Source organism: Polypterus senegalus, chromosome 3 (assembly GCF_016835505.1).
Source record: "Polypterus senegalus isolate Bchr_013 chromosome 3, ASM1683550v1, whole genome shotgun sequence".
Classification (NCBI taxonomy): Eukaryota; Metazoa; Chordata; class Cladistia; order Polypteriformes; family Polypteridae; genus Polypterus; species Polypterus senegalus.
In genome coordinates, this window is record NC_053156.1 from 34,313,864 (window position 1) to 35,467,296 (window position 1,153,433).

The 1,153,433-nt window shown below is 41.3% G+C and overlaps 1 protein-coding gene across 1 annotated transcript; it reads left to right on the top strand.

Moving 5' to 3' along the window:
• Nucleotides 1–73,508: 73,508 nt before the first annotated feature.
• Nucleotides 73,509–678,304, top strand: nlgn2a (neuroligin 2a). The gene is made up of 9 exons (XM_039746931.1): nucleotides 73,509–74,558; nucleotides 288,002–288,788; nucleotides 399,495–399,548; nucleotides 453,163–453,312; nucleotides 588,632–588,817; nucleotides 640,991–641,256; nucleotides 648,865–649,024; nucleotides 659,538–659,904; nucleotides 674,721–678,304. The coding sequence occupies exons 2-9, from the start codon at nucleotides 288,293–288,295 to the stop codon at nucleotides 675,526–675,528; spliced, it is 2,487 nt and encodes an 828-aa protein (XP_039602865.1). The 5' UTR covers nucleotides 73,509–74,558; nucleotides 288,002–288,292; the 3' UTR covers nucleotides 675,529–678,304.
• The last annotated feature ends 475,129 nt before the right edge of the window (nucleotides 678,305–1,153,433 follow it).

Here is a 1,153,433-nt window from a genome sequence, read left to right on the forward strand (position 1 = left end):
TTTTGGGCCGATGCCTTGTTCAAGGTTGGTGCTTCGATTGCACCAGCTGCTGCCAGGATAAGCAAAAGGAGGTAATTGTGATTGGTAAGTCTGAATTATGTGTGTGTGTGTGTGTGTGCACCCCTTGAAGGGCTGACTCTGACACCCTTAAACTCAAACTAAAGAATGTTATGAGTGCCCATCAATATCTTCATTATCGTGCGGTAAAGTCCTCCTGTTTCTAACCCTCAAGTACATTTTTGTTTATTCCGAATTGTAGCTTATTTCCAACATACTAAGAAACCTGCAAGGCCTTAAAACAATTGGAAACACCTCTATATATGCAAAATAAGAACAAAACAAAAAGATTTTACATTTTACACATTGCTGAGTTTGGTGTTGGAAAATTACTATAATAAAGCTTTGTTTGGCTTTCAGGAGCTGATGTCATTGTGGGGAAATTTTCACAAAAGTTGCCACATTAATAGCAATTCACGTCCACCCACACACACACACGCACACACGCACACCCACACGCACCTATCCATTTGTACTTTTCCTCTGTTCTCTTTGGAATTGCATTCTAAACACATTTAGGCAGCACGCCAGCCTTGCTGGTCAGATCTCACACTTGCTCCCAGTCCCATGACGGTTCTCCCGTTCTTACTGGTGGTGGTGGTCGGAGGATCCTGAATCACTGCACCGCCCTGTTTGTGCCACACACTGGCACCCCCTGCAACGGTGTCATGCAGCAAATGCACAGGGCTTTGGTTCTCTCATCTGAAAGAAAAATGAAGACAAGCCTTTGGTAAAGAGAGAATGCAATCTGTACCTACTTGTTTACTCATTGTTCTTTACAATAGAGCTGGATGCGCGACACAGCTGAGACGAATATCAATTTTTTCAGCCGCTTTTCTTTTACTTCTCAGATGACAGGGATGGAGTGTGACCAAGCGGCCAAGGCTTTGGATTTTAAACCAGAAAGTCTGAGCTCCAGCTCTAAAAAGGTGCATGCAAGAAATTGTATTATAGCTCAACTCCAATAGAAAGGCGCCATATGCTAATAGAAACCAATACAGTGTGTCTTTTCATTTATATTCTTTTACTTGTGTGTCCTGTTCACTTTGAGTTTTGTGACTTCATTTGCATATGCCGTGGTGTGGCCCACCCTGGCATAAACACTCACTGGGCAAATTATTAGGAGTACCTGTACACCTGCCTGTCAGTGCGATCATCTAATCAGCCAATCACGTGGCAGCAGCACAATGCACAAAAAAAAAAAATCATGCCAATGTAGGTCAGGAGCTTCATTTAATATTCATATAATAATATAATCATATATATATATAAATGATTTAGATAGGAATATAAGTAACAAGCTGGTTAAGTTTGCAGATCATACCAAGATAGGTGGATTAGCAGATAATTTGGAATCCGTTATATCATTACAGAAGGACTTGGACAGCATACAGGCTTGGGCAGATTTGTGGCAGATGAAATTTAATGTCAGTAAATGTAAAGTATTACATATAGGAAGTAAAAATATTAGGTTTGAATACAGAATGGGTGGTCAGAAAATCGAGAGTACACCTTATGAGAAGGATTTAGGAGTCATAGTGGACTCCAAGCTATCAACTTCCCAACAGTGTTCAGAAGCCATTAAGAAGGCTAACAGAATGTTAGGTTATATAGCGCCTTGATCTGTGGAGTACAAGTCCAAGGAGGTTATGCTCAAGCTTTATAACACACTGGTGAGGCCTCATCTTGAGTAATGTGTGCAGTTTTGGTCTCCATGCTACAAAATGGACATAGCAGCACAAGAAAAGGTCCAGAGAAGAGCGACTAGGCTGATTCCAGGGCTACAGGGGTTGAATTATGAGGAAAGATTAAAAGAGCTGAGCCTTTACAGTTTAAGCAAAAAAAGATTAAGAGGTGACTGAAGTGTTTAAAATTATGAAGGGAATTAGTCCAGTGGATTGAGACTGTTATTTTAAAATGAGTTCATCAAGAACACGGGGACACAGTTGGAAACTTGTTAAGGGTAAATTTCGCACAAACATTAGGAAGTTTTTCTTTACACAAAGAATGATAGACACTTGGAATAAGCTACCAAGTAGTGTGGTAGACAGTAAGACATTAGGGACTTTCAAAACTCGACTTGATGTTTTTTGGAAGAAATAAGTGGATAGGACTGGCGAGTGTTTGTTGGGCTGAACAGCCTGTTCTCGTCCAGATTGTTCTAATGTTCTAATGTGCATATGGGAAAAATGTGAATTCTACTGCGACATGATTGTTAGTGCCAGACGGGCTGGCTGCTTTGAACGTTTCTGTACCTGCTGATCTTCAGAGATTTTCACACAATGTAGTCTCTGGAGTTTAATCAGAAAAATCTAAAAATCATCCAGTGGGTGACAGTTCTTAGGACGGACATGCCTCGTTGATCAGTTCAAGCTGACAAAAAAACTATGGTAACTCAGATGACCACTCTGTACAACAATGGTGAGCAGAAAATCATTTCACAACACGTCCAGCTCTAAGGTGGATTGGGTACAACAGCAGAAGACCACGTAGGGTTCCACTCATGACAACCAAGAACGGAAAGCTGAGGCTGCAGTGGGCACAGACTCAACAAAAATGGACAGTTCAAGACTGGAAAAATGTAGCCTCGGTCTGATGAATCTCAATGTCTGCTGATGCACACGGATGGAAGGCTCAGAATTTGGTGCCAACAGCACAAATTCATGGATCCAGCCTGCCTTGGGTCAACAGTCCTGGCTGAGGTGGTGTAATGGTGTGGAGAAGGTTTTCTTGGCATACTTTGGGCCTGTTAATACCAATAACAACAACATTTATTTCTATAGCATGTTTTCATACAAATGGTGTATCTCAAAGTGCTTTACAAGATGAAGAAAGAAAAGTTTATATGAAGCAAAAATAAAATTAGGCAATACTAAATAAAAAAGAATAAAGTAAGGTCAGATGGCTGGAAGGAAAAAGAAAAAAACTAAATCTGCAGGGGTTTCAATGCCATGAGACCACCCAGCCCCCAGTGTTTATTCTACCTAACATAAATGATCTCAATCAGTCCTAATTGTATTCAGGGTTCACAATAAAGAACTTGATGATGTTGGTCATGTGGACCTCTGGCCTTCAATCCATCAATGTAAGGACATCACAGTGCTTTGATTCAGTGGTGGTGGCGCAGATCGAAAATCAGAAAAAGAACAGTCGAGAAAGTAGGGGTTAGTATGGATTGTGGAGCCATGATAAAAACAATAATTACATTCATGTACAGAACATCAGGGTTACACTAAAATGAAACTATAAGAAAGCCATGTTAAAATAATGAGTTTTTAGCAGTTTTTTAAAGTGCTCCACCGTATTAGCCTGGCGAACTTCTATTGGTCAGTTATTTCAGATTTTAGGTGCGTAACTGCAGAAGGCCGCCTCACCACTTCTTTTAAGTTTAGCTGTTGGAATTCTAAGCAGACTCTCATTTGAAGAGAGTTACGATTTGGAGTGTAAGGTTAGAGGCATTTGAAAATATAAGATGGAGCAGATTATTTAAGGCTTTATACACCATAAGCAGTATTTGAAAGTCAAATCTAAGTGACACGGGTAACCAATGTAGTGACGCCATAACTGGGGAGATGTGCTCAGATTTTCTTTTTCTAGTTAAGATTCTTGCTGCTGCATTCTGCACTAACTGTAACCAATTGATGTCTTTCTCAGGTAGTCATGTAAGGAGTGTGCTACAGTAATCTAGCCGACTGAAAACAAAAGCGTGAAATAACCAATCAATCATCACACAAAAGCCAGGAGTAATTTGAGCACTGCTTCATGGATCCCTTCATAGGCATCATTTACCCATCTTCTCATAACTATTTCCAGCATTACATTGCTCCCTGTCACACAGCAAAAGTCTTCTGAAACTGGTGTCACGAACATGACAAGGAGTTCAGTGTTCTCCGGTGGCCTTCCCAAACAGAACACCTTTGAGATGTGCAGCTGACAGATCTGTGAAAATTACATGATACAGTCATGTCAACATGGTAGCAGAATCTCAAAGGAATGTTTTCAACATCTCGCTGAATCCATGAAGCAAGGAATTGCGGCTTTTCTGAGAGCAAAAGGAGGTCCTACCCAGTGTTAGTATGGTGGTCCTAAGAATTTGTGCAGTGAGTGTTATTCTCTATGACATGTAAGCTCAGCTTGAGCACAGGCAGAGATGAAAAGGGCTTAAGAGAGTGGCAGTGTGGGTCGGCCCCACACTGCCATGTCCCATCACCACCGATAGTCATGAGAAGATGAGGACAAACACACTAAGGCAAGGGTTGCTGAAAAAAGTGAACAGTGCTTTTATTAAAAGACAATTAAAAAAGAAGAGTCCAAACAAATAGTGTGGTGCTTCAAAAAGTCATTAATAAATAATCCATAAAAATGAAAGATACTGGTGGAGGTTAAAAACAGCTCAATAAATAATCCATTAAAAACAATGAGGTTTAAAAACCAGAGACCCTCCACAGAAACAATGAGCCCTAATGCTTCCCTTTAAACCTGGCATCTCCTCCCCTTAGCCCACCGACAGGTGTGGTCAACCTTCAAATTGGGGCCTTGTTCCATGCCGCCTTTCCTTCAGCATCTGCAGGGCAACCCAACGAGCCCCACACTGTTGACCCTTAAGGGGAGACGCCATAAATCAGGCTGCTCCTATTCCCAGAAAAGCGCTAAGTAGGTCCACCCCTTTCGCATCCCTCAGGCTCACTCCTGACCACCTGCCTCACTCCATTAAGCTCTGGCGCTTTCACTCTCCGACTCTACGTCTTCCATTTCCTTTTAACCTCATTCTTTCTGGGTCACTGGCCAGTCTGTTTTCTTCTTGACCTCTGACCGTTTTTTTTTTTCCTGCGCTCCCCTTTTATATGCTGGGGAAGCGGTTACAGGTTTGAACTCCTGATTGCTGTCGGCCGACCACCTTGCACCAATCTGGAGACGAGGCGTTTTTTCTGCAGATCTCTGCTCCATGGCCTAGCATGAGTGCGTTCATTTTTTATATATTAAAATGGCCACTTTTCCTGAGCTGTGGCCCCACTATACCACAGGGTTTGGTAAGGGGAGTTCAGCTTTCCAAACTTGAAGTTCGGTATTCCTCACAAGCTAGGAAACGAGTATCTGTTCTGAGATTTAGAGACAGGCTTGTCACGATTGAGTTTTGTATCTCTTTCTGTTCTGTTGCTGTTTTTGAATTTTCATTTCCCCTTCAGCACAATTCATTGTAGAATTTCGGGTTATCATCTTTGATTTTCGTTTGTGCCATCTGGCTTTTCAAGGGAGACCCCATTTTCTTATATCCTGTTCCTAGAGTGGTTGTCACCATGGGATGACCGAAAGTCATTACCTGTGATGTCAGTGAGTCAGCAATATGAAGGCCAGCATTGTGATCTTCTTGTTTTGTCCATGTTTGTGAATACAACAAAGCAAAAGAGTGGGGTTCTCATTAGCATTTCCATTTTGGTTTGTGGTAACAAATTTCACTGTTAATTAACTACAACTTTTGTCTAATGTCTGTCTTTGGTTATATGAAATCGTTTTAGTTTTCGACTTCTCTACTGCATTATGTGATTCACGATTTTGGTTTCATGTCCTAGGCTTGTGTATGTCATGAAGCGATTTTGTTATTAACATTTTACAAGGTTTTCTCGTATTTTGATGGGCTCTTTTGTAACCACAGGGTTTTATTAAGACAAGAAATCCAATTATGCTATTAGTTTTTGAGTTCAGTTAGTATTTAACTTCCTCAGCGTTACATTTTTTCTCGAAAAGCCATGTAAAAAGTGTTGCATATTTTGGCTTGAAAAATTACATCTCTCTATATATATATAAAATTCAACATCTGTCTGTCTGTATGTCTGTCTGCTTTCACGAGAAAACTACTTAACGGATTTAGATCATTCTTTTTTCCATAATTTGCTTGAACACTCCAGTTGATTTTGCATAGTTTGCTTGTAGTACGGATTTATTTGCGCAAATCTGAGAGACACGCAGCAGGCTGAGGAGAGGGAGGATGGGCCCTCCTCACTCACGTGCCAGCCTCGGGGTGTATCTTACAGCCATTTAGCTAGTGAACGAGAGAACTACTTTTTTCTATGATTTGCTTGAACATTCCAGTTGATTTTGTAACTTCTCTTATCAATCAATCAATCAATCAATCAATCAACATTTATTTATATAGCACATATTCATACAAAAAAATGTAGCTCAAAGTGCTTTACAAAATGAATAGAAAAATAGAAGACACAATAAAAAATAAACATAAGTCAACATTAATTAACATAGAATAAGTAAGGTCCGATGGCCAGGGTGGACAGAAAAACAAAAAAACTCCAAAAGCTGGAGAAAAAAAAAAATAAAATCTGTAGGGGTTCCAAACCACGAGACCGCCCAGTCCCCTCTGGGCAATCTACCTAACATAAATGAAACAGTCCTCTTTGTATTTAGGGTTTTCATGGAAGGACCTGATGATGATGGTCACGTAGACTTCTGGCTTTCAGTCCATCAATGTTGGAGCTTCATGAAGCTTTGAGTAGGTGGTGGTGGCAGGCCGCCACCACAAAGAAACCGGAAAAAGAAACAGAAGAGAGAGTTGGGGTCAGTACGGATTTTGGAGCCACTGTGAATAATTATTATGAAGAATTGAACATACAGAGTATCAGTATTAAGTTAAAGTGAAGTTATAAAAAGGCCATGTTAAAGTAATGTGTTTTCAGCAGTGTTTTAAAGTGCTCTACTGTATCAGCCTGGCGAATTCCTATTGGCAGGCTATTCCAGATTTTAGGTGCATAACAGCAGAAGGCCGCCTCACCACTTCTTTTAAGTTTAGCTTTTGGAATTCTAAGGAGACACTCATTTGAAGATCTGAGGTTACGATTTGGAATATAACGTGTCAGACATTCAGATATATAAGATGGAGCGAGATTATTTAAGGCTTTATAAACCATAAGCAGTATTTTAAAGTCAATCCTGAAAGACACAGGCAACCAGTGTAGTGACATCAAAACTGGAGAAATGTGTTCAGATTTTCTTTTCCCAGTTAGGATTCTAACAGCTGCATTCTGCACTCGTTACAAACGATTTATGTCTTTTTTGGGTAGTCCTGAGAGGAGTGCGTTACAGTAATCTAGTCGACTGAAAACAAATGCATGAATTAATTTCTCCACATCTTTCAATGATATAAGAGGTCTAACTTTAGCTATGTTTCTTAAGTGAAAAAATGCTGTCCTAGTGGTCTGATGAATATGCGATTTAAAATTCAGATTACAGTCAACGGTTACCCTAAATTTTTACTTCCGTCTTAACTTTTAATCCTAGTGCATCAATTTTATTTCTGATAACCTCATTGAATCCATTATTGCCAATTACTAAAATTTCAGTTTTCTCTTTATTTAGTTTGAGAAAATTACTATTCATCCATTCAGAAACGCTAAGAATCATAGTTGGCTTGCAGTACCTGAATCTGAGACAGAGGTTGCATGCCGAGGTGAGATGGAAGTGTGACGTCAGGAGTGGGGAGCCGGGCAAGGCTCTCCTCACTGTCCTGTTTCACTACTACACAGACAGAGCCACGGGGGACGGCTAGTACTTATTAAGTCTCATCCTTCTACTGTAAAATGTACAAAACACTTAAAGTACGAAGTCAAAAGTATAGAAATTATAATAACGAAACAAATAATAACGAATAATAATAATAATAAAAATAATGCAAATACCATAGGTATTGTGTAAATGTGTCGCTTGTGTGGTGAAATACACAAATCCAACATCACAGTTGGGACAATAGTAACGTGATTCCTTGTGAATTTTCTGCTGCACATGTGCGACTGACATGAGTGTCACTTTCAGATCACTTTGGATTTCACTGTCCATTTCAGTTTAGCTGCCAGAAGACAGATTCACTTTGTCATCACTGCTCATTTCACTGTCAAGAGCATGCAACACCTGGGCTGCTGGAAAACGTTTCTTACGAGACGCCATTATGAGGTTATGAGAGGATGTGTCTGCACTGTTCCTTGGGTAACACTCGGGCCTGACACTTACAGAAGACACATCTCTGTCATTTCCTGAGCATTGGTCGGCACTAACGCTGCTGGTGCTTTCACAGCTCGAGTAAACCTTGGGTCTAACACTTATGTGAGACGAGTCTATAGAGTTGCCTGAGTGATGCTTGGGACTAACACTGAAGAGGTTAAAATGGCGAAAATAATTTTGAGTCATTTCCGACACTATTTTGCTTTGTCATCGATTCGGCTGTTTTGGGAGCCCATCGTCAGGATTCAGTTCCTGGCATAGAGTTTGTGACTTATGGAGTCAGTTATGCAACCTCTGAGGAAGGCATCCATTTCCTTTCTGAGATTTGTGGATAGAAACTCTCCTTTGTCAGTGTATCTCACTGTAAAAGTGTGAGGAAACGCCTCACAATGTGATCTTTTAAAAGCACTCTACCTTGTTTGTGTTTAATTCTTTGCAAGCACCGTCCTTATAATAAAAAGAAAAAAGGCACTTGTTCACTTACCGGCTTGTTCCCTGGGTGCTCATGTGGAGCGGCCATTTGTTGTCAGGCTTGGAGTGGACAGGGTGACGCGTGTGTTCATTTCAAGGGCCCTCAGGTGTAGACACATGCCTCTTACCCGCCGTGCTTCACTCTTACCCGCCGTGCTTCACCCTTTACCCGCTGTGCTTCACCCTTACCCGCCGTGCTTCATCCCAGTGTTCTTCTGGTGTTTGGGAATTACAGTGCTGCAAAGTAAGTAACTGGCATATGACGGACGGCGGTCACAGGTATACGAACCAGAAGTGATGTGGAGGATCAACAATGTAAATGCATATCTGCAGAGACATCGTTAGGCTACAGGCGTATGACCAGGGACAGAGAGAGACTTAGGTCAGGTGATGCTTTTATCACTAGCCAATGAATGTTCAGTTCAGACCAGGAGAAGGTGAATACGCGAAGAATTAAGGAGGCTGCAGGGTGATTTACTGGTAGGGGAACACGCCATTATTCCAATTTGTCTGTTTTTTGTTTGGATAGTGAGAGAGAAAGCAGGCTAAGCATTCTTTTTACTTTAAGGGCTGATTCCTTGGCCCTCGTTCAAAAAGGGATTGATTTTTTTTTTCTTTGGAAGATTGTTCAAGGTGTGTGTCATGAGGTGAATATCATTTTTTTAAAATATTTTTTTCATTTTCATGAATTATTGCAGTGCTTGTGTGCATATTTTCTCTATGAGAAGTCAAGCAAAAATGACACCTTTTATTGTCTAGCTAAAAAAGTTAACAATATGCAAGCTTTCGAGGTAACTCAGGTCCCCTTCTGGTAGTCATTTTGCTTGACTTCTCATTACATCCATAATGGCTAACACGGTACAGCACCCAATATTTTCTCTATGGAACATTTATTTTATTAATTAATTCACCTTTTTACTTGTTATATCAGCCTCTCTCATTGTCCCACTGGTTCTCTGTCCTGATCGTTCTTGTTTCCGAGTTCTTGCTATACCCTACAGTGACACCGAGGTATGACAAACATTTTCCTTAGTTTTAGTGATCTTTTTGTTCTAATATTGTGAATTCATTTTTTGATTTGGCTCCAATGATAATATATCTTTATATTTATAGTCATGACTTTTCCTGGTACAACTCCTTTCTAAAGCTGCTAGCGCTCCACCCTCTAGCGGGACAGTTTATTACAGAATTGGGTTTTCACTATTGACCTTTGCTTTTTACTAATAGCTGACCATCTCTCTGGGCCATGGAGTCAGTCCATTCTAATCTCGTGAAGTTTATCCCTCTCTCCTGTCCTCATTCTCTCTCTCTCTGTGATAATACAACAACAACAACATTTATTTACTGTATATAGCGCATTTTCATACAAATGATGTAGCTCAACGTGCTTTACAGGAAGAAGAAAGAGATAAAAAGACAAAATATAAGAACAAAATTAGAATAAAAGGTCCGAAGGCCAAGAGGACAGAAAAAACAAAGAAAAACTCCAGACAGCTGGTTCAACTGGAGGAATTAGATGATGATGGTCATGTGGACCTCTGGCCTTCAATCCGTCAAAGTAGGGACAGTATGGTGCTTTGATCAGGTGGTGGCGGTGCAGATCGAAAACTGGAAAAAGAACAGCTGAGAACTTAGGGGTTAATATGGATTGTGGAGCCATGACAAAAATGATAATTAAATGCATATACAGAATATCAGGGTTATACTAAAATGAAGCTCTGAGAAAGCCATGTTAAAATAATGAGTTTTTAGCAGTTTTATAAAGTGCTCCACTGTATTAGCCTGGTGAACTTCTTTCGGTCAGCTATTCCAGATTTTAGGTGCATAACAGCAGAAGGCTGCCTCACCACTTCTTTTAAGTTTAGCTCTTAGAATTCTAAGCAGACACTCATTTGAAGATTTAAGGGTACGATTTGGAGTGTAAGGTGTAAGACATTCTGAAATATAGGATGGAGCAGATTATTTAAGGCTTTGTAAACCATAAGCAGTATTTTAAAGTCAATTCTAAAAGACACGGGTAACCAATGTAGAGACATCAAAACTGGAGAGATGTGCTCAGATTTTCTTTTCCTAGTTAGGGTTCTGGCAGCTGCATTCTACACTCGTTGCAATCGATTGATGACTTGGATAATAGACAAGGAACCTCTCCAAAGATGTGCCCAGAAGCATTGTAAGATATATTCTGACCAACAACAGAAGTCCAGGTTAATAGGTGGCCCACAGTTCAATAATACGGGTGAAGGTGGCACATATTATATGAATGTCTAGACCTTAAAATGCAGATTAGGGCTTGGAGTGCTAAACTATTTTGGGCTGAATGGGACCCTCCAAGGCTGTTATGGATTGGTCTGCTAGTGCACCCAAAGCTATGACACAGAGGACCGCTGCCAACTAGTGACTGGAGGAAATAAACACCCTCTAGAGACAGTCCTTCCCTGTCCTCCTGTTCTATTCTGGCCAGGGATGGTGCTACACATATGTCTGGTCGGGATGCCTGTCCATTCATCTGATGCTTCCTTCCCGGTTAAGGAACCATCTTCTCTGCTGGCTGGGATGTCCATCTATCCATTTGGGGAGCCTTGTCCAGGTATGACATCCTTCCGTTTCTTGGGCAGGATGCCTTTCTGTCCCCATGGGGCCTCCCGTCCTGGCAAGGTATCTTTCCATTTCCTTGTCAGGATGCCCATCCATCCCATGTGCCACCTGCAAAGCTAATGTATGGTGAGTGTACTGGTGCAATAATGGCTGCCATTGCATCGTCCAGGTGGATGCTGCACATTGGTGGTGCTTGAAGTGGTCCCTGTCTGTCTTAGTGGTTTAACTAGTGAGAATATCTCTCTATAAATGTAATTATTTATTTATTAGTATTATTATTATTATTATTATTATTATTTGTCTCCTCTCCTAAAGACTGGAGTCACATTTGTAACTTTCTAGTTCTCCAGTACTTCTCCTTTCTGAAGCGACTGCTACAAATGCCCTGATTATAATTCAGTCAATCAAGATGTACAAAGTATAGACATATAAAAGTTAAGCAATGTTCATTCAAATATGCTTTAGGGTGCAGGTGACAATTTCTTTAGCGTAAAGGGGGATCAGGAGATGAAACATAATTCAGAAGCCAAGTAAAAGTTTGTATCCAGAAAATCAATTCATAGAATACCAAAGCCTAAACAAAAAACTAAAATTCATACTGGGGACACAAAGCAGGAGCCTTATTACCGTAAATGAAAAGAAAATAAAGCAAAGTGCACACCACAAGTATTTTGTTTTTTTATTTGAAATCTTGATGACAACTGTAACCATGAAAACCAAACAATGTAAAGCTCACAAAATGGCGAAGTCCTACAAAATCAAGATGGCATACAAAAAAGATGTGAAGATGAACATCTTTAAATATATTACAAATATATCTTGAAAGAGTGTCATTACACTCAACATGACTAGAGTTGAACAAAACAGTGTAAAATCCAAATGAGAAGGCAAAACGAGGTCAGAAAATCGAAATTCCAAACTCTCTCCAACATCTCCCACTGGAGGCCTTGACCTGTGGCAATGAAAGAAAGAAAGAAAGAAAGAAAGAAAGAAAGAAAGAAAGAAAGAAAGAAAAGATTTGTGCTTGTGTATTGCTGGTACTTGTGGCTAAGTTGGGAAACACTTGCTTAAGAAGAGTTTCCCGCAATTAATGATTTTTGCCTTTTAACTTGTGTCTGAGCCTGATTCTGTTGGATGTTTGGGGAGCTAAAGCGCCCCCTGGTGTCCACACCAGCAACAAGAGTTCAGTTGGTTGATTGTAATCATTTTAAGTGAAGACTTGATTTAAAACTTGAAGATCAGGACTGACTTGAGATTTGCACGTGTAGTTCTGAGTCCTGAGTCCCATCTCCAGTAGGCGGGTAGAAAATTAGCTCAAGCTCAAGTGTTATTTTGAGAGGAAAGAATTAAGCGATGTTCAAAGTGGTGTCCCTCAGGGATAATTGTGGGGGCTGCTGCTCTTTTTAATGTGCATAAACAATCTGGATGAAAATATAAATGACAAGCAGGATGATTTTGCAGATGATACCAAGCTAGGTGGAAGGGCAGATAACAGAGTATCCGCTAAATTGTTACAGAGGGACTTGGACAACATACAGCTTTGGTCAGATTTGTGGCAGGCGAAACCTAATGTAAGTAAATGTAAAGCATTACATATAGGGAGTAGAAATGTTAGATGTGAATACACAATGACCACCATTTTGAGCCGCTGTTAGCTTCTACAGAGTGCGGTCCTGGAGATTACATGGCTGACATCATCAGCGAAATCCTATAAAGGTCGCCATGGTAAATTCACCACCATCTTCATGCATATGTGTTGCTGTTGTGTTGTACAAAAACTGTAAATTTTGCTCTATATTTTCATTATATTTTTCTCAAGATAAAACAAGAAATTAACTTAAATACAGGTCACTTGCATGGACAGTTAACATCAAAGGCAATCTTAGTTTTCCTGAATTGTACCGATATCAGTACCATCTGTTTGAAATGAGTAGGAATTCAAGAGACGCCTCAAGCTGCATTGATGATTTTATCACCTGTGAAGGGAAGGGTCCCAGGACTAAATTGGTTTAGAACTTGAGAAAGGAGGACATCTGATTACTTTACAACCTGTGAACAGAAGAAGATGCCATGAGACTGGAAATTACAGCTTGGGACAGGAGATTGTTAAAACATTAGAAACTTTATTGGTGGGAAAAATGGACATTCTCAACTGATGAAAGAGAAAATTCATTCACCATATATACACCATATATACAATCACATCTTGTGAACCCCCAGTGGAATTTTATAACAAATATGCCTAGTTTGAAGAGTGATGTCAGAAGAGGGCACCGGCAATGTGCAACCATTTCCATCTGATTGTCAGAAAAGTATCTCATGAGCAACTTCGAGTGCTAAGATCAATGTTGCCCTGAAACATTCATCCTTGACATCTTTACTTTTTTGTAAGCTTTTTCTAAAGACTATATATACATCTAGACTTTACTATCAATCTTATTTTCTATTATTCTTTGCTCTATTTGGTATTATTATTCATGCAATAAATACCATGCTGCATTTTAACTTTCTATGCTTTGTCTTCATGTCTAGAGTGATTGAAGTAATAAGGTAGATTTCTTTGAGCATTTGGTGCAGCGGGATGTTTGCCATACGCTCCGTACTGCAAGGCTTATTAAGGCTGAGAGTGTGAGCTCCACCCAATAGTAGGGAACAGTACGTAAAGTAAGGCATTCTTAGCTGATAAATGACCTGTAGCCAAAGATGTTGAGCCTTAGTATGTTTGAAAATATTCCTAGAGACTAAAGTAATATTTACGTTTTAGATATATTTAAAACAACGTATGTTGTTCGTGCCAATAATAAGTAACTCTCTTGAAGTGCTGAGAGAGTGGCAAGTTGTGTTATTCCTAAGGCACTTGTGTGGTTTAAAGTGCTAGAGATTAACGAGCTGTGTATGTGTCTTATTTATAGGGGACTGTTGTGGTTAAGGTCTGTGTGTATGCGTATAGCTGTGTATTTGTGTATTAATCTTTAAGGTGCAACCCACCGAGTAACGAACCATTTGAGTACACTTAACCCTAGGTAAAGGGTAAGTAGTGGGAATATAACAATAACACAGTTGTTTAGTGTGTTTTAATATTCCAAGCTCCTAACTTTTGCTTCTAAAATTTATATTATAATTTATTGGGTTATAGTTTTGTTTAGATGAGCGATAGGGCGGACGCTAGGTTTCAATTTTCTGGATTGTTTCACATTTCAATTAACTTAAATACCTTGTTCCTGTGCAAAGCGTACCACCTGCAGGGTGTCATCTATGTATAAGGGACTGTAACACCGTAAATATGCCTTTCTAGAATAGTGGAGATGATGTCCTCACTGGCCTTCTTTTCCATCTCCCTGTCCTTAAATTGCCTGGGGGCTGGCAGTTGGATGCACTTGTACAGTATGTTGAGTTACCTTCAATCTGCCATTAAGACTGAGTGTTGACTGCTCTCATCTCATACCACACTAGTTCTCTTTTATTTGATAAACTGCTATCCTGGGCTATCTGTGATATAGTGAACTTCTCACTCCCGTTCACTCTTGTTCATGCCCACATTTCACTTATTTAACCACACTTCCACCCTGTTGCAGAGTATAATGTTATGATGATGTTATGCTTGTCGCACACGTGTGACTAGGAGGGAGCTGAGTGGACCAAGTGAAGGTAATTACCCACCAGGCCAGGGGGTGGCAGGGTGTTCTAAACCTACTTCTGCTATCTCTGCAGGCCAGATATGGGAAAACCTACCTGATTTATCAACAACAACGTCACTGCTGGGTCCAGCACCACAAAAGACATCACTTCCAGTTCTGGCCACAGATGGCATCACTTCCGGGTTTGGCCTTTAAAGCCGCCATCATATCACTGCTTGAGCAGTTCAGTTTTGGTACTCAACAAGAACACATCATCTATACCCTTTTGCAGCCAGGGACAATATATGGGTGGCTTCCCCATACCTTTTTCATGTGTTGAGACTGATTCTTTTAAATGCTGTATACGTGTTCCACAGAGAAAACTCCCACTTGCACAAAGCCAGCACCTCAGTCAGGATTATACTCTTTGTTTGCAAGGCTAAGGGGATGCATGTCAGAAATGGTGGAGTGTAACACTGGGATCACCGCAGGGAACTGTCCTGTCTTCCTTTCTGTTTGCCATCAACACACCGGACATCCATAACAATACCAGTGCTTGCCATCTACAGGAATTTTCAGATGACTTGTACATTGTAGGCTGCATTGATAATGGAGATGAGTCAAACTACAGGAAGGTTGTGGAGGACTTTGTCTTGTGGTGCAGGGATAACAATCTGCAACTCAACATCAGTAAAACAGAAGAGCTGGTGGTGGACTTCCTGCATACCAAGGAGCCTCTGAGATTTGTCATCATTTGGGAAAGAGGGCATGGAAGAGGTGCAAAGCTACAAGTACCTGGGGGTCCACGTGAACAACAAACTGGACTGGCCAGACAAGACACTGTGGCACCATACAAGAAGGACCAGAGCAGACTGGGCTTGCAGAGGAGACTGAAGTCATTTGATGTGTGCAGTGAGCTGCTGAAAATGTTCTACCAGTCCATAATAGCCAGTGTGGTGTTCTAAGCTGTAGTCTCCTTGGAAAACAACTTGAGCTCAAAAGATACACAATGTCTGGACAAACATATCAGGAAAGCCTGCCCCACCACAGGGCCAACTCTGGACACTGCTGTGGAAAAGAGGATGACGGCAGAATTGGATGGTAGCATGAAAAATCCCCTTCATCCCCTCCTGGAGGCAGTCTTGGAGCATTTTTAGCCGAAAGTTCATTCCACCATGGGGTGCTAAGAAGCATCCCTGGAGGTCTTTTCTACCCACTGCTATCAGACGTTGAAATGGTAAGAGCTCGGGACGGGGAAGCAGTGCCACCTGACAGACGCAAGTGAGAAGCACTGGGATTGTTTTTTGCCCATGATGGGCAGGTCAAATGAACTGTCCCAACGGCCCCAGTTATTAAAGTCGCCCCAGTGAAGGCAGTTAGGTGTCCACCGGGTTTAAACTGATATGTCAATTCCCTCCTCTGTATGCAGAAAAAAAAGAGAAAGACATAAAATATTGAGTGGTGGTTTCAATTAAATTATTCAGGATGCCTGTGCAGTGCCTGTAGGGGGCACTGTGACCCCCTTCATTGAAATGTGCCAATTAGCATGTGATCGCACAGGTGCTTGCATGCCAGGCTGTCATTAATTACATTACCTGTTCAATTACCTCGGACACGTGTGTATTCCTCTTCAGTTCTTCTCCCCACATGCAGCTGATTTGTACGCACGCCTGCTAATTGATTCAACAGGTCCGCGCCGTCTTTTGCATTACAAACAGTACTTGAGCATTGAAACATTTAAGGCTTTCACATCTCAATCAGCTCTGATATGCGATTCATTGAATTCTCTTGAAATTGGCAGACGAAAGGAATACAGAATGAGTTGGGTTTGATTAGACGAGAACATTTTGCAGGGTCGTCCGCTTCATCATCTCTCAGAAGCACGACAAGCACAGTGATGATTTACTGCTCAGAGAGAATGGAGAAGAGAAGAAATTTGATGTACGTGCTTTCATCCATTTTCTGAATCCACTTCGTCCAGTGGGGAGTCTGGACCAATCCTGACAGCATTCAGTGTAAGGCAGGAATCACAGTCGGTGGGGCTCAATGGATGCGAGCAACACTGGAGCAGCACAAGGAACAGAGCTGTCTCCTTTACTCTTCACTCTGTACACCTCTGGCGATAAATAAATCACCAGATGGTGTCACCTGCAGAAACTCTCAGATGATTCTGCACTAAGGGGGTGTATTGATAAAGGAGAGGAGAGGAGCCAGGGGGAGAAGTTTGAGAATTTTTTGCAGCTCAATATCAGCAAAACCAAAGAACTGCTTATTGACATTAACGTACGCCTCCGTGTCCTGGAGTGCTTGGGGGTCCACATTAATGACAGTTAGGACTGGTCTCGTAATGCAGAGGAACTAAATAAGAATGGGCAGAGCAAGCTCTTCTTTCTTAGGAGACTGCTTTACTTTAATGTGAAAAATGACATCCTTCACGTCTTCTACAACTCTGTGATGGTCAGTGTGGTGTGCTAAACTGGTAACATCACTTCAAGAGAGGCTCACCGAATGAACAAGCTAATTAAAAGGGCAGGCTCAGTTATGAGACACACTCTGGACCCCTGGAGGTCATAGCAAAGGAGAGAACTATTCTATTATATAGTATCTATCTATCTATCTATCTATCTATCTATCTATCTATCTATCTATCTATCTATCTATCTATCTATCATTTAGTGTCTTTCACATGTATCTATCTATCTATCTATCTATCTTAGTGTCTTTCGTATCTATCTATTTTATAGTGCCTTTCACATCTATCTGTCTATCTATTATCGAGCGCCTTTACTAACTCTCTATCTAACTCTGGAAAGGGTGCCAGTCCATAATGTGGCACACTTGATTATTTGTGCACGCCAATCAACCAACCATTTTGTGTTCTCAATCAACCTAACTGTAACATTTTATGTGAAATCTCAGCAGACATGGAGAAAACATACACACTCCACACAGTGATAGGGTCAAAAGTAAAACAAAGTCACCTGACATAACAATAGGCATTGTGAACAAGCTGGGGAGCCCACCGGGACTGCATGTTTGATATTTCACAGGGCTTTATATTCGTATTCCCTATTTTTACCATTCATGGAGCCAAGTTGCTCCCACAGTTGCTCATTTTGATATGGCTGGTCGTTCTCCCCACTGGATGGACAGCTCTGGCTCAACGGCTTCCTCTCCACACCTCAGTACACACCACATAAGGCTCATTCCCTATTATAAAGAGTCTTGTTGAGGTGTGAAGAAGGAGATGCTGGAGGTGTTCGTTATATCTTCCTGAAGATTATTATCTACATCACGATTGTGATAGAAATGATCAAGAAGGCTAATATAACATTAGGTGTGGAGTACAAGCTGAAGGAAGCTTTGATGAATGTTATAATGCACCAGCAAGACCTCACCTGGATGAGTGAGTGCAGTTTTGGTCTCCATATTACAACAAGTAGGAAAATGGGCACATGGAGTAACATTCAGGTACTATTGGAGATGTAGTTAGCAGGTCATAAAGTTAAGACATTTTTACATTTTCTAGTCTATTTAAAGAGCTGGTTATCACAATTCTGTTTATTACATATTTTTGTAACAGGGAGTCATAATCCGAAATAACAGTAATAATAGAATGTAGTAGAATTCTAGTAGCGTGTCTAAAACATGTTTTTTAAATACCATTTTCTATTATTATATGGCTGAAGTTGCTTTCTTTGACAGCAGATTCCACTTCATCATGTTAAGATTCATATGCTGTTAACATGGAGGGTCTTTAATTAATTATAGTTCAGATTTCTTAAACATATCATTTTTCAGAGAAGCACCCACTTGTAATTATCACACACGTGCACCTTGGGGAGCTTTAATTTTCTGGTGGTGGTAATTCCTCGCTGATCCTCAGGGTGGTGCTGTACACTGATGCCTCTTCTCTTCTTCCCTCTGCAGCAGAAATGATTGACAACCTTGTCACCTCTGACCTCACTTCCGGTGTCTGTCCACCTGGACCCGCCTCTTCCTGTCTGGCCTGTATTGAACTGGACGTGTTGCCATCTTGGACAGTCTAATCTCAGACTGATGTCTCCAGAGACTTAACTTCATCGAAGAGCTTTCATTATTTTTGCATTTACAAAGTTCAGGGTGGTGGCGTTGCCCCAAACCTTTATCATGTTTTTGTCCTCTTTTCACATCTCACCTAAAAAGTCCATCCATCCATTATCCAAACCGCTATATCCTAACTACAGGGTCATGGGGGTCTGCTGGAGCAAGGCAGGAATAAACCCTGGGCAGGGCACACACACAGACCAAGCACATACTAGGGACAATTTAAGATCGCCAATACACCTAACCTGCATGTCTTTGGACTGTGGGAGGAAACCCACGCAGACACGGGGACAACATGCAAACTCCATGCAGGGAGGACCCGAGAAGCCCAGGTCTCCTAACTGCAAGGCAGCAGTGCCACCACTGCGCCACCGTGCCACCTCCTGCTAAAGTCTCAAGATAAAATTGTTTGCTACATGATAGATTAGAGATCATTGTGGCACATTGCAAATAAATTGCAATGTCAAAGAAATACTGAATCATTAACATCATTATATATAATATGCCACCATAACTGTCAAACCGTTTGACCTATTGACCTGAAATTTTGTACACGTATACTACATGACGGCTACTATCCGCTTTCGGGGTGATGATTGACCTCTAAGGTTATTCCTCTTTTTATTTTTATTTCATTTTATTGTAGAATCAACTCTCTGCAGCCCGTGTGGCGCATGAATATGGGTTCCGTTCTCCACCTTCGCTGTCACGTCCCCTTCCTCTTCATATCTTATATCATTCTTAAGGCCCAGCTTAAGTGAAAAGTTAAGAAAAATGTACTAAGTAATTGCAACACAAACAATGACTTAATCAGTTTTAACGTGAAAAGATGCCAACAAAAGAAGAGAAGAAGCGGGTCGCTAGGGTGAAGAAAAGTAGAGCTGCTCACGAGGCAGCAAGTATATCAACCTCTGAGCAAATGAATGCTAAATGTACAGAGAAAGAGGATGAAATCTAGGAATGCTCAAGTCAAGTGTATTCACTGCACGTTATTACGCAGTGCACCGTTACTGGTCCTTAGATAATGCAGCCGTGAGCACACGTTCAGTTACTGAAGCATAAAGTGTCACCGAGCCATTGTTCATACATTTTTACATAAGTTACTTCAAGGAGCAGGAGGAGCAGGCTACAGTGACGGAGCTTCAAACAAGAATTCGCATGGCTCCAGACACAAGCATAGGATGGGGCGGTGGCTGAAGTCAATCTGTTAGCATGTAATGAGACCGACTGTTTCATTCTTGAGGTTAGGAGCACACGCTGATACAGCACATGGTCGCACCCACCACATGACAAATCAACTAAGGATCCCCAGATTAGGACCCGAGTGTAGCCATGCAATGGGTGTCACCTCAGCACCACACTAGTTCAGATGGAAATGGAGCAGTGTGAGCTTTTTTTATGGTGGCTGGAGTACCAATTTTGCCACCAACCCCCAGGTTTTACCCTGCTTGATTAATAAATAAACAGTACCATTACTACCATATTGACAAAATAAAGAATATTATGTGAATTTCCCCTTGGGATTAATAAAGTATCTATCTATCTATCTATCTATCTATCAATCTATCTATCATTAGTGAATTCAGCAAATAAATGCACATTGAACATCAAACCTTCCTTATATGGTAACATTCAGCTATCCAATCCCACCTACGTCAGACTCCACCTCCTATATCTGACTCCACCCCATCCTGTATCCACAGCATGCACGGCTGCAGGTGTTTCGCAGTTTTAAAACCTGCAGAAGCTATCAAACAAGGAAAAGGAAAAATATTCTAAAAATATACAAGCTGAGGTACTGCGGTGGGCTGGCGCCCTGCCCAGAGTTTGTTTCCTGCCTTGTGCCTTGTGTTGGCTGGGATTGGCTCCAGCAGACCCCCGTGACCCTGTAGTTAGGATATAGCGGGTTGGATGATGGATGGATTGACAAGCTGAAGTAACCTTCCTCAAGGTAAAATTGAAACAGTAATCTGAGTCATAGTTGAGGTGGCACAGAATGTTTCTCTGCCTTAAGATAGACGAGTTCACAAGTTCACTATGATTTTCAATAGGGTAATAAAAATGTGACAGGTGTCCGGTCACACTTACAGGTAATCTAACTTTGACACTGTTAAAATGTCCGACTACGCCACCCAGTTTTATTAAGAGACTGGGAACTCTTGAGATATACAGATAATAGCACACAGGGTTCTTTAAATTGGGCGGCGTGTAAACACACAATGAAAGACACGACAGCAATTTCAGGAAAAGCAATAGTAACCTGACAATATCAAGTACACCAAGAAGATAAAAGAACACAAGAACCTCTAAAAATATCAGGAGTTAACAAGCCCTCATTTTAACAAGAAAAGCACACAGTTCACACTCTAAAAGTGGTGTGGCATCCGGTCTGCGCACCGTGTTACCACACAATTAACTGTCCACGGATACACTCTATTCACCAGATGCTTGTTCCCCAACAGAAGTTTTGCAGAATTGTTTGAATCCCGGTCAGCGTCTCTTCCTCATTCTTTCTTTTCCAATTCTGGGCTCCTTGGGTTGCTATGATGACCTTAGCGTGCCTCGCTTCTTGTCCACCATCTTTGCTCAGTCCTTTCGTGAGTACTCCCTCTCTTGATGGACCCACAATTGGCGTCTCTTTGGTGGGCCCGTCTCTTCCACCGTGGAGGTCAGTGTCGCCGTCCGTGTGTCTCACGTCTTGCCAGTCATGTACTCTCATTTGCCTCTGAGCCCCTGTGCTCTGTGTGAGATCGTGGATCGTCCCTCGCTGCACCACCCACTGCACAGAAGTATATACCTGCTTCAGTCCCTGTCTAGATTAACATGATGATCAGTCAAACAATGGTACATACCAATTTCTTGGGTTTGACATACGAGGGACGTTCAAAAAGTTTCCACACTTTTATATTTTGTTGAAAATGGTGAGGGCGGGAAGAGTAGTAATTGGTCGTGTCTGAGAGTGTCATGTGACTGGTGTGAAATAGGGCGGCCCAGACACACACAGGCAGACACTGTTTCAGCCATCACCATACGTTTATTCACAGTTCTACTATATACAAAGTCCTACGTGCACTGTCACCAAGCCCCACAGTCTCCCAAAGTCCAGGCTCTCAATAGCCACTTTCTTGTTCTTACACAAATCACACTTGGGCCTCTCCTCACCTCCTCTGCATCGACCTCGACTTCCTCCTCACCCGACTCCGGCCTTGATTGCAGGGTGCCGGCTCCTTAAATAGGCGGCTGACTGTTGACCGCACCCAGCCACCTGTGACATTACTCCCCCGCAAGCTGAGACCTCCAGGGACCAGCGGACCGTTCCGCAAGGACGAGAACCCCTCGGCGGCAAGCCAACACATTGTAGCCTAGGGCCCGAACCTGCAAACAAAACAGAAAAACAAGGGGCGGGAACGTTGCCCTGACGCAGCCCCTTGGCTTGTCTTCTCGGCTGGACCAACGCTCTCCGCTCTTCTCCCTCCTTCGGCTGCCCCGCTCGAGCAGTCCGCGATCCCCGCCATGGGACCACTAGTGGGATCATGCTTAGTTTTCACCTCCCAAGCTGCGGGTTTCTCCTCTGCATCCGCAGAGGATGGCCCTTCGTGGGATGTGCGCACCCAGCCGGACGTCCTCCCATATCGGAGGAACTGGCTTCCCCAAGCCGCTTCCTTCTCTTACTTTGGTACCCCGCTGGCGTCCGGAGCTTCACAGGGTCAGTCTCCCTTACCTTCCCCGCTGTGCCTCTCTGTGCAGGAGCTCCCGCAGTGCGCCGATCTTCTCTTGCCTGCGGCTCTCAATCCGCCGCCACTGCCATCCCTCCTGACTCCAGCGTCTCTGCCCGGAGGGCACATTGCTCGGCCGGCAGCGACAGCACAAGGCGCAGTTGTTCCTGCAAGCCCTGCAAAATCGCCGCCAAGGAGAGAGAAGCAGCCGGCGGTGGGATTACCTTGGGAATAGTTCCACTTACCGACTGCTCTCTATGGGCCCTTCCCTGCGGCCCACTCGGGTTTCTTTGGAGCACGGGACGGACATTCCCTGTTCTCACCTCCGACCAATCATTGGCGATAGAACAGGACACACTGTCCAATCCCGTGCCTGTTACGAGGAGGGACTTCTGGTCGGCCATCTCGCTCTCCTCTCTCACAGGAGAGCATCTCTCCGGGCAGCTCCTTCCTGGCCCCCGTGTCGGTGAGCCGCCCCTGAAAAACAAAGTCCACCAGTGGACCGCCAATGGTCCTTGACACACTCTGTTGCTGCGGGGTTGGGTGCACGCTGCCCCTGTGGCACGTGGGTGAGTTCCCCTGTTGTGCCGGTTCTTTCACAGACTTTTTCATGAATGCAGGTCCCCACCTTGACCCAGGTAGAGCATCCTGCCGGCTAGGCCACTGTGAAATGAGACCCGGGCACAGACAGACGGACATCATTTCTTCCACCCAACACACGTTTATTTACAAATATTTATAAACATTGCAGTGCACAAACCCGATTCCCCAAAAGTCCAGGCCTTTTACACAGTCCCAAATGCCTTCCTTCAGGCCGCCTCCAGTCCTCTCTCCAGCTCTGTCTCTTCCACCCATCTTCAGCTCTCGAATGCAGGGAGGCGGCCCCTTTTATACCACCGCGGATGGGCTCCAGCTGCTTCCCGGCACTCCTCCTTGGACACACCCCCGTGTGGCGGAAGTGCCGGCTGCGCACCCGGAAGCCCTCCGGGTGTCCCCATTCCTCTTCCCCCCTGCTCCAGGGTTCTTCAGGCACCGGGGCACCGCCTGGTGGTGGCCACGGGTCCCTACAGGGTTGGGCTTCCAAGCCCCCTACCCGAGGTCACCAACAAAACCAGGCCGGTCGCCCCCTCGTGGTCGGGAGGAGGCACCAGCCCTCCTCCGGTCCCCTCGGGCGTCCCGGCTGGGCTCCACCTCCAGCCACCTGCGACACCTGGAACATTACATCGCAAAGGAAGGTGACTATGTAGAAAAGTGGTGTAATTTGTTTTTGAAATTCTTAATAAATAAGAGTTAAAAAAAAAAGTACAGAAATTTTTTGAACAACAAATATTGTTGCCAACTACCAAGGAGTACACCTATAATCATATCTTATCACGCTGCTGTCATATCCAGGTAAGAGCAGCATCAATAGCATCCTTAAGATCTTCTTTGGTACACGTAGGGCCTTGAGAACATTCATGGAGAATGTGGTCCATTGTTTGGGTGGGCTCACCACAGGGACATTCAGCGCTTGTTGTGAGGCCCCATCTAAACAGGTTGTCCCTTGTTTTGCCCACCTTAGACCTAGCTTGGTTAAGCGTGATCCAGTCTTTCCTATAGAGGGACGTTCCATTGGGTAGATGCTCTTGAGGTGTAGGAAGAGCTTCATTGGGAGGGCTATAGTCAGTCTCTCGCCACCTCTCGAGTCTATGTTTTGTGGACTGCTTTGGATTAAGGGGTTCCACTGTGGCGAAACTCCGACGTACACCTATAATGATTAGAATTCAATGTCCTCAGATGTTTTAATTTTCAAGCCAAGTAAATCGAAACATTGTCTAAGGAAGCAGGCAGTTCTGTGATCATAATATTGTATTGAGCGCATGTTTAAGCCGTTCAGACTTAAAAGCAAGTGACTCTTTTGCAAGACACATAAATATCTGTGTCCTGTAGACAGCCATAACAATAACCTGCAACACAATTACTCAAGAAATTTGCCTTTCCACTGATCACCCCAGTCCCATCAATAAGACTTATTGCCCGTTCATCTACTGGCATTTACATTTAATTTTTACAAGTTTCTTTGGCTAAGAAACAAAAATGTTCCTCTCTGACATGAAATTTCAAAGTTGGGTGCTGTTTTCAGCATATCTCAGTGCAAATTGAACTATCCTGAAAACATTCCCTGAAAAATAAGGATGCCAGTTTTAAACAAAATTGGTTCAATGTGAGATGAGTTGTTGCTTGTGGACAGTGTAAGGACGCTAGGGGTCGATGTCGCCCCTTTAACCCCAACAGACAGAAGCTCTGGACACAAGGTAAAAGCACTCAGAAATATTTTAATTCTTCTTCTTTTAAGCAGTGCCTCCAAAGCACCCCGGCCACAACATAAAGGTAAGTGAATACACAATAATAATAATAATAATAATAATAATAAAATATTCTCTCCTCCACACCTCCCAGCAAGCTCTGTCCTACACCTTCCGACTCCGGCTCACTTGCTGGGTCTCCAGCAGTCCTTTAAATCGTCCTTGACCCGGAAGTGCTTCTGTTCTTCCTCCCACATGAATGCCAGCAATTCTGGGTCAGATGGAGAAGACTAATTCTTTAATCAGCCCGGAACTACTTTGGGGCTTCCATCCTCATGACTTCATACTACTTCAGCATGACTCCCCTTTCACAGCTCCCCCTGGCGGCACCCAACAGGAATGAGAAACTGGACTCCAAGTCCCATGATGCCCTGCAGGAATCCGGGGCACCGCTACCCTCCAGGGGAGCTGCCATCTAGCGTTTTGGGGGAGGCAGTGTCCTGTAAAAGCTGCCTTCCCCCATTCTTCCATCTCAGGGGAGTCCCGGCCGGGATGAGCTGCTGGCCGTCTGCCACAACAAACAGAAAGGCAGAAAGACATTCCTGGCTATTCCAGTAGGTGCTTTTCATATTCTGTGTAAATGTGGCTAAAAAGGCATAGAGAAAATCCAAGGGAGGGAGACTTTGATTCATTGTGAGACCTTGAGGTCCGAGCTATGAAGAAAGAATGAAGGAGCAAATGGAGATTAAGAAATGTCGTGAATAAAGGAATTAGCACAGTGAATAACAGATTTCATTTAAAAATAAATTCTTCAACGGGAACACACGGACACGATTGGAAACTTGTCAAGGGCAGAATTTGCACAATTGTTAGATTTCTTTGTTTTTTTAATGCAAAAAAAAAAAAAATAGACACACATGGAATAAATGACCAAGTAAAGTGTTTTTCGATGATATTTTGCTGGTGAATTGAATTGCCAAGCCGGTTGGGCTTAATGACCTGTTCACTTCACAAGTGTTCTAAGGTTCTGATGTTGTGATTTTGCAGTAGTTCGGATGCATAAGCAATAGGGGAGGGAGTGATGGATGTAAATGTTAAAACTCAACCTTGACTTGATTGTATGAAATGTTATATGGCTTTTAATAAATGCAATAAAAGATCCAAAAAAAAAAAAAAGTTAAAACTCATTCTAAAAACTGCACAAAGTTTAGGGAAAACATGCCTCTAGGTGTGTAGGTGTGTAAGCAGTGTGGATGCTAGAGGAAGACGAATGAAGATACATTTTAAAATGAACTGCTCCCAAAATGTAGACACTGAAAATGGAAAAAGAAGTGAGCAGGACCGCAACATCAAAATTCTCCCTTGCAAAGAGGTTTAAACGAATTGATGAACATTTCTGCTACTGTGACTGCTGTGTGTTGTGATTAGGAGTCCCAAAGTACAGCAAAATAGATATGAGGCCTCCTAAAAGAACCATCAAGGCAGGGCCTTAACTTAACCAGCCTGCCCAAGGAGAGTCACCTAAAATCCAGCTATGCTCAAAACTGCTAACTGCAGGCTTTCGGCCTAGGCAAGTCCAGAAATGGGAAACCTGGCAAAATAATAACAAATGTCCCAAAATAGAGAAAAAGCCCGCCCTAGAAGAGGGATAACCATAAACCTTCAACTTGAATGTAAAGAACAAGCAAGAAAACTTCATAAAGATGTGTTTTAGCAGAAAAGAAAGAAGACAAAGGACAAAAATAGGCAAAACGAATGATATAAAAGGCAATCCCAAACAAACAAACCCCAATCCTCAAATCAGATCTTATTCAAAAAGCGGATGCCAATAGTGTACACCAGGGTTCAACTTTAAGATTAGGCATCCTTACACTATTTTAAGATTAGGGACCCTGGTGTACCTGGCCTTACCCCCTTGAACCTTAAGTAGAGGCTTTGGGAACAAGACCCCACAAATCAAGAACACAGAATCCAAGAACCAAAGCAAAACTCACAAAGGTCCCTCACAATAAAATGAAGTTTAGCTTCCTTCCTTTAATAGCCAGAGGGAGGGCTCAAAAGGAGTGATGACATCACTGTGGCCCCACCTCCCTACACTCCTCCCACAGAACACAAGGAAACATATGGACCTTTAAAGGCATAGTACATAATAACAGAAATAACATACAACTATGATAAGTAATAATTCAGAATTGACAAAAACCAGCAATGAAAATTACATAAATACACAACAATAGGGATTTTGTAGTGAAACACCTAAAAGTTCACTTAATCTAATCTAACCCCTGCAGATTTTGTTTTCATTCTGGAGTTTTTTTTTTTTTGTTTGCATGTTGTGTCCTCCCTGGCCATCAGACCTTACTTTTATTCTTTGTTAATTAGTATTGCCTAATTTTATTTTTATATTTTGTGTGTTTTCTCTTTCTTCAGACTGTAAAGCACTTTGAGCTACATGATCTGTATGAAAAGGTGCTATAGAAATAAATGTTGTTGTTGTAACCTAACTTGTTGATTTATTGATGTTAATATACTATCACATTAAACTGTAACGATCAAAAAGTCTGAATATGACGGCACGTGATTATTTTAAAAGAGACAAAACGTCTAAGCATAGCTGTGACATGACCGAGTCTACGACAGATTTGTTCCTTTCCAACAGAGACATTATGTAGGCTCTGCTGAAGAAGAAGGGGCTGTTGCATCAAACAAGATTAAAGGACAGCCATACAAAAATCTAAATCCAGAACAAATACGACTAAAATTAGTAACAACATCTGAGCTGAAGAGTTCTTTCCAAATTTAGCCAAGCTAGCTGCTGTTAGCCATACCTGTGAGCACAGCTGAATGTGAAAGGGGAATTTATGCCCTAAAAAGAATAAAAACCTGTTGGAAGACTCGCATGAGTCAGAGCGTGCTAAATAATCGGATGCCATCTTCTCGGGAGGGTCGACGTCCAATTGATGCCGATTATGAAAAGAAAGTTTCCCGAAAGAAGGTTCAATGTATAAATGTGTTAAGCTCGGCAATCACTACGAGTGTTGAACAGTTTTTATTACTTAATGATTAAATAATACTGCCCACTTATCTTTTTCCTTTTTAAACCACTCTGCTGCTCTTTCATCCCACCCACCTAAAAAAAAAAAAATCCTGTGGAGAACAAGGAGTACTTGACATCACAAAGAGAAGGTTAATGGCGTTATCATTCCCACAACTCCATAAAACTTAATTATGACTATTGACCTTTCAGGTAGCTTTATATGCTTGACATAGCTCATTGGTGGTGGTCACTTTTTAAATTGGATTTAGGTTCACGTCTTCTTAGGAGGTCCTCATTTGTTTTTTTGCTTTTGGCCCCATCAAGTTCTAATAGCATCACTGGCAGTGAGGCGGCATTGCTAACCACTGAGACACCAAGTCACTCCAAATTTAACATGACACTCTCAGAATACTGAGAGACTGGCTTTTCATTATTTTGCCAGTTCGAGAGCATAGGCAGTTCAATTATATATTTATTCATTTTTTTTAGATTGGCCAGAAAATGAAATGGAACCAAATGTCAAGCTTAAATCAGTTACCAGTAATCCGTAAGAACAAAAATCAGAATAACTATTGCAAGTTTCTAAAATCCTCCATAATAAAAGGATAAGTGTCTGTGAGGCTGTCTGTCTATTCGCTATTTTTCTGTCATTCAAAAATATGGCGCATCGCTAACAATTTTAGCAATAAAATGCATTGAATTTGTCATTCCAACAGATGGTGCATCACAAACATTAGCACTGTATTTATGAATTCCATACTAAATGGCATATAACAGACACATATGCATTGCATGGTGCATTGCAAACGTAACGCCAAGGTCTTTAGTTTTCAACCCAGCTTACAGGTCACACAGCTAGTCCAACTGAACAAAAAGACAAGCGTCTGGGTGTCTGATTGTGTGTCCATCCATTTGCTATTTCTTTGTCATTTCAAAAGATGGCGCATTACAGATATCTTTAGCAATAAATGCATTACATTTGTAATTCCAACAGATGGTGCATCACAAACATTAACACTGCTTTTGCAAATCCCATACCAAATGGTTTATAAGAGAGACACTCGGATTGCATGGTGCATTGCAAGAATGTTAACGCTGAGGGTTATGTTGATTACACAATTTTAAGCCCATCTTACAGGTCACACAGCTAGTCCACCTTAACCAAAAGACAAGTGCCTGGGTGTCCATCCATTTGCTATTTCTTTGTCATTTCAAAAGATGGCACATTACAAATATCTTTAGCAATAAATGCATTACATTTGTAATTCCAACAGATGGTGCATCACAAACATTAACACTGCTTTTACTTTTTACTGAGGCTAGGGATTTGCACTGGCAGTCAGAAGGTTGCTAAATCAAATCCCACAAATGCCAAAAGTGACTCTACTTCATTTGCCCCTTGAGCAAGGCCCTTAACCTGCAATTGCTCCATCCTGGCTATGACATTAATCTGCATCCAGTCCTACATGTAGGCCCTCCAACCTGCAGGGAAAACCTCGGGGTTGGTGGCAGGATTAGCACTCCAACCACCATAAAAATCCGCACACTGGTTACATTCCATCTGAACTTGTGTGGTGCTGGGATCCTGAGTTGGTTTGTCATGTGGTGAGTGTGGCAATGCGCTGTATCAGCATGTGCTCCTAACTTCTACAAATCCCATACCAAATGACATGTAACAGGGTCATTTGCATTGCATGATGCACTGCAAACATTAACACTGATGTCAACATTGATTACTTAGATTTCAAACCATGTTAGGCGGGTAGCACAGCTAGTAACCATTTAACACTACCAAACCACACAAACGGAGGTTTTTGTTTCAATCCAATCTCAGATGAAGAGTGATCTATTGCATTTTGTCGATGATGTCACTCATTATGCTGTCCAAACTGTTTATTTTAGTGAGCTGCTCAAAAGCTGGCAGCACCCATAATGAAAATAAATTGACGTGGGGAAGATGAGATAGGATATTAACATCTTGGAAATAAGCATAAAGAAAATTTAAAGAACAGAAATTAAAATTAAATTTTAAAAAAATCAGACGTGAGCATTAATAGGCTTTGTGCCGTAGGAACCAAATTACCCGAACTATTCTATAACATTTTAATAGTTATTTAACAGTCTGATGCTGATCTTTCTGATCATAAAATAGGTCAGTAGGATAGCAATTGATGAGAAGAATTCATAATTACAGAATTGCGGTATTTGTGGGTTCCTCTAGAGTGCCTCTTTTTCTTGCACAATTTGACTCAAAACCTAATCATTACATCGTCATCTCATAACAGGCTTAAGTTTCGAGTTTGGTGTTTTTCTGTCCAGCCGTTTTAGCTCTAAGCCATCCTCAAGAAACGGTGACACACAGACACACACACACACTCATCATTGAGATATAATAATAATAATAATACTACATTTTATTTATATAGCACCTTTTTAATGTTTTTGGTATTAGGGGACCCTTAAAATGTTGACATCAAAATGTTTGACGAATCTAAAGCTTTCGCTCTCCTCCCATAGATGACAGGTTATGGTGGTGGGAGGGTGCAAAGCAAAAATTTGAATTAAAGAAACTAGGGGACTCGCTCACCCCCAGGTTTGGTTTACTGGATATACAGTTCAAAGAGATTGTTATTTTCATGGAAATTGTTACATATGCATTACTTTCACTTTTACTTTAAAACTTTTGTAAAAACAATACTGTACTTGTCCTTTATTTCTGGCCCCGGGCGTGGTTAAATGTCTTTCTCGCAGGATGTATTACGCTGCTCATGTTGTGAAGGGGGGGAGTGGCTGAATGCACGCTAAGGAGAAGCGGTTGGATCATCTGCTGGCTTGTTCCTGCTGCTGGCGAGCTGTGTATTCTGCTTGTCGTGCTGCACGTCCATCATTTAAAAGCCTGTACAGCAGCTGTCCTTTTACCACTTCGAGTCTCTACCGCTCGCGTTGTGAATGGGGGTGGGGAGAGGGGGTTTGGCTGAATGCATGCTAAGGAGAAACGTTCAGATCATCTGCTGGCTTGCTGCAGCTGGCAAGCTGCGTCTTCTGTTTGTTGCTTGTCGTTGTTTTAAGAGCTGGGAGCACATGAAGCATGTCTGCCAAAAGCATTCCAACAACTGCTAGGTTAGATGTCCGTGAACCTGTTTTAAATGTTGTCTCACTGCCTTGCCTCCCGGGACGTCAAATTGTCTTCTGAGAAGATCATGTCTCTTCCCCCTAGTCTCCCTCCCAAGATTTTTTTTTATAAGAGAGAGATCAATTCTCCATGGGTGGCACAGTGGCTCAGTGGTAGCACTGCTGCCTCGCAGTAAGGAGACCTGGGTTCACTTCCAGGGTACTCCCTGCGTGGAGTTTGCGTGTTTTCCCCGTGTCTGCGTGGGTTTCCTACCGGTACTCCGGTTTCCTCCCACAGTCCAAAGACATGCAGGTTAGGTGCATTGGCGATCCTAAATTGTCCCTAGTGTGTGCTTGGTGTGAGTGTCCTGCGGTGGGCTGGCACCCTGCCCGGGGATTTGTTCCTGCCTGTGTTGGCTGGGATTGGCTCCAGCAGACCCCCATGACCCTGTGTTAGGATATAGCGGATTGGAGAATGACTGACTAATTCTCCATGATTCAAAATCCCAGTAAGAAGGTAGAAAAGAAAACAACAAACCAGAAATATCAAATTAAAATACGTGAAGATCTTGACTGTTACACTCAGTGAACTTATAAGGTGTGACAACAGAAAAACTGTGTGTGTGTATCTGTGCAGTAGTGGCCACCGTCACCTTCAGAGTAATCTCCTTACGCAGCTTTGCATTTAGTTAAAGAGGGTGCCATTGCTGAAAACATACCTGGAACTCCATTACTGGAATACTCTTGAGTTCCTTCTAGGAAATAAATCATCTCATCTCGTATACCATCTGTCTAGAAACTTCTGAATACAATACTTTCAGAAAATGACGTTTTTAGGTTGAGTGTGAAGCCCATTCTGCACCTCTTCTTTTATCTCGTCATCACCTAAAGTCGTAATAAGATTTTCTCTGCCATTACTCAACGGCAGTACTGGGTAGAGTTGCCCAAACACTGAAGTAAAACTACCGTTACTCTTAAAAGTTCACCAAAAGTAAAAACATTCATTCACAAATGATCACAAACAAATATTTAAAGTTAAAACATATCAAGCCAAAACACTACTCAAGCACTCTGGCTGAGGCTTTTAATGTACTGAAACAACCACAGTAAAATAAACACTTTAAAATAAGTGCAGTATGACTTTATCAGAAATGAAATCAACTACTTCTTCTTCTTCATCATCATCTTGTCATATTTCTATGTGGGTCCATGTGCCTGATCAGCCTTCTCCAAACAGCTCGGTCCTGCACCTCCTCCCCAGTCAGCCCCGTTTCCTTCGGATCTTCTTTGACTTTGTCTGTCTTCTGAAATGGCCAAACATGTGGTTAACTACAAAAATAAAATGACTCCTTTCACTTGTGATGTATGTGCTTTACACAAGTCAACTACGCTTTTAGCTGCTTGTAAATCTTTGCAAAATGATCAGCAGGATCGTCTGCATTTTAGACTAAATGAACTTTAAACAAAATGCTGCCTTTATCACTCAGCCCTCTCGAGATGGTAACTTAAAGGAATACACCGTCAGTCAGGTCAGGTTGGGGAGCGTGTACTGGTAGAGCATGTTGACGCACCCACCACAAGACGAAACAGCTTGGGATCCCAGTTGGCAACCATTCAGGTAGACATGGCGTCCACTCCCACCCTCCGAAAATAACCATCTTTTTGCCGCAGCCAGGTTCTACTTGGGTGTCCCCTTGCCCTGGCTCAGCTACTCGGGTCCTCAACAATAAGCCAGACCACCCTCGGGGGATTGCGCCACATGGCCGTAGTGTTGTAACTGACGGTCCCTCACAGTGCAGGTAATGTGCCTCATTCAGGACTCTGTGAGCAACTGCTCAGTCAACACAAAGTCAAACCAGCGGTGCTCAAGGATTCTCTAAAGAGACACAGAACTGAAGGAGTCCAGTCTTCGTCTCAGGTCCCTGGATAGCGGCCATGTTTAGCAAGACAGGAAGCACCAGGACTCTAAAGACTTGGACCTTCGTCCTTATGCCAATATATCGGGAGCGCCACACGCCCCTTTCTAGTGACCTCATGACCTCAAATGTTCTTCCAATCCGTCCACCGTCTTCATAAGAAGAGTCACCAGAGACATGAATGTCACTGCCGAGGTAAGTAAACCTCTCAATGCGGTCGACACTCTCACCGCACACACAAAAGCTGCTGACGGCCTTCAATGACCTTTAATGACCAATACACCATCCAAAAATGATATTTATTTTATCTGTTTCTCACCCCACATTGTTTTTAGTGATGGCCGAGAAAAGCTTTTAATCTCATGTTTTCCTGGATAATGATGATTAGAGAATTCCTGTGGCGATGGGCTTCAAAGGTGACTCACATTGATTAACATCAAATAATATCAAAATGTCCATGAAAAAAAAAATCTCCAATCTGTCCCGGTGTTTAATCCACATGTATGGTAGCGTATTGTGTAATCACCGAGTTCCAACTCATGCGTCTTTGCAAAAATATACTTAAATAAAGCCCTTCTGGAATATTCTGTCATGCCTGACAGTGAGGTGAATTCAAATGACAGTGAGCTTTTGAAATAAAGACCTGACTCCCCCTCATTCATTGATCAGATCATGGCAAACATCGAATTTAAAATTTTATCTGTTTCATTTAATGCAATTAGCAACGTCTGTAATGTTCCATGATTAATGCTGCTGCTTATTGACGTGCAATTGAAGAAACAAGCAGAACCACGTGTCTTGGTAAGCTGGAGGTGGAGTTCATGTAAGCTAAAATGTCTGTCTGTTCTGGTGTTCAAAGATGCCAACACGTGGTATAAAACCGTTCTTTATTTCCAGTTGTAGCTGGTTGTTGAGTTTACACAGATGTTAGTTTTCTTTACCTTTACTCAGCTGACTTACCAATGGAATCATATTGCCAAGCCAGTGACAGAATAGGAGTGCAGACCATCACTCTTACTCCAAAATCATTAGCCTAAATGCATACGTTTGTTTTTATGATAAGAATTTCAAGTTATTTTAATTTCTGAGTTAGTGTGACTTACTGCTGTTTACAAACCTTAAGGTTATAGACTCCTAGAAAACAATCCAACTCTGGCTGATGGTCATTTTTAATAGGTAAGTTCATAGTGGGGGCAGCATGGTGGTGCAGTGGGTAGCGCTGCTGCCTTGCAGTCAGAAGACCCGGGTTCGCTTTCCGGGTCCTCCCTGCATGTTGCATGTTCTCCCCGTGTCTGCGTGGGCTTCCTCTGGGTACTCTGGTTTACTCTCACACACTCCATTGCATTGGCAATTCTAAATTGTCCCTAGTGTGTGCTTGGTGTGTGTGTGTGCCCTGCGGTGGGATGGCGCCCTTCCCGGGATTTGTTTCCTGCCCTGTGTTGGCTGGAATTGGCTCCAGCAGACCCCCGTGACACTGTAGATAGGATATAGCGGGTTGCATAATGGATGGATGGAAGTTCAGAGGTGTAACAGACGGCTGGCAGCTCAACCCAGCCGGGATGCCCCTGAGAAGGAAAGATGGGGGAAGGCAGCTTTTCTATGGCATTGGCTCCCTTAAGGCACTAGATCACAGCTTCCCTGGACTGCAGCAGTGCACCGTGGGACATGTAGTTTAATACCACAACCCTGCTGGGTACTGTGAGTGCCGCCAGGGGATGCTGCAAGAGAACCTAGGGAGTCATGTCTCACCCATAGCCCAGAAGTACTACCAAGTCACAGGGACGACAGCCCAGAAGTACTTCCAGGTTGAAGAAAATTCAAGTTCTCCATCTGACCCAGAGGTGCTGGCAAGTCGCATTGACGGAAGGACAGAAGCACTATTTAAAGGACTGTTGGGAACCCAGCAAGAGAGCCAGAGTCAGGTGGAGGTGGACAAAGCTTACTGGGAGGTGTGGAGAAGATAGAGAAAGAGAATTGTGTTTATTGTTATTGCATTTACTTGTATTAGTGGTGACTGTGATTCTTAGGGAACTGTTTTGGGGAAGAAAAAGAATTAAAAATACTTCTCAGTGCTTTTACCTTACATGCTGCTTGTCTGTCTGTTGGGTTTAAGGGGCAACAGTGACCCCTAGCATCCACAGAGGGTAAATGCTATTTAAATAGTGAGTGCTTCATACTAAAAACCTCAGAGATATTAGCTGACCTAATGTGTGTTACATAAATCAGAACATTTGAACAATAACAGAGTAATAAAATGACAGAGCAATTAAAGCAAATAAAGTAACTTTGCTAAATTACATAGGTGGCGATGACTATAACATAGAGGGGTACACATTTTTAGGAAGGATAGACAGAACAGAAAAGGAGGGGGTTGCTGTATATGTCAAACAGAATTTAAATGCAAGTCTTTCTTAATTGGTCAATGAGCCCATCTTAGTGAGGACGTCTGGCTTTGTCTGGAAAGCATAAGGGAAAGATGCCTAATTTTAGGAGTTTGTTCTAAACACCCCAAAGTAGACAGCAATTTTAACACACATCTTTTTAGTAATATTACAAAGGTAACTTCACACGGAATATTACAGTCATAAGGGAGTTTCACTACCCGAATTTTTAGAGGTAATCAGTGACTGGTTTTTAACATAGTATGTTAAAGCACCAACATGGGGTGAAGCCTGGATTTAGTATTTCATAATAATCAGAATAGGATTGAGGACGTGAAGGTGATTGAACCACTAGGGTAATAACATAATTCCCGGTGTTTTGGAAGAATGCGAATGCAAAGACTAAAATTGTTAAGTTTAACTTTGGCAGGGCAAATTTTGAGCTAATGTGGCAAAGTCTAAGAAGGATGGACTGGGATAAGCTTTTAATGTGGAGACTGTTGAGGAGCAATTGAACAGGTTTAAAAATGTTTCACATATAATGCAGGACAGATACATATCTAAATTTGGAATTAAAAACTCTGCGGGTTAATAAAGACTTAAAAGAGAAGCTGCAAGGGAAAAACAGAAGAATCAGGTGTATAAGATCAGCAACTCCAATGTGATTCATAAGACATATGAGAACATGAAGGTAACCATTATGAAAGATATTAGGCAGGTTGAAAGACAGATAGGAAGGAATATAGCAGATGGAGGAAGACCCTAAGAGATTATTTCTGTATTTTAGTAGTAAAAGAACAATCAAGGAAGAGGCAAAGTGTATTAGGAAGAGTAAAGAGGAATTCAAAATTACAGACAGTAAATGAGCAGATGCTCTAAATAAGCATTTTTCTGACATCTTCACAAGTGAGGAAGTGGATAACCTCCCAGGGGTTAAAGGGACTACTAAGGAGGTATTGAGGGATTTGGAAATTGTAGAGGGAGAAGAGCTGCTTAGACTAAATAGGCTGAAATCAAACAAATCTCTAGACCAGATAATTGCTATCTTTGAGTTCTAAAGGAAGCTTGCAAGTACATATATAAACCCTTGATGTACATTTTTACAAAGTCACTATGCACTGGGGAAGTTCTGAAGGACTGGAAAATGGCAAATAGTATCCTGCTATATGAAAAGGGGGATCAGGCAGATCCAAGCAACTATAGGCCAGTAAGCTTAACACACATAACAGAAAATTAATGGAAGGAATAATTAAGCATAAGATTGAGCAGCACATGGCAAGGACAGGAGTTTTACTGAACATACAGCATGGGGTTAGAAGAGGGAGGTCGTGTTTTACTGACATGTTCTAGTTGACCTAATTTTAAAATACAAGTCTTGATCCACTGTACTAATTCCCTTCATAATTTTCAACATTTCAATCATGTCACCTCTTAATCTTCTTTTGCTTAAACTGTCTAGGCTCATCTCTTTAAATCTTTCCTCATAATTTAACCCCTGTAGCCTAATTGCTCTTCTCTGGACCTTTTCTAGTGCTGATATGTCCTTTTTGTAGCCTGGAGACCAAAACTGTACACAGTACCCAAGATGAGGCCTCACCAGTGTGTTATAAAGATTAAGTAGAACCTCTTTGGACTTGTACTCCACACATCAGGACGCTGTATAACCTGACTTCTGAACACTGCCTGGCAGTCAATAGCTTAGAGTCCACTATGACTCTTAAATCTTTCTTATAAGGTGCACTCTCGATTATCACACCTCCCATTGTGAATTACATTAAACTATAAATATTGTACTGTATATTTAAATACAAATGACCCCCGAAATTCACGGGGGTTACATTCCTAGAACATCAGCAAATTGTGAAAAACCGCAAATTTTGGATGTGGTCAAAAACATGCCTATAAATGCCTATTTTTATAGTTTAAACCCTAAATATGCCCCCAAAACACTTTCATTTCATGTCAAACTCAGCTTAATACATTACCCTAAAACAAAGAATGAAAGGGAAACCCGACTACTGTACAGTACTGTACTGCTATGTCTCCCGCAGTACTAGAATGTAAAATAGCGATGTTACTGCTATATGTATTGTAATTCATGCAAGTGCATTTTTCTTGGTATGTGCTGTCGTTTTCTTTGATATAAGTAGGGTAAATACGTAATAATTTCATCCATCCATCCATCCTCTTCCACTTATCCGGGGTCGGGTCGCGGGGGCAGCAGCTTGAGCAGAGAGGCCCAGACTTCCTTCTCCCCAGCCACTTCTTCTGGCTCTTCCAGGAGAATCCCAAGGCGTTACCAGGCCAACCGGGAGACATAGTCCCTCCAGCGTGTCCTGGGTCTTCCCTGGGGCCTCCTCCCGGTTGGACGTGCCTGGAACAAGAGGCATCCTGATCAGATGCCCGAGCCACCTCATCTGAGTCCTCTCGATGTGGAGGAGCAGCGGCTCTACTCTGAGCTCCTCCCGTGTGACTGAGCTTCTCACCCTATCTTTAAGGGAAAGCCAAGACACCCTGTGGAGGAAAATCATTTCAGCCGCTTGTATTCGCGATCTCGTTCTTTCGGTCATTACCCATAGCTCATGACCATAGGTGAGGGTAGTAACGTAGATTGACTGGTAAATTGATCTTTCTTCACCACGACAGAGCGATGCAGAGCCCGCATCACTGCGGATGCCGCACCGATCCGCCTATCGACCTCACGGTCCATTCTTCCCTCACTCGTGAACAAGACCCTGAGATACTTGAACTCCTCCACTTGGGGCAGGATCTCACCCCCAACCCTATGAGGGCACTCCACCCTTTTCAGGCTGAGGACCATGGTCTCGGATTTGGAGGTGCTGATTCTCATCCCAGCCGCTTCACACTCTGCTGCAAAACGATCCAGAGAAAGCTGAAGATCATGGCCTGATTAACATGGCCCATTCGGACTCAATGTTCCCCACCTCCCTCGGGACATGGTCAAAGTTCTGCCGAAGGTGGGAGTTGAAGCTACTTCTGACAGGGGACTCTGCCAGCCGTTCCCAGCAGACCCTCACAACACGTTTGGGCCTACCAGGCCTGACATTCATCTTCCCCCACCATCGAAGCCAACTCACCACCAGGTGGTGATCAGTTGACAGCTCCGCCCCTCTCTTCACCCGAGTGTCCAAGACATATGGCCGCAAGTCCGATGACACGACCACAAAGTCGATCATCGAACAGAGGCCTAGGTTGTCCTGGTGCCAAGTGCACATATGAACACCCCTATGCTTGAACATGGTGTTCGTTATGGACAATCCGTGGCGAGCACAGAAGTCCAATAACAAAACACCACTCGGGTTCAGATCGCGGGGGGCCATTCCTTCCAATCACGTCCATCCAGGTCTCACTGTCATTGCCCACATAAGCATTGAAGTCTCCCAGCAGAACGAGGGAGTCCCCAGAAGGTACGCCCTCTAACACTCCCTCCAGGGACTCCAAAAAGGATGGATACTCCAAACTGCTGTTCAGCGCATACGCACAAACAACAGTCAGGACCCTTCCCCCCACCCGAAGGCAGAGAGAGGCCACCCTCTCGTCCAACGGGTTAAAACCCCAACGCACATGCTCCTAGTTGGGGAGCAATAAGTATGCCCACACCTGCTCAGCGCCTCTCACCGGGGGCAACTCCAGAGTGGTAGAGAGTCCAGCCCCTCTCAAGGAGATTGGTTCCAGAGTCCAAGATGTGCGTCGAAGTGAGTCTGACTATATCTAGCCGGAACCTCTCAACCTTGTGCACTAGCTCAGGCTCCTTCCCCTTCAGAGAGGTGACATTCCATGTCCCAAGAGCCAGTTTCTGTAGCCGAGGATGAGACCGCCAAGGTCCCCGCCTTCGGCCACCACCCAACTCACACTGCACCTGACCTCCTTGGCCCCTCCCATAGGTGGTGAGCCCATGGGGAGGAGGACCCACGTTACCTCTTCGGGCTGTGCCCGGCCGAGCCCCATGGGTGCAGGCCCGGCCACCAGGCGCTCGCCATCGAGCCCCACCTCCAGGCCTGGCTCCAGAGGGGGGCCTCGGTGAACCGTGTCCGGGCAAGGGAAAATGTTGTCCAAAGTTTTCTTTCGTCATTGGAGGTTTGTTGAACCGCTCTTTGTCACATCCCTCACCTAGGACCTTGGGTGGCCCTACCAGGGGCATAAAGCCCCGGACAACATAGCTCCTAGGATCATTAGGACACGCAAACCCATCCACTACGTTGACGGTTCAAGGATAAAAATACTGTATAAAAATACAGTAAAATGTACTGGCACTCACCAATAATGAATGATATTGATTGAAGATGATGATGATGATGATGAATTAACTGTGCAGTACAATGAAGGTATGCAATGAAGATAATGACTGCACAGCAAAGCAGAGGATTTACAGCTCATCAGGTGGCTACTGAGGCATAACTTTTTAGTCAGTCAGTCAGTCATTGTCCAACCCGCTATATCCTAATACAGGGTCACGGGGGTCTGTTGGAGCCAATCCCAGCCAGCACAGGGTGCAAGGCAGGAACAAATCCCAGGCAGGGCGCCAGCCAACCACAGATAACTTTTTAGTTCTCAGCAAATCCAGTAGTTCAACCTTCTCCTGGACGGTCTTAAAACTTTTCTGGCACTTAGGTTCATTGCCAGAAGCCTTAGAAGGTGCAGGGAGTTTGGGTGGCATCTTAGGGCTTTAAGAAGAGCAAAACGAAAAACACGAGAACACTCAGTGAAACACACAAGATAGCTACACACAGTAAACTGTTATGATATGGGAAGGCTGGCCTGCATCTGCTGGAGATGTGTCACAGAGCAGCAGCCAATCAGCAGCAAAGAGAAATGAACAACTCTCTAGGATTGGCTACTTTCACCATCATAAGCCGCCTTTTCCTCTACGGTTGCTTTGTGTTCTCTCTACAACAACAACATTTACTTATATAGCACATTTTCATACAAGAAAAAATGTAGCTCAAATTGCTTTACAAAATGAAGAATAGAAAAATAAAAGACACAGTAAAAAATAAAAATAAGTCAACATTAATTAACACAGAATAAGTAAGGTCCGATGGACAGGGTGGACAGAAAAAACAAAAAAAAAAAAACTCCAGACGGCTGGAGAGAAAAAAAATATAATCTGCAGGGAATCCAGACCAAGAGACCACCCAGTCCCCTCTACAGTACAGTATTGCCACGATAAAAGCAATAAAAAATTGTGGAGAATATTTGCAGTTTCTGCTAACAATTATTAGTTAGGTTCAAAGGAAAAACCCACAAATGACTGAGGCTGCGAACTCTGAACCGCAACTTCGTAGGGGTCTACTGTACTATTAAAAATTCATAAGTGCCATTTCCTTTCTGGTACTACCTCGAGTGATCAGATGTCAGTTTCGATTTGCATTACAACCAGAAGATGAACCATAGTTGTAATAATGGAAACTAGGAAGTTAAATGCACTAAATAGCCAAAGCAAAATGCCCAACCAAAATCATCATCAAAAGGAGAAAGCACAGTAATCCTAAACTGGAGAACTAACAACAAAGAAAAACACTTGCCAAGTTGCCATCTCGGATGCAGTGATGTCACGTATTGTGCACTTGGGTTATCTCACACGGCAATATATTTTTAAAGGAATTGAGACCGGATATAAATACTGCATTTAGCACCCCAAAAAACCTTTGTAAGGAATTTATCTTTCTTGGAAAAAGTCCAGAATGTTCAGGAAAAAAAATTTAAGAGAACCAAACCAAAACATTAATCAAGCGATTTAAAATAAAGCCTCAGAGTTTAGGTAGCAAACTGAACATGTGTTACACCTAATCCAAGGCCCGACTATTAAAAAATACTCAGCAAAAATGAATATTTAGATCGCACACCTCAAAGGCTAGCTACTAGCATGTGCTTGTGGAAAACGGCTAGCCTAACCCAGCATGAATTATAAAGACAGCAAGCAAATAATCAATCAGTTCTATAATTTATAATTTATGAATGGCAAACCTAAAATTACATACAGTAACAAAGAATAAAGGGATAGAAAGTACCAAATAAAAAATACTAAAACTGAGCATCCTTGTAGAAAGGGCTACAGACCTCCCAGTTAAACATTCATCAAACCTGTTCCCTTTTTAGACATCATGAGTGTCTCAAACATAAGATTTAAAGTCAGAGGTCAAAGTTCAGCCAATGGGACAAAGCAGAGGTAGCAGTGGAGGTGGTCGTGGTGGTGGGACTGTCCCGTATACAATGTACAGTGGTGCCTTGGTTTGTGAGTATAATTCATTCCGGAAATGTGCTTGTAATCTAAAGCCCTCGTATATTAAAGCGAATTTTCTCATAAGATACATAATAATGGAAACTCAGATGATTCTACAACCCAAAAATATTCATATAAAAATGATTAATACAAAATTTAAAGTAAAAATATGTAAAACAAATTAACTAACACTTTACCTTTGAAAAGAACCGTGGCTGGTGTGAGGAAGATGAGAGAGAGGGGAGGAGAAGGGTTATTGTGTAGGACGACTTTCACTCTAACTAACGGAATTCCTGCTATTTTGTTGGCTCTCTGGAATCTTTTTCTTTTTTTTTTTTTTGCAGCTTTAACTAGGAGCCTCTCCAATGACAGTTGCTTTTGCCTGAAGAGTCACTACACTTGGACACAAACTTAAAAAAAAATGCTTTACCGACTGTAAGGTTTCTAAACTCTTTTGGGATTCCCCCTAATGGGATTACATGCAGAAGAGCGTCCCGAATCCACCACAGGCTTCCAGCTCTGTAGCAGTTCACCGTAAAAGCGAATCCGAAAAGATCGCAGACATTCTATAAGCGCCTGTCGTTGACGGCTGATGCAAGGAAAATTATAAATGCAAGAGCACAGTATTACATGGCCAGTAACCTGGTACAACTCTGCCTGACTGCTCTGTCTGCTTATAAGAGAGTGGCAGGTCCCGCTACAATAAATAACTGTGCTGTTCCTGTTTCAAGCTGAATAAAGCTGGTTTTGCTAAAGTACTGAGACTCAGCCTCACGTTACAGCACACACACGTGGTGGCAATGCTATAGTAAACAGTATACGCTCATACGGATGTTGACTATACGAGTGAGGCACGCCAACTGAGACCGAGCATGGGAGACGATTACCCACAATCCCGCAGTGAGAGAGAGAAGAACCATCGGCTCAGTTGTGATCACGTGACGCTTGGCAGATAAAGCATACACCAGCGTTTCTCAACCTTTAAGTATTTGCGACCCGAGTTTTCATAACAGTTTTAATTGTGCCCCCCTAACGTTTTCTTGAAAGGAGCCCACTAATTCCAATTTGTTCTTTTTTAATTAATGATATATTATAGATGCATATTTTATTATAACTACTTAACTTTTATCGACATTTATCTAACTCTATATTTATTTTTCTAGTATCAGGATGTAGTTTAAGTTAATTTGTTTTGGTTTCAATAGATCTATTTTTCATATTTTTGTTTCGTGTTTTCTTTTTTTTCACATTTTTGTGCCCCGCTTTTTGTTACTTGCCCCACAGCTTGAGAACCACAGACATATACGTACTACTCGTATTGCAAGACCTCGCTCGTTTATTAAGTAAATTTTTTTTTGAAAATTGAGCTTGTCCTGCAAAACGCTCGCAGACCAGGTTACTTGCAATCCAAGGTTTTACTGTTGTGGAAACTAGCCCTGACACAGACAGGCGGACACCATAGGTACAAAACCCAACACACGTTTATTCATATTTAACTATTATTTAGAGTGCACACGACAAGAGCACTTACTGATATGGTGGGTCGGCTGCCTGCGATTTGTATGGTGTAGCCCAAGCATTACACGTTGTCTCAGGGTCTCTCCCATCTTTACACTAAAAGTCAGATGGTGACCAAATGACAGCAGTTTCATTCTGTAACTTGTTTACATTCACTAATAGCCAAGGTTAAACTTTCAGTTACTTTACTTGGATGCAAACGCCATCTTCACTGAAACATTAAAGAAATGGGATATGGGGCTATATTTTATGATACATTAGAAACATATGACGAGAACAGGCCATTCAAGCCAAGACAGCTTGCAAATCCTATTGTGATGGATGGCCAGGACAATTACTCAGCAAGAACACCAACAGAGTGGAAGGACCGAGGGAGAGACCACATTGAAGTCACTATCTTCCCCAAAACACTAGAGGGAAGGCCCCTGGGTTGCTACAGCACCACGGATCCCCGCAGGGCATTACGGAACTTGTATTTTAGAACAGCCCTGTTGGCACTGTGGGTTGCCACCAAGGGGTGCTGAAGGTGCATCTGGGTCCTTGGAAGAAGTGCAGCCGGAAGAAGGTTGAGAAACACCTGGAGCACTTTAGCGTGCACTGTAAAAAGAGCCGCCTCACCACCAGTTGGGGAGCCAGAGTCGGGAGGTGGAGGGCAAAGCTTGTGAGGAGGAGTGGAGGCAAAGAAGAGAGAAAGAAAGGACTATGTTTATTTCTGTTTGGTGCTTTGTAATGTGCTCTGTAGTGGGGAGTAAAAGAAAAACACTTCCCCACTGAAGAATAAAAAATGTGCTGTGTTAAACTTGTGTCTTAGCCTGTCTGTGTCGGGGTTGAGGGAGCTGCACGTCCCCTGGTGGACCACACTGTCCACATCATTTCTCCAAAGTTACACCATGTTGAGTTTTAAAAGTTACTAAAGTCCTCCTTTCTACCACACAACTTGGACACACAGCACTTGCAATATTTTCATCTGATTGGATATCAAAGACATTGGTTTGCATCTGTAAATCTGAGTGCATAAAAGTCTGTACATCACAACACAGAACAAAACTGTGAAGGTAACTATGACATTCTCAATTATAGAATTCCCAGACACATACTATAGTTCACTTTACTTCATCTTCTGTGCTATAACAGCAGATAGATAGATAGATAGATAGATAGATAGATAGATAGATAGATAGATAGATAGATAGATAGATAGATGCATGAGGCACTATATTGAATAGATAGATAGATAGATAGATAGATAGATAGATAGATAGATAGATAGATAGATAGATAGATGCATGAGGCACTATATTGAAAAGATAGATAGATAGATAGATAGATAGATAGATAGATAGATAGATAGATAGATAGATAGATAGATAGATAGATAGATAGATAGATAGATAGATAGGATTTTATTTGTTCCCACAACAATTTTACAGAAGTTCTCTAAATACACAATTAGATTAATAAATGTACTGTATATATACACAGACACATTATGGTCTGAACACACACCAGAATGACTAAAAAGGAACAAAATTAGAAAGAAAGAAAAGGTTGGACTTGGCAGTCCCAGTCCCAGTGTAGTCATTGTGCAGACATATTACTGTTGGTGTAAAGGAGCCCCTTGGCCGTGTTTTCTGACACACTCAGTATTAGTGTGTCAGAAAAAGGATGTGCAGGTTTTTTCATAATGGCACTCGGTTTTGTTTTGGTCACAAATGAACCCTGGGCACCTTTCAAAAAGACTTTGATGTCCTGGCTAAATTGCCTACCTTGGCCTGGTAGTTCTGTGCCCCTAATCATCCCATGTCCCTTATTGCCTAACTATCCTTTTCATGTCTTCACCACCTAATAGCTAATGTGTGGTGAGCACACTAGCGCAAGAATGGCTGCCTTCACATGATCCAGGTGGATGCTAAATATTGGTGGTGGTTGATGTACTTTCCCACTGTCTCCTTAAGGCACTTTGAGTAGGTCAGGAAAGCACTATATAGATATAATGAGCTATCCTAGCAAGCATCAGGCTGAACAGGAAGTCAACTCATCACAGGGTGCACACTCACACACACACATACACACCTACACATATCAATCCATCTAACCTGAGTATTTTTGGACTGTGGGAGGAAGCCTATGTGAACACTGGGAGATCATGCAAACTCCATGCAGCATGCCCCTGGTTGCTTTGTTTTAAGGCAGAAACACTACAACTGAGCCACCATGCCACCTTAACATTGCACTTCTAATTTACAATTGGAGTAGTCCGTCTATCCATTGCTGAACTTACTTAATCCAAATTGAGTGTTGCATGGCCTATCTAAGCAGCACAAGATGCACAGTAAGGATTAGCTATGGGCAGGTTGCCATTCTTTTACTGGGTACGTGTCCAAACACACACTCAGCCATACTGATTCTGCATAGCCTGTGCATGTCTGGTATGCAGGATACATATGGGTGACAGACATTAAAGCCCAAGTTCCTACTGCTTTGAGCCAACAATACTAATCACCGCATCGCCATGCCACCCATTTATAGAATCCTGCTGACTATGTTGGTAGTTTGTGAAATATTTTTGCAGGTACAGTACTTTTGAAATGTTTCATTTTTAACTTCACCCAAATTGCTTGTCTAAAGTTTGAATCGAAGCTGGCCTGTGGTGCTCAGGTACTTGTATTATTTACATAAGCTTTATTGAAAAGACCCCATGTTGTTTATTTATTTTTTTTTCTGTTTCTTTCCATAACCTTGTAAGTCCCTTTGAACTGCGCTCCACTGTTTCCAAATGGACTTCTTTCATCCCTAATAAGCCCGCCCTAAATTTCTATTTCGGGCTCTTCTTTGTTTCTATCTCTTTTGTGATCCAGTTTTAATTACACTGAGAGGACGTTACTTTTTAGGCAAGTCAGAGATTTGTCAGGACTGTTACAAAATGTGCCCTCTGCAAGCACCGCCGCAGATGTGCCTTTGTTTAGGATTCTCTCCATGAGCTTTAATCCTGTTTTGCTTGATAACATGAACATGGAATTGTTTTGGATTTCAAAAGGTTGCAGGGAAATCCTTTCCACTCTGCTCTTAAGAAATCACTCCTGCTCATGCGCTACACATTACTCTGATTAATTTCCGCCGCCTGCCCTGAAAAGAATAATTATAAGCGTCCTTTGATTTGTTATACACGCCAAGCTCCATCAGTCACTTGTATTTTTCTTTATGACTTTTATTTTAATTAGTCGACTGGTCACCTGTGGAACAATAACAGACATGACATAAACCTACAGATCAGCCTACGGGAGCCAGTGCAGTGAGGCCGGCTGAGGTGTACATGACTTCTGAACAGCACCGGCATGAGTCCATAAACACAGGCACAGAAAACATCTGCCTTGGTTTCTCCGAATCAGCAGAGTGAAAGTAAATCCTGGTGACAATCACGTGTACAAGAAAAAGAAGCCCAAAGTGTCTGCTGTGGGTCTGAGCACCTAGTTGGCTTGTGGGTGGTGCGGCTTGTTTGCGTGTCATGGACTTTTTCTATCCCCACGTATCTCCGAAGGGAGTCTTCACCCTTAGGCCTTGTTCACACGGGCGTTAAGTTTTTGGATAAACGAACTTGCTCTGAACGTCCTAGACGTTTATGTTGCATTTTGTGGTGGCGATCGATTGACTTCTACACCGGCGTTCGTTTGTCTCTGTCTAACGCCAGCCTGCAGCCCAAATTGTAGTTTGTGTGTTAACCTGTGGAGGCAGTGTCGGGAACTGGATATGAAAGCACTTGTCGTTTTATTTGAGGTGCCTCCTTTCAATATGGACCATTTTGCTATGTTAGATATTAATCTTCTTGTTTTAAAAATACTCGTAATACGGCGACATAGGGAGAGAAAAAATCGCTGCCGCTACTGGGCTGGATCAACCTCCTTCGACATTTTATTTTTCTTTTTTCCCGCATTTCCCTATGTATAGCATGTAGGATCATGGGATATATCCGGTCCTCCGAAGCGTAAAATAAACGCGCAGAAAATGAACTAGAAGCGGTTTCCTTGCGTTCGTTGGGTTTTGAACGCCAAGAAAAAGCTGCATGCAACGTTTTTTTGATGCCGTATAAACGCGCTGCCGGACAAACGCAATGTCACCAAAGGCCGTGTGAACACTCTCATTGACTCCAACGTGTAGAAAACACTCGGCGCTTGATCCGCGCTCACCGGATGCTACAAACGGAAAAAAACGCTCGATTTTAACGCCCGTGTGAACAAGGCTTTACTGACCTCTGAAATCTGAACCTCGGCTATTCAGTGATGTTTTGGCTTTCTTTAGGAACTCAAATGACCAATTAGAATAAGAAACAAGTCATATGGTGACACCTTGGAAAAAACGGTCAACGTGGTAAATTGTTTTCCAGCATTTAATTTCATGCGCTCACTTATTCTCGTTAAAGATTACGGGTTTGGCTGAGCTTCTTGTGGAATCATCCAGTTTATTGCAGGACATGCTCACTCAATCACACACACACACACACACACACTGTCAAGCTTGGGTCACAAAGCTGAACAGGAGAGTTCAGCAGGTTTTCTAAGGAGTAGAAACTTTATTGCTGTTCTGCCAGTTATAAACACAAGTCTCTGACAGTGGCGATCTGGCCTCATAAAGAACAACTGTCAAACTTGACGCATCAGCCCCGACTCCTGCTCAAAAGAACATAAAGTCTTCTTCATCAAGGGGGTACAGTGGCTCGGTAGCAGTGGCCGGAGCAGAGGAAGTCTGGCAGAAGAGAGACAGGAGAGTGAGAGCCTAGGCTGATCGCAGCTCGGTCCTTTAAATGTTTGAAGTCCCTTGCAAGGAGCACGTTGAGTGACAAGCCAGCAAGCCTGCAGCTGATCTCTGCAAAGAGGAGCTGTAAGAGTGAGTTTGTTTCCTATTGAAGAGGGGGTTTCTGAAGGGCTGCCGAGTCCCAGTGCAGCAACGGTCAAAACACACACACATATATCCACAGGTTCAGGGATATTCACCGATGGCATATTCAGAAACTCTTCAGACCCTTTCACATTTTCACACTGTCTTATGTTGCAGCCTTATGTTAAAATTATTCAAATTCATTTGTTGCTTCTTCAAGCAACACTCATTACTCCAGAATGACTAAATGAAAATAGGACTTTTAGAAATGTGTGCTGTAAGTGCCAAATGGCATGGATGAGCATCCTGATCAGGAGAGGAGAAGGCTCCTTACCCAGATGGGAGGCCCCAGGTGGTTGGACTGGTATCCCGACCAAGAAAGAAGAAGGTTCCTTACCCAGGCAGCAAATCTTAGGTGAATTGACAGGCATACCAGGCAGATGTGTTTTCAGTAATGGAAAGAAAGGGAACAACTGTTTCTGGGCGCTGTTTATTTCCTCAGTACACTAGGTTGCAGCTTCCCTTGGGCAGATCTCCCATTCATACTCCCATGGGACATGTAGTCTCGTAGGTCAGTCTTGTCGAGGTGTGTGGGTGCCACCAGAGGAAGCTATAAGAAAGTTGCGCACCTCAAAGGAGATTCCACCTGACTGTCTGTAGCACTCCCGGGTCCTGGGATAAAGGAGCCATCTGGCCTCATCCAGGTGAGCTGAGTCCGGAGGAGGTAGACCAAGCTGACCTGGAGAAGAGGTGGGGGATTTATTATGGAGGGAGGTCTGTTTGTGGAGGATTAGAACTTCGACGAGGTAATAGATTTAATAAACCACTTTTACCGCCTTTTGACTGTGTGACTGCACTTGTGTTCTGGGTTCAAGGAACTGCAGTGCCCCTAGTGGCCACAGTGCAAATTTATAGAAAATGAAACCATGTAAATATCCTCCTGACACAAGTATTCAGACCCTTTGCTATCACACTTACAGTTTGGTTCGGATGCATCCTGTTATATTTGATCATCATTGGGATGTTTCTACATCTTGTTTGCAGTCCACCTGTGGTTAATTCAATTGATTGGACCTGATTAGCAAAGGTACACACCTCTCTATAGATGTCAAGCAAAAAACAATTTACCTGCAGAGTATACAGAAAAGATTACGTTGAGGCACAGCTCTGGGGAAGGTTATAAAAAGGTCAACAGCATTGGAGGTTCCTAACAGCCCAGTGGCCTCCATAACTCCTAAATAGAAGATGTTTGGAACAAATGTGACTGTTCCTAGAGCTGGCTGCCCGGACCCATTGAGCAATCATGGAAGAAGGGCCTTGGTAAGAGAGATAGATGACCAAGAACCCAATGGTCACTCAGGCTAAGCTGTAAAGATCCTGTGTGGAGATGGAAGAAATTTCCAGAAGGGCAACAATCACTGCAACACTCCAGTGATTTGGGGTTTATGATCAGTGGCCAGACAGAAGCCTGGCCTCAGTAAAAGACACATGGAAGCCCAAATGAAGTTTGCAGAAAGGCATGTAAAGGATTCTCAGACTGTGAGACACAAGATTCTTTAGTCTGATGAAGCTAAAATTAGCATCATGTCTGGAAAGGACCAGTCGCTGCTCATCATCTGTACAATACCATTATATAAGTGAAGCATGGTGGGGGCAACGTCATGCTGTGGGGTGCAGACTGGAAGACTAGATGAACAGAGAACAGTCCAGAGATATCCTTAAATCTGCTCCAGAGCATTCTGAACCTCAGAGTTGGCCGAAGGTTCAGCTCGCAACAGGATAGTCAAAGCAATGTTGAAGTAGCTTAGGGACAACTCTATGAATGTCCTTGAGAGAGGTCCAGCCACCTCTTCAACTGAACATGTCTGGAGAAACCTAAAAATAGATATCCACTGAGGGTCTTTAGAGGGTGGAGAATCCCCAGAAAAATCCCCAAATCTAGATGTGCAAAGCTTGTCATGTCAGACCTAACAAGAGTCTAGGCTGGAATCGCTGCAACAACTAAGTACTGAGCAAAGGGTTCTAAATACGTATGTCAATGGGATATTCAAACTTCTAAAACCCTCTTTTCATTTTGGCATTCTGGGGTATGGAGTGTTAATTGAATTTAAATGATTTTAGCATATGGCTGCAACACAACAAAATATGAAAAAAGAGAAGGGGTCTAAAGACTTTCTGAGTCCTCTGTGTTAACTGTTTATGTAACATAATTGTTTTTTAAAATTTTGGGTTTCTGGTCCAAAGCTTAACCCCCTATAATCTGGAGGACCAGCAGATTTTACTCTGCCTAGCTTCTGTTCTTAGACCTGTCTGGCTTAGGTGGGCCTTCCAGGAGCACGTAGGTACCACCAGCATCATTCATTGAAGCACTCAAGCTCCCCAACCATGGCAAATTGGCGATCCAGCTGGGAAGTAGTACTCACACCAAACTGGGCCTCTATCAGAGTTGTGTCATGTCAGTACTACTGTTTGGATCCGATAGCTGGAAAATAGTGGAAAGCGACATTGCCAAACTGTCACCCTTTCACACAACACGCCTCAGAAGGATATGCCGCATTTTATGGCCAACGAAAATTTCCAACCAAGACCTTCTTCCCCAGTGCCTCCAAGCTGGCATGAACAGCATTCTGATTGACAAGGCAATGGAGGAGGATGAGGTGGGATGCAGATTCCATCACCAGAATTGCACTACACTGGACTCCAGAAAGCAGAAGAAGAAGAGGGCATCCAAAAACAATATGGAGGTATACAATTGAAAAAGAACATGACCTGGAGATCCATGGAGAAATTGGCCAAGGATAGACATGAGTGGGTTAGATTTGTTGCTATCCTAAAATGCCAGTGGGAATGATTGGCATACATTATCACCTGACCTGTGTTAACTAAATTGAAATGGGAGAGAGGTTGCATAATATCAACCATAAACGTCTTCAGTGTGCAGACTCAGACTTGCAGTTGGAATCAAAGCATTCTGAAGGGACTGTTTGTCAATGATGTGACGAAACTCCGCAGCGTGACGACGAGGCTGGAGAAGAGGAGCAGGCTGGGGATCGAGAAACATTAGAGAGAGAGAGAGAGGGAGACTGAGAGAGAGGGAGAGAGAGCAGATCACATGGGGGTATAGTCTGAGAACAGCAGTGAGCAATGACCATTGGTGACCATTCATTAGAGCCTGACAGATGGAATATGAGCTTGTCATAGCTCACAGTGGAACATGAAGGGCCAATTCTGTTTCCTCGATAGAAACAGCCATTGATAGCTTTGAAAAGGACATTTGGATTATTGATAACCGTGGAGACGTTTCTTTCCCTGGCAGCAGTGAGTGTCTGCCCGCGAATTGCAAGAATGAGTTATGTCCTAAAGAGCCAATCATTGCGGTGTGTAAGACAAGTGAGCCACATCGCACTGCGATTTATGAGAGCCCGCTTACTATATGATTCAATGATTCAGTGCTGAGGTGCCTAATCTGTAAACAGAAATACAGACGCTGCACGCCAAGCTCCATAGAGAGGACGCTATATCTTCAAATGCTTACATTTGTGATTTGAGAACACAAGACCATATTCTATACACTTCAATGAGTTGTGAGCTGATACACTGAGAAGGCTGAGCACTGATTGTTGAATTTCTTCTCTTAAACTTAGCAATTTGTATTTTTGTAACATAAACCACTCAGTATATTCCATATATTTAAATGTGCACACTTGTTGTAGCTGAACTTGTGCATGTGCCTGGAATCCATTGTTTCCGTCAAGTGGATGCAAATGTGGATGCACTAGAAGCCCCGAGATGGAAATGAGTTCAGATGAAAAGATGGCAGTATATTACAGGCAGGCTGTGGCTGAACGTGATGTTTTTGTGTACAGCTGGCCCTTCTTCACCTGTCACACACGTAAGCATGAGAGGCAGCTGAAGGGCTCACAAAGGGGTCATTCAATCCCAGACCTCAGAGTGCACTGATCCTTCCTCTTTTTCTTCGGCAAACCAACCATGGGAAATTTCACCTGTAATTGATGATGTCATTTCTGGTTCTGGGCCTAATGACATCACTTATGATTTCCTGCCCTGATGACATCACTTCCATTTTCTGGGCCCCGAAGATGTTATTTCTGGTTCTGGACCCGATGACGTCAGTTCCCGGTTCTGGCCCCAATGATGTCACTTCCAGTTCTCACCCTGATGACATCACTTCTGTTTCTGGCCCCAATGATGTCACTTCCAGTTCCGGGCCCCGATGATGTCACTTTCAGTTCTCACCCTGATGACATCACTTCTGTTTTTGGCCCCGATGATGTCACTTTCAGTTCCTGCCCCGATGACATCACTTCCCCTGCCCGGCTTTAAAACCACTATGTTTGCCTGTCTGTACTCTTCTCTGTTGTCTGTTAAGACGTGTACCATTCTGAACCACAAACTGTTTTGGCAGCCTATCTCAAGTATACGGGTGATTGATCCCAAAACTTTCTCTGTGTCGTGTGGAATCCTTTCACAAACCTAAAACAATTTTTAACTTAGTCATTTAAGACCCTTGCCATCTTGAAAGGAGGACATTTCCCTTATCCACACCCTTCCCTTCGAGGACCAGTATCTGCTCCCTGTTTAAATGGACTGAAGCATCACTTGCAAATTTCTGATTAAAAGATTGAAAGTTTTGCCTCAGGTCAGCTGGAGGTCTCATCCACCAGTACACCCTTAAAAATACTGGTTCTGTCATGGCATTTTACTGGGTTGTGTGGTTCCACATAGAGGCACTGCTTGACAAAGAACCACTTAATTCTGTGAGGGGGTCTTTGTATATGAAATCGGTTCTTTGGGCCTTGGCTGGTCAAAGCCTATTTGGAGCTCTAGGTGAGGTGGATGGACGTCTCCCCTTAGTTGACCATATTGGTTAGCTGGTACTTCTGTATTATTAGACTTTGACAACCTGTATGTGTTCCCCTAGGTATCTGGATAGTCTACAATTATATTTTTACTTTCATAAATGGCGCCCATCAGGTAACAACACCCACTCAGTTTCACTAGAGTTCTATGATCCTTCCTTCTTGGTGTCTCTGTATTGTGCACCCCTTCAGTAGCACAAAAAATGCCCCATTGTGTACATACCATGGACATTAAGGAGTGGGTGCCCCTTGTTGTATGGAGCAAGTGCAATTTTACTTTCATAAATGGTGCCCAGCTGGTAATTTGCCCCCTCTCAGTATCATCAGAATTTAGCACCCCTGGGTTCCCCTCAATGTCTGGAGCATGTGCCCCTTACCCTTCATAAATGGCACCCCTCAGCTGAAGGCAACCTTGGAGGCCACCTATGTCATCTAACAGCTCTTATTTGGGCTATGATGAGGTTTCTAATATGTGGACGAAACAGAAATCGTTAATGCATAGAAGGCTACGTAGTGGGATAGAACAGATCAAGAAAACCTGAACTTGGCCTGAGTTGTTGGAGGCAGTAAGAGTCTCTGAAAATCAAGAATACACGGGCATTTCACAAATCTGTTATATGTTCATGGAAATGTATGGAGCCTCTTTGCAGATTTGAATAAACACATTTTTTTTTCTGAAACCTTCATGTAGACGGTTCTTTAGGGAACCAAAAAACGTTTGACTATGGAACTGGTCTGAAGAACTGCTCTAGCACCTTTACTTTTAAGAGGGCAGCTGGACAGTAAAAGATGAGATGCCAGAGTGTCACTTACAGTACATGACGTGAAGCACGCCTTTCTGAGTAGAAGATATGTAAGTTCAAAGGATTTAAGACATGAGCGCAACAACCGAAACTGAAGAGCATTTAGGGGATAATTCAAGTGTGGTCAGTAAAAGATTGCATGGGTCAGCTAACAAAAAGGATAACAAGAAGGAAAATGAGTCGTAAAATAAAAACAAACACCAAAATCAAATTGAATGTAACAAAATCAATGAAGGATGGTATGGCCATTAGATAGATAGATAGATAGATAGATAGATAGATAGATAGATAGATAGATAGATAGATAGATAGATAGATAGATAGATAGATTATGGTCTGGGCACACACCAGAATGACTAAAAAGGAACAAAATTAAAAAGAAGGAAAAGGTTGGACTTGGCAGTCCCAGTCCCAGTGTAGGCATTATGCAGACATATATAAAGGTGCCCCCTGGTCGTGTAGATAGATAGATGTATGAGGCACTATATTGAATAGATAGATAGATAGATAGATAGATAGATAGATAGATAGATAGATAGATAGATAGATAGATAGATAGATAGATAAATGCATGAGGCACTATATTGAATCGATAGATAGATAGATAGATAGATAGATAGATAGATAGATAGATAGATAGATAGGACTTTATTTGTTCCCACAGAGGAATTTGACTCTTTACAGAAGTTCTCTAAATACACACTTAGATAAATAAATGTACTGTATATATACACAGACACATTATGGTCTGAACACACACCAGAATGACTAAGTCATGTCCCAGTTTAGACATTATGCAGACATATTACTGTTGGTATAAAGGAGCTCCCTGGTCGTGTTTCCTGACACACTTCTGCTGAACTTCTGCTGTTGGCTGAAGGTCCTCAGTGTTAGTGTGTCAGAGAGAGGATGTGCTGGTTTGTTCATAATGGCACTCAGTTTTGCTTTAATTCTCACCTTCACTAGGTGCTCCTGGGGATCTAGAGTGCATCCTTTAACTGAGCTTGCCCTTTTAATTAGCTTGTTGATTCGGTAGGCCTCTCATGAAGTGATGTTACCAGCCCAGCACACTACACTGGCTATCACAGAGTTGTAGAAGATGTGAAGGATGTCACTACCCACATTAAGGGAACACAGTCTCCTAAGGAACAAAGAGTCTGCTTTGCCGTTTCTTTTATAGTTCCTCTGTGTTCCAACACCAGTCCAACCTGTCATTAATGTGGACCCCCACAGTGTGCTACAGCACAAGAGCTGAGAAAGGGAAAGAGAATGAAACGACACTGAGCCATGTTTTCTGCAGTGCCGCAGTGCACCCTTTTGGTTCTTGTTCAGTTTGCTTATTAAACGGGGCTACCGGGTTGGTATCCTAATAATTTCTGCTGCCTTCCTTGGCTCCGTCCACCAGTCACAGGAGAAGAGCTAAGATTTCAGCGGAACTTGTTAATACTCCTTTACGTAGGCTCCGACTCTGCCAGGTGGCACGTTATTTGGTGGGATCTCGATACTTTGGAAATGGGAAACTGTGTTGGAAAGTCATTACTGAGTCGTGAAAATTGTCATGCCCTGCTGTTGTTAGTCCTCAGGTGATGAGATCAGTGACAGCAGTTGTGACGTTAGGTACCCCTCTCCAACCAGAGGTTGTGTAATGTCCCACCAGCTTTAGCGTTTCATGGTACTAGAACTCTAGATTCATCTTTTGAATTGGATCGAGGGATTTTTTTTTCTTTGGCCTTATCCATGGTGGGTTTTGTCTTTGTCTTTCTAGTTGTTTAACACTGACTCTGTTTCTTCTTGTGGTCCCTTTAAAAGTCCACCATTTCCATCAATGTCAGTACAGGCCTGTCTGTAAAGCCCCATACGTGTTCCCTATAATATGTTGAAAAGTTTTTCTTGTTTGTTTAAATGTAAGTCATCTTTAAGGAGCACCTTCAGGGAAGCTTTACGATAAATGCTGCCCCCCTAACTCAGTGGATGAGAAGAATAGCTGAGTTACAGTAAAAAATGACAATGTGTCAGAATTGCAATGAGCTCTCATTACACACACTGAGTGATCGTACACAGAAAAGGAGCCGCTCTCCGCACGTCCCGCATGTCACATCCAGCATGGAAATGAGATGGCACATTTTCATAAAGAAGAGTTCCTTCGGGTCAGTTTGCTCCTACACCTTGGTTTTAGTTGCCCTAAGGGAACAAATATTGCTTTTTCACATCTTTCTTTCTCCTTTACAAGATTTTGCTTCTTTATTTCTTTTATCTACACATGTGGAAACGAGCAGCTATCATTACTTTAATAGCTAAATAACAAGTATCTGGGAGGTGTAAGAAGGACCAAGTGAATTCATCTTGTTTCTGGGTGGCAGGGTGGCACTCTGGAATTGCAGGCTGGGCACTACCTGTGCAGAGTTTGCCTTCATTTTTTTTTCTTACCCCCAGCTTGGTTGATTTAGCGACTGTCAATTGGCACTGCATGAGTGTTTGTGCCCTCTGGGTGACCACCACACTCTTAGTTAGTTAACCCTCTGCTGCTGGTGTAGGATTCTATTAAGTGAAAAAAGGTTTTGGGCATCAAGACAATAACCCTGAAAGATGCCAGATGAAAAGACAATTTGAGGGAGCTCCATCCATCGTCTTGTGAATAATGGTTGTTGTGACATTTCAGCTAGGTTTCATTCCCTGAATTCATAAAGAATTTGGACTCTTCACTTTCTGCACACTTCATTGTGTTGACGTTTTAATTTTACATGCCCATCAATCTACATTTTAATAACCCATAATGACAAAAGTGAAACATGTTTTCAGAAAGGTTTCCAATTTATCGAAAGTGAAAATTCTCCTTCATTAAAGTACGTATACCCTTAATTCAGTCCTTTGTAGACGCCCCTTTGCTAGCAGTTCCAGCTTTAAGACTTCTTGGCCTAGTCTCTACAAGCTTTGTACACTTGGGTTTGGGCAGGGCAGATCCTCTCAAGCTCCATCAGATTGGAAGGGTGTGGAAGAAAATCCATTTAGATATATTAATAAAATCTTATCTGAAATTTAGAACCTCTTACTATTAGAAGCCAGGCAGGAGAAGAACCGCTCTATACGTCTTTTAATGTCACTTCAGTGAAGAGGGAGCATTCTCACAAGCAGTCTATAACAGCACGAACAGAATGGTCAGATTATCAAAGTGTAGAGCTCTGTTTTATAAGAAAATGAATTCAGATAACAGTGTCAATCAAGACATGCATTTACTCTGGTTGGTTCATCAGCTTATACCCAAATGACATATAAAGTAAAAGTCAATCTTATTATTTTTCTGGTTCTTCTTATACCTTTGAGTTGAGCTACCACCCCTGAAATCTCTGTGCATACAGCAACTGTCCATTCTGATTGTCTGGGACATCTGCTGACTTCTTAGTCATCTCTTAGTCATCTTTCAGTACATTTGTGTATTATATCTGGTACATTCTTTACTTAGGGTGGCACAGCGGCAGCGCTGCTGTCTCACAGTTAGGAGACCTAGGTTTCCATGTTCTCCCCGTGTCAGCGTGGGTTTCCTCTGGGTGCTCTGGTTTCCTCCCACAATCCAAAGACATGCAGGTTAGGTAGCATTGGCGATCCTAAATTGTCCTTGGTGTGTATGTGTGTGTGTGTGTGTGTGCCCTGCCTGGGATTTGTTCCTGCCTTGCGTCCTGTGCTGGCTGGGATTGGCTCCAACAGACCCCCATGACCCTGTGTTAGGGTATAGCGGGTTGGAAAATGACTGACTGACTGACAATTGTTATATTCCAATGTACACACTACAAATAAAAATACTGTTACATTGGAATTATAATACGTTACATCTAAATTATATTACCTGGGAAGCGTCTGTTATCTGCCATCTTCAGGTCTCTCCACAGATGTTCTATGGGGTTTAATTCTGGGCTTTGGCTGAGCCACTCAAGGACCGTTAGCGACTTATCCTGCATTGTCTCGACTGAACGCTTCGGGTCACTGTCGTGAACCTCAATGACTTCTCTGTATTTGGCTGCTTTCATCCATTCCTCATTTCTAAGCAGCGTCCCTGTCCCTGCCACAGACAATATTCACCATGGCATGATGTTGCCACCTCCATACTTCACCACAGAGATGGTATTAGGCAGGTGATGAGCAGTGCCTGGTCTTCATCAGACATAGTGCTTGGATTTCTGCCCAAAGAGTTCAGTTTTTGTCTCATCATACCCAGCGTTGTGCAAGTTCATACCTCACAAGAACCCACTCAAAGTTCAGTCCACGCAGATTACAATGAATAAATTCACGTTCATAGTTCACCATTTCAATTTTGAACTAGTTCATGATCAGTTTGCTTTGTATTTTTTAAAAAGTGAGAATAATAAAGTATCTATCTATCTAAATGACCCGTGATTTTACTTTTTTCAATTTTGCATGTCTTATATTAGGCTATTACAGTATTCTTGAACAAAATGCAATAATTATGAAGACTTTTTTTATTTAAATACACTTTATTGAGTTATACCCACCAACAAACATGTATAACCATATATGCTAATATCCTCCCGGTCAAAAAAGAAATTAAATAGATGCAAGTATCCATATAAATTACCGCTCTATTTCCAGCCGTGTGACACAAATGGTGACTGTGGAACCAGCGTGTAGGTGAACTAACCTGTTACACTGCCGGTCAAAATTCGCATCACATATTTCAAGTCCAATGGGGAAAAATATAAAGTGGCCTTGTGAAGTACAACGTTTTCCTAAAAGCGAAAGCAGAGCTTCACCGCATGCTTGCGTCAGTGGGGGTGTAGTTCAAGCACAAGCAGGCAGACACAGACAGGGTCTTTTTGATTTTACGTTATATTTTCCGAATACAAATAAATGGATAAAAAATTTGTACGAAATAAACACTCATAAAAATCCACTATTTGTGCTTATCCAAATACCGTATTCTCCTACATTACAGGGGTTTAATCTGGACCTAAACCAGATCCAGAATGTCACAGAAAACTGAACCAAGCGTTTCCCACCACAGCCACAAATATGCCCAAGCACGCTAAAAGCACAATACTTTGCCTTCTCTCTTCCATCTCTCTCTCTCTCTGTCTCTCAGTCGCTGCCTCTTCCACAACTCCACTCAAGTTTTGTCTTCCACCTCCCAACTCAGGCTCCATGATGTGAGGCAGGCAGCTCCTTTTATTTTAGCCCCCCCCTCACCCCAAAAACGCTTCCAATCTTCCACACATGTGGTCTGTAAGCACTTCCACTTTTATAAAACTTTACTAAGTCACTCAAAACAGAGGTGAAAAACATTTTACGTACTGTGAACATTTAAAGCATATTTTTGTACTTTAAAAAATGTGAACAATATTTTTGGCATGTGTAGGCCAAAGCCTGTCTGTTGAGTTAGGGGTCAGGCCTATCACCGGAAAGGCCAGTATAAGTCTTGGTCTGCTTTCTGGGCCTTTGTGGAGGGCTTTGCCATGTTTGTGCCGCCTTTCCACAACAGCTGTTTCCAGTTGCCAAGTTTGTTTTAAACTGAATGCGAGTGTCCTGATAAAAACCAAAATCCAGGCCTTTAATGACCTCTTAGGCACAGCCATCAGCAGTGTGTCTGTCTGCAGTGAGAGTGTTGACCGCATCGAGAGGTTTACTTACCTTGGCAGTGACATTCATGTCTCTGGTTATTCTTCCTATGAAGTCAATAGACGGATTAGGAGAGCATGTGAGGTCATGAGGTTGCTGGCAAAAGGTGTGTGGCACGCCCGATATACTGGCATAAGGATGAAGGTCCAAGTCTATATAGTCCTGGTGCTTCCTGTCTTGCTATATGATTGCGAGACATGGCCGCTCTCCAGGGACCTGAGATGAAGACTGGACTCCTTCAGTTCTGTGTCTCTTTAGTGAATCCTTGAGTACCACTGGTTTGACTTTGTGTTGAATGAGCAGTTGCTAATGGAGTCCTGAATGAGGCACATTACCTGCACTGTGAGGGAGTGTCAGTTACGGCACTACAACCATGTGGCATGATTTCCAGAGGGTTATCCGGCTCACAGGATCCTCATTGTTAAGGACCTGAGCGACTGGACCAGGCCAAGGGGATGCCCATGTAACGCCTGGCTGTGGCAGATAGATCATCATTTCCAGAGGATGGAATTGGACTGCGTGTCTGCCTGGAGGGCTGCCAACCAGGACCCTGAGCTGTTTTGTTGTGTGGTGAGTGAGACAACGCGCTGTACCAGTGCATGCTCGCCACCCTGAATAGACAGAAAGAAGAGAAGCTGGAGGCAGGGTTACTGGTCTTCTTCTTCCAGGTACTGGTCTTCCTGCCTAAGGATGCTGTGCCACTCCCATATCCTTTCTCTGCTGTTCACTTGAAACTCTTTTCTGTAAAATCCAATGTATCCCAGGATTCACTTGAAATGGGTGATGGCTAAAGGTGATTACATGTATTCCTGGATCCTCTGAGATTTGGATGATATAATGATTACGTGTGGTTCTCTCCCTGTGTATAAGAAATTTGATTTTTGGATTAGTATTAGTGGCTTTGACGAAAGCACCTTTGCTTTATTTCTTGACCACGTCTTATCTCCCGATCCTCCATCGCAAAATTTTTACCGACTTGATTGTTTTTTCAATCAGTGCACCTGGAGGACGTGAGATAAGTCAATGCATGGGAGTTTGTCACAAGTTCAGGGTCTACCTAACCCACAAAGAGAATGGGTGTGAAGATGTATGGGGGCTCTAAAACGGTATACTTCTCGGGGGCCCAAAACACTACAAATGATCTGCTTGTGGCCGATATTGCTGGTCCTACAGGTTGTCACAAACGTGAGATTGGGAGACATCTGAAAGACCTTAAGAATAGTACTACCATGCCAGACCAGGGGGTGGCTAGCTGCACTAACTCTCTTTCTTAATCTTCTGGAGACCATCCACGGGAAAATTTCACTAGGTCCCGGCGCCAGTGGGGATGCCAATTCCGTTTTTGGTGCCATGAATGATGCCACTTCCGTGTCCAGCACCATTGATGACGTCACTTCTGATATCAAAGTCATCATTTTCGGTTCCGGTGCCAGCGCCAGCGATGACATCACTTCTGGTCCAGAAGACGTCACTTCCAGTCCCAATGACATCAATTCCGGTCTCAGGATTTAAAGCCACCATCTTTTCCTATTATATTCAGTTCTGTTTTTGACTCAAACCTGTGAACATCACAATCAATTTCTACCCATTTGCAGCCAAGGCACAATATATGGGTGGCTGCCCCAAACCTTTTTATGTAAACTGAATTAATTGACCTGGATAACAGAATGAAGGAAATATCTGTTTTAATTGAATAAGATCACATGAATGCAGAACTCAAAAATGTATTAGGCCACTTGGCAAGAAAGTAACTAACTAACCCAGTTAGAAAGTGGGTTTAATGCAGTAAAACATAAAGCAAGTGAGGCTGGCATTAAAACTTTTGAACAAGAGGGAAATTATTACAATGTTGGAGTCAAGATGTTTGCTGCAGATAGGAGAACATAGCAGGCTGTAACAGAATCTGGGTGTAAAGGAGTAAAGCCAAAGGTGTGTGTGAATGGTACCCCACAGGAGGATGCCACCGGATAGAAGTGGGGGTCAATGGTTATGAACGCTAGGTGGTGCACAAAAGTTCAGGCTGACTAAATGAATACCCTACAGTACAATTGCTTGGCCTGCTATTCATGATAAGACAATAAGCTCAGCTATGTGAGAGGAGCACTGACTGGGTGGTTCAGTCATATATGGACCCTGGATGCCTCCCACATTCCACTGTGAAAACCCTAACCCTAACCCTAAACCAGGTCAGACACATTTGGGCACTTACTCTACATCTTTGGGTAGCTTCTGGGAATGTTTCAGGCAGAATTGGAGTCTAAGACTGGAGTGACTTTTGTGCTTTTAGTTCAGGGTGCAACCACAATTACTATCTCTAGACTCAGATAAGACAAAGTGAGGGTCAGTGCACAGAGACTTCAGCCACGTGGGCTTAAAGTTATGCAGAAATCTTAAGTCTGAGCAGCAGAGAGGTTGGTTTTGGCCATGTGAAAAGAATTGTCACGCACAGGTACAAATTAAGCAAACAACCTGTAGCTGCACTTACCAAAAATGACCAAAGTTCAGCAGCTCTAGTTTGCAAAATGGGATTCAGCAATAGCGTGACACGTTGAAATGATGCCACAGACAAAATATCTCTGTTTAAAAACTTTAGTAAAGATTCAAAGTAAAACAGTTCACACAAAATAGAATGTAAGAGACACTGGCAGCTCAACCCAGTCGGGACACCCCTGAGATTCCCGCAGGGCACTATGGGACTTTGAGTTTGGCAACACAGCCCTGTTGGGTACCGCCAGGGGACGCTGTGGGAAGATGGTATGAGAACAAATTCTCACCCAGCCCGCAAGTACTAAGAAGTACGACAACGCTGGGAGCTGTGAAAGGACTTGGGGAGTCATGCTTTCCTTGCAACCCAGAAGTACTAGGAAGTCACGAGGACGGAAGACCTGAAGTACTTCCGGGCTGATTAAAGAACTTTAATTTTCCATCTGTATCGGAAGTTCTGGCAAGTCACATGGACAGAAGAGTAGAAGCACTTCCCAGTCAAGAAATATATAAAGGACTGCTGAAGACCCAGGAAGCCAGCCGGAGTTGGGAGGAGTAGGGCAGAGCTTGCTGGGAGGTGTGGAGGAGACATTGTGTTTATTACTATTATTATTGTATATTTTCTTGTCTGTTTATTGTGGCTGGGGTGCTTTGGAGGCAATGCTTAAAAGAAGAAGAATTAAAGTTCTTCTTTTTGATTTTACCCCGTGTCTATGTCTGTCTGTTGGGTTTAAGGGGGCAACAGCGCCCCCAAGCATCTTACAAGAGAAAAGATTGGTATTGGAAAAGTTCTGTTTAAAGCTTGTTTCATTTCTTTACGTTCTCTAATACAGTTGAACCATTTCTAAACAGTCAGAAAACTGTATGCCTATCCCATTTTTATGTTGTAAACGGGTCTTGCAGTCCCTGCTAGTGCCAGGACCTGTTGCAAACAACAACTGACTCAATTAATGCACTGCATCTTAGTTACTGTACAGCAAGAAAGTCCTATCTGATATTAACTTACAGGGGACAAAAGGCCATACCATTGTCTATGGCTAGGAAAGAAAATTATATTCTATTCGAATTAAGCAAACACTAGAATGAGTTTAACTTAGAGCATTAACTTTCTAAGATTGGCTCTTACACAAGCCTTTTCTGAAAACCAATATGTTTCACCAGTTCAAAGTCAAAATGAAGCTCCAGGGTTTTGTTGTATTCTTTGCTAATATTTGTATTAGATTTTTACTTTCATTTTAGTTTTGGACCTTTGATAATGTGTATTGTTCTGTTCTTCATTGCCATCATTTTGATTTCCTACTTTATTAATGAGCTCTGCCATTTTAACGAATGGCGTTGTTAACAAAGTGATCCCATTGCCATTCCATGGTTATTATTGATTGGCATGAATCACAGCGTGAAGGAAGTGTGAGATGGGATGAAGATCATCACTGGCTGCAACTCAAAGCGGGGTGCCACCGTCGAGAAAGACATGGAGAGAGTAAACCAGATGAATATCTTCTTTAATAGGTTTGACCACCCTAACCCACTCTCACCTCGGAGTACTCACTCCTTACAGCTTACTTACAAAAGTTAAGCAGGTTTCATTTTGAAATTCTACGCGTAACGGTCATAACGGTCAACAACGTCCGCCATGTTGAACTTTCTTATTTATGGCCCCATCTTCACGAAATTTGGTAGGCAGCTTCCCTGTGCTAACCGAAACCAATGTACTGTACGTACTTATTTCGGTGGTATGACGCCACTGTCAGCCGCCATATTGAACTTTCCAACGTCACTAATTCTCCAACTTCCCGTGTAGGTAGAAGGCTGAAATTTGATACTTATTTCAGTGGTATGATGCCACTGTCAGCTGCCATATTGAACTTTTCAACAGTCTTTGTTACTTATAGGCCCATCATCAAGAAATGTGGTACGCGGGTTCCCAACGCTAACTGAATCCTACTTACGTACATATATACGTTCATAGCCTGCAGCTCGGTCACCGTGAGGCGGCGCGGTCCCCATCCCAACGCCTCCCACGTTGTTGGCTGCCTGCCTATATAAGGCCGTCCGTCGCTCCAGTCTCTACATTCCCTTCCTTGCTTCGCACACGGGATTCTCGTCTCCCTGCTGATAACTACAGCCTTTTTATTTAATCCACGGCTTCTCCGCTGTTTTATTGTTTGTTTATTACAATTATAGTTATTGTATAGGTATTTTGGATTTACTTTACATTGTTCAGGTACCCATTTCCTTTATCATTCCAACCCCCATTACCATGTCTATCAAGGTGATCACCATCGATCAAAGAACTCTCACTTACCGAGTGGTTTCCATGCCCGTAGATGGGACCTACCTTTTCCATTCTTTGTGTTACATATTGCACGGCCATATCAGGCTCACTCTTGATATCCAGAGGAACATTGTGTCTTATGTATTGAATGACTGGGACAGGTTCAAGGTGTGGACTGATGACGGTACAGGAGATAATTATACTACACAGGAGCACTAGAAGAGTGAAATGCTCAAGCCATTCACCTATGCATCTGCATGTGAGTTGATGGCTGCCACTGAATTGTTCGGTTGTCGCTTTCAAGTGTACTGAAATGGCCAAATATTTTACACCTTTCAACAACCGCCTATGACTCTTAAACATCTTAGATTGACAGATGACGATTTCTTTAGTGGACACTTTGATGTTTATGAATGTTTAAACTCTCAAAAGCTGAATTTGAAGTTATTGATGAAACCGGTTGTATACTTACAACGCTTGACAGATGTCTCTTCAACACAAGTCCTACAAATACTGTCGTAATTGAAACAAACCATGAAACTCATGCTCAAGAGTAAGCTCAGCGCACAGCTTGGTCATATTACAACCAGAGGGCCGAACTGACAATGTGGTATACAAAGAGATCCTTAACAAATAATTATTGGTATATTATCCCTCAGTTTAAAAAGGTTTAATTTTCTTCTTAATAAAAATTTTAAGGCAGTACTTAGCCGATGCGAAGCGCGGGTATTTTGCTAGTGAATGATAATTGTGTGACACTTTCTCGGGTAATGATTCAGTTTACAAATCAAATGAGCAAGAATTTGAGACAGTCTCTCCATGCTTTACTATTATTAGGGACATGTTTTCATTTCTGCTAAAGTCCCAATTTTCATTATTGCTGCCCAATCCTAACAAAGGCAAATGACAATCGTGCAGATTTGCCTAAATATTGTCCTACTTCCAACCCTCTTTTTATCCCTAAAGTTCTGAAGAAGGATGTTTACTTGCAGCTTATTTAATTTCTCTTCAGTAATATGAAGTCTTTTAGTCTGGTGTTTGAGACTTCCAAAGTCCTGGGACCACAAAGGTGAGAGCTGAGTAGCAGAAGATCCAGGCTGATGCTTCTTTTGGTCCCATTGACCATGGCATTCTATTACATCATTTGAGGGGTTCTGAAATCTGTGGTACTGTACTTGAGTGGAACACTTGTTATTTTGCTGAATGGAAGGAAAATATTACTATAGGGAAACATGCAATCTGAGCTTTGTCTGTTTACTTCTGGAGTTCCCCAGGGGTTGGTACTCGGTCCTATTATATTTTTGATCTATCTGCTGCCCCAGGCCATGTATTTTCATTGTTATGTGGATGACACACACATTTATCTCCAGACCTCTCCTAATAATTGTGCTGTAGTAACTAAAATCACTGTAAAATGGGATTCAGTTGAGACTGCAATCACAATGATACTGCAATAGTGTAGGGCAGAAGTCAAGCTATAAGATACCCAGGTGGCAGGTAAACTGGCTATACTATCATTGTCCATGACAATAGGCCTCTGTTGATAAAGGGGCTGCATGCCATAATTTTTGGTTTGGAGTCGCAAAGATACTGACTCCTGTGATAACAATGCAAGTCCAGGACACTAGGGGATAAAGAGAAGCATGTCTGGGGTCCCACATGCCATTTAATAGTAAGAGCAAGATTACTAATCTGATAGCTGTGTCCCAGCTCCTCAATATGATGGTTAGGAATACCGAGAGTTAACTGTTCTTTATCTATACGTTTCAGGGAAGCTGAAACTGTTGGAAGATAACCACATCATACCTGGGGTTATTGTGGGAATGAACCAAGAAATGGGATAGAAAGATGAAGGCAATCAAATTGTTCTAATGGAGCAGTGAAAAATATGGCAAAAATGGTATGAGGCCTCTATAGACCCATAAAATAGGCAAGGGCCTTCCATAGTATACCTAGAATAGGCCTCGCCCAATGGAGTCTGATTCTAAATTCTACTGGCAGGCTTCTGCCTCTCAGTCCCAAAAATGGGGAAAAGGCTATTAGTTTTCAAAAACACCTTAAAATATTTAAAATGTACATCAGGGAAGAAGAAAAACTGTAAAAATAAACGTTTCAATTGAGAAACAAGTCCACAAAGAATATTTATAAATTAAGAATTTATTTATATAAACAAAAGAAAAACCAAAAATGGCGAAAAGGGCAAAATAAGGCCTAAAAAGTCCAAATCCAAGTACAGAAGCAATAATCCAAAAGGTCATAAAATCTAATACTCACAAGAACACAAATGAGACACTGACCTCCCCAGCCAAGATAATATACAGGCTGAGGGCGGTCCTTCAGCTGTGACATCAGGAAGGCCTGATGAGGAAATGGGTACCTGAACAATGTAAAGTAAGTCTAAAATACCTACACAATAACTATAATTGTAATAAATGAACAATAAAACAGTGGAGAAGCCTTGGATTAAATAAAAAGGCTGCAGTTATCAGCAGGGAGACGTGAATCCCGTGGCGAAGCAAGGCAGGTAATGTAGAGACTGGAGCGATGGACGACCTTATACAGGCAGGCAGCCAACAACGTGGGAGGCGTTGGGATTGGGGACCCAATGCCGCTTCACACGGTGACTGAGCTGCAGGCTATGGACGTATATATGTACGTAAATAGGATTCAGTTAGCGTTGGGAACCCGCGTACCAAATTTCTTGATGTTGGGCCCATAAGTAACAAAGATTGTTGAAAAGTTCAATATGGCGGCCGACAGTGGCATCATACCACCGAAATAAGTATCAAATTTCAGCCTTCTACCTACATGGGAAGTTGGAGAATTAGTGACGTTGGAAAGTTCAATATGGCGGCTGACAGTGGCGTCATACCACCGAAATAAGTACGTACAGTACATTGGTTTCGGTTAGCACAGGGAAGCTGCCTACCAAATTTCGTGAAGATGGGGCCATAAATAAGAAAGTTCAACATGGCGGACGTTGTTGACCGTTATGACCGTTACGCGTAGAATTTCAAAATGAAACCTGCTTAACTTTTGTAAGTAAGCTGTAAGGAATGAGCCTGCCAAATTTCAGCCTTCTACCTACACGGGAAGTTGGAGAATTAGTGACGTTGGAAAGTTCAATATGGCGGCCGACAGTGGCATCATACCACTGAAATAAGTATGTACATCGGTTTTGGTTAGCGCAGGGAAGCCACCTACCAAAATTCGTGAAGATGGGGTCAGCCTTCTACCTACACGGGAAGTTGGAAAATTAGTGACGCCAGCAGAAGAGCAGGTACCACCCCGGCCTCACAGCTTCTGCCCCCTAATGGCTGAGGTGCAGCACTTCAAAGCAGAGGGCTTTTGTCTCAGTCTACTCCTATTGCCTGCTGAAAGCTCTGGTACTCTACTCCACATTCATATTTGTGGCGTGGTTTGGGATGGTGTTCACTGTAGAAAGGCACTTTTTAAAAGTATTAGATGATTTTGTATGTATTTGTGCATGTTCCTAGTCGAGTGATGATGTTGACTGCTCTGAAGCGAATGTTTGCAAGCGCCCTGTTAGGAGATGTCAAGTCGTTCAGTGCCGTTTACTGCTTTCTTCAGCCAGGATACACGGCGGTTACACAGGTCAAGAAAGACTGGATTTACAGAGTGGATGGACTCCTGTCATACTCCTTAATTACAGTAATGTCACCAATTCCTATTGCTGCAGTGTCTCCATTCATTTGGTGACTCCATGAAATTTTCCTTCATAATGTCAGGCTATTCCAAGTCCTTCTTAGTATCCATCAACTGTATTCTTCTCTCATTTTGTACAACAGACTTTTAAACATTTTTAATAGTTTCTGAGTTCAGTCTGTAGGAATTTTGTAAACTTTTATTTTCCTTAATTAGTTGTTCATGAGTTCTGCTGACACACATCTTTGTCAATGACAATTTTTTTCATCATTCCCATAACCTTTGACCATCTTCCATGATGGTATTCATCTGCCTTATCTTCTGCCTCCCTCTTGAACTTTATTCTTCCAGTATAAGACTCAATGTCTAATGCAATTACATAATTGAGGTCTTTTATTTTTCTTTTACATTGCTGTCTTCAAGGAATAAATGCCTGTGTTATGCAGATAGATAGATAGATAGATAGATAGGAAAGGCATTATATAACAGATAGATAGATAGTGTGAACTATGGCCGGCCATTCTTCCTGGCCAATACCCCCAGGCCGCCAGAGGGAGCCCTCCCTGCCACATAGAGATGCCCCAAATTCCAGCAGGTCATCATGGACTATGGAATTTTCCTGTACAGCCCTGCTGGATAACGTTGGGACCACCAGGGTTCACTGCAGGGAAACCCAGGGACTATTATACTATTATTTGCCCTACGCCCCAGAAGTACGTCCGAGTCACATGGACAAAAGGAATGATGTACTTCTGGGGTGAAGAAAAAGAAGAGTTTTGATCAGATTCAGAAGTGCTAAGAAGTCACATGGATTGAGGGTTCAGAAGCACTTCCGCGTCACGGACTATAAAATGAAAACTCCCAGACGGGGAGCTGAGCTAGGTGGAAGGGCGGCAACGCGTCTGGGAGTGTGGAGGATTGTTTATTGATTAGTATTGTGTTATTTAATGAGTATTGTGGAGAGGAAGGTGCTTTGTACATTATTTATTAATAATAAAGTCAACTATTGGACTTTTACCTTGTGTCTGGTGTATAGTCTGAGGGTTTAAGAGGACGATAGCGCCCTCCATCTGTCATGATAGATAAATAGATAGATAGATAGATAGATAGATAGATAGATAGATAGATAGATAGATAGATAGATAGAATCCTAAATCAAAGTCATGCTTGCTCCTTCAGTCACTCATGCCATGCAAAACAGGAAGCTAAAATGATTTTAAAATAAATCCCTTATAATATGAGAGGAAAGTGGAGTTCCTGGATCAACAAAACCCCAAACACGAGGAGAACATGCAGACTTCACAAACTCTTTGAATGGACTGGGATTTTAACCAGATACGCAGGATCTCTGAGTTAGCGGCACTGCTCGTTACCAGCAGGGTATTATAATATACTATACAAATCCATCTACTATGCCATCTAAATCCTGAGCTGGGTGGCAGGAGGCTGGAGGCAAACCCATCAAACACAAGGCAGGAGCATACATCTGGGCAGTGTATCAAAGGGAACACACTCGTGCACGCCCGCCCGCGCGCACACATACACACAGACACACATCTGTCTATCTATCAATCATATAGTGCCTCTCACTTCTATCTATCTATCTATCTATCTATCTATCTATCTATCTATCTATCTATCTATCTATCTATCTATGTCAATGTCAATGTAAATTTATTTATATAGCACATTTAAATGCTGTGCTGTGGCCAAAGTGCTTTACAATAATAGAATAAAAGAAAAAGCAAAAACAATAAACAATAAAACATAAATAGTAATAAAATATATGAACATAAAATAAGATAGATAATAAATAGAAATAATGTTATATGATCACAAAGAGGAAACCATCAGTTTTACTGAAGGTCACTGAATGCAAGTGAATAGAAGTGAGTTTTTAATCTCGTTTTGAACAGTTCAGTTGTAGACGACTCCTTTATGTGATGAGGTAAAGAGTTCCACAGGTGAGGGGCAGCAGCCGTAAAGACCCTGTCCCCCTTGGTTTTACATTTGGCACAAGGGACAACAAGAGACAACTGACCAAAAGATCTAAGCACTCTGGATGGCTGGTGTAAAACACACAATTCAGAAAATAGGCAGGAGCAAGCTCATGTAAAGATTTAAAAACTAGCAGCAAGACTTTAAAATCAATTCGAAAACTGACAGGCAGTCAGTGTAAAGAAGCTAAAATAGGAGAAACAGAGTCAGACTTCCTTGCCCCAACCAGAAAGCAAGCTGCAGCATTTTGGACCAGCTGTAACCTGTGTATCAGAGATTTGTTAATCCCAGAATACAGCGCATTGCAATAATCGAGGCGAGAAAAAATAAAAGCAAGAGTAGCTTTCTCCAGATCTTTAGAAGTTAAAAAGGCTTTATCTTACCTAATAGACAAAGTTGGAAAAAACAACTCTTGACTACAGAATTTACTTGTTTCTCAAAAGAGAGGTTACTATCAAAGGTAACTCCAAGATTGCGGACTTGAGGGTTGGAAAAGGCAGAGAAAGAGCCGAGAAGTCCAAGACCAATTTGGGCTTTAGCTGGTGGACCCACTATAAGCACCTCTGTTTTATTTTGATTTAGATCAAGAAAATTATTAGCCATCCAGGATCTTAGTTCAGACAGACAGTTGTGGAGTGGATTTGTTGCAGAGTTGCAGACGGGAATATAAACCTGATTATCATCAGCATAGCAGTGAAAAGAAATGTTAAATTTCCTAAAAATCGCTCCAATAGGGTGAAGGTATATCTATACTAATAAAAGGCAAAGCCCTCACTCACTCACTCACTCACTCACTCACTCACTCATCACTAATTCTCCAACTTCCCGTGTAGGTAGAAGGCTGAAATTTGGCAGGCTCATTCCTTACAGCTTACTTACAAAAATTAAGCAGGTTTCATTTCGAAATTCTACACGTAACGGTCATAACGGTCGACAACGTCCGCCATGTTGAACTTTCTTATTTATGGCCCCATCTTCACGAAATTTGGTAGACGGCTTCCCTGCACTGACCGAAACCAATGTATGTACTTATTTCGGTGGTATGATGCCACTGTCGGCCGCCATATTGAACTTTCCAACGTCACTAATTCTCCAACTTCCTGTGTAGGTAGAAGGCTGAAATTTGGCAGGCTCATTCCTCACATCTTACTTACAAAAGTTAAGCAGGTTTCATTTGAAAATTCTACGTGTAATGGTCATAATGGTCGACAAAGTTCGCCATGTTGAACTTTCTTATTTATGGCCCCATCTTAACGAAATTTCGTAGGCGGCTTCCCTGCGCTAACTGAAACCGATGTACGTACTTATTTCAGTGGTATGACGCCACTGTCGGGTTCCATATTGAACTTTATAATGTCACAAATTCTACAACTTCCCATGTATGTGGAAGGCTGAAATTTGGCAGGCTCATTCCTTACAGCTTACTTACAAAAGTTAAGCAGGTTTAATTTCGAAATTCTACGTGTAACGGTCATACCGATCGACAACGTCCGTCATGTTGAACCTTCTTATTTATGGCCCCATCTTCCTGAAATTTGGTAGGCAGCTTCCCTGTGCTAACCGAAACTGATGTACGTACTTATTTTGATGGTATGACGCCACTGTCGGCCGCCATATTGAACTTTCCAACGGTCTTTGTTACTTAAGGGCCCATCTTCAAGAAATTTGGTACGCGGGTTCCCAACGCTAACTGAATCCTACTTACGTACATATATACATCCATAAACTGCAGCTCGGTCACCGTGTGAGGTGGCGTTGGGTCCCCTATCCCAACGCCTCCCACTTTGTTGGCTGCCTGCCTATATAAGGCCGTCTGTCGCTCCAGTCTCTACATTCCCTTCCTTGCTTCGCCACAGGATTCACGTCTCCCTGCTGATAACTGCAGCCTTTTTATTTAATCCAAGGCTTCTCCACTGTTTTATTGTTCATTTATTACGATTATAGTTATTGTGTAGGTATTTTAGATTTAGTTTACATTGTTCAGGTACCCATTTCCTTTATCGTTCCAACCCCCATCGGTACCCCCATTAACATGTCTATCGAGGTGATCACCATCGATCAAAGAACTGTCACTTACCGAGTGGTTTCCATGCCCGGAGATACCACCTACCTTTTCCATTCTCTGTGTTACATATTGCACGGCCATATCAGGCTCACTCTTGATATCCGGAGGAACATTGTGTCTTATGTATTGAATGACTGGGACAGGTTCAAGGTGTGGACTGATGACGGTACAGGAGATAATTATACTACACAGGAGCACTAGAAGAGTGAAATGCTTAAGCCCTTCACCTATGGTTCTGCATGTGAATTGATGGCTGCCGCTGAATTGTTCGGTTGTCGCTTTGAAGTGTACCGAAATGGCCAAATATTTTACACCTTTCAACAACCGCCAGTGCCTCTTAAACATCTTAGATTCACAGGTGATGATTTCAGTAGTGGACACTTTGATGTTTATGAATGTTTAAACTCTAAAAAGCTGGATGTGAAGTTATCGATGAAACTGGTTGTATACTTACAACGCTTGACAGATGGCGAATGTCTCTTCAACACAATAAGTCCTGCAAATACTGTCCTAATTGAAACAAACCATGAAACTCAAACCGATTATGACAGCAGCAATCCAAGCTGTGAGATTTGAAACAAGATTACTGTTCACATGGCCAACTGTACGTTGCATGCTCAAGAGTAAGCTCAGCGCACAGCTTGGTCATATTACAACCGGAGGGCCGAACTGACAACGTGGTATACAAAGAGACCCTAAACAAATAATTATTGCTATATTTTCCCTCAGTTTATAAAGGCTTAATTTTCTTCTTAATAAAAATTTTAAGGCAGTACTTCGCCGCTGCAAAGCGCGGGTATTTTGCTAGTAGAGAATTAAATAGGACCCAAAATGAATCCCTGACGAACACCATATTTAAGAGGAGCAGTAGATGAAAAAGAGGAATTTAAAGTCACTGAAAAGTGTCTACCAGTTAAATATGACCTGGACCAGTTAAGAGCAGCCCCTTTAAGCCCAACAAGATGTTCAAGCCACATCAGCAATATTTCATGGTCAATGATGTCAAAGGCAGCATACAGGTAAAGGAGGAGAAGATCTGCCGCATCACCTGAGTCAGTAATAAGAGAGATGTCGTTGAACACTTTCAGGAGTGCCGTTTCAACACCATGATAATGCCTAAAGCCAGATTGGTAGATCTCAAATAAATTATTGGAGTTAAGGTGATTGACCAATTGATTATAAATAATTTTTTAAAGAATTTTAGCCAGAAATGGCAGCTGGGAAATTGGATGAAAGTTGGTTAAAACTCCAGGATCTAATCCGGCTTTTTTAGATCGGGACGGACTGCAGCATGTTTAAAAAATGAGGGCACAACCCCCGAACTAATAGAATCATTGATGATGGCTAGTAAGGATGGGCCCAACACATCAAAGGCTTCCACTAAGAGACCTAGTGGTACAATATCGAGGGGGCTAGAGGCTGGTTTAAGGGTCTATCTATCTATCTATCTATCTATCTATCTATCTATCTATCTATCTATCTTTCTGTTATATAGTGCCTTTCTTGTATATCTAATAATTAGCATTTACCAATATATATATATATACTTGCTCAATTTACAATTATATATATATATATATATATATAATGCCAATCCATTACATTTCTGAAGCAGCGTAGTAGCTTCAGGTGATGTGGAAATTATGATCATCGTCATCATCATCATCATCCAAGCATACATGTAAACATTTACCCCAAAAAAACACCACACGCCCGCGCACACGGACGCAAAAAAGCCCACACGCGCGCTTCCCCTTTAAGGCACCGTGACGTCACCCCGATGCAGGGCTCTCCGAGCTGTGCATGAAAGCGTCTCAAGCTCTGCCCGCTTCATCTGGAGGAGCCGCTTGTCAATGGGGAGGAATTAAAAAGGGGGATAACGTTAAATAACACGGGAAAGAAGAAACGGTAATGGCAAGAAGTCCGTGATGCTGGGGCAGGAGGATATAGTAGGCTGAAGATTCGGAACGTCTTCTTTTATTTATTTATTTATTTATTTTCAGATTTTTTTTCCCGCAGGCATCCGCTATCCCTAAATCAGTGAGCGAGGCGATCATGTCATCAGCACCGAGCACAAAGCACTTTGTGTGTGAGATTTGTTGTGCGGTGGCTTTTTTGCGAATTGGCTGAAAACACAGCAAGTGCGGAACGGGAAAAAGGGTGTCAGAGAAAACGGAACAGACGGACAAACGGTGGTTGCAATAATGACCGACAGACAGAAGAGTGTTCACGGTGAGAGCGCATTGAGCTTGGATTTATAAAAAGGACGCTACCGATCAGAGGAGAGATCCGCTCGCTTGCATATCTTCCCTGAGTCTATTCATGTATTTTTTTCAGGGGAGGCGGGTGGACGCTGGAATGCATTTGAAATTCAGATGATCACTCTGGATGGGGTGGGGGGGAGAAGAACGACTGAATAAAGTCGAGATGTCGCACGGATTGCTTTTCTTACCAAGTGAAGAATGCCCAGATCTGTTTTTTAAATGCTCGGGTCAGGTGTTGGCTTGGCTACAAATAAAAACCCAGCTGCTGCTTTCTGCAACACAGGAGGGGGGTTTGGAGCAGAACTAAAACGATATATCGATAAATACAAAAAACGAGGAAGATTTTCCCCAAACCCCCCAAACTAACCCCCGCCCCGATCATTTTTTTAAAATTATTTTAAATCCAGTATAGGATGACAACAGTATCGACGCATCTGGAAATCCTTTAAGGAATATGACGAGTCTTCACCGAAGCAAGCAAGATCGAGAAAGGGAATTAAAAAATAGATCTATATTCTTATTCTAAAGCAGAGTGATAAAGCAAACCCCCCCTAGCGGATCTCACGTTTTTGAAGACATCTGGAGGTAAGCGGTGCGACTTCGGTTTTAAACCTAACGGTGTTCTGTAAATGTATGCATAAGTAGAAAAATAACTTGGCGGCTTTACCGATGCACTTTTGGACACCACGGTGTCTGTCCACTTTCACAGCTGGACACATCCGGCAACGGTGCAGCGTGAAAAAGATTGCGCGGCTTTCAGTTTGATATATAAATAAGACATCAGCTGTGAGAATAAGTTGGGGAAGGATGTGTGTGTGTGTAGTGATGGGGTGGTGTGTGTAGGGGGTTAGTCTGTTGTACAAAAAAATAAAGCGCTGTCTGTAATTATATAACCTTTTAACTGTCGTGCTGCTGATTGGTGTTCCGCGTTAGCACAGGTTCACCGCCTCCTGCTGCCTCGCAGTAGCTCTTCTGCCGCACGTCTGCACGCCCCTGTGTGCTAATTGATCGTTTCGTTTTATGTTGATTGAACCACTCAGCAGTAGCTTCTGTTACTGTCCTGAGCATCGTGATGTCGGGACGTCGGCTAGAAGCAGCTGCGAGCTGAAGCGAGCTGAAGCGATGATCGTCTTCTTTCAAGGAAGACCATTCGGCAAAACAGAACATCATACAAGTGATGTGAGGCAGCAGCCCTATGCGGGGCTCCTTATGAGGGTGGCTCGCTGTAGTGATGCAGTTCTTACTGCTTAGTAGACTTTATTTATACATCATGCTTTAAATATCAAAACTTTGGGTTATCATAACAAATGCGTACATACGGAAATGTGTCGCCATGAATAAGGTGCTCCAGTCTGATTTTTTTCAGAGTGTCAAATGACAGCAGATGTAAGGAATCTATCTATCTATCTATCTATCTATCTATCTATCATATAGTGCCCGCTTTACACATCTAGCTATTTCCGGAAAGTCCGTTGAAAAGCTTGTTTATTAAGTTACAGCACCGCTTCATTTATTTTTTCCTGAGCCGTGATGTTTTTTCCCCGTTACATTTCGGGAGTTTTACAATGAGACTACAGGGATCTACATATCATCCTTCTCATTTGTAGTTGAACATTTTATACTGTTTGTTTGTCGTTTATTGTCTTGCACAACGGCATCTCAATGATGACTTCTTTATCAACAGATTTTTCATGTCCTAAGCGAGAGAGAGAGAGTACGTGATGGTTTGACATAAAAACGTGTCGGCGGCGATACTATCTCCAGTGCGTGGAACATCATAATTTATCAGATTGGCCGCTCGCTCGGCGTTACAAATGGCCAGGCAAACCTCCAGCCACCCCCAGCCTCCCATTCACGCGGGAACAATCAAGGCTTTCACTTACCCCAGTGGACTCAAATAAAAGTGGGAAACAAGTGGCTTCACTTGGGACATGAGATGGCATATCAGATCAGCTCGAACTACACGATACAGAAGGCATACATCCTCACACATGTTGATGTAGTTGAGGGGCTGTTGCTGACATCGAGAGCATTGCCGCTGACGTACTTACGCGCATGTTAACGGAACCAAAAGCCGAGTGCACTGAAAACGACACTGTGCCTTTTCTTAAGAAACTCGTTCACATTTATTGGATTTCCAGTTTCTCAAAGATGGATCTGCATAGCCTCTGAGAGGAGGAAGGACTGGCGTGTGGTTGGTGAGCGCGTCTGTCTGTGCGTGTCAATTCTGAAGGGCCTCACTGCTGAAGTATCGCTTATCTCATGTTCTACAAAATGGGAGACAACGGGGACTTGTGTCTGCCAGCTAAGGAAATTGACTACAGAAAAAAAAAGAAATAATAATAATGACACACACAATCGCACTGTGAGCTCTTCATAGGATCTATCTATCTATCTATCTATCTATCTATCTATCTATCTATCTATCTATCTATCTATCTATCTATCTATCTAGTTCATTTCCTTAATTCCCAATATTTCCATAAAACTCAATGCTCAAGTCATGTCATCTTTGTCACACGCTTCTTTTCTTTATGCTGTACATCCTTATAAAGAGAAAACAGAGATGTCCACATTAATTCAGGGATTTCTGTGCCATATTCCTTGCAATACAACATATACAATTTCCCCTTATCTATATATTATACAGTACTTTTCATATCTACAGTATTTATCTATCTATCTATTATATAGTGCCTTTCATATCTACAGTATTTATCTATCTAATATATAGCACCTTTCACATCTATCTTTACTTATTTTATTAATATTTTGGAAATTAACTACTTTCTGAACGGCCTGTGCTTATGGACAGTGATCATCTCATAGGAGACCTGAATGCTTATATTTGGCACATGATTAGAGAAGCAGACAATTTTTATATAAACTATGTTTTTACTGTATGTTTGTTTATAGATTGATATATTTACTATATTATATTTGTATTTTATTTGCATAATATTTAGTATATTCCAATTCATTTCAAGTTTAGAGTGTTGCACTTTATACAATAGTTACAAATATAGTATAGTTACAAGACATGCAATTTAAATGTAAAACATAATATTGAAAAATGTAAAAACATGCTACAATATATGTACTGTATACAGAAAGAAATGTGTGTGTATATACTAATATACAGTATATAGTATGTTATATATATATATACTGTATATATACACTGCATTAAACAAAAGAGAGTATATTGTGTATACACCACTGAACCTCTCTCCATCAAAGGCTCCGTTTTGTTCCCCGAGTTGACCACACCGTAGCTTTAGGGAAAAGCCCATTAGGAAACATTTTTTGGCCATGGCACAGGTATGTAAAGTCGCACTCAGTGCCAGTGCTAGGTTATTTTGCTCCCTAGGCCAAGCTTATTAGCACTCCTGCCATTAGACACTTCAGCATTTTCTTCTGATATTCCTTCTTTCTCTCGAGGCAGAGACCACAGGAGGATAGTGCAGACTTTAATCTACTACAGTTACTTTAGTATAATGACTATTGTATTATATGTGTTTATTGTTTTTCTTATATTGTCTTTTATTGTACTTTGACATCCATGTGCTTTATGTTTTTGCTGTGGTATCCTATCGAATTTCCCCTTGGGGAGTAATAAAGTACAATATATCTAACCTTTAAAGAAGAATCTTTGATTCTTGGCTGGGCTATTTGATGTATGTAGGTAGCGTATCCTCCCAGTGTTCAAGTGTTTCATTTTCTTTTTCAGTTCCTTTGCTTTTCTGCCACATCTCCTGATGTATGGTCTTTAGGTTAATTGACAACTGTAAATCACTCCTGGTGTGAATAAGTGCAGGCGTGAGTGTGCCCTGCCATAGACTGGCATCTCATTTTAGAGTTGGTTCCTGACATACAGGGAAGTCAGTTAAGGCTACTGTGACCTGCAGGCTTTGAAAATCAATGAATATGTGTGTGTGTGTGTGTGATGTTTATCCACATGTTTGAGTAGTGGGCTGAAGGCATGGAACCTTTCCAGAGAGTGCCTTCCTTTACCCTTTTCTCCGATTCGCCATCCCCATTTTGACGACCCCACAACCTGCTTTGGGATGAACTCCACCTTCACCTCGTGAGGCAGCTTGTTTGGAGTATGTGCAGGCAATTGGAAGGTGTGCTTGATGGATGCTATTTTTTATTATATTTCATTTTTTTCATTCAGAGAGTGGTGACTTCACCTGAGGCCGTCAATTGATTACCTGATTGATCCTTTCCAGGTTTCAGAGAAAATGTTGGCATTAGTTGTAGAAAGCACCAGCGGGCACTGTCAGTCATGGGGGCTTGTATTGCTTTATTTATTTATTTATTTATTTATTTTATTTTTTTACAATCTTGTGTCAATTAACTGCAGGTGCCATTATCAGTGAGTAGGGGTGTTTTTCTGTCCCTGTGTTCATTTGAATTTATTTGTAACCAGTCATTAGAAGGTATAATGATCCTCGCATGGCTAAATTCTCTATGTCGGTACCTGTGCACAGCCCCCTTTTAACAGCAGGCTGCCTTAGGTACTCGATGGCCTACTGTACTTTACTTGCCCTCATGAGTGCCTTTTGATACTTGGCCACTCTGCTGCTCTGTTAAGGATTTGTTACTGCTAATTCACTTTCTGTCTCACAAATGCATCACCAGTGTGGGCTCAAATCAGACATTACATCTCTAACTAAGGTCACTGCTAACGTTGAAGTTATCCTCAAAAGACCTTCGCCTAAAGCACATATCTGTTGGCCCCGGCGTACCCTACTCTCAGGGGTCTGGATTAATTAAAAAGAAAAGAAAAGTTTGAGACATCTTCAAGTGCCGGGTCCATTCTGTGTTTAACAGGACACCTACAGTGGCTCTAAAGGTGTAAGGACCTGTCAACACTAAGAGCCTCATCTGGCTGTTCTTACATATTGGCACCCATGTTGTGAAGACCATTGTGAGGATTAACAGCCAGTACAAATATGAAGGATGAGGCCTGGACCTGCAATGCAGCGTAGGCCATGTACAGTTTAATTGATTGATAAAACGGGGGACCTCTGTCCACTTTGCAGCTTAGGCCAGGTAGAGTTTGTTTTATCCTTCACTTGGGACAACTTCTGTAAGTTAGTAACTCTTGTCCTTTATCTATCTATCTATCTATCTATCTATCTATCTATCTATCTATCTATCTATCTATCTATCTATCTATCTATCTATCTATCTATCTATCTATCTATCTATCTATAATAAGACAGAGAGCCACCTGGTCACCTATATAAGGTTGTATTATTTTTTTACTAACACACACATTTGTACTCTGCTTACACTTGTGGCATATTATCTGTAATGCATGATGAATACCTTTGTAACTTTTCTTCCACATATTCTGGTAGTCCATCTTGCTGCCTGAGGTCAAAGTTATACAAGAAAGTGTAACATACAGTTAGGTCCATAAATATTTGGACAGAGACAACTTTTTTCTAATTTTGGTTCTGTACATTACCACAATGAATTTTAAATGAAACAACTCAGATGCAGTTGAAGTGCAGACTTTTAGCTTTAATTCAGTGGGTTGAACAAAAAGATTGCATAAAAATGTGAAGCAACTAAAGTATTTTTTAACACAATTCCTTCATTTCAGGGGCTCAAAAGTAATTGGACAAAATAAATAACTGGAAATAAAATGTTCATTTCTAATACTTGGTTGAAACCCCTTTGCTGGCAATGACGGCCTGAAGTCTTGAACTCATGGACATCACCAGATGCTGGGTTTCCTCCTTTTTAATGTTTGTTTGTGGGTCTTTCTGTCCGAAGTTTAGACTTCAACAAGTGAAATGCATGCTCAATTGGGTTAAGATCAGGTGACTGACTTGGCCATTTCAAGAATTTTCCACTTCTTTGCTTTAATAAACTCCTGGGTTGTTTTGGCTGTATGTTTTAGGTCATTGTCCATCTGTATCATGAAACGCTGCCCAATCAATTTGACTGCATTTAGCTGGACTTGAGCAGACAGCATGTCTCTGAACACCTCAGAATTCATTTGGCTGCTTCTGTCCTGTGTCACATCATCAATAAACACTAGTGTCCCAGTGCCACTGGAAGCCATGCACGCCCAAGCCATCACACTGCCTCCACCGTGTTTTACAGATGATTTGGTATGCTTTGGATAATGAGCTGTTCCACGCCTTCTCCATACTTTTTTCTTGCCATCATTCTGGTAGAGGTTGATCTTGGTTTCATCTGTCCAAAGAATGTTTTTCCAGAACTGTGCTGGCTTTTTTAGATGTTCTTTAGCAAAGTCCAATCTAGCCTTTCTATTCTTGAGGCTTATGAGTGGCTTGCACCTTGCAGTGCACCCTCTGTATTTACTTTCATGCAGTCTTCTCTTTATGGTAGACTTGGATATCGATACGCCTACCCCCTGTAGAGTGTTGTTCACTTGGTTGGCTGTTGTGAAGGGGTTTCTCTTCACCATGGAAATGACTCTGCGATCATCCACCACTGTTGTCTTCCATGGACGTCCAGGTCTTTCATGTTGCTGAGTTCACCAGTGCTTGCTTTCTTTCTCAAGATGTACCAAACTGTAGATATTGCCACTCGTAATGTTGTAGCAATTTCTCGGATGGGTTTTTTCTGTTTTCACAGCTTAAGGATGGCTTCTTTCACCTGCTTGGAGAGCTCCTTTGACCGTATGTCTGTTCACAGCAAAATCTTCAACATGCAAGCACCACACCTCAAATCAACTCCAGGCCTTTTATCTGCTTAATTGATATGACATAGCAACTGACTTGGACAAACCTGCCAATGAAATAGCCTTTGAGTCAATTGTCAAATTACTTCTGAGCCCCTGAAATGAAGGGATTGTGTTAATAAAAATGTTTTAGTTGCCTCATATTTTTATGCAATCTTTTTGTTCAACCCACTGAATTAAAGTCTGCACTTCAGCTGCATCTGAGTTGTTTCATTTAAAATTCATTGTGGTAATGTACAGAACCAAAATTAGAAAAAAGTTGTCTCTGTCCAAATATTTATGGACCTAAGGCTGCTTCTGTCCTGTGCCCTGCTATGTATGAGGGCTATAGCAGGATTTGGAGCATTTTGTTTGTGTACATAATAAAGAGTATAAGGGGGTGAATAAGGTCACCCTAGGACCACGACAAAACACTTGGCGTAGTCAGCAGGATGGCATTTGCACATTGGGTAGGTGGAGTTCAGTGGTGATGCTGCACAGAAAAGATGGTGACTGACACGGAGTGAGGGATCCTCTGACCTCACCAGGAAGCACTTTGCTTACAGTGTTTAGAGATGGTGTCTGTGTGGCTGACTAATGTGAGTCCTCCTATTACCTCACGCTGCAAATAGACCGCTTCTAATCCAGACGTTACGAGTTTGTGACTGACCACCAGCAGTTCACCATAGTGCAAATCTTTGAACTAAGTTGCCTCGTGGTGTGAGTCCATAGCAATTCACATGATGATTTGTACTGTGAATGGCTAGAGGTTTAAGGGAGACTCTGGGTCTACTCTGTAGCTTAGGCCAAGTACATTAGTAACACTTCATAACTTCAACAGTAATTCTTTTAGTCATTTATTGTATCTATCAATCTATCAGTCTTATAAAGTATCTATCTATCTATCTATCTATCTATCTATCTATCTATCTATCTATCTATCTATCTATCTATCTATCTATCTATCTAATTGCGATTTACAAATACATACACGATGTGGCCAAAGTTATATATAAGTTTGTTGGACATCCCATTCCAAAACCACATGACAGCCTCCACTTTACTCACTCCTCAAGATTTTGGACTGTGTCTGTTGGGATTTGTGCCTCTTCATTCCAAGTAGCATTTGTGTGGCCAGGTGCTGATGTTGGACGAGACCTTGATCAGAATGGGCGTTTCAGTTCGCTCAATTGGGTTGAGGTCAGGGCTGTGTGCGGGCCATTTGAGATTCTCCATGTATCTTTATGGACCTGGCTTTGTGCACAGGGGCACAGTCTTGTTGGAACACAAAGGGACCTCCCCAAAACTGTTGTCAAAAAAGTTGTAAATGCATAATGGTGCACAATTAAATGTCTTTGTTTGCTTCAGCCTTAAAAAGGATCCTTCACTGGAACCAAGGGGCCTAGCCCAATCCCTGAAAAACAGCTCAGAGCATTATTCTGCTTATGCCAAGCCTTGCAGTAGGCACTATGCAGTCCAGAAGGTAGCGCTGTCCTGGCGTCCGCCAAATCGAGGTTCATTCATCAGACTGTCAGATAGTGAAGTGTGATTCATCACTGCAGAGAACTTGTTTCCACTGCTCCAATGGCGAGGTGATTTACGCCACTCCAGCTGACGCTTAGCACTGCACATGGTGATTTTTGGCTTTAGTTGCTTATCCGCCTATTCTGCATGTTGTTCTAATATGGGATGTTATCTGGGCATTGTTTTGCAGTTGCTAAGAGGCTGGATTTTGAACCCCTAATGTTGCTCGTTCAAGTCCCACCGCCTCCCACACAAGTCACTTAAGCTGTTTTGTCTCCAGCTGCTAGTCATTGATGTAAACTATGGTACTGTAGATTCAATTTGTAAGTTGCTTTGGAGAAAGTTGTCTGCCAAATCTACAATAATGATAGTTAATATGGGTAGAATACCTCCAAACTGAACATAGACAGCGGACATGCTGCGAGGGGGTACCACCCATCTCACCTCAGTGTTACTGCCTGTCTGTTCCTCCTCCAAGGCTTATGTTGCCCTCCTACAGTTCAATGGACTGGCACCAGCTTCCCCAAGACCCTGCTCAGCATAAGTGGGTTTTTAAAGATGGACAGATGAATTTCATAACATGACTTCAAATTTCTAAATAGTCTGATTGCTTTCGATTTACGACCTTGACCCTCCATAAAAGATTATATTTGTATTTTTTCCTTTTCTTTTCAAAAGTAGAGACAATCAAATTCTCTTAAAGATAAGTAGGATTAAGTCTCCAACCCACTTGTGTTATGGTGGCCATTTTCTTCCCACCACCCAGTTGCAGTAAAAAGAACCCAAGAATGTGTTTACATGTCTTTGCCAGGCGCTGGCAGTGCTTTTGCCCCTGTCACTCTGTTGTCCTTTTTTTTTTGCTCCTGCTGTCACTACTGTGAAGACATCCAAACTCGACTCGAGATCAGACAGAGGATATCTGGTGGGCAGATGCGTGCTGGGAATTTCATTGGGAAAGCTTATTTTTAAAAGCCCACGTCTTTTTTTCCAAGTTGAAGATTCACAGCCGGTATTAAATGAACTGTGTTTGTGAATGACAGAGATGGATGTGTGTCAGTGAGGCAGCTGGGCTTTCCTCCATGTTGCATAATCTCCAGTTCAGAAGCGAGAGCCTACGCGCCACTAACTCACTCATGTACGTAGTGCACAGTTCCATTATGGCATTAAGAACTGGAGGGTGGCATGGTGGCGCTGCTGCCTCACTGTAAGGAGCCCGGGGTTCGCCTTCTAGATCCACCCTATGTGGAGATTGCATGGTCTCTCCGTGTCTGCGTGGGGTGTGGGCTCCATGGTTTCTTCTCACAGTCAGGAGATATGCAGGTTAGGTGGATTGGCAATGCTAAATTGGTTCGAGCATGGGTGTGTTTGCCTTATGCAGGGATTGTTCCTGCCTTGTGCCCTGTGCTAGATGGGATACACACCAGCCTCCTACGTGACCCTGGTCTGGATGAAGTGGACTAGAAAATGACATGACATGATATTAAGTACTGTATGGCTGCTGTGCTGGACACTGAGACACAAGCACAGCTATGTGGGAAAATATGAGACATATCCTCGCCATAGCAGACCTAAGAGTAAGAGTTGGTGAGTGAAGTATTAAATGAAGGAAAGTGCTGATTAGATCTGGGCCCTAACATGAAAGAAGCCTTTTTCACAGATCTATAGATATATCCATTGTAATAACCATTTAGTGCTTATAGACTGTAAATGAAAGGCTGCTCCAGTATGCATCTGACTCATTTGTTTTCGAACTTCCCTAAGTCCAGGTCGGGGTCAGCAGCAATGGGCACAGTCTCATACACACTCACCCACCATCTGAAGCTACGTCCACAGTATCTCAGTCCACAGTTGTGTTTTTACTCTTCACACATGATGTAGCCATTTGCATGCACATTGGTGGAAAGCCTCCTTGGAAGGATGGTAACACCACTGGGGCCATGAGTTATCATAAAACTGTAGCAACAGGTAAATTATTTGCCTAATTTAGTGCGAGTATGACGTATTCAAACTGCACAGAATGCAGGTAAGCACCAAGGACAGCAACTCTTCTATGCCGGCGAACGTCGTACTATGGTTTTCTTCGGTGAAGGGTGACCAATCATGGGATGAGATGTAATGAGTTGTAATAAGTGAGATCCAATCAGAGAAGGGCCATGTAATCACCACAAACAAATCAGAGTGTGTGTTTTCAAAAGTCCCATCCACCGGCGTTTTCAAAAGTAAATGGGTCTGGGAAACGCTTTCAAAAGTCTCTGTTTTTGGGTAGCGTGGACCAAAGCTGAAAACAGAAACTAACGTCTGCATTTTTAAATGGAGATGTGGTAGTGTGGACGTAGCCTGAGGCTCTCCTATTAACTTCACATGCATGTCCAGAGACACCAGGAGAACATGCACACTCCACACAAATGGTGTCCAGGCTGAGATTTGAACCCTTGAACTTTGGAGCAGTGAAACAACAACACTACTATGCATAATATAAGAGGATCATGCAATTAATTTTGTAAGAGAATAGATAAGACTGAGTAAAGGTTTGAGGCACCCGAAGGCAAACACTGTAAATTGAATGGAAAAAATAAACCTGGTAAACAAATAGCATTGAGAAAAAACATCTTTTTAAACTCGAGTGTAAATCTCGACTGCCCTAAGATGGTGAATCCTCCAGCTTTAAGGACTTCCACCAGGAAGAGGCGGGTGCAGGCGGACAGACACTGGAAATGACATTGGAGGTGGAAAAACAGTGAATCTTTTGGTCTGAAGACTGAGGAATAGTAGAGACATCAGTAGACGGCACCAACTCCTGGATGGGCAGGTTATTACCATTACTACAGCCTTCACCTGCTTCCTATGCACATGCACATAACAATATTAACAATAATTGAAGGATATGGAAAACTTCTTGGAATAACCAGAAACTGTAGTTTATCACTGTGTGAGTCCCTAAATGGCACCTCATACTTTGTTGTAATGTTACAGTGATTGGAACTGTAAAGGGAACATATCTTTGATACAATAAACATATCTCATCAAGGGGGAGCACTCATCGTCATGGTCCTCAAAGCAAGGTATTCATATGAGTACGCTGACTTACCAAACACTCCACCATGCTCCTTATTTTGAGGTACATAAGAAGATGGAGAAACATAGGGTTACGTACAAGAGTGGAGGAAGATGCACACAGGTAGATTACATCCTATGCAGAAGAGTTGATCTGAAGGAGATTAAAGACTGCAAAGTGGTGGCAGAGGAAAGTGTAGTTAGACAGCATAGGATGGTGGTCTTTAGGATGACGTTGGAGATCAAGAAGAGGAAGAGAGTGAGGGCAGAGCCAAGGATCAAATGGTGGAATTTGAAAAAGGAACACTGCAAGGTTGAGTTTAGGGAGGAGGTGAGACAGTCACTGGGTGGCAGTGAAGAATTACTAGACAGCTGGGACACTACAGCAGACGTAGTAAGGGTGACAGCAAGAAGGGTGCTTGGCATGACATCTGGAAAGAGGAAGGAGGAAGAGGAAACCTGGTGGTGGAATGAGAAAATACAGGAGAGTATACAGAGGAAGAGGATGGCAAGGAAGAAGTGGGATAGTCAAAGAGATGCAGAACGTAGACAAGAGTACAAGGAGATAAGGCGCAAGGTGAAGAGAGAGGTGGTGAAGGCTAAAGAAAAGGCGTATGATGAGTTGTATGAGAGGTTGGACACTAATGAGGGAGAAAAGAACCTGTACCGATTGGCTAGACAGAGGGACCGAGCTGGGAAAGATGTGCAACAGGTTAGGGTCATAAAGGATAAAGATGGAAACGTACTCACACGCGAGGAGAGTGTGTTGAGCAGATGGAAAAAGTACTTTCAGAGGCTGATGAATGAAGAGAACGAGAGAGAGAAGAGGTTGGATGATGTGGAGATAGTGAATCAGGAAGTGCAACATATTAGCAAGGAGGAAGTAAGGACAGCTATGAAGAGGATGAAAAATGGAAAGGCTTTTGGTCCAAATGCCATACCTGTGGAAGCATGGAGGTGTCTAGGAAAGATGGCAGTGGAGTTTTTAACCAGATTGTTTAATGGAATCTTGGAAAGTGGGAGGATGCCTGAGGAGTGGAGAAGAAGTGTACTGGTACTGATATTTAAGAATAAGGGGGATGTGCATGACTGCAGTAACTACAGGGGGATAAAAATGATGTGCCATGGCATGAAGTTATGGGAAAGAGTAGTGGAAGCTCGGTTAAGAAGTGAGGTGATAATTACTGAGCAGCAAGATGTTTTCATGCCAAGGAGGAGTTGCATTGTGTCTTTGTGGACCTGGAGAAAGCATATGACAGGGTGCCTCGAGAGGAGCTGTGGTATTGTATGAGGAAGTCGGGAGTGGCAGAGAAGTACGTAACATTTGTGCAGGATATGTATGAGGGAAGTGTGACCGTGGTGAGGTCTGCTGTAGGAGTGACAGATGCATTCAATGTAGAGGTGGGATTACTTCAGGGATTGTCGCTGAGCCCTTTCTTATTTGCAATGGTGATTGACAGGTGGACAGACGAGATTAGACAGGAGTCCCCGTGGACTATAATGTTTGCTGATGACATTGTGATCTGTAGCGATAGTAGGGAGCAGGCTGAGGAGACCCTGGAGAGGTCAAGATATGTTCTAGAGAGGAGAGGAATGAAGGTCAGAAGGACCAAGACAGAATACATGTGTGTAAATGAGAGGGAGGTCAGTGGAATGGTGAGGATGCAGAGAGTAGAGTTGGTGAAGGTGGATGAGTTTAAATACTTGGGATCAACAGTACAGAGTAATGGGGATTGTGGAAAAGAGGTGAAAAAGAGAATGCAGACAGGGTGGAATGGATGGAGAAGAGTGTCAGGAGTCATTTATGACAGATGGTTATCAGCAAGAATGAAACGGAAGGTCTACAGGACGATAGTGAGACCAGCTATGTTATATGGGTTGGAGACGGTGGCACTGACCAGAAAGCGCGAGACAGAGCTGGAGGTGGCAGAGTTAAACATGCTAAGATTTGTGTTTGGTGATGAAGAGGATGGACAGGATTAGAAATGAGTACAGTAGAGGGTCAGCTCAAGTTGGACGGCTGGGAGACAAAGTCAGAGAGGCGAGATTGCATTGGTTTGGACATGTGTAGATGAGAGATGCTGGGTATATTGGGAGAAGGATGCGAAGGATAGACCTTCCAGGTAAGAGGAAAAGAGGAAGGCCTAAGCGAAGGTTTATGGATGTGGTGAGAGAGGACATGCAGGTGATGGGTGTAACAGAACAAGATGCAAAGGACAGAAAGATATGGAAGAGGATGATCCGCTGTGGCAACCCCTAACGGGAGCAGCCGAAAGAAGAAGAAGAAGAGTGCAGCAGAGTGGGGAGAAGAGCATGTGTGTGTGAGCTGGGGTGACAAATCAGCTGGGAGCTGACTGGGACGAGGGATTATCAGTTATTTGCTCTAGTTATCATTCTGGTACAGATGCTGAAATGTTGAACACTGGTATCGGTACTAAAGTGAACATTTTAGAACCATTCAAACACGGCATGCAAAAATGATGTGTTATATAGTGCATTTTACGTGAAGTCTTACAAGTATGGAAGTAAGAATAATGCTTACAAATACATACAGACATATATGCATAAAAATGTTATGCGGTGCTTCTATACAAAGTGGTTTTCAAATCATAAAGGCAGAGTCCAAGACAGTGGGGTAGCTAGCTTTCTGAAGGCCCCTGTGCTGCGCCCTGAGGTGGGCCCCTCCTGTCTGGCATAATTGTTAGTCATTTATTCGCAATTACATCCTAGGGGCCGGCTGGGCAGTGGTGTCCAGGACCGTGTCACTATCAGATCACATGCTGGTGACAAACAAACCGGCTCTCCAAATGGACTTTGTAATAACTTTTTTAAATCGCTTTATTACAGTTGCTCTACGTTAGAAAAATTAAAGTAAATTGTGGGAATGGAATGTGGGAGGTGTGGGTAGTAGTAGTAGTAATACATAAATAGATGTAAGATGTGGACCCGCTTGCTTTTCCAAGACAACTTTGTGAAGGAAGATGATTAAAATGTAACGTAAGCTAGAAAGTAGAAACTGTTCTGTGCTATAAAATGAAGCCATTTCAATTAGTAGCAAATTAAAATGACAACAGCAGCTGACAGGATACTACTACACAATCCACTTGTTTTACACAAGTTCTGAGAAAATGGACATCATAAAGTCAGGTGTCAATGGTTCCAAAAAATTTGCCTTGTCAGTAGAAAATCACTAGGTCATATATACTGCTTGTTTGTCTTTTGTAGTTTCTCCATTTTTAACGGTTTTAACAGATGACACCTGATCTGAAACCGTTGTATCGCTACTTCCAGACTCACTCACCGAACTGTCTGCATAACCTTCTTGCTGCCGTTGTGACGATTTACCAGCATCAGCATTCTTGGTTACTACTGCTGGCTCTCGCTCAGTTTTGAGAAAGGTAGAAATCTCGGTAAGGTTAGCAGTTTTCAATTCCTGCTGCAGGCATGCCTTACGATTAGCAGCACCACTCTTATAATGTTTGCCGGATCCGCTGCTACTGGCCAACATGGTGTCGTCTGGTGAGAGTATAAAAAGCGTCAAATTGTTCAAATATTTGGCATTTGCCGACTAACGGGGATCATAACTTAACAACAGAATTGCTATGATTTACCGTTTACGAGTTCGAATTTTGCAAACTGTTGACATCAAATCAAAGTACAAAAGTAACAATTATTTACGATAATTATATATATTTATACTGTCCATGTGACATTCTTTTAAACTTCTTCCATTCACGTCTGCTATGGCAAGCCAAAGATCGCCTAAATTAGGAATGTGCACTTCTTTGTAAGGTGGACTAGGACGTGTTGTGCCTCTGATTAGGCTCCGATCCTCCGAACTCCCCAAATCTAAATTTGTGTAAACTGTAGGCCTGCCGAATGCATAATATCATCATGGATTGGATTGTACTTGCCTGGTGATGGTACAAACATGTCACTGAAAGTGTGAATTAATAACGCAAGAACTGTACATGTGATTTAAGTTATTCAGTTTTTTTTTCAAATCTATATAGCCCTGAGTGGGCCCACCAAGCTCGTAGGCCCTTGTGCTTTGCACAATCTTTACAATCCATTGCTACGTCACTGGTCCAAGCGTTTCTATCTATCCATTCATTTTCTGACTCAGTTAATCCCATCCATGGTCACGTGGGTGCATTATGCCTTATTTTTCAATCAAAATCAGGTCATTATATATATATATATAGCGCCCTTCACCGTGTACAGGTTCAGACTGCTTGCACATGTTTAATGCTTATAATCGGTGACAGGAATCATTAAACTGTACTTCGGAAAAAAGAAAAAGGTTTAGGAATGGTTCTGCCACTGGCTCGGATGTCTTTTCTTTTAATTCCTTCTTTTTGATGTGTATTATTCTGAATACTGATCTTCTTATGTATTTAATAGTAGCCACATTACCTGTCCAAGACAGCTAATAGAATACATTCAAAAATATTTGATATCTCTTGCCCTATGTCTCCCTTCATGTCCTTCACTATTTGTCCTCACGTGTCTGAGCCTCTCTCTGTCAGGCGACTGCTCCTTGGACTCTGTTGTAATTTTCGAGTCACCTCCTGTTCTGGTTTTACAGTTGCCGTGTTTGCAGGCGACTCTTTCAGCCTCCTATGCCTTTACTAGTGTCTGTTCACTGACGCTTCTTCTGTCAGGTGCATTCCTGTAATGCCTGCTTCTCAAACTCTGTCATTATTTTTGAAGCTCACCTCCAATCTGATTTCATACTTCTCGTCTTTGATGGTACCACTCGGTGTGGTTCCTGCAGCTTTACTCCTTCTGCTGTGTCTCACGCTCAGACTTCCTCTTTCGACTGCATCACCAAAGTCAAACTGGCCAATCTCACTAAAGCCAAGTTAGTGCCATGTCAGGTCATTCTCATATATATCCTAGATTTTTTTTTTCCTTTCTAAAGATATCAATCAAATGATTTGGAGTCTAAAACAGATGAGCAATTCTCAGTCCTTCACTTTTTAACTAAATGAAATGGTGCACAATCAATACACGCAGGTGTAAATGGAAACCAGCTAAAAGAAGAAAAGCTGGTTTCTTTTTTAATTTGCATCTTTTTGCTAATAAGGGGCAATTAAAAACTGAGAATGCAGCTGTGTAAGACTTAAATAAGCAACAAGGGTTCAAAATCTTAATGAGTGAGACAAATAGACTTAGATCTGTGGGAGGAGGCAAGCTAGCAAACAAGACGGCGTGTGAGTGGACACTACGGATTACCAGCCTCTCAACTACTTCAAGCTGTTTTCTATTTTTTTTCAGAAAATGTCTTACAGTGGGTAACTGATGTTATATACTATTTGAAATCGGGAAAAAAAAATCTAATTCTCACTTAGAGGACCTGTACAAAACGCTTTAAAACCTGGCAAGATCGAATCAATAACTTTTTAGAATAAACATCAACAGCAAAGAAAGAGAGGTGAAAAAAAGAGTGCAGGCAGGGTGGAATGGGTGGAGAATAGTGTCAGGAGTGATTTGTGATAGACGGTATCAGCGAGAGTGAAAGGGAAGGTTTACAGGACGCTAGTGAGATCAGCTATGTTATATGGGTTGGAGATAGTGGCACTGACCAGAAAGCAGGAGACAGAGCTGGAGGTGGCAGATTTAAAGATGCTAAGATTTGTATTGGGTGATGTAGAGGATGGACAGGATTAGAAATGAGGACATTAGAGGGTCAGCTCAGTTTTGATGGATAGGCGAGATTGCGTTGGTTTGGACATGTGCAGAGGAGAGATGCTGGGTGTGATGAGAGAAGGGTGCTAAGGATAGAGCTGCCAGGGAAGGGGAAAAGAGGAAGGCCTAAGCCAGCATTTCTCAACCTTTAAGTATTTGCGACCTGAGTTTTCATAACAGTTTTAATTGCGCCCCCCTAACATTTTTTTGAAAGGAGCCCACTAATACCAATTTGTTCTTTTTTAATTAATGATATATCATAGATGCATATTTTATTATACCTACTTAACTTTTATTGACTCTTGTTTTCTTTTTTTCACATCTTCGTGCCCCACTTTTTGTTACTTTGCGCCCCCCTAGTGGGGCCTGCCCCACAGTTTGAGAGCCACTAGCCTAAGAGAAGGTTTATGGATGTGATGAGAGAGGACATGCAGGTGTAACAGAACAAGATGGAGAGGACAGGACTATATGGAAGAAGATGATCTGCTATGGCAACCCCTAATGGGAGCAGCCGAAAGAAGAAGATTGGAGAGAAAGGATTTTCTTCTCCTTTTTTATTATTTTTTGGCCTACTCTTAAAGTTTTACTCTGGCTGTTTGCCTAGCTCTCTTTCTCATTGGTGGGGGTTGATTTGATTTGAATTTAGTCTTGTCAAGTTTGACTTGCTTGTATAGAATGTTACTTGCTTTTAATAAATTCAATAAAATGTTAAAAAAAAGAAGAAAAAATAAAAAGAAAGTGCCTTTCAGTTTCTGAGTGGTGAGACTAATGGCTATGTAATAGGTCTGTGAATTTAAATGCAGTAGGAGCTCATGGAACACAAAACAGAGTGACATTTGTCATAAATAAGTATTTTAAGTTGATTTCTGTGTGAAACCATTTCTTTGTGTGCTTCTGAGAAAACTGAATTTTTTGGAAATAAATCAGCCCTGGGACAAATGGGGAAAAAAATAGGCAAAAAAGAGTTAAAATATATATTTTGATCACTAGTGGGTACTTAGCAAATGAGGATAAAGTGGACGCCCTTTCACTTTTTCCAAGTTGCTGTTTTGTGGTAACTGCTTCTGTACCCTTGGTAGACCATATTGTTTGTGATGATCCTTGAACTATCTGTTTGCATTGCTCCTTCTAATCAATGGCGGTTCATTGAATGCCCTTGGTGGTGTCGGTGACTTATTATAATTTATTGTGCTTTTCTGAATTCTCTGGCTTTTCTCACTTCTGATCTGTTTTTGAGTATTCTTTCTGGATTTGTGTTTTTTGGGATTTGGTTTGCCTATTTAAGGCAACTCCTGGTATGCCTTTTACACTCCTTGGAGCTTTTGTTTTTTGGAAAAAATATTGTTAGTTATAAAGAATCTTCATCTGCTCTTATTGTTCACAAGCCAAAGGGGGAAGGATCCTTCCACTTGTGGGGCTCATTGCAACACTTTAAGATTAGGGTTGAGGTTACGATTGGGAGCCTGCACTAATACAGCGCGCTGCACCCACCACACGATGAGCCACCTCAGGATTTCAGATTAGGACAGCCGTGCAACGGGTGACACCTCAGTACCACATTAGCTCGAATGGAATGGGACAGTTTATTGGAATTTCCTGCTCCCAAGTTCAAGACAATGTAAGGTTTCATCTTGGGAGACACTTCTGGTGGTCAGAAGTACAGTTTGTGGCAGCTGATGTGACATCGTTGGGTTTGTGCTGCTCTCGGAATCACATCAGAGCTTCTGAGCAATCCACTCCACGCTCATCCTCGAGTGACAGTCATTGGTCACTGCTTGGTCCAATATCTTAACCCTTAGGCCATGGTGCCTTTCCATGATGAAAGTGTTTTATAGGAATACTAGCAAAATACCCGCGCTTCGCAGCGGAGAAGTAGTGTGTTAAAGAAGTAATGAAAAAGAAAAGGAAACATTTTGAAAATAACGTAACCTGATTGTCAATGTAATTGTTTTGTCACTGTTATGAGTGTTGCTGTCATATATATATATACACACACATATAAACATATATATATATATATATATATACATATATATATATATATATATATATACACATATATATATATGTATATATATATATATATATACACATATATATATATATATATATATATATACACATATATATATATATATATATATATATATATATATATATATATATATATATATATATATACACATATATATACACACATACATATATATATACACACACACACACCCACATATATATATATATATATATATATATATATATATACAGTGGTGTGAAAAACTATTTGCCCCTTCCTGATTTCTTATTCTTTTGCATGTTTGTCACACAAAATGTTTCTGATCATCAAACACATTTAACCATTAGTCAAATATAACACAAGTAAACACAAAATGCAGTTTTTAAATGATGGTTTTTATTACTTAGGGAGAAAAAAAATCCAAACCTACATGGCCCTGTGTGAAAAGTAATTGCCCCTGAACCTAATAACTGGTTGGGCCACCCTTAGCAGCAATAACTGCAATCAAGCGTTTGCGATAACTTGCAATGAGTCTTTTACAGCTCTGGAGGAATTTTGGCCCACTCATCTTTGCAGAATTGTTGTAATTCAGCTTTATTTGAGGGTTTTCTAGCATGAACCGCCTTTTAAGGTCATGCCATAGCATCTCAATTGGATTCAGGTCAGGACTTTGACTAGGCCACTCCAAAGTCTTCATTTTGTTTTTCTTCAGCCATTCAGAGGTGGATTTGCTGGTGTGTTTTGGGTCATTGTCCTGTTGCAGCACCCAAGATCGCTTCAGCTTGAGTTGACGAACAGATGGCGGACATTCTCCTTCAGGATTTTTGGTAGACAGTAGAATTCATGGTTCCATCTATCACAGCAAGCCTTCCAGGTCCTGAAGCAGCAAAACAACCCCAGACCATCACACTACCACCACCATATTTTACTGTTGGTATGATGTTCTTTTCTGAAATGCTGTGTTCCTTTTACGCCAGATGTAACGGACATTTGCCTTCCAAAAAGTTCAACTTTTGTCTCATCAGTCCACAAGGTATTTTCCCAAAAGTCTTGGCAATCATTGAGATGTTTCTTAGCAAAATTGATACGAGCCCTAATGTTCTTTTGCTTAACAGTGGTTTGCGTCTTGGAAATCTGCCATGCAGGCCGTTTTGCCCAGTCTCTTTCTTATGGTGGAGTCGTGAACACTGACCTTAATTGAGGCAAGTGAGGCCTGCAGTTCTTTAGACGTTGTCCTGGGGTCTTTTGTGACCTCTCGGATGAGTCGTCTCTGTGCTCTTGGGGTAATTTTGGTCGGCCGGTCACTCCTGGGAAGGTTCACCACTGTTCCATGTTTTTGCCATTTGTGGATAATGGCTCTCACTGTGGTTCGCTGGAGTCCCAAAGCTTTAGAAATGGCTTTATAACCTTTACCAGACTGATAGATCTCAATTACTTCTGTTCTCATTTGTTCCTGAATTTCTTTGGATCTTGGCATGATGTCTAGCTTTTGAGGTGCTTTTGGTCTACTTCTCTGTGTCAGGCAGCTCCTATTTAAGTGATTTCTTGATTGAAACAGGTGTGGCAGTAATCAGGCCTGGGGATGGCTACGGAAATTGAACTCAGGTGTGATACACCACAGTTAGGTTATTTTTTAACAAGGGGCAATTACTTTTCACACAGGGCCATGTAGGTTTGGATTTTTTTTCTCCCTAAATAATAAAAACCATCATTTAAAAACTGGATTTTGTGTTTACTTGTGTTATATTTGACTAATGGTTAAATGTGTTTGATGATCAGAAACATTTTGTGTGACAAACATGCAAAAGAATAAGAAATCAGGAAGGGGGCAAATAGTTTTTCACACCACTGTATATATACATATCTACATACATACATACATACACACACATATACATATATATATATACTGTGTATATGTATATATATATATATACTGTATATATATATATTATATATATATATATATATATCTATACTCTATCTATATATATATCTATATATATATATATATATATATATACTGTATATATATATATATATATACATACAGTAGTATATATATACCCTTTGGGGTGTGGGCAGCTTTTGCTGGGCGTGCCAGAAATCTTAATTTATTTATCCATTCCTAAATAATTAAATGGCCAGGCTGTTTCGTATCAGTGCAATACGCTGCTTGTTAAAACGGATGACTTCCGCTCTTACGTGCACGTAGTGTTGTGTGGGCATTATGAACTTTTGTATCTGTTCAAGTTCTAGTTAAATTTTAAATATAAGTTATTTTTATTTAGTCGACAGAAATATCTTTGGTAGGAATGTAAGTTAAATTTAGTCATCATTGCATAAATTTTTCTTCACCATAGAAATGTAAAGACTAAATTCAACTTACATTCCTACCAAAGATATTTCTGTCGGCTAAATAGAACCTACTTATATCCAAATACATGTAGAACTTGAAAATATATATTTTTTCGAATCTGAGCGCGCATTTTAGATCAACTTAACACTCGAGCCCCGTGCTATTGTGCTCTCGCCTGCCTGCCTCAATAAGTCACCGTCGCTTCGCTCTTACTTTTTTACCATTCATTTAATCATGGGCCTCTCTACAGTTTTGTTTATTTTCGGGTTGTAATGTTCATTAAATTTACGTATCATCTGGTCCATTGGCGGACCGTGCATCTCACACTTAGGCCTTCAGTACTGCTCCGTCTGAATCAACCCGCCCCTCAAAAACGAATTTATGGTTATAAAAACCATCTTAATATGCAGAAATACAGTATAAAGAGCAGCTGTATCGCACATAGATAACTCCTGTAGCCACAATAAATGACTTTATTGAATAGACAAACCAGGAGTGAAGAAGTTCCTTTCTACTGCAGCCACAGCCGCGACACACATAAAAAACATCAATAATAACTCATAAACTTGCAATATTATTTAGGAAAATCGCAACATTTTACTCACCAAAAATTCGGATTATTTGTAAACAAAATCCATCCTCCTCTCTTTCCTCAAAAACAGTTCAATCACTCTGTCATACGAATTATCCGTGCGCCTCAGTTCCACCAAAAAGTCCCTTTCTATCGCCATCGAAGCTTATGCTGAAAATCAAACCTGCGGCTTCTATCCAATCAATGGGTCTGAATATGGTGATGTCGCCGTACGCCTGCTAGAGGGCCGTACTGACACCAACTCAAAATCTGATTGGTTGAAGCAACAGGTTAATCGACATTTATTCTGTGTTAGAGTGCCTGCACAACGGATTGTGAAGTCCTCTCTGCCTGGCAACAAATGATGGCTGAAATGTGATTGGTTAAATGCTGTAATACGAAAATGCATGCCTGGAAGCAGCACTACCATCGGAAAAGCTATGAAAGGAAGCGGACAGACTATTTGGAATTATTTAATAAGTATTCATGGACAAAATATAATTAACATCAGTTTGTGATTCAGATATTTTTACTTATGAATATGCTGAGCACATATTTACCTTATATGGGCAGGCACTCAATTACGTGGGAGGCGTGATGACGCGACACGCAACTCCGTCTCCCACAGCCATCGAGATGCAGTCTATTACAGTATATGGACAAAAAAATAGGTTCCAGTTATGACCATTACGCGTAGAATTTCAAAATGAAACCTTCCCAACTTTTGTAAGTAAGCTGTAAGGAACGAGCCTGCCAAATTTCAGCCTTCTACCTACACGGGAAGTTGGAGAATTAGTGATGAGTGAGACAGTGAGTCAGTCAGTCAGTCAGTGAGTCAGTTAGTCAGTCAGTGAGGGCTTTGCCTTTTATTAATATAGATCACAACACTTTCATGTCAGTATGGACTCATTTGGGGTCACCCAGTCAGTCACTTCTGGTGATCCAACTGGCAGCCCACCCAGGTTAGTGGTGTTCAGTCCATGTCTTGATATCTGTTTTGCGCCTTATTCTTTCTTTATCCCTTGGGACTGTCGGTTCGTTCAACCTGTTACAGAGTTGGCTTTGATTTCTAGTGAAATGACACGCTTGTGTTAATAGTGCTAAGGAATTGCCTTCTGCAGATAATGACATTTAAATGTATTTGTACTCTTTGCGTTTGTAATGATCTTGTGCTAATGAGTTCTTGTGTATTTATGTTTTCAAAATAATTTTAGTCACCTTTTAAAGTCTGTCCATCTATTCATTTCTTTATGACGCTTTTACCCATTTCGAAGTCACTCAGCATAGGACAAGTTGATTTTTTCCTTTCCTCTCTTTCCGGATTGAATATTGATGGCAAAAAGAACCGACATCCCATGATGCTACAGCAGTAATAATCAACAGGCATAGACTTGGGGTCAGAGTGTTTCAGAAATACAAGGATGCAGTCGCACTACAGTGGCTGTAGGGTGTGGTGGGCACCATGGTATGTGGGTGCCTCCTCGCTGTTTGTGATTGTGCTCCTCACCAGATGTCCCTTCTTTATGCCCTCTTATTGTGTGTTCTCTTTGACTCAATTAGTTTGGATTCAGACTGTCAAGGACTATTTAATAAAGAGGCCATCTTGATACTCCAGCAAATGCTACATTTACATGTGTAAAGTTGTGTCTCATTTAATGACGACATAATATGGTTGCAACCAGAGCGTCATTAGTCGATTTCATCATTAAGTGAAACACAATTGTATATTAAGGGGGGTCAGGGGCGTACCTCTGTGTCTGATGATAGTTTTGCCACGCTGACTTTGGATATAAAGCCACACGTTTGCATCGCTGCATTCCACATGCAGTGAGCTGAGAAAACCTACTCACATGCCGGCAACACACAGGGACGTGGTATTGTGTAATTTTTGCCGTAATGATGTGTCAAGTATATACCTGACCTGACCTAACCAACCCTAAGCTAACCTAATATCAGCATAATGCATACATCACATAAATTAGAGCTTGCACAATACAAAGCCATTTAAAAAATCAAAATATACATATATATTGTATTATTTACCACTCAAAGTCTTTACAGTGTAGTGACATCCGTCTGTTTGCTGCGCTGCCACCAGGACCACCAGCAGGAGAGATGGGCTGAGTGCAAGCAGCAAGAGGTTGCATCCAATTCAGTCCCTCTCGACCTCCCGGCAAAAATGTCAATCAAACCTCAAAATCAATGATTTTTCACTATCAATACTAGACCTCGCCCTACTGTACGAATCATTGTAAGGTCCAAATTCAGCTCTTTTGAAATGAGGTATTCCCCTTTATGAACACTCCACCAGCAGCAAGGAACCCACGCTCAATTCTGCAGCTCATTCACAGTCGTGTGCGTAATTGTTGATTGTATTCATATCATAGAACCGGAGCACAAACTAATAAATGACCTGTAAAGGATGGCACACTGCAAAATACACAGATTGTACCCCCATAAAATCAGACATTTTAGTTTTGGCAAATCATGACACAGCCTTCCTCTTTGTCGCGCCCCCTGAAATGCCATCTCGTACTCCCAGGTTGGGAACTCTTGTAGTGCGGGGACGTAAGGCAGGTACAAACTGGGGAAGGCATCCTACACGAGCTCCTAATGGACCACTGGGGTCATGAAGCATCCTAACCTTCATATCCAAGCACCGAAATGCCATCTTTTTAAAGACTGAATTGTTAATATTTCTGAAAATATGGACTGGCAGAAGAATATGTCCAATATATTTAAATATTGAACCCCTTCTAGGATTGTGCCCATCTTACCAAATAGGGCTCTGTACAGATCATTAGAGGTATGGCAGTACAGTGGTTAAAATAGAATGGATAAAATAAATATGCTTCAGGTCATGCAGTGCACTTCTTTGTTTTTAATCTGACATTTTTATGATTCGTTTGATTCTTCGTATCCCACAAAGTGTGTAGAGATCTCCCTGCCACCTTGTCTCATAAAGTGGGCTATATCTTTTAGATGAGTTTATTGATTTACTGTCTGTATGGTGAAGTGGTGTATGCACCCCTACACACACGCACACACACACACACACACCCACACACACACGGAATCAGTAGTAATGGTGGGCATAAAACACCCAGATGTTTGAGAGCATCTTGAGACGGCTTGGCATCCTGTCCAGAGTAGAATTAGATGCCACAATCCCATGCAGGGAAAAAAAAGGCTGAATGTGTATTATGCTTAGATATGATTTTTAAAGCATAAAAAAATAATAACATCTTCAGTGCGTTGGTTTGCCAAGTGCCTCATGCCAAGTGAGTCAGTCCATTTATTAATGCAACTCCCATCAGTTATTCCGGAGGAGATATAGAAAACCTTTTTATTCTGTGATCTTTCGTTTGACGGTAATTGCCTCTGCTGGAAAATGTGCAAGGGGTTAATAAGTTGTTTTCATCCAACACTTTAAAGTGCAGGAACAGTGTGACTTTGTCAGATTACGCTTTCTTGATAAATGTGGTGCTCCTTGTAAATGACTGTGGGTAGATGGTTTCACATGCCCAGATGATCCTCAGGGGGCCATTCTGATGGTATTGGAAATAGCAACCAAAAAAAGGAGGGAATGATCTAATAGTACAAGCTCGCCATGGGTAAATTCCAGATGTCAATGGCAACAGCGACAATCTGTGGGAGGATGACATCTGATCAAAGCACCAAGTGGTCTGCCAAGGATGGGGGTCCTGCGACTTATGGTCTGGTGAGGTCTTCCTGCCCAATGTTGCATTGTGCTTTGCTGACTACAGGCAGCCTTTTTCTTTTTTTATGTTTCATATTGATTTGATATCCAGATCGACTTCTGATCATAAACTAGGGGGCAAAGCCTCGACCTTGGCTACTTACGGCCTTAGACGCAATCGTCTGTGGCTCGATTATTAACCAGCTTGTTTTTATTGTTGTCATGTTATTATTAAATAGAAGTAGTAATAGAAAGAGTATCATTATGACTGTAATAATTTATATTATTGGAGTAGTACAGTTGCCCTTGCAAGAAAAGGTTTGTGGCTCTTCAGGAATTCCTTGGATTTATCTGTGACTTATTTATAAAATGTGGTCTTATCTCCAACTATTAGAAGTCCCAACACCGGACAAACGTAATCTGAGTAAACTAAGAGCACGTATTGGTCGACAAATGTACCTCTTCTAGGGAGCACATTGTCCTAAATCTTCACAACCGCTGCATCCATTAAGTGGTAGGACCTTCTCCAGCAGCGATCACCTCTTCCAGTCATTTCCTTGGAGTTGCTGATCAGTTCTAACTTATTTAAATGTAATTAATTTATTTTATTTTAGTATTTAATTTATCTTATACCTGTCCATGCTTTTCACTGAGTGCAAGCTAATAGCGCTGATTAGGGGCCACATTTAATAAACTTCATGGTGGATTCAAGAGTGAAACTATATACACGCCAATAAAAAATTGCATATGACCAAAAAAAAAAAAAACAAATCTGATTTATTTAACTTGCTTGAATGGATTGTTGTTTGATTCTAATAAAATTAATAAAATGTTAAAGCCTGGCGTATGCATATTTTTACCCAACTTACCCTTTATAAATCACAGTTACCTTGTAAGTGAATGCGCCTCAGTGCTAATCAGCCTAAAACATGCAGTCATGATGCTGAAGGCACCCATCGACTGGTAGAGCAGCCTTCCTCCTGAAGTGTCAAGACCCCGCTGCCCGCTTCAAATGCATCCGCCTGTGCTGACCATTTATAGCATTACAGTACCTTTACTCTGAGATCTGTGACACCAGGGAAGGCGTACGGTGCCAACGTCTGAGCGGGTAGCTGCTATTACCTGGCACAAGATTACTGATACAAAGAATAGTGAAGAGCACGTAAACAATTGAGGTCTGTCTCAAAGTAAAGGAATCATGAGTTCACTGAGGCCATAGAGGCTTGATGGTTATCAGTCTCATCTTGGCATCAAATACGACTTGAGCATTAATGGAATGTAACGGCTTATAGTTGGTAAAAGCAGCTTCACTTTCATTAGGTGCCCTTATTGCAGTATGAGTTCAGTGACATTAAGAGAACTGGACATGACAGCAAAGAGGCTTTTCATACAATACAATACAATTTATTTTTGTATAGCCCAAAATCACACAAGGAATCCTGCAATGGGCCCTGTTTTTGACAGCCCCCAAACCTTGACTCTGTAAGACGACAAAAAAAAAAAAAACTCTTGTAGGGAAAAAAATGGAAGAAACCTTGGGAAACGCAGTTCATAAACAGACCCCTTTCCAGGTAGGTTGGGCATGCAGTGGGTGTTAATAAAAAGGGGGTAAATACAATATAATAGACAGAACAGAACACCAGTAATCCTCAATGCAATATAATAGTGCAAATGAAATATTCCAGGTACAGAGCAGAATTCAACAGGAAATGATATCACAAAATATGATTTGGATTTGTTCAGAGTCATAGAGACCTCAGCCATCAATCTGCCTCCCCCTATTGGCCATTCCACAGCTAAGACAGTGATGAAAGGACCCCTCCACCCAATGATTCCTGCAATACTTCATCAGAGATAACTTTAACTTAGGTAGGCAAAACAACTTTTTATGTTTGCATAAATGTATTTTCGCTTAATGTATGTACACCCACACCATACAAGAACTGGATGCAGTGTCTCCTCATTTAGCTCAAGTCTTGACGGAGTGAAGCTTGGCTCAGGTAATCCTGACCTGTCCGCCAATTCCCTGAGAACAGACAACAGGTAGCTGACATAAACTGATGAAAAACCTAAACATTTCTTCAGTGTAAGTACGCAGCATTGGCCCTCTTAAAAGAGAACTAAAACAGAGTCTGTGTATCATATTCATCACTTCAGTGGTGTAATATGTGGGTCACGTTAACACACATCATAATAGCAGCTTGGTGATATGAATTATTATTATATTTTTTACTTTCTAGTATATGAAGTATAGGGAAAGTATTGTAATCGTCTGAAGATTTGATGTTGAAATTTTGAAGAATCGTGACATTTTTGACCTACCTGTCTGTCTTGTATGAGAAGTATAGAGAAAATATTGGAATCCTCCAAAAATTCCAATTTGAGATTTTGATGAATCTCAACATTTTAGACCTCCCCAAGTCTGAAAATACCATTTTTGGAATTGTGTGTGTGTGTTTGTCTCTGTGTGTGTAAACACAATAACTTGAGTACACTTTCATTTAGGTCAACCAAATTTTGCATACAAGTATTAGGTACAAAACTTAGATTTCTATCAACCTTTGAGCTATTTCTGCAAACCAGAAGTGGTTCTTTTTTTATTCATGTAGCTGCAGACGCCTATTTATTCAACTTTACTTTTATAATAATTGTTCAGTATATTTTTAATTTGATTTGATTTGTTGTTGATGGTTCTTTAATGTAAATAATATAAAAATATAATCGTATCTGAGTATATGAGAAAGTGTAGGGGAGACCACTTGCGATTTATTATTATTTTTATTATTTATATCACGAGCCATTATTATAATATAATTATAATATAATAATATCATTGAGCTGATCCGACTGCATTTCCCCACTTGATATCAAGGGTGTTGTCATTTCCCAGTTCCTCCAGAATGTTGCCTATCCATGAGTCAGAGTTGTTGTAAATATGTGCACATTTCTCCATCCACGCTCCCAACCTCTCTCTTTATCTGTCTGTGTTCATCAAGTGTTCTTTTATAAATCCCGATGTTCACGTGGGAAGTGCCGCACTCACATTTCGGGCGTCTATGTAAGCTTTATAAACGAGGCCCCTGATAAGCAGAGGTCTGGACTCTGCCACGGTCATTCCAGAAGTGCCACTTTTTTCTTACTCTTACGTCATTCTGTAGTTGATTTACACCATTGTCTTGTCGTGTTGCTGAAAGGAGACAACACATCCATCGAGTAACATCACTCTTCTGTACTGCAGGCAATTTGCTCACACTGAATAGACTTGCAGACCATGTTACAGACCCTATCATCAGGCAGTAGGTCAAGTGACTGGTTTTTACACTTCTCCAGGTGCAGAGAAAGTGTCATAAGCAGAAGAAGTAGCTGTGCCTTGTATTTCAAGGTCTTGCCAAAGCACTTGACACCAACTGTGACAGTGTTTGGCTCTCCAGAGAAACTGATCTCCTTGACTGCATCATTTCATAATGCCCCGCAGGCCAGAGCCATTGTTAGTAATAAATGGTGTGAAGCAAGGCTGCGTCTTAGTGCCTATGCTCTTTGCTGCCATGCTTTTTGGGACTGAGATCAAAGAGTTGAAAATGAGTTTGGTAGAGAGGGCAGGCTATTTCATTTGTGGTAACTCCAAGCCAAGTGGATCTGTGGGGCTTCTGAGAGGGTTTCTAGTTGATGATTGTGCCCACACACACGCAACGATATGTATCACACCATAGAGAGATTAGCAGCTGCCTGCAAACACTTTCGACTCACCATCAGCCTTGCCAAACCAGAGTCTACTTCACCTCCACCACTGATCCTCATTGACAACACGGAAATAAAGCTTGTGGACAAATTCGGCTGCCTAGGCAGCAGCATCTGCAACAACGGATTGTCGGCTGCCGGGGTTACTCTACACCTTGCCCAAGCTAGTTCTGCATTTGGCAGACTTAACAAGTGGTGGTGGCAGGACGAGACATCAAGCTTAGTGTCAAGATCGCCACCTTTGGGGCTGTTTACATTAAAGCAAGTAGGTGCCTACTTAGCTTATCTGATAGCTCAGATGTTTCATATCCCAGATTTTAATGTGTGAGGACAACAGGGCTATCAGGATGTCTCCATGCCTTTAGTTTCCCGTTCAGGTAGTCATGGAGCATCACGACAAAGCCAAAAGGAGCTCATTTAGCAGCTGGCCTCAGCCTCGGGGATGTGCTTTTAGGTAGGGAAGCGAGTGTAGCGAGTCCCTTTTCATGTGACACCATCTGCTACGTGCCCTGACAAAGCCTTGAAAGGAAATTGCAGGTGGATGCATTCAAAAAAGCCAAGAAAAGAAAAAATTGAGGGTTAAGGGAAGTGGATGAGATGAAAAATGGGATGCATGGAAACTGGGTGAAGTGTCACACTCATGGGCACTGCAACAAGCCAAATCCATTTTTAATTATGTGGATAATAATGCACCGTTAGGATTATTATGAAGGTGATTGCCATCAGGGGTGTGGGAATCATAGAATGGCAGTTCCGTGGATGAGCGGACAATTATGCTGACCCCAACTTCATCTGTGCTGGTGTTTACTTACCTGCGATGTCCACCATCACTTTACTGGGGTCCCATGAGCCTGGAGTTCTTCTATAGTGCCTTTTATCTATCTATCGATCTATCAATCTATCTAGCTATACAATAGACCCTCGAGTATCCAAGGTAATGTGGACCAATGCTACCTCAGATAAATTTAAAACTTGAAAAAAATGGATGGCTGCTGCCATTTCAGACTAATTATGGATAAAAAATATTTTGCCAGTTTATATGGTACGATATCACTTTTAAGCCTTGTTTCACACCTTAGTGAATTTAAAGTTCTTTGCTTCTTTGCCGCAATGTTCTGCAGTCGCCTCAGTATCAATATGTCGGCAGGGGTAGTTTCTTCCTGCTGTTCAATATACAACAGTGCTGTTTTGATGGCATTGAGACCATCTGTATGAGAAATCTTCTGTGGATTTTCTGTGCAGCCCTCATCAACTCATAAACACAAAAATGAGTGAAGAAAATAGTAGAGCCATGTGTATATGGTCAACGCTGGTGACACACTGACAATAGCCGAAGGGGTGAAGCTGGGGAGCGGTGAGTGAGTCACGCCTGTGTTCCCACAGTCACCGGCCCATTCGCTTGGTACAGTCGAGATTAAAACTATATTATTTATGTGCTCAGTACAGTATTCACGGCAAAGCGCTTATATATAAATTATAAGAAAAGTATTGTATTACACTTACAGGTTTGCCTTGGGTAATCTTAGTGTGGATAATTGGGGTTCTACTGCATATATATAGTTATAAGTTATATAGATTTATAGTTATATAATTATATAGCTATAAATTATATAGTTATATAATTATAGTTATAAGTTAGAGCATGTATATCGTTTACATTCACTGGCCACTTTATTAGGTACACCTATTCAACTGCTTTTTAATGCAAATATCTAATTGACCAATCACATGACAGCAACTCAACACATTGTAAAGATGATCTGCTGAAGTTAAAACCGAGCATCAGAATGAGGAACAAAGGTAATTTAAGGGACTATGAATGTGGCATGACTGTGGGTGCCATATGGACTGGTCAGAGTATTTCAAAAACTACTGATCTACTAAGATTTTCATGCACAACCATCTCTAAGGTTTCCAGAGAATAGTCTGAAAAAGGGAAAATATCCAATGAGTGTCAGTTCTCTGGCCGTAAATGCCGCATTTATGGCAAAAGTTAGAGGAGAAGGCCAGATTGGATTGAGATAATAAAAAGGCAACAGTAACTCAAATGACCACTCGTTACAAATGAAGAATGCAGAAGAGCATCTCTGAATGCAAAACATGTCGAACCTTGAGGCAGATGGGCTACAGAAGCAGGAGACCACATTGGGTGTCACTACTATCAACTAAAAATAAGCAACCGAGGCTACAATTTACACTGGCTCACCAAAATTAGACAATAGAGGATTGGGAAAATGTTGCCTGGTCTGATGAGTCTCGATTTCTGCTGTAATATTTGGATGGTTGGGTCAGAATTTGCCATCAACAACATGAAAGCATGGATCCATCCTGTCTTGTATTAAGGCTGGTGTAATGATGGGATATTTTTGTGGCACACTTTGGTCCCCTTAGTACCAACCCAGCATCGTTTAAATGCCACAGCCTATCTGAGTATTATTGCTGTCCATGTCCATCCCCATATGACTGCAGCGTACCCGTCTTCTGATGGCCACTTCCAGCAGGATAAAATGCCATGTCACAAAGCTCAAATCATCTCAGACTGGTTTCTTGAACATGAGAATAACTGTACTGAAATGGCCTCCACAGTCACCAGATCTCAATCCAACAGAGCACCTTTGGAGCTGGAGGTGGAGCAGGAGATTTGCATCATGGATGTGCAGCCAACAAATCTACAGCAACTGTGTGATGTTATCATGTCAATGTGGACCAAAATCCCTGATGAGTGTTTCCAGCACCTTGTTAAATGGATGCACGAAGAATTACAGCAGCTCTGAATGAAAAAGGGGGTCCAACCCGGTACTAGCCAGGTGTACCTAATAAAGTGGCCACTGAGTGTATGTCTATATATGTATATGTAAGTGTATATGTGTGAATTGGCCTACTTCAAGCTCGGGATTAAATGGTAAGTGTGAGCACTGAGGTGGGCTGGTGTCTTGTCCAGCGCTGTTTCATGATTTATGTCTAGTGCTGCCAGGTTTGTCTCCAGCTTCATGGATCTCTGAATTCGATTAAGTGATGAGCTATAAGCAATTTATTTACATTTTTGTAAGTCAATGAGAAGCAAATCTCTTGTGCTGCCCTACCTGTCATGTGTGCCTGTGTTACTCATGAGCAGAGCACTGGCTACTTTGACCAGTGGAGTCCTTTGACCTAATGGGTGTTTTTAAAAGAATCAACAAGTCAGCTCACTCTTGTGGCAAGTTCACCCTGCTGCCCACTCCAGTCAATTCATTGATGAACAAATCGGTCATCTTCAACCATTAGAGATGTGCAGTCACCTTAAAAATTCTGTAATTGTCTTTTTCTGGCCAATGAAGCCAACTCAGATATTTAGTTACTGGCATCGTCGTTCTGAATGATTTCCCTCAAGTGTGGCATCAACAAGGAGTGTGAAAATCAACGGTTCAATGTGCTGTCTCAGTCTTGGCAGCGTAACTGGTCTGTTGAAGTCAAGTAAAGAGTCGTGAAACTGACATGAAAGAAAAAGACGCCATCAGTAGGGATGAGTGATTAACAAAGCCGAATGAGTTTTAAGGAGGGAATTACAGTTGAGGCAAATTTACCTCTGATGGGTTCAAGGGCTACTGAGTGTCTGGAGTGCAGTTTGACCTTGACGAGAAAAAGACGAGAAGTGCCCAAATAATTAGTAGTACAATGTGCTGTCTGATAGCCATGTTTAAACAAGCGAATTAGGACTCATGGTCACATCAACAGATGGGAACTGGCAGAGTTTGGGATTGGGCTCAGATTCAGGGCTGCTGATTCCCTGCCTGGAGTTGGATTCTTCTCCCTGTTATCCTTGAGGCTTTACTCGGAATACTCTGGGGTCAAACCAGCGGAAATTGAGTTAATTGGGAATGCATGGTGGAGTGAAAATGTACAATACTGGACTGGCACCTCACTGGTCTATCATGGTGCCAGGCACCGGTAATGTGGGCTTCCAGCCCAAAATCATAGATTTAGTCATTCCTCTATCATTCAATCATTCTCAAACCCAGTTAAGGGGATCCTGGTGGTACTGGGCATAAGGCAGGAATCATCCCAGGAAGGTGTAAAAGTCCATAGCAGGGCTCATTCATTCTTACAACTCACACTCACAATGGGGAACGTAAAAGTCCCCACTTAGCCTAATCTGCATGTCTTTGTGGATGTGAGTTACTAGAAGAAATTCTACACAGATATTTGGAGAACATCCACCCTGATGACATGCGAGTGCAGAGTTTGAACCCAAAATGCTAAGGTGGCATCACTATCCATTCCAGTGCCAAGCTTTATTGGATGAGCTGACAAACACAGTCACATGCTTTATAATCTCTTAGGAGGACGTGTGTGTCTCTACCAAGACCTGGTGAAAATTTAATAATGACAAGCAATGGTTGACAGCAAAACTCAAGCAGCTTCATCAAGCCATGGAGGGAATTGGGACAGAACATAGTTTAGGCAGAGAAGGAAGACACTGCAAAAGAAATCTACTCTGAAAAACTGGAAAATACATTTTGAGCCAGAGATCCTAAATTGGTGTGGAAAGATTCAGCAAGATATCCCCAGCTACAGGAAACCATCTCCACAGTGCAAAAAATAATCGGCTAGCTGACAACCTGAATGTGTTTGATTGCAGGTTTGATCAGGCTAAGGTCACAGCCCACAACGGCTCCAGCCCTCCCGATATACAAACAAATACAACCCTCTCCTCCACCCCTTCAACTGTTCAAGCTGGTCTACGTAAACCGTTGTGAAGAAGATGTGTGTTAGCTCTTTAAGAGACCAAACACCAAGAAAGCAGCAGGTCCAGATGGTGTCTCACCCTTCTGTTTGAAAATCTCACTTGTTCAACTGGCCCCAGTCTTTACACTTGACCCATCTTTACACTTGACCGCCTTCTTTACACTTGATTAGTCTTGACACTTGACCACCTTCTTTACATTTGACCTCAGTCTTTACAGTTGACGCCCTTCTTTATGCTTGACCCCAGTCTTTACACTTGATTAGTCTTTACACTTGACCCATCTTTACGATTGACCCCAGTCTTTACACTTGACCCCCTTCTTTACACTTGTCCCCAGTCTTTACACTTGACCCGTCTTTACACTTGACCCCAGTTTTTACTCGGATTTTCCAACAAATCATTAGTTCTGTGTTAAGTTCAAACAAGCTGCAATCATAGCAATCACAAAAAAGTCCCACAGAATGACTACAGGCCTGTTGCTTTGACATCTGTGGTCATGAATACCTTTGAGAGGCTGAAGTCAGCTCACTTAGAGGACACCACAGTTCCCGTGTTGGCCCTCCTTCAGTTTGCCTATCAAGCAGCAGGTTGGGTGATGATGCGGTATGGCGCTACACTACATCCTGCTACATCTTGACCACCTAGGGAACTGTGCAAGGATTCTTTTGTGGACTTTAAGTCAATCCTTCATCAACATCTCCACTATAATCTCACCCATCTTTCTGTCCCTGACCTGCCTGTCAGTGGATTACCAATTTCCTGACACATAGGAAGCAGCAGGTAGACCTGGGGACGCTCACCTCCAGCTCCTATGCAATCTGCACTGGTGCCCCCCCAGGGATGTGTGCTTTCCCTACTACTCTACTCTTGTCTGTCTGTATGTGAACACGGTAACTTGAGTGCACTTTCACTTAGGTCAACTCAATTTTGCATACAAGTATTAGGTACAAATGTAGATTTCTATCAACTTTTGGGCTATTTCCATTAACCAGAAGTGGTACTTTACCTTTTATTCATGCAGCTGCAGAGTCTGATTTATTCAACTTTACTTTTACAATCATTGTTCAATATATCATTAATTTGATTTCATTAGATGTTGATGGTTCTTTAAGGTACATAATATAAAAATACAATCATTGTCTTGTGGTTTACTCCTCAAATATCCATCCCCATATCTGAGTATAAGAGAAAGTCGATTTTATTTTTTTAAGATGGGGACAACCAGGCGGTTCAATGCCAGGTCAGTTCTTAAGGTACCATTTGGTCTTGGATGCCCTTACTTAAACAAAGTTCCTGCATTTGTCATTTTTGTATTGATATCGTTCCTCAAATGTCTGAGTTGTATCTTTTCCTCCATTACACCGTGGTGCAGTTTTTTTCTCCAGCTAGAGATGTCAAGGGAATGGAAAATCACAGCACCTTAGAAACACCCAGTGGTCACTGAGTGAGAAGGGCAAACTCAGCAGCCCCCAGCTTGAAACCTACAGCAGGCTTGTGTTTTCAGATTAATTACATTGTTTATCAGTGTAGCTTGAGATGGCAAAGAGAGTGACAATAATGAGCCACGCTTGCCATCAGAAGAGCCACCTGTCAGCATGTCGGCTAACATCAAACAACAAATAAAGACTGAGAGTCAGATTTAATCTGTAAGTACAGCGCAGCCCAGCACAGCCCAGAGCCTGACACGAGAGCGGAGGGTCAGAGCTGGAGAGAGCCGGCCGGTCTTCTGATGCTCGTGTACCCTCTCACTGCCATGTCTGGAGGAGAAGCCTGAAATATTTGTGTCACCTCAGGCACTTCTGTCAGCTCTGCCAGAGTCGAGTTCTTCTCAAATGGAAGGCATGCCATGCTACACTCTTCTCTTTTTTATTAATATATTGTGGCCACTGGACTGTGGTCTGACCCATAGGAAGAGACTGCACTCCATATCCAAGTCATGGTCCACAACGGAAGGATTACATTTATTTTAATTCAGCAGCAGGTAACCATTGTCTTTAAAACTCCTTCAGCCATGGCCAGCCAACTTCTAGAGTGGGACCAGCTCCTGTCTATCAGCCTCCGTCTCTTTTCTTTCACTCTGTGAGACGAGTTCTACTGTAGCCATGTTGTAAACTCTCATAAGGGTGGATTTATGACTCTGTTGGATGCAGGATGTAAACTGTCTGACCCTCTCCTGGTTTACCTGGAGTGTCTTGTGTTACTTGGCCAGCAGAGGTCATCCTGAGTGCTCCTTTTGTGGACGTCATGAGACAGATCTCTGGCCTGGCTGTCTCTTTGGCCCACCTGGGCCTTGCCTCCTTCTGTTGACTTCTGGTCTTCACCTGAGGACAAGAGAGAAGCTGACTTGATGTACCAAGAGCCCCTCTAAGTGTCATTAGGATTATTCTGTGGATTTCTATGCCAGAGGTCACAAGGAGCTGGCCACCTGATTGAGAAACATTTAGGGGTTGTTCCATTCCGAACATTTTATTTGTATTCTTATTACATGCATACTGGGGCTCTTAACTGACTGATTAGTAAACAGCAACAAAACAAACAAAAAAAAAACAAAACATGGTATGTGTTAATACTAAGGTGGCGTTCCCAGAACATTCTAGTAGTATGTAGTGGTTTCTATTTTAGCACTTCTTTAATGACAGAGTCTCAGCAGGAATAAAAGAAAAGATGGGGCAAAGACTGCAGTGCCCACCATTACCAGATATTCCTCGACAAATAAATCTGAACTGCTGAAGTTGGATGATCTGGTAACAGAAAGAACAACATCCTTCTGTGATGTCCTTGTTGGAAAAAGGCAAAGAAAGGTCTCCGTCATTTCACAAAAAGCCACTAAGGCCACAGACAGACGACCCAATCTTCAATCAATCTTGTGAACTGACGGCAGTGAACGACACAGCTGAAAGAGGAATACATCTCATCAAAATATACAATACCATATGTTGTACATGTATATGTATTGTGATGAAATAAGTCACAAGAACTATTATAAAGGTTTGGGGATTGGCCCCTTATATTATTGTGAACAAATTTGGTCAAGATGAGTATCACAAGATATCAGACATTCGACAACCAGATGGAGTTTCTGTCGGCTTTTATATCATGAACAAAGATGGCTACAGGAAATGGTAATAGCAGGAAATGACGTCATCCACAGGAGCTGGAAGTGACATCATCATGGCGGGACCAGAAGTGACGTTATCCCTGGGCCCTGGAAGTGACGTCATCATGGCGGAACCAGAAGTGACATCATCCATGGGAGCTGGAAGTGACGTCATCATGGTGGGACCAGAAGTGATATCATCAAGGGTAAAAGGAGGTGAGGTAACGAATGGGAAAGTGTCTGATGCAGGTATGTGAGAATTATTAGAATTAATAGTTCTGTAGGATTAGAAAGAGAGGCGTTAGCCCATCATACAACCCCCAATCTTGTAACCATTCACTCACCTCAGGACCTGTTGATTGCCTCCTAAACGCACATGTGTGACAGTATATATATATATATATATATATATATATATATATATATATATATATATATATATACACAAGGGGAAGTCAAGCTAAAGTAAGAAAACAGGATTTGTCAGAATGTGGACTGAACCTTCACAAAACTAATCATGTCATTTCTCAATGTCATCTCCATCCTTCTCAATGCACTTGCGTTACTCCTGCCTAGAAATTCAAGGATTCCACCAAAATAAAAGGTTTTGTCTTGTCCTCGCCAATTCTTCAAGCACAATATTATCAGGGCCTGAGTTGCCTCGAAAGCTTGCACATTGTAATCTTTTTAGTTAGGCAATAAAAGGTATCATTTTGCTTGACTTCTCACCAATGTTGGCAATTTGTTTTAAAGGCTGACCTTCTTTTCTTGACGTAATTAGAGTCTGTGTTTCCTCCTTGCTTAACTGATCACATTTTCTCGTGTTCATTCTATAATTACAAGTTTTTACTCAGGATTCCTGTATTTATAGTAATCGTGGATCCTTAAGCTGTTACCGAAGAAAGGTGACAAAATGTTAACGAGGGAAAATCTAACCAAGTAATTTGAAACTTCTTGTAGTTTTTTTTTTTTTTTTTTATTTAACATTTCTGATATTTCTGACTTTTAACTCGCCAGGCTGAAATCTCTTTGTTTTGGGATGTGTTATCTTCTTAACATTTTAACTGCAGTTCACCTCATATTCTTGAATTACATGATACATGAGTGCATAATAATCTTTGGTGTTTCTAGACCCCCTTGCACAGTTCAATGCACACAGATGATCTGAACTACAAACATTTCCCTGCAAGTGTGTCAAACATCTGACTGGCTGTGTGTGTATTGAATTGTGCCTAATGAGCGTTAGCCTGTTGTCAGAGCACGCCGTGTTCTGTGTTACCCTGAGGTTAGCACTTTAGTTGATCTCACAGTGTGGAACTGCTTAAAAAACAGCGATTTTGTAGATGGGAACAACTATTTTTCATATTATAAATGACTTCTAAATTGATACAGTTAGATGCCATGTAATAATATTCAACTTTACTGCTTCCTGAATACACCAAATCCTCTTCCTTGCAATGTATTACTTGCTCTTGCATTACGGAACTGCTTAGCCCAGTGATTTCCTAGTTTGGAAGTTCTATTTCTAGCGTTACAAACTGTTTCCATAGTGATGTGTTTTTAGGCCTCTTAGTTCTTTTCAGTTGTACTAAAATACGGTGTTTACAAAGCCTAAATACGCTGAGCAGCTCATTATAGTAAGATTAACTCTGTAGCTATTCTTGCAATCTGGAATTGCTCAAAAGATGCATTTATACAGTTTAAATTCAAAAAATGAATGAAAAACCTGCTTTCCATCAAGTATTTTGCTTGGCAATATGCAGTATATAAATATACCATATATATATATGTCTTTTGGAGCATAAACCTGGCTAAATGACCCCCCTGGTCTGGTGGAGAGGGCTAATAGGATGTTAGGTTCAATGCTCACTCTGTTTCCTTTACAGAAGTCTTGGGCTGTTTTCTTTAAAATGTTGCATGTGCTACAGATGGGCACCCTTTACTTCAGGGGTACCGCCAGTATGGCCACTGCCACCTGATGTCATCCTTGCCCCACAGCTCATCTCTTCTCTGTAAAACTTTGAAATGAAATGACCACATATCTGAAAGACCTCTGCAAGTGGAGATGAGAAGATCATTTCTCCACCGGTGGTAAACTGTTTCGGCTTGCAGGGTCTTAATTGGGTTTCCCACAAACAAAGTCATGGAAGGTAGGAACAAGAAGGAACAAATTCCTTGATATCCTAATGAACCATCCAGACCTGAAGGTCCTCTCTGCTTTTCTCTGGTTTTTGTCGTTACCTGGTTATACATTTCTTACCAATGGATTTATTTCTTGGATTCAAATCCCACAATTCATCTAGTTCTGTAAACAGGGTATGTACAACCACATTATTGTACATGAATGGCTGATACACCCAACTATGTACAGTTTTGTGAAACTGATGCTAAAATTTTGTTTTTGTGTGATTTCAAAATTATGAAACGCCAAGGTAACTTAAGAATTTATTTTGTGCTGGAAAATGAGGAATTTTGCTCCCTCAAGCCTCTTTCACACTTTTTCATGGTGACAAATGACTGGGGCCTGGAAGAGCTTTGTAAGGAAGGACAAGAGGAGCAGATATGCACAGGGCACTGCCTCCCCTAGAGCCCTAGATGGCAGCCCCCCTTGGGTTGCAGCGGCACCTTGGATTCCCATGGGACACCATTGTAATTGGAGTTTGGCACAGCCCTGTTGGGTTCTGTGGTGGCTGCCAGGGGGAGCTGCAAAGAGCTATTTTGTCAGGTTTCTGCCACACCTTGGAGTGCTTCGGGACCCCCTCTAATGAGCCACCTGGAGTACTCCCAGGTGCAGCATAAAAGGAACCACCTACCTTCATTCAGGGCGCCAGAGTTGGGAGGAAGAGCACAAGTCTTACTGGAGGAGGAGGAGGAGTGTGACGATGCGGGTTCGCTGCATGCTCCCAGCACTGTCGGTAATGTCACTGATGAGCTCGGCAGTGAGGCACAACAAATAGAGCAAGGGGATGGTGCAAAAGGGCAAAGTGCTTTTATTTAAAAGCATCAACAAATAAATAGTGCAGCGTTTCAAATCTTTTAAATAAATAATCCATTAAACAGAAGTGAAATGGAGGTTAAAAATCCAATAGAAAAAAGTCTTTTAAAAACAACAAGGTTAAAACAATGCTGGAAGCAATCTTTTAAAAACACAAAGCCCGGTGTCTTTTCACCTGGCAGCTCCCCTGCTTCTCCCATCGGGCTTTGCAACAGGAGAGTCGCCATACCTGCAGCTGACCTTCTTTGTACATATCTGATGTGGTGGTCTTCCGATACCTGGCTCCAGTTCAGCTCACCTAGATCGAGACTTGGCTTCCTTGGTGACCAGGACTCTCACTTCAGGGAATTCACCGCCCAAGCCTCCCGACTCCTGCTGCCTTCTGAGCCTTACGCAGCCAGTCGTCCTTCTGCCGGTCAGTCCCGCTCCTCAGTATGCTCAGCGGCCACTACCAACTGCCCTAGGTGTTGGTCAAACATGCCTGCTAGGGCTCAACAACAACATTTATTTATATAGCACATTTTCATACAAAAAGTAGTTCAAAGTGCTTTACATAATGAAGAAAAGAAAAATAAAAGACAAAATAAGAAATTAAAATAAGACAACATTAGTTAACATAGAAAAGGAGTCTGGCCACAGTGGACAGAAAAAAAAAAAAAAACCTACAGACGGCTGGAGAAAAAAAAATATATATGTCCAAAATAAATAAATAAAATGATGTCAACTGTCCTGCTGCCTGCCTGCGAGCCTGCGAGCCTTTGCTCGCTCACACCGGCTCTCTCTCCAACACACTGCTTCCCGCAATCATGCAACCTCCGGCTCTTTTCTTTCTGTCCTTTCTCCCTTTCTCTCTTTCTTAGCCGCCTTGCGCTTCTATTTATGAAGAGGACGTGGCAGCTGTAGCAATCAGCAGTCCCAAGAACAATTACGGATGTGGACGGTTTCTCACCTGGGCACTTAGGTGAGAAACGCCCACACCACAAATTCCCCTGGAACTGTTTCAGCCACTCAACCACCATGCCCCCTTGCTAAGCTGCAAGTGCTGCGATTATTTATTTAAAACTGGCCTCTTAACGTGAGCTTTGGACCCACTATACCACAAGGATGAAAAGAAGACAGAAAGAGAAAGAGGATGAGAAAGGAAAGAAAATGACAGAAAATGTAAAGTATTACATGTTGGCAGTGAAAATGTTAGGTTTGAATACACATTGAGAGGTCTGAAAATCGAGAGTCCACCTTATGAGAAGGATTTAGGAGTCATAGTGGACTCTAAGCTATCAACTTCCCAACAGTGTTCAGAAGCCATTAAGAAGGCTAACAGAATGTCAGGTTATATAGCGCCTTGATGTGTGGAGTACAAGTCCAAGGAGGTTATGCTCAACCTTTATAATGCACTGGTGAGGCCTCATCTGGAGTACTGTGTGCAGTTTTGGTCTCCAGGCTACAAGAAGGACATAACAGCTCTAGAAAAGGTCCAGAGAAGAGCGACTAGGCTGATTCCAGGGCTACAGGGGATGAGTTATGAGGAGAGATTTAAAGAGCTGAGCCTTTACAGTTTAAGCAAAAATCACAAAAATCTGCATGTTTATCCATTCTCAGGTTAATTGGAACTGCGTGAAATTAACTTTATATATCGTTGTGTCGATGGCGTCATTGTTGAACAATCACGGTGCATTATGGGAAGCATTAGGAAGGCAGCAAGCATTGCAAACCACAAAGAATGGCAGCACCCATTACCTAACAATTTAGCATCTGCAAAGATGTGAAACAATAAACAAGTTTTACACTAAGGCTCTAAACAAAAAAAAACTTATTGTAAGGAATTTATTTTATGAGTTGGCTAAAAGGAAACCAAGGAGAAAGTAAATAAAATGCCAATCATAGCATCATAATTTGCTGATAAATTCCATTGTGGCAATTGCAGCTATTTGTCCAAGATTAGGGATTTAACTAATGAACACTTGTGATTCAGTAATTGTGACTATGATATTCTGGTTATAAATTGTTTGTCTTGAATTTGTTGCTCTGATTGTTTCAATTTGTGTACCACAAAATAGCCAAATGGTTGGGGGTTTCAAAAGTCTCCACAGAAAACTGGCCTGCCCAAAAACGGGTCTCACTCCAGGGAAGACTGACCCTGGTTAACTCAGAGGTGTTATATTATTAGGCTGCAATAAGACAGAACTGGCAAAATAATTAGAAATGCCAACCAAATCAATTTATATAAAGTGCTAAGGGTTTTGTTTGTCTGTCCCACAATTATCACTGGGTCTATAAACTTAATCTTGGTCTTAATCGAAAGCTTAAGAGGTGATAAGTGCTGAAGAAGGAAAAAATTGGGGTGGCAGCAACTTTTGAAAAGTTATCGGGAGTTGTGATTTTTTTTATGTCTAATTGCTTGGAAAGGTGACACAGCAGTAAGAAAAAGAACAGCAGTGACATCTGCTGAGTGTGAAGCAAATTGCAAAAGCTGCTGCCATGATAAAGAGCACTGTCATAGGAAGAAAACAAGAGTTCCGTGATCTACTGAGTGTCTTACTGATTGGTGGAAATGTTTATTGTAATATAAAATCTCAGTCTTTGTAAGCCATCTATTTATAATCTTTCAGGAAATGGTAAAGGTGTGTTTAGAATTCATAACTGCATAATAGGGCTTCATACAGGATGCAGAATGCAAGAAGCTGAACAAAAGAGAAATTCTTCTTCTTTCGGCTGCTCCCATTAGGAATTGCCACAGCAGATAATTTTTTTCCATATCTTCCTGTCCTCGGCATCTTGTTCTGTTATGCCCGTCACCTGCATGTCCTCTCTCACCACATCCAGTGCAGGATTTACGTATAAGCTACACAAGCTATAGCTTAGGGCCCCCGCCTTCTTGAGGGCCCCCAAAACAAATCATATTTGGTACTTACATAGAATATCTGGACTTATAAAGGGCCCCATGTCTCAAATAGCTTTGGGCCTTATCAAGTCTAAATCCGGCCCTGACCACATCCATAAACCTTCTCTTAGGCCTTCTCTTTTCCTTTTGCCTGGCAGCTCTATCCTTAACATCCTTCTCCCAATATACTCCGCATCTCTCCTCTGCACATGTCCAAGCCAACGCAATCTTGCCTCTCTGACTTTGTCTCCTAACCCTCCAACTTGAGCTGTACTAATTTCTAATCCTATCCATCCTCATCACACCCAGTGCAAATCTTACCATCTTTAACTCTGCCCCCTCCAGCTCTGTCTCCGGGCCACCATCTCCAACCCATCTGAACCACCTTAATCTGAGGACTAGAAGTCTGTGTGTTTGCGAGAATATCAAGAATATCAAAAAATATCTTAACGGGGAGTGAAACTCTGGCTGTAAGATAGTCCCAAAAACAAGAATCTTTATAAATAAGACTTATTATTATCAGTAGGGAAAAATAGCAAGAGTTAGAAAAATGCTCAAAAAGGGGTTGTCTGAGAGGCAATATGAGGTAACCAAGTCCCATTCACAATCTGAAAGCAAATGAAAAAAGACAATACTTACAAAAACTCCAAGTGGGTGCGTTCAAAGAGCTGCAAGGAACTGGCTTTGCCAGCCTACCTTTAAAGTGTGGGGGCGGTCCCATAGTGGTGAGGTAAGGGTGGCTCCACCCCTTGAGGATCCACCCACAAAACTCAAGCTGCATAGCAGAAAATAACACATAGAAACTAAATAATAAATGAACCCAACAATATTAACTGAAATGATCATCACCAACGTTTCAATAATTTTGAGAAATGAAGAAAAAAGTCAGAAAATGCAGTTTAAACATAATCCATAGTAGAAACCTTTACTAAAATACAACCTTGCATTTATAACTGCTCTGGCAAACGACTCCTTGTAGTCCTTATGTGACTACAATTACCGTTTAGCCACCTGGTTTTCCTAACAAATTATAACCTTTGGAATTTTTGTGTCTTTGTTTTTGTTTTCTTCTGGAAGATGAAGTGATCTTTAGCCAATAACATCTTAGCAGCTGCTCTCTGTCACCTTTCTGGGTGGTCAGTGAATGGTAAAAGATGGGCAGTAAGCGCCCTTGTCACAAACCAGACAGAACCATCTTGTGTTTTCATGACTCCGGACTGGTAAGTGTGTAAGTTGGTTCAGGAAATGGATGGACTGTCTTTCTGGTGTTTGACCCTCCTCTGAAGCAGTAGAATAGATGTTTGTGGTGCTCATTGAGCTGTGCTATAGGTAAGGAGAAGAGTGGGGAGAATAATTGGAAACCAGCAGCGCGGAACCAGCCAAGGTTTTCCAGAATCTGGCAGAAGAACCCCGGGGCAGTGATGGCTTGTTTAGCCACAAGTGACTTCCACCTTCTGCTTCTCCTAAATTCCCTTTTTTCCCAGCTGCTTGCTCTTCTTCCCCTGACGTTGTCTTTTTGAGTTCTGACTACTAATAGCACAGCATGTGACTACAGCGGGACAGAGACGATATGGTAACCGTTATATGTAAGACACCATCGAGACACTGATAAGATTAGGATAGTCATACATCTTGGAGACCACAAGTAGTGTAACATGGAGTGCGAAGGGGGGGTTTGGATCTGGGTGACACCGAACCAGTAGCAGCACAAAGCGCACATGAGTGGTGGTCCCGCTGCAAATGAAGATCGCTCCTCTCTGACATTTCTCTTTTACCCTCTGGGAATTTCTTTCCTCCTTTCTTAATTAATGAATGAATGAATTGATTGATCTCTTGATTCATTGGCACCATTAATCAGATCTCCTGCATCTCAGCAGGCCATTTGTAATGCATGACAGGATAGTAGGGGAGGTCCTCCCCCCTCCTTCACTTACAGACTCGCAGCAGAAGATTAGAGTATGAAAGACAAACAAAAAAAGAGCACAGAAAAATGTGAGGTAAGGAAACCTTACACTCTGAAACTGGCATAATCCGGTTCAGGATCACAGCAGCACTGGGTGCAAGTCAGAAACCAACAATGGACGGGATGACAAACCATTGCAGAGCCCAGGGATACCCACACTGGGCTTGGTAAGAGCTGCCAGTCAACCAAATCTGTTTGCCTTTGGGATGTGGGGGCAAATATAGAGTAGCTGGAGAAAAGCCGACAAAGACACGGGGAACACGTACAGAGATGACACTGACTGGCAGCATGCTGCCATTCTGTGGAGGAATTAAATTATACGCGAATAATACATTCAACTGAAAATGATTGTTGGATTAGAAAGGGGGTCCATGTATTCAGGGTTAAACAATATATACTATATATAATAATATAATATAATTTTTAATTATATGTATATATTTGTATATATAAAAGGAAGGAAGAACTTTCATCATATATTTGTGTGTATATGCTTATAACACTTCTCTGTTTGTGTGTATATATATATATATATATATATATATATATATATATATATATATATATATATATATATATATATATATATATACAGTAACTGTCAAATGTTGCAAAGAGTACACAACACATGTTTTTCCCTAATTGGGGCTGATCATGTGTATGCACCTTTGCTTCCCCTTATAGAGAGTAAACCTTGAACGGCGAAACACGTGTCGTGTGCTCTTTATATTATTTGGCAGCTACAGTATCACACATCCATGATCTACTTCTTGCAACTGGGAGGATGTGGAAAATGTTTGCCAACTGGCCAGCCAACTACAAGTGTTACCTGGTAGGTGACCACCCAAATAGTCAGATTGCAATTCTGCCCTATGTTTGTAGTAGTATGTATATGTATATATATATATATATATTGTGAAATAAACGACAGGACACACAACAAACATTTGGGGCAGCCACCCGTATAGTTTCCCTAGCTGCAAAAGGCTTTTAGTTGAGTATAATGTGTACAGGTTCGAGTCCAAAGTAGAACTGATTAGGTATGAAAGATGATGGATTTTTATAGTCTGTTCACAGGCAGTGATGTCCTCAGGGCCGGGACAGGAAGGATTTCTCGTATTTGGTCTGCTGAGAGAGAATAGAGAGGTTTAGCGCAACCCGCTGCCCCCCGGCCTGGTGTGGGATTGGCATTTTCTGGTCCCTTTGGTTGACTCCCAAGCGCATGTGTGTGACAATATATATAGTATCCATCCATTATCCAACCTGCTATATCCTAAAATGTAAGGTGTCATCCTGGCCATTTCCATTTAATAATAAAACTCAAGAATAACAGTGTCCTGCAGGATGAAAAGCAAACAAAAAATAGCTTGTGGTCCTTACACTTCTACTTAAATCAACCCATTGGTGAGATCTCCATCTCTGGTATTTGAGTGGGTCAAAAAATGACCTCTCTTTTTGCATGCCCTGTTTCTATTGTCTTCTGGTGGCTGGTGGGGGCAGGAATAGGCATCGTCTCCAAGTGTACCAAATCAGAGATACAGTTAGCAGTAGTGCCCCCTCCTGTTTGGCAAAGGTATTGCTTGACTTACTTGAACTCCTTGATAGACTCCCAAACTTGCATGTGTGACTATATATATATATATATATATAAGAAAACATCAAGGAGTTGGGGTACCGTAGTGGTCCCTGTATATTGTATGGACAAACACAAAACAGAAAAATTATTAAACTGATAAAAAATTATTTTGTTCACATGTGAGCCTTTTTCAGACTGCTCCAAGATAGTATTAGAGCCAGATTTACATCTGTAAGCTGGAAAGGGGTGGGTTCAGAAGGGTTGGAAACAGGAAGTGACATCAGATACAGAGAAGCTGTCAGTCATTATTTCTGCAGAGGGGAGAAGAGAAAAGGTATTAGACAATAGCCTCTGGCTTTAAATGTAACAGTTATTAAATGAGCCCTGAGGTTGTCTCCTGGGCACACATGTGTGACAATATATATTATATGGGTGGGTCTGTGGCCTTTTGGATTTCTGTTTTCCATGGTGGTCTGCATAATGTTGAAGGTCAGGTTATTATCTGATTGCCATGATGCCAATTGTGAACCTCCTCTCTATAGATGGACTCCTAATAAGGTCTATCACCGCTGTGTCATCTTCAAATGTGGTAATGATATTTAGACTATGCATGGAGACTCAGTCACAGGTAAAACAGAGGACAGCAGAGTAGGGAGTCCTGAAATGCCTGCTTATTTATGTACCATACATACCACGTGAACTTCAGAGCAGGTCATCCACATGAAGCTCAGCATGTTCGGGCCCAGCGAGCACTTGGATGGGAGATCATCTGGGGAAAAGCTTGGGTTGCTGCTGGAAGAGGCATTTGTGAGGCCAGCAGGGGCCACATACCCTGTGGTCTGAATGTGGATCCTAATGCCCCAGTGCACTGATGGGGACACTGTGCTGTCAAATGGTGCTGTCCTTTAAATGAGATGTAAAACAGATGTCCTGACTCTCTGTGGTCATTAAAGATCTCTGTGCATCCTTCATAAAGAGTAGGGTGTACCCTGCTGTCCATGTTAAATTACCCACCACTTCCTAGTCATTCTGGCTCCCTAATCATTTGCTGTCTCTAATTAGCTATGTCTCTCACCTAACGGCTAACATGTGGTGAGCATACTGGCACAAAATGGCTGCTGTTGCATCATCCAGGTGGACATTAGTGGTGGTTGAAGTGGCTCCACGCTCACTTTGAAAAGCACTTTGAGTAGGGAGAAAAGCAATATATAAATGTAGAGAATTATTATTTATTATTATTGCAGTAAACACTTTTCACAAAGGCACACTTCATTGATGTATTCCATTTAATGCCACACTTAGCACAGTTCTAGTCTTCATATAAGAAGTCAAACATAAAGGCTGCTGAGCATCCAGAGTCATTCCAGGGTTTGAATTCTTTATATGAAGCATCAGAATTGAGACCTAACAGAAATGCTTACAATTCTGAAGGGAATAAATGAAGCAAAAGCCAGCTGTTACTTTAAGATAAGTTAAAAACCAAAAAAAAAAAAACCAAAAAAAAACAGCCAGTGCTTTACACGCAGACTTTTACAGAATTGTTAAAAATCAATTATTGATACAAATATGGGAGTTTGTTGCCACAGATGGCTGGTGCATCGTAATTTCTAAGGGACCTGTCTGAAAATGAATTGTCGAATAGGAAAATGACACTTGGGGGGGTTGAATGAGCTTTTTCAACTGGAGTTGCGCCCCAGATGTGTTTACATCAAGCGAGCACATCAGAATGAAGAATTCATGCCTTGAATTTTATACAGTGCCGCCTAAGTGTCTCTCAGCTCAGTTATAGACTCATAAAGATTGTCCTAGGACAAAATCCAATTAAAATCAACGCGAAACCAAGTGATACTTCATGTATTTTTATTAACCAGCTGGAGTACAATAACGGCGCAACAAAACCGCGAGGCTCGGAAGTCTGTTTTATCCTTCTTGATTAATCTCGTAACGTGCTGAGTGATCAATAGCCGCACTCTGATACAGGAGCCATAAATAAGGTCAGGCGGGCTCAGTGGGGGCCGAGCGAACGGCTCTGAGGCGCTGCCAGTCAGAAATCTCACCAAACCTGTAGGGTGACACTGCTCAAGACGATGCAGCGAGCGCCTGGCGTTCGAGTAGTAAAACAAACTGAAACGAGATGAAGGCACCCTGTCACGTTTATTGGCATAGTAGATAAAAAGAAAACCGCCTTTCTGCGTGGACCTGGGTTGGGGGTGGGTGTGAGGGGTTGGAGGTTATCCGTGAAGAATAAAATAAACCATTTACCTTTACCATCTCACGGTAGCTAGAAGGATATTGTATCTGTGTTTAACAGCCATGGCTGACGAGGAACGCACCGGCTTGTAGCAGAGTGATTTGTTCTGCCGTGAAAAATCCCAGCTCGGTAAAGACATGAGAGCAAAGGCACCCGGGATTAAATATATGGACTCAACTTGAGGAGGAAATAAACAAAGATTGAATGGATAGGGCTGTGTTTTTACTCACTTCAGTGAGAAGATACAATGAACACTGATCATTGGTTTGCAAAAAAAGAAAAATACAGTCAACATCCCATTTTTGGGCTTATCTTAGTATAACATTCCATCCATCCATTTTCTAAACCGCTGAATCTAAACACAGGGTCATGGAGGTCTGCTGGAGCCAATCCCAGCCAACACAGGGCACAAGGTAGGAACCAATCCTGGGCAGGGTGCCAACCCACCGCAGGACACACACAAACACACCCACACACCAGCACACACTAAGGCCAATTTAGAATCGCCAATCCACCTGACCTGCATGTCTTTGGATTGTGGGAGGAAACCCACACAGACACGGGGAGAACATGCAAACTGCACGCAGGGAGGACCCGGGAAGCGAACCTGGGTCTCCTAACTGCGAGGCAGCAGCACTACCACTACGCCACCGTGCCGCCCTAGTACAACATTGAGAGTGGTAATTTATTCTCATAGCTTGTATTTTGATAAAATGATGGAATTATACAAGTCTGTATCCCTCCCTATGGAAAAGTAGTTGCCCTGTAGGTTTTTGGAAAATGAACAAATGAGTCAACGTAAGCATCCAGGGATCGGGACTGTCACAGAAGCCGTAATTTCGCTATTCTGTCCTTGTGCAACTGGAGCAAGAGCTTGGTTTGCATTGCCGACAGTAAGTCAGATTTGTTCCTGCTGGGTGTGGAACTCCATCAGAGCTCCTCTTTACATTTACTTCTTTGGCTGACACCTTTATCCAAGGCGACTTTCAACTTTTATGATACAACTGTATCTTTCTTTTTGTTTTTCCAATTGGAGAACAAGCAAGTCAAGTGATGGTCACACAGTATCAGTAGCAGGAATGGAACCTACATCTTCAGGGTTTGAAGTCCAAAGCCTTAACCACTATACCACACTGCCAAAGATCCTGTTCCTAATTTTGATGGACAGATTCCTAGGCACAGCCAAGGGGTTGGCACAATTTCAGGATTGCATCCCTGCTTTTTTGCAGATGATGTGATCCTGTTGGTTTCATTACCTGGTGACTTCAGATGCACACTGGGGTGGTTTGCAGTTTTGTGTGAAGTGGTTGGGATGAGGATTGGCTCCTCCACAAGCTAATACTGGGATTCCGAAATTGTTAACGTTGATTCGCATGCACGTCCTACATTTTTCCTTGTTCAACATTCTTTCAGCACCGATACCCTCAAACACCGTTCAATGCTGGCTAGCTCAACTTCGGTGCCTTTCCAGCCATTAGAAGTCGCTCTACTCACGAGCCATCCCTGCCGGGATGTTGATCCATTCTCGGATTGCTTCCATGGAAGGGTTACATTAGCAAAAGCCTGTAACCGGCGCGAGGGCTGCTGCTGCTGGGTTGTTCATACCCTGTTGGTTACCTTTGAATGGGCTTCACAATCTAACAGAAACCAAAGGCTAATCGCTACCTTTGAAAGGACGTAACCTAAATGAGCTCATTTTGTTTTATAAAGAATCATCGGCCATTGTTAAATGCCAGTAAACAACAGAACAAACTCAGCAAAGCTTAACTTAAACTCTAGTGCATAAGTTTATTTGCAGAAATAAAGTGACATATATATTAGATATGAAATCATACAATTTGAACGATTAGAATTAGGGTGATGCAGGAGGTGACTAGAGCTTTAACTGTTACTGTCTTTGTCTCCTTAGGTCAGGTGTGACGCTTGAGAGCAGAAGGGTGGTCTATAGATAGCGAAATCTCACCGAATTGTATTCTCCCTCTTCTTGAGTTGTGATGTCCCTGAAAATGCATAAATATTAGATATGAAATCATACAATCTGAACGATTCAAAATAGGGTGACAGAGGAGGAGGCTAGAGCTTTAACTGTTACTGTCTTTGTCTCCTTAGGTCAGGTGTGATGCTTGAGAGCAGAAGGGTGGTCTATAGATAGCGAAATCTCACCGAATTGTATTCTCCCTCTTCTTGAGTTGTGATGTTCCTGAAAATGCTTTTTAAGATCCTGTCCTTTCTAAGGTGCCTTTGGTGGCGACTGTATGTAAGATGTTACAGTATGCTAGTCGAAACTGGAAAACTGATAAGTTCCCATGGTCTGGTTGTCTTCAATTTAAATGAGTCCCTTTCTCACAAGCGTGTACACATTGGTTAGTTTTTGTAAGCTTAAACATATACATTCTAAAAAATAATGACAGTTTTAATATTTATGATACTTTTTTTCCCAGAATTCTTTAATCAGTTTGCATGCTTTTGAAAACAACATATCCTATTTTCTGAAAAACATCCTATGAGTGAGTCATAGTCAGGTGCCTCCATGTGCCAGAAGGTTCTCGTCAAAAGTGATGATAGCTTTAATCACACAGTTTATTCACTTAAAAGCTACAGTACGTGTAAATAATCCTTAAGTAAAATGAAACCAACAAAGGAAATATTATGATGTGTATTTAGCACATTGTAAAAGCACAATATTTTATCAGCATTACAGACCTCCACTGTCCTGCAAAATAAAATGACAAATGGCTAATTTGTATTAGTAAAGTGCCTAGTTATGACCACAGATAAAGGTGAAATATTTGGATTACATTATAAATGAAGTAGACCAACATGTTAGAGTAACAACATGAAGTGTGGGATGGGAAAGAAAATGAAGCACACAGTTAATAGTGGCAATGCCTCAGTGGCCGGCCATCTTAATGAGCCGTTAAGAGCGCCCAGTCATGACCTTACCAGACATTGGCTGCTTTCTCTGGAGAGGTTTGTGGATTCAGAAGTTCAATTCACCTCCATGTGGACCCAATGCTCTGACTTACCTGACAGGGCCTCCTGGGCATGGCACATTGGCTTCTTCTTCTTCCTCCTCCTCCTCTTCTACTTGGCGTCATTTTTATCAAAGTCGATTTGCCTTCCATGTATCTGCCAGCAGATTTTAATCTGTGGTCGGCTTTGATTTATGCACGGCCCCGATTGCTGTGCACATCCACCATTCTCAGATTGAAAGTGTCTCGTGTAATTATTCCCTGAGATCTATCGCCGAGCTGTGCGGGGCCGGGGCGCTGTCTTGTAAATCATGAAATTTTCGCCCAGCTTGCATCTGTTTGCATACAAATAAGATACTGTGCCACCAAGCTATTTATTTGTCTATTTATTTATTATTTGCTGGGCTCACCCTCTTCCTGGCTGTCTGGTTTTAAGTGTTCTGCCCTTGATCTAATGTCCCTTTTGTAGGAGGTCCAGTCTAGGACTTCCTACTCTGTCCTAGTGCTGTCCATATTGTGCCCTGCTGTTTAGTATTCAGACTTTTACTTTCTAGCACTAGTGAGTCAGCTCGCCACTCCTAATGTCTGCTTTCTCTTTCACTTGTCTCATTTCTCTTCTTTCTAGTCTCAGGCACCCTGCTGCTATGCCATAAGTAATTTCTGTAGCTGCTGGCTGTTCATTTTGATCAATGGGTCCATTTCCTCCTGGTTTTCTCCCACATCCCCAAAGACTTGATGTTTACGTTAACTGGAGACTCCAAACTGGCCTTGTGTGGGTGTGGGGGGCTTGCATGAGTGGGCTTGGTGATGCAGTGCTACCCCATCCAGGTTTGGCTTCACCCTTTATAGGACATCAGAACAGTTGTCACAAGATTCAGCCCAATAAGCTGAGCCATCCCATTCACTTAGATTGTCCAAAATAACGTCATGTAGAGTTGTGAAGGACCCTAAAGCCCTACACTGTACCACACACTGTGTACCCTGTGTGCCTTTGGCTGTTTATGTGAAGAAAGGCTTGCTAACATTTGTGTGAAATTTGCCCTTAAAAACTTTCCAGCTGTTTCTCCGGGTCCTTGTTGAACTTATTCATTACCTCTGCACTGGCAATCGGAAGGTTGCTGGTTCGAATCCCATAATTGCCAAAAGGGATGCTGCTCTGTTGGGCCTTTGAGCAAGGCCCTTAACCTGCAATTGCTGAGCGCTTTGAGTAGTGAGAAACGTGCTATATAAATGCAAATAATAATAATAATAATAATTATTATTATTATTATTACCCCTGTATCTAAGGTTTCTAGGCCAAGCTGTTTAAATGACTACAGACCAACGGCACTTACTTGTATCCCAATGTAATGCTTTGAATATTTGGTGAAAAACATTTTAATGACAGAGTCAAAGTCTTTTCAAGACAGCAATCAATGTGCTTACTGTGCAAACAGAAGTGTGGAAGATGCTCTGCTTGTTATCTTACATCAAATCTACACCGTTCTCGATCAGCCTGGTTCATATGTCAGAGCACTATTTTTGGATTTTTCTTCAGCGTTCAATACCATACAGCCTCATATACTGATTGGGAAATTGAACAGTATGAATGTAAACCCATTTATTACACTATGGATTCAGGACTTTCTTTTAAATCGTTCTCAGACAGTTAAAGTTCAGGACACTTTTTCAATAGTCATTCATTCAAACACAGGAAGTCCGCAGGGGTGTGTCTTATCACCATTACTGTTTACTCTGTACACAAGTGACCAGAGGCAGAATAAGGACCACTGCTCCATTATCAAGTATGCTGATGACACCATGCTCATAGGATGCAGGAGGATGAAAGAGGAGAGGTTAGGAGCAGGCACTGATACAGCACATTGGCGCACCCACCGCACCAGGCCCGTCGCGACAAGGCAGGCAAACCAAGCAATTGCTTGGGGCCCCGAGCTGGCCTGGGGCCCCAAGACAACGACTGGTTAAGAATAAAATGCAGCGACAAACTGTGTGAGCACCCCATTGATAGTGAATGCAGTAAAGTGCAATGACACTGTTATCGGGATCCCCCTCAAGGGGGCCCCCCTCGCTGACAGCAGCCAGCCAATCACGCGATCTCTGCAGCCGGCAAAATACAAAACTTCCTCGGCAGTCATGACATGGAGGACATTGTGATTGCCTTTGCAGAAAACAAGGCGCGCAAACAGCAGTTTTAGATAATTTGAACATGTTTGAGAGAACTGAAAAATGTTAATGTGAGTATGTATGTGTGTGTGTGTTTTTAAGTATGTTGGATTTAGTTATTGTGCACTTTTTTAATGTATATTTGATTTTATGGTACAGTGGTGTTTTTTGCAAATGTTCAATTGTTGAAAATGTTCAAATTTTATGCACTTTATATGCAACAGCAGTATTTGCACTCTAAACCTTTTTTTATTTATGCACAGTATATGCAACAGCAGTATTTGCACTGTAAACCTTTTTTATTTATATAAAGTGTGAGTGAATTTAAACTGTATGGCTATGCTGTGGTTCCTTTGCGTGCGTGCGGGGGGCCTCCATGTCCATTTTGCTTGGGGCCCCCAAATTCCTTCAAACGGCCCTGCACCGCACGACAAACCAACTCAGGATCCCAGATTAGGACCCGAGTGCAGCCATGCAACAGGTGATACCTCAGCACCACACTAGTTCAGATGGTGTTTTTTTTTTTTATGGTGGCCGGAGTGCCAATTCTGCCACCAACCCCCAAGCTTACGGCGGAGTGGTGGCTCTGAGGCTAGGGTTCTGCACTGGCAATCGGTTCGAATCCTGTAAAATGCCAAAAGGGACTCTGCTCTGTTGGGCCCTTGAGCAAGGCCCATCCTGGGTATGACGTTAATCTGCATCCATCCCTGCATGTAGGCCCTCCAACCTGCAGGGAAAAACTTGGGTGTTGGGGGAGGATGAAAGCCAATATCTAAATCAAGTGGACTGTATGATAAACTGGTGGAATGAAAAACTCTCTCCCTCTGAATGTAAAAAACACCAAAGAAATGATATTTGATTTTAAGAGACAGAAATCTGTGTGTTCACCCACTGTAATTCTGGGGGAGGAGGTAGAAATAACGACTGAATATAAATACTTACGAATTTACGTAAATAACAATTTTAACTGGAATACTAATACAAAAAAAATATTCTCTAAATGCAACCAGCGCTTATTTCTCCTCCATAAACTCAAACTATTTAAAGTAGACAAGGACCTCATGTTGTCCTTTTATTGCAGTCTATGATCACTTTCAGTTTCATTGCCTGGTCTAATAGACAGACAAACCAAAACTCAAAAAAGCTCCAGGAGATTATGAAGTATGCAGCTACAGTTATTGGGGCTGATGAAGAAGATTTGACTAGCGTGTGCCAGAGGGCAGGCAATGTTAAAGAAACTGGAAATCAACTGATGACGAGACATCCATTACATGTACAATTAAACTTCAGTAAATCAGGAAGGATAGTCGCTTTGAAAACCCACACAAATTGCTCCAGAAATTCTTTTCTTCCTTGTGCCATTCAACTTTTCAATAAGAAATATCGGAGATAATGATTAAGGTTTTGTTATATATCCTGTAACCTTTTTTTTTTTTTGGTGTAAATATGTATTATCTAACTGCCTTACCTTAACCTGTCTTGTTTCTAGTTGTTTGTTTTATTTCATTCTGTCTGTTTTAAGATGCAACTGAGAAGGCAGATTTCATGTTTTCTTGTGTAAACATGACTAAATAAAGAAACCTTAAACCTTAATGGCCGTCTCCACTGTGCTATACCTTTCACAACTGTAAACACTTCAATCATCTCCCAATCCCCCTTTACTTAAGATGGAGCTGCTTCAGTCTCTCCTCATAGTTCATACATCTCAGTCTTGGAATTGGCCTAGCAGTTCACCTTGTTCAGTGCTGTTGGGATGGACTCTGACCCACCGCAGCCCACCTAAACTGCATTACATGGCATGAGAGTGTCACGTTGTGTCATATCATTATATGTTATGCTGTGTTATGTTGTATTTATTGTGTTACGCTTCGTCATGTTGCAGTATGTCAAGTTATATAATTTTATGTTATTCTAGGTTATGTTATGTTGCATATTATGGTATGTCAAGTTATATCCAATATACTGTACATGTTTTCTGTACTACTGTTATGTTTAGCCATGATGGTTTTTCAACCTATAGGGGTTTTGACAGATGCAGAGTTCACATTTTGTATTGATTTTTGATTTAAAAAATTGATTTGAGATGATGTTAATTATTTTGCTTTTTTTTTTTACGTGTGCCACTGCTTCTTAGCATTTGTTTCATTGTCGCCTGACGAGTCAGAACAGCACAGCGCATTACATCATCGCTTCAGTGGGTTATCACCTGAGATTTTGGATAAAACCATACAGTAATTCTGTGTGTCACTGGTAATAATAACGCTTAGTAAAGACCTCCATCTCTGTTTTTCTTTACTAACATTTCTGGTTACAATTTAGATTTTTAGCGACAAGATTTTTGATTACTCGGTTTTGACCCTTGCCTTTGTTTCCTTACTTCATATCTTTTAGTTCCACTTGTTTAACATAGCATGACAATGATATGTCATGCCATGTTATGTTATTTTATGTTATGTTATGTCGGGTCATGTTGTGTTGTGTTTCTAGTCGTGTTACGTCATGTCATGTCATGTTATGTCACCACATTTGAATTGGTGTGGCCTTGCACCATGAAACAACTAAGTTTAAAGATTTGAACTGTTGTCAACTGCTGCTGGACAGTCGCAAACTTGCAAAATCCGGCTTATAAACAATCTCCTTGCTTTGTGAACTAATAGGAGAAATCTCATTATTTAGCCATGTTGAAACTGTCCCTAAACATTGTGAGGTGAGTGCTTCCTCTTTGTCTCTGTTGGACTGTTGGACTCCACGTTTTCTGCACAGTGTTACCAGAAAACTCGAGCCATTCACAGTGCAAATCTCATCTTCGTTGTCATGTGAATTGCTGTGGACTCACACCATGGGGCAACTCAGTTCAAAGATTTACACTATGGTGAACTGCTGGTGGTCAGTCGCAAACTCGTAACGTCTGGATTAGAAGCGGTCCACTTGCAGCATGAGCTAATAGGAGAACTCTCATTAGTCAGACCATCTCTAAACCCTGTAAGCAAAGTGCTTCCTGATGAGGTCAGAGGATCACTCCCTCCGTGTCAACCCCCATCTTTTCTGTGCAGCATCACCAGTGAACTCCACCTACCCACTGTGCAAATCCCATCCTGCTGACTACGCCAAGTGTTTTGTCGTGGTCCTAGGGTGACCTTATACTCCCTCTTATACTCTTTATTATGTACACAAACAAAATTCTCCAAATCCTACTATAGCCCTCATATGTTACACTTGCTTTTATAACTTTGACCTCAGGCAACAAGATGGACTACCAGAATACGTGGAAGAAAAGTTACAAAGGTATTCATTGTGTATTATAGATAATATGCCCAAAATTTAAGCAGAGTACAAATGTGAGTGTTAGTAAAAAATAATACAACCTTATATAGGTGACCAGGTGGAACTCTGTCTTATAGATAGATAGATAGATAGATAGATAGATAGATAGATAGATAGATGCTTTATTCATCCCCTCAGGGAAATTCAGGTGTAAAGTAGTTCAAACACATCAGTAAAATTGTTAAAATATTATTATAAAAGCAAGGAGAAAATAAATAAATAGCAAAAAGCACAGATGGTCAATTATTCCAGTGTCGGAAGGTAGAGTGGTGGCCAGGTCATGAATCACTTGTATTGACGACAGGATTATAAAATCTCATGGCAATAGGTATGAATGATCTTCTAAAGGGTTCTGTTCTTTGGTGCAGTAAGAGAAGACAACTGCAAATTTTACTGCTCTGACTTGATTTGGGGTGAGACCTGTTTTGGGTAAGAAAGTCAGGATTCTGGGCTGTTATTGTGGGTCTTTTTGTAGGCCTCAAACCATTTTTGCAATTGTGTGCTGCTTATTCATAACAAAAATACATTTTTCAGCAACAATATAGGGAACAAGGTTCAAAACTTAAGGGAAGATTTCACACAAAATCTAAAAGTTTTCTCAAGTTATGAAGTGGTATGGTGCAGAAGAAGCTTTTGGATACCTTCAAATATTGACTTGATGTTATTTTGGTGAGTATGGGAGAATAAGAGTTTGTTGGGCTTGTCACAATTGTTCAAAAGCCTCTAATGCCTCTTGAACTGAGGTGTTCATGCCAGCTGACCGTTGATGCCTTCTGGGAGTAATCACTTTGACCTCTAGAACATCTCTCTCTATTGTCAGCCTTCCAAGTGTCTTCTCTCTATTCAAGAATGCCTCACTGTTGGCAGTTTAATTCTCATTATTCTATTGTTTGCATGAGCATTCTTGTTCTTTGTATTGTAACTACTTACTAATCATTAAATTCTATGTACACTAATGTACTTTGCCATCCTTTGTGTGGTTTAGAACTAATTTAGTCGATTGTCTGTTGGCTAGCCTAAACATACCCGCTCTCTGTACCTTGATACTAATCATCAGTATACTAACAAACCTGCTTGATGCCCTTTCTTCTGTGTACCCTAATACTAACCAGCCTTTGCTATGTGTGGCAGTATGGAATTCTGCTCCTTATGCCAACTTGAAGGCCTATTGTCTTGTCATCACAATATAACATAATACCGTGCCTTGCGATAACCCCTACTCTTGTTCCCAAATCTAACTTCCCATTCTCTATGCTCTTCTGCTAATCCTCAAGTTTCTTTGCTCTAATCAGCACCACCTTAGTCTTGACTTGGTTTGGCTCAATTAATTCTTCTTCCATGTATGTTAATAGATAATAACCATACAATTCTGTTCACTCCAATTAGGAGTGTTTATCTCTGTGTGGTTTTGTTCACATTTACCAGATTGCCTGTTTGCTGGCTAAGAAAACACCAACATGATACAAATCATCACATTCTGATGGTGAACGCCTGTCTGCATGCCTCAGTATATAGTAAACAGTGCACTTGATCCCAAAACTAACCTCCGACCGTTGTTTCCTCTGGTACTAATCCTCAAATTTTGCTCTAATCAAGACCCCCTTACATTATGTCATTTCATTCTATATATTGTAAAAATGTATTTAACTTTTACTAACCATAATATCTAACATAGTCAAAGTCATCTTGAACTTTGTGGCTTATTACTAATTGATCGACCTGCTCTCCTAATCTTAATACTAATCTTCACAATCTAAATGAGAGTGCAACGCCTTACTCACTGCTTCCATATGGTGATCAGCCTGCTTGATGTTTGTTTAGTAGTCTTGAATTGCTCCATATCCCTGGCTGTTGCCCCTTCATCTCAAATCTGGACTAATCATTGTGCTCCACGACTAATCCTACAAGTGCTTCCACACCATCTTGATCTGTGTAGCTAAATTCTAATGACTGCAACACCCTTGTTCTTTGTACTTTACTACTAATCATCATTCCTCTCAGTACTTTAGCCTTGAATGCTTAGTTTTCACCACCCCAATTCTAACCCACCTGTTTTATTCATCATAGAATCAAATTCCCTGCTCCCATAACTACTAGCTGACAAGTCTAGAACATTCCACTATGTGATATTGTAAGTGTCGACTCTGTATTCAAAGAAACCTTTGTCATGTGGATTATTAATAATTACTGCATTGTTTGTTATCTAACCTAAGTTGCATGTCTTTTCTAACTTAATGTTAACAAGAATGACTTCCACCCTTATACTAATCAACTTGTTTAATGCATGGTGTTAGAGAATCTCCCGCTTCTTATGCCTGGTTAGCACCTTCTAATCCCACTCCCTGTACTCTAGAACTAATACTGGAAACTGTTTCTATTTAATCAACACTATCTTGCTTTATGTGGCTTATTACTAACTATTCTTTTTTTTTTCCCTAACGGATGAAACTTTGCCTTGTAACTCAGTGCCAAATTGTCTACCGTCTAACCAAGGCTTTGCTTTATGCACCTTAATACTAATCAGCCTGTCTTATGCATGGCAGTATGGAGTCCCCGACGTGATTTACTTATTTAGCAGCTTGTTGTCTTGCAATCCATCTTTAAAGTCACAGGCATAATCTATCTAGCTGTCTAATGATAAAGCATAATATTGTGTAGCATGATGGCGCCTCCATAATCCTGAGTTCAAATCTGTCCATCACTCTGTCCATGAATCTTATGTACTCTCTATCTGTCTGTCTGTCTATCTATTGATTATGTTTCACAGCAGAGTAGTGTTGTTTCACCACCTTTTTCATGTACTGTGTAACGTTAATGCACCCTAATACGAATCAGCCTATTTTGTGCATGGCAGTATGGATTTTTCTTTGTGTTTCCCTATCTATCTATCTATCTATCTATCTATCTATCTATCTATCTATCTATCTATCTATCTATCTATCTATCTATCTATCTATCTATCTATCTATCTATCTATCTAGTATATGGTGCCTTACATATCTATCTATCTATCTATCTATCTATCTATCTATCTATCTATCTATCTATCTATCTATCTATCTATGCTTTGTAGCAGAGTAGTGTTGCCTCACACCCTTTTCCGTGTACATTTTAATGTTCAGGCACCCTAATAATAATCAGCCTGTTTTTTGTATGACAGCATAGATTTTTTTTTTGTGTGTCCTCTTAGCAGCCCTGTTCTTGGAAGCTCTGGGCTTGTGGCCAGCTTCTCCATGTGAAGATGTGAAATGCAGTGGGACAAGTCACTGAGTAATTTCTTACTGGTGACACCATATGCCTTCCAGTATCATCACTGAAAATTGCTTCTCTCTCTTAGTATTTCTCTTCATCCACTGGCAGATTTGGGTGTGGCTTATTAGAAACCAGACCCCTTCCCCTAATGGCTGTCCTGTTATTGATTGGAGCTTTCATTCATTTTAATTAGGCAATCTTACATCAAATCCAGTTAATACATTGTGGGGTCATATTGGACAGAAGGCAGGAAGCAACCTAGAGGGGTTCTAGTCCTTCATAGAGCCTCATAAAGCCCACTTACACAATCACACACACACAAAGATGCACATTCACTCAAACTGGAACATCAGAGTAAAGAATACAAATAAGAAGAGTTTTAAAAATACTCAGCTTTTATTTACTTATCTATCTTATATAGTGCCTTTCACATCTATCTATCTATCTATCTATCTATCTATCTATCTATCTATCTATCTATCTATCTATCTATCTATTTCTTATAGTGCCTTTCACATCTATCTATCTATCTATCTATCTATCTATCTATCTATCTATCTATCTATCTATCTATCTATCTATCTATCTATCTATCTATCTATCTATCTATCTATCTATCTATCTATCTATCTATCTAAGATTACAATCCACCTCCTCATCCTTTATTGCCAGTTCTTTATTTAGCACAAGGTGGACAGGACTATTCAGCTTAACTGCTAGCTTTTTATAGCCCATTTTATGTCTTCTGCCTTTGCCTTTATGGCAGAACAGAAACATGTGAGTGCTATGGTCAAGTCAGGGTTACTCCCATCGCTCATGTTTAGAGTGCTTCTTTTTATTTTCTTGGTTATTTTTCCAATATTATTCATTGGTTTCCACTGTTTTTATTATCAGTATTATTCATTGGTTTCCACTGTTTTTATTATCATATTGCTCTGTTCATTTATTATTTGTTTAATTATGTATTTGCAGTTTTATTTATTCTATTGTGTTATTATCGAGTATCTGTGTGTGTGTTGCATTTTCCTCATGTTCCTAATGTTCTTTGCCTTTTGTGGGTGTATCCCTAAGAGTTAGGGCAGCCTATCCATCAGAGCTAAAGGGACCGCCCCCAACCTTATAAAGACAAGCTGGGAATTGATGTCCAGTCCAGTTCATTTGAATGCACTCTGGTGTTGGGAGTTTTATCCGTATCGTTTTCCTTGTGATTCATTCGCTGTACTGGAACATGAACATTCTTCTGAATTGTGTTTTTCACTTTGTTTGCGAGGAGTGCCTTTGGTAACTAACTCTTATCGTTTAGTTTCACAGTCCAGTGGTGTTGCTTTACCTCCTTTTTCTTGTGCCATGTAATGCTCAACTCTCAGCTTGCTAACCAAGAATGCTTCGCTCTGTATCCCCTAATGCTAATCAGCCTGTCTTATGTTTGGCAGTGTGGATTTTGCTCCCTGTACCCTCTTAGCAGTCCTGTTGTCTTGTGATCACAAATCTAGAATGTGCCACTCTGTGTATTACATATAAAGTGTGTGAGTTTCTTCTCTGTCTCTCTGTAATGAACAAAACTTTTGCTGATGTCGTATTTTACTAATTGGCTTGCTGGTTTTAAATTCGCATTTCCTGTACACCTAAAGACTAATCATCATGTTCCTGAATATGGATGACCATTCTCTGTATCCTAATCAAGAATGCCTTGCTTAATGCACCCTAACACAAAGTCTGCTTTGTGCCTGCTGCTTGTGCCCTGATGTCAAGTTTAAAACGTACTGTTCTTGTACTAATCCTACGTGTGTCTTCAGTCGAGACAAGACTTACACTTTCTTGTTTGCTGTATTACTAATTATTGTTTACTACGCTTATTCAAAGCACCTTAGTGCTAATCTTTACATTCTCCATCTTCTGTTCAACTAATGCCATGCTTTACACCCCTTATCAACAACAAGCATTATAATATAAAAGTCCTTGCTCTCTATAGCCCCCCATTACAAATCCACATCATTCCATCTTTATGCTGCAGTGCTAATCTTATAAGTAATATCAATAGTCACCAACCTTGTGGTTCATTTCATTTGAGTGTTATATTTTCAGTCTGCTGGCTGTGACAGATTAGGGCTGTATCACTCCCTTGAACCCCTGTCCAAGACTCCAGACACCAGGTAAAAGTCCAATAATCGACTTTATTCAAATGCCACAGTGCACAAAGCACCCTCTCCTCCACTATACTCATACAATCACTAATCAATACACAATAAACCAATCCTCCGACTCCCAGACGCGTTGCCACCCTTCCACCCAGCTCAGCTCGCCGTCTGGGAGCTCCCATAGTCCTTTTATTCTCCCTGACCCGGAAGTGTTCCCAATCCTCAGTCCATGTGATTCAATATCACTTCTGGGTCAGGTACAAGTCCTTCTTCTTCACCCCGGAAGCACGTCGCTCTTCCTTTGAGGCACTTCCAGGTTATAGGGCACAAATAAGTCTTCGGCCCTCCCTGTAGCTCCCTCTTGCGTCCCCTGTGGTATCCAGCAGGGCTGAGGATAAAAACAACAAAGTCCATGACTCCCTGCTGGTCTTTGGGGCACCGCCATACTGCAGGGAGGGCTCCATCTGGATGCCTGGGGGTATTGGCCAGGATGACAAGCCGGCCGAAGACCACATGGCTTATACTAATCTTGTGTTCCCTGCCATACTAGTTGTCATTTCCTCTATGTCCAATGTCAAAGATACCCTTATTATTATTATTTTTGTAATTATGTTATCTATTGCTCCTGAAATATTTTCATAATATGTATTAAAGAGTAATAACAGGTTAAGATTATACAAAAATGATATACCTTCATAAAGCTACTTCTAGCAGTGATATTCAGGTAACTGTAACTGGCAAAATAGAGCAGAAGTGCAGCAGCGACTATGAGGTAATTGTTCAGGAGAGCTGACACAATAGTTCAGCCTGTTTAATTCTTAAGTATATCACAATGAAGGCTTGCTAGGTTCAAAAAAGAACAGTTATTCCTTGTAGGTTTTTGCTTTTTTTTAATTTAAGCTGAACAATACATCATCTGTGTGCCTTTTGACTGCCTTGTCTATGTGGAGTCTGTCTGTGTGGGTTTTCCTCCAGGCTCTCTGATATTCCTCACTCAATCCAAAGACAAGCCGATTAAATCAACTGCTGATACCAAATTGGCCCTGTGTGTGTGTGTGTGTGTGTGTGTGTGTGTGTGTATGAGCCAAGGATTGGACTGGTGTGTTTATCAAAGGCTTGATTGGTTCCTGCCTTGTAACTGATGCTGCTGGGATTGGCTCTGGTGACCCTCAGCTGAGTGTGTTAGGTGGTGGTCTCTGTTTGATGGCCTTTTTCATCTCTGTTTAATGACTGCTCTTTTTCGGCAGTTCTGTATTGCCCCCTGACTAATCTAGCCATGATTGTGCAGGTGCTGCCTGTGGCTTTGTGACAGTCATTTTTATTTGTGAATGAAAATGTACAAGTCCTGGCTTTTTATGCAATAGTGTGGATTGCTGTCATTTCTGATCCGTAACCTAGAATGGAAGACTGGGTACAGTCTCTTAAAATAAAAAGACCAGATTGGTGCATCAGAGCAATGCCATAAGGCAGCCATTATTAGTCACCAAACGACTCATCCACATGAGAGTTCAAGAAAGAACCCTTCATTTATTTAGATCTGTAATGGGCTCCATGAACTGTCATGAATAGCTGATAACAGATTTGTGAAATGCCATTCTCGATTTTAAAAGGACTCTTGCTGCATATAATAGCACAGAATAAGTTCACGTCTTCTTGATCTGTATGTGTAGTTTACGATACATTAAAGAGTTCTGTTTTTCTTTACATATTAGGAACTTTTTCCAAAGAACCACTTTTATATGCAAAGAACTTTTCCCAGAATGAAACGGTTCTTTGTCTAGTAAGAAACCACACAACCCAGTTTTGAAGCATTATTTTAAGAGGTGATCACTCTCGCCTGAAACATCACATTTCTAATGCTTACAGCTCGAAGGTCTTATATTAGGACACGGCATGTACCTACATTCTCAGTCTCCCTGTCTTTCCGTTTCAAGGTTTAAAAACCAATATTCCCACATATCTATAGTTACCCTGCAGCGCCACTTTGCCACAGAGTATAGGATGTCTTCATCTGCGGCTTTCTTGATGCCCTGGATACACACAACACTCAAGAAAATGATGAGATCGGCTCGCTTGATTGCTCATTGGACAGCTGGAATGGTTGACAGGGTGAAAGCAGGTCTGTCTCAACAAAACAAAAAACATAAAAAGTGATCTATCTATCTATCTATCTATCTATCTATCTATCTATCTATCTATCTATCTATCTATCTATCTATCTATCTATCTATCTATCTATCTATCTATTGATTATGTTTTACAACAGAATACTGTTTCTTTGCACCATTATTCATGTAACATGTAACATTCATGCACCCTAATACTAAAGGCTTTTCTTATTGTTCCCTGTTAGCAGCCCTGTTCTTGGAAGATCTGAGATTTTGGCTTCTCCAGCATGTGAAATGGTGAGAGACGGGGCACTGAGTAATTTCTTACTGGTGACACCATTTACCTTCCAGTGTCATCACTGAACATGGCTTCTCGCTTTTAGTACTACCCTTCATGCACTGGCACCTTTGGGTGTGGCTCATTAGAAACCACGCCCCCTTCTCTCTATGGCTGTTCTGTTATTGATTGGTATTTTCATGTATTTCAATTAGTCCATCCAACATCAAATCCAGTTAATCTATTATGGGATCATGTTGGACAAAAGGCAGGAACCAACCTAGAGGGGCTCCAGTCCTTCATAGAGCATGCTTACACACTCGCACACACACTTACACATTTACTCATACTGGGCCTTGTTGAATCACCAGTTAACCCTACACACATGTGTCTGGGATGTGAGTAAAGAACAAAGAATATAAACATGGAGAGTTTCAAAAAATCATCTTCCGTTTACTTATCCATTTGATACAGTGCCTTTCACATCTATCTATCTATCTATCTATCTATCTATCTATCTATCTATCTATCTATCTATCTATCTATCCATCATATAGTTCAAATCTATCTATCTATCTATCTATCTATCTATCTATCTATCTATCTATCTATCTATCTATCCATCATATAGTTCAAATCTATCTATCTATCTATCTATCTATCTATCTATCTATCTATCTATCTATCTATCTATCTATCTATCTATCTATCTATCTATCTATCTATCTATCTATCTATCTATCTATCTATCTATCTATCTATCTATCTATCTATCTATCATGTTCTTCATCATGACCACCTACTTTTGTGTCCATTAAAATTGCACACAAAGTCGGTGTAACACTCAGCTCAGTTTCTCCATTACAAGGAGGACATCACTGCCAGTTGCTTGTGGTCCTTTTCTGTCCTCTCATGTTATGTCCACACTACTATATTTCTCATTTAAAAACTGCATTTTTGAATGAAAATGACATCCGTCCACACTAGCGTATTTATGTTGTTTATGAAAGTATCTCTGCTCACACTAAATGACTGAAAATGCACACAATATACAGTAGCTGTTTGCCAACACTGGCAATATGAACATCAGTGGAAACTGAAAGAGTTAAGCGTTTTCCACACTAGACATTCATTTGTAGCCTCAGACCATGAAAAACAGCAGTGGAGGATACAAAAACAAAAAAAAAACAGATTGTTTTGTTTGGGCGGATGATGAGGTGAAATTGTTATTGTGAACATAAGCGTCTGAGAGCTCAGACTTGGAGTCACGTCAGTACCCGTACATTTTCCAGTGCTACAAGGAGCACTTTCCTGTCATCTTAAGAAGTACAAACCATAGGGCACGACTACCTGCACAGTACAGACTTAATCTTTTGTGAAGTGTGACCAATCAGGAAAAGGAAGGTTTTAATGAGCAGTAACCAATCAGAGTACGATTTGAGTTTGCATTTTTAAAACACTTCTTTTTCACCCATCCACACTTCAATACTGATCTGGCATTTTCAGCGTGGAAAGCGTTTTCAACAGTCTCCACTTTTGGAGGTTAAAAGCCTTGCTGTAATGTGTACCGAAGGCAAAAATGAAGACTTATGTCTGTGTTTTTAAATAAAAACGTAGTCAGGTGGGCACAGAGCTCAGACAGAGAGCTCAGACCCGGGGCGAGAGATCTCTAGTACGTTATGACTTCTGATGAAGGAGGCCACCGGGGGCGCTCTACGGTTTCTTGTAGCCTCTTCAGTGCTGTCACTCTAGCCCTCTGATTGAGGCAGCAAGTCCTTATTTTTATTTAGTGCTATTTTTTGCTATTCTTTCATACTTTATTTTACTAAATCATATTCATTTTGATTAAGCAATTGCATTTGATGGCCGACAAAGGCTTTAAGAACAGAAAATATTCATCCGGCACAGTAGAAGTAAACAAACAATAAATTTTGAAATCAACAACTGAAGAACATTGTAAAATAAGTAAAGTGTTGGGGTCCGTGGCCGAAGCCTCATTTAACGGAGAGTCTAAATAAAGTATAGGCGGAGTGGTGACTCTGAGGCTAGGGATCTACGCCAGCTGATTCAAATCCTATAAATTCCAGAAGTCATTCCACCCTGTTGGGCCTTTGAGCAAGACCCTTAACCTGCAATTGCTTCGTCCTGGGTATGCCGTTAACCTGCAAGCAGGTCCTCCAACGTACAGGGAGAGCTCAGGGGTTAGTGGCACTCCAGCCAGTGTTAAACCTCCCACTGTTCCACTCCATTGTTGCACGGCCCTAATTGGGGGTCCCAAGGTGGTCTGTCATGTGGCAATGTGCTCTATCAGTGCATACTCCTAACCTCTTTCTAATTAAAGTAAATAATGATGGCCATAAGGTCAAAGGCTTTGGCTTCCTCAGCCCAGAGTAGTTCTTCCCAAAGTCGTTGCTGCATCCTGAAGACATTTCTCTCAAATACATTGCTGCATCTCCTTCAGTGGCAAGTTCCTTAATGAATGCTGACTTTGTTTTGTTTTTTTTTCTTAAAAAAGGGGAGTAGTCTAAATGTTGGAAATGATGCCACCGTTCCTCCCAGCATTCTTCATCCGGTCTAAATGCAAAGACCCAAAGATTGTCAGCTCCAGTATCACATCACTCTCAGTCCCTGATATTCCAACCTAATTTGAGCTCTTAAGATGCTCTCTGGGGGTGCGTATATGAGGATAGCATGACCTCTGCAAATTCACTAAGAACCTAAGAAACTACAACCTTTGATTAACGAGGGGAGACCATTCAGTCCATCGAGTCCGTTTGCTTAGCAAATAGCTGAGCTGTCCCAATAGCTCACCCAGATCCTTGTTAACTCTTTTAGGGTGGATGTCGACTTTTGTCGACACAAGGAGTTGAGAATGGATATCAGAGACAGAGGGCGACCCTCTTTGCTTGGAGGACTGTTAGACTCGTTGACTTGGCATTGAAACCCTGTGTGTAGCATAGAGTAAGCAACGTCTAGAATGGCATCAACAAATGGGTGGAGAGAGTGAAGCAAATGCACAAAGCAAAATACTCTGTGTGTACTATTTATTTATTTATTTTTTACGTATTATACCTGAATCGGACTCTGACTTATCCAACTCTGATTTTGATACCAGTGATCTGGAGACTGAAAGCGAAAGTCAGATACTTGCATCAGATGACCGTAGTGCTGGATACGCTGATGTGCCTATGAAAACATTCGCCTTGGGAGGACTACACAGACATCGATATGTGGGAGACAAGCTGGCAACGGGACTTCACCAAGTGAAACAATGGATTAGCAGGCACTAAACTACATAAAGCCGTTTTTTAAAAAAGTGCCTTTCAGCTTATGAGTGATGGGACAAACACGTATGTAATAAGTATGTGAATATGCCTACTGTAGGAGATCCTGGAACCTATAAAAAAATGACATTTGTTGTAAATAGGGATTTTATGTTGATTTATGCGTGAAAACTTTGCTTTATGTACTTGAGTCTTTTGGAAAAATATTCAGCCCTGGGACAAAAGAAAGAAAAATAATTAGCCCTAAAAGAGTTAAAGGTGGTTAAGGTTTCTGCTTCGAGTAGATGCCTCCATAGTCTGTTCCAGACTCTCAGAACTCTTTGCGTAAAGACATGCTTCCTGATGTCAGCAATAACTGCACTTCTCCTTAGTTTTCACTGATGTCCTCGGGTATGAGACTCACCATTAAGTTAAAATAATCTACTTCATCAATCCCTTTAGGATTGTGAAGACCAGGATTAGGACCACAGTCTGGTTTGATTGTCTGAGCCTCTCGATCCATTTTCTCAATGCCTTTGAGAAGGCACTTAAGGAGCAGTATCAGGTGCCAGGCAGGCCCATCTCACTGCCCTCTAACTCCCGCTGAGACAATTTAACAATCCAAATTCACCTAACCTGAATGCCTTTGGTAGAAAACTCACACAGGCAGAGCCCAGGCTCGGACTCTGGATCTACAGGGCAGCACACTAACCACTGCACCGCCATGCTACCCATCATTATTTTTAGTCAGATAATAAAATTAACGATTCAGTGTCTCACAGCGGCCTGTAAGCTCTGGTTGCCTTGTAGACAGTTGGTCATGGCTGCTGTAATGTGAATGCCACCTTCTGCACAACCTGAGTAGACACTTGTACAGTTATCCTGCATAATGCCGATGTGCCAGTGTCGTTATCATGGAGACCTGGGAGAAGGTAGGCCCCATGCCTATGCATCAGCTATGATCTCATTATCTTTTTCATTAACCTCATACAAACAAGCAATCAGTCATTAGCTGCTACATTTTGGTTGTGACCCCAACAGGGGCCTGCTAGTACAGCCCGGCTCTGCGCTGATTAATGCTGCAAATTTAGCTTTTTAATGATGTACAGACTATATTACTGTCGGAAGACGTGATCATAATGAGTTTGCTGACAGCCAGCTTTCCTATGGCGTCAAAGTTTTCCAGAAAAACCTCAGGCTTGGGCACGCTCCCAAAGCACAAGAAGGCTTTGATGGAGTCAGCTCTTACCAAGGGGTGAGTCGATCCCCCATTTGCCCTTAGAATTCCTTTTAGGTGTGTTGGCGGTGTGGACCACATCAGCTGAATGTGAGCTTAACTGAGCGGAGGTCTTGTGGCCAGGGAGGCCGTTACATTAAGCTAAATTTACTGCCATGTCTCTTGGACTCACCTTGCTGGTAGAATGTGTGTATATTTATGGTAACTCTGACCCACGCGTATGCAACATTTCAGAGAAGCTGGGAAGTGCTGACATCCTTCAAGTAGGGAAATTAATGCTAAATGACAAACTGCATGCATAATAATTCAGGTCATTGAGCCGCTATTATAATGTGCTGACATGACAAACATACACACCTCAAAAGTGATGAATACATGCACAGGTAACTCCCTTTAAAGAGACTAATGTGGCGTATTTGCACTGAAGAACATTTTTGTTTGTTTTCATCAGTTTATATAAAGTATCTATTGTCACTTCTCAGGGAACTGGTGGACAGGTCAGGAATATCTCAGCCAAGCTTCATTCCGTCCTGCCAACTATGCTGGAAGCCATTAAACGACCAGCGACTTGCTGCATGAAGCTTCCATAAGGTGTAGGTGTACATACGTAAAACAGGACATGTTTTTGCCAACATAACAAGGTCATTTGCAGCAGTGCCAGCAGTTTCCTCTTCTCCTGACATAATCGGAGAACTTTACTGCACTCATATTGCAATAAGGACACCTACTGGGAATGAAGCTGCTTTTGTTAACCACAAGCAATTACATTCCATTAATGTACGAGTCATCCAAGATGTGACTAGCAAACATTGTGCCTCGATGGCCTGTGTCACCCTGTGATTCAATTATTTTGAGGCAAAGTAGCTTTGACAGACGTGATGGTGCTCTACATGATGGCAAGGTAACTGGCTGAACCCTCATTGTTTCTTATGGCCTGAACTATTCATTGTAACAGCAATCGTGTCCTAACATGTGCCAGGCTTTACACTTTTCCCAGACCCCCAGAGTGCCTGCTGCACGTGACCTTGTGCTCTCAGTTGTGGAGCACAACCAGATACTCTTGAATGCAGGGGGCAAGGTATGAAGATGTCAGGAGGGAGGGGCTGCTCTTCCAGCCAATGATATTATGGAAGCGTTGTGATTGCATGTGTCTGAGGCTGATTAGCACACTCCACATATGGATGTTTCAGGGCAGTGTTTGTGGCGCATCCATGAATGCTGTCAGCGAACCCCAAACACAATCACACGAAGACTCCCGAGTTCAAATGAAGAAGTGTTTATTAAACACACCTCCACAAAGTTGCAAAAGCACACAAACACAGGTTCTCTCCCTCTCTCTCTCTCCATAATACCTCTCTTCTTCATCTGCCCAGCTCTGACACGCCTGTATTAAGGAACAGGGAGTACTTCAGGTGCCAGGTCTGCTGCCCAGTGGAAGCATTTCTGGGTCATATGGAAGTCCCATACTTTGGGGAGAGCGTCTCCCTGAAAGCGCTCCCTTGCACCACCCCTGGACCCCAGCATGGCTGTGCTGCTGGACTGCAACTCCCAGCATTCCCTGCTGATTCCTGAATGGGCACCATTATGGAGGGCTGCTGCCATTTAGCTCCTGGAGGGAATAAACATCTCCTAGGGACAGTCCTTCCCTGTCCTCATCTTTTCCCATGGGCAGGGATGGTGTTAAGTCTGATCAGGACACCTTTATATTCTCTCAGGGCCTCCCTTCCGGGTAAGAAATCTTCCTGGTTCCTGGCCAGGATGCCCGTCCATCCTGTGTGCCACCTACAATGCATATTTACAAGGTGATTGTGATTTATAAACAGTTAAATTGTGTAGAAATGTGCATACATCAGGATTTTATAAATGTTTTTTTGGCTTAAACATTTTGCCGGTTTCTTTAGGTGTGTGCAAATTTTCACACTCAAATCCACGCAAGTATTATAAATGAGGACCCAGAACAAGTGAGTGCTAAGCTGCAAGTAATCTTGAGTAGAAACAAAAGATAAAACTGAGCAGGCAAACTTTAAACAAAGCAAACATGGATTAAAGAGCAAAGGAATGAATCGTAATCCGGGATGGAATTTACAACCAGAAGGAAAGCCCTACCAATACTTACAAAAACACAGTCAGCTAACACTGAAAATGACGACTTGAGGTTTTTATCCATGTAAGAGTGAGAAGGAATGGTTTGCAGGCGTATTTGTATCATCATATCAGAAGGTCTGAGCAAGAACCAGACAACCAAACTAAAGGGCAAAGACCAAATCCAAATAATACTTGGTTAAGAAGCCAAATACCGTTAATTGTTTTAGTTGTTTGGAACTTTCAAAGAGGATACCGTACTTGATGTGTGCTGTCATATTTAATCCAGAAATTTCTGGTGTCTTCCAGTCCCACAATCCCTAGCACGGGAACACGACTACATTTGTGCAAAATGGCGTGAAGTTAAAAAAAGAAAATAACAAAAAGGAATCACCCATAAATCAAAGTGAAAACTAACGTAAAAGTGGAAGGCTTCACATCTCTCTCTCTCTCTCTATATATATATATATATATATATATATATATATATATATATATATAAAATCCAAAGTCTGTCTGTCCACTTTTCATGAGAGAACTACTTAACGGATTTAGATTGGGCTTTTTTATCTAGAATTTGTTTGAACATTCCGGTTGATTTTGCGACTTCTCTCATTGCACTGTGTAGCATAGTTCGCTCTTGGTCCCGAATTATTTGTGTGAATCCGAGAGAGACACAGCAGGTCAAGGGGAGGGGGGTGGGACGAGGCCGCGTTCACTCATGCACCAGCCTCACGGCGTATCTTACATCCGCTTAGCTAGCGAATGAGAGAACTACTGAACAGATTTAGATCTGTTTTTCTCTATAATTTGCTTGAACATTCCAGTTGATTTTGCGACTTCTCTCATCGCGCTATGTATCATAGTTTGCTTACGGTACCAAATAATTTGCATGAATCCAAGAGACATGCAACAGGCCGAGGGGAGCAGGGTGGGGCCCTCCTCACTCATTTGCCAGCCTTGGGGCATATCTTACATCCGCTTAGTTAGCGAATGAGAGAACTACATAACGGAATTCGATTGGGCTTTTTTCTAGAATTTGCTTGAACATTCCGGTTGATTTTGCGACATCTCTCATTGCGCTTAGAATTATAGTTCGCTTGCAGGAGCGATATATTCATGCTAATATGAGACAGTGGCTGTGGGCCGAGGTGGGGGGGAGCGTTACATCAGGTGTGGGGAGCCGGGCGGGGTCCTCCTCACTGTCCTGTTTCAATTCTACATGGGCGAAGCCACGGGGGACGGCTAATACTGTATTAAAACACCAAACCAGACAGAACCACGACAATAAGGTCATTAATTACATTAGCAATGTCCATGGAAACCAAATGAGTGGCTGTGCTCAAGCCATTGCAGTAAAGGAAGTGATCCTTGTGTGTCCACCTCCACTTTCTCACTGTAATGACACATCGTTTTGAGCTCAGAATATCGTTTTCACCTTCATATCGTTTTCTGGAAGCTAATATTCATCTTTCCTTTATGCTGTTTTCTGTTTTCTAATTTAATAGACTTGTATACCTGTAGATCCACATCATGAGTTCATTGATTCAGGTCACCCTGAGGATTCCTTAAGTGCCTGGTGGCTGAAGGGAGCTCACCAAGTACTCCAGCTCCGGTTTCACTGGGGAAACTGGGAAACGAGCCAAACTGCCATTTATTGACCCCAAAAAGATATGGAAATGATTTTATTCTGCATATGTGTTTCTTATTCTCCTTCTTAGTATTGCTATTACTATATTGGCTGCTTTGTACTGCACCTCCCTGTCCATGTGTTGTGGCTGTGCGCTGTGGAACATTGGAGTTGTCACACCAGAAGACCCTGCAAAAACTAGACAGAAAAACTTTAAACGATAGTGGTTTTGATTTTATTTAGCAAAAAAAATCTGCCAGTGGGGTAAGCAAAAATTATTATTTAAATAATTATAAATACAAGTTTTTGGATTAGTCAATAATTCTTCTATTAAGGAAAAGGAGATTTAACGCCACGATATAAATACTTTCCACTTGCTTAGATTTCATTTTTTTGCACTGTGTGTAGGTGTAGTTGAATGAACATCCCCTTTTGGTACTTTGGGTGTTTTATTCTAAGCCAAATTAATTTTCCATTTGGTCTTAGTAATTTTTTATTGAGGCTTGGCTCGATTTTGCTTCTATTTTTGTACTTTATTTGGAACAGTTATTGCAGTTTATCATTTTATTTTGAATATTCTCACAATGCCATTTTGTTTCTTTGTGCTCGCTGCCATTTTAAGTTACCATTGCTATGATGTAACATCTTGTTGTAAGGGATGTGTGGTAGAAGTGGCCCCCTTCAACGTCACCAATGGGATGATGTCATGATGATTTTCTTTTTTTCCAGACATTTTTCTTGTCCATTTAAAATAATGGAGGTAGGAGTTTGGGGTATTTTATGGTTGGGTCTGTGTTTTGATTTAGGACGTCTTTGAAAATGTTAATACTGAAATTCGGCTTCCCAAGGCACCATTTTGTCTTTAGTGTTGGCGCCACCATTGTTAGTTGTTTGTAATGAAGGGCTGCTAGGCTGTTGCTATTCATGATGTCTGACAGTGTGCAATGTGTGACGTAATTAATGTGACAGTGTAAAAGTCAGTGATATATACTCCTTTACTTTCCGAGTTGGTGTCTAGCATCATCATCTCTCTAGCCGTGAATTGTTTTCTCTTTAACTTTGATTCACATCTTGAATTTTGGCTTCGGATATGTGAAATATTCTGGATTTTGACTCTCCATTTACGATTTTCTCTCATGTCCGAACCATTTTTTATTTGAATCTCATCCTCCCGGTTTTGACCTTGGCTAGTCATTCATATTACATTCTGTCTGCTGATTCCATCCCACTTTAAAATGCTAATGTGCAGTCATTACAGATGATATTTTATGCTTCTGTCGCACTTCAGATTGTGTCCAAGATTCTGGATAACGATCAAACAGAACTTCACACTTCTGCTAAATTAATTAGGGAAAGGATTTCAAAGTTCTACATGTTATGATTCGCTTTCCTTTTAATTTTTTCTTTGCTAGTTGCAATTCAGTTTAGAATTTTGCATGTTGCTTCATTCATTTCTGCAACTGTGCCATTCATTTATTATTGATTTTACAATATAAACAGTCAATTCTTGTTATCCACAGTTGGCACATGCCTGAAAAACCATGCGGGTATGTAAATCATGAATGCTGAAGCATTGCTCCTATGGAAAAAAAATAGGGTTAGGTCCTGGTGGAACGCAAGCTCAGAGTGAGGATTGGTGGGGGAGACATGTTCAGGTGGGTTCATGGCCCACTACTTTCATCACTTGAGACTCGGTAATGATCCTTCTTCAGGTTCACCTACAGAAACCTTGTTATGACTTCAACATCCTCCATATTCAAGTTCAATCATCTTCCAACTGCGCCACCAGACACAACAATCTGAGGACCTCACTTAACTACCCAGTCAGCAGTAGTAATGGGTGATGTATACAAAGGGACTGGACTTAATCAGTACTAGCTTATGATCCACACTTACTAGAAATTCCTCATTCATGGAGAACAATTGCAAACCAATCATTGACTGGGTTCAATGGCTTTCCCATGCCTCTTGGCACCAGGTTGGCACATGTTGATCCTTGCAGTGTACGCACATGCAGCCCCGGATATCTAATGGCATCACAGACCTGTTATTGCTCAATATAACATTTTGCTGTTGTGTGACAGGCCTCCTGGAAATCTGTTTCTGTTGTGCATGGCTGCAAATAGGTGCATGTAGACTGTAGGCGTTACAAAATGAGTTACACTTTTATCATAGTGGATAAGCGAATCCACAGGAAGTGGATAGCAAGAATTTACTGTGTATATTTGGATCTATCTGATGCTATTATGTTTTAATTGCTGCACCCCAGCACTGATTCTTTTGACAATAATTTTTGGTTCTAATATTTTGATATTTAAGAAAGAAAGGACCGACTCCTGGTTACAGATTAGCCTCCAAAAAGACTTACATCTTCTGCTTGCTGTTTAAAATTCTTGTGGTGTCACCTCTCAGACATCTCAATACAAGAAACCTTTTACCAAGACTCTTTCAACAAAACTTTGTGTTTTGTTCAGCATTTTATGATTTGACGATTGGTTCTCTGTCCCTCCAGTTTTAACTCAGCTAGTATTCTTGGCTACGTGTTTGATTTTGGACTGCTGCTCTTCATCTCAAGTTTTTTTATATCCTTCAATCAAACATCACCAGTTGTTTCTGTATTATTCACCTGATCAGCATCAGGGATGCACAATTGGCTCAGGTACAGGAAGCAAAAGGTTATGGAGGAAGGGACCACATCACAATTAGAAGATGTTAAAAGTGACGTCCCTCAGGGGTCAGCGTGAATTTCGATCCTCTTTTTAAGCTGGTTAAGTTTATGGAAGATTACTTCAAATCATTACAAAGGGGCTTTATTTGGCATATAGACTTGGGCATAGATAGATATCTAGATATATATAAAAGTTAATGTATGTGTGTATATATGTATGTATGTTCCAGCATCACATCCGAATGGCTGGAGCAATTTTCATGAAACTTGGTACACATGTTTCTCATTGGTCGACTAAAAATACTGTAGGGTGAAATCAACCCTAACCCACCCCTTTATGGGTTGGGTGGGGGTGATCTTGCCATCTTGTATGCATGTTATCATCCAGTTGACACGTGGAACGACCACCAGAAGGCGAAATGGAGGTGACTGCCAGCATTCTTTATGTTTGAGCACCACCATGTTGCCAGTTCTGAGCATCAACTGGATGATAACATACATATGAGACCGCAAGTTAAGCACATTAGTGAGGCTTCATTGTTTGTTAACTTAATTTTATTTTTAAAGTTGTGTTTTTTTTAATTATATTTTTCTCAGGCAATTAAAAAAAAAAAATATATATATATGTTTTCCCCCAAAGCAAAACAGCATATTCCAGCTAATAGATAGATAGATCTTTATTTGTCCCCAACTCTGTTGGCATGGCTGTCACCCACAGTATTCTCCATATAAAAAGGCTGACGCATGACTTCTCATCTCATCCAAGGTTAGGATTTTTTGAGTAATTTTGCACAAACCTTCATGAAGCCTTAATGGCTTTAATTTCTGTCTCTGATTAAGAGCTTTGATTTTGGTTAGTGCTTTGGGTTTGGACAACTCTGATTTGGTCTTCTTGTTCCAAACCTTGCATCATTCCTGACTATCCTATCTCCTGGTCCTTTGTCACTGAATTGTCGCTTTACACTCACCTAAAGGATTATTAAGAACACCTGTTCAATTTCTCATTAATGCAATTATCTAATCAACCAATCACATGGCAGTTGCTTCAATGCATTTAGGGGTGTGGTCCTGGTCAAGACAATCTCTTGAACTCCAAACTGAATGTCAGAATGGGAAAGAAAGGTGATTTAAGCAATTTTGAGCGTGGCATGGTTGTTGGTGCCAGACGGGCCGGTCTGAGTATTTCACAATCTGCTCAGTTACTGGGATTTTCACGCACAACCATTTCTAGGGTTTACAAAGAATGGTGTGAAAAGGGAAAAACATCCAGTATGCGGCAGTCCTGTGGGTGAAAATGCCTTGTTGATGCTAGAGGTCAGAGGAGAATGGGCCGACTGATTCAAGCTGATAGAAGAGCAACTTTGACTGAAATAACCACTCTTTACATCCGAGGTATGCAGCAAAGCATTTGTGAAGCCACAACACGAACAACCTTGAGGCGGATGGGCTACAACAGCAGAAGACCCCACCGGTACCACTCATCTCCACTACAAATAGGAAAAAGAGGCTACAATTTGCACGAGCTCACCAAAATTGGACAGTTGAAGACTGGAAAAATGTTGCCTGGTCTGATGAGTCTCGATTTCTGTTGAGACATTCAAATGGTAGAGTCAGAATTTGGCGTAAACAGAATGAGAACATGGATCCATCATGCCTTGTTACCACTGTGCAGGCTGGTGGTGGTGGTGTAATGGTGTGGGGATGTTTTCTTGGCACACTTTAGGCCCCTTAGTGCCAATTGGGCATCGTTTAAATGCCACGGGCTACCTGAGCATTGTTTCTGACCATGTCCATCCCTTCATGACCACCATGTACCCATCCTCTGATGGCTACTTCCAGCAGGATAATGCACCATGTCACAAAGCTCAAATCATTTCAAATTGGTTTCTTGAACATGACAATGAGTTCACTGTACTAAAATGGCCTCCACAGTCACCAGATCTCAACCCAATAGAGCATCTTTGGGATGTGGTGGAACGGGAGCTTTGTCCCTGGATGTGTATCCCACAAATCTCCATCAACTGCAAGATGCTATCCTATCAATATGGGCCAACATTTCTAAAGAATGCTTTCAGCACCTTGTTGAATCAATGCCACGTAGAATTAAGGCAGTTCTGAAGGCGAAAGGGGGTCAAACACCGTATTAGTATGGTGTTCCTAATAATCCTTTAGGTGAGTGTATCTCCTTGTCGCCCACAATCCCGAACTGAAATGACGATGACTGAGAATGTTATATACTGTATGTAATGTGTTTTTGATCAGGAATTATTTGTAATTTCTTCAGATCTCTTTCCTGTGTTGACTCCTGCTAAAGGTTTGCGAGGAATTCTTTTTCTTGCGTTATACATTTATCTAATGTAAATATTAGTTAATGCTTTACTGTGACACACACTGTTCTATTTTGGGCGTCACCGTGTTGTTTTACAGATGCTGTGGTTTTGCATGATGGATGATGCGTGATATCAACTATGTCACAGTTTAGCAGGTCAATGCCACTCGCTTTCTGACTATTTGAGTTTGCAGACAATAACTAAAAAAAATCCTCTTTGTTAGTGTGTGCTTTACTTGAACATTGCTTTTGTTTTAAATCTCCTACTTTGATTCTTAGAGTCAGATTTCTGATTTGACTTTGGAGTTTAGATGAAGACGGGATGGGCTGTTTGGTTTCAGACTTTGCCTGGCTTCTGACCACGTCTGTCTTCTGCTTGCTATTGTTTCAATTAGCTGTCTTCTGAGTATAATGTCTTTAACACCAGCATGTGGTGTCCCACCTCACCTTGGTGAAACTCAGGAGAGCAGCAATAGTCTTAAAAATAAATACAGATTTATATGGACAATTGGGAATAAACCAGAATAAATTATACACTTTTAAATCCAGGTAATAGTTAAGCAGTCAAATAAGGAAAAGTGTTCCTTCACAGGCCCCAAACTTTCAGACACTATGGTCCTACCCTAGAAACGTGTCCTAGAAAGACATACTGCGGCCAGCTCTTCTTCCAGCTGTTACTTGTGATGTCATGGATTAAGTAGCAGCTGTGCCACATCTGATAATTCTGAAGTGGAAGGGTGGGCTCTTTATTAACATGTGTGTACCCCTGTCCACCTTAAACACTCGCACACTGTTTGTTGTATTTAAAATTTAATTCTGAGGCCAATGGCTGATGACTTTTCTGTAGGCCTCAGCTATACGTCTGCATGAAAGATGGGCACACCTAGTGGCATTTCTGCATTAAGGGCCTGTAGGGCACAGCAGCTCAAGAGGTTACGCAAAATGAGCAGTAAGCTTTCCTCAGTAATTTAGGAAGTGAGGTCTCGTAGGAAGGCGTGTTGAAGTAGCAGAAGTAGGCCGAGTTTTAGGCAGGCTTTCCTTCTGCTGGTCTGTGGAAGAGTAAGAAAACGTATCAGCACCATTTAACAACCCCAGTCTCTGTGCCTCACTCCCAGTTAAATCCTAAGACGGCCTCCCAAACGTGCGTGTGTGACACCAGTAACTCCTTTACTTGATGGCTGTTTTTAGTTAGATGATGATGATGTTAGTGAGTATCACAATGATCTCATGCCAACCGAAATAGCCCAGGTACCACCAGTCCATTGTTCGATTGATTTTTTGTGCTATGATGAGTGCGTGAACTTGCCCGTCTTACTAGTCATTAGCTATGTGTTATATATGTTAAGTCTGCACATACAGAGCAGAATTCTGCTATGGCTGTAACAGAATTTTCATGTCAGAAATGCCACTGGCGCCCAGTATCTTCTGTGTTCAATTGATTCCAGTGCGAATACATCAATAATTGTTACTGTTGACAAATTTTGCACTTCTTAGCTGTGCCCCTGCCTTTGTACAGCATCGGGTGCAAGATGGCATTTCAGGGAGTTAGACAAAGAGGAAGGCTGAGTCGCAAACTGGCAGAACTGAGTGAGGTGCGCTATCTAACTTTATCGTGGTACAGTTAGTGTCTTCAGTGTGCTGTCATTTGTAGGTATATATATATATATATATATATATATATGTATATATATATATATATATATATATATATGTATGTATATGTATGTATGTATATGTATGTGTGTGTATATATATATATATATATATATATATGTATATATATATATATATATATATATATATATATATATATATATATATATATATATATATATATATATATATATATATATATATATATATATATATATATATATATATATATATATATATATGTATGTATATATATATATATATATATATGTATATATATATATATATATATATATATATATATATATATATATATATATATATATATATATATATATATATATATATATATATATGTATGTGTATATAATATATATATATATATATATATATATATATATATATATATATATATATATATATATATATATATATATGTATGTATATATATATATATATATATATATATATATATATATATATATATATATATATATATATATATATATATATATATATATATATATATATATATATATCCATCCATCCATTATCCAACCTGCTGAATCCTAACTACAGGGTCACGGGGGTCTACTGGAGCCAATCCCAGCCAACACAGGGCACAAGGCAGAAACCAATCCTGGGCAGGGTGCCAATCCACCACAGGACACACACAAACACACCCACACACCAAGCACACACTAACCTGCATGTCTTTGGACTTTGGGAGGAAACCGGAGCGCCCTGAGGAAACCCACGCAGACACTGGGAGAACATGCAAGCTCCACAGGAGGACCTATATATATATATATATATATATATATATATATATATATATATATATATATATATATATATATATATATATATATATATATATATATATATATATATATATATATATGTATGTGTATATATATATATATATATATATAGATACAGATTGCTGGGGTCCTTACCTAGCCGGGACACCTGGAAGGACCGGGAAGTGGCACGTTTATCCTCCGGGCCATGAGGGGGCAACTGCCCTGGATTAGGAGAAGACCACGGGAGAAGAGTAAAAAGGTTTTAACTCGTTGGGACCCATGTCCACCGCCAGGGGGCGCCTTAAGCCTCGTGGAATCTGGAAATAGTTACTTCCGCCACTCTTGGCAAGATGGCGGAAGTGCCTGCCAGGGACGCCCGGAGTGCTTCCTGTGCAAAGGAAGTGCTGCTGGAAGGACGTCATTGGACACCTGGAGCACATCCGGGCGGGAATTAAAGGGGCTGTCTTCCTAGAATCGAGGAGCTCGAGTCGGGAGTGGGAGCAGGATGAAGCTCCCGGGTGGAAACGAAAGACAGCCAAGGACTGAGAGAGAGAAGCCTGAAATAGTGGTGATTAGTGCTGAGTGCACTGTGTTGTGTTTGGGACTGTAATCCTGTGTTTATTTGAGGTAAATAAATGTGTGCATTTGATAAAGATGTGGTTTCCGACTGGTGGTGTGTGGGCTAGCCTCACAATATATAATATATATAAATATATATATATATATATACATATATATCCTGTATATATATATATATATATATATATATATACATACAGTATATACAGTATATATGTATATATATATATATATATATATATATATATATATATATATACAGTATATATATAGTTATAGATATTAGCCATTCCCCACGGCTCCGTCTGCGTGGTAGTGAAACAGGACAGCGATTAGGGTCCCGCCCAGCTCCCTACTCCTGACCTCTTGCTTCCCCCTCCCCTCGGTCTGCAGACTCTGTCTCAGATTAGCACCACTATATCGCTCCTGCAAGCACGATGAAAGAAGTTGCAAAATCAACTGGAATGTTCAAGCAAAGTCTAGACAAAAACCCGATCTAAATCTGCTAAGTAGTTATCTCGTTCGCTAGCTAAACGGATGTAAGATACACCCCGAGTCTGTAGCATAAGTGTGCAGGGCCCCACACCCCTCCCTGGGCCCACTGTGTCACTTTCGGATTCACGCAAATAAATTGGTACCGCAAACTAACTATGATACTTAGTACAATGAGAGAAGTCAAAACATGAACCAGAATGCTGAAGCAAATTATAGAAAAAAACCCGATATAAATCTGTTAAGTAGTTCTCTTGTGAGAAGCGGACAGTCATACAGACAAACTGATGTTGGATTTTACATATATATATATATATAAAAAAGTATATGTATATATATGTATATAATAATAATTGGTCATCCAGCAGTAAAAGGTGAATTTTGCCCCAGACAATACCATTGCTGTGTTTTTTCCTTTCCATGTACATCCTTTACGTTGACTTTATGTTGACTGCCTGTGCTATTCCTTGCAAGTGCATTTCTTAGAGCCCTCATATAATTAGTCATTTGCCGAGTTACTTTTTTTACTTGCAGGTGTCGTCATCTTTCATTTTTTCTATCTTTTTTTTTTTCTAAGAAACATCGGTTTTCTTGCAGCCTTCCTGCCTGCTATTCCGTGAACAGCTGTTCCCGACTTTCACACTTTTCGACTGCTGAGCTCCGCTGGTTCGCACAGAGCCGCCTTCATTTACATTGGTGTTGGAGTTTCAGTAATTTGTCTGCTCTGCCGTAGTACAAGTGAACGCCTTGATCTTTGTGCCAGGGTTCTGTTCAGACTCTTTTCATTCCAGTTGCTCTTCCTTTACAGTAGTGGACTACGTTTCAAATCATCCGTCCATATTTTAATTCACAAATCACTTTAAGAGCTTTGAGGAACTGCAGCCTAACCAGAAAGCACACTCACTCTCAACTAAATCAGAATCACAAACAACTTGGGATGTGGCAAAACCTGCAAAAGACACAATTAGAATGAGCACCAGTAGCTCTAGAACTGGGAGACAGCTGTGCTGGACACTGGGCCAGTTCAATTCAATGGTATTCAATGTTGCCAAGAGGGAGGTATGTAATGAAAGACACTATATGACAGACAGATAGATTACCTGTGGATAGATAGGGAAGGCACAATAGAAAACAAGCAGATAGGAATGGTGTAGTATAAAGGGAGGGAGGTGGATAGACATGATAGGGCACTATATGATTGATAGATTGATAGATAGATAGATAGATTAGTTTCATACCAATAGGATGTTTTTCCCATTGTGGAAATGTTAATGGCAGGCAGTCCTTTTATAAAGTGCTTTTCTGATCTATGCAAGTCATGCAGCTGTAGTTCTCATTCATATAGTGCCTTTCATATTCCATATATATTCCATATATTCAATACACTAAATAGATCTCTGTTACTTTCACTAACGAGCTTTCATAGTTACGTCTCTGACACGTCTACTCGAGTCCAGTAGGTGGTACAGGTAGCCATCTTAAATGACACCAGATGGACACAAGTCACAACCCATCCTCTAACAGCCTTTCCATGACAGACATTTGTTCTTGAATGTTCCACATGCTAGGGTGGAATGTGGACGTGAAGAGTCTCTTTTGTTATTTTGCTGTTTCACAGAGGATTTCTGCAAGGATGCCAAACCTCCGAAGCCAACATAGAAAGCTGAAGTGATGGCAGCTCCTTAACAAAAGAAGGAAAAGGCTGCAGGCCTCCAACTCAGGAAAGGCAGCGTGCTGAAGTGATGTCTGGAAAATAAATAAAGGGCCCGAAAGAAAGGAGTGCGGGACTCTTAATGCATCCTTTCATTGAGTCAATTATCCTTTAGCGCACCATTCCAGAAGTGCGTCTTCACAAAGCACTTTAGAAAATGCAGTCAAATTGCCCAGGACTGAAGAAGCGTTTTTAAAAAAAGTAAGGAAGGAAGGAAGGAAGGAAGGAAGGAAGTGGGGGTGGGAGAGGGATGGGTATAGGGAGAAAGGGAGCAGAAGAGAAGAGAAGGAATGGGAGAGGAAATGAAAAAGACAGAGATACGGGTTCAGATGGAATGAAGAGCAGGCAGGCTGGAAGGGAAGGATGGGAAGACAAATGAAAACCGCAGCGAGAACCACTCGAAGCTGAGCGGGAGACAGCAGGAAAAAAACGGCCATGCAGCCCCCTCAGCCTTCAGTTAGAGTCTGTCTACGCTGATAAGGATGTCTGCTTGAGCGCCACACTGCACGCTTTGGCTGCCTCGGTCACCTTCCTTATAGCTCCTTTCATTGAAAGTGAAGAGAAAACCAATGAAGCAAAGGTTATCAGAAGATCGAGCGTTTATGTGGCGCACTGGAAGGACGCCATTGTCTGTGCACTGCGCTGAGCCGAGGGAGAGCAGCAGCCATTGTGAAGCAGACAAATGGCTGAAAATCTACTTCAAGCACTCTTTGTGTATACGTATTATATAAAACATGCATACAAATATATATATATATATACTGTATATATATATATATGTGTATATATATATATGTGTGTATATATATATATATATATATATATATGTATGTATGTATGTATGTGTGTGTGTGTGTGTGTGTGTGTGTGTGTGTGTGTGTGTGTGCATATTTTAAGACAGAGCATATACAGTAAATGGATAATATAGGCATGTTCACATATTTATCAGTATATTCCTATCTATCTTTTATATGGTGCATTTCAATCAATCAATCTAAATTATATAGTACTTTTCATAGCTAGCTATCACCTATTTATTATTACTTTATAAATCACATTTCCTAGGAATCCAACAGCCTTTATCATGTAAAGGTCAATCTGAAGTATATAGGAACAGGCAGGATGTTGATATATTTATAGATGTTGTTAAAGGCAATGTATTACTTACAGTTAGATAAGATACAATATCATTAAACAGATTTCATAAGGCACAATGTAATTTTGACAGATAGATAGATAGATAGATAGATGTTAAAAGTACTATATAAAAAGACAGATAAATGTGAAAGGCACTATATAAGTAGATTTGAATATTACTATAATAGATTAATATAAACCAAGGGCACTATATGATAGAGAGATGTGAAAGGCACTATATAAATAAAAGGACTCTAGAACAAATAAACTGATATGAAGGACACTATATAACAGACACATAGATATTAATGAAACTACATCCATCCATCCATTATCCAACCCGCCATATCCTAACTACAGGGTCACAGGGGTCTGCTGGAGCCAATCCCAGACAACACAGGGTGCAGGGCAGGAAACAAACCCCGGGCTGGGCACCAGCCCACTGCAGGGCTTACACAAACACACCAAGCACACACTAGGGACAATTTAGAATCTCAAATGCACCTAACCTGCATGTCTTTGGAGTACCCGGAGGAAAAACATGCAGACAATGGGAGAACATGCAAACTCCACACAGGGAGGACCCGGGAAGCCAACCCGGGTCTCCTAACTGTGAGGCAGCAGTGCTACCCACCCCGCCACCATGCCGCCATGGCACTACATAAAAAAGATAACAGATTTAAAAGGCATTATATAATAGACATAGATATGCAGATGTATGTGAAATGCTCTTTATAATAAATAGATGTGAAAGGCATTAAATGAAAATATGAATTAATATATAGATATTAAAGGCACTATATAAATAGATACAGGTGTGAGACTCAAAATGATCTGAAAGGCACAATATAATAGTCACGTGCATAAGAAAGACTGTATAGAAAAGAGGAATAGATCTGAAAGGAGATAGATAGATAGATAGATGTGAAAGGCACTTTATAATACACTGTAGATAGATATGAAAGTTGCACTACAGTATGCCAGTCCCACATATACTCTATTATATGCTACAGTCACTTTATAAAAAGGCAGACAGATTTGAACGCTCTGTACTGTATAAGATTCAAATTGATTTCAAAAGCACTTTGATAACAGTTACAGTAGATATATGGGTGCTGTAGAGAGCGGTGAAAGGCAGCAGATAGCCATACAGAAGGCACTACATAATTTAAAAAGCCTGCCAGCACATCACTCACAGCAATGCCACCTTCTTATCCAAGACTGCAGAATGAATGGCAGGCCGAGTGAATCCTTCTTTGGGTGCTTTCTGAAAGCGGAGGAGCACAGGGAGGTCAGATGTAAGTTGTTGCCTTTGCGTGGGTTTTCTTTTCCTCTGTTCTTTGCTCTGCGCTCTTTCTGGTGGGCTGCACTGTGAAGCCAGTGTACTGTGAAGGGCATCATATATCAATAAGTAGAGTTAAAGTTGACTGAGAAGAAGAGCCTGGCAGGAGAGACCACCGGTGCTCATATTTAATCCCTGGCACTGCTGGTAAACACCAGCTGTCACTGTGGCTCTGGTGAAAGTTTGACGTATATTTCAAGAGGATCTGAGAGAAGAGCTAGGGTGCCAGTCCAGCTCAGGCCTGACATCTATTATTGTCAGTGCCAGTCTATGTGGGGCTCTTCTGAGATATGCACCGTGTGGCTGCAAGTGACCCAAAGTATTGTGTGGTCAGTGTCCCTTCAAAAAGATGGTCTTTGTATAAAAGGTCTAAATTAAAAACTCACTTGGATCAGCAGTTAAGCACAATTAGAAGCTCATTGATTTGGCACTGTGCTGCCCGGCCAGGCGCTCTCAGGCAATCAGCGCAGTCTTATGGGGGAGAAATGGAGAGAAGGCACTGGGGAATTGATTCTGCTTTCAGTGCACAAACCAGGCCGTGAATGTTTCTGGGGCTGATTTCTCCAGGGTCAGGATGTCGAGCTCCAGAGTGACGTTTGCTAGAGTGCTGCCAGCTTGGGTTATACAGGAGAGAGTGGGTGGAGGGTGGGAGCCAGCAATGCCCAAGGACACTTGTGAAGGCTCAGACATCAGACCCTGAGATTACAGAAGGGAATACCTTGTGCCAGTGAAGGTCGACACAGGGTGGGCGATTGTGGATGTACATTAGACTGGCATCCTGGGCAGGTCTCGCTTATGCTTTGTGCTTAGTGCTGCTGAGGTATGTTCCAGCTTCTTGTGACCCAAGATGAATGGATGGATGGATGGATGGATGGAATGATGGAGGTCCTCAAGTTGCTGGATATTTTATTCTCTTTATTAATTTTGATTCATTCTGTTTAAAAATGCTAATGTACCAACCACATACAGTATAAAAGCTTAATATGTGATTTCTTACTTTGTGCCAGACAGTTTCATGGTACAGCCAAGTCATCTAGACCAATGATTTGGGCATCATGTCACTTTAACCAATTTGATGCCCCGGAACATAAAATGATATCATTTTCCAAAGATTGTCACTAGGTGACACACTCTACCCGCTGTGGGGATCACAAATAGGCATGCCAGTGTTTTGCAAACTGTACCCGAAGCTCAGCCCTTACTTGGTCTTTAGATGTAGCTTCTCCATAATAAAATGAATTTCTAGACTCAAAGGACAGTGGATGCCCACCATTTGATGCCCACTTTAAATCTGAGCCCATTTGTTCTGTGTTTTGTACATCAAGTCCATTTTCATCTGTGCTGTATTGTGCCACCATAAACCATCTGTAAATTCTATATTTTAAAAGACATCAGAACTAAGTGGACACATACCCTAAATGTGCACCCCCTTAATTGCAACTTATTTTAAGGAAAGCTGATGCCCCCCATACAAAGTTCACTCCAGATCTGAACCCATTTGTTTTATGTGTTGCCCCTCAAGTCAATTTTCTTCTGTGCTGCACTGTGCCACCATAAACCATCTCCAGATTGTCATCTCAAAAAGGAATCAAAATGGACACATGCCCAAAGTGTACACCCAGTTGAATTATACCCCCAAAATCATCCCTCAGGTCTTTTAATAAATGATTATTGTTCTTATAAAGACAGTGAAGGCAAGTTGCTGCAAGCCACCAAAGTGCCAATTATGGGCACCCTTATGCTTTCCATGTCTTGTTTGAATGCTTATATTTGTAGTGTTATACATCAATGTCAGTAAATCTTCATTGTTTCTTTTCAATGGTGCACTACCACTGCCACCATGAGGGGGGCGAGATTGAGCGCTTCTACATTTCCATAGTCATTCCTACATGGCACATGTACCAGTGCAGCCAACATTGAAACCTTTTCCAGCCATGATGGACTTTAACAGTAATCAATGCTATGTGCCCAAGTCATTCCAGACCCGTTCCAGATGAAGTGATTCAGACTACACACTAGAGGGCGTTGTATAATTAATGAACACTTTAAAGTCTTTGCCAGTCTGCTGACAATTTTAAAAATCATGACAAGTTAGCTAAAGGCACAATTCATAGCTGGATCTACCATTCCGAAACAATCAATGTTTTTCATACACGAGGGAACAACATAAATTGCAAAGCAAATGTAGACACATCTACAGTGATGTTTCTGGGGTCTTCAGGAGATTCGGGTCTTTTAACAGCAGACTCCCTCACCCAGGTGACTCAGTCAGGCTTGATCAAGTCCTGGTGTGTGCCCAGGTTGCACTTTCCCGTATGGCCAAAGCCACTGCCGTCTAGATGACACTTCAGTGGATTTCCATCTCTATCTTTATGGTCCATTCTCTTGTTGGCCCTATACATGCCAAGAATGGTATGCATCTTGCACAAAGACTGGCATAGCGAGCTCTTTTCAGCCTACTTCAGTCAGCTCACACCTTGCCCGTCACCCATTCTCCTTGTGCTGCTCCTCCAGCTCTGCTCTGTTCCTTTGGGACAGTAAGCTCCATAAACATGGCCTGCTTGGAGGATCTGGAGAGCAAGACAATGTCTGGCAACCTCTTCTGGGAACTCCATTTGCCTACTCAGACCAACTCTCAGTTCCCAGTCTGGTGCTATGGCCAGTAAACCTGCAGTGGTGGTGGTGGAGGAGTTGGGGTCCCAGTTGCTGATGGTGGCTCCTTCCCAGTGCTGATAAAGGTGACAGTCCTCACTTGGTATTTAATAACTAATGAATACTTTACCAGAATGGCTGCCAGTTCCAGTCAGGTGTTATGCCAAGTGATTGAACTTCAAAAAAGTGGAACACCTTAGTTACATGCCCTTTGAATGCCATAGAAGCTGATACATAATAATAACTCTATAAATCTATAAAAGTTACTCATGCATGGCATTACATACTCTAGGGGGCGCTATAAACCGTAATATTTTAGTAATGAATGCTTCAGCATACACCTACGCACTCCAGTAGTGTTGTGCCAGTCATTACCTACAATGGCACTGCTTTATACATGAATGACGCTATAGCAAGTGTGTGAAGTTTTAAATAAGCTTGATGAATTAAAAGAAGAGAGCACGAATATCAGACCCACTCCAGTCTGATACATGAGAGAGAATCAATAAATTCAAAACAATCACACACTGGGGCCGTTCTAATATTTACATTTAATTGTTTAGCAGACACTTTTATCCAAAATGATTTACCAAAGAGTTCAAAAATGTTGAACATTTAATAAATGTTCACCATACTCCTGCACATTCCAGCAATGAAGTGCCAGTCATTATTACTATGGCACTCCACTCTTCTGTACATACTGTAAGTGGCGCTGTAGTAAGTGACGGAACGTTTTAAAAAAGCCTGAATTAGATATCAGACAACTCAGACACCGGAGCAACTCAAGTCTGAGAGAGAATCAACACGTTCAAATAATCATGGCTCTGTTTTACACGGGGGCGCTATAAAATGTGCACTTACTTACTTAGAAGACACTTTTGTCCAAAGTGACTAACAAAAGAGGTCAAGATGTAATATTTCACAATGAAGACTACATCATGGGTTTGGCACCCTGCCAAAATACAATATGGCATTAGACAGAGACAGGGGGCACCACATAACCCATAGCAGCTCAAACTTGATACATAATCCGCTTTAATAAAATAATAAGTGTCTGTGTGTCTGTCCTGTTGCTCTGCCTCTGTCATTCCAACAGATGGTGCATCACAACATATGTGGTAATAAAATAAATTACATGTGTCATTCCAACAGATGGTGCATCACAAACATTAACACTGCTTTTATAAATTCCATACCAAATGGCATATAATGCATGTGTAATTCTGACAGATGGTATTTTACAAACATGCTGTATGAAGTAATAAAATACAATCCATGTGTCATTCCAACAGACGGTGCATCACAAGTACTAACACTGCTTTTACAAATCCCTTACAAAATGGCATATAACAGAGACATATGCATTACATTTGTCTTTCTGACAGATGATGCTTAATAAACTTTTGTAGCAATAACATGTAGTATAAATGGCGCATGAGAAATATTAACACTGCTTTTATAAATTCCATACCAAATGGCATATAATGCATGTGTCATTCCGACAGGTGGTGCTTAACAAACATACTGTATATAGTAATAAAATGCATTCCAGGTGTCATTCCAACAGATGGTGCATCACAAGTACTAACACTGCTTTTACGAATCCCATATGAAATGGCATATAATAGAGACATATACATTACATTTGTCATTCTGACAGATGACACTTAACAAACACGTCGTGCGCTGTCGTCCCTTTGAACCCTCGCACCAGATGCCAGACACCAGATAAAAGTCCAATTATTTATTTTTGAACAATAATAATGTAGATAAATCACCCTCCACTCCACTATATTCATAAACAACAAACAATAACCAATACAATACAATAAACAAATCCTCCACTCCCAGACGCGTTGTCACCCTGCCACCCGACTCAGCTCGTCCGTCTGGGGTCTCCCACAGTCTCTTATATTCCTTGACCCGGAAGTGCTTCTGACCCCTCAGTCCATGTGATTATCCAGCACTTCCGGGTCAGGTGAAAACTCCTTTTCTTCGTCAGCCCGGAAGCACTTTATTTCTTCTGTCCAAGTGACTGGGACATACTTCCAGGCTGTATGGAAAATAAACATCTCTGTGCCTCCCTGCAGCTTCCCCTGGCAGCCCCGATGTTACCCAGCAGGGCTGTGTATTAAAATTCCATAGTCCATGATGCTCTGCTGGAATTCGGGGCATCTCCATGTCGCAGGGAGGGCTCCCTCTGGCGGCTTGGGGGTATTGGCCGGGATAAGCTGCCGGCCATAGCCCACAAAGTGTAGCAACAAAACGTAGTACATTTGTCATTCCAACAAATGGTGCATCACAAACATTAACACTGCTTTTATGAATTCCATTCCAAATGGCATATAATGCATGTTTCATTCCGACAGATGGCACTTAACAAACATACCGTATGCATTATTAAAATGCATTCAAGGTATCATTCCAACAGATGGTGCATCACAAGTACTAACACTACTTTTAAGAATCCCATATGAAATAGCATATAATAGAGGCATATACCGTACACGGGGAGAGGGAAGTCTGGGCCTCTCTGCTTAAGCTGCTGCCCCCGCGACCCGACTTCGGATAAGTGGAAGAGGATGGATGGTTATACTGTACATTGCATTTGTTATTCTGACAGATGACACTTAACAAACATTTGTAGAAATAAAATGCATTACATGTTTCTTTCCAACAGAGCATTAATACTGTTTTTACGAATCCCATACCAAATGACACATAACAGAGACATATACATTGCATTTGTCATTCCAACAAGTGGCACATCACAAGCATTTTTAGTAATGCATTTTATTAGTTCAAATGTTTATGACATGTCATCTGTTGAAATGACAAATGCAATGCATTTTATTACAAAATATATTATAAAATGCAATACATTCCAAGAGATGATGCACTTCAACCAGTAATTCTGAGGTCTACATTGATTACTCAGAGTTCAACCCACCCTATTGGGTAGCACAGCTAGGAACCCTATAAACTTGTAACTGTTACTCGCGCATAGCTTTGTATGCACTAGGGGGCGCTATAAATTTGAATAAATAATGAATGCTTCAACATACACCTGCCTTCAGATTCCAGTACTGTTGCTCCAGTCATGATTACTATGGCACTCCTACCATCAATAAGTGACAAAATACTGAAAATGTTTAAAATGCCAGATGAATTACATTTGTCACATGCCAGGAGCACTATAAAATTTACATTTATTCACTTAGCAGAGACATTTATCCAAAATTTCTTACACTTTTCTTTTATATGTGTACCTGTAGATGATAAAAGAATGTCATAACTGTAATGTGGAAATTATGGTAATGAGTGGCAATTGGCTGTAGGTGGTCCTTCATATCTTTGATTTTGACACAGTGGTTCTCAGTCCCAAAAACTTTGAGAATCACTGAACCAGAGGGTGTAGTAAAATTTATGTTTACTAATGTAGCAGGCATTTTTATCCAAAGCATCTTAAAAATGAAAACAAAATATAATATCTTACAAATAATGTGAATTTTCTTAGTGTTGCACCAGTCATAAAGTTATATGGCACTAGTTCTAGATGGTGGTTTGGGGGGGGATTGCAGTATGCCAAGTGTTTAAATCTTAATAAACCATGACGCCTTAGTTGTCTACCTCTTAAATGCCATGGCAGTTCAAGCTGGACACGTAATCACATTACAAACCTCGAACACTTGCTCACACGTCCATTTTCGTACACTAGGGGGTGCTATAAACTGTAATCTTTGCTCAATACCGAATAGCTCACCATATACTTGCAAATTCCAGCAATTTTATGCCAGTCGTTACTTACTATGGCACTCTTATGAATGTAGGTGTTGCTACAGCAAGTGACTGTAAATTTTCAAAGAGTTTTGACAAATTACAGTAGATGGAGACCCCTCAAACGGCACTGACAATGTGAGAGAGAATCAACACATTCGTACAATGTCCTAAACTGAGGGCGCTATAAACTTAGGAAATGCTTTGATCCAAATGTTTTTCAAATGAGTACCTGTAATTATAACGGAGAACGTATGGAGGTGGTCCTCCATATTTTTGAACTTGACAAAGTGGTCCTCGGTCCAAAGCACTTTGAGGACCACTGAACTTGAGGCCACTCTTGTAGCAGACACTTTTATCCAAAAGAAGTCGAAATGTGACATTTCACAAAAAATTACTACTGTATTTTACCACCTTGGCACCATTGATAATGTACTGTGACACTAGTCACAGACAGGGGTCGCTATGCCAAGTGGTGCCATCAGCTCCCTGCAAGTTAAATATGTTTGAAATGAGTTTGCGGAAAGCTGTGGAAAACATCCTGAGTGGTCTCAGTGCACACAAAACTCCACTGCGGTGATCTCAAGGACTTCAGACCAGTTGCTCTTACCTCATTCATCATGGAGTCCATTAAGAGGAGGGGCCTGAAACAGCTCCGCCCCCCCAATGTGATCCTCTACAGTTTGCCTATCAGATGCATAGAGGTGTGTAGGAATCTCTGATCTCTGAGGTCCATGGTGCCTAATCCCACCCGGACAAAGTCGACCCCACAGTCCAGATCAAGCTCTGTGATTTTTTTCCCAGTGCCTTTAACCCCATCAGCCATCCAGTATCAGTAATCCAGATGCAGTCCATCCCAGGATTTTCCAGGTGAGGTCAGCCATCATATCTTATCACGCCACTGCCGTATCCAGGTGATCCAGACTTACCTTGGTTATCTTGGATCTGCCATTCAGCATCTGTTAGCCAAAATCAGTCATTGTTTGGAGTCTTGCTAGTTCATGAAATTCAAATTAAAGCAAAATCCAAATCCGAAAAATCTTAAATCTTAAATGAGCCAAAGTTCAAAACTCGAGTATCAGATCAAAATACTTGCAAAAAATCAATCAAAAGTGATTTGAGAGAAGTGGTAAGTCCCACCGCAGCAGGCATTTTGTGGGGCACTGCCTGTTAAATAGCACTGGGTGGTGGACCAATGGATGTAGTATCATTGGGCCCTACCCCCCTAGGGAATAATATACTTTGCACTAAGCGAGTAACAAAATGTTTTGCACATTTTGTTCTGTCTTGTGCTAACATCATTTTAAATTCATTTTCCCTCATCAGACAACATGTAATACCCCAGAATAATGACACAAAAACAGGATATTAGACTTTTTTTGCACATTTATTAAAAATAAAAATCCCATTGCCACAAGTATTCTTTGAAGTTTGGCTCAGACGTTGCTCGTCACTGAGATGTTTCTACACCTTGTCTGCAGTCCATCTGTCTGCACTCCGTTCATCTGATTGGATCTGATTAGGAAAGACACACATTTGTGTGTAGGACGTCCCACGTATGAGCCTAAACCAAACTATGAGACCGAAGGAACTGCCTGCAGGGCTTACACACAGGATTGTGTTGAGGAGCAGATCTGGGGAAGACTACAAAAATGTCTGCAGCATTGGAGGATCACAAGAGCACAGTGGCATCCATATTGAATGAAAGCTGTTTGGAATTGAACCGACCACCTAGCCAAAGTGAGCCATTGGGTGAGAAGAGCCATGCTAAGAGAGGTGATAGTCACTCTGGCTGAGCTCTAAAGAACCTGTGTGGGGATGGGAGAAACTTCTAAAATTATATCCCACACTGCAACATCCTACTGATCCAGACTTTATGGCAGAGTGGCGAGATGACACATTGAAGCCCACTTGGGGTTTGCAAAAAGTCACCTAAAGGACACTCAGATTATCAAATACAAGACACTCTGGTCTGAAGAAACCATGATGGAACTGCTGGGCTGCAATTCCAAGAATCATGACTGGAGAAAACCAGGCGTAGCTCATCACCTGCCCAATGCCATTCTAACGGTAAAGCATGGTGGTGGTGGCAGCTTCATGTTGTGGGGCTGGAAACTGTGAGGGTTGAGGAAAAGAGCAAAGTGCAGAGATGTTCTTAATTTAAACCTCCTAAAGAGCACTCTACACCTCAGGCTTGGTTGATAGTTCACCCTTCAGCAGGACCGTGACTCTAAACACAAAGCCAAGCCAGCACAGGGGTGACTTAGGGACAAACTCTGGGAATGTTCTGCAGTGGCCCAATAAAGAGACTTGAAAATACCTGCGCACCAGTGGTCTCCATCCAACAGACTCCAGTCTGGAATTGGTGCCACAACTGAGTAAAGGGTCTGAGTATTTGCGTCAGTGGAACTTTTCAATTATTTATGTGTAATAAATCTGCAAATCCCTAAAATCCTGTTTTCGTTTTGGGATTCTGGGGTGTTAAGTGTTGCTTAATGAGAAAAAAAAACATATGTAAAAAATTAAACACAAGGCTGTATCATAACAAAATGTGTAAAAAGTGAAGGGGGAAGGTACTATAAATAAAAATCGAGAGTGGTCTCCCCTCGACTTTCTCATATACTCAGATATGAGGATGGAAATTTGAGGAATAAACTGCAAGCCAATGATTATATTTTTATATTATATACATTAAATAACCATCAACTACAAATCAAAGCAAATGAATAATTTACTGAAGAATTAATATAAAAGTAAAGTTGAATTAATCAGACTCTGCAGCTTCATGAATAAAAGGTAAAGTACCACTTCCGGTTAACGGAAATAAGCTGATAGAAATCTACATTTAGCACCTAATACTTGTATTCAAAATTTGGTTGACCTAACTGAAGCATACTGAAGTTATCGTGTTTACAAACACACACACACACAGGCAGACGCACAGACATAATTCCAGAAATGGTACTTTTGGACTCAGGGAGGTCTGAGATTCATCAAAATCTTGAAATGGAGTTTTTGGAGGATTCCAATACTTTCTCTGTAGTTCGTATACAAGAAATTCAGGGAGGTCTAAAACATCGAGATTCATGAAAATCTTGAAATTAAATTTCTGGATGATTATAATAATACTTTCCCTTACTTCATATATGAGAAAGTCAGGGTGGTCTAAGACGTCGAGATTCATCAAAATCTCAGCATTGAATCTTTTGACGATTACAATGCTTTCCTTATACTTTGTATACGAGAAAGTAAAATCATAATCAATATTTACAGAATAACGTTTAGAAATCCAAAACAGGGTTAAATAAAGAAAGACAAAATGCTTGAGCCATGAATGTTTCCTGGCAGTCATGTATGATGATTGAGCCAGGCCCGGTCATGCAGGATCTGCACTTTATCATGTCCGATTTGACACCCTAACCCTACCCCTAACCCTTCCCTTAATCGTAACCTTAACCTTTTCCTTTTTTATGATCTACCCCAACTTCCAGTCCTAGTCCTAAAATCAGACTAACACAGCCCTAATCTTAAAATGTGTTTATGGGTCCCTGATGTTAAAAAAATGGTTTCCTTTATCCCGATATTAATCCTTTCCTTTATGACCTCCCCCTACCTCCAGCCCTAATGCTAAAGTCAGACTAACACAGCCTTAATCTTAAAATGTGTTTATAGGGCCCTGATATTAAAAAAATGAGAAGGCAAATTTAATCTTTTCTTGCGTAAACATGGCTAAATTAAGCAACCTTGAACCTTTTCCTCTTTTATGACGTCCCCTACCTCCAATCCTAATCTTAAAATCAGAATAATGCAGCCCTAATCTTAACATTTGTTTATGAGGTGCTGATGTTAAAAGTGTGTCTGCAGGGCCCTAATCTTAACATTTATACTTGCCTGCTTTTAACTATTTATTTAAAAGTGCCTTATTTAAAAATCATTTTAAACTCTATTCTCTAATTTAGTATCTCTCATTTTAGTATCATTTTGAATTGTATATTTATTTGTGTTTTAGTGCAATTTTAAGCTTGGTCAGTAGGTGGCAGTCTATTTGAATCCCTGACTGTAACCTGTATTTTTATTGCAGAAAAAAAACAGAATCTTTAGACAGGTTTTGGACACTATTATAAGACATTTTTAATTAATAAAAGAGTGAGTTTTTAGAGTGTTTATAGTGAATCATTAGTCTGGGTGCACATAACCCTAAATAGAAAGTTATTTTTGGGATCAGTGTGCCAGAGTCTACCTTCAGGCTTTCTTTTCCCTAACCTTACAACTAATCTTAGGGTATAATGTAATTCTGAAATTTGAATAATAGGGTGTTGTCTTTTTGAACCCCCTATTTTGTATCGGAATATTTATTGTATAAAGTACACAGATTTTTTTAAATATATTTCAGACACTACATGAAGACTATTTTAGTGATTTTTAGAATATTTATAATTGTTGATGGTTAGGAATTCATATGACACCAACTAAAATTTTATTTTACGAGACCAGTGTGCCAGAGCCTGCCTTTAGGCATTTTTTTTCCCCTAACTCTAATCCTAACCTTAGGGTATTAGTCTTATTGTGGTCTCTCCAAAAAAATCAAAGGTGATACACTTGGCAGATCTGCACTCCGAATCTCCATCCTCCCCTGAGGCAGAATGAGGCCAGCTGCCATCTTCATCTCACACAGAGGGAGTAGGTGAGGTCTGAACTGACACAGGGCCGGTGGGGACAGCGTGTGGGGACTCTGTGCAAGAAGGTGGTCCTGTGGTGTCAAAGCTGCATAGCCACTGAGGTTTCTTCAGTTCCTGATAACAGAAACGTGAAGCAGAGTGTTTAAGTGTGCTCAGGGCAGTGAACACCAGAGAATGCAGCACCGAGATGCTGTATCTGCCTGGCCCGGCACGCGCGGTGATAAATGAAAGTGCCTGTGTAAGGTGAAAGTGTGACAGCGGGCAGGATTTGAACGCAGCATGCGCAGCAGGGAAGCCATTACTTCAAAGACTGAAAAGCTGCTGGGAGCCGAGCTGCTGGGCCCGGCTGTTTGTCTGTTATTTCATTTTGTCGTACTGGGCTCCCTGCTTTCCAGACTTGGTGAAGTGGGCGAGACCTGAGGAGGTGGTGAGGTGCGCTGATAAGGTCTTATAGAGGGGGGCGAACGTGACACACAAGCAATAGCTAAGACATGACCGGTTTTTAGTCAGCATACAGACACACACATCTGTCATCAAAATCTTGAAGGTGGCACTTAAGGATGTCCGCAAAAGAAAAAGTCCAGAAAAGCCAAAGAAACAAAGGGAATGGGATGTGCTATTACTGAATTAGGCCCTACCTGGAAGATGTTGTGCCCCATGTTCTTCAACACACACGAGGTGAGTGCTCCTCCTTTTCAATTTTTCTTCTCCAGCTGGAGTCTGTCATGTTGCTCCAATGCTGAGCTGACCATCTGTGAAATGCATTAAATGGGGCATCTGGCACACCCAAGGAGTCTCAATGTGTTTGTAGGCGACCAGCCAAGTAGCAAATGGACAACGTCGTCTGAAATCTTCATGGATTAAAATTGGTCACCCTGGACCAAATGCTATGAGGTCTGTATGGGGAGGTGGGTGCCAATGGGGAACAGCTGTGGCACATTAGCATGTAGTGACAGAAAGTGATTCTTATATTGGACAGGTTCCTCATAAGTCCTATATTAATAATCCAATGCATATTATTCTAAAGCTGTTGTGGGATGTGCAGGAGGGGCTGCAGCCATCTTTGTGAATAGCAGATGGGGTGAATGGCAGCTAAAGCAGGATTTCAAAGAGTCAAGTCACTTCAGGTTGGGGAGCATGCACTGGTACAGTACGTTGCTGCACCTCCCACACAATGCAATAGCCCAGGATTCTAGTTCATGGTCCAGTACCACCCTCAGGAAATGACCCTCAATCCGCCACAGCCAGGTGTTATGTGGGTGTCCCCTTTGCCTGGTCCATCCATTAAGGTCCTCAATAATGAGCCAGATCACCCTTGGGGAATCATGCCACATGGCTGTAGTGCCGTAACTAACGCTCCCTCACAATGCAGGTAATGTGCCTCATTCGGGACTCCATGAGCAACCGCTCATTTGACACAAAGACAAACCAGCGGTACTCAAGGATTTTCTGGAGAGACACAGAACTGAAGGAGTCCAGTCTTCGTCTCAGGTCACTGGATAGCATCCATGTCTCGCAATCATACAGTAAGACAGGAAAATCCAGCACTGTAAAGACTTGGACCTTCATCCTTTTGCTAATATATTGGGAGTGCTACGCACCCCTTTACAATGACCTCATGACCCCTCATGACTCCCAATCTGCCTTCTGTCCTATTGTAGATTTTTATTATATAACTAGGAAACATGTAGACCTCTGGACCTCCAAAGATCATTGTTCTAGCCCCAGTAGTGTGTGTTTACCAGCAGGTTGCCAGAAGATCAATGATCCATCTTCATTAGTTTTATGAGTGTCATTAGATTTCCATGCCACTCATCCCTAAAGCTTTGCAGATGCTGGAGCTGTCATTCCTCTTCTTCCTGTCATGTAATTGGCTTCTGAAATTTGCCTCACATTCAGCAGATGTTGCTGCTCTTTTTGTTTCTTTCTGCCATGTCAGTTTCCTTATTCAGTTTGCCGCAGGAAATATGGGAACCTTGAAAACGTTGTGGAGGTTTCTGCTAACTGCATTTTTTTGCTCCACTAGCACATGTCACATCATAGGTTTTTGATTAAGACCAAGATCAACATCCCATGGTTCACGAATAATAGCATGACAGACAGAAATAACCCTTAGCATTTCTTACATATACTGTATATCAGTGATCTCAAACTCCAGTCCTGGTGGGCTGCAGTGGCTGCAGATTTTCATTCTAACCCTTTTCTTAATTAGTGACCTGTTTTTGCTACTCGTTAACTTCTTTTGAAGCAATTCAGAGGAACATTGAAGAAATTCAGGGAAACAAATCTTAAAAAAATAAGCCAATTAAAATTAATTCAAAAGAAGTTAATTAGCAACAAAAAACGGGTCACTAATAAAGAAAAGGGTTAGAATGAAAGCCTGCAGCCACTGTGGGCCTCCAGGACTGGAGTTTGCGACCCCTGCTGTAGATAATGGCAGGTAGCATAAAAGTTGGCACTGCTCTATCACAGGTTTGGAGTCCAGGGTTCAAGTCCAAGCTGGCTCAATGCCAGTCTTGTCTTCAAATTCTCTTTCTGTGTCTGTGTTTTTTTTTTTTCTTAATTGGTATCACAGTTTTCCTTCCTCACCCTAATAACCTTCATTAGATGACTTGGTTACCCGGAATTTGCCAAGTTGTACACGGTAACCCCAATTGGCATTTAGTAATGAATGGTTGAATGGAATAGTAAAGGTGCCATAAAGTGGACTGGCACCCCATAGACAATTGGTTTTGGACTGGATTAGCTAAGTTTATTAATAGATGGATAACAATGATCTGAAGACCACACCAATACCAAGATCAGTATCAAGATTCAATCGGATTATTTTTAGGCAAAGCATTGTGAGTTTATTCTAGTTGTCCATGTGCCAAATGTAATTATGTCCTCTTCTTCAGAGTCTCCTGCATCTTCTTTGTAGAATGCCCTCTCGGTCCAAATATGATTATATCTCATACACGAGATGTTTAGTGACCCGCAGTCCAGTCCCACAGTATCCAATAAGCTGAATTTTAAGTTATTTGTGTTGTGAAACATTCCGTTACCGGAAAATGGAAAATCTATCTCATTTTAATTATTGCCTTTCACGTCTCTCCACCTCCCTCCACACTTTTTACTCCAGCATTCCTATCTGCTTGTTTTCCATTGTGCCATTGGGTATGTCAGAATTGACAGCTGCTGTTGCCAATCTTGTCGCTGGTCATATCAGTTTAGGTAACTGTAATGTCCAACTGTTGGACATTACACCGCTGTGTGATGACTTTCTAGCACAGTCTTGCCTACTCCTTTTTTTGACTGCATATTCACAGCCTTGGCATCGTCCATCTCCTCGAGCTTGGGAAAGGCGCTATATAAATATAATGTATTATTATTATTATTATTATTATTATTATGATTATCTCCAGGGACATCGATAGTCATCTACGGAGTATGGACAGGTGTAATGAGGACACAAACAGCAAGGTTAATTCAAAGCATGTTTGGTGTGGACGTGGCCAGGACTACCACAGTGGGTACATAGTGCCAACCATGAAACACAGTGGGATAATGGTTTAGTGGGGATGACTTTATTAGATGGCACTCTCGATGCAAGTCTGTATACCCAAATGCTGAATCAATGAAGCTGGCTTCCAACTTGACAACGATCCCAGGCGCACTTCACTAAGAGTTTTTAAAGAATGACAAGTTCAAACCGTGACCTGGCCAAGCATGCCCTCTGACTTGAGTCCAGTAGAAAGCCGTTGGGATATTTTAAGTGGAAGGCTAAGCCACTGAAGAGAATAATCTGTGATCTCTGCACGGTTTTGTTTGAGACTGGTATCACCCACATCCAGGAGGATCGGATCTGTCATCCAAAATAAGGGCAGACATAGAAATTATTAAAAGAATACAAGAAAGGAATCTCACTAATGGAGGGTGTGCTGACTTAGATTGCAGTTGCTTCATAAATATGGACCTTTCTTTATTGTTTAATTAAGCAAATTGTTTCTGTTTTTTCAGATTAATTGTCTTGTTCTTCTTGGGCTTTGGTAACAAATTAAAGTGTATTAAATGGAGGCGCTTTGTAATTACTTAACATTGTAAGTGCTGTTGGCCAGGGGTGTACTCAGTGTTGTCATGTACTCTACTTATAGGGCACTTTATTTTATTATGAAGCCCATTCTGTTGATGTTTTAGGGCTACCTGGAGAATGTTCCATTTCTCTTTAGTGTTGTTCCAGCTGACCTGCCCTTTCAATTCCAATACTGTAAAGTCATTTCTGGGATGTCCTGTCTTGGCGAGGTTCAGCCGTAAAGCTGACGGATGGTCACTTTACGTGACAGATGCTCATTCTAGAGACACCAGTTAACTTAAAGAAGATTACAAGATTGGAAGTAGGAAACACCAGACCCCCTCAAATCCAAAATACACAATACGAGTCCATCCGTTTATCCTTTCATTGATACTTTTATATCACTATCTCCTTTATGTCGGTGAGACTGCATTGGATTTCCTCAGGCAATGTGGCTAACTCAGTCAGTAAGATGAACTGATTATTTTTTCCTTGCTGATCTGAATCAGGTGTGACCACCAGGGGGTGTTGCAGCACCCCAAACCCCAGACACAACCTTATAGATGCAAGTCCCGGTATAATTAAAAGGTTTATTTTCCCAAAATACCACACACAAAGGCTCCAGAAACATCATAAACACAGCACAATGCAATTCTTCTCTCTCGTTCTTCTCTTCCACACCGTCCAGGTGAGCCTTGTCTGTTGTCCAGCTCTGACTCCCTGGATGAAGTCGAGTGGTCTCTTTTATCTTGATGTTAGGGCATGGCCTAATGGAATTACATCCGGGTCAATGAGAAGTCCTACTAAGTAGGGATTGTGAATCCTTTCGGCTCCCTCTGGTGGCCCCTGTGGAACCCAAAAGGGTCCCAGCATGCCTTGCAGCATCAATCTGGGAATCCTAATCCAGAGAGGCTGCCACCTAACATACTGGGGGGGGAGAAGATATTTATCAGTGCTCATCTCCCCCTGGTCTATCCAATGTACCGGCCTTCCAGATGGGTAAGATCCTTGTTCAATCCCAGTCGAGATGCCAGTCCATGTGTGCATTTCACAGGATTCTCATGGAAGAATCTGCATTGTTGCTGCTTGCTGGAAGCAAATTTGAGCCTCTTTTGGGCTTACACACACAAATCAGCCAACATGGCTACAGCTAATGAATTTACACAGGTTTGAGAAGGTTCTGTTAGTATGGTGGGGCTCAAACACTGCAAACATGAGAGCTCCACTGTCGTCAGAAACCTGATTAGTCACTTGAACCAACGACTCTGACTTGACTGGCTTGAGTGGGATATCAATTTGAGCAAGTGCTTTGGGGTACCAGAGGAGATTTGTTGCAAAGAGAACCCGGCCATGGTAGGGTCTGTACAGTATGTGTGTTTTGGTTTGTCTGTATTAGACACCATTTGAGTGACAGTCGTTAGGGTCATTTCATGTGTTTTTATGGGCGTTGGGACCTCAAGTCCATTGGCACAACGGGATGAAAGGTCAGCGATTGCACCAAGCTCTTTCTGATCTGAGGATATTTACTTTAAACACAAAAATGAAACTCTCTGCAAACTTCATGTCTCGCCTGGTTTTGACTTTGATTCTTGCCCTTCGTCTGAGTGTTGATTGCTTTGTTTATATTTTATTTGTTTTCTTTTGCCTTTCGCACTCATCTTCTGGTGTGTCTCAATAAATTAGTTATCTGTTTCCTACCGGGCCAGGACACGGAGTATACACCCTGAGAGGGCAGAGAAGACACACTACAAAAGAGAGCCCATCCACTGTATGGCATGTGGATGTGTTTTGGTTTTTCTGAATTAGACGCCATTTTGTGTGACCGTTGTTAGGGTTGTGTTGCTAGTTGTTATGGGTGTGGTCTCTGGGGTCGTGACCTCAAGTCAATCGGTACGACGGAATAAAGAACACGGAGTACACACCCCGAGAAGCCAGAAAAGACGCTACAAAGAGGCAACGGTAGGGTATGTGGGGATGTGGTTTGGTTTTTCTGCATTAGATACCATTTTGCATGACCATCGTTAGGGTCGTGTTGCAAGTTGTTATAGGCATGGTCTCCAGGGTCAGGACCTCAAGTCCATCGTCATGATGGGATATAAGGTCAGAGATTGCACCAGCCTTTATCTGATCTGCGTATAATTTATTTAAACACAGAAATGAAACTCTCTTTGCTAATTGATCATTGATAATTGAAGAGAACCCGGTCATGGTAGGTTCTGTAGATGTGTTTTAGTTTTTCTGTATAAGACTCCATTGTGTATGACCGTCATTAGGGTTGTTTTGCAAGTTGTTATGGGCGTGGTCTCCAGGGTTGTGACCTCAAGTCCATCGGCACAACGGGAGCCAAGCTTTATCTGATCTGAGAATAATTTTTTTAAACACAAAAATGAAACTCTCTTTGCTAATTGATCTTCGTGATCTTTGTGCCTTGTCTGGTTTTGACTTTGATTCTTGCCTCTTGTCTGGGTTTCGGTTGCTTTGTTTATATATTTTTTGTTATGTTTTGCCTTTCACATGCATCTCCTGGTTCGTCTCAAAAATTAATGATCTGTTTCCTGCTTGGCCAGGACATGGAGTACATGCCCTAAGAGGCCAGAAGAGAACCCGGTCACGGTAGGTTTTGTAGATGTGTATTGATTTTTCTGTATAAGACTCCATTTTCTATTAGGATCGTGTTGTAAGTTGTTTTGGGCGTTGTCTCCAGGGTCGTGACCTCAAGTCCATCGGGACAACAGGATGAAAGGTCAGTGATTGCACCTGCTTTATCTGATCTGAGAATAATTTTTTTAAACACAAAAATGAAACTCTCTTTGCTAATTGATCTTTGTGATCTTTGTGCCTTGTCTGGTTTTGACTTTGATTCTTGCCTCTCCTCTGGGTTTTGGTGACTTTGGCCATTTATTTTATATTTGTTTTGTTTTGTTTTGCCTTTTGCACACATTTTTTGGTTTGTCTCAATAAATTAGTTTATCTTTTTTCTGCCAGACCAGAACACGGAGAACACTCCCTGAGAGGGTAGATTAGAACCTGGTCACGGTAGGTTTTGTAGATGTGTTTTGTTTTTTCTGTATTAGACACCATTTTTGTGTGACCGTCATTTGGGTCGTGTTGCACATTTTTGTTGGCGTGGTCTCCGGGGGTCGTGACCTCAAGTCCATCGGCACGACGGGATAAAAGGTCAGTGATTGCACCTGATTTGTGGATAATTCCTTTAAACACAAAACAGAAACACTCTTTGCTAACTGATCTTCGTGATCTTCATATCTTGCTTGGTTTTGACTTTGATTCTTGCCTTTCATCAGGGTTTCGGTCACTTTGTTTATTTTTGTTATTTGTTTTGTTTTGCCGTTTGCACGAATCTTCTGGTCTGTCTCAAAAAATAAATGATCTGTTTCCTGCCGGGCCAGAACACGGAGTGAGGTCAGAGAAGACGCACTGCACAGAGAACCCGGCCACGTTAGGTTCTATGGATGTAATTTTGTTGTGGGGATATTACAGATGGACCCCATTTCATCTATAATATTCCCAATTTAACCTGTTTTATTATCTATCAGTCAAGTGTCTGGTTGTGATATCTTTCACCATCACAGATCACAGAGTGACCAGACCAGGATGGAGTGCGCATGTCACTTGTCATTACCTTACTCAAAGACAGTAAACAGAGAGCACAACAATCAAGCAGGGGAGTGGGGAGAACTTTCCCCTCACTCATTATATAGATGTATAAATGTCCTTAAATCCTAAAAAGCTCCTGAAGCTGAAGCAAGGCGATTTCAAATGGGTGTGACATTTACCCCAAATACAACCTGGATGGATAGCAGCACTTCTTATCAATGGCTGTGTGTGTAGTGCTCAGACGGATGGATGATCTTGTTGTGTTATGTAGTGAGCTGGCCATTCGTTTGGGCAGAATCTCCAGCTGTAATTATGGTAAAGTGAGGACCATGGCTCATTACCTTTTAAAATAAATAATCGTCACACTCGCAGCTTAAGGAGGGGGTGTGGTATTGTGTTCCCTGGGCCCGATGGCGTTTCTGCATTTTAGTGCACAGGTGAGGAATCGCCCGTGTCTGCAACTGATGCCGGGTGCTGCTAATCACCGCATCTGTGCCACATCCCCACATATAAAAGGAGACACACAAGTGCGAGAGGGGGAGATGGAAAGGAAAGAGAAAAGGAACTGAGGAAGAGCAGTCTCAGTGAGGACGATCCAGTCACCTAGAGGAGAAAGGCTGCACGAACAGGGGCCCCGCGAAGAAGCGTAGGTTGTGGCGATCTTGGGGCTGCTTAACCCCAATAGTGTAGATGACCACCCCAGTGATCCAAAGTATGTGAAGGATGATGGGAGGAGTGAGAGGAGGCAGCCAAGATGGGGGTTCAGGGGGTAAGAAGTTCATGGCTGCTGAGTCTCCGCCGGCTGCTGAGTGATGGGTGAGCCAGGGAGATGAAGAAGGAGGTGGGCTGGGATCTGAAGGAGCCAGAGACTGCATTTTTGACCTTTGCTTTGAATGGATTTATTTGTTGTGTTTTTATCCCCCACTATTCACTTGTCAGTCATTGTCCAACCCGCTATATCCAAACAGGGGTCTGCTGGAGCCAATCCCAGCCAGCCTGAGCGCAAGGTAGGAACAAACCCCAGGCAGGACACCAGCCCACCGCAGGGTACACAAACACCCACACCAAGCACACACTAGGGACAATTTAGGATCGCCATTGCACCTAACCTGCATGTCTTTTGGACTGTGGGAGGAAACCCACGCAGACACGGGGAGAACATGCAAACTCCACGCAGGGAGAAACCGGGAAGTGCACCCAGGTCTCCTTACTGCGAGGCAGCACTGCTACCACTGCATCACCGTGCCACCCCTATTCACATGTTTTTATGGATTATTTAATCATGGACATTTGTGTACACTGCACTTCATTTAGAACATTCAATTTTAGTTGAATAAAAGCACTGAACATTTTTTACACCATCCCCTTGCTCCATGTCTGATTTGTCCCCATCTGTCACTTAATTCAGTCACAACTATCAAATGGTGTTGAGTTCAAGAGGCTCCCAAGTGTGAAGAGGGAGCATGGAGCAGCAATACCCGGATTGGGACGCTGCCCATCGATATGCCCGGGTCCTTTTCTCACTTCCCTGCAACATTTCTGAGCAAATGGGGGCATCGCAGAGTAGGAACCCACGATGTCCAATCCCATCCCAATCCTACCTTTCTTCAGTGTTTTCCCAATGACAGCAGCTTCACGGGACATACCTCACACTTCACACCTTCAGCCCACGCTGACCCCTTTTACCGGTTCTGGCCGGTCATGCGTTAAGCCAAACAGCCCAGCAAATCATATCATGAAGTGATTGCCAATTAGTCCTAAACGTTCCCCTGCCTTTCTAGTCAAGTTACATTACGTGATTACTTCTCACTCCGTTGTTGTCCAACCTCATATCAGGATGGAATCACGAAATCCACAAGTAAGGCATCTTTTTGTGCTTTGTGATAAAGTCTTATGATTCCCTTTGCTGAATGACGAATATCACACTTTCAAGTTTGTTTTTTTTTTCTTCATTCCCACCTCTGACTGCCGAGGTAAAGTCGCTATAAATCACAAAGTCGCCCCTCATAAAGGGATGCCTTGCATACGCACGCTTTATCGCGCATTAAGAGGTGATGCCGAGGAAAGTGGAAAGTTTAAAAGGAAAATTATTTTTCCTCGCACGTTAGTTTTGTGTTCCAATTACCTCTCCAGGAGTGGCAGCTCCAGAACGCCAATATTAACATGTTTAACGGCGGCGTCATTGTCTGCCGCACAAAAACTCTGCGCTTTCTTCCCCCTGACATCGTTGTTAAGAGGTACAATTGACAGTTAGATTTTTCGCGGTTATTGAGCAGGAGCTTGAAGCTTATTGCTTAGCAACATGCTAAGGCCATTTTAAAAGCCTCGCTTATTCATAGGTCTTAATAGAACCTGCTGCTGCATTACGTGCTGTGGTAATTGAAGTCCGATTATTACGTGGAGTCTGCTTACTGTGTAGGCTGAAATTGGGGGTGTGAGGAAGTCGGCGATGGGGGTGGCGGAGGTACAAGGTGTTGACCGGAGTTAAAGCTGACCAGTTAAGAAAGGAAAGATGACAATCACTTACATAACCGGCCTTATGGTTTGATTTACCAAATCCATGCAGAGGGACTCTTAAAAATCCTGGTTCTTTAATGTCATTTTACTGCATTGTGTGGGTCCTCATTGAACCACTGCTTGACAAAGAACCGTGTCATTCTAGGAAGGGGTCTTTGAACGTGAAATTGGATCTTTGGGGCTCTGAAAAGGTTCCTGATATGTGGACAAAACTGAAATCTTTAACGTATGGAAGGCCATAGCAGGATACAGCAGATCAAGAAAACCTGATGGAAGGAGACAAAAGGTACAAGATAAAGGGTGTCGGGAACCCAAATGTAAACCCTGTATATCAATGTACGCAAAAGGCGTAAAAAGTAAACGCTGAGATAGAGATTCTCAAGATGTTCTCCCTCCAAGATGGCGTTGGTCCTCCTTAAGTGGAATGCTCTGACCCTGGAAGTGATATCAGAGTGGGAGAGGTGTCAATCTTCCTTTCTGCAGATGGAGAAGGAGAAGAGAGAGTGTTATTAGACAGGCCCCTCATGTCTCAGGGTAGTAAATCACACTTACCTAAGCCCTTAGGTTGCTCCCCAAGCACACGTTTGTGACACCGAACTAAGCCTGTGCGATTGTATGCAGCAGAAGTGCAACATGAAGCCTTTGGGGTTTTATAAATCTCTTATCTGTTCATGTCTATTTATGGACCCTGCTATGGGTCTAAAAAGAGGATTTCTTGGGACCTTCATGTGCTTGGTTCTATTGGGAACCCATAATATGTCCCATATGGCATCACACTGAACAGCCCCTGTGTGGTTATGCACATGGCTGGCAAGTGGGCAAATAAAAAGAGGGAGCTGGTGCAGGGGTCTGCTCTGCTGCTGTACAGCTCATTTGTGGATTCTGCCTTTGCTTGCTATCAGAGCCACAAACTCCCAGGAAGTCAGGCATGTCAGGTTAGTTGGGCTCTTCATCGGCCATGTGTGTGTATTACAGTGCCCGGCAGCTGGCTCCACCCCCTGGCCAGTGTTGCCATGGAAACCTCTGGCCACTTGCAAACCTTACAAACTTTGGGTTAGAAACTGCAAATCCCCCCCCGCCTCCCCTTTATTAAGCATACACTGGGATGTACATTTGTTTCCAGCTTTGCATCCACTGTAGTTACAATAAGAAGGCTGTGCAACACTGATCATTGTGTTTACTGTTAGTATACTGTATATAACTCCACTGCCATGATGATGCATACGTGTCATCAAACCTGATAATTCTAAAGCTGTTAAAAAAAGAAAAACATATATCATGAAATCAAAAGAAAAAAAAATTATGACTCTATCTATCTATCTATCTATCTATCTATCTATCTATCTATCTATCTATCTATCTATCTATCTATCTATCTATCTATCGCAAAACATTATATAGTGCCTTTCACATCTATTTATTGCACAATATTATATAGTGCCTTTCAAATCTATCTATCTATCTATCTATCTATCTATCTATCTATCTATCTATCTATCTATCTATCTATCACACAATATTATATAGTGCCTTTCAAATCTATCTATCTATCTGTCTGTCTGTCTGACATGTGTGTCTTTTGTTTCTATCTGTCTATATATTTTTTGAATACCAATTAAAGGTTTGGAAAGCTGACCCCATTACTTGTAGTGAAAGAAATGTTTCAACGTAAGGTCATATGATGCATATTTTTTGCCAGTGTTCGAATCTCTGAAGGTCCCAACACCGAGTGGATTGCGTGCACTTTAGGGTTGGTGGGTATTCCACATGTGATGGTGCCATTGACAGTGCCCCCTAAGCCGTCCCTTGCTCTGGTTCCAGATACTGAGACAGTGTTGGACCGCCGGGGGTTCACTGCCTAGCATGCTGGGTGGCATTAGGGCAGCATTTCCTCTCCATGGTTAACTAAGCACACCTCTCTCCATTCTCAATATAAACACAGTATATTTACACCATTTAGCTTTATTTCTGTTTCTAAACCAAAATAAGTGTGTGAGGAAAAAGGCAAGCCTAATGAAATAATTGACAACGATTATGTTGACAATTGCATGGCTTTGCTTCACTTTTTTCAACACATGGAAGTCCTTTGTTATGGACCCAGAAATAGCTGGAATTATTAATGAACAAGTAAAATGGGAAGTGGGAAAATGCAAGTGGTGTAATTATCTCATACTGCATATGGAGACAAGGGTTCTCCTAACGCAAGGCTAGTTTGGGGTCAAGTGGGCTTCAGACAAACACTCATTGTTTTAGCCGGTCAAAAAGTAATGGCAGAGCTGGTGGGTTTAAAGGGTGCTATTTGAAAATACTGCATTGTGTCCATTAAACCATGCAATTATTAGTCAATTTAAAAAAATAATAATCCGTAATTTTAAAAGATATGAAAATGGCCAGACTCCTCTTGTTATCTCTGAAAGTGATAGAGCAATGAATAAGCTGAAGCTGTCTGCAGGAAAGACAGGTCTGCCCACCCAGTATCAAGCCCAGTTCATCCAGTGTTTAATTGCTGTGGGCATCCTGAAGGCACAACGCTAATGGGACACCAGTCCATCATAAGGACAGGGACAACTGAGACATGGCAATCGGCCAATCATGGATGGGAATGGAAAGCCATGGAGACAGGACTGGCCTGGGGGGCTTGTGAGCAGCAGCACTAACAGCTGTGCCAGAAAAGGGACAATAGAAAATAAAAAGAAAGGCAGATGTGAAAGGCACAACAAATACTCAATGGCCACTTTATTTAGTACACCTGTTCAACTGCTTTTTAACACAAATATCTAATCAGCCAATCACATGGCAGCAACTCAGCACATTTCGGCCTGTAGAGATTGTCAAGACAACCTGCTGAAGTTTAAACTGACAATCAAAATGAGGAACAAAAACACAAATATATAAAAGACTGAAATCTAATGATGCAGAATTGCACTCATGCCCAGTAATATGTCACGTAAGTCTTTATACAGCAAATGTAATTTTAAGATCATAAAGTACCAGACACAAATCAGAGGCCGTGTTTCGCTGGAGTGACACCATCAGTGTCCAGTGGTTTTTGCTTTCTGTGACATTTCCATGATGATAATAACTGAAAGAAATGGCAACCTTGATGAGAGTAGTCTTTAATTATTAGACTGATAAATGTGAAAGATACTATTTAGAGTTAAATAGATTAAAATTAAGCTTAATGTTTATGAAATCTGTATATTATATACTAGCCGTCCCCCATGGCTCCGCCTGTGTAGTAGTGAAACAGAACAGTGAGGAGGGCCCTGCCCGGCTCCCCAATTCCGGACGTCACGCTTCCCCATCCCCTCGGCCCACAGCCTCTGTCTTGGATTAACGTGAATATATCGCTCCTGCAAGCGAACTATGATTCTTAATGCAAAAGTCGTAAAATCAACCGGAATGTTCAAGCAAATTCTAGAATAAAGCCCGATCTAAATCCGTTAAGTAGTTCTCTCGTTTGCTGGCTAAGCGGAGGTAAGGAATACGGCCCAAGGCTGGCGTGTGAGTGAGGAGGCCTTTGTCCGCTGCGTGTCTCTCGGATTTGCGCAAATAAATCGGTACTGCAAGTGAACTATGATACATAGTGCAATGAGAGAAGTCGCAAAATCAACCGGAATGTTCAAGCAATTTCTAGAGAAAAGCCTGATCTTAATCGGTTAAGTAGTTCTGTCTTTTGCTGGCTAGGCGGAGTTAAGGAACGTGGCCCAAGGCTGTCATGTGAGTGAAGGGGCCTTTGTCCGCTGCGTGTCTCTTGGATTTGTGCAAATAAATCGGTACCGCAAGTGAACTACGATACTTAGTGCAATGAGAGAAGTCACAAATTCAACCGGAATGTTCAAACAATTTCTAGAAAAAAAACTGATCTAAATCCGTTAAGTAGTTCTTTCGTGAAAAAAAAGCTGATAGACATACACAGACAAACATTGGATTTTATATTTATAGAGACTAGCCGTTCCCCACGGCTCCACCCGCGTATTAGTAAAGCAGGACAGTGAGGAGGGCCCTGCCCCTCTCCAACCTCCTAAAGTCACACTTCCCCCTCCCCTCAGCCTGCAGCCCATGCCTTGGATTCGCGCAATTATATCCCTCCCGCAAGCAAACTATGATTCTTAGTGAGATGAGAGAAGTCGCAAAATCAACCAGAATGTTCAAGCAAATTCTAGAAAAAACCCGATCTAAATCTGTTAAGTATTTCTCTTGTGAAAAGGATTTTATATAGAGAGAGAATATAAAGTACCATATCTTAAAAATCAACTTTCTTATTTAGTAATCATTTTTTATGTCCTTCGGTGCTGTCCAGCGTCATCATCTTCGTCCATGAGAGTCTCAGCAACTATCTACATTTGTTTTCAAAAGCCTGGATGTGTTTCTCTTCTTCTTTCTTCAGTGTCCAGACCTTGCATCCATATGTTGCTACCGGCAAGATCGAGGGCAGCTTCATGGTGGTGCCTGATTGTTTTTCCAAATCCACCTCATCTTAACCATCACTTCCATGTCCATAGCCATCTTTGACTTCAGCTCACCTGCACAGTCAGCATCATTTGTTACTCTACTCCTCAAATACACAAAAGAGTCCACTTTCTCCAGCCGTCCACCATCCACCATGTTCCTATGTACCTCATCGATGTTCATTGTCATTACTGTACTTTATGACCCTCTCAACTTGCCACACCAGCTCCTTCAGTTCTTCTGGGGGTTTGGCCATCAGCCTATATATAAGAGTGACCCCCTAATGGCTTTGGACACTGTACAATCCACTTGCAGAACTCCAGGATCACTTGTAACAGGATCCAGCTGGCTTGCAAGACCACACCAATAGTCCTGTAGGTGTTGCACTGAAGCAACTCCCCCTCTGAATGAAGTCTTATTATGTGCACACATCTCATCACCCTACCAAACCTGAGACGCTGGGCTGCCGTGTCCTTAATTTGACAGATAATTGAACAATAGCCGTGATGCCAGTTCCACTTTGGTAGGTCGTGTTTTTAGTTTTGGTTTATAATGACTCCAAATTGATGATCTTATATAGGGCATTGATTACTAAACGATTTCCATTGATTGACAGGCAGGCCGTTATTAATGCACTTCAGTTCCCTTTGCTCCTTATTAAGCGCTGAAGAGCCGAGCACATCACATAATAACTAGAAATATAGTATGGTTAGAAGAAATGCAGCCTTCAAGCAAAATATATTTCTGCCAGATCCTCAGGGATTATATTCTGATTTCATATGGACAAGTTCAACAATTCGACTGTAGATATTTTTTCTTTACTGATATTATTGTGTGATATATAATTATATTTCCATGGCCTGAGATAATTAAACAAAAAAAGGACTGAAATGCCCTCCAAATGAGGCCACTCTCTTCCTCTACATTGAATCTTCAGGCTGCTAGTTGTTCACTTGCCACCAAACACAACCCCCCCGTCCCCCAGCCACCCCTTCAATCCTCTCTTTTGTCCGAGCTGCTGGAACAGAAAAGACCTTATAATCGCACCCTAGTCTCTCTGAGCAACCGTGGAGCGAAAGAAAGAGATCCTCTTAGACAGGCCTTGTCACTCTTCCTGTGCTCTGTATTCCCTGACACAATGGGGCTCCTATATGCGCTTGAGAGCCCCCCTAAGCAGATGAACTGCTGAAGCGGAGAGCCAGAGGGGGTGATATGCCGGTTCATTGGCCTTCCCTCTAGATTGTGCTGCATGGAGGGAGAAAGAAAAAAAAAAAAGAGGGGCAGGAGGGGGGCTTGCTTTATCTTCCCCTCTCTGCGTTTGTGTTAAACCCGTGGAAGGAAGCTCTTCCATTCCCTGAACATCTGTGCCTTGCTTCGTACCACAAATCCGACAGCAGGTCTTAAAATTCACTTCCAGCCCCTAAGACCTCCGAAAGCCCCTTCTTATGGCGCCTGGTGCTTTAAGGTAGGACGGGTCTACTCGACGGCCTCCCACCCGCACTTTAGTGCTTTCCAAGTCACCACTTCTCCTCCCTTTGCCTCGTAGAGTGCTATTCCATGTACTAAACACCCACCCTGCTGAGGGAAACAAAAAATGTCAATTTCCCCCAGCGAAGAAGCCTCCTGTCACACAGGAGGTGAGGGGTGTCTTACTGTCAGGCAGTCTCGGCATGCTGTCACGAGAATCACTCTCACACCGCGTGATTTGAGAGCCTACACAGGAACATGGGGGATCTTTCAGAATTAGAAGTGTGAATTGCAGTGCGTAGGGTGGGTGAGAGGAGTGTGAAGGATTTTTTTTTTTCTTTTCGAAGCTGGCACAAGCAGAGACCGCGAGCGAGTGAGGAGTAGATGCCATCTGTGACAGCTCTCCACCGCAGTATCTTTGACTGCCATCTCCCTTGGCCGCCTCGTCAGAATGAGACGCCGTGCCTCCCACTATCAAGACTTCAAGGCTGGACCACTGTGGGGGAAAATAGACAGAGGCAAAAAGTTTTATTTTATTTTTTTTTTTCCTTTTCTCTATTCTACTCATTTTTCAATGGATTCTCTTATCCTTGCTGGATGATGACCCTCAATCACAGGTCAGAGCTTCAGGGCACACAGACTTCAATGTGAGGTTTCTTATTCACCAGAAAGATAAAAGTTAAAATGTGTGGTTTAAACTGCTTTGATCGCCTTTGTGAGCCCAAAGGCAAAATTCTGTGCATCCCAATTGGAGTGACATGTGTCACTGGAGCAGAAATGCAATTATATATATCAGCTTATTAAATATCACCTTAAAGGACATTTACAGGCTTATAGGGTCTTAATTGTCCTCCTTAGCTCAACTTCGGCTCCCTGGCATGCCTATCGATATTAGAAACGGTGTTCATTCACTTCAGTTCAATTTATTCTCATTGCACACACCTCCGCTTAAGAGCCCAGTGCTCTATACAGGAATTACACTTAGGACATTTACAGTAATTCAAAGTGACTTACACATCACACGAGTCCCATATATACATGACAGTGAGGCCAGCTGGCACGAGCCTGCATGGGCAAGGATACCACCAAAGCAGAGACCTCCAAAGATGAGAGACAGAGTGCAAGGGAAAGCAAACCACCAGGGGACAGCAACCTATGTAAATATACCAGATACCCCAAAATCAAAGGGCAGGGGCACCAATGCAGGAGAGAAGGAGGAGCTTGTGATCAGGAAATAATAATGGGCTTGGCAAGGTCGAGGGTATTACAGTATATGGGGTGTATAATGTACAGTACATATGGAAGCAAAGGAAAGGTGTAGCAGGGCTGTTTCAAAGTGGGTGCGTATTTTATATTTATGGCCTCACAGTGAAGAACAGGGTACTTGTGGACCCATGTTTGAAGGTACTTTAGTATGTCGTGATTGAAGGACATTGGGGCTATGTATGTGCCCATATACAGTGCAATACACCCTGTGCATCTCCATTATGCGCACCCATTTTAATATTTATGGGCCTCCATGCAACTCACCCCGTGCATTCTCCCTAAATAAATATATTAATAATAATAATAAATATATACTGCTCAAAAGAATTAAAGGAACACTTTTTAATCAGAGTATAGCATAAAGTCAATGAAACTTATGGGATATTAATCTGGTCAGTTAAAGTAGCAGAGGGGGTTGTTAATCAGTTTCAGCTGCTGTGGTGTTAATGAAATTAACAAGAGATGCACTAGAGGGGCAACAATGAGATGACCCCCAAAACAGGAATGGTTTAACAGGTGGAGGCCACTGACATTTTTCCCTCCTCATCTTTTCTGACTGTTTCTTCACTAGTTTTGCATTTGGCTACAGTCAGTGTCACTACTGGTAGCATGAGGCGATACCTGGACCCTACAGAGGTTGCACAGGTAGTCCAACTTCTCCAGGATGGCACATCAATACGTGTCATTGCCAGAAGGTTTGCTGTGTCTCCCTGCACAGTCTCAAGGGCATGGAGGAGATTCTAGGAGACAAGCAGTTACTCTAGGAGAGCTGGAGAGGGCCATAGAAGGTCCATAACCCATCAGCAGGACCAGTATCTGCTCCTTTGGGCAAGGAGGAACAGGATGAGCACTGCCAGAGCCCTACAAAATGACCTCCAGCAGGCCACTGGTGTGAATGTCTCTGACCAAACAACCAGAAAGACTTCATGAGGGTGACCCAAGGGCCCCATGTCCTCTAATGGGCCCTGAGCTCACTGCCCAGCAGCATGCAGCTTGATTGGCATTCGCCATAGAATACCAGAATTGGCAGATGCACCACTGGTGCCCTGTGCTTTTACAGATGAGAGCAGGTTCACCCTGAGCACGTGACAGAAGTGAAAGGGTCTGGAGAAGCCATGGAGAACATTATGCTGCCTGTAACATCATTCAGCATGAGCAGTTTGGTGGTGGGTTAATGATTGTCTGGGGAGGCATATCCATGGAGGGTCACACAGACTGCTACAGGCTTGACAAAGGCACCTTGGCTGCCATTAGGTATCAGGATGAAATCCTTGGACCCATTGTCAGACCCTATGCTGGTACAGTGGCTCCTGGTGCACGACAATTCCTGGCCTCATGTGGTGAGAGTATGCAGGCAGTTCCTGGAGGATGAAGGAATTGATACCATTGACTGGCCACCACACTTTCCTGACCTAAATCCAATAGAACACCTCTGGGACATTATGTTTTGGTCCATCCAATGCCACCAGGTTGCACCTCAGACTGTCCAGGAGCTCAGTGATGCCCTGGTCCAGATCTGGGAGGAGATCCCCCACAACACCATCTGTCATCTCATTAGAAGCATGCACCGATGTTGTCAGGCATGTATACAAGAACACAGGGGCCATACAAAGTGCTGCGTACAATTTTGAGTTGCTGCAATTAAATTTTGGCAAAATGGACTAGCCTGCCACATAATTTTTTCACTTGATTTTTGGGGCGTCTTTGAATTCAGGGCTCTGTAGGTTGATCATTTTCATTTCCATCAAACGATGTGGCATCCTTTCGTTCCTAACACATTACCCAGTCTATATCAGTATAGATATCCAGGAGGATTTCTTTTTCCCTTTGAGATCTGATGTGTTTTCAAAGTGTTCCTTTAATTTTTTTGAGCAGTTTATATATATATATATATACACTGAGGGGGTTTACCCCATGCTCCCTTCGCTCGCCAACCAACCAACGTGCTTGCAGTATGCACTAGCCTCTTTTCGGTTTTGCAGAGTTTTAATTTCATGGGAATTGTTACATATGAGTAATAGAACTATTTTACATTACTGCAAGTAATGAATCATATTAAAAAAGAATAAAACATAATATTTTAAAAGTAAATTATGTTTCATGTTGTGTAATACAATTTCATTCTGTTTGGCTTTGAACTTAACACGAAAATATTTTTTAAACTTACACTTTTACTGTAAAACTTCAGTAAAAACATTTTTTTGAATTACATTTTCCTCAATATCACATTTAATTTTGATTCTTTGTTTGGACTTTCATCGTGACAACACAACGTATAACTGCCCGTGATAGAATTTCATTTCTTTCTCTCTATTAAATTAAACGACTTTTTCAAATGTTTGGCTCTGAGATTTGTTAATTGTCTTTGCCAAAGCTATTCTAATCGGGCACTGTTAACATTTTAATATGAATGGCATATCAAGATCTCCTTTGGTGTCTAATGTTATCCGTGGGAGATGTACTACATTACCTTTCTTGGATACATCCTTCTTTCAACAGTAATTTGGCTGGTGGAAGATCGGACGGTGTTAACGGTTGTAGATATTCTTTGGGAGATTGTAAGTTGTTGTTTTTATCTTGCTCAAAATCACCCCAAACTGTTTCAGCATAGTCTATTGATACGCAGTTAACCAATTTACCGTTTAACCGATCGACATTTATAGTATTAATTCATTTGACTTCATTGTTTCTCGATGCTAGGACTGCCTGTGTACTCATTTGTTATGTTGATAATCCTTCGGGGTGAAATTCTTCATTAAGATTTGGACATAATATGTCTTCTTTAACTGGGAACTTAAAGTGAGGAAAACGTTAACATTTCTAAGAGCTGAGAGAGCAGAAGCTGTGTCTGTCAATAGCATTCACACGAATGAGAGGGGAGACGGCCGTGTGCGTGTTTGACTATGGTTGAGAGGAGGGAGTGACTTAAAAAAATCTCGTCTTGTGGGACTTGAAAAAATCTTCAAAAAAGTCTTGTCTCGTCGCAGGATTTTTAAAATTTATATATATATATATATATATATATATATTGTGGTGTCACCCTAACCCTGACACAGACAGACTTATACACAAGGTCTCTCAAAGCACTTTGTTTTATTTATAGTTGTGGAGCGCTTCTCTCTACTCCCCACAGCACAACACAGTACAGCAAGGCACTGAAGCACAGTCCCTTTGCTGCCACCTTCAGTCCTCCAAAGGCTTTGCCTTCTTCCTTCCGATTCTGGCTGTTGAATGCTGGAGACTGGCACCTTTGTATAGGGCACCCAGAAGGTGTGGAGGAAGTGCTGCCAAGTAGGGCCCTGCAAATGTCTGTGCACCCCCTGGCGGTGGCCAAGTGTCCCAACAGGGTTGATCTTCTATGCTCATGACCCGTTGCCCCACTAGAAACCAAGGGCGCTGCCATCTGTCTGAGGGAGAAATGGTCTTGAAAATACTCTCCTGGTCCTTTCATGATCAGGGCTTCGCGGGCGAGTAAGCAACCCAACTGTCCACCACCCTGCTCCCTGTCAGTTCACGGTAGAATTTGTTAAATGAAAATAAATTTACTGTTTTCACAAAGTTCACACAGGCAGAGCTGAGGACGCAAACCCAGGATCTCCTTGCTGTGAGACTGCTGCGCTACCTTTGTGGCTTGTCAGCGGCTAACACACAAGTGAACCACTACTATTCTTAGCAGAGCTGATGTATATAATGCACTTTGGTTGATGTATGCACGGTAAATTGTTTGTATTGACATGACAGTATCATTGTATTCTCCTAATGAAGAAAAAAAAATGATATATGATGTACAGTTCTGAAGAAAAATGAGTGTTGCCTGAAAGCGCTGCGCGATTTAGCTAATCTTTTTGCATATAGAGAGTAGATATATGTATGTATGTGTAACCCCCTTGCACCACCAATCCTTCATCGGTAGGCAAAGGCCTGAGCTCTTTATAACGGTGTCGCCACCTATATTGTTGGCAGGTTCACTATAGTCCACTTTAAACTCGGTAATGCCCAATCCAAGCAATGTTACTCAGATATGTTATAAAACCAAACTCTTTACTTAATTTGAACATAAACAGTTTTCCCAAAACTTAAAAGTATTTACAAATATATATATATACATACATACAATACATAAAACAAATGCTAAATTATTTACATCTATACAATACATATATTATGTGTCCGAAACTACTGGTGAGTTCACCCAGGACTTATTTACGCAGTCAGTAAATGTTACTCGCTCCGTTGGGGGCCCCAGCCGTAGCTCGGGTGCGTAGTGGCCACACAAACAAAAGAAAAACTGGCCCCTTCACTTGAAGGTTTATTCAAGCAGCTTTACGCAAACAAAATAAAATAAAGACCGACCTTGTTTGATATCTTCCTCATTATACTCTGGTACCTCCTTTATGCTTCAGTCTCCCTCTTTCTCAAACACCCTCTTTACTCACTGATCGCCATTTCTGCATTTTCGTCCGGCCTCCTGGTTTTCCCTTTGATGTTTTAGCCGTGTGCTTACGTTAGTTCCTCTATCTGTCTTTCCGTCTTTCTTCGGCGTTTTGCCTCAAACAGCGCCTCTCTTTTCTCTTTCTTTTTGGTTTCAGCGTTTTGCCTCAACAGCGCCCCTCTTTTCTCTTCTTTACGTCTTGTTTTGGCGGGCTGCCTCAACTGCGACTCTTTCTGCAACTCTTCTTTACGTCTTGTTTCGGCGTGCTGCCTCAACAGTCTCTCTTCTTTCATGCCCTTCTTCTCCTCTCTTTTTCGCCAATCCAGCGACCCATATATATACTCAACTTTACCCAACCCCCACAACTTGTATCCCAATTCTTTCAATAAACTTTATTAACAAAAAAAAAAGTTATATTTTCATTTTGAAACCTGACCAGGTTACATATGTATGGTTGTAGGCTTTCTAATAGGATTGCAAACATGTTATTATTTTTCCTATTAAAGGTTTTCAGGAACAGATTTGAATAACAAGAGAGAGGAGAGGTTAGGAGCACACACTGATACAGCGCACTGCCGCACCCACCACACGACAAACCAACTCAGGATCCCAGATTAGGACCCGAGTGCAGCCATGCAACGGGTGACACTTCAGCACCACGCAAGTTGAGATGGAGTGGAACAGTGTGAGCTTTTTTACAGTGGCTGGAGTGCCAATTCTGCCACCAACCCCCAAGCTATTCCCTGCAGGTTGGAGGGCCCACATGCAGGGCTGGATGCAGATTAACGTCATACCCAGGACAGAGCAATTGCAGGTTAAGGGCCTTGCTCAAGGGCCCAAAAGAGCAGATTGATGACTTTATTTGTCTTTTTCTAAACTAGCCTTTAGATATTTGGAATCACATAGCATTTTCTACATTTTTGCCTTTTTTAGATACCATTCAGGTTAGGAGCATGAGCTGATAGCACTTTTCCGCACCCACCACACAATGAACCACCTGGATTAGGACCCAAGTGTAGTGGGTGACACCTCAGCACCACATTGGAAAAGTGTGAGTTTTGTTTACGGTGGCTGCAGTGTCAATCCTGCCACCAACCCTCAAAGTTTTTCCTGTAAATTGAAGGACTTGCTTACAGAGCCTGATGCAGATTAACGTCACACCCAGGACGAAGCTAAACTGTTTTAAAAATATAAACACAAATGTTTATAATGGTTGTTATTAATTTAAAATTGTGTTACAACGAGGTTTGTTTTTTCTCCCCAGTTTAGATTTATTCATTGTTAAACTGTGTTTCTGGTTAATCTTGAATTTTTATTTGCATGTAATTTCTCTTGTTGGCCCGTGATTTGATATTTATGCTCCATGTCATTGAATGTGATTTAATTCTGTGTGTTCCGTGGGTGGAGCCCCCAGGAGGCGGAGCCACCCAGAAGTCACTGCTCTACACTGAGTCAGAGTCAGAGTCAGAGAGAGCCTCTCAGCAGTGGATCATTGGGTTTGTGTTAGACTTGTGGTTACTGCTGTTTTTTTTATTTTATTTTATTGAACTTCTTTCTTTGAATTTGCCTTTGGAAAAGTATATTTTCAGATTTATTTTTTTAGGCAAGTCCATTTTCCACGTTAAGCATTTTTTGGTACATTGGCCTATCTGAATGGCCATTTTTGAATACTTTGAGCCATCGAGAACTATAGACACATAGAATGAGTGATCAAGTAGTGGGTTGGAGTGTTGGACTGAGAGACCTCTAAATGTTAACTTGATGTCATTTTGGAAACTCTCTGTGAACAGAATGGATGTACATTGTTGGGCTGAATGGCCTGTTCTTGTCACAGTGGTTCACATCCTGGAGCTGCACTGGGCACATCCCACTGGGCGGAGGGAGTTCCATCAAATTCTGCAGGAAAGCTGGAATCAGTAGGTAGAGAGCGGGGAGCCTGGGGTGACCATTTGGCCTGCTGCCACCATAACCCTCACCAGGAAAAGCAGTTTCAGAAAACGAGATGAGATAAAAGCAGCTAACTCTGTGAGACCACAGCCAGGGGGTAACAGTTGGTGACTGACTGATATGAGATGAGTCTTTGCTTGCCATGCTTGTGCCTCCAACTCACAATAGAAATGACTGATTTCTAGTTTACTAGCTTCTTTACCTGTTGAAGACAGGTAATAGAATACATTTAAAAATATTTGATATTTGAAATCTCTTGCCTTAAATGTACATCAGTTCTTCGGTATCCTCTTGGCCAGCACTTCATCTCTCAGACGTGTTCCTGTAAAGCCTGCCTCTCAGGCTCTGTCGTTTTGAGGCGTGCTACTTGCCTTCTGTCTACTTTTCTACTCCCACTGTTACCCGATGTGTAAACCTCATTCATAATCTTATGAATACTTCCCATGTTTAAACTCTCAGCGTTCCCCTTAAATCTTTCCTCAGTATCCTCATGTGTGGCACCCTCTCTTTCTCAGCACTTCCTGTCTCAATGAAAGCAAAGTTAAACAATCAGACCAAAGGGAAAACGGCCAATCAGATTCCTCGGAGGAACCAGACACACGCACACACACGCACACACACACTCACACACACACACACAGTAGTGGTTTAGTACTGTCTATAGCAGATTATTCACACATGACTTACATTCACATTTTTAGCAGACATTCCTCCAGTGTCCTGATGGTAATCTCTCTTACTGTAGCTCATCCTTAACTAATCATGTTTAAATGCTACCTGTTTATTCCCTGATACCTCTGGCATGGAAGCCATGCTTCTTAGTTGGTCATCATGCATCTAATGTAACTGGACACACTCCACAATTGTAGGACAGACCCTCAAATTACTCCCTACTGTTTGAAGTGTTAACAGTGCCTGCTTGCACTATTTTAGTGAATGTCACCTTTGCTTCCTCCGTGTTTAGACTTTAGTAGTTTAGCCTCACAGACATGTACTTTTTAAATCCTGCCAACCAGTAGAGCAGAATTCACGGGAGTAGTTTGGTGCACTGGGCTCCACATTCCCCTGTCCTGAGGTTTATATGGCTAAGCTCCTGAGATGAGGCCTCTGGATCAGTGAGGAGCACAATGGAAGAGTCGAGATTTTCATTTCCAGGCTGGCAGTGCTGTCCCACAGTAACATGGCAGATGTGTAGAAGAAATAATACTGTGCCAACAGATGGCAGAGATGAAGGTCAGTGCGCTTTATCAGACCTCTTCTAATTGCATGTCAGCACAGCAGTGCAGCGACTGACAAGTAATTTGGTGAACAAAATGGGAAGAAAGGGTGGGATAAATAGATAGATAGATGGATATGAAAGGCACTTTATAATAGATAGATGGATGGATATGAAAGGCACTATATGATAGATAGATAGATTGATAGATGATATGAAAGGCACTATATAATAGATAGATGATATGAAAGGCACTATATAATAGATAGATAGATATGAAAGGCACTATATGATCGATAGATAGATATGAAAGGCACTATATAATAGATAGATAGATATGAAAGGTACTATATGATAGATAGATATGAAAGGCATTATATGATAGATAGATAGATAGATAGATATGAAAGGCACTATATATAATAGATAGATAGATATGAAAGGCACTATATAATAGATAGATATGAAAGGCATTATATGATAGATAGATAGATAGATATGAAAGGCACTATATAATAGATAGATAGATAGATAGATAGATAGATTTTGGATTTTAAACAACTGCATTACAAATACCATCGTACTAATAGTATATATAACAGTATTTATATAAAAAAATGACAACTTGTAAGCTTTTTACTCACACATTACCACTAGACATTCATACAACATCATTTACACCCCAAATGTATTTAAATTTATTTAAATGTGTATTTGATTATTTAATTTGTCATATGCAAATCTAACATTCAGCCTGCTGTGAATGACTACCTCAAACATTAATCAAGCACCCATGGTTAGTTCATTTTTATCCACATTTCTTTTAGATGGCCATCTTAGCTGGTCCTAAGTAAAAATTCCTTTTTATTTCTTTGAGAAACAGAACCAAACACAAAACTGAGTGCACTGGAAAGCAATCCTAGCTTCTAAAAGAATAATTTAAAGAAATTAAACTGGGGTGTTAACCTGTTATAGTATAGAAAAAAAATGACAAATTGTTTCTTTTGGATAGCAAAAGGGACACTAATTAGTAGGACTAAAGCCAATAGAATTATTAGCAATTGTAATCTGTAAAATCCTTAACTGCAGGTCTCCCATTTTTATTTTTCTGCTTTAGATTTATACAATGTCCTCCATGAAGAAGCTCAAAATGTTCTTCCAGAGGGTATCTGGCCCCCTTTAAGTGAATATAATGCGTCACTCTTGGGTTCCAGTGATACAGGTCATTCTTTCATATGTTGTCAAATAAAATACCATCCAAGTGACTAATTTTGATTAATAAATAGATAGATAGATATGAAATGCATTATATAATTAAAAGATAGATAGACAGATAGATAGATGTATAAAATCTGTGTAGAGACAGACATGAAAGACACTATATTAGCTTGACAGATTGTGAACAATTTCCTTCTTCCCACTGAATCTGCTCATTTTTAAAAAATGTGTTGGGATTCAGGGTGAGCACCCCTAGCCCTACTCTCTGCCCGATGTCACTTCGACAGAACATATCAGTCCATGTTGTCATGATGTGAATGCCCGATGGTCTCCAGACAGTCCATATTCATGCCGTTTGTAAGGTGTGCCATGTGTGTAGGTGTCTAATGGTTTGAGAAGCCCCCTTTGAAGCGTGTCGATTATTATTTTGCTCCAAGCCCTGCTTGCCTGCTCTGCTGTCCTGAGCCACATTGCTGTGTGACCTGGTGTTTTAGGCAACTCAAAAATCTTCAAAGTAGCTACATGAGAAAGCATAGGTTAGAAAGTCATAAATGTGAGGAGTGCAGGAGCAGAATGAATAATACAGAACTCAAAGCTAAAGGAACTCTCAAAACCAGCCTTATAAGTCAAACGCCTTCCTTGATCCTGCACTGGATTTAGCAGATTCAAAAATGAATGGTAAGAGGGACATTCTTTGAGCTGAGTATAAGCAATGCTTAATTCATAAAACACGTCTCTCTAATGTGCCAGGCATGCTGCTTGTAAAAAGGGATGTGGCAAAGGGAGAACATTCATTTAGCCATGAAGAGACGGCCCCGCTCTCACTTTGACATGCTCAGATCTCGGTACACCATGAATCAAAGAGAAAAATCTGTTCAAGTCTTTCTCTGTAATGGAATAAATATGAAGTAATCAAAAAATAGCTGTTGCTGTATTTCAGAATAATAAGACTTGTGGGAATTTAATTTTTAAACTTCCTAAGGATGCTTGTGTAGTGCGCTGTGCCCAAGGGTGAATGTGGTTATTTATTACAAAAGAATTTCCTGCTTTTAATAATTGCAACCCTGCTGGTGGAATTATTGACATGCTTATTAACAACCGGCAAAGAAAAGTAATTCCTGTCTTTATTAGGCCAAGCCATTATGAATATATTCTCATGTCTCATGCCACCCCCGACCTGGACCACTTGTATTGTTATTCTCTGCGGGGATCAGAAAGTTGTACACCCAGGTTAAAAGTGCTGGTTTTAAAGGATTGCTCAAATCCCTTAAATATGTCACAATTTACATTTTTTTTTTATTTTTTTTGTGCTTCTGTGTTGAATTTACCATAATGGGCCACAAGAAATGTCAAACTAGAGCACTTGTCGTAATCCTGAATTAAAAGGTACAAAGTACGAACTGTTAAATACGAGGGACAATGCATTCATTAGCAATCCTGAGTTACAAAATGTAACACCTTAGCTATTATTTAGTAATCTTCGATTGCCGAGGGCAAGCCATCCATTATCCAGCTATCTTCTTGCACAAGAGGCAATCTATTAATTTAAATCTACATTTAGGTAGATTCAAAATTTAGACATTTAGGTTCGAATTTATGTGTCCATGGTACAGTGATGTTCTTATCAGCATGTCTCTTCAGGACAGTTGATATACCAACAAACAGAAACAAAAAAATATATAAATAGCAGTGTGTGTGTGTGTGTATAAATATATACTGTAATTAGTGTCAGCAATGACTCTGGCATAGGATTAGGGACTGGAATACCAGCCCAGCAACCCCCTTTTAATAAGTAACAGATAATAATAATAATAATAATAATAATAATAATAATAATAATAATAAACAGGCGTTAATTGCTGTTCATGGTGGCTTATGGGTACTTTGAACTGACACGCCGCAGCACTCTGCTATTAGTCTAGTTGAAGCCAAAGTCAAGTGAACATGGATGATCCGGAAGTGACATCGTCTAGGCAGGAAGTGACATCATTACAGGTTCCGGAACCCTTTGGAATTTCCCAGAATGGTCTGCAGAGGATTGAGAGAAAAAGTCAGTACACCTCACCACCCCCATTTAGACATGGAATTGTTACCATTCGAGCCATTTAGCTGCCTCCCATGCACACGTGTGTGACAATATCTATATCTATATATATATATATATAAACTAAAATACCACTGACTCGCTCATCACGAAATCTCCCTAACCATGAGGACTTGGGACTTGAAATTTGGAATGTAGGTTACCTTTGGCCCATAGGTGCTTGCTAAGAAATGGTTTTAAACATTTCGTTGTCTAAGCGCAAAATTTCTTATAGTTTTTAAGACACGTTTGTATGTCTGTCCACATTTCACGACGGAACTACTTAACGGATTTAGATCGGGTTTTTTTCTATAATTTGCTTGAACATTCCGGTTGATTTTGTGTCTTTCTCATCACGTTAAGCATCATAGTTTGTTTGTGACATCGATTTATTAGTGCAAATCCAAGAGAGACTTATTGGGCTGAGGGGCCGTCCTCACTCAGATATCTGCCTCGGGGCGTAACCTTAACTTTGCTTCGTTAGCGAACGAGAGAACTACTTAACGGATTTAGATCTTTCTTTTCTATAATTTGTTTGAACAGTCCGGTTGATTTTGCGACTTTCTTCATTGTACTAAGAATCACAGTTTGCTTGCAGGAGCGATATATTCGTGTTAATCCGAGTTCGATGCAACGGGCTGAGAGGAGGGGTAAGCGTGAAGTCAGGAGTGGGGAGCCTCACTGTCCTGTTTCACTACAATGCTGGCGAAATTGTGGGGGATGGCTAGTGTATATATATATATATATATATATATATATATATATATATATATATATATATATATATATATATATATATATATACACTCACCTAAAGGATTATTAGGAACACCGCACTAATACGGTGTTTGACCCCCTTTCGCCTTCAGAACTGCCTTAATTCTACGTGGCATTGATTCAACAAGGTGCTGAAAGCATTCTTTAGAAATGTTGGCCCATATTGATAGGATAGCATCTTGCAGTTGATGGAGATTTGTGGGATGCACATCCAGGGCACGAAGCTCCCGTTCCTCCACATCCCAAAGATGCTCTATTGGGTTGAGATCTGGTGACTGTGGGGGCCATTTTAGTACACTGAACTCATTGTCATGTTCAAGAAACCAATTTGAAATGATTTGAGCTTTGTGACATGGTGCATTATCCTGCTGGAAGTAGTCTTCAGAGGATGGGTACATGGTGGTCATGAAGGGATGGACATGGTCAGAAACAATGCTCAGGTAGCCCGTGGCATTTAAACGAAGCCCAATTGGCACTAAGGGGCCTAAAATGTGCCAAGAAAACATCCCCCACACCATTACACCACCACCACCAGCCTGCACAGTGGTAACAAGGCATGATGGATCCATGTTCTCATTCTGTTTACACCAAATTCTGACTCCACCATTTGAATGTCTCAACAGAAATCGAGACTCATCAGACCAGGCAACATTTTTCCAGTCTTCAACTGTCCAATTTTGGTGAGCTCGTGCAAATTGTAGCCTCTTTTTCCTATTTGTAGTGGAGATGAGTGGTACCCGGTGGGGTCTTCTGCTGTTGTAGTCCATCCGCCTCAAGATTGTGTGTGTTGTGGCTTCACAAATGCTTTGCTTCATACCTCGGTTGTAACGAGTGGTTATTTCAGTCAAAGTTGCTCTTCTATCAGCTTGAATCAGTCGGCCCATTCTCCTCTGACCTCTAGCATCAACAAGGCATTTTCGCCCACAGGACTGCCGCATACTGGATGTTTTTCCCTTTTCACACCATTCTTTGTAAACCCTAGAAATGATTGTGCGTGAAAATCCCAGTAACTGAGCAGATTGTGAAATACTCAGACCGGCCCGTCTGGCACCAACAACCATGCCACGCTCAAAATTGCTTAAATCACCTTTCTTTCCCATTCTGACATTCAGTTTGGAGTTCAGGAGATTGTCTTGACCAGGACCACACCCCTAAATGCATTGAAGCAACTGCCATGTGATTGGTTGATTAGATAATTGCATTAATGAGAAATTGAACAGGTGTTCCTAATAATCCTTTAGGTGAGTGTACAGTACAGGCCAAAAGTTTGGACACACCTCCTCATTCAATGTGTTTTCTTTATTTTCATGAGCATTTACAGCACTCCATCACTCTCCTTCTTGGTCAAATAGCCCTTACACAGCCTGGAGGTGTGTTTGGGGTCATTGTCCTGTTGAAAAATAAATGATCGTCCAACTAACCTGACTTCTGCACAACACAACTGCTGGTCCCAACCCCATTGATAAAGCAAGAAATTCCACTAAATAACCCTGATAAGGCACACCTGTGAAGTGAAAACCATTTCAGGTGACTACCTGTTGAAGCTCATTGAGAGAATGCCAAGAGTTTGCAAAGCAGTAATCAGAGCAAAGGGTGGCTATTTTGAAGAAACTAGAAGATAAAACATGTTTTCAGTTATTTCACCTTTTTTTGTTAAGTACATAACTCCACATGTGTTCATTCATAGTTTTGATGCCTTCAGTGAGAACCTACCAATGTAAATGGACATGAAAATAAAGAAAACACATTGAATGAGGAGGTGTGTCCAAACTTTTGGCCTGTACTGTGTATATATATATTATATAATATTAATTATATTAATGTTGACTTATTTTTCTTACTGTGTCTTTTATTTTTCTATTCTTCATTATGTAAAGCACTTTGAGCTACATTTTTTGTATAAAAATGTGCTATATTAATAAATAAATGTTGTTGTTGTTGTTGTTGTTATATATATTGTGGCAAGGCATGGAATGACAGGCAGGCAATGTCAAAAATTTTGGACACCAACCAGGTCATACTGTTTAATTCGAATACAATTCTAAACAAAATAATGGTAGTAGGTAGAAAGGAAAGCAGCCTTTTGGGCAATTTACAAAAACAAGCTTGGCTTTTACCAAAAGAAGGGTCATTCTTGGGAGTTCTGTCTGGTGGTTCGTTCTCATGAGTGAATGACAATTTCTTCCGGGTGGCTGGGCTTCTTTATAGGAAAGGGTGGGGCTAAGAACCTTCACTGGGTACTTTCTCTGAGCTGCCAGGGCAAAAGGAGTAGAGAACATTCGTGACAGCGCCCCCTTTCGTCCTAGCGGATTTTCACATACCTTAAATGAGCCTGTGAGGAGGTCCTCCAGCACACATGTGTGACTATATATATATATATATATATATATATATATATATATATATATATATATATATATATAAGGATTCCAGACTGTGTATCCCAGGTCCTCCCTGTGTGGAGTTTGCATGCTCTCCCCGTGTCTGTGTGAGTTTCCTCCCACAGTTCAAAGACATGCAAGTTGGGTGGATAGGTGGTAGTAAACTGGCCCTAGTTTGTAGTTGGAGTGTGTGTGTGTGTGTGTATGCGTGTGTGTGTGGGTGTGTGAGGGTGGGTGGCTGTTCGCCCTGCGAAGGACTGGCTCCCTGTCCAGGGTTTGTTCCTCCCTTGCTCCTAATGCTAGCTTGGATAGGCTCCTGCACTTACCCAAGATCCTGTTCAGGACTAAACGGGTTAGAAAATGACATGACTAGACATATTGTTGTTGAGCAGTAGTAAGGACAGGAACTCATAGGAATTGTTGGGGTGCCTACCAGGCCCATCCCATTTACTGAAATAACAAAAAGAACAGAGATATGTCAAACTATTGGCCAACTCCTGGATGCTTGTACGTAGTGGTTAAGGTTGTGCTTTGGAACTCCGTCTCGTGCGCTGCTGGTCTTCCAAATGAGTCTCCCTGTTTTCATAGCTCCTGCACTAGAAGGGGTCCAGAGTCAGTTATCCTCTCAGAGCTGTGGGTGGAACAGAAGACAAAGTGGTTAGCAATCCCCTAGTGTCCCACGGTGGAAGTGCTCACATTTAATGAGCCTGGAGGGGACCCCCTGTTGCCCGTGCACGCGGGTTTGCCATTATTCTGCACAAATGTTGTATTTCCTTCAAATTCGAATCTTTTAATGCATACATTTCCCCCACATATTCATTTGGAATGCAGTCTCTCAATAAAATGTCCTGTTTAAAATGACTTTTTTTAATAATAGAGCCTAATTTGAATTCATTTTTTTTTATTGTTTAGGCTTTGTTAGGTTTGCATGCGTAGGCTGTCACCCACCTGTTGCAGTTGCTCTTAACCGTCGCTGCACAATTCTGATTGGCTGTTTGGTGGAGCTGCACGGGCGCGCAGCAGGGGTTGAGGAAGTGGTCGGTGTGTGGTGTCCCGCGTGTAAGCTGCACTTCAGAAGGAACACGACTGGGCTTTTTTTAAATTGACAGGATACAAGCAGGCTGAAGTGTACTCAAATCAATACCAGAATTCAGGAAATCGACTTGGATTGTTTAGGGTTCCATTTTGCCCCTTTAAAGACCTCTGCCAGTTTGAGGCTTGCGTCGTGACACTCTCACTCTGACACGCGTAATCGTCATTCCTTTAAAACGTTTATAGTAGACTGACTGCCTTTAACAACCTAAATCAAAATAAGCAAAGGCTGACAATGTTCAAGGATAGCTAGCTGTAGACATACCTATGGCTGAGGCTGCCAGCGCTCCACAGTACCTCTGAAAATTAGGACATTTCAGCAGGAAGATGAGCACTTTGTAGGACGCCTTTCCCTCTGATGTCACGGTTCACCTTTGCGTTTGTTTTTGCTCTTTTAGAAATGTCTTTTGGTTTTGGCAACAGTTCCTGATAATCTGAAAGCAAATATCTTCACAGGGAAACTCATCAGAAGTCATTCTGAAAGCTGCTTAGTCCAATTCAGAAGAGCCGGGAGTGAGAGCCCACCCTGACAGTATGGCATATAATGCAGGAAAAGGGTCTGGCCAGGGTACCACTTCATCACAGGGTCCACTTACACACACACCAATATTGGGGCCATTCAGACAAATCTGGAAGACTTTGAGATTGTGGAGGAATGCTGACATACCAAGAAGAATAGTGCAGAGACACAAGGAGAACATGCCACATAGACAATCAGGTGATTGGGTATGAACTGAGTCTGCTGGGTCTGTAAAGAGGCAGTGCTGACCATTGTGTGCTACTGGGCCACCTACGCTAAGAATATGTTGGCTATTTATTCACTAAAGATCTCATATTTCTTAAACTAACAGCTGTGATGGAAACCAGTGCCTCAGTGAGCCTCAAACCCTCAACACAAACACACACAGAGTCCCGGGTTCAAATAAAGGATGGTTTATTTATCAAATCCTCCACAAGTAGCAAAAGCACAAGTGATCTCTCTCTGTCTCTCTTTACAAATCACAGTTCCTCTCACCACTGCACTGCCCTCCTCCAGTTGAGTGTTGCCTTCCTTCCTCCCAGCTCCGACTCGCCTGGGTAAGGGAGTGCAGTCCCTTTTATTACAGACCCGGGAGTACTTCTGGTGCCAGGGCCACTGCCCGATGGATGCACTTCTAGGTCATGTGAAAGTCCAGTGCCCTCTTGCAGCACCCAGTGACCCCAGCAGGGCTGCTCTGCTGGACTACATTTCCCAGCATGTCTTGTCTTTTCACTGGGCACGGATAGATAGATAGATAGATAGATAGATAGATAGATAGATATGAAAGGCACTATATATTAGATAGATCGACAGAAAGGCACTATATAATAGACAGATAGATAGATAGATAGATAGATAGATAGATAGATAGATAGATAGATAGATAGATAGATAGATAGATACTTTATTAATCCCAAGGGAAATTCACATAATCCAGCAGCAGCATACTGATACAAAAAACAATATTAAATATCCGGGGCTGCTGCCATCTAGCGTGGTGGGAGAGTAAAAAGCCCCCAGTGATGTCATTTCTTTTTCCAGTGGGATATCCATCCATCCCTTCTGGTACTTCATTCTGGGTCTAATCCCTTTCTCCTCCCTGGACAGGATGACTGTCTGCCTGTTAGGAGCCTCCTGTCTGGGTAAGGAACCATCTCTTCTTCTGGCTGAGATGGCCGTCCAGCCAATGTGACATCTACACAGCCTTATGTTAAGAGATCAAGTATGGTAAAGCTGCAGAAAAATATACTCTGACGGGAAAAACAGTATACTATAGATTACAAAATTTAAAAAGCTTATTTTTTTTCTCAGCATATTTTATTTTGCATTCTCTAGATTTTTTGTATTACTCTGCTGATGTAAATGTTCCTCAGCAAGTCTGGCCTTTTGGCTAAATATGTGCGAAAATCAGACGGCACAGTGGCAGTGTTGCTGCCTGGCATTAAGAAGACCAGGGTTCACATCACAGTGTCTCCCTGCATGGAGTTTGCATGTTCTCCCTGTGTCTGTGTGTGTTGGTGTGCTTTGGTTTCCTCTCACAGGTTAGGTGGATTGGCGATGTGTGTGAGTGTGTTCATGCTGCGATGGACTGACATCTTGTCCAGGGGATTGTTCCTGCACTCTTTAATGGCATTTTATGGGTCTTTATGGTTCTCATGGAACCATTTCTTGATAAAGCACCATTTCATTTTGGGGCAGGTGCTTTGCATATCAAGTTGGTTCTTTGTGGTTTGAAAAACTCCCTAATATGCAGAATAAAGAAATGAAATCTTTAATGAATGGTAGGCTACCTAGTAGAACGCTAACAGATTATGCAAAACCTGAAATTAGCCTGTGTTATTGTGTATGGAGCAAGAGTCCTTTTAAATTATAACCCATTGGTAATGCATATATCTGTTACTGTCTGTTCGTGGTTATTTACTGCATGGAGCCTGATAAAGATCTAAATAAATTAAGGTTCTTTCTGGAACCTTCTTTTGGATCTGTGATTTGGGAACCAAAATGGTTCCTCTTACGGCCTATCGCACCTTCATGTTGTGCTTTGTGCACAGGGTGGTCCAGATCTAATTATGCAACTTTTAATGCAATGTAGGAAAACAATACAAGACAAAAGAATTGTACGAAATATCTTGTAATAAGCGAAAATGGACTTACATGGAATTAATTCACTGATTTTTCCATGTAATGTCCCACTTGTCCTCCAACTTTTTATGAATTCTGTACGTAATAAACTTAATAAGTTATAGTGTAATGAAAATTGCATAATTGGATCTGGACCACCCTATACTATGCTTGCTGGGGTAGGCTCCAGCCCACCATGACCCTGTTTAGGATTAAGCAGGCTTAGAGTATGTCGTGCTTGATTTGACATCGTGACACAAACATTCCCAATTTATCCAGGCTTAGGGCCACACTGGCTTGTGCAACCCTTGATGGCAGGAGTGATTTGTAATAGAAGAGTACCTCCAAGAGTGAAAGGGAAGGTCTATAAAATGGTAGCGAGACCATCTATGTTGTGTGGATTGGAGACGGTGGCACTGATCGAAAAATAGGAAGCAGAGATGGAGGTGGCAGCGGTGAAGATGCTACGACCATGACCCGGAGTAATGAGAGCAAACAGGATTAGGAATGGGTATATTAGGGGGACAACACAGGTACGATAGTTTGAAGACCAAAGGAGACAAACTGAGATTTGGACACGTGCAGAGGAGAGATGAGGGTTACATCAGAAAAGGAATGTCAAGGCAAGAGTTAAAGAGAAAGGCCAAGGAGGAGGTTTATGGATGTGGTGTGGCAAAACATGATGTAAAAGACAGGGATAGATGGAGACGGATGATATGCTGTGGTGATCCCTGAATGGGAGAAGATGAAGAAGAAGAAGAAAAGTATGGTATGGAAATCAGTACATGCAAAATCAAGAATTGCTTATTTCAGGTTAAAACAGCTGATGTGTTCTACTCACAACTGAAAGATAGCAAAAACCCCGAAATGCTGGCACCATACTGTTTTAAGAATTCAAAACGTTCGACCTCTGGTTTTCTACAGATTTTGATGTTTTAGGGTTCCCTGATACCAAAAACATCAACATCTCGATGGTGTCTGTGTGTGTGTGTCTGTGTGTCACAGTTTCTTGAGGACGGTCTAAAGCAGCGGTTCTCAAACTTTCGTATTTCGCACCCCCCTTTTCTACCTGGAATAATTCTGCACCCCCTGCATGATATAAGATAGATGAGAATAACCCATGACACAACTAACAAAGGTATGATACTCGTGAGGTGTCACGGTATCCTATCATTTTTACTTCCATAAGATTTGCATGTGTTTCAGCTAACTTCGATAAAATATTTGCAATTTATTTTTTTTAAAGTGCTTTAATAACTGTTAAAATGCCTTGTGTGGTTTTTGGTAGTAATTCTAATCCCTTAAACAAAGAATAAATTATTTATTCTTATTTAATAATTTTTTTTATTTAAAGAAACGAATAAATATGTTTCAATTTTTAAAAACCTCGCAAACGAGGACACCTATGAAGTCAATCTACGCGAGGCGAACGTATTTTCGTCCAACAAATACTATACCACTGTTAGTTGTATCATGAAAATAACCCAATACACAGTAAATTATTTAACTCAATATAGCAATATTGGCTACGCTGCCAATGTGGTGCAGTTGTGCCGCATTATCACCTGATCTACTGTTACCCGAATGTTCGCGACAGATACCGATATGTCTTGAACTTTCTGGACTGAAAATACTATTGCTTGCAAATTTAAATTTGAAATAAAAATGTAAAAAGTTAATTTTCATGTCTTTTATTCGACGTCCCCCCTTGTACAGCTAGGGGGTTCGCCCCACAGTTTGGGAACCGCTGGTCTAAAGTTAAAATGGCTGGATGGAAAAATACCAAACTCGAAACTTAAGCCTGTTATGAGATGACGCTGTGCTGATTAGTTTTTCAGCCAAATCATTCAAGAGAAAGAGGCACTCTAGAGGAACCCTCAAATACTGTAATTCTGCAATTAATTGTGAATTCTTCTCACCAATTGCTATCATAATGACCTATTTAATAACCAGAAAGATCAGCTTCAGAGGCGTAAATAATTACTGCAATGTTATAGAATAGTTCTGGTAACTTGGTTCCAAGGCCGCAAATCCTACTGATGCTCACATCCATATTTTTTGAGTCAGTTTCTAGTACAGGTACTCTGTGCGGCCCCAACTACTGCAAACTAACCATTGACATTTTGGAGATAATCTGGTGTCCAGCTGGTTGAACCCCCCAGTTATTCTCCTGAGATAGCACCTTGTGATTTCCAGTCGTCCCCAAAAATGAACGAACCTTGGCGTGAACACGTGATGAATTGATTGAGGCGATGCGGTGAATGAGCATCTTGAGGTGATTTTGCTGCTTGCTTTGACAAATGGGTGAAGCACATGAAAAAAGTGCATTGCTGCTTTGTTGAAGTCACCAATAAATGAGCTTTCATTGAGAAGAAAGTTGCATTAATTTGTCATTTCTTTCATGAAGACAAAGGAGTTTTTGCAACACCTCTCATATTTACTGATCCTTAGTTATGGAGGACGATGTCTTACCCAATTACCTAGCTATCCCAATTTACAAGGGACACATAATTAAATCAACTCTAGCAATCCTCATCGGAGAAATGAATGTATGAACTCTCATTTAGCAACACTGAATAACAAGGTACAACACCTCAGCTATAATCTTGTGCTCCTGAATTAGAGAGGACAATGCGTTATCTCGCAATCCTGATTTACAAGGGGTAATGGATTCATTATTAGCTACTGATCCTGAGTCTCTCCTTACTGATATCTTCTGCGTTTTTAGGGCCTTCTTTTCGCCCACTGTTGCAATGGTAGGATGTGACTTCCATAAGCAGGAAGATTAATTTTGACAATTTATCACGTGGCGTATTTGAGTATTCTAATACAAGTCTGCAGGAGGCCAAAGCTTTATCACAAAGACTGGGAGCACATCAGGTCCCCAGGCATGATGGAGCTCCAGTCCACCGCCGGGCACACACACACACACACACACACACACACACACACACACACACACACACTCGCATTAATACGGGGCCAGCTGAGAACTGCCCATCAGCCAATCCTGGAAATCTTTGGGAGGAAAACTGAGGTGCTGATAGAAAAGCCCTTGGAGGGTCACCAAAGCGTCCACTTCATGTTGCAAAGTAGCCACAATTACCACAGCACAGCACCACCCGTGCTGCTAGCTAAAGTTCACGCCGAGCAATACTAATGTTGTGAAATCTTCTGAAGCCGAGAACAGTAGTGGGCTGTAAATATTTTGTGACGGACTAAGGGGTGATGGACTTTGATCAAATCAACAATGCCCACTTTGAGTCCTTCACCTGTTTAAGCTCACTTTACAGTACTTCAGCTGCACAGGAAAGCCTGATGTCTTTATTGTTTGCTTAGCGGTTACTCTTGATGTCTCCGGCGCTGAGTAAGGCAGCTTGGTTGTAAATTGGCCTCATTAGGTGAGGGCTGGCTAAGCCCAGCAGGCACTGCTTGGACTCGCTGTGCCACATTGACCCTTTGGCAGGAGAAGTAAATGGTGCTGGCAGACAAAAAGCATGGAAAGGGTCCATCTGTCGTCAGGGTTTGTGTGTTGGCAAGGGAATGGCAGCAGCAGAGCACCACCACTGCAGACAAGGCTTTGAGGGAAGCTGCAATTTACTATGGGTTTGACTTGGAAAGAAATTGACAGATCTGTTGAGTTCAGTATACTGTACATGTAATAATTATCAATGGAGTTTCGATAACAATATAAAAGAATAGTAGCTATAATGGCACAAGTAGTAGTAGTAGTAGTTATTAGACGGTATTTATTATTTTATTGTGTTCAGATTTTTATTAGAAAAGTAAACACATCCAGTACAGCAAATATCATGAAAAAATAATAAAAAGAAACCCACGCATGAAAACAAAGAAAAAAAAGACAAATCTGCTGTGAACGGATCAAAGGAAAAACATGGAGGAGGGACAGGAGCCTAGAGAGTCTGAGCAGCTCTTTTATTATTATTGTTAATATTAGTAGTAGTAGTAGTAGTTTTAGCAGTAACAGCAGGACAAGTTAATAAACAGTATGTAGAATAATTAGTAGTAGTGTCCTCTATCTACTACTATTACTATTACTGTTACCATTAGTTCTGTTATTTTCATTACTATTATTATTATTAGTAGTAGCAGTAGTAGTGAGAGTCAGTATGTAGTATGATTAGTGACAGTGTCTTTTAACTATTACTGTTACGGTTACTATTACTTATGTTATTATTATTATTGCTGCAGTGGGCTGGCACCCTGCCTGGGGTTTGTTTCCTGCCTTGTGCCCTGTGTTAGCTGGGATTGGCTCCAGCAGACCCCCATGACCCTGTAGTTAGGATATAGTAGTTTGGATGGATGGATGGATTATCATTATTGTTATTATCAATAGTAGTAGTAGTAGTGACAGCAGTACAAGTTATTAGACAGTGTGTAGTAGGATTAGCAGTAGTGCCCACTATCTACTACTATTACTGTTACTTCTGTGATTATTATTATTAGCAGTAGTAGTAGTAGTGACAGTCATTGTGTATTATGATTAGTGACAGTGTCCTCTAACTATTACTGTTACTTCTGTTATTATTATTATTATTATTATTATTTGTTTTGTTACGGGAAAATGGTTCCAGGGATATGAACATAAGTAGGCAAAGAATCAGAGAGAAGAGGTCCAATACTTCTATTTTATTTACTTAATCAACTATAATAATCAAACACATATAATGCAGACATACAAAACAAAACAATACTTACAGACATATAAAAAGACATAGAGCCATCATCCCAGACCAGTAGACTGAGGGGGCCCGCTTGTCAGTCTTGTCAAAGGACCAACCCATTTTGCCTTTCATTTACCGGGCGGTGCGCGCTGTCCCCACGGTTGAGCCTCCAAAGAAACTGAGGGCGAAACCTTCCCTTATATACTAATTGAGCGTCCTTGCCCAAAGCGGCTTACGTGCAAGCAGTGTATACAAAAGTGATCCGTTTCAGTACACACCCTTCCACGGGACGCGGTGTTGTTTTGCACTTGGTCTTGATGGAGACGGCACCTGGTACCAAGAGGCACACAAAAATAAGGGCTGTATAATAAAAAGCCCCTCAAAGTGAAAAACAAGTCAGCATAACCCTTTGGCCATATTCCCAGTACTTTTCCTTCTTGTAGCTGGTTTTTGCGCTGAGCGACCAATGCCCATCTGCTCTCTTGATCCCCCACCTCTCTTTAGAAAAATCCTTCCATTACATTATTAATGTTAGTAGTAGTGGGTGGGACAGTGGCGCAGTGGTAGCGCTGCTGCCTCGCAGTAAGGAGACCTGGGTTCACTTCCCGAGTCCTCCCTGCGTGGAGTTTGCATGTTCTCCCCATGTCTGTGTGGTTTTTCTCCGGGTACTCTGGTTTCCTCCCACAATCCAAAGACATGCAGGTTGGGTGGATTGGCGATTCTAAATTGTCCCTCGTGTGCTTGGTGTGTGTGTGTGCCCTGCAGTGGGCTGGTGCCCTGCCCGGGGTTAACAGGTTGGATAATGGATGGATGTTGGTAGTAGTAGCAGTAACAGCAGTACAAGTTATTAAACAGTTTGTAGAATAATTAGTATTAGTGTCCTCTACTGCAATTACTATTACTGTTACTTCTGTTATTATTAGTAGTAGTAGTAGTAGTAATGACAGTCATTATGTAGAATGATTAGTGACAATGCCCTCTCACTATTATTATTATTATTATTATTATTAATATTAGTAGTATTAGTGACAGCAGTACAAGTTATTAGACAGCATGCAGTAGAATTAGTAGTAGTGTCCTCTAACTACTATTATTACTATTACTGTTACCATTACTTTTGTTATTATTATTATTATTAGTACAGTAGTAGTAGTAATAGTGACAGTCAGTATGTAGTATGACTAGTAACAATGTCCTCTATTACTGTTACTGTTATTATTATTGTTATTATCAATAGTAGTAGTAGTGACATCAGTACAAGTTATTAGACAGTATGCAGTAGGATTAATAGTAGTGTCCTCTAACTACTACAATTATTATTGTTACCATTACTTCTGTTATTATTATTATTATTATTATTATTATTATTAGTAGTACTACTACTACTACTACTACTAACAGTCAGTATGTAGTATGATTAGTAACAGTGTCCTCTAACTATTACTGTTACTGTTATTATTACTTCTGTTATTATTATTATTATTATTATTATTATTAGTAGTAGTAGTAGTAGTAGTAGTAGTAGTAGTAGAAGTAGTAGTTACAGTCAGTATGTAGTATGATTAGTGGCAGTGTCCTCTATTACTGTTACTATTACTTCTGTTATTATTATTATTAGTAGTAGTAGTACTAGTAGTAGTTGTATTAAGAAGTAGTAACAGCAGTCGAAATTATTAGACAATATATAGTATGATTAGTAACAGTGACTTCCAACTACTACTACTACTATTAGTGTTGTTACTGCTTCTATAATAATAATAGTAATAATAATAATAGTAGTAGTACAAGTTATTAGACAGTATTTATTATTAGTAGTAGCAATATGTTCTAAATTCTGCTACTATTACTGATGTTGCTATTATTATTACTATTATTAATAGCAGTAGTTTTAGTAGTAGTAGCATTAAATAACTAGTATTTTACAATAGTAATTGCAGTAATTATTATTATTTTTATAATTATTAGTTATAGTAGTAGTAATAACAGACCTAGTCATTAGATCATATGTATTATTGTTACTAATAAAATCTTCTAACAACTACAGCTACTATTATTATTATTATTATTGTTATTATTACTATTGATGTTGTTCTGATTGTTAATACTGTTTATTAGACAGTTTTTTACTATTATTACTGTCTTCTAACTGTTACTACTATTACTGCTGCTACTATTATTATTATTGGTAGTAGTAGTAGTAGAAGTGCTGTCAAATAACTTATTTTTATAATAACAATAGTAGTAGTTAATGATGTAATAGTATCTTGTAACTACTATTACTATCGTACTACTAGAACTTTATCTACAGTAGGTGGTTATAACCAGTGACCTCATCTACAGTAAATAATCTATAGAGTTGCACCAATTGCTTCTAGTCGCAGGTTTATATCAGTGAACGTCACTCGTTTTGTACATTTCTTAATGAGTATTAGCAGGCATTTGCTGATTTGTCTGTCCAGTCTCTTCAGATTTTCCTGGGTCTCCTACACAGCGAACAGAGCATTTAGGTGTCACATAGCTTGGTCTTCTGTCTTCTTCAGAAAAATGACTCCTGTATGGCTGTCACATTGTCAGAGGTAAGAACAAGCAGGTCTTCCTGCCATGCCACCCTCTGCCATCCAGGAAGGTCATTAAAGACTAACTAGTTATGGACTAAGAGTGAAGCAGAAACCTGCTTGAGAGGTCTGAGTACTCCAGCAGAAAGCAATTATTAAAATAGGTTCTGAGAATGGACAGCCCTTTAAATATTAATCAGCTACATTAAAACTTCATTTTTCTTTATTCATTAACCCATTAAACTCAATTGAGAGTCACCCTCTGTATCTATCTGGCAACACTGGGCAGGGCCAGCCCACACCTGCACAGGGCCAATGCAGAGCCTCCTGTTAGCCAAAAGGCTGGGCGATGAATCGTCTCCTCTTACTTGGCTGCCCTGTTTCTGATATTCCATTCCATTGTGAAACAAGACCACCAAGGGCCATGCTGGACCAGGCCAGGACAGAGAGAGAGCCACCTGGTAGTGAGAATATTGGATGCAAAGATGAGCTGCTTATTATCAGGTTGTATAATTTTACCAACAGTGACATTTGTACTCACTATTTTGGGCATATTATCTCTAACCCACCTTAATAAAAGGATAAGTGTCTGTGTTTGACCCTCCATTGCTATGTCTCTGATGGTGTATCTCAAACATGTAATAAAATGCATTGCATTTGTCATTCCAACAGACAGCACATTACAAATGTTAACACAGCTTTTACGAATCCCATACCAAATGGCATATAACAGGCATATGATTTACATTTGTTATTCACTAACATTTTTGTAATGCATTTTATTACTACAGATATTTTTGATGTGCCTTTGTTGGAATGACAAATGCAATTAATTTTATTATGAAACACATTAAAATATATTCCAGTAGATTGTGCTCTGCAAACGTTAATGCTGAGGTCTACATTGATTACTTAGATTTCAACCTACCTTAGATGGGCAGCACAGCTAGTGCATCAATAAATGTGTAACCTTCTCTCTGGCTTGTTCTGGCATTCCTATTTGTTGGTGAAAGTGTTACAGGAACAGAACTACAGGAACAATCAACCCTGATAGTGTGATAGGAGTAGTGTGGGATTTGAGACATTTTGTTCAGATCTGCATAATAGATGGGGTCATCCTAGGATCCTACCAAGACAAAATAATGAGGGCATCCTAAATATCTCTTCAGGGTCAGGTAAAAGCAACTGAGATTCTGGGGATGTCCTGGCAGCACTCCCCATAGTGGTCCCTACTTGCCCGGCATTATTGGGTCCCATTCTTCCAAAGTAGGGTTGGGCAAACAAATCTGGACACTAGCCTGTAATGTAGGGAAGCAGAGAGATACCTGTTAGAGAGGACTGTTGGCATCGGAGTACTCCATTGAACTAATGAAATGATGCCTAAAGACACCTGGTTGGTCCACGGCTTGTTACATGTACAGTACAGTATCAGTATGGCTGTGGTGCTCACTAATCATAGGCCCAGATTGTGGTGACATGTTGGGTGAATTTGACTCTACTCTCAATAATAACTCAATAAACCAGGCACACTGCCATTTGCCCCCCAGTGCCGCAGGATGGACTTGCTCCATGCCCAAAATTGTGGCCTACTCCGTTTCACTGGCCCTGAACACTCTGCCAATGTTTGCGCCACATGAGCATCCTACAGCCTGATTCCGGTCCTCCATTAGCAACAGTTGCAGTTACCGAGAAATGACTGTCTCAGAATTCATACATTTCCAAAATGGAGGTTCTTGTATTAATGTCGTGCTCGAAAGCCTGAAGCCGCTGCTTTCAGCTTTTGTGGCTCAGGTCTTTTTCTGGTCAATAGGAATACTTTGCTGTTCTTCTCATTAGTTCCGACTGACCTCACATCGAATGAAGCCAGACTAACTAATGATTCGCAACTTAGCTATCTTGATTACTCCAAACACCTCTCCTGATAAATTTGTCACAGATGAACCTAACAGGACAATTAGAGTCGAAGGTTAGAGCCGCCGTATTCTGTAATTAAACCCTCAGATTATATGGCGGATAAAGCAAGGAGTGATGTCTCTGAAATGAGATTTTATGCAAGAACGAGGCAGCCTACTGTTTTAATAGCTATATGTACTTTTCTGTTTGACTAATACACCCAACCAAGGCTGTTTTTTTTATTTTTGATAACTTAGCGCATATTAAAGTGTGCATTATCTCGGTGGAGGCGATTCAATTTAAGCCTGCTTGTTCCATGTCCTTATTACAGTTCATTAAGTCTGACTTGGGCAGACATCTTGATCGTTGCCTACATGAGCGTGTCGGTCAGGATAATAACAAAGCATAAACTTAGAAAGTAAGTGGCTTTAAAGAGGATTAGCTTAGAGCGAATAAATAAAACTCTGAAATAAATCTGAAAATAAAGTTCAATGCTCCTCACCAACCTCCCTCATGTGTCTCGAGGTTAGTGGCGCTGCTCCTAAATGATGACATCAGAATGCCGTTACAAATATTTTAATGGAGTTATCCAGATGGCATGTCTTGGATTCTTAGGTGGACTGCGAAAAGGTCCAATGTAATGAGATGCAAAGCCACCTTTCGAAAGTTTATATCTGGTAATCGTTGGTGATATGAGGATGTGAAAAAAAAATGTTTTCACGAGCGCAGGGCATTGAGCCCAACATGGCTTGTGATTTCCAACATGCTTAAGGTTTGCAAAGCAATACTAAGTTGACATTACATAGTCCCCTAGGTGTTACTTTCTTCCACTCTACTTTCATATCTCTCTATTATAATAAAAAAATCCTGGGACGAGATGAGACTTTTTAGCCTGGGATGAGACGTGACTTTTTCAGAGAGATACTTTCACGTCCTGTGAGACGAGACTTTGTGCTAAGAGATTCAACCACGCCCGGGGCAGGAAATAAAAGACAAAGAGTGGATGATCAAGTAGAACGTCGTAAAGAATTCAAAAACATTGGCACGATACACATGCAGAGCAGGTTAGAGATAATGGAAGTATGAAAATTCGAAAGTCTCAAAAAATTATAGTAAAGCTCATATTAGTGCAAACAAACAGAACTTATTACTCTGTGAAATAACAGAACAGTGAAAAGAGATTGACTATATTGTTTGGATTTAAACTTTAAGTCGGAGACTTGTAGATCATCTAATTCGTGTTCAGGGCCGGATTAAGACGAAATTGGGCCTGATGCTGCAGCGCAAAAAAGGCTTATTTTTTCTCGCCATTGGTGCATGTGCATTCAACACTCACCGTACAAGGAGCCTTAACTGCTTGCGACGCTACCAGCCAGCCTTTATTGAACATGAATAATAATAACGACGTAGTTATCGTAACAACTCAAGATTAACATCAGACAATGTAACATCAACATTCAGTAGTAATTGTCTGAAAAGTGCACTTAATACAGAAAACCTAACAATGAAATACACAAAATGTTGCAATTCTCTAACGAAACAGAGTAAGAAAAAATAAATTTGCAGAGACATTGGGCCAAAGTGACTCAGTTCAGGCTCTTGAGGGTAAAAATTTGCCCACGATTTAAATTTCATAATAGACCAGAATCCTGTCGAGGATTTAAACATTTCTAAACATCCATGCCGGGCCCATGGGCCGGCTTTTAGTTTTACCTTTACAGATAACCATTTAAATAGCCATCGATTTTTACTGTACAACTAACTTTCAAGGTGAAAAGTTTACTACATGGAACTTACCGAACAATAATAAAGTGGCAAGAAGCCCCAAGATATTGCAAAAAACGCAGCTAATTTACTAAGTAAACTGTTTAACGTAAAATTGATAATATTAACTTGAAGTCTTCGGTTAACAATAAACACAATGACGTTATTGTTACGTCACAGCACAGAGAACAATAGTAACTGTATAATAAGTAACGCTGTGTGTAGGCTTCCAGAAGTCGGACTCCAAATTTCATTCTAAGAACTATTCTGAGGTTAATATAGCAAAGGAAAACTGTTCAGCTTCCAGAAAATTCTTGTCTGTTTTCATCTGGGCCTATTTCAGGAATGCAAGCATCATTAGCCCCCACTTTAATCCAGCCTTGTTCGTGTTGCCATCAGGGAAAAGTAGTGTTTCTACCCAATGAAGAGGCGCATCCGCAAGAATGAAAAGATTTGTTGTTTGATGAAAGTAAAATCCACATACACGAGCGGCAGAGATGCAAGATGACTGGCATGTAGTGCAGGTGGGGGGTTTGGCGAGCAAAGTGAGCAGGGGGTGAAGCCCCCTAGTATTTACAAATTTTGAACCTCTATGAACCATTGGGTTTTAGGCAGCTTCACACTGTGCCCTTGTATTAGGAAGATGTGAAAATAGCAGTTGGCATTCACAATATTTATTCGTTGAGCCTGTCAGTAGGAAGAAATGCACTTGGGCAGTGCTCCCCCTCGATTGGGCATCTTCAGACAAAGCTGCTTGGTGCATTCTCAGATGAAGAGGGGGCTGAACTGGGCAGTGCCCACTCTGAAAAGAAGATTCACTAGATTGGTCATTGGAGGGGGATAAGGCATCCTTTTGCTCAACCAGCTAAGGAAGCTACATGAGAACATTAGAACATTCTAGAAGAGGCTGGGATTGGCTCCAGCAGACCCCCTTGACCCTGTAGTTAGGATATAGCGGGTTGGGTAATGGATAGATTGAAGAGAACAGGCCATTCAGCCCAACAAAGCTCCCCAGGCCTATCCACTTAATTCTTCTAAAATAACATCAAGTCGAGTTTTGAAAGTCCCTGAAGTCTTAGTGCCTGCCACACTACTTGGTAGCTTATTACAAGTGTCTGTAGATCTCTGTGTACAGAAAAATGTTTGTGCGAAATTTACCCTTAACAAGTTTCCAACTGTGTCCCTGCGTTCTTGTTGAATTCATTTTAAAGTCCCAGTCTCAATCCACTGTACTAATTCCTTTCATAATTTTAAACACTTCAGTCATGTCACCTCTTAATCTTCTTTTGCTTAAACTGTAAAGGCTCAGCTCTTTTAATATTTCTTCATAACTCATCCCCTGTAGCCCTGAATCAGCCTAGTCGCTCTTCTCTGGACCTTTTCTAGTGCTGCTATGTCCTTTTTGTAGCCTGGAGACCAAAACTGCACACAATACTCAAGATGAGGCCTCACCCGTGCATTATAAAGGTTGAGCAGAACTTCCTCTGTCTTGTACTCCACACATCAAGGCGCTATATAACCTGACATTCTGTTAGCCTTCTTAATGGCTTCTGAACACTGTTGGCAAGTTGATAGCTTAGAGTCCACTATGACTCCTAAATCCTTCTCATAAGGTGTACTCTCGATTTTCAGACCTCCCATTGTGTATTCAAACCTAACATTTTTCCTTCCTATGTGTAATACTTTACATTTACTGACATTAAACTTCATCTGCCACAAATCTGCCCAAGCCTGTATGCTGTCTAAGTCCCTCTGTAATGATTCACCGTTTTCAAGAGTATCTGCCAATCCACCTGTAAACTTCACTGTGAATTCAGCAGCCTCAATTTGCATCCAACAGCTCTGAGTGAGGATTGAAAGGAGGTCTCTTCCCTAGTAAGTTTCTTACTATTGACATTTGAGGGCTTGTCCAGGATTCGCTCAGGTAAGGAGAGACGCATGCAGCAAGGCTAAATAGAGAGAGACGACTTCAAAAAGGGAATGACACACTTGACAAAAATAAATTTTGGGGTGCCAACCTGGCCATCCCCGCTTACTTTAAAGGAAAACAGAAACAAATGCTTGACAGCATCAAAATGGAATACACTTCCAACTAACGTGGGGCCCAATGATTCCTGGAGTTTCTTTAAGTTATAGAGGAGGACGCTTGGTCGTGAAGTGATGCCTCCTTCTGGGTGGTCGTGCTTTTATGGTCTTTTATAGGAAAGGGGCGGAGTCAGTTGCTTTCACTGGGTGGTTTCTCTGTCTATGGAGAGAAAGGGAGACAATGCTTAATGTCAGTGGCTCCTCTCGGTTCAGAGTGGTCACTACATACCTGGGAGGAACCTGGGGGGAGGTCCTCTGAAGCACTTGCGTGATGACATGTAAGCAGTCAGAAACCTGATTTGTCACCTGAAAGGACAGAGTTCTCCTTTAGCTCATCTGGCTCACATAGCTGTGCTCTGCAGTGTTAATCCGACATTCTGAGTTCTCATCCAGGAGCTTCAAGTGAGAACCTGAATCTGAGAGGAGCTTAACGGCAACATAGGTAAAGCAGTGCACTGGGGCCCCTGTTTCGACACAAAACAGAAACATACATAGGCTTCACAAATGTTGTGGACACCTATGCTCCTGGGGCCACCTGGTCAGTGCCCATTAGTTAAAATGGCCCTGAGATGTGGTGCTACCTAAATGAATTTCCTAAAATGAAAAAAAAAAAGAATAAAATGAATTTTACCTAAATGGAACTGCATACCTGGGAGGAACCTGGAGGGTGGTCCTCTGAAGCGCTTGCGTGATGACATGTAAGCAGTCAGAAACCTGATTTGTCACCTGAGAGGACAGAGTTCTCCTTTAGCTCAACTGGCTATCTTAGCTGTATTCTGCACCATAAACACATCCACTGCTGGACCATCTACTACCAGGACGCTTCAGTATAGGTCAGTGCATATATGATGGATAATGAACTGCGACAAAACTTTTAAAAATGTATTAGAAAACAATGGTTTTATTATCAAGAGTAACTCTGTCAACAATATAAAGAAACTGTTCATTACTTTATTTTCACCAGCAATACGGCCAACAGTCTCCATTTGAATGAAAGTCCTTGAAGGATGGCACCATGCGGAGTGCAGGCTTAGAAGCACACGTGCCACAAATGTAATACATTTCTATGTGCTGTCCTCGCTTGTTGCACCCAACATATTTGGTAGTTGGTGAGAGTTTAAGCTCAGTGGGCAGCAGAATGTCCATTTAATGGTGGCAGTTGTGACAAGTCGGATATCTAGTGACAAAGAAACGTCTTTGTGCAGCTATCAGATCCTACAGGTTCCACATCACCCAATAGATTGTTACTAGCTTGATCGATGTTGTTATCACCAAAATATTAGTCTTGCAACACATACAGTTGTTTCAAAATATGTACTGTCTATTTGTATTTCCCGCAAGCTCTTGCCAACAAAACACAAAAAAAATTCAGACATGAGCGTCAGTAGGTTTTGAACCCTAGGAACCAAGTTATCTGACCTATTCTATAACATTTCAGCAATCATTTACCACTCTGATGCTGATCTTTCTGATCCAGTGTTCTTCAACCGGGGTTCCGCCGAAAAAGATATAATGATATAGGACTTACTGGTGGATAATTGCACAGGGTTCCGTGTGCAAGTTAACCATTCGTGCAGGGTTCCACTCCAGCGAAAAAGTTGAAAAACACTGTTCTGATCATTAAATATGCCATTACGATAGCAATTGAATTCATAATTAATTGGAGAATTACGGTATTTGAGGGTTCCTGTAGTGTGCATCTTTCTTTTGCACGATTTGGTTCAAAAACTAATCAGCACATCTTTATTTCATAACAGGCTTAAGTTTTGAGTTTTCTGTCCAGCCGTTTTAGTTCTAGACACAGACAGACACACCCATTATCGAGATATCAATGTTTTCTGTATCAGGGGACCCGGAAATGTTGAGATCCGTTGAAAACCGGAGATCGAAATTTTTGACGAATCTTAAGTTTTCGCTCCTCACCCATAGACAATAGGTAATGGTGGGGGAGGGCGCAAAACATAAATATATGGCTATCCACTAGATGGCAGCACTGTAGTAGATAACTGAGACATGGCAGTAACGATTACCAGCAAACCAACTGCGTCTATTGTGGCTAAATATTGGGGTACGACTTCCATCGTATATCATGTCTTTACAGGCAAAAAGACATATGAGTTAGCTTACACATTATGTTCAAAGTGTTAATCCAGCATCCCAAGTTCACGCCCAGCAGTATAATCAACAGAAGATGTCACCCGAGTGAATTTATCACTATTGACATTTAGGATCAGAGTTCTCCTTTAGCTCAGCTTACTAAGATGGCTCTACACCCTGAATCCAGCAGCCTCTGTTTGTGCCCAGCAGCTCAGAGTGAGGATGCGTAACTGAGAAGAGGGTGCCACCCAAAGTGAAGTTCTCACCTGTCCAGGATTTGCAGGGAGAGATGAGTTAGTGACAATAAATGGAAGGAGTCTGTTAAATCAGCTAGGGTTCCCCTCCGGCTGGGGTTCCACTGCTTCTTTTATGTTTGCCGTGTTCATTTTGTATGTTAATGTTGTTGTTCATTTAGTTTTTTTTTTGTCAAAGCTTCTGTTATGTACCATGCAATTTTTTGGGTGGTCCTTCAAGAGGCCCATTACCATAAGGGGCTGCCCTCAACCCTATAAAGTCTGATGAAAACCCACAGTCCCTTGCAGTTCATTGAATGCACTGGCGTCAGTGGGTTTTGGTTGGGTTTGTGATTACTGTTTGTGTTTACTGGGGTTTTGACCCCTTTTTCAACCATTCTTTGAATTGTGGTTTGGGATTTGTTGGCCTTTTGATTGCATTTGCCTTTTATAGACAACTCCTTTTGACCCTTAAAGCGTACTTTTTGTAAAAACGTTTTATTTAGTTGTATAAAGAATCTTCATTGATCTCTTTATGACTAACTGGGGTTTGATGGTTTCCCCAGCTCTAGTGGGCATTTATGAGTAATACTGGGGCTCTGCTGTTACAGAACTCTCTATTTCACAACAGAGGCCCTTCCAAAAAAGAAAATGGCTAAGCAGTCATAAGCCCAAATGGTCACTTGGAGTTCTTCTTTTATTCCAGTTAGCTAAAACGGCTGTACTCTGCAGTGCTAATCCAGTGGCCGAGCAGTTAGAACCCCGAGTGGTTGCTCGAGAGCAGAGTTATTCTGTAGCTCAACTGGATGACATGCTGCACTCTGCAATGTTCATCCAGTGTCCAAATTTCACATCCAATGGTTGGTCGTTGATCTGGATTTTATTTTACATTTTTTTTTTTACCTCAGGATCTGCTTAGGCCAGGAGAAGCGAGTGTATTCAGATTAAAAGGAGAGAGCTGCTTTTAGAAGGGAGTAAGTAAAGTAGTCAAACACTTCACTAGTCACTTGAGAGGACGCTGTTCTCCTTTACCTCAGCTGACTAAAACAACTGTACTCCGTCCGCACTCTGAATCCAATAGCCTCAATTTGTGTCCAGCAGCTCCAAGAGAAGATATGTAACTGAAAGCAGGTGGTATCCTGTGATACTTGGGGTTCTTTCCTGATCTGCACAAGCAACAGAAGTTTCTGCAATGCTCGAGACCATGTGAGTTGACAAGAATATCTCTCCTAGTTTTAAAGTGATATTGATGCAAACACTTGTAACGTCCATCTTTCTGTATGGTTGTGAAACATGGAACCCTACTGAGGACATCTGAAGATGAATCCTGGCCTTTCAGATGAGACGTTGCCATCAGATCCTACTTATCTCCTACAAGGACCATATCACCAATGAAGAAGTGCATAGAAGGATTCGAGCAGCCAACGGATCATTTATAGACCTGGTGATAATTATAAAGAGGACAAAGCTGAAGTTGTATGGGCATACTGTACCACTAGATCAACCAGCTCAGCAAAAACCTTCTTATAGGATTTTGTGCCAGAAAGAAGGAAAGTAGACAGCCAAAGAAAGAGATGGGGAGACAACATCAAATACTGGACAGTATTACCTTTAGCAACTCATAGAGAACAGCACAGGATGGGAAGAACTGGAAGAAGATTATCAGGATATCCATAAAGCCCCAGTGACCCAACAGTGATGATGATGATGACATTTGGAGGCTTGATCAGGTGGGGAGAGGCAAATGTAGTGAAGCTAAAATGGAAATAGCCTGTGTCCAAAAGAAGATGGCCAAGCCATAAAAAACAGACTGGTCACCTGATTGGACAGAGCTCTATATTAGCTCAACTGGCTAACATGGCTATGCTTCACACTATTAATCCAGCATCTTGAATGTGTGTCCAACAACTGCAGGTGAGGACATGTAATTGAGAGATGGTGCTACCTGAATGAATTTCTCATTTTGAGGCTTTTCCAGGGTGTGTATAGGTAGGGAGAGATGAGTGTACCAAGGCTAAATGTAGAGAGCCTGCTCCATAAGGAAGTTGGCCAAGCTGTCAGAATCATTGATTGATCACTCAAGAGGGCGGAGTTCTCCATTAGCTCAACTGGCTAACATGGCTATGCTCTGAACTGTTAATCCAACGTCCTGAGTTCACATCCAGCAGCTCCAAGTGAAGATGTGAAATCATGATATATGGTGCTACCTGAATTAATTTCTCCGTTGAAGGCTTGTGAGTGGGTGTAGCAAGGCTAAATGTAGAGAACCTGCTCCAGAAATAAGATGAAACCTGATCTATCACTAAAGAGGATGGAGTTCTTATTTAGTCCAACTGGCTAACATGGCTATGCTCTGCACTGTTTATCCAGCGTCCTGAGTTCTCATCCAGCACCTCCAAGTGAGAATATGGTTCTACCTTAATGAATTTCTCATTTGTAGGCTTGTGAGTGGGTGTAGTAAGGCTAAATGTAGAGAACCTGTTCCAAAAAGAAGATGACCAGACTCTCAGAAACCTGGCTGATCACTTAAGAGGACAGAGTTTTTCTTTAGTTCAACTGGCTTACATGGCTTTGCTCTGAACTGCTAATCCAGCATCCTGAGTTCACTTCCAGCAGCTCCAAGTGAGGACGTGTAATTGAGAGATGGTGCTGCTGCCTTAATGAATTTCTCATTTGAAGGCTTTTCCAGGATATGCTAAACCTTGGAGGAGGGAGTGTAGCAAGGCTCAATGTGGAGAACCTCCTTTAAAAAGAATATGGCTGAGCTGTCAGAAACCTGACTGACCTCTCATGTAGATGCAGTTCTCCTTTAGCTCCACTGGCTAAGTCAGCAATAATTTTGCTCTGTTAATTCAGTGGCCCAAACTCTTGTTCAAAAGCTCTAAATTGTTATGATCTGGGATTATTTTAATTTTTATTCTGACCTCAGGATTTGCTAAAGCTGGGAGTAGCAAGTGTAGTGAGGCTAAATGAAGAGAGCCTGTTTGAAAAAAAAGACGGCCAAGCCATCAAGAATCTGGTAGACCTCTAAAGAGGATGCAGTTCTCCCTTAGCTCAACTGGCTAACATGGCTATGCTCTGCACTGTTCTCATCTGGGAGGTCCAAGTGAGGACATGTAATCGAGAGATGGTGCTACCCGAGTGAACCTCTCAATTGGGGGCTTGTCCAGGAGTTGTTTAAGTGAGGTAGAGAACCTGCTTTAAAAAGAAGAGGGCCAAGCTGTCAGAAACCTGACTGATCACTCAAGCTTTAAATTGTTAGAATTCGGGATTACTATAAAGTTTTTCTGATCTCAAGATTTGCTGAAGATGGGAGGAGCGAGTGTAGTGAGGCTAAATAGAGAGAGCCTGCTTCAGGGTTTCATCTGAGTGCTTTCTTTGACTAGCCCTCCCTATATTAACCTTCTTAAAACAGTTTATTTTGATATGGGGTTGTGGGGATTTGGGGGTCTATCCAAGCAGCATTTGGTGCAAGTACAGGAATCAGTGTGGCCCACTTAATAAGGCACATGTCAGAACTTCCATGGGGTACAATTACAATCCCCAGTTAACAAGATCTGCACATGTGTACATAGAGGGACGCCACATCAACACGGAGAGAACGTGCAAACTCTTCAGAATGACTGAACTTAAACTCGGGATATGGGATTAGTGAGGGGGGCAGCATGAATCACTGTACCACCAGGCTGCCCACCACATATGTGTAAGAGGCATGACACTGTTTATAAAATGTTGCTCAGCCAATTTGTGTGTTTCACCATTGGAGAATTTCCAAATGATTGTTTTTCTCTTCTTTCTCGTCTAAGGGGATGATCCCATGCGATCTCATTAAACTTTTTTTTTTTTTCTCGTTTTTTTCTTTGAGCAGCTTCGCGCTCATTCAGGAGCCATTGCGCCATGCGCTTTCACAGTCGGAATCGTCGAAAGGCTCCTGCCGATGCTTACCTCCCTCCGCCGCCAGTTTCTGCTGTTGCAAGCACTTCTTGACACACCGCCTGGGTTTATCCCTGCAAAGCAGAGGTACGGCGGTCAATTTCAGGAATGCTTAAGAAAAAAAAAACGGAATAGTCTGAAAAATGAAAGAATCAGCAGGCTTTTTTTTCCATTCCTCTCTTTTCACTTCATAAATGAAGTCAACAGGAGCCGCTTCTGCAGGTAGAGCTTCACCTTAGGGGGATACATTTGTTAGTGAGAATTTAATTGCAGTGCCTTTAGTCGTGTGATTGAATATAAATATTTGTAACCTTTTGTACATTTTGATGGCGTTACTTTCTAATATTTGGGTTTTTTAATTACACATTATACATGGCCCTAACTGATTTGTTTTCCCGCCTACACACTTTGAATGCTGCTTACTTTAATACACGTGTGGGACGAAACTGGGGATAAAACACGCCAATGGGGTTTCACATTGTTAAAACATCGTCTGATTCTACAGAGTCCTGTGCCAGCACACTTTATAAAACATGTAACATCAATAAAGCAACTGCAAAGATTGAGGACTGCAACAACTAATCGATGTGATCGACAAAAATCAGTGAAGAACGTAGTTGCCAATGAATTTACTTACCATGTAGTGGCCTTGTTAAGTATGACATACTGTATAGTGAATATAAAAAGTGGAAGCCTTCACAACATTTAATCCCAGTGGATTTAAGTTGGCTTTCATAACACTGATCAACACAAAAAGACCCTTTAATGTCAAAGGTAAGACAGACCTCTGCAAAGTGGTTGAAATTAAATACAAATATAAAATACGAAATAACTGATCTCACCAAAGTCATCATCACAGGTGCAGCCAATCGGTTTGCAGATTCACATAATTAGTTCAATGGAGATCAGCTGTCTGGGCGTTGACTGTTGTCCAGGGGTCCCCAATTCAGGTCCTGGAGGGCCGCAGTGATTGCAGGTTTTCATTCTAACCCTTTTCTTAATTAGTGACCTGTTTCTGCTGCTAATTGACTCCTTCTCCTTTCATTTTAGTTGACTTGTTTTTTTAAGATTTGAATTTCTTCATCATTCCCCTGATTTGCTTCATTTGTTTCCTTAATCAGAAATGAAATGTAAAGTGAGTGAGCCAAGAGAAGACCAACTAAGTCAGGGCTTAATTAGGTGCTGAGTCTTGTTGTTAATTAAACTCGTTCTTTAATTCCATGACTTGTTGCTGCTCTCATTGCACAATAGCAGATATTTCTGAAATTGTAGATTTTCTCTTTTCTAAGAGTACTGCTAAAATGTTTTGGTGACCTGAGCAGATCAAGATTCCTGAGACCTTCACCTTTCCTTATCTTGAGATATTCTATGATGGACACCTGGGCCTCATGTATAAACGGTGCTTACGCACAGAAATGTTGTGTATGAACGTTTCCATGCTCAAACCGCAATGTATAAAACCTAACCTTGCCGTAAAGCCACACACATTTCCATAATACCTCATACCTCGTCGTACGCAAGTTCTCCGCTCGGTTTTGCAGACTGGCAGCACCCAGCGTCAAAGCAGTTCTACTGTTCCTGTGTGGTTACCCTTTCTTTTTCAGATTCACATTCCTGACGCTGCTTTATACACTGAAATTAACCGCATATTGTTTATCAGTTTAAGGCATCTGATTGTAATTAACCAGTAACAATATAATGGTCCACGGAATGGTCAAACTATTCTAAATACCATAGCTGCTTTAGCGTTGTTACTCTCACTGCACCTTATTTTACTTCTTTCAGCTGCTCCCGTTAGTGTTTGCCACAGCAGATTATCTTTTTCCATATCACTCTCACTGCACCACTCGGAGTATTTATATCACTGTATCTGAGTGTGAATCACAGCAGCAGCTGATCGGAAAGAGAATTATCATTATACAGCATCAAGCACACGCTGCCTCAGCCATTCGCTATTTGAACTGGTCTCATCCGACCAATGCTTCAGAGCCTTTCCTGTTCAGACCTCGTGGTTCACAAACAGTTTCATCCCAAGAGCTCTAAACGCACTTAATCGATTGCTCCTTGTAGAACTGTTTGTACTTATAAGTACAATCACCTCACTGTAAACTTGCGATACAGTTATAATATTGCACAACCTGAGCCACTTTATAAAGCACGTATTTATATATGATGACAATATCATTTTTAAGATGAAATGCAGCAAAATATGTTTATTATATTATAGAGGTAAAACTTTAACTGCATTTAAATAATCTATATTGTTAATAATTAATCATGTGAGGTCACGGTGCCGCAGTGCTAGCGAAGAGCTGGCGAACTGTTTACAGATTGTTCCTGCCTTGCACTGTATTCCTACTGGGGCTGGTGCGACACTGGAAGGATAGATGGATAGAATAATTAAACATGTGCTACAAAGATATTTCAATGTTCCTTAAACATTTTGAAGAAATCGCCGTTCTAAGCTTATAGATTGCTTAACGTCCATTATAGAGCTGATTGTGTGGCGATTGGGTATTTGGAGGAAGAAAAGGAAGGACAGGAATTGGAGGTTAGTATGTTTGAAAGAGACAGTACTTCTGTAATAAAGTATTTCATCGCAGGTCACACATGGTGCAGCAGGCATCTTCCGTCGAGACATGAAAAATCACTGCGCCACCGTGTTCCCATGTTTAATAACATGTTTTAACTCCTATCATCATGAAAATACTTCTCAGTATTTTAATTATTCAGAGAGCTGTAATATCACGAATGTAATGGATTCTGTGTCCAGTCGGATGAAGAGAAAGCCCGTTTAAGAATGACGTAGTGATTCACACACATACAAGATCAAATACAAAACAAAGCATTAAACATGCTACTTTAGTTACAATGGGATTTTAGAAACTAGTAAATTAAGCGATTTTAAGATGAAGTTTATGATGTTCTACTTTAATGACAAAATAAACTACATGATTAAAGTGGAGATTTCGAGATTAAAGTTGACATTTCATGCTTTTCTCACACTGTGTCTCTATTTTTTTTTCTCTCTACCCTAATAAGCTTTCATATGACACTCAGATGGTGGGCTACGACTCGCCTTTTCACGGCGACTTTGATATTTGACAACTTCTTTTTTATTTCGGGCACTGCGTTACTTTGTGAACTTGAGCTTTCGAGTTTCTCTGACACTCTATGTCACTCGATCAGCTTCCTTTTGTTTCTTTTTTTTAAACCAACTAATAGTAAGTTTTTCCTTTGCCTCCACTTGGTATTCGCAGAAATTCTTATATTTTCCCCCATGCTTTTGCCATTGTCTTTTCACAGAACGCTGAGCTTAAGGACTATTTATATTGATTTACATATTCAAAGAGGCATAATTTTTAGAGGAGACGGAGAGGGACAGCAGGCGCGTGCATGAGCGTTACTTTTCATGCCGATCGGGATTTATGTAGTGGAAAAATGCGGAAGTGGGCAAATGCACAGATTTATGCATCTTGATTTTTCTGTGCGTAAGCACATTTCGGCTTTTGTGCTTACGTCATGTTATAGTGCGAATTCTATGCACGGCATTATGCATGAGGCCCCAGTTGTTTTGGCTCGTTTTGTATCTCACTATTGTTTGGCTGCTAATTAAGGAAAGAGAAACAATTAAGGAGTCTGAATCTTCAAGAGAAAGTCAATTTAAACAAATTCAAAAGAAGTTAATTAGCAGCAGAAGCAGCTCACTAATTAAGAAAGGGGTTAGAATTAAAACCTGCAGCCACTGTGGCCCTCCAGGACTGGAGTTTGTCAACCCTGGACCTAAAATGTGGAAGGGGCCAACTTGTGGTGAGTCACTCTGGTGGGCTAACCTACTCAATGCAGACCAAAGCAACTCCGTGAAAAGGCAATTGAAAAACACACAAGTCAGTGGATGGAGACAACAAAAAGCTGAATATCCCTTTAGAGTCCATTAGGAAGAAACCCTAAGCCTAACCCTAACAACACAGCTGGTGATCTGATGAGGTTCGGCAAAATCTTCTAAAAAGAGACTAGTGAAGGAGGCCCACCATGAGGCCTGTGAGAACTGAAGGAGTGCCAAGTTACAGTGGTAAAGATTGGAGAAACTGAGCTTTCAGAAGCTGCAGCAAGGGAGCTTCACCAGTCACAGCTTTATGGGAGAGTGGCAAAGGGGGAACACACACAGGACGTCTCAGCTAGAGTTGGTCAGAAGGCACACGGGAGACTCCGAAGTCCACTGGAAGAAGGTTGTATGGTCTGATGAGACCGAAGTTAAGCATTTTTGCTCCTTGCAAAAATCAGGAATTAGATTGACAGAGCCCAAAAAGTAAAATGAGAACACTATAAATGTCATGTGTCATAAAAACCACTCTATTCTAACATGCATTTTGATTTTTTCATCATATCTCTTAAATGGAGGAGCCAGTGTATAATTAAGGTATCGGAACCTTTACATTAATTGTTAGTAAATGTAAGAGAGTTAGTTAAAACATGTGTACTTTTTGAAAACCACATGCTTTATTGGACAGTGTAAAGGGCACCAAGACAGTCAGGCAGACGTACCTCAGTGCCAGCTCCAGGGCTGGATGTTTAGAGTGCAGCTTTTGTGAGTGACATCAAAATTTCAGTTTCGATTCAAGTGAATTGTGAATTTTGTGATGTCTTGTGGGGAGGAAATGATGATTGGGTTATTTCCTAGTTTTTGTTATCACTGTGCAAGGTTTTTTATAGTTTTGCCTTTTTATATTAGTTTTTGTTTCTCTATTTTTTTCTGACCTTACTTGAAAATTCATTTTAGTTCTAGCTTTTCTTTATTGTGTATTTTAAGCTTAATTTAGTTTTTATTTCACAAAGACATTTCTATTTTATTTTTGTATATTAGTTTCAGTTTTACTTGTAGTAATTATGGTACGGTTAAAGAGCTACTGTGGAGTTTAGTTTTGTGTCACAGTCAGACAGAACTGTACACTTAACAGATTTGAATATGAGTTTAAAAGCTTACTACACTACATGGTTTATTGTCTGGTTTTGTTTTTGTCTGATAAAAAGAAGCATAATCAAAAGCAGATACTGAATATGAACAATTTTACACAATTTCATAATTTTTTAAATTACATATTTTCTATGTCGTTTGAGGTGAACAAATCTGCACTGTTGACACTTTTTATTTTTTCCTTTATTGCCCAGAATGGGCAAATTTGTAATGAAATTTAGGTGAATTTTAAGTCTGCGTGTTTTTTTACTTAAATTGTCTACAGCACACAGCATGTCCTGCTCCAAGACAATGTGCTTATAATGAATGCCTTCAATGTTGCATTCAATAATCTCCCATACTGGGCTTTGTTATTTTCTACCAGCCATACTGATCTCTGTTTCTGTCTCAGGCACAGAAAATTTATGGACAGAATTTTGCCACCTGCAGGCCTGAAAAGATATTAAAAATCAGAAAACAGCTTCTACTGCGTTCTAACAGGTGTGATCATGAAAATCACGGGGGCTTAGGAAGAACGCGGCTGTTAGACTTGAATCAGTGTGCAGACCCCACCTAGCTATATTGAAGGAAACAAAGAAAAACAAGCATGTAGTGACAAGGTTAGGGGCAGTGAGACTTGAACAGCCCAAGCATAACAACAGTAAACCCTTAATGAGCAGAGCAAGAGTAGGTAATGGGAGTGTGGATGGGCACAAAACGACAGAAACAGCAACTGAGATTAAGAACAATACATACATTATATACACCTGTTTATCCAGAGCAGAATGGCAGGAAACCTGGAGCATACTCCAGCAGATTTGGATGCAAAGCAGGAAAAATCTCTGGTATGCAGTATGCATGATATGGCTGATGTTAAGAACAAAAAGAATATCATATTTCAACTATCTATTTTGAGAGAGATAGAGAGAAAGAGAGAGAAAAATTGAAAAAAGGGGGACAAATATTTAAAAATATAATTCTTCTACTGGATTATTTTCACAATATCAGATATTTTGAGCTGTACATGTTTGTATTCAGCTCGCTCTGTCACCACAAATGCTGTGTGAACAGCTGCCCTCCATCTTCAGCTGCCGTTCACTGGATGAATATATGTGGGCAGCTCGTGGTGAATGATTTTCTGTTTAAAATTAAAAGTTATAAGGGTTAAAGTCTAACGGCAAGAATATTCATTCAAAAATGAAAACTAAAAATATTTTTAGAAAATTATTATTTTATTTTAGTTAGTCTTTCCTGCTACTTTAACAGTTTAGTTTTAGTTTTTCATTTTGGTTTTGTTAATTATTTTATTTCAGTTTACAAAAATGTTTTTTTAATAATAGTTTCAGTTTTGATTTTAGTTTTCATTAACTACAATAACCTTGTCACTGTGTTTTACTGTATTTGTATTTAAAATATTGAATGCAAAGCTAATGATGTGACCTGGGTCAGGCATAGGCAACAGGCAACAAATAACATTGTTAATGTTTTGAAGTGGCTAAGTCCAAATGCATTGCCCATATTTATCAAGCTCTTCAGATTTGGAATTTCAGTCAGGCTAGGATGAGACGTTGTTCTACTCCAGAATAGGACACGAGATGTAGTTATGAAGCGGTCCCAGTGAGGGTGACGGTCCCAGAAGGCTACATCTGAAAATGGATGACATCACAATGTTAAGGCACCCCAAGCCGCACCCTTGCACTTATTAAGATGTTTTGTGTTGTCCTTGGAAATCATGATGATGTAATGCTATGGCTCCAAAAAGGGAATATTGATAATTATAATACTCAGTATAGAAGGAGAAGAAAAAGAATGAAATATAATAAGGTAGAATATTGGACTTCGCCAGAACATCTAGAATAATCTAGTTTGCATCCATGACCATGTGTGTGGACATATCACTTGCGATTCACTTCTGTGCGCTCATCCTCACTTAGGGCAATGATCTTCATGTTCATGTTATCAGACAACTCAAAGATAAACAGCAATTTGCAAGAATGCAGCTTGCTTTAACATTACCTCATGAGGAGTGCTGTTGAAATGTATAAATCTGTGTATTACTTCACACACTGCCTGTGTTGTAAGGGCTGCAACCAGTAGAGGGTGCTACAGAGGATGGATTTATTCATCCATCTAATGCCTTATACAATAAAACACAGCCTATAATAATGCGAAACAATCAACGTCTATCTTCCCCTTCCATTTACAGTTGAATGGCTCCTTTTACGATGCACTCACAAAATGGCTCACACCCTGTTATGACTTGTGGCAACCAATGATCCCAACAGGGCTGCATTGAAAGACTCCACTTTCCATGAACCACTGTGAGTGTCCAAGCTGGGAAGCATCAGTCAGTGGACTAACTGCCTCCTAACATATTTGGGATGGAACTGCTTCTGCTCATCCATTACCTGGCATCTTCCATCTTGATGGTCATAAGGTTGCCCAGTTAGGATGTATGTCTGTCCACCATGGTAATCACAGGGCATTCAAAATTTGGTGCAACATTTGGGAAATGGTTAGTTGTGAAATAATGAAAGAGAGAGAGAGAAGGTTGGGTGATATGGAGGTAGTGAATCAGGAAGTGCAACGGATTAACAAGGAGGATGTAAGGACAGCTCTGAAAAGGATGATGACTAGAAATGCTGTTGGTCCATATGGCAAACTTGTGGAGTCATGGAGATGTTTAGGAGAGATGACAGTGGAGTTTTTAACCAGATTGTTTAATGCAATCTTGGAAAGTGAGAGGATACCTTAGGAGTGGAGAAGAGTGTACTGGTGCCGATTTTAAAAAATAAGGGGGATCTGCAGAACTGCAGTAACAACAGGGGGATAAAATAGATGAGCCACAGGATGAAGTTATTGAGAAAGAGGAGTGGAAGCTAGGTTAAGAAGTGAGGTGATGATTAGTGAGCAGCATTATGGTTTAATGCCAAGAAAGATCACCACAGATGCAATGTTTGGTGTGAGGGTGTTGATGGAGTTTAGAGAAGGCCAGAAAGAGTTGCATTGCGTCATTGTGGACCTGGAGAAAGCATATGAAACAACACCTCGAGAGGAGCTGTGGTATTGTATGAGGAAGTCGGGAATGGCAAAGAAGTATGTAAGAGTTGTATAGGATATGTACAAGGGAAGTTTGACAGTGGTAAAGTCTGCGGTGGGAGTGACATATGCTTTCAGAGTGGAGGTGGAATTACATCAGGGATCAGCTCTGATCTCTCTCTTATTTGCAATGGTGATGGACAGTTTGACAGACAAGATTAGACAGAAGTCCCCTTGGACTGTGATGTTTCCTGACATTGTGATCTGTAGTGAGAGTAGGGAGCAGGTTAAGGAGACCCTGGAGAGGTGGAGATGTGCTCTAGAGAGGAGAGGAATGAAGGTCAGTTGGAGCAAGACAGAATACATTTTGTGTAAATGAGAGGGAGGTCAGTGGAATGGTGAGGTTGCAAGGAGTAGAGCTGGCGAAGGTGGATGAGTTTAAATACTTAGAATCAACAGTACAGAGTAATGGGGATTGTGGAAGAGAGGTGAAATAGAGAGTGCAGACGGGGTGGAATGGCTGGAGAAGAGTGTCAGGAGTGATTTGTGACAGACTGGTATCAGCAAGAGTGAAAGGAAAGGTCTACAGGATGGCAGTGAGACCAGCTATGTTATATGGGCTGGAGACGGTGGCACTGACCACAAAGCATGAGACAGAGCTGGAGGTGGCAGAGTTAAAGATTCTAAGATTTGCATTGGGTGTGATGATGATGGAGAGGATTAGAAATGAGTACATTAGTGGGTCAGCTCATTTTGGACAGTTTAGAGAGAGATTACGTTGGTTTGGACATGTGCAGAGGAGAGATGCTGGGTATATTGGGAGAAGGATGTTAACGATAGAGCTGCCAGGCAAGAGGAAAAGAGTTTATATGTACAGTAGAGATAAATTTCTGGGAGGCCTGTCATACAGCAGTGACATGTTCAATTGAGCAATGACAGGTCCGTGATGCCCTTACATACAGTACACTTAGTGGATCAAAGTGTTTCTACCCTGTGCCTTATAATTGTGCCCTATGATCGAGTAATTCCCAGTAAGTGCGGGTCATAAGCTTAAACTAATTAAGTCCCTGCCCTTTGTGCACACTGCCTGTCACTCCAACCATCCTGATGGTCTTCAGATTGGCCCTGCCCTGGTCACTTGTGAGCTTTGGAGATGATCAAGAAGACATTGAAACTTGACTATAGAGGAAGTAAAAGTCGAAACATGGCTTCCTTAATGTCTCCTCATCTACCTGAACTGGTCTCCCCCTGCAGATCCTGACCCAGAGGGAATGTGGGACAAGACCCAAACCAGTGTCCTGTCTAAACCAAGAAACCCAGCCACATAAGCTGGCATGGTTATGATGTCTTCTTTCTTCCCTGTTTTTTCAGTTGCAGAGGCCCAGGTCTACTTCAACAGCAGGGTTTAATGACTTAACTCTCATACCTTCTCTTGTGTTAACAAGTTTACACTGTTTTAAAAGCAAAGAACTAATGAAGGTGTTGTTTCAAGAGGTCCCAATCTCAAACGCTTTATGATAAGTTTAGTTGATTATCAGAACACTAAGTTATAAGTTTATAGTAAAGGATATCAAAAGTGTATATGAATTGGTGTTATGAACGAGTACATTAGTCCCAAAAAACACTTCCGGAATTGTCCAGTAGGAGGGGATTTATTGTCTGACCCTGGCTTGATATAATGAAAAACACAGGTCAGGTCAGCTGAGGTTGGGGAGCATGCACTGGTACAGCATGTTGCTGCATCCACCACACGATGAAACAGCTCTGGAAACTGGTTGGCAACCCCCATCCCACACCCCTTGGCTGACATGCGGTCTACTCCCATCCTCCAGAAATGACCATCTATCTGTTTTATGTGGACATCACCTTGGCCTGGTCCAGCCACTCGGGTCCTAAACAATGAGAATCCTGTGAGCCTGATGATCCTCAGGGAATCGCGCCACATGGCCATAGTGCCATAACTGACGCTCCCTCACAATGCAGGTAATGTGCCTCAATCGGGACTCCATGAGTAACAGCTCATTCAACACAAAATTAAACCAGCGGTACTTAAGGATTCACTAAACAGACACAGAACTGAAGGAGTCCAGTCTTCGTCTCAGGTCCCTGGATAACATCCATGTCTTGCAAGAGTTCATAAAATACAAAGTTTATTTTCACAAAACATTCTGTTGCACTATAAAGCTCCAAAAAGATATAAAGGAGTTGGCAATCCCAGGTGAACAAAGTCTCAATATAATGCCCAAAGTGAGCATAGGTTCAAAATATCCAGAAATCACAAAGCACAAAAAACAATCAAAATAACTCACTCAGACGTTTGAAATGAACCACCAAGATCTGTGGAGGACCTTCTGGATATAAAGGGTGGGAGAAAATTCCTGGGTGGTGCTGCCCTCTTGGGATGGGGGTGGGAGGTCACCCACAAAACCCAAGTAACATAGCAAAGGCAGCTGCATAAACAATATAAAGAACGATGTACATAATCTAAGTGAAGGACTCATGAAAGAACAAAAGAAACATAAAACTTTCATTTGAACCACAGCCGGGGGGCTGAGACATGACAATAGAGTATGTCTGAACTTAACTCCATTTTTTTTGATCGAAGCAATGCTTTGGTATTTGTGGTTTCCATCTCTGCAGAGTTATTAAGGAATGTAACGTCCCACGTATAATGAGAATCGACTGTATAGATGTTTTTTATTAAATGCTTTCATTGTGTAGCTCCCCTTGGGATTGATAAAATTTATCTAATATAATCTAACCAAATCTAGTCTAATTTTATTTATCTATTTTGAAATTTACTTTGAGTGTCATTTATGTCTGTGTTTTCTTTCCTTACCTTTTGTATATTGAACCCTAAGGGGCAGGCCCCCCGCTGTTGGAATACCCTTATTTACACGTAAGGTCTTTGTTGCCGAAATGCAATAGCTGTGGATATTCCACATATGGCACGATCATCACTCATTAACATTTTTAAATATGCTGCCTCGATCAGCTAGGAGTCTGTTAATGTCTGTGCATTTTGGTGGTATCAAAGATACATTCATATTAGTTTCCTTTTTTTCTTCCTGAGCTGAGGTTATTAATAGGATAATAAAAAAACAATTACTTACATAAAGGATCGGACTGATTTTATCACGCCAGATTTCAGTTGTGAGTGTTTGCTGTTACTGCGCTGTCTACTGGGACTGAAAGTTAAAGTGAAGTTTCACTTGGCTCGTTGTGACGGCTCCGTTACAAACTACAAGTCGCCGCCCCCTCACAATTTCAGATCATCCCTCATAGATTTTTCCTCTGGCACCAGCCCTGCTAATCAGAATTTATCAAATTGACTGAATTTCTATAGGATGTTCCAGGGTGACTCTTTCATGAATTAAAGCTGAGCAAACACAAATGAACACGCTTGGCGTCCATCGCACTCCCCTGCCGAGGCCGAGCATTACCTCCTCCTCCTCCTCCATATCCTCATCCTCCTGGAACTATTTTTAATTTTGACAAAACCAGAGGTGCCTCACGGATTTCCATCTCGAGGCCGTGCCGCCAACCCTACTTCTGTTTCGAGAGCGTGAAATCTCAGATTGAACAGCTTGTATCTGATTTTTGCCATATGGCGCCTTCTTTTAAATGCCGCTGCCGAGGTTCCCGGCAAGCTTCCAGATTGCTGCTTTTCTTTTTATGACGAACACATGACATTAAAATAAGAAGGAATAAAAAGCCAATGTGTCAAACTGGAATAGGCTGGGATGCTAATGAGTGTCTTGCACTCTTTTCTGTCATTCGAGTGGAAGCTGCGTCTTGTTTGATGACTGTAAATTACTGCTGTGGCTGGTTGGGCTTCATCTGTTTGCCTGGCATCTGTGATACACACACTGGGCATTCTCCTGGGCGCCTCTAAGGGTGATGCCATCACTTGTATTTTTTTTAAATAAGTGAATATAAAAATCTCAAAGGTTCTTTATTTCCTGATTTTTTTTTTTTTTTTTTCACTGCTGGTTGACTGTGAGCTAACGCTTGTCCAGAGTGGTAGTAGCGAAACCCCAGGGCACTCTTATGGACACACAGAGACTGGGTCAGTTTAAATCAAAGAAGCAGGTTTTAGGTAACTGATGATTAAAAACTGACCCAGTGTGAGTGATCATGAGTTTCCTCTGTGATGGATTGGCCTTCAATGCCAATACAATTCATTGCGGGTTATGGGATGGGATCAGATGTCTGACTCTTCCCATTTGAGGAAGGTATGATGTGTATGAGCTCTGTTATTTTTACTTATTATTTACTTACTAGTAATGATATCGTAATGCCCTTGGACTGGGCCTGAGAGGAGACCGAGGATGGGTGAGATGAAGGGGTGAGACAACCTGGAAAGATTGCAATAAAAGGAGAAGGTGGCAGTAGACACAGCACTTCAAGAACCACTTGAGGTGTCTCCCCCATTGGCATGGGTACACAGCCACTGGCGAGCCTCAGGTATGGAACCTGACTTGTCATGGCAGAGCGTGACAGACCTAGGGTGCCACTGGCCTAAGGGGTAGTGAAGTGAGGCAGAGCTGAAAGCACATATAAGTGGTGTGGTAAAAAAAAAAAATTAAGCAACAGAAAAGGGTTTGGTGATGGCTGCCCCGTAAACTGAAAAATCAGCAAAAGAAAAGAAACACATCTTTACAGAAGCAGAGTTTACAACTGAACTGACTAGCAGGCTGAGTTTTCTCTTTATATATAGTGGATAGGAGGAAGAGGTGGAGTCATGGGCAACTGGAACAGGAACTGAAGTGGCAGGAAAGGGGATTCTGGGTACCAGAAATGATGTCATCAGAGTTTGCTGGAAGCGATGTCAGCAGTGGGTGGACTGGTGGTGATGTCACTGAGAGGCAGGGCCTATGGCTGAACTGCAGAGGAACAACAGGAGAGAGGATCAGGCGCACTGCAAAAACTAGACAAAAAAACTTGAAATGGCAGTTGTTTTGCTTTTATTTAGCAAAAAAAATCAGCCAATAGGGTAAGCAAAATTTACTTGACAAGATTTCTTAAAGTAAGCTAAGTAACCAGAAATACAAATTTTTTGATAAGTCAATAATTCTTACAATGAGGAAAGCAAAGTTTAATGTCAGGATATAAGTACTTTACAATTGCTTAGATTTCATTTGTTTGCAGTGTTGGAGTGCAAACCTCCGGTTTGGCTGACAAATAACACTATTTGAGCCTGTAAACTGTCCCCCATGTGCACGTGTGTGGCAGCAGGTACCGGGATGAAGCAGCCGGAAGCGTGTGTAGCCGCAAAAGACCTAAGCATCACCAATGAATGAGATGTGGATCTCGACCTGCAGAAGAAACCATCGGTCCTTATAAGTGCCAGTTATCACCAGAGCTGCACAGAGAAGTTCATTCCTCTGTCTCTGTTGCATCTCCAAGTCATTACAATATAGTTTATATATTTAAGTTGTCAGTGCAAATCCAGTAACAGTTAAGCCCAACATCAGGTGCATTTATATATCAACAAAAAGTCCCTGCATATGTCTGTCTCAGCTCATAATTTACCATTGCAACAAGCCATGAGAAGCACCTTAGAATATTGTAGTGTTGGCTCTGAGTGCCACAATGGATGGGATCTTTGCTCTTTACATGGCTGTTTGAGGTGGCTCACTATCCTTAAAAAGACTGCTCACCTTTTTCCATACTAGCTGGAAAAGCATGCGACTTTGCAGACTTACCATTTATATGGGTGCCCCTGCCACTGGTGATGTCATGCCAGCTTCTAGTCATCCTTGGCTGACGTAACTTGTCAACGCCATTACATAGCCCTCCCGCTGAAGTCGCTGTCCACAGTGACCACTTTCAACTCCTTGTAAGGGTGCACAAACTCATTGAAATGATAGAGTGGTCTTCTCTCTCAATTCAGTCATGCAGATGGTGGTGAGGGCTCACCAGCAGGGATCGTGAGCGCTGTGTTGTCAAATGGCACAGCTGGCATGTTGAGTGCTGCACTGTCATGCGGTGACATGCATTATTATTAAGTTTAAGGTCCATGAAGTAAATCGACACCACAATGGGCACAAGGATAAGGAGAATGGTAGACAAAAAGCCAAGGACAACTTCCAAAGAGATACAAGCAGCATTCCAAGGTCAAGGAACATCAGTGTCGCTTTTTGAGTGACAGTGGGCTCAATGGAAGAAGACCTGGGAGGACTCCACTGTTGACAGAAAAACATGGAGTTTGCTAAAATGCATATAGACAAGTCTCAATGCTTCTGAGAGAATGTTCTTTGGTCAGATGAGACAAAATTGGAGCTTTTTGACAAGTCACTTTAGATGTACTGTATGTCTACCTCCGAAAAAATGAAGCTATCAAAGAAAAGAACAGCATACCTAATGTGAAACATGGAGGAGGCTCAGTTGTGTTTTTGGGGCTGCATATGGTATTAGGGGTGTTGAGTCTGTGCAGGGAACAATGAAATCTCAAGACTATCAAGACATTCTGAAGTGAACATACTGCTCAGTGTCAGAAAGACCTGTGTCAGTCGCAGGTCATAGATCCTCCAGCAAGATGATGGGCAAAACACACAGCTAAAAGCACCCAAGAATGGCTAAGAACAAAACATTAGACTATTGTGAAGTGGCCTTCTATGAGCCCTGATTTGAATCCCAACCAACATCTATGGAAAAAACTGAAACATGCCTCCTGGAGAAGGCCCACTACAAACCTGACTCAGCTAGAGCAGCTTGCTCAGGACGAGTGGGCCAAGAAACCTGTGGACAGAAGCAGAAGTCTCATGGAGAGCTCAAGGAATCGCTTGTGTGTAGTGATTGCCTTTAAAGGTTGTGGAACAAAGGTTTATTTTTGTCCATGCCATTATCATTTGTGTTATTATTTGAGATATTCTGTTGAATCCAAACTCTAAAGCAAAGTCTGACTTTTGTTAAATATGGAATAAACAATGATAGATGCCAGTTACTTTTGTCAGTTTCGACTTCCTTAAAAGACAATTATAGGTTCTTCTCTTTTTTATGGAGGAGTATCAACACATTTGTCCACATCTGTCACACACAAGGGCCTATGATTACTGGCTCGCAAGAGAAGTAGTCAAGTCATCAAAAAACAAGCCAAGGTCAAAACAGAAAAATCCTTCTCCAAAGCCAAAACCGTAACTGGAACAAGATGTAAAACTTGTGAAATGAGAACTTGAAACAAACGTTGCTAAGAAGGGTTTATATCCGTAAACTCGGATGCTCTGGAACTACTTGGCTTGTACTCTAAATATGATTACTCTGATGATGTCAGCAGTGTTGAGCACTCAACATTTCAGGGATTGCTCACATGGAGATAAACAGATGCAAAACGAAATATAAAAACAAAAAGGCATTACGGTAAAACTCTAATAAATTATAACATCATCGGAAATGCTGTAAACACAAACTCTAACCTCAAAATCAAAACCCTAGAAAAAGAAGTATAGAATTTCAGGAACTGTCTGCCCATTAATTAACTGTTGAAACAACTACTGCCACAAAACTACGAAGAAAATAAACCAGAAAAATGACCAAAAGATAAAGTAAGCAGATCCCGAAAAGAGTAAAGAATATATATATATATATATATATATATATTCTTTTTGGGTTCTGTTTACTTTATCTTTTGGCCATTAATTAATGACCAAAAAGTGGAACAGAGGAAAACAAAACTCCAGTGAGCAGCATCCCTGGAGACAACTGATACATTGAAAATGGATATACAGGGTGCTCCAGATCTAATTATGCAACTCTTAATGCAATGCAGGAAAACAACACAATTTCAGGTGATTGGCGCTACCATTTAGTTGATTTGGGAGATCGTTTTCCTATGCACTGCAGGCAGTCCAAATTCCTCCAAAATCCTGCGTTGCACGTTGTTATAGCGTAATGGAAATTGCAGAATTAGATCTGGACCACCCTATATAAAGATACCTATTAGTTATAACCCACGCTAAGACGAAACAATTTCAAACAGATGGATGTGAAAGGATCCTAACAATATCTGTCCATTGACATTTATTGTTGACCTTTAGCCAGTTGACATCAAGAGAGAGGACTACAAAAACTCCAATCAGCAGCATTTCTGGACAAAATTAACGACTAGGGTGTCCACTGTTGGTAATAACATATCAGTCAAGCTAATATTCCATATTCTGCCTATGAAAGCCTATCCCCATCAAAAGGTGCTTTAATGTGCAAAGAAGATAAAAGACATAAACGTACCTCAGAGGAACTAAACCTGGATGGAAGTGCAGTTTCCTTTTCTTTATGATTCTGCACTGCAGCCTGTAGATGAGATGAGAAGACGACAGGATCTCCATGTGCACTGTGTGATAAGTGACAAACAAAAAGACGACAAACACAAATTACATGTTTTTGGGGCTCTTCAGCAGCTGCAGCCATATACAACAATTATTCATTAAACACTTTGCTTTGACAGTGAAAATTCAAAGCGGAAAAAGTGATCAGAAAGGCTTAAAAGTGTGCGCACAGCTCACAGCGTCTGTGCAACTACTGTACACTGACACCTGAGTCTTCATACCAGGAGTATTAAGATGTCAGCTTGACACAACTTCTCCCTGCTGCGGGACACGGGATGGGGCTTGGTCAAATGTGAGCGGAGTTGGAGTGTTACCATATAAGAAAGAGATGACGTTAGATGTGGGTGGTTTCCATTCTTTTGTTGGATTTGCTAAAGATAATCTGCTTTATTTGTTCTATTTTATTTATTTATCATCTTACAATGTCAGTGCTGTCATCTACTGTAATAAAATGTAGTGGGAGGTCTCACTGTATGCTAACAATTTAGCATCTGCTCCATCTCAATCTCATGTCTATAAGGAAACACCTTTTCTTAAACTATAACAGTCAGACATCCAAGGGGCCTACGTCTGACATCACTGTGTCCCTGGTCTCGCAGTAAGGACCCTGTCAGATAGTGCCACTTCTGTGGAAAACATCCTGCATTTGTTCTGCTATAAAGAAGGCAGGTGCCTCTTCACCTAATGACTACAGACCAGTGGCACATATGTCTGACATCATGGAGACCTCAATATGAGCCAACTTGTGGTAGACCACCTGGACCCAAAGCAGTTTGCCTCTCAGACAAAAAATGGAGTGGAGGATGCAATGATCTGTCTGCTCCACAAGCCTGGACAAAGCTGGCCGTACTGTGAGGATTCTGTTTTTTGATTTCTCCAGTACCTTCAGGACCACCCAGCCAACCCTGTTAAGGGGTAAAAGCCTATGGGGTCCTGGATAATGGGCTATCTGTCAGGCAGACCACAGTTTGTGAGACTCAAGGCTTGTGTTTCTGATACGGATGTGAGCAACACTGGCAGCCCACAAAGAAATGTCCTGTCTCCTTTCAACTTCACTCTGTACACATCATATTATAAATATAACACCACGTCATGTCACTTGCAGAAATTTTCTGGTGATTCTGCACTTATGGGGTGTATTGATAAGAGGGATGACACAGGGGGCAGGAGTCAGGTGGAAAATTTTGTTTTTGGTGCAAAGAGAATTGTCTGCAACTTAACATCAGCAAAACCAACAAACCTGGCTGTTGACTTTTGCCACACCAAAGAGCCTCCATGTTTGGTCACTATACAGGGAGTGGATGTAGAGGTGGTGCATTGGTATTTGAGGGTCAATATCAATGGCAGGTTGAAATAGTCTTGTAACACAAAAGAACTATAGAACTATAGAAGAAATTAATGTGGGGAGTGACATCCTTCACATCTTCTACAGCTATGTGATGCCAGAGCTACTTTTTATACTGTGTTGTGGTGGGCTGGTAACATCACTTCAGGAGAAGCCCAACAAATTAACAAGCTAATTAAAAGAGCAGCCTCAGTTCTGGGACACACACTGGACCCCATGGAGGTCATAGCAGAGTTGAAAATTAAAACAAAACTGAGTGCCATGATGAACAAAGCTGCCCATCCTCTCTCTGACACAACAACACTGAGGACTTTCAGCCAACAAATGATTTAGCAGAGGTGGGTCAGGAAACGTTATGAGGTCTCCTTTATACCAACAGCAATACGTCTCCATAATGCCTTACTGGGACTGGGACTGGGACAGCCACATCAGAACATTTTTTTTAAGTCATTCTGGTATGTCTTCAGACCATAGTGTATATATTATATATATATATATATATATATATATATATATATACATACATACTGCAGTGGGCTGGCGCCCTGCCCAGGGTTTGTTTCCTGCCTTGCGCCCTGTGTTGGCTGGGATTGGCTCCGGCAGACCCCCGTGACCCTTTAGTTAGGATATAGTGGGTTGGATAATGGATCTACAACATCAGCAGTTAATAATTTTTTTGCAAAGTAACCAATAAATGCATGCGAGGTAAACTCCGTTTTTGAAATTCTCTGACTTAAACTTCAAAGCCTTACAATATTTACATACTTCTGACATATCACCCTGTCCATATATTCGATCTCTATTCGCCTTTTTGTTATTTCTCCGAGTAATAATTTCTCTTTCTTTGCATTAATGCGATCTTTACTTTCTTTTTTTTTTTGACACTGACGTTTTTTTCTGCTTTCATATTCTGTGTCTTCCTCTGTATGTGTTTTGCGCTTAAGTTTTTTTTGAGTCTTTTGAATTCCAGTTTTCATATTCTCTCACCTGCTCTGCATGTGTTTGGCCCTTGTTTTTAATCCCTTTATGACATTTTACTTTGTTTTCTACTCAGTCTTTTATTTCTGACCTTGCTTTATCCTGCTTTTTTTTTAATGATACCTGGTCTGTGGTGATTATTTTCTCCTTTTTCGAGTAATAATTTCCATTTGTTTGCACTCCTGCGATCTTTACTTTTTTTTATACTTTCTAATTTTCCTACTTTCATATTCTTTAACTTTCTCCACGTGTGTTTCGCGGCAACTTTTTTTTTTTGAGCCTTTCGAAATTTTCAGCTTTCATAATCTCTAACCTGCTCTGCATGTGTATAGTGCCAACGTCCAGAATGGACATGCTTTTATTTCAAATCCACTTGTTCCAGGCTGATAATTACTCTCCTTATTTTCTAAATTTGCACCTAGATTATTCTTTTTCTCTTTTTGTCTCTCCAACGCTTTTGAGTCTCTTTTCTCCACGCTGCTTTCTTCTTTGCTTTGTCGTCTACGTTTCATTTATGATGTATTGTCCTTACACGCTTTATATGCGCCGAGAGCCCTGAATCTTTGTGTGCTCAAAGCCAAAATACGATTGAGTGTTTTGCTGGCTGCCTTTCCTCTTATTTATTTGTAAGTAGGGCGTGTCTTGCAAGAATCTCATGTTCATTGTGGGATGGTCCTGGGTCAATCTCTTGGCACAACGTCTCATGTTTAAGGTCCCCGCAAGACGCTCCATGGCCATTCTCTCTAGTCTTGTGGGTCTTTTAAGTGTCTTCTGTAATCTTAACATGAAGATCATGTATCTTCGCCCTACTGTTTCTCTCCAGGATTTTTTTATAACAGATATATATATATATATATAGACAGATAGTTAGATAGATATAGATCGTGTCACACACGTGCGACTAGGAGTGAGTTGAATGGACCAAGTGGAGGTGATTACCCGCCGAGCCAGGGGGTGGCGGGGTGCTCTAAACCTGTTTCTGTTAATTCTACAGATCACATATGGGAAAACCTGCCTGATTCAACGTCACTTCCAGTTCCAGCTCCCAGACTGACATCACTTCTGGCTGCCAAACTGATATCATTTCCGGTTCCGGCTCCCAGACTGAAGTCAATTCCGGGTTACAGACTATAAATCTGCCATATTGCCAAACCGAGTCAGTTCATTTTGGGAACTCAAACCAGCAACATCAATTGTTCTCTCAAAGATCCTTTTGCAGCTAGAAACAATATACGGGTGACTGCCCCAAACCTTCTTTTACTGTGTTGATACTCATCATTTCACAATAGATATATATATATTGTGAACCCGGCCCGGACACAGACAGGCGGACATGTTGTTACTCACCACCACACGTGTTTATTTACAATAATATATACAATTAAATGGTCACAAAGACCCCAGTTCATTGGTCACTCAGACCTCAGTCACGTGCAAAAACCCCAAAACACTCAGTCCTGGCCACAATGCCTTTTCTTCGGGCTGCCTCCACAGCTCATCTTGCCTCGTCCTTCTTCCACCCGACTCTAGCCTCGAATGAATGGAGACGGCCCCTTTTATATGGTTCCCGGATGAGCACCAGGTGTTCCCGGCATTCCTCCTCTGGCCACGCCCCAGCGTGGCGGAAGTGTCAGCTGTCCTCCAGGCTGCTCTCCGGGCGCCGTCCTAAATCTTCCCCCCAGCACTTCCGCCACACCAAGGCATTGGGGCGCCTCCTGGCGGTGACCACGGGCCCCTACAGGGTGGAGCTTCCATGCCCTGTACCCGTGGCCCCCAGAGCAACCCGGAAGGCAACCCCCACGTGATCCAGGGTGGGCACAGACCCACATCCAGTCCCTCATGACGTCCTGGGCAGGTCATGGCCCCTGGCATCCCTGACAATATATATATATATATATATATATATATATATATACTAATAAAAGGCAAAGCCCTCACTCACTCACTCACTCACTCACTCATCACTAATTCTCCAACTTCCCGTGTGGGTGGAAGGCTGAAATTTGGCAGGTTCATTCCTTACAGCTTCCTTACAAAAGTTGGGCAGGTTTTATATCGAAATTCTACCGTAATGGTCATAACTGGAAGCTGTTTTCTCCATTTACTGTAATGGAGATGAGCTTGAACGCCGTGGGCGGAGTTTCGTGTGACATCATCACGCCTCCGTAATCACGCAGTACATAGAAAACCAGGAAGACCTCAAAAGAGCTGAAGAAAACATGCATTATATAATTGAGAAGGCAGCGAAACAATAAGAAGCGGCGTGACATATACAACCATATTCATGAGTTCTGCTACTTCGGAAACAAAGCACGATGTAAACCTACACTTTAAATTAAGTTCATAGACAGGCTGCCGCTGGCGTTTGTAATTTAGTGCCTGCCCATATAAGGCCGTCCGTCAGCGGCAATCCAATAGCAAACTGCCACTAAATATTCACGGGTGAAGGACTGTGCTTATGCAGAGGAAGATGAGATGGTCAGGGTGGTGTTTGACACAAACTCAGCGAAACTGCGAGAGAAAGTTTTAAGTGCCAGGACTAAGGTAACATTAAATACAGCCATGGACATAGCGAGATGGCACCAGCACAGCTGGGAAACTTCGATGCATGTACACGAGTGGCTCCGTGAACTGGCGCAGTGCACAGATAAAAGCAACAGTTCCAAAAGCGCTGAACAAAACCGAATTACACAATTGAAAAGGCAGCAAAAATATGAAGCGTCTGATACATAAAGCATATTCATAAATCCAACTACTGCGGAAACAAAGCACACGTTGGAAAAAGTCAATGTCCGCTAAAGGAAGACAGTGTAAAAAACCCGTGCATGCAGTGTGTCAGGTCTCAGATAAAGAAGAAGACGAGCTGTTTATTGATGCAGTAAGAAGCGAATCGATGAATGAAACCTGTCATCTTTACAGCGATTGACAAACACGGAATGTAACTTGAACACAACACATCCTACAAATACGAACCTGATTGAAAGAAATAATGATAATCAAATCCTTGATGACAGCAACACTCAGTAACACTCACAAAACAAATACTGTATATTGACAGTCATGTTACGTTATTTTTAAAATGTTCCCTTTTCTTTTCTAGCTTTTTAACACACTACTTCTCGCTGCGAGCGGGTATATATATATATGTATATATATATATCCCGATCTACATACTTAATAATGGATACTTTATTCGCCATCAATGATTGTTTTGGTAAAGCCATACTCAGTGTATTCATTAGATGAGCGGTAAAAAGTAAGAGCGAGGGAGGATGACTTATTGAGGCATGCAGGCTGTAGGCGTCAACTCTATCTGAATTGCGATCACATTTGAAAAAATATATCTTTTCAAGTTCTATTTAGTCCATATGTGTCAAACTCAAGGGCGCGGGCCACATCCGCCCGCGTGTAATTATATCCGCCCCGAGATCATTTTATATACTGTATTATTGTTATTAAAGCCGGGTATATGAAGCGCTGGTAACACAATAAACTACAGATCCCATAATGCAGCGCTTCAGCTGCCTTGCCAACACTTACACGTTAATCAAGTCTACCTTATGATGCTGCAAGTTATTGCGAAGCTAGCTCACACGATGCTGAAGAGAAAAGTTGATTCTGAAAATAGAGCCTTTAAAAACCGATGGGAGGCTAACTATATGTTTACTGAACCCGTGTGTCTCATTTGTGGAGCTAATGTGGCTGTAATTACAGAATTTAATCTAAGGCGGCACTATGAGACAAAACATCAGGGTAACCTGAAAGACCTGAATGCAATGCAGAAGATACAGAAAGCAGAAGAATTAAATAAGAATCTGACACTTCAGCGGACGTTTTACCCGTGCACAATCACAAAGTGATTTCAAGTGAAGCTGCTTTTATGGGAGACACAAATGCACCAGTTCACCTTGCCCCACTTTCCCTGTTGCCAAGTAATGTTAAACCAAGTCGTCACCACAGTGTTCCCAAATCGCACTTTGCTGATAAACTGGCGCACTGAGTTTGCACGGCGCTTTGGTGACTTTGAAGAACAAAAAGTCCGTCTACATGCGGCTCGAACCTTGTGCATGTTTGGTAGCACATATCTGTGTGAGAAGCTCTTCTCAGTGATAAAGACTAACAAAACAGCACACAGGAGTCGCCTCACTGATGAGCACCTGCAATCCATCCTGAGAATCTCCACAACACAGAACCTCACACCAAACAGAAACGAACCTGTTGCCAAAAAGATGCCAGGCGTCCAGCTCTAAAATGACATATGAGCAAAGACAACTGAATGATTTGATTTGTTATTGCTGAAAGGAACACATTTTATTTATATTTCTAGGTTTTGTTATGCAGCATGTTCATATTTGAATTTGTATAATTTTGACAGGATATATTTTTATGGAGAGCAAAATCTTTTGGGATATTTAAAATCTAAGTTTATTTTTATATAAAATTACATAAGAGTAAAGAAATTTGAATGTTTGTTCTTTTAACGTTTACTTTATTTCTAACTTGTATAATTTAGACAGGATATATTTTTATGGAGAGCAAAATATTATAAGTTGTTTAAGGTTTGAGTTGATTTATTCAGAATAATATTCCTGTCTGTTTTACCATTCCTACCAAAGATATTTCTGTCGACTAAATAAAAATTCCTTCTATTTAAAATTTAAATAGAACTTGAACAAATCGATAGTTCATAATATCCACGCAGACTTGCGTAGAGCGGGAGTCATCCGTTTTAACAAGCAGCGTATTGCACTGATCTGAAATAGCTGTGTGTGTATATATGTAGATATGTATGTATATGTATATATGTTTATATATGTGTGTGTGTATGTATATATATATATATATATGTGTGTGTATGTATGTATGTGTGTATGTGTATATATGTAGATATATATATATATGTATGTGTATATGTATAGATATGTATATATATATGTTTATGTGTGTGTGTGTGTATATATATATATATATATATATGACAACAACACTCATCACTCACAACAGTGACAAAACAATTACATTGACAATCATGTTACGTTATTTTCAAAATGTTTCCTTTTCTTTTCATTGCTTCTTTAACACACTACTTCTCCTCTGAAGCTTGGTATTTTGCTAGTATATATATATATATATATATATATATATATATATATATATATATATAGATATAGATATAGATATAGATATAGATATAGATATATTTATTTATCTATCTTTTTATACATTTATTTAAATAGCTTCTCTAAAAAGCCAAATTTCCCCTGGGTACCACTAAAGCTCTGTCTATTTCATTTCATTTCATGATTATTTATACAGCATGTTTAAAACAACCAGGGTTGAAACCAAAGTTCTGTACAAACCATACAGGTATAGCAAGTAACATAATAAAATAAGAATTTAAATTACAATAAATAAAACAAATGAATAAACAATGGCAGGCAAAAATTTTAAAATCAGGGCAAGGGCAAAGTAAACAACTCTCAGACTGAGTTAAAAGCCAGGGAACAAAAGTCACTTTTAAGATGAGATTTAAAAACAGCAATGAGGGGGGGCATCCTAACATTCAGGGGTAAACAGTTGCACGGTTTCAGAGCCAGGACAGAGAAAGCCTGGTCTCCTCTCTGTTTTAGCCCAGCCTTTCAAGCAGTCAACAAAAACAGATCAGCAGACCTAAGAGAGACCGTTCTAGGTCTTTTTGAATCACCCTCTATTTTTATATTATGTACATTAAAAAACCATCAACAACAATCAAATTAATAATATATTGAATAATTGTTATAAAAGTAAGGTTGAATAAATCAGAATCTGCAGCTGCATGAATAAAATGTACCAGTCTAGTTTGTGGAAATAGCTCAAATGTTGGTAGAAATCTGTGTTTTGTACCTAATAACTTGTATGCAAAATTCGGTTGACCTAAGTGAACGAGTACTCAAGTTATCGTGTTTACACACACAGACAAACAGACAGACACACAGACATAATTTCAAAAATGGTATTTTCAGACTCAGGGAGGTCTATAACATCGAGATTCATCAACATCATCGAAATCGAATTTTTGGACGACTACAATACTTTCCCTAAGAGAAAGAAAATCGGACTCAGGGATTCCTTAAACATTGAGATTCATCAAAATCTCGAGGTCGAATCTTTGGACAATTACAATACTTCGTTTATGAGAAAGTAAAAAAGTAGAGGCCCCAGGATAGATCCCTGGGAGAATTGACAGTAAAGAGATGCTGAGGAGGAGGAGGAGGTGCAGTCACCAATGTTAACATAAACACTTCTGTCCGACACATGTCATTTGAACCACTCCAGTGCTGTGCCTTTTATGCAGGATAGGAATAAATATGTTGCGGTCTACTGTATCAAATGCAGCCGTGAGATCTAAAAGAACAAGGATGGCATCATAACCAGCATCAGTAGCTAATACAAGGTCGGTAATAACTTTTAGGAGAAATGGCTTGACAATGCTATGCCTGTCTATAAAAAGGTTGTAGTTGTAAGAGGACACGTTTTTCCAAGAGTTTGGACAGACCTTGGAAATGGGTCTAAAATTTGAAAGGCCTGAGGAGTCCAAGTTATTATTTTTTTAATCAGAGGTTACACTAGAGCATGTTTAAAGTGATCTGGCCAGACTACTGTTCATAATTGCTTGGCTGCTTGGTCCAATAGTCTCAAAATTCTCAATCAAGAGACGAGGTGGAACAACATCTTTGGGGCCTGCTGATAATTTCATCTGGTCGTCTCTCGCTTGACAGGTGTTACTGCTTGTACCTAACCTGACCGATTCCATATTACATCACAAGCATGCCAAATATGCCCATGAGACCCCGCTCATTGTAACTCTACCACTAGAGTTCCCCCATCACACCCTAATTCTTTCAACAGCACAATGTGAATCATTGTTAAGAGGCAAAATGTAAATCATTTTATGATTTTCAACCATACAACTGTTCATAATGTAATTTATATGCATTCAATTTTCATGCAATTTTTTTTTATTTTCAAGAAAACAAAGGTGGGTGTAAACTATGCTCGTCAGGGTGCCAGTGAAACCTCTTTCTCAGGTCTCACCCCCTCAAACTGTTCCACATAACAAGTTCTATCAGCAGTATGCAAACATCAAGATGTCTCTCCCGTCTACAGGGTGGCTCAATTTCACTTTTTGTGCTTGTCAATTTGTATCTTTTAGAAGAGGTCTTTTGATACGACTCGCAGCAGCTTACTTACTTTTTCCAGGAACGTTTAGCAGGTATGGTGTGCATGTCCTGCCACAGCACTGAACTGAATAAAGAGCTCCTGAGCATGCCATGTAGGCACCATATTCATGAGTTCATTGTATCAAAAGTGTCCGCTCATGCCAGCGCCATCAGGTCCAGATATAATAATTTATGAGCGCTTTACATCTGCCTGGAATAATCTTGATAAAAGCAAGTAATCCAGAGGAGTGGAAGATGAGAGAGTTTCCCCCACCAGAATTGTGGCCATTACAGGAGAGCCTGGTTGAGCTCCTAGCAACTTGAAGGATTATAGGGAGCTCTTGATCCTGGAGATGCTGGTCATTGATTCAAAGGGAGATACTGAGGCACACATCAGTGCACCAGAGGCCTGCTGTCATGCTCACTGGATAGGGAAGAGGATCTACAATCTAAAGAAAGCACCTCAGTCTTTCTCTTTTATCATCAGTTCAACATCAGTGACGTGGAGCGACCAAGTTTTCACCAGTTTAATGTTTTCGTAGTCTGCTTGTATTGGAAGGCTTGGTAAAGAACAATCTAGACGAGAACATGCCATTCAGGCCCACAAAGCTCACCAGTCCTATCCACTTAATTCTTCCAAAATAACATCAAGTCGAGTGTACCTATGCCAGGTTCCTGGTTCTTTGCCACAAAATCACCTTGAACTGCTCCGTGATCTCAACAATCGCTGCGCTTTATTTGGAGCGTACATCTGCGCTTCATTAGGGACGTACACCTGCGCTGTATTGGGGATGTTCTCCTGTGAGACATTTTTGGAACATGGCACAGTATAGCAAAGCTGCTGCCCATGGTGGTGTACACCAATATACCCTATTAACTTGACCATGGCTTGGCATCAGAGAGTGCGAGTGTGTCCTACGGGTAGTCACCTGATATCCCATCTCAGACCAATGCCCACCAGCTGTCGATTTATGCCCCTGTACCTCATAAGCCATCTTGGGAAGACACCATTGTAAAAAATGGAATCAATATCCATAAACATTTGTGTCAGACTCCTTAGGGGTGGATGATTACATGCAAAAGCTATAAGTAATAATTAGGCAAGTAAATGAGATGCATTTTTTACCATTGACTAGTTGATGGCGGCTGCCTCTTATGAATTGATTGATCATAGCCTGTGAGATGAGCGCAGGAAGAGCTGATTTATGATGAATATAAAGTGGGGGTGAGGATGCTAGCGCTTTTTTCTTTCACAGATAATCACTGGTTCTGGTACCTTTTTTTAGTTAATCCCTCTAAGAAGAGACAACATGTTAGAAAGTCCAATTGGCACCCACTCAAGGTCATCTTTCCATATTGAATGAATGTTAAACTTGGGTGGATCATTTTAGAACATCAGCAGAATTTTGACCAAATTAAGCTACTCGGCCTAGCAAGCTTGTCAATCTCCATTCACCAAACGTTTTAAAAATGATATCAAATTGAGCTTGGAAGGTTCCCAACGTCTTGGTGTCCACCACACTGCATGGTTGCTTGTTCTTTGCCCCTAAACCTTGAGTTTTTGATCCTCCACACAAGAGGGACTGAAGCTATCATTCTTACATTATTGGTACATTTATCTCAAAAAGATGCCACTTTGCTTTGGAATTGTTGGCCTAATCATTAGGTTTTAAGAACATTAGAATAATCGTGACAATGACAGGCCGTTCAGTCCAACAATTCTGCCAAATCTGTTTACCTAATTCCTCCAAATCAACATCAAACTGACATTTGAAGGTTCCTAAAGTCGTCCTCCCAGCCACACTACTTGCTAACTTATTCCCTCTGCCTGTGGTTCTCCTTAATAACGTTTCAGCTGTGACTGTGTGTTCTTCTTGTGAAGCTTATTTTGAAGCAACGGCCTCGATCCACTGCGCTAATTCCCTTCGTAATTTTAAACATTTCAATCATGTCTCATCTTAGTCTCAGTTTGCTTAAACTTAATATCTCCTCATAGCTTAGACCTCTCAGTACAGTGGAACTGCCTCTGGATGGTTTTGCATTGCCATGATATCTAATCATCCATCCATCCATTTTCCAACCTGCTGAATCGGAACACAGGGTCACGGGGGTCTGCTGGATCCAATACCAGCCAACACAGGGTGCAAGGCAGGAAACAAACCCTGGGCAGGGCACCGACCCACCGCAGGACACACACACCCCCCCACACCAAGCACACACTAGGGCCAATTTAGAATCGCCAATCCACCTAACCTGCATGTCTTTGGACTGTGGGAGGAAACCGGAGCACCCGGAGGAAACCCACATAGACACGGGGAGAACATGCAGACTCCATGCAGGGAGGACCCGGGAAGCAAACCTGGGTCTCCTAACTGCAAGGCAGCTGTGCTACCACTGCATCACCATGCCTCTCCTGATATCCAATCGTGTTGCCCCAAATTATGTTCCATAGCTAATTCCCCCCCGTGTTATGATGTAGCATGCATGGATTTTTTTGACCCTATCTATGGAAGAGTCATGATCTGTCGAGGAGAAAGTTACAAAAAGTCACCCCTGCTTCACACTGCTCACTTGAGCTCAGTGACAACCTGACCTGCCACACTTTTTTCCCCTGCCAGTAGCTGTAAACCCAAGTCAATGGAGGTTGACTATTAACTGTCTTCCTTCCTGTACTGATACTGCTGACAGATAATTTATTTTTTTTCATTATTATTTTGTATCCAGGAGTGTTTTGCTGTTCTCTTGTGTTCCTTGTATTTTGTGGCTGGATCCTTCAAGGCAGTCCAGGGCAGTTCACTTTGAATGTGCTCTGGTTGATTGTGGTGGGATTTCATTTTTTCGACTATTCGTTACTTGTATTTTCTTGTGGATTTCATTTTTGGGATTTCATGTTTGGCAAGTCCTTTTTTTCTTATTTTGTGAACTTGTTGGTCGTGTTTTTCCTTTTCCTCCAATATGTCCTACTTTTACACAGTTTCTTCATTTCCTTCATCAGTACCTGCCAGGGGTTGATGGTGATCCCTTCTCTCGTCGGGTATTTTGAGTATATTTATATTTCATGGTATATTTTTTTACTTTAATTTTGAAGTGCATTTTGGTATGGTGTAGACTGAAGCCTGCCACTCTAGTTGAAGCTTGGTTGTCTTCTGGCGCACCTTTTCTGGGCAGGCTGGTGGGCTTCAGGCTTGAGCGCCTGACTATTTTTGAAGGCCTTGCGCCACTTTGGACACTTTGTGAGATGAATTGTAATAAGAGATCATGCTGAGCACTTTCTCATCTTCTGAGTTTGCAGAGAAAAGAACATGGGCTTTACTGTATGTTTCCTTAAAGCAATGTCACATTAAACATGTTTTCCAGTGATTTTTACTTGTAGACTTCATTTACATAATCTTAGCGAGTTGGAGGCAGTCACCTATTGTGACCTGCACAGTGACTAAGGCCTTTGCACAAATCATATGGATCTTTGGAACCAGATCCTCATTGTGGGTCTGAGAGAACCTTAGTGTGATGAAGCCTTCTATTGGAGTCGGGAGGTGAGGCCAATTCTAGGGATACTGGGAAGGCCTGGCCTGGCTTGTGCAGGTTCTAGCAGGTCTCATACCCTTTTCACTATTGAAGTATGCTCGATATCATAACGGTAGTGGTGAGTTCTTGCAGTCGAACCACAGCCTCCACCACAAAAAGTTTTTCCCTGTATTTTAGCTTGTCATCTCTGTAGCTTTTTTTCACTTTTGTAAGGTGTAGTGGTGAGGCTGCACAGAAAAGGTGGGTGCTGACATAAATTAGCTGACGTTATCAGGAAGCACTCGGCTTGAAGTGTCCCGAGATGGTTTGCATGTGGCTAAAGTTACTCCTTTAGCTCACAATACAAGAAGCCTGCTGTAGTGTGAGTAAACTACAATTCATTTGGCGTTGAGGATGGGGTTTGCAATGCCACCAGTTGGAGCATAGTTATGATGCTATACACAAAAGGTTGGGTTGACCAAGAGAGAGAGATCAGCTGACCTCACCAGGAATCACTTCACTCACCGTGTACAGAGACAATCTTTGTGGGGCTAATTATTGGAGTTAATGAAGTTATTCCTTTAGCACACAGTATAAGGAGATCAGTTCTGAGCCAGGTGTTGCAGGTTCATGGCTGACAACTTGCAGTCCAATGCTTCGTTGTGCAAGTACACTGCAATTCACTTGGTGATGAGGATGGGATTTGCACTGTCAACGAATGGAGTATAGTAGAGAGAGATCAGCTGACTTCAACAGAAAACACTCCACTTACCCTGTTCAGGGATGATCTTTGTGGGGCTAGCTAATAGAGGTAATGGAGATACTCTTTTAGCTCATACTACAAGGAGACCACTTCTGAACCAGATGTTGCACTTCACAGCTCACTGATGCTTCATGGTGTCAGTAGACTGCAGTTCATTTGGTGACGAGGATGGGATTCGTACTGTCAGCGGATATAGTGAAGTTGTGATGCTGTGCAGAAAAGATGTATAGGCTGACCCATAGAGAGATCAGCAGACCTCACCAGGGAGGGCTCCACTCACAGTCTGTGCGAGACAAACTAATGGAGTTCCTCTTTTGCAGTAGTGCATAGTACAAGGAGGTCGCTTCTGAGCCAGATATTGCACTTTAAGGCTCCCTAATGCTTCATGGTGTGAGTAAACTGCAGTTCATTTGGTGACAAGGATGAGATGAACACTGTCAAAGGGTGGAGTGTAGTTGTGACACCGCTCGGAAAAGAAGGGGGTCAGTCACCAGCAGTTACCACAGTATGAATCTTCAACCTAAGATATTTTGTTGTCACCAGACGTTACCACAGTGTGAATCTTCAAACTAAGATGTTTTGTGGTGTGAATCCACCTCAAAATGAAAATGTGAGATTGCTAATCTAATGTTCTGTTCTCCTCTTTCATTTAGGTTGTAGACCTGTTGCTACTCATAAAGTTAACATGCAGAGCCTTTTAATTTTATTTTAAATTTTGAATTTTTGTTACATTTGTTAAATAAGTTTTATGATTCAATTTACTGTTGTGTTGGACAAGCTTTTTTGGCAGTTTAGTCCATCACAACATCCTTAATGCCTGTGCCATCCTTGATGATTTCAGTTTTCCATTTTACTTATGGTGGTCTAATTTAAATGTGTCTACACCCAAGGGGCTCTCATTAGTTTCCACAAGAATAGTTTGATATTTTGTTTGTGTCCACGGACATATGCTCAGCTCACGATGAGCAGGTTAACTGCTTTTATCGTATTGGAGATACCAGAAACAGCATGCACTACCTGGGCCCACCCCACATTCCCACTCCTGATCCCCATCATGCACATTGTATGCGATCGTTTCTCTTCCATCTTTCTCTTTCCCTCAATGGAATTCCCATTAATTGTCTGTGTTATGATTTACGATGCCTAACTGCAGCGGGTCATACTTTCGATTGAGCACACACACACATCCAGACTAGCTTGTGTGCTGGTGACAAGACTTTACGAATGGCTTGTGCGCCTTATCACTTGATACAGCCGATAGCAGTACAGAGGGGAAATGTAGAGAAGAGCCTCATGCCACAGGATGATATATTACCCTCTGGCAGCTGTGGCTCGATGGCAACCCTATAAAGACTCGACAGCTCACCACTTTGACGGAAGATTCTCTCCACTCATACGTTCATTTATTTTGCCATTGTGTCAGTGAAGAGCTACTTGAAAACTTTAAGATGGTTGTTAGATCCTCTACTAATTAGGAGTAATAGTTGACATGCATATCCTGGTGGGGGGAGGGGGGGTTGACGTTATATTAAAAAAAAAAATGAAACAGCTGGTGCGGAGCTCACAGCTGGGCCGCTGACCAAATTCAGCATGCTCTGCATTTTATTTAAAAAGAAGGCAAAATTCCCTGAAAATGCCTAAAAGCGCCTGACCCCATGCCAAGCCCCACTAGAACAATGATACCATCGGGACGTGCATGTGGCGGAGCTTCCATACAATAGATAGTGACAGGTGAGTCTCCCCTGATCTGTGAAACATAAAAAACTCCTGCTGGGAAAGCCGCATTATTACATAGAAAGCATATGGTGGGCACAAATTGGGTTATCACACATGTGATACTCTACCAAGGTGGTTATGGGTTGCAGAGTGCCAGAAAATTGCCCCAGCCAAGCTGGCCAATTAACACATAAGCAGATTATAAGCTATCCCGTTGTAAAACCGATTTGAGCCTATTATACCGTAAAGCCTGTGAAACGATAGAGGCGCCACCTGGGAATCGTTGGCACAATCAGCGCACAGAACTTGGGCACACTTATTAAATGTGTGGGAGTGGATCTGAGGGGATGCTGTTGAGGGAACATAGTGGACTCTAGCTCTATGCTGGCTTAGAGTTTCACATTATATTTTGTATCCCCGTGTTTTATGTGGCAGAGTTCAATTACAAGTGTGGCATTTTAAATGCAAAAGCGGCAGGTGCTTGTTATTGTGTTCGCTATTTTGGTTCACCTACCCCAGCTAGTTACATCTAACTACAGAGTACAGTATGTGCGTTTGAATACTCAATATAGCTGCTTTATAGCACTCCACGTGGCAAAGAGACTTACTAGCTTGGCATAAGCAGACCAAACAGTTGCCTTCAGACGTTAGAATCACTCAACACCGGCGCAACTTTCCATAGCAGGTGTCTATGACAGGTAGTGTCATGGTATTGGTTTATTTTGTAGTTATACCTATTTATAACTATGTTTGTCTTTGTAAAAATAGCTATGGAGCACTTACCTTAGTGATATGAGGTGATGCAATGAAATGTTTCAGAAGGAAATGACTAGGAGGCTGCACAAGGACACGCTTTGTATGTATGTGCACCCAGGGGGTGCCTATAGAGCAATGCGCATGCCCCGTAAATAAAATATCCCAGCATTGCTTCATTATGGCAGGTAGAGGGATATCCGATTAGTTACCAGTGTCAGTCGTTGGTACAGTATCTTGCATGTAGCATCATTCTCTGTTAAAATGTCTGCTAGGCTGGCTCAGGACCATTCGGCAAACAGGGAACTTTAACCAGGGTAGATCGTGATGGCTGAGGGTAGAAACAACCTCATATGACACACATGCATGTCGTAGTGTGTGTTTGGGGGGTGAGGGGTGGGGGGAAGCCAGGAAGCACTTCTTTACGTAAAGAGTTGTGGGACTTTTGAACAAACTATCAAGACATTCAGTTGAAGTAGAAACCTTAACAACCTTTAAGAAGAATCTGAGTGAGATATTGGGACAGCTCAGCTATTAGCTAAAAAATGAGCCTGATGGACTGAATGGTCTCCTCTCGTTTGTCAAATTTCTTTTGTTCTTGATGCCAGCACACTACCACATAGAAAAAATGCGCTTGACAATACAGTCTGGTAGAAAAGACATAAGAGTGACCTGCATACTCCAAACGACGTCCTCCTCCTCAGGAAACAAAGGCGACTCTTACCCTCCTTGAAACTCCACTCAATCACCCCAAAGTACTTACATGTGCTTACCACCTCCACATCTTCACCATAATGGGTTTGGAATAGTGGGTCCGTGGCTAAGCAGCAAGGGTTCTGTTATTAAATTAATAAATAATTAAACATCCGGCTCGATCTCCATGGGTGTGTGCCTGCACAGCTGCGGGAGGTTGGTGGAAGGACTGAGGCAGCAGCGGACCTACATGTGAGGGTGTAGTCTGACTTGATTGCTCCGTATGTTTTCTGCAGTTTGTGATTAAGCCAAGAGAGAGCCAGTACCAAAGAGGGGCCACAGATGAAGGGGTGGTAAAAGAAGAGAAAGATGGAGAGAAGGGAAGTAGGAGGAGAGGGCCTGGTGCGAGAGAAAGAGAAGACAGACAGCCAAGGCAGCTGAAGGATGCCACACCAGTTTAGCATCTTAGGGAGCCGGAGTGACCCAGTGCTCACTCCCACCTAAGTCCAGGGAAGGTAGTGGGAGATGAAGGAGCGATTCAAGTCTCAGATTGGGAATCCCATTGACAGCCATGAACAGTAGGGATGTGGGCCTGTAACAGAAGGTTCGCTGTGCCTGTCAGCAGGATGTCTCCTCTGTCTGTAGGACAGGCTGAGCAGAGGAGATGTTAGCTTTAAAGGGATGCACTGGGGATCGAGTTTTAGAGAAGTGCTTCCTGCATAATTTTAACCTCGATTTTAAGGATTATTTATTTGATGGATTCTTAACCGCCACACGTTCACTGACTTTTATTGAATTATTTATTTATAAGAAGATGTCACTATACTGTCAGACACTATTTATTTTTGGTTGTTTTAATAACAAAAAGCACTGTTTCACTTATACACCTATCCCTTGCTATGCAAGTGTCCTCATTTGCCAGGCTCATTGGCGGTTGCAGATTCAACAGGCTCCCAGATGGCAAGTGGTAACATGAAGACGATCAAATAATGTTAAGTGGCAGGGGGGGTTTGAACTTCCCGAAGTCTATAGTTATCTCCTTTGTTATTACTGATGTTGACCTGCTGGAGGTTTAATTTGGACTATTCAAGATAGTCCATCACTAATACCCTGTATTCATACTCCTTCCCGCCATTGATACACGCAACAATGGCTATGTCATCGGATAATTCCTGCAGATGACCTTATTTAGTATTGTATCAAAAGTCAGAGGTAAACAGAAAGAGACCCTGTGCTACTCATGAAGTTCCCTGAGGATTCCCTGTGCCACTCATATGGTACCCTGAGGAGTCCCTATGCCACCCATGCGGTACCCTGAGGAGTTCCTGTGCCACTCATGTGGTATTCCGAGGAGTCTTTGTGACATTCATGTCATACCCTGAAGACCCCCTGTGCTACCCATGCAGTTCCCTGAGGAGTTTCTGTGCCACTCATGCAGTTCCCTGAGGAGTTCCTGTGCCACTCATGTGGTACCGTGAGGAGTCCCCGTGATACTCATGCAGAAACCTGAAGAACCCCTGTGCCACTCATGACCATGTCCGTTGCACAGTTCTTAAGCCTCACAAAATGTGGTCTACCAGTTATGTTGTCCATTATCCAGGAGACCGTGGTAGACTCATTGACCGGAGCTTCTCCCCCAGTAGTTTGCACGTGAATGCACAACAGAAGTCAACAGGCAGTATCCTCACCCTGCTACCCCATTTCTCCAGATGGGAGAGGGCTCTGTTCAGCAGACAGATGACAGTATGATCCACTCTTATGTGGTCATGATGTTCAAACTGTAGGGGGTCCAGAGTTGTTCTGACCAGGGGTTGCCAGGATTAGCCTTTCCAAGGTCTTCGTGGACACCGTTGAGTTGGCCGAGTTTCCATAGTTGTTTCTTCACCTGGTCTGCTGTGAAGGTCAGTCCTGGGAGGCTGGCTGGCAGAATGGTTGATGTACTACTACAATAGTAGTAGTCTACTGCAGTAAGACAGAACCCATTGTTTAGTATACTCGTTTCACGTGATTTTAAAAGGATATTATACATTGTTATAAAACACATGCTTAGAATCTTTTGCATTTGATTTGAAACGTAAAAATAAAACACGTGTTGGTAATGTTTCGTAATTTGGTTGAAATGCTCCATACTGTATGATATTTTATAAGGCTAAGGGTTCATTAGGACAGTTCTATCCCAGGCCCAACATGCTCGCCCTGGGTGTAGGAGCATAGAGCGATGAGGTCACAGCATGTGACACACAGATGAATGGGGTGTGAATCTGTTGCCCTCACGCTCATGTTGTTCATCTGTGCCAGTAAACCTGTCAGGGTCAGCAGGATGCATAAGGTTCCCTCCTTCTACAAAACTGAAATGGAGGGGCAGAGTACAAAGGAGAGTAGCGCCTCCAGGCATGGCGGGCTCACCAAATGCCAAAGCCACCTCGCACCCTTGGGCTTTGTAGGGTGCTGACCTACAATTTGATCTTTAAGAGAAAACAAATGAGTGCGGTCGGCTATGGAAGGGTAATGAATCATTAAATAGTCTTAATCACTTCAGATGCTGTATGTCAATATCGCATTTTTTCCAAGTGATTAGCATTTAGGTGGCTTTCATTTATGAGAGGAAGACTCTCACGAGAAACAAATGCGGCCATTCGCCAATAATGACCATTTAGGCAGCTTTAATCCCAGGACACTTTACATGTCAATTCTGGGCTTTGCTTGCTGTCACAAGTTTTGCAGGTGATTAGTGTTTATCTGGCTTTGATCCTTCAGTGATCGATGGGTTCTGAAATGCACAAAGTGTCGCCCCAGGTCCTGGTGTTAGATAAAACCTGGCAAGTGGCATCAGCTGAAAGTTGGTGCGATGGAGTTTATGACATACACAACATATGGCTTGGAAAAGGAACCTGCTATGATGGTGCCATGGATGATGGCATGAGAAGAACTTCTAATATGGGGGTGCAAGAGAACAAGATGGTGGGATGAGCTGTGCCCACGAGATAAAATTGATCGAGTTAAATATCAGAACAGCAACATTTCTTTTAGAAAGGAAACATGCCACCATTAGCTACTGAAGGGATTTTTATGAATCTAAGCAATGTCTGTGAACACTGGCATTATTCTGACATTTTCCTTGTGCTTGGATTGAACTCAAAAAATTAAATAGTCTTGTCTCACAACATAAGGTCCTGGGTGAACTTTGTATGGTGTTAGAGATCAGACAGACTACAATAAAGAGTTGGGGCACCACCCTGGTGACCCTGTATAATTGGAATGCAGCAAAAACAAGAAAATGGACAGAAATTGCAAAAATGTCTTTTTAGACACGTTCAACTGTTTTCAAAATGGCCGAACTTCTAGCCATATGTCATTCCGGCAGGAAGAGGCAGGTCCAGACAGATGCATGACACTGGATGTGATGTCAGAGATGTAACAGCTGGCAATCATTGAGTCTGAAGAGCGAGGGAGAGAAAAGGCATTAGAACACAGTGCCATCCCCTGGAGTGGCAGAGAATTACAATCAGCAGAGCCCTTGAGCTATGACAGTGGATTTTCACAGGGTTTGTGTTGGTTTCCTTTGAGTGCTCTGATTACCTGTCACAGTCCAAAGACATGCCAGTTCAGTGGACTGGTATTGCTAAATTAAAAGCACTTTGAGCTACATTGTTTGTATGAAAATGTGCTATATAAATAAATGTTGTTGTTGTTGAATTGTATGGGTGTGCCTGTGTGTTCACCATGCTATGGAATGGTGAACTGTTTTGTGCCCAGTGACTGCCGAAATAGGCTCTAGCTGCCCAGTGACCGAGCCCTGGATAAGTAGGTTAGGAAAAACGGATGGATGGGTGGATGTGAGAGGTTTGACATGGTACACAGCTGGTAGAAACACAAGCCAGGAACCTGAGAAGAAACCTAGAGTCTAGCCAATTAACTTAACATCATAAAATAAACCATCATGAAAAGACATAGGAGTAATTAAACAGTAAATCCTTACTTTATATAGTGTCTAGAAAGCAAATGACAGAAATATTACAATCATGACATTATTAAAAGATAAAGTTACGTTCTTGGGGACTGAACTGGAAGTGACACTCTTGGAGCCTGAACTGGAAATGACGTACTTGGAGCCGGAACTGGAAGAGATGTCGCTGGGCCTGGAACCGGAAGTGGTGTCTTCAGGAACAAAATTTCCAGGGTCTGGTCTGCAAAAATACAAGAGAAAGGTTTACTGCACCCTTCCAACTCCTTGCCTGGCATGGAATTACCTTCTTTTGGTCCTTCTAGCTGCCTCCCATGTGCATGTGTATGACACCCTCCTCCACCAAACTTTCCACTGCGCACTATGTACTTCAGAAGGTACAATCGTCATGGGATCCACCAAATCGAGATCATCAGACTGATTTATCAATCCAGACTACGTGTTTTCACTACTAATGTTGGTGTGCTTTAAGTCATTCCACCTGACGTTTAGCAATGCCCATAGATCGTTCTTCCTTTGCCAGCTTAAGAAGCTTGGCATATCAAGGCGTATATTATTACATTTTTACTCAGACGTCACTGAGATTATTGTGAGCTTCTCCATCACTGTTTGGTTACCTTCTGCCCCCTTTCTTTCTAAGAGTTTGGTTGCAGTGGGTGATTTGTTCAGCTGAGAAAATCATTGGCTGTTATCTCCAAACGTTAAAAGATCTGTTCATCGCCAAGTGAAAAAGAGAGCAGGAAATATGGCAGCTGTCCCCACTGACCCCAGCAGCCATCTGTTCATTAAGCTCAATCACTGGAGGTACAAGTCTATCGTGACTCGAACTACACGCCATCTCCGCAGCTTCTATTCCAAACGTATTCAGATCCTAAATAAACTTACAGTGGGTTACTCCTAACTGTTTTTTACAACATATAACTGGTAACTGCGCTGTTTGTGTATTCTTAAATACTTCATACTTGCTCAACTTCTACAATTTGATGTCTATATTATTTTGTATAGTTTGTCTATCAGAGTTAACTATTGAAGTTTGTAAATGTTTTGTGCATGAAACTGTTGTATTTGTATAGTGCTTTACACACTGTCAGGTTAATAATGGTGGGTCTTGAGTTCTCTTGTATCCCATATTTTGCACCTCACGAGCCTATTCACATACTCATGTTCAAGGGGTCTTTGAGATCGAGGTGAGGGGGCACACAGACACAAGGAGAAATGCAAACACCACACAGACAGCAACTGAGTCAGGATTCAAAAAGATACCTAACTGCTTCACCATAGTGCCCCCCTACAGTGACCTTAGGATTCATACAATACAATACAATTTATTTTTGTATAGCCCAAAATAACACAAGTGCTTCAATAGGCTTTAACAGGCCCTGTCTCTTGACAGCCCCCTAGCCTTGACTCTCTAAGAAGATAAGAAAAAACTCCCCAAAAAACCCTTGTAGGGGAAAAATGGAAGAAACCTTGGGAAAGACAATTCAAAAAGAGAACCCTTTCCAGGCAGGCTGGACATGCAGTGGGTGTCAAAAAGAAGGGGCCAATACTATATACAATATAATACACAGAACGGAACACAAGTAATCCTCAATACAGTATAAAATTAAAAAGTACAGAGCAGAATTCAACAGTAGATAATATCACAAAATACGATTTGGATTTGTTCAGAGTCCTGGAGACCTTGGCCTTTAATCTGCCTCCCCCTATTGGCCATTCCACAGCTGAGACAGCGCTGAGCCAGCCAATCCGATGAAAGGACCCCTCTACCTAATGATTCCCGTGATCCTCCATCAGGGATGACTTTACCTTAGGCAGGCAAAACAACCTTGCAGGTGGGCAGAGAAGAGAAAATAGAATAGGTGAGGGTTAGTAACAAATTATAACGATCATGTTACTTATGTTTTAGTCCTAATGACTGACAACAGAGATGCAGTCTGTACAGTTAATCAACAGCTCTAGTCAAGGTATACTAAACTGAAGTAGTGAGTCTTCAGCCGGGATTTAAAGGCTGAGACCGAAGGGGCATCTCTTATAGTAGCAGGCAGACCATTCCACAGTTTAGGGGCCCTGTAACTAAAAGCTCGACCTCCCACTGTTATTTTATTAATTCTTGGAATCATAAACAGACCGGCTTCTTGAGATCTTAATGTGTGCTCTGGTTTGTAAGTCATGATAAGTTCAGATAAGTGAGCTGGACCTTGGCTTTATATGTTAAAAGGAGGATTTTGAAGTCTGCCCTGAACTAAACCGTGAGCCAGTGTAAGGATTTAAGAACTGGAGTTATGTGTTCGTATTTTCTTGTTCTTGTGATAATTCTTGCAGCAGCATTTTGGATTAACTGGAGGCTGTATAAAGAACAGTTTGAACATCCAGTGAACACCGCATTGCAGTAGTCAATCCTACTAGAAATAAATTTATGAATTCATTTATCAGAATCCTGTTTATTTAGAAGACACCTTAATTTCCCAACATTTTTAAGTTGGAAGAAACATGATTTGGACAACTTTGTAATGTGCGCTTTAAAAGACATGCTAGAGTCAAAGATAACTCCTAGATTGCGGGCTGATACAGTAAAATTAATGGTGATTCCAACTGAGTTAAATGATGACAAAATATTGCTACGATCAGCATCATTCCCTCCAACAATTAACATCTCTGTTTTATCTGTGTCTAAAGACAAGTAGTTCTCATCCATCCAGTTCTTTAGTTCACTAACACAACTACTTAAAGACAACATCGGAGAAACTTCATTTGATTTAAATGAAAGGTATAACTGGGTGTCATCTGCATACGAGTGAAAATTAACATTATGTTTCCTAATGAGAGATCCCAGTGGAAGCATGTAAAGTGAAAACAGTAAAGGTCCCAGTACTGAGCCCTGTGGGACACCATATTGAACTTCTGTGTATAATGATGGAGTACTGCCAGCACATTTCTGTACATATTGGAATCGATTTGATAAATAAGAACTAAACCAATGTGCCTGTAAGCGTAACATCATTTTCTAGCCTGTGCAGTAAAATAGAATGGTCAATGGTGTCAAATGCTGCACTTAAGTCTAACAACATAATTACAGTGGAGTTTCCTTCATCAGAGGATATCAGAATGTCATTTACAACCCGTGTTAGTGCCGTTTCTGTACTATGACCAGTGCAGAAACCAGACTGGAATTTCTCAAATAAATTGTAATGCGTAAGGTGTGACTGAAGCTGATTGGCGACCACTTTTTCTAGTATTTTAGAGAGAAAGGGGAAATTAGAAATAGGCCTATAATTATTAAGTATGTGTGGGTCTAGGTCTGACTTTTTAAGTAATGGTTTAATGACTGACACTTTTATTGCATCAGGTACGGTGCCATGCAGTAATGAACTATTGATAAATATTGCATATTGATATTGATTTATATATATTGTAAAAAGACTCAAAAACAATCAAAAAGAGGTGAGGAACCACCCTGTATATTGTGCAGAAAAACGAATGAAAAAAGTAGTCTTTTTAGACTGAGCCAGTACAACATATATTGACTGCTTGACTGGGAGTATTGACGGGTTTTATAACAGGAGGGTAGGAAGGGCGCGCTTGCAGGGCAGGAAGTGGAAACAAGGTCATCAGCGTGGGCCGGAAGGGAGGTCAGGAACGCAAGTGGAAGTTATACAGTCAGGTCATTTTTCCTCAGACGATCTGTGGGAAGAAAAGAAGAGGCATTACTGCTCACTGCCAGCCCTTAACCCAACCTGATAATATCCCGATTTGACTGCCTCCCAAGCACGTGTATATATATATATATATATATATATATATATATATATATATATATATATATATATATATATATATATACAGTATATATATATATATATATATATATATATATATATATATATATATTGCTCAAAAGAATTAAAGGAACACTTTTTAATCAGAGTATAGCATAAAGTCAATGAAACTTATGGGATATTAATCTGGCCAGTTAAGTAGCAGAGGGGGTTGTTAATTAGTTTCAGCTGCTGTGGTGTTAATGAAATTAACAACAGATGCACTAAAGGGGCAACAATGAGATGACCCCCAAAACAGGAATGGTTTAACAGGTGGAGGCCACTGACATTTTTCCCTCCTCATCTTTTCTGACTGTTTCTTCACTAGTTTTGCATTTGGCTACAGTCAGTGTCACTACTGGTAGCATGAGGAGATACCTGGACCCTACAGAGGTTGCACAGGTAGTCCAACTTCTCCAGGATGGCACATCAATACGTGTCATTGCCAGAAGGTTTGCTGTGTCTCCCTGCACAGTCTCAAGGGCATGGAGGAGATTCTAGGAGACAAGCTGTTACTCTAGGAGAGCTGGAGAGGGCCATAGAAGGTCCATAACCCATCAGCAGGACCAGTATCTGCTCCTTTGGGCAAGGAGGAACAGGATGAGCACTGCCAGAGCCCTACAAAATGACCTCCAGCAGGCCACTGGTGTGAATGTCTCTGACCAAACAACCAGAAAGACTTCATGAGGGTGACCCAAGGGCCCCATGTCCTCTAATGGGCCCTGAGCTCACTGCCCAGCAGCATGCAGCTTGATTGGCATTTGCCATAGAATACCAGAATTGGCAGATGCACCACTGGTGCCCTGTGCTTTTTACAGATGAGAGCAGGTTCACCCTGAGCACGTGACAGAAGTGAAAGGGTCTGGAGAAGCCATGGAGAACATTATGCTGCCTGCAACATCATTCAGCATGAGCAGTTTGGTGGTGGGTTAATGATTGTCTGGGGAGGCATATCCATGGAGGGTCACACAGACCGCTACAGGCTTGACAAAGGCACCTTGGCTGCCATTATGTATCAGGATGAAATCCTTGGACCCATTGTCAGACCCTATGCTGGTACAGTGGCTCCTGGTGCACGACAATTCCTGGCCTCATGTGGTGAGAGTATGCAGGCAGTTCCTGGAGGATGAAGGAATTGATACCATTGACTGGCCACCACACTTTCCTGACCTAAATCCAATAGAACACCTCTGGGACATTATGTTTTGGTCCATCCAATGCCACCAGGTTGCACTTCAGACTGTCCAGGAGCTCAGTGATGCCCTGGTCCAGATCTGGGAGGAGATCCCCCACAACACCATCTGTCATCTCATTAGAAGCATGCACCGATGTTGTCAGTCATTTATACAAGAACATAGGGGCCATACAAAGTGCTGCGTACAATTTTGAGTTGCTGCAATTAAATTTTGGCAAAATGGACTAGCCTGCCACATAATTTTTTCACTCTGATTTTTGGGGCGTCTTTGAATTCAGGGCTCTGTAGGTTGATCATTTTCATTTCCATCAAACGATGTGGCATCCTTTCGTTCCTAACACATTACCCAGTCTATATCAGTATAGATATCTAGGAGGATTTCTTTTTCTCTTTGAGATCTGATGTGTTTTCAAAGTGTTCCTTTAATTTTTTTGAGCAGTTTATATATACTGTATATACACTATATATAATATGTATATAGCCTCAGTACTTTATTTATAGTCTCAGTACTTAGCAAAACCAGCTTTATTTAGCTTGAAAGAGGGACAGTACGGTTATTTATTGTAGCAGGATCTGCCACTCTCCTATACAGTATACAGACATAGCAGTCCGGTAAGGTCGAGGTCAAATAACCCTGTTCCCTGCATTTATAATGTTCCTTGCATCACCTATTGACAACAGGCGCCTATAGCACAACCACGATTGGCACGGATTTGCTTTCACTGCGAGCCACTGTAGTGCTGGGAGCCTGCGGTTGCCCCGGCAATGGAGAAGCTGTCTTCCACAGATGCAGTGATCGCGCTTTGGGATGCTCTTCGGCATGGGGGAATCTCAAAACCTTATATATAATTTGATACTGCTCATACCAGACCACATGCTCCGCCTGTGCCTGCGTTAACTGGATGTGGCATTGCTCACTGCGGGTATGTCCTGGACTATGTCCGGTCAGAGGTTGGGATTCCATCCATGGCTGGTTTCTGCTTTGTGTCTGATGGAGGCTCTTATTAAATTCCAATATTAAAACCTAAATATTGAGAGTGTGAACAAAACGCTGCACACTGTTAAGCAATTAACAGTGCACCTTTCCTGTGAATAGCACCCCAAGGTTCGTTATTCACTTTTCCTAAAAAGTCCTAAAGTCTAGCAAGTTTTATACAAGGAAATGGCAGCTGGAGGAGGTGTTGATGGCTCAGTCTTCATGCACATAAGGCAACTGCCCTTCAGCACCACAAAATGTGAAAGATGCAAGGCCCTTAACCTGCAATTGCTGAGCGCATTCAGCAGTGAGAAAAGCGCTATATAAATGCAAAGAATTATTAAAGAATTATCACCTCGAAGCAGAAACTGCACATTCAGTATGTAAACTGACTACAAAATTTAATAAACAGGAACCATAAAACCATGAACTTCTAAGTAGGCCATTCCTTATACTGTAGAGAGATCTGTTCCGCATAAAAACAAAACCCCTTGTGATCCTAATGCAGCATTTATGAAGTACTTATCAAAATGGGACTGCCAAAGCTCGAGTACCCTGAGTTCAAATCCCAGCCTGATCGCTGCCCGGGTGAGGTCTGCACACTCATGCCATGTCTGGAGAGGTTTTTCTCCTGGCATTCCAGCTTCTTCCCACCACCCATATATTGTTATGTGTGAGAGTGTGCCCAGCTACAGGCTGGCATTCCAAAAAGAGCTGTCTCCTGCTTTGCCCTAATACTGCCCACATTATCAACTGGATTAAATAGATTTGATAATGAAGAGACAGATTGATGGATCATTTTAAATGGATTTGTACACCAATAGAGATAAAACCTAACTATCTAATGCAGTGACCTTCACATTTATGTACAATTTAGCCTCTTTCACGTCTCTCTCTCTTATACAGAACCTTTCACACTTGTGTACCTAGGTACCTAATATAATGCCTTTCACATCTATCTGTCATTACAACTACTGTAAAATAAAATACTATGGTCTGTGTGTCCAGTCCTTCAAATCTGATTGGCTCATTTGGAATTGGTGTGATTGGTCAGTTTAGCTTTGGGCATCGTGGTAAAAGAGGAAGAGCGAGTATGAGACACACAAGGAGGAGTAAAGGCACACTACAAGAGAGTCACTTTCAAGGACAGCCACTATAAAACCAGACCGGGGACAAGAAAGGCATCTCAAAAATAAAAAGAGTCTGAGAAGCAGCAGGCTTAACAAAAACACGTAGGAGAAATGGAGCGGTGGGGAAGGAGACGTTCAAACACACGCAAACACAGAGGAAAGGAAAGACGCAGGAAGTACACATAGGGCAAGAGAAATCAAATATGTCTAAATTATTCTATCAGTTAAGGTCAGTCAGTCAGACCCAACCCGCTATATCCTAACGCAGGGTCACAGGGGTCTGCTGGAGCCAATCCAGGCTAGCACAGGGCGCAAAGCAGGAACAAATCCCTGGGCAGGGTGCCAGCCCACCGCAGGGCAATCAATTAAGGTACCTTGGCTAATTTAAATATATATATATATATATAATATATATATAGTATATATATAGTGGAATAAGAATGAGCATTGAGTGAGTATATATATATATATACAGTATATATATATATATATATATATATATATATATATATATATATATATATATATATATGTGTATATATATATATGTGTATATTGATATATTTGATATCTATCTATCCATCTAATATAATACCTTTCACATGTATCTGTCAATCTATTATAGTGCTGAGGTGAGCGCATCAGTCAAGGATGAGACTAGAATGAGTGTCCATCCTTGTTCACGGGGCTGCTTATGAGTCTGCATCTTAATAAAGTCAAAATGTCGTAGAGCAGCAGTCATGTGAACTGGAGGTGGGTGAAGTCAGTGCTCATCGGTGCCATTATTAGTAAGCAGGTTAGCAAGAGCTGTCAGCACCAAATAAGTCAACAGACCTCTCAGGCACTTCTTAAAATAGACGGCCCCTCTCCCCTCAGCAGCACCTCTCTACTCAGTCGTTGAAAGTGAGAAGAGCTGCTGTGAAGCACAGGTGGCCTGACATAATTCACGGCTCGTGTGTGTCTTAATGATGGAGGGCTAAGGAAAGCAGTGCTAACAAGCTGATCTTTAACAACGTGGACTCTTTAGTTGAACGATGCTCTTGCACCTACTATTCCCATCGCTACCTAAAAGTCCGTCCTTCCACTTCACTTGTCCCATGTCATGACTTAGCAATTTACTTTGATTATGTTGTTGTGCTTTTTGGGTGGCATAGTTGTCAGTGCTACTCACAGTTTCAGGGATCTGTCTTCAGTGCCTGGCCTCGACCACTGCTTGTGTGTAACTTCTGTGTTCTCCCTTTATGACCATAGCTTTTCCCAGTTTTCTCTAGTGACAAGTGTTCAATTCACAGCCTAGCCTGTATGAAGTTTGCATTTTCTCTCAGGGTTTTTTTTAACTTTCTTTTTATTTTCTCAGTATTTTCCTGCAGTTTTTTCACAGAGTCTCGGAATGACACTCTCTGTTTGCTGTTAACACTTTCTCATGCATCTGCATTGATTTTCTAGAGTGTTTCTACCACAGCTGCTGCCTCACAATTTCAACTTTTGGGCTTTTTGATGTTTGTACTCCAAGCAGTGGAGTTAAGTTTCAAACCAAGTCACTATGTGGAATCTGCACAATCTCCCTGTATCTCGCTGACGTTTATCTCTGATAACAACCACACTGCTCGGTCCTTGGAGTTAGGACCTACAAGGAGTTTAGGCATTCTCTCCATGTCCTTAGAAAGTGTATGTATGTCTCTCTCAATGTTATAGAGTGCCTTTCACATTTATCTGTTTAATATAGCATCTATCTATCTATCTATCTATCTATCTATCTATCTATCTATCTATCTATCTATCTATCTATCTATCTATCTATCTATCTTCTGTAATGTCAGTTTCCTCTTTATATAAACCTTTAATGATCATTCTTTTTAGTTTAGTTTACTTCTTTCTTATCATTTAATTTTTCTGTTTGTTGTGTTCAACAGGATTTCTCCTCTGGCTCTTGTTTAAAGTGGTTATTTTTGTCTTATTTGTTCTTTCTCATTATTGTCCATTGTTTTTTATATTGCTGTTCTGTTTATTTATTACTAGCTGTCTCCTGCATAGTATTGAAACAGAACAAACTTTAAAAATCAATAAACAAATAGGTATCACTAGCTAAGCAGAGCCTAGCTACGCTTCAACATGTGGCCAGGTAGAGCGACTTGAATGGAGGCTGAGGTGTGAGTGAGGAGGGCCCTGCATGGCTCCCGACTCCTGAGGTCACGCTTCCCCTGCCCCTCAGCCCTCAGCCACTCTCTCAAATTTGCGCAAATAAATCGGTACCGAAAGTGAACTATGACACAGCACAAAGAGAGAAGTCGCAAAATCAACCGGAACGTTCAAGCAAAAAAACAGATCTAAATCCGTTAAGTAGTTCTCTCATGAAAAGCAGACAGACATTGTAAAAAGGCGCTATATAGCACCCGACCCGGCACAGACTGACGCAGAGGCACGTGTTAAAATAAGCACACTTTTATTTCTCTCTTCAGCCTGGGGCGCCTTCCCCGTGTCCCACAGGCCCAACACAGTCCCAAAAGCACTTTAGTACCACCAAAACACTCTTTCTCCTGTTCCACCACTCCTCCTCCAGCGTAGTCCTCCTCCTCCCGACTCTGGCCCCTTGAGTGGTGGTGGCTGGCCCTTTTTATAACCCACCCGGAAGTGTTCCAGGTGCTTGACCACCTGATCCTGATTGCACCTCCGGGTGGGACTGAAGAATCATCCAACCAGGCTGCTGAGTCCATGCAGCTCCCCCTAGCGGCCATCCGAGCCCCCAACCAGGCTGTGGAGGACTCCATCTCCCATGGAGCCCTGCGGGTGGTTGGAGAATCGCTGTCAGCCAGGGAGGCTGCCACCAAGCATCCTTGGGGAGGTACTGGACTGCCCATGGTGGCTCCCCCGGAACATAAGCAGCAGGGGCGTCCCTGCCGGGCATGGGACCCGGCTGTCCTTCACAACATACAGACAGACAGATATTGGATTTTATATATAGAGAGATATGTCTGATCATGTATTGACTGTTATTTTTTTCTGTTTGGTTATTATATAGTTTTAACGGGTGTCTTGTAATTCTCTCATGTTCCTTGTATTTTCTGGGTAACTCCCCAAGAGGTGGAGCCACCCGTCCATCAGCCCTAATGGTCCGCCCCCCAGCTCTATAAAGGCAGGCTGGGAACTGAAGTCCTGGGGGGTTCATTTGAAATGTGTTCTACTAGAGATTGGCTGCCTTTCTTCTTTGTCTGCACAACTCAGACTCCGGGCATTCAGAGTCGCAACCGAACAGATCAGACACAAAGACAATCCGTACCCAAACAGGATAAAAATGAATAATCAGTGATTCTTCATTTACAGTGAAGTCTAACAAAGTGCGTCTTAGGGCTGTGCAGCTGACTTGTTGGAGTTCCATTTCGCACTCCCTCATCGAATGAGGGAAGTGGTGTTGAGAACTATTTATAAGTACATTGCACAGCTGTTAATAGTTTGCAGTGATCGTATGAAATGAATCTCGTGACACGACCTGCCACCGCTTTCTGTTCCTTTATACTTATAGATCTTTGTTAACCCTTTGAATCCTGCCCTTCCCAGCGTTTCTGCACTATAACCCCAGGCTCCTCAGCATTTTTCCCAAATGTTGTTGTATGATTTTATTATATGATGATAAGCCACAATGTTATAACAACAGATTGATACTATAGAACAAGCCGTATCACTTAAAGCTTAGCAGCTTTAACCATTTTCTGCCATCAATTGTACAGTAAGGACACCAAAACTACATCTTTGAGGGACATGCTTCAAGATAGTTTTCAATGCACAAGAACACGTCACATGATTTGTAACCGTCTTTCAGTTCAATCGCTGCACCTTTCCACTTCCCTGCGGGGCTCTCCCTTCTGCCGTCAAATGCCCAAACTCTCTCGGGTGTGGTGTGACACACTGTGGGGACAGTGGCAGGTGGGGACTTGGACTGTGGAGTTACACGTGTCACACGGTAATGCAGATGTCTTAAGGTGAGCTCATGGAGGAAAGAAACCTCCAGTGGAGCAGAAGGGTGAAAGCTCTCTTTGCCTGCCTTCATGTCTCGGCGTTCACAACGCGTCTCTTGTTTGTCATTGTTCCGAAGGTAAAGTACTACGGAAATGCTTTCTTTTCTGTTGTCTTCTTGATACCTATGAGAAAATGCTAACCTGACCTGCAACTAAAGAAACGTCAGCGTGACTTGCGTAAATGGCATAATGGCGGTATATCATGTGCCTAGTCCAGCGTTCTCAAACCTCCGTTCCTGAAGGGCCGCAGTGGCTGCAGGTTTTCATTCTAACCCTTTTCTTAATTAATTTTGCTGCTAATTAACTTCTTTTGAATTTGAATTGACTTGCTCTTGAAGACTCAGACCCCTCAATTGTTTCTTTTTCCTTAATTAGCAGCCAAACAATAATGAGATACAAAATGGGCCAAAACCTGACCAGCAAACTGTGTCCATTATACAATATATGAAAATCTAGGTGAAAGGTGTACTTCTCAGAAATGTTGATCTGCTCAGGTCTCCAAAACTTCTTAGCAGTGCTCTTAGAAAAGAGAAAATCAACAATTTTGGAAATGTCTGTTAATGTACAATGAGAGCAGCAACAAGCCATGGAATTAAAGAACGGGTTTAATTAACAACAAGAATTGGTGCCTAATTAAGAATTTGGTTGGAGTGAAATTGGTTGGAGATTAAGGTCCTGACTTAATTGGTCTTCTGTTGGCTCACTCTCTTCTCATTTCATTTCTGTTTGGTGTGGACCTCCAGGGTGCGTACAGCCGCCCTAACCCGACACAGACAGGCAGGCATGACTTTGCCAAACAACACACCTTTTACTTACAATTGGGGAGTGTTTCACCACAGCAGAGTATATAAACCCCAGCACACAATATTCAGTCCCTTCTTTTTCTTTCTTCTTACTTTGTTTCTTAGCCTCCTCCACTCCTCTCCTAGCAAGCTCAGTCTTCTTTCCTCCCGACTTTGGCTCCCCGAATGGAGTCCTTTTATTCCGGTCCCGGGAGTGTTCCAGGTGGCTCATCAGTATTTCCTTGAATCACTCCCCCTGGCGGCCCCCACAGAACACAACAGGGCTGCACCAAACACCAGCTCTCGTCATTCCCCGCTGGAATCCATGATGCCACAGCTGCCCAAGGGGTCTGCCCTCTAGCCTCTCAGGGTAGGTATTACCTCACCGAAGCACTCTCCCCTAGTTCTTCCATCCAGGTGGTGTCCTGTCTGGGTAATGGCCGAGGTCGTCCGTCACATTGGCTGCCGTTTAAGGAAAGCAATGAAGCAATTTACAGGAACAATGAAGAAATTCAGAGAAACAAATCTTACAAAACAAGTCAATTAAAATTTGTTCAAAAAAGGTGAGTTAGCAGCAAAAACAGGTCACTAATTAAGAAAAGGGAATGAAAACCTGCAGCCACTGCGGCCCTCCAGGACTGGAGTTGGGGAACCGTGGACTAGTCAAATATAGCAAAAGCCGGTATGATGACAGAAAGGTGTGGCGGCCTAACAGGAATATGTCTCTAGGGGGACCAACTGCAAGATTCACAGAGTAGCTTGGGATAACAGATATGTGTAGGCCGTTCTTCAGGCCTGAAGGGTTAGGACAGTATATAGGTGGTCTGTTAGATCGGCCTTTTGGGTATGTACCATTCTCTGGCTGACCTGAAAGTCAGCCTGCTTGGTTCAAAGACTTAAATACAGGGTTTGGGGGAAACTGACAGTGTAAAAAGGAACCAAAGGCTAGCAAGTCTGGAAGGTCAGAGCATTTCAGACTCCCCCAGGTTTAATGTAAACTTTACATTTACATCCATATGATGGTCCATTTAGCAAATGCCAGGAGACTGATCTGTCACATCTCAAAGCCTGACTCCAGGCAGCATTCCCATGTTGCCTCCATGCTCTCAAGCAAACCACTTGAACGTTCTGTTGACAACATATTTGGATGTGAGCGTCAGCAGGCTTTGTGGCCTAGGAGCCAAGTTACCTGAGCTATTCAATAACATTTCAGTAATTATTTACCGCTCTAACGCTGATCTTTCTGATCATAAAATAGGTCATTACAACAGCAATTGATGAGAAGAATTCATAATTAATTGCAGAATTTACGGTATTTAAGGGTTCCTCTAGAGTGCCTCTTTCTCTTGAACGATTTGGCTGCAAAACCAATCAGCACATCATCATCGCATAAGTTTCGAGTTTTAGCTTTGGACTATTTTCAAGAAACTGCAACACACAAACGCTCACCCATCATCGAGATATCAATGTTTTCGGTATCAGGAGACCCTAAAATGTTGAGATCCGTTGAAAACTAAAGATCGAAATTTTTGATGAATCTAAAGCTTTCGCTCCTCTCCCCCGTAGATGATAGGTTATAATGAGGAGGGCGCAAGGCAAAAAAACGAGAAATGCATACCAAGTTTGGTTGGAATTCGTTTAACAGACCGCCAGCCTGCTGAGTGAAGAAGCTAAAGAGTTACACATGTGATCTGAATAATTCAGGGGTCCAATAAGATGTAGGGGTCAAAGGCCTTATTATTCTGAATAACATGAGAGGTCTGACTGGTTCTGTGATCCTGAATGATTTATGTATGAACTATTCTGAAAACTTTGAGTGGCAGAGAGGTGACTGGGCTCGATAGGATTAATCTCTCCATATGAAAAGCTGAAATCGCCAGGCTAAGCTGTGTTTCGATATTCGCATTTTTATTTGTTCTCTCGTGATCTTGTTGTAATTTAATTTTTTGGAGCCGCTCCTTGATCTTTAGAAATAACCAAAGACGTTGTTATGGGGGTTTGCATGGCCAAGGAACATAAGGCTTCCTTTCTTTGTTAATTTAGACAGATTCCTAATAACATTAAAAAATAAATCCGCTTTGCTGTGGCACCACTTGCCTTGTGATATTGGCGTTGCTATTCTGTGCATTCTGTTGGGTTTGGGTGGCAAGCGATTTCTAGGTAAGGTCAACTGGAAGTGTGCCGCACATGACATGACCAGGCCAAAGGTATGAAGGTCAGCATTGTGCACGTCCAGGTTGTCCAAGTTTGTGGATAAAACAAAAACTAAAAGGCTAACGTTCAAATGAGGGTTTCAATCTGATTTGAGCAACCAATTCTTTTGTTAATTGACTACAACTTTCCCCTTACACTATAGCTCTAATCCCATGTTATTTGGTTTTCAAAATCTCCAAAATGTGCTTTGATTGACGATTTTGGTTTTGTGTGGTCTTGGTGTTTTCATTAAGAGTATTGCCTTGCCAGTATCAACATTCCTTGTTAATAAGCCATAATCACAGTCTGTTCAATTTAAATCCTGTTGCCGCCCAGTGTTTGTTCTCCTGGATATACTGTATAGGACTACGACCAAGAATTGTTACGAATGAGACAACATTTTTTCTGTTTTAAATAGAATTTTGTTTCAGAGCTTTTGACGTTTTTGATAGAATCTCCACATGTGGTTATTTTTATAAGTTACTAGTGGATCTATTGCCCTAACATAAAGGTGGTCCATCGAGAATAAACTAAAGTTTTCCATTCTTTTGTTTTCATCATGAAAAATGACAGCTTCACAGCGATCTCATTGGTGATATAACTTTTCAAAGTGGCGCGTGATTGTCGGTATGCATTTCTATCTTGTTCTCGTTCTTGCATTCTGTATCCTGGATTTTGTCTATGAGCCTTCGTGTCTGCCTGCTGCTCAGCTTCTCTAAGTTAAGCACTTTCTGTGAAGTGCTTGGCTCTCAGCAGATATCACTACTCTTCTCTTTGTTACATGCAATGATCAATAAACACAATATTTACATTATGAATTCTGAAAACACATGAACTATGTTCTGGGGGATTTTCAATAGAAAATTTTTTATTACTGGTGACCAGTAAATGTGCCACTAGGTTGCCACAACATAAAACCTTTTGAATATCTAAAAAAAATCATGCTGATTTCAGGAATGCTTCTTATTATTGTGTGTCAACATCTTGTCTACTTATTCTTTTTCAGTCTTCATCACTTACTTAATTATCAGATAGATAGATAGTGTTACCAGTAGGGGGCATGGCAGTGCACCAAACTCCCAAACAAAACTACACAACACATTCCTGTGTTCAAACAGAAGATATATATATATATATATATATATATATATATATATATATATATATATATATATATATATATATATATATATATATATATATATATATATATATATATATATTTTTTTTTACAAATAATCCTTTCCACAATAGTATAATACAAACTATTCCTGTCTCCTTCCACACCATGCAAGTAATCTCTATCCACTCTCCTCCTGAATCTGACTATTCATTCAGGAAACTCAGCTTCTTTCTTGCCAGACCCAGGAGTATTTCCAGTGCCACCACATCACATCCAGGTAGAGCTGCTGGGTCAGGTGGAAGTTGGTTAAAGTGGGAACAGTCTGAACCTGCAGCTCCCCCTGGCAGCACCAATGGACAACAACAGGATTGTCTCACAGGACTGCAATTCCCAGTCTGCTCTGCAGGTCTCCATGTAGGCACCATAGTTCAGGAAGATTGCCATCTGTTGTATCGTGGCAACCAACAGTCCTTGCGATTAGTCTCCCCCTGTCCTTCCAATAAACTGCCATCCCGGCTGGGTAAGTAACCTTGAGACATCCACCCAGAACACCAGCCCATGTCTAGATGTGAAAGGTGCGATAGATAGATAGATAGATAGATAGATAGATAGATAAATGTGAAAGGTACTATATTGAATAGATAGATAGATGTGAAAGGCACTATAATAGATAGATAGATAAATAGATAGATGTGAAAGGCACTATATGATTGATAGATAGATAGATGGATAGATGTGAAAGGTACTATATTGAATAGATAGATAGATGTGAAAGGCACTATAATAGATAGATAGATGTGAAAGGCACTATATTGAATAGATAGATAGATGTGAAAGGCACTATAATAGATAGATAGATAAATAGATAGATGTGAAAGGCACTATAATAGATAGATAGATAGATAGATAGATGTGAAAGGTACTATATTGAATAGATAGATAGATGTGAAAGGCACTATAATAGATAGATAGATAGATAGATAGATGTGAAAACCAATATATGATTGATAGATAGATACTTTATTAATCCTAAGGGGAAATTCACATACTCCAGCAGCAGCATACTGATAAAAACAATATTAAATTTAATTAACTTTGAATAACATTAACGTTTACCCCAAGGGTGGAATTGAAGAGTCACATAGTGTGGGGGAGGAACGATCTCCTCAGTCTGTCAGTGGAGCAGGATGGTGACAGCAGTCTGTCTCTGAAGCTGCTCCTCTTTCTGGAGATGATACTGTTCAGTGGATGCAGTGGATTCTCCATGATTGACAGAAGCCTGCTAAGCGCCCATTGCTCTGCCTCTGATGTCAAACTCTCCAGCTCCGTGCTTACAATAGAGCCTGCCTTCCTCATCAGTGTGTCCAGGCGTGAGGCATTCCTCTTCTTTATGCTGCCTCCCCAGCACACCACTGGGTAGAAGAGGGCACTCGCTAGAACCGTCTGGTAGAACATCTGCAGCATCTTATTGCAGATGTTGAAAGACGCCAGCCTTTGCACGTGGCACAACTCCAAGTTGTATTGGAAGTCTGATGTATAGAGGCTGAACAGGACTGGAGAAAGTACAGTCAGTCCCCTGTGGCGCTCCTCTGTTGCTGACCACAATGTCAGACCTGCAGTTCCCAAGACGCATATACTGAGGTCTGTCTGTAAGATAGTCTACGATCCATGCCACCAGGTATGAATCTACTCCCATCTCTGTCAGCTTGTCCCTAAGGAGCAGAGGATGGATGGTGTTGAATGTGAATCACTCGATTTGATCGTAGGTCGCATGCATTTCTCACAAACACTGTATGTGGTCAGCTTGATCAGCCCAACACAAATGAATGTCTTTTATTAATTTGAATGTGATGTCACGCATGTGCATCTGAGGCCCTCTTTACAGGCTCAGTTTAGGCATGTAGTTACCCGCCGAGCAAGAAGGGGCGCTGCCTTTTCTCATTGTCATCTCCTTCTTTCCCCAAAGTGCCTAGAAGCAACCTGGTGATGGCATTTCACCCCGCCCCTTCCAATTCAGCCACCATAAAACTCCGGGAGTCCCAGATGTAGGTGTCGTTACTGGCTCGAGTGACCTACCTAATGGAGCTCCATTGGCAGCGACTGCAACCTTGCAACTCTACCTTTGTTGAATTCCCGCCAAAAAGCATTATTTTCCTTAGTTTATTTTTTGTTTGTCCATGGGCAATAAATGGGACGACCCTGTTGGTGCAACAAAGGTTCTTTTGCTGTCTGGAGACCTTTTATTCCCTCACCTGGACACAACGTTCTACTTCTGTCTGATCCAATTGTGAGGGCAAAAAGCGGACCCTGAGGCTGAATCAGGTGCTAGGAGCAAGGCTGTAACATGATTATACTCGTAGGGCCCCGGGCAAAGCAGGGCACTGGGACCCCTACTTTCACAACCACTCAGCAAGTCACAACATACATGCTCGTGGGGCCCCTGGGCAACTGCCCGGCATACCCATGCGTTAAGATGGCCCTGGCTAGGAGTGGTCTGATTGACTGGTATTTGTGCAAATTGTTTCATGCCAACGTGTGCAAATTTATTTTGATACTGTGATTGCCTAATTACCGGTAGAAATATTTTCGGAAGGGGACAGGTTGATAGGTTTCAAGATCACATTTGTACTTCACATGATTTGCTCCAAGGTTTGCCTGGTACTTCCCAGAGAACACTGTTTCCAAAGGGTCTCAGAACAGTTGCTTTGGTTTGCATCAGAGCACGAATGGTGTGTTTACATCTAACTGAACCACCTGAACTACCAGGGCAGTCACTCCAGAGCTTCAAACCAACATTCAGCTCCTTCAGTCTGGACTCGTAGCTCAAACCTCACAGTCCTAGACTAGCCTCGTCTCTCTTCTCTGGAATTACTCAAGCTCTTCTTTTTCTAGCCTTGAACTATTGTATGAGCTACATATATGTTTATATAGTATGAGTGATTTTCCCGATGCTAATTTAATGCCAAGAACAGAGCCTGCATTGTCTGTTCAGGTCAGGTTGGGGAGCATGCACTGGTACAGGGCATTGATGCACTCACCACATGACGAAACAGCTCAAGACCCTATTGGCAACCCCCCAGAGAGACATGCGGTCCAGTCCCATTCTCAGAAATGACAATCTATCTTCCACAGCCAGGTATTACGTGGGCATCCCCTTGGCCTGGTCCAGCCACTTGGGTACTCAACAATGAGCTAGATCACCCTTGGGGAATCGCGCCACATGGCTGCAGTGTCATAATTAACACTCCCTCACAATGCAGGTAATGTGGCTCATTTGGGACTCCGTTAGCAACTGCTCAGTCAACACAAAGTCATTTGAACGGTACTCAAAGATTCACTGAAGAGACACAGAACTACCTTGAGTGTCTGTTCAGTGAAAGAAAACAGCTGAGAGACCGGAACATCTGCAGCTCCTCACTGACAGTTGACTTCACGGCTTCCACGTCATCTGCGAGTCTTTACAACATTTCGGCAGCTCCAAAAATATTCCTGTTTAATTGTTCATGACCAACTTAGGCAAAACCAAAACTGAAATTTCAGGCTTTGTGAATCTGGAGGGTGTACTGTACAGTGAATTCAGACAATGCCACACACAGTGCCATGCACAGCACCACTTTGTGCCCAGAGAGGTCATTCTTAGCTCATCACAGTCCATCTGAGCCCAAACCTGTAACTGGGGCAGATCGCAGCTAACCTTTCATATAATGCCTTCAGTCCCAAAAATACTGCTTGTCCTCTCCATAACAGGTGTCAAGAAGAAATTTGGAAGACGTTTGAGTGTCAGCATGAAAAAAGTTTAGTGCCGGACCGGCCTAGGGCTAGGCCTGGCAATCTGAAAGGCGAAGGAGTTTGGTTCCATTGTGTGTAATATATACTAATAAAAGGCAAAGCCCTCACTGACTCACTCACTCACTCACTCACTGACTCACTCATCACTAATTCTCCAAGTTCCCGTGTAGGTAGAAGGCTGAAATTTGGCAGGCTCATTCCTTACATCTTACTTACAAAAGTTGGGCAGGTTTCATTTCGAAATTCTACGCGTAATGGTCATAACTGGAAGGTATTTTTCTCCATTTACTGTAATGGAGTTGAGCTCGAAAGCCGCGGGGGGCGGAGTTTCGTGTGACATCATCACGCCTCCCACGTAATCACGTGAACTGACTGTCAACGCAGTGCGTAGAAAACCAGGAAGACCTCCAAAAAGCGCTGAATAAAACATGCATTATATAATTGAGAAGGCAGCGAAAAACAATAAGAAGCGAGCGAGTGACATATACTACCATATTCATGAGTGCTTCTACTTTGGAAAGAAAGCAAGTTGTAAACCTAAACTTTAAATTAAGTTCATAGACAGACTGCCGCTGGCGTTTCTCATGCCCACGGGTAAAGCGGGATACAAGTTTAATGAGAGGATGCAGGATATAAACTAGAGTTTTGATCACTTTGTAACTTAGTTAAAATTGCTGGTGAAGTGGTGTGCTTATGCAAATTCCGGGAGACTGTGTTTGTGGGGGGATTGACAGTTAAGGCGGGTGGAGGAGTCACGTCATCATCTCCCCTCCCATTCACCTCATTTCGCTCTGAGCTGAGCTCCGCACTAACGCCATCTTTCGAAGCAACTTCGTCACACTGCCACCAAATACTCACAGAAAAATCCACAAGTTAATACACACGCTGTCTCTAGAGTTTCTACACACTGAATCCTCCAGGCACTACTTACAAAAGTTACATTGACAATCGTATTACGTTATTTTTAAAATGTTTCCTTTTCTTACCACAAGCACAGCTGAGAAGCCTTGATGCATGTGCTCCATAACGCGTTAAAAAATAATGCATTTAATCACACTTTGCATTTACAAGCAAAGGGAAACTTTTGTCAATGCATGATTTCCAGGTACACCGATTACATTGATCAGCGCTTCACGATTCATTTTACCCTCGCACCACCTTTAGTTTGAGAAGAAGTATGAAAAAATATGAGGTTAACACAGAAAAACAGATCACCAATTCAAGCTTTATGAATAATCGATTCGCCATCAATAATTGTTTTGGTAAAGCCATACTCAGTGTAATCCTCCTTCCATTTTATAATTTTTCCGCCACTAGCCATGATTAAATGAATGGTAAAAAAGTAAGAGCGAAGCGAGGGTGACTTGTTCAGGCAGGCATATATATGACAGCAACACTCATGACAATGTCAATCATGGTACGTTATTATTAAAATGTTTCCTTTTCTTTTTCATTACTTCTTTAACACATTACTTCTCCGCTGCGAGGCGGGGTATTTTGCTATATATATATATATGAATAAACTCCAAAAGGCTGAGACTTTTGATATCATGAGCGTGTCTGCAAAACTGGGGTCTCCTGCCCAGCAAAAGTCGAGCAGCGTAGCGCATATAGCTGTGCCGCCTTTGAGGCGCTGACTGCGCTTCTGCCTTAAGTCAAAGTGAGCACTTTTAATTTTTTTCATCCTCCCCCTGAGCTATAGCTCAGACAAGTGCAAACACGGGACCCCTTTTCTACACCGCGGCAAACTAATATTAAGGCGATTCGCACTTTCTATTTTGCCTGCATTTCCTTTTATCCCAAACCAAAGCCTTTCTCTCTTAACACTGCAGAGGACACAAAACTAATTTTCTTTAATTGCTGGTAATGCCAGTAATGCACATTACCAGAGGCAGAAATTTGGACGTTCACATAGAAAATGTAATTTCTATACCACAGCCGTCGTGTAGCGCCTTTCAAAAGGGATCTACTACCGAGAGATGATCCATATACATTTTAGCTGCTGTTAGTACTACTTACCTGTTCTGTTACACCGTCTTTAAAATGTAGTTTACCCGCAACCACTCCAGTAGTGCTCAATGTACCTGTACTTCTTAAAACGTTAATGTTTTACTGTTTAATAACTTATAGGCTATATTTTATTATTTTTCCCTTGCACTCAGTGACCAAAGCTATACACACACATATAGACACATACATATCTATACACATATATATACCTGTGTGTATGTTTATATGTATGTGTATATATATATATATATATATATATATATATATATACACACACACATAAATCATACATCATTAACACACTACTTCTCCGCTGCGAAGTGCGGATATTCTGCTATATATATATATACTAGCAGAATACCTGCCCATGAGAATATGTGTTAAAAAATACGAAAAGAAAAGGAAAAATTTTAAAAATAACGTAACATGATTGTTAATGTAATTGTTTTGTCATTGATATGAGTGTTGTTCTCATATCTATCTATATATATATATCTATCTATCTATATATATATATATACACCCGCGCTTGGCAGCGGAGAAGTAGTGTGTTAAAGAAGGAAAGAGAAAGAAAAGGAAACATTTTGAAAATAACGTAACATGATTGTCAATGTAATTGTTTTGTCACTGTTATGAGTGTCGCTGTGATATATATATATATATATATATATATATATATATATATATATATATATATATATATATATATATATATATATATATATATATATATAGCAAAATACCAGCTTGTGCGATGTCATGTGTTAAAGAAGTTATGAAAAGAAAAGGAAACATTTTAAAAATAATGTAACATGATTGTCAAAGTAATTGTTTTGTTTATTTGGCGGCAGCGTCACGAAGTTGTTTTCAGTAGCTGCATCAGAAAATGTACCACAACGTCTGACACGCCTCCTTTTTAGTGTTTTCTCACAGCTTGGATTGCTGCTGTCATATATATAAACACACACACACACACACACACACACACATACATACATACATACATACATACATATATATATATACATATATATACACATACATACCTATCTACATCATATATACACACACATACATACACACACACAAATTATATATATGTGTGTATGTATGTATGTATGTATGTGTGTATATATATATATATATACACATACATATACTTGTGTGTATGTATGTATGTGTGTGTGTATAGGTTTGGTCACTGAGTGCAAGGGAAAAATAATAAATTATAGTCTATAAGTTATTAAACAGTAAAACATTAACGTTTTAAGAAGTACAGGTACATTGAAATTACATTTTCTATGTGAACATTCAAATTTGTGCCTCTGGTAATGTGCCTTACCGGCATTTAAAGAAAATTAGTTTTGTGTCCTCTGCAGTGTTAAGAGAAAGGCTTTGGTTTGGGATAAAAGGAAAAAAGGTGTAAAGAAAGGAAAGTTGCCTTTTTCTTTTATATAGTATAGAGAGATGTGTTCGCTGACGTTATGATCATCTTTTGACGACAGTCGCGGTGGGGCTTGTGTAGACTGGTGAGGCGTCCCGCCATTAATCGGCTGTGATGGCACTGTCAGTCCTCTACTCGTGTGTGTGTCTTCATAATCCGGGGTGAGAACCTCATAATCGTATACGTGCAAAAGAAAGTGTGAATCGCCTTAATATTATTTTGCCGTGGTGTAGAAAAGGGGTCCCGTGTTTGCACTTGTCTGGGCTATAGCACAGGGGGAGGATGAAAAAAATTAAAAGTGCTCACTTTGACTTAAGGCAGAAGCGCAGTCAGCGTCTCAAAGGCGGCACTGCTATGCTGCGCTGGCTGCTCGACTTTTGCTGGGCAGGAAACCCCAGTTTTTGCAGACACGTTCATGATATCAAAAGTCTCAGTGCTCTTTGGAGGTCATTCATATATATATATATCAAAATACCCGCGCCTCGCAGCGGAGAAGTAGTGTGTTAAAGAAGTAATGAAAAAGAAAAGGAAACATTTTAATAATAACGTAACATGATTGACATTGTCATGAGTGTTGCTGTCATATATATGCCTGCCTAAATAAGTCACCCTCGCTTTGCTCTTACTTTATTTACCGTTCATTTAATCATGGCTAGTGGCGGAAAAATTATAAAATGGAAGGAGGATGGCTTTACCAAAACAATTATTGATGGCGAATCGATTATTCATAAAGCTTGAATTGGTGATCTGTTTTTCTGTGTTAACCTCATATTTTTTCATACTTCTTCTCAAACTAAGGTGGTGCGAGGGTAAAATGAATCGGGATGCACTGATCAATGTAATCGGTGTACCAGGAAATCATGCATTGACAAAAGCTCCCCTTTGCTGTGATTAAATGCATTATTTTTTAACGCGTTATGGAGCACATGCATCGAAGCTTCTCAGCTGTGCATGTGCTAAGAAAAGGAAAGATTTTAAAAATAACGTAACACGATTGTCAATGTGACCTTTTGTAAGTAGTGCCTGGAGGATTCAGTGTGGAGAAACTCTAGAGACAGCGTGTGTATTAACTTGTGGATTTTTCTGTGAGTATTTGGTGGCAGTCTGATGAAGTTGCTTCGGAAGACGGCGTTAGCCACGGAGCTCAGCTCAGAGCGAAATGAGATGAATGGGAGGGGAGATGATGACGTGACTCCCCCACCGCCTTAACTGTCAATCCCCACAAACACAGTCTCTCGGAATTTGCATAAGCACACCCCTTCACCTACAATTTTAACTTAGTTACAAAGTGATCAAAACTCTCGTTTATATCCTGCGTCCTCTCATTAAACTTGTATCCCGATTACCTGTGGGCATGTGAAATGCCAGCGTAGCCTGTCTATGAACTTAATTTAAAGTTTAGGTTTACACCTTGCTTTCTTTCCGAGGTAGCAGCACTCATGAATATGGTAGTATATGTCACTTGCTCGCTTCTTATTGTTTCGCTGCCTTCTCAATTATATAATGCATGTTTTCTTAAGCGCTTTTTGGAGGTCTTCCTGGTTTTCTACGCACTGCGTTGACAGTCAGTTCACGTGATTACGTGAGAGGCGTGATGATGTCACACGAAACTCCGCCCCCACGTCTTTCCAGCTCAACTCCATTACAGTTAATGGAGAAAAATACCTTCCAGTTATGACCATTAGGCGTAGAATTTCAAAATGAAACCTGCCCAACTTTTGTAAGTAAGCTGTAAGGAATGAGCCTGCCAAATTTCAGCCTTCTACCTACACGGGAAGTTGGAGAATTAGTGATGAGTCAGTGAGTGAGTGAGTGAGTGAGTGAGTGAGTGAGTGAGTGAGTGAGTGAGTGAGTGAGTGAGAGCTTTGCCTTTTATTAGTATATATATATATATATATATATATATATATATATATATATATATATATATATGCCAGCAACACTCATGACAATGACAAAACAATTACAATGTCAATCATGTTACGTTATTATTAAAATGTTTCCTTTTCTTTTTACTTCTCGCTGAAGTCGGGTATTTTGAGATATATATATATATATAGATATATATATAGATATATATATATATATATATATATATATATATATATAGATATAGATATATATATATATATAGATATATATATATATATATATATATATATATAGATATATATATATATATATATATATATATATATATATAGATATAGATATAGATATAGACATATAGATATATACCTGTATATAGATATGAGAACAACACTCATATCAATGACAAAACAATTACATTGACAATCATGTTATGTTATTTTCAAAATGTTTCCTTTTCTTTTTCATAACTTCTTTAACACACTACTTCTCCGCTGCGAAGCGCGGGTATTCTGCTAGTCTTATATAAAAAGCAGACTGTAACAATCTTGCGGTCTTGTATGTATGTTATCATCCAGTTGACACTTGGAACGTTTCTGGTGTGCTCCGTAAAAGCAACCGATAGTTTTATCATGAAAAATCCATAGTATTATTTGTTTGTCATTTTAATGTTTGTTTTTGTTAACTATATTTTCATCTTGAATTATTCTCATTGTAACAATTAAAAAAAAAACACCGGGTATTTCAGCTAGTGGACAATAAAGGATGTTTGAGTTCAGAGTTCTTCCAAGGTTAACTGAGATCTCTGCTTTTGGATGTGAGAAGGAGCAGGAAAGTGCCCTGAGCGGTTTCTCTACCTTGTTCTGGGGTCTCCTCATTTCCTATCACAATGTCTTCTCACTTCTTTCTCTCTCTGTCTCTCTCATTGCAGGGCAGGCGAGGTGTGCTGGCTGGTGGGGTGGTCCCCGAGTATCTCCTTCTCCAATGAAAGCCTCCCATCAAAATGGAACGATTCAAAGAAGGCAAAGCACCTGAAGCTGGCACTCTCAGAGTATAACCTTGTTGTACTGCAGCTCTGCTTTCCAGAAAGAAGGCCAACTAACACTCCGGACTCCCAGCTTGAGACGAGGTGACACATTTCACTTTTCGACTGAAGACGTTGCTGCTGTCAGTCTCCTTGCTTCTTCACAGGCCAGTGGTGTGGCACTCTCCAGACGTGGAAATGTTTCCTGTCATATCTCTTTTGTGTGCCACTGTAGCCAGTGTGCCCAGATTGTGCTGCAGGAGGAGGTCAGATGTCTGCTTGCTCTGGCTATCGAGCCTGGTTTTGAGACTCATCCTCACATCTTGTCAGAAGGGCGATGCTAGCACTGGTGGAAAGTATCCTGTGGTGACAACAAACTATGGCAAACTACGTGGAATCAAGAAGGATCTCAATAATGAGATTTTGGGGCCAGTGGAACAGTACCTCGGAGTGCCTTACGCTACTCCACCAGTGGGTGAAAGACGGTTTCAGCCTCCAGAGGCTCCTGGGTCCTGGTCAGAAGTGCGAAATGCCACCCACTTTGCCCCTGTTTGCCCTCAGAACATCCATGGGGTACTGCCTGAGATAATGCTTCCTGTGTGGTTTACGGATAATCTGGAAATAGTGGCGGGCTATGTCCAGAATCAAAGCGAGGACTGCCTGTACTTAAACATTTACGTGCCAACCGAAGACGGTAAGTGCCATGAATCTGCTGTCTGCTGTTTCTCGAGAGCCCAAGCGCTCTCACGCATTCACTCTTGCCCAGGAATGAGAGTGCATTTTCAAGCAATTTTCCCCCTCCACTTCCTAGAGAATGCATTTTGATTGCTATGGCATATGTTAGATCTGCAGTTGATTTTTTTCTCCCCAGAACCCTCCCCTTCCTTCCTGCTCCTGTTCTCTTTCACAACTTTTTGAATGGTTTTTAAGATTTCTCTTTGACTTCTTCATTTTTTTTTTACACTGTTTAAAGTGCAGCACGTGTGGGCCTAGCAAAATCTCTCTTTATTGTAGCCCCCCTCCCCACTTAACTCCTCACCCACATCCCCCTAGGAAGCACTGTTATCTTGGTGGGCAAACAAAATTTCTTCTTTTCTTGTTGCTTCATTTTTTTTTTCCCAGCTGTCCAGTTTAAGGAGTATGTTGAATTTTTGACAGTGCATTTTCTTTTCCTAGTGAACACATGCCTTCTGACACCACACTCCTGAGACCTAATGCCCAGTGCCAAAACCAGGATCCTTCAGTTACCGTTTCTCTTTTTTATTTTTACTTTTGTTTGCAAAAGAAAGCATTGCCTCACTCTTTGCTGTTTTCTTTCCTTCTCTTTGCCTTTCTTCTTCTGATTAGTTACACTCTTCATCCTGGCATATTTTTTGGATAAATTGGTGTCTAGTGGTATATTATTCTGTTTATCTAAGTATTACTCTAGCTGTTAGTTCCATGCAGAGTTCAATCTCATCCAGGAGAAGCAGTATGTGTGTGCGTGTGCAGGCGTGGGTGGGTGGAAATGGAAAAGAAGGTGGCGTCCATCTCTGCTTCTTCTACTCAGGGTTGTAACTTATTGTGCTTACTTCACACGACTTACTTCCTGCCAACAGTCAACGCAGAGTTTGTTTGTAATGCCCAGAGCACTCCTGAACCTCCTATCCCAGAAAGAACAAGAATAAGATCTTCTGGTTTTATCTAAGTGCCACCCGATTTTGATTTAACTGAAACAAAGGCAACTCCATGGTGTGGTACATCTGGAATAATCTCTGAGCTAAGCTCATTTTCATTCCAGAACACTCCAGTTAAAGTCCTTTTTGGCACCTCAGACCTCCACATGCTACCGTTTTATTGTCCCTTTTCAGATTTTCTTTTTCCTCTTTTTGTAGTCTTTGAACAGCAAAGTTACTTTGTATGTGAATGAAAAAAAATGTTGTTTTAGGATCAGTGAAGAATAAGCAGCGAGTACTTGGCAACAGAATATTGTGGGAGAAAATCAAAAGACAACATCAGTAGTGCGGAGTGTTTGCTAGCATCCCATTTTAATCGGCAATGGAATTTAATCCCACATGGACACTTAAAGGAAACAAAAAGATAGGGTTGATGGTCCATTTGAGACTTCTTCTCTGAGTCTCACGTTTCTTACACCAGGGTCGGTAGCGATTACAGACTTCTGGTCACATCTCCTCTTTTATAGGTTCTGCATAAGTAGGGCTGAAAGAAGTGTCATTGTTTATCCCGAAAATCATGCTCCGTTCTGAGGGAAAACAAAAGGGGTTTGATTAAGGCCAGCATAAAACGTCTTATCCTTCTCCGTATCTTCTATTCCAGAGCCATGTAGCTGATCCACCCACTTACATGCGTGACAGTATTTCTACATATTGTGAGATGGCAATAAGGAAACCAGAACAAGTTAAAGGTTTGGTGTCTTCTGTCCACCATTCAATTGTGACAATGATGATAATGATGGAAATGAAAAGAAAGAGAACATGAAATGTAGAGCCCTTCAATTCACAGGCTTTTTCCAGTTATAGCAGCTGTGGTTGTAATGGCACAAGTAGTTATGGGATTGACATTTTCCAATCCTAGTGCTGCTCATATGCTGAGAAGGGGGTGGGGCTTCTTCGCCTCACAGGAAGTAGTGTCATGGTGTGCCGCTGGTCTTCTCCTCCAGCCGGGGATTGCAATAGTGGGGGCGGTTAGTATGTGTTCAGCCATATAACCCGTCCCGGTTTTAATGTCAGTCATCTTGCTCTCTCCTCACGCATGCCTCACTATATATATTTTCACAAAACCATAAACCATATTTTATATGTACAATGTGCATATTGTGGTCACCAGAGGTCATTCGAGCTCCCCAAACTCCTGACACAAACTAGCCTTGGATACAAGCTCATTAAGCACAAAGCACTTTTTGTGGGAAACTCTTTACAAAAAGTGCTTTTCACCCCACAATAAACACTTCTCTCCCCAAGCACAATCAGCATTGACGTGGAGGTTACCCCTTCTATAAGTGACGGTGAACTTGTATGGCTACAAAAACCACCTAGTGACCCGGGGGTTCGAAGCCCTGTGAAGAGCCATTCATTGGAGCGCGTTGTGGTCTGTCACCAGGGTGAACTCCCGGCCCAACAGGTAGTACCGTAGGTACGTTACCGCCCACTTGATGGCCAGGGCTTCTCGTTCCACCACTGCATACGTTGTCTCCCGATCCAATAGTTTCCAGCTCAGGTAAATCACAGGGTGCTCGACACCATCGATGCTTTGGCTCAGCATGGCGCCTAGGCCTGTGTCCGAAGCATCGGTCTGGAGGAGAAAGGGAAGAGAAAAATCGGGAGTTCTCAAAACAGGTGCCGTTGTGATAGCCATTTTTAAGTCACTGAATACCCGTTCCATCGCACTGTTCCACACCACATGCAAAGGGGCCCTTTTCTTTGTTAAGTCTGTCAAGGTGGCGGCCCTCTCAGAAAAACGGGGTACAAACCAGCGGTAGTAACTCGCTAGTCCTAAGAAGGCTTGCACTTGCTTTTTGACTACCAGATGGGGCCATTCCAGGATGTCTTTTATTTTGGAACACTGTGGCTTCACCAGTCCCCCTCCTACCAGGTAGTCCAAATATTTGACTTCATTCAACCCGAAATAACATTTCCAGGGATTGATACGCAGCCCAGCTTTCGCTAGTGTCAGGAGGAATGCGTATATCCATGCAGCACAGAAAAGATGACCACTTAATCCAGGTAGGCAGCACAACAGGACTGCTGGGGTCTTAGCACTCTGTCTACTAGACGCTGGAAAGTTGCGGGTGCCCCGTGCAGCCCAAATGGAAGGACCTTGTATTGCCAGTGCCAAGGCTAAGTTTGGTTTTCTCTGAAAAAAGGGAGAGGGTGGGTCTGGAAGAAGGTTGTTTGTCCCTGTTACTCCACGGCTTCAACAGATTAATGTGGTACACCCTCTCACTTGGTCGACAATTCAGTTGACTCACCCTTGACTACGAGCCCCTTCCTCTCCTTAACCTCATATGGGCCTTGCCAATGGGCCAGCACCATTACACCGTCTCCCGGCTGAAATTCGTGCAGGGAGGAGTTTCTGTTATAATTCCGGGCCTGCGCTATTTGAGCCTTGGACATGTGCTCTTTAAGTAGGGGGTCGAACTTTCTCTAGCCTATCGGGTAACTGCACGATATATTCTAGGATGTTAGTGGAGGGAAGTGCCTCCCCTTCCCAACCTTCTTTTAATATGTCCAAAATGCCCCTGGGCTGGCGTCCATACAGGAGTTCAAAAAGGGGAAAACCCTGTGGAGGCTTGTGGCACTCTCATTAAGCGAAAAGTACTAGCGGTAAAAGTTGATCCCAGTTCCTACAGTCTGCGCTGACTACCTTGCGGAGCATCCGTTTCAGGGTCTGGTTAAATCTTTCTACCAACCCGTCTGCCTGGGGATGGTATACTGACGTCCTGAGATGCTTAATGCGTAGTAACTTGGCGACTTCCCTGAACATATCAGAAGTAAAGGGCATACCTTGGTTCGTAAGGACTTCTTTAGGTATGCCCACTCGGGGAAAAAAGTCCTACAAGTTCCTGTGTGATATTTTTTGAGTTAGTGGCTCGCAGGGGAACCGCTTTGGTATATCGAGTTGCATAGTCGATCATTACCAATATATATTTATGGCCTCGCTTCAAAGGTTCTAGGGGTCCTACCATATCGACACTGATCCTTTCAAAGGGCACATCTACAAGCGGAATCAGGACGAGAGGAGTGCGATCCCTCCGAGGTATCTGACGTAGCTGACAGACTGGGCAAGACTGACAGAGATGTCAGACCTCCTCATTGATCCCGTGGCAATAAAACCAGAGTTTCACTCTCCAGCGTTTTCTCAGCCCCAAGGTGGGCGCCTAGGAGGTGGGCATGAGCTAGCTCACATACCTCCCGCCGGTAGGTTCCGTGGAACTAACAACAACTTCTACACCTCACCTATGTGTTCCCATACTCAAAATAAGAACTCATTTTCCAAAACAAAGTAGGGTCCCAGTGGAGTGGAATCAGCTGACAATATGTTGTCTGTGGACACGATGACATTCCGGGCAAACTTCAGGGAATTTCATTCCACTGTTTTCTTTTAAAGGACACTGGCATGGACTGAAACTGATATTCCACGGTGGTGAGTGGGTCAGGGACTTGGTCGGTGGTAGCACCACTCTGACCCGGAACCTCCTTCGGTTGTACGGGCAAGGTCCATAGCCAAAAGGAGCTCCCTCGGACCATCCACATCATCAGTAGTCACCGATGAGCACAGCGTGTGAGCAGCTGGGAGGGCCCCTTGCACTTCCATAGTCAGACCCAACTTAGGTTTCGGAGTGGTGACAGCTCTACCGCGGTTACTTTTTGACCAGTCTTGTCCCAGTATAACCGGGAAGGGGGGCTCGGGCAACACAGCAATGAGCAGTTCTATAGGATTCCCCTCCCAAGTTAGGAAGCAATTTGTGGACCTGTAAGACCTGGTCTTTCCATGTACACAAGTAACACTCGTTCGTGGAATTACCCATTGTCACGGTAAAACATAACGGCGAGCAATAATGGTAATGTTACTCCCGGAGTCGAACAAAGCCACCACCAAGTGCCCATTTATCAACACCACTTCCGTATTTGTGACCACCAGAGGATTAGACGGAGCACAGGTTGAGGGGACAGGTGTTGAGGATATGCCCCACCTTGCCGCCCTTGAAACAGCGTGGCGGGGCAGGCACCCTGTCCCTCGGTTTAGCCGGAGCCTCCGCAGCGCGACAGGTGTGCTCCGGGATGGTGACCCGTCCCTGTCAGACCCCGCAAGCCTTCTCAGACTCCCCGAGATGGGCTACCACCAGTTGGCGCTCTAGAAACCTCCAAAAGACCATTCATATCCTTGAACGGATGCCTCCTGACCTGCTGGGCAAGGTAGTCTAGCTTGGCATGGACTAATGCCTCACAGTCCTCTTGCTTGACCACCAGGAGAGTCTGGTTGACATCTGGCCTTTGCCAGCATCTGATCTTGCCCCAGAACTTGAGCTCCTGGGCTCTAGCCTTGCTGCCAGGGCCATTTCCTCCCCTGCTGGCCGGAGGTTACGCCGTAGCCTTTGCAGATTTTGGCCTTAAGGAGGTCGTATTGGGAGACTTCCTCCTCGGGAGGATCATGATAGGCCCGCTGCGTCGGGCCTTTCAAATACGGTGCCAAGATGGACGCCCACTCTGCCTGCAGCCACTATTTTCAAGTGGCCGTCCTCTCGAAGATCGAGACATACAACTCTATGTCGTCAGACTCTGAGAGAGGAACAATAGGAGGAGAAGGAGGAGGAGACCTTGCTGGCTCTGGCTTTACCATCTCTGCCACTGCGAGCCATCTCTGGGTCTCCCAAAGCTCAGCCTTCGTGGCTGCTTGTTCCACCTGGAGCGCCTGGAGCTTGTTTGCCATTGAGGTAAGCACACTATTTAGGTCCTGCCCTTCCAACATCTTTCTCGGGCCTGGATCCTGCCGACTACGCCACTGTAATAATGACAAAGAGTCGTCCGGGCGGAATTATGGCACCGTTGCCTCATCTATTCTGAGGAAATAGAAAGAGGAGGTTAGTACCCTGCCGTTGTCCCCTGGCACGACTTGTCACGTTGCACGTTGGGTCCTTAAGCTGCTCCCCAAGCACTTGTGCGTGACTATATATATATATATATATATATATATATATATATATATATATATAATGATCACAATAACAATAATAAACACAATAATCAATAACAAATCCTCTTCTCCACCCAGCAGCTCCGTCACACTCCCATCCAACTCCGGGTCAGCCTGCTGGGGTTTCCCATCATCGTTTTATAGTCCTTGACACGGAAGTGCTTCTGTCCCTCAGTCCATGTCCATGTGATTTCATAGCACTTCCGAGTCAGATGGAAACTCTCCTTTTCTTCAGCCCGAAAGTACTTCATTATTTCCATCCCCATGAATAGGGAGTACTTCTGGGCTATAATAAAAATCATTGTGCCTTCCTGCAGCGGCCCCCATGGTATCCAGCAGGGCTGTGAAGTAAAATTCCAATGTCCATGGTGCCCAGCGGGAACTCGGGGCACCTCTATGTTGCAGGAAGGACTCCATCTGGCAGCGTGGGGGTGTTGGCTGGAATAAATTGCCGGCCATCTCTCATAATATATATAAATATACTGTATATATTATATAAAAAAATCTTGTGTCGACACGTGATCATTTCGGGGAGACACTTTGAAGTCCCGCGAGACTAATTGCACATCACACCCTACTTACAAACAATTTCTTGGAGACACTTTAACGTCCCGGGAGACAAGGAAGTGAGACAAAAGGACAGCTGCTGTACAGGCTTTTAAATGACCGTCACGCAACATGACATGCAGATCATGCAGCTCAGTTGCAGCAGATGCAAGCCAGCAGCTGATTCGTCCTCATCTCCTTAGCGTGCGTTGAGCCCCCCCTTCACAACGCAAGCGGCAGAGACACGAAGTGGCGAGCATGAAGCGAACCCCCAGAGAGGGTTTGGGGGGTGGGTGTGTGAAGTAAGTAGGGGGCAAAGCCCCCTAGTATATACAGTATATAAATAAAATACAATATACAAACAGACATACATACAATGCCCTCAGAAAGTCTTCAGTTCCCTTCATTTGCAGTCTTGTGCTAAAATCATTCAAAAATTTTTTTTTCTTCATTAAGCAACACTCAGTACCTCAGAATGACAAAACGAAAGCAGGATGGTAACACATCTCTTGGTGCTGGGTAAGATCCTTGCTAGGGTCATGCCCAATAGGATCCGTGAATAGGATTGCTCACCTACCAGCGTCCCAAACAGTCTGGTATTACGCCTAAGGAAGTCTACCATCAACTACATCCTGGCCAATGACAGTTCTCATGGAGCACAGCTGCGAATATTGTTGAAGACTGGACTCCTTTAGTTCAGTGTCTCTTCAACGAATCCTTAGGTACCGTTGGTTTGACTTTGTGTTGCTTGAGGAGTCCCGAATGAAGCACATTACCTGCATTGTGAGGGAGCGTCACTTACAGCACTACAGCAATGTGGCATGATTCCCCACTCACAGGATTGTCATTGTTGAGAACCAGAGTGGCTGAACCAGGCCAAGGGTATGCCCACATAACATCTGGCTGCAGCAGACAGATAGTAATTTCCGGATGGTGAGACTGGACCGCGTATCTGCCTGGGGGTTTGCCAATCAGAATCTCAAGGTCTTTCATCATGTGGTGGGTGCATCAACACACTGTACCAGTGCATTTTCCAAAATGTGAACCTGAAACATCCATTGACATAAGTATTTAGACTCATTTGGCTCAGGTGCCTCTCATTCTGTTGATGCTCAGTGATCCTGCACCTTGTTTCAAGTCCACCGGTGGTCAGTCCAGTTAATCTGACCTGATGAGGAATAGCATGCAACTGTCTGTACTGTAGAAGGTCCCATAGCTGAGCAAAAACTAATCCATGGGGTTGGAAAAATTGCCTGCAGAGTTTAGAGAGAGACACACATCTATCTGGGGAAGGTTACAAAAAAATTCCTGCAGCCTTGAATGTTCCCAACAGTACAGTGGCATCCCGATCTTCTTAAAGGGAATATGTTTGTGACAACCACTTCTTAGAGCTGTCCACCTGGCCAATCTGATCGATTAAAGGAGAGTAAAGGGTCAGGGTAAGAGAGGTGACCAAAAATCCCGATGTGAAGATGTGAGAAACCTCCAAAAGGTCAACCATTACTGCAACGTTCCACCGATCTGAGCTTTATGACAGAGTGGCCAGATGACACATGAAAGCCCTACAGAAACAGCACTAACGCGGGTTGTAAACGACATTCTGATATCCTCTGATCACACAGCACCAAGGTTACAGTATGGTGTGTCGTGTCATCGCATGGTGTCATAGGCCCTTACTTTTTTGAAAATGAGGAGGGCATTCCAACCACAGTTACATACATACATGTGCAAAAAATTGCACATCTGAATATTGACAGCATATGGTTTCAACAGGATGGAGCCATTTTGCATAATGCCTGACAGTCGATGGCAGTTATTTGATGATTGTTTGGAAGGCGCGTCATTTCACGCAGCGGTGACATTCCATGGCCGCCAAGATTCCCAGATCTCACTGTTTGTGAATTTTTTTCTGTCATCTTAAAAGCCAAGTGTACCTCACATGTCCTGCAACCATTGTTGAACTAAAAAGGTTGATTGAAGAGGAAATTGCGTGGCGTTCCTCTTGACATGTAACATCGAGTAATGCAGAATTTCAGCAGCAGGGTGTCAGAATGTGTGCAGAGAAATAGACAACACCTTCATGATGTTTTCTTCAAAACATGAAATGAATATTGATTACCATCATTAATTGCATATTCTGTACAATACATGTTATCATTAAATGTATTTTGTAATATGTTTATTCATGCGTTGAATGTCTACTGAAAATTTCCCATTTCCTTACACCACCATGTATATATATATGGATGCCACTACATTTGGTGGCACTGGTGAAGTACTGAACCATAGGTGCGAATGAACTGGCAGCCTCCTGGCTACACTGCCCACCAAGGATAAAGGTGATCTCCTAAAATCTGTGTTTTGATTAGTGCTGACCTTGTCTTTTAAGAGGATGAGTGTAGGCAGCGCATTCGGTTTGATTTTTTGATCTCGTCACTGTCAGGCACGACAAGATCTTCACTTGAAGGCAGGTGCCCATAGTCACTCATTGACTATCACCGATCAAATTACCATACATGTCTTACAAACGTACGAGGGGAATGGAATGTCACATAACACTCTTAAAGCACTTAATCCAGTCCAATGTCATGGGGTTGGGGGCCTGAGCCTGGGCCAGCCCCTGGCTAGGCCTAATGCACTGCAGAGCAGAAATGAGCCCTAGATGGGCTGCCAGTCCATCACCGAGGCCACTCATGATCAGCCCCACATTCACAATTTTGAAATGAATAGCCTTGACACACGTAAAAGGTTTGGGGCAGCCATCCGTATACTTGAGTCCAGGCTGCAAAAGACAAATATTAAGTTGAGAACAGAACCGAACTCACTAAAAGCAGGATGTGGTATGGTTTATATAGCAGGTTGGGTGAAGTGAGGAGACCAGAACCGGAAGTGACGTTCTTGGGACCAGAACCGGAAGTGACATTCTTGGGACCAGAACCCGGAAGTGACACCCCCTAGAGAGATTGGGGGTGGCTAAGGGAACCGGAAGTGACATCTTTAGGGCTTGAATCAGGCAGAATTTCCTGTGTTAGGCCTGTCGAGATAGCAGAGAAAGGTTTAGTTCACCCCACCACCAACTGGCCTGGCGTGGAATTACCTTCTATTGGCCTCCCATGCGGACTTGTGTGACAAGCAGGGACAGTTTCCAAATAAACAAATATTGCTGTTTTTTGAGACTATGGCAGTAAAATGTTAGTAAAATCAAGGAAATTCACATGCAAAGTACACATGGAGAAAGACTGGTCACAGCATTCAAAGCCACCATACTGCCCTGTGTTACATTGTGTTCGTTCTCAAACCTGCTTAATCCAATTTGGGGTCTCGGATGACCAGGGCTTATCCTGTCGAATAACACTGGGGATCAGATGGGAACTAACCATGGATAGAGTGCTAACCTACTGCAGTTGCTCATGGGGCAAATTTAACATTGCCATGAAACTTTTGTTGTGCTCTCTGACCCACAGACCTCAAAAAAGGCTTTACATTTACATTTACTCACTTAGCCGAAGCTTTTATCCAAAGTGACTTATAACAGAGGTCAACTTGGTCGAGTAAAACATCAGCCTGGGGACTGTTTAGGAACAAGTGTTACAGGACAAGGTTACAACATTGATCAGCACAAGTGAAGAGCTCTGAAGCAAACAGGACGTTGCAAGATTAGTTACTCATATTGTGGCTTCTAAGAACTTCACATAAAAGCCATTATCAGTTGGACAGATATTAATGGAACAAGACAGTCTTCAAAAGCTCCTTGAACACACAGAGGGAGATCGAGGTCAGATGGAGGTGACCGGCAGCTCATCCGCCATGCTAGGAGCTACACATAAAAAGAGTCCGGATTGAGATTTAATGCCATCACAAGATGCCATTCACCAGCAGACCTGAATGGGTGAGAAGGGCCACATGAGTGCCCCCATATACATGGCTGATGACTCACTGTCGACTCTGTAGGCAAGCATCGAGGATTTGAATTTATAGGAAGCCAATGGAGTGGCCTGGAAAGGGATGTGACATGCACCCGTCTCAGTTAGTTGAATTCAAGATGTGCTACTGAATTCTAAATCATTTGCAGCAGCTTGCCATGATCTGGGGAGTCCCAAAAACACTGCCCACTATAGGCAGAAAACAGAGTCAAAATCCCAGACAAGAAACCTAAAGGGCCAAGAGAAATATTTATAAAATAAAAAGGTTTATTGACATTGAAGCCGTGCAGCCACAAAGCTCTGAGGAGCATAAAGGATTGCCTGAAAAGCAAGGAAAAAAGTACAGTAAACACGGTCCCTAAGCAGAATTCAAAAATCATCGTGAAGAAACAGAGCAGAGGCGAGGTCAAAAAGAAAGCACAGGTTCAAAGATCTGGGGAATCTCCAAACAACAGCAAAAGTAAAAGGCACAATAACACTCCACTCCAAGTGCGTTCAGTGATTGGCAGAGGGCCCAAACTCAAAATCTTACAAAACCCTAAAGGTTGAGGGGGACTGGCCGAAAGAACAAACTGTAATTCTTAAATTAATAAAAATAAATAAAGGAATAAATAAATAAGAGCTGCTCAGCTAAATCTCCAAAAATATTTTGATGAACTGCCAAGTGAGGTGAGTGTCACATCCCTCCATGGATCTGCTCACATACTTTTTAAAGTCCAAACCATTGGGTAATAAGACCTTTGGAACCCAGTGGGTTAAAAGCAACCAGCACAAACTAAGAAAAAAATATAGCAATAATAATAATATAAATAATAATAATACCATATATACTCACGTTTAAGTTCTCCCAAGGATAAGTCGGAGCTTGATTTTACCATATAATTTCTGGTATTTTATAATTTCAGTCGTTTAAGTCGAATGTGGAAAACTCACGCTATTGGTCCAAGAGATTATGATATGCTAATGCACACCTGAGAGAGAATCCACAGAGCACTCAGCCTTTTTTATGTATTGTGCCTAAGTGACCACACAGTAATACCCAAACTATTCTGAAGTGACTTTTGAACTGTGTTTGTGTTTTTTTTGTATCTCACACCCTCATACACCTTTATCGTACGTTTGACCAGATGGAAATATGAAACTGGTTGAAGTGGCGGAAAAAATTGGTAACTGCGCTGCTGCAACAAAATTCGATGTGTCTGAGAATCTGGCAAGAAGAAGTGAAAAAAAAATAAATGTAAGTGGGCATAAAAGTCAGGGTCTCATTTTATGGTAAATTTTTTGAGTTTCAAGACCCAACTTATATTCAAGTATATACAATAATAATAATAATAATAATAATAATAATAATATTTATCCAAAAAAAGAAAGAAATTCAAAAATAGGACCAAAGATAATTTTGAAAACATGATTAAAAGTATAACCAAGTGTACAACAGAGAGGCAACACCAAAATGAAAAAAATCCCAAATTGACAAAAATAGAAAAGTAAATTATAAGCCAAGAATACAGAAATAAAACTGTACATTTCTGAGAAAAGATAGATATGGAATGACAGTATAATAGATAGATAGATAGATAGAAAATACAAATTTTACAGAAACTGAAAAAAAATATATCAAATTATGATAATAAACAACAACCACCCAAACACACACAAGAACTTTGGCTTGGATAATAAGAGGGCTGCTGCCATCAGATACCAAACTCGTATGTGGCAGCAAGATGTGGTCAGATCTGCCCGGTTGTGCCATAGGTTTACTTCTAAAGGCATTAAAATTTGGATCAATCCAGTCCAGCTTGAGTCCACAAATGGAACATGCTGAAAGATTTTTTTTTCCTTCCAATGTATACTGTCACTGAGAAGCAAATTTTAATCTAAAAGATCCAGTGGGAGGGATGACTACAGCATGAGATAAACTGGCAAACTTATAGAAATTATAAATTAAAAGAGGGACACAGAAAAAAAGGTTTGGGGTAGCCTCCCTGTATACTTGAAGAGTTGTGGTAGTCTTTATAGATGTAAGTCCAAAACAGAAGTGACGTATAATGACAAACATGGTTGATATATAGTTGACTGATAGAAAGAGGAGGACCTGGGAGTGGAAATGACATCATTAGGAGGCGGGCTCTGAGGGACTGGAAATGGACTTGATGTTTTCAGGAGGTGAGTTCTGTGGTGGTCTGCAAAGGGAAAGAGGAAAAAGATTTAGAGTACAGCGCCAGCCCTGGTCTGTCTCCTATGTGCACCTGTGTGAATAATATATATATATATACTAGCAGAATACACGCGCTTCGCAGCAGAGAAGTAGTGTGTTAAAGAATTTATGAAAAAGAAAAGAAAATATTTGAAAAATAACGTAAGATGATTGCTAATGTAATTGTTTTGTCATTGATGTGAGTGTTGTTGTCATATCTATCTATCTATCTATCTATCTATCTATCTATCTATCTATCTATCTATCTATCTATCTATCTATATATATATATATATATATATATATATATATATATATATATATATATATATATATATATATATATATATATATAGCAAAATACCCGAGTTTGGCAGTGGAGAAGTAAAAAGAAAAGGAAACATTTTAATAATAACGTAGCATGATTGACAATGTAATTGTTTTGTCATTGTCATGAGTATATATATATATATACACACACACATATATATACATATATATATATACACATATACATATCTACATATATACTGTATATACTCATATATATCCAAATCTACATATATATCTACATATATATATATATTAGGGGTGGGACTTGATTAAAAAAATTAATCCAATTAATTAGAGGCTGTGTAATAATTAATCTTGATTAATCGTATGTAATCGCACACGTAAATTTGCCCCAAATTGCAAATGTTTTTTTTTTTAAATTTAAAAGGGTTTTAGTGGGCGACAGAATCAAATAATAGACATGGACATGAATATTGTAAACTCAAGCTCTTTTAATTTCTGAAAAAAATGCTTTTAAACTGCATTTGAATTCAAAACAGAAACAAAAATATCATCCCTGGTTAAAATTGGGCAGACTTAAAATAAAGTGGTATTCTAAGTACTTTAAGTACCTGTTCAGAATGGTATTGTCTTTAAATAATAATAACCAAAATTTCAACATAAAGTGCAGTTTTTCTTCTTAAAAAATAAGTCAGAAACATAAAAGGTAATTTGACCAGCTTACTCTTTAAACTCTGAGTAACCTTAGCCAAAATTATTTTGTACATTAGGCTAAAACAGTGTGATCATTGAACATTTTGTAATTAGATGTAATCAGAATTACTAACGGTCACGGAAGTCCAATGATCCCCAGTAAGAGCCACAAAGTCCGCTTTCTGTAATGCATCTAATTTTGCTTGCTTTTCAGTGTGCACAAAACCATGCTTTTATCAAGGCTTCCGTCGGGTAGTCTTTTGAAATGAAATTTTCTTCTGATCAGTCTTAGGGACGCGCTTTATTCTGACTCTAACATTTTTGTAGCTGTGATGTGTGCATCAATGTCATCGAATTACCAGGAAATCATGCATTGACAAAAGTTCCCCTTTGCTTGGAATTAAAAGTGTGATTAAATGCGTTATTTTTTGTTATGGAGTACATGCATCGAAGCTTCTCAGCTGTGCTTGTGCTAAGAAAAGGAAAGATTTTAAAAATAACGTAACATGATTCTGCGTTAACCGCATATTTTTTTATACATCCCAAACCAAGGAGATGCGAAGGTAAAATGAATCAGGAAGCACACGTACATACTCAGTGCATCCCCTCTCGGGAATCGAACCTTAGATGTCGGCGCTAGAGGCAAAGCCTCTACAATTGTGCCACGGCGTGTGGCTTGTCTATTTGAGAGTATGTAGTTCGGGGTATATATACATAGATATATATTCGCAGCGGAGAAGTAGTGTGTTAAAGAAGTTATGAAAAAGAAAAGGGAACATTTTAAAAATAACGTAACATGATTGTCAATATTCAGTAATTGTTTTGTGAGTGTTATTGAGTTTTGCTGTCATCAAGGATTTGATTATCATTATTTCTTTCAATCAGGTTCGTATTTGTAGGATGTGTTGTGTTCAAGTTACATTCCGTGTTTGTCAATCGTTGTAAAGATGACAGGTTTCATTCATCGATTCGTTTCTTACTGCATCAATAAACAGTTCGTCTTCTTCTTTATCTGATACGTGGCACACTGCATGCACGTTTTTTTTTGTTTTTTACACTGTCTTCCTTTAGCGGGACATTCACTTTTTCCACCGTGTGCTTTGTTTCTGCAGTAGTTGGATTTATGAATATGCTTGTATGTATCAGACGCTTCATATTTTTTTGCTGCCTTCTCAATTGTGTAATTCGGTTTTTGTTCAGCACTCTTTGGAACTGGTGCTTTTTGTCTGTGCCCTGCATCAGTTCACGTGAGCCTCTTGGTGTTCATGCATCGAAGGTTCCCAGCTGTGCTGGTGCCATCTTGTGTGATGTCCATGGCTGTATGTAATGTCAGCTAAGACCCGGCGCTTAAAAGTTTCTCTCGCAGTTTCGCTGAGTTTGTGTCAAACAGCACCCTGACCATCACATCTTCCTCTGCATAAGCACAGTCTTTCACCCGTGAATATTTAGCGGCAGTGTTTCTATTGGATTGCCGCTGTTGGACGGCCTTGTATGGGCAGGCACTAAATTACAAACGCCAGCGGCAGCCTGTCTATGAACCTAATTTAAACTTTAGGCTTACACCGTGCTTTGTTTCCGAAGTAGCAGAACTCATGAATATGGTTGTATATGTCACTCGCTCGCTTCTTATTGTTTTGCTGCCTTCTCAATTATATAATGCATGTTTTCTTCAGCGCTTTTTTGAGCTCTTCCTGGTTTTCTGCATACTGCGTTGACAGTCAGTTTCACGTGATTATGTGGGAGGCGTGATGATGTCACACGAAACTCCACCCCCCACGGCCATCCAGCTCAACTCCATTACAGTATATGGAGAAAAATAGCTTCCAGTTATGACCATTACGCGTAGAATTTCGAAATGAAACCTGCCCAACTTTTGTAAGTAAGCTGTAAGGAATGAGCCTGCCAAATTTCAGCCTTCTACCTACACGGGAAGTTGAAGAATTACTGATGAGTCAGTGAGTAAAGTGAGTGAGTGAGTGAGGGCTTTGTCTTTTATTAGTATATATATATATATATATATATATATATATATATATATATATATAGGTAGAACTGGTATATATATGTATAAAAATGTAGAAGTGGTCCTCCTTAAAGAGCCCTGGGCTCTGTATGATATGTGTGTGGTGGTCTTTAGACGTCAGTCTGTCCAGCACTGGAATCAAAGCACCCCTTCAATTCAAAGAATCCCTTGAATGGGATGCTGCACTTTAAAGTAAGTGGGGCCATAAAACCTTAAAATGGAGAGCTGGCAGCCAGAATGAAACAAGTAAACATGAACCACCTTTAGGGGGAGGGGTTTATAGGGGTCTCGACATAACTGCATGTCCCATCCACTCACCTTTACACACAAGTGAAGGAGTGAATTAGCAACGGCTCACTTCAGCCACTATTTATAGCGTCAAAAGCTCAGGCAGCAGTGGAAGAGACTTGCCAGAAGCCCTGGCAGTTGGAACAGCACTTTAATGTCTTGATCCTGATCGGCACTCTTCTCCATTTTGCACCAAGGAGCCGCTTGGCTGGCTTAGGTGATAAAAACTAGTTTCTTAACTGACAGAGGCGTGAACGGGGTCCATATTTTAGTGATGCATGCGCAGGCTAACGAGAATTCGTTGCTGGAGGGGGTATGTTGATGGAAGCTAGGAGCTGTGGCTTATTGTCACCTTTTATCTTCTTTCAAGTCACTTTTTTTGTTCAAGTGAGGAATGGGCAGTGAATCCCGCAGAAATAAAAAACATATGTGTGTGCGTTGAAAGAAAAATGCACTGGAGCTCAATGTTGTCCCTCCAGGCTGGAAACAGCGGATGTACTGTACATCAGCAGGAAAGCAGAGGAAATGTGCCGTTTATAGTGCCTGTCATAGCGAGTGAACACTGGCTCAAGATACAATACCAAAACCTAATGCAGAAAAAGTGAATTTGTAGACTGCAGTTTTTTAAAATTTTATATAGTGCCTTTTACAGCATTCACCATTACCTCTTAATAAGAACCGAAAACTGAAGTTTACAGGATAAATTAGACCAGCATAAATAAGAAGGTTCGACATGCAATTCAGTTCAGATTCTGGCTTTTCTAATGAGAAGTCAAGCAAAATGGCACCTTTGATTGGCATACTAAAAAGATTACAATATGCAAGCTTTCTTGGCATCTCAGGCCCTGTCTTCAGGTAAGATGTAATACAGAGACTGGAATTCCTTGTATTTATATATTCACTAGGACAAAGAACAAAAAAATGACATTAAACTGCACCCGGCTCTGCAAGCAGTCCTCCAACTTGCAGGGAAATCATGGGGGTTGGTGGCCGGATTGGCACTCCAGCCACCATAAAAAAAACTTCACACAGCTCCAAGACGACAGAGGGATCAGAACTGGTGTCGCCCGCGGCATGGCAGCACTCAGGTCCCAACCGGGATCCCGAGTTGTTTCGTCGTTTAGTGGGTGTACCAGTGCATGCTCCCCAACTTGACTTGACTTAGACAAAGACAGCACTGGAAAACCTTTAAGTGAGACATCTTAGATGTAAAAAATGAACAGACCTCTCCAGGCTAAGATTCATTTAGTAAGAGAGAACAATGTATGGTCAAGAACTTTGGGTAAGATAACTGTCCAACAAAGTCTTTTGAAGTTTCTGATGAGTTTTTCCGTACAAGGTGGGATTGTAGTCAGGTTGTCTGTGTCAGTCCGAGAGGTGCAAACAATCCTCATATCTGGCCATAAAAGTCTCTGTTTGAACCATGTTGTAATGTGTTCAGTTTTACCATGAGTTAAACTTGGCATTCTTTTCTCTCTTGCTGTGTTCTGAAGTTGCCCATAAGCCCTGTGACTGTAAAGCACCTCTCACAGTGTACATGGCTGTTGAAGTGGGCCGCTACAGGAACATCTCTAATGCCATGCTTCATGTGCAACCTGTGTAAATTCATCCTTTGGCAGAGTGTTTGTCCAGTTTCTTTAACGTAGAGTGCAACATCGGAACATTTTGTATGAACACAGCAAGAGAGTAAAGTAACTGCTAAAACTGAAGACATTACAACATGGTTTCAGTAGAGACAAGTGTTTCATGGCCAGATATGAGGATTATTTGTATCTCTCTGACTGACTTATACAACCTGTCTACAGACCCACATTGTATGCAAAAAACTCATCAGAAACTTCAGAAGACTCTGCTGGACAGTTATCTGTCTTATCAAGAGATCTTGACTATACCCTGAGAGTGAAGACATCACCACAACGTATCTAGAAGAACACTAGGCTTTAATCAAAGGAAATTCCAAAAGAACGGAGTCAGCACGTTATTGAAACTTTTTCTATCAGGAAAGGGTTATAGAGTCATTCTTAAGGTGCTGGCACCTCCACCATACTCCAGTGGGAGCCATCATCTCCAAATGGAAAATCGTGACGAATAGGACAAAATTAGACAAAACTGTTCCAAAGGAACAATAACCACTCATTCAGGAAGTCACAAAGGTTCCCTGAAGGACCCCATGTTAATTGTAGGCCACTCAAGCCTCAGCCAAGGTCAGTGTTCAAGACTCTCGGACTGACCCAGACAACCTGACTACAGATCTACATTGTACTTAAAAACTCATCAAAAACTTCAGAAGACTCTGCCGGACGGTTATCTGTCTTATCAAGAGATCTTGACTATACCCTGGGAGTGAAGACATCACCAAAATATGTCTAGAAGAACACTAGGCCACAATCAAAGGAATTTCCAAAAGAGCGGAGTGAGCACATTGTTAAAACTTTTTCTATCAGGAAAGGGTTACAGAGCCAGTACAGTAACTACTCATTCAGGAAGTCACGTTAATTGTAGGCCTCTCTAGCCTGAGCCAAGGTCTCGATGGACTGAGACAACCTGACTGCAGATTCACATTATATGGAAAAACTCCTCAAAAACTTCAGAAGACTCTGCTGGACAGTTATCTGTCTTATCAAGACATATTCACTTTACATTGTTCTCCTCTCTTGCTAAATAAATCTTAGCCTGGGGAGGTCTTTTTATTTTTTACATTTAAGATGTCTCTCTTGAAGGTTTTCCATGGCTGTCTCTGTCCTGGTGTCTATATAAACACATGGAACTGCAGTCTCTGTATTACATCTTACCTGAAGAAGGGGCCTGAGTTGCCTCAAAAGCTTGCATATTGTAATTTTTTTAGTTAGCCAATGAAAGGAGTTGTTTTGCAGGACTTCTCGCTACATTCATAATGGCTAACACGGTACAACACCCTAGTACTACACCTAATTCTAAAAATGCCATGTCTTATTTGATTTTAATGATAGTAGCTTCTATCACATGTAGTAGCTTCACATGGGGGTCTTTCTAACGACTGCAGGCTAGCAGATGATGTCCTGTCATGTGAAATAGTGATTGGGCAGACACAAGTGACTGGAGCCCAATCAACTTAGTGTGCATCACAGATAAGTTAATGGAAGGAGTTATTAAGGAGAACATCATGCAGCTCATGTTTAGGACAGGAGAATTAGTAGCACAGGTTCAGACCTGACGATTGTGGCATACTGGTGTGCTGGAATTGTCTGAAGAAGCAATGGAAGAACGCGATGAGAGAGGTGCACATGATATTATTTGTGTGTTTTTTCAGAAGTCGTTTGATCAGGTCCCACGTGAAAGGCTAATAGAACTGGACATTTAAGGTGCAGGGAGTAGAGGGGTACGAAAGTGTCTTAAACACTGGAAACAAAGGGTAAGGGTGAGAGAAACTTCTTCTGAATTAGGTGTTGTTGAAAGTGGGATCAGTGCCGGGGCTGCGGCTCTTTTTTTGGGTCCGGACAGGAATATAGTCAATAAGCGGGTTAAATCTGCACATGATAGCAAATTTGGTGTAAGGACATGTAATGGAGAAGAGCTAAATTGTTACAGGGGAACATGAGCAGTGTACAGGCCTGGGTAGATTTGTGGCAGATGAAATTTAATGTAAAAAAAATGTGAAGTATTAATGCCTCGCGGTAAGGAGATCATGGGGTCTCATCTTGGGTCCTTCCTGCATGGAGGGCACATTGAGTCGTGAGAAAATAGCTATATGTAGCAAGAAGGGTAATTAGTAACAATGTCATTTTTTAAATTTATTTCAAAGATTTGCAGTTCAGCTGAGAGAGATAGACAAATGGCAGCTGTAAGTCAGGTTAAGGAGAGGGGCAGAAAACATATGAAGGACACACAAGCAGGTTACTTTAAAAGGTGCTGATGTCTATTTGACCAATATGGTTAAAAAAAACCCAGAGTCTGCGAAGGTATTAATAACCAGCCAGTTCTTCTGATAGTCGCCCATAACTGAGACGAATTCTGTGAATATGTAATTATGTGAGTGTTTATAATTACTACGGCCCAATACGACGTCAGAAGTGTCTCACTATGCGACCGACATTCCTCGCTGCTCCATTGGACATCTGTGTGTCAGCATTGTCCCACTTGGCTTTGCTTCTCTCCACCCTGTATATGTATGTATACAGAATCATGCATTATATACTGGGAATTAACGTTATCTTAGCAATTTAAATGCATATATCTCTTTTTGTACCACATTTCTCTCTTGTAATTTTTTTCCACCATGGGTACAAAAGGGATGGTATTGATTTTAGTCAGTTCTACATCCAGAGACACATCCCAGGTCATAAAGAACACCTTCTGCTGTATACACTATATAAATGTAAAGAATTATCAAAATCTTAAATGTAGGAACACATTTGAATACACAATGAGAGGTCTGAAACTTGAAAGTAGACCTCATGAGAAGGACCTATAAGTCCTTGTGGAATGGTCACTATCAACATCTTGACAGAGTTCAGAAGCCATTAAGGAGGCTAGTAGGCTGTTAGGTTAAATAGCACATATGGGGAGCAAATACTCAACATGGGTTCAGACGAGGAAGGTCGTGTTTCGCAAATGTGCTGGAAACAACTTCAGAATGGGTTAGATTGGGTCCCACATGAAAGGTTAGCGATCGCTCTGAAGAAGTTTTTTTTTTGTTCTTTAATTCACCTTTTACAATTTCTCGTATTAGGAATTTGTTAGTTTTCACATACCCCTTAGGTTCAGAGCACGGGGTCAGCCATTGTACAACATCCCTGGAAGAACTGCAGGTTAAGGGCCTTGCTCAAGGGTCCAGCAGTAACCAACCTTCCGAATGCCAGCACAGATCTTTAGCCTCCGAGCCACCTCCTGTGGGTGGTAATAATACAATATTACATGTGAAAAGTACAAATGTTAAATTTGAATACACAATGCAGGGTCTGACACTTGAAAGTACACTTTATGAGAAGGATCTACTGGACTGGTCATTTGCTACATCTAGACAATGGACAGCAGCAATTCAGAAGGCTAACAGCATGTCAGGTTATATAGCGCCCTGAGGTGTGGAGTACAAGTCCAAGGAGGTTCTGTTCAAGTTTTATAACGCACTGGTGAGGCTTCATCTTGAGTACTGTGTGCAGGTTTGGTCTCCAGGCTACAAAAAGGACATAGCAGCACTAGAAAAGGTCCAGAGAAGAGCGACTAGGCTGATTCAGATCTGAGAGGTAGGAGCTGAGAGGAGAGAGGAACTGAAGCAAACAATGAGGTGATGTGACTGAAGAGGTGGCATGACTGAAGTGTTTACAATTATGAAGACAATTAGTCTCTTATATTAAAATGCATTCTTCACAAAGAACACGGGAACACAACTGTAAACATGGTAAGGGTAAACACAGAGGACCACAGGCCCATGTAATAATAATGTGGTAGACTTTAGGGACCCTCAAAACTCGACCTTTTGAAGAAATGAAGTGAATGGTTTTGAACACCTCTGTTGGGCAGAATGGCCTGTTCTCATCAAGATTGTCTGGTTGTTCTGATGTTTAAGATTGATTTAATATGAATGAGCTGGTGCTTCTGTCGTCATGTCATATCAATTGATGGGGCTGCTTTCTTTAGATGGCCGTCTCTCTCTGAACTGACTGCTCTTTCTTGTAATCTGGTCATTTTTAATTGCTGCCCGTTGGTCACAGTATATTGTACACTGGTGCTCTTTGTTTTCCATTTTAATTTACTGACAGTTTAACGTACTAATGCCGTGCTGGACATGTGGCCATGGAAACTGAATTTCAGTGAGTCATTTATGTATTGCAAGGATTATAAAAATGTTAGCAGCAGCTTTTGTGCCTTTTAAAAGACTAGCTGTTTTCATTTTTGTGGGTTATGTACTGTAGGGTGGCCCGGTGATGCAGTGGTTAGTGCTTTTGGGTTTAAACCCCTTGATGTTGCAGTTAAGCCAGTGTTATGTTTGCCATGAAAAACAGGAAACACTTTTGATAATGAAGTTGACAGGGAGAAGTGTCAAAGAACAGCAACAAAGGATTGTCACTGAGAAAATGTCCTATTTATCCACAGCTTAACCACTAACCAAAAATTAAAGTTAATGCCACAATAGCATCTTTACCACTGATACTGAGCAGAAGCAATGAAGAAATTTCACTCAAATGACTAGGAAGTGCACCTTTTATCCAGTCACGGTCACGACAGCAGCGCCGCGCTCCTCCGAGTATAGCGCTGCTCAAAATGGTGGTGCCCATGAAACCAAGAAGACGTCAGAAAATTAACTCAGCAAGTTAACAGGAAAGCAGTAAAAGAATTAAATTCGGTGACTAAAAACTTATTTACAAAAAAAAAAGAGCAACACAGCTACCGAAAACTCCTCAAATCATAACAGCCAGGGCCATCTAGTTTATTCTCTTATTTTTCTTTATAATTTATGTTACTGAATAGTTATTTTTCCTTTTGTTTTTTATTGTTTTAAGTTTTTTTTTTAGCATTTTATTGCATTTTACTTGTTGATCTTTTGAAATATCAGCTTTTTGATGTTCTTTGTTCTTATGCATGTTGAGCCTAAGGGGGTGGGACCCCCACCACTACAGCAGTATGGACCACCTTCTGCACATAGGAAGTACTAAGAACCCATTCGCTTATGCCCAGCTCTCATTCCTAGTTTTTGAATTTAGGACTTTGGCCTTTGTCAGTTCTAGTTCTTTTTGATCTCCCTGCTTATACAGACTTGCAGAAAGATAGTAATAGAAAAACATGAAAGATATGTGGTCAAGGAAGAGGCCAAAGTAAAAACCAACAGTCAGACAGATCATTCATCAATGCCAATCAAGCATCAAAAATTTGGCGTCAGAAAAATGTAAGCAAAGCATTCATTACTCAGTTCTTTCAAATACGATCTTAGAATAATCTGTCATGCTTCGATACTCCAGAACTGCCAAGGACAACTCGTCAGTCAGATGGAGTCACAAATGATTGCACTTTGAGGAATTCTGGGAAGGTTTTCTCTGGAGAAGGTTATAACAATAGCCTAAAATGGCAGAATGCACTGCAAAAAAGCATAAACAAATTATGAACTTTCACATCAGGTTATCAATGTATCAAAATTCCATATTCCATGCATAATTATATTTTATATGTAAACACACACACATATATATATATATATATATATATATATATATATATATATATATATATATATATATATATATATATATATATATATATATATACAGTATATCGTATATACTTGCATTTAAGTTCTCCCGTGAATAAGTAGGGACTTGATTTTACCGTACAATTTCTGGTATTTTATAATGTCCGTCCTATAAGTCGAATGTGGAAAACTCACCCTATTGGTCCAAGAGATTACAATATGCTAGCGCCCACCTAAGAGTAACCACAGAGCACACTGTCTTTTTTTTCTATGTATTGTGCTTACATGACCACACAGCAATACCCGAACTATTCCGAAGAAACAATTGCACAGTTTTGTGTTTTTTGTATCTCAGACCCTCATTCACCTTTATCGTAAGAGCATCCCATATCTACGATGGAGCGTTCGATCAGAAGAAAATATGAAGCTGGTTTATAATTAAACTACGCTGATGCAACAAAATTCGATGTGTCTGAGAAACTGGTGCGAGATTGGAGGAGGCAATAAAAATAATGAAGTGTCATATGTTTAAACAGGCATATAAGTCAGGTTCTGATTTTATGATCGATTTTTTGGGTTTCAGGACCCGACATTCGTGAATATATACAGTATATATTATAGTATATAGCTGGTTCACTTTTTAGCCCTAGTACACTTGTTTTGTTTGCAATTTGCATTGTAATTGCCACCCCGGCACTTCTTAGGACTTACCCTGTTTTCCTTTCACCCGTCCACAATATATATAATGCAAAATATACATTCCATATATAATTAATTAGAAGCACCTCTGAGTCAGAGAGAACACAAGCCTTCACTTCCTGACAGCTTCTCCTAGCAGCCCCCATGGAACGCAACAGGGTAGTCCTATGCCACCACTACTTTAAGCATCCATACCGGGGTTTGCCATAAGGTGCGCTGCCACCCAGTGTATGGAGGAATGACCTCCATTTGGGAGGCAGTCTCCCACTGTCTCATATATGTGACTGAGAAAAGGATCATCACTCATCCTGGTTGGAATGCTCCATCCATTTTGTCCCAACTATACATTCATATCTCAGCTGGATGCAGGATTCCCATCCATTGCTTCTGGGATGCCCATTCTGGTACAACTTTGTTGCATATCATCAGTTGTCAGTCAAAAAATAAGTAATATTACTATTGTTAGGTCCCTCTTTGACATGCTATATACATATTATATATGAATTAAACACTCCTGCTTTAGATCAATTCCTGCTTTTCCCAGTGATTTGGCTTTTGCTGTGTGGACACAGGCTCAAAGAGAGAAGACAGCAGAAGATAGACACAGTTTGTTGAATCAATACACACCTTTATTCTTTGTGATTCTTGGTGAGTAGAAAAGACTGCGCAGCGCCTGTCAGCTCAAATGCTTAGGGCCAGCAGAATCTCTCGTTCTTCTTTTCTTACAGACTTTTATAAGTTGGCTGTCACGCAGACATCAGGCCAACACCCTGAGTAACAGACATATGACTTAGATAAAATCATCACTTCTAGCTTAAAATGTATGCAAGCATTTCTGATTGAATCATAAGACTTTTGCCTGAAGTGTGCATTTTTAAAAGATAAAGTTTTCCCAAAATACAGTTATTTGTAATCTTTGTGGTTAGGCCTACTCTCCTTTATCTTTGAGACATGCTGTTCTTGCTTTCTGCGTACTGGCTTATTTGCACGTCCAAGGGTGCAACTGGCATTGAAGGAATGTTACACCCAAGAGTTTAGGGAACAGAATAAATGACAGAAATTGTACTGTTTTTTAAACTACATCTTTGTTCATAATAATTTCTTTTTTCCACAATTACCCCCTTTTGAACAAAAGATGCAGGTCATTCAGAATCCTCCTGATCGAGGAACTGATGCGAATCAGACAGGGAATGAGAAAGAAGCTGCATTCGTTCAGTGTGTAGAAAGTAGGCTTTGGTAATGGATGCTGTGAAATATTTTTTTAAGAGGTAGCGGATAAGAGGGATGAGACAGCAACCAATGAGAACGAGTATAGTTAAAGCTACTAAAAGAGATACGAAGATCGATTTGAATCAGTCTCCCCAGGAGCCAAAAGCAGAGGAGAAAAATTTCTTCCCATGGGTGATCAATACCTGAATTTTCTGCTAATTCGAGGGAGAGAGCAGTCAGGCCGGCAAGGGCTTGAGTAATTGAGCCATCAGGGGCAGTGTTGTTGGGAATATAGGTACAGCATGTGTCCCCAAACATGGCACACATGCCATCCTTTTCAGCTAAAAGCATATCTAAGGCAAGTGTATTCTGCCATGTCATAAGGGAGGTTTTATCGAGCTGTTTGTGTATTCCCTCAACTGCTTCTTTTGAGAAAGTAAGGAACTGCTGTTGATTATAATAAAGATAATTTATCCAATCTACATTTTTGTTAAAAGTGACTTGGGGGAACAGTGATTCAAATCCAGCAGCCACCTGATCTCGGCCCTTGTATTAATTGGGGACTCCTTTAGCGACCCCCACAGCATCTATATATACACCTGGACCATGGAGGGAGAAATTACCGAGTGACTGGAGGGACGGCAAATGCGATGGAGATGATGGGAGGTGAGGGATGGGACCGGTCCTTCGAGTGGCAGGAGATGGAAGGGAATGATTAATTGGACTAGGGCACGAGAGCCAGACTAATCAAGTGGAAGAATGCCGAGAAGCTGAGAAGGTTTGCACATCCACCACACATCAGCACAGGGAGAATGATGGGAGGTAAACCAAGCTAGAGAGATATTTATAAGAGGACAGGGGGTCATTTGGGGAGGTATTGTTGAGTATGGTCACATTATATGTAATGTTACACCAGTGAGAGGGGATATTACCGAGGAAGGAAGTAGTGGAACTAGTGGAAGAGCGGGTGAAACAGGTATAGTTGGCAGCATATGCATGGAACATAGGGGGAGTCATTGGTTGGAATGGGGGAAAAAGGGTGTTTAAGGTATTACATTTGGGATCAGTGGGAGAAGAGGAGGTGGTGAAAAGGTAGAGTAGGCAGGGAAGGCCAGAGGGATCTGAGGGGTCGGTTAACGGGAAGGGGGTAGTGGTAAGGTAGGTGGCGTGCAGTGGCACATGCATAGCAGTTGGATTGGTTCACTTGTCATGCAGAATACAGGACCCACTGCAGCCAGCGGTTCTGGTCACCACATCCAGTTTCGACTGAAAAAGTTGAGGACAGAAAGGTAATATTAAGAAATTTGACAGGTGAAGAGTTATCATCATGTGGAAAATGGGAAGAAGAGTTGAGGGTGGAAATGGAGTTAGGAGAGGGAGTAAGGGGAAAGAGGGGTGTGACCTGGATAATGAATCTTCCCAAGGGGTCAGTGCCGGATACGTAGGCACAAGTACATACAGTATATGCCTAAGTCATGGAGGGACAGGTTTTTCAGAGTAATTATCAGTGGATTACAATTATTTTCAGAGCATTTGTCATTATTATGACCCTTGATTATAGAAAGCGAGTCTTAAGACCATATTGTAATGCCTGCCATGGTTCGTAACCCCAGTCGTGTGTTCCAGTATTAGCAAATACCCAGTACCAACTTAGACACTCTCCAGTCACACATACATATTTTTCAGACCAGACCCAATGTTCCTGTCTGCGATTTCCACAGGGAGCAATTGCAAAAGTCAATCTGAACTGAGGCAGTTATTCCTACTTGGAAAGCAAGCGTGGTATAGTCTTTAGGGAGGCCGGGTTGGTAGCGATATCTATCGCCACATCGTCCTAGTTGTCCTGCTGTCAGGGAGACAGTAAATGTTAGGAGGAACAAAATTATGTTTGCCATTTTTTTGTGAAAACATTGTGAAGCATGTATCCACGCGGGTAGTCCTTCAACCTTCACTGCGTGTGGTGTTGATAGCAGCACTTGAAATGGTCCTCTCCAACGGGACTGGTGCCAATGCTTCCTTCGGTTCTAACCAGAATCCAGGTTCCCAACAGAATCAGGGAATCCTTTGAGGGAGGACCGGTTCTCCAAGCCTGATTAACCTGCTCGTGGACTTCCTTCAGGGACGCTCGGAGACCTGTAAGACTGGAGAGATCATTGTCCACAGTATGCAGTGTGACATTTCCAATAACCATGCCAACGGGCATGGGACGTCCAGTTAAAATTTGTAATGGGGACAGCCCCAACTGCCTATGTGTCCTTCCTCTCAACCCCATCAAGGCCAGGGGTAGAGCATCTGGCCAAGTTAAGTTTGTCTGCTCACAAATGTTTGCCAATTTTGATTTTAGGGTGCCATTGCACCTTTCTACAATATCTCCACTTTGGGATGGTATTTGCAGTAATGATCTACATCTGTCAGGAGCCAAGTAGTCAATTCATTTATTACAGAATTCACAAAGTGGGTACCGTTATCAGCCTGCAGTCTCTGTGGCATTCCCCATCTTGGGATAATTTCTTTTATTAAGGCTTTTGCCACAGTTTTGGCATCTGCATGTTTAGAAGGAAAAGCTTCCACCCATCGGGTAAACACATCGACAATTACCAAGCAGTAACGGTAGCCCTTAGACGGTGTTAGTTCAATGAAGTCCATTTGGAGATGTTCGAATGAACCCATTGGGTTATGTGTGACATCGGGACTTACCTGGGTACCTTTACCTACTTTAAATTTTGACATAGTGCACAACGTGTGCAGAATTGCTCTGCATACGTCGAGAAACCTTTCCCAATGTCGCTTGACATCTTGAGTCATTGCATCCTTTCCTGTGTGGTCCAAGCCATGTGCGATTTTTGCCATTTCTGGAAAAGAAGCTTTTGGGAGGAAAGGTTTGTTATTTTTCTTATGGGTCCAGGCATTCTTCTTTGGACCATTTTCTCTTTTCTCTGTCCGTGGCTGCGCTCTGTAAAGAAATAATTTGATTATCAGGGTTTTTGTCATCTTTTTGTTGAAATAAAGAGACTGGTGTTTTATTTTAAGCAGCTTGTTTTGCAAAGTAGTCAGTAGTAGTTCATTTCCTTGACTGACAGGATCTTTTTTTCCAGTATGGGCAGAGCATTTGACTATTGCCAGTTTGGATGGTTTTGTTATGGCTTCTAAGAGGGTTTCTACTAATTTTTGATGCTGGATGGGCTTGCCAGTACTGGTCTTGAATCCCCTTAACTTCTACAAAGCTCCATGATCATGGCAGATCCCGAAAGCATACCTGGAGTCTGTGTAGATGGTTATGCTTTTTCCCACAGATAGTTGGCATGCTTGAGTGAGGGCAATTAATTCAGCTGCTTGCGCGCTTAAGCTTGAAGAGATTCGATTTGCCTCCAGTAAGCGGTCACCTTTGACCACTGCATAGCTGGTTGGGGGCGTTCCATTATCCAATCGCAAAGAACACCCATCTACGTAGAATATTTCTCCTGTTTCTAATGGAGTCTCCTGCAGGTCAGGTCTCGTTTTTATTACCTTTGTGATTTCATCATGACAGTAATGTGGCCCCCCTTCTTCTTCAGTGGGAAGAAGTGTGGCTGGGTTTAAAGTGGAGCATCTTTCAATTGTGACATTTGACAGAGTACAGAGTATATTTTAATAGTGTATTGCCCTAGCAGTAGTGAGATGTGAAGTTTTGGCCTGTACTAAAATGGAGTGTACGGCGTGAGGCACCTTTACTGTTAGGGGGCTCATGAGCACTATATCTGTACTGGCTAGCATGGCTTCTGTTGTGGCTGCTACTACTCTGAGACAGGTTGGAAGTCCCTTAGCCGCTGGATCCAATTTTTTTGAAAAATAGGCTATTGGCCTTTGTTTTTCTCCATGGAGCTGAGTTAGTACTGCATTCATATATCCCCCCTTTTCGTCCGCAAACAGAGTGAATGGAATTATTGCCATCATCAGGTGTTTGTGAGTTTCATTTGTTTATGTCATTCACTCAAGTATTTCTTGTCATGTTTTTCGTCAATTGTATGTGACTCCAAGTTTAAATGCGCAAGGGCAGTACAGAGATGGGGGGCTGATGCTGGTGCGTCCCCGTTCATATAAATGTAAACAATTGCGTAGGGTGGGGTGAGGGTCCCCTTTTATATATTGCAGTAGAGTAGCTCCTGGGCGACCCATGAAGTTTAAACTGACGTCATCTGTCCTCCTTGCCTGGGATTCAAGGACACCACTTCTGCTTCTCTCTTCCTCCTTTTTTGTTTCTGGCCCATAGCCATAACCTCTGGCACCCTCACTGGGATTTTATAGTGCTTGGTGGCCATTAAGGTTTGCGTCTTCCTTGAGCTTCCCTCAACTTGCTCCTTTCATTTCACACCTCACTGCACACAGCAAACGTGATCATGTCTTCCTGTCGAGGACCTGCCCTTTCTTTAGTTGTTTCCTATTGGTCAGTGGTGCTGTTCAGTTGCTTATGCTCTACCCATCAATGTGTTTGCATAAAGCCCCCTATCAGTGCAGAGATAAGCATGCATTGTTAACATAATATGAATAAACAGTGATAAATAAAACAAAAACACAAGTAGGCTAATTTTCCATCCATCCAACCATTTTCTAACCCGCTGAATCCGAATACAGGGTCACGGGGGTCTGCTGGAGCCAATCCCAGCCAACACAGGGCACAAGGCAGGAACCAATCCTGGGCATGGTGCCAACCCACCGCAGTAGGCTAATTTTCATTTTTTCAAAATGTCACCAAACTTGATCTTTGAAATTTGTTTTGATATACTTTATTAATCTTAATTAATAGGGGAAATTGTCTTTTTTTGCGTGACCTTTTGGAGATCAGATTGAAAGGTCTGCTACCATACAGCACCCCGGAGGGATATTGAGGTTAAGGGTCAAGAGCCCAACAGAGTAGGATCCCTTCTGGCACTAACAGGATTTGAACCTTCCAGATACCAATGGGAATCCTTAGCCACAGAGCTTACCCCTCTGGCGGCTAAAACATTTTTTTTAGAACTACAACATGAGAAGAAAAATGGGAACAGGTCTCCAGACTTGAAACAGCCAAACACATGAAATGTAGACGGCCACCCGGGTTACAAACGAATTCTGCTCCTGCAGATTTTCCTAATTTGACTTTGTCTGTAAATTGGAATTTGCCCGTCCGTTAATGGGAAATTGATAAATATGCCTAATGCTTTATCATTTATTTAACAGAAAAAGATTTCACGCTAGTTAAAAAAAAAATAAAAGTGAAGCAATAGCACTGTAGATTAAGTAACAAAGCACAAATAATTTAAAATAAATCACAGATATGTCCAGCATCCTGATTTTTCTGATGAGTTGAATTTGTTCTTTGGCCTCTAAACATTTTTGACATGTGGTTTCCATGGGCATCTGATGCCAAGGAATCTTGTGATTATGTTTATTTTTTTTTGTTTCTTTTTTGTTTTTAATATTTTATGTATGATTTGCATTGTTCTGTATTGCCATCTGGTTTTCCTTTTGGATGCCCACCATGTTTTAGACTGGTTGCTAGGACGTGACACCCTGTTGCTATGATGTGGATGCCAAAGGTCACATGTCATTTTAAATGCCAGCGCCACGCTTTCCTGTTCATCCAAATTTTTTTTTAGCATTTTATTGAATTCATTAGAAGCAAATAACATTCCATACAAGCAAGTCCAATTTTACAGCACTAAGTCCAAGTCAAATCAACCTTCACCCATGAGAAAGAGAGCCAGGCCAACAGAGTAAAACTGCAATAGTAGGAAAAATAAATAAATAAAAAAGATAAAAAGGAAAGAGAATCTGCTTCTTCAATTTAAATGCTTATTCTGTAGTACTAGGGTGTTGTACCGTGTTAGCCATTATGAATGTAGAGAAGAGCCAAGCAAAATGACACCTTTTATTGGCTAACTAAAAAGATTACAATATGCAAGCTTTCGAAGCAACTCAGGGCCCATCTTTACATCTTGCCTGAAGAAGGGGCCTGAGTTGCCTCGAAAGCTTGCATATTGTAATCTTTTTAGTTAGCCAATAAAAGGTGTCAGTTTGCTTGGCTCTTCTCTAAATGCTTATTCTAAAATGTCATTGATTAGGTTCTGCCAGATTTTTTTAAAATTTTGAACAGATCCTCTAAGTGCGAATTTGATTTCAAATAGTATATAACATCAGTTGCCCACTGACTTAACAGAGGTGGGTTAGGATTCTTCCAGTTGAGCAAGACGAGTCTATGTACTAATAGTGTAGTAAAGGCAATTACAGTTTGTTTGTCCTTCTCTACTTAAAGCCCCTCTGTGAGCCCACCAAATACAGCTATTAATGGATTAGGAGGCATTGTGACACCAAGGCTGTCTGATACGCATTTAAAAATTTTGGTCCAGAATAATGTTAATTTGGTGCAGGTCCAAATCATGTGGCCTAGTGAGGCTAGAGCTTGATTGCAACATTCGGATCTTGCCCTGGAAACATTTTAGATCATTTTAAACGATTTCAAGTTGAATAATTGAATATTTTGCATATATGACGCTCAAGTGAATTCTGTGCATGGCTGCCTTCCACTCCTTTTATGAGATTTTGTGTGAGAAATCCTTTTCCCACTGTACTCTGGAATCTTTCACAGGAAGGGACTTTAAAGTGTTTTTATATATTATAGAAATGCTGTTCATTCTAAATTGCATTCACAAAATCAAATCAAACCCATGCGTCATTTCAGAGTGTTAGCTTTGAATTTACCGTTTACGACTATTGTTTTCTACTTCTCAATTGCGATTTGCATTTTGTGTTTTTTTTTTTTATTTCTGGCTAAACTGGCCCTGTTTTGACTTAAGACTTATCACTCATCTGTCTTTTGATGACTCTTCTGGCTATACGCCCTGAGCTCTGTTTATTTCATTTGTAGCCAAAGTACCTGGCATTGCCCGGCTATCTTATATATAAACGTCTACGCGTGGAAGTGTGTCTGTCTGTCTGTCCGACCTGGACGTGAGAGATGGAGTCGGGGTAAGAGAACAGAAACTTGCTTAGATGCTAATAACACAAGAGAGACCAGCACGTCAGTAAAACGAAACCACAGAAGAAACACAAAGTCACTTAGCTGCTAAAATCGACAAAACGGTATCCCTTTTACTTTTCCTCCCACCACCATATACACATGCGATGCGATCATGTTGGCAAAACGAAACCTCCTAAGAGAGAGACGCTAAGAGTAGTTCCTTTCAATTACCTGACATCTCTACATTTCATTTTTTTTCTGACGATTTCAATAGTTTCTAGGGCTTTTTCCAGCGCAGGCTTACAGAGCTACTGTATGTATAATTTCTTTGCATGTTTTTAATCTGGACCCTTTTGTTATTGCCCATCCAACATCACCGCTACTTTTCTATCAATTTTTCTGCACTTCTGAGCCTAGAATTTTTTCTTTCTATGTCTGCTTTTGTTCCAAAATTGCTGTAGCTCCTTGCTGGGTTGGCACACTGAATGCCACTTCTTTGTATTTTGTGGTTTAGTGTGGTTTCACAAATAGATATTTAATATCAAATTAATAAGCTGGGGGGCTTGTTGAGTAATGGAGTGAAGGGGGGGAGGTCTGGGTTGATTGTGGTTTAGAGACATTGCTGCAGGTCTCCATATTATTACAGGAGACAGCACCATTGGTGGGACTCAATAACATTATAAAGTTCATTGATTTAACGTTGAGTAGAAATCGAGACAAATCATGGTGCTGTTTTGGCATCAAAGTCTAAAATGATAAGTGCTTGATGATAATAAATGTCTACCATCAAGAAACAGTAAAAGTTATTAACATCATCTTCTGTTGTTCTCTTTCAGTTTTTCAAATTTTAAAAAGTATTTCAGGGAAGTAAGCGAAAAACACAGTTGAGGGTCTGACAGCACCATTCACCACATTTGGACCTGTGTGTTTTTATAGAAAATCATCAAGATGAAAATAAACGCGGGGAGAAAAGTGCCTTTCTGAAATTCAACTTGGCTGACCACAACCTACGATGAGATAAAAAGACAAACGCTGTAATGCAGTAAGCTAATGAAATTGTTACCCAGCAAAGGCTTTACCTGATTTATTCGATGACATCCCACTTTGGCTATCACAAAACATTGTGGGCACTGTTAACAGTGTCCTCCTATCAGCCCCAGCACTGCAGTGTACGTGTTGGCACTGCCACGATGTTGTAGATGGGATGAAAACATAGGGACGAAGAACGCCTGATAAGATTTTTGAAACACTATACTGTAAATATAAAAGTCCGTGTATGTGTGTGTGTATTTATGTATGTTCCAGCATCACTTGCGAACAGCTGGAGCGATTCTCATGAAACTTGGTACACATGTTTCTCATTGGTTGACTAAAAATACTTTAGGGTGAGATGAACCCTAACCCTTCTGGGTAGGGTGGGTGGTGATCTTGCCATCTGTGGTATAGCGGGTCCACAGCCCTCTCGGCAAGGGCCAGCAGTTTTAGTTTAAATAAATAATCACCACGCTTGCGGCTTAGTGAGTGGGCGTGGTGGCTGTAGCGGATCTCGGGGCGATCTGCGGTGCGGGCGTTTCTCACCTAGTGCACAGGTGAGGGACTGCCCACATGCGTGATTGTTCCTGTGGCTAATGTGCTGCAGCTGCTATGGCCCTCTCAATATAAAGAAGCACGAGTCGTTTAGAAAGGAGATCAGAGAGAACAAAATGGAATGAAAAAGAAAGAAAGGACGGAGGTTGCAGGAAGTATGCGTACAAGTCGATGCAAGAGAGCGAGCAAACGAGTGGGTGAGCGAGCGAGAGTTAGGCTCGCAGGCAGCTGAGCAGACCGCCTGGGTGTTGGGCCGACACCCAGGGCATAGTAGTTGTTGTCGCTCCCGCTGAGCAAGCATGTAGCGGGAGTGACCAAAGAAGGAGAGACGGGTGCCATCCGCGGGAGTCGGGACTTGGGACATGGTGTTCCCTGTGTGAGAGCCTTGTTCGCAGAGGAATTGCCAAGTCACTGTCAGGGGGAGCCAAGGATCGGTAAGGCGACTGACAGTAGTGGCAGTAGTAGTAGTAGAAGCAGATATTGTGAAGGTCAGCTGCAGAGATAGCGTCTCACTTGTTGCGAGGCTCAGATGGGTGAAGCAGGAGAGACGCTGGAGTGAAAGACATTGGGCTTGTTATTGATTTTAAAGACTGTTTCCTGATGAACGTTTTAACCTATTTGTAAAGGATTGTTTTTTTTGTATATTTTTAACCTCCACATTTCTTTTATGGATTATTTACTTTGTATTTAATGGAGAGTTTTGGAATCAGTGCACCTATTTAATTGAACACTTTTTGTTGGCTATTTTAAATAAAAGCACTCTTGCACTTTTTGAACCATCCCCTTGCTATGTTGTTGCCTCCACTGTCTAGCTCATCTCGGTGACATTATCGACGGTGTTGGGTTGAAGGGCTCCCGAACAGCGGATGGGAGCGTGGAGTCAAACCCACATCGTCACACCATCTTGTATGCATGTTAACATCCAGTTGACACTCGGAACGACTACCAGAGGGCGAACTGGAGGTGACTGCCAGCATTCTTTATGTTTGAGCACCACCCGCGCCCCTGTCGCTTTTGAAATGAAATAGAGTTGGCCGTTTCCGAGCATCAACTGGATTATAACATACATACAAGCTGAAAAAGACAAGCCCATTAGTGAGTGAGTCTTCATTGTTTGTTCATTTTTTTTTTTATTTTTAAAGAAAAAGAAAACCACTTTACTCTTGGGCAATGCTGGGTATTTCAGCTATGTTAGCTAGTATTACATATATTTTAAGTTGGACCAACAGCAACATGTGTGCATTATTTGGTAAAATTCTCTCCAGCCATTTATACATGACTGGCATACAGACAACAAACAGATGACAGTTTTATGTATACATATGGCATCTCCATGTTATCTTCTGGTTCCATTTTCTCTCCAAACCGCTCTCACCTTGCATAACAGTACAGTGCAATATGTCAACTTAAACATCAGAGTTTTTAAAAATGATACACTATCTCCTAGAGTGGGAAACGGCATAATAATGACATGAAAGCCCACCAGTAACTGACAATTGTGAGATATTGAGAGGATCCACTCTGCTTCCCAGCGGCTACACTTATTGAGATGACATGGCCGAGGAACAAACCAAGGACAATGGGAATAACAAATAATGGTCAGCTGCTTACCTGCGATGGGAATGATTGGGGGGCTGCACACCACCAGTTACATTTTGTGACATGTGCAAGCAAAAGCCCAAAATGATTGAAATGGTGACAAAGTACTCACTAAGCTGTGCTTCAGCATTAGAAGTGGCCGTAACCTCATCACAAACAAATTTCAGTTTGCTTCATTGGTAAGTAAAAATGAAAGTAAAAATAGAAGTATCGAGATGAAGATGAAAATTTTGGGGGGCTTTGCTATATGTGTTTAGCGGTGCTACCTACCTGTAATTCACTGGATTTCCAAATCTATAAATTCCAAATCCAGGGGTCAGCATCCAGCCTGACAGAATTCGGCCAAAAAGAATGGAGGGGACAGCAGACGTCACAGGACACCCACATGGCCACCTCACAGTCACCAGTTCAACTGGGAGACTTGGAAGGAAAAACTCATCTGGACACGGCGAGAACATGCAAACAGCACGCGAAGTGACCGGAAATAATAATCTAATGACATAGAAAACGAAATTGCTGCAATTCACCAAATATTCCTGAAAACTCTTGTCAGTTTAATGAACTGTGCAAACAGCTTACAAAATAATAATTATGTTTAATTAGGCTTCTCGGCAGCATTGTGCCATCAACCACCCACGCGGCACTTACTAGTATCGGACTGTGGCAGGTAGCCATTTAGGCTGCTCCTAGAAAATGGAAGTTTGTTTTATTTTTATCACGTAGTGCTGCGTCAGACACTGTTGCTGAAATGTAAAGCCCAAGTGTGCTGCTGAAAATATTAATTAAGGAAGATGGAAGAAATGTTTTTATTCTGTAGAGATCTGAAAAAAAAAACAGATTTAAATTTTTTTTTACAGTGCATATCTTCCAGGTCCTTGTCACAATGTAGTGCACTATATTATCATTATATTATTTCACTTGCATTTCCAATGATTCTCCAGTAGATGTCACTGTACAGATACCTACACTGCTCACTTTTTTAATTGACATCTTTGCTGAGGGAACAGTACATTCAGAAAAATACAAACGGGTAAATGGCAGTACAGCACAACGTGACAATGCTGGAACATAATGTCTAAATGTGTGTTACGTGTGTAAATGTGCATTAAACCTTCACCTTAAAGGTTTCCAGTTTCTTATGTAGCTGAATAGCGTAGGATTATACTTGGCGAGATTGGAGTTTGATCCCCAGTTCTCTTAACACGTATGTGCTTTTATGCAGTGTGGCTTAGGGGGTAAGGCTTTGGACTTCAAACCTTGAGGTTGTGGGTTCAAATTCCACTACTGACACCACTGAATGACCCTGAGCAAATCACTTCACCTGCCTGCACTCCAATTGGACAAAAATAACAAAACAAATGTAATCGATTGCATCTCAAATGTTATAAATTGCCATAGATAAATCATTGAGTAATCTTAGATTAGGTCAACTTTATTAATCCCAGAGGAAATTTAGATGCCTACTGCAGTAAAAATATAAAAAATAAAGGTACAGATTCCTATGAGAAATAATACAATCAATTAATAAATGTTAAATGTATATTATCCAGAAATAGCAAAGTATAAGTATTAAAAGAGTATAGGTATTTAATCTGGGACTAAATTGCCTGATAACAGGAGGCTGAAAAGACCCCCAGAGGTGCTTCTTAGGACACCATGGTAGAATGAACCTAAAGGGGATTTTTCATGCTGGCATCCAATTTTGCCACCATCTTCTTTTCCTCAACAGCTTCCAGTGTGTCCAGGGTTGGCCCTGTGATGATGCAGGCTTTCCTGATACGTTTGTTCAGACATTGTGCTTCTTTTGATCTCATGATGCTTCCCCATGTAGAACACCACACTGGCTACTATGGACTGACAGAACATTTCCAGCAAGTTGCTGCACACATCAAAACACCTGAGTCTCCTTAGCAAGTCCTCTCTGCACTGGCCCTTCTTGTACAACGCCACTGTGTTGTCAGATCACTCCAGTTTGTTGTTCATAGTAGAACCCCAGGTACTTGTAGCTCTGTACCCCTTTCAAGTCTTCCCCTGGGTGATGACAGGTCTCAGAGGCTCCTTGGCATGATGGATGTCCACCACCAGCCCTTTTGTCTTGCTGATGTTGAGCTGCAGATACCAGCACCGCAAGACACAAGACAAAGTCCTCCAGCAGTCTCCTGTACCGCCACTTATCTCCATTATTAATGCCTAACCGGGCTGAGATGTTACATAAAGTCATCTTAGGCCCTATCCGACACTGGCTCGTGGAGGGACGGCTTTTTAAGATCTTGCACAGCTGGCTAGAGGCTGGAGAAAGACAACATGAAGCACTGGAGAAGCTGTGAGGAGTCCAAGAGCCTTGCCTTTGATGTGAATTTTCTGCTAATGATTATTTGTTGACGAGTATCGGCCTGACGTGATTTCATTTTTCCCTCCCTTGTGGTTCTTGGAAATCCGCACTATACATCTTCCGTCACCTGTCATCTTAGGTCTTCGATGGTTCCTAACTCTGGCCGGTCTTCTGGGTATCCTCAAGAAACCCAGTGCCTCTAGCAAGGCTTCAGAGGTCAAATTTATTGTGTAATTTAACTAGTGTGCTAAGATAAAAGGACAGGGAATCGATGAGCCTATCAGAACTTTATTTTAACATTGATTATCTGTTAGAGTCTCGGCTTGTGCATCACCTGCAATATTGATAGATGGATATTGCATTTTTATTGAACTGCTTATGTAGCAGTGTATCTCACATCATGGACATTTAATTAGAAAAATACACAACTGTGAAGCCAGTTTTACAGGGCGAGACCAACATGGAGGTAGTTTGGGGTCCTTCGTGTGTCTATGTTGACCCGGCATAGGGGAGCCCTCCTATCACAAATTGAGGCCAAAATATACAAAAGCAGGCCGTTTAGTTTCTAAGCCAGTCATCCACTTCCAGGCTGTGGGAGATGAGGCCTCTTCTGGAAGCACTTGCATAAAGCAGGAACCAATCCTGGGACAGAACAGCCATCTACCAAGGGGAACACTCAGTTTAGAGTCACAAGTCTATCTAACAAGCACACAGAGAGAACATGGAGACTTCACAGAGATGGCAGAAAGGTACAATTTTGGAGCCCAAGAAGTAACCAATGCACCACCTTTCAAAATGTGTATACAGTTTAGGTGCAGGCTAATGGCACTTCTTCTTCTCCTTTTGGCTGCTCCCGTTAGGGGTCACCACAGCAGATCATCTTTTTCCATACTGTATCTTTCTGTCCTCTGCATCTTGCTCTCTCACACCCACCACTTGCATGTCTTCTCTAACCACATCCATAAACTTTCTCTTAGGCCTTCCTCTTTTCTTCTTGCCTGTCAGCTCTATCCTTAATATCCTTTTCCCAATATTTTCTCCTGCAAACTGGTGGCAGGGGAAAGTGTAGTTAGGCAGCATAAGATGGTGGTATGTAGAATGAAGTTGGAGATCAAAAAGAAGAGGAGGAGAGTGAGGGCAGAGCAAAGAATCAAATGGTGGAAGTTGAAAAAGTAAGACTGCAAGGTTGAGTTCAGGGAGGAGGTAAGACAGGCATTGGGAGGCAGTGAAGAGTTACCAGACAGCTGGGCAACTACAACAGATGTAGTAAGGGTGACAGAAAGAAGGGTGCTTGGTGTGGCATCTGGACAGAGGAAGGAGGAAAAGGAAATCTGGTGGTGGAATGAGGAAGTACAGGACAGGACACAGAGGAAGAGGATGGTGAAGAAGAAGTGGGATAGACAAAGAGATGAGGAAAGTAGACGAGAGTACAAGGAGATAAGGCATAAGGTGAAGAGAGAGGTGGCAAAGGCTAAAGAAAAGGCGTATAATGAGTTGCATGAGAGGTTGGACACTAAGAAGGGAGAAAAGGACCTGTACCGATTGGCTAGACAGAGGGACCGAGCTAAGAAAGATGTGCAGCAGGTTAGGGTGATAAAGGACAAAGATTGAAACGTACTCAAAAGCGAGGAGAGTGTGTTGAGCAGATGGAAAAAGTACTTTGAGAGGCTGATGAATGAAGAGAACGAGAGAGAGAAGAGGTTGGATGATGTGGAGATAGTGAATCAGGAAGTGCAATGGATTAGCAAGAAGGAAGTAAGGACAGCTATGAAGAGGATGCAGAATGGAAAGGCCGTTGGTCCAGATGATATACCTGTGGAAGCATGGAGGAGTTTAGGAGAGATTGCAGTGGAGTTTTTAACCAGATTGTTTAATGGAAAGTGAGAGGATGCCTGAGGAGTGGAGAAAAAGTGTCCTGGTGCTGATATTTAAGAATAATGGGGATGTGCAGAGCTGTAGTAACTACATGAGGATAAAACTGATGAGCCACAGCATGAAGTTATGGGAAAGAGTAGTGGAAAATAGGTTAAGAAGTGAGGTGATGATTAGTGAGCAGCAGTATGGTTTCATGCCAAGAAAGAGTACCACAGATGCAATGTTTGCTCTGAGGATGTTGATGGAGAAGTATAGAGAAGTTCAGAAAGAGTTGTATTGGGTCTTTGTGGACCTGGAGAAACCATATGACAGGGTTCCTAAAGAGGAGTTGTGTTATTGTATAAGGAAGTCAGGAGTGGCAGAGAAGTATGTAAGTGTTGTACAGGATATGTATGAGGGAAGTGAGACCGCGGTGAAGTCTGCGGTAGGAGTAATGGATGCTTTCAACATGGAGGTGGGATTACATCAGGGATCGACTCTGATTTCTTTATTATTTACTATGATGATGGACAGGTCAACAGATGAGATTAGACAGGAGTCCCAGTGGACTATGATGTTTGCTGTAGTAGTGCCATAATGCACATTCCCTCACAATGCAAGTAATGTGCCTCATTCAAGACTCCATGAGCAACTGCTCATTCAACACAAAGTAAAACCAGCGGTACCCAAGGATTCTCCAAACAGATACAGTACACAAGGAATCCAGTCACAGGATAGTGTCCTTGTCTCACATACCATATAACAGGAAGCACCAGGACTCTAAAGACTTCGACCACAACACTTTTGAATTCTGTTAGAAAATTTCTCTTCACAAAAAGCACCATAGAGAAGTGGAATAAATTACAAAGAAATATGGTTTGACTTCAAAACTCAACCTGTTATTTTGGAGAAAATTGGGGAATAGGATGGATGAGCTTGTTGGCCTGCTCTTGTCACAGTTTTTCTAATGTTCCATCAGACAGCTCATTCATATGCACGCTAACACAGGGCCTGTGTAATGTCATTAGTCTACTTGGGGTGTTTGAGGGAAAACCAGAATGAAGCACAAGGGAAGCAAAGACTACATAAACTAAGCAGTCTGGAGCAGAGAAACAGGAACGCTTACTAATGCACCACAATTCTGTCCTACATGTACATCCTCATCAACCTGATCACAGTGAAGCAGAATTTGCCGAATTATTGCGTCTATCTGTCTTATGTTAGCCTTTGCCATACGTGTCTTGTTAACAGTGAATTCAGTCCATGTCAGTGGAGCTAATTATTCAAGCAGATCATGTTTTTTTCTCGCTGATTACAGAGCACAGCTTGCCTTTAAAGGTGCAGCTGAGCAGTTTAACAGTAAATTTGCTTACAGAACTTTATGGCATGGCTCACGATGAACCAAGCTAACCTATTAATGGTCATTGATGATGAAGAAATGATCCGAAATGGAATTTGTGCCAAATTCAGTATGCATTTGTCTTCAGAAAGTATTCTGACCCTGTCACTTCTTTAACACTTTCTTATGTTGCTGCTTTGTGCTAAAATAGTTAAAATTCTTTTTATCCCTCATCAGATTATACTCAATACCCCAGATTGTTGGATCTGCTTTCTTAGAATAGAATAGAATAAAATAGAATAGAAATTTGCCCTTTTACAGAAGCTCTTTAAATAAATAAATACATAAATAGATGAATAAATATATTCTCACACAAGTGTATCGGAGGATCACCTTACAGGTTCTGTTGAGGTTTGTAATTACACTCCGGGATGAGAGGGAGCGCTGTCACTATACATTGTTATCTTCTTCTCTCTCCACTAGTGTCGAGAAGCTGCCCACTGAGGACAACTGACTCCGCCCCTTTTGAGAAACCGCCCACTGAGGGCAGCTAACTCCGCCCCTATTGGTTCACTCTCCATAAAAGCTCAAGTGCCCCAGAAGGAGGTGTCATTTATTGGCAAGAGCTACCCTCTGGAAGGAGGTCCTATGCTCGTGACCTAAGTACCAGTGGCAAATCAGCCGAAAACTTTAGCTTTTTGGCTTTGTTATTTGAAGTGCTAGCATGCTCAAGGCCATTTATTTTATGTAAGACTACTGATATTAAAAGGGATAACTTTGTTGTTGCCCAAATTTTTCTTTTTGTGGAAGTGTCATTAATATACCCAGTCACTATATATATATATATCTATACTAATAAAAGGCAAAGCCCTCACTCACTCACTCACTCACTCACTGACTCATCACTAATTCTCCAACTTCCCGTGTGGGTGGAAGGCTGAAATTTGGCGGTTCATTCCTTACAGCTTCCTTACAAAAGTTGGGCAGGTTTTATATCGAAATTCTACGCGTAATGGTCATAACTGGAAGCTGTTTTTCTCCATTTACTGTAAAGGAGATGAGCTTCAACGCCGGGGCGGAGTTTCGTGTGACATCATCACGCCTCCACGTAATCACGCAGTACATAGAAAACCAGGAAGAGCTCAAAAAAGCGCTGAAGAAAACATGCATTATATAATTGAGAAGGCAGCGAAACAATAAGAAGCAAGCGAGTGACATATACAACCATATTCATGAGTTCTGCTACTTCGGAAACAAAGCACGATGTAAACCTACACTTTAAATTAAGTTCATAGACAGGCTGCCGCTGGCGTTTGTAATTTAGTGCCTGCCCATATAAGGCCGTCCGTCAGCGGCAATCCAATAGCAAACTGCCACGGGTAAATATTCACGGGTGAAGGACTGTGCTTATGGAGAGGAAGATGAGATGGTCAGGGTGGTGTTTGACACAAACTCAGCGAAACTGCGAGAGAAAGTTTTAAGTGCCAGGACTAAGGTAACATTAAATACAGCCATGGACATAGCACGACATGGCACCAGCACAGCTGGGAACCTTCGATGCATGTACACCGAATGGCTCACGTGAACTGACGCAGTGCACAGATAAAAAGCAACAGTTCCAAAGAGCGCTGAACAAAACCGAATTACACAATTGAAAAGGCAGCAAAAAATATGAAGCGTCTGATAAGCATATTCATAAATGCAGCTACTGCGGAAACAAATCACACGGTGGAAAAAGTCAATGTCCCGCTAAAGGAAGACAGTGTAAAAAAAACCCGTGCATGCAGTGTGTCAGGTCTCAGATAAAGAAGAAGACGAGCTGTTTATTGATGCAGTAAGAAACGAATCAATGAAAGAAACCTGTCATCTTTACAACGATTGACAAACACGGAATGTAACTTGAACACAACACATCCTACAAATACGAACCTGATTGAAAGAAATAATGATAATCAAATCCTTGATGACAGCAACACTCAGTAAGACTCACAAAACAAATAGTCATGTTACGTTATTTTTAAAATGTTCCCTTTTCTTTTTCTAGCTTTTTAAACACACTACTTCAACGCTGCAATACGCGGGTATATATATATATGTATATATATATATCCCGCTCTACATACTCGAATAATGGATACTTTATTCGCCATCAATGATTGTTTGGTAAAGCCATACTCAGTGTATTCATTAGATGAACGGTAAAAAAGTAAGAGCGAGGGGAGGATGACTTATTGAGGCATGCAAGCAAAACCACAATAGCACGCGGGCTCGATGTACTAAAAAATACATCTTTTCAAGTTCTATTTACTCCATATGTGTCAAAGTCAAGGCCCGAGGCACATCCGGCCCGGCGTGTAATTATATCCGCCCGAGATCATTTTATATTCTGTATTATTGTTATTAATGGCCCGGGGATATGAAGCACTGGTAACACAAACTACAGATCCCATAATGCAGGGCTTCAGCTGCCTTGCCAAACACTTAACGCGTCACCGCCGTCTCTTCAGTTGTTTCCTTACTTTGCGAAGGAAGCAGCTTTTTCAGAGCTTCTGCACTGTTTTATAAACGAACGATATATAAGAAAGTCCTTTTTCCTTGCTTAGCCAAGCAGCCTTTTATTTAATCCACGGGTTCTCCGCTGTTTCATTGTTCATTTATTACGATTTTTATAGTTATTCTGTAGGTTTTATTTAATCCACGGGTTCTCTTCTGTGTTCACTGCGGTGTCTTCTTTCGTTTACGAGCTTGCCAAGGAAGCAGCTTCTCACAGCTTCTGCACTGTTTTAAAAATGAACGACATATAAGAAAGTGCTTTTTCCTTGCTTCGCCAATGAAGCAACCTTTTATTTAATTCACGGGTTCTCTTCTTTTTATTGTTCATTTGTTACGATTGTTACAGTTATTGTGTAGGTTTTATTTAATCCACGGGTTCTCTTCTGTGTGTCACTGCGGTGTCTTTCTTTCTTTCCTTCGCCAAGGAAGCAGAAACTTACAACCACCGAAACTTTGTAACGGCACAAGACTTCAGGTCACATCTCTATAAAACAACCTAATTGAAGCAACTATATTTACTGGCAGTGCCTCAGTGACACAGTTTTTATTTCTCGCATCCCCGTTATACCATCTAATCTCCCATTTTAATTCAAACGCGATCAATTTCCAGTAAGGCTCTGCTTCGCAATGACAATTAATAAGTCTCAGGGACAAACACTACAAAAGGGTGGCATTTATTTGAGGCGGGATTGCTTTTCACATGGCCAACTGTATGTTGCATGCTCAAGAGTGAGCTCAGCACACAGCTTAGTCATATTACAACCAGAGGGCCGAACTGACAACGTGGTATACAGAGAGATCCTTAACAATTAATTTTTGACATATTTTCGTTCAGTCTAAAAATGTTTACTTTTTTATTAATAAAAATATTCAGACAGTATTTCACCGCTGCGAAGCGCGGGTATTTTACTAGTATATATATATATATACTACTCACCTCCCATCGCCCACCCCAGAACCCCCACCTCCGGGGGCGCGTTTCATGCAAGCCACTTCACGTCTCTGCCACTCCTGTTGTGAAGGGGGGCGGGGAGGGCTGAACACATGCTAAGGACGGATCAGCTGCTGGCTTGCTGTTACCGGGCTGCGTGCTCTGCATGTTGTGCTCGCAACGATCATTTAAAATCCTGTACAGCAGCTGTCCTTTTGTCTCACTTCCTTGTCTCGTGGGACGTTAAAATGTCTCTGAGAAATTGCTTGTAAGTAGGGTGTGAAGTGCAAGAAGTCTCGCAGGACTTCAAGCTGTCTCTCCGAGATGATCACGTCTCGACCTAAGATTTTTTTAAATGATAGATATATATAGTGAAGGCATAGACTTCCATATCATCACGGGGTGTCAGAAGGTACAGCATGTATCCTCTCCAGATCAAGCATCAAAGTAGCACACAAACCTACAAACACTCTCCACACAGTCCTTTTAATGCTAAAAGCAGGAAATTGGCAGCAGAGACATGGAACGCAGTTTACAGCATACCACATGATTCATGTCCAGGTGTATATGTGGGATAAACATCAAAAACACTCAGCACATGTATACAGGAACATTGCAATATGCTCTGAAGAAAGGACCCACTGTCTCTGATTTACACACATACAAGTTTGACCGGACACACATTTGAATGGGACTCTTACCAAGATAAATTCAAGGCTAACACTAAGAGTGGCAGAGAACTGGCTGAAACATGGCTACCTGATGAAAATGTCATTAACAGACATTTGGATATGAACCAGGCATATGCAGGCTTGAAAAAATAAACAGGTACATAATATATAAGACTTAATGACCAACGCCCTCCAAACCCCACCTTGTCATATAAATATATATATACAGTGGAACCTCAAGATACAAACACCTCTGTATACAAGAAATTCAAGATACGAGGAAAGTATGAGCGAAAAATTTGGATCTAAATACGAGCATTTATTGCACCATTTAGCTCGTCTTGCAAAACACTTGTAAACCAAGTTACTCGCAAACCGAGGTTTCACTTGTATATATTATTTATCAGTGTTATTTGTTAGGAAAACTGATTTTTATGTTGATATTTTTGGGGATGCGAATCCAATTAACTGGATTTCCATTATTTTCAATAGGGAAGTTTTTTCTAGATATGAGAAATTCACTATACAAGCTCAGTGCTGGAACGAATTAAACTTGTATCTCGAGGTTCCACTGTACTAGCAAAATACCCGTGCTTCGCAGCGGCAAGTACTGCCTTAAAATTTTTATTAAGAAGAAAAGTAAACCTTTTTAAACTGAGGGAAAATATACCAATTAGGGTTTGCCACATTGTGAGTTCGGCCCTTCAGTTGTAACATGACCAAGCTGTGCGCTGAGCTTACTCTTAAGCATGCAACGTACAGTTGGCCATATGAACAGTAATCTTGTTTCAAATCTCACAGCTTGGATTGCTGCTGTCATAATCGGTTTGAGTTTTATGGTTTGTTTCAATTACGACAGTATTTGCAGGACTTGTGTTGAAGTGACATTCGGCATCTGTCAAGCGTTTAAGCATACAACCGGTTTCATCGATAACTTCGCATCCAGCTTTCGAGAGTTTAAACATTCATAAACATCAAAGTATCCACTACTGAAATCACTACCTGTGAATCTAAGATGTTTAAGAGGCATTGGCGGTTGTCCAAAGGTGTAAAATATTTGGCCATTTCGGTACGCTTGAAAGCGACAACCGAACAATTCAGCGGCAGCCATCAACTCACATGCAGAACCATAGGTGAAGGGCTTAAGCATTTCACTCTTCTAGTGCTCCTGTGTAGTATAATTATCTCCTGTACCGTCATCAGTCCACACCTTGAACCTGTCCCAGTCATTCAATACATAAGACACAATGTTCCTCCGGATATCAAGAGTGAGCCTGATATGGCCGTGCAATATGTAACAAAGAGAATGGAAAAGGTAGGTGCCATCTCCGGGCATTGAAACCACTCGGTAAGTGACAGTTCTTTGATCGATGGTGATCACCTCGATAGACATGTTAATGGGGGTACGGTTGGAATGATAAAGGAAATGGGTACCTGAACAATGTAAAGTAAGTCTAAAATACCTACACAATAACTATAATCGTAATAAATGAACAATAAAACAGCAGAGAAGCCGTGGATTAAATAAAAAGGCTGCAGTTATCAGCAGGGAGACGTGAATGAAGAGACCAGAGCGAAGGACGGCCTTATATGGGCAGGCAGTCAATTACGTAGGTGGGGTGGGGGTGGGGGACGCAATATAGGCAGATAGCCAACTACGTAGGAGGCGTGGTGATGGGGGACGCAACGCCACCTCACACAGTGACCGAGCTGCAGGCTATGGACGTATATATGTACGTAAGTAGGATTCAGTTAGCGTTGGGAACCTGCGTACCACATTTCTTGAAGATGGGCCCATAGGTAACAAAGACCGTTGGAAAGTACAATATGGCGGCCGACAGTGGCGTCATACCACCGAAATAAGTACGTTCATCAGTTTCGGTTAGCGCAGGGAAGCCGCCTACCAAATGGGGCCATAAATAAGAAAGTTTAACATGGCTGACGTTGTCGACCGTTATGACCGTTAGGCGTAGAATTTCGAAATGAAACCTGCTTAACTTTTGTAAGTCAGCTGTAAGGAATGAGCCTTACAAAAGATTTCAGCCTTCTACCTACACGGAAAGTTGGAAAATTAGTGATGAATGAGTGAGTGAGTGAGTCAGTCAGTCAGTCAGTGAGGGCTTTGCCTTTTATTAGTATAGATATATATCCCACACCAGAATGACTAAGAAAGAAAGAAAATGTCTGACTTGGCTGTCACAGTCCCGGTGCTACATTATGCAGACGTATTGCTGTTGGTATAAAGGAGACCCCATAGCATTTCCTGACATACTTCTGCTGAATAATTTGTTGGCTGAAAGTCCTCAGTGTTAGTGTGTCAGAGAGAGGATGTACGGCATTGTTCATCATGACACTCAGTGTTGTTTTAATTGTCCCTAGTGGGTCCAAAGTGTCTCCTATAGCTGAGCTTGTCCTTGTAATTAGCTTGTTGATTCGGTGGGCCTCTCTGGAAGTGATGTTTCCAGCCCAGCACACCACACTGGCCATCACAGAGTTGCAGGAGATGTGAATGATGTCTCTACTCACATTAATGGAATGCAGTGTCCTAAGAAAGAAGACTCTGCTCTGCCATTTCTTCTATTGTTCCTCTGTGTTCCAAGACCAGTCTAACCTGTCATTAATATGAACCCCCAAGTACCTGTAGGAGTGGACCACCTATACATCGACTCTTTGAATAGTGACTGGACATAGAGGCTGTTTGGTGTGGTGAATGAGCAGTTCTTAGGTTTTGCTGCTGTTGAGCATCAGACAATTCTCAAACTTCTCTATCTGACTCCTGTCCCCTGTCTAATCCCACTTATCAGTACACCCCATAAGTGCAAAATCATCTGAGAATTTCTACAAGTGACATCACCTGGTGTTATATTTATAGTCAGTGGTGTACAGAGTGAAGTTAAAAAGCGACAGACCTGTTCCTTGTGGTGCTCCTGTGTTGCTCTCATTCAATCAGAGACACAGCCATTGAGTTAACAGTCCTTGAGTGGCAGGTTTGTGTTGTCAGCCCTGGTAAATTGTGACAGGCCACTGGCGCTGTTGTTTTCATCACTTACTGCCATTCATTTCTTGTTATTGTAGTTTTCATCTACATTCATCACACAGTTTTCCGTATTATTTCCATGGTCTTGTTCTTCATCGAACAGTCTCTCTCTACCTCTTTACTTTTTCATTGCAGCTAAAGTAAAAAAGCACGTGAGCTGAAGTAAGGAGAGCTCGCTCTTGCTGTTTCGTGTGCTCTGATGTGCCTGATGTGTGCTTATTCTCTGTCTAAAAGGGTATCAGGTGGAGACGAGGGTGGATCCGTGCCCTCTTTAAAATTCAGTGCTGCATTCTGTAATGTATTAGTTATACACAGGAGGCTTTATATTATGATGTACCAGAATGTTGTTAATTAGACTTTTGCTTGTCACATTTGTGACCCCCACCCATTAGGGTGAGGCCCAGGTTGAACAGCCCCCCTTCCCACTCCCATTCCAGCTCTGCCCTTGAACCCACATTAATTATGGGACACCAGAACCTAATGGCCAGTTGCAGCAGGGTGGTCCTATCTGTTTGGTGGGGTCAGTGCCTTTTTCATTGGTATCTTACTTCAATGCATGACAGATGCCGCTGAAACCTCTTCATGAACCTTCAAGCTAAACGAATAAGTCAATCAGAATGTTACATTTATTGTCGCTGTAATTAGGCTGCCTGCTCAGAGTTGGAGCGAGGTCTGGCGTTAGGTGACTTCACTATGTTCTTATGGCTGCACAAGGACAACTGAAGTGGGACCTTGCTAAGTGATAAATGGCGGCTCTCACTTGTGACCTTTGATGAAGGCGCTCAGTCACTTGGCATGAAAAGAAAAAAAAAGTGATGGAGCTTCATTCCAAACCAAAGAGGCATCCCTGTGTGTTCTTTGATGGAAGGGGAGTTTCCCCCTTTCTGAGATTTGACCTCTTTATAAGCTCATCAGGAATTACAGCGATACCCTTAAGTGGACTTTATACAAACCCCATTTCCAAAAATCAGGAGTGCTAGACTTTCTCGCATACTCAGATATGGGGATGGATATTTGTATTTGTTACTTGTACAAATTGTGATGCTTCAGTTACCTCAGCGATCATCAGTTGGTGTACAAATCGTTACGTTACTCCTAAACACACACCGCGTGTCCAAATGGCTGGAGTAGCATAAAATCATCGAGTTCAGGCCGAAGGCCTATCAGGCCGGGCTGTACCTACGAATGGGGACACATGGGGCCCATCTGGAATTGGCAATTGACTTAACATCCATATCTACTGAGATGTCGGAGGAAAGTCCGCATATAGACGGCTCCTCAAAGTCACCAACAGGTGACTGGGGTCTATGAAGCAACAAGCCCACCTGGCTGTACTGTAATAGTCCTTATAAACTCTGCACCAACCTCTTTTTTGTTGTATTCAAAGTGCTGTGATATACATTGATGTTTCATTTTAAGATCCATCCATCTCTCCAACTGCATATCTATCTGCACATCAGTGCAGTTTTTGAATTAACTTCATCCAGTTTTAGAGTCATGGGAAGTCGGGGCCTATCCAGGCAACAATGGTCAGAAGGCACGAGGTGACCTTGCTTGAGACGCTGCCAGTTGTTCCTCAGGGGCAATCATGTCATATGCTTAGGATGTCGGTGGGAAACGGGACGATGAAGAATGTAGCAAGTCAAAATGACGTGGCTAGGTGTGGTTATCAACTTTTGGGGTCTGTGGCGGTGTGTGTGTTTTTATTAATAAGAGTGCGTTCTGGCAGGTGGGGGGGGGGGCATAGGTGCAACCAGTATCATGGCTGGGTAGCCACACATTCACATGCAAACTGGTTTCTTCATTAGTGCTCTGGGGAATCATAATCAAGGCAACTACACCCACAACTGTATGAAAGAGCCTGAGCAGCATAAACTGAGGATGAGGAAGGACAAAAAGAAAGACGAATAAGGAAAGAAGAGGCAGGATGGGAGTTGTAGTGAGGGGGCAAGCGGTCAGGAAGTGACCACAGATGGAACAAGCGGACAGCGCTTACCATGCAGTTTTGCTCATCCTGAGCGCCTAAGGAGCAGGTGTGACCAACTTCACCGAAAGCCCAAGGGACGGCGGTGACAGGTGAGGAGAGCAGGCCTCGCGGCGTCCCCTGCTGACTGACTGTAAGGATGACTGCACAGGCCAGTGACCGTCTCCAGTTGCTGAGGACACCTTAAGGATGGCAGAGGAGACGTCACTTTGAATGGATGCACCGCGGCTCATGATGCGTTTTATGGACAGATGCTGACTGTCTTTTAAACTGTGGATTAACCGTTCATGGGATTGTTTATTTGCTGTCTTTTAACTTCCACTAGAGAACACAGATTTTATTATGGATTATTTATGGGTGGGCGGCACAATGGGTAGCACTACTACCTCGCAGTTAGGAGACCTGGGTTCGCTTCCTGGGTCCTCTCTGCATGGAGTTTGCATGTTCTCCCCGTGTTTGAGTGGGTTTCCTCCCACAGTCCAAAGACATGCAGGTTAGGTGCATTGGCGATTCTAAATTGTCCCTAGTGTGTGCTTGGTGTGTGCTTGGTGTGTGTGTGTGCCCTGTGGTGGGCTGCCCAGGGTTTGTTTCCTGCCTTGCACCCTGTGTTGGCAGAGATAGGCTCCAGCAGACCCCCCCTGACCTTGAAGTTAGGATATAGCAGGTTGAATAATGGATGGATTATTTATGGACTCATTTATTGGAGAAGCACTGAGCTTAGGTGTTGAACACATTGATTGTTAATAAAGACACTAAGCAATTTGCACAACCCCTTGCTCTGTGCGTGTGCTCGTGTCTATGTGTATGTGAGAGTTTGTGTGTGTATGTATATGTGTGTCCTCATTGCCCAGTCCACCCTTGGTATATGACTATCGATGTCCAGGTTCAAGAGGAGTATGCCAGCTGCAGGCAACCCAGGTATCACACTGGGATTTTAAAACAGGACCCCAGAGAGGTGACGGAGCAGCACCAACCCACCCCACGTTGTCAACTGCGCCAAGCAATGAAGTACCCAGGCCCAGCTTCAAAGTGCCATTTAGGAAGGCCACATTATGAGTGTGTGGGAGTGTGCTTGGTGATGGTCTGTGGCTGTTCCTGCCATGTGGATGATTCCATCAGGACAAAACCGAACGCTCGCCTTTTCTGTTCCTGTGTGTCTGTGGACTAAGTGCATCTGAGAAAATTCCGTTATGTAACGTCTGTTTAAATAATAAAAACTCTTGAGAGCAAGAATGACAAAAGCTAAAGTAGTCTTGTAGACTAAGTAGACAAAATGACAAAAGCCAAGGTAGACTGGGCCAGGAATAAATGGTTAACATTTTCTTTAATAAGAACACAAGCTGCCTCATGCATCCGTTAGTCTGTTATTGCTGCCTCACAAGGTCTTGAGAAAGGCCATCTTTAGAAGGACGAGAACAGGCCATTCAGCCCAGCAAAGCTCGCCAGTCCTACCCACCTAATGTCTCTATATCAGAATCAGTTTGAGATTTGAAGGTCCCTAACAACAAGAATATTTATTTATATAGCACATTTTTATACAAAAAATGTAGCTCAAAGTGCTTCACATAATGAAGAATAGAAAAATAAAAGACACAGTAAGAAAATAAAATAAGTCAACATTAATTAACATAGAATAAGAGTAAGGTCCGATGGCCAGGGTGGACAGAAAAACAAAAAAAAACTCCAGACGGCAGGAGAAAAAAATAAAATCTGTTGGGATCCCAGACCATAAGACCGCCCAGTCCCCTCCTACTCTCGTCCTACTCTCTGCCATGTTACTTTGTCACTTATTCCAAGCCTATGGTTTCCAACTTTCTCCCTGTCTTCTTGATGAACTCACCTTAAAGTCACAGTCTTGATCCACTGTACTAATTCCCTTCATAATTTTAAACACTTCAATCATGTCACCTCTTAATCTTCTTTTTCTTAAACTGTAAAGGCTCAGCTCTTTAAATCTTTCCTCATAACTCATCCCCTTTAGATCTGTGTGATGGAACCGAACACCAGCAAACCCCAACACAAATGCAGTCCAGCGTTCAAATAAATGAATGTTTTTATTACAAAACCTCAGTATACGCACAAAAGCACAAGTTTTCTCTCTTCAATATGTCTCCTCTCACCACCACACCACAATGTACCTCCTCCAGTCGAGTGTTGCCTGCCTCCTTCCCAGCTTCGACTCACCTAGACAAGGAAGTGCAGACCCTTTTATTTAGGACCCAGGAGTACTTCCAGTACTAGGGCTTGGTCCGTTGGCAGCACTACCAGGTCAGATTGAAGTCCAGTATAGTATGGAGTGTATTTTCCGGCAGTGCCCACTTGTAGTGCCTCTAGACCCCAACAGAGCTACATTACCGGACTACAATTCCCAGCATATTCCACTGTTGTCCGAAGTGGCATGGATATCCAGGGCTGCTGCCATCTAATGTTTTGAGGGATTAAATGGACCTCAGAAGTAATCTTTTCCTGCCCTTCCTTATTTATCCTGGCCAGGAAAGGTGCCGTAAATATAACTCTCTGGATAAGGAAACTCTTCCTTTGGCTGGGATGTTCATCCATCCACTTGGTGATTCTCATTCCTTTCTCTCTCTCAGTCGGGATGCCTTTCCATCTCCACGTGGCCCCCAATCTGGGTAAGGACTCTTCTCCTTTTCTGATATGGATGTCTGTCCATCCCATGTGGCACATACATCTGGAATCAGCCTAGTCGCTCTTCTCTGGACCTTTTGCTATATCCTTTTAGCAGCCTGGAGACCAAAACTGCACACAGTACTGATAATTTTTAAAACTTCAGTCAGTTCACTTCTTCATCAGTTTGCCTTTGATAAAACTTAGAAACAGCGAATGACACAACCTTAGAAAAGGGGCCCCCCAAATTGTGACTATGAGTGACTTTATCAAAGGTTTGGTTTGCTACCTTTGAAGTTTAATGACACGTTAGGAGAGGAGCCACCTACAGAACATCGACAATGTGGCTAACAATGGTGTGGCCATGATTCACTCCCTGCTGTGTTGTTAGACCTTATCAGTGGTCCGAATGAAATGTACAACACACCGATGCCACTTGACAATTAGTGTCAGTAGTCTGAATGATACATCTAACACACTGGTGACACTTGACAAAGGGAGGGGTGTGTCATAAGGCCTTATGAGTGGTCCGAACAATACGTACAACACACAGATGACACTTGACAATTAAAGTCAGTGGACCAAATGATACGTACAACACACCAATGGCACTTGACAAAGGGAGGGGTGTGTCATAAGGCCTTATGAGTGGTCCGAACAATACGTACAACACACAGATGACACTTGACAATGGGGGGGGGAGGTGTTGTAAGACCTTATCAGTGGTCCGAACGATACGTACAACACACCGATGACCCTTGACAAGGGGGGTGTTAGTGGTCCAAATGATACATACAACACACCGATGGCACTTGACCGTATGGTGACAAAACGTCATTCCACAATACGTGTTAAATCCATCAATAAGTCACTGACTGCCATATAACAAGATGCTTTGTTTGATTTTAATTAGACTTGGAATGCCCCGGTGACACCAGAATCTGGGTTACTGATACAAAGACTACTGGTCACTTACTGCTACACAAAAAGATGGCCCCAACAACGGCTTTGTTTGGCATTAATAAAACTTACTAGCAGGGCTGTCTTAACGTATGGGCACTGGCCATTGGAGCAGAGGGGCCCTCGATGTTTTTGATGCCTATGTATGTTTCTGTTTTGCAGTCCAAACAGGTGTCCTAGCTCACATCTTTGCCTGGGGGGCCTATGATGCTGTTAAGACGGCACTGGTTACAAGACTCCACTGACACTTACAGTAACAAGAGCCACGGCCCACAGCGTATCTATTAGTCATCTGCTACTACTGCTTATAGCAAAACCTTAATAGAAGCTTTGCTTGGTCCTAATAAGGCGTGAAATGGAGCAACTCTTCAGAATAATAGGTACCTCTAGTTCAGGGGTGGGAAACAGTGGTCCTGGATGGCCACGGTGGCTGCAAGTTTTTGATCTCACCCAGTTTCTTAATGAGAAGTCAATTATTGCTGATGAAGCACTTATTGCTCAAGTGACATTATGATGAATTCATTTTAGTGGTCTCGCTTGTTAAGGTTCCCCACCCTTAATTGCTTTTTTCCGCTTTAAACAGTTGCATTCGCTGTTTTTAATGGCTCCTTGTTAGCAATATGATACAAATGACCAAGGAACCAGCAGTTCTCTATCTAGCTTTTATCCACTGTGAAATGATCAGACTCGACACATTCAGAAAGGTTTGGAGCAGCCACCCGTGTACTGTCCCTGACTGCAGTGGGTCTTGAAAAATTAGATAGAAGTGTCTTTGATGGAGTCCAAAAGTGAACTGAACTGAGGTTGTAAAGATGGCGGCTTTGTATGCCAAGACCAGAAGTGACTTAGGGGAATCAGAAGTGACCTTCTTCCAAGGTTATAACCAGAATTGACGGCGTCCTAGGCACCGGAACCAGAAGTGACGTCTTCAGGGATGAATCAGACAGGTTTTTCCACGTCTGGTCTGCAGAGACAACAGAAAAAGGTCCAGCGCACCCCACCACCCCTGGCCTGATATGGAATTACCTTCACTTGGTCCATACAACGTCCTCCTTGTCGCAAGTGCGTGACATAATTTACACCTGCGTGGATTCATCAGGCACTATTTGGTTTAATAAAACATTTAAGAGAAAGATGTGACCGATTGAAAATTATTAGTTTTAGACTTCAAATCATGTGAATGATATTCTTGGAAGGGAACAAAATCTATGATCTAAGAACCTAACATTGCAGACTAATAAGCCATTAAATTAAATAAGTTCTGAGACTGGCAAGGATTGTTTTCTAATTAAGCAATTTGGTTGAAATGAAAACCTGCAGCCAGTGTGACCCTCCCGGACTGACATTACTGTCATGTAACTTGACCATAGCAAAGGCTTTGTTTGTTCTTATAAAGACAAAGAACCAGTGGCTCACTGCAGTGGGCCGACCAGTAGTCTGCCTATAGTGGCATAAAGGGGGGAGTGTGTCTGCTGTCCAGTTACTGCCATGTAAGTTTAGAGGATCACTACCAGTTTTGGAAAAGGGCCCAACTGTAGTACATCTAGAAGTCACTTAGTGTTGTGTAACAAGACCTCAACAAAGCCCTGGTTGGGTCTCAAAAGAGCAAAACACCAGTGACATTCTACAATAGGTCTACTAGTCCTGTGTCTATTATTCACTTACTGCTGTCTAATAAGATCTTCACAAAGGCTTTGTTTGGTCCTAATTTAAACTTGCATGGCGCTGATGACCTCTAGCGTGTCTACTGGTCGGTTACTATTGCATAACAAGTCCTTGGAGAAACGTCTTGATTGTTCCTAATAAGACTCATAAAGTGCCCGCTTTTCAACAATGGCTGCCTTTAATGTGCCTATAAGTCACTTGCTGCTGTTTTACAAGACGGTGTAATCAACCCTCTGGTCGATCCTAAGAAGACTTCAAATAGGGGCTGCCTTCAGTGTAACTATGGGTGCCACAAGACCCTAAACACTTTGTTTGGTCTGATAAAGACGCAGCACTAATGATGGCACTGCACTGTATAGGAGGCGCTGGCTCTGCTAGCCACTTAGTGCTTTCTGACAAAGGCGCAGTTATTGTTTCATACCAATACTCTATGTGACTAACTGGCACACTACAGCAAGTCTTCAAACTCTTACTCTGAAGCCGGCCTTCTTACATTTTTAAACCGAGGACCCAAATAAGAAAATTGATAACATACAAGAAGAGGATTATCACCATAGTGACAGCAGAGCCAAACACAGACGACAAACAATGGCCATATAATAAGATAGTCAAAGTTACTTGTTTCCTTTCAAGTGTGCTTCTAACATGAATATTACTAAATGAGAAAAGTGGGAGGCAAGGATATTGTTATTAAAACAATACTTATCATTCAAAACTTGGAAGAGATTTCTGAGGTACAGTATATCACTGACAGTATAAATGCTTTGTGTTAGCTTTAGTTATAACGAGGGAAATGTTTTGTTTTTTGTTTTTTTTTCCTTACATGGGGTGCGGCACGAAGATATAATCAGGCTTGAAAGGATAGCATGAATAAATAATCACTTAGCTTGTCAGTCGACTCATGGAATCAGATTAGATAGATAGATAGATAGATAGACAGATAGATAGATAGATAGATAGATAGATAGATAGATAGATAGATATGAAAGACACTAAATAATAGATAGATAGATAGATAGATAGATATGAAAGGCACTATATAATAGATAGATAGCAATCAATCAATCAACATGTATTTATAAAGCACATATTCATACAAAAAAATGTAGCTCAAAGTGCTTTACAAAATGAATAGAAAAATAGAAGACACAATAAAAAATAAACATAAGTCAACATTAATTAACATAGAATAAGTAAGGTTCAATGGCCAGGGGGGACAGAAAAAACAAAAACTCCAGATGGCTGGAGAAAAAATAAAATCTGTAGGGGTTCCAGACCACGAGACCGCCCAGTCCCCTCTGGGCAATCTACCTAACATAAATCAAACAGTCCTCTTTGAATTTAGGGTTTTCATGGAAGATCCTGATGATGATGGTCACGTAGACTTCTGGCTTTCAGTCCATCAATGTTGGTGCATCATGATGCTTTGAGTAGGTTTTTGGCGCAGGTCGCTACCACAAAGAAACTGGAAAAAGAAACAGAAGAGAGAGTAGGGGTTAGTACGGATTTTGGAGCCACTATGAATAGTTATTATGATGAATTGAACATAAAGAGTATCAGGATTAAGTTAAAGTGAAGTTATAAAAAGGCCATGTTAAAGTAATGTGTTTTCAGCAGTGTTTTAAAGTGCTCTAATGTATCAGCCTGGCGAATTCCTATTGGCAGGCTATTCCAGATTTTAGGTGCATAACAGCAGAAGGCCGCCTCACCACTTCTTTTAAGTTTTGTTCTTGGAATTCTAAGGAGACACTCATTTGAGGATCTGAGGTTACGATTTGGAATATAAGGTGTCAGACATTCTGATATATAAGACGGGGCGAGATTATTTAAGGCTTTATAAACCATAAGCAGTATTTTAAAGTCAATCCTGAATGACACAGGCAACCAGTGTAGTGACATCAAAACTGGAGAAATGTGTTCGGATTTTCTTTTCCTTGTTAGGATTCTAGCAGCTGCATTCTGCACTCGTTGCAGGTGATTGATGTCTTTTTTGGGTAGTCCTGAGATGATGTGCGTTACAGTAATCTAGTCGACTGAAAACAAACGCGTGAATTAATTTCTCAGCATCTTTCAGTGATAAAAGAGGTCTAACTTTACTTATGTTTCTTAAGTGAAAAAATGCTGTCCTAGTGATCTGATTAATATGAGATTTAAAATTCAGATTACAGTCAACAGTTACCCCTAAGTTTTTTACTTCTGTCTTAACTTTTAATCCTAATGCATCAAGTTTATTTCTGATAACCTCATTGAATCCATTATTGCCAATTACTAAGATTTCAGTTTTCTCTTTATTTAGTTTGAGAAAATTACTATTCATCCATTCAGAAATACCAGTAAGACATTGTGTTAGTGTATCGAAAGAGTCGGAGTCATCAGGTGCTATTGATAAGTACAGCTGTGTGTCATCAGCATAGCTGTGGTAACTCACGTTGTGCCCTGAGATACTCTGACCTAACGGAAGCATGTAGATTGAGAAGAGCAGCGGACCCAGGATAGAGCCTTGTGGAACACCATATAGAATATCATGTGTCTTTGAGTTGTAATTATCACAACTCACAAAGAATTTTCTCCCTGCCAGGTAGGATTCAAACCAATTTAAGACACTGCCAGAGAAGCCCACCTATTGACTAAGGCGATTTCTAAGAATGTTGTGATCAATGGTGTCAAATGCGGCACTCAGATCTAAGAGGATGAGAACAGATAAATGGCCACTGTCTGCATTTACCCGCAAGTCATTTACTACTTTAACGAGTGCAGTTTCTGTGCTGTGATTTGTTCTGAAGCCTGACTGAAATTTATCAAGAATAGCATGTTTATTGAGGTGGTCATTTAACTGCATAATGGCTGCCTTCTCCAGAACTTTACTTAAAAAAGGCAGGTTAGAGATGGGTCTAAAATTTTCAAAGGCAGAGGGGTCAAGATTATTTTTCTTGAGCAGGGGTTTAACTACAGCAGTCTTAAGACAGTCTGGAAAGACCCCCGTATCTAATGACAAATTAACTATGTCCAGAATATTGTCAATAGACAGATATGAAAGGCACTATATAATAGATAGATATGAAAGACACTATATAATAGATAGATAGATAGATAGATATGAAAGTCACTATATAATAGATAGATAGATAGATAGACAGATAGATATGAAAGGCACTATATGATAGATAGATAGATCCTTTTCCTTGTGTTTAATAATTCATTCTGTTATAGCTTCATATATATACTCATAACAAATTGTAAAAGAGTATTATGTATTAACTAAAAATTCCATAGTGTGCAGACAGTTTGGTGTGTAGGGTTCTGTTCTGCTCCTACTCTGTTCAATGCTTGTATGGACTGGGTGTTGGACAAGGTCATGGGGTCCAGCGGCTGTGGGGCATCTGTTGGTGAAGAAAGTTTCATGGATCTTGACTTTGCTGACGATGCTGTGATCTTCACGGAGTCAATGGAGGCTCTGATCGGGGCACTTGAGAGACTGAGTGAGGAGTCTGAGTGTCTGGGCTTGCGAGTGTCCTGATAAAAACCATGGCCTCTTGGTCATGGCCATCAGCAGTGTGTCTGTTTGCGGAGAGAGTGTTGACCTTGTTGAGAGGTTTACTTATCTTGGCAGTGACATTCATGTCTCTGGTGACTCTTCCAATGAAGTCAGTAAACGGATTGGGAGAGCATGGGGGGTCATGAGGTCACTGAAATGGGGTCTGTGGCGCTCCCGATATCTATGCAAAAGGACGAAGGTCCAAGTCTTAAGAGTCCTGGTGCTTCCTGTCTTGCTATATGGTTGCAAGACATGGACGCTATCTAGTGACCTGAGACAAAGACTGAACTCCTCTGGTACTGTGTCTCTCCGGAAAATCTTTGGGTACCGTTGGTTTGACTTTGTGTTGACTGAGCGGTTGCTCATGGAGTCCTGAATGAGGCTGATTACCTGCATTGTGAGGGAGCGTCAGTTACGGCATTACAGCCATGTGGCGCGTTTCCCCAAGGGTGATCCGGCTCGTAAGATCCTCATTGTTGGGGACCCGAGGGTCATTTCCGGAGGGTGGGACAGGACCGTGTGTCTGCCTGGGGGGTTGCAAACCGGGATCCCGAGTTGTTTCGTCATGTAGTGGGTGCAGCAACACAGTGTACCAGTGCATGCTCCCCAACTTGACTTGACTTCAAAGTCATTGTTCAGGTATTTAAGGCATTTCCACACCTAGTTCTTCTGGAACAGTTTATTTTAACTCCTGGCTGTTCGATTCATTTACTTAGATGTGAATAAGCCAATCGCACTCTGGTGCAGATCTAAAAATAACCCTACCAAGACACTTTGGAAAAGGTCAGGTTCTGATTATTTGTTTTTACCTACTAATTACCTTACACAACTGAATGACACTGAAGTAGCGTCTACCTTTTAGTACTCTTCAATAGCGGTCAGTATTTGAATGCAGTTAAGAGAACAAATTACTCTTGAAGAGGTGAATTAGAAAGAACGGTTTGTATTTAAAGCCATGGCAGAAGATACACATTTGTGAAATTCGTCTGAAGTGGCAGTATAAGTTTGACTGAGTTCTGTTTGTGCTGGGACATTGTTGTCTTTCTTAGAGCGCGTTCCAAAATATCACCCTGGCACCCTTTTTTGAGTGGAAAATGAGAACATTAGAACAATCTGGACAAGAACAGGCCATTCAGCCCAACAAAGCTTGCCAGTCCTATCCACTTAATTCTTCTAAAATAACATCAAGTCAAATTTTGAAAGTCCCTAAAGTCTTACTATTTGCCACACTACCTGGTAGCTTATGGAGATATAGAAAAAGATGATCTGCTGTGGTGACACCTAACCGGAGTAGCCAAAAGACAAAAAAGAAGAAGAAGCACGAGTCAAGTTTTAAAAGTCCCCAAAGTCCTACTGTCTACCACACTACTTGATCACTTATTCGTAGTGTGTGTGGTTCTTTGTGTAAAGAAAAATTTCCTAATGTTTGTGCAAAACTTACCCTTAGCAAGTTTCTGTGTCCCCGTGTTCTTGATGAACTCACCTGAAAGTCATAGTCTCGATCCGCTGTACTAATTCCCTTCATAATTTTAAACACTTCAATCAGGTCTCCTCTTAATCTTCTTTTTCTTAAACTGTAAAGGCTTAGCTCTTTTAATCTTTCCTCATAATTCAACCCCTGTAGCCCTGGAATCCGCCTAGTCGCTCTTCTCTGGACCTTTTCTAGTGCTGCTATGTCCTTTTTGTAGCCTGAAGACCCAAACTGCACCCAGTACTCAAGATGAGGCCTCACCAGTGTGTTATAAAGCCTGAGCATCACCTCCTTGGACTTGTAGTCCTCACATCAAGGCGCTATATAACCTGACATTCCATTAGCTTTCTTACTGTTTTCTGAACACTGCCTGGACAGTAATAGTGTTGAGACCATTATGACTTCATAATCCTTGTCACAAGGTGTACCTTTTGATTTTCAAACCTTCAGTTGTGTATTCAAAAGAGAAGAGAACAAAGGCTGTCTATTAAACCAATCAGATCTATTAGGCACAAGCCTGACCCAATGATCTGTGAAACTGATTGGAATAAAAACCTTGCAGCCACAACAGTACCCCAGGCATAAACCTGAGACCCCTACTTTACTTACTGCTATGAAACAAGGCAAAAGTCAAGGGCTAAACTTGCCCCTTAACACTCGATGACATCACCCCACCATCTTTACACAACATCTGTCATTTTGCGCTTATCCTCTTCAGTCCAGTAATATTTTTTTTTCCTTACGCTTTAATATTGCACTTAATTTTTCCTTTAATGTATTTGTCAATTCCCATAAAAGCTCCTTCGAATAGGTGGTGACCTCTATTCTTACCTTGCTGCTTGCTTCCATCGATAAGAGTGATGTGTCCTTGCCAACTGGAGCTGGCACAGTGAAGGTATAAGCTGAGAGATGTAATTATGCCAACTCTTCCCATTAATTACAATACACCCAACGCTTTGTTAAGCTTTAGCCACACACCAACAATTCATTTTCCCACTTGGGCACTGGGGAGTTGTTCTTGTTGTGTGTTTTGTCAGCTGAAATGTGTCAGCTTTCTGTCTTCTTTCTATACAGGCAGCCGGCATTTTCTGATCCATCGTGTGCTAATAAGTTAATGAAGCGGTAAAAGGGAGCCACCTCCGCTTAATCCTGCTCCCTCTAAGCTTCCAGAGAACTGGCAGGGCCTCTGAAAGGAAGGCTACGTTTATTCATCTTAACACGGACTGATAAAATGATTAGATGGCTGTGAAATTTTGCATTGCCTTGCACTTTTTTTTGCTTTTAAAGATAGCTGTTGCTATGAGAGTCTCACCTAATTTCCACAAATCCTCCCGAAAGGAAACAGGTGCCCCCTGTACAGACTCTCCCTTCAGCTCCCAATGGCATAGAGCAGAACTACAACTTTAGAAATTAAAGCTGTGCAGATTGGTATAAGTTACATGGAAAAGAGTGGGGTTGATAAAACTGGTACTATTGTGTGCTTTTTACTTAAATGGCAAATAATAATCTTAGTAGAGCTACATTTCTGTCCACACCTTTGGCCACAAGCTTTGGGTGGTGATTGAAAGAATTGGATTGCAGTAGAAGTGGTGGAAATGAGCTTCCTTGGCAGGGCGACAGAGCTCAGCCTTAGAGATCGGATGAGGAGCACGGACATTTGGAAAGAGCTAAAAGGTACCAGTTGAGGTGGCTCTGGCACCTGGTTAGGATGCCTTCTGCATGCCTCCCTGGGGAGGGGTTTCAGGCATGTCCAACTCAGGCCTAGGACTCGCTGGGGTGATTTTATCACTCAGTTGGTCTGGGAACTCCTCAGCCCTGGAGGAGTTGGAGGGGATGGTGGGGAAAGGGGGTCATATGCAGGGCAATCTGAACTCATGGGCACGCTGGACTGTTGCCCGGGAGGCCCAACAAGCAAAGGGGCCCAATGCTAATCTATGTATGTTGTGACTTGCTGAGTGGTTGTGTAGGTAGGGGCCCCAGTGCAGTGCTTTGCCTGGGGGCCTATAATGCTGTTAAGATGGCCCTGGTCATCTGGGCATCTCTGCTTAGACTGCTGCCCTCGTTACCCAGCCAGATAAGAAGCAGAATATGAATATAACTAGACTGCAGATAGAAGCAGTGGAAATGAACCACCTCCACAGGGCAATTGGGCTCAGCCCTAGAGATGTGATGAGAAGCATGGACATTCAGGAGGAGCTCAAGTAGAGTCGCTGCTCCTCCACCTTGAAAGGTGGCAGTTGAAGTGATTCGGGCATCTAATTAGGATGCCTCCCTGGGGAGGTATTTCGGTCAGTTCCAACCTGAAAGAGACTTCAGGGCATACAGATTAATTAATACAGATACAATTTCCCAGCTGCCCCAAGGCTATTGCCCCGATTAGACATCTGCAAAGGGTTTGGACTTTGCCCATTGGTTGCAGTGGGGAATCCAGTTAATGCTACATCATTCAAAGACATTTTAGACAATTGTGAGCTTCTAACTTTGTGGCATCAGTGTGGGGAATGCCTTTTTGTGTCCCTGCGTGACTGTGCCCCAGTGCCAGGTCCATTAAAGACCTGTGGAAGAACGTGAGTATCCTGCACAGAGCCCTGAACTCAACCCTACTAAACAGCTATGGGTTGAAGTGGAACACCAATTGTGAACAAGTTCAGCATCAGCACCCAACCTCACAAAGGCTCTTTTGTTTGAATGGGTACAAGTTCCCACAGACACACTCCAAAATCATGAGGAAAGCCTTCACAGAACAGTGGAGGCCCCATAACCGCAAAGAAACTCCATATACCTTTAAATTTGGAATGGGATGTCCAACAAGCTCATGCAGGTGTAATAGTCAATTGTCCACAAACCTCTACTGTGCAAACGTTTGGAATCATCCTGAAATGTTTGTGCTTGATAAACATTCATAATTTTTATTCATTTATTTTTTTAATAAAGATTCCATAACATTCTTGACATTTGGCAAGAAAACCAAAATACTCAGAGAGAACAAAACCCACACAAACATGGGGAGAACATGGACAGTTCCAAGGCTGCAATTAAAACACTGGACTCTGGAGCTGTGAGACAGCAGCGCTAACCACTGTGTCACCATGCTGACCTTCCTGGGAATTCATTTTTTAAAGGTATAGTGGTAGTTGACTTAAATGCAGATCAAAAGCCTCCCTTTTTCCTGGCAGATTTAGTAATAAAGGAAAATAAAATATTTTAAAACAAGTGCACATATTCTTACAAGAGGTCCATGGGAAACAGGAAGATGGTCATCCTGAAGTCTGTCATGTCCAGAGCAGGAGGTCTTTGTTTATCCACTGGCAGGCGTCCAGTTCTCTCGGGGCAGCTCCACTGTTTTTTTAGGTGTGTTCCCATAACATGCAAAAAAGCACCTACTGCGATAGCCACATTGAATTTTGGCACATTTATTCGTCAAGGAAATATTTCAGAACGTTTCAGTTTCTGTTGAGATATTTCAAATGTAGTACGCTGTGCACATTTTGGAAATTTCAAAAACTCCCACAGAGAAGCAATGGTGAATTAGTAAACTCGTCTGTCTAAAAATAGAGGAACATTCAGTGCAACTACGAATTACTTTACAGATTTACCTTGCACAGTTACTTCAACTTTTATTATTTTTTAAAGTATTTTTTTCCTTTTACTTGTTCGACAGTCACTCCTGACTGAAAAACCTCTGCAGTTGTGTGCTGAACGAAGTACATTACGAGATGGGGCGGAGTCACATGTGGGTGGGGTTGGGTGGCTGAGTGCCACCATATAAGGCAGATATGATGTTAGATGTGGATTTATTTATTCATTTATTCAGTATGGTGGTAATAATATTATTTATTTAATAATAATAATAATAATACATTTTATTTATAAAACACCTTTCCCAAGTTCAAGGCACTTTATTCAACACCATTCTTTATTGTCCCAGAATGCAGCAGTAAGTCCCATGATATCCTAACAGCCTGCTTTGACTCATCTCGCTCTCATCTCTATGACTGCACAGAATCTTACATGAACCTCACTCACGGCATCTCACCTCTCCTGCTCCCTTGAAATTAAAGTGGATAAATGACATGCTGTTCATGTCTATAAAAGTAAAACAATAAAAGCAATTTAACTGATGTAGAAATGTATGAAAGATGGCTCACTCACTTTTATGCTACAATAACTACACGTGTACTCGTATTTCTAAAAACAACCTCATGGCTTCATTATCTAAAGATTACAATGATTCAGTTTTTCTTTAGCACTGTAATTAATCGGCAGAGCACCACTAATGACTCGCTGTTTATCACATTTGGATACACCCAACAATTATAGCTTGAGTCTTCATCATAAATTTTAAATCTCTTTCAGGTACTGCTTTGAAAAATGTAATGGTTTAAGAAATTAAAAGTCCAAGTAGCCACAGACCCTCCACATCAACAATTCACAATAGGAATTGTTACATCACTTGAGTTGGAATCTGCTGTCTATGATGGTTTTGTGGTACACCTTTGACACATCATCAGTGATAAATTTCAGGTCATCAGGGTGTTTTATAGAGGGATGAGGATTAGTGATGTGCCATGTGTGTTTGGTTCTCTCTGTAAAAAATGGGTTGCATGGCAAATATGAATGATTGGTAAAAAGGGGTGCCAAAGGGCATCATTTGCAGGAGGTTGATGACTTTGTAAGTGCGTAATGCACACTATCCTCCAGATCTTCCAGTCTTGGCATACATCACAGTCAACTGCTAATTGTTGCCAGAACTGTGGTCTACAGACGATGGTCACAGATAGGGACAGTCGCCATGTGTCACACATTGTGACATCAAACTGTTTTGACACCACTTAATAACTGCTGCCGACAGTCAATGTGGTCCACAACAAGCCATGTCTGAATGTACAGTGACATCCAGAAGGGAACTGCATGCTATGGATCTCCGGAGCAGATGCACTTACTAACAGCTGTTCACAGAGCAGCATGGTGACAGTGGGCACAGAGCCACATACACTGGACTGTTGACACCTGGAAATGTGTTATCTGGTGTGATGGGTGGAGTTTCTGTTTGTAGTCAAATAATGTGAGACAACTGGAACAGCATGAAGCTTTCTAATAGGACTGTGTGGAAAGTGCTGTTCAAACAGGTGGTGGTTCTCTGATGTTCTGAGGGTGTTTCAGTTACAAGGGAAGGGTCCTTTGGTTGAAGCCAGAATGTATTAGAGCCAGAGTGACTCCATTGGATCTCTAGAAGATCATGTGTTACCTTCTGTTGTTCAACGTCAAGACTACAATTGTTGCAGGAACTGTGTGTGATTAGCAAAAAGAACATTCTAAAGAATTCTCACAAGTTGACTGGCCCACAAATTCCTCAGATTTAAGTTCCATAGAAAATCTGTGGGACTATTTGAGGCTATCCGAGCAATACAGCCAAACTGTGGGATTGAGTGCTGGAAGAGTGAATAAAAATTGATATTAAAAACATCCGCAAACTGGTGGTGCCCATTCTATGCTGAATTTCAGCTATTCTTCAGTCTCCCAGAGGAGTTAGATGCTATTAGATAAGGAGTGACTAATTTGTTGTCCAGAGAGCTTACATTCTACACTGTTACAAAAATATGCAATATGTTTGTAATAACAGACTCTTAGATAAAATGAGTAGAAAAGTTAAAAATTCTTCAGCATTTGATCCAGCTAAGGAAGTCACTGAAGGCACCTAAAATGTTATGCCATAAGGATATTGTTAAAAGAATGAGACCAAGAAGTCATAAAAAAAGGTTTGGGGCAGCCACCTGTATATTCTCCCTGGCTGTAAATGGGTTTTGATATTATCGCACTGATGTGCACAAGTCAGAATTCAACACAGAACTGATTCTCTGGTTGTAAGATGGCGGCTTTAAAGGTCAAAACAGGATATGATGTCATCAAAGGGGCAACAACAACAACATTTATTTATATAGCACATTTTCATACAGATAATGTAACTCAAAGTGCTTTACATAATGAAGAAAAGAGAAATAAAAGGCAAAGTAAGAATTAGAATAAGACAACATTAATTAACATAGAATAAGAGTAAGGTCTGATGGCCAGGGAGGACAGAAAAAACAAAACAAAAAAAAAAACTCCAGATGGCTGGAAAGAAAAAATAAAATCTGCAGGGGTTTGAGACCGACCAGTCCCCTCTGAGCATTCTACCTAACATAAATGAAACAGTCCTCTTTCTATTTGGGGTTCTCATGGAAGGACTTGATGATGGTGGTCATGTAGACTTCTGGCTTTTGATCCATGAATGTAGGAACGTCACGGTTCTTTGATTAGGTTGTGGTGGTGCAGATCGCCACCACAGAAAACCTGGAAAAGAAACAGAAGAGAGAGTAGGGATTAGTACGGATTTTAGAGCAACCATGAATAGTTATGATAATGAATTGAATATACAGAATATCAGGATTAAATTAAAATTAAGTTATGAGAAGGCCATGTTAAAGTAATGTGTGTTCAGCAGTGTTTTAAAGTGCTCTACTGTATTTGCCTGGCGAATTCCTATTGGCAGGCTATTCCAGATTTTAGGTGCATAGCAGCAGAAGGCCACCTCACCACTTCTTGTAAGTTTTGTTCTTGGAATTCTAAGCAGACACTCATTTGAGGATCTAAGGTAACGATTTGGAATATAAGGTGTCAGACATTCCGATATATAAGAAGGATCTTCCTCCATAGTCTCGGACCCGGACATGAAGTCATCAAAAGTGCAGGAACTGGAAGGGCTCCCCTCCGTGGGTTCGGGACCAGAAATGACGTCATCAGGCCAGGCGGTCTGTAGGAAAGTGAGAAAATGAGTCAGTGTACTCCGCCACCCTCTGGTCTGGCATGGGATTACTTTCTTTCAGGACCTTTAGCTGTGTGTGACAACATTTTCTTGCTTTTTTTCTCCCTTCACGCCTTTCTCTACGTGGTATCTAGCTTTTCATTCATTTGCTTTTATCTGATAACAATCCTAGTAGTTTTGAGTTTAACTCAAATGAATACATAAATAGACACGAAATGGCCACCTGTTTGTTCACCTAGAATGCCACTCTGCCAAACAGCCAGGCATACAATACAATACAATACAGTTTATTTTTGTATAGACCAAAATCACACAAAGAGTGCTGCAATGGGTTTTAACAGGCCCTGCCTCTTGACAGCCCCCCAGCCTTGACTTTCTAAGAAGACAAGGAAAAACTCCCCCCAAAAAAACCCTGGCAGGGAAAAAATGAAAGAAACCTTGGGAAAGGCAGTTAAAAGAGAGACCCCTTTCCAGGTAGGTTGGGTATGTAGTGGGTGTCAAAAAGAAGGGAGGTAAATACAATACAAATACATGTGGCTGCATGAAGACCTGCTCAGGAGGTCGACTCGTTCTTTGGTCAAACATTCGAACAGACAAGGTGTGTCACATATGCCATTTTGACTGGTGCCAGATGGGGTTGTTCCGTCATCTCACAAACAGCTGGGATTTTCACGCTTGATAATCTCTAAAGGTTACAGAGAAAGGTGAGATAAACAAAAAAACACCTAGTAAGAGGAAATACTGGAAGTGGAAACGTCGTTTTAGTGGGAGAAGACAGAGGAGAATGGCTGGCACCATTCAGGCCGCAAGTAGCAGTTTTTGAAAGCAGTGGTGTGCATCTTTGAAAGCACTGGAACTTGAAGCAGGAGACCGTGATGGCTTTTAATTCTATCAGCAAATCTACACACGATCATCAAAACTGAACAAATGTTAGCTGATCTGACAGATTTCAATTACTGAAAGCACATGAAGGTGTGTGGGTCAGAATACGAGGTAATCAGCATGAAGCCAACCTGACACATTTACGTCATTGGCTGCCACTATTTACAGTGGTGTGAAAAACTATTTGCCCCCTTCCTGATTTCTTATTCTTTTGCATGTTTGTCACACAAAATGTTTCTGATCATCAAACACATTTAACCATTCGTCAAATATAACACAAGTAAACACAAAATGCAGTTTTTAAATGATGGTTTTATTATTTAGGGAGAAAAAAAATCCAAACCTACATGGCCCTGTGTGAAAAAATAATTGCCCCCTTGTTAAAACATAACCTAACTGTGGTGTATCACACCTGAGTTCAATTTCCGTAGCCACCCCCAGGCCTGATTACTGCCACACCTGTTTCAATCAAGAAATCACTTCAATAGGAGCTGCCTGACACAGAGAAGTAGACCAAAAGCACCTCAAAAGCTAGACATCATGCCAAGATCCAAAGAAATTCAGGAACAAATGAGAACAGAAGTAATTGAGATCTATCAGTCTGGTAAAGGTTATAAAGCCATTTCTAAAGCTTTGGGACTCCAGCGAACCACAGTGAGAGCCATTATCCACAAATGGCAAAAACATGGAACAGTGGTGAACCTTCCCAGGAGTGGCCGGCCGACCAAAATTACCCCAAGAGCGCAGAGCGACTCATCCGAGAGGTCACAAAGACCCCAGGACAACGTCTAAAGAACTGCAGGCCTCACTTGCCTCAATTAAGGTCAGTGTTCACGACTCCACCATAAGAAAGAGACTGGGCAAAACGGCCTGCATGGCAGATTTCCAAGACGCAAACCACTGTTAAGCAAAAAGAACATTAGGGCTCGTCTCAATTTTGCTAAGAAACATCTCAATGATTGCCAAGACTTTTGGGAAAATACCTTGTGGACTGATGAGACAAAAGTTGAACTTTTTGGAAGGCAAATGTCCCGTTACATCTGGCATAAAAGGAACACAGCATTTCAGAAAAGAACATCATACCAACAGTAAAATATGGTGGTGGTAGTGTGATGGTCTGGGGTTGTTTTGCTGCTTCAGGACCTGGAAGGCTTGCTGTGATAGATGGAACCATGAATTCTACTGTCTACCAAAAAATCCTGAAGGAGAATGTCCGGCCATCTGTTCGTCAACTCAAGCTGAAGCGATCTTGGGTGCTGCAACAGGACAATGACCCAAAACACACCAGCAAATCCACCTCTGAATGGCTGAAGAAAAACAAAATGAAGACTTTGGAGTGGCCTAGTCAAAGTCCTGACCTGAATCCAATTGAGATCCTATGGCATGACCTTAAAAAGGCAGTTCATGCTAGAAAACCCTCAAATAAAGCTGAATTACAACAATTCTGCAAAGATGAGTGGGCCAAAATTCCTCCAGAGTGCTGTAAAAGACTCATTGCAAGTTATCGCAAACGCTTGATTGCAGTTATTGCTGCTAAGGGTGGCCCAACCAGTTATTAGGTTCAGGGGGCAATTACTTTTTCACACACTGCCATGTAGGTTTGGATTTTTTTTCTCCCTAAATAATAAAAACCATCATTTAAAAACTGCATTTTGTGTTTACTTGTGTTATATTTGACTAAGGGTTAAATGTGTTTGATGATCAGAAACATTTTGTGTGACAAACACGCAAAAGAATAAGAAATCAGGAAGGGGGCAAATAGTTTTTCACACCACTGTATCTAAGGTGACGTACAACACTTACGATAAAATTGGTATCCATTTCGTTTGGTTTTCCAATTAGAGCACAGGCAGGTGAAGTGACTTGCTCAGGGTCACACAGTGGTGTCAGTAGTGGGGTTTGAACCCACAGCGTTAGTTACTGAAATCCAAAGCCTTAACCACTACACCACACCGGCAGTCAAAGAGCATGAGGTAGGTTTCCTTGGCACATTTTAGAACTCATACAGTGTAAGTTTTCACATTTTATTGTTATACAACATTGAATCACTGTGGGTTTCATTTGACTTTATTAACACTAATCAGCAGAAAATGACTCTTTAATGTCAAAAAGGAAACAGATCTCAATGAATCGTCAGTATAAAACACTAACTAAGTGATCATCCTTCATGTCCTTTGTCAGCCATGGCAGCCTTGATTCTGGGTGCAGAGGTCTCTGCCTCTATCAGCTCTGCACTTTTCCATCTTTCCCCATTCTTCTTCTTTTCCAAGCTGCTCAGCTCTGTCAGGTCTCATGTCGGTCATGACTGAAGAGCCTTTGTCAACTTTTTCACATCTATGTGTAATACTGACGTCAATGTCGCGCTGTGAATTGTGGAAAGCATTTTCTGGGTAACTACTCAACATCCACAAACTAGCAGGTTTCCAATACAAAATGGCATTAAATGATGAAATAAAAAATTATGACCTTTTTTATCAAAGCCAATGGGTAAAAACCAAACAGTACAAATCTATTTGTTGGGTCTGAAAACCCCTTAAAAGACACCAGAAGACCAATGTCACTTTAGAATAGTGCTTAAAATAATTAAAGAATTCAGTCGTAATACTTTTGTTTTTATTGTATAGATTAACCCACCATACTGACTCCCCACATGAAGTCAGGAGCATTTAGTGAACAATCAAGTGAACCCCCCCCCCAACAGGTGGTCTCCATTCAGCTAGGTCCAGAACTTCTAAAGCCACTTGGCTGCACCAGTGATGGTTTAGGCTGAAGCTGACAAAGGCTGTTCACTCACGATCCCAATGACACTGGACGGAGCTTCAAAACTTTAAAAAAGTAGAAGAGAGAAAAATGGCAGAGTCTGAATGTATAAAGCTGACAGGCACAGAGAGAGACCTGTGCCCACAGACTCAAGGCTGTCATGGTTGGCAGCTACTAAATACTCCTTAAAGGGGGTGAATACTTATGAGATCAGTTATTTTGTGTTTTCTAATTGCCTCTACTTTGCAGAGATCTAATTTCACTTTGACTTTTAAAGAGTCTTTTTCTGTTCATCAGTGTAAAAACGATGAACTGACTTCCTATGAAGTCAGTAGATCGGTTGGGAGAGCATGGGGATCATGGGGTCACTAGAAAGGGGTGTGTGGCACTTCCGATATATTGGCATAAGGATGAAGATCCAAGTCTTTAGAGTGCTTGTGATTCCTGTCTTGCTATATGATTGTGAGACATGGCCGCTATCCAGAGACCTGAGATGAAGACTGGACTCGTTCAGTTCTGTGTCTCTTTAGAAAATCCTTGGGTACTCTTGGTTTGACTTTGTGTCGAATGAGCAGTTGCTAACAGAGTCCTGAATGAGGCACATTACCTGCATTGTGAGGGAGCGACAGTTACGGCACTACGGCCATGTGGCGCGATTCCCTGAAGGTGATCTGGCTCATTGTTGAGAACCCGAGTGGCTGGACCAGGCCAAGGGGATGCCCATGTAACACCTGGCTGCAGAAGATAGAAGGTTGTTTCTGGAGGGTGGGACTGGATCACATGTCTGCCTGGGGGGATGCCAGCTGGTATCCTGAGCTGTTTTGTTGTGTTGCGAGGCAACATGCTGTACCAGTGCATGCTCCCCAACCTGATCTGACCGGAGCAAATGGGATCTTGTGGGACTGTGTGTCTGCTTGGGGGGGTTGCCAGCCGGGATCCTGAGCTCCCTGCCTGCCTGAACATTGTCCAACAGTATTAGGTGCTTACTGATAATAATAAAATTATATATATACCAGTAATGGTGGACTGCATGATAACGTGCAGTGAATACACTTAACATGAGCATTCCTAGTTTTCCTACTCTTTCTCTGTACGTTTAGCATTCGTTTGCTCAGAGGTTGATACGCTTGCTGCTTTCTAAGCAGCTCTTCTTTTCTTCACCCTGGTGGCCCACTTCTTCTCTTCTTTCGTCGGCATCTTTTCGCGTTAAAACTGATTAAGCCAGTGTTTGTGTTGCATTTACTTAATTTTTCACTTAAGCTGGCACTTAAGTTTTCAATCTGCCTCAAGAATGATTTAAGATATGGAGAGGTAGGGGAAGTGACGCGAAGGTGGTAGGGACGAGAACGACGCCCGTACACGTGCCACACGGCTGTCCTGCTGGCCACTGCTGAGAGTTGTTTCTACAATAAAATAAAATAAAAATAAAAAGAGGAATAACCTTGGAGGTCAATCATCACCCTGAAAGCAAATAGTAGACGTCATGTACTAAGTAGTATATGTGTATCAAATTTCAGGTCAATAGGTCAAACGGTTTGTGAGCTATAGGTGATTTAAAATCCTGCTAAGACAGACAGCCACGGTGGCATATTATATATAAAGATATATATATATTAGTGGTCAACTGCAGGTAGTGTGGTGCGTCAATGTACTGTACCAGTGTATGCTCCCCAAATTGACCAGAATGTAAGATAAACAAATTAAATCCACTGTGTGTAATCACTGTATAATGATAAAACATGAAAATGTCTAAGAAGTGAAGACTTTTTATAGGCACTGAAATACTAACTGAGGGGCATCTAAATTCTCCAGCATACCTAAATCATGTTACTGACCACGGTCATCTCTTCATAGCTAAAATCTGTCCCTTTATAAACGAATAATGTACCACGTCCAAAGCACACAGCATCTCAGGCTGCTTCCATGAACATGATGCCAGTTTGCTGGGCACTGCAGTCCTCCGCTTTTAATCTGGTAGAGCAAATTTGCAACGATGTGGAATGTGGGGTTCATAACGTGAATGTGTGGCTCAAAGATGTCACACCTCAGAGAAATCAGGCAGTCCACACCTAGAGACTTGGACCCGATACAGTGGACAATGAGGACACTGTCTCCACATGTGGGACGTCACTTATGCCAATGTGATGTCAGAAACTACCTCAGCTGCTTGTATCCAATGGTCACTGACCCCTGCGTTCCATCATCCTTCCCGCTGAACTCTCTGTTTGTGATTCACGCCTGCCTCAACTCCAAAGGGTGTTTTTTCACATTGGCTTTTCTTGTTGAAGAACATTAATGTTTGAGAGAGTGCAGCGGTATGAGTGTCACGCTCAGTGTCTGCCCCTCATTACAGAGCCAGGCATTGATGTGGATCAATAGAAAAGCGTGCTCTGCTTTGGCCATTTGGTAAATTGCTACGATCAATTTTTATTTTATATAGCAACCTGAACTTTGTGCACCATTGGCAGGTGCTTCACATATCAAACAACAGTGCAAAATAACCGAAGCGAACTGCAAAATAAAAAACCCAAGGCAGCCTGTACTGGCGGCAGCATCATTAGGTACCTAATAATAATAATAGCACTCCCTGGGATGGTTGTTCCTGCTTTGCACTCTGTACTTGCTGACATAGGCTCCAGCTTCCCTGCACTTCTACTCAGTGAGTGGGTTTGGAAGAAAGATAATTGTCATAATATGTTTCATTTTTATCGCACCTTTCCCATGCTCAAAATACTTTATAGAACAAACAATATTAAAACATAGAATCATAAAATAAAATTGAGGTGTACAAGGAAACCTTAGACTGCTTTATTATTGTGTACTATTATTAACTTAATGATGATAAAAATAGTAAGAATATGCGTTTTTATATAGTGCCTTTTCCATGCTCAAAGTGTTTTACAGTACAAACAATATTTAAATACAGAATCAAAAAGAAAAAATAGATTAAAGACTCAGACTGCCTGAAGATTGTCCAACAGTATTAGGTGCATACTGATAATAACAATAAAATTATATATACTGTATATATGACAATATATGAGTGAGTGAGATATATATATATTGTCACTCATGTGCGCATGGGAGGCAGCTAAAGGGCTTGAGTAACGGCAATTCCGAATCAGACCGGGATGTGGCAGAGTGCGCTGACTCTTTTTCTCCCTCTCCTGCAGACCATTCACGTAAGATTCCACCTGGCCCTCTTGACATCACTTCTGAGTCCAAGCTAAGACCTTGCCAGCTCCGGCCCCTGTGATGTCACATCATTTATGCTGCTGCAGCAATCTCTCCCATCCGATGGGTTGCTACATACCTTGGATACGCTTGGGAGCAGTTCCTCAAACACATATTCATGACTACATATATATATATATATTGTGGTCCCCGGCCAGGAGGACCAGAGGAGGGCTTGTGCCTCCTCCAGACCGTGAGGGGCCGTCCGTCCTGGTTATGTTGGGAGCCACGGGTAGAGGGCTTGGAAGCCCAACCCTGTAGGGGCCCGTGGCCACCGCCAGGCAGCGCCCAGGTGCCTGAGGAACCCTGGAGCCCAGCACTTCCGCCACACCAGGAAGTGCTGGGGGGAAGACGACAGGTGACACCCAGACGGCTTCCGGGTCCGCAGCTGGCACTTCCGCCACACTGGTGTGTGGCTAGGACTGATTGCCGGGAAGTTGCTGCAGCCCATCCGGGTTCCTATAAAAGGGGTCGCCTCACTCCAGTCATTGGCGAGAGTCGGGCGGAAGAGAACGGAGCTGAGAGAGAGAGGACGGGAGGCGGCCAGTAAGGCATTGAACTTGTGAGGCCTGGACAGTTGGGGGAACGGTGCTGGAGGCACTGGGAAGTGCACTGAGTGAAAATATTGTAAATATAGTGTAAATAAACAAGTGTGTGGTTGAACCAACGATGTCTGTCTGCCTGTGTCCGGGTTCAAGTTCACAATATATATATATATATATATATATATATATATATATATACACACAGTATATACACATACAGAGTGAGTCAAAACTATGTTAACATTTTAATAGCGAAAACAATTTATTCACAAAACGTGTTTCATATGTGAAAACGATTTACAGGAATGTCTATATAATATATATATATATATATATGTATAGTATATACAGTATCTATATATGTATACACTAGGGGGCTTCACCCCCTGCTCGCCAAGCCCACAGCCTGTGCTACACGCCAGCCACTTCCCATCTCTGCCCCTCGTGTATATGGATTTCACTTTCAGCAAACAACAAATCTTTTAATTCTCGTGGATACGCCTCTTCATTGGGAAGAAATACTACTTTTCCCTGATGGCAACATGAATTAGACGATTTTCAAGTCTCCGACTTAAAGTTTAATGCCAAACAATATCTACATACTTCTGTCATATCACCTATGTCCATATATTCGATCTCTTTTAGCACACGAATGAGAAGTGAGTGGACCGTGGGCGTGGTTGTAAATGTTTGAGAGGAGGGCGGGACAAAATATCTTAGCAAAAAGTCTGGTCTCACGGGACCTGAAATTATCTCTTGTGGGAGTTAAAATTATCTCCGAGAAAGTCTCATCCCAGGATTTCCTTTTATAATAGAGGATACCATGTATAATGCATGTCCAGCGGTATACGTAAGACAAACATCAAAAACACTCGCCACACATATACAGAAACATCACAATGTGGTCAGAGGAAAGGACCGACGGTCTCTGATTTACACACATACAAGTTCGACCGGACACACATTTAAATGGGACTCAGTACAAGTAAAATTGAAGGATAACACTAAAAGTGGCAGAGAACTGGCTAAGACGTGGCTACCCAATGAAAACATCATTAAGAGAAATTTGGAAATGAATCCAGCGTATGCAGGTTTAAAAAGAAGAAAAATTCATTGAAGGGGAGAGGTTGAAAAATAGCCTAAAACACCATGTTGATTTTTAAAAAGTAGCCCAAAAAATGCATCCGTGGATGACGATCAAAAAGTGCTCAACTGGGTGAGAAAACCACAGACCTGGCAACACTGAACTGACTCAGATATGGCCGAACGTCTGGTCATTTGGGCTCCATGCAGGATGGGGCAGGTCCAGGAGGGAGGACAACGGAAGTGACGTCAGTAGTGGAACAGCCGTCGTTCTTCTGTTCTGTAGAGGCAGGAAGAGAGAAGGCATTAGCACACAGCGCCAGCCCCTGGTTCAGCGGTAACTACCTTGTTTTTTTCTTTTTTTTTTAGTGATTTTTATTTGCCATATACCATTTCTTGTATTAAGAATTTGTCCTTTTTCACATACCATAACTTACTCTCCAGAGAGTTTTGGGGTCAGAGTGCCGGGTCATCTATTTGCACAGCGCCTCTGGAGCAATTGCAGGTTAAGGGTCTTGCTCAAGGGCCCAACGGTCTAGCATTCCTTCTGCAACTGCAGGGATTCAAATTGGCAACCTTCAAGTTACCAGCCCAGATCCTTTAGCCAGACAGATACCACTCCACCTTAACCAGAGAATTACCATCACCAGAGCCCTTTAGTTGCATCCCAAGTGCACACGCCTGACAAAGTTCAAACATTCAGGTTTGCACTATACAACATCTTAATCGTATCTTAAAGAGTCTGCAGCACAACTTCTGGTCTAGGGTTCTGGACTACTGCAACTCGCATCTGGCAGGAGTACCTGTATTTGCTATGAAGCTGCTGCAAATGACCCAGAATGGGCACACGTCACTCCTCTCTTCAGGTCGTTACATTGGCTCCCTGTAGCAGCACACAATCAGTTCAAATCCCTGATGCACCCCTACAGAGTAGTCAAAGGGTCAGCACTTGAGTACATGGAGACACTGGTGAAGTGCTATACGCCTGCTCACCCACTCAGGTCTGCCAGGGAACAGTGCCTGGGGATTCCACCTCTATGTGGCATCAAGTCTCAATTCAGACTCTTTTCATATATGGTTCCCAGTTGGTAGAACGGGCTGCCCACCTCCATCTGTACTGCTGACTCCATCAATGTGTTTAAGAAGCAAGTGAAGACCCACCTGTAGAAATGATGAAAAAAATGTCCTCTGCCATACTTTATATTCTTGGTTAATTTGTTTAAGTTTAATTGTTTTAGTGATCTATGCTTGTAAATGTATGAGTTATTATATTTTTTTACTTGTGGCTGTCATCTTTTGTTACTCCTCCTACTGCACTTGCTGAGCAAACTGGCCCCTGCCTAATGTTACTCGATTATATTGACCTCTTTTGTTAGTCACTTTGGATAAAAGCATCTGCTAAGCAAATAAATGTAAATGTAAATTACAGTGAGCAAGACATATTATAGTGCAATATCAAAAACCCAGAGTCAGCTGCAGAATAAAAACATGGGCAACCTGAACTTCGTGCACCATTATTAGGTGCTTGATGGTGATGATGATGTTTTTTTTAAATGGCATCTTTCTAATGCTCAAAGTGCTTCACAGATCAAACGACATTACAGCGCAGTATCAGATAATCGAACTGAGCTGTAGAATTAAAGTCAGGCAGACTGAATGAAGTGCTTAATGATGATATTAACAACAACAACATTTACTGTATTTACAGTGGTGTGAAAAACTATTTGCCCCCTTCCTGATTTCTTATTCTTTTGCATGTTTGTCACACAAAATGTTTCTGATCATCAAACACATTTAACCATTCGTCAAATATAACACAAGTAAACACAAAATGCAGTTTTTAAATGATGGTTTTTATTATTTAGGGAGAAAAAATCCAAACCTACATGGCCCTGTGTGAAAAAGTAATTGCCCCCTTGTTAAAAAATAACCTAACTGTGGTGTATCACACCTGAGTTCAATTTCCGTAGCCACCCCCAGGCCTGATTACTGCCACACCTGTTTCAATCAAGAAATCACTTCAATAGGAGCTGCCTGACACAGAGAAGTAGACCAAAAGCACCTCAAAAGCTAGACATCATGCCAAGATCCAAAGAAATTCAGGAACAAATGAGAACAGAAGTAATTGAGATCTATCAGTCTGGTAAAGGTTATAAAGCCATTTCTAAAGCTTTGGGACTCCAGCGAACCACAATGAGAGCCATTATCCACAAATGGCAAAAACATGGAACAGTGGTGAACCTTCCCAGGAGTGGCCGGCCGACCAAAATTACCCCAAGAGCGCAGAGACGACTCATCCGAGAGGTCACAAAAGACCCCAGGACAACGTCTAAAGAACTGCAGGCCTCACTTGCCTCAATTAAGGTCAGTGTTCACGACTCCACCATAAGAAAGAGACTAGGCAAATACGGCCTGCATGGCAGATTTCAAGGCGCAAACCACTGTTAAGCAAAAGAACATTAGGGCTCGTCTCAATTTTGCTAAGAAACATCTCAATGATTGCCAAGACTTTTGGGAAAATACCTTGTGGACTGATGAGACAAAAGTTGAACTTTTTGGAAGGCAAATGTCCCGTTACATCTGGCATAAAAGGAACACAGCATTTCAGAAAAAGAACATCATACCAACAGTAAAATATGGTGGTGGTAGTGTGATGGTCTGGGGTTGTTTTGCTGCTTCAGGACCTGGAAGGCTTGCTGTGATAGATGGAACCATGAATTCTACTGTCTACCAAAAAATCCTGAAGGAGAATGTCCGGCCATCTGTTCGTCAACTCAAGCTGAAGCGATCTTGGGTGCTGCAACAGGACAATGACCCAAAACACACCAGCAAATCCACCTCTGAATGGCTGAAGAAAAACAAAATGAAGACTTTGGAGTGGCCTAGTCAAAGTCCTGACCTGAATCCAATTAAGATCCTATGGCATGACCTTAAAAAGGCAGTTCATGCTAGAAAACCCTCAAATAAAGCTGAATTACAACAATTCTGCAAAGATGAGTGGGCCAAAATTCCTCCAGAGCTGTAAAGACTCATTGCAAGTTATCAAACGCTTGATTGCAGTTATTGCTGCTAAGGGTGGCCCAACCAGTTATTAGGTTCAGGGGGCAATTACTTTTTCACACACTGCCATGTAGGTTTGGATTTTTTCTCCTAAATAATAAAACCATCATTTAAAAACTGCATTTTGTGTTTACTTGTGTTATATTTGACTAAGGGTTAAATGTGTTTGATGATCAGAAACATTTTGTGTGACAAACATGCAAAAGAATAAGAAATCAGGAAGGGGGTAAATAGTTTTTCACACCACTGTACATAGCACATTTTCATACAAAAAATGTAGCTCAAAATGAAGAATAGAAAAATAAAAGACGCAGTAAGAAAACAAAATAAGTCAACATTAATTAACATAGAACAATATATTTATATAGTGCCATTCCCATAACTAAAGTGCTTCTCATACCATGAGCTGTGCAGTAAAAACACAGACATTCTGTGTACAAGTTTATTAATGTGAATAATAATTATTTACTTATTTACTGTCTATTGTTCACTCGCCAACCTCCTGGGGCCCGCACTATGTGGTAGTCTCTTTGTGGTTCTGCTGCTCGCATATGGGGATGCGGATGTACAATTTAAACAGATTTTTATTTTCATGGGAATTGTTACATATGCATCAACGCAACGTATAACTACCCATGATTGAATTTCGTTTCTTTCTCTCTATTAAATAAAATGACTTTTTCGAATGTTTGGCTCTGAGATTTGTTAATTGGCTTTGCAAAAGCTATTCTAACGGGATACTGTTAACGTTTTAATACGAATGTCAGATCAAGATCTCCTTTGATGTCTAATGTTATCCCCTGAAGATGTACTACATTACCTTTCTTGGATACATCCTTCTTTCTCCAGTAATTCGGCCGTTGGAAGGCCAGACGGTGTTAATGGTTGCAGATATTCTTTGGGATATTGTAAGTTGTTGTTTTTATCTTCTGCACCATCACCACCAACTGTTTCAGCATAGTCTATTGATACGCATTTAACCAAGTTGCTGTATAACCGATCATCATTTTTGCCGTTAATTCGTTTGACTTCCTCATTTCTCTGTGCTAGAGGACCATGGGTCTTGTTTGAAAATGTTTGAGAGGAGGGCGTGACTTGAACAAATCCCAAGGCCAAAGTCTCATCTCGCAGGACTTGGAAAAAAATCTCTCTTCCAAAAAAGTCTTGTCTCCAAAAAGTCTCATCGCCTCAAAGGATTTTTTTATATAATAGAGAGATATACCGCATTTACGAGTGTACCACGTGCACATTTTTTCCCAAAAATTTGAATTAGAAAATCAGGTGCACATCATACACGAGGAAATGTAATTCTGTAATGTTTACTTCTTCTGCTTGGGCTCGCTCGCTTGCTTGTGCACTCGTGCTTTCTCTCTCGCTTGCTTGCTTGTGCACTCGCGCTTTCTCTTTCGCTCGCTCACTCACGCTCTCTCTCACTTGCACTTGACAGCGCTCTCTCTGTCTCTCTCTAAACGTTTCCTATACAATCATAACGTGTGTTGTACACGGGGCAAAACTTCTTCCGCGATTTTCTTTGTAAAAATTAGGGTGCGCATATTACACGAGGGCGCGTGGTACACGAGTAAATACGGTAATAATGAATAATACATTTTATTTATGTAGCACCTTTCCCACACTCAAAGCACTTACAGAGCACCTTTACTGCATTCAAAGTGCTTCACAAATTAAACAACATTAAAATGCCGTATCAGATACTCAGTTTGCCTGATCTAATACTTAATGCTAATATTAACACATGCAAGTAAGAGCTGTAGTCCATCCATCCATTATCCAACCCGCTATACCCTAACTACAGGGTCACAGGGGTCTGTTGGAGCCAATCCCAGCCATCACAGGGCGCAAGGCAGGAAACAAACCCCAGTCAGGGTGCCAGCCCACTGCAGAGCGCGCACACACACACACACACACCCCCACACGGGACAATTTAGGACTGCCAATGCACCTAACCTGCACGTCTTTGGACTGTGGGAGGAAACTGGAGCACTCAGAGAAAACGCACACAGATACAGGAAGAACATGCAAACTCCATGCAGGGAGGACCCGTGAAGCGAAACCCTGGTCTCCAAACTGTGAGGCAGCAGCGCTACCCACTGTGCTATTTTCTTCATGTAGTGCCTTTTCTATGTTCCAAAACACCTCACAGTATCTAACAATGCAAGTGAGCTGTGCGGCCATATGAACTTTGTGCACACCTGCTAGGTGCTTAATGTCAAGAATAATGGCCATATTATATTTCATTTATATAGCACATTTCCGGTTCTCAAAGCACTCCGCAGAGCAAATGACACGACAATGCAGTACCAAAGCACAGAGTGATGTACAGTGAACGTTTAGAAACTGCAGATACAAGCTGCATAGGCTGAAACACACACCCAGCAGCAACAGCATGCAAACCCACCTGCGAGATTTCCAACTGACTTCAGGTGAGCAGCCTGGCCCATAGGGCATTTCCATTAATCTAAACCCAAATTGTGGACCAGACTTTGGACGTATTCATGTAGATGAGTTGCTCAGTCCACTTGAGTCATTTCCGGCTGGGTCCTTTGAGGTGGTTTCTCCAGAGACGCACTGCTACTTAATCCATGCCTTCGCGCGGCGTAGAGCACCCCATCTAATGCTTGTAAACAGGCTCACCCTGAGGCCTTTGAGACGTACTCGCTGGCTTTTTATGTATATACTGAGAAAATCGGATTAATTTTACAAGTCGGCATTATCCCTAAACAGATTACCGTATTTCCTTCTAATTCCTCTGAAATTATCTCACAGGGATGAGTCAAACAACTATCAATTAGCTTGACGTGGCATGTGCACTTTATACAAATTTGCTCTCAAGCAAGAGTCAAAATGTCATTCTAAAATGAAATCGACCTAAAACTATTTAATTAAAAGAACTGTCGCGTGCAATTGAGTTTGCTCTTATATAGTGCCCTTTAAGGAGGAGCAGCCGAGAGTGTTGACTACACACTGCAAATTAGAAGACAACAAAGCCGACTTATGAAATAAGAGTAAAATAACAACACAACGTCGTTATAAGGGTGACACTTTACAGCAGTGATTCTTAGCCTTTCCTGAGTCACGGACCCCTTTAAGAATCTGATGAAAGCGATGGACCCGAGAAATATTCACATAAACACAACTTTGCATGCAATGAGTATAATGTACTTTATTTATCGAGATTTGATTGTCTCATACACAAAGTATTATTAAACTGACAATCTAAAATAAAACACTCCGTTTTATGCAGAAAGTAATGGCCACTCATTATAATTATGAAATACAATCCTCTTATGCAAATTAAAACCGATCTACTACTACTACATTTTCTACTACATCTACTCTCTTCGTTATCCACTTTATTTCAATGAGAAGGTTGTTCACGTTGGGCGGCACGTTGGCGCAGTGGTAGGGCTGCTGCCTCGCAGTTAGGAGACCCAAGTTCACTTCCCGGGTCCTCCCTGCATGGAGTTTGCATGTTCTTCCTGTGTCTGTGTGGGTTTCCTCCCACAGTCCAAAGACATGCAGGTTAGGTACATTGGCGATCCTAAATTGTTTCTAGTGTGGGGGTGTGTGTGTGTGTCCTGCGGTGGGTTGGCGCCCTGCCTGGGATTGGTTCCTGCCTTGGGTCCTGTGTTGGCTGGTATTGGATCCAGCAGACCCCCGTGACCCTTTGTTCGTATTCAACGGGTTGGAAAATGGATGGATGGGTTGTTCATGTTTGCCTTGAATAAGAATATGAAACTGCTGAGTGGTCTTCGACAAGGTGAAACTCACATCATCTTTGATATGAATCTATTTCGACTTTTCTTTTTGATAGAAACAAGTGCTGTTCACCCTGATTCACAAAGGCATCTAGCAAAGAACACTCATCACTTGCTTTATATATACTGTATATATAGGTGCTGACCCACTGACTACTCTGTAGGTAAGCATCAAGGATTTGAACTTAATGTGTGCCATTACAGGAAGCCAATGTAGAGATCTTAAAAGAGGAGTGCGTGTGCCCACCTTAAACAGCAATTAGAATCGTCTGTAGCCGCTTGGTGACACATGTTGGCCCTCCCGCCAGCAGAGAGTTGCCTTAGTCTAAACGTGACAAGACCAAAGTTCTCATTCACTGTGACGAGTCTATTTGTAAGTCTGCCTCACCACATAATTTTAACTTACGCGAAATCATGCAAAAGAAGAAGAAATAGGAAAGAACAGGGTTAATGACTTGAATAAAATGTCTCAGTGTCGCAGGGTGTTCCCCAGTTTAAACAGTCCTTAACCCAGCAGAGCTGCCCAGATGTTTGCAGATGTTCCACGGTAGGAGGTAAACTCTGGTAAAGCAGAAACAGCAGAGAGCAGAGATTTAGCCGACTCTTAATTACGAGTTTTATTAGTGATATGCAGCCATCTCCCCAATACACGGCGGTAATTTTCCGCATTTCAGTGATCTTTAACAAACCTCTTGACGGTTTTTACAATCAAGGCAAGCAATAAACGAGGACACGATTCTGAAAAGAAAACTTACCTCTGGATGGTCCCCCCGAGTGCTCACAAGTAGCATTTAAGGGGCTGCTGTTTTGAAACTCGACCCAAGGTTTGTGTCAAAGTGAGCAGAACTGATAGCAAGCGGAGCTAACCGGGTGTTCTTTGTAAGGAAAACAAATCAGAAAATATACACTTGACTCTTAACTTTTATTTGTTTAAGTCATCAAATTGTTTGTGAAATATTTTTGTAACAATGAACCATTTTGAAAAAAGAGACTGTCCCAGCAGAGCTCCTAAAATCTGTGCCTTGTAACACGATGAGTCCACTTAAATCTGTGGTGGCTGAAACAGCTTTCATTGACAGCAGATTCCAACTCAAGTGATATAAAATGTCCTCGATTTGTATGCTATTGTTAGTTGCCTACTGTTTATGGCTAATTGTAGTTCATTTCTCTTAAACATAACATTTTTTAAACAAGTATCCAACGAAGAGTTAACATTTCTTTTACAGTCTCAAGCTAAAATTGTTGGCTTGTATGGGACTGTTGAAGAGACTAAATGTGGGGTCTGAGTGTCTGGGGTTGTGAGTGTCCTGATAAAATCTGAGATCCAGGCCTTCAATGACCTCATAGGCACATCCATCAGCAGTGTGTGTGTCTGTGAGAGAGTGTCGACCGCATTGAGAGGTTTACTGACCTCGGCATTGACACTCATGTCTCTGGTGACTCTTCCTATGAATTCAGTAGAAGGATTAGGAAAGCATGGGGGGGTCATGAGGTCGTTGGAAAGGGAGTGTGTGGCATTCCAGATATATTGGCAAAAGGACGAAGGTCCAAGTCTTTAGAGTCCTAGTGCTTCCTGTCTTGCTATATGGTTGCAAGACATGGACGCTATCCAGGGACCTGAGACGAAGACTGGACTCCTTTGGTACTGTGTCTCCGGAAAATCCTTGGGTACCGTTGGTTTGACTTTGCGTTGAATAAGCAGTTGCTCATGGAGTCCCGAATGAGGCACATTACCTGCATTGTGAGGAAGCACATGGCACTACAGCAATGTGGCTCGATTTCCAGAGGGAGATCCATCTCATTGTTGAGGACCCGAGTGGCTGGACCAGGCCAAGGGGACGCCCACATAACACCTGGTTGCGGCAAATAGAAGGTCATTTAAAATGGGTGGGAGTGGACCGCGTGTCTGCCTGCCAGGATGCTGAGCTGTTTCATTATGTGGTGGGTGCAGGAATACGTTGTACCAGTCCATGTTTCCTGACCTGACCTGTATGTGACCATGTTGGGTAGCAGGACATTATAGTGACATAGTGTGGAATAGCAGCTATGCGGCTCAGCAATAGGTGGCCAGTTTTAAATAAATAAGTGAAGCTCCAATTGGGCGCGGGTGTGGGTGAGTGCATTTCTCTCCACAGTTAATAGAGGAGCTGGCTGACCGTGCCACCTGCACTTGAGGATCATTCAGGCACCTCAATGATGCCATGGAGGGAGCGGCTTCTCACACCTGTACACATTTAGGGAGCAGAGAACGAAGGAGCCTGCACAGGATAGAAGGGGGAGAAATGGAGAGACTGAGGAAAAGATCAAAAAGAAGAAGAAAAGAGTAGAGGCTGAAAGATGGAAGTGAGAAGGGCAGGAACATGAGGGAGTCAGTGTGAAGACGGACAGGAATGGAGCCCCAGGGAAAGGAAAGGAGCATGTTGTGTGGCCAATGCATAAGAGGAGGCTGAAGGCTGTCCAGGGTGCAGGAGCAACCACAATACCCTGGAGGACTCCCCGTGCAAGTCCAGGAAGGTAGCCGGAGTCGAGGGCTAGAATGGGTAGCAGGGAGGACACGAGCAGGTCTGAAGGGTGTCTGCACCCTGTTGGTTGGCGTCTCTCTGGGCTGCAAGATCCAAACAGGATAAGCTGGAGAGTCATCAGTTTTTAAGGCAAGCACTGGGGCCTGTGATCTTAAAGAGGAGACTCCTGCGTGATTTGAATGGATTAATGTATGGCTTGTTTTTAACCTCCACTATCACAGACTTTTCATGGACTGTTTTTTTTATTTATTATGGACTGATTGCTGTGCACTTTTGGATACTTGATTGATAAAAACACTGAACCACTTTCACGTCTACCCCTTGCTTTGTGTGAGTGTCCTCGTTTGCTAGGCTCAATCGTCGGGCACGTTATCGGTGGTAGAGGGTTCGAGCGGCTCCCGGAAGGACCCTATTAGTGTGGAGCCGAGCGTCACACAGAGAAGTACTGAACTGTTATAAAGTGCAGATAACAGAGCTGTGAGTTTGGTGTTCATGTCACATTCACATAACGAGTCACAAAGCCACAAGTATTGTGATCTTCTCCTCTTCCTTTCACTGCTGCACAAGTTAACGTGCCCATGTGTTTTACTTTTATGGGCACATACATCATGAAACCTGCCAGGTATGATTTCAAGCAGCTGGAGAAGTGAATTGGCGTGACTGAGGTTCATGCAAGCAGGTGCTGCCACTTTTACAGACAGCTGTCAGACACGACCCGCTGCTCACTGCCCGTGCGTGGCTCTGAAACTCTCGTCATACGAATTAAAGAGAGAAATGCACAATAAAACACAAAATGAAGTAGCTGCTCTCCAGGTAAGTTTGAGACCGTAAACTTATCCATAATTGAGGTCACAGTCTTTTTCTGTTTAAAAATTTGCCAAAAGCTTTTCAATAGGAGTTTATTTAGTGGATTGTATTTGAGATATCGCAGTGAAATGGAGCCTAAAGAATAAGTGTACACAGATTTAGCAGGACCAGCCGAGTCCTTTCATACAAGACAAAGACTTTGGGTGCCTTTTGCACGTTTTAAAAACACACTTAAAAACAAATCGGTATGTAGTGGTCTGTAGAGTGCTTCCATGAATATTACTTTTTAGTGATCCAGCAGAAAATCACCTGATGGAAGATTTCACAATATTATTCAACCGATTGTACTGTCCACCTTAATAAAAAGGACACGTGCCTGTGGGCCTGTGTATCTGTCCATTTGTCATGAGTCTGTTATTCCAACAGATGACACGTTAGAAACATTTGTAGTAATAAAATGCATTGCATTTGTCCTTCCAACAGGTGGTGCAATCCAAGCATTGATACAGCTTTTACAAATCCCATACCAAATGGCATATCCTAGAGACATATGCATTGCATTTCCTACTCAAACAGATGGCACATTACAAACATTAAAACAGCGCCAGTACCAAATGGCTTAAAACAGAGACGCAAACTCTGCACTTCTTTATTCTGCACTTCAACAAGTGGCACAACAAACATTTGTAGTAATAAAATGCATTGCATTTGTCCTTCCAACAGGTGGTGCAATCCAAGCATTAATACAGCTTTTACAAATCCCATACCAAATGGTATATCCTAGAGACATATGCATTGCATTTCCTACTCAAACAGATGGCACATTACAAACATTAAAACAGCGCCAGTACCAAATGGCTTAAAACAGAGACGCAAACTCTGCACTTCTTTATTCTGCACTTCAACAAGTGGCACAACAAACATTTGTAGTAATAAAATGCATTGCATTTGTCCTTCCAACAGGTGGTGCAATCCAAGCATTAATACAGCTTTTACAAATCCCATACCAAATGGTATATCCTAGAGACATATGCATTGCATTTCCTACTCAAACAGATGGCACATTACAAACATTAAAACAGCGCCAGTACCAAATGGCTTAAAACAGAGACGCAAACTCTGCACTTCTTTATTCTGCACTTCAACAAGTGGCACAACAAACATTTATAGCAATAAAATGCATTGCATTTGTCACTTCAACAGGTGGTGCAATCCAAGCATTGATACAGCTTTTACAAATCCCATACCAAATGGTATATCCTAGAAACATATGCATTGCATTTCCTACTCCAATAGATGGCACATTAAAACTGCTTCAATACCAAATGGCTTAAAACAGAGACTTCAACAAGTGGCACAACAAACATTTGTAGCAATAAAATGCATTGCATTTTTCATTCCAACAGATGGCATATTGCAAGCATCAACACTGTTTTTAGAAATCCCATATCAGATGGCATATAACAGAGACATACGTATTGCATTTTTTACTTTTAAAAAATGGTTCACCACAAACTTTGACACTGCTTTTACAAATCCTATACCAAATGGAATATACTAGAGACATGGATCATATTTTTCACTCCAACAGGTGGCACATCAGAGAAATTAACACTGCTTTTATGATTCCTGTTCCAAATAACTTATAACAGAGGAGTATGTATTGCATTGTTTACTCCAACAGATGGAGCATCACAAGCATTAGCGCTGCTTTTATGAATACCATACCAAATGGCTTATAACAGAACATAGGCGTTGCATTTTTCATTCCAATAGATGGTACATTGGAAACATAATGCATTTTATTTCTAACAAATATTTGTGATGTGCCGTCTCTGTTGGAATGACAAATGCAATGCATTTTATTTCTACATGTATTGTAAAATGCATTCCAATAGACGGTACACTGCAAACATTCATGCTGAGGTCCATATTTATTACTTAGATTTCAACCTGTCTTAGATGAGTAGTACAGTTAGTATTATGACACAGAATCAATTGCATTAACTTATATTTATTATATACACAAATAAATGTAGAGTAAAATGAAGTGTGCAACTTCAATGACATTTAATTTGAAACTAAACATACGGGGCCAAATGAAGTAAACAAGCTGCACAGATAGACAGATTAGCACAGAGGTGGCTTAAGGTGGTGTGTGTTCGTCTCTGTGTATGTGTGTGTTCATTTCTTTCTCTTTATTATTAAGCATCTGCTCTGGTTATCCTCACTCATATATTTCTTTGTGTGTGTGTGTGTGTTTGTATGTATGGGTGCCCACATATATATTGAAGTAAAATTTGAATCTTAAAAACTATTCTTGCCAAAATATAGCAAATCAACTGGCATAGTCTCAATGCGAAAGAGATTAGATTGCAAAACGTCCTGTTAAATCAAACAATTTCAAATAATTGCAATTATTGTTGGACATACTGTCGGAACAATTATTTTTTAAAGGATAAGCTGGTAAGTATGGCCCAGACTGGAACCTGTGACAAGAGAAGCAGCATTTCACTTGTTTGCACAAACCCAGTCAATTTCTCTTAGGAGGTTACCGTAGTTCTTAGGTCTCCATGTGCACGGTGGATATCTTGGAAGCCGCTTGGTCTAAAATGTTCATCGCTGCTAGGAACATGACATTTAGGAGCTCAACACAATGTAAAACACAAATCATTTTACGCCACAAATTGTAATTTTAAGATGTGAAAATCAATTTCAATTCATGCTAAAGTCAACTTTTCCCAATATTTTGAACATCGTAGAATCTGAACTGAACCTGACCTCACTAAACTTTCATCTTCATGGAAGTTAAATGAGTCAGAGGTGTGCGTTTAATGAAACCCTACAGAAGAGTACTGTCTCCGAATTTCAGTTGATTTGAGTTGATTCATACACTGCAAACAGTCTGGACATTCCGTATTGTAATAGAAATCTGTCATTTTCACTCTCTGACTGATGTTCATAGAGGAGAGAGAGGTTAGGAGCAGGCACGGATACAGCGCATTGCCGCACCCACCACACGACAAACCAACTCAGGATCCAGATTAGGACCCGAGTGCAGCCATGCAACGGGTGACACCTCAGCACCATCCAAGTTCAGATGGAGTGGAACAGTGGGAGGTTTTTTTATGGTAGCTGGAGTGCCAATTCTGCCACCAACCCCCAAGTTTTTCCCTGCAGGGCCTACATGCAGGGATGGATGCAGATTAACGTCATACCCAGGACGGAGCAATTGCAGAGACCCGTTTGGCATTTTACGGGATTTGAACCAGCAACCTTCCGATTGCCAGTGCAGATCCCTAGCCTCAGAGCCACCACTCCACCCACAGAGGGCTTACTGAAAAATAACTTCATATTTGTATCACTGACCTTGAAATAGTCTAAAGCAGGGGTCCTCAAACTCAGTCCTGGGGACCCTCTGTGGCTGCAGGCTTTTATCCCAACCAGATTCACAATCAGTGGTAATAATTGATATCATTTCTCTTCTCTCATTCTACAGCACACTAGTATGATTTTTACATTTATTTTGTTAATATCTTTAAAAGCTTAACTTATTTTGACCTTTAACTGTGTCGTTTGCTTCTTTCATTGTATCCTAATAATGACAATTAAAAAGAAGCAGAGGAGGCACCAGGGGAAAACAATACTGAATGGTGAAAGGCTGCAACTACTTTATCATCAGATACACTAATTAGTAATAATGGATTGAATAACCAGAAAACCTGGAAAAGAACAATGAAAATCAGGATGAAAATATTGTTAAAAAGTAAAAAATACATATAACTGCTTAGTACATTTTAATAAAAATGTCCCAAACTTAGTGGTGGCTCTGAGGCTAGGGATCTGGCAATCGGAAGGTTGTTGGTTCAAATCCTGTAAATGCCAGAAGTGATTCCACTCCGTTGGACCCTGAGCAACACCCTTAACCTGCAATTGCCCCGTCCAGAGTGTGACGTTAACCTGCAAGCAGGTCCTCCAACTTACTGGGAAGACTTGTGGGTTGGTGGCAGGACTGGCACTCCAGCCACCGTAACAAACCTCCCACTGTTCCCGTGTGGTGCTGAGGTGTCACCCATTGCATGGCCGCCCTCGGGTCCTAAACTGGGATCTTGAGTTGGTTTGTCATGTGGTGGGTGCAGCAATGCTCTGTATCAATGCAAGCATCTAACCTCCCGTACCAAACTTAGTTTCATAATTTTTACATTGACTCCAAAACTGGGTAATAACAGATCACGTCATTAGGCTAGCAGCCCAATTAAAGAGAGAAGTTGGTTAGAACAAAAACCGGCAGCCACAGGGGGTTCCCAGGACCGAGACTGAGAGCCACTGGTCTAAAATGATGCCTCACATGCTTGTGTTTAACCTTTTTAGACCACTAGGACCACCTGTAAAGAGTCAAATATCTGAAATATTATCTTGTTCATGATCAGCAAGCTCAATTTAGCATAAAGCACATGCCAGTATTACTGATTCCCATTGATTTAAGTTGATCTCAATCCAGTTGGTTCGTCGTGTGGTGGGTGCAGCAACGTGCTGTAACCTTTGTGAGAAGAGATAACTTTGACCCCTCTTTCTTATTTTTTTATTTTATTATCCAAGATGACTTACCACATTTATGATACAATTGGTCACATTTCCTTTTTCTGATTTTCCATTTCTGGCACAAGCGTGCAAAGTGAGTTGCTCAGGGTCACACATTGTCACTAGTGGGATTTGAGCCCCCAACCTCTGGGTTTGCCCATCCAAAGCCTTAACCACTACACTACCTGTCTGAACCCGTGGCCTGCACAACCTCAAGTCCTTCTGCTCATTTTTGCCTGTTTCTATGGCAGTCCTTTCCATGATCAGTTGGGGTAGCGTGAGCTTTGTTGTCATCGACTCAGCAGTACTTTGGTGGGGCGTTGCGTCTTAACCAAAATCATCCTATATTGGATTGACTAGAACCTTTCCTTGAACTTCTTTATTAGTGGTTTTCTAGCTTTTTGATCCTCTGCCTTGTCATAAATAACAATGATTTTGAAAGTTTGGTGAAATATCGATATTGTCAGTTTGGTATGAACTTGAAACACTTTTACTACGTCTCCTTCTCGTGGTCCTTTCATTAAAAATTGTCTCTGCCTCACCGGGACAGAAAACGTTTCACAGTTCTATAAAGATATACCATATATACTCGCATATAAGTCAGGTCTTGAAACCTGAAAAATCGATCATAAAATCAGACCCCGACTTATACGCCCGCTGAAAAATACAACACTTACATTTTTATTTTTTTACATCTTCTTGCCTCCTCCAATCTCACATCAGTTTCTCAGATACATCGAATTTTATTGCAGCAGCTCAGTTATCAATTTCTTTCGCCACTTCAAAAACTTTCATTTAAAACCAGCTTCATATTTTCTTCTGATTGAATGCTCCATCATACAATAAAGGTGCATGAGGGTGTGAGATACAAAAAACACAAAACAGTGCAAATGTCCCTTCGGAATAATTTGGGTATTACCGTTTGGTCACGTAGGCACAATACCAAAAAAAAAAATGACAGTGTGCTCCGTGGTTACTCTCTCGGGTAGGTGTTAGCATATCGTAATCTCTTGGACTAATCGGGTGAGTTTTCCACTTTCGACCGACGTTATAAAATAAATTACAAAATGATATGGTAAAATCAAGCTCCGCGGAAGAACTTAAACACAAGCATTATAAAATACCAGAAATTATACGGTAAAATCAAGCCCTGACTTATACACAGGAGAACTTAAACACAAGAATATATGGTAAATAGAAATTTACTGTATTTCACTTTAATCTCCATACCTTGGTTTACTTCTTTAGATCACCATCATCCACCATGAGGCATTTTGGCCAGCTTCCTTAGACATATGCAGAGCATATTACAAAAATAAGGTGGGTTGACAAATTTTTTTACATCTTGCCTCCTCCAATCTCGCACCAGTTTCTCAGACTGCAGCAGTGCAGTTACCAATTTTTTTTGCCACTTCAACATCTTTTAATTTAAAACCAGTTTCACAGTTTCTTCTGACGAATGCTCCATCATACGATAAAGGTGTATGAGGCTTTGAGATACCAAATACACAAATCAGTGCAAACGTCCCTTCGAGATAGTTCAGGTATTACCATGTGGTCACGTTGACACAATAAATAGAAAAAAAAAAAGGCCATGTGCTCTGTGGTTACTCTCTCAGGTGGGCATTAGCATATCGTAAACTCTTGGAACAATAGGGTGAGTTTTCACCATTCGACTTATACGACCGACATTATAAAATACCAGAAATTATATGGTAAAATCAAGCTCCGCGGAAGAACTTAAACACAAGCATATACGGTAAATAGAAATGTACTGTATTTCACTTTAATCTCTACCTTGGATCATCATCATCCATCATGATGGATTTTTGCCAGCTTCCATAGACGTATGCAGAGCATATTACAAAAATAAGGTGGGTTGACAAATTAGGAGCAAACACAAAATATAAAAGTAATTTAGAAAGCAAACACTGTGTGCCTCAATGGGCCTGGCTATACAGATTAGTGGCCATAACAAACCCATGGGGGCCTACTGTCCCTCCAAAGCCACCCTCTTTGGACCTCGTGTACCTCTTTTCACCACCTCTGGCCTTGGTTGAGCTCTTGCCCAGTTCTTCCACCCGACTCCAAGCCCCATTCTGTAAGAATTTCAGGAGTCACCCTTGGGACCTCAGAAGCACTTCCTGTGCAGTGGCGAATCCACCCATTGACTCAGGCATGCAGGTTGGAGCTCCATCTAGTGGAGTGGAGTGTTCCTGCAGCTTCACCCCAGTCTGCCTGTAGTACGCAGTGCATCAGGTCTCCTGTTACTCCCGTCTAGGACTACTAAGCAGACGAGACATCATCTGTAACCTGAGGTGCTGCCATTGATGATGTCATCAAACCTCTGAACACTCGAAGCTGTTACCTTTCTAATTATTGCAGTTATCTATCTAATTATTTCACTTGTGTATTTATCTAACTAATTTCATAGTGATCTGCTTACTGGGGACAGCCTAATAATAGGTTTCATTTATTGAACTTCTTTATCTAATTTCATAGAGAGCTGGTCAATATGGAAGAGTTCATGAAATATGTTAATTCTGCATCACCTTTAATAATAAATTATCTGTCTGGTTATTGAATTTGTGTACTTTTTTTAAATTTTTTTATCGTTATCTGGCCAGTTTCGTTGGGAGCCAGTCAGCAAAGAGATAGTAATGAAGCACAACACTAATGTATTTATTTATTAATCTATCGATTAGGTACCTAATTTCATGAAGAGATACTCAGTAGGGAGAAGTTCATTATAGTGCATCTTTATTATCTATCTAGTTATTTATTAATCTAGTCTCAGGAACAGCTGGTCATTCTGCGAGAATTGGCTACACGTGACATTTGTAGTGTGCTCTGCTCTTTACTGATATAATTTTTAAAGTTATTTCATTAGAGTCTACCTTATAATTAATTATTGTATTATTTTTATGATAGTGTAATTACAGTATATTGACTACAGAGCAGTTTTATTACCAGCAAAGTTATTCATCTCATTTTATAGACACCTGTGAAGAAGTTCATCATACATTTATGATCAAATGATTTCATTATTAGACTACCTTTAATTTCCTTTTTCCTGATTATTTATTTGTATTGATTACAGAGCATCTTTATTATCAGCCAACTTATTGTCCTAATTTTAGACATTTTGCTCACTGTGGATTTCATGTGTAGGGTAACCTGCTTGTTATTGATCCCTTTTTTCATGAATCATCTACCTATTGATTTAATTTAAACTTAATTTAAATTTATGAATTTATTTATTTTAGTAATTGAGCTCCCCATGTCTATAATATTTATCGATTTATTTATCTGATTTCACAGACGCCTGCTATCAGTGGAGAAGTTTATTATACTTTCGTGTAGGATGATCCATGCATTATCGATCACATTTGTTAATTAATCATCTATTTATCAATTCATTATTTAAAGTATCCTTCTCTTATAAATGAATTTAAGCTACTTATTTTACTTCTCGAGCACCTTTGCATCCTTAGCATTTATTGAGTTATTCATCTCATTTCAAAGACAGCAATTTACTGTGAAGTTCACTGTAGGATGATCTATGCATTATCAAGCACATTTTTATTTAATCACTTGTTCATCAATTTAATTAATGTAAGTATCCATCTCTTATAAATGAACTTAAACTATTTATGAATTAATTTTTTTTAGTAATTGAGCTCCCCCGTGTCGGTATTATTTACCGATTTATTTATCTGATTTCACAGACCCCTGCTAACAGTGGAGCGGTTTATTATACTTTCGTGTAGGATGATCCATGCATTATCGATCACATTTGTTAATTAATCGTCTATTTATCGATGCATTATTTAAAGTATCCTTCTCTTACAAATGAATTTAAGTCTTTTAGCATTTATTGAGTTATTCAGCTCATTTCACAGACAGCAGTTTACTGTGATGTTCACTGCAGGATTATTTATGCATTATCAATCACACTTTTTAATTATATTTTTCATCTATTTATTAATTTAATTATTTTAAGTATCCATCTCTTATGAGTGAATTTAAGGTATTTATTTTACTTCTCGGGCACCTCTTGTGTCTTTATTATTTATTGAGTTATTTATCTTATATCTTAGACAGCTACTTACAATGACGACCTGTGCTCTGTTGGGTCGTCTGTCCACTACTGATCAGTTTTTTTTCATTAGGCACTTACCTAATATTGGATTCATCCATTTAGTTTTTTATTTTGATAACAGAGGACCTTTATTATCTTAAAATTATTTATTTATTTGTCTAATTTCATGGAGATCTGGTCACAGTGCAGAAGTTAATTATGCATTTAATTTCTGGCATGCATGTATCTCTTCATTATCAATCAGATTATTTTATTAATAGTCTATCTAATACTTTAATTAGTCTATAGGAGTAATTCAAGTCATTTGTCTATTATCTGTCCATTTTACAGATTGTTGGTTACTCTGAATAAACAAATAATAATTTTTCTTCATAGATGGGCTTTAGCAATCTGCCTTTATTTATTTATTTATTTATTATCTTCTAATGTTATAAAGAGCCTATCAAGGCGAAGTATTAAATCAAACATTTTAATCCATTGGTGTGGTACACCAGTACGGTATTTAATGTTGATACCTCTTTGATGGCCCATTTGTGTGGAATTAGTGTGCTCTCCCTGTGTTCATGGGTGTACCCCTCTGGATCTTCTTATACACCCTTAGTGGTGTCTTCGTTGGGTTCAATGTGGGCTCCAAACCGATCCCCTGCGTGTCGGCTGTGTGACGGACTGATCCAGAGTTTTTATGCACCTTTTGCCTGTGGATTTAGCCTGATTTGAGGCTGTTATGTCAGGTTATTTGTGCGCCATAGTGATTAGCACATAACTACCGGTTCACTGATAAAAGCGCGATAGACAAATGAGCGCCGACAAAACCGCTAACTGGTTTTCGACAAATGCGCGCCGACAAAATTGCCATGACAAAATCGCAAGAGAGGCCAAGAGAGTGGGACGCCCTTGCTGCAATTCTTTCTACATATGCAGGGCGTGATCTTAAGGACTATCTGTGTGCCGTGCTGATGGCATGCCGCGTCTCATAATATTGACTTCTAAAATAAACATTATTATATATGCTTTAAACTAGTAATTCATATTTAATGAAACTTTCGCGATTTTGTCAGGGCGATGTTGTCGGCGCATTTTAATCGGCACTATTTTGTCAGCGCACATATGTCTATCATGCAAATGTCGGGTCACATAACTACCATCTCACTGTTGCACAAATGACCTGGCCTGACACATAGCCCCCTGCATGCTCTCCGTGTTTCCGTTTAGGGCTGTCCCCACAGATCTTCTTTTCTTTCTCTGCTCTCACATTTGTATCCACGAGTTTAAATTTGGTTTCACTGGGATTCAAAGATGGCTGTGTATTGATTGACAAACATTCCAGAAATAGGTTCAGTCCGACAGTCCTCTGATCAACTGGAATGGCCCATTCTACTTTAGAATACACTGTCTTCACACTTGTGCGTGTAAACGACAGTGATGCCCCAGTCGATCAGTTGCCAATATTAACTCCAAATAACTATATTGATTGATCAGAAAATCGGACAAAACCTAATTCTTTTTTTGCATTGTACCCTCCCCCACCATAACCTATTGTCTATGAGAGAGGAGCGAAAGCTTTAGATTCATCAAATAATTCCATCTCTGGTTTCTTTAGATTCATCAAATAATTCCATCTCTGGTTTCACGACATTTTAGGGTCTCCTGATGCCAAAAATATTGATATGTTAATGATGGCTATGTTTTTGTCTGTGTGTCACAGATTCTAGAGGACGGCCTAGAGCTAACACAGCTAGACGTAAAAATACCAAACTTGAAACTTAAGCCTGTTATGAGATGACGATGTGCTGATTAGTTTTGGAGCCAAATCGTGCAAGAAAAAGTGGCACTCTAGAGGAACCCTCATATACCGCAATTCTACAATTAGTTATGAAATCTTCTTATCAAATGCTATCATAATGACCTATTTTATGATCAGAAAGATCAACAGAGCGGTAAATAATTACGGAAATGTTATAGAATAGTTCGGGTAACTTGGTTCCTTGGATGTAAAGACTACTGATGCTCATGTCCAAAATTTTTCAGCATTTCCTTTCTAATGTTTACAGTCATTTAGTTGCAGTGCTCCTTTATGCAAATATCATGGTAATTGAGGTCATGCACGTGTTGTTATGCTGCCGGAACCTTCTGTAAGCTGAGAGCAACCAGGCAGGCATTAGAATAGAAAGAAGACTGGAATGTTGACTTTTACAATAAATAACACGGATTAGTAAATTAAGAAAAAAGAATCTGAGAAATTGTCCTGTACATGGAGAGGAAAAACAAACTTATGTGTTGTTCAGCTGAGCATGGAGTGGAAGAAGAGTGGCGGGTGGTCGACAGACATTTAAAGAGAAGCTGCTTTAATGAGGTCAGACATTTTCATTTTATCCTTTACTGAAGTGGACACTCCCTGTGTGGACGGCCAGCAAACTTGTGTTTAGTACAGCACCTCACAATCTGAAATCAAAAATGAAGAGTTTACCTTTGTTGCTTTTTAAACAATAGGCTTGTTGGTGGTAAGGTGCCAGGGTGACCCTGTTCTCCTTCATATTCTTTATTATGTAAACCTTAACAGAAATTCTATACTCCTACCTACACTACTTTTTATTACTATGATTTCAAGTAACGTAATACCAGTACCAGAACATGCAGGAGAAAAAGTTATACATTTACTCATAAATAAATTAACCTTAAGGTTTCCAATTGTGCCTAAAGATAAGCAAAGTAAGAAATGTGAATGTGACAACAAAAGCATTACCACCTAATGAGCAGCAGTTCATGTTGTATCCATGTTCTTACCACCAGGCGGCTGTCTGTCTTTTTATTCTCTGGTTCGGCAGCATGGACTGTGGGAATATGGCAGTTGACAGAGGAGGTCACCTCAGAGAAAGAGGGAGAGAGTTTCGTTGTTAGCCTATCCTTATGTTCATCCAGCCTTCTGGATGTACCTTCCGAAACAATGGGCCAACCCCTCTGCTTGTTTAGGCCTGACACAGCTCAGGTACATTCAGCCCCCATTCCAGACCCTGCATTGCTCCAGGAAGGAGAACAAGTGCCATAAATGTTAGCTGCCCCTTCCACTTCAGGCTGTGCTGGCCTCTTAACAGCCTTTCATTTCGGCCCACCTGTATTCCCCGAGGCCAGCTGACTAGTCACTTTCTGAGATGTCATCATGACTAGTTTTATCTGTAGCAAATGCAACCATTGGTTTGTAACATATTAGTATTTTTTCTTATGGTTTTATCATTTTTAGTTTCTCCTGCAGGGAGTACAACAACTGGCTTCCAAAGTATTATTGTTTTTTCTTTGATTTTATTACTACTAGTTTTACCTGTAGTAAGTACAACAATTGGTTTCTAAAGTTTCATTTTTTTAAGTACACATTAATATCATAATATTATAACAACCAAATGTGTCTATTTTGTGTGTAAGCTTGTTAAGCATGTCAGGTTTGTATCTTATTAATAAACATCCTATAAACGTTTTATTAGAATTGTGGCCTATAATTATGTCATGTTTACTATTTTTATATATTTTGTGAACATATTTAATTAGTTAAAAAAATTTAATTTCAAAGGGTTTTATTGATTTTACTATTTTATATTGTCACTGAACAATAACAGAATTGAATTTCTTAATAAAAAATGAGCAGGTAAAACCTATGGTCTGCGGAATAATTGTAAAAATACGAGTTTAAAATCGAACATAATGCCTCGACATGACTAGTTCTGTAGGTGATTCTTGTAAAAAAAAAAAAATGAAATGGATAAAGAAAAAATCGGGAATGTGCTCTTCTTGACTTTCTCATATACTGAGAGAGAGGAAAAGGTCATTAGAGCGTCTTCCAGTTGCACAATATTTATCAGATATCATATCTCTTTGTTTCTCATCATAACTAACTGCTAATATTGATACACAATTATCTATCTCTGTTTATAATCAAACTTTATATTCAAATGATATTTTCACACTTAGGGAGGTCAAAAACGGTGGTGGAAGTTTTTCATGACTATATATGCATTACCTAGATTATGTGCAAAGTAAAAAGAGTTCACCTAAAAATATAGAAAAAGAGTTAGTACAGTATTATATAATCTTTGTTGCAATAAATTCTTATAGGTAAAAGTGCATTTAGCAACATTTAACTATGATAATGATGGTGGAAAAAATATATAAAATTAAAAGTAGGAACACGACAGGAACGTAGCAGCTTATTGTTCTCATTACATTGTTATATTTACATGACATGTTCAATGTTTACATGTTATTGTTAAACTAATGATGTATAATTTAAAATAGAATTAATGATAGTTATTGAAAGAACATGCATTATAGTGAATACAGTTTTAATATCCTGTACACATTTATATTTCCCTGATACAAAAAATTTGGATGGTTGTTTAAATAAAATACTACTTCCGTTTGAGTAATTTTTCTCAAATTTCATATCTGCTTGCTTTTTATCTTTCTAAATATCTATACAAAATTTGAATCATTTATCTGTAATTATAACCATAGATTATTTGAAAATTTGCAAAAGTATTCAGTTCAAGTATCACTAATGGTTACACATAGACAGAGATAATTTCATAAATGGTATTTTCGGACATAGGAAGGTTCATCAAAATCTCGAGGTCAAATTTTTTAACAATCCCTATACTTGCTTAATACGATGTATACGAGAAAGTAAAAAAAAAATAATAAGAATCAGTCAATTCTGTGCACAAAACAATAATTTGTTGGAGGAACTTAGTTCAGTTCTGTGAACCAATGTCCATGTAAATTAATTAAGCAATTTAAACTCTGCTCAGATTGGTTACTCTAACCAGAGTGGAAGGAAGCTGATGAACAAAACTTAAAATTAAAGTTACACAAGATTATGTAAATTAACAGCTGTCACCATAAATCAGTTTAGTTAAACCAGATTACCGAAATTTAATTTAAAATTGACTTCTTAATGTGACACCCAAGGAATCAGTCAGTTGTGTTAGAAATGGACAGGCAAAGCCCTCAGACCTGCTCACTTTGAGGAAAACCAATGGCGCTCTGCTGAGTTATGGCAAAAATGCCTGAAGTTTAGGGAACGTCGCCCATAGTGTGGACGAAATCTCAGACCCAACAGCAGGTGCGGTTATAAAGCAGCTTTATTTTCAGAGTCACGGTGAGAAGAGTTTCAGAAAAGCAGACAATCAAATATACATGACAGCGTCAGGGCTCTTCTGAACCCCGTCTGTTGGGTGGGGTCCAGTTTTATACCCCTAGAATGCGTAATTTAATATCATTATAAAATGTAACAGTCAACAACATTTATTATACACAAACCTTTAGCCTCTTCAACGCCCTTATGCAACTTGATTTCTTGGCTCCTTTTGTTATGGCGTTCAGATGTAAGCTAAGGGAAAACGTGATAAGGCAGACTCATGTGTGGAATGCTCAGACCTTGAGTCCTTTGCACAAACATTTTTCTGTTTGCTAAAACAAAGCATGCTATTACATGGTTTTGTAAAGCTTACTTCTCAGACATGAATTAGTACAAGGGAACGAAGAGAACATTCGTCTTCCACATTCCCCCCTTTTTTAGCAAACAAAAATATTTGATCAGGGAGAGTTGAGTAGGAAAGGGTAGGAGAGGGGGATGGAGTGGAGTGGGTGGAGGAGTGTGGGGTGGCGGTGCTGATCTGAAGCATTTTTTCTTTGTGTAAAAAGTAAGCCTTTGCCATCGAGGCAGTAAAATACTTGGATACAATGTATCTTATCAAGGGAACAATACAGCAAGCTACAAGCAGGAGAACAATTAAAGCAACCGTAAGAGAGATGAAAACTGATTTAAGCCATTGGCCCCAGGACCCAAAAGTGGACATAAACCATTTGTCCCAAGGATTAGAAATGCCAGAATTAGTAGCTAGTTCATGTCAAATCAGCTAAAGCACGGGTGATTGATCCATCAGGAGCTGTATTATTAGGGATATAGGTACAGCATGCATCACCAAACATAGCACAAACGCCTCCTTTCTCAGCCAAGAGCATATCTAAAGCCAATCGATTTTGCCAGGTCATGAGGGATGTTTTATCAAGTTGCTCATGGATACCTTCAACAGCTTCTTTAGTAAAATTTAAGAATCTTTGTTGATTATAATAGAGGTAATTAATCCAATCTACATTTTTGTTTATAGTAACCTGAGGAAAAATAGACTCAAATTCGGCAACAACTTGGTCCCTTGCCTTGAACTTATCAGGGACTCCACGAGGGACTCGAATGGAATCAAAATACACCCCAGGGCCATGTAGGGAAAACTGGGAAGGGTCCACAGAATGGGGTTGACGATGTCGGCCAAACATGGTCACCACATGGAAGGCAGTTAAAGGGAAAAGTCGGAAAGGCATAACAAATTGTATTAAAGCAGAAGTGCCAGTCCAGTCAGGTGGAAGGATGTCAAGCAATTTAGACCTATGGCACATCCACCAAATATCAGTATTCTGAGTAATCAGAAAAATTGATAATTTGGAAGCTAAAGAGGAAGAATTAATCGGAAAAGTTTGGAAACAAAAAGAGGATGGGATATTACCAACATTTGTGCCACGAGAGGAAGTAAGGTTTCTAAAAAAACAGGTATAAATACCTTCATCAGGCTGGAATATCGGGGGAGTCATGGGAAGAGTAGGGGGAAAAAGAAGGGAAAGTGTAATGTAATTAGAGTCGATTGGAATAGAGGAAGAGATAAAAAGGGCAAGTAGGCAAGGAAGGCCAGTAGGATCAGATATGTTAGAAAGAGGAAAAGGGACAGTGGCCAAATGTGGCCTAGCTATAGCACATGCATAGCAATCAGATTGATTCACTTGTCTAGCCGAATATAATACCCATTGCAGCCAACGGTTCTGATCCCCATACCCAATTTCAATAGAAAAAGTGGAAGAAGAGGTGGAAATATTCATGACCTTGACAGGGGGCGGTTTGGACCAGGGGTAGGAGAGAGGTGTGTGTGTGGGGAAATGGGAGGTGTTAGTAACAGGGTTCTCAACCTTAATTTGAAATCTCCCTAGAGGATCTATTCCAGATACATATGCCCCTAAAATACAGGTTCCTGAATCATGTAAAGAAGGGTTCTTCAGAGTAATGATCAAAGGGTTACAATGGTATTCGGCACATTCATGAGGGGCATGTCCTTTTATAATAGAAGAACGATATTTCAGACCATACTTCTGGGCCTTATAGGGTTAATAAACCCCAGTCATCAGTTCCAGTATTAGCCAAAACCCAGTCCCACATGTCACAGTTACTTCTGAATCCAGAGTTTGTAACAGTTACACACACATATTTGTCAGACCAGTTCCACTGGATTTGTCGATCAGTCCCACAGTCAATAATAGAACAGAAATCCACCTGAACTGATGTGGTGATTCCGAAAGGAAAAGTCAAGGTGACCAGAGCAGTCGACAAGGGGATGGAAAGACATAGTAGGACCACAATCAAGGGTGCCATCTTTTGCAATGTGAGATGTGAATCCAAGCAGGCAGTCCCTCAACTTTAACAGCATGTGGTGTCTACAGCAGAACTTGAACGGTCCTCTCCACCGAGGGTGATGCCAATGTTTCCTTCGAGTATCTCTAGCCAGAATCCAGGTTCCTAATGGAATCGGGAGTCCTTTGATGGAGGACTAGTTCTCCAGGCCTGATTCACCTGCTCGTGGACTTCCTTCAGAGAAGCTCGGAGACCTGTAAGACTGGAAAGAAGATCATTGTCCACAGTATGCAGTGTAACATTACCTATGACCATGCCAACTGGCATGGTCCATCCGGTCAGAATTTCGAATGGCGACAGCCCTAACTGCCAATGTGTTCTTCCCTTAATCCCATCAAGGCCAGAGGCAGAGCATCAGGCCAAGTTAAATTTGTTTGCTCACAGATTTTAGCCAATTTAGATTGCAAGGTACCATTGCATCGTTCCACAATACCTCCACTCTGGGGGTGGTATTTGCAATAATGATGCACATTTATCTGGAGCCAGGTGGTTAATTCATTTATAATGGAATTTAGTGGGTGCCATTATCAGTTTGTAATTTCTGTGGTATTCCCCATCTAGGAATGATTTCCTTTATCAAAGCTTTTGCCACAGGTTTGGCATCTGCATGTTTGGAAGGGAAAGCTTCCACCCATCGGAGAACACATCAACAATTACTTAACAGTATCGGTACCCCTTTGATGGTGTTAATTCAATGAAGTCCATTTGAAGGTGTTCGAATGGACCCATTAGGTTAGGTGTAATGGCGGGACTTACCTGGGTGCCCTTTCCTACATTAAACTTTTGACATAATGCACAGCACCTGCAGAACTGCTCTGCATATGTAGAGAAACCTACAGCTTCCCAATATTTTTCAACATCTTGAACCATGGCGTCTTTTCCAGCATGGTCTAGGCCATGGGCGATTTTTCCATACCTGGGAAAGAAGCTTTTGGGAGGAAAGGTTTGTTAGTTTGCTTATGGGTCCAGACTCCATCAGAGAGGGACCCTTCTTTGGACCATTTTCTCTTCTCTGTGTCCGTGGCTGCATTCTGTAAAGAAATAATTTGATTATCAGTGTCCTGGTCATTTCTCTGTTGGAATAAAAAGATTGGTGTGTTATTATACGCAGCCCGTTTAGCAAAATGATCAGCTAATTTGTTTCCTTTTGCTGACAGGATCCTGTTTTCCTATGTGAGCTTGACATTTAACGATCGCTAGCTTTGATGGTTTCGTTATGGCCTCTAAGAGGGATTCTTTTAGTTTTTTATGTTGAATGGGCTTGCCAGTACTGGTCTTGAATCCCTGAGTTTCCATAATGCCCCATGATCATGGCAGACTCCAAAAGCATATCTAGAATCAGTATAGATAGTTACAATTTTTCCCTCTGACAACTGACAAGCTCGGTGAGAACTATCAACTCAGCTGCCTGCGCGCTTAAACTTGAAGAAATTCGGTTTGCTTCCAGCAGGTGGTCACCTTTGACCACTGCATAGCTGGTTGAAGGTGTTCCATTTTCCAATCATAAAGAACATCCATCCACAAAAATTATCTCTCCTGTTCCTAAGGGTGTTTCCTGTAGGTCTGGTCTAGGTTTTATAACCTTAGTTATTTTATCATGACAGTTGTGTCCCCTTGATTTTCAGTTGGAAGCAATGTAGCTGGATTTAAGGTGGAGCACCTTTCTATGGTAACGTTTGACAATGTACAGAGTATATTTTGGTAGTGTATTTCCCTAGCAGTAGTGAGATGTGAGGTTTTAGCCTGTACTAAAATGGAGTGTACGGCGTGAGGCACTTTTACCACTAGGGGGCTCATGAGCACATATCTGTACTGGCTAGCACGGCCTCTGTTGTGGCTGCTACAGCTCTGAGACAGGTTGGATGTCCCACAGCCACTGGATCCAATTTTTTCAAAAAATAGGCTAAGCCTTTGTTTTTTCTCCATGGAGTTGTGTAAAAATGCATTCATATATCCCCTTTTCGTCCACAAACAGAGTGAATGGACGAGATAGTCAACAGTCCCAACGCATGCAAACAGTAGGGCATTTTTTTTTTTAAGTTACATAGAGCCTTCCCAGCTTGATCTTTCCATGCCACCTGACCAGAAAGGGGGAGATCAGGGGTGACCGCTAAAGTTTGCAAAAGCTGTGCTCTTTCATTGAAGTTTAAAATCCATTGCCGGCAGTATCCTATAATGCCTAATACAGACACAACCTGTTGCTTTGTAACATGTCTTGGTCTAGGAAGATTTTGAATGGTGTTTATACGGTCGCTAGAGAGAGAGAGCTCTTGTTTCACAAGAAATGTCATGACCTGAATATTTCACGGTTGTTTGAATTAACTGCAGTTTTGTTTTAGAAACTTTGTGGCCATTTTCTGCTAAATAATAACAATTGCTGAGTATCCGTGCACAATCTGCTTCGTAGTACTACACAACATTCCACATACTGTATCAATACACTGTCTTTATCTAGCCTTTTAAATTTTGAGCAAGAGCTTATCCAATACACAAGGGCTACAATATATCCCTGAGGCATAACGGTCCATGTCCAACGGCGGGTTTTGGAAAGTAAAGGCAAACCAGAATTGAGAGTCGGGGTGCAAAGGAATACAACAATAAGCATTAGCAAAGTCAATAACAGAGAAATAACAGGCGGACGAGGGTATCGTAGAAAGAATAGTGGAAGGATTAGTAACAATAGGTGCCCTAGGAAAAACTGCAGAATTTACGTGTCGAAGATCTTAAACAAAAACGCCATGAACCGTCAGCCTTTTAAACAGGTAAAACGGGGGAGTTGACTGGAGAGTGTTTAATTTGAATGATTGCTCCACGTTTCACGAGATCGGAATGTACGGCGGAGATGCCAGCCTCTGCTGCTGGAGACAGAGGATACTGGGAGCGATGTGGGCAGAAGGAGGATTTTGGGTAAATCACCAGTGGCTCACAGTGTGCTATCCTTCCATAATCATTTTTCCCCTGGGACCAAAGTGCATCGGGAAGTGAGGAAAGCCAAGTCGGACAGGCGGTTTGCAATGAAAAATCAGAAAGGGAAAGACGGCACAATGCATGATGTACTAAAAAATCATTTTGAAGCACAAACTTAGTTATCAAATGATCTGAGGTATCAAAGATACCGAAGCAACATGTAGCCAGTCCGTCCTATTGAAACATTGTTCCACCCAATCCCCAATTTCAACTCAGTGAACGGTGCTATAATTGGCTAAAGAAAAACATGGGGAACCAACCTCCGAAATAGAAAACGCTTTGGGAATATGTGAAGTGCACTGACAGCAGCAGCTGTGTGTGCATTAGAAAAAAATGCAAGGGATATGAAGGGTCTCTGGGCTATACCTGAAAGAGAAAAGATTCTAACCAAGGTGTGTCCACTTCAGAAGGGAAGTACTGGGCAGTGCAGTGGAGGGTGTTGGGGACTTGCAAGTGGGGAAAAGAATATAAGAGTGTAGGGCTTTAGAAGAATGGTGTGTGAGGAGATGTTCAGGGTCCAGGCTGCAAAAGAGGGCTTAGTGTGGGGAGGTTTGGCACAGGAATTTAGAAATAGAATAGTGAAACCCTCATTTGGTTAGAGAAATAGAGAGGGAGAGCTTAGTCATCAGATCCCTTCCTAACAGATTAACAGGGCAGAGCTGATTTAACAAAAAGGTGCATCAAAGTGGAACCAATGGAATGAAGCTGAACTCGAAGAGGTTTAGACACCAGTAAAAATGTGGTTGTCCAGAAGCACTAAGAACAGTCAGTGTATCGTTCGAGGCAGACTAGAAAAGCAGTTTTAGTGCCATTCAGCAAAGTCAATAAAGGATCTGTGTCCCATGGCAAGTGAGCAAAGGCAACTGAAAAGAGTGGCTGGGGTCCCTGTGAAAGGAATATCCTCAGGTTCAGGTAAGGAAGGTGGGGAGGAAGCTGATGTGGGCAATTGCTGCAGAAGTGTCCCATCGTAACAGGCAAGATGTGTAGGTGCTTGATCTGAGGGAGAGGCGGCTGAGCAGACGAAGAATTCGGATTAGGAAGTAAAAATCCACGACCTCTCCCCCGGCTTCGCCCCTGTTCTCGGAAAATCCACGTCTTTCACGTCCTCTCCCCCTGCCTGAGCTCCACCTGCATAATAATTCATTTGTGCCGCGATTAACTTGGTCTGAGTGTCTGACTCTTTTTGTTTAGTCTGTCGTTCAGCATGCTCCGCGTGTCTTTTAACTTCATCAAAAGTGGCACTTTCCCATCCAAATACAGGACGTGCGTACTTTATTTTGAATATCACTTCTGAGTCCTGACAGAAAAGGAGGAACTGCTGCCTTGACGGTCATCTGGGCTTCTAAGCCAGAATGGTTTGTCATCAAGTCCTGAATGCGGTGTGCCCATTCATCTACTGTCTCATCTTTCTTTTGTTTGGCAGCTGAAAAGGTATCAGTCGGTGCCCTTTTTATATTTTGCAGCTATTGCAGTTTTCACAGATTCCCATTTGGCAAGGAAAGGACCCTCATTATTTTGTCCACGAGGCAATGCCTCATTCCAATGCCACTGTACTCCATTATGCTGCCCATAATTGACAGTAGCCCAAGTGGTGCCCATCTTTCTGCGTAGCACTTGGGTCCACTCGGCTGCACCGGGTTATATATGTTGTCTAGTTGCTGCACCTGTTCCACAAACTTCAACCCACCGATTACCTTACGATCAGGCAATTTGGACACTACGTCTGTCAGCTCTTGAATATCCAGTTACGTGTATCATTACAGTAGTGGGGTTATCGTTTCCTGGGGCAGTGTGGGATCGTGTCGGGGGTCAGGAACCTCAATTAAAGGGCATGAAAATGTGGATGCTAAAGGTTTTCAGGGGTCTTATCTCTGAGGGTTTTGGTTCTAGCACGTTGTGAAATGGAGGGCTTTTTGTAAGTTAGAAAGCCTCCCATAGCCCCTAACAAGTGGCCGTCAGTCTCATCATCAGGATGTGTAAGTGAGGAGGGTCGCACTGATATTGTTCATCAAAGAAATCATCAGTAACTGGGGCATCGGTAACCACAGGAGCCGTTGGGGCAATGATTGAATGTGGCAGTGGAAGGGGTTGTGGGTAAAGTGTTGGGAAGAAGCACTGGATATAAAAGTTTTTTATTTTTATCACTCCTTCTCCTCCTTCCTTCAGACTGGGGTCCCGTATCAGCCTACACTTTCTGTAAAGCTATAAGCAGCTGTTCTTTTTCCTTTCTATTCTTAAGTTCAGCAACTAAAAGCTCATTCCGTTTTGTGCCGCTTCCAACGTACGGTCTTTAATAACCAATTCCCATCTGTCATAAATATCCATCCGATAAGGACCTCCATTACAACAACCCTGTGTATTTCTGCACAGTATTTTTCTAATTCATATCTCCAGTTCCTTCCACTGGCCATCCACCTCCACTGTCCTTATTCCACCTCCTACATGTTTTTTAATTCCTGTCTTCTTTTCAATGAGCTTTCTAGTGAACCCGCCTTTCGATCCCGACTAGGAGCCTGGCGATCCCCCGAAAATAATCCTTCTAACGTTAGGTTTTAGGACTCTTGGGGACTGTTTGACTGGCTACTGATTGTTTTTCCCATAGTGAGTGGCAGGATCTCAGCAGAAAGTGACTCAGCCCTCGATAAACCCCGTTCCACCCGCCGTCCGCTCCTATTCCCGGATTACAGCTTCAGGTGACTTCGTGTCCGTTATTTGCATCAGCAGAATCCTACATCAATACGCCCCGTGGAGTCCAGGATATGGAGGTTTTACCCGATCCCTTCATCAGACGGTTTGTATGCGTCAATCTGCCAGGGTATTGTCTCCGTCACCTTAGCAACCCGTTGAAACAAGAGTATGACCAGACAGCAGATGAAAACCTCGACCTCCCGTTTATTTAGACACACATTCTCTAAATACGCCCTTTCACCCCCGTTCCTCAAATTATTATAGGAGCGTGCCACTCGCCTTTTCTAATCCTTTCCACAGGGGTGACTAGCTAACATTCACACTGTGCCGTTTTCCGTAGGGTCCCAAGTCACTTTCCGTGAGCCCTTAGAACACTCCTATGTATTTTCCATACAGTATGCTTTCTTATTCTTTATTTTGCATATGCTTTTTATTCCTTTTCCTTCTATATTCATATTACTTCCAGCACACCAGTCAAACTAACAGGAATCCCCGATCTACTCACCGTGACTCCATCCACCTGCATGGAAATGCCCGTCAAGTCGTGCCTCGTATCGGCTAGGAGGAGGTCAGGGACTCCCCACGCAGGAAACGCCCAAGGCAGGCCAATCCTACATTTACCGAAGCTGGACCCGATCCGGCCGGAATCGGCTCCAACACGGTCCTCTGGACGATCCTGCACGAGGAGCCGTCTGCCGTCTCCTGCCCCCGTTGGCGCAAAACTGTGGACGAAATCTCAGACCCAACAGCAGGTGCGGTTATAAAGCAGCTTTATTTTCAGAGTCACGGTGAGAAGAGTTTCAGAAAAGCAGACAATCAAATATACATGACAGCGTCAGGGCTCTTCTGAACCCGTCTGTTGGGTGGGGTCCAGTTTTATACCCCTAGAATGCGTAATTTAATATCATTATAAAATGTAACAGTCAACAACATTTATTATACACAAACCTTTAGCCTCTTCAACGCCCCTTATGCAACTTGATTTCTTGGCTCCTTTTGTTATGGCGTTCAGATGTAAGCTAAGGGAAAACGTGATAAGGCAGACTCATGTGTGGAATGCTCAGACCTTGAGTCCTTTGCACAAACATTTTTCTGTTTGCTAAAACAAAGCATGCTATTACATGGTTTTGTAAAGCTTACTTCTCAGACATGAATTAGTACAAGGGAACGAAGAGAACATTCGTCTTCCACAATAGGAAGAGCACTGATTGACTTCATGAGGTCAAAGTATATAATAAACAAGAAGAGTCATGTCAAATATTTGCAATATGAAAAATGTGTGCTTCCATGTAAATCTTTAAAGTCCAGTTGCAATAAAAAAGGGTTTTTTATCACCCCTCTGATAGAGAACTACAAGAGGACTATAGCTCTCTTGTAAAGGATCAAAAAAAACTTCATATTCATAATCACTGACACTGCATTGAAGTAGTCTGAAATAATACCTCATGTGCTTAAGCTAGAAAATTGTTATTTGTCACTCCCTGATAGGGGTCCACAGAGGGCTTCCTCCCTTCTAAAGGATCACACATCAAAAATATTCATAGTGACTGACCTAGAAATGGTCTGAAATGATACCCCACATGCTTATGTTTGAAATCTGTCATTTTTACCTTATCAGAGTGGCTCTAAGAGGGATAAAAAATCAAATATGAAAAATGTCATCGTATTCATGATCAGCAACCTCGAAAAAGCATTAAACGGCACTCCACATTGTCTGTAATACTAGTCCCCGATTTGAGACAAGGTAACTTTGTCTCCTCGTATTCCATTAAGGGGAGCCCCCTGCGGTCGGTTGATGTGGCCTGCATACCTTTCATTTTCTTCTGATCCTCTTTTTGCTGAAGGCCACTATTAGTTTACTCTTTATTATGAAGGTGAAATTTCCTGCACTAAATATAGTCCTAAAAATAAGGGGGTTTTAGGTCTACAGTTCCAAAAACTGGGAGCCTGACATTTTGTATACCATATATATTCGCGTATGAGTCAGATCTTGAAACCCGAAAAATCGATCATAAAATCAGACCCCGACTTATACGCCTGTTCAAAAATACGACACTTAATTTTTTATTTATTTTTTTTTTACATCTTCCTGCCTCCTCCAATCTCACACCAGATTCTCAGACGCATCGAATTTTGTTGCAGCAGTGCAGTTACCAATTTCTTTCGTCACTTCAAGGACTTTTAATTTAAAACCGGCTTCACATTTTCTTCTGATTGAACATTCCATCGTAAATATGGGATGCTGTTACGGTAAAGGTGTATGAGGGTGTGAGATACAAAATACACAAATCAGTGCAAATGTCGCTTCGGAATAACCACGTGGTCATGTAGGCACAATACATAGAAAAAAAGGCTGTGTGCTCTGTGGTTACTCTCTCAGGTGGGCGTTAACATATCATAATTTCTTGGACCAATAGCGTGAGTTTTCCACATTCGACTTGTAAGACCGAAATTATAAAATACCAGAAATTATACGGTAAAACCAAGTCCTGACTTATCCACGGGAGAACTTCAACGCAAGGTTATACGGCAATTACACATCAAGATGTGCTGAACGATTATATCACATGTGGGGGCTTTCTCAGAAGTTAGAAGGCGTTGGACAAATTGAAGTGATCTGAAAACATTCTTATGAACAAAGAACCTCAAACGTGTTGTGTTTTTGAGTATAATATGAAGTTGGTGGTCAAAGCCCGAAAGTCCTGATTGGAGCTTTGCTAGTAGGCGGGGCATTGGGGCTTCTTCTTTCTCGGCCATTGCTGGGTGGCGTCTCTTCAGTATCTGTCAGTCTGTCTGTCTGTCTGTCTGTCTCTCTAGCTCTCCATCTCTTGCACTCTCCTTATTGAGAAATGATGAATTGCGTCATGTGCGATAGATAAATGAAACATTTATGAAAAGCAAGTGATTTTTGTATTTTTTAAATAAGATTAATTCTTGTTTTATTCCAGTTTTTGAATATAAAAAAAAACATTGTGTAATGACATTTTGCTTTTGTTTTTGCTTTTTTTTTCTTCAGAATGAATTCATTTGTAGATAAACTATATATTTTTTTAAGATTAGCAGAACAACAGATTGGATTCATTTTCTTGATGGTTGTTTTGTTTTTTGTTTTTTTGTTTTTTTTTCTTCTTTTCCTTCTTCTTCTTGTTCTTGTTCTTGTTCTTTTTTTTGCCACAGTAATCTTTTTGAATTTTCTCTTTCTCTCTTCCCTCCCCCCTCCTGCTCTAAATCCTAGGTCCGCTCACAAAAAAACACGATGAATCCACGATCAACAGCCCCCGAGACGAAGGTATTTTTGCTGCATGTTTTTTTTTTTTTCTTGTCCTTTTTTTGGGGAAAATGTGCTACACGATTAAGTAGATAATTAAATGAGTAAATTAATATTTTGTATAGTCCCATTTTTGTATCTTTATAAAGCTCTTTAAAAACATATGTAATTTTATAAAATCTTTATAAGCAATCATTTTTGAATGTTTTTCAGATTTGAATGTTGTTCAATTTTTGAGCTTTTCTTGTGTCTAGCAAAACTGTTTGATTTTATTTTTTTTTTGAACAACAAAAGGCTTCTTTTTGTTCTGTTTTTCTTTCTTTTTTTTTTTGGTAAGAAATCATTTTTTAGCTTCTACTTCACATTCAATCCCCTCATTCCCAGGTATCTACTGTATGAATACTAAAATAAGTTGGAATTTTAACTTGAAACTCGCTGCAGCACTGCCACCTGCTCTGCTTAGGGCTCCAGCTGCCGTCGGCTGGCGCCTCATTCAGCTCGGCGAGGCCTGCGAGCGCTTTGTCTTGATTGCATTTTCATTCGTTTTCAGTTGGAAGTGAAGACTTGGCAACATCAGACTGAGCTGGAAGATACAATTGTGAAATAATATAGCTGATTGTAACAGTCACTCCGATCCAAAAGGGTTAATGAATAGACCATGCCAGAAAGAGACAGGAAGAAAAAAAAATGGAGAAAGAATGGCAATGCAGACCTGAGCATCCATTTGTTTGTTTTTTGGTGTGTATGCTAGACGATCACATTATATAGCGCCTTTCACATCTTGGCCTTTCTCACTCTCTCTTTTATAATGCTCTGCATACATCATATAGTGCCCTCATATCTACCTGTCAGTCTATCTGTCTGTCTTTCATTGTGTACTTCAAATATAAACATGTGGCATACTGTAGGTCCCATTCTATCTATCTATCTATCTATCTATCTATCTATCTATCTATCTATCTATCTATCTATCTATCTATCTATCTTTAAGTGTCTTTCAAAATCTATATCTCTTTATCTATTTTATAGTGCCTTTCACAGTCTGTCTATCTCTCTATCTGTTATATAGTGCCTTTCACATTTATCTATCTGTCTGTCTATGTTATGAAGTTATGAAGACACAGACATTTTTGATGATTGAGGCCGTCTGGACAGCCCACCCTCTCTTGGGCATTCTGCAGTGTTTTATAAGTTTGTGCTGGACAGTCTACTAAGAAGACAGAATGCTTTCTTTCTCGGATTCTCCCTTGCTTTCTAAGGTTCGTAGTGTCTCTGGCATCTTTCCCATGGGCAGCAATAGCAGCTCAGCAGTAGAGCAGTGGGAACAATAGTGTCAGCAGGATTCCCAGAAGTAAAACAGAATTAAGTAGGGTCAGTTACCACTGTACCACTGTTGTCAAGCTTATGTTTTTTCGTACAGTAAATAACTAAAAAAACAGAAATGGAATGAGAACAGCTTTCAAGCCGCTCTGGTGAGAGTATCCATGATTAAATTAGTGAACCCTCAGCCTGAGACTGTAGGGGTTACTTTTACAAAAGCAGGCAGATTGTTTCACAGCTCTTTGGCCTGTAGCTAAATGCCAGACCTCTTACTGTTGTCTTATTAATCCTCAGAATCTTTACTGGACTGGAATCTTGAGATCAACATGCACCCTCTGGTTTGTATATTTTGATAAATTCAGATTGATAAGTAGGACTGAGGCCATTTTAAGCTTTATATTTTAAAAGGATTATTTTGAAATTGTCTCTACATTTACCTTGAAGACAGTGTAACGACTCAAGAACTGGAGTTATGTGGTTGTTCTTTCTAGTTCTTGTAATGATTCTTGCAGGAGAAATTTGAAATAATTGAAAGCTCCATATAGAACGGGTTATGCAGCATTGCAGCAGTCAATCCTACTGGAAATGAACATATAAATGAACTTCTCTGTATCCTCCATGCTTAGAAACTGCCTTATTTTACCATTTTTTTTAAGTTAGCAAAAGCAGATCTTTGTGTTGTAATGTGTATTTTAAGAGACACACTACTGTCAAAGATAACACCAAAGCAGATAAAATTAATGTTTTAAAAAGTGACATGAGATTTCTTCTATCTTCGCAATTCCCACCAATTCATAACATTTCTGTTTTTTCTGTATTCAGAGACAAGTAGTTCTCATCCATCCACTCTTTAATCAGTGACACATTTACTCATTAAGGACACCAAATATCATCTGGTCTGAAAGAAGTTTCCACCTGATTAAGACCTGAGTATGTTTGACCATGAATATTGTGTCTTCTAATGACATCCACTGCACTCGGATCCCAATCCAGGTGGTTCGTTGTGTGGTGGGTGTGACAGAGCACTATCAGCACATGCTCCCAACATTTCCTCTCCTAAAGACATCTCAGAGTAATTAGCAAGGAGAAGATGTGAGAATGGTCAGAAGACATTCACTGCTCAAATATGAGGGAGACGACCAGAAATCAGTTGTCAAGATTCCAAATTTGTGTTCTGCTAGAGATGCACGACTAGCAGACAAAGGAGCCATGACCTGGAGAAACAACGCTATCAAAATCAAAGTGGGGATTGTAATGAGCAAGCCAGTGAAGTTGTCCTGAACGCCTGAATGTAAAGTCGGGAAATACTGCCTAAAGTGCTCTTCCAGGAACTTCACTACAGAGGTTTTGGGAGTTTATCCGTAATCTTCGATAGATACAACCTGTCAGCACTGACATTTTATCCCGTCACACTGAGGACGTCACATGCTGGCTGTCCCTATCTGGTTTGTTATTTGGTTACCCTACCACAAAATTATCTGAAATGGAGGTGCCCCAGAGAAACTGAGATGGTGTCAGACACCACTAAAAAAATTTTTTATTGTTTAATACTTGTCAGAAACTAAAAGTGTTAGAATGTTTGAATTCTCCATGATTCAATATCTAAACGAGGAGAAATAACATTAAGAAAAGCCTAAGACTGTCAAGTATGTGCACTTAGGGGACATCTTCAAGTCACTAAAATTTTTATAGTGACTATACATATTTACCTCGGCAGTGACATTCATGTCTCTGGTGACCCTTCCTATGAAGTCTGTAGACGGATTGGGAGAGCATGGGGAGTCATGAGGTCATTAAAAAAGGGTGTGTGGCACTCCCCATATATTAGCAAAAAGACGAAGGTCCAAGTCTTTATAGTCCTTGTGCTTCCTGTATGCTATATGGGCGCTATCCAGTGACCTGAAATGAAGACCGTACTCCTTCAGTACTGTGTCTCTTCAGAAAATCCTTGAGTACCACTGGTTTGACTTTGTGTTGAATGAGCAGTTGTTCACGGAGTCTCGAATGAGGCACATTACCTGCACTGTGAAGGACCATCAGTTACGACACTACGGCCATGTGGCACGATTACCCAAGTGTGATCTGGCTCACAGGATCTTCATTGTTGAGGACCCAAGCGGCTGGTCCAGGCCAAGGGGACACCTATGTAACACATGGCTGCGGCAGATAGTAGGTCATTTCTGGAGGATGGGACTGGACCGTGTGTCTGCCTGGGGGGTTGCCATCCGGGATCCCAAGCTGTTTCATCATGACCTTACCTGATCTGTAAATATTTAACCAATGTAACAAAAGACACAAAACAAAATCCAACTTTTGGGAATTGTCCCCATTTAGTGAGGATTTCTCAAAAAATTAAAACTTGGTCTCTACTGACTTGAGTCCAAAACAGAACCGATCAAATTAAGAATGGTGGACATTTATATAATGAAATAGCAGGAAGTGATGTGTTAAGCAGGTGGCATTCTGGGAACCAGAAGTAACATCATCTGGAGGTGGGATTTGGATGTTCGAAGTCCCGTGCAATGCAAGCCTGCAGTTGATCCCTCACAGAGGAGGGGGAAGAGTGTGTTTATGTCCCATTAAACCACTGTTTAAGAGGAAGTTTCTGAACAGTGGCCGCATTCCCAAGGTTCGGTGGTCACAATATATTTCTATATGATTTTTGGGTGTTGTATTCTTTTAAACAGCAAGGAATCCTAACTAGAAGACTAATAGGAGAGATCATCAAGCCCAAAATATAACCCAGAACTGTAACCCAAAAAGGTAACACAAAAGTCAGTAATCAAGGATTCTTTAAAAGGGACAAATGAAAGAAAACATGTAAAGTTATTGTTCAGAATCCTCAAACTTGGATAATTTTATATCTGTTGTGCTGATAACACAATTCATGCAATCTCTGGTATGGCAATGATAAACAAGACACAAAATAATGATGGCCAGAAATAAACAAAAAATAACAATGATCTGTTTCAAAAATTATATATCTTTGCAAATAGGAGAAAATCAAATAAGCATAAAGTGATGACGTTCCAGTCCTTTTTGCTCACCTCTGTCCTGTGGCAGAACATTCCAGAATATTATCTGTATTTTAAATCCAAATCAAATTATATTTTCAATCATTGTTATCAGCACGATGAGTGTCATTGATAATAACAAAATCTCACGGAAAGGCGCAGGATCTAAATGATTTTGAGATGATCAATGAGGTATTAAAAGTCTTGAGGTCTTGACGTGAAATATTGATTAAAAATTAAAAACAATGCCCCACTCTCATTCCTCGTAACACAAAGTGAATAATTCCAATGCTGATAGCGTGAGAGTTTTGTCAGGGACTCCTGAAGTGCTTCATCTTCTACCTGGCAAGCCTTCTGTTTAGCAGTTGCTCGTCCTCCTTAGCATTTCTGAAGTGCCTTGGTGTGGGCGTGCAGCTGACAGTGCCCTCTAGTGGCCCATTGTCCCACATCCTGTGACCACACCTCATAATCTTGAATTGACAGATGGGTTATAAAAATGGAGGGATAAGAGCGTGTGTCAGAGCCTTCACGTCTTCAAAGATTACATTAGGTGGGCTGAGCTGCAAAAACTGCGCTCATGTCTTCTGTCAGAGCTTCTTCCTTAATTAATGAATCTCAGTTAATGAAAGGGCATTTTGTAGGTTGTGTTGCAGTGGGTGCCATGGCAACAAGTGGTGTATCTACTCAGCTCTGAAAAAACGACGAGAAGAAGGGGAAAGTGAAGAATGCAGTGCTGCGGAGAGACATAGATTACAGATAAAAGGGATGTTAAGAAGGAAACATGGACAAAAATAAGAGGAGTAGAAAGCCAAGGGAAAAAAAGAATGAGGGGTTTAGAAAATGAAATAAAAAAGGACTAGCTGTAGACAGAAAAAAGACTGAGCATAAGAAGGCATGTGTGTGTGTGTGTGGGGAGAGGTATTCTAATAAAAGGAATAAGAACATAAAAAAGGGAGACTACACAGTAACTGGAGCAGGGGACACATGGTTCTGAGGTAAAGCTGGACAGAAGCAGATGGACAACAACAAGACATTAGACAAATCTGACTGGAACAGGCCATTCAGCCCCACAAACCTCACCAATCCTAACTCAAAATTCCCCAAGAATGACATCAAGCTGAATTTTGAAAGGCCCTATAGTTCTTCCTGTGACCACACTACTTGGTCATTTATCCCATGTGCCTATGAGTCTCTATATGAAGACCTTTCTAATGATTGTGCCAAATTCACCCTTTACAAGTTTCCAACTCTACTCCCTGTGTTCTTCTTGAACTCATTAAACTAAACAAATTCCCTTTATAGCTTTAATCTCCTTGGTGCTAACCCTGAGTGTGTCTCTATGTTATTACGATTAACTCTAAGTCAGACCCAGGGTGACGTTATATGCTGCAAAAAACATGAATATTTGTATGTGTTTTACCAGTCTAAGGAAACTCGTTAATATTAATGAGTGGGGTGGAGCCTTCAACTTAAGCATATAAGGATGTGTTAAAGAAAAGCTGTAAAGACAGTTTTAGAACAAAATGAAACTGAATCATTAGTTCAATCAAACAATAGTGAATTGGTCATTAGATGTTGGTAAGGATAATTGTTTTGTCTTGGTAGAGTTCTCAATTACTCTACTTCCCCTTTTGTACTATTATTATGTAGCCTTTGTCTTAATGCCTCAAATCTCACAGACTCACCAGTGTTTATAAGATATTGTACTTTATAACTTTTCCCCACATTCCCTTCTACATTTATAACCTCAGGCAGTTAGGTATAGTAAAAGACAAGCTGGAGTTAAGTTAAACTTTAAATAATGCATTATTGATAATATGCATCAATAATAACAATAAGCAAAGTACATATGAATACTGGCAACCATAAAACCTGATACATGCTGTTTTGTAGTTTCATGCTGCACATCGACCTGTTTGTTACTTAAAATGTCTCCAATTAAGTTATCATTTTAGTCAGAACAGGCCACCTGTCTGTCTCAATATGGCTGACAAGTTATGCTTCTCAGTGTGGTCTTTTTTTTCAGTTCATGGTCTGTGAGATGCTTCTTCATGATGATGGCGTAAGAGAGAGAAAGAGGGGGAAAACAAGTAAAGTTCTAGACTCTCTGTCCAAACCCCACAGCCAATAGGGCTTTGTGGTACTTAATGGCTTCTGATTTAAAACCAAACAGGCAGCTTTAGACCAATAGAATTCTGGTTCAACACAATGGTTTCACACCTGCCCCCAATGCCATTTGTTAAGGTGAAGGTTGCCAGCTAGGTAGTCTGTCTTTCCAGTGGGGGTTGATTGAGATAGTCCTGGAGAGAATCAATCACTTGTCAAACTGGTTTTAGGCACGTCCCCCGACCCCTGTCATAAAATTAAAAAGACTCAGTCCTAAAGACTGGGTGTTTTCTTAACCATCAAACCATTGCTGTTCTTATCAATAATGTAACACTAATATTGCATGTGCTTTGACTAAGTTACAATTAAAGACATACAAAATATTTATAAACATATATGTACAATTTCACACCACAACACTCCACCCCTAATACATCTTTTGTGAAAGTGATGCATACAGCACTATACCACCCAGCCACCAGTGATTTCGTAGTCCCGTGAAACTTGACCATAGTGCAAGTAGCTTTTTTGCAAAAAAGGTAAATAATTTTGACCAAGTGGAAGGACAAGAAAGACATTAGCCCCCTAAGCACTTCTCATAATGTAGCAACTGTCAATGTTTGTGTCAGGAAATGTGCAAGCCAGTAGGCCTTGTGCTGTGGTAGCCTACAATAACACAAGGGACAATGCCGAATGTGCGAGCCAGGCACTGACATCCTACCCAGATAAAACAGAACAAATATTATAAGAAAAACGCTCAAAGGTACATGCTTCTACTTTCCAAATGCGACGTCGGGCTGTGTGTTGGTGACTGTCACAAAACATCACACTAAGGACATGTACTAAAGTTACATCAGTACAGCAGTGGACACTTGACAGACCTTTCCTACTGTATTTACATTGATGTTTTGGTATTTGCATGTTTCACTCACACGTGATATCATTTTTTCCTGTTGAACAAAAAACTCAATGTTTATGGCATGGTTTGCCAAAACCCTAAGGCTACACATTTCTATCATGTCTCCTCTTAATCTCCTTTTGCTTAAACTGAAAAGGCTCAGCTTTTTCAATTTTTCCTCATAACTCATCCCCTGTAGCCCTGGGATCAGTCTAGTCGTTGTTCTCTGGACTTTCTCAAATGCTGCTGTGTCCTTTTTGTAGCCTGGAGACCAAAAATTGCACACAGTACTCCCGATGAGGCCTCATCAGTGCGTAATAAAGCTTGAGCAGAACCTTCTTGGACTTGTACTCCACACAACAGGGCGCTATATAACCTAACATTCTGTCAGCCATCTTAATGGCTTCTGAACTGGCAGTTGATATGGTAGCATCCACTACGACTCCTAAATCCTTCTCATAAGGTGTACTATTGATTTTGAGACCACCCACTGTGTAATCAAACCTAACATTTCTACTTCCTATGTATAATACTTTACATTTAATGACATTAAATTTCATCTGACACAAATCTGACCAAGGCTGCTCCAACTGGTGTGAATTTCATTACAGCAACCCCTTATGTGACTTACTAGGGTGTATATCCCCCATACGCTTGTATGCACTCCTGACAATGTCTGGGCACACTCCTGATGGATGGACAGTAGATGGTGTCCTGGGGGATCTCCTCAGACCTGGATCAGGGCATCAGTGAGCTCCAGGACAGTCTGTGGTGCACCAATACATAACGTTCCAGAGGTTTTTAATTGGTTTCAGGTCTGGGGAACATGTGGGCCAGTCAGTGGCATCAGTGCCTTCATCATCCAAGAACTTTCTACACACTCTGGCTGCATGAGGTCAGGCATTGTCCTGCACTAGGAGGAACCCAGGGCCCACTGCACCAGCGTAAGGTCTGACAATGGCTTTGAGGATTTTATCCTGGTAACTAACAGCAATCAGGGTATCGTTACCTAGCACATGTAGGTCTGTGTGACCCTCCAAGGATATGCCTCCACAAGCCCATCACTGACCCACCGCCAAACCAATCATACTGGATAAGGTAGCCGGCTGGATAATGTTCACCATGGCGTCTTCTAACTCTTTCACATCTGTTACATGTGCTCAGTGTCAACCTGCTCTTGTCTGTGAAGAGAACGGGGCGCCAATGGTGGAGCTGCCGATTGTGTATTCTCTGTGAAAGACAATTGAGCTTCAAGGTCCCACTAGACGATGTCGGGCCATCATGCCACCTTCATGGCATTTCTGAGAGTTTGTTCAGAAACATGCACACTAGTAGCCAGCTGGAGGTTATTTTGTATGGCTCTGGCAGGGTTCCTCCTATTCCTCGACAGAATTGCTAATCTCTGGAAGACTTCTCTTCATCCTCTCTCATAAATGCCACCTTTTTATGGATCCACCTTCATTGCTTTAAAGCATGTGTATCTTCTCAATAGTATAGCGAGTAAGAAACTGTCTACCTGGCGTAACATGGAGGGATGTCTTCAGATTTTGGTAACTGCTTTAAAAGTTTGCTCTCAGATTTTTGTTTATTACCTATTTTTGGAACTGTGGTTCCTATTCAGAAATAACAGCGAGAGTGGAGTGTAATTATATGTGTGAGCAGAGGACATAAAATCAATCAGTTAAAAAGTCCAGACAAGTTGCTGGTGGCTCAATAGATTTCATACACAGCAGAGTCCAACTCATGTGATGGACAAATTGCATCCATTAATGTGCCATTGTTCATTAATGAGGGCCTGTAAGTAATTATTGTTCGAATTTCTTAAAAATAATATTTTTAAAAGACAGTACCTGAAGGAGAGGTAAAATCTATGTTCCATGTTAAGAAGGCTAACAGGGAAAGGTGTGCAGAAAGCAAAAGCAAAGCCCCAATACACTATACAAAGAACAGTAAAAAAACAAAGAAAAAAATGACAAAAATCCAATAATTACAAATATTCAAAAAAGCAAAAAAAAAAAAAATATATAAAACTCACCACCCACCAAGCACATTTAATGAACCGCAAGGGATTGTGGGCTTTCTTCTGCTTTTATTGGATTGAAGGCAGTCCCTTACATTGATCGGCTGGTGGTCCCAACTCTTGCAGCACCATCCCACCCCAAACACATAGTTCATAAATGATGATGCTGTGACATAAAGTAACTAAATGAATCATAATATTAATGTTAAAGAAATATACAACAAACATAAAACAGATATTTGAATACCATCCCAGAAAGGGGACCATGATTGAAACCCAACACATAAAACCATCCCAGAAAGGCTTTAAAAACTGCTGTAAATAATTACAAACTTTTCAGAGAAGCCTCTGAGTGAAAAATAATGTACACCATTGACTTCCTTATGTCTGTGAACCTCTAACAAGATGTCAAAATGATTTTTATCTTGGGCAGGAGATGCATAAAAAACTGAGTAAAAGGTGACATTACACGTGTTAGTGTAATGTAAATGGGTGTTCTGGCTATGGGGCTTATTTCTGTTGTGAATCTGCAGCACTACATGGCTAAAGGAGAAGTAGGCTAGGAAATAACACAAAGAGATCAGGCCAGGACATCACTTGTGTGTCCCACCACCCATAGGCATCACTTCAGGCTGGAAGGCCCCAGACTCAAGAATCAGGCTTCCAGGCCTGCACAGGCCCAAAATGTGCCACTGACTTTAAAAGGGAAAAAATAACTATTTTAGGGCTATTTTTTTTTAATCCCAGGGCTGAATATTAGTCCAAAAATCTCAGTTTTCTAAAAAGCAATGGTTTCACACATAAATCAGCATAAAATGCTTATTGATGACAAATGTCACACTGTTTTATGTTCCATGAGCCCCAACAGTGTATAAATTCACATACTTATTACAAACCCATTTGTCTCATCACTCATAAGTCGAAAGGCACTTTCTGGAAAACAAAAAAAAACCACCTTGAAGTACTTGAGTGCCTGGTAATCTGCAGCGTCTGCCAGCACACTGTGTCATTTCATGAAGTCCAATAGCCAGCTTGCCTCCCACGGATCTCTGTCTGTGTAGTCTTCCCAGGGTGAACGTTACCATTGGTGCATTAGCATGTTCAGCCCTACAATCGGATGGATAGCGGTTACCTGTCTTTCATTTTCAATTTCCAGATATAGTCAAGTTGGGGAGCAGGCACTGCAGCAGCATGTTGCTGCACCCACCACACGACAAAACAGCTTGGGATCCTGGTTGGCAATCCCCAAGAAAGACACGTGGTCCTCTCCCACCCTCCAGAAATGACCAACTATCTGCCGCAGCCAGGTGTTACGTGAGTGTCCTCTTGGCCTGGCGCAGCCACTCGGGTCCTCAACAATGAGCTGGATCACCCTCGGGGGGAATTGTGCCACATGGCCATAGCGCCGTAACTGATACTCCCACACAATACAGGTAATGTGCCTCAATCGGGACTCTATGAGCAACCGCTCATTCAACAGAAAGTCACACCAACAATACCCAAGAATTCTCTAGAGAGACACAGCACCAAAGGAGTCCAGTCTTCATCTCAGGTCACTGGATAGCATCCATGTCTCGCAATCATATAGCAAAACAGGAAGCACCAGGACCATTTACATCAAAATCAGAGTTCAATAAGTCAGCATCTGATTCAGTAATAATATGCAAAAAATAAATAACATACACATTTTGCTTTGTGCATTCACTTCGCTCTCTCTCCTGATGTTACTGCCATTCTAGATGTTGTTTACTCTATGCTACTCACGCACACGCAGGAATTTGATGACAACTCAACAAGTCTAATAGTCCTCCAAGAAAAGAGGGTCTACCTATAACGTAACAGTGAGATTTATCAACATTTACACCTTTTGTCGCCCTCTGTCCCAGAATGTCGACATCCACCCTCAACCCCATGTGTCAATAAAAGTTAACATCCGCTCTAAAAGAGTTAAAGGTCCCAAACACACAAGCAAGCCTTTTAGGGTGAAAAGAAATTGTAAAACCTTTGGCTTAATCAGACAAAGGCAAAAACAAAATCTCATTAATTTAGAATGTATTTATTATAATCAAAATGAAGAAAACAATTTAAAATAAAAAAATAAGCCAAACAGGTATGGCTAAAAAGACAATGCAAGGTAAATAAGTCCAAAATGTGAACCAAAGACAAAATTCAATAAACAAAAAGAAAAACCCAACAAAGCATGAAAAGCCAAGCAATAGTTAGAACTCTACAACTCACAGTGACACTCAGCTGGAACAATGGGCGACATGCGAGTGATTTGTTATTTCTGAATGATCTTTTCAGTTAATCATACAAATTGATTCACAAGCACAAACAGATTAACTGGCATACTGAAGTGCATGTGTGTTCTATGTGATGCCATCAGTGTCAGTGTCACTTCACTGAAACTGGTAGATGAGTAAGAACCACGTGAGTCGTGAGGCTCGACTCAAATTAAAACTGTATCAATATCCATGATCGATAACTCTGTCAACGATGATTCTTTCCTTCATCATTCATTTACAATACGCTAAAAATACATTTATACTAGAATGTATTGATTGATTGTTTTCTTCAATTTGTACTTGGACTTGCTTTAAACCAAATACATAAAACAATACTAAAACTAATGTACACTATATTTATGTCCCTTTGTACATTCTACAAATTAGTCACACAAAACACCCCTAAGGTGGCGCAGGAGGAGATTCCAGACCAGACAGGTAGGAATAGGTGGGTCACGGTCACAAGATGTAAGGTAAAGGGTGCACACTGTCGGGGGGCATCAACCCCAGAATTAGAAGTGTCTAACCATTATGTCCTAGCGGAGCTGGACAGTGACTCTGATAATTCTGAGGTGGTAGGCAGTGTTGAGGAGCCCCAACGAGCCACCTCAAAACCAGTTCCCAAAAAGAGAGAGGTAGTAATAGTTGGGGACTCGATCATTAGGGGGTTGAAGCGTAGGTGTGCTCCAGAGAGAGAGCAGAGAGAGAGAGAGTCTCGCATGATGTGTTGACTTCCGGGAGCACAGGTGGGAGACCTCCCTGGAAGGGTGGATAGGCTCTTGGCCAGAGCGGGGGTGGATCCAGTTGTCATTGTCCACGTTGGAACAAATGACATACATAAGGGTAGTCTGTCAGTTCTGCGATCCAAATTCAAAGAGTTAGGTACCAAGCTGAGGAGCAGAACTGACAAGGTAGTTTTCTCTGAAGTTCTGCCTGTGCCACGTGCCAGTCCAGGTAAGATTGAGGAGATTAGAAGGCTTAACGCATGGCTCAAATCTTGGTGCAGGGTAGAAGGGTATAGGTTTATGGGGCATTGGGACTCCTTTTGGAACAGATGGGACCTGTTCCACTGTGACGGGTTACATCTGAACCGGTGGGGCACCAATATATTGGGGAGGCATATGTGTAGGCTAGTCGAGGATTGTTTAAACTAGGGAATGGGGGGGCAGGGAGTTTAGGACAGGCCAGATTTAGATCTATACATGGAAGAACAAACAATGGTGTAGAAATAAAAATGCATAGTAATGTAAATTCTAAGCAAACACGTAAATGTAGAAGGATTAACACATTAAAAATAGCTTGCCTTAATGCTAGAAGTATCAAAAATAAGGTGAGTTGGAGTTGTATGTAGCAGAGCATAATTATGATATTATAGCAATAACGGAAACCTGGCTAAATAACAAAGATGGGGATGAGTGTAACATAGAGGGATACACATTTTTAGGAAGGATAGACAGAACAGAAAAGGAGGTGGGGTTGCTGTTTATGCCAAACAGGGTTTAAATGTAAGTCATCTTCAGTTGGATGATGAGCCCCATCTTAGTGAGGACATGTGGCTTCGCCTGGAAAATATTAGGGAAAGAGGTCTTATTTTAGGAGTGTGTTATAGACCACCCAATTCAGACAGTAACTTCAACACACATCTTTTAGTTATATAAAAAGGCAAGTTTACAGGGGGATATTATAGTCATGGGGGACTTTAATTATCCAAATATTAACTGGGATAACCTTGCAGATGGAGGAGCACAAGAGCAGGAGTTTTTAGAAGTAATCAGTGACTGTTTTTTAACACAGCATGTTAAAGCACCAACAAGGGGTGAAGCCTGTCTGGATTTAGTATTCTGTAATAATCAGGATAGAATTGAGGGTGTAGAGGTGATTGAACCACTAGGGTCAAGTGACCATAATGTAATACAATTCTCAGTATTTTGTAAGAGTACAGATGCAAAGACTAAAATTGTTAAGTTGAACTTTAGTAGGGCTAATTTTGAGCAGATGTGACAAAGTCTAAGTAGGATAGACTGGGATAAGCTTTTAAATGTGGAGACAGTCGAGGAGCAGTGGAACAGGTTTAAAAATGTTTTACATGTAATGCAGGACAGATACATACCTAAATTTGGAAGTAATAGGAAACTAAAAAAAACTCCACGATGGATTAATAAAGATTTAAAAAGAAGTTGCAAAGGAAAAAACTGCTGTATAAGGCATATAAGACTAATGACTGCAAAGAGAATCGTAGCGTATGAAACATGAGGGCAACCATTAAGAAGGATATCAGAGAGGCTAAAAGACAGTTGGAGAGGAATATAGCAGATAAGGTGAAAGAAGACCCCAAGAGATTCTTTCAGTATTTTAGTAGTAAAAGAACAGTTAAGGAGGAGGTCAAGTTCATCAGGAATAGTAAAGGGAATTAAAAGATACAGACAATGAAATAGCAGATGCCCTAAACTTACATTTTTCTGAGGTGTTTACAAGTGAGCAAGTGGATAACCTGCCAGAGGTAAACGCAACTACTAAGGAGGTACTGAGGGATTTGGAAATTGTAGAGGGAGAAGTGCTGCTCAGATTAAATAAGATGAAATCAAACAAATCACCAGGCCCAGATAATATTTATCCTCGTGTTCTTAAGGAGGCTAGTGAGTACATATATAAACCCTTGACACACATTTTTAGGAAGTCACTGTGCACTGGAGAGATTCCAAAGGACTGGAAAATGGCAAATATCATCCCATTATATAAAAAGGGTGACAGGGCAGATCCAAGCAACTATAGGCCAGTAAGCTTAACAAGCATCACAGGAAAATTAATGGAAGGAATTATTAAGGATAAGATTGAGCAACACATGGCAAGGACAGGAGTTATTCTGAACAGTCAGCATGGGTTCAGAAGAGGGAGGTCGTGTTTTACTAACATGTTGGAATTCTATGAGGAGGCAACAAAAGGATACGATCAAAGTGGAGCTTATGATATTATTTATCTGGACTTTCAGAAAGCATTTGATAAGGTGCCACATGAGAGGTTGGGCATCAAGTTAAAAGAAGTGGGAGTTCAGGGTGATGTTTTTAGATGGGTGCAGAATTGGCTCAGACACAGGAAGCAGAGGGTGATGGTGCGAGGAACCTCATCAGAACTGGCCGATGTTAAGAGTGGTGTTCCACAGGGGTCAGTGCTAGGGCCGCTGCTATTTTTAATATATATAAATGATTTAGATAGGAATATAAGTAACAAGCTGGTTAAGTTTGCAGATGATACCAAGATAGGTGGATTAGCAGATAATTTGGAATCCGTTATATCATTACAGAAGGACTTGGATAGCATACAGGCTTGGGCAGATTTGTGGCAGATGAAATTTAATGTCAGTAAATGTAAAGTATTACACATAGGAAGTAAAAATATTAGGTTTGAATACACAATGGGCGGTCGGAAAATCGAGAGTACACCTTATGAGAAGGATTTAGGAGTCATAGTGGACTCTAAGCTATCAACTTCCAAACAGTGTTCAGAAGCCATTAAGAAGGCTAACAGAATGTCAGGTTATATAGCACCTTGATCTGTGGAGTACAAGTCCAAGGAGGTTATGCTCAACCTTTATAATGCACTGGTGAGGCCTCATCTTGAGTACTGTGTGCAGTTTTGGTCTCAGGCTACAAAAGGACATAGCAGCACTAGAAAAGGTCCAGAGAAGAGCGACTAGGCTGATTCCAGGTCTACAGGGGTTGAATTATGAGGAAAGATTAAAAGAGCTGAGCCTTTACAGTTTAAGCAAAAGAAGATTAAGAGGTGACATGATTGAAGTGTTTAAAATTATGAAGGGAATTAGTACAGTGGATTGAGACTTGTATTTTAAAATGAGTTCATCAAGAACACGGGGACACAGTTGGAAACTTGTTAAGGGTAAATTTCGCACAAACATTAGGAAGTTTTTCTTTACACGAAGAACCATAGATTGGAATAAGCTAGCAAGTAGTGTGGTAGACAGTAAAACTTTAGGGACTTTCAAAACTCGACTTGATGTTTTCTTGGAGGAAACAAGTGGATAGGACTGGCGAGCTTTGTTGGGCTGAATGGCCTGTTCTCGTCTAGATTGTTCTTATGTTCTTAAAAACTGAACCTTGTAAAAATATTCACGTTTCTAGCAATTATTTGCATTCAACTTAATTTTTAACACACTTTTTTTGTGGCTCTTTGACAATGAACTGAGTACTTACTGATTCTTTTGAGTCTGAACCTGAGAACAAGTCACGTGATTCTCACCCATTTAATTTGTGAATAAATCATTACCTGAGAAGTTTCATGAGTCTTATTTATTTGAATCATGAACTAAATCATTACCCATGAACAATTCTGATTATTCTCATTCATTTGACTTGTGAAGTAAGTCATTACCCGAGGAAAACTCACACAATTCTCATTCATTTAATTCATGAATAAATCATTACCTGAGAACATTAGAACAATCTGGATGAGAACAGTTCATTCAGCCCAACAAACACTCGCCAGTCCTATCTACTGATTTCTTCTAAAAAAAACATCAAGTCGAGTTTTGAAGGTCCCTAACGTCTTACTGTCTACCACACTACTTGGTAGCTTATTCCAAGTGTCTATCATTCTTTGTGTAAAGAAAAACTTATTAATGTTTGTGCGAAATTTACCCATAACAAGTTTCCAACTGTGTCTCCGTGTTCTTGATGAACTCATTTTAAAATAACAGTCTCGATCCACTGTACTAATTCCCTTCATAATTTTAAACACTTCAGTCACCTCATAATCTTCTTTTGCTTAAACTGTAAAGGCTCAGCTCTTTTAATCTTTCCTCATAATTCAACCCCTGTAGACCTGGAATCAGCCTAGTCGCTCTTCTCTGGACCTTTTCTTGTGCTGCTATGTCCTTTTTGTAGCCTTCACAGAGTATTCCAGATGAGGCCTCAATGCTGCTTTATAAAGCTTGAGCAGAACCTCCTTGGACTTGTGCTCCATACATCAAGGCGCTATATAACCTGACATTTTGTTAGCCTTCTTAATGGCTTCTGAACACTGTCGGGAAGTCGATAGCTTAGAGTCCACTAAATCGTCCTCATAAGGTGTACTCTCGATTTTCCGACCGCCCATTGTGTATTCAAACCTAACATTTTTACTTCCTATGTGTAATACTTTATATTTACTGACATTAAATTTCATCTGACACAAATTTGCCTAAGCCTGTATGCTATCCAAGTCCTTCCGTAATGATATAACGGATTCCAAATTATTTGCCAATCCACCTATCTTGGTATCATCTGCAAACTTAACCAGTGCTTTATTTATATTCCTATCTAAATCATTTAAATCAGTTAAAAATAGCAGCGGTCCTAGCACTGACCCCTGTGGAACACCACTCTTAACATCGGCCAGTTCTGATGAGGTTCATGATGAGATGAGATCATGATGAGATTGCCTGATTCATGTTCATCTGTTTCATAAACAACTCATTAAACAAATACGAGTCACACGATTCTCACTCATTTGATTTGTCAGATAATCATTACTCAAGAATGATTTACAAAATTCTTTTTCATCATTTCCCAAAAACAAGTTGCACAGTTCTTGTTTATTGATTCGTGAGAGAATATTGTTTCATAAATGACTCATTACCTGAGTTTGAGTCACATGATTCTTGCTCATTTGATTCATGAATAAATAATTTCCTAGGAAAGAGTGATACGATTCTTGTTCATTTGATTTGTGAACTGAATCATTACCTGAGAGCAACTCATATGATTCTCATTCATTTGATTCTGCATCTTAAATGTGCTGTCATACTTTGTGTACTGAAACAGGACAATGTCTTCTCAACTGTGATCATGTTGGAAATATAATTATCTTATATATAAATGTCTATGCATGGAAGTATGTTTGTGTCTCTCTGTCCGGTCTGGAAGTGTGAGGCTACAGCACGACGGTCAAAGAAAGCTTCTCTCTTGCCAAACAGTCAATCTTGGCGCTGATCTCATCAGACCTGCCTCTACTGCAAAGAATCTTGGTGTCATTTTTGATTCCACCGTAACTTATGCTGACCACATAAATCACATTAAGAAACATTCTTACTTTCACCTCCGTAACATATCCCGTGTTCGCTCCTTCCTCTCCTTTTCTAACACTGAGAAACTTGTCCATGCTTTTATCACATTCAGCATCGATTATTGTAATTCCCTACTGGCTGGTGCCCCTTCTAATCTTATAATATAAGAGACACATGATTCTTGTTCATTTGATTCATGAATAAATAATTTCTTGAGAAAGTTTACACTATTACACAGCTCCAGCTTATTCAAAATGTATCTGCAAGAGTCCTTACTCGAACCAGCAGCAGCGAGGACATCACACCCATCCTTCTTCGCCTTCACTGGCTCCCTGTATCCTACAGAATCAAATATAAAATTCTACTAATAACCTACAAAGCCTTACACGACCTTGCACCAAACTACATCAGTGAACTTCTCCATCACTATGTGCCTGTCCACCCACTAAGGTCCTCTGATCCTGGCAATCTTGTTGTGTCCCACACTAATCTACACTCCATGGGTGACAGCAGGGCCTTCAGCTGTATAGCGCCCAGACCCTGGAATGACCTACTGAAATTAATCAGGTCAGCTGACTCCATGAATTCTTTGAAAAATAACTTAAAACTCATCTGTTCAGGAAGGCTTTTAGCTCTACTTGACTTCATTCTCCTTCTCTCAGTTTACCTCTCTGTCAAGATGCTCATGTAACCTGTGTGTGTGTGTGTGTGCTAGACCATCAATTCTGTTGTCTGTTAGGCTTTTCTCTGAATTTACTATCTTACTCTTCTTTATTTATTTATTTATCTGGTTTAGTACAACGCTATATACTGTATACCCTGCTGTTCTTTCTTAAACTCTGTGAAGTGCCTTGAGCATGGGAAAGGCACTAGAGAAATAACATGTATTATTATTAAACTGAAACCGCCAACAAAAGAGAAACTGTCTTAACCACTAATACACAAGCGAGGCAAGCACATTGACAAAACGAAACCTCCAAGGAGAGAGAGAAACTCACTTAGCTGCTGATAGACAACAGAGGCAAGCAAGTCTTCCAAAATGAAACTGCTGAGGAAAGAAAACCTTGCTTAGCTGCTAATGCACAATTGATGCAATTGATTGATCGAAGGGCCAGAATCCATGGTTTCTAGGAGCCCGGGCTTTTTACAGCACAGGCTTACACAGCTAGTACCTTATATATAAATGTCTACGCATGGAAATGTGTGTGTCTGTCTGTCCGGCCCAGAAGTGAGAGGTGGAGTCGGGTTAAGGGCTCCACCTCCGAGGAAACAGAAAACTCGCTTAGCCACTAAAAACACATGCAAGGCAAGCACATTGGCAAAACGAAACCTCCTAAGAAAGACAATGTTGATTAGCCACTAATGCACAAGCGATGCAAGCACGTTGGCAAAATGAAACCTTCTAGGAGAGAGACATCATGGGTAGTTCCTTTTAATTACCTGACATCTCTACATTTCAATTTTTTTCTGATGATTTCAGTAGTTTGTAGGTTTTACAGCACGCTTTTTACTGCACAGGCTTACACAGCTAGTATACATATAAATGCACGCTTGCCATCTCCCCTCAACAGGATGCACAGTCAGATCTGCCAGAGAGGTGGAAATTTAAACCGTCTGAGTGATCCACATCTTGTACTTTGTACCTCTGCTCCATAAGGCACTATATAAATTGAAAGGGGAGCATTTTTCCCCCATGCTGCTTTGCCTTTATTAGTATAAAAATTAATAAAACTAACAATAAGGGCAGTGTGTGACTGTGCATTAACAAGTCCATTTGATGATTTCATGTTTCATTTTCACTCGGTTGATGTAGGTGCCAGGAAAAACAAAATTAGAATTGACTTTTTTTTTTTCCAAGTAATTAATATAATTGATTTTCTTTGTTTATTTTCTCTTGTCAATTTAAAATATTTTATCTACAAAAATAGAAGGTTTACTACAAGGGCCTCGAGAATAATAATGATGTTTCACACAATAAAAACAGAGGGCTTCATCTTAATAATAAAATATAATATGAATATTATGATGGAATCCAGATTCTCTCCAGGAGCTGCAGGCAGTTTCCCTCATGACCCCACCGAAAAAGCAGCAGCAGATTTCATTAATGCTTCATCAAGAAGACTCCGGCTGAGCAGCTATTGTTATTAAAATGTATTATTATTAAATTAACTTGGCAATCACTGCATTCCCCATCCAAGAAAGGCAATCGACTGAGTGGCAGCGCACTCCATAGCAAAGAGGACATTTGAGGAGTGTGTGAATGATTGTGTCAGAATTAGGAGAAGCTCCTTCTGGAAGATCAACAGAGCAAAGACACTTTGGGGTAGGGGATTGTCTTCCAGGCATAGATCAGCAGAAAATAAGGACAGTCTTGGAGATGAATATCTCTGGGGCGTGGGGCGGAGTCCACTAAGGCAACCAATCAAATCATCAGCAGGCATTATGCACGCCACTTCTTCTCTGGCGTGTCATCACATCTATTATATCTTCTGTTCATTACCAAGTGAAGGTCAGCATAGAAAATGGGGGCTGGAAGACTCAGTGGATTCACAAAGTAGTCAGACCCCTTCACTTTGTATGCACTTTATTGTGTTGTAGGTTTCATTTCAAATGGAAAAATTTGCCATCTTCACTCAAGAACACAATGGCAAAGTGAAGATGCTTAACGAAACAATTTAAAAATTGAAATCTCTCACTCATAGAAGCATTCTGATCCTTGCTGTGCCACTCCACATTGAACACATGAATTCTCCTTGAGAAATGTCCAGAACATGACTGGAGTCCATCTCTGGCAAACTGAATTGACTGGACATCGATTAGAAAGGCACACAAAAAGAAAAGAATCTGGTGAAGACCTGGCATTGCTCATCACCTGCCTTGCACCATCCCAGCAGTGAAGCATGGTGGTGGCAGCATCAGTGGCAGAGACAGGGAGAGTTGATCGGAATTGAGGGAAGGGTGAATGCAGCCAAATATTGTGAGGTCCTTGAAGAACATCTGCTCCTGACACTCGGCACCTCCATGACTCAAAGCAAACAGCCAAGACAGTACTGGAGTAGCTTCAGCACAAGTCTCTGGTTGGCCTTGAGTGGCTCAGCCAAAGACCAGAATTAAACTCCGTAGAACATCTGTGGAGAGACCTGAAGATGGTAGTTTGCAGACACTTCTTATCCAATCTGAAGAAGCTTGAGAGGATCTGCCAGGAAGAATGGAATAAACTGCCTAAATCCAGATGTGCAAAGCTGGTAGAGCCTCAACAAGATGACTCAAAGCTGGAACTGCTGCCCAGGGGACTTCAACAAGGGTCTGAGTACTTATATGAAGAAGAGAATTCAGTTTTTGATTTTAAATAAATTTCCAAACCTCTGTGAAAGCATGTTTTCTCTTGGTTATGATGGGCTATTGAGCATAGATTGATGGACAAAAATGGCAAATGTATCCAATTAAAATGAAATGTACAACACCTTAAGGGTCTGAATACTTTATGATTCTGCTGTACAAACAAGCCAGATGGGTCAGTTGCAGTTCATCTATAGACAGCCTTGTCTGAAAGATGTGGAGGAGGATGGCAATAAATTGCAGTACAGGATGGGTGCCATGCCTTAAGAGGTACGACTGGCATTGCTCTCATTATAGAAGGATTGCCATGGTGTCCGGCCTCTTTACGGCCAATGTTGTATTACAGATTTCAGTGATAGCTGGTGCTGGTGCAGGTGTCCTTGGGCTAATTGGAAGTCGGAACCTGGTGTGGAAGTAGTGAATTCCACGGGGGCCATATTTAACCCTGGAAGTGGTCCTTCTGGCCAGAAAGCTGTTAAATTAGGAGGAGAGATGTACAAGTGTTTCACTGGGAACAGAGACCTTCATGTTTATTCTTAATACATTTGCCGTAAAAAGTGTAGGGGAGCATCTCGGAGCCTCAAACCTCAGACATATCCATACAGACACCAGTCACGGGTTCAAATAGACCTTTTATACACAATAGTACCTTTACATGTTTTCTTCCAAAACACAATTCTTTCTCTTCTTCCTTCCTGTGGGTTTAGTGTTGTCCTCCCCCTCCTCCTCCTGAATCTGACTTCCAGTCGTATTTCCAGTGACAGAACATATACAACCAAAAAGCATTTTTGAGGTCCACCTTTCAAAACCTCAGTGAGAATAAAAAAATAGCCATGAACTATAACAATAATTCCTTATTAAGTTGTGAATGAAAACAATTGACAACAGGTAGGACACCCAAGTTGTTTGTGCTAAAGAGTCCCGTTGTGGTATCAATCTTAAAGCAGCACCTAAACGTTATTTACACATCACATTTGAAGTGCTGACTCTAAACATACAAAGTGCCACTGCATATAGCAAAATGGAGTCCTTTGTTACTTGAGGGCTTCCATCCATTTCCTCCTCTATGCTTCATCATTCGTAAACATGTGAGAAATCAGGTTAGGTTCTTTTTGTTATGAATTTGAACACTGAGGGATGCTACAGAAGCTCTTTCTTTGCCATTATTTTGGAAAGCCAGAAGAGTTTACCCATCAGTGCAAATTAAAAGTGGGCAATCATAACAAATGAGATGACGTTGTGGTCACTAGAGGTTGCTGTTGCCCCATGAAACCCAACAGACAGATGTTCAGGATACACGTTTAAAAGCACCAAGCAGATTTTTAATCATTTTCTTAAATAAAGTGTACAAAGCACCACAATCACCACAATTCACAATAATCAATTAATCAATAATTACAACGATACAATCCTCTCCTCCCAGCAGCTTCATCACACTCCCTCCCAACTCTGGCTCCTTTGCTGGGTCTCAACCAGTCCTTTATATATTCCTTGCTCCTCCTGTTCTTCCGGGTCACATGACGAATCATCAGTCCTTTGGAAGCCCGGAAGTACTGTGGGCTCCCGTCCTCCTGACTCCAAAGTACTTCCGGGTTGTAGGGAAAGTAGGAGTCCCCAGGTCCTTTATGAGCTCCCCCTGGCGGCACCCACGGCACCCAACAGGGCTGAGGAAACGGACTCCATGTCCCATGATGCCCTGAGAGAATCCGGGATACAGCTACCGTCCAGGGGATTTGCCATCTAGTGTTCTGGGGGAGGCAGTGTAAAAGCCGATTTCCTCCATTCTTTCAATTCAGGGATGTCCCAGCTGGATTGAGCTGCCGGCCATTTATCACAACGTAAACAAAAAATAAAAATTATTGCCTCAACAGCAACAATTGGCTTTAAAAATTTGGGCTGGAACAAAAGCTTGTGGCCAGTACAGCCCCCCAGGAGTGACTTTGCCACTACTGTAGCCTCGTTGGTGTAGAGAAAAAAGTTAATGTAACAGAAACATGTAAATACCAAAACATCAACAAAATTACAGTAGGAATGGTATTTCTAGTAGGGCTAAAATGAGTATTTACTATAAATCATCGAAGCAAATTTTTTGCATTGAAGCTTTGTTTAGTCCATATAACCACACCTCAGTGCACTCAGCGTGTTTTGCACAGATGATTATTAATGTCGCACAACTGTGTGGATGCAAGATGTGATTTGATGTCGCGCATTGCAAAATGGAGAAAAAGAGAAAAGAGCAAACGCAGCCTGCTAGCACCCAACACTGCAATGATGACAAAGACCTTGTTTTGCATATTCCAGCAACATTCCCTGCCATCAGAGCGTCTCTTTTCTGCAGCAGGAAACATTGCACCGGGGCACAGAGCAGGCCTCCATTCTGAGCAGGTTGCTATAATTCATGTCTCTTCATTGCAACCAACACCACATGCGCCTTTAAAGGCACAAACACCATAGGGGATACGATCCTGACAGAACTCTTCATCCGCCAAATGTCTTCCAAGAAGACCGTAACGGCTTATGTGATGTATGCCTGACTTGTAGTTAGGGTGAGACTTGCAGCTCTGAAAGTTAAGTTGCACAACTTAAAGGCAATTTTTATGTGTTTTTATTATTCACGATTTATGCCTTAGATATGAGGCTGTACGTGTACTTTTTTAAAGTACTTTGTAATTAATAATAATAATAATAATAATAATAATAATAATAATACATTTTATTTATGTAGTGCTTTTCCCATCCGCAAGGCAATTAATTGACAAATTGATATATTATTTTTGTATTTATTTGTTTTTGTTTTTCCAACAATGCTCTCTTTAAAACCCAGAATGTACGTAGCATGGCACTTAAATGCACTAAATATGTTTACTTTTGACAAATAATTTTATTGTGTGCAATTTAAGCAATAAAAATGTTTTTTTTTTCTATAAAGGAAACCAATTAGCTGTTAATTTTAAGAGAGATGTCTTATTTTCTCTTTTGTATAATTACTATTGATCTTAAATAAAGTCAAAGTATTTATTATCCGATTACTTGATTAATCAATGGAATAATCGGTAGAATACTCAATTAGTTAAATACACTGGAAAGGGGTGTGTGGCGCTCCCAATATCTATGCAAAAGGATGAAGGTCCAAGTCTTTAGAGTCCTGGGGCTTCATGTATAACGCCGTGCGTAAAATTTGCACTATAACATGACGTAAGCACAAAAGCCGAAATGTGCTTACGCACTGAAAAATCCGGATGCAGGAATCTGTGCGTAGTCCAACTTCCACGTTCTTCCGCTCTATAAATCCCGGTCAGAGTGAAAAGTAACGCTCGTGCACGCGCCTTCTATCCTGCCCCAACTCCTCCCAGAATTATGCCTCTTTGAATATGCAAATCAATATAAATCGCCCTTAAGCGCAGCCTTCTGTGAAAAGACAATGGGAAAAGCATGGGGGAAAATATAAGAATTTCAGCGAATACCAAGTGGAGGCAAAGGAAAAACATACTATTTGTTCAAATAAACCGTGGTATAATCAACAAAATGAAGTTGATCGAGTGACATAGCGTGTCGGACAAACTTGAAAGCTCATGTTAACAAAGTCGCACAGTGCCAAAATAAAAAAGAAGTCACATATCAAAGTCACCATGAAAAGACGAGTTGTAGCCCACCATCTGAGCTTATTAGGGTACAGACACAAAAAAAATAGGCACACAGTGGGAAAAAAGCACAAAATGTCAGCTTTAATCTCGAAATTTCCACTTTAATCACGTAGTTTATTTTGTAATTAAAGCAGAACATCATAAACTTCATCTTAAAATCATTTAATTTACTAGTTTCTCAAATCCCATCGTAACTAAAGTAGCACATTAAATGCTTTTTTTTGTATTTGATCTTCTATGTGCTCTATGTGTGTGAATCACTACGTTCTTCTTTTCTTTCTCTTTCTCCGACAGGACACAGAATCCATTACATTTGTCATATTACAGCTCTCTGAATAATTAAAATACTGAGATGTATACGTGATATCATTTTCATGATGATTGGAATGAAAGCATGTTATTAAAAACACGATGGCGCAGTGATTGTTCATTGCTCATACAAGATGCTGCTGCGCCATGTGCGACCTTCGATGAAATCATTTATTGTAGCAGTACCGTCTCTTTCATTTCTTGTCCTTACTTTTCTCTTCCCAAATACCCAATCGCCACACAGTCAGCTCTGTAATAGACGTTAAGTCATCTGTAAGCTTACAATGACGATTCTGCAAAACTTTTAAGGAACATTGAAATATTTTCATAGTACGTGTTTAATTATTCTATCCATCTATCCTTCCAGTGTCATGCCAGCCTCAGTAAATATACAGCGCGAGGCAGGAACAATATGTGAACATGCAAGCACTGCGGCACCGTGTCCTCACATGTTTAATTATTAACAATACAGATTTAAATGAAGTTAAAGTTTTATCTGTATAATATAATTAACATATTTTGCTGCATTTCATCTTAAAAATGATATCGTCATCATATGTAAATACGTGCTTAATAAAGTGCCGCAGGTTGTGCAATATTATAACTATAGTGCAAGTTTACAGTGAGGTGATTGTACTTATAAGTACAAACAGTTCTACAATTGATTGAGTGCATTTAAAGCTCTTGGGATGAAACTGTTTCTGAACTGCGAAGTCCGTACAGGAAAGACTTTAAAACGTTTTGCAGTGGCTGAGACAGCGTGTACTTGAAGCTGTATACCGATAATTCTCTTTCCGATCAGCTGCTGCTGTGATTCACACTCAGATACAGTGATATCAATACTCTGAGTGGTGCAGTGAGAGAAATATGGAAAAAGATGATCCGCTGTGGCAACCCTTAAAGGGAGCAGCTGAAAGAAGAAAAAGAAGGTGCAGTGAGAGTAACAACGCTAAAGCAGTTATGGTATTTGGAATACTATGGCTGTTCCCTGAACCATTATATTGTTACAAGTTAATTACAATCAGATGCGTTACACTAATAAACAATATGCGGTTAGTTTCATTGTATTTATAAAGCTGCGCCAAGAAAATAAAGGAGTAACCACACAGGAACAGTAGCATTGCTTTAACGCTGGGTGCCGCCAGTCTGCAAAACCGAGCGGAGAACTTGCGTACGACAAGGTATGAGGTACTGTGGAAAAGTGCGTGGCTTTACGCCAAGTGTAGGTTTTATACATCGCGATTTGAACGTGGAAAAGTTCTTATGCAACATTTCTGTGCGTATGCACCGTTCATACATGAGGGCCCTGGTGCTTCCTGTCTTGCTACATGGTTGTGAGACATGGCTGCTATCCCGGGACCTGAGACGAAGACTGGACACCTTCAGTTCTGTGTCTCTTTAGTGAATCCTTAAGTATTGCTGGTTTTACTTTGTGTCTAATGAGTGGTTGCTCATGGAGTCCCGAATGAAGCACATCACCTGTACTGTGAGGGAGCAACAGTTATGGCACCCATGCTATGTGTGAGGACCTGAGTGGCTGGACCACGCCAAGGGGACACCCACGTAACACATGGCTGTGGCAAATAGAGGGTCATTTCCGGAGGGTGGGAGTGGACCACATGTTTGCCTGGGGGGGGTTGCCAGCCAGGATCCTGAGCTGTTTCGTCATGTGGTGGGGGCAACACACGTGCAGTACCAGTGCATGCTCCCTAATGCGACCTGCAGCCCTAATATCTAGTGTCCACTGCTGTACTGATGCAGATTTAGCCCTCCGTCCTTTGTGTGACATGTTTTCAATCAATCAATCAACATTTATTTATATAGCACATATTCATACAAAAAAATGTAGCTCAAAGTGCTTTACAAAATGAATAGAAAAATAGAAGACACAATAAAAAATAAACATAAGTCAACATTAGTTAACATAGAATAAGTAAGGTCCGATGGCCAGGGTGGACAGAAAAAACAAAAAAAAAACTTCAAAGGCTGGAGAAAAAATAATAATGTTTTGAGACAGTCACCAACACACAAGACAGTACAAGTGTGTTTCCGTGTGCACTTTTCAAATAATATTTTTTCCGGTTTCTTGCACATCAGATGGTAGACTGTCAGTGCCTGATTCACTCTTGTGTTATTGCAGGTGGCCATAGAGCAAGGCTCAGCGACTGACACACTTCCACTGACACAAGCATTGACAGTTGTGAAGGCTAGCGTGGGATTGCATCAGGGATCGGCTGTGAACCCTTTCTTATTTGCAATGGTGAGGTTGACAGACGAGATTAGACAGGAGCAAGGTTATTATAGCTAACGAATTTTAAAATCAAAACTGAAACTACAGTATTATTACAAAAACATTTTCGTAAACCGAAACAAAATAATTAACAAAACCGAAATGAAAAACTAAAACTAAATGAAACTATTAAAGTAGCTGGAAAGACTAATTGAAATAAAATAATAATTTACTAAAATATTTTTAGTTTTTATTTTGAATGAATATTCTTGCCGTTAGTCTTTAACCCTTTAAAGTTTTAACTCTAAAACAGAAAATCATCCACCTCGAGCCTCCCGCACATATTCATCCAGTGAACAGCGGCTGGTGATGGAGGGTGGCTGTTCACACAGCATTTGCGATGTGTAAAGCTTGTGAAATAGAAAGCGATTTACGTCCCACCTTTCTTTGCGCATGTTGTATATCAAGATGTAATTCAAATGGCTGAAATCACAATATGCTGGTCAACAAAACCTTTACCATATGGGCAGAAAAATCACGAATGAGTAACTTTTCAGTTTATTTCTCAGGTGACTGCTTTTTGTTGACAGTAATTCACCTGCCACGTCGCACAGGAGAAATCGGTTTTACTTTCTCATATACGAAGTACGGAGAAATTATAGTAAGCATGAAAAAATTTGACCTCGATATTTTGATGAATCTTGACGTTATAGACCTCCCAGAGTCCAAAAATACAGTTTTTTGGAATTGTGTGTGTGTGCGCGTTTGTGTGTCTGTGTGTGTGTGAACACGATAACTCAAAAACGCAACTAGATAGATGGATGAAATTCAGCATGTGGTTGTTACACCACAATTGTAGATCTGTATTAACTTTTGTGCCAAATCCATCACCCAGAAGTGGTCCTTTACCTGAACACATAGTCAATTTTTTTTTTTTTATTCATGCAGCTGTAGAGTCCTATTTATTCAACTTTACTTTCATAATAATTGTTCAATATATTATTAATTTGATTTCATTTGTTGTTGATGGTTCTTTAATGTACACAATATAAAAATAGAATCACTGTCTTGCGGTTTACTCCTCAAATATCCATCCCCATATCTGAGTATACAAGAAAGTTGAGGGGAGACCGCTCCTGGTTTCTGAAAATAAAACGACACTGGTCAAGAGACTGACTAGGTTATCATACAAGATCAGCATATTGTTGCTGACCAATCATTTTTGCTTTAAAAACATTGTTTAACAATGAAGCGATACAAACAAAGGTAAGTAGGCGAAGAGAGTCTGCCAAATGATGAAAAACTAAACATACTAATGGGTTTTTGTATTTATTCTATATTTATTAATTTATCTTTTTTAGTTCATATTCACAACTCAAAATACCTGATATTGCCCCTAGCCTTGACACTAAATGCTTGTTTTTCTTTGTTTCCCATAATACAGCTAGGTGGGGTCTGCACACTAATTCAAGTCTAAGAGCCATGTTCTTTCTAAGCCCCCATGATTTTCATGAGAAAATATTTTAAAAATTATAAAATTGTGTAAAATTGTTCATAATCAGTATCTAGTTTTGATTATGCTTGTTTTTATCAGACAGAAACAAAACCAGATAGTAAACCATGTAGTGTAGTAAGCTTCCACTAACATTCAACTTATCCAAATCTGTTAAGTGTACAGTTCTGTCTGATTGTGACACAAAACTAAACTCTGTAGGAGCTCCATGCCATAATTACTAAAACTAAAACTGAAACTAATAGATATAAAAATACAAAGTAAAATAGAAATGTCTTTGTGAAATAAAAACTAAACTCATACAAAAAATACACGATGAAGAAAAACTAAAACTAAACTGAATTTCCAAGTAAGGTCAGAAAAAATATAGAAATAAAAATTAGTATAAAAAGAGTTCCCTTGGACTATGATGTTTGCTAACGACATTGTGATCTCTAGCGAGAGTAGGGAGCAGGTCAAGGAGACCCTGGAGAGGTGGAGATATGCTCTAGAGAAGAGAGGAATGAAGGTCATTAGGAAAAAGACAGAATACATGTGTGTAAATGAGAGGGAGGTCAGTGGAATGGTGAGGATGTAGGGAGTAGAGTTGGCGATGGTGGATGAAAAAGAAAGTGCAAGCAGGGTAGAATGGGTGGAAACGAGTGTCAGGAGTAATGTTTGACAGACGGATATCAGCAAGAGTGAAAGGGAAGGTCTACAGGATGACAGTGAGACCAGCTGTGTTATATGGGTTGGAGACGGTGGCACTGACCAGAAAGCAGGAGACAGAGCTGGAGGTAACACAGTCAAAGATGTTAAGATTTACATTGGGCGTGACAAGGAATTACAAGATTAGAAATGAGTACATTAGAGGGTCAGCTCAGGTTGGACAGTTAGGAGACAAAGTCTGAGAGGCGAGATTGCATTGGTTTCGACATGTGCAGAGGAGAGATGCTGGGTATTTTTGGGAGAAGGATGCTAAGGATAGAGCTGCCAGGGAAGAGGAAAAGAGAAAGGCCTAAGAGAAGGTTTATGGATGTGGTGAGAGAGGACATGCAGGTGATGGGTGTAACAGAACAAGATGCAGAGGACAGAAAGATATGGAAGAAGATAACCCGCTGTGAGTAGCCGAAAAAATAAGAAGAAGTCATGCTCAAACCTGAAGCTTCACTCAACTAAATTCACCATGGATATCACGTCGGTTTGGTCATACACCACCATATTATGTATCAGTGTCACTTTCCGACAATTCACATTGTCATCTCTGTCCCTCAATTCAAGCAGTGGTTAGTTTCAGTTTATTCTACAACTGCCTTTATGGCTTTTCGTTTGTCATTGTGTTTTATTTAGGTACTCTACCCCACTTATGAATATTAATGAGTTACCTTAGGATGGTAAAATGCATGGAAATATTCATGACTTTTGCTGAAGGATGTTATTAATAATGTCCCAAGCGTTATTAATGCTTAAAAATGTAAGTGGAATATTAGACGTCACCTTGAGTGTATCTTGAGGTTAATCGTAATTGAGTACAATTATGAGCCCAAGTGGCACCTAAGCAAGGTTAAGTAATAGCAAAGGGTAAGAGGCAGAAAATCTAAATATCAAAAAGAAGCACAAGTCCAAAAAAAAAATAGAAATAAAAATTGATGGAGAAGCTGGCAATGAGAACAGCACCTTCTGCATTTTTACTACTGGCTGTATAATCAGGTGGCCCTGCCTCCTTGGGTTCCACATACAGGAAAGAGGGCACATAAATAAAGAAAACTCTAATAAACAAATAAAAAAACAATACACAAAGCATAAACAACTAAAAGCAGAATTAACATATGCAAATATATATTTTTAAAGGAACAAAAAGATAAAATAAACAAAAGGAATAGCAACAACTGTGGCTGAAATGTGTGTGTGTGTGAATTTCTACTGATGAGGCAACAGTAGCTAGAATTGCTAAGATGTTTATGGATGATATCTTGGACTGTGAGGTAAACCTTTTCATAAGTACCTGACAATATTATTATTATTATTATTATTTCACATGAAGAGACAGCAACACACTCCATAATAACTTCAAAGCTGTATGACTGAAGAGCAACAGTAGAGAAGTAAGACGATTGACCAACCAGAGGAGACCATTAAGTCCATCAAGCCAGTGTGATCGGCTAATAGTCCTATCATTTCATTCAGATATTTTTTTAAAAAGTTGTCCGGGTTTCTGTTTTCGCTTCATGCTTCAGTAGTTTGCTCCACATTCCTCCTACCTTTTGCAGTTGGGGTCAAGTTCACTGACTGTAAGCCTCTCATGGGAAACCCCCAGTAGCTGAACTTGATATTTCAGCAAATCCAGTGAAGTGTGTTGGTCCTGTGAGTTCTCATCTTGGGGATTTCTCAATGCCACATCTCAGTTCTCTTTTTAAATTTACTGCAGTGATTTTCACACCCAATATAAAGTCCAGGAGGCTCTATTGAAGTAGTCGGAGGGACGCAGCTTTTCTTGAAAAGACGTCCTTGTGCTGGTCAGACATGTTTTTAGTGACCCTGATCCCTCTAAAATGTTTTTCACTTACAATGCCCTGATGGCCATTCTTCAATGTGATCAAAGACCTTCAGGTCCACTGATGTGAAATGACGAGAGTTTTAATTCCAGTCTCGCTGAAGAATGTGTACTCTTAGGTAAACGAGTCTAAAGCTGGCTGTTGTTTTATACATTTATAAAGTATGGATTGTGGTTGAGTATGAGTATGGGGTACTGGACCCCTGATAAGAGCTGTTCGGTCTCTGTACAACCGGTGTCAGAGCTTGATCCGCATTGCCGGCAGTAAGTCAAACCCGTTTCCAGTGAGAGTTGGACTCTGCCAGGGCTGCCCTTTGTCAACTATTCTGTTGATAACTTTTATGGACAGAATTTCTAGGCAGAGCCAGGGTGTTGAGGGGGTCCGGTTTGGTGGACTCAGGATTGGGTCTCTGCATTTTGCAGATGATGTTGTCCTGTTTGCTTCATCAGTCCGTGATCTTCAGCTCACTCTGGATCGGTTTGCAGCTGAGTGTGAAGCAGATGGGATGGGAATCAGCACCTCCAAATCCGAGACCATGGTCCTCAGCCGGAAAAGGGTGGAGTGCCCTCTCAGGGTTGGGGGAAAGATCCTGCCCCAAGTGGAGGAGTTCAAGTATCTCGGGGTCTTGTTCACGAGTGAGAGAAGAATGGAGTGTGAGATCGACAGGCGAATCGGTGCGACGTCCACAGTGATGCGGGCTCTGCATCGGTCTGTCGTGGTGAAAAAGAAGCTGAGCCATAAGGCAAAGCTCTCAATTTACCAGTCGATCTACGCTCCTACCCTCACCTATGGTCTTGAGCTATGGGTAGTGACCGAAAGAACAAAATCGCGAATACAAGCGGCTGAAATGAGTCAGATGAGGTGGCTCGGGCATCTGATCAGGATGTCTCCTGGACGCCTCCCTGGTGAGGTGTTCCGGGCACGTCCAACCGGGAGGAGGCCCCGGGGAAGACCCAGGACATGCTGGAAGGACTATGTATCCCGGCTGGACTGGGAACGCCTTGAGGATTCTCCCGGAAGAGCTGGAAGAAGGAAGTCTGGGCCTCTCTGCTCAAGCTGCTGCCCCCGTAACCTGACCTCAGATAAGCAGAGGAGGATGGATGGATTGTTGTTGGGTTCAGCTGCCTAAATGACAGACTGTCTATAAACGTGTTAGAGTTCACTAGAGTTCATTAGTTGTCAGTTATAATCATCAAAATTAAAAAAAATAAACATTTGAAATACATCAATCTGTGTGTAATGAATGAATCTAATATACAAGTTTCACTTTTTGAATGGAATTATTGAAATAAATCAACTTTGTCATGATATTCTAATTTTATGACCGGCACCTGTATATATATATATATATATATATATATATATATATATATATATATATATATATATATATATATATATATATATATATAAAACAACAAACAAATTTATGTGATTTTTTATGTCACTTTTTTATCACGCTTTAAATTGACCTTATTTTAAAACCTACACATATATATTTGGTATCATTCTTTTCAGAATTTATCAAACTTTAATGTGATGTTGATAGATTTTCAGATTCTTATTCTGTTATTAATTTATAAACTAAAATATCAAGAAAGTCGTGGTTTTTATTTTTGATTGAGTAAACTTTCTTTCACAGGAACAAACCATTAAAAAAATTATCTCTTCATAATACCAATATTTGTATTTAGGTGATTTAGTTAGCTGAAGGTCACCCCCCTAGTATATATATATGTGTGTGTGTGCGTGTGTGTGTGTTGTGTATATATATACAAAAAGTTTCAAAATTAGAGTATTAAAAAATCCATAAGGCAGGAAGCACCCTTTTTGAGAAGATGTCTATTATAAAGAGCAAAGGAATATTGATTTTGATTGGATAAAGCATATGAAAGATTTTAATTATTCATTTCAGGTAGCATGCCTCAGCTAGTGGACGCGGGTGGATCAATGAAAAACCCTGATGCTGCTTAAATAATGAAGTAAAGCATTTTTTTCCAGCATGTCAGTGCTCCTCTGAAAGAGGTATAGATTTGTTAGTGTGCTGTAGTCAGCAGGCAAGCAGGGGCAACATTCAGCTTTAAAAGTGCATTTGTGTTTTAAATAAGTTTATTGGTTCCATTAAGAGAGAGAGAGAGGGAATATTTTGTTGTTCCAAACCCATAGATCAGGCGGCATGGTGTCAGAGTAGTTAGCTCCCCTCTCTTACAGCTGCAGGAGACTGAGATGAGTGTGAACCCTGGCCTGGTCATATTTGAGTGTGGAGTTCACTTGCTATTCCAGTTTTCCTCAACCCAGTGCCAGGGTGCATGTGCTATGAAACCAATGAAGCTTAAGCAGTTGGGTCCCTAATCCTGGAGGGTCCCCACAAGCAACTTTACTCCTTTTTCTTAAAAATTCTGGGTGTCTAGTATATGAGAAGGTTTTTAAAAAAAAAAATATATATATATATATTATTAATCTGTGGTGGGCTGGCGCCCTGCCTGGGATTTGTTCCTGCCTTGTGCCCTGTGCTAGCTGGGATTGGCTCCAGCAGACCCCTGTGACCCTGTGTTAGAATATAGCGGGTTGGATAATGGATGGATGGATGGGTATTATTAATATAGTGTACTTCAAACAAAATAATAGAAATAATAATAAAAAGATTTTTAAAATATCAAAAATGCAAAATTTGTGGTGATGTGTCATGAAACAACCCCGTTGATAAAAAAGAACAGTGGTTACCCAGACCTCATTGCCAGTTGCAAAGGGTGCCTGTTGTTGAAAAAAGTTTTCAAAGAAGTCATTCACAGAGGCAACACAAAAATGGAGAACATTTTTTAATTTGCACAGAGATATGCACAAATATCTCAGTTCATGGAGTGAGCCATCATTAATCCAATTCATTCCCTTTTATGCTTTCTTATTACTATTACCTTAACTAATACATCATGTCATGTGATTCTTAATAGGCACAATTTAGCCAGTCAACTACAGCCACTAATAACTTGATTCTTCCATTTTTCTAAACATGGCTTCATTAATAGGGGCGTCCTAAGGGTTTTCCCATTGACCGCCTCATAATTAGGGGTGTTTGGGCTTTCTCACTAGTTTGTCGTCACTTTTTAAGGGGGTGTTCTTTACACATCTACTTCATTTTAACTTTAGCAACTACTTCGGTGGCTCCCATAAGATGACCTAAAAACCTCAGGTGCCCAGGTTTCAAATAGCATTTAGTTAACTTTTTAGTTACATTCAGTTCTTATTCTTCATTGTTATAACTTCATGTAAGTACAGACTTGTATTAAATTGCAAAATGATATCATGTCAGTCAGTCAGTCATTATCCATCCATCCATCCATCCATCCATCCATTTTCCAACCCGCTGAATCCGAACACAGGGTCACGGGAGTCTGCTGGAGCCAATCCCAGCTAACACAGGGTGTAAGGCAGCAAAAAACCCTGGGCAGGGCGCCAGCCGACCGCAGGGCACACACACATACACGCACGCACACTAGGAACAATTTTTAGGGTTGCCAAAGCACCTAACCTGTATGTGTTTGGACTGTGGGAGAAAACCGGAGCACCCGGAGGAAACCCAGCAGACACAGGGAGAACATTCAAACTCCACGTAGGGAGGACCCGGGAAGTGAACCCAGGTCTCCTAACCACTGTGTCTCCGTGCCGCCATGATATCATGTATTGATTAAAAATATTGATTAAAATTCTATAGCCCCCATAAGAGTTGAAGCTTCAGGGCCCCAAAAATGGAGGCCTGCCGCACAGATGGTGTGTACCAGGTCACCGGTGACTCTGATTAGCTCCACATGGGAAAGTTTGGAGGATCAGGAGAAATGATGCGGACAAAAATCTTAACTGGAAAATCACTATGAGAGCATCAAAGCTGTCAGTGACGCTCTCGGGTCCCTGGGTAGCATCCATGTTTCGTAGCCACATAGCAAGACAGGAAGCACCTGGGGCCTCATGCATAACGGCGTGCGTGGAACTCACACTATAACATGACGTAAGCACAAAAGCCGAAATGTGCTTATGCACAGAAAAATCCAGATGCAGGAATCTGTGCATTCGCCCACTTCCGCTTTCTTCTGCTACATAAATCCTGATCAGCGTGAAAAGTAACGCTCGTACACACGTCTGCTGTCCTGCCCCAACTCCTCCCAGAATTACGCCTTTTTGAATATGCAAATCAATATAAAAACCCCATAAGCTCAGCCTTCTGTGAAAAGACAATGGGAAAAGCAAGAGGGAAAATGGAAGAATTTCAGTGAATACCAAGTGGAGGCAAAGGAAAAACGTACTATTTGTTGGTTTAAACAGTGGTATAAACAACAAAAGGAAGCTGATCGACTGACATAGTGTGTCGGAGAAACTCGAAAGCTCAAGTTCACAAAGTCGTACAGTGGCGGAAATAAAAAAAGAAGTTGTCACATATCAAAGTCGCGTGAAAAGGCAAGTCGTAGCCCATTGTCTGAGTGTCATATGAAAGCTTATTAGGGTACAGAGAAAAAAAAAGCACACAGTGGGGAAAAAAGCACGAAATGTCAACTTCAATCTCGAAATTTCCACTTTAATCACGTAGTTTATTTTGTCATTAAAGTAGAACATCATAAACTTCATTTTAAAATCATTTAATTAACCAGTTTCTCAAATCACATCGTAATTAAAGTAGCACGTTAAATGCTTTGTTTTGTATTTGATCTTCTACTCGTATGTGATCTATGTGTGTAAATCACTACTTGCTTCTTAAACTGGCTCTCTTCCTCCAACTGGACACAGAGTCCATTACATTTGTGATATTACAGCTCTCTGAATAACTAAAATACTGAGATGTATACGTGATGTCATTTTCATGATGATAGGAGTTAAAGCACGTTATTAAACCTGGGAACACGGTGGCGCAGTGATTGTGCACGACCTTCGATGAAATAATTTATTGCAGCAGTACTCAGGGGCGGCTCTAGGCTCGTGGCGGCCCTGGGCAGAGAAAGAATCGGTGGCTCCTTCACCAGCCATTGCCAATATGGTATCTTATACACGGTTGATGGCCACGTCCGTTGCGGACACTGCATAGCCGCCTCATGCTCATGACACAAGCGTTTAACTTTTGCCGGAATTTGCCACTGCGTTTTTAGCTGTGTCATTATTTCTCTTTCTGTTTTATATTCAATATATATTGGCGTTGCAGCCCCTGGGATTTGGCGGCCCTGTTCAGGTGCACAGTTTGTACATGCCTAAGGCCACCCCTGCAGTACTGTCTCTTTCAAACTGACTAACCTCCAATTCTTGTCCTTCCTTTTCTTTCTCCAAGTAACCGATCGTCACACAATCAGCTCTGTAATAGACGTTAAGCCATCTGTAAGCTTATAACTCCGATTCTTCAAAACTTTTAAGGAACATTGAAATATCTTCGCAGTACATGTTCAATTATTCTGTCCTTCATGCCAGTCCCAGTGAAGCATACAGCGCAGGCATGAACAATCGTGAGCGGAGCTCCAGATCCTTGCTAGCGTAGCAACACCCTGTCCTTTAATTATTAACAATATAGATTATTCAAATGAAGTTAAAGTTTTATCTGTATAATATAATAAACATATTTTGCTGCATTTCATCTTAAAAATGATATTGTCATCATATGTAAATACACTTGTTATAAAGTGGCTCAGGTTGTGCAATATTATAACTGTATTGCAAGTTTACAGTGAGGTGATTGTACTTATAAGTACAAACAGTTCTACAAGCGGCAATCAATTAAGTGTGTTTAGAGCTCTTGGGATGAAACTCTTTCTGAACCGCGAGGTCAGTACAGGAAAGTTTTGAAGCGTTTACCATGTGAGAAGCAGTTCAAATAGGAAGCATGGCTGAGGCAGCGTGTGCTTGATGCTGTATACCAATAATTCTTTTTCCGATCAGCTTCTCCGAGTGGTGCAGTGAGAGTAATATGGAAAAAGATGATCTGCTGTGGCAACCCTAACAGGAGCAGCTGCAAGAAGAAGAAAGCGCAGTGAGAGTAACAACGCTAAAGCAGTTATGGTATTTAGAATTATTTGACCATTCCGTGGACCATTATATTGTTACAGGTTAATTACAATCAGATGCACTAAACTAATAAACAATATGCGGTTAATTTCAGTGTATTTATAAAGCCATGTCAAGGATGTGGATCTGAAAAAGAAAGATAAACCACACAGGAACAGTAGCACTGCTTTGACGCTGGGTACCACCAGTCTGTAAAACCGAGTGGAAAACTTGCGTATGACAGAGTATGAGCTACCGTGGAAATGTGCGTGGATTTACGGCAAGTTTACGTTTTATATATCAAGATTTGAACGTGGAAAAGTTCTTATGCAACATTTCTGTGCGTACGCACCATTTATACATGAGGCCCCAGGTCTCTGAAGACTTGGACCTTCGTCCTTTTGGTAATATATCAGGAGTGCCACACACCCCTTTTCAGCGATCTCAAGACCCACCATGGTCTCCCAATCCATCTACTGACTTCATAGGAAGAGTCACCAGAGACAAGAAAGTCACTGCCAAGATAAGTAAACCTCTCAATCAAAGTCAATACTCTCTCGCAGACAGACACGCTGCTGATGGATGTGCCTAAGAGGTCATTACAGTGTTGGTTTTTACCAGGACACTTGCAAGCGCAGACACTCAGACTCCTCACTCAGTCTCTTGAGCGCCCTGATCAGAGCCTCCATTGACTCTGCGAAGATCACAGCATCATCAACAAAGTCAAAATCTTTCTTCACCAACAGATTCCCCACAGCCGCTGGACCCCACGATCTTGCCCAGCACCCAGTCCATACAAGTACTGAACAGAGTAAGAGCAGAACACATCCTGACAAACCCCTGAATCAACTGGGAAAAACACAGAGGTTCTTCCTCCACTCTGCACAGCACTCACAGTACCAGGGTACAGGCCGGCCATGATATCCAGCAACTTTGGGGAGAATGCCGCCAAGTCTCGGGATGAAAAAATACCGTGAGCTGTAAAAAAAAACCCCTCTTATTTTATAAATCTCCAATACTTTTTGAAAGTGAGGAGTGTTTGTTAACAGTAATATATCTATCCATCCAGTATCCAACCCGCTATATCCTAACTACAGGGTCACGGGGGTCAGCTGGAGCCAATCCCAGCCAACACAAGGCAGGAAACAAACCCCGAGTAGTTTGTCAGCCCACCACAGGGCACACACACACACACCCACGAGACAATTTAGGATCGCCAATCCACCTAAACTGCATGTCTTTGGACTGTGGGAGGAAACCCACGCAGACACGGGGAGAACATGCAAACTCTACGCAGGATAGACCTGGGAAGCAAACCCGGGTCTCCTAATTGCGAGGCAGCAGCGCTACCCACTGTGCCACCGTGCCGCCCTACAGCAGTAATATACTGACTACAAAATTTATATGTGTGACTTATACGTAGACAGCACGTACCTTCCGTGTCCATTCCACATTTCCGTGGAATCAATGATAATTATTAACCTAGGTTGTATTTTATTTCAATATAGAACAGTAAACTGGTGCCTCCTTACAAAGCGTTAGCAAGACATGTTGCTCACACTGCAGTGGCATTAGTAAGGGTGGGCCTGACACTAGGCCTAGCCAACCAGTTCATTGTATATCAGTTCAATTTTGTAATTGATTGGGTATTTGTTATTTTATCTTTCCTTCAATTTCAAAGTGGTATGTAAAATCCCATTGGTTTACCATATTTTCAATAAATTAATAAATGTTACGATGTACGTGTAACTTTACTAGCAGTAGTCATTAGACAGTTAGTCAGTCATTCTCCAACTCACAATATCCTAACACAGGGGTCTGCTGGAGCCAATCCAAGCTAGCACAGGGCCCAAGGCACAAACAAATCCCCGGCAGGGTGCCAGCTCATCACAGGACACTCACCCACCAAGCACACACTAGGGAAAATTTAGGATCGCCAATGCACCTGACCTGCATGTCTTTAGACTGTGGGAGGAAACCCATACAGACACGGGGAGAACATGCAAACTCCACGTAGAGAGGACTCGGGAAGCGAACCCAGATCTCCTAACTGCGAGGCAGTAGCGCTACCACTGCGCCACCGTGCCGCCATTAGACAGTTAACAGAACCTTAAGTTGCTTAATTGAGTATTTTCGACAAACACCAAGAGAGTTTCTTATTTTAAGGGATTATTTTTGACATGGCAAAACAAACGGAAATATCAAGGTTTTTCAAACAGCCTCGTTTAGCTGAAGAGGAACACCCGGTCACAAAGGAGGCACACAATATGTAACAGTGTGCAGCTGAGTAAATGACTGGAGCAAACATTTCCATCGCAACTTCATCTGAGGAGACTCTGACTTTAGCAGCCCCAAAACACAAGTATGCTGTGATAGAACCACCAAAAGATTTGTCAGCCATTGACGAACCAGCCACTCAACCTGATCTGCAATCGTTACGATAACGGGGAAGGCTTCTCCGCGAAATGGCATGAACAATTCAATTGGATCGCCTACAGCATAGCGGAGGATGCAGTGGTCTGCAAAAGTGAGTAAAGTCAGCAGGTGGCACAACGACGTTTGATTGCCCTGATAATTTCTGCTCAACTTTTGGTCCTAATAATTCATTTATGCAAACGTACCACAGGATGAATAGATATTTTTTTTGGAAAAGTGTCCTCATATACCCTACTAAAAACTAGATCACCCATGATCACACAGGCCCACCCTAAAACTGTTCCTGGCTGCACCCCTGCTACACTGCTCTATTTGGGTGATCCGCCTCACATGATCCCCGTCCCACGTAACACCTGGCTGCGACAGAGAGGTGGTCATTTTCAGGGGGTGGGACTGAACCACATGTCTCCCTGATGGGGTTGCCAACCAGGATCCCGGGCTGTTGGGTGGGTATGGAAATGTGGTGTTCCAGTGTATGCTCCCTAACCTGACCTGTGAAAAAGGCGTGCAGACTTGTGCTCAGAAATTATTATTTAAGTCCCATCGGAAGATCAGTATTAAAAATGTTGCAAAAGAATTGAAAAGGACAAAAAGGTCAAAGAGAGGAATGCTGGAGCCAACTCCTCATACTTGATCATGTTAAGCAATCTTATCAACTATACATGACATTTTCTCTTAATGGAAGCAGGGTGTTTCTGCGGGCGCGAGCGAGACAAACTGTTAGGATGTGGGTGGGAGTGGGACAAATGAGGCCAAGGGTATGCAGGAGCGGGCAGGCACAAGATGGAGTTTTGCAGGTGTGGGCGGGCACGGAATGAAGTACTGTGGGAGTGGGCGGGCATGTGATGGAGTACTGCAGGAGCGGGTGGGCATGAGATGGAATACTGTGGGAGTGGGCGAGTGCGGGGTTTTAAAACACTCAGTCCCACACAGACCTCTACTCTAGATAGGCAATGACAAACTGCAGAATTTAAACCCAGCATGCTGGCACCATGAGGGAACAATGCTGACTCTCGCCATGATGTTTGAGTTCAATGTCGCTTACACTGGGCTAAGAAACCTTTTTAAATCCTAAATACTGATTTGTCTTAAAACGCAAAACATCAAAATACATGGATGTACCCTTTACTGGTCTGTTATGTGCCCTGCATTTGCAGAGTAAACTTAGTTTCTTTTTTTTTATCTGCATACAGTAGATAAAAGACCATGGAACATGAAAAATGTCCATTCTAATCAAACTGAAACACAAAAAAAATGTCTTTTGGGATAAATGTTATCACAGTAAAAAGGGTCATTTCTCAGCTAAAAAAACACTGGATTGAAAGGCAGAAGATGGGGGGTGCAAACCTCTCCAGGCTTAGAGCCTTTCATGCTGCTAAATAAATTAGTTTGAGTTTCTAGCGAGCAACGTTGCACTTTTCAGAGCAGAAGAGACAATTTGGCCAACTTGAGAGACTGCATGCAATTGGCAGTGACAGACAAGATGGCCCAGTGCTCCTGACACCACGAGAGGCCACTTTGCAGCTTGTCACGGCCTTCGGGAAAGTCGCACTGGCACTGTGGGATACGGAATTCTCACAAGCGGGCTTGGCTTTCGGTCGCAGTACGACGTGTGCTATGACGGGTGGCGCATCCACCCTACTGTGGCCGTCTGACCAGCTGAACTCTGGTCATTGTTAATCAGGGAAGCTGTCGGGCTGCCATTTGCCATTGGTGAAATATTATTGTAGGGTGCAGTGACGTCATTTCTGTTCTTTCTGATTTGTCTTTTTTTCCTTCTCTGCAACTTGTTTATTTCCTTGCCTGGTTTGACCTCGGCAGTGACATTCATGTCTCTGGTGACTCTTCCTATAAAGTCAGTCGGTGGATTGGGAGAGCATAGGGGGTCATGTGGTCACTGGAAAGGGGTGTGTGTCACTCCTGATATCTCTGCCTAAGAAAAAAGATCCAAGTCTTTAGAGTCCTGGTGCTTCCTGTCTTGCTATATGGTTGTGAGACATGGATGCTATCCAGGGACCTGAGACATAGACTGCACTCCTTTGGTGCTGTGTCTCTTCGGAGAATCCTTGGGTAATGCTCTTCTCTGGAAATTCATGAACTGCTTAACCTCCAGATAAACATTACTGGGTCCTGGAGCTTGTACTCCAAGTAGAACTCCTCTTTTCACAGTTTTCAAGCCACAAAGTACATCATTAAAAGTCCCAGTAACTGCTGGGAGACTCTCACATTTGAAAATATCAGAAAAAAAGGAACTTAGATTCGGCTGTTCATTCAATTCTCTAACTAGGTCAGGTCAGGTCAGGTCAGGTTGGGAACCATGCACTGGTACAGCATGTTGCCGCACTTACCAGACAACAAAACAGCTCGGGATTGGTGGCAGGATTGGCACTTCAGCCACTGTAAAAAAAATTCATGCAGCTTTGAGGTGACAGACAGGACTTCTTTCAGAGGAGTAGCTCTGCTGTGAAGGCTGCTCAAATTATAAAGGATATGAGGGACAGCCCTCGGGAGCCCCATCCCCGGAAGAATCAAAACTATCAGAGAGCCAAAGGGGTCAGACCTGTTGGGGATCAAAACTGTTGTGGTGCTGAGACGTCGCCCCCTACACAGCAGCACTTGGGTCCCAATCTGAGGTGGCCCATCCGGGTAGGCTCATGGAACGTCTTCTCTCTCTCATGATGATCATCTTCCTCTGCTGCTGGAGGAGCTTCGTAAACTCTGCATTTCACTGGTGGCACTCTCTTTGAAGAATACCCTGTGATAAAAATATATCTTTAGGAGAAGACTTAACAAACTCAGCGTTGAGAAACCAGACCCAGATGTCTAATCCCAAAGGCAGAGTCACGGCTGTAAAAGAAACAAGTTTTCTGACATATCTTAAGGCTCATAAAGTGCAAATTTAAACACCAGAGCATCCCTTGGTTGCAAGACAAAGCTGTAAACATGGCCATGTGCATTGTGATCTTAGATTAGAATTATCAGACAGCAAGTGATTGCACAGATTAAGAACCCAGGATCAGAGCTTTTAGGCAGAGTTGTCCGTCACTAATTCATGGGTAACATAAAAAATGGCTCATCTGGGAGACCAAGGGCATCATTTATAAAACTTTGTATGAATTCAGGCATGAAAAGATGTGCACACCAAAAAAACAGGAAATAGCTTAGGCCAAAAATCTGATTTTTAAAACCTGGCATATGCACATTTTGACATAATTTACCATGTTTACATATGTGTACATGAGTGCACCACAAACACCGCCCTGAAACATCCTTATATGGAGCATGCTAATCAGCCTCATACATATGCAATCACAATGCTGCAGAACTTCATTGGCTGTTAACGCAGCCTCTCATTCATAACCAGCTTTCAAGAGTATTTGGTTGTGCCCCCGCAACTGAAAGCACATGGCATTATAGTGCCTCTCCTTTGCACTCCTCTTTGCTCTGGGGGTCCGGGAAAGGTGTAAGGCACCATCGTCTGAGTGGGTAGGCAGTCTCACCAGGCACATGTAATGATGTTATTGCTGTTACAATGGATAGTACAGGCCATAAGAAACACTGAAGGCTCAGCCAGTTACCTTACCATCGCATACTGTGCCATCACATCTGTCTAAGTTACTTTAGCTCAAAATAAATGAATCACAGGCTGACGCAGGCCACCGAGACACAGTGTTTGCAGTCAAATCTTGGGTGACTTGTACATTAATGGAATGTCAATGCTTACGGATAACGATCAGCCATTATTGCAAAATGAGTACAGTTATGTTAGGGGAGCCGGACACTACTGCAGATTGAATTTTTATTTGATTACGTTAACAAAATATTTGGATTTTTTTGTTTTTGCTTTGTGTCCTCCCCCACCATAACCTATTGTCAATGGGGGAGGAGCGAAAGCTTTACATTCGTCAACAATTTCCTTCTTGACAGATCTCGATGTTTTAGAGTCCCCTGACATTGGAAACATCGATATTTTGATGATGGGTGTGTTTCTGTCTGTCTGTGTTTCACAGTTTCTTAACCCTTGAACCGCCATGTACTTGGGGGGCTGTTTCACCCCCGGACACCAACTACTTTTTGCAGCACTTTTTAAGGAAACGTCACAAATTCACCAAAAACAAGTGAAATTTTAATTTCATGCAAAGAGCACCACAATTACTGCAATACTAATCATTTTACACACTGCCAATGAACTGTAAATACTCTAAAAACTACTGCAATAATCTATTATTATTGTATATGCACAAGGTGCAACTGACACCGTTGATGAAATTCAGTAAATCACCCAGCCAACTGTGCTTCAACTAGCTGCAAGCAAACAGACCGAGGCCGATGCTGACGCTTGCAGGCTAGTCTAGTGCAGCGGCTCAATCCCAAAGACAGTGATGCTGATTAACTAGGGGGCGGCAGTGGTCATGAGTTGGCTGCTCAACGAATGTACGGCACAGACTGATCAGCTCCACCGTGCTGGCAAATTGCACTGGGAACCGACTATAGCCGGTTGCGGCGATTTAAGACTTAAGGATGGTCTACAGCTAAAACGGCTAGATGGAAAAAATAACAAACTCGAAACTTAAGCCTGTTATGAAATGACGATGTGCTGATTAGTTTTTGAGCCAAATCATGCAAGACACAGAGGCATTCTAGAGGAACCCTCAAATACCGTAAACTCTGCAATTATTTATGAATTTCTTCTCGTCACTTACTCTCGTAATGACCTATTTTATGACCAGAATGATCGGCATCAGAACGGTAAATAATTACTGAAATGTTAATTTCAGGAGTTGAATTATGAGGAAAGATTAAAAGAGCTGAGCCTTTACAGTTTAAGCAAAAGAAGATTAAGAGGTGACATGATTGAAGTGTTTAAAATTATGAAGGGAACTAGTACAGTGGATCGAGACTTGTATTTTAAAATGAGCTCATCAAGAACACAGGGACACAGTTGGAAACTTGTTAAGGGTAAATTTCGCACAAACATTAGGAAGTTTTTCTTTACACAAAGAACGATAGACACTTGGAATAAGCTACCAAATAGTGTGGTAGACAGTAAGACGTTAGGGACTTTCGAAACTCGACTTGATGTTTTCTTGGAGGAAATCAGTGGATAGGACTGGCGAGCTTTGTTGGGCTGAATGGCCTGTTCTCGTCTAGATTGTTCTAATGTTCTAATGTTCTAGAATAGTTTGGGTAACTTGGTTCCTAGGCCGCAAAGCTAACTGACGCTCATGTCTGAATTTTTTACACATGTACACTCACACAGTATGAAACTTGATGTAGTGCCTCGCTGGTCAGTTAATGGCTTCAAGCACAGCAGGCATGGAGGAGTGAAGCTTGGCTTAGATGTTCCTGACCTGAGAGTTCATTGACATAAACTGATGATAAAACAGAAAAATACACAGCATTGGCCCTCTTGAAAGGGAGCGACAATACAGCCTGTGCTTCATATTCATCACTTTTCAGGTGATATTATAATAACAGCACAGTGATACTGTAGGTAGTATTATGCGTGTGAATTGTTTGACTGCATTTCCCTGCTTGATCAAGGGTGTCGTCATTTCCCAGTTTCTCCGTATGGGTCAGAGTTGCCATAAATATACATAAACGTTGGCATCAAGTAATCTTTTATAAGTTCTGACCTTTGCGTGGGAGGTTGCAAACTCAAATTTCAAGCCTGTTTTTGTGCGCACGTAAGCTTTATAAATGAGGCCCCAGGAGAGCCCTCAGTGAGAGACTCCATTCCATCAGAGCGCCTCTATTAATCTAGCATTGAAGAATGCAGTCCATGCATCAGCTTGACTGTTAAATTTAAAACACCTTCCTTTTCACACTTCTGATGTTTCTAATCCTCAGTTTCCATGTCTTTATGGAATGTATTGTTTCTCTTTACACGGAAGAAAGGGTGCATTTTTTAATTTGGATTTCATATTCAGAATTTACTAGCCGTTCACACTTTCTTTTATTTTTTTTTTTTGGTGTTATTACTCTGTGTTTAATAAATACTACACTCCATTTGCATATCCTGAGTGACTGAAGTAATAATGCAAATACAGAGCATCTGGTGTGCCACTTTCTTTCTGACATGGTTAGCAGGCTGGGAAGTTACACACCGTTAGTTAGAACATTAGAACACTCTAGACGAGAACAGGTCATTCAGCCCAACAAACACTCGCCTGTCCTATCCACTTAATTCTGTTTTAAAAAAAACATCAAGTCGAGTTTTGAAAGTCCCTAAAGCTTACTGTCTAACACAATACTTGGTTTCCTATTCCTAGTGTCTATGGTTCTCTGTGTAAAGAAAAACTTCCCATTGTTTGTGCAAAATTTACCCTTAGCACGTTTTCAGCAGTTCCCTCGTCTTCTTCATGAACTCATTTTAAAATGACAGTCTCAAACCACTGTAATAATTCCATTCATAATTTTAATCTTCGTTTGCTTAAACTGTATAGGCTCAGCTCTTTTAATCTTTCTTCTTAATTCAACCCCTGTAGACCTGGAATCAGCCTAGTCACTCTTCTCTGGACCTTTTCTAGTGTTGCTATGTCCTTTTTGTAGCCTGGAGACCAAAACTGCACACAGGACTCCAGATGAGGCCTCACCAGTGCATTATAAAGGTTGAGCAGAACCTCCTGTGACTTGTACTCCACACATCAAGGTGCTATATAACCTAACATTCTGTTAGCCTTCTTAATGGCTTCTGAACACTGTCTGGAAGGTGATAGCTTAGAGTCCACTATGACTCCTAAATCCTTCTCATAAGGTGGACTCTCAATTTTCAGACCTCCCATTGTGTATTCAAACCTATCATTTTAACTTCCTATGTATAATACTTTACATTTACTGACAGTAAATTTCATCTGCCACTTCATCTGGTTGGTAAGTGGCATTAACTAAGATGTATCAGTTACCGTGTCTCTAGGTAATGCTCTGCATCCTTTAGGTCAGGGCTATGTTGGTAAGCCCATATGTGAAGTGCCAAGGAGTGACAGGCAGTGCAGGATTCCTCCTAATCGGCGCTTCTGTGAACTGAACAAATATTTTATCCAGGTATTTGTAAATGATAAAACAAATGGAATGTCCCACGCAGAAATAAAAGCAAGCTACAAGTTTATAGATTTAGAATGAAAGAGTCAGATGTGTGTCAAGCCCTCATTACGCCGAAGTCTAATAAAACCCTTTACCTGTCAGCATTATACCAATTGTATTAAAAGAAATGAAAGACATCCTCTATAAACAGTTATTAGGCATATTTGAGTAGTCACTTCAGAAAGGAGAAGTATCTGAGGACTGGAAAGTTGCAATTGTGACTTCAGTGTTCAAGAAGGAAGACAAAATGGATCCTGTTAATTACAGATCAATAAATCTTACTTATGGACCATGCAAAATTATGGAAACTATAATCAGAAAACAAATAGAAAACTACATTTATGAAAATAACATACTAAATAACATGGAATTATGAGAGGAAGATCTGGCCAAACCAATCTTAGCTATATTTTTGAAAAGGCAACTGCAATAGTTGACAAAAATTAAATTTTATTATATCATTTACTTACTCAGAAAGACTTGGACAAACTTCAGAACTGGGCGATCACTTGGAAAATGCAGTTTAATGTAAAAAAGTGCAAAGTGCTGCACGTGGGCATAAGGATATATATATAAAATACAACGTTTGTCTGTATGTCTATCCGCTTTTCACGAGAGAACTACTTAACAGATTTAGATCAGGTTTTTTTCCATAATTTGCTTGGAAATTTTCTGCTGATTTTGCGACTGCCATCATCGCGTTAAGTATCATACTTCGCTTGCAGTACCATTTTATTTGCGCAAATCCAAAAGAGACAGGCAATGGGCTGAGGGGAGCAGGGTTGGGCCCTCCACCCTCATGCGCCAGCCTCAGGTCATTCCTTACCTCCGCTTAGCTAGCGAACAAGAGAACTACTTAACGGATTTAGATCAGGTTTTTTTCTAAAATTTGCTTGAACACTCCAGTTGATTTTGACTTCTCTCATCGCACTATGTATCTTAATTCACTTGCACGAATCCGAGGGAGATACAGCGGGCCAAGGAGAGGGGGGCGGGGCCTCCTCACTCACACACCAGCCTGGGGTTGTAACTTACATCTGCTTAGCTAGTGAACGAGAGAACTACTTAATGGATTTAGATCTCATTTTTTTCTGTAATTTGCTTGCACATTCCAGTTGAATTTGCGACTTCTGTCATTGCGCTAAGAATCGTAGTTTGCTTACTGGAGCGATACATTCATGTTAATCTGAGAGAGAGGCCGCAGGCCGAGGGGAGAGGAAAGCGTGACATCAGGAGTTGGGAGCCGGGCAGGGCCCTCCTCACTGTCCAATTTCACTATTACGCGGGTGGACGACTAGTCAATTATAAATACAAGATGGAGGACACCATTCTAGTGGAAGGAACCACTGGACAGGATTTAGAGGTTTATGTTGATGGCACAACATTTTCATTACTTAAACAATGTGCAGAAGCAATTAAAAATGCAAATAACATGGTAGGTTATACTGTAAAAACAGTTGAATATAAAATAAGGAATGTTATGATCAGACTATTTAACACACTAGTGTGATGACATCTGGAGTATTGTGTGCAGTTCTGGTCATCACACTACAAGACAGACATAGCAGCACTTGAAGCGGTGCAGACCAGGATTACTTCATGACTTCAGGCCATGGCTACTGTGACAGACTCAGACAATTAAACCTGTTTAGTCTGAGCAGAGGAGACTGTATGGGGACTTCATCCAGGTCTTCAAAATTCTCAAAGGCAATGATAGAGTAGATCCAATAGAGTTCCTTCAGCTTAAGGGTGAATCACATACTTGACGACATCAGTGGAAATTAAGGGGAAGATCATTTAAAAGTAATGCCAGGAAACATTTCTTTACGCAAAGAGTTGAGGGACTCTGGAAGAAACTACCAAGACATGGAGTTGAAGCAGAAACCTTGATCACCTTAAGAAAAATGTGGATGAGATATTAGGACAGCTTAGCTAGTAGCTAAACAAATAGGCTTGATGGACTGACAGTCTCCTCTCATTTTTGAATTTCTTATTTTTTATGTTCTTATGTGGATAGGATGTGTGTTTATTAAACGTAGAGTGCATGAGCAGACCAATCAGTTCCACAAACCCCATGATAATACAACCCTGAAACGTAGATACTGGGAAATAACAGCTAGCTTAATTCAGCTAGGTGTCCAATTAAAAAAAGAAGAAAAACCTGCAGCCACAGGGGGTCCCCAGGACTGTGTTTGAGTGGCACTGCTTTAGGCCATTATTTCTGAAATGTTTCCTGTAAGGATGGATAAATGGAATAAGGCTGAATCCACATACATGTTCATAGAGTGCTCCCTTCTTGCTCATCTGTTTACTACAACTGTACTAGACACTGCTTCATGAAATAAGCCAGCAAATGACAACAGCTTGAAAGTTGACACATCTACATTATCTAAAAGGTTCAGTTGGCACCCATGCTGGATCCCTTAAACGTGAGGTGCATCACCTGCTGGTCTGGTATGTGTGACTTCTAACTTTGGGGTACAAAAGTTACCATAGTCTGAGAAACACACCGTTAAGCTGGTAAAAACCCGCTGTTTCTTGGCACTACTGTTAAATGTGCTGCTGTCATTGTGAAGAGTATGGTTTGATCGGGTTAAAGGTTTCCTCCCGACACCTTTGCTGAAGCACATTTAATCCTAGTCAGGTATACATGGCGGAGTTTACTCCAGGCAGACACATGGCCGGTTATACCTCTGTCCTCTTTCAGTCTGCCAATGGCAGGTCACCTTCCCCAAATGCAAAAGAAGATGGGGAAGTCAACCAGGAGCGTCGAGGAGCTGCTTCCGAGCAGGAGAGGCAGTTGCCATGCCAACGAAGCATCAGCACATACAGCTGCTCAAACACCATGGGGAAGCGGGGGGAGTCGAGGGGGAGTTCTGGTTTGAGAAGACAATCTGCATCTGACAGTTATCCTTCTATAGGGCTTCCTGATTGCTGTCAGCACGGCTGCATCTCCGAAGTGAAAGTAGAGACGGAAGAGCGGCAAACCCCCCACCTCCCAGTGTTCCCCCAGGGGCACAGTCTGAGCCTGATCTCTGTGGGCATAGGCACTAACAGATGTTATTTCTATTTATATTCATGCTTGGTAGCTTGGCAAACTAATTACCCAGTGATGCACCAGGTACAAATATTCTTGCGCCACACACGTCTCATCTGATTCTGCCACTCGGAGTTTTACATTTTGGGCCAGTTCTGCACAGCGGCAGTGGCTGTCTTTGGTGGGAATTGCAGCATTTTCACAGATAGATAGATAGATAGATAGATAGATAGATAGATAGATAGATAGATAGAAAATGTTATATATAATAGATAGATAGATAGATAGATAGATAGATAGATAGATAGATAGATAGATAGATAGATAGATAGATACAAAAGGCACTATATAATAGATAGATTGATAGATAGAACAGGTGCTATGTAATAGATAAATAGATAGAAAGGGCAATTGTAACAAAAGGCGCTATATAGGCGCCTGACCCAACACAGAAGGACACAGAGGCACATATAAAACCAACAAGACTTTATTTTTCTTCACCTGTGGGCACACGTCTTCCCCGTGACCCACAGGCAATACACCGTCCCAAGCACTTTTCCACCACACAGCAACAACCTTTCCTTTAACCACCACTCCTCCACAAGCGTAGTCCTCCTCCTCCCGACCCTGGCTTCTTGCGTGGTGGTGGCTGGCCCCTTTTATAACCCACCTGGTCCTAATTGCACCTCCGGGTGGGGCTGAAGATTCATCCAGCCAGGCTGCTGAGTCCATGTAGCTACCCCTAGCGGCCATCTGAGCCCACAACCAGGCCGTGGAGGACTCCATCTCCCAGTCCTGGTGGTTGGGGAATCACCGTCAGCCAGGGAGGCTGCCACCAAGCATCCCGGGGAAGGTACTGGACTGCCCATGGTGGCTCTTCTCCCCCGGAACATAAGCAGCAGGGGCGTCCTTCACACAATATATAATAGATAGATAGATAGATAGATGCAAAAGGCACTATATAATAGATAGATAGATAGACAAGGCACTATATAATAGATAGATAGATAGATAGATAATGTGAAAGGCACTATATAATAGATAGATAGATAGATAGATAGATAGATGCAAAAGGCACTATATAATAGATAGATAGATAGACAAGGCACTATATGATAGATAGATAGATAGATAGATAGATAGATAATGTGAAAGGCACTATATAATAGATAGATAGATAGACAAGGCACTATATAATAGATAGATAGATAGATTAGATAGATAGATAGATAGATAGATAGATAATGTGAAAGGCACTATATCATAGATAGATAGATAGATAGATAGATAGATAGATAGATAGAATTTTTGTTTTATTTACAATTATAATACAATGACAGTCATTATTATTAGACACCTTTCTGTAATATATGAAAAACATTTACGACTTTCACGTTCTTCTAGTCACATTTTACTACTTGAAATAAAGTTTGTGTTGTACATAAAACATGATTTATATCCCATATCTCCTGAAATATTCCTGATTGTTTCATTAACTTACAACATGGTGTAATGGGCATGCAATAAGGGAGTGTGCTTGGGGTCTTAGTCAGGAGAACGCAATGGAGACGAATTATGCAGAAGCATATGTACTGCCTTCTCTTCCTCTTTCAGCTTGGGAGTGAAAGAGGAGCCCACAGAGGAGTAGTGGGCTCAATTCTGGATTCTTCCGGAAGTCCTGCCCCTTCCATCGCCATCCCTGTATAAATGTGGCAACAGCCTGAAACTGGCATTTGTTTTTGGACCCATGATTGGTGGAGGCAAACGAGTCTGCAGGAGAATTACCTTTGGAAGGAGTACAAAACCAATGCTAAGTCTGCACCATGTTTTCGTTAGTTTTGTTGCCTTTTCTTTATTAATGTCGCTACTAATTAACAGGAATCTCGGCAAAATCCTATCACTTTATCATGTCTTTTATATATGACTATCTAGCCCCCGTGGCTCCACCCGTGTAGTAGTGAAACAGGACACATTTTAAAAATCATTTAACAAACAGGTATTGCTTGCTAAGCGGAAGCAAGGTAAGCTCCAAAATGTGGACAGAGGTAGAGCGATTCGAATGTAGGCTGGCACGTGAGTGAGGAGTGCCCGATCGCTAACGTTACGCTATCCCTTCCCCTCAGCCTGAAGCCTTTGTCTCGAATTACTGAGAATAAATCATTCCAGCAAGCGAACTATGATACTTGGAGAGAGAAGCTTCAAAATCAACCAGAATGTTCAAGCAAATTATACAATAAACCCGATCTAAATCGGTTAAATAGTTTTCTAATTCACTAGTGAAGCAGAAGCAAGGTATGCTCCGAGACTGTTGCATGAATGAGGAGGCCCCCATCCAGATCCCCACTCTTGACGTCATGCTTCCCCCTCCCCTCAGCCCACAGCCTTTGTCTTAGATTGGAGCAATAATATACTACTCGATTAGTGCCAATATATCGCTTCTGCAAATGAGCTGAATCAACCGGAATGTTCAAGCAAATTATAGAAAAAAACCCGATCTAAATCCTGTGACGGCCGGTCAGGACCCATGCCCAGCCAGGATGCCCTTTCTGTACTTGATCCGGGGGAACAGCCATTGGCGGCACAGTACCTCCCCTGGAACGCTTTGTGGCAGCCCCCCTAGATGACAGTGTTGCCTTGGACTCCCGCAGGGCTTCACGGGAGTTGGTTGCAGCTCTGTTGGCATCCAAGGGTGCTGCCAGGGAGTGCTGTAATAGCTGCTGAGCCCTCTTGGACAGAACTTCCGGGTATGGCAGAAGAATCGCCCACACAGGCTCAGGGACAATTGTAGCACATCCTTGTGACACCCCTGAATCCCAACAGGACTGTAATGAACTCCAATTCCCATGAAGCCTTGCAGGAGTCCGAGGTATCGATGCCATCCAGGGGGGTTTGCCATCTGGCGTTCCAGGGGAGGTGATGCTCTGTTCACCCTTGCTCCCACTGTCCTTAAAAAGCAGAGGCGTCTCGGCCGGGCAGGGACCCTGTCCATCCATGACAATCCGTTAAGTAGTCCTCTCGTGAGAAGCTGACAGACATACAGACAGACGTTGGATTAAGCATATATATAGAGATGGGTCAGAAATCCCTGATAATCTGCGCACAGTTTTTAATTCTAAGCCACTCAACCTAGGTGGAGTCATGCTGGTTAATAAATTAACAATGCATTAATGTTTTCTAAAATTTGAAGATTAGTTTAAAATGTAACAGCTTATTTTTTTATCCACTGCCACAACTTACATTCTAGAATGGAAAAGTCACGGTTTGCTGCCCCCTTTAGGACAACATGGGTACTGAGAGAAGAAGAATGAAAGTTTGTGTTAGCCGTGCTAAAGTGTTCTGAGATGTCCATCAAACTTCTCCCAGCACCATCAGTTACAAAGTAGGACCTGCCCTGGAGAGGGAGCGCGTTCATTAAGGTCCAAAATATTGCTGTCCGCTGGCACCCATGAATGACTAGCAATGTCCCTTGTGGGCAGTGTTATAGTGTACTTGCTAATGTAGATTTTTAACAAGTGCTTTCTCTGACATCATTTATTTCTACATGGACTCTAAAACTTCCTTACTATTTGTCTCCTCAGATTTGCATTCTGTCCTTCATCATCTTTATTGCTTTGAGGCAACCCCATTCCTTTATCTACTATGTTTTTGTCAAAGGCCATCTACAAAAACAAGTCCTTCAAAATTGTCAGGGTGTCCCATGGAAGCGTGTTTTGTTTGTTGGTCACTCAAGGTGCACAATTACTGCATGTCCTTATATCTTGACTCAAGTTTTTAAACCCATCTCTTCTTCTCAGATATCCGGGACAGAAGGAAGAAGCCTGTTATGCTCTTCATTCATGGTGGCTCTTATATGGAAGGGACGGGAAATATGTTTGATGCCAGTGTGCTGGCCGCCTATGGAAACGTCATTGTCGTCACTATGAACTACCGCCTGGGTGTGCTTGGTAAGTCCTTCTTGCTTTTTTTTTTGTCTCTGCTCTGGCTTGTAAAGAGAAAAAAAGGAGAAATACACACTGGGGTTAAGATTTTATATACTGTGGTAAATGGATATATTGTGATAGACATAATGGATAGACTGGCATACGATTGGGATTGGAAAGAGGTTCCATTATTGTGGAAGGACAGGGCAGATTGATGTACACCCCAGCCGGAATTGTTTCTATACCCATTCCCAGTGAGAGACATCTAATGATGGACTAGGGAGGACTGCCTGCCAAGAACAGTTCATCCCCCAGTATGATAGGTAACAGTGTAGCTTTGACAATATTCAAGTTTGGATAATTGTAGATTTTTCATGGGACATGCAGTTCTTGAGGTCCCTGGGTGCTATCAGAGGATGCTTATGGGTGTGAACGTACTGTTTAGGGGGGTTCAGCCTGACCTGGAAGTGCTTCCTTGGTGCAATGTTGTGGCACCAACACTACTCCGGGGTCCGGCATAAAAGAAGCTGACTCACCTCACTGTGGGAGTGGAGTCAGGAGGAGGTGGACAAATGTGGTATGGTAGGACTAGAGGAAGGAGAAGAGAGAGACTTGTGTTTAGGGTGAAAGAGTGACTGTAAAGGTATTGTGAATAAAAGGGACTGGTGTCTGTGAGGTTGTGTTTGAGATTGGGGGAATCTGAGGTGCCCCCTATAGGTCACAAAATGTACAAGTATCTATCTATCTATCTATCTATCTATCTATCTATCTATCTATCTATCTATCTATCTATCTATGTGTGGAGTGTTTTACACGTTTGTAGTGGATGAATATGGGGTAGGAAAAAGAGTGTAGCACTGCCACCAACTTTTGTTCCATTTGCTCTCTTTGAATGGAGGAGAAGATAGCACATAAAGACCAATGAGGTCACTTCCCTCACACACAAAGCCACGCCCTTGCTGGTATCAATCCTTTTTAATCAAATCCCTCACAGGAAGTCTGCATTCAATATCAGACAAGCTTCTGAAGAGAACAGATATCTGTCTATCACAGCTACTGGATATGAGTTTGTTCAGCATTCCATTTCAAGACCATGGGAAGGCCATCTACAAGATTCTGGAGTTAGTCTGTGGGAATTTGTTGTTCATTCCGTTAAAGGATCTTATCTACATTGCGTGGCCTTGCATCAAAACAAGTGAACAGATGTGCTCTGTGTCTGCCCTCACTGAAAACCATGCTACAATAATAGACCAAATATGCATTACAATGAAGAATTGTTCTTTCCGACTTGCACTTTATCATTACTTTAATGTAAATAACTTAATGTAAATAATTTAGTTCAAGTAAAATTACTTTCAACATCCTTTAATTGTCTGTGGGCGACTGAAAATAACTGTTGCTTACTATGGTGACAAGGCAATGGACCAAAAAACACAAACTGAAATTAAAACCTCCACATTCACGGCCTGATTTAAGATGATCAAGCCGATTTGTATTCCACCAGTTTACTGAAGAGCCAGAACTGTTTTTTTCTTCCTCATAGAAATTCATCTCTTGTTAAGTTAAGAATAAACAGTTGAAAATGCTGGCTTGTTTTCATGCAATCCTAACCTGTGCCGCAATGCCGAACACATATTCACTTGAATAAGTTTGAATTGAGCATAGCAAGGAAATGAGCAGAGACCTAAACACATGGGTATTGTTGTTGTGGTGCAATGACCGGTTCTTCTTGACAGGACTTTCATTATTGCACAAGATGCTCTTTCCTAAGCATTTGTTCTGGTACTGTGTTGCTTGTATTTCTTCTTGCCATTGAATAAGTTGTGTGTGTGTTGTTGGGACATTACAAGATTGATCTGGTGACCTCTGATTTCCAGTAATTCTCATTAATGTGATGATGTCACAATAATTAAGTCAAGAGTCAAATGACGATCATATTGCTGTGTGAACAACATTATAACTGTACAACTTTGAGAACACAGTGAGAGGTCTAAAACTTGAAGGTACATCGTACCTGACCTGAGTCTTAGTGGACTCATCAATATCTAAATCCAGACCGTGTTTAGAAGAAGGCTAATAGGATATTGAGAGTCCCAGATGTATAGAGTAAAAGTCAAGGGAGGTTATGCTAAAGTTATATAAAACACTAGTGTGGCCTCACCTGGAGGATTCTGCACAGTTTTGGTCTCCATATTACAAAAATGACATAGCAGTGCTATCTATCTATCTATCTATCTATCTATCTATCTATCTATCTATCTATCTATCTATCTATCTATCTATCTATCTATCTATCTATCTATCTATCTATTGTAAGAAAGACGCTATATTATGCCTGACCTGACACAGACTTGACACGGGAGGCACGTATAAAATAAAAGACCTTTATTTTTCTTCAGCTGGAGGGCACATCTTCCCCGTAATCCCTCCAGCCACAACACAGTCCCAAGCACAAAAAAAACACAACAGCACTATCCTCTCTTCCACCACCAGCACCAGCACCACTCCTCCACAAGCTTAGTCCTCCTCCTCCTCCCAACTCTGGCCGCTGAGTGGTGGTTGCTGGCCCCCTTTTATCAGGCACCCGGAAGTTGCTGACATCCGGCTGCACTTCCAGGCAAGACGAAACCAGTGCCCAAAAGAGGCCAGCTGCTCCTGTTGCAGCACCTCCTGGTGGCGCCTGTGGAACCCCATAGAGCTGCACAGAACTCCAACTCCCATGAAGCCATGGGGGAGTCCCAGGCACTGCTGCAACCCAGGGGTGCTGCCATCTAGCATTCAGGGGAAGATACTAGGCTTCCCACCCTTGTCCCCCTGGCAGATTTGGTGAAGGGGTGTCCTGGCCAGGCATGGACCCCGGCCATCTGTCACACTATCTATCAGGTCTAAGTTACTTTCAACATCCTTTAATCATCTGTGGCTGACTGAAAATAACTGTTAACAATAGCAATAATTAAGAATTAAAAATAATTAACAATAATATAACAATAAGTCAAGTATCAAATGACAATCATATTGATGTGTGCCTCTCTCTACTCATGCTTTACGCAGACAACCCTATGTGCTCAACTTGAGGTTTTATTCACTTACGGAAGCAGAATAAAATTGAACACAAGCATTCAAGTGTACAGCTACATCCCCACTACCAGCAGTGCTTTTGAACAAAAATGAGTTCAGTCCACATTAGCATTTTCACGTTCTTTATGAAAGTATCTCTGTCCACAGTAAAATGACCGAAAATGCACATGACATTGTTGTCCACCTACATTGGGTATGCAGGTAGCATAGATGTTTTACCCAAAACCGTGGCTCCGTGAAAATGTTACCGTATTTACACACACACACACACACACACACACAGACATAATTCCAAAAATGGTATTTTCAGACTCAGGGAGGTCTAAAACATTGAGATTCACCAAAACCTCGACATTGAATCTTCAGACGATTGCAATACTCTCCATAGACTTCGTATACGAGAAAGTAAAACCACGAGGGTAATTTGGGCAAAAGGCGAAAACGGGGACTAACAAAACCATAGCAGGCATACATCAGATGAAATCATTTTTGTGTTTCATTTACATTTTCCGATGTGTGTTACTAGTTCATTTATTAAATAAATTCCAAACTGGCACATCCAATGCCAAATACTTACTTGGCTGGCTGTATTTTTGATGCCTTTGGGCAAAATTTGACTGCTGGTATAGGGTGAAAAATGTTTTCTGAATCCACACTACTTTATTACTATTTTATTATTGTTGTTATTATGTAGCAGACACTTTTGTCTAAAAAGTCAATATTTGTGCCCTACCGTTGAGGAACTGTACATTTGTACATTAGGAAGATGTTATCGTTATTATGACCATTTAGCAGATGCTGTTATTCAAGGCCACGTACATAAATCAGTGGAAGTACAAATCCTGTACATGTATACGTTAGGAATTTCTTATTGTTATCACCATTGGTGTAGTTTGCCTAAAGCTGCTTCCATAAATCAATTTAGTACATTACATTGGAGGGATTACACATATATATGTTAGAAATGTATTATTCTTGTTATTTTATGGCAGCTTAGAAGAATCTTTCTAAATATACCATGATGGCTAAGGGACTGAGTGTGTGCACATTACATGTTGGAGTGAATCTCGCAAAACACGAAAGAAAAGAAAACGCCCTTAGTCTGTCTCCTCTCATACATCATGGCAGGAAGTCCATGGTGTGGTCCTTCCGTGGGCAAGTCACACAGAATCACAGCCAAGACATTGACAGGCATGGCGAGTGGACAGCATTGACATTCTGAAAGAATTAGACAACTACGCACTGATGGTCTTTGATGGACACGTGGCCTGTTGTTTTCTTCACACAGAGAACCTCAGATACATGGAGTACATGACCAAGTCGCCTGGTAGGCAGGAGGACTTTATTAACCTTCGTAACTCGACACGCTCACACCTAGCCATCCATATGACCTAAAAGAAAACGTGATTCATTAGACCAGTCCACCATCTTCCATTCCACTATGGACCAGTTCTAATGCTCACATGCCCATTGTAGGCACTTTCAGCCATGGACAGGAGTCAGCATGGGTACTCTGACTGGTCAGTGGGTACAAAGCCCCACTGTTCACTGTTGTGTTTTTCAGCAATTAGTGCTACAGTAGAACTTCTGTGCGATCAGACAAGACGGGTTAGCCTTCACTCCCCTTACGCATCAATGAGCCTTGGGCACACATGTCGCTGGTACACTGGTTGTCCTTTCTTTTACCCCATAGGTAGGTACTGTAGAACAGTGACTATGTTTTGTTGTTTATGTATCTCAACAGCCACTGTAGTTAAGAAAGTAGTAGGAGCGGCATTAAGAAAGATTTGGATGTGCATGCAGATTGATGTATTTTGGTTGTGGCGCACTGTTGGGGCTCTTGTCCAGCCAGAATGCCTGGCGGATGAAAAGACCGGGATAAAGACAATACGTCCCCAGGGACACAAGAGAGCAGCCCCCCGGTTTGCATTGGGGCCACGGGATTGGAGCTTGGAAGCTCAACCCTGTTGGAGACTGTGGCCTCCACCAGGGGCTGCCTGGACGATCCCGGAGCCCTGGACTGCAGCACTTCCGGGCAGAAGATCATCAGAGAGCACCTGGAGCACATCCGGGTGACAATAAAAGGGGCCGCCTCACTCCATTCGGGAGCCGGAGATGAGAGATGGAGGAACAGAGCTTGTGAAGGGAGGAGTAGAGGCGGCAGCTGAGAGAAAAGGAGAAAGAATAGAGAGAAAAGAAGAAAAGCACTGAGCTATTTGTGGTGATTTGTGCACTGTGTGCTGTGTAGAAGAGAAAGTAAAAAGCGTGAGCTTCTGTAAGTGTGCCTCTGGTATCTGTCTGTGTCGGGTTGGGTGGCTGGCACATGGTGTACAATAAACTACTGATAACTTTCAATGACTGTGACCACTCATCATTCAATAGGTACTGTTCATGGCTTCCCAGGGACACCCCACAAGACCTGCCATTTTGGAGATGTTCTGACCCAGTTGTCTGGCCATCACCGTGTGGCTCTTGTTAAAGTTGCTCAGATCCTTACACTTGCCCATTTTTTTTCTGGTGCCAACACATCGCCTTCAAGAACTGACAGTTCTCTCACTGCCTGACATATCCCAGCCCTTGACAGGTGCCATTGTAACACTTCACCTGTTGGTGGTATAAATGTTCATTGGCTGCATACTGAAAATATTATATTATATGCTGAAACCCTCAAACGAGATACTGAAATACATACATTATGTACAGTACTGAAATGAATGCACTATATTAAAACTCCTACACTATGTATTGAAGTGAACATGTAGATTATATATTGAGATGGTCGGTTTCGTCATGGTAGAGTCCTAGGGTGACCCTGTTTTCCTTTCTGTGCTGCAAATCCCATCTTTTGCCCTTATATGATTACTTTTACCAGCCTGGCCATTGTCAGCGTTAACTGCTACTGTAGTTCAATAATTCCACATTTCTTTTGCATGTGTAACTCCACGCAATTAAACAAAGTATCAGAACAAACAGGAAAGAAATGTATGCCATTTACTCATGCATAGATTAAGTTAAGATTTTCAGTTGTGCCCAAAATTTAAGCAAAGTAAAATGTGTGTTGGCAAAATAATACAACCTGATTAATAAACAGTTTCTCTGGTGCGCTTAGGTTACCAGGTGTCTCTCTGTCTTAGTAAGCTGAATGGTCTTCGGTCCAATATGTCCCTTTGGTGGCATGGCAGTGTTTGTACTGGTACAGTTCTATATTACTCTACTTTCTCCTTTTGTATTCTTTAATATGTAACCTTTGTCAGAAGGCCTCATATCCCATAGACTTTGCACAGTTTATAAGGTATTGTACTTTATAACATCTCCCCACCTTCTCTTCTACATGTGTAACCAATTACATAGAGTAAAAGACAAGCAGGAGTTAAGTTACAACTTTAAATAATGTATTATTGATGATATTCATAAAATAATAGCAATAAGTAAAGTACAAGTGATTAATGAAAACCATACAACCTGATAAATGCTGATGTGTAGTTTCAGGCGGCACACAGACTTATTAGTTACTCAAATGTCTCTGGTCAGGTCATCATTTTTAGTCAGCTCTCTTTAGAACAGGCCGCCTGCCTGTCTCAATATGGCTACCGAGTTGTGCTTCTCGTTTCAGTCTTTTCAGTCCATGGTGTGTGAGATGCTCCTTCATCATGATGGTGTGAAAGAGAGGGAGAGAAAAGGAATGGTAATGCAACCGAATTTATGCATTCTTTGTCCAAATCCTTACACCAGTAGGGCATCGTGCTACAGGACTGCCAATCCCAAACAGCCATACTTTATACCTGGGTGGGCAATATCAGTCCTGGAGAGTGGCAGTGGCTGCAGGTTTTTGTTCCAACCCAGTTTCTTAATGAGAAGTCAATTATTGCTGATGACGCAGTTATTGCTTAAGTGACATATTGATGCTTCATTTTAGTGGTCTCGCTTGTTAAGGTTCTTCACCCTCAATTGCTTAATTTCAATCTTAAACAGCTTCATTCAGTGTTTTGATGGCTCCTTATTAGCAATAAAATGTAAATGACAAAGCAGCCAGCGGTTCTCCATCTAGCTTGTTTCCCTTTACATTTGTTTGTGTTCATCATGCACTGTTTGATTTAATAAAAAAATCTGACAGACTGAAAATTATACATTTTAGGCTTCAAATGATTTGCAAGATATTTTTGTAAAGGAAAAAACCTACGATAGAACCTTACATTGCACAGACTAATAAGCCATGAAATCAAATAAGTTCTGAGATTGGCAAGGATTGGTTTCTAATTAAGCAACTGGGTTGGAATGAAAACCTGCAGCCACAGTGGCTCTCCAGGATCGACATTGCCAACCCCTGCTTCAGACCAATGGGGGCATACAGTACCCTTCACACCTGCCCTCAAAACCATTTGTTAAGGTGAAGCTGGCCAGCTAGGTAGTCTGGCTTTCCTGTGGGGGTGGACTGAGAGAGTCCTACAGGGAATCAATCATCTTGCCAAACTGGTTTAAGGTACTTCCACTGAACCTGTCATATAAAATTACAAAGAGTCTCAGTCCTAAAAGGTTTTGGTTAGCCAAATATCAAACCACCGCTGTTCCTATCAATGATATAACACTAATATTTCATTGCTTTATCTAAGTTCCAAATAAAGACATGCAAAATATTTATCAACTTATATACACAATTTCACACCACAACATACAGAAACAGACAGAATGACTGTCCATATACAGTGGGCAGCTTCTAAATTTAGGCTCATCCAGCTTCCTTGATTGACCCCCTGGACCAACAGGACATCATAGTGCAGGGTCTCCCCTGGGTCATTCCAGCCCTATTTTAACACGACTCAGCCCCAATTCTATTCCTGGTCAGATTTTTCTTTCATCTCTGTATTTTCCCAAGCTGTCATCCTGGAAAGGGAAAGGGTTCTCATGCTTCTAAACTTTGCCCACCTTCCATAGGTTCATAAACTCTACCTGTACAACTAAATCCACACTTTTGATGTCACAGATAGAATATCACAGCAGTAGCATCACACTCAGTTTAGGGAAGGTTATAACAAAACCCTCTTTGTAAAATCCGTTACAACCAGATTGATGAAAAGCCTTCAACCTCCCTGCCACAAGTTACATACCCCAGAGCAGCACATATACAGGTGGGGTGGTGGCTCTGAGGCTAGGGATCTGCCCTGGCAATTGGAAAGTTGCCGGTACAAATCCCGTAAATGCCAAAAAGGAACTCTGAGTGCTTTGAGTAGTGAGAAAAGTGCTATATAAATGCAAGAAATTATTATTATTATTATTATTATTATTATTATTATTATTATTATTATTATATCTGATCTAGTAGGGTCATACTATGCCCAAGCAACAAATGGTTTATGTAGTATTAGTTTAAGTATAAAAATATGACTCAAACTTATTCGATAAAGACAATATTACATGCTAAAAAGTGGCCACATTATTAGGTACACCTTGCTAATACCTGGTTGGACCCCCTTTTCTCCTCCAGAACTGCCATAATTCTTGGTGCAGATTCAACAAGGTGCTGGAAACACTCATCAGGGATTCGGGTCCATATTGACATGATAGCACACAGTTGCTGCTGATTTGCCAGCTGCACATCCACAATGTAAATCTCCTCTTCCACCACATCCCAGTGGTGCTCTATTGGATTGAGATCTGGTGACTGTGGAAGCCATTTGAGTACAGTGAGCTCATCGTCATGTTCAAGAAACCAGTTTGAGATGATCTGAGCTTTGTGACATGGAACGTTCTCCTGCTGGAAGTACCCATCTTCTGTATTGTAACCTCAGTTTCCTGTTCTTAGCTGACAGGAGTGACACCCGGTGTGGTCTCCTGCTGCTGTAGCTCATCGGCCTTAAGGTTCGACGTGTTGGGTGTTCAGAGATGCTCTTCTGAATACCTTGATTGTAACGAGTGGTTATTTCAGTTACGCTTGCCTTTCTATCAACTCAACCCAGTCCGGCCATTCTACTCTGACCTCTGGCATGGATGAGGCATTTTCACCCAGAGAAAACACTCACACTCACTGGATATTTTCCCATTCTTTGTAAACCCTAGAAATGTTTGTGCATGAAAATACCAGCAGATCAGCAGCTTCTGAAATACTCAGACCAGCACCAACAACCATTCCACATTCAAAATCACTTGTTAGCTTTCTTCCCCATTCTGATGGTCAGTTTGAACTTCAACAGATTGTCTTGACAATATCTACAAGCCTACATTAATTGAGTTTCTGCCATGTGAGTGGTTGATTTGATTTTTGTGTTATCAAATAGTTGAAGTGGTGCACCTAATAAAGTGATCCAGAGATGTTCAATTGGGTTCAAGTCCGGACTTGGACTGTGCCACTCAAGGACATTTCCAGAGTTGACCCTAAGTCACTCTTCTGTTGTCTTTGCTTGTGTTTTGGTTATTGGTTATTGTCCTAGTTTTAGGTGAACCTTTGTCCAGTCTGAGGTTCAGGTCACTTTGAGCAGGATTATGTCTATACTTTGCTCCATTCACCATTCCCTGAACCTTGAGTAGCATCCCAGTTCCAATCCCACTGCATGATGCTGCCTCCACCACACTTCACCACTGGAATGGTATTGCACAGGCCATGGGTGGTGTATGGTTTTCTCCAGGTGTTGACACTTAGAACTGAGGCCAAAAAGTTTCACTTTAGCTTAATCAGACCAGACAATTGTTTATCATAATGTGAGAGTCCTTTAGGGGCCTTTTTGCCAAAAACAAGCAGACTTTCATGTATTGTTCTAAAACACAGAATAGTTGAGTGTTGCAGTGGTTGTAGTCCTTCTGTAAGTTTCTCCCATCTCAATACTTTTAAAATTGATGGTCTTAGAAAAAGAAAGCATTTCCCATGGAAGAGAACGTAGCAGAGATCAGGTCTGGGATGACACGTGTGTTCTGCTCCTTCACTCAGTCACGAATGACAGTGTCTTCCTGTTAAGGGTTCGTTTACACAGTGGATGGGGTAGAAGAGTTGGGGCAGAGGTGGGGCTTCAGGCATCTCTACCTTCATCAAGTTCTTGTTTTTGAGGGGTTCTGTGGAGCTCAGCCTGAATCACCATTAGTTCTTGGTCACCAGTCTTACCAAGGCCTATCCGTCTCTGCCAGTTGCTCAGTTTGGACATATCAGCAGCTCTAAGATGAGTCATAATTGTTCTGGACTTCTTTCATTTAAGAACTTTGAAGGTCACTATGCTCCTGAGAACCCTGATGCTGTTGCTGAGGAAATTTATTTGTAAGCTTCCCTGGATCTTTGCCTCAACACAATCCTGTCTCTAAGCTCTGCAGGAAATCCCTTCAACCTCATGGCTTGGTTTTTGCTCCACTGTGGGACCTTCAGTAAATAGATATGTGCCTCCTGTAATCAGGTCTAATCTATTGAATTTGCCGCAAGTGGACTCCAAAGAAGGTATAGAAACATCTCAGAGATGATGAACAGAAGGGAATACACCTGAGCCAGATTTCAAGTGTCATAGAAAAGGGTCTGAATACTTGTGTCAATGGGATATTGAGTATTTAATTTTGTAATTGTCAATTAGTCAGTTAAAAAAATCAATCCATTCATTTATACTTTCATTAGTAAAATAGACTCTCACATTTAAGTTCACTATTAGAGTTTTTTTAAGTTGATAAAAACATACCCAGGTTCCATGCATCTTTCCTGATTTCTTATACGAAAGGTTAGAAATGCTAGGATGTGCATTTTAGAAAGGCATCTCTGTCCGTGGAAAATCCAAGGTCTGCTGATGACAAGTGCATCAGTTAAGCGAGTCCCCCTCTGTAAACACACAAACCGCATTAGTGGAGGGCTTGTTGTCTTTAATTTGAAATGATCGTCTCAATCAATTGAAAATGGCAATACAAAGCGTTTGTCTTCGCTTTTTTTTGTGTTTGATGATTGCATGAAGCACAGAGAAAAAGTAATTTAAGGTTCAGGCGTCTGAAATGTGAACAAATTGGCTTTGATTGCCTTCAAACAGGAAACCTGAATAGGTTATTAGAGACAGACTTGGGACTCAACTGCACTGTCCACCAGGGATGGGCTTACTGAACCTATCTATCTATCTATCTATCTATCTATCTATCTATCTATCTATCTATCTATCTATCTATCTATCTATCTATCTATCTATCTATCTATCTATCTATCTATCTATCTATCTAATCAATAGATAGATAGATAGATAGATAGATAGATAGATAGATAGATAGATAGATAGATAGATAGATAGATGTGAAAGGCACTATATGATAGAGAGGTAGATTGACTAATTCTGACTAATTAATTGCTCAAAGTGCTCAGGTTGTTTATTATTTTGTCTATCGTAGGCATGACAAACCCCAGCGGCAGCGTGTCTATGAACTTAATTTAAACTTTAGGTTTCCACCGTGTGCTTTGTTTCCGCAGTAGCTGCACTTATGAATATGCTTGTATGTGTCACTCGCTTCATATTCTTTTGTTGCCTTCTCAATTGTGTAATGCGTTTTTTGAACAGGTTTCATTCACCGAAGTGATCACTACCCAAATTGGTACTCTTAAGAATCTAAGATGTATAACAGGCATTCCCGGTATTAAGTTGTGGATTTGCCTGTGAATATTTAGCGGCAGCGTGTCCATGAACGTAATTTAAACTTAAGCTTTACACCTTGCTTTTCTATTGATATGTCTACAAAGGCTTGTTCAGCGTCAGAGGGTTTCCACAGTAGCTGCACTTATGAATATGCTAAGCACAGTGCTTCATCCGCGAATATTTAGCGGCAGCGTGTCTCCCTGACCATCTTATCTTCGTTTGCATAAGCACAGTCCTTCACCTGCAAATATTTACCTTTTATGGGCAGGCACTCAATTAAGTGGGAGGCGTGATGATGCGGGACGCAACTCCGCCTCACACGATGACCGAGCTGCAGGCTATGGCTGTATATATGGACGTAAGTAGGTTCCAGTTATGACCCTTACGGGTAGAATTTCGAAATGAAACCTGCCTAACTTTTGTAAGTAAGCTGTAAGGAATGAGCCTGCCAAATTTCAGCCTTCTACCTACACGGGAAGTTGGAGAATTAGTGATGAGTCAGTGAGTGAGTGAGTGAGTGAGTGAGTGAGTGAGGGCTTTGCCTTTTATTAGTATAGAAATGTAATTGTTGTAAGCTAGCCGTCTATAGTATGTGATAAATGTGGATAGTATGTGTATAGCCGTGTAAACTTTGTGCAGCTAGACAGCTAAGTCAGTGTTGTCCTCCTGCCTTGTTTCTGATTTGTGTAACTTTCTCCATATTGTGAGTTTTTTTCCTTTTTGATAATAAATGGAGTCTGTTTTTATTTAGCTGGTTTAGTTTTTTTTTTTTTTGTGTTTTGTCTCCATGTCTCCCTCACTTATGTGCAACCTAGTTAAATACCTCTAGGCTTTTTGGTAGGCCGTAACACTTCCTACAAAGAAATGGAGCAAATCAGATTTTTAGACTGGCACAAGGCCCCTTGTCTAATATTAAATTTACCAGAGGGGCCAGATACAAGTGCGTTGTTGGCGACATATTTGTAAGTGACCCAGCGCCTCCTTTTCATACCTGGTGAGGAATGTGGCCCTCCTCTGTGAGGTGAATGAGGATGAGGAGTTTCAGTAGATTTGGCGGACGACGGAAAGAGATCAATGGAGTGTTAGGTAAAAAGAGGCTGGAAAATGGAAAAATTAAGAGTGTTAAGGTGCAATGAGAGGACCAGCAGGATGAGGGTTACATTGTTGGGGTTCCTTTTAGATGTCTACTCCTGCCTTGATTGAGGGTCCTGTCCAGAATTTGAGAACAGGGATCCTCCATCAATGAAGAAACTTCACATTCTTTATGGATATCAACCTCAACATTGCAGAGGCAGCGGAGTCTGAAGAGCTGTGAAAGAGCTTGAGAGTTTTTAGTATATCAGAGATGGAAGGAGCAGTAGAGAAGTTACCTGTGTGAGCCAAGTAGACAGAGGAAATACAATAAGTCCTGGAAAGCTGATAGAAAGAATATTATCTAAAAATGGCAGAGTTGTGGTGGAATCGTTGGGACCGTAAATCTGTGGGACGCATGGAAACTAGTAAAATCATTAAAGAACTCCTAGAGCAAGAGGCAGCACTGACGCAGCACCATAAGGAAATTGCTGTTACTGTGGAGGTTCGTCTCTTAGACTGAGAATCCCCAAATTTGCCTTTGAAACCCCAGCACAACTGTTAACATCACCCCGTCAGAATTTTTAAAGGCCAGCTTGCTCTCCATTACCTATATTAACATACTTACCTTAGTCAGACCCTTGTGTCAAAGCAGACAGGCGGTAGTGTTTATGGCATTAGTGCCACGATGCCCATCCGCCTCCAGAGGGGCACTTAAAGCCTTAATATTTTGTTTTTCCACAAGGCTCTCGTAGAAGCGCTCGTATGCGACGAGTAATATCTCTCTGTAGGGCAAATTAAATTGGCTGCCTTTCGGACTGTGTGGCCCAGTTAGATAAAAATCTTGAAGGCTGTTTTCTCTATTGTCAGAGCCGCCTGCGCCGGTGCGTTTTTTCATTATTTCTAGCTTTCCCTTTCTCTCTTCTTGGGTCCTGTAATTGTGTCTCCTGTTTCATCAAAGTGTTCATTAAGAACACATTGACCAGCATTTTCTATCTCTAGTGTGTCTTAAAAGTACAAACACAAAAACTATCAGACAGTCTTTTTGTTCTCGTGGCACTAAGGCTCAAGCGTCTGCTGTAATGCGCCTAATAAAAGGCCATTTGGAGTTTATCATTTGGAGGGGCCGAGATTGATCTTGGAGGGGGGATTAACTGTCACCGTTAAAAGCTCATCACTTCACAGATAATACGATGACATCTCACATCATGATGTGCTGCACATCACATCGGGCCTTTGGGACAGACCACTGGGTGGTGTCGCCGCCAACTGGTGAAGGTCAGAATTGCAGGCCGCAGTCATTACTGTCATGTGTGCAGAGTACAGCAGATTTCTGACTTGCATAAACCATTAAATAGAAGCCGTCAAAGCATTTTCTGTAGTGAACAAAACTCCAAGGCGCTTTACCATTATTCCCATGAACACTTACGGAGCAAATTCTTAGGAACACTACACATGGACTTTTGAATGTGTTCCCTATGGTTGATTCTTTCAGGGAATCTTATGTATCTATTCACAGAAACTTCCAGAAATTTTCAGGTTTGTAGGTCACCATGGAGACAAGAAATGAAGGCAGCAGTAAACATGGTGCTCCCTGATGACAACAAACATGTGCTCATGCTCTACCATATTCTCGTTGTGGTTTGATGGAAGTAGAAATGTTCAAGAAACTGATGCTCATCTTGACGACCAACCATAGACTGTCCAGAAGTAGTTTGCCAAGTTTCATACGTCTACACAAAGAAATGCTTGGGTTAAGTTCTCCAGAATCTCAAGAGAGATCACCACAAGTGCAGGTTCACCACAACAGTGCCATGAAGGCCATCTTCTTTGTTGGTACCTCTGGAATAAGATACCCCAACCATCTCCTCTGACCTGGCCGGTTGTGATTTCAGGCCCTTCCCTAAAATCAAAGCCACCATGAATAGATCACTTGATCAAGGGTAGGAATGAAGAAATGGCAAAAAAGAAAATTTTTGGAATTATTTTGAAAAATGGATCCAAAGTGCGTTGAGGTTGGTGGTGATTAGGTGGAGAAATAGAGAATGAATAAGATTTCTGAGGAAAGAAGTGTTGCGGTTATCTCTTTTATTTCTATTAAAATAAAAGGATTTTTGGAACCCACTTCATAGTAAAACTGAGCATGGACTCCATTTGCTCTTAAAATAGCCTCAATTCTTCATAGCGTGGATTCCACAAGAAACATTCCTTCAAGATTTTGGCGATTGTAGGCGTGTTGGCCTGGTCACACGATATCTGCGGATACAGTACATCAGCTGCACATCCATGCTGTGAATCTCCTGTTCTACCACATCCCAAAGGTGCTTATTTATAGTGTCTCTCAAAGGGGAGGCCATAAACATCCAGGGGAGGCTACAAAATAACTGACAATAATCATAAAATATGAAGGTAAATCAAAAAGTGGAGGTAATTTGAAAATTATGAGGTAAATGTCCAACGACATGCAGGTTAGGTGCTTTGGCGATTCTAAATTGTCCCTAGTGTGTGCTTGGTGTGTGTGTGTGTGTGTGCGTGTGTGTGTGTGTGTGTGCCCTGCAGTGGGCATGCACCCTGCATGAGGTTTGTTTCCTGCCTTGCACCCTGTGTTGGCTGGGATTAGCTCCGGCAGACCCCCGTGACCCTGTAGTTAGGATATTGCGGGATGGATAATGGATAGTAAGTGACTCGATACAACACATTTGCAATGGCTTATGGGTAGTTTGGACACACATAGTGCAGCTCTCTGCCGCTAGTCCAGTTGAAGCCAATGTCAAATGAACATGGACACTGCTCTGTAGGATTGCACTGTTGTTGAACAACAGGCCATAGAGGGATTTCTTTGGGCAGAGGGAGAAGTAAAACCTGTAGAAATTCAACTGGTGACTTGGTGTATACCATGCTGGAGGTAGGCATTAAAAGATGGGTAACTTGCTTCTTAAATAGGTTGTGGCATTCAAGTGATGAATTATTGGTATGTCAAGATAAATGTTCCCCACACCATTACACCACCACCACCAGCCAGGGCTGTTGACACAAGGTAGTTTGAGTGTATGGATTCATCTTATTGGTGCCAAAATCTGATCCTTCCATCTGTGTTCCTCAGCATAAACTGAAATTCATCAGACCACACTAAGTTTTTCCATCTTCAGCTGTCCAGTTTTGGTGAGCCTGTGCCCACTACAGCCTCCTTGTTCTGGGCTGACAGGAATGGAACCTGACGTGATCTTCTGCTGTTGTGGCCAATCCACCTCAAAGCTAGAGGTGGTGTGCAATTCTGAGATGCTTTTTCTGCTCATCACAGTTGTACAGAGTGGTTGTTGTAATCTTTCTGTTAACTTGAACCACTCTGGCCATTCTCCTCCGACATCTCTCATCAACAACTACCACTCACTTGATGCATTTTGTTTAACTGAGGAAACTCTAATGGAGATCAGCAGTTACAGATGTATTCAAGGCAGCCCATCTGGCACCACCTGTCATGCCACTGAGGTCACATATCACATCCACGTTCTGGTGTTTGATGTGGTCATTAACTGAAGCTTCTGATCTGTATCTGCATGGTTTTATGCATTGCATTGCTGCCACATCATTGGCTGATTAGATAATTGAGTGGTTAAGCAAGGGGTACAAGTCTTCCTAATACTTTGCTCATGAGCGTATGTGGTAGCACTTATTCAGGGTCACATAGTGAGTCAGAGGCCAGGGATGGTTGTCATGATACCTGGTTTTGAGCACCTAGAGTCAGTTTTGTGTTTCTAATCATTATGTTTAGATCACGTCACTGCACCATTTCGTGGTTGCTTTTTCTAACCAGTATCTCCATTTTCATGCCAGGGCAGATCTACCATCAGGGCATTCTGGATGTGTGCCCAGTGCCCCGTGATGCCTTAGGGCCTTTATACCAAACACTACCTCATGTTTGATAAAGCGATGAGGTATCCGTGAACCAAATAGTAAAGGGAGGCCACCCCACCCAGGGAAGATGAAGCGATCAAGTCTTGCCAAAACCAAAAGTGAGAAATACTGCTCTGCATTACATACAATACAATACAATACAATTTATTTTTGTACAGCCCAAAATCACACAAGTGCCCTGATGGGCTTTACCAAGCCCTGCTCTTGACAGCCACCCAGCCTTGACTCTCTAAGTAAACAAGGAAAAACTCCCAAAAAACCCTTGTAGGGAAAAATATGGAAGAAACTTCAGGAAAGGCAGTTCAAAGAGAGACCCTTTTCCAGGTAGGTTGGGCGTGCAGTTGGTGTCAAAAGAAGGGGGTCAATACAATACAACACAATACACAGAATAGAACACGAGTAATCATCAATGCAATATACTGTAATAGTGCAATAAAAATATTACAAGTACAGAACAGAATTTAACAATAGATGACATCACATAGGGTGGCACAGTGGCGCAGTGGGTAGCGCTGCTGCCTCGCAGTTAGGAGACCCAGGTTCGCTTCCCGAGTCCTCTCTACATGGAGTTTGCATGTTCTCCCCTGTCTGCGTGGGTTTTCTCCCACAGTCCAAAGACATGCAGGTTAGGTGCATTGGCGATCCTAAATTGTCCCTAGTGTGTGCTTGGTGTGTGTGTGCACGCCCTGTGGTGGGCTGGCACCCTGCCCGGGGTTTGTTTCCTGCCTTGTGCCTTGTGTTGGCTGGGATTGGCTCCAGAAGACCCCCATGACCCTGTAGTTAAGATATAGCGGGTTGGATGATGGATGGATGATATCACATAATATACGATTTGGATTTGTTTAGAGTCCTGGAGACGTTAGCCATCAATCTGCCTCCCCCTATCCCCTACAGCTGGGTCAGTGCTGGGCCATTACATTAGCCGGTGTCTGTGCCCTGCAGTTTTAAAAGTTTGATTGACCCTCTGTTAAGGAGCTAAGTCACCTAGGGATCAGAGCTACACTGGAATGCAACAGCTTCCTTACTGGTCATGCGGGTTTCCAAGTTTGTGTTATGAGTCCTGGTTGCCTCACACAGCTCAAAATTAAGCCTCCAAGCTCCAATGAAGCGTAGCATCATCATGGGCTGCCATGCAAACTATATAATAATATTATGATAAAAATATTGTATGTATTGTGGAAAAAAAAAATTAGAAACCTATTACAGATACTGCAGGTTAAAAAGCAGCATAGATAAAATCTCAGACATTCTGGCCAGTTGGCCTGAGGGAATACAGGTGGCTCAGCTACCAGCCCTCTCTCCTTGCCACAAAACCTTGGCATCACTGGGGTTGCCTTCAGGTATCATTCTGTTCCATGGTTTTTCTTATCAGTTCTATTTCAGTGATACACAAATCTCAGAATATCTCACAGGGATTGCAACCTGGATGAAGGAACAGCATCTCCTGCTCATCCTGGAAAAGATGGACCTTCTTGTTTTTCCAGCCCACCTTGTCTATTCTGTTCAGCTTGGCTCATTATCTCTAACACCTTTCAACTATTTTTGCAGTCTTGGGCTGGTGATCGATGACCAGCTGTCCTTCACTGACAATGTTGCTATGGCCTTTCAGTCTAGCAGGTTCACTCAATACAACATCCACAAGATCAGACCTTATGCAGCACAATTCCTGGTCCAACCTTTGGTCTTGTCACTTCTGGACTACTGGAGCTCTATTCTGGCAGGAGAACTGGTATGTGTCACCAAGCCACTATAGATAATTCAAATTATAGTGGCATATCTGGTGTTCCGCCAGCTGAGGTGGGATCAGGTCACTACACTGGCTCACTGTAGTGACTCATATAAACTTCAAATCCTTAGTGCTTGACTTAAGAATAGTCAGTGGGTCAGAACCTATGTATGTGGAAACACTTGAGATCTTCTACTCCTTCTTGCCCACTCAGGTCTGTTGAAGTACAGCATCTGATGATGCCACCTCTGTGTGGCATTAAATCTCAGTCCTGACTCCAGGAACGAGCTGCCCACCTCCATTCAATATTCTCACTCCCTTAATGTTTTTTAAGAAGCGGCTGAAGGCTCTCTTGTTTGGCAAATTTCTTTCTAACTGGTAAGGTAACTCGCTTGTATTTTGTTCTTAGGTCTTCACTTGTGATGATCAATTTTATAAAATTGTCCTGTCACACTTGTTCCCAAACAGTCCCAAAGACTGATGTTACTCAGTTATATTGACCTCTTTAGTGAGTTGCTCTGGGATAAACACATCTTCTGCTAAGCAAATAAATAATCAATGTGAGTTGAATGGACATTCTGGCTGAGGGTGGAATGGGGCTGTGTTGTGCTGAAATAAGACTGGTTTGAAATAAGGAGTCTGCTTATCATGTTAGTCTGGGAGGTACATCAAGGAAGTCGGATGAACATAAAGACAGGGTCACAAAGAAAGTCCTTCCTATTTCCATCCATGGAGAAGGAGGAGACAAAGCCATATTCAGATATGGCACACTGTCATTCAAGAGCCATATTGGATTTAGGGACATGCCGGACAAGGCCTGAAGAAGAGACTAATCAATAAGACAGGGAGCCACCTGGTAGCCTACTAGGTAGAACTTTAAATGTCTCCAGGGAGAAACCTGGCTTTTTACAGATGCTCATTAGATAGATAGATAGATAGATAGATAGATAGATAGATAGATAGATAGATAGATAGATAGATAGATGTGAAAGGCACTATATAATAGATAGATAGATAGATAGATAGATAGATGTGAAAGGCACTATATAATAGATAGATAGATAGATAGATAGATAGATAGATAGATAGATAGATAGATAGATAGATAGATAGATAGATGTGAAAGGCACTGTATAATAGATAGATAGATAGATAGATAGATAGATAGATAGATAGATAGATAGATAGATGTGAAAGGCACTATATAATAGATAGATAGATAGATAGACAGATAGATAGATAGATGTGAAAGGCACTGTATAATAGATAGATAGATAGATAGATAGATAGATAGATAGATAGATAGATAGATAGATGTGAAAGGCACTGTATAATAGATAGATAGATAGATAGATAGATAGATAGATAGATAGATAGATAGATAGATAGATAGATAGATAGATTCTAATTCTGACTAATTAATTGCTCAAAGTGCTCAGGTTGTTTATTATTTTGGACTTATCTATAATACATAATGAATAATTGTCTAACATTTTTCTCCTGCGTATTGTCTTGCTCCGTCTTGTTGCCTGAAGTCACAGATATAAATGGTAGTGTAACATGTGAAAGATAGAGTATGGGATTAAGGGCATTTTTTTAAGTCTACATAATAAAGAGTATAAAGGGGAATAGGTTCATCCTAGAATTCCACCATGACAAAACTTGGGCCTTAAGACCAAATTCGACAAGCAGGCTTGTGGCCTGCACAGGCCAAGTAGAAAATGGACTCAATGCTTTTGCTGCTCACTGCAAAATTGTTGTAATGACAAACCAAGGACGTAACTGGGAGTACAGGAATTAAATAAACAACAGCCAGGATGGGAGACAAAAATCATCTGTGGAGAAATGCAGTAAGAGAGTCAACAGCCAGAATATGAAGCAAAACACAAGACATAAATCAAAGTCAACGAACAGAAAAGAATGTATAAACAGAGGTATCTTTACCAATAATAATGCAATTGTTATGTGCACACTCTGGCACACAAGGTCTGTTGCAACTTTAAAGCGATAAGCAGATGAACATAGAAGTCCCACAGTGAAGTTAGGCAGACAAAGGCCAAAATGAGGAAGACAATAAAAAAACAAGCATCAGATTCAAGAGAAGAACCAAAAATGTAGTAGTATTGAAAGCGTAGCCAAAGTCAATGCACTTCTCTACTTGCTTTATAAACAAAACTACTGAGACCCACAAGTGGTACACATTTAAATGCAGATTTGTTAAAACACCCAAAGAACAAGGTAGAAACTGATTAAACATAAATGGAAACCCAACAATATCCATTGTGATGGAACTGGAGTGTCAGTTAGCCCCCAAACCCCCAAACACAATCACAGCGTCCCAGATTCAAGTAAAGGTGTGTCTATTCAACACAATTCCACAAGTAACACAAGCACAATATCCTCTCTCCTCACAATATCTCACCACCGCACTGCCCTCCTCCAGTTGAGTGTAGCTGCACATCCTCTCAGCTCCCAACTTGACTGGACAAGGGAGTGCAGTCTCTTTTATTAAAGGACTCAGGAGTACTTCTGGTGTCTGTGCTATTGCCCGATGGAAGTACTTCCAGGTCATGCAGAAGTTCCACTTATTAGGGAACTCATCTACCTGCAGTGCCCCCTTTTGGCACCCATGGTCCTAAGCGGGGCTGTGTTGCCGGACTACACTTCCCAGCATTCCCTTCTGGTTCCCAGGGCTGCTGCCATCTGGCGTCTTGAGCAGTGTCTTTCACCACTGATAGGCTGTCTGTCCATGCAGTCTGGCCATCTCTCCTGGGTCTGGTTGCTTCTTCTCCCCTGGCCAGGATGCCCATCCAAGCCATGTGGTACTGACACCGTCCATTAATTAATTGATGAGCTATGGCCAGTTGATAATAGTGGGGATTAAAATCATGAAAGAGAAAGTCAAAAAAGAAGTCACAGTCCTGGAGGCCTCAACCAACTGGTCGCCTACTGGCTCCTGAGTTTTCTATAGCATAGTCTATGCTGGCCCTCCAATCTGATGACTCCAGTGCTCCTATATCCAAGATGTCTTTTCAAAATGCAAAAGAGTAGCCAGGTGCCACATCAGGATACCAAGAAGAGAGACAGAATAGCAAAGGGTTCGTAATGGTTTAAAAATATTGTGATACTTTCATTTCTGTACAAATGACTGACAAACAGAAATGGATTATGCACCGCTCATCAGCAGCTCTAGTCAGGGTATGCTAAACTGAAATTGTGAGTCTAATGCTGGAATTTAAAAGCTAATACTGATCATATCATATAATGTCATATCATATCATGTCATACCAGTTGGCAGGGTAGTGTAGTGGTTAAGACTTTGGACTTCAAACAATGGGTTCAAATCACACTACTGCCACTGTATGACCATGAGCAAGTCACTTCACCCCCCTATAACCAATTTTATCTCAAATATTGGATAAAGGCATCAATCAAATAGTTATTATCATATCATACCATACCAGATCCGGTCCTGGGTAGGTTTAAGTCTTGCTGCTAGTACTGCTGGAATTGGCTGTGGCTTCCCACCACCCTGGATAAGAAGGTTGGAAATGGATGGATGATATACTGTATGTAAGATTAGGTGCATCGTCTTCTTCAGTGCACGGCGCAGTACAAGAATAAACTGAAGTGGATTGATATGAGTATACGTGTGTGAGTATGTGAAATGTGTGTGTGTGTGTGCCCACCAGCGCAGATGAAGAGGCTCCCACTCATATGAGTGACCTGTCAGATTGCATGAGAGCAGAAGAGTGAAAAAGAGAAAGGAGGCCAATGGTGGCGATCGTGGTGGGGGGGTTACTATAAATAAAACCGCTCTCGTTCCTCCTTTGACTTGGCAGTGAACCTTTCTCTTTCCCATTCTTTCTTTCTTTCTCTCTGTGTGCTAACGGGAATGGAATTACACAACAGGGGTCATGACACAGACAAGAGATTATTATTAGTCTTTTCTTCAAACCAGGAAAGGAGGGCAGCACAGCTGCAGGAGGGACTACAGGAAACTCCCAGGCTCTGGGCCTTGTCTCAAATTTGGCTCCCAAGGCAAAGCTTCAGCTGTGGCCAAGTTATGTGTAAATAAGGCAACAGGGGGGAAAAAAAAACAAGAAATGGGGGGCTTTGAGGGAGGAGGATAAATGGCCTTATTCTTGATGATGTGAGATTAACAAATGGAGTGAAGGAATTGTCCGACATCGGCCCCTCTTCCTCTCGCTCTCTCTCTCTCTAGTCTAAACTCCCCCACCACCACCACCACCCCACCCGCAGACAAGTTTCCATGGCAGCAGAAGATGAAATCGATCTGTGGGACCTGGAAATTTCCTTTAGGCAGTAAACTTCATGCTTTTCATGCCAGACAAGGGGACAAGATGTTTCCCAAGTCTATCTCTCGCTGTCTTTTTTTTTTTTGTTCCCACCGTCTGTTTCATTCACTTGACGTGTTATACAACAGCACGGGATGGGAACGCTGAGACAAGATGCTGCCGTGCTTTTCGGCCCCTGTGGTATCCAGCAGGGCAGTGGATAAAAACTCTATTGTCCATGATTCCCTGCTGGTCTTCGGGGCACCTCCATACTGCAGGGAGGGCTCCATCTGGCAGCCTGGGGGTATTGGCCGGGATGACAAGCCGGCCAATACCACAACTGATAATTAGTCATTCGACTCTAATTTAGCCAACACTGAAATGATTTGGCAATTATAGGTTTGAACTTTTAATAGTGAGCAGTCGATAGTCTGGTCTTGACAATATACTCAAAAAAATTGCACTATTAATAATTGCATTGATAATCAGTTATTTGCACTTTGACTACGAATTAACATTTAGAGTTTGTTCAACGCTTTTGACTTTTATGGTTTGCTTTAAAAATTTACTGCTAATAATTGATAATGGAGGATTTGTTCCTTTGAGGATGTAGAATAATCATTGATCATTTAGAATTTGACCATCAAAGGTTCATTTACTGGATAATTTGACCCTTATGGTTGCTTGAGTAACAAATAATTGAGAGTCTGACCATTGCATTATGCTTGGTAATTTGACTATTAATATTTAATAATCTGGCTAGTAGTAATTTATGGTGGGAGAAGCTCACCTCACCTTCATCATTAATTTTTTTTCAATCATTTGCTGAAAATCTTACTGTTTGTTCAATAATAATGATAAGTCATCATTCCTGAACTGTAATTTGAACATTACAGTTTGCTTACAAATGTGTCTTTTAATTACTGATCTTTTGACTTCCCTTTACAGTTTGTATTTGCTGATTACTAACAGTGACCCTAACCCTAACATCACCTGTCGATGCCACAATTTTAATCTTCATGTTTTGTTCACTTGGTAGCTCAGAATCTGAACGTTCAGATTTAATCGTTAAGGTTTGTTCTGTGATTTGACGATGTCAAGGTGTATTTGTTCATAGCAGTATATTTTGGCTATTATTAATAATAATTTGTAATTTGACTTTAATTTAACCATTAAACTTTGTACATCTGTCATTAGTATTTGATTTCGGTTGAATGAGACTACCATTTTGTCATTAAGGTTTGTTCAGTAATTGTGGCTCAACTCCTGATCGCTTAGCTATTAATCAACCAGTAAGGTCTGCTCAATAATTTGACCAATCACAAGTAACAACTGGCTTGACCATTATGAATAATGAAACTTTTAGTAATTGGTCATTTGGCTATAACTGTTTGACCATTACAATGTGCATGCAGCCATTAGAAACTGACAACTGAAAGTGTGACCACAATTCCAACATTCAAATGTATTCGGCTATTAGCTCATAATTTGATCATTTGACCATTAACATTTATTCAATAATTTGATTGTGTAAATCTAATAAATGGTCATTTGGCCATGATAATTTTATCATTACAGTATATTTTGATATTAATAATTCAGTTTATGCTGGGACAGTAGTAATTAATAATTCAGTTTTACCCTTAAGATGTTTTCAATAATTTGACCACATAAATCTAATAAATGGTCATTTGACCACCACAATTTAACCATCTATTCTAATCAAAGCATACAATAAGTATCAGTGTGTCTGTGTATCTTTGTGTCCATCTAATTGCTGTGTCTCTATCATTCCAACAAGTGGCACATCTCCAACATTTGTAGTGATTTAATACATTGCATTTGTCATTCCAACAGATGGTGCATCACAAACATTAGCCCACCTTAAAAAATGGGTAAGTGTCTGTGTGTCTGTCTGGGTGTCTGTCCGGTTGCTATGTCTCTGTCGTTCCACAAGATAGTGAATCACAATTTTTTAAATAAAATGCATTGCATTTGTCATTCCAACAGATGGTGCATCACAAACATTTGTTCACTTTAAAAACAAAGTGAAGGTTTGTGTGTCTGTCCGGTTGCTATGTCTCTGTCATTCTAAAAGATGGTGAATCACAATTCTTTAAATAAAATGTATTGCATTTGTCATTCCAATAGATGGCACATCACCAACATTTGCAGTGATAAAATCCATTGCACTTACCATTCCAACAGACACTGCATCACAAACAATTGTCCACCTTAATAAAAGAGTAAGTGTCTGTGTGCCAGTCTGCATGTCCTCCTGGTTGCTATGTCTCTGTCATTACAAAAGGTTGTGCTTCACAAACATTTTTTTATAATAAAATATTTTGCATTTGCCATTCCAACAGATGGTACATCACAAACATTTGTCCACCCTAATAAAAGGATAAGGGTTTGTGTGACTACATGGCACATCAAAAACAATATCACTATATATAAAATCCAAAGTCTGTCTGTCTGTCTGTCTGTCCGCTTTTGACAAGAGAACTACTTAACGGATTTACATTGGGTTTTTTCTATAATTTGCTTGAACATTCCGGTTGATTTTGCAACTTCTCTCATTGTGCTTTGTATCATAGTTCACTTGCATCACCAATTTATTTGCCCAAATCAGAGAGAGAGGCAGTGGGCCGAGGGGAAGGGGTCAGGGCCTTCCTCACTCACGTGCCAGCTTCAGGGTGTAATTTACCTCCACTTAGCTAGCGAATGAGAGAACTACTTAACCGATTTAGATCAGGTTTTTTTCTAGAACTTGCTTGAACATTCCAGTTGGTTTTTGCAACTTCTCTCATCACCCTAAGTATCATGGTTCGCTTGCAGGAGTGATATATTCACACTAATCTGAGACAGAGGCTGTGCACCGAGGAGAGGGGGAAGCGTGATGTCAGGAGTAGGGAGTCAGTCTACCTCTGTGTTTTGGAGTGTGCCTTGCCTCCACTTAGCTAGCGATACCTTTTTGTTTATTGGTTTTTAAAGTTTATCCTGTTTCACTACTATACGGGGGATGGCTAGTTAGTAATAAAGTGCATTGCATTTGTCAATTCCAATGGACAAAGTGAAGTGCCATCTGTTGGAATGGCAAATGCAATGCATATGTCTGTATTATATGCCATTTGGTATGTGTTGATGTCTGTGATGCGCCAACTGTTGGAGTACCAAATGCAGTGCATTTTATTACTTCAGATGTTTGTGACTTGTCATCTGTTGTAGTAACAAATGCAATGCAGTTTATTAATTCAGATGTTTGTGATGCTTCATCTTTTAGAATGACACAAACATAGCAACCAGACAGACACAAATACTCAAACTCATTCTTTTATGAAGGTGGATAAAATACAAAATACATTCCAATAGGTGGTGCACTGATGTCTACATTGATTAATGGAGGCAGTGTGGCTCAGTAGTTAAGGCTTTAGACCTCAAACCCTGAGGCTGTGGGTTCAAATCCCAATGCTGACACTGCGTGACCCTGAGCAAGTCACCTGACCTAGCTGTACTCCAATTGGAAAACCAAAAGAAATGGAACCAATTGTATCATAAATGTTGTAAGTCACCTTGGGTTAGGGTGCCAGCCAAATACGCAAATTCTTAGATTTTACCCGAACTTGGATGAGTAGCACAGCTAGGCACAGTATAACTTATTAATAACTCATAACGTGACCATCACAGCTTATATTTGGCCAGTAGTAACTGATGCCTGAGAATCTGTCCCCAGTTTCCCCATTAAAGTTTGTTCAATGCTTTGCTCAGAACGTTTTAATTTGGCCCTCGAGGTTCGCTCAGCAATGGCTCCTTTGATTGTTACTCTGCCCTCCACAGTCTGACTCTTCTCATATCACAAATTGTCCAAACCCGCCTGATGTCATTCCAGGGTGCCTCGACCTGCAGCACTGAGCCCAGCAGCAGGGCACCCTGATGCACACATCCACGTTCACTAAGGCCAGTCAAGAGTCTCCATTTAACTAAACGTGTACATTTTTGGGATGTGAAAGGCAAAGCATCATAACCGTAACAAATAAATAAATAAAAAGTGATGCCAACATGGGGTAAACTTCATACAGAGCATATCATGTATCACCAGTTTTGCTCTCGTGTGGCATCAATAAACGAGTCCTGTCCTGGACTGGCATCTTGAGTCCGATGCTGCCAGGTTTGAAAATGCCACGCTGTACCATTTGGTGTGGTTAACCTCCACCACTAAACATTCAAGCTGATAAAGATACAAAACACCAAAGAAAGACATTGAGCTGACCGACAGAGATGAGACGCTGCAGAAGGAAGGCACAGTGGGCAGCAGTGAGCTCCAGCGAGGGGCAGACGGGGAGAACAAAGCCCAATTTTAAACTTGAGGCTCGAAGGGGAGGCCTCGACAAATGGACACCCGCTCCCCAGCTACACACTTTCATTGCAAAAAGCCTACCAGTGAAGGCTGAATGGCCGGTCTCATTAGCAGTAATGGAGGCCCCACTACTCTTGTACTCGTTCGTATTCCTCATCTTTTGGCTCCATAATCGCACCACAGGCAGTCAATCTGTGGCTAATGATGACTCCCCGAGCTGAATTTGGAATAACGTTTAACTGCAAAAGTGCAGCAGGAGCATCTAAGGCGGTGTCTCTCTGTCTTCATCCGTGGCCTCATTATGGCAACTCTCGTGACCTGAAGACTCTCAGAGCGATTACATCTGTGAGCTGCACAAGTCAGCTGAGAGATGACAGGCTTGTCGGTGATTGGCTCCCCCTGCCAGGCTTCTGACATTGCCAGAGGAGAAACAGCCTGCACTGAAGAAGGCAGGAGAGAATCCATTTGAGTGTTTCACTTTGGGCAAAGGTACAAATCTCCTTAGTGCGGCTCGTCATTTTTAAACAGAGCTCAAAAGTCTGGGCTTTGGCTTCGCACAAGAGGGCTTTGCTAATGGCTCCTCCCGGGAACTGTGGAGCTTTACGGCTGTGGAATGACGTGCTTCATGCTGAAATATTGAAGTGTTCTGACGAGTGAAGAAGAGCTCATCACGTAATGGAGTGGGCATCAGGACGGCTGGGCTCATCGCTCTTCTGATGGTAGAAGCATCCGGAACGCTTCTCCTGTGCGCCTGTTTGTACCCCATACATTATGGAATACTGGCATCTACCGTTGAACATAATGGAGACGTGACCAGTGAGCACTGGTTAGCATAGCTGCCTCCTACTTTGCAATCCCAGCCTGGTCGCTGCGACCTGAGAAGTGTGTGTGGGTGTGTGTCCAGCATGGCTCTTCTGTGGGTACCCACGTTTCTTTTCACATCTCAGAAGCTTAGTGTGTTTGTGTGTGTGTGGTGGACTGACTGGCAACATCCTGTCAGGATGTGCATTGGAGGGCCCTGTGAGGGACTGGCACTCCACCTGGGGATGCCTCCTGCCATGCACCTGAGTTTTACAGATAGCCTCCACCCTTCCTGCATTGTGAGCCCCCACCAAGCATTTCTGAATCCGTTAAATTCAATTTTAGGTCCATACAGGAGTGGAGTCTTCCCTGCACTCAATGACACACTCATGCCAGCTTGTCTGAGAGCCACTAACTGCCCTGACAAGCAGATATGAGGAACAGTGAAGAGCAACAAGAGAAGTTGGAGACACAGGGATAATATGCAGACTCCACACAAACTGTGAGCTGAAATGAGACTCAAACCTCGATACTACAGCAGTGAGGCAGCCATGCTTACTGTTACACAATGGCACAGCTAAGAGAGAGAGAGATAAGAAAGGCACTATATAACAGAAGCTACCAAGTGAAGAGGTGACACGGGGCAGTGAGAATGGCCAAGATAGAGGAATCCACCAAGTAGATGAGGAGAGAAGGCACTATATAATAGACAGATGTTAAGGGCAAAGTATACAAGATAAAAAGGTAGACATGTGACACATCTGTATGTCTTTGGACTGTAAGAAGAAACGTGAGCACTTCGAAAATGCAAGTTCTTACACAACCAAGGAATTGGATCTCCATCATCCGACATGGCCGATGGGTTTGATTTCATTGCAAAGACATCACAAATCCAACTAAAGCATGAAGGTGGTGGCGGCACCCACACTAGAGTGACCCTGTGGTGCTTTGTTTCATAAGAAGCCCATGAACCACCATTCTTTAAGGATCACAGGTCTGAGTGTTTCAAAGTGTGATAGAATATTTGTAAAGACATTGCATTTGGGCAGTTCAGTGGATCACAATTATTATTTACATGTTTGGCTGATGCCTTTATCCAAGGTAACTTACACACATTTCAGATACAACTGGTTACATTCATTTGTTCAACTGGAGCACAGGCAAGGTTTGAAGTTCAAAGATAGATAGATAGATAGATAGATAGATAGATAGATAGATAGATAGATAGATAGATAGATAGATAGATAGATAGATAGATAGATAGATAGATAGATGTGAAAGGAACTATGTAATAGATAGATAGATAGACAATAGGACAGAAATGACACTATATACAAGACCAACAGGTGGGAATGGCACTATATACAAAAGAAAAGATACAGATGTAAAAGGTATTATATACAAGACAGTCGTGAAGGGTAGTATATACAAGATGAAAAAATTGAAAGGTAGGAATGGTGCTATATACAAGCCAGAAAGAGGGATGTGAAAAGCACTTTAAACAAGGTGAAAAGATAAACATACGTGAAAGGCACTATATGCAAGATAAATAGATATGAGCTACACTATAAACAAAACTAACAGGTGTGAAAGGCACTATAAATAAGATGTGAAGATAGATTCATAATAATGACTGTTATAAATAGTATTCTTAAATGTGTAGAATATGTCCGAGTATTCTACTAGAAGGTGCTGATTAGTACGGGTCTTCATGTGAGTAGTGTGTGTTTGTGTGCAGGTTACTTGTTCTCCCTGTGTAAGTGTGGATTGTCTCCATGCACTTGACTGAAACCAAAGATGCCTTAGGCACGCTGAGGTCCCCAGGCTGGCCTGCTGTGGGTGACATCCCCCCACCCCCCAGGTCCACATGTGTAGCACTTTTTAAATCAACAGGTGAATGTCTACAATATTTTGAATGAGCCGATGGTGACACACAAATCAGTGTAGCAAGAAAAAACGTCTCACAGCTCATGAGTTTCAGGTTTGCTTGCCGCTCCACTCTGTCTTTGTAGAGTTTTATATCAGGCAGTTAAGCCCTGGATGTTGTCCTCATCTGTTTAATCGACTCTGAGAGATCTGTAACTACATGACATTCTAATGCTAGTGACTATCCTGCCCAGAGCCATGAGACCCCTAGGGGTTTCCTCCTCTTTTCCTCAATGGTCTTCTCTCTCTTTCCTCCTTCATGGCACTCAGGGGGTCGTGGGTGGGTGACAGGCAGTAATCAAAACGCCTCGGACGTCAAAAGTAATGAAGCGGACGGTGCCCTGACCCTGCTGCTTGAGCCCTCTGTTCACCATCTGTAATGAGACCCCGACCGGGCCTGACCTTTCCTCCTAAGCTGCTGTTTTATTGAAATAAAATGCAGTTACTGCGCCGAGACTCCTAATGACGACGTGGAAGGCTGCGGGCGAGAGCGAGCAAATCTTAATAACAGGATCTCGTCGCAACTCTTGGACTGGAATTAAAGCAGCGTGTTTGCCTTTGAAGTGACAACAAAATGAGGCACCCAACTGCTCTGTGTGTGAACTAACTGGGCCGAGTTGCAGCCCGTGGGCACACACAACACGACCCTCTCCTCTGCTAGCCGTGCCCACTGTCCTATAGGCTCCCGCTTGTTATTGTTTTGTTTTTGTGTGGTGCTAAAATATAAACAGCACCAAGAAGAATGTGAATGTCTTCATCTTGGATCATGTAGCCAACCTGTGGGCCTCCAACTTCAGTTGGAAAAGGCTGGCATCACCACCTGAGGATATCACACAGGAGGCATTTCTGGAAGGCCTTAAAAGAGCTTTCCTTAGTTGTCTGCCAGCATGCAAGACGTGTAGGGACTTTACACGAGGAGATCCAAAGCTGAGAATCCTGCAGGTACAAGGAGTTCAGGAACTGCAAGTATTTATCTCTGCAGTCTGGCACCTCCACCCTGAAGCTCCAAAAAATAAAAATGAACATCCAATGAGTTACAGACATGAGTAGTTCAGGATGAGTGCCATGCAAGATGAAGACACATGAGGAGTTGAGACATTGAGATTCATGTGAGCCTGGAGATGCAGGAGTAGTCCAGGATTTGAGCCTCAAATTACCTGTGGGTGCCTAGGAGTTCAGAAAATGAATGTCCAATGAGCTGCAGACATGAGAAGTTCAGGAATGGAGCCACAAACAAGATGAGGACACATGAGGAGTTCAGACATTGAGATTCATCTAAGTTGGAGATGCAGGAGGAGTTCAGGAACTGAGGCTCAAATTACCCGTGGGATCCGAGGAGTTCAGAAACAGAGAATTCAGTGAGCTTCAAAAATGAAAAGTTTAGGATAAGCCTTGTGTAAGATGAGGACACATGAGGAATTCAGACATTGAGATTCATGTGAGCCTGGAAATGCAGGAGTTATTCCAGACTTGAGCTTAAAATGGCCTACAAATACTGTACCTAGAAGATCAGAAAATGAGCATCCAATGAGCTGCAAACATGAGGAATTAAGGAACTGAATTCTCAGTGGGCGGCAGACATGAGGATTTCCGGATGAGCACCATGCAGGATGAAAACACATGAGCAGTTCCGACATTGACATTCATGTGAGCCTGGAAATGCAGGAAGAGATAAGGAACTGAGCTTCAACTCTCCTGTGGGTGCCTAGGAGTTCAGAAACTGAGGATCCAGTGAGCTGCAGACATGAGAAGTTCAGGAATGGAGCGTCACTCAAGATAAGGACGCACAACAAGCTCAGACATTAAGATTCATGTAAGCTATAGATGCAGGAGGAATTGACCCTCAAATAACTGACAGGTACCTAAGAATTCAGAAACCAAGCATCAAAGAAGTTGCGGACATGAAAAGTTCAGGAACTGAGTATTCAGTGGACTGCAGATATGAGGATTTCAGGCTGAGGCTCAAGCAAAATAAGGACACATGAGGAGTTCAAATGAGCTGGAGATGCAGGAGGAGTTCAGGAATTGAGCTTAGAATGACCGATTGGTACCTAAGAGTTCAGAAACTGAGCATCCAATGAGCTGCAGATATGAGCAGTTCAGAAATTTAGCCTCATGCAAAATGAGGATGCTTGAGGAATTCAGACATTGAGATTCATGTGAGCTGGAGGTACAAGTGGAGTTCAGGAAGTGAGATATGGGCACATGAGGAGTTCAGAAAATGAGCAACACACAATCTGTAGACACATGAGGAGCTCAAGAATTAACCCTCTAGTGACCTACGGGCACCTGAGGAGTCCACGAAATGGGTGCTCAGAAGGGTGTTAAGAAGGATCTACAGCTTGAGGTGGAGGAGTTTAAGTGGGACGTGTGAGGAGCATGAAGAGTCACATGACACCAAGATGGCCCTGACCATTGGGGTTAGAGAGCTGTGTGGCAGAATGAAATAAAAGTAAGTAGGGTAAGAGTTCAGAAGTCTGAGGAGTTTACACTGAATTTGCTTTATGGATTAAGTGCTGTTCTGTTCTCATTAGCTTTTACAAACACATGGTGGGTTAAGAGTGCTCTACAAGCTTGTATGTTAATAATGGGTGGTGGAGGAGTTTAAATGTTCCAAAGACTGAGGGGCACACATGCCAATCTGCATGTATCTGGAGGGCACTGATCACAGGAGATGACACTGCTTACCTGTACAGTTTCTTATGACAAATATGCAGATTTGTTTGATATCACTAGATGTCTTCTTACACCCACATAGCTGAAATAGGAGCAGATAGATAATAAGAGTGCAGAGGTCCATGAAGCCTATGCTGTATTGGTTTTATATACCAAGTGGTATTTTCTCTTTAAGACATGCAAACACATGATGCTGTACAATCTTCAGAGTTATTAAAGTGAGGTAGAGAAGTTTAAATGCTTCAGCCGAGAAGTCCATCAAGCTTAGCTGCAATTGATGGCACTGATGCTGTTTACACGAGAATCTACAAATTCTTCTTAAGGCAAACTGAAATAAGAGAAGATGGGATAATATTGCAGAAGTCAGTTCAGATCAGGTCAGGTTGGGGAGCATGCACTGGCCGCACCCACCGCATGACAAAACAGCTCAGGATTCTGGTTGGCAAAAGGCAGACATGCTCGGTCCATTCCCACCCTCTGGAAATGACCCTCTATCTGATGCAGCCAGGTGTTATGTGGGCATCCCCTTGGCCTGGTCCAGCCACTCAGGTCCTCAACAACGAGCTGGACCACCCTCAGGGAATCGTGCCACATGGCCGTAGTGCCATAACTGACTCTCCCTCACAATGCAGGTAATGTGCCTCATTCAGGACTCCATGAGCAACTGCTCATTCGACACAAAGACAAACCAACAGTACCCAAGGATTCTCTAAAGAGACAGAGAAATGAAGGAGTCCAGTCTTCATCTCAGGTCCCTGGATAGTGTCCAATTGAGGGCACTGATGCTGTTTACACGAGAATCTACAAATGCTACTAATGGCAAACTGAAATAAGAGAAGGTATGATAAGAGCGCAGAAGTCTGAGGAGCGTATTCTGCCTTTGTTTTAGGAACCTACTGGTGTTTTCTTCCTATGACATGCAAGTGCATGGGGAGATAAGAGTGATGTTCAAGACTACAGGTTGTTTGAGCAGTTGAGAGGCATGAAGAGTATGCCAAGCTGATGGTCACCGCCTCAGGAATTGGCACCTGTAAGAACGGGACAAAACAAAGAAAAAGGTTTGGGGAAGCCACCACGTATTCTTGAATGATTAGGCCAGTATACCACGAGTAATCTCAATAGACTGAGACCACGAAGGAACTGAATTGTATCTGCAGTATGTCAGCTTTATAGAGGGATAGCAGGAAGGGCTTGCATTTTGGGGTAGGAAACGAAACATGAGGTTAGAACTGGAGGTTGGAATGAGGGTATCTGCAGAGGGCCTGCAGTGGAAGGAGAAGAAGCAACAGTGCCTATTGTCAACCCCTGTTCCAGTTTATCGTTCTCTTTAGTGAAGGCCATCAACTGTGACACTCTATAAAGCACTAGAACTACACATTCCTCTTGTAGAAAGCTGAAATAAGACAGTGCAGAAGTGTCAGGAGCTTATCATATTTTTTTACGTAACAAGTGGTACTTTCTACCAATGACAAGCAAACACGTGATGTGATCAAAATGATAATATTAGAGGAAATGAAATGCTCCAGCTGAGAAGTCTGAAGTGCTCCGATGCCAAACTGATGGCCACCAACTCGGGAGTTGGCACCCATAAAAATGGGACAAAACAAAGAAAAAGGTTTGGGGAAGCCATCGCGTATTCTTGACTAGGCCAGTATACCACGAGCATTCAGATGGAACTGAATTGTATCTGCAGTATGTCGGCCTTATAGTGGGATGGCAGGAAGGGCTTGCTATTGGGATAGGAAACGGAAGTGAGGTCATCTCCGGGAGGACAGAAGTAAGGTCAATATTGGAGGCTGGAGTGAGGGTATCTGGTAAGGGTCTGCAGTGGAAGAAGAAGAAGCATCAGTGCTTTTTATTAACCCCTGTTCCGGCTTATCATTTTCTTTAGTTAAGGCCATCGACTGCCTCCCTTGTGTACATGTGTGGCACCCTGTATAGCACTAGATTTACACATTCCTCCTGTAAGCAAGCTGAAATTAGTCTCAGGAGCTTATCATATTTTTTTTTACGTAGCAAATGGTACTTTCTCCCCATGACATGCAAACATGTGATGTGATCAGAATGCTTTACAAGCTTGCAGGATATTAGAGGAATTGAAAAGCTCCAGCTGAGAAGCCTGAACAGCTTCAATGCCAAACTGATTGCCACCACCTCAGGAGTTGGTACCTGTAAGAACGGGACAATACAAAGAAAAAGGTTTGGGGAAGCCATCGCGTATTCTTGAATGACTAGGCCAGAACACCACGAGTAGCCTCAATAGACTGAGACCACGACTGAACTGAATTGTATCTGCAGTATGTCAGCTTTATAGAGGGATAGCAGGGAGGGCGTGCTTTTGGGGTAGGAAACGAAAAGTGAGGTCAGCACTTGAGGCTGGAGTGAGGGTATCAGGAGGACTTTTCTGCTGAGGGTCTGCAGAGGAAGAAGAAGAAGAAGAAGAAGAAGAATTATCAGTGCCTATTGTCAACCCCTGCTCCAGCTTATCGTTCTCTTTAGTTAAGACCATCATCTGCCTCCCATGTGCACATGTGTGACACCCCGTAGAGCACTAGAACCACACATTCCTCTTGTAGCAAGCAGAAATAAACATTGCAGAAGCCAGAGGAGCTTATCCTGCTTTTTTTTGCATAACAAGTGGTACTTTCTCCCCACGACATGCAAACACGTGATGTGATCAGAATGCTTGCAGGATATCAGAGGAACTGAAATGCTCCAGCTGAGAAGCCTGAAGAGCTTCGATGCCAAGCGAGGAGTTGGCACTGTTTACCTCTAGAGCCACGAATGCCTACTGTGCCACATTGGCGTGATAAGGGTACCCTGCTGCACCTGCACGAGCCCGAGGAGTTAACACTTTAAGCACTTGTTGGTGTGTTTGAAATATTTAATATGTTAAAATTGCTAAAAGAACAGATGATCCAATATCCTGTGCAGGTGTGTTTTTGTCTGGAACAGCTGTTTCAATTTTTCCCTTTTTTAGTTTATGTTTTAACATGTCTGAGTATTCCTGTCTATACGTGACCGCCGTTTTAATGGCTGCTGCTGAGGTCTGGTCGCCTGCTTTCCCGAGGGTCCGAGGTGTAACACTGCCAGCGTCGTTCTGGCACCAAACTAGCGGAAATCCCAAAAAGCCATCCGTTCACGTTTGAACCCGCTTTAGCCTGCCTGTAATGTTTCATTCCACTTTTGTTGGTGATGATGCAAACAAAATGTAATCGTTTACAGGGCAAAATCATATGGGATCTTTTGATAAATAAACGAAAAATTAATGAGGACCTAAACTGGAGTCTCAGCTCAGTGGGAGGAGGATTTACATAATTTCCAAACTGCGTGCAATACTCCTGATAATTGGGCCACAATTCCGGGATTCCTCACATAATCAGTTATTGTCAGTAATTTTTTTTTTTTGGCCTTTTCACAATGCACAAAGACGTTGACCTGAAATGTGGTGAACACAGCGGGTGAAGTGGGCAGCACTGGCACCTCATCCTGCTAGGGACTCAAGTTCAAGTCACGGGCTTCTACCAGAGGTTGGTTGGTAGCTCTAACCTGGCAGGAGGTGCCCTGCATGATTGAATAAGAAGACATTTTATTTATATAGCGCCTTTTGCTTGCTGCCAGAAAAAAATGGATGAAAAGAACATTCTTAACCCTGCTGCTTAGAATACTATGAAAGGCGCTATATACACCAATGCTCTATACACCACCCCATCACCACCCATTATTTGGAAGACCAGTGCTTGTAACAACTAACAACCATCTGGGCAGCCCCATATATCTTTTTTTATTGAGTAAAAACAAATTCACAGGAACAAACGAACATAACATACAAAGTAACACAAAGCCTGACTCAAAGGATTATGAAGAAAAAAATCAAGGAGTTGCACGCTTTAAACAATTTAAAAATTTTAAACAAAGGAAGATTTAAACAATTGAGCCAGAGCAGACCAGGATTCAATTGCATTACTGGAAGCGCCATTAATCCACATTGCAGACAACTCCAAATGTATTAAATTGTAGGAGGAGGACAGCCAGTTGTCGAAGGTGACACATTCAGATGTCCCAGCAGGAGGCGATCATTAGTGTGGCTGCCAGCATATCCAGACAGAATATCTGGTGTTCAGAGAGTTTGAGCAGAAGACTAGAAAGGTCTATAAAGAAGAAAGATTTAAGGTAACAAAGGAATACTGCAGGAAAGGAAGAGAGTCAGTGACATACATGTGTCCAAAATGAGAAGAAAGGGGGACAGTGGCAGAACATGTGGATAAAAGTGAGCCCCACATATCTGAAATTGTACGAAATGGGTTTAGTTAATGGATGGATGCCATGACTGTGCTGTTACTTTATAACACTCATTTTTAATAATTACAGTACCTTCATTATCAAACACAAGTTATAGAGTACCATTCCCTTAGGTAATTTATTAATCTACAAATAAAGTGGACTATCACTGTCATTAGCAAATGGGATCAATTAGCTTGCACGTCTCGCAGAAATGAGGCAACGTGTAATTGATGGCAATGGCACATTTGGCGTCTTTCAGCTTGGTGTGTTTGCAGTGGTTGATGAATGGTGGAGAGGCTGCTATTGGCTGACACGGGAGGATAAATTGAGTCGCTTCTCTGCATTGGAACCACCAGCAGATCGGATCTCACATCAGCCTGGCAGATCTCATCTGTACGTTGGCATTTTAACGAGAGACCGGGCATCGGTAGACAATTTCCTGTGTATCCTAGATGTCATACACGACTAACGCTTGATGTATACAATCGTGCTCACTAACATGCTGGAGTCTTCTGAGATATTCCTGGTCTAAAATTGATTGAGGCTGGAGCTGAGTGGTTGAGCCCTCATCCAAGGTGATGCCACTGCAGGGAGCTGATTTGGATCAAGCAGGCCCAAAAACAGATGACGGAATCATAGTGACTTGACTTAACAGGAGTATAATCAACAAGAGCCACCGCTCAAGTTTATTGTCGGGTGTACCTTTTTATGTGAAACTCTTACTTGCAAGTTTCCCACGGACTGGTGACAGTGGCATTTCACAATGCGAGGACATTCAATATATGATCAGAAGATTAGAGAAAGCTTATCAGGTCCATTCTTGCTTCAGTTATTGTCAGTAATTACTTTCTTGTACACATAGTATAGAGAAAGTATAGGCATCGTGAAAAAGTTCGACCTCGAGATTTTGAAGAATCTTGACATTTTCGACCTTTCTGAGTATGTAAATACCATTTTTGAAATTATGTCTGTCTGTGTGCAAACAGGATAACCCAAGCATGCGTTGACCCGGTCAATGAGATTTTGTACACCTGCTTTATATCAAAAATAAGGAATCCTATCAACTTTTGGGCTGGAAGTGGTACTTTAACTGAATACTTTTGCGAATTTTCAAGTAAACCATCCATCCATCCGTCCATCATTCAACCCGCTATATCCTAACTACAGGGTCATAGGGGTCTGCTGGAGCCAATCCCAGCCAACACAAGGCGCAAGGCAGGAAACAAACCACGGGCAGGGCGCCAGGCCACTTCAGTTTTCAAGTAAACGATGGTTATGATTACAGTTAGATGATTCAAGTTTTATATAGATATTTATAATGATAAAAAGAAAGCAGAAAAATGACTCAACCAGAAGTAGTATTTTATTTAAACAACCAATCCAAATTTTGTGTATCATTTAATTTTATGATATATTTTTTTATTTCCACCATCATTGTCATAATTAAATGCAAGTTTACCTATAGAAATTTATTGCCATAAATATTATATAATACTAACACTTTTTCTATGTTTTTATGTGACTACAACTCTTTTTACGTTGCACGTAATCTATGTAATGCATATATAATCATGAAATAATTAAACCACCATTTTCGACCTCCCTAAGTAAAGTTTCAATATAAATAGAGATAAATGATAGTGTATCAATATTATAAATCAGTTATGATCACAAACAAAGAGATATGATATTTGAGAAATATTGCGAAACTGGAAGTGGTTCTGGTAACCTTTTCCTCCATCTCAGTATACGAGAAAGTCGAGGGGAGCACACTCCCGATTTTTGCATATCACAATGCAAATGTTAGTTGTAAGTATGAGTGGCTGTTGAATGACAATTCACAGTAGCAACAAACTAAATTCATTCAGAAATGTAACATTTGACATGCACAGACTGAAACATTTAAAAACAATCTTCTAATTTTGAAAATGTGAGAGACCCTACTCATCATTTTTTTGTCCTCTAGTGTGTCTAAGGTTAAGGGAGAGCACAAACTACACGATTATGTCCACAGCCGGCTCTAGCATTTTTGTTGCCCTGGGTAAACCTGTAAATGATGCAAGTCACCCACCGCGCTTTGAGTAGAATCATCACTTCCAGACTTTTACATGGAAAACTGGAAACGCGAGAGGGGAGTTAGGCCCGGGGAGAGTAAAATATTCTAGGTATGGATATGAAAATGAATATATATATATATACACACAGTAATCCCTCACTATATCGCTCTTCAACTTTCGCGGCTTCACTCTATTGCGGATTTTATATGTAAGCATATTTAAATATATATTGCAGATTTTTCGCTGGCTCACGGGTTTCTGCGGACAATAGGTCTTTTTACTTCGGGTACATGCTTCCTCAGTTGGTTTTCCCAGTTGATTTCATACAAGGAGTGCTATTGGCGGATGGCTGAGAAGCTAACAAATCAGAGCACGTGGTTAAGTTCCTGGGTGCTGATTGGCTCAGCGACAGTGCGCAGAATTCAATTCCACTTCAAAACATCTCCAGATATTGGTTGAAGAATGGGACCCGCAAATGATTCGTTCTTTGCAATTTAGAAATGCTCTTGACGACGCCACGGAAGTGTATAAAAGCCTCCTTACACAAATGAAAAAGTAGCTCCAGCAACTGCCCATCATGACATTCCTTACCTGCAAAACACCATCTAGTACACCTTTACTGGAAGAAGAAACTTCACACGACAACAGCGGTGCTACACAGTCTCCTGAAGAGGCTCCTTTAGAAGAGCTGTAACGCTTTCCTTCGTTAAAATTAAACTCATCGTTATCGGACAAGTTGTCGGGTCATTGTTGGTGAGTACCCATAACTAATTTTCTACATACTTAGTACATGTACGTATGTTTAGTGTCACTATACACACATTTTACTGTATACAGTTTTTCTTGCATTTTACATATTTATTGCTGGTGGCCTGTCTATCATAATGGCTGTAACATATGATATATTGGAGATGCTCCATACAGGTATCTTTAAAATAACATTTAGGTTTTACTGTATATAAACAGTGTGTTTACATACATAATTTCAACGAATCTTACCTAATATCTAAGAGAATATAAAGGGTTTATGCTGTATAACTGTGCAGGGAATGTTTATAAGAGTGTGGGAGAGTTGATAAGGGCTTAAAATATATAAAAATAACCATATAAACATATGGTTTTTACTTCACGGATTTTCACATTTCGCAGGGGGTTCTGGAACGCAACCCCCGCGATCGAGGAGGGATCACTGTATATATCCATCCATCCATTATCCAACCCGCTATATCCTAACACAGGGTCACGGGGGTCTGCTGGAGTCAATCCCAGTGAGTCGTAGCCCACCGTCTGAGTGTCATATGAAAGCTTTTTAGGGTACTGAATAAAAAATAGGGACACAGTGGGGAAAAAAGCTTGAAACTTCAATCTCGAAATTTCCACTTTAATCACGTAGTTGTCATTAAAGTAGAACATCATAAACTTCATCTTAAAATCGTTTAATTTACTAGTTTCTCAAATCCCATCATAACTAAAGTAGTACGATAAATGCTTTGTTTTGTATTTGATCTTCGATGTGCTCTATGTGTGTGAATCACTATGTGCTTCTGAAACGGGCTTTCTCTTCCTCCGACTGGACACAGAATCCATTACATTTGTTATATTACAGCTCTCTGAATAATTAAAATACTGAGATGTACACTTGATATCATTTTCGTGATGATAGAAGTTAAAGCATGTTATTAAACATGGTAACACTGTGGCGCAGTGATTGTTCATGTCTCACGCAAGATGCTTGCAGCGCTGTGCGCGACCTTCGATGAAATAATTTATTGTAGCAGTACTGTCTCTCTCAAACGTACTAACCCTAATTCCTGTCCTTCCTTTTCTTTCTCCAAGTAACCGATGGCCACACATTCAGCTCAGTAATAGACGTTAAGCCATCTGTAAGCTTAGAACACTGATGCTTCAATACTTTTAAGGAACATTGAAATATCTTTGTAGTAGATGTTTAATTATTCTATCCATCTATCCATCCAGTGTTGCGCCAATACCAGCAAGAATACAGTGTGAGGCAGGTACAATCCCTGAACTTGCTAGCGCTGCGACACCGTGTCCTCACACATTTAATTATTAACAATATAGATTATTTAAATGATGTTAACATTTTATCTGTATAATGTAATAAACATATTTTGCTGCATTTCATCTAAAAAATGATATCGTCATCATATGTAAATACGCGCATTATAAAGTGGCTCAGGTTGTGCAATATTATAACTGTATCACAAGTTTACAGTGAAGTAATTGTACTAATAAGTACAAACACTTCTACAAGGAGCACTTGATGGACTGATTGAGTGCGTTTATAGTTCTTGGGATGAATCGGCGAGGTCCATACAGGAAAGGCTCTGAAGCGTTTGTTGTTTTACTGTGTGCATAGCTGAGGCAGCGTGTGCTTGATGCTGTATACCGATAATCCTCTTTCTGATCAGCTACTGTAGAGTTGTGATTCCCACTCAGATACAGTGATATAAATACTCCAAGTGGTGCAGTGAGAGGAACAACGCTAAAGCAGCTATGGTATTTGGAATAGTTTGACTATTCTGTTAACCATTACATTGTTACAGGTTAATTACAATCAAATACCTTAAACTATTAAACAATATGCTGTTCATTTCAGTGTATTTATAAAGCCACGTCAGGGACGTGTATCTAAAAAAGAAAGAGAAACCACACAGGAACAGTAGCACTGCTTTGATGCTGGGTGCCGCCAGTCTGCAAAACCGAGCGGAAAACTTGCAGGACACGGGAGTATGCAACATTTTTGTGCATACGCACCATTTATACATGAGACTCCTGGTCATTGATGGAAGTTAACAACAGAGAATGATATTTGCAGCATTTTAACAGAAGTTTTAATGTAACCCATTTGAGAGATGTTTATATTTTAAATTAAATCAGCTATTAGCAATGCAGTCAAAGTCTACAGTTGCAATCCTGAGGTCATGTTGATCATGTCCTTTTATTTTGCCTCATCTGTGTCATTATACTACTTCAATCTGAGGTGTTGTTGTTGTCTTCGTTATTAGTTGGACTATTATATATGTTGCAGCCTATATTTTTTTTTGCTCACATCATAATGTTTATGCTGTGTTGGTTCCCATGAAGCCCAAACATATATAAAATCTGGGACTACTGGACCCTGTCCTGACAGAATTAGGTACAATGCTGGGATCTGTCCAAGATATCATAACAGTCCATTGCAATGCACACTGGCTCATATGGATCCAGTTGGTCTGATTTGAATTACCAATATTGACATAGGACACCTTGAAATGGCAGACGGATGTAATTCTCTTGAATTCGGTGTCCCTCTGCAGAATTGAGTGGGATTTTTGATGTTTGACTGCCTTTGTGCAATCAGTGAGCAAAAGAAGGTTTAGAAAAGATTAACCTGGCATTTAACAGGAAAGGTGGACAGCAGTGGAGTGACATTAAAGGACACAAATGGGGCCAACAGGGTAGAAACTGAGCTGGACCTATCAACACACTTCTTTTAGTACTTTGGTAAGTTTAGAAATAAAAAAAAAAACACACTCCGTCTCTTTGATGGTGCCTGGTAAATTGCACTTAATATTTGCCACAATTTCTACTGGAAATTTTGTCTTTAGAGGACTCTGATATATTACCTTTAGTACACAGGCTGGTGCACTCTGTAATAATCTCTCATTAGCGAGGGCCGCCGTGATTCTTTCCTTGAATACTTGAGCTCGTCCTTTTGGTAAGTTTCTCATTAAAAGCTGCTGATATATTTCCTTTAATAATGTTCAAAGTGTGTTTTTCCAAAAAAGTCCCTAATTAGAAAGGGTGATAGATAGATCTTTTATTGCCTTGGCTTTTTACTATTTATCTGCCTAGTCAGGAAACAACGATATGTTGTGTGTGTGTGAAAAGGGACCTGGTGCAAGTCATCCTCCTTCAATCTATCTATCTATCTATCTATCTATCTATCTATCTATCTATCTATCTATCTATCTATCTATCTATCTATCTATCTATTATATAGTGCCTTTCACATCTATCTATCTATCTATCTATCTATCTATCTATCTATCTATCTATCTATCTATCTATCTATCTATCTATCTATCTATTATATAGTGCCTTTCACATCTATCTATCTATCTATCTATCTATCTATTATATAGTGCCTTTCACATCTATCTATCTATCTATCTATTATATAGTGCCTTTCACATTATCTATCTATCTATCTATCTATCTATCTATCTATCTATCTATCTATCTATCTATCTATCTATCTATCTATTTCTGTAGATAGCAACATGATGCAAAAATGTCAAGGGTGTGAGAGAAAGAACCAACTCCTGAATTTGCATCAGCTTACACTGTGGCCATTTCACAGAACATTCAGAGCTTTTATTTCAATATTGCTCATGTTCATTGTGTCATTATAGACCAGAAGCGAGTTTTGTGAAGCCACACCTTTTCATTTTTATTATTGTGCATGTAAGTTGAAATTTTATTCAGGATCAATGTCTTAGGCTATTTACATCAATTTTTATAATCACAGATCTACAGAGTTATGTGAATCCCCCAGGATCACAAACTGGAGAAAAATGTGAAGTCAGTGGTCTTGTGGCTAGAAGTGTTCTGTCTTAACCAGTACAGCCCAGAGCTCTTAAAGACAGAGTTTTGTTAATCTGAAGGAATTAAAAACCTTCATAGGGTGCAGACAACTCAATATTTTGTTTTGATTTTTTAAAATTTGATATGCTTTATTAATTTATGAGGGAAACTGTCTTTTTGAATGAACTTAGGAGATCAGAGCACAGGATAAGCCTTTGTGCAGCACCTCTGAAGCCAATCTCAGGTTAAAGACCTTACTCAAGGACCCAATGGAGTAGGATCTCTTCTGACAGTAACCAGATTTGAACTGGCAACATCCAGATATCCAACACACATCCATAGCCTCAGCCTTAGCCTCCCTAACCCTAACAAGCCCATGTCTTGGCACAGTGAATAACATTATTAAGAAAGAAAGAAAGAAAGAAAGAAAGAAAGAAAGAAAGAAAGAAAGAAAGAAAGAAAGAAAGAAAGAAAGAAAGAAATATGTAGTGGTTACATTGCTTGCGGTGATCTTACATGGAACAACCTCACTGAAGAAGAGAACGTTGGTGACTCAGACCACAGTGGTTACGAACCCCCACCCCCACCCAACAATTATTATAATTACAATTTATTATCAACTGTATATATTCAAATTAGGTACAAATAAAGCTCATTCTATCTATCTATCAAACTATCTATCATATAGTGTCTTTCATATCTATCTGTCTGTCTTATATAGCACCTTTCATGTCGTGTGTACTGTTCATGTCTACCTTATTTATACTTTGCCTTTTATGTCAGTCTGTTTCACATAATGCTTTCTCTCTATACAAAGCCATTTTCCAACTCCCTCATCCAGTTCAGGATCTTGGCAGTACTGGGTGGAGTCCATCACGGTGCCCACTCACACACATTAATTTACAGTTGCCAGTTCACCTAACAAGCATGTCTTTGAAATATAGGCAGAAAACTGGGGTACCTAGAAGAGAACCCACGAAGGCTGCATTGGGAAAAGAGTTTCTTTCAGTTTGGTGACAAATGTCCAGTTGTCCAGATTGGTTATTGGCCTTCTCCACTTCACTAGTGGCCCAGCTGTCAGACCCTTTCTGAAGTCCATGTGCAGTTCAAGGGTCAGCAAGCCTGAGTACATCCTAATCAAACCCACCCTTGTAAATCTTTAATCCTTCTCTTTTTAAATGTAAAGGCCTTTAATAATTAAGCTGTCGTCTTACAATTTTAAAAGCACATTCCCCCAGATGATTTAATCAAAACTGACACCCAGGCCTGTTTATTTATTAACTATTCATTATTTTTTTGTTCCCCATCCCTCAAATATTCTTGCCACATATTGATCCTTTTGTTGCTTTCTTGGCCACCTCATAAGCCACTTGATGGGTGCACAAACCCCCAGTCAGCCTCGTTGACTTGATCGTATGCTGGTAATGGCATAGTGGCACGTGGGAAAATGCCCACTGGTTGACTGGAATGCCATTTAGGGTGGTGTTCATGCTGTGAGGATACCCTCTGGCTATCATTTCAGAACCAGTAAACATATGGCTTAGTCAGGGAGACCAGAACACCACAAGGTACACTCACACACTAACCCACGGGTCCATTTTGAGCCATCCTAATCGATTTAAAAAGATCCACAACATAAGCATGGGGACAACATACAAACTACATGCATGTTGGCCTTGGGTTTGAACCCATGTTCCTGGACCTGTCCGACAAAAACGACAACCACTGTGGTACAATTAGTTTATAACTATTGCATTCCGTTAGTAGAGAAAGTCCAACCAGTGTGTAACTATTCTCTTTCTCAGAGACTTTTTACCGGATTGTCCATTTGTGCCATATAGCAGTGACAAGTCCTTCTTATTCAGTTACCACTGCTGCCATATGTTTAAGTGAATGGATTTTTAGACCCTTTATAGAATAAAATGAATACGCGTAGAAAATAGCTCCGGGTAATAAAACACCCCAAAGACATGTCGGGTGAATCGAAATTGGCTTCCGTATGAGTGACTGCGCCTGTCGAAGATCTAAAATGGAAGAGTGGGAGAATTTGGTCGAGCTTCTTACTTTTTGTTTGACTTAAAAGCACTTTTTCATGATTGATTTTTTGGCTTGTTACTTGACTCATTTAAAATGCACCTTATTTTTGGTTCAGGATTTCGGCGGTTGTTCTGAGTCGACCACTCCGCTCCCGTACGGCGTCTCATAGCCTCTTAAATTATAGAGCCGAACTGCTGTCTGATTGTCAGCTTGGATTAGCCGGAGCAGCGTCCCGCTGCGCGCTCAGCTGTGGAGAGGGCAGCTTTGCTTACATTAGTCGAGGACGGGGAGAACTTTCTCAGTCTCCAATACAGGGAAAAAAAATCCTTGCATCCCGAAATAGCTGGAAGCGGAGGGAAAGCGTGAGTACCTAACCGCATTAAATAAACGCCTGCGCGGCGGGCACCAGGAAATACGGGGTGGGCAGCCTGTTGTACTTGAGAGAGGATCAGCGCAGCCCCTCACTCAGATCTCCGCCCGCGACTTGAGAATCTGATTAACCCGAGACCGGAGAAGAGACGGCTGCTAGGCAACGGCTCTGAACCCGCGCTGCCATCCTCGCAGCAGGGGCCAACATGGCAGACTCGCCGTGAGAATCGCACTTCACTGTTTTCTTTTGTGGCGGGTTTCACTGAAAATCACTTATATAGGTTTACAAATACAGGACCGCAACAAAAGAGGACGAAACCGCGAAGCATTTACGAACACACGTCTGCGGATCGATCGCAATGTAGAGAGACGGCGGGGGTGGGGGGTTGGTAGACGGGGGGGAATGAGACTTGTCGTCTTCTTTTCGGACTCCTCCTCGTTTCAAGATTAAGACTGCAGTGTTTGCCTGTGCTTTATTAGATAGATAGATAGATAGATAGATAGATAGATAGATAGATAGATAGATAGATAGATAGATAGATAGATAGATAGATAGATAGATAGATGTGAAAGGCACTCTATACAGTATAGATAAACAGAAAGATACTCATCACCAACTGCCCTGACAAGCAGATATGAGGGACTGTGAAGAGCAACAAGAGAAGTTGGAGTTAAAAACATCAGAAACACAGGGATAATATGCAGACTCCACACAAACTGTGAGCTGAAATGGGACTCAAACCTGGATACTACAGCAGTGAGGCACAGCCAAGAGAGAGAGAGATAAGAAAGGTACCATATAACAGAAGCTACCAAGTGAAGAGGCAACATGGGGCAGTGAGAATGGACAAGATAGAGGAATCCACCAAGTAGATGAGGAGAGAAAGCACTATATAATAGACAGATGTGAAAGGCACGATATGCAAGATAAAAAGGTAGATGTGACAGATAGATAGATAGATGTGAAAGGAACTATGTAATAGATAGATAGATAGATAGATAGATAGATAGATAGATAGATAGATAGATATGAAAGGTGCTATATAAAAGATAGATAGATAGATAGATAGATAGATAGATCCTTTCATTTCCTTCCATCTCCTAAAGATGTGCAAGTCAGACTGGTCGGCAAGTGTGAAGTGACTACAAGTCAGTGAGTGAACGTGTGCTGAGTGACCACCAGGGTTCATCCACACCCCCTCCCAATGCTGACCCCGTGACCCTAGAGATGCATAAAACAGGTTTTGTGTAAGTTGGATGGTCAGATGGACATCACAAGAAACAGAAGACCTAAGATTGCACCTCCAGCCAAGCCCCCCTAATCCCACTCACAGCTCTTAAAGTTTTCACAGTATATCACCAGCCCTGTTAGGACTTTCAAGAGATTGGTGGGTCTATAAGCGATACAAGCAATGTGATAAATGTTGACCTTTGGGGATCAGGTTGGGTGTAAAGCTGGTTAAAAAGCCCCAACTGGAGAAGCGAAGCCCCCTCACCTCACACATAAGTCACTTCAAGTGCTGGCACTCGAACAGTTATAAACTGTTTTAAAACGGCTCTGTACTGATAAAGTGCCTTGGGATACTCTTGGTATGGAAAGGTGCTATACAAATGATAAATGATGCACTGTGTTTATGATTATTATCAAAGTATAGGTTTTAAATGGTATTAAATGTGGTATTAGGCCTATTGTCTAAGGTTTAGATCTATGGGTCCTCCAAGATGCACAAACTCATTATGTGACTGACATATGGGAGGCTGTACATTGTTTAAAAGAACATCATCTACTGTATATAAGCCCAGAGTGTTTTGATTAAAGTCTCTAATTTAGTTGTTAAAAGAATTGTGGGTTTGTTAAAGAGTCTCACAAAGGACAGGAGTGGAATAAAAATAAACATGGAAGAAAGAGGGAGACATGAGCCAAAGGCTTTGGCAGTACCCCTGAACTCTTATCATGCCAATAACAGCTTTGCATCCCTGGATGTGTCCGATAAGAGCAAAGGCAGAAAGACATGCAGACAGAAAGATTGAGAGGAGGGAAGGGGACAGGACCGAGTAAGGAAGATAAAGTCAACTCAAATACGAGGCAATGACAGCTTGAAGTGCTTCAGACACAGTGCAAGTGGGAGACACTTGACACCAGAGGCAGGTGACGAGAGAATTTATCACAGGACCACCACTACCTCTACTGGCACAATGGGATCAGGAGCTTCAGGAGAATGTCAGCTCTGATACGGAGAAGTGAGTCGGGGATTGAAAAGACTTCGCAGCAAAATGGGATAAAATGGCAGGAATGACAGGAACAAAAAGATGCCTGGAAGAGAAACCTAAAGTTTAACTGTCTTCATTTGAGTATGGTGTCTCTGAACTGGATTACAGGGTGAAAAACAAAAAAATACAGGTTATTATTAGTACGGGTCCCCCGGTGGTTCGGTCAAAGAGCCAGCATGCCAGAGGTTAAAATCGACCCCTGGAGTCTGCTGGCGTGGCGTCTGCATGTTCTCCTCGTGTCTGGCAAGTTTGTTTCACTAACCCAGCGGTGTGTGCCCTGTGACAGACAGGTGCCCTGAGTAGAGCTGAACCCTGCTGTGCCACTCAGTGCCACTCAGACAGGCTCTGGCAACCTGAGATCCTGAGACAAAAGTTATGGAAATATTGATATATTAGCTAAATATAATAAATGTACATCTTAAAACATCAATTAAAAAGCTGTTAGGGACAGGGAAGAGTATTTTTTTTATATAATACAGTATATAGCACCTTTCATATCTATCTATCTATCTATCTATCTATCTATCTATCTATCTATTATAGTGCCTCTCTATCTATCTATCTATCTATCTATCTATCTATCTATCTATCTATCTATCTATCTATCTATCTATCTGTCTATCTATCTATCTATCTATTATAGTGCCTTTCTATCTATCTATCTATCTATCTATCTATCTATCTATCTATCTATCTATCTATCTATCTATCTTTGAACTTCAAACCTTGCCTGTGCTCCAGTTGAACAAATGAATGTAACCAGTTGTATCTGAAATGTGTGTAAGTTACCTTGGATAAAGGCATCAGCCAAACATGTAAATAATAATTGTGATCCACTGAACTGCCCAAATGCAATGTCTTTACAAATATTCTATCACACTTTGAAACACTCAGACCTGTGATCCTTAAAGAATGGTGGTTCATGGGCTTCTTATGAAACAAAGCACCACAGGGTCACTCTAGTGTGGGTGCCGCCACCACCTTCATGCTTTAGTTGGATTTGTGATGTCTTTGCAATGAAATCAAACCCATCGGCCATGTCGGATGATGGAGATCCAATTCCTTGGTTGTGTAAGAACTTGCATTTTCGAAGTGCTCACGTTTCTTCTCACAGTCCAAAGACATACAGGTTAGGTGAACTGATGGTACTAAATTGGCCCTAGCGTGTGTTTGGTGTGCGAGTATGAATGTGTGTTTGCAGTACAATGGACTGGCACACTGTCCTGTTCCTGCCTTGGTCCCTTTGTTAGTTGGGGTAGGCTCCAGGACCTTGTGCTTACAACTCAGGTCTGGAAAATGACATGACATGACGATCAGTCAGACGATGCAATGTGCTTCACAGCCAGCAGATATCGCCCGTGGGTCTATTCCTGTCAGCAATTCTGTGTGCATGTGCTGCTGTTCTATTCACATCGGCCACAGCATGAGAAGGACCCAAAGCTCAATTACGTGGCATCGGTAGCCCCCACCTCTAATTTGTGAGTTACGTTCTGCATAACATATCATAACCTCTCAAAAAAGCAAAGTTCAAACCTCATTGGTTTAGTAGCTTTTTGGTGAGGAATGAACATCTCTTAGCATTATATATATATACATATGTACAGATTTCAATAGTAAAGGTCGACATTTAAATATTTGCTGCTGTGTTTCTACAATGAGCACGCTGGCCAGATATGTGAGTTGCACTTGAGTCACACAATGAGTCAGTGCATTGGTTGAACCAGGCCATGTGATTTGCCACTAGAAGGCCACACTGCCTGCTTCAAGTCATTCAATGGATTTGCCAAATAAGTGTAGTAGTTGTATTGTGACAGATGCACAGTCCAGCAAGGTTCTTACTTGCTTGTGGGGGAATCTTCTCTTATTTAATGTGCAGTTCTCACTCTTCTTTAAAACTCTGGATTTATAATGGAAAGCAATTCTCAGTTCAGCAGGTCTCATTTCCGCTTGCTTCTCTTATGAGATTTTTGCTCACCCTCTCCCTCTCCTTGTTACCTTGAAATGGTTTATTAATGCACTCTCCTGCTTTAGAAATTTACGTTGTTAAAACGATTGCAGGGATTAGCAGTGCTTACAAACACCCTAACGATCATGTCACCTTTAAATGAAAGAAAAGGGACAAGGAGAGAAAAATAAATAAAAACAAGCAACAACGCAAACTGATGTCCTGTGAAGGCACATCTTCTGCATAACGATGAGCACTTCTGCAGTGGGCTGTTGAGTTTTGTGAATAAAACTACAAAAATGAAAGACATTCTCATGAGGTTGTTGACTGGGCGGGGCCAGCTCCTGTCTAGTCAGTCCAATAGCCAATCAGATTTAAGTGTTGGACTTGTACTCCACCCACAGTACTTCCCTGCACCAGTTTTATGTAAGTGGGCCAGGGGCTATCCTGACAGTTATGGGGCTGCATCACTGAACCCCCGACCCCCCACTTGAGCCCACAATAAGCCCATTTACAATTGTCATTTAGTCTGAAAGACCTCCCTTTGGGATGGGGTTAAAATAAAGGAATTACAGAGATAAACATCCATAACAGGAATGGGAAAACCTGCAAACCTCACACAAATAGAGTCTGAGTCAGGATTTGAATGCAGGCAGCAACGCTAACCACCGTGCCACCCACTGTCAGGCATACATACAGTTGTGTGAAAAAGGAAGTGCACCCCATTTAATTAAAAAATGCTTTAGTTGCCTCACATTTTTATGCAATCTTTATGTTCAACCCACTGAATTAAAGCTGAAAGTCTGCACTTCAACTGCATCTGAGTTGTTTCATTTAAAATTCATCGTGGTAATGTACAGAACCAAAATTAGAAAAAAGTTGTCGTTGTCCAAATATTTATGGGCCTAACTGTAGATAGACAGATACTTTATTAATCCCAAGGGGAAATTCACATTCTCCAGCAGCAGCATACTGATTAAATAGGTGGGAGGTGAGGAAAATTTGGCAGATTTAGTTTACCTGATTGTAATTTGAAGTAGTGATAAACATAGGGGTGGATTTGCTTATTTAACATAACAAATCTGTATTTTTGTTAAATTAGATTAGGGGAATGAATCCACCATGCCAATTTTGTGTGTCATTTATTCAGGCATTTCAGTGTTATCTGTAGGCACCATTTGCTTGAAGTTGTACTGTTTGTCTGTTCAAATATGCAGTTTTCATGGCGTGTACTTATTTTGTCCCATGACTGTCCATGCATCCTGCAGCCAACTTAATACACTATAGAGTCATGAAGGGCCAGAACCTAAAATGGCAGAACTGGGTATAAGGTATAAACCAACCCTGGGCAGGGTGGCAGTCCATCTCAGGACTCCCTCACAGTCACACACACACACACACATACACACACATTCATAGTCAACAATTCATCTAATATGCATATGGACATATGGAAAGAAAGATGTGTTACCAGGAAGAAAATCAACCAAGACATGGAAAGAACATGCAAACTCAAAATGACTAGGAGTGGCATTCAAACCCAGGATCCTGGATCTGTAAGGTATGAGCGCTGACCACTGAATCCAGTTTATCATTGTAGGGAAACAATCCTGCATGGAATGCCCCTCCATTATAAGGCCCACTCCGGCATGAACCCACTCTCACATGATCTACTTTAATTACAAGATAAGTGTGTGTGTGTGTGTGTGTGTGTCTTGATCTGTATAAGAAGGAGAGGTACAAAATACTTTCTAAAGCTGCCCACTAGTGGGGGAGTAAACACCATCAAAAACCCCAAATAGAAACCCAAGGGGCCCAGGACAAATATTTATAAAATAAAAGGTTTATTTTCAAAAGGCTATTAAATGCATATAGCTCAGTAGAGCACAATGATTTGCCTGAATAGGCAAGGTGATCCACAGCAAACAAAATCCCAATACAATACCCAAGAATCATGGTCATAAAATGGAGCAGTGGATCAACAATATCAGTAAACACAGTCCCAATACAAAATCCAGAAGCAAAGTCGAAAACAGAGCAAGGGATCACAATCCAGAAAAAGAGAAAGTAACAGCAAAGCACAGAAACCCAAGGAAACACTCCAATGAATCACCTGGAACTCTGGGAGGCCCTCCCTTAAATAGGATGGAGGGCTGTTCATGGCGGTGATTGGCAGGTGGCCCCATCCACAAAACACATGAGACATTACCTAGACCACACCCCTTTCCCAACACACACACACATACACCCACAGAAAAAGGTACATTATAAACGAAAGAAACATTCATACAAATAAATAAAACTAAATGAAACAATACAGACACGAAACACAACTGTGACGACCATGCCAAGGGGAAAATACAGACTGAAACATGACAGCATGTGCCTGTTTTTTTTTTTTTTTTTGCTGTGCCTCTGTCTGCTAAGGGTGTAGAGTTGGTCCACTGTTCTGCGAAAACCGCACTGTTCCTCCTGAATCCGAGGTTCGAACAGACTTTTCCAGGGAGGCTGAGGAGTGTGATCACTCTGTAGTTGGAACACACCCTCCGGTCCCCCTTTTTAAAGAGGGGGACCACCACCCTGGTCTGCCAATCCAGAGGCACTGTCCCCAATGTCCATGCGATGTTGCAGAGATGTGTCAACCAAGACAGTCCTACAACATCCAGAGCCTTGAAGAACTCCAGGCATATCTCATCCACCCCCGGGGCCCTGCCACCAAGGAGTTTTTTGACCTCCTCGGTGACCTCAGTCCCAGAGATGGGAGAGCCCACCTCCGAATCCCCAGGCTCTGCTTTTTTATTGGAAGGCATGTTAGTGGGGTTGAGGAGGTCTTCGAAGTACTCCCCCCACCGACCCACAACGTCCCAAGTCGAGATGCACTCTAGTACCCCCTCCAGGGACTCCAAAAAGGGTGGGTACTCCAAACTGCTGTTTGGCGCATATGCACAAACAACAGTCAGGACCCGTCCCCACACCCGAAGGCGGAGGGAGGCTACCCTTTCGTCTACCGGGGTAAACCCCAATGTGCAGGCTCCAAGTTGGGGGGCAATAAGTATGCCCACACCCGCTTGGCGCCTCTCACTGGTGGCAACTCCAGAGTGGTAGGGAGTCCAGCCCCTTTCAAGGAGATTGGTTCCATAGTCCAAGATGAGTTGAGGTGAGCCCGACTATATCGACCTCACGCACTAGCTCAGGCTCCTTCCCCTTCAGAGAGGTGACATTCCACATCCCAAGAGCCAGCTTCTGTAGCCGAGGATCATTCCTCCAAGGTCCCCGCCTTCGGCCACCACCCTACTCACACTGCACCCGACCTTCTTTGCCCAACCAGTCTACATGTCTTTAGTGGACTTGGAAAAGGCATTTGACCGTGTCCCTCAGGGAATCCTGTGGGGAGTACTCCGAGAGTATGGGGTACTGAACCCCCTGATAAGAGCTGTTCAGTCCCTGTACAGCCGATGTCAGAGCTTGGTCCGCATTGCTGGCAGTAAGTCAAACCCGTTTCCAGTGAGAGTTGGACTCTGCCAGGGCTGCCCTTTGTCACCTATTCTGTTAATAACTTTTATGAACAGAATTTCTAGGCACAGCCAGGGCGTTGAGGGGGTCCGGTTTGGTGGACTCAGGATTGGGTCACTGTTTTTTTGCAGAAGATGTTGTTCTGTTTGCTTCATCAGGCCGTGATCTTCAGTTCTCTCTGGATCGGTTCGTAGCTGAGTGTGATGCAGCTGGGATGGAAATCAGCACCTCCAAATCCGAGACCATGGTCCTCAGCTGGAAAAGGGTGGAGTGCCTGCTTAGGGTTGGGGGAAGAGAACAAGGAGCTGAGCCGTAAGGGAAAGCTCTCAATTTACCAGTCGATCTACGTTCCTACCCTCACCTATGGTCATGAGCTATGGGTAGTGACCGAAAGAACGAAATCGCAAATACAAGCAGCTGAGATGAGTTTCCTCCGCAGGGTGTCTGGGCTTTCCCTTAAAGATAGGCTGAGAAGCTCAGTCATCTGGCAGGGGCTCAGAGTAGAGTCGCTGCTCCTCCGCATCAAGAGGAGTCAGATGAGGTGGCTCGGGCATCTGATCAGGATGCTTCCTGGACGCCTCCCTGGTGAGGTGTTCTGGGCACGTCCATCCGGGAGGAGGCCCCAGGGAAGACCCAGGACAAGCTGGAGGGACTATGTCTCTCGGCTGGCTTGGGAACGCCTTAGGATTCTCCCGGAAGAGCTAGAAGTGGCCGGGAAGTCTGGACCTCTCTGCTCAAGCTGCTGCCCCCGCGACCTGACCCCGGATAAGCAGAAGAAGATGAATGGATGGATGTGCCTCTGTCATTTCAACAAATGGTGCATTACAAATATTTGTAGTGTGATAAAAAAATTAGGCAGCAGACAGTAAAAGGTTTGGGGATGGCCAACCCCTATACTGAAAAATCAGCCAAAAGAAAAGAAGCACGTCTTTACATAAATGGAGTTCACAACTGAACTGACTAGCAGGCTGAGTTTGCTCTTTAAATATGGTGGGTAGGAGGAAGGGGTGGAATCAGAGTGGCCAGAATAGGAACTGAAGTGGCAGGAAGGGGGATTCTGGGTAACGGAAATGATGTCATCAGGGTTGATGTCAACAGTGGGTGGACCGATGGAGATGTCACTGAGATGCAGGGGCTGTGGCTGAACTGCAGAGGAACAACAGGCGAGAGGATCAGGTGGGAGCACCAACCCCTGGTCTGGCTGATGAATAACACTGTTTTAGCATGTAAACTGTCTCCCATGTGCACGTGTGTGACAGTAGTAAGAAAATGCATTGCATGTGGCATTCCAACAGATGGCACATAACAAGTATTAGCACTACTTTTATGACTATGCTTTTGAAGTTTAATTTAGAAGGGCATTTTGGTCCCAGTGTAGGCCAAAACCAGACAGTCTTGGTGATGTTGTATTTCAGCCAGGGTTCCTCCATTGGCTGGGGTTCAATTCCTTGTTTTTTTTGTCTTTTTTGTTTATATTTGATTCTGTTGTTTGCATTAATTTTATTTCTGTATTTATGCCTCATTCTGAGTGTTTTGTGGGTGGGACCATCTGTCCATCACCCCAAGGGACTCAGCCCTATAAAGGTGGGGTCAATCCATAGTTACTTGTGGTTCATTCCAAATGCACTCATGGTGTGGTGAGTTCTATTGTGATTATTTCTGTGCTTTTTCTGATTTCTGGAATTGTCACCTTTTGTGCCATGTTTTTTGACTTTTGTCAGTGGATTGCAGAATAGAGAATTTGCTTGCAACTGCATTTTGCCTTTTTGTGGTTCATGGAGCCCCATGTTATTTGGGTGTTTTTGGGGAAATAAACCTTTTATTTTAGAAAGATCTTGTGTTTGCCTTTGTACTTAGCCAGGGTTTGATGAGAAATCCCCCTCCCTTGGACATTTTTAGGAGTATTTTTGGTATTTACATGCTTTGGGACTCTAAGTGACAATATGTGGATCTTAGGGTGTGTGCCCCCCGGTTTAGATTCCAGCCTCCTTTCCCAGTGACTTTGGAGGCCGCCTCACACCACTTTGGTCATTTCGAGTGAGTGGATCACTACAGCAAGAGGGCAGATCGTTGTGCAGCTTGGGGGTTCTGTAATTAAATGCGCTACCCTTTTACTGTTATTTTATTAATCCTTGAGCTCTTTAATAGACTGGCATCTTGAGATCGTAATGTGAGCTTTGGTCAGTAAGTTATAAAAATCAGGAGTGTGCTTCCCTCAACTTTCTCGTACTGAGAGGGGGGAAAAGGTCATCAGAGCCACTTCCAGTCATGCAATATTTCTCAAATATCATATTTCTTTGTTTCTCATCATAACTAATTGATAATATTGATACACAATCATTTATCTCTATTTATAATCAAACTTTATATTAAAATGATACTTTCGCACTTAGGGAGGTCAAAAACAGTAGTGCAATTTTTTCGTGATTGCATATGCATTACTTAGATTACGTGCAAAGTAAAAAGAGTTATAGTCACCTAAAAACATAGAAAAAGTGTCAGTATTATATAATGTTTACTGCAGTAAATTGCTATTGGTAAAACTACATTTAATTATGATAAAAAAAATCATAAAATGAAGTGTATTACCAGGAACATGATGAGGACATAGCAGCTTATTGTTCCTCATTACATCTTTATATTTACATGGCATGTTCCATGTTTACACATTATTGTTAAACTGATGATGTATAAATTAAAATAAAATTAATAATAGTTACTGAAAGAAAATTGAATACAGGTTCCACATTTATATTTCCATGGTACAGAAAATTCGAATGGTTGTTTAAATAAAATAACTACTTCCGGTTAAGTAATTTTTCTCAAATTACATATCTGTTTGCTTTTGACCATTCTAAATATCTATACAAATTTTGAATCATCTATCTGTATTTATAACTATGGTTTAGTTGAAAAATTGCAAAAGTATTCCGTTAAAATACCACTTCCAGTCGCTGGAAGTGGCCCAAAAGTTGATAGGATTCCTTATTTTTGATATAAAGCAAAATCTCATTGACCTAGGTCAAAGCGTGTTCAAGTTATCGTGTTTACACACAGACATACAGACAGACATAATTTCAAAAATAGTATTTTTGGGCTCAGGACGGTCTAAAACGTTAAGATTCATCAAAATCTTGAGGTCGAATTTTTTCACGATTCCTATACTTTCTCTATATTATGTATACAAGAGTGTAAATAATTCAGATAAGGAAGCGGGGCTGAGCACGTTTGAATCATTGTGCAGTGCATTCAGAAAGTACTCAAACCCCTTCAGTTTCTGCACACTTTATTGTGACGTAGATTTAATTTTAATTGAATAAATTTGCCATTTTTTTCCATCAATTTACATTCAATAACCCATAATGACAAAGTTAACAACACAACAAAGTGCAGGGAGTGAAGGGGACTGAATACTTTCTGAATCCACTGTATGTGTTCTGGGAGAACACAGTGGTCCAGAGAAATGGAGATGCTTGGGTCACACTGTCTGTGCCTGCAGTGCAAGCTTGTTGTTGATGATCCTCTATCACCAGTGGACAGCAAATATGGAAAGGCTCTGCGGTGAGAGGAATATTCAGCGTAGCAAAGGTGTAGGTGGCTAGCGGTGCAGAGTTGTTTGTGTGCGATGAACCTCGGTGGTGCAAGTGCATATGTGAACATAGGATGGTCCAAAGTTCTCCCCATGCACGTGATGGAGTCTGGCGCCATTGTAATGGTGTGATGGGCGAGGAATTAAATCCTCAGTAGGAAGTGGGAATTCATCTGGCTCTAGTCGTTGTGGAATTCATTTGATTTGAGGGTCTGTTTCTCTCTCTCTCTCTATTTTCAGAGGTTGAGGTTGGGAGCATGCATTGTTACCTGCCACAGGACAAATAGGAAGGAACACAGGTGACATTGGACTTGATACTGTACTTGTGTTGGACTGTGTTACATTTTCTTTGAACATAACAGTCCATTCAATCCTGTTCACCTAGCCTGTCCAAAACAACGTCAAGTCAAGTTTTGAAGAGACATGACATCACAAGGCCCATTCCCTCCAGTTGATAATATTTTTATTCTTTCTTAATTTGTTCTTCGACTTGTTTAACCCGTTAACACAATTAATTAAGGACACTATGGGAGAAGCCTTGTATGGACTGAATAAAGCCTCTGCTATCTCCTTGCCCACAATTTCTTCCATTCTGTTCTAAGCTGCCCAATCTAGGGTATCTGGCTCTCTCTCACTGTTGGAACGTTCTGGATCTCTGTTCTTTAACAAGCGGCATAAACCTTCATTACTCCTATGGCTGTGTGCTCTGCTCTCTCTGTGTGTCTCTGTCTTGCATATGCCGCTCCTCACAGGCCCATTAAGCCCAATTAGGCAACAGAGATAGGCTGGACTAGTGGGCTGAGAGGAACAGAAAGGAATCATTAACCTCCCAGCACCCCGCCAGTGCAATAAAATCTGCCTAAACCCCCAGGGAGGCAGCAGACTGCAGAACAGATGACCTCTCAACCTGTCCATCACAGTGATGGATAGCAGACGTCCCCCGTCTCCTGCATGAGGGCGGCGTGCCTGCAGGAATAATTAGCTTTCCGGCTGCGGCCGCCACAGACTGCTGGGTGCTTATCCAGCTGCACCAAGCTGAACGTATAAAACAGAGGAAGCCTGGTGGAAGGGTTCAACAGCAGGCGGGCTGGACAAATGTGTGGACATTGAAGTGGGGTCACCAGTTTACTAACTTGGATCTGGAAGCCTCCCTGTCTTTACTTGATGAAGGCTGATGATGAAAGATTAGACATAAATAGGTACTTTAGAGGAGGATAAGAAGAAAAAGAAGAAGAAGAATGTGGTCTGCCCACAACCGCTTAAAAGTGACCATAATAGAAGTCTGCAACAGATTTTGAAGGATCTGACCTGACCAACTGACCCAGTTGGAGATTTGTCCTGTGTCTCACTTTAGAGAAACAATAAGTATGTGACCTAGAAGCAGTCCTCTATTTTGACCTTTGTGGGAAGAGATCTGATCTTTTATTTGTTCTAGAAGTAAGAAGCTATGAGCTATATCATGGCCTAGAAGCTACAAGTCCTGAAAGCAACAAGATCTGATCTCTGATATGGCCTAGAAGCCACTCGAACTTCCGACATGGTATAGACGTAGCAGGATGTGGTCAGGTGTGGCCTGGCAGTAGCAGGTTCTGACCTCTATTAAGATTTTTAAGGGAAGGCACCTGACCTTTCGTGTTTCCTAGAAGCAGGGGGATCTGATCTACTGTATGTCATGACCTAGAATTTGCAAGACCTTGCCATTTGTGTGATCTGTAAACAACCAGATCTGACCTCTGACATGGCATTGAAGTAGCAGGAGATGACCAGAAATGTGACTTAGAAACATCAGGACTTGACCTCATACTTGCTCTTGAAGCAACACTTTAAACTGTAGCGTCTCCTCTCACCTTCAGTTTGATCAAGCTAAGTGGGTCAGGCCCACTTGTTACTTTTCCGCTTTCTGTTATCAGGAAGAGTTTGGGTTAAATTCTGACCTTTTTGTAGATCACCTAAGGACCACTGATGGTTTCTTTAATTGCTTCTAGCAGGTACTACATTGTTTTTCACTGTCCAACTTAGTCCCATTAGTCATTTTTGAACACTTCCCTACCTGGAACTGACCAGGTCACACCAATCTTTAGCTTTTTCATTCGCTTCCAGCTTAGACTTAGCAGGTTAGGCCAACTTCTAATATTTTCAGAACAGAACGGGTACAGCCATGAATTCACATAAAATATGCTTCTGGAGAATCTAAAATTCCACCCCAACCCAACTCTCTATGCTAATACTATACTAATGGCTTCTCATTCTCTGTCAGCTCAGACCAGATGGGTCAGGCCCACTTCTGACTTTTCATGTCTCTGTCCATGTCAGGTTTCTCTTCTGTCTTTCTTCTTCTACCTCTGACTAGATGGGTCAGGCCAACTTCTCACTTCTTTGATTTTTGCTACCTGGCATTTTCAGTTGTGTTTAACTGCAGCTGTCCACATGAGACCTGTTTATGGATTTTCTATTCAGACTGGATATTTCAAGCTAACTTCTAATATTTTTCAGTCTGTTACGTCAAACTGGTGGCCCAGTTACAGCTTCAGTGCTGTCTCTTTTGTCTCAGACTAGATAGAGTCAGGCTTCACATGTTTCTGCTCTTTTAAGGCACAGAACTGTCCAGATCAGGCGTGGTTCTGCCTTTTTCATGCTCAGACATAATGGGTTAGTCTGACGTCTATGTTATCTGGCATTGGTTACAGCATCATCAGTCTCTCTGACCTCAGTACAAGCTAAGGTTTCAGTCGTCTGTTCAGGTCAGGTCCATTTATGGCTTTTTGTGGTGGGTCAGGTCCACTGCTGATTTTTCTGCCCTCTGTCCAGATTAGACCTCTTTAGGCTGCTTTCTCATTGTCTGTTTCTTCAGAAATGACAGGTCAGTCTGACTTCCAATTTCTTCACATAAGAGAAAATAACTTAGTTAATGACGATTTATGCGGTATTACAGACAAGGAAGCCATAGCAACACTTTTATCAAGTTGGGATCTTGATGTATAGAGTCTGCAATTTTCATCGCTGCGATGCAAGGGTTTTCAAGACAGATGACGATAACTCCCATCCGTCCATCGGCTTCGAGGTGTTTGGCTGCTGTCCAAGTCTTTTATACCATTTTCACCACGTGCAGGCCCTTACTTAGGTTCCAAACAAGGCAAGGAGAGGATTCAATTTCATCTCTAACATACAGAAATAGTACAATGCCCATTTTGGTAGTTGTCCCCTTCTCTCTTCCAATGCTTGCCTAGCAGTTCTAAATGCTGAGAGCCCCTGGCCTGTACATGTGAATAGATTTATAAAATATTTTTTGTACAGAGCACAGTGACCTTAAACTTATATTCTGATTGCAGTATCAGAGAAAGTATCGTTTGCTGCCTTCTCCACATTGATTCATTTGAGTTGTATAAAGCTGACTGCTGTTCTTTATGAATGAGATCACTGTGAAATGCAACGCATCTATCGATAATTGAACCCTTGTTTGTGATTGAGCACTCTGTGGCTGAGGATCTGCGCTGGTATCTGGGAGGCTAGAGGTTCAAATCCCATTACTGCCAGAAGGGATCCTACTCTGTTGGGCCCTTGAGCAAGACCTTTAATCTGACAATTGCTCTAGGGGAGCTGTACGATGTCTGACCCCTGCACTCTGACCCCCAAAGGTCATGTGAAAGGACAGAGTACCCTTGGGGATTAACAAAGTGTATCACATCAAACATATATACTGTATGTGGCTAGAGATCCTCAAAAGGTAGAAAATGAGTCACATATCTTAAAATAATTTTTTATTCCTAAACTTTCTAAAATCTGCCAGGTGTTAGGATCAGAGGAATAAGATTAGAGGTACAGGAATCAAAGGGAATATATAGCAAATGAGAGGTGGGAATAGGAGTGAAGTTGTAAGGGGGGGTGGAATCAAACATGCTAACTATATCACAGACCTATGCTTCCATATATATATATATATATATATATATATATATATATAGCAAAATACCTGCTTTGCAGCGAGAAGTAGTGTGTTAAAGAAGTTATGAAAAGAAAAGGAAACATTTTAAAAATAACGTAACATGATTATCAATGTAATTATTCTGTCACTGTTGAGTGTTGCTGTATATATATATATATATATATATATATATATATATATACACACATATAAACATATATACATATACATTTATACATATCTACATATACACATATATACATATACACATATCAACATATATATACACATACATATACCTGTACACACATATATACACATACATACATACATACAGATAAATATACATATATACACACATACACATATATATATAGACTAGCAGAATACCTGCGCTTCGCAGCAGAGAAGTAGTGTGTTAAAGAAGTAATGAAAAAGAAAAGGAAACATTTTGAAAATAACGTAACATGATTGTCAATGTAATTGTTTTGTCACTGTGTTGCTGTCATATATATATATATATATATATATATATATATATATATATATATATATATATATATATATATATATATATATACACACACATATATACACACACACACACACATATATATATATATATATACACACATACAATCTTTGGGGTGCGAGCAACTGTTGCTGGGGGTGCCAGAATCCATCAAAGAAGAAAAATGAAAAACATTATTTGTACAAAATCGTAATTAATTTATCCATTCCTAAATAATTAAATGGGCAGGTTATTTCGTATCAGTGCAATACGCTGCTTATTAAAACGGATGACTCCTAATCTTGTCGTATCTGTTCAAGTTCTATTTAAATTTTAAATAGAAGGAATTTTTATTTAGTCAACAGAAATATCTTTAGTAGGAATGTAAGTTAAATGTAGGCATCATTGCATACATTTTTCTTCAACATACAAATGTAAAGAGTAAATTCGCCTTTCATTCCAACCAAAGATGTTTGTGTCGACTAAATAGAACTTGAAAAGAAATATTTTTTCTAATGTGATCGCACAATTCAGATCGAGTTGACGCGCACTACAGTACATTGAGCCCGCGTGCTATTGTGGTTTTGCCTGCGTGCCTCAATAAGTCATCCTCCCCTCGCTCTTACTTTTTTACCGTTCATCTAATGATTACACTGAGTATGGCTTTACCAAAACAATCATTGATGGCGAATAAAGTATCCATTATTCATAAAGCTTCAATTGGTGATCTGTCTTTCTGCATTAACCGCATATTTTTTCATACCAAGGGGATGCGAGGCTAAAATGAATCGGGAAGCGCTGATATATATGTATTGTGGTAGATAGGGGGCACTCTCGCTCCCTTGAACTCCTGACACCAGGTAAAAGTCCAATTGTTGACTTTATTTTGTTTCCACAGTGCACAAAGCACACTCTCCATCACAATACTCAAATAATTCACCATAAATCACAATAACACAATCCTCCAGCTCCCAGACGTGTTGCCACCCTTCCACCCAGCTCAGCTCACCATCTGGGAGCTCCCACAGTCCTTTTATAATCCCTGACCCGGAAGTGTTCTCAATCCTCAGTCCATGTGATCCTTATTCCTTCCGGGTCAGAGGAAACAGTCTTTTTCTTCAACCCAGGAGCACGTCCTTCCTTCCCGTCACGTGACCGTGACGTACTCCCGGGTCATAAGGCACAAAAGAGCCTATAAGCCCCCCCACAGCGACTCCTGGTGGCCCCCAAGGTATCCAGCAGGGCTGTGTATAAATACTACAAAGTCCATGAGGCCCTGCTGGACATCGGGGCACTATCCTGCTGTCGGGAGAGCTCCTCCTGGCGGCCTGGGGGTGAGGACCGGCATGAAAAGCCGGCAGTCCTCCACAGTATGTGTGTGTATGTATATGTATGTATATATATATATTGAAATAGTTTTACTGTGAAATGATGCAAAGAGTACGCGACACGTGTTTCGCCCTAATTTCGGGGTCATCAGGCGTACATACTCAGTGCACCCCCTCTCGGGAATCAAACCTCGGATGTCGTCGCTAAAGGCGAAGACTCTTTCATTGCGCCACGGCGTGTGGTTTGTCTATTTGAGAGTATGTAGATCGGGGTATATATATATATATATATATATATATATATATATATATATATATATCCCCGTGCTTCGCAGCGTAGAAGTAGTGTGTTAAAGAAGTAATGAAAAAGAAAAGGGAACATTTTAAAAATAATGTAACATGATTGTCAATATACAGTAATTGTTTTGTGAGTGTTATGAGTGTTGCTGTCATCAAGGATTTGATTATCATTATTTCTTTCAATCAGGCTCGTATTTGTAGGATGTGTTGTGTTCAAGTTACATTCATCGATTCGTTTCTTACTGCATCAATAAACAGCTCGTCTTCTTCTTTATCTGAGACCTGACACACTGCATGCACGGGTTTTTTTTACACTGTTTTCCTTTAGCGGGACATTGACTTTTTCCACCGTGTGCTTTGTTTCCGCAGTAGTTGCGCTTATGAATATGCTTGTATGTATCACACGCTTCATATTTTTTTGCTGCCTTCTCAATTGTGTAATTCAGTTTTTGTTCAGCTTTTTGTCTGTGCACTGCATCAGTTCACGTGAGCCGCTCGGTGTACATGCATCGAAGTTCCCCAGATGTGCAGGTTCCATCTCGTGCGATGTCCACGGCTGTATTTAATGTCAGCTAAGACCCGGCACTTAAAAGTTTCTCCCGCAGTTTCGCTGAGTTTGTGCCAAACACCACCCTGACCATCACATCTTCCTCTGCATAAGCACAGTCCTTCACCCGTGAATATTTACCCGTGGCAGTTTGCTATTGGATTGCCGCTGTTGGACGGCCTTATATGGGCAGGCACTAAATTACGTGGGAGGCTGAGTTGCCATCGAGCAGAAGTCTATTATAGTATATAGACGAAAAAATAGGTTCCAGTTATGACCATTACACGTAGAATTTTGAAATGAAACCTGCCCAACTTTTGTAAGGAAGCTGTAAGGAATGAGCCTGCCAAATTTCAGCCTTCTACCCACACGGGAAGTTGGACAATTTGTGATGACTCAGTGAGTGAGTGAGTGAGTGAGGGCTTTGCCTTTTATTATTGTGTGTATATATATATATATATATATATATATATATATATATATATATATATATATATATATATATATATATATACATACATATACACACACACTCATATCTCTCTATTATAAAAGAAAATCTTGACACAAGACTATTGCCAAGAGATTTTTTCAAGTCCCGCCCTCCTCTCAACCATTTCAGCCACGCCCATATGCTCCTCTCAGTCATGTGAATGTTTGCTTTTGTCAGACACACTTCCTGTGCACTCAGCTCTTATAAAATTTTTACGTTTTCCTTATTTTAAGTTGTTTATGATAAGTCCTCAGTTTCATCCTTTAAAGAAGTTTTTCTGGCCAGTATTTTTATAATTAAGTACATCTACAAGTACATTAATAAAGGTCACGATAGAGTATGCATAACTTTATCCAAAGAACAGTCTCAGGATGAAGTTCAAGCATATTTAGATACTCGGTACGTCAGTGCAATGAAAAGCGGATGACATTTAATTGAATTGCCAATGCACGGTTGAAGTCCATCCATCCATCCATCCATCCATTTTCCAATCCGCTGAATCCAAACACAGGGTCATGTGGGTCTGCTGGAGCCAATCCCAGTCAACACAGGGCGCAAGGCAGGAAACAAACCCTGGGCAGGGTGCCAGCCCACCGCAGGGTGCACACACACAAACACACACTAGGGCCAATTTAGAATCGCCAATCCACCTAACCTGCATGTCTTTGGACTCTGGGAGGAAACCCACCCAGACATGGGGAGAACATGCAAACTCCATGCAAGGAGGACCCAGGAAGCAAGCCTGGGTCTCCTTACTGCGAGGCAGCAGCACTAACACTGCGCCACCATCCCACCCACAGTCATTCTGTTGAATTATTACCAATTCATTTACTAAGATTCAAACTAAAAGAAGGCAAAGAAGCAAAAGCTTTACAAGAAGCGAAAACAAAAATTAAAAAAATTATTGGCTTATTTTGAACTAATGTTCAAATGCAAAAACATATACGTTGTAAATTGAAGGCGCTATATTGCACCTGACCTGGCACAGACTGACCCAGAGGCACATGTAAAAGCACAAAGACTCTTATTTTTCTTCACCTGTGGGGCACGTCTTCCCCATGAACCCCACAGGCAATACACAGTCCCACAAGCACTTAACTCCACACAACGCAATCCTCTGGCACCGGCACCACCACCACCACCACCACTCCTCCTCCTCCTCCTCCTCCTCCTCCCAGGCAACCTCGTCCTCTTCCTCCTGATTCTGGCTCCTAAGTAGTGGCTGCAGGCTCTTTTTTCTCCAGGTGGTAATTGCCCTAATTAGGCTGCACTTCCGGGTGTGGCTGCACTTCCAGCCCACAGAGCACGTTAAGCCATGCAGCTCCTCCGGGCGGTGGCCATGGAGCCCAACAGGTCTGAGTCCTGAAGTCCCACACCTGTGGCCCCGATGTAACCCAGGAGGGCTGCCACCAAGCGTTCCGGGGGACATAGAGTGCATCCCATGGCTGCTCCCCCAGATCCAGTGCTGACGGGGCATCCCGGCCGGGTCGCCGTCACAACGTATACGCACATTCCTCAACATTACACATGGCAGAAACAAAAAGGAGTGTGGCATTCAAGAAAAATTAATTGCGAAAATGTTGCAAGATTAAATATTGTATCACCAAAAGATATGAAACGGTTTCATTTAAAATTGTTGTTACGTGAATCGAAAGGAGCTACTTCGTGTAAAGACATTCTAACTATAGCTGGAACTACGTACGGTACTTTTCAAGAAGTGGCACGAGAAGCTGGATTATGTAAATCGGACGACTATATGTTCGAAATGATGTCTAATGTCAGTTCTGTAATGATGCCTGACAAATTTAGACACTTCTTTGTATACTTAATTATGACGGGTAAAGTTGATGCTTTAAAATTATGAGAAGCATTCAAAGGACTATTATCTAAAAAGTCTAATAAACAAACGAGTCTTTCTATCATCAAAGAATTGTTAGAAGCAGAAGATTTAACGATGCAGCAATTTGGACTTCCAGAAGAAATAGACGAATCAGAGGTAAAGAAAGAGATAACAGCAGACAAAAATGTGACTGTGGATGGCCATGGAAAATTATATTAGGAAATGTATTCATAATCAAATGATGATCAAAGAGCAGTTTTCGACACAATTCAAAAATGTATTCTTGGTGAAATTCGTCAGCGGTTATTCTTCATAGATGGACCTGGCGGCACAGGTAAAACATTTTTGTATAAGTATTTAGACCATTATTGCAAAAACATTGCATCAATAGCGTGGACTGGTATAGCAGCAGATCTTCTTCTATATGGTACCTTTAAATATCTCGGACGAAAATGTTACATTGAAATGGAAAAAGACGATGAAACAAGAAATGCAAAAGACTGAAATATTTATTTGGGATGAAGCGTCAATCATCCCACAAACAGCATTAAATGTAATTGACAAAACATTTCGGGACATTTTGGGCTCCAATCAACAGTTTGCGGGTAAAGCCTTTATACTGGGAGGCGACTTTTGTCAAGTTCTACCAGTAGTCAAGGAAGGGGGCCAAAGGCAGATTTACGATGCATGCTTAAAGAGTGGGCCTTTATAGTCTTTATTCCAATAATTCAAATTACAGAGCTGCAAAGTGGCTAATGTGTAGCGCCCACCCAGGGATTGGTAAGAGAAGCGAGCAGGGGGCAGAGCCCCCTAGTATATAGATATAAAATCCAGCGTCTGTCTGTCTGTATGTCTGTCTGCTTTTCACAAGAGAACTACTTAACAGATTTAGATCGGGTTTTTTTTCTAGAATTTGCTTGAAACATTGTGGTTGATTTTGTGACTTCTCTCATCGCGCTCATCTGGCACCAATTTATTCTCATGAATCCAAGACAGGTGCGGGCCGAGGGGAGGGGGAGACAGGACCTCAGGAGTAGGGAGCCGGATGGGGCCATCCTTACTCATGTTTCAGACCAGCCTCCAGTCCAGCTCTACCTCTCGCCACATGTTGGAGTGTACCTCGCCTCTGCTTAGTGAGCGATACCTGTTTGTTCAGCAGACATTATCCTCTAAAGATTGTTAAGGAGTAACATTTGACATTTTTAAGAGAGAGCTCACAGCTATGTCTATTTTAGAGGGTTGCTGCTCTTTGTGCTTTTCTCCCTTTGTGGGGGACGCTGTCCCATTAGAGCTGAGCAAGATCAGATACAGTGCCAACGTTTGACATTGGAGTGTGCCTACCTACCTCTTGGCCCGAGATACCTTGCCAACATTTTACATTTGGATCACAACTACATTCTCACCCCGATACCAAAACCAAAAATATTGTATATCAAGAGACCCGTAGATACAAAAGCTATCAATATAAATTCTTCGCAATACAAATGATTATATTTTTTTTTGTAATTGATTTTTAAAGGTTGTCCTGTTTCACTACTACGTTGGTGGAGCTACCGAGGACAGCTAGTATATACTGTATATATACTGTATATATATATATATATATATATATATATATATATATATATATATATATATATATACATTGTCACAAACTCCACAAAGAGCCATAGCAATGTTTGGGGCGACCAACCCTGGACAGCACACCAGACAAGGGTCTGTAGTGGCAATGTGTAAAAATGGGTGTGGGAACTTGAGACTGACAGATGAAGGATGTGGGGACACTAACAAGAAAAGTTATATATATATATATATATATATATATATATATATATATATATATATATATATATATATATCCCAAAGGAATGAAAAACCAGGCTCAAGTAAAAGTTCAAACAATAAAAAAATGAAGAGGGGACAGGAGGATGTGCAAGGGAAGCCACCAGCAGGAATGATCAGTTCTGTAGCTTAACCACCAGGAGGCTACACTGCTCACACACATTTGTCTTGTTGGCTGTGGACATCTAAATATTTTCACTTCAGTGCCTTAACCACTTGGGGGGGGCACACCGCCTCACATCGGCTCATCCTATTGGCTGTTGACTTATTGATTTTCACCTTATTGCCTTAACTATTAGGGGGCTACAATGACGCACACTCATTTGTCCTGCTAGTTTTGAGCTAGGAATGAAGTTCAGCTTGGTGTCTTAACCACCGGTGGGGCCATACTGCCTCACATTGGCTCATCCTATTGGCTGTGGACTTATATTGACTTTCACTTCAGTGCTTTAACCACTAGGGGGCTACACTGCCCAGCACTCATTTGTTCTGTTCACTGTAAACTGTAAACCATGACTTAATTACTGGGGGGTGGGGGGGGATTGGGGGTTCCTCATATTGACTCATCCTATTAGCTGTGCAGTAACATGGAGTGACACTTCAGTGCCTAAACCGCTAGGGGACTACACTGCCCCCACATTAATGTAGCCTGTTAGTTTTGAAGTAGCAGACATGTTCAGCTGCCTCACATTGACATGTCCTATTAGCTATAGATTACTTAGTGACTTTCAGTTTGATGTCCTAACCACTAGGGGGGCTACAGAATCCCACACTAACCTGTCCTGTTAGCTTTGAACTAGCAGTGGTCTTGAGCTCAATGTCACAGGGGGCTACATTTCCCTACACTAATCTGTGTGGATTACTGTAAAGTAGCAGTTTTTTTTTTTTTTTTTATCAGCACTAAGGGATCCCACTTCCTCATATTAACTAACATTGATTTACAATTCAGTGCCGTAACCACTAGGGGGCCACACTGACCCACACCGACCTGTCCCATTAGCTATGCCCTTCTATTGATCGCCAGTTTGATGCCATAACACTTTGAGCTACATTGTTTGTATGAAAATGTGCTATATAAATAAATGTTGTTGTTGTTGTAACCACCAGGAGGCCACACTCATTGGCTTATTATCTATGGACTCACAGTGATGTATAGTTTGAAGCCTTAACCAGTAGGGGGCTACACTGTCCCACACTAATTTGTGCTGTGAGCTTTGAGCTACGAGTGATGTTCAGCTCAGTGTCTTAACCGCCAGGGGGCGACACCACTGCCTCACATGGTCTCATCCTATTGGCTGTGGACATACTGATTTAGGCTGTGAAGTAGCAGTGATGTTCAGTTCAGTGTTTCAACCACCACTGCCCCACACTGACCTGTCCTGTTAGATTACTAGCGTTATTCAGTTTGATGCCCTAACCACTAAGGGGCTACACTGCCCCACATTAATTTGTCTGGTTAGCTTTGAACTGACAGCGATGTTCAGCTCAGTGTTTTAGCCAGTTTGAGGGCTACTTTCTCCACACTAATGTGTGCTGTTCACTGTAAACTAGCGATTATTTACAGCTCAGGGACTTAAACACTGTTGCACACTTCTTCACACTGACTTGTCATATTAGCTGAGTTAAACTTCGGCGCCTAATCCTCTAGGGGGGCACAATGACCCACACCAACCTGTCCCATTAGCGGTGGGCTTCTAGTGATTGTCATTTTGATGCCTCAACCACTAGGGGGGCCACACTGCTCATAGCTGTACATTACTAGTAAAATGTATTTAATTGTCTTAACCATCTGGGGGGCTACACTGCTCACAATGACTTGTCTTATTAGCTGTGGTCCTACGGTGATTTTCAGGGGGCTACACTGCTGATGCTGACTTGTCCGGGCTACTAGTCATTTTTCAATCCAGTGCCATAACCACCAGGAGACACCGACTGCCTCTTCTCCTCTCTAACTGTCAAGAGGACACCCACATGTGGCAGGGGAGTGGTGTAACCCAGCGGTGCTGCCAGTGCCCAGTACGCCACTGCTTATGAGATAATGCCAATCAATCAGTTTTTTATCACGTGGTGGTCTTTCATAGGGAGCCCTCCTTCTAAGGCGCTATATGAATATGTCTACTGTTAAAATTACCATTTAAAAAAGGTTTCTTAGAGCAACTTGCATAACAATATCGTGAAAACCAAACAATATTTGCCTGAGCCGCAGGCATGCCACCAATATAATGGCAGAAGCTGAGCGACCCTGGTGTTCTCTTTTGTTCTTTTCATCTCGGCAGTGACAGACGCCCTGCTACCTCCCTTTTTTGTTTTTTTTTTTCTTCACCATTCAGCCTTTTTGTCCTTTTTTAACTTTTTTATTTTCCTCCTATTCCATTAAAAGCTATTTGACCACATCATCTCTGCCTCGCCATTTTACCTCTGGTATCGTGATAAATGGATTGCAAATTTGGTTTCCACTTAAACTGTTCTTTTCTTTTTTTGCAAATTCCTAGATTTACTTATTTATTTATTTGTGTTCTTAGTCGCTAAAAAACTGCAACTTGCCAAAGAGGAAAACCTAATGGCTGACAGGCCGCCCACAGAAGAGTCTGCATTAATGAAATCAGAGCACTTCTCAGGCTCCCTGCCTTCTCCTTGACAAAAGCAAGACCCCCATGGTGGTGATGGTGGAGAAGGGGGTATAGCATAAAATTTAAATTGACACCCACCCAACTTCCCACCCATTCTCTGACCTTTCCGAGCTCCCCCAAACCCCGGTCAGCAAGTCAGCTTTAAGATCTGTGGACGCACAAATCCATGCTGTCAGATGTTATGGCGTCCTGAAATGACAGTAATCCAATTAGTCTGATTTGAATTTTATATAGCGCCTTCTTAGAGCTGAAACAAGCAACAATTATAGAATCCTGCATGCCCCTTCAATGGGTAAGGGGGCTTTCGATGACTGAATGGAGGGACTCTGACTCTGTGGTTTTGCATCAGATGGAGAACTGAGAGACCCTGATAGTTTAGCAGTTTAATAAATACTGAAAACACAGGCCTCTAAACTACAGGTTGGAGAGCAGGAACTAAAAGGAATTGAAATCGATGTGACGGGCATGCAATACAGGCGTCATTACACCGGTGAAACGTGGGGAGTGGCTCTCGGAAAGTGGGCGGAGTCAAAGAGATGCTCCAGACAGGGGTGTCATCTTATGGGCCTCAGCGTGTCTCAGGTTGCTGAATCGCTCAGAGGCTTCAGACTGTCTCGTCTGCAGTTGGACTCTCTTGAGATTGTTTGCATCAGATAATCATACTTCAATAAGTGTCTGTTCTGGTCTGGCAGTGAAAAAGCAGCCTCAGAAAGAAAGACACCAGCCAGGTCACTCCATTTATTCATCGCTATATGAACGATAGATAGATAGATAGATAATGTGAAAGGCACTATATAACATAGATAGATAGATAGATAGATAGATAGATAGATAGATAGATAGATAGATAGATAGATGTGAAAGGCACTATATAACAGATAGATAGATAGATAGATAGATAGATAGATAGATAGATAGATAGATAGATAGATAGATAGATAATGTGAAAGGCACTATATAACAGATAGATAGATAGATAGATAGATAGATAGATAGATAGATAGATAGATAGATAGATAATGTGAAAGGCACTATATACTAGATAGATAGATAGATAGATAGATACTTTATTAATCCCAAGGGGAAATTCACAAAGTGAATATAAGTGCCCGGCCTAGCACTACTACCCACACCGGGTGTCGATTTGCTCTCAGGTGAAAAGGTGCCCTGCGCTTCACCACAAACATTTTTCTCAAACAAACATACCCCATGACCTCCTCCTGGTCACAAAGGAGCCCCATCCCCAGTTTGGTGGCAATCTGATGCCCGGTGCAGATTTGTATGGTGGACAAACAAACATACATACATACACACACACATACATACATCGACTCTGCTTTATATATGACATAATAGCGGGTTCGCTTCCCAGGTCCTCCCTATGAGGAGTTTGCATATTTCCTCCAGGTGCTCCGGTTTCCTCGAACAGTCCAAAAACATGCAGGTTAGGTGCATTGGCGATTCTAAATTATCCCTAGTGTGTGCTTGGTGTGTGGGTGTGTGCACCCTGCAGTGGGCTGGTGCCCTGCCTGGGGTTTGTTTCCTGCCTTGCACCCTGTGTTGGCTGGGATTGGCTCCAGCAGACCCCCGTGACCCTGTAGTTAGGATATAATGGGTTGGATAATGGATGGATATATAATTGTATATAATTTTATTGTATAATAATAAATAATATTACACAATAACATAAAATATCTCATATTTTAATTGCATGTGCCTTATGGTGAACTGGCATCCCCTCTAGGACTTCTGATCTTGCACCTGGTTCTGCCAAGGACTCAGGCCTTCCCAGAGACTGATATGGATTTAGAGGATTTAAGAATAATATTAATATTACAATATATAATAGAATATATTTAATACATAATATTATATTCCCAAAGACTGATGTGGATTTGGATGGTTCATTATCTTGTAATTACCTAGTGCCCCTCTAGTGTTAGTTCCTGCCTTGTGCCCAGTGCTGTCTTTATAGGCTTTGTCCTCCCATGGCACTGAGCTGTATTAAGCAGGTATGAGAATGTTATCTGATCACTGATTGTGCCCAACGCTGCCCGTTTGAGGTCTGCTGTCCCCAGATCCCGATCCGGATTTATGTGATAGTATAATTAAATATGTCTTGTGGTGAACCGGCTCCCCCTCCATGACTTGTTTCTGCATTTTACCCAGCACTGCCAGGATAGGCTCAGGTGGCATGTGGCACTAAGCTGCACTAAACATTTCTGATGACGTCCTCATATACTGTAACTGATGGTGTCGCTCAGTGGTCATGCTACCTGATGGTATAAATGGACGTGTCCTGCAGTGAGCTAGCGCCCCCTCCAGGACTGGCTCCTGCCTTGCACTTGTTGCTGCCTGGATAGGCTCTTCTCTCACATGACCCTTAACAGAGTCATGTTTTCATGTTATGATTTCTTATATTACGACTTGTGAGCTCAAAGGTGCCATGTTTTTTTAATAGTCTTCATTTGCTGGATTAATTTCATTCCACTGACATCGTTTCAGACTGTGCCGCGATTCCTCAGTCTCCACTTCTCATGTCTCTTCTGTCATATTTTTCACGTTTCTTGAGCTGTTCAAAACAGTCTCATGATTTCCCTTGCAGACACCTGCATATACTCATTTTTTTTGATGCCACTGATCTCTTAAGACAGTTCAGGGTAGAAGGGAGACTTAGCCCACCCTGGCCGCACTGCGCTGACGCTCTGGGTGGGGTGCCAGTTCATGGAAGGGCACACTGATGCACCAACATAGAGTCACCAGCTCACCAAAGCTGCATGTGTCTGGAATCGCCAGTGGAACATCCATAGAACATTCTGGAAAGGCCCGGGAAGCAGCACTGAATGTTAGATTTTTATGGATGGCATTTCAAAACATAAATGGTCCATTGTAAGGTGGCAGTGCCTTTTGGTCTTGTCACTCATGTACCTTTAGAGCTGACACTTACAAATCACAAGCGTGGAGTTTCGTTGTTTCTCTAATTATTCCATTGGAGCGCAAGCAGGTTCAGTCACTCTCTCTCCGGCGCTCAGTTAATACAATTTTTAATTAATTCTAACTGAATGGTCATAAATGTAACGATTAGTTCTGAATTTAGATCCTGCCAGGGTCTTTATGGGCTCATTCTCGATTTACAGACTCGCAGAAAATGAGTGGACTGCCTGTGGGTATAAAGAGTGTCATCGTCCCCCTGAGGCTCCTGACCTTCTCATTCCAGTTCAGAGAAGCTGGGAGATGACGCCTATCCCGGAAGCCCTGAGCGCAAGGTGAGGACCAACTGTGGACATCATAACGCTGTGGCTATCATACTCACCCCTAGTTAATCCAACATGTACGAGGTGCAGGGCCATTTGAATGCTCATGGGGCATGCTGAGAATTTGCTCATGGGGCACCACGAGAATAGGGGCCCCATCCTAATCTATGTATGTTGTGACATTGCTTAGTGGTTGTGTAGGTAGGGATCCCAGTGCAATGCTTTGCCCGGGGGCCTATAATGCTGTTAAGACAGCCCTGACGAGGTGTGTATATGAACAGTGAACACGAACCATGTGCAGGATTGATTCCTACTTTACATTTGATGCTGCTGAGATGGGCTGCACACTCCCATGACACTGACTTCTTATAAGATATCCTATGTTTGATTGCCTCACTTGGTGGATGTGCTCCATCTCCAGGATTGACTCCTGCCTTGCACCTGATGCTGCCAGGATAGGCTGCGTCCTCCCGCGACACTCTACCGGTCATAGCTGAGACACATGAAGTGGAGAGGGAATCTCAACTCTTTTAGGGCCGATGTCAACTTATGTCGACACAACAGACTGAAGATGGATGAGTCGACATCCAGGGGCAGAGGATGAAAAAAGCAGCAAACATTGATAAAAGTCATTGTTACGTTATAGGTAGACCTTCTTTGTTTCTTTTCCTTCCTTCCTTCCTTCCTTCCTTGCTTGTAGGACTGTTAAACTCAATGACTTGATGTTGAATCCCTGCGTGTGCGTCAGTAGCATGGCATCAACATCAAGCGAGAGAGCAAAGTGAATGTGCAAATCAAATACTCCATGTGTATCTTTTTTTATTTATTTACACGTCCTGGGTATGACATCAATCTGCATCCAGCCCTGCATGGAGGCCCTCCAACCTGTAGGGAAAACCCTGGGCGCTGGTGGCAGAATTGGCACTCCTGCCACCATAAAAAACTCACATTGGTTCCATTCCATCTAAACTAGTGTAGTGCTGAGGTGTCACCCGTCGTATGGCTGCACTTTGGCCCTCATCTGGGACCCTGAGTTGGTTTATCATATGGTGTATGCGGCAATGCGTTGTATCAGTGTGTGCTCTGCTCCTAACCTCCTCCTCCTCCTCCTCTATTGCTGAATCGTACTCTGACTTAACGAAGTGTGATTTTGATGCAAATAATCTGGAGTTTGACAAATGAAAATCAGATACCTGCATCAGCTGACCAGTTTCCAGCCAAACGTAGTGCTGAACGTGTTTGTGTAGCTGACACACTTACGGCTAGGGAATCCAAAACTTGGGAATGAAACTGCTGTAATTCCTGGGAAACCAGGAACGGCGAAGCTCGCATGCATAGCATGTAAAAGAAATAACAGAGTTATAGTTGAATATAATTAAAGTGTCACGGTTTTTTCGCCCACAGTGTAGTGTTTTGCAGATTGATTCAGTCAACCAGCAGCAGTCGTCAGTCTCCTGGCTCCGACTAAGTCTGAGTACAGTGGACTGGGAAGAGTCTGCACTCAGCAGCTCATGAATGCCGGGACAGGGCAGACTTCATTGATGTCTATCAGACAAAAGTTTTGAACAGCAACTTGAAATTGCAATGCGTCAGTCTGTTGCATCCGCATTATCTGTGCCAAGAAACTTGCCATCACAGAATGGTGACAAGAAACTGGATGCATCAGTAAAAGCTGAAATGGCGGTGTTTCAGAGCAACGGCAAGCGCGGGCATTGTTTAGAACAAGTGTATCAGTATCTGATCAGGCAGATCGCGTTGCATTCAAAACAATTTTTTTTAAACGTTAGTCTATCATATATCCTCCCTATGGCATTTGCCACTTGATTGACATACAGGGCGGTCAGTCTGAGATCTCTTTCCTTCTAACACACTGGTCATCCCACACGCACCCATACAATCAGATTGTGATTCAGACTACGAATGCCATGAATGTAATTACCCCGATCTACATGCTGTCAAATAAACGAACCACACACCGTGGCTTCACCTCTGACGCTGACGTGCAGTGGGTGTGTACGCCTGATGAGCCCAGATAAGGGCGAAACACGTGTCGCGTACTTTTTGCATTATTTGACAGTAAAACTTTGTAAAATTCTGTGATCTGCTTCACGCAACTGAAGAGGGCACCATGGCGGATGTTTGCCGACACAAGCATCACCTGGTAGGTAACCAGCCATACAGTCAGACTACGAATGGCATGAATGTAATTAGCCCGATCTACATGCTGTCAAATAAACGAACCACACGCTGTGGCGCAACGTAAAGAGACTTTGACGCTGAGAGGGGGTGCAGTGAGTGTGTATGCCTGATGAGCCCAGAATTAGGGCGAAACACGTGTCGTGTACTCTTTGCATTATTTGACAGTAAAACTATGCAATATATATATATATATATATATATATATATATATATATATATATATATATATATATATATATATATATATATATATGTAATTTTTAATGTAGATAGATCATTTCGACCTGGTCATTTTAAAAGTAGCTCACAAGCTGAAAAAGTGTGGGCGCCCCTGTGTTAGATACATGTACTTATATGACAGCATGAACTGCTTGTAGATAAGGTTAGTCTTTTATTGGTGTCAACATATTGCAGTAGTTTTATTTAAAATAAGTGTCGGTCGGGCTAAAACCGTTCACATGTGAGATGCCTGTACACTGTGTCATCCCCGGGAGCCCGGGATTCCCGGGAATGACATGCGGGATTCCCGAATTCCCGGGAATGGATAAACCCGTCCGGGAATGGATTCCCTACTTACGGCAACATTTTCCTGGGAGGACCACACAGACAGTTATAAAAGTTTGATTTCGATGCAAACGATCTGGAAATCGAAAATGAAATTCAGGTACCTGCATCAGCTGATTGGTTCCCAGCTGATCGTGTAGCTGTTGCGCCTACGGCAACTTTCACCCTGGAAGGAACTACACAGACATAGATCCATAGGAGGCAAACTGGCCTCTGGGCTTCATCAGATGACACGGCGTGTGAGTGGACACCATGGATTACCAGCCACTTGAAGTAGTTGAGTGACTGGTAATCCTTAATGTCCACTCGCACGCTGTGTAGTTTGATGAAGGCCAGTTGCCAGCTTGGATTACCAGCCACTCAACTACCTAAAGCAATTTTTTTATTTTCCAGAAAGCGATGACACAAACAGGTATACAATACAATACGATACAGTTTATTTTTGTATAGCCCAAAATCACACAAAAAGTGCCGCAATGGGCTTTAACAGGCCCTGCCTCTTGACAGCCTTATCTCCCTAGAGATAAGGAAAAAATCCTTGTAGGGGAAAAATATGGAAGAGACCTCGGGAAAGGCAGTTCAGAGAGAGACCCCTTTCCAGGTATGTTGGGCGTTCAGTGAGTGTCAAAAAGAAGGGGCCAATACCATACAATATACAGTAGAACAGAACACAAGTAATCCTCAACATAGTATAACAGTAAAATAAAAATAATACAAATAATAATATATAATATGTAATAAGTCTGTGAATATACATTCTGTCAGGGCACATAAAACAGAGTGACATTGGCATAAATAAGTATTTTATGTTGATTTCTGTGTGAAACCATTGCCTAATGTGCTTTTCAGAAAAGTGGTGTTTTTGGAAGAAATATTCAGCCCTGGGACAAAAGAGGGAAAACAAAATAATTTGCCTTAAAAGAGTTAAATTGGGTGGGGAAGGCTAAGCTCTAAGAAACTGGGCCTACTGGTTTCCTAATAACATAAGGCCCAATAAATCTAGGGGCTCGTCTACAGGATGGGAACCAACCACTAAGCACTGAACAGCTGTAAGGAATGAATCAGTCTTTTATTTCTTGCCAGAATAAAATTTCTGGTGGCACCTTGTTATTTCAAATAATTGGTAACATTAGGCTTTTGTAGACATTTACAATTGAATTCCATAGTTAACTTTTCAAACCTTGGCCTTGTGATGGTTGCTTGTCATCTGTGCAGCAGCTTGGAGCATACTTGGTGTCTCATCATTTCAGAGAGTAAGCTCATATATATATATATATATATATATATATATATATATATATATATATATATATATATATATATATATTTCTGTTCTTCAGATCATTGTCATTCATTTTAAAGCTAAGACCCTGCCCTGCAGTGGATTTGAGTCCCCCAGACCTTGAAGGGGATGGGCAGTCATTGTAATTTGTGTAAGATGGGCCCCAAAACGGTGTCAAGCCCAGGGTCCTTCTCCTTCCATAATTCACCTGGCTGAAGGGGCTCAGAAACTTTTGCCTTTTTTCAACAATATTGCCTTACAGCCCCCCTCAAGCTGGGGATGCTTATTTTCATGGTCAGTGTTTTAGTTATGCAAAAAAATGAACAATAAAGTCTTAAAGTAGGTCAGTAACAGCGAACAAGAGAGAGAAACTGTATAAGCACTGGCTTGTTAATAGAAGACAGCAAAAATCTTACGGTACGTTAGTAATTCTAAACATCTATATCAATCAAATGCTAGGGTCTGTCCATCTGTCATGCAATTACTTGCCAACTACTGGGACCAGACCCCCTGATCTTGCTCTGCATTGAAAGCTTATGACCTGATACATTTTTGTAATTCGACATATGTGAGGTAGCGGCAAACTGACCCACGCTTGTGTGTTTTATATGGCAAAGTGATAGGATCAATGAAGTGACATGGCAGAAAGAAAAAGAACACCAGCAACATCTGCTGAACATAAAGCAAATGATGAGAAACACCATAATAGGAAGAAGAAGTACAAGAATAATAGTGTGGTGCGATCTGCAGAGCGTCAGTTGTAGGATACAATACACAAGAACAGCAAAGATAGAGTAATGGATGTGGTCCTGTCATCAAAAGCTTATGACCTGACATGTTGTGGAAATTCAACAGATCTGAAGCGGTGGCAGATTCACCTGTGTTTGTGGATTTATCACGGTAAAGTGATCATCATGCAAAGTGACATGGTGGAAAGTAAATGAAGACCAGCAACATCTGCTGAGTATCAAGCAAACTGCAGATGGTGATAACTTGATGAATAGGAAGAAGAAGAAGAACAAGAATAGTGTGATCTGCTGAGCGTCAATTATAGATTACAGTAGACAAGAATGACAAAGAGGGAATAATACATGTGGTCCTGTCATCAAAAGCTTATGACCTGACACGTTCTGGAAGTTCAACACATTTGAACTGGTGCCAGATTCACTTGTGTTTGTGGATTTATCACAGTAAACTGATCATCATGTAAAGTGACAATGTGGAAATTAAACGAAGACCAGCAACATCTGCTGAGTATCAAGCAAATTGCAGATGCCGATAGCATGATGAGAAACACTATAAGAAGAAGAAGAACAGTAGAACAGTGTGATCTACACAGCATCAATTACAGGGTACAGTAGACAAGAACGGCAAAGATGGAGTAATGCATGTTGTCCTGTCATCAAAATCTTATGACCTGATGTGTTTTGGAAATTCAACAGATTTGAAGTGGTGGCAGATTCACCGGTTTTTGTAGGTTTATCACAGTAAACTGATCACCATGCAAAGTGACAAGGTGGAAAGAAAATGAAGACCAGCAACATCTGCTGAGTATCAAGCAAATCGTGGAGGACGCTGACATGGTGAGAAATGCTGTAATATGAATTAGAACAACAAGAACAGCAGCGTCATCTGCTGAGCATCAAATGCGGGATGCAGAATGCAAGAACGAGAAAGACAGAGAGATGCATGTGACTGGAGGTCTGTGTGATTCACTAGTAACAAAAAATCAGCAGTGGTCTCCCCTAGACTTCCTTTTATACTCAGATATGGGGATGGATATTTGAGGAGTAAACCGCAAGACAGTGATTATATTTTTATATCATGTACATTAAAGAACCATAAAAAAAATCAAACTAAATTAATAATATATTGTATAAGGGCATGGCATGGTGGTGCAGTGGGTAGTGCTGCTGCCTCGCAGTTAGGAGACCTGGGTTCGCTTCCCGGGTCCTCCCTGAATGAAGTTTGCATGTTCTCCCATTGTCTGCGTGGCACTCCCTAGTGTGTGCTTGGTGTATGGGTGTGTGTATGTGTGTGCGTGCGTGCCCTGCGGTGGGCTGGCGCCCTGCCCGGGGTTTGTTTCCTGCCTTGCGCCCTGTGTTGGCTAGGACTGGCTCCAGCAGACCCCCATGACCCTGCACTTAGGATATAGCGGGCTGGATAATGGATGGCTGGATATATTGTATAATTATTATAACAATAAAGTTGAATAAGTTGGACTCTGCAAAAAAAGTACCATTTCCGGTTAGAGGAAATAGCTCAAAAGTTAATAGAAATCTACGTTTTGTACCTAATACTTGTATGCAAAATTTGGTTGATGTAAGTGAAAGCATACTCAAGTTATCACATTCACACACACACACACAGACTTAATTCCAAAAATGGTATTTTCAGACTTAGGAAGGTCTAAAATGTTGATATTTAATAATATCGTGAGGTCGAATTTTTGGACGATTACAATACTTTGTATACGAGAAAGTAAAAAACTAATGCCCATAATACCTTAACCTAGTGACTAAATGATAAATGAACTGAACAATACTAACAGAAATAGTCATAATAAAGGACCCTCACTGAAAATAAAAATGAAAAAGACAAAGAAAATACACACATATAAACAAAAGGAATGAGCCCTGACTACAACATAACACTGCATGCCCGAGATTGCGGATTGTACAAAAGGCAGAAGACAACATTAGAGTGGGCAGCACTCCGTCACGGGCTCCTCACAGCCACACTCTGACTTACACAGAGCCAAAGTTCAGTTAGCAGTTACTCTGAGCAGCACGCCATTGTGAATGTGAAAGGTGGACCAGAGGACCTGGTGATGCGTCCGACACGAGGAGAACTCAAACACGAACAACAACCAGACACAAGGTGCAAACTCAGGATGCAGGATCTGCGAGGCTGAAGTGCGACTCTCTATGTCACCCTTGGGGAGACTTGCAAGGAAGAAGGTCATTGTGGCTGTGTACACCTGACAAGGAATGCCAGCTTGAACATGAGCTTTCCCAATCCCATAGTGCTGCCTACTAGTGGCGGGCAAATGCTAAAGACCCCAATTTGTAGACGTTTTAGCTTGTTGCCAGCCCTAGTGGAAAGGGCATGGAAATGTCAAATTGTGGAATTTATCTGTGTTTGGTAGAGAGTAGGACTTTAGGGATCTTGAAATCTCCACTTGATTTTATTTTAATTTACCCTCAATGAACCGGATTGGGGGGCTTGATGAGCTGAATGGCCAGTTCTCATCACAGTTACTCTAATGTTCTAAAGCCATTTTTCACACAGTGATTAACATTGGTGAAAAACTCTTAGATGCCACCCTTGCCCAGGTGCACTATGCAAGCTTCAGCTGGATCATGTACAGTACAGCTAAGATATGCAGAAGAATATGTGTGGGATTTAAAAAAAAATCTTTATTTGTTGCTTCCATAATTCAAAGTGGCAATCTGACGTTTCGTCAGGCCTGCAGTACGTGCCAAAGCTGGGAGCAGCAACAGCTTCCAATATATTAATAAAGGCATTTGGGCGGATTGGCAGCCGTGATTAGGCAGTAATTCTCCCCCGTCAGCAGTACATTCGGCCTGCTGGGGATCTCACTGTGACTTCAAAATGTGGTTTTTATCATATTTTCGCTTGACGCCTTCATCCAAGGCAACTTACAAATTCAAATACTATTATAGCTATACAGTATATAGGCAGGATAGTGGGCACTGAACCGGCAACCTCATGAGATAAATAACAACCCCTTAGCCGCTAAGACGCATAAAGTTGTGTGTGTGTAGTTGTGAGAGTTTTACAGCCTGTTAATTGTGAGGACTGTACACATCCATGGACATCTTCTAATGTTCAACGTGATGCGGACCACCAGGGGGGCGCACCAACTGCCCCAACCCTGACACAGACAGACATGGGACACAAGTGCAAACACACACTTTTATTTATTTATTTCACTTTTCCACATGGGGGACATCTTCCCCCATTTCCCACCTGTACAGCACAGTGACAAGCACACCAAACACATTCCAGCACAAAACCCTTTCTTTCTTTCTTTCTTTCTTTCTTTCTTTCTTTCTTTCTTTCTTTCTTTCTTTCTTTCTTTCTTTCTTTCTTTCTTTCTTTCTTTCTTTCTCTGTCTGCCTCCACTCTGCTCTTCCGGCCACCCAGGGCTCTGCAACAGCTGCAGCACCCACTGGGCTGTACCAGACTCCAGCTCCTATGGAGCCTTACAGGAGTCTGAGGCACTCCTCTGGATACACTCCTTCCCCAGGTCCTTCCAGCGTAGAGGCATCTCCTGTGGTTCCTTCCTTTTGGCCTCGGCTGACATTTAGCCCACTAAGATGTGCTTAATCCTAATGATCTGCCGTGCAGCACCAATCCCAAATCAGTCAGCATCTTTAAGAGCCCAAGGAGGAAACACTGAACTGTTGCACCTGACTCACACAGTTGAGCCTCATGGCTAACACTGCCGCTTTGTAGAATGGGTTCAGATAGCTTTATTGAGTCGTTATGAGATTCTTTGTGCTAATCAATATGCAGCACATCTCCACCCTCTGCTGCCATGATTTGTGAGAATATAGTGCCAATAAAAAGTATTCTTCACCCCCTTTGGAAGTTTTCAGATGTTATTGTTACACAACATTGAATTATCCTGCACTGTGAATGGCAAGACATGTGGCTATGTGACAGCAGATAGTTCAGGTAAGGCAGACAGAAGTTTCGAGGTAAGGTAGTTACAGCACCTAGGAAAAAATAATCCCCCCAGTACCAGTAAACCCCTACCCCCAGGAAGTGGTCACATTTTCTTATATTCCTATCTCACTCAATTATCTCTTTTAATAATAGCAGCGGCCCTAGCACTGACCCCTGTAGAACACCACTCTTAACATCGGCCAGTTCTGATGAGGTTCCTCGCACCATCACCCTCTGCTTCCTGTGTCTGAGCCAATTCTGCACCCATCTAAAAACATCACCCTGAACTCCCACTTCTTTTAACTTGATGCTCAACCTCTCATGTGGCACCTTATCAAATGGTTTCTGACAGTCCAGATAAATAATATCTTCTGCTCCACTTTGATCGTATCCTTTTGTTGCCTCCTCATAGAATTCCAGCCTGTTAGTAAAACATGACCTCCCTCTTCTGAATCCATGCTGACTGTTCAGAATAACTCCTGTCCTTGTCATGTGTTGCTCAATCTTATCCTTAATAATTCCTTCCATTAATTTTCCTGTGATGCTTGTTAAGCTTACTAGCCTATAGTTACTTGGATCTGCCCTGTCACCCTTTTTATATAATGGGATGATATTTACCATTTCCCTTTGGAATCTCTCCAGTGTGCAGTGACTTCTTAAAAATATGTGTCAAGGGTTTCTCTACGTACTTGCTAGCCTCCTTAAGAACACAACGATAAATATTATCTGGTCCTGGTGATTTGTTTCATTTCAGCCTACTGACAACAGTTATGCAGTAATGGGACTGGTATTCTATTCAAAGTTGGCTCAGTTTTGGCACCCCATGCTCTTGTGAGAAATGTCATCCTCTTTGACCCTAAACTGGACTGATCCGGTCTGAAAAGAAATGGACAGGTAGATACGCAGTAATAGCGTGGGCATTCCATCCAGGGTTTTGTTCTTGCCTTGTATCCAGCGCTGCCCGCCTTATCATTAGAAACCTGGGACCCTGATCTGAAATGAGTTTGTTCAAAAATGGATGAACAAATGGATATGCGGTAATAGGACGGGCATCCTGTGCGGTGTTGGCTCCTGCTTTGTGCCCAGTGTGGCCAGGATAGGCTCCAGCTGCTGTTAGCTTGATCTAAATTGAGCAAATGTTGAAAGTAGCTGAATGGTCGGACATATTATAAGAACCCTGGCATATAGTGCAGTGTAGGTTCCTACTTTGTGCCCAGGTTTGCCAAGATAAGTTTCAGCTGCCATTAGCTTGATCTGAATTGAGCAAATGTTGAAAATAGCTGAATGGTCAAACATATTGTAAGGCCCCTGGCACGCAGTGCAGTGTTGGCTATTGCTTTGTGCCCAGTGTTGCCAGGGTAGGCTTCAGCTGCTGTTAGCTTGATCTGAATGGAGCAAATGTTGAAAGTAGCTGAATGGTCGGACATATTGTAAGGCCCCTGGCACACAGTGCAGTGTTGGCCCCTCGGCCCCATCCTCACACTTAGTGCCGCCACTGCTAACCGAGCCCCTCAACTGCTTTAGATTAAACAGAACGTGGAATGAGCCACTGCTAGAGTGACCGTTTTATGAGGGCTCCTAATATTATTTAATTTAGTATCTGACGATATACGGTAAGTGTAATTTATAATATACTCTGTGATTTTTAGAATAAGTAGGGCACTTGAGAGTCCCGCAGCAGCTAATTTAATGATATGTACAAATGACAGAGTTGGAGATGAGCAACGCGGGAGCTCTGCCACAGCGACACGCTTGCAAAGCCTATTAAAAAACGATCGGACAATCCCTGGCATGGTGTAATTGGATATATTACGCTGGCCACTGCAAAGTGAGATGGTATATGTGGAGATGGCGTCTTGCAGTAAAGCGGAGGGGGCTGCTTCTGGCCCACTTTGTCTTATTGAAATATTGAGCGCCAGCAACTATGCCGCCATCCTAGTTCTTCAGTTAATCAATTAATCAATCGCTTTGTTTGTTTACAGCTTTCTATAGTGAACACCAGCTCAATGCACTTTACAAAGAAAGATAGAATTCAGGGCTGTGAAGAAGTGTTTGCCCCCTTCCTGATACCCACTGCTGTTGTATACTTGATGTAATGTATGGCACCAGATCTTTAGATAAAATGTAATACTCTGAAAAGGGAGATATAGCAAGCATATAACTTCTTTTTCTTCTTCTTCTTTATATGGGTTCACTATTTTTGACTAGCCTTCTCAAGTATTAATCTCATATAGGTTTCAGTATGATTTTTATGACTGGATGCCCTTACTGATGCCAACCCTCCCCAAACATGTAACACCAGTTCTAAATTACTGCTTAATATACACTCACTCAGCGAATTATTAGGCAGACTTGTGGCATCAGTGCAAAGCATCAAATCATTCAGATACAGGTCAGGGGCTTCAGTTAATGTTCACATCAAACACCAGAATAAGGTTTGACAGAACCACTAAGGGCCGTGCCAGCTACCCAAACCAACACAGACAGACACGGGAGGCACACTTATCAACACACGAGTGCTTTTATTTTTCTTTACTCGTGGGGAGCGTCTTCTCTGTTCCCACGAGCCCACAACACAGTCCCAATGCACAAGCACAAGCACAATATATCTCTTTTCCTTCTCTTTCTCTCGTTTCTCTTCCACTCCTCCTCATCCACCTTCCACCTGACTCTAACCCCTTATATAAGGCACCAAAATTGTCCCTGTGACTATAAATTGGCTTAAGTGGGTTAGGAGTGAATATTAAACTAAATGCTGATGCTGGAGGACACTGTATAGTGTAGCTGAACACAGATGAGGGAAAACGGAGTGACAGGGGTAACACTTCTCTTTAAACTTCTAGGTGTATAGGGTGTGATGTACGGCCGGCGTTTCAGTCTGGCCGGGACGTCCCTCAACTGAAAGAAAGAGGAAGAATAGCCTTTTCAGAGCACTACATCCCCCGGGACACTAGATGGCATCTCCCCTGGATGGAAATGGTTCCCCGGATTCCCGCAGGGCAGCATGGGACATGGAGCCCGTTTCTTCAGCCCTGTTGGGTGCCGTGGGTGCCACCAGCGGGAGCTCACCAAGAACCTGGGGACTATTCCTGTTACACTAACCCGGAAGTACTTCAGAGCCACAAGGACAGAAGCCCGCAGTACTTCTGGGATACTTGAGGAAGGACGATGTGGCATTTGACCCGGAGAAGGAGTACTTCCGGGTCATGGACTATAAAAGGACTGTGGGAAACTCAGCAGATCGAGCTGGAGTTGGGAAGGAGTGTAATGGAGCTGCTGGGAGTGGAGGATTGTGTTTGTTGTAATTATTGATTGGAGAATTACAGAGTGTGCGGTGCTTTGTGCACTATATTTGAAAAAGATTATTAAAATTATACTTGGTGCTTTTAAAAGTGTGTCTTGGACGTCTGTCTAGTGGGTTTCACGGGGCAACAGCGACCCCTAGCGTCCACAAGGGATAAGGTGCGATCTCCAGATCAATCAATCAATTGTTATTTTATGTAGTGTGAGCAGAAGCAGCTAAAGTGGCTCTTTCATGATAATATCAATGATAAACATGGACCCTTGTGACTTCTGTTTCAGCTCCTTAACTATCACACCGTAATGCAAAGTTCCCTTCTTGTTTATTGTAAACTGTTTTTAAAACAAAGAAGATTTAGGGAGCCTAAAGGTTGAATAGTCATCACAAAAAAGTTGTCTGGTGTCTGAGGTGAGTGTCTCTGGTGACTGCAGGGTCTAAAATGAACCAAAGACTGGAAGGGGAGGAGTCAGAGGTGGGCTGGAGCGTGGCTATTGGTCATCTGGGTCCTTATGTTTAGTTCTGGAGGTGGAAAAGGAGACACACAAGTCATGGTGTCACCTACGAGACCCTATCCCCAATGAAACCCCTGAAATCATTCACATCATGTCCTTGGACATGATGCTATATATTAGACACTCATCCGTTCATCCATAATCAGATGCTCTTAATTCTTTGAGCCCAGAGCTGCAGCCTACCATAGAAGCAGAGCATGAACCAACCCTGAATGGGTTTGAAGGCACAACAATGCAGACATCTGCATCAGGTAGCCATTTTTTGGGATGTGGGAGTAAAACTGGAGAATGCAAAGTGAAAGATCACAAAGACAAAAAGGGAATCTACAAGTGCTACACAGACTGTGTCCAGGATGCTGGAGCAACTACTGTGCATAATGCTGCATCATTCAGCAGGTCCAATGGTATGTAGTGCCTTTCACAGTGAGCACTTTTGTAAGGAGCTTTACATAAAAATTCTATGCTGGGAGCATCATGTGAGGATTTAGAGCTCTATAGATAGCAGCATCAGTGCTGGCAGAGTAAAGGGAGCTCTTGTTTCCTGTCTGAATGCATAATTAACTTATTAGCATAACAAATGAGCCAATCAACAGCAATTCTCAGAATGTGTGATTTTCTGGGTTTCTCCAAGTTAGACCTAAGCCTTCCCTGATTTAAACTGAACAACTAGCTGGCTTAGTCAAGCGCCTGAATCTAAGTGTACACTTATTATCTACGTGAAATGAATTCAACAGAGAGCTGTTGCAGTCTGCAATAGCTACAACATCAAGTCCCAGAAGTGGCCAAAGTGGGTGTGAGGCCTCCAAAATGAGCCACAAAGCAGGACAGGACCTTCACTGGTCTGTCTTAATGTAGCCTCACCCCTAGCAGCCAGTCCCCGATTTCTACTAGCGGACTTCAGCCTGCTCAAACCCCAAATAGCTGAACTACGTAAAATCAAGTTTCAAAGTATATCAAATTATCTGACATGGAAGAAAAAAAATAAAAGTCTGGCTTGCAGATACAGTCCAAACAGGCTTTATTAATAAAAATAGAAAAATAAAATCACAAAATGGACAAATGGAGGTGTCTAAAAAGGCAATCCAAGGTAATCTACCATCTGACAGTATGCTCCAAAAAAGAAGCAAATACATCCTCCCCAAAAAATCAGGGAATCCAATGACAAAGCCTATAAATAACCCCTTACAAACTCAATGACCCACTGCAGGGTCCTACTCACTGACCTGAATATAAAGGCAGAGGGCAGACTCAGCAGCAGGATGGCAGGGTGGCTTCGTCCACAGAGTACCAGGGACGGACAAAAATATAGAGATATACTAAATAATAAACAAACATAACATTGAATATACGTCTAAAAATACTAATTGAAAAATAACAAAACAACAATGTTATAGCTAGTTTGATCTCTTTCTCAACCTTTGGTTCAAGGCCAGAAAACCACCCCGGCCCCACAGAGCATTCTACATGACATAAATGTACTTAAGCCGCTCCTCATTGTTTCCAAGCTTCATGCCCGAGGATTTGATGCAGTGAGTTTTGTGGACAGTTGGGGCATCGGCCATCATTCACTCTCTCATTCTCTACCTTGCTCTCTCATTTCCTCTCTCCCTTCTCTCTCTCAATGCATTACACGTGTAGTGTAGTAGGCAGGATTTCAGGTGAGAATTTCTTCTGACATTCTGTGTGCTCTGTCTGTCTGTCTGTCTGTCTGTGTCTGACTCTCTCCCTTCTATTTCTCAATGCATTACATGTGTAGTAGGCAGGATTTTGGGGGAATATTTCCTGCTACAGCTAGTTTGCTGTTTGCTAGTTTGTTCTCCCTTTCTGTTTTTCACAAACAGTGTAGTAGGTAGGATTTCAGGTGCCTGCCTATGTCTAAAGCCAGGTTTCTCTCCCACTCCTTGTGTCGTGGTGGGTCTGTGGCCCCGAAAAAATGGCCGGGTTTTTAAATAATTAATTGGCCGTGTCGGTCTCTGTGGGCATGTTCGCACGGCTTCAGGGAGCTGATGAAGCAATTGGAGTGAGTCGCACCTGCACGTGAGGGTGCGATCCTTCCGAATTGCTTCATCGGTTCCTGCGGTGCATGATTGAGACGCTGCACCCACAGAGCCGTATAAGTATGGGGCAGCACAGAAATGGGAGAAAGAAACGAAATTAAAAAGGAAAGAGGCTTGCAGAACGAGAATGCGGAATTGGGGCAGTGCAAGAGGACGAGCCAGTCAGCTGATGAGAGAGAGAGAGGTCAGCATGGTCAGGGGTCCCATGACGAAGAGAGGGATTGGCTCTCTAAGGACATATTGTGCTCACTGATGGTGCTGAGGTAGTGGGTACGATTGAGGTGGCGTCCTCTCCTAGAATCGAAGGGACGAGTGTATGTGCGAGAAGCAGGGCAAAAGGACAACCGACCCCGAGCGGTCTGGCAAACGCCAATGGGGGCAGCCAAGACAGGGGTTGGTAGTGAGAGGACCACAGCTGCTGAAGTCTCTCCAGTTGAGTAAACCATGGTTGAGCTGGGGAGACTAGAAAGGAGTTGTGCTCGGCTCGTTTGCCCCAATGACTGTTGCTCTTTTTTGATTCTCGTTTTAGCCTTGTTTTAAACACTTGGATTTTTACCCTTTTATGGATTATTTATTTATTAATCTTTGAAGCACTACACATTGGTCGCTGTTTTATTTTGGGTTGTTTTAATAAAAGCACTTGCACTTTTCCACCATCCTGAAGCTTAGAGTGTTTTGTCCCCATTCGTACAGCTCATTCGGGTTACATTATCGACAGTGTTGGATTCAAGAGGCTCCCAGAAGGGAAGAGGGAGCATGGAGCAGGACCCGCACCGTTAGACTCCTCCCTGATACACATACGGTGTAAAAAGGATTTCATGTTTTCCTGTTGCAGCCGGTTTGCTGTCTCTCTCTTAGTATCTCATGTGTGCTGCAGTAGCCAAGATTTCAGATGAAGGTACCCTGCTCTGCAATGGATTCATGTCGGAGTTATCTATCTCTTTGTCTTTCTAATAAGCTCACATAAGAATAGAATTTGAATTTAGAAGAATGTCCTCATGGGAAAAAAATGGAGTAAGTGGGGTGATTATGGATGGAAAACATGCCATAGACACCTGAGGTGAGTGTAAGGGGCTTGCAGCAATACCACATTTGGTGTAGGATTAAAGCACGCTGGCTCTGGCTACAGAATGCTAAACACAGACCCTTTGTTACCGAGGAGGGATGTTTGCAAGGTAGAGCTTATATAATGTTTCCTATTTCCCACCTCGGTTGATGTTGCTGTATTCTTGGTGGCGGTTGACTATAAAAAAAAAAAAATCACATAGGCATATTTTTGTTGGTGATAGGGGAAGGTTAAAACCAAAACAAAAAAGTGAAGAAGAAAAAGGAAAAAAAGTAATTATAATGAAGAAACACAAGACAAAACAGAGCCAATTAACATTCCTAGGAGCAAGTGCAGGAAGTGGAAAAGAAAAGCCTGGCCTGTTGATTAGAGGGGTCGTGAGAGAGAGAGGGAGCAGGCGCACAGTGTGACTGAGCACAGGGTAGCCTTGGGGGGGTGGTGGGGGGAATCACAAGGACATTCGAGGAGCGGATTACTAAAGACAAGAGAGGGAGCGAATGGCCTGGCAATCCCATTATACAGGTTTAACATGGCCCTGAGGGATTTCACTTGCCCGTTCTGCATTGAGCCTTTTTCTGTGATGTTGCGCCTCGACTGTGCCTGCTGATTGCTGCCATCCCTAAATCTGCTACGATGCCAGCATGCAGTGGTTAATACAGAAGGCCTAACTCCTTATCGGTAACTTTGCTTTCACATTTCTTATGAAAGGCACTGAGATTTGGCATGGGTTTGAATGTTTTTGGGGATACTACTCACTGCATAACATGCTATACAAAAATAGGTGTATAGGGCCATTATCATCATGACATTCTTACTTGGATGTGTTAATCAGTACTTGCCACTCTCTGGTGAATATGGCAACCTTAACTCGATACTTCTGTTTTCCTTATGTGAAATATCTTACAGCCCATTTTTTGTCATATATGGTACTAAGGCTTATTTGAACTTTCGGGCAAACTATCACTAAATGTTTTCAAAGAAATGAAAATATTAAAGAATAATAATTCAGGAATAACTAAAAAACAATAATGTCACAGCTAGCTTACTCCCCCTTTCTGTTTTTCATGGATAGTGTAGTAGGCATGATTTTAAACAAACGATTCTTATTCCAGCTAGTTTTCTCACATGCTCTCCCCTCTGTCGTTCTGTATTGCATCATGGTGTAGTAGGTAGGATTTCAGACGAATATTTCCAGCTACAGCCAGATTGCTCTCTCTCTCTCTCTCTTCCTGTATTACTTTCATAGTTTGATGTGCACGATTCCAGTGGAAAGTTTCTACCTACAGTCAGTTTGCTCTCTTTCCCTCTCTCCCTCTCTCTTTTCCTTTGCATTGCATGTGTAATGTAGTAGGCAGGATTTCTGGTGAATACTTCCTGCTATAGACAGTTTTGTCTCTCTTTCTCTGTCCTCTCCACTACCCGTATGGTATGTTTAGCGTAGTAAGGAGGTCTTCAGGTAAACGTTTCTGCTACTGCTAGTTTGCTCTGAATCTCTTTTCACTTCATATCTCTCTTTTTCTTGCATTCTTTTTTTTATTCAAAGTGTATATTATAGTAGGCAGGATTTCAGGTAATGCTAGAATAAGTTTGTTCGCTCTCCCTCACTCACTCTCTCACTCTCTCTTTCTCTCACTCACTCTCTCTCTTTTACTCATCTCTCACTCTGTCCCTCTCACTCCCTATCTCTCATTCTCACTCTCTCTCACTCATTCTCTCTCTCTCTCTCTCTTTAGAACATATGGTGTAAGAAGAAGTTCATTCTTTCCTTTGACAGTCAGTTTTCAGTCTCTTTGTCTTGTATGTATGGAGTAGTAGGCAAGATATACCTACAGTACATATATTTATTCTATTAGCCTTAGGCCGGCTTTATACTTTACGCGACGCATGCTCCAGTGGACGCTCCTGCTACGCAAGCTTTTTACTGTTTATACTTGCGCGCATACTTTACGTAAATCTGGAAGAATCCACCAGGTGGCAGTGTGAGACATTATCACAGTGAGAACAGGTTTGGCTTCGCTGTGTTGTGAATTGCCTGGAACAGCCATTAAATTCCGATGACACTTTACCGCAATATCTCTAAAGTGGATGTTTAGTGATTAAATCCATCAATCCAGGGATGTGCCCATTCCAGCTAGCATTGGGCACGAGGCAGAAACAATCCCTGGATGGGGCCTCAGCTCATCGCAAGGTGAATACAAGCACTCACATACAGCGTCATTTTAGTGTCACTCAATCTGCATATCTTTGGAAGGAAACCGGAGCACAGTGTGGAAACCCAGCAGGAAAACACGCTGACTCAAGGCAAGGAATACCAGCGACTTGACTCCCTGTGAGACAGCAGCGCTACCACTCCGCCACCGTGTCACCCCATATGTGTAATTCTTAACAGTATTCATTATTTAAACGAAATTAACAACTTATCTGTAAAATGTAACATCCATACTTTAATGCATTTCATCATGAAAGTGATATCAAGTATAAATCTAAGGATTCTAAATGTGCAGAGAGTTGGGATATCATACATTTAATGTGCTCTGTGTGGCGATCTACTGCTGTTTGCCGCTGCTGTCAGTACCGGAGGAAGCCCCAGAAAAAAAGACGCCACAGAAGATGGTATGTGAGACTTTTAAAATGTATCGTGTTATTAGAATCAGGAATATGCGCCGCTTTAATATCAAAGCACCACAAACGCATCTGTATGTCTGCATTTTGCTTCACCACATCGAACCATTCATCAAACATTGAAGCGCGCACACCGATCTCGTAGGATCCGCATAGAGGCTTTCTGTCACATGTACTGTAGATAGACAGAAATGAAGGGATTGTGTTAAAAAAATGCTTTAGTTGCCTCACATTTTTTCTTTTTGTTCAACCCACTGAATTAAAGGTGAAAGTCTGCACTTCAACTGCATCTGAGTGGTTTCATTTAAAATTCATTGTGGTAATGTACAGAACCAAAATTAGAAAAAAGTTGTCTCTGTCCAAATATTTATGGACCTAACTGTAGATGCAAAAATGTAAATTTAAAAAACGTTGAGTCCCAAAACACCTAATTAGATGTATAGAATAATGTAATCCATAAAAACTACTGATCATCGCATAAATTTAGTGAGTGATGAGGATTCAATTTTTACTTGAACATAGAACATTTCAAAATGGCTGTATACTTGTGCATAAAGTATTTTGTAGTAGTGATTATTATGAAAGGTATTATATCAAAATTGGAGCAGCAGAAGCTGTTTGTATTACAGTTCACTATCATCTATGCTCCCGTTTTTTAACCCAATTGTCCAACTCACTGTCTATCCTTTCTCTCACTTTCTTTCTCTGTATTGCATTATGGTGTAGTAGGCAGGATTCCTGATGAATGTTTCCTGTTCCTGCCAGTTTGTTTTCTCTGGACTCAACCCCAGATAGCATGCCAGTGCACTGCAGTACACACTCACGCTCGCTTTCTCACACTGGGCCAATTTTAAATCATGCTAACCTCCACATAAGTGGTGTATGGGAAGAAAATCAGATTTTCCAGCCAAAACCTCACGTATATATGTAGAACATGCAGAGTCGTCAATGGCAGTGCTCAGACCTCAGATTGTGGAGCTGTGTGACAGCAGCACCAACTACTGGTACCTGACATTGCATGAAAATAGCAGTGGCTTGGAAGACTAAATATAAGAATAAAAGCTCATTTTTTTAGCTTGTGACACGATTGTTTAAAGCTTAGCTATTTGTTGTCAGTCATGCTATATTCTTGTCTGGGGTTACATTGCCCACCATTACTGACCGGTTGAAGTGAGTGCAAGGAAGTTTATTATTTTTGAAAGTCATGTCTGTGTGGGTTTCCTCTTACAGTCAAGGTGGATTGGCACTGCTAAATTAGCCACCTGATGTGTGTGTCTGAGAGTGTTCACCCACAGTGGACTGGCACCCTCTCTAAGGGTATTTCCCTTCTTGCATCCAGTGTTTTCTGGGATAGGTACTGTCTGCTTTGAAAATGGATGGATGGATTCTAGTAATTTAAATTGTATTCTATACATCTCAAGGTGGTACCTGGGCTTGTGGGTCAGCGCCACCACCACTCACACAGGGCAACACCTGGGTAGTTAGGCCAGCCCAGAAGACTCTAGCTGTCCTCTCAAAGTCGGTTTTTTGTCACTGTGCCATTTCTGTAACAGCAACCCCCTGTCTTTTATACATATTGGATCTCCTTGTCTGTTTTTAACTCTGACGTCACTTCAGGAGTTCCTGCTCCATGCCCAAATCTTGGTTAAAGTGTTCTCTTCTAAAGAGCGTTGAAAGGACACAGCCTCAATCTCAACCTCCTCTGGACTCTAAAGAGTTAATGCAATCAGCGTTATTTAACTTTGTTTTATTTTATTGCAATTAATGGAGGGGTGGACAAATATTCCCACCATATTGTACCAGGGCTGAAGAGACATTTGCCTTTTTTTAAAGGACCGCTGAATGATGCCCACTAGAAAATTAGGTGGGGGAGATTACGCGCTGATTGTGTCAGAAACGATTTGCACGGCCGGAGGAGAATCTTGTTTGCTTGCACGCTATCACCCAGGCACCTCTGACCCTTCCCTGCCAGTATCATCTGCTGACTTTTGTTTCATTTGCTACCCGACACACGCACGCACAGACTTCCAGCCGCGCCACCTTGAAACATGATCTTGACAGCTCTGGCAGACCCTCCTGCATAAGCGTCAATCACACACACACACACACACACTTGGGGGTGGGGTGGTCATTTCTAGTCACTTGAGGGCAGTGTCACCAGGGACCGAGAGAGATTCGCTGGCACATCCGTCTCTGCTCATTCAATTCCAAATCTCTTGATGGCCAGCCGCTTGAAGAAGTTGGCAGCCTTCATCTCACAGAGGCAGCTAGAAAATTGCTTCTTTCTGATGATGGACTGTATGTAATTGTTTTTTCGTTATGAAAGTGAGCTGCTTGTTGTGTGATGGGGGGTGTTGGACAATTGAGATTGACCAGTGGAGCTTAATGAGATGGATAATAAAGTGTGGCCAAGTGAATAAGCTCTGCTTACATTTAAGTCCTAAAGCAGTCAAGAAAATAGATAATGAGATATCATTCTTGGGGTCTGGAGTCAAGCAGACATGGTGACAACAAGTATATGAAGTACATCTCAGCTTAGGTTCAGGCTACTACAGTCCATGTGTGTTGTAACATGACACACATTCTTGTTCTCAAGCCCACTTGGGGTCTCTATGGCACCAACAGTCTATCATTTGTCATGGATGCACCCACATTGGGTCAATCAACCACACAAGTCTTTGGGAGGTGGAAGGAGAACCCAACCAGATGCAGGTAATGAACATCTGCACCACTGTACTGCCCTGACATAAAGCAGACAACGCAAACTAATACAAGGAGAAGAGCACAAAAAACTGTTCAACGACCCCTTCAGTTTGACAGCCTCAAACTTCCATGTGGAGGATAATGGCCCAAAGAATGGAGCAAAACTTGCGGTTAGTCCTGCAGCTTGAATCATATCTATAAGCACCATGGAAAACTCATTAGCACCCTCTTGGGTCTTTTTTTGCAAATCAAACTGTCATGCTTATTATATTGGTCAAATGCAGTGGACACTGAAGCTAAACATTACAGAGAAAATGGAAGGTGGAATAACGAGCCAAGAACTCTCAAGTCTGGCTCCCTCCCAGAGTTACATACTCTGCAAAATAAATTATAAAAAATAGCAAAGAACTTAGCTATTACACCACTGGGCGTAATTATAAGGTGGGGTGTTACACAACTTTTAAAATATGAATCATTAAAGCTAAGAACTTTTTTAGTGGCATTTGAACCTCTCAGTCGTGGTGGTTAGTTTACCTGTACTCACCCACCATTGTGCAATAAGAATCAGTAGGAACAGCTCTATGGCTCCCCCTTGAGCTCCATATAGTGAAGGGCATTCTGGAAGAATTTAGTCTCCTTCACTTTTTTCACATTTTGTTTTGTGATAAAATCATTTACATTAATTTTCCATAGAGAGGTGGAGCTACTTCAACCATTACCGATGTGCAGTACCCACCTACAGTCGTGGGCAAAAGTTTTGAGAATGACACAAGTATTGGTGTTCACCAAGTTTGCTGCTTCAGTGTTTTTAGATCTTTTTGTCAGATGTTTCTATGACATACTGAAGTATATAATTACAAGCATTTCATAAGTTTCAAAGTTTCTTATTGACAATTACATTAAGTTTTTGCAAAGACTCAATATTTGCAGTGTTGGCCCTTCTTTTTCGAGACCTCTGCAATTCACCCTGGCATGCTGTCAGTCAACTTCTGGGCGAAATTCTGACTGATGGCAGCCCATTCTTGCATAATAAATGCTTGGTGTTTGTCAGAATTTCTGGGATTTTGTTTGTCCACCCACCTCTTGAAGGTTGATCACAAGTTCTCAATGTGATTAAGGTCTGGGGAGTTTCCTGCCCATGGACCCAAAATGTCGATATTTTGTTCCCCAAGCCACTTAGTTATCACTTTTGCCTTATGGCCCAGTGCTCCATCATCCTGGAAAAGGCATTGTTCGTCACCAAAATGTTCTTGGATGGTTGGGAGAAGTTATTCTCAGAGAATGTCTTGTAGATGATACAACAGCAGCCATTTTGCTCCAGTACAGTCACTACACAATAGCTAGTAGATTGTGAACAAGATAAGATAGATAGTTAGCCAAGTAAAGATGGGAGATGATTAGGAGGCCAAAATGACCAAGCAGTTTAGCCAGGACATCAGGAAACATTCTATTCTTTACAAAAGATGCCCCAGAATGACAAAGGAAAAGCAAGACTTTAGGAATTTTTGAAAAATGCATTCTAAATAAAGAAACAACATATCATATTGACACAAACCCTTTACTCAGGACTTGTGGCGGTGATTCCAGCCTGGATTATTCTTGGGTTGGATGCCAGAAGCTTTGCAGCCCTGGATTTGCCCATTTCCTGCCATTCTTCTCTGCAGATCCTCTGAAGCATTCTGTCAAGTTGGATGGAGACCGCTGTTTTCTTCTGGAATCGACAAGTTTTCTTGGCCGAACTTCCTTCGCATGCACATTTTCTCACACTTTTTCTTTTGGCTGGAGACGATGTAGCAGCGCCAGGTCCCGAGAAATCTGAGCTTTCGCCTGTCTGCTCCAAGTCAGTCTCTGGCAGGCCGTACCTTGAGCTTGGACTTGATGCCTGTCTAGGCTTGGATGAAGCTTTAGCTGTCTTTTCCGTTTCTTTCTAAGCCTCTTATTCTCCGCTCATGTTTATATATGCTTGCATATACTGTAATTGAACTTCCTCGGGTTGAGTAAATACAGGATACCTCAAGATAATAAAAAATAAGAGAAAAAATAACACCGCTGCAAATGGAGTTACGCTTCAGACGTCCATCTCCCGTAACGAACGAGACCAAAATCCTGGTAGACAGCTATTTTCAAATCTCTCCAGAGCTGTTTGATTGGGTGAAACTCTGGAGTCTGGCTATGCCACCCAAGGACTTTCACAGAGTCCCTTAGCCAATCCTCTGTTAACTTTGCTTTGAGCTTAGGATCTTTGACCTCTTGGAAGGTGAATGCTCGGCCCAGTCCAGAGCGATTTAGAGCAGGTGTTCATCAAGAATATCTCCGTACTTTGGTCCACTCAGTTTTCCCTCCACCCTGTCTAGTCCCCGAGTCCTACTCCTACAATCTGATGCTGCCACTACAATGCCTCACCACTGCAATGGCATTGCACATTTGATGAGCAGTTTCTGATTTCCTCCACAAATTACACTAATCTTGGTTTCACCAGAGAGTCTTGTTTTTATAGTCTGAGAGTCCTTTGACTTTCTTTCTGCAAATCCCTACAGAACTTTCATGTGTCTTTTACTGCGGAAAAGCTTCTGCCCAATTTTCTCTGTCATAAAGCCAAGATCAGTGATGGCTGCCCATCTGGAGGTGTCTCCCATCTCTACACAGCTTATCCAGAGTGATCATTGGGTTGCTGTCCACCTGTCTTACTGTGGACATTTGGTCAAATAGTCAGCTCTAGAAAGTGTTGTGTTCTTTTTCCAAACTTCTTACATTTAAGAATAATGGATGCTGTTGGGAACCTTCAGCGCTACAGAATTTGTTTCATAGTCCTCCCCTGATTTGTTCTTCAACACAATGCTGTCTCTAAGCTCTGAAGGCAGTTCTTTCGACTTCATGGATTGGTTCTTACTCAGCTGTGGGACCTTCTATAGACAAGGGTGTACCTTTCCAAACTGGGTCCAATCAACTGAATGGACCACTGGAGGACTCCAGACAAGGTGTAGAAACATCTCCATGATCATCAAAAGAATGGGATGCACCTGAGCAAAATGTCAAGTGTCATAGCAAGGGGTCTGAATACTTTTTTTATTTTTGTAAAATTCACCTTACACACTTTACCTAATTCTGGGGTCTCGAGTGTTGTCTGAGGTGAGAAAACCTGAATTTAAATGATTTTAGTGCAAGGTTGTAAATACTGTAACAACACGTGAAAAACTAAAGGGGTCTAAAGACCCTCTGAATCCAGTCAAGGTATAAGGTAGCTTTATTTATTCATGTTTACACAAGAAAACATGAAATTTGCCTTCTCAGTTGCATCAAATAACAAGACAGAAAGCAATGAAACAAAACAAAACAAATAAAGACAAGACAGGTTAAGGTAAGGCAGTTTGATAGTGCATATTTACACAATAATTGTTACAGGATACACATCAAACCATAATCATTATCTCCGATGTTCCTTATTAAAAAGTCATATGGCACTAGGAAGAGAGGAATGTCTAGAGCGATTTATGTGGGTTTTCAAATCGACTTTCCTTCCTGATTTACTGACGTTAAGTTTTATATGTAATGGATGTCTGTCGTTAGTTGAGATGATTGCTAGTTTTTTTATCATTGTCCTCTGACAGATCATCTTCATCAGTCCCAATAACTTCAGTTGCATGCTTAGTAATCTGCTGGAGCTTTTTGTATGCAGACATTTTGTGTGTAGGATTGACTGTTCAGTCACCCTATGACTTGTGGGTAGTCTCTGTCCCTGAATGTTCTGTAAGGCAAAGTGAGAAAAGTGTCTGTACAGGATGGCTCAGGTCTGTAATTGTAATGTTTGCAGTGTTTGTAGGTCCTAACAAGAAGGCAGGTAGGCGCTGGTAAGCATTCTGTGCCACCTTCACCACCCTCTGTAGAGCTATATAGTCTTCAGCCAAGCAGGCATCATACCAAAATGGGATAAAGCCAGTTATTGTTCTCCACTGTTTGTGAGAATAGATGGGACGATGCGAGAAGAAGAGACACTGGTGAGCCTTTTTGACAACCACTGAAAAATAAGTTTTGTTCACTCCACCAGTGACGATCACTCCAAGAAATGTAAACCTGCTTACCCTTACAACATCGGTGTGTTCTGTCTTTGGCTTCCTGAATTCTATGACCAGCTCCAATTTAAAGGTAAGATTGTTGTCCTGGCACCATTGAGTCAGTGGGTACACCTCTTCTCTCTAAGCCGTCTCATCAACCTTTGATGGAGGTGGCATGAGCACATTTAATGATGAAGTTGGAGTTGAGTCAGAAGAGGGAGTTCAGCATACTGCCCTGTGAAATGTCTGCACTGGGGGTCAGCGTGGAGGATGTGTTGCCCTCGATCAGCACATGCTCAGGTTGGTTGGGTAGTAAGTCAAAATTCTAATTGCAGAGGATGAGGAGTTTAGTCATCAGCATTGATAGTGTTCAAAACCAAGCTGTAAGCAATAAACAAGATCATTTTATTATTGGTCTTTCTCTACTTTCTCACATTCTATGACCTTCATACCAAATGATCAAATGACGATGACTCTTCATATGAAAAGGACCATGTAAATTATGCTTGACACATGTCATATCTGATTGGCTCTGTGTGCTTCTTCATCAACCTTTTTGCATTAAGGGCTCACCCACATCCCTTTGGAAGTCTTCAGTGTCTTCACTATATGTTCAAACCTCCATACTTTGAGTTATCAGATGCTTTTCAGTTCATATTGCTGTTTTTTTTTTTTACAAAGCACCCAACTGGTGGCTTCACCAGTTGAAATGGTAGCGCTACCACACAGGACAAAACCGTCAGTCACAAGGCGGCAACTTCTGCCCAAATATTTGAAATCTTCAGCTGCTACTGAAGTGACACCTAAGTGGTTTCATTTAATGTCATATCCCATTGTACAATAAACTTTAATTTTCTTTCCCAAGTTGTATCCACTTTGTATCCTTCTCTCAATTCCATACATACTTTTCTCCAAATGTGGAACTATAGAATTCCAAGCATTGCAGACTTAATAGAACATTTGAAAAACAAGAAAATAATAATAAGAAGAAGACTTGGATTTATATAGCACTTTTCAAGACACATAGAGGATGGAGCCACTCCACACCAACCACTACCAATGTGCAGTATCCACCTGGATGATTGGCATTTTGAGGCAGTCCGTTCACCACACATTAGCTAGTAGCTGGTGAAGAAGATCAGATAGAGATGTGAGATGATTAGGGGCCCAGAATGACTATGCCATGATGGGCAGTTTAGCCTGGACATCAAGAAACCCTCTATTATTTATGAAAGAACTTTCTAGGACCACTGAGAATCAGGACCTCAGTTTCATATTTCATCCAAAGGACAGATCCATTTTTCCAACACAGTGTCCCCGTCACTGCACTGGAACATTGGGATCCAACACTCAGGGAATAGGGTAAGCACCCCCTGCTGGCCTCACCAACATCTCTTTCAGTAGCATCCCAAGCTTTTTCTAAATGGTCTCCCATCCAAGTACTGCCCGGGCCTGAACGTGCTGAGCTTCAGGTGGATGACCTGATCTGAAGTGCAGGTGGGTGGTATGGCTGCTTGCTGGTTAAGAAGGTGACCTTTCGGTTCATGGCACTCACTGTCTAGTTAATAGCTAAGCTCATCCATATACTTCCTAAAAGATGTTAAGATGTCTGCTTCCACAATATAGATTCATAATTTCCTCCACATAAACCTTCATTACATGAAAGGTAAGACCACCAGGTTCTGATACTGTTGTTAGCCTCAAGTGCATGACTAGTGAATGCGGCCCACTGTCACCTGTCTGCAGAAGGTCTTATTTTGTTACCAAGTGTGTTATTTTCTATACCGTAAATATGTTGTATGGCATCTTGGGTATCATTCGATCAGACATAATCCCTGCAAAATGTAACACGTCCACTTCGGGCTGAGCCTGGTGGGGCTCCTTACCTGCTAACTACAATCCCAGACCACCTTGACTGGCTACTCTTTATCCAATGAAGCAGTGCTTCTCCTTTGAGGGCCACCTGTATGTTGCACAGAGTGAGCCCACCAGCTCCATTTAGGCACCTTATTTGTCATTGAGATCCAGTTTTTTTGGTTCTTCCCAGACTTCCCAGTTGCTGATGATAGGTGGGTTTGGTATATCTAGCTCATCTCAGCCAGGAAGCGCAGATAGGAAGTGAAGTAAAGTGAAGTGAAGTGGAGCAGTTTGTGAGTAACGGCTCCTGAGTATTGTGTTAGTGTTGCTTGTGCCATGGCTTTTCCGTAATGTTGGTTGACAGCCCTCTTTTCCCTTTCACTACCTCCCTAACCGTGTTGTACCCCACATTAGACACCTCTGCTCTTCCGCACATCTGTCACCTTCCCTTTTTTTATGCCCACCCTCTCCAGCTCACAGCTGCCTGCTTCCTCAGCTTCTTGTTATCCATGCCCTGCATCTCTGGGCATGCGGACCTCTCTATGTTTATTGTTTAATGGAGATAGTGATTAATTAAGAATTTAATTAGGAGCCTGTAGGCACGGATGGATTGGCTTTGTTTTCCTTTGCTGGGTATGTCACAATGGCTCATTTTGAAAACGCTCAATTCTAAATGAAAGCTGGGCAGATTTACATGCAACATGGAGCGCTTTCTTCAGTGGAGTCTGACAATTGGCCTTGTTCCATTAGACTTCGCTAATGTTCTCTAATTGAGTGGTTAACGTGTGACTGAATCGCACACCACATAATTACAATTAATACATCGTCCCGCCGCGGAGGGAGGAGGGGAGGACAGGGGCCTGCAGGGCTGTCCTCGGGATTCGTTTCAACTGTAAAACATCAGACAGGCTGCGGTGGAGGGGGGCGGTTATATGGTTTTTTGAGTCCACATATCCTTCATAACGCCTCGAGAAATCTTTGTCATGTGACGGTCTGAGATACAAGAAAAGCATGTCGGCTAGATGTTGACAGAGAGCATCCAGGCACGGCATCTCACCCATTTGGGGGTGCTCACGGTTTAGAAGGGTTATGCGCCAACCTGAACTGCCACAGATATGCGACTTTATTAAAAGAAATTGATAGCAGAAGGTGTGTTTGTGTGAGCATTTACACTGTGTGTGCTGCAGTATGTGTCTGTGTGCTGCTTGATATAAATGCACATGTGTACTTGTGTCTGTGCGTGTGTGTGATGGATGGATGTACACACTTGGCTGTATAAACCCATCTATGGCTGTATGTTACCTTCACAGCAAAATGTGTGTTGTCATTAATGAGTGTGTGTTTGTAAGAGAGGGCACTACAGTGCGTGTGTGTGTGTGGCACACATGTGTGTTTCTTGATGTAAATGTACATATGTAGTAGGTTATGGATACCCAGGGAGTATGTGAGATGGCATACATGTGGATTGCTTTATGCATGTGTGTATGCTGTGGATGCACAAGCTTGTCTGTGCAAGTATACATGTAAATTGGAACTGAGCACACTTCATGTCACTCCGTACTGTAAGTGTGTAAGTGAGAGTGCTACAGTGCATGTATGTGCCTATACACACAGTTCAAGACTATCGATGCCCTGGGAAATGAGGGTAGTGTCCATGGTTGTGGGTCTGGGTACCCCATATGATACATACCCAGCACATATGGAGTGCCAGTGGTAGGTTATTTTGTGCCCTAGGCCAAGCTTATTAGTGTGCCAACCGTGTGGCTGGGTCCCCCCCCACCCCACCTTATGATCTGCGCCCAAGGCAAATTGGCCTTAATGGTGGCACCGGCTCTGCACATGTGACACCGTATACAACATGCATGTGTGTCTGCAGACATGCCAAAGTTTATCACTAAAGTAACTGGAAATCCTCCCAAAGTCATGACCGCTTAGATGCCTAAATTAGCAACTTCCAGAACATTTCAGTTAGAGAAAGAACCTGATGCTTTCTGTGCCAGGCTTCAACACTCATGCATTTTCTTCATTATAAAATGTAATTAAATTGGGTTAATCTGATAATAATAATCAGAGGAACAAAATGTTCAGTACTAATTACAATTTACCACTTTCCAAGCATAGCTCCCAACCCCCCTTCATTTTAACTAACTTCTGATGTCTTCTGATGCATTAGGGTTCCTGACAGCAGAATTCAAGACAATTAGGCCTCAGCAGCCCAGAAAGCCCCAAAAAAGTTGAGATTGATGAGGCTGCAATGTTGGTCACCAGCGCTGTCAGCGAAAACAAGAAAGCACATCTCAAGTAGGCCTGGGCAATTTGTTAAGGAGTAGGAGAAACTCAGACATGACCCGGTTACTTTTACATTATGATGATGGAAGGATTAGAACTTAGTGCAAGCAACATGAGCATAGGAGCCATCCTGTTTGGTGTCAACAATACAGATCAGTGGTGTGGTAAACACATTAGGGTGTATAAGAATATGATTGCTGATCAGGTTCATCCCTTCAAGGCTACAGCTTATCCACACTCAGATAGGCACTCCCAGAATGATAACTCATCATGTCAAGCATCGTCATCCAAGGGGTCCATGAACATAACAGTGTGTTTTCTTAGTTCCATTGACTTGCACAGTCACCAGATCTCAACCGTATCAAGCATCTTTGGGATGTGGTGGAGAGGGCTGTTAGTAGACAGACTGTGCAGCTGTTCATCATACAGCAGCTATACAACATAATCATTTTAACATGACATCCATCAACAGGATCTGTACCCACATAAATCCATGCTGTTCTGAAGGCAAGAGGAGGTGCCACATGCTAGTAGGAAGGTGTACCTAATAAAGTGGCCAATCAGCATATTATGACATTGATGGCAGATCAGGTTTCATTAGGGTTTGATCTTCTTAATGCCTATTTGGACAATGATAGTATGAAGTGATTGACTACAATGTTTTGCACCCAAGGTACCAGCTTCATCCAGTGCTTTTAGGTTCCTCATTGAGAGCTAAACAGGCATGTGCCTGCTATTCTGACAATGTTAATTTAAACTCACAATACTTGGAAGCAGAAAGAACATAAGAGATGATCATGGCCTTTCAGACGTAGTGTTAAGCTATTTATAATAAGGGGACACAAGACTAGAGAGAGAGAAATACAATCCCACATGTAATATGACACCCTCACACTTGGGGTTTAGAAGGAAAAGCCCACTTGGTAAGCTGAGCTGGGAAGCTGGGAAGTGTCCTTTACCTCAAATGGGACAGCAGCTCCTTTCTGATTCAGAGGTCCCAAGTTTATTGTCTTTCAATGAGGATGTGAAACAGAGCAGCATGGACCTTAAATGGTTGTTCACCACTGACAGGTGTTGCTTAGGTTTTTATCTTATTTACTTTTAATGCATTTTTATATTTATACGTTTTATGTTTGTATATTATGTTGAACAGTGCATAATAATGGCCTGTTATCTTACTCTGCCTTATCCTATCTAATCTTACCTTGTCTTGCTTCACCTTGTCAAATGTTTCGTTACTTCACCTTGTCTCATCTCACCATGACCCCACTCCCTTTATCATGTTTTATCTTTATCTGTCCTATCCTGTCTCAGCTGACATTGCCTCAGACCACCTCTTGTTATTGTATCGTATTTATCTTGCCTTGCCTCTCCATTCATATCATATCTTATCATACCTTTCCATATCTTATCTCATCTTATCTTAACCTGTCTTATCTTTTGATTTGGATTTGATATGGACATATCGTGCCTTATCATATCTTGTTGGGTCATGCGTTATCTTATCTTGGTTCAGCTCACCACATTTCTTCTTATTGTGTATTTCTTTAATCTCACCTGGCATTGTCTCTTATTGTCATATCTCATCCTTTCTTATCTATCCTTACCTTACCTAGTCTTGTTTTGTCTTATTTTTCAATCATGTTGCATAGCCTAGCCTCACCTCATCTCACCACTCCTCATTCTTTTCTTATTGTATCGTATTGTATCTTCTCTTCTTTTCTCCTCTCCTATCTTATTTCATCTCATCGTATCGTATCTTATCTTGTCTGTATTTATCTCATCTTGCCTTGCCTTTATTTATCTCGTCTTGTCTCATCTTATCTCTCCTGATGTTTTCTTAGCCTGTCCTGTTCTACTTCATCTCATCTTATCCTATCCTATCTCATTTCATCTAATCGTATCCTGCTTTATCTTATTGTTCCTTAGCTCATCTCATTTCATCTAATCTTATCCTATCACATCTTATCTGTTCTTGTTTTATCTTGCCTTGCCTTTTCTCATCTTATCCTGCCTTGTAATTATTTGTCAAATCTTATCTCTCCTTATTTTTTCTTAGCCTGTTCTGTCCTACCACATCTTATCTTATCTTGTCTTATCGCATATCTCCTTATCACATCTGATCTTTTCTTATCTTATATTATCTTACCTTATCTTATTTTGTCTTATCTCATGTCATTTCATCCAGTCTTGTCTTCATTTATCTCATCTTGTCTCATCTTATCTCTCCTTATCTTTTCTTAGCCTGTCCTGTCCTACCACATCACATCATATCTTACCTTATTTTATCTTACTTTGACTTATCTTGTCTTGTTTTGTCTCGTCTTGTCTTCTCTTGCCCTGCCTTGACTTGTCATATCTTGTCTTGTCTTTGCCTTTGGCTTGCCTTGCCTTTTCTTATCTTGCCTTTGCCATGTCCAACCTTATCTCTTCTTATCTTATCACATCTTATTTCGTCTTGTTTTGCCTTTTCCTGTCTTTTCTTATTGCATATTTTCTTATCTTTTTGTTTCTTGTTTTATTTCACTATGTCCCAGTTCGTGTTATTTACTTATTGTACCTTTCCATACTTTACATTTACTTATCTTGTCTTGCTCTCAAGTTGTCTGGTCTAGCGTTATCTTTTCCATGTGTTGTCTAGTCTTGTCTTGTCTTAGCCCATGTCTTCTTATCTTTAAAATCAGAATCCCATTTATTTGCCAGTACTTAATGTACAGGAATTTGACTCAGTAGACTTGGAGCTGCTAATAACAGAACACAATGTCACTTACAAATAACATAAATCGCATTAAGTTAGAAAGAAAAACTTCAAAGTTGCAGAATAGTACAATTATAAAGGAGATGTGCAGATGATGAAGTGTGAGTGAAAGTGTATATGCATGTGCACACACATACATGTGCATATGATGTTTGGCCTTATCTTATCTTGTCTTGACTTTATCTTATCTTTGCTTATTGTATATTGTCTTTTCTTTCCCCACCCTGTCACACCATGTCACATCTTGTCCTGTCCTGTTCATCACAGAATGCTGCCTTGTTTTATGGTTTGAGATCTTGACAGCAGCATTTATTCCTATATGGGTTAATTCTGTGGCCTGCTCTGGACTTAATGTAACTTTAAGAGCTGATTAGATCACCACAGATTCTCTTCTATTTAGGACTGGTCAAAGATCCTTCATTTCTTAAACCATATCTATCAAATGTCTTGTCTAGTCAGGATGATTAACAATATTGAAGTTGGATCATGACTTATCTGGTCAGAGGTTACTTCACGACAGATAAATTGCTGGTCTTCTTGATAACATGTGTGGTTATCTTGCATAAAGGCTGATCAGTCAATCAACACAGCAAGAGCAGTTTTACAGATTTTGTGGTAATGAATACGACTGCTGCTTTTGCACATTAACAGGAACTTACTTTGGGAATGTAGTTAGGGTGCCCTCTGGACACCTCCATTGTGAAGTGTACCATCCTTGACCCTCTGTGAGAAGAGTGGCAGATCCAGGACATTTTGCAGGAAATGAACCATGTAACTAGCCTGGAAGCATCTGGAAAATCCATAAGATGTGCCAAAAGAGGTTATTGCGGATAGGGTGGCCTGGTTAATTTGGCATATTGTGGCATGTCGCCTCATTGACCATCTCCAGGGTATGTGAAGCAAAGGGTATGTGGTCTATTCAGTCTATTCAGGATGTTGTCTAATATTGAAATTCAATAATACTTCATCTGGTTCTCCTGTTGTTAGATCTATTCAGATGTCCCAGTATTTGGAGTTCTTGACATTTATTCTGTCACTGACCAGTGATGTGTGAGGTCAATAGGCAGTAGTCAACCTAGTACTAACCACCATATTGAAGGTCAATGACATTTGATAGTATGGAAAGCTCCTTGTGTTTTCAGACTTTTCTGGACAGTTTTGGCCACTGTAGTCTTTATGCGTCTTCTACCTCTTTTTTCTGCCCTATGATTACAGAGCTGTAGGGAAGCAAATAAGGATAGGATGCCAGTAATAATACCTTGAGTTAGACATATATGTTTTTTGGCCCCCCAGCAATGTGTCTCAGTCAGATAGATTGAAGACAGAGCATTGTACCTTCACTATACTTTGATCCACCACTAACTGAGGGAATGGGGAAAGGCGGTTATATGGTGGATGAGGGGAATAATCCCCCTTGAGGGCTTTAATCCACTGATCAAGGACAGCCATGGTCATTATACAATAAACAAGGTTGTTCATGGGCTCCTGCCACTATGGGTCCCATACGATAAATTCCCCATATTTGTGTCCCCGGAACCCCGCATTAAAGCATACATAACATGTTAATGTAGCACAAACAGTGCCCAGGATAGGGATCGTTCCCCACATTCGGTGGGGTATTCTAGTTGGCATTTATTTCAAAGTAAAGATGAATCTGAGCCCTTCGATGAGTGGACTAACGCACTACTTACTCTATTTGAACTTCCTGGCATCGCTCCACACTCAAGAAGGCATCAAGTTAATTTCTCAACTAAAACAAAGAGGTTAGGAATCAACAAGAGGACAAATAGAAACAGAATCCCCACTGCTCCTCCTTTCCTGCCTTCCTTCTCTCAGCAGCCATCACTCTCAGTCCTCATTGTTCCTTCATCTTTGACCTTGTGTTTCTCTCCATATTTCTTTAGCCATTCAGTGGCATATTCTTTCAGTTGTCCCTATTCCTTATCTCTCCAGTTACCTAAGAGCCCTTGCTGTCACTCCTCTTTTTTCTGTTTCCTCTTTCTGCCGTGTCTTTCTCTTTCCATATCGTCACTCCTCCTCTTGTCTGTTCTCTTTGTTCACTCTGCAGTTCACTCTCTCACTCTTCTTCGTTCCTGCCTTATGTTTTTCTGCCTCTCCTGAAGCAGTGTCAGTGTTTGCCTGGAGCGCTAGTTTCCTACAGCATCATCCTGATTCAGGAAAGAGTTTAGCCTGAAGGTCAATGGGTGGGAGAGATCCTTGTAAATATTAAAGAGCGGCTGCATTATTTAGGAAGTTGAAATATCCAGTAAGACCATAGAAGCATGCATAAAGATGAGGAGCATAGCAGATATGTCAAGTGAACTGAGACAGATAGACACAGAGGGAGCCCACCTTGTTTATGGCCATGCTTTAAGCTTTAAGCACCTGGGCACAGATCAGGATGACCTTGGGAATCAATGATGGAACCGCACAGTGGTTTTCATTGCCCTTCAAGGACAGGAATAGAGATTTACCTCTGTCTCCGAGCAAGGCTTCATTTTTTATGTGGTGTTTGTTTTTACAAAGTTACAATGAGTGCTTTTATCTGAGAGGTGTTCCTTTTAAACCTTTGTGGATAAGATTTCTTTTAGAGTATATAAGGCACTAGTAAGACCGCATCTGGAGTGTTGTATGCAATTCTGGTCACTACACTATGAACTTGCAAATGTGCAGAAGAAGAGCAGTCCAGGACTTAAGGCCATGTCCTTCTGTGACAGGATCAGAGAATAAAAGCTTTTAAGTCTGAGCAGAGGACACTGCTTGGGGACCTCATCCAGGTCTTCAAAATCCTCAAAGCCTTTGATAAAGGAGATCCAGCAGAATTCATTCAACTAAAGGGTGAGTCACGTATTTAGAGGACTCCAGTAGAAATGATAGGGAAGTGCATGTAGGACTGAAGCCAGGAAGCACTTCACTGTGCAAAGAGTTGTGGGACTCTGGAACAAACTATCAACACATGGAGTGAAGAAGAAACCTTAACAACCTTTAAGAAGAATCTGAATGGGATACTGGAACAGCTCAGCTGTTAGCTAAGGAAACGGGCTTGATGGACTGAATGGTCTCCTCATGTTTGTCAAATTTCTTACATTGTTATGTTCAAATGTAGGTACTGTATGTTAAGAAAAAATACATGAGCATGTATGACATGATAAACATCATAGGAAAAAGATTTGAGAATATACATGTAAAGGCATGAACAGCGTAGGAGTACAGCATACCAGAGCCGGGACCAGAACAGGAGTCAGGGCACAGGGATCATTGAGGATCTAGCTGTCTATCTGTGATAGAGCACATGTCCTATCTATCTATCTATCTATCTATCTATCTATCTATCTATCTATCTATCTATCTATCTATCTATCTATCAGGCGCCGCCGCGAATGGCAGCCATTCCAGCTGCTCTGTGTATGACTTTATCTTTCTACCTTTTTTCTCTATTTTTCTCTATTTCACTGATCACTCCTACCACTTTCTTTTATGTGGACTCATTCCCTGGACACTTTTTACTACTTTTACTACTTGGACATGGATTTTTACACGCCAAGACTTGTCTATTCAAGTAGTCAACTTCAAGCGCTGAGAACAAATGTCCACGCCGGTGTGGTTCCCTATTTACCTGACGAGGTAAGAAGGCAGTATCGGGGCAGCAAAGCCAGCGCTAAGATAAAAGCCATGCGTGGCGCTACAAACCTCTGGTGCCTTCTGTGATCCTGGGAAATGTGAACTCACTACCAAATAAGATCGACGAACTGGCTACGCTGGTGAAAAATGTCAGGGCCTACAGAGAATACAGTTTGCTGTGTTTTAGTGAAACATGGCTAACAACTAACATCCCAGATGCTAACGTGGAGCTACCCGGGTTTAGCACAGTTAGAGCGGACAGAGACACAAATACCTGCGAGAGGAAGAAAGGAGGGGGAGTCGCTCTCTATGTCAATACAAGGTGGTGCAACTCAGGACATGTAAACGTTAAAATCTCCACTTGCTGCAGGGACATCGAACTGTTGGCCGTAAGTTTGCGTCCGTATTACTTGTCCAGAGAGTTTGGACACGTTATTGTTGTTATTGTTTACATCCCTCCTCGGGCAGACGTGGAGATAGCGGATGGCATCATCCATTCCGCGGTTGCTAAGTTACAAACACAGCACCCTGTGGCGCTTGTGCTAATCGCTGGAGACTTTAACAATGTGACGCAGGACAAAACATTACCTGCCTTCTCCCAGTATGTGGACTGTAACACCCGGGGAAATAGGACTATTGACCTACTGTATGCAAACGTTAAAGACGCATACAGCGCCACCCCGCTGCCTGCGCTTGGGAAAGCAGATCATAACCTGGTTCTGCTTCAGCCTCACTACAAACCAAGAGTGAAGGCGCTACCTACAACCACAAGCTCATTTAGGAAGTGGTCTCCTGAGGCAGATCAGGCTCTGAGAGACTGCTTTGGAACTACGGACCGGAAGAAAAGAGCTTTTAAAGGCGGTGATCAGCATGAGCTCAAGCGTGTGCAGAAGGAACTCCGAGTCCAGCTCAGGGCGGCGAAGGAGCAGTACAGGAGAAAGCTGGAGCAGAAGTTGCAGAATAACAGCATGAAGGAAGTGTGGGATGGGATGAAGATCATCACTGGCTGCAGCTCGAAGCAGGATGCCACCATCGAGAGAGACGTGGAGAGAGCAAACCAAATGAACTACTTCTTCAACAGGTTTGACCAGCCTTAGCCACTCTCATCTCAGAGTACTGCACGCTCCACCCATCCTTCTGCTGATACCAGCATAGGAGAGAGTTTCCCCCAACCCACAATTACAGCAGCCCAGGTGAGCAGAGAGCTGAGAAGACTTTGTGCCAGCAAAGCAGCGGGTCCAGATGGTGTATCACCACGACTGCTGAAGGACTGTGCGTTGGAGCTGGGGAGTCCTCTACAGCGCATCTTCAACCTGAGCCTGGAACAAGGGAGAGTCCCGAGGCTTTGGAAAACATCTTGTATCACCCCAGTCCCAAAGGTATCGCGTCCTAATGAGCTGAATGACTTCCGGCCTGTCGCTCTTACGTCACATGTGATGAAGACCATGGAGCTGCTGCTGCTTCACCACCTGAGGCCACAGGTCCACCACACCCTTGAACCTCTGCAGTTCACACACCAGGAGAAGGTGGGAGCGGAGGATGCCATCATCTACATGCTACACTGATCCCTCTCACACTTGGACAGAGGCAGTGGTGCTGTACGAATTATGTTTCTGGACTTCTCTAGCACCTTCAACACCATCCAACCTCTGCTCCTTAAGAACAAGCTGACAGACATGAGAGTAGATTCATACCTGGTGGCATGGATCGTGGCCTATCTTAAAGACAGACCTCAGTATGTGCATTTCGGGAACTGCAGGTCTGACATTGTGGTCAGCAACATAGAAGCGCCGCAGGGGACTGTACTTCCTCCGGTCCTGTTCAGTCTATATACATCGGACTTCCAATACGACTCAGAGTCCTGCCACGTGCAAAATTTTGCAGACGACACTTACACCACCACCTACAACTAAACACCAGCAAAACCAAAGAGCTGGTGGTGGATTTTAGGAGGACCAGGCCCCTCATGGACCCCGTGATCATCAGAGATGACTGCGTGCAGAGGGTGCAGACCTATAAATACCTGGGACTGCAGCTGGATGATAAATTGGACTGGTCTGCCAATACTGATGCTCTGTGCAAGAGAGGACAGAGCCAACTATACTTCGTTAGAAGGATGGCGTCCTTCAAAATCTGCACTAAGATGCTGCAGATGTTCTTTCAGACGGTTGAGGCGAGCGCCCTCTTCTACATGGTGGTGTGCTGGGGAGGCAGCATAAAGAAGAGGGATGCTTCATGCCTGGACAAACTGGTGAGGAAGGCAGGCTCTATTGTAGGCATGGAGCTGGACAGATTGACATCCGTGGCAGAGCGACGGGCACTGAGCAGGCTCCTGTCAATAATGGAAAATCCACTGCATCCATTGAACAGGATCATCTCCAGACAGAGGAGCAGCTTCAGCAACAGACTGCTGTCACCATCCTGCTCCACTGACAGACTGAGGAGATCGTTCCTCCCCCACACTATGCGACTCTTCAGTTCCATCCGGGGGGTAAACGTTAACATACAAAGTTATTGACTGTCTGTTATACCAGCATTGTTATCACTCTTTAATTTAATATTGTTCTTTATCAGTATGCTGCTGCTGGAGTATGTGAATTTCCCCTTGGGATTAATAAAGTATCTATCTATCTATCTATCTATCTATCTATCTATCTATCTATCTATCTATCTATCTATCTATCTATCTATCTATCCTTAGCTGAGTAAAAGTGAAGACTGCACGCATTGAGCGTTTTCTTGTGAGTTCTGCTCTATAAAGTTGACCCCAGACCATACTGACTTTTTAAAATATCTCCCTCTCCACTACAAATGTGATAAACTCGTCTGCTGGTTTTGGTCTGGTATCTTCAACTCACATTTGTCAAAACCAAAGAGTGAAGGACTGGCTCTATCTCAGGGAAGCCCACTTTAAGCCTTGCCCCTGAAAATTTAAGAAAGAGATCAGAGGAAGACTCCCGTAGGGACCTGACAAGACGGAGACGCCTGTCCTCAAGGCAGGGGGATTTGTGGCACAGGCAGCATTACACTGCACTGGGAGGCTGCCTGCAGACTTTGCCAAGCAGCGCCTCTACTGACTCAGTTCTTATTTTTGTTACTTCTCTCTCTTTATTTTTTTTTTAAGAGTCTCATCTGTCTTTTCCCCCCAAGAAGGTAATAATTAAGTAACTTAATGTGTTGCATAATTTTCCTTAAACAGAGCTGCCTAAATGAGCAAAACAGATATTAAAACAGCTGCGCCTGACAGTCTTCTCCAGCTAGCAGTTCAACAAAAACTCCACGAGCCCAACGAACAGCAGCGATTCCTCTGGAGACTCCGGCAGACGCGGCTGTTGTGGGTGTCACTAGAGCTGGGTGTGTGTCACAAGCACAGGGTGGACATTATGTGGGTGGGGGTTACTCAGGAGAAGGAAATTATGAGAGTGTGGAAATACCTGTGTGGACCACTGTGAGAGCTTAGTGTCTGAGCCACTAGAGATAACAAAACTTGGCATGTATCATGGCAACATCCTGATGGCCACTAGTGGGCAGTATCCTCCATGATCTGCAGCCAGAACTCTTAGGTTGTGTAGTATTGTCTATAAAACTCAGTACTCTATCTATTTATTATATAGTGCCTTTCACATCTATCTATCTATCTATCTATCTATCTATCTATCTATCTATCTATCTATCTATCTATCTATCTATCTATCTATCATATATTTTATACCAATCTATTGTAAAGAAGTAGAAAGGAGACAAAAAGAAGGGCTGGGGCTCCAATGGACTCCATGTTTAATTTCCAAGTTGTACTGTAGAAGAACAGAATAATGAAGTTTTTGATCAAATACATCATGTATGACATTTTGTTAGCTCTGGAACCTTGGCAGTGGCATTTTGAAGCAGCAGTTCAGGTCCACAATGACCTCCTTTGTTGAGGCAGTTAGGATGGGGTGAAGCTGGCACTCTCCACACAGGAAGTGAGTTCTCCTCCACTCTGAAGGAAACAGAAATTGTGTCAGTTGCAGTGTCACACCAAAAGCCATCCTGTAGTTTTAGTTAAACCTACACCAATGACACACCTCATGATGCTCCCATGTGTGACGCTATCTATCAATGGGGAGATGTGATGTTTGTATCAGTGATTATGTATGTTCATTTCTTTTCTTTAATTTCAAATCCTAAATACTTGACGTTATGCATAAGACATGGTGGGGGGTGTGTGGCTAAAGATAAGAGGTCTCCCCAATTACATTTTTTGAAATGCCATGTAGCCTTTATTTTAAGTTGGACCAACAGAAACCTGCATTACAAAATTTTATGCAAATCAGTTCATCCCTTTTGCATGATTAGTGAACAAAGAAACAAACAAACCGACAGAAAATGTGTAGTTTGAGGCCTGAAATGAAGTCCTTAGTGTACAAAACAGATAAATATTATCAAAGCTGAAAGATTTCAAAAGACAGACAGGATCTATTGCAATGTTAGTTATAAAGATAAATAGTTAAAGATTATTTAATAGATCATATTTCAAAGTGTTTTGCATATTCTTTTACACAATACCATACATTAGAGTAATTCTTTGGTATGTAGTGATTGAACATTCCCTTCTTCAGCACCAGCCGTTACATAAATACAGAATAACCCTGAGCTTTCAACCCCTGCCAGGGGTCTTCATCAGAGAATAATGCTTAGACTTACAAGAAACAAAGGCAATATATAGCAAAAAAATTACGGGGTTGTGTAAAGTCTTGTTTATTATGAATATGTTCTTCTTAAGTTTGAAAGCTCAGGAATAAAAACTACTACTTTATGATACGTGATTCATTTTTCCCCCTTTGTGGATCTCCAGCTGCAAATATGCAAACCGTATCACAGACCTTCTCTTCCATATATATATATATATATATATATATATATATATATATATATACACACAGTATATATAAATTAAAAAAAATTATATATATATATATATATATATATATAACCCTAAACTTAAAGGTGTAACGATTTTGTGCAACGATTTGATGTCATGTTTTTTGTCATGCTCTAAATCGGGCTTATTTTAAAATCTACATATATATGTTTGGTATCATTCTTTTCAGAGTTTTTCGAAATTTAATGTGATGTTGTTAGATTTTAAGATTCTTATTCCATTTTTAAATTATAAACTAAAATATCAAGGAATCATGTCCTGCGAGTCGAGACTTTGTGCCAAGAGATTTAACACGCCTGACACCGGAAATAAAATACAAAGAGTTAGGACAGCTGCTGTACAGGCTTATAAATATTCAAAGCGCCGCACGAGACAGAGAGTACACAGCAAGGCAGCAGCAGCAATCCAGCAGCTGATTAAGCAAAGAGGAGGTAAAACCAAAACTGTATTTATTTCCCATTATATCACTGTTTAAGAGGGGGTTTCAAAGGAGTGATCATGTCTCCTTGGGGTACGTCCCAATCTGATTATTTGAATGGTTACCTACCAAGTAACAGTTGTGGTTGGTCGGCCAGTTGCCAAACATCTGCCACATCCTCTCAGTTGTGAGAAGCAGATCATAGCTATTTGATACAATACCTGCCAAATAATCCAAAGGGTATACGACATGTGTTTTGCCCTAATTGGGGCTCATCAGGTATATGCACTTTTACTTCCCCTTAGGGGGATCGAACCTCCAACTTTAGCACCCTGTCAAATAAGTGAACCATGCCGCTGTAACGCAACGTTAGAGGGTGTGCCTCAGATGCTGACTTCTTATATATAAACGTCTACACGTGGAAGTGTGTGTCTGTCTGTCCTACCTGGAAGTGTGAGGCTACAGCATGAAACTCAAAGAAAGCGATTCTGTTGCCAAAGTGAAACCGCCAACAAAAGAGAAACTCGCGTAGCCGCTAATACACAAGTGAGGCGAGCTCAGTGGCAAAACGAATCCGCCAAGGATTGATTGAAGGGCCAGAATCCATGGTTTCTAGGAGCCCAGGCTTTTTACAGTACAGGCTTACACAGCTAGTATATATACATATACAGTATATATATATATATATATATATATATATATATATATATATATATATATATATATATATATATATATATATATACTGTATATGTATATATATATATACTGTATATATGTGTATATATATATATATATATATATATGCACATTATATGTATATGGCATGCACCTCCATAGGAAGGACGCTGTAGAGCTAAAGCCAAGGACATGTTTTTTGTGCATTTTATCAAATGGCTGCCATGAGGTCCTCCAATTTGTTGGCTGATCAGCAGGGGCTGTGAGGGGATTAACCAACATCACCCATGCTGTAACAGCCTGTGTTGTTCTCCTGACTCATCCTACAAACACAAGGGTTTTTTTTAAAAAGATTCTCAAGACTTAGAGAAAGGGTTGATTCTAGCGATGAGATGAGTTATTTTGTGTCTTGCCGTGGGATATTCCTAGACTTGTCAGTACACACACGTAACACCACTTCCTTCAAAGTAAAAGTTCTAAAAAATTGCCAGGTGAAGTGTTTTGTGTTAGGTGGACACTCTTTACGGAATAGACAGATTTGCTTTTTGAGAAAGAGGAGAATGCAAATTCACAATTGGTTTAATAGAGCTATTTGTCAGGTGGTCTGTGGGTTGACCTTGTCATCTTTCTGTGAAGAAGTTTCTATGCTGATAAGGCCACATGAAATGGCTCCCACTCTTGCAGATGATAATATCTTTTACTTCCGCACCATGTATCCTGTATAATCCTGTATGGTTGTAGCAATTGCTTCTTCTCTTTCGACATTTCTTCACATTTGTAGTTTCTTTCCCATCCAGCCTAACTCCTTCACTACATGGGACTTTTTTTTTTTTTTTTAAAGTGCCATCGCCAGGTAATAACAATCCCTTCATTGTAGGTGGATGTTGCTGCATGCTGCTTCTGAGGTGCTCATTTTCTTTGTGCCTTAACACCGTCTTCAAGGCTTTATTATGGATTATCAAGGACTCGAAAAGCGAAACTCGACAAGGTTTGAATGTCAGGCTTGTAATGCAGACTGTTCTTCCAGGTGGGCAGAATCGAGCATCTGGTTTTGTGGGAAATTGAAAGAGGAAGAGTTTTTGCCATCCAGAGCTGAGAGAAGATGGCAGTTGGAAACGTGTGGATAAAACTAATAGAACAGAGCCAGAGAGTTAGCCGAAAGAGCAGCAGTGCAAGAATTATAGCTCTCAACCTAGAAAGAGAATGAGTTTTGTAGAATTGTGTTTGTACTGAGATTTTGTTCTCTTTAATAGGGAACCTCCCTTTATTAGCTAACTAAAAGGATTACAATATGCAAGCTTTCGAGGCAACTCAGGCCTCTTTTTCAGGCAAGAAGTTCATTCATAATGGCTAACACGGTACAAGACCCAAGTACTATAGGGAACCTCCCAAAGGCATCAGTGTAGGAATAAGATGGGCACTTAAATTAAGGCGCTGCGTTCTCTGTTCAGACCGACTCACTGCTTGAGCTGGTGGGCCTGCTCTACTTCTTTATACCTTGAGTTGTTACAATATTTTTTACATGAGTGGATAGAAGAAAGCAATAAGTATAATACGATAATGAGTAGCAGCTGGCCAAAGGTGGTCCTGCCTATGTTTGACTCTGACAAAGTGGTCCTCAAGCCAAAACACTCTGAGATCCACTGCAATAAAGCAATTGTTTTCTCATAGATCCTGTAGTACTAGGGTGTTGTACCGTGTTAGCCATTATGGATGTAGTGAGAAGTTAAGCAAAATGTCTCCTTTTATTGGCTAACTAGAAAGATTTCAATATACAAGCTTCTGAGGCAACTCAGGACTCCCTCTTCAGGTAAGATGAAGCCTGAGTTGCCTTGAAAGCTTGCAACAGAAATATAGGCGTGACTCCAAAGGCGTCAAGTTCAATCAGACTACTTAATTTTGTCGCACTTTCATAGATTTTAGCATCGACAGATGCTTTATAAACAGACAAGAATATAATTTTGATCAGCAAAGTAACATGATAGGCCCTGCGCTATGATTACACAAAGCTCGCATTACCTTCAATGGAGCGCCACAGGGCTTATTGAGACCACTTGGGCTTTGTCAGTTCAGCGCAGTCAGTGATTACGGCCATCTCGGAGCTGTCACAGGCCCTCCTTTTGGCTCATTGCACCTACAGTCTTTTGTCCTTTTTGCCCCCTTTTGGCTTGAGCACTAATGCACCTTTATGTGAGAAATGCTTTGTTCTGCAGTGTTTTACATTCATTTGCTCCAGAATTACTGTTTGCTATTTTGTTAATCTGCTGGTTCGGTGAATCAGTAGCACTATTTAATACAAAAGAAAAAGTGAATGAAATGAATCAATCGATTCACTGAGATGAAGTGAATTAAATGAACAAACTCAATAAAAAGCAATCAACACTCCATTATTGCTACACATAATCCAATGATTTCGGGAGCACCAAGGCTCTGCGTCTTCCGCTGGTCCAGGCGAGTGTGATGTGCCGTGTGCAGTCGTGTTGTGAGGCTGGCTTTTTAGTTGTTTTTTTTTTTGTGCCACAGTACATTCTTTTCATATGATGACATTAAATCACTTTTATTCAGTATATGAAATAAAGGATTTTAGAACTAGTTGTGTTTTATGTTTGTATTACCTTACTGCAGGTAGTCTAGTCTGGTTTTCCTCCACAAGATATGCTGGTTATGAAGAAACGTTGATCTAAAATGGTGTAAAGGTAAGCACTAAATTGCCAGAGGTTTAAATTGAAAGTTTAGGTTAGAAAACACTGAAAAAAAGGATATTTCAGAATATTCTAAACTAGCCATTCCCCGCGGCTCCGCCCGCATAGTAGTGAAACAGGAAACACTTTAAAAATCAATAAACAAAAAGCTAGCTAAGTGGAGGTACGCTCCAAAACGCAGAGGTAGACCGACTCCCTACTCCTGACGTCATGCTTCCTCCTCTCCTCGGCCCGCAGCCTCTGTCTCAGGTTAGCACAAATATATCTCTCCTGCAGGCAAACTATGATTCTTAGCGTGATGAGAATTTTCAAGCAAATTCTAGAAAACTAGCTGTGTAAGCCCGTGCTGTAAAGAGCCTGGGGTCCTAGAAACTTGAAACCTAGAAATTGTCAGAAAAAAACCTGAAATGTAGAGATGACAGGTATTCGACAGGAACTACTCTGGGCATCTCTCTCCTTAGGAGGATTCATTTTGATGACGTGCTCACATCGCTTGGGTATTAGTGGCAGGAGGAAACGTAAAAGAGATACCGTTTTGTTGATGTTAGCAGCTAAGCAACTTTGTCTTTCTTCTGAGATTTCGTTTTGCTAACATGCTGGCCTCGTTTGCGTTATTAGCAGCTAAGCGAGATTTTTTTCTTTGGAAGTGGAGCCCTTACCCCAACTCCACCTCTCATTTCCAGGCCGGACAGACACACACACTTTCACGCATAGACATTTATATTTAAGAAAACCCAATCTAAATCGTTCGCTAGCTAAGTGGATGTAAGATACGCCCCGAGGCTGGCGTGAGAATGAAGGTTTTCCATCTTGGTCACACCAGTAAAATGAATTGCATTATAGTGTGGACTTGAAATAGAAAATATCTATTGATTGATTGATTAACTGATTGATTGAAAAGGTGCAGTTTCATTTTTGGGATTTGACCCCATGATATCCAAGCATTTCAATTCAATTAATTTTATTTTTGCATAGTGCTTTACATTGAGTGCATGCTTTATTAACAGGATGGTGGTGCGATCGGACACAGCGGCCCCTCTCTCTCTGTATGCAGTACCGAATGAGTGTTTTAGTGAATGTTTGTGTTCGTTAAGTTCGTGTGAGTGTTTGAGTGAGTTCGAGCGTAGTCAACCGGCAACGTTGATTACAAGATACTGTCGCCATTGCCTTTTAAGACACAAAACCAAACATCGCATCTTGGACCAGAGAGTTACAGAGATGCTTCGGGGCCTGGGACTTCTCCGCCGGACTATTACATCACCAGATTCGTCTGCTATATCTTACCAAGAGAGGAGGCGCCGGAAGTGATGTGAGAGAAAATGGAAGCGGGGCAAGCGTGGAGGCATCCGGGTTAGGCTAGCTGCTAGACTGTACAGACCTGCGATACCATCTCTCTTCCTGGCCAATATATGTTCACTGGACAGTAAAATAGATCACATTCAGCTTCTGAGATTTGTGCGGTATGACGTGAGGAACTGCTGTGTTTTTATTTTTACGGAATCTTGGATTAATGACAACATCCTGGACTCTGCTATCCAGCTAGCTGGGCTAACATGCTATCGAGCCGACCGAGTCTTTATGGAAGGAGGTAAGACTCGCGGCGGGGGAGTGTGTCTTTACATTAGCGGACGCTTGGTGCAGAAATACTATTATTGCGCATAGACACTGTTCTCTGCTGGCGGAGTTTATTATTAAGTGCCGATCCTACTACTTACCGAGGGAACATGCATCGATTCTGCTTGTCGCTGTATACATCCCTCTAACCACTAACACCAGGAGCGAGGTGCTTAATAAGCTCTACCAGGCCATTAGTGAACAATAAACAGCGCACCTGGATGGATTCCTCATCACAGCAGGAGACTTCAACCACGCAGATTTAAAATCTTTAGTGCCTAAATTACACCAACCCGTGGACTTTCCTACAAGAGGAGACAAATCACTGGATTTGGTGTACACAACCTGCAAGGGAGCATACAAGGCCTCCCACCTCTCCCACTTAGGTCTCTCTGATTACATCACCATCATGCTGAGACCTGCATACAGACCCAGAGTGAGAACCATCACACCAACACAAAAGCAGATACTGTATGTGTGTGGCCAGAGGATGCCTCCTGTGCTCTGAGGGACTGTTTTAGCACTACAGACTGGGACATTTTCAAACAGCAGCCACTTACAATGACCACACAGACATTGAGGAGTACACTGAGGTGGTTACAGCATACATTGCAAAATGTACTGATGATGTCACCCATTACAAAAATATCACTGTTTGTGCTAACCAGAAGCCATGGCTGACAGGAGAGGTCCACAGGCTTCTGAGGATCCGTGACGCAGCCTTTAGGGCCAGTGACACTGCAGGACTAGCAACAGCCAGAGTCAACCTGCCACGTGGCATCAGGTAAGCAAAAAAGCAGTGCAGCAAGAAAATATCTGGACACTTTAGCAGCACAGTCTCTCTGGCGGGGCATCCAAACCCTCACTAATTACAAAACCCCACCACAGACCTGTTAAGGTGACATCACACTGCTTAACTGCCTAAATGACTTCTTTGGCCAGTTCGAGACACAAAAGAGCACACCGGCACAGAAAACCATTCCCCGGCGAGCAGGCCATACGCCTGGCCCCAGCCAGCGTGAAGAGAACCCTTTCTAGGATCAACCCAAGGAAGGCAGCCGGACAAGACAACATACCTGGTAGTGCTTTGAAGGATTGTGCTGAGGAGCTCCAGAATGACCTTGTTGACATGTTCAACATCTCCCTGGATGAAGCTGTTGTTCCCACATGTTTTAAAGTCACAACCATAATTCCTGTCCCTAAGAAGCCCCTCCTATCTAGCTATAATGACTATTGGCCCGTAGCACTGACTTCCACCAACATGAAATGCTTTGAGCGGCTGGTTATGCAGAGCATTAAGTCCATTCCAATGACCCGTTTTAGTTTGCATACAGGTCAAACAGGTCCATAGAGGATGTTATTTCTGCTGCTCTTCATCCAGCCATCACCCACCTGGACTCAAGGAACTCCTATGTGCGAATGTTGTTCTTAGATTTTATTTCAGCATTCAACACAATCATTCCCCAGCAGCTAATAGAAAAACTCAGCCACTTGGGACTCAAGGCCTCTCTCTGCAACTTGGTGTGGGACTTTCTTACAGGGAGGCCACAAAATGTGCGAGTCGGCAATAACACCTCTAAGACCATCACGTTGAGCACAGGAGCCCCACAAGGGTGTGTGCTCAGCCCATTGCTCTTCACCCTGCTGACCCACAACTGTGTACCAATCTACAGTTCCAATCACATAGTCAAGTTTGCAGACGATACAACCGTGGTCGGCCTCATTACCAACAATGACGAAGCCAACTACAGGAACGAGGTGAGCAAACTGGTCCAGTGGTGTAAAGACTACAATCTCTTCCTGAACATGGGAAAGAGATTGTGGTCAATTTCAGGAGAGGTCATTCACAGCACACCCCACTGACCATCGATGTAGCTGTAAAAAGGGTGAATAGCACCAAGTTCCTGGGGACGCACATCTCAGAGGACCTCTCCTGGTCATATAACACCACATCACTGGCCAAGAAAGCTCAAACCCGCCTCTATTTTATACGCAAACTGAGGAGAGCACAATTTCCACCCTCCATCATGTGCTTTTTCTACCGGGGCACAATCGAGAGCATCCTCACTAGCTGCATCTCTGTGTGGTATGGAGGCTGCACTGCCTCCTGTAGGAAGTCCCTGCAATACATAGTGGATGCGGCCATTAAGATCATTGGTGCCCCACTGCCCTCCCTGAAGGACATTTTCCACACCCACCTCACCCGTAGAGCCATCAGCATTGCTGGTGACTATCCCACCCTTTTCACTCCCTTTTTAGCCTCCTCCCCTCAGGGAAAAGGTACCAGAGCCTCCAACCCACTCCATAAGACTGTCTAACAGCTTCATCCACCAAGCTGTCAGGATGCTGAACTCTGTCCACTATTTCCCCCCCTGCCCCCTGCCCCTGGACAGTAACAAGAGTCATTATCTACTAAGTACCCTACTTCAGCTGGTATTCTATAAAGACTCAATATTACATCTGCTGCTAACTGTTTGTCTTTTTGTACATCTCATAAGCTACTCTATAATTCACCTTCTCATTTTTTTTACTGTAATTGGCTTTTGCACTAATGACTATTGCCCATTGTACACAGGTCTACTTTACAAGTTCTAATGTTATTTATCTTATATGTTATACTTTATACTTTTTATATTTTATTGTACTATGAAGTTGAGAGAGAAACAGTATTTTCGATTCTCCTGTATGTTCTGCACATATAGTGAATTGACAATAAAAGGCTATTTGATTTGAACAGTGTGACAAGTTCTCTGGTAAAATGCAAGTATAGATTTCACAAATGGCTAAATACAGAATTAGTACACATAAACACACAGATTTGTTTAAACAGACAGAAAAACAAAGTAGTTTGAAACTAATTAAAATAAATGTTAATCGTTCAACTACGGCCAGTTGATAGCAGAAAGGAAAACAAAAAACAGCATCCCTGGAGGAAACAGACCCCGGGGTGGGTCCACAGTCAATTGGAGAAAATAAACCTTCCATGAAAATCCTTGTAGAGACCCACTTGATTAAAAAGCTGCACACAGACACATTTCAATTCCATTTTTTTCTTATATATCTTCTCAGTGGACAACTGGCATCAAAAACTCTGAACTCTTCGGCTTCATTGCGCTCAGACCATCTGTTCCATTCCATTGAGCCCCTCTCTCTATATGCTGTTAACTTTGCACCATCTATTGAAGTCTGAGTTTGGCAGAAACTCATTTACAGTTGCTAAACCATTACACATCTCTCCATTAATTGTGCGTGTGCATATAATGTGATGGACTAATGGAGGCAATCAAAGGAGTATAGAAAGCCATTCCTTTAATTAAGGCGATCAGGCAGTTTTCCTCGTGTGAGGTGATGAGGACGTTTCACTTGTGCACAGGAGTAACTTGCACTGAGGCCATTCAGGCAGATAAAGAAAGAGAAATCCTCAATCACTGAGTTTTATAGAAGCTCAAGGTTACACTGCAGGGCAGGCTTGGACACTGAATACAGAAAATGCGACACCATCGCGTGACGGATGGCACAAGCTCAGCTTGTCTAATGGCCAAGGTCAGAAATCAGTCCACTTATAATAAAGAAAAAATGAATTTAGTTCACAGCTTCAGGAAGTTTCAGCCTGAAGGGTTCACAGCACTGGCACCCAGGGTGAGCAGTCCCCTCATTCAATACCCCTCAATATTGGGCATACAAACTTAATGCTAATTTACATAGAACATATTAATAAATTTTTAATTCAGTTGAGTTTAGTTTTATAGTTCACTTAAGGCTCAGTGCAGTGCAGAAATTAGTAGACATAAAGTAACATAAAACAGATTAGCACTTTCTGTCCATTAATTAATTGTTGAACTATGGCCAGTTGACACAGAGGAGAGGAAAACAAAAATTCCAGTCAGTAACATCCCTGGAAAAAATAAACCACTGGTGGGTCCAAGGCCAGTTATAATAGACAGATGGCTGCCCACCTCCTCCTGGGCATTCTGTACTGGGCTGTCCAGTCTCACAACAGAATCATTCAATCCATTGATTCCAAGACTCTCAGTATCTCAGATATCTTCCTGATGTGCAGGAAAACTTTCTTTGATGCCTTTCTTCACACAAGGAACCATAGACCCTTGGAATAAGCTACCAAGACTTTAGGGACTTTCAAAACTCAACTTGATGTTATTTCAGAAGAATGAAGTGGATAGGACTGGCAAGCTTTGCTGGGCTGAATGGCCTGCTCTCGTCCAGATTGTTCTATAAAAACAGCATGGCAGTCGAGCAGTGGCACCAAGTGCCATAGTAGGTCACTGAGAGGTGAAACAGAACAGAGGACGGTTAATAATGGTCCATAAATACTGTATTATTTCTGTTTATGCACAAATGATTAACAAACATAGATGCAGTATACACAAGTTAATTAGCAGCTCTATTCAGGGTGTGCTGGACTAAAGTTGTGAGTCTTCAGTCTGCATTTAAAAGTTGAGACTGAAAGGACAACTCATATATCAGCAGGCAGACCATTCCACAGCTTCGGGGTCCTAGAACCAAAGCTCCACCTCCCATTGTTATTTTATTAATTTTGGAATCATAAGTACACCAGCACCTTGAGATCTTAATGAGATCCCACAGTTGTTTCCTAATATTTTCCAGATGGGCTCCGGCATTCCCTAATACACCAACTGATAAAGTGGTTCAGTAACTTTAAAAATGTCTACCATAAATACTTGAGAGATGCTTGCCTATTTACTCCTTCACGTTATCATTGTAGTCCAGGGTTTTACACATTGTCTTTTATTAATGCTGCCCATTCCTTTAACTCCTATGAGACTCTATATCTCACAAACCAGCTTCGCTCCCCTCAAGCTGAAGTTTCAGCCCCAACAATCTGCTCAATTTTAAAGTTGCCAATCATTTGCTTTCCATGCATACTACCCAGAATTGTAAATGACAAGACATAGATGATGCCATCATAACACCTCCATCTTCACCTGCATAGTTCCTGTTAATAAAATGTCAAGTGAATCGCTGGACAAGTGACACCAGATATGTTTATTTAAAGAGAAATTCAGGTGGGAGGGTTGGAGTGCAGTGGATCATAGAATCACAGAAAAGGTCAGCATGCTGGTCATTCAAGTACTGGGACCAGGGAGTCAGCAGAGACCCTGGGCAAAAAGTCATAGAGTAAGCAACAGCTGAGAACAGAGGGACTAAGCACTTGTTCAATTTCCTCAGCCACCTGCTTCTTCACCTAGACATGTTGTTCTTAAGTGTTTGTGCACAATGCTATGAACTGGAGGGCTGTGGAAAACTCTTCCTCAAAAATATGCTATAGCAATGGAACAAAATTATTTATGTATTATAAATATTGTGTTAAGGCAGGAGATCCTTCTTCTTTACTTTAAACATCCATGCCTGTCAGAGTCTGACCCCCAGCTACAACATCTACAGTCGTGTGAAAATTTGTGTGCCCCCCTTTTAAATATTGTGGTTTTACACATCTGGACATGACTTCTAATCATTGTCTAGCCCTAAAATTAAATAAATGTAACCTCAGGTGACAAACAAGACACTAGAAATATGCTTAAATAAACAAAAAAGAAACAAATGTGAAAAAGTAAGTGCACCCTTGTAAGTAAGAGGCATGTAGATTATATTAGATTAGGTGACCTTCAGTTGCATTGAAATAACAAGACGCCAAAGACTAAAGACAGCTGTATTCTGCTTACTTTTACCCATGACTGCACAAATCACCAATTTCTTAGTAATAGCTTTAAAAGAATTTATAGTTTTCCTCACTCGATTGAAAAATGAGTGTCATTTTTATATTCAAGCATGTATTTTTCATGGAGTACGCTTCCCCTAGAAAAAGAGGCTGTTTTGTCTTGCAGCTTTCGCTATTAGAGAAACACTTCCACCGAACACATACACACACCTCAACATTCGGACAGAAGGGCAAAGTACTTGAGCTTTAGTGCAGAGACGTTGCTAGCTATAGCACTTATTAGGGACTCAGGCCACCCTTTGTTCATGGTGGTAATGAAGACCTTTACAGCATTGTGCAGTCAAAGAATGGTTGGGTCTCTTTGTTGAGTTTCACCCAGTTGAAACGTTTCCCTGTGGAGCTTTATACAAGTCACCCATACACGTCAGAGAGCATAAAGTGAAGAAAGATCAGGGCCCGGACGCCGGAGATCATGAGATGAGGTGTTTTCTTGAAGAACAGGGGCTGGGCGTGTGAGCCCAAGAAGGACCTCCCTATATGATGCAACTGCTTTAGAATGACTTTAGTTTCTGAGTTAACATCATGAAACAAGCAGGAAGGCCGCACATCATCTCTGGTACAACAGGATCAAAGGCACTTTTCTCCTCTTGGCTTTGTGGCTTCGCCCAGGGCGGCTTTGTTACAAGAAAACATCCAGTGGCTGGATGGCTTGATGAATTTCAACAAGGCCACCTTCAGATGTAGCAATAGCAGCAGTTGAATTGTCACATGTTAAACCAGTACTGTAGATTAAGGCCATTAAATGGTCAATTTATACACATAATTGTGAGTTCATCAAAAACGTATTCACCACACTTGTTAAAAACACTCTCTGTATTCCCATTAATTTGCTACCTTGGATGATTCTCATTTCTAAGTTGGATGGCACTGGAATTCCTGAAGCGGTTTACATTGGGTGTACTGGAGGAAAGTGTTACATGTGTAAAGATCGGTGCTCATCAGCCAGGATGATTTCCAGTTCCTTCTTTTCTGGCACACTCACATCACCTCCATCATAACTAAGATAGACAGCGTCAGTGAGCAAGTGGGCAGGCAGCAGGGTGTGGTCGCTGCTCTTAAATAACCTTATATTCAAATCGTATTTACAAAATGAGGCCAGTAAACGGTGCTGTTTGTGGCCACTTGAGGGCACTGTTAAGCCAACCCAAATTCCAGTGTACAACTAGGAAAATAAAAATAATAACTTGATTTGAATACATTTTTTTAATTGATTTTTGAAGTTTGTACTGTTCCATTACTACGTGGGTGGAGCTTTGGGGGACAGCTATATAACATAAATGTAAGTAAATATAAGTAAGTGAATTCAAAATCATATACTCTGCCCAAAAATTATAATTTTTTAAATATGTTTTGTAGTGGGGTGGCACAGTGACACAGTGGTAGCACGGCTACTTTGTAGGGTGTTTCAAGTATGGAGATTGCATGCCCCGTCAGTCAGTTGGGGTTTCTTCCAGGTGCTCCAGTTTCATCCCACAGTTCAAAGTGGATGGTGAAGCTAAATTGGCCTGTGTATATGTGTGTTCACCTGGGGCCTCATGCATAACGCTGTGTGTACAATTCACACTAAAACATGGCATACGGACAAAAGCGGAAATGTGCGTATGCACAAAAAAATCCAGATGCATAAATCTATGAGTACGACAACTTCCACGTTCTTTTGCTCCATAAATCCTACAGTTACACAGTTTACAGTTTATTTTTGTATAGCCCAAAATCACACAGGAAGTGCCGCAATGGGCTTTAACAGGCCCTGCCTTTTGACAGCCCCCCAGCCTTGACTCTCTGAGAAGACAAGGAAAAACTCCCAATAAAAACCTTGTAGGGAAAATGGAAGAAACCTCGGGAAAGGCAGTTCAAAGAGAGACCCCTTTCCAGGTAGGTTGGGCGTGCAGTAGGTGTCAAAAGTAGGGGGTCAATACAATACAATATACACAACAGAACAATTCCTTAAGACAGCATAATAAAAATTTTAGAATTACGGTTTAACAGTAGATGATATGACATAATTAGGTTTGGATATTTTTAGAGTCCTGGAGACCTCATCCATCTAGCTGCATCTCCATTTGGCCATGCCACGGCTGAAACATTGCTCCGATGAAAGGACCCCTCTTTCCCATGATTCCTGTGATCCTCCATCAGGGATGACTTTACCATAGGCAGGCAAACAACTTGGCAGGTGGGCGTGGCACCAATGGCCACATTTGGGTACCGAGAAAAGAAACAGAATAGGTGAGGGTTAGTATTCAAATATAATTATCATGTTACTTATGTTATAGTGCTAATGACTAACAACAGAGATGCAGTATGTACAGTTAATCAGCAGCTCTAGTCAGGATATGCTAAACTGAAGTAGTGAGTCTTCAGCCGGGATTTAAAGGCTGAGACCGAGGGGGCATCTCTTATGGAAGCAGGAAGACCATTCCACAGTTTAGGGGCCCTGTAACTAAAAGCTCGACCTCCCACTGTTATTTTATTAATCCTTGGAATCCTAAGCAGACCGGCATCTTGAGATCTTAATGTGCTCAGGTTTGTAAGTCATGATAAGTTCAGACAAGTAAGCGGACCTTGGCCATTTAATGCTTTATATGTTAAAAGGAGGATTTTGAAATCTGCCCTAAATTTAACTGGGAGCCAGTGTAAAGATTTAAGAACTGGGGTTATGTGTTCATATTTTCTTGTTCTTGTAATAATTCTTGCAGCGCATTTTGGATTAACTGGAGGCTGTATAGAGAACAGTTTGAACAGCAAGTCAACACCGCATTGCAGTAGTCAATCCTACTAGAGATAAATGCATGAATTAATTTCTCACAATCCTGTTTATTTAGAAAGCGCCTTAATTTCCTAATATTTTTAAGATGGAAAAACATGTTTTGGACGACTTTGTAATATGCGCTTTAAATGACATGCTAGAGTCAAAGATAACTCCTAGATTGCGGGCTGATTCAGTAAAATTAATTGGGATTCCAACTGAGTTAAATGACGACAAAATATTGCTGTGATCAGCGTCATTCCCTCCAACAATTAACATCTCTGTTTTATCTGTATTTAAAGACAAGTAGTTCTCATTCATCCATTCCTTTAATTCACTAACACAACTAATTAAAGACAACATCGGAGAAACTTCATTTGATTTAAATGAAAGGTATAACTGGGTGTCATCTGCATACAGTGAAAATTAACATTATGTTTCCTAATGAGAGATCCCAGTGGAAGCATGTAAAGTGAAAACAGTAAAGGTCCCAGTACTGAGCCCTGCGGACACCATATTCAACTTCTGTGTATAATGATGGAGTACTGTCAGCACATTTCTGTACATACTGGAATCGATTTGATAAATAAGAACTAAACCAAGCGAGCACAGGCCTGTAAGCCCAACATCGTTTTCTAGCCTGTGCAGTAAAATAGAATGGTCAATGGTGTCAAACGCTGCACTTAAGTCCAACAACATAATTACAGTGGAATTTCCTTCATCAGAGGATATCAGAATGTCATTTACAACCCGTGTTAGTGCCGTTTCTGTACTATGACCAGTGCGAAAGCCAGACTGGAATTTCTCAAATAAATTGTAATGCGTAAGGTGTGACTGAAGCTGACTGGCGACTACATTTTCTAGTATTTTAGAGAGAAATGGTAAATTTGAAATAGGCCTATAGTTATTTAGTATGTGTGGGTCTAGGTCTGACTTTTTAAGTAAAGGTTTAATGACTGACACTTTTAGTGCATCAGGTACTGTGCCATGCAATAATGAACTATTGATAATGTTTAGAATGGTGCTACAAGAACATCCATTGCACTTTTACTAGTTTTGTTGGCACTGGATCTAGGGAACAAGTAGTGGGCTTCATTTTAGAAATTAAAGTTAAGACTTCCTGCTCAGTTACAGGATTAAAATTATTAAAGTGCTGAATGCAATGTGAGACAGGGTCTGCTAAGCTAGTATTTGGTTTGTACTGTGATGCTGAGATCTGGGATCTTATATTTTTAATTTTCTCATTGAAGAAGTTCATAAAGTCTGTACTGCTAATATCTGTTGGTATTTTGCACTGTTGATCTGAATTCCCATTTGTTAATTTAGCCACTGCTCTAAAAAGTACCCTAGGATTTTTATTATTGCTATCTATTAATGTAGAATAGTATTCTGAGCGAGCTTTAAAGAGGGCCTTTTATATTTATTAACACTCTCTGTCCATGCAATTTGAAAGACATGTAGCTTTGTTGTTCTCCATCTGCGCTCCAGTTTTCGACACTCTAATTTAAGAGCTCGAGTGTTTTCATTAAACCAGGGAGAGTTTCTATGTGCTTTGATCACTTTTGTTTTAGGGGAGCCACTGTGTCCAGAGCATCTCTCAAGGTCACATTATAATGTGATATTAGCTGATCTAAATTGTTTTCCACGTTTACATTTGATGTTAACTGATCTAAATGGTTTTCCACAATTACACTCGACTTACTCAAGGTATCTATAAATTTTGAAGCAGAATTACAATCTAGATGTCGCACTGTCTTTGTTTTAATCTGCGAGCGCTGGCATGGGCAGAACTAAATCAAACGTAATTAAGAAGTGATCGGAAATAACTACATTTAATGGAGTAATATTTAAATTTTGAATTTCAACTTTGTAAGTTATAATTAAATCTAATGTATGGTTATGATTATGAGTTGGACCTTTGACAATCTGACAAAATCCTACTGAATTTAACAAATAAGTAAAACATTTGCTAAAAGTGTCAGTTTCCACATCAATGTGTACATTAAAATCCCCATCAGAACTACGTGATCATAATTTATAGCCAAATCAGACAGAAGGTTGCTAAATTCAGTCATGAACAATGAATATGGCCCTGGTGGTCTGTAGACTAGCACTATAATTGTGTTGGAATCTGTTTTAATATTTAAAATGAATGCCTCAAAGGATGTAAAGTTGCCTAAATTTTTAGGAGTGATTTGCATTTTGTTACAATGAATTATTCCAAGGCCTCCTCCTCGACCAGAATCTCTAGACTTATGAAGGAACAGTATCCATCTGGTGACGCCTCAGCTAGGGAACAGTGTCACATTTACTAAGCCAGGTTTCAGTAAGAAGACACAGATCAGATTTTGAACTTAATATTATATCATTTACCAAAACAGCTTTAGTGCCAAGAGAGCGAATGTTCAATAAACAGCATTTAAAACTGCATGGTTCTTTCTGAACTGCTGATATATTTTTTGTTTTAATTTGAATTAAATTTCTATTACAGATGCCCCTGGTGGAGTGTCTGGTTTTATCCCTTGGTCTAATTATACACCTTATTTTTTGGTTATCAATTAATTTATGGTTTGTTTCAAGACTAAATTTACTGGATGCCCCACAACAGGGATTATGGGTAACAGCTTCAGGAAAATAACAGGTGGGATAAAGAACAGCCTGTGATTTAAGATCACATGACTGCGGCCTGGATGGTGCTCTAATCAGTCAACCAGGCAGTTTTGCTGCCATATTTTGGGATAATACATAAGATCCCCTCCAGTTAGGATGAAGACCATCTCTTCTGAAAAATCCAGGCCTTTCCCAAAAATCATCCCAATTGTTCACAAATGCTATGCTTTTATTTGCACACCAGGTTTCTAGCCAGCAGTGAAAGGAATGCAATCTGCTATAAATCACATCCCCTCTATACAATCTTGGTAAGGGACCAGATACAATTAAATTCCGACATTTTGTTTTAGCTTTGGTGCATAGAGAGATGAAGTTCCGCTTTAATACCTCAGTCCTAATGCACGTGCACGCGCCAGCTGCCCCACCAACGATGTGAGTGTGGAAATGGGCGTATGCACTGTTTATACATGAGACCCTGGGAATCCACATACTGGATGATCTTTTTCAGGAGTCAGGCCTTTGCTCTAAATTTTCAGTTTATTCCTTGGAGCAGGGCAAATGATGAGGCGGGGCAAAATCCAAATGCTTGGGGTGCCAACTGAGCAAAACCCCGTTTAAAAACAAGCTCGATGGCGCTCTCTCACTGGAACAATTCCCTCAGGGCTGTGCTCTCATATACAAGACTCTCTCATCCACTCTCAGTCTCTATAGCCTTCAGGTGTGAAGTTAGAGAAGTTCCAGGAGAACTTCTCCCTTTAATACTGAGCAGACCAGAAGGGGTGGGGCTTCCTGGGCTTTGTTCCATCAAGGGGCGGTTTCTCGATGCTTTGTGGGAACAAGGAGGTAAGGCTGTTAGTGACAGCATCCCATCTCATTCCAGGGTGGCACCACATACCTTAGCTCTCTGTCACCCTTCAGTGACATCCTCTATTACAGGGGCGAGCAATGTTGGTCCTGGAGATTCACAGTGACAGCAGGTTTTTGTTCCCACCCAATTTCTTAATGATATGTCAGTTATTGCTGATGAAGTACTTATTGCTCAAGTGCCATTTTCATGAATTCATTTTAGTGCTCTCGCTTGTTAAGGTTCCCACCCTTAATTGATTATTTCAGTCTTAAACAGCTGCATTCACTATTTTTAATGTCTCATTATTAGTAATAAGATGCAAATACAAAGGAGCCAGCAGTCCTCCAACGAAACTTGTTTCCATTTACACCTGCGTGTATTCATCATGCACTATTCAGTTTAATAAAACACTTAAAAAATGGGACGGACTGAAAATGATCCATTTTAGGCTTCAAATCATTTGGATGACATTCATGGAAAAGGAAAAATCTACGATATAAGAACCTAACATTGCAGATTAACAAGCCATAAAATTAAAATGAGGTCTGAGATTGGCAAGGACTGGTTTCTAATTAAGCAACTGGGTTGGAATGAAAACCTGTAGCAACTGTGGCCCTCCAGGACAGATGTTGCTCACCCCTTCTCTATTACCTAGTGATAAATTCAGCTCTGAAAGCATTTGCCATTTCTTTGTCTTCTTCTACCCCATCAAATTGTGTTTTAGCAACCAGGTTTCAATCTGAAACGGTCTCTGATTTGTGTGTATATCCTTGTGACACAGGCGAAGAGTTCTTTTGAAGGACTGACCTGGGCACTCCCTCCACATATGTATTCATTTTATCCATCCATCCATTATCCAACCCGCTATATCCTAACTACAGGCTCACTGGGGTCTGCTGGAGGCAATCCTAGCCAACACAAGGCGCAAGGCAGGAAACAAACCCCAGGCAGGGCACCAGTCCATCGCAGATTAATTTTATCTAAATGGCTAAATCAGGATGTAAACTATGTTACTGTAGCAAAAACATATCTGCCAGCCCTTTTTAACAAACATCTGAGTGCCATATTAATTACTGATGATATCTGCTCCACACTTCAACACCTTTCTCAATTCATCCACCTTTTCAGGCTCACTTTATAGCAAATCTTGACTTTCCTGTAGAGTCTGGAGCAAATGGGCATGATTGAATTGGGGGGCAGTATTTTACATTAAGACAATATAAAAAAGAAGATACCACTGGGAGTCTTGCCTGAGCGGCATCTCCTCTTCATTTATAGAAATGATTGCAATGAGGACAGGACAAATACATTATCTTTGTGAAATTTGCTTACTGCACAAAAATGGAGAGAATTGGAAGATGCCCTAGAGACATGCAAGTCAATGCAGACCGATCGCTATTGTCTATCTTTTTGTAAATTCATTAATTTTTAATAACGCCCTTATTAAATTTGCTCCCTAAAGGGTTAACATTTATGGCTCTTGGAGGAGGAGGAGAAGGAGGAGGTTTGGTTTTGTGCTCAACTGAACTTCATAAATAAAGGGAGATGGGATGAGGGCACATCTGAAGTACCCTGTAGATGGGCAGGCTGACCTCTCAGAGTTGGGATCTTTGTGAATTTCTGATGTACGCTGGCAGACTCATTAGGTTCAGGTTCACCTTGGGGAGCATGCACTGGTACAGTGCATTGCCGCACCCATCTCACGACGAAACAGCTCAGGATTCCGGTTGGCAATACCCCGGAATAACGCGGTGCAGTCCTACCTTCCAGAAATGACCTTCTATCTGCCACAGCCAGGTGTTACCTGGGCGTCCCCTTGACCTGGTCCAGCCGCTCGGGTCTTCAACAATGAGGATCCTACAAGCTGGATCACCCTTGGGGAATCAGAATATCAGAATATCTTTATTGTCATTCATGCCACATGGCCGTAGTGCCGTTACTGACGCTCCCTCACAATGTCACTCAGGTCAGTGGATAGCATTCGTGTCTCACAACCATATAGCAAGACAGGAAGCACCAGTACTGTAAAGACTTGGACCTTCGTCCTTTTGCATAGATATCTGGAGTGCCACACACCCCTTTCCAGTGACCCCATGACACCCCATGCTCACCCAATCCTTCTACTGACTTCATAGGAAGAGTCACCAGAGACATGAATGTCACTGCAGAGGTAATTAAACCTCTCGCCAAGGTCGACACTCTCTCCGCAAACAGACACGCTGCTGATGGCTGTGCCCAAGAGGTCATTAAAGGCCTGGATCTTGATTTTTATCCAGGATACTCACAAGCCCAGTCACTCAGACTCCTCACTCTGTCTCTCGAGTGTCCCGATCAGAGCCTCCATTGACTCCGCAAAGATCACAGCATCGTCAGCAAAGTCAAGATCAGTGAATCTTTGTTCACCAACAGATTCCCCACAGCCGCTGGACCATATGACCCTGCCCAACATTCAGTCCATACAAACATTGAACAGAGTAGGAGCAGAACACAACCAACAAACAAATGAATCACCTGGGAAAAATATGCAGAGGTTTTGCCTCCACTTTGCACAGCACTCAAGGTACCAGTGTACAGGCCGGCCATGATATCCAGCAACCGTGTGGGGATCCCGCCAAGTCTCAGGATGTTCCACAGACATCCCTCATTAACTCAGAAAAATAAAATCTTACATCATGTATCTGATATTCTGATGAAAAACTATTTCTTTTTGTGTAGATAACTTAAACAAGCTATCCCATCTATCCTGCAATCTACCCTTCAGATATGCACTTGGCCAATAATGCCTTTCCTACAATACACAACAAAGATTCCACATTACAATTGTTACATTCTTTGCTTTGTATATACTCATAGGAAATATACTGTAATAAAAAAGTTCTGTCCCACAGAATTAAGTAGTGAGTTAGCAGGCCTGACCAGAACTGTTTAATGTAAAGCACCTCCTTGATTTTATGGTCTGTTATGTCTTTGGAGGGTGCACAAAGAATGACCACAAAAGCCAGGCCCAAAGAGAACTCTGTCAAACTCCTACTCCACCTCAGACTCTTATGCTGACTGCTTTTTGCTGATTTTACCTGCAGGTCTCTAACTCCCACCTGGTGTCCCCTCTCAGATCTGGGTAGCATGCAGTGCACAGCCCATGTTTCAGCCTCTTGCCTACCAGGTAATCGATCCTGCCCACTTAGAAGGAAAGTCTGCATCACCGACCTAAAATTGATGATTTAACTTTAAACATCCCAGATTGTAAACATTGATCCATAATAAAAACTGAGGACGTAGAAAATGAATACATCTGAAGTGGCAGGTGTCATTCATCCACATGGAATAAAAAGGTTGCTGTTGCCAGGGGTTGGCTCTCCAGGCGGATGTAAAGGTGGATTAAAAAAAAAATGACGCACTTAGTGAAGGAGTTAGGGTGGCTAGTAGAGACAAAATGTCAAAAATGCAAGATAGAGAAGCAGCAACCTTTGCAACCATGCAGGATAAGATTGGGAAGGAGACGTGTAGAAGAAATCAAAGATGTTACTGTGTGACGGAAAATCAGAAAGCGTGGTCTGTGGTTGGTGTCAGAGCCATTTCATGTGGCCTTTTCAGCAAGAAAGTTGACATGTTCTGGGCCCACACTTTGAAAAGCATTGCGACCAACTACCTAATAACTAAAACCTCTCTTTACTTTTTCATTCTAATAAGACATCTCTGTTTATTCCTTTTTTGACTTATAGGGTTCCTAAGTACTGGAGACCAGGCTGCAAAGGGCAACTATGGCCTAATGGATCAAATCCAGGCCTTACGATGGCTGAATGAGAACATTGGACATTTTGGGGGTGACCCAGAGCGCATCACCATTTTTGGATCGGGGGCTGGAGCTTCATGTGTCAATCTGCTCATCCTGTCCCATCACTCTGAAGGTACGGTCCGTCTGAGGGGTGTCTGCCAATGTTGTATTGCAGTGAAATTTAAGATTTACGCCTGTGGGGTATTTGCCATGGCATGGCTGTTGCACTGCTGGATTGCAGTGAAAGCTGTGATTTCTTAATTCCTGATATTTCTGTCTGAGTGTGCTCATAGCTCCTTTAGAAATTTCATCTAACGTGTGTTTAGCTGGATGTGTTGGTTCATTTCTCACAAGTTTTCATGTCTCCTGTACTTTCCTCTTGTGTACTGTTGGACCTCATTTGTGTTGAAGGTTCAGAATTTTTCCAGCCCTCATGTGGGTTTTCTCAAGTTGCCTCCTTTTTCACGCAAAGATGACAAATTTCGAGAATTATCTAAGATTATCTAAATGTAGAAGAAGACATGAAGCACAGTATGGTGTTGAGATCTCTAAAAGGTTTCCCCAGTGCTAAGTGGAGGAACTGTGATTAGGAGATAAAAGCACCCAGAGGAGCAGGTCCTCCAAGGAACTTGAGTGCCAGAGAAGCAGGGTAGAGGCCTACACAGAAAAAGGTCACTTAGGAGTAGGTGGGAAAGGACCTAAAAAAGAGAGGGCTGAAAACAAAGTCTGAGATTTAGTAACTAAAGTTGAAATTCAGACAGAAGTCAAAGGTCAAAATGAAAGTTAGAAAAAAAAACTTTATGCATGCATTTAATTTTTTCAGGTATCACAAAACTAGAGTACAAGGTGTCACAAACAAATTCACCTTTACTGACACAAATGTGGAGCCACCAGAGTACCATGAAGGAAATGACTGAATTACAGTTGTTGATTACACTTCTTAAATACATATTTGGCCGTCCCTTTATTTAAAAAGCGACTTACAACATGTGAGATACAATTGGTTACATTTGTTTTCTTTTTCCAATTGGAGCACAGGAAGGGTGAGGTGACTTGCTCAGGGTCACACAGTGTCAGTGGTGGGATTTCAACCCACCACCTCAGGCTTTGAAGTCCAAAGCCTTAACCAGTGAGCCACACTGCTCATTAATTGCAGGAGTATGTAATTTAAATGGTACTTCGCATGTCCTTGCAAGTTACTAATAAACGGACCTTTGGAGTGAGAAATCTACTACTGCTAGTTACACTGGTGTCTTAATGATACTTTACTGCTATCACACTGTCATCTAAAATAGAGAAGGCCTCAACTCAACAAGGCATGTGACCCAGCAACAAGTGTAGCAACAGTAAACAATATACATGCAGTGTAAAAGAAAACATGAAGCAAAGGAAAAGGTTTGGGTATAACCCATATATTTGGAAAAAAGTTTTGGTCAATACAGTTGTGAGCTCAAAACAGAACTGAAGTAAATGAAAGATGGCTGCCATATATATACCTGATAAACCGCAAGTGACGTAATGGGATGATGGAATTATAGGAAGTGGAAATGACATCAGTTGAAGGTGGGATCTTGAGCACTGGAAAAGGAAGTTATGTTGGCTGGAGGGTTCGTCGGCTGGTCTGCAGGAAAAAGAGTAGAAAGAGTTAGAGGGCAGCACCAAATCCTAGGCTGGTGGGAACATATACATATTCAAGCCCATAAACTGTCTCCCGAGCACACATGTGTGACAGCAGCTAGAAAGAATAAACACAAAATAGAGACAGGAAGAGCAGAAATGTATACAAGATGGCAGTGATAAGATGATGCAATAAAAAAAAACAAATACTTTGTGTTTAAAACTGTTTATAAATGTTTCAGAACAGAAAAGCAATATGATTCACAACAGAAAGACACTAAACCAATATTGTTGCCTCATGTCCCATCCCTAACTGGCCTTATTTTTTTAGAGAGAATTCAATACTATGATTCATGCTACTAGGTGCTGCCATCTTATATAGTGATGGTGTATCACATGATCTCTGCATCACATGACTGGCAATAGGCATAGAAACTATAAACAACCTTGTAAAGTAACAAGCAAAACCTAACTGAATTCATTTTGCCTTCAGTTTGGCAAAAGCATGGAAATGTTTGGGAATTTTGGTGAACTCAGCTAAATGCAGTGAAGTCAATGGGAAGAGGAAACTGAACTTGTTTTGAGTGCATCATGATGGTGCAATGGTCTTTTAAGTGTCCCTGAGAACTAGGGAAGTGTGTGGCAACTAAGATGGACTGATTATTGTGGCCAAAAATGTGTCCTGAGCTGAGAGGCAGCAGTGCTAAACCGTGCCTCCCTGAGATCAAATTATACTCCCAGTCCTTTATCTCTCTCTGCCTCTCCTAAGTTGCTATCACTACAACCTATTAACACCTACAGGGTATGTGGTTCAAGGAATCAGTTTTACATACTGGGGGGACTGTCAATGTCACTACCCTATCTGCACTAAATAGTAACGAGCATAACATAGGAAGCATAGGAAATTTGACAAATGAGAGGACCCATTCAGTCCATTAAGCACATTTGCTTAGTTAAAAGCTAATTTGTCCCAATATCTTCCACATTCTTCTTAAAGGTTGTCAAGAATTCTGCTTCAATTCCATATCTTGGTAGGTTTTTCCAGAGCTCCACAATTCTTTGCATAAAGATGTGTTTCCTGGCTTCTGTCCTAAATGAACTTCCCCTTAATTCACACTGGTGTCCTTGAGTACATGGTACACCCTTAAGCTGAAATAATGTTGTCGGATCTACTTTATCAATGGCTTGGAGGATTTTAAATACCTGGATGAGGTCCCCACGCAGCCTCCTCTGCTCGAGACCAAACAGATTTGATTCTCTGAGTCTGTCAAAGCAGGACAATTTCCTGAAGACCTCTGATGCAATCGGTTGAGATCCTCTTGTTCTCCTCTGCACAGCTTCAAGTGCTGAGATGGTTAATCTAGCAGTAAAGACATAACATGTTGTATGCAGAACAGCAAAGCATTTATAATATTCTTGTAGTGGTCAGCTAATGTACTCCTCAAATAAAAATACTATGTTTTTTTATTTTTTTAAACACATATGAGTGGGTAGTGATTGTATCCAGCAGAGGGCACTCTTTCCCTCCAGGATGTGTTCCTTGATGCAAAATTGACCATCCCTTTTGTACCCGTGGCAGAAAATAATTGTAAGAGAGAAATATAGTACAAAAAGAGATATATGTTTAAGTTTAAAAGATAACATTCATTCCCAGAATATAATGCATAATCCTGTATACGTGCATATTCAGGCCACAGAGAAGCAAAGGGACATCCCAGCCAAGTGGGAGAATGCTGACACACAGCTGTCCCATCCAGCTGCGAGGAATGTCTGCAGCATACTAAGATGCTTCTGACATTGTGCTGGATCCTCGTCATTATAAACACTCACATAATTACATATTCACAGAATTTGTGTCAGATATGGACGACTACCAGAAGGGTCTGTGTGCCAAAATAACATCTTCACCTGTTCTTATCATTTATGTCTTCTGATGACAGTGGCTCTATTTTGGTCTATCAGCACTATTTAAAATCACCTGCTTGTGTGTCCTTCACCGGTCCTGAATTACAAATCTTTGAAATAAATTTCACAAACTACATAGGCACAAATAACCTTCTTACTAAAGTGATGTCACATATGTGTGTATTTGCCATAAATTATCCACACCTGCATGATGCAGACTGGGCAGTACCATAAAGTGTGCACAGTATGCATTAATGAAAGTTCTGCGCATGAGTAATGCAAATCCAGCCAGTAGCACAGATCAGGTAGTGACATCGCCATCCAGCATGGCCTCACAAGGCAACATGGGGTGCTGAGAAAAAAAGAAGTATGACTAAGCCAGAAAAACATGGCAAAAAATTTCATCCATCAAGGTAACCAACGAACCCAGCAAATTTGCTTTAAATATTGCTTTAATTAATTTTGCCAATCAACACTAGTGAAGACAGATAGATGGCAGTGATAATATAAAAAAACACAAATCAGCACCACCAGAATAAATTTATAAAAGATAGAGTAGAGGTTGAGAGCGTCTGCTGGTAGCAACGAACCATCTAGATTGGGACCCAAGTGCAACGGGTGATGACACCAAAAAAATGAACAGATAGAAAATCCAGAAATGGAACAAACAGGTCAGTGATGTCCATATCACGTATGTACAGCATTGGGAGCTCCAATGACTCCAAAGCCCTTTATTGTACTTCATGTTCAATGTTTGCGTTTACTTTCCATTTTTCTGGAATTTTCAAGGTTTTTGAATTCTTTTATTGTGCTTGATTATTTCTAGCATTGTTGATATTTTTTTCACATTATGCAATGCCATTTTGTTTTATTTTTGGGTGCCACTATTTTGAAAGATATGTTTGTTACCATCAAACTTTGCAATGCTTGCTAGCTAATTAGGAAAAGGATGATTTGGCTTCATTTCTTTTTGATTTCAAATTTTGATTTGTGTTTTGATGGTTGGGGTTTTTCGCCTTCTGGTTTTGAGCAGAGTTTGTTTTTGGTTTGACCTATACACCTTCATCTCCTCAACCGTCTTACTCAGTTGTACAAGATGCAATGTTTCAATTGAAGTGGTGATGAAGAAGCCAGTGTGTTAAGTGTTATTCTGTGTGGTTGATCATTAGCATAACGAGCTCTACACCACTCCACACGTATCTTCTATTGATGGAAACAGTGCTATAAGGCTTCTTGCTTGAGGCTCTTTAACAGGCTTGCCGTTTTTGTCTTCACTTCATCCATTGAAGTGTTCTCTACAGGTCACTTTGATTTTCGGGAAACAAGTAAAAATTACAGGGATCTAAATTGGGCGAACAGGAAGGATGATCGAGGACAGGAATGTTTTTGTCAGTCAAAAACTGCTTTACTTAAAATGAGAAAATTTGTGAGAAATTTGATGTTGATTTGTTGTTCGATTTTTTTACCCTACATTATTGCAGCAACTCATGTAGCGATTGTTGCGCAAATATTGAGTGGGCTATTCATAGGATATACCTAACCAGTCGGCGGGTTGAGAGGGCTTGTAGGAGGGGATATAGTTCTATGATTCACATCCGGCCGACCTCCAGACGTATTTCCAGAAAAGCCCCAAGCCCAGTCTGGTTATTTTTGTGTCTTACCTCGTGTTTCTTAGTTTTGTATTAATTTCTTTTTATTATTGTATCTTATCATTATTTTATTTATGATTTTATTTATCGCTGACACTCTTTTAGGTTTCGTTGGCCATTTTGTACATAGCAGTACATACCTGTTACAATCATGTGGTGCCAGAAAGTTGCAAGTTATGATGTTACATCCAGGAAGTATAGAAGGAAATCGTGTGCTCCTCTTGGTGTCCAAGATAGCAGATTAGGAGTTACTGTAACTTTCTAAAGAGTACTTAGGACAAATGACTTGTTCTTTTCAGCTTTGAGCTTTGTTTTACATATTAGGTTTAGTTTACTTTAAATTTTTCTTTAAAATTTTGACCTCAGCTATTCCTCTGACAACATTTTAAGCTTCACTGTCTCCTGGTCCATCCTAAAAGAAGCCAAAATTCTTCATGCTTTTCTATTAAGCAGATCAATAGCTAATAACCTTATTGAGGACAAATCAGTTAAGTGTAGTATAGCACCTTTCACTGAGTACAAGCACAGAGTGCTGTGACAAGTTCACAGGTAAAAGTAATTATAAACTGTAACAAGTACTGATTACATAATGAATACACATAAAAACAAAGGAATGCTTAAACAGGCAGTCTGAAAGGGATTAACATGAATGCAGCCCAGAATTGTCTGTCCATTAATCAGTTACTGAATTATGGCCAGTTGACAATGGAGTAGAGGAAAACAAAAACTAATCAGCAGGATCCATGGAGAAAATAAACCTCTGAGGCTGGTTATAACAGACCAAGTCAAAGATAAAGTCGGACAATCACAGTCATGGAGACCTCGGTAAAATGGCAGTCCACCTCCTCCTGTTCACTCTGCAGTAGTCCGTGCTGCTCAGCATATCTGAAGAAAATAAACCTTTGGAGGGTTCACGGTTAGTTATAAGAGACAATAAGTCTATACACATACACAGTCACAGACGTGAAGACCTCGACCAACTGGCCACCTGCCCTCTGATGTCATTCTATAGCTGAGGCGTCTAATCTGATAACAGAATACTTCCATCCATTGATTCCAAGGTTCCCACTGCCTTTTCATGGGCAGCCTGAGACTAAAGCAGTGGCAGAAAGAAGAAAAAATAAAATGGGGAGGGCTTATAATGGTTTATAAATAGTGTAATATTGATATCTTTATATAAATGACAAACAGAAGGAGGTGCAATAGGCACACTTAATCAGCAGCTCTAGTCAGGGTATGCCAGAATAAATTCACGAGTCTTCCACCTGGATTTAAAAGCTGAGACTGGAGGGGCATCTCTTGTTTAAACATACAGGTCACTGCACAGCTTTGGGGTCCTCAGATCTAAAACGTGTCCCCCTTCTGTTGTTTTATTAATCTTTGGAATCTTTTGTTGGCCAACATCTTGAGATCTTAATTCACACTGTGGTTTTAACTAATAATAAGTTCAGATAAGTAAGGCAGGGCCTTGACCACTGAAGGCTTTATAGGTTAAAAGGGGGTTTTAAAATCAATTCAAAGTTTAAGGTTGGCCACACATGGGTGAATGACGAAGCACCTTTGGGGAGGCCATCCACCATGGTTATGGATGTTGGCATTGATAAGACTAACAGACTCTTTCAAAGTTTAAACTGCTCCCACCACCGAAATAGAGCAGCAGAGCTAATCATTTCATCACCGTATGCTTCAAGAGTTTTATTACATCTCTTCCCAAGCTTAATACAAAATTCAGTCATACTCCTCTACCATACTTTCACAGAAATGTCTTCTTCAAACGCCATGATGACATGTATGAGGTGCTTCTGCTCACTGTGGCAGAACTCTGAAGAATATGGCGGTGCAACTGCAGGTTCATACATGTCAAAGCATTCCCATGTCTGCCTCCAATCAGCCCTTGTTTCATTATTAGCATTTTTGTTATTATTATGATGGTGATGGACAGCTTTGCCTGACTGCTTTATCTGTGCAATCTCTTGCTGTCTCCGGTTCCTTTCACAGTCATTCTAAACTAAGATTATACACTTAGGTAAACATGAAAGAAAGTGTGTATACTGTAGATTGTAAATCAGTCACAAAGAGCACATTTATAGGTCAATGTAGTCCGTCTGAGCAAAAACTTGTTTTTAAAATTAATTTAATGCATGCAATTCCAAAATGTTGATTGTATATCTCCATGACAGTCTTATCAGGCAGAAAGGTAAGCAAACTACACTACACTTTAGTTTGAGGAGACTTCCTTCCCAGCCTCAATTATAAAGATGGTGGGTTGTCCCTCAGCAGTGACATCAGAATAACCCCGCCTCTTGAGGGTTCCACCCACAGAAAGCAAAGAATGTATTTTTGAGGCTCCCATACACAGTGAGCAATAATTTAGCAACTTGTACAAAAAACAAAGTTAACACAAATTCCATAAAAACAAAACACACATGCAAAATAATTCAAAAACTGCAATTAAAAAGGAAGCCAGGGAACAACCCTGGAAGAAACCAAACATGAACTCATTGTGTAAAATGAAGAAAAAAACAATGTAAGATTAAAACCAAACATTCTTATTATTTACTGATGCATGGCACTCTCCTCATTTACTGAATATTAGACACATGGCACTCCCCAGCCTGGGGTTGCCCCCATGGACAGTTCCTGCAGGTGGGGGTCTCGAGCTTATTCTCCTACTGTCCTACTAGAAGTTTCAGATGTTCTTGTAAGGAAGAGCCCGGCTATCTTTTAAAGCTCCAGGTAATTCCCAGATAGCCTGCCCATTGTAACACATAGCAGGAGACTATTCAGAAAGTAATTGGCATACCTGCTGCCCCTCTGTTTCATTTTCAAGTGACCCCCCCATTACACTGTTCATATTTCCTTGGCCCTGGAGTAATGAGCTTTGTGGCACTCTTTATAAGCACATGCAGCATGGTACTCTGGCAGAAACCCACCTCTGGCTCCGATCAAAGGTGAATCTTGTAGTAGTCTTGCGCAGTGTTTCCAATTTCCTGAAGTGCATGTCCCTACTGAGCACCTCATTACAATAGATGGGGATTCGATTGAATCCTAAAAGCAGCTGATAGGACTCTAAATGGGGTAATAAGCCCGATAGCCTCAAAGAGAATGTGGGATCTGAAGAAAGATACCTGACCTTCTTTCTCTCTGCATTAATTAGTATGGAGCATTGGGTTATGCACTCCATGTGGAACCTGCTCAAATTACAGTAGTCCATCTCATTCTCAGTCAGACAAGTCCCCTGGCTTTTTCTTCATTATTGAGTGTCAAAGTCTTTATGAGAAGATATAAGTAGCCTGACTAGGAGTCTCTTATGTTATGGCCATAGCACAGTAGACTGATGGCATGACCTTAGGTAGCCTCTCTCTAAATAACCAGCAATTAATACAGAACCCAAAGGGATGGACAGCTCAGCCAGACTGGAGTGCTTTAATTATGGCGGCCTTTAACTGAACTGGAGCCACGCTGTGGCTGCCTCTGATTAGCAAAGGCTAATGGACCACTTTGAAGGTTTCACTTATGTTTATCAGCTACTTAGTTGGAATTTGGTACATATCCTTAATATTTTTCAACTTTTATGCAGTACAGCCATATAAGTCAGGCAAGGCTGTGGTTTGAAAGTGGTTCAAGACTCCTGCTTGGATAAAACCCCGACTTTCTTAACACCCAACCTCCTGCGTTTTTTTTTTGTTTTTTTTTTTGATTCAGTAGGAAGAATCGATTTATTACTCAGCTTTGCTTACTGAATATTTTAATGCACAGTATGAGAGAAAGAGCTCCTTTTTCAAGAACACTAGCCCAGAATAAAACTGTAAATGAGATCAAATATTAATCCAAGTTATGTTTTATTTAGCAAATCACAAGGGAGTGATGAACAAAGGGAGGACATGAAATATAAATCAACACAAAAGGCAAATCTGTGAATTTTCTCTCGAGGCTCGTAAAGTACTAGTTTATCTATCTATCTATTATATAGTACCATTCATATCTATCTATCTTTTCCATGCAGTGCCTTTTAATATCTACCTGTGTCTATTACTTAGTGCCCTTCACATCTGTCTATCTGTCAGTCCATTTATCGGTCTACATCTCCAAACTTCACTGTTGGGCTCACCTATAATATTGCTTAGTTGCTAGCTTATGCAGAAGGTGACTCATCCTCTTTTTCACATCAAAATACTTGACAGCACTCCCTCTCATTTCCTATTTCGTTTTCCTCATGTTATGGTTCAGTTCTTTCAAAATAGCAATAATGGTGTGAGGCCTCCACAAGACCCATAATCCAAGCCAGGGCCTTCCGTAGCCTTCCCAGAATAGTCCTCACACCAGGCATCCTGACCAAAACTCTACAGGCAGACTTTGGCCTATAAAGCCCAAAAAGGGGAAAAATATATCTTTAAATGTTCCAATACATAGAGAAATAAATGCCCCATAAGGGAGAGGAACCACACAAGAGACAAGTCCAAAATCTTTACAAGTAAAGGTGTTTGTATGAAATAAACAAAAAAAGAACAAACCAAATGTACACAATGACAAAAGGATTTGCCTAATAAAGCAACCCACCACAACAAATCTTAATCCTCAATCCAGTACTCAAAAGTCAAGGATAAAAGCAAAATAATCGAAAAGCCAGATTCAAAGTCCTCACTTAGAAACACTCTCTCCAAACATAACGAACCACTGAGGAATCCACTCCTCAGCCTCACAATGTCATCATGTTGGCTCCGCGTCTTGGGAAATTCAACAACAAAACACAAGGAACACAAGAAAACACATTATTCATAGAGAGTAAATAATAAATAAACAGAACAATAATAACACCAATACATATAGACGATAACCACTTGAAGATTCATACTTAAGGAAAAACAACAAAGGCACAGTAAAGGAAAATAAGAATAAGCTAAGGAATACAACGGGCCTGTGTCTTCAGTGTCTGGCTACACTCTTTCCCTGCCTCTTCTCATCTTCTATTCCTACACTCAAAGTCTCTTTACACAAGAAAGACACTCATATGCTGTGTTTTTAAACAGCTAACGGTCTGCTTAGCAAAGAGCTCATGCTGTACTACCCAACTGGTCACTCATCCATATTGAACTGACCAGACATCAATGAGTATTCATTGGCTGGCCATTTTCCTACTGAGGTCGTTGACTTTTTTCTTGTTGCTTTGGGCTTTGCAATAGGAATGGATCCTTTCCAGTTTTCCTATTTGTCATACACACGCTGGTAACCCCCTCACAATATCCTAGTCTTCTGTATGCTGTCCGACTTTAGTCAAACTTCCCAATTACACTTAGTTGGAAACTGCAATTGTCTGATACCTTTCTGTTTAATGGCTAATCTAACATATCGGCTTTAGGTCCTGATGTATGTTCACTGCACAAGCCTTGAGACAGTCCTATCTGTGTTCCCACCATTTTCCACATTGCTGAATTCTTTTTTTTTGACTCTTATTTCTGATTTTTATGTTAATTTGGTTGCAGAGGTAACATTTCACCGAATCTTTGCATGAGAGAGAAATGCATATGTTCTGCTTTAAGGTGAACCTCCATGAGCAGGTGACACACTACAAAGACCAAGGGTCTTTTTAAAAAAGAGCTCTTAGGTACTCCTCCACTGGTCATCCACTCTTATTTAACCAGCCAGACATCAATGAGTGTTTCTTGGATGCCTATTTTCTTATTGAGGTTGCTCACTTTTATCTAGGTGTTTTGAGTTTTGCACTAGGGTTGGAGCCTTTCCAGTTTTCCAATTTGTCATACACACTCTGGTAACCCTCACCATATCCTGGGGCCTCATGTATAAACGGTGCGTACGCACAGGAATGTTGCATAAGATCTTTTCCACATTCAAATCGCGATGTATAAAACCTACACTTGGCGTAAAGCCACGCACTTTTCCATGGTACCTCATACCTTGTCGTACGCAAGTTCTCCGCTCGGTTTTGCAGACTGGCGGCACCCAGCGTCAAAGCAGTGCTACTGTTCCTGTGTGGTTACTCTTTATTTTCCTGACGCGGCTTTATAAATACATTGAAACTAACTGCATATTGTTTATTAATGTAATGCATCTGATTGTAATTAACTTGTAACATTATAATGGTCCAGGGAATAGCCATAGTATTCCAAATACCATAACTGATTTAGCGTTGTTACTCTCACTGCACCTTCTTCTTCTTTCCGCTGCTCCCGTTAAGGGTTACCACAGTGGATCATCTTTTTCCATATTACTCTCACTGCACCACTCGGAGTATTTATATCACTGTATCTGAGTGTGAATCACAGCAGTAGCTGATCGGAAAGAGAATTATCGGTATACAGCTAAAAGCACACGCTGTCTCAGCCACGGCAAAACGTTTCAAAGCCTTTCCTGTACGGACCTCGCGGTTTAGAAACAGTTTCATCCCAAGAGCTATAAACGCACTCAATCAATTGCTCCTTGTAGAACTGTTTGTATTTATAAGTACAATCACCCCACTGTAAACTTGCACTACAGTTATAATATCGCACAACCTAAGCCACTTTATAAAGCGGGTATTTACATATGATGACGATATCATTTTTAAGAAGAAATGCAGCAAAATATGTTTATTAAATTATACAGATAAAACTTTAACTTTATTTAAATAATCTATATTCTTCACTGGGACTGGCTTGAAGGATAGAATAATTAAACATGCACTACGAAGATATTTCAATGTTCCTTAAACGTTTTGAAGACGCTGTAAGCTTACAGATGGCTTAAGATCTATTACGGAGCTGATTGTGTGACGATCGGTTACTTGGAGAAAGAAAAGCAAGGACTACAGGGGCGACCACGCCAATATATACTGAATATAAAACAGAAAGAGAAAATAACGACACAGCTAAAAACACAGCAGCAAATTTCGACAAAAGTTAAATGCTTGTGTCATGAGCACGAGGAGGCTATGCAGTGTCCGCAACGGACGTGGCCATCCACCGTGCATAAGATATCATATTGACGTTGCCGGGTGAAGGAGCCACCGATTCTTTCTCTGCCTAGAGCCGCCCCTGAGTACTGCTGCAATAAATAATTTCATCGAAGGTCGCACACAATCACTGCGCCGTGAAACCCATGTTTAATAACGTGCTTTAACTCCTATCATCATAAAAATGATATCACGTATACATCTCAGTATTTTAGTTATTCAGAGAGCTGTAATATCACGAATGTAATGGATTCTATGTCCAGTCGGAGGAAGAGAGCCGGTTTAAGAAGCAAGTAGTGATTCACACACATAGAGCACATAGAAGATCAAATACAAAACAAAGCATTTAACGTGCTACTTTAGTTACGATGTGATTTGAGAAACTGGTTAATTAAATGATTTTAAGATGACGTCTATGATGTTCTACTTTAATGACAAAATAAACTACGTGATTAAAGTGGAAATTTCGAGATTGAAGTTGACATTTCGTGCTTTTTTTCCACTTTGTGCCTATTTTTTTTTTGTCTGTACCCTAATAAGCTTTCATATGACACTCAGACGGTGGGCTACGACTCGCCTTTTCTCGGCGACTTTGATATCTGAGCTTTCAAGTTTCTCCAACACGCTTTCTCACTCGATCAACTTCCTTTTGTTGATTATACCATGGTTTAATTAAACAAATAGTATGTTTTTCCTTTGCCTCCACTTGGTATTTGTTGAAATTCTTATATTTTCCCCCGTGCTTTTCCCATTGTCTTTTCACAGAAGGCTAAGCTTAAGGGTGATTTATATTCATTTGCATATTCAAAGAGGCGTAATTCTGGGAGGAGTTGGGGCGTTACATAAAGCACGTGCACGAGCATTACTTTTCACACTGACCAGGATTTATGTAGCGGAAGAACGTAGAAGTTGGAGTACATTTCGGTTTTTGTGCTTACGCCATGTTATAGTGCAAATTCTACACACGGCGTTATACATGAGGCCCCTGATCTTTTGCTGGCTGTTCAACTTTAGTCAAACATCTTAATTGCACTTGCTTGGCAACTGCAATTACCTGAAGTCTTTCCATTTATTAGCTGGTTTAAGACAGTAGTAAGAGCAGCAATGATGGAGGGAACTGAGACGTGGGCAGTAATCGGAGTGCATGAGATGTTAGATGTGGCAGAAATGAGAATGTTGAGATGGATGTGTGGAATTACTAAAAAGGACAAAATAAATGAGACAATGAGAAGTACAACAAAAGTGGGAGAGATATCTAAGAAAAAGACCGGAAAGTAGTTTGAAGTGGTATGGACAGGTGATGAGCAGATAATGAATATGTGGGCAACAGAGTGATGGGAATGGAAGACAAAGCAAGGGAGGCTGAAACAAAGGTGGATGGATAAAGTAAAAGAAGATCTGAAGCAAAAGAGCTTGACTGGCAGGGAGTGTCAGGACCGAACTATATGGAGAAGGCTGATTAAGCACATTGATCAATAGAAGTGGGAAAAGACGAAGAAGAAAAAGAAGAAGAAGCTGGTATACTGCTCCTACTTAATGTCCTAAATGATATTCGCAAGTCAAGGTTTGAGGCAGTCATGTCCGTGTTCTTCGTGTATTTCATATTTGTTTTGTGACACTCATCTTTGATTTTTGTGCTGATTAGGATGCAGAAGTAACAGTTCACTGAATCCTATTGTCTTCATTTTGATGTTTAGGGAGCACTGTAGATGGACAATGAATCGTCTGACCTCATAGTGTGTCTGTTTTTCTCTGGTAACACTCGGTCCAGTTCTTCCACTTTCTACCTGAGATTATCTACATCTCCTTGTTAAACTGATTTAGTATTTACCAATTAATACTGTAACCATCCAACTTTCTCTCCTTTTCACTTACCATTTCCTACGTCATCTGCACTACTGAATAACACTGGTCTGCTGCTAAAGTCATGCTCAGTGTCTTCACAACATTTAAGACTAACTTGTTCTTGATGTGTGTGTGTCTCTTCTTTTAATGGCATCTTGTTTTTTTTGTAGGACAGAGACAATACAATAAAAACAGTAGAATAAAAGAGCAGTCCAGGGAGTGAGGGAAGATCAAACAATTTATGGAAAAAATTAAAAATACTAAAAATAAAGATAATTTCATAACAGTGTATTTATGGTTCCTTTCACACCATTTATAACCTACTTATCTAGTTTAGAGTTTTCAAAGCCAGTAACGGTCCCAGAAACACTGGCCATAACACATTAAGCCACCTAGGATGGTGTGCAGGTGTATCCATAAGCACACTCTCACACACACACACACACACACGTTTGCTTATACAGGGCCAGTGGGGCATAGCCTTGCACATATTTGGAATGTGGGAGAAACACAGATGTACATATTTGAAAAAAATACAGCATGCTCTTCTGAATTTTGAATGTGACTTATTTAATTTCTATTTGTTTCAAAATATGGCAAAATACTGAAAATTAAGCTCCAAATAAAATGTAAAATTACAAAAATAAATACTCAATTTTAAGGTTGGGGCACCCCAAAAGCAAATGGAATTAACAATTCCTAAAATGAGCCTGAATGGCTGAGAGGAATGTGAGATGATAAAGCACTCAGTTTGGTTCTTTATACAAGAAAAGATAGTCACAACATTGTAAGCTTATTTTATTCCATAAGTATGTGAAAATCCAGTCTGTGGTGAATCATGTAGAATTTGACTTTGTATCATTTTTAAAAATTTCTTTGCATTTCAAAGTACTTACTAAGCATGATTGTACACTGGATAATTGATGTGTGGCAACACTATGCCACTATTTAAGATGGTGGTGTAGTGACTTCCTCGTCCATTTGTTGCTAACACATGTCCACCAGATATTTGACCTGTGCTGTCAACACCATGCCCCTATTTAAGATGGTGGCACAGTAATTTCCTTATTCAGTTTTGTTGATAAAACTTCTAAAATTGTGAAAGATGGTAGGAATTCAGGCAGATTTTGTATATTTTTTTATGTTCTTAGCATCTTGAAGTACATGCTAAACATGATTATTTATTTTCATGACATCACCATTACAGCATTTTTGTTTGTGGTACTAGAGTGTTGTACCGTGTTAGCCATTATGAATGTAGAGAAAAGCCAAGCAAAATGACACCTTTTATTGGCTAACTAAAAAGATTACAATATGCAAGCTTTCGAGACAACTCAGGCCCCTTCTTCAGGCAAGATGTTTAAAGTCACGGTTACTACCACTTTGAGCGTTCATGCATGATCAGTGGAATTTTATGGTTGCTAAAACGTGTCCGCCAGTTATTCGACATGTGGCTTCAAACTTGTGCCCCTATTTAAGATGGTGGCACAGTAACTTCCTTGTGCTTGTTTGTGGATAAATGTCTAAAACTCTCACAGATGGTAGGTCTCCTGGCAGTTACGATTTTTGCAAGTTATTTTGATATATTAATCGCTGGTTATGTTTGGGGTGTCAGGCAGGTGTAGTGAGGTTACAATGAGGAGTTCTTCTTTACCTTCTTTAGCTAAATTGGTTGCAGCCATGTAACAATAGAAAGGATGTGATGCGTGATGTCATCTTACCCAAGTATAAAGGTCAGCATAATGATTTTCCAAGATTGTAGGCAATTCACAAAAATGTTTAGCGCCATTTATTTTGAACTAGGCTGACTCGCCTTTTAAGGCGACCGACTTTTAAGTTGACCACTTCTTAAGGAAATTCAATAAGTAGATCAATTTGATATTTTATAAAAACTCACTTAATTTGGTTATATTGCATTTGAGTGGTATTACTTTAATACTCGTAGTTTCTGTTATTTTTGTGATGAAATTTAAACTTTTATTCTATATTGAGGTCACCCTTTTGAACCCCTCTGATATTTACTACGCGGTGAGGCATTTGTACTCCATCAACATTAATTATTTCCAGAGACATAATTTTGTCTATTTTTCCAGCGCATCGCGCACAAAAGCAAGGGAACAATGGGAGCACCAGAACTCTGCTCACATCATGTCGCTTCCTACCGCAAGCTGCAAGTAGTAAGTCTGTGATAAGCGGAATACCGCTACACTTTCCACTCACGGGACGGAAGGACAATCCTGACTGCTTTTATATAGTAAGAAAGAAGAAGAAGATATCGCACAGTCTGGAGTAGAAATCATCTTTAACCTGGAAAAATGAAACTACAAATCCCATCGTGCATTGCAAAATGGACAGGGCGTGTGTGAAACTCCGCGCCTGCGTAGCACTCACGGGACGGAAGGATACCCGACCGCTTTTATTTAGAAGGATATAAGGTTATTGAACGTTTTTCTATGTATCTTTTAACTTTGATTTGTGTTTTGGGTCTGGTCATCAATAGTTTTGTGAAACATAAAAAATCAAAGAGTTAAAGAGTGTTTCATTACTATAAGTTTTGTTTAGTGTTAAGGCTTTTGGTGCACAGTCTAGTCTAACTCCTGGTCCCCAGGCTTTACTCTCACTTTTTACTCAGTACACTTTAGGTTTGTGTAATGGGCTTTGGTGCTTTGGTTCTTGATCACCATTTTTACTGCTGTATGCCAAATCTAACTACTAGTATGGTTTAGCCAGGGTTTTGTCCCTGGCTTATATAAATTCTTATTTAAATTGTAATTTAAAAAAAAAAATGGTTTCATATAGTATGCTATTAATTATGATGATTTTCTTTGTGTTTTGAATATTATTTATGTGTAATGTGTATATAGTTTAGTGTCATTCTGACAAACAAATCCTTGCTCTTTCCTTTTGAATTTTTGCTGTTGTCAGGAGTCACAAACATTACAATAATTGTTTTCAGGAGTCACAAACATTACAATAATTGTGTGAGGTCTCCAAATGCTCCATAAAAGACAGGCCAGGACCTTCACCAGTCTGCCCAGAAGATGCCTATCTTAATCCAGTTTACTCCAACTGGTAACATCTTGTAAAAAAATAAATGGAAAACTGGCTTGAATAACTAAAAAAGTCACAAAATACATCAAGAGACCTACGAGAGGAGAAATGATCATGTGACAGGTGGTGTCAAGAATTTAACAGGCATATGTGAAGAGTTATTTGACTCACGTGTGTTTTGGTAGGCACATGGTGTTGCAGCTGTTTGTGCGAATCTCATGAAGTGCTACATGGCCCATGCACTCTTTGCCGGGCAGGAGGAGGCAGATAGGTGCAGGTGAAAGAAAGTTTTATGAATATGTAGTCAGAGACAGAATGACCAGGATAAGAACATTCATCAGAAAAGCCTATTGGACGAAAGGAGGAGTTGAGCAGGGCACACTTGTTTGATGTGAAGCACAAATGAAGGCCAATAAAGTACTGAGTTCTGGTTTGGGGAACACAAGCATTGCCCTCGTTGCTGCGTCTTTTCCAATTGGATGAATCAGAATTGGAAGAGGTGGGGGATTGGCGCAATGAATTCCACGCAGTTTAAAGGACTACGGGTTAGTTCAGTAACTTGTCTTTTGCTGACCATCTGATGTATAGAGAGTGTCCTGTGGAGGAGAGTTAAAGAAAGCTGAGAAGAGAGCTTTGAGCAGCTAGAAGGGTCGGCTCATTCCATTTTCTTTGTAAACATTTTTTTGAAGTGATCTTTTCCTTTTTTTGATTATGAAAGAGGAAGAGAATAAAAATAATATATAAATAACACTTTATATGAAGTATCCATGATTTTCTCACGTAATTTATTTTATGTGTCTCATTTTCTACAACTGATCAGACTCAGCTTATGATCTACAAGCTGCTCACTATTCAAGGCTGTGCCTGGATTGTATTGGCATGGAGCTTTACAGATAGTACTCCCCCTGCTTGGGTACAAAAAGTACAAACAGAGAATCTTTATCAATTAAGGAATTATTTGAAACAAATACAAAATGCAAACAAAATTCTCAAAAAAGAAAACATAGGCAAAAGGGAGCATCCTAAAAGGCAATCCTAAGCAATCAAGGGGGTATTTTCCGTACGTCGCTTAAATCATCCGAGATCAGATGCCTCAACTTGGATGAGTTAATGCCGGTGAAGCTCATTAGGGATAAGTCAGTTTTTCAAACGCAGCCGTGTAGTAGATTAGTCTAGCTGGATCCAATCATCTGAGATGAATGTGCGTGCCCGCGCTGATTGAAAAGCCCATATACTGTATATTGAGTCTAAGAAACATGATCAGCAAGTCTTTGATAAGCTGCAACAAAATGACGAAAAGAACGGGCGCATTATTTTTCCACACAAGCGGAGCAGGACCTTTTACTCAAAGGATATGAAGAATTTCAAGATTTAATATGCACAACGGGTAACACTGCAAAAGCAGCCCAAACCAGAAAAGACGGCTGGCAAAAAATGGCCGACAAATTAAATGCTAAGTAGTGTGCACTGTGCTTACTGAATGCAGCGTTTAATTTCCTATGTGTCAGATTAATTATTATTTAATATGGTCATAATTCCAGATCAAACGTGAGCACAAGGAGAATATGGGAACAGTTTAAAGTGAAGTACAAGAATGTACTTCAAACTGGTAAATATTGGTATATAACTATTTAAAGAATTGTTGACATAAAGAATCATATATAATATAAAAAAACATTAATTTTAAAGCTAATAAGAAGACAGACAAGCAAAAAACAGGTGGGGGTCCACGCGGTCCAGACCTAATCCCTGCAGAAGAGTTGGCTCTCCAGCAAAATGCCCATCGCCCTGTTTCTGAGGGCATTTTTTTTTTGTTGGGTCAGTTGCAGGGAATGTCATAACCCTAGAACTTGTGTCTGACCACTGAGATATTGACGGAGGTCAAATATTTGATGAAGACACTGTGTCTGATTATTCAGACAGGTACATTTTCCAAATAATGTTTACCCAGACTCCACTCTGATCAGTCCCATGTGCCCCAATCACATTTGGAAATCCTGGGTGATGAGAATGTTAGGCTGATTGTGAGATTCTTTATGGAACTGTTGGTGTTTTTGCCTGTGTATTACCTACCTGCAATGGCATGAAACGCCTCTTTTATGGTCTGCACACGTAGGTGTCCAGGAAACACTATGAAAACCCGAAGGAAATATTTCAGAGCCAAACAGACTTTATGAATTGCCTGGCAAACTGGTGTACTTTTAGACAGATTTTCCGCATCGCCTACAGTATATAAAAAAAAAGTGCTGCTTGCAAAAAACCTCAAACCAATGCATGCTGTCTGTGTGGTTGTGAGAGCCCAACTTCGCCTAGTTTGACTTCGACTATAAGGTGCTAATAAATCTTTGAGGTACAATATTCCCCCTCGGCTAAAGCGATATCTTTCAAAAAGAATTTCCTCCGGGAGCAATAAAGGATCTTGCTGATTGCGCAAAACCCTCTCTATATGAAATTCTCTTCTTATAATTTGCATACTGACATCAATTAGTTGCTCATTCATGAACGGTGAAGCCATGACTGAATGAATCCCATGCACGGACACTGATTAAGTGTGTGAGCTAATCCTCGTTTACATAGAACAGACCTGCTCCGAGCAGGTTTGAGGATTTGGATCTGCTGCTATGACAACACATCCAGCAAGAGTTTCGAAAAACCGACAGATCCAGGATCAGGCCAAATCGTTAACAATTACATCCGGCTAAACGAGTAATTCACGTACGAAAAATAACCCCCAGGTCCAAATCCATAATCCAGAAGACACAATACTTAAGCAGAAGCCAAAAAGACACAAACAGTAAATTAAAAAAAAAACAGCAATACCCACAATATTCTGAATACAATCAAAATGAATTTCTGATCTGAGTTTACCGAACTCTGGCCTTAAGTAGCCAATGAGAGGGATCAGAATGAGTGATGTCAGGGTGGCCCCACCCCCTGGGACTCCACTCACAAAACACTAAGAAGAGAAGTGCAGTTCAAAGGACAATACACAATTATAAACATAACAGAAAATACATAAAAACATGAAAAACAATAATTCAACAATAAATCATAAAATACACTTTGAGTTTTGGTTCTCTTCTTTAACTTGACTACATTTAGCTTTGTGTCCCAGTTTGACCTCTGTGTGTCTTATTCTTTTGATTTCTCTTCTGGTCCCTTTGCTTCTGTTCTGTCTACTCCATTTCTTGGTGGTACAACAGTTTTGGATTTAATTCTTAGTTCTTAATCTGGCTGTGTTGGCTCTGAGTAGCCTTAATGGCATATCATTTTGCTTTTTAAACTGTATGTTCTTAAGGAAAATATCAAACTTCTATGCAGGAATATTCCTAAATCAGATGATTTTACAGTTTCCTGTCCTCTTTTTTTGTCATTGTGGAGAGTCTGGGTTTCCAGAGATTCTTTTGGTCCTAATCTATCATTTTTGTATGTCTTATTTCCTATTGAAGTCTAGAAAGCCTAACACAAGTACTGGCAGAGCACTGACAGCATCTGTCAACTGAGCAGTAATACCAGCTTTGTTATTTGCACATGTGGACCGAGGAGCCAAGGCCGTATTAAAACCCCCACAAGGCCCATGTGGCTTAACTCCTTAAAAAAGAGAGTTGATTATACTTTTAACAATGGAGCACGGGGACAAAGGGATTTTTGATGCAGCGCATTATTTCTCACTTTTGATTATAATGAAAGATATGTCTGCTTCATCAGTTGGGTCCCCTTTGGTCATTTCGGCAGTTCAGGGATACTCGATTGTTTAATCAAGTTGTACTTGGTCATTTGGGCCAACAGATACTCCTTGGTTTCATCAAGTGAAGGTGGGGCTTAAAAAACAGCTGTCAGGGGACCTGAACGCACACCCAGAACCATATGTTGCTCCACATGTGGGGCTGAAATGTTTCACTAACAAGAGTGAAGAACAAAGTGTTATCCATGTTTATGAAGCAGAGTCTATCATTTTTCATATATATACAGTATATATATGTATATGTTTCACTATCATGCCAAACATAGCCTGTATGATTCCCCTCAGCTGAGGCACAACAGGTTTTTTCCTTTTTACCCCAAAGCATTGCTGATTTGTAATTTTTACATTTTTTCATCATTTTCTTAAGCAGTGGGGATCTTAATTTTTATTTTAGGTTTTACATTTTGATTTTGATTGTTACAATCCCTGTGGTGAAATGGAGCACTGAAGGAAAACAAAGAAGAGCAAAAAAAAAAACAGGAGATAAAATATGTAAAAAGGCGAGACTGTGTCATTAAGAATAATACAGAGTAACAATAATGGAGTAATAATACAGAGTAATAATAATGGAGTAATAATACAGGGTGTGATAAGAATACACAGGAGACTTTAAAGGTTTTGGGCAACCACCTGTATAATATGCCCTGGCTGCAAATGGGTATCTTTTGTTGAGTTGTGCTCAGTACAAAGTCCAAAACAGAACTGATTTAGATATGTAAAGATGGCGGCTTCAAAGGCCGAGACCGAAAGTGACGTCATCGGGACCACAAGTGACGATATCGTTGGCACCGAAACCAGAAGTGACATCTTCATGGGCACCGGAACCATGTGTGATTTCCTGTGAATGGTCTGCAGAGGATTGAGATAGAAAGTTGGTGCACCTCGGCACCCCCTGGCCTGGCGTGGAGCTACCATTATTCAGGACCTTTAGCTTCCTCCTATGTTCACGTGTGTGACAAGGGTAACAGTATTATGATAAAAATAAATCAGTTGTATTTTCTACAGGTTAAAATGTATAATGATGAAATGTCCAAAAAATAACTGGTCAGCTAGCCTCTGGGAATACAGGTGGGCTGAGATGAAAAGGTGATCTAGCCTAAGATGGAATAAAAATGAGCTGCGCTGACACAAGAGCCGGTATGAAGAAGGGAGTCGGCTCATCCCATTGGTTCCTAGAGGGCTGAGTTGTACTTGAATAGGATTGGTATAAAGTAGGGTGTCAGCTTATACTGTTGGCCTGGGAGGTACAGACAAGTTTAGGACAAAGCTAACAAAACAGCTCAGTCTCTCTTTGACATTTTTCCTCCATGGATGAGCAAACCATTGCTCTGTCTATTCAAGAGCCATGTGATAGCAAAGACCAAGCCAGACCAGAGAGCCTCCAGGTAGTAAGCATATGAACGCAAGATAAACTGTTGTCTAGGCTGTATTGGTAGTTTTGTCACACTCATTTTACTTTGCTTTTTGGGCATATTATCTACAGTATATCTGCAATTCATAAATAACTGTGTAACTTTCTCTCCTGCCTGTTTTACTATTCTATATAATTTCTTCGAGTAACGGGTATAAATCAAGGGGAAGTGCTGAACTATACTACCTGACAGTGAGGAAAGAGAATGGGGTTCTTTTAACACTAGAATCCCTGAAGCCTACGAAAAATGTCGTAATCCCGGGCCACCTTAGATCCCTTTGCACGTCTCCATCAGTGTCTTTTGTTTTGCAAATGTGTCGATCAGCTCAAGCAGGAAACAGCTTGCTATGACGACAGAGCCAAAGTGAGATGTAAAATTCTCAGAGCTCAAGTCTGTTTATCTGGGTGTGAGGAGTCTGGAATTGTATAGGGTAAATAATATATCACTATTTAGAATACATACATTCCATGTATGTTCCGTGTGTACAACAAACTGGTAAATGTAGGATGATAGGAAATGCATATAACTAAAACAGCTTGCCGCTTATGCTGATTGATACATTTGCAAAACAAAGACACTGATGAAGAGGTGCAAGGAAATTTAAGGTGGCGCAGCATTACGACTGTTTCGTAGGCTTCAGAGATTCTAGTGTTAACCCTTAAATCGCCACAACTGGCTATAGTCAGTTCCAGAGCAATTTGCCAGCCCGCCAGAGCTGATCAGCCCATACCATACATTCATTGAGCAGCCAGCTCATGACTACTGCTGCCCCCTAGTGAATCATCATCACTGTCCCTGGGATTCAGCCACTGTACTAGACTAGCCTGCAAGCATCAGTTCATTGGCAGCGTGTAAAATGATCAGTGTTGCAGGAATTGTGATGCTCTTTGCATGAACAAAATATGTGTTCCATTAAAAATGTACTTTTTCTTGGTGAATTGTGAGGTCTTGTTAAAAAATGTAGCAAAAATGTATTTGGCATCCGGGGGTGCATTAACCCTCCCAAGTATGTGGTTTAAGGGTTAAATGTGTTGTAATAAATAAGACAGAAACTGTGAAAGCTTTGGGGAAACCTCAGGTAAACCTGTATAATTGGTTGCAAATTATTTTAAAGAAAACAAGTGAAAGACTTAAAAAGTCTTCTGCAGACTCAAGTCTGCCCAAGATGGTGGTGCTTCCGGTCATATGGCAGTCTGGCAGGAAAGGGTGGGTCCAGATGGACAGACACCAGAAGTGAAGTTAGTGAAGGAGAGCTGTCAGTATTCTGATCTACAGAGGGAAGAAAAGAGAGAATGTCACCACACCACTGTATTAGATAGGAGGAGCTTGATGACATAACATGTCACATGACTACCTTGACTGTTCTGTCTATCAAGAGACAAGGATTGAGATGATCAGGGCCAAAACCAGAAAATTAGAAATAATGTGTCTTTAAGCTAAAATGTTAGACCAAAATCTTAAGACAAACGTTCGAGAGTAAAACTCAAAATACCAGACAAAGACACACAAAATTAAAAGAGTTTGAATAGCACTTTGAGATCTGCGTATTGAATCTGCAGATTGGGTAAGGATGTGCTTAAACAGAAGTCCTTTTATCCCATGGCATCACAATCAAAGGTCACAACCTCAAAATATGTTAGCTTCTGTAGCCCAATTGTACAAATGTAAAATAACAGTATTTGATACAGTACAACATATAAAAATTCAAACTGACCTGTAACACACACAGCAACGGCAAACAACAGCAGCCACGAGAAAACAACTCAAATGGCGATATCTATTTCAAATGAAAGAGTGTCAGAATTGGTTCATATTTGGCTGACATATTAATCCAAGGTGATTTAGAACATCTGAGTTACATTTCTTTTGTTTTTCAAATTGGAGCAGAGGCAAGTGAAGTGACTTACTCAATATCATATGGTGTCTCCTCTGGGTTTGGGCGGGTAGGCCACAAATGTCATGATTCGTAGCTAGACCCCCCTATTTTTTGTTATTGTTTCCTTCATTTTCCTGTGCATATTGCTTATTTTCAAAATAGCTCATTGTTATGTCCGTTTACTCTTTTGTGATGTGGTAGCCAACTCAAGTCCGTGATTGCCACACAGAAAGGTCCCAGAAGTTTGGCGAATTACATCAACGGCACAATGGTTTAATCTTTGGCATGATGGATCTGAACTGTCTGAATCTGATGGATTCTGCATAAACATTTGTGGAAGAAATCTCCCGAGGAAGACTGGAATAGTGAAATCAATTAGATTTTTATTCAGTCACAGATGAGTACCTGGATTCTACGTTGCAAAGCAGAAGCATTTTTCAATTGGCTTTTTATAATTTCTTCCTCCTCCTCCTTCCCCTTACTTAATCAAAAAGCATAATATTGTTTACTTAAGCATTTTCTTTTATTACGCTAATGGGCCAGCTGTTCTTATTTTTTTTGTTACTTGTCAGATAGACCCTAAAGAAGGAAAGGTTATCTTTCCTGTGTCAAATAGACGCATTCCTAAAGAAACTGGAAATTGTCCTGGGTCAGCTTACTGCACCCTGTCTTATGACAGAAGCCTGTATGAATAACCTGCCAGCTTTTAACCCTTAGTAGCTTGCAAGCAGTTAATTTTGCTTTCACACATTCTTCCTTAAAAAATACATTCCAAAGATTTCTTGGCTCCTCACTTTTGCTTTACATTTTACTTTTTTTTTTATCTTTTATTAAACTTATTCAAATCATGTAACGTGCTATACAATCAAGTCAAATTTAGCAAAACTAAATTCAGTTCAACCCCCACCCATGAGAAAGAGAGGAAGGCCAACAGTCAGAGTAAAACGTTTGAGAGCAGTAAAGAGAGAGAAAAGGAGTCCTTCTCCCCAATATAAAAGCTTATTCTAAAATGTTATTGCTTAGTTCCTGCCAGGTTTGGCACAGATCCTCTAAGTGAGAATTAGACTTTTTCCAGTTTCATATAGTATATAACATCAGTTACCCAGTAACTTAAAAGTTTTAAGTTGAATAACTGAATATTTTGCACATATGGAGCTTGAGTGAATTCTACTCGTGGCTTCCTTCCACTACATTTCTGAAATGTTGAGTGAGAGATCCTTTTCCCACTGTGCTCTGGAATCACTGAAAGGGCTTTAAAATGTTTTTATATATTAGAGAAATGGTGTCTAAGTCCCCAAGACTGATCAATATCTCTTCTGGAATAGAAATAGATGGGAGGTGAGGGCAGATTTTGTATAGCATAGTTTCTAATTTGGAGAAGCTTTACATTTTCCTGCTAACATTTTTGGGTACTTTTTGAGTTTGATGGCCTTCCTAATTGTCTTCTAGTGTGAAACACAATTGCTAGGTCAAATGCCTGAAAACTGACAATATGCTTTGTACGAGACTTCTAGAGAGTACAATACAATACAATACAGTTTATTTTTGTTTAGCCCAAAGTGCCGCAATGTGCCGCAATGGGCTTTAACGGGCCCTGCCTTTTGACAGCCCCCCAGCCTTGACTCTCTGAGAAGACAAGGAAAAACTCCAAATAAAAACCTTGTAGGGAAAAATGGAAGAAACCTCGGGAAAGGCAGTTCAAAAGAGACCCCTTTCCAGGTAGGTTGGGCGTGCAGTTGGTGTCAAAAGTAGGGGGTCAATACAATATAATACCATACACAGAACAGAACAATTCCTTAATACAGCATAATAATAAAAATTTTAGAAGTACGGTTTAACAGTAGATGATATGACAAAATTAGGTTTGGATATTTTTAGAGTCCTGGAGACCTCATCCATCTAGCTGCCTCCCCATTTAGCCATGGCACGGCTGAAACATTGCTCCGATGAAAGGACCCCTCTTTCCCATGATTCCTGTGATCCTCCATCAGGGATGACTTTACCATAGGCAGGCAAACAACTTGGCAGGTGGGCCGTGGCACCAAGTGCCACATTTGAGTACCAAGAAGAGAAACAGAATAGGTGAGGGTTGGTAATAAATTATAACTATCATGTTACTTATGTTTTAGTGCTAATGACTAACAACAGAGATGCAGTCTGTACAGTTAATTAGCAGCTCTAGTCAGGATATGCTAAACTGAAGTAGTGAGTCTTCAGCCGGGATTTAAAGGCTGAGACTGAAGGGGCATCTCTTATGGAAGCAGGAAGACCAGTCCACAGTTTAGGGGGCCCTGTAACTAAAAGCTCGACCTCCCACTGTTATTTTATTAATCCTTGGAATCAGAAGCAGACCGGCATCTTGAGATCTTAATGTGCGCTCAGGTTTGTAAGTCATGATAAGTTCAGACAAGTAAGCCGGACCTTGGCCATTTAATGCTTTATATGTTAAAAGGAGGATTTTGAAATCTGCCCTAAACTTAACTGGGAGCCAGTGTAAGGATTTAAGAACTGGAGTTATGTGTTTGTATTTTCTTGTTCTTGTAATAATTCTTGCAGCCGCATTTTGGATTAAGAGTAGTTAGAGAGTAGTCACGAACTTGGACAATGAGTCACTTGTGGTCGCGGCGCCAGCAGCTTATATACTGTATAGTCACACCAATGATAAGTTACGGGAGACACCACCTTGCATCATGGCAGCAGTTTACCAAAATGACGGCACACACAGGAAAACGTTCACTTATTTGGCTGACGTCTTTATCCAAGACAACTTACAACATTTTATGATACAATTGGTTACACTTCATTTGTTTTTCCATTTGTAGCCCAGGCAGGCAAAGTGACTTGCTCAGGGTCACACAGTGGTGTCAGTAGTGGGATTTGAACCCACGGCCTCAGGGTTTGAAGTCCAAAGCCTTAACTGCTACACCACACTGGCTACCTACTCTGCTATACCCTTCCTAAAAATGGAATGGAACAAAATAGAATTGCTTTATCAATCAAAATATGGTGGTACCTTGGTATACGTCCTTAATCCGTTCCAGATCCTTTGACTTATACCAAACAGGACGTATACCAACCAAATTTTTTCCATAAGAAATAAAGGGAAAATGAGTAATCTGTTCTCATGAAAAAAAATCCCATTGTTTTGGCATATTATACATTGATGGGGTTGTATAAAATAATTTAAACACTGCTTAATACTAAAATACATAAATACAAAAGCAATTAGATGAAATAAATGAAAATTTAACCTCACTTTACTTTTTAATAACGTCTTTGTTTTTCACAATCGTAGATACCATACGGTATGCAGCAGCCAAGTCCCAGATACGCATGCCACCTTCATACTTTTCAACAATCAATTCAAATTTATGTGAAAAAACACAAAATCACGTTAAAATTCACAGAGATTTATAGCGTGGGTTGTTCACTGAATGCTAGCAACTGGCGTACTGATGCTCGTGGGTAGTCGTGGCTTTGTCTCGAGAGAGGTAAACAAGGGTAATGCGCGGTGTTCTAGCACACGAGTCGTATTTCAAACAAAGGTCGTATATCAAGTAAAATTTTTCGTGTCCAAACAGGACGTATACCAAGTTGGACGTATTCCAAAGCGGACGTATACCGAGGTACCACTGTATAATGAAAAAATCAAATTAATAAAATTACAATAGAAAACTGGCAATGGAAGGAATTCTCTGTGTTTCTAAAGCACAGAAAAGAAATATGTGAGCTCGTGTGATGGGTGTCATGTTATTGGGTTGTGTGATGGGGATCAATATAACTATGTTCACCTTGGTTTCTTTTCCCTTATAAATAGTTTTGAAAGGGCACTCACCTTTAGGCAGAGAAGGAAGTGTGGCATTGGGAGGTCCGTCTCAGAGTGTGTGAGGCTGGCAGACTGCAAAGAAATAGAAGATTTAAAGGGTAAGAACACTATAAAGAGTCAGAGGTCCCCAGTGGAGAAACATTTGTCCATCACCAGCAGGTGGGCGTCTGTCTGTTTGCATGTGTGAAGGTCCATTTTTATAGAGAGCTCTGTGAGAGAGAATGTGGCACACGGCAAAAGGCCCACTGAATGGAGATAAAATGCAGCAACACCACAGCTGTATGTGGAAGAAAAGAAGCCACCATGTTTTAATTTAACAAAAGGGGGTCTTCAATAGCAGTAATGCTGATCCAGAACTTCAGAGTCAAGTCTTGAATACTTAGTTAATGCTCATTTATAACTCAGTTTGAAAATCTTTCCCCCCACTCTTGCCATTCCATAATTCAAACAGTCACACTGCTTAGTTCATACCCACATGAGTTTAGCAGCTGTACTGCTTACTGAGATCATTGATTGTCTAATTAGCAACTGTCTGCCTTTAAAACTCCAAAATACCTATAAAGTTACAGATGTGCTTACAACATAAAGAAAATAACTAGTATGAGACTATCTAACATTATACGAAACCCACTTCATTACTCATTGTTAAACCACAACGTGTATTTTCCTAGTGATAGGATTTAAAGTTAACAGGGCAGAATACAAACCCTGAAGAGCCTCTAACACATTGAACACACAAGGGGTTACCCAAAAATAACCGGAATTGAAAAAAAAAAGTTGGAATAATTTTTGCTTACTGAAACTTTAGTCTCCTTCAAAGTCCTCTCCGTGTGAATGAATGCACTTGTCCCAATGGTTTTCCCATTGAATTACTGAAGAGGAACGTTGTCCAATGCCTGCAGCGATTTTTCTTTGACTTCCTCCACAGTACAAAAACACTTTCCTTTGAGTTCTTTTTTTCATATATGGGAACAAGAAAAAGTCACACGGAACAAAAGATCAGGGGCCTCATGTATAAACGGTGCGTACGCACAGAAATGTTGTGTAAGAACTTTTCCACGTTCAAATCGCGATGTATAAAACCTACACTTGGCGTAAAGCCACTCACTTTTCCACGGTACCTCATACCCTGTTGTACGCAAGTTCTCTGCTCGGTTTTGCAGACTGGCGGCACCCAGCGTCAAAGCAGTGCTACTGTTCCTGTGTGGTTACTCCTTATTTTCCTGATGCGGCTTTATAAATACACTGAAACTAACCGCATATTGTTTATTAGTGTAATGCAGCTGATTGTAATTAACTTGTAACAATATAATGATCCAGGGAATAGCCATAGTATTCCAAATACCATAACTGCTTTAGCGTTGTTACTCTCACTGCACCTTCTTCTTCAGCTGCTCCCGTTAGGAGTTGCCACAGCGGATCATCTTTTTCCATATTACTCTCACTGCACGACTCGGAGTATTTATATCACTGTATCTGAGTGTGAATCACAGCAGCAGCTGATCGGAATGAGAATTATCGGTATACAGCTTCAAGCACACGTTACCTCAGCCACGGCAAAACGTTTTAAAGCCTTTCCTGTACAGACCTCGCAGTTCAGAAACAGTTTCATCCCAAGAACTTTAAATGCACTCAATCAATTGCTCCTTGCAGAACTGTTTGTACTTATAAGTACAATCACCTCACTGTAAACTTGCACTATAGTTATAATATTGCACAACCTGAGTCACTTTATAAAGCGCGTAATTACATATGATGACGATATCATTTTTAAGATGAAATGCAGCAAAATATGTTTATTATATTATACAGATAAAACTTTAACTTCATTTAAATAATCTATATTCTTCACTGGGACTGGCGTGAAGGATAGAATAATTAAACGTGTACTTCAAAGATATTTCAATGTTCCTTAAACGTTTTGAAGAATCGCGCTCTAAGCTTACAGATAGTTTACCGTCTATTACAGAGCTGATTGTATGGCGATTGGTTACTTGGTGAAAGAACAGCAAGGACTGCAGGGGCGGCCATACCAAAATATATTGAACATAAAACAGAAACAGAAAATAACGACACAGCTAAAAACGCAGCAGCAAATTTCGACAAAAGTTAAACGTTTGTGTAATGAGCATGAGGCAGCTATGCAGTGTCCGCAATGGGCGTGGCCATCCACCGTGCATAAGATAACATATTGACATTGGCGGGCGAAGGAGCCACCGATTCTTTCACTGCCTAGAGCCGCCCATGAGTACTGGTACAATAAATAATTTCGTCGAAGGTCGCACACAATCACTGCGCCTTGTTTCCATGTTTAATAACGTGCTTTAACTATCATTATGAAAATGACATCACGTATACATCTCAGTATTTTAGTTATTCAGAGAGCTGTAATATCACAAATGTAATGGACTCTGTGTCCAGTTGGAGGAAGAGAGCCGGTTTAAGAAGCAAGTAGTGATTCACACACAGAGCACAAAGAAGATCAAATAGGCCTACAAAACAAAGCATTTAACGTGCTATACTTTAATTACGATGTGATTTGAGAAACTGGTTAATTAAACGATTTTAAGATGAAGTGTATGATGTTCTACTTTAATGACAAAATAAACTACATGATTAAAGTGGAAATTTCGAGATTGAAGTTGACATTTCGTGCTTTTTCCCCACCGCGTGCCTTTTTCTCTGTACCCTAATAAGCTTTCATGTGACACTCAGATGGTAGGCTACAACTCGGCTTTTCACGGCGACTTTGATATGTGACTTCTTTTTTATTTCCGGCACTGTGCGATTTTGTGAATGTGAGCTTTCAAGTTTCTCCAACACGCTATGCCACTCGATCAACTTCCTTTTGTTGATTATACCACGGTTTATTTGAACAAATAGTATGTTTTTCCTTTGCCTCCACTTGGTATTCGCTGAAATTCTTATATTTTCCCCGTGCTTTTCCCATTGTCTTTTCACAGAAGGCTGAGCTTAAGGACGATTTATATTGATTTGCATATTCAAAGAGGTGTAATTCTGGGAGGAATTGGGGCGTTACATAATGCGCGTGCACGAGTGTTTCTTTTCACGCTGACCGGGATTTATGTAGCGGAAGAACGTGGAAGTTGGAGAACGCAAAGATTCCTGCATCTGGATTTTTCTGTGCGTAAGCACATTTCGGCTTTTGTGCTTATGCCATGTTATAGTGCAAATTCTACGCACGGCGTTATATATGAGGCCCCAGGTGAGTTGGGAAGGTGGCAAGAACTCCAAGACACAGAAATCAGTTCAGAAATCTCTTCAGTAGTCCAATGACGTTCTCCGTAAATTGCAAATGCGAACTTTTTCAAGATTTTCGTCACTCCTAATTGTGGATGGTCGGCCAGATCTCGGTTGGCCTTCAAGTGACATTCCCTCTAGTTTGCAACGTGAAATAAAACACTCGTAGACCTGTGTTTTACTTTAAGCTTCCTCTTTAAAAGCAGATTCAAGCATCACTTCAGTGTTAGCAGCTGTTTTCCCAAAGAGCAAACAAAATTTAACGCAGACTCGCTGTTCTTTATGATCACCCATCACAAAAATCGAAGAACATGTTTAACAAGCACCAAGAAAAACCGACACGGAATGCCGTACGTACAATACAGACCACCGCCACTTGGCAGACTGTCACAGAATACTCTAAGAGTGCTACCCCTAGCGGCAAAATTCACAACTCAGTCAAGATTACGCATCAAGTACAGATTCCGATTATTTTGGGGTATCCCCTCATATATTCTTCCACACATATAGGTGAGGTGGTCTTTCTGCCAGGATTAACCATGACAATGATGAACCCTGGAGCGATACATGTTAAGAGAAAGCCCTAGAACAACGAAAGGAGAGAGGCTAGTCTGGTGAAAGGTGGGTTCATTCTTTTTGTAAATAGTTTTGTTTAATGTCCTTTTTCTTTTTTCCTTCACTTTGATGACATGTTTTCGTAAATGTATTGTTCCTTGCTTTTGCTCTTTTGTTGTGAACACCATAAATAAAGCCTCACTGATTTGTCACTTTTAGCTGTTGGTTGGCGTCTCGTTTTCTCCATTACTGATCATCTCGGTAATGAACAACAAGATATACAGGGTATTTGGTCATGCCATGGTGTGAGAAGACACAGGATATCATCGCTCCGGAATATATTTATAAAGCTCAAAAAAATAAAAAATGCTAAAACCCCGGAATCATAACTTATTTTTTGAGGCCTGATTTGGAGTTTTGAGGCCTACTTTTGAATTTTGTGAGCCTTGCATCACAACAGCGCTAAGGAGTATGTGGCTTTTAATTAAAGTTGGCCCCGGTGTGAGCGAGTGAACGCATTAGTGTGTTCTGCATTGGATTGGCACCCAAGGTGTGCAGGCTCCAGCCATTAAGATGTTATTTGGGGGGTTTACTTTCTTTGCGCTTTTCTTTGTTTTTGTAATTTAGAACTTTTTTTCGTGCCCATCAACATTTTTTGTATTATTTGCAGTTTTGCGTTGCTCCCTTTCTCTATCAATAGGTTCTTAGGCCCTTTAGGTGTGATCTCATAGTCCTGTGCAGGTACTGAGGCACTGAAACAGCTCCTCTGTGTCTTGTTGGCTCCCTGCTGTGCTTCCTTCTGTAAGTTTGTTGATCTGCTGACCAGTTAAGCCTTCATTTCTCAGCCTTATGACTTCAATTCTTGGATTTCAGACTTGGTGGGGTTTCAGGTTTAGGGAAAGTATTGCAATCGTCCAAAGCTCCAATATTAAGATTTTGATGATTCTTGACGTTTTAGACCTCCTTGACTTTCTTGTATATGAAGTATAGGGAAAGTATTGGAATCCTCCAAAAATTCCATTTCAAGATGTTGATGAATCTCAATGTTTTAGACGTCCCTGAGTCCAAAAATACAATTTTTGGAATTATATCTGTGCGTCTGTCTGTGTGTGTGTGTGTGTGTGTGTAAACACAATAATTTGAGTACGCTTTCACTTAAGTCAACAAAATTTTGCCCCTCATGGACCCTGTGATCTTCAGAGGAGACTGTGTGCAGAGGGTGCAGACCTATAAATACCTGGGAGTGCAGCTGGATGACAAATTGGACTGGACTGCCAATACTGATGCTCTGTGTAAGAAAGGACAGAGTGACTATACTTCCTTAGAAGGTTGGCGTCCTTCAACATCTGCAATAAGATGCTGCAGATGTTCTACCAGACGGTTGTGGCGAGCGCCCTCTTCTACACAGTGGTGTGCTGGGGAGGCAGCATAAAGAAGAAGGACGCCTCACACCTGGACAAACTGGTGAGGAAGGCAGGCTTTATTATAGGCATGGAGCTGGACAGTTTGACATCTGTGGCAGAGCGACGGGCGCTGAGCAGGCTCCTGTCAATCATGGAGAATTCACAGTGTCATCTCCAGACAGAGAAGCAGCTTCAGCGACAGACTGCTGTCACCATCCTGCTCCACTGACAGACATGAGGAGATCGTTCCTCCCCCACACTATCCGACTCTTCAATTCCACCTGGGGGTAAATGCTGACATTATTCAAAGTTATTGTCTGTTTTTACCTGCATTTTTATTACTCTTTAATTTAATATTGTTTTTTGTATTAGTATACTGCTGCTGGAGTATGTGAATTTCCCCTTTGGATTAATAAAGTATCTATCTATCTATCTATCTATCTATCTATCTATCTATCTATCTATCTATCTATCTATCTATCTATCTATCTATCTATCTACCTCCCTCGGGACGCAAGAGGGCAGCCTCCCTGGATTGCATCAGGGACACGGGCTTAGAGCTGGAAGGCTCAACCCTGTTGTGGCACATGGTCACCATCAAGGGGTGCCTGGACAGTCCCTGAGCCATGGACTGCAGCACTTCTGCCACACCCGGAAGTGCTGCCGGAAGAGGATCCAGGAACATGTGGAGTACTTCCGGGGACCCTTACAACATTTCTGTCACACTCGGGAGTGCTGCCAGAAGAAGATCAGAGTACACCTGGAGCATTTCCTGGTGAACTGTAAAAGAGGCCTCCTCACTCCATTCCAGGTACTGGAGTCGGGAGGTGGTGGACAGAGCTTGTGCGGAGGAGTGTAGGTGGTAAAACAACGAGAGAGAAGGAGAAGAAGGAAAAGAAACCAAGCTGTAGTGGTAATTGTTGGTGATTTGTGTACTGTGTGCTGAAAAGAAGAAATTAAAAGGGTGTATTTTGTACTTGTGTCTCTGTGCCTGTGTGTGTAGGGGGCTTATTGTTCACAACTGGTTTAAATGGATTCAAAACTGCAAGGATGGATTTGTGAGTTTTTATTCCACAAGATTTCCTCAATTAATAACAGACATTAATAGATATTTTACATTAAAGATGACTCACGTAAATGCTTTCCAATGTTTTATCCATCCTGGTGTCGCTATAAACACAGGGAACTCCAGTCTCTGTATTACATCTTGCCTGAAGAAGGGGCCTTAGTTGCCTCAAAAGCTTGCATATTGTAATCCATACAGTTAGCCAATAAAAGGTGTCATTTTGCTTGACTTCTCATTGCATTCATCATGGCTAACACTGTACAACACCCTAATACTACACAATTTCCCCGAATTCCTAGGCATCACATAAATCAGTTGGAAGGTGTATGATGTTGGAGAAATACCCGTCACCTCAGTTTTTAAACCTAATAAAATAAAAGGTTGGCTGCCTGAAAGATTCCTTTAATTTCTCACCTTCCCGCTAATGAGTGAAGCAGCAGAGGGGGAAGCAAGGCAGCCCCCCATTGAGGCTTCCTTCACAGTTGGTGGCTACAGTTGCAATGAAATCAAATGTTAAATCAGGGGGAGATGAACTAGTCTCTGCTCCTTACCAATAGCCCACTCAAACTTGGACCGCACCCCCAACAAAGTGGCCCGCCATCCTCTCAGTCAGAGGGTCTCAGGAAAAAGACGTAGAAGATGTCAAGCAAGCAACTGCTGCCTGAGAAGAAGCTCGCACTATGAGAAGGGCCATTCCGACGCGGAGATTCACATCTCTGGATAAATGCAGCGAGTTGATGAAAAGGCAAAACAGTCGGCACTTGGTGTGGATCCGCTGTGAATCAGACAGCATCTGGAGCGGAATACTAATGTGTGCAGCAGAGAGAAGAAGCCTCTGTAATAATTAGAGCTCATTTCCAGCTTGAACTGGGACTACGTGCTGGCATCCCACGACGTCCGTGACTCAGTGCACACTAATAATTAGCTAATTAAGCTGTGGGCTGCTAATCTGCTAATATTGCTGACTTTCTTCTATTTTTATTCCTGATTTTTTACCTGCATGTGCCTGTGTGTACTTACACGGTCACGGGGTGCCCTATTTAGCAGATTTTGATTCCCAGCCTTGACAACTCCTGCTCAAGTATCGCTGAAACTAAAACCTAACTCAGGTTTAGGGCTCTACATGAGCCTTCGCGCTTAATTCCCAACACTCCTCACACCACTGAGCCCTTTTACTCTGCTGTCCAGCAATAAATCTATTATCTTTATAAGGGGTGAAAGTGTGATTATTACTTGACTTATACAGTCAGAGCCCCAAGTTTTACTAATCTGGTCATTTCATTTCAGGCAAGCAGCACTGGAATTTATTCATGAATGGCACAGCCACCCCCAACCTCCATCATACAGTACACTGTCATTTCATAAAGTGCCTTCCATTGTACCATCACAAACACCTAAACTCAGACCAATTGCTCACCCCTTAAACTCACTGCCATTCCTCTCCCTGCTTGCTACTTTCATTGAATTGAATGCATCTTCACCATATCTTACTCAACTGACCTGGTCTATATACCCAATAAGAGAAGGACAGACGTTTTTCTTTTAGAATTTTAACATCATAGCAGTCAAGTATCCATCCATCCATCCATTCTCTTCCGCTTATCCGAGGTTGGGTCGGGGGGGTAGCAGCTTAAGCAGAGAAGCCCAGACTTCCCTCTCCCCGGCCACTTCTTCCAGATCTTCGGGAGAATCCCAAAGGCGTTCCCAGGCCAGCCGGAGACATAGTCCCTCCAGCGTGTCCTGGGTCTTCCCGGGCCTCCTCCCGGTTGGGCGTGCCGGAACACCTCACCAGGGAGGCGTCCAGGAGGCATCCTGATCAGATGCCCGAGCCACCTCATCTGACTCCTCTCGATGCGGAGAAGCAGTGGCTCTACTCTGAGCCCCTCCTGGATGACTGAGCTTCTCACCCTATCTTTAAGGGAAAGCCCAGACACCCTGCGGAGGAAACTCATTTCAGCCGCTTGTATTCGCGATCTCGTTCTTTCGGTCACTACCCATAGCTCATGACCATAGGTGAGGGTAGGAGTGTAGATCGACTGGTAAATTGAGAGCTTTGCCTTACGGCTCAGCTCTTTTTTCACCACGACAGACCGATGCAGAGCCCGCATCACTGCGGATGCCGCACCGATCCGCCTGTCAATCTCACGATCCATTCTTCCCTCACTCGTGAACAAGACCCAGAGATACTTGAACTCCTCCACTTGGGGCAGGATCTCTCCCCAACCCTGAGAGGGCACTCCACCCTTTTCGGCTGAGGACCATGGTCTCGGATTTGGAGGTGCTGATTCTCATCCCAGCCGCTTCACACTCAGCTGCGAACCGATCCAGAGAGAGCTGAAGATCACGGCCTGATGAAGCAAACAGGACAACATCATCTGCAAAAAGCAGTGACCCAATCCTGAGTCCACCAAACCGGACCCCTTCAACACCCTGGCTGCGCCTAGAAATTCTGTCCATAAAAGTTATGAACAGAATCGGTGACAAAGGGCAGCCCTGGCGGAGTCCAACTCTCACTGGAAGCGGGCTCGACTTACTGCGGCAATGCGGACCAAGCTCTGACACGGTTGTACAGAGACCTGAACAGCTCTTATCAGGGGTCCGGTACCCCATACTCCCGAGCACCCCCACAGGATTCCCGAGGGACACGGTGAACGCCTTTTCCAAGTCCACAAAGCACATGTAGACTGGTTGGGCAAACTCCCATGCACCCTCTAGGATCCTGCTAAGGGTGTAGAGCTGGTCCACTGTTCGCGACCAGGACGAAAACCACACTGTTCCTCCTGAATCCGAGGTTCGACTATCCGACGGACCCTCCTCTCCAGAACCCCCAAATAGACTTTTCCAGGGAGGCTGAGGAGTGTGATCCCTCTATAGTTGGAACACACCCTCCGGTCCCCTTTTTAAAGAGGGGACCACCACCCGGTCTGCCAATCCAGCGGCACTGTCCCCGATGTCCATGCGATGTTGCAGAGACATGTCAACCAAGACAGTCCTACAACATCCAGAGCCTTAAGGAACTCGGTATCTCATCCACCCCGGGGCCCTGCCACCAAGGAGTTTTTTGACCACCTCGGTGACTTCAGTCCCAGAGATGGGAGAGCCCACCTCAGAGTCCCCAGGCTCTGTTTCCTCATTAGAAGGCATGTTAGTGGGATTGAGGAGGTCTTCGAAGTACTCCCCCACCGACCCAACGCCCGAAGTGAGTCAGCAGCGCACCATCCCCACCATATACAGTGTTGACACTGCACTGCTTCCCCTTCCTGAGACGCCGGAAGGTGGACCAGAATCTCCTCGAAGCCGTCCAAAGTCGTTCTCCATGGCCTCTCCAAACTCCTCCCATGCCCGAGTTTTGCCTCAGCAACAACCGAAGCCGCATTCCGCTTGGCCTGCCGGTACCTATCAGCTGCCTCCAGAGACCCACAGGACAAAAAGGTCCTATAGGACTCATTCGGGTTTGGGGATTGCCACCGCGACAGGCACTGACCACCTTACGGCCACAGCTCCAGTCAGCCGCCTCAACAATAGAGGCACGGAACATGGCCCATTCGGACTCAATGTCCCCCACCTCCCTCGGGACGTGGTTGAAGTTCTGCCGAAGGTTCCCAGCAGACCCTCGTTTGGGCCTACCAGGTCTGACCGGCATCTTCCCCCACCATCAAAGCCAACTCACCACCAGGTGGTGATCAGTTGACAGCTCCGCCCCTCTCTTCACCCGAGTGTCCAAGACATATGGCCGCAAGTCCGACGACACAACCACAAAGTCGGTCATCGACCTGAGGCCTAGGGTGTCCTGGTGCCAAGTGCACATATGAACACCCTTATGCTTGAACATGGTGTTCGGTATGGACAATCCGTGGTGAGCACAGAAGTCCAATAACAAAACACCGCTCGGGTTCAGATCGGGGGGGCCATTCCTCCCAATCACACCTTTCCAGGTCTCACTGTCATTGCCCACGAGACATTGATGTCTCCCAGCAAAACGAGGGAATCCCCAGAAGTTATGCCCTCTAGCACCCCCTCCAGAGACTCCAAAAAGGGTGGATACTCCAAACTGCTGTTCAGCGCATACGCACAAACAACAGTCAGGACCCTTCCCCCCACCCGGCGGAGGGAAGCCACCCTCTCGTCCACCGGGGTAAACCCCAATGCACAGGCTCCAAGTCGGGGGGCAATAAGTATGCCCACACCTGCTCGGCCTCTCACTGGGGGCAACTCCAGAGTGGTAGAGAGTCCAGTCCCTCTCAAGGAGATTGGTTCCAGAGTCCAAGCTGTGCGTCGAGGTGAGTCCGACTATATCTAGCCGGAACCTCTCAACCACGCGCACTACCTCAGGCTCCTTCCCCTTCAGAGAGGTGACATTCCACGTCCCAAGAGCCAGTTTCTGTAGCCGAGGATCAGACCGCCAAGGTCCCCGCCTCTGGCCACCACCCAACTCACACTGCACCCAACCTCCTTGGCCCCTCCCATAGGTGGTGAGCCCATGGGGAGGAGGACCCACGTTACCTCTTCGGGCTGTGCCTGGCCGAGCCCCATGGGTGCAGGCCCGGCCACCAGGCGCGCCATCGAGCCCCACCCCCAGGCCTGGCTCCAGAGGGGGGCCCCGGTGACCCGCGTCCGGGCAAGAAAACGTCGTCCATAGCAGTCAAGTAAAAAAAACATATTAAAAATAAATATTCAAAAGGGAGAGGGTAAAAGACAAAACCCTTGACCCACATAACAAGCTATTAAATATTTAATTAAGTGTATTCAATTATTAGATGTAATTATTATTATTATTAATCATAATTATTAGTAAGTGTAATTAATTGTTGTCATGATGTGCACAGCTTGTATGTTCTCTCCATGTCTGTGGGGGTGTTTTCTGGTCACCCTGGTAAAATTAATTCACGGCTCCGAATTGGCCTGGTGTGAGCATTTGTGGGCATGTGTGGGTATGTGCTTGAGAATTCTGTGATGATCAGGGTAAATATTAATAATAAAAATACAACAAAGGAATAACACAAATGACATAGAAAAATTTCAAAGTAAAAAAATACGAAAAACATTTTTCAAACTAAATGCAAATTACTCAATAAACACACCAAAGTTAATCAAAATTACCCATGAAGGTCAAATGTAATTCTAGGGACAAATAAAGAGGTATCTATCTATCTATCTATCTATCTATCTATCTATCTATCTATCTATCTATCTATCTATCTATCTATCGTGCCTTTCATATCTATCTATCTATCTATCTATCTATCTATCTATCTATCTATCTATCTATCTATCTATCTATCTATCTATCTATCTATCTATCTATCTATCTATCTATCTGCCTTTCAAACAAGATACTTTGGTTTGATTTCTGTATTTTATATTTACCTTTGTCTTCAATCAGCATTTTCCCCAGTATTTGTGTCACGGTCCACAGCCACCCCATATGGCGGCCTATTGTCAAAAGTGTAATCTTTTACCATGACACCACCATCACAACTTGTCCAGCACTGTTTTTTTCTGTTGTATTTGAAGCTTCATAAATCTGCTCTTTGACATGTGACTTTCGTCTCTGGCATCCTTGCTGAAGCAAAGCAGACAGAAGATATAGTAAAACATTAATATAAGCAAAAACTAGTCTTGCTTCTTTCTCATTTCTGTCTTTGACTTTTTTTCTCATTTTGTTCTTGTGTTTTTTATCCATCTCTTTCGATACTGATCTTGTCAATCTCTCTGGATGTTTTTAAGCTCACACAGTCATCTCCTTTTTATCTTCCCTTCTCACAACAATGGATGTGATAGGCACTATATAATAGAAATATAGATAGATAGACAGACAGACAGATAGATAGATAGATAGATAGATAGATAGATAGATAGATAGATAGATAGATAGATAGATAGATAGATAGATAGATAGATAGATAGATATTTTTTATTTTTAATATAAACTTTATTTTGCACAATAATAGAAGACATGAACACATCAATACAAATAACAATTTCTCAAGAAATATAACAATGACATTACTCCTCCACACCTCCTACCCCACACATTAAGTCAAGTGCTCAAGTCTGTACTAAGTATTCAGTACTCAAAAACAATCCTTCTAACAATTAACAAAACCAATCGCACACCAGTTCTTCTTCGTTATTCCAAATTGATTTTTAGTTGCCCCTCCTCAATAGAACACATACTGACCCTCACACCACCATGATGCTCTTGTCTGTGGCCCTGTTCCTCTGTCGATAGATCACACTGGAGTTTTTCATGCCACTCACTATTCTGAAAACTCAGCTCAGTTTCACAGATGTTATAACAAAGGTTCACTGTTTATTTAAAGTAGGAAAAACTGTGTGTTTGACTAAATATGCCAAATTATTATAAGATTTAAGTCAGCTGTGGGTCTTGTAGTTGCTGGCTTATGAGCTTGGCTAAATTTATAAAACAAAATAAATACATTATTCTGATCATTACAAGAGTAAGAACAAAACCTTAAAGGAGGCAAAACTTTAAATCTTAAAGGCAAAGTTATGCAAAAAAAAAATCAGTCCATAATCCAATTCTTCTTCTTTCAGCTGCTTCCATTAGGAGTTACCACAGCAGATCATCTTCTTCCATATCTTCCTGTCCTCTCCATCTTGTTCTGTCACTCCCATCACCTGCATGTCCTCTCTCACCACATCCATAAACCTTCTCTTAGGCCTTCCTCTTCTTCTCTTACCTGGCAGCTCTATCCTTAGCATCCTTCTTCCAATATACCCAGCATCTATCCTCTACACATGTCCAAACCAATGCGATCTCACCTCTCTGACTTTGTCTCCCAACTGTTCAATTTGAGGTGACCCTCTAATGTCCTCATTTCTAATCCTGTCCATCCTCGTCACACCCAATACAAATTTTAGGATCTTTGCCACCTCCCGCTCTGCCTCCTGCTTTCTGGTCAGTGCCACCGTTGCCAACTCATATACATTGACTTCCTCAATTTACAAATATAAAAGCACAAAGATTATTACAATAAATTGCTGGCATGTGGAAATGTTTGTGTACAAAGAATATTAGATTAATTGACAGGAGTCAAATGCGGATTTCTTGGTTGAGGGGTAAATGTGCTAACCATCAGACCACATAATGCCACGTGTGGCCCTGTCGATGGATCACACTGACGCATGTCATGCCACTCTGGCCTCAAGCTATCCCAAAGCTATAGATGTGTCAAAAAGCCAACCTATGGTGGGATGTACTGTGCCCGTGTGCCAGCTCTCAGGAATGCGGCTTGGATAACAAACTGTGCATCACGAGCAAACAGACTGATGATTTGATTGGCAGTTGACAAACTTGTAAAAATGAAACATCCAAAGGACTTTTGTGGGCACTTTGCAGGTTCAATGATAAAAATGTAGAGCACCTTGGCACACCTCACCTCCTCAACACGGCCAGGTGTCAGGCACGTGGCACGCAGATGTTGCAAGGAGCAGAACTCAAATTGCTGTTTTTCTGCCAGCCTCAGTAGGTGCTAATATGCAGATTGGTATGTGCTAAGGAGAAGCGAGCAGGCAGCCATTTCAGTGTTTCTCCGTGCTGTTCCTGCTCGAGTTCCCTCAGTGGGCTTCAATTTCTCTGAAACCACGACAGGCGAGAATCAGGATTGGCGTGCCTCTTATGCTCTCCTGGCAACCTAAATTAATGGGGGGAAAAAAAAAGAGGAAAAGGTTGGTGCATGTTGATATGGGCCCTAATTGATTTCACTGGGAAAGTATTCACCGTGCGTCTTAATTATTAAACGCACATCCTAGAGGGAGGACGTGGAAAACACAGAAAGTTCTCTCTCTTTTATAAATTTAATCAGTTCAGGCTGCATAATGGAAGACAGAATGGAGTTGAAAGGAATTCATCCTGGCAGCCTTGGCACCGACTCTTCCGTTGTAGTTGAAGGTGTATATGACTGACCTGCATGTGACGGAATTTATTTCTTCCATGTACTCATTATTTATTTTTTTTAACCAGTCCACTCTGGAGCCCTGCTACAAGTACTTGGGGGTCCACATCAGTGACACGCTGTACTGGTCTAGTAACACAGAGGAGAGAGGGGGACAAGGAGTATGCGCTGATAAGGTGCACTGCTGCACCCATCACATGACAAACCACCTTAGGACCCCAGAAAAGGACCTGAGTGCAGCCATGCAACGGGTGCCACCTCAGCGCCACACTAGTTCAGATGGCATGGAACAATGGGATGTTTTTGAAGGTGGCTGGAAGTGCACACAGAGGAGCTATAAAAGAAAGGGCAGAGGAATGAATGTGGGTAGTGACATTCATTACAAGTTCTACAACTCTGTGAAGGTCAGTGTGGTGTGCTGGGCCGGTAGCATCACTTCAGGAGACGCCCACCGCCTCAACAAGCTGATGAAGAAGGCAGGCTCAGTTATGGGATGCCATCTCAACTGAGTGGAGATAGTAGTGGAGTTGAGAATGAAGACAAAACTGAATGCCATTATGAACAAAGCTGCACGGCCTCTCTGTGGCACACCAACACTGAGGACTTCCACCCAACAAATCATTCAACAAAAGTGTCAGGAAACAAGACCAGGGGGCTCCTGTAAACTTACGGCAGCACTATGATCTATTACACTGGTTCCCAGACTTGATACTGGGGGACCCCCTGTGACTGCAGGTTTTTGTTCCAGCCAGATTCACAATAATTGATAATAACTGATTCTCTTCTCTTATTCTACATTCAGAAAAGCACAGCAGTTTGATTTTTACTTTATAAGACATTTAGGGATATTTGTATAGCTTTAAATGCTTAACTCTGGTTTATTGTTTTCCTTTTATTCTTCCCTTGTTCTATGTAATCTGCTCCCATCAGTCATTTAGTCAGTCAGTCATTATCCATCCATCCATCCATCCATTTTCCAACCTGCTGAATCTGAACACAGGGTCACAGGGGTCTGCTGGAGCCAATCCCAGCCAACACAGGGCACAAGGCAGGAACAAATCCCGGGCAGGATGCCAGCCCACCACAGGGCACACATACACACACAGCCTAACCTGCATGTCTTTGGACTGTGGGAGGAAACCCACGCAGACATGGGGAGAAAATGCAAACTCTCCGCTGGGAGGACCCGGGAAGCAAACTCAGGTCTCCTCACTGCGAGGCAGCAGCGCTACCCACTGCGCCACCGTGCCGCCTCTCCCATCATTGCATCCTATGTAAAAACAAATTTGACTATAAAGAGCAAAATAAACTAAAACATAATCAAATACAGCTGTTTACTAAAAGTAAATATCATAAACACATTGAGTAAGCAGACACTTAACGTACTATATTCAATTCATTATTTATAATGTATAAACCGCTCTTTTAAACATACTGTAATAAGGTGTTTTTCACATTAAGCAACATTTGATAATCCATAACAGGTTTATATAGACAAGATGGAGATATGGATTGACGTGGCAGGAGATGACAGCACACAGTGAGTGGAAAGCGATGTCATCGAGGGGTGGAGAAGGAAGATGGATTCTGGAAGATGATAGTGATGTCATCAAAGGAAGCTGGAAGTGACTATGTTCAGGGAATTCTGGGATGCCTGGTGGAAATTTTGGAGGACCAGAAGTATGCTTTAGTTTTTCTTCTTGCGGTCTGTAGAAATATAGAGAGGAGTTAGTGCTTCTTATCAACCCCTTGTCTCTCAGTCTTCCACTCACCTTAGGGCTTGTTGGCTGTCTCCTAAGCTCGCATGTGTGACAATACATACAAAATGTATATATTGTATACAAGAAAAATACTACTGTATATAGATCCACTAGGCACAATGTTATATCATATTCAACAAAAAATACATCTATATAAGTAATTAAACAACAAATTATAAATATAAAATATCATATAACAACAACGGACATGGAACACCCAATATAGAAAAACCATGTAATGTTTACATAAACCAGTAAACAAAAAACGTGTACAAAATCAAGACCTATTAAACAAAAGCAATGTGACCAAAAAGAGCATCAGCTAAGTGACATAAAATCAACATCAAATAAATCATAAACAATGTGAGCCACACCTGTACATCATAAGTTTATAATATTGAAGATGTAGAGATTTGGCCGATGTGGTTCGAGGATATAACATTTGTACCTAGTGGATCCTGCGAATGTGAAAGGCCGGGCCACAGACAGATGCTAATGATGCCTGTGCCAAAGCACACGTGATTTTTATTTACAGGGTCCCCAACAGCCCAAACACACACTTTGTTCACTCATTTTTATCTTCTTTGCCTCTCACTCTCTTTTCTTTCTTTATTTCTCAGTCCTTCTTTCTCCTCCCCTCCTCCTCAGCAACCTTCATCCTCCTCCTTCTGACTTTGGCTCTTGGAGTAGTGTCTGCTGGTCCCTTATACAGGGACATGATGTGTTTCAAGCAGCACTATTGGATTTGGTGGAAATGCAGCAATTAAGGGCTCGGCAGCAGCTGCAGCACCCCCTGGTGGCGCCCGTGGATCCCAACAGGGCTGTACCAAACTCCAACTCCCATGAAGCCCTGCAGGAGTCCGAGGCATCACTGCAACCCAGGGGGGTTCCCATCTAACTTCCGGGGGAGGTAATGCTCTGGCCACACTTGCTCCCAGCATGGAGACATCCAGGCCCATGGGTCCCAGCTGTCCGCCACGATCTATATTGTTTTTTTCTTGAATACAATATATAAATTTTTCATGTAGATGCCTCTTCTCCTAGCCTCATAATGGTGTCTCGTAAGAAACTCCTCTCATCCGCAGTGACGATGAAGTGAATCTGTCTTCAGGCAGTGAAACTTTAAAGTGATTCTGGGAATCCGAAAGTGACCCTCATGTCATCCGCACACGTGCAATGTGCTGTTCATATTATTATTGTCATTCATTACTATTGTGACTGCTGCCATAAGGAGACGCAACTTCTCTCAGAAACTCCCTCTTTAACAACTTTTCAGTGGGAAAAAAGCACACTCTTCCACATCCTCTTTGTGGGATCAGCTGCAGGCTTGCTGATTTGCCGCGTGACGTGCTCCTCGCACGGGGCTTTAAAGACTTAAAACTCCAAGCCAAAAAATGAAACACTTTTTACGTTTTTTGAGAAAAAATGTAATGCTAAGGAGGTTAAATACAGAGTCCAATTGAAGTATTTATTATTTGTTATTAAAGGTCTCCATGGCATTGCTCCCACCTACCGTATTTACACGTGTGCCACGCGCACATTTTTTCCCGAAAATTATTATTAGAAAATCAGGTGCGCATCATACACGAGGAAATGTAATTCTGTAATGTTTACTTCTTCTGCTTGGGCTCACTCTCTCTCTCTCTCTCTCTCTCTCTCACTCTCTCTCGCTTGCTCTTTCTCACTCACTTGCTCGCTCTCTCTCTCTCTCTCTCTCGCTCGATCTCTCACTCGCTTGCTCGCTCTCTCTCTCTTTCTCACTCGCTTGCTCTTTCTCACTCACTCGCTCTCTCTCTCTCTCTCACTCGCTCTCTCTCTCTCTCTCTCTCACTCGCTTGCTCGCTCTCTCACTCACTTGCTCGCTCTCTTTCTCTCTCTCTCTCTCTCTCTCGCTCGCTCTCTCTCTAAACGCTTCCTATACAATCACAACACGCTTCGTACGCGGGGCAAAATGATTTTCGCGATTTTGTTTGTAAAAATTAGGGTGCACGTCTTACACGAGGGTAGTAGCTCTGACCGTGTCAGCCTCCATTCTACCTCTCGAGCCCTACAGTCCTCTGATTAGATGCTTTATCTATTCTGAGGGTTAAAGGTGGCCGGGCCTTCTTCTCTGTAGCTGCCTCAAGACTCTGGAATAGACTCCCATCTTAACTATTAAGTTATCTCCCACAATAGATATTTTCAAGTCGTACTTAAAAACCTACTCATTTTCTGAAGCTCTTGAGTCATTTTAAAGACTACGCATTTGGCGGTTGGTTCTGTCTTGGCTTCTTCTGTGTTGCGGTCAGCTGCTCGAGGTTCTCTCCTTCCGTTGATTTCTTAAGCTGTTAGTCGTTTCTTTCCTTTTTAAATGTGTCATTTTACTCTTGTCTTTTATTTTGTTTAAGTGTTTCTTTTGTCTTTGTTGACTTGTGGTTGACATTTGTTGCCTTTTAAAAGTGCTATATACATAAATATGACTTGACTTGAGTTGGCTGTCAGAAATTGAGCTTTCGACGGCCAATGAGTGTTGTAATAGAGTACAGACGTCGTCACTAGACAGGAGTGCATAAGAATCTTACAAAACCAAGTCAGTTAGAATTAATTCAAAAGAAGTTAATTAGCAGCAAAAACAGGTCGCTAATTAAGTAAAGAGTTAGAATGAAAACCTGCAGCCACTGCGGCCCTCCAGGACTGGAGTTGGAGACCCCGGTATAGGTTCCGTGCAGAAGCATACATCTGATTTAACTCTTCTGCCACCTTGATTACCAATGTAGAGTTGGAAATATTAAAAAAATAGAATGTGAGAGAGAAAATGAAGTCAAAACAGGCTAGGGTCAACACTATCAAATAATGAGTGCCTACGACCAAATCCCAATATGCTGGATTTAAGGATCTAAAAACCTGGAGACAGTTCAGTTCATTTTTGTGCTCAGGTAAAGTGCAAAAATAAATTTTACAAATTGCTTAATACGGAATTAGTACACATAAAGACACAATTTGTTACAACGCACAGGAAAACAAAATACTTTGAAACTAATTAACCTAAATGGAAACCAACAATATTTGTCCATCAATTCATTACTGGGCTATGGGCAGATGACAATGGAGGACTCAACCGATCTTAAATCACGTCACGTATTGCAGGCCCACACCTAGGAAATTCTGGGCCCCAGGCAGCTGACAGAGTTCGGCCACTTTTGTGTTTCAAATAGGTGCGTATATTTTTAAACGCCACTTATTTTCAAAACAAGGGCGGGCCCCTATCTAGCTCAGGCCCCTGACAAGTGTCATGGTTGCCCCAGGTGCGGGCCTGCGCATTGCCACTTCTGGCCACCGATTGTTAGCAATGGGACACCCTTATAGCAGATTCCCAGCTGTGAGAAAGTGCAAAAGTTGGAAGCACCTGTGATATGAACTGGCAGCACAAAAAGTAACCCAAATGGAAAGAAATTACACAAAATATGGGCCAAATAAAAATCTACGTGTTCCAAGGGCTCAAAATTATAACAGTAATGGTGCTGGCAAAGGTGCAGTGGCACATACCATAAACTGGAGAAAGCAAAAAAATGAAAAGAGAAGGGGCAGTGCCAATCACCAGAAATTTCAGGACACTTTTCAGTGGCTAGCATAGGCATAATATGAAGGGCCAGCATAGCAGTGCTAAAACAAACTGAGCACTAAACTATTATTAGTCTTAACGTGATAAAACGTAGAAAGTGCCATGAGGAACAATGCTTGAAATGCTCTGTTGTACTCGCTCGACATACCTCTTTTCGTAAAGCACTCCCAATTTGTGGCAGATAAAAATAAAAGGCCGCCTACCCAGTGTGTGGAACTCAACATGGAAGTCATCGCATCTTCATTATTAGTATGGCAATGCCGGCATCAGGGACTGGCAGTCGAGTCAGGGCTGATGAAGATGAATGGCTCAATTGAGCTGTGGTACATTTCACTTGATACACACAGTAAACAATATGTGACCCTCATTATTGTTATTTATCTGATAAACGTCTTTACCCAAGAAATGCTGAGAGACCTGAACGCTGTACAGTGTTGTCATTATTGTTAAGAGACTGTGGTTGGCATTGCAGTGCTGACTGGGTCCACTTTTACTAACATGCCAGTGTAAAAAGTCTGCCATCATGAGGCTGTATTCATTTTTGGAAGTTTTGGACATTTTCTTCTGATTATGTTGTAATTTGTTTTTTGTTAATGTCTGCTTGTTTTGTACAGAGGAATTTTGATTATATATTTGTTACAGTAGAACCCCATGTTTATAGGAACCAACAAAAAAAAACAAAGTATTACATGGAGGGAACGTGTTAAATGAAAGAAGCTGTCACTGATTTATCAGAGTTCCGGGCATACAGCTCAGGTTACTTGTATAGTTTCACCTCTGCTAGTTTTATAATTACTAGTTAGGATCTTATTTGAATGTATCCTAAGTTGCTCTGTTTATTTGCGGAATTGTCACTATGCTTTGTTTTTAGTTTCAGACTGTTATTCCTATTTTCATGAACGTCACCAGGTTTTTTATGCAATGGCACCATTATAAAACCACAAGAGTTTCAAACCCACTTGCAGCACAGCACCTATGATTTAGTATTAAAACAAAATAGGGTTGGCTTCAAACTGCAGCTCAATTTGAGTTTCTCATTCATGTGACACAAATCCAGTCTTGTTAGGGAGGTGTGACCAGAAAAAAAAAATAACATGGAAGCACAAGTGACCAGGAAGGATTTACACAGACCACTGTGACCACTCTGCAACTCCACGTCTTAGCTGCACCAGCTCGGGCTTCTCATACATGACCACAAGTGTGAACACTAGATAGACAGATACTTAGAGCACTGTATGAAAGACAGATATATAGACAGAGAAATGTGAAAGGCACTATATAATATGATAAATAAATGTGAAATGCACTATATGATAGATAGATAGATAGATAGATTGATAGATTGATGTGAAAAGTACTATATAACAGATTTACACAGACCACTGTGACCACTCTGCAACTCCACGTCTTAGCTGCACCAGCTCGGGCTTCTCATACATGACCACAAGTGTGAACACTAGATAGACAGATACTTAGAGCACTGTATGAAAGACAGATATATAGACAGAGAAATGTGAAAGGCACTATATAATATGATAAATAAATGTGAAATGCATTATATGATAGATAGATAGATAGATAGATAGATGTGAAAGGCACTATATAACAGATAGATAGATAGATAGATAGATAGATAGATAGATAGATAGATAGATAGATAGATAGATAGATAGATAGATAGATGTGAAAGGCACTATATAACAATCTGTGATTACATTTTTAACATAACATCTAAACGATTAATTTAGTCTGATTAATTTGACCGCACTTCACGCGTTTTTAATGAAGCAGCGCCAAATTAATCCAAGTCTACTAATAGTCGTAATGGGTCACCAGGGTCAGCTTTGCTTGATTGTTTCCTATGTTGTTTTTTGACAATGGCCTTCATAATGATCAACACCCACCAGTAGAACTAGCCAGAATGAAAAGGCAAAGGCACAAACTGAGACTCTGAAGATGAGCCCATGATGCCTCTCTCCTCCTTGATCAATACAGACTTAGCAACAAACTGATATTGACTCAGTCCCATTGTAGTGGAGGAAGTTACAGACAAAGAAACAGGCCTTTCCTGGCTAAGTTGGCTGCAATATATTTATCTCTCACTGCAGAGTTGGAGGTAACATATCATAAGTTACATGCATTACGTAGTCAGATTATGTTTTAAAGGATGGCAGTACTGAGTTTAAAATTTCATACATTTGTAATATGTTTTTATCCATCAACCCCTTATACTGAGTATTTGTATGAAGAATAAATTGAAGAATTATAGTAATTTGTATTATCTTGTCTCAAATAGTTAATAGTGCTTGAAAGATGGTAATATATTTATAAAGAACTCATTTTAAAATGACATGATTTTTATTATATTATATTATATTATATTATATTATATTATATTATATTATATTATATTATTCTCAAGCATACTTAATCTAATTCAGGGTCACAAGAGCGGCAGAGCTTCTTCTGTTGACATTTGGCACAAGGCAAGAAATAGCTGTGGACAGAATGCCAGAGCCTCACAGATTCTATTCTATTCCATTACATTATCCATCCATCCATCCATTATCCAACCCACTATATCCTAAATACAGGGTCACGGGGGACTGCTGGAGCTAATCCCAGTGAACACAGGGCGCAGGGCAGAAAACAAACCCTGAGCAAGGCGGCAGCCCACTGCAGCTATTATATTATATTATATTATATTATATTATATTATATTATATTATATTATATTATATTATATTATATTATATTATATTATATTATATTATATTATAACAGAACAACTACAATCTACTTAATTCAGTTCAGATTCAGACCTGAATTGACCTTTATCTTGGCAGCATTTGACACAAGGCAGGAAAAAGCTCTGGACAGGATGCCATGCCATCAAAACGCCACTCAAAAAAAAAATGACTATTATTTCTTACAAGTATTGCCATTTTTCCTGAAGATGCTGTCTGTTGTTGCTGTAACATCGAGCACGAGAGTTCTCCAGTCATCTGGCTACAGCTAGTAAATTAGAGGTGAAGTTATGCATAGCGTGCAATCAAGTGAAAGAACTGAATGAAAGTTACAGGTGTGTATTTAATCCTGCCTGTGCTGAGGGGTAAACGTTATCAGCCCAGTTTAGGGTCATAGGGAGCCAGCGATCATCGCAGCAACGCTGGGTGTAAGGCAAGAAGCAAATGTGTTGTATGGTGTGCCACTCCAGTGCATGGTTCAATTCGCACAGCCAATCAGAACAGAGTATGTGGTGTGCAGTCAGTAACAGAAACCTATCAATAAAGTATCTGTTTCGCTTTAATACAGTTATTTGCTACAGATATGTTGAAACAGTGTAGTTAGGTGGCACAGCAGCTAGTGTTCATACCATGAATCTTCAGGTACTTCTGTTGATAATGGATAAAACTATGTCACATCACATAAAGGACTAAGTGTATTTTCCTAATTGAGACATAGTTGACCACTACTTTCAAATTTACACTTTTTTAGAGTTCTACTATACCAAATGGTAGAATTGACATCCTATGAAATAACAAAGGCTTAAAATAAGGAGGACTAAAAGCTGCATATTAAAATTAATAAATTATGTTTATGTTATCATCTTGAACTGGAATCGATTATTAATGAATGCTGTGATATTCTTTTTCTCTTTCGTCAAGAAAGTAGATTTATTTTGAATAGAAGTATGGGTTTCATGTCTGCACTAGAAGGAAAAGTAATGCAAAAGTAGTGCACCATTTACTGCATTACATTTTATAATAAGTAACTGTATGACATACTTAACACACATTTTCATCTTCGTGGCAGCAAACCTGAGCTTGAATACACAGTCAGCTACCCACAGGGCATGCTGGGAATTGGAGTCCCAAAGTGCTGCCCTGTTGGTGCCACAAAGAGGCGTTGTGGTAATGTATAATCCCTACTTTAGGAGACCTCGATGGGCTAGCATTGAAAGTACTCCTAGGTCCGAAATAAAAGGAGCCACCCAGGCAAGTTGGAGTTGGGAGTGGAGGACTCCCTGCAAGGAATGGAGGAGAAACGGGAGGCAGAGAGAAAGAGAAGAAAGAAGACTTATTGGTGCATTTGTATAATGAATATGAAAGAAGCCTTGTTGAAGTATTTGTGTTTAATAAATCTTTTATTTGAAACCAGGAATTGTGTCGCTGTGCTTGTGTCTGGGTTTTAGGGTGTGTGTGTGTGTGTGTAAAATATATATTGCAATTGCAAGAAAAAAGGTAACATTGTAGGTGACACAATACCACCTCCAACAGGGGACATGATATCCCATTGTAATATTATAAACCCAGGAGATCACAACACAACATCAAACTTGTCTTCTGATGACCTCTTATTGTTAAGCATATTTGTTTTTTTTTTTTAATTTTAATTATTTTGATTATTTTTCATAGATGCTGACATTATTTTCACAGTAATAACCCATTACTTCCCACTGTTATCATTATTTATGCAGGCACCAATTTTCCCCATTTTCAGTTTTTGTTTGGTGTGTTCATAAGAATTACTTATGAATGCTCTGAAACCTCTTCAGTTTTTTTTGTCTGGCATCTCCTGACTCATCTGTATGAGAAATTAAAGCTCTTTCTAGCTAAAGATTTTTATTTTCAAGAGATATTAATAACAGTATGGGAGAACGCACTCCAGTTTCATAATGGCATAATTATACAGTGAAGGTAACTACTGAGAACATCAAAGGGTCGAGAAGAGGACTGTGAGGATGTTCTGGTGTCACAGTCTGGAGCCTGAGCAGCGTCTTGTGTCTTGTGCCGCTCTGTCCAGCCCACACTGCAGCTTCTCTTAATGTGCTAACCCATCACTGCTCTCTGTCTCCCCCTACAGGTCTGCTCCAGCGTGCCATTGCCCAGAGTGGATCCGCCATCTCCAGTTGGTCAGTCAATTATCAGCCTCTCAAGTACACCAAAAGCCTAGCAAAGAAGGTTGGATGTAACCTACAAGACACGACCGACCTGATTGAGTGTTTGCGGAAGAAGTCGTACCGGGAGCTGGTGGACCAGGATATCCAGCCTGCCCGTTACCATATAGCCTTTGGTCCAGTGGTGGATGGGGACATGGTAACTGATGATCCAGAGATCCTAATGGAGCAGGTGACCCATTTTAGAAGCTTTTTTTTTTACATTCTTAACCTCTTAGTTTAACCATCTTTTTTATAATCCATACAAAACTGAAAATATTTAGAAATGTGCATGGTGCTGGTGTTTCATACCTGTTATTTTTCCCAGCAGTAGTTTGTGCTTTTTCTTAAATGGCAGTCCAATGGTCAGAAAGAGAACTTTATTTAAAAGCAGTGTGTTATGTCACCTGCTCATTTGGAACATACATCAAAATTTCAAGCCCAGTGTTTGTGCATTTATCAAAATTTCTTAATTTGGCTTGTTGGTTCTCTGTTTGTTAGCACAGTGATTAGCACTGAGGCCTTACTGCTTCGAAATCCAGGGGTTTAGACCCTATCCCGGTCACTGTTTGTGGGGAGTTTTCACATTCGTCCTGTGCCTGTGTCAGGTTTCTCTCCAGGTACTTTGGATTACTTTCTATATCCCAAAGATACTTGCGTTAAGATAATGGCCACAATACAATTTACCAAGTTGTAAGTCTCTTCATTTTATGACCTGCTTACCCAGTTCAAGGTGATGATGCACAAAGTGGAGGTCTTACCTGAATGGCACTTCCACCTTTCATATGCCATTCACATGCTGGTAATAGTGACAATATGCAAATACTACATCCAGCAACCCATTTTAGTCCACTTAACTTCATGGGGACCTTCAACCAATCCTAACAGCACTGGGCTTAGATGGGGTACCAGTCTGTCGAAGGATACACACATCCCAACACACGTGTACAGTCTAGTGCTCAACAGTCACCAATAACCCTAATCTATACATTCTAATCTGTGTCTTTGGGAGGAAAAATAATCTGTAGAGGAAACTCCTGCACACGCAGAAGAGGAGGCAGTCTCCACGCAGACAGTGACGAGACACCACATTTAACGATTATGGTCAGCAATTTGAACCCTAACTGCTGCGGCTGTGAGGCAATCACTGCACCACCATACTGTCTCAAATGCAAGATTATTTAATACCTTACAGTGAAAAGTTAATTTATAGTATAATTATATAATTAAAATACAGTATAATTTTATTTGTAATGGGCTAACATGCTGTCCAGAGCCATTTGCTGCCTGTGCCCAGTTGCTGCTGCGATGAGATCTAGACCACCATGGCTCTGAACTTAATTAAGAACATTGTAGAAGATTATAATATAATATAATATAATATAATATAATATAATATAATATAATATAATATCCAACATCTGTCTGTCTGTAAGTCTGTCCGTATTTCACAAGAGAACTGCTTAACGGATTTAGATTGGGTTTTATTCTATAATTTGCTTGAACATTCCAGTTGATTAGAATCATAGTTTGCTTGCGGGAGCGATAGATTCGTGCTAATCTGAGACAGAGACTGTAGGCAGAGGGGAGGAGGAAGCGTGACATCAGGAGTAGGGAGCCCGGTGGGACCCTCCTCGCTGTCCTGTTTCACTTCTACACTGGCAGAGCCATGGGGGAAGGTTAGTATACTAAAATATAATATAATCTGTAATAGACTATCAGTGTGTTCAAGAACGTTTCCTATCTTTGCCAAGTGTTGCTGAGATAAACTCTAGCCCACCAAAATCCTGAGTTTAACTAAGCAGATTTTAAAAGGTTCTAATATAATATAATATAATATAATATAATATAATATAATATAATATAATATAATATAATATAATATGTGATAGAGTGAAATCCTATCCACAGCTATTTCTTTCCTTGTGCAAATGTCTGACTCTGAATTGAATTAAGTAAGTTTGTGACTGTTTTGTTATAATATAATATAATATAATATAATATAATATAATATAATATAATATAATATAATATAATATGGAATGACATTCTGTCTAGAGCTATTTCTGGTCCTGGGAAAAAGGTCAATTCCACCACATCCCTAAATTAGATTAAGTAAGTTTATGAATATTTAATATAATATAATGTCTCTCTGTAATAAAAAAAAAATCTTGAGATGAGACTATTTTTTCAAGTCCCACCCTCCTCTCAACCATTTACAACTGCGTCCACGGTCCTCTCACCTCTCATTCATGTGAATGCTTTTGTCAGACACAATTCCTCCCCTCTCAGCTCTTATAAATTTTGATGTTTTCCTCACTTTAAGTTCCCAATAGAAGAAGACTTATTATGTCCAAATCTTATTGAAGAATTTCATCCTGAAGTGTTATCAACAGAAGAAATGAGTACACGGGCAATCCTAGCACTGAGAAAAGATGAAGTCAAATGAAATAACATAAACATTGTCTATTGGTTACACAGCATATGTGTATCAATAGACTATGCTGTCGAACAATTATGACATGTAAAATTTTAAGAGGCGACAGGAAAGGTAATGTCTTCCGCGGATAACATTAGACACCAGAGGAGATCTTGATATGCCATTCATATTAAAATGTTTACAGTAAACAGTAAGTTTAAAGAGTATTTGAGTGTTAATTTCAAAGCCAAACAGAATGAAAACGTAAAACGCAATGAATACCTTTAATGCAGCATGAAACATAATTTTCTTTCAATCTATTACGTTTTACTATTTTTTACTATGGTTAATTACTCGCTGTAATGTAAAATAGTTAGTTCTATTATGCATATGTAACAATTCCCAAGAAAATAACAATCTGTTTAAATTGTACATCCGTTTCCCCATACGCGAGTGGTAGATCCTCAAAGTGGCTAGCGTGTAGCACCCGCACAGGGGTTGGCGAGCAAAGCAAGCAGGGGGCAGTAATATAATATAATATAATATAATATAATATAATATAATATAATATAATATAATATAATATAATCTGTGAGGCGCTGGCAATCTGTCCACAGCTATTTCTTGCCTTGGTCCAAGTGCCACCAGAATAAGCTCTGCCAATGTTGTGTCCCTGAATTGGATACATTAAGTATGTTTGAGAATACTATAATATAATATAATATAATATAATATAATATAATATAATATAATATAATATAATATAATATGTTCTTTATAAATTAATAACCAGCTTTCAAACTGTATTCCCTATATGAGCCAACATAATACAAATTACCATAGTTCTACAATTTATTCTTCATACAAATACTCAGTATAATGGGTTGATGGATAAAAATGTATTACAAATGTATGAAATTTTAAACTCAGTACTGCCATCCTTTTATATTTATGCCTCTTCTGCAACCAGTTTACTCCTAAAGGTTATTTGATGTGGTCGAGACAAATCTTCAGGCTTTTGTTGCTCCACAGAGTTACCGATTCCCCCGGGTGTGTTCATTTGACCCTTGTCCCTTTCATTTTAATCTGATGCAGCGAGTGGATGGCAGTAACACGTCTGACGGTGTAGTGAAAGGCCGACTTTTTATAACATTATGTGCCAGACAAATGTAATTTTGTTTTGCGCCTTTTTCTAGTTAACACCATCACAAAGAGCTCTGCATGTACAGCAAATAACAATTGTGTGCGTGCTTTGGAGCAGTGACAGGTTAAGTGGCTTGTTCAGGGTCAATCAGTGAGGCTGGTGGCGGGCACCGAGCTGGCTGCTGCTTCATGTCTGGTGCACGATTGGTGGTGTCAAGTCACATCTGCTGTTATTAAATATACAACAGCACATTTTAGATAAGAAAATTAGATCATGTACAAAATTTAACTTTATGTTGCAAATTCTCTAAAACATTTTACATATGAGAAGTCCTATTTCTTACACCTAAGACTTTTAATATGTTTAATTAGTTTGGAACTTTACATGATACTTAATTCAGAGATGTGCTTCTGGAGTATACCATTTATTTAAAGCTGATTGATGAACATTAAAATAAATTGAAAAGTATTAAGTAAAGGAAGCATTTTGCTAGATTTCTTCAGTCTGCCATCAGGCTTTGAAGAAGGCACATGGGGGATCCACCTATAGGTTCAAATAAAGGATAAACAAGTTTGAATTTCACATATAACGATGGCTCAAGATTCTTGTTTATTTAGTATTTTCTGTATCAGACATCGGGTATCCCTGGATGAGAATTCCTCCCTCTGCCCTGGGAACAAGAACTCAAATTGTTATTATGTAGGTGTAATCCTCTCTTCAATCCCTCTGGTGAACAATTCAAATATTCCCTGTAAAACACTCCTGAATGCTCACATATTTGATGATATACACAGTGTAGATAAATATATCGTCAATCATGTGAGTGTCAAGAGTGACTTAAGGGGACCAGTTGAAGGGATTCGAAGGAGGATGGCACCATATGTAATGGTAGTTTCTATTAGAGCCTAGCTGTAGACCTCCAAAGTTGTGGTCTGCTGACGATGACGTTTAGCAGGCTTTACCTAATCCGTCAGTGACATTACGTGACACACCTACTCATCTGAGTCGCTCTCAATACACCCATTTCAAGCGCCGCTCTAATTTGATATCCTTACACTGTGGTTAATGTTAGGGTTGTGATGAACTCTAAGATCTGCTCTGTTAAGCCAAGTTTTGTGTTAATGACTGAGACTGGCCTGGGAAGACTCAGGAGATGCCCTTACTTCTAAAAGGGAGCTTCAGCACTTACACTGCCAGAAAGAGTAACGCTTTCCTTATGAAGTTGTAGAGACAGGAAAGAGTCTAACAGCGAGCTCAGGAAGGTGGCTTCATGCCACAGCATGGACAGAAGACCATGTAGCAAACTAACATGTCCGAGTGAAGTGCTAGCTTATGTGTGTGACTTTCTACATGGATTGTATTCAGCATCGCATTGATGTATTAATTAGGCTAATGACATACAGTAATTCAGCATTAATACTGCTGTGCCCCAGTGCCCATATTCCCATTATCAGTGCCCCTGCATTCCACTGCATGGGTAGTCACTATGAGCTCCAGCACCCCACTATTTACAAATTAAGTGCTTCTTTTATGAGAAGACATACGAGGTCTGTTCAGAAAAATTCCAGCCATTGTTAATATAACAAGAATGCTTTGTGCAGAATCGATGAAACCTTGCAGCCAATCAGAGTGGACTAGAACGCTCATGCGTGAACAATGACGACGTCACTGGAGTAGTCGCTTGGGGGTGATAGACGCCATTGAATGAGCATGTGTACTGTGTGGCAGTCGCATTTAAAATGACTAGACGAGTAGAGCAACAAATCTGTATCAAATGTTTGCGTTAAGCTTGAACATTCATCCCTGGAAACTATTTGGATGTTTCAGAAGTGTTTCAGGGATGATACAATGCGTGCAGCGCAAATAAAAGCGTGGTACAAATGCTTCAAAGATGGCAGAGGATCTGTTAAAAGTGATCCACTCTCTGGACTTCTGGCTTATTCTGAAGCTAAAATCTGTTGATGAGATTCTGGAAAATATGACAAGACAGCTGATGGTGAGGAGGACGCTGGGAGAACTGTGTGATGTCCTAAGGTGCCTACTTTGAAGGGGACGGAGGCGTCATTGTCCTATGTACAAAGTTTCTAGTATCTTTTTCAATAAATTTATCTGTTTTTCATATTACATGGCTGGTTACTTTCCGGACAGACATCATATATGTAAGAATTTTCATGCACTGTGGTGTACATGTGACACCAAATGGGAACTTGATTGGGAATTGCTTGCCCAATCGCAACTGAGAGTTTAACCAGTATTTCTCATTTAGATATAGCAGTTCACTCTTCATAAAGTATCATTCATCACTTGCACTGTATGGGTTGTGCAATGAAAGTCGTGATACTAGCTTGGCATGATTTGAGGTTTATAATTCATTTTCTTGGGTTTCGCCTCAGGTATATAAATGTTCTTGGTATTGCTTCTGGGGTTTTTATACCCAGGGAATCTAATTCTTTTCTGGATCTCATTGCTTTTGTGACTGCATTTGGTTTTGTCTATTTGGTGAGCTTTGTTTTGGTTGTTTCCATGGCATCTTATCCCAGGATGCAGTGGGAAAGTGTAATGATGATTTCTGGGGTTTTTACATACCCTGGAAAGCTAATTCTTTTCTGGATTAGAGCCTCCATTTAATATAAACTTTTATTTCACATCTTTTTCAACACCATTTTCTTATATCTATTTTCTAAACTTTGCGTTGGTCATTTCTATAGAAATCCCAGAATTCTTTGGGAAAATGTAATAATAATTCCCAAGAAAGCTAATCCTTTTCATGATTAGAGTCCACAGGGTGCAAGGCTGGAAATAAACCCCTGGCAGGGCACCAGCCCACACACACACACCCCAAGCACACACTAGGGACAATTTAGAATTGCCAATGCACCTAACCTGCATGTCTTTGGACTCTGGGAGGAAACCGGAGCGCCAGGAGGAAACTCGCGCAGACACGGGGAGAACATGCACACTCCACGCAGGGAGGACCTGGGAAGTGAACCCAGGTCTCCTAAATGCGAGGCAGCAGTGCTACCCACCACGCCACCGTGCCACCTGTGATTAGACTCTCCATTTAAAATTAACTTTTACTTCATATCTTTTTCAATACCATTTCATTTTGTCTGTTTTCTGGGCTTTGCTTCAGTCATTTCTATGGCATCTTATACCAAGGATGCATTGAGACAGTGCGGTGATGATTTCTGGAGTTTTTACACAAGCTGGAAATCGAATTCTTTCCTGGATTAGATCCTCCATTTAAAAATTTACTTTTACTTCACATCTTTTTCAACACCATTTTATTTTTGTCTGTTTTCTGGTCTTTGCATCAGTCGTTTCTATGGCATCATATCCCACAATGCACTGGGACAGTGCAGTGATGATTTCTGAGGCTTTTACACACACTGGAAATCGAATTATTTTCTGGATTAGATCCTCCATTTAAAAATTAACTTTTACTTCACATCTTTTTCAACACCATTTTATTTTGTCTGTTTTTGGGACAGCATTGGGACAGGTGCGGTGACGAAGTCTTCAGCATGGCTATATAAAGCTCATCCAGGACTGTCCCAACCAATCCAAGATTTGGACAGTTGACTATGTTACACTGCGACTCTTTCTCTGTTTATCTTGAGTTCTGATCCTTGTGTCTTTCTTTGACTACGACTTTTCATTGTTGCCATTTCAGTTTTGACCTTCACCTTCGTTCTTTCTACTATTGTGAATCTGTAAAATATTTTACAGACTGCCTTGGCAGACAGGACACCAGCAGAACAATCCTGAAAGCAGAAGATTAAGACTGGGTGCAGGGTTAAGACCGAGGACACTCGGCTACCAGGCCGCCCTTCTTCTTGATGTCACAATGTGTCTGAATCTGCCATAAAATTCCAGGAGAATCCTGGAACTCCGATTGCTTGCAGGCCCTTTCTGAACCTATCTACGTTGGTTTTTCTGTGGGACTCCAGTTTTATCATTGGATTATGTAGATTCACTCACAGGGTTTCTGAATTCTCCTAGTCACCATCTGGCAGTGCAAGTATCTTGTTAGATTAAAAGTCTACCTAACACATAAAAACATCAACGATAAAAACAGTTTCGCTGATTAGGCTCAACTGCTTCAAAACGTCTCACATATGAGAACACAAAGAAAATTTCCAATACTGGGCCACTCAATGTATGACATTTAATTCTGTCTCCATCCCACTGCATTCCTCATTTATTTCAGTTTGATGAATTCTTTGTGTCTTTTTTAGGGGGAATTTCTGAATTATGACCTCCTTATTGGTGTCAATCAAGGAGAAGGCCTGAAGTTTGTCGATGATGGAGGAACAGAAAATGAAGATGGGATCTCCGCAGCCGCATTCGATTACACCATCTCCAACTTTGTCGACAACCTTTATGGTTATCCTGAAGGCAAGCAGTAGTTTCCCTTTATAAATTATTTGTCTTTTTATAGGAATTCTGAGGATTTCTATATGCTGGGGAGAGGAAAATGGATTAGTGGCAGGCATGGACTGGAATTAAAAATTGAAGCTACAGTTTTGTCTGAAATCAGTCGGACACCCAACGTCTGATTGATTTGGAAGTGGAAAGTAGTGCAGTGAGTTAAGAACATAAGAAATCTGACAAACGACAGGAGACCATTCACTCTATCAAGTTGTGGACTGATTGTTTAGCTAATAACTAAGCTGTCCCAAGATAGATAGATAGATAGATAGATAGATAGATAGATAGATAGATAGATAGATAGATAGATAGATAGATAGATAGATAGATAGATGTGAAATGCATTATATAAATAATAGATAGATAGATAGATAGATAGATAGATAGATAGATGTGAAATGCATTATATAAATAATAGATAGATAGATAGATAGATAGATAGATAGATAGATAGATAGATAGATAGATAGATAGATATATGTGAAATGCATTATATAAATAATAGATAGATAGATAGATAGATAGATAGATAGATAGATAGATAGATAGATAGATAGATACTTTATTAATCCCAAGGGGAAATTCACATACTCCAGCAGCATCATACTGATAAAGAACAATATTAAATTAAAGAGTGATAACAATGTGTCATCCAGATTCTTCTTAAAGGTCGTCAAGGTTTCTGCTTCCACTACATGTCCCGGGAGTTTGTTCCAGATGAACACAACTGTGTTTCCTGGCTTCAGTTTGTAGTACTAGGGTGTTGTACCATGTTAGCCAGTTGAATGTAGTGAAAAGTCAAGCAAAATGACAACTTTTATTGCCTAACTAAAAAGATTACAATATGCAAGCTTTCGAGGCAACTCAGGCCCCTTCTTCAGGCAAGATGGGGCCTGAGTTGCCTCGAAAGCTTGCATATTGTAATCTTTTTTAGTTAGCCAATAAAAGGTGTCATTTTGCTTGACTTTTCACTGGCATCAGTTTTAAATTTCCACCGATGTCCTTGAGTACATGATTTACCGTTAAGATGAAAGAATTCTGCCTTGGAGGATATTAAATACCAGAATGATGTCCCCATGTTGTCTCCTCTGCTCGAGAGCAAAACAGTTTGATTCTCTGAGTCTGTCACAGTAGGCCATGTCCTGAAGTCCTGGGACGCTCCTGGTTGCTCTCCTCTGCACAACTTCATGTGCTGCTATGTCTTTCATGTGCCATGGGGACCGAACTGCACACTGTACTCACTTGTGCATTATATAGTTTGAGCATGACATCCACTGACTTAAATTCAATCGTTTTTTGATATAACCTAACATTTTATTTGCCTTTTTAACCACTTCTGTACATTGCTTAGTCAATGAAAACGTTGTGTCAACAGAAACCCCTTTTTAGAGGTCACTTCCTGTAGGTCCCTGTCTCCCATCTTGTATTTATAACTGATGCTCCTTTTGACCACGTGTAACACTTTGCACTTCTCTACATTAAACTGCATTTTTCAGGTGTTTGCCGCCCCTTCGACTCTCAGATCCTCCAGCCTCTCACAAGCTGTGCTGTGCCGCCCTGCTACAGCTGCTGCTCTGAGCTTTGATAAAGTGAGAATGTGTGAGGGTCCTGCACACGGACTAAGTACAATTACAATACAATACAATTTATTTTTGTATTGCCCAAAATCACACAAGAAGTGCTGCGATGGGCTTTAACAGGCCTTGCCTTTTGACAGCCCCCCAGCCTTGACTCTCTAAGAAGATGAGGAAAATCTCCCAAAAAAACCCTTGTAGGGAAAAAATGGAAGAAACCTTGGGAAAAGGCAGTCCAAAGAGAAACCCCTTTCCATGTAGGTTGGCCGTGCAGTGGCTATCAAAAAGAAGGGGGTTAAATACAATACAATACACAGAGCAGAACACAAGTAATCCTTAATCTAATATATAAAGCAGAGTCGATGTATGCATGTGTGTGTGTATGTATGTATATTTGTTTATCCGCCATATAAATCTGCTCCAGGCATCCAATTGGCACCAAACTGGGGATGGGGCTCCTTTGTGACCAGGAGAAGGTCATGGGGTATGTTTGGTTCAGAAAAATTTTCGTGGTGAACCGCAGAGCACCTTTTCACAGACACAACCTTCGGCACACGTCCCCGTACTTATCATCGACAAGATGGCCTCACGTTACAACAGACGTTCACCGCGCTCCATCTAGCGGCAGCTTTGGTCTCTGTGTGTTGCTCTTTACCCATGTTTCTTTAAACTGCCAACAGATGGCAGAAGAGTCCAAGTATGAGAAGACCGACTGCTTTGATCGGATGAAGAGGAATTGCTGTATGGATGTAAAACGTGAACGACACAGTGCACATGACCGGCTGACACACCTGCATTTCCGCACGTCACACTCCCACACGCACTGATAGTGCTGTATTTCATTCACCAACCTCTGTTATATCGCACCACGTTTGAACAGAGACACGCCTTAAAAAGACAACATCCTTCCCCCACCATTTTCCCCAAACGCAGCAGCGGTTGTATGTCATTTCTCTCTGTAGTTACCATCGCCAACGTCCGTTAGATGGCAGCACGGTTCAACACAGACGCTCCTTAGAAACACAGCACCCCTCCCCGCCATTTTTCCCAGTACAGTTTCAGCACTACTCTTTCTCACTGGCTTTCTGTATTTGTGATGCTATTTGCTTGCTTTCCAACTCACAGTACGATTTCAGTGTTGCTCTTTCTGACTGACTGGTGCTATTTGTTCGCTTTCTGGCGTATTGTAAATAACGTAAATTCATCTCACTGTGGTGCTTATTCCGTACGTAATACCATGTAACACATTATAATTGTCCTGCTTTTCACTAATATACCCATGCCACAGAAAAAAAGACGTAGAATTGGAAGGTCCACTTCAGATGCCACAAAAAGGGCTTCTGAAATGCCACAGCAGACAGAATCTAGAGTGGAGGAACTTACAATAAAATGTCAATCAGAAAACTGTTTGTTCTATTTCTATGTTCTGTTTCTTTCATTTGAGAAATTCACCGGTTATAGATTCCCAGGCAACGCCGGGTACTCCTGCTAGTACAGTATAATAGTAAAATAAAAATATTACAAGTACAGAGCAGAATTCAACGGTAGATGATATCACATAGTACAATTTGGATTTGTTCAGAGTCCTGGAGACCAGAAACATCAAGCTGCCTCCCCCTATTAGCCATTCCACAGCTGAGTCCAGCCAATCCGATGAAAGGACCCCTCTACCCCACGATTCCTGCGATCCTCCACACTGTCACACTGTAACCCTAACTAAACGCCCGCTCACTGCACACCAAGTGATGTGAACTTCACTTAACATGTAAAATAAACCATGAAACACTTTAGATGACTGGCAACGTTAAACTGGAGGAAATCAAATCAAAGAGAAGACCTCAAAACGCCACGTCGTCTTTTTTAGCACCAGACATTAACACCACGTTCCAAAGTCACCTTTCACCACTGGCATTTCTGATTAGTAAATCACATAAAACTTCTATTCGTTTAAGTGTCCTGAGGAACTGTCTCAGCCTGCACACCATTGTAAAGTGGGCATGGTTCACAGACTACTGAACTGACCACTTGTGCAGTACATGCTGACACTGCGGTGGTCCCTGGTTCATTAATTGGTAGTTTTCTTACACAGGGTTCATCTTTGTTGAAGTGATTTAAATTCTTTTTCTCTTCATATTTATCCTCTCCCCTTTAACATTTTTTTAAAGACATTATCTCCATCTCTCCTGCCCTCTGTGTCTCATATTTCCCTCTTGTTTTAGGTGCCCATAAGGTAGTAGGGTCATGTGATTGGTCAGGTGCACAGAGGATGAAGTGCGGGCCAATCACGTCTTGTGTCACCCAGCCCGCCTCTTAATTGCTCTTTCAGTCTCACATGAGGAGAGAGCAGCCCACCAAGAGCTGTCCTGATAATCCTGATGGCCAATCAATCACCGGTCAGAGGTGCACACCACAGAACACTTTTCTGCATATTATATAGACCATAAATTATTTATATATTATCCAAATACAGTATTACAATATCTTTATATTATATATTGTAAACACTAAGGTCATTGTTGCCCCTTTAACCCCAACACACAGACGCTCAGGATACAAGGTAAAAGCAATAAGAAGTATTTTAATACTTTTCCTTTTAAGCTGTGCCTCCAAAGCACACCAGCCACAATAAACATGCAATTGAATACAGAATAATAATAATAATAATAATAATCAAACATTTTCTACTCCTCACCTCCTAGCAAGCTCTGTCCTACACCTCCTGACTCTGGCTCGCCTGCTGGGTTCCCATTAGCGTTTTAAATAATCCTTGACCCAGAAGTTCTTCTGTTCTTCCTCCCACGTCACTTGCCAGCACTTCTGGGTCAAATGGAGAATCCCAATTCTTTAATCAGCCCGGAAGTACTTTGGGTCTTCCATCCTCATGACTTCCTAGTAATTCCAGGCTGTAAGGGACGCATGACTCCCCTGGTCCTTTCACAGCTCCCCTTGGAGACACCCACAGCACCCAACAGGAATGAGAAGCCAGACTCCAAGTCCCAGGATGCCCAGCGTGAATCCGGGGCACCGCTACACTCCAGTAGAGTTGCCATCTAGTGTTTTGGGGGATGCAGTGTCCTAAAATAGCTGCCTTCCCCCATCCTTCCATTTCAGGAGTGTCCTGGCTGGGTTGAGCTGCCGGCCGTCCATCACAACATACAATATGCAATATATATGCAGACGTGGACAGTTCTGTTGGTCCCCTTAGTGCTCATTGAAAAGTGCTGTATGCCTCCTGAAACATGACCAAATAAGAAGCATTTACCTCGTGTGTACCTGCATGCCTTTGACATGTCATCGAGTAAAGCAAAGCAAAGCAAGTGTGAAAAGAGATCAAATGTTGCTTAGTCTACAAAGATGTTCTAAAATGGCCTGAAAACATGTGTTGGTACCCCTAGAAAAGATCCTAAATAATTGGATTTAAGTGACTTTTCAAACAAGCCGTTTTCTTGAATTTGTATCAACACAAGTCTCCAGTCATGCAGTCGGTCATTCAGACTGTTTAAACAGAGAAAAGCCGTCACTCAGCTGTTTGGTGTCATCGTGTGTCCCACACTGAACATGGACCAAAGAGAGTAAAGGAGAGAGTTGTCTGAGGAGATCAGAAAGAATATTATAGACAAGCATGTTAAAGTCAAAGGCTAGAAGACCATTTTCCTGCGACAACAGTTGCAAATATTAAGGTCTATTGGACTGTAGCCACTCTTCATGGATGTGGCCACAAGAGGAAAATCGACCCCACAATGGGCAAAAGGATCATGAGAATAGTAGACAAAAAGCCAAGGAGAACATCCAAAGAGATACAAACTGAACTCCAAGGTCAAGGTTGATCACATCATCCGTCACTTTTTTGTGTGACAGTGGGAATAGGACTCCACTGCTGAAAGAAAACCATAAAAAAGCCAGACTGGAACTTGCCAAAATGCACAATGCTTCTGGAAGAATATGCTTTGGACTGAGGAGACAAAAGTGGAACGTTTTACCAAGTCACAAGAAAAACAAAAATGAAACTTTCAAAGAAAAGAACCTCACACCTTCTGTAAAACATTGAGGGGTCTTAGTTTATGTTTTGGAAATGCTTTGCTGCATATGGCATGGAGTGCCTTGAGTCTGTGCAGGGAACAATGAAATCTCAAGACTATCAAGACGTTCTGGGGTGAACCATACTGCTCAGTGTCAGAAAACTCTGTGATAGTCGCACATTGTGGATCTTCCAACAGGGTAAGGAGCCAAAACACACAGCTAAAAACATCCAAAATGGCTAAGAACAAAACATTGGATTATTGTGAAGTGGCCTTCTATGAGCTGATTTGAATCCATCGAACATCAGTGGAAAGAACTGACACATGCCGTCTGGAGAAGACCCCCTTCGAACATGACCCAGCTCGAGCAGTTTGCTCAGGACGAGTGGGTCAGATTACCTGCAGACAGGAGCAGAAGTCTCATGGAGAGCTACAGGAATCACTTGTGTGCAGTGATTGCAAACTCTAAAGGTTGTGTGACAAACGTTTAGGTTAATGGTCCCATCATTTTTTGTCCATGCCATTGTCATTTGTGTCATTATTTGAAATATTCTGTTGAATTCAAACTCTAAAGTCTGATTTTTGTTGGATACAGACTACACAATGATGGGTGCCCATTACTTCTGTCACTTTCAAGTCATTTCAGAGACAATTGTGGGGTCTTCTTTTCTGTGAAGGGGTACTAACAGTTTTATCCATGTAACTCTATAGAGCCCCCGCACTAAAGCACTTTAAATGTATCCCTTATAATAAATAAATAACTTGTAGGTCACTTTGGCCAAAATCATCAGCTACATCACGCAAAGCTGTAGTCTAAGGTGACCGTATAGCAACTTCTTGCCCACTTCAGTGACAGTGTGAAGCCCTCACTCTTCTCTATATACTTACTCTAGCAAACATATAGCGCCTTTCATAGTGACGCTCATCATAAAGTTCCTTATATATTATGAATGATAGCGTCCTTATTGATGACCATTCTATTGCCAAAAGACTACATTGCCAGGGGGAACCCCCCCGCTAATGATGATCCTGTAAAATGCTTCCTATAAATGTGCCATAATTTATTGGATGACAGCATTCAGGTGTTTTGTTTCACCATCACTTTCGCGTGTCTCTGGACCTTTTGGACTTTGCAGTTGACTGATAGTATCTCAGAAATCAGGGCTCAGAAGTACAGCTGAATAAAAGTCGTCACGAAGCGTAGACCTCTCAGACGTCGAGACCACTGCTATTATTGTACACTGTGGAGGTCTACTGGGATCAGCACTCTTGTGTGTACAATGTATGTGTGTGTGTGCGTGTGTGTGTGTGATGTAGTCCAAGCACTGTTGCCTTTGCCTGCTCTCTGACAGCCTCCTTGCAAGTCTTTTATCTTTTCCACATTAAGTGACTCATAAGCCCTTCTTGGTGGGGTGCACCCATCACAAGCTGGTTTACTAAGCACTCAGAAATGCATGTGGGCTAATTTAAATGGAAATAAGCACTGGGAGGAAAACCTCCAAAAACTAAAAAAAAAAGCTTAAAATTCTCATCAGTCTGTCAGTTGTAAGAGTTTCTGAAAACCTTAGCATGTTAAAAAAAAATAAAAATAAAAAACAGCCAGCATTTCGAAAGAAGGCAAAAATGTGCAACGCGTCACAGCTTCAGAAGACTGGGTGGCAGCCTTGGCAGCTTCTCATGTGTGATTCTGGGCTATGCAAGGAATACATTGTTGTTGCTGTTGTCATGATGTGTGGACCTGGCCTGTTCTCTTCATGTCTATGGGGGGTTCTTTTCTGGTCACCCTGGTAAGGTTAATTGGCGGCTCTGAATTGGCCTGGCATGAACATGGGTTGGTATGTGTGGGTATGTGCATGAGAGTTCTGTGATGATCAAGGTAAATAATAATAATAATAATAATAAATAGTAACAGTGGGTAGCACTTCCAACTCGTCTTTCCATCCATCACCCTGACATTAAAACCTATGAATTGTCCTCCATGTGGAGTTTGCTTGTTTCCTGCATGGTGTTTTGCATCAGGCACTCTGGTCCCCATATCTTTACATGCCCATATCAGGTTAATTGTGGTTTCTGCATTGGCGCAGGATAAACATGGCATTAGGTTGAGTGTGTGAGCAGCCCCTGCCAAGGACTGGCGCACTGTCCACAGCTTTCTCCTACTTTGTGCCCAGTGCTGCATTGGTTGGCTTCAAGTAAGCATGAAGTTATTAATAATAATAATCATAAATTCTGAATGAAATTAAACCAATTTGATTTCACATTCTTAGATAATAAATATAATAATAACTTGGAGTCCCATGCGCTGTTGCAGTGGACTGTCCACGTGTTGCTCCTGCCTTGTGCCCTTATGGTTGTTGGGGTAGGCTCCAGCTTCTGTGCATGTTAGGAAGATGGACTGATAATATTAATAAAAATAATTATAATAGTAATAATAATAATATAATGAATTCATTTCCACAACCTGCTTAATGTGATTTACAGTCATAAAGAGGAACCAGCAGTGGGTGTGGTGACTGTTTTAAACCAACCACTATGAAATTAATTTAATAATCCGGGTCTGGATTATGTATGACTGTAAATCACATTAAACAGGTTGTGAAAATGAATGCATTATAATGATTATGATTATTATTATTATTATTATTATTATTAGTCTATTATTATTATTATTATAGTACCGCCTCGCAGTAAGGAGACCAGGGTTCATGTCCAGGATCCTCCCTGCGTGGAGTTTGCATGTTCTCCCCGTGTCTGCGTGGGTTTCCTCCCTCAGTCCAACGACATGCAGGTTAGGTGGAATAGCAATGTTAAATTGTCATTAAAGGGTGGTTGTGTGGTGTGTGTTCTCCCTGGGATGGACTGCCATCCTGTCCAAGGATCGGCTCTGCCTTGTGCCCCATGCTAGCTGGGTAGGCTCCTGTGAGCCTGTTCAGGATAAGCAGGTTTAGAAAAATGGTACATTAAAACTGACCATCAACCCCTCAGACGTTTGTTTTCAGTGATTTTACTGACTGGAATTTTTGTTTTCTTCTGCTCTGCTATCAACTGATCAAGAAAAATTTAGAAAGATCAATTGAATTGATAAAACTAACTAACTAAATACACCCATCCATCCAGCTATATCCTAACACAAGGTCACGGGGGTCTGCTGGAGCCAATCCCAGTCAACACAGGGCACAAGGCAGACAACACACCCCGGGACGGGGCTAGCCCACCGCATGGCACACACCAAGCACAAACTAGGGAAAATTTAGGATCACCAAGGCACCTAACCTGCATGTCTTTGGACTGTGGGAGGAAACCCACGCAGACACGGGGAGAACATGCAAACTCCACACAGGGAGGACCCGGGAAGCAAACCCAGGTCTTCTAACTGCTAGGCAGCAGCGCTACCCACTGCACCACTGTGCCACCCTAACTAAATACATACATTAATTAATTAATACTACTACTACTACTACCACTACTACTACTCCTACTCCTACTGCTACTACTACTACTAATAATAATAATAAAGCCAGACAGTGGCAGAGGCGTTAGTGTTGTTGTCTGGGTTCAAATCCCATGCCCTTTGTATGTCAGTAGTCCAGTTTTCCAGTTGGTGTGTGTGTGCAGGTTTTGTCCCTGTGATGGACTGGCGCTGTCTCCAGTGTTGTTTTTTTCCATGCGTTTGGTGTTACTAGGAGAGAATCTGACTCTGCATGACCCTGAAGTGCATTAAAGGGGGTTTGAGAAAGTTTGTGTCTACAGTGTATATAAAAAGTATTCAACCCCTTGGAAGTTGTCACCTTTTATTGCTATGCAACATTGAGTCACAGTGGATTTGGCTTTCTTGACACTGGTCAACAGAAAAAGACACTTTAATATCAGGGTAAAAACTGATCTCTGCAGAGTGGTCTAAATTGAATTAAAATTTAAAGCAGAAAATAACTGACCATGTAAGTCATCATCCCCTTTAATACAACACCACTAAATCCTCACTGGTGCATCCAATTGGTTTTAGAAGTCCTAGAATCAGTTCAATGATTGTCTGGGCTTTGAGTTGATTGGAGTCTCAATGCACCTGAATGTGGAAGGGCCAAGTTGTAGGGAGTCAATATGATGGGCTAACCTACACAATGAAGACAAATGAGCACTCCAAGCAACCACCGTGAAAGGGGGACTGAAAAGCACAAGTCAGGGGATAGAGACAAGAAAACATCCAAGTCACTGAATATCCAATCAAATCAGTCATGAAGAAAGAGAAAGAATAGGCACAGCTGGAAATGTGCCTGGAGCAGACCTTCAACAAAAATTGAGTGATGGTGCAAGAAGAAGACAAATGAGGGAGGGATATTTCTGAAGGAGTTACAAGCTACAGTGACTCAGATAGATACTATAGGGCACTATAAGAAAGATAGATAGATAGATAGATAGATAGATAGATAGATAGATAGATAGATAGATAGATAGATAGATAGATAGATAGATAGATAGATAGATAGATAGATAGATGGGAATGGCACTATATAATATACACGCACCAGAATGACTAAAAAGGAAGCAAATTAAAAAGGAAGAGTACTTCTGACTTGGCTGTCCCAGTCCAAGTGAGGTGCTATGCAGGGGTATTGCTGTTGGTACACAGGAGCCCCCAAAGTGTTTACTGACCTTTTGCTTGTGCTTTATGGTTTTCTGGGCAGCTGCAGCTGCTACTTTGCCATCCATGAGGCTGCGTATGATTAGCTTTTCACTGCCTACTTTCTATGCTAATGGCTCTAGTGGCAGATGTGACCGAGCCATCTCCTTCAGTGTTTGCCAAGACAAACAGCCCTGTGTGGGTCATGCGAATGTGTTCTGCTCTGTCAGTGCTCTCTCATTTCATGCGATTTTGTTTTTTCTTTACAGGCAAAGACATCTTACGTGAAACGATCAAGTTCATGTACACGGACTGGGCCGACAGAGACAATGGGGAGATGAGACGGAAGACGTTGCTTGCTCTTTTTACTGACCATCAGTGGGTGGCACCAGCAGTTGCCACAGCTAAGCTTCATGCCGACTACCAGTCGCCCGTCTACTTTTACACTTTCTACCACCACTGCCAAACTGAGGGCCGGCCCGAGTGGGCAGACGCAGCGCATGGTGACGAGATCCCTTATGTGTTTGGAATTCCTATGATCGGAGCCACAGACCTCTTTCCCTGCAACTTCTCCAAGAATGATGTGATGCTCAGTGCTGTGGTCATGACCTACTGGACCAACTTCGCTAAAACTGGGTATGTTGCTCGGGGGCCCCTAAATGCACTAATTGGCAGCTATTTTGCTTCTCCACAATAATGTACAGGTCCACAATCCACTATTTAGAAACCTACATTTTTTTTTCTGTGCCATGTGTGAACTTAAAGATCCCAAATGTTAACCAGTTATGGTAGACGGTGTGTCAATGTTCTCCATATTGTGTGTTTTGAGCCTCTGTACTCTATTATTCTACATTGTCCCATTATTTATAATGTTTTATAATTTTAGAGCTTTAGGAAAATTTAGGCGAGAATGGGCCACATGACCAAAAAACAAAGATTTTAGGAACAAAGGTTGTTTTTTAATTATCTCACACAGAGTAGTAACACAAAAACACTCAGCACTAATTCCACTTACACTCACAAGGATGACATCGGCACGTCAGTATGTCAGTCTCCATCTCTAATCAACTGGAGGGTACCTTGCCACCAACTTCATACAGGATTCACCTTTTCCAATCTTTTAACAGTTTATTTTTCTGGCCAGCATGCTGCTTAGCACACCACTTAATTTTGCCTCCATAATGCACTAAAACTACCAGAATATTAAAAGTAGCTCATACAATCAAAATATGAGCAAAGCTTGCCATGTCACTAGATCACTTCTACTATCTGCAGACGAATTCATGAGCACAAATCCAGAGGCCTCACAGAAAGGTGCTGTCACACACGCATGTTTAGGAGGCAACTAAAGGGCTTGAGTACATGTAATTCCACGCCGGACCAGGGGATGGCGAAGTGCACTAATTCTCTCTCTCGATCTCTTGCAGACCATTCTAGGGAAATCCCGCCCAGCTACACCACTGTAGCAAAAATGACCATAAGACATTGCAAAGGTTTGGGGCAGCCACCCGTATAATTTTTCCCGGCTGCAAAACTGATTCAAAATCATAGACATGTTCACACAGCTGAGTCCAAAACAAAACTGTCCTAGTATAAACAAGATGGCAGCTTTAAAGGCCATTGGGGAAGTGATGTCATCGGTCCCAGAACTGGAAGTGACGTCATTTGCGGCGCCAGAGCCTGGCGGGATTTCCCTAGAATGGTCTGCAAGAGATCGAGAGACAGAATTAGTGCACTTCGCCACCCCCTGGTCCGGCGTTTAATTACATGTATTCAAGCCCTTTAGTTGCCTCCTAAACACGTGTGTGTGACAGTGCAAATCACTAGTTAGTCACAAAACAGGATGGGCAGATGACATTTTGTGAAGACGGACTTCAAACAGCCTGCAGGATTCTGGGAAAAGGTCTTGTGGGTAGACGAGACAAAGATGAAAACCTGATCAGAGTAATGGCAAGAGTAAAGTGTTGAGACCAAAAGGAAGATCCAGAGGAGACCACCTCATCTGTTAAACATGGTGGTGTGGGTGTTATGGCTTGGGCATCTATGGCTGGCACAGGTCCTGTCACACTTCTCTTAACTGATGATGGAACTGCTGATGGCAGTGACACAATGAATTCTAGAGAAACATCTTATCTGCTCAAGTTACAGTTCATCTTACAAGATAATGATCCCAAACATACTGCTGAGGCAACACAGGAGCTTTTCAAAACTAAAAAAATGGAAAATTCATGAATGGCCAAGTCAGTCATCCGATCTTGAATCCAACTGAGCAGGCCTTCCATATGCTGAAGAGAAAATGTAAGAGGACAAGCCACCGAAATAAACAGGAGCTGAAGATGACTGCACTAGAGGGTTGGCAGATCATCGCCAGAGATGATCCTCAGCACCTGGTGATGTCTATGAATCACAGACTTCAAGCCATCCTTGCATGAAAGGGATATGCGACAAAGTCCTAAATATGACGGCTTTAATAGACCTGTCATTGCTGTGTCACCAAACACTATGGAGCTCTGAAATGAGGAGACTGTGTAGAAAAAGTGTTGCCATTTCTACATGATGTGATGGAAACGTACGCAAATCCCCTTAAATGAAAGTCTGCAATGTGCACCTTAATCACATCTGAATTTTTTGATTTGTAATTTTAAACTGAGGAGCAGAGAGGGAATTCAAGAGAAAATGTGTCTCTGTCCCAAACATGGGCACCGTACAGTACAACATTCTCTGGTCAATCCTGTCCTTGATATTGGGTCATGTGCTGACCAGTGACTGGAATAGAGAGAAGAAAAAAAAAGAATCTGCCCAGCACCAGTTCACCCTGGCTCTCTCGACAGCACCCTATGTGCATCCTGCAGACAGAGACCGTCTAAATACTTCACTAGAGGTTAACTGAAAAAAATGAAGTGTCCATTAAAACCATAAAAAATTGATTTTATTTATTCCAAAAAGAAGTGCTTAATTTATTTATGCCACACAAACATGCCTCAAGGAAGCAAATAGATCAAAACTCTTACTTTTGCAGTAAACTCAACAAGGACTTACCTAAATCTTACCTTCCTACACTAAGAGCCCATCTGGCTTCATACCTGCACTGACCGGAATGTACCACTTAATCCATAGGGGGCTTCAACAACAACAACATTTATTTCTATAGCATGTTTTCATACAGATGATGTAGCTCAAAGTGTTTTACAAGATGAAGAAAAAAGAAAAATCTCTATAAATATAAAATCTAGTATCTGCCTGTCTGTTCGCTTAAGAACTACTTAACGGATTTAGATCGAGTTTTTTCTATATTTTGCTTTAACATTCCGTTTGATTTTACAACCTCTCTCATTCTGCTATGTATCATCATTCACTTGCGATACCGATTTATTTGCACAAATCCAAGAGACACGCAGCAGGCTGAGGGGAGGGAAGTGGGGCTGTCCTCACTCACACGTCTGCCGCTTAACTAGCAAACGAGAGAACTACTTAACGGATTCAGATCGGGTTATTTTCTATAATTTGCTTGAACATTCTGGTTGATTTCGCAACTTCTCTCATCGCGCTAAGAATCATAGTTTGCTTGCAGGAGTGATATATTTGCGCTAATCCGAGACAGAGGCTGCAGGCCGAGGACAGGAGGAAGCGTGATATCAGGAGTGGGGAGCCGGGCACGGCCCTCCTCACTGTCCTGTTTCATTTCTACACGGGCGGAGCCGCAGGAGACAGCTAGTATAAAAATAAGATTAGCCATTGTTAAGTAACAAAGAATAAAGAATTAAAGAATAATAATTAATTTTAAAAAACTCAACTACAAACACATTATATAAGTCACATGCAAAAAACAAAACAAGTCTTTCTTATATTTTAAAAAATAATACAATTCAAACTGAATCTGAGTACCTGCTAAATTTAACAGCCGGCAGACACAAAACCTTTTTCTTTCAACCATTTTAACCCTTTAGCCCTCCACCCCTTTAGTTTCAATAAATGATGTGCCCTGGAGTCACGTTTGGCATTTTATACAAAACTTCACCACTGCTTTACAGCCCACTAACAAGGTAAGCCAAAAGAAATTTCCGGTTTTTAAACAGCACTTTAAATAAACACAGATGATTGTACAACCAATAAGATCCATTTTTTTTTCTCCTTACATTATTTTAAAATGGATGGTACACCACTGGCTATATTGTAGAAAATTGAATTATAAATGAAATGCCTTAGAGAAAGTGACTTCACGATGTTGTAATGTTTAAACCAGTAATATTAATAAGAGTTTCACTCCGTCACAAGTCACATCTGTTCATCGATGTCATATGCAATATTTTCCCTGGCAATTCAATGCAATGTGACTTATTGTTGCATGGCTCTCTTCAGTGAGTGCAGGCTCAGAACACCATGAACAATTATCAGTTAAAATTGACGTATAGATTTTACTAATTAATATTTAACAACACCAATATTAATTTCTATAGCACTTAGAATGAGACATAAACATGAGGTCCCGATTTTCTGTGATCATCAAAGTTCTCTGGGCGTTCTTTGTAAAGAGCGGGGTGTACCCTGATATCCTGGCTAAAACTGCCCTCCAAGCTTATTAGTGCGCAAGCTGGCTGTTCAGTGGCTAAACCGTACAGTTGGGCACCCCCTTACAATCTGCGCCCTAGGCGAATGCCTAAATCACCTTAATGGTGGTGCAGGCCCTTGTGTGGTGAGAATACAGGCGCAAAATGGCTGCAGTCGCATCATCATGGTGGATGCTACATGTTTGTGGTGGTTGAAGTGGCTGCCCACTCACTATGAAAGCACTCTGAGTAGTGAGAAAGGCACTATATGAATGCTTTACTGTTATTTTCATATAAAACATATAGCTCAAGGTGCGTTACAAAATGTCAAAGAAATAGTTCCAAGCAAAGAAAAATAAAATTCAAATTAGATAAGAATGATAATAAATAGTATACTAAAATAAATCATGCACATTTACATGACACATAAGATTACATAAATCTTACATAAGATCCTGACAAAATACAGAATTCATACACATAAATTAAACATTTGTTAAAACATGCTGTGAACAATACAGCAAGAGAAATACCGCAAGGCATTCCTGACCCAGCCCTGACAGTGTGATGCTGCATTGTCCTACATGCCTCAGTCATAGCATCCGACAGCCGCATTTAGTCGTAAGGATGGTGGTTGTAAGCCTTCCATCTCCAGACAGAACAAATCTCCTTCTTCAACAGAAAACTTGAGGAGTGCGTAATGTGGAGTAATATTGTATCATAAATGTTGTTAGTCACCTGGGATAAAGCCGCCAGACCAAATAAATAAATGTAAATGTAATAGAGAACAAATTCCACAGACAAGTGTGCACGAACCCTAAAACATTCCAAAAGTGAAAATGAATGATGAAATGGGACGTTATCCTATACAACTACATTAAAAACATGCAATCTGTAGTGGTCTTTAGAGCTTGTCAAGTAAGGAACAATATCCCAGTTCATCAAGGAAGAAACATGCAATCTGTTCCACTTTGGAAACCAGTAGTGGCCTGTAGAGTTTGTCAAGGAAAGAACAATGTCTGTCACACATTTATGGCCCTACTCTTGAGATGAATGCTACAGGACAAGTACTGATATGCCTTATGATGTTTACACTTTCCTGTCTGCACCTGCATTGTTGCCCTTTGCCTCATAACATTCCTGCCATGCTTCATTGTCTTGTCCAAAACTGAAGCCATCTTCATCCACATAAAGAGCACAGAGGAGCAGTGAATTGTTTATAATCACAGGCAGTGTATTAGGATTGTGTGTTAGAACATGCGGACCATCCAGTGTGTATTATTAAATGGCTACCATGTCAAGTGTTGTGCAAAGCCTCATACCTTTTAGAACATCAGACCAATCTGGACGAGAGCAGGCCATTCAACCCAACAAAGCTTGCCGGTCCTGTCCACTTAGTTCTTCCAAACTAACATCAAGTCTACAATGAGAAATGCTTTCTTTCACTCCTGTGCAAACATATAGCTGTGACGTCATGCACTGCTGGCCTGATCAAATGATCAAAGCAACCAAGAAAAACTGTACATAAAGTAAAAGGAGTGTCCCTTAGGGTTCATTGCTGGGGCTGCCGCTCTTTTTAATATAGAGTTCAGGCTAAACATTTCCACTTCCTAAAGACTTTCAGCCTCAATGTTTCCCAGCTTCACGCATGCCATGTCAATTAGGGCATCTTCTTTGTTTCCATAAGTGCTAATGTCAAAATGATAGTTAAGAGACAGATTTATCTGAGACTTTATTGACTTTATCAGATTTTCAGTTGGTCAAAAGTTTACCTACAGCAAGCTAAATGTCTGTTCGATTCTAGTAATTGATGTCATGACTTTTAGAAGCCTTTGATTGACCAGTTGACTTAATTGAGTTCATTGGGGTGCATCTGTGGTTCTATTTAAGGGGCCTCATTTTAGAGCTAATGTCTTGTTTTCTTTGGGAAAATCCAAACAACTGAGCCTTGACCTCAAAAAAAAAAAAAAAAATTGTGGATATCCATAAATCTGGCTCGTCCTTAGGAGCAATTTCCAAACAGATGAAGGTACCATGAGCTTCTGTAGAAAAACAAATATCTAGGGACCACACAGACACTGCATCAGTGAGGAAGGAGGCACACATTAACTCCAAGAGATGAACAAACTTTATTGTGAAACATTCGACTGAACTCCAAGACAACAACATAGGAACCAGCGAAGGAGTTGGGAGCATCAGGTGCTAAAGTAACTACATCCACCATTAAAAGAACACTTTATCAGCTTGGTCTGAATGAGTGTCAATGCAAGGAAGAAACCCTTACTCCAAGACACACTGAAGTTTGCAGTGGACTTTTTGGAGGATCATTATTGCGGTCAGATGAAACAAAAATCTATCACAGCTACAGTATGTAAGGAGGAAGAATAGTGAGGCTTTTAAGACGAAGAACACAATCCCAACTGTGAAGCATATGGGTGGCAGAATCATATTGTTGGGGAGTAAAGGGACTGGTGCACTTTAGAGAGTAAATGGCATCATGAGGAAGGAGGATTTTCTAGAAATTCTGAAACAACACCTCAAGACATCAGCTGGAAAATAAAAACAGGACAACGATGCTAAGCATACCCCCAAAGTTGAATTTGCTCATTATGATGGAGTGATGATGCTAACATCTAAGTGCTGCCCAAACTCATTTGTTATAATGCAATGTGTCCCACTTAGTTGCTTCATCTATGGCATGATATGTTTAATGGATAAACAGAGTGAGTACACCTGCTCTGCAGTCTTGATTATTGCTCTAGCCATCAGGTAAGGTGAGCTTTTGGGGGCACATTCCCTAAGAGGTGACCACATTAATTGGGCGTAAGCTCATTGTCCCAGAAATATGGTGTACTACCATCATAGAATCAACTGATACAGTGCCACTGAGAAGGAATCCAGTAGCCGAAAGAAATGAATCACAGTAGCTTCCTTAGGACCAATTGTTTTCAAGCCATCAGACACGGGAGGAACATTAACAGGTATGAGCTGTGACACTGCTGAATGTCCAGACGAGCAGGGTAGAGCAACAGAAAGTGACAGAAGATAAGAGAATCCATTAAGAGAACCTTGTTGGACAGTAAAGTTGAATATATTTTAAGGAGAAGAGCAACCCCACACCTTCTCTGCCAAAAGATTGACTTACACCAGTTTTCTCAGCAGCAATGGGCAGACATTCCTGCCAGATACTGTGAGGAGATTGTGGAAGTTAACCCAGAGTATTTGGTTATTGTGAAGGAATTTAAAGGAAATGCCACCAAATCCTAACAAAGTGTAAGGAAACCCACTGAAAATCTAAACTGCTATATCTCTGTCCTCTTAGCTATTATTTTGACATTACCGCTTATGGAAATAAAGCAGGCACCCTAATTAACCTAACGCATGGAATATCTGGTAACATTACATGTGTGGACTTGGGAAATATGGAGTTTGAGAGTCTTTAGCTGAAGTGGATGTAAACCTTTGGTCTCAATTACACATATAAAGCATCTGGTAAAAATAGAAATAACAAGCTGGTTTTGCAGATGATACCAAGCTAGTTGGACTGGCAGATAAACTGAAATCCATTGAATCATTACAGAGGGACTTGGACAGCATACAGGCTTGGGCAGATTTGTGGCAGAAGAAATTTCATGTAATTTAAGTAAATGTAAAATATTACACATAGGAATGAAAAATGTTTGATTTGAGTAGACTATGAGGGTCTGAAACTTGAAAGTGCAACCGTATGGGCGGAACTGTGTTTACACTAGTGAGGATTTAGGGAATGTCAAATTAATACAGATGAATATTTAATATTTTATGTTTGTAATTCATTTAGACCACCTCGCATAAACATGTTCTCACTTTGACAATAAGGAGACAGTTTCTGTTGATTAGTGTTAGAAAAGGCAAAATAAATCCACTGTGATTTAGTGTTGTGTAACAATCCAATGTGAAAACTTCCAAGGGGGTGAAGAATTTTCAGAACATTTCAGAGACCATACCTGAGCCAGTCTTTGAGGCTCATTCCATTACAGATCTCCAAAAATGAAAACACATGAATAAGGATTTTAGGTATAGGTAGACACAGAAGTGAAGTGCCCAAAAATGCTGCAAATATTTCAATGTGATTGCCCTTCCTGCGAGTCTGTAGAATTCCTCTTTGATGGAGTTTACTTATTTCTATCTTGGAAAAGCCTTCTATGTGTGCAGGTGTCTCTTCAACATTAGGCAACATTTTGAGATTGCCTTGCACATCTTCACTTTGCCAAATATGTGCAACATCTGCAATGTTCTACAGAAAGCTGCTGTTAGTGAGAGCACAACAAACGATTTACAGGATTTGCATCAAACACAGTTGAAATCCACGATGTGTTACACTGAACATGTCAAGTTGTAGAAGATTGCTGAGATATGTTAAGTTCCCTGATGTTCTGTAGACAGTTCTGCGGACGTGACAGAATATCTGTTCAGGGTCTGAGCAACCGTTGTTTAGACGTTTTTTGGTGAAGTTTTGCTTCAATGTCTACTGGCCATACAGGAAAATGCTTCACATTTTTAATGTTTTGTTGGCTTTTTATGCTTCTTAAATAATGAAGCCAGGCTCACCATTTCATGTGGGACATTTTAGACATTTTGTTCAGTGATTTGATCCTCTGCTTATTCCTTTTTGCATTTATCATGCTAAAACTGACATTTGTAGGTTAGTTTCAGGGTATTGGTTGTTCCAGAGCTGAATTTTATGAAACATTTGTTTCTGAAAGCAACAAAGCCTGAGGCCAACCTAGAAAGGAAAATTTGGAAATTATCTGCATCATTGGCCTCACTGTGTAATTCTGGGTTTACCTGTCTTAGAAATATGGATTGGGAAAAACCGAGGATTTTTGAAACAGATTGAGGCTGATTTCTGTGGATCCTGCTTTAAATTAGCCAGATTTTGCACTAATTCACTGTTCTTGAAAAAAACCCTTGCAGTAGACTGGCACCCTGCCCGAAGTTTGTTCCTGCCTTGCTCCCTGTGTTAGCTGGGATTGGCTCCAGCAGACCTCCGTGACCCTTTGTTAGGATATAGCGGGTTGGTTAATGACTGACTGACTGAAAAGACCCCAGAACTGTGAAGAGATATGGGGTGGCGCAAGGAAACGGGAAATTGCAAGAATAAACAAATTAAAAAATACATTTAATGACAAAATGTATTGCACAGGATATGCAGTTAATGATGATAATCAATTTTCATTCAGTATTCATTTTATGTTTTGAAGAAAACATCATGAAGATCCATTTCTCCACAGACATTCTGACAGCCTATTGTGGAAATTCTGCATTGCTCGACATCACACATCAAGAGGAATGCCAGCGATTTCCTCTTCAATCCTTCTTTTTAATTCAGCAATGGTTGCAGGACATGTGAGGTGCACTTGCCTTTTAAGATACCCCCACAGAAAAATATCAGAAACAGTGAGACCTGAGGATCTCGGAGGCCAAGGAATGTCACCGTTGCGTAAAATTACACGCCTTCCAAACAATTGAACAGTATACAACGTGGCTCCATCCTGTTGAAACCACATTTTCGATATTCAGTTTTATGTTTTGCAAGCTCCGCACAAAAAATGTTTCAAACATAGCAACATGCCGATCGAAAATTCTGCAGTGGTTGCAATGCCCTCCTCATTTTCAAAAAAGTAAGGGCCTGTGACACCATGTGATGACACAGCACACCATACTGTAACCTTGGTGCTGTGTGATGGACACTGGTGAAGCTCAAAATGATTTTCCCGCACCCAGTAATGGAAATTCTGTTTGTTAACATATCCGTTAAAGTGAAAAGAGGCTTTGTCCAACATCCACAAGTTGTAAATGAAATTGCCGTCCTTGTTTACTTAAGCCAACAATTGTTCACAAAACTGTTGACGCAACACGTGGTCATTGGGTTTGAGTTCCTGCACAATCTGCAATTTGTAAGGATGGAACTTCAACTCGTGCAGTATTCTGTACAGTGTAGCGATGATGCGTGTCGTCGAACGGAGCGGCGAACGCTCCTCATGATGGCAGCTTAACAGCCTCAATATTCTCTGGTGTGCGGGCTGTTCAAACACCACCTGGGGACTTCTTTTTTTTAGGCTGAACCCACTTCTTCGAAATCACGCACCCATGTTGTAATCAGGTGAGCAGACGGGACATGATCATGACGTCCTAAATGGTCATGACGCCGAAATTCCCTTTGTGCAGCAGTCACTCTATCACCAGGGCTTTCACAGCAAACGCTTGTTGCACCCCACCGCACTGCTCCATTATAACTAATGGTAAGGAGTCCTAAACGAGGTTGCATTGGTCCCAAACAATTGCTGACGCCCCAGGGTCGCCAACACCTAGTTCCAAAATTTCCCTTTGCCGCTCTGTATTATGAACAAAGTTCAGATAGTATACACAAATTAAACTTTACTTTCTTTGTGGTTTAATTGTAACAAAAGACTTGCAACAAATAACCCAAACCCACATCCTGCAATAAAAACAATAATACAATTAATTCATTACATAGGCATCATCAAAGATGGGAAATAATATACAGGACAATAAATAGACAAGAATAAGACACAAATCAAAGGTATCTTGGTCTTATTTCTCATTTTCTATCTCTCTCATCCTCCTCCTTAATTCTTACCTAAAGAATTACCCAAGGAAACATTTTAAACCAAATTAAATCCTCTGTGCTTTAGAGTTGTGTAACAATCAAATGTGAAAACTTCCAAGGGGTAAAGACTTTTTATAGGCACTGCAAGAAAGACAACAGACTCCGCTATACATCGATTTGCAGAGCAGAGTAGAGCTTACACAGCAGTAATGATGAAGAGGAGACTCCAGGGATCCTCAAATGGAGATGTTTTTTGCCAGCTTGTTTTTTCAGGAGCCATGATGTTTTTGATCACTCTTGCCTAAATGAAGCAAGGAAAAGCCAGCAGTGGACACCATTAGGTATGCACACATACTTAAATGTTTAAGCCAATGCTGCCACAGCATTGATGCCAAGGGAAAAGCAGCACTCCATCTTCTCCGCTTATTCAAAAATTAGCTGCGCAGGTGAGGACCTGAAAATGAATGAAGGGGTTTCACTTGAATGGGCACCTCAGGAGGAAGATGAGCGCATACCTGAGGGACAAATGAAAGATTCTGCACACCTGCTGAGGGAGGGCAAAATTAGAAGTATAATTAGAGACAATTAAATGTGGAGTTCAGGTAAACAGAAAGAGCAGAGAAGGAAAGCAGGCTGCTTGTCAGTGGAGGTTAATCCACGCTGACAGGACAGGATGGTGGGGGCCTGGAAATCTCATTGAAAAGCCAGACGGCGTGCAGCCAGCAGCCCGGTTAAGGCGCAGGAAGGAAACCATGAAACGCACAGCCTTTCTCATCCAATCTCATATTCTATGTCAAGTGTCAAGTCACTCTTATTAAAAAATAAACAGCCTACCCGCTTTGTGGATAAAAAGTCGGCCAGCCAGCCGGAGAGCGAGTGAGTGAATGAGTGAGTGAGCGGGCAGGTTCTGCTGGCTTTCATGTCTCCTCTGGTAAGCTTTGGAAGTGGGCAGCCTGCTACAGTACTCCTTCATCCAGCCCACCTTTCCTCCTCCTCCTCTTTCATGTCCCCTCTATTCTTCTCCCTCTTACTTCTCTGCTATGTATGTCCCAGTTTTTTGGTCTTGCCTGCCATTTGACGCTCCTTTTTATTTTTAGATGCTGCATCCTTCAATTTCCTTCTTGGATAAGCTTAGAAGCGGCCCAGCAATTTGAGAGTTATTGTTAATGATGACTAAAAAATAATTTAAAAGTTATTTCAAACTTTTGTATATTGGCATTGGAGATGGCTTGGCAAATCCCCTTTTTGAATAATTTGTCCAAAGTGAACAAATCAACCATCTAAATTGACATACATAAGAAGCTACTCTTTGTTAATTATCAGAGTGAAAAAGAAGAAGTCTGGGCCCACAAATAGGGCTACTAACTTGAAATGCATTTCACATTTTCTTTTTACCTACAGTGAGTATTACAGTAACTCTATCCAACAAAAAAACAAAAAATGACAGAAAAACTCACCACCACCAGATCACTGCCAGACAGCAGTGACACTGAGTACTGTGGTGTCATGTAATTAGGACTGTGATGGCAAGGCCTCTAGCCCACCACTGGATTCTAACAGCCTTATGAATGGTTTCATGTATTTGTTTATTTGATTATTTATTTTGCTAGCAGTTTTCCAGAATAAAACCAGGGACAAGGCAGGCGTTATGTTTAAAATTTATGATTATTTTTTGAGGTACCTAAAAGTTGTTGCAAACACATACAAAGGCTCTTTCACGCTTTGCTTGGTTGAGGCCTTGATGAGTGCTGGTAGTTTTTTGTTTCAAAAAGCAAGTCTGATAGAGAGAGAGAGATTCTCTGACGTCGTCAAGTAAAACTCCGCTCGCAGCGTTCAGAGAGGGTCTCTGAGTGGCAGACTAATTAGTTCTCCTATTAGTTCATGCAGCAAGGAGACCACTTCTGAGCCAGACATCACAAGTTTGGGAGTTCAGCACTCAAACTGATATGCTTCATGGTGTGAGCTCATGGCAATTCAATTGGCAATGAGGATAGGATTTGCATTGTGGGAAATTTAAACAATAAAGCTGCACAGAAAGACGGGGACTGATGAGAGGTGGTCTCAGAGCGGCACACTGATAAGCTCTCCTATCAGCTCATCCTGCAAGTAGACCTCTTACTAAGCCAGACATCACAGGTTTGCAGATGACCATCGGCAGTTCAACACAATGCAAATATTTGAACTTAGATGCCTCATGGTGTGAGTCCATGGCAATTCACTTGGCAACAAGGATTGGATTTGCATTGTGGAAAATTCAAGAATGAAGCTGCACAGAAAGATGGAGACTAACAGAGAGAGAGATTAGCTGAAGTCACCAGAAAGTGTTCCAATCACAGTGTGCAGTGGTGGTCTCACAGCAACAGTTCAATGAGCTATCCTATCAGCTCATGCTGCAGGTAGACCTCTCCTGAGCTAGACATTGCTTGTTTGCAGCTGACCACTGACAGTTTACCACTGTGCAAATCTTTAAGTTGAAATGCTTAATGGTGTTAGAACATGGCAAATCACTTGGCAATGAGGATGGGATTTGCACTGTAGGAAAATCAAGAAAGAAGCTGCATAGAAAGATGGGAGTAACAGAGAGATTAGCTGATGTCACAAGAAGGTGCTTAGTTCGCATTGTTCAGTGATGGTCTCAGAGCAGCAGACTGATGAGCTCTTCTATCAGCCAATGCTGTTTCAAGACCATTTCTGAGCCAGACATCACAGGTTTGCAGCTCACCATCAGCAGTTTATCACAATGCAAATCTTTGAACTGAGATAGTTCATGATGTGAGTTCATTACAATTCACTTGGCAATGAGGATGGGATTTGCATTGTGAGAAATTTCAAGAATGAAGCTGCACAGAAAGATTGGGACTAACAGAGAGAGAGAGTTTAGTTGGTGTCCCAAGATAGTGTTCCAATCACAATGTGAGGAGTTGGTCTCAGAGTGGCAGACTGATGAGCTCTCCTATTAGCTCATAGTGTATCGAAGCCACTTCTGAGCCAGACATCTTGAGTTTGCATCTCACCATCAGCAGTTCACCACAATTCAAATCTTCGACCTGAGAAGCTTTGTAGTGTATTGCCATAGCAATTCAGTTGGTGATGAGGATGGGATTTGGGCCATTCTGTTATTGTCTATATAACAAAGAGTCTAAATGATAAAACAGGGTCACCCTAGGACCCTTACATGACAAAACTTGAACCAAAATGAAAATTAAGGGTTTTTAATGCTAGCAGGGTGTGTCTCATATAGCACATGTGTGCTGAATTCTCCCTTTAATATATTTTTAAACCCTAATGCTGTACTCTGAGAGGATTTCTTCATTATATAGATGTGACTCTTGTGCATATATCTTGGTATGTACAGTGCTATAGAAAGTATTCATCTCCTGGGAAATTTATTCTTATACGGTGCATTTAATTTGTTTTTTTGACACTGGTCAACAGAAAAAGACTCTTTAATGTCAAAGTGAAAATAGTTCTCTGCAAAGTGATCTAAATTAATTGCAAACATAAAATACAAATGAACTGATCTCATGAGTATCTCCCACCCCTTTTAGTATGGCATCCTTAAATCATCACCAGTTTAGCCAATTAGTTTTAGAAATTCCAGAATTAGTTCAATGGAGACCACCTGTCTTGAATATCCATTAAAATCAATCATGTATAAATAGAAAGAGTACGATAGTGCTGCAAATCTACCTAGAGCAGTCAATCCACAAAAAATGATTGATGGTGCAAGAAGACAATGAGTCAGGGAGGCCACCAAGTGACCTCAAGAACTCTAAACGTTTTCTAAGCTACACTGGATGAAACTGGAGACAACAACTGCTGCCCATGTGCTTCTCCAGTTTCAGATGTATAGGAGTGTGGCAAAGAGAAGAATAAAATGAACATGCATGTTTTACATCAGTTAGAAGATTTAAATTGGTGTTTTGTGGTGTGACTGAGGTTTCTCAAAGTATAAAAGAAATTAGTACAGTGGGTCCAGGCTGGACACACGCTGCATATTTGTATGTTTGCTGATTTATTCTTTCTCTTTTAACAATGAGACTTACATCATATGCAGTATATCTGGACTTGTTATTCATGATAGAAAGGCCCTGTGCCATTGTTTGTCTGCTCATCTGTTGTTCTTCATATTTATTCCATGCCTTCTCTTGTCTTGCCATTCACTCGACACCGTTGCCTCTTTCTTGTCTTTCCCAAGTCCCTTTGCTTCAGTTGTTCTGCATCTCTGATGTTTGTTACAATGCAGTTTTCTAATGCCTGATCTCACCTGCATTTGTCTTTTCCTCCCATAGGGATCCCAACCTCCCTGTGCCTCAGGACACTAAGTTCATCCACACCAAGCCAAACCGTTTCGAGGAAGTCATCTGGACAAAGTTTAACTCCAAGGAAAAACAGTATCTCCATATCGGGCTGAAGCCAAGGGTGCGAGATAACTATCGTGCCAACAAGGTGGCCTTCTGGCTGGAGCTGGTCCCGCACCTTCATAACCTCCACGAAGGCCCTTACACCTCCACCACCCCACGCATTCCAACTGGCTCCAGGCCGACATGGATTAAAGGCCCCAGCTCTAGCCGGCACCCCTACCCAACGCTGCCCATCGATGATGACGAAAGGCCGGACCGCCCTCCCTACCCGCAGTTCCCTGGGGACACTCGGGATTATTCCACAGAGCTCAGCGTCACGGTGGCCGTGGGCGCCTCGCTGCTCTTCCTCAACATTCTGGCTTTCGCTGCCCTCTACTACAAGCGGGATAAGAGACACGAACTGCGGCGGCGCCTAAGCCCCCAGAGGAACCCAGCCAACGATCTCGCCCACAGCCAGGAGGAAGAGATCATGTCCCTGCAGATCAAGCACTCGGAGCACGAGACCCACGACTTGGAGCCTCTGCGGCCCCACGAGATCCTACGACCTGCCTGCCCCCCGGATTATACGCTGGCACTGCGTAGGGCCCCTGATGACGTGCCTCTAATGACTCCCAACACAATCACCATGATACCAAGCACTATCACTGGCATGCAGCCTCTCCATGCGTTTAATACTTACCCTGCCACTGGGCATAATAACACCCTCCCGCACCCGCACTCCACGACCAGGGTATAGCCACTAGACTCCGACTTCAGAGACCCTTTATTTCGTATTCTGGAGGATATGTACAGGACCGCCTTTTTTATCTGCAGACCAAAGCAGATCTTTTCTGCTTTTTCTGGAACTTTTTTTTTTTTTTTGATTTTCTGTTTTTTTTTTTTTTTGGCCATATAAATTTTTATTTTTTTCTTTCTCCCTGGTTATACGTATCACCCTGCCCCCCGACCCCTATATCCATTATGTTTTTGAGACCAGACCAGATGAAAGAAATATTTTTGAAAAAAAAATATATATAAGGGATCTAAACAAACAAACAAAAAAAAAAAAAACATTGTGCTAGTGTTTGACAAAGGTTTTGACTTGTGCATGTTTGCCAAAAAACAAGATAAAAAACAAGAATTTTGTAAAAAATAATAATAATATTGAAGAGATGCATTTGGTATCACCCGCTTTGTCTCCTTCTAGATAAAGGCTTGTTAGGGACTGCAGCAGGAAACCCTTATCTAATTCTAATTGCCCCCACATTCTCTGGTGTTTTAGCTTTTCATTTTTAATCTTGTGCATTGGTTTTTATTCATTTTATTCTCTTTTTTTTCAGTTTCAGCAGCTACCTGTCTATCATGGACTGTTTTTTTTTCCAGATTTGAGTTAATTGGGCCCAAAAATACACGGTAAAGGCGAGCCTATCATTTGGATAGACCAGCATTCTTGGTGCCAAGGATTTTCATTCCAGCCTTTACTTTTTTTCTGGGAATGGTGGGGGGTGGGGGGGGGTGGTATGTAATGATATTCAGGCCATAGAATTAGCTGCAGATTTTGTTTTTGAAGTGCCAAACTTATTAATCTTGTGTTTGTTTGTTTTTTTTCATTCAAAAGAGGTAAAAAAAAATAACAAAGGATTGCTCTTGTTTTAATATATGCATGGAAATATTCTTAAAGGAGAAAAGGCAGGGAGTTATGCTTCACTTTAAATTAATAACATGGACACGTTTACTTCCCTCGAGGTTAATCAAGTTATGGTTGGGAATTTTGATTATATAGTTTGTTTTTTTTCATATTTGCTACCCATTCTTGGCCATTTTTATGGCTTAGCTGATGAATGTTGGATGAGAATCAAAGGGCAACTGAACAGACTAATCTAGTGTCCCTTAAGATTGATTTCATGGTTACGGAATATGTAATGAACGAGTACAAAAAAATATTTGGGATGTTAAAAACAACACATAAGCACGTGTGTGCACTTATGTCATTTCACAGTGTGCAGGTTTGGTTTGCATACCAGAACAAGAGATATAGCAGAGCTCGAGAGAGTCCTTAGAAGAGCAAGTCGGCTGTTTCAGGACTGCAGGATAAGCTAAAAAAAAAGGACTGGCCAAAGGAGCTGAAGGTTTTGAATTTACAGTGTTTAAAATGAGGAGAGGTCTTAGTAGGTGGGATAACCACTGATCGTCTAAAATGAGCTCTTCACCCCAAAACTGGCTAAGGGGACATTTCACACAAACATCGACATTTATTTGCTTAGCAAATCCTTTTATCCAAAGCAACTTACAAAACAACAACATTTATTTCCATAGCACATTTTCATACAAGCATAATTGTGTCTGTTAGAGGACAAGGGTACAAAGTTGATCGCCACAATGTAGTAAAGTCTTTCTTCACACAGAGACTTGTCACATAGAATAAGTTACCCAGTGCTATAGAAGGTAATAAATCTCTTGATTAAATTTTGAAATGTTAGGTGACTAGAAAATAGTCTCCTTTGTGGTCCAGAATGACCTGCTCTCGTCCAAATTGTTGTGATACTCTAATGATATTTTTATTAAATAAACTAAAACCGCTGACCCACAATATACTTCTGGTGCCCCACGTGGGAATGCCCGAAGTAGTGGATGCAGCCAGGAAAATATCTAGGAACTTGCCAGGAAGACCACAAAATGTCTACACTTGCAAAGCACAGTGAAGGGTCTCTGCCACTCTGAATTGTGTAAGTGGGAACACATGCAGGACAGATCATTAAGAATTATACTTTACCAGTATACCAGCCAGCTGAACTGTATGTCTGACATGATTTTCGGCCAAAAACAAAACAGTTCAAGATGGCAAAATTAACAATGTCCATTGTATGAAATAAACTCATAAACGGCCTACCCTGACATCATCATTCACAAGCAGGAGCCCATTTTAGATTGGACACCAGAAAAACTCAATCACACACCTGCACTCACTCATACTGGGAAATCTTACTTTACACAACCCTTAGCTTTTTATTTTTTTACCCATATACATTATATATATACATGCATATAAAAAAAATATTCAGATAGAGAGATCATAGAGTGTTGGGATCATATGGAATTCCCTATTTATTGTCCAGGGAATTAGAAAAAAATAGCACAAATACTAAATATGGCTTTGTAACCAAAACTTTTGTTTCTGAGGTGAGGTCCGAGCTCATTGTTAGCTTCTAGCCAGCATGCTCTTTAAACGGAGCAGGAGATGGGGCTACCAATGATCTTCCTGAAGTGACATCAGGATACCTCTGGTAGGATCTCCTCCATTTTACGACAGGAAATGGAAAAGAGTTTAGCGCCGGCATCAACTTTTAGATCATCTTCCTGTTTCCCCTAACAACAACTTGTGAGTGATTATATATACATACAGAGAAAATGAAACTTTTCTTTAATTCCTAAGCTTTCAGCTCCTATCAGGAGTCATCATCAGAGGAAAACGGACGTACAGGAATCCAAGGCAATATGTAGCAAATAAGGAGTGGAATGCAGGTGGATGTAGAGAGGCGGTTGGGTTAATGAGGTGGGGTTCAGAGGGTGTTGATCTTAAAGGGTTTTTTATTGTTTGCATGTTCTTCTTTTCAAGCCTGCATATGCTGGTTTCATGGCCAAATGTCTGTTAATGGCATTTTCATTTTATGACCAACACCCTCCGAACCCCACCTCATGAATCCCCGTTTCCCCCTTATCCACCTACCCGCCCTTCCTTATTTGCTATATATTGCAATGGACTCTATTTTAAGATACCTGATTCATTTTTCCCTTTGTGGATTACCAGCTACAAATATGAAAACTATATCACTGTTTTCAAACCATATATTGTGAAATGTGAGTCACTGTCTTGCACCCCAGAACACGAGGCTGGGTCTCAAAACCAGCTTTATTCAACTTGAAACAGGAACAGCATAATAAACAGTTATTTATTGTAGCGGGATCTGCCACTCTCCTATACACAGACACAGCAATCAGGCAGGGTCGTGGCTAAGAAATCCTGTTCCCTACATTTACAATATTCCTTGGATCACCCATTGACAGCAGGTGCTCATAGCGTGACCGTAACCTTTTAAGATTTGTTTCCACGACGAACTGCTACAGCGCTGGGAGCCTGTAGTTGCCCCGGTGATGCTGTCTTCCACAGACACAGCAATTGCACTTTGGGACGCTCTTTGGCATGCTGTCCCGTTGGGGGGAGCCCCAAAAGAGTTTATATTTCTACTCTATATATATATATAAAATCCTAAGCCTAAAAGTGCAACGATTTTGTGTAACGATTTTATGTCACATTTTTTGTCACACTTTAAATCAGGCTTATTTTACAAACTACGTATATACGTTTGGTATCAATCTTTTCAGAATTTATTGAACTTTAAGGTGATGTTGTTAGATTTCCAGATTCTTATTCCGTTTTTAAATTCTAAACTAAAAAATATCAAGCACTCATGTCCCACGAGACCAGACTTTGTGCCAACAGATTTAACCACACCCGGGGCCAGAAATAAAAGACAAAGAGCAGGACAGCTGCTGTACAGGCTTTTAAATGTTCGAAGCACCGCACGAGATGCAGATCATGCGGCACGGCAGCAGCAGCAGCAAGCCAGCAGCTGATCGAGCAAGGAGGAGGTAAAAAAAAAAAAATTGTTTCCAGTTGTATCACCATTTAAGAGGGGGTTTTATAAAATGTACTGTGCATTCAGCACCCCTCTTCACAATGCAAGCGATAGACTGGCTGCAACTGGGGATTGGGCGGCAAAGCGCAGGGTTTTGCCCCTTATATATATATATATATATATATATATATATATATATATATATATATATATACTAGCTGTGTAAGCCCATGCTGTAAAAAGCCTGGGGTCCTAGAAACTATTGCTCTCATCTGAGACTTTGATTTGCCGACGTGCCTGCATCACTTGTGTATTAGCGGGGTTGGAGGAAGAGTAAAAGGGATACCGGATTGCTGGTTAAGCGACGTTGTCTTTCTTCTGAGGTTTCATTTCTGCTGACATGCTGGCCTCACTTGTGTTATTAGCGGCTAAGCAAGTTTTCTGTTTCCTCAGAGGAGGAGCCCTTACCCCGACTCCAACTCTCACTTCTGGGCTGGACAGACATTTATATATAAGATATATATATATATATATATATATATATATATATATATATACTGTATATATATGTGTGTGTGTGTGTGTGTGACATACAGATACATGTATGTAAACTTAGCACAGTATTTACACTTGCCAAGCACTGGAAGCACAGAATGACTTCCATCATTCTTCAAGGCAAAACCTTTAAATACAATGTACCCATTATAACATTCATACACATCTTTATCAAGACTGTTTTTTAATCCAAGAATTCCTAGATTTGTAATAATATTCAGTACATGGACTGTATTCATGATCATTTTTCTAACATCTGTGCAGTGAAATCTGTTTGGTGCTCTGCTCGGCCTCATTTGGCACATGAGATCTTTGTTTTGGGTGGCCACTCAGTTGGCTTTTGTTTCAGTTGCTCTGTGATTTTCACCCCGTCGATCAGCTGCCAGCTTTCACTTCATCAAATTCCAATACAGTTGAAATTGGAATCCACAAATTGATTTTTTTTTCCCCAAAGCTGCACTCATCCTTTCCGTTACACTATACAAAAGTGGGCTATAAACTCTTTGTTGTTGAATTACTTGTCCTGCTATTATTTCATATTTTTTTTGTTTGTTTTATTTAAATTTTGGCACTCATTTACCCTATGTATGTTATTGCGGTATTTTGTTTCTGGCAATAAAATAGTCTACTGTAACATCTTAGATTAGCAGCTATTGGGATCTCATGAACAAGAAAGCAACAAATGACTACCGACTGAGAAGAATGAGGATGAGAAGGGGGCTTGCTTGGGGGATATGTAATTCACCGAAAACAAAGCACACTCTACAGTCTTCTCTCGAGCAGGGATTTGCCTGTGAACTTTTGGCCAGTGGAAAAGTGCTGCAAATGTCAGCATGGCATTTTTTAATCAACAGAGCAGCTCTTATTTTCTCACCCATTATTGATTGATTTTTTTATGTAAGCTGCAAACACTTTATATATATATATATATATATATATATATATATATATATATATATATATATATATATATATATATATAAACATGGATATTAAGTGCGTATACAGAAAACAATGAAAGAGATGTGCCAAATCAGATCATTTCCTAGGTTTTCTTTCTGTACTTCTCTTTTCCTCTGGTCTTTTTCTGTCTTTTTTTTCTTTTTTTTTTGTTATTCCCTTTGGTCTGGGTGTGAGCACTTCAGTGCACCTTTTACTCCATTTTACTTTCCAGCCACAGTTTTGAAGTGCATTAGGGAAATGAACAGTTCGAAAATTGGAAGAGACATGGAACTCTGATGCCATCTAATTGTGGAGTGAATGTCAACGCAGATGGACAAACAATCTGGGAGCTGGCAATCTCTTCTGGTGCTGGGCTATAAACAAACACAATTAATGAGCAGAAATGGACGGAATTCCCCCATTTGCTTGGAATTAGGGGGGTGAGAAATGCCACTGCTTCTTCTCCCTAGTGCTTGATAGATAAACGATTTCTAAATCAGAGGAGTCAAAACGTTTACAGACTTGTATGTATATATATTTGTATTTTGATATGGATATATATACATACATATACAGTATAAAGAGACGGACCCTCCTCATGCTGCAATTGGAAATGTGCGGATTGACGGACATTTGGATGGGAGTGGTCTTGTGGTCTTGGGGGGAGGAAGTGGCTTATTGGTGACTAGCACTGAAGCCCCAAGAGCTCTGGGGTGTTGGAGGTGAGCAGGGCCAGCGAGTCACCCATTAATGGAATATATACTGTATACATATATATACATATATATTATTATTTTTTTCTTAAATGGTGATTGGAACAACAAGCTACTCGGAACTCTTAAAATTAATATGAAAAAAGACAACTGAGAAGTGGAAAATATAGAAATGCAAAGGGAAAGGACAGACATGAAAAAGCTTTTCTTTTTTTTGTATGCCTACACATAGGATATGAATCCACCCTTCTTTCATCAAAGTGCTGTTACTTGGGTTGTATACGGAAAACAAGGCAGTAGAGAAACAAGACTATGTTTCCTTTTTCATTTTTTTTTAAGTATAAGGACAACACATTTGTAAATATTAAGTTACCTGTTTGTTTGTTTTCTTGAGTGAATGACCTAAATTCTTAATTTCATGATGTTGAAAAATGCGGGTGCTTTTCTTTGGGTAACCGAAAGCCAGTCTTGCTGTCTATGAGAGGAGGAGTAAAGGGTGGCGGGTCGACATGGGAAGTCATAAATGCCGTTAAAAATGAACTGCTGCCGGTCCATACAAATACACTAAACTTACACTGCAGTAGCAAACAGTGACGTGAAGGCTATCCTTTAATAGGAGACAATCCGAAAATGAACACCACCACCACCCCAAAAAGCGATCACACTGAAACATTTAAGGTTAGATCTCCTCATTTATCGAATACATGTTGTTCCTGTTCAGCTGCGTTTTATGGCATTTGCTAGGTGAGATAAATCTGAATTTTGACACCAGCCAGCTTTTCTCTGGGTTAGTGACTCTGGTTTCCCAACCTGACCCAGGATCCACTGGCTCCTGAGGGCACTGCAGTTCTTTGAAGCTGCTTAGCTTCACCTTTTTCTGACCCTCTAGTAATCAGACCGTACTCCATCATGATCTCCTTCGTCTACTTTTTTTAGTTTCATCATCAGTGGACATCTCTGGAGAGTTGCCATATTTTATTTAATAGTTTGCTGTAAACGTTTTCATCTTTTTTCTTGAATCCTCCCATTATGTTGTGAAATGACATGATCTTTCCCAGTCCAGACATCACTTCTGGACAACAAAGGCTCTCGGAAGTAACACCACTTTTAATGCTCTAAGCTAATCAGAAAGAAAAGGGGCCTGACAGTTACCACAATGCGAATATGCAGAGATGTGCTTTCATGACAGAACAACTGGTGTAGTCAGCAGCGTCTGGGTGGGTGGAGTGTAGTGGAGTTGCTGTGCAAAAGGCAGTGAGAAATAGTGAGAAATCGAGAGCTCAGTTAACTTCTCCAGGAAGCGCTCCACCTACAGTGCTTTGAGGAGGACATCCTTATGTGCCCGAGCATTTAGTGAACACCCATGAGCTCACAGCTGCTTCAAACGGCCTCTGTAATCCAGACATTGTGGGTTTGCAGCCAGGCCACCACAAAGGACATGCTTCCCTTCCCATTCCCTGCTAGACTAGACAGGCTGCTGTCACTCAGTCATCGAGCTACAAAACAAACAACTGTCAGCCCACCCTGCCCTGAATTTCTGTCTGTCTGCTGTTATAATACTTTTTCACAAATCCCAGGAATGCACACGGAGTAATTTAAAACACCATAACATGTTTTATGGAACACCATTTGATTTCCAGGTGTTCAGTTGGTTTGGAGGGTAAATTAGGACCAGTGGGACAACTCATCCCCAATGCTCCTCACCTTGGTTGATGGGCTAATGTTGTCTGGACTTTTGGCCATGTATTTTCAGTGAAGTTTATAAAAGTAAACATGCGCTTTTAATCGATTTATAAAATAAAAGATGCTGTGCTAAGGTTCCAGGAGACAGAATGCATCTTTTATAGCTGTGTTTTGGGGTTTTTATGCCCAGTTCAAGTTTTATTTTCCCCACATAGCCTTACTTTTTACTGCTACACTTGTTAGAGACTTGATGGGACCATTTTGCATTATTTTCATGTAAAATTAACTTGTGGGTGCCATTGTATTGCATGATTTTTTTGTGGGCATTACCACATTGCAGCCATGTGGTTTTGACATTCACAAAATGTGACACCAATGCTTTTCGAAATATTTGATGATACGATTTCCACGATGTATTCAACAGAGCGATTACTTTCTCAAAAGAGGGAATTGCACATGTAAAACTTTTCTTTGACTTCAGCTTCGATGTTCTGGCATTTCTGCCTAACCTTACAGACTTTTGCTTGTTTTGATGATTCCTAAGGATTATCCTTCTTAACTTGTTAACATTAAATGTTCATGTCTTCCCAACTTTAAGCTGCCGATTCTTTTGACCATCGTCTTAATACCTAGCACAAAAATGGCACAATTGGGTGAGTGGGTCTCTAAATTAGCAAATAGCAGATCAAAACGTCACTTGTCTGCTTCAGAAGCAGACCTCACCCTAGGCAACCTGACACCACACTTAAACAGCAGGTCTCAAGGCAAGCAAGGAATAAAAAAAGGGGATCAGGGTTTAACAGTTCAAAATAAGCAGAAACGAGACCAGGAGTTCACTCATCGGACTCAAAAACAGGCCTCACCCCACACAGCCTAGCCCCTGATATTTTTGAGGGTTTTATTTAATTCTGGCAGCTATCTTGTCTGTTTTATTCCCATTACCTAGGTGACTTTTCCTACCATTAGAGAGTTTGTTTCCTGAGGTCACAACCCATAGGTAATTGCTGTGATGTGTTTTAAAGGTCACCCATTTCACCATGTCTTTATCTGAGCTGTTGATAATAAACCTTTGTTAGACCTTCTTTGAGAAGTCTTTGCTTTTGAATAGATTTTGCAGGTTCCTGACAATTGTTTTTTATATCTCTAACCTCGATTTTCATCTAGCATTTTGGCTGCATTGTTTTTATTCTTTTCAATCATCCGTTTTTGACTTTTTGCGTTTCTTTTCTGGTTTGCTCTTTAAATATTTATTCAGTTGGCCAGCATTAAGTCCCCAAACTTAAATAGCAGGCCTCAAAGCCAGCAAAGGCTCAAAATGTGGTTCAGGCATTAACATTGAAAACAGGCAGAGGGCAGATCAGAAATTCACTAGTCGGCCTCAGAAAATAGGCCTCACCCCAACTAGCCAGTCCCCAAATTTAAATGGCAGGCTTCTAGGCCAGCACAGGACAAACTTAGGGCTATAGAAGTTCAAAAGGATTAAAAAGAATTAGAGAGTATTACTGCAAACCTATGGCTTACAAGAACAAAAAACAAAACAATGTGCATTTATTATTAAAGAATTTATCAAATAAACAAAACAAGTGCAAAAAGTAGTAAGGCATGGAAAAAGGCCAAAATAAATCATAAGAATATGCCTGAAAAGGCAACCCAAAGAAAGCAAGTCCGATCTCTAATCAAGATGCCAGAAATTCATAGAGTGGAGCAAACTTCAGAAAAATAAAATGAAACCCAAACAGCACTTAGAATAAAGGTTTTTACACCACAGCAATCAATGGCACTGAGAAGGACATAACTGCACAATCTAAAATATAAAGGTGGTGGGCGCTGCCTTTGCAGTGATGTCACCTTATGGGGGTTCCAACCATACAAAAAAACACAAGGACTATAGCCACAAGATATATATTATTTATAAAAGCTACATAACATTAAAAAACATGAAAAATAATTCCAAACTAATAGAAAAAAAAAACAAAATCTTAAGCCAGGGGAACAAATTCTTGGCTGAAACGTAACAAGGCCTCAGTGGGTCTTCATCTGGCCTTCCCTGACCGTGTGTGCACTTGACATGATGCTTAGATGAGTACAGAGTGATTGTCGCATTTTATTCTAGATTGGAGTACGGTGTGGAGCCGGTGGATGATGCTCATTCTGTAGGTTAGAAATGTGCATCATGGAGGGCTAAGTGCGATGAGAATTCAGGCAGCTGCAATTGAAATCCCATTAGCATACACCTGAAGAGGCAGATCTGGAAAGATGGCTGGAAGCCATCTATCTTGGCAATTCATCATTTCTTAAAAAATGCATGTAATGGAAAAAGGAAGAAAGAGACCAATAAATGGCTAGGATAATTAGTGCGCCTTTTAGGAGTTTCAGTGTTGCACTGAGCAAGGATGTTCTGAAAGCCAGCAGGACAGGCTTTGCTTCATTAGTCATTTGTGATATATTTTTCATTTGCTTTCAAGTGTCAGAAAAGATTCTGCAGAAAGCGTTTAGTGCTCTTGAGTTTCACTTTCACTGAGAGCTTATGACTCTGATTATGTCTCGTTGTCCACCATCTCGGGAGGCTGACCTGAGCAGCACTGATTCGCAGAGATTTCCACAACACCCTCAAAGCCATAATGTTCAGCCATGGTTTGATTTCTGTTTTCACAGAAACAGAGTTATGGGAAGATGCAGGAGATGTAGAAGGAAGCTGTACATATTTTATCTTGAACAAGCTATACAGAAAATGAGACCTGGCATCTCCATGTCCACATTTAGTGCTGACCACACTCCTAATCATTTATAAGGCTTGCTTCTACCCAAAACCTCCATACATTTTTGGGAATTTCATTAGAGGGTAGTGTGGTGCTGAAGCCAGTCCTGGTAGGCTATACCTTGGATGAGATGCGAGATGATTGCCAGGCTGGGGAGGGAAACTAGAGTAACCAGAACAAACCATCACAAACAGACAAAAGCCACAAACCGAACCCGGGACCGGTGGCACCATCACGCCATGCACATACTGAAACCTACAGCAGTAAATTACAAATAGCATTAAAACAAAATGAGGATATCTTCAATTGTTTCTTTGCCAACCTTTGTACGCAAGACATTGGTGACTGGATCACAAAGACTTGCACCTGCTTCTTTTCCTTTATTTAATTCAGGAAACCCGAAAATCTCACAAGATGGAATTGTGTTAATACTGGAGTTTTAAGAAAAAAAAAACAATGCTGATGATGTTTCTGTTTAATTTAGAGGTTATTACGCACTGTATGCTGTGATTCAGGTGTGGGCAACATTAAAATTACATTCATAGCTAACGTAAACTTGGCCTCCTCAATTCAAAACCTATCTGTGGCATTCTGAAGAAGTCACCGGACGGGGACATTGAGTCATTCATGCAAGTCAGTGGGGGATGTGATTTATATTTTTAAAATGAGAAAGCGGTGGGACAGGATGAATTGTGTAGTGAGAGTCGACCAGTCACCTAGAGGTCCATTAGAAGATGAGCTGTCTGCCATTACACAGCCGTATTGTGAAAATGGAGAAGAGTGCCAGTGCTGTCAGTGTAATCACTTGGAGGACATGACGCGAATGTCTTAACTCGGTGCTTTCAAAGTTCGGTCACAGGGGTAACACCACTTGAAATCTTCAAGGTCAGCCCTGGAGTTAAACCCACCGCTGTCTCATAAACTGGGCTATTAAAAGTGTGGAATGAGTTAAGGTGTATGCTGGGTACGTTACTGAGACAGCAGGACACTCTCTTTTAAAAGTGAGGCGTGTATGCTGCATCCGGTCAAGTGAGCCCTTTGATTTTTCCATTCTAAATGTCCCAGTTTCATGAACCTGGGAGATCATGAACCTGGGAGATCCTGTGATGTTGCTGGCCATTGACATGTAAACAGTGATAGCCATCCCATGAACTTAAAGGAATATGCCACCAGCACTTCTTTTTGCAGGTTTAAGATTAAAATTTTAAATCTTATTTCCATGCAGAATGGAGATCACTAAGTGTCTTCTGATAGAGCAGGCACCTATGGTGGCTAATGCCGGACAACAGCAGGCAATGTCAAGGAGCACCCATGGAAAAAAACTCACTTCCGAAAACCTCTCTTGTGAACTGAATTGAACGTACTCAGATGCGATTGAGCTTTAGAACTGACTATTCACCTCCTGTCTATTTTGAGATCTTGGTTACATTTTTTTTTTGGCTCATCTGTTTATTGAAATTTCTATAAAAGTAAACCTCTTTTTTATGTTACAACATTTCATTTGTATTTTGTATTTTTGGACCCATTTCCTCTGCCACTATGTCTACTGCAGGAGCTGACATGCTGTGTCTGATCTACCATCTCGGTTAGTGGAGGGCTGTGGTTACGTAGGTCACAACCCCTGTGCTAATTCATGATGGCTTTAAAGGACACCCTTTCAGCACTTCCACATCCAAATTTGTGAATAAACCCAATCTTTGTGAGCATTTTACTATTTAAAAAAAATGTTTTGATTCTCCCAGCAGTGATCTTGGTATTTTGAAACTTTTCCTCTTTAATTTTTGACTCATGTCTCAATTTTGGTTGCCTGTGTTTTTGATCTATCGGTTTTGACCTATCATAACGTTTTGACCACATCTTGTCTCCTGATCAGTCTCTCTAAACCAGTCTCTACTGTTTAAAAGCAAATATCTTAGATACAGCGCCACCCTATGGCTTGGAGTAAAATTACAATCAGAGGAGCCCTGAAGTTGTACCCCAACTACACATGTGTGACAATAGTAACAATTCTTCCATTTTAAGATACACACAAAAAAAAAACACTAATGCTAGAGTGCCATTCAAAACCACCATCCCTCAGAAGCTCATAGAAAAGCCAAGTCTGCGAGGCTACAACAGTCCACTATGCAACTGAATCCTGGTGTGAATCGACCTTCTGCTTGTTTGTCACTCTTCACAATACTCTGGAGGATTTTCTGACCTTTTGCTTTTGTGGTGTCAGTATTATGGCCTTGTCACTATAGCACTAAGTATGAAAAGTTTTATTTACAGGCACTCCCATTAAGGAAACACAAAAAAATAAATGTACATATTATACAGTGGTGTGAAAAACTATTTGCCCCCTTCCTGATTTCTTATTCTTTTGCATGTTTGTCACACAAAATGTTTCTGATCATCAAACACATTTAAACATTAGTCAAATATAACACAAGTAAACACAAAATGCAGTTTTTAAATGATGGTTTTTATTATTTAGGGAGAAAAAATCCAAACCTACATGGCCCTGTGTGAAAAAGTAATTGCCCCCTTGTTAAAAAATAACCTAACTGTGGTGTTGAGTTCAATTTCCGTAGCCACCCTCAGGCCTGATTACTGCCACACCTGTTTCAATCAAGAAATCACTTAAATAGGACCTGCCTGACACAGAGAAGAAGACCAAAAGCACCTCAAAAGCTAGACATCATGCCAAGATCCAAAGAAATTCAGGAACAAATGAGAACAGAAGTAATTGAGATCTATCAGTCTGGTAAAGGTTATAAAGCCATTTCTAAAGCTTTGGGACTCCAGCGAATCACAGTGAGAGCCATTATCTACAAATGGCAAAAACATGGAACAGTGGTGAACCTTCCCAGGAGTGGCCGGCCGACCAAAATTACCCCAAGAGCGCAGAGACGACTCATCCGAGAGATCACAAAAGACCCCAGGACAATGTCTAAACAACTGCAGGCCTCACTTGCCTCAATTAAGGTCAGTGTTCACGACTCCACCATAAGAAAGAGACTAGGCAAAAACGGCATGCATGGCAGATTTCCAAGACGCAAACAACTTTTAAGCAAAAAGAACATTAGGGCTTGTCTCAATTTTGCTAAGAAACATCTCAATGATTGCCAAGACTTTTGGGAAAATACCTTGTGGACTGATGAGACAAAAGTTGAACTTTTGAAAGGCAAATGTCCGTTACATCTGGCGTAAAAGGAACACAGCATTTCAGAAAAGAACATCATACCAACAGTAAAATATGGTGGTGGTAGTGTGATGGTCTGGGGTTGTTTTGCTGCTTCAGGACCTGAAAGGCTTGCTCTGATAGATGGAACCATGAATTCTACTGTCTACCAATAAATCCTGAAGGAGAATGTCCGGCCATCTGTTCGTCAACTCAAGCTGAAGCGATCTTGGGTGCTGCAACAGGACAATGACCCAAAACACACCAGCAAATCCACCTCTGAATGGCTGAAGAAAAACAAAATGAAGACTTTGGAGTGGCCTAGTCAAAGTCCTGACCTGAATCCAATTGAGATGCTATGGCATGACCTTAAAAAGGCGGTTCATGCTAGAAAACCCTCAAATAAAGCTGAATTACAACAATTCTGCAAAGATGAGTGGGCCAAAATTCCTCCAGAGCGCTGTAAAAGACTCATTGCAAGTTATCGCAAATGCTTGATTGCAGTTAATTCTGCTAAGGGTGGCCCAACCAGTTATTAGGTTCAGGGGGCAATTACTTTTTCACACAGGGCCATGTAGGTTTGGATTTTTTTTCTCCCTAAATAATAAAACCATCATTTAAAAACTGCATTTTGTGTTTACTTGTGTTATATTTGACTAATGGTTAAATGTGTTTGATGATCAGAAACATTTTGTGTGACAAACATGCAAAAGAATAACAAATCAGGAAGGGGGCAAATAGTTTTTCACACCACTGTATGTAAAAATACTACCTAAAGATGTATAAAACAACAAGTGTCTTTCTCTCTGTCTGTCTGTCTGTCTGTCTGTCTGTGTGTCCATTCACACCTCAGGATTAGTCAACAGATAAAGAGGTTGAGGGAAAGTAGGGCTGACCTGACCGAGCAGAAGAAGGAGGCAATTAAGACAAGGGACCCTCCCGAGCGGTGATGGCTGTCGAGCCAGCATGAAGTGAGGAACGCTTTGTACTTATGGAATGCTCTGCCCATTCGCCAAGTGATGAGTAACAAACGTCTAGAAGAAAATGCTCAGCACCTGAGGTGGTGTGAATGCAAGTTTACTAAGAAAAACTGCAACTGCGGCATCCGATAATGAAACAGCCAAGGAGAAGACCTCATTGTAATGCCAGAGCTGTGTAGCAGGCGTGGGAATGCATAATGACTGAGGAAAGGACCACATGGTAAAGAAGGAATGACAGAGCTATTTAACAGGCGTGGGAACATGTAGCGACCGAAGAAAGGGCCAAACGGAATAGAAGTCAACGTGGAACAAAGAAAACAAAACATTAGATGAATTGATTTGTCTGTTATGAAACCATTAAACATTTGTGAAGTGGTGTGAAGAAATTACTGTAAAAAAAGGAATCTTGGACGTACAATATTCCACAACAAGAAGGACGTTGTACTCAAAGCTTCATGCTATAGTTTACTTTTGTTTTAAACCCATCTTGGATGGACAGGCCAGCAAGTTTTTACATCCTACACTGAGGGTTACCTCTCATCAACTCCCTAAACAGGGTGGTCCAGATCCCCACCCACAATCACAGCAGCACAGGAGAGCAGAGAGCTGAGGAGACTTCATGCCAGCAAAGCAGAGGGTCCAGATGGAGTATCACCATGACTGCTGAAGGCTTGTGCGCTGGAACTGGGGAGTCCTCTACAGCAAATCTCAAACCTGAGTCTGGAACAAGGGAGAGTCCCGAGGCTTTGGAAAACATCTTGTATCACCCCAGTCCCAAAGGTATCACGTCCTAGTGAGCTGAATGACTTCCGGCCTGTCGCTCTGACGTCACATGTGATGAAGACCATGGAGCGGCTGCTGCTTCACCACCTGATGCCACAGGTCCGCCACGCCCTCGACCCTCTGCAGTTCGCATACCAGGAGAAAGTGGGAGCGGAGGATGCCATCAACTATATGCTACACCGATCCCTCTCCCACTTGAACAGAGGCAGTGGTGCTATTAGAATTATGTTTCTGGACTTCTCTAGCGCCTTCAACACCATCCAACCTCTGCTCCTTAGGGACAAGCTGACAGAGATGGGAGTAGATACATACCTGGTGGCATGGATCGTGGACTATCTTACAGACAGACCTGAGTATGTGCGTCTCGGGAACTGCAGGTCTGACATTATGGTCAGCAACACAGGAGCACCGCAAGGGACTGTACTCCAGTCCTGCTCAGCCTATATAGATCAGACTTCCAATACAACTCAGAGTCCTGCCACGTGCAAAAGTTCGCTGATGACACTGCTATTGTGGGCTGAATCAGGAGTAGGCAGGAAGAGGAGTATAGGAACTTAATCAAAGACTTTGTTAAATGGTGCGACTCAAACCACTTACACCTTAACACCAGCAAGACCAAGGAGCTGGTGGTGGATTTTAGGAGGCCCAGGCCCCTCATGGACCCCGTGATCGTCAGAGGAGACTGTGTGCAGAGGGTACACACCTATAAATACCTGGGAGTGCAGCTGGATGATAAATTGGACTGGACTGCCAATACTGATGCTCTGTGTAAGAAAGGTCAGAGCCGACTATACTTCCTTAGAAGGTTGGCGTCCTTCAACATCTACAATAAGATGCTGCAGATGTTCTACCAGACGGTTGTGGTGAGCGCTCTCTTCTACGCGGTGGTGTGCTGGGGAGGCAGCATAAAGATGAAGGACGCCTCACACCTGGACAAACTTGTTAGGAAGGCAGGCTCTATTGTAGGAATGAAGCTGGACAGTTTAACATCTGTAGCAGAGCGACGGGCACTAAGCAAACTCCTGTCAATCATGGAGAATCCACTGAACAGTGTCATTTCCAGACAGAGGAGCCGCTTCAGCGACAGACTGCTGTCACTGTTCTGCTCCACTCACACACTGAGGAGATCGTTCCTCCCCCACACTATGCGACTCTTCAATTCCACCCGGGGGGGGGTAAACCTTAACATTATTCAAAGTTCTTGTCTGTTTTTACATGCATTTTTATTACTCTTTAATTTAATATTGTTTTTTTATCAGTATACTGCTGCTGGATTATGTGAATTTCCCGTTTGGATCTATCTATCTAGATCTAATTATGCAGATCCAGATCATCTGGATGACTTTGATTTATGCAGGGACGATTCCAGTTCGGCGCAAAGACGATTCTTCATGTCATCAGTTCGCACACTTCTCGATGGTCTGGGATTTTTCGGGTGAATTTCTATGTAATAAACTTAATAGGTTATAGCGTAATGAAAATTGCCTAATTAGATCTGGACCACCCTATAGTTATCCATATACCATAAACGATACTCTATATTGGAAGATGCTATATAAATAAATGTTGTTGTAGGAGTCCAACCGAGCAACTGCATATTCATTGGCTAACATGGCACTTCACGTGATATCAGCTTTGCAAAGTGAACTTCGAGATGAGTACAATGAAAGACTATATAAATGTAATGAATTATTATTATTATTATTAAGACTAAAAATGAAAGATACTGTGTTAGGAATTATATCGTGACAACGCAACATATAACTGCCCGTGAGTGAATATCAATTCTTTCTCTCTACACGAACTGTGTCTGTCAATAGCATTCACACAAATGGTAAGTGATTGAACTGTGTGCGTGGTTGTAAATGTTTTAGATTTGGGCAGAATTTTTCCAAATCTCTTTGCATAAAGTCTTGTCTCGCCAGGCTTGCAATTTTCTCTCGTGGGATTTCACTTTCACCAAACAACAAGAAATACTACTTTTTCCTGATGGCAACACGAATTAGATGATCTAAAAGTCTCCGACTTAAAGTTTAAACCCGAACAATATATTCAATTTCTTTTTCGCTGTTATTTCACCGAGTAATAATTTCTTTGTTTGCGCTTATGTGATCTTTACTATTATTTTTTTGAGACTTTTGAATTTTCGTACTTCCATTATCTCTAACCTGCTCTGCATGTGTACTGCGCTTTTCATCAATCAACATTCAAAAAACACTTTTTAAAATCTTAGCAAAAGCGCCCACCTTTTATTTTATGAGTGATGTATGAGAGACTTATTTTTTACTTTTTAGTACACTTTTGAACTTAATATAAGCGTGGTTTTTAAAAATTCTTTTTTATGCATTAAGAGGAATAACCAGACAAGCCTCCTGGACTTTTAAGCCAGCAACCTTGAAGTTCGAAGCATCATTCCTCAGAACAGAAGAATATTAGTCACAGGATGGTTAAGTTTGCAAATAATGGTAAAGTAGAAGAAAGTGCAGATACGAGTATTTAGAATCAGCCGAATCGTGACAGAGAGGCCTGGACAGGCCACAGGTGGGAGCAAACTTGCAGCAGATGAACTGTAATGTAAATAAATGTCAGCTGTTAGAGGTTATGATCTGTCACAGATGTAAAACAGGCAAGAAAAATACTTGTCTTCAAAAGAGAAATAATCTAGCAAGTCAGCTATACCCCAGAATTGGTAAAGGCCCCCAGTTTTTTGAATACCAAACTTCTCTGCTATCTCTGCTATAAAAAATAAGCTGGCAAACAAACAAAATAAAAGTATCAAAAAAACCCACAAAGTGTAGTACTGGAGGACAAAACACACTGTTGTTAGTCAAAACTAAAAAGTTAACGCCAAAGTTCTTTTACCCGGAATGTGACAAACACACCAAGTCCCAAAGAATTGTTCACAATCGGGGAGGACCTGGGGGTCAGCTCCAGAAAGCAGGATTAGTGCAAAATCCAGAAAAAAAAAATTGGGATTTCTGGAAGTTCACCCAGAATACCTGAATTTAGTTGAACCTGCTTTTCTGGAACAGATTAAGCCAGAATAACAAGATGCGAGAGGCTGAAAATTATGGATAACTCGCTAATCCTGCTTTCTGGATTGGTCTCAGGATTTGACTGTCCTAGGAAGTAAGATCTGACGAAACCCAACGCAGTTACTGGGACAACCGATGCTCTGAAGCTATCCTACAAAACAACAGGTTTAGCATGAAAGTTTCACACTTTGAGGTTGCAATTAAGGAGCAGAGTGTCCCATTATATGATCAAAGTTCTTAACTGTCCTGTCAGAAACTCTGAACACAGCTGAACTATTTAAGAAGCAAAAACCAGCAGACGAAATGTTGAAAACATTGATGTATCTCTTCCTGAATGAATACAGGATGCAGAGGGTTGTGGAACCTCATCAGAATTGGCAGATGTTAAGAGTGGTGATCAGCAGGGGTCAGTGTTAGGGCCACTGCTATTTTTAATAGATACAATGATTTAGATAGGAATATAAGTAACAAGCTGGTTAAGTTTGCAGATGATACCAAGATAGGTGGATAGGCAGATAATTTGGAATCCGTTATATCATTACAGAAGGACTTGGACAGCATACAGGCTTGGGCAGATTTGTGGGAGATGAAATTTAATGTCAGTAAATGTAAAGTATTACACATAGGAAGTAAAAATGTTAGGTTTGAATACACAATGGGCGGTCGAAAAATCGAGAGTACACCTTATTAGAAGGATTTAGGAGTCATGGTGGACTCAACACTATTAACTGGCAGACAGTATCCAGAATGTCAGATCATATAGCGCCTTGATGTGTGGAGTACAAGTCACAGGAGGTTATGCTCAACCTTTATAACACACTGGTGAGTCCTCATCTTGAGTCCTGGGTGCAGTTTTGGTCTCCAGGCTACAAAAAGGACATAGCGGCACTAGAAAAGGTCCAGAGAAGAGCAACTAGGCTGATTCCAGGGCTACAGGGGATGAATTATGAGGAAAGTAATTATTTAAGCAAAAGAAGATTAACAGGTGACATGATTGAAGTGATTAAAATTATGAAGGGAATTAGTCCAGTGGATTGAGGTTGTTATTTTAAAATGAGTTCATCAAGAACACAGTTGGAAACTTGTTAAGGGTAAATTTCTCACAAACATTAGGAAGTTTTTCTTCACACAGAGAACCCCAGACACTTTGTATAAGTGACTAAGTAGTAGACAGTAGAACTTTAGGGACTTGATATTATTTTGGAAGAATTAAGTGGATAGGACTGGCAAGCTTTCCTGGGCTAATTGATCTGTTCTCGTCCAAATTGTCCTAATGTTTTTTTACTTTGGTCATACTCTTAGGAGGAATAGCATTTTATTAATTTTCCTTACTAAGGAAACTACTCCTAACTTTACCAGGATTTCTGAAAATTTAAAAGTTGTTCTAACCTTCCTGGCGCTTCCAGAAGATGGCGTTCAGGCAGAGATCTGCAGGCACAGTCCAGGAAGGGCTGATGGGAATTTTAATGTTTTACAACCAAGACTTGTTTTGCTGTTGGCAACTTTCAGATTGCATAGAGTCACAACCAAATTTACACGCTGGTGGAACAAAGTCTGCCCACCTTTATCCCTTTTACGGAGTCCATCACCTTTTAAAGAAAAATCTCTGAAGACTCCCCTCTTCCACAAATACCTAATATGTTTGCTAAAGCACTTTTGATTTAGATTTCTGTAATGGAATAAGGCAACAATATAACTTCTGTATTGTGCTGTAGTTCATTTGGCTGATGGCTTTTAGTATTGTCTACAGCGGTTATAGCGACTCACTTAGTTTCTATTTTCCCTCTTAGTTTTACTTAATTATGTGCCTTGCTGTGTGGCACTTGTAGCCATACCTATCCCAACAGACAGTTACTCAAGTCAGTTTCACACCTTGTGGGTCGTTTTGGATAAAAGCCTGAGCTAAATAAATAAACGTATTTGAGGATTTCCCAGTGCAATTGGCTGGATGGATGGAACGCACATCTTTATCAAAGCACGGGTGCATGAATGAAAGAGGTAATTGTTCTGTTTTATTGAGCACAAGCATCAGAATCAGGATGAAACTATCAACGTGTGGATTGTCAGGCTTGTAGCTCTTGGCTGATGTGTTTATCAGTGCTTGACTCAAATAATGGTGTGAACGTGCATTAATAGAGATGGATCAGGTTATTCTGTGCTATGCCAAGACAGAATTTGTTTTCATATCCAGGTATATCTAATCTCTCTTTCTGAAACAGACCCCAGGAATTGAGTGGCATTGACCTCCTTGCAGTTGGCCTGATGACATCACATGTCGTGTCCTCCAATCTCCCCGCGGTGACAACAACCCTAGCAACCGCACACATGGCTGAATCAAGAAAAAGAAACACATTTGTCTCAGAAAAGACTTAAAATATATATTCTAAACTAAAAATAAATTCTAGAATTGGAATCTGTAACCCAATAAATTTATAAATACCCTTAAGGAAAAATGTTAAAATAAAATAAGAATGACCGAAAAAATAAATTAAATTCAAGACTAATACATGACAGAAAGGAAGTTGAAATGTTACATTTGAATAGACAATTGGAGGTCTGAAAATTGATAGTTTTGCTCATGAGAAGCATTTAGGAGTCACAGTGGACTCATCACCATCTACATCCTGAAAGTGAACTTAACCAATCAAGAAGGCTAATTGGATGCTGGGTTATATAGCACCCTGATGCTTGGGCTATAAGTCAAGAAAGGTTATGCAGATATACACTGCACTAGTGAGGCCTCACCTGGAGTATTGTGTGCGATTTTGGTCTGTGTATTTGTGTACAGCGATGGATGCTTGAACCTGTATATATCTCTCTATTATATAAAAAAAATCTTGGGACAAGACAAGACTTTTTCACAGAGACACTGTCACGTCCTACAAGACGAGACTTTGTGCCAAGAGACTTAACCAAGCCCGGGGCCAGAATATATTGTTCGGATTTAAACTTTAAGTCAGAGACTTGTAGATTACTTAATTCGTGTTGCCATCAGGGAAAAGTAGTGTTTCTTCCCAATGAAGATGCGTATCCACAAGAATTTAAAGATTTGTTGTTTGGTGAAAGTGAAATCCTCATATGCTGTCACGCTTGGGTCACAGAGTTGCACAGATACACTGGAGATTTTAAAGACAGAAACGGTATTCAAACACTTCAAACAAACATAAGTCTCTTTCAGGAGTGAATCGAGCTCCATGTGTAGTTGGAGGGGACCCGTCTCTCAATTAAAAGAATAGAAAATCTTCCTCTTCATAATGGCGCACCTCGGGAGCAGGACCCCCAACAGGGGGAGAAGAGAGACAAGGCAGTGAGATAAAGGACAGCTGCTGTACAGGCTTTTAAATGTGTGAAGGGCCATGCAAAATGCATATCATGTGGCATGGCGGTAGCAGCAGTAAGCCAGCAGCTAATCGAGCAAAGAGTAGGTAAAAAAAACAAAAAACTGTATTTATTTCACATTGTATCACCATTTAAGAGAAGGTTTCGGAGGAGCAACCGCGTCTCAATTGGGATGTGTTCAGCTCTCCTCTTCACAACGCGAGTGGCAGAAATGGAAAGTGGCTGGTAGCACAGGCCTTGGCAAGCGAAGCCCCCTAGTGTATATATACACTATATAAAAATATATTATGGTGGAAATATTAAAACAAGACAAATGTGGTACAAAAGGATATATATATATATATATATATATATATATATATATATGTAGATGTAGTGCATCCGGAAAGTATTCACAGCACATCACTTTTTCCACATTTTCTTATGTTACAGCCTTATTCCAAAATGGATTAAATTCATTTTTTTCCTCAGAATTCTACACACAACACCCCATAATGGCAACGTGAAAAGTTTACTTGAGATTTTTGCAAATTTATTAAAAATAAAAAAATTGAAAAAGCACATGTACATAAGTATTCACAGCCTTTGCCATGAAGCTCGAAATTGAGCTCAGGTGCATCCTGTTTCCCCTGATCATCCTTGAGATGTTTCTGCAGCTTAATTGGAGTCCACCTGTGGTAAATTCATTTGATTGGACAGGATTTGGAAAGGCACACACCTGTCTATATAATGTCCTACAGTTGACAGTTCATGTCAGAGCACAAACCAAGCATGAAGTCAAAGGAATTGTCTGTAGATCACCGTGACAGGATTGTCTCGAGGCACAAATCTGGGGAAGGTTACAGAAAAATTTCTGCTGCTTTGAAGGTCCCAATGAGCACAGTGGCCTCCATTATCTGTAAGTGGAAGAAGTTCGAAACCACCAGGACTCTTCCTAGAGCTGGCTGGCCATCTAAACTGAGGTTTGGGGGAGAAGGGCCTCAGTCAGGGAGGTGACCAAGAACCCGATGGTCACTCTGTCAAAGCTCCAGAGGCTCTCTGTGGAGAGAGGAGAGCCTTCCAGAAGGACAACTATCTCTGCAGCAATCCACCAATCAGGCCTGTATGGTAGAGTGGCCAGACGGAAGCCACTCCTTAGTAAAAGGCACATGGCAGCCCACCTGGAGTTTGCCAAAAGGCACCTGAAGGACTCTCAGACCATGAGAAACAAAATTCTCTGGTCTGATGAGACAAAGATTGAACTCTTTGGTGTGAATGCCAGGCGTCACGTTTGGAGGAAACCAGGCATCACTCATCACCAGGCCAATACCATCCCTACAGTGAAGCACGGTGGTGGCAGCATCATGCTGTGGGGATGTTTTTCAGCGGCAGGAACTGGGAGACTAGTCAGGATAAAGGGAAAGATGACTGCAGCAATGTACAGAGACATCCTGGATGAAAACCTGCTCCAGAGCGCTCTTGACCTCAGACTGGGGCGACGGTTCATCTTTCAGCAGGACAACGACCCTAAGCACACAGCCAAGATATCAAAGGAGTGGCTTTAGGACAACTCTGTTAATGTCCTTGAGTGGCACAGACAGAGCCCAGACTTGAATCCGATTGAACATCTCTGGAGAGATCTTAAAATGGCTGTGCACCGACGCTTCCCATCCAACCTGATGGAGCTTGAGCTTGAGAGGTGCTGCAAAGAGGAATGGGTCAAACTGGCCAAGGATAGGTGTGCCAAGCTTGTGACATCATATTCAAAAAGACTTGAGGCTGTAATTGCTGCCAAAGTGTCATTGACAAAGTATTGAGCAAAGGCTGTTAATACTTACGTACATGTGATTTCTTCATTTTTTTATTTTTAATAATAATTTCACATAAATATATATCTGCCAAATAATACATAGAGCACATGACACGTGTTTAACTCTAATTTGGGCTCATCGGGTCTACGCACTTTTGCTTCCCCTTGCGGTTATCGCTGCCCCATTGCGTTATGGCTGCTGGTTTTCCTACTTCACAGGGATCACATAGATCAGAGTACTACGTCCATAGGTCTTATCACAATTTGATATTTAGATGGTCACCTACCAGGTAACGCTTGTGGTTGGCTGGCCAGTAAGCACACATCTGCCACAGCCTCTCAATTGTGAGAAGTAGATCATGGATATGTGATACAGTATCTGTCTATTAATACAAAGAGTACATTTTGCCCTAATTGGGGCTATCAGGTGTACGCACCTTTGCTTCCCCTTGCAGGTATCGTCAGCAACCAAGGCAAAACCTCAGACGCGATCATGTCTATGATCTGCTTCTCGCAAGTGAGCGCATGTGGTGGATGTTTGAAGACTGGCCGACCAACAACATGCGTTACCTGGTAGGTGACCACCCAAATAATCAGATTGCAATGCAGACCTATGCATATACAGGAAGATTCACTCAAAAGAGGCCCAGAATATTCTATAATAACTCTCGCTTGGACAAAACAATCTGAACGAAACAACGTGCAATGTGCTCCACTGTATATGGGGCCTCGAACAAGCCGGGATGCCCCTGCATCGGATCAATGAGGTAGGCACTGGACAGCCAGTTTAACCTCAGTTTGCAACTTCTGGGGGCATACCGCCTGTACCCCTTCACTCAGTCACTCGACTTCTCATCAGATAGTGGTGTACAGTACTGAGCACTGCGTCTTCATGGTGCATACCTTTTGGGTTACCAATTCATTTAAGCGATGTTAACGGAAGGTTACTTCGAGCAAGATGGAACAATGTGTCACACATTGGCAAGGAGCATGGCAGACACTGACTCCTTCTTCAGCAACAGGGTAATTTCAAAGGGGCATTGGCCACCATGGCTGCTGGATCTGACACCACCAGACTTCTTCCTTTGCGATATGCTCAAAGGAAAAGTCTATCGGAACAAGCCTCACACTGTGGAAGATCTGAATTGGTGGGCATACCAATAAATGCACCTCAGAGCTACCAAATCCAGTCTAAAATCCAAAGAAAAAGCAAAGATAACCACAAATCAGAAAAACCTAACAATACCTAATGACCATGCAACCTCTTTAATAATCAATGTTTCTATGGTGGACCCTCTTCCCTGCTCGAATTCTAAAGTTGGAAGACGGTCTTTCTGCAGGGACATCAAAAGTGGCCCCGCCTCTTGGGGTCCCACTCATAGCAAACAAGGAATGTGGCTTTATTTACACAATACCTGAAAATTAAACAATAGGCAATGTTAACAAAAATTACATAAAACAAAAATCACATGAAAAATAATCGTTCAAAAGCAAGAGCAAGTCAGAAAATATTTTCATGGCGTCACATTCAGGTGTAACCTGTGACTAAGTGAACTAATATGAAAGCTGGAGCATTTCAAATTTTTAGTTATTTCATCCAAACATTTTTGTTTATTAAATGTTTCTGAAACAATGTGTATTATTCAAAAATAACAGTGCTAATAGAATGCAATTATTTATATTTGTAGACTACGGTATATTAAGTATGTGCTTTTTGAAAAGCACTTTACAATATTACGCAGGCTTGTGGTGTCTCAATGGCTTTCATAGACAGCAGATTGCACTGCTAATGTGAAAATGACTTTGAGTGATGAGTGTTAGTGGTGGTGGGCCTGGAACTAACTAATGCTTAATTTTCTTAAACATAACATTATGTATTACCTAAAACTTACCAAAAAAATAACTACATGCAAAATGACCGATACTAACAACAGCAAAAACAATTATTTACATCAGCGTTTCTCAACCTTAAAGTATTTGCGACCAGAGTTTTCATAACAGTTTTAATTGCGCCCCCTAACATTATTTTGAAATGTAGATGCATATTTTATTATACCTACTTAACTTTTATCAACTATATTTAGTGTTGTAGTATCAGAATGTAGTTTGAGTTAATTTGTTTTGGCTTCAACAGATGTTTTTTTATGTTATTCTTATTTTCACATCTTCGTGTCCCCTTTTTGTTACTTCGCACCCCCCTAGGGGGGCCTGCCCCACAGGTTGAGAACCACTGATTTACATAGCACATTTTCATACAATATTAGAATCAAATCACTCTCAATACCACCGTATGAAAGGAGAAAAGCAACTGAAATAAGTTTCCCCTATAGCTAATAATATTAGTTTAAACCCAGCAATTCATTAAAATTATGTAAATAATGAAGACTTTGGAAAGGAACTGATTTATTGTGTAACTGGATACTAGAGGTTACAATAATCTTAAAATATGTCAATTCCAGTCTGAAGCTACACAGAAGCAAACGCGATTCTTTGGATACAGTGTAAGAGACAGCTGGCAGCCCAACATGGCCATAATGCCCAAGAGATGAAAGGATGGAGGAAGGCAGCTCCTTTAGGGCACTGCCTCCTCTAGAACACTAGATAGCAGCTTCCTTGGATTGCAGCGGTGCTTCATATACCCACAGGGCACCATGGGGCTTGGAGTTCTATATCTCAGCCCTGTTGGGTGCCGCAGGTGCCACCAGTGGGTGCTGTGAATATATGACGTGAGGTTTCCAACTAACCCGGGTTGGCTAATATAAGAGGGTGTGCCAACCTCACAAGGATGAGCCAGAGTCGGGTCTAAGGTGGACGAAGCTTATCGGGAGGAGGCTGTGGTGGAGGAAACACTTTGTGAAGAATTTCCTCACAATAAAACAGATGATTGTGCTTTGAACTCATGCCCTGTGTTGTGGTGTTGGGTTTGAGGTGCCAGAGTGCTCTCTAGTGGTCCACAACAGATAAACGGTAACGCAGACTCAGGAAGCAAAAGCGCGTACACCTGATGAGCCCCAATTAGGCCAAAACACGTGTATATATATATATATATGTAAATATATTGTGGCGAGCGGCTGGGGGCGGTACCCAGCTGGGATGCCCGGAATTACCAAAAGAGGGATTACACCTCCTCTGGACCTCGAGGGGGCAGCTGCCCTGGTTGGTATGGGGACCACGGGAACAGAGTATGGAAGCACAACTCTAAAAGGGCCCGTGGTCACCACCAGGGGGCGCCTGGATGCCTGTGAAGCCCTGGATGTCAGCACTTCCGCCACACCTGGAAGTGCTGGGGAAAGGAATACCAGGGACACCCGAGTGCTTCTGGGTGCTAAGCCGGCACTTCCACCACACCAGGAAGTTCATCGGGAGGCACCTGGCACAAGTCCGAGTCAAGTGAAGATAAAAGGGGCTGCCTCCCTCCATTCAATATCTGGAGTCGGGTGAAAGAGGAAGAAGCCTGGAGGAAAGGAGTGGAGGCGTTGAAGATTAAATTTATTTTGAGAGGCCAGGACTTGAAGGGTGATTAGTATGGGAGTACTGGGTTGTGTGTGGTTGGACATTGTAAATAATAGTAGAAATGTTTAATAAACACGTGTGTGGTGGCAAAACATCGGGGTCTGCCTGTCTGTGTCTGGGCTGGTCTCCACAATATATATACACTAGCAAAATACCCGCGCTTCGCAGCGGAAAAGTAATGTGTTAAAGAAGTAATGAAAAAGAAAAGGAAACATTTTAATAATAACGTAACATGATTGACAATGTAATTGTTTTGTCATTGTCATGAGTGTTGCTGGCATATATATATATATATATATATATATATATATATATACACACACGCACATATAAACATATATATATATATACATATCCATACATATATACATATACACATATATATATACACACACACACATATATATATATACATATATATATATATATATATATATATACATATATACACATACATCCACATATATATACATATATACAGTGGTGTGAAAAACTATTTGCCCCCTTCCTGATTTCTTATTCTTTTGCATGTTTGTCACACAAAATGTTTCTGATTATCAAACACATTTAACCATTAGTCAAATATAACACAAGTAAACACAAAATGCAGTTTTTAAATGATGGTTTTTATTATTTAGGAGAAAAAAATCCAAACCTACATGGCCCTGTGTGAAAAAGTAATTGCCCCCTGAACCTAATAACTGGTTGGGCCACCCTTGGCAGCAATAACTGCAATCAAGCATTTGCGATAACTTGCAATGAGTCTTTTACAGCGCTCTGGAGGAATTCTGGCCCACTCATCTTTGCAGAATTGTTGTAATTCAGCTTTATTTGAGGGTTTTCTAGCATGGACCGCCTTTTTAAGGTCATGCCATAGCATCACAATTGGATTCAGGTCAGGACTTTGACTAGGCCACTCCAAAGTCTTCATTTTGTTTTTCTTCAGCCATTCAGAGGTGGATTTGCTGGTGTGTTTTGGGTCATTGTCCTGTTGCAGCACCCAAGATCACTTCAGCTTGAGTTGACGAACAGATGGCGGACATTCTCCTTCAGGATTTATTGGTAGACAGTAGAATTCATGGTTCCATCTATCACAGCAAGCCTTCCAGGTCCTGAAGCAGCAAAACAACCTCAGACCATCACACTACCACCACCATATTTTACTGTTGGTATGATGTTCTTTTTCTGAAATGCTGTATTCCTTTTACGCCAGATGTAACGGGACATTTGCCTTCCAAAAGGTTCAACTTTTGTCTCATCAGTCCACAAGGTATTTTCCCAAAAGTCTTGGCAATCATTGAGATGTTTCTTAGCAAAATTGAGATGAGCCCTAATGTTCTTTTTGCTTAACAGTGGTTTGCGTCTTGGAAATCTGCCATGCAGGCTGTTTTTGCACAGTCTCTTTCTTATGGTGGAGTCGTGAACACTGACCTTAATTGAGGCAAGTGAGGCCTGCAGATCTTTAGACGTTGTCCTGGGGTCTTTTGTGACCTCTCGGATGGGTCGTCTCTGCGCTCTTGGGGAAATTTTAGTCGGCCGTCCACTCCTGGGAAGGTTCACCACTGTTCCATGTTTTTGCCATTTGTGGATAATGGCTCTCACTGTGGTTCGCTGGAGTCCCAAAGCTTTAGAAATGGCTTTATAACCTTTACCAGACTGATAGATCTCAATTACTTCTGTTCTCATTTGTTCCTGAATTTCTTTGAATCTTGGCATGATGTCTAGCTTTTGAGGTGCTTTTGGTCTACTTCTCTGTGTCAGGCAGCTCCTATTTAAGTGATTTCTTGATTGAAACAGGTGTGGCAGTAATCAGGCCTGAGGGTGGCTACGGAAATTGAACTCAGGTGTGATACACCACAGTTCTTTAGGTTATTTTTTAACATGGGGGCAATTACTTTTTCACACAGGGCCATGTAGGTTTGGATTTTTTCTCCCTAAATAATAAAAACATCATTTAAAAACTGCATTTTGTGTTTACATGTGTTATATTTGACTAATGTTTAAATGTGTTTGATGATCAGAAACATTTTGTGTGACAAACATGCAAAAGAATAAGAAATCAGGAAGGGGGCAAATAGTTTTTCACACCACTGTATATATCTACATATACACACATACATATACATACACACACATATATACACACAAATACATATATATACATACATATCTACATATATACATATACACACACACACACATATATATATACCTGTATATATATATATATATATATATATATATATATATATATATATATATATATATACACACATATACAGTCTTTGGGGTGCGAGCAACTGTTGCTGGGGGTGCCAGAATCCATGAAGGAAGAAAAATGAAAAACATTATTTGTACAAAATCTTAATTTATTTATCCATTCCTAAATAATTAAATGGGCAGGCTATTTCGTATCAGTGCAATATATAGTATATAGCATATATATCATTTTCTACCACATGTTTCTTGTCTTAATATTTCCATCATAATATATGGCTTAAAGGTAACAGCACATGTAAATTGAATTTCCCCAAGGGATAAAAAAGGTTTATTTAGTCAAATCTAAAATAACTATAATCCTGCCCTATCCTTGCTATCTGCAGCAGAATCAGCCTCTTCATATATGTATACGACAGTGCGGCCCTTGTTGAATGCCCAGCTACTTGAATCTTCTGTTTTCAGATCTACTGGAGCCCACTTTTTAAATCCACCCTGTTTATGTCAGTTAGGTCAGCTGCACCTTTCTGCTATAAATTAATGAGTTCAAGCAGCGTTTAGCTGCAAGTTGATAATGTCGGCTCTTGACGATCACAATCTGCCGATAATATCTGTTCAGTCAATTCAGTCTTATATATGCTTACATAATTGAGTTTCTTTTCTATTCATTTCCATTTTTGTATTATTATAATTAGCTTACCTGAAGCAACACGAGGAGGATGCTGCCGAGTGAGCCATGCGCTTGTCCCCTTTCCTTGGTGTTGTACTGGGAATCCGAATGGCTGGAGAATGTGTAAAAACGGAAGATACACAAAAAACATAAGCTGGTAAAGGTAAAATTGTAACGGTACACTAATTCCTAACTGAAGTCAAACAGAACATTTCTCTGTTAGAGAAAGTTTGCAAATTTGTTATTACAAGGGATGCTGTAAATGGTGAAGGAAGGAGGAGCAGTAATTGGGCATTAAAAAGTTGGTACAACGCTGGGAAAATTGCAATGCAAACAAAGATGACCATATAGAAAAGTGATGTAATTTGTTTTTGAAATTCTTAATAAATAGAATTTAAAACAAAGTCCCTTGTACTTTTCAATGGGAGATTTTGAAATTTCAAAAATTAGTAAGGCATGGTCCATTTGAGGTATCTCAATGAAAACTGAACTGTCTCAATAATTTTTTTCAAGGAACGACTGTGCTAAATTTCAACATAATTAGTTTATCGGGTGCCGGGTTGTTTCAGGCAGATAGACAGACAGACAGATATGGTTATTCCTGTAGGTGCTTCTTGCATTATATGTGAGCACATGTAAAAAAGAAAATTTAGTTAACCCAGGACAGAATGAATCCCTTGTTGCAAAGTCATAGACACTAACAAACCAACACTCTTAAAACAAAAACAAAACTAAAACCTAAGGTCAAAAATGAAATGAAATGAAAAATCCAAAACCAGACAAAAACACACACACATACTGTAAAAATGACCAAATAGTACACTAGAAGCCCAGGGGTCATAGCGCATCTCTGATGAAACACTGAATTGCTGTCCTACCCTTTGACCCCCTGCAGGCTGTAGACCCTCCATTCCAGCAGACCCAACGTGATGTCTACACACCCTGCATTGCTTCATTAGCCCCGCCCATTCACTTATTACAAACACTGAATATCCAGCTAGCAAGAGTGTGCCAGGGCCCACCAAGGGCCTCCAAAGAAAGATGACCAGAATTTTGCACCCCCTGGTGCAAATTAAAGGTATGGCTAGGATACAGAAAAGGGTAACGAGAACCAAAAGAACTGTCAAGATATCCAGACAATTAAAGCCAGCATGTGAGACAAAAGTCTAAAATAACAAACACCAAGGTGGACATTGTCACTGGTCAACTGAAGCTGTCAGCCTTAGCAGAAATGTGTTAAGTTGGAAGAAAATCCAAAATCATCAAATGCAGACATTCACAAACTGCTTGTTATTATATGGAGATTCTAGGAACTCTAAATATTTTTGTCTGTGTTTGTATTTTTTGTGTTTCAAATACGCAGAATTATTCAGCAATCTTGTTTTTTATTCATCTCTTAGTTTTAGTTTTGTTCATGTTGTTTCCCATTATGTTTTCATTTTCTCGGGATGCCGGTTTGTTTTTCATGTGGGTGCCACCTTTTTGTCTGATCGTTGCCGTGATGCATGTTCCTGTTGCAAGGTGGCGTGTGACATCATGTGGACATCAGGTCTGACAGATTAAAAGTCAATATCGCAAGAAACTTCTTGTCCAAGGTTGTGCAAACTTTTTCAAGTCTCTGAGTATATTTTTAGTAAAGGAATCCTAGCTTTTCCATGTTGACTTTGACGTCTTTTTTTCCCTCTTTGGCTTGATGACAGCCGCCATATTTGTGTGGCTTTGTTTTTCATTTCATCTCCTGACCTACTCCGCCTAAACTATTCCACAGTGTTAGAACACTCCTTATCAAAGATGACTTACAGCATTTGAGATACAATTTGGATGAAGTTCTTTTGCTCTTCCAATTGGAGCACAGGCAGGTAGAGTGACTTGCTATTGGTCACTCAGTGTTAGGAGCTGAATTTGAACCCTAAACCTCAGGGTGTGAAGTCCAGAGTCTTAATCAGTGTGCCACACTGCCTGCCTAGTTGATTTCAGGGTAAATTCTTTGTAGCAGTAGGGGGCACTATCGCTCTCTTGAACCCTCAGGTACCACGCCAAACACCAGGTAAATTAATTATTTTTATTATTATAATAAAGTGCACCAAGCACCGTCCACTCTACACTACTCATAAATAACACAATAACAATAACCAATCCTCCAACTCCCAGACACATTGCCCTCCTACCTCCCAGCTCAGCTCGCCGTCTGGGAGCTCCCATAGTCCTTTTATAATTCCTGACCCAGAAGTGTTTCTCATCCTTCAGTCCATAATTCCTAATCACTTCCGGGTCAGATAAAAGTCCTTTTTTTCACCCTGGAAGTACATCATCCCTTACGCTCATGTGACTTGGAAGTACTCCCGGGGCATAGGGCAAATAGCAGTCCCTGGTTCTCCCTGGAGCGACCCCTGGCAGCCCCAACGTTATTCAGCAGGGCTGTGCACTAAAACTCCAAAGTTCATGATGCCCTGCTGGAATTCGGGGCATCTCCACATTGCAGAGAGGGCTCCATCTAGCAGCTTGGGGGTCTTGACCGGGATAAACAGCCGGGCATAGTCCACATCATTAAGTTCGACATTTTTACCATTCTGTCGCAATGCCATCTTGGTTTTTCAATGGGCGTCATCATTTCAGGACTTTTGTATTGCTTGCTACATTTGGACATGTGCCTCTAAATTGCGTTTTGTTTGAATGATGCATACATGTGTAAAAGGCAAATAATTTACCAGTTACTACAGTTTTTTGATAAATCTCATGGCACATAGCATTACCATCCCTTCAAGAATTTTGATGCTGAAGCGTGCATCCCAAGTGTAGGTGACAGTCTACGCCATATTTGTTTTCAGTGGGTTTAGTGTGGAAGGAGATACAATGTGAAAACGCTAGTGTGAACGATGATTGTCTTTGCTTAAAAATGCTAGTAGTGTGGATGTAGGCTAAGTCTAAATTCAGAAACCAGAACTCCTTAATCCGAAACAAATTACCTGAAAACTAACTACACATCTCACGGAGAAGTTCATTGATATATCTACAAACTCAGATGACACGAGAGTGTTTGGTGCTGACCTTTTATACCGTACATCTCTTGGTGGAGTGGCAATGTGTCACAAGCACTGTGCAAAATGGCAGTGAAAAACAAGATGAAAGATGTTTTGAACTGTATTTAAAATAGAATCCAATCTACAAAACAATAATAGAAACTGATTGAGCTCCCAAAAAAACTACAATAGAGTAGAGCTGCTGCCAACCAGCAAAAAAACAATAGTGAAGAACAATCACAGCATCCAATGTAAGTAAAAAATACCAATACAAATACAAAAGAACATCACAAAAAATGAACAGCCGGACCAGACTATAACAAGAGGTCATGTGATGCGGTACATAGCAACTGTACATGGCAACGGTAAACAATGTGGTGTCGCCCAGGACAAAAGCATCAGAAACTGGAGATAATTTTGTCAATTAGTAAGGGAGATGAAAGTAATAATAATAATAATAATAATAATAATAATATAAATGAAAGAAGAGACATTGCTACCAGTCTATAATTGAAGGTAAGCACAGCCATCACCTGAAGGAGTGTCTCCCTGTAATGAGAGTGCCAGAAAACTACAAAGCAAGACTGACTCTGTGGCATCAGCTTGGCATTCTCCTTTCAGATGTGTTGCTCCTATGGCCGCCTTCAAAGAAACAGTGACCTACTGGAGTTTGTAAGCTCCGAGCACACCATGAACTGTGGACAACATCGGCCTATACCACGAAGAGGACCACAGTACATCTGGAAGGTCACCGGACTGAACCAATAGGAAACAAGTGTTAATCAGGAAAAACTTCTCCATCCAAACTCTCATCCAATAAAATGTGTTATAAGCATTCAAGCTGCAAAGCAGAGCCTGCAGCAGCAGCTGAAGTACAACTTGAAATTGTGCCCGGGGCACCAGTCAGGCCCACTTCTCCAAGTCGGGACAGGAGGACTTTGAAAGTCTGAAGTGCCAGCCTCGTCGAATGATGCTACAGAGTCCCCTCAGGCCAGAAGAAATGATTTCTATTTTCCTTGGAAGTTAAAGTCTTTATCAGCAAAATGTACCTCGTTTGATGTCATGTTTTATTATAATCTAGGTGAGCCTCTAAGGGCTTCAACTGGCATTCTTCTTTCACAGGAGTGGGTGTAAGACGCGCTCTGCACAGTGCTCTCACAAAATGTGAAAAAAAAAATCATTACACTTATGTATACTTACCTGAATAAATACATTTGAATGTCATCAGCTTCAAATAAATGCTATATACATATTGTAGGAGACACAAAGGATGTCCAACCATCCCGGCAGGAAGTTGGGCAGATCTCTTACCTGGTTGCACAGAAAGACATCCCAGCCAAGAGAGGGAAGAAGGTTGCACCAGAACAAGGCTACCCTAAGGGATCAATGGACATCCCAGATAGAGGAGATTCCCTACATAGATGGGTGGGCCCCAGACAGGTGTCCCAGCTGGATATGATTCCAGTACCTTCCCTTGAAAGGATTGAAGAAGAAGAGAGGGAAAAATCTGTTACAGAGTGGTATTTAATTCCCCCAGCAGCCCTCCATGTTGGTGTCCATTCAGGAACTAGCAGGAAATGCAGGTAGTTGTAGTCCGGCAACACAGACCTGCTGGGGTTTGTGGGAGGCAAATGGGTGTGCTGCGGGGAGATATGCTCCCCAATTCATGAGATTTTTGTATAACCCGGAAGTACTTCCTTCGGCAAATGGCACTGGCACCGGAAGTACTCCTGGGTCCCCAATGAAAAGGACTCCCTTATCGAGGCGGAGCTGGGAGGAAGGAAGGCAACACTCGACTGGAGGAGGATGGGGCTGTGGTGAGAGGATTTGTGGAGAGGTGATTGTGTAGAGTGAAAGCCTGTGCTTGTGAATGCTACTTTCTGGAGATATTTTGTGTAATAAACACACCCTATCCTATGGGACACTGTGTGTCTTTGTGTTGGGGTTTGGGGCTCAGTCTATCACAATATATATATAGTATACTGTATATATACATATATATATACGGTATATATATATATATATACACTATATACTGTATATATACATTATTTTGACATACAGTAGCTGCCTTTTTTCCCCCCTGCACTGTGGTGTTTTTCACCATAATTTCTCCGTCGCCTTGCTTCATCCCTTTCTGAACACATTTATCATCTGCCGGTCTCCAAGTCTATTGTCATTTGCAGTTACAGCTCCATCCTACATTGTTATCCATCCTGCAATACATGAGAAGTGATTGACAGCTGGTGTACGGAGCCCAAGGCTTTTTCTAAAAGAGCAAATCTCCTTTGACTTGGTGCCTTTGTGTGCATTCTAGTCACTTGTCTGTGATGGGGAAAGTGTGTGCATATGTGGGTGGGAGTAGTGGCTTCAAACCACCGCGAAAACGGAGATCTGAATCTGCTGCGAGTGAAGCTGTATAGGGGTTATTATGCCTATAATCCAGATGATAAAAAATGGCATGATAGAATATATTCACTGTATATCTATTCATCTACTTATCTCCTGTATATCTACATCTGTATACTCTTATACTGTACAGTCAGGTTCGTAATTATTTGGTTAGAGACACAATTTTCATAATTTTGGCCCTGTACACCACCACAATGGATGTGAAATAAAGCAATCATGCAACTGAAGTTTAGACTTTCAGTTTTAATTTAAGGGGTTTACCAAAAACATTGTTTGAGCCATTTAGGAATGACAACCATTTTTCTGCACACCTAACCCATTTCCAGGGGCTCAAAAGTATTTGAATAACAAGCTGCTCCATAGCCAAATGGTAGCAGGTCCCTCATTATTTCATGCAGATAGAAGGTCTGCAGTTGATTCCAAGTGTGGAATTTGTATTTGGAAGCTGTCTCTGTGAATTCTCAAAATGAGTTCCAAAGAAAAAGTAAAAACAGGCCATCATTAGACTGTGAAAACAAAACTCACCCTTTAGAGAGATAGCAGAAACACCAGGAGTGGTAAAATAAGCCATTTGGCACATTCTTAAAAAGAAGGAATATATTAGTAAGCTCAGCAACACCAGAAGGTCTGGAAAACCACAGAAGACAACATTTAGCCAAACCAAGAACACTGTGGGAGATAGACCTATCATTGCTAAAGTCTTCAATCAAGAGCAGACTCCATGAAAGTAAAGACAGATGGTTTACTACAAAGTCCAAACCACTGCTAAACCTTAAGTATAGGAAGGACAGATTAGACTTGCCAGAAGACATTTCTACTGTATAAGCCTGTCCAGTTCCAGAACAATTTTCTTTGGACAAAGGAAACTAAGATCAATATGTACCAGAATGTTGGAAAGAGAAGAGTATGGGGAAGAGGGGCAACAACTCTTGAATTCTACATCATCTGTGAAGGCAGTGTTATGAAATGATCATGCATGGCTGAGAAAGGTAGTTGGTCACTAGTGTTTATAAATGACGTGACTGCTGGCAGAAGTAGCAGGATGACTTCTGAAGTGTACAGGGCTGTACTATCTGCTCGGATTCAGAGAAATGCTGCAAAACTAATAGAACGACTCTCCATGGTACAGATGGGCAATGAGCCAAAACATACTGTGAAAGCAAACCAAGGGCATTTCAAGGCAAAAAAGAGGAATATTTATCAACAGCCAAGGCAGTCAACTGACCCATGGCAGAAAGTCCAACCCGCAAGCAGCAACTGAAGACAACTGAGTAAAGGCCTGGCAAAGAAACAGTAGGGTAGAAACCCAGCACTCGGAGATGACCAAGGGTTCAGTCTTCAGGCAGTCATTGACTGGAAAGGACTTTCAACTAAGTATGAAAATTATCATTATATTTATGATTATGTTAGTTTGTCCAATTACTTTTGAGCTCCAGAAAATAGGAGGACCATGTATAAAAACATCTGTCTTTTTTAAACAGCTTGTACAATTTTTTTGTTATACCCCTTGAATTAAAGCTGAAGGTCTAAACTTCAATCACATAATGATTGCTTCATTTCAAATTCATTGTGGTGGTATACAGAGCCAAAATTATAAAAATTGTGTCACTGTCCAAATACTCACCACACTGTATACTTTCTCTAACATGTTGAGCATGGGGCACATCTTCATGGCTTTGGAAAGGAAAGCAATACCCCCTAAGTGAAGTGGAGGCTCTCTCGTTAACTACATATAACTGTCCACCCATAGTTCTGAAGCTCCACAAACAGACAATGCCTGACCCACCAAGAAGTCCTGCCCCCTTCCTACAGAAAAACCAGCAGAGCCAATAGAAGTTGGATTATAATCCTCATTATATATTTTATCAATAATTATCATTGTTAAAAATATAACACTGAAATATAACAATAATAATTATCACTATATATTTTAACAATAATTATCATTGTTTGGTTAAATGCTGAACCATTTTGTTTTCTTGTGTGCCATTTATTTACCCGCTGGTACTCCAACTTTTCTTTTCCTGTGGCTTGTGTCTCCTTTTCTGATCACAATACATACTGTGTATATATATATATATATTGTGGTGTATGGCCGGCCATTTATCCTGGCCAATACCCCCAAGCCGCCAGGTGGAGCCCTCCCTGCAGTATGGAGGTTCCCCGAAGACCAGCAGGGCATCATGGACATTGCAGTTTTTATACACAGCCCTGCTGGATGCCATGGGAGCCACTAGGAGACGCCGCAGGGAGGAACAGTGTTTATTTACCCTGCGCCCCAGAAGTACATCCGAGTCACATGGGCAAGGGGAATGACGTGCTTCCGGGGTGAAGAAAAGGATTTTTATCTGACCCGGAAGTGATAGGAGATCACATGGACTGGGGATTGGACCACTTCCGGGTCAGGGACAATAAAAGGATTGTGGCAACTCCCCAGACTCCAGATCCCAAGAAGACATGTGAAACCGGATGGAGCATGTACAGAAGGCATGCTATGTAACCAACTTTGGGAAGAGTAATGAAAGTACCTAAAGTTCTACTCCACTGTAGGTAGATTTTGAAATGCTGCTAGTGCCACTTCGCACACTGTTAAGAATAATTAGGCAACCCTGAAACAATGTTGCTACAGCTGGAAAATATGGTCAAAGCACCAGTCGAAGTGGTGGAAAAATACTTACGGCAGCTAGGCATAGGACCTCTGCCTAAAACTGATTTGGCTGTGCGGTGAGTGCTTCCTGTTCAGTAAGTCAGTACACAGGGTGGCAGGATCTCAGCTGTTACTGAAAGGAACCAAGTATCACTGCGTCCCACATGTACAGAGAAATTAGCCTTGCTTAAACCTCAAGTTGTGGAAGCTATTACCTAGACTACTGAGATTAGGAGGAGAGAAAGTAAAGGAATGCAGAGAGAAGGGGTCCCAGATACGAGTGAAGGGAACCAAGTAGCCGCAGTTCCTACACGTACAAAAAGTGTGCTGGTTAACTGCAGGCATGGGCTGTAATCCCAACCGGAGCAGGATATGATTCATGACCTGGCCCGGAGGCCAATATAATTGAGAAACAGGGGGAGACGTTGGATTCAGAGCAGTGGCTCCCCTGATACACTAGATGGCAGGCCAGGATTCCCACACAGATAACCACAGGGTATAATGGGAGTTGTAGTTCCATGGGACAGCCCGGTTGGTTCCTGTTTTGTCTTCCAAAGGGAGCTATTGCTATTAGTAATCTCTACTTTCTAAGACTTTTGATTGACACAGAAATACTTCCATCAAGCTATGCCCTAGCACTTGAAGTATTGCTGGGTCCAAAATAAAAATAGCCACCAGGCGCTGCTCATCACTTCTCCAATACAGTCCCCACAGTGAAGCATGGCGGTGGCAGCATCATGCTGTGGGGGTGTTTTTCAGCTGCAGGGACAGGACGACTGGTTGCAATCGAGAGAAAGATGAATGCGGCCGAGTACAGGGATATCCTGGACAAAAACCTTCTCCAGAGTGCTAAGGACCTCAGACTGGGCCGAAGGTTTACCTTCCAACAAGACAATGACCCTAAGCACACAGCTAAAATAACGAAGGAGTGGCTTCACAACAACTCTGTGACTGTTCTTGAATGGCCCAGCCAGAGCCCTGACTTAAACCCAACTGAGCATCTCTGTAAAGACCTAAAAATGGCTGTCCACCAACGTTTACCATCCAACCTGACAGATCTGGAGAGGATCTGCAAGGAGGAATGGCAGAGGATTCCCAAATCCAGTTGTGAAAAACTTGTTGCATCTTTCCCAAGAAGACTCATGGCGGCATTAGCTAAAAAGGGTGCTTCTACTAAATACTGAGCAAAGGGTCTGAATACTTAGGACCATGTGATATTTCAGTTTTTCTTTTTTAATAAATCTGCAACAATTTCAAAAATTCTTTTTTTTTGTCTGTCAATATGGGGTGCTGTGTGTATATTAATGAGGAAAAAAATAATTTAAATGATTTTAGCAAATGGCTGCAATATAACAAAGAGTGAAAAATTGAAGGAGGTCTGAATACTTTCCTTACCCACTGTATGCTACTCCTTAGAGGGAACATTGGTCGGCATGCCTAGGTACTTGAGTTTATACACCTGTGGCCACGAAAGTGATTGGACCACCTGAATTCAATGATTTGGATAGGGTTTCCCAATACTTTTGGCAATATAGTGTATATCTCTACCTGGGTGAAGTTGACATGTTCTGTCTAAGGGGCTGGGTGGCCCATTTGATTGAATGTGGATAGGCACATGACTGTGCTCCATAATGGACTGGCAGACCAGCTGGTCTGGCAGCTTGGGTGGGCTCCACCCCTATCAGGTCTCAAACTGGATACTCAGGTTAGAAAATGAATGGATGGCAAAGCATATTTCATGGTGATATTCATAACAAAGGCGTTCTACTAGCAGCACAACCTGACGGAGACTCGTTCAGCTCACTCTCCTTCTTATGATTCACTTCAACGCTGTCTCAGAGTTCTTTTATCAACATGTCATGAGGTGAGATGATTCATTTTTGGTTTTGTTTAAAACTGACATTTTGTGGTGAATGCCAACACACACACAACAGAAGACAGCACAAGTGGTGGCTCGATCGATCCACATCTGCGCCACACTGTCTATGCACAAAAGTGTTCTGATAGATCAATTTGTAGTTTGGCACTTGGTGAGTGCCATTGTAGAGAGAAGTTAACCAAAATGGCCCCTTTTATTGGCTAACTAGAAATATTACAATATGCAAGCTTTTGAGGCAACTCAGACCCCTTCTTCAGGCAAGATGTATACCATAGTGCCATTGGAAAGTAAAAAAAAAACATGTAGTTTGACGGATTGGCATCTTGGTGAGGGCTGTGTGTCACAGAATGGAAAAGAAGCTGAAATTATTTATTATGAAGAAATGGTTTGAGGGTGTTATGGTGACACACTTTTGTCTCATGGACTCAGGACCGTAGGTTCAAATTCCTTACTTGACTGTTGTCTGTCTGTGTAGGGTGCTCCAGTTTTCTTGACACATGGACCCCAAAGACAGGAGTGTTAAGTTAATTGGACCATGTAAGTGTGAGTATGTATATGAGTGGGCACTGCAATGGACTGGCACCCCAGGACAGGCGCCAGATGGCACTTCTAAATTGGTTTAGGCTGGTCTTTCTGTAGTTTGTGTGATTTATTGATTGATTTGTTCTAATCTGTAGCCTCCCAATGTCTGCTGATTTCACTTCACATTTTATTTGCCCTTACCTTTGTAGCATGAGCAGTCCCCCACCTCTTTTTTCCGCTAATTTCATTCTCTCCTCACGTCTTGCCCACCCCTGGCAGGCGCAGACTACCGCTGCAAGCATAACAAGATGGCACACACTGGTCATGAGAACCACCTGCCCTTGAAACCCGGGCCATTGAACGATTTACCCTGACCCATGACGGGCTGCCGACTCATATACCGAACGCCTGAGCCTTCCGACAGAAGGCCGCCTGCCAAGGCAGCTGAGCCGCACTGCCCAGATTTCAGGGCTCGGCACATAAAGAAGCCATTCTTTCTGCTGACACCGCCTGTGCCATCCCCAAGCTACAGCTCAATTAGAGGAAACAAAGCTTGGGGACGCTGCGCTGAATTCGGAGTGGTTCCGCTTGGAAGGGGAGTGAATGCAACTGAAGGACCCCCATTATTTGGTCAGCAACAGTTTTTGTAATGGCCGTTATTGCCCAGTCATAAGTGTTTAGTGAAGAGCCGACCTGCTTGCTGTGGGGCTTCAGAGTGATGCAGTTAACTGACCTCCACCAAGCTTGACTTTCAGATATGGTAGCAACATTAATGAGATGAAAAGGAAAATTTTCATAAGGGGGCATGAACAGGGTAAGGTACTGAACACTGGTGGGCTACAGAGCAGCGCCATCATTAACTGATATTCACGTACTCTGATTCTCAAAAGAGGCATTATGAGCAGGTGGGATACTGGTGGGCTATGGAGCAATGCTGGTGGGCTATGACATAATGTCACTGCTAAGTGACCTGCCAGAAGTCCGACTCTTTCATCCATCAGTCCCTCCATTTTCTAACCCCACATTATCCTAAGCAGGGTCCTGGGTAGGCTGGATATTATCCCAGCATGCATAGGGTGCAAGGCAGGAACAATCTGTAAAAAAAGATGCCAGTCCATTGCAGGGTGAACACACACAAACAGTCAGTCAGTCAGTCATTCAGTCATTATCCAACCCACTATATCCTAACACAAGGTCATGGGGGTCTGCTGGAGCAAATCCCAGCCAACACAGGGCGCAGGGCAGGAACAAATCCCTGGGCAGGGTGCCAGCCCACCACAGGTAATGCACACACACAGACACACACACACCAAGCATACACACTAGGGACAATTTAGGATAGCCAATGCACCTAACCTGCATGTCTTTGTACTGTGGGAGGAAACCGGAGCACCAGGAGGAAACCCACGCAGACACAGGGAGAACATGCAAATTCACGCAGGGAGGATCCGGGAAGCGAACCCGGGTCTCCTAACTGCGAGGCAGCAGCGCTACCCACTGCGTTACTGTGCTGCCCCCACACACAAACATCAAGGGGCAATTTGGCATTGCCAGTCCACCTAACCTGCATGTCTTTGGACAGTGGGAGGAAACTCACATGAACACAGAGAGACCATGCAAACTCCATGTAGTGAGAAACCAAAGCAGGAACCCTGGTCCCCTTGGTGCAAGGAAGCTGCACTGCCACTGCACCACCATGCCACCTTTGACTCTCTGGTGTGGAAGTTAAATAAAAATCTTCAAATGGGGTAAAAGTTCAGCAGATAGTACCTGAACAGGGCTATAGGCTGAATTCCATTAGGCTACAAGGCAATGCTGTTGGGCTAGAGAGCAGTACCATAGTTTGCTAACCTCTGTTTAATCTTCTCCTCAGATATGGTATCTAAATTAAAGAGATAATTTGAAAATAAATTAAAAATGGGTAAAAGTTGAGGGTAGACCAAGAGGTGTTTGGGGCAAAGGGGTTAAATTCTGTTGGGCTACAGAGCAACACAGGTACGCTGTATGGCCTATTATCCATCTATCCATTATCCAACCCGCCATATCCTAACACAGGGTCACGAGGGTCTGCTGGAGCCATTCCCAGCTAAAAAAAGGGCGCAAGGCAGGAAACAAACCCCAGGTAGGGTGCCAGCCCACCGCAGGGCCTAATATCATGGTGTATAAAGGATATGGAACTACCACCAACTGCTTATGTTGTGGAAGCCAGCAGAATTCAGTCAGGTAGCACCAGCTCTTGCCAATGATACAGGTAAAGTGGGTTTGTTTGCTGTCATACTGTTGTGGTGTGATGTAACAGCGGGCAATGATGGCGATGCTTGTTGCTGGAGTCAAAGAGGGGCTGGACAGGGTGACCATTCACATGGGCTGTGCCTGTAAAAAGAAGGACAAGAAGATTAGTTGCGGCTGGACAACAGTACCTGTCTCAATGGATCTAAGCACATTCCATGGCTTCATCGGTTCAGAAGCAGGTAGGCACTGTGCATCCCAGTACCCTGCAGCGGTAACTCTGGACACGAATTGTGGAGTGGTCTTGTCTATGCGGTGAGGATTCAGCATCCCTTAGGAGCTCCTCGACTTTCTGTGTCTTGTTATTCTGGAGGCGTTTCTGTTCTTTGGGCTTCTCTGTCTGGTGGGCTGTGCAGTAGTTCTCAGTAATTTCAACAAGGTCCACAATGGTGGCCCAGGACTGCCTGCACACTGAGCAAGCGAGGTGTTCCAAGAGGGAATATTGTGGTGTTATGGGTCCACAGCTCGCTTAGCAAAGGCAGTTTTTTTAAATAAATACTCACCACACTCGCGGCGACTTAGTGAGGGGGTGTTGGGCCATAGCAAGCCACGGGGCGATCTGCGGTGTGGGCGTTTCTCACCTCAGTGCACATGAAGGACTGCCCACATCCGTGATTGTTCCCGTGGCTAATGTGGTGCAGCTGCTATGGCTCCTCGCAATATAAAAAGAAGCGCGAGTCGGTTGGGAGAGAAAGATCAGAGAGAAATGAGTAAAAATAGAGGACAGAGGTTACAGGGAGCGAGGGAGCAAGTCAGTGCAAGAGAGAGACAGACACATGGAGCGTGTGGGAGAGCGAGCAAATGAGCAGTCGTGGGCAGCTGCAAGGAAGCCTGGGTGTTAGGCGGACACCCAGGTGTTGAAGTTAAGGTCGCTCCCGCTGAGCAATCAGGTAGTGGGAGTGACCAGGCAAAGGTGAATGGCCACGGAAGGCCAGAAAGGCAGCGGGAGTCAGGAGGCTTGGTGGTGGATTACCCAATGTGAGCATCCTGGCTGTTGGATGTGAACCAAGTCTCTGGACTGGGATGAGTGCCAGACCGAAGCCAAGGATCGGGAGGTCTCCAGACTCGTGTGGATGTGATTGAAAAGGGCAGCTGCAGAGAGCGTCTCGCCTGCTGCAAAGACTAGTTGGGAGAAGCAGGTGAGACGCTAGCATAGAAGAGCACCAGGCTTCTCATTGGTTTTTAGAAGACTGCTTCCATCGTCATTTAAACCCCGTTGGTTTTAAAGGATTGTTTTTTCTATTTATTGATTTTAACCTCTACGTTTTTCTTATGGGATTATTTATTTAATGATGAAGACTTTGAATTGCTGCACTTGATGAACACTTTGTTTTTGTTTAACTATTTTAATAAAAGCACTTTGCACCTTTTGAACCATCCCCTTGCTATGTTGTTGCCTCCACTGTCTAGCTCATCTCGGTGACATTATCGACGGTGTTGGGTTCAAGGGCTCCCGAACGGCGGATGGGAGCATGGAGTCGAACCCACATCGTCACAAATATACTAAGATACTGACAGCCACCGCTTCCACAACCCATTCTACAGTTTTCTTACCAGGCGGTAGCATTCGAGCGAACTTGCCACAGAGATCAGAGGTTTACAATCTTATGGGGCACTCCAGATCAAAACGCCACACCTGAGAGCATTGGGCTAATATGTCTCTTTTTAGAGAGGTATAGTCCGCAGCAATATTCTCTTCTAAATCAAAGTAGGCCCACTGGGCTTCTCCACTTAAACAAGGTGCAATCAGATGCTGGTGGGACGTGGTCCTCTCAAAAATCCAAAGATAGGCTTTTATGTCATCCCAAGGTCACATCTCTCTTTTGAGAAACAAGTTAATTCTGTAGTCAAGGGTTGCTTTTTCCAGCTTCGTCTATTAGGTAAGATCAAGCCTTTTTTATCTTCTAAAGATCTTGAGAAAGCTACTCATGTTTTTAACTTTTCTTACCTTGATTACTGCATCAAGCTGCATTCTGGGATTAGCAAATATCCGATACGCAGGTTACAGTTGGTCCAGAATGCTGTCGCTCGCTTTCTGGTTGGGGCAAGAAAGCCTGACTCTGTTTCTCCTATTTTAGCTTCTTTACACTGGCTGCCTGTCAGTTTTCCAATTGATTTTAAAATCTTGTTGCTAGTTTTTAAATCTTTACATGGACTTGCTCCTGCCTATTTATCTGAATTGTGTGCTTTACACCAGCCGTCTAGAGTGCTTAGATCTTCTGGTCAGTTGTCTCTTGTTGTCCCTCATACCAAGTGTAAAACTAAGGGGGACAGACAGGACTTGTGCAGCTGCTGCTCCTCACCTGTGGAACTCTTTACCTCATCACATAAAGGAGTCGTCTACAACTGAACTGTTCAGAACGAGATTAAAGACTCCATTCCGTGACCTTCAGTAATACTGATGGTTTCCTCATTGTGATTATGTAACATTACTTCTATTTATTATTTATTTTATTTATGTTCATTTATTTCATTTCTATTTATGTTATTCATGTTAATTGTAAAAAGCTTAGGGGTAACTGTTGACTGTAATCTGAATTTTAAATCGCATTTTAATCAGATCACTAGGACAGCATTTTTTCACTTAAGAAGCAGAAGTAAAGTTAGACCTCTTATATCACTAAAAGATGCTGAGAAATTAGTTCACGTGTTTGTTTTCAGTCGACTAGATTACTGTAACGCACTCCTCTCAGGACTACCCAAAAAAGACATAAATCGTTTGCAACGAGTGCAGAATGCAGCTGCTAGAATCCTAACTAGGAAAAGAAAATCCGAACACATTTCTCCAGTTTTAATGTCACTACACTGGTTACCTGTGTCATTCAGGATTGACTTTAAAATTCTGCTTATGGTTTATAAAGCCTTAAATAATCTCGCCCCATTTTATATATCAGAATGTCTGACACCTTATATCCCAAATCGTAACCTTAGATCCTCAAATGAGTGTCTCCTTAGAATTCCAAGAACAAAACTTAAAAGAAATGGTGAGGCGGACGGCCTTCTGCTGCTATGCACCTAAAATCTGGAATAGCCTGACAATAGGAATTTGCCAGGCTGATACAGTAGAGCACTTTAAAACACTGCTGAAAACACATTACTTTAACATGGCCTTCTCATAATTTCACTTTAATTTAATCCTGATACTCTGTATGTTCAATTCATTATAATAACTATTCATGGTGGCTCTAAAATCCATACTAACCTCTACTCTCTCTTCTGTTTCCTTTTCTGGTATCCATTTTAGTGGTGGCTCAAAGCACTGTGATGTTCCAACAATGATGGATGGATTAAAAGCCAGAAGTCTGTATGACCATCAACATCAAGTGACTCCGTGAGAACCCTAACTACAAAGAGGACTGTTTCATTTATGTTAGGTAGAATTGCCCAGAGGGCCTGGAACCCCTGCAGATTTTTTTTTTTTTTCTCCAGCCGTCTGGAGTTTTTTTTTTTGTTTTTTCTGTCCACCCTGGCCATCGGACCTTACTCCTTTTCTATGTTAACTAATGTTGTCTTATTTTGTCTTTTATTTTTCTTTTCTTTATTATGTAAAGCACTTTGAGCTACTTTTTGTATGAAAATGTTCTATATAAATAAATGTTGTTGTTGTTGTTTTTCTTTTATTCTATTATTGTAAAGCACTTTGGCCACAGCATTCCTATGTTGTTTTAAATGTGCTATATAAATAAATTTGACGTTGACATTGACATCAGAACGAGTAGCTGTGCTAGTCTCCGACCTCGGCTCAGAGAGTGCATGAGGGCACAGAACAGAAACAAGAAAAGTGCAGCCATCTTGGCCTCTTAACTCCTTCAGGGTGGATGTTTGTTGAAATTCAGGGGTAGAGGATGGTAATCAGTCATAAAACAGCAACAAAACTTGCTGATACGTTTTCGTATATGTTGCTCAAAGGAAAGTTAGCTTTACTGATTTGACTTTGATTTCCTTTGTGTGAACGAGTAACGATGAGCAAACAACATCTAAAATGGCATTGACATTCAGTGAGAGACCAAAGTGAACGTGCGAAGCAAAATGCTCTGAGGGTGACGTTTTGTGTGTGCTGACTTGTTGGACTCGAAATTTTGAAATTGAGGGATTAGCATCAGCTGATCGTAGTGCTGAACATGTTCACGTAGCTTATGTGTCTGTTAAGGGTAACATTTGCCAAGGAGGATACCAGCGCTTACGATGAGATGAGGTATAAATTAGACTGCATTGCACTGCAACTTCCACCATCATGGAAAGACAGCCAGTGAGCTGGCCCGCCACTGAATTCCTTCCGGCTGTCGAGCTGCCCCCGAGCAGCTGCCAGAGACGACAAACAGGCGCCGACAGCAGCAACAGACATTTTATGTTGATTTATGTGTGAAACCATTACTTTGTTAGCAGTTTTTTTTGGAAAAATATTCAGCCCTCAAAGAGTTAAAGATGATGGCTCTGGAATGCAGGTCATAAGGAGATAAAAGACAAAAGACTGTTAGTGACAGCGCCCCCTCTCGCCCGGTGGGTTATTGCATACCTGTGATGAGCAAGCACAATGATAGATGGATAGATAGATAGATAGATAGATAGATAGATAGATAGATAGATAGATAGATAGATAGATAGATAGATATGTAAGGTACCATATAATAGATAGATAGATAGACAGATAGATAGATATGTAAGGCACCATATATGATAGATAGATAGATAGATAGATATGTAAGGCACCATATGATAGATAGATAGATAGATAGATAGATAGATAGATAGATAGATAGATAGATAGATAGATATGTAAGGCACCATATGATAGATAGATAGATAGATAGATAGATATGTAAGGCACCATATGATAGATAGATAGATAGTTTAGTTTTAAAAAGATCTTTATTGTAAAAATAAGAACATCAACATAATATACACAATCGAAATGACGAAAACAAATTTCAGAATAAACAAAAAAACCATATCAAACCTCTATTACTCCCCTTTTACACTCCTCCTACTCCACACATTAATAAGAAAACCAAAAAATAAAAAAAATCATTATAACACAAAGACCACCATTACTCCCCCTTTACACTCCTCCTACTCCACACATTAATAAGCACGTGGTATTGATGCCCACCATTACTTTATCTTTCTCTTGCCCACCACAGTGAAATCAGAAATTAAATTTCAGCTCCCTTCATCAACTGAGCACAGCACCCCTTTCACCCCCCACACATTTTCAAATCCCCCCATTCTATTCATCTGTTTTTAATACATATTCCATTCTTATTCTTGAATAAACATTCAATTTAAAAATCAAACAAATATCCGTAAGTTCAGATCCACGTTGCTTATTATTTCTACTTTTTAAAATGGCCAGCTTTGCTTCACCTAACAGAAAGTTGAACAGTTGTATCCTGCATCGAGTTTTCTTATTATATTTACTTCCAAAAATGAACAGGACTTCATTAAAAGTTCCAGTCAATTCGGTACACAACGCTTTAAAAAATCTGAAGAATCCGCCAGTCGATAACAATACAAAAACAAATGAAAAACTGTTTCTTTCTGTCCACAGAAAATGCAAGAATCAGTTTCAGCTTCTTTAATAATTTTAAAAAGGACTTGGTGGCAATGATCCCATGCCCGATTCTCCACTGTAAGTCTGCAGTTCTTTTGTTGCTCGGTGGCTTGTAGAACTCCCTCCACGCAGGCCCCCTGTGCCCCTCCACTGCCAGCTTCTCCCTCCATGGAGTGTCCAGCACAGACGCCAATGCAGTGAAGTGAATCACCTTGACGCAGTACTCATAGAGCTCTCTCTTGGACAGAGAAGCAAAGCCCACCACTGTTCCTTTGGTGAAGTGAACAACTGAATGTTCTGGTAGTAATGAGAGGTCCACTGCGGGGCAAACATCCAACTTATTAACAGTGGAGCCGATGGATTCATTTAGCAAGTGGTAATCTTTAGCTATGGAGGACAGAAACTGCTGAATCATCCTGACTGACTTTACTTCGAGAAGAGAAACCAAGACATCAGCATCAATGAATGATTTGGTAGTCGCATCATAAATCTGTGCCAGTTTCAGTACTTGATGCTTAATAAGAATTGAAACAAAACTGTCACTGTGCAAGAGGGGCATGAAAAACAGAATTATAAATTAAAGGCTCATTTTGAAGCCACCCAGTTGTATTAAAGTTCCTCCTAAACACCACGTGCCATGTTAAAAGGACACCTCTGTAAAATTTTGGTAACACAGAAAGGTCCAGTTTTTGTAGATTTATAACCAAAAGTGCTTCATCAAAACCTAACCCGGCCACACGATGAAGGAAACTCAGCGCTAACTCCCTCCAACTCAGGGAATATGAAACGCAGAAAAGCTTCTGTAAGACTTGGAGCCTGAGGGCTGCAACTTTTGAGGAGATATCTAGAAGTCCCTGACCGCCTTCTTCCAACGGTAAAACAGCAGACTCTGCTTTAGCCAATGCAAGCCATCCCAGAAGAAATCAAGCAATATTCTTTGGATCTTCTTTAAAAGCCCCAGAGGGGGGTCACCACACATGAGTTTGTGCCACAGCATTGAGGCCACTAAATTATTGATGACGATCACCCGCCCTCTGTATGACAGTTTAAGTACAATCCACTTCCACCTGTTCAGACGAGAGGTCACTTTCTCCAAGAGTCCCTCCCAATTACTCTCGTCACCCCTCACTGCCCATGACCACTCCAAGATACCTGAAGCACTTCCTGTTCCACTTTAGGCCTCCAGGTAAGTCTGGTAGTGGACATCCAGACCAGGAGCCCAGTAAGAAGGCGTTACTCTTAGTCCAATTGATTTTTGCAGATGATATGTTCTCAAATAGTTGTTGACAATAAATTAAAACTTCAATGTCACCCTTCGATTTGACGAAGACAATAATATCATCAGCGTAGGCCAAGCATTTGAAATTAACATTTGGGCAGGATGGAAAAGTCACCCCCTGTAGTCTCCGCTGCAGCTGAAAAAGAAACGGCTCGATGGCCAATGCGTAGAGCATGCCGGACAAGGGCAGCCCTGCCGAATTCCCTCCTGACTGGAAACGGTGCGCTCAGAGTGCCATTAACTTTTACAATCCCAAAAACGTTGGTGTACAGCAGTGCAATCATATGAACAAAATTATCACCAAACCCAAAACATTTCAATGTTTTAAACAAAAACCGGTGATCTACTCGATCAAAAGCTTTCTCCTGGTCAATGGATAATATTCCTAAATCCATCCCAGAAAGATTAGAGGCTGAAATGATATCCCGCAATGCAAAAATATTATCATAAATAGTCCTGTCAGGCACACAGTACGTCTGGCAGGGACTGACGAGCAGGTCCATCACAGTCCTCAGGCGGCTGGCCAGGGCCCTCGAGAAGATCTTATAGTCCGTGCACAGCAGGCTCACGGCGCCAGTTCTTTATTTGACAAAGGTCTCCTTTCTTAGGCAGCAGAGTGACGACTGCTCTTCTGCAGCTCAATGGTAATTCTCCATCCTGTAAGCTTTGTAAGAACACCTCGTACACCTCGGTACCCAGCAGGTACCAGAAATGTTTGTAGAACTCAGCTGGTATGCCATCGAGTCCTGGTGCCTTTCCAGTATTCAAACCAGCCAGTGCATCTGATAGCTCCTGAAAGGTGATGTCTGCCTCCAGCTTCAGCTTGACCGTGTCTGTAAGTTTGGGTAATCCGTTCAAATAGTCCAACATGGCCGAATCATCAATTACACCATCCTTAAATAAATCAGAGTAAAAAGACACAGCAAAGTTCCTGATCTCCTCCGTGGTGTGCAGCTCGTGACCTTCAGCGTCCTGCAGCATGTGGATCACCTTACTCTCGGCCTCTTTCTTTTCCAGATTAAAGAAAAATTTAGTAGGCGCGTCCAAGTGATTTAAAGTTTGAAAACGCGAGCGCACCAATGCACCTTGGGCACGAAGCTCCAGGAGTTCAGCAAGGGATTGTTTTTTAGACTTTAAAACAGCAAGCGTTTCTTCACTAAAGTAGTCCTGTAAAACGCTGTGCAGATTTGTGATGTCCTCCTCCAAGCTCTTCATTTCGTGAAGACACCGCCTGGTCACATGCTGAGTGTACTGCTGGCAAAAGACTTTAATCTGCACCTTGACACATCCCACCATTGCCGAAAGATGGGAATCTGGACTTGGTTTGAGTCCACTGCAGCCAGAAAAACTCAAAACACTTGAGGAAATGAGAATCCTCTAACAGGGAAACATTAAAGTGCCAAAGAGATTGAGAGGAAGGTTTTTTAGGGACAGAGACATTCATTCCCACCAGAGAGTGATCGGAGAATCCGACTGGGCAGATATAAGCCTTAGTAACCGTATTCAGCAGGTGCCTCAGACAGTAAAAAGGTCCAAGCGCGCCATCGAAATGCACCCACCGCCCCTTTACCCAGGTGTACTGTCTATCTGACGGAAATTTACTTCTCCAGACGTCCACCAGGTCTGAGTGGTCTAATAAGGAGCGTAAAGCACGGACAGACGCTGGGTGAGGCTCAGCACCATTACGGTCCAGTAAGTTATTCTCCGTACAATTAAAATCTCCTCCGACCAACAGGATCTCCCCATTAACAAAGGTCTCCAACACCTTCCTCAGAGCTTTAAAAAAACAAAGTCTCTCACCTCCATTTGTTGGAGCGTAAGTGTTAATAAACACCAGATCTTGGCTCTTATCCTTCACCTGAACTACCAGGAGGCGCCCAGCCACCACCTCACTAATGTTAGTGATTTGTAAAGTTGACGTGTTAGAGAACAGTATGGCCACCCCAGCACTGACGTGTGAGCCATGACTCAGGACAGCCTGACCCCCACTCACGTAACCAGTCCGGCTGATTTCTAACATCAGAGTGAGTTTCCTGTAAGAAAGTGACCTGAAGAGCCTTTTGGTTTAAAAAGTCAAACAGAGCGGCCCTCTTTGCAGTCGCCCTACAGCCATTCACATTTAAACTCCCAATGTGTAAAGACTGCATTGATGATTCACAAATGGGAGTGAACAGTATTGCACAAGTCAACCAGAAATAAAAAGTTTCAAAAAACTATCCATTATTTCTGAAAAATGGACTTTCGCACCCTGCTAATCACATTTTTAAGACGGGTAGTTTCCTTTTGGTCCATTCCCAGACGTGCCGCTTTGCGCATCACCCTTTGAGCTGACACCACAAACAATGGAAGGTCAGGAAGTGATCCTCCACTTTAACACCCTCTTGCCTTCGATGAAGTCTAAAAACTTCCTAATACTCGCAGTGTTATACCCGCCACTGAGTCTGTATTGGGACGAGGTCGTACTCCTCACTGAGACGTCAGTGTCACCGCCTTCGTGCTCACGATCACTCAGGTCGCTGTGACAATCACTCTGACTTCTAAGAATCCTGCTCGATACTTGCGATGACTCGCCAGCCACGTGACTTTTCTTTGCAGATTTTTTAGTGTCTGATTTTTCTTTTCGTTTTCGAGTACGAACTGTAAAATCCTCCTCACACCCCCCTACTCCTGCACTCTCCCTCTGATCGGTCTCGCCACTCACACCCGCTGCTGTTTCACTCCTCTGTCCTTCCACAGAGCTCATCTCAGTGCGCTCAGTCAGGCGCCCGTTAGCACACGCCGGTGTTTCTGCGATCACGTCTGTAGCCATAGCTTCATTCACAGCGGGCCGACGGGCGCGGCACTCTCTGTGCCGATCATCGCCGTCTTATCCCCTCCGCTACTGACCTCCGCAGTCTCCGGCTCATTTGTACTTAGTTCTCCTTCCACAGACTCGCACTGAGCACTTTGAACGGACTCGTTTACAACAGGATCGCTGGGCTCAGCCAACGCATTCCTTTCGGTAGTCAGCAGGCTCGCCTCAGGAGCGACTGCTAACACTACAGTGGGGTGCAAATCACTCACAACCTGTGATCCGGTTACGAGCTCAGCTACCTCTGCAGTCTCCTCGTCCTCCATACTGTCCACCTCCTCACCGCTTTCATACTCCGTCTCATCACTTACTGAAGCAGGGGAGCGCTTGCCCACCGGTAAAACGGTCTCATTTTACATTGAGAGGCCTTGTGTCCGGCCCTCCCACAGTTAAAACACTTCATCGAGTCCGAAGTAACAAAAACCACATAATCACAGCCATCAACCTTGAATCTCAGAGCAACATTTATGTCCTCCTTCATGTTGTTTAACACCATAAAAACCTGCCTCCTAAATGAAACAACGTGTTTCAATTCTCTCATTTTACAGCCTAATGGAATCATCACAATATCTGATAAAACCTGGCCATAGCGGCGGAGTTCCTGCACCAAAACATCATTCTTTAGGAACGGTGGGACATTTGAAATAATAATCTTTTTCGCAGGTGCTGACAGAGGTAAAACAGGAACCAAAGCGCCATTAATAATAATCCCTTCTACTATAAGTTTATCAACTAGAGATTCCTCGTTAAGAAAAACTACTACGGCTTTATTCATTCTTGATGCTGAACGAACATTCTTAAAGCCAACAACTTTACCGACAGCCACAACACACTCTTCAGCCGAAACGTGCGGCTCAACCAGTACTTTAGCCCCATGCCGGCGGGAAACATTTTCATAAAACCTAGGCATTAGACCAGGCGACGACACTTTGGACGCGGCCATGGCTACACGCCAAAAGCCGCGTCTTATTTGATAAAACCCCCTGATATAGAAAAATAAGAAAAGGAGTTACAAATAAAGAAAAAACTTACAGAAGACAGAAAACACGTCCGACTTCCAACGAACGCCACGACTCAGCCACGCCCACCCCAGACCACACTAATCGAAAGACACACCGACAGCAAGACAGTAGCGAGAGATAGATAGATAGATAGATAGATAGATAGATAGATAGATAGATAGATAGATAGATAGATAGATAGATAGATATGTAAGGCACCATATAATAGATAGATAGATAGATAGATAGATAGATAGATAGATAGATAGATAGAGTGTCATTTGCTCCATAAGATATACTGAACATAAGAACGTAACATTGTAGTTGTGAAATACATGTACATAGTTCAATATGAGATATATTTTTGCTTAGGTGTCTAACATATTTCCTAATTAAAGGAGCACATCCACGACCTAAATAAAAGCACACATTCCCCTGATTCATGTCTGTAGAAAGCTCAGGGGATACTGAGGCCTGAGCCTACCCCAGTGGTGTCTGCAGGACTCCAACAGAGCACCCACATTCAGCCATTCCAGGCCCATTTAGATTTACCTTTTAACTTACTGCAGATCTTTAGAATGTGAGTTTAACATCAAACTAGCTGGCCAAAATCTCACAGAGACAAAGGGAAATCATGAATCCTCCACATGGGCATGCCCTGGCCAGGCTTTGAACCCAGGTCCTTGAAGCCAAGAAGCACCAGCACTAACCACTGTGAAATCCATTCATCCCTCTTCCCCTGATGGAGAGTAGGCAGTCAGAGTCTAAAGAATCTGCACCTCAGGCTATATGGCCAACAGCCCACCTTCTTCAGACTGGGTCAGTTCGGAGTCTCCAAATCCACTGACATCTTTGATGGTAGACCACGGGGTATATGTGCAATACACACACACAGAGAACGGAAGTTGAACAGTGGTGCTTCGAACTGTTAGACACTCCAGGATGGGCCAGTCTTAACTGGGCTGGTTAACAAAGGATGAGCATCCACGGTTTAAACGATTTTAGGCAGAATGTCTGTGTCTTCTGCTTACTAAAGATCTCCTCCAAATCAAAGGCGTGTTTTATGTGATGAACTGACCTGATTTACTATTCAATTAAAATTCATCCTTTCTAAAGAACCAGCAGAACCCGGCCAGCGCAAAATCATCAATACTTTCATTAATAATAAAAGGTAATGCTCACCATGTGTCTTATTGATTTTAATTTAAACAAATATAGATTTTACTGAGTGCATTTAAAGCACATAAGCCTAAAAAGCCTTTTTTATTGCTGCTGTAGAAGACATAAACAATAATGGCATTTAAAGCTCCTGTTCTCATCTGCTTGTAGTTCTTGCTTTTAGCCTCTAGAGGTCAGCAACTTTGCTCTGCACTAAAAAAACAGAAATGTGAACACATGAAAGGCACAAACAGCACAGACTAAGGGGGTTACAGAAGGCCACAGCCTCTCCTGGTGTCATTTGGTACCATGTGGAGTGGGTGCCCGTTCATCACAGGGTCTACTTAGACACCTGTGGGCGATTTAGGGTTACCAATGAACCAAAAATGCTTGTATCTGCGATGGAAGAGATATGAAAATCATCCAAACTCCGACAGTGTAATATGCACAAGGTCATCAGGAAGGGGAAACTTTCATGAAGCTGCAGACCTTTCAAGGAATTTAATGTAGCAGATTTCAATTAATTGAGCTCTTCAGTCCAGAGATGGGAAATCAAGGAAAGGGTACAAGCCAACTGGACTAATTGGAGGAAGAGGACAACACTGCCCACGTGAATGTGAAGGGAAAAATTTATCTTACAGTCACCAGATGGCCATAAAAACAGTGAGAGGAATAAACAGCTTGGCTCAGTCAGATTTATATCCTGGGTCCTGTTGACCCTCCATCGTGGTGTCCTAATGCAATCTGGTTTAGTGATGTGCATGTCCATTCACTTTACTGATTTACTCTTTCACACAACTCCATTTAAGTGAATTGATTCCTTTGGATTTGTTTGATTGGTCAATAGGATTGGGGGCTAATGGCAGCGAAAACCTTTTGTGGGGGTTGGTGCCCTTTAAATTAATTAAAAAACATATCATTGAATAATTTATACAACATTATATACTTGAAGCTGGGCCGGGACTGAAGGGCATGTCCTACTCTGACAGGCCCGGGGAAACTAAACCTGACCCTTTAGTCTCAAGCAGAGAAATCCTCAGAGGCCTCAGTGACGCTGAGCCAGCAGGAGGCCTTCTTCAAATAACAGCGTGAGGTGCCATCATTCCATTAAAGGATTAGCAGAATTAACATTAGAGAGATGCATCCCTAGTGTTGGCTGGGTCAGGCTTCTATGCCTCCAACACAAAGTCTCCTTAAACCCCAGCCCGACAGCACGGCCATTAGATCGAGCAGGAGGCTGGTGGAAATGAAGGGCAAATACATTCAGGATGTCTGAAACTAGCTAATGAGCCAGACAAACTTTTAGATTTAGATAACTTTATTTGTCATATATACACACACAGGGAAATACAGTGAAATGCAGCACAGTGAGTAGCTTGTACTCTGCAACCACATTAAAAAGAACAGATTAAAAATAAACATTAAATATTAAAAAGTGCAGATTGATGCTGCTGATCAGACATACACCAGGAATTAGGTTGACTTGTTCATCAAAAATTTTATGTTCTTATGTTCTCCCCTTAACCCAGATGGACATTCACTACCTGGTGACCTCAAGATGTGTCTTCAAGAGCCTAAATGACAACATTTTAGTGTTGCACAGCAATTCCCTTCTCTGTTCATTTGTTCTCTGTGATGAATTCCTTGTAGAAAGTGCAAGCGAATCATGGAGGTGAAGATCAAGGACCTCACTGAGACTAACATGGAACATTTCACTGCATGTGATTAAAGGCATACTGAGCTTCATGTTTGTGAAACTACACAGGACACTGAAGTAAAACAGGAGAAGCTAATCTGGAACCACATATCCCTCCTGGAGCTATGATAGATAGATAGATAGATAGATAGATAGATAGATAGATAGATAGATAGATAGATAGATAGATAGATAGATAGATAGATAATGTGAAATGCACTAAATAATTGATTGATAGATAGATAGATAGATAGATAGATAGATAGATAGATAGATAGATAGATAGATAGATAGATAGATAGATAGATAGATAGTGTGAAAGACTCTACATAGCACCCAACCTGGCACAGACTGACGCAGAGGCACGTGTAAAACACACAGGCTTTTTATTTTAGTCTTCAACCGTGGGGCACATCTTCCCCGTGTCCCACAGGCCCAACACAGTCCCAAAAGCACGTAACCACAATAGCAACAACTCTTCCACCTTGCACCACCACTCCTCCCAGGCAACCTCATCCTCTTCTTCCCGATTCTGGCCTTTTAGTGGTGCAAGCTGGCCCATTTTATAGCCCACCCGGAAGTGATCCAGGTGCTTGACCACCTGGTCCCAATTGCACCTCCGGGTGGGGCTGATGACTCGTCGAGCCGGGTTCTCGAGTCTCTGCAGCACCCCCTGGAGGCCACCCCAGGTCCCACCCAGGTTGTGGAGGACTCAGTGTCCCATGGAGCCATGTGGGAGACCGGAGGAACGAACATCGGCCAGGGAGGCTGCCACCAAGCATCCTGGGGGAGGTATTGAGCTGCCCATGGTGGCTCCCCCGGAACATATGCAGCAGGGGCGTCCCAGCCGGGCATGGGACCCGGCTGTCCATCACAATAGATAGATAATGTGAAATGCACTATATAATAGATAGATAGATAGATAGATAGATAGATAGATAGATAGATAGATAGATAGATAGATAGATAGATAGATAGATAGATAGATAGATAGATAGATAGATAGATTTTAAAAAGTCCTCCTTGAAGGTCTTAGGTCATTTCATTTAGAATGGCTTTCTTTTGGCCTCTTCTGACTTATGGCTTGTTGATGTTTTTCTAATATTATTTATTATTTTTACTGTCTCACTCTTTCTTTTCATTTGAGTCATTCCGGAATAAGATATGAATTAGGATTTGGGTCATACACACCAGAACCTTTCAAAGACTGGCCTCCAGTTAATGTGCACTTACTGTGCTTGCAGGGAATGCCAGCCTTCCAGAGTAGTCATCTAATTGGTTTTGATTGGCTCCGCCCCCATCCACCATAGGTTAGCCAGAGATGTTGAGACATTTCAGTGACCTGGGGGATAATGGGAAGAACTCGGCTGAGATCTGGGGCAGTGGGTACAGAGATGCACGTTCTCCTATCCTATATCAAATAACAAGCAAGCAATACATGTTTGTGTGGAGGCCAAAAAAAAATGCATTTCTATTACAAAAAAAGGTTTTTGTAAGCTAGCCGTTACCATGGCAACCATTTATGTATTGTACTGAGAGAAAGGCACTAAGTTGTGATACTAGAAAGGGAGAAAAAAGTGAATCACCAAAATCAATTTCCTTCTTCTCTCTTACAAATCCAACTTTTTATTCCTCATCTGCTGCCCCCTGCTACTCAAGCACACACACACGCATACACACGCACGCACACAATCTGAGGTACTGCAACACTGAGCCAGACAGGTTAAACTGCTAAATGGATTCTGTAATGGCTATTCATGTTGACGCCCTTGAGCCTCACAGCAGGATCTCTTTGAGCCTGCCTAGAAACGGAATGGGGACAAGTGGGACAGAATAAAGAAATGGTGGGGAAGAGCATGCCTTAGAAAAGCTGCATCACTTAACACCTTTCACTGCACTTGCCTCAGTCCATTCTTGTCCAGCTGTCATTTAGAGGTACTGTTGCACCCTTGACATCAGTGAGGCTTCTCTTCTATAAAAAAAAGCGTAGCACTTAGAAACCTTCAGATCATATCTTGATGATACCTTGGAAGAGGAATCCCAGCAACCTTGAACTGGACACACTGGGTTTGGAAAATGGAAAGGTGGATGAATAGAGAAATGTATAGGGAGAGATGAGACCTAAAGTTTTATACCAGGCACTTATGGACTCAAAACCAACATCTATAATTGAGTCAGGGAGATAGCCTTCAAGATTGTGTCTGCAAAGAGTTTGAAAGGAAAGGGATGGAATGAAGGAAGTGGTTATAAAGTGTCAAGTGCTGGCATCATAGATGACTCCAACCTCCACATGGTGTTTAGACATGACATGAATAAAGGAGGTGTTCTTCAAATAACAGCATGAGGCTCCATCATTCCATTAAAGAATTAGCAGAATTATCTTAACAGAGGTGCATCCATAGTGCTGGCTGTCTCAGGTTTCTACTCCCTCTGACACAAAGTTTCTTTAAACCCCACCCTATCACATCTGATTGGCTGATAGACCTTTCCCCAAAATTGTCATTTCACTAGTACACCATCTTTATATTAAGGTCCCCGATGTAAAGTGGTAACGCTCATACAGGCTCTTCTGTGTCAGTTCAGGGTCTGGGCACCCTTTCTTTGGGCAATTCATGGTGAAAGACATTGTGATTCAGTATCTACTGGTCATTTAGGAAGAAGCATCACATTTTTAGCATTGTGTTGGCTTTCTATGCTAACAGAATACATGTGTAAGGATAGAGCTGCCAAGGAAGATGAAAAGAGGAAGGCCTAAGAGAAGGTTTATGGATGTGGTGAGAGAGGACATGTACTGTAGGTGACGGGTATGACAGAACAAGATGCAGAGGACAGGATGATATGGAAGAAGATGATCTGCTGTGGCAACCCCTAATGGGAGCAGCCGAAAGAAAAAGTTGGCTTTCTATGCTTCTTAAATAGTGCAGCCAGGATCAGCATTTCTGGCAGGCTATTTTCAACATGTTATGGGTGTTATCCTGTCATCAAGGATTTGATTTTCATTATTTCTTCAATCAGGTTTGTATTTGGAGGATGTGTTGTGTTCAAGTTACATTCCATCTTTGTCAACCGTTATAAAGATAACAGGTTTCATTCATCGAAGTGTTCACTACCCAAATCGGTACTCGTGAATCTAAGATGTTTAACAGGCATTCCCGGTATTAACTTGTGGATTTGCCTGCGAATATTTAGCGGCAGCTTTTCTATGAACTTGTGCAATTGCCTGCGAGCATTTAGCGGCAGCGTCTCTATGAACTTGTGGATTAGCCCGCGAGTATTTAGTGGCAGCGTCTCTATGAACTTGTGGATTTTTTTGCGCGTATTTGGTGGCAGTGTCACAAAGTTGTTTCCGTCTAGCTGCATCACAAAATGTACCATGACGTCTGACAATCTCCTTTTTACTGTTTTCTTACAGCTTGGATTGATGGACTGATGGACGGCCTTATATGGGCAGGCAGCCAACTACGTGGGAGGTGTGGTGATGGGGGACGCAACTCCGCCTCACACGGCGACCGAGCTGCAGGCTATAGCCGTATATATGTACGTAAGTAGTATTCAGTTATGACTGTTATGCGTAGAATTTCGAAATGAAACCTGCTTAACTTTTGTAAGTAAGCTGTAAGGAATGAGCCTGCCAAATTTCAGCTTTCTACCTACACGGGAAGTTGGAGAATTAGTGATGAGTGAGTGAGTCAGTGAGTGAGTCAATCAGTCAGTCAGTCAGTCTGTCAGTCAATGATGGCTTTGCCTTTTATTAGGATAGATGTGTCCTTCATGTTACAACTGATATTTGCAGGTTGGTTTCAGGGCATTGGTTGCTCCAGTAACTGATCGAATTTTTGTCAAAGCTTTGTTTCTGAAAGGTAACAACACCAGACCCTGACTCAGAAAGGAAGATTTGCAACTTATCTGCATCATTGGCATTACTGATTGTGTAATTCTGCCTTTATCTTTTCTAGAAACAAAAATGTTTTCTGAAATAGAATGAGACTGATTTCTGTGGATCCTGCTTTAAATTAGCAGGATTTCACTGTAATTTACGTTTCTTGAATAGACCCCAGAACTGTGAAGAGATATTATGAACAAAGATCAGAAATTGACAAAGGAGTACACAAATCAAACTTTACTTTATTCATGCAACAAAAGACTCTGCTTCAACAAATAACCCAAACACACTTGCTGCAATACACACAATAATATAGTTCATTCATAACATAGGCAGAATAAAAGATGGGAAATATATACAGAACAATAAACAAACAACATAAAAATAAGGTAGCTTGGTCTTATTTCTCATTTTCTATTGTTGTCTTTCCCCTTCTTAATTCTTACCTACATGATTACCCAAGGAAGCATTATTCACATAGAATTTATTGTGTGAGAGATCTTTGCCTGTGTTTATTAAAAGTCTCAGAGTAGGAAAACAGTACTAACTGGATCAAAAATATGAGAGTTACACACATTTAAACTCAAACAAACTCAAAGGAGGTTCTGCTCAGGCTTTATAGTGCACTGGTGAGGCCTCATCTGGAGTCCTGTGTGCAGTTTTGGTCACCAGGCTACAAAAAGGACATAGCAGCGCTAGAAAGGTCCAGAGAAGAGCGACTAGGCTGATTCCAGGGCTACAGGGATTGAATTATGAGGAAAGATTAAAAGAGCTGAGCCTTTACAGTTTAAGAAAAAGAAGATTAAGAACAGACCCAATTGAGGTGTTTCAAATGTTAAAATGAATTAGTCCAGTGGAGCAAGACTGTTATGTTAAAATGAGTTCACCAAGAACACGGGGACACAATTGGAAACTTGTAAATTTCACACAATCATTGGGAAGTTTTTCTTCACATGGAGAACCACAGACACTTGGAATAAGTGACCAAGTAGTATGGTAGACATATGGACTTTAGGGACTCGGAAGAATTCAATGGATAGGACTGGTGAGCTTTCTTGGTTTGAATGGCCTGTTCTCATCCAACATTGTCCTAATGTATTTAATTTGGTCCAACTCTTAAGAGTAAAAGCTTTTTATCAGTCTTCCCAACTAAGGAAACTACTCCAAACTTTACTAGGATTTAGGAAAGCTTGAAAGCTGTCCTAACCTTCCAGGCGCTTCCAGATTCATTCAGGGAGAGATCTGCAGGCACATTCCAGGAAACACTGGACAGCAATGAACTGGTGAAAAGACATCAGTGTAACCGAGATGGTAACAAACCTTGTACATCGTGTGATCACTCCATTCACCTGGAGAAGCCATGTGCTGTCAGCTGAAATTAAAGTGTTGGTAACCTTACTTTTTTTGTCCATGGGGAAACTGCAGCTTTGTGATAACGATGATTTGAGAATGTCACAACCAACTATTTCTAAAATTTTCATCACACTTTGAACACCCTTACAATACAATGTGTGAATTAATGTGCAGATTTATACCGTTTACCACCACACCACATGAGGTAATGTTAAAGCAAGCTGCATTCATGCAAATCGCTGGTTTTTCCTGGAGTCATTGGTGTGATTGACAGCACGTGCAAAAAGATCATCACCCCAAGTGTGGATGAGCATGCAGATGTGAATCGCAAGCAATATCACAGTATCAAAACACAGATGGTCATGAATGCAAACTGGATTGTAGCAGCCAGTGTACTACCCTGAAGATAAGCGGGGGGCTGGATGGCAGAATTGGCAATAAATTGTTGCACGGGTATGCTGAGCTTTTTATTCCACAAGCCCTGGAAGGTTCAAGAAGGCAGCAGGAGACTCCTGGAGCATTGGAGAAATAGAGCCTTGGAGAAAGTAAGGGTGGAATCATGGTGAGAGGCAATTCTGGAAGATGATCAGAAACACTAAAATTGACTTTACAAGGGCATTTCCTTTGGCCATAGCAGCGGGAGGGTGATTCATCTGACAATACATCATTGGATCATTCATTGTTAAATAAACATGTCCGTCTGTTAGCGTTGTACTCTTATTCAGTGTGTGTGCGTCTTGGTCTTTCCATCTCACAACAGTAATAATTATGTACAGCTCTGCTCAATCCATCCATCCATCCATTTTCTAACCCGCTGAATCCGAATAGAGTCACGGGGGTCTGCTGGAGCCAATCCCAGCCAACACAGGGCACAAGGCAGGAACCAATCCTGGGCAGGGTGCCAACCCACCACAGGACACACACAAACACACCAAGCACACACTAGGGCCAATTTAGAATCACCAATCTACCTAACCTGCATGTCTCTGGATTGTGGGAGGAAACCGGAGCGCCCGGATTAGATTAAATTACATTGCAGTAGAGAGTTCCTTAAAATGCAATATGAGGAGCCCAACACACAACAGAGAACCTCCTACTCTTAGTAAGAGACTAATACTAACAGGCTCCGAAAATGGACAGAACTTTAGCCCTAATCTGATCCCTTTTGATGGAAATGTCTTCTATGCACCGCAAAAGTAACCACCAGACTAATTAAGTATATTTTATGAAAACCCATACAGAATTACATACGTATTCCCCTTTAGAAAATCCTACACAAAAGAAAACTGGACAAGTAAACAGATACTGACTAATATGACCATACACTGGAGCCACCACTTTATAATGATCTACACAGAAAAAAGGAAATGAGACAAAATAATATATATGACTACTTACAGACAGCATAAGAATATTCACAGCACATAAATATATTGTGGCGCTTGGCCCGGACACAGACAGGTAGACATCGTTGGTTCCAACCCACACACGTTTATTTACAATAATATTTACAAAAGTGAAGCACACAACCCCAAAACTCCCCCAAAGTCCAGGCCTCTTTCCTTGATGCCTTTGCCTCTCAGGTCCGCCTCCACTCTCCTCCTGAGCTCTGTCCTTCTTTTACCATCGAATGGAGGGAGGTGGCCCCTTTTATCCCCACCCGGACGTGCTCCAGGTGCTTCCAGATTAGCTTCCGGCGGCAGTCCCAAGTGTGGTTGAAGTGCCGGCTGTGCACCTGGAAGCACTCTGGGGGTCCCTGCTCTTCTTCCCCCCAGACTGGCGGAAGTGCTGAGGGCCAGGGCTCCTCAGGTATTGGGGTGCCCTCTGGCAGTGTCCACGGGCTCCTGTGGGGTTGAGCTTCTAAGCTCTTTTCCCGTGGTCCCCAAAGACACCAGGACGGTCACCCCCTTGTGGTCTAGAGGAGACGAAATCCCTCCTCCAGTCCTTCTGGGTGTCCCGGCTGGGTACCACCCCAGCCGCTTGCCACAATATATACATATATACAGTGGGTATAGAAAAGAATCACCCCCTTCGAAATATTCCCAATTGTTTTTGCTTTACAGCCTTAAATGAAAACACACAAAGCAATTTTTCTTCCAGCTGTTCTTACTCAATGCAATCTATAACATCCAAATGAAAGATATCACAGCTACTGTGATAATTTCATGTAAAGTTCATGTTGCAGATAATTTATTTATAATGGGTTACATAACTTCAAAACTATATAGTTTAAGTTTAAAATATCTAAATTTAAAACGTGATGTGTATAGTAAATTTACATGTTACAATTCATTTGTTATTAAGTGACTTTAAGATAATACAGTATGTAAGTAAAGTAACGTGTATCACAAGAACGCATAGTTATCAGGAGAACATGAGAAAGACCTGCCTCTTGGACCACAGGTGGGCGGACGTCTCTCACGAGGCTCTGCCATGTTGCATTAAAGGTTTCAAACTATAAACGTCTGAAGCTAAAACAGACAGTCAGAGTGATTTAAGGACCTCTTTTCATGACAAGCGGCCAACGAGGTATTTTATTTGTAAAACGTCTTTTGTTTCATGTTTGCACTAAATGTTTTGTATTTCATCGTGTGTGTATGCAAGTTATTGTGTATTCGCTAATGTGTTTTGTGCTGATTACTCACCATGTAGTTCTCACGGCATGGAGGTGTGGCAGTGTGACTAAGACAAGCCCAAGCAATAAACGCCCGTTTCAAAGAACCGGCCTGTGTCTGTGTTGTTGTGAAGAGAGCTACAGCTAAAGTTCAGAAGAATTTAAAAAAATAAAAAACAAGAAATGCTGAGATTAATAAAGGATCACCCCCCTCCTAAACTCAATCAGGTGTAAGTGCCCACCATTTCCATTGCAGACCATGGTTACTGGCTTCCTTCCACCTGTGATCAATTGTAATCAGTGGGATTAGTGAAGCTGTTCCTGGAGCATTTATTCCCTTGCTTGGTAGTGGAACTGACAGCAAATAACTGACTTTGGGTGGCAAGCCACTTTCAAAAGATCTCAGGGATAGAGTTGTGGATGGACATAAGGCAGGAGATGGAGACAAAAAAATCTCAAAGGCTTTATCAATCCCAAGGAGCACAGTGAAGTTTTTATTAAAGAATTGACAAGTGTTTGATACTACTAGGACCCTCTATGGATCCAGCCATCCCTCCAAACTGGATGGAAGAGCAATGACGAAACTGGTAAGAAGGGCTACCAAGAGGCCAATGGCGAATCTGAAGGAATTACGGGATTTTATGGCAAAGAGTGGTCATTAAATCCAGCGCATTGCTAAAATATAACACTGGCACGTTTACCCTCTGGAGTATAAAGAAGCGTTCTCACTGGCTTGGAGACAAGTCAAACTTCGCCTCACCCAGGTGAAATGGTGTTAATGTATCCCTCAAGAGGAAGATGCATGCATCACAACTAACAGGCAGCGCTGTGCACACAAATGTCCTCCACTGGTCAGTCAGCATTTGTTTTAAATGACCTATGTACTCACGGAGTTGCCGTGCCTTATGGATCATTCTCATTATAATCCTCTCTCCCAGCTCCTTCTCCTCTCCTTTTTTCAAATGTGTGCCTCTTTTTTTTTCCTTTTGAAGCCAGTCCCTCTTCTTACAATACAAACCAGCACATTTGTGCAAGGACCCACAGGTGTGGTTTGGCTCCCTTTTCCCCTTAAAGAGATATCCTTAAAATACTCAATACCTAGAACATAAATTCCAAAGGGAACAAGGGGCAAAAACAAACACAGCACATAAACTATATAGTGACCATTAAATTACATTAAATAAGCTTTATTAACCCCAAGGGAAAAGGTATCCTACCTTATTGTTTTCCTTCTTCTTCTTCTTCTTCTTCTGCTATTATTATTATTATTATTAGTAGTATTATTATCATTATTATGATGTGTGCAGTGAAGACAAAATGTCATCATGAGAGCCTTTTTGTGACTTGGGGAGCTGCAAATTCGTGACATCATTCATTCCCAAGCGTTAACCTGTACCCGCTAGAATGCTTCATAACTACTTCTCTTATCCTACTCTAGAACACATTTTTATCTTAGTCAGATGTTTAGTGGAATTCCCAGGAGTAATTCTGAGACTTTTGATAAATACAGAAGTGCTCCAGGGTGTGGAGCACTTCTGGGTGTGGTGGAAGTGCTGTACTCCAGGGCTCCGGTATTGTCCAGGTGGCACCTGGCGGTGGCCATGGGCCCCAGCAGGTTTGAGCTTCCAAGCTCCAAATGGAATCCAGGGGGGTTGCCCTCTCATGTTCTGGGGGAGGTATTGCTGTGGGCATGTCTTCTCCCCAGATCCTTCCATCAGAAGGGTGTCCTGACTGAGCAAGGCCCCAAGCTGAGGCTTAAAGGATGAAGTGACCCATCCCTCGAGGGCTGTCTTCTTCCAGGATGGGGCACTGGCATAGCCTGGTCTACAGTTCCACCCTGAAACACAAAAACAAGATAAGGGCAGGGAGACCCAGCGTTGACTCCATTTCGTGGCACCCATTGTAGCACTTTATGGAACAGCGTCTCCACCCGTGAAATAAACTGTGGTATTCTTAACATTTAACAACATAACAACACAACAGTCTTAAATGGCCAAGACCCTGCTTACAGTATCTATCCAAACGTATCATTACTTACAAACCAGTGTGTGCATTAACATCTCAAGATGCTCATCTTATTAATATTCCAATATTTATTAAAATAACACTGGGAGGTATTTTTCTGCAGGGCCCCAAAGCTGTGGAATGATCTAACTGCCTATATAAAAGAAGCCCCTTCAGTCTCAGGCTGAAGACTCATTACTTTAGTTTAGCATGCTCTGAACAGAGTTGTGGATTAGCTGTGCATGTTGCATCTCGGTTTGTTTGTCATTTGTATAAAATTACTAACCCTACTCTATTGTGTTTCGCTTCTGCTGTGGCTCTTAGTTCCATTATTCTGGTTTCCAGAAAGTCCAGAGTGTTAAACATCGAGACGTCTCTGAGCCTTGAGTACACCATTGTCAGGGTCATTTGATGTTGACTGATGCAATTGAATGAGATGGACGCCTTGATGCTGCTTTCCAATGCGAGGCATTTGTGAAGATCACATTTAGTGGTGTCATGTGAGTGAAGATGGCTGTGCTCAGATCTGCAGCTGTAAGCCTCATATGCCTTACTATAGAAAACAGGGAAATGCCATTTTTTTCCCTCCTGAAGTTCTTGTTTTATGTTTTTTTTTTTAAATCTTTGAGTCTTTTATTTATGTAATGATTACTTCTGTTAATTATCTGCTTTATTCCTTATGCCATGTTATGTTCCTTGTGTTTTTTTAGGTGGGTCCCTAAGAGGCGGAGCCACCTATCCATCACTACCTTAGCCTCATCAAGGCAGGGCAACCCACAGTTCCTTGTGGTTCATTTTGAATATGCTGTTGGTGTGGTGAGTTCTCTTGTACTTATTCTTGTGCGTGTGTGAAGTTTCTGGGTTTTTGAACCTGTGCTTCACCTCTTGAATTCTGCATTGTTCACTATTAGATTGCCTTATTACTTAGGCAAGACCTTTCCCTTTTGTGTTCAATGGATGGTCTTTGTGACCTGGGGACACTTTTTTCAGGTCAGGAAAACAAATACAAAAATGAACAAACAGTACCTTGAAATGAAGCCAGAAGTCAATAACTAGGGAATCCAAATACAAATGCAAAATGAAAAGTCAAAGAAGAGCATAATAACCACAGAGCTGATGCAGCCATGGGCTGACTTTCGACCCTCTCATGTGCAAAGAAACACACTTCTACTGTTCGATTGTGACGTTGTGCTGTGCGTTGGTGACTGTCTCAAAACATGTCACACAAAGGATGTGTACTAAATCTGAATCAGTGCAGCAATGGACACTAGACAGACCTTTCCTACTGTATCTAAATAAACAGAATTCTGAGAAATTAATTCACACATTTATTTGTAGTAGGATTGACTACTGCAATGCTGTGTTCACTGGATGTTCAAATTGTTCTTTATACAGCCTCCAGTTAATCCAAAATGCTACTGCAAGAAAATATAAACACATATCTCCAGTTCTTAAATCCTTACACTGGCTCCCAGTTATGTTTAGGGCAAATTTAAAAATCCTCCTTTTAACATATAAAGCCTTAAATGTCCAAGGTCCAGCTTACTTGTCTTAACTTATCATGACTTACAAACCAGTGCGCACATTAAGATCTCAACAAGAGGCAGGGCCTGTTAAAGCCCATTGCAACACTTCTTGTGTGATTTTGGGCTATACCACAATAAATTGTATTGTATTGTATTATATTTATGTTGACATTTTGGTATTTACACATTTCGGTTACAGATACAAAATTTTTTTCTTGTTAAAAAGAAAAATCAACATTTTTGGCTCAATTTGGTTAGATTAGATTAGATTGGATTGGATTAATCTTTATTGTCATTGTACAGATACTTTGAAATGCAGTTTAGAATCTAACCAGAAAGTGCAAATAGTAGAGTAAGGTGCAGTAAGGCAGCGTACAGTTGGGACAATATAGCTATATGATATTTGAATTTACAGGTAGTAGTATATACAGTACAAGAAGAGTATATAGATATGGATACTGATCAGTAGTACATATACATGGTATGAATAAATATAGACGTGAAATATTTTTATATAGAGAACAGAGATATACAGTATAGCCAGGTAAAAATATACATAGACTACAGTCAGCAGTTTTTAATATTTAGGAAGGTCAGCTATTGAGTGGTAAGGGTCGAGAGTTCAGAATGGTGATGGTGTATCAACAAAACTGTTCCTGAGTCTGCTGGTGAGGGACTGAAGTCTCCAATAGCACCTACTTGATGGAAGGAGGGTAAACGGTACATGGTTGGGGTGTGAGGCATCCTTGATGACGCTGCGAGCCCGTCACAGACACCACGTATGCTGCAGGTCAGCAATAGTGGGCAGCGAGATGCCAATGATGTGCTGGGGAGTTTTCGCCACGAGTTGCGGGGCCTTCCCATCAGATATGGAGCAGTTGCTATACCACCCCTTAATGCAGATTGTCAATACGACAATCTCGACAGTGCAGCAGTAAAATTTCAAGAGAATCTGGGGGGACAAGCAGGCTTTCTTTAGCCTTCTCAGAAAGTAAAGTCGTTATTGTGCTTTTTGAACCAGACTGGAAGTGTTTATGGTCCAAGAAAGGTCCTCAGTAGGTCCTCCCCTAGAAACATGCTCCACCTTAACACCATTTCGATGGACGGGAGTGTGTCTGCTGCCTTTGGATTCCTGGTAATCCACAATGAGTTCTTTGGTCTTCTTGGTGTTGAGGGCGAGGTTATCATCAGCACACCATGCTGCTTGGTGTGGCCTTTCAGACCAAAAGTGCAGCCTAGCAATGTGACCCACAAATTCAAGACGATGCCCAAAAAAGGATCCATAGCTATTTGAAAACAAAATTAAAATTATACAAAGATAAGAATGGTAGAAATGAATTCTGGGGACCAAAAACATGCAATAAAAAACAGCAAAAGTTTTTAATAAAGAATACCAATCATAACCCTCTGAAGGAACAATTAAAGTTAAAAATACAGAATGTTCACAGTTTAAAAGATAAAACAGATTCAAGAGCAAGTCCTGTGTGACTGTAATATAATTTCACTTTATGATAATTTAACTGCATTACATTATAATTTAATATAAGGAAACCATCTGTTAGGTTGCATCATAGTTTAGCAGTCTGTTTATTCAAAGTCTCTCTTACTGTGTTATAAATGCTCTCTTTTGGAAACATAATTTGGGCTTGGCTGAATAATGTAATTTATGTAACTTTGAACAGCAAACCTCAGTTAACAGATCCTCTGAAAACGAGACTCCTGCTATAATGAGGTCTGCTCAAAACCCTCTTCCATTGGGTGGCTGCCTTACACTGAGTAGTTGTGGTCTGCTGTTTATTAATAATCAATTAATCGCATTTCCATAATGCTTTTCTACCCTATTCAAAACTCTTTACATAAGCTACTGCAGTCACCACCATTGTGCTGCATTCACCTGGAGGACGCAGCGGCAGCCATTTCTGAGCCAGTACGCTCAACACACATTGGCTATTAGGTGATGAAGGAGTTAAAGAGATAGCCAATTAGAGAGAAGGGAAGGATGATTAGGGGGTCAGAATATCCAATCCGAGTTGGGCAGTTTAGGCAAGATATTGGGAAACACCCTACTCTTTACAAAGGATATCTTTTATGACCATAGGGAGTCAGGACTTTAGTTTCAGGTTTCATCTGAAGGGCAGTGCCATTTTTACATGACAGTGTGCCCATCATTGAACTGGGGCATTGGGATTTACATTCAGACCACAGGTGCCTTAACAACACCTCATCCAGCAGCAACCTAAGCATTTCCTGGATGGTCTTCCATCCAAGTGCTTGCCAGCTCCAAACATGCTGAGCTTCTGAACAGAAGGTGGCATCGCTTCTGGTCATTGATGCTGTGTATTCTGCAAAAAGCAAAGTCAATGTTCCTGATTGACTTGCAGATTAGTACTGTAGTTATGTTAAACATTTTCAGAACGTAATAAATATAACTTGACCAGGATATCCCAAAAATGTAAAGCAATATTTTTAGAACTATTATAAAGAGGAAAGAAATGGAAAAAAAGAAACTTCACGTAGCAGAATTATTGGGGTTAGTAGCTGTAATGAAGAAGAAGGGAAGACTACTCGCCCTCAGACATCTTCTCTGCTCCTAATCTCTGTTAGTCTGGTTGTGTGGCCATTGGTGAGTCTACCTCTGGCAATGAAATTTCTCTCCATTACAGCCTCACTACACTCACCCCTCTCCCCACCCATGAGACCCTAAACATCACTAGCAGGACATTTCCTCAGTTTGGGTAGTGGGTGAGTGTAGTGAAAGAGGCTGAAATGGAAATAACCACCTGAAAAGCAAGACTAGGCCGATTCTAGGACTGAGCCGTATTAGCTGCGAGGAGACACTGAAGGAGTTGAACGTTTTCAGTTTAAGCAAATGAAGATTAGGAGAGGACCTGACAGAATTATGATGAACAATAGTATAGTGAATCCACTTTGTTACTTTAAAATGAGTTCAACAAGAACAAGGGATCAAGGTTGGACACGTGTGTAGGGTCCATTTCACACAAATGTTAGAAAGCTTTCCTTCATGCAAAGACAAATTAAACAAATGATCAAGTAGTGTGGTGGAGAACAAGACCTTCAGGGACTGACCCTTCTAATCATGACTTGATGTTATCTTGGAATATCTAGTTGAATGCAATGGAGGAGCTTGTTGGGCTGAATGAAGGGAGCCATCTTCTGGTGACAGACAGAAACTCTGTGACCCCCTCTTTCAATTGGCATGTGATTGGTTCCTAGACACATCAAGGTTGTAAAAATATGGCTCTTTGAAAACGGATGAATCTTTTTGGATCACCGTGTAATGTCCATTGTTTCCTGGCTGTTATTAATTTTTTCTTAACATCAGATATACAAAGAATGTGATTTTCTGGTTTCCTTCCCTTTTTATATTTCTTTGATTAATGCTATGTTTTTTATCATTATCTTTGTTGTTGCAATGTGGTGTGGCCTGCAGGGGGCGCACAGCTCCCTAAACCTGACACAGATAGATGCAGGACACAAGATCAGCACACACGTTTTTCTTGTGAGGAACGCCTTTCCTTTGTTTCCCACCTGCACAGCACAGTTCAAAGCACTAAACAGCACACAGCTCACTTTTTCTTCTCTCTTCTCTTTCATTTCCTCCTTTCCGCCTCCACTCCTCCCAGCAAGTTCATCTCCCTTCTTCCCAGCTCTGGCTCTTGGAGCAGTGGCAGCGGACCTCTTTTATCCTACACCCTGGAGTCCTTCTGGTGGCCCATTAATGTGGCCCGGAAGCACTTCTGGGTGAGGTGGAAGCCCATCAAAGTAGTGCTCCACAGTCCCTATAGCACACCCTGGCAGCACCCACGGAACCCAACACGTCCCCAACTCTAACTCCCATTGTGCCCTGTGGGAATCCAAGGCACCGCTGCAACCCAGGAAGGCTGCCATCTAGTGCTCTGGGGGAGGTAGTGTCCTGTATGTGTTCTCTTCCCCGTGCCTTCCATTACACAGTGTGAAAAGAATCAGTCTCAACACACATAAAAAGGTTTGGGGCAGCCACCCAAATATTGTCACTAGCTGCAAAAGGGTATTTTGAGATTTTGGGAGCCCTGATGTGCAAAGGTCGAGTTCCAAAATGAACTGAACTGGTTTGAGAAATATGGCAGCTTTAAAGGCCAAAATCGGAACTGATGTCATCTATAGCTGGAACCAGAAGTGACGTCATCTCTTGTTGCCAGAATTGGACGTGACATCATCAATGTTGAATCAGGTAGGTTTTCCCGTATTTGGCCTGCAGAGACAACAGAAGCAGGTTTAGCGCACCCTGCCACCCCCTGGCCTAATGGGTAATTACCTTCACTTGGTCCATTCAGCTTCCTCCTAATCGCGGGTGTGAGACAACAGGTATCCTGGCCTTCCGCCACAATGGCCATATTGATATCTTGGGATTTACCGTTTTGTTTCTTCATTCCCATAATGCAGCGTTCCGTTTTTGGGGAACTCCACAGTTTCCAAAGATTGCTCTGTATGACATTAGACACAATACTTGATCGCCCAGCATCCTCCAAGATTGTGGATATTATAAGAAGACTTACAGTCCCTTCAGAAAGTCTTCAGACCCTTTCACTTTATCCACTTTTTCTTATGTTGTAGTCGTGTGCTAAAATCATTTAACTTGATTTTTCCCTTCATCAAGCAACATTCAATACTCCAGAATGAAAAAATGAAAACATTTTAAAATGTTTGGACATGTATTCAAAATAAAAAAAAAACCCTGACATATACCGTTGATCCAAGTATTCAGATTCTTTCTTAAGTACTTAGTTGTAATGGCAAATCCAGCCCAGGGTCTTCTTGGGTCTGACTCTGCAAGCTTAACACCCCTGCATTTGGGGATTTTCGGTCATTCTTCTCTGTAGATCCTCTCAAGCTCTGTCAAGCTGGATGGATACTGATAGTCAACAGCTATTTCTGGTCTCCCCAGAGATGTTCCATTGAGATCAAGTCTGGGCTCTAGCTGGGCCGCTCAAGAACATTCTCAGAGTTGTCCCTAAGCCATTCCTGAGTTTCTTTGCTTTGGTCTTAGGGTCATTGGCCTGTTGGAAGGCAAACCTTCGGCCTAGTCTGAGGTTCAGAGCACTCCGGAGCAGGTTTTCATTATGAATAATTTGTGTACTTTGTCCCACATAAAGGCAGATCATAAACTAGAAGGCCTTTCTCTCATCCTTCGGGTACAGCAGGACTTCTTTGAATCTAAGAAACTAAGCCACTGCTTTCTTCAGACGTAGCCACCTTGACTAGCAGCCTACAAGTTCTTTTATGATTTCAGTTTTCTCTTCTAAACTTGATGAGTTTATTACATGTCCTTTTATTTCTGGGTCATCATTAATAAGTAAGTCCCCTTCATCAGATCTTTTTGGCCATTTGTGTTCTGGCTTTAGCAGGAAGTTCAGGGCCTTGAATCCATGTCTTACTTTTGATGCATTCTATGGTCAATTCTCTTGATGAATTATCTGCTGCATTTTGTGCAGATGTGGCGTACCTCCATTGCGAGGGCTGAGAATGCTCCCTTATCATAGCTCTGCTGGCAACAACGGTTTTGTAGCAAGCACTTTCATTTACAATGTACCTTAATACTGTGGTGCTATCCATTCAAAAGGTTGACTCTTGAGGTGGAGTTTGCAGTTCATATTTTAGCATCTCATCTATTTGTCTGCTACCAGTGCTGCTGCTAATACCAGCTTTGGTATAGTGACAGGTTTCAGTGGTACCACTCTTGACTTCCCCATTAAAAATGAACAATGTCTCTTATGTTCTTTGTTGGTTAGAAGAAGGTAAGAAGCAGTGCCAAATCCATCTTCAGAAGCTCCTCCAAAATGATATCTATGAACAAAGTTTATGTGTCCAAACCCTGTTGGTGTAATGCACCTGCTTACATTGTAATCAACAAATAGCTGCAAAATATCCATCCATTTTTTCCATTGCTGGACATAGTTAACTTCCATTCCTTCATCCAACACAATTTTCCTTAAGGTACGTTTAGCATTATAACTGGTGCTAAAAATCCAAGTGGGTCTTATACCGAACTCAATCAATCAATCAATCAATCAATCGATTGATTGATTGATTGATTGTTGAACTGACAACTGACAGAATACCACGTCTTGTAGAAGGGTTATCGTGCAACTTTATCTGCAACTTGAAACTTCCAGTTTGTGTGCACCTCAGGACGTCTAGGGCTCTCTCAATTGGTAACAAATCATGGTTTCAGTCTAAGTCCTTTTGTTCAATACCCCTGTCTTCTTCACGTATAGACAGCAAGGCTGTTTGGCTATTACTCACCCATTTATTGAGGTGAAATCCTCTTTTGAAACACAGGGCTTGGAGATCTTTGGCCAGTTTTAGAGCATGTTCTTCTGTAGCAACTGGCTTTAGACATTCCTTGACACATAACTTGTGAAGCACAGTGTTAATTTACTGAATGTAATCTTCAGAAGTCAAGTTTCTTGCATCCATCATTTGTTCTTTGTAAAGCATAACAAGCACAACTGGGCTGAAGAAGTAGCACCAAAGTGATGTACTGTCATTGTTTCTTCCTCTTGTCCATTATTCAGATTACCTTTGTGCCACCTAAAGGAAATGAAGATCAGCATCTTCCTTTAGAGCACTGGTGTCAAACTCCAGGCCTGGAGGGCCGCAGCGGCTACAGGTTTTCATTCTAACCCTTTTCCTAATCAGTGACTTGTTTTCACTGCTAATTCACATTTTAATAGCCCTGTTAGAAGGATTCAGTCCTCTGAATTGATTCGTTTCCTCATTAAAATGCAGCCAAACAGAAATGAGATGTGAAATGAGCCAACAGATGACCAGCTAAACTGGGGCTTCAAACTCCAACCAGTTTCTTAATGAGAAGTCAATTCTTGCTGTTAATTAAACTTGTTATTTAACTCCACAGCTTGTTGTTGCTCTCGTTCTGGCACAGCAAACATTTCCAAAACTGTTGATTTTCTGTTTTTCATAAGAACATCTTCAAAGTGTTTTGGTGAGCTGAGAGATCAACCTTACTGAGACCTTCACCTTTCTTTATTTTCAGATATTGTGTGATGTGGCGGCTTGTTTTGTGTCTCATTATTGTTTGGCTGATAATTAAGGAAAAAGAAACAACTAAAGGGCCTGAGTCAAGTTAATTAAAAGAAGTAATTAGCAGCAGAAACTGGTCACTAATGAAGAAGATGGTTAGAATGAAAACCTGCAGCCACTGTGGCCCTCCAGGACTGGAGTTCGACACCCCTGCTCTAGAGCCTTTACTTAGTAAACCATTGATTTAATATCTGCCATTAATGCAATTGGCCGCTCTCTGAATGTTGTAAGAACTCCAATGAGAGTATTAGTTAGGTCAGGTCCTTTCAGTAATTGTTCATTCAGTGAGAACCCTTGGACAGTGTCTGTACAGTCAAAAACCACACTAATTTTATTTTTCTTCAGAATATATACTCCATGGTGAAGAATGTACCACACTCTATCCTGACTGTTTTCTGGGTACCTTAATAGCATATCGTTTATCCAAAATGTCTTTCATGAATATTTTTTAATCCTCATGGAATGTTAGGCTCTTTTGAAGTTTCCTTTTGAGGGCTAATAGCATGTTGTTCTGCAATGCAACGACTGTTCACCATTTTAAATGTCTCATCTTTAAAAGGCAGATTAATCCGATGGTGTCCATCCTTTTAGTTTACTGACTCTGATACTTACAGGGATAACCTGGGGGTTGGTGGCAAGATTGGCACCAGCATCAGTTCCCGTGTGGTGCCGAGGGATCACCCGCTGCACGTTGGTCGCAATCTAGGTGGCAAGTGCGGCAACGCACTTTCAGCACTATGCACATGAACTTAATGTCTTGTTGTGACATTTCCTCTTTCTCATCACAGCTGCGCTCAGGACATTCGGCAGGTTTTTCCACCCTGACTGGTCTCCCAGTTCCCAACCTCACAGCATGATGTTTCCACCACCATGCTTCATTGCACAGGTGATGAGCGATGCCTGGTTTCTTCCAGACATGGTGCTGTTTTTCGGTTTTATCAGTCCAGTGAGTCTCGTTTCTCACAATCGGAGAGTCCTTTAGGTTCCTTTTTGCAAGCTCCAAGAGAGCTTCTATGTGTCTTTTACTGAGGAGAGGATTCTGTCTGGGCTACTATGTCATCAGTCTCAGATCAGTGGAGTGCTACGGTGATGGTTTTCTTTTTGGAAGTTTCTCCCATCTCCACGCAGACACCCTGGGGCTCAGCCAGAGTGACCATTGGGTTCTTGTTCATCTCTCTTAACAAAAGACTTCTCCCCCCAGTTGGTTAATTTGGTCAGATGCTCAGATTTAGGAAGGCTCATGGCTTTCCAAACTTCTTCAGTTCAAGAGTTATTGAGGCCACTGTACCTCCATGAACCTTCAATGCTTTCTATTGTCATTCACATATCTGTGCCTTGACACAATGCTGTCACTAAGCTCAGCAGACAATTCCTTCAGTCTCTCAGCTTGTTTTTTGCTCAACTGTGGGTCCTCCTATAGACAGCAGTGTGCCTGTCCTAATCAGATCCAATCAATTAAATTGACCACAGGTGGACTCCAAACAAGGTGTAGAAACATCTCAGAGATAATCAATAGAATGGGATGCACCTGAGCCAGTGCTTGAAATTGAAACAAATTACTGGCAATACAATATTACTCGATCAAAGAGTTTCGGTGATGATCCCACATGAAGGTTCAAGAAGGAAAAAGTGCTGGTGCTCAGCATTGAACTTGGAAGAGGTGCCACTACTACATACCAAGGAGTGTTGGTCCACTTCACGATCCAACATGAGCCAGATTTCAAGTGACAGAGCAAAGGGTCTGAATTCTTGTGTCAAATGGATATTTGAGTTTCTTATTTTTAAGAAATCTTAAAAAGTCTGCCTCGTCATTCTGGGATATTGAGCATTAGTTAACAAATTTTTGTGATTTTAGCACAAAATGTGAAAAGGTGAAGGGGACTGAATACTTCCTGAATCCACCATATGTCTGTATTTATTGAAGAATTGCTTGGAGTTTTGTCTTTTGTCTTTCTCGTATACGAAGTTTAGGGAAAGTATTGTAATCGTCCAAAGATTCGATGTCGACCTTTTGATAAATCTCGTTGTTTTACACCTCCCTGACTTTCTCGTATATGAAGTATAAGGTAAAAGTACTGTAATCGTCCAAAAATCGATTTTGAGATTTTGATTAATCTCAACATTTTAGACTTCCCTGAGTCCAAAAATACCATTTTTTGAATGATGTCTGTGTGTGTGTGTGTGTGTATGTAAATACAATAACTTGTGTACACGTTCACTTAGGTCAACCAATTTTTGCATACGAGTAATGGATACAAAACATAGATTTCTATCAACTTTTGAGCTATTTCCACTAACCAGAAGTGGTACTTTACCTTTTATTCATGCAGCTGCAGAGTCTGATTTATTCAACTTTACTTTATAATAATTGTTCAATATATTATTAATTTGATTTGATTTGCTGTTGATGGTTCCTTAATGTACATAACATAAACATATAATCATTGTCTTGTGGTTGACTCCTCAAATTACTATCCCCGTATCTGAGTATAAGAGAAAGTCTAGGGCAGGCCGATCCCAATGTTTTTTATTATTCCATGATCTGGTTTTGACACTTGTTCTATTGATCTTCTGGTTTTTACCCTTGTCAATTTTTGTGGTTCAGGTTCACATTCTGGATCTTTTTACTTGCCTGTGTGGCCTGCCCAACATTACCACTGTGTGACAGATCAGACACTGTGCTGCCAGCTCCTGGAGCAAGTCGTCAGATAATAGCTGGCTCCTAGTGGGTGTCCTTAACCTCTTCTATTGAGCAATCTGAATTATCCCAAGTGGGTGTCCTTAATTGCTTCGATTAAATAATCTGAATATTCCTTAATTTTCAAAGATTCTACACCTCCAGTTAAATATGACCGATTTGCAGAGGAGTGGTATCATATCCAGGACTCATGTCTGCCTTGCACAAGTTGCAGCCAGCATAGGCTCTGGTGCCTCACAATACTGACTTGGGAAAAGATAGGCAATTAAAAGTAAAGCAGATTGATTGATTGGTTTATTGATTGATTAATTGATTGCAGAATTAAAGCGGAGCCACATTGTTCAGAATGCTAAAGATATTCCAGCCACCTGTGCTTGACTATAACATGCACAGAAGGGTGGAGCTGCCCCCTGGTGACAAGGGACACACATGACTGGTCTGCTCTTTAGATTTTCAGATAACTCCTATAACGCTGATGATTAATCAAATGCATTTTCTTTCATTTTTTTAGCGTTACCCTAGCTTGTGACATTGTGCCGTGTTCTTGTGTAGCCCAGTGGCTAGGAATCTGAACTGTAAGTGACAAGGCTGCAAGTTCAATCCATACCACTGTCTTGATATGTGTCCCAGACCAAGTCACTTGACTGTGCTCCACTTACAAATAAATTGTGACATAACCTGATTGTTTGCACAGAATTTAAAGTATTCTGTGAAATGTATATGTAAAACAAAAAAAAAGTCAGATTGATCAATTGGTGGAAGATTTTTCACTGCAAGTTCACAGGTAGGTGAGGTGGGATTTGCACTGAGATCCTAGTTGTGGCCCATCCAATCATAAGATGGCTTCGCCCCTCTTTTCCTGCAGTCTGACTTCTCTTTGTTTCTTCATCTGCTGCCTTAAAACCTGATGAGGTTCAATGGTTGGGGGCAATTAAAATAAAATCTAATTTTTCAGGTTCCCGCACTCAGTGCCAGCTGCCGGGCTGCCATCCAAGTCCACCAGAGCCCTAGTAGGATACGGAACATTGGCTTTCGGTTCCCCACGAGCTGTCAGGGGGCTACGACAGCTGTTAGAGGGATTCTCGGCGGGACGTTCGATTAACGGAGATAATTAATCATAATATTTGCTTTGTCTTTCTTGTCGTATTGATGCGACTCTGTGGGTCCCTTTGTGCGCCGCTTAACTCCCTGCGTGTCTGACGATGGCCAGCCGAGGAATAGCTGAAAGGGAGGCTAGTGTGTGGATTCACGCAGAGAGCTCAATGAGAAGAAAGCCAAGGAGCCCATTAAATAATAATTGAACCATTCATCTTGCGTTTTTTAACATTTTGGTTATTTGTAGGTGGCCTGGCATATTAAAGAAGAGTTTTATTGCAGAGTGTTTTCTACCTCGCACCTAACACAGCTAAGATCGGCTCAGCCCCACTGTGACCCTGCACTGCATGAGCATAACACAACTGTCAGTGGAGAGAAAATCACTCGGGCGGCACCAGTCTTTAAAATGAGAACAGCCCCCCCAATAGCCAATCAGGTGCCTCCATTTCACAGCAGGCTCTCTCTATTTCAGCCACCTAAGTGAATCCCAGATGAGACCCCACTGGTGGGAAATTCCCTCAGTCAGGTAAATGGTGAGAAGACGAGAGCCTACAGCAAAACCCTCACCATCAAAAGTCTGATTGGTCACTAAAGAGGTATGACCTCTCGTTTAGGTCAAATGATTTAAGAGGGCCATACTCATCCTGAATTCATGTCCATCAGCTTAGAGTTGGACCTGTGGCTGAATTTGCCAACAGAGATAGTAACATAAATTCTTACCTTCATTTAATCCATAGCAGAAGTATGCAGCACTTCTTAAGACTGGCCCGTCTTAATGTAGACTCACCCCTAAGCAGAGCTGTGCAGCCCCCAAAAACAGAGAGTTTTTCTTAAAAGGTTCAAAACATACTTTAATGTCCTAAAAATAATACCTCATCAGAGGGGGAAACTCTGACTTTAAGAGACAAATTGAAATGCAGAATCTTTATAACTCCTATATGTTTATTTGAAAAAAATCAAAAATATAACAAAAGTGCTAATGAGCAAAAAGGAGTTGCCTGAAAGGCAAACTCAGGTAACCAAGTCAAAATGCAAGAGAATAATCCAATAAATAGAGCTGAATGCTAAGAAATTCAAATTAAAAAAACAATATGGTGGCGCAATGGTAGTACTGCTGCCTCACAGTAAGGAGACCAGGGTGTGCAGGTCCTCCCTGGGTGAATCTGGCATGTTAGCATCTATGTCTGTTTCCTACCACTTGCCAAAGACAAGCAGGTGTGTGTGTCATACCATGGACTCATGTCCTGTCCAGGGTTTTTTCCTGCCGTGCACCCTAGGGTGGCTGAGATAGTCTCCAGCAAGCCCACCTCTCCATAAGCCTGGTCTGGATTAAGTGGGTTAGAAAATGAAGTGGCCCGCAGAAGTTACAGTAGGACTTCAGTGAACTGCTGCTCAATCCTCTCCCTTAAAGCCAGAGGGAGGACCCAGCAGCGATACTGTCAGGGAGGCCCGCCTCCGGTAGCTCCACCCACAAAGTGCCCTGAATGGCCACACCTTTAAAGGGACAGCACATAGATGACAAACATAATAAAAACAACAGTAAAACATAAAATACACATAAATCCAAGTTGACACACAACAAGCAACACTGGATGGAGGTTGGGAACCAACTCTGGACAGCAACCACAAAAATGCAAATAGAAATTGTCACTTTCTCCAGTTATCTGATGGAACACCTGCCATGAAGTGAGTTTTGAATGAAAGAAACGTCTGAGAAGCTCTTCAATGATATAGCTTACAGCGGCCTCTTGACTTCATTCTCTTACCATTGCCTGACAACAACAGTTACTCAGGGTTTCCTTTATCAGAAATGTCTGTTAAGAGTAAAATCAAAATACTTAAAACATTTTAACCTTTGTGGTTATCCATTGCAGCATGCCAAGAGAGGGGTAGACGACAAGTCTTGCTGTAATTATGTGTTTTGTTGTGCTTTAGAATCTTTTGTGTATGTTAATTTCATGTTTTTCTTGGTTTTGGAAATGCCATTATATTTTAACATTGTTTTGCTTACTTAATTTTGATACGGTTTTGTTGATTATTTTTGACTGTCATTTTGTAGAATTTGGTGTTGGTAATGGCCCTGCGATTGCTACCACATTGTTCCTGGAAGTGTGATGCATGATACTGTGACACCTCATGTAGCGGCAAGGTTAGCACCAGACCACACAGTGGGCATCTTGTAGTGCAGGACCGACCGGAATCAAATTTGTGAGAAGTCAGACATGGAGACACACACAAAAAGGTGGTATTTTCAAAACAAGAATGGGTGCAACAAAACAACAACAATAATGTCCCAATCAAAAATAGTGAGCAATATATAGAGTGAAGTTTCCAAAAAATAAAGACAGAAATGTATATACATTGAAGAAATGTAGAATGAAGAAAAGGAGTGCAGGAAGAAACTACACATGTAACAAAATCCAAAGAATGCAAAAAATATTTACAAGAAAAAAAAAAACAGTGTATATACAAGAACAAAAATAAAGTGCACCAAAACCCAAAATTTATATAAATATAGGGTGGTCCAGATCTAATTATGCAATTTTCATTACGCTATAACTTAAGTTTATTACATCGAAAATCGCCTGAAAAATCCCGCACCATCGAGAAGTGTGCGAACTGACGACATGAAGAATCGTCTTTGTGCAGAACTGGAATCATCCCCACATAAATCAAAGTCATCCTGACAATCTGGATCTGCATAATTAGATCTGGACCACCCTGTATAAATACCTCTACCAAAATAAATCTACACTAGGAGCTGTATGGTAAACTTATTGAAAGAGCTATACTAACCACGCAAGCCACACCACCAAGTCTACAGACAATCCTTACAAGGCAAGAAGTGCCTCTTATAGTCTGGGCACGTCTTCACCCAATCCCGTGACACGTTGCTCCCCTTAACCAATCGCGGCAGGCGCAGGTGCAGGTGCTTTCTGCACAGGTGCTCCTCCCAACCTTTGTAAGGCATGTAATAAATAGGGCTAGCGGCTTCGCGTGAACTGGAGCGCTTGCTGACGCGCTCCTTCAGAAGAGCCGATACGCACTTCAAAAGTAAGTACAGTACTTCTGTTCTTTGGGAATTCCTTCCACACACTAATGCATGCATGCACGTTCTTACCTAAAAACGCTTCGCACTTCTCTTTGCCAACAGCAGGAGTAAATTGACGCTCGCCTTTATGAAGGGGTATGTGCAGTGTTCTCCTCTGTTGCCGGGATCCTGCTGCATGAACCTGCAGAAGACAAAGTTCAAATTACAGTGAAAGTGCAGCCTGCACTTAATGACTTAAACAAAAAAGTCGCCTTTACCCTATTCATAGGACTTTTTCATTAAAGTGGTAATGCCTGGTAGGCGGGTTACCACATATACTGTACTTGAATGTATAAAACTTGGCAGAGCCCTGTGTCTAAAAAACATGCATGATATTTGCTTTCTTTTGACTTTCTGTGTACTTACTTTGAATTTGATGTTTTGCACTTTGATATTTTGGTTTTGTCCAATGTGCAAAAACACCCTGGGTTAACCGGGGGGTCCTGTTGGCTGAAGAGTGAAATCTGACTCTGGCACTACAAAATCCACCTTAATAAATGGACAAGCTTCTGTATGTCTGCCTATCTGTGTGTCTGTCCAGTTGTTATGTCCCTGTCATTCCAACAGATGGCACATCATTCCACCCGGGGGAGTAAATGCTAACATTAATTTTATTTTAATTTTTTTCATTTTTATTACTTTTTAATTTAATATTGTTTCTTTGTATCAGTATACTGCTGCTGGATTATGTGAATTTCCCCTTGGGATTAATAAAGTATCTATCTATCTATCTATCTATCTATCTATCTATCTATCTATCTATCTATCTATCTATCTATCTATCACAAACATTTGTGATAATGAAAATCCATTTTATTTGTCATTCCAAAAAATGGCACATTACAAACATTAACAGTGCTTATCCCATACCAAATCTCTATATATATATATATAATTCTTTCCATGTTTGAAACGGAAATTACGTATGACCACACAAAACGGAAATTACGTATGACCACAGAACATATTATAATACAGGAACTAATCACTTCGTTTGTGGACGCCATTTTTATATCTTCTTTATAAATTGTTATTTTTTGTGTGAGTGTTATTTAACTGATATTGAAAAGAAGTGAACACAAACACGCAGATGTATCCCTTAGAAGTGCGCCCCGCGTTGCCCTCCACTCTGGACTCCAGTGCTGAGCCATCCGCTGCCAGGTGCGTTCTGACAAAGTTTTATTTATTCGTCCACGTGACTGTCGGGGAAACTGCCACATTCTAACTTTTTTTAATTGGCATTACATGATAGTAGAAGAGATGAGGAAAACAACTTTGCGTCTTTCTACTTTTTAACTGCGCCGAGCTGTAAACAATGTGAAGATGACTCCGCCTTCAGCAGCAAGGGGTCGTGAGAACAAAGTGGACCCTGGGAGGTGTGGAATGTCGGGCTGCTCCGCCGGGTCGACAGCTTCGCAGTTTCGGGTGGCGTCCTCTCTTCTTGCACTGTTTGACACTTCGAGTTCCCCTCAGCTCCTGGGAGAGTGAAAATCTTTCCGAATGAGTGTGATCAGCGCCATCGAAGCAAAACTCTCTTTGTAAATTGTGCTGCATGACTACTTACTGTCCCATAAGGCAAGTTCAGGTCACTAAAACCCCGCAACATTCAAGGTTGCTTTTGTGATGAATTCTTTTAAGACGATGGAGGGTTTACATCGAAGAAGATGTACCGACCTCTTCATGTTAAGTTTTGGACTTGGGAATTGTTTTGACCTCCTGCCCGTTAAGCACGGAAGGGCAACGTCTACATTTCTTAGAATAATTTTTCTCTTAAATCACAGGCACGTAGTGCAAGGTTGTCAGGCAGAAATTTGCAGGATCGCATAGAAAATGTAATTTCTATACCACAGCAGTCGTGTAGCGCCTTTCATAAGGGATCTGCTACCGAGAGATGATCCAAATACATTTAAGCTGCTGTTAGTGCTACTTACCTGTTGTGTTATAACGCCTTTAAAATGTACTTTACCTGAAAGCACTCCACTACTGCTCAATGTATCTTTACTTCTTACATGTTAATGTTTTACTGTTTAATAATTTATATACTATATTTTATTTTTTTCCCTTGCACTCAGTCAGCGAAGCCACTGGGTAATAAGCTAGTAGCATATAAGAAAGACATATGCATTGTGTTTGTCATTCAAACAGATGGCTCATCACATTTTTTTTTACTACAAATGTTTGTCATTTGCCAACTGTTGTAATGAGAAATGAAATGCATTTTTTCCAACATTAGCTGTGTGTCGTCTTTGGGACAAAAACAACCCAAAGACTCTTTGTCAGTTTTACTATATTGGTGAACTTGCAGAGGCGTCAGCTAAGTGGGCTGGGAGAGGTCCAAGATGGACATGTAGTCAATTGCAGTTGTGGAACAAATTGAGTGGGCCAGGCTGGAACCTGCCTCAGGCAAACTTATGGTAGCTCATTGTGTGAACATATCACATGCAGGTACAGTACCGCAAAGCTGAATTTGTCGGATACATTTAAATGAGAAGTGAGGGCCAAGCAACTGCCAAAAAAAAGAAAAATGCATACATGCACCATCTCACCAAGTGTAAGTCACACTTCTATAAGCTTCTACCTCTTCTGTAGAAATCACACCAACTCCTGTGGCTATGGTTGAGCGTGAGCAGAGAGGACTGCTCCACACACACAAACACACACTCACACACACACACACACACAGTTCTTTCATTTATATATGTCTAATACATTACAAAATACATTCCCATACATGGTGCACTGCAAACTTTAGAACTGAGGTTTACTTCGATTACTTTAACCCATCTTGCACAGGTAGCACAGCTAGTATACAAAATAAATTAGACAATATTAGGATATACAATACAATACAATACAATACAGTTTATTTTTGTATAGCCCAAAATCACACAGGAAGTGCCGCAATGGGCTTTAACAGGCCCTGCCTTTTGACAGCCCCCCAGCCTTGACTCTCTGAGAAGACAAGGAAAAACTCCCAATAAAAACCTTGTAGGAAAATGGAAGAAACCTCGGGAAAGGCAGTTCAAAGAGAGACCCCTTTCCAGGTAGGTTGGGCGTGCAGTGGGTGTCAAAAGTAGGTGGGTCAATACAATACAATATACACAACAGAACAATTCCTTAAGACAGCATAATAATAAAAATTTTAGAAGTACAGTTTAACAGTAGATGATATGACATAATTAGGTTTGGATATTTTTAGAGTCCTGGAGACCTCATCCATCTAGCTGCCTCCCCATTTGGCCATTCCACGGCTGAAATGTTGCTCCGATGAAAGGACCCCTCTTTCCCATGATTCCTGTGATCCTCCATCAGGGATGACTTTACCATAGGCAGGCAAACAACTTGGCAGGTGGGCCGTGGCACCAATGGCCACATTTGGGTACCGAGAAAAGAAACAGAATAGGTGAGGGTTAGTATTCAAATATAATTATCATGTTACTTATGTTATAGTGCTAATGACTAACAACAGAGTTGCAGTCTGTACAGTTAATCAGCAGCTCTAGTCAGGATATGCTAAACTGAAGTAGTGAGTCTTCAGCCGGGATTTAAAGGCTGAGACTGAAGGGGCATCTCTTATGGAAGCAGGAAGACCATTCCACAGTTTAGGGGCCCTGTAACTAAAAGCTCGACCTCCCACTGTTATTTTATTAATCCTTGGAATCCTAAGCAGACCGCATCTTGAGATCTTAATGTGCTCAGGTTTGTAAGTCATGATAAGTTCAGACAAGTAAGCCGGACCTTGGCCATTTAATGCTTTATATGTTAAAAGGAGGATTTTGAAATCTGCCCTAAACTTAACCGGGAGCCAGTGTAAAGATTTAAGAACTGGGGTTATGTGTTCATATTTTCTTGTTCTTGTAATAATTCTTGCAGCGGCATTTTGGATTAACTGGAGGCTGTATAGAGAACAGTTTGAACAGCCAGTATATGCGTATATTTAAGCAGATGTTACATGATACATGGCAGTCTGCAAGCAAGAAACACACCAGTAAGAAATGGAAAAGCCACTTTTTGCAACACATATGGAATCAGATGCTGTTTACCAAAGACAGTGGCATCTCTGCAAAAAACATTTTCCACTAACTCCATTTTTAAAGTGTGGACCACTCTCCTGCTGAGCCCTGCACAATCCTGCTGACTGCTGGGAACTGAAATCTTCTCAGTACAACTGTCTCGGGTTCATCTCAATAACAGGCTTGTTTATCGAACCACATACAGCAACACCGCACCGTAAGATTCCAACAAGACGTGTAATTTCACATTCTCATTTTTAAACGTCAAAGGAAAGGTCTCCAAAACTAATACAAAACTGGGCTTACACTGCTCCTAACCTGTACCCTGTCAGTACAACAGCATCAGCAGCTCACCATTGCACCCTTCACCATCACTGAGGTGATGCCCCACTCAGGCCGGCAATAATGCCTGCATAGGGATCTGATTGAATGGTTTCCAAAGAAAGGCTCCACCTTCTTTATTGTGCTGTCTGCCCTTGTTGGTGGGCTAATGCCACTCAAATATCTAACCCCGCCCAGGCTGCTACCACTCAAACATCTAGCTCCACCCACAATGCACTTATCTTACTTTGAAGAGCTTTCTGCGCTGTAATGCCATATTATCTCAGTAATGGGCACTAGTAACTTTTTTGACATTATTTTCTGGGTCATTCCCATAATTTTGACTTCCAGGCCTTCACTGGTCTATAAGATTTGCCATGTGTGACATATAACGGATGAAAAGTGAAGGCTACGAGTCTGCGCACGTTGTGGTTGACAGGTCGTCCCAAAAGACCAGCCTGGATCTTAAATTTTATGAAGACAAGAGTCACGGGCATAAAACCTGATAGGATGGATATAGGGGTCGCTGTTGACCCCTGAACCCTCAGACATCACGTCAGACACCAGGTAAAAGTTCAGAAATGAATTTAATTTCTTGAATAATGTGCACAAAGCACCTCCACAATACTCTCAATAATAAATCAATAATCACAATCCTCCACTCCCAGCAGCTCCGTCACCCTTCCTCCCAACTCGGCTCACTGCTGGGAACTCCCACAGTCCTTTTATACTCCTTGACCCAGAAGTGCTTCTGTCCCTCAGTCCATGTGATTTCACAGCTCAGGTGAAAACTCCTTCTTATCTTCAGCCCGGAAAATACAAATCCCTGTTCTTCCCTGCAGCGTCCCCTGGTGGTCCCCACGGTATCCAGCAGGGCTGTGAAGTAAAACTCCAAGGTCCATGAAGCCCTGCTGGAATTCGGGGCACCTCCATGTTGCAGGGAGGACTACATCCAGCAGCATGGAGGTATAGGCAGAGATAAACTGCCGGCCATATACCATACGTGATATTTCACAGCATGGCTTTGACTTACAAAGACTTTTTTAAAGTTTTCTCTCATCTCCTGGTCCTCTGCTTTTATGTTCAGCCTATTCAGTCTGGTGTAGTCTCTGACCAGAGTCTGTAGGATCAGAATAGGCTGCAGTTCTTTTCTCTTTTGCTGTCGTCACTTGACTTTTTTATTGACACTTTAATATTACCAAATAAAAGCCTTAAGAACCTACGGCTCAGCAATTCTGGAAAAACCTCACATTAGAGTCGCTGCTTCTCTGAACCAGCTAAAGTGTTTTGGGCATGTGATAAGAATGCCCCCCTAGAGCTGCTCCAGACACGCCCCACTGGCTGGAGACCCTGTAGCAGACCCAAGACACGCTAAAGGGATTATATCTCTCGGCTGGCATGAGAATGCCTGGAAATTCCCCAGGAAGAGCTGGGGATAGAACAGTCTAGGCTGACCTGCTCGGTCTGCTGCCACAGTGACCCTCTTCTGGAAAAGCGTCTGAGAAGATGAGATGAGATTTAAATGTCCGTTTTGATTGATCAGTGTACTCACTTTCTGAATCTATAGATGCAGCTTAGGGTGCCTAGCCTGGCATTATTGGGCACAAAACAAGCATCAACCCTGGACAGGGAGCCAATACTTTGCAGGGTACGATTGTATTGTGGAATATTATGTCAATTCCCAAAGGTCTGAGTAAAAAAGAATTTCAATGCCAACTGTTCTGAATGGCCAATTATCACCCAGTGTTGTCTATGCTTGTCTGAATGGTTATTCAGTCCAGGATAGACAACAGTGCAGATCTTCTCAATGGAAAATTTCCAACGTGCTGCCCATCCATTTTCTGTCCTGCTCTATTCAATCGAGGGTTATGGTGCAATAGATCTCATCCAGACAGCAACACTGGTAGGAGTGCCAGTCCACTGAATGATATATACATGATACACGCATAGCCACACTCATCTTACTTATACTCAACAGTCAACCCGGCCTGTGGGATTTTTGAGGAAAGCCCCCTGAGACAAAATGAGGAGAGGCAGAGACCAGGCCAGGATTTCAACACAGAATCCTAGATGTGCAGGGTAGCACTGCTGACCACCGAGAAGCCCTGAATGAGTGCCGATTTTAATTCTCTGTTTTCTGAAAGACAATTAAATCCTTGAATAATTGAAATAAGTATTTGCATGAATGACACCGTCCTGTATAATAAAAAATTCCCATGTGTTTGATTAACTCTGCAGTTCAGAATCATTCAAATGCCTTCCTTTCTGAATGTTAATACAGTTTTTGCATAATTATCAACCCCACTTAATCCAATTCAGGGGTCACAGGGTACCAGGACCTATCCTGGTGGCACTGGGTGGAAACCAGGAAACAACTCTAGATGAAATTGCTAGGCCATTGCCTGTTAACCTTACCAGCATTTGTCTGAGGATGTGAGAGGAAACTCACACAGAAATGGGGGAAACAAATGTGCCAACTCTCTATCAGGGATCTTCACTCACAGTCACTGGAGGAGTCATGGGGTCAGTTTCTGTTCAGATGACAGTCCTTGCTGATGGTGAGATTTGGTATTGAAGTATATTCATTTATCCAAGTGACCTTCCACTGTGCTTCACCATTGCCAGCAGTCATTTATCTACATACCGTTTTCTAGGCCTACATTGGACAGTCTGCCTTCCATTTACAGCCAGAACTTTCATGTTTTGACTCACCAGTCCAGACCACCTGCTAACATTTTTCTGCACCTCAGTAATTACATTTTCAAGAGTAGGTGAGTCTTCTGGCTTCATATCCATCTCAGGAGCTGTGGCATTTTAGTCACAAATCTTATGTGAAGTTTAGTAGATGATGTCACACGTTAGTGTCTGAGGATCACCCATTGGACTCTGCTATAACTTGCATTACTGCCTCTGGGCAAGAGGGGGCACTGTTGCTAACTTTATTGTCTCTTTTTCCCTCTGTAGTGCTGAGAAAACACCCAGTGAGGGCAACTGAACCCTTCCCAGAAACCTCTCTGAAATCTTGCCTCTTTCGGTCAAGAACTATAAATAATGATGTCCCTGGAAGGAATAGCATCAGTTGAGAATTCAGATTTCAGACGTCCTTGATCTCAACCAGCTCGTCAGAGTCTTTAAAACAGACAAGCCCGGCAGGCTAATCAGGCAATGTTACGTGCCTGTTCTCTGTTCTTGTGCCACCAAGTGCTTATTTCAGGTCTTGTGTTTGGCATTAAACCCTGTGGCCCAGTTGGCCCCCCAAGTTTTCATGCAGTCTTCTCCCCTCTTTTGTCCTGTAACAACAGGTGTACCAGTGTCTCAGAGGTTCTGAAATGTACAGTGACAGACTCCGAGAATTAAACCTACTTAGTCCCAAGCAGAGGAGAGTGCATGGGGACCTAACCCAGGCCTTCATTCTCAATGGCATTGATTAAGGCGATCCAGAAGAATTCTTTCCATTAAAAGTCGAATCAAATACTTGAGGACATCAGTAGAAATTAAGGGGAAGAGCATTTAGATAGATAGATAGATAGATAGATAGATACTTTATTAATCCCAAGGGGAAATTCACATACTCCTGCAGCAGCATACTGATAAAGAACAATATTAAATTAAAGAGTGATATCAATGAAGGTATAACAGACAGTCAATAATCTATACTAATAAAAAGCAAAGCCCTCACTGACTGACTCACTGACTGACTCATCACTAATTCTCCAACTTCCTGTGTAGGTAGAAGACTAAAATTTGTCAGGCTTATTCCTTACAGCTTACTTACAAAAGTTAAGCATGTTTCATTTCGAAATTCTACACGTAAAGGTCATAACGGTCGATAACGGTCGACAACGTCCGCCATGTTGAACTTTCTTATTTATGGCCCCATCTTCACGAAATTTGGTAGGCAGCTTCCCTGCACTAACCAAAACCGTTGTACGTACTGATTTCGATGGTATGATGCCACTGTCGGCCACCATATTGAACTTTCCAACGTCACTCATTTTCCAACTTCCCGTGTAGGTAGAAGGCTGACCCCATCTTCACCAAATTTGGTAGGTGGCTTCCCTGCGCTAACCAAAACCAATGTATGTACTTATTTCGGTGGTATGACGCCACTGTCGACCACCATATTGAATTTTCCAAACGTCACTAATTCTCCAACTTCCCGTGTAGGTAGAAGGCTGAAATTTGGCAGGCTCATTCCTTACAGCTTACTTACAAAAGTTAAGCAGGTTTCATTTCGAAATTCTACGTGTAACGGTCATAACGGTCAACAACATCCGCCATTTTGAACTTTCTTATTCATGGCCCCATCTTCACAAAATTTGGTAGGTGGCTTTCCTGCGCTAACCAAAACCGATGTATGTACTTATTTCAGTGGTATGATGCCACTGTCGGCTGCCATATTGAAGTTTCCAGTGTCACTAATTCCCCAACTTCCCGTGTAGGTAAAAGGCTGAAATTTGGCAGGCTCATTCCTTACAGCTTACTTACAAAAGTTAAGCAGGATTCATTTCGAAATTCTACACGTAACGGTCATAACGGTCAACAACGTCCTCCATGTTGAACTTTCTTATTTATGGCCCCCATCTTCACGAAATTTGGTGGGCGGTTTCCCTGCGCTAACCAAAACCAATGTATGTACTTATTTCGGTGGTATGACGCCACTTTTAGCCACCATATTGAACTTTCCAACGTCACTAATTCTCCAACTTCCCGTGTAGGTAGAAGGCTAAAATTTGGTACTTATTTCGGTGGTATGATGCCACTTTCGGCCGCCATATTGAACTTTTCAACAGTCTTTGTTACTTATGGGCCCATCTTCAAGAAATTTGATACGCGGGTTCCCAACGCTAACTGAATCCTACTTACGTACATATATACGTCCATAGCCTGCAGCTCGGTCACTGTGTGAGGTGGTGTTGGGTTCCCCATCCAAACGCCTCCCACGTTGTTGGCTGCCTGCCTATATAAGGCCGTCCGTCACTCCAGTCTCTACATTCCCTTCCTTGCTTCGCCACGGATTCACGTCTCCCTGCTGATAGCTACAGCCTTTTTATTTAATCCACGGCTTCTCCTCTGTTTTATTGTTCATTTATTATGATTATAGTTATTGTGTAGGTATTTTAGACTTACTTTACATTGTTCAGGTACCCATTTCCTTTATCATTCCAACCGTACCCCCATTAACATGTCTATCGAGGTAATCACCATCGATCAAAGAACTGTCACTTACCGAGTGGTTTCCATGCCCGGAGATGGAAGATACCTTTTCCATTCTCTTTGTTACATATTGCACGGCCATATTAGGCTCACTCTTGATATCCGGAAGAACTTTGTGTCTTATGTATTAAATGACTGGGACAGGTTCAAGGTGTGGACTGATGACGGTTCAGGAGATAATTATACTACACAGGAGCACTATAAGAATGAAATGCTTAAGCCCTTCACCTATGCATCTGCATGTGAGTTGATGGCTGCCACTGAATTGTTCGGTTGTCGCTTTCAAGTGTACCGAAATGGCCAAATATTTTACACCTTTCGACAACCGCCAATGCCTCTTAAACATCTTAGATTCACAGGTGACGATTTCAGTAGTGGATACTTTGATGTTTATGAATTTAAACTCTCAAAAGCTGGATGTGAAGTTATCGATGAAACTGGTTGTATACTTACAACTCGTGACAGATGGCGAATATCACTTCAACACAAGTTCTACAAATACTGTCGTCATTGAAACAAACCATGAAACTCAAACCGATTATGACAGCAGCAATCCAAGCTGTGAGATTTGAAACAAGATTACTGTTCACATGGCCAACTGTACGTTGCATGCTCAAGAGTAAGCTCAGCGCACAGCTTGGTCATGTTACAACCGGAGGGCCGAACTCACAATGTGGTATACAAAGAGATCCTTAACAAATAATTATTGGTATATTTTCCCTCAGTTTAAAAAGATTTAAATTTCTTCTTAATAAAACTTTTAAGGCAGTACTTTGCCGCTGCGAAGCGCGGGTATTTTGCTAGTTTTGTATAATATTAACATTTACCCCTCCGGGTGGAATTGAAGAATCGCATAGTGTGGGGGAGGAACGATCTCCTAAGTCTGTCAGTGGAGCAGGACTGTCGCTGAAGCTGCTCGTCTGTCTGGAGATGATCCTGTTCAGTGGATGCAGTGGATTTTCCATGATTGACAGGAGCCTGCTCAGCGCCTGTCGCTCTGCCACGGATGTCAAACTGTTCAGCTCCATGTCTACAATAGAGCCTGCCTTCCTAACAAGTTTGTACAGGCGTGAGGCGTCCCTCTTCTTAATGCTGCCTCCCCAGCACACCACTGCATAGAAGAGGGTATTCGTCACAACCACCTGATAGAACATCTGCAGCATCTTATTGCAGATGTTGAAGGACGCCAACCTTCTAAGAAAGTATAGTCGGCTCTGACCTTTCTTACACAGAGCATCAGTATTGGCAGTCCAGTCCAATTTGTCATCCAGCTGCACTCCCAGGTATTTATAGGTCTGCACCCTCTGCACACAGTCTCCTCTGATGATCACGGGGTCCAAGAGGGGCCTGGGACTCCTAAAATCCACCACCAGCTCCTTGGTTTTGCTGGGGTTTAGTTGTAGGTGGTTTGAGTCGCACCATTTAACAAAGTCCTTGATTAGGTTCCTATACTCCTCCTCTTGCCCACTCCTGATGCAGCCCACGATAGCAGTGGTAGGACTCTGAGTTGTACTGGAAGTTCAATGTATATAGGCTGAACAGGACTGGAGAAAGTACAGTCCCCTGCGGCGCTCCTGTGTTGCTGACCACAATGTCAGACCTGCAGTTCCTGAGACGCACATACTGAGGTCTGTCTGTAAGATAGTCCACGATCCATGCTACTAGGTATGAATCTACTCCAATCTCTGTCAGCTTGTCCCTAAGGAGCAGAGGTTGGATGGTGCTGAAGGCACTAGAGAAGTCCAGAAACATAATTCTTACAGCACCACTGCCTCTGTCTAAGTGGGAGAGGGATCGGTGTAGCATATAGATGATGGCATCCTCCGCTCCCACCTTCTCCTGGTATGCGAACTGCAGAGGGTTGAGGGTGTGGCGGACCTGTGGCCTCAGGTGGTGAAGCAGCAGCCGCTCCATGGTCTTCATCACATGTGTCATCAGAGCGACAGGCCTTTGGGACTTGGGTGATGCAAGATGTTTTCCAAAGCCTTGGGACTCTCCCCTGTTCCAGGCTCAGGTTGAAGATGCGCTATAGAGGACTCCCCAGTTCCAGCGCACAGGCCTTCAGCAGTCATGGTGATACTCCATTTGGAAAGGCTGCTTTGCTGGCACAAAGTCTTCTCAGCTCTCTGCTTACATGGGCTGCTGCAATTGTGGGTTGGGGGAAACTCTCTCCTATGCTGGTATCAGCAGAAGGATGGGTGGAGGGTGCAGTACTCTGAGGTGAGAGTGGGTTAGGGTGGTCAAACCTGTTGAAGAAGTTGTTCATCTGGTTTGCTCTCTCAATGGTGGCACCCCGCTTCGAGCTGCAGCCAGTGATGACAACCCAATCATGGAGTTGGAGCAGAACCCTTGACAACCTTTAAGAAGAATCTGGACAAGATATCGGGACAGCTTAGCTATTAGTGAAACAAACAAGCTTGATGGATTGAATGGCCTCTTCTTGTTTCTCACATTTTTTATGTTCTACACTGATAGCAGTGCTGACCATCTTCTTCTTTCAAAGTGAAGTAAATTTAACATGTTTATCATTTCACCACTGACTTCAGCTCTTCAACCTTGCCTACTTGTTTGTGCTTCTGCAGAAGACTTTGGGCATCACATCTGGAAGCCCCTTTCTGCTTAGGAGAAACCTTGATGATGTTGGACACCTTGTGTCCCATTACTATGTTCACTTTTGCCACTGTGTAAGATTTGCATGTTAAACCATCACATCTACTATAACTTCACCTGTTTAGTCTGGTGGTCACTTTTCAGTTATATTCCCTCAACACAGATATTTCTGTTTCAGTTCATCACTTTGGTTCAACCTCCACATGGTGTCATTGATCATCAGCGCGTTCGTCAAGCACTGAGCTCCACGCCTACAAAGACATCATGTTTTTGAAACTGTGAACTGCTTTATAACAATCGGAGTTTCTTTCTGTTAGGACATTCAAACATTGTATTGTGTTGTTTTACTATTTACGATAAGAATGTTTGGAACTCTAAAATCCGCTCTTTTCTCTTGATGCACTAACTGAGAAGATATAAAATAACCGTTGTGAAATGATCAGACTCGACACACTTAAAAAGGTTTGGGTCAGCCACCCGTATAATATCCCTTGCTGCAATGGGTTTTGAAAACAAAACAGTAGTGTCTTAGAGGGAGTCCAAAAAAGAACTGTAGAATGGTTGTTAAGATGGTGGCTTTATATGTCAATACCGGAAGTGATGTGTGGAAACCAGAAGTGACCTTCTGACATCATAACCGGAAGTGAAGTTCTTCTAGGAACCGAAACCAGAAGTGACGTCTTCAGTGACAAGTCAAATAGGTTTTCCTGCAACTAGTCTGCAGAGATAACAGGAGAAGGTCCAGCGCATCCTGCCACCCCCTGGCCTGGCGTGGAATTATCCTCACTTGGTCTGAACTGCTTCCTCCTACTCGCACGTGTGTGACACCGTCTATTGCCCCATTATTAGGTAGGGTAAAGTAATCATTACTGGAGGACCTTTGTAACTTTAGTCCCATATGCATCCTTCAAATTATGTAATTTTTATAGACCTGTTGATTCACACAATTCTAGTTTTATATCTCACATCATGAAGACCTTTGAGAAGCTGGTCCTGGGCTATTTGAGTCCTCGTGTGGTAGACCACCTGGAACCACTGCCTATCGAACAAACATTGGAGTGGAGGATGTGATTATCCATCTGCTCCACAAGGCTCATTCTCACCTAGACAAAACTGGCAGTACTGGGATGATTCTGTTTTTTGATTTCTCCAGTGCCTTCAGTACCATCCAGCCATCCATCCCTATTAAGGGGTAAACACAGAGATATGAAGGTGGCTGAGCCCGCTGTGTCCTGGGTGATGGACTATCTGTCAGGCAGACTGCAGTTTGTGAGACTCTAGGAATGTGAGCAACACTGGAGCACCACAAGAAACAGCCCTGTCTCCTTTCCTCGTCATGCTGTACACCTCGGACTATAAATATAACAACGGGTCATGTCTCTTCCAGAAATTCTCTGATGATTCTGCACTCATGGGGTGTATTGATAAGGGGGAAGACACAGAGGACAGGAGTCAGAAGGAGAAGTTTGTTGGTGCAGAGATAATTGTCTGAAACTTGGCATCAGTGAAATTAAGGAACTGCTTATTAAATTTCAGGGAGTAGATGTAGAGGTGGTCCACTCCTACAAGTAGTTGGGAGTCCACATCAATAACAGTTTGGACTGGTCTTGGAACAAAGAGGAACTATAGAAGAAAGAGCAGAGCAGACTGCTTTCCATTAATGTGGTTTAGTGACATCCTTCACATCTTATATAACTCTGTGATGGCCAACTTGGTGAGCTGGGCTGGTAACGTCACTTCAAGAGAGGCCCATCGAATCAATAAAGTAATTAAAAGGGCAAACTCAGTTATGGGACCAAAGGAATTAGTAGAAAAGGAAAAAATTAAAACAAAACTGGTGGCCCTCTCTTTCTGACACACTAACACTGAGGACTTTCAGACATCAAATTACTCAGCAGAAGTGTGTCAGCAACAGCAACCCCTGGCTATTATACATTTCTCTATCTATCTATCTATCTATCTATCTATCTATCTATCTATCATATAGTGCATTTCATATCTATCTATCTATCTATCTGTCTGTCTGTCTGTCTATCTATCTAGTGTCACACATGCATGTCTATCTATGTGTCTCTCTGTTTACCTGTCTACTACTTATTTTTAAAAACCCGATGACTACAGCATGCTGCATTGCATGTTAACTTAATTTTTGCTCCTTTCTTATTCTAACTGTAGCCCAGTTAAGCTGGCATCCATGCCAGGGCAGTTTAAGGCTGGCTTCCCATCCAGGATGCTCAAAGTCACACTGAATTTCAAGCCTCTCTAATTGCCCGAATTCTCAGACAGGTCAGTGTAATCTTAACGGCGAGACGTGTGAACAGCGTCCCAGCCCTGCATAACATAAACGGCTTGTGTAATCAGCTGTCGGCTCATTTTGAATAGATGTCAGACTGAAATTGGCTCATTTGATCCTCCGACTGGGTGTTAAACAATTCCTTTTATTTTGAAGACTATAAATAGAAGCGAGCCCATTCCTTTTTGTCTTCCTCCTTCTGTGTTTCCCTCGGCTCCCCTGCTGCTGCTGCCGCTGCCATTAAAGACCTTAACCCTGACTTTCCTAGCTTGTCTCAAGGTGCACGCCGTCTGATGTGTTTAAAGTTGAAGTTTTCATTAACAGCAGTGTCAGATGGCTGAGAAGCTGTAACTCTGTTCAGCTGCATTTCTTTTGAATGGTGGAAGTGCCTTTCTTTGTGCTGCTTTCCTGGTACTGCTTGGAGGTGCGCAGGGCTGACAGAAGGGAGCAAAGACTCCTTGAACATTTTGCAATATTAAACAAATACAAATGCATATCCTGAAAAACATGCTTGGCGCTTAACATGTAGGCCCAGCATGTATGTAGTTTGCTTTGGTACATTTGAAGGGGCTGCTTGGCCGGATCTTGGGTCTCATAGTTCTTCTGCTCTGCAGGTTTTCACTGCTGCCAGCTCTCGTCTCCATTGATGTGTAGGACAGACTGGAATTACTCACTTTGCTTTGGTTTGGCACACAAGACTTTTGCTGAAGAGGCAGCTGCCAGACCCTCTTTAACTTCAGTTAAAGTGTCAGTTCTTCTCTATTTAGAATGGAGTTTCTGGATCTCGTCTGATCAGACTGATCAACTACTGGCCACTGACTCTCTCTGATGCAACATTTAAATGCTTGGCTAGTGAACAAAGAATCATAACTCAGCTACTGGCGACTCTGATAGACAAACAATGCACCAATTCTCAACCAAAACATTGGGCTCATGTGCACCCAAGAAATCATTTCAAGACTGTAGGGGGGTGGAGCCTATGACAGCAGGAGTCAGGGCAAGGCAGGAACCAGCACTGAATACAGGCAAGTCCATCATGGGGCTCAGTCACACACACATACACACACAGGGCCAACTTAGAATCAGTAATTAACCTGAACTCACACACACACACACACACATCTACAGGACAGTGGGAGGGAAGCCAGATGATCCAGGAGAAAAACCAAGAACATGCAGACTTGAAGAGGAGAAACAACAAGCAAGTGCAGGATTCAAACATGGGACCCTCAAGCTGTGAGGCACTGTGGCCACCTGGAGGTCAAAATTATAATAACAGCCAGGGGGTAAGAACCCAGAAAAGTAAAAGCTGGTAGTGCCAACCATTGTGCCCAGCAGTGGGAATCACCAGAAAATTCATGATTTTATACAATTATGAATAAAAGAGTGCCATGGTGCGAATACAAAGCATCTTAATTTTTGCCTTAAATGGATTTTTTTTTTGTTTCTTGATGTGTGACTTTTTTTTTCTTTTTAACAAAATTGTTATTTTGTAATGAAAAATAATATGCTCAATTTAATCCTATGATTTTTTTATGAGCACAGTACAGCAACAAATGGAAGTGCCAACTGGCTGATTGCACCATGTGTCAGCATATTGTACTGAGCCAACAAAAAAAAAGAAAAAAGAAATATGTGCCTATACTGTAGCATTTTCTTTTAACATTGTATTGAATTTATTAAAATCAAATAACATTCCATACAAGCAAGTCAAATTTTACACTACTAGCATTTTATGTGTAAATTAACATGAATTGCAGTCTTCACATAACTGGGCACAATAACAAACTATGAAGAAGAGCCACTCTGAGTGGTGCCAACCTCAGGTTGGAGCCAGGTGGGAAAGAGGACAACTGGTTCTGTACCTGTGCATAACTAAATGTAAATGTGTTACACATGTGTGTATGGGTGTAGTCATTTATCCATTTTAACTGTTTTAATGTCAACTTCCTGTAATTTGTTGTTTTTTAACATAATATTTTGAAATTATTTTACTATATTCATATGTATATCTGTCCATCCATCTTCCAAACCCACTTATCCTACGAAAGTATCGTGCGCAAAGTAAGAACAATCCCAGGACAGGATGGAAGTCCATTGCAGGGGAAACACACAAACACATCAGGGGCTAACTTAGCATCAGCAATCCCCTGAAACCGAAATGTAAAGCCTCTCATTTACATGCCATTGTGTTTTCGGTTGAAGGCCCAGCCCCACTAATGAATATTGATGAGTTACCTTAGAGTGGCAGAAGGCATAGAAATAGTCATGATTTCTTTGAAGCGTATCGTTATTTTATCCACTAGATGGCGGCAAAATACTACATGGGACCATTACATCTCACCCTGAGTCTGACTCGGGCATAACCGTAATTATGTAGAATTCTGAGCACAAATAAAGGTTAACACCAAGGAGGCTAAGGAGAGACTTAGTGTTGACTGTAACCTGAATTTTAAATTGCGTATTCATCAGACCACTAGGACAGCATTTTTTCACTTAAGAAACATAGCAAAAGTTAGACCTCTTATATCATTGAAAGATGCTGAAAAATTAATTCACGCATTTGTTTTCAGTCGACTAGATTACTGTAACGCACTCCTCTCAGGACTACCCAAAAAAGACATCAATCACTTGCAACAAGGGCAGAATGCAGCTGCTAGAATCCTAACTAGGAAAAGAAAATCCAAGCACATTTCTCCAGTTTTAATGTCACTACACTGGTTACCTGTGTCATTCAGGATTGACTTTAAAATTCTGCTTATGGTTTATAAAGCCTTAAATAATCTTGCCCCATCTTATATATCGGAATGTCTGACACCTTATATCCCAAATCGTAACCTTAGATCCTCAAATGAGTGTCTCCTTAGAATTCCAAGAGCTAAACTTAAAAGAAGTGGTGAGGCGGCCTTCTGCTGCTATGCACATAAAATCTGGAATAGCCTGCCAATAGGAATTCGCCAGGCTAATACAGTGGAGCAGTTTAAAACACTGCTGAAAACACATTACTTTAACATGGCCTTCTCATAATTTCCCATTAATTTAATCCCGATAGTCTGCATGTTCAATTCATTATAGTACCTATTCATGGTGGCTCTAAAATCCGTACTGACCCCAACTCTCTCTTCTGTTTCTTTTTCCGGTTTCTTTGTGGTGGCGGCCTGCGCCACCTCTACCTACTCAAAGCATCATGATGCACCAACATTGATGGACTAAAAGCCAGAAGTCTACTTGACCATAAACATCAAGTCCTTCTATGAGAACCCTAAATACAAAGAGGACTGTTTCATTTATGTTAGGTAGATTGCCCAGAGGGGACTGGGTGGCCTCAAGGTCTGGAAACCCTGCAGATTTTATTTTTTTCTCCAGTTGGAGTTTTTTTTTTTCTTTTTTCTGTCCACCCTGGCCATCGGACCTTACTCTTATTCTATGTTAATTAATGTTGACTTATTTTATTTTCTTACTGTCTTTTATTTTTCTATTCTTTATTATGTAAAGCACTTTGAGCTACTGTTTGTATGAAAATGTGCTATATAAATAAATGTTGTTGTTGTTGTAAAACAGAAGATGAAACAGAAAATAAATACACGCTAGGGTAACATAACAGTGTGATTTATATGTTTATTCCACACCACAGATATTGATGAGCTTTATAAAAGCATTCATGTGTGATTTACACATCTTTATCATTGTGCTTTATCACCTGGGGCCTCATTTATAAAACTTTGAGTGGATTTGAGTGCAAAAATTCGTGGATGGCAAAAAAAAAAACCCAAGAAAATGCGTATGGCAAAAAAAACTGTAATTAACAAAACCTGGTATACACACATTTCTACTCAATGTATAAATCACAATCATCTTGTAAATGTGTGATCACATGAATGCGCCTCGATGCTAATCATCCTCAAAGATATGCAATCATGATGCAGCAGACGTTCATTGGCTGGGAGAGCAGCCTCTCATCTGACATGTCGAGACCCTGCCACCTACGTCAAGACCATCAGACTCTGCTCAGCAACTTTAGTGCACAAAATCATCATTATAGCACCTGTGTTCTGTGTCCTGAAGGTCCAGGAAAGGAGTATGGTGCCAGTGCCTGAGTGGGTAGCCACTATTACCTGGCACATGTAATGACACAATAGCTGATACAAAGATTAGTGAAGAACTAATGAAAAATGGAGGTCTGCCTAAGCTATGGTGCCTCAAAATATAGGAATCACAGGTTGACTGCCAGTCTTATCTTGGCATCACATATGACTTGTACGCTAATGGAAACTTAACAGCTTATAGTTAACAAAAGCAGCTTTCCTCTTGCTCTGTGTCCTTATTGGTATATGACTGCCTTAAAGTGCTCCGATTACGTTAGGAGAACTGGACATCGTTGCAAATTGACTTTTTATGTTGGTATAAATATATTTCATGTACACTACTGGACAAAAGTTTCAGAACACCTCAGTTTTTCCAGATTTTCTTCAAATTTAATCAGTTGAAGTGCAATGAATGACCTAAAATGGTACAAAGGTAGGCAATAAACTGCCAGAGGTTTAAATTTAAAGTTTAGGTTAGCAAAAACTGAAAAAATGAAATAGCAAGATGTTACAAATGGGCCTTCTTCAGGGTACAACTAATAGGTGATAACCTACAGGTGTTCTGCAGCAATTAAAGTAAATTAAGTTGAAGCAAGCAATTTGCACAGGTGTCCCGACTTCTGTTGATTACTTAAAAATCTTTTGTCTGTCTTAAAGCAGAGTTGGAACCAACTGTTATTACACCCTTTGAAGTACTACTTGGACAGTATTACACTGTAGAAAGTTATGCATTCCAGTGATAATTCCAAGAAAACAGCGATTAACAAATGAAATGAGACTGAGCATTATTACCTTTCGAAATGTAGGCCATTTCATTTAGAGAAACTGCAAAAAAACAAATCAAAGTATCAGAGAGTACAGGGGTGTCCTACACAATCCATAGGCAATTGGAAACTGGACGAAACTCTGATAGGAGGAGATCTGACTAAACCAGGGGTCCTCAATCCCAGTCCTGGAGAGCCGCAGTGGCTGCAGGTTTTTGTTCTGACCTGGTTGCTTAATTAGAAAGCAATTCTTGCCAATAAAGCACTAACAAGCTATGAAATTAAATAAACTCTGCTATGTCAGGTCCTTCTCATATCCTAGATTTTCTTTCCCTTTCTATCATGCAAATGATTTGAAGGCTAAAATGGACGAGTAATTCTCAGTCCTTCACTTTTTTCTCTTCATTTTTCTTCCAAGTATTTAATTAAACCCAATAGTGCAGATAAATACACACAGGTGTAAATGTAAATAAGCTAAATGGAGAAATGCTGCTCTCTCTTGTCATTTGCATGTTATTGATAATAAAGAGCAATTAAAATAGCTGTTTAAGACAAAATTAAGCAATAAGGGCTCAAAATCACTAAAGTGAAGCAGAAGTGTTACTTTAGCAATAAGTGCTTTTTATTAAGCAACTGGGTTGGAGCAAAAACCTGCAGCCACTGCGGCTTTCCAGGACCGTGATTGAGGACCCCTGGACTAAACCAAAATCACAAGCCAATCAGAAGACAAGTTTATGAGGTAGTGACCAGTAGTGTATGTGCAACCACACCATACAAAAACTGAATGTAGCTCCTCCTCAGGTAGCTAACGGTTTTTAGCACAGTGGGCATGATGGAGTGAAGCATTGCTGAGACCACTCGGCCAGTTCTCTAAAAAAGTGGCAACGGGTAGTTGATATAAATGGACAAAATAAAACAAAAAATTTGTTCAGAGCAAATCCGCAGCATCAGCCCCCCCTGTAAAGAGAAAGAAATTAGACTCTGTGTATCATATTCAATACTTTTGAGCTTTAATATGCTTATCAAGTTATCACGCATTAAAATGACTTGGTAACATGAATTTATCCTAATTCATATCACTGAGCCATTATTATAATATATCTCTCTATTATAAAAAAAAAAAAAACTTGTGACGAGACCAGACTTTTACTTGGGGACGAGATGTGATCTTTTGAAGTGAGAGAGAGAGAGAGAGAGACACTTTCACTTCCCGCAAGATGGACAAGTCACATCATACTTACAACCTTCTGACGCAAGTCCCGTGATACACATGCAGAGCAGGTTAGAGATAATGGAAGTAGGAAAATTCGAAAGTCTCCAAAAATGACAGTAAAGATTGCATTAGCGCAAACAATCTAAAAATTATTACTCAGGGAAATAACGGAACAGCGAAAAGAGATCGCATATTTAGGTGCTGTACAGGCTTCTAAATGTTCGAAGCTCTGAACGAAATGCAGATCACGTGCCACACTGCATCAGCAAGCCAACAGCTTCTTGAGCAAAGAGGAGGTGAAACAGACACCTGTTATTTGTTTCCCAATGTATAACCATTAAAGTGGGATTTCAGAGGAGCAGCCGCCTCTCCTTGGGGTGGACTCAGCCCCCCTCTTCACAACGGCGCCTACTGCTGACAGGATAGGCGAGCAAATTGCAGATCACGTGTGAGGGCAGCAGCAGCACGCCAGCAGCTGCCCAAGCAAAGAGTAGTTAAAAAATGATTTGTTTCCAATTGTATCACTGTTAACTAAAAAAAGGTATTTGTTTCCTATTGTATCACCGTTTATGAGGGGTTTCGGAGAAGTGGCTGCTGGCAGGGGGGGTAAGGGGGTGGCAAGCAAAGCAAACAGGGGGCGAAGTGAATTTCCCCTTGGGATTAATAGAGTATCTATCTATCTATCTATCTAGTTACATTATAATTTGAATATAATATAAAAATGCTTGTAAGTCATCATTTATTTGGTTTGGCTTCATTTCCCAGCTTGATCAAGCATGTTGTCATTTCCCAGTGTCTCCAAAATGTTGCATACGCATGGGTCAGAGTTGCCATAAATATATGCTTTTCTTTTACCAATCCCAACATTAGCATGGGAAGTTGTGTACACACATTTTGAAACTGTTTTTGTGCTTTCTAAAGCTTTATAACTGGCTGGATGTCTCACTCCCCTTTTGCCATGCTTGTGACAGTATTTGTATTAAAAGTGCCACCCAGATAGGCTTGGGCTCTCCGTGACCCAGAACTTGTGGCTCAGTGGCTTTGAGAGTGCTATGTTAGTGAAACCGTACAGGCGAGTATATTTACCTCTAAACCCTGACCAGTATCTTTCACTAAACCTTCATGCATTAGAGGATCCTTTGTGTAGATTATGGCGGCATGTGCTGTGATGCTGGGCGATAGTGACAAAGATGTCATCCAGACCTTTAAACATAAAGGCCCATCACCAAACACTCCCCTTGAATTGATACTCTCACAGATTTTAAAGAGCTTATGGAAACAAAAACAGCTATATGCACCGCATCTGTAAATGTGGGACGTGCCTTGAGATGCAAACACACACTTTGAAGGTAAATATATTTTTTCCATTTCATCCACAGTGCTAGTTATTTGTGAATCAGAATAGAAATGCTCTCTAAATCCTCTTTGTTTCAGTGTGTAGCCTGCAGTTAAAAAGATGTTAAAGGTTTCTTGGTTCAGATCACTCAACATCTTTAAATCACAGTGACGTCTTCCTGTTTCTTTTTGATTCACAAAAGACTCCGTGTGAAAGTCCTTGTTTGGACGATAATCCCAAAATGACAGAAAGGTAAGCTGCAGCGATTAGCTTGGGAGAGTTTGATTCCATTTTTTGTGCATATTCTTTGAAGTACATGAGAGCCATCTTATTCCAGAAAGGCACTGAAGATGACATATAGTTGTATCATCTAATGAGAGTCTTATATTTGGATTACTGTAGATTAGCAGAGCACTTCAATAGCGGAATAACAAGCGGAGCAGCTCGAAATACGTCTGATTCCTGATTGCTGAGAGAAGAGCGAGACGTTGCCAGCTTTAGATGAATTCAATTTAGCGCACACCTCCAGGCCCGCTAAGTGCTGTTGGCTGACAAGATGCTGGATTTGTGAAATAGAAGATGACAAGAACCACATTAAGCAATACTCACACTCCACAGAGAAACGTTCAAAGATACCATTTCCTTTCATATGTTGCCAAAATTTTTTAATAGTGAGATGTTATAATTTATGGCACATCATTTCAAAAACATGAGCCAAAAGTACTGCCAGAAGGGGTCCTACTCCATTGGGTCTTTGAGCAAGACCCTTAACCTGAGAATCACTCTGGGGAGCATAACAATGACTGACCCCTGTGCTCTGACCCCTGAAGGTCACGCGAAAAGGCAATTTCTTCTTGGGGATTAACAACGTTTATCAAATAGAATGTAGGGGAAAGTGTGACACATTGAGCAATATTTTGTGGTGCTCCTTTCTCAGTCCAGAGCACCAGGGGACCTCATGCATAACGGCGTGTGTAGAATTCACACTATAACATGGCGTAAGGACAAAAGTGGAAATGTGTGTACGCACAAAAAAATCCAGAAGCATGAATCTGTGCGTTCGCCCACTTCTGCGTTCTTCCTCTCCATAAATCCCAGTCAGCAAGAAAAGTAACACATGTGCCCATACCTGCTGTCCCGCCCAATCTCCTCTCAGAAGTACGCCTCTTTGAATACGCAAATCAATATAAATAGCCCTTAAGCTCAGCGTTCTGTGAAAAGATAAAGGCAAAAGCACCGGGGAAAATGGAAGAATTTCAGTGAGTGCCAAGTGGAGGAAAAGAAAAACATACTATTTGTTGGTTTAAACAGTGGTATAAACAGCAAAAGGAAGTTGATCGAGTGACATAGCGTGTTGGAGAAACTCGAAAGCTCAAGTTCACAAAGTCGCACAGTGCCCGAAATAAAAAAGAAGTCACATATCAAAGTCACCATGAAAAGGTGAGTCGTAGCCCACCATCTGAGTGTCATATAAAAGCTTATTAGGGTACAGAGAAAAGAAAAAAAATAGGCACAAAGTGGGAAAAAAGCTTGAAATGTCAACTTTAATCTAAAAATTTCTACTTTAATCACATAGTTTATTTTGTCATTAAAGTAGAACATCATAAACATCATCTTTAAATATTTAATTTACTAGTTTCTCAAATCCCATCGTAACTAAAGCAGCACGTTAAATGATTTGTATTGTATGATCTTCTATTTGCTCTGTGTGTGCGAATCACTACTTGCTTCTTAAACAGGCTTTCACTTCCTCCAACTGGACACAGAATCCATTACATTCGTGATATTACAGGTCTCTGAATAATGAAAATACTGAGATGTATACGTGATATCATTTTCATGATGATAGGAGTTAAAACATGTTATTAAACATGGGAACACGGTGGCACAATATTAGCGATGAGCTGGCACCCCGTCCAGTGATTGTTCATGTCTCACGCAAGATGCTTGCTGCACTGTGTACGACCTTCAATGAAATAATTTATTGCAGCAGTACTGTCTCTTTCAAACGTACTAACTTCCAATTCCTGTCCTTCCTTTTCTTTCTCCAAATACCCAATCGCCACACAATCAGCTCTGTAATAGACGTTAAGCCATCTGTAAGCTTAGAATGCTGATTCTTCAAAACTTTTAAGGAACATTGAGATATCTTCATAGTACATGTTTAATTGTTCTATTTTAATTATTCTATCCTTCCAGTGTCACGCCAGCCCCAACAAGAATACAGTGCAAGGCAGGAAAAATCGCCCGCTAACCCCCCCAAGTATGTGACGGTTTAAGGGTTAAATGGGGGCCTTCCTGGAGACCCCAACACTTATCTGGTATTGTTTATTTTGTCCTCACAGTGCCTTTGTGATTTTATGATTATTGGATTTGTTAGCTTTAGGTTTTTGCCTTTTTGTGCTCCCTTTTGAATTACTATTATTATTAATAATAATAATAAAAATAATAATAATAATAATATTAAAGTAACTTTGTTTTTTTTAGTTGGAGGTTCTTAATAGTTTTCCTCTTTACCATTTGTGGACATTTTTGGAATTTCAATTTATTTTGGCCCTTGGCCCAGCAGGAAACATGCAAAACATTTTTTGAGACAAACCGGGAGATGCATGCAAAAGGCAAAACAAAACAAATAAATATGAATGAAGCAACTGAAATTAAGATGAGAGGCAAAAATCAGGCAAGAAGTTAACACTAGGTAAGGCACAAATATCAACCAGTAAAAAGAGAGGGTTGTTTTTGTGTGTTTAATCCTTAAACCGCTACATACTTTTTTGCTGCACTTTTTAAAGAAATGTCACAATTCACAAAGAAATTTTTTTTTCATGCAAAGAGCATCACAATTACTGCAACACAGATCATTTTACACACTGCCAATGAACTGTAAAAACTATTAAAAAGACTACTGCAACAATCTATTATTATACAGTATGTTCAAAGTGCAACTGAAGCCATTGATGAAATTCAGTAAATCACCAAGCCAACTGCACTTGAACTGGCTGCACACAAGCACACAGAGGCCAATGCTGATGCTGGCAGGCTAGTCAATCCCAGAGGCGGTGACACTGCAGTGCCGCAGGGGCCGGCATTGGTCATGAGTTGGCTGCTCAACGATTATATGGCACTGACTAAACAGCACCAGCGTGCTGGCAAATTGCTCTGAGAAGCGACTATAGCCGGTTGCGATGTTCAATTATTATATGTCACCAAATATACTCAGCTTTGGCGTGCTGGCAAATTGCACTGGGAAACAACTTTAGCTGGTTGCGGAGTTCAATGAATGTACATCACCAAATGTATGTTGTTGAATATACTTGGCTCCGGCGTGCTTCCAAGTTGCACTTGAAATTGACTTTAGCCAGTTGCGGCGTTCAACAAATGTATGTTGCCGAATATACTCAGCGATTGTTGGAAGACCTAACTAACTAACAGAAAAACAACATACAGAAAATTTGTAAAAATCTCTTGTTAGATGCATCAAAATGTGCAACGATACCCAACCTCTTCACCCTAACACCTCCGTCTTTGCTTTGACATTGGCTAGCACTATGGAGACAAGGTAAGTGATCTGAAAGTAATTCAGAGCAAAGTCATGAAAGAAGAGTGAGGCTGTGGATTTTTGTACTTTACACAACCTCATCCAGATAAGGTGACCTTTTTTCATCACCATCCATGTCAAAAACTGTCATGTTCAGTTATACACAAAGCAATTTCCTTTCAAAATTAAGAAAGTGGGATGAACAGAAAATGTTTGTCTTACTGTGAGGAAATGTCTGTCCTCTTTGTTCTGTGTGTTTAGCATTTTCTGTGAGTGACAACGTATATGAACTGAATTAACCCTTGTCACAAAATTCAGAGGTGACACTTTAACAAGTAAACCTTTTAGCCAGCAAGTAAAAAACTGTGTTTATCCCACTTCACTCCATTCGCTTCCAAAAATCATTTTATTCTGAAAAGAAAGCATTGTTGAACAGCACTACACAACGGAAGTATCAAAAGCTGACAAAAGCTATACATTTTTGTTTCGAGAAGTTTCTTTCTAATTACTAAAATAAGTTCATTAACTTTATAATTCCGGTGTGTTAACAGTATCAGCTATCCAGTTTTTTTATATTTAACATTACCTTATTATGTTTTGACTAATGTTGATTCTTCATAATATAGAATAGACAAGGTAAGTTAGTTGCAGACTTAAAAATGAACAGTATTCTGTCTATTTGCATAGCAACCATTTATCCTTGCATTATTTCAAAAGTTTCAGTTATTAAATTCCAACAATGAAACACAGACATACAACATGATTAGTCAGAAAAATGTTAATGACATTAAGGTAATGCTTACTTGTGTCTACCAACCAGGAGCAGGTGCTGTTGCAAAGTTGTGCTTCATTATAAAGGCACCTGGGGCCTCATTTATAAATGGTGCATACACACAAATACATTGTGTACGCCCATTTCCAAGTTCACATCGCGATGTATAAAAACTAAACGTAGCGTAAAGCCACGCACATTCTCATGGCAGCACAAACCATTGCGTATGCACATTTTCTGCTCAGTTTTGCAAACTGGTGTCTGGCAGTGTCAAAGCAGTGCTAGTGTTCCTCTGTGGTTTCCCTTTCTTTTTTAGATTCACATCCCTGACGCAGCTTTATCAGATACACTGAAATTAACCGCACCTCTATACTAATAAAAGGCAAAGCCCTCACTGACTCACTCACTCACTCACTCACTCACTCACTGACTCACTCACTCACTTACTCACTCACTCATCACTAATTCTCCAACTTCCCGTGTAGGTAGAAGATTGAAATTTGGAAGGCTCATTCCTTACAGCTTACTTACAAAAGTTAAGCCATTTTCATTTTGAAATTCTATGCGTAACGGTCATAACTGAATCCTACTTACGTACATATATACAGCAATAGCCTGCAGCTCGGTCGCTGTGTGAGGCGGAGTTGCGTCTCCCATCACCACGCCTCCCACGTAGTTGGCTGCCTGCCCATATAAGGCCGTCCGTCAGCAGCAACTTTGATGTTTATGAATGTTTAAACTCTCAAAAGCTGGATGCGAAGTTATTGATGAAGCTGGTTGTATGCTTACAACGCTTGACAGATGCCGAATGTCACTTCAACACCAGTCCTGCAAATACTAACGTAATTGAAACAAACCATGAAACTCAAACCGATTACGACAACAGCAATCCAAGCTGTGCGAAAACAGTAAAAAGGAGGTGTGTCAGACGTTGTGGTACATTTTCTGATGCAGCTAGACGAAAACACCTTCTGACACTGCCGCCAAATACTTGCAGAAAAATCCACAAGTTAATAGACATGCTGTCGCTAAATACTCACAGGCAATTCCACAACTTAATAGAGACGCTGTCGATAAATATTTGCAGGCAAATCCACAAGTTAATACCGGAAATGCCTGTTAAACATCTTAGATTCATGAGTAGCGATTTGGGTAGTGAATAATTCGATGAATGAAACCTGTTATCTTTACAACGGTTGACAAATATGGAATGTATCTTGAACACAACACATCCTCCAAATACGAACCTGATTGAAAGAAATAATGATAATCAAATCCTTGATGACAGCAACACTCATAACAGTGACAAAACAATTACATTGACAATCATGTTACGTTATTTTTAAAATGTTTCCTTTCCTTTTTCATAACTTCTTTAACACACTACTTCTCCGCTGCGAAGAACAGGTATATTGCTAGTCATTTATAAATTTTAGGCAACTGATTGTAATCAACCTGTAACAATATAATGGTTCACAGAATGGCCAAACTATTCCAGATACTATAACTGCTTTAGCATTGTCACTCTCAGTGCATGACTCGGAGTATTTTAACCCACTGCATCTGTGTGTGGAATCACAGCTGTACAGCAGCTGATTGGAAAGCTCTATGGCGGATTGTGTCGAGATTGCAGATGATTATCAGGATGCAGCTTCTAGCACATGCTGCCTCAGCCATGAGCACAGTCTATTTGAACTTCCCCCATTTAGCAAACGCTTCAGAGCCTTTCCTGTAGGGACCTCGCAAGTTCTCCGCTCGGTTTTGCAAACTGGTGGCACCCAGCGTCAAAGCAGTGCTTTTGTTCAACTGTGGTTTCCCTTTCTTTTTTAAATTCACATCCCTGACACGGCTTTATAAATGCACTGAAATTAACTGCATATTGTTTATTAGTTTAAGGCATCTAATGTAACAATATAATGGTCCACAGAATGGCCAAACTATTCCAAATATTATAGCTGCTTTAGTATTGTTAATCTCTGTGCACCCCTCTGAGTATTTATTTCACTATATCTGAGTGGGGAATCACAGCTCTACAGCAGCTGATCAGAAAGAGGATTATCGGTATACAGCATCAAGCACACGCTGCCTCAGCCATGCTGTCTATTGAACTGCTCTCACACGACAAACGCTTCAGAGCCTTTCCTCTATGGACCTCGCAGTTCAGAAACAGTTTCATCCCAAGAACTCTAAACGCACTCAATCAGTCTATCAAGTGCTACTGGTAGAACTGTTTGCACTACAGTTGCAATATTGCACAACCTGAGCCACTTTATGAACCATCTGCACTATATGTACATGTATATTGCCCTTATGCTTTCATATTGTATATTTTTCATTGCTTGTATCATATTATTATTATTATTATTATTACTGTATTATTATATTATTATTTGGTAGGAAAATAAGTTTATGGAAGATATACATATTGAATCTCATTGTACCATACAATAACAATAAAGGAATTCAATTCAATTCAATAGAAGAGAGTATGTATTTACAAATGATGACGACTGGCTTCTAAGTCGATTTAGATTTTCAAGAGCTTTCCTCTTGGAGCTCTTGATATTATTTTTAAGATGACATGCATTAAAGTAAGTGTATTACATTATACAGATACATTTTAACTTCATTTAAATAATGTATATTGTTAATAATTTAATGTGTGGGCACAGTGGCTCAGAGGTAGTGATGAGCTGACACCCCGTTCAGGGGTAAGTCCTGCCTTGTGCCGTATGCTTGCTGGGACTGGATGGATAGATGGATGGAATAAATACATGTGAATTATGAAGATTTTTCAATATTTTGAAGAATCAGCATTCTAAGCTTACCGATGGTTTGACATTTATTACAGAGCTTTTTGTGTGGTGATTGGTCACATGGAGAAAGAAAACAGAAGTAAAGGAATTGGAGGATAGTACATTTGAAAGAGATAGTACTGCTGCAATAAATTATTTCATTGGGAGTTGCACACAGCGCAGCAAGCATCTTGTGGGTGGCAGGAACAATCTCTGGATGGGGCACCAGCTCATTGCTACCACTGCGCCACCGTGCCCAAATATACATCTTTGTATTTAAATTCTTCAGAGAGCTGTAATATCATGAATGTAATGTATTCTGTTTCCTGTTCCCATTTAAGAAGCACGCAGTGATTCACATACATAGTACATAGAAGAACAAATAGAATACAAAGAATTTAACATGCTACTTTGGTTACGATGGGATCTGAGAAACTCTAGTAAATTTAACATTGATTTTAAGATTAAGTTTATGATATTCTACTTTAATGACAAAATAAACTATGAGATTAAAGTGGACATTTCAACCTTTTTTCTTCACTGCGTCCCTATTTTTTTTTCTTTTCTCTGTACCCTAATACACTTCCATATGACAGTCAGACGGTGGGCTACGACTTGCCTGTTTATAGCGACTTTGATATCTGACCACTTCTTTTTTATTTTGGGCACTGGGCGACTTTCTGTGCCTCTGCCACTCTGTATCACTCGATCAACTTCCTTTTGTTGTTTATACCATCTACTTAAGGCAACAAATAGTAGTTTTTATCTTGCTTCCACTTTGAATTCGCAGAAATTCTTTTTTTTTTTTGTGCACACACACATTTCCTCTTTTGTCCATATGCCATATTGGTGGGCTGTTTTTTATCACTACTGACTCTCACATATAAACTCCGAGATGAGCATTTGCCCCTTTGAAAAGCTGATTGCAGTGTCATAGGACACCAAAGTTGTTCCAGCACAGCATCAATCTTAAGGCAGTGTGTAAAGTTTATGTACTCATCAGATTTGAATTGCCAGCTACAAACATACAGACTGCCATGGTATGGTTCTTCTTCCTTGTCTTCCATCAGCTGGAAAGCTTTTGAAACTCAGACAAGGATATTTGTAATTAGAATTTGAACAAAGAGGCACCTCCAGAAGCTCTTGTTTTGAAATTCTGCTATTGTTTTGGACAGACGGGAGAGTTTTTACCTGTTCAGCACGTCTCCCGAAAAAAGTAAATAAATAAAAAAGGTAAAAAAGGCAAATTAAGACATGCAATATGCAAGAAAACCTTGGAGCAGGACAAACACTATTTTAAACACTGGAATAGTCACTCCAAATTATTTGAGTATCCTTAGATGGCCAAAGAGTCAGTCCAGTGTTTGAGCCACAGATCTTGGACAATAGGTGCAGGAAGTTCTGCTTGCTGGCTGTTTCTCTATCACTTTTGTGAGAGTTGATTATTAATGATAAATATAATTCTCACAAAACTGATTATATATTGAATATACTGAACTGTATACTGTAAATGTGCCACGGTTCCATGTGCTTTATGGGTGGAGCCCTGGGAGGCGGGGCCACCCTGACATCCCCACTGCTGAGGCCTCCCTCCGGCTATTTATGGTCAGAGCAGAGGAAACACGGTGAGTGGATCATCGAATCCGTGAAGGAGTCTCTATGCATTGCTGTCTTTTTTGATTTCTCACGTCTTATTTGATTGCTCTTGATTGCCTTTTTAGACACATCCTTTTTGCCATATTGAGAATTTTTGTTATTTCTTCAGTTTCTGTAAATAAACTCTCAGTTTTTAAAGATTTGGGATTATCTTTACAAGGCTTTGTTTTTATGGTTTTATCACCCTAGTAAGGATTTTTTGTATATTTTGGGACTTTTATAGTCTTTTTGAAACTTTTTAAGCCAGCCTTCCATTCTGGGGCCTGTTTAGGATGTAGCCTGAAGGTAGCAGTAGGTGTGCTGGCTCATCAAAAGGTGAGCCTTTCCTGGGCCGGTCAGTTTTGTGGTCATTTTGGTGGCATCATACACCTTTTCTGACATGTTTTTGACCCCATCAAACAATTCTTAAACCAAATGAGGGAGTCAGCAGTTTAGATGCAGTCGGCAACTGGTTCCATCATCTACTATAGGAGCTACACAGGAAAACTATATGGATTAAGGTTTGATCGAAAGACATTGTTCACTAGCCGAGCTGAATTGGACTTCATGAGTGTCTCCATATAACTGGGTGTTGATCCTCTGACTACTGTGTAGGTAAACCTCAAGGGTTTTGATCTCAATGTGTGCTTGTAATGCCTTGTGTGCCCGCAGCCAAGGTATCTTCTGTCTCCCAGGACACTGATAGTCGTGTAGTGAGGATGGATGAGGACAACGAGGACTCAATGATTTTTTTTTTCTTTTGAGTTTCTTTTTTCCTACCTTCTCTCCCTGAACTAATCCTTTATATGGCAGTGTTGGCGCTGCCAATTCCCCCACTAACCACTTTGTGCCAGCTCATCCTCAAGCCCTACGCTACCAATTCAAATCACCACTGTCACACTTAAAACTGTACCTGCCATCTTTACCACGTCTACCACCCGCAAGCATCCAAGGTGCATGGAAAAGATGCTGGTAGCCCAGCCCATGCAAAATTGAAAGAGTGTGGACTTCTCACACTCATACTAACCAAATAACCCAAGTCCCAACTCTAAACCTCCAACAAAATAGAGAAAAAAACCCACGAACTTTCAAAAAACAATTCAAATAACAACTAAATAGATGAAAACCCACTGTCCTTCCATCCAGACAGGCTTAAATATGATGGGCTCAGGTTGCACCAATGTCTTCTTGTTGCTGTCCTACATCTTTGTCCCACTATATTGTGTTGTGCTGCCTACTCTGACAGATATGGCCAGAGATTCTATGAATGGCAGACAGTTGCAGTGTGGCCATTGAAGGATATCTGGTCATTGATCATCACCCCAAGGCTGTATGTTAGTGATAAGAGGCTGAACGTTACAGAGATGGGATGTTGAATAGATGGACTGGCTGGGATAAAAAGAAGATCTTTCCTAGGCTGAGCTGCAGATGGTGATCCTTCATTTAAGTTGAGATGTCAGTGAAACATGTCGATGTTCTAGCTCAGGGGTGTCAAACTCCAGGCCTGGAGGGCCGCAGTGGCAGCAGGTTTTCATTCTAACCCTTTTCCTATTAGTGACCAGTATTCACCGCTAATTAACTTTTTTCTTTCATTTTAATAACCCTGTTTTTAAGGATTCAGTTCACTGAGTTGATTCTTTTCTTCATTAAATGCCAGTCAAAAAGAAATGAGACGTGAAACAAACCGACAGATGATCAGCTAAACTGGGATTTCAAACTCCAACCAATTTCACTCCAACCAGTCTCTTAATGAGAAGTTAATTATTGGTGTTAATTAAAGCCTGTTATTTAATTCTGTGGCCTGTTGCTGCTCTCATTCTGCCACAGCAGACATTTCCAAAATTATTGATTTTCTGTTTTTTTCTAAGAATATTGTGAAAAGGTTGAACTGAGTGGTTATGTGGCGGCTTGTTTTGTGTCTCATTATTGATTGGCTGCTAATTAAGGAAAAAGAAACAAGTAAGGGGCCTGAGTCAAGTTAATTAAAACTAATTAAGAAGTTAATTAGCAGCAAAAACTGGTCACTAATGAAGAAGATGGTTACAATGAAAACCTGCAGCCACCGCGGCGCACCAGGACCACAGTTTGATACCCCAGTTCTAGCTGATAACCTACAGTATCAAGTAAAACTGAAATTAATCTCAATGATTAACACCAACAAATATTCAAATATGAAGTCCATTAACATTAAAATTGATATATGGCCTGTCAGGGATGGACTGGGATCCAAAATTGCTCCACGACTTATTGGCCACAAGCTGCCAGACACCAGCCATCCTTGCTCAACCTCATCCCATCCATATACATTGTCTGCTAAAGTTACAGTGGATTAAGAAAGTATTCACACCCATTCATTTTCTGCAAACTTTATTGTGATATAAGTTTAGTTGTACATGGATAAGTTTGCCATTTTTGCCCATCAAGCACACCCTTGAACCCATAATGACAAAGTGAAAACGTGTTTGCAAATATATTTAAAATGAAAAGCTGAAAGCTCTTTCTCATATAAGTATTCAGACCCTTAATTTGGTACTTTTGTAGAAGCCCCTTTAGCAGCAATTCCACCTTCTTTGTGAGTCTCTACAAGCTTTGAACACCTGGATTTTGCCAGTTTCTCTCATTCTCCCTGACAGATCCTCTCAAGCTAAATTATTTTGGATAAGGAATGTATGTAAAATGCCATCTTCAAATCCCTCCACAGATGATCTTTGGTTGTTTAAGTCTGGTTGGGGTTACTCATGGACAGTAAGAGACTTGTCCGGAATCCACCCCAGTGTTGTCTTGATTGCGTGCTTCAGGCCATTGTGGTGCTGAAAGGTGAACTGTCACCCAACCCTGAGGTGATGTGCACTTTGGAGGAGGTTTTGTCTCTCTATTTGGCTGCATTTATCCTTTTCTCATTTCTGACCTGTGTCGTTGTCCTTGCCACTGACAAGCACTCCACAGCATAATACTGCAACCACCATGGTTCACCATAAAGATGATATTAGTCAGATGATGAGCACTGCCTGGTCTTAACAGACGTCGTGCTTGGAGTTCTACCCAAAGAGTTCCAATTTCCATCTCATCACACCAGATAATCTTTACTCTCAGGCTCACGGAGTCCCTTTAACTGTCATATGCCTGTCCAGCTACTCTGCCGTGTATGCTTGATTGATGGAGTGCCACTGAAATGCTCATCCTTCTGACAGGATTTCCCATCTCAGCAATGGTCCACTGACTCTCGGTCACTTCCCTAACCAAAGCCCTTCTTACCCAATTACTCACCTTGGCCAGACGTTCATGGTGGTTCTAAACTTCTTCCATTTTACAATCATTGAGTCCAATGTGCTCCTGGGAACACCCCACGCTTTATAAAATGTTTCATCCCCTTGTCCTGATCTGGGACTCATGACTATGACTTCATGGCTTGGTTTTTATCCTGACATGCCGTATGAACTGAGGACCTTATTTACACAGGTACACGTGTGTCTTTCTAAAAAAAGTTCAATCAATTCACTCTACCACCGGTGGACTCCAATAATGTTCTAGAAACATCTCAAAGAGAATTAAAGCAAACAGGAGGCACCTGACCATACTTTGGTGCACCATGGAAAAAGGTCTGAATATGCTTTTAATTGTTAATAATTTTTCAAGCCTTTCTGAAAACATCTTTTCACTTAATCATTATGGGATATTTAGTGTAATTTGATTGGTAAGATGGTAAATTTTCCAGTCATTCAGAATTGCCCCAGTGCACAGCGATGTCCCAATAATATCTACTGAGGGTTAATACAGAGTGAGCCAAAATGAAGTACCACATTTCTCAAGGTCATTGTGTGAAGTAGAGGCAGCTGAGTGGGTTGAGGTGGTGGTCCTTTGATAGGCAATCCCTTCTAGTTTTCAGTCGGCAACATGCCTTCAACGTGCATTCTTCAAAAACAACTAATCCATCATCACTGTGCAACGTGCCTTCTGAATGATCTTCAGTATTCCTCCTAACGGTGTCATCCCAAATAGGAGAACAAATCTTAAGTGGGTGGCTAAATTTAGACAGATGGGTACAACATTGAACAGAAAATCTCCAAGCCATCCTCGGACTGTACGAACACTGGAAAACATCCAAGCTGTGAGGGCATCAACTTTGCAGTCTCCTAGACGGTCAGCAAGCAAACCTGCTTCTGCTGTAGGCATTTCCAACATGGATTTGGCATAAGGACCTTAATTTCCATCCATACAAAATGATGGGAGTGCAGGAACTCCCTGAGAGAGACTGGGAGAGCCATAGAGAGTTGTGTGTGAACATTCTGCAAACCGTTCATTGAGATGTCATCGTCATGTGCAGTGACAAGGCACATTTCCAGTTGAATGGATGTGTAAATAAGCAAAACTTTTGCTTTAGGGCTGAAACCAACACTTGTGAACTTAATCAGAGACCCCTGCACAGTGAGCGTGTTAGGGCTCATTTATACTTCATGCTCAGAACGCGTACGCGTCCGCATCATGGCTGCCACGCGTTCCCAGCGTTCATTTCACGCGTCCTCTAAGCAGGTCCTCAGAAATTAACGCACGCAGCGCGAGCTGCAGTACTAGCAAAAGTCGGGCGCAGTGTGCTAAAAGTCGGAACGTGACGTCAGAGTCTCTGTTTACTATCTACATGTGACAGCAAGCATCTATGGAGATCCTTCGGGGATCGATGTGCGCGCTTTGCTGTGTGATGAATGGTTCAAAGTGTTGAAGCAAAATGCCGACATACAGATGCATTCGTGGTGCTTTTATATTCAAGCGTCACATATTCCCGATTGTAATGACACGATACATTTTAAAAGTCTCACATACCATCTTTTGTGCCGTCTATTTTTTTCTTTTTTTACTTTACCTGCTGTCAGGTACAAGAAGCTCGTAGCGATGAAAAACTGGGATGACGTTTACGACCGTCTGCTTTAATAATAAAGTAAACTACGAGGTTAAAGTGGACATTTCGAGATTAAAGCCGAAATTTCCACTTTAATCACAAAATACACGTTTTCACCGTGTCTTTTATTTTTTTCTCAGTGGCTCAAATACAGCGCTATACATTATGTTGGCGATGTGAAGTTGCAAAAAAAAAAAAAAAAAATAGACGGCACTGAGACTTTTAAAATGTATCGTGTCATTACGATCGGGAATATGCGACGCTTGAATATAAAAGCACCACGAATGCATTTGTATGTCGGCATTTTGCTTCACCACATCGAAGCATCCATCCCGTAGGATCGGCACAGAGGCTTTCTGTTACATGTAGATAGTTCCCGAATGTAATGACACGATACATTTTAAAAGTCTCACATACTATCTTTTGTGTCGTCTTTTTAAATTTTTTTATTTTTACAACTTAACAACAGCAACATAATGTATAGCGTTATATTTGAACCACTGAGAAAAAAATAAAGGACACGGTGAAAACGTGTATTTTGTGATTAAAGTGGAAATTTCGGCTTTAATCTCGAATTGTCCACTTTAACCTCGTAGTTTACTTTATCATTAAAGCAGACCGTCGAACGCGTCATCCCAGTTTTTAATCGCTACGAGCTTCTTGGACCCGACAGCTGCGGCAAGCAGCAAAAGATCACCACACAGAACAAATTAAATGTATGATATTCCAACTCTCTACACATTTAGAATCTTTAGATTCATACTTGATATCACTTTCATGATGAAATGCATTAAAGTGTGTATGTTACATTTTACATATAATTTCATTTACATAATGAATACTGTTAATAAATACACACAAGGGGGAATAATTTCACATATAGGGGTGTCACGGTGGCGGAGCGATAGCACTGCTGTCTCGCAGGGAGTTATGTTGCTGGTATTTCCTGCTTGTATTCCACACTGTGCTCCGGTTTCCTTCCAAAGATAAGCAGATTTGGGGATTTGGTGCCGCTAAAATGACGCTAGTGTATGTGTGCTTGTATTCACCTTGCGATGAGCGGAGACCTCATCCAGGGATTGTTTCTCACTCGTGCCCAATGCTTGTTGGAATGGACACATCCCTGGATTAATGGATTTAATCAATAAACATCCTTTTCACAGATATTGCGGTAAGGTGTTATCGGAATTTAATAGGTGTTTTAGGCAATTCACAACACAGAGAAGCCAAACATGTTCTCACCGTGATAATATCTCACACTGCCACCTGGTGGACTCCTCCAGATTTACGTAAAGTACTCGCGCGCAAGTATAAACACTTCAACGCTTGCGTAGCAGGAGCGTCTGCTGCAGCATGCGTCGCGTCGCGTGAAGTATAAATGAGCCCTTACAGTTTGGTGCGCTGTTGCAGAATTTGGCATTGTAGGCCCTTACTTTTTTAAGGAATGGGGAGCAACGGTCACCGTCACTTCAGAACGTTACGTTGAACTGCTAGAGAACTTTTTGCAGCCCCAACTGGAAGAAACGGATGTGATGGATGTCTTTTTTCAACAGGATGGAGCAACAGCTCATAAGGTGTGGAGATCCATGCAAGTTTTGCAGGAGATGATTCTGGGGAAGCTAAACTCCCTGCCCAGCGATGTCGGGTGGCCTTCAATTTCATGTGATTTCATCTTGTGAGGCTCTCTCAAGTTGAAGGTATAAACACACCGACCTCAAAACCTTGAAGCAGTCAAGAACTCTATTCGCCACGAAATCAACGCTATTCCCTTTGAAATGGCCAAACGAGTCATGCGAGTATGCAGAAATCGTCTTGAAGAGTTTATCGCTAATGATGGCCACCACCTTCAAGACATCATTTTTCAAACACAGGAAAAAAAAACTATTTTGCATACTCTTTCTGGTGTCATAATGAAATTTATTTGATCTTGTATTTTTGTAGAATAAACGTTTGAAATGTGGTAATTCTTTTTGGCTCACCCTGTATGTGTATTCACTAAATATATAAAAAAGGCCCAAAATAAAAGCAAGCTAATTGCAGATTCAGATCTATGACTCAACAAACACCCAGTGAGTGACAGATCTTGTAAAATGATATAAGAAGAAGGTGCAAAAATTAAGCAATGAATCAAATTAGAACAGTTAATTAACAATTTTGTAATGCAGACTTATGATTAATTGATGATTTTTATCAAGTAAGGTATATTATAAAATGTATGCATGCAGTATTCATGAATTTCCATTAAAACCCAAAAAGCTAAGCTATAAAACAGGGTAGGCCTGTGAGCAAAGTGTATGGGCATAGGGGCCTACCCGGGCCCAACACTGGCTGGCACTACGCCCGCTGAGAAATCTGCTGTCATTTACATCCAGTGTCACTTGTACCTGCATCTGCTCTGCTTGTCATTACTTGCCAGTCTTTGGATTCAATTAAGAAGGCAAACTCCATGGAAAAAGTGACTGAAAAAGAAAAGACGGAGTTAAGCATTTATAGATAAGGAAGAAAATACAAACACAGCTTCATTTGTTCTACATGGAAATGTCATGCTGAATGTTAAACAGGAGCAGGAAAAAAGGTCAGCGAATTAAACAATGAGATCAATTAGAGGTAAAAAAATTACTCACTAGATGAATTGAATGAAAGACATTTTCAAATTGGTTGAAACAAAAGACCAGACTGCCATAAACACTCAGGCTGTGCAGAGGCTGCCCTGTCCCCCCTGACTCTTGTGGTCCTCCTGCCGCCGCTTTGTCCTCTGGCCCCTCGCCGACTGTGCTGGGCCGCTCTGCACAGGCTGCGCTGACCTTTAACAAACTGAGAATGTGTGAAGGTCTAACACATGGACAAAGTTGCGTTTTAGTTTTAACTAAACTTCTGTTTGCTGCTTGTTAGCTGAAGTTCACGCCGCTCAATGGGTGTTTGAAAAATGGCTTCTTTATAAATTTAAGTGTGCTAAACTTCACATAATCCTCTGCTCCGTTGGGGTGCGAGGGGATCCCTCTCTTGCTTCTCACCTCTTTGAGCCGATCTATGTTAGTAGCCTGGGAACCATGCATCAGGACTGACAGATTTCTGCAAAAGAGAACGGCTTAACAGATGACTGGCGTCTGTCTCACCCCGACATGAGCAGTCAGCACAGTGTCTTTCTCTCTGATACCCCATCTTTACAATAATTCCACTTTTGTGTGCAGCCATTTTGAGAAGAGGTTTAGAAATTGAGACACTAATGCAGAAGAATAAACTTTGAGGAGGAATGCTGAATGTTATCAATTAGAAATAATAAAATAAATTAATCCAACATTTGGAGGGCATCATGGCCCAGTGGTAGTGCTGCTGCCTCACAGTAAGGAGACCAGAGTTTGTGCCCCCGGCGTGGAGTTTACATGTTCTCCTCGTGTCTGTGTGGGTTTCCCCAGAATGCTCCAGTTTCCTCCCACTGTCGAAAGGCATGCAGGTTAGGTCACCAAATTTATTTCAGATCTGTCTTATCGTATTTTTGAAATTTTGAGGGTTTCATTTTTCTACTGGGGGGGGGTTACCCCCTAAATACTGATATATCCAAATGCCCTTTCACAGTGTTCTTGTTGATGAGTGAGTGAGTGAGTGAGTACAGTCAGCCTGCCTCATTCTCAGGTTTAGCATCTGTGGTGTTCAACCACCACATTTTGAGAATATTAAAAAAAAATCCAGAATATTCTCAAAAAAGAAATTCCTGCATGGAGGACTGCCTGCTAAATATGCACAAGAAACAAAATGTGCGTGTAATGGTCTTTATGCTTTTATACAAGTGCTGAGCATCAGGGGTCTGTGCAAATCTGTGGGGTGTCCTGAAACCATATACCCACAGACAGGGTGGGCCAAGCTATGTGCGTATATATATATATATATATATATATATATATATATATATATATATATATATATATATATAGTCACACACGTGTGTTTAGGAGGCAGTCAAAAAGCCTAAAGGTGAGTGAAACATCGCAAGACAAAGGGTTGTCACATGGTACTTACCTAAATCTCTCATTCTTCTCAGCAGTAAAACCGAGGAGAAATAAGAAACCTACTTCCGGGTTCCAAAAATGGACGCCAGGACGTCACTTTTGGTGCCAGACATAACACCACTTCCGGCAACTCAAGATGACATCGCTTTCGGTTTTCTGTTAGATGATGTCGCTTCCATCTCCCTGTATCGAGGTCAGCTCCTGACTACCATTTCCTGTTTCATTTTCTGTTACTGTATTAAAACGCCATTTTGACCACTGTAACTTATCAACTGCTTTATACAATTTTGCTCTTGATCAAACAACATTTCTTTTGTGGTTTTTTCTTTGGACAATATACGGTGATGGTCGCCAAAACTTCTTTTTGTGAAAACTTTTAACTATATATATATATATATATATATATATATTGTAATAAATAAAGAGTCTTTCAAAAATAGAAAAGATTTGGGGATCGCCCCTATATATTGTCGCCCAGACAAAGTGAAAATATGGTTGATTCAGAATGACTTTTCAGTACAGAATGAATGAAACACAGTAACAAAATGGCGTTTAAATAACAGATGGGATGATGGGAGAGGAAATGGTTGGCAGGAAGTGACGATTGGAGGCGGGACCACGGAACCAACATCATCGTGAGTAGACAGGAGTAGCTGAGTGTTGAACCAGAAGTGATGTCATTGGATGGGAACCGGAAGTGATGTCATCGCGGCCATTTTGGAACTGAAAATGGATGGGTTTATTTTTCTTCCAGTTTTCTGTAGGTATAAAGAGATTCAGGTAAGTACCACGTGATAAACCCTTGTCTCGCGAGATTTCACTCACCTTTGGGCTCTTTGACTGCCTCCAACTCGCACGTGTGACATGACCCCCTCAGCCCAGACCCATCCGTCGGGCGACCTGCACCGAGGTCGTGAATCCGGGAGAGAGCATCTGCGTTGGCCTGCAAGGAACCCCTACGATAAGTAACGCTAAAACGATATGGTTGGAGATCCAAAAACCACCTAGTGACACGAGGATTCGACTCCCGATGAAGGGACATCCACTGTAAAGCGGCATGATCCGTCACCAGAGTGAATTCCCGCCCCAATAGGTAGTACCAAATTAGATAAGGGCGCAGCAATTTCTGAGAAATGTGGCACAAAGCGACGATAGTAACCAGCTAATCCCAAATCGGACGGGGCCAATTTATGATGGCATCAATTTTAAGACATTGTGGTTTCACGACACCCCCACTAGGTAGCCCAAATATTTGGCTTCTCTCAATCCAAAGAAACATTTCTTTGGGTTAATACGAAGTCCTGTAGCTACCAGTGTGGAAAGTACCGTTTTCACCTGCCATACATGATCCTTCCACGTGCTGGAATAGATGACAACGTCATCTAGGTAGGCGGCACAATAGGAATTGTGGGGCCGTAGCAGTGTGTCTACCAGACGTTGGAAAGTAGCTGGCGCCCCGTGCAAACCAAAAGGAAGGACCCGTACTGCCAATGTCCGCTGGGAGTGCTAAATGCGTTTTTTCTTTGCAGAATCCGTTAAAGGAATTTGCCAATACCCTTTGTCATGTCAAGGGTAGTTAGAATTGAGCGCTTCCTAGCCGATCGAGCAGATCATCCACTCGCGGCATCGGATACGCATCAAACTTGGAGACCTGATTGAGTCGTCAAAAGTCATTACAGAACCTTCAAGACCCATCGGGCTTAGAAACTAGAACAATTGGACTAGACCAAGGGCTATAGCTTTCTTCGATAACCCCTAAATCCAGCATTCGCCTAATTTCTAATTCCACTTCCGCTTTGCCTCCGGGAGTCTGTAAGGTCTCTCCCTGACAATCACTCCAGGGTCCGTAATAATATCGCGCAATCAACGCAGTACGTCCAGGTAATTCATCCACCACCTCGGGTACAGACAAGATAGCCTTTTCGAGATCTTGTCGCTGTTCTGGGGTCAAATTGGAACCAAAATTAAGTTTGGCACAGGACATAAAAAGTGAACTAGGCTGTCCGGAGGAGGGATCGGGTTCCCTTTCCTTCCACGGTTTCAGCAAGTTGATATGATATACTCTTTCGGTCGGTCGACGATTAGGTTGTTTAACTAAATAGTCGACGAGACCTTTTCTTTCTTTAATTTCATACGGTCCTTGCCAATGAGCTAATAATTTATAATGGGAGGTTGGGACTAATACCATAACACGATCACCCGGGACAAATTCCCGAATGGTGGTGTTTCTATTATAATAACGTGACTCTGCTGCTTGCGCTTTTCTAAATTCTCTTTTAGGATAGGTCTGATCTTCTCTAGTCTATCGCGTAATTGCATATATTCAAGAATATTTGAAGTAGGGAGTACCTCCTCCTCCCATCCTTCTTTTAACATGTCCAAAAGCCCCCTGGGTTGCCTTCCGTATAATAATTCAAAAGGAGAAAACCCTGTTGAGGTATGAGGGACTTCCCGATAGGCAAAATGAGAGGAAGCAACTGATCCCAGTTTCTTCCGTCCTCGTTAACTAGCTTGCATAACATCTGTTTTAACGTCTGATTAAAACGTTCAACCAATCCATCAGTTTGGGGATGATAAACCGATGTTTTCAGATGTTTTATCCTGAGTAATTTGGCCACTTCCCTGAACGTTTCTGAAGTGAAAGGAGTCCCTTGATCTGTTAAGACCTCCTTGGGGATCCCAACACGCGCGAATATCCCTACTAATTCCCGTGCGATATTTTTTGAATTAGCTGAGCGCAACGGAACAGTTTCTGGAAAGCGAGTGGCATAATCTACTAGAACTAGAATATATTTAAAACCTTTTAACTAGGGTTCTAATGGACCAACGAGATCAATACCAACTCATTCAAATGGGATGTCAATCAGGGGAAGGGGAATAAGAGGAGCTTTAGACCTTCTGGGTATCTGGCGAAGTTGACACTCCGGGCATGAAGTGCAAAATCGCCTGACCTCCTCATTAACTCCCGGCCAATAAAATTGTTTTATCCTCTCCAAAGTTTTTTCAGAGCCTAAATGGGCTCCTAGAAGGTGGGCATGTGCTAATTCACATACCTTTCGCCGAAAAGTACGTGGAATTAACAACAAAGCCCGCACTTCACCCTCGTGTTCTGCCACTCTATATAATAAATCATTTTTAATTACAAAGGACGGCATCGGTGGCATGGGATCTAGGTTTGTATAACCGTCAGTAGATACTACTGCATTTCTAGCATTTTTTAACGAATTGTCATTCCATTGTTCTCTTTTAAATGACGATAGAGTTAATAGGAACTGGGACGTTAAGTTTTGTATAGGATCTCTTCGAGTTCAATGGGAGGGGCTACTGTCTCTACGCCTTCTGCGTCGACTGTATCAGCTCCCGCAGAGGACGATGGGACATCAAAACTTTCGCACTGGGTACCCGTATGGATCCGTGCTACTGAGGGACACGGCGTGGAGGCAGTCAGAGCATTATTCTCCATCACTAAGCCCAAATTCTTATTAGATGCAGTTACGTTATTACCGCTGTTAATTTTATCCCAATCTCTTCCTAATATGACTGGAAAAGGGGGATCGGGTAATACAGCCATAGCCATACTGGTTAATTTATGAGCTACTGATATTACACACCTGGCTGTTTTATAATATTTAATATCCCCATGTATACATTTTAGACTGGTTTTCCCTTGAGTCCACTGTTGCGGTAATACGTATCGGGTAGCAACAATGGAAATGTTACTCCCGGAATCAAACATTGCCCTTACCTTTCTGCCATTTATAATAACTGCACCTGTATATGGAAGAGACAGAGGATTAATCACTGTGGCACAGTACCTTTCTCCCCTTACTACCGAGCAATCCATAGGCTCGTAGGCACAGTTCGGGGACAGATGCCCGATCTCCCCACACTTGAAACAGCGAGGGGACCGCTAGTCTGTCCCTTCTACGAACGGCAGGTTCGAATTTGTCGAGGGGCTCAGGAGCTGCCCCATGTATCTGTTGGGTTCGGCGAGAGGACCTTTCCGACCGCCCTGATTTACAGGCTGCCCAATGACGTTCCGCTATTTGGATTAAGGTGTCCATATCCTCGTAACTGTGCTTACGTACTTGTTGGGCGATGTGGTCAGGGAGGGCATGTACGAATGTCTCACAGGCAAGGAGCTCAGCCATTTTGTGGGAGGAGTTGATGTCGGGCCGTAGCCAGTGACACACCTTACCCCAGGCTTCAAAGCCCTGCGATCTTAACGGCCTTTCTGGATCAAATTGCCACTCCCTCCACTCTCTCGCCTGTTGTTCCGGTGAAACGCCGTAGCGTTTGAACACCTCCAATTTTAGCGCATCATAATTGGCCGCCTGCTCCTCAGTTAAGTCGTAGTAAGCCCTCTGCGCCGTTCCTTCAAATAGAGAGCCAGTAGGTACGCCCACTCCGACCTCGGCCACGTGTTCCGCTTAGCGGTACATTCAAAAATCAAAAAATAAGACTCAATGTCATCAGATTCAGTCAAGGGGGTTAACTGAATTGGCTGTGACCGAGCTACCTCCGTCCGTACACCAGCACGGGAACGAGCCTCGGTTTCCGCTAAATGGGTCCTGGTTTCCCCCATCTGAATCTTCAGAGTTTGTAGATCTCCCATAATTGTATTTAGTACAGTGTTGAGGTCCTGTTCTTCGGTCATGTTGAACAAGTATCCTGCCGGCTACGCCAATTGTAATAAATAAAGAGTCTTTCAAAAATAGAAAAAGATTTGGGGATCGTCCCCATATATTGTCGTCCAGACAAAGTGAAAATATAGTTGATTCAGAATGACTTTTCAGTACAGAATGAATGAAACACAGTAACAAAATGGCATTTAAATAACAGATGGGATGATGGGAGAGGAAATGGATGGCAGGAAGTGACGATTGGAGGTGGGACCACGGAACCAACGTCATCGTGAGTAGACAGGAGTAGTTGAGTGTGGAACCGGAAGTGATGTCATTGGATGGGAACCGGAAGTGATGTCATCGTGGCTATTTTGGAACTGAAAATGGATGTGTTTATTTTTCTTCCAGTTTTCTGTACGTAGAAAGAGATTCAGGTAAGTACCACGTGATAAACCCTTGTCTCGCGAGATTTCACTCACCTTTGGGCTCTTTGACTGCCTCCAACTCGCACGTGTGTGACAATATATATATATATATATATATATATATATATATATATATACACACAGTACAGGCCAAAAGTTTGGACACACCTCCTCATTCAATGTGTTTTCTTTATTTTCATGACCATTTACATTGGTAGATTCTCACTGAAGGCATCAAAACTATGAATGAACACATGTGGAGTTATGTACTTAACAAAAAAAGGTGAAATAACTGATAACATGTTTTATATTCTAGTTTCTTCAAAATAGCCACCCTTTTACTGCTTTGCACACTCTTGGCATTCTCTCGATGAGCTTCAACAGGTAGTCACCTGAAATGGTTCTTACTTCACAGGTGTGCCTTATCAGGGTTATTTAGTGGAATTTCTTGCTTTATCAATGGGGTTGGGACCAGCAGTTGTGTTGTGCAGAAGTCAGGTTAGTTGGACGATCATTTATTTTTCAACAGGACAATGACCCCAAACACACCTCCAGGCTGTGTAAGGGCTATTTGACCAAGAAGGAGAGTGATGGAGTGCTGTAAATGGTCATGAAAATAAAGAAAACACATTGAATGAGGAGGTGTGTCCAAACTTTTGGCCTGTAATATATATATATATATATATATATATATATATATATATATATATATACTAGCAAAATAGCCGCTTTGCAGCAGAGAAGTAGTGTGTTAAAGAAGTTATGAAAAAGAAAAGGAAACATTTTGAAAATAACGTAACATGATTGTCAATGTAATCAATGTAATTGTCTTGTCACTGTTATCTATATCTACAGTATATATAGATATATATATATATCTCCTTTGGGGTGCGAGCAGCTGTTGCTGGGGGTGCCAGAATCCATCAAGGAAGAAAAATGAAAAACATTATTTGTACAAAATCTTAATTTATCTATCCATTCCTAAATAATTAAATGGTCATGCTATTTCGTATCAGTGCAATACGCTGCTTGTTAAAACGGATGACTACCGCTCTTACATGCACTTACTGTAGTGCTGCGTGGGTATTTTGAACTATCGTATCTGTTCAAGTTCTATTTAAATTTTAAATATAAGTAATTTTTATTTAGTCGACAGAAATATCTTTGGTAGGAATGTAAGTTTAATTTAGTCATCATTGCATAAATTTTTCTTCACCATAGAAATTTAAAGACTAAATTCAACTTCCATTCCTACCAAAGATATTTCTGTCGACTAAATAGAACCTACTTATATCCAAATTCGAGCTATTGAGCTGTCGCCTGCCTGCCTGGATAAGTCACCCTCGCTTCGCTCTTACTTTTTTAGCGTTCATTTAATCATGGCTAGTCGCAGAAAAATTAGAACATGGAAGGAGGATTACGCTGAGTATGGCTTTACCAAAACAATTATTGATGGCGAATAAAGTATCTATCATTCATAAAGCTTCAATTTGTGATCTGTTTTTCTGCGTTAACCTCATATTTTTTCATAGGTCTTCTCAAACCAAGGGTAAAATGAATCGGGAAGTGCTGATATATATATATTGAATATATTTTACTGTCAAATAATGCAAACAGTACGCGGCACGTGATATATATATATATATATATATATATATATATATATATATATATATATATATATATATATATATATACTAATAAAAGGCAAAGCCCTCACTCACTCACTCACTGACTCACTCACTGACTCATCACTAATTCTCCAACTTCCCGTAGGTAGAAGGCTGAAATTTGGCAGGCTTATTCCTTACAGCTTACTTACAAAAGTTGGGCAGGTTTCATTTCGAAATTCTACGCATAAGGGTCATAACTGGAAGCTATTTTTCCCCATATAATGTAATGGAGTCTTGAGTTGAGATGGCCGTGGGGGGCGGAGTTTCGTGTGACATCATCACGCCTCCTACGTAAGTACGTAGAGAACAAGGAAGAACTCCAAACAGCGATGAGCACAAAACGCCATTTCACAATTGAGAAGGCAGAAAACATTATGAAGCAAATGATGCATACAAGCATATTCATAAGTACAGCTACTGCGGAAACAAAGCACGGCGTGAACCGTAAGTTTATATTAAATTAAGTTCATAGACAGGCTGCCACTAGCGCTTGTAATTTAGTGCCTGCCCATATAAGGCCGCCCATCAGCGCAATCCAATACAAACACTGCCGTAAATGTTCACGGGTGAAGGACTGTGCTTATGCAGAGGAAGATGAGATGGTCAGGGTGGTGTTTGGCACAAACTCATTGAAACTGCGAGAGAAACTTTTAAGTGCCGGGTCTTAGCTGACATTACACGAGATGGCACCAGTACAGCTGGGAACCTTCGATGCAAGAACACCAAGCGGCTCACGGAACTGACGCAATGCGCAGACAAAAGCAACAGTTCCAAAGAGTGCTGAACAAAACCGAATTACACAATTGAGAAGGCAGCAAAAAATATGAAGCGCCTTATACATACAATCATATTCATAAGTGCAGCTACTGCGAAACAAAGCACACGGTGGAAAAAGTGAATGTCCTGCTAAAGGAAGACAGTGTAAAAAAAACCCGTGCATGCAGTTTGTCACATCACAGATAAAAAGGAAGACGAGCTGTTTATTGATGCAGTAAGGAACTAATCGATGAATGAAACCTCTTATCTTTACAACGATTGACAAACACGGAATGTAACTTGAACACATCCTACAAATACGAGCCTGATTGAAAGAAATAATGATAATCAAATCCTTGATGACAGCAACATTCAATAACACTCACAAAACAATTACTGTATATTGACAATCATGTTACGCTATTTTTAAAATGTTCCCTTTTCTTTTCATAACTTCTACTTCTCCACTCGATACACGGGTATATATATATAAATGTATATATATACCCGATCTACAATACATACTTTAGCATAGACAAGCCACACGCTGTGGCGAATTGTAGAGTCTTCGCCTCTAACGCCGACATTCGAGGTTCGATTCCCGAGAGGGGTGTACTGACTATGTATGCGCTACCTGATTCATTTTACCTTCGATCTCCTTGGTTTGGGACGTATGAAAAATATTAGGTTAACGCAGAATCATGTTACGCTATTTTAAAATTTTCCCTTTCTTAGCACAAGCACAGCTGAGAAGCTTCGATGCATGTACTCCATAACGCTTAAAAATAACGATTTAATCACACTTTCAATTCCAAGCAAACGGAACTTTTGTCAATGCATGATTTCCTGGTACATCCATTACACTGATGCACACATCACAGCTACAAAAATGTTAGAGTCGGAATAAAGCGCTCCTACGACTGATCATTTCGACTACCCGAAGCCTTGATAAAAGCATGGTTTTGTGCACACTGAAAAGCAAGCAAAATTAGATGCATTACAGAAAGCGGACTTTGTGGCTCTTACTGGGGATCATTGGACTTCCGTGACCGTTAGTAATTCTAAATACATCTAATTACAAAATGTTCAATGATCACACTGTTTTAGCCTAATGTACAAAATAATTTTGGCTAATGTTACTCAGAGTTTAAAGAGTAAGCTGGTCAAATTACCTTTTATGTTTCTGACTTATTTTTTAAGAAGAAAACTGCACTTTATGGTGAAATTTTGGTTATTATTATTTAAAGACAATACTATTCTGAAAATGTACTTAAAGTACTTAAACTACCACTTTATTTTTAAGTCTGCCCAATTTTAACCAGGGATAATATTTTTGTTTCTGTTTTGAATTCAAATGCAGTTTAAAAGCTTTTTTTCAGAAATTAAAACAGCTTCAGTTTACAATATTCATGTCCATGTCTATTATTTGATTCTGTCGCCCACTAAAACCGTTTTAAATTAAAAAAAAAAAACATTTGCAATTTGTGGCAAATTTACGTGTGCGATTACATACCATTAATCAAGATTAATTCTTACACAGCCTCTAATTAATTGGATTAATTTTTTAATCGAGTCCCACCTAATATATATATATGTAGATATATATATGTAGATTTGTATATGTTGTATATACAGTATGTATATATGTGTGTGTATATATACAGTATGTGTATATATATGTATATGTATATATATGTATGTGTGTATATGTATATATATATATATGCCAGCAACACTCATGACAATGACAAAACAATTACATTGTCAATCATGTTACGTATTATTAAAATGTTTCCTTTTCTTTTACTTCTCGCTGCCAATCGAGGTATTTTGCTATATATATATACATATATATATATATATATAATATAAATAGATAGATATGACAACAACACTCATATCAATGACAAAACAATTACATTAACAATCATCTTACGTTATTTTTAAAATGTTTGCTTTTCTTTTACTTCTCTGCCAATCGCAGGTATTTTGCTATATATATATATATATATATATATATATATATATATATATATAATATAAATAGATAGATATGCCAACAACACTCATATCAATGACAAAACAATTACATTAACAATCATCTTACGTTATTTTTAAAATGTTTGCTTTTCTTTTCATAACTTCTTTAACACACTACTTCTCTAAGCTGGTATTCTGCTAGTATATATATATCCAGAACCCCCTGCGAAAGGTGAAAATCCACAAAGTAAAAACCATATGTTCATATGGTTATTTTTATATATTTTAAGACTTTATAAACTCTCCCACACTCTTATAAACATTTCCAACACAGTTATACAGCATAAACCCTTTGTATTCTCTTAGATATTAGGCAAGATTCGTTGAAATTACAGTATGTATGTAAACACACTGTTTATATACAGTAAAACCTAAATAATATTTTAAAGATATCGAGCGTCTCCAATATCACATATGTTACAGCCATTACGATAGACAGATCGTTTTGGAGCCATAATGAAGGGCTTGACTATGCACAAAGATAAACACAAAAGAGCACAACAGTTAACTCTTTACACAGCAAAACACATTGATGCTGAATGAGCAAGACAAGACTTCCTGGTTAACGCAGCACAATCGAATTCGGCGCTCCGTCGCTGAGCCAATTAGCACACAGGATCAGTCTGTAGACTTTGTCAAGACAACCTGCTGAAATTCAAAGCATCAGAATGGGGATGAAAGGTGATTGAAGTAACTTTGAACATGGCATGGTTGATGGTGCCAGATGGGCAGCTCCTCAGTTTTTCAGAAACTGCTGATCTGCTGGGAATTTCACACACAACCATCCCTAAGGTTTACAGAGAATTGTCTGAAAAAGAGAAAACATCCAGTAAGCGGCAGTTCTCTGAGTGAAAATTCCTCATTGATGCCAGAGGTCAGAGGAGAATGGCCTGACTGGTTTGAGATGATAGAAAGGCAACCGTAACTCAAATAAATACTCACTACAAATGAAGTATGCAGAAGAGCATCTCTGAACACACAACACATTGAACCTTGAAGCCAATGGGCTACGGTAGTAGGAGACCACACCGGGTGTCACTCCTGTCAGCTAAGAACAGGAAAGTGAGGCTACAATTCATATGGGCTTACAAAATTGTGCAACAGAAGATTGGAAAAACGTTGCCTAGTCAGAAAAGCCTCAATTTCTGCTGCAACATTTGGATGGTTAGGTTAGATTTTGGTGTGAACAAAATGAAAGCATGAATCAATCCTGCCTCGTATCAACGGTTCAGGCTGGTGGTGTTGGTGCTGTAATGGTGAGGGGAGATATTTTCTTCTTAAACTTTGGGCTCCTTTGTACTAACTGACTATCGCTTACTGTAAATGCCACAGCCTACCTGAGTATTATTGATTACCATGTCCACCTCTTTATGACTGCAGTGTACCCATCTTATGATGGCCACTTCCAGCAGGATAACACAACATGTCACAAAGCTCAGATCATCTCAAACTGGCTTCTTGAACATGAGAAGGAGTTCACTGTACTCAAATGGCCTCCACACTCACCAGATCTCAATCCAACAGAGCACCTTTGGGATGTGGTGGAACCGGAAATTTGCATCACAGATTTGCAGCAACTGTGTTATGCTATCTTGTCAATAGGGGCCAAAATCCCTGAGGAATGTTTCCAGCACCTTTTTGAATCTGCATCACGAAGAATTTTGGCAGTGCTGAAGGCAAAAAGAGGTCCAACCCAGTACCTAATAAAGAGGCCAGCTAGTGTAAGTGTGTGCATATATATATATACTGTATATATATATATATATATATATATATACTGTATATATATATACTGTATATATATATATATATATATATATATATATAGTAATAAAGAGATGAAAGATCTTTGGGGCATCACGAGGGCCAAACCTGCATATTCAAATAAAACACGTGTAAAAGCACTAAGGGAAGAAATGTCAAGGCGACACGAGTCTGAGCGGAAATGACATCCGTAGATTCAAAAAGGGAAAGAGAAGAGTGGAAGAGGAAGAGAAACAGAATTAGTCAACAGTGCTCTTTGGCTTTCCGGAAGATTAGAACAACTATCCGAACCCTTAAACTATCTCCTATTTGCACGTCTGTAACTATATACTGTATGTACAGTATACTAGGTGTGTAAACCCTTGTTGTAAAAAGCCTGGGGTCCTAGAAACTATTGAAATCGTCAGAAAAAAAAGAAATGTACAGGTAATTGAAAGGAACTACTCTGGGCATCTCTCTCCTAGGAGGTTTCGTTTTGCCAACGTGCTCACATTGCTTGTGTATTAGCAGCTAAGCAAGTTTCTGTTCCCTTACCCCAACTCCACCTCTCACTTCCAGGCCGGACAGACAGAATTGCCAGTTAATTGCCAGTACTTGATAGTAGAAGAGATGAGAAAAACAGCTTTCCATCTTTCTACTTTTTAACTGCACCGAGCTGTAAACAATGTGAAGTTTTGGACTTGTTTAGGAAATGTTTGGACCTTCTGCCCATTAAGCATGTAAGGGCAGCGTCCACATTTCTCAGAATAATTTTTCTCTTAAATCACAGGCACGTAGTGCAAAGATGTCAGGCAGAAATTTAGCTCCTTCCACAAGGGATCTGCTATCGAGAGATGATCCAAATACATTTAAGCTGCTGTTAGTGCTACTTACCTGTTGTGTTATAACGCCTTTAAAATGTACTTTACCTGAAAGCACTCCAGTAATGCTCAATGTATTTTTACTTCTTACATGTTAATGTTTTACTGTTTAATAATTTATATACTACATTTTTTTTTTCCCTTGTACTCAGTGAGTGAAGCCACTGGGTAATCAGCTACTATATATATATATATATATAGAATTTCGCAGCCCCACTGCATAACGTGTCTGTCAGCTGAGAGTTGATGTAGGAAATACTTTAATCCAGTCACTGATCTACCCCGCTTTTCCTTTTCTATCTCCTCCCCTCCAGGATGACCCGATCCCAGCCGCTGATCCGCAGCTGCAGGACCGACCTGATGAGGAAGTCTATCTGTTCCTGAACTGAAGAAGTGAGCCAAGGCAGGACGACTGCTAATGTCACTGCTTGCTTGCTGTGTCTGTGTGTAGTGAAGTGGCAGCCCCCATTTCAATAAATACCCCTGCTGTTCCTGTTTTGAACTGAACAAAGCTGGTTTTTCTGAAGTTGTTGGACTCGACTCACACATCACAACATAGAGATGTCATATTCACATAACCTATAGAATGAGAATAGGGCCACTAGACAAGGACAGCGTCAGTGCTGCGCATGTTGGTCAAGCGTTCAAATAGAAACTTTGTTGTACTGTGTAAGAGTGATACTAGGTCTGAAATGAACTGATTACCTTTCTGACAAAAAAACAAAGCCTTATATTTCTGAAAAAGCCAATGCTGTTTTTTCCACCTGCATATTGACACTAAGTGCGGCTAACAATAAACACTCACCGTGTTATGTGTGTGCACATATGATAAGAAAAATCCTGATAAGTCATTCATCCCTGGCAGCAGATGAGCCTAATGGGCAAGCTCTGCAGCATATGTCCCCGTCATACTCCATGTCTTTTACTGCGGTTTTCAGTCACCAACCTTATTTACATAATATCAGCAAGTTAGGTGGAGTCGCAGTGCGCTCAAGTGACCGTCGGTCATGTACCTTGAAGTCCCCAGTGACTGAGTCTGCCATTGTTGAAGAATAATTTTAGGGTAACATAGCATTCATCCAAAAGAAATAGCATAAAGTCTGAATAAATGTCAGAAACCTATTCAGGCCTATCAGGAAACCAGATAAAGGTCAAGTGAACTACCAAATGTACACTGAAATATAAGAATTGGTTTAGGAAAAATAGTGAGATGGTCAAGTAAACAATGTACCAGAAGAAATGTTGATGTAATATACAACATGTACTGAAGGATGACTAAGTGATGGCTAAGCAGATGTCCTATAAATGAGAATGGATAATTGTAATATGCACAGAAAGTTAAAGGGTGGTGGCACAACTCAAAGGAATAAGAAGAACCAGATTATAATATAACAGACTTTTATTTTATACTAGCAAAATACCAAGCGCTTCGAAGCGGAGAAGTAGTGTGTTAAAGAAGTTATGAAAAAGAAAAGGAAACATTTTAAAAATAACGTAACATGATTGTCAATGTAATTGTTTTGTCACTGTTATGAGTGTTGCTGTCATATATATATATATATATATATATATATATATATATAGAGTTGGGATCCGAGAGACTGTGTTTGTGTGTTTGTGGAGGGATTGAGAGTTAAGGCGGGTGGGGGAGGCACGTGATCAACTCCCTTCCCATTCACGTCATTTCATTCGCTTCATTTCGCTCCGATCTGAGCTCCCCAGCTGACGCGGTCTTGCGTCCCTTCTCCTTTACTAATTTACTGTTTGGTACACGCGGTACTTACACAGTCACTCATAAAAGGGGAGAAGACTCCGTGCAAGAAATGGGTATTGAAACTACCTTGGAAGACATGCAATCAATGAGGCCATTAAACGGATCTCAAGAGAGGTCTTCTAGGATAGAAAAAAAGCGCTTGACTGCCAAAACCAGGCGATTAAACGAATCTCAACAAGAAACGACTTCTACGTTGAAAAAAAAATCTATTTGCTGCCAAAAATAGGGGGTTAAACGAATCTAAAAAGACAGGATTTCTAGATTAGGAAAAGGACGATTGGCTGCCGAAACCAGGCGGTTAGAAGAATCTGAAATTGACAGGATGTCTAGATTGGAAAAACCACGATCCGCTGCCGAAACTAGCCGGTTAAACGTGCAGCGAAGCGCGTCGGGTCTGCTAGTATATATATATATATATATATATATATATATATATATATATATATATATATATATATATATATATATATATTATTATATTTTTATTAGTATAGATAAATCATTTAGGTGTAAACCATTGAACCAACCAGAGTAAATGTAAGCATTGATTGGCATTTTATGTAAATTCAAAGGTTTCTAAAATGAACCTCTATTCTTTGTTTCTCTGATCATTCTGACCATGCTTTAATAAAATGCTCCCTTTAAGGCGTTTTGCTGAGGAGTAATTAAAAAATACAATGAACGTCTTTTCTCCTGCCTGATAACTGATTTGTCCTGTTAGAGGATGTTTCTTTCTTTAATAAGATGTAAAATTTCTACCACACCATGACATGCCATGACAAAAGCAGACAGGTTTGATTTTGTCTTAAGTTGTATGCGCGAGAGCTGACAACCTTCCTTGGTCACCCTGAGCTGCAAAGCATACAACACAATTTTGAGGAAAGAAGGAGCGTGGATATTTGGACCGTGTAAACAGAATAGAGGCAGTCACACACGTGCGCATGGGAGACAGCTAGAAGGACCAAAAGAAGGTTAATTCCACACCGAGCCAGGGGGTGGCAGGATGAAGTAACCCTTTCATTTTTATTTTTATGTTTGCCTGAAGAAGGGGCCTGAATTGCCTCACTTGCATATAGTAATCTTTCTAGTTAGCCAATAAAAGGTGTCATTTTGCTTAACCTCTCACTACATCCATAATGGCTAACATGGTACAACACCCTACTAGAGTGTATCCACCTATGAACTGAAGCTCAAGAGAAAGAGGATCATGTAGTCATGCCAAGGCCCTAAACGTACGAGTCACTCTACCTAAGAATGATTCAAGCAGAAGAAATTTCATGTTTTAGAATGGCCAGGCTGAAGTCCTGATCTTAATCCTATAGGGATGTTGTAGAAGGACCTGAAGCAAGCAGTTCATGCAAGGAAACCCACCAACATCTTTGAGTAGAAGCAGCTCAATAAGGAGGAAAAGGCGAAAATGCCACTGTGCCCAGAATTGACCAGAAATTACAGGAAAGGTTTAGTTGAAGTTATTGTTGCTCAAGGAGGATCATATCACTTATTAGATTAGATTAGATTAGATTAGATCAGCATTTCTCAACCTTTAAGTATTTGCGACCCGAGTTTTCATAACAGTTTTAATTGCATTTTTTTTTAAATGTAGATGCATATTTTATTATATCTACTTAACTTTTATCGACATTTATCTAACTCTATATTTATTGTTCTAGTATCAGAATGTAGTTTAAGTTCATTTGTTTTGGTTTCAACAGATATTTTTTTCATATTTTTGATTCTTGTTTTCTTTTTTTCACATCTTCGCGCCCCCCTTTTTGTTACTTCACGCCTCCCTAGGGGGGCCCGACCCACAGGTTGAGAACCACTGGATTAGATTTATAAATCCCATTGAGGAATTTAGATGCATACAGCAGAGGAAACATAAAAAAACAAGAATATGGACAAGCAGAACAAATAATACAGCCAATCAGTTTGATAAATAAATACATTAACAAACAAACAAATGGATGAATGATTAAATAAATAAATGTATAATGTAGTGCTCCAAAAAAGCGCCTCTGGGGGAGTGGAGGGGCATTTTTCCTGATACATAGGTCATATAATTTTGCCACTATCCTCTTTTCCGCAACAGCTTCCAGGGTGTCCAAGGTTTGCCCTGTCATGGTGCAGGCTTTCTTGATCAGTTTGTTCAGACGTTGTGTATCTTTTGAGCTCAATTTGCTTTCCCATGTAGAACACCACATTCATTACTGTGGACTGACAGAACATTTCCAGCAGCTTGCTGCACACAACAAAAGATCTGAGTCACATTAGGAAGTCCAGTCTGCTCTGACCCTTCTTACACAGCGCCTCAGTGTCTTGTCAGGCCAGTCCACTTTATTTTTCATGTGGACCCCCAGGTACTTGTAGCTCTACACCATTTCCGTAACCTCCCCTTGAATGATGACAGGTCTCAAAGGCTCCTTGGCATGCCAGTAGTCTACCATCAGCTCTTCTGTTTTGCTGATGTTGAGTCGCAGATTGTTATCCCTGCACCACAAGCTGAAGTCCTCCACAACCTTCCTGTACTCTGACTCATCTCCTTTATTGATGCAGACTATGACGGACGAGTCATCTGAAAATTTCTGTACCCAGCAAATGCTAGTATAATGCAAGAAGTCTGGTGTGTTAAGGGTTAACAGGAAGGGAGACAGGACAGTTCCCTGATGTGCCCACCATTTCTGACACACAGTCCCTCAGTCTCATAAACTGCTGTCTGCTGGTCAGGTAGTCCATCATCCAGGAGACTGTGGGAGCGTCAAGATTCAAAGCATTGAGCTTTTTACCCCAGTCAATAAGGCAGAAAGCTGTTAAAAGCAGTGGAAAAGTCAAAGAGCATGATCCTGACTGTGGTGGGAGTGGGCTCTGTGGAGCATGTATATTAGAAATTCCTCCACACTTCTATACGTCAGATAGACAAACTGCAGAGGATCCAGATGTTCTTAAACCAGTGGGTTGTCGATGTTTTAGGACCAGCCTTTCAAAGGTCTTCACGATGTATGAAGTAAGAGCAACTGGTCCCAAGTCCTTTGTATCAGTGGAATGCCCTTCTCTTTGGCACTGGGACCACACAGGATGTTTTCCACAGCTGGGGAACCTTCTGCAAATTCAGGGAAATTTAGTTGCTGAAAGCAAAGATTCATAGACTTTTTCATGCACATATATTTAACATTTGATAATTTTCCTCAATAAATAAATAAACAAACGAGTATAATGTGTTTGTGTCATTTATTTAATTGTCTAGTTTCATTTAATTGCAAACTTCAGGGCTGTGCTCCGGGACTCTAGTTCCCAGCATGCTCTGTGATTATCCAAATGAGTACAGAAGCCCAGAGTTGTTGCCATCTAGCGTACTGGGGAAGAAAATGTTCACCAGACAACATCTCCCCCAGTCCTTCCCTTACACTGGCCTCCGGACATGGTAAGAATCCCTGCTCAAAGTTGGCCGGGATTCCAGCCCATGTGTGCCATCCATTAGACCAGAAAGAGAGAAAACTCTAAAGCAGGGGTTCTTAACCTGAGGTTCATAGACCCCATGGATGGGTTTCAGGTGGTCCCTGAGGGTCAGATAAAAGTGAATCAAAACAAAAAGTTGAAATAGATTGGATGTCAAAGATGATATGCGTGTCACCTTGTCAAAGACCACTCCACAGTTTCATATTCTTATTTCAAGGCAAACAAGAACCTTCTCATTGAAATAAAGTGGATAACGAGAGAGTAGATGTAGTAGTAGTAATGAGAGTAGAAAATGTAGTAGAAGTAGTAGATTGGTTTTAATTTGCATAAGAGAATTGTATTTCATAATTATAATGAGTGGCCATTACTTTTTGCATAAAAAAGGAGTGTTTTTGTTTTTAGATAGTTAACTTTAAAGTTTAATAATACTTTGTGTATGGCATATTTGTATGAGACAATCAAATCTTGATAAATAAAGTACATTATATTCATTGTATGCAAAGTTGTGTTTATGTGAATATTTCTGGAGAAGGTGGTCCATAGCTTTCATTAGTTTCTTAAAAGGGGTCCGTGACTCAAAAAAGGTTAAGAATCACTGCTCTAAAGGGTTCACAAACTTTCAAGCCCATGAACCAACTCCTGGATGGGATGCCAGGTTATTGCAGGGCAAATTCAGTGATCTAGAGCTGAAGTTCAGCCATCAATCAAACTGCTCTGCCAATTTCTGGGATGCCAAAGGAAAATAAACAGACATAAGACCTGCTCTGTTGGAACAGCTTGGCGGCATCGTTTTGCCATATCCTAAATGTTTGTATGACTAAAAGCTTTTTGTTTTATTGTTACTGCAGATTCCCAGTCACTGTCAATGTAGAATTTGCATTTCTCCCCATACGCTAGTTGGATTTCCAGTCTCCCATCACAGTCCACATACATTTATGATCCAAATGGGCCTAAAGTGGCCAGAAGTGACTGTGCTGTCAATGTGTAGAGCAGGCTGGAGTCATTCACACCTTTTGACAGCATGTTACTTGAATAACTGCATGGTGGACTTGAGGCACAGCCTCTAAAAAAGAAGAGCAGAGGCCAGAATGCCAACAAATGCAGATGGCATCTGAAGGAGCTGTAGGCTAAATATGGCCTAAGAGAAAAGGGCAAGTTCAGTTTTATGTGCATACCTTGCAATCCACCAATCGATTGTTAATCTGTTTACACGCATATTTATTTTGCACATCCATAGGGAATGACATAATATGTTGAATGCATAAGAATGATAAGTTAAAGAGAAAGGAGGCAGCAGATATTGTGCTTAGGAGGAAAAGACTGAGCAGCCAAAAGCAGAGCTCATATGGCTGTAAAGGTGCGTCAAGATGGAGCTGGAGGAAATGATTCTAGAGAGAAGCCGAAGGAGAAATGATTGGGGGTGGAGATGAAGGATATGAAAAGTATATGACTGCTAAACCAATGACGATGATGATATGGATTAAATATTACGACAACTTAACTAACCAAAAGACCTCAAGGGTCTGCTCTATTTTGTCACATTTTATCAATAGCAGTATTTTCTCATGACTAAGACACTGCACACTCCCTGTCAATATATTGAACAGGATCTGATCCAAGGCCGACCTCTACTCCGCTCTACAGAACTTTGGGACTCAGGACTCACCCACTGGGCACCTCACCTGTCACCCTGTGAGTGCAAGGAAAGAGGAAGGGACCCTGCAGTTCATAACACTCTTTGGCTTTCCACTCAAACCTCAAATCTCCATCACTAAGCCGCTGACAAGTGAGACACCTATGGCGCACGCAGGAAGGAACCACGCCCACCAACTCCAAGACCATTGGATACGACGACAACTCGCAGGGCCACGCCCACCAACTCGGATGCGAGGACACAGAAAAAATGGCGTCATTTATATTCGTATGTCATAGAGGCCACATGTAGTGCAGGTCAGGTTAATGTCATGTGCATGTCATGCACCTCCGAGCTACGTTGACTGTTCATAGAGGCATGAATCACCATATGCAGCGTGTGGAACGGTTTGCGAGGGGTATCCCATGGGATCCTTAAAACAATCCTTTATAACTGAGGTTAAAGCATAATGAAGTAAGCAGTCTTTAAAAACCGAGTTTTCGGTTACGACATACGACCGTGTGCACCATAGCAAACTGTTTTACATGTTACATACAGCAATTCGCGTCCGCGACAAACATCCTGCAGGAACACAGAAGACGTTTTCCTGCCCACCAACACTCCTTTTTCACCAGCCGGCGTCTACCCTCGCTCTCTAGGCATTCACACTGCCTGCCCATTTGCCCGGACGCAAAAACTCACCAACCACCCAGTTAGTCACTTTCGTATATAGTAAGAGTCCACATGCACGTCTGAGCCACGCGGCGTTTGTTATGCCGCGGGTTCACTATTGTGTTGTATTTTGCTCTCTCTAGAGCTCCATCTTTTCATTCACTTACTGTTGTATTTTCACACCAACCCGTTTTAGACATCCGTGTCTTTCCAGAAGTGTTTAGCATTCAATAAATAGTTATGTATGACATTGAGCGTGTGTCTACCCGGCGTGGGTAAGCCGTTGAACCCCATTCGGGCTGCAAACCATGGAATTCCCACTAAGTGCGACACATATGCTCCCACTGCTTGCGTCCCAACCCTTTGTACACAACCCTTTCCCACCTCGTTACTACCGTGGTCGGGTATCTTGGTGGATTATATTTAGAAAATCAGCCAACGACTCAAGTGACGAGTTGGAGGTGGGCACATGAGCGGGCAGTACATACTGAATGAGAATTCAGCAGACTAGTATGACGGAGGGAGCTGAATGGACGTCCTTCTCTCCTCCCATTCCACACTCCGTGACTGAGTGCCGTGCACCCCCATCCCTCCGTCTGGCAAGAGAAGGCGCGATTTCGGTCCGCCAGTTTTCAGTCATGGACGATTGTGCGTTGGTTCGATTGTAACAATGTTGCTTTTTTTGCTGATTTATTACATTACCGATTTTTCAAATGTTAATTATCTCCCAGTGCTTAAAAATTATAAAAAAACCGGCCTGATTATGTGGCGTATGGTACACTGCGGGTTGGCTAGTTGTAATTATTTTCATTATTACTATCATTAATGCTATTATTATTAGTGTTGTTGTTTTCAGTCCTTGGCCTTGTCTACCAGAAACCTAAACTGGATAAAGCAGGTTTGATAATATTATATTATATTATGACATAATAATATTTATTATCATTATTATTATTACTATTATCATTACTACTATCATTATTACTGTTACTGTTAATATTGTTTTCTGTCCTTGACCTTGTCCACCAGAAACATAAACTGGATAAAGCAAGTTTGATAATATTATATTATAAGACATAATAATATTTATTATTATTATTATTATTATTATTATTATTGTTATTATTATTTTCTAGGTTCTAAGATTGGTCAACCACAGCCTCGAACTGGATTAGGCTGCTCTGATAATTCTTACTGCCTTGCCTGGCAATTCATAAAGGTTATTTTTGGAGACCTACCTGAGAGGTTCCAAGTGCTCCACCTCCAATTGCATAAAATCTAACTCTTTTTGTATTTGCAGATCTTTCTACATTTTTTGACTGAGACATTTGCATCATTTGGAATAGCTACAGCAATGAGTAGACATCGCCCCTTGCTTCTGTCGTGGACAATGATGTTCTGGTTGGTTGGCTCCAATGGTGTGTTTATAGCCATGTAGCACATAACGGTGGCGTTCTACATCTTGACAACCTTTCCAGGTTGATGATTGTACCAATGATCAGGCGCTGGGAGGCTAAGCTCACGGAGTATTGGCAAGTGCAGTTAGCTATCTATCTGATAAGTGCCGATGAGTGAATTCTTTTGGCAGTAGCACTGAGTATCCAGCATTCCAGCAGCAATATGGCCGATGTGCTCTTCTTGTTGCTGGCATATAATGCATGTGCTATCAACATCCACCTTGACGACAAGTGGTAAGTGCCTAATTCTGAACTACCATGAAGAGATAATCTGTCTGACCCTGCAGCTCAGAGCCATTCAACCATCCAAAAGTCAGTTTCTTGTTGACATAGGCGTTTGCTGTCTGTCTGCAGAACTGGCCATAGTGTGAATTTGACAGAAGGTTGTTTTTTATTGAAGCTTTCATCCTGCGGTTGTCTGGGGCTAGTATCGGAGATTGATATATTTGCTGATTTTGACACGGGAGCACTTTCTCTTCTTTGTATCTCATTATGAGTGTGGAATATTTATCAGTTTCAAGCTTGACATATTCACTTAGGTCATGGACACTACTTTTCCTGTGGATTCACATTCTGTCTTGAACAGCTTTCATGTGCAGGATACCATACCTAGTTAGTAGTTTTGTGGTCTTCTTGCTCACCTACTCTCTCAAGTCAATGATCCCGAAGCTGTACTGTGGCACTGACACTTTTTATGCCATTTGTAGTGTGCATTTCGTTTTCAAGTTGAGCTTGGTGTCAAGGATGAATCTGATTTAGTAACAGTATTCAGTTCAGATTTATTCTTTCATTATTACGTGCTGAATGTCATTGCTCTGATTTTCTCCTAGATACCTATAAACATCCTGATCAAGGTTTCAGTTCTCTGTATTGTTGTTTAGCCCTGTATGTGGCTCTAAGATAAGCTTGCCTTGTTTGATGGTTATTTGCTGCACTTTGTCCAATGCAGATGTTGTCACTAAATGTCTTGAATAATAATAATATTATCACCACCCTCCTGTCAGCGCACTAACAAATGTTGGTGCGCTCACCAGAGGTCAACCAGACCTCTAAGGGTTTGAACTTAATTTGTTGTTCAGATGAGGACTCATCTAAGAATGTGGGCCATGCTAAAGTGTGCGATCTTCTGTATTTCTTTAGCGCTGAATCCACACAGGAGTTTGTCCAGCTGCTCTTGGAACCTACTCTTGATGGTGTCACGCACGCGCGATTAGGAGGCCGCGGACTGATTCGAGAACACCTGGGAAAACATTCGCCGCCAGGGAATGGCGGGTATTAACTTTCTCCCTCTGCTTCCTTGTAGAAAAGAGACCTTCCAGCACCATAGACCTGGTTTGACAGTGCGGTACTTCCGCCCTTCCTCCGCCATCTTGCCCTGACGTCATCCTTCCCATCCTCCCTTGCGGTCCTTCCCAGCTTCCCTCCACTTCCGGCTCCACCCCAATAAAATGGCCGCGACGCCAGGAGTCGGCGTCGCGTTATGAACTGTTTAGTTTATACTTTTGACCTTTTTTCTTTTGAAAAATATTTGTTGTGTACAATATACGGGGCCGGAAAACCCCAACTCTTATTGCTGTCTCCTCGGTCCTTTACAATGGGTACGCTACGACTACTGGAGCTACTCTAGTCCTCATGTTCCACATGCATTTGACGTCGATCTCTAGGTCTTTATACTTGATGAACTTCTCTGCCTCTTGCTCAAGATTTTGTTGTCATATGGGATGGTCACCTCAATGAAAACACACGACTCGCTCTTCTTGTCATGATGTCCAGCCTGTTGTCAGTGATGGTACAGTCCATGGGAAGTCTTGTCTCACATGATGACACTGTCTCCAGTGTCATTTTACCATTCTTTTGCCATCTGAACATCCAGCTGTTGGCAGAGCTCCCACTGCACGTAGTTACCGACCTAATTTAATGTTGAAGATATTCCTTTTTGACTGATGGTCTCCTCAGATTATTATTATTTTTATACTACAGAGGCATGTAGGTGAACCCACTGACTCACTGTATACCCCTGAACTTGTCTCTTACACAACATTTGTTGTGTACAATATACGGGGCCAGAAAACCCCAACTCTTATTGCTGTCTCCTCGGTCCTTTACAACTGGCGTAGTCGGCAGGATACAGAGATCCCGAGATGACGGAGGGACAGGACCTCAACACTGTGCTGCAGTCAATGAACGTCCAGCTCCAGGCGCTGCAACAGGCGCAAGCCACCACCACCCGGGAGCTGGAGGCCACAAAGGTCAGGTTGGTAGAGGCGCAACGGGCGAGACCAGACCCGCCCAAGCAGGCGCCTCCTCCTTTAGTCCCGATGGGCCCTTCGGAGGACGTCGAGGCTTACCTGGGCGTCTTTGAGAGGACGGCCACCCGGAACGAGTGGCAGCGGTCCGAGTGGGCGTCCATTCTGGCGCCATATCTGAAGGGACCCGCGCAGCGGGCCTATTATGACCTTCCTGAGGAGGAGGCCGCCAATTACGACCTCCTCAAGCCCGAAATACTGGCCCGCTACGGCATTAGCCCGGGCCAGCAGGCGGCTGAATGGCGGAACTGGGTGTTTGACCCCGAAAGGCCTGCTCGCGCCCAGGCGTTCGAGTTCTGGGGCAAGATGGGGCGCTGGCTACGGCCAGAGGGACCCCAGGCGCGGAAAGTGGTCGAACAGGTGGCCTGTGAGGGCCTGGTCAATGCCATGCCCAGTCCCCTCGCCCAGCAGGTCCGGGGACACGCCTACCAAAACATGTCGGGCCTCCTAGACGTCCTGGAGCGTCAGATGGCGGTCCTCCGACTTGGGGGGTCAGAAAGGGCTGCTCGCGGGAACCGACAGGGACGGGCGGCCACCCCCGAGCCCTCTCGACGCGCGGCAGAAGCGCCTCCAAGACTCAGAGAGAAGCCGGGACCGCCGCGGTTTCAGTGTGGCGAGACCGGCCACCTACTACCAGCCTGCCCCCACAACATCGCTCCGGAGCCCATGGACTGTACCTGGACGCCGTCGGAGAGGTATTGTATCCCGCCGCATCCCTTGGCGAGTCCGAACACGGGAGTGGTGTTGCTAAATGGGCACGCCGTGGTGGCCTTGTTTGATTCCGGCAGCAACATTACCATTGTCGCGCGCCGCTTTGTCTTACCGCAACAGTGGTTAAAACAGCATTTGTTGGTCACTTGGGTGCATGGGGGGACTAGGTCATATCGTTCCGCTCACTGTTATGTCACCTGGAAGGGGGAACCAACCCAAATGACGGTCGCTGTGTTGCCAGAACCCCCCTTCCCAGTGATTTTGGGACAAGACTGGTCTAAAAGAATCAGCGGTAAGCCATTTGCCGCTCCCGGGGCCCTGTTGGATCGGGTTATGAGGGGAAAAGGCGCCCCTCCCGCGGCCTCCACGCCGTGCACAAGGGCAGGCCCTATCGGCGCTGGTGTTTCGGGGGAGCTTTCCCTGGCCACGGACCTTGACCCGGAAGACTCCGCCGGGGAAGGGACTAGCCAGGGAACTCTTCCCAGGCCCAGGCCCCAAGACCCTCTCGGCGGCCTGGACCATCAATTTCGGTCCACGCCGGCCTCCTTTAAGAGGGAGCAGTGGAATGATGATTCCCTGCGCATTGCCCGGAATGCGGTCGTTCTGCCTAACAGCTCACAGCGGACGGATCCACACCGCGGAACCCTTCTTTGTCCTTGAAATGATCTGTTGTACCGAAAGTGGCTACCCATGAGGGCGAGGTGCGAAGTTGCTGCTAATTCAGCGCACCTTCCGGGCGGGAGATATGCGAGTTAGCTCATGCTCACCTCCTAGGCGCCCACCTCGGGCCGAAAAAACGCTGGAGAGAATTAAGCTCCGGTTTTACTGGCCTGGGATCAATGAGGAGGTCCGGCGCTTCTGTCAATCCTGTCCGAGTGCCAGACCCGCCAGATTCCTAGGAGGGACCGTGCTCCTCTAGTCCCTATACCCTAGTTGATGTACCCTTTGAAAGAATAGGGGTCGATTTGGTAGGACCCCTGGAGCCCTCAACCCGTGGCCACAAATATATTCTAGTCATGGTGGACTATGCCACCCGGTACCCAGAGGCGGTTCCCCTGCGCTCCGCTAATACTAAAAGCATCGCACGGGAACTGGTTAATTTGTTTTCACGCGTGGGCATACCCAAGGAGGTCCTCACGGACCAGGGTACGCCCTTACATCGGATACGTTCAGGAGGTGGCCAAATTACTGCAGATAAAGCACCTGAAAGCGTCTGTCTATCACCCGCAAACTGACGGGCTGGTGGCGCTTTAATCAGGACGCTTAAGCAGATGCTCCGCAAGGTAGTCAGCGCGGACGGCAGGAACTGGGACCAGCTCCTCCCACTCGTGCTTTTTGCTTACCGGGAGGTACCCCAGGCCTCTACAGGCTTCTCCCCTTTGAACTGTTATATGGGCGACAACCCCGGGGAATCCTCGACATCCTAAAAGAAGGCTGGGAGGCCGAGGCCCTTCCTTCCTCTAACATTTTGGAGCGTGCGCAACTGCGCGACCGACTCACAAAGATCAGGCCCCTCCTAAAAGAGCACGTGACTCGTGCGCAAGCAGCGCAGGCCGGTGTTACAACCGCAACTCCGTCCTCAGGGAGTTCCGCCCGGGGGACCGAGTTATGGTGCTCGTCCCGACCTCCCACTCGAAGCTGCTCGCTCACTGGCAAGGGCCTTACGAGGTTAAGGAGAGAAAAGGGCTGCGTCGACTATTTGGTGAAACAGCCCAATCGTCGACCGAGTGAGAGGATCTATCATGTCAACCTGTTAAAGCCCTGGAGAGATAGAGAGGAGCTTCCCAGCTCCCATAGGTCACTCTCCCTTTCACGAGCGCAACTGCCCTTAACCTCGGAGAAGAGCTGAGCCCCAAGCAGCGGCAGGAGTTAGCCCAAACCTCCGAGCCATCCCGAGGTGGTGAGCGAGTCACCCGGCCGGACCGCTGATTGCCCACGATATAATCACGGACCCCGTGTAATCGTCCGAGAGGCCCTACAGACTCCGGAGGCAAAGCGCGCAGAGGTCGAACTGGAGGTGAAAGCGTATGTTGGACATGGACATAATTGAAGAAAGCCATAGTCCCTGGTCCAGCCCTATTGTCCTCGTCTCCAAGCCGGACGGCTCCTGGAGGTTCTGTAACGACTTTAGGCGTCTGAATCAGATCTCCAAGTTCGATGCCTACCCCATGCCCCGCATTGACGACCTCCTTGAGCGGCTGGGTACGGCTCGATATTTGACTACCCTTGACATGACGAAAGGGTATTGGCAAATTCCCTTAACGGCATCCGCAAAGGAAAAAACGGCCTTTAGCACCCCTAGCGGGCACTGGCAGTACAAGGTCCTCCCATTTGGGCTGCACGGGGCCCCGGCGACCTTCCAACGTCTGGTAGACAGAGTGCTGAAGCCCCATCAGTCCTATAGTGCCGCCTACCTGGATGACGTTGTCATCTATTCCGCACCTGGGAGGAGCATCTACTGCAGGTCGCGCTGTCCTCCGAACACTGGCTAAAGCCGGCCTCCGCATAAACCCCCGGAAGTGTTTTTTTGGATTAAAGGAGGCCAAATATTTGGGCTACCTCGTGGGACAAGGACAGGTGCGCCACAGGCTCCAAAGTTAAAGACATCTTAGAATGGCCCGTCCGAATACCAAGAAACAGGTGCAGGCTTTCTTGGGGCTTGCGAGTTACTACCGCCGGTTTGTTCCCGCTTCTCGAAGAGCAGCACCCTTGACTGACCTGACAAAAGGCGCCCTCTGCGTGGTGTGGACCGACAAGGCAGAACAGCGTTCAGTGACCTAAAGAAGGCCCTAACGTCGGCACCTGTGTTACGGACGCCCGATTTTGGGCTCCCGTTTATTCTCCAGACCGACGCTTCGGACACAGGCCTGGGCGCCGTGCTGAGCCAAAGCGTCGATGGTGTCGAGCACCCTGTGATGTACCTTAGCGGAAACTGATGGACCGGGAGAACCGGTATGCGGCGGTGGAGAGGGAGGCCTTGGCCATTAAGTGGGCAGTGACCCACCTCCGCTACTACCTGCTGGGTCGCGAATTCGCTCTGGTGACTGATCACGCTGCACTTCAGTGGATGTCCCTGCACAAAGAGTCGAATCCGCGGGTCACTAGGTGGTTTCTGGACTTACAGCCGTATAAGTTCACTGTCACTTATCGGCGGGCACCCTTCAGGCCAATGCCGATGCCCTCTCTCGTATTCACGACCTCTCGGTTAGGTCCGCCCGACCTGACGGTCCTGGGCTAAGGGGATCGTGTCACGACTGAGCATTAGGAGGCGCGGACTGATTCGAGAACACCTGGGAAAACATTCGCCGCCAGGGAATGGCGGGGTATTAACTTTCTCCCTCTGCTTCCTTGTAGAAAAAGAGACCTTCCAGCACCATAGACCTGGTTTGACCGCAGTGCGGTACTTCCGCCCTTCCTCCGCCATCTTGCCCTGACGTCATCCTTCCCATCCTCCCTTGCGGTCCTTCCCAGCTTCCCTCCACTTCCGGCTCCACCCCAATAAAATGGCCGCGACGCCAGGAGTCGGCGTCGCGTTATGAACTGTTTAGTTTATACTTTTGACCTTTTTTCTTTTGAAAAATATTTGTTGTGTACAATATACGGGGCCGGAAAACCCCAACTCTTATTGCTGTCTCCTCGGTCCTTTACAATGGATACGCTATGACTACTGGAGCTACTCTAGTCCTCATGTTCCACATGCATTTGACGTCGATCTCTAGGTCTTTATACTTGATGAACTTCTCTGCCTCTTGCTCAAGATTTTGTTGTCATATGGGATGGTCACCTCAATGAAAACACACGACTCGCTCTTCTTGTCATGATGTCCTGCCTGTTGTCAGTGATGGTACAGTCCATGGGAAGTCTTGTCTCACATGATGACACTGTCTCCAGTGTCATTTTACCATTCGTTTGCCATCTGCACATCCAGCTGTTGGCAGAGCTCCCACTGCACGTAGTTACCGACCTAATTTAATGTTGAAGATATTCCTTTTTGACTGATGGTCTCCTCAGATTATTATTATTTTTATACTACAGAGGCATGTAGGTGAACCCACTGACTCACTGTATACCCCTGAACTTGTCTCTTAACTGGTCTGTACTCGCATTGTGAAAATGTAAATGGAGACAATTTGACAATAGCGACTCTGCACCTGAAGACTGTGTGAAAGAGAAAAAAACACAGAGATGATATATCAAGGGTTGGGGGAATTCCCTGTATAATGTTTGGCATCGCAGAGTTCTCTTTCTAGACTGAAACACGGTCGGAATGGTATTAGAATACATTCGACAAAGGCATTGAGGTTCCAAGGTGTTTTATAAGAAAACTAGCAAAATACCCGCACTTCGCAGCGGCGCAGTACTGCCTTACAATTTTTATTAGAAAGAAAAGTCAACCTTTTTAAACTGAGGGAAAATATACCAATAATTATTTCTTAAGGATCTCTTTGTATACCACATTGTGAGTTCGGCCCTCCGCTTGTAATATGACCAAGCTGTGCGCTGAGCTTACTCTTGAGCATGCAACGTACAGTTGGCCATGTGAACAGTAATCTTGTCTCAAATCTCACAGCTTGGATTGCTGCTGTCATAATCAGTTTGAGTTTCATGGTTTGTTTCAATTACGGCAGTATTTGTAGGACTTATTGTGTTGAAGTGACATTTGGCATCTGTCAAGCGTTGTAAGCATACAACCAGTTTCATCGATAACTTCACATCCAGCTTTTGAGAGTTTAAACATTCAGAAACATCAAAGTGTCCACTACTCAAATTGCCATCTGTGAATCTAAGATGTTTAAGAGGCATTGGCGGTTGTCGAAAGGTGTATAATATTTGGCCATTTCGGTACACTTGAAAGCAACAACCGAACAATTCAGAGGCAGCCATCAACTCACATGCAGAACCATAAGTAAAGGGCTTAAGCATTTCACTCTTCTAGTGCTCCTGTGTAGTATAATTATCTCCTGTACCATCATCAGTCCACACCTTGAACCTGTCCCAGTCATTCAATACATAAGACACAATGTTCCTCCGGATATCAAGATTGAGCCTGATATGGCCGTGTAATATGGGCCCTTTGGCTCCCCCCTAAGCGTGCTTGTGTGACAACTGCTTTCTGATGTTGCTTTTTTATTGAAAGGTGCTATAGAAAATAAAGTGCATTTATTCTCATTTTAACTGAAGCTAAATAATTCACACTCTCTACTGCGGCTCAGCAACAGCCACATTCGTGCAGCTTAGCAGAAGGTTCCTCTTTTCTCTCTGCCACCAACTGTTGTGTTGGAGCTGCACTGCCCGGAGAATCCTAGAGCTCTCCACTCTGCATTCATATGCTGACAGCTCCTGTATTTTATATTCCCACCATGCTTTCTAAAAATAGCTCCCTGTAAAAATGCTGTCTGAATTTTCTCAAAGCCCATCCGGCTGATGCAAAGCAACACATTGCCTTAAACAAGCAGTCGTTTGATGTGAGGTCTCTGCTAATTGAGTGATCATAAATCAGACAGGCTGGAAATGAGGCCGCAGCTTGCAGGTAATCCACTAGTCTTCTGTGTCTCTTTGAATGAATGAGCGTGTCTGTCAGAGCTCACTCGGAAGGTCAACTGGTGGACCAAGACAACGCCGCACCCCTGTGTTTATCTACATGGGTTAAAGGATCAGACCTTCCTGAAGTTATATCATCTCTGCTCAATTCATTATAGCCATTAAATATAGAAATGGAACGGTACAATGCTCTAGACCATGCTGTAGGCCAATACATGCCTCTTATCTCTCTTTATCCAATTCTGAGTCATGGGGGTGCCAGAGACTATTCCAGTAGCACTTGTCACACACATGCACACGGAAGGCAGATAAATACCTCAAAAGAAGGTAATTCCAATCCGGGCCAGTGGGTGGCAGAGTACACTAATCCTCTCTCTTCTATCCCTGAAGACCAAAAACAGGAAATTCTGCCTGGAACCGAGGACGCCACTTCTGGTTCTGGGCCCACTGACGTCACTTCCGACTTAGAAGACATCACTTCTGGTTATGGGCCCCAATGACATAACTTCCAGTTCCAGGCCCAATGACATCACTTCCAGATCTGGGCCAGATGATGTCACTTCCCCTGACCGACCTTAAACACTCCTGTTTGTTGGTTCTGTGTTAGACCCTTGTCTGCAAAGACTGTTAATTACTGCTTTTGCTATTTTCTCAGCCAGACATCAAGTATACAGGGAGACTGTGGTGTCAAGGTCATTCTTTTCACACACATCACACAACACAATAAACAGCCCCAAACCCCACCTGACATACAGTCTGAATTTAATTTGCCAGTTTCTGTTGGGGGTTCAGGTTCAAACTGAAAGAACCACCCTAGAGGTGAGCAGAAATAGCATTTGAAGACTGGGGAGTTGAACCATGTGAGCAGGGTGAGACAATCATCCAAAAAGTAGGACTCCAGCATCTTACGGACATGAGAACTTGAGGGCAATTGCAAATACAGCAGGCCATTCGGCTTAAGCAGCACGTCCTTTCTGTTCACCAAATCAACATCAAGTCGAGATCTAAAGTTGTCTTCTCTCTACTACATTACTTGATCACTTATTCTGTGTGTATGTGTTGAAGAAAAGTTTTCCTATGTTTGTATGTAATCCACTCTTAACAAGTTTCTGTGTCTACATGTTCTTGTTGTGACGGTGTGGGTCCAGCTCCATACTCCATGAATGTAGCGAGAAGTCAAACAAAATGACACCTTTTATTTTGCCTGACTTCTCACTACAGTGATAGTGTTTTAAATTTAGATGAAAAGGCTCAATCGTGGTCTCATCTGGTCACAGGCCCTTCCCTGAAATGTAGCCGATGCATTTGCACGCCTTGTGGCATTTCCAGAGGAGCCATAAATTGATTCTGTTCAAGAAATGGCTTCTGCTCTTCAGTTTGTTGTTATACTGAGTTCTCAATCTTGTTGACTGATGTCCCAGAACTTTAAAGATCTGTCAGGGTTTAAATACTTTAAGTTGTAGCCTAATAAAATCACAGGAAGTTATGGAGAGTGGAAGCACATGTCCATGACTGCTACTCATGTCATAGTACTCTGCAACTTTCTATGACAAGATGAAACCACCCTACTCACCTGATGTCTCACAGTTAATATCAAGTTGACTTTTGAAGGTCCCTAAAGTCTTACACTTCACTGAAGTACTTGGTCATTTGTTCCATGTGTCCATGGTTCTCTGCGTTATTATGTTTCTAACATTTGTGCAAATTTTACCCTTAACAAGTTGCCCACCATGTCCTCACTTTCCTATTGAACTCATTTTAATGTAATGGCCTGGATCCATGGGACTAATTCCCTTCAACAACAGCAACAATATTTACTGAATTTCTATAGCGCATTTTCATACAAGTGATGTAGCTCAAAGTGCTTTACATGATGAAGAAAGAGAAAAAAGAGACAAAATATAAGAATAAAATTAGGCAATACTAATTAACATCTCCAGATGGCTGGAGAAATAAATGAAATGCGCAGGAGTTCCAAGGCCATGAGACCACCCAGCCCCCTCTAGGCATACTACCTAACATAAATGACCTCAATCAGTCCTCATTGTATTCAGGGTTCTCATGGAGGAATTAGATGATGATGGTCATTTGGACCTCTGGTCTTCAATCCATCAATGTAAGGACTGCACGGTGCTTTGACCGGGTGGTGGTGGTGCAAATTTTAACCACAGAAAACTGGAAAGAGAACAGCAGAGAAAGTAGATGTTAGTATGGATTGCAGAGCCATGATAAAAATGATGATTAAATGCATATATAGAACATCAGGATTACACTAAAATGAAGCTATGAGAAAGCCATGTTAAAATAATGAGTTCATAATTTTCATAATTTTAAACATTCTCCTCTTAATCTCTTTAAGAGCCATTTGCCAGTTATTTTGAACATGTTAAGTTGCTAGATGTATTTTCTTATTTATATTAAACTAGCAAAATACCCGCGCTTCACAGCGGAGAAGTAGTGTGTTAAAGAAGCAATGAAAAGAAAAGGAAACATTTTGAAAATAACGTAACCTGATTGTCAATGTAATTGTTTTGTCACTGTTGTGAGTGATGAGTGTTGTTGTCATATATATATATATATATATATATATATATATTTACACACACACACATAAACATATATATATATACATATCTATACATATACACATATATACATACATATATATCTACATATATACACACATATATACACACAAATACATATATATATATATATACATACATACACACACACATATATAAACATATATATACATATACATACATATCTACATATATACACACACAGCTATTTCGTATCAGTGCAATACGCTGTTTGTTAAAACGGTCGACTCCCGCTCTTACGTGCAATAACAAATCAAATCATTCAGTTGTCTTTGCTCATATGTCATTTTAGAGCTGGACGCCTGGCATCTTTTTTTGGCCACAAGTTCGTTTCTGTTTGGTGTGAGGTTCTGTGTTGTGGAGATTCTCAGGATGGATTGCAGGTGCTCATCAGTGAGGCGACTCCTGTGTGCTGTTTTGTTAGTCTTTATCACTGAGAAGAGCTTCTCACACAGATATGTGCTACCAAACATGCACAAGGTTCGAGCCGCATGTAGACGGACTTTTTTTGTTCTTCAAAGTCACCAAAGCGCCGTGCAAACTCAGTGTGCAATAACTCTAGCTTCGCAATAACTTGCAGCATCATAAGGTAGACTTGATTAACGTGGTAAGTGTTCGGCAAGGCAGCTGAAGCGCTGCATTATGGGATCTGTAGTTTATTGTGTTACCAGCGCTTCATATACCCGGCTTTAATAACAATAATACAGTATATAAAATGATCTCGCGGCGGATATAATTACACGCCGGGCGGATGTGGCCCCGGCCCTTGAGTTTGACAAATATGGACTAAATAGAACTTGAAAAGATATATTTTTCAAATGTGATCGCGCAATTCAGATAGAGTTGACGCCAAGACTACAGCCTGCATGCCTCAATGAGTCATCCTCCCCTCGCTCTTACTTTTTACCGTTCATCTAATGAATACACGGAGTATGGCTTTACCAAAACAATCATTGATGGCGAATAAAGTATCCATTATTCGAGTATGTAGATCGGTATATATATATACATATATATATATACCCGCGTATCGCAGCGGAGAAGTAGTGTGTTAAAAAAGCTAGAAAAGAAAAGGAACATTTTAAAAATAACGTAACATGACTGTCAATATACAGTATTTGTTTTGTGAGTGTTACTGAGTGTTGCTGTCATCAAGGATTTGATTATCATTATTTCTTTCAATCAGGTTCGTATTTGTAGGATGTGTTGTGTTCAAGTTACATTCCGTGTTTGTCAATCGTTGTAAAGATGACAGGTTTCATTCATCGATTCGTTTCTTACTGGATCAATAAACAGCTCGTCTTCTTCTTTATCTGAGACCTGACACACTGCATGCACAGGTTTTTTTTACACTGTCTTCCTTTATCGGGACATTGACTTTTTCCACCGTATGCTTTGTTTCCGCAGTAGCTGGATTTATGAATATGCTTATCAGACGCTTCATATTTTTGCTGCCTTTTCAATTGTGTAATTCGGTTTTGTTCAGTGCTCTTTGGAACTGTTGCCTTTTATCTGTGCACTGCGTCAGTTCACGTGAGCCACTTGGTGTACTTGCATCGAAGGTTCCCAGCTGTGCTGGTGCCATCTCGTGCTATGTCCATGGCTGTATTTAATGTTACCTTAGTCCTGGCACTTAAAACTTTCTCTCGCAGTTTCGCTGAGTTTGTGTCAAACACCACCCTGACCATCTCATCTTCCTCTCCATAAGCACAGTCCTTCACCCGGAAATATTTACCCGTGGCAGTTTGCTATTGGATTGCCGCTGACGGACGGCCTTATATGGGCAGGCACTAAATTACAAACGCCAGCGCAGCCTGTCTATGAACTTAATTTAAAGTGTAGGTTTACATCGTGCTTTGTTTCCGAAGTAGCAGAACTCATAAATATGGTTGTATATGTCACTCGCTCGCTTCTTATTGTTTCGCTGCCTTCTCAATTATATAATGCATGTTTTCTTGAGCGCTTTTTTGAGGTCTTCCTGGTTTTCTATGTACTGCGTGATTACGTGGGAGGCGTGATGATGTCACACTAAACTCCCCACGGCGTTGAAGCTCATCTCCATTACAGTAAATGGAGAAAAACTGCTTCCAGTTATGACCATTACACGTAGAATTTCGATATAAAACCTGCCCAACTTTTGTAAGGAAGCTGTAAGGAATGAACCTGCCAAATTTCAGCCTTCCACCCACACGGGAAGTTGGAGAATTAGTGATGAGTGAGTCAGTGAGTGAGTGAGTCAGTGAGTGAGTGAGTGAGTGAGTGAGTGAGGGCTTTGCCTTTTATTAGTATAGATTATTGCCTATAAATTAGTGCATAGCATATGGGGTTTCCTTATAACCCTCACAAGTTGAATTGAATTGGTATATTCTATTTCTTGTCTCCCTCATTATAGAGTAGCCTCAGTTAGTGACCTGCCTTGTCGTGTGTGAGGCACACGGTTTCAAACCGCACCTTAACATGCCCATTTTTACGTGCAGAATTGTACGTTTAGAATGTACTAAATGTGTAGTAAAGCATAGTGAAATAACACATCCTTAAGTATAAAAACAACTGAAGTTTAAACTGAAGAAACATTTTTCCTTTTTTTATTTTCTTTTTATTCTACGTGGGTAACAACTTTTCTTTATTCTTGTGTGGACCACTAAACGTTTTTAACGCAAACCTTTTTTGGATTGAGAGATTTCCTTTGGTAATGGTTTGACCCACGCTTGATCCTGCCTTACTTACCAGAAGCTACAAACTCCTCTTGCTTAAACTCATTCATTCTCTCTCATCTTACCTCAAACCTCTCAATCCTGAATCAGCCTTGTTGCTCTTCTCTGGATTTTCTCCAGTACTGCTATGCTTTTTTGTATTTTTGCAATATGGAGACTAAAACTGAACATGATACTCCAGATGAGGCCTCACCAGCAAGTTATAACGCTTGAGTAGAACCTCCTTGGACTTGTACTCCACACATCAGGGCGCTATATAACCTGACATTTTGTTAGCCTTCTTAATGGCTTCTAAACACTATCTGAAGGTTGATAGTGAAAAGTCCACTACAACTCCCAAGTCCTTCTCTTAAAGAGTCGTTTCAGTAATTTCTGACCTCCAAGTGATAACATTTTCTTAAGTGTAATGCTTTTACGTTTATTTACATTAAATTTCACATTCCACAAATCTGCTTAAACCTGTAAGCTGTCAAAGTCAATCTGTAACAATTCAGTTGATTCTCCATTATCTGCCCTTACAACTCATTTGGCATCATCTGCTAACTTCCCAAGCCTATTGATTATATTGGGTGGTGGTGGCTCTGAGGCTAAGGATCTGCACTGGTATCAAAAAGGTTGCCGGTTCGAATCCCCGTCACTGCCAAAAGAGATCCTACTCTGCTGGGCTCTTGAGCAAGACGCTTAACCTTCAATTTCTCCAGGGGCACTGTACAATGGCTGACCCTGAGGGGTATGTGAAAAATAACAAATTCCTAATACAAGAAATTGTATAAGGTGAAATAAAGAACAAAAAAAAAATTTGTATCCAGATCAGCAATGGCCCCAGCACAGAAACCTGATGGACAGCACTCTTCTGATTAGGTTTTTCACACCATGTCCTTCCTATGTTTAAACTATCTTTATTTATTTATTGATCAGGTGCAAGTCACTTTCTGATGTACTACAGAGTTCCAGTTCAATTCTGGTCACCCATATTTGAATTTAAACAGCTCACCAGATAAAATCTATACTTGCATTTCACCTGCAAACTTGACACACACTTGTGAAGAGTGCTTTGCAAAAATAAAATTAATTGAAATGAATTGAAGGTACAGATTTTTCACCTTCTATATACACCTCTGCTACTTTGGTGTTACCCATCACCATGAGCAACAACAGACAGCAGACAGGAAGGTCTAATGTCCCCACTACTGTTTATAACAATTCTTGAGTGGAACATGAAAGGATTGGAAGTGCAAGAACATGGATGCCAGATGGTACAGGGAAGGAATAGATATAGAAATGGATCAATTGACAGAAAACAGCGAAGACCGGTACATATAGTTAACAGACATCCATAAAGAATGAATTTGGAGTGATCATCAACAGGGATAAGACAAAAATCTGTGATGATGTCACTAGCATGACAATCTAAAAGTTGGTGTCATCCATCTTCTATTGTCCAAGATTCCGGATTTGCAGTAGTTTGGTGAGTAGTTTTGAGAGTTTTCTCTGATTATGCAGCAGTTAATTCTAGTGTTTGACTTTGATTTTAATTTTAATTTACAAATTCGTTTAGGCATATAATCGTTTCATTTCCCTCTTCTGGTCCTTTTCACAGTTTTTTGGCTGTCTGCCTTGCCAGAAAGTACACATACGTCAGAGACAAAAAATTCTTATGTTAGAACATAAATAATCATAATTTATCTTGGCACTGAAAACTCCAATGTGCACTGCCATGAGAAAGGAAGGAGTAAGGAAGTGCAAAGGCAGAGTAAAATGTGACACAGAAACATAGTGAGGGTCACCACCAGTACGTGTGGAAATCAACACCAAAACATTAACCCAAACTCAAAAGTGAAAATAAGCTTAAACCCAGAAATCTCTACAGAGAAATGCACACAATAAAGTCTTTTAGGAGATATCCACAGTCTCGGATGACACCTGACATGCAGTGCCAGCTTATAAGGTGTCATGTGAATGACATCTCCTAACCATGCCCCCTAGCAACAGCTATCTGGGGCGTGGCAACAGAGCCACAAAATGGTGTCGTTCATAAAAAATAAACTGAAGAGGCCATAAGGTTTATGGTCCAGTGACAATATGTATAGAAAACAATTTATTTGGATCCTCTGAAAGCTGTATTTGACCATACAAAGAAAAAAATCACAACAGAATGTATTTCAGGAGCCTGGTCTTTGACATGCAACCAAGTGGAGGCTTTGATTTCTTCTTGAAAAGTTTTGCAGGCTGCTTTGGAGGTTTGTTTTTCTAACAAAATTAGTGTGAAATCTTTGCTTGAAGCTTTCACTTATAGTGTTTCATTTTTCATCAAACAAAATTAACCATAATAATAATGATGAAAATAACAACAACAATGTCTTCCTTGCATAGCCAAAAATGAAGAAGTGCCACAATGGGATTTAACAGGGCCTGTTTTTTGATGGCTCCCTAGCCTTGACTGCCTAAAAAGACAAGAAAAAAACTCCCAGAAATAAAGAACCTTGTAAGGGAAAAAAATGGAAGAAATCTTGTGAAGTGCAATAGAGAGACCCCCTTCCAGGTAGGTTGGGTATGCAATGGATGTCAAAAATGGGGTAAATACAATACAGAAAACAGAACACAAGTGATCCTCGTCACACAGTTAGATGTCCGATCTATCATGGCCACCTGAGAAATACAACACAACAGTACAAACTATGTTGTTCTTGCACAGCAATGCTGACCAAGTGCAGGCACAGAGTGCCATTACAAATCTCAAGGCAAAATGCAAGAACAGATGATACCATTCACTAAATACTGAATTATCACATACTGCATGAGGATACAGACGTGTTCAAATACATCAAAAACAAAGTAGTGTGATAGTATTGAGACTTCAGACATCATAATGGTTTGGGGCAACTACCCGTATATTATTTCCCAGCTGCAAAAGTTTAGTATTATTTGTTCACAAGACAGAGTCCAAAACAGAACTGATTATTTGGAGGTAAGATGGCGGTTTTAAGGGCTGGGAAAGGAAATGATGTCATCTAGTCCAGAGCCGGACGTGACGTCATCAGAGGCGCCGGAAACTTGTGAGAATTCCCGGGAATGGTCTGCAAGAACCTGAGAGAGACAGTCAGCACACTCTGCCACCACCTGGTCGGGTGTAGTATTACAATTCCCCAGGCCCTTTAGCTGTCTCCTAAACACACGTGTGTGACAGTAGAAAGTAATTAACATAAATGAAGAAGAACATCAGTCCATCAGATAGTTGTAGAACCACAGCCAGATTGTCGAAAATCAGTCAGACAAGCCAGATACAAACTTAACTGGGAGCCAGTGTAAGGACTTGAGAAATGAAGTTATGTGTTTGTACTTTCTTGTTCGTTCAATAATTATTGCAGTAGCATTTTCAATTAACTGAAAGCTGTATAAAGAATAATTTGAACAGCTGGTGAAATGTATTGCAGTAGACAATGCTAATAGAAATAAAGTCATGAATAAATTTCTCTGTACTGTATTCTGCATATTTAGAAAATGACTTAATTTTTCAAGATTCTAAGATGGAAAAATATGTTTTGGATAGCTTTGTAATATGTGCTTTAAACAACATGCTACTGTCAAAGATAATGTCTAGATTGCAGGCTGATTCTGTACAACTAATGGTGACTCCAAATGAGATAAATTATGACAAAATATTGTTGCAATCAGCATCATTCCCTCCAATAATTAACATCTCTGTTTTATCGGTGTTTAAAGACATGTAGCCCTCATCCATCCACTCCTCTAATTCACTAAAACGTCTAATTAAGGACAACATCGGAGATACGTCATTTGGTCTAAAAGAAAGGTATAACTGGGTGTTAGCTTATGTAAGAGTGAAAATTAATGTTACGTTTTCTAAAGAGAGCTGCCAATGGAAGCATGTAAAGTGAAAACAGTAGACCTGCGGGACACCATATTTAGGTTCTATGTATGATGATGCAATACTGTCACCACATTTCTGTACAAACTGGTAACAATTTGACAAATAAAAACTAAACCAGGGAAGCACAGTACCTGAGAGCCCAATGTTTTTTCTCAACCTATGAAATAAAATAGACTGGTCAATGATGTCAAACTCTGTGCTTAAATCTAACAACATAAGTACTGTGGATGTCTTCATCTGAAGATATCAAAATGTTATTTACAATACGCGTTAGTGGCATTTCCGTAATATGACTGGTGTGGAAGCCAGACTGGAATTTCTCAAATAAATTGTGATGGGTGATGTGAGATTGAAGCTCAGTGGCGATTACTTTTTCAAATACTTTAGAGAAAGGGGGTAAATTTGAAATGGGTCTGTAATTATTAAGTGTATGTGGGTCTAGCTCTGACTTAATTTAATTAATGGTTTGATTCCTATTGGAGTAGCATAGGAAACACAGACAGAGCAAAACAAATCTAAAAGAGCAACAAAATATCATGGCTGTAATTCTAAGGTCTTCAATACGCTTCGAATTCAGAATGAAAAAGTGCAAGCATCTCCCAGATTGACTTTCAAACCTGTATTGAATCTTTTCAGATATCATCCTTCATTGTTATTATATCTATTATGAATTAAACGATGACACTTGTCATGACTGCTCGTGCCTCACTACAAACTTCACTCCAGCTGACCTCTCCTTTGACATCTTGCACTGAGTGTGTGGTGATTTTGTCTTCTCTAAGTAGACTGGTATGGACACATTACACAGGCATCATGGCCTCAGTGTACAAATATGGTTATTGTATCTCAAGTACAATCAACTGCAATTATATTAGACACGTTAGTTTATATAAGAGACCAAAATTAAGCTTATATTTTATAGATAACAGGAGCTGCTTTAGTAAGTGACTTTTTTGTTACAATCTCCATACAGGCGACCAGTTAGGCAAGCAGTCTAAATACAGTCATGCATTTCTAGATTATAAGCTATGGTCCAACTGCACCTCAGTTCTAAGTTTTTGTTCATATGTGTCCCAGATCTGATATTTTTAGTCAAACGTAAATATATATATATATATATATATATATATATATATATATATATATATATATATATATATATATATATATATATATATATATATATGTATATACATCTCTCAGATCTTTTCGAATGTACTTGTGCACTTAGACTACCCTTTGCACTTAATAATAAATCTGATACAGGCTTACAGAAGATTTAGAAAGTATTCTGATAACTTTCCTTACTGCACATTTTATTGTTTAGTAAGTTTAATTTTAAACAAATACATTTGCTATTTTTGCCCATCAATCTGTTCTGATTAACCCATACTGGCACAGTGAAAACATGTGTTCAGAGAGGTTTGCAAATTTATTAAAAAGCTAAAAATCAGACCAGTTGCTCTGGCACATCAGATTGTGGTCAGGTGCATGCTGTTGGCTTTTATTCTCCTGTGTCCAGAACTTGACTGGAGTCCACCTGTGGCAAACTGAACGACTGGGCATTGTTTACATAAGGCACACACCTGCGTATTTAAGGTCCCCCAATTCACACTGCATGCCAGGACAAAAACTAAACCATGCAGTCATAAGGAAGTCTCTGTAGACCTCTGTGGTGAGCCAGAGATCAGGAAGAGGTATTATACTACAGGAAGATTCACTCGAAAGAGGCCCCTAATATTCTGTTATAACTCTCGTCGGGATGAAGTAATCTGAGCCAAAACAATACACTCTATACCTTGACGTACGTGTAATCAATTACATTACATGCGATGCTGGAAGTGGTTTCCGTTTTCTGCCAGACACATTTCGATGCAGCGCTCCATGTTCCTGAACGTATCGGCAAGCGTCTCAGGGGGTTAGGAGAAATTTCACATTGCATGTTTTCCATCAAATCTTCCACAGTGCAAGGCTTGTTCCGATAGACTTTTCCTTTGAGCATACCCCAAAAAGAAGAAGTCTGGGGGTGTCAGTTCTGGCAACCGTGGTGGCCAAAGCCCCTTTAAAATGACCCTGTTGCCGAATTAGGACTCAGTTTCTGCTATGCTCCTTGCCGATGTGCGACACGTTGCTCTGTCTTAACCTTCCATTAACTCACGATCATCTAGTTGATTCTGACATCGCTTAAACGAATTGGTGACCCAATTGATTTGCACCATGAAAACGCACTGCTCAATACTGTACACCACCATCCTGATGAGAAGTCGAGTGACTGAGTGAAGGGGTATGGGTGGTATGCACCCAGAAATTGCAAATGGAGGTTAAACGTCACAATGGCTGTCCAGCGCTTACTTCATCGCTCTGACGCAGGAGTATCCTGGCTTGTTCGAAGCTCTATATACTGAGGAGCGCATTGCATGTTATTTCATTCAGATTGCTTCATCCTAACGAGAGTTATTACAGAATATTCGGGGCCTCTTTTGAGTGAATCTTCCTGTATTTCTAAAGCTTTGGGTATTCCCAGGAGCACAGCAGCCTCAATAACTGCCAAATGGACTCTTATTTGGTCAAACTGAGTAATCAAGCAAGAAGGTCCTTTGAGGTCTGAATTGGCATTTATGGTAGAATGACTGAATTGCAGCTCATCCCAATATTAGCCTTGTACTTCATCTGAAAACAAAAGTGCAAAGCAGTGTTCAGCTGACAACTTTGCAGGGACTCCTTCAGACAAGAAAGCAAACAAATTGACATTCATTTTAGGACTGTGACACAAACTGAACCTATGTGGATGTGATGAACAAAATAAGGCACCTGTAAGCAGGCAGGAGGTTGGGAGCATGCGGGTGCAACAAAAACAACAGCAACATTTATTTATATATTGTTTTCATTTATATATGTTTATATAAGTGCTTTACAAGATGAAGAAAGAAAAATATAAAAATAAGATTAAGCAATGCTAAATAATAAAGAATAAAGTAAGGTCCGATGGCCAGGAGGACAGAAAAAAAAACCCAGAGAGCTGGAGAAAAAAAAAATCTGCAGGGGTTCTAAGGCCACAAGACCACCCAGGCCCCACTGGTTAACATCATACCCAAGATGGAGCAATTGCAGGTTAAGGGCATTGCTCAAGGGCCCAACAGAGTACAGTCACTTCTGTCATTTTATGGGATTCAAACCAGCAACCTTTCCGATTGGTGGTGCTTTTCCCTAACCTAAGAGCCACCACTTCGTCTATGGAGCAGACAGGCACTATAACTGTAACTGAATGGGACTTTAATTGAATCACCAGAGGTTACACCTTCCTTCAAAAATAGCAACAATAACAACAACAACATTTATTTATATAGCACATTTTCATACCAACAGTAGCTCAAAGTGCTTTACATATTAAAGAATAGAAAAATAAAAGACACAATAAGAAAACAAAATAAGTCAACATTAATTAACATAGAATAAGAGTAAGGTCCAATGGCCAGGGGGGACAGAAAAAACAAAAAAACTCCAGACGGCTGGAGAAAAAAATAAAATCTGTAGGGATTCCAGACCATGAGACCGCCCAGTCCCCTCTGGGCAGCATTTAACTCTTTTTTCTGTTTCGGAAAAGACAATTTCTACTCTTTGGGGAGCCAAAAAACAGACAATGTGCTATGTGTTAGGGACCTGAAAGCTGACAACCTGTTCTGTCTCTAAGCTGAAAGTTGATGAGCCATACTCTTTGGGGTGAGAAACCACCTGTGGTGGCTGTGGAGCAAAGAGCTCACACACATTCTTTGACCTGGTAGCTACTCTCCACAGAGCCTTGAAGCTGGACGTCCTGAACCTGCCCTAAAATCTACTCTGCCAACTCAAGTTCTGTGTTAGCGATTAAGCCCAGTCTGAGAAGATTGAGAAGCAACCATTACCTCAACACTCTTATCGCAGAGAGAGTAACGCTTAGCCCTATGAAGTTGCAGGTAACAAAGCAAACTGCCTAAGAGCAGGCTGAGGGAGGCAGCATCACACCACATCATGAACAAAGGACCATGTGGAAAAGAGAGAGGGTGAACTCCAACACCAGAAGATGTGACGCTATAACCTCAGCAAGGTGCCAACATAGCACAGTACAACCTGACAGAGATAAGCAAGATGCTCTATAAGCGCTAGCGTGAGTGGCACTAAATAACTGTCAGATAGTTTACAGTGAAAAAAGAAAATATTTACCAAGGCCTTGGACTTCCTGGAAGGTTGTCTCTGAATTTTCCAACTTTACACTTAGTTTTCAGCCACTGGCCTTGAGTGTATTATTCCATGTTTTACTAGAGTTGATGCTGAATGGTTGGAACAGCTGGGAATTCTGAAAGACAGACATAGGGGAGTTAAGGTTTTTTTATTAGTAGATTTATACCATAGTTTGTTCTTTTTTTATTTGAAACCTCGAGGTTATGTGGGATTATTGTTGCATATGCTTTGGGTTTTGTATGAGGTGTGCAATCCCCCCTGCAGGACCAAAAATGGTGTCTCCCTGTGTGTGTGTGCGTGTGTACATGTGTTAGAGGAGAGCTGAGTCATTGTCATAAACTGTTGTGACCACTGGAGGGCGCCGCTTCAATTGATCGATTGTGGAGACGTAGAGAAATGGCATTAGTGTGAGAGAGAGGCACACTAAGACTTAGACTTACAGTTTGCTTGGAAGGACCAAAGTGAAGCTCCTGTGAACCTCATTTATGTTACGAGGAGTTGTATTTATGGAATGGACTGAGGCAGAGTCCAGTTAAAAAAAATGGCTGCTAATATCCCTATATGGACTGAATAAACATTAGGGTAAGAGCTTCTGTTTTTTCTCACTTTGCTTTCACTATAAATATCTGCACTGTGAGTTTATTGTAGAATAGAAATCTTGTGCCTCCCTTATTACACCTTTGGTCCCGGTCGGTCCCACACTACTATCAGGCCCACTGCTCCTGTAGGCAGCTTGTGAGAGAAGAGTCCCTCCACCTGACAACAGAGCAACATCACACAACTCCAAATAACACCGGGCATCACACTTAAAGACTTGGTATCATAAAACTGTTTATCTGTGCCAATGTAAATTAAAACTCTAAACAGCCAGTTAACATCTTGTTCTTTTAGGGGGTCGCTAGCTCCCTAGTTGGAATAAGTTCTTTTGTAATTGCAGCATTTTAAGTAACCGACAACTATATAGATATGATATTAAAAGGTGATATTCCTCCCATAGTGATATGGCGGTAAAAATCACATAAGAGAAAATAACTTAGCTTTCTTTAATGACGATTTACGCGGCATAACAGACGAGGAAGCCATGACAACACTTTGTGTATAGTTTTTAATTTTCACTGCAGCACTGAAAGGATTTTCAAGACAGATGACGTTATCATCCATCCGTTAGTCGGCTTCAAAGTATATGGCTGCTGTCCAAGCCTTTTATACTGGCTCCTTCACATGCAGGCCCCCACGTCGACAAATAGTCCATTTCCAAACAAAAAAAAGAAGATTTTTGGCTGACATTTAACAGAGGACAAAATAGCATACACCTGTCCCTACTCCCCAGCCCTACTCTCTCTTTTGTTTCTTTTTCCGGTTTCTTTGTGGTGGCGGCCTGCGCCATCACCACCTACTCAAAGCATCATGATGCACCAACAATGATGGATGGATTAAAAACCAGAAGTCTACGTGACCCTCATCATCAAGTCCTTCCATGAGAACCCTAAATCCAAAGAGGACTGTTTCATTTATGTTAGGTAGAATGTCTAGAGGGGACTGGGCGGTCTAATGGTCTGGAATCCCTACAGATTTTTATTTTTTTCTCCAGTCGTCTGGAGTTTTTTTTTCTGTCCCCCCTGGCCATTGGACCTTACTCTTACTCAATGTTAATTAATGTTGACTTATTTTATTTTCTTACTGTGTCTTTTATTTTTCTATTCTTTATTATGTAAAGCACTTTGAGCTACTTTTTGTATGAAAATGTGCTATATTAATAAATGTTGTTGTCGTCTTTACGCTGACTATACATTCCTCCAGCTGTCTTTGTCTATCTTGTCCTATGCCTGGCCCGGCAATTCTAAATGCTGAGAGCCCCAGTGTGCTAAATTTGGCCTGTCCTGTACATGTGAGTGGATTTATAAAATAATTTTTGTACAGAGCACAGTGACATTAAACTTATATTCTGATTACACATCTAACCTCTTATATGTTTTATGTTTGACTGTATCACCTGTATACATTGTAATAATCTATTTTTTAAAATGAACATGCTTCAGTTACCTTGATGTTAGCCCAACGGCCAGAGACCCCCACCTACAGCGAAAGGTAAGGAAAACAAAGTGGGAGCTTAACCAAGTTAAGTAATTACAAGCCGACATCAGAACTGCTAATGAATTAACTGAGTGATCAATTTCTCTTTTCCTACATCATCTTGGCATCCCTGGTAAGGTAAAATAATTTTCCTACATCCCTCTTCAGTAAAAGGCATATGACAGTTTAACGGACTCTCACAGCAGGAGGAGAAAGATTCTCTATTCTGATGAGAGAAAAACGCAATTCTTTGTGCAGAACTCCAATCACAATGTCTGCCAATGACTGTTATTCCACATTACTAGATGTTGTGCTGTGTCTTTGGTAAGCTACAGTTGGGAAATTTAAAATTGTTACATAAAGTCAAATACCTAACAATGAGGTTCCCTACATTTATTACTTCATGTATTTGTTCATCAATTCATAAAAATCATTCCTTCATTCAAGAATCCACATTTTTAAGTTGTCAATAAAGTCCCATTCATTTATTAATTTGTGGATCCATTCTTTTAGTTTTTCAGTAAAGTTCAATCCATTCATTGCATTATTTATATTCAAAACAATTAAATTTGCTTACTTAATTAATTGCATCATTTAAACATTTATTAAATAAAAATTAATTTGTTTATTCATTCAAAATTGTTTTATTTATTCCTGACATTATTCAACATAATTCATTCATTCATTTATTTTATTCATTAAATCATTCATACTCTTCAGCATTCAAATCCAAATTCAGATCCAATTGTTATGCAGCAGTGTGAATGTATGTGTATTGTATATTTTACTGGCTGAAATACCCAGCATGGCCCTGGAGGAAAATAAAGTGTTGTTTTTTTTAATTGTTTGAGAAAAACTTAATTAAAAAAACACAACTTTAAAGATAAAAATAAATAAACAAACAAAAAAGACTCACTAATGTCCTTGTCTTGCAGTCTTGTATGTGTGTTATCATCCAGTTGACGCTCGGAACAGGCCGACTCTAATTAATTTCAAAAGCAACAGGAGCACAGTGCTGCTCAAAAATAAAGAATGCCAGCAGTCGCCTGGTATATACTAACTGTGTAAGCCCTAGAAAGTATTGAAATCATCAGAACGACTCTGGGCATCTCTCTGCTATGAGGATTCGTGTTGCCAATGTGCTTGCATCGTTTGTGCATTAGCAGCTAAGCGACTGTCTTTCTTAGGAGGTTTCCTTTTGCCGGTATACTGTCCTCACTTACGTATCCTCGCTGCTGGAGCCCCCACACTGACTACGTCTCACTTCCGGGCCAGACAGCCACACACACTTGTACGCGTAGAACTCTATTTAATTTCAAAAGCAACAGGTGTGTGGTGGCACTCAAACATAAAGAATGCTGGCAAGTCACCTCCATTTCGCCCTCTGGTGGTCGTTCCGAGTGTCGACTGAATGATAACTTGCATACATGAGCGCAAGATCACCCCCCACCCTACCCAGAAGGGGGTAAGTTTGGGCTGATTTCACCCTACAGTATTTTTAGTCGACCATTGAGAAACATGTGTACCAAATTTCATGAAAATCGATCCAGCCGTTTGGAATTGATGCTGGAACATACATACATACACACATTGAATTTTATATATATATAGATTGTTGTTTCTGAGTAGTTATTTTTCATGTTTTAATGTTATTTCTGTTAGTTTCATATATAATTTGTTCCCTATGATGTTCCCTTTCTCTGTGTTTTGTGGGTGGAGCCACAGGATGGGTTCAACCCTGATGTCATGACTGCTGCCCTCTCCATCTGGCTTTTTACATCCAATCAGAAGAGAGACCCAGCAGTCAGGTAGGGTAGCTGTTTGTAAGTCTCATTTATTGAGGGTTTACTGTTTCTTTTTGTCAGTCAGTCATTGTCCAACACGCTATATCCTAACAGAGGGTCACGGGGGTCTGCTGGAGCCAATCTTTTTCCTTAAATGTTTTACCTTAAACCAGCTTCCCATTTTTGAAGACTGCTACTTCAGAAGCCAGCAGTTAGTGGTTGAAGTAAGCTGGACTTGGATGGACGACGTCTGGGTATGCTGGTGAAAGTCTTGGACTGCATATTGTGCAGCATTTTGGAGGCCACTCACCCATTTTTACCATGTTTATGACATTCAACCACAACCCCATTCTTTTAATTTTCAATGGGTTTTCATTCATTAATTCTTTCATTCATTTACATATATTAATTACTGAATTCATTCCTTTAGTATACAATAGCATAAATTCATGCAGTCAAAAGATTACATTATTTAGTAATTTATTCAAGACAGTTTCATTTGCCAGTTTAATTAATTACTTAAAATTATGTAAATGACTTCATTCATTTAGTCATTCATTCAAAATAGCTTTCTTTATTCATGATATTATTCAATATAATTCACTCATTCATTCATTCATTCACATACTTGCATGTGTGGATCCATTCTTTTAGTTTTTCAAATGAATTTCATTTATTAATTAAATCTTTCATTTGCATATATTAATTAATGGATCCATTCTTTTAGCTGTTCAATAAAGTTTCATTCATTGATTCATTCAATCAGAAATTTGGATTATATATTGATTCATTCAAAACAAAACAATGTATTTGCATAAGTCATTATTTATTTAAAATAATTACTTAAGTCATCTGTTTATTCATTAAAGTTTAACTAATCCGTTCATTCAATTGTTTATTCAAAATAGTTTAATTTATTCATAAGATTGTTCATTATAATTCATTCATTCATTTATTAAACATTGCTTCATCCGGTCGCTAATTTATTGAGTCATTTCTTTAAAGTTGTATAATGGACTGCACTCTTATTGTAGATGTGGACTTGGCATACAGTAAAAGTGATTACAATTATATTTTTAGCACAGATCCAAGTGAGATGATGAGACAGACAGCGACTGATAAGTCACTGGATGGTGAGGTGGATTCTGTTGGCAAATGAAATTGTAATCAATAATTAATTTTAATGACGCTGACCCAATGGGCTGACAAAAGCAAAGGTGATTGATTATTTGTTATTTAATAGTTTACATCCTTTGCTGGTGAAAAAGAGACAGTGATTGATAGTTCATTTTTAATGATACTGACCCCATGTCCTCACAAAACAGAGATTGATTGATTCATATGTTTTTGGCAAAACATGCTCACTGTCCAGACAATGAGTGACAATTCATTCTTTGATGATATGTACCCACCCTGGGGCTAGCAATATACCAAATGATTGATTATTCCTTTTTATGAAACTATGACACTTTTGCTGATGAAGGAATAAATACATACACATTATATGCTACATACAGCATGATATAATCTATCTATCTATCATCTATCTATCTATCTTATCATATAGTGCCTTTCACATCTACAAACCGGATTCCAAAAAAGTTGGGACACTAAACAAATTGTGAATAAAAACTGAATGCAATGATGTGGAGATGGCAAATGTCAATATTTTATTTGTAATAGAACATAGATGACAGATCAAACGTTTAATCCGAGTAAATGTATAATTTTAAAGGAAAAATATGTTGATTCAAAATTTCACGGTGTCAACAAATCCCAAAAAAGTTGGGACAAGTAGCAATAAGAGGCTGGAAAAAGTAAATTTGAACATAACGAAGAGCTGGAAGACCAATAAACACTAATTAGGTCAATTGGCAACATGATTGGGTATAAAAAGAGCTTCTCAGAGTGGCAGTGTCTCTCAGAAGCCAAGATGGGTAGAGGATCACCAATTCCCACAATGTTGCGCAGAAAGATAGTGGAGCAATATCAGAAAGTTGTTACCCAGCGAAAAATTGCAAAGACTTTGCATCTATCATCATCAACTGTGCATAACATCATCCGAAGATTCAGAGAATCTGGAACAATCTCTGTACGTAAGGGTCAAGGCCGTAAAACCATACTGGATGCCCGTGATCTCCGGGCCGTTAAACGACACTGCACCACAAACAGGAATGCTACTGTAAAGGAAATCACAGAATGGGCTCAGGAATACTTTCAGAAACCATTGTCAGTGAACACAATCCACCGTGCCATCCGCCGTTGCCAGCTGAAACTCTACAGTGCAAAGAAGAAGCCATTTCTAAGCAAGATCCACAAGCTCAGGGGTTGTCACTGGGCCAGGGATCATTTAAAATGGAGTGTGGCAAAATGGAAGACTGTTCTGTGGTCAGACGAGTCACGATTCGAAGTTCTTTTGGAAATCTGGGACGCCATTTCATCCGGACCAAAGAGGACAAGGACAACCCAAGTTGTTATCAACGCTCAGTTCAGAAGCCTGCATCTCTGATGGTATGGGGTTGCATGAGTGCATGTGGCATGGGCAGCTTGCATGTCTGGAAAGGCACCATCAATGCAGAAAAATATATTCAGGTTCTAGAACAACATATGCTCCCGTCCAGACGTCATCTCTTTCAGGGAAGACCCTGCATTTTTCAACAAGATAATGCCAGACCACATTCTGTATCAATCACAACATCATGGCTGCATAGGAGAAGGATCCGGGTACTGAAATGGCCAGTCTGCAGTCCAGATCTTTCACCTATAGAGAACATTTGGCGCATCATAAAGAGGAAGGTGCGACAAAGAAGGCCCAAGACGATTGAACAGTTAGAGGCCTGTATTAGACAAGAATGGGAGAGCATTCCTATTTCTAAACTTGAGAAACTGGTCTCCTCAGTCCCCAGACGTCTGTTACGTGTTGTAAGAAGAAGGAGAGATGCCACACAGTGGTGAAAATGGCCTTGTCCCAACTTTTTTGGGATTTGTTGACACCATGAAATTCTGAATCAACATATTTTTCCCTTAAAATGATACATTTTCTCAGTTTAAACTTTTGTTCCGTGATTTATGTTCTATTCTGAATAAAATATTAGAAGTTGGCACCTCCACATCATTGCATTCAGTTTTTATTCATGATTTGTATAGTGTCCCAACTTTTTTGGAATCCGGTTTGTATCTTTCTATCTACATACATTATAATAATAATAAAGCATTTTATTTATATAGCATTTTTCCAGTGTAAAATAAATACACAAACTTATATACTGTATACTGCACATATACTGTATATATATATATATATATATATATATATATATATATATATATATATATATATATACACACACACACACACATATATATACATCCTATTCACGCTGACAAGTGAAGTGAATCACATTGATAATATCGATACATTGGCACCTTTCAAGGGGTGGGATACTTTAGGTTGCAAAAGAATAATCAGTTCTTGAAGGTGATGTGTTTGAAGAAGGAAAACATGCAAGCGTAAGGATCGGAATGACTTTGACAAGGGCCATATGATGATGGCCAGACTACTGCATGAGAGCATCTCTAACACGGCAGGTCTTCTTGGGTGTTTCAGATATACAATGGTTAGTACCTACCTAAAGTGGTCCAAGGAAGGTCAACTGGTGAACTGGTCATTAGTGTCATGGCCACCTAAGGCTCATTGATGCTTGTTTGGAGTGAAACTAGCCAGTCTGGCCTGATCCCACAGAAGATGTACTGTAATTCAAACTTCCGAAAAACTCAGTACTGGCCATGTGAGAAAGATGACAGGAGATGTGGTGCTGCTACATATCAGTATGCCATCATTCCCAGTTCTCGCTCATTAAGAGCAGATTTGAGTCACTGGCTTTTTGGATGCCCCGCAGCCCTCGGAAGATGGAAAGGCTTCCGGACCCAAAGGGCCTTCTCACTAGACCTCCACAAAATCAGCAACAGAAAATAAGAGTAATATTTGGAAGAAGAAAAAATAAGTTGTACATCCAAGTCATGAACTGTTCACGCTGCTTTTACCTTCAGTGAAATGACAGTGTAACATCAGGTCCATCAAGCTGTTAAGAGATTGAACTCTGAGCAGTGACTCAGACCAACCCTTATCAACACCCCATCTAGTAACACACAAATCCTCACTGCTGATCGCCATCATCAGCCTGTTCCATTGCACCACATATTTTTTATGTTGTTGGTAGGTATTATACAGAGTATGCCTAAGTGTGTACTTATATAATGTGTTGATTTTTGCACAGTGTGTGATTTGTGAATTCATATTTAAATTAATTAGTATGTGAATACTCTTTTGCATTAATATTGTTTTAATACTGTGGGGCTTCACTCACTTGTACATTGTCATACTTGTGCGACAGAAGATCTCCTCATGGGTTCAATGGAGGTATGCGATAACCTGCCGGAGAGAGAGAGGGCGCTGTCATTAACATTTCCTTCTCCTTCTCTCCCCACAGCTTCAAGAAACCGCCCAGTGATGACACTTAGCCCCGTCCCTCTTGGTTTGTGTGTTATAAGAAGCTTCGCTGCCCAGAAGGAGGGGTCTTTTACAATCAGAGTGACCCACTGGACAAAATTCCAGCACATGATCCTCAATTCTGTGCCCAATACTTTTGTTGTTATTTGCACAAGGGTCTGACTGTACAGACTGTACAGATGTCAGATATGTTAGATAACATGGCGGCGCCCGTGCAGGCTGCGGCTTATAGAGCTCCCGAGTCTGCGGTGTTTAGTGTTAATCTTTGTTCGTCTTTGTTAACTAGTATAAGTAAAAAAGTAGATTTAAGTGATAGTAGTACGCAGACATACATTTATGAGCGGCAAATCCTGCTAGATTTCCAAAGAAACTGCGCCGAAATATCCAGTGAGGTGACTGAGACGCTCCGCAGCCTTTGCTTACTTCGGCAGCCTGAGACTCTGAGTTGGCGAAAATGCAAGCGCAGAGATCGGAAACAGAAACGAGGTAAACACGGCGGTGTTAGCACAAGGCTAGAAACTAACCCCACCAGACCTGCGATACCGTCTATTCTGCTTGCGAACGTCCGATCGTTGGACAACAAGCTGGATTATATAAAGTTGCAGCGGGCCAAGCAGTGGGAAATGAGAGACTGCTGCATCTTTATTTTCACTGAGACATGGCTCCAGGAAAACATTACAGACTTGGCCATCCAGCTAGACGGACTGAACATCTTCCGAACAGACAGAGACGCCTCTTTGTCTGGTAAGACCCGCGGGGGCGGACTGTGTGTTTATGTGAACAGAGAGTGGTGTACGAACGCTGCCTCAGTTGCGTGACACTGTTCCCCGCTGATAGAGGTTTTATCAGTAAGGTGTCGGCCTTTCTACCTGCCGAGGGAATACAGTTGCGTGATGGTGGTGGCAGTCTACCTCCCGCCTAGCGCAAATGCTAACCAGGCGCTAGTGGAACTCTACGAAATCATCAGCAAACTGCAAACGACGCACCCCGAGGCATTTTTCATTATTGCTGGAGACTTCAATCATGCCAACTTTAATTCATTTCTCCCAAAATTCTCCCAGAATGTGAACTTTGCAACTAGAGGGGGAAGCTGTCCGGACAATGTTTACACGAGCACTCCTGACACCTACAAGGCACTACCCCACCCCCACCTGGGCTGTTCAGATCATATCAGTGTTTTTATAGTTCCTGCATACAAGTCCCTGCTGAAGTGCACTAAACCAGCCCGCAGGAGCATCAGAGTGTGGCAGGTTGGTGCGGTTTCAGCTCTCCAAGACTGCTTCGGATTGACAGACTGGGACATTTTCAGAGAGGCTGCTATGGATGGTGACTCCATCAATCTGGAGAAGTACACAGACTCTGTGACTGGCTACATCTCCAAATGCATAGAGGATGTTACTGTTACCAAGGATGTTACCACAAGAGCCAACCAAAAGTCCTGGATAACGAAAGAAGTGCACAAGCTGCTCAAGATCAGAAATGCAGCCTTCAGATCTGGAGACAAGGCCGCCCTCAGGGTGACCAGAGCCAACCTGTCTCGTGCTATAAGGAGAGCTAAGTGGGCATACGCGCAGAAGATCAACAAACAATTCAGCAGCACCAGAGACACACGTCGTATGTGGCAGGGTGTTCAGGCAATTACAAACTACAAGCCCAATCCACACAGCAGTGATGGTGATGCAACTTCTTTGCACCGTTTGAGGCACAGAACAAAGAGCCTGCGAGAAAAGCAACACCTCCCTCCACTGACCAAGCACTCTGTCTCTCCATAACAGATGTGAGGAGGACTCTATCCAGAGTCAATCCACGGAAGGCTGCAGGACCTGACAACATACCTGGTCTTGTGCTCAAAGAATGTGCAAGTCAACTGGCTGGTGTCCTCTCAGACATCTTCAACACATCTCTGAGCCAGTCATCAGTCCCAACATGCTTCAAGTCGACCACCATCATACCAGTGCCAAAGAAGTCATCAGTGACATGCCTGAATGACTACCGACCAGTTGCACTCACACCAATCATAATGAAGTGCTTCAAAAGGTTAGTCATGTCACACATAAAGACGAATCTCCCTGACTCCCTTGACCCTCTTCAGTTTGCATACCGCTCAAACAGGTCAACTGAGGATGCCATATGCTCTGCCCTTCACCTCTCCCTGACACATCTGGATAAAAAGACACATATGTCAGGATGCTATTCATAGACTTTAGCTCTGCCTTCAACACAATCATCCCTCCAAAGCTGGTTGTAAAACTGAGCAGGTTGGGCCTAAACACCACCCTCTGCAATTGGATCCTGGACTTCTTGACAGAGAGGCCCCAGTCAGTTCAGATGGGCCACAACACTTCCAGCATCATCACACTGAGCACTGGAGCACCGCAGGGCTGTGTGCTTAGTCCACTGCTCTTCACCCTGCTGACTCACGACTTGCACAGCCACGCACAACACCAATCACATCATCAAGTTTGTGGATGATACAACGGTGCTGGGACTGATAAGCAGGGATGATGAAAGAACATACAGAGAGGGTCTGCATGGTGTGAAGACAACAATCTATCTCTCAGTGTCGACAAGACAAAAGAGATAATCGTGGACTTCAGCAAATCACGTCCTGCCCACATCCCTCTCAGCATCAACGGTTTAGATGTGGAGATTGTTAGGAGTACCAAGTTCCTCGGTGTGCACTTAACTGAGGAACTTACGTGGACACATAACACCTCATCACTAATCAAGAAAGCCCAGCAAAGACTACACTTCCAGAGGCGGCTGAAGCAAGCACTTCTTCCCCCTTCCACCCTCACCATGTTCTACAGAGGCACCATAGAGAGTGTTCTGACCAGCTGCATCACTGTCTGGTATGGCAACTGCAACATATCCGACCGCAAGCGCCTGCAAAGGATAGTGAAGACAGCAGAGAACATTATTGGGGTGCCTCTCCCTTCACTACAGGACATATTTTACAAACGCAGTGTCCGCAAGGCCTGCAGCATTGTACTTACACCCCTCACATGGACTTTTCACACTTCTGCCATCCAAGAGAAGAAACTGCAGCATCAAAGCCAAATCTGCCAGGCTGCAGAAGAGTTTTTACCCCCAAGCTGTTAGACTCCTTAACACCAGGCTGCCCCCTGGAACCTTCCACACGGCCTCAACCACCACTAAAAACAGAACATTTATACATGAAAACCACTATCCTGCAAAAATGAGTGTGCATGTAGAAAAGAACTGAAAATCTCATACTGACCTTTAAGAATTTTGACACTCTTGATATCCTTCTGCTGTGAAACATTCTGACCTGTCATTGATTACACATGTCTTCAACTATTATCATACACTGATAATTTCTGCATTATCTATATCTATTTATTTATTTATTATATTACATATCTTACACATCAATATTGCTGCTACTTCTTTGTCCTATCCTATCTTTGCACAATGTCTTGTCTTGTTTGTGTTTTAATTTAAAATTTTTACATTTTTATTCTATTTTTAATTTACTATTTGCACATCATGTTGTTACACTGAGGACCCTGAGCTTCGCATTTTCATCTATCTGTATACTTGTATATGGTTGAGATGACAATAAAGTTCACTTTGACTTTGACTTTGAGATGTCAAGAGGCGTGTTTTCTGTTGTACTTCATTCAGTTAAATGGGATGACCTGGTTTGTGTCCCAACTCCTTATCCTTTGTGTGACCTGTCATTCCTGCAACCGGCCACAACATTCATGTTAAGTGATGTGACAATAAAAGTGACTTGACTTGAACAATAACACTGGGGTCTCAAAATGTTTCACTGCTGTATGGTAATGTCATGCAGACTGGTGAAGCAGAGTGCAGGTTTAATTTAAACTCCCAGTATTTATTTGAATAGTTTCTGATATCAGCAGAGAAGCCAACGACACCCAGTTAGAGTTTCCTAAGACAGAAAAAAGGTTAAATGCAGCAAATTGTCAAGGATTTCTAGCAGAAAAAGAACTAAAAAAATTGATCCCAACACTTTTTGAAATACGATTGTGATCACATTGTGTCCTGGCAAGGCAAAGATTTAACCTGTAGTTTGGTCCATTCTTAATAAGACTTTTGCCATAATTGTATATTTTATTTTCTTCTCGGCTATTTTTACATTTTATTTAGGATTATAATTATAGTTTTAGTTTGTATTAGGATTGTACTATCATACGTTATCTGCTTCTGCATGGGTACTGCTTAACATCATTCCCTGAGTTTATTCTTTTGGGGCTGTTTTAGATTATATTCTATGTTTAGCATATTTGTACTGTATTGCCAATAGTTATCTCTACTTTAATCCTTCTTCACCACTGTTGGGGGGCTCTTTTTGTTTTGGATGTGCTCTGTCTCTGTCTCAGAGGACTGGGACTTCGTGAAGTGTAATCTAACCTCACATGGGGATACAAAATGTGGAGGGAGCGTAAAAGAGAAAGCTATTTCCAATCTAACCTTTTACTCCCAGAATTGTAAGTGCAATAGCAATAACTCCTGGCAAAACTGGAAATTAAGGTTAAAGTTATCTTGTGTAATAATGTACTACCTTAATTTAAGACTACAAAATGTCAACAAAAGTTCAGAAGTAATGTCTCTATGACCAAACAGTGAACTTTGTGAGCTGGAATGTCAAAGGTCTCAATCACAAATTAAAGAAAAAGAAAGTATTCTCTCACCTAAAAAGGTCTAAATGGCAATGCCAAGATAGTATTTTAACAGGAGACCCACTTAATAAGCAAGGAACGGTTTCAGTTGCAAATAGATGAACACACAGGCTTGGTCCGCAATTGAAATAAAATCCGGCAGTACTTCTTTATATGCCTTGCTTTGTGCCCCAGGAAACACAAGTTATCATCAATATACTAAGAACACAATTGTCCCTCATTCATTTAGGATATGGAACCAATGTAGGTTTTATCTGTTGCACCTCTACACGATAATCACCTTTTTCCATCCTCTCAAACTTGCATAGTTTTCATTTTTGGAAAACATATAGGATAAATTCTCTTTTTTGCATCCTTCGAACAATTACACTCGAAACTTAGCTTCTCATCAACACAATTATTCCACTTTATCCTAATTACAAACTAAACAAAATCTGCCTATTTTTTCTCACCTCCCACCTATTTCTATTCCAGAGGAGATACTGATCAGTCTTCAGGACTCATACAGCATTTCTATAATATATAAAACCATTTTAAAGGCCCTTCCTTTCTAAGATCCAAGAGTGGGAAAAGGATCTCATACTCAAAATTTCAGAAAAGACGTGGAAGGCAGCCACGCACAGAATTCACTCAAGCTCCATATGCACAAAGCATACAATTATTCAACTTGAAATGTTTATCGAGCAGGTTCTCTCGTTTAAAATTGTCCAAAATGTTCCAGGGCAAGATCCAACTGTGAACATTGCAATCGAGCTCCAGCCTCAATGGGCCACATGTTCTGGGCGTGCACCAAATTAACATCATTCTGGGCAGCCTTGGTGTCACAGTCCCTCCTAATCCACTAACAGCTGTGTTTGGTGGGCTTCCAGATGGGCTTAAAGTGGAGAAGGACAAACAAACTGTAGTTGCCTTTACTTCACTATTGGCACGTAGACTTAACTTGCCCAAATGGAAGAATCCCTTTAAGTCAGTGGGTAACTGATATATACTATTTGAAATTGGAAAAAAATGCACTTAGAGGATCTGTACAAAAGATTTTTAAAACCTGGCGGGATCTAATCAATAACAGTTCAGAATAAGTTTTTATTTTGGGGAAATGGATTCTCCTCAATTTTTTCTACTCTTAAAAGTTTTATTTTGGCTGTTGGCCTTCCTTATCTTTCTCATGTGTTGGTGTTGAACTGAATGTAGTTTGACTTGCTTTTATGGTTTTAAAACTTTCAATAAAAAGAGGATTTCTTAGGATCTCATTAGTACAGGTTTGAGTTTGCTGTTTTTTTTTTTGTACATAATTTCACTGCAGTTAACCATCCAGTTGGAAGTGTCTTGATTTGATCTGTTTGCTCTGTTGAATTATTTGGGTCATCTTTGTTGTTTCCAATTGTTATTCCTTTTCATGAGAGTTGTTGAGAACAACTGTGCCATTCTTATAAACCACCGCATACAACCTTGTGTTTGATATTTGAAACCAAAAATGGTGACATTCACACTGCCGCTCCATTCCAGTTTTGCTTTTTTGTTTTTTTTTTTTTCATTCATATGTCAGACAGATCTGATTTATTTAGAGAATTGCAATTAGCAAAAAATGTCATGAAATGAAAAGTTTTCTGAAAGGACTTACACTGCTGTCGTACCAACTGTTTTGTATTACAGTTTTTGTAATTGGAAAGGTTTCAGAATCGTGATGTCATTTTTCAGAACTCAAAACTCAAAATGGTCACCACTTGCAACGCAGGCTGTCCAACGTTCAAAACATTACATTTTGCATTCATATTACTAATAATACTTTGCACTCATAGAATCATGGAACCCTTTCTTCATATCACCCACACACAGGATACCCAGAGGGTCACTGTGTTAGTTGTTCATATAATCATTAAGATATTGTAATTCAGAATATGTGATATACAGTATGTTTCACATAATTTCACTGTTAAAGGACCATTAGAGAGAATACTATTCTTGTGGAATCATTGAACAAATCTGAAATGTATTTCACTTATTACTTATCATTTTGTATCAACTGATTGATATATCCCTGGAATGAAATGAACAAACAGTCACCTCAAATGCAATATGTGAATTGCATTTTCCATCCATCCATTATCTAACCCGCTGAATCCGAATAGGGTCACAGGGGTCTGCTGGAGCCAATCCCAGCCAACACAGGGCACAAGGCAGGAAACAATCCTGGGCAGGGTGCCAACCAACTGCAGGACACACACAAACACACCCACACACCAAGCACACACTAGGGCCAATTTAGAATCGCCAATCCACCTAACCTGCATGTCTTTGGATTGTAGGAGGAAACCCACGCAGACACAGGGAGAACATGCAAACTCAACGCAGGGAGGACCCGGGAAGCGAACCCAGGTCTCCTTACTGCGAGGCAGCAGCGCTACCACTGCGCCACCGTGCCGCCCTTGAATTGCATTTTTGAAATGGTAATACTTTTTTAAGTTAAGTTGTGTCATTTTGAACTGCTGATTTCAGCTCAATGAACAAATGATCTTTGGCCTACTGTGTGCAGAGGGTACAGACCTATAAATACCTGGGAGTGCAGCTGGATGATAAATTGGACTGGACTGACAATAATGATGCTCTGTGCAAGAGAGGACAGAGCCGACTATACTTCCTTAGAAGGCTGGCATCTTTCAACATCTGCAATAAGATACTGCAGATGTTCTACCAGATGGTTTTGGCGCGCCCTCTTCTACACGGTGGTGTGCTGGGGAAGCAGCATAAACAAGAAGGACGCCTCAAGCCTGGTCAAACTGGTGAGGAAGGCAGGCTCTGTTGTAGGCACGGAGCTGGACAGGTTGACATCCGTGGCAGAGCGACGGGCGCTGAGCAGGCTCCTGTCAATCAAGGAGAATCCACTGCGTTCATTGAACAGGATCTTCTCCAGACAGAGGAGCAGCTTCAGAGACAGACTGCTGTCACCGTCCTGCTCCACTGACAGACTGAGGAGATTGTTCCTCCACCACACTATTGTTTTTATCAGTATGCTGCTACTGGAGTATGTGAATTTCACCTTGGGGATTAATAAAGTATCTATCTGTCTATCTATCTATCTATCTATCTCTCTATCTATCTATCTATCTATCTATCTATCTATCTATCTATCTATCTATCTATCTATTATATAATGCCTTTCACATCTATCTATCTATCTATCTATCTATCTATCTATCTATCTAAGCAACTGGAAAAAGTGTTCGAAATTTGAAAAATTTGTATTCTGAGTTTTGGGTCTAGAGTTTTGAAAAATGACATCAAGGCTCTCAACCTAGTGCCAAGGCGATTGAATAAAACTGTAAAACCATTCACATCGCTCTCCGCAGTCCCTTCTCCTGCCCTTTGGACCACTTGTTCTTTATTGCTTTCTTGTATACGAAGTATAGGGAAAGTAATGTAATCGTCCAAAAGTTCAACCTTGAGATTTTGATGAATCTCTACGTTTTAGACCTTCCTTAGTCTGAAAATACCATTTCTGAAATTATGTTTGTCTCTGTGTGTGTGTGTGTGTGTAAACACGATAACTTGAGTACGCTTTCACTTAGGTCAACCAAATTTTGCATACAAGTATTAGGTACAAAACGTATCAACTTTTGAGCTATTTCTGCTAACCAGAAGTGGTACATTTTATTTATGCAGCTGCAGAGTCTGATTTATTTAACTTTATTTTTATAGTAATTGTTCAGTATATTATTAATTTGATTTGGTTTGTTGTTGATTGTTTTTTAATATACATAATATAAAAATATAATTGTCTTGCACTTTACTCCTCAAATATCCATCCCCATATCTTAGAATACGAGAAAGTCTAGGGGAGACCACTTATAATTTTTTTTTTATACCAGCAGGGATATAAATGCTCAGACCACCTGCTTCACCTTCCATTTCCATTTCACCTTCCATGACGAATTTGCATGCATCCTGCACTGAAACGATGTGAAGCAGAACAGCCAATTGTTTTACTTATTTTGTGCAAGCGAAGCATATACAAGCATTTATCTGAGTAGCCAAAAAAAAAAAACTGAAAATGAGGCAAAAAGCAGGATAGAGAAATTCAGAATAAGTCACTTTTAGCTACCTCGTGAGCAAGCCTTTAAAAGACTCGCACTTCTCCAGAAAAGATCATTTTGATATAAGAACAGCAGCCTAAAAATGTTAAATGTATGAAAATACTGAATATGGGAATGTTAAATGAAGGTTCAATTTTTTTCAGAAAGTGCCCCCACCTCCGTTATTATGAGGGACCCACAAATTCTGAACTTAGCCACTGATCTGAGAGACTCCTAACTAACCTCGATAGTATCTGCCATCTCATGCACCATCATGCTAGGAATCTCCATTATGATTCACTGCACGGAGAGAACATTTTCTACTTTCTTCATGTCGAAGGCCAGGCAAGCCTTAAAGTTATCCATTTAAATGAGCATCTTAAAGTAGAACTTTACAATACTTTGCTTTCCAAAAAATAAGGGATGAAAGTCAGACTATGGAGTCATGTAGGTTCAGAGGGCAGTTCTGCATAGCTTATCGCCGTTGTGTTGAAGTCTGTGCCATTACTTATTGATGCATTTCGAGAAAACAGGAGAGTAATTAAAAAGATACAGGGGTCTGAGAAGGCTTAAAGGATTCACTTTCAGGTTCAAAAAAGAGCAGATGTCCCAGAAACCTCCGCCCTGACACCAGTGTCTCTGACTTTTCATCTGTGAGATTTATTTAATATGCTGGGGAGCAAAAAGCTGCCATTTGTTAGTCTTTGGGACACTCAGCATTAAGAGATGACTGATCTTGTGTTCATTTACGTGGTGGATGACCATTATTTATAGATAGACTGTGAAAGGCACTATATAATTGATAGATAGATAGATAGATAGATAGATAGATAGATAGATAGATAGATAGATAGATAGATAGATAGATAGATAGATAGATAGATAGATAGATAGATAGATAGATAGATAGATAGATTGTCCCCAAGAGGAAATCTGGCTTTTTACAGCAGCTCTTTAAGTTAATTAATTAACAAATAGAGAGATAAATATATATATATATATTCCCACTAGAATGACTAAAAATTAAGAAAATGAAAGAGAAAAACAACGTCTGACTTTGCTGTCCCAGTCCCAGTGAGGCACTATACAGGCATATTGCTGTTGGTATAAAGGACCCCATAGTGTTTCTTGAGACACTTCTGCTCATTAATTTGTTGCCCGAAAGTCCTCAGTATTGGTGTGTCAGAGAGAGGACGTGCAGCATTGTTCATAATGGAAAGCAGTTTTGTTTTCATTTTCTCCTTCTCTACATCCTCCATGGCATTCAGAGTGTGTCCTATAACCGAGCTTGCCCTTTTAATTGGCTTGTTGATTCTGTGGGCCTCTCTTGAAGTGATTTTACCAGCCCGGCACACCACACTCGCCATCACAGAGTTGTAGAAGATGTGAAGGATGTCACTACCCACATTAAGGGAACACAGTCTCCTAAGGAAAAAAGAGTCTGTTCTGCCCTTTCTTTTATAGTTCCTATATGTTCTGAGACCAGTCCAACCTGTTATTAATTATACCCCCATGTACCTGTAGGGGTGGACCACCTCTATCTACATCCACTCTTTGAATAGTGGCCGGACACAGAAGCTCTTTGGTGCAGTGCAACTCAATAACCAGTTCTTTGGTTTTGCTAATTTTGAGCTGCAGACAATTCTCAAAGTTCTTCCCCTGACTCCTGTCGTCTGTCTCAACCCCCATATTAATACACCTCATAAGTGCAGAATCAGTAAAGAATTTCTGCAAGTGACAAGACTTGGCATTATATTTATAGCTGGAGGTGTACAGAGTGAAGAGAAAAGGAGACAGGACTGATCCTTGTGGTGTTCCAGTGTGATTCTCGCCCGTATCAAAAACACAGTTCTTGAGTTCACAAAATGTGGTCTGTTGACAGGTAGTCCATTATCCAGGACACCAAAGGCTCAACACGGAAGGCTGGATAGTATTGAAGACACTGGAGAAATCACAAAACAGTATTCTCACAGCACTGCCAGCTTTGTCCAGGTGAGAACAGATCTTGTGTAGCAGATAGTTAATTGTATCCACCATTCCAGTCTTTGTCCGATCGGCAAAGTGCGGTGGGTCCATGTGGTCTGCCAGTTGGGGACTCATATAGTCCTCACTATTGTCAGTATAGCCATTTTTGTGTGTGTTAAGATGGTAGCTCTTTAAGAGCTGGTAGAAGCTGGTGACGGTACCTGAGCTGTTACTCAAACAGCAGCTAGTGAGGAGGAGGTCTCCATTACAAATGTTAAGGCCAGTTAATGTGGAGTCAATCAGTAAAAATGATCATTCAGAAGGGTGTCAGACTGGGAGACTAGAGGCTGTGGGTCTAAACCAGTACGGACCAGTCAGTTTGGTAATCCTTAACCTGAGATCAGTATATGAGGAGCTGGCTGTCCAGTACCAGTAAAACCAGAGGTGGTGTTATATTATAGCCAGGGACTACTTCCTGGCTTGTGTTTAATTTTTGTTCTTCTGTTGTTTTTGTTAACTTTGAATCATTTTAAAAACAAAATATTATATATATTATTATTATTATTATTATGTTTAGTTATTGTTTAGCATTTATGTCCTATATTTTTAAATGTTTTGCCATTCTGTGTAATTTGTACATTGAACCCCAGGAAGCGAGAACACCCAGATATCACTGCTCCAGGGTCTTTCTGTTGCCTTTACATTGAGGTCAGAGAGGGGGTCTCAGCATTGGATCACTGAGTGAGACCACCCTGATATCACTGCTCCTGGGTCTTTTTGTTGCCTTTATATTGAGATCAGAGAGGGGGTCTCAACATTGGATCACTGAGTGGGACCACCCTGATATGACTGCTCCTGGGTCTTTCTGTTGCCTTTATATTGAGGTCAGAGAGGGGGTCTCAGAATTGGATCACTGAGTGGGACCACCCTGATATTACTGCCCCTGGGTCTTTCTGTTGCCTTTATATTGAGATCAGAGAGGGGGTCTCAGAATTGGATCACTGAGTGGGACCACCCTGATATTACTGCCCCTGGGTCTTTCTGCTGCCTTTACATTGAGGTCAAAGAGGGGGTCTCAACATTGGATCACTGAGTGGGACCACCCTGATATGACTGCTCCTGGGTCTTTCTGTTGCCTTTATATTGAGGTCAGAGAGGGGGTCTCAGAATTGGATCACTGAGTGGGACCACCCTGATATTACTGCCCCTGGGTCTTTCTGCTGCCTTTATATTGAGGTCAGAGAGGGGGTCTCAACATTGGATCACTGAGTGGGACCACCCTGATATGACTGCTCCTGGGTCTTTCTGCTGCCTTTACATTGAGGTCAAAGAGGGGGTCTCAACATTGGATCACTGAGTGGGACCACCCTGATATTACTGCCCCTGGGTCTTTCTGCTGCCTTTACATTGAGGTCAGAGAGGGGGTCTCAACATTGGATCACTGAGTGGGACCACCCTGATATGACTGCTCCTGGGTCTTTCTGCTGCCTTTAAATTGAGGTCAAAGAGGGGGTCTCAGAATTGGATCACTGAGTGGGACCACCCTGATATTACTGCTCCTGGGTCTTTCTGTTGCCTTTATATTGAGGTCAGAGAGAGGGTCTCAGCATTGGATCAATGAGTGTGGTTAAGAGTCTTCGTGTAGGTATTGCTTTTCATTTCAAATTACTATTGTTTTTTTTGGTACGTTCGTATATAATGCGTAAAGGCACCTACTGCGAAGGTTATGACTGTCTGTCTTTGCCACATGAAACAACTTGGCCCCTGAGGACCAATTTTCTTGAGCTGCTTCACACTTATTCTTCAAAGATGATTCTTGAGACAGTTCAATTTTCATTAAATATCTTGTACTGATCGTGCTGTATGAAGTTTTAAATTTGCAAAGTTTATCATTGAAAACATTGACAAATTTGCAAACTCATCTGCCTTAAAATGGAGAAACGTTCTTCACGACTTCAGCTAGGAATTATTTTACGGTTTCAATGTTACTTTCAGAGCAGTTGCTTGAACTTTTATGTTTTGTATAGTTTCCTCTTTTACTCTAAGTAGATGCCGGGCTGAGCACACATGCAAACAGTTCACACAGCAGCACCTTCTCCAGCTACTTTAGGTAACACTGCACCACAAAGGTTTTGCTTCTTGAACATTGTTGGGTGTTTCTTATGGATTTTTGGGTGCTGATCACGAATATCACATCAACATTTGCACATCACTTACCCTTTTAGTTTTGTCATGATTTTTTCTTCTATTTGTACCCAAACATTTTCACTCCCGTAAGTGACTTATCAACAACAGTTTGTGCACCCTGAGCATGTCCAGGTATGGAATCAGGCCAGGTTGGCAGCTGTGCTGTAGAAGTTGACATCCTGGGCACGTCTGAACGAGCTTGACGCTGTCTCAGTATGCTATAAAGGTGGCTTGCATACACCGAACCTGCACATTTGGTTTAACTACAGTAGATAGTCAGTGTGTATGTATAGTATCAGTATAGTAAAGTATAGTATCTGTAGCAAAATAACAGTAAGTAAGCTTGATGCTATAGACGTTTTGGTCTCGGGTGAGATGTCTCGTCAGTGTCATAACTGCCGTGATACAATCTACTATATCTGTGGCGAATATACACTTGCACCTCAGAAGACGTTGGATGGCTGCTCTTGTGAAGTAAGCTTATCATCTGTATTTCAGCTGGTGATCAAGACAAGGAATGGGCTCCTCACATTTGCCATGCGACATGTGCTGTCAGTCTGAGAGCCTGGCTCAGAGGCACTCAAAAGACAATGCCGTCTGCTGTTCCAACGATATGACGAGAACAGAAAGACCATGTGACGGACTGTTACTTCTGTTTGACTAATGTGTCTAATGTTCTTTGCCAAAAACAAGAAGTCAATTGAATGTCCTAATCTGCCTTCAGCAATGTGACCCGTGCCACATGACGACAGTCTTCCAATTCCGAAACCACCAGAGGATTGGACCTTAGACGAACTAGATAAAGAAACTGCAATGCAGGGTACTGACAGTGACATTGACCCGGATTTTGAACTGTGCTCATCAGGCGATCCACGTCTGATAACACAGTCCGAATTGAACGATTTGGGTCGGTCAAAAGCAAAAGCCGAGCTACTGGGTTCAAGACTGCAGGAATGGTGTTTGCTGTCACCAGGAACAAAAACTTCTGTGTTTCGAGGCCGACATCATGATTTTTGCACAAGTCAACAGTCTCTGTTTCTGTTGTGACATTGAAGGATTGTTCTCTGCCTTGTGTTGTGATCACAACCTGGAAGAGTGGTGTCTCTTTACTGTTTTGTCAATATTAAGCCTGAAAGCTGTTCTGCTGCACAATGGCGATGTTTATCTTTCAGTACCTGTTGCCTATGCAGCACACATGAAAGAAACGCATGAGAATATGGAACTGTTGCTGAAACACGTCCAGTATAGCAGGTACAACTGGAATATCTGTTTAGATCTTAAAGTCATTGCTGTGTTACTAGGACTGCAGCTCGGCTATACGAAGTACTGTTGTTTCATCTGTGAATATGACAGCCATGCCAAAGAGTCACACTATTCTCAACAGAACTGGCCACTCTGTAAAAAGTTAGTTCCAGAACAGAAAAATGTGGTACATGAATCGCTTGTCAACCCGGCAAAGATATTTTTGCCTCCTCTTCACATAAAACTGGGACTAATGAAGAATTTCGTGAAAGCACTAAACAAGGAAGGCGAAGGTTTTCGTTATTTAAGACAGATGTTCCCAAGAATACCTGACGCCAAGATCAAAGAGGGCATTTTTGTTGGCCCTCAGATCAGACATGTTATGAGTGACAAGCGGTTTGAAGATCTGTTACTTGGGCCAGAAAAAATTGCCTGGAAAGCCTTCACAGACGTTGTTGACAATTGTCTGGGCAATTACAGACCCCCAAACTACATTCAGCTGGTAGACAAACTTCTCAAAGCATACAAGACAATGAAGTGCAACATGTCACTCAAGATTCACTTCCTCCACTCACACTTGGACTTCTTCCCTGCAAATCTTGGTGCTGTCAGTGATGAACATGGTGAAAGGTTTCACCAGGACATTGCTACGATGGAGAAACGATACCAGGGCAACTGGAATCCAACAATGCTTGCTGACTACTTTTGGACACTGCAACGTGATGCACCAGACATTGAATACAAAGGAAAATCAGGAGCAAAACACTTTTAATTCTGTTGAATTTAATAGCTTATGCGATACATAAACGTGACTAAATACGGTATTGTCAGTAAACATATACATTTCTATTTCTCAGAGTTCCTATGTGATACATTAAAACTAAAACTATATTTATGCCAGTAGGTACCTCTAACAATCAGCAAAAACTTTTCAGGAAGCAAGACATTTAAAAAACTGTTGTGCAGTGTAAGAGGACAAAAAAGTCACCGTTCTGGAAATAAATGGAAGGTGAAAGCAGTTATATAAGCATTTAGTAAAGAACCTGTAGCAGTGCTACAAATTAAAGGACTCCATTTCCTAGCTGCCCCCAAGGGTATTGCCCTGATTGGACATTTGAAGAGAATGCAGGGGCTGCTGGGTACAAGAGGGACCAGTGGGAATTTTAAAAGGGAGTCGGCTAAGCAGCAAAGAAGTGCCATTGTTTTGTGTTTGTGTTCACCCGTTTGTCTCGTCCCAATACCACCTCTGGAATATCATTGCTATCCTGGATCATCGAATCTATACGGATGTGTGGACTGTCTTGTGCCTGCCTGAAATATGAGTAGTGCTGGATTGGTCATTGTGCTTCATCGCAGGGAGTGCTCCCCAAATCTCATCACCTCTCACCACTGTTTAATACATTACTTACAGAAAGCTGTTCCCTGGATCGTCATCTTTTCCTCCATTCCACTTCATCTGCTACTGCTGCATTTCGATTGTTTATGGACTTGATTGTTAATGTTTATTGTTAGATGTTTATTGTTGTGTTAGTATTTAATATCGTTGTGGGGAAAATGGAGGGTGATCTGTTGTCAAAGATGAGACAAGAGCCAAACAAAAAGGTTTGATGCAGCCTCCCATATAAATGATCCTGGCTGCAAAATGAATGCTTTTGTGTACAAGTATGTACAGATTGGAGTCCAAAACAGAATTGACTGGTGAGGTTGAGGTGGTGGGTGTTTAAAATGCGGCAGAGGAAGTGAGGTAATTATGATCGGAACTGGAAGTGACATCATCAGCCTCATGAGTGGAAGTGCCGTCATCGGGTTTGTGACCAGAAGGGACATCATGAAGGTCAGGCACAATTTCCTGTAACAGATCTAAAGTGGAAAGAGAAAAAGGATTAGTGCACCTCGCCACCCCCTGGTCTGGCATGGAATTACCTTCCTTTGAGCCCTTTAGCTCCCTCTCATGTGCACATGTGTGACACTGTTTATTTGCTGCTCATATTTTTGCTCAGTCAATCTAGAGCTTTATTAATTTATATCCTGTCACTTCATGTCTCTGTGTGTGAATGGTGAGAGTCAGGCCATGGCTAAGTGCGTTCCTGAGATTCCCACCAAAAAAATAAATAAATCACCGTCCCTATAGGAGTGTTATCATCCTGCAGCTAAAAGGTGTTTAAAGTAAGTAATAACACAGGAAAGGTGCAGCTGCACTAACTAATATAAGCATGGGATGGTGGGATGGTATGGGTCGGCTCCACACTCTCACTTCTGTTTCAGAAGCCTCTTGAGCCCGACACCATCAATAATGTAACTGGATGAGCCAGGCAGATGAGGACACTTACACACAAAGCAAGGGGGTAGGTGCATAAAGGTGCTAAGTGCTTTTATTAAAACCGTCAAAAATCAAAACACTGTTCAAAAGTGCAGTGCTCTAAATGTTTAACAAATAAAATAATCCATGTGGAGGTTAAAAACAATCAAATAAATAATCCTTTAAAAGCGAGATTAAAATTACTTGATTGGAAGCAGTCCATAAAAACATAAGCCTTGGTGTACTACTGTAATAGCTGACATCTCCTTGGCTTAACCCTAACTGGGTCTTTGCGGCCAAGAAGGCTCCTCACTGGCAGTTCAGCTCACCTTCTGTGCTGCTCCTAGGCTCAGGCCCCTGTGGCCATCTCTGGCACCTGGCAGGACACTATTCCCAAGCCTCTGATTCCCGTTGCCAGACTTGTCTCCCTGCAGTCTATGGCTCAACCCACAGGATGCGTCACTGAGCCTTCCAATTCACCTGCAGCTGCACTACCTCTGTCCGGCCTTATCCAGTGAGTCGCTCCAACCGAGTAGCATGTCACTCTCCAGGTTAGAAGCCTTCAAACCCAATTTCACAAGGTTTGTGACTCCTATTCACAACAATAAACCAGTCATTGAGGAAGAGGAGAAGGAGCACTTAAAGGTCTATTAGTCTTAAAGTGTTATACTTATTATTAGGCTGACGCCATTATGCAAGAAGACTTAAAACAATCAAGAGATACAATTGGTAAGATTTCTCCTGTTTTTCCAGTTGGACCAAGACAGGTGAAGTGATTTGTTCATGGTCACACAGTGTCAGTAGCAGGATTTGAACCAACAACCTCAAAGGTTGAAATCTAAATCCTTAACCACACTTCTTGTGTAGAGACCAGTACGTGAGTGGAGTGGATTTGATTAATTCTGGAGATGAGATCTGTATGAGAAAAGCCAGTCATTCAGAACCAGTATAAACAGAGATGGGGTGTACAGGTCTACAACCTCAAAAAACAGTCAATGAGGGGAAGGAAGAGATGGATGAGAAGGTCTGTGAGTCTATAATAGTAGAGACCAATGAGCAAGTGAGTGAATGAAGAGAAGATAATTAATCCTGGAGAAGAGATCAGTACGTGACAAGTTGCTCATTCACTACCAGTATAAACAGAGATGGGGTTTATAGGCCTACAACCTCAGAAACCAGTCAATGAGGAGGAGGAAAATGAGAACAAGTGGGAGGTCTGTGAGTCTAAACCAACAGAGACCAGTGAGTGATGAGAAAAGACTTCATTAATACTGGAGTTCAGATCAGTATATTAGTAGTTGGTCATTCTGTACCACTGAAAACAGAGATGGGGTCTACAGGTGTACAGCCTTATAAACCAGTCAGTGAGAAGGAGGAGGGGTCTGTGGGTCTAAACCAGTAGAGACCAGTGAGGGAGTGAGATCAGTATATGAGAAGTTGCTCATTCAGTACCGGTAGAAACAGAGTTGGGGTTTACAGGCCTACAACCTCAGAAACCAGTCATTGAGGAGGAAGAAGAAGACAAGGGAGGGGAGGAGGAGGAGGTCTGTGAGTCTAAAACAAGAGAGACCAGTGAGTGATTGGAGAGGATTACATTAATCCTGGAATTCAGATCAGTATGTTGTGTGATTTTGGGCTATACAAAAATAAATTGTATTGTATTGTATGTTAGTAGTTGGTCATGCTGTACCACTGAAAACAGAGATGGGGTCTTTAGGTGTACAGCATTATAAACCAGGCAATGAGGACAAGGAGGAGGTCTGTGGGTCTACATCAGTAGAAACCAGTGAGTGAGTAAGTAAGAAGGATTTCATTGACCCTGAAGTTGAGATCAATATGTGAGAAGTTGATCCTTCTATACCAGTAAAAACACACATAACGTCTACAAGTCTACAACCCCATAAGGCAGTCCATGAGGAGTAACTAAAGGAGGAATTCTGTCCGTCTACACCAGCAGAGACCAATCAGTGAATGAAGTCAGTCAAGACATCAGTCCTGGGGCTTCACGTATAAACGTTGTGTATGCACAATAATGTTGCGTAAGGCTGTTTCCATGCTCAAATCGCAAAGTATAAAACCTAAACTTGGTGTAAAGCCATGCAGATTTTCACGTTAGCCAAAACCCTGGCGTACGCAAGTTCTCCGCTCAGTTTTGCAAACTGGAAAAAAACAGTGCTTTTGTTCCAGTGTGGTTTCCCTTTCTTTTTTAGATCCATATCCCTGACGCAGCTTTATCATATACATTGAAATAAACTGCATATTGTTTATTAGTTGAAGGCATCTGATTGTAATTAACCTGTAACAATATAATGGTCCACAGAATAGCCAAACTATTCCAAATACCATAGATGCTTTAGCGTTGTTCCTCTCAATGCACCACTCAGACTATTTATCCCACTGTATCTGAGTGCAATCTGATCGGAAAGAGAATTATCGGTGTACAGCATCAAGCACACGCTGGCTCAGCCATGCGCACAGTCTATTGAACTGCGCCGATACAGCAAACGCTTCAGAGCCTTTTCTGTGGGGACATCGCGGTTCAGAAACAGTTTCATCTCAAGAACTATAAAGGCACTTAATCAGTCCATCATGTGCTCCTTGTAGAACTGTTTGTACTTACTAGTACAATTTCTTCACTGTAAACTTGGGATACAGTTATAATATTGAACAACTTGTGCCACTTTATAAAGCGTATATTTCCATATGATGACAATATCATTTTTAAGATGAAATGCAGGAAAATATACTTATTACATTATACAGATAAAATGTTAACATCATTTAAATAATCTGTATTGTTAATAATTAAACATGTGAGGACTTGGTTCCGCAGCGCTAGCAAGGAGCTGGCGCCCGTTCATCCTCGCACTGTATTTTTGCTGGGACTGGCACGACACTGGAAGGATAGATGGATAAAATAATTAAACACGTACTACAAAGATATTTCAATGTTCCTTTAAAAGTTTTGAAGAATCAGCATTCTAAGTTTACAGATGGCTTAACATCTATTAGAGAGCTGATATTGTGGCGATTGGTTACTTGGAGAAAGAAAAGGAAGAACATGAATTGGGGGTTAGTACATTTGAAAGAGACAGTACTGCTACAATAAATTATTTCATCAAAGGTTGCGCACAGTGTAGCAAGCATCTTGCAGGAGGCAGGAACAATCACTAGACAGGGCGCCAGCTTGTCACTATCACTGTGCCATTGTGTACCCATGTTTAATAACATGCTTTAACTCCTATCATCATGAAAATTATATCAAATATACATGTCAGTATTTTAATTATTCAGAGAGCTGTAATATCACAAATGTAATGGGTTCTGTGTTCTGTTGGAGGAAGAGAACGCCCGTTTTAGGAGCATGTAGTGAGTCACACACATAGAGCACATAGAAGATCAAATACAAAACAAAGCATTTAACGTGCTACTTTAATTACAATGTGATTTGAGAAACTGGTTAATTAAACGATTTTAAGATGAAGTTTATGATGTTCTACTTTAATGACAAAATAAACTACGTGATTAAAGTGGAAATTTCGAGATTAAAGATGACATTTTGAGCTTTTTTCCCACTGTGTGCCTATTTTTTTCTCTGTACCCTAATAAGCTTTCATATGACACTCAGAGGGCGGCACGGTGGCGCAGTGGTAGCGCTGCTGCCTCGCAGTTAGGAGACCCGGGTTCGCTTCCCGGGACCTCCCTGCGTGGAGTTTGCATGTTCTCCCCGTGTCTGCGTGGGTTTCCTCCGGGTACTCCGGTTTCTTCCCACAATCCAAAGACATGCAGGTTAGGTGGATTGGCGATTCTAAATTGGCCCTAGTGTGTGCTTGGTGTGTGGGTGTGTTTGTGTGTGTCCTGCGGTGGGTTGGCACCCTGCCCAGGATTGGTTCCTGCCCTGTGTTGGCTGGGATTGGCTCCAGCAGACCCCCGTGACCCTGTATTCGGATTCAGCGGGTTAGAAAATGGATGGATGGATGACACTCAGACAGTGGGCTACGACTTGCCTTTCACGGCCTACTTCTTTTTTATTTCGGGCACTGTGCGATTTTGTGAACTTGAGCTTTCCAGTTTCTCTGACACTCTATGTCACTCGATCAGCTTCCTTTTGCTGTTTATATCACTGTTTAAAACAACAAATAGTACATTTTCCTTTGTCTCCACTTGGTATTCATTGAAATTCTTCTATTTTCCCTCATGCTTTGGCCATTGTCTTTTCACAGAACACTGAGCTTAAGGGTTATTTATATTGATTTGCATATTCAAAGGGGCGTAATTCTGGGAGGAGTTTGGATGGGGCAGCAGGCGCTTGCACGTGCATTACTTTTCGCAATTTATGGATTTATGGAGCAGAAGAACGTGGAAGTTGGCAAACGCACAGATTTATGCATCTGGTTTTTTTTATGCATACGCGCATTTCTGCTTTTGTCCTTACGCCATGTTATACTGTGAATTCTATGCATGGCATTATGCATGAGGCACCTGGAGATTAAATCAATTTGTGAAAAGTTGGCCATTTTGTTCCAATAAGAAAGAGAAGGGATCTACAAATGTATACACCAGTTAATAACTTTTTGAGCTGAAGACAAACTCCCCCTCATACTTAAATCAACAGCCCTGTCTTCTGTTCAAAATGTCCTTCCTGCGAGTCTTTTGGTTATATGTTTTTGCAGGCAATGATAATTCTGGAAGTAACAATTTAAGAATATTTTACCAAAAAAAAAGCACATTTAAATCAAGCGAATACATAACAATTATGTGGAGTATGCGACACAAGTTGTGAATTTTCTTTCTTATCTTTTTTCCATGGAATTTTTCCACATCATTTGCCATTGTACAGTTCTGGACACCTTTGAGTTCTGTTATGTCATCAACTTCTCTCTATATATTCTGTATGAAAATGTGAGATTAAAACTTTTTCTTGCCCGCTCCCCACAAAGTACATGGAGTAAGTAACAAATGAATAAGATGTACTTTTTTGTGCAGTGTTCCTTTATTGTATTTAAGCCATTCCCGTGTAGCTTGGACTTAGTGCTTGAGGTCGTTTTCTTGCTGGTAAACAAATCTTCTCCCAGGTTTCTTGCAGACTGCATCAGGAGTGCCTCCAGCATTTCTCCGTATTTTTCACTCTACTTGCACTGAGCTCTCAGGGTCTGCTGCATTCCCTCAGCCTGCTCCACTGAGGAGATGGTGTGTTTTTGATGATGTGCAGTGTTCAAATACAGTGTTTAGTTTGATGGATTAAAAGCTCAGTGTTGGTCTTATCAGACTACAGAACCTTCTTCCAGCTGACTTCAGAGTCCCCCATGTGCCTTTTGGCAAATTCTCTTTTTCTTTTTGCTGCAACTGCTGAAGCACCAGGGCAACTATGTCTGCATTGTCTCTTCATTCTCATCCACTTAAGTTAGTAATAAGAATTCTTTACATTTATGTATTACTTTTCTCACTGCTCAAAGCGCTTTTCATAGAGAGTAGGGTGCCACTTCAACCACCACTAATGTGCAGCACACACCTGAGTGATGTGATGGCAACCGTTTTTGTGCCAGCACACTCACCACACCTTAGCTAATCTTATAGACATGAGATAGCCAATTAGAGACAGGAGATGATTAGGGGGTGAGAATGACCAGGCTGTGGATTGCAGTTTAGCCTGGACATTGGGATATACCCTACTCTTTATATTGGGTGCCCAGGGATCTTTTATGACTACAGAGAGTCAGGACCTCAGTTTTTTGTCTCATCTGAAGGATGGCACCATGTTTACAGCACAGTGTCCCTGTCGCTGCACTGGTCACCCATTGTTGACCTTCCATTAAAAGGTTTTCTCGGCCAGGCTAGAGCACTGGCTGCCTGCCAGACTGTGCAAAGAAAAAGTTTGGAATGTTTTTATGAATTAACCCTTAAAGTTTCCAATTATGTAGCTGTGTTTTTGTTGAACTTGTCTTATACAGGGTGAGGCAGAAAGGACAAAATCACAAAATTGTTAATTTTTTCTTACAAAGAAATTTATTGAAAAATTTGAGTTCATATTCAAATAGCATTTGACAATTTGTAGGGATGGAAATGCAGGCCTAAATGCAAAATACGCCTTACTCAACGATTACTGAAGCCAAGTTCAGAAGAATGCTTCCAAGCAGATCGACTTGGACTGCACAGCAGGGCTAGTCGTACCCTTTCCACATTTTCAGGGGTTCGTGCCGTTCATGTAGCCCCCGGCGGTCTTTTGTTCATTAGTGTACCTCGTGTACAAAGTGCTTTAACCCAACGTAGGATAGTGTTACGAGCAGAAACAGCTTTATTTCTGTGGATATTGAAATGGCAACAAAACTCATGCTGAACTGCGGTAATAGATTGGTTGTTCTTGACAAAACAGTCGTACGTAAAAACGCGGTGTTCTATCGTCCACGGCTCCATGGCTTCAACTAAAAAGGAAATAAAAAAATACTAAAACTTTGCGGACCTAACGCCACCTACCGCACATCTGTCACTCCACCTAGTGGTGAGTTCTAGCCATTTCAAAGACGTTCGTCCTTTCTGCCTCACCCTGTAATAACAGTCTTGATCCACTGTGCTAATTCCCTTCATAATTTTAAACACTTTAGTCATGTCACCTCATAATCTTCTTTTGTTTAAACTGTAAAGGCTCAGCTCTTTTAATCTTTCCTTATAATTCATCCCCTGTAGCCCTGAATCCACCTCGTCGCTCTTCTCTGGACCTTTTCTAGTGCTGCTATGTCCTTTTTGTAGTCTGAAGACCAAAACTGCACCCAGTACTCCAGATGAGGCCTCACCAGTGTGTTATAAAGGTTGAGCAGAACCTCCTGTGACTTGTACTTGGAGCTTAGAGTCCACTATGACTCCTAAATCCTTCTAATAAGGTGTACTCTCGGTTTTCATACCTTCCACTGTGTATTCAAACCTAACATCTTTACTTCCTACATGTAATATGTTACATTTACTGACATTAAATTTCATCTGCCACAGATTTTTCCCAGCCTGTGTGCTGTCCAAGTCCCTCTGTGATGATTCAATGGATTCCAGATTATCTGCAAACATGTAGTTCCGTGAGGAGGTCCAGTTCAGTTCTGTGGAGGCCACCAGGGGGAGCTGAAGGGGTTCATACTCCCTTCTTTTTGGGGTTTCTGCTTCCATCGGGATATGCCGTAGCACCTGAAGTACTTCCAGGTCCAGCATAAAAGAGGCAACTCAACCTCATCCAGACAGGTCAGAGTCAGGTGGAAGAAGAACAAAGTTAGCCAGGGAGGTGTGGAAGAGAAAGAAGAGAGAAGAATTGTGTCCGTGTTGGTTGATGACTAATGCAAAGCCTTTGTGCAAGATATTTTGTCAAAAAATAAATCTTTTATTATACTGGCACTTGTGACCGTGAAGCTGTGTTTTGAGCTTGGGATGCTACAACTCCCCCTGGTGGTCACACATTGTTGACCCGTCAGATATCAGGCGATCACAACTCTACTAAGATTACAGATTTTTGTTAAAGTGCATGCAGAGAAAAACAATTGAAGATAGACTGTTGGAGTGAGTTTAAGTTATTAGTAACTTTTACTGTTTCTAGTCTGTAGATATATATTCAAGTCCATAATATGAAAAGGCAATCCTGGTGCCAATACATGGTTATGACTCAAAATCAAAATCAACTTTAAAAGTGTCTAATCAAACACTGTGACTGGTGTGGCACTCTCTGTGTATGATCGCACCACTACCCTCGCCCCTTGGTGCCATGCTGCAGGTGCTTTCCCTGGTCCCATGATTCAAACTAATTGATTGAGCTGATTGCGATGAGTGATCCTCTCTCATAGTCATTGATTGCTTATGGATTCATTCATTGTTCATTCATTGCAACCAGATATGCCACCCTCCACTTAGTAAAGACCTGTGAAAGTCAAGTTCAGGATGATAAAAGTCGACAGATTATAAGCCATGGCACACCTTGCTTGCCATTTTCCTTATTCTGATACAGCAGTCCCTTACATAATGAGGCCCGCTGTGAGAGATCCCTGCAGAAGGATCCGGGGTGTTTTATTTTAAAGTGACTCACACAGCTGTCAGATTCGGTGCCTCTCATTTTTTTCCCTGTTGTTTTCTTGTTTATTTTGACTCCAACAAAGGCTTTGTTTACTGACAGAAAAAGCCAAGTCTGTCATTTGGCTTAAAGACCTGCTTGGGGGAAAGAGACAAATAGAAAGAAAACGACACGCTGATTGCACGAGTGCATCGGCTCAAATATCTCATTACATGTCTTTTTACAGTAATTGACATCAAAGTTGCCTTTGTTCCTTTTTCTTTAATAGTTTTGGAATGCCAGTTTGAACCCACTGGCACAGGAGTGCCAGTCATTTTCCCCATTATAAAGGCCAATATTGTTGATGGTTTGCCACCAGGCACATTAAACTGTGGAACTGAATTTCATGTTTCACCTTACAGCTTGAACCCTGTTTTAAATCAGAACTGAAGACATTCAGCTTAATGACTTAAAGCACACAGCAACAGAGGAAGTTATGATACACAAATGATGGCACAGAATGAGACCCCCAGTGGGTCGAGACTGGTCTGCTATTTGCTGGCTGTGGAAGGCGTTGGTCATACTTCTGCCCTTTTGCTTTCCTTGATTGCCCACCACTCTTCCTATTCATCCCAAACTTTTTCTAATGGAGGAATTTCATTTCTTCACCTCCAGCACAAAGCACGTTTCATTGTGGCATTTTAAATGCCATCACAAACTTGGGGTTTGAATAGAGAAGCTTTCAAATTCTTTTCATTTTTCAAGTCAACATTTTAACTTTATTATGGTGTTTCATGTGGGCATCATCAGCCATGCTGTTGATGTTTAGAACATTAGAACTTCAGAAAAACCTAGATGAGGACAGGCCATTCAGCCCACAAAAGCTATCCGCTTAACTCCTCCAAAATAATGTCAAGTTGAGTTTTGAAGGTCCCTAACTGTCTACCATACTACTTGGTAGCTTATTCCATGTGTCTATGGTTCTCTGTTGTGGTCTGCATTAACCAACATCAACGATCTTATTGGTGATAGGAAAATCGACTTTTTTTTTGCATTAAGTGAAACGTGGCTTAGCTGTGATGGTGCGGCTGTTTTAATCAAATCTGCACCTTCAAATTACAGTTTTGCTCATGCGGATCACCAAGTTAAGAAAGACGACGGTTTAGCAAATATTTACTCAAGCCGGTCAAAGTGTAAAAATGTTGGCTTTGGTACATTCAAATCCTTTGAGTATCTTACCATTGTTATCCTTGGAGTTTCTCAGTCTCTAGTATTGTCCGTGTATAGACCTCCTAAATATAATGTGTCTTTCCTTGAGGAATTCTCAGACTTGGTTTCAATTTTAATTACAAACTATGACATGTTCCTAATAGTTGGCGACTTTAATTTCATATTTATAATCAGTGTAACCTGAAAGCAAAAGAATTTATGAACCTCCTGGACTCTTTTGATCTGAGCCAAAGCAAGGTACACGTTGGGTTTAGTAATTACTAAAGGACTAAAAATTGATGTGAGAAATCCATCCAACCCAATATATCCTAACTACAGGGGTCTGCAGGAGCCAATCCTAGGGCACAAGGCAGGAAACAAACCCCAAGCAGGGCGCCAGCCCGCCACAGGGCACACACACCAGACAATTTATGATCACCAATACACCTAACCTGCATGTCTTTGGACTGTGGGAGGAAACCGATGCAGACACGGGGAGAACATGCAAACTCCACACAGGGAGGACCTGGGAAGTGAACCCAGGTCTCCTAACTGCGAGGCAGCAATGCTACCACTGTGCCACTGTGCCACCCTTGATGTGAGACAGATCGTTGATATCAGTTTATCAGACCATTTTCTCTTTCTATTTAATACAGAAATAATGACAGAAAAAATTAATTAGAAGCATAGTTTTAAAAAACACAGCTTCAAAGTTTACAAACATTTTAAGCAACCAGTCTGTTTGTAGTGCTTAATACAATAGTGAGAGTAATATAAATAGTAAGGTGGAAAATTATAATTCTAAAGTGAGAGCTGCTGCTGACATAGCTGCCCCTGAAAAGATAGTTAAAAAAATCTTCTAGCACTGTTACACCAAGGAGTGTCTGATCTAAAGAGAACATGTCGTAGACCTGAGCGTAAATTGAGAAAAACTAAACTGATTATCCACTATGAGATATTGAAGGTTAAAATAACAGAATGCAACAACATAGTCTGTCTTGAGAGGCGCTGCTATTTCTCTAAAATTATAAATAACAATGCTAGTAATCCCAGAGTATTATTCTCTTATGATTAGTTGTTTGCTAAATCCAGGTCACTCAATGGAATGCCTCCAATAAAACTTCCAGTAAAATTTGTGAGGCTTTTGCTATATTTTTTAATCACAAAATTAATGATATTAGAAATAATATAGTAACTCTCCCCAATACTGATCGTCTTAAACCCCAGTACTCAGTTTTAAACAAATTAAATTATTTCACCAGGATAGATTTACCTGATTTATATAAAATAAATTTCTCAACTGAGGCCTTCCACCTGCGTTTTTTCAAAGAAGTATCCGCCGTGTTGATTGATAGTATTCTTGATATAATAAATTAGTAAATAGTAAATCAACACAAATGTCTAAAGCTAGAAGAATTTGAGAGATTTATTCAGAGCAACAGACTAATGCAAATTCTTTTGTTGCATATTCTGAATTTTGCCTTGTTTCTGGCCTTCTCCTTCTCTGTATGCTGTTGTCTAGGTAGCTTTCCCGTCACTAGGAGGTGTGTCCGCCGGGGTCATGACCCGAGGTAATTGCAGCAATGGAGTTAATAGGTCGCCCAGTTCACTGTGTTTTCATCTGAAGTGTAGATGACATGCCTAGCTTCGGGCCTTCAGACAGAATATTTATGTCTTGTTTTCCTGTTTTCTGACTTTAGCTACATTCATAGATGTTTTACTTCTCGTTCTGGTTTTGACACTTTGGTTCTTTTGAGCTCCCAGTTCTAACCCACTATTCTGTCTTTCATCTTTTTCTCTTGGTTGCCCTTTTAAAATGAGTTGCCTTCCTGACACAACAGCTTTTAACTTTGAGGTTTAGTTAACATGTTGGTCTTGTTACTTTCAGTTTCTTTGTGGTCGTCTGATATGTTGACCTTCCTTTTGTTTCTGACTTCATGTTTATGTGTCTCATATCTCCTGGATTTTTTGCCTCTGCATTTCACCTTTTAAGACAGGGCACCTCTTCATCAGCAGGTTGTGAATTCAAAAGGCTTTGAGAATTTAAAAAATGCTTTCTGATTTTGACTTACTCTTGATTCTGGTTGTTGCTGCAGTGACCTTTGTGTTATGTGACTAACAACAGGTAGTGTGACCATTTCTTTTTTGTTGTTGTCGTGGTAGAGTGACCCTATTTTCCCTTTTACACTCCAGTGACGTGCAGTGAGGTTCTTGGCTGATGAGGCACGGACTTCTTCAGAGTCAGATTTACGAATATATGGACCCCAAAGAGTAGCTTAATCACTATTCAATTGGCAGCATGCACATTGACTACTGTTTATGTTTCATATCTCATCAGCATTTCTTTACACACACACATACAGTAGGTAAGGTGCATATTTGGCTAATAAGGACAGTTATATTTATGGTGGCGACAGATAGCAGAGCGCATTTGCTCCTCACCCTCCATGTGTTCTAAATTTGCCGTTGCAATTCCACAATTTATATCATTCAATACAAATGAAAGTATAACAACAACAACAACATTTATTTCTATAGAACATTTTCATATAAATAATGTAGTTCAAAGTGCTTTACATGATGAAGAAAGAGAAAAAAGACAAAATAAATCAAAATTAGAACAAGGGAACACTAATTATCATAGAATAAAAGTAAGGTCCGATGGCCATGAGGACAGAAAAAACAAACAAACTCCAGACGACTGGAGAAAAAAATAAAATCTGCAGGGGATCCAGCTCAGCCCCCTCTAGGCTTTCTACCCAACATAAATGATCAGTCCTCATTGTATTCAGGGTTCTCATGGAAGGACTTAATGATGACGGTCATGTGGATTTCTGGCCTTTAATCCATCAATGTAGGGACATCACGGTGCTTTGATCAGGTGGTGGTGGCGCAGGTTGCCACCCCAGAAAACAGGAAAAAGAACAGCAGAGAGAGTAGGGGTTAATACAGATTTTGGAGCTACCATGAATAATAATGATAATTAATTGAATATACAGAGCATCAGGATTAAACTAAGATGAAGCTATGAGAAAGCCATGTTAAAGTAATGTGTTTTCAGCAGTGTTTTAAAGTGCTCTACTGTATCAGCCTGGTGAATTCCTATTGGCAGGCTATTCCAGATTTTAGGTGCATAACAGCAGAAGGCCGCCTCACCACTTCTTTTAAGTTTAGCTGTTGGAATTCTAAGCAGACACTCATTTGAAGATCTAAGGTTACGATTTGGAGTGCAAGGTGTAAGACATTCCGAAATATAAGATGGAGCGAGATTATTTAAGGCTTTATAAACCATAAGCAGAATTTTAAAGTCAATCCTGAATGACACAGGCAACCAGTGTAGTGACATCAAAACCGGAGAAATGTGCTCGGATTTTCTTTTCCTAGTTAAGATTCTAGCAGCTGCATTCTGCACTCGTTGCAATCAATTTATGTCTTTTTAGGGTAGTTCTGAGAGGAGAGCGTTACAGTAATGTAGCCGACTTAAAAACATGAATTAAATTCTCAGAATTTTGCAGTGTTATAAGGGGTCTAACTTTTGCTATATTTCTTAAGTGGAAAAAATGCTGTCCAAGTGATCTGATTAATATGTGATTTAAAATTCAGGTCAGAGTCAATAGTTACCCCTAAATTCTTTACCTCTGTCTTGACTTTAAATCCTAATGCATCTAGTTTATTTCTAATAACCTCATTATATCCATTATTGCCAATCACTCACATTTCTGTTTTCTGTTTGTTTAGTTTGAGAAAATTACTACTCATCCACTCAGAAACACAAGTAAGACATTGTGTTAGTGAATCAAGAGAGTCTGGGTCGTCAGGCGCTATTAATAAATACAGCTGTGTGTCATCAGCATAGCTGCGATAGCTCACGTTATGCCCTGAGATAATCTGACCTAACGGAAGCATGTAGATCGAAAAGAGCAGCGGACCCAGGATAGAACCTTGTGGAACACCATATCGGATATCATGTGTCTTTGAGATGTGATTACCACAACTTACAAAGAATTTTCTACCTGCCAGGTAGGATTCAAACCAATTTAAGACACTGCCAGAGAGGCCCACCCATTGACTAAGGCGATTTCTAAGAATATTGTGATCAATAGTATCGAATGCTGCACTCAGATCTATGAGGATGAGAACAGATAAATGACCTCGGTCTGCATTTACCCGCAAGTCATTTATTACTTTAACGAGAGCAGTTTCTGTGCTGAGATTTGTTCTGAAACCCAATTGAAACTTATCAAGAATAGCAAGTTTATTGAGATGGTTATTTAACTGCATAATGGAGGAGTCAAGATTATTTTTCTTGAGCAGGGGTTTAACTACAGCAGTCTTAAGACAGTCAGGGAGACCCCAGTATCTAATGATGAGTTTACTATGTCAAGAATACTATCAATTAGTATGCCCGATATTTCTTTGAACAAACTTGTTGGTATTGGGTCGAGGATGTAGGTGGAGGGTCTCATTTCAGAAATTATTTTATATAAATCAGGTAAATCTTGTGAAAGAATTAAGTTTTTTAAAATGGAGTACCAGGGTTTAAGTGGTTCAGTATTGGAGAGATGTACTATATTATTTTTAATATCATTAATTTTTTGATTAAAAAATACAGCAAAAGCCTCACAAGTTTCACTGTATAGAGTGGTGTACAAAAAAAACGGATTTCAGTTTTGACCTTAATTGAAATATTTAGGTTTTTTTAAAAAAGCTTTTTATTTTGATGCTTTAATCAATTTTAATACAGACTATTCAACAAAAAGATAACAAGAAAAACAAAAGAATATTTTATTTAAGGTCAAAATTTATTTGTTAAATATTGGATTGTTTTTTTCTTAGTCTGATCCCATTTTTTTATAAAATTGAAAACTGTTTATGGTCTTACCTTTAATTGTAAATGAAGTCCATGTGCCTATCCTTCTCCACGAAAATTTCCGTAACTTTCATGTAAAAGTCCTCCTTATTTTCCTTTAGTTTTAAAAATCTTAATCTTCCATTTCGGCAGTCATTTGGAACAAAAAATAAAAATAAACGGACCGCCGCAGTGCACTTTGCTTTCTGATATCACTAATTTATTGGCACCCTGAGCCTCCTGCATAAAAGAACAGCAGCAACAAGCACCTGTTTGGCTCACATGTGCCCCTTCAGTATGGCACAATACTGTCTGCCTCACCTTGTGCCTTTTCACTGTGGTTTAATGTCCAATTAGCAAGACTAAATATGTCACACACATTCATTAAAGATTTTAGCCAAACGTTGGAAAGTCAGGGTGTATAATAAACATTTCTGAAAACATTATATTGGTGACATACCGAGAGACAGCAACAGGCATGCACCAATTGCATGCATCAACTCAGTGTGTGAAGGACAGTGCAGTCCGAGGTGAGGTGAGGCTTGTTGCTGCTGAGCCTCATGTTTCTCCCCTGCATTTGAACAAGAAATGCACCAGTTCACTGATTTGGACTATAAAAATGATCAGAATTATTGGAATCATACAGAAAACAAATTTACAGCACAGACTAGTGAACACATTTATTTTCTGTAATCATTATTAGTTTTTTTACTTATCATGATGACAGTTGAGGCACCTGCCTCGTCTTACCACGCATCCCTGTTACACTCTTGACTACGTAGGCCTGTCTGGAATTCCCCAAATCCCATCTTATAGCCATTATATGTTTACTCTTACCTGCCTGGCTACTGTTGGGGTCAACTGCCTTTGTAGTTAAGCAGTTCCCTGTTTGTTTCTGTAACTCCCAGGCAATTACACAGAGAGTACCAGAACAGACAGAGATTAGCTTAATATTTCCAATTGTGCCCAAAATATAAGCACAGTAAACATAATTCAACCTGTTTAATAAGTAAGTAGTTATTTCTTTCCGGCTTAGCTACCAGGTGGCTCTCTGTCTTAGTATGTTTCTGGTCTCCAGTCCAACACGGTCTGGCATGGCCCTTGGGTGGAATCACAGAAACAGAAGGCAAGACCCCCTCTATGGATGTGACGTCAGTCTGGCCTTTGGCATGAATGGACCAGCAGAGAGGCAGAGTATACTTCTCCTAGCATCAGCTCATCCAGTCCTTGACACAACTTGTGGATTAGTCAAGGGGGTATATCAATGATTCAGGTCTTCAGCATGTCTTTACCCCCTTCTCAGTCACCTGCCTCCGTTCAATCCCTGGCCTTTTAGCTTGGTCACCTGTATTCTCCCAGGCTGTCTATCTGGAAAGGAAGAGGTGCTCAAGCTTTGAAAACGTATTCTTCTTCTGGAGAATCCAACTAAGTTCACCCTTCTAATGTCACAGACAGAGTATCAAAGCAACAGATTCACATTCAGCAAGTTATAGCAAAACACTATTGTACAACCAGTTAGAACCACAAGCCTTCAACCCTCCAGTCCAGCACTGGACGGTCAGATCCTGCTTTGATATTTCAGTTAAGGGCTAAACACCTGAACACACAAGTCTTATCTGACTTCTGTGCCTGGAAAAGCTGGCTTATAACATTGGTATTATAGATAGATAGATAGATAGATAGATTGTCCCCAAGAGAAAATCTGGCTTTTTACAGCAGCTCTTTAAGTTAATTAATTAACAAATAGATAAATAAATATATATGTAGACACACTAGAATGACTAACAATTAAGAAAATGAAAGAGAAAGACAACTTCTGACTTTGTTGTCCCAATCCCAGAGAGGCACTATACAGGCATACTGATGTTGGCATAAAGGACCCCATAGTGTTTCTTGACACACTTCTGCTCATTAATTTGTTGGCTGAAAGTCCTCAGTATTGATGTGTCAGAGAGAGGACGTGCAGCATTGTTCATAATGGAAACCAGTTTTGTTTTCATTTTCTCCTTCTCTACATCCTCCATGGCATCCAGAGTGTGCCCTATTACCAAGCTTGCCCTTTTAATTAGCTTGTTGATTCTGTGGGCCTCTCTTGAAGTGATGTTACCAGCCCAGCACACCACACTGGCCATCACAGAGTTGTAGAAGATGTGAAGGATGCCACTACTCACATTAAATGAACACAGTCATCTTAGGAAGAAGAGTCTGTTCTGAACTTTCTTCTATAGTTCCTATGTGTTCTGAGACCAGTCCAACCTGTTATTAATTGGACACTTTGTTGTTCCCAAGGGGAATTTAAGACATTACAGAGTAAGTAATTATTTTATTTTGTCACATTTTCATCGCTGCAAGTTCTTATTTTTATAACACCCACCACGGCACCCACTTATCACAGAGCAGTAAAAGCCCATCAGCCTTCATTTTGTATAGCTCCTTTGACAGTTCGCTTTGTCAGAAGTCTTGGGATCCATCAGTCGTTATGCTGTATTGTGCCTTTCAAAGAGCTTTAAAAAAACAAACACCCAGCAGTTCAAAGCTTTTCATTTACAGTGTCTGTCATGCTGAGTATCATCATAATGTTGAAATAATCACAGAACTTGTAAGGTGGTATGCATTAGGGGGACAAGTGGGGTTCTGTCAAAGAAATATTCAGCGTGAGTGAGAAAACAATGGTGCACATTTCTAAACCACGGCCTGTGTGTTTTCTTGCTGAGTGCTTTAGAGATGCAAAAAAAAAGAAAGAAAAAAAGATTCAGAAGAGCCTCCAGAAATCTTGAGAAAGAAAAAGGTTTATGAAACTGGAACACAAGACATGAAAATCCACTTTTGCTTGTTTAGTTTAGCATCCCGCATGCTTCGTTCTGTGCTCCTGCTGGCAGTTCTGTTTTCATGATTTATTCAATGCATTTCTTGCTTTATGAAGTAAAATAAATTGCGGCGATATCATAAAGTCCTTGCCAGGGGCTTGCTGTCTCTGTGGGCTTTATTGCTATGCCAAAAGAAGAAAAGATTGGTGAACACATACCTACTTACTGTACATACATTCTGAATCCTGTTTAATCCAGTTCAGGGTGGTGAAAGTCAGATACTATGCTGGCAGCACTGGTCAAAGGGTGGGAAAACACCATGGACAAAGCACCAGTCCCACACTAGACTGCGTCAACTGGAAAGCTGATCTAACCTGCATGTCTTTAGGGTGAGTCAGTAAAAACCACACAAGCACCGGAGAACGTGCAAGCTCCATACAGATGATGAGTAGCTGAAAGCTAACCTCCTTGGTCTTAACTCTGAGCATCACTCAAACTCAGAATTCTGTGCAAAAACGGTTAACCCCGAGTGGCCGCATATGCAGTGTTATGCCCAAACAACACAAGGGACGGCATTCTCTGCCATCATTGTGGATGAAATAACATTTATGAATTTTTCTGTGCTTTTTGCCACTCAAAGGTTGTTCATCAATATTCATGAGTGGGGTGGAGCCCTAAACTAAAACACACAACATTGCGTAAATGAAATCCAGTTTTAGAACAAGCTGAACTGCACCATTAGTTGAATTAAGAGAGAGTGATAACAATGTGAATTAGTCATCAGGCATAGACAAGGATAGTGAAACTGATGCATATGGCCCTGTACGACCAAACTGCCGATATGCCAGGTGACTTCAGTCGTATGAAGCTGCAGTGGGGTGCAAGTGATTAAATGGCTGTATGACTGAGATCAAGAGAAAGGAAAAGAAATCTGTTAACCTCTAAGGCACTGCTGTCAAGGTAGGAAAAATGTGGAAATCACTAAGCCTGGCATTGTGGTAGCTTACAATAACATAAGGAGTGCAACAATCAAGAGTGTGTAAAGAAAGACGCTTCTACTGTCCCAATTGTGACCTCGGGCTGGTGACTGTCTCAAAACATGTCACACTTAAGACTTGAAATAAATCTGCATCAGTACAGCAGTGGATACTAGACAGACCTTACCTACTGGATTTTAACGTTTTTAATAGTATTACACATAAGAACATTTTATTCCTATTGAACAAATGCAACTTTTCAATTTTGGTCTCATCACTCCAAAGGACTTTGTTCCAGAAGTTTTGAGGCTTGTCTAGATGGTCTTTGGCATATTGTAAGTGAGCTGTATGTGGCATTGGCACAGTAAAGGTATTTTTTCTTGCAACTCGGCCATGCAGCCCATTTTTGCTTAAGTATCTCCTTATTGTGCATCTTGAAATAGCAACACCACCTACTTGCAGAGGAGCCTGTCTTTCAGCTGAAGTGGCTTGTGGGATTTTCTTCGGTATCTCGAATAATGATCCTGGCAGTTGTGCCTGAAATCTTTGTTAGACTACCTGACTTTGGCTTGGTGACAACTGAACCCCTAACTTTTCACTTTTTTATTAGAATTTGAACACTACTGATAGGCATTTTCAGGCAAATAGGCAAATCAACAACTCTTTTGACAGTTCTTTTGCTTTTCTCCTGGCCTGGTATCCAGCAAAGTCAGTGCAGCTCTGCATGATTTTTTATGGACTGTTTATATACAGACACTGATTACAATTAAAGAAGCTGCACATGTTTGCACTCTCCCTTAATTCCCATTAATTTGAACCTGTGTGTGTCACCTTGTGTGTACACTGTTATCCCTAAAGTTCAAGGGTATGTAAACTTTTGATCAGGCCCATTTTTTGTGATTTCAGTTACCCTTTTGGATTAAAAAGGGCACACACAATTTTATTTAATCTATGCACACTCCCTAATCAGGAGGGAAACTTTCTGTGGGATTATTTATATTTTCTAAATGATGGCCAATATTTCACAAATTCTGTCCAGTGTAAGAGACGGGACGCCCAAGATATGGAAGGATGGGGTAAGGCAGCTTCTTTAGGGCACTGCAACCCCCAAACTGCTAGATGGCAGCTCCCCTGGATTACAGCGGTGCCCTGGACTCCCACACGGCACCGTGGGACTTGGAGTTCTTTATCTCAGCCCTCTTGAGTGCCACGGGTGCTGTCAGGCGGTGCTGTGAATATTGAAGAACCATATGGCACAAAATTTCCACATAACCTGGAAGTGCTAGCGGACCACGTGGGCGGACGATCAAAAGCACTTCCAGGTTGGCCAATGTAAGAGGATGGAACCAACCTCACAGGGATAAGTTGTGTGGAAGGTGGACAAAGCTTGCTGGGAGGAGCAGAGGAGAAAGAAAGAGAGAGAAAGAAAGAATAATTGTCTGCTGGGTTGCTTTTTTACTTGTGGTGATGGGAACACATTGTGAAGAGTTTCCAAAAAATAAATAAGCTCTTGGTGTTTTTATCTTGTGCCTAGTGTCGGGTTTGAGGAGCGACAGTGCCCTCTAGTGTCCATCTGGGCATGTAGACTTAAGAACATGGCTATGTGCTCCTGGCAGGAAGAGGCAGGTCCTGGTGGACAAGCACCAGACATCAGCTGTGGAAAAGCTGTCAATCTTCTGGTCTGCAGAGGGGGAGAAAAAGAGAAAATGTTATCACACAGCGCCATCCTCTGGGGTGGTGGAGAATTGCAATCGTCAGAGCCCTTAAACTGTCCCGTTTTGGTTTCCCAATTTTGATTCCTGCCTATTACTTAACCTCATTGCTTTTTCAAACTGTTTCCAGGACCTGTAAATCTTATTCTGATGTTAGTTCTTTCAGTCAGCACACATTCTGATTAACAGATGAGTTTGAAAATTCCACCTGAGTTTTATGAAGTCATTAGAGCAATGTTACTGTACAAATGTCACCAACTAACAGGTTGGCCACCTCACCTATAAAACTGCATTAACTCGTTGACTGCCACAGTGACAATAGGTTAATGTGTACCTGACACCATTGTAAAATCATCCAATATATTAATTTAATATTTTTCACTACTATTGTATACAATATAATGCTGTGATGGTAGTTGGCAGTCAACAGGTTAAGCTATTGGCCACTATTGGCACTGGGTGGACATAATGCCTGGTTTAACCGGAATCGATGAAAAACTAATGGACCTGCATGGAATTAACACTTGGGCAGATGAAGCTAATGTGAAAGTGAATGTAAACGGTTACACTTAAGAAGTAAAAATGAAAGATTTGAATACAAAATGGGAGATTTGAAAGGTGGGAACACATCTTATGATAAGAACCCAGGAGTCATAGTGGGCTCATCACTGTCTACATCCAGACAAGACTCTTTAAGAAGGATAGCAGAATGTTAAATTATATAGTGCTCACAATTTAATTTTTCGATTACACAATTGTACATTCCACATGGCACTCCGTGAATTATTTCTGCACCTAATTCTCCATCTTGGGCTACACTGATCCAAGGTATTGAAACATATCAAGTCTTTTCAGTAGCTCTCCCTGCAGGCTAATTTCTGAACCTGGATCATCATTACATCTCATGTATTTTGTCATCTTCCTATGTAGCTTGATCTTTTATCTTCCAAAGCCCTTCTCCATTCTTCCAACTTCCCCTCCACTTCCTCTTTCTTGGTGTTACACAACACAATGTCATTAGCAAAAAGCCTGCACCAGGGGACTGGTCTTTTATCCCATTGTCAATGCATCCATAACCAGATCAAAGACTTAAAGAAGATCCCTGGTGCAGACCTACTCTAACTGGGGTCTTGTCTGTTACCCCAACACTGCATATCCTAGACAGTCTTCACATCTTCTCTGGTAATCCTTTCTCTCTAATGCACCTCCAGACCTCTTGACATGGTGTGCTCTCATAAGCCTTCTCCAAATCAATGAACATCATGTGCAAGCATTTCTGTTTGTCTTGATGCATCTCTATGAGCTTTCTGAATGCAAAGACTGCATCAGTTGTTCCTCTCCCTGGTATTAAACTGAAAACTAAAATGCTCCTCCCCCCTTCCCTAAGCCTTCCTTCTCAAATCCTTCCCCAAATTTTTCATTATGTGTGACATCAGCTTTATCCCTCCACAATCCCGAATATCACCGTTCTCCTTATAAATAGGTACGATCACACTGTTCCTCCACTCCTCTGGTATTCTTTTCTGCTCACGGATCTTCCACCATAGATCTGACAACACAACTACTTCCACTTCTCCTAAACTCTTCCACATTTCAACTGATATTTCATCTGGCCTCCTTATTCTTGGCTCTAGCCCTTTATGTATGGAGCTGAGACACTGAGTGTAAAGAAAATGCTGGAGAAGAAGTTAGAAGTGGTAGAAATAAGAATGTTGAGAAGGATGTGCGGTATTATGAAAAAGGACAGAATAAGAAACAAGACTTGCATAGATGGGCAACCCTTCATCTCACTGTAGCTGGAAGAATTAACATTGTTAAGATGAATATTCTTCCTAAGCTTCTTTTTTATTTCAAAACATTCCAATATACATCAAATCATTATTTAAGCAATTGGATTCAACAATCACCTCATTTATTTGGAACTTAAAGCATCCACTTATCCAAAGAGCGACCATACAAAGACCAAAAGCAGAAGGTGGCATAGCTCTACCTAACTTCCAGTTTTATTACTGGGCAGCAAACATACAAGCTATAAAAACCTGGACACAAATAGAAGAACATACACAGGCCTGGACCGCAATAGAAGTAAAATCCTGCAGCACTCCCTATATTATATATATTATATATTATATATATATTGTATATTCCCTACTTTGTGCCCCAATAAATGCAAGTTATCGGCAATATACTGATAACCCAATTGTGCTTCACTCACTCAGAATATGGAGCCAATGTAGAAAGCATTTTAAGATGGAGAACTGTTATCTGTGGCACCTGTGCAAGAGAACCACTTCTTTCAACCCTTGCAAACATATGCAGTTTTTAATATCTGGAAAAAAATTGGGATTAAATTGCTTATAGATCTTTATATAAACATTTTTGCATCCTATGAACAATTACATTCTTAATTTAACTCTCCAGCTACATATTTCTTTCACTATCTTCAAATTAGGAACTTTGTTAAACAGAACCTGCCATATTTTCCTCATCTTGCATCCTCATCCATGCTGGAAAAAATATTGCTCATTCTCAATGGCTTAGGCACCATCTCTGCAATATATAAAATTATTTTAAAGTCCCTCCCTTTCAAAGATCCAAGAAGACATTGGGAAAAAGATCTCTTAATCAATATCTCAGAAAAGGAGTGGAAAGTAGCAAAGCAGAGACTTCACGCAAGCTCCATATGCACAAAGCATACAATTACAAAAGCGTCAAAATTATATATCGAGCACATCTGTCTCAACTAACGCTGTCCAAAATGTTCCCAGGTCAAGATCCAACCTGCAAATGCTGCAATCAAGTCCCAGCCTCACTGGGTCAAATGTTTCGGGCCCTGCACCAAATTAATATAATTTTGGACCAAAATTTTTAAGTGCCTTTCAGACAGCCTTGGTGTCACAGTCCCTCCTAACCCATTAACAGCTGTGTTTGGTGGGCTTAAAGTGGAGAAGGACAAACAAACTGTGATTGCCTTCACTACACTTTTGGCAAGCAGACTTATTTTGCTAAACTGGAAGAGTTCTAACTCTCCTCTTTTAAGTCAGTGGGATACCGATGTTTTATACTATTTGAAACTGGAAAAAATCAAATATTCAGTCAGAGGATCTGTACAGATTTTTTTCAAAACCTGGCAGGATCTAATCAATAATATTTTAGAATAAGCTCTTAAAGCACAGAGGAAGCAATTATCTCTCAATTTCTTTTTCTTCCCCATTCATCTCTATTGGCCAATTAAACCCGTCAGTTTAGGTATGTTTACAAGCCTTAAGCTTTACCCCGTTGGCCATACTCTCTCTTTCAGGGGTGGGGGTCAACTTGTTTTCAATCCAATTTTTTGTAAAAATTGATCAATTTGTACAGAATGATTACAATAAAATTAATAGAATTAAATAAAAAAAAAGACAATCGAGGTACAAAAAAAGTGGGAGAGATATCTAAGAAAGTACAAGAAAGTGGTATGGAAATGTGATTAGGAGACAAAGAATATGGGCGCAAAAGAAAAATGGGAATGGGAGTAAAGAAGAAGACAATGTGAGGGAGGCCGAAGTGGATGTAGATGGATAAAGTAAATGAAGGTCTGAAGGAAAAGGGCTTGATTGGTGGGGAGGTGCAGGACTCAGCTGAATAGGGAAGGCTGATCACTCACATCAACCCCACCAATAAGTGGAAAAAGATGAAGAGGAAGTATTATATAGGGCCTTTCACATCTATCTATCTATCTATCTATCTATCTATCTATCTATCTATCTATCTGTCTGTCTGTCTGTCTGTCTGTCTGTCTGTCTGTCTGTCTGTCTGTCTGTCTGTCTGTCTGTCTGTCTATTTATTTATTTATCTATCTATATTCCTTCAGAGAGATCAAAGAAGCCAAACCTATTCAGTTTTAGAAAACTGAGATTAAGCAGTGTAATGATTGAAATGTTCACATTATAAAGGGTACTGTTACAGTAGATCTATTCTGTTATTTAATAACTACCTGTAAGTGGCCAAGTCAGATAAATTGTAAACTGTTGGTCCAGCATTCAGTTCTAACTGCTGAAGCTTCATGTACTGTAAATGAAATGAACTCCACAGTGCCACTGAAGACCACAGTACCTACGATGTCACTCATGATATGCCCATTCCATGGAATTTGTACACTTGCACTAATAAAAACATGTTGCATTTATCATTCCAACAGATGGCATGTTTAGCAAAAACTAATAAAATTTTAAATAGAAAAAGTACTAATACCTTGTACCTCACTGAGGAAACACAGAGGAAAACAGCTGATGGTTTGACTGCAAGGGTCTCAAATTCAGATCACGACATACCCTGTTTATAGCTTATAGATAATGGATGTTTTAGCTTATTATCAAGGTTTATTCCTGCTGTAATTTTATTACATTGATGATGGTAGATCACCAGACTGTTTAATGGACTCAAATTAGGATTAGCAGTCCCTCTGTCATTCCTTTTTTATATCCTATATTTGTTTTTCCATTAAAGTTATAATTACTTTGCCTGTTACCCTGTTAAGTCTGCACTTTAGTGTTTCCATCTGTTGGAATTAAAGATGCAATGAGTTTTATTACTACATGCATTACAAAATACCTTCAAAGATGAGGCATCACAAATGTTAACGCTGAATACACCCAACAGAGTGTAACTGTCAAACAAAAGCTTACACTATATTTAGATTAGGACTTCAACAGAAACTTCAATGGCAACTTTTACGTATGTATTGCACAGCTTAGAGAGTCTGAGGTATGTGTAATAGCTGACCAATAAATGTGGTAGATACTAACTTGTATGATGAGTGGACAGGGATTGAAAAGCTTTGCTGGGCTGAATGGCATCTTCTCAACAGTAGCGTTTCTTATTCTTGAAAATCAGAAAGATGATTGCACATAATAGTACACTAGATGGCCGAATATCATGTGGACAATGGACATCCCTCCAAATGATTGAATTCAGGTGTTTCATTGTTAACAGGTACATACACACAAGCACACAGCCATCTAGTCTCCACTGATACACACTGGCAGTAGACTGGGTCATATTGAGGAGCTCAGGCCACTGTCATAGGATGCCAACTTTGCCACAAGTCAGTGCATGAAATTTTCACTCCTTTGGTCAACTATAAATGCTATTTCTGTGAAGTAGAGGCATATGGGAGCAACAAGAGCTCAGTCATGAAGTGGTAGACCACACAAGCTCAAAGAGGGTGGGCAATGAGTGCTGACGCACATAGCGTGTAAACATTGCCTTACCTTTGGTGCTTTACTCACAGCAAAGTCCCAAACTGCCTCTGGAAGCAACATCAGTATCAGACTTGTGTGTCAGGAGTTTCACAAAATGGGTTTCCATGGCCAAGCAGCTGCAAACAAGCCTAAGGTCACTATGCCCAGTGACATCATAGTCTGGAGTGTGTAAAGCAGGCCTTCATTGGAGAATTTGGAAACATGATATCTGGAGTGAAGAGTCACACTTAAATATCTAGCAGACTGACGGACAAATCTGGGTTTGGCTGATGCCAGGAGAACACTGCCTTCTGGACTGCGTAGCGCCAGCTACAAAGTTAGTTAGTAGGGATACTGGCCTGGGGCTGTTTTTCAGGGTTGAGGAGAACTGAAGTGCCCTGACTCAACCCTATTGAATAACCTTTGGGATGAATTGGAATGCCAATTGCATGCCAGGTCATAACATCTAACATCAGTACCAGACCTCACAAATGTGTGTTAGTACAAATTTCCACACTCCAAAATCTTGTGGAAAGCTTTCAAAGAAGAGGAGAACTTTCGAACATTCTGGACGAGAACAGGTCATTCAGCCCAACAAATCTCGCCAGTCTTATTCACTTATTTCTTCCAAAAAACCATCAGGTTGAGTTTTGAAAGTCCCTAAACCCTTACTATCTATCCCATTGTGAATTTCCCCTTGGGATTAATAAAGTATCTATCTATCTATCTAATGCTTGGTAGCGTATTCTATCGTTCTTTGTGTAAAGAAAAACTTCCTAATATTTGTGAGAAAGTTACCATTAACAAGTAAAGGCAATTATAGTTGCAAAAGCTGTGATGGGACATAATGGTTCTGGTTTTGGAATGAGATGTCCATTTTAAGTGTGTTGGTCAAGTAACCACAAACTTTTGGCCACATAGTGTTGCTATTGCTATTGCTTTGCAGCTAGGGATGGCCTGTGAAGATCACTGGCCTCTTGTGTGCCCTGTACACATTTACACTTATCCCCATATTGGTAGTTGCTTCAACTACAGGCTAGAGCTTGAAGAACGACCCTGTGATGTATCTGAAGAAATGAGATCCTAGAGCACAGAGCCTAAATTATTAAGTAACTGTCATGTGGATTCAGACCTGGACCAGCATGCAAGTCATGGAGGCTTGCTGATGCATATTTTGTAAGTATATTTTGTATCTCCATATTTTGTAACTCCCTAAGCTGGAAGCAATGGAGTGAGATTAAGATACCGACAGCCTTTGATTAGACTCCAGGGTAAATTGTGGAAACTGCCTTAGAGGTCTGACCACAACAACGTAGAGGCAGAAATAAGGTGGTATAATGAGATGGCCAGGGTGGGTATGAGCTGTGGGACAGGAATATCTACCCTTCTGGAATTAGGCTCCAGTGAATTTGAGTAAGGTGCACATGTGGCCTTACCTGCTCTATGGTTGCAGGTGACATCTGTGACATCATTTATGGACAAGGAGACCAAAGAACAAACAAAGGATTAAGATTCTAATGTATTGTCATGTATAGTGAAATTCTAACTGACATGTTGACAATAACATAATGCCAACAAAGAAGAGAATCACACATGCTGTATGTGAATGGGATGTGTGCACACGGTGATTGAATGGGCACCCTTCATGTATAAAGCCAACTACCTTTAGGTTTAGGTAGACTTTATTATCCCAGAGGAAAATTTGTTGCAGCAGTAAAGTACAAGAACAGAAGCCATTGTGACATTACCAGTGTGAGATCAGAGACCTCATTTTTATCAGACAAATGCATGGGGCTGCATGACCGTACTCTTCGATGGATTGGCACCCCGTACAAGGATGGTTGCCACCGTGCACCTGATACTGCAGAGATCGGCTTTGAATCCTGACCCTAGGCATGTTTAAACAGATTTAATAAAGAATGGATGGACAGATGAACAGGGGAAGATATTTCATGTTTTAGCCTTGTGTGTCTGTTCTGAGCTGCAGTCTATCCTGGTCATTTTGGGCAGCAGTCTGAATCCAGTGTCGAACTCCATTTTATTCAGTTAAATTCTTTCATTTAAATACAAAATGAAAATGAGTGAATACACTGTCTTAGAAAGCTGTGTCAAAATATCCATGTGATTGCTTCTTTGAGATTTATGATTTTCTGATATACATCCTCATATTTAAGGATTATTAAGAAAATGGCAACAGTGCAGTGGCTGCCAGGCCTCAAAAATGAATGCTAAGCAATAGGCTTTCTAAACAAAGCCATGCAAGTTGTCAGCTGTTCAGTTCAAAATCGATTCTTTAATGAATATTTACACTTTCGTCTGCCCGTTCCTTGTTCCCTTGGGAGCTCCTCATATCATGGCAGGCTGCATAATTAAACGATGAAAATGACTTCTGCTTCAGCACAGACGGATTTGCCAGTGCACATGCTGTCAGGTGGGGTCAAAGGTGTGATGGACACAAGACATGACACATGCCATCAAATCCCAGTGCTGCCAACTTCTGTCTATCCATCTGTTTTCTTTATCTGTTCATAGCAACACACATAAGAGGGAGCCTCAGAAGTGAGAGGAGAACCAGCCAAATTAGGGAGATGCCAGCTTAGAGTCACCTGCATGCCTTTAGGATGGGACTGGTGAAGTGGAAAACTGGGAGAAAAATGCACTGGAATATGAGGGGTTACACAGTGACTGGCCGGAGCTGAGAGTTGGCACTCCAGACAATTAATGTGCTGGTCTGATGGACATTACTGTGATCATCAGTAGCAGTAACAGCTGTAGGAGGAGTACTAGTAGTAGTAATAGTGGCAGTAATAGTGGTAATGGTTGATATAGTAGAAGTAGTAGTAAAAGTGGTAGTTATAGTAGTAATGTTAGTAGTAGTAATAGCTATATTAGTAATGTTATTTGTAATAGCAATACTAGCAGCAGCAGTAGAAGGACTAGTAGTGGTGGTTGTGGTAGTAATGGCTAATGGAGTAGTAATGTTAGTTGTAGTATTACTAGTAGTAGTATCAGTAGCAGTGGTAATGGTAGTAGTGGTAGATATACTGTTCATTTTAGTGGTAGCAGTACTACTACTAGTAGTAGATATAGTAAAAACCTTAGTGGTATTAGCAGTAGTAGAAGTAATAGTAGTAGTAGTGGTATAAGTAGATATAGTAGTAATGTTACTGGTAATAGTGGTGGTGGTGGTAGTAATGGTTGATATAGTAGTAATGTTAGTGGTAGTAGTACTAGTAGTAATAGTACTAGAGTAGTAATGGAAGTAGTGGTTGTAAACTTTAATGGTACTAGTAGTAGCAGTAGTAGTACTATAAGTAGATATAGTAGTTATATTTGTGGTAGCAGTACTAGTATTAATAGTAATGGTGATGGAGGTAGTAATGGTAGATATAGTAGTAATGTTAGTGGTAGTACTAGTAGTAGCAGTAATGGTAGTAATGATAGATATAGTAGTAATTTTAGTGGCAGTAGTACTAGTCATAGGAGTAGTGGTATTAGTAATGGTAGTATTGGTAATAGTTGTAACTTTAATGGTAGTAGTACTAATAGTAGTACTTTTACTACTATAGTAGTAGAAGCAGTAGTAGTGGTAATATATAGTAGAAATGTTAGTGGTAGTAGTAATAGTAGTTGTAGTAGTAGTAATAAAATAACTAATCATGGTTCTTGTATTATTATTATTATTATTATTATTATTATTATTATATCACTAGTACTGGTAGTAATAATATTACATGTTTAAGTAGTAGTAGTGGTAGCTGTTTTTATTATATTATTAGTCATATTATTAGTGGTAGTACTTGTAATAGTAATAATAGCAACAGTAATCATAGTAGTAATAGTAATAGTTGTAGTTGTATTATTATTACAATCAGTAGCAGCATCTTAAGTATTTATTATTATTATTACTATTATTATTATTATTAGAAGGGTAGGCCCAGCTAAAGAAGTTATCCCAGAAGAAGTAGAAAATTTGAAGGAAAAGAGTCTGAAAGGGAGGAGGTGTAGGACCGAGCTGTATGGAGACGATTGATCAATTCGACCCCACATAGAAGTGGGAAAAGATGAAGAGGAATAAGAAGACTAGTAGTGATGGCTGTTTTTGTAGTAGCAGTCACATTATTGTTATTATCTCTAGTAGTCCATCCATCCATTATGCAACTTGCTATATCCTAACTACAGGGTCACAGGGGTCTGTTGGAGCCAATCCCAGCCAACACAGTACGCAAGGCAGGAAACAAACCCCAGGCAGGGCACCAGCCCACCACAGGTCATGAATACACACACACAAACACACCCACACATCAAGCACACACTAGGTATGATTTAGGATCACCAATGCACCTAACCTGCATGTCTTTGGACTGTGGGACATGGGGAGAACATGCAAAATCCACGCAGGGAGGACCCAGGAAGTGAACCCAGGTCTCCTAACTGTGAGGCAGCAGCGCTACCCACTGCACCACCGTGCCGCCCTATCTCTAGTAGTAATAGCAGTATATGTTGCAATACTAATTTATTATTATTCGTAGCATTTGCATTTAATGATTTGGCTCATGCCTTTATCCAAGGCGACTTACAACATTTATGATAGAATTGGTTACATTCCTTTAGCTTTTCCAATTGGAGCACAAGCAAGTGAAGTGACTAGCTCAGGGTCACACAGTGTCAGTAGCAGGATTTGATCCCACACTCTCAGGGTTTGAATTCCACAGTCTAAACCACTACAACACAATGCCTAATAGCAGTGGTAGTAATATCAGTATTATAATAATAATAATTATTATTATTTGTATTATTATTCTTAGTACAAAAGGGTAGTAAAGTGACACAGTGGCTAGTGCTCTAGCCTCACAGTTCCAAAGTCTTGAGTGATACTACCAGGACAGACCCACACTCCCAAGACCCCGATTGGATCAATAGTTTCTCATTCATAGGCGCTCCAGCTGTATGCATCAACGTAAAGAAGTTGAATTTTATGACTCAACCACTAGAAGTTGGCCATGCTAACCTCTGAGCCACCATATCATGCCCACTGCTAATTTCAATGTTCTTTAGTTATCTCCAATAAATGACTGCTGATATTTTTAAACAGTTTCAGATGGAGAGGTCCTGTATATGAGTCTGCAGTAAGGAAAGGGACATTTCAGAGTGGTAGACTGTGCCAGAGAGAGGCACCCAATTCTGCAACATGCCTCAAGGGCATTAGAGTAGGTATCCAACCTAGTAAAGGGACATAGAAAGTGGCATTTTGATTAGAATTAGGCTGTGTGTTACTAGGACATCACAAGCAGTGCCCTAACCAATACAGAAAGACAGAGAAAGTGACATCTTATTTAAAACAAAAAGTTGTAGAGGGAAATGGCATCTTGATTTGGAACAGGCTCTGTGTCCATCATATGCTCAAGCTGAGAAAGGGAGAGTGTGGCATTTTGTTTGGAAATACAGTGGGATGCAAAAGATTGGGCAACCTTGTTAATAGTCATTATTTTCCTGTATAAATCGTTGGTTGTTATGATAAAAAATGTTAGTTAAATATATAACATATAGGAGATACACACAGTGATATTTGAGAAGTGAAATGAAGTTTATTGGATTTACAGAAAGTGTGCAATAATTGTTCAAACAAAATCAGGCAGGTGCATAAATTTGGGCACCGTTGTCATTTTATTGATTCCAAAACTTTTAGAACTAATTATTGGATCTCAAATTGGCTTGGTAAGCTCAGTGACCCCTGACTTACATACACAGGTGAATCCTATAATGAGAAAGAGTATTTAAGGGGGTCAATTGTAAGTTTCCCTCCTCCTTTAATTTTCTCTGAAGAGTAGCAACATGGGGATCACAAAACAACTCTCAAATGACCTGAAGACAAAGATTGTTCACCATCATGGTTTAGGGGAAGGATACAGAAAGCTGTCCCAGAGATTTAAGCTGTCTGTTTCCACAGTTAGGAACATATTGAGGAAATGGAAGACCACAGGCTCAGTTCAAGTTAAGGCTCAAAGTGGCAGACCAAGAAAGATTTCGGATAGACAGAAGCGACGAATGGTGAGAACAGTCAGAGTCAACCCACAGACCAGCACCAAAGACCTACAACATCATCCTGCAGCAGATGGAGTCACTGTGCATCGTTCAACCATTCTGCGCACTTTACACAAGGAGATGCTGTATGCGAGAGTGATGCAAAGGAAGCCTTTTCTCTGCCCACAGCACAAACAGAGCCGCTTGAGGTCTGCTCAAGCACATTTGGACAAGCCAGCTTCATTTTGGAATAAGGTGCTGTGGACTGATGAAACTAAAATTGAGTTATTTGGGCATAACAAGGGGCGTTATGCATGGAGGAAAAGAACACAGCATTCCAAGAAAAACACCTGCTACCTACAGTAAAATATGGTGGTGGTTCCATCATGCTGTGGGGCTGTGTGGCCAGTGCAGGGACTGGGAATCTTGTCAAAGTTGAGGGACGCATGGATTCCACTCAGTATCAGCAGATTCTGGAGACCAATGTCCAGGAATCAGTGACAAAGCTGAAGCTGCGCCGGGGCTGGATCTTTCAACAAGACAACGACCCGAAACACTGCTCAGAATCCTCTGGCATTCATGCAGAGGAACAAATACAACGTTCTGGAATGGCCATCTCAGTCCCCAGACCTGAATATAATTGAAAATCTGTGGTGTGAGTTAAAGAGAGCTGTCCAAGCTCGGAAGCCATCAAACCTGAATGAACTAGAGATGTTTTGTAAGGAGGAATGGTCCAAAATACCTTCAACCACAATCCAGACTCTCATTGGAACCTACAGGAAGCGTTTAGGAGACTGTCATTTCTGCAAAAGGCGGATCTACTAAATATTGATTTCATTTCTTTTTTGTGGTGCCCAAATTTGTGCACCTGCCTGATTTTGTTTGAACAATTATTGCACACTTTATGTAAATACAATAAACTTCATTTCACTTCTCAAATATCACTGTGTGTGTCTCCTATATGATATATTTAACTGACATTTTTTATCGTAACAACCAACGACTTATACAGGAAATTAATGACTATTAACAAGGTTGCCCAAACTTTTGCATCCCACTGTATGCAGTGTGCCCTGGGCACAGAGAGAGACCACGAGGGGCAGCCCGAAAGGAGTCTGAAGAGATTTCAAACAGGCAGGTGACCCTCCATTTAGAGAAAGAATGAGCCAACGAAGACCAACAGGAAGTCACAGGAGCTCCAGGCCAGCAGAGGGAGGCTAACAGGGAGAAAAGTGGAACAAATGGGGTCTCTGCTGCCCAAAAGAAAGAGTGAACAGGAGAATGAATGCAGTGAAAAGAGCCACCAGGTCAACTCCTAAATCAGTATTAAAAAGGTTAAAATGGGAGAAAAGCCATTCACATCAGTAGCTGTAATTTCCCACTCTATTTCAGTGAGTTTTTGACACCCATTTTACCCAACATGCCATAAATGTTTGTTGCCATTCACTTTTGTCATTGCTTTGTCATAATGCCACCACCAGTCACTTAACAGCAATTCTTGTCTTCCCAATGCTCTTTTTTTTTCTAAAGAGAATACAAGACACACAAACTTGTCACTAGATTTGAAGCGTTGATTAGCCAATAAGAATTTGGCCATACTGAGATCAACGTTCCACCACAATGCAGTTTAGCACATTTCATTTTGACCTTCTGTCACCGCACACTGGGTGGCCATTCCTGTCACCTTCTTAAAACAATTAGCTACACTTGAATTCTTATCCTCATTTGTCTGGTCTGCCTCTGACTGAAACCCCTTCCGTTTATTTATTTAATTTTAAGCTGAACAAGCAGCTGCCGTGTAATCAGCATCTGAAAACAAAATCTTTAGGTCAGACTGAAAGGGGTGAAATCGCCACCTTCTGCCTGCCACTGGGATTAAGACGCAGCCACCATGAATATTTAGCAGAGGAAAATGAATAGGGACCTGCCACAGCGACCTTTGACTGAGCCGAGGGGGGCGAGCGGCTGCTGAAGGCTGCTTATCGATCGCACAGCTGTTCTCAGCAGTTTTGGTATAGATTTCTCAGGCACCCTGGAGCGTGTAGACATTGTAGAGAACACACATTTGGAACACAGGAAGATGAAAGCGTGTGAACAAAAGGAAAAACTGAGCCAATTGACGGCAATTTTCCTTACAGGCTGTGCTGGTAACCTTGACATGCTCCAGAATGGCATGACCTGCTGGAAATGTGCACAGTGAGAGGCGTGTGTGACGTGGGGCAGACTTCACTGGTAAGTCTGCAAACGAGCCTCTCAGCCTCCGAGTGCCCCTAGTGCCCCCCGTTCACTTGAGAGCCTGAGGAGAGAAGGAGGAGGATAGGAGATGGTAAGAAATGAAGTCATAGTAGGTTTAATGATAATGTACAGAGACAGCGGCATGTGTCACGTGAGGCAGACTCCACCGGGAAGTCAGCAAGCGAGACCCTCTGCCTCTGAGTACCCCTAACACCGGCTCAGTCAAGAGCCTGAAGAGAGCCGAAAAGAAGGAGGAGGAGTGATAGTAAGAGAAACAGTAGTAGTAGGCTTAATAAAAAGAGTACATATAGTAGTAGAACTTAAAACTAGCATTAGTAGTAGTAATAATAACTGAAAATAATAGTAGTAGGTTTAATAAAAATAGTTGAAATAGTAGTAGAACTTAAAAGTAATATTAGTAGTAGTAATAATAACTGAAAATAATAGTAGTAGGTTTAATAAAAATAGTTGAAATAGTAGTAGAACTTAAAAGTAATATTAGTAGTAGTAATAATAACTGAAAATAATAGTAGTATGTTTAATAAAAATAGTTGAAAAAGTAGTAGAACTTAAAAGTAGTATTAATAGTAGTATAATTTATTGAATGTAGTAGTAGTAGGTTTAATAAAACATATACAGTGTAAACAGCATGCGTCACTTGAGGCAGACTCCACTGGGAAGACAGCAAGCAAGCCCTGTCTTTCTCTGAGTGCCCCCAGCACTGGTTCATTTGAGAGCCTGAAGAGATCAGGAGGAGGATGAGGACGAGGTTGAAGAGGAGGGCAAGGAGTGAAAGTTAGAAATGTAGTAGGTATAGCAGGTTTATAAAAATATACAGAGTGAGCGGCATGTGGTATGTGAGGCAGACTCCACTGGGAAGTCAGCAAGTAAGCCCTCTCTGCCTCTGAGTGCCCCCAGCACTGGTTCAGTTGAGAGCCTGAAGAGACGAGGAGGAGGTTGAAGAGGAGGACGAGGAGTGAAAGTAAGAAATGTAGTAGGTATAGTAGGTTTATAAAAATGTACAGAGTAAGCAGCACATGTCATGTGAGGCAGACACCACCGGGAAGTCAGCAAGCGAGACCCTCTGCCTCTGAATGCCCCTAACACCGGCTCAGTCAAGAGCCTGAAGAAACGAGAAGGAGGAGTGATAGTAAGAAAAACAGTAGTAGTAGGCTTAATAAAATAGTAGAACTAGTAGTTGCACTTAAAAGTAGTATTAGTAGTAGTAATAATAACTGGAAGCAGTAGTAGGTTTAATAAAAACAGTAGAAATAGTAGTAGCACTTAAAAGGTCAGCGGTAGGAGCGATGGATGCATTCAACCTCATGGAGGTAGGATTACATCAGGGATCGGCTCTGAGCCCTTACTTATTTGCAATGGTGATGGACAGGTTGATAGACGAGATTAGACAGGAGTCCCCTTGGACTATGATGTTGCTGATGACCTTGTGATCTGTGTATGTAATGAGTACCCCTAACACCGCCTCAGTCAAGGGCCTGAAGAGACGAGAAGAAGGAGGAGGAGTGATAGTAAGAAAAACAGTAGTGGTAGGTTTAATAAAAATAGTAGAAATGGTAGTAGCACTTAAAAGTAGTACTGTATTATTAGTAGTAATGATAACTGAAAGTAGTAGTAGTAGTAGGTTTAATAAAACATACAGAGTAAGCAGCATGTGTCAAGTGAGGCAGACTCCAATGGGAAGACAGCAAGCGAGCCCTCAGCACTGGTTCATTTGAAAGACTGAAGAGATGAGGAGGAGGACAAGGAGGAGGTTGAAGAGCAGGAGGAGGAATGATAGTAAGAAATGTAGTTGTCATATTAGTAGTAGTAGTAGGCTTAATAAAAATAGTAGGAGGAGTAGTAGCACTTAGAACTATCAGTAGTAGTATCATTTATTGAAAGTAGTAGTAGTAGTAGGTTTAATAAAAATGTACAGCGGCATGTGTCACGTGATGCCTCTCTGCCTCTGACTGCCCCTTGTGTGGCTCAGTCAAGAATATGAAGAGATAAGAAATTGGTGGAGGAGTAGTGATAGTAAGAAAAATAGTAGTAGTATGTTTAATAAAAGTAGTAGTAGTTGCATTTAAAAGAAGCAGCAGTAATAGTAATTAAAACTTGTAGTAGGAGCACTACTACCCCTAGTTCCAGCTTGATCAAGATGCTGAAGATGGGGAAGAAGAAGAGAAGTGGTAGTGATAAAAACAGGTTTAATCAAAATAGTGTTAGCAATAACAATTAAAATAATAGTAGCAGCAGTAGCAATTAAAATGAGTAGCAGGGAGTTTAATAAAAATGGTAGCAGTCAGCGGGTTAGAAAATGGATGGATAGATAGAAAAGAAGTTGTAGCAGTAAGTAAAAGTAGTAGTAGTTGTTGTAAGTTTTATAAAAAATATACAGAGTGAGTGGTTTGAGTCTTATGAAGTAGATTCCAGCAGGAAGTCAGCAAGTGAGCCTCTCTGCCCTAGTGGAGGCTCATTCGAGAGCCTGAAGAGACCAGGAGGAAAAGGAGGACAAGGAGTGATAGTAAGAAAATCAGTAGTAGTTGGTTTAATAAAAATATTAGACATAGTAGTAGTAACAAATGTAATGTTAGTCGAAGTAGATATTAAAAGTAGTACTAGTAGTAGGGCTAATGAAAACTGTACAGAGCAAGTGGCATGTGTCACATGAGGCACACTCTCCAGGAAGTCATTAAATGTGCTTCTCTGCTTCTGACTGCCTCTTGAGCAGCTCTGTCTAGAATCTGAAGAAGGGAGCAGGGAGAGGAGGAGGAGGTGGAGAAGCGATAGTAAGAAAAATAGTAGTAGTAGTAGGTTTGATAAAAATGATAGAAGCAGAAGAAATTAAAAATAGCCATAGCAGGTAAAATAATAGTAGTAGGGTTAATTAAAAACAATAGTAGTCATAGGACTTGAAAATAGAAGTAACAATATTATTAGTAGAAGTAGTAGTAGTACGGATGGGGACATGTGCTGACAGGTTTAATAAGAATAGCTGTAGTAACAGTAGTACTTATAAAATAGCAGTAGCTTTGCAGGATTAATAAATAGTAGAAATTGTACTAGTAATTAAAAGTAGTAATAGTAGTAGCAGTGGTAGTAGCAGTAGTATTAGTGGTAGTAGGTTTAATAAAAACAGTAGCAGTAGTAGTTGTTGTAATAGAAACTAAAAAAGTAGCTATAGTAGTACTGTAGTGGCAAATACAATGGTATTTGTTTAATACAAATAGTTGTATTCGTAGTAATTTAATTAGTAGTAGTAGTAGTAAAAAATAGTAGTAGTGGTAGTATCAGGTTTAATTAAAAACTAGCTGTGCTACCCATCTAAGACAGATTGAAATCTAAGCAATCATTGTAGATCTCAGTGTTAACGTTTGTAGTGCACCATGCAATGCTTATGTCTCTGTTATATGCTATTTGGTATGGGATTTATAAAAGCAATGTTAATGTTTGTAATGTGTCATTTGCTGGAATGCCAGAGACATAGAAACTGGATGGATACACAGACAGACACTAAGGCACTTTGATTCCATTCTATCTATCTATCTATCTATCTATCTATCTATCTATCTATCTATCTATCTATCTATCTATCTATCTATCTATCATATAGTGCCTTATCTATCTATCTATCTATCTATCTATCTATCTATCTATCTATCTATCTATCTATAATGGGTACGGAAAGTATTCAGACCCCCTTCAATTTTTCACTCTTTGTTATATTGCAGCCATTTGCTAAAATCATTTAAATTAATTTTTTCCCTCATTAATGTACACACAGCACCCCATATTGACAGACAAAAAAAAAGAATTTTTAGTAGAAGCACCCTTTTGAGCTAATGCAGCCATGAGTCTTCTTGGGAAAGATGCAACAAGTTTTTCACACCTGGATTTGGGGATCCTCTGCCATTCCTCCTTGCAGATCCTCTCCAGTTCTGTCAGGTTGGATGGTAAACGTTGGTGGACAGCCATTTTTAGGTCTTTACTGAGATGCTCAATTGGGTTTAAGTCAGGGCTCTGGCTGGGCCATTCAAGAACAGTCACAGAGTTGTTGTGAAGCCACTCCTTCGTTATTTTAGCTGTGTGCTTAGGGTCATTGTCTTGTTGGAAGGTAAACCTTCGGCCCATTCTGAGGTCCTTAGCACTCTGGAGAAGGTTTTTGTCCAGGATATCCCTGTACTTGGCCGCATTCACCTTTCCCTCGATTGCAACCAGTCGTCCTGTCCCTGCAGCTGAAAAACACCCCCACAGCATGATGCTGCCACCACCATGCTTCACTGTGGGGACTGTATTGGACAAGTGATGAGCAGTGCCTGGTTGTCTCCACAAATACCTCTTAGAATTAAGGCCAAAAAGGCACTAAGTTCGATAGATAGATGGCTGGCACCAACTCGTGTTTTCCTTCTGCAATGTCACCAGTTTCCTCATTCAGACTAACAGATATGTAGACCAGCCCCATCTACCCCACCAAATCAGGTTTGTTGTCAGTAAGCCCCCCTGCTCTTGAAAACATTTAGATTTTTATTCATATTCTTCACAATTATATGTGCCAGCCTTGCCCAATATCCTCACTAAACCCCACTGACATAACCCTAACTTTATTAAAATTACTAACGTTTTGCCTGCAGTGTACTGTATGTCATTCGATTACAGCATCCTAGTATATGAATTTCAATTTGCAGGATGCTGCAGGGAAACAAGTGTCTAATATAAAATTAAACTGGCGTATTGAGAAGATAGAAAATGGATCCTGAGAAATCTCACCTACAGATTTCAGCAATCCTTTTTTGCAGTTCCCGTTAGTAAGCACCTCTTTAAAACACCTTTTTAGTGCCTGATTAAATCCCGTTTCCGCTCGATGGTTTTCCATTTATCTGATAGAGGTGACAGCAGAACACAGTGAATTGACAGCCTGCGACAACACGACAGGCCGTCAGGGTGATGTGTGGGGATTGGGGAGATGGGGATTAGTCAGAGAGAGAGACCACAAGAGACAGAAGGAAAGAAATATCAAGGGAATGAGAGAGCGGGAGAGATAAGGGGGGCGGACAGAGGGGGTCTGAGCGTAACTGAGAAGGACGGAGAGGACACAGGAGAGAATGGGAGAGAGTGGGAGAATGAAGGAAGTTGGCAGGCAAAGGAAAAGAGCCTGACAGCAATGTGGCATAGTGGTTAAAGCTTTAAACTTTGGAGTTCAGACCCTGAGGCTTTGGGTTTAAATCCCATTAATAACATTGTGTGACCATGAGCAAGCCATTTCACCTGCCTATGCTAAATTTGGAAAAAACAAAAGAAATGTATCTCAAATGCTGTGATTCACCTTAAATAAAGGTGTCAGAAGTATAATAAGCAATAATAAAAATGGCATGAGAGAGTTAACAAGAGGAATCAGAAAGAAAGCAGAGGACTGAGGGAGGGTGACATACTATAACATTCTCTAATCCATTTCAAGGTTGTGGGGAAACAGAACCTGTCCTGGCAACAACAGACGCAAGACACAATAGGAATGACCCTGGATGGCATGCCAGCCCAATTGTTGGATGCATTTGCATACAAAGGCACACCAATTTAGAGCTGTTAGTTAAGAGGATGTATAAGGAAAACCAAAGTACTCTGAGAAATGAGAACAGGCAAACTGTATAAAGACATGGACAAGGCAGGAGATTTAAACCCAGGCAGCACATCAAATATGAATGTTTCACCAAGAAATGCCAAGGAAGAATGAAAAAAGAACATAATAGAGAAAAATGTCTGCATGAGTTTGTGCTGCAACTGACTTTCAGGTCTGTTTCCTGCTTTATGCTGATTAGATGGGTTCAGTTTACCCACCATTCTTAACACTAGAATTACCAGAGCCTACGAAAAAACTCGTAATTCCGTCCCACCTTAAACTGCTTCTTAAATCCCTTCACACCTCTCCGCCAGCGCCCTTTGTTCTCTAAATGTGCTGATAAAGAGAAGCCGGCTATTCCATCCCCCCACCAATTTAGAACGTGCACGAACTTCTCTCAGCTCATGCCTTGATTGAGTATCTGGGAGTGAAGTGGAGTTTTAGAGTGAAATAATAGATCGTTGTTTGGAACACACGCATTTCATGTCTGTTCCGTTTCTACAGTAATCTGTGTCAACACATTGTTAAAACAGAAACTTTTTTTATATTCTAGTAGTAGATGACAAAATGTAGGCATAAACTATATAATGTATGAAGCCTGAAGTCCAAATAGCAAAGAAACATTTTCACAAGAATAACACAATTGCACTTTTATTCAAACATATAACTGCAGAAAGAAAACGCCGCCTTAACATGCGACATTGACACCAGTTTACTATAACTGACTCTGTGGTTCAATAGATACAGCCCCGCTTGAATCAAGGGTCACGGGTTCGATCCTGCGCCCTCCTTTTGAGAAGTAAACTGTTCTTAGTCTTACTGTTTTAGAATAAAAACATACATTTGATTTCAGTCTGTAACAGCCGGTGCAATTTATGATCTTTGTAAAGGTTAGCTTTTTTTTTTTATTCACTTTTCACTCTCTCAGTCGCGTTCAGAATCAATCCATACAACCCCATCTGACACGGCTGTTTTCACTAAAGACGCGCTATAGCTCTGCAGTGTACCACGATGCATACTAACGCCCCCCCGGTTCTGACACACAAACGCTGGCGAAGCTGCCTTCTTCGTATCTCACCGTCACTTGCTTTTCTTTTTATTCAGTTTTATTGAGTGTTCCTGCCAGTCCCGCATGTTGCTGTATGCTTTTCTTTTGCACCCAGGACATGCAGAAGAAAGAATGGTAAAGACCAACTTCGGCGCTATATGCAATCATCAGACACTCCCCATCTGCCCGTGTCGTTCAAACACAGGAACATATATTGGTGTAAAAGTATAACAAAAGTGCACTTTTATTCAAGTGCACTTTTTCCATCGCCTTTTCCTGTAAGAAGCAGTGTACACACTTCTCTCTATGCTGTGGTTTCTATTACACACCTGAAAGAAAGACAATATATGTGAAAATATAATCGCACTAATGCAATATTATTTGAAAACGAACAGCGTCAGATCGGGTGTGAATTTATGCAGGAACTGGAAATTCTCTGATGCGGGACCTTCCCCCAGGGAAGAAAGTACAGTGTCAGGTGCTCATTCAGTGTAATAGAAACCATAGCACAGAGAGGTGTGTACACGGCAACAAGTACACGTGTCGTAAATGTAGGAAGGACGGTCCTTGGGTGTGTGGAACTGTTAATATTTGAATGTGATGATTTTATATAGCACGGAATGAAAATCTTCACTTCTTAGCATTGCACCATGCAAGATGTCGTATCAATCGCCTACTGTAACTTGCTTTCTTTTTTCTTCGGTTATACAGGTAGTTTTGAATAAAAGTGCACTTGTTTTGTTTGCGAAATGAAGTGTCTGCGTGCACTTTTCGTGGCATTACACGTGTATTTTTTGAGCATGCCCGTTTGAGCAGTATAAAAGTATTGAAAAGTATAACAAAACAACGGGCAGATGGAGTGTCTGATGATTGCATATAGCGCCGAACTTACTGCTCTTTACTATTCTCTCCTCTGCGTGCCCTGGAGTACAAAAGAAACAGAATACAGACGCGCTATAGCTCTGTGCTGTACCACGATGCATACTAACGCCCCCCCCGGTTCTGACACACAGACGCTGGCGAAGCTGTCTTCTTCGTATCTCACCGTCACTTGATTTTCTTTTTATTCAGTTTTATTGAGTGTTCCTGCCAGTCCCCGCATGTTGCTGTATGCTGGATATTTTCACATATATTGTCTCTTTCTTTCAGGTGTGTAATAGAAACCACAGCATAGAGAGAAGTGTGTACACTGCTTCTTACAGGAAAAGGCGATGGAAAAAGTGCACTTGAATAAAAGTGCACTTTTGTTATACTTTTACACCAATATATGTTCCTGTGTTTGAACGACACGGGCAGATGGGGAGTGTCTGATGATTGCATATAGCGCCGAAGTTGGTCTTTACCATTCTTTCTTCTGCATGTCCTGGGTGCAAAAGAAAAAGCATACAGCAACATGCGGGGACTGGCAGGAACACTCAATAAAACTGAATAAAAAGAAAAGCAAGTGACGGTGAGATACGAAGAAGGCAGCTTCGCCAGCGTTTGTGTGTCAGAACCGGGGGGGGGGCGTTAGTATGCATCGTGGTACACTGCAGAGCTATAGCGCGTCTTTAGTGAAAACAGCCGTGTCAGATGGGGTTGTATGGATTGATTCTGAACGCGACTGAGAGAGTGAAAAGTGAAAAAAAAAAAAGCTAACCTTTACAAAGATCATAAATTGCACCGGCTGTTACAGACTGAAATCAAATGTATGTTTTATTCTAAAACAGTAAGACTAAGAACAGTTTACTTCTCAAAAGGGAGGGCGCAGGATCGAACCCGTGACCCCTTGATTCAAGCGGGCTGTATCTATTGAACCACAGAGTCAGTTATAGTAAACTGGTGTCAATGTCGCATGTTAAGGCGGCTTTTCTTTCTGCAGTTATATGTTTGAATAAAAGTGCAATTGTGTTATTCTTGTGAAAATGTTTCTTTGCTATTTGGACTTCAGGCTTCATACATTATATAGTTTATGCCTACATTTTGTCATCTACTACTAGAATATAAAAAAAGTTTCTGTTTTAACAATGTGTTGACACAGATTACTGTAGAAACGGAACAGACATGAAATGCGTGTGTTCCAAACAACGATCTATTATTTCACTCTAAAACTCCACTTCACTCCCAGATACTCAATCAAGGCATGAGCTGAGAGAAGTTCGTGCACGTTCTAAATTGGTGGGGGGATGGAATAGCCGGCTTCTCTTTATCAGCACATTTAGAAGACAAAGGGCGCTGGCGGAGAGGTGTGAAGGGATTTAAGAAGCAGTTTAAGGTGGGACGGAATTACGAGTTTTTTCGTAGGCTCTGGTAATTCTAGTGTTAAAGGGTCCAGAAAATGTATGGATGAATCGGTAATAGAGAAATCAAAAACAAGTAAAATACCAAATTGTGAAGAAGATCAAATGAAATGAGGGAATGTGAAAAAGGAAGCAAGAAAAAGACAATGAGGTGAAGAAAACACAGTACAGAATGTTTATAACAAAGAGGATTGTGAGGAAGGACCAGATTAAGGCCAGCATAAGAGGGAAGAGAAGAGAAAAATATTCAGGCCATTGGTTCAAGACATCCTCTGGATGGGCTGCAATGTATTATCAGTGATGTTACTTTCAACATCAGACACCCTCACCCAGACAACCCTGCCAAGGCTGATCAGACCTCACCCTGCTATGCAGCAGCAGTAGCAACAGTCCACAGATCTGTTCCCTTAATTCAAACCCATTTAATTGCTTTGTCTACAGCTTCAGACGAGGCTTTAATAGCAGCCCAATAATACTTTACAGGTTGAATGTTCTGGAAGTGAGCATCCTAAAAAGCCTCAAGAACCCACGTTTATTGGCTCATACTGAGTCAGTCTAACAGCCTTGAGTCCCACACAGCTCTAACAGCTCCTGGTGTTAAGCACTCTTTCATTTGTGTCTTCACTGCTCTCTTCCCAAAGTACTGTGTGCTTCAGCATGATCAGTTGTTTAGTAGACCCAAGAAGATGATCGTGTCTGGGCATAAAGTTGTTAGTTACTATTATGTGCTCTGCAAGTCTCATCCTTTGTCCAGGTCCACTTTGAGCTGCCAGATGCTGCACATAGAAGACCACTGAATACTGCTGGCTGAGAGGGTGGCTTTTCTCCTCCAGTCTTGACAAAAACAATGCTCTTCTTTGGAGGATGTTAATGTTTTCTGGGGTTGATGGCTGCAGCTACACTATCAACAAATGCCTTGAGCACCTGGTCATGGTGCCAATGATGTTGGCTTTCCTTAAGGGATTTTGGGCAGCTGTTGACAAGGCATTCCAGAGACCTTTCTTTATGATCACCGATACCAGGAAGGTGTCTAATTTTTTCGCCAAATGTGAAGGTTGGCTGGGCTTGGAGGGTTGTAAGAAATGGCTTGGACAATGAACTGGACATGATTGAAAGTCTGTATCCCAGATTTGAAATCAGGTAATTCTCCACTCAGGACAACATGCCCCCTCTTAGCTACTCATCCATCCCTAAATGTCTGTAATGAGATTTGAATTTGTTTCCTTCAGATTACAGAGCAGCCTTTTCTGCCAACCTACCAAAGAATTCTCCCTAAAAAGTGTTCACCAGTAGCCATCACAGGCAGGATGGACAGCTAAGAGGAGGCATTGTCCTCCACACATTCCTCAATGGGAACAAATGGTTCAATCATTCATTGTTGGTGGAGGGCGGGGTTAGGTGGGAGATATCAGGGAAGGGAAGAACGACAACCATGAAATAGTAAAAGTAAGAGTGAGAAAGAGAGAAAAGAGAAGGAGAAAAATGAAGTTATGATGTGGCCAAGAATGTGTCAAAAAAGAGCTGTGACAAGCGAAGATTAGTTCGGACTGGCCCTTTTAATCTCACACTTTTCATCTTTAAACTTAAACAAATGCTTTCTGACAACAATCGGCATAAGCCCATATGGCAAAACACAAAAGAAAATAAGGGCTCTGGTTAGCCTTCTTAACAAATAGCAGGTATCCCGTGGAGCTCTGTACGCTTCAGAAATCGATCCCAAAAGACACTTTAGTGGAGGCAGTCAGGCTTCTTGTAATTGGAAGGCTGGAAGGGGTGGGGCTAATTTCCCTCACTAGGCAGTTTCTTGGAGCTGCAGGGAGAAAAGGAGATGACACAGTTAGCAACAGCACCAACTCTTACCCCTGCGGGTTACCATCTACCTCGTGTAACCCAGCCAGGAGATCCTCTGATTTAATATAAAACACAAATAAGCAAGATTAGGCAATAATATTATATGGAATTAACAAAGAAAAAGGTAAGATCATATGGCCAGGAGAACAGAAAAAAAAAAACAAAACAAAACTTCCAGTTAGGCTGGAGAAAAAAAACAAAATCTGCAGGGGTTCCAAGGCCAAAAGACCACCCAACCCTCAGTGGGTATTCTACCTAACATAGGTGTTCTAAATCAGTCCTCAATGGTTTACAGGCTTCACATGGAAGAATTTGGTGATAATGGTCATTAGGACATGCGGGACACCTGTCATTCAAACCATAAATATGGGGAGCAGCATATGATCTTGATCAGGTGGTGGTGGCGCAGATCGCAACCATGGAAGAACCAAAAAAAGACAGCAGAGAATAGTACAGATTAATAGGGAATTATAGAGCCCAGAGGAAAATGATAATTCAGTGCCCATATAAACTAACAGGGATACAACTAAAATGTATCTACAAAAAAGCTATTTTTAAAATAATGTTTTTTTAGCAGTTTTTTAAATTGTTCTACAGCATTAGCCTGGTGAATTTGTATTGGTCTATCTAGGTTGGCTCTTGGAATTATAAGCAGACACTCGTTTGAAGATCTAAGGTTATGACTTGGAGTGTAAGGGGATTGAGATTTCAAAATATAGGAGAGGGTGAGATTATTTAAGGCTTATACACCATAAGTAGTATTTTAAAGTCAAATCTAAGTGACACGGCTAACCAATGTAGTGACGCCATAACTGGTGATTTTCTTTTTCTAGTTAAGGCTGTTGCTGCTGCATTCTGCACTAACTGTAACCGATTGATGTATTTTTAGGTAGTCCTGTATGAAGTGTATTACAGTAATCTAGTCAACTGAAAACAAAAGCGTGAACTAACATTTCAGCATCTTGTAAAGTTATAAGAAGTCTAATTTTAGCTTATATTCCTTAAGTCAAAAAATGCAGTCCTGGTAATCTGGTTGATATGTGATTTAAAATTTAGGTCAGAGTCAATAATTACCCCTAAATTCTTTACCTGCAACTTGACTTTTAAGCCTAAGGGATCAAGTTTATTTCTTATACCCTCACTATTTCCATTTTTGCCAATGACTACGATTTCTGTTTTCTCCTTATTTAATTTGAGAAAGCTAATGCTCATCAAATTGGAATTACAAGTAAGACACAGGATCAGAGAGCCAACAGCATCAGGGTCATCAGGCACTATAGATAAGTAAACAACAACATTTATTTCTATAACCCATTTTCATACAAATAATGCAGCTCAAAGTGCTTTACATGATGAAGAAAGAGAAAAAAGTCAAAATAAATAAAAATTAGAATAAGGGAACTCTAATTAACATAGAATAAAAGTAAGGTCCAATGGCCATGAGGACAGAAAAAACAAAGAAAAAATCCAGGCAGCTGAAGAAAAAAATAAAATCTGCAGGGGTTCCAGGCCACAAGCCCACCCAGCCCCCTCTAGGCATTCTACCTAACATAAATGACCTCAGTCAGTCCTCATGGTATTCAGGGTTCTCATGGAAGCTGTGTGTCATCTACATAGCTGTGTTAGCTCACCTTGTGCTTTGAGATAATCTGACCTAATGGATGCATATAGAACAAAAAGAGCACGAAAAGTCGTACTAGGATAAGAATTTGTCCTACCTCAAAGTAGAACCTAAGAAGTATTTATGAAGCATCCTAGTCCCCGTCACATCAAAGAGTAGGAGGCCACATCTGAGAATGAATGACGTCATGGCTTCATGACACCCCAAGCCGCAAATTATAGTCATGATGATGTTTTGTAGTTTTCTGACACTAATGCTAAAGCTTCACTACAAAGATAATTGTTATAATCTGAAGAAGAACAATAATAAGACGAAGAATTTTTAAAGTCATAGGATAATAACAAAACTAACAATAATAATAATTAGAAAAAAATACAGAAAACATAATAAGGTAGGATATTGAATGTATAGCTGTATGTAATTGTCACTACTTCACACCGATATAAAGAATAACACTGTAACGAGTACTGAGACAGAAAGACAGAGACGCAGATACCAAATGAGAAAATCCTGTTTATTTAACGATGAATGATCCACATTATTCCTGCCTTGCACCAAATGCTAGCAGGTTTAGACTCCACCTTCCCTGTGACCCTTCTCAAGATAAAGCAGGTTTAGGAAATGGACAGATGGGTAGATGATTTGCAGCCGTACTTTTGGATGAACCAACTATACGCTGTTATGGCCACAGGAAATGCCTCATTAAGCCCCAGCTGTTCTTGTGCTGTTTCTGAAGTCACGTTCACTCTTCCAGTGTCCATCTTCCACTGTGCAGTGCTGTTTCCCTCACTGTGAACCCCCCTTATCTTCTGTGAGCCTCTATTTATCAAATGTCCTGGGAGTCTCTGCTTTCTTGAACCTTTCTCAGTCTTGTACAACATAACAGGAATGCTCCAAGGGCTCGTGGAACACACAGGTTAGCGTACCTGTGTGACATTTTTCTGTCAGCCACCCATTCTGCTACATTTATCTTCAGGGTAACATGCTAGCTACTACATTACAGTTTGCACTCGTGACCACCTGTGAGATGATACCATGATATCACTTGCTCCTCCATATTGGGCCAATGATATTTATATGTGTGCTGATTTGCATGAATGCAGCTTTGCTTTAACATTACCTTGTGTGGAATGCTGGGTAAATGTATATCAGTCCACTGTGATGAAATAAAAGAACAAAAAAAACAAGAAAAGGATTTGGGGAATCGTATAATGGCCGGTGTTCAGGTACTCAACAAAGACTGTAAAGTTGTCAAAAAGTTGAAAAAACATTTGACAAAACAAGGCAGAAAGTCGGGTTATTTAAAAAATGGAGGAAGGAAGGAAGATGAGGTCAGACAGGATATGATGTCATCTTGGATGGCCGGAAGTCGCGTCATCAGTGGTGGACTGGACGTGATGTCATCATGGCTGGCCGGAAAGTGACATCATCAGAGGTGGACCTGAGGTGATGTCATCATGGTTGTCTGGACATGACGTCATCAGAGGTGGACCAGAAGTGATGTTGTCATGACTGGCCGGAAGTGGCGTCATCAGAGGTGGACTGGAAGTGATGTCATCATGGTTGGCCGGAAGTGGCATCATCAGAGGTGGACCAGAAGTGATGTCATCATGGTTGGCCGGGTGTGAAGTCATCAAAGGTGGGTCCAAAGTGACGTTTTTACAATGAGCTGGAAAAGATGGTACCAAGTGGGACTGAAGTGGAAAAGAGTTGTTAATCTTCTGCTGTTTTGTTAAAAGTGGGAGAAAGGTATTAGCACTTCGTTCCAATCCCTTATCTTTTATAATTTCATCCTCACCTGGACCCTTTGACTGCCCCCTAAATGCACATGTGTGACACCACAAAGGATCAAACCTGTTGAAAGGGCATTTCAAGTTTGGTTGAAAATTTGTGTGACATATCCAAGTCATTGCTATTATAAAAGCTGCATTTTACATGTAATGTTACCAATATTTGCATTTCAGCTGACGGCGCATGGCTTCTCTGCATAGGGGATGCAGTCCTATCATGTACAAGACTTGTTATGAATATTATTCCATCTCTGTCAGATCAATATCTTTTTACAAGTTCATTATTGTCTAGTTATTCCAGAACATTAGGCCTTGAGACCTGACATGATCTTCTGGCCTAAATCCTGTCAGAGTATTGTGGTCAAAATTTAACATCTTATTAAAGAAAGAAATGTCTTCTAACAGGACAAATCAGTTATCAGGCTGGAGAAAAGCTGCTCATTGCATCTAATTACACCTCGGCAAAATGCCTTGGAGGGAGCATTCATCGAGAGCAATCCATTACGGCCTGGTCAGCATGATCAGAATGGTCTGAGAAACCAAGGATAGAGGTTCATTTCATAAACTGTTGAATTTACATACAGTGTCAATCAATGCATATATTTTACTCTGGTTGGTTTATTGGTTTATACCTAAATGATTTATATAAAATAAAAGTCTCATATTATATTCTGGTTCTTCTTATACCTTTGACATTTCTGTGCATATAACAATTGTCCATATATATTGCTTATAGTACATCTGCTGATTTCTTAGTCATCTCTTAGTTATCCTTCAGTACATTTTGTATATTACATCCGCCTTTCTTCTGGTACATTCTTTACTTGATCATCTCAGTATTGTTGTTCACTTGACCTTTTTTTGGTTTCCCACATTTATTAACCCTTTACGCTATTTCTTTACCCTAAAATTATTCTTCCACAGTATTTAAATCATAGAACTTACGGTCCTGTGGTCGGATGCAGTAGAGGACGCATACAAAAGGAAAAAGCTGCGTTATTTGATCCTTGTAGCAGAAGCAGAAAATTGTGGTTGGACTGTAAATTCGGCCCATGGTGATGGGATACAGAGGCTGTGTAGCTACCTCCACTGTATGGCTCTTTAAGGAGCTAGGGATCAAAGGGTAGGCCCAAAGGAAAGCGGTAAAAAAACTTTATGATGTCTCCAAAAAGTAAATGCCATCTGCTGGCAACTCCTAACAGGTTAGGCCGGCTCACAAGCTCTCCTAAATGCTGGAGAAGTTTGGATTAGTTTCCCAAATTGGAAAAGCTGATCAATGCTTTACCTCCTCCTCCTAAGAGTAGGAGCAAATGTGTGTCATTTGAGCCAGTTAGAACTGTTCTCCTACTCTGAAATACTCAATGAATGCGGGCACAGATCCATCTGCTGCCAGTAGGACAGCATGTTCCATGACTATAAAGAGCACTATGACTTGAATTATTTTCTGTGATCCTATAAGGGGCTCTCTGGGCCCCACACATTCCTGTCAATCTGTTTCTTTTTCTCTTTAGCATCTCTATCATCTCTAGGCAGCAGGTCCCCTTGGCTGTGTTGGCTTCTTGTCAGAAAGGAGGAAATGGGCAGACAGACATGTTGAAGACGAGTTGAGTGCTGGTAGGAAGCCAGATTAAAGAGAGTTTATTGAATTTTAAATCCACTGGTGGCATGGAGGTGGTGTGTGGGTGGCCCTTTCTTGAAGAACCAATTGAAGAATGGCTTACTTGCTAATCTTTAACTTTTATGTCTACAGCAATTACTATTACTGTGGTGTTAAGCTTGCCTCTGTTCTTATGATATGTCTCTGCTAGCAGCACTGGGTGCCAAGTCAAGAATCAACAGAACACAGAGTGCCATTCCACCATAGGGCACCAGATTGCACCACACAGGGCCGCTCAGCCACACAGAACCCACTAGGAATCATAGTTATGCTTACATGCGAAAACATGCAGCTTGAGTCGTATCCAAATGAACAAAAACAAAAATACTTATAGAGGTAACTGGCTAAATATTGCACAAAAAAATCAGAAAAATTTACATCATTTATATGACAAAATGAATGTAACCTGCATGTCTTTAATGATGTGGATGAGAAACCCACACATACACAGGGAGAACATGTACACTCCATATGGGCAACCAACAGGCATGGCAGTCAAACCCCAAGGCATTAAACACTGTGCCAGGGGGTGAGGGGCAGAGAAAAATGAAGAAGAGAAAGATTAGATTAGATTAGATCATCAGAGCCATTTAAGATGTTCTGTCCTCTCCCATGAACCAGCATCAGTGGTTAGGGGAGCATCTAGCCAGTCCTTTGTGTGCATGTTCTGCAGGCCTCAAGCACATCTTAGCTGGGTGTAAGACCAGCCTGAGACAAAGGAGATACACTTGGCATCACAACCAAGTTGCGAGGGGCATGGCAGCTGAAATTGAAGGCAGAAGGGCAATGCTAATGACTTATTCTCATCAAGCATAGCAGGTGTTTAAGGGGCTTGTAGGAGAATTTTATTAAGCTGCAGGGAGTCATGGATTCATTTAGGGAGTTTAGACTGATCACAGCCTATAGAAAGAACAAAAATCTAAAGGATTTACTAGTACATGTCTCTTGCACCAGTACTAAAAGGAATAAGTCTGCTTGGAAGGTTCCCTTTGTTAATAAAAAAATAGTGAGGAATGTTTCCCAGCAAAGTGACTTTCCTATTTTCGCAAAATTGTATCTATTCTATCCTGTGTGTTGAGTGCCATATGTTATACATCGGGGAAACTAAACATTCTCATAGGGCGTGGTTCATTCAACACTTAAAATTAATCAAAATGCAGAAGAAACAAACAACCCTGTATGGGCATTTTGCACAGGACAACCATAATCTGATTATGTTTAGATTAGCCACTGAAACATTTTGGAACAAAACATATAGGATTAGGAAAGAGAGAGAATGGACTGAGCAATTCGACACATATGCCCTGAATGGCTTGAATGAGAGTGTGGTATAGCAGGTCCGTAGATTCAAAAAAAAAGGGCCAGGTTTTAAATCCATAAAACTGTGTCGCTCTCCGTGGTCGCGATTGCATGACTGTGGGGAGTTAATGAGGTAGTTGGGGCGATCATTCTCAATTACTTCATTGGCTTCCTGCGGCGGGTGATTAAGGCACTGCACCCACGGTGATGTGTGTGTGTGTACAGTAAATATATATATATATATATATATATTATATACACTCCAGTCAAAATCGGTATATCGGTAAAGAAATCAAGTGTTGATACTTCAAGTCTGATACTAAACCCCAGACAACAGAATCTATCCTTGAAGCCATCAAGAGCAGGATGAAAGCTTCACTAATCAACAAAAGAAAAATCAATAACCCCTTGTCAAAACCATTCCAATACAACTCAAAGATGTAGAAAAACTCAGGAAACAGAAAGACCTTGAGATTGAGATTTTGTGCAAGTGGAGCACAAAAAGGGTTGACTGATTCCCGGCATACTAAAATTATGAAAGGAATTAGTCCAGTGGATCGAGGCTGTTATTTTAAAATGAGTTCATCGATAACATAGGGGCACAGATGGAAATTTGCTAAGGGTAAATTTCACACAAACATTAGGATGTTTTTCTTCATACAGAGAACTATAGACACTTGGAATAAGAGACCACGTCATGTGGTAGACAGTAGGACTTTAGGGACCTTCAAAACTTGACTTGATGTTATTTTGGATGAATTAAGTAGATATGACTGGTGAGCTTTCTTGGACTGAATGGCCTGTTATGATCTAGTATTATTCTCATATTCTAATATTTCAATGTAATTGGAGCATTTGGAACTGCTTCACTACGTCTCCAAAAATATGAACTGCCAAGTGCTAAAGATCACCCTCTTTGGAACTTCTTTGAAAAGTCGGGACTATCAGACAATAAGGCCAACAAATAAATCAGATTCATAATGAGACAAAAGAAAGTGAAAAGGAAGTACTCTCTTGTCAAAATCAGTGAAGAAATCAAGCACAGATACTTCAAGCGTGATACTTGATGCAATTATATCAAGTCTTGAGACAAGATGAAAGCTTCACTAAGTGATGAAAAAGTCAATAACCTCGTCTCAAAATTCACTCCATGTTTATTTCTAAAAACAGACATCACACAACTATGTAGACAAGAAATTGGCCTTTAGATGCTGGTTGCAAGGCTCTGGGCTGAAGACCCAGACAGAGTCTCCTCATGGCAGTTTAGACACATGCTAACATTAGAAGACTGTTGATGGATGTTGATAGCATGTGCATGATATGCCAGCAACAAGAAGTGTACATCGGTCATAATGTTTCTGGATGCTCAACTCCAAAACAATGCACTCATCGACACAACCAGATCTTGGCCTCCCAGTGCCTGAGCATTGGTACAATCACCAGCCTGAAGAGGTCATCAAGATGGAGGACACCCCCATTATGTATGATATGTCTGTGAACACTGATCATACCACTAAAGCCAAAAGACCAGACCTCTTTCTCCATCATGGAAACAAGAGCTGATACCCGCTCATTGAAGCAGCCATTCCACATGACATAAACATCTCAGTTAAAGAGGTACAAAAGCTCAACAAATACAGAATCAGAATCAGTTTTTATTGGCCACATACAAATACAAGGAAGTGGACTCCGGTTTTACCTAGTATTGTCCCTGATGCTGTGACTTAAGTGTTCATGAGAGTGATGGCCCGAGGAAAGAAACTGTTCATATGTCTGGTAGTTTTGGCATACAGTGCTCTGTAGCGCCTACCAGAGGGAAGTAATTGAAAAAGGTTGTGACCAGGGTGTGATGGTTCTGCAATGATGTTTTCTGCCCGTTTCCTGACTCGAGATCTATATAAGTCCTGAATGGAGGGCAGATCAGCACCAATGATTTTTTTTTGCAGTCCTGACTGTCCGTTGTAATCTGTTCCTGTCCTGTTTTGTGGCTGAACCAAACCAGACTGTGATAGCTGAACTGAGAACAGACTGGATTACTGCAGAGTAAAATTGGATAAGCAGCTCCTGAGGCAGGTTGAACTTCCTGAGCTGATGCAGGAAGTACAACCTCTGCTGGGCCTTTTTGACGATTGTCTCTATGTTTGATGTCCACTTCAGGTCCTGGGAAATTATGGATCCCAGAAACCTAAGATTTTCCACAGCAGACACAATGCTGTTGAGTAGTGTGAGAGGGGGCAACACTGGGGGGCTCCTCCTGAAGTCCACTGTCATCTCCACAGTTTTAAGCTTGTTCAGCTCCAGGTTGTTTTGACCGCACCAGAGGGCCAGTTGTTCGACCTCTCGTCTGTATACAGACTCGTCACTGTCCTTGAATACAAAGGCTTGTATGATTCTATTCATAGTTGGAGCCCCTGGAACAGCTCGACTAGGACTCCAAAAATATCTTAATGACCTGCCTGGTAAAGCAAGCGATGTCCTTACTCAAAACTGCCTAAATACTGTAAAAGAGACAAAAGGAGACAGCATAAAGGTTTGGGGTTTCCAGCCCCGTATACTGTAGAAATATCCACAATAATAAACAAAGCAAGGTCAAAATATATAAACAGAAATTGTTCATATGCGCGACACCGAAAATGGCATCGGCGGCCATTTTATAAAGGAGGAGTTGGAAGTGGAGGAATGCTAGGAAGGAACCGTGAGGGAGGATGGGACTGATGACGTCAGGAAAAATGGCAGAGGAAGTGCGGAAGTAACGTGCTGTGGGAATGAGGCTTATGGTGGCGGAGCGTCTTTTTTCCTGGAAGAAAGCAAAAGAGAAAGGTTAGTACCGTGCCACTCCCTGCCGGCGAACGTCTTCCGAAGCGTGTTAAGGTCCATCCGCGGTCTCCTATTCGCGCGTGTGTGACAATACAAACAAAGTTTTCACCATCTAAAAATAAGACCTAAAGAACACAGTGGACTTCTTGCAAAAAGCCGCAACCACAAACTGAGATATAAAAAAAAGAAAAAAAAAGATAATAACACTATTAATAATTATAAATTTGTTTACCCACCCAGTGAATGAATACTAGGCAAAATTATTGAGAGAGCACTTAACCCACAGCTCAGTAAGTGGCTGCTTGCCACACATCAGAGGACAACAAGCAGACACGCCACACTTGAAATGTTTTAAACCGTCAGTATTGTGTTGTTACCAGAAGGAGAATTGTTTGCTTATTATTCATTCAATTTATTCTTTTGTATTTGTTTATACAGCATTTGTTACTGTTATTGTACTGTTAATTGCTTTGGCGACACTTACCTACTGCTTTGGCATCGAAACATTGGGAAGTGTAAAGGAGAGAAAGAGGAACACATTGACAAAATGAAGAGGAGCAATTAAAGGAGTGAAGGATGGGAAATGACAGACATTAGATAGTGAAAGACAGAGAGAAGACCAGAAAGAGCGTGGAGGTGGTTAGCAAAAGGTCTGACCATGTGGAAGTGTAACTTGTAGTATTGGACTGATACCTACCTGGATGTGGGTTCATTCACCAATACGGACTCATTCTTCAAACATGAGCCCGACCCTTTACCTCTTAGTCAGTCAGTTGTTAAGAGACGGCTAAACATGTGCAGCAGTGAGGTGTTAGTCTCTTTGGATCTAAGCATCAGGATTTATCCTGATGTCCTGGCCTAACTGACCATTACAGCCTGTTCCATTCTGCCTCCCTAATCACCCCCCTGCCTGTCTTTCGCCCCTTTACCACCTAATAGCTAATGTGTGGTGAGCGTACAGCCACAATAATGGCCGCTGTCCCATTTTCCAGGTGGGTGCTGCACTTTGGTAGTGGTTGAAATGCCCCCCACTCCCCAAGTAAAGCGCTTTGAGTTATGTGAAACATGCTATATAAATGTAATTAATTATTATTATGTAAATTAAAAAGTAGGAGATGTAAGGGAAACAAAGTTAAGAGGAAGGTAAGTGTGGAAAAAACTGGGGCAGTGAAGAGGGCAGAAAAAGAGGAACTCAATTATCATGAAAATAAATTATTTTTTTATTTAAATTATGACTGCGAAAGAGGAAATTAAACAAGAATTATGAAATTAGATGGGAAAAGAGTCATATTTGTCACAGCAGGGAGGTGATGAGTAAAATAAAGAACGAAAAAGAAACGGGCTGGCAAAAGCAGAAAAACAAGAGGATCGGGATAAGGTGACAGGGAACTGCAGGAGGAGAGTGTGATGAAGCTGTGCTTTAGTTGTTTAGATGTAAAAAAAAATATGCTTTGGCAATACTGTATCTGTTATATTCATGTCATTAAATCATATTTTCATTTGATTCTGAGGAGGGCAGAGTGACGGCAAGGGAGACAGAAACTAGGGGGGCTTCGGGGGAGTGGAAAGTCGAGAAGGCAGCTGTAGACGGAGCCTGTTGTCTCTCTGACTTACAAAGCAGGATATCATTAGATGCAATGCACATTAAGCCGCGAAATTGAGGTCGAAGGGCTGCAGAGCGCATCAAGACGGCCCTGATGGAGGTCTCACTCAGGGCGCAGCGAATTTTAGCGACATTTTGTAAATCTATTAGCAACACTCTATGGACTGGCAATTGAGATGGTAACATTTCAAACAGTAGCACTCATTAAGAGTGGAGAAATGGGAGCAAAGAGCGACATCTTCCATATAAAAAAAAAGAAATTTTACAAACGAGAGGAGGCCATTCAGTCATCAGGCTCATTCTGGCCTGCCTAATAGCGAGGTTGTTCTCATATTTCATCCAGCTGGTTTTTAAAAGCCATCATGGTGTCTGCTTCAACAACATGTCTCAGTAGTTTGTTTCAGATTTTTCACGACAATTCTCAGTGTCTGTCTGGACTGTCTAGACTAAACTAAATAAGGAGAAGTTGGAAATCTTAGTGATTGGCAAAAATGGATATAATGAGGGTATTAGAAATAAATTTGATCCATTAGTCTTACAAGTCAAGACAGAGGTAAAGAATTAAGGGGTAATTATTGACTCTGACCTGAATTTTAAATCACATATTAATCAGATCACTAGGGTAGCATTTTTTTACTTAAGAAATATAGCAAAGGGCGGCACAATGGGTAGCGCTGCTGCATCGCAGTTAGGAGACTTGGGTTCGCTTACCTCATCCTCCATGCGTGGAGTTTGCATGTTCTCCCCGTGTCTGTATAGGTTTCCTCCGGGTGCTCCGGTTTCCTCCCACAGTCCAAAGACATGCAGGTTAGGTGCATTGGCGATTCTAAATTCTCACTAGTGTGTGCTTGGTGTGTGTGTGTGTGTGCCCTGCGGTGGGCTGGCACCCTGCCCAGGGTTTGTTTCCTGCCTTGCGCCCTGTGTTGGCTGGGATTGGCTCCAGCAGACCCCCGTGACCCTGTAGTTAGGATATAGTGGGTTGGATAATGGATGAATGATAGAGATAGATAGATAGATAGATAGATAGATAGATAGATAGATAGATAGATAGATAGATAGATAGATAGATAGATAGATAGATAGATAGATAGATAGATAGATAGATAGATAGATACTTTATTAATCCCAAGGGGAAATTCACATAATCCAGCAGCAGTATACTGATACAAAGAAACAATATTAAATTAAATAGTAATAAAAATTTAAAAATGAAAAAAATTTAAATAAAATTAATGTTAGCATTTACTCCCCCGGGTGGAATTGAAGAGTCGCATAGTGTGGGGGAGGAACGATCTCCTCAGTCTGTCAGTGGAGCAGGACAGTGACAGCAGTCTGTCGCTGAAGCTGCTCCTCTGTCTGGAGATGATCCTGTTCAGTGGATGCAGTGGATTCTTCATGATTGACAGGAGTTTGCTTAATGCCCGTCGCTCTGCCACAGATGTTAAACTGTCCAACTTTACTCCTGCCTTCTTAACAAGTTTGTCCAGGCGTGAGGCGTCTTTCATCTTAATGCTGCCACCCCAGCTAACCACCGCGTAGAAGAGGGCACTCGCCACAACCGTCTGGTAGAACATCTGCAGCATCTTACTGCAGATGTTGAAGGACGCCAACCTTCTCAGAAAGTATAGTCTGCTCTGACCTTTCTTACACAGAGCATCAGTATTGGCAGTCCAGTCCAATTTGTCATCCAGCTGCACTCCCAGATATTTAAAGGTCTGCACCCTCTGCACACAGTCACCTCTGATGATCACAGGGTCCATGAGGGGCCTAGGCCTCCTAAAATCCACCACCAGCTCCTCGCTCTTGTTGGTGTTAAGATGTAAGTGGTTTGAGTCACACCATTTAACAAAGTCTTTGATTAGCTTCCTGTACTCCTCCTCCTGCCCACACCTGATGTAGCCCACAATAGCAGTGTCATCAGCAAACTTTTGCACGTGGCAGGACTCCGAGTCATATTGGAAGTCTGATGTATATAGATTGAACAGGACCGGAGAAAGTACAGTCCCCTGCGGCGCTCCTGTGTTGCTGAACACAATGTCAGACCTGCAGTTCCCGAGACGCACATACTGAGGTCTGTCTGTAAGATAGTCCATGATCCATGCCACAAGGTGTGAATCTACTCCCATCTCAGTCAGCTTGTCTCTAAGGAATGGATGGTCTAGCAAAAGTTAGACCTCTTGTAAACACTGCATGGTGCTGAGAAATTAGTTCATGCTTTTGTTTTTAGTCTACTAGATAACTTAAAATACCTATAAATACTTAATAAAAGGCGGTTGTGGCAAGTGCCCTCTTCTACGCGGTGGTGTGCTGGGGAGGCAGCATAAAGATGAAGGACGCCTCACGCCTGGACAAACTTGTTAAGAAGGCAGGCTCTATTGTAGGCACGGAGCTGGACAGTTTAACATCTGTGGCAGAGTGACGGGCGCTGAGCAAACTCCTGTCAATCATGGAGAATCCACTGCATCCACTGAACAGTGTCATCTCCAGGTAGAGGAGTAGCTTCAGTGACAGACTGCGGAGATCGTTCCTCCCCCACACTATGCGACTCTTCAATTCCACCCGGGGGGGGAAATGCTGACATTATTCAGTTATTGTCTGTTTTTACATACATTTTTATTACTATTTAATTTAATATTGTTTTTTGTATCAGTATACTGCTGCTGGATTATGTGAATTTCCCCTTGGGATTAATAAAGTATCTATCTATCTATCTATCTATCTATCTATCTATCTATCTATCTATCTATCTATCTATCTATCTATCTGTAAAACACTCCTTTCAGGACCCCCCAAAAAAGACATCTATTGGTTACAACGAGTGCAGAATGGAGCTGCCAGAATCTTAACTTGGAAAAGAAAATCTCAGCACATCTCTCCAGTTCTGATGTCACTACATTGGTTACCCATGTCATTTAGAATTGACTTTAAAATATTGCTAATGGTTTACAAAGCCTTAAATAATTTCACTCCATCCTATATTTCAGAATGTCTCTCACTTTATGCTTCAAATCATAACCTTAGATCTTGAAATGAGTGTCTGCTTATAATTCCAAGAGCCTTCTGCAGTTATGGACCTAAAATCCGGACTATCTTATCGATAGAAATTCGGCAAGCTAATACGGTGGAACGTTTAAAAAAAAAAAAATTTAAAACTCATTATTTTAACATGGCTTTCTCAGAGCTTCATTTTAGTGTAACCCTGACATTCTGTATATGCATTGAATTATCATTTGTATCATGGCTCCTCTACTTTCTCTGCTGTTCTTTTTCCATTTTTGTTTGGTGCCGATCTACACCACCACCACATGACCAAAGCACCGTGATGTCCCTACATTGATGGATTAAAGGCCAAAGGTCCACATGTCCATCATCATCAAGTTTTTCCACATGAAGCCTGAAAACCTGAGGACTGATTGAGATCATTAATGTTAGGTAGAATGCCTAGTGGGTGGTCTCGTGGCCTTGGAACCCCTGCAGATTTTATTTTTTTCTCCAGCCCTCTGGGGTTTTTTTTTTGTTTTGTTTTTTTCTGTCCTCTTGGCTATCGAAACTTACTTTTTTCACTTATTGCCTAATCTTTATATTTTTTTCTTTCTTCATCTTGTAAAGCACTTTGAGCTACATCATTTGTTTGAAAACGTGCTGTAGAAATAAATGTTGTTTTTGTAGACTGCAGTCCCCCTTAATTTCTTTTGATGTTCCCAAATATTGCCATTTGACCGGGATACAACAAATCCCTCTTAAATTCTACAAACCTTCCCCAAAATATATCAAATTGAATTATTTGCAATCATTTTCAAAATGGCACCTAACTCTCAGAAGCCATCCCTGGACCACCCAGCTGTCAGCCTACAGGGCACACTTGTGCACAGCCATACCAAGAGAATACATAATTGCTAGTCAGTCTGACAGCTTTCATTTGGGCTACACGAGGAAACAAATGTGAGCACTGGGAGAACATTAAGAAGGCTGCCCCGCTGGTACTACTACTAAACTAATAACATTACATATCATATACCGCGTTTCCCAGGCTCAAAGCACTTCACAGAACTTCATTATGAACAACAGCAAAAAAACAGAAAAAAGATCAAATACACAACCCTGGACTTACAGTAATATCAGCGTAAAAACTGGAAATACAAAACTTTGAATTATAATAACAGACAATGAACCGGAATAATAACAAAAAATGCAAACACTTCCAGAAAACCCAGAACATGTGATATAAACGCCAATTTTAATCACCTGGACAAAGAGAAGGGGTCAGAATGCCAGGGCAAGTCAAGTGTCATCCTGAACAAACAGGTTTTACGGTGCCTTTTAAAAGAGTGGATTGAATCTTTCAAAGTGTGGGTACTGTAGAGCTGAAGGCTGTCACCCACAGAGTACAAGCGTAATAAGAGTATAAGTTTAATATTTCACTGTACTCTGTACAAATACTGTATATCTTATAAAGTCCACTTTGACTTTGACTTCATAAATCTGCCTTTTTCTACTCACATGCACAGTTGACACAGAGCCACATTTAGCACAGGGGTTTACCATATAGAACTGCTAGGCAGAGCATAATATAAGACAGATAAAGACAGGCAGTCAGAATGAGAACAGTTGTATACTATTTTTTGTCTGTCAGAGTCAGCATGAAACTGTATCCTCTTTTGCCTTGTTTGGAATGGCATGATTCACCTAAGTAGGGGCCTGCACGTGAAGAAAGAGTATAAAGCCTTGGAACATTGCCCGGCACACCTTTGAAGACGACAGAAAGCTGGGAGATAATGTCATCCGATTCTGAAAATCCTTCCATTGCATGGCGAAAATGGCAGACTCTACACATCAGGCACCCATTCTCAAACTGGGTTCTTGCCATTGGTTTCCTTCATCTGTTATGCAGTGTAAGACGTCATTAAACAAAGTTAGTTCTCCTATGTGATTTCTTACTGCCGTATCACTTATGGACGGGTATTGCCTTTTTATATTATATCTATATAGATTTGGGTTATGTAACATGCTGATGGCTGAGGACAGAACCCTGAGGAGCTCCTTGTATGACTGGCACTTAGCTGGACATGTTGTGGCCAAAACTAACAAACATTTGACTGTCAGTCAGATAGGATGTGAACCACTGGAGGACAGTGCCAGAGATATCCAGAATGTTCACTAACTGCCAGAGCAGAACCAGAATGTGTTATAGCTGGGCTATACCCATATAATAGGACTGAGTGGGCTTATTAGAGGATGGATTGTCGCTTTATCCTTATGATATATCACTTTCTAACCATCTTATCCAGTTCAAGATCATGGGGATGATGAATTATAAAGTACCAGGCTGAAATCCTCAGTTCAGCTCAGGTGCACCAGAACTTCATCCTAGAAGCACTGAGCAGAAGGCAAGAAACAACTCTGGAGAGGATGCCAGTCAGTCACTGCACCTGCTTATTCACATACACACACATGGACACCCACAAACACACACACACACACATTCCCATAGAGCCAAATTTGAATGATCAATTAATCTAAACAGCACATTACTTGAGGACATGGATAGAAAACCCTATGTGGACACAGGGAGAATGTGCAAACTCCACAAGACAACATACACATGTGGGTTCAAAACTAAACACTGTGCCACTACACTGCTCAGGATGAATCATCATGATTATTACTTCTGTTACTAATGTCTTGGTGGCACAGTAGTTATATCCCTCCCAGGAGAATGCTGTTCAGTTTGGCCAAGATAGTCTCTGGTCCTCCTGACTCTGCTATTGGGAAATGTAATGAAAAAATAAAAGGAGAATGGTACTGGTAACTCTTAATCACGTACATTGGATTAGACTGATTTGTCCATGTGGTGCACAACGTGGGTCTGTTATCTTCAAATTACTTTCAAGAAGCCAACTTCACTTCACCCTCCCTTAGATGACTAAATCTGCCATAAAATCAAATGAATTCACATATTAAGAAGAGAGAGAAACAAGACCAATTATACATATAATGAACTTGTGAGACATCACCTGGATTATGCTGTGCAGTTCTGGTCACCACACTACACAAAAGACAGAGCAGCACTTGAAGCACTGATGGAGAGAAGTCTGCCTACATGGAGGAGGTGCATAGACTGGCAGACTGGTGCATAGAAAAGAATTTGACATAACACAGAAAAACCAAAGAGCTGATCATTGATTTCAGGAAGAAGCAGGAAGACCATAGGCCACTGTATATAAAGAGAGACAGAGTGGACAGAGTCTTTAGTTTCATGTTCATGGGTACCTCCATCTCAGAAGATCTCACATGGTCAATAAACACAACGTCACGGGTTAATAAAGCACAACATCGACTTTAATTCCTCAGAAATCACAGGAACGTTGATCTGTCCTGAATCCTGGGATACTCGTGTGGTACGGCAAAAGCTCAACAACTGACAAAAAAAGGCTCTGCAGAGAATCATAAAAACAGCTGAGAAAATTACCAACACACCATTGTCAACCTTGGAAGACACCTACACATCTCAATGTCTGTGGAAAGACATCCAGCATCATAAAGGACTTGTATTACCCAGCACACAAACTGCTTGAACTGAGGTAAAAGTCCATTAGAGCGCGGCCCACAAGACTGATTAACTGTTTTTATCAAAAAAGCGATTAATACACTAAATTCTGTAATGAAATCACACACTTTACAGAAATAATTATGAAATATTATATTGATATTTATTTATTTATTTAAACTTGTGCAATATTCTAAGAAAAACATTTTTTTTGCACATGCTGATATATATGTAATGTGTGAGCTGTCTATATGAGAATATTTTAAGTGTGGTTTTTAAAAAGTATAGTTTTGAGCTTCGTTTCAGGTATTGTTCTGGGACCTCACTGTATATGTTATACAATGTCAATAAAGGAATTTGACCTTATCTTATCTCAGCGTGTCTTTTCTGGCCTTATACTGTCTCGTCCTATCTTTTATTTTGTTGTCTTGTCCTATATTTTCTTATCTTATTTTGTTTTTGCACTTCCTTGCCAAGTCTTGTCCTGACTTATCTTGCCTTGTCGTTCCTTATCCTGTCTAACCATATCCTATCCTGCCTTTCCCTTATCTTATCTTATCTTATCTTATTTTAGCATATCTTATCTTTCCTTTCCTATCCATATCTTGAATTATCTTGCCTTATTCTATTTTTCCTCATCTCATCTTTCCTTATCTTGCCTGGTCTTGTTTGATCTTATCCTTTCTTGTCTTATCTTGTCCTATCTTATCTTTCTTTGTCTTATCTTATCCTGCCTTAACTGGGGCCTCATGCATAACGCCATGCGTAGAATTCACACTATAACATGGCGTATGGACAAAAGAGGAAATGTGCGTACACATAAAAAATCCAGATGCATAAATCTGTGTGTACACCAACTTCCACGTTCTTCCGCTCCATAAATCCCGGTCAGCATGAAAATTAACACACGTGCCTGCTGCCCCACCCCAGCTCCTCCCAGAATTATGCCTCTTTGAATATGCAAATCAATATAAATAGCCCTTAAGATCAGCGTTCAGTGAAAAGAAAATGGCAAAAGCACGGGGGAAAATAGAAAAACTTCAGCGAATACCAAGTGGAGGCAAAGGAAAAACATACTATTTGTTGGTTTAAACAGTGGTATAAACAACAAAAGGAAGTTGATCGAGTAACAGAGTGTCGGAAAAACTCGAAGGCTCAAGTTTACCAAGTCGCACAGTGCCTGAAATAAAAAAGAAGCTGTCAGATATCAAAGTTGCCGTGAAAAGGCGAGTCATAGCCCACCATCTGAGTGTCATATAAAAGCTAATTAGGGTACAGAGAAAAGAAAAAAATTGGGATGCATTAGGAAAAAAGCTTAAAATGTCAACTTTAATCTTGAAATTTCCACTTTAATCACACCGTTTATTTTGTCATTAAAGTAGAACATCATAAACTTCTTAAAATCTTCTTAAAATCGTTTAATCGTTCAATCATTTAATTTACTAGTTTCTCAAATCCCATCTTAACTAAAGAAGCACGTTAAATCAGTGTTTCTCAACCTTTAAGTATTTACGACCCGAGTTTTCATAGCAATTTTAATTGCACCCCCCTTTAACGTTTTTTTGAAAGGAGCCCACTACAGTAATCCCGAAAAGTCGAAGCGCGATATAGCGAGGGATCACTGTAATACCAATTTGTTCTTTTTTAATTAATGATATATCATAGATGCATATGTTATTATACCTACTTAACTTTTATCGACATTTATCTAACTCTATATTTATTTTTCTAGTATCAGAATGTAGTTTAAGTTAATTTGTTTTGGTTTCAATAGATGTACAGTATTTTTCATATATTCGATTCTTGTTTTCTTTTTTTCACATCTTCGCACCCCCCTACGGGGGCCCGCCCCACAGGTTGAGAACCACTGTGTTAAATGCTTTGTTTTGTGTTTGATCTTCTATGTGCTCTATGTGTTTGAATGTGTGTGTAGCGCTGCGACAACATGTCCTCACATGTTTAATTATTAAAAATATAGATTATTTAAATAATGTTAACATTTTATCTGTTTAATGTAATAAACATATTTTGCTGCATTTCATCTTAAAAATTATATCGTCATCATATGTAAATACGCTCTTTATAAAGTGGCACAGGTTGTTCAATATTGTAACTGTATTGCAAGTTTACAGTGAGGTAATTGTACTTATAAGTACAAACAGTTCTACAAGGAGCATTTGATGGACTGATTGATTGAATTTATAGTTCTTGGGATGAAACTGTTTCAGAACCATGAGGCCTGTACAGGAAAGGCTCTGAAGTGTTTGCCATATGGGAGCAGTTCAAATCAGCTGCATTGCTGAGGCAGCGTGTGCTTGATGCTGTATCCCGATAATTCTCTTTCCGATTAGCTGCTGTAGATCTGTGATTCCACACTCAGATACAGTGATATAAATACTCTGAGTGGTGCAGTGAGAGTAATATGGAAAAAGATAATCCGCTATGGCAACCCCTAATGGGAGCAGCTGAAAGAGAAAGAAGAAGGTGCAGTGAGAGTAACAACGCTAAAGCAGCTATGGTATTTAGAATAGTCTGATCATTCTGTGGACCATTATATTGTTACAGGTTAATTACAATCAGATGCCTTAAACTAATAAACAGTATGCGGTTAATTTTAGTGTATATGATAAAGCTGTGTCAGGGATGATCTAATAAAGAAAGGGAAACTACACTGGAACAAAAGCTCTGCTTTAACACTGGGTGCTGCCAGTTTGCAAAACTTGCGTACGTCAGGGTTTGAGCTACCATGGAAATGTGTGTGGCTTTACGCCAAGTTTAGGTTTTATACATCGCGATTTGATCGTGAAAACAGGAGTACACAACAATTTTGTGCATATGCACTATTTATACATGAGGTCTTGTCCTGTTTTACGAGGGGTGTTCAATAATTTATCTACCTGCGTATGAAAGAAAGTAGCAAGCATGTTGAAGTCTGGTTCCATTGTGACATGTCTCAAGGTTACTCCTGCACAGTTGTGGCTCAGTGCGAGTCTGACATTCCAAGAGACAGGATGCCATGAGAATCAAGTAAGCTTCTTCACGACAATGCGCAGGTTCAAATGTCACGTCAATCACAGACTGCCATCCGAGAATGTGGGTTCCAGCAGCTGAACCATCCACCCTACAGTCCTGACCTGGCTCCCTCTGATTATTTCCTGTTCCGAGTTTTGAAGAAATCTCTCTGTGGACTGAGGTTTTCAAGTGATGAAGGCATCAAGGCAGCTGTGACATTAGGGAACTATATTGAAAAATAACAGAAGAATTTTTTGAAAACTGTTTTCTTTCCTACTGAGTTAGATAAAGCATTGAACACCCCTTGTATCTTTTTATCTTATCTTATCTTTTCTTTTCTTATCTTGCCCTGCCCTGCCTTGCCTTGCCTTGCCTCACCTTTTCTTACCTTGATGTATCTTATCTTATTCTTCTTGTTCTACCTTGTCTTTATCTTGCCTTATCTTTCTTAACTCATCTTATCATATTTTATTTTTAGCCTTATCATATCGTACCTTATCTTATCTTACATTATATTATCTTGTATTGCCCCCTCCTCACCTTTTCTTGCCTTGTCTTATCTTATATCCTCTTATCTTATCTTATCTTATCTTTCCTTTCGCTTCCTTTCCCATTCTTGTCTTATCTAATCCTATCTTTTTATCTTATCTTGTCTTGTCTTCCTTTTCCTGCTCTGTTCTTTTCTTATCTTATTTGACTTGTGCACAGGAGAGGGTCCAGGAAGAGAGAATTAAACCTGTTAATTCTCATGCAGAAGAGACTATGTGGGGACCTAATTCAGTTCTTCGGGGTTCTCAAAGGCATGAATAAAGTAAAACCAGCACATTTCTTTCATTTTAGTGGTGAATCGCTTTCTCAAGGACACGAGTGGAAATGAAGGGGAAGTGCATTTAGGACTGAAGCCAGGAAGCACTTCTTTACTCAAAGAGTTGTGGGAATTTGAAACGTGTAGATGAAGCAGACCCCTAGACAACCTTTAAGATCTTTATCTGTATGAGATATTGGGACAGATTAGCTATTAGCTAAACAAACGGGCTTGATAGATTAAATAGTTTCTTTCTCATTTGTCATATTTCTTATTTTCTTATAAAAATATTTATCTACCATAGCAGGCGCCCCCTACATTGGTTGTCAAGGTGGCGATAGGTGGGCAGGATCTGATTGGATGGTTTTGCAAGCTCTTGTTTACCTAAAGAGGCTGAGGAATAACATCTGGGGGGAGTTCAGGGTAATTACAGTCAATAAGACAGCTCTGGTGATAAATAAGATGGATTTTTCAGTAGCTGGCCATCTGGAAAACAGGAGCCACATAGTTGTATTCCCAGGGTCCACAACCTCCTCTCCTTTAACCTGATTATCCCGACTGTTCCGTGGATAATTGCTATCAAATCACCTCATAATTTACCTCTGGTGGCTGATTGGCTCATCCCACCCATCTGGCTGGCGTTCAAGGACACAAAACATTGAAACTGAAAGCAACCTTGGGGGTTTGACGCGATAGAGGTCTTGATAAGGCGCTGGCAAATCTCTCCCTTGCCATCTCTCCAGGCAGTAGGAAAGCGCTGCTTAGATTTTAATATCCTCCTGACTCCGCTGATAATGTTTGCTAGCTGGAACAGCAAATATTTGCACCAAGGGTGATATTCGCTAATAATTATAATAATACTTTGTAATTACAACAATCCATTACACCTCCTCCCCAAAGCACCATGTGCAGATAAAAGTGTGTTTGGTTGTCGAAAGAAAGTGTCTGAGCAAGCAAAGCAGTGCTGGTCATGGCCGACAGCAGAACACAATGTGATGGTCTGGACCAGGCATTACGGTGTTGTGTCTAAGGAAATGACACTAAAACAAAAGGCTTGGCCCATGGAGTGGCATTTAGCGAGTTGTTAAGATAGCTTGTGTTTGAACTGTTTTAAAAAAAACGTATAAAGTTCCATAGCTATAGAAAGGTGCTATAAAAGATGATTTCACCATATTGCACAGTGTTTGTGTCACACAGCTATGTTACTTACAGAGCAGAGCATCAGCTTTCATTATCCAAAATTACTTAGCAAGTCTTCAACTATATAGAGCCTTTCATTAACACTAATATGTTATTTGAACAGTGTCATCTTGCACAGATAAAGTCAAAGGCAATGGGGCGGCCCTGGGGTTCGAATTGCTACAATGGTGGTTTAGGGCCCAGCACCTCACCCCCTAGACTACATGGCCCATAAACTGAAAACGACTTCTACAATACAAAAACAATTCTGCGTACACCAAACATCAAGAATTTTCCCCGAGGGCGAGAAGAAGACTTCAGAGATGAAATGTAGTCAAAACTAGAAACAAGTCGAAACCTTAAAGGTGAAACGTTTTTTGCACCAAAGCCTAATAGCTAACTAGAAATCAAAGTCAGAGAGCAAACAGAAGGATAAAAAGCCAGAAATTCAAGAAGGAAATCATTGCTAAGTTTGAGAGTGTTTTTATTCAAGTCACAAACACGGAAGGTGATGGCACAAGGTGCAGGAGCTGTATGCTGGTAACGGGAATCGTAACATGGTGGCGCCCAAATGCAAAACAAAATAATGTTGCTGTACCAGGAATGAAATCAATCATAACAGGGTGAATCAAACAGTAAAGGGAATTTGAAAGTTACACGATACCTGCAACGGATAAAAGGTGACTCAATACAACACATTTGCGATGGCTCTTTAGAACAATCACAGCGTTGCATGCCGCTATTCGATTAGTTGAAGCCAAGTGAACATGGACGCTCCGCTGCGGGATTGCAACTCTTGTCGAACAACAAGCCGCAGTGAGATTTCTTTGGGGTGATGAAGCAAAACCTGCTGAAATTCAATGAAGGATGATGAACTGTGCCCATCAATGAGCTGTTTGGGTTCCCATCTTGCACAAATTTCACGGTACCCCAAGTCACCATGCACCATGGCACATGAAAAACCATAGCTGGTATCGAAATGTGCAGCAACAGAGGAGGAGTAAAAACTACACAGACAAGGGGAGAAGGGGCAACCTAGACACAGATGACTTGTAGGTCCTCAATCAAAACTTGAATATGTGTATCATAAACTGGAGAATGACGTCAGAGAGTTTTGTGATTTATGAGGGGCTGGACAAGTGCTGTGCTCTGCTGAGGAGGACGAGTTGATGGTGAATTGATGAACTGATGTTAAAATGTGGGGAAGGCTTTATTATGTTTTGCTGGTATTTATTAACTATCAAATTGCTGTTCTTCAGTATACGTCTTCAAATATTGTGAATTTACGTGAAAAATACGAGATGTGTAAGGGGAGGGTAGAGGTGGTGGTGAATTTATTTAGAATCTATACATTTATTTTTAACTGAACACTAACAGGAGCAAGGAACTTGACGATTGGCAGATATATACAGGGAGATTCACTCGAAAGAGGCCCCGGATATTCTGTTGTAACTTCCTTTAGGATGAAGCAATCTGAATCGAAAAAATACGCTCTATACCTTGACGTATGTGTAATTGGTTGCATTTCATGCGATGCTGGAAGTGGTTTCCATTTTCTGCCAGACAAATTTCGACGCATCGCTCCATGTTCCTGAAAATATCGACAAGTGTCTCAAGGGAATAGCAGCAATTTCACATTGGTTGTTTTCTTTCAAATTTTCCACAGTGTGAGGCTTCTTCTGATAGACTATAGACTTTTCCTTTGATCATCCCCCAAAGGAAGAAGTCTGGTGGTATCATATCCGAAAAAATGAGAGACATCTGACTTTTAATTGAAACAGGTTCATTCAAAGAGAATCAAAGCTCTCATCAAGAAATAAATATTTTTAACGAAAACACATATCCCACAATTGTATTTAATACTTTATGCAACCTCCCTTTGCCAATATAATAGCACAGAGTCTTCTATTGCAACCTTTTATAAAGTTGGAGAATACAGAACATGGCATCTGGGACCATTCATCTTTACATAATCTCTCCAGATCATCCAGGGTCCTAGACCCTCTCCTGTGTCCTCTCCTCTTCAGATCACTCCACAGGTTTTCAGTACAGTTCAGGTCAGGGGACTGAGATGGCCATGGCAGAAGTTTGATTTTGTGGTCAATTAACCATTGTATGGTAGATTTGGACAGGGGTTTTGGCTCATGATCCTGCTGGAAGATCCAATGATGACCCAGTTTTAGTTTCCTGGTGCAGGCAGCCAGGTTTTAATTTAAAATCTCCTGATATTTCATGGAATCCATGATGTCGTGTACCTTAACAATGTTTCCAAGGCCTTTGGAGAAAAAAACAGCCCCACAACTTCATATAACCACCACCATGTTTCACAGTTGGACAAGATTCTTTTCATTATTGCCATCCCTCTTTGTACACCAAACCCACTTTGCGTGTTTATTGCCAAAACGTCTTTTGTTTCTTCAGACCATAGAACACAGTTCCAATCAAAGCTGTAACAACATTTTACAAACTCCAGACGCTTATGTTTGTGGATAACTGACAGAAAAGGCTTCTTTCTGGCATACCTTCCAAATAATCTGTTGGCATGGAGATGCCATCTGATGATGGTTCTGGAGACTTTCAATTCTTTATTGTCATGTGTACAAGCACAAATACCATGTACGATGAAATGCTTGCTTGCATGTGCCTCTACAGACAGTGAACATAGACAAAAAAAACCCCACACACAATAAATAAATGAAAATAATAAGGAAATAAATAAAACCAGAATCCTAGGAATAAATAGAGACAGTGGCAGAAGTATATGTGCAGGTAGCAGTGGAGGTGACACAAGGTTACTGATTGTTCATGAGTTTGATTGCAGTTGGGCAATGGAGGTGCACGTCCGAATGGACTTTAGTCGCTTCCCCGGTGGGAGGAAGGTGAAAAGTGACAGTGCAGGCTGGCTGGGGTCCTGCCTGATACGGTTCACTTTCCTAAGACAGCATGGAGTGTAGATGTCATGGATCGCAGAGACCTGTGTGCCCGTAATCTGCTGTGCTGTGCTCACCAAAAGCTGCAGAGCTCTGCAGTCCTGAACTGAGCAGTTGCTGTACCAGGATGTGATGCATCTTGTCAGGACGGATTCCACAGTACACCTGTAGAATCTGCATAGGGTTGTGGGGGACAGTCTCCTGGGGAAGTAGAGGTGTTGTTGGGCTTTCTTAACTACTGCCGCAGTGTGACTTAAACATTTAAGGTCATCAGTGAGGGTGACTCCGAGGAACCTAAAGCTGCTGATCTGCTCCACAGTCTTACCGCCGATGTAGATGGGGCTGTGCTCTGTTGTCTGTTTGCGGAAATCCACAATAATCTCCTTAGTTTTGCTAACGTTGAGGGTCAGGTTGTTGTCCTGACACCATTCTGACAGGAGTCTGACCGTCTCCCTGTAGGCCGTCTCATCATCCTCGCTGATCAGACCTATTACAGTGGTATCGCCAGCAAACTTGAGGATGGTGTTAGAGCTGCACTTAGCTACGCAGTCATGGGTGTAGAGAGAGTAAAGCAGGGGGCTCAGCACGCTGCCCTGCGGGGTCCCAGTGTTGATGGTAATGATGTAGGAGGTTTTTCCACCAATATGCACTTGCTGAGGTCTGCCGGTGAGGACGTCCAGTACCCAGTTGCACAGTGAAGAACTAAGCACCAGATCCAGGAGTTTAGCGATGAGCTGGGATGGAATGATGGTGTTGAATGCAGAGACATAGTCCACAAACAGCAGCCTGGCGAGAAAGGGTGGTGTGAAGTGTTATGGAGATGGCATCCTCCGTGGACCTGTTGAAACAGGTAAGCAAACTGGAGGGGGTCCAGATTGTCAGGGATGATGTCCTTGATGTGTTCTAGCACCAGCCTCTCAAAGCACTTCATGGCTATGGAGGCAAGTGCTACTGGGCGGTAATCATTAGGGCAGTCTACTTTATTTTTCTTTGGGACAGGGATGATGGCTGTGTGCTTGAAGCAGGTGGGGACAGATGAAACTCTCAGAGATGTGTTAAAAATATCTGTAGAGACAGCAGCTAGCTGGTCGCAACATGTTTTTAAAATGCGACCTGAGACTCCGTCTGGGCCAGGTGCTTTGCGGATGCTGAGTCTGGAAAAAGTTTTCCTCACGTCATCCTCAGAGAGCCTCAGGTTAGAGTCTTCTGGCGCTGCGGGGGGTCACACAGGCCTGTCCGTGTAAGCGAGCTCGAGGCAAGTGAAAAACACATTTAACTCATCCGGGAGTGAAGCAGCGGTAGTTGTGGCCGTGTGTGTCCGGAGTTTGTAGTCTGTGATCAGCTGAATACCCTGCCACATCCGACGAGCGTCTTATCTGCTGTGCTGTTAAACTCAGAGTCCAGTTTGTGGGCGTATGGGTGCTTTGTGTATTTAATGGCTTTTCAAAGATCATACCTGCTCTTTTTGTATGCCTGTGTATCTCCAGAATGAAACGCACTGCTTGATAACCTCAGGAGATTACTTTTTCTTGCAATTCCCCAACAGTGATCATTGGAGATATTATTGTCTCTCTTACCATTCGTACTGTACCTGGGGGTAAAATAAACTTGTGTCGTCTTTCAGGCAAGTTTGCCACAGTTCCAGTTGATGACCACTTTTTTATTTTTGCCCTAACTGTACAAACGGGCATTTTCAGGTGAATAGCTATTTTTTTTATAACTGTTCCCTGAGTTATGAAAGGCAACACACTTCTCCCTCTTTTGGATTGAGTGTTCTCTTTTCTTTGCCATGATGATGGTTGGATAAGGAAATTTGGTTCTGTGACTCGTCACATTAGTATCCCAATTAATCAGGAAGTCATAGATTTCAGCTGGAAAGTTCCTATGCACTCCAATCAACTTAACAATGTCCAATTTAAATGGGAAACACACATTGTTTCACATTAATTTCCAAGGGTGCCAACAACTGTGGCACATTTATTTTTGTTAAAAAATGTATTTCCTGATTAAGGCTTTGTTTTTCTTTCTTTCTTTCTTTCTTTCTTTCTTGTTTCAATTAAATGTTAGATGTTTCTCATTTTTTCAGTGCAAGAAGTCAGTTTTTCAGCAAACAGGGATTTTTTTCTAACCCTTCTTCCTAAATTTTAGAAGGGGTGCCAATAATGGTGGAGGGCACTGTATCTCCCCATTGCCCGGTCTCACTTTGCCCAAGTAAATTTAGTTCTTTCATCTATCCAATTCCTGAATGTATTTTGTTAAAATAAACGTAATTAATCTGTTTATCCACTGCTAGTACCCAAATTGTCTGTGTGAAGGTAAATTACAAATACAAGATGGGAGACACTGTCCTATAGAAAGCAACCGCTCAAAAGAATTTGGGGATTTATGTTGACATACTGTATGTAATGTTTTCATCATCCGAGCAACATGGAAAAGTGATTTAAACGGCAAATAAAATGTTGGAGGTGGCACGGTGGTGCAGTGGTTAGTGCTGCTGCCTCGCAGTTAGGAGACCCGGGTTTGCTTCCTGGGTCCTCCCTGCGTGGAGTTTGCATGTTCTCCCCGTGTCTGCATGGGTTTCCTCCGGGTGCTCCGGTTTCCTCCCACAGTCCAAAGACATGCAGGTTAGGTGGATTGGCGATCCTAAATTGTCCCTAGTGTGTGCTTGGTGTGTGGGTGTGTGTGTGTGTGTCCTGCAGTGGGATGGCACCCTGCCTGGGGTTTGTTTCCTGCCTTGCACCCTGTGTTGGCTGGGATTGGCTCCAGCAGACTCCCATGACCCTGTAGTTAGGATATAGCGGGTTGGATAATGGATGGATGAATAAAATGTTGGGTTATATAGCAAAAACGTGAATACTGGCTGAAGGACTCTATAACGCTCTAGTAGGAGGAGTACTGTGTGGAGTTCTGGTCACCAAGAAAGACATGGCAGCACTTGAAGCTGTACTGCAAATCAGAACTTATGGAGGCATCATACTCTGATAGGATAGCCTCAGGGAATTAAATCGCATTTGTTTCAACCAGAGGAAACTGTATGAGGGGCCTAAACTGGCTCTTCAGAGCCATTAATTTGAATAGTTAATCATGTTTGCAAGGACACCAGTGGAAATTAAGGGAAAGTGCGTTTAAGATGGAACCCAAGAAACTTTTCTTTACTCAAAGATCTGTGAGAATCGGAAACAAACAATTCTATTTTTGTGTTCTTAATTTGTCTATCGATCCATTTCTGTACCCATGCTGTCTAAACAAATCAATACATCCATCTGTGCCCACTTTGTTTAAATAAATTCATCTATCCATCCATTATCTTGACCCACTTTTCCCAACGCTTGGTCCTGGGCCAATTCCAACAGCCTCACACATAATAGTCCTGCTGAAATCGGCTGTACGTCTGGAGACAACCATGAGTGAATTGTGCTCAAAACTGGGTGGTAACAATTAGATCGTCACATTTCTAAACCAATCCAATGCCTTCATGAAGGCAGTGCTCAAAGAAGGGGCGGAGATCTTGAACAGCAAAGATCAGAGGTGCTCTTATTAACCTGGTCGATAGACAGCAAGCATTCGAGTACAATGAACCACCCACAGTAGATAAGCCTCCTAAAAAAATCTTATGTGTGTGTGTGTGTGTATGTATGCTTTTAAAATCAAACTGTTCCAAATGAAAAATCTGTCTATACACTCAGACTGTACATTGGCATTCGAAGACATCAATGGATGAGAGGTAAACGTGAACGACACATTGGCGCAGGTGCTGTGTATGCTCTCTGTTGTTCAGCATTATGATGAGAGTGAAGGAGTTGCTTGAAAGAACTGGCAGCTGTATACATGAAAACATGAACTGCAAAAATATGCATTTGAAATAAACAGTGTGTCAAAAAGTCTGCCGTTAAGATAGCTGATAATGAAGAGCCACAGGAGATGCAGATTTCAATACTCAACAGATCCGAATCAATAAATCTGCCTAATGTAAAGCTGCACGTCTAAACGAATAACTAAAAGAAGTTCACATTACTGTCTATTTGATAATGTAAACATTCCATGCCAGAATAGATTCATCGTTTCAACATGTAGTGTGTATCTAGATAAGGTGACCAGAATTTTTTGGGCCAATCCGGGGGCATGGGGGTGTCTAGAGGAGCGTAGACTACACACAAAGCGAAAGCTTATCACGTGATTTCTCACCAAAGTTGCAGGATGCGGTAAAGCATAACCTCCGACAAAACACCGCACATGGGCGCCAAATTCAAATTATCCTGGTGATGAGATACATTCAAAAAAGTGAACCAGCTGAAACCGGGGATGAAATCTTAAACCGGGGACAAAATGGAGACATGTATCAGAGTGGGGACAGTTGTCTGAAAACAGGGACTGTCCCCGGAAAACGGGGACGGATGGTCACCTTAATCTAGACTCTGTTCCCCGTATGAAGGACTGCTAGAGCCCTTACCTGACCAGGACATCTTGGAGTTGGAAGGACTGGGAGAGAGAGCGTGCACAGGGTATTATCTCTCCCGGATCACTAGATGGCAGCCCTCATGGGTAGCTACAGCATCCTAGCTACCCACAGTGCATGTTGGGACTTGGAGTTTGTAGACTCAGCCTTGATGGGTTCTTGTGGCACCAACAGGGGGGTTCTGCAAGGATTGAGGAGTCCTACTTGGTCAAACTGCCACCTACCACCCCACTCAGAAGAGACAATGCTCTACGGGACACCACAAGTACTCCCAGGTGCAGCATAAGAGAAGCCCGCTGCCTTCATTTTAGGAGTCAAGAGTCGGGAGGAGGAAGATGAAGCTTGCTGGGAGGAGTGAAGGCAGAGAGAAGGAGAGTGTGTAAGAGAAAAGAAGAAGAAAAGGGACATTGCTGTGTGCTTATTTGCGGTACTGTGCTTTGGTGGTGGGAAACGCTTAGGAAAGAGTTTCCCAGAGCAGAATAAAAGTGTGCATTGCTGAACTTGTGCCTGTCTTGTCTGTGTTGGATTTGTGGGGCTAGGGAGCGCTCCCTACAGGCCACACCTCTTATGACACATAGTGATGTAACAGTCAAAATGACAGAAAGACTTTTTAGCAGACAGAAGCATGTCTCAAATACGTGAAGCCAAGTAGCTCTCTCTTCTGTCGCAGCAGTCACTACAATGTATAATTTAATCATTAAGCTTCAGGTACCTTGTGCTACTGAGCTCCTGAAGTGACAAACCACCATTTCATCTTTTTACTTTCTCTCAGCATCAAGTCATTTTATTCAGTTTCTTTTGCTCTGTCCCTGAAACCCCAGCAATCTAAATTGTGCAGACTGGAGAAACTGGGGACAGATGTTTGAAGAATAAGCCCTGTGGGCCTGGCCTGTGCAGTGGCAGAATTCGCTGCTTTTCACTACAAACTTTTTAAACCCATTGTCCTCAGATATGTATTCTCATTTGGCCTCGGGAGACTACAGACATAAAAAAGAGACCATAAACAAAAAGAGTAGACACACAACACACAAACTTCTCAGATGTGGATAAAAACCTGGGATAGCTGCAGGAAAACCCACACAGGTCCAGGGAGAACTCTACACTGGGATTTGAATCCTGGACTCTGGAGCTGTGACCACTGTGCCTCTTTAATGCCCATCAGTTCATCTATTCATTCATCCATCTATTCATTTTCCAAACCCAATTTGGTGGAAGATGGAGTCCATCCCAGCAAGCATAAAGTGCAGTTCAGAGTAATCCCATCTGGCTTGATTTATGAAACTCATTCTTCTTTAGAAGCTAAGAGAGCCACACACGTTATAAATACAAATGCAGAGCTTTGAAAAGGTATGGTGGTGGCCACAATCTGCTGCTACAGTCCACTAATTTTATGACATTTTTTGGAGTGGCACCACACCAGTTTGGCATTCCCCCCACGCTTCTGTGTCGTAGTTCCAGATTTCTCAGTTTTAATGCCAGCCTGGCTCTCTGTGTCTGTGGATCGGATGTTCTCCCTGTGTCTCTGTTGGGTCTTCTCCACACATTTTGGCTGTCCCTCTACAATTCAACAGTATACTTCTTTAGTTATTTGACGTCAAATTTCTGGCACCATGACCAAGTGTGGGTGTGTGCTTGAATGCACCCTTTAAACGAAACAAGGGGGTTCTGAAAATGAACACATGAATGAATGTGTTAGTTCAAATTGCTGTTGCTGTCAGGCTGCCCAGTGTGGCGCTCACAAGTCCACGGTGTTCCATGGAGTTAACAGTCGATAAGCCAGTTAGCGTCCTCCCACCTCCTCCTTCCCCCTGCTCACGCTAACCCTTCTTTGTTTCAAAATGCAGCTGGTGTGATCTTGACTGGCACGCTTTTGACAGGGTTATCTGTTTCCCAGCCGCGATATTGATTGGCCTGTCATAGCTCTGCCCCCTTTTCACCCCACATGTGACAGAGGCGGCATTTGAATGCAGAGCTCACCTAACTCGTGGCGGGGCTGGTGCACACATGCCGGGTGGACGATTTTCAATCCAGTCATAAAAATTCAAAGTGGTGGTGGAAAAGCGACACGCCAGCAGCCTGGAGCGTGACAGGGCAGTGTGGGCAGCAGTGTGTGCGTGAGCGATTGCGCAGATGTGAGGGGGGGTGGCACACATTTTCTCTTCTTCATTTTGTGTGCAAGTGAACCTTCATTTCCATTTAAATGCTTTCCAAAGGCTCTATTCTACCTGAATTGGTGAAGCCAAAGTGCATCCGGGGTCTGTCACGTGGCACAGGGTGGGGAAGGGGTGCGTGCTCATATGCATCTTAATAAATATCTAATAGGCCCGTCTTAATTGTCATTTAAAAGGTGAGCAGCATGAAGCCTCCAGACTGGCACCACAACCCTAGGAACCTCTTTTAGATACTAAGCTAGACAACAGTATGGTGTAATTGTTAAGAGTTTGGGCCCAGAGGTTGTGGGTGAAGGTACCATCGCTGTGTGACCATGAGCAAGACACTTCAACCGCCTGTGCTCCAACTGGAAAAACAAAAGAAATGGAACCCAATGCATCTCAAATGTCAAAAAGGTGTGAGCCAATTACTAACAAAAAATTAAAAATCCAAATTATATTATGTGATGTCATGTACTGTTAAATTCTGCTCCATACTTGTACATTTTTTATTTTTATATTGTATTGAGGATTACTTATGTTCTGTTCTATGTATTGTATTATATTTACCCCCTTTTTTTTGACACCCACTGCACGCCCATCCTACCTGGAAAGGGGTCTCTCTTAGAACTGCCTTAACCAAGGTTTCTTCCATTTTTTTCCCTATAAGTGTTTTTTCTTGTCTTCTTAGAGAGTCAAGGCTGGGCGGCTGTCAAAAGGCAGGGCCTGTTAAAGCCCATTGTATGAATTTGGGCTATACAAAAATGAACTGTATTGCATTGTATTGTAATACACACCTCCATTTTCTTCCCTGTGCACCACCCGGCTCATGGTTCCTTCAGGTGGCTTCATGCCAATCACTGTCACCCTGCTGCTGGTCTGTCACTCTTGCCAGGACTAGGTAGCGAGTTATTTGTTCCCATGTCCTTTAACTGTAACTCTATCATTATTTGTGTAACTTGGGTTTATGGACTTGTGAGCAGGGCTGGCACCACCATTAAAGTGAATTAGGCATTCACCTAGGGCACAGATCATAAGTTGGGGCAGAGAAGGGGACCCAGCCTCACAGGTTAGCTACAGAACAGTCTGTTGGCACACTAATGGCCTCCTGCTGCCCCGTGACCCTGCCCTCAATGAGCTAGAGTGGACACACCTTGGTTAGAATATTTTCTCTTTTCAGGTACTAGCCCAGAGACCCTCCATATCCCTTGCATTGTATCCCGTGCACAATCTACTTCCGTAGTACTACACAACATTCCACACTAGTTAGATAAATGGGTGGATGGATTACAATAAACTTTGCCATTGATAGTCTTCTATAGATTTTTAGAGGTTTGTAAAATTAGAATTATTTAGTAGAACAGAAGTGTCCAAATCAGATCCTGGAGGGTTGCAGTGACTGCAGCCATCTTTATTAATCAGTAGTTAATTTCTGCTGCTAGTAGAACTGATGTCTTTTTCCTTCATTTTAGTTAACTTAGGTTTAGGATTTAGAACCACCAATTATTTCTTCTGCACTTAACAATGAGTCGCAAAGTGAGCCAGCAGATGACCAGCTAACTCAGGGCCCTCAAGCTCTGATCCTGGAGGGCCACCATTTTCACTCCCACAAGTTTCTTAATCAGAAGCCAATTCCTGCTGTCCACTTTAAGACTTGTTAGTGCCCTCATTCTGCCACATCGGACAAACCCAGATATGTTGATTTTCTTTTTTTATAGACTGCCAGAAAAAGTTTTAAGGACCAGAGCAGATCAGCATTTCTTTGACACCTCCTATTTTTTCTTTCAACAAAGAAGCAATTAACACTTCTGAATCCTAAAGCAGATTTCAATTAAAATGAGGATAAAATAAGCATGTTCTGTTGGCACCAGTGACTGGCTACTAATGAAGAAAGTGGCTCGAAGGAAATCCTGCAGGCACTGAGGCCCTCCAGGATCTGAGTTTGACCCCCCCTTGTCATGGTGGGAAGCATATGGCTGGGGCTGAGAGTTTGAGGGAGACAAGCAGTGAGGTGCCACCCGTGTCCTTCTACATTGGCACAGAAGCATTTTGCTCTGCTTTGGTTTATTTTCTTAAAAAACATGGATGCCCTGTTTAATAATAGGTGTGCAATCTCAAGGTCTGGATCAATACTCGATAACACTCATGGCTTAGAGAAATGGCCACATTCGGTATCTTTAAATGCTTGTGTTTTCACATTTGCAATTGTGCCCGTTGAAACCCATTCTAAACTGCAAGAACGGGAAGCATCATTTTTCTTTTAATTCATAAAAAAAGCTTCTCTTTAGAATTATTGGTTACAAAATTCATCTAATGATGCACTTGGACTGTTCATCAACAATGTAACTTGGGATTATTGAATATTTTGGGGCTCAGGTGACCCAACCAGGAGTGATCAGAAGTGCTCAAGTAGCAAGGGACCACAGTTCACTTGTTTTAATCCACCGCCATCCACAAGCTTTATTTGCGGCCTTCTCTGATGGTTCTGATGACTTCACTCTTTTGCAAACCTGAGATGCCCAGATGAGACACAAAGCTGCAAAGCTTGTGTAGACCACCTCTATGGACTCACACCGTGTCTTCCACCCCTGTCTGTGGCACTCTTCTGTCAGATCTATGTACTTGGCTCTCTTGCACTCATGGCCTTCCTCCATCCTCTCCTCCCAAGCAGCTTTGAGTTTCAGCATGGCCACCTGCATGGAGGTTTCTAAGACTATGACAATTTCAGAGTGTGAACTGAACCTGTCCCCCCAGAGCTGCCTTCAACTGCCAGACAAGCACTGTTCACAAGAGCCCCACCACTGCTCTTGGCTGATGTTTGGCCTTCTCTCCAGCTCAGACAAAGGCAATGCTTCTTCTAATGCAGGGAATCTTGGTGTCATTTTTCATTCCTCCCTTTCTTATTCCACCCACATAAACCACATTAAGAAACTTTCTTACTTCCACCTCCAGAACATATCCCGTGTTTGGTTATTCCTCTCTTTCTCTGATGCTGAGAGACTTTATTACATCCTACATTGACTACTGGAACACATTACTGGCAGGTGATGCGTCTACATTTATCTCACAGTTCTATTTAGTTCAAAACTTTTCAGGAAAAGTCCAAACATGGACCAGCAGCAGCGAGCACATCACACCCATCCTGCTTCACCTCCACCGGTCCCCCGTGTCTTACATGATTGAATATAAAATTCTGTTAATAACCTACAAAGCATAAAATGGCCTTGCACTGGACTACATCAGTGACCTTCTCCATTGCTTTGCTCCTGTTATGCTCCCTAAATCCAGGTACACAGCTGGAAACTTGTTCAGGGTAAATTTCGCACAAACTTTAGGAAGTTTTTCTCTTTACAAAGAACCATAGACACTTGGAATAAGCTACCAAGTAGTGTGGTGGACAGTAAGACTTTAGGGACTTTCAAAACTCGACTTAATGTTCAGGGATGCTGCCACCCAATGCTTGGAGGAACAACCTGTGCATGAGGAGATGTCTCCCACTATCCTATCAATGTATCCTCTCCACCAGAAAAGACACCATTACCCATCTCAGTCAGGATGCTCCATCCACTTTATCCTTCCTGTATGTTAGCATGCCATCTGGGTATGGAACTCACATCCACTGCTGCTGGGATGCCAGTCCTGGGGCGCCTTCCTTCAGTACTATTCATTATGTTAGGTAAGGGTGGGAATCCATCCCAGCTGAGATGCCAGTCCGTTCATTACAGTGTTTAGAAGATGGACAGTTTAAAATAGACCATGACTGTGAACAAATAACTTTGACATGAAAAAAACAACCAAACATAACCTTAAAGTCCAAAGTCAGAAACCTTTACCTAACATTTACAGGGTTTAAATTGAATAAAAGAGTAAAGTTCACAAAGGGAAAACATTCAATGTCAATATAAAATTATGAAGCCTTATATGCAACAGATGTCTTTGTTACGTAGATAGCTATATACATACATAGATAGATAGATAGATAGATAGATAGATAGAATTTCTTTTCCCTTCATTCTAATAGCACGGTTTGTAAGGATTCAGTCCTCTGAATGTATTCCTTTCTTCATTAAATGAAAGCCAAGCAGAAATGAGACGTGAAACGTGCCAACAGATGAGCAGTTAAACTAGGATTTCAAACTCCAACCAATTTCACTCCAACCAGTTTCTTAATGAGGAGCCAATTCTTGTTGTTAATTAAAGCTGTTATTTAATTCCATGGCCTTTTGCTGCTCTCATTCTGCCACAGCAGACATTTCCAAAACTGTTGATTTTCTGTTTTGTCTAAGAACATCGTCAAAATGATTTGGTGACATGAGAGATCAAAATTCCTGAGACCATCACCTTTCTTTATTTTCAGATATTGTGTGATGGGCACAGATGAGCTGGTCATGTGGCGGCTTGTTTTGTGTCTCATTATTGTTTGACTGCTAATTAAGAAAAAAGAAACAACTAAGGGGTCTGAGTCAAGTTAATTAAAACTAAGGCAAAACAAGTTAATTAGCAACAAAAACAAGTCACTGATGAAGAAGATGATTAGAATGAAAACCTGCAGCCACTGCAGCCCTCCCTCCTGTATTAGATAGATAGATAGATAGATAGATAGATAGATAGATAGATAGATAGATAGATAGATAGATAGATAGATAAGAGGACAATATGGTATCAGCCAGAATCTCTGCCTGTCTTACTGATATCTGTACCTGGATGAAGGACCACCACCTACAAATTAACCTGGCAAAAACCAAGTTTCTTGTGATCCTTGCCAGACAGTCTGCTCAACTCCCCTTCTCTGTATGGCTTGTACAGTTCGCAACCTTGGGGTGGTAATTAATGAGCTCCTATCTTTTTCTGACCACATTTCTACTGTTTCTCATTCATACTGGTTCAGGCTGTACAACTTTCGCATAATCAAACCTTATCTTACAGAGTTTGCAGCACAACCTTTGGTCCAAGTTTTGGTCTTGTCACGTCTGGAATACTGCAGCTCACTTCTGGCAGGAGTACCTGTATCTGCTACCAAGCTGCTGTGGACGATCCAGGTCTCCACATTGGCTTCTTGTAGCAGCACACATTAAGTTCAAATCCCTCATGCTTGCCTACAGAGTAGTCAAACGGTTAGCACCTGAGTACATGGAGACACTGGTGAAGTACTATACGCCTGCTTGCCCACTCAGATCTGCCATCTATCTATCTATCTATCTATCTATCTATCTATCTATCTATCTATCTATCTATCTATCTATCTATCTATCTATCTATCTATCTATCTATCGTCTGCATAAAGCAACAATCCTACCACCCCAGCTGGACACCCTCACATCCTCCATCCTCACACCTTCCTTCTCTGTGAAAGTATTTAATAAGTAAATATAGGGCACCTCTGTCTTTGAATGCCACTGCTTTCAAAAGAGTTGATGAAATCCCCAAGCACACCTAAACATTATACACCATGTGCACATCCCCCAACTTATTAAAATTAGGAGCAGTGCCAGCATTGCTTTGGTGGTCCTAGAGAGTGGGTAAGGATGATAATAAGCAGTAAATTTTGTTTCCAGTAGAATTAAAGAGTGATGAGTGCATTCAACTGAACATTAAGCTGGCGTGTGGCCGGCCTTTCGCTGCCATCTGCCTGCCTGCTCAGACCCTCAGGACATTATGGCGTCCAGCATTCAAATAAACTGAGCAGTCAATTAGTCAGTGTGGTCCCCGAGCCTCTCTAGTGATCAGCATGGAGGAGGTGTGGAAGACGCTGGACATGGCACAAATGAGAACTGTTAACAATAAATTGAATCATTAATAATTAAAGCAGCTTAAAACAATCCATACTGCCCCCCTTCCTGGTCCCCGCCAACCCAGTGCCCAGCTCTTTAAAACTGAGTTATCGAGCCAATGCTTTCCCTACTGAGGCCTGCCTTTTCCATGTTTAAAAAAAAAAGACAAGAAGAAAGTCTAATTTAATTGCTTTCAAAGAGTGAACATCTTTTATGGAATGAAAGTATCACAAATTTAAGTCCGAGAAGGCAAAGGAAAGCAGAAAGGGATCCAAATGGAACCACTGGGATTTCCCACTTTCCGCCTCTTTCAAAATGAAGATGCTTAATAAAAATGTGTCACTGAGTTGGAAACTTTTGTGCGCCCTCCTGCCTGCCCACTCGCCTGCCTCTCTGCTCGCCGTATTTCGACTCAGCAGCACCACCATAACACGGAGCTTCAGATGCTCCCCGTCGTTCTCTGGCCCGCACTGCAGAGGAGGATATTCCCCTCGTGGGAATGTGAGCGCTGGATGTATCCTTTAAGATTTATAGATTTCATTATTTTTCATAAATTATTAATGACGCCCCCTTCCCTCGACGTTGCCGGCGCTCTTTAGTTCTACATCTGTGTGGTTGGCTTCCCTGTGCCTCTCAGTGGGAACACATCGATAAGGACTTCAGCCAGTGTCTCCTGAACAGAGCGTTAATTAGAAATATTGAAGGAGCACATTGTGGAGCATTTATAGCGCCTTTCATAGAGAGCATGTGACCAACAAATAAGAAATTTGCAGTGTAAGAGGAATATATCAAATACATTGACCTTAAAGGCTCAAGTGATTTGAATAAAGCATATAGCACATCCATCAGTGTGACAAATCACTTTGTATATAGTGCCTTTCATTGTGCCGTACTTGGCAAAAGCAATCTCTTCTAAGTACGACAAGGAGCAAGTAATGCAATTATTGAAAATATCTATCCATCCATTCATTATTCAACCCGCTATATCCTAACTACAGGGCCACGGGGGTCTGCTGGACCAACAGCTGACATTGGGCGCAAGGCAGGAAACAAACCCCGGGCAGGGCGCCAGCCCACCGCAGTGATTGAAAATATTTACCTTTCAGTTTCTATAGCATGTGGCCAAACTGACACAGACAGACGCAGGACATGAGTTCAGCACACACATTTTTATTTTTTCCCGTGGGAAATGCCTTCACTTGTTTCCCACCTGTGCAACACAGTCAACGCACTAGGAAACGGCACAAATTTTCTTCCTCCTCTTTCTTTCTCTTCCCCTCTCTTTCTCTCACTCTTCACCTCCACTCCATCTCCAGGAAGCTTTGTCCTCCTCCTCCCGACTCTGGCTCCCGGAGTACTGACGGCTGGCTCCTTTTATAGGGCACCCGACCTGAGGTGCTTGATGACCTTCTTCCAGCAGAACCACACACTGGGTTCAGCCATTCCTGCAACGCACCCTGGCAGCACCCATGGAACCCAGCAGGGCTGCTCCAAACTCCAACTCTCCTGGAGCCCTGTTGGAGTCCAAGGCATTGCTGCAACCTTGCCCTCTGTTGTTCCAGTGGAGGTAATGCTCAGTCATGCAGCTATTAGCACTGGAAAAGAAAATGAATAGCATGGGTCAATGGGCAGGGACTTTGCACTTCGATTTCCCACAATTCTTTGTTGCAACTTTACTCACTTGGACTTTGTTTAATTCGCACAATTTTGATCTTCACAGTGACACCGTCTTACAAAATCCAAAGACCTCAGATAATTGTAGTTCTGAAGTAATTAGTGTTTAGTATTTAATTACAATATTTATCATGACAGAAATTAGAATTTACCATATCATAATTTACATTTATTTACACTGAAGTGGAAACGGGATGCTTTGTATCTTTGTAGTATTTTATTGTAGTGTCTGCACCGAGCTCGCTGCAATGGCTGGATTTGCTGCTCTTTACATGGTTCTTTGAGTGGTTCACTTGCCTTTTGCCACACTAGTTGGAAAAACCCATACAATTGTGCAGAGTTGCTCGCAGTACAGGGGTGAAAAGATCAAAATCACATGAATTAAATACAGTTGAAGTGAGAAGCATTCTATCGATCAAAGTGGCTCTACAGCTACGAAGGACAAGGAAATCGAGGTGCAAAGTCCCGCCCACTGACCCATGCTATTTGCATGTTGAGAACTTAAAAAAGAAAATGCAAAGTGGAAATGTGTTTTACTTTTCATTTTTGCAGCTTCATTGCTGTTCAAGCTGAAAAATACGGAAGAGTATTAGGGCCGCGGAAAAGAGAAAAAAATACGGACATGGTGAAGAAAAAAAGGGTATGTTGAGATTAAAGTCGACATGTTGACTTTATTGTCATAGTTTATTTTGTCATTAAAGTAGAACGTCGCAAACTTCATCTTAAAAATCAATGTTTAATTTACTGGATTTTCTCAGACCCCATCATGAGTAACGTAGCACATTAAATGCTTTGTATTAAGTATTCCCTGACTCAGTTTTTAATCGCTACGTGCTTCTTAAACTGACTTCTCTTGCACTGAGAGGAGGTGCAGGCAGTGATCGCCACACAGAATCCATTCTTTTCATGATATTCCTGCTCTCTGAACATTTAGAATGCTAAGATACATACTTTATATCATTTTCACATTGAATTGCATTAAAGCATGAATTAAATATGTGGGAGCATGGTGGCGTGGAGGTTGCGCTGTTGCCTTGCAGTAAGGGGGTCCCAGGTGTACGTTCAGTGTATAGAACCTTTATGGCAGGTGTGATGAGGCTCCAAAAAGCTGGATGTATGACTGGGTATTGTTCTGGGTTTGGTACGTTTGACAGAGACAGCACTCGTACTGTAAAGAAAGCCCACTCAGAAGAACATCCATTGAATTCTGTGTTCATGTCTCCGACCACCAACTCATAAACCCAACATTTACACAATATTTAAGTAAAACCTGTGCAATACCCATTCATACATCCAGCTTTTTAGAGACTCGTCACACCTGCAATAAAGGTTCTCTACACTGAACGTACACCTGGGGACCCCTTACTGTAAGGAAGCAGTGCTACCGTCACGCCACCGTGCCCCCAATTCCCCCCCACCTCCACATATTTAATACCTGCTTTAATGCATTTCATCATGGAAATGATATCAAGTATTTATCTTAGCATTCTAAATGTTCAGAGAGCAGGAATATCATAAAGTGAATGTATTCTGTGTGGCGATCACTGCCTGCACCTCCTCGTAGTGCAAGAGAAGTCAGTTTAAGAAGCACATAGCGGTTAACAGCTGGGTCGCGGGTCACTTAATACAGATTATTTAATGTGTTACATTACTTATGATGGGGTTTGAGAAAATCTAGTAAATGAAACTTTAATTTTAAAATGAAGTTTACAACATGGCAAAGTTAAATTAGAGAGAGAAAAAACAAGGGTTTAAAGTTGAAATGTCGGCTTTAATCTCAATATAAACATCGAAAATAAAGTGGAAAAGTCGAGAACAAAGTAAAAAAGTCGACTTTAATCTTGACATAAATGGTGAGAATAAAGTGGAAATGTCGAGAACAAAGAGGAAATGTTGACTTTAATTTCGATATGAATGATGAGAATAAAATGGAAATGTCGAGAATAAAGAGGAAATATCGAGAATAAAGAGGAAATGTCGACTTTAATCTCAACATAAACGGTGAGAATAAAGTGGAAATGTCGAGAATAAGGAGGAAATGTTGACTTTAATCTATACTAATAAAAGGCAAAGCCCTCACTGACTGACTGATTGACTGACTGACTCATCACTAATTCTCCAACTTCCCGCATAGGTAGAAGGCTGAAATTTGGCAGGCTCATTCCTTACAGCTTCCTTACAAAAGTTGGGCAGGTTCCATTTTGAAATTCTACGCATAATGGTCATAACTAGAAGCTATTTTTCTCCATTTACTGTAATGGAGTTGAGCTCGAAAGCCGTGGGGGGCGGAGTTTTGTGTGACATCATCACGCCTCTCACGTAATCACGCATTACGTAGAAAACCAGGAAGAGCTCCAAAAACCGCTGATGAAAACATGCATTATATAATTAAGAAGGCAGCAAAACAATTAGAAGAGAGCGAGTGACAAATAAAACCATATTCAGCGGCTCACGTGAACTGACGCAGTGCGCAGACAAAAAGCAACAGTTCCAAAGAGTGCTGAACAAAAACGAATTACACTGCTACGCTCAAATAGACAAACCGCACGCCGTGGCGCAATAGTAGAGGCTTCGCCTCTAGTGCCGAGGTTCGATTCCCGAGAGGGGATGCACTAAGTATGTACGCGCACTTCTCGATTCATTTTAGCCTCGCATCCCCTTGGTTTGAGACGTATGAAAAAATATGCGGTTAACGCAGAAAGACAGATCACCAATTGAAGCTTTATGAATAATGGATACTTTATTCGCGATCAATGATTGTTTTGGTAAAGCCATACTCAGTGTATTCATTAGATGAACGGTAAAAAAGTAAGAGCGAGGGGAGGGTAACTTATTGAGGCACGCAGGCAAAACCACAATAGCACACAGGCTCGATGTACTGTAGTGCGCGTCAACTCGATCTGAATTGCGCAATCACATTCGAAAAAATATTTCTTTTCAAGTTCTATTTAGTCCATATGTGTCAATCTCAAGGCTCACGGGCCACATCCGGCCCGGTGTGTAATTATATCCGGCCCACGAGATCATTTTATATACTGTATTATTGTTATTAATGGCCCGGGGATATGAAGCGCTGGTAACACAATAAACTACAGATCCCATAATGCAGCGCTTCAGCTGCCTTGCGAACACTTACGCGTTAATCAAGTCTAGCTTATGATGCTGCAAGTTATTGCGAAGCTAGCCCACACGATGCCGAAGAGAAAAGGTGATTCTGAACATAGAGCCTTTAAAAACCGATGGGAGGCTGAGTATATGTTTACTGACATTGCCGGTAAACCCGTGTGTCTCATTTGTGGAGCTAATGTGGCTGTAATTACAGAATTTAATCTAAGACGGCACTATGAGACAAAACATCAAGATAACCTGAAAGACCTGAATGCAATGCACAAGATACATAAAGCAGAAGAGTTAAAGAAGAATCTGACACTTCAGCAGACGTTCTTATCCGTGCAAAATCACAAAGTGATTTCAAGTGAAGCTACTTTTATGGGAGACACAAATGCACCAGTGCAACTTGCCCCACTTTCCCTGTTGCCAAGTAATGTTGAACCAAGTCGGCACAACGGTGTTCACAAATATGCACTTTGCTGATAAACTGAGCGCACACTTTGGTGACTTTGAAGAGCAAAAAAAGAATTTTGAGTTGTTTCGCAACCCATTTGCCGTCGATGTGGAAACTGCACCTGTGCAGATTCAGATGGAGGTGATTGAGCTGCAGTGTAATGGCACACTGAAGGCAAAGTACGATACTGCACGGCCCGCACAGTTTATTCACTCCATTCCTGCACAAATGCTCCAGCTCTGTCTACATGTGGCTCGAACCTTGTGCATGTTTGGTAACACATATCTGTGTGAGAAGCTCTTCTCAGTGATAAAGACTAACAAAACAGCACACAGGAGTCGCCTCACTGATGAGCACCTGCAGTCCATCCTGAGAATCTCCACAACACAGAACCTCACACCAAACAAAAAACGAACCTGTTGCCAAAAAAAGATGCCAGGCGTCCAGCTCTAAAATGACATATGAGCAAAGACAACTGAATGATTTGATTTGTTATTGCTGAAAAGAACACATTTTATTTATATTTCCAGGTTTTGTTATGCACCATGTTCATATTTGAATTTGTATAATTTTGACAGGATATATTTTTATGGAGAGCAAAATCTTTTGGGATATTTAAAATTTAAGTTTATTTTTTATATAAAATTACATAAGATAAAGAAATTTGAATGTTTGTTCTTTTAACGTTTACTTTATTTCTAACTTGTATGATTTAGACAGGATATATTTTTATGGAGAGCAAAATATTATAAGTTATTTAAGGTTTGAGTTGATTTATTCCGGAATAATATTCTGTCGACTAAATAAAAATTCCTTCTATATAAAATTTAAATAGAACTTGAACAGAAACAATAGTTCATAATATCCAGGCAGACTTGCACGTAACAGCAGGAGTCATCTGTTTTAACAAGCAGCGTATTGCACTGATACGAAATAGCCTGCCCATTTAATTATTTAGGAATGGATAAATAAATTAAGATTTTGTACAAATAATGTTTCTCATTTTTCTTCCTTCATGGATTCTGGCACCCCCAGCAACAGTTGCTCGCACCCCAAAGACTGTATATATGTGTATATATATGTGTGTGTGTGTGTGTGTATATGTATATATGTAGATATGTATGTATATATATTGTGGTCCCCAGGAGGATGAGAGGAGGGCTTCTGCCTCCTCCAGACAGCGAGGGGGCGTCCGTCCTGGTTATGTTGGGGGCCGCGGGTAGAGGACTTGGAAGCGCAGCCCTGTAGGGACCCGTGGCCACCGCCAGGCGGCGCCCCGATGCCGGTTTATCCCGTGTGGTCCCCGGCTGGGGCTGGAGCCCGGCCAGGACGCCTTGGAGGACCAAAGGAGGGCGTGTGCCTCCTCCAGACTGAGAGGGGGCGTCCGTCCTGGTTATGCAGGAGGCCTCGGGTAGGGGGCTTGGAAGCCCAGCCCTGTAAGGACCCGTGGCCACCGCCAGGTGGCGCCCCAGTGCCTATTTATCCCGGAAACCCGGCACTTCCTGCCACACCAGGAAGTGCCAGGGGGAAGACGACAGGGGACACCCGGACGGCTTCTGGTTGCGCAGCCGACACTTCTGCCACACAGGGGTGTGGCCAATTCTAATTGCCGGGAAGCAGCTGGAACCCATCCGGGTTCCCATAAGAGGGGCCGCCTCCCTCCAGTCATTGGTGGATGTCGGGAGGTAGCAGGACAGAGCTGGGGAGAGGACTTGAGGCAGCCAGGAAGAGAAGGCACAGAGACTGTGAGCCCTGGACTTTGGGGGAATCGGTGCAAGAGGCACTGGGGTTGATGCACTACAAACTTGTAAATATTGTAAATAAACGGTGTGTTGGGTGAACTTAAGATGTCCGTCTGTGTGTGTCCGGGCCAGCTTTCACAATATGTTTATATATATATATATGTGTGTATGTATATATATATGTATTTGTGTTTATATATGTGTGTGTATGTATATGTATGTGTGTATATGTAAATATATGTATATATATATGTATATGTATGTGGATGTATGTGTATATATGTATGTATATATGTGTGGGTGTATATATATATATATATATATATATATATGACAGCAACACTCATCACTCACAACAGTGACAAAACAATTACATTGACAATCATGTTATGTTATTTTCAAAATGTTTCCTTTTCTTTTTTATTACTTCTTTAACACACTACTTCTCCGCTGCGAAGCGCGGGTATTTTGCTAGTCTCAACATAAATGGCGAGAATAAAGAGGAAATGTCGAGAATAAAAAGGAAATGTCGACTTTAATTTCGACATAAACGGCAAGACTAAAGTAAAAATGTCGAGAATAAAGTCGACATGTCAACTTTATCCTTGACAAACACTTTTATTTCTTCTCCGTGGCCCTTTCTTACATTTCTGTAGAAACTGGAATTGCAAATTGGGTAATTTCACTTTATTTAAAATTTTTGCCACATTCTTAATCATAGACTTTGAAAATGAATTGCAAATGGGGTGTGAAACTAGGCGCTATATTGTCGCCCGACCTGACACAGATAGACACAGAGGCACACATAAAAATAAAACAAATATTTATTTTTCTTTAGCTGGGGGACATGTCTTCCCTGTGCCCCTCAGCCAAAAGCACACAGTAAATAAAACAAAACACACTGGTCTTCACCACCAGTCCTCCCGGCAAGCGTTCTCTTCCTCCTCCCAACTCTGGCTCCTGGAGTGGTGGCTGCTAGCTCTTTTTATAGCCACACCTGGAAGTGCTGCAGGTGCTTGATAACCTGCATCTGGCTGCACTTCCAGGTGAGGCTGCATTGCCGCCCAGACGGGCTCAGGAAGCCATGCAGCTCCCCCTGGCGGTGGCCACAGAGCCCAACAAGGCTGAGCTCTGAAGTTCCATGTCTGTGGCCCCGATGCAACCCAGGGGGGTTGCCACCAAGCGTACCGGGGGAAGTTGTGTGTAACCCATTGCTGTTACCCTGGACCAAGTGTCGAAGAGGCGTCCCAGCCGGGCATGGGCCCCCGGCCATACACCACAGGGGTTATTTCATTTTACTTCTAATTTTTACAGCATTCTTGCACACAGACTTTGAAAATGAAATTGCAAAAGAGATAGCATTTTCATTTTATAATTTTTATTTTCTTTTTTGCAGAAAATACCTACTATACTGGATGGACTAAACAGCACAGTCTCAGTTGTACTTTGATTTAAGTCAAGAAAAATTAAGGACACCCAGTTCTTTACACCATCCTAGCAAGCTAAAGGAGACCCCAGGGAGTTGCTTCTAAGTGGTAGATAAATTTGGGTGTCACCCGCAAAACAGTGGAAAGATGCATTATACTTCTGAAAAATATAGCCAACAGGAAGCATGTATAATGAAAACAGAATTGGCCCAAGTAGAGAACCTTGCGGGATCCCATATTTTAGTTGAGTGTGGGAAGATGACAATCCACCCAAATTAAATAGAAAAAAAACTTTCACAAAAATTTGAATGATACAAAATTAGGTGCAGTACCTTGAGAGCCAATACCATTTTCTACATGATACAGTAAAACATTGTGATCAATGGTGTCAAAAGCTGCAGTCAAATCTAAAAGTACAACAGGTGACCCAGAATAAACAGACAATAAAATATTAACAACTTTTAAAAAAGCCATTTCAGTACTGCGATGTTGTTTAAAACCAATTGATTAAGTTGTAGCGGTCAGAAGCCGCTAAGATTCACACCGTCGTGGAAGACGGTGATTTATTTATTTTATATGAGGATTACCAGGGACAACCCCAGCCTTGGCACGACCCACACACACACACACTACAGAGACAAAGAAAACGCACTGGGAACTTAAACGATAATAAAAGTATGATGAAATTAAATTAACTAAATGAAAACAATAATACCACCCCTGATCCCTTCGGCGATATTACAATTAACAGATAAACACGCAGTAAAGTCCATGTATGAAATAATAGCTGTGAAGTTATGTCCAGTGATTTGAATGAAGCGAGGGAAATGGAAAAACACATTCCTACCGGTAGTTGCTGAAGTAAGTTGACAGATGAATGGTTCAGGAGCGCTCCTTCTTCCGTGAAAGCCAAATAATCCCGACAACGTCCTCAGTAACAGTAAACAGGTAGACAAATGATAACCAGACCCCAACAAACAATACAATCCAGGACACGATGATATATGGCAGACAACGACAGGCAGTTCAACAGTTATAACAAGCACCAAACAAACAAGAACAAACTTTCTCCCTCTTCGTCCCCTGCCCTCCTTTTGAACCCCTCTGGCCACCTTTGCCCCCAACAGCCCTGCAAGGACTGCTGGGAGGTGCAGTTCTAACCAATGGTAGCACTGCTACAAAGTACAACTTTTTCCAGGATCTTTGACATAAAAGGTAGCTGAGATATTGGTCTAAAATTTGACAGTACAGTCAGATTAAGGTTTGTTATTTTTTAAGAGAGGTCGCACTACAGCATGTTTAAAGTAGGCCGGGACTGAACCAGTTCTTGGGTGGGGGTATTAATAATACTTATAATAAAAGGTCCAAGAGTTTCAGAGACCCTCTTTAACATTATATCAAAGAGACAGTTGATTCTGGGATTCATCAGTGGTGTGTTTTTTTCTCCTATTCTCTTCAATGCTTGCATAGACTGTTGGGTAGGGTTGTGGGGTTCAGCAGTTGTGGGGCATCTGTTGGTGAAGAAAGATTCACTGATCTTGACTTTGCTGATGATGCTGTGATGTTCACAGAGTCAATGGAGGCTCTCATTGGGGCTCTCAAGAGACTGAGCGAAGGGCCTGAGTGTCTGGGATTGAGTGTCCTGGATAAAAACCAAGATCCAGGCTTTTAATGACATCTTATGCAAAGCCATCAGCAGTGTGTCTGCCTGCAGTGAGAGTGTCGACCGCATTGAGAGGTTTACTTTCCTCAGCAGTGACAATCATATCTCTGGTGATTTTTCCTATGAAGTTAGTAGATGGATTGAGGGAGCATGGGGGGTCATTAGGTTGCTGGAAAGGGGTGTGTGGCGCTCCCGGTATCTACGTAAAAGGACAAAGGTCCAAGTCTTTAGAGCCCTGATGCTTCCTGTTTAGCTATATTGTTGCGAGACATGGGCACTATCAAGGGACCTGAGACGAAGACTGGACACCTTCAGTTCTGTGTCTCTTTAGTGAATCCTTAAGTATTGCTGGTTTGACTTTGTGTTGAATGAGCAGTTGCTCATGGAGTCTCGAATGAAGCACATTACCTGAATCGTGAGGAAAACGTCAGTTACGTTACTACAGCCATGTGGCATGATTCCCCCAAGGGTGATCTGGCTTGCAGGATCCTCATTGTTGAGGTCCTAAGCAGCTGGAGCAGGCTAAGGGGACACCCACGTATTTCCTGGCTGCAGCACATAGATGGTCTTTTCCTGAGCGTGGGAGTGGACTGTGTGTCTTCCCAGGGGGATTGCCAACTGGGGTCCCAAGCTGTTTTGTCATGTGGTAGGTACAGCCAGTGCATGCTCTCCAACCTGAACCGACCTGACAGGTTGTGGACTTGAGATGGCTGACCAACTCGGACAAAGCTGTAAGAGAGACAGGTATGAATTAATTTAAAAACACAGAACTGCTTGGTGAGTTAAGTGGTGAAAAACTAGATCTGATTCTAATGACTTTATCCACAAAAAATGTAGTAACTTCTCACACATGGAGATTGACAACTCAGAGCAAACGGGACTAGAAAGATTTATATGAGCATTTATGACATTAAATAGCACTTGGGACTGTTTGGCTTTTCCAACGCCGACTAGGACATGCTGCTCAGGTCTTTAGTGGCTACCCGCACTCCAGGCTGCTTTCTCCCTTTGTCTGCTAATGCTAGCCACCCGGCTCTAGTCAACCCATGTGCCACCGTATACCCCGACTCTGTGTTGGACCCAAGCCCAGGATCCAAATCCTTAGCCACCAGAAGGTGCATCCAAAGTGCTTTCTAAGTGCCTTATAACATTTCTTCTTGGGCAGTCCGCAGCCACCTCTGGAGAGTGTCCCCCTCTGGCCCGGATCCTGAGCTCGGAACACTGCCTCCTTCTTTAAAGCTATTGTCCTGTGGGTAGCAAGAACTCCATCACTGCCTGAAAAGCAGGCTGTCATGAGCATGAGCAAGGGGTCTACCAGCATTAGTGCTGAAGTAGTCCTCTGTATTGGTGTCATTATTTTGTTATCCTCCCACTGCCACCAGTGTAATAACCCTGAGGGTGTGGGAGATGAAGGAATTGAATTAGCCTTTTACATCAATTACTTGTGAGTGGCCCTAAAAAAGTCTATTTGGCTTCCTTGATGCCGATTATGCCATTCCACTCAGGTCTTCAGTGGCAACACACGCTCCCAGCTGCTTTGTCCGCTAATGCAAGTCGTTTGGCTCCACCTTGCGACTTGCAGCTGGGATCAGAGGCAACCCTTAACTCTCTGTGAGCCAAGCCAAGTCTAGAGTCCAAATCCAAGACTTGCTGGCGGCCAGGTATCCAGTCGCTGTGTTTAGCAGTCGTGAGACACGTCTGAAGTGCTCCCTGGGTACTGTGTCTGTCACCCCCTCTATGCCTGCTGGTCACGGGAATTCTACTCCACCACCACCTGATCAAAATCCTGTGCGACTGCCTATGATGTCTGGATGAAAGCGGATTCCCCAACTTATTATGAGACCCACTGCATCGAATCTTCTAAGACAAAGCCTTAAAAATAACAATAAAGAATGGCTTAAAAACATCTGTGTTGGGCTCATTGTCCAGTGGAGGGTGGGTGGTCCCAATAGATTTAGTTCTTTCCTCCTTAACTGGAGTTTTTTATTTTTTGTGTCTTCCCTGGGCATCTGTCGTTATCATCAGACTGTCATTAAGATAGATAGATAGATAGATAGATAGATAGATAGATAGATAGATAGATAGATAGATAGATAGATAGATAGACACTATATAATAGATAGATAGACATGAAAGGCACTATATAGTAGATAGATAGATAGATAGATAGATAGATAGATAGATAGATAGATAGATAGATAGATAGATAGATAGATAGATAGATAGATAGATAGATACTTTATTAATCCCAAGGGGAAATTCACATTTAGAGATTTGAAAGTCAATTCTATATTTAAGGACTCTACGCCTCTTAATTATATACAGAACTAGCTTTCCCCCACGGCTGTGCCCATATAGTAGTGAAATAGGACAAACTTTAAAAATCAATTAAAAAAATTAATTCTGTCCAAGCGGAAGGTAGGTACGCTCTAACGTCAAATGTTGTCACTGTATCTGATCATGTTCAATTGTGACAGGAGAGCATCCCCCGCATGGGGAGAAGAGCACTTGGCCGTGATATGTCTGGTAATCAGCAGGTACCCTCTAAAACACACGTAGCTCTGAGCTCTCTCTCAAAAACGTCAAATGTTACTCTTTAACAATCTGTAGATATCAGGTATTGCTAGCTAAGTGGAGGCAAGGTACCCTCCAACACGTGGCAAGAAGTAGACCAACTCGAACGGAGGCTGCCGCTTGAGTGAGGATGGCTCTGCCCCCCTCCCCAAGTCACGCAGATGAACGAAAATAAATCAGTACTGCAAGCATACTATGATACTTAGTGCAATGAGAGAAGTCACAAAATCAACCGGAATGCTCAAGCAAATAATTGAAAAAAATCCAATCTAAATCCGTTAAGTAGAGTGAGATGTCCCCGAATACTCTGTAATAACTGTCGCAATCTGAACGAAACAACATGCAATGTGCTCCTCAGTATATGGAGCCTCGAATAAGCCAGGATGTCCCTGCGTCGGACCAATGAGGTAGGCGTTGGACAGTCAATTTAACTTCCGTTTGCAACTTCTGGGGACATACCGCCCATAACCCTTCACTCAGTCACTCAATTTCTTATCAGGATTGTGGTGTACAGTACTGAGCAGTGCGTCTTCATAGTGCGAACCTATTAGGTCACCAATACGTTTAAGACATGTCAGAATCAACTGGATGATCATGAGTTAATAGAAGGTTACTACTTCAGCAAGAAGCATGGCAGAAACCGAGTCCTTCTTCGGGAACAGGGTAATTTCAAAGGGGCTTTGGCCACCATGGTGGGCAGATCTGACACCACCAGGCTTCTTCCTTTGGGGTATGCTCAAAGAAAAAGTCTATCGGAACAAGCCTCGCACTGTGGAAGATTTGAAGGAAAACATCCAACGTGAAATTGCTGCTACTCCCCTGAGATGCTTGTCGATACGTTCAGGAACATGGAGCGCCGCATCGAAATGTGTCTGGCAGAAAACGGAAACCACGTCCAGCATTGCATGTAATGCAATTGATTACAGATGTCAAAGTATATAGCGTATTTATTTTTTTGGTTCAGATTACTTCATCCTAACGGGAGTTAAAACAGAATATTTGGGGCCTCTTTCAAGTGAATCTCCCTGTAGTTCTCTTGTGAAAAGTGACAAGACATACAGACAGACAAACGTTGGATTTTATATATATATATTTATAAATGTAGATATATTTGTCTTATGCAAGTGTGTGTGCTTTCTTTCTTTCTTTTTTATTTCTTTCTCTTTTGTATACTAATTATTCATTATCATTCTAATCAAAATTTAATTTGTTTTATTTGTATGCACCCACTTTTTTGGCATGTTGTGAAGCAAAGACCTCCATCATTTGTAAGAAAATGTGCTGTAGAAAGAAATGGTGTTGTTGGTGTTGTCTAAATGGGTCATATCCTCACGTTGTAACAGGAAGCAAGGAATGCACTGCATGGCCTGAAAATAAATAGCTACTACTTTATATAGCACCTTTCACAAAGCACACAACCCAACCAATGGGCATTACAATAGAAGATGAGTCAGACGAGAATGTGTAGTATGTTTATATATGTATATGTCTTTCAGGCTAAGCAATCTTATCCTGTACTAAAAAAAGAACTCTTCTCAGTATAAAGGGGTCCACACCAAGCCATACATTTGCTTTTACTTTAGCAAGGTGTGCATGGTGTACCACACAGGCATTAGCATTTAAGGTGTAATTTCATAGAGACTTTCACATACAGCACCATTATGCAGTACTTGTCTATACAATGAATATCCTCACAGTATATCTGGAGCCATTCAATGCACTAGTTGTAAATCATTAGCCTTGACTGCATATAGCACCTTTCACAAGGCAAACAGCACAGCCAATTGGAAGATGAATCAGACATTACGTAGAATCATTTAATTCATTTTTTGTGTAGCGCCATTCACTGAGTTTAGCTTCAGATCACTGTTACACCTGAAATAGAGATTGGAAATTGTGCAAAATGAATAACGCTCACACATAAAAATACAGACTTGGGTAAACACAAAGGAAAACAACCACGCTCAGATTGTTTAAAATAAATGGAGCACAACTTTACCTGTCCATTAATTAACTGTTCAGCAGTGGCCAGATGACATTAGAGAAGAAAAAAGCAAAAACTGCAGTTAGCAGCATCCATGGAAAAAAAAGAAACCTCTAGGAGTCCACGGTCTCTTATAACAGAGAGAGAGGTTGGGAGTATGCACTGATTGCTGCACCCACCACATGACAAACGACCTGAGGATTCCAAATTAGGACCTGAGTATGGTCATGCAATGGTGGACACCTCAGCACCACACTAGTTCAAATGGAGTGGAACAGTAGGATGCTTCTTACAGTGGCTGGTGTGCCAATCCTGCCACCAACCCCTGAGTTTTCCCTGCAATTTGGAGGACCTGCTTGCAGGGCTGGATGCAGATTAACGTCATACCCAGGATGAAGCAAGTGTAGGTTAAGGGCCTTAACTTATTCTTGTGCATAATTAGAAGGGTGTATTCCTTAGGAATGCAAATGGCTGTTTGTTCTATGTTTTAGGATACTCCAGTATGTCATAACTTAAGATTTAACCTTAAGCTATGTATAACCTGAACTGTATAAATGAACTGCTAAGGTTTTTTTCTTTTCTAGGATATAAAAGAGAGAACTTTTTACTTTAGGGATTCTGCCTAAAACCCAAATCAGTTGACTGAGTTGGGAAGAGGCAGTCTCACAATCTCTCTAGCTCACCAAGAATTAAGAATAAAGAAATTATTTTTAATTTAATTGGGTTTAAGTTTTTCCGTTGTTTTTCGACTTTAGTGCTCACACCATCTCTCTATCTATCATATAGTGCTGCGCACATCTATCTATCTATCTATCTATCTATCTATCTATCTGGTGTCGTTTAAGAAGATCACTATTTTCAACAAAGCAATTAATAAAATCACATTACAAGAAGCATTGGCGTTGTCGTTGGCACATGGGTGCACTCCTACAGATCCAGTAAACAGGCAATATCCTACACCTTGAGTGGAGTGCATGTGCTCTGTTTGTGTCTGTGAGGTTTTGTTTCTAATATGTAATGTCATGTCATTTTGTAAACCTGCTTAATCTTAACCTGGGTCACAGTGGGGTGCTGGAGCCTATCCCAGCTAGCACAGGGCACCAATCAGAAACAAACCCTGGACAGTGTGCCAATCAATCTCAGGGTGAACACACACATACACACTAAACACACATATCAAACCCATGGTTTTGGCCAATTTAGTGTCACCAGTTTACCTAACCTAAACCCACGCAGACATGGCGAGAACAGGCACACTCCACACATGGAGGACCTGGGACACAAACCCTGGTCTCCTTGTAGCCAACATCTAAAAGTGAAATGAGTTTGGTTTGTTAGACCCTTTGTGTGAGATTATAAGTATGAGAGTGGGTGTGCCCTGAAGATGGTCTAACATCTTGTTTGGATTTGGTTCCTGCAGTTGCTACTACATCGTCTGGACATGGAGACTGCCAGGAAATAAATGAGATCAGAAAATGGAAGGATGGATAAATAAGTGGGGTCAGTGTGGTGGTATCTATAGTGTGGCGCACCCTGTAATGGGCTGGTGTGCTGTTTAGTTTTTGTTCCTACTGTTTGACTGAAGTGGTCAGAATGCATATCGGCTCAATGAGACCGCTAATGAAACAAGTGAGTGCAAAAGACATGGATGGATGGATGGATGGATGGATGGATGGATAGATTGATGAGTGGATATGTGTAACTCGGTGCAAAGCATGTACTTTTCTCTCTTGTAGCGCTTGGCCTCCTGAGAAGTACTGTCCTCCTGTCCATGGTTGATGTGCTGTGGGTTTGATGCCACAGGGATGCTTTTAGGGAATGTCAACCTGTCCTGGGCTGGAGTCCTTTGTGATTGGCCCAGAATGGAGGCTGTAATGTATAAAGGTGATATTAGAGAATGGAGGAGTAGTGGTAATTGGGGTTAACATGTCAGCATACTGTACCCCTTACAGCGAATGGAGGTTTCTCCCACAGTTTAAAGTGTTATTCTTAGTAGAGACCCAACATTGATAATGATAAGGGTTCTGGTGTACCCTGCAATGTTTTTGCCTACCCTTCAGTGTCAACTTTTGAATGTACAGGTGCTGGCACTACACAAAGCTGTGACAAATAACGTATAAAAATGCACACTCTATTATTATTATTGTTATTAGCATGGGCTTTTCAAGGCAACTCTCAAAACAAACTTCACTTTATGATTTTCTTGCCCTCCTACACGACACCAAGTGACACTCCGACTCACAAGGGACAAAGTGATGTGAACTTGTTGAGCGCGCAGACGGTGGCAGAGAGCTTCGAATGACTGCGGAAGGCCCCCCACATAGTGACACTTACGCCGGCTGTTACACTGAGGGCTAAAGCTGGGCAGTTCTGGGCAGATTGCAAGCTGGCAGAGGACAGGAGGAAATAAGATGCCAAATGACAGCGGAACGAGCTCTGATTAACGAGAGCGAGACCCAAAGAATAGCGGCAAATGCGTATCGCCAAGAGCGGCTGATGAATTGTGTTTAATTAGCTAACAGCCTTGTTATCCGGCAGATTGGGACCCAAGCGCCCTGTGCTGACGTGTGCCAGGCTGTGTGTGTGATGAGCGCCGATACCCGACATTAATCACAGAGGTGGCCTGTGCTGACAGTGTGCGGGTGCACAAGGCTTCCGGCTTGGCATGTTTTTACTTTCTATATTTCTTCACACTAAAAAAGAAAGAGCTTAAAAAGACTGGCATGACATCTCTGCAGCAAAATATCGCATTCACCAGACATAACATATTGAAACAACTCAGGTGGTCTGACAGATGCAGGAATGGATCCTTACACCTAAACTGCTAGTATGGCCTATAAAAGATCCTTTTGGCTTCTGCAGTGATGACTCCACCATGCCACCCAGGTCTTGAAATGAAGAACTGGGTGTTCTTAGGGCCATGTTAACAGCATTATGGGCCCCTGGGCAAAGCAGTGTACTGGGACCCCTACCTACACAACCACTCAGTAAGTCACAATGTACATAGATTAGCTTGTGGCCCCATGCGTTAAGACCACCCTGGCTGTTCTCCTTTGGTGGTCAGGAAGTGGCATGATAAACAGAAACTCTACAGTTGTGCTATTAAATGCATCGGTAAACATAAAATAGCTGATGGTGCTTGAGCACTGATCTCATTTAGATTATTGAAATTCGTTGTACGTACATTAGAACACTCTAGACGAGAACAGGACATTCAGTCCAACAAAGCCCACCAGGCCTATCTACTTAATTCTTGTAAAATAACATCAAGTCGAGTTTTGAAAGTCCCTGAAGTCTTACTGTCCATCACAGTACTTGGTAGCTTATTCCAAGTGTCTATCATTCTTTGTGCAAATAAAAACGTCCTAATGTTTGTGCGAAATTTATCCTTAACAAGTTTCCAATTGTGCCCCTGTGTTCTTGATGAACTCATTTTATAATAACAGTGTCAATCCACTGGACTAATTCCCTTCATAATTTTAAACACTTCAATCATGTCACCTTTTAATCTTCTTTTGCTTAAACTGTAAAGGCTCAGCTCTTTTAATCTTTCCTTATAACTCATCCCCTGTAGCCCTGGAATCAGACTAGTCTCTCTTCTCTGGACCTCCAGATGAGGTCTCACCAGTGTGTTATAAAGCTTGAGCAGAACTTGTACTCCACACATCAGGGCACTATATAACCTGACATTTCGTTTGCCTTCTTATTGTCTTCTGGGACTTCATGCATAACGCCATGCATAGAATACAAACTAAAACATGGCGTACGGACAAAGGTGGAAATGTGCGTATGCACAAAAAAATCCAGATGCATAAATCTGTGCATACGCCAAAAAAGCACAGGGGAAGATGAAAGAATTTCAGCGAATACCAAGCGGAGGCAAGGAAAAATGTACTATTTGTTGTTTGAAACAGTGGTATAAACAACAAAAGGAAGTTGATTGAGTGACAGAGAGTGTCAGAGAAACTCGAAAGCTCAAGTTCACAAAGTTGCACGGTGCCCAAAATAAAAACAGGACACAGAATCCATTACATTCGTAATATTACGGCTCTCTGAATAATTAAAATACTGACATGTATACTTGATATCATTTTCATGATGATAGGAATTAAAGCGTGTTATTAAACATGGGAACACGGTGGCGCAGCGATAGTGATGAACTGGAGCCCCATCCAGAGATTGTTCCTGCCTCACGCAAGAGGCTTGCTGCACCGTGCGCAACCTTCGATGAAAAAATTTATTGCAGCAGTACTGTCTCTTTCAAATGTACTAACCCCAATTCCTGTCCTTCCTTTTTTCTCCAAGTACCCATTTGCCACACAATGAGCTCAGTAATAGAAGTTAAATCCATCTGTAAGCTTAGAACTCTGATTCTTCAAAACTTTTAAGGAACATTGAAATATCTTCATAGTACGTGTTAAATTATTCTATCCATCTATCCTTCCAGTGCCGCGTCAGCACCAGCAAGAATACAGTGTGAGGCAGGAACAATCCCTGAACAGCGTGAGCTCATTCCTAGAGCTGCGACACCGTATCCTCACATGTTTAATTATTAACAATATAGATTATTTAAATGATGTTAACATTTTATCTGTATAATTATAATTATATAAAGCAGATCACTGATATTGGTGTATCAGACCATTTTCTTCTACTTTTTAATATAGAAATAATGATAAAGAACAACCATGAGAAGCATATTGTTAAAAAAACGGTTCTTTGACTCAGCAGCAGCTTTAAAACTTACAAACATTCTAAGCAATCAGTCCGTTTATAGTGCCAACTATAATAGCGAGGATAATGTAAATAGTAAGGTGGAAAGATTTAATACTAAAGTGAGAGCTGCTGTTGACAGAGTTGCACCTGAAAAGACAGTGAAAACCCAAAGAGTGTCGGATTTAAAGAGAACATGTCGTAGAGCTGAGCGTAAATGGAGGAAGACTAAACTAACTATCCACCATGAAATATTAAAAGTCAAAATAACAGAATACAATAACACTGTCTGTCTTGAGAGATGCTGCTATTTCTCCAAGATTATAAATAACAATGCTAGTAATCCCAGAGTCTTATTTTCTACAATTGATCGCCTACTAAACCCAGGTAGCTCAAAGGAATGCCTCCTAAGTACTTCCAGTAAAACCTGTGAGGCTATCGCTGTATTTTTCAATCAAAAAATTAATGATATTAGAAATAACATAGTATATCCCTCCAACACTAAGGATCCTCCTAAACCCCAGCATCCTGTTATAAACAAATTAAACTCTTTCACTAGGATAGATTTACCTGATTTACAAAAAATTAATATCTCAATTAAAATCTTCCACCTGCATCCTTGACCCGATACCAACAAGGTTTTTCAAAGAAGTATCAGGCGTGCTAATTGATAATGTTCTGGACATAGTAAATTCGTCACTAGATACTGGGGTCTTCCCAGACTGTCTTAAGACTGCTGTAGTTAAACCCCTTCTTAAGAAACATAATCTTGACCCCTCGGCTCTTGAAAATTTTAGACCCATCTCTAACCTGCCTTTCTTAAGTAAAGTTCTGGAGAAGGCAGTCATTATGCAGTTAAATGACCACCTCAATAAACATGCTATTCTTGATAAATTTCAGTCGGTTTTAGAACAAATCACAGCACAGAAACTGCACTCGTTAAAGTAGTAAATGATTTGTGAGTGAACGCAGACAGAGGCCATTTATCTGTTCTCATCCTCTTAGATCTGAGTGCTGCATTTGACACCATTGATCATAATATTCTTAGAAATCGCCTTAGTCAATGGGTGGGCCTCTCTGGCAGTGTCTTACCTGACAGGGAGAAAATATTTTGTTAGTTGTGGTAATTACAACTCGAAGACACATGATATCCGATATGGTGTTCCACAAGGCTCTATCCTGGGTCCGCTGCTCTTCTCAATCTACATGCTTCCGTTAGGTCAGATTATCTCAGGGCACAACGTGAGCTACCACAGCTATGCTGATGACACACAGCTGTACTTATCAATAGCACCTGATGACCCGATTCTCTTGATTCACTAACACAATGTCTGACTGTATCTCAGAATGGATGAATAGTAACTTTCTCAAGTTAAATAAAGAGAAAACTGAAATCTTAGTGATTAGCAATAATGGATACAATGAGGCTATTAGAAATAAACTGGATACATTAGGATTAAAAGTCAAGACGGAGGTAAAAAGCTTAGGGGTGATTGTTGACTGTAATCTGAATTTTAAATCACATATTAATCAGATCATTAGGACAGCATTTTTTCACTTAAGAAACATAAGTAAAGTTAGACCTCTTATATCACTGAAAGATGCTGAGAAATTAGTTCACGTGTTTGTTTTCAGTCGACTAGATTACTGTAACGCACTCCTCTCAGGACTACCCAAAAAAGACATAAATCGTTTGCAACTAGTGCAGAATGCAGCTGCTAGAATCCTAACTAGGAAAAGAAAATCCGAACACATTTCTCCAGTTTTAATGTCACTACACTGGTTACCTGTGTCATTCAGGATTGACTTTAAAATTCTGCTTATGGTTTATAAAGCCTTAAATAATCTCGCCCCATCTTATATATCGGAATGTCTGACACCTTATATTCCAAATCGTAACCTCAGATCCTCAAATGAGTGTCTCCTTAGAATTCCAAGAACAAAACTTAAAAGAAGTGGTGAGGCGGCCTTCTGCTGTTATGCACCTAAAATCTGGAATAGCCTGCCAATAGGAATTCGCCAGGCTGATACAGTAGAGCACTTTAAAACACTGCTGAAAACACATTACTTTAACATGGCCTTTTATAACTTCACTTTAACTTAATCCTGATACTCTGTATGTTCAATTCATCATAATAACTATTCATGGTGGCTCTAAAATCTGTACTGACCCCTACTCTCTTTTCTGTTTCTTTGTGGTGGTGGCCTGCGCCACCTCCACCTACTCAAAGCTTCATGATGCTCCAACAATGATGGATGGATTAAAAGGCAGAAGTCTACGTGACCATCATCATCAAGTCCTTCCATGAGAACCCTAAATCCAAAGAGGACTGTTTCATTTATGTTAGGTAGAATGCCCAGAGGGGACTGGGCGGTCTCATGGTCTGGAATCCCTACAGATTTTATTTTTTCTCCAGCCGTCTGGAGTTTTTTTTTGTTTTTTCTGTCCCCTGGCCATTGAACCTTACTCTTATTCGATGTTAATTAATGTTGATTTATTTTGTTTTCTTATTGTGTCTTTTATTTTTCTATTTTTTATTATGTAAAGCACTTTGAGCTACTGTTTGTATGAAAATGTGCTATATAAATAAATGTTGTTGTTGTTATTGTTGTATAATGTAATAAACATATTTTGCTGCATTTCATCTTAAAAATGATATCGTCATCATATGTAAATACGCGCATTATAAAGTGGCTCAGGTTGTGCAATATTATAATTGTAGTGTAAGTTTACAGTGAGGTAATTGTACTAATAAGTACAAACAGTTCTACAAGCAGCACTTGATGGATTGATTGATTGCATTTATAGTTCTTGGGATGAAACTGTTAATGAACTACAAGGTCCATACAGAAAAGGCTCTGAAACGTTTGTCGTGTGAGAGTAGTTCAATAGACAGTATGGCTGAGGCTGTATACCGATAATTCTCTTTCTGATCAGCTGCTGCTGTGATTCCCCACTCAGATACAGTGATATAAATACTCCGAGTGGTGCAGTGAGAGTAATATGGAAAAAGATGATCCGTTGTGGCAACACCTAATGGGAGTAGCTGAAAGAAGAAGAAGAACAAGGTGCAGTGAGAGTAACAATGCTAAAGCAGCTATGGTATTTGGAATAATTTGGCCATTCTGTGGACCATTATATTGTTACAGGTTAATTACAATCAGATGCCTTAAACTAATAAACAATATGTGGTTAATTTCAATGTATAAGATAAAACCATGTCAGAGATGTGGATCTAAAAAAGAAAGGGATACAACACTGGAACAAAAGCACTGCTTTGATGCTGGGTGCCACCAGTTTGCAAAACCAAGTGGAGAACTTGCGTACGCCAGGGTTTGAGCTACCGTGAAAATGTGCATGCCAATTACTCCAAGTTTAGGTGTTTTATACCACGATTTGAGCGTGGAAACAGGAGTAAACAACATTTTTGTGCGTACGCACCGTTTATACATGAGGCCCCTGGACACTGTCTGACAGTTGATAGTGTAGTGTCCACTACGACTCCTAAATCTTTCTCATAAGGTTCATTTTGATTTTCAGACCTCCCAGTGTGTATTCAAACCTAACATTTCAACTTCCTTCTTGTAATAATTTGCATTTACTGACATTACATTTCATCTGCCACAAATCTGACCATGCTTGTATGCTGTCCAGATCTCTCTTTAATGATTAACCAGATTCCAGATTATCTTGGTATCATCTGCAAACCTAACCAGCTTGTTACTTATATTCCTATCTAAATCATTTATATATATTAAAAATAGCAGCGGCCCTAGCACTGACCCCTGTGGAACACCACTCTTAACATCGGCCAATTCTGATGAGGTTCCTCTCACCATCACCCTCTGCTTCCTGTGTCTGACCCAATTTTGCACCCATCTACAAACATCACCCTGAACTCCCACTTCTTTAATTTGATGCCCAACCTCTCATGTGGCACCTTATCAAATGCTTTCTGAAAGTCAAGATAAATAATATCATCTGCTCCACTTTGATTGTATGTTTTCCTTCTCCTCACAGAATTCCCATGCTGACTGTTCAGAGTAACTCCTGTACTTGCCATGTGTTGCTCAATCTTATCCTTAATTATTCCTTCCATTAATGTGATGCATGTTAAGCTTACTGGCCTATAGTTACTTGAATCTTCCTGGTCACATTTTTTATATAACGGGATATTTGCCAGTCTTCTGGAATCTCCCAAGTGTGCAGTGACTTCTTAAAAATAGGTTTCAAGGGTTTCTTTACGTACTTGCTAACCTCTTTAAGAACTTGAGGGTAAATATTATCAGGTTGTGGTGATTTGTTTGATTTCAGTCCATTTAATCTGAGGTCCAAAGAACTTTGAACACTGTGCTCTTTTGAAATTAGAGGTTCTGCTGAAAGCCTCTCTTTGCACTTGGTAGATCTCACGTAAGATTTAATCAGCTTTAAAAATGAAAAACATTTCTCACTAGAGGCAACATTGATAGGAAAAGTCAGGAGTGCATTTTAACTTCTTAGACCCCATCTTGCTGTTACCCACTCATCCTGTGGCTGAATTAGTGCTCCTGATTTTGGCTGTGCATTGACTACAATGAGGCCTGGAAAGACTGAAGCTAAGATTGTTTCAGAGAACAGAGATGGCCGAATTGTCAGAACAAACCACATCAATACAGCTTCTGTAATTAAATTTAACAGTAATATTCATCACAAACACTCTCACAAAAGTGATTGGAGCCTCCCAAAGGAGTTTAAATTTATGTTGTTGCAGTGTGTTGATGCTATGCTTTACGGGTGTCTTCTGAAGATTTGTCATTTCAGTAAGTAAACGGATGCCCTTGTGAGCCCCCTGCACGTATGGGACCCTAAGCAAATGCCTGCCTTGCCTGTCCTGTCTCTAATCCTCTTCTGCCATATGCAGAGCAGTCCATGCTTCCCGTCCACATGTATCACACTCATGTGCACAGATACCATGATGTGTCATTTTGACATCAACGCAGACCACCTCGTTTACCCAAAAAAATAGTCTATGATGCAACCACAGGACATGCAGTTGGAAACCTTCACTACTGGAAATGCTCACAATTCAATGGCTGAGGTGTGAACCATGTAGCAGTATTTACATGGAATATGCCAGTCACACAGATGAACAAAGCATTAATCAGATTATACCAATTAGAAAGCTACCTAACATCCAGGGATGTGAGGTTCAGGGCATAGCCTCACCTGTCATCATGAAAAGTAAAAAAACTAACAATGATAACATCTGTGCTGTAAATTTGTTTTCTTTAGGATTCCAATAATTGTGATCATTTTTATAGTAAAATCGCTGAATTGGCACATTTCCTGTTCAAATACAGGGGAGTAACGCGAGGCGTGGCAGTGACGAGATGAGCCTCACTTCACCTCGGACTGCGCTATCCCTCACAAACTGGGTTGATGCATGCGATTGGGGTTTGCCTGTTGCTGTCTCTCTGTGTGTCGCCAATATAATGTTTGCACACATGTTTATTATAAACCTTGACTTTCCACAGTTTGGCTAATATCTTTAATGAATGTATGTGACATATCTAGTCTTGCTAATTGGACATAAAACTGCAGTGAAAAGGCACAAGGTGAGGCAGACAGTACCGTGCCGCACTGAAGGGGGCGCATGTGAGCCAAACAGGTGTTTGTTGCTGGTGTTCTTCTACACAGAGGTTCTGGGTGCCAATAAGTTAGCGATATCACAAAGTCAAGTGCACTGTAGCGGTCCTTTTATTTTTATTTTTTGTTCTGACTGACTACCAAAATGGAAGATTAAAATGTTTAAAACTAATGGAAAATAAGGAGGACTTTTACAAGAAAGTGACAGAGAGAAGGATAGGAGCATGGACTTCAATTACAAATAAAGGTAAGACAATAAACAGTTTTCAATTTTATAAAAAATAGGATCAGACTAAGAAAAAAAGACTCCAATATTTTAAAACTAAAAACTCTTTTGTTTTTCTTGTTATCCTTTTGTTGAACAGTCTGTATTAAAACTGATTAAAGGATCAGAAATAAAAGATTTTAAAAACAACTAAATAATTCACTTAAGGTCAAAATTATTATTTTTTTCTTTTTGTAAACCACTATACTTTCATTTGTATTGAATGAGTATGAATTGTGGAATTGCAACGGCATATTTAGAATACATGGAGGGTGCAGATCAAATTCGCTCTCTCCGCTCTCTCTCTCGCCGCTATGAATGTAACATTCTTTCTTTGCCAAATATCTACCTTACCTGTGTGTGTGTAAAGAAATGCTGATGAGATATGAAACATAAACAGTAGTCAATGTGCATGCTACCAGTTGAATAGTGAATAAGCTACTCTTTTGGGTTCATATATTTGTAAATCTGACTCTGAAGAAGTCAGTGCCTCACCAGCTATGAACCTCACCGCCATTACTGCTAACAAATGCAAAAAAAAAGAATATGGAAAAACTGCCAAAAAATATCTCTGGAACAGGGCGCCGCCAGTGTGGTAGTAAGCTGGGTATTTGGCTTTCTCTCTGAGAAAGCTACAGGCTGGAAAGAAACTTAGCGACAAAAGCACCGCTCAGAAGTTAATCTCCAAATTGAATTTATAAGCAGATTACAGTAAAAGTCTTATTTTTTTTTTGCTTTTCCTTGTATGGCCATTTTCAAGATATCTCTGCTTTTTAAATTTGTTGTTGTTAAACAAAGGAGCACAAAGGAAACTTAAGAAGGCTCATTATTGGATAACCAAGTGTAGGACTGTATCAGTATCAATGGGAAGGCTTGGGGAAAGGGCTGATGTTACTGTCCTTGTTATCAAAGGGGGTGCAGTGGACACTATAAAGATGAAGGACACAGAAATCAGGGTGCTATAACACCTTCTCATGTTTTCAACTGCCTACCTGGCATCAATTGGTCAATGCAATTGTGCCAGTTTGCAAGCCTGTGGTAGCTTTTCTGATGCCTCCTGCTTAAAACCCAAAATGTCAAAAGGATTGTGAGGTCCTGTTTTCATAGTTTTCACTTATACTGCAAATCAAGATCGACTAAACTTTTGCCCTTCTGCTCCACGGCAACTTTGTGCCCCATCTGTGCCCAATTAAGTTACTTGCATTATGGTGTGACAGGTGTACCACTTCAGTCAAACTTCTCACCTGCTGCATGCTTGTCACCAGAAGTGAGAACCCTATAGGGCTCAACTGCCACCTTATTGGATGAGTGGAAAAAATTATTAAGATCCCATCAGATACCATATTTGAATAGAAGCTGAAGTGTAGTACAAGTACATGTGGTCAGTAAGCCAATAATATTTAGATAGTGCTTTACCATGGTGGGCACATGTTACTCCTGTCCTTAAATCACTGCACTGGTTTCCTGTAGCAGCACATGCAAAGGTAAAATCCTTGATGCTTCCCTACAGAGTAGTCAATGGGTTAGTACTTATATATTTTTGAGGTCCTGTGCTCCTTCTCAGCTGCTCAGGGGCCTCATGTATAAATGGTGCGTACGCCCAGAAATGTTGCGTAAGAACTTTTCCACGTTCAAATCGCGATGTATAAAACCTACACTTGGCGTAAAGCCACGCACTTTTCCACGGTACCTCATGTCTTGTCGTACGCAAGTTCTCCACTCGGTTTTGCAGACTGGCGGCACCCAGCGTCAAAGCAATGGTACTGTTCCTGTGTGGTTACTCCTTATTTTCATGACGCGGCTTTATAAATACACCGAAACTAACCGCATATTGTTTATTAGTGTAACGCATCTGATTGTAGTTAACCTGTAACAATATAATGGTCCACGGAACAGCCATAGTATTCCAAATACCATAACTGCTTTAGCGTTGTTACTCTCACTGCACCTTCTTCTTCTTCTTCTTCTTCTTTCAGCTCCTCCCATTAGGAGTTGCCACAGCGGATCATCTTTTTCCATATTGCTCTCACTGCACGACTCGGAGTATTTATATCACTGTATCTGAGTGTGAATCACAGCAGCAGCTGATCAGAAAGAGAATTATCGGTATACAGCTAAAAGCACAAGCTGTCTCAGCCACGGCAAAACGTTTTAAAGCCTTTCCAATACGGACCTTGCAGCTCAGAAACAGTTTCATCCCAAGAACTATAAACGCACTCAATCAATTGCTCCTTGTAGAACTGTTTGTACTTATAAGTACAATCACCCCACTGTAAACTTGCACTATAGTTATAATATCGCACAACCTGAGACACTTTATAAAGCGCGTATTTACATATGATGACGATATCATTTTTAAGGTGAAATGCAGCAAAATATGTTTATTAAATTATACACATAAAACTTTAACTTCATTTAAATAATCTATATTCTTCACTGGGAGGGTCGTTAAGGATAGAATAATTAAACATGTACTACGAAGATATTTCAATGTTCTTTAAACGTTTTGAAGAATTGGCACTAAGCTTACAGATGGCTTAACTTCTATTACAGAGCTGATTGTGTGGCGATCGGTTACTTGGGTCACTGACTGCAGTGACGGCTACGCCAATATATATTGAATATAAAATAGAAAGAGAAAATAACAACACAGCTAAAAACGCAGCGAAAAATTTCGGTAAAAGTTAAATGCTTGTGTCATGAGCACGAGGCGGCTATGCAGTGTCTGCAAAGGACGTGGCCATCCACTGTGCATAAGCTACCTTACTGACATTGGCGGGCGAAGGAGCCACCGATTCTTCCTCTGCCCAGTGCCACCACAAGCTTAGAGCCACCACTGAGTACTGCTGCAATAAATTATTTCATTGAAGTGAAACACGTTTAATAACGTGCTTTAACTCCTATCATCATAAAAATGATATCACGTATAAATCTCAGTATTTTAGTTATTCAGAGAGCTGTAATATCACAAATGTAATGGACTCTGTGTCCAGTTGGAGGAAGAGAGCCGGTTTAAAAAGCAAGTAGTGATTCACACACATAGAGCACATAGATGATCAAACACAAAACAAAGCATTTAACGTGCTACTTTAATTACAATGTGATTTGAGAAACTGGCTAATTAAACGATTTTAAGATGAAGTTTATAATGTTCTACTTTAATGACAAAATAAACTACATGATTAAAGTGGAAATTTTGAGATTGAAGTTGACATTTCGTGCTTTTTCCCCACTGTGTGCCTTTTTTCTCTGTACCCTAATAAGTTTTCATATGACACTCAGACAGTGGGCTACAGCTCAGCTTTTCACGGCGACTTTGATATGCGACTTCTTTTTTATTTCCGACACTGTGCGATTTTGTGAATGTGAGCTTTCAAGTTTCTCCAACACGCTATGTCACTCGATCAACTTCCTTTTCTTGATTATACCACGGTTTATTTGAACAAATTGTATATTTTTACTTTGCCTCCACTTGGTATTCGCTGAAATTCTTATATTTTCCCCTTGCTTTTCCCATTGTCTTTTCACAGAAGGCTGCGCTTAAGGGCGATTTATATTGATTTGCATATTCAAAGAGGCGTAATTCTGGGAGGAGTTGGGGCGTTACATAAAGTGCATGCACGAACGTTACTTTTCACGCTGATCGGGATTTATGTAGCGGAAGAACGTGGAAGTGGGAGTACGCACAGATTCCTGCATCTGGATTTTTCTGTGCGTAAGCACATTTCGGCTTTTGTGCTTACGCCATGTTATAGTGCGAGTTCTACGCACGGCGTTATACATGAGGCCCCAGGTCTGCTGATGAACAGTACCTGGTGACGCCACATCTGCATGGTATCAAAACTCAGTCAAGATTCTTTTCATATTTCGCTCCTGTGTGGTGGAACAAGTGCAAAATGCTGAGTCCCACAATGTGTTCAAAAAACATTTGAAGGCTCTCTTGTTTGGTGAACCTCTGTCGAACTAATAGTTGTTAGGTTTTGTAAATCTGGGAATTGTAAGTTATGTGTATGTTTTTTAAGCTTTTCACTCGTGGAACTCAATCTTGTAACATTGTCCTTTAACACTTGTTCCCAGACAGTCCTACTGACTGATGTTACTTGATACAGAGGGGACTGGGCGGTCTCATGGTCTGGAATCCCTACAGATTTTATTTTTTCTCCAGCTGTCTGGAGTTTTTTTGCTTTTTCTGTCCCCCCTGGCCATTGAACCTTACTCTTATTCAATGTTAATTAATGTTGATTTATTTTGTTTTCTTATTATGTCTTTTATTTTTCTATTCTTTATTATGTAAAGCACTTTGAGCTACTGTTTGTATGAAAATGTGCTGTATAAATAAATGTTGTTGTTGTTGTTGTTGTTGTTGATAACGTTGATCTCTTTTGTAAGCCACTTTGGATAAAAGCATCTGCTAAGCACATAAATGTAAATGGAAGGATTTAGAGATAACCATATCCTAAAACATTAGATACTTTTATGCCACAATACATAACAGTTGGACTTCACCTAGGACTGACTGCTACTGCACTACACTCCTCCTATTAGATAATGTATCCTCTTTTCTGTACACCTCAGGTGGAGTGAGAGCAACAAGGGAAGCAATTATTCAGTTATTGTAATCTTTAACGTTATGCTTAAATGTACCAAAAGTAAATGGATGTGACACCATACAACCTGCATATTTCAATAGCTGCTTTGGACAATGCTGTGTATGTGCAGCATTGTCTCTTAAGGTTGCATCATTCAGGTCTGCTGCTGAATGGTACCTGGTGATGCCACCTCTGTGTGGTATCAGATCTCAGTCCAGGTTTGTTTCATGTATAACTCCTGGGTGGTGGAATGAGTTGCCCACCTCCATTCAAAATGCTGAATCCCATAATATGTCCAAGAAGTGTTTTAAGACCTTCTTGCTTGGTGAACCTCTATGTAACTAATAGCTGTTAGGTTTTGTAAATTTAGGAATTGTAACTTGTTTGTATTTTGTTTTGAGCTTTTCACTTGTGGAAATCAATTTTCTACCCTTGTCTTGTCTACTGTTGTTACTTGATTACGTTGACCTCTTTTGTAAGTCACTTTGAACTTCTTTTTATTTCGGGCACTGTGCAACTTGGTGAACTTGAGCTTTCAAGTTTCTCTGACACTCTATGTCACTCGATCAACTTCCTTTTGTTGTTTATACCACTGTTTAAACAAACAAATAGTACGTTTTTCCTTGCCTCCACTTGGTATTCGCTGAAATTCTTCTATTTTCCCTGTGTTCTTCTATTTACACCAAGTTTAGGTTTTATACATCGTGATTTGAGAGTGGAAACGGGCTTACACAACATTTCTGTGCGTACGCACCATTTATACATGATGTCCCAGGGCTCTACCCATTAATTATTGCTTTCTGATCTTTTAAACAGAAGCAAGGGCTAACAGATGTAGAGGACTCAAGAGTCCATTTGAGGGTACCATCTTGAGTTGGTTGTTACAGATTATCACTACAGTTGATCGGTAAATTTTTTCACAGTGAATTTGCCGGGTTTGTGGCAGGACCAACGTATGGGCGCAATGGGCACAGACCAGGTGCTCCAGGAGCATAAGGGCCCATATTGTTTCTGATGCTTATGTATGTTTCTGTTTTGCTATCAAAACAGGACCCTCAGTGCACTACTTTGTTTGGGGGCCTATGATGCTGTTAAGACTGCCCTTGTTTAAACCTCGTGGAAGACCTTGTTCGCTGAACTTTTATCTGAAAATTTGCCATATGGCTGGCTTGTAGTGGCTGTGGGGCACTCAGATTCTTACAGTTAAATATGATGATCTATTTGTTTTATTTAGGGGACATCAGGAACTCATGCAGTCTTGTCTCAGCTCGCACAACAGAGACAGGTAAAACAGCAGGTAATTTTGAATAAATGAAAAATAATATTATAAAGAAACAGTTAAGAAAAAATAATTCTAACAATAATTAATCCCACTCGAATAAATACAGGCGGCGATACAGATACAAAAAAAAAACAACAACAACAAGATATGCACTAAACAATAAATAATAAACCCTTACAAACACAGATGAGTATTAGATGCAGATGAAGATGTTGAATGAATGACCCCCGTAAACAGCCTCCTAAAAGTCATGTAAGGTTGCTCTTACTGTGATGAGATTACCCAATGATTTGTAACTGCTTGGAGTGCACTCCATAGACAATGACAATTTCCAACCCACATGATGAAGCAAATGTAGGACATAGCAGACAAATCCAGGAAATAACTGTAGTCCTACTGGTATTTGTAATTGTAATCCAAATGAATGCTTTGTTGCAGCAGTAAAGATGATGAAGAAACACGCAAAAAACAATCAAGAACCTCAGCCGGCTTTGAAGCGTTTAAAGACACTTTTCTTTGGTTAATTTTTGTCTGGTATTAGCTGTTAGGAATTGTAATCTGGGAGTTGTGACTACCTTGTATTTTCACTTGTGATAGTCAATTTTGTGCTCTTTCCCCATAATAATTGTTTCCCAAACACTCCTAATGACTAATGCAAACTTGATTATGTTCACCTTCTTTGTAAGACAGCCTGTCACTCCCTCAGCACTTCAAGAGACTTACTTATTATCGGCACAAACAACATACAATATTTTAATGAATATCTCAGACCTAAATTTTACTTTTGGTCTCCAAGAATACATTTAAACATACAAAGGCTCAGCGCTCTTGACTATAGGACTTTTATCAGCCAAGAATGCCTTACTTTATGTAGTGTTCCCTACGTTTGGGTGAAGGTCTCACCCTCAGCCTGAATAAACCTCGCAGCACAAAGCATATGGCAAATCTCCTGCTGCACCAGGTGCTCAAAGAAATCTACCTTCTACTTCAATCGCTCTAGACATTTAGACAAAGCATAGAAAGTTAAAAGCAACATGCTATTTATTACAAGAATAATAAAAGTAGAATAAAGAGTAATAGAAAATAGGACTGATAGTAAAGTCTGGATATATATAGTCTTTAGAAAAAGCTTACAAAAAGTAAAGATGACAAGGATGAATGTCGCAGGCGGCTTGTAATCCAGTACTCGTAGCTGTTCATGATGCTTTTCTGACGATCAGATGGAGACGGCTGCTTGTTGCCGGTGCCCTCTTCTGACGCCGCTCTGTTCCCGTCTCCTGACGTCTTTGTTCCTTCTTCCTCCCTCCTATGTCACTCTTCAGACGAGGCATATTTATTCTAATATTATTTTTGCAAGATGTGATTGTTAGATATTCTGATTGGCTGGCTGTCAATATGATGAATGAATTCACTGTCCATTTTCCCAAACAATAAAACTTTTTTGATTTTGGCTGAGGTGTTGCCAGATGCCCAGGTTATAAACTAATCAATAGCCTTAGGCATCAGCATGTCTTTCTTTCTCTATTGGAAGAGCTGTTTTAATAATGAGGTACAAATAGAAAGAGGATATGCTTTGATGTGTCCTGAATGTAGTTCATCTGTTGTTTTGTCTTGAACAAAATATAATGGAAATATAAACCAAAATGTACAGATTTTGTGCCCCATAACACTACCTAAAGCTCCGGAGTGAACAGCTGAAGTTGCCAAGTGGTGCAGTTGCCACAAAGGCTGCTGGGAACAGAAGTCTTTTTCTTATAGATCTGCTACAGGCTTAGGCAAACATTTTTTTCCCATCGTCCCATGATGCATTGCAAAGCCAGTGTGATATTATGAAACTGTACTAGCCAATGTTGGATGGCTATCTTTGTTCCATCCTTACCAGCAAGTTGGTTGAGGTTAACCCTTTGTAGTCGACCCAGTGGAATATACAAGTACAAATGAAATGTTGGGGTGACAACAAGTTCAAACAAAATAACAGGTGCACAATGACGCAAAACAAAACAAAAATGGCATCTGCTTTTAACTAAAGTTGTCAGGCTTCAGGTTGCAACCCTGTCTCGCAGGTTGCCTGTTCCCAAATGAGACGCTTCCTTTTATTATACTCTCTGGAACAGAAGGGGTAGAGTCAGATAACCTCATTGGGCATCTTTCTTAGAGCTGTAGGTGGGAAAAGAGAGAAGTTAGCAAAAGTACCTCTGGTGTCCCACGATGGTAGTGCTTACCTCTGACTACCCCAAAAGATGACCCTCTGACGTGTGGCATTCCCTTCACCTTCCTGCCACCTGTCAATTATCCAGTCATATGCTCAAAACATGCAAAACACATGAACAGGAAATGTGTTTCCATAATACTGCACTTTTGAATTGAAGATCCAGCTCTCCCTATCATACGCTGGTCAAGAGTCCTATCTTCAACTAAAAAGAACTATGGCAATGTGTTTTCCTATTTATGATGAACTCAGATTTTTCTGTAAGAGTTTATTTAAGAATATTTTTTTAAAAATTTATGCGTTTTGCATGTTTTGAGCATACAACTGGATTATGGACATGTGAATTACACAACATTAGTAATGTAAAAGATTTTTTTTCTTTTTTTGGTCATTATTACAAACTACATTGGCTACATTACATAAATATTCATATTCATTCATATATATTTATATATATAAATATATATATACTGTATATATATATATATATTTATATATGAATACTGTGTGTGTGTGTATATATATATATATATATGTATATTGTGGCACCCCTTCGACATATGTTTCAGGGGAGCAACCGTGGGCCGCTCAATACCACCCCCGGGATGCTTGGTGGCAGCTGCCCTGGCTAACGGTAGTGCCTCAAATTCCCGCAGTTTTCCACAGCCCTGTTGGGATCCGGGGTGGCCACCAGGGGGTGCTGCATGGATCCCTGAGCCCGACTATAAAAGGGCTATAAAAGGGGCCAGCAACCACCACTCAGTGGCCAGCGTCGGGTGGAAGGTGAACAAAGCTAGGAGGAAGAGTGGTGGTAAAGAAGAAGAAGAAAGTGTGTGTCGTTATTTGGTGGTGCTTTGGGGACTATGTTGTGACTGGGAGACATGGGGAAGATGTGCCCTCCAGCTGAAGAAAAATAAATAGTTTATTTATTTTACACATGTCTCCGTGTCCATCTGTGTCGGGTCAGGCATCTATATAACACCTTTGGTTACAATATATATATATTGTCATACACGTGCACATGGTTCTGGTTCTGGCCCTATTATTGATATCACTTCTGGCCCTGGCTCCAATAACACTACTCCTAGTGCAGACCCCATTGAGGATGTCACTTCCGGTCCCGACCCCAATGACAGTACTTCCGGTTCCAACCCTACTGATAACATCACTTCCTTCTCTCTCTTTTTACAAGCAAATCATTTCTGTTCTGGACTCCAATCTGTACACATATCAATTCATTCAATTTTGCAGCCAAGAAACAATATACGGGTAGCTCCAAATGAGACAAGGGATGGTGTCCTGGGGGATCCCCTCCCAGATCTGGACCAGGGCATCACTCAGCTCCTGAACAGTCCGAGGTGCAACCTGGCAGCGTCAGATGTACAGAAACATAATGTCCCAGATGTGTTCTATTGGATTTAGGTCAGGAGAGTGTGGGGTCAGTCAATGGTATCAATTCCTTCATCCTCTAGGAACTGCCTACATACTTTCGACATATGAGGCTGGGCATTGTCATACACCAGGAGGAACCCAGGACCCACTGCAACAGCACAGAGTCTGATAATGGCTCCAAGGATTTAATCTCAATACCTAATGGCAGTCAAGGTGCTGTTTTCTAGGCTGTAGAGGTCTGTGCATCCCTCAAATGACTATGCCTCCCCAGACCATCACTGACCTACCACCAAACCGGTCATGCTGAGCGACATTACAGGCAACATAACGTTCTCCACGGCTTCTTCAGACCCTTTCACATCTGTCACATGTGCTCAGGGTAAACCAGCTCTCATTTGTGAATAGCACAGGGTGGCAGTGGTGGACCTACCAATTCTGGTATTCTATGGCAAATGCCAATCGAGCTCCACGATGCTGGGCAATGAGCACAGGGCCCACTAAAGGGTGTCGGGGCCCTCAGGCCACCCTCATGAAGTCTGTTTCTGATTATTTGGTCAGAGACAATCACACCAGTTGCCCATAAAAGACAAAATCACCAACGGACCGGGAGGTGCTGTACCAATGTCGTCCATCAACTCCCGACATCTTCCAAGGATAGCACCTCTAGCTGTGGCCACAACGATTGCCCCACTTCTGGCAGCACTTCCAGGTGTGGTGGAAGAACAACCCACGCAAGCTCAGGAACAGCTGCAGTGCCCCCTGACCGCACCCTCAGATCCTAACAGTGCTGTATCCAACTTCATCTTCCCATGAACCCAGAGGGGCTGCCATCTAGCGTTCTGTGGGAGATAATGCTCTCTCCACACTTGTTCCACCGGTGCTTCCAAAGAAGAGGTATCCTGGCCGTGCATGGGCCCCGGCCATCCACAACTATATATATTTATATATATATATATATATATATATATATAAACATGCATATATATTCGTAGGTCAGAATTACAATCTGGTTATTTGGATGGTTACTTACCAGGTAACTCTTGAGGTTTGTTGGCCAGTCAGCAAACATCTGGCACATCCTCTCAGCTGTGAGGAGCAGATCATAGATATGTGATACCGTACCTGCCAAATAATACAAAGAGTATACGACACAAGTTTCTCTTTTGGGTCATCAGAAGAATAGAACTTTGCTTCCCCTTACACATTTGGCAGGTACTGTATCACATATATATATATATTGTGACAATAAAGTTGACATGACAACTTAAAACTGTTGGGGAATAGCCCCGTATATTGCTTGATTACAATAAGTAGGTCAAAGTAAATAAAAACTCAAATATTCGACAGCAAATATTGGTGAAATGGTGGCTTTTATAGAAGAGACAAAATGGCTGCAGGAAATGATCAAAATGGGAAATGACTTTATCCAAGGGGAACCAGAAGTGATGTCATCAGCGATGGACCGGAAGTGACGTATTCGTCAGGAGCCAGAAGTGACGACATCTATGGGGGACTGGAAGTGACGTCATCAATGAGGTACCGGAAGTGGCATCATCGTCAGAAGCTGGAAGTGACGTCATCACGGAGGGACCGGAAGTGGTAGATGAAGTATTGGATGTCTCAGTCTCAGAATTATTGTTTATTATGTGAATGGTTGTATTATTTGTCTTCTTTGGTTCTGTAAGTTCAGAGAGAGAGGCATTAGTACCCTGAAACAAACCTTCATCCGTTGTTATATCGCACACCTTAGGACTTGTTGACTGCTTCCGAAGCGCACGTGTGTGATGATATATATATATATATATACATTCCACTGCATCCACTGAACAGTATCATCTCCAGACAGAGGAGCAGCTTCAGCGACATGGTCTCTGGTCACAGGTCAAATGTTTGGCCACAATAATCAGATGCTTCCATAGACCTTGGGGTCTCATAAAAGACCCAAAAACGCATAAGCATGACACGAACATTTGAATTGCTGTTGAACTCTTCACCATCTTCTACATTGTCCATAGCATTCATACAGCTAGCAAGAAAGGCTGAACAATCTCACAGAGCAACCCCATAATTTTTCTTTATTAGAGTCCATTTCAATACTTTGTCGAGATATGCGTTGGCTATGTATTTCTGATCGGCATAATAACTTTCAAGTAACATTTTGGCTTTGAGTAGCCTAGCCTGGGTGGTGTTTGGGTGCAGCTGTTAACCACTCAATACCAGTCCAGTTTCTCCATCATCATTAACTTCAATGTGTTCTGCAATTTTACCGAACTCAAGCCAAAGCAAATGCAGTGAGGTTCGCTCATCACTCATCATCACTTTATGTGAAAATAAAGATTTGAGTAGCAAGGTATCCCCAAATAGAGTTTAAATGTTCTTGCTAGGCAAGAATGGGGTCTGAGCTATGAATGATGAGGAACTGTGAGAACGTTTTTGGTGCAGTATGGGCAGCCTTTATCCCTACTGTTTCAGGGATTTCCTTATTTTGTTGCTTTATGGGATATTACAGTACTCCCTGGGGTTATCCCTCTCCTGAATTCCATCAATAAAGAATTATTGGTCTGATTTGGATAATCTGTCCCAAGCTAAGGTGGCACACAGAGTTGTCCATATTATAATATGTACATACATATAAACATTTAAAAAAAAAGGCACAGCTGGATGGGCTGAAATGGCCATTTCTTGCATGAAAATATTCACTTGGAAAATAAACTTGGAAGGTTTGATGGAACTTAAGATAATTTCGAGCGAGAGCTCTTCCTGTTATGGTATAATAAATCAAGCGGCTCTGAATTTTATTAGGTTAACTTCAGATTGCATTTGGTGTCGCCAGGCTTCAGGCTCCACTAGGCTATGCATTTTCGCTTATACATTTCACGGCTCATATTTTCTTAGAGGTGTTCAATGCAATCAGAAGTGTGAGATTGCTGCCCTCGCGTAAGCAGATGTTTAAAAGCGCTCTCTCAAGATAAAGTGTCAAAGGCAAGGTAAACAAGAGTGTTACAGGCAGCCAGACATACGGCTGATAGACCACACCAGCAGTGTTATTGCTAATTGGGCCAAGTACACTGCCAATTAGACGGGACACGACTTGATTTCACAAGACTCATCTCATCAGGCACAGCAAATGAATATTCAAATGCACAGGAGGGAGAAACGCTGTGCGGCATTGCCTTGAGATCTGAAGGAGCTGCTTAGGGAGATCGATGACTGCCCATGTTCTGCTTTTCTTCTCAACACTGCAGTTCGATCTCTTTAATCTTCTCTGTTGTGCCCCCTCACCTTGAATGTCCCCCCCATTCAATTTTGCTCGTGTCTTTGTACTAAGAAGCTGTTAGATTTTATTATTCAATAGCAGTGGATATTTTGAAATGAAAAATCAGATAGGGCCACATGAACCTGGGAGAGAGAGAGATACACAGAGAGAGAGGTCAGAAAGGGCGGAGCCATCCTGAAAAGCTGCAAAGTGGGTGTGAGTGAATGGGAGGGATCAGAAGGGGCAGAGTCACCCTGAGATTCTACGAAGAAGGTGTATGTGTGTGTGTGTGAGGAGAGAGAGAGAGAGAGAGAGAAAGAGACAGAGATGTGGTCATAAGGGGCGGCGTCCACCTGAGAAGCTGTAAAGACGTTGTGAAAGGATTCCAGAAATGTAGGAAAAGGTTTGGGGGTAGCCACCCGTGTATTTGAAGTAGATTGGCAATTATTGAAATTTGGTTCAATGAAACAGGTCTCAACAGACTTCAGTCCAACAATAGAACAAACAGACAGGCAAACATGGCAGTTTTATAAAAATCGGCCAGGGAAGTTATGTAATCGGGGCCTGAACTGGAAGTGATGTCAGCAGGCCTGGAAGTGATGTCAGATGGACCCGAAACCAGAAGTTGCATCATTGGGGCTGGAACTGGAGGTAGCGTCATCTAGTCCAGGAGAAATTTCCCGTGGTTGGTCTGCTGTTGAAAAACAGGAAGGACCAGTGCACTCTGCCACCCCATGGTCTGGCATGGAATTATCTCTTTTTGAGCCCTTCAGTTGCCTCACATGCACACGTGTGTGACACAGCGCCCCCTCAGCCTAGACCCATCAGGTCAGACATTCCTGACTGAGAGGTTGTGAGCCCAAGAAAGAGTATCAACATTGGCGTGAAGAGAGCCTTATTAGTGAATGAGCAAAAACTTATAAGGCTGCAGGTCTAAAAACCACTTTGAGACTCACAAGTTCGACTCCTTATGCAAAGCCATCCACTATAAAGGTGCGTGGTCTGTAATCAAGGTGAACTCACGGCCCAGGAGGTCGTATCGCAGCTGTATTATCATCTATTTGATCGCCAAGGCTTCCCACTCCACCACCACTTATCTGGTTTCCCATTCCAGTAATTTCCAGCTCAGGAATATGATGGAGTGATCAACGCTCTGGCTCAGCACAGCCACCCAGACATGTGTCTGAAGCATTTGTCTGGAGTATAAAAGGTAAAGAGAAGTTAGGAGCCTTCAAAACAGATGCTGAGGTAAGGGCCTGATTTAGGTCACAAAATGCAGCTTCTGTGTTATCATCCCATACCACAAGGGTGCCGCTCTCTCAGAAAACCAGGATATAAACTGATGGTAGTAACCTGTTAAGCCGAGAAAGGCTTGGGCCTGTCTCTTGGTTTTCATTCAGATGGAGCCAATTTTCAGATGGGGCCAGTTCACAATGGCATCTATTTTGGCACACTGTGGCCTCACAGTACCCCAGCCCAACAGGTAGCCTTGGGCTTACATCCCAAAGAAACATGTCTTTAGATTAATACGAAGACTAGCTTCCACAATAATGCTTTGACCTGCAGTAGGTGCTCTTTCCAAGTGTTTGAATAGATGACCACATCATCCAGGTAGGTAGCACTATAAGAGTTACGAAGATGGAGCACTTTTGTCCGCCGGACATTGAAAGGTCACAGGTGCCTCATGTAACCCAAATGGAAGGACACGATACTGCCAGTGACCGCTAGGGCTACTAAACACAGTCTTAACCTTTGCGGAGTCCATTAAAGGAATCTGCCAGTACACCTTCATCATGTCAAGAGTGGTCAGAAATTCAGCCTGTCCCAGTTGCTCAAGGAGGTTGTTGACTCGTGGCATTGGGTAGGCGTCAAATTGGGAAACTTGATTATGTTGCCGGAAGTCATTGCAAAACCTTCAATTTCCGTAAGGCTTAAAGACCAATACAATAGGACTGGACTAGGGACTATAACTCTCCTCTATCACACCTAGCTCCAGCATGCGTTTGATCAACAGTTCCGCTTCTGCTCTTTTTGCCACAGGGTGTTGATACGGGTGTTCTTGAATGACCACCCTGGGTTCAATCACAATGTCATGCATAATTAGAGAGGTCCATCTGGGTTCCTCACTCACCACCTTGGGGACAGATAGGATAACTGTTTCCAGTTCCCATTGCTGTTTGGTAGTCAAATTGGGTCCTAAGTTAAGTTCTTATTTGTAAGCAAAGAGCGAGGTCAGGCTCACTGTCCTTCCATGGCTTCAGCAAGTTTACATGATATATCCATTCACTCGGTCGATAATTGGTTGTTTCACCAAATAGTCGACGAGTCCCTTCCTCTCCTTAATTTCATAGGGGCCTTGCCAATGGGCCAATAATTTAGAGTAGGAGGAGGAAAGGAGAACCATGACACAGTCTCCAGGGCGGAACTCCTGCAGAGATGTGCCATGATCATAATGACGGACCTGTGCCGCTTGCATCTTTTCCAAGTGTGTTTTTAGAATGGGCCAAATTTTTGCAAATCTATTGTATAATTGTACAATATACTCTAGAATATTTGTTTAGGGGAGGGCCTCCCTCACCCAACCCTCTTTTAAGATATCCAGGGGGTTGTCGCCCATATAATATTTTAAAAGGTGAAAACCCGGTGGAGGCTTGTGGGACTTCGCAATAACCAAAAAGAACAACAAGAAGGAACTGATCCCAGTTCCTTCCATCTGCGTTGACCACCTTGCGGAGCATCTGCTTGATTGTCAGGTTAAACCTCTCTACTAGACCATCGGTTTGAGGATGATATACCGAGGTCTTTAAATGCTTTATCTTAAGTAACTTGGCAGTTTCCCTGAACGTCCCAGAGGTAAAGGGCGTCTTTAAGTCCACCAAGACTTCTTTATGGATTCCCCTCTCGCAAAGACCCCTACTAATTCCTGCGCAATAGCTTTGGAGGTAGCTGAGCACAAGGAGAAGCCGCAAAGAGAGAGAGAGAGAGTGCATTTGTGTGTGTGTGTGAAACAGAGAGGTAGAGAGAGAGAGAAAGACATGGTCGGAAGGGGTGGAACCATCCAGAGAATCCACAAAGATGATGTGCATGAGTTAGAGAGATGATGAACCGCTTAGAGAGCAGGTTTTACGAGACACGCTCCTCTACTTAAATCCATTAACATGGGCAAATGGCTCGAGGAACTGTTAGGATGGATTTTGGCTTGGATCTGCACGGCTCAAAGAGTCTGGAAAAGGGAGTACAGATGGTTTTACCTCTGACTACATGTAAACTATTTCAGGCACAACCAGCAGTGTAAATCTGCATGCAGCAGACACAACAGGCAAAGGATCATTAGGGCTGCCTATATGGAAGATTAGTCACATGAGCATGCCAGGGAGAGACACTGCATTTCACAATGTATTAGGGTGCCAGCACCAGATCTATCTATCTATCTATCTATCTATCTATCTATCTATCTATTATATAGTGCCATTAATATCTATCTATTATATAGTGCCATACATATCTATCTATCTATCTATCTATCTATCTATCTATCTATCTATCTATCTATCTATCTGTCTTCACTACTGTATATTTTCCATTAATCTGAGTCCATTAGATTTCATTGACCTCACAATCAACATGTTCTTACTTTTCATAATTATTTTATTGTAGCTCCTCGTTCTCATGTAATCCCCTTGTATTTGAACATTTAGACATCATTTTACACCTTGTGGTTTGATTCTGCCAGATCTCCTTGCTTTGAAGTTCTTGCTCCTTACAATGTAATGGCTGCTTTTCCTGCTTAAATCCCTTGGAGTCTGATATAGCTTGCCATCTTTGCTCTGCATATTTATTTCCATGCCGTCTCATCTTTCCAGATCTTTCTTTCCTTTATCCATATCTCCCAGCAGTCTGAACTCATTTATGTTTGTTATTCTGTAGAGAAATTTACTTGTAGTTCAGTCCTGCTAGATTGCTTCCAGCATCTTATTTTTGATTCCTGTCATGAAGTCACCCTAAGGTCCATTGTGGTCACCTCTCACTCTCCTGCAGCTTCATCTTCTGTGTCTGATTGTCACGGGTGTTTGTTGATCTAAGGCTTCTTGAAGTAAAATCTTAATCATCCTCACTTCTCTACATGTAGTTCTAATCGAGGCCTATTGTTGAGCCTCATTGCTCATCAGGTCCTCCTCAGTAAACTCTGGCCTTTTTAATTTCCAGTTTCATGTTGTCATGAGGATGATGGAATAAAATTATTATAAAAATAAGTACTTAGAAAAAACACATACGCTTTAAAAAACAACTCTTGTCTTTACTGCAGGTTATAACTATATATCAATGTTCCTTCAATTTTTTTTTACTGATGAGCGGGTGTGAATTACGAATTAGCTGGTCTGTTTTATTTGCAAGCAGTTTCTTTAATCCCCTTTAGAATTACAAGTGGATCTAAACAACATTACATGAGTAAGGGGAGTCCCCCATGAAGTACTGATTGATCACCTTGAATCACTAACAAATTAGTAATGAGTGTGTGGGGTGGGTGATGCCCGGGTGGGTGGGGCATCCCCCATGGAGTTAAAGTACAGTTACAATAACAGCTGTGCAGCAGTTCAAAAATAACATGCTAAAGATAAAATCTGAACAGATGACCTGAGGGAATACACATGGCTGAGCTGAAAGGCCAATTTTACAGGGGATGGAATGGGGCAGAGTCCTACTGGAAGAGGAATGGCATGAAGCAGGGAGTCGGCTGATCCCATTGGTCCAGGATGCACATCAGGGAAGCTCAACTAAGATAAACACAGAGATAACAAAGGAGCTCAGTCTCTGCCATTTTTCCCATACTGAGAAGAGGCCATGCCATCACTCTCCTATTCAAAAGCCATGCAGGAGCAAAGACCAAGACAGAGTCATCTGGTAGTCTAAGGAAGATGAGCTAATTACTCTCCAAGGTTGTGTTAAACACTCATATTGGAACTCTGCTTACATTTTGGCCATATTATCTGTAATACTAAAATATAATATCCATCCATCCATCCATAATCCAACCCACTATATCCTAACACAGGGTCATAATATAATACAGAAATTCTCAGATTAATCTACACTTATGTTTTGAATTATATACTGTATTGATGAGGGCGATGAGACAGAGGACAGGAGTCACATGGAGCACTTTGTTTCTTGGTGCAAAGAGAATTGTCTACAGCTTACCATCCGCAAAACCAATGAACTGCTTATTGACTTTCAACACACCAAAGAGCCTCTGTGTCCGGTCACTATTCAGTACTTGGGGGTCCACATCAATGACAGGTTGGGCTGGTCTCGTATAGAAGAAAGGGCAGAGCAGACTCATTTTCCTTAGGAGGCTGCATTCATTTAATGTGAGTAGTGACATCCTTCCCATCTTCTACAACTCTGTGATGGCCATTGTGGTGTGCTGGGCTGGCAACATCACGGGAGGCCCACTGAATCGCCAAGTTAATTAAAAGGGCAACCTCAGTTATGGGACACACTCTGGAGAGAATGAAAAGAAAACTTATAAACGATGCTGCATATCATCTATTGACCACCAGGGGGTGCCACACCACCCAAACCCAACACAGATAGATGTGGGACACAAGTGCAAACATACACTTTTATTGTCCCTGTGGGAAATGTCTTCCCCCATCTCCCACATGTACAGCACAGTCACAGTACACAAAACATTCTTCTCTTCTTTCTGTCTTTTCCTCTCTCTTTTCCTCCACTCCACCTAGCATGCTTCGTCTTCTCTCACCCGACTCTGGCTGCTAGCTCCTTTTATAGTGATCCGGGTGTTTTGTTGGTCTACTCCGGGTGTGAAAGAAGTGCTGCCATCAAGGGCTCAGCAGCAGCAGCCCCTATTATCTAATTACTGTTCTGTCCTGCATTAGTTCGTATTCCTCGTCCCTTACAGTATGAAAATGTATCATACAAATAAATGTTGTTGTTGTTGTAAAGTTATGGCACAATGGCACAGTGCTTAGTTTCCCCTCCAGGGTCAGTCCCTCTTTTGCACCTAAAACTGCTGAGGAACACCCTCAAACTAGAGTTATTGGGTTTGAGGAGAACATGCTGTGATGCTTAAGATGCCGGATGCACATTAAATAAGAGGACTGTGTGCAGGTGCCACAGCCTTTGCAGTCAAGCAGATGACCTGGATTTCTTTTGTTACTCTAATGCAATCTGACCTGGAAATTGTTTTTGATAGGGCACTTCCAGTCCAATCGGCTTCCAAAGAGCAATCATGAATGAAAATGGAGAGAAATGAGGTGAGATGGCCTCATTTCCGAGCATGAGGTCTACATAGAAGGTATTTGAAATGTATTTAAATTATCCAGGCTGTTCAGGTTAAGGAGATGGCCTATAGGTCAAAAGGCTAAAGATTCCATTTGCAACATTGACTCATTGTGTTTCACTTAGATTTATGTGTAAAAAACTGCAAAATATTTCTGTATTTGCAAAGTGCCTTGGGACAGTACTCACTACAGAAAGGTACCATATAAAACAAAGCCTTTAGATTAGATTAAATTAGATTAGATTAGATAAACTTTATTAATCCCAAGGGATAATTTAAATGCATGCAGCATCAGAAACATAAAAATCGAGGACACAGGACAAATAATACAATTAATCAATAAATAAATAAAGTATTTTGTGCAGAAATATTGTGCCTTCCTTTGGATGAGACATAAAATCGAGGTCCTGACTCCCTGCAGTCATAGAAGATCTCTAGGCATCCTTTGTAAAGAGTAGGGTGTGTCCTGATGTCCAGGCTAAATTGCCCACCACGGCCTTGTCATTCTGGCCCCCTAATCATCGCCTGTCTCTAATTGGCTATCTCTCTCACCACTTCACTATCTAACAGCTAACATGTAGCGAGCATACTGGTGCAAACATGGCTGCTGTCACATCATCCAGGTGGATGCTACACACTAGTGGTGGTTGCAGTAGCTCCTCACTCACTGAAACACTTTGAGTAGTGAGAAAAGCTCTATATAAATGTACAGAATTATTATTATTATTATTATTTGAAATTGTGAAATAAATAAATTTAAAGAGTATCATTATTTAGCTTGGGTCATCAGGAGGACTCATTTAATTGCCTGAGAGCAGCAAGCAGAAAAGAACCCCAGAGGCTCTTCTTCACACACCATGGAGCCTGTGGCTAAAAGTGCTCCAAATGAGCACCTCTTGGAGGGGATTTTTAATGATGGCATCCAATTTTGCCACCATTCCATTTTCCATAACAGTTTCCAGTGTGTTCAGGGTTAACTCTGTGATTAATTTGTCTGTGTGTGCTTAAACTAAGCAGTGTGTTAATCATAAAGGTGTTTGAAATCACAAATCTGATCATATCTACCATTCAAACTACTGATGGCAACAGACAATGACTGAATCAGTTAATTCCATCTGACAGATACACAGCAATGATGTCTCCTTGTCCCTGTGCCCAAGCAGCTGATGCACACATGTCACAGTGCCAGCTTCCGCTGCTCTCACTCTTTGCCTGGTTATCTTCCAGTGGCTCTTCATGGCTCACTGAGTATGCATGTGTACGTCAGAAATAGCCTATCTCTTTGCTCTCTCACATTTCAGACATATCTCAGAGACGTGGGGTTACACAACTGCAGGCTTAGAAGAAACCCAAAACATCAAATAGACTCTAGCTCCAGACCTCCAGAGCTCCACTCCATTGAGGAGGTTGTCTCTTTATATTATACTTGCCGACGCCCGCCATAGCATACAGCGGTGTAATAATAGGAACGGAAAACGGTGAGAAAGAAATTCAGAAATCAAGAAGAAATAAATACTTCTTGAAAGATGCAGTGTGCATGTAGAATTTCTGGTCAAGCAGGATTACATGTGAAAGTGATAAATAAATCAGGCTTTCCGAATTTATGTACTATGGTCATGGCATCCTGATAGTTTTGTTGCATGTATCTTGGACTTCCTGGAAATGTGGACTGTAATATGATCATTTTGCCTACACGTACGTTATTTTCAGCGTTTGCTTGCAGTGCATCTGACAGTCCTTTGTATTGTTTCACACGCAAATCTTGCTGATGTAATCTGAGATAGTTGAGACGTGCGCCCTTTTAACATACGCATATACGACGTACTGTTGGAATATTTTGCCACTGGAGTGCAAAATACTAAAAGTATTCCTCATTGCTAATCTGTACGTGTAAAATTGGCATTGAGTGACCCTTATTCGCTTGGCGGTTCTTTTATCGGGAACATGTTGTAAATCTTTGTGCCAGCCAATGTCTCCGTAAGGGAATAAAAGTGGGTAAACCATAGGATTGCAATTCATATTGAGCGTGGAAATCTGTTTACTGGAGTTGCCTATGGGACAGATGCAAATGTCCCTTTTGGCAGGCGTTTCGCCATCTTCTCCGACGAAAATTGCTGCAACATCGGTGTGACATGTCGGGGCATTGTATCGTTGTAAATCCTGCCTAGGGGTTTCCTTGAAAACCATTCGTACAGATGCTGTTGGATTGGACTGAGCGATTTCATGCAAGTGTTTGTATGATTTACCGAAGGGGTTGATGGTTCTAAGCATAGAATCTAGCTGGAGAAGTACATTTTCGCTGCATGCAGAATTTACTTTATTTTATAAGCGTACTTTAGTAGCTTGCGCTGTGTCAAAAACATACAACTGTCCATATCCTGGAGAAGTAGAAGTGTTAGCATATGGGGGAGAGATTTGTTGATAAATTTGCCCGTGTAGTTTAAAACAGTATGGTCCATGGCCAGGAGGTTGAGTTATCTGTGCACCCTTGGAAGCAAACGCTAGAGAAGAGTTGTATTCTCGATTGTGTTCATGATAATTTTTAGCTTCTGATGTTTGCTGTGTAAGAAGCTGTTATAAAGACACAGGTGGCTCCCACAAGGGTGGTAAAGCTACTTTACCATTGTGGCAGTACCTCAAGTACTTGTTGGATGTATTACGCTCTGCAGGCCACTATAGTGCATGACACGGAAGACGACGAATAGGAATCGAGAAATGCCGTGTTGGTTGTGTGTGGGCGGGACCGGTTTTGAAATGGAAGCAGGACAAACCAGAAGAGAAATATATATATAAGAGATATCAGTGCTAACACCTGGTTAAACTGCGGATAAGATTAGGGTTGGAGGAGGCTTGTCTGACCCAAGTCAAGTAAGCCAAGTGACAAAAACCTGCAATGCAATTGGCCATCTAGTGGAGATACTGACTCATGGAGCTGCGAAGATCTGCAGCTGGACCCATCTCAGAATGTCACGTATCACTTTGTGAAAGTTTCCTCCATATAATTAAAAAGGTCACTGCTCTAAATAATCACTTTGGTCTTATTGACCTTCTACGGTACCCAGGGACAGCCTAAACTCCAAAATCTAACAATGCAAATTAAAATCTTCAAGAAAACATTTATAGGAAGATAAATAAAGAATAAAAGTAAGGTAGAATGGAAGGATCAAAACATAGTGTGAACACGAATGAAGAGTTGTGCCCTTATTGACTTCTTCCTACCTTCCACACTCTGGCCTTTTCTCCTCCTGCTCTACCTACTCCATTCCATCGGGTGAGGCCTTGTTCTCAACTAACCCCAAATTCCAGAGGTTTATTAGAATGTCATTCCATGTCGTTTTCTAACCATCTTAATCTTGAACATGGTCAAGGCAAGAAATAACCTTTGACAGGGAGCCGGTCCACAGGGTGAACACACACCCACACCAAACACACCTTTGGGCCAATTTAGCATCACCTATTCACCTAACCAGCATGTCTTTGGACTGTGAGAGGAAACTGAAGCACCTGGAGGAAAGCCATGCAGATACAAGGGAAACATGCAAATTCCACACAGGGATAACTTGGGTCTCCTTACTGTGAGACAGCAGCGCAACCACTGAGCCACCAAGCTGCACCCAATTCGAAGGTTTATTCCTGTTTCTGTTGTAGGACAAAGTAGGCTTTACCCATACTATTAGGTTTCTTAGTGACAAAACACGGCCTGTTAAAACTACAGATTTAACAGGGAAGCAGACATCCAGCTTCACCTTTCCCCATCCTACATTCTAGAAAATGACTGACTTCTTTGTACCAGGACCAGCCTGTACTTCATCTGATAATAAAGGTATAAATCAGAGGTGAACTAACATCTTTGTAGAGACCCCTTTCAGGCTACAAGACACCAAAAAGACACTAAGCCCAACCAAAGAGCTATAATTCAACTAGTGACAATTCTGATGAACAAAATAATGTGCCTATGAGAAGGCACTGATTTTGTAACTGGAAGCAACTTTAATCCAATCACGAGAAATTACACCTTTGCTCAAAAGCAATCGTTCAAAAGCAAGATGCACTCATCTCACTGAGGGAGCTCTGTTCTCATTCCCCAAAATGAACTCTTGCATTCTCTGAAACCTGAAACATAAATGCTGATGTACCCATTCTATCTTTGGGAAGCTGAAAACAGGCAATCTCATCATTTTGTGAACTGGAAAGCTGAGATCCAGTCTACCCAAGCCTTGAACCTTGTGCCAGTGGGCTGTGAGGGCTGTGAAGCAACTGTTACTTCAAGAGAAGAATTTCAGCATCTAAACCACGGATGTCAAACTCCAGTCCTGGAGAGCCACAGTAGCTGCAGGTTTTCATTTTAACCGTCTTCTTCTTTAGTGACCAGTTTCTGCTGCTAATTAACTTGTTTTGCCTTAGTTTTAATTAACTTTTCTTGTGCCCCTTACTTGTTTCTTTTTCTTTAATTAGCAGCCAAACAATAATGAGACACAAAACAAGCTGCCACATGACCAGCTCATCTGTGCCCATCACACAATATTTGGAAAAAAAGAAAGGTGAAGGTCTCGGTAAGGTTGATCTCTCAGGTAATCAAAACATTTTGACGGTGTTCTTAGACAAAAGAGAAAATCAACAGTTTTGGAAATGTCTGCTGTGGCAGAACGAGAGCAGCAACAGGCCATGGAATTAAATAACAGCTTTAATTAACAACAAGACTCGGCTTCTCATTAAGAGATTGATTGGAGTGAAACTGGTTGGAGTTTGAAGACCCAATATAGCAGGTAATCTGTTGGCTTGTCCCACGTATCATTACTGGCATTGAAAGTAAAACTTATAATTAATCTAAAGTTAAACGTTAAAATCTTTCTACACTGTTCTTTTTATCTTGTAACAATGATACCAGTGCTTTGTTAAGATAACTGTGGACCAGGTTAAGTAGAGCTGGACTGTTGAGTTGTAGCAGCACTAGTTTAATGGCCTACAAATCCCAGCAGCCCTTGGGGGTTGCCGAGAAGTAGTATGAATAGGCACTGTCTTTAAAAAGGAAGTAGAAGACACGGAAGGGGGTTGCATGCTTCACATACTACTGGATTACAAATACAACCACCACAGATTTGTTTTTCTGGATTTATGTGCTTGTCCTGTGCCTGCTGGCTTGTGCAGTTTTCTCTTGGTTGAGTATGTCTGGGGAGTGCGCCCAATCACGCCAAATCTTCATGCAACAACTGGAACCTGGTAGGACAGAACTAAACATTTTATTCAGAGGGCTGTTCACAGGGGTCTTTCATTCCTCTCACCATTGTCATCCTGTACTGTGTATCATAATTGTAAACTGTTTATTGTGTAGTGCCGAGTGTTTCATTTAGTTTCATTTGTTCAGTGTTTGTTATTGAATTTCGGTGAGATTTTGAGCACACTTTACTTGTTTATTGTTTTTGTTTTCTTCATTTAGTTAATATATTTATTTATTTTGTTTGTGTTTGTGAGAGTGCGAGAGGGGTTAAGGCTGGATGCTTTCCTGGGGTCCACAAAATAAAATAAATAAATCGCAGTTTTAAAGCTATGAGAATCTGAATGTGTCCACAGCTGCTACAGCGACACAAGCAAGGACTAGCAGCAGGATGAACAAAGCAGGGGTGCAAGAACTTTTTCTTCATCTCTCCTTCTGCAGAACAATCTTGTTGGCTTTAAGAGGGGCCATTTCACCGAGACAACTCTGCTGACTTTTGTAGACACACCAGAGCCACCAGTGTGGTGTCTGTTTTAATCCTTATTGACTTACCTTCTGCCTTTGATACTGTTATTAATCATCAGATCCTCCTTCTCATCCTCCCAAATTAGGCAACCTAACTGGAGTCGTACATCCCAGGCAGATCCTTCAAAATTATGGAGTAGTGGGATGTCACAATCACATCAGTTAAGCATGGGGGGTCATCATGGCATCATAAGGTCCTACTTATCCAGTTCCAAAGCTTGTCATATCACTGCTGTGCTGATCATACCTGTTGTGTCCACCTGTGAACTAAACGGTGTGAGATGGAACCTAAGTGACATCTCAGTCTGGATTGGGGAACACCAACTTGTTGAAGACTGGACTCTTTGTCATCCCAGCTAGTCCTTCGATTCAACACCTCACCATAAAGCTCAGTTCTTTAACATTTGCAACCACCAAGTCAGCATGTAACCTTTGGATGACCAGCTTACCATTGCTGATCACACTGCAGCCGTCTCTCACTCACTCCACATAACCTTTGCAAGGTTAGGCCTAATCCGATGAAGTATGTGGCACAATTTATTATCCATGCACTGGTCACATTGCAGGTTACTGACAGCCCCTGTACTCATAAGCCACTGCAGATGATGCAAAATGCCACAACCTCTCTTCTTTTCAACCAGTTGAAATGGGCACATGTCACTCCTCTTCTTAGGTCACTCTGCTGGTTTCCTGTGACAGCACACATTAACTTGAACTACTACAGAGTACTCAATAGGTCAGCACCCACATATGTGTAGGTAGGTACTCATGAGGTCCTGTGATTCTTCTCGCTCACTCATGCCTGCTGATAAATGACATCTGGCAATACCACTTCTGTGAGGCATCAAATCTCAATCCAGACTCTTTTCATGTGTAATTCCTTGCTGTTCATATGAGCTGCCCACCTCCATTCAAACACCCTCAATGTGTTATGAAGTGTTTGAAGACTCTCTTGTTGGATGATCATCTATCTAATTGCTAAGGTTCTTATTAGCTAAAATAGGATTAGCTAGTCTTGTGTCACCCTGTTTGGTAAATAGCTCTTTACTTGGGATGGTCAATTTTGTAACCTTGTCCTTGTATCTGGGTGAGCAGATATGGCTTCTAAACACCGTAATCAGAGGGCTTTGTGGTGACACCAGCTCCACCACCTCCACACTCCACCCTAATGAATTCCTAGGTTTTGCACAATGGATGATTGAATAATGGAGGCAGTTGAGCTGTGCAATATAGGGGGACACGGTGTGAGAAAGAGCTTAGCTGACTTCACCAGGGAGCTCTCCACCTGAAGTGTTCAGAAATCAAATCTGCTGAACCGAGGCCAGGAGTTCTCCTATAGCTTACAACAACAACTACAATGACAACATTTATTTCTAAAGCACGTTTTCATACAAATGTAGCTCAAAGTGCTTTATAACATGAAGAAAGAAAAATGAAAAATATAAAAATAAGATTAAGTATGGATTGTGGAGCCATGATAAAAATGATAATTCAATGCATATACAGAATATCAGGGTTACACTAAAATGAAGCTCTGAGATAGCCATATTGTAATAATGGGTTTTTAGCATTTTTTTAAAGTGCTCCACTGTATTAGCCTGACTAATTTCTGTTAGCAGGCTACTCCAGATTTTAGGTGCATAACAGCAGAAGGCTGCCTCACTACTTCTTTTGAGTTTAGCTCTTGGAATTCTAAGCAGACACTCATTTGAAGATCTAAGGATACGATTTGGAGTGTAAGGTGACAAGGGAGACTGCCTCTGAGTGACCCTGTAATTCAGATGTAGCAAAGTTGTGGCTGACCCCGAGCTGCTACCACAAAGGAAATCAGCACACTAAGATAAGTCATGGTGTGAGTCCGTAGGAATATACCTGTCTATCAATTAATACAAATGTAAGAGTTGGAGTGGATGGACTGACATCCTGCCAAGGAGAGAGGGTGATCCCTTACCTAGCTGGTGGGTCATAATGGATGGACAAAGAAACAACCTGAGTGGGAGTTCATCCTCCAGCACAGGAGGAGACAGAGCTTCTAAAATCAGGTCGCAGTTTGAACACAGGCAGTTAATCATGGGACCTGTAATCTGGAAGAACAGCCCTGTCGGGGTCCCTTGTTGCAGCCAGGGGGTACTCTGAACAAATCCAAATTGTATATCATCTATCATTATATCAATCGTATATATCATTATTGAGGATTACATGTGTTCTGTTCTGTGTATTGTATTTGTATTATTTTGACACCCACTGCATGCCCAACCTACCTGGAAAGGGGTCTCTCCTTGAACTGCATTTCCCAAGATTTCTACCATTTTTTCCCTGCAAGGGTTTTTTAAGAGATTTTCCTTATCTTCTTAGAGTGTCAAGGCTGGGGGGCTTTTAAGAGGCAGGGCCTGTTAAAGCCCATTGTGGCAGTCCTTGTGTGATTTTGAGCTATTAAAAAATAAATTGTATTATATTGTATTGTTGAGATAATCCATCCCTACTTTGGGGAGCTTCTGCCTGATCTAGAAGTGTTTCCTACTGGCTATGCTCTGGCTTCAAAAGTACACCCATGTCTAGTATAAAAGCAACTGCCTCACGTCCATTCGAGGAGTCAGAGTTGGGAGGCAGTGGACTAAGTTCAAATGGAGTAGTGGAAGGATAGGGAGGTGACTGCTGATTTGAACTTGGTTGTAATATATATGGACTTTACTTATTGGGTAAGGTACTGTGAGAAATAAAGACACCTTTACTTAAAACCAGTAATGTGTTAGGCTCAATTGTGTTTGTGGTTTGGAGATCAATAGTGCCCCCTACTGGTTATAAAAACAATCATTCAATCAATGACTAATCCTGAAGTGAAGTCCAAAAGTACAACAAGACAAGGAAGTCATTTTAGATGTTTTCGTGATTCTCACTCGCCTTATGCTATTTGCCAAACTGGACAAGCAGACGCCTTCCACCAGTCCTGAACTGTTAGTTGAACAACATTGTGGGGCATTCACATAAGTGGAGTGAGTCAAAATAAGGGACAACCTCCTGATTCCACTGGCTTTGTGTCAAGGTTTAAAAGTATTAAACAGATAGATTTAAATGGGAGTTGTTTTGCTTTTTATTTAGCAATAAAAAAAATGTAAAAAAAAAAACAGCCAATGGGGTAAGCAAAATATATTTCACAAGATTTCTTAAAGTAAGCCAAATAATCGTAAAAATACATTTTTTGTAATAATTCTTACAATAAAAAAAATAAGATTTAATGTCATGATATAAATACCTTTCACTTGCTTAGATTTTATTTTTTTAGTGTGAACGCTAGGGGGTGCTCTCATGAGATCATCACACTCACTTGTTGAGGATTTATTGTCATAAATAAAAAGTCAGTCAGTCACACTGTGCAATGATAATTTAACTCTGCGTGTTTTTCTGGCCACCACTATACACAAATTAAACACAAGACAATACAATTAATGTGCTAATAGTCAACAGATAATTAGATAAGAAAATCAGATGGCTACAATAAAGAAAGTCATGCAATGTAAGCATACAAAATATAGTGCAAAAACATGTAATCAGATTGTGAGATTAAAGCATATACTCCAAAACAAAACATGTAATACAGATGTCATAATTCAAAAGTATGCGCTGTGAATACTTTCCCGGAGGCACTGTATATGCCAAGAAAGCCACGTAATGTGAGCGGAGGAGGTAATGGATTGATTGTCTACTTGCCTCCAGATAAAAAAAATTTCTCTAGTCATACACACCACTATAGTGTCTGCCTGACGGTAGAAGTGTTGTGGTGTGAATAGACTGTGGGTCCTCCTGTTGACTTTGGCGTGCAAAATGTCCACCTGAAATGGAGTGATGCTCCTGACATGGTTTAGGCAGTCCTGACCACCTGCTTTGTGCTCCTGTGCAGACTGCCACTAAAGCAGACTGTTATGGCATTGGTAAGGATAGATAGATAGATAGATAGATAGATAGATAGATAGATAGATAGATAGATAGATAGATAGATAGATAGATAGATAGATAGATAGATAGATAGATAGAAAGTAAAAAGTATGTGACCACTTTGGAATTATCTGGTTTACTGAATGAATTGGTCATAAAAACTGATCTGATCTTCATCTAAGTCACAGGTAAGATCTGGGCTCTGACTGGGCCACTCCAAAAGGCGGAGTTTGTTCTTCTGTAGCCATTGTGCTGTGGCTTTGCTGCGATGTTTGAGGTCATCTTCCTGTTGCATCACCCAGCCTCTTCTGAGCTTAAGTTGACAGACAGACACCCTCACATTATCCTGGAGAATTTGTTGATAAACTTGTAAATTTATTTTCCCCTCAATGATGTCAAGCTGTCCAGGGCCTGATGAAGCAAAGCAGGCCCAAATCATGATGTTCCCTCCACCATACTTTACTGTAGGGATGATGTTTTGATGTTGATATGCAGTGCCCTTTTTATGCCAAATGAAGTTCTGCTTGTTCCTCCCAAATAGTTCAATTTTGGTTTCCCAGTACCGTTGTGGAATGTCCAAGTGCTCTTTCGCAAACTTCAGGCATTCAGCAATGTTCTTTTTTGAGAGCAGTGGCTTCCTTCTTGGTGTCCTGCCATGGACTCCTTTCTTGTTCAATGTTTTGCATATAGTTGACTCATGAACAGAGATGTTAGCCAGTTCTAATGACTTCTTCAAGTCCTTTACTGTCACTCTAGGGTTCTTCTTTACCTCATTGCTGACTTTGCGTTGTGCTCTTGCGGTCATTTTGACAGGGCGCCCACTTCTAGGCAGAGTAGCCACAACACCAAATTGTCTCCATTTGTAGACAACTTGCCTATCAGTAGACTGATGAATATCTAAAATCTTTGAGATGACTTTGTAACCCTTTCCAGCCTTATATAGATGAACAATTCTCCATCGTAGCTCTTCAGACAGCTCTTTCGTGTGAGGCACGATTCCCATCTGGATATGCTTCTTGTCAAAAGCTCAAACTCAAACTTTATAGTGTTTATCAGTCAAAGAAATTCTAGGCCACACCTCTGAACTCGTTTCATTAAATGGACTCCAGGTGTGCAAAATTCTGACTGCAATGAGCTTTTTAAAATGTCATTAGCTTAGAGTTTACTTTTTCCAACCTTCAGTTTCACAGTTTGAATGATTTATTCAATATGGTCAAAAGTCCTCTGAAAACCTGTGTATCTTTAGTTATAGGGGACCGTGTTTGCTCATTATTGTGACTGACATGAAGATACGACCATGTTTTATATGGGAATTAGACATAAATATAGATCATTCCTAGGGGATCACATACTTTTTACTTTGACTATAGATAGATAGATAGATAGATAGATAGATAGATAGATAGATAGATAGATAGATAGATAGATAGATAGATAGATAGATAGATAGATTATACTTCTTGTTCCCAAGGGGAAATTAAACTTTTACAGAAGCTCTAAAACAAAGGTTAAGGCAGTAGGCCTAAATGCCATTGTGAGTCTGTGTCAGCGATGTTCCCATGTGTAGGTGGGTTGCTACCAACCCCAAATTCTTACACAAGTAGCACTGTGAGGACCTTCACAGAAATGGACTGAATAAAAGGTAGACATTGAACAGCCATAGTGCACATCTTATCAATATATCAACTAACCTGAAGTAAGGTCCACAAGTGCAAGGAGACAAGGAGGTAGGACTACATGCTGTCATGATTCAGCCACATCAATGTCCCAAGGACAAAATGGACAAACAGTCAAAGCCATCTGTCAAACCCAAAATCTTGAACAAGCAGCACTTTAGAGTATTCACACAAATAGAATGACTAAGAGAAAAGTGGACATTGTCTATGATGTGAACCACGCAATACAACTGTTTCTGGACTGGGGAATCAAGGTTCAGAAGGACAAGTGGTCAGGCATTAATGTGAACTGTTAAGTTCACTGGCTGATACAACAGAAGGGATCGTCCTTACAAAAATAAAAGAAGTTGTTTGGACCGATTAGATCTGAAGGCTGTCCAAGTCTGGGTGCAGTGAAGCCTGTCTTAGGTGACCTTCCCGTCATTTGTTGTGTGTCAGAGCAAATCAAGGGACAAGCATCTGCCAGATGTCAGGGTATCACTCTGGCACTTGTTTATCGCGGTGTCGCCAGCGGCTACAAGCTGCAAATAGATTTTGACAGCATCCTGCTTTTTAAAACAAGCGGGCCCTGCCAGGGATTTTCATTTCCTACAAGCCAGGACATCATTTTGAGGATGGTGTAGAGCTAGACACGTTTTTTATTTTTTACAGTCAAATCAAAGTTGTGATTGGCTGACAGGTACCATGTAACATAATGCAGCATGGCATACTCAAATGAAATTTGTTCACTCATCCCTTAATAGCAGTTCCAGGAGTCAATGAGCACAGGTCCTACATGGGCAGGGGTATAAAGGGTCTTGGAGAAGTTTGAAATATGAGGAGAAACAGACAGCAGGATTGGGTGGTTGGACCAAAGCCACGGAGAGGAAGCGAAGTGCTCAAGATGCCCCATTGAAAGAGCAAAAGGAATGGCACTCCAGGCACCATTGAGGAGTGCAGTAGGAGTGATTGTGGGCTTGAGAAGAACTGCGGAATGTTAAAGGATGGCAGCAGGAAGGTCCCAGAAGGTACCGACCCGTGGGGCTGAGATGAGAGAGAGCCTGAAGGTGGACCATGCTGTGCAGGGAAGTGAGAGGAAGAGCACTGGGGAAAACAAAAAGCGGGGGGATCATCCTGATTTTGGTTTTAACTTTTGGATTTTATTAATTGGTGTTATCTTCATTGCACTCTTCTTAATGATTATTTATTAAAAAATATATATAATAAAAAAATCATTAAAATCTTTCTAAACCACACTTTGGACACTATTTGGATTATTTTATTAAAACTCACTTTTGCACAGTTTGTAGCAGAACTTGTTGTTGTGAGCCCTCATTTGTCCTACGCCATCTCAATAGAAGGCTAACAATGTCCCAGGACACAGGAGATGCCACGGGTTGGTTATGATTAACACATTCATTCATTATGCAGATCTTCAGCTGTGCCATTGTACGGGGTCTTTTTTGTAGTATTTTGTACTGCGTGGCACATTATGAAGTACAAAATACGGCAACGGGTGGCACATGTCAGGACTGCAGGCAGGCAAAGCCTACATGCCCACACTCTCTGCTTAAAAAACCATGCACTTGTAATCCGGCAGAATGAAATATAAGTATTACAATATTTTTAAAACATTACAAACTCCCTTCTGTTTTGTTTCTCTTCTTGGTATCCTGACGTGGCGCTTAGTGCCACTGCTCTACTGCCAGGCTGCTCTCCTGAATAAGAAAAAGCCATCTCAGATAAAGGAGCCTTGGAATCACTGGACAGAAAGATTCTCTCATCAGATTGGATGGCCAGCTCAAAGTCCACTATACTAGCAAACCCAGGAGCCGGCAAACGGCCATTTGGTTGAGGCCTCCAGGACTGTGACTTCATTTTTGACTTTCTCTTTCATAATTTTAGTCTTCTCCATTGTCACTGGCCATAGTTCATCAGTTATTTAATGAAGAGATATTGTTGGGTTTCTTTTATGTTAAATCGGTTTCTCCCTTGTTCTCTGTGTGTTTAAACAAATCTGAATTTATTTCTGTACCAGTTCTTTATTAAGTAATTAGCATAATCTTCTATTTTAACTCAGAATTGTTTACAGCACTCTGCCCTTGCACTCAACAAAGTGGGCTATGCAAAAAATAAGTTTAATTTGTATTGCAATGTGGTTTGCCGGTGTTCTGCCAGAAAATGCAGTGACGTCCCTGGATGACAGCATATGTTGCTCCAAATGTTGCACATATCTTTCTGCATTACTGGTGCCCTCACAGATGCCATGGGCACTGACACACCCCCAGACCATAGCAGACGCTGGCTGATAACAACTTGGATGGAATTTAAAATGTTGACTCTTCAGACTACTAAACATGATTCTGCTGTGCTACACTGCATCTCAGATGTGACCGAGCCCAGAGAAGTTGGTGTTACTTCTGGACGCTGTCGATGTGTGGCTTCTGCATTGCATGGTAAAGATGTAATTTGCATCTGTGGGTGCAGGGGTGAACAGCGTTGACTGACATCGGCTTACCGAGGTATTCTGGAGCCCATGTCATGATATTTATTACAGGCGCATGACGGCTTTTAACACAGCAAAGTCTAAGGAATTGCAAATCACGCACATTCAGGAGTGGTTTTCAGCCTTACCCTTCACCCACAGGGATTTGATTTGATTATTTTAATTATACTGTGCACTGTAAAGGGTGAAATGCCCAAATCCTCCTCATTTGTCTTTAGGGAATATTACTCTCAAAAAGTATTACAAATTGGCAAGACGACAACCCATCTTTGCTCTTGAAGGACAAGGCCTTTATTGGAGTCTCTTTATCTAGTAGGACACAATTAGCTCACCTGTTTCACGTGACCTTGTTATTTCAACTTGTCACATCGTTTTTAATTCTAAACTACCCCATGTTTCTACTTCTTTGGAATGTGTTGCAGGCATCAATCCACCTTAATAAAAGGAATTATTGCACAAGTGTCTTTATATCTGTGACTTCATCTGGTTGCTATGTCTTTGTCTTTCCAACAGAGAATGTAACACAAACATTTTGTATTAATAAAATGCATTGCATTTGTCATTTCAACAGATGGTGCATCACAAACATTGACACAGCTTTTACAAATCCCATACCGAATGGCATATGACAGAGACTTTGCATTGCAGAGGTGCATCACATACATTTGTAGCAATGCATTTTATAACTAGAAATTTTACGATGCGTCACCTGTTGGAATAAAAAATCAAATGCTTTTTATTACTACATGCATTACAAAATACATTCCAATAGGTGGTGCACTGCAAATTAAATGTTTGCCTATATATTAGTGCATAGTCTATGGGAGGTTCTTACAACCCCTACACGTTAAATTGAATTTGTATATTCTAAGTATTTCCTGTCTGACTGATAATAGATTAGCCTCAGTTAGTGATCTGCCTTGCTGTGTGTAAGGCTTGGAGGGCACATGGTTTTAAGCTGTGCCTTAACATGCCCAAAAGTATGTAACGCAACACAGTTGCAGTGGCGTGCGTTTTGAACATATTGAAGGTGAAGTAAAGCATCTTTAAGTTTAGAAACAACTGAAGTTTGACAAGAAAAGCCAAGTTTAGAGAAAAAGCATTTTTTCCCATTTTTTTACCTTTAATTCTACGTGTGTAACAAGCTTTTTTTTATTCTTGTGTGGACTGTTTGCCTTGAATTTTCACTAAACCTTTTAAAATGAACTTTTGGATTAAGAGATTTATTTCGGCACGTGTTTGATCCTGCTTTACTCACCAGCAGCTACATTGACAAACTGCATTATGGGGTAGTATGGCAACTGCTCTGTAGCTGACAGGAAGGCCCTACAACGGGTGACTAAAACTCCCCATTACATCATTGGCATCCCGCTGACCGCTATTAGTGACCTACAGCATACGGCGTGTCTGTAACGGGCTAGCAGTAACATCCAGGATGTCTCACACCCCAACCATGGACTGTTTACCCTCCGTCCATCAGGGAGGCACTACAGGGGCCTTCAGTCCCGCACTAGCAGGCTCAGGAACAGTTTCTTTAATACACAATCACCATTTCTTATATCTCTATTTATTCATGTATCTGTACTTCTGTTCAGTATTCATATCTATATACTCTTCTTGTATATACTACTAACTGCAAATTCAAATTTTGAAGGAAACCAGGCCAACAATGAGCCCCAAACCCCAACACGAACACACCAAGAGTCCCGGGGTCAAATAAAGGATGGTTTGTTAACCAGAATTTCTTCTCACAATACTTTAAAGTAGCACAAGCACAGGTTTCTCTCTCTCTTCCCCACAATAATCTCTTCTCCTTCCAACTCCTTTCACCACCACACTGCCCTTCTCCAGTTGAGTGTTGTCTTCCTCCCAGCTCTGACTCACCTGGGCAAGAGAGTGTGGTCCCTTTTATTAAGGACCCGGGCGTATGTCCGGTGCCAGGGCCCCTGCCCGATGGAAGTAATTCTGGGTCATACAGAAGTCTCATTTTAGGGGGCGCATCTCCCTGCAGCACCCCTTTGTGGCACCCAGGGGCTCCAGCAGGGCTGTGTTGCTGGACTACACTTCCCAGCATGTCCTACTGGTTCCATACTGGGCACCGCTATCCAGGGCCACTGCCATCTAACATGCTGGGGGAGTAAAAAGTTCTCAGCGACATCTTCCAGTTCCGGTGGACTGTCCGTCCACACTATCTGGTCCTCTCTTCTGGGTCTGATGCCTTTTTTCATCACTGGCCTGTGATGCCTGTTTGCCTGTTAGGAGCCTCCCATCCAGGTAAGGAACAACCCCCTGTTCTGAATGGGATGCCCGTCCAGCCCCTGTGGCATCTACAAATATCATATAGGTATATATTCTCAACTGTATGCTGCCTTACTGCACCTTACAGTTTATTGCATTCCGATGTATTATTTGCACCCACTGTCTATTGCACCTTACTCTACTATTTGCACTTTCTGGTTAGTTGCTAAGCTGTATTTCGTTGTACCTGTTCAATGACAATAAAGATATACAGTGGAACCTCGGTTCACGAATGTCTCGGAACATGTCCAAATCGGGTTACGACCAAAAAGTTCACCAAACTTTTGCATCTGTTCACGACCACACACTCGCTTGACAAACTAGCCAGTTTCCCTTCCAGTTCGTATGCGCCGATGATTTCTGCACATGTTCAGTCTCTCCCTGTACTGTACATTGTTCTCGGTGCATCACGCAGAGGGACTCTCCCTCAAAACTGTAACCTCCTCTCAACCCAGCTTCCTCCTGTGTTATAGCGGGTCCACAGCTCCAGTCAAAAAGGCCAGTTTTAATAAATAATCACCGCGTTCGCAGCTTATCGAGGGGGCACGGTGGTGTGTGGCCGAAGCGGTTCCTGAGGAGTTTGTAATGTGGGCGTTTTTCACCTAAGTGCACATGTGAGAAGCGGTCTGCATCCATAATTGTTCCCAGGACCTGCTGATTGCCACAACTACCACGCCTCTTCATAAATAGAAACGCAAGTCGGCTAAAGGGAAAAAGAAAAAAACAAGAAAGAATAGGAGGTTGCAGGAGAAGGCAGGAAGCAGGAGGAGAAAGCCAGTGCAGGAGAGAGAGAGAGAGTGAGCAGGCTCACCTGGGTGTTTGTCTCAGTGTTATTCAATGTTTTTACATTTAGTTTACTATTACGCTGTGCATTCTGTGGTATTATGAACTGTTTTTGTGCTTAAAAATATTTAAAGAAAATATATTTACATACAGTTCGTGCAGTCTGTAACGGATTAACTGTATTTACATACAATCCTATGGGGGAAATTACTTCATGTCACGACCAAATCGGTTACGACCAGAGTTTTAGAATGAATTATGGTCGTGACCCAAGGTTCCACAGTATCTGATCTAATCTAATCTAATATGGACATCCTGAGCACCCTCACTGATGTGAGCTCTTTAGAGTTTAACATCACCAAACCTAAAGAGCTGTACAGTGGTCAGTAGGATCCTCTATCCTGTTTTTGAACCCCAGCACTGAAGCATAAGTGCAGGGTGGATTGAGGAAGGATGATAAGGAGATCATTTTGAGCTTGAAAAAATTGATAGATGATTACAAGGAAAAAGATGAAGTCAGGAAAAGCAAGGATCACAACTGTGAGATCAAAACTAAAAAAGGGCTACCAAGAATAAAAAGGAGAAGTCGATACTCGAGAGTCAGAGATAAAGTCAAAGTTGAAACCAAAAAACAAAATCCCAGACTAGGGACGACTTTGGAAACAAAGTAATCAATGTTAAAGATTCATTTTAAGTGGTTTCGATTCACAAACAGTTTCGCAAAATTAACACTCAATTTGTTTCATAGGCGATTTTGCAGATGTGAAACATGAAACTCAGTAAAGAGTATTTGGGTATTTTAAAGTAGAAAACAAGGAATACTACTTCATAATATCTCATTCAAACTTACTTGCTTAACTGTATTCTTTTGAGTAGCTGCGTGACTCATGAAATACGTATCACATCGGAAAAATCAACTCTGTGCCACTTGCTATTTATTATCACTGTGGTAGAGTGCAGTATGTTTTTTAAAAATGTGATTTTGTGTATATTCGCCACATCAAAACACACCGTCATGAAAGGCCGAAGTCTCCAGTACTCTGACTTTATCTTTGGCTTTCTCTGTTATAACTGACCTTGGGCCTCCCTGAGGTTTGTTTCTCTTCAAGGATGCTGCTGTTTTCATTTTCTTCTTCTCCAGTGTCAACTGGCCATTGCACAATATATTAATCTGTTTCAAGCTGCTGTGTGTCTTTATGTGCTCATTATGGAATTAGTAACATTTGTAATTACATTTTCCTTGAGAACCTGTCACAGCCCTCTGCATCTGCAGTCAGTAAAGAGCAGCATACAAAAAATAATCTGAATTGAGTTGAATCGTTCAAATTACTGCATTTCCAGCAGAGCAAAATCTCAGTGCATTGGAAGCCCCCACTGCCAGACCCTGCTCCTTCTGCTGTTACCTACGTCATTGAATAGATGGTGACAGTGGTCACACCACCTACCTCAGCTTCATTCACACCTTTATGAACTAAGCGATATTGCCAACCGGGCTCGGCCAGATGAGAGAGGACAACTACTGTACATTGACATGTGTTAAACCAAGATAATGACAGACAATAAAAATAAAAGGCTGTAAGCTGAAAAACAACCTAGTGAGCCGGGAGTTCATATCTTTCTGTCTGTAGAGCCACTAAAGAGGTGCATGATCAGTCACCAACATAAATTTCCCTAAATGTTAACAATCCATCCAGGGTGGAAAACGCAGTCTTCTCACAACTGGATTTCTCTAAAGGTACCTGCTAGTAGCCCTTTGTTAGATCCAGGGTAGAGACATGTAAGGATTGATCGAGTTTCTTCAGTAATTTATCAACATGTGGCATCGGGTACTCATCAAATTTGGAAAAGAGGCGGAGCCACCCAGACATCACCCCACCTGAGCCCGCCCTCTTTCTGTTTAGGCCAAAGCCTGAAGTGAGTTCACATATGACACAGTGCTGGTCTATTGGAGTCATTGTAAGTACTGTTTTTCTTGTTGGAATATCTGGATTATTTTGAAAATCTTTTTGCTCTGTTACTGTTTTATTTTTTCTTACAAAGTGTTTATTGGATTTTGTTGTGGATTATCTTTTTAAGTCACTCTTCTTGCTTCTTTTGGAGCATTTTGTGCTTTTTTAATAAGTATTTCTCTCTATTATAATAAAAAAATCCTGCAACGAGACAAGACTTTTTGGAAGATTTTTTCAACTCCTGCAAGATGAGACTTTGGCCCTGAGATTTTTTCAAGTCACGCCCTCCTCTCAAACAATTGTCAACCATGCTCATGGCCCTCTCACTCCTCATTCGTGTGAATGCTTTTGACAGACACAGTTTCTGCTCTCTCAGCTCTTATAAATTTTAAAGTTTTCATTACTGTAAGTTCCCAATTAAAGAAGTAGCATTATGTCCAAATCTTATTGAAGAATTTCATCATCAAGGGTTATCAACAGAAAAAACGAGAACACCGGCAATCCTAGCACCGAGAAACGATGACAATTGTTGTTCGGTTCCACAGCAAATTGGTTAAATGCGTATCAATAGACTATGCTGAAACAGTTAGTTGGTGATGAAAACATCAACTTACAATATCCCAAAAATAAGTACAACCTTTAACACCGTCCGGTCTTCCATGAATTATTGTAGAAAGAAGGATGTATCCAAGAAAGGTAGTGTAGTACAAGCAGAACGAAATTGTATTACACAATGAATAACTCTAACGTAACATGAAACATAATTTATTTTCAAATTATTACGTTTTACTCTTTTTTTACTATGGTTAATTACTCGCTGTAATGTAAAATAGTTCTATTTTGCATATGTAACAATTCCCATGAAAAAATAAATCTGTTTAAATTGTACACCTGCATCCCCATACGCGAGTGACAGAACCACAAAGAGGCTAGCGTACAGTGAAGCATGGCGTTGCCAGCATCACGCTACAGAGGTGCTCCTCAGTGGCAGGGACAAGAACACTGGTCAGAATTATGGGAAGAACATTCTTCTTCTGCTTCTTCTTCATCTTTTCCCACTTCTCTGTGAGGTTGATGTGTTTGATCAGACATTCAGCTCAGTCCTGCACCCCACCCTCATTCTGAACCTTTTCCTTCAGATCTTTTTACTTTATCCATCCACTTCAACTTTGGTCTCCCTTCTGTTTTCTTCTCCTGTACTTCCATTCCCATCACTCTTTTGCCTACATATTCCTTGTCTCTTCTCATCACATGTCCATACCACCAGCCTGCTTCACTTTACTTTCTTAGCTATCTCTCCCACTTTTGTTGCACTTCTGATTATGTCACTGCGTATTCTGTTTTGTTGTAACTCCACACATTCAACATTTTCATTTCTGCCTGCACTCCCTTTACTGCCCATGTCTCAGCTCCATCTTACCATTGTCACCTTTAACCTTTGCCTTAATTCTTTGATCACACAACACTACTGATACCTTCTTCCATTTGTTCCACCCACACTACACTCTATGGCTTATCTCTGCATTTAGCTTTCCATCTGAGGCTACAACTGATCCTAGATGTTTAAACATTTCCACTCATTTCAATAGTTCTCCCTGCAGGCTAGCATTTGAATCCTGATCATCAATAAACCTCATATTCTGTCTTCTTATTTATTTTCAACTTTCTATATTCCAAAGCCCTTCTCCACTCTTCCAACTTCATCTCCACTTCTTCTTTTCAGGTGCTACACAACACAATGTCATCAGCACAAAACCTGCAACAGGGTCTTTTATCCCATAACTCAACACACCCATAACCAGATCAAAGAGGTAAGGACAAGAAGATTGCTGGTGCAGGCCTACTCTAACTGGGATCTTCTCTGTTACCCAAACACTGTTTTTAACCTGAGAGGTCCTTTAAGAAAACTTGCTTCAGAGCTCATGTGACTAGGGTGACGGTGCACCTTTAGTTCAACAATGACCTGAAATATGCAGGCTGCGGTGGCCTCAGGACACGTCTCTGACTGCCTTTGAGTGGACCATCCAAAGCTCAGACTTCAACCTCATAGAACATCTGCAGAGAGATCTGAAGATCTATTTATTTATTTATCGATCAGTTGATCGATTGATTGATTGGCCGTATTATCTGTCCAATGAGTCTGCATTCTTGCTTTTTATGTTTCCGTTGCTGTATGCATTTCAATTCCCCAAAGGAATTAAAGTTTATCTAATCTAACTTAATCTAATCTAATACAAAATGGCAATTTACATATGCTTTCTATTCAACCTAATGGAGCTTGAGTGAATCTGCTAGGAAGAATGAGATAAGATGCCCAAATCCAGGTGTATAAAGCTTGTAGACACGTACCCAAGAAGACTTAAAGCTGGAGTTAAGGGTCTGAATATGTAAATTCATGTGAATTTTAAGTTTTTGATTTCAATAAATTTTCAAGCCTTTCTGAAAACATGTTATCACTTTATCATTATGTGTAATTGAGTGTTGATTGATGGGCAAAATGAAACCTACAACATAATAAAAAGTGTGTGGGAAGTGAAGGGGTCTAAATACCTTCTGTCTGAATACCTGTTTTTTGTGATTTTCAACCTACAGTACGTACTGTACGCATACGTTTAAGAGGCTCTTCAAAGGCAGGTTTCAAACATGTTTTGACAGAGACACCTTGCCTCTTCTGGAGGACAGAGGCCCTGTTCTGAGATTCTGGCCCCCCAAAATATTCAGCCTTGGCCATTGCCATCCAGATGGGCCCCAGCAACCTCACATTTGCGTGCTTACACCTTCTTATTGCTCACAGCCTTAGCTCTTCCTCAATGTCCTTCACCTCTACACATCATTCAGAGATGTAGATGAGTCCAGATAAATCCATAGCCTTGCAGAAAGGCTGAAGCTCACCGTCTCCGAGGATGTATGTTTCATCTCCCAATTTATTTCCACTGTCGATACGGCAGTTTAATTGCAGCTAGTTCAGCAGGCAAGGCCACAGGGGCTGACAGCAGGAGATGAATGGGAAGCCACTGAATTTTGCTGTTCCTGGCTTTGAAGATGCTTTGCACTGAGGGCTTGTGGGACCAATTGATTTTCTTTAAGGAGCTCTCAGAAAGACAGCCATTTTGGGCATATTGGAAATTGCCTCTTCTCTTTCTCTCCACATTTTGGAAAAACTTGCTCAGGTCAACTTATTGGCATCAGCAGTGCCAGTCACAGAAAATCACTGGAGTCTCCATTTGAGCCATCATGATGAATGGCCTGCTGATTACAGGAAAATGTCAAGATAGGGGGACAAGAAACCAATCCATCTTACTGTCCTATAAGGTAAAGCAGCCATAAACTGAAGTGAATTGAGGGGGCACGTTGACACAGTGGTTAGTGCCAGTGTTCCATGGCTTCAGGGTCCTGTGTTGAAATCCTACATCTGGTTGAGGTCTGCGTGGTGTTTGCATGCTTTCATTTTGTAGGGTTTTCCACCTGCATCTCAAGAATGAGGTATTTAATTTAGTCACATTTACATAAGAAAATATGAAATGTGCCTTCTCAGCAGCATCTAATAGCAGAAAAAAATTAAGCATGGAGAGAAGAGAAGGAATTCTTGGAGCAGTCTATGTGGTTCTTTAAATAAAGTGTTCTGCTCTGCTCCGATTTATTGCGTGTAATGGGTGTCATGCCATTTTACACGTCCCAAATCATATATGTCAGCCTCAGTAGCTGTATGTTTGGTAACCAGCTGGAGCTTTCTTAAAATTTGATTTGTTAGGCCACTAAACCAGGTAGTGTGGGACAGATTGACGTTATCCATTTTTGCAATGCCTAGAAAACTCTCTTAATGTCAACTAAAAAGTTTCCCAGATGGGAACTCTTGTTGAAATGCAGACTCTGCCACTTATCTGATATGGTGACCGATATCAGACCAAGTAACAGTGTGGTGACATCTCTTGGAGGCACCAGCTGGACTCCTAAGTTCCACAAATCAAGAATGAGTAACATTGATGGAGAGAACTCTGCACTAATTGTCAACCAAAAGGATAGGCTTATTGGCACCCAAGAAACCAATGGCAGGACCTCTATACTGTCCTATAAAAACCATGGTTAAACCCCAATGGTCTCTCTTCTCATCAAGCTCCCTATGCTCAATCTAGTTTTATCTTTGGCTGTGTATAATTGGACCCCACAGTCTATAGCGTGTGGCCGTAAAAGAGGTTGAAGCAATCCCATTTCCTCCGAAGGATGTGTGCTGTATTGGTTTGGCAGAAGACTTGTATGTATTGGAGTTAGACAAGGTTGCCATTAGCCCAAGCTTTGACAAGGAATAGCAAGTGCACAAGCAGAGAGAGACCACATACGTCAGAGCCACATGTTCACTTTGCTAGTGACAGGAGCTAAGCGGTCTGTAGCCAACCCAGCAGGCATAACTTTGCTAGCAACAAGAGGACTGACACGCAGTGTTACCTCCCATAAAGAGAAAGTCCAACCAAGGTGACAAACGAGCCGAGCCTGGAGGGCCGCAGTGGCTTCAGGTTTTCTTTCAACAACAATATTTATTTATATAGCACATTTTCATACAAGCAGTGTATCTCAAAGTGCTTTACAAAATGACAAAAAATAGTTATATGAAATGATTATATGAAACAAAAAGACTAGGCAATCATATTAAAGAATACAGTAAGTAACAAAGGAAAAATGGCAGGGAGGACCAAAACAAAAAAAAACAAAAAAACTCCAGCTAGACTGGAGAAAAAAAAACAAAATCTGCAGGGGTTCCAAGGCCAAAAGACCACCCAGCCCCTACTGGGCCTTTTACCTAAAATAAATGTTCTTAAATCAGTCCTCTTTGGTTTCAAGCTTCTCATGATAGGATTTGATGATGTTGGTCTTGTTGACAGCTGGGACACCCGCCTTCAATCCATCAACACAGGGGGCTTCATGGTGCCTTGATATGGCTACCAAAGAAGAACTGGAAAACACAGCAAAGAATAGTACAGATTAGTACAGATTGCAGATCCCTGAAGAATATGATGATCCTATGCCCATATACTGTAATCCAGGGGTGCCCACACTTTTTCGGCTTGCGAGCTACTTTTAAAATGACCAGGTCGAAATGATCTACCTACATTAAAAATGCTATATATATATATATATATATATATATATATATATAAAGAGAGAGAGAGAGAGAGAGAGAGAGAGAGTATACTTTATACATAAAATATATGTTGTTGTACCTTGCATAACTTAATAACCTTTATTGCACAATAACAATTCAATACATTTATGGTCACTATAGTATTTGGATTTAATAATCGTCATGAGGGGAAAGGCTGACTCACATAAATAAGTAGATCCGAATAATGCAGTCAAGGAGCTTTTGAATTCAGCCGAGTGAAAAATGACGGCTGTCCGATTAACTGCGATTTTAGTTCCCTCTCCTTTCTCTTTCTCAGATCGCTTTTTGGAAGGACGTCAGTTTCGTAGTTTTAATGAACAGTTCGAAAGTGCCTTTCCACATTTTCCTTTTTTGGAATAGCAATGATAGATTGACAGATCAGACAAACGCACTTCAATTGTGACATTGTGAGAAAAAAATCCTCTTCCAATTCCACATCCAGCCCATACCCTCCCCAAACAATTTTTTTTAAAATCCCTTCTTTAGTCGATATAAATTGGAAGGCTAACTAGATCACTTAGATAGCCAGAGTTTTGCAGTAGCTTGCATGTTTGATCGTGCGTGCGGGATGACCAGTGTGTAAGAAGAAAAGAGATCTCAGACTGGCCGTTTGTATGTCAATCAGGTGGCAAATGCCATAGGGAGGATATATGATAGACTAACATTTAAAAAGATTTTTTGGAATGCAACGCGATCTACCTGCATTACCTTTGCAATCTACTGGTCAATCGCGGTCGACGCATTGGGCACCCCTGCTGTAATCTATCAGGAAATACAACTAAATTGTATTGTAACGAGTTTTTAGCAGTTTTTTACAATGATCCACAGTTCTAGCACGGTGAATTTCAATCGGTAATGTATTCAAATTTTGGGCGCATAATAGGAAAAAGCCACCTCATCACTTCTTTTTAAGTTTAACTCTTGTTATTATAAGTAGACCAAGTTTCAAAAATCTAAGGTTACGACTTGGAGTGTAGGGGAGGCTGGAATTCCAAAATATACGAAGCAGCAAGATTTTTTAAGGCTTTATAAACCATAAGTAGCATTTTAAAGTTAATTCTAAATGACACGGGTAACCAATATAACGGCGCCATAACTGGTGAAATGTGCTCAGATTTTCTTTTCCTAGTTAAGATTCTGGCTGCTGCACACTAATTGCAACCGACTGATATCTTTCTTAGGTAGTCCTGTTGGGAGTAATCTAGTCGACTAAAACAAAAGCGTGAACTAATTTTTCATTGTTTTGTAAAATTAAAAGGTTTTTTTTTGCTATATTCCTTAAGTGAATGAATTCAGTCCTAGTAATTTGCTTAATACTGTATGTGATTTAAAGTTTAGGTCAAAGTCAATAGTTAATCCAAAAATCTTTTCCTCCGCCTTGATTTTTAAACTTAAAGGGATCAAATGTATTTCTAATAACCTTATTATATCCATGTTTGCCAGTCACTAACATTTCTGTTTTCTCCTTATTTATTTTGAGAAAGTTACTACTCAGCCATTCAGAAATCTGCTAAGACATTGGGTCTCAGAGCCAAGAGCATCAGGGTCATCAGGCGCTATTGATAAGTAAAGCTTGTGTTTCGATAGCATAGCTGTGGTAGCTCACCTTGTGCTGTGTGAGATAATCTGACCTAACGGAAGCAAGCAGTTTGAAAAGAGCAGTGGACTCAAAATAGATCAATGTATGCAATATCACGAGTCTCCAAAGTACAATCACAACTAACAAAGAATTTTCTACCTGTAGAAATAAGACTGAAACCAATTTAAGACGCTGCCTGAAAGGCCCACCCATTGTCCAAGCCCACTTTCCTGCCACTTCCCTCCACTTTCTTAATCAGTAGCCAATTTCTACTTTTAATTGACTTCCTTTCCCTTCATTTTAATCACCTTGGTTATTTAACAATCCTCTGAATTGCTTCTTTTTTCCTTAAATGACAACCAAATAAAAAAGAGATGTAAAGTGAGCCAATGGATGACCAGCTACTGTAAGTTGGGGACCTCAAGCTCCAACCATTTTCTTAATTAGAAGCCGATTCTTGTTAATTTAGCTTGTTATTTAATTCCATGGCGGCTTGTTGGTCCTCTCATTAGACCATAGCAGAAAGCACCACCTAAATGTTTTGTGGACCTGAGCAGATCAGCATTAGTGATTCCCTTTCATTATTTTCTGATATTGTATGATGGACACAGATTAAGCGTTCGTGTGTTGGCTCATTTTTGTATCTTATTACTGTTTGGCTTGTAATTAACCCTTTCGTTACTGCAGTACCCTCCACCCCCTGTACAGATGGGGGTGGCTGCAATACGAAATTCTCCAATATGCCATTTCTACCAAGTATATATATTTTTCTTCTGTTTTTTGATTAAAGTACATTGCTATCAGTGACATACATTTTTTTTATTCACCTCAATAATTAGTGTTGTAAAATAAGCACAGAAACACTGTCAAAGGTTTGGGGAAATCCCCCATATACTGTCACAAAGGGAAAAAAAAGGAAATGATGTATTTATAGGCAGAGTTCAAAATGGAACTGGCACAAAAGAAAATGAGGGTAGTATATATAGGTGGGTCTGCAGGAAGTGATGTTATAAAGAGGCGTGATCTGGAGGCTTGAAACTGGAAGTGATGTAGGAAGAGGCGTGGCCTTGAGGGTTGAAACCAGAAGTGATGTTATTGGGTGGTTTCTTCAGTTCTGCTGGGAGAGAGGAAAGAAGAGTTAGAGGGCAGCATCAGCCCCTGGTTCGGCGGGTAACTGCATCTATTTGAGCCTTGAAACTGTCTCCCAAGCACACGTGTGTGACAGTATGTAGTCAATATTAGAAAGTGTTATACCCAAGTGTGAAAGAAATAAAAATATAAATGATGTAATGGTCCACCATGCTGAGAAACGTACACATTAAACATCAATAAAAAGTACACACCATGTGTATTCACACTATAAAACTGGCAAACAGTCATTATTGCTGACACTATCCAGCATAAAAAAAGAAAAATAACAAAAACACACAGTACGTTCAGACCTCAACATTTCTAAACAGTTTAGTAAATTGACAGTAATGAGTAGTCCAGATTGGTGGGATAATCCTCAAAACCACTGTCTTCAATGCATAACCGAGGCTGTGATGGACAACCTTTGCAAATCCATGTAGTTATAATGGGATTGCCTTTAGTGGTACGAAGTCCGCAAACAACAGATTCTGCACTGCTTTGCTTTTGATGTCTTGTCCAAACCAGTACCTTTGTATGGACGTTTACCTGGGAATTGATTACGACAATAAGGTGGGACAAATTGTCAAGCTTTTTTACATCTTTAATGTCAATATCGGAATCATCACTGTCAGAGTTTTGAAAAATGTGTTCTAATACCTCCGCTCCAGGCATACGTGTACTCCTTTTAACCATTTTTCAAAAATGTTGTGTTCTATTTCAATGTCTCTATCCACAAAAACAGCATAGAGTTAGCACACTTTGATAGTAGAAAAAAAAAATTACGTTATCAAGTTGCCACATTCAGTTTAGTCAGACCACCAGTCAATAACACTTGTAACTGAATGAAGGAGGGATCCAACACCATGTGACCAGCAAACACAGTCCTCATTCGTTGACCATCACCGAATACAAATGAATAATGAATAATAACAAGGGCCCATCAAGCAGTACTAGCATATACCTCTCCCGTCTACTGGGCTGCCATATGGTTCCCAGCTATGTAACCCAAGTAGTTACGTACTGCAGCATAGTTGCTGAACCGTTTGGCTCAAAGGGTCAAGGTTAAAAGGTGAAAATGTCATGGAATAAAAGAAACAATTACAGGATTTGAGTCTTAATTAGCTTATCAATTGAAATGAAGGGAAGAAAGTTAATTAGCAGCAAAAACAGGTCACTAAATTAAGAAAATTGGTTAGAATGAAAACCAGCAGCCACTGCAACCATCCAGGATTACAGTTGGATACACTTATCCTAAAACAAATAAAGAAAGTCTACTGAAGGTTGTTCCATGTGTCTGGAGAAACCCGACCCGGAAACAAAAGCATTGCTTATGTTAGATCATAAGTACACCTACATTGATTTTAAGAAGTATTAATTGTAACTTAGTACAGTAGTTAGGACAAACCCATCTACAGTAGTGTATTAGAGTATTGGTGTAATTGTAACTAAAAGATAATAACACTTCAGAAAGATAAGCTCAAACTGTTGCTAAGTTTCTTTATAAATCCAGTAAGAAAGTGCAGAGCAGCAACTCCCACCCATGCGCACACAGAAACTGTGGGATAAGCCAGTGCAGACTAACTGTGAGAAAATGAATGCCACAGTGCAGGCAATAGGAGCTTACTAATTAGATTAAGAACTTATACATTTTGATCACATAGATTGAAAGATCAGAATTTATAAGTTATGCACCTCTCACTATTTGAGAGAAATGATCTCCAAAGTTATGTGCTTTTTTCAATCAAAGAGAAAAAGTTTAAGATTTTGTAATTTTATTATATATTGTGTTGTTTGTTATTGTCTTTCATCTATATTTTGTAATAATAATTCTTTGCATTTTATATAGTGCTTTTCTTACTACTCAAAGCGCTCAGCAATTGCAGTTTAAGGGCCTTGCTGAAGGGCCCAACAGAGCAGAGTCCCTGTTGGCATTTACGGGATTTGAACCGGCAACCTTCTGATTGCCAGTGCAGATCCCTATCCTCAGAGCCACCACTCCGCCCTGTCATGTGTGTGCACCAGAGGGTCATCTGTCATGCCTAAAGTAAGTAGTACCACCCCAGGATGAGTGGCGGCGCTGCTGCTAAAGGACTTTCTACTTTTTCCCTCTTAGTCTTGAGTGCAAGAAACCCAAAGAAGCCCGACGTTTCCAGTTGTTTTCTTCTTTGGTGTTGGCTGGAATTAATTGGAGTTTGGCCCGGTTGGTACCTCTATAATATCTAGATCTATATCTTGTGATGGATGGCCGGCCATTTATCCCGGCCAATACCCCCAAGCCGCCAGGTGGAGCCCTCCTTGCAGCGTGGAGGTCCCCAGAAGACCAGCAGGGCATCATGGACATTGGAGTTTTTATGCAAAGCCCTGCTGGATGCCGTGGGGGCCACAGGAGGGAGCTGCAGGGAGGACCGAGGGCTTCTTCATGCCCTGTGACCGGGAGGTTCGTCACAGGAAGAGCGACGGACTTCCGGGTTGAAGAAAAGAACTTTTACCTGACCCGGAAGTGATTGAGGATCACATGGACTGGGGATTGAGAACACTTCCGGGTCAGGGATTATAAAAGGACTATGGGAACTCCCAGACAACGAGCTGAGCTGGGTGGAAGGGTGGCAACGCGTCTGGGAGCTGGAGGATTGGTTTATTGTATTATTGTGTAGTATTGGTGATTATATGAGTATTGTGGAGAAGAGTGTGCTTTGTGCACTGTGGCGACAAAATAAAGTCAACTTGAGGACTTTTACCTGGTGTCTGGAGTGGTGGACAGGGGTTCAAGGGAGCGAGGACGCCCCTTATCGTTCACAGTCTCAAAGTATTTTGAAAGAGAAGCTTTATTACCATTATTGTGGACAGAGGTAAAGTTAATTTATTTTTGTGAGTTTGCCCAGAAAAGAGCCCTGGTCAATCAGAACGTTTTTCTTTTTTCTTGATTTTTGATGTAACAAAGTGGGGTTTATTTATTGTTGTGTGTGTGTGTTGTGTTTTTTTTTACTTACCGTATATACTCGCATTTAAGTTCTCCCGCAGATACAGTAAGTTGGTGCTTCATTTTACCATATAATTTCCAGTATTTTATAATGTCAGTCTCATAGGTCTAATGCGGAAAACTAAAGCTATTGGTACAAGAGATTATGATATGCTAACACTGCCTTTTTTTCTATTTATTGTGCCCACTTGACCACATAGTAATACCCAAACTATTCCCATGCAACGTGTGCACTGAATTCTTTTTTTTGAAATTTCACACCCTCATACAATTTTATCATAAAAGCATCCCTTATCTACGATGGAGCGTTCGATCAAAAGACAATATGAAGCTGGTTTTAAATTAAAAGTCGTTGAAGCGGCGAAAGAAATTGGTACCTGCGTTGCTGCAAAAAAAGCTGACGTGTCTGAGAAACTGGTGCGAGATTGGAGGAAGCAAGAAGATGTAAAAAAAAAAAAATGTGAAGTGTCACATTTTTGAACGGGAATATAAGTCGGAGTCTGATTTTATGATCAATTTTTTTGGGTTTCAAGACTTGACTTATATGTGAGTATATACGGTATCCCACATGTTCTTGTTTTAGAAGTGAAAAGCATTTTTCATACAAAGATCTTGCACTGCTAATATTTTTCACTTCAAGAATTGTGCCATTTTGTAACTGAACTGTGTTGGTGAATAACAACATTTTTTTTTTTTAAAACATCAGCTGCCACCAGGCTGCCTTCTCTTCTCTGACTCTCACATTTACCTTTGGTCCTGGCCTGTCCTGACTACTGGCAGGCCATCTGCTCAGCAGTTGACTTGTGACACTGTCCAGTTTGGAGTGTACGCCCCCTCATATCAAAGAGTCTATATTGTTTAGAGGCAATGTGAAAAGAAAGGCATAACCCACGATATTACAGCAGTGAAATGGATAAAGCAGGCACTGTGATGAAGGGAGTGAAGGGTAAATCCAAGGGCGCTTTTGTTCACTGCTCCTGCTGTTAGGGCCACAGGGGACCATAACCACAAACCTGCAATATCATGCGGTCGGGGGCCTGACAGAGCGACATAGAATGCAGACTCCCTTACCTTTGTTGCTACAGTGTCTGAAAGACTAAATGACCACACGCTTTGGTCACCCTGCTCTTAATGAACCAGACTGTTACTACAGAAAACTATGGAATCATTTGTTCTAACACTCAGCTAGGATGCAATGTAGGCTTTGACCAACAGAGGGTGCTACTGAACGAACACATTAATAAACTGCAGTGGGGAATAAAGAAGGTTTACATACTAATGGAAAGAAGTCTGTGGCAGTGGCTCTTAAACTCCTAAAGTCCTGCAGACCCCCTGTGAGTTCAAATGTTTCTTCCCTGTTTCATTGGAATACTACCCTGTTTTGGGGTCAATTGAGAAATTACACATATTTATTAGAATGTACCTAGTATCTATATTTGAGGACAACTCAGTGTTTTATTTTAAGTTTTTTTTTAAGATTTTCATCATCAGCTGTATTTTCATTTCCACTTTTCCAGTTCTTTTAATTAGTTAATCCATTATTCACTACTGAACGCATTAGTGGGCCCGACGCTGAAGTCAGAGCAGGCTTTCAGCATTCAGTGTAGTCTGCCTGGCTGGCTGTTCTGCTTTTGTTAATTGTCATTATCAGAATAAAGTTAAGGAGTGAACTACATAAAATTAATGGGAAAGCGAAAGAGCAGCAAGCATTTAAAACTAAAGCAGAAATACAAATATCTCTATCCGTCTTATGAATGTAAAAATCACAATGACTGCAAAACAAGACAAGAGGGAAAAAAATGAGCTAATTAAATGAGATCAATTTCAAGGTAAAATGACTCGCTGATTGTGAACAAAAACCTGCAGCCACAGGGGGTCCTGAGACTGAGCGTAAGAACTGCTCCGCTGTGTTATTTATGGACTATCTGTGGGGGGCCGGCTGTTCTACTATTTTTTGCTGCATTAGGTGTAAAAAGTAAGAGAAAGAAAATGTGGTAGCCGTCATGGACCATAAAAAGCATTAGCAGAAAAGGACCTGGGTTGGGTCAGGTCAGGTACTGCTCTGATACACAGAGACGGCTAAAGGACCCCTTACAACGCGACTGAAAGAAGACTTTGGTAATGTATGTAGGCAATTAGAAATCATTCAAAGTTGATTTATAATTGCTACAAATCACAATTCTGTATTAGCATTAATGCCTAAAAGCACATTACTTCATCACATTATGGATGCCTACCTTCTAGAATCTTTAAAAATACTTCTATGGGATTATATAGAGGGGACAGCTGAAGGGCTCTAGTAATGATAATAACCAAGGATTGGTGCTGTGTACTAATGTCTGGGCCCTCCTCTTCATGCTGGAAGTCCTCAAAGCCACAAGATCTGACATCTTAGGGCAGACACAACTGGACTCGCATCTGCAAAGACATTCATTTTTTTTCTTTTAAAAACAATTCTACAGGGTTCACCATTTGATGCTTCAAACCTTTATGCTGTCTTGTTGTTCTCTTACATATATACAGTATAGTTTTCTAATACATATACTGTTACTCTATATAGTGTATATAAAATCCAACATCTGTCTGTCTGTATGACTGTTCACAAGAGAACTACTTAATGGACTTAGATTGGGTTTTTTTCTAGAATTTGCCTGAAAATTCTGGTTGATTTTGCAACTTCTGTCGTTGCCCTAAGTATCATAGTTTGCTTGTGGTACCGATTTATTTGCGCAAATCCGAGAGACACGCAGCGGGCTGAGGGGAGCTCACGCGCCATCCTCAGTGTGTATCTTACATCCGCTTAGCTAGCAAACATTCCAGTTGATTTTGTGACTTCTCTCATTGCGCTAAGAATCATAGTTCACTTGCAGGAGCGATATATTTTGTGCTAATCCGAGACAGAGGGGTGGGTGATAAGTGATGTCAGTAGTAAGGAGACGGATGGGGTCCTCCTCCTCACATGCCAGCCTCCGTTCGAGTCGATCTACCACTGGTAACGTTTTGGAGTGTACCTTGCCTCCACTTAGCTAGTGATGCCTGTTTGTTCATTGAATTTTAAAGTTTGGATGGCTAGTATATATATATATATATATAGTTAGTTATTCAATAGATCTGTAGGAAAGCAGCAAGTAAACTCTCATTCTACTTTAGCCACTTTTAACAAACACATTCCAAGATCGATATAGACATGGATAAGAAACACAGTTAACAAGTAGTAAATCAAGACTGTAGAAATCACTAGAAGTTAGAAACTTCAGATACACAACCTATCACTTGACTCAGGCTATGCCATGTTTTAGGTTGGGCTAAAGGAAATCCTTTGTTCTATAGTAGCTACACACAGGGCATCCGGAAAGTATTCACAGCGCATCACTTTTTCCACATTTTGTTATGTTACAGCCTTATTCCAAAATAGATTAAATTCATTTTTTTCCTCAGAATTCTACACACAACACCCCATAATGACAACGTGAAAAAAGTTTACTTGAGATTTTTGCAAATTTATTAAAAATAAAAAACTGAGAAATCACATGTACATAAGTATTCACAGCCTTTCCTCAATACTTTGTCAAAGCACCTTTGGCAGCAATTACTGCCTCAAGTCTTTTTGAATATGATGCCACAAGCTTGGCACACCTATCCTTGGCCAGTTTCGCCCATTCCTCTTTGCAGCACCTCTCAAGCTCCATCAGGTTGGATGGGAAGTGTCGGTGCACAGCCATGTTAAGATCTCTCCAGAGATGTTCAATCGGATTCAAGTCTGGGCTCTGGCTGGGCCACTCAAGGACATTCACAGAGTTGTCCTAAGGCCACTCCTTTGATATCTTGGCTGTGTGCTTAGGGTCGTTGTCCTGCTGAAAGATGAACCGTTCAACCCAGTCTGAGGTCAGGAGTGCTCTGGAGCAGGTTTTCATCCAGGATGTCTCTGTACATTGCTGCAGTCATCTTTCCCTCTATCCTGACTAGTCTCCCAGTTCCTGATGCTGAAAAACATCCCCACAGCATGATGCTGCCACCACCATGCTTCACTGTAGGGATGGTATTGGCCTGGTGATGAGCGGTGCCTGGTTTCCTCCAAACGTGACGCCTGGCATTCACACCAAAGAGTTCAATCTTTGTCTCATCAGACCAGAGAATTTTGTTTCTCATGGTCTGAGAGTCCTTCAGGTGCCTTTTGGCAAACTCCAGGTAGGCTGCCATGTGCCTTTTACTAAGGAGTGGCTTCCATCTGGCCACTCTACCATACAGACCTGATTGGTGGATTGCTGCAGAGATGGTTGTCCTTCTGGAAGGTTCTCCTCTCTCCAGAGAGGACCTCTGGAGCTTTGACAGAGTGACCATCGGGTTCTTGGTCACCTCCCTGACTAAGGCCCTTCTCCCCCGATCGCTCAGTTTAGATGACCGACCAGCTCTAGGAATAGTCCTGGTGGTTTTGAACTTCTTCCACTTACAGATAATGGAGGCCACTGTGCTCATTGGGACCTTCAAAGCAGCAGAGATTTTTCTGTAACCTTCCCCAGATTTGTGCCTCGAGACAATCCTGTCTTGGAGGACTACAGACAATTCCTTTGACTTCATGCTTGGTTTGTGCTCTGACATGAACTGTCAACTGTGGGACCTTATATAGACAGGTGTGTGCCTTTCCAAATCCTGTCCAATCAACTGAATTTACCACAGGTGGACTCCAATTAAGCTGCAGAAACATCTCAAGGATGATCAGGGGGAACAGGATGCACCTGAGCTCAATTTGGAGCTTCATGGCAAAGGCTGTGAATACTTATGTACATGTGCTTTCTCAGTTTTTTTATTTTTAATAAATTTGTAAAAATCTCAAGTAAACTTTTTTTCACGTTGTCATTATGGGGTGTTGTATGTAGAATTCTGAGGAAAAAAAATGAATTTAATCCATTTTGGAATAAGGCTGTAACATAACAAAATGTGGAAAAAGTGATGCGCTGTGAATACTTTCTGGATGCACTGTATATATATATATAACTGACTTTACATACTGTACATATACTGTATATGTAAGGAGGTGCTCTCTTTGAGGATCATTCCACCCAGTGTGCTAAGAAGCTCCTCTGGAGGTCTTTTCTGCCCACAGCTATCAGTCAATCCAATGCTTCACCCGATTTGCTGATGGGGTTTATTGACTGATTGATTGATTGATTGATTGATTGATTGATTGATTGATTGGCTGCATTATCTGTCATCTGACTCTGTATTCTTGTTTTCCTATGTTTCTGCTGCTATATGTATTTGAATTTCCCCAATGGATTAATAAAGTTTTAGCTAACCTAGTCTAATCTAATAGATAGATAGATAGATAGATAGATAGATAGATAGATAGATAGATAGATAGATAGATAGATAGATAGATAGATATGCATATAGTAGATATAGATATAAATGAATGCATATAATTTTCTTCCCAATTTCTGTTTTGACGCTCTCAAACATGCTGCCATCCATCATTACTCTTTCCTCCTACCATAGTCTTAACAACAGCAACTCAAGAATTAAAGAGGTGTAAAGAAAGAAAGAAAAATATTTGTTTCATCACCTGTGTTTTTTTTTACTTTTCTCAGTATTTCTCTACACATCAGAGAAAGGCTGTAACACTGAGTTTTGATTGGCATTGTGTACTTATTTGACCATGAGCAGGTGTCTAATGGCCTTGTTTCTTTACAAAAGTTAGGTTTTGATTTGACAACAAATGTAAATCAGACCTATCAGTTCAGTTCTGAGTTTTTATTTCTCCTTTTTTGACTATTTAATAATCTATATATATAATTCACTAAGGCAAGACAACCATGAAAAGCACGCCGGAAGGGCCGTGGATTCACTAAGCCACCGACAAGTGAGACACCTATGGCGCACGAAGATAGGAGCCACGCCCACCAACTCCATTGGATACGACAACTCGCAGGGCCACGCCCACCAAGTCGGACACGAGGACACAGAAAAAGTGGCGTCATTTATATTCGTCTGTCGTGGAGGCCACATGCGGTGCAAGGCAGGTTAATGTCATGCACCTCCGAGCTACCTTGACTGTTCATAGAGGCATGTTTCTCGCGGAGGTGAATCGCCATATGCAGCATATGAGGGGTATCTCATGGGATCTTTAAAACAATCCTTTACAACTGAGGTTAAAACACAATGAAGTAAGCAGTCTTTAAAAACCGAGTTTTCAGTTACAACGCATGACCGCTTGCACCATAGCAAACTGTTTTACACACTACATACAGCAATTCGCATCGCGACAAACATGCGTCTTCTTAGATGCTCCTGCAGGAACACAGAAGACGTTTTCCTACCCACCAACACTCCTTTTTCACCGGCCCGCGTCTACCCTCGCTCTCTAGGCATTCACACTGCCTGCCCATGTGCCCGGACGCAAAACTCACCGACCACCCAGTTAGCCCCTTTCGTCTGTGCTAGGAGTCCACATGCACGCCTAAGCCACGTTGACTTTTCATTATTCTTTTGGTTTCGACACCGACCGCGTCCACCATGAAAACCATGCAAAGGAACAACGAAGCCCCGCCCAGAAACTCTACCCCTCCTCCCACGTGCTCAGGAACGCACCTCAGACCACTGCCCGCCAAATCAAACAGCTCATCAAACACATACTCACTCGCTTTGGTCTGTGCTGTGGTCCACGTTGACTATTCTTTTGCCCTCCATGGCTGCCGCTTCAAATGTATTTCATGGAAACAACAATTCTTTGAATGTTATGGAAATTCCTGCTTCAGGTAACTGTTTGTTTCTGTCAGTCGGGTTTTTTTTGGAGAAATGTCATTGACGAAACTGTTGCTCTCAAACTTCGTGACATGGCTCTTGGCTTTGTTTGCCAACATTGGGATAACTTCGGTGACGTGGTGTCCGTTGTTCTTAGTCACAGAGGCATTGTTATACAGTCTGCTCAACAATACGCTGATTACATGAATACGTCCGGACTCTATGGTGCAGCATGTCAAACGGTTTGCGAGAGGTATCCCATGGGATCCTTAAAACAATCCTTTACAACTGAGGTTAAAACACAATGAAGTGAGCAGTTTTCGGTTACGACGCTCCACCACGTGCTCCATGGCAAACTGTTTTACACGCTACATAAAGCAATTCGCATCCGCGACAAACATGCGTCGTCTAGATGCTCCTGCACTTTGTTCACACCCCCCCCTTACTACCGTGGTCAGGTGTCTTGGTGGATTATATATAGAAAGGCAGCCGAAACCGCACAGAGCAATGAAAAGTCTACAGTTCCATCTTTTCATTCACTTTCTGTTGTATCCTCAAACCTTCCCTTTGTAGATAACTGTGTCTTTCCAGAAGTGTTCAACCATCAATAAATAATTATGCATGACATTGACCGTGTGTCTACCCGGCGTGGGTAAGCCGTTGAGCCCATTCGGGCTGCAAACCGTGGAATTCCCACTAAGTGCGACTCATACGCCCCAGGGCCGATCCTGGCGACGGGCAAAACGTGGCGCCAAACTCAAAGGCGGCCGTTGAGGAGACGGCAGCAGCCGGCAACACTGCGACGGCGGCTGTCCGCCTTTGAATTTTAAAGTCTGAGGGCGGCCGACGACCATAGCAGCGGCGGCGTTTGCAGTGTGCAAAGTTTGACCAAGTTGCGTGTGGCGTGTATTGTAGTTGATGCCTATTAGGGACTCCACACACATAGCGATTTGCTCGCGAGCGGCGCAAAACCTTTGATGGTCGCCGGCTCATCGCACGCTCTGTCTGAACGGTTCCATTGCTTACCATGTGTTTACGACACGCTCTCTAAATGTGTATAGTCCCTTAGTCAACGTTCAACTTGCATGTTTCATAGTTGCGTCGCGAAGGCGATAGATTTCATGTGAGATGCGTACGTTCCTCAATGGGATTGCGAGTCAAGACAAGCGGCAAAAGACAGCGGGGCTGCGGCGATCTCTGAATTGACTGTCACTGTGTGCAGAGCTGCCTGTCGCTTAGAACGATTAAATAAACCGGCTTTCTAACCTAGGCTGTTTTTTTCTATAAAATTAATCGTTTGAAATTAAATTTTATTTATACATCCCGACTCTAACCATAACACCGTCTTAATCCTGTTTGAAGTAGTACATGTAATAGTAATATCCGTCATATCATAATAGAAAATAGGTACGTAGGGCGGCGAAACCACATTCGCACAAAGGCGGCCGTCTACCCAGGATCGGCCCTGACGCTCCCACTGATTGCGTCGCGACAAACATGCGTCGTCTTGGATGCTCCTGCACTTTGTACACACCCCACCCCCCCACGTCACGGACGATTGTGTGTTGGTTCGTTCCGTGCATTGTTACAATGTTGCTTTTCTTGCCGATTTATTACATTACCGATTTTTCAAATGTTAATTTTCTCCCTGTGCTTAAAATTCATTAAAAAAAAACGGCCTGATTATGCGGCGTATGGTACGCCGCGGGTTGGCTAGTTTATTTAATATGCATAATGAACTTTGTTTTGTGTTGTTCTAAAAGTCAAAGATTTTTCATCTCCTTTTTTTCTGTATTTTTTTAAATAAATTTGGAGTTTTAAAAGCCCGCACTCCATTCTAGACCTCAGCAGTGCTGGGAGCCTGCCTTTTGAGTTTGAGACATGACTGCTTCAGATGAGGCCTATTTTGGGCTGAGACTCAGTAAAGTTCTTGTTTGACTGGTGGCTTTCGGAGGCCTGCTCAACATTTTCACCATTTTGTGTGCTGCTAACCAAAACAAGCTTCCTTTCTCTGTTGTAGTTGGGACTCCAAAGTACTGAGCTGTCCAGTCAATGCAGTATCTGGGGCCCGACAAGTAATTTCTAAGACAAAGTTATAATGCTCTGCCCTATCCTGGATGATGCTGCTATAATTTACCATCCTTTACGTGATGTTTTGTGTTCAATTAACCTGCCCTCACGTCCCTTCCTGTGGTGGCGGCAGATTAAATAACTCAACAAAAAGGAAATGAGCCAGTGAAACACACAGAATGGAGAACAAATATGCAATTAAAATATATATAAAAGCCACATGAAACAATGGGATGCATAACACCCACACCCCTATCCAACATAGTATACAAATGATGTTTGCAGAAAAAATCTAAGAGAATAAACAACACACAATGACCACAAAGTCAAAACCTGGAGTTTGCCAAAAGGCACCTGAATGACTCTCAGACCATGAAAAACAAAATTCTCTGGTCTGATGAGACAAAGATTGAACTCTTTGGTGTGAATGCCAGGCGTCACGTTTGGAGGAAACCACACACCGCTCATCACCAGGCCAATACCATCCCTACATTGAAGCATGGTGGTTGCAGCATCATGCTGTGGGGATGGAACTGGGAGACTAGTCAGGATAGAGGGAAAGATGACTGCAGCAATGTACAGAGACATCCTGAATGAAAACCTGCTCCAGAGTGCTCTTGACCTCAGACTGGGGCGATGGTTCATCTTTTAGCAGTACAACGACCCTAAGCACACAGCCAAGATATCAAAGGAGTGGCTTCAGGACAACTCTGTGAATGTCCTTGAGTGGCCCAGCCAGAGCCCAGACTTGAATCCTATTGAACATCTCTGGAGAGATCTTAAAATGGCTGTGCACCGACACTTCCCATCCAACCTGATGGAGCTTGTAAAAGTAAACTTTTTTGATGTTGTCATTATGGGGTGCTGTGTGTAGAATTCTGAGGAAAAAAATAAATTTAATCCATTTTGGAATAAGGCTGTAACACAACAAAATGTGGAAAAAGTGATGCGCTGTAAATACTTTCCGGATGCACTGTATGTAGGCCCATTGGGGCTTTTTTGTTTTCTCTCTCCTTTGGATTTTTGTGTTAATTCCTTCCCTGGGTAATAAAATACTTTCCTGTTTAAAGCTTTGGTGTTTATGTTAGTAGAACAAAAGAGATGATTGTGGACCCACAGAAAAGCAGGGAGCAGTACATACTACTGTACATTGGTGAGGCAGAGGAGGAGAAAGTGAAAAACCATTCACTCATTTAGTTTCTCTCTGTTTATATTAGAGAGGATCGTCTCTGGTCCCACAACGCTATTTGAATAGTAAAGAATTTTCAACAGTGCTTGTACTTCCTAAAATTTAGCATGCCAGCCAAAATCCTTGGAAGCTCTTATAGGGGTATTACTGAGAGCACACTACAGTTTGCCTGTCGGGCAAAGATTGGAGTGGAGGATTCAGTTATCCATCTGCTCCACAAGGCTTATTCTCATCTGGACAAACTTGGCAGCACTGTGAGGATTATGTTTTCTGATTTCTGCAGTGCATACAATACCATCCAGCCATCCCTGTTAAGGGGCAAATTCAAAGGTATGCAGGTGGATGAGCCTATGGGGTCCTGGATAAGAGACTCAAGGATTGTGTTTCTGATATGGATGTGAGCAACACTGGAGCACCACAGGGAACAGTCCTGTCTGCATTTCTCTTCTCTCTCTACACCTACAGTATAACTATAAATATAATACAAGGGACTTCATGTATAACGCTGTGCCTAGAATTCACACTAAAACATGACATACAGACAAAAGAAGAAATGTGCGTACACGCAGAAAAATTCAGATGTACAAAACTGCGTAAGCCAAATTCCACACACTTCCTCTCCATAAATCCTAGTCAGCATGAAATGTAATGCATGTGCACACACCTGCCGTCCCACCCTGACTACTCCCAGTTTTACACCCCTTTGAATATGCAAATCAATATAAATAGCCCTTTAAGTTCAGTGTTTTGTGAAAAGACAATAGCAAAAGCACAGGAGAAAATAGAAGAATTTCAGTGAATGTGAAAAGGAGGCGAGGAAAAACGTACTGTTTGTTGGCTTAAGCAGTGGTATAAGCAACAAAAGGAAGTTGATTGAGTGACACAGAGTGGCAGAGGCACAGTGCCCGAAATAAGAAAGAAGTGGTCAGAAATCAAAGACCCCGTGAGAAGGTGAGTCGTAGCCCACTGTCTGAGTGTCATACGGAAGTGTATTAGGGTACAAAGAAAATAAGAAAAATAGGGACACAATGAAGAAAAGAGGTCAAAATGTCTATTTTAATCTCTAAATTTCCACTTTAATCTTGTAGTTTATTTTGTCATTAAAGCAGAAAAACATCATCTTGAAATCGATGTTTAATTTACTAGAGTTTCTCAAATCCCATCGTAACTAAAGTAGCATGTTAAATGCTTCATACACTATGTATTCTATGTGTGTGAATCACTACATGCTTAAATAGGCTTTCTCTTTTGTAGACAGTAGCTCACAGGCACTGAACTCCACACAGAATACATTACATTTATGATATTACAGCTCTCTGAACATTGTAGAATACTAAAATGTATACTTGATATCATTTTCATGATGAAGTGCATTAAAGCATGTGTGAAACTTGGGTGGATGGTGGCACAGAAGTAGCGATGAGCTGGCAACAATTTAACTGTATAATGTAATATGCATACTCTAATGGATTTCATCTGAAATATAATATCATGTATACATTATGGCATTCTAACAGTACACAGCTCCAAGAGGATAGCACTTGGAAATCTAAATTCACTTAGAAGCCAGTCATCATCATCTGTAAACAGAGTTCTCTTCTATTAAATTGAATTTAATTCCTTTATTGTCATTATATGGTACAATGAGATTCATTATGCAAATCCACCATAAACTTATTTTCCTATAAAATGATAAAATAACAACAACAGCAATAATAATAATAATAATAATAATAATAATAATATGATAAAAACAATGAAAAATATACAGTATGAAAGCATAAGTACAATATACAGGTGCATATACATACAATATAGTGCCGATAATGCAAATGGTTCATGAAGTGGCTCAGGTTGTGTCGTGTGAAAAGTTTACAATAGTGCAAGTAGTGCAAGTTTACAGTGAAGTAATTATACTTATAAGTACCAACAGGTCTACCGGGAGCACTTGAAGGACTGATTGAGGGCATTTATAGCTCTGTTACTGAAGCTCGAGGTCTGTGCAGGAAAGGTTCTGAAACATTTGCCGGATGGGAGAAGTTCAAATAGACTGTGGCATTGGTGAGTGGAATCCATGCAGATGCTGGTGGCTTTCCTTAGGCAGCGTGTGCTAGTAAATGTCCTCCAGGGCTGGAAGCTGTATCCCGATAATCCTCTGTGCTTTTCACACAACCTGCCGTAGAGCTTTCTAATCAGCTGCTGTGCAGCTATGATACCAGACACACGTACAATGAGTTAAAATACTCTGAGTGGTGCACTGAGAGTAACAACGCTAAAGCAGCTGTGGTATTTGGAATAGTTTGGCCATTCCATGCACCATTATATTGTTGCAGGTTGATTACAATCAGCTGCCTTAAATTTATAACTGATATACGGTTAATTTCAGTGTATTTGACAAAACTGTGTCAGGGATGTGAATCTAAAAAAGAAAGGGAAGCCACAGAGGAACAGTAGCACTGCTTTGACGCTGGGTGCTACCAGTTTGCAAAGCCAATCTGAAAACGTGAATATGTAGTGGGTTGTGCTGCCATGAGAATGTGCGTGGCTTTACGCCAAGTTTAGTTTTTATACACCATGATGTGAGCGTGGAAACGGGCGGACTCGACATTTTTGTGCATATGCACCATTTATAAATGAAGCCCCGGGTAATGTCACTTACAGAAATTCTCAAATGATTCTGCACTTTTAGGGTATATTAATATGGATGAGGAAAGGAGTCAGGTGGAGAACTTTGTTTGTTGGTGCAAAGAGAATTGTCTACAACTTAACATCAGCAAAACCAAGGAACTGCTTATTGATTTTCGACACACTAAAGAACCTCAGTGCCCAGACACTATTCAGGGAGTGAATGTAGAGTTGGTCCATTCCTACAAGTATTTGTGTGTCCATATTAATGCTAGGTTGGACTGGTCTTGGAACATAGAGGAACTATAGAAGAACGGGCAGAACAGACTCTTTTTCCTTGGGAAGCCTTTAATGTGAGTAGTGACATCCTTCACATCTTCTACAGTACAACTCAGTGATGGCCAGTGTGGTGTGCTGGGCTGGTAACATCACTTCAACAAGCTAAGTAAAAGGTCAGGTTCAATTATGGGATGCAGCCTGAACCCTCTGGAGGTCATAGCAAAGGAGAGAATTAAAACTAAACTGGGTGCCATTATGAACAAAGCTGCATAGCCTCTCTCTGTGAAACACCAATACTGAGGACATTTAGCCAGCGAATTATGACTGTGACTGCCAAATCAGATGATTACTTTACTCCCTTTTAATTATTCTGGAGTGTTTTCAGCCAACTGTGTGTGTGTGCATATGAATTTATTTATCTATTTATTTTTTAAAGAGCTTCTGTAAAAAGTCATATTTCACCCTAGGGACAAATGAAGTCTATCTATCTATCTATCTATCTATCTATCTATCTATCTATCTATCTATCTATCTATCTATCTATCTATTATATAGTGTCTTACATATACAATAAAATTTATTTTTGTAGAAGTGCCTCAATGGGCTTGTCTGAGAGGCGGAGTTCAGTCAGCAGGAGGACAGACTTAGATGCTGCCTTCCTCTGAGCGAACTACTGTGGGTAGCAGGAAGAAAGAGAAAGCATGGTTGTCTTCACTGTCTGTTTAAGTATTTGCACTTCACAAAGTTAGAGAGTTCCTTAGAAATATTGTGTGTCAAGTGAAGCAACGTAAGTTCTGTTCATTTGTTTTTCGTTTGTGTTAAAATAGTTACGCTTGTAATTTCATTAACACTAAACGTTTCTCAATAGTGCCTTTAGTTATAAGGTCAACTTCAGTATTGCAACTTTAAGATTACTATTTGTGCAAGATTTGCAACGTGATTTTTCTTTATGTGTGATTTGAGAACTGAGAATAGATCTACTTTATTTTTTATTGTAGACCACACACTCACACTGTCATATGTACAGCTAAATCTGCAAATTAAAGGTTTGCATTTGAAATCTACCTTCAAAGGGTTTTTATGGACACTCTACTGCAAATGCCAACTATTCCTGCACAACCAGAAGAAGTCCTTTAGTTGTTTCTCTACATCAGAGCTTTAACAGGCCCTGCCTCTTGACAGCCCCCAGCCTTGACTCTCTAAGAAGACAAGAAAAAACTCCCAAAAACACCCTTGTAGGGAAAAAATAGAAGAAACTTTGGTAAAGGCAGTTCAAAGAGAAATCCCCTTTCCAGGAAGGTTGGGCATGCAGTGGGTGTCAAAAAGAAGGGAGTCAATACAAGACAATATAATACACGGAACAGAACAAATCCTCAATAAAGTATAAAAATAAAAATGTACAAGTATGGAGCAGAATTTAACAGTAGATGATATCACATAATATGATTTGGATTTGTTAAAAAAGTCCTGGAGACCTCAGCCATCAAGCTGCCTCCACCTATTGGCCATTCCACAGCTGAGACAGTGCTGGGCCAGCCAATCCAATGAAAGGACCCCTCTATCCCATGATTCCTGTGATCCTCCATCAGAAATGACATTACCTTAGGCAGGCAAAACAACTTGGCAGGTTGGCCATGGCACCAAGTGCCACATTTGAGTATTTGAGTCTATCTATCTATCTATCTATCTATCTATCTATCTATCTATCTATCTATCTATACCAATGCCATACCAGTCTGATTTAGTGGCTGCTCTGCACCTGTTTAGTGCCCAACAGCAGGTGGTCAGGACTGCCTAAACCATGTCAGGAGCATCACTCCATTTCAGTTGGACATTTTGCACGCCAAAGTCAACAGGAGGACCGACAGTCTATTCACACCACAACACTCCTACCATCAGGCAGACACTATAGCGTTGTGTATGACTACAGAATGGTTGTAGTAGACTTGTGAATGAATTCATTAGCCTTTCTCCTCACATTATGTGACTTTTTTGGCGCATACGTCCAGCCAGTCATCTGTATTACATGTTTTGTTTTGGAGTATATGTTTCAATCTCATTATCTGATTATATCTTTCTGTAATACTGAGTATTTGTACTATATTTTGTATACTTACATTGCACTGCTTTCTTTATTGCAGACATTTGTTTTCTTATCTATTGACTGTTGACTATTACAACATTTATTTCTATAGCACATTTTCATACAAATGATGTAACTCAAAGTGCTTTACAGGATGAAGAAAGAAAAAAAGAAAAAATATAAAAATAAAGTTAGACAATACTATTTAACATAGAATTAAAGTAAGGTCCGATGGCCAGGGGGGACAGAAAAAACTTAAAAAAAGAGAAAAAAAAAACCAAAATCTGTAGGGGTTCCAATGCCACAAGACCACCCAGTCCCTACTGGACATTTTACCTAACATAAATGATCTCAATCAGTCCTCATGGATTTCAGACTTCACATGAAAGAATTAAATGATGACGATCATGTGGACCTCTGGCCTTCAGTCCATTAATGTAGGGACTGCACGGTGCTTTGATCAGGTGGTGGTGGCGCAGATCACCACTACAGAAAACCGGAAAAAGGACAGCATTAATAATTAATTAATTAATTATTTATTTATTTATTGTATTGTCTTCTGTTTAATTTGTGTATACTGGTGGCCAGAAGAGCATGCAGAGTAAGATTTTCATTGCACAATGTGACTGACTGACTGTTTATTTATGACAATAATTCCTCAGCTAGTGAGTGCGGTGATCTCTAGAGAGCACCCCCTAGTGTTCACACTGCAAAAATAAAATCTAAGTGAAAAGTATTAATATCATGAGATAAAATTTTGTTTTCCTTATTGTAAGAATTATTAACTTATGAAAAAAAAAATTCTATTTATGATTATTTGGCTTACTTTAAAAATCTTGTCAAGTATATTTTGCTTACCCTATTTTTTTTTTTTTTTACTAAATTAAAGCAAGTTTTTTTTTTCTCTGGTTTTTGCATACATATTTTTTGCAGTGCATACTGTACCATAGTTGAGGAGAGTACGGATGTCACCCAATCCCAGCTGCAGAAAACTGCTGAATGCCTCCCATCCCGTAAGTTAATTAGCACACTTTGACATCTCAACAGATTCCTGTGGCTCCCCCTTTTGAATGGCGGCTGTAGCAGAAGGTATAAATAACTTATGGCATCAAAAACTGGGGCAATGTTATACTAATCTGACAGATTTATTTTGTTTTTAATCCCATGTCTTGTCGAACTCCTGTGAAAAATTGATGTGACAGTGCAGCCCCGCAGCGTTCCATCTCGGAGCGATCCGACGGGCTTCCGAAAGGAGGGAGATTGAGTCTTTTTAAAAAGAAACCACACAGGACACAGAACAGACCCAGGCGGGCGCTCTCCGCTGGGTTTCAGATAGCAGCCACAATTTAAAATGAAAAATTGATGAGGTCCCTCATGCTCACAGGCTGACTCTATAACTATATGACTCCCAACTCACCAATTCTGAAAAATCCAACTGAGGGATATTCATCAAAAACAGAGAGCAAGAAGAGCTGAGTTTGTCGTCTGGGCTGGAGGAGTTGATGTGGTAGCACTGACAGGAAATTGGTGAGAATGGTATCAAAAGGTCCATGATGGAGTCTTAGGCCAGCCCTTAGTTTGGGTCGCAAGTGTCAGAATGAAGGATATGTCCACTGCATTTTGTCAGGTGACACATCTCTGTGACCTTCTCTTTTCATTTTAAGCCCTGTCAGTCTCCTCAATGCCTGAAGAGAAGGAGCCCTAAGGCTTGACCTTGCCCTCTTCTCTCCTTTTCCCTTCCAATCTTTGTCTTGTACCTTTATCAAGATCCCCAGTACATCATACCTCATTCCACTCAAGGCTGGGTGCCTAAAAGCCCCTCATTGCTCACCCACTGATTTGGAGAGGCCATCCCATCCTGCTGTGGCTTTAATCTTTGCCAGTGTGGCTCAGCTACACTCAGGTGTCACAAAATTTAGATTTACTCTTGGTTTTGTAAGGCAAGATGATGTCAACTCTGGGTGAGATGCCAGTCTAATTTGGAGCTGAACTGGAGTTAGCAAATAACCTGTTATGCTTATCTTGGTTTTGAAAGGAAGAAAACCCACCCAACAATGGAGAAGAGGTGGAAATTCTTCACATGACTGAGGGTGGGGGTTGCACTTACCATGACCAGCAGCAGTACAACTTAACCTAATTGCTGCCATGCAGTCACTGGATATACTTTGTCAAACTTGGGTCACAACGCTGCACAGGAGTGAGCACTGAAGGTTTTCTAAGGACTTGATACTTTATTGCTGTTTAGGCAGAAATAAAACACAAGTCTGTTTCAGAGGTGAACCGGATTCGCTAGGAACACCTGTCAAACCTGACACTTCGGCTCCAATTCCTGCTCAAAAGAACACAAAGTCTTCTTCATCAAGGGGGAACAGCAGCCTGGAAGCAACAGTCAGAGCAGAAGGAGTCTGGGGGAAGAGAGACAGGTGAGTGAGACCACAGGACAGCCGCAGCTCAGTCTTTTAAATTTTCAAAGCCCTGCGAGAGAAACTTGTCGCATGGCAAGCCAGCATGCCTGCTGCTCATCCCGCAAAGAGGACCTGTAAAAGTGTGTTTATTTCCCATTGAAACACTGTTAAGAAGGGGTTTCTGAAGGGAAGCCACATATCCTGCAGCAGCGGTCAAAGCCACTCAGTCTATAAATCTTCAAGCCCATCTAAACCAATCATAGGGTTGAGGAACCCACCCTGGATGGAATGGGCACCAAACACTCATTAGTCCACCTAACTGGCATGGAGTCAGGCTATAGAAGGATGGTGATGAACCTGTAAACTCCATAAAGAGACTGATCAGGCTTAGAAGACAGAGCCCATTTTAGGATGCAGTGCTGGCTGAAGCCCATTTGGAGCCATAGATGGGGTTGACCAATGTCACCCCTCATTGTCCATAGCAGGTAATCAGTATTATTAGATTCTGATAACCTGGTTGTTTGGCGCCCCTCGATGCCAGGAGCACTCAATAGCACACATGGCACTCCTTGTGGTGAATGAAGTGTACATACTTTTACATTCCTAAATGGTGCCAACCTGGTACTGGTGCCCAGCCAGTATCAACGAGAGCAGGGGGATTGTTTTACTTTTTATTAACAACCCCCCCTCATTAACTCCATAGTTTGATGACAACCTCCCTTAGGGTCTCAAGCATGTGTGCCTTCAAAAACATACATGCTACCAACTTCTATGACCTGGGCGAGAGGGGTCCCCTCAGTGCCCTGAGAAAAAACGGCTTTAACTTTCATAAATGGCACTGCTGAATTGGCTGGCTCGGCCTGAATGGCATGCACACCCACACTTACCGGTCTACCAGCTTTTACATCAGGGGCCACAGACTTTAGTCCTAGAGGGGGCTATAGTAGCTGCAGTTGTTCGCTCCAGCTGTGTTCTTTATTAATAGGCAATTATTGTTCTTCTTCCACATTATGACTTATAATCAGCTTGTTTGACTCAAAGGTCTCAAACAGTCCTGGAGGACTAGCTATTTCCTATTTAGCTGCTCATGAATCCTGTTTTTTAATTCTTTTGTTTGTCAGTGCTCTCATTCTGCCATACTAGGCATTTCCAAAACTGATTTTCTTTTTTCTGAGATCATCGTCCAAATCCATAGCAGATCTATAATTAACAGACCTTCACTTTTTTCTTTTCATATTTCTTATTGAGACACATTCTGCATAAAACACTCACAAGCAAATGGGATCTCAATTAGCCTGGTTATCTATCACCTTGCATTGCATCTCATAATTGTCTTACTGCTGGAAAATACTAAAAAATGTAGGCAACACAGTATTTTTCATTAGCAATATGAATTTAAAAGGTGGCTGAAACAAAAACACAGAGCCACTGCAGCCCTTCCAAGATCTGAAATTGGCACCCCTGCAATAATGGACGGACACAGAGAAAACATGAAAACTCCACAAAGAGAGCACCAAATTTGAGTTTTGAACCCAGAACCAGGTTCAAATATGAGGTTGTGAGCAGACTGAGCCCCCCTCTAGGAGTATCAGGCCTGGATTGAATGCATGCACACCCACACTTAAGAAGGATCTAGCTACAGACCTCCAGGCCTCCAAAATTCAGGAGCTCCACTAAAGAGCCAATCAGATTGGACATTCATGCTTGTCCTGGAATACAAAATCTTCAATTTTTGAAAACTGCAGACTGCTTATATTACCTTTTAATTTTACTAAAAAGAACCAGGATGAACTATAAGGCAATTGAAATAACAATTCACATTCAAAGTATTCTCGATTATACGTTCTTCTAGCATTGCATCCACAATTTATAACTTTAAGGCATATGTGTTTTTTTTTTGTTCTTTATTTCATCTTATACAATTTCTTGTTTTAGGAATTTGTTTGTTTTCGCATAACTCTTGGGGTCAGAGCACAGGGCCAGCCATTGTACAGCATCCCAGGAGCAAGTGCAGGGTAAGGGCCTTGCCCAAGTCAGTTTATAACTTCATGATAGAAGGAAGAGAAAACAATGCAGATACACACAAGATTAAATGCTGTTTCAGTCATTTTATAACTTGGGAACGAAAAACAGTGCTGATACATATATAGGGCCAAAGAATGTGAGCAGAGCATTCCATAAGAAGGACAGCTAGCCAATCAAATGGGTGCAATGTCACATGTCCCAGAGCCCCCATGTGGAATTTCAACATAAATATTGGTCCATCTGAAGGACCGAAGAAGAAAAATGACAGAAGGAATGGAACAACACTGGAAGTGATGTCAGATACCAAGACGGTTCAGAAACAGAGAGGGAGGGAGTGACCATTTCATCTGAACATTGGTGAACGTAAATGCATGCATTACGCCGGTTGCAAAATGAATGCAACATCCACTCTTAACACTGCTGATTTTCAGGTAGCTTTTCTAAAACAATATCAAGACTTTTGCTGTCTATTTTATTTTCTGTTATGCTTTCTTCTGTTGATGTTACTATTCTTTAATAAATACCACATTGCTTTTCATTTCTATACTCTGTCTTTATATCTAAAATAACCAAAGTAATAAAATGAGCATTAGGGCAACCCAGTTTGGAAAGACTGCTGCTTTCCAGTCCACAGGGATAATGAAGACCGAGAGGTCACACCTCAACTGAAGAACAAGTGCGGTAGAAGTAAGACACCACTGGGTGGTAAGTGGCCAATGACCATCAGGGTGTTAAGCCTTCATGCGTCTCAGGGACACCCATGCATTTGTTAGTGCTGGTGATAGTGAGTCTTTGTGTGGAGTACTCAGAAGAGACAGGCTGCAGGCAGCATCACTCTTATGTACGTCTGTGGAAGGGATCCTGTGTGGAATACTACTTAGTGACCTTGCATTAGGGCATTACTCATATGTAATTGGGTGACTAGGATCTGTGCGTGCGCGTGTGTGTCTATATGTGTAAAGAGGGGGATTCTAAGTGGCATACTATGTAGTGACCTAACTTTAGGGCATCACTTATACATAATTGTGTGCCTAGGATCTGTGTTTGTGTGTGCTTGTGGTATCTTATGAGTTATAATATAGAGTGAATGGCAACAGGGCGTGACTCATATGTACTCATATGTACAGTATGAGAGTGTGTGTGCGTATCTGTGTGTGTGCGTGTTAATCTTAAGGTGCGAGAGTAGATGAACCTAGTAATGGACTTGGTAAGTCTCACAAAGCCCACAATAACACAATGCTACCTGGTTTACACAGAAGAGACTCCGTTACACCAGTACTTGACACACCCACTGAAAGACGCACCCATTCAATTGATGTCATTACTGATGAATCAGATAACTCTCCTGCAACCCTAATTTTAACCATAGTGTAAAGCCGATGTCTCATTACGGGACGTCTAGTTGACGGGTATGTCAGACTTGACAACTCCAGTTGCTGGTCTTGTAGCTCGACCAAGTCAATTTGCACAACTGAAAACCAACCCTTTTTCTGGTATCCAATAGTGTGCTGTGTGATGTGCTGAGGAGTACAGAGAGCTCTGACACAATACCATCCCTATTTTTACTTTTTTCCATTCTGTCATGGTACATAAAACACAAGATGTTAGACAGACAAGCTTATCTTCTGTTTTCGTGGTCCAGCACATCTGCATTTCTTATTCCTCCTCAATGTAAGTCTATGTATTGTACTTCCAGGTAAGAATTCATTGATTGTCAGCTCTCTTGTACACAAAGCTCACCCCTACAACTAAAAATCTATTTAAACTTTTTTTTTTCTCGATGGACTCCAGAAGTGATGTCAGAGATGTTCTAGACATCAATCATCAGGTCTGCTGAGGGAGGAAGAGAGAAAGATGTTAAGACACAGCGGGATGTGGAGGTCTGCAGCTGGACTCTATAGCCGCACTCAACAGTCCACCTAACCTGTGTGAAGTCAGCCTGTATATCAAGGATCACCAACTCATGCCACAGAGGCTGAAGGTTATGTTTCAGCTTTTTTCTTAATTAGTATACTTATAATTAAAATTCACTGGCTTAATTTTTTTTCCTGATCTGGCTGCCAAGCAATAAAGAGAAGCAAAGCAAGCCAACTGACAACCAGCTTACTCGTGAAGCAGTCCTGGAGGGACACCATGTTCAATTCAGCCAGTCTCTTGTTAACTGTTGGTGAAACCCTCTTGTTTAATTCTATGGCTTCTCAGTGTTCTATGTCTGCCACACCAGGCATTTCTGTTATGTAACAGGCTGTTATTCTTGTGTGTTCTACTTTTTCTGTAAGTTTGCCTCTGTTCCTCGTTCTTTGTGGGTGAACCCAAGGTTGCGGGGCCACACTGACATCATCACTCCTGAGCCCTCCCTTTGGCTATTTTGCACAGAATAGACATATCTTAGGAAGCATTTTCTTTGAAGTATATTTGGACTTGTGTTGTAAGTTTTGCATTGTATTTCTATTTTTTTCCAGCTATTTTTCCTCTCTTCTTTGAATTCTGTGTCTGGATAATTATATTAGGACTTGTTTCCTTTTAGGATTGCCTTTTAGGTGTCTCCTGTCTGCTCTTTGGACCACATTTTGTTAGTCTAAAATTAGTATTTAAAAAAATTACAAAATACACTGGAGAACTCACCACCCAACTAGAGCATTCAATGAACTGCAGGGGACTGTGATTTTTGTAACTCTTCCTTTATAAGGCTGAAGGCAATCCCTTAAAGATCTTTTGGGGAACCACTCACAAAATACACGGAATATAACAGTAAATACATAGATTCATAGAAACTAAATGACCAACAATATTAACATAAACACAAAAAATCAAAAATGAACAAAAAGTAAATTAAAATGGCATTAGAACCCCAGTTGATTGACCTTGGCACTAACACAACTCTGTTATAATATTCAATGCACACTAAACCTGCAGGAAAATGCAGTGCAAATTGGTACAGGCCAGTGACAGCCCCTAGAAAGGAATGGTGACTCAGAAAACAGGAAGTTCAATGCCAGCAAGAATAAGGACATTGCCATGGTGCCACCCTTTTATATTTTTCCCTGGCTTCCCTTTCCATCTAGCTCTGCTTTCAAATTTTAACCTGTTTCATCTCCATTTATTAATGACCTGCTCTGTATGATGAGGCCCATTACTTGTGTGCAGGACACCATTTCCAACACACTTCTCATATTCTGCCTTCATGCCGTAATCCTGACTTTTAACCGCAATAACAAATACATCCCTTAACACCAAATCTGTTCCAGCTGCTTTGAAAATCACTTCTGTAACCACAACATTTAAAAAGGCTGGTCTTGATGCTAAACATTTTATCGATTTTCAGCACACTTCACCTTTTCTGCCTAAAATTCTTGAATGTGTTGCCACCACCCAATGCACCATTCACTTAACTTGTAATAAGTTGATGGTGCCCTTTCAGTCTGGATTCAGTGCACAGCTCAGCTGTGAAACTGCTTTACTTCAAGTAACCAATTATTTGCTTATGGCAGCAGACTCTGGACAAACCAGCATTTTAATTGTGTTACACCTCAGCGCAGCATTTGAAACTATCAGACGTGACATTCTACTGTCTAGAATTGGAGAACACGCTTGGTGTCTCTGGTACTGCTCTCCCGTGCTTTAACTCCTATCTGACTGACAGGTAAGAGTTTATTAGTTTTGGCAACAGCAGGTTCACACAAGAAGCTCCTCAAGGCAGTGTCCTCGGCCCTCTGCTCTTTTGATGTGCTTCTCCTGGGCCATATTATCAACTCTATTTCAATGTTAAAAGTGGACGCTTGTTTGGCTCACAGCTTACCTCAGTAAAATTAAAACCTGGATGGGGCAGAACTCTTTAAAATTAAACTGTAACACAACCAAAGTTATGCTAATTGGTGCTAAAGTTCATCTTAAGAAAATTACCTGCTTTTCAATCAATCTTGATGATGATCTCACCAGACCTTTTTTTCTGAAAGGAATCTTGGTGTCATTTTTGATTCCTCCCTTCCTTACTCCACCTACATAAACCACATTAAGAAACTGACTTACTTCCACCTCCATAACAATTGCCGTGTTCACTCGTTCCTCTCCTTTTCTGATACTGAGAAACTTGTAGAAGCCTTTATTACATCCTACATCAACTACTGGTACTTCTTACTGGCAGGTGCTCCTTCTAATCTTATATCACAGTTCCAATCAATTCAAAACTCTGCTTCAAGAATCCTGACACAGACCTGCAACATTGAGCATCTAACAGCCATCCTGCTCCACCAACACTGGCTCCCTGTGTCTTACAGGACTGAATGTGAAGTTCTATTCCAAACCTATAAAGCGTTCAATGGCATTGCACCGGACTACCTCAGTAACCTCCACCATCACTGAGCACCTATTCACCCATTAAGGTCTACTGACTCTGGCAATGATGTTGTGCCCCACACTTACCTGCACTCTGTGGGTGACATAGCCTTCAGCTCTACAGTGCCAAGACTTTGAACGACTTCCCTAAATTAATGAGATCAACTGACTCAATTAATTCTTTTAAAAGGCACCTTAAAGAAAGACATTTAACTTGCCCTGGCATTCTGACCAAATCTCTTTGTCAGATTATTAAAATGATTTCCATTTATATTACAAATTATGTTATTTGTTCAGAGTTTTCTCAACATATTTTGTATGCTTGTATTTTGTTCTGGTCTATTGTCACACTTATTCGATTTCAAAGATTTGTATATCCTGTATTTATCTTTTGTTTAGTTTTTTTATGTGGATATTATTTGTATCCACTGTTGTATATGACATCATGCTTCCCCCTCCCCTTGGCCCGCAGCCACTGTCTCAGATTAACATGAATATATCGCTCCTGCAAACGAACTATGATTCTTAGCGCAATGAGAGAAGTTGCAAAATCAACTGGATTGTTAAGGCAAATTATAGAAAAAACCCGATCTAAATCCATTGAGTAGTTCTCTCATTCGCTAGCTAAGCGGAGGTAACGAACACACCCCGAGGCTGGTGCATGAGTGAGCAGGGCCCTACTCCCCTCCCCTCTGCCTGCTGTGTGTCTCCTGGGTTTGTGCAAATAAATTGGTACCGAAAGCGAACGATGATAACGCAATGAGAGAAGTCACAAAATCAACCGGAATGTTCAAGCATATTATAGAAAAAAAAATGATCTAAAGCCGTTAAGTAGCTCGCTCGTGAAAAGCGGACAGACATACAGACAGGCAGATGTTGGATTTTATATATAAAGAGATTTCAAAAACAAATTACTTCACCTTTCTACATAGTCACCTTCCTTTGCGATGCAGTTTCCCCGGCATTGTACCAACTTTTTAATGCCATCAGCAAACAATGTTTTTGGTTGAGCGAGTAGCCACTGACGCATCTCTGATTTCACATCATCCTCACATGGATGTCGCTTGATGTTCAGAGTGGTTTGTATCCATCACACTAGTACGGCCATTTTCAAACATCGTAATCCACTCATAGACGACTCTACAAGAGAGAACTTCATCCCCATACTGAGTACGCGTGCGGAGATTAATTTGTTCTCCTGGCACACCTTCTGCCCACTAAAAGCGTATGAGAGAATGCTGTTCCTCTTTGGTGCAATTTCTAAGTTTCTCAGCCATCATCACCATAGGGTGACAACTCTTATACTAAACTGCAAGTGCAGCCGGCTTGCCAGACAGAACTAATCACATGACATTCTCAGACACGACCAATTACTACTCCTCCCGCCTTCAACATCTCCAACGAAAATCTAAAAGTGCGGAAACTTTTTGAACGTCCCTTGTATTATGGTGTTTTTTTTTATTCTCATTGGCATGTTTGATTTGGCACAGGTTTTATGCCAGATGCCCTTCCTGACTCAACCTTCCCCAATTTACCTGGGCTTGGGACCGGAACCAAGACCATACAGGCTTGTTCATCCCTGGTGGCCAACTGAGAAAGGCTACACTGAGATGATTTAGACACATGCAGAGGAGAGATGAGGGGCACAGCAGGAAAAAAAAAATTGAGTACTACAAGAGGAAAAGAGAGGAAGGTTTATGGATGTGGTGAGGAAGGACATGAAGTCAGTTGGTGTGGTAGAAAATGATGTAAAAGACAGAGCTAGATGGAGACCCCTAAATGCAAGCAGTTTTGAATCCTGCATTTCTGCCAATCCAATGACAATTGCTCCATTGTAACACCAACCCTTGCCTTCTTCTGTATTCTCACACCAGTGATGACTCACCAAATCCTCACAACCCTAAAGCTGAAGAAATGCTTACAACAGAGAGATGAATAGTTTGACCAGACGTATTCATGGTGCCTGACTAGGATAGAAGAGGAAAAAAATTGGGAATGGAAAGAAAAAGAAGGAAGTTAGACTCGTGAGAACAAGCCAGCATGGTGTAAAGGAGACCAATGGTTTGTGGCCCCGGGAGGGAGCAAGAGAAATGGTTCTTAGCACTATGGAGGAAACAGAGAGCAATTGAATATGCTCCTAGGGATCCTGCAGACACTGACGAGAGGTTGCAAGTAGGACGGAGGTCCAGCTCCACATGTCTTAATTGTATGGTGGCTTGGATAACACAGACTGCAGATGTTGCTGTCTCTACAGGCTGAAAAGACCAAAAGTGTGAGCTTCGGTAGACATAGTAGAGACACACTGGGTTCACAGTGTGGGATTTTAAAAAGACTCTGATTCTGCAGTGTGTTTTAGTCATGGATTTTATTGAGCTATTTTATTGATCCTTTTAGCTCCTTCATCACAGAGCACTGGGATTTTATTGGAGTATTTAATTATTTATTTAAGACGTGTAACCAGTAGGGAGTGACATCAAGCCCTAGGTCCCAGAACCAATAATGTGCAACACATTCCCAGCTTTAAATAATGGATTTTTAATCTATCAAGCAGTTTGCATAATGAAGAACAGCCAATAACCACACAAACAATGAAACTTTCTCCTCTCCTTCCGCCTCCAGTTAAGTGTCGCCTGCTGTCTCCCGACTCTGACTCCTCAAGGTAAACCGGATCTGAAACAGCTCCTAGTGACTTGTGGGGAACATTTCTGGGTTGTTTGAGAAGCACAGTAGTTCTTCCACTGATAGCGTCCTCTTGCGACACCCAGGGACCCCGACAAGGTTGCACTTCTGGACTCCAGTTCCCATAAACCCCTGCGAGTATCCAAGCTGGGAAGCCTCCAGAAGGCCACTGCCACCTAATATATGGGAGATGGAATTGCTCCTGTCCTCAGGTTTCTACTCATCCTCCCCCTGGTACCTTTCATCTTGTCAAGAGGTCATGCTGCTGTCCAGCCAGGATGCCCGTCTGTACTCCATGACACTCATGGCACTGCACTTATTTTTGAACTCTTTGCTGGTTTGAATAAAAGCACAAAGCATCTTTGCACTTAACTCTGCTTGTTTTGTGTCCTCATTTGTCCTAATTCATCTCAGTTTATGATGCCAGCTGTGGGCAACCCGGGCATCACAGAACCCCTGTGGACATGGCCTTTCCAGAGGTGGATTTTGCAGCAGTCAGTTACCAAGGATTTAGCGAATTGTATTCTCATTCTGAACATAACTTCTGGCCTTGCAAAACATGAGGTATGGGGGCCTGATCTGTCCAGTTCACCAGGAAAAGGAGATTAAAAAGAGAAGTAAAGTGAAAAGAAGGAAACAATAAATGGATGGTTTGGATAACTGTAAATCAAAAACAGGAGCCTCACCGTATCCCACTATTGTCCAGTCAAGTCATTAATACCAGAATGTGTTTTGCAGGACCTGAATTCAATCCAAGATGGTTGATAGCATTCTGACTAAACATGTGGGCCTCTGTGAAAAGGTAATGAATTGAAAAAAGTGATCAAGAAGCATAAGGCAGCACAGAGGACTGATACCGTGTGCTGTCTGAATGCAAGTGTAAAGCTGCCGGCCGCAACACACACAGCATTTTTCACAACCTGGAGCCGTTCCACCAGTGCTGCTCATGTGCTAACTCAGCGTTTCCTTTTGTTCTTTTATTTGTTTGCTGTTTGCTTTTGCATCTCCTTTTTTTTTCTTCACCGGGCACAATGAAAGGCTTTTTCTGTACAACAAGATAGCATGTCATCCATTGCTTTTGTCCCTCTGTCCCCACTGCTGCTTGGATTTCACAAATACATAATGAGAGAGAAGCGAAACGGAGCCTCACACCCCAAGATTCCATTTATTTTTATTTTCTATACGCTTGCCCAAGTCTCGACTCATCCTTGTAATAGTAAAATAGAAATCCCACAAAAAGCGGATTGCAGTGAGGATTCTGGAAAAAAAAAAAGATGTTTTTTACGAAATTATATTTTCCGGTCTGTGCTCGCCAACACAGTGCCGTTACCACTATCACTCCTCCTGGTGGCAAATCTCTTTATAGTTACAATAAACTGGTGTGGTGGGCATATTGGGCAGTTACAGCCAAAAAAGTCCTGTGATGCTGGCCTGGCACTTGGGTCATGTAGGACATATGGGGGTCATTCACTAACCAATTATAATGGCTCTGTAATTGGCAAGGGGCACACACTTTGAATACTAGGCTCTTTCATTTAGCAGCTTAATGTCAGTTTAAGAGTTCACACAAACACACACACACACACACACCTCAAAAGGGGACAACGGATGAAACAGAGGAAAAAAATCCGACTTCGCTTGAATTTTGTTGCTGATTGAACTTTCTGACACAAACAATTGTGAAGGTCCAGAAAAGCAGCAGATCATCAAAATGAGAGTCTCTGGTGCAAAACACATGGAGAATCAAATGAATTCAGTTTATATTTTGTATTGTGCTCTTCACTGAGTGCAGGCACAGAGCACTGTGACAACATCTCATATAAAATGCAAGTATACATTTTTCATATTACCAACTACAGAATTAATACACATAAAGATTCTGATTTGTTTAAACACAAATTGAGTCAAATAGATCGAAACTGACCAACGTTAATGAAGACCAACAATGCTACGCCTGCTCTTTCTTCACGAGTGGTTTGCACATTCTCACGTGTCTGCGTGGACTGTCCCTACCACAGCTTGTGAGGTAATTTCCAATTGCATATTGGCCTAATAGGTGCATGTGGGAGTGTTAGTCCTCATATCCTCAAACATCCCTAAAAAATCATGCAGGTTAGGTAAAGTGGTGCTTTCAAAATGGCTGCTGTGTTAAGTCGGCAATGCAAAGTACTGCGTCCAGAGTGTAATGATTCCTACCACAGGGAAATTACACCCCCAAACTCAAATAGCAACTTGAACAGGCCCAAAAATTGAGAAAAAGCTTTTAAATATCACATTTTTTAAAATGTACAGAATGGAGGGGAGGGAAACCATAAAGGACACACAAAAATAGGAGGAATCCTAAAGTATTCAGACATCTTTACCTTCTGTGCACTTTATGTATGTTGTGTTATAAATTTAATTTTCAATGGTATAACAATAGAAAAGAGACAACAACACTTATAAAGGTTTGGGGAGGTTCCCCGTATACTGTAAGCTGGTCTAAGTAGTCAATTCAAACTGCAACAAACAGAATAAGACACAATGGAACAAGGAAGGCAGGAAATGATGGAAATGTATATCAAACTGACAGAAAGTGATGTACAGAGGAAATGATGATGGCGACGGAGAAAATGTTGAAAACAGAAGCTGGAAATGATGTCATCGGGTTGGGATGGAAGGTAAACAATCGTTGCTGGGAGTGAAGAAGTGAGATGGTCTTATGGAGACGTTCTTCTGGTGGTTTTTCGAAAGATACAGACTTTAATCTTCTGGCTTTCTGCTGGATAAGAGAGAGAGAGAGGTTAGTACTCCGTTCCAAGCCCATTTTCTTTGTTCTGTCGCGTTCGTTGAGTTCATCGGCTTCCCCCTAATCGTGCGTGTGTGACAATGGTATATATTCCAGTTTTGCACATTAATCTACACTTAGTAACCTATAATGGCAAAGTGAAAATATGTTTTCAGAAAGGTTTGCAAATTTATTAAAGATTTTCATTGGCTTTGTCCTTCAAGCCAGAGGTTTTTGCACTTTCCTCTCTCTTGAAAAGCATTTTTATATATTTGGGACATTTAATGTGTTTTATCGAACTGCTAAAAGTCTGTTTCCTGTTTTTGAAGCTTGCCTATTGAGTTCGAGGGTAAAGCCTGTCTCTATGTAGACCAGTGAAGGCCCTCTTCTGGTTTTATTAATTTTCTGAAACCTTACACCCTTTTCTGCCATCTTACATTGCCATCTCATCACAACAGTTTGTCTTTCTAAGGCAGTCTGTGCTAGATGTTCTGAACATATTTGATGTTGGCTAAATAACATGGTGGCACCCTCTGTAGGGGATGGCCCTCGGCTGAGTAGGTGCCATGCCAGCAGCTGATGCAGACATGCCATGTTGTTTTTATAAAGGTTATTTAGAACAGATGGAGACATCCCAACTTTTGACAGATGTCTGAGGAAGTAAAGGCATTGATGAGCTTTCTTGACAATAATCAATATGTGATATGTTCAAGTCGTTGGTGATGCTCACTCCAAAAAATATTAAAGCTGCTCAGCCTTTGAACAGCATCCTCCCAGATGTAGATGTCTGTCTTTGGCTTCTTGAAGTCTACAAACGACTCATTAGTTTTGCTAACATTAAGGAGGAGATATATTGTCCCGGCACCCCTGAGTCAGAAGGCAGACTCGTTCTCTGTAAGCTGTCTCATCAGTGTTATGACAGCAGTATCATCAGTACATGTATGTAAAAAGAGCAGTGACCCAAGCAATAAGCCCTTCTGGACACCACTTTTAACATTACCTACTTCTGAAAAAGTTCTCTTCACCATAACTCTTTGCTTTCTGTGTTTAAACCGATGCTGTACCCACCTACAGATCTCACACTTAATGCCCACTTGTTTCAGTTTGATCACTAACCTTCATGTGGTACCTTATCAAAAATCACATACAATAATATCACATTTACCTCTCGGATTGTATTCTTTTGTTGCTTTCTCATAGAATTCCAGCATATTAGTAAAACATGGCCTTCATCATGTGAACCCATGATGAGTATGTAATTCTCCTGTTCTAGACATGTGCTGCTCAATCTTTTCCTTTTTGCTTCATTTCATTCATTTACCTGTGATGCACATAAAGCTTATTGACCTAATGTAACTTGGATCAGCCTGTTCACCCTTTTCATATAATTGGATAATATTTGCTAACTTTCGAGACTTTTACAAATTTCCCTGTGTGTAGATTTTCAAAAAAATATGCGTCAAGTGTTTATATATGCACTCATTAACCTTTTTAAGTACTTTCGGATCTTATTTTGTCTGTTCCTGGTAATTTGTTAGATTTGAATCTAAACAGCACTTCTTCCTCTACAATTTCCAAATGATTCAGGGCCTCCTTAGTAGTAGACTCTTTTACTGCTGGTAGGCTATCGACTTCTTCACACGTGTAAACTTCAATAAAGTGCAAGATCAAAACATTTGCCATTAAACTCAGTATATTCCTGCTCACCTTTACTGTTCCTAATACTTTTCACCTCCTCCTCGAATCTTCTTTTACTACTAAAAAGAATCTCTATGGGCAAAGCATCATGATGCTCCAACATTGATGGACTGAAAGCCAGAAGAATACGTGACCATCAACATCAAGTCCTTCCATGAGAACCCTAAATCCAAAGAGGACTGTTTCACTTATGTGAGGTAGAATGCCCAGAGGGGACTGGGTGGTCTCATGGTCTGGAATCCCTACAGATTTTATTTTTTTTCTCCAGCCGTCTGGAGTTTTTTTGTTTTTTCTGTCCCCCCCTGGCCATCAGACCTTACTTATTCTATGTTAATTAATGTTGACTTATTTTTATTTTTTATTGTGTCTTCTATTTTTCTATTCTCCATTTTGTAAAGCACTTTGAGCTACATTTTTTTGTATGAAAATGTGCTATATAAATAAATGTTGTTGTTGTTTTTGTTGTCATCTTTCACCTTATTTGTAATATTTCTCTCTGGCTGCCTTTTAGCCTTCCTAACATCCTCTCTGACCATTTCTCTACCATTTCTCTTACAGTATATGTCTTACAGTTAGCACTGAAGTTACTAGTCTTTACATTCTGGGTTTTGAACACTGAAGAATTAATTTTTGCACTTGTATTTCATATGAGAATAATATTGGGCAATGATGATTTCAATTAACCCGGGCACCTACCTGTCTGCTTCGGCGACGTGGTTCAATGACCCGGTCCTGCGGTGGGTTGGCACCCTGCCCAGGATTGGTTCCTGCCTTGTGCCCTGTGTTGGCTGGGATTGGCTACAGCAGACCCCTGTGACCCTGTATTCGGATTCAGCGGATTAGAAAATGGATGGATGGATGATTTCAATTTTTACTTTCTGATGCTATTGTACAGATCTCACTGTTTGTGATTTTTTTTTGTGGGGACATCTTAAAAATCAAGAGTACTGTGTACGTCCTGCAACCATTGCTGAACTAAAAAGGAATATCGAAGAGGAAATCACTGGCATTCCTCTTGACATGTTAAATCGAGCAATGCAGCATGTCCACAACAGGTTGTCAGAATGGACAACACCTTCATGATGTTTTCTTCAAAACATAAAAGGAATATTGATTACTATCATTAACTGCATATCCGGTGCAATATGTTTCATCATTAAATGTATTTTGTGATGTGTTTATTCATGAATTGAACGTCAAGTGAAAATTTCCTGTTTCCTACACCACACTGTACTTTTGATTGGCAATTTACTAAGTTAGTTCTTTGTTTAATGTTGCTGTCACTATGGGATGATGGAAATGTCATCTCTGATAAAGGACCATTGGAATCATCAGGTAGAAGGGTCCTCTCATCAGATTGGCCAGCCCAGCACCAACTCAGCTGTGGCATGGCCAGCATGGGGGAGATGGCTTGTTGGCCGTGGTCTCCAGGACTCAACAAATCTGCAATCTAATAAGTGATGGTTCTGTGTTTAGTGAGTGATATAATCTATTGTTGCATTTTGCCTTGTAGTTTGTATCATTGCATTGTATTTCTGAGGTGGCCATGATAGATTGGTCATCGAGCACTGTGAATAGGATTACTTGTATTCTCTTTGGTGTGTTATATTTGCCCCTTTTTTGACACCCATTGCACACTCCACCTATCTGAAAGGGGGTCTCTCTTTCCCAAGATTTCTTCCTTTAATTTCTTACAAGGGTCTTTTTTGGGCGTTTATTTTCTTTTCTTCTTAGGTGGTAAAAACTGGGAGCGATCAAAAAACAGGCATTCCTTGTGTGATTTTGGGCTAAACAGAAAATAAATTATTGTTGTTGATGATGATCAGAGGTTGTAACTTGTGATATTATCTGCTCAATTGTATAAAGTTCTGCATCTCTCACTTCTTTGTATTCGAGTTTGGATAAAAGCAATAGATGTTTCTGCTTTCAAGAATTTTTGCTTTGTTTTTCTGACTGGTTTTTGGCTTACAATTCTCGGTTTTGTTGAAAGATGGGATGAGCTTTTGGTTTATGGAATTTAGGCTTGGCTCAAATTTATCATTTTCATTTTCTGGTTGCTATTTTCCTCTCTGTCTGTTTCACCACATATGTTACATTTATTTTCTAAACAGCATTTAAAGATTGCACCACACTGTTGACTTTGTCCAAGATTCTAGATACTCCTAGAAACTGAGAAACACCTACAGTGCTAGGAGTGTGTATTCAAGTACTTCAGTGGCATTTCAGCTATGCTTTTGCACTCAATAGTTTTGATTTTGTTTTGACCCTCATATTTACTTGTAGACCTTGGTTTGGCCTTTTCTGTCTTCTGCTCTATCATAAAACATTCCATCCATCCAGCCATTATCCAGCCCGCTATATCCTAACTACAGGGTCACGGGGGTCTGCTGGAGCAATCCCAGCCAACACAGGGCACAAGGCAGGAAACAAACCCCTGGCAGGGCGCCAGCCCACCAAAGATAAAACATTCCCTTCTGCCTTTTTCTTTTTTGTCTAAACAGACTTGTATCTGTATCTATCAACCATCTCAGAGCTGTCCTAACTGGCTCAAAAATCTCCATGTGAGTAAAAGCTTTTTATAAATTGTTCTAATTAAGGAAGCTACTCCTAGCTTCACCAGAATTTAGGAGAGCCTAGAAGTTGTCCTAACTCGCTAGCAGCTGCCAGAAGATGGTGTGCCGGCAGAAATTGGCACATATATACCACAAAAGGCAGACTGTTTTGGAAATGATGGACAATAATTAACTCATTAAAAGACATTGATTTCACAGAGATGGAATAATATTCATAACAACTCCTGTACATTATGTGATCACTCCATTCACGTAGAGAAGCCATACAATGTCAGCCGAAACACTGGTAATGCTGGTAACATCCATCCATCCATCCATTATCCAACCCGCTATATCCTAACTACAGGGTCTGCTGGAGTCAATCCCAGCCAACACAGGGTACAAGGCAGAAAACAAACCCCGGGAAGGGTGCCAGCCCACTGCAGGGCACACACTAGGGGCAATTTAGGATCGCCAATGCACCTAACCTGCATGTCTTTGGACTGTGGGAGGAAACCCACTCAGACATGGGGAGAACATGCAAACTCCACGCAGGGAGGACCCGGGAAGCGAACCCGGGTCTCCTGTGAGGCAGCAGCGCTACCCACTGCACCACCGTGCCACCCTATGCTGGTAACATTATGTGTAAAATGCAACGTTTTGATTTGAGTATGTCATGACCATTTCTTGAATTTTGCACCTAACATAGAATACTCTTACAATGCATTGGTGTTATACACATATTTATACTTTAGTCCACAGCTCCATCAGAGTTAAAGTTATAGTAATTCCTCATGTATGCAAATTCTCACACACATAAAGATAATTTGCCCTAAGTATAGATGAAAACACGTAAATGAATTAAAAGCGATAACACAGTATTGATACACAGGTAGCCATGGATGCAAACTGCACTGTCGTAGACTTTATAAGACCCTGAAAGTAAAGTGCGGCAGGATGGATGATTGACAGCGAAATGTTATAAAGGTACGCTGAGATCCTGAAACATTTCCATTACATTTGCAAGCCCAGAATGTTTCAAGAATGCAGGCGGTGACTCCTGGGGAATTAGATAAATAGATCCACACTAAAAACAAGAGAGGGATCATGAAGAGGGACATGACACACGACCTCTTTAAGATGATTGGGAACTGCGTAGGAGTGAATTCTACTTATTGCCGTGCCTAATTTCAGAATAACAGTTACTGACAAGACACTTCATGTGGTCATATCAGTGGGAAGGTGGTTCTTCTGAAAGTGTGAAAGTGCGGCTGTGGATCACCATTGTTAAGTAAACATGTCTGTTATTAGGCTTAAGGCTTAACTCTCTTTCAGTGTGTGTGTGTGTCTCGGCCTTTCCATCTCGGTTCTTGTTGCAGTATTTCTTTTGATGTTGTTGTGAAATGGCAACAACTATGTGTAGCTTAGTACAGTGTTCTACCTTATGATGTTTTATTTCTTCTTCTTCATTTAATACTAGACGTGTAAGCCTGTGCTGTAAATAGCCCGGGCTCCTAGAAACCATGGATTCTGACATTTCAATGAATCGATCGTATTGGTTGTGCAGTAGCGGCTAAGCGAGCTTCTCTTTACTCGGCGGTTTCGTTTTAAGCGAATTTCTCTCTCCTCTGAGATTTTGTTTTGCTGACCTGCTCGCCTCCGCTGTCAATCACTGGCTAAGCGAGTTTCTCTCTCCTCTGAGGTTTCGTCTTAAGCGAGTTTCTCTTTCCTTGGCGGTTTCATTTTGCCGACCTGCTCACCTCCGTTGTCTATCAGTGGGTAAGCAAGTTTCTCTTTCCTCGGAGGTTTCATTTTACCGATGTGCTCGCCTCGCTTGTGTGTTAGCGGCTAAGTGAGTTTCTCTTTTCTCGGCAGTTTCACTTTGGCAACAGAGTTGCTTTGTTTGAGGTTCATGCTGTAGCCTCGTACTTCCGGGCTGGACAGACACACACACACTTCCACACTTCTTTGTGGTGAAGCCTTAGTGTTAGTATCGGAAAAATCACAAAGCATCATCATGATTTCCAAGGAAACTACAAACTGTTGTCACGGGTGTCATTTTGCAGCTGAGGCGCACCATAAACTCGTGAAGTCACTCGTTCTCAAACGTGAGCTTTCAGTCCCAGCTTGGATTAAGAGTAGGATGCTTCATAACTACTTCTATTGTCCAACTTTGATTTTGGACACATTCTTATCCTTTTACTGCAATGCCTAGGAGGAATTCGGAAACGCTCGATAAATATGGGCACTGGAGCCAATTAGAAGAAACTAGCTAAATAGAAATGACAAGTTTGTTGAGCAGTTTGTTGGTCCATTCTTGTCAAAGTTCTAATAACAACTAAAAGAATTAAACTCCAAAAGTCTTAAGCCTGCACTGAAATATCAAGTAACAAATCAAAATTACAACAGAAAGTCGCTAAGGATTTTGAACTGAGGAAGATAAGAGGGTGGTCGTGTAACTCAATGGCTCCTGCTATCTTCCCCGTGTCCAGCAAAGAGCAGAAAGTCAGCACGTTGTCAGGAATCTCTTCCGCTCTCAGCCCTTTTCAAAGGACATCTCTGGAAGAATGGCAGTCTGTATTTGGGGTCATTAGTATTCCCATAGGCACTCTTGCTTTTTTTTTCTCCCCATGTGTGAGGGTCAGTCGTTTTCCTCGAGACCCACAGAAGATGAATAATTCAGCTGGAAGTTCTTTGTATTCCCTTCTTCACAAAAGGAGGTTGAAATGTCAGTGTCAGGATTGATAGGGTCCCTGAGGGCCACGCAGGAGGGTGAAAATCCTTTCTAACATTATTATTCAATGCCAGGCAATAAAAGAGAGGCCACAGAATCAGTCAAGACACACTCGTAATGGAGGCTTAAAGAGCTTTCCAATTACACTGAAACTTCAACAATAATTGCTCAAAAACAATGAACATTTTTAAGGTTTTCAATCAGTTGTCTGCACGGCTCTCTCAGCTCATCTCTTTTTATTCTCATCTTTTGAAAATGTTTCAAGATCCATTAAAACTCCTGCAGTTATTGTTTCATAAGCAGAGTCACACCAGTAAAGGCTCTTTCAATACGTGGCTAAACTGCTGCTCTTAGTGAGGAGGAGGAGGAGGAGCAACTGAGTGCAGCCCTGAAAGAGGTGACTCAGTGACTGTGGTGGTGCTCACGATCTCCAAGAGATTTTATTGTGGAAAGGAAGATTCCAACAGTTCACCGAGTTTTCAGTGATGATGACATCTTTAGCTCTGCTGCTTTGCAGATTCAGTGGCCTGAGTTCAAATTTTTGATTGCTATCTGTCTGGAGCTCACACGCTGTGCCCACGTATCTGTGGGTTTTCCCTCAGGATTCTCAGGTTTTAATTTCACATTGCCAAAAAATTAATCAGAAATATAGGGTGGCATGGTGGCTCAGTGGTACACTTAGGACTAGCAGTATGCACAGGGGTGGTCCTAGCCTATTTGGTGCCCTGGACAATCACCCCCTCTGGCATCCCCCAATCACCCGGCGCCCATCTAACAATTTCTGCGATTTCGCACAACCCCAGGAAAAGTTCATTATCACATAATGGGCTTGGATTGACAATATTATGAATGAAATGTGCTTTATTTGGAAGCATCCTGCCCTCCTCTCCTTTCAACAGGTTGTGTGTGAGACTTCAGCACAGCAGCAGCAAGCAGGCGCACTGAGGACCCTCGCACTCACTTCCCACATATATGGATGTGATTGAATTTAGAAAACACATCGCTGTAAATTATAAGTCTATATCATAATGTCTGGTGCTTTTGTGTTTGTTTTTAATTTGTTTTATTTTGTGAGCATGGCTATTAGATGCCACGCCAGCCCACCAGAGAATCCCCGCCAAACCACCCCTCTCCTCCCTGTGCTGCAAGCAGCAGGTGCACCTCGCAAATGGAGGGCACCCTTACTCCCCACTAATGGGCAAATGAAAAAACTGATCCATGCCCATGCAATCCCAAAAATGCGCTGGCATGGGTGCGTGAAAAAAAAAAGAATGCCGCCCCCACCACGATGCCGCCCTGGGCAATGGCCCATGTCGTCCATATCAAAAACCGCCACTGAGTATGCAGACCGAGGGTTTGTGTCCTCAGTGCTCTCTGTATGAAGTTCTCCACAGGTCTTTGTGGGGTTCAACTGGGTGTTCAAATTTCCTTCCAAGGTTTGGTGAAAAAATGTTGCCAAATTGTCCCTAGTGTGTGCATGTGAGTATGTGTATGTGTGTGTGCTCACATGTTCATACAGCAATGGAGTTGCCATCCTGTCTAGTTGATGTTCCTGCCTTGCACCTCTGATTGCCTGGATATGCTCCACCTGCCTACAACCCTGAAAATGCATGTATAGATAGATAGATAGATGTGAAAGGCCCTATATAATAGATAGATAGATAGATAGATAGAGAGATAGATAGATAGATAGATAGATAGATAGATAGATAGATAGATATTAGTTGTATGAAATTAAATCAAATGTGAAAACTGGTTGTGTGAAAATTTGGGTCTCCTTGTGATTTTGCTGATTTAAATGCATGGAACTGCTCAATACTGATTACTTGCAACACCAAATTGGTTGGATTAGCTCGTTAAGCCTTGAACTTCATAGACAGGTGTGTCCAATCATGAGAAAAGGTATTTAAGGTGGTCGACTGCAAGTTGTGCTTCCCTTTGACTCTCCTCTGAAGAGTGACAGCATGGGATCCTCAAAGCAACTCTCAAAAGATCAGAAAACAAAGATTGTTCAGTCTTATGTTTTAGGGGAAGGCTACAAAAAGCTATCTCAGAGGTTTAAACTGTCAGTTTCAAATGTAATTGGAAGGCCACAGGCACAGTTGCTGTTAAACCCTGGTCTGGCAGGCCAAGAAAAATACAGGAGAACATCTGTATGGCAGGGTGATGAGAAAGTAGTCCTTTCTGCAGTCACGCCACAAACAGAGTCACTTGTTGTATGCAAATGCTCATTTAGACAAGCCTGATTCTTTCTGGAACAAAGTGCTTTGGACTGATGAGACAAAAATTAGCTATTTGGTCATAACAAAAAGCGCTTTGCATGGCAGAAGAAGAACACCACATTCCAAGAAAAACACCTGCTACCTACTGTCAAATTTGGTGGAGGTTCCATTATGCTGTGGGGCTGTGTGGCTAGTTCAGGGACTGGGGCCCTTGTTAAAGTCGAGGGTCGGATGAATTCAACCCAATATCAACAAATTCTTCAGGATAATGTTCAAGCATCAGTCACAAAGTTGAAGGTATGCAGGGGTTGGATATTCCAACAAGACAATGACCCAAAACACAGTTTGAAATCTACAAAGGCATTCATGCAGAGGGAGAAGTAGAATGTTCTGGAATGGCCGTCACAGTCACCTGACTTGAATATCATCAAAAATCTATGGGATGATATGAAGCAGGCTGTCCATGCTCGGCGGCCATCAAATTTAACTGAACTGGAGAGATTTTGTATGGAAGAATGGTCAATAATACCTCCATCCAGAATCCAGACACTCATCAAAGGCTATAGGAGGCGTCTAGAGGCTGTTATATTTACAATAGGAGGCTCAACTAAGTATTGATGTCATATCTCTGTCGGGGTGCCCAAATATATGCACCTGTCTAATTTTGTTATGATGTACATTGCATATTTTTTGTTAATCTAATAAACTTAATGTCACTGCTGAAATACTACTGCTTCCATAAGGCATGTCATGTATTAAAAGGAAGTTGCTACTTTGAAAGCTTAGCCAATAATAAATAAAAATCCAAAGAATTAAGAGGGGTTGCCAAACTTATTCATATGACTGTAGATAGATACTACTCTAAGTAGCATAGTACTCTATGACTTTATGGTAGAGTAGCCTGACAACACCAGCTTCACTTGGAAAAAAGAGGCACCTAAAAATCTCTCATACTGTGAGGAACAATTATGTGGTCTAAAGAAGCCACGATTAGTGTCATGCCTAGAGGAACATTAGAACAAACAAGATGAGAACAGGCTATTCAGCCCTATAAAGCTCCCCATTCTTATCCACTTAATTGCTCCAAAATAACATCAGGTTGAGTTTTAAAAGTCCCTAAGGTCCTACTGTCTACCACACTACTTGAAATGAGGCATCCCTCATCTCTTGTGCAATACCATTTCCTGAGGTGAAGCATGACGGTGACACCATCAGGCTGTGGAGAGCTGGGAGACTGAACAGGGTTGAGGGAAAGCTAAACAGAGCTAAGTCCAGAGATATCCTTAATGGAAACTGGCTAAGAGCACCTTGGAACTCAGAGAAGACCAAAGGTTCACCTTCCAACAGAGCAATGACCCCAAGCACAAAGCTAAGACAGCACAGGGTTGACTTAGGGACAACACTGGGAGTATCCTTGAGTCGCCCAACAAGAACCCAGACTTCAATCTAATCAAACATCTCAGAAAGACCCAAGAACAGCAGTCCACCGATGGTCTCCATCCCAACCTGGCAGAACCTGTGCAGATCTGCAGGGAAACATGGCAGAAAATCCCCAGATTCCGGTGTGTGAAGCTCGTGGCATCAGACCCAAGTAGAATCCAGGCTGAAATTGCTGCCATAATTAAGAAGCACAGAGGAAAGGACCTAAACACTTGTACCAACTGGATATTTGAGTTTTTATTAAAAAAATTCCTAAAAGTCTGTTTTCACTTCTGGGCTATTGAGTGTTGTATGATGATAAGGGATAAAACATAATTTAAATAATTTTTGTACAAGGTTGCAAAATAGTGAAGGGGTCTGATAACACTCTGAAGACACTGTGTACCTTTCCCTATAGTCATTCCTCCTTGTAGGCATGTTCCTTTGTCTAGTTTTATTCTCATTGTACCCTTTAATGTTCTTTATACTCACTTTTCTATTTGGGAGTGTTCTTTCACTTCCCTTTTCTCATTCTACCTAACTAACTTTTCTTGTACTCCTTCCTCTTTGTGCCCATGAGCATCTCTCCTTCTCTCATTGTCCCCCTGTCTGATGACCCTGTCGACACAGAGTATAGCTCTCCTTGCTTTTACCATCTGCATGACAGAACTGCCTTCCCATTCAAATGCACCTGCTCTGAAGATAAAGCCCAGGGTCTCTTATACACCTGCCATTCCACCATTGATCCCGGCTCCATGGCAGCTTCCTGTCATGAATGCCATTAGCACGCTCTTACCACAGACCTTTTCACATGTGCTGCTCTGCTAAACTGAAGAGTAGCATTTCCAAGAGCCACCTTCATTTGTTTCAAGCCACTTCATTCCTACCCAATCATTTGCAATAAGCCAGCAGGAGTCTGATTACTCGCCCTCTCACATCTGCTAATTTGAGCCACTCACCTCGCCCTTTATCCTTTTATGCCCTCCTCAGCCCTTAACCTGAGTAACCTGGCCTCTCTTACAGACTTTCTGCCGCAGCATTCTGAGAGTGCCCCCTGCTGCCCACATTAGGACAATTCAACATCAGTCAGCTAAGAAAAAAGAAAACACCGAGCAAGTAATTAAAACTAATCCATTGTCATCCCCCAAATAATACAAAGAAGCCCACCCTCCACTGTGTTATCTATGCAACGTATCGCCGTCTGTTCCCCAGAAGACTCTTTGTGCCCAGTAACAGCCCAGCCCTCCTACAACACATTTAGCAATAACTGAATATGTGTGATGACTTCGGGCTACAGCGCAGAAAGGAAAGTCACCAGGGAAGAAAGCTGCTCATTAAACTAAATTGTGTGAATTAAAATAATCATTAAGTTAAATGAAATCTCACGTTAAGATCAAGATAAAAAGTAAATGTGAATTAAAAAGTGAAGAAATTTTAATTACTGGGAAAGACAATGACAGTGATTTCTAAATAAAATGAATTTCTTTTATGAGCATTTTTTTTCAACCCGGGGGCATTGCAAAGGCAATAAGACTTGTGTCACCGTTGGCCTGTTGAAGTGCTGGGGTTCTTTATCAGTGCAAATCCATCCTTCTTCTAGACAAGTAACAACATTAAGTGATTTAAGGTAACAGAGACAGAAGACTTAAGGTAAGGCAGTTCTACTTACTGATCATGGTGACATGTTGCATGTTGATTAGCACATGCAAGCTAGAATTTCACTGTACATGTGACAATAACGACCCCCATAAACATTAGTTTGGGTAACATGGAATCAAACACAGTAAAGATTTTAAAAGGCAGAAAAGGATTGGAGATGAGATCAAGCAAAGGAAGGGGATTGGAGAACTGAAGAGAACCTGGACATTGCCTAGACATGGATTTAGGAGTCGGAGTGGACTTGGAACTATGACCTGCCAGGCAGTGTTCAGAAGCCATTAAGAAGACTAACAGCATGTCAGTTTATATAGCACCCTGATGTGTGGAGTACAAGTCCAAGGAGGTTCTGCTCAGGCTTCATAACACACTGGTGAGGCCTCGTCTGGAGTATGGTATGCATTTTTAGTCTCTGTGTTACAAAAAGGACATAACAGCACTAGAATCAGTCCAGAGAAGAGCAACTAGGCTGATTCCAGGGCGGCAGGGGCTGAATTATGAGGAAAGATTTAAAGTGCTGAGCCTATACGGTTTAAGGAAAAGAAGATTAAGAAGAGACATGACTGAAATGTTTAAAATTATGAAAGGAATTAGTACAGTGGATCGAGACGGTGGCTTTAAAATGAGTTCATCAAGAACATGAGGACACAGTTGGAAACTTGTTAAGTGTAAATTTCACACAAACATTAGGAAGTTTTTCTTTACACAGAGAACCATAGACACTGCAAATAAAATGCCAAGTAGTGTGGTAGACAGTAGAACTTTAGGGATTTTCAAAACTCAACTTGATGTGATTTTAGAGGAACTAAGTAGATAGAACTGGCAAGCTATGTTGAGCTGAATGGCCTGTTCTTGTCTAGTTTGTTTCTAATGTTCTAATGGCAGAAGGGGCTCAGGGATTGGGATTCCAGTCATCATCATCAGTGTACACACAAAGTCATTTTGAAAACCATGTTTTTAGAGCGAAGACCTGCTCCCAAGGTAAGAACTGGCAGTAAAAGACATTTTGCTACTCAAAACAAATGGTGTTTCACGACCAACGTCGCTTAGCAAATTTAAAAGAATTTTCCTGCATTGATTCTGCACGCGTCTGTTTGTTGTTAAGTGTTTAAGTAAGATCCTGTAGTAAAAATAAAATTACCAGAGTCAGTTTCTGTCATGAGCAGACTTTTGTTTAGCCTTCACATATCTGTTATGGTTGTTCTGGTAGTGCTATACCTACTTTGCCAATTATGATGGTACAGTAATCCCTCCTCGATCGTGGCGGTTGCGTTCCAGGACCCCCCGTGATAGGTGAAAATCCACGAAGTAGAAACCATGTTTGTATGGTTACTTTTCTATATTTTAAGCCCTTATAAACTTTCCCACACTATTATAAACATTTCCCGCACAGTTATACAGCATAAACCCTTTGTATTCTCTTAGATATTAGGCAAGATTCATTTAAATTATGTATGTAAACACCCTGTTTATATACAGTAAAACCTCAATATTATTTTAAAGATATCGAGTGTCTCCGATATCACATATGTTACAGCCATTACGATAGACAGGCCACCAGCAATAAATACATACAATGCAAGAAAAATTGTATACAGTAAATGTGTGTACAGTGACACTAAACATACGTACATGTACTAAGTACTTTAAGTAGAAAGTGAATTATGGTTACTCACCAACAATGACATGATGACTTGTCCAATAACGATGAGTTTAATTTTATTGCACAACAAAGGAGAGCGTTACAGCCCTTCTAAAGGAGCCTCTTCAGGCAATTGTGTAGCACTGCCGTTGTTGTTCTTCCGACAGTCTTCAATCCAAATCCCTAAAGCAGATTCCATCCAGACTACTGCCTTATTACATCCACTTACAACTCGCTTTGCACCCTGGTTAAAAGGACACTGCGGCCGTAGATCTTATATTCCTTTCCTACTTTTTAAATAAAAAGAATCGTAGCCTCATTGAAGCAGTAGCAGGAGCAGATCGTTTTGGAGCCATAATGAAAGGCTTGACTACGTACAAAGATGAACACAAAAGAGCACAAAAGTTAACTCTTTACACAGCGAAACACGTTGATGCTGAATGAGCAAGACGAGACTTTCTGGTTAACGCCGCGGAATCGAATCCGTCGCTCCGTCGCTGAGCCATTCAGCACACAGGAACTTAACTGCGTGCTCTGATTGGTTAGCTTCTCAGCCAATCCTCCAATAGCGTCCCTTGTATAAAATCAACTGGGCAAACCAACTGAGGAAGCATGTACAGGAAGTAAAAAGACCCATTGTCCGCAGAACCCGCAAAACAGCGAAAAATCCACGTTATATATTTAGATATGCTTACATATAAAATCCGCGATAGAGTGAAGCTGCGAAAGTCGAAACGCAATATAGCGAGGGATTACTGTAATGGCAATCCTAAAGATGAATTAGACACATAAATGATACTCCATAGTGATTGGAGTGTAATGTAAATGTCTTCAGCCTCATCTGCAGAAATCAAGAAACAGGAAAGGGTGGTTGTTAGGTAAGAACATGGGGCAGACTACAGTGTGGTGTGTGGAGAAAACACAATAATGTGCTCATATTGGCACCTTTTGGTGTGTCTTCATGTGGAAATTACCGTATATACTCGCGGATAAGTTCTCCCACAGATAAGTTGGGACTTGATTTTACCATATAATTTCTGGTATTTTATAATGTCGGTCATATAAGTCGAAAATGGAAAACTCATGCTATTGGTCCAAGAGATTATGATATGCTAATTCCCACCTGAGAGAGTAACCAAGCAATGTTTGCACTGATTTGTGTTTTTTGTATCTCACACCTTCATACACCTTTATCGTAACAGCAGATAAAGCTGGTTTTAAGTTAAATGTCGTTGAAGTAACTAAAGAAATTGGTAACTGCTCTGCTGCAACAAAATTCGATGCGGCTGAGAAACTGATGCGAGTTTGGAGGAAGCAAGAAGATGTAAAAAAAAATGTAAGTGTCACATTTTTGAACAGGCGTATAAGTCGGGGTCTGATTTTATGATTGATTTTTCGGCTTTCGAGACCCAACTTATACGTGAGTATATACGGTATGCAGCATGTCACATTTAAATTAAGATAAAGAACACACTGTGCAAGTCAAAGAGTGGAACTGATTTGACTGATGTGCAATGTACTATGGTGGTCTCCAGGTAATAACACAGGTAAACACCTAATTAAATAATGGACAGATACTGCATTATGTAATTTATAACATTTGCATTTATATTTGCCAGTGAACTTGTCACAGCACTTTGTACCTACACTCAGAGGAGAGCGCTGTACAAAAATCAAACTGCAATTAATTCAAGTGTGAATGAGGCCACCCTACAAAAAACTTTCAAAAACTCAAAAACTTGTATAAATTTTGTATAAGTTTCACATGCCACAATAGCATAGTTACATGCAAAATTAATTTTAGCATCAATGTTGCAGAGGTGTACATGAAACACAACTTGTCCATTTGACTTGTCACTTATCCATTTCAGTCACTTGACACATTGGCTGCTACAGTAAATGCGAGTTAACTCGTCGAGGCGATCTGTAGATGGATGCCACCTAATAGTTATCTCATAAACCATCTTCTGGGCTATAGTGCCAAACAAGAGCACATTCTACAGAGACACCATCAAGAGCTTTCTAACCAGCTGCATCACCTGTCTGGTTTGGGCACTGCAATGTCACTGACCATAAGGTCCTACAGCCGAGTGGGCACACTGCAGAGAAAATCTTTGGGTCCCCTTTGCCCTCCACTGAAGATATTGTCTGCAAGGCTTACAGCATTGTAAAGGTCCCCTACCAGCCCTCGGGTGGACTTTTTGTCTCACTTCCATCTGACAAAAGGTACTGTAGCGTCTGAACTAGTTCTTCTAGGTACTACCACAACTTCTACCCCATGACTGACCGGACTGTGAACACTTTGCTGCCCACCCCTGCCTTCAGATCTGGCCCTAGTAGTGACTTTATATGAAGTGCATTTGTTACACATGTTGTTTCTTTAATTATTAGTTTTACTGTTATTATTAATTATTTATTTACAAGCCCCCCTGGCGCTTTCAGTGCCCAACCCCCACTTGCGGCCTGGTAGGCCGTAAAACCACGACTTTCTTCATATTTTAGTTTATAATTTAAAAACGGAATAAGAATCTGAAAATCTAACAACATCACATTAAAGTTTCATAAATTCTGAAAAGAATGATACCATACATATATATGTAGGTTTTAAAATAAGCCTGATTTAAAGCTTGACAAAAAATGTGACATAAAAGCGTCACATAAAATCATTGCACAAAATTGTTGCACTTTTAGACTTGTATATACATAGAGTAGATTATTATCTATGGCATATTATTACTATCTATTCACTTACCTATTATTTATTTTTTAATGATTTATCTGTTATAGTGTAGTTCTTTACCTGTCCTGCACTTGTCCTGTGTGTATGTGTCTTTTGCACTTTGGTCCTGGGGAAACATTATTTTTTGGTGTATGGACAGTATAACATTAAAGCCACTTGACGTGATTTGACGTCATGGGTAACACATGTCATTAGAGGATAATGAGCGTCTGAAATAAGAATGAAAAATCAGTGGGGCATCACAGAGCACAATATTTGACTTTCAGCTCATTTTTTCTTACGAGACTTACTTTGGCAACATTACGTTTTCACAAAAAAATTAATTTCCTATGTAGAATCACAAACACCTGAATATGTCTCACAGATTAGCGTCTCACCACTGTGAAGTTCAGTTGGAAACTGGCAGCAAACTGGACACGATCGAACTTGTTAGACTCAGACAAACTGTGGTGCAGATGGCATGCACAGAGCTTTCTGCTCCATCTGCCAAATACCAGGTAACTCTAATGGATTTTGTTTTTGGAGAAAATATATTTTTACTGTGAGTTTTGTTCAATAACAAAAGACATTGAATTATTTTACATTGGTGTCAGGGACAAACGCACCTATTTTCACTGTGGTGTTAAAGCAGACTGGACAGACCGCTAGAAGTATTCCTGGCTGTTTGTTCTTTCAGGATTCCACAGCACGAGTTTAAAACTCAAATCCTGGAGGGCCGCAGTGGTTGAAGCTTTTCAATCCAAACACTTTTATAATTAGAATAGAGTAACAATATTTATTTCTATAGCACATTTTCATGCAACAATATAGCTCAAAGTGCTTTACAAGATGAAAAAGTTACAAGAAAAGAAAAACAATTAACATTCAGAAATAATATGAAAGAATAAGTAACAACCAAACGCCAGGATAACAGAAAAAACTTCCAGTTAAGCTGGAGGAAAAAAAAATCAAAATCTGCAGGGGTTCCATAGCCAAAAGACCATCCAGACTCCACTGGGCACTCTACCTAACAAAACTGTTCGTAAATCAGTTCTCTTTGTTTTCAGGCTTCACCTGATAGGATTCTGATCAAGTTGGTCTCGTGGACAGCTGGGACACCCTACTTCAATCCATCATCTCAAGGAGCTGCATGGTGCATTGATCAGGTGGTGGTGGTGCAGATCACCTCCACAGAAGAACCGGAAAGGACAGCAAGAGAATAGTGGGGATTAGTACAAATTGAGGATCCCTGAAGAATATGATACCTCTCTGTACACCTATATAGTCTGTAAGGAATACAACTGAAATGTAGCTACGAAAATCCCATATTAACCTAACTGGAGTTTTTAACAGTTTTTTGTTTCACAGTGTTAACCTGCTGAATTTCTATCAGTAAAGTATTCCAGATTTAAGTTCCATAACAGCAAAAAGCCGCCTCACCATTTCTTTTAAGCCTGGCTCTTGGAAATATAAGCATACCACCATTCGAAGATCTAAGTTTACAACAAAGAATTTAGGGGGACAGGCATTCCAAATGATAGGATGGAGCGAAATTATTTAAGGCTTTATATGCCATTAGTAGTATTTTAAAGTCAGTTCTGAACGACACAGGTAACCAATGTAGCATTGTTAAAACTGCTGAGATCTGATCAAATAATCTTTTTCTAAAAAAATGAGTACATTAGAATTAAAACTAAAATGTGTCATTCAGGCATTAAAATATTGATTGAATTCATCCACGTTACTACCTTGGAAGCTCATGTTAATGTTTATTGACTCAGCAACAGAAATGATTCACTCTGTTACTAAAACTCTAATGCTGAATCATTCGATTAAAGAACTTTTAATAACTTTAAATGTAGACATGTGGCACAATTGGGAAAATCTGACTACATCTTATGGCCACCTACAAGCCTGTTACTGACAGCAGCAGCTCTCTTATTATCCAAGCCAGAAGTTCTTGTGTTTGCTTGGTTATTGTTTTTTCTTTTCTTGTGCTTGCTCCTGTAAGGCGCTAATATCCCCTTAATCTATCTATCTATCTATCTATCTATCTATCTATCTATCTATCTATCTATCTATCTATCTATTATATAGTGCCTTTCACATCTATCTATCTATCTATCTATCATAATATTGTTTGTTATGGACAGTCCCTATAGGTGGGTATCCTGTCTGGGATGGGGTAGGGAACAATTACCAGCTCGGAGGCCAGTGTTGTGCAATGACAGGGAGAAATAACCTGTCAGGATTATATACTCCCCCAGTATGCTACATTGCAGCATTCCTGGGTGATGCTACCTCTATGGACACTTGCAAGGCATACTGGGATCTGTAGTCCCATGGGGCATCCTTATTAGGTCCATGGGTGCCGCCTGGAGGAGCTGCTGCAAGGGTCCATGATCCCTAGTTTATGAAATTTGTGTTTCACCCAGAAGTGCTTTCAACTGGATATGCCCTTACACCGGAAGTACTCCCAGTTCCAAGATTTAAAAAAGCTGCTATCTATCTATCTATCTATCTATCTATCTATCTATCTATCTATCTATCTATCTATCTATCTATCTAACATCTAGTGCCTTTCACATCCATCTATCTATCTATCTATCTATTATATAGTGCCTTTCACATCCATCTATCTATCTATCTATCTATCTATCTATCTATCTATCTATCTATCTATCTATCTATCTATCTATCTAACCAATTACCACGTTTCTTTTGCCCCCATTTTATTTAACTTGCTTTTTGTGACTTTAAATTCCTTAACTTTTTCTTTTTTCCCCCAATAATAACGAGATAACCAAGCAAGCCAACATGGAAGCAGTTAGCTCAAGGTTCTCAGTTTCATCTATGTGCCCATCAATAAACTTCATCTGTTTAAATAAAATGCTTGAAAAGAAATAAAAGTGAAGATCTGAGAAATAGTGATCTGCTCTGGCCCTTAAAACATTTCAATGTTCCTCTCAAAACAAAAGAAAATAAACGATTTTGGAAATGTCCTGTGTGGCAGAATGAGATCACTCACTCACAAGACTTAGAATTAAATAACGGGTTTCATTAACAGCAATAATTGCCATCTGTTTAAGAAACTGGGGGGAGAGAAATTGCTAGGCCTCCAGGAACTGCGTTTCAGAGTTCTAAGTTAACTGGTTATCCAGTGGCTAACTTTTCATCATATTACTGTTAAGGAATAAATGAATAGTAAAAGGGTTCTAAATCTTAAAAAACATGAGTCTAATTAATAATTAATAATATGAGTAATTAGTTTCAAATGGAAAAAGTGGCTGGAATGAAAACCTGTGGCCACTGCAGCCCTTGAGAAACTCCGTTTGACATCCCGGACCTGCAGCAATGACATTGACCACAAGGGGGCTCTTCGTACATTGCTATGATTTCTAAAAGTGTAGCACAGAGCTTTAATAAGCTGGCATCCCAGCCGGGAGTGGGTCCATGCCTTGCACGATAATCTAAGCCACCTAGGTGAGTTTCTACAGCACACGGCTCATGCCTGAGTCACTAGGAGGGAGGTCAGTTGTGGCCACACATCCTTTCCTTACCTAAGGCCTCTACAGCTGTACTGTTGCCTACGCTGGTAGAGCCTTCTGTTGATAGCTATGATATCTTTTGTGATTTGTGAAGTGCCCTGCAAGGCTAATTGCTTACTTCCTTGCTTCGGCAGCCTGTTGAAAATGCAGTAATGATATATAAGCAAGTAAGCAGGCAAAGATTTATTTATTTGGTGGTGAAAAAGGTGCACAATCGTCAGTCACACACTCAGTCACTGGATTTTGACAGCTAGGCCTGGTCAGCGAAATGCTTCACTTCTGAAGAAAACCGAGACAAGCTGGTTCTGTCCATTTGTAGGGTCATCTGCAAGACCAGGATTGCATGTGATTTATATGCCACCAGGATGTGGTCCTGTCTCCCATAATCGGCTAAACCGGTGCCTACTTACACCACCTCCTAAGAATCGATATCAGAGAAACTCAGACTTCCTGGTGTGGAGGTGGGGTTCAGGGGGCAGAAAACGGTGTACTGTCAGAAGCAGACACCTTTCAGCCAATTAGGGCAATGCTAATTGCTGTGAAGTCACCTTATAATTTTTGAACACATTAACTGAATGGCTTTTCATGTTCATTATAAAAACATAAGACTACAAAAGGAAGGTTTATACCTCTGACCCCGCTACATACATTGTGGGCTGTTGTTTCTTTTATTTTATATTTTAGCCTGTAAATGCAACTTAAAACAGACAATTAACTATGAAGCTCACATCGATACCGGCCTTGAGCACAGGACAGCAAAACAAAAATGGAGTACTTGATCTGATGGCCAGTCGTGTAAGGCGTCCACAAGAGACGTTTCTGCCTGCAGTTTTGCACCGCCTTGCCGGCCCTCCATCAGCAGCCATCGTGTTAACACAGAACGTGCCTCTCCAAACATTCCGTTTGGAAACACATTCACAAATTTTTACCTCTCTGATTATATATTTATAATATACTGTCTATATACACATGCATGGAGCTTTCGCCCACTGAAGCTGTTCCCTAGTTTCCATGGAAACTGCATGTGGTTGCTAGGAGGGAAAGTGGGCCAGTCTTCAGAGAAGCAATTGCTACCGTAGCAACAGGGACCCATAGGGAATTCTAGTGAGGGGGGCAAGTGTGTTGGGGGGGGCATGATTAGTTTAGGCAAAGAATGTTAAACACATACAGTATTTGCAGACAGACACATCAAGTAAGTTGAGATTGACCAAGTCGTCCAGTGGTATGCCCTGATATGCTCATAGCAACACTGACCCTCGCCTCTCTTTCTTCTCAAGTATTCCTTTTGATATATCCATAGCTTGAACCTACACAAGTGACACAAAAACTCTAAGGTTACTGATTCCAGTCCCACTCTTGTAGTCCCGAGCATTTCAATAAGCTCCTCTTTGATGTATGAAGGCACCCTTCGGTGCTGAATTCTGCTCCGTGTAACACCTGCATGTTAGATGGGGGACTGTCCTGTATAAGAAAGGAAGGAGCAGATAAAGACGTTCTGACCCAGAGGATTATGACAGCCAGGCCTGGGAATCTCATAGAAGACCCTCACCCCTCTGTCTTCAGTCCGGTTTAAAGATTAGTTTAAGATCGGTGAGGTTTAAACATATTTCTGTACAAATTCCTGCATTGTTTCCTGCAATTCTCAATTCTCTATGGGACAAAGACACACACATTCCTGGATTTGCCCCTCTGCTCCACAGTTTATGATTAAAAATCAATCAATTCAGACATTGTGATTAAAGTGCACACTGCAGACTTTCATTTAAGGCTGTTTGTATTGTGATGGAAACCGGGGTGTCAGCAAGCCCCAAACCCCCAAACATGATCACGCCAAGAGTCCTGGGATCTAATAACAGTGTGTTTATTGCACACACTCCTCAAGAAAGTTAACAAAGTATAGCACAAAGTTAACACAAGCACACAATTCTCTTTCTCTCTCTCTCTGTAATCTCACCACCACTACCGCACTGACCTCCTCCAACCGAGTGTTGATCCATGTCCTGCCAGCTCCAACTCATTTTGATAAGGGAGTGCAGCCCCTTTTATTAAGTACCTCTGGTGCCAGGGCCACTGCCCAATGGAAGCACTCCCGGGTCATTTGAAAGTCCATTACAGCAGGGAGATTGTCTCCCCACAGCACCCTCTTGAGGCACCCAGTGACCGGGGCAGGGCTGCTCTGTCGGACTACATCTCCCGGAATGCCCTGCTGGCTTCTCACTGGACACCGATATCCAATATCCTGCCATCTGGCATGTTGGGGGAGTAAAAAAACCCCATTCATTTATGTTAGGTAGAATGCCCAGAGGGGACTGGGCGGTCTCATGGTCTGGAATCCCTACAGATTTTATTTTCTCTCCAGCCGTCTGGAGTTTTTTTTGTTTTTTCTGTCCCCCCTGGCCATTGAACCTTACTCTTATTTGATGTTAATTAATGTTGATTTATTTTGTTTTATAATTGTGTCTTTCATTTTTCTATTCTTTAATATGTAAAGCACTTTGAGCTACTGTTTGTATGAAAATGTGCTATATAAATAAATGTTGTTGTTGTTGTTGCAGTGACATTTTCCAACTTCAGTGGGCTGTCTGTCCGTCCCTTCTGGTCTTTCCTGCCGGGTCCGATCCCCTTTTCTTCCCCAGATGAGATGCATGTCTCCATGCTAGGAGCCTCCTGCCTGGGTAAGGAATCATCCCCTCTTCTGGCCGGGATTTCCATGTGGTATTTTCAGCATACATTTTGGGAACACCATGTAGAAATATACATGGTCCTCACGATTTTAGGGCACCATAATGTTTGGGACAAATGGCGTCACAGGTGTTTGTGATTCCTCAGGTGTGTTTCATGGCTTCATAAGATACCTTGGTCTGCATCTGCCCTTTGCAGTCTGTAGTTGCTATTATTCAACATGAGGACAAGAGCTGTGCCAATGAAAGTCAAAGAAGCCATAATGAGGCTGAAAAACAAGAATAAAACCATTAGAGACAATCAGTAAAATCTTAGGAGGACCAAAAATCAACTGTCTGGAATGTCATTAAGAAGAAAGAATGCACTGGTGAGCTCAGTAATTGCAAAGGGACTCATAGGCCAAGGAAGACCTTCACTACTGATGACAGAAGAATCCTCTCAATGGTAAAGAAAAAGACTTAAACGCCTGCCCCACAGATTAGAAAACAGACATCAGGAGGCAGATGTGAACGTGTCAGAGACAACTATCTGCTGAAGACTTCATGAACAGAAATACAGAGGCCACACTGCAAGATGCAAACCACAAAAACGGGATGGCCAGATTATAGTGTGTGAAAAAGGACTTCAAAGAGCCTGTAGAATTCTGGAAAAAGGTTTCATGAACAGACGAGACAAAGAAGAACATGATCAGAGTGGTGGCAACACCAAAGTGTGGAGATGAAAAGGAACTGCCCAAGATCTAAAGCAGACATGATTCTAGGGGTGTTACGTCTTGGGCATGCATGGCTGCCACTGGTCCTGGCACACTTCTCTTCATTGATGATGTCACAGCTAACGTCAGTCGCACAATGAATTCTGAGGTGTAGAGAACCATCTGATCTGCTCAAGTTCCAGTTAATGCCTTCATACTCAATGGACAGCACTTCATCTTACAACAAGATAATGATATCAAACATACTGCTGAGGCAACACGGGAGTTTTTCAAAACTAAAAAATGGAAGATTCTTGAATGACCAAGTCAATCACTTGATTTAAATCCAACTGAGCAGACCTTCCATATGCTGAAGAGAAAACTTAAGGGGACAAGCCACCGAAATAAGCAGGAGCTGAAGATGGCCGCATTAGAGGCTTGGCAGAGCATCACCAGAGAAGATCCTCAGCACCTGCTGATGTCTGTGAATCAGAGGCTTCAAGTAGTCATTGCATGCAAGGAACAAAGAACTACATATGACAGCTTTAAAAGACCTGACATTGTTGTGTCACAAATATTATGGTGCCCTGAAATGGGGGACCCTGTAGAGAAAGTGTTGTCATTTCTAACATTGTGTGACCCAAATGTATGCAAATCCCCTTAAATGAAAGTCTACAGTGTGCACTTTAATCACATCTGAAATTTTTTGATTTGTAATTTTAAACTGTGGAGCAGAGCGATAAATCAAGAAAAAAGGTGTCTGTCGCAAATATTATGGAGGGCACTGTAAATGACTTAGTTAGGGTTTCGAGACTCAAGGATTTTGAATTTGATGTTAATTTGGAGTTTAACACATATTGGAAAAGGTGAGAATTCATTAACGTTTCAACACATTGCCATTTTGTTTTTAAAATCAAATTGAAGTTCAGATTTATTTATAAAGCACATTTAAAAAAGGTAAACAGCTGCAATAGAGTGTACTAAACAAAAATTCTAAAACCTAAAACATAAAAACATAAACATTTCCAAAATGACACCAAACCCCAAAACATTATTCTATATCTCCTAAAGCCAAGAAAATTTAATCGAGTTTAAAATGTCAAGACCGTGGCGGCAGTTTTGACATATAAAGTTGACTTATTACACGTGTCTGAATGAGAGGGAGGTCAGTGGAATGGTGAGGCTGCAGGGAGTAGAGTTGGCGAAGGTGGATGAGTTTAAATACTTGAGATCAACAGTACAGAGTAACGGGGATTGTGGAAGAGAGGTGAAAAAGAGAGTGCAGGCAGGGTGAATGGATGGAGAAGAGTGTCAGGAGTGATTTGTGACAGACGGGTATCAGCAAGAGTGAAAGGGAAGGTCTACAGGACGGTAGTGAGACCAGCTATGTTATATGGGTTGGAGACGGTGGCACTGACCAGAAAGCAGGAGACAGAGCTGGAGGTGGCAGAGTTAAAGATGTTAAGATTTGCATTGGGTGTCATGAGGATGGAGAGGATTAGAAATGAGTATATTAGAGGGTCAGCTCAGGTTGGACAGTTGGGAGACAAAGTCAGAGAGGTGAGATTGCGCTGGTTTGGACATGTGCAGAGGAGAGATGCTGGGTATATTGGGAGGAGAATGGTAAAGATAAAGCTGCCAGGGAAGAGGAAAAGAGGAAGGCCTAAGAGAAGGTTTATGAATGTGGTGAGAGAGGACATGCAGGTGATGGGTGTGACAGAGCAAGATGGAGAGGACAGGAAGATATGGAACAAAATAATCCACTGTGGCAACCACTAACAGGAGCAACTGAAAGAAGAAGAAGAAGATTCCAGAGTTTTGGGGCAGTCAGTGCAAAGGTTTGATCACCTTTCTGTTTGCACCGAGAACGAGGCACTGATAGTAGGAGCACATGATCTAAGTGATCTAGAAGAGGAGTGCTGGATAAGCAGATTGAAATATACGTATGAAGGAGTCAGATTATTTAGTGCTTTAAAGACAAAAAGGAGCATTGTAAAATGTATCCTGAATCTAACTGGCAACATGCTCCCATGATGGGAGTAACATGTCCCCTTTTAACAATCTGGCCGCTGCATTCTAAACTAGCTGAAGAAGAAACAGGGAGGCCTATATAGAGTGTTAAAGTAATCCAATCTATTGGAACAAAGGTATGAAGAGCAGTCTCCAGGTCTGTGGCTGATAAAAATGACCTAATTTTAGCTACATTTCTAAAATGGTGGAAACTGCCTTTGACCAAATGAAGGTTTCTTTTAATATTGGGGGAAAAGAGCCAAGGTTATCTGCAAAGCTACCAGTGGATACAGGAGGGCCAAACAACAGCACCTCTGTCTTATTCTGGTTTAACTGGAGGAAGTCAAGCAGATTGGATATTGAACCCTTACAATTTGACTTCAATGGTAGGGACAACTGTGTGGCATCATGTGTTATGATGAGAGTGTCTATTGGGCAAAGAGGCCAGAGTGGGCCCTTGGGGAACTCCTCAGGAGATACAGTAGTAGTAGAAGAAGTGATGGAAGAGTCAATGGAGATGAAAACAAGATCTATCATTAAAATAAGATTTGAACCAGACTAAATGCCTACTAAATGCTCCAAATAATGTAACAGAATAGTGTGATTAATTAATTCAAAAGCAGCCCTTATATCAAGCCAGCTTAAACAAGCCCAGGCCCCAGCATTGGCTGTAAGCAACAGGTCATTAGCTATCCTCAATAAAGTAGATTCTGTCTTGTGATGAGTTCTGAAAACAGACTGAAATTAGACTGTAGGATTTCAAATGCAACATTTAGTTTGGAGTTTAATACTTGCAAAGCTGAGAATTCATTAATGTTTCACGGCACCGTCATTCTGCCTTAAAAGTGAAGGATTTCAAATTTGTGATGTATTTTGGAGTTTAACACATATTGCCAAAATCGAGAATTCATTAATGTTTCACCGTGAACCCATTTTGTTTTGAGACTCAAGGATTTCGAATAACGAGGTTTATTTTGAAATTTAATACATTGGCTGGGGCTCTTACCTGGCTGGGACACCTTAATAATGGATGGCCTGGGGTAGAAAACAGGGCATTATCTCCTATGTAACACTAAAGGTCAGACACCTGGGTTGCAGCTGGACTCCCACAGGGCTTTGTTGAAGTTGGAGTTTGGCACAGCCCTATTGGGTTCTGTGGGTGCCGACAGGGGGTGCTGCAGGGACTGTGGAGCCCTACTTTGGTGCTTCCGGACCATTTTAAGAGCCCACCGGAAGTGCTCACGGGTGCTGGATAAAAAAAGCCCCCTACCACTGCTCCAAGAGCCAGAGTCAGGAGGAAGAGGGACAAAGCTTGCTATAGGAGGAGGAGAGGAGGCAGAGGGAGCTAAAGAGACAGAGAAGAAGAAGAAGAAGAAGAACGGACAATGTATTATTGTGCTTTGATACTGTGTTGACTGTACTGTGCTGTGGGAAACGATTTGGGAAGTGTTTTCCACTGAAATAAAGACTGTGTGTGTGTGTGTGTGTGTGTGTGTGTGTGTGTGTGTGAAAGAAATTGTGTCTGTGTCTGTCTATATTGGGTTTGGGGAGCTGGTGCGCCCTCTGCAGGTCAGAGCACATTGATGAAGTTGAGAATTCATTAACGTTTCACCACATTATCATTGTGTTTTGAGACTCAAGGATTTTAATTTTTAATTTTATTTTTGAGTATAATGCATATTTTCAAAGTTTGTTTATAGTAATGTTTCACCGTGACTCAGTATTGTTTTTAGACCCAAGGATTTTGAATTTGAAGGCAGTGTGGTGCAGTGGATAAGACTTTGGACTTCAAATCCTGAAGTTCTGGGTGCAAATCCTGCCACTGTTTGACCCTGAGCACCCGCCTGTGCTCCTATTGAAAAAAAAAGAAATGGAACTAATTTTGTCTTAAATGTTGTAATTTGCTTTGGATAAAGAGTGCTAGCCGGATAAGTAAATTAGATTTTGGAGTTTGGCACATATTGGCAAAGTTGAGAATACATTAACATTTCACTGTGACACCATTTTGTTTCAAATTTGAGGTTTATTTTGGAGTTTAACGCATGACGGCAAAGTTGAGAATTTGTTAATGTTTTACCATGACACCGTTTTTTTTTTCCATGGGCACCACCATTTTAGACCAAATGCATCAATTGTTTCCATAGTTGTTTTAGTTAGAATTCCCAAGTGAGTTGACTCTCAAGAGGCAGTAAAAGAAAAACTGGGAAGGTAACGAGATTTTTTATGAAAACCAAGAGAAAATCGAAAACCAGGAAGGACAAAATAAATGTACTTCTAGTGCAGCACAACAAGGGTTTATGTGTCGGAAATGTCCAGATTAACATAAGTGACATCATAAACAAGTGCACTCTGGGGAATTCTTGGAAGGATCACCATGGAAACAGCTGAAACTGTAGGGGTTGACTCTTATTTTGCTTTTTTTTTCTCCTTTCATTTTAAAGTAAATGGTTGTGACTGTTATGTATAGATACCCCAGAGGACAGCTGGGGGACCCTCCGAAAATGGAGGTGGAGTCCTTACCAGGCCAGGATGCCATAATGGAACAATGAACTAAATGGGGGCAATACCTGTTCAGGAAGCCTTACGCTGCCCATCCCGCATCCCGGGTGGGATGCCCAAAGAGTACAAGAACTGACAGGAGAGCACAGCAGGGAGCAGTTCATCTCCCACTTTAATAGGGCTGCATGGGAGTTGGAGTCCTGAGGAGCAGCCCTGTAGGTATCCTTGGTGGACGATAGAGGGCTCTGGATCTCCCTGGTTTTCTTATAACCAGGAAGTGCTTCCAACTGGCTATGTCATGGCAGTGGAAGTACTCCAGGGTCCTCAATAAAAGGGACCACACTGCCTTGACCAGACGAGTCGGGGATGGGAAGACAACACTCGACTGGAGGAGAGCAGTGCAGTAGACAATGGAGAAGAGGAGAAAGAGAGGAAAGATAACTTGTTTTGGTGCTTGTTTATACAGGGTCATTGTAATAAAACATCCTTTATTTGAACCCGGGATGATGTTCGTGTGCTCCTGTTTGAGGTTTGGGGCTCACTGGCGCGCCCTAGCCTTCACATACAGTATGTTATTATTATATGATTGATTGAGAAGAATTTAATCTGATTTTCAAAAAAAAAAATATATATATATTATATTGACAAGAAAAGGAAAAAAGTCTGAAACAATTGCCTAAATTGGCAAACCCACTTTGTAAAACAAAATGGCATCACAAAAAGGCGTTATTAAATTTTAAACTTACTGTATGCTACACAAAATTAAAAATCAAAATTAAATTGCTGGAATCTGAATACCTTATAAATGATACATAGTTTGTCAAAAGCTCGACAGGAAATTGCACCAAAAATATACAGTGCACGCTTTTGTAACGTCATCAAAGCAGCAATGTTTCTGAGTCTGCGGATAATACCCTTCAGTTTGAAATTCTAGAAGTTTTAATTTCACGCTTAATGAATCCTGACTTGGTAACGTTTAGGCTCTGGCACTTTGGTTTTGACGCATGCGTCTCCCAGTCATTTCCACCCCTCTCTCTGTCTCCTGCAGTAGTCACGATACCAAAATGGCATATCATGAGAATAACATCAGTCAATGGACCATCAACATAAAGGCTGAGGTTCTTTCACTGTTGTATCAGTTCACTGAATAATGATAATGATAATGGTTCTGGATGTTTCTTATTTACAGTCGTGGCCAAAAGTTGTGAGAATGACAACAAGTATTGGTTTTCACAAAATTTGCTGCTTCAGTGTTTTTAGATCTTTTTGTCAGATGTTTCTATGAAGTAGAATTACAAGCATTTCATAAGTTTCAAAGGCTTTTATTGACAATTACATTAAGTTTATGCAAAGACTCAATATTTGCAGTGTTGGCCCTTCTTTCTTTTTCTGGCATGCTATCAATCAACTTCTGGGCCAAATCCTGACTGATGGCAACCCATTCTTGCATAATCAAAGCTTGGAGTTTGTCACAATTTCGTGGGTTTTTGTTTGTCCATCCGCCTCTTGAGGATTGACCAGAGGTTCTCAATGGGATTAAAGTCTGAGGAGTTTCCTGGCCATGGACCCCAAATTTTGATGTTTTGTTCTCCGAGACATTTAGATCTCACTTTTGTCTTATAGCCCGGTGCTCCATCATGCTGGAAAAGGCATTCTTGGTCGCCAAATTGTTCTGGGATGGTTGGGAGCAGTTGCTCTCGGAGGACTTTTTTGGTACCATTCTGCCTCAAATTGCTGAAACCAGAGTTCAAACCTGCAGCTCACGGATATCTATGTAGTCAGGCCAATGGACTTCATTGGTAGGGGGAGATAAATCAGAGGCGCTTCTTGAAGTGCAGAGCCAACATGACACCCCTCTCCATTACACGCGCTCGGGAGCTGGTTTTCTAGGCAGCTGTCCAGGTAGTTTCACCCTATCTGACAGAAACATGTGACATTCTGCTCTTAACTGAGGACATCATGTGTGTATGGTGTTCTGAAAGGATAAAGGGAAGTAAAGTTTAATATGGTTACCATACGTAATAGTGGAATAAATACTGAAATGATAGATAGATAGATAGATAATGTGAAAGGCACTGTAGATAGATAGATAGATAGATAGATATGAAAGGAGCTATATGATAGATAGATAGATAGATAGATAGATAGATAGATAGATAGATAGATAGATAGATAGATAGATAGATAGATAATGTGAAAGGCACTGTAGATAGATAGATAGATAGATAGATAGATAGATAGATAGATAGATAGATAGATAGATAGATAGATAGATAGATCAGGCTCAGAACTAAACCACCCACCCAAACCCCATTTGGGAAGAGTTAAAGAGGTTAATGGCTCTGGGGACAAAAGGTCTTTTGTATCTGTCCATTTTGCAGTTCTGTGATAGCAGCCTACCATTAAACAGACTCCTCTGCTTAATTATGGTGGTGTATAAGGGGTGATGCTCATTGTCTATAATAGATAGCAGCTTCCATAGCGTCCTCCTCTCTGCCACTGTCACCAGAGTGTCCATTCCCATGCCAACCACAGTAAGCTTACTGTTTTGTGTCTATGTTCTCTATTCAGAATTCTGGATGTGTTTTTGTACAGCTCTTCCCAGTGTGTGAGACTTTTGTCTGCTTTTTCTTTTCGTGTGCTACTAGATTATAACACTGGTGCCTAGGAGATTTTTCAGGCAAAGAAGACAGAAGTTTCACTAATCACGTGGCTGGAGGGTGGCAACGTGTTGCATGTTGATTAACACATGCAAGTAAGAATTTCACTTTACTCAATACACATGACAGTAATAGCCCTGTAATGACCCTTTCCATAATCATGCTACAAAACTGACCAATACCACTGGATAACCTCTAGATGGCAGGAACAATTCAATTATGTGCCTCTTTAGAATTCACTGAACAGCTCTAAAAGGGGCCTCTGAACTCATATGTGTCCGCTGAAACTTTAACAGTTTACTGCATTAACATACAAATTTGTTACAGTTTAAAATCAAATCAAAATAATGACATGAAGAAGGTGCAGACATTGCATGAATAGCTGAGAAATGGTCAGATATTTTTTCCAGACTAAACATTTTTACTGAAGATGACATATACTATAAACTGCCACCAGAACCTGCTCGTTTTCCAGTATGGACTTCCAGTATGGAATTACTGTACTTCTGAAGTGAATATATTATCATTTCCATACTGAAAGGTTAAAGAAGCCATAAGGGGATGTTTTGCCAACTGCCTCCCGACTCCAACTCCCTGAGGTGAGGCTGATGGACCCGGTTCTGCCTCTGGTGTCATGGCATTGGTCGTTTGTAGCACTTCTGGGTCATGTGGAAACCAAAGCAGACCTTCCCCAGTGGCGCTCTCTGAAGGACCCCAACAGGGCTGCGCTTCCTTATTTCAATTTCCATGCCACCCTGCAGGTGTCTAAATTGGGTTCTGCCCAGGGGAATGCTGCCACCTGCCTTGCAGGAGAATGAAATGCTCCAGGATTCCACGTTTGCCCAGTCCATCTATTATTCTTCTCTTTGTGCCAGGATAAAGATTGCAAGACGTTGCAGCCGGGTAAAACGTCCACTCCCACCATCCTTCCATTATGGACTCCTAGTCATGCAGGAAATCATCCTCCATTCCAGCTTTCCTTCTTGGCACTCACCAAGGTTAAAGGCACATCATTTTGTCTGTATAGCCTTCTGCAGGTGTGCAACTGAAAAGGAAAGACTTATAAAGAATGAAGGTGTTAATGCTACCTCTTGCTCCAGAAGCCAACTACTAGGATTCATTAATGATTTTACTCATTTCTATCCATCTCAGACGACACTTCCACCACGACTCCACCATTTGTAGATATCAGTCATTCCATCAGCTTTCCTGGACTTACTGTAATTCCTCTGTCTATTACAAGCCAACTAACTCACAAAGGTAACTTCTCTACAGCTCCTTCCATCTCTGATATACTAAAAACTTTCAAGTTCTTTCACAGTTCCTCAGACTCCACAGCCTCTGCAATGATGAAGTTAAACATCTGTAATGAATCGCACAGAAGGTGAAGTTTCTTCCTTGATAGAGGATAAATCAGAGCGGGCCTCAGTACGACGGGCTGGTGTAAGAAATGCGAGTGAGATAAAGTGCATACGGCAGTAGACACGATCAGATGTCTGGCCACGGGAAGTGCCACTTTTAACTCCACAAGGGTACAACTTTGTTTGTAAACTCCCCTTTCCAAATATCGAGGTAAGGATTAATTTCAAACCCAATCTGAACCCAGAAAGTACTTTAATTCCTGTTGCTGTGGTTTGTAAACAAAATTAAATACATACACTAAGTCACAGCATTACATACAAGTACACATTTTAAATACTCTGCATGTGTACGTTTAACAAACATTTGAACCTCTTTATATCAAATTATTCATAATAGACTTACTTTTCCACAAGGACGCACAGCATTAATGGCTCAAATGATAGGAGAAAAGGACAAAACTATTCTCACAACGTGCAGCAAGTAAACAAAGGAACGAATGACATGCGAAGCTTGAACTTTCACCCGGAAATCTGTATGAAACATTCTACAAGCGTTTCTAATATTCTGCCATTAGAGGTCGCAATTCAGCCTGACAAAGGACTTTTTTACAGAAGATCTCCATTCTCATATTTTGGACAGGACCCTCAATCAAGCCAGGACCAGGCCTCGTAACATCCACTCTAAAAGAAACTCCAATAATGCAATCCACATCCTGCTGGTTCTCTCATTCTACCTTAACACTCTAATTTCCCCTATTTTGCAGTAGTCTTAGTAGCCTTTTTTCCCTAACACTCCCTTGATCTCCTTCCATTGACCAGTAAACTTAGGCAAATTTCCCGTCCTCAGCTCACTTTACAGAGGAGAGCCACATTCGCCACCAAGCACTTTGGGCTCTAACAGGAGCCACTGGATCACCAATGGCACTGTACTCTTGTATCTGGTCCCTCTGGAAAAATTCAAAGTTAAACAAGGGGCATCCTGCCAGTCTAAAATTGAGATTTACTGGACTTCTTACTCTATAAAGAGTTCAGACGGCGAGCAGAGTGCTTTCCATGACCCTAACCCATGGCCCATGTGTTGTTATTGGCATTGTTGTCAAGGGCTCTTTTCTTTTTTAATTTCTTAGTACTTGTTATTTTAGATCTGCTCTGATTAAATCATCACAGAAAGTCTATTTTAAACTTCTGCAAGCAAAACATCATGAAGAGATACTGAATAGATCAGACCCTCCGAAAGGTATTTTTAACTATTTTAATAGAGCCTCCCAGTTTTTTAAACCTTCTGGTCCCAATCCTGAATTCTTACAAATTATTGTTAATTTAACTCAGGAGTGGAGAGAACAAGCATTGAAAGGGAAGGTTACTGCAAATCAGATAGATCAATTTCCACAGCTAGAGGAAACTGTCTTGCATAGAGCTGTGCTCAATTTTAAAAGAACATACACTAATAAATTTAACCCCCTTATTTTAAATTATTTTAGGGAACTTGTAGCCCTCTATTCAACTAATAATACATCCGTGACATTTCAGGATAATCTTTTAGATGAATCACAACACTTGGGAATGGAGGCCTCGCCTAGAATAGAGGTGACTAGTTCTTCTCCGCGGTCGGATTTGAGTAAGCAGTCGACCCGGTCAACATCTTGGTTATCTCAGTCGAGTGATATAGGTAATGATATACTTTCTTCGGCAGATTCTGCGGCCCAAGATATCTTAATAGTTACACCAACAAAACCTATGAGGCACAAAGACTCACATACTGAGGAGAGTAAAATGATGGATGGTGACTCGGAAAAAACTGTTTCAGTTCCAGGCTCCAAATCTGATACTCCCCTCAGTAAAAGGTAGAATCATCAAAAGATTAATCAAATCAATATAATTTAGGATATCTATTGTTGGGACTCCAAGTTTGTTGAACCATGTCTTCTTTTGACTGATATTAACTTTAGTGAGCTGGGAGGAGCTTGCTGTAACTGGACAGGGGTGCAGGTGGAGGTAGTGCCTGCAGTGACCATGCGGCATCTGGCTCACCATGCCCAGACCTAAGGCAAGTAATTGCCTTGTTTGGTACATGGGAGCTTCTTTTACCATCAAAACCCAAATTGGCTTTACAATACTTCATTAAAACTTTGAATAACATCTTTCCGAAAGCTAAATTACACCTGGCGCCAATTCGGATTGCAGGGCACTCAGTTCTTGACAGCGGTGAATGTTCAAGTGGGCCAGGTATTTGGGGACATTTTTAATGTTCTCCCCACTTACCAGGGAGATTTAACATGTAAAAACCGATGTTAACAAACCTTGCTCGAATACTGGCTGCGGAATATAAACTGGATCTCTTAACTTTAGATTTATTTCCCAGTCCCTTCTTTCATGTTTTTATCTGCCCCCTCTTTTTTCTTTACTTTTCTTCTTGCCTTTGCCTAATCTTAAGTTCCTTTCTTTTCTGCCCTTATCTATTTAATCATATAGATAGATCCCTCCGCCCCTTCTCCAAACTCTAAACTTAAACCCCTCTGTTTTCCTTGTAATCTATTCTTCCCTTGCCTAATCTTAAATTCCTTTCCTTTTCCAACCCTAATCCTAAAACTCTGATTGGGATTAGATCCCCTATCCCTAGCCCTAACTCTAAACTTAACCCCACTTTTTACCTTACGATTTCTAATGTTAAATTCCTTTCTTTTCTATCCTTTTCTCTAACCCTATTAGATTAGATTCTCCAGCCCCTCCCTATAACTCTAAACTTAAAAACCTCCTATTTTTCTGCTCTTCTACACACCAATGCCTAATCTTAAATCCTTTCCTTTCTTTTCCTTACCCTAAAAATGATCCTTAACCCTGCGCCACCTCCACCTACTCAAAGCTTCATGATGCTCCAACAATGATGGATGGATTAAAAGGCAGAAGTCTACGTGACCATCATCATCAAGTCCTTCTGTGAGAACCCAAATCCAAAATGGACTGTTTCATTTATGTGAGGTAGAATGCGCAGAGGGGACTGGGAGGTCTAATGGTCCGTAATCCCTACAGATTTTATTTTTTTCTCCAGTCTTACTCTTATTTTATGTTAATTAATGTTGACTTATTTTATTTTCTTACTGTGTCTTTTATTTTTCTATTCTTCATTATGTAAAGCACTTTGAGCTACTGTTTGTATGAAAATGTACTATATAAATACAGTAAATGTTGTTGTTGTTGTTTTAAAGTAGCTTTAATGCATTTAACAAGCCTCTAATTTTAGAATATTGTTTTAGTGTCTTAGTATAAATTTGATAATTTTGCTCTTTTATAACAATTGCCTATAATAGACTCCTTTTATCTCTATTTTTATGTCCTTCTAATGTCTAGATTTGGTAGTATTCTAATTGATTTTTTTAATCCGCAGTTTAAACACTTTTTAATTCGGCCAGTAGTGGGCACTTCTTGAACCCTCACTTTAGTTGAATTTTTTGGAATTTTTATTGTGGATAATTTTAGAGATCGGTTTTAACTACACTATAGACATGGCTAGGACTAATTTTAGGTGGTATAAAGGTATTTTATACACTTTTAAAGTATTTTATACTGATTTTAGGAAGGGTATAGTTTGGAACTTGAATTATTTTTTGTGAGATCTGAGTGCCCAAGCATGCCTTCGGGCTGTTATCCCCTACCCTAATGTCTAACCCTATTGTACAGTGAGATTCACTTGAAATAGGTCCCAAATACTTTGTAATAACTCTCGCAAGAATGAAGAAATCTGATCAAAACAATGTGCAATGTGCTCCTTCGTATATGGATCTTCAAAAAGCCAGGATGCCCCTCCATCAGAGCGATGATTTAGGTGCCGGACAGCCAGTTTAACCTCCATTTGCAACTTATGGGTGCATACCGCCTGTACCCCTTCACTCAGTCACTCGACTTCTAATCAGGATGGTGGTGTACAGTATGGAGCAGTGCGTCTTCATGGTGCGAACCTATTGGGTCATTAATTTGTTAAAGCGATGTCAGAATTAACTAGATGATCGTGAGTTAAGGTTACCTAAAGCAAAATGGAGTAACGTGTCAAACATCGGTAAGAAGCATGGCAGAGATTGAGTCCTTCTTCGGTAACAGGATAATTTCAAAGGGGCTTTGGCCACCATGGTTGCCAGATATGATATCACCAGGCTTCTTCCTTTGGGGTATGGCTTATCATCCGTGAAAGTGCTGACTTCCTTCAGGTTCTTTTCAGAGGGTGATTAATTAAACACTTTTGATTGTCCAGTCCTCATGGTGGTTTTAACTGAAGCAATCAACAGTTCTTTTTCTCATCAGATGGAACCATTTCTCTGATTCTTGGATGTCCGCAAGCAAGGTTACTGCTGATGCAATGCTCAGGATCGGTACCTGCACTGGTGATTATGGAGGGTTAACTAATAAAATATCCCCCTGTCCACAAACACTCCAATATCCTGCACCCCTATACTAAATTTGCCACTAACTGACTCTTTTGACTCATCTGTATATACAGTATCTGTAGATACATATAACATCTAATATATTTCTATTTATGTGTTCATAATGCCAGTACTCCTATAGATTAAACCTTTTTGCATCAAATGCAAATCACTTTTAGGCTCAGGAAACTTCAATGGCGGAGTGCTTCAGCAAGTCACTGCCAGGTCATAATCAATATCCCTGCTATAATATTCATGCAATATTTTTTTAACTTCCCAGCAAAAACTTCCCAACATCACATACATAGTCCCCTCAATTCTTTATTGCCAATTGAATCCAATGTTCCCCTTTAAATTCTTGTAAATTTATCTAAGATTTTAAATACATATGCCCTTGACTTATCCCGAGAGGCAACTCACCCATTTCAAGCTCACCTCATTGCATTCATCAGAGCAGATCATCCCAGACTTCCCTCTCCCCAGCTACAGATTCCAGCTCTTTTTTGGGAATTCCCAGGCATTTATCATCCCTCCAGCATGGCCTGGTTCTGCCGCTGGGTCTCCTTCCAGTGGGGTGTGCCCAGAGTAGTTCTAGGGAGAGCTGCCCATGAGGGATGACCAAAACACTTCAAATGGCAGCAGAGCAGCAGCTCTAGACTGAGGTTCACCCAAATCGCTGAGCATCTCTCCCTATCACAGCATGTCATCCCAGCCACCCTACATAGAAGCCTCATTTCTGCTCCTTGTACGCGCGATCACAATCTTCCACTCATGATCCACAGTTCCTGACTATAAGTGAAGACAAGGATGTAGAGTGATCACCTTGACGTGATGGTGGAGCTTGTACCACTTAGTGATACTCAGAGGTTGGCCATCTGGAGCTTTGTGCTCCTGATTGTGTATCCCTTGGTGAACAGGTTTGGGCTGAAAGGTCAGACGAAGAACAAAGTACAATGATCATCAGGAAGGTACATTTTAAAAAAAAACAAAAAAACAGTATACAACAACAACAACAACATTTATTTATATAGCACATTTTCATACAAAAAATGTAGCTCAAAGTGCTTTACATATTAAAGAATAGAAAAATAGAAGACACAATAAAAAATAAAAATAAGTCAACATTAATTAACATAGAATAAGTAAGGTCCAATGGCCAGGGTGGACAGAAAAAACAAAAAAAAACTCCAAAGGCTGGAGAAAAAAATAAAATCTGTAGGGGTTCCAGACCATGAGACCGCCCAGTCCCATCTGGGCAATCTACCTAACATTAGTCAAACAGTCCTGTTAGGAATTAAGATTTCTCATGGAAGGACTTGATGATGATGGTCACGTAGACTTCTGGCTTTTTGTCCATCAATGTTGGAGCATCATGATGCTTTGAGTAGGTGGTGGTGGCGCAGGCCGCCACCACAAAGAAACCGGAAAAAGAAACAGAAGAGAGAGTTGGAGTCAGTACGGATTTTAGAGCCACCATGAATAGTTATTATGATGAATTGAACATACAGAGTATCAGGATTAAGTTAAAGTGAAGTTATAAAAAGGCCATGTTAAAATAATGTGTTTTCAGCAGTGTTTTAAAGTGCTCTACTGTATTTGCCTGGCGAATTCCTATTGGCAGGCAATTCCAGATTTTAGGTGCATAACAGCAGAAGGCCGCCTCGCCACTTCTTTTAAGTTTAGCTTTTGGAATTATAAGGAGACACTCATTTGAAGATCTGAGGTTACGATTTGGAATATAAGGTGTCAGACATTCTGATATATAAGATGGAGCGAGATTATTTAAGGCTTTATAAACCATAAGCAGTATTTTAAAGTCAATCCTGAATGACACAGGCAACCAGTGTAGTGACATCAAAACTGGAGAGATGTGCTCGGATTTTCTTTTCCCAGTTAGGATTCTAGCAGCTGCATTCTGCACTCGTTGCAAGTGATTTATGTCTTTTTTGGGTAGTCCTGAGAGGAGTGCGTTACAGTAATCTAGTCGACTGAAAACAAAAGCGTGAATTAATTTTTCAGCATCTTTCAATGATATAAGGGGTCTAACTTTACTTATGTTTCTTAAGTGAAAAAATGCTGTCCTAGTGGTCTGATGAATATGCAATTTAAAATTCAGATTACAGTCAATAGTTACCCCTAAGTTTTTTACTTCCGTCTTGGCTTTTAATCCTAATGCATCAAGTTTATTTCTGATAACCTCATTTAATCCATTATTGCCAATTACTAAAATTTCAGTTTTCTCTTTATTTAGTTTGAGAAAATTACTATTCATCCATTCAGAAATACCAGTAAGACATTGTGTTAGTGTATCGAAAGAGTCGGAGTCATCAGGAGCTATTGATAAGTACAGCTGTGTGTCATCAGCATAGTTGTGGTAGCTCACGTTGTGCCCTGAGATAATCTGACCTAACGGAAGCATATAGATTGAGAAAAGCAGCGGACCCAGGATAGAGCCTTGTGGAACACCATATAGAATATCATGTGTCTTTGAGTTGTAATTACCACAACTAACAATTTTCTACCTGTCAGGTAGGATTCAAACCAATTTAAGACACTGCCAGAGAGGCCCACCCATTGACTAAGGCGATTTCTAAGAATGTTGTGATCAATGGTGTCAAATGCGGCACTCAGATCTAAGAGGATGAGAACAGATAAATGGCCTCTGTCTGCATTTACCCGCAAGTCATTTACTACTTTAACGAGTGCAGTTTCTCTGCTGTGATTTGTTCTGAAGCCTGACTGTAATTTATCAAGAATAGCATGTTTATTGAGATAGTCACTTAACTGCATAATGCATAATGAATATATGAATATACACTGCCCAGGATAGAGTTACTGTAACCTGCTGACAGGCCTGGGGAATGCTTTCAATGTTTGGCACCTGGGCCCTGGGTATCCAACATAACCCAGTCAAGCACAGCCCAAAATGGAGATGTGGAGATGTCTTGTAGGCTCAACACCTATAAGTCAAAGCAAAAGGCTCATATGCAATGCCAGTTTAATGGAAAGACTTACTTGGACTAGACCCTGGCAAGGGAGACTGACTTTGGGAATCATTTTAATCTGTAAAGAATTAATAGGAGTTCTTAGTACATCTGCTTGACTTCTTCTTAATTTATTTACAACTGCTCGAGCTGCATCCCCATATACCATGCAGCCCTATTCTAGATTTGCAGTAAGTATGGCTTTAGATACTACAGTGTGGGAACTCTCTTTCCCAGATTTCCTTTAGAGGCTGAGTGCAGCTCCTTGTGGTGAGGTATTGGTGGCCCCGCCTCTTCAGGATTCACCCACAAAATATAAGGAACAGAAGAGAGCAACAATACACATAGAAACTAATTAATAAATAAATGAAATACAATGAAATTAAGTTTATGACAGGGTGGAGTGATTGCTCTGAGGCTAGGGATCTGCAATGGCAATCAAAGGGCTGCCGGTTGAAATCCCGTAAACACCAAAAGTGACTCCACTCTGTTGGGCCCTTGAGTAAGGCCCTTAACCTGTAATTGCTCCGTCCTGGGTATGATGTTAACCTGCATCCAGCCCGGCATGGAAGCCCTCCAACGTACAGGGAAAATATGGGGGTTGGTAGCAGAATTGGCACAATAGAAACCTCCCACTGTTCCACTCCATCTAAACTAGTGTGGTGCTGAGGTGTCACCCATTGCATGGCTGCACTCGGGTCCTTATCTGGGATCCTGAGTTGGTTTGTCATGTGGTGGGTGCAGCAGTGTGCTATATCAGCGTGTGCTCCTAACCTCCTCCTCTGACATAGAATACATGATTAAACACAAAATAATTAAATATATTGACTTCACGCAAAATCAAAAATGAACAAAAATAAATTAACAAAAGGAATTTCAACAAAAGCCAGGGGGATAACCCTGGCTGAAAAATAGCACAACTGATAGTTTCAGTCTTAAAAATAAAAAGCTGATTTTTATTACCATTTCATTTTCTTGTTTGCTACGATTGCAGTTTAAAGTTGATCACAGACTGCACTCGTCATGGCAAAGACATTATAGGATGAGTAAGAGGCAAACTTAGAAAGTTAATTCTTTAAGATAAACTCGTATAAGCACTTGCTTCATTTGAACAGAATATAGTTTTCTTTCATAACTATAGATTATGGTGTAGCCTTTTGCCCCTGCAGTTAACATGAAATAGAACCTTCTTGGCTGAATTTTTAATACAGAGTGATAATTACGCTAATTTGGAATTAGTCTCATCTGCAGTTTGTAAATGGGACGACATACAGTTTCCTGACTGTTTAGAAATGGATCTTTATGACCAAACTTGGAGAAATTAAACAAGATAAAAGCCTTAAACAGAGCTTTCTTTAAACAAGGACTTTTCTTTACTTTGCAATACCAACGTTTTCTCTATTTTTGCATGAACTATTTTGCTTTGACCTTTTACTGCAACTTTAAAAAAACAAAGATATTTGGTCTGTGGAATTATTTCAGTGTGTCACAGTATTGCCAGAATCCCATGATGCAAATTAAAGCCGCAGAACTTTGCTAATTTTGGGTAAGCACAGCTACAGAATGTGTTGCATGAACAGTGTGACCTAAACACTTTTTTGTATCCTGCATTTTGTAACTTTCTCAAATGTCTTAGTAACACTTTTGTCTTCCAAGAAGATGTAAAAGTAGCATTTATACAGAATTTTGTAGCAACTTCCTTTGTGACTTTGAACCATGGTTTCATCTTGTTCTTTTTTGTCCAGTGTTGATCCTCTGCTTTTTTATAAGACCTTTATTCTTGCCTTAAAAATCAATTCCTCCCTGAATTCCTTCCTTAATAAGAATAATAATAATACAAATGGCACCAATATATCTAAGCACTCAAGGACACCGAACAAATAATACATAAAAAACACATTATAAATAAAACTTAAAACATCAGAAAATACAGAAAATAAAAAAGTTAAAACCAAACAAAGCCACTGTAATCATAAAGAAAAAGCCATTTTAAGTTTACATTTGAAGGTTGGAAATGATTTGTTATTTCTAAGCTCAGTAGGTAGTGAGTTCCAGAGCTTGGAAGCAGAACGGCTAAATGCTCGGCTCCCCATGGTGGTTAGACGGGCGAGAGGAACGGTCAGATGGATGGAGGAAGAGGATCTAAGGTTACTGGAGGGAATGGCAACATGAAGAAAGTCAGACAGAAATTGAGGGGCAAGGTTATAAATGGCCTTAAATGTTAACAGCAGAATTTTGAAATCAATTCGAAACTTAATTGGGAGCCAATGAAGCTGTTGCAAGACTGCAGTAATATGGTGAATAGACGGGGTTCGAGTAATAATGCAAGCAGCAGAATCCTTGGACACTCTGTGTGTCTGTAACTTTAATACCACGTGATGCACCCTTAAAATTGGTCCCCATAACACACACAACACCCACATGTATGATAATATGTTCATATCATAAAATGAAAACAAGAACAAAGAAATGAAGAATAGGGTCACCCAGGAAGACCTGTTTAATTTTGGTGTCAGAAGTATGAAGAAAGTAAAGCTCAATCTACTGACCAAAAGAGTAAGCTTAGCACCGGGTATAGAAAAACTTCAGAGGGCTGGAGCTCCACTGTCCTCTAAAGTTGCTCCACAAATGAATGCTGACTTCCGGTGAGGAATGCATTTATATGAGGTGCTTTAGAACATTAGAAATATTTTAATTAGAACAGCCATTAAGCCCAACAAAGCTTGCCAGTCCTATGCACTTAACTCTCTCAAAACAACATCAGTCGCATTTTGAAGGTTCTTAAAGTGTGATTCTTTAATACACTATTTGGTAACTTATTTCATGTGTCTCTTGTTCTCTTTGTGAATAAAAACTTCATGACACAAAATTTGCCCTTAACAACTTTCCAACTGTGTCTCCATGTTCTTGATGAACTCATTTTAAAGTAATAGATCAACTTTGCTAATTCCCTTCATACTTTTAAACACTTCAATCAGGTCTCCTCATAATCTTCTTTTGTTTAAACTGTAAAGGCGCAGCTCTTTTAATATTTTTCTCATAATTCAACTCCTGTAGCCCTGGAATCAGCCTAGTTGCTCTTCTCTGGACCTTTTCTAGTGCTGCTATGTCTTTTTTGTAGCCTGGAGACCAAAACTGCACACAGTACTCCAGATGAGGCCTCCCCAGTGTGTTATAAACCTTGAGCGTAACCTCCATGAACTTGTTCAAAACGTATCATGATATATAATATAACATTCTTTTAGCCTTTTCAATGTGTCTCTGAACACTACCTGGAGTGTGATGGTGTTGAGTCCACTGTGACTCCTAAATCCTTCTCATAAGACGTACTTTCGATTGTAAGACTTCCCACTGGATATTCAAATCTCACTCACTTACTGATGCTCTGTGTAAGAAAGGTCAAAGCCGACTATACTTCCTTAGAAGGTTGGCGTCCATCAACATCTGCAATAAGATGCTGCAGATGTTCTACCAGACGGTTGTGGCGAGTGCCCTCTTCTACATGGTGGTGTGCTGGGGAGGCCGCATAAAGAAGAAGGACGTCTCACGCCTGGACAAACTTGTTAAGAAGGCAGGCTCTATTGTAGGAGTAAAGTTGGACAGTTTAACATCTGTAGCAGAGCGACGGGCATTAAGCAAACTCCTGTCAATCATGGAGAATCTACTGCATCCACTTAACAGTGTCATCTCCAGGCAGAGGAGTAGCTTCAGTGACAGACTTTTGTCACTGTCTTGCTCCACTGACAGACTGAGGAGATCGTTCCTCCCCCACACTTTGCGACTCTTCAATTATACCCGGGGGAGTAAATGCTAACATTATTCAAAGTTATTGTCTGTTTTTACATGCATTTTTATTACTCTTTAATTTAATATTGTTTTTTGTATCAGTATACTGCGGCTGGATTATGTGAATTTCCCCTCGGGATTAATAAAGTATCTATCTATCTACTTCCTACATGTAACACTTTACATTTACTTTCATTAAATTTCATTGTCCACAAATCTGCCTAAGCCAGGGGTCCTCAATCACGGTCCTGGAGAGCCGCAGTGGCTGCAGGTTTTTGCTCCAACCCAGTTGCTTAATAAAAAGCACTTATTGCTAAAGTAACACTTCTGCTTCACTTTAGTGATTTTGAGCCCTTATTGCTTAATTTTGTCTTAAACAGCTATTTTAATTGCTCCTTATTATCAATAACATGCAAATGACAAGAGAGAGCAGCATTTCTCCATTTAGCTTATTTACATTTACACCTGTGTGCATTTATCTGCACTATTGGGTTTAATTAAATACTTGGAAGAAAAATGAAGAGAAAAAAGTGAAGGACTGAGAATTACTCGTCCATTTTAGCCTTCATATCATTTGCATGATAGAAAGGGAAAGAAAATCTAGGATATGAGAAGGACCTGACATAGCAGAGTTAATTTAATTTCATAGCTTGTTAGTGCTTTATTAGCAAGAATTGCTTTCTAATTAAGCAATCAGGTCAGAACAAAAACCTGCAGCCACTGCGGCTCTCCAGGACTGGGATTGAGGACCCCTGGCCTAAGCCTTATGCAGTCCAAGCCCCTCTGTAAAGATTCAATGGATTGTAGATTATTTTCCAGTCCACCTAGCTTGGTATCATCTACAAACTTTACCAGCTTGTTACTTATATTTCTATCTAAATCATTTATATATATTTAAAAGAGCAGCAGCCCTAGCACTGACCCCTATGGAACACCACTCTTAATATCAGCCAATTCTGATGAGGTTAGTTTACGCCTTAGGTGAAGTTTATTAATGCGGCAGCCAAATGTTCAGTAACTAACCAGTGCAGCTGGGTTTTTCCCCCTGCTAATGATCATTGCCCAAGATGAATGCCTAATTCACCTTAATGGTGTCACCAACCCTGCTCCCACCATAACCCTCTTCTTCCTGTGTCTGAGCCAGTTCTGCATCCACCTACATACAAAACCCTGAACTCCCACTTCTTTTAGTTTGATGCCTAACCTCTGATGTGGCATCTTATCAAATGCTTTCTGAAAGTCAAGATAAATAATATCGGAAGCTCCACTTTGATCGTATTCTTTTTTTGCTTTCTCATAGAATTCCAGCATGTTGGAAAAACATAACCGCCCTCTTCTGCTTATGCTGACTATTCAGATAAACTCCTGTTCTAACCCTAATCTTAAGACTAACCCTTAATAATTCCTTTCATTAATGTACCTGTGATTCACAAATAAGTTTACTGGACGATAGTTGCTTGGACCCTTTTTATATAACAGAATAATATTTATCATTTTCTAGTCCTTAGGAATTTCCCCAAGGCTGTAACCAGAAGGGTGTGCGGCTTTGTGAACAAAGGAAGTGACCTCAGTGGTCTTTTGGGGTTTTCTCCTCCTCTGTTCTAAAGAGATAAATAGAAAAAAGTTAGTGGCGGTGTCACATTTAATTCTTCCCTTATATTCACTCAACACAAATCCATAAATTGCTCCTCATGCCCACATGTCTGACAATATACAGACACACACAATACCTGGGAGAGTAAAATACAGTAAAAGAAACAAGACTCTTGCACACTTCCATGGCACCCCAAGTTTCACACCGCCTCCAAGAGGAGAAGAGAAACATTACAAACACTGAACTTTTACTTTAGATGTATTATAAATAAACTTTTAAACAAAAAGCTTATGGCACCCAGCAGGACTCATCCCACCTCCATCTGGTATGATCTTATTCTGATATAAATTTTTTGCAGGCTTGTTTATTAAATTTTGACAGATTTTTTTTTCTACCCAATTAGGTTTTCCAAGGTGAAAGATTCTAAATGTGTCTTTTCTTTTCCAAAAATCAAGAATTAGAGTTTTGTCATTTTACTTTGTAGCATTTTTGATGCCATTTTTTCTTTTTATTTTGAGCACCACCATTTTGTGAACTCGTTGTTAAGATGAGGTTTCAGGTTTCTAGGAGGAGGACGTGACTTTTGATATTACTTGGTCAAAAGGGTCAGCAATTAACATTGTCTCCTCATCTGAGGTTGTGGAGAACGTGACCCTTTGTGAATTTCCTTCTAAAAGATCTATCTGGGTTTGATGTTTTGCTTTGTACTTTCAACTACAACTTTTGCTTAACTCTCTGCTTTTGTCAATTTGATTCTTTTGATTCTGGATGCTATCTTTGTTCTATGGCTAGACTTCATCTTCTGGTCAATACTTTTCTTTCTGATAAATTTTACTAACATAACACTAGTAGCCAAAATGTGTCTGCTGAAGACAAGAAACAAACTCGCAGAAACGTATACCATATATATTGTCAGACACAGGAGCTTAGGGCATCCCTAGCAGGTGTGGGATTGGTCCAAAAAACAGGGAAGAATTTAACTGTAATACCTGCTCTGACCCAATTTCCATTTGCCCTAGAGTGGAAAAGGACTGATCTGATGAACATTGATGTGACTTCCTTCCATCATCCCACCTCTTCAGCCTCCACTTCTATAGAAAACCACCTGACCCAGAAGGAGGTCATCATTCAAGACCAGGGCCTCTGCCAAGATGGAAGTGTACCATGAGCTGCCTTTCTTTTAAGTCAGAAACAACATCATTTTAAAAGTTTTCTTCTTTTCTCAATTTAGTTTCCCTGTAAATTAAGCTGACATCACTTTGGTGCCCTAAGATTTGATTTCACTGCATTATTTACTATTGTGCCCTGTATGGTACATCTCACTGCCTCCAAACCTTTGATACAACCTTACAAACACAGTTTTAGAGCAAACAAACAATTTTATTTTAAAATACCTTACATGGGTCTCTTTTCCTCCTCTATACAACTATAATACACATAAGTTTCCTTCCTGGGTGGGCTTGGTCTGATTCTTCTCCCGAGTATGAGTGGATGGAAGGTGGCCTTTTTTATGCTGAAACCAGAAAAATTTCAGTTGAAGAACTCCCAGGTCAGGTGGAAGTCTCTGAAAGTAGAGACAGCCCTACCTATTAGCTCCCTATGTCGGTGCCCATGAAGCCTAGCAGGTCTGTCTCATGGGACTACAACTCCCAGCATACCCTGCAGATAAATGAATGGGCATACTGGCCCAGGAATGCTGCCACCAAGTGTGTCAGGGGAGCATGTTCTCTTGGGAGGCAGTCCCCTCCTCTGTCCGTCCACTGATAAGGGCACAGTGTGTATCCCAGCTGGGATGTCAGCACAGCCCTGCCATCCATCACATTATATATATATATTATTGTCAACTAAGAGAAATGCATGAGTCCCAATAGAATGCTGGGGTGCCAACCAGGTCACCCCATTTACTGAAATAATAATGTGGAAAAAAAAAATAATATGCACACAATGCTGCAACAAAATGGAGCTTCAGCTGTTGGCTGCTGTTGAAAGGCTCTGAAGAGCTGTCAGGCTTCAGGATGAACGGGTTGCTCATTCTCAAATGAGACACCTCATTCCAGGACAGCACTGCTCTTATACTCCATGGGCTGGAAGGGGTGGACTCAGTTGTCCTCCTTGGTTGTTCTCTTGGAGCTGTGGGTGGAAAAAGAGACAAGATACACAGTAATTGCACCCCCTTGTGTCCTGGGGTGGTAGTGTTTACCTCTGATGTGTCCAGAATATATATAGTATGTACCTTTACCTTAAATTATCATTACGACTGTTAACCTTGTTACACCAGCCATACTTCAGAAACATTACATATTTTCTGAGACTTTGCCACTTCTGAGTGGACATATTCTGTAATTTTAAGGCTTTTATTTCACAGTTGCTCTGGTGACCCACAGACTGCCATTTTAGGCCTATAGAAGCGACGCTTGTTTTTGTCTCTAATTCATAAATACCAGTACCACTACACTTCAGAACATAATTTTCAGGGGCAAATTAATGTGAGGCAAAATTATGAAAACATGTTGAAAAAACATGAGATTTATTCTTTTATTATTTTAGAGTGGATTTAGGAAGCATTCACACCGCTTTACTTTTTTCACATTTCGCAATGTTGCATCCTTGTGCTAAAATAAAATCAAGCAACACTCAGTAACACTCAGAATAACTAAACAAAAGCAAGATTTTAGAAACATTAAAAAATTCATTAAAAATAAATAATTGAAATATCCCATTGACAAAAGTATTCAGACCATCTGCTATGACACTTGAAATTAGGTTCGGATGCATCCCATTCTTTTGAGACATTGTTTAGATGTTATTTAATTTATTTTTTTATATTTTTATTGATTTTAATTATAAACAGGTAACATTCCATACAGTCAAGTTAAATTTAACAAATCAAAGCAAAATTCAACCCTACCCAAGAGAGAGGGAGGGGAGTCAGCAACCGCAGCTACTCTATAAAAGAAGCAAGAAAAGAATGGTGTCCTTTTCCCCATAATGGAAGCTTATTTTAAATTTTATTGATTAAATCCTGTCATATTTTAAAAAAAGAATTTGAAGAGTTCCTCCAAGTGAGAATTAGATTTTTTTCCATATTCTATTAGTATAGAACTTCGGTTGCCAACTAACTTAAGAGCAGGGTGGAATTCTTCCAGTTCAGCAAGATAAGTCTGTGTGCTAGTGGTGTAATAAAGGCAATTACAGTTTGTCCTTCTCCACTTTAAGGCTGTCTGGGAGTCCAGCAAACACCGCTGTTAATGGGTTAGGAGGGATTGTGACACCAAGGCTGTCTGCAAGGCATGCAGAGATTTTTGTCCAGAATTTTGTTAATTTGGTGCAGGCACAAAACATGTGGCCCAGTGAGGCTGGAGCTCGATTGCAACGTTCACAGGTTGAATCTTTCCCTGGAAACATTTTGGAAAATTTTAAATGAGATAAATGCACTTGATAAAAGATTGTAAGTTCTCTCTTTCTATTATAGGATGGTTGAATGTTTTGCACATATGGAGCTCAAGTGTATTCTGTGGACTCCTTTTCTGAAATATTAAGTGACAGATCCTTTCCCCTATGTACTCTGGCTCTTTGATAGGAAGGGGCTTTAAACTATTTATAAATTGTAGAGATACTATCTGAGTCTTCAAGACTGATCAATATTTCTTCCAGAATAGAACTATGTAGGAGGTGAGAAAAATTAGCCACGTTCTGCTTAACAGATTTTGTAGCTTAAACTATCTTAAACTAATAATGGAAACAGGTCCTGTCTCACTCATTGTTCTTTATCGTTCCCCCTCAAATACAATGCATCCTTCTTATCTGATCTGATTGAACTTTTAACCCACCTAAGCTCTTACTCTCAGAGAATTATCCTTCTTGGTGATTTCAACATCCATATTGACATTACTACATCTAAACTGAGAAATGAATTCCTATCCTTACTGGACTGTTTTGACTTGACACAACATGTTGATTTTCCCACCCACTCTGGTGGTCATATATTGGATCTGATCTGCACTTCTGGACTATCTGTTGCCAATATTTACAGCACTGATTTGGGACTCTCTGACCATAAAGTAGTATTTTTCACTGTCTCACTGCCTTTACCTCCTCTTACCTGTAAATGACAAATTTCTTACAGAAACCTTAAAAATATCTGTTACTCTATCCTTTCTGGATCCATTTCTGATCTTTTACAGTCTGCACCTATTCCGTCAACACTAGATAGTCTTGTTGACCACTATAACTCAGCCCTTCATTCAGCATTAGATAAAACAGCTCCTTTAAAACATAAGGAGGTTTCCTTTAAACGTTCAGCTCCTTGGTATAACTCAGAATTGCGATCTATGAAAGCAGCTGGCCGACGCCTTGAGAGAATGTCACGTAAGACTGGCCTCACCGTGCACATCCAGGCTTTCTCTGACCACCAAAGAGCTTACAGAGAAGCACTAACTGCTGCTAAGAACACCCACTATGGCAGAATAATAGAAAGTGGCCACATAACCCAAGGGTTTTGTTTTCTGTAGTTAATAAACTACTCAACCTGCATCTGGCCCAACTACCTCTTCTACTGAAGTCTGTGAGGATTTCCTCCACTTTTCCGTAACAAAATTAAAGATCTAAATAATTCAACTAACATAAATACATCATCTGTTTATATCTCTCCCTGTTTTCCCACTCCATCCAGCTCCTTCTCTAAGTTCTCACCAGTCACATCTGCTTTGTTAATAACCTGCTTTGTAAGATGAGGCCGACTACTTGTGTACTGGACCCCATCCCCAGCACACTACTTAAATCCTGCCTTCATGCCATAATCCCGACTGTTACAACAATAATAAACTCATCCCTTGACACTGGCTCTGTGCCACTCACTTTTAAAATCGCTTCTGTAACCCCAATGTTAAAAAAGTCTGGTCTTGATGCTGACAATCTTAACAATTTCCGCCTATTTCCCACTTACCTTTCCTGTCAAAAGCTCTTGAGCGTGTTGTAGCTTCCCAGCTCACCAATTACTTAACTCTAATAATTTGATGGAACCCTTTCAGTCTGGTTTCAGGGTGCAGCACAGCTGTGAAACTGCTCTGCTACGGGTAACCAATGATTTGCTTATGGCAGCAGACTCTGGACAAACCAGCATATTAATTCTGTTAGACCTCAGTGCAGCATTTGACACTGTCAGACATGACATTCTACTGTCCAGAATGGAGAACATGCTGGGTATCTCTGGCACTGCCCTCCAGTGGTTCAAGTCCTATCTGACTGATAGGCAAGAGTTTGTTAGTCTTGGCAACAGCAGATCCAGCTCAGCGCCAGTCACACAAGGAGTTCCTCAGGGCTCTGTCCTCGGCCCTCTTCTCTTCTGTATTTATATGCTTCCCTTGGCCATATTATTCGTAGCTATGGACTGGGCTATCATTTTATGCAGACGATACTCAACTCTACTTCAATGTTAAAAGTGGAACTTCATCAGAGCTTTCTCAGCTCACAACCTGCCTTAGTGAAATTAAAACCTGGATGGAGCAGAACTCTTTAAAATTAAACTGCAACAAAACTGAACTCCTGCAAATTGGGACTAAAATGCAACTTAATAAAATGAGCTCCTTCCCAGTCCATCTTGGTGGTGATCTCATCAGACCTGCCTCTACTGCAAAGAATCTTGGTGTCATTTTTGATTCCTCCCTTTCTTATTCCCCACATAAATCACATTAAGAAACTTTCTTACTTTCACCTCCATAACATATCCAGTGTTCGCTCCTTCCTCTCCTTTTCTAATGCTGAGAAACTTGTCCATGCTTTTATCACATCCCGCATAGATTATTGTAACTCGCTGCTGGCAGGTGCCCCTTCTAATCTTATATCACAGCTCCAGCTTATTCAAAACTCGCTGCAAGAGTCCTTACTTGAACCAGCAGCAGCAGCAGCGAGCACATCACACCCATCCTGCTCCGTCTTCACTGGCTCCCTGTGTCTTACAGAATCAAATATAAAATCCTACTAATAACCTACAAAAGCCTTAAATAACCTCTGCCAAACTACATCAGTGAACTTCTCCATCACTATGTGCCTGTCCGCCCACTAAGGTCCTCTGATCCTGGCAATCTTGTTGTGCCCCACACTAATCTACACTCCATGGGTGACAGGGCCTTCAGCTGTATAGCGCCCAGACTCAGGAATGACCTACCGAAATTAATCAGGTCAGCTGACTCCATGAATTCTTTTAAAAATAACTTAAAACTCATCTGTTCAGGAAGGCTTTTAGCTCTACTTGACTTCATTCCCCTTCTCTCAGTTTACCTCTCTGTCAAGATGCTCATGTAACCTGTGTGTGTGTGTGCTAGACCATCAATTCTGTTGTCTGTTAGGCTTTCTCTGAATTTACTGTCTTAATCTTCTTTATTTATTTATTTGCTTTGTACTATTCTATATACTGTATACCCTGCCGTTCTTTCTTATATTCTGTAAGTGCCTTGAGCATGGGAAAGGCGCTATATAAATAAAATGTATTATTATTATTAGTTTGAAAGTAGTGAAGGAATTGTGTTGATGAGAAGTTGTGTTTGAAGCGTAATTATTTGTAGAATACAAAGACATTATCAATGTACAACTCTCTAAGTGTTTTAAAATGGATTTTTTCAGACATTGAATAGTGTATACGTTTGAGAGGGTGGAAAAAGTGGTTGTCATGTAGAGGTGCAACAGATAAAAGCTTTTCTGTCTTAAAGTGCTTCCTCCATTGGTTCCATATTCTGAGAGAATGAAGGATTTTTTTGTCTGTACGCTATGTTTTAGTGTGAATTCTACACATGCCTTTATGTACTGCTGCTGGATTATGTGAATTTCCTATCTATCATGTATGAGGCCCCAGGTCTTTATATAATTTTTATATTTCCCACTCGGCAATAAAATTGAAAGTTGTTAGTGCCATGGCCCCTTTTCCATTAGGTCTTTGTAGAGTCACCCTTTGGATGCATGGATGTTTCAAATTCCAAATAAATGAAGTTATGAATCAGATATTGCATCTGATACTACAAATTGAATAGTTCTGTGTATTAAGATTCCCACACCCCTGGTTTTCTTTGTATAGCCAGAATGAAAAATTTGGCCAAAACACTGTCTTTGCAACTGAAACTGCTCTTTGCTTAATAAGTGAGTCTCCTGTAAAAGTACTATCTTGGCATTTAGACTTGTTAAGTGTGAGAGTACTTTCTTTCTCTTTAATTCATGATTGATGCCCTTGATATTCCAACTCACAAAGTTAACTATTTGGTAATGGACATATTTCTACTGAACTTTTGTTCAGAAACTCCTAAATGGGCAAATACTCCAGAGATCAGGCCTTTATGGCAGAATGGCCAGACAAAAGTCTCTCATCAGTAATAGAAACATGAAAGCCCACTTGACGTTTGCAAAAAGGGCACCTAATGGACTCTCAGACTATAACAAACAAGATTATCTGGTCTTATAAAACCAAGATTAGCATCACATCTGGAGTAAACCAGGTTGTGCTCATCACCTGCACAATACCATTCCAATGGTCTAGCATGGTGATGGCAGCATCATGTGTGGGGTTGTTTATCAGTGGTAATGACTTAGAGACTAGACACAGTTGAGGGAAAGCTGAACAGAGCAAAGTACTACAATAATCGTAATGAAAACTTACTGAAGAGTGTTCTAGACCTCAGACTTGGCCAAATGTTTTGCTTCCAACAGAACAATGGCCCTAAGCACAAAGCAAATATAACACAGGAGTGGCTTAGGGACAACTCTGGGAATATCCTCGAGCAGCCAGCCATAGCCAGGACTTGAATTCAATCAAACATCTTTGGAGAGACCTGAAAACAGCTGTTGACTGTTGGTCTCCATCCAACCTGACAGAGCTGGAGAAGATCTACAGAGAAGAATGGTAAAAAGTCACCATATTGAGGGGTGTGAAGCTTATCATGTCATACCCAAGCAGACTACAGGCTGGAATTGCTATGTACTAAGTACTAAGTTAAAGGTCTGAATGCTTGTGTCAGTGGGATATTTCAGCTTTTTATTTTTAATAGTTTCACAAAAATGTCTAAAGTCATTTGTTCTCTTTGTCATTCTGGGATATTGAATGTTGCCGATGAGGGGAAATTGAATTTAAATAATTTTAGCACAAGGCTTCAGTATAACAAAGTGAAAAAGTGAAGGGGTCTGAAGACTTTCTGAATAATAATAATAATGAATTTTATTTAAAAGCATCCTCCAAGATACCCAATGACACTATACAACAGGTCAGATCAGGTTGGGGAGCATACACTGTTACAGCATGTTGCTACACCCACCACACAACGAAACAGCTTGGGATCCTGGTTGGCAATCCCCAAGGCAGACATGCGGTCCAGCCCCATCCCTCGGAAATGACTGTCTATCTGCCGCAGTCAGATGTCACATGGGCAGCTCCTAGGCATAGTCCAACTGCTCGGGTTCTCAGCAATGAGGATTCTGTGAGCCTCATGGCTGTAGTGCCGTAATTGACGCTCCCTGACAATGCAGGTAATGTGCTTCATTTGGGTCTCCATAAACAACCAGTCATTCGTCACAAAGTCAAACCAGTGGTACTAAGGATTCTGTGAAGAAACACAGCACCGAATTAGTCCAGTCTTCGTGTCAGGTCAGTGGATAGCATCCATGTCTCACAACCATATAGCAGGATTCTAAAGATTTGGACCTTCGCCACACACCCCCTTTCCAGCAATCTCATGACCCCCCATGCACTCCGTCAATGACTTCATAGGATTAGTCACCAGAGACATGAATGTAGCTGCCAACATGAATCTCTCGACAAGGTCGACACTATCTCCGTAGACAGACACACAGCTGATGGCTGTGCCCAGGAGGTCATTAAAGGCCTGGATCTTGGTTTTAAATCCAGGACACTCACAAGCCCAGATACGCAGACTCCTCACTTAGTCTCTCGAGAGCCCCGATCAGAACCTCAATTGACTCTGTGAAGATTACAGCATCGTCGGCAAAGCCAAGATCAGTGAGTCTCACTTCACCCCAGAATTAATTTGGAAAAACGCAGATGTTCTGCCTCCCCTTTGCGCAGCATCCACAGTACTAAGTGTACAGGCCAGCCATGAACATACAACAATATACATAAAATCAAACAGTCCAATGTACAAACAAAATTATTGAGAACAGCAAAAGGCAATATTAAAAAGAGAAGTTTTAAGTTTAGATTTAAAAAACAGAAAGTGAGGTACATGTACTGAGCTCCACAGACAGGGCATTCCATAACTGTGGCCCTGACACACTAAAATCCCATTCACCCATAGTGCACAATCTGCACAGTGGAATGATTAACAGTAAGGAGTCAGAAGAATGAAGTGAATGTGACAAAGTATATGGACTAATAGAGAAGACAAGTAAGGTGGGGCAAACCAGGAAGAGCCTTACAAACAAAAAGGAGAAGTTCATGTTGAGTTCAGAAGGAGACACGTAGCCAGTGTATCTGTAGGAATGTAGGAGTGATATGCTCCCAGGGTTTTAAATGTGTAACCACCCTTGCTGCTGAGTTTTGTACATATTGTAACTTGTTTATGCTCCAAGCAGGGATACCAAACAACAATGTATTGCAATGGTCAAGTCACAAGGTGACAAAAGCATGGATGACTGTCTCAGTTGCAGAATCAAAGAGTAATGGACACAACCTTGACATTTCATTTAGATGGAAAATGACAATCTTGGTAATCCATCCATCCATCCATCCATTTTCTAACCCGCTGAATCCAAATACAGGGTCACGGGGGTCTGCTGGAGCCAATCCCAGCCAACACAGGGCACAAGGCAGGAACCAATCCTGGGCAGGGTGCCAACCCACCGCAGGACACACACAAACACATCCACACACCAAGCACACACTAGGGCCAATTCAGAATCGCCAATCCACCTAACCTGCATGTCTTTGGATTGTGGGAGGAAACCCACGCAGACACGGGGAGAACATGCAAACTCCACGCAGGGAGGACCCAGGAAGCGAACCCGGGTCTCCTAACTGCGAGGCAGCAGCGCTACCACTGCGCCACCGTGCCGCCACAATCTTGGTAATGTTACTAATAAATAAATCAAAGGAGAGAGTAGGGTCAAGAATAATACCAAGATTCTTAGCCAGTGCAGACAAGGATGTAATAAAGCACAGGATTTTTACTGAAGAATTGTCTATTGTCTATCTGAATCCACAGTATAAATTGCTCTTTTTACAGTCATACTGGTGTTGTGGTAAATTTTAGTTTTGATAATTGTTAGATGGGTAGGTGTAATCATTAAGCAGCTTGTGTAGGAGCAACGTGCTAAAAGAGATCCCAGCTTGACGTTGCACACACAGAAACACACTGATGGCAGTTTGGAAGCTGCAGCCATTTATGGGGGACAGAAGAATGCTGCTATTGCTCAGTGAGATGTCACCATCTTGTCAGTGTGTCTTAGTAACCTGAAAGTCCCGGTTTGTAACCCAGGAGAGGTCTCCATTTTGACTCTGTATGTGTTAGTTTTATAATCATTGGGTTTCAGGAGTAACGTTTTAGGCCAGATCTTAGAGACACTTCCAGAAATCTTTTAGACGTTTTTACAAAAATGAGGGGAGCTTAAAGAGTTTCAGATGCTTTTTTTTTTTTTGCTGAGTACAACATATGTCTCATTTATAAAATTTTGCATGGATTCAAGCATGAAAGTATGAGTACACCAAAAAAAAACAGTAAAATGCATATGCCAAAAAAATAAATCTGATTTATAAAACCTAGCGGATGCATATTTCTTTTTTTTTTTGTAAAAATGTATTGAATTTATTAAAATCAAACAACATTCCATACAAGAAAGTCAAATTTTACAAAACTAGTTTCAAGTCCAGTCAACCTCCACCCATTAGAAAGAGAGCTGGACCAACAGAGTGAAACTTTGAAAAGATAAGTGAGTAAATAAATTGAATAAAAAAGAAGAAGAGAATCCGCTTCCTCAATCTACTCTCTATATATAAAATCCTAAGCCTAAAAGTGCAACGATTTTGTGCAACAATTTTATGTCACGTTTTCTGTACACTTTAGATCGTCTTATTTTCAAACTTACATACGTATATATGTTTGGTATCATTCTTTTCAGAATTTATCAAAATTTAATGTGATGTTGTTAGATTTTCAGATTCTTAATCCGTTTTTAATTTATAAACTAAAAAATATCAAGAACTCACATCCTGCAAGACAAGACTTTGTGCCAAGAGATTCAACCACGCCCGGGGCCAGAAATTAAAGACAGCTGCTGTACAGGCTTTTAAATGTTTTGAAGCGTTGCGCAAGGTGCAGCATGACAGCAGCAGCAGCAGCTGAATGAGCAAAGAGGAGGTAAAAAACCGTATCACCATTTAAGAGGGGGTTTCAGAGGAGCAAACGCGCCTCCTTGGGGTGCGTTCAGCCCCCCAGTTCACAACGCCATTGAAAAAGAAGTAAAATGGCTGGCCTCTAGCACAGGCCCGGGATGGCGAGGAAAGTGAGCAGGGGGTGAACCCCCTAGTATGCATATTTCTATGTAATTTACCTATATAAATCACAATCATCTCGTAAATGTGCGCACATGAACACACCTGGCACTCCATCTGGTTGCCACCCTGAGACATTTATATATGGGTCATGCTAATCAACCTCAATCACGATGCTGCAGAATCTCTTTGGCTGGTAGTGTAGCCTCCCACCTGACTCACTGAGACTCCATCACCTGCACTGAAGAGTTTCTGGCCACTTAGCACATAAGAATACATGCGTCATCACAGCGCCTCTCCTCTGTGTTCTGTAGGCCGGGCACATGTCAGTTGAGTTCTGTTACAAGGTGTACACTGTGTCCCGTTACAATGTTACGAATGTGAATGCTGCTACAATGAATAGCACAGGCTATTTGAAACATTGAGGCCTCAGTCAGAATCAGAATCAAAATCCCTTTTATTGGCCAAGTACACACCGATACAAGGAATTTGTCTCCAGTTTTGGTGACTCTTCAAGTATAAGTTACATAATTGACATACACACACCTGAGATTAAAAAAAAAAAAAAAAAAATAGAGAATGTAAATATACAGCACATCTGCATACAAAGTGCAGAGTGCATTCTCAATGCAAGAAATGTTGAAATAAACAATGAAAACAAGTATTAACAATATGTACACTGTACTGCAAGACCTTGAGAGTCAGTTACTTTATCAACAAGCCTGCACCGACTAGTCTGCCAAAGCTACATTGCTACAAAATAAATGAATCACAGGTTGACCCGGGCCACTGAGACACAATGTTTGCCAGTCACATCTTGGCATCACAGATGACAGATGTAATAACGGAATGTCACAGCTTACAGTTTACAAAAACAGCTGCATTCTCCCCAGATGCCTTCATTTCAATATGAGTGCAGTAAAGTGCTCCGAATACATTAGAAGAAATCTAAAATTGCCTTTTTCTGTTGACAAAAACTAAATGTAGTGCATTGCTGGTGAGTTAATGGCTTCCTGTACAGCAGGCAGAGAGTAAAGCTTGGCTAAAATATTCCTGACCTGTCGGCCAATTTGCCGAGAACTGACAACAGGTATTTGCTATAAACTGGTGAAAAAACAAAAAAGTTCTTCAGCATAAATACACAGCATTGTCCCTCTTAAATGGGAACGAAATAAAATAGTCTGTGGACTATTGGATTCATCATTTTTGAGGTGTAATATGTTTGTCACATTATGTTATAAATTATGTGCTTGAGATGTCATTTAGCTGGTTTAGCTGCATTTCCTTACTTGGTCAGGCTTGTCATCAGTTCCCAGTTTTTTCCGAAATGTTAAGCATGAATGGGTCAGAGTGACTGTAAATGCACACACTTTCTCCCATCAAGTTTTCCTGACCTAAATGTGGAAAGCTGCATACACACATTTCAAGCCTTTTTTTGTGTGTATGCAAGTTTTATAAATGTGACCCCAGGTCGCTCATAGCACCCTCAGTCGAGTATCTCCAGGTACGTTTCTGCCCTAATGCTTTTACCCAACAGAGTTGGGGATGGCATCTCAAATTTAAGGAATATCTTCACCAGTAGGTCATGCATCTTTTCAAAGTGACTCTCTGCTAGTTGAGAATCAGTAGTGCAGCTTTGGAGATGGTTGTTCTTTCAGTAAGTCTCTTCAGTTGTGAGTACAAAGAGTAAGAAGGTGTCAGGTGTTGCAAGCTGCAACATTCTTGGTAGTCAAGAAAGTTCCACAAATTGCAAACGAATGTGAAGTTTGTGAAATGAACAGCTTCGACACACACAAAAGGTTTGGGGCAGCCACCCATATATTATCCCTGGCTGCAAATGGGGTTTGAAATGGAACTCATGTTCATTGAATGGAGTCCTGATCTGAACTGAAGTTAAGCAGGAAAGATAGCGGTTGTAAAGGGTCCACACCGGAAATGACCTCATCAATGTGGAATCAGACCAGATTTCCCCCAGAGGTAATAGAATTAGGTTTAATACACCCCACCACCCTTTGGCCTGGCATGGAATTACCTTCACATGGTCACTTTAGCTCCCTTCTATTCGTGCGTGTATGACACAGTGAAAAAAGAAAACTGATGTTAATGCTGTTCTGATAGGATATTCATTTTTCCACCTTTTTACCTATTTGAGCATTTCTTATATTTTGAAAAATAAATCCTTTATGTCTAGAAATTCTTTGTTTGCCCTTTTGTACACAAGCCAGGGGTTTACAGTCATCCCCCTTCTTGTGGGATATTTTGCTACATTTTGATACCTTTAGTGCTGTTTTACCAGCCCACCATGATTTGGGAGTGCTAGGCCGATGCCTGCTGATCATAGATTTGAGTACACTAGACTGTTTGAACTTCTTCTGAGTTGGCCAGTGAAGCCCCTAGCCAGCGTTGTGGCTATAGGTCTCAAGATCATCTCACTATATTTGAGACTCTACTAAAGAACATTCATGTGAAAAATAATGCAGCATGTCACATTTATAAAAAACAAAGTGAACTCCTTCACAGTGATGTGAATCACACACATAAATAGAATTCATTTTACCGATGTGGTACAGGTTACATCCATCACTCAGCTGCAGAAAAGAACACCGGTAAGCACGAAAGTGTTAATGAGGTCACAGGGACGCGATATAACTTGTTTTCTACTGACAAAAAAATGACTCTTTAGTGAGTGTCACTTATCACAATTGCAAATCCACCAGGAGAATGAATTTTAGCATCAGTTTCTCAAAACGTCCCCATTTCACTCATCAGCACATATAGCTAAATGAGCTCTCATCAGAATTTTTCTCTGTAGGTTGTACCTACCATGGAAAGCAACTTCCGTTTGTCTGCTATATTAGGATATGGTTTTCTTCCATGAAGAGTGACCAATCAGGGAATGAGCCATTGGAATGAGCAGGATCCAATCAGAGAAGGGCAACATAATAAGAACACCTATCAGAGTGCAATTAGAGTTTGCATTATCCAATGCCTTCATTTTCACCCATCCACATTACAACACAGAAGCAGCAATTTAAGAAATATTTGGCTCGTATTTTTGGTGCTTAAAAGCATGGGGGTGGTGTGGACAAAAGTTGAAAACGGAGACTAATGTTTGCATTTTTAAATAGAAATGTAGTCAAAATCAAGTCTGTAGATTTGTTTTTTTTTGGAACTACAGAGATAATGGTGGATAAGCTGCCAGACAGATCTTCTGTATGAAAACCAAAGAGTGAAATGGGCCTATGCAAAAGTAACTAAACGGTTCCAGGGCATTCACTAGAAAATAAAACAAATCAATGTCGGAAAGAAAGTGCAGCAGGGATTGATTCATTAAGAAGCATTGACAAGATTTACAGAGGCAATGAACCACGATGGTCAAGGTTCAGACCAAGGTTTGTGCGAAGGGTGGCCATCTGCACACAGCTGGTGTTCCCTGTCTGAACCCCATAAAAATGTCACCATAAAAGGGCGAAACAATTTGACAAGGGTGACCTGGATGGTCCAGAAATAAAACTGGCACTCGACTCGTGTTTAAGGCTGGGGCCTTACTAAAAATGTATTACGACGAAATCAGCAACCTTGAGTTCTGCTTCTTAGCTGGTGGCCAGCTTGGAAACTAGTCTGTCAGTTTGAATTAAATGGCGTTCTAGTCACAAGGTGGGACAGCTTGTTCGGGCTGCAGAAAACAGCAATTCATTCAAGTCCCATATGCATGTCAGGTCAGGAAATGGGCAAGCGGTGTAATCAAAAATCTCACTGACTCAGGTAGCTGCCTCCTTCAGTTACATCCTTGGGGACAGTTTTATAGCTAAGGAGTCACCCCCTGTCCATTAAAAAGTGTACACCTCTGCTCCATAACACCCACCTCTCCTAGTCGGAATTTCTTTTGAATCAGACATTTGAGTGTCCATGAGGATAACCCCTGTCACTGCTCAAACAGAAAATCTGCTTAATGCTGGGTGGCTCCTGTATTTATCTTTTAAGATGTGGCTTTCACTTCCTAATAATAAAGACAGCATCCAGTCCACCTTTTTTGCAGAGAGGCATGTTAAAGATTTTAATTTGGATTTTATAACATTGTAAGGTGGCTGATTGACTGTTTAATAGACTTGTGGGATGTCTGTGATAGGAGAAATCCGTCTGAAGTTCGATTTTAAATAAATAAACAGGAGGCCTGGAGCGTGCAGGTACACATTGGATCGGACATGCACCGCTCCGAGGTTGATTGGGGTGCTCGGCTGATTGCGCATTTACATGTCAATGCGAGCAGGTCATTCAAGTGCTTCATTCAGCACCTGCACCCAATTGAGGTTATAAGGTGAGCCTGCATGGAGAAATTAGAGGAAAAGAGAAAAAGAAGGAACAGAGATTAAGGGAGAAGAAGGAGGCAGGATCAGGAGGGCCCGTATTGGGAGGAAAGGAGTGATGGGCCTGCACTCAAGTGTGGAGCTGAGGAAGCGGCGCTCCTATTGAGCTACGCAGGGGAGTAGAAGCGGCCTGGTTGGACAGCATCTGCCTTGTAGGCACTGAAGGATTGGCAGAGAGAGATGTGAGCAGGGTTTAGATCAGGGGTCTCCAACACGTCGCTCGCAAGCTACAGGTAGCTCGCAACCCCTTTCCAAGTAACTCTCCAAAGAGTTAATGAATCCTACATAAATTTGAAAACTTGATTAGTCAAATTAAGGGTGGGCGATCTACCAAAAAATCATATCACAATCCTTTTAACACAAAATCACGATCCACAATCTGAATTGCAATCTATCTTTTCAATGTGGCATACACTTAAGAGAATATCCGGACTCAAACTCATCAAGACCCAAGTAACGCTTTATTTTAAAATCAGACAAAGTTGAATTCAATTGTTCTCTTGTTCGTTAGCTAAGCGGAGTTAAGGAACACACTCTGAAGCTGGTGAGAGAGTGAGGAAGTCCCCTCTCCTCGGTTCGTTGCATGTCTCCTGGATTCACAAAAATAAATCGGTACCGCAAGCAAACTATGATTCTTAGCGCGATGGGGGAAGTCGCAAAATAAACCGGAATGTTCAAGAAAATTATAGAAAAAAACCCGATCTAAATCCTTTAAGTAGTTCTTTTGTTTGCTAGCTAAGCGGAGGTAAGGTACATGACCCAAGGCTGCAGTATGAGTGAGCGTCCCCTCTGCCCGCTGTGTCTCACTCGGAAATAAATCGGTACCACAAGCGCACTATGACACATAGTTAAATGAGGGAAATCGCAAAATCAACCGGAATGTTCAAGCAAATTCATAGAAAAAAACCTGATCTAAATCTGTTAAGCGGACAGATATACAGACAGACACATTGGGTTTTATATATTATATATTAGTAAACCTTCAAAATAACGTGCAGTTAAAGTCTCAACAGCATTCTCAGCATTTCTGGAGCTTAGTAGAGCCAGATAACTATACGAATCTTCACCAAGCAGCTCTGAAAATGTCTGCTCTGTTTGGGTCTCCATACCTCTGTGAGTCTGACATGAATGTCATGAAATCAAAGTTCAGAACAAGACTGACAGATGAACATTTAAAGGACTCCAGAAGAGTGAACCTAAGGGGCTCCACTCCATCATACACCTGCCTCTCTTGTTGACTCCATGCAGTGCCAATCATCTCACTAAGTAAAAAACACATCACATATGCAACTGGACATGTGAATAAAGTGAAACAGTGACATGGAGCAAAATGACAAATAAATAAGTCATATCTGTGTATTTGGAATTGCATTGTTTTGTTTTGACAGCATTCATGTTTTAATTCAGTAGTGTGAGATACACTAGAAAATGCACACAGAAATAGAAAATGCACTTGCAGATGAACTAAATATTTTTTTGTGATGTTTTAATACAAAATGTGAGTTGTGGACACCAACATTTTGTAAACGTTCAGGCAAAACAAGCTTATTCAGTGTGTTTTAGGTTGAAATAAGCTATGAGAATAAACATTAGAAAACATGAGTAGCTCTCGGCCATTTTCATTTTGTAAAAGTAGCTCTCAGGGGAAAAAAGGTTGGAGACCCCTGGTTTAGATGCTGAGAGACTGGAGGTGGAAACCCAAACCTGGGATAAGATGATGGCTGCGCCTGTCGGTGGATCTCTCCTCTTGCTGCAAGTTTCTGAAGGGATAAGCTGAGAAGATGTCAGATTTTACAAAGAGACATTGGGGCTCATGTTTTGAAGAAGATTCTGCCAGGATTTCTTTTTTGCACCGGTTTATTGGATTTTAACCCTTAAACCACCACAACTGGCTATAGGCGGTTCCCAATGCAATTTGACAGCACACCGGAGCCGAGTATATTCGGCGGCGTACATTTGTTGAACATCACGACCAGCTATAGTCAGTTCCCAGTGCAATTTGCCAGCACGCCGGAGCTGATCAGTCTGTGTCGTACATTCGTTGAGCAGCCAGCTCATGACCACTGCTGCCCCCTAGCGAATGAGTATCACTGTCCCTGGATTCAACCACTGCACTAGACTAGCCTGCAAGTGTCAGCGTTGGCCTCTGTGTGTTTGCGTGCAGCCAGTTCAAGCGCAGTTTGCTTGGTGATTAACTGAATTTCATCAATGGCATCAGTTGCACCTTTTACATATAATAAAGGATTGTTGCAGTAGTTTTTTTAGTTTTTACATTTCAGTGTTGCAGTAATTGTGAAGCTCTTTGTATTAAAAATATGTGTGTTCCATTAAATTTCCACTTTTTCTTTGTGAATTGTGACATTTCCTTAAAAACTGCAGCAAAAAAAAAGTATTTGGTGTCTGGGGGTGCATTAACCCCCCCAAGTATGTTGTGGTTTAAGGGTTAACCTCCATCACATATACAGTGGAATGCAAAAGTTTGGGCAACCTTGTTAATAGTCATTATTTTCCTGTATAAATCGTTGGTTGGTACGATAAAAAATGTCAGTTAAATATATCATATAGGAGACACACACAGTGATATTTGAGAAGTGAAATGAAGTTTATTGGATTTACAGAAAGTGTGCAATAATTTATTCAAACAAAATCAGGCAGGTGCATAAATTTGGGCACCACAAAAAAGAAATGAAATCAATATTTAGTAGATCCGCCTTTTGCAGAAATTACAGCCTCTAAACGCTTCCTGTAGGTTCCAATGAGAGTCTGGATTGTGGTTGAAGGTATTTTGGACCATTCCTCCTTACAAAACATCTCTAGTTCATTCAGGTTTGATGGCTTCCGAGCATGGACAGCTCTCTTTAACTCACACCACAGATTTTCAGTTCTATTCAGGTCTGCGGACTGAGATGGCCATTCCAGAACGTTGTACTTGTTCCTCTGCATGAATGCCTTAGTGGATTTTGAGCAGTGATTCGGGTCGTTGTCTTGTTGAAAGATCCAGCCCCGGCGCAGCTTCAGCTTTGTCACTGATTCCTGGACATTCGTCTCCAGAATCTGCTGATACTGAGTGGAATCCATGTGTCCCTCAACTTTGACAAGATTCCCAGTCCCTGCACTGGCCACACAGCCCCACAGCATGATGGAACCACCACCATATTTTACTGTAGGTAGCAGGTGTTTTTCTTGGAATGCTGTGTTCTTTTTCCTCCATGCATAACGCCCCTTGTTATGCCCAAATAACTCAATTTTAGTTTCATCAGTCCACAGCACCTTATTCCAAAATGAAGCTGGCTTGTCCAAATGTGCTTGAGCAGACCTCAAGCGGCTCTGTTTGTGCTGTGGGCAGAGAAAAGGCTTCCTTTGCATCACTCTCGCCTACAGCATCTCCTTGTGTAAAGTGCGCCGAATGGTTGAACGATGCACAGTGACTCCATCTGCTGAAAGATGATGTTGTAGGTCTTTGGTGCTGGTCTGTGGGTTGACTCTGACTGTTCTCACCATTCGTCGCTTCTGTCTATCCGAAATCTTTCTTGGTCTGCCACTTCGAGCCTTAACTTGAACTGAGCCTGTGGTGTTCCATTTCCTCAATATGCTCCTAACTGTGGAAACAGACAGCTTAAATCTCTGGGACAGCTTTCTGTATCCTTTCCCTAAACCATGATGGTGAACAATCTTTGTCTTCAGGTCATTTGAGAGTTGTTTTGTGACCCCCATGTTGCTACTCTTCAGAGAAAGTTAAAGGAGGAGGGAAACTTACAATTGACCCCCTTAAATACTCTTTCTCATTATAGGATTCACCTGTGTATGTAGGTCAGGGGTCACTGAGCTTACCAAGCCAATTTGAGATCCAATAATTAGTTCTAAAAGTTTTGGAATCAATAAAATGACAATGGTGCCCAAATTTATGCCTGATTTTGTTTGAACAATTATTGCACACTTTCTGTAAATCCAATAAACTTCATTTCACTTCTCAAATATCACTGTGTGTGTCTCCTATATGATATATTTAACTGACATTTTTTATCGTAACAACCAACGATTTATACAGGAAAATAATGACTATTAACAAGGTTGCCCAAACCATCCCACTGTATGATGTTATGGATTATTTATTTATTTATTTGTTGAAGGATTGGACTGCACTGCACTTTTGGACACTGTTTGTTTATTTTCTTTTTAAAATAAAAGCACTAAGCACATGCATCAACCCTTGCTGACTGTGTGTGTCCTAATTTGCAAGGCTCATCTTTGGGTACGTTATCAACAGTTGTGGGTTGAAGTGGCTCCCAGAAGCAAACAAGGAGCTAACCCAGACCATCACAATGCCCTGTGCCTATGGGACCCCAGCATGACCTCATGACCAGACGGATCAGTGGTGAAGAGAATCGGGACACGGACAAAATGAAAGTGTGAAAACTGTGAGTCTTTACATACAGGTGTTTCACAACAAATATCAAAAATCGAACTCAAAATTAAACTCAAAAGTCAGGTGCAATGTCACGCAATCCTTTATACAACAGAAGTTAATTGAAGAAACATATTTTAAAAAAAAGAAAATCAACCGCTTCCTTCTTCACCAAAAATTAAGGAAGAAACAAAAAGGTAATTTAAACAAATACTAAATTATTTATAAAGTTAAACAAGTTGCTGACTCACCAATATTCAGCCCCATGACCATTCTTTGGAACTTTATTCCATACACACTGATCCCTTCTCATCTCAGTGTTCGGATGGCTTACACTTACATATACTAGCTGGTTGGAAAAAAGATTACCACTGGCATTCACTGTGCCCTTTTGTATGGATGCAAGACTGCCACTGACAATCCCCAACAACACTTAACCGATCTCTTCCAATTATGGAGCACATACTGTAGCGACGCTGGCTACACGAGCCCGAATTAAGACCCGCACAGGCCTCAGGGAAACTTTGCTCCTTAATGGATAGTTGATCCTACTTTTAACAATGTAGTGCACAGACACCCAGTTGTTTAATGCAGAGCAAAATGTTTTGCATTCTGTGAGCGGAGCCTTGATTGTTTAATTATTGTTGTTTTTTAATTATTATATTCCATTGCTTTTTGTTTGTATTTTCTGTAATTTTGTCCATATTGTTATTTGTATTTATTTTATAGTATCTAGATTTTGCATTAAGTGGGTAGAACCTCAGGAGGGGAGCCATCATGACATCACTGCTGAGAGAGCGAACTTGACTTTCTACTGAGACTGAGGAGATGGTCTCAAGTGAGTGTTTTGGGGATTTGGGGAGAAGAGAGCTTTCTGTGAGTATTGGATTAGATTTTGTGGTTATATTTTATTTTTGGATTTTGCTTGCTGAATTTTACCTTCTTATTTGCTTTGGTTTGCCTTTTTAGGCAAATCCTTTTTGCCTTTATTTTGTTCCATTTTTATTCTTTTTTATTTTTGAGAATAAATTCATCTATAAAGATTTTTTGTTAGCTTTGTTCTCTCAGAAGTTTTACAGTTTCCTCTCCCTAGAAGGGAATTTTTGTATATCTGGGGCATTTACATTTTTTTGCACTTTTAAAGCCAATCCTGTCTGTTATGGGTTCCTGTACTGGCTTATGTTTAAATATCATTTTTCTATCTTTTTTATTCATTTCATAATATTGTTTATTGGCTTCAGTCATTTATGTTAATATTGTCCCTTTAAATGAATTATTTGTTTAATTATTTATTTTCTGTTAATTTCATTCTACTTGTTTATTATTTAGTTTCTATTTGTGTGATTATATTCTACTAGCCAACCCGCGGCGTAGCATACTTATTAACATCTCAAGTCTATCTGTGTGTGTGTGTGTGTCTCTCGCGCACGCCTGTGTGTGTGTGTCTCGCGCGCGCATGTGTGTGTGTGTGTCTCGCGCACGCCTGTGTGTGTGTGTGTGTGTGTGTGTGTCTCGCGCGCCTGTGTGTGGTGTGTGTGTCTCTCGCGCACGCCTGTGTGTGTGTGCGTGCGTCTCTCGCGCGTGCCTGTATGTATGTGTGTGTGTGTCTCTCGTGCGCACCTGTGTGTATGTGTGTGTGTGTGTGTCTTAATTAATGAAAACACTTGGCAAATGCCTTCGCTCTCGCTCAAATTGTTGGTGGACGGTGCTCTGTCGTGCATATCCCATGGTCTGTCTTGGGTGCCATGGTCGGCCGCTTAGTGAATTGTTAGTGGGTGGGGCTTTGTGAGTTGGTGGGTGTGGCTCTGTCTTGGGTGCATCTTGCTTGCCATGACTTGCGTGCGTCTTGCTTGCCGTGGACTTAGTGAATTATATATATAGACTATATTCCTTTTGCTTTGTGGGTGGATCCTCAAGAGGTGGGACCAACCTTATCTCACTGCTAAGGCACTGCCCCCAGGCTTCAAAGACATGCTGGGAAAGTGAATTCCTGGGCTTTCATTGTATGCCCTTTGTTGGAGCTGTGAGAGTTCTGTGTAGCATTGCCTGGATTTCTGAATTTTGCTTCTGTTTATTAATTTGATTTCTAGTATTTTATTGGGATTTGGTTTCTTTTAATTTACTCTTAGGCAAATCCTTTTTGTTTCCTTTTTGATTTTTTGAGCATTGTGTTATCGTTTAATGTTTTGTTGATAAAGATCCTTTCGATGAACATTCCTTACTGCATTGTTCTTTACAATCCAAGGCTTTACAGTTATTCCTCTCTTGTGCTATATTTGTGTATTTCTTTTAATGTTAAGACAAGTCAAGTCCAGTTGGGGAGCATGCACTGGTACAGTGCATTGCCGCACCCACCACACAACAAACTCCCCAGGCAGACACGTGGTCCAGTCCCACCCTCCGGAAATGACCCTCTATCTGCCGCTTTGGGGATACGTCAAAGGATTAGTGTTCCAACCACCAATGTCTACAATTTGGACAAAATGAAGTTGAAGATAATGGCTGCCATTCAGAGCGTCAATCCCGATATGTTAGAGAGAGTTTAGCAGGAATTTGAATACCGCCTCGATATTGTTATAGTTACTCATGGGGGGCACATAGAACATTTATAGACAATGTGTGAAGCATGTGAATATATTGGTTTTTGTAAATGCTTGTATAGTTCAATAAATATAGCTCTTTGAAACTCCAATGTTCTTTTTGGGACACCCTGTATATAAAAGTCATTGTACGTGTGTGTGTATGTATGCATGTTCCAGCATTACTTCCAAAAGGCTGGAGCGATTTTCATTGAGCTTTCAAAAAATCAAGTTGTGATTTTTTTTTATTATATTTTTCTCAAACAATTAAAAAAAACACTTTATTTTCCCCCCAAGCAACGCTGGGTATTTCAGCTAGTTGTATCACAAATGTTGTAAGTTGCCTTGGATAAAGGTATCAGCCAAATAAGTAAATGTAACAAAAACTTCTAAAAGTAAAAAAGGAGTCAAAAAGGACATACTAACAACGCAATCCTAATGAAACAAGTTACAAAGCACTATCCAGAAATCAGAATCCAAATAAAAAAACAAGCAAATTTGAAAAGCCAGTAAAATACAAAGAATCAACAATCGCAAAATGGAAAAACTCACCAGCACCAAGTGCTTACAATGTACCACATTTATCTGCCTGAATCCCCAGCATTTGTAGCACTGGGAGTAGTCCATCAACGATGATAGACAGTTGGCCCCGCCTCTTTGAGGACTACCCACAAAACACAAGAGATGTGGCAAAGCAAGCATCCACACAGGGAAACCAAAGAAGCAAACTGATACAAAATACATAACTATAAAAACATAAACAACAATAACTTAAATGATAATAACCAAAGAACCAAAAGATATGAAAAGGAATTTAAATATAAGCCAGGGTAGTGACCCTGGCTTAAACATAAAATCAGGTGCATAAGTATTTGGAACAATTTTCATAAGTTTGGCTCTGTATAACACCACAATGGATATGAAATTAAGCAATTCAAGATGTGATTGAAGTGTAGACGTTCAGCTTTAATTTAAAGAGTTTACCAAAAATATCACAGGAGCCGTTTAGGAATGAAAGCCATTTTTATATAGTTTACCTGTTTTGTCGATTTTCGCAAAGTGTTCGACTCAGTTGATTGAGCTGCCCTGTGGGACATCCTGAGGGTTCGCGGGATCCCCTTGAGATTGCTAGATATCATGGCTGGCCTGTACACTGGTACTGTGAGTGCTGTGCAGAGTGGAGGCAGGACCTCTGTGTCTTTCTCAGTTGATTCTGGGGTTTTGTCAGGGGTGTGTTCTGCTCCTACTCTGTTCAATGCTTGTATGGACTGGGTGTTGGGCAAAGTCTTGGGGTCCAGCGGCTGTGGGGCATCTGTTGGTGAAGAAAGATTCACTGATCTTGACTTTGCTGACGATGCTGTGATCTTCACGGAGTCAATGGAGGCTCTGATCGGGGCACTTGAGAGACTGAGTGAGGAGTCTGAGTGTCTGGGCTTGCGAGTGTCCTGATAAAAGATCCAGGCATTTAATGACCTCTTGGGCACAGCCATCAGCAGTGTGTGTGTCTGTCTGTGGAGAGAGTGTCGACCTTGTTGAGAGGTTTACTTACCTCAGCAGTGACATTCATATCTCTGGTGACTCTTCCTCTGAAGTCAGTAGACAGATTGGGATAGCATGGGGGGTCGTAAGGTCATTGGAAAGGAGTGTGTGGCGCTCCCGATATCTATGCAAAAGGATGAAGGTCCAAGTCTTTAGAGTCCTGGTGCTTCCTGTCTTGCTATATGGTTGCGAGACATGAACGCTATCCAGTGACCTGAGACAAAGACTGGACTCCTTTGGTTCTGTGTCTCTCCAGAAAATCCTTGGGTACCATTGGTTTGACTTCGTGTCGAATGAGCGTTTGCTCATGTAGTCCCGAATGAGGCACATTACCTGCATTGTGAGGGAGCGTCACTTACAGTACTACAGCCATGTGGAGCGTTTCCCCGAGGGTGATTCGGCTTGTAAGATCCTCATTGTTGGGGACCCGAGTGGCTGGACCTTCTACCTGCTAATAATTAATGAAATAATGAAGGACCTGCTCCCACCTGGCTATGGAACAGCTTGTCAGTCAAATGACCAAATACTTTTGAGGCCCTGAAAATGGAGGGATCATGTATAAAAATGGCTGTCATTCCTAAGTGGCTCATACAACATTTTTGGTAAACCCCTTAAATTAAAGCTGAAAGTCTACACTTCAACCACATAATGCCTGATTTATTTCAAATCCATTGTGGTGGTGTACAGAGCCAAAATTTTTAACATTGTGTAACTGTCCAAATACTTAACTGACTGTAATCGCCTGTTTGCCGCCCTGAAACAACCATATATGGACCATGCTAATCAATCTCATGCATATACAATGAACATATTTACCTATAAGGTGATGCAATGGTAACAACAGAAAAGAGAGACAAAACACTAAAACTTTGAAGAATGTGTGTGTTATCGTCTGTTTACCCTTTTTCTTTGTCAAGTTTGTTTTTGGATTGGTCTACTCCCACACCCTTAATAATAACACACAGGTACATAGATACACACACTCAGACCCTAACCACAACAGTTCCCCCACGAATGACACACACACAGTTGGGTAACTTTGTCACTTAAAAGCCACACAAATGCTTTAGGTATAACACAACTTGTCACTCTCTCAGCACATCAAGAGACTTATTTACTATCGGCATGAACAACATACAATGTTTTAAATAGACCTCAGACCTAAATATTAATTTTGGTCTCCAAGAAAATATTAAAACATACAAAGTTTCAGTATCCTTGACTATAGGCCATTTATCAGCCATGAATACCCTCTTCTCGTACTGTCCCTAACTATTGAGTGGTGCCCTCATTCTCAGCCTTAAAACCCTGCAGCACAGAGCTAATGGCAAAATCTCTAGCTGCTTCAGGTGCTCTTAGACATCTACGTTATTACTTCAATCACTCTAGACATTAAGCCAAAGTATAGAAAGATGAAAACAAGTTACTATTTATTAAAGAACAATAATAAGTAATAGAAAATAAGATTGATAGTAAAGTCTGGATAAAATAGTCTTAAAAAAAGCTTACTGAAAGTAATCAGTGATGTCAAGAATGAAAGTCCCAGGGTGGCGTTTGATTTAGCAATCGATGTTCATGAAAATGCTGCTAACTGACAATCGGATGAAAACTGGTCACACGTGTCTTTGTTTTATTCTCTGACGTCGCTCTTCAGTCGTCACTGTTTCTCTTCTTCTTCTTCTAACGTTGCTTTCAAAATGAGGCATATTTATTATAAAGTTTCATGCCGTGGTTTCACAACACATGAATGTTCCATGCACCTGATTGGCTGGCTGTCAATATGATGGATGAATTTTGCTCCCCAGATAATAAAGCTTTGTGATATTGCCTCAGTCTTCCTTTCCCAGGACGTAAACCAAATTGTTGTCCCAGATGTCCATCCATAAAGTAATCAATTGCCTGAGGTGTCAGCTCAGTCTTCCTTTCCCAGGCTGTAAACCAAATTAGCACTAAGCTATGAACAACTGTTATAAAAGTTAGGTATAAGGAAGAGGATATGCCTTTTCATTATAATGCCTCCTACATCTGAATTCATCTTGTTGGGACTGAGCAAAATATAATACAGAATAAGATGTAGATTTTATACACCATAACACTGTGACATAGCAGTTCTTGTCTCTAAAGCAAAAAAACACAGAGAACCTTCATTTGATGGCCTTAGCGCAGGCGTCACCAAATGCGCAAATACAGTATGTCGATTGGCAACATGTTATTGCTTTGGTGGATGTAGTGGGTTCTACCAGGCACACAATGCCCTAAAGAAAAAAAAAAGAAAAAAGGGAATAAACTCAAGGTAGGCACAAAGAAGCAGAATGCTTGTTACCAGCAGAGTGTAAGTGCAACATGAGGAGAGAAAAACACATCCACGCTCTCTGATTTCGATCTGTAAATGGCATCAGTAATTGGAGAGGCCTTACTATGTTGACTTATGCCAGAGCATACAGATGTGGCAGGTGAGACAGCTGCAGAGGAATTAGGTAAAACACTTAATGTGTGCAACTGAGTGAAATAACCATGTTAGTGCATTATATACAGGTGTCAGACTTTTAATGGCAAATATTTATCATGAACATCTTCATGTTCAGAGGTGGTTATGGCTGCTATTGAAGGAGCCACTCTGGAGCACAACAGTAATAACTGGTTAAAGTGGAGTCCTAGTGGTGACACACCAAAAGCTTCTCCACATGTCACAGAGGCAGACTCCACATGTCAGGTACTGCAGACACAAAGAGACACAATCAATAAGCGAGCCAGGAGCTCGGGGAAATCAGGGGACTACTAACAGAAATACCTGCATCATTAAAAGATGTGCACCTGTTTTGTGCACTTCACAAACAACACATCACATCCTCATGGTTCCTTGCAACAGGAAGAGCAGCCGTCCCAGCAGATGGGTAGGGAGTGTGTCAACTGGTTACATATCAGCAAGGTCAGAGTATAAGAATATTATGCTCTACCACATTATGTAGCACAGCGCATGCAGTCACGATTCTGCAGACCTTCTTTGGATGGTAGAGCAGACTCTCACATGATGCATCCAGACAACACCACCTCCTGTGTTTGAGGAGTCCTCTGTTGAGCTCCACAACTGAGCAGGCAAGAGCATATGCAGCATTTTAGTGTGTCTTCTCTGTGCTCTGAGGGTCACAGGACCAGCATTTGAATGGTTAGCCATTATCGCCTGGCACATGTTACAATGAATAGCGCAGGCTATATGAACTTCTCTGAAGTTCTGCCTGTGCCACGCGTCAGTCCAGGTAAGATTGAGGAGATTAGAAGGCATAATGCGTGGCTCAAATCTTGGTGCAGGGTAGAAGGGTATAGGTTTATGGGTCATTGGGACTCCTTTTGGAACAGATGGGACCTGTTCCGCCGTGACAGGTTACATCTGAACTGGAGGGGCACCAATGTATTTGGGAGGTGTATGTGTAGGCTAGTCGAGGATTATTTAAACTAGGGAATGGGGGGGCAGGGAGTTTAGGACAGGCCAGGTTTAGATCTATACATGGAAGAACAAACAATGGTGTAGAAATAAAAATGCATAGTAATGTAAATTCTAAGCAAACATAAATGTAGAAGGAGTAACACATTAAAAATAGCTTGCCTTAATTGTAGAAGTATCAAAAATAAGGTAAGTGAGTTGGAGTTGTATGTAGCAGAGCATAATTATGATATTATAGCAATAACGGAAACCTGGCTAAATAACAAAGATGGGGATGAGTGTAACATAGAGGGATACACATTTTTTAGGAAGGATAGACAGAACAGAAAAGGAGGTGGGGTTGCTGTTTATGCCAAACAGGGTTTAAATGTAAGTCATCTTCAGTTGGATGATGAGCCCCATCTTAGTGAGGACATGTGGCTTCGCCTGGAAAATATTAGGGAAAGAGGTCTTATTTTAGCAGTGTGTTATAGACCACCCAATTCAGACAGTAATTTCAACACACATCTTTTTAGTAATATCAAAAGGCAAGTTTACAGGGGATATTATAGTCATGGGGACTTTAATTATCCAAATATTAACTGGGATAACCTTACAGATGGAGGAGCACAAGAGCAGGAGTTTTAGAAGTAATCAGCGACTGTTTTTTAACACAGCATGTTAAAGCACCAACAAGGGGTGAAGCCTGTCTGGATTTAGTATTCTGTAATAATCAGGATAGAATTGAGGGTGTAGAGGTGATTGAACCACTAGGGTCAAGTGACCATAATGTAATACAATTCTCAGTATTTTGTAAGAGTACAGATGCAAAGACTAAAATTGTTAAGTTGAACTTTAGTAGGGCTAATTTTGAGCAGATGTGACAAAGTCTAAGTAGGATAGACTGGGATAAGCTTTTAAATGTGGAGACAGTCGAGGAGCAGTGGAACAGGTTTAAAATGTTTTACATGTAATGCAGGACAGATACATACCTAAATTTGGAAGTAATAGGAAACTAAAAAAAACTCCACGATGGATTAATAAAGATTTAAAAAAGAAGTTGCAAAGAAAAAAACTGCTGTATAAGGCATATAAGACTAATGACTGCAAAGAGAATCATAGCAGTATGAGAACATGAGGGCAACCATTAAGAAGGATATCAGAGAGGCTAAAAGACAGTTGGAGAGGAATATAGCAGATAAGGCGAAAGAAGACCCCAAGAGATTCTTTCAGTATTTTAGTAGTAAAAGAACAGTTAAGGAGGAGGTCAAGTTCATCAGGAATAGTAAAGGGAATTAAAAGATACAGACAATGAAATAGCAGATGCCCTAAACTTACATTTTTCTGAGGTGTTTACAAGTGAGCAAGTGGATAACCTCCCAGAGGTAAACACGACTACTAAGGAGGTACTGAGGGATTTGGAAATTGTAGAGGGAGAAGTGCTGCTCAGATTAAATAAGATGAAATCAAACAAATCACCAGGCCCAGATAATATTTATCCTCGTGTTCTAAAGGAGGCTAGTGAGTACATATATAAACCCTTACAATGGAAAGATTCAGAAAGGACTGGAAAATGGCAAATATCATCCCATTATATAAAAAGGGTGACAGGGCAGATCCAAGCAACTATAGGCCAGTAAGCTTAACAAGCATCACAGGAAAATTAATGGAAGGAATTATTAAGGATAAGATTGAGCAACACATGGCAAGGACAGGAGTTATTCTGAACAGTCAGCATGAGTTCAGAAGAGGAGGTCGTGTTTTACTAACATGTTGGAATTCTATGAGGAGGCAACAAAAGGATACGATCAAAGTGGAGCTTATGATATTATTTATCTGGACTTTCAGAAAGCATTTGATAAGGTGCCACATGAGAGGTTGGGCATCAAGTTAAAAGAAGTGGGAGTTCAGGGTGATGTTTTTAGATGGATGCAGATTTGGCTCAGACACAGGAAGCAGAGGGTGATGGTGCGAGGAACCTCATCAGAACTGGCCGATGTTAAGAGTGGTGTTCCACAGGGGTCAGTGCTAGGGCCGCTGCTATTATTAATATATATAAATGATTTAGATAGGAATATAAGTAACAAGCTGGTTAAGTTTGCAGATGATACCAAGATAGGTGGAGTAGCATATAATTTCGAATCCATTATATCATTACAGAAGGACTTACAGGCTTGGGCAGATTTGTGGCAGATGAAATTTAATGTAAGTCAATGTAAAATATTACACATAGGAAGTAAAAATGTTAGGTTTGAATACACAATGGGCTGAAAATCGAAAGTACACCTTATGAGAAGGATTTAGGAGTCAGTAGTGGACTATCAACTATCACCTTCCAGACAGTGTTCAGAAGCCATTAAGAAGGCAAAGAGAGGCACTCTCTTTTTCGCCTCTTTTCCACAATCCCCATTACTCTGTACTGTTGATCCCAAGTATTTAAACTCATCCACCTTCGCCAACTCTACTCCCTGCATCCTCACCATTCCACTGACCTCCCTCTCATTTACACACATGTTTTCTGTCTTGTTCTTACTGACCTTAATTCCTCTCCTCTGTAGAGCATATCTCCACCTCTCCAGGGTCTCCTCAACCTGCTCCCTACTACTACAGATCACAATTTCATCAGCAAACATCATAGTCCACGGGGACTGCTATCTAATCTCGTCTGTCAACCTGTCCATCACCATTGCAAATAAGAAAGGGCTCAGAGCTGATCCCTGATGTAATCCCATCTCCAACTTGAATGCATCCGTCACTCCTACCGCAGACCTCACCACTGTCACACTTCCCTCGTATACATATCCTGTACAACTCTTACATACTTCTCTGCCACTCCCGACTTCCTCATACAATACCACAACTCCTCTCAAAGGCACTCTGTCATATGCTTTCTCCAGGTCCACAAAGACGCAATTCAATTCCTTCTGGACTTCTCTATACTTCTCCATCAACACCCTCAGAGCAATTCTTTCTCTCTAAACACTATTCTTTCTTCTTTTTGTGTCCTCAGTTTTTCATAAATCTTCCCCAAAGACTGCCTTGGCTCCTGCCTCTGTCCTCTGTCTCCTTGATTGCCTGACTGTACACATCTCTGTCTTCCTCCCTTCCTCTATCATTTTATTCTCTTTTATTGCTTAATCAGAGTGGTGAACCAGGTCGACATTTCACTGTGTTTTATACGTGTGTAACTGTCTATGTGGCAGAGAAAAAAACCTTGACTGATCTCGTTTTGTACTTTAATGCACTTATGTGCTGTATGAAGTGCCTTATGTTAGCGTACTCCCTCAAAAGCACTTCATAAAATAAAGATGATTGATTGACAGCAACAGCCTTCAAATAAAAAGAATCTCACAATATCATCCACGAAGCCCAGTTCACGGCGTTTCTGAACCATCCCTAGAGGCCTCCCATTACAGCCCATCTGTTACACTACATGGTTACTACAATGGACACTACAAGGATGTCTTTATTGCTTGGCAATGTTTATTCAGCATGCAGAATTTGATCCTTTGTATACAATGTTCTGTTACAAAAGCAACATTGAATAGATTGCCTTTCTAATCACATAACAATAACATTTGCATAAAGGAGGCTATTTTTATGCCAAGAGGGATCTCAAAGCACTTCCCAGAGGCCGAGTTGTGAATTATGAGTCAACAACTGTTGAAAGTCATTTACAGAAAAAGGACTTTGGTGTTTGAGTCCCCTTCCATGTTGTTGTCAGTCGGCCGGCAGCATTCAGGCACCTAATTACCTATAAGTACAAAGGAACGCCTCTGGGTAGGCTGTGATTTAAACAGGACGACCTTCTGCCTCTCAAACTCTTTCCATTAACCTATAAGCCCTCAAATATGACCAGGCTCAGACAGGCGGAAACATCCTGAAAAACTGGCTTGGACTGTCGCTGAGGAATTAGAGAATTTCTGAGTGGCACAGCCCATCCCAGCAATGTGTATGCAGCCATTGACACAGACCGAGAGGATTAGAAGACGCCCTGAAGGCAGGTGAATCCATCAAAATAGCGTGGGAGGAACTCATAAAGGAGTGGAAATTGAATTAAACAGGAATAAGGAGATCAAAATATTAGGCACAATTAAAGGAAAAGGAAGAGATTTATGTGTCGAGAGTACTTGGGTCTAGTGGTGCTCAATACTGCCCCCAAATGGGGGTCCAATTATCATAGACAATGGCCAGCAAGGGGATGGTGATGTTTAACAACATATGGGGAGAAGGGGGCGGCAGAGAATAAAAGAAGCGTGAAATAAATCACAGAGTGTACTCTGCTCAGTTTGTGTCTGCATTCTGTGAGTCACTCTGCCTTGTATAAAGTGCCTTTCACATTCATTTCTTTGTTTTTGCATCTATCTTATAGGTAGTACTTTTTAAATCTACAGCACTTCATATATTGTCCCTCACCTACGGTATCTACATGTCTATCGATCCAGTGTCACACACGTGCGCTTAGGAGGCAGTAAACAAGCTCAAAGGTAAGTGAAATATCGCAAGACGAGGAGTTGATATGCAGTAACAGTGCGTCTCACTCTTTCTTTCCATCAGACAAAAGGAAAAAAAATAACTATGTGCTAACGGATTCCAAAGATGGCAACCGAAAACGTCAAGTCCGTCAAACCCAGATTACGTCCCCTTTCATATGACATTATGTTATCAAAACCAAATCACTTCCGATACACCTTTGATGACATCGCATCCGTCCCACAGCTTCAACGTCATCTCCTGCCAACTCACTTCCCGTCTCTATTTCGTGTGTCTATATATAAACGCCATGTTTTCATGTAACCAATGACAAACACCATTTATGTTTTAGATCACAAAAGAAGTCCTGGACATAGCAGCGCTAGAAAAGATCCAAAGAAGAGCAACTAGGCTGATTCAGGGCTACAGGGGCTGAATTATGAGGAAAGATTAAAAGAGCTGAACCTTTACAGATTAAGCAAAAGAAGATTAAGAGGTGACATGACTGAAGTGTTTAAAATTATAAAGGGAATTAGTTCAGTGGATTGTGACTGTGACTTTAAAATGAGTTCATCAAGAACATGGGGACACAGTTGGAAACTTGCTACAGGTTTAATTTCGCACAAACATTAGGAAGTTTTTCTTTACACAAAGATCGATAGACACTTGGAATAAGCTACCAAGTAGTGTGGTAGACAGTAAGACGTTAGGGACTTTCAAAACTCGACTTGATGTTTTCTTGGATGAATAAGTGGGTAGGACTGGCGAGCTTTGTTGGGCTTAATGACCTGTTCTCGTCCAGATTGCTCTAATGTTCTAAAGTCTGCGTATTTTTCTTTGTCCTATGGACATTATACGGGGACGGTCCCCAAACCTTTTTACTTATGGAAGCCTCTTATTTCATAAGTAAACTTACCACACCAGCTATCTTGTATATAATGCCTTCACCATCTATCTACTGTATATCTCAAAAACTAACTTTCACATGTATCGTTCTGTCTAGTATATATTGTAGTTCCTATCTATCTATCTATCTATCTATCTATCTATCTATCTATCTATCTATCTATCTATCTATCTATCTATTATGGCGCATGGCCGGGGAATGCCCCTTCGATGTGTATTCAGAGGGACCAGCTGGATGGTGCAGTACCTCCCCTTGGACGCTGGATGGCCTCCTCCCTGGGTTGGAGCTGTGCCTCGGTCTCTCACAGGGCTTTACGGGAGATATGGAGTTCTCCACAGCCCTGTTGGGGTCTGGGGTGGCCGCCAGGGGGCACAGCATGGGTCCCTGAGCCCAGCTTGACTAATCTGCAGTCCCACCCGGGAGTGCAACTGGAAACATGTGATCAAGCACCTGGAGCACTTCCAGGTGGGCCATAAAAGGAACCAGCAACCACCACTCAATGGCCAGAGTCTGGTGGAAGGAGGACAAAGCTGTGGAGGAGTGGTGGTGTAGGGAAGGGGAGTATGGTGATTTAGTGTTTAGTGCTTGGGACTGTGTTGTGGCTGGGGGGTTCACGGGGAAGACGTGCCCTCCAGCTGAAGAAAAATAAAAGTCTTTTTATTTTATACGTGCCTCCCGTGTCAAGTCTGTGCCGGGTCGGGTGCAATATAGCGCCTTTCTTACACTATCTATCTATCTATCCTATATATAGTATTTATCTATCCTATATATAGTATCTATCTATCTATCTATCTATCTATCTATCTATCTATCTATCTATCTATCTATCTATCTATTTACTTTTGTGTGACCAAACCCATACTATCGACTCATACACTCCCAGTACTGGCAGTTTCAGCTTTCATTCGGGCACTGATTCAGCGGTCTTTCCGAATCATCTGGCTAATTTTTTTCTACATTTTCTTCGATTCTTGAAGTGGAAGGTAATCCTGGGCACTCATCGTCTTCCACTTTCTCGCTTTCTTCCTTCACTGAATCTTTTGTGCTACTCAAACACATGCGCATGAGACGTGCAGTCTTCCCCGTAAGCCTCATTTGAAAAGATTCCATTGGTGTTTTGTTCAATTTTAGTAAAAATTTCAAATTGACGCGTTGCTCAACTTTTAAACTTAGCATGACTCTGGCACACAAGGGGAGACACAACTGCATTAAACGGTGACTGACAATCAACTGAACGGCACAGAGTGTTGTCATTTGTCATGCAGGTTTGAACAGGTTTAAAGCTGCTTGGCAAGTGCTCATGATCAGTTCTCACTGATTTGTTTAAGAGATAGAAACACAGTCTCGGTTTACAAAATCATATGCACTGCACTGCGGTGGGTTGGCACCCTGCCCGGGATTGGATTCCTGCCTTGTGCCCTGTGTTGGCTGGGATTGGCTCCTGCAGACCCCCGTGACCCTGTGTTCGGATTCAGCGGGTTGGAAAATGGATAGATGGATATGCACTGCATACAGAGTAGAGGGAAAGACAAAGTAGAATGAAAAAGAGTTGGCATCCCCAGTGTAAGCCCATTTAATGCCAGAGAAGTGGGTGGAGCCCTCTGGACACCGCGGGTCCTTGTTAAATCGGCAACTTCAGTCCTGAAATGAAAGCAGAAAAACATAATGAGGCTGTGCCTTCTAAAACCCTTTCCTGTGCTTCAAGTTGGTCATTCCAATTGAACTTGTTCAGAAAGGCATGCCATTGACTGTATATACAACAAAATATGCAATATAATGACACAAATGAAATAAAGATGGACATATAAGGTAATGTTGTCAAGCTACCTCTGTTCACAAGAAGTAAACACACAAAAAAGACTCTTTCCCATTAGGAGCTCCATATCTAGCAATGGGGTTCTGAGTTTATTAACACCCACTTCGGGTGATTGTTAGGGTTTTATGTGAGACTCCCGGAAGGGGTGGAGCTTCTCCTTCTGGAGAGGAAGAGGAAATTGCATCATTCATCATCTCCCTGTCATCCCCAGAGCAAAGGGAAAAGGAGAGTCAGTTAGGAATAGTGGCTCCTCCTGTCTCTGGGGTGGTATCACATACCTGATGTGTCCTCTAAGCATGTTCTCTATGTGCAGGACACTATATATATATATATATATATATATATATATATATATATATATATATATATATATATATATATATATATATATATAGTAATGATGCTGACAAGTCACAGCAGCCAGGGATGAGTCACCTGTGGCAGTAAATGTCAAGCCTGCAGAACCAATTGCTTTTCCAACTAGTGCAGCAAAGGGCAAGGAGTTCATTTTAAGGATGGCGAGCCATCTCAAAGAACCAAGTAAAGCAATCCATCCATTGAAGCTCTCATGAATATGAATACTTCTGTGGTGTCCAAGGTTGGTGCAGAGCCTTCTGGAGGTGGCTGTGCAGAGTAAGGCCCTTGGAGACACTTTCCTGTTTAGGAGCCTCTCCTCCACTATGCCTTGGTGCATGTTTCTCAGAGAAAGTCAAGAAGGATTGTGGCATGTATCAGATCAGGGTGGGTGGCAGGGTATAAGAGAGAACTCCATAGAAGAAAAGGAGGACTCTGAATCTGCAAAGGTTCTGTACAGCAGAACGAAAGAGCAGAGGTCAGACTGAAGAGTGGAAAAGTGTGAGAAACATCAACAGAGATGGAGCATGGCCTCAGAAGGAGATAGACCTTCTGCACTTATATGACCAAATTGTCTTTCTACAGGACACCTACTCCCAGTACTGTGTTGTCCATCCCGCCATCTCTCACATTCCTGGTTGTTACATAACATATATAAATAAATCAATTGTGTTAATTTTTTCAAAAAACACACACATATACACACACACATATATATATATATATATATATATATATATATATATATATATATATATACATACACACACACATATCTGCACATATTCATACACACACACATATATATACACACACTCACATATATACACATACACACAAAAAAATATACAGACATACACACACACTCACATACACACATATACATACATAAACACACACACACATACATACATAGACATACATTTATATATACACACTCACACACTCACATATATATACATACACACACAAATATATACACACATACACACACATATATGTATATACATACATACACACACATATATATATTTTCTTCTTGCAGACTTTACTCCCCTTTTAAATTGAATGATGTCGTGCTGCCTTATTGCCAGGAAATGTATTTGTGCAGCGTCTTCCCTGAGGAAAGTGCTATGTAAAAAAGTATTTATGTAAAGATCTACTTGGAGAACTAAAGAGTTAAACGCAAAATGCAATGTCTCTCTGTAACGGCTAATACACGTTGCTTTAGATTCGTAATTGTAGCACTGCGCTGGTCCAGCCGTCACTTACAGTAAGCCCCCCAAAGCCGGCGTGGTATGCATCAGCCTTTTCAATTCTGTCTTTTATCATTTTGTGTGTGGTCTTTGGCTCTCTCTCCCCATTCCCTATTCCCCTCATATATTAGGTTGTTTTTTTTTTTGTTTTTTTGCACCTCGATTGCGTAGCGGGCGCTTTATTATAGTAATGTTTATTCTGACACTCCCTTCTGCTTTCCAGCAGCTCACGCCTGACTCGCCGCATCTTTTTTTTTTTTTATCTAAATCCACTTTACCAGGCGATGTGGGTTAATAAATTCATGACCGGAGCATCAAGAGGGATTGATCGAATTTCACGCCTCTAGAACGCTCCTATCTGACCTCTCGCTCGGTCCCGCTTATTGCTTTTTCCTTGACGTGTATTTTTCTCTGACAACCATTACTGATTCCATTTTTTTACGTATAAAAAAGCCGTAAAGCCGTTCTTGACTTTCCAAGACTGGCTGTCTAGTATAGATGATAGTGTAGATGACTTTTTTTCTGGAATTGCAGGAGTAAACGTTGTCCTCTCTCTCCAACAGTACTGATTCAGTAGTACAGAAGATGTAGTCGACAGCTTTTTTAGCGTTTTACCGCTTTCATATTACAACTACAGTACAGTATACGTGTGTGTCTATACTGCACCCTGTCCTCACATATTAGCCCCGAGAGGCTGATCCCGTTATAAGGACGATTACGCAACCGCACTGCACCAAGCAGTCTGAGTGACGGCGACTGTCCCAGAGCCCTTTCTCGTGCAACCTTGGCGCCCTCTGGTGGTCATTTAATTTTGGTGCTCTAATTTAGCATTCACAACCTGTCTCAAATATTAGTCTAGGGTTACTTAAGCAGCAGCTAGTACGAACATTTCATGGGGATCTGGAGTGTATGTGATATGAGGAGAACGTGTCCTGCGGTGCCAAAGGCAGAATTCATCCGTGGACGGAGCGCATTAATATCATCGGTACATCAGCCAAGCTTTAGTAATGTGGGTAGAAAACGGTATAATCCAAGGAAAACTCTACACAGGAAAAGGGAGAACGTGTCGACTTCACACAGACAGTGAGGCAGTAAGTTTAATTACTGCTCCACGTAATAGAAATACATAAGACTGGCAATAAACCGTAGGATTTGGAAAGAAAATTGTGTTTTTTTAATTAATTCCAGGCAGGTTGCTCGCCTAGCATTAAGGCTAATGGGATGCAGAGTAAACGATTTCTTCTGCACTAATGCCTTTCGATGTTACTTAGCAAGGTATAATCTGAACATGCCTCGTTTCTAGAAATATGGAAAGACGCATAAAAGATTTTCAATAGAAAATTAAAGCAGCTCTTTAAGTGAGTTTTTACCAAATGTGTGTGCATATCAGGTGGAGTGATGGCTCTGAGGCTAGGGATCTGCGCTGGCAATCGGAAGGTTGCCGATTCGAATCCCGTAAATTGCCAATAGGGACTCTGCTCTGTTGGACCCCTGAGCAAGGCCCTTAACCTGCAATTGCTGAGCGCTTTGAGTAGTGAGAAAAGCGCTGTATAAATGCAAAGAATTGTTATTATTAAATGAAACATCAGCATGGGATTTTAGCAAATAAATTTCACTATAAATTACCAAAATATCGCAACATAAAAAAGGGACAAAGACTAACATAGTGCCTTAACCAATGTGATTGTAATGTTTTTAGATGAAAGCGGATGTTGGCGCAGTGTTTAGCACTTCTGCCTAAAGTACCCGGATTTGACACGCTTTGCTCCTGGGTTATGTTTGTGAGTGGCCCATGGTAAGTGCGTGTGAATTTTGCCATGCGAGAGTTGATTCCTGCCTTCAGCCAAATTCTGTAAGGATTAGCTCCAGCGTCTACGGTGAGCTGACTAAGAGGGTTAGACAATGAATAGACCGCCATTAAACGAAGTCGTCAGCATTAGCGCCCATAACTCGAGAAGAAAGCAAAAGACTGCTAGTAGGTTTCAGGACAGCTTTTAATACACCGCCCCGATGTGTATAGCGCATAGCGCAAATCTAGCGCACTCAAGGCTTCGAGTCAGACAGCAGAACAAACCTCGCATCGGGATTCGCGTTCACATTGGTGGTGCGGGAGAAGGAGCTCCGAGGGGACAAAATAAATGTGCACATCTGCAAAAAAAAAAAAAATCAGGACGCGCGATACTAAAAATAGCACCTGTCAAATTACACGACTCATTTCGTTTGTAAATTGGAAATTAAAGCATTTTACAAAATAATGGCTCGGATTAATACAACTGTGAAGAAACTATTAACCTTAAATACTTTATTTGCATAAATACCAGGTGTCTCACTAAATAAACAGCCAATAAAAAGGCAAAAAATCTATTCAACAAATTACCTACATATCCATTTACTGAACTTCTTTTACCCGGTAAGAGGACGTGGGGTGCCGGAGACAACCCCAGCAGTACGGAGGACGAGCATTTGACCAACCGTACAGAATATGAAGAGAAACTCGCCCTTCAGATCGGCATGGAAAATGGAGGAGGAGGAGAAGAAGAAGAAGAAGAGTAAGGTTAGGCATATCACAATCCTACACAACACAACGTGTTGTTTAAAGTGATGTCCTCTGACTGAACTACCAACTCAATTACGTCCTCATTCCTTGACGGCCATTCTTAGGGCAATTTACCGGTTTCATTGATATTCCTACATTTGACCTTACACAGATTATGTTATTTGCTCATGGCTCATTTCTAGTACTTTGTGCTTTTGCATTTTTATTGTGTTTGTTATTTTTTTACATTTTATTATTTATATTCTTGTTCCTTAGTTTTATTTATAATTGTACATTTCATTTTTTAATCTATTATTTGGTGCGTGAAGTTTGATAGTTTGTATCTGATGTTATTCATTTTTTTTCTTTTCTTTCTTTTGTATTTTCTTTCTCTATCGTCATTCCAGGGTGTTTTCAGACCAAAATGTATTTATTTATTTTCTTACGTACTTATCTATTTTGTTATGTATTTATTCATTTAAACAGCTTACGTAAACAGCTAAATTTCCTCCTGGGGGCAAATAAAGTTCTATTTATCTAATTTGAATTTTCTTCTGTGCTATTATTCTTTATGTATACCCATCTGAATATTTGTGAAGCACTTTGAGCAAAGGAAAGGTGCTATATAAATGACATCATTGTTATTATTAAACTAAACACATGGGCTTGAAAATACATGGATAAAACAGGTAATTAAATAATCCACCTTAACAAAAGGATAAGGGTCTGTGTGTGTGTCAGTGTATCGGTCAACTTGCTATTTCTCTGTCATGCCAAGAGATGGCGCATCACACACATTTTTAGTAATAAAACGCATGTCATTTGTCATTCCAACAGATGGCATATCAAAAAATATGTAGTGGATCTGTTAGAATGATTAAGGCAATGCATTTTATTATTACATGCATTACAAAATACAATCCAATAGATGGTGCACTGCAAACATTAACACTTCATTGATTACTTAGATAAGTAACACAGCTAGTAATAATAATAATAATAATAATAATAATAATAATAATATATACTTTATATATAATATATAATAATAATAATAATAGGTAACTAGGTAAAGGCTCCCTCCAATAACAAACTGAACAGGAAGATTGGAAAATGGTTGAATGAAATTAATAATAATAATAATAATAATAATAATAATAATAATAAAGCTCTGGCTTCCTGTGACTACAAACTGTACATGAAGGAGAGATGCTGTTGTAATAATAATTACAAAGTTATTAACAACAGCAATAACAGTAATAGTAATAATAAGTTGCCTGCAAGTACTTGGGTGTTGATAAAAGCAGCGGGATTCAGCATACTGAAATGAAGGAGAAAATAGCAAAGGTCTAGCATGGACAATGTCTCCTGGTCCTCAAGTCTGACTTCAACTCAAAACACAAGATCTCAGCCATTAACAGCCTGGCTCTTCCATCCTTCATGGAAGCTCTTGACCATGCACGGTCTTCACCATCTACAGTCGGATGTTGAGCGACTCTATATTAAGAGAAGGAACACTACACTCATCAAACTCATGTCTGCATACAACAGTGTGCCATCATTGGCTTCAGTGACTACATTATATCGAGAGATACATTTACGAAGTTTGTGAAGATCCTTGATGCTGGTAGAGCAACAAATACTCTCTCACAGAAGGCGCAAAAGAAATCAAGAGCAAGTACTTGCCAGCATAGCCTTTCGTCCAATCTACGGTAAAGCTGGGACTCAAAAGTTCCAAATGTTGAGGAAAAAGCCACTGCATCACTTGTTCTACTATGACCTTCAGAGACCATTCATGGACAAAAGTGCAAGTATAGCATGGCTGAACAGCCCTAGGCTCAAGGGAGAGACTGAACGCCTAACCATCACAGATCATAAGGTCAAGCTCTCAACACTAATAGCAAAACAAGTTTAAGCAGCAAGTCAACAGACAGCAAGGGCAGAATGAGCAACGAGGATGAGGAGATGATCTGCCACAAACTGGCACATTACAGTTGCCAGCTATCTGCACTGGCCAATCCTTGGTGAGCTAATGTCTATGAAATGGCACCAACACACACCTGACCCTGTGACTTCAACATCAGAAACACTACCATCATGTAGCTAAGTGCCCTGATGTGGTTGTCCATTGCAGGAAGGAGAAGCAATACCTGCTGATCGATGTAGTGGTCTCAGATGACAACAGCATCTTCCTGAAAGGAGGTGAAAAGAAGAGCAAATGTAAAGATCTGAAGATCGAGATGAGCAGGACACAAGGCTCAGAGACGAGAACTGTGCTTGTGACAGTGATGATCAGGGCTCTTGGCAACATCAAAAAAGGATTTGTCTTGGAAACAAACTGACAAACAGTCAAGAAAACAAAAAAAAACTTCATAATAACAAAGTTCAGGCCTCCTTTGACTATAAACAGTGCAAGCTGGATGAATACCAAACATAAATAAATAAATAAAATGACAACAGGTCAGCATTTTGGTGCAGTGGTTAGCATTGTTGTCTCACAGCTCCACAGCCTTGGTTTTACATCTATGGACTTTTCTCATTCTCCTTTCTTAATGTGCTAACAGCCCCCAGAAAGCACGTAGTTTAGGCTGATTGTCAGTTCTGAATCTGCTTTTGCGGCGCCTGCTCTAAGATGACCTTTAATTCGATGTCACCACAATAAACTTGGTCTCCCTGAGACTCTGTAATTGGATTAATTGGATTTGATGGAAAATAACGTTAAGAATTTAATTCTTCCTGCTACACTATAGTGGAGTAAGCGGACTCAAGCGGTGTATAGAGAAACAGAGAAGAGCACTGGTCACAGCATTGGGTGTCTCACGGCCTCCGAGTTCAGTTTAATTCAGTTTATTATTGTATAGCGCTCTTCACTGAGTGCAGACACAGACCACTCTGACAAATTCACTGGCAGACATACAAATACAAACCGACAAGGACATGCAAAGTCCAGTCAAGTCAAGTCAAGTTGGGAGGCACCTACTACATGGCTAAACAACTCGGGATCCCGGTTTGCAATCCCCCAGGCAGACACGCGGTCCAGTTCCACTCTCCGGATATGACCCTCTGTCTGCCGCAGCCAGGTGTTACATGGGTGACCCCTTGGCCTGGTCCAGCCACTCGGGTCCCCAACAATGAGGATCTTATGAGCTGGATCACCCTCGGGGAAATGTGCCAAATAGCCGTAGTGCCATAACTGACGTTCCCTCACAATGCAGGTAATGTGCCTCATTCGGGACTCCATGAGCAAACGCTCAGTCGATACAAAGTCAAACCAACAGTATCCATGGATTTTCCGGAGAGACACAGTACCAAAGGAGTCCAGTCTTCGTCTCAGGTCACTGGATAGTGTCCATGTCTCACAACCATATACCAAGACAGGAAGCACCAGGACTCTAAAGACTTGGACCTTCATCCTTTTGCATAGATACCGGGACCCCACACACCCCTTTCCAGTGACCACATGACCCCCCCATGCTCTCCCAATCTGTCTACTAACATTAAAGGCAGAGTCACCAGAGACATGAATGTCACTGCCAAGTTAAGTAAACCTCTCAAAGATTTGTTTAAACAGACAGGAAACAAAGCGGTTCACAATTGTCTAACATAAATGGAGCCCGGCCATTTCTGCCTGTTAATTGATTCTTGAATTAAGAAGCAGCTTGATTTTGTTGTGACAGGAATTGCAAATATGAAGAAGTTAAAGGTCCATGGGACTGTAGCCAACCTCCCTGGATGCGGTCACAAGAGGAAAATTGACCCCAGAATGGAAAGAAGAGTAGTGCGAATGTTAGACAAAAAGCCAAAGACAACTTCCAAAGAGATACAAGCCAAACTCCAAGGTCAAGGTCTGATCACACCATCACTTTTTTTGAGTGACATTGGGCTCAATGGAAGAGGACCACTGTTGACAGAAAAACATAAAAAAGCCAGAGTGGAATTTACTAAAATGCATATTGACAGGCCACAATGCTTCTGGGGGAATATCCTTTGGACTGATGAGACAAATCTGGAGCTTTTGGGCAAGTAAGGAGAAAAAAAGGAAGCTTTCAAAGAAAAGAACACCACACCTTCTGTGAAACATGGAAGGGATCCAGTTATATTTTGGGGCTGCTTCGCTGCATATGGCATGGAGTGCCTTGAGTCTGTGCAGGTAACAATGAGATAGATAGATAGATAGATAGATAGATAGATAGACAGATAGATAGATAGATAGATAGATAGATAGATAGATAGATAGATAGATAGATAGATAGATAGATAGATAGATAGATAGATAGATAGATAGATACTTTATTAATCCCAAGGGGAAATTCACATAATCCAGCATCAGTATACTGATACAAAGAAACAATATTAAATTAAATTAAATAGTAATAAAAATCTCAAGACTATCAAGACATTCTAAAGTGAAACATACTGCTCAGTGTCAGAAGTCTCAGTCACAGGTCATGTGTCCTTCAACAGGTTGATGAGCCAAACTACACAGCTAAAAGCACCCAGGAATAGCTAAGAACAAAACATTGGATTATTCTGAGATGGCCTTCTATAAGCCCTGATTTGAATCCCACCAAACATCTATGGAAAGACCTGAAATATCCCACCTGGAGAAGGCTCACCACAAACCTGACCCAGTTTGCTCAGGAAGAGTGGGCCAAAATGACCTGTAGACAGGTGTAGAAGTCTTGCTGAGAGCTCCAGGAATCACTTGTGCATTGTGATTGCCTCTAAAGGTTGTGCAACAAAGGTTTAGGGTTCCATTATTTTTGTCCATGCCATTGTCATTTGTGCTATTATTTGAAATATTCTATTGAATCCAAACTCTAAACCAAAGTCTGATTTTTATTAAATAAGAACTAAACAATGATAGGTGCCAATCATTTTTGTCAGTTTCAGGTTATTTCAGAGACAATTGTAGGGTCTTCTATTTTCCTGGAGGGGTACCGACAAATTTGTCCACGTCTGTATCTTTTTTCTATGTACACCAAAACTGCTCACAACACTCTTGGCGAGGCCTCACTAGTGTGTTTTAATGCTTATGACTTTTACTCCATACTTTATGAGTGCTATATAATCTAACATCTGGGTCTAGTAAGATCAACTCTTGTACTTTCTGTTTTCATTTTTTCATTCCACGGCATTAGGTTAACACCTCTCTTTGAATTTCAAGACTTTCTATTCTGTAATTTTGATTTGAAATTGTAATTATCTATCTATCTATCTATCTATCTATCTATCTATCTATCTATCTATCTATCTATCTATCTATCTATCTATCTATCTATCTATCTATCTATCTATCTATCATAAAGTGCCTTTCATATCTAACTATCTATCTATCTCTCTATCTGTATGTAATCAGCCCTGGACTGGATGCAGGCTCATCTGAATATACTTTAAAATGGCATAAGATAACAGTTTCAAAAATACTCATATACTCCAACTCAGCGTCTCAAAGAGTTGAAACAACAGCAAAGCAGGAACAATCCCAGACTGATGCTTGATCATCACATTATTATTTTTTAATATTCTGAATTATATAATAGTTGCCCCTTTGGTCTCATGCTGAAGATTCAGTACATTAGTCTAGCATACCCTGACTAGAGCTGCTGACTAGCTGTGTATATTGCATCTCTGTTTTAGTCCTTTGTACAAAACTACAAGCATTACTTTAATTATGAACCTGCCCTCCTAGATCGCAGGGTTTGCTGCTGCTTGAGAGGGCCAACTAATGACATCAACCCAGCCAAAGCCCTCAGGTATGAAAGCCTTGCTCCATATCTGAGCACAACGTAGCATACTCAAAATGTATAATCTTCCCCATCTATTTCAGGGGCTCAAAAATGCATTGGGCATAATATAATATGGACTTCTGGGGGCCAGTGTTTATTTCAGTAGCCCTGGGTACAATTTTAGATGGCACCCATAGACATAGTTACACAGGTCCAATTGAAATTGACAGGTGAAGAACACCACATGGCAAGTGACCGAGTGTGAGGTTCAAAGCTGGATCTGTGAGACCAAAGTACTGACCACTGCCCCGCCATGGAAAACAGGCAAAAAAACAAACAGAAATAACTTAAACTGCTTGAATGGTTAGGAATAAATCCAACATGCAGCAGTTAATAAAACGCATCCATCTCCTCCAATCAACTTTGCCAGCAGCTTGATGTGAGTGATTTGGATTTGAATCTTCTGGCACAGGGGTCAGTTTCAATCTGATGGGCGCTACTCTGTGCTTCTGACTTGTCCCATATGCTGGGAACAGAAGAAAACTATCAGTTTTTGATGGGGACTGAAAGCAGCAAAAAAGAGAAGAAATAAAAGGTAAAGAAAAGTCCCCCCTGTTGGTTTTTCCAACCTTCACGTGCTGTCAGATCGTGAGTCATCCTATTGTGTTTGCGTTTTCTATTGTTCAGGTTTGCGTTTTACCTTTGAGCCTGTTGTCTAGGCTCTGACAACAAAATGATGAGGGTGGGGATGAAATCCTGTTTTTTTAAGCCGAGAATAAATAGATTGTAAGGGTTGTCATTGTGGTAAAAATGTCAGGTAGCAATCATTGGAAAAAAATGGAGTCACCAAGCAAAAGTATGCAGGCCAAGGCCTCAGAGTCAAGGGTGCCTGGCAGAATATCAGCTTCAGTTGTATAATTACCTATCCACAAAGATAAGACGCGTGTCATCAGAACGCTCTTTTGCTTTGCAAACTAATTACACTACTGGTTTCTAAAATTATGTCTAATGTGTTTGTTTTTCCCACGTTCTGTATTTTAAAAATGCTTTTAAATATGTTAAAAACAACTGTGTATCACAGGAAAAAAAATAGTTCATCCACCATTTATAACCTCCAATTCATCCAATTCAGCGGGCCAATATCTCTACCTATAGGTTTATGTGCAAGGCAGGGCCCCATCCTGGCCGAGACTCCCATCTATCATAGGACTCACTCGCCCACAGTCAAGAATTAAGAAAAAAGACATTGGAAGAACATGAAAAACCAACACAGACAGTGACCAGGCAGCAATGTGCATGGAGCCTTCCAAAGCAGAAAGTTAGTGGCACTGAGTGCTGTCTCTGAAGCCATTTTTTTCAATGATTTTTCATCTTCACATCATAACAAAAAATAAAAGCCTCCATCTTCTGTATTTGTACTGGCCAGTTCGAGGAGCCCATTATAAAACTTGGCTGACGCTTTACAAGATGAGTATCCATTACATTTGCTTGCTGGACAGTTAAACCAGGCAAGTTAATGACTTACTCAGGGTCACACAGACAGCTTGAACACTTTGAGGAGCAAAGACTTAGCCACTAAACCACACTTCTGCCTAGACAATCCTTCATTGTTGTTCTCTTTGAGTTTTCTGTCTAATAATATTAATAATATTAGTAATAATAATAATAATACATTTTATTTATAGGGCACTTTACATTAGCAGTAAATCTCAAAGTGCTACATAAAAAGTTTAAACAAAGACAAAGCAAGATCAAAACAAAGATAAAACAACAATAATTTTAGCATTTTTGTTAATATGCTTTTCTAAATAAGGGCGGCATGGTGGCGCAGTGGTAGTGCTGCTGCCTCGCAGTTAGGAGACCCGGGTTCGCTTCCCGGGTCCTCCCTGCGTGGAGTTTGCATGTTCTCCCCGTGTCTGCATGGGTTTCCTCCGGGTGCTCCGGTTTCCTCCCACAATCCAAAGACATGCAGGTTAGGTGGATTGGTGATTCTAAATTGGCCCTAGTGTGGATGTGTCCTGTGGTGGGTTGGCACCCTGCCCAGGATTGGTTCCTGCCTTGTGCCCTGTGTTGGCTGGGATTGGCTCCAGCAGACCCCCGTGACCCTGTATTTGGATTCAGCGGGTTAGAAAATGGTTGGTTGGTTGGCTTTTCTAAATAAAAAAACTCTTTAGCTGTTTTTTAAAACAGCCCACAGTCTGCTGTGTTCTAAGGCTCTCTGGTAGGCCATTCCAGAGCCGTGGAGCAGCAGCTGCAAAGGCTCAGTCACCCATTGTATGAAGTTTGACCTTTGACCCTTTATATTATTACCAGTAACAGCGCACTGCACGTTACACTTGACTTGAGCATTCCTAGTTTTCATCCTCTTTCTCTGTATGTTTAGCATTTGTTTGCTCAGAGGTTGATGCGCTTGCTGCTTTCTGAGCAGCTCTTCTGTTCTCCACCTACGCGGCCCACTTCTTCTCTTCTTCTGTCAGCATCTTTTTAAATTAAAACTGATTAAATCAGAGTTTGTGTTGCAATTACTTAGTTCGTTTTCCTTAATTTTTCACTTAAGTCTTCAATCTGCCTTAAGAATGATTTAAGATATAAAGAGGAAGGGGAAGTGACGGCAAAGGTGGTGGGGAATGAAAACGGCGCCCAAACACATGCACCGCACAGCCGCTCTGTTGGCCACTGCCGAGAGTTGATTCTACAATAAAATAAAATAAAAATAAAAATGGAATAACCTTAGAGGTCAATCATCACCCTGAAAGCGTATAGTAGACCTCACGTAGTATATGTGTACCAAAATTTCAGGTCAAAAGTTCAAACGGTTTGCGAGCTACAGGTGATTTAAAATCCTGAACAGACAAATGGACAGCCACGGTAGCGCATTATATAAGAAGACTAGCCATCATCTGCAGCTCCGTCCATGTAGTAGTGAAACAGGACAGCGAGGAGGACCCTACCAATCTCCCCACTTCTGGCGTCACACTTCCCCGTCCCCTCGGCCTGCAGCCTCTGTCTCGAATTAACGTGAATGTATCACTCCTGCAAGTGAACTATGATTCTTAGCTCGATGACAGAAATCGCAAAATCAACCAGAATATTCAAGCAAATTCTACAAAAAAGCCCAATCTAAATCCGCTAAGTAGTTCTCTCGTTCGTTAGCTAAGTGGAGGTAAGGTACTCTCTGAGGCTGGCGCGTGAGTGAGGAGGGTCCTGCCCCCCTCCCCTTGGCCCGCTGTGTCTCTCTTGGATTCACGAAAATAAATCGGTGCTGCAAGTGAATTATGATACACAGTACAATGAGAGAGGTCGCAAAATGAACCAGAATGTTCAAGCAAATTATAGAAAAAAACCTGATCTAAATTCATTAAGGAGTTCTATCGTGAAAGGCGACCAGACATACAGACAGACATTTTATTTTATATATACTCAGCAAAAAAAGAAACGTCCCTTTTTCAGGACTGTGTATTTCAACAATAATGTTTTAGAAATCCAAATAACTTTACAGATCTTCATTGTAAAGGGTTTAAACAATGTTTTCCATGCATGTTCAATTAACCATAATCAATTAATTAACATGCATCTGTGGAATGGTCGTTAAGACCTTAACAGCTTACAGAAAGTAGGCATTTAAGGTCACAGTTCTAAAAACGCAGGACACTAAAGAGACTTGTCTACCGACTGTGAAAAACGCCCAAAGAAAGATGCCCAGGGTCCCTGCTCATCTGCGTGAACGTGCATTAGGCATGCTGCAGGGAGGCATGAGGACAGCTGATCATCCTTGCAGTGGAAGACCACGTGTAACAACACCTGCACAGGATCGGTACATCCGAATATCACACCTGCGTGACAGCTACAGGATGGCCACAACAACTGCCCGAGTCACACCAGGAACACACAATCCCTCCATCAGTGCTCAGACTGTCCGCAATAGGCTGAGAGAGGCTGGACTGAGGGCTTGTAGGCCTGTTGTAAGGCAGGTCCTTACCAGACATCACCAGCAACAACGCCACCTATGGGCACAAACCCACCTTCGCTGGACCAGACAGGAGTGTCAAAAAGTGCTCTTCACTGATGAGTCACGGTTTTGTCTCACCAGGGGTGATGGACGGATTCGTGTTTATCGTCAAAGGAATTGAGAACGTCTGGGACCTGTTGGATCGCAGGGTGAGGGCTAGGGCCATTCCCCAGAAATGTCCAGGAACTTGCAGGTGCCTTGGTGGAAGAGTGGGGTAACATCTCACAGCAAGAACTGACAAATCTGGTCCAGTCCATGAGGAGGAGATGCACTGCAGTACTTCAAGCAGCTGGTGGCCACACCAGATACTGACTGGTACTTTTGATTTTGAGCCTCCCTTCATTCAGGGACACATTGTGAAACATTTTTAGTTTATGTCTTATGGTGTTGACTCTTTTAGTGTTCATACAAATATTTACACATTAAGTTTACTGAAAGTAAAAACAGTTGAAAGTCAGAGGACGTTTCTTTTTTTGCTAAGTATATATATGGAGAGAGAGATAGTGTCATTTACTGACAAACACACTTTAATTTATATATTAAATATTATATATATATTACTAATATATATTAGTACAATTTATACTACCGTGAAGACGTATTTGTCCCTATGTGATCTTCTCTATTATTTCAAAATTTTAACATTGAATGATATGTGGTCTTTGTGGGTGAATACAGTAGATAACACTTTGTTTTCCTTCTGTAAAAAGTTGCCCAGCATCCCCGGGCACTGTGTGACAACATAATTGTGCCCTAACACTTAATAGCTGATCATGCCTGCAATGACAGGAAACAAATGATGCAACAATCTGAAGATCCCTGGCATTGCCCGGGTATGTTTGTGTAGTGGGTTAAGGTAAGAAAGCAAACAATGGTGAGTTTTTTATGTATTGGCCATTTCTTCATTGCTGGCTGTCCCATCAGTCATCTGCACTACCCCTTCTATTAGTTAGTCTGCTCTGATGAGTTCTGTCTGATTGATATCTATAACTTCTTGGCAGTATGGAGCCAGGAACACCACTTCTTTGTCTTTCCTGGTTTACTGCTGTGTCACAAATAGATGTTTAATCACACATTAATAAAACAGATGGCTTGTTGAAAACTTGAATCAATGATTTGGCCTGTAAGCTGGGCAAAGCGTATTGGCGGTTGTCATGTTGTTCCCTCTACTGAACGCCTATTCATAATGAAGGTTCTGACACTCTCTTTGTTAAGCTGGGCTAACTGTAAAATGTCATGAACCTCCACTCGCCTGTTTTGGATTGATGGGTGGGTTTTGTGATATTAGCTTCCCCATTACGACTCCCCAGTGAAATTCTTGAAACAGCAGGAAGCCTATTATTTTAAATTTCATGAACAATAATTTAATGGAAAATAGACTGTAGGATTTTGATGATTAATAATCAATAAGATACCCACCAAGGGATGCCATTATAATGTGGGATTTGAAAAAGAAATTTTAACTTGGTTGATTAATTATCAGTTTTGCCTTTGTCAAAACCAGTAATTAAATCAATAATTTGGCAAAGCTCCTACTTTCTTTACCTTATGTTGCACTTGTGTGCTTGGGGAACAACCTAAAGGCTTAGGTGAGTGTAATTTACCGCCATGTCATGAGGGGACACTGCCTTATAACATTCTCTCTTCTTCTTTCTCCTCTGCAGCTAGCAAGACTGACACCTCTCCCACTCTGACATCACTTCTGGGGTCAGACCACCTGGACCCACCTCTCCTCCCAGAATTCCATATAAGAAGAAACAACACCATCTTGGGCAGTCCATCTGAGATTTAATTAACTTGCTTTACCATGCGTTTTATTTTACACTTTTTGCGTTTGCCTTTGGTTGCCCCAGACCCTTTATTATGTGCCTTTTGTTTTTTTCCCTTTACTTTTCTCTGTTGTCGGAGGTGGGTCTCCAGCCTATAGACTCATATCAAGGTAACTGAGGCACACTTGTTTTAAGAAACCGAGTAATACAATTTATTGATAAACACAAGGATTATAAAAGTATGATAACTGCATATATATATATTGACAGGTAAGACAGGACACAGAGAGACTAGACAGAGAAGCATATAACATATAGGCTGGCTGTTTACTGATATTAAGAGTTCCACATTATCTTGGCACAGATAAATAAGTTTTATAATACCAAGTCTTTATGTGGAGTTGTTGCTGTGTTGGTTGCTCCAGGTTCAAGTAGGTGATTCCTTATGTGTTGCAGTGCACTCATTCTCTTTGCTATGTGATCCTTTGTTAGTGCTGTGCTGCTGCTGCTTCTTCAACTTGCCTTCTGCTGTCTTTTTGCACTTCATAGGGAAGAACGCATTACACATTCTGGCCCAAGGGTTTTAGATGATGAAGTTCCCAACTTGAAGTAGTGGCTTCTCAGCTTCATCAGACTATTGGCAAATAGCTTTGGGTATCACAAAAAAAAAGAGTTTGGCTCTCCAAGGAAGAGTGGGCTCATAACCTCTTAGGTTTCAGAGACCAGGTTTCACAAGGCTATTTTGCATTTCACTTAACTGGCCATTCTCTCCTCTCTTTGCTTCTTCCCATTACTTCCTTGGGAAGATGGGTTATATGTGGATTTAAAGGAACATTGAACCTTCTCCTGACTAGATTAAAGTCACCTCCATTTAGAAAATCAGTATCTTCTAATAGGCAAGTTCTTCTGTCCTTCTTAGTTCTCATCCCTTGAATTATACTGTAGGTCTTTGTCCTTGCTTGTGTCCATTTAGTGCCTTCTGGCTCAAGAGGGCTGCAGAGGGGCCTCACGAGAGATGTCAGTGCAACTCTGATTTACGCCTTTGTTATCAGATGAAGTGCAGGCAGATCCTGGTGCAAGCTGGAGTGCGGTCACTTAGATTGGAATGCCAATGGGGAAAGGCATAGATAGGTGCCCACATCCCTTTTAAATTCTACTTTCTAAAGCAGCTCGTGTGCCACTAAAGTCTAGTAGAATGGGCAATGCCCACTTTGTCCTACGAGACAAAGCTGTTTTTGAGCAATACACGATTTTTGTGTTGGTCCCCCATCACAGCCACCATATCCTCCCCAAACCGAGTAGCTGACATGGCATGTAGCAATCATTGTATGTAGATCGAAAAAGAAACAATATGCCAAATTCACTCATTACTGCTGAATCATTGTTATAATAACGCACTTTTTGATTTTGCATTCCCTCACCTCATTCCAGCCCCCATTTCTTGTTTGAAAAGTCCATTAAATTCTAGATTTTCAGTGGTATCACCAGTGATTTGCATGGCCAAATTTCATGAAGTTTAACTAAGCTGTTTTCAAGTGATGCATTTATTGTCTCCTCATTACAACTGCCCTTCTTGATTAAATTTCTGAAACGCCGTGAAGCCAGGATTTAAGGTTGGTTCAGCCCTTTTATAATTGTGCAGTTTTAGGATTGTCCCGTCCCCAGTACAACCCCCTTCTCAATGACATTTTTCAAATGCCATATAGCCTGCATTTTAAGATGGATCAACGGTAACCTGTATGCAAAATATAATGAAAACTGGTTTGTGTGATTGGCTGAAAAAAATTAGACAACAAATGGACATGATTGGAGGGTTGAAATTATGCCCTTAATGGGCAAATGGATGAAAACAAACGAAGACAGATGGAGAGAATTATGATTTTATTCATAAAGGTGACATGCTGCTGAAACCCAGTCACCGGAGTCGCACAAGCCACTGCGGTCTTAGTGCCAGTGCCAAGCCTTTGTAAATTGGGAAGGGTTACATCAGGAGGGGCATCTGACATAAAATATGTGCTAAATAAAACAGCGGATTAGGAACAGTATGTCTATACCAGATCGCTCAAAGTCCGGGTTACCAATGACTGCCACCGATGCTGCCGTCCAGCAGGGTATCAACAGAAACTATGCTACTGCTGGGAAAAGAAGGTGAAGGAGAACAAGAGGGGGGAAAGCAGGTTCAAAGACAATGGAAGTGGAGAAACGGAAAGAGCGTGGAGTTCAAAGTCGGAACTTTGAACGGTGACAATATGGCTGGCAACACATGACAGCGGGCCGATATGATAGAATGGAGAAACGTAGATGTACTGGGTGTAAAAGAGACCAGGTGGAAAGGGAATAAGGCCAGAGGCATCAGAGGTGCGTGCAAACTGTTCTACCATGGTGTGGACGGGAAGAGAAATGAGGTAAGTGTAATTGTAAAGGAAAACAAACCCCAGGCATCGTGCCAGCCTACCACAGGGCACACATTAGGGACAATTTAGAATCGCCAATGCACCTAACCTGCATGTCTTTGAACTTTGGGAGGAAACCCACGCAGACATGGGGAGAACACGCAAACTCCACACAGGGAGGACCCGGGAAGTGAACCCAGGTCTCTTAACTGCAAGGCAGCAGTGCTACCCACTGCGCCACCGTGCCACCCAAATTAGAACATTTTAGAGCATTTTATTACTTCACATGTTTGTGCTGTGCCATCTGTCAGAATGACAAATGTAATTCATTCTATTGCTACACATGTTTTAAAATAAATTCTAGTAGATGGTGTACTGCAAACATTAAGTCAAAGGTCTACATTGAGTTAGTTTTTATATAATAAGATAGCATTTGCTAGATTATAAATTGTAAGAATTTCCCAGCATGCATCATACTCACTAACATCCTTAAGCATTCTAGGATAAACATGGCATGCTCTTAGTGGTTTGTTTAATTTTAGCCTTTTAAATCTAAGTAGTACTTCTCTCTCTCTCTCTCTCTCTCTCTCTGTTTATATATATATATATATATATATATATATATATATATATATATATATATATATATATATATATATACACATACCGTATATACTCACCGTATAAGTCGGGTCTTGAAACTCGAAAAATCGATTATAAATTGATCAACTTATACGCCCATTCAAAAATACCACAATTTTTTTTTTTACATCTTCTTGCCTCCTCCAATCTTACACCAGTTTCTCAGACACATCAAATTTTGTTGCAGCACCACAGCTACCAATTTCTTTCACCACTTCAACCACTTTTAATTTAAAACCAGCTTCATATTTTCTTCTGATTGAATGCTCCATCGTACGATAAAGGTATGAGGATGTGAGATACAAAAAACACGAAACAGTGCCAACCTCGATTCGGAATAATTTGGGTATTACTGTGTGGTGATGTAGGCACAATAAATATAAAAAAGGCTGTGTGCTTGGAGTTACTCTCTCAGGTAGGTGTTAGCATATCATAATCTCTTGGACAAATAGCATGAGTTTGCCACATTCAACTTATATGACAAACATTATAAAATACCGGAAATTATACGATAAAACCAAGACCTGGCTATTCCATGGGAGAACTTAAATGCGAGTATATATATATATATATATATATATATATATATATATATATATATATATATATATATATATATATATATATATATATATATAATTTCCAAATCACTAAGCACACCTTTGATTGTTCTCGCTATTATTGGGGGGATTATCAACTTCTTCACAAATTTAGGCCATTCTGAATGCTTTAACTAACCTATAATAATTCCTACTAATGAAAGAAACTCTTTGGGTCATCTTTTTCCCTTTTCACCATATTTCACTATCACTACCTTCATCTTTCCTAATATCTTTTTCAACCTTTTGATCTCATGCCCTATGGTTATCACTGGGGTTTGTTGTTTCGTCAGTTGTCCTGCACTCCTTCTTACTGTACAATACCCCCTAACCTATCTAGTCCATAAACGATTCATCCTGTTTTGATTTGTTAAATTAGGCACACGCTTTTAAATGACTAAGGACGCCATTAGCTCCAATTAACCTCCTTTCCTTAATGAAGGATGTTTTACTTAACCACAGCTGGTATCTGAAAATATTAACCCTAACCCTGCCACTCCGCAAAGACTCATCCTGTGGCCTTTTGTCTGCTCAGGAACTCTTTACTGTACTGAGGGATGACCTGCCCATCTAACCTCAATTAGCTGTTCATTCACTCTAATGCTTACTTCACATGGCAATCTCCAGACTAATTAGTGTTCTTAGGTGTTTTATGCAAGATGAGTTTATTTTTAAAGGTTGAGTCTTATCTTTTAAGAGGGGCCTAACTGTCTTCATCCCTAGTCCTGTCTCCAAAAGATTCATGCTTTTATCCAAACAGGGGCTAGTGAGCACTCTCGAGGGTCATTTTGCTGTTAATTACAGTGGCATGCAAAAGTCTGGGTCCGCTCTTCGTGTGCTCACGTATTTATTCACAGTAACAGATATTTTAAGCAAGGGGGCCCAAACTTTTGCATGCCACTCTATCTCCTTAAGCTCACCTTTTGACTAAACCAATCAATAGGCCCAACACAAACTCCTGGCTGTAAGCCTAACGCTCCACTGATCCACTGATCTGCCCAATGCCTTTGTGTCCCTCCAGGTACTCCATACTAAAGGCTGTAAAGTCCATTTAGGCTCACTTAACAGTTTTTTACCTCTAATGGCCTTTGTGCCTTCTTCAATTCTCAAACTTATTTGAGTTCTTGTTGTGTTATCACTGGAGTTTCATCCCTGGATCAAGTGTCTTTTCTTTTTAATCATTTATTTATTCCATCCATTCATCCATTATCCACCGCTTATCCGAGGTCGGGTCGCAGGGGCAGCAGCCTAAGCAGGGAAGCCCAGACATCCCTCTCCCCGGCCACCTCCTCCAGCTCCTCTGGGAGGACCCCGAGGCATTCCAGGGCCAGCCGGGAGATATAATTCCTCCAGCATGTCCTGGGTCTGCCCCGTGGCCTTCTCCCAGTGGGGCATGCCTGGAACACCCCCCCCCCAAGGAGGCATCCAGGGGGCATCCTAACCAGATGCCGAACCACCTCAACTGACTCCTCTCAATGCGGAGGAGCAGCGACTCTACTCCGAGTCTCTTCCAGATAACTGAACTCCTCACCCTATCTCTAAGGGAATGCGAGCGCCTGGTGGCTGAACCTTCAACCGTTTATTTATTGTGTTTGGTATATTCTGTTGTAATTTATTTTTCAGAGAATTTTACTTCATCTTTAATGGCTGTTTTTTATCCTATTTTCCATGCCCTCTTTGTATTGTGCCTAAGGGTACAGAGGCCCCTACCACTATTGCTGTGGGACACAACACGCATTACTCTAAAAACCTCAGGTAGTGTTGTGACATCACTGAATACTTCTCTTGTTCAGCTAACTTTTGCATTTTTGAATTTGTCTTTTGAATTTTTTTTTAATAATTGCTCTGGTTGTTGTGGCTGTGCAGGTCCTGTTCCATGCTCCCACCTTACTTCTGAGAGCCTCTCAACCCAACACTGTTGGTGATGTAACCAGATGAGCTGGTCTGATGGAGACAAATCAAACTGATTAAGGCGAAGGTGCAAAAGCTGCAAGTGCTTTTATTAAAAACAAAACCAAAACAGTGTCCAAAGTGCAGTGCTTACAAAAATGGTTCAATAAATAAATAATCCATAAAAGCAGAGTGATAAAAATGGAGGTTAAAATAAACCAAACAAATAAATCCTTTAAAACAAGGTTCAAATCAACAGGCTGGAAACGGTCTTCTTTTAAAACGCGGTGACTTTTCCATTTGCTTCTCCCATCCAGGCCCTCCCTGCAGGTGCAGCTGCCTTCCACACCGGTCAGGTTGCCTTCTGACCCCTGGCTCCATACAGCTGATCCGCCGGACTGAGACTCCCACTGGGGCTCACTCTCCCAAGCCTTCCTGAATCCCACTCTTATACAGTGAGCAAACCACCTTCTGGGACCCTCCAGCTCCTTCTGAGATCACTCAGCTGGAGTGGCCGCTTCATTCAGCCCCCCACTGAGTGTCGGCCAAACATCCATTCCAGGGGCTCTCCTCCCAGCAGCCTTCCTTCACTCCAGCGAGCCTTCTCGCTCAATCCTACGTCATCATTTATGGCTTTCTGCCTTCTCCTCTCTTTAACCTCCGTCCTTCTCTCTTTTCTTCTCCCCTCCACATTCGCGCTCCTCCTATTTATAATGGGGACGTGGCGCAGGTGACGGCATCAATTACGGACACAGGCGATTCCACACCTGTGCACTTCAGTGAGGAACACCCAAGCCAATATCTCACCCGGGAAATCCGACCACATTGCCATGCCCCCTCTTTAAGCCGTGATTATTTATTTAAAATTTCAAACAGCCATGGACCTCACTTTACCACAGTCGTCTGGTTTCAGAATACGATTGTAGGTTCATTAACTAGGTTTGTTTGCTGTTAGGTATAATATTTAGCTTAACATTTTGATCTCTGGGTGGCGCAGTGGTAGTGCTGCTGCCTCGCAGTTAGGAGACCCGGGTTTGCTTCCCGCGTCCTCCCTGCGTGGATTTTGCATGTTCTCTGCGTGGGTTTCCTCCCACAGTCCAAAGACATGCTGGTTAGGTGGATTGGCGATTCTAAATTGGGCCGTGTGGGTTGGCACCCTGCCAGGGATTGGTTCCTGCCCTGTGTTGGCTGGGATTGGCTCCAGCAGACCCCCGTGACCTTGTGTTCAGATTCAGCAGGTTGGAAAATGGATGGATGGATTCTGATCTCTTTTGTTTTTGCTCCTTGGCGTCAGGGATTCTTCATGGTTTTTCTCTCCCTTTGTGAGGTTTGAGTGATTTGATTTCACTTACTGTGAAAATGATGAAGCCCACTTCTTGAGTTTCTTGAATCAAAGTATAATGAAGACTTTGTTTTTTAAGCATTGTTGTGAGATGTTCACTATAATGGAGTATGGGTTTCTTAATTTCTGGAACATTTTTTATTACATTTGCATTATACTGTTTACTGATCATAGTGAATATTTTTTTCACGGTGCTGCAATGTTATTTTGTTTGACATATGAGTGCCACCATATTATGATTCGTGTTAATGGCATCCTAGTCTCAGTTGCCAAGGGATGTGGTGTCGGACAGCGCCGCATCTTACATCATCAGTGGGACTCCTTAACTCTTACAGGGCGGATGTTGACCTTTGTCGAAATTCACGGGTAGAAGACGGTAATCAGCTATAAACTACGACAAAACTCACCATTAAATTTTACTTTGATTTTCTTTGCTAGAAGTAAAGTTAACTTTTTTGATTTGACCTCAATTCCCTACACATGTGTGAGTAGTGAAGAGCAAACAACCTCTAAAATGGCATCAACATCTCGCGACAGACCAAAGCGATTGCGCAAAGGGGAATACTCTGTGGATGACATTTTTCATATTATCACTTGTCGATCTTTGATTTTGATGTAAGTGATCTGGAGATGGAGACTGAAAATGAAAGTGATGTTTCAGCATCAGCTGATTCGTCTCCCCAGCTGATTTAGAATTAGAATTAGAATTAGAACAATCTAGACTAGAACAGGCCATTCAGCCCAACAAAGCTCGCCAGTCCTATCCACTTGCTTCCTCCAAGAAAACATCAAGTCGAGTTTTGAAAGTCCCTAACGTCTTACTGTCTACCACACTACTTGGTAACTTATTCCAAGTGTCTATCGTTCTTTGTGTAAAGAAAAACTTCCTAATGTTTGTGCGAAATTTACCCTTAACAAGTTTCCAACTGTGTCCCCGTGTTCTTGATGAGCTCATTTTAAAATACAAGTCTCGATCCACTGTACTAATTCCCTTCATAATTTTAAACACTTCAATCGTGTCACCTCTTAATCTTCTTTTGATTAAACTGTAAAGGCTCAGCTCTTTTAATCTTTCCTCATAATTCAAACCTTGTAGACCTGGAATCAGCCTAGTCGCTCTTCTCTGGACCTTTTCTAGTGCTGCTATGTCCTTTTTGTAGCCTGGAGACCAAAACTGCACACAGTACTCCAGATGAGGCCTCACCAGTGCATTATAAAGGTTGAGCAGAACCTCCTTGGACTTGTACTCCACAGATCGTGCTATATAACCTGATATTCTGTTAGCCTTCTTAATGGCTTCTGAACACTGTTGGGAAGTTGATAGCTTGGAGTCCACTATGACTCCTAAATCCTTCTCATAAGGTGTACTCTCGATTTTCCGACCGCCCATTGTATATTCAAACCTAATATTTTTACTTCCTATGTGTAATACTTTACATTTACTGACATTAAATTTCATCTGCCACAAATCTGCCCAAGCCTGTATGCTATCCAAGTCCTTCTGTAATGATATAACGGATTCCAAATTATCTGCTAATCCACCTATCTTGGTATCATCTGCATGATCGTGGTGCCTGGTAGGACCACCGCTTATGATAAGAAGAGGTACAAATCAAATTGCATCACATTGTGTCTGCCACCGCCACCCACCTGCCACACAAAGACAGCCAGGCAGCCGGCCAGCTGCACATTCCTGCTGGCCATCGAACTGCACCCCCAGCAGCTGTTGCTTCCAGAGACACCGAACAGGCACTGA

Excerpts from the sequence above, each read along its gene's own strand:
- nlgn2a (XM_039746931.1), top strand. The coding sequence starts at position 288,293 with ATGTTTCCTGTCATATCTCTTTTGTGTGCCACTGTAGCCAGTGTGCCC. Across the intron at positions 649,025-659,537 it reads CCTTTATGGTTATCCTGAAG|GCAAAGACATCTTACGTGAA; the intron begins GCAAGCAGTAGT and ends TTTTCTTTACAG. Across the intron at positions 659,905-674,720 it reads ACCAACTTCGCTAAAACTGG|GGATCCCAACCTCCCTGTGC; the intron begins GTATGTTGCTCG and ends TTCCTCCCATAG.